General features: G+C 45.8%; 2 protein-coding genes across 5 annotated transcripts in view; one reads left to right on the forward strand and one right to left on the reverse strand.

Moving 5' to 3' along the window:
• Positions 1–364: 364 nt before the first annotated feature.
• Positions 365–672,050, reverse strand: LOC138300863 (coiled-coil domain-containing protein 50-like). Of its 3 annotated transcripts, none has more exons than XM_069240699.1 (13): positions 671,882–672,050; positions 609,015–609,145; positions 446,780–446,842; positions 368,570–368,699; positions 360,902–360,992; positions 204,542–204,620; positions 200,231–200,821; positions 157,493–157,629; positions 146,406–146,468; positions 116,626–116,766; positions 90,174–90,292; positions 31,288–31,385; positions 365–9,237 (listed from the first exon to the last, which is right to left on the reverse strand). In XM_069240699.1, exons 2-13 carry the CDS (start codon positions 609,061–609,063, stop codon positions 9,074–9,076), a joined length of 1,725 nt encoding a protein of 574 aa, XP_069096800.1. In that variant the 5' UTR covers positions 609,064–609,145; positions 671,882–672,050; the 3' UTR covers positions 365–9,073. The 3 variants fall into 3 exon arrangements, with proteins under 3 accessions (XP_069096800.1, XP_069096801.1, XP_069096802.1); XM_069240700.1 differs by having other exon boundaries at positions 671,868–672,042; XM_069240701.1 differs by lacking the exon at positions 200,231–200,821.
• A 259,899-nt stretch (positions 672,051–931,949) lies between these two features.
• GPRIN2 (G protein regulated inducer of neurite outgrowth 2) overlaps positions 931,950–1,027,018 on the forward strand; it is a 174,967-nt gene continuing 79,898 nt past the window's right edge. The window contains exon 1 of one of the 2 annotated variants that reach the window (XM_069240703.1): positions 931,950–932,225. The gene's annotated coding sequence lies outside the window, so the exon portion shown is untranslated. The remainder of the gene's footprint in view (positions 932,226–1,027,018) is intronic. The other variant, XM_069240702.1, reaches the window with a different exon arrangement.

Consider the following 1,027,018-nt stretch of genomic DNA (forward strand, 5'->3'; position numbering starts at 1 on the left):
GATTGTCACTGGTTTTGTAACAGACCCAACAATTTCACAATGAAACCAAGAGTTATTTTGCTAAAATACTTTACTAGGCACTACAGAAACGAAAACCACTGCATTATTTTCGACAGGTGAGTTTGGTTACTTGAAATTCTTCCCTTCGTTTTTGAAAACCATTTTATTTTTTATGTATATACTTGGTGCCATGCAATAGCTGTTGTTTTCACACACTCACTTTCCTGGTCCGCTTTCATCCTTCCAGATTTATAACAAGTGTCAAGTAACAGATCTAGCCTAATTTAAAGGGAACTGAACAGAAGAAAAGAGTTTGGAGGCTGGGTCTTCCAGACTACAATTTTGACAAAAACAATAAACACAATTGGTTGTTGAGTAGAAGTAACACTGTTTATTTCATTACTTCAAAACAAAGAATTATTGATAAAACAATTTTATTGAAAGCTGTGCAGGAAGACAGCACTGCCTGCATGTATTTTCTAAAATGAATTCAACAAATCCTGCACAGCCTTAACATATAAAAAGTGCAAAGTTGAAATAACACTCGCTGCAAATACACTGAAATTATTGTTTCCATTGCAGAAAGGGTGGATATTTATTTGTGGAATTTGAGGTTGCCCATGATAACATGTATCAAACTTTACGAACCAACGATTTGGGCTTGGCGAATGCTTTTTCTCAGTTCCTTGAAACCCACATTTTCTGCTTGATTTGTATTTGTTTCCCACCATTAACTTTTTTTTCTCAAAAAAGAAAAAAAAGCAGGTGAATGAATCTGCTGTTCTCGTTCCTGGGGGTTTCGTGGTTCTCTGTATGTAATACAGTTTCTGATCAAGTATCGATAACTCAGCTTGGCGCCAGAGCCTGTGCCACTGGCCTGGAAATAACAACTGTAGACCAAAGCCCCTGCTAATGATAGCTATTGCTGCCTTTTGAAATGCAGCCACAGGATAAACCAATGGTTCCGCGCAGAGTAATTAAAAAGCTCTGATTGTTGAGAAAAAGACACACAGGGGCGACCCCTCCACTATAGCGGAGGAGCGTTGCACCGCTGCAAAAAGCAGAAAAATAAAGTGATAATACAAGTATTTCATTATCACTTTATTTTTCCACTTTCTTATGGCGGGGCAGGGCCAGCATCCTTCACATCAACAGATGGAGGAGGAGTGGTGGTGAGCTTATAAGTGTGCATGTCAGTTTGGCCGGCAGTGTGAGGCCGGACGAAATGACATGTGCACTTAGAACTCTCCACCCAGCTGTCCAAGCACAGTGTCTGCCCCCCGCCCAGAGTGGCATTTCTGCCCGTTAAGGCCAATCCCGGCGCTTCTCTCATGCTGGTAACAGCATGAGAGGTGCATCAGGATTGGTTGGGGAGGGAGGAAGAAGATGAGCAGAACTGTGGCGGCCGGAGCAGCGGAATACGAGGCAGCAGGTACATTTCTTCTTCTTATTTTTTTTTTATTGCCTCCCCGCACCCACTACACTGCCCCCCACTCTGTGCACTGCCCCCCCCTCCCCTTCCTGGCAGCAGCCGCTACTGGAGACAAACAGGACTTGGTGTTAAGTTTATTGTCATCTGAACATGTAATGCAATAGCTTCTTCCTCGCCCACCTATCACAGTTCTTTAACATTCTTGTGCGTTAGGGCTGGACACTATAATTTGTCACTTCCCCTTCTACTTCTAAAGGTGTTTTTTGAATTATCATGTGAGAAAATTGCTATAGAAATGGTGTGGTAAAGGAACATGAAGAAAATGAGTATTAGAAAGAAAATGAAAGGAGAGAGTATGCTTTTGTGGTTAGAAACGCGGACTTATGGAAGAGTAAAACAATTGTAGATCCTGATATTGAAGTGTTAATTGACATTGTAAAAATCAAACTTTTAGTAGACACAGAAGCACTCATTACCATTGTATCTCAAGAAAAATGTAGTCAGTTATGGAATGATAAAACACTGTATTCTCCTCATGTATTGACAGTAGCTTTTGAGGGAAGTAAAATAGATATTTTGGGGCAACCATTGAAGTACTAGGTGAAGTCATTCATGGAACAATCTATGTAGCAAAAAAGGGAATTAATATTCTTGGTTGGTTACATCAAACTGAGCTCAATTTAACCATCAAACTTGAACAGGACATACCTGTTTTTGTGGATATAAGAAGACATAAATTAATTGAGGGGCATTAGAAATGTCAAAGACAATTGGGCGAAGAAATTTGAGAAAGCTTTTTAAGACTGTTTGGGAAAGATTACAGATTTCTCTTATACTATTATTGTGAAGGAAAATGCAATACCTGTTAAGCATAAAATGCGCAATGTACCATTGAGTATTAGGAAAGAGTTAACTAATTTATTGAAAGACCTATGTGAACAAGGTGTTATTGAAAAAGTTGAAGCAACTCTTTGGCTCTCACCCATAGTTTTAGCCAAAAAAAAACAGGAGATTTAAGAATGTGTGTAGATTGAGGAAGTGTGAATGGTGCAATTTGGGTGGATAATTTCCCATTGCCAAGAATAGAAGATTTACTAGTTAAAATTGGGCATTCCGGTTGGTTTACCAAATTGGATTTAAAAGCAGCATATCACCAAGTAGAATTAGATATTCAGTCTCAATACTTGACGGCATTTGTGACTCCAGAGTATTCCAGTTTTGCAGGTTACCATTTGGGTTAGCATCGCCGGCTGCTGTTGTTCAAAGAATTATGTCAGAGATGTTTAAAGATAATCATCAAGTGGTGATATTCTAGGATATCTCAATTTAGCTACTAGTGAAATTGAACATGACAAAATTCTAGATTCAGTTTGGAGAACATTAGAAAAGAAGGGAGTGGCATTAAAAAAAAAGATAAATGTGTCTTTAAATGCAGAGAAGTAGAATATTTAGGACATGTTGTTTCAGGACAAGGGGTGACACCCAGACCCAGTCTAATAAAAAGCATTTTAGAAGCTCCAGCTCCAGGGGATAGAGAACAATTTTGTTGTCTTTCTTAGGCATGTGTGAACTGTATGCAAAGGTTTTAAAGGATTTTGCAAGGAATACTGAATGTTTCAGGGCATTATTAAAGAATGTAGCTATGTTCACAGGGGCTAATGAATGTGAAACTATGTTTCAAAAGATAAAACAGGAACTTACAAGTGCTCCAGCATTGCAACCATTTGTGGAAGGGAAGAAAACCATTGTGACAGTAGATGCATGTGAATATGGTTTAGGAGCAGTTCTGTCACAATGTGAAAGTACACGTGAAAATACAACAGGTTTTGCTTCAAAACTCTACGTCTGCTGGAACAAAAATATTTGGTAATTGAAAAAGAACTCCTGGCATGTATGTGAAGTGTTGAGGAATTCAAACAGTATTTGTGTGGCCATTCGTTTTGAAGACTGACCGTCGCCCATTAGTGGAAATTTTGTCTGGTAAAAAAGTGAAATGATCTACAGCCCGCATTGCAAGGTTGTCTGCCAAACCTTTCGAATTTATGTTTACTGTTGAGGACATTCCGGAGCTAAGAAACTGTAGGGCAGATTGTTTATATAGGTTACCAATTGTACAGGCAGAAGAGGAAGATTGAGAGAATGCTTTGTAGCATGTACTGACAACAGTAATATATGTGTGGAGGAAAATGAATAGGTGGATGCAGTAAATGAGGACAAGATTTTGAAAGAAGTAATGACCTTAATCAAGTTTGGATGGCCTAAAAAAAAATCTTTCAGTTGATTTGCAGATGTTCTGGAAGATAGCTGATGAGTTGTCCACTGAGGGTGAGAAGGTAGTACAGGGAAACAAATGGTTCCCACCATAATGTTTCAGCCAAAGGAAAATCTCAACAGCTTATACAGGTCATTTAGGATCAACCATTACCAAAAGAAAAATAAGAAATTACTTTTGGGGCCAAGAATGGATGGAGATATTGATGATTACATTAAAAGGTGCGTAAGTTGCAAAACAAGTGATAAAATGTTGGTCACAGAAGGCAAAGATCAAATCTTTCGTTCCTTCACCACAGAAAGCATGGCAAAGATTAGGAATTGATTTTTGGGACCTTTTCACCTTCGATCACATAACATGAATTACTTTATTGTCACCATTGATCATCTGTCCAGATGGGTAGAAGTAGATTCAGTGCATCTCCTGACTACTGGAAGTTTAATCAGTTGTTTGATAAACATATTTATGAGAGAAAGATTTCCAGAAGTAATCTTAACTGACAATAGTGTCCATTATGTATCCACTGAATAAGTATGCAATCAAGCACATCAGAACTCCTCTATGTCATACACAAAGTAATGCCAAAGTTGAACACTTCAATAAAGTATTAGTAGGCTGTATTCAAGCAGCACACAGAAATAACTCATGTGCTGACCAGACAGTCAAGGTTTTGGTGTGGTCATATAGCACCACTCCACATGTAGCCACAAGCAAGATTCCATTTGAACTAATGAGGGGAAGGAAAGCATCCACAGAGTTATGTCCATTCTGGATCGTAAAATTGCTTCATGGAGGGAGTAATCTGGAAGATGTATGGAAGACAGCTGAAAAAGTTTCTAATGAAACAAATATTAAAAGGATCAATAATCAGTTCAATACTGAAGTATGCAGACTGAACGTTGGTGAGTGTATACGAGTGAAGAACCCTGCTTTAATGAGGAAGGGGTAATTGAAATGTAAGGATTCTCAGCAAATTTGTGAAATGCGCAGAAATGCAGTAAAACTGACAGATGGATGTTGGTGTAGTACATCCTGTGTGGCTTTGGACCCTAGTAAGAAATGTGAAGGTTTAACCAATCCTGAACCTGTTAAGGGTTTTGAGAAACATATTGTTAAAATTTGTAGTAATGATCTAATGCCAAAAAGATAGAGCTTGAGAATGCATATCAAACCTAAGAAGTTGCAGGATTATATTACTTCATGAATTGAGTACAATGTTGTGCGTTTTCTTCCAATATTTTGTATTTTGCCAAACCTAAGATGTTGCAGGATTATATTACTTCATGAAATGAGTACAATGTTTTGTTTTCTGCCAATGGTTATGTACTTAGTTAAAAAAAGGAAGAAAGATGTGTACTTTAATCTTTTTCTCTGTATTCGGTAGTTTTGATGCTAAAATTAAAAATGTATGTAGGTTTGGTATTAATTTGTTTTTATAATGCACATTGAATGTTTATGTACTGTAGGATTTGTAACTTGTTTTTAAAAGAAGGGAGAAGTGTGGTGATGTCACTGGAGGAGCATAGAACATGGTGACATCCTTGGAATATATGACACAAATATGTTCTATAATTCCATTTGGCCATTGCTTTCTGTGCCCTTTTATGTACCAGATGTATTCTCTTCTGGTGGTAATAAATACCAATTAATATAACAAGAAGAGCGTGGACATTCATCTTTACAAGTGGCTAGGTGCGGTGGGAGGATTATTTGGAATTAAGTTTCCTGTATCGCACCTTGTGATATAATACAAGAAACTTAAATCCTGCTCTGTTCTTTCTCAAAACCTGTCTGCGGCAAAAACTCTGAAACCTGTTTTCACCTGCAATCAACACCTAGTAATGATACCAAGCCAATCTGGCTTCCTCTTTGAAGAGCAGCTCCTTTCAGATGTCAATTAAGATGTCAGTGGAACTCACATCAGTGGACACACCTAGAGGAAGTCAAATGGTACAATGATTCAAAGGGGGGAGGCACATGCACACCATGGTGCTGGGTAAGGTAGATCACACACTAGTAAAAAGCGTCAAAGAACAGAAAAGCACACATTAACATGAACATATGTGCAAAAGACTAATAAGTGCTGAAGATGCAGGGGCGGTCACACATGGGAGAGGTTAGCACACAGCTAATTCCGGAACTTGCAGTTAAACAGTGTTAGTGGCGTGACAGTACAGTAAGCCACAAGAAACAAAGATCTAACAGAAGGATCAGAGGAATGTCATAGCAACAAGTGCTAGGGAAGGAGTCACAAGTTTGGAGTAATATGGCACATCAAAAGGTAAGAAGAAAAACAGATAAAACGTTGATAAGGGGTCGTAAAATGCATATGTCAATGGAACAAAGTCAATTTCAGAAGATACATATTGGGGAAAGTTGCGATCTAGGAATACTAAGGTAATGGGCATCAAACTTTGGTTTGATATGTGGCAACCTTGAGATATTGCCCATTTAGATGGAGTGTGGAGCTCTCCTAGTTGAAGTGAGAGCATGTATTATGATAGATAGTTACTTGTATAGCATGAGGGCAGTGGCAGCCTGTAATGTGCAGCAGGAGTGGGTGGATGCATACGCCTGTACACACACACACACACACACACACACACACACACACACACACACACACACACACTCTCTCTCTCTTTCCAAATGCACACCCAGCACATACACACATTCATAGTGTGTGCACATGCTTGCACAAATACACAATCATATATACACACACAAGCACCAAAATTTAAAAAACAAAAAAATATTACCAAACCACATTGGTGATCTTGAAGGGAAACCTCTGTGGTTTCCTGGGGAAAGGGACGAAAGAAAGATCCTGCCACCTCCTCTGAGAGTGGCATATCAGAAGGCGCTCTAGAAAGTTTGTGAGAGGAGTGATATATGTGGAAGGGAGACACAAACTAGGCGGAAGCTGAAAAAAAGAGCAATAGACTACTAGAGAAAACGGAGAAATGACTGAGGAGCAACCACTGGGAGTGAAGGGAACTACAGTGACTATGTCCTCAATACAAAGATCAGATATTGACAGGGAAAATGTGCTCATGGATAATAAGTAGTGCGAAATTTGCATTTTTTCCAACAAAGAACCACAATTTCCTAGAATTACAGCGATCACATAAAATATATATTGCCAGTGCTCCGAGTAAATTTCTTTGTAGGTGTACACCTCACACAGAAAAGAAACATGATAGTGTAGCAAGAGACTGGTTGGAGGAGAAAATGTCGCTCAGTAAGCTTTTTTTCTTATTTTTTTCTTATTCAAACTGATCTCCTCTCGGCAAAAATCATTCAAATTTTTGTGTTATATGAATTGGCAAATGTTTTCCACATTTTGCATAAAGTGAACTTTGAAAATTAACTTCACTATACCACCATAACAAAACGTCTGCGATAGCCTGGCTGGGGAGCTGGTATCATGGGTATGGGAGAAGGGAAAAAAATAAACAAGAGAGATGTGGAAAAGGTCTTACTTAGAAAAGGGATGAACGTGTACCAGGGTAAAAGGGGAAATCTGGGAAGGAGATCGTCCAGAAAGAAGAAAGATCATACATTGGGTGAGGTAGGCACAAAACCCCATTCACCAAATGAGATACCAAAAAGATCACACTTTGGATGAGAGAGAGAATAGGGTCAGTACTGGAGAAAGGGTGGGGGGAGGAAGAAAGTTTATGCAATGGCTGAAGTGGAAGAACAATTCAAGGGGGAAGAAGAGTGGTAGATGCGCACTAAGAGTCATAGAGAAAATGTAATTATACATTGAACATACAGGGGTGACAATTGCTGGTCCTTTGAGATTCTGTGGTGTCGGGTATCTGTAAAGCCTTATCGCCTCCTGGCTAACAACTGCCTTTTATCAAAGGCGTTCAGTATCCTGAGGGGTGAAGGCGGAAGCGTGGCTTCGGGAAGACTCATATCACCCTTCACTCCTTTAATGTACATTGTTATAGAGACTAGTCACATGGTACGTTCCCAGAGCATTTCACGATTCCTATGTTAACAAAAAAAGAATGTTACCAGATTCCAAGTAGCATACTGTTAGACACAACTACAGTGCTTAAACCCACAGGGCATTCCTGTGTCACTGATATAAGGGATTTCAAGAGGTTGCTCCTATTGTGGGACACTTGATATATCTTTTTATTTTTTGGAGGGAGGGCTCAAAGAATGTCTTGAGTTGGTAAATATGGTTTCCTGCTCTCGCACTGCACACAATTCATCTTCCAAGCCCTTTCTCATAAATTTTGGATGACTAAGCAATCTAGCAATAAGCACTATCCCTAAAATGCCTTCAGAAACAAGTAACTATCACAGCTAGTGCGACACCCGAACATATAAAAAAATACTGATGGCCTGGTTTTGAGTTTGGAAGGTGGACTTTCCCTCTATCATTCCAGCTGTGATCAAGGGGATGCAAAACAGGAAAGACATGTAACCAGAGGCCAAGGTAGTCAATCAACTGTTCTTTGGTGAACACTCTATGACTGCCTTCCTCTAAATTATGCACGGATGTGTTTCCCAAGGAGGTGCAACACAATGGAAGTGGTTTATAGGTTCCTTTAAAATGTTTGATGTCTAAAAAAGGGGTTTTACGTGTCTTGAGAAGAGGGGCTTGAATCACAAATGTCTGCTACTTTGAGTTTCTACTCCAGGCTGTGACTTGTTCAAAACCAATTCACAAGTCAGTTTCTCCATTACATTTCTAGATTCCATTTCCAGGGATGTACCACTGTCTGGAAACAGTGTTCTTTTGTATTGTTAATTAATTGTGATGCTCAAACACACTGTAAGAGAGTACTGTGTAACACGATCAACACACATAAATAAAAAATAATATATACATATATATATATCTATGAAAAATATTGGTACAGTCAAGCATCAGTGAATATATAATTTGTACACATACAGCTTCTCGTACAACTGTATAGACAACAACAGCTTATATGCAGCGGGGGCTGATGTAAATATTCCCCCTTCCCATGATTTAGTCCAGTGTAAAATGGTGGCTGCAACTTCCATGAAAAATATCTATTGTCAATGCTATGCTAGGTTTGCAAATACTTTTACTTGAGTGCATGTTTTCTTCAAAACCTACAATTCAGAGCTTTAATGTATGTAGTTATCTTCATTTTCTGCAAAATTAAATTTTCTCAAAAGGTCCCAGGCCAAGCCATGGCCAACCAACATTCAGAAATGACAGACTCCTACAAGAGTAGAATCATGAGGCACATCCTGCAGTGATGCAGCACCTTTAGGTTACCCCTAATAACAATTTATTTTATTTGTGGAGGTTTTGGGGGCAAGGCAAGGGGAATGACGTGGAAACTGGTGATGAGCAAGATAAGAGGTGCTGTAGCTCATTGCTGCTTGCAGTTTTCCTTTTTGTCACGTGATTTCTGTCGGCCCCATTTATCAGAATGCCGTTTTGTAGGCGATACAAAGGCTTGGTCCAACCCGTCATCCATGAAGTCATACAAGCCATCCACGGGAACTGCATGTGGCTGGGGAGGTCGAGAACATTCTAGGCAGAGAAGAAAATGATAGGCAATCACAATAAAAAAAGGCAAGACAGAATGCATTGTGTACAACATTTTAAACTCATAGAGTATTTTATATTTGACATCATCCGAACAAGCCAGATTATATTTGAATTCAGCGATGAATGCATCTATTCTTCTAGTCAAGCATCACTGAATTAAATAAATATTTAAAAAAAAACTCAATGGGTAAACGTACAAAAATACACCAGAAGGAAACATCAAACAGGAAGCTATGCACAAAATATGAAGAAAGTCAGTCGGTCTTATTGCATTTCCTGAAAAAAAAGCTGATGGGATATTAAACACAACTGCATATTGAGCATTTGTAGAATTGATGAGTAGGGACGAAATGTTGGCAGTCCAATTCTGATTCATTAAATATTATACTGAAATCTGCAGGTCTATAGAATGCATTTCAATCACCGCACCTCATATGTGGCGTAAGTGAAATGTGCAAGATCAAAGGATATGAGAAGTTGTCATTTCAGCTGCCTGGTCTTTAACCAAAGAGGGTGCAGATGTGTTGAGCATCAAATCTGGCCACCATGGATTCTTCAAATTAGAAGCACGAGTCATTTTTTGACCTGGCTTGACAGCACAGCTGTCTGCAAAACATATTGTTACCAATCTTCTGAAATATGCATACTGAGGGCTTTTGTGGCAACCAGAGGAGTACTATTTTTTCCACACGTCATGCCATTAGCTGTTTGATGTATCATCCCCTCTCATTAGGAGTGCTTGGATTGTGAGGCTATTTTACATAAAAAAACAAAGAATGATCATACACTGTATTTGTTATCTCATAGATGATTGTATAGAGGAAGCAAGCATTATTTTTATTTTGGTTTTCACTTCAGAAGGCTTTCTAAAAATTTGAGGCAGACATATTGCTAGTGCTTGTTCTTTTTTAGAATATTTTAGTAAAAGACAAAGTTAGGGAGCAAAGCACTTACAAAATCAATAATAACAAGTCAATGTTTACAGTTACGCATAGCGATAGATTATAAATGTACAATTACCATGTGGTAATGGGGTGAGAAAGAATATAAATGTAGATCGTCAATGTAGACGCGAGTCTAAGATAGTTTCTTTGCTTCTCTTCTGTTGACCTTCCCTCAAAGTTATTAAGGTATGCGAGGGGTTGGGCTAGGCCTGCCAGCAAGATGGCTGCCACGCTATGAGGCTCTGCTGGGCATTGGGCCTCTTTCTTACATTTATCCTGCTGGGGCAGCGCATACGAGCTAAAGTTTAGCCCTGAGGCCCCTTGGAGACCAGAGAGCTTCTGGGAGACGGTTGCGGCAGAAATCCTCTGCAGGGCTCTGTTTGGGCGCGGCCTGTGCCTGGTGGGCGCGCCTGCTGGGCCTCCTCCACATTGCTAGTGGGCCCTGGGGGCGCGGTGCTGTCGTGGGTTGCGGTGCCCAGAGATGGGGGGAATGCGGTGCTCTCCCCTCTGGGACCAGATTGGCAGCTGTATCGGGCCGCAGCCCCTTTCATTGCTGGTGCACGGTTTGGGCCTGCCGGACCGCCTTGGCCGTCGGGGCCGGATTCCAAGCCGGCCTCTGAAGTGCTTGCTGGAGCTGAAAGGACGGCGGGGACGGCGCCTCCGGGTGTGGGGCCGGCCTGAATGAATTGAGGTGGAGTGCCGGTCGGGCGCTCCATTGTGCTGTCGGAGGAGGAGAGGAGCGGCAGGTGGGTCGCCTTGTCTCTCGGCCGCATGGGTCCTCTCTCGGGCCTGCTTGCTGGGGGAGACTTTCGCTGGCTGGGTCGAGCCGAGGGAGCCAGCTGCAGTACTGGGTGATGGTGAAGACTGATTTTTGCATTACTTACCCCTGATCGTGTGGCTTCACTGTGAGGGGTTGCCGGGTGGGCGATTCCCCTGGCTGTTGGGTGGCCCCGTAGAATTGCCCCACTTTCGGACCTTCCTGTGTTGCTGGGGGCTGCGCGCTACCGGCGGGGGTGAGGGGCTGCCTGGCGGGGGAGCCCAGCGAGCTTGTGGTGGGCCTGGAGGCCTGGATAGTTGAGACCCATTGCTTTGTAGGCACCTGGAACAGACTTCGGTGTTCTCCCCCCTGGCTTGCTGTTTTTTGAATGGCCAGGAGTTTGCATTTCATTTACACTCTGTTAGCAGTTTGAATATGGGCAAGACAGAACAGAAACAGGCCAAGCTTACCTTTGAAGGTAGGAAAAAGAGGGGTGGCACCTCCGCCCCTCAGCTTGGGGAAGTGCCTGCTGAGGAAGGAGCTTCGGAAGCCTCGGTCAAGGCTATGTTTCTCGATCTTAAAGTAGCCTTGCAGGCATTGATGCTAAGCTTGACCATCTGACGGTGCAGCTAGATCGAATTAAAGCCAGGGTGGATGATCATGACTCTCGGTTTCATCATTTGGAAACATGCACCTCGGAGCTGGAAGATCAACATAATGGTGACCGGAAGCAATTGCTCCGAATGGAACGGGTGCTTGAAGTTATACGCAATAAAAATGAAGACTTGGAGGCCAGGTCACACCGCAATAATATCCGCATAGTGGGTCTCCCGGAATCTACAGATATGGGTAGAGTGTAAGACTTTGTGCAGGGCATGCTTTCAGAGCTCTTTCCCAAAGAGCTTTCCCGGATGTTGGTGATGGAGCAGGCACATAGGTCTTTGGGACCTCGGCCACCGCCTGGAACCCCACCGCGTCCCATCATTGTACGTCTGCTGAATTACCGGGATAGAGATATTGTTCTTCGACTGGCCTGGGAGAGGGGAGGCCTGTGGTCTATAACAACACTGAGTTGAACATTCTTCCGGACTACACCCCCAGTGTGCAGGCCGCACGCAGATCGTTCCTGCTAATTAAACGCACCTTGAGTCAGACTGACGCTAGATTTTCCCTTATCTACCCACCAAAACTGAGGGTGCAACACGGTGGTAAACTATTTTTTTTTCACGGACCCGAAGCTTGCGGCTTAGTTCGCCAGGACGGTACCTAAGAGATCGGCGTGACAGGCCCGGATGCTCTTGGAACTGAGAATGCAGCCTTAAGTGATACTGACTAGATGGGAAAGGGTGCTGCTGACTGGGGCAATTTTTTTTTGTTGCTTGCTGGGTGACACAGCTCTGTGGTTCTGCCCTATTGGCCGCCCGCTGTTAGGCTTCTTGTTGGCCCTTTTCCCCCCTCCCCCTGCCCCGATCAGGGTAGCGGGATGGATGGCTTAGCTCTCGCCCCTTGGAAGAGTCCTGTTTATCTGATGTTTGTTATAAAAAGGGTTAATGTTGTTCAGGGGGTGGGCTATATGCTTTGACCCGGTTGATATGTCTTGATGCGTGTCACGCTGCTGGACAGAGCTTGTAGACTTGTCTCGGTCGACGGCCCGAATATGGACAACCCTGAATTCTTTTGTGAAGTGTGGCGATTGGTTGAGTTGCTGGGTAGCGGCGCGGTGATCTGGGGTGGCGATTTTAATGTTGTTCTGGATCCTGCGGTGGACTGTGAAAGCCAGGCCAGGGTGCAGCATGTTTCTGCTGCCAAGGCTCTGTCGTCGGTTATGGTGGAGGGAGCTTTGGTAGATATGTAGAGGGCTAAACATGCAGCTGCTCGGGAGGGCACGTGTGTTAACTTTGCTCATAACAGTTGGTCCCACATAGATCATTGGCTGGGCTCAAGGGGCGTGGAGCTCTAGGTGCAGTGTGTGCAGCATACGGCGGGAACCTTGTCGGATCATTCGCTGGTCAAATTACTGCTGGCGGTGCCTAGAAGTCCTGGGTGTGCAGGTTTGTGGCACCTACCTCATGGGGCGCTGAGGGACAATGCATTTCGTGAGGAGGTACGTGAGGACATAATTCACTATTTTGCTGAGAACTGTGGATCTGTGAGCTCGGCGGGCACTTTATGGGAGGCCTTTAAGGTAGTGATCCGTGGCATTTGCCTCGCAAAACAACATGGCGTGTTAAAAATGTTGCTGCGGGAACTGGCTGATTTGGAGGATTGCGGAGCTGGAGCGGACTGGTCGGGTGCAATCCTGGCAGCTCCGCGGGATTCTGTATCGCGATGAGGAGGCCTCGCTTCGGGAAATCTGCTTCCTGGGGAAATACGCCAGGGTGCGACATTATGGTAAGGGTGAGAGGGCCGGGCGCACGCTGGCGTACATGTTGCACAGGCCTTGGGCTAGCAATTACATTACTGAGATAGACAGTGCGGAGGGTGAGCGGGTGGTGGGGACGGATGGTGTTATGCAGGTTTTCACTAAATTCTTCACGGATCTCTATGCTGAGCCTTCTGGACTGGACGTAGGTGCGGCTCAGGACTACATTTCTGAGATTTCCTTGCTCTGGTTTGACAATGCGCACAGGTCTTATTTTGATGCCCCCTTTTCCGTCGAGGAGGTTCTGGCAGCGATTTGCTGTTTGGCCGGACATAAGTCCCCTGGCTTGGATGGCTTGACGCCAGCATTTTATAAGGAGTATGCTGATATTTTTGGCTCCTCACCTTCTGGAGGTCTACGCGGAGTCTATGGAACTGGGGTTCTCCCAGCCTCTCTTCGCAAGGCTTTGATTGTTACGATTCTCAAGCCGGGTAAGGATCTGCATTGTTGTGACTCATATCGCCTGCTTTCTATGATCAATATTGATAATAAAATCTTGCCTAAGATGCTTGCGGCACGGTTGCAGCCATTACTTCTGAAGTTGGTATTGCCGGATCAGTCCGGGTTTGTGCCTGGTAGATCTACGTCTCATAATCTGCGCACGTACTTTGCGATTGCGAGCATGATTGATGCTGAGGATGATGCAGTGGTGGTGTTTTTGGATGCCACTAAGGCTTTTGATTCGCTAGCATGGGAGTATATGTTTGCGCTGCTTGCAAGAGTGGGCATGAGTGTCCGTTTTGTGCAACTGATCTGGCTGCTGTATTCAGAACCCACTGCTAGACTGCGGCTAGACAGTAATGTCTCTGGCCCCTTCAGGGTTGCTTCGGGGACTCGACAGGGGTGCCCTCTCTCCCCGCTGCTATTTGCAGTTGCGATGGAGCCTCTTGAGGCGTATTTGAGACAACATCACAATAAGAGGGGTCTACCGTTCCGACAGCGGATTATCTTGTTATCCTTGTATGCAGATGATATCGCGCTGTATGTGCGTAAGCCCCGGAAACATTTAGATGTTCTCTTGGATGAGATAGTGCGATTCGGCACCTTCTCCGGTATCGCGATTAACTGGTCTAAGTCGTGGTGATGCCCCTCTCTGTGGGGATGGCGGAATTCCCCTCCCAGTATCCAATTGGATGGACGGATGGCCCGGTGCGCTATTTGGGAGTTTGGCTAAGCCGAGATGTGGAGACACTTTGGATGGCCGGGCGATTGCATGGTTGGAGGACAAGGTCAAGGCGTGGCGTTCGCTGCCGCTTTCGCTTATAGGGTGCATTGTGATTGCGAAAATGGTGGTGCTGCCTAAATTCTTGTACCTGTTCGTGAATCTTCCTCTTATTCGTACTGTGAGCTTTCTGCGGCGTCTTCGGTCTGCTCTGATATGACTAGTTTTTGGGTCAGGTGGGAAGCCCAGAATCACCTGGGAGAAGCTGACGCTCCCCTTTGAGCTGGGTGGTCTTGCTGCCCCTGACTTGGAGCTTTACTACTATTACGCTCATGGCCATTTTGCGTACTACTGGTTGCACCCTATTCGGTATTTACCGCAATTTGCGCCTGAAAGCGATGCGGTGTGGCCCGACTGCTTGTCTAGAGTTCTTGGAGCCCTTCCCCGTCACAGGGTTTGCGGTGTGAGCACGGTGCAGTGCACGACCAGGGCGTGGATCGCAGTAATGTGCCGGTCTGGTGTGGGCGTGCCGTTGGCTCCCTCGATGTCGGTGGTTGATGTCGCAGACGAGAGGATGTTCCGTGATGTGAGATTGCGCGATTTTCTTCGGGATTCCAACCTTACTAAGCTGGGTGACTGGTTTGAGGATGGGTGGTTGATATCTCCGGAGACTCTGCTAGAGGAGGGCTGTGATACCGCTCTGCATCGGCTGTATGTGCTGCGTGTTTTTGTACGATGCTGCGTGCACGCTTTGCTGGTCTCCCTGAGACTCCGCCGGTATGTCGGGCTCTGGAGGTGCTGTGCCAGGCACAGTCGCCGCGTAAGCTCATTACTAAATTATGCAATTTCTTGCAAGATCAGCAGGGCGGTGCTGAGATGGCAGCTAAAGCTCGCTAGGAGTCGGAAGGGGGTGAGACTATTTCAGAGGAGGTGTAGCGGAAATGCTGTGCACAGATGAGGGCCTTGTCCCCTAACTACAGGCTGCGGCTTCTACATTTCAAGTTTCTGCATCGCCTATATTATACCCCAAGAGGTCTTTACACTATGGGCCTGCGCGCGGATGCGAGCTGTGAGCGGTGCTGCGCCCCGGATGCCAATTTTTTGCATCTTGCGTGGTCCTGTGGGGGTGATCATGCCTACTGGAAAGAGGTAATGCATATGATTGAGGAGATATCTGGCTTGCAGCTGCCTTTTATCCCTAAACTTGCGCTGCTTGGATTTGCCGATGAGGTGCTGTCGGCCCATAGGAGATTGGTGGGCCTGCTGCTGCTGCTTGCGAAGCGCAGGGTCGTGATGTGTTGGGGTTGTGGCCGGGCTCCCCGCAGATCTGATTGGCTGCATGATGCCTCGTTCTGCCACTAACAATTGACGATTTTCTGGGAGCTGATTCCTGGGGGTGCCCAGCTGCGGGATATTTGGGGCCCGCTGCGTGCCTTTCTGGAGTCATTGATGTAAGGCTGCCTAGGCGTAAACTGGTGGGCCATGCGCATGGAGTTCTGGTTGATGTCGTTTTCTCATGCACCATGGCTGATATGTGTGACTTGTAAGTTGCCCTGCCCTCCTCCCTCCTTTCCCTGTTGCTCTTCCTTTTTTTCTGCAGTTGGTTATGGATGTTATTGCCCTACGAATGCCCGTTACTGCTTCCCATGTCCCTGGACTTTGGATACTTAATGTTTATTAACTTTGCAGTCGAGGTCTTAACTGGGCCGGCTGGATGGATATGGAGCTGAATTCCAGTTGAAATTATCTCTGGTGTTGATGGGCTCGGTTCAGGTCTCTTGTACCCTGTGTGGGACTTCACAATGTATTAATTCTGTCCTTCCTGTTGTAAGGGCTACTTTGCTGTTTGTCTCATATGTGTTGAAATTAATAAACAAATATCATTTAAAAAAAGTTACTAGGGTATGCAATATTATTGGCTCCTCACCTTCTTCATAATTCAAGTAAGAAGTCTCAGTGTCCACGTATAGCCATCTTGATTTAGTGGCAAGCATGGGGGAGTGGTGAAAGGGTAGAGGCAAACCACATCATTCCAAAGTTTTTTAAACAACTATGAGAAGAGTTACTGAGTAGGCAGTGGATTCTCCTGTCTTGATGAATCAATACTGATGCTAAAATAATGGACTTGTCAGAACTGCTGTTGATAACATCCGTGTAGCATGAATGGCTTTGCCAATGCAAGGGAAGAAAGAAGCAAAAGAGGGTTGCTTCCTGAAGAGAAAGTATAGAGTAGATAAAGAACTGAGGCCCATATTTATACTTTTTGACGCTAAACTGCGCTAACGCAGTTTAGCGTCAAAAAATTTTGCGCCGTCTAAAGCCATTCTGAAGCGCCATGCGGGCGCCGTATTTATGCAATGGCGTTAGCCGGCGCAAGCGGACCGGCGCTGCCTGGTGTGCGTGGAAAAAAACCACGTAGACCAGGCAGCGCCGGCGTTGGGAAAAAATGACGTTAGGGCGTCTTAAAATGGGGCAAGTCAGGTTGAGGCAAAAAAATCGTCTTAACCCGACTTGCGCCATTTTTTAACGACGCCCATCCCCCATCAACATGACTCCTATCATTGTAAAGATAGGAGTCATGCCCCCTTGCCCAATGGCCATGCCCAGGGGACTTCTGTCCCCTGGGCATGGTCATTGGGCATAGTGGCATGTAGGGGGGCACAAATCAGGCCCCCCTATGCCACAAAAAAAAAAAAAAAAAATACTTACCTGAACTTACCTTAATGTCCATGGGATGGGTCCCTCCGTCCTTGGGTGTCCTCCTGGGGTGGGCAAGGGTGGCAGGGGGGTCCCTGGGGGCAGGGGAGGGCACTCTGGGCTCATTTTGAGCCCACTTGTCCCTTAACGCCATGCCTGACCCAGGCGTTAAAAAGCGGCGCAAATGCGCCGTTTTTGGCCACGCCCACTCCCGGGCGTCATTTTTGCCCGGGAGTATAAATACCACGTAAAGGCCTGGGAGTCATTTTTTAAGACGGGAACGCCTCCCTTGCATCTCATTAACGCAAGGAAGGGGTTCACGCTAAAAAATGACGCACTCTCCGGGCACTTTGGCGCCCGAAGCGTCTAACGCCATAGTATAAATATGGCGTTAGTTGGCGTTAGTTTAGCGTCAAATTTGCGTCGAAAAAAACGACGCAAATTCGGCGCAAACGGAGTATAAATATGGCCCTGAATGTGACAAAAGCACGATGATTGAGTGTACTTTTTGGAGGCAAGATAGTTATTCATACTTTCAATGAAAGTACTGCCTCGAAGGCAGGATGACACATCAACCAACCCACAGTATGAGGTGAGGGAGTAATACTCCTTTGGGTGGAGGCAAAGCCCTTGCTATGTATGTTCTAAAAAATGGTTAAAATCAGGCTTGGAGACCGCTGTGCTGTCAAGCCAGTTCTAAAAAATGTTAAGTACGTGCAGTCCTCAGGTCAACAGTGAAAAAAGCAGTAAGTGGGAAAGCAATCAGGTCGGGCCTTGGCAAGCCTCCAATTTCATAAAATGTATTTTTGTGAACCAGAAATTGACAGTTTCAAAATAATTAAAAGTAAACGTGTCACCATCTTAAGGTAGTAAGCACATTTTGGCAAACAATAATAAGAAAAAAAACGAACAAAAAACATGAAACTATAGTTTGGCTTCTGGGCCTGACAGTGAAGTGGACTACTTTGTAGGCAGATGTCTACATGAGCATAAGCAGAATTCCATCACTCACAGTGAAGAGCCACCCACTGCGGTATTAGGAATTGCTTGAAAAACATGGGGCTGGTGACCCCATCTAGCGGGTGTACACATCCAGAGCATATGCCAAAATTAAATACATGACACCCCTATGCCACCTAGAAATCAGCCTCTGTGTGGCCTCATGTACCTTGGAGAATGACCATTGCCGAATGGATGAAGAGCAGCTGCCTCAAACTCAATTCCGATAAGATAGAAGTCCTCATCTTCGGCTCCACCCCCTCCACATGGGATGACTCCTGGTGGCCTGACACTCTTGGAGCCGCTCCGACTCCCACCGACCACACACACAACCTAGGATTCATCTTGGACTCATTATCCATGTCCCAGCAAGTCAACGCCATCTCCGCCTCCTGCTTCAACACCCTTCGCATGCTCCAAAAGATCTAGAAATAGATACACACCGAAACCAGACCAGTCCCCCAAGCCCTCGTAAGCAGCAAACCGGACAATGGCAATGCCCTCTACGCAGGAACCACGACCAAACTACAGAAGAGGCTGCAACTCATCCAGAACGCCTCCGCGCGCCTCATCCTGGACATCCCCCGTCACTGCCACATCACAGACCACCAGAGAAACTTGCACTTGCTCTGAGTCAACAAGAGAATCACCTTCAAACTCCTCACCCATGCTCAAAAAAGCACTGTACAACACCGGACCAGAATACCTCAACAGACGGCTCTCCTTCTACACCCCAACCCGGCATCTCTGCTCCGCCGACCTCTCCCTCGCAACCGTGCCACACGTCTGCAGAACTACAACCGGCGGTAAATCATTCTTGCACCTCGCCGCCAAAACGTGGAACACTCTTTCCACCCACCTGTGCCAGACCAAAAACCTCCTTACCGTCAGGAAACTTCTCAAGACCTGGCTGTTCGAGCAGTAGCAGCACCTCCTCCCCCCTCTCCTAACCCCCCCCACCCTCTTCAGCGCCTTGAGACCCTCACGGGTGAGTAGTGCGCTTTACAAATTCCTGATTGATTGATTGATTGATCAGGCGATGGTCAATGCAAAACTGATTAATCTTAAAACAATATGACACACAGCGCACTTTTCAAATGTGCTAATCTGCACTTTCACTATGCATTAGGAGCAAATGTCAAGTTCAATCTGCATTATAGCCTATTAAGAATAATATCACTGAAAATCTTGAGGCATGGAGTTGACACTTTTGAGGGTTTTCTGCAATGCAAGGGAGCTACGGCAAGCTGCAATAAAAGAAACAACCATACAGTTTCATTTTGTATATGTGGCATTTGATGACATTTGTTAGAGACACAGTATCATGTCCCACTGCTGGTGTTTGTGGGTACAAGTTGAGCAATTCTGGTGGGTCGAGTTGCAGGAATATGGATCCTGTATCTGTACACAGTCGAGTGTTGGGTCTGCATTTTGTTAGCTGTGTTGTGTGGGAGTTTTGTTGTGCTTCTGGGTGTGGAAGAAAGCAATAAGAGTTGTGCCCAGTTTCTTTCTATTTGTATGCTTTAACTTGAAGAACTATATGTGGAAAATCTATAGTGCCAGTGTTTAACTACTTAGGCAGGTGTTTAGCATGTAAGGGATGTGTCTTCCCTGTGTCCTTCCTGTGCAAGGGTGGTGTTATGTAGTGCACGGGTGTGCTATACATGCTTTGTATGTATGTGCTTCCTGGCTGAATAATCCAATGAATGTTATAAGATTTCTATATGATAAGGATTCTATTGTGAGTCTTTTAGATGATTTAGGATCGGGTTTAGATTTTGATAGTACCTGGAAATCAGCAGTTTCTCTAGGAAACATTGATAACAGAGAAGAATCTATCACGTCAATTGTTTCCAGCATAGGTTAGCACTGTGGAGAAAAATCAAGCAATGGATTTTGCTTCTCGTATTTAGAGCTTAGCGGGTGGAAATCTGAACACTCAAGGGGCTACACGCCCTACCTCTGTCAGCCTTGTGGCAGAGTGCTTGCTGCATTATGAGTTTCCCCGACCACTTTATCTTGGTAATTTCAACAAAACTGCTCTTGCTGATACAGCAGGAGCATTTTTCGATAAAATGTAATCCCGGCTGTATTGCCATGTTGTTGTATAGCCATTTTAATGCAGTCTTTGAGAGAAAAGGATGAGATCTGATACACCATGATTTCCCTGAGAAGTCATCTTGTCATGCGCCTGGTTGCCACAAATCATCCTTGCTCTTGGGCAGAGATGAGGCACTGCTAGCTGGCCGGAAAGGGATTAGGCCCACAGATGTCACATGGTGTGGGATTGGACTTAATTCCCCACAATTCAGGTAATGCTGCTGCCAAATCCAGCAGCCTCATCAGGATAATGTGAACCCATGCAACAATGTCATGGTGGCTTGTTCAGCATTTTGATTTTTAGTTCTGCTGAAAGAAACCCCCACAAGAGAGGTTTCTCTGTGAAAAAAAGAAAAAGAAAAAAAATGAACAACATTGAGGTACTAGAAATGTCCTCCTTACATGTGGAACTCATTGTTTCCTGTTAACGGCAGCCATGTTTTACATGAGAGCCATGTCAGGAAATAAAGGTGTCATAAGGTAGGTCTTCTGATGCCTTGCATGTGGCAGTCCTGTTTTGGATGAGCAACAGACAAGGAACTTCAAATGGCAGAACCAGCTGTCACTCAACATTTGGTGTTTCACCACATTTCTGAGTTTTCAAATTTGTCCTGCAAAAATATTAACTCCGGAATACTGACAACTATTTAGATTGTCAAGGTAAGTATATATTTAGGCAAGTATAGATTTCTATTCTTAACTCAAGTTTGATGTACCTTGATGAGACGTATATATATCTTCAAATTACACAGCTGTGGACGAGGTAAGCAGAAGGCCTTTTCTGCCAAAAAGTTGCAAGCATGTGCCCATCATTCTACAGTTGGGATTAAGGCTGGATGGACTGGAATGGGCTTCAACAACCACAACATTGCTGAATGACATTGACAAAGTCAATGGCGCCCTTTCTGACGAGCCTTACAGGCTTTGCCAATTCTTGTTTTACATAGAAATTGGAGAATCCATAACTCTTTTTAGAGCTGGGAATGGGTTGATGGCTCCTAAATAGAGAAGCCTTTCTACTTCTGGCAGAGGTTCATTGGACGTCAACTGAATCAGAGGTAGATTTGATGTGGTTATTCTCCTCTGTTGTCCTATCTATTTATTTAGGAGTGTTTTATGTTTCTATTCCATATGTTGAATGTGCTCAGATTATGACAGTACAAGATGTATAGATACAGGATTTTCCTGTAGGAGGGTTTACCTGTTGGAGGACGGCTGTGCTAGTTGTCCACTTTTGTTTTTCTAAGCAAGCTCTGGGCTGAACGTGTGTTGTTGTGGTGAGTGGGATATGTAAGGGCTGAGTGTCTATGCCCAGGACACCTCTAAACCTAGTGTAGGTATAGTGTTTGATTATACCACACATTCAGGGCTTACCCAATAGACATCTGTTTGTGGCATGTAGTGCTGTAGATTCACATGCTCTGCATTCTCCTGCCATCTAATGTTTGGTCCGGAGTGTTACAAATTGTTTTTCTTCGAAGAAGCTGTTTTTTGAGTCACAGGATTGAGTGACTCCTCCTTCTTGATCTCATTCACAGGGTTCACCATTATTTGAAGAACACTACTCAGGGGACACACATCAAGATCCAGACCCGTGGGATTCTTATGATCCAGACCTGGTCATTAACACTGACCCAGATTTGTATCCTGCTAGGCTTTCCCCTCCAGGAGATACTACTAGATACCAACAAGTTATTGCTAGGGCACCTGCTTACCATAATGTTCTAATACATAAGGAACTCATAGAAGAACATTTCTTGTTCAACACCCTTACCAGCACCCATAGAGACACCCAATATCTCTCTATGCTTTCTGGAATGATGCACCATGCGGCTGATATCTTTAAAGAGCCTGTCTGCTCTAGAATGATAACACTTAGGGTAGATAAAACATATAAACTTGCACCTACGGACCCGCTGTTAAATCAGGTCACAAGTGCCACTAGACTCAAAACTGGCTACTGCTGCCAGAATGAATACCAATAGCCCGGTCTCTGGAAACTCTCCGCCACCAGAGAAGAAGAGTAAAAATCTTGATAAAGCAGGCAAGAGAGTGGCTGCACAAGCTGCAAATCTTTGGCATATTGCCAATTCCCAAGCTTTACTCTCTAGATATGATAAAGCTCACTTGGATGAAATGGCATATCTCCTCCAATGTCTCCCAGAGAAGCAATGTAAGCATGGCCAAAAAATTGCTCCAGAGGGTCAAATAATTGCAAACAATTAAATTTGGTGTGCACTACATGCTACCGATTCAGCGGCAAGGGATACATTCTAGTGTGTTGATAAGAAGGCGTGCATGGCTTAGATGCTCTGTATTTAAGCCAGAGGTTCAACAAGATATATTAAAGTATGCCATTTGACAAAGAACATCTTTTTGGTCCACAAGTTGACTCTACGTTAGAGAAGTTAAATAAAAGACACAGATATTGCAAAGGCCAGGGGGGGCTCTCCAGTCTCAAGCACAAAAGGGATTTTTTCGTTGCCCAATATATAGAGGAGGTTACAAATACTCCACATCATATGCCCCTCTACCTCCCAAAATAAACAAGCTTCAAGCTCTTACAACAGAGATTCCTTTAGGGGTATACTTAGAGGCAATCATTTCAGAAGCAGGAGCAAAAAACAATAGCTTCCGGTGCTCAGCTTCCACAACAAAGCATTGACTACCTGAAAATGCCAAAACCCAATTTAACACCAGCTGGGGGATGTCTTCAGTACTACTACACATAATGGACAGACATAACATCAGACCAATGAGTCCTCTCCATTATTCAACATGGTTTTTGCCTGGAGCTTACTTACACATCTCCCAACAGCCCTCCTCACACTCACAGGTTATCTCAAGAACACCTTTTATCCTCAAAGAAGAGGTACAGTCTCTTCTTCTAAAAAGGGAAATAAAACCGGTCCCGTCCTAATATCACAAAACAGAAGTATTCTCACTATATTTCCTCATTCCAAAAAAGGATGGGTCACTCAGAACCATTTTGGATCTCAGGCTCCTAAACCAATACATTCTTTCAGAACATTTTCAAATGGTCACTCTTCAGGATGTCATCCCACTCCTTCCACAGGGCGATTTCATGACAGCTCTAGACCTAAAAGTTGCATATTTCCACATTCCTGCACACTGCACATATTTAGGATTTGTGGTCGCACACAAATGTTATCAGTTCAAAGTCCTCCCTTTTGGGGTCACAACTTCTCCAAGGGTATTCACCAAATGCCTAGCAGCTTTATATTTTAATTGAATGCCTGTTCAGTTGCACAATATTGCATATGTTGAGCATATGTGACAAACAAGTTACCCTTAGTTGTTTGTAATTGAGGGTATGTGTGCATGTATTTTGCAACCTTCGTTTGATTTGTTGCTGAGCTAAGGAAAATGTCGCTGGGTGTGGCTGATTCAGTAGTAGTCTTGCGTTAACTTCCCAGTACATATGTGGGTTCTTAGTAGGTGGTGCTTTTCAAGGTACATGTGTTACACTCCCTATGAATATGTACACTTCTGGATGGGCAGCTGCCATGCATGGTCTGACTCGCCTATAGAGCAATCTGGCAGTGTCAGAAGGGGCCAGTTACTCAGGCCAGTATGTGAGCAGGTTCTTTGACTGTTTCCTGGTGGCCTGTTTCAAGGTCTGGTGGGCCCGGTGTTTACTTGTGATTTCCCCCATTTTACCACAGACCACTTGTAGCAAACAAAAATGCATAATCCCCCACACCTTGAAAAACATCTATACACCTTGGGGCATATTTATACTCTGTTTGCGCCGGAATTGCGTTGTTTTTTTTTACGCAAATTCGACGCAAAACAAACTCCATATTTATACTCTGGCGTTAGACGCGTCTAGCGCCAAAGTTCATGGAGTTTGCGTCATTTTTTAGCGTGGACACCTACTTTGCGTTAATGATATGCAAGGTAGGCGTTCCCGTCTAAAAAATGACTCCGAGGCATGTGCGCCGTATTTACACGCCCGGGAGTGGGCAGGTCAAAAAAAATTACGTCCAGCCGCTTTTGCGTCGTTTTTTAGCGCCTGGTCAGGGCAGGCGTTAAGGGACCTGTGGGCTCGGAAGGAGCCCAGAGGTGCCCTCCCATGCCCCCAGGGACACCCCCTGTCACCCTTGCCCACCCCAGGAGGACGCCCAAGGATGGAGGGACCCATCCCAGGGAACTTAAGGTAAGTTCAGGTAAGTATTTGTTTTTTTTGTGGCATAGGGGGGCCTGATTTGTGCCCCCCTACATGCCACTATGCCCAATGACCATGCCCAGGGGACATAAGTCCCCTGGGCTTGGCCATTGGGCAAGGGGGCATGACTCCTGTCTTTGCTAAGACAGGAGTCATTTCAATGGGGGTTGGGAGTCAAAAAAAATGCGCAAATCGGGTTGAGGCGAATATTTTGCCTCAGCCTGACTTGCCCCATTTTTTGACGCCCAAGCTCCTTAATCCCCTACGCCGGCGCTGCCTGGTGTACGTCATTTTTTTTTACGCACACCAGGCAGCTCCGCCGGCTAACGCCGGCTAACGTCATTGAATAAATACGGCGCCCACATGGCGCTTCAGAATGGCGTTAGATTTTTTTACGCACAACTGCGTTGGCGCAGTTGTGCGTCGAAAAGTATAAATATGGCCCCTTGTCTTTACAAGTTCAAAACTATCCTGAACTGCAAATGTGGCCCACTTTTCAGCTACGTGATTCGCTAGTGGGGGTCACTTTCATTTTTCGTGCCTGGACGTATTTTCTGACTCAGTCTGACGCTAGTGCTCTGTACATGCGTACAGGTATACAAGGGAAACAGTCTTTACAATGTGATTTTTATATCGCAGGACATTTACAACACATTTGTTACCAGACAATTTGTAACCACGTACAGGCCTTTACCACACATGCCTTTACCATGCATTCAAGGTACTTATAGGGGCTTGGGGGGTCTCCCACCAAAAATATAAAAAATAAATATAAACATATTTTTTAAACATACCTTACTAATACTTACCTTAGCTAGACTAATAATGCAATGTAATGTCATGTGAGGTAAAAAGATACGAGTGCTATAAAAATGTGAGGTAAAAAATGTGTTGTCAAGGCTTGCAATGTTTTTACCTGTGCTGTTCCGTCATACAACCCTATACAGTACTTTAAGAATTACTATGAGATTCGTCACATGGTATTTTACGTGATGAGAATGTCCCCAAATGGTAAACTGCATGTGAAACTGTGATATTTGCTACCATTACGTTGCATATGTTCAGTACTAGCATAGCGTCAAATAAAGGCCTCAAATAACATTAGCCTTGATATCTTATGTGTGTAATGGCTCTGGGAAATGGATAAAGGGAATGGAGAAACATGTACTTGTTGTGTCTGGCAGGGTTGTCTATTCCTGACACCGATCCATTCAATGCACACTGGGAGATATTCACTGGGCACCTATCCATTATCTCCGATCCAGATGTAAAGTTGATTTACCTGCACTTCCTTGATATCCAAAGGAAATGTGTGGCTTGAGATCATGACTGGCGTTGCAACTTGAGGACATCATAGTCACTACAAATGCAGTCAACCCTGCAATAACCATTACCAAGATTTCCCTAGCCTTGTGCTCCTACTTTGTCTACCTCCAGACCTTATTCATAAGTCCCTTCATCAAGAAGAAAAACCTTAAACCCGGAGACCCACCCATCTATTAGCTCATCTCAAATGGCCTGTTTTAATGAAACCAGAAAGAGTAACTTTCATTCAAATCTCCAACTGTTTGGAAGAAATTAATCTGCTCTCTAACTATCCTACAGGCTTCCACCCTGATCTCCATCGGGGATGTCTTGAAGACCACTTTTGACAGTAATAGTTTTCCTACCCTATGTATGGTGGACCGATTGCTGTCTTTAACATAATCTACCACACTTACTTCTAATTAAGACTAGCGGAATTCAGCAACTTCCTAAAGAATATATCTTTCCATTTTTTCAATAGAACAAGAATTACTTCGCAGGCAGCACCTTTCTCATTTACCTTTTCTACACAGAGGCTGTGGTACCTTAAGGCTCCATCATCTCGCCACGGCTCTTCAATGCTCAGCCTAACCAGCTACTCGGCATATATAACTTCTCAAATTCACTTGCAACAGCTACAGCTATACCATTCAGAGCATCCTGAAACTGGAAGACCCAGCTGACCTAAAAGCTTTGCGGGCTGACCATTGACCTGAGCCACAGATCAATGAATGCTTTAGAGACACAGGCCATAACCTGTGGAGAATCAAAGCATAACCACCCCATGACTATCCGGTCCCAGGAATCCAGTACTCCGTGCAACATCTAATGAAGTAAGGAACTTGTGACTAATCATGGGCTAGAGTCTATCACTCGTTCCTGAAGTGACCCATCTTGTAGGAAGCACTCAGATACATCTTCTCACATGTAGTTGCCTAAAGAAGGTCCAGGATACAAACGCCTATGTTTTGCACCACCTGGACAGGCTAAAGGACAACTCTTGCTACTATGGAGACTTAACAAATCCAAATTGCAGCAGCCTGAGAACTAAATGACCTATTCCTACTTGATCACATCACATCAGCAACCAAGTACTTCACAAGATACTTATAGCTGCATTCTCCTCATTAGCGGCACCCAGCTTTGCCCAAAGGACCATCTTCACCAGTAGCCCAGCCTTTGTTTAAAAAAATTACTTGAAATGTGTAGAAAAAACCTCTTTGTTCTAACTTGGCATTCATAATGCCCAACTGATCCTACAAGAAGTAATACATTGGTAGGACCTCATTCTCTCCATTTGCAGAAAAAATAAGATATTTCCTCTCAGCAAAGCGAAGAAACACCCAAGACCAACTAGATTTCAGGAAGGCTGTAAAGAACTAGCACTTCTGCAATAGATGACTGGGGTTCACATACATTCAAGAAGCAGAATCAATCTCCTGAAATCTCCTAAAACAAGTATTCTCAATCCAATCACTTGCACAGCTTTCCATTCACTCTTCTTTAATGCACTCAATGTATGATTGCTGCTACATGATGTTGTAACATAAGATCAAGACATCACACACAACATCAAAACTCTCCACACAGTGGCCACACCTGTATGGCAATCCTTCCATTCTCAGCATTGCTACTCTGTAAGCTATGCTTTGTGTTTCTCATTTCTCTGGACTCTACTACATACTCAAATGAAGCTACCTGTGACACAATAAGTGCATCACCCTGGTCATTTTGCAAAAACACTTTCTACATAGGCCACACCTCAAAACCATACACTTCCTACAACGCACAGTCCACAGAATAGAGTGCTTCTTGACTGCAAAAGCAATTAAGTACTTTGTTAGGAATGGTGAGCATTATATAAGTGCAACTACAATGAAATACGACTGTAATTTCTCTCTCTGGAAGAGAATCAGAATGTGTACACTTTGCAAAATGAACTCTTCATTGTATGCATGAGATCTTACTAGGGTTGGCAGAAGGTGCTCCCTGCTCAAAAGTGTTAAGTAGCCTGCACCACCCGATGGACAGTCAGTCAGGTCAGGTTTTTATAAACCAGTGTCACATCACCCAAGAAATGTAATTCTATAAACAGGAGAAACATGGGAAAAATAATTTCAAGGCCACCACGTTGCATAAACTGTACAAATGAATTTGCGGCAATTTTATACAGCGATGGACTTGAAAGTGAAAGGGAGTTGGCATGAAAATCAATTACAGGTTCTACTCCTGGGCTTTTTCACTCCATTCGAGTGCAGGTGACCGCATTTGTTTCTACACACACACACTACTTTTTCTTTTTTTTTTTTACAAACCAAAGGGTTCCCATATATGATTTAATACTTAGAACTTCCTGGGTGATAAAATTACCCCTGTGCATCCTTGTAGTGTGTGTACAGGATTTGGTCAGGGAGGGTGAGGGCAGAATGCAGCCTCCTGTCCCCTTGTCTTTGGTGGGAGAATGGACTCAATTTGTTTTGACAGTCCAAGGAGTAGAATGACAAATTCATGGTATTTTCTCCAAGTAACTTTGACCAAAAGCTGGAGTCTAGGGCCCATATTTACCAGACTGTCACACATCTAAGCGCTGCAACCAAAGGTGCTGCACTACATTGTGAGACAGGGAGGAAGCAACAAAGCGCCTTATCTACAGGGATATGACGCTATTCTGCTCTCTTCCTCCAGCTGGATCACAAGCAGTCTGCAGACCACCAAGTACAGACCTCTGCACTATACTGCAAAAGTGTCTGCCTGAATCTAGGATAGGTAATATACTGGAAGGATACCCCTCCAATAAAAAATACTATGCTTAGACTGTAAAACGTTTCCTACTGTGGATGTGTGGTGTACAGTGCAGCTTCAGAATAGTGTTATTGTTTGTTGTAAAACCATGCCAATTATTGTCAGTAGAAAGGTTTTCCGTCAACATCCACGTGTGGTCGCATTGGAATACACATGTACCACCCATGGAACACCCCACTGATGGAGAGTAATGCAAAATAGCGCAACACAAACATTTTACCCTGGTGTGATTCACGTTTGTGATGCAAACCCAGGACAAAAGGTTTCTGAACTGGCCCCAGGTGTGGTCATAGGTGACGGCAACTATCTAGCTCCCGGTCTGCTGAAATACATCAGGAGTAGATGTTGGGAAATAACAGAGAGGGAAATATAGCATGCAGAGAGCTCATACTTTTTCAGTGATACACAATTAAAGTTTGGAGCACTCATTATAAAAAGTTACCAATGGAGAGATTCCTTTGACCTACAAGTGTGAGAGATGCACCCTTGAAGCTTATCAAAGACAAATCCATTAGTGTAATCATTGAACAAAAGTTCTCTTTCAGTGCACATATTAACATAATATGCCTTAAATGTGCTCTAACATGCTACAAACTCTCAGAACTCCCCTTCCTCCTCAAACAGCATCAAGCTGATATGATAGTTTCCTTTGCTTGGTGGAGGCTGGCTATTGTAAGTGTTTGTATGTGGGTCTACCAGCTTATGCTATGGCACAGCTGTAGGGTAAAATGCTGCTGTCTGCCCTAACCTTACCTGAAAAACAATACCATCTGTCACATGCAGAGAGAGCTCTCCTCTGGCTTGTTGTGGAGCAGCAAATCAGTTTTATGTGTATTTGGCTCTGCGTTGAGGTCTCTACAGTTTTGAAAATTAGGGTCTGTGCACTATGTTCCTTCCTGTGTTCCTGCCTGATCTCCCCATTCTGAAGGAATGCTACTGCTGAGGGCCTTATGAAAAAAGTGCACATACAGGAGGGACTTAGCTTAGACAGGCAAACTGGTCTTTCTCTCTCCCTGTGACCATTTGCTCAGCTTCTTCCTACATTAGGTTTGTTCCACAGTGATACACAGACTTTTATTGTACAAGCTCTTTATAAAGACATTAATTCAAGATCAAACCAAACACTCAGTATGGGTCAATTATATACTATCATAAATCAAAGGAGGTGATAGCTCGAAGGAATGAGACTCATATTTCATGGTCAGGTGCCTCTCTAAAGTAGACTCTACTGACAATGTCACTTGTGCTGTGGGGTTTGGGAGCTGGACAACTGGTTACCATTCTAGTTGACGGAGCCCCGAAGGCATCTGTAGTGCTCACACCATTAGACACTCAGGGCCAGATTATGACCCTGGCGGCTGGCGGTATACTCGCGGGAACACCGCCAACAGACTGGCGGTGTTCCGCCATTGTATTATGACCATGGTGCATTAACCACGGCCATAACGCCGGCTCCTCCACTTGACCGCCAGGCTTCCGCCAGGCGGTCATAATCCCCAACCGCCAGCCTGTCCATGGCGGTAAACACTGCCATGGACAGGCTGGCAGTGAGGGGAACTTGAGTGCCCCTGGTGACCCATGCACTTGGCATGCGCACTGCAGGGGCCCCCAGGCACAGCCCCATTGCGCATTTCACTGAATGTGCAACGGGTGCTGCTGCATCCGCTGCTGCATCAACATTGCCGCCGGCTCTATTATGAGCCGGCTGCATTGTTGATGTCACTTTTCTGCTGGCCCAGTGGAAATGTCATAATAGGGAGCCACCAATACCGGCAGAACTGGCCGTATAGTGGTGCCCGTGCCTTCAGCGGTCTTTTTGAAAGACCGCCGAAGTCGTAATGAGGGCCTCAGTGTATGCAATGTTGAAGATAAAATTATTGCAAGCCCCTGAGGCACTCAAGGGTGGATGAGGGAGCCGGAGTCGTGGAAGTCTTGAGCAGATTTAAACTTGACATGCCACCAGTTGTCGATCCTGTTCACCTTTTAGGTACATTTTTCATCATCAATATTAATTGATTTAGTCGATCTACATTATCACAGGGAGGAATAGTCTCAATCCATGAATGAGGTAATAGCAAGAGGTAATGCCACTAGAAAATTACAGTACTGCAGGTGTGTTTCCACCCCCACCCTGAGTGTGGAATTAGCTACCAATAACAGCTTCCTCTTCCTGTCAAGAGGTACTACCGTCCCACTAGGAGTTCTACCCACTTTAATGGGGGATGCCAAGGTACTACCAAATTTTGGTACCATTTCTAAGGTACAAAACCTGTATTCTTGCATTTTTTCCTTACACAAATTTTATGAGGTTTTATCTTGTGAAATCTGTGAGAGGAAAACTGTCTATTCTTGATTACTGGTCTACTCTGAATTACGAGGGCTAGGACTAACTAGCTACTTTTTAAATAAGGCTGTAATGAATTGAACTGCCATGAGATCGCTTGATGTAATTCATGTGGCAATACAGTCTTTTTTTGCCCTGTCTAATCCAATTAAGGCCTTAATGTGGAATTCATATGTAAAATTACTGACATAAGGCTCCATACATAGAGGAGAGAATGCCCATGCCCCTAATCAACTGTGTAGTCTATTTCCTTACAGAAATAATAAATGGCTTTATTGTAGAGGACTGAAAATAATATTTGAATAAATTACCTTGTGAACATCCAGTGAGCATGTCAGACTGAGACTCCTTTCTTTTTGATTTAAAAGTTGGATCCAGCTCCTCTGCAATGTTTTTAGGCACCGGCTGTCTGTAAAATGATACAATTGAGTACAATCTTTTAACAAACTATTCATATAGAGTATGTTCACCTGTGGGCTTTATCAAGCAAGTAGGACAGTCCTCAGAGTGCAAACAATTGAAAAACTACGACCTTAAAGCATTTAGTTCCTGCCTCGCCTACAAAATGACTGCACGATCAATCAACTGCTCACAAGTTTGCAGCTACTGGTGAATGTAATCCAGTTTGCAATTTCTGGTTTATTTCTGATCTCAAGGTCCACATAAACCAAAATCAATAGAAATAGTGAATAAAAACTTCTTCAAGTAGACAGTTTGACAAATACCTTGCTACAGTGTTTAATATAACTTATGATGGGGGTTATAGGGCAATGTATGTGTGCACTGAAAAACAGAGTTAAAAGTGAATTATGCTTCTGGCTGAAAAGTGCAAAGCCACAAAATTTGCCATTTAAAGATAGAAACACATAAAACACACGCCATAACTCATATTGCCCACCATGTTGTTCTCTTGAAGGGTCCACAAGTTATCACGAGTGCTGTGCACATTATTACCTCTAAAATTGTTTTGATTGTTTGCACAAGAAGCATAACTCAGAATGACATACCTAGCTAGTATACTCCAAATGACCAAAGATCAGCATAACTGGTGGTTAGCAGCTAAACGTAGCAAACCTAAAAGTTTGCTATGAAAGAGAGTGCATCAAGCCAGCTGACAAATAAATACTTTGGTGCATTTTGATTCAATGTTGCTTGCTGAAGTCGAGAATTTTGAGACAGTTGTTGTAAGGTACTCATATTACAGACTAATGTGGTCACATAAGCACCCCAAAGATTACATGCATAATGTACTCCAGTAGTACTCCCACTCAAGAGACAGAAATGAGAGGATTAAAAAGTGTTTACTTTGATAAAACCTTACTTGAACACTGTGATGTCAATGGCGAATTCCTCAAAGAGGCAGAGTGTAAAGTAAGATATATGCACAAACAAGCAGAAAGTGTATATTCACATTTTATGAGTAACACATGTGAGTTTATTTTTGAAAAAAGGTCTTTAAACACTTACATTTAACATGTGCTATATGGTTCATATACCTGTGCAATATATATAACTAAATATATTCCACTCTAGAACATCATACCTGGAAACATTTGGGAATGCAGGACAGACAGATTTACCACAAAAAAGGAGGAAACTATTTTTCGTATTTACTTGTGTATGGTGTGTAGGGTGTCCTGGAAACATAAAAGCTAAATAAACTGTTTTTGGCTTAATAATTGAGTCTCACGCCTAAATCAGGTCCTATGAAACTCAGTGGATTGAGTGACAGAGGCAGGGGATAGACTTGATCCCAACACGCAAGGAACGGTTGTAGATCTTCAGGTTACTAAGCAGCTGAAGGAACGGGTGAAGAATGCAGAGGGAAGGTCCAAGAGCAACAACATCAGGATTGTTGGTGTCCCAGGTGGGATGGAGGCTACCAGACTGACCAGCTCATCACAACAGAGCTGAAATCCTGGGTTCACTCATATGACATTTCAATGTGTTCTATAATCAAGCAGGGCCACAGATTCTGGCTCCATGACTCCCCTGTGGCACCACCCAGACCTTTAATTGTCTGTATTCTTAACTACATAGAAAGGAATGTGGTGTTATGAGCAGCCCCCACAAAAAAGGGAGCCTGCATTTCAGCACAGTACGAATCATGTTTTCCCAACTTTATGCTCAAAGTACAACAACAACACAGGTCATTCTTGGAAGGGAAACAAAAACTGGGAGTACTACTGCTTAAATAAATGCTGTTGTTCCCAGCCAGGTTGCAGGTGACATACAAGGGGAAGACTCACCTCTTTGATGCACCAATAGCACTTGGAATTGGGTGGAAGAAAGAAAAAGTTCTAAAGCTGAACCAAACCCCAAATGCAGAACTACCCAAGTGGTGCATCTGCCTAAGCAGGTGGCAACAAAAGGAGCAAAAGGGTGCAGACGTAAGATAGGACAATCAGAGACTCAAAGATGCATCACACTCCCTCTAGTGCAGAGCCGGCACACCACCTTCCATAACAGCTCTACCACCTCCTTTGGCTGAATTGACAGTGCTATTAGGCATATGCAATCTCTGAAGGCTAACAAGGTGCTAATTAGAGCAACCTCATTGGACTTAAGACATTTATATTGTTCTTTTCCTCTTTAGTAATGGAATTCAATTCTGGGCAACAAATGCTTTGAAGGAGGAAGTGCAGGGTGGCAGGAGTGATTTTAGTTTGATTGTTTGATTGTTGTTTTTAGTTGGTAAGATGCAGACAAGTTATGCTGCATAATTATTCAGGGAAAATATCACATAGCCGCTTACACTGATGAAGTAGATTCCAGAGGGTACAAGATGTTCTGGAACGTTAATGGGGTAAACAACAAAATGAAAGGGGGTGGGCCATGCAACGCTTTAGACGACATACACTGAAACATCTTGGTACACTTAGTGGGCATAAATAGCACCTTCCTCGACAAATATGGCTTTAACAGCATGTTCCATTCAGGATTCACTGCAAGATTTAGGGGTATAGTAACCCTGCTCCCTAAACGCTTTTCCATGATAGTGGAGCGGATAAGGCTGGATTGCCTGTGCAGGATCGACAGATGGGAAGTATTGGTCCGTTCATTTTGCATATGGCCCTTCAACACTATTAGATGACACATCAAACCAACTTTCCAACCACAGGCCCTAGTAGACTCTTAATTGGAGGTTGAAAGCAGTTATGAACAGACAGCAGCACACATGGCACCCCCAGCAGTCAATGACAACAGATCCCTCAAATTCCCAGAGCGGACCATCTTGCTGAGGATGTTTGGCACGTCTGGCACAGAGGGGTAAGCTCCATCACTTTCTCTAATGCGCACAACTAGTTTTCATGCATATATCACTTCTTCCTCCCCACAGCTGATACACAGGAAGTTCCAGGAATGGATATAGCACAGAGAGAAATTTTGTTCCACTCCTGAGCTCTGCTCAGCTAGTATGGCCCACAGGACAGGCCATGAGGCACCTGGCTCTTTAGTACCTGGTGGCCAAAGGCAAGGAACTAGTGGCATCCTTGAGACTAGATGGAATGAAATCCTTTTAAATTAATGAGTATTCATGTCAATTGACAGTCATCCTATGGGAGGCATGAATTATGTTAAGGGCAAGAGGAGGGAGAGGGAAGTGAATACTTTCATCATAGAGACATGGATGATGCAGATGGAGCAATGGGTGCTGCACTCCAGGGAGTTGCTCCTGCTCCGGGAACTACAAGCAACCAAGGCCCAATTAAATAGCAGCACAATAGACAAAGCCGGACACATTTGGACTGCCTTGCATAGTAGAATGTACAAATATATGGACACAATGGGTAAGCTTGCATACTGGGTAACAGCTAGAGAGAAGGCCTCCAGAATAATCTCAGGGATCAAAGCTTAGATAATCATAAGGGAACAGATGTGAAGGGCATTGTAGACACTTTTGCAGCATACTAAAAGGCATCCATGCATGTTGCCTTGTCCCAGAAGTAGAATGCTCAAACATGGTGATTACTGACCTACCGTTTAGGATGCTATATTCCCCAGCCTAAGAAGTCCTGGATCAGCCTAATATGCCAGAGGACCTCTGAAAGGTACTCATGAAGATTGAATCTGGGAAAATGATGGGACCAAACAGCCTTCTAGTAGAGTTTTACAAACAATGTACATCCATTTTAACCCTGCACTTGGTAAGCTATTTAATGTTTCAATATAAAACAACCAGTTGCCACAGGACCTGTCTGATGGCACAATAGTCATGATACTGAAAAAGGGGAGACCCTGGGTGGCCTGCTCCTCCTATTAGCTCATATCACTCCTTAGTATCAAGGCCAAGATTCATACAAACATTTTCACAAGCAGATTGGGAAAGGTAATACTGGTTTATTAGGACCAGAATAGCTATATGTCCATGTGGTGTACCATACACTCCGTCAGGTGACTGCAATTGGCTTTGGTCAGACACTGGGAGGTTCAAGGTCTGCTCCTGTTAGTTCTACTAGACTTGGAGAAGGCATTTGACTCTATAAATTGGGAATTTCTATTTCAGGTTCTTGTGCAAGATGAACTTTGGCACCTGGTTCCTGACATACGTCAATGGAGTGATGTCTGACCCTTCCCTATTGAGTGGGCCACAAAGCACAGCTGTCTCCTTTTTGCCCCACTTATTTGCTTTGGAAATGGTGCCTTTCGCTGATTGGATCAGAAGAGATGTACTTGGTAGGGTTTCTGTTGGAAGAGATGGAATGAAGATTGCATCTCTGTGGACAATGTTCATTTTTACTTGCAACAGGAGAGTGATTAATAAAATTCCTTGAGATCTCTGGTCCCCACTGGGAGATGTTGATTCTAGTCCTAGTTAGAGGGGAGGTAGGTGACCTGAGGAAGCTTTCCCAGCTCCAAGTCCATACAGACAATTCAGATATTCAATTGTGCTGGGATGCCAACATATGCCCTTTGTTACAGAAAACAAATCTGAGTGAGTGTCTGTTTCTATGACTATCCAAACTGACACTGCAAGGATTGTACAATTCACTGAAACACATTGTTGGTACAAAAAGTCCATGGAGCAAACATTACTGTGATCAGGAGACTGGGCCCTGTTTTCTTGCATCCAGTATTCGAAGTCTGGGTTTATATTGGAATCTCTAAACTGGGGGATGTTAGGGATGGGAGCCACACGGCCATATGAGGACCTTAGAGATTAATTCCTAATTCACAACTCAAAACTCTTTAGAATCTTATAATTAAGATACATGCTTGATGCCTTTGAAGGACTCCCAAATACTCTCCCATAGTTCAAGCCGCAAGAGTCCAAATTTACATTGTAACTCTTGGGAAGCTGGGGTATATCCAAAATCTACTGCTCCTGAATCGTCAGTGTAGTTGACCACACAGATCTCCTGCGAACCAAATGGCAGGAAGACTTAGGAGCACTTGATAATGACGTATGGAAAGAGGCCTTTTTTCACTACCAGTAAGCCTGATTTTGTTAAGTGAATTTGTATGCTATGCAGGGTATACCCTTTGTGATTGCTGGTCTAAATAGGCTGATTATGCCCCTTCCTACATATTGAGGTTCTCTCTTTCCTTCCCAGGGGCAAAGGATTCAGCTTGAGGGTGTTTTTGCTTGTAAGGATTAAGCACTGCACAGCTATGGGGTTTACAATGGGCATTCGCAACAGCTGCCAGAACGGAACAAACGGGACTGGCCTACACTAATGATATGGACCGGATGAAATGGCATCCATCATTTTGTTCACACCACCACTCAGTGAGACAGATATCTCACAGGCCCTAGCACAAACAGGAAACTGCAAGGAACTGAGCTCAAAAGGAATCAAGTCAAAATTCCCTTACATGAGTCAATAATGACAAAATATTTATGGGCTAACATGACACCCACAGGTCTTCTCGTTGGCAATGAACCTAGAATCCTTTTGGAGGACAAACCATTTACAAAAAGATTGATCTCTAATTGCATGGTGCTTTATGTATGATTGTTTAATTTTAATTATTAACAAAACAAAGTGTCTTTCAGACGCCACACTGGTGAAGATCAAAACTAGTAAAGATTTTCTAAACAAACAAGGCAAGATAAGTTGCTTCAAAAAGAAACCTGACAAAGTCAATACCAAAATTTGAGATTATAAATAATTATAAAGGAAATGCTCACGAGAGGGTCCGTACATCAGGGAGGATTATAAAGAAGTACACAATCCATAATCACAAAAAGCCCAAAGGGAGAATACTTGGTCCTCAGGAGAAGAGTCTTAAGATTGGTTAAGTGACAGTTCTAATATCAGTAAAAGAGGTAGAAGGAACAACTGTAGAGAAAGAAGCTACCAGAAACAGTTCTTTCAGACTCCAGTGACTCAACAAATGTATTAATTGCAGAGACCTTATGGCCCTCCATCACCACTAGGTCCATCACCCCAGATTACCTATTTGTAATTAAATCACCCTTTTTTTTAGGAAAAGGTGGCTGGAGAGGCAAGCAAGGTATGAGAGGAGACATGGATACAGTGGGAAGAACCAGGGCAAAGAGTACAGACAAGGAGCAAGAAGAAAGAACCCCAACCTAGTATGAGTGGCCAATTAATCTGATGGTTAATCTTACATGGGAGGATGTTTCTAAAGATGACAACAAAGTGCTTAATTAAGGGCTTGTCTTTGTCCCCACAAATCAGACTGGTTCCTACGACCTCTAGTGATAACAATTAAAGACACAAACCAACTCCTGGACATCTAGAGTGATTATGATCCTCAAACTGAATTGATGCCAATATCTTGATGCTGAGGAATTGTACACTAGCATCTCACAAGATAATAGCTTGAGGGTTATTTATAATTTCTTAAAAGAACAAGAAAGGAATTTTACCACCCCTATCAACTGGATCATTATGCTGGCAGAACTAACACTCACAAAAAATGACTTTACCTTCAATGATGAAATTTATCTACAACAGCATGGTACTTCTCTGGGGAGCGCATTTGCTCAGAGCATAGCTTGCCTACACTTACATCAACATATCTGGGTCAACAATCCACTTAAAAAAGAGGAATGCCTGTGGCGTCACTACACTGACAACCTCTTTGTGATTTGACATGACGATAAAGTGAAAGCTGCATCATTTTTTAGATGCATTAATGATCGCAATAATTTCTTAAACTTCACAATGTCTTATGACTCACAGGAAGTGATTCTAGATTTAATTATACAGACGAGAAACGGAAATCTTGCCAAAAGATTGCATACAAAAGCAACTGACAAACCGTCTTCTGCAGTTTAAAAGTGCACACCACTGGTCTCTGAGAGAGAACCTTTCTAGTGCTCAATTCTCAAGGGTTAAGAGAACCTGTCCAAAAATTAACAATTTCAAGAAGAAAACATGAAAATAAGCTCAGAATATTAAGAGAGATGCTTTATTGAAAGACAGCAAGAAAAGGAAAACCAACAACCTGACTGGTGTTAGTACATTTAACAGTTCTTACAACCGTATCAAAAAGATCTTAAACAAACATTGATGTATCTTGACATCTAACCAATTGTCTTTTGAAAAAACAATACTTTCATTTAAAAAGAGTATCAGATATATTTTGCCCCCACTAGACCCACAAATAAAAATGTGTTTACTCAATGTACTCTTTGTTAACTCCCTCTGTCACTAACCAATACCCTGTGGCCAATATGTTGTATGTCCGTATACCAGCCATTCAATACCTGTAGATCTCGGCCTACCTACACCATGGGATATCCATTACAAATGTACTGAAATTTTGATAATGTAATATACCTGACTGAGTGTCTTGTAGACTGCATCATGAAGGAATAACCACAAGAAAAATAAAACTTAGAATTGGGAAGCATTGTATTACCATCCACTGTAGGAAGGCATCAACCAGATTTACAGCACATTACACTGAACAGGAACATAAGGGCAGCGAGATATACTGGACCATCATGGAAAAAGTGTCACATTGTGACAATATGACGAGAACCCTCTTAAATAAAAAATAATGGTGGGTGAACAGATTAAAGAGCTATCTCAAGGGCCTTAATGAGGAGACCCATGGACCCAGTTAGATGTCCTGTAATTTCCACCCAGGATCATCCTACTTTTTCACCTCTGTTTGACAAGACTAGACTTTAACCTTTTTATATTTATTTAGAATTGGCTGGAGTTTGTGATATGCCTCTGTTGACAACATACTCTCATAAGGTTTGGTACTTCCCCAAAAAACACAGCACTCGTTTGCGTGACATAGCAAACCTAATAGGAGACATCTTCTTCACAAGTATTAGGGTTTGCGCTAGCTTTACTCATGGAGTTTACAGTTGTTCTTATAATAAAGTATTAGAATCATCAACATGAAATAGAACACAGAGACATCCATTTTACATTGATTTAGTTTTTCTAACCAGTTTAAGGTTTTCTTTTGAAGGGAGGTTCATAAATTACTCTGTGTCGATGAGTTTATGTACCACTTCACTGATGGTTGTCACACACGATCGATGCATATTGAGCAGGACTTCGAAACACAACTCGCAACATTCACTTAACGTCCGAGATGCTACTACACTCCTGTGTACATGTTACATTAGGAAATGACATCATTATGAATAGGGTATAGGTCATTATGCAAATGTAGATGGGGGCATACGCAAGCCACTTGACAGAAATACCAGGTCTCGCTCCCACATCTGTGGTGGTGCTGGATAGAGCGAAATGACCAAGTAGGTTAAGAGGCAGCATGTTACTCCTTGACGAAGTAAGTGCATACTATATGCATTTTAGGGGCAGTCCTGCACCAGACTAATGGGATTGTTTTTCCTCATTTCTATTTTTTCTTTTTACTTTATATGTCTACTTTATGTAGATGACAGTATTATCTCTCCAGTGTGTGACAAAAGGGGCAAGGTCCCCCTCCCCCCATGACACATTTTTTAAATTTTCATTAGAGTAAGTCCCAACATATAAATTGTATTACGTATACTTTGGCATTGTGACACCATCCATCACTAAGCATGGTATGCTGATTAAAAATGTGTATGTGAAAGACTACAGTGTGGCACAAGAAATTATTGAGTTATACGTGAATATTGCATGCTTGCATGTGCATTAGATATTTTACATCCGACAACATTTTTGTGGAGTGACAATCACTTTGGATTAAAGCATCTAATCACTATATGAGTGCTTCTCAAAAGATGCATTTTCGTTGACAACAGTTGGACTTTATTGGTGTTTCTTTACTACAGGAATCAATACTTATTAAGGACATATTGAGGCAGGTAATATCGCACCTTGAATGCATGAGAAGCAGTTTTGAACTGGGGCAATGTGCTTGATTTGTCCTGATGAAAGCCCAGGACCCCAGTGGCCACAGTTAAAAGGGCTGAAACATTTCAACTTGTAGTTAAGGGTAATAGACCATAATACCATTACTACCCTTTTGGAAATCAGTTTTAATTATACCCAAACAACCGTTAATAAAGGGACACTGAGGTTGGTTTGAAGTATTTTTATCTTCTTAGGTACTACGACTTGGAAAATTATTCAAAGTACTCCCTGAAATATGGTTGAGCCAATCCTGGTTTTTAGGGACCAGGATAAGACCTGAAGATGAAGCATTCCACTCCTAGAGTGGGTTAGGGTCTACCAAAAAAAACAAGCATTTGCAATGCAATGGGTCTCGTGTTTGCTCAAGTTAAAGCTATTACTGTTGTAAACTCCTAACTGGACTTTTCTTGCCCCATAAACTGAAGATGAAAAGTAAAAGAATTTCACATAAATAACTGGAGTTTTCTTGCCACATAAACTGAGAATGAGAAGTAAAACAGTTTCACATAAGCGAGCTAACTGCCGCCATGACTGCAAAGCAGACACATAAAAGGAAACAGAAGTTCGCTCACAGTGAAACGTATTGGCAAAAGTGCAACTATCCATGTAACAGGGTCGATGTCATGCAAAGCGCTCGACTAATGCCCAGCGAGATCGCACTGCCTATGAAATAAAGAGAAGAAGTAGTCCAGAAACCATCCCAAAAACATGGAGCCTCGTATGTTTTCAGTAGTTGACCGGTGTGCTGGAGGAGGGCTAAACACCGGAGGAGGCGTGACGTATGCCTGCCTTTCACTAATTAAACTGGTCGAATTTTAAAAGACAAGCCCACGAACCAACCAAACTGATGGGCATGACATGGGCGTGGTTAAAAACCCATAGAGAGATTAAACCAGGGACAGAGCGCTTTGCGCTCAACCCTAAAAAGGGATTCTCCCTTTCTTCATTACTAGCACATTACATCAACTACCATTATTGGGCCTGGTAGCCTTGTCTACTCTGCATGAGGTCTCACATATGGCAGAGAGTGGTGTAGGATTGGCATGTTCCAGTTACAACTGTGGTGAACTGAACAATAAGTTCAGTGTAAAGCTTACTTGCAAAATTGATAAAAAGTTGGTGGGAAAGGCCTTTCACATCTTATCCTTAGATCAGTTGAGCGATCTGTGTTTGGCGATTGGCTGAAGGGCTTCCGAAACACTCAGAGAGAGATCCTAGTAGGTTTTGAGAAACAGGGTAGTAGGGAAGAAAGTGTCATGGACTCTGGCTGAGGGGGTGGATACCATGATAGGGACCCAGGAGTACTGTGGTGTAAGGCTCTCCTAGCCTCTAAGCACAGGGTTTCCCCAGACACAACCTACGTATGACCCCAACATTTACGGTCCAGTATTTCCCAAACACATTCCCCTCCACAACAGATTTGAAGGTTAGCACTGCTAGACGCTCCAGGAGTTATTCCCGTGAGTCTAGCCGAGATCTGGAACTTGCACTTAGTGCTATAGAAAGCTATGGCCAAGGAAAAGGCCAGGGAGTTACAGAAGGAGAAGTTGAGTTTAGCTAACCATGATTCAAAGGGAAGAAGGTGGGTGGGACAGGAGAAATGGGTTGAAAAAGAACGCTGAAAAGAAAAAGAAATAGAAAGGCAGGAAAAAGAAAATGAAAGAACTGGAGAGGCAGAGACAGTAGGCAGGATACAGCACAAATATAAAGAGGAAATAACAATGAGAAATACAAATATTTCTCCTCATTACACCAGCCTCAGCCAGGTACACCATGTCTACATCTATTTGTTGAAATGGTTTTACATCAAAATCCATGGGAGGATGCATAGGAAGGCCTGTGCACCACACATGGAATACCTACCCGAAAAGCAACGCAATGTGCTGCACTACGTTACCTTTTCTTACAAAGCGACACAAATCAACTTTGTAAATAAAAAAAGGATTTTGCATCAGGGCTGAGTCAAAAAAGTGACGCAATGGGCATGGTTTTGGAGCCGAACATGGTGGTCGCTCTGCTGTAGAGCTTCATTGCATTACGTCTGCTATCCATCTTAAGCCACCCTTTCCCTGGTGCATTTTAGCCAAGCCATGATTGGGAAGCGTTCCTGTGGCATTTATCCTGGCCCCACTCCAGTGCTTATGAGACTCTATGGTTGTGGCGATCCAGCCGTGAGGGATGGAGAAGTCTTCTTGCCCCTAAATGGGTCTTAGGGGCAGCAAAGCAGACGGACTCTGGCAGTGCATGGTGCAGCATCGGAGCTGCGACCGAGACCTATTTTGCGGCACCCTCCCCCATGTGGGTGTATTGGCACTGGGGGGCCGCCAGGGGGTCCACTTGTGCCACCGACCACGCCGTAAGCCCAAGGCCTGATTAGGAGAATGCAGAGGTGCCGCTGCTCAGCTGGTGCTTTCTCATGATCGTGGGCGGCCCCAGGCTCTTACCTTTCCTCATCATCTGGCAGGAAAGGGGCGGGCAGCCCAGTGACTGGCATAGGGCCGTACTGGAACCATGGAGACCGGTGTGGCTGGGACCGCGCTCACTGCACTGGCCTGGCTCTGGGGCTACCTCCTACCACGTATGTGTTGGTGTGCCTGTTGCTGGCCCCGGTGTCCCTGCGTCGCCCCTCACTTTCGGCTCCAGATTGTGGTGAGATCCTGATACTGCGGAGAAGGTGCTGTTCAGGAGTAGCAGCGGTGGTGACTTTTGGAGGCCAGTCAGCACAAGTCAGACATCAGGCCTTGGGGCCCTCTCGGTCCCCCCACTGTTCATCGGCTGCTTTGTGGAGCAGCAGGGCCCTTCTCCCACTGTACTATTGTTGGACCTTGGGGTGTGGCCTTGGGCTGCTTTGTCACGCTGAATGTGCCTCCCCCAGTCACCCGCTCATCATAGCGAGGCCAACAGTGATGGATGTACCTAAGGCATGGGGCCGGCTCAAAATCCACCACAGTTTGCAGCACATATGGGCCGTGTGGTGCTTTGCCTTAGCTAAGGGTCCCAACTGAAGTGAGACTTGTGGGACTCTTCCTTGCAAGACTGCCACTGAAAGACTTTTTCTGCCACTTTTGTGAGAGGGCCGTGGAGTTGCAGGGCCTGGGTGTGAGGTTGTAATGATTTGGCAGACTACAAATACTTTGTGCGACCCTGTGATCGCTCGACCTCAGAAGAGGTGAGAGTGGCCATTTGATAAGAGTCGGCTCCCCGGCTGTCAAGTTGTTTGCTCAACCGTCTGCCTTACCACGATTCTCCTCAGCCCCCCCACCGAATCCCAACATGGCAAGAGACAAACCTCCTATCCCGCAACACAAAATAAGATTGATCATGTCACTAAAAAGGATAGCCACTTGCAGCCAAATGTATCAATTGGGTGACAAGGTCAGAAAAACATGAGACTGGCTTTGCACCCCGCGGGCTCTCCTGTTGCCTACCAAGAAAATGGTTTAGTTTTTTTAATAACCAGTGGCGAAGCCACAGCCAATGCGTTTGGAGCCTATTATGAGGACCTTTACAATGAAGACCCTGTGGGCCTTTGGCCAGACTTTCAGCAATTTTTAGCAGACGTTCCGGTACTGCATCACTCTCAGACAGATTGAGATTCCTTGGAGGCTGAGATCACATGCAAGGAATTCTGTGCTGTACTTGTGCAACTTCAAGCAGGTAAGACACTGGGACCCAATAGGTATCCGACAAACTTCTGGCAGATGCTTTAGCCCTAGTTGGGCCCCTTGTTACTGAAAACCTTCCATGAAGCCCTAACACAGGGTGAATTACCTTGAGATCTCTGATCAGCAGAGATTGTGTTGATTCTGAAGCCCGGCCTCAGCAGCACAAGTTGCAAAGAATTACGCCTGATTTCCTTACTGAACCTGGAGGTTAAAATATGGGCTAAACTCCTGGCTCATAGGCTTGCAGGAGTGATTACCTGCCTGGTTCACCTGGATCAGTCCGGGTTTATGCCTTGTCCTGCCATGCAGCACAATATATGCCATGTTCACACCATAATAGAGCCGAGTAGACACTTGCCTGGTCACCAGGCCTTGCTTATGGTGGATTTTAAGAAGGCATTTGATTTGATTTATTGAGTCTATCAATTCTAAGCACCTTCTTTATACTAACCTGAAGGTCTGCATACGGGTCAGAAGGGCCATGTCAGACTGGTTCCCAGTCGAAAGGAGCACTTGTCAAGGATGTTCGCTCTCCCCTTTGCTTTTTGCCTTGTCCATTGAGCCATTGGCAGTGTGGGTGTGCATGGACACCCTGTTCCAGGATTTCCAATGGTCTTCAGAGGTGAGTGATAGGATCTCCCTGTGTGCCAATGATGTCTTCTTATTTTCGGACAATCCTCAGGAAAGAGAACCTCAGGTGCTTCAGATCCTTCAGGTCTGTTTGTCCTACTCCAGACTCTTCCATATACGCCATTGCCGCATGTTCTCTGTCCATGCTTTAGGCACTTGAGTTACAGGTGTTTTCGTTGGGTTTTAAATACCTGGGAGTCTTTGTCACCGATGATAGACCACGATCTTACGAGCTCAACATCTTATCCCAACTCGATGGTCTCACTAAAGATTTCAAATTTAAGTCCACTCTACCACTGCCCTTCTGGGTTGATTGGCCGTCTTTAAAATCATTTACATGACTTGTCTTCTTTACCAGCACCAAAGCTACCAGTTCCCTGCCAGACCAGTTTTGATATAATCAATGTCTTGCTGTGCAATCTGTTATGTGGTGGAGGAGTTCCACAGATAGCCCTTGATAAATGTTACCATCACACCTTTGATGATGGTATAGCTACCCCTGACATGCTCCTTTATTACAGGGCCACACACCTCCTTATATTAAATGATTGGTGATTTAAGGGATTTGACGACCTGGCTTACGCAACTGAGGGTTGGATCATGGGCCACACCAACCTCCCACACTTTCTCTACAGCAGAGATATTCAGACTTCCCTACCGCCCGTCATGAGAGTTGTGCTGATAATATGGAAGGATGTGGCGAAATCCGAGGGCTGGGTGAGCAGACTTACCTTGGAAACTCCTTTGTGGACAGGAAATATGCTCCTGTGGGTTGTAGCTCTCCGAGTCTTCTCCGCCTAGGACAATATAGGCATCTCCTTGTTGGGTGACGTGCTCTACTGTCGTTCAATGAAGTCCTTTCAGGACATCCACTAGGAATTTCAAATGCATCGTACTCAGTTCTTCCTCTGTCTTCAGCTCATGCATGCATTTGTACTGTACTTACAGTCCGTTGATATTCCTGAATTTTTCCTCTTGGAAGCCAAGATCCTACTCACTAACATTAAAGAAATCAAACTGTCTGCCATTTACCAAAGGTTGCTTTGGAATGAGCCTGTCTTGATGGTGGGAGTGAGGGCCCTATGGGAATGGGATCTGGGATCAATTGATGACTAGGACTAGATTGAGGTCGTGGCCTCTCCATGGGAGGCGGTAATAGCCTCCCAGTTCCATTTAATTCAACTTAAACTGCTACATGACTATATTTCACCAGGTAACGTTTGTTCAAAATAGGGTTGATTACGTAGGGAACCTGACTGTGATGTGTTGACCCTAATGGTGATTTCACACATACATTCTGGCATTGCCCTGTTCTTTTGTTCTACTGGAATTGAGTGCTGGGTACCTTGAAGACAGTACTATGATGGCCGATACCTAGAGACCTGAAAATCAATTCTCATACACATTACAGAGGGGACAGGGGGAAACAGGTACCAGAGGACACTGCTCTGGCTAAGCTTGATAGTCACCAAACGCGACCTAATGCAGGCCTGAAAAAATCCTGAGGCCCCCTCTATTAATAAATGGGCCAAAGGAATGGACATTGCATGGGATTAGAGTGCTTGGAAAGAGGTTGCCCACAGAAACTCCACAAGATATGGAAGGAATGGGCTGACCACAGGGGGATATTGCTAGAACTCAGCATGGTTAAACCTTGGTCCATGAATGGGGATTTGCGCTTTGGCGGGGGGATTTGGGTGGCTGCCAGGCTGGACGGCTCTTCGGGGCACAGTTGCGGAGACAAATTGTGCTATTTGTATACATTTGTCATGCCAGAGATGGGTTTCTTCTCAGGAAGTATATTGCCATACTTATAAACTGTCTTTATACATGTGATTTACCGATCATGGACATTTCATGGCTAAAATCAATCAAAATGTTTTCCAAGGAATAAAAACGGACGCAAATCTTTGTACGTCTGGGCTGATATCTAAGGCGGATACTTTAACGAGTCCCTGGTCTATGAAAGGAATGGCAGACAATGGCAGATTGCATGTATCTGAAAAGAGAAACTATGGCCAAATAAAGGAGGTTCTGTTCACACCATCAGGGAGCAAGCTGGCTCAGTACCAAAGAAAGCAAGAGAATGGATGTGTTCAGATTGAAACTTGGATTCATAGTGTGTTGTATAATTGTAATTAGTGGGTTAGAGGAATGAAGGCCAAGGATTTTCTTGCCCTCAATGAGTTAATGGTAATAGAGTTACTCAAATAGGAGTGCTTTGCCCTACTTAGGCAATATCTGTCTCACTTGACAAGCTGAGCGCTGAACACTTATTAGACTTTGGAAAGATGCTCATGAACAGGTCAGCAAGGGAGTGGTTGTAAGGCATTATATTGGCTGGGAGGATAGACTGCTGTAAATTGACCCCATGAGTCATGAGCCAGGAGCTTTCAAGACGCTAGCAGTTCCTTGAGAGCACAGATATTCTTTGCTGTCACTGGTCCACAGGGTCCCCTTAGCATGTCACATGGACAAAAAATAGACCCACAATAAGTTGGACTCTTTGTTCTACTGGTCAGGGATACACTGCAAAACAGGTTCTGAAGAACCTGGCCTATGTGCCACTTGAGTGTCACATCAAAAGGTACGGCCAAGGCACCCTTTGTGCCACTGCCAGTAGTAAGTGTTCCATTTGAGTATGAGAGCATTGGCATTTTTGGTCTGTTTGATCCCCCTCAACATCAGGAAATATGTACATAATTGTTATGGTGGATAATGATAATAGGTTTCTAGAGGTAGTACCTATAAAAAGCACAACTGCCAAGGTATTAGCAAGGGCACTCCTAGGGATTTTTTCTAGGGTTTGATTTTCTAAAACTGTGATTTCTGAAGTGGAGACAAACTGTCTCCTGTTATATGAGAGAGATGTGGTAGCAGATTGATGTTGAAGTCCATTTGTCCAAGAACATTGGAGGATAAGTGGAGTGGGGCATACAAAATAATGCAGACAGTATCTAAGTAAACCATTGGTGAATAGAGGGGCCACGTGGGCTATAAAGGGGAGTTTGTAGTGAACAAGCTTAAGCCATACCTCCATAGAGATTTTACAGTGAACAGCCTGGTAGTGACAGAGGAGTCCAAGAAAGATAAAGAGCAGTATACTGACCCAGTGCACAGTGATGAGAAAGATGGAGCTGTGAAGTGGTCCAACGTGCCCCTAATTGGACTCCTGCGTAAAAATGACAGTGTAGAGCAGTGCTGGGGTGATTTCCCCATCTCCCTTGTCTGACTCCAGGATTGATGTTTGTCTGTGCACAGCATAGATACAGGGGATGGCTGGCCATTGAAGAGAAAGATTTACAGGATGTCAGACTGAGTCCAGAAATGGATCAAAGCAGATGCTGCAAATATGTGAGCCTTTCTGTAGCCCAAGAATCCACAAACTTGCACTTTTGTATGGACTAGCAGGGTATCAATGAAGTGACCTAGGTGGAAGCAGACCAGATTCCTGGGTTCTGCTTACCTTTTGAGTACTATTGATCTGACCAGTGGCTATTGGCAGATTTCCTTAGCATCTAGTGCCAAGGAGAAGACTGCATTCTCTAAGCGAGAGGGACTGTACCTAGTCACTTTAATATCTTTTAGGCCCAAAAAAGTGGCTGCCTCTTTTTAACCACTAGTGACCTATGATTTTTCAGGGTAGGTAGAGTTTTGTAGCCTACTTTGATGACACTGACATCATTAGCAATTCATAGGAGTAGCATCTGAGGTACTCTGGCAGGTGTTGGTCAAGATATACAAGGAGTGAAACTAACCATCTAGGCAACCAAAAGCCAGGTGGGGCAGTCCTCTGTAGTCTACCTTCAGTATCAGGTGTGCATCTGAAGCATCCACCCATTGTATGCTAAGATGCAGTCAGTTTTGAAGTGGGAGGTTCCCATCATCCGGACTCGTATGAGACCATTTTTTGTACGGTGGGTGGAGTTCCACCCACCCCTATAAAAATACAAGACGTGAAAAGCTTCCAGTTGTATCCATAAGTGTACCCCTGCCCTGGGGTTGTGTTGGGCCACTTAATGGGTTTCTTTAAAGACAGGGGGAAAACGGATACCCCACAGTGTGGGCTGAGATCGGCTTAGTCTTCCATATATAAAGTGTGTCCCCTCAACTGGAGGGTATATTATAGTGAGCACCCTTAGGATTTTCTTACACCACAGCATTGAGGATCATACGGAGTGAGGGAGGGATGGGTATGCATGGACTATTGGTCTGAGTTAGGCAATGACAGGGAAAAGCTGCAGAGTATACCCTGAGTCATAGAAGGGGAGGGGCGTAGGAAGAAATAAAAGGACAAAAAGTACCATGTGAGGCGATTAGTTGTCAATGAACAAATTGTGGCGCTAGGGACTTTTGTATTGTAGTGACCAGACATGCAGTGAGGGTGTAGGGAACCTGTCACACTGTAAGAGGCGCTTGAGGGTAGACACAGAATCAGACCTTTTGCCCCTCCCAAACCTCCTGAAGCTGTGAAACACCCAAAACAGACGACTAACATTGTTTCTTGATGGCACATTAGAACAAACAGCGGCATGCATGGAGGGAACGAGTACCTTGCATGTCATTAACGCAAGGCTGTTTCCCGCATCAAAAAAATTACGCACACAGAGGAATTTTGGCGGGCTCGGGCGTCAAAGTTTAAATATGGTGCATGGTTTGCGCCGAATGTGGGTCAAAAGTTTTGAATATGTCCCTAAGAGTATTGTAAACAAAAATATTGAATAACAAATACAACTTGACCTAATTATTTAAAAAATATATACCATCAGTGTAAATGTTCTATTATTAATTTCAATGGGCTGATATTTATGTAAACAATATTTAAGACTATGAGGCATATTTATTCTCTGTTTGCGCTGAATGTGCGTCAAAACCTTTGACCCACATTCGGCGCAAACCATGCACCAAATTCAAACTTTGATGCCAGAGCCCGCGGACGTCAAAATTCCTCACTGTGCGTCATTTTTTGGATGCGGCAAACAGTCTTGCATTAATGACATGCAAGGTAGGCGTTCCCGCCCAAAAAATGACCTTAAGGCCGGTGCGCCTTATTTATACTCCAGCGTCATATTGACACACAGGAGGGGCGGGCCTTAAAAACGGCGCACAGCCTGATGTGCGCCGTTTTTTAACGCCTGGGTCAGGGTTCCCTGCCCCCAGGGACACCCCCTGCCACCCTCGCCCACCCCTGGTGGACACCCATGGATGGGGGGACCCCTCCCAGGTAAGTACAGGTAAGTTGAGGTACGTTTTTTTAAAAGTGGCATTGGGGGCCTAATTTGGGCCCCCCTACATGCCACTGTGCCCAATGACCATGGCCATGGCCAAAAGTCCCCTGGGCATGGCCATTGGGCAAGGGGGCATGACTCCTGTCTTTGCTGAGACAGGAGTCATTTCAATGGGGGTTGTGCATCAAAAAATGGCGCAAGTCTGGTTTGAGGCATGATTTTTGCCTCAAACCTGACTTGCAACTTTTTTTGAAGCACAACCCCCATTTTCCCCTACGCCGGCGCTGCCTGGTTTGAGTCATTTATTTTACTCTGACCAGTCCGCAGCGCCGGCTAACGTCATTCCTTAAATAAGGCACCCGCATGGCGTGTAGGAATGGCGTTAGCCGGCGGTAAAACTTTTTACGCAAACCACATTTGCGTAAAAAAGTATAAATATGGGCCTTTATTTTTAGCTCTCTTGATATTCTTACAATGTTACTCTGGTACTATAACAGACTACTACATGTATGCTTCAATCCTGAATCTTTGGGACTGAGTGCGCTGCTTTTCATGGCTTTCGATTGTTTTTATGGTTGGTCAAAAATGAAAAAAGTTTAAGCCTGCATTTTTTCATTTGACCACAGAAGGTGCTGCAAAATGTTCCATTGTCTTCTCTGCAGAACAGACGAAAGTTTAAAGCCACAGTTACGCAAGTGAAAACCAGTGGCTGATCTACAGAAAGTCGCCCTCAGAGTGTTACAGGTTTTACACATTTTATTTCCATTACCCTCATAGCTCGACAAACAGAAACCAATGCCTGAGGTTTGTGGGACATATGTTGAGACTAAAATGCGGACACTCTTTTTACCTTACTGTAGATAAGCCTGCCAGAGACTAAATTACTTTTTGTTCCGTGTACATAAACACTCTCTAAGGACGAAAGGTAATAATAACTTCATCCACTCGGCTTAACAACAATTTAAATACATTTAAGAAGGCATGGCTACCAGGGTGATCAAGTGGGAATGGACGTGTTTTATCAGAGTTTCTCCGAACATCGGCAAAACAGTGTTGAATAGAAGCTCTGTGGCTCAAGAGGAAGCCAGAAACCAAAAGGAGAAGTACTGTAACACCCAATCAAGACACCCACCAGTATATCCCTTCAAAAGCCACTGAATAATTCTCTGCATCCTGCTGTAAAGTAACATGCTGGAGTGGTGCTCCCTTACATGAAGGCGATGCCCGGCAGCAGGAGCTGGGCAGACATGCCAGTCACTGTGCCAAAATGAAAAGTGCACCCATACACAGAAAAGGAGGGGCTCAGATGTTACTTTTCTCAGTCTGGGGAACAGAAATACCACATAGTAGAGGGAAAGCTGGTTGTGTGTGCATTGCCCAATATGGCTTCTGAACTGGAAGAGATGGGCTGATATTTTACAAGAGACTAAAAGCCACTTACGTCATCCCACAAATCAATCAAGGAGGCAACTATTCTTCACAATTGAGTATTATAGCAAGAACAATTGAGGCTCATAAATGCCACTAATATGAAGTTGCACAGTGAGTGAGAGATAAGATAGGCACTGAGTGTTAAGGGAGGTTTCCAGTGAGAGAGGAAGCAAAGCCTTAAAGCTCACCACAGAGGACATTGGCACACTTTGGGCAGCTCTATGGGATGGAGTGCACATCAGAGGAACACTAACTGATTAAGAGACTGTCTGCATCCCACCAGCAGTTTTTTCATTCGACCCTCTTGACTCCCGTGAGAGGAGAACATATTGACTGGAGGCCACATGCGTTCACCTCTCTAAGTTAACAAGGAGGTGAACTTATTGTACACCACCTCAAACCAGAAACGAAGATTGCCCTTGTTTCTGCAACAGTCTGGGCTGAAAGAATCACCCTTGAACATCCTTGACCACGCTGACATCAAATCCCTTTAAGAAATGACATCCGAGGTCATCCAGGATGTAGGCATTAGCCTGAGTCTGGACACACTCTGACGGAAAGAAAAGGTAGATGAAAGTAAACTCCAAGGCTAGGCACAACCCAGCACAGTTGAAACTGTGAAAACTATCCCATAAAACAGATCAGTTACCCAATGATGTGAGGTAGATAGCTACACACAATGCATAAATTATCTCAGACAAATCAGTTGGCTATAACAATCACATAAGAGATACTGGAAAACTGTAAAGAATGGCTGGAAGCAGGTGAAAATGTGAACAGTCAGATAAAGATCTCTTGGAAAAGAAACAGTCCAAGAAATATACTGAACCACAAGCCTCTAAATCACTGCAACACACACTGGTTTCACAACAGCTGGATTCTGACCAGGCAGAAATTATGCAAGAGTTTCTCCTCAGATGTCTGGTACAAGTCAAGCCAAAGAAAGGCACCATTAAAAGCAATTTGAAGTCCTACACCAAGGACCTCAAGGGAGATATTTCGGTGTTGGGTGCACACATTGATTATCTTCAAGAATAGCCAACAATCGATTAGAAGAACAACTCCAAATGTGGGGTCAAACATAACAGGAACAGAAAGGAAGACAGGCTGAGAAGAAATAATATACATCTTTGAGCTATTTAATGGAGTACTTAAGGTCAGGAAATACAAATTCTGTTACACATTTCCTACACTTTGCCAGAGATCAGCAGGAAGGCCGTCCACGAAGGTAGATCACACATCCCAGATTAGTGCAGAAGGATCCATTGACAAAGAGCCACCAGATATCACTTGCCACACCCACCTCTATGAATAGAAACAATATGTGATGTCATTAGCTGGGAAAACCCAAACTTTCCAAGGCCACAAGCTCCTGGATCATACCCCTCATCTTCTTCAAGCGCAATAGAATCCCTACCAATGGGGCTACTGCTTTTGCTTCATTTTCACATACAAAGAGTCATCGCTAAAACTCTCCAGGCACCATGAGACAGATTGCGACTGACAGCAGAAAATGAAACAAATTAGGATGTTGCCTCTCAAGGCGAGAGACCAGACTCAATCAAATAAAAAGAGACCAACATTAGAGCCCATTGGAGTCATAAGAATCAGTCTCTAGACAACACTGGAGTATCATAGGGCCAGTGTCTTGCAAGATTTGAAAAGCACCGGAGATGCAGCATCTTCAAACACATAAGGTTCCTTCATGTTCTAGAATGAAGAGAAGACCAACAAAGACATTTAGCATAAAGATGTCGTCACAGTAAAACTTTGTGTATCCATGAATGTGGGTTTCAAGGTTAAGAAGGGGTGATGTACGGGAGACAGATCTGGTAAGTTATGATCCCCTTCATTACAGAAATCGAGCTCACCAGTGGGGTCGGACTTCCAAATCAGAAAATGGTGAAGCTGCTGCTCATGTGTAGTTTAAAAAGTATAAGCTGTTTTGTTTGTTTGTGAACATCTAGACTGGCCTCAGATAAGCATATGCAATAAACCAACCCACTTAGGGGCATATTTATACTCTGTTTGCACCGAACTAGTGTCATTTTTTTGTTACTCTAATTCGGTGCAAAACTAACTCCATATTTATACTTTGGTGCTAGACCCCTCTAGCACCAAATTTATGGAGTTAAAGTCATTTTTTGAAAGTGGAGACCTACTTTGCCTTAATGAGATGCAAGGTAGGCGTTCCCGTGCAAAAAATGACTCTATGGCCTTAACGCCATATTTAGGGGCATATTTATACTCTGCGTCATATTTATACTCTGTTTGCACCGAATTAGTGTAATTTTTTTTAACTCTAATTCAGTGCAAAACTAACTCCATATTTATACTTTGGTGCTAGACCCATCTAGCACCAAGGCCCTGATTTAAACTTTTTTTGCACCGCATTAACGTCATTTTATGACACAAAAGTGGCGCAAACTTACAAAATATTGGCTTTTGCACCAAAAAGTTTAGCACCGGCTTGCACCATTTCTGTGCACCAGCTGGGCACCATATTTATGGAATGGTGCAAGCCGGTGCAAAGGGTAGGCTAGAGTTTTAAAAAGTGACTTTAGTCGGGTGGGGCTGGCAGTATAGAATAAGAGGGTTTAGCACCAAAAAATGGCTTTAGGCAGGTTAGAGTAAAAAAAAATGACTCTAACCAGATTAGCGTCATTTTTTGGTGCTAAACCTACCATGCCACATGACTCCTGCCTTAGAAAAGGCAGGAGTCATGCGCACCACCACAGTGGCCAGCACAGAGGGCAGGGGTCCCCTGGGCATGGCCATTGCACCCGGTGCCATGTATGGGGGCCCATTTCAGGGCCCCCTATGGCACTTTCAAAAATAAAATGCACTTACCTGTACTTACCTGGGATGTGGTCCCCCATCCTCGCAGTCCCTCTAGTGTGGGTGGGGGTGCCCCTAGGGCCTAGGGAGGGCACCTCTGGGCTTATTCCATGGTGTTCCACCATGGAAATAGGGCCACAGGTCCCCTGACACCTGCCCTGACCCAGGTCTTAAAAAATGGGGCAAAGCGAGCTTTGCCCCATTTTTTGACCCCTCCTCCCTCCCTTGCACCATTTTTACATGGGAGTATAAATATGGTGTTAAGGCCATAGAGTCATTTTTTGCACGGGAACGCCTACCTTGCATCTCATTAAGGCAAGGTAGGTTTGCACTTCCAAAAAATGATTTTAACTCCATAAATTTGGTGCTAGACAGGTCTAGCACCAAAGTATAAATATGGAGTTAGTTTTGCACTGAATTAGAGTTTTTTTTAAAATGACGCTAATTCAGTGCAAACAGAGTATAAATATGCCCCTTAGCATCAAAAAATGATGCTAATCTGGTCAGAATCATTTATTTTGACTCAAAACTGCCTAACGTCATTTTTTTTTAAGCTAGCCTACCCTTTGCACTGGCTTGCACCATTCCATAAATATGGTGCCCAGCTGGTGCTAAAAAATGGTGCAAGCCGGTGCAAAACATTTTGGGGCAAAACTGCCTTAGTGCAATTTTGCACCAAAAAGTATAAATAAGGCCCTTAGAGTTTCCAAAAATACACATGTTGTGCAAATGCTTTGACAAAAGTCTTGAGTAAAGACTTCAAATGATGCAACTTAATGTACTCACTCAATAAAATGTGTAGGCAAAGGTCTGATTACAATGCTTGCCCTAATATATTAAACTAAGCAATTTAAAGTAAATCTTCAAACCATATATACACATGATATCCGATATGGTCAATGTTTATATCCATCTCAATATCGGTTGACTTAATATGCAAGTGTTGGTTCATCTGTTTAGATACCAGGATTATTTCTTACCTAGGGTAAGACGCCCATCACTTACAGGCCCTCTGTTTTACTTTGCCTTAAGTTTGTTATTAATGGATAATTATGTTTATCCTTTACTTATACCACAGGCAATTCCCTGTGTAAAGGTACTATTGCTGATTATTCTTCACTATAATGTGCATGTATTCTTGCACACAACTGGTGGGCTTGATTAATCAGCACTTTTCAGGTACCTCTATCATACGATATGATGTTTCTGTACACAGGTGAACACCTCCTTTGATCCGGTTTCTCTTTTTTTTCTCATTATTTTGTGTTTAGGATGGCCCCTCATGTTAGTAGTCCTGATGAGACCCCAATATCCAAAGGGTTTAAAGGTCATCAACATGCCTCGTAGCAGACAAAGAGGAAACATGTCTGTTTTACTCTATTGTTGAAGGTTGTGTTGTTATATCTATTACTTGTCTGTTGCTGTGATAAAAACCTCACTTATTCTGGGACTGTGGTCAAAAAGCTTTGGGGCTTTAATAGTCGGGACACACTGCACTGAGTGTTGGTTGATTTCTGTTTTTTTTTTTCTATTTTGTTTGATGTTTGAATAGCATGGATACAATGTCTATTTTTTACATATCAAAGGTGGTCTTTTGTGTGTTTGTTTATTTGTAAGTTTTGTTTATGTAATTAAATACATAAGACTATTGTATCTACCTAACTGAAAACTTTTGCTATTGACACCAGTCTGAACCAATGTTGTTGAAAGATTGTTTCACAATCAATATGTCAAGCCTATTACCATTACATTTTCATTCTAAACAATAAGGCCTATAACTTTTATTAGTGGCTTATCATACACTTTGCCACAAGGCATCAATCAAGTATACCTTAACAAAAGTACAAATATGTAGACATTCACAGTGTCAAAACAACATAAATGCCCTGTTAATAGAGCCCAATATGGATTACCATAGCACAAATCGTCTATCCTCCTGGTTTGTTCTTGAGAGTCAACCCTTTCCTACTATGGTAACTCTAGACCGAAGCTGAATTTCAATTATAGTGGCGTTAGTTGCGTAATTTTGGGAGTTTCATATTACACTTGGTACACAGAATTCCCCTTGTCAGTATGCAATTACGTCATTCATGCCAAAATTATATCACAGTAGTGTGGGAGCAATGAAAACAACCAGAACGCAAGTGGCTGTGGTGTTCATAGCACTTGTATTTTTCTGGTTATTTTTTCAACATGAAATGAGTCCATGTCTCACAAACTGATGCAAGGACACATTTTGAGTTAAACCATAGTGGTAAATGCTGAATTTTCATTTCACAGAATTACTCGTAATTTTCCCAACATGCTCTGTAAATAAGTGAAAGCAAGTAATGGACATTTCACAAACACCTACAAAATATCTGCCTACAGGCTTCAACACAGTGTAATTTCAATCCACTCTTCAAAGCCTATTGCCATTAACGCATGCATTTCACAATAAGCAAATCAGGCCTACTGGCTTTGTCATAACACTTCATTACCAACAGATCGCTCCAAAGGAATCTGACATAACGTTTCCCAATGAACCAATAAGGCCTTTAGCATTAAAATGTGGCTTTACACTATAACTAACACAGGCCTACTGCAGTGGGCGTACATTGGCAACAACCATGTACACAGTTCTAAAATTCCATATTTACAGAATTAAAGTTGGCAAAACAATATACAACCCCTTTCAATAGGGCCTAATGGGAAGCATCACAGTAAAAATGTTCTACTCCCAGGGTTTGTCATAGGGGGTGACCAACACCCAAATACTTGCCTTATATTATAATCTGCGAGATCACATTTAGCCGTACCCGTCTACACTTAGTAACATTGTGTGAGAAAGAAATAGGCTGTTAGACTGCCATAGGCTTTAACAAATGCTTTCACAAAAAATAAGCTATGCCTACATCCTTTGTCATAACTTTTCATAACAAACAGACCAGACCTATGGCATATGGCATAACGTTGCCCTGCATACCAATCAGACCCATACGTTATATCATTATCTTGTCACCATAGCCATTTTAGGCATACTGTACTGAGCATATGCTTCCCATATAGGAACCATCAGACAAACTGTGAAAAAATGATAAAATGCATACATAATTACATCTGACAAAGCACAACAAAATCTCCCGTAATTATTATTGTAGTGCACCTCTTCTTTCCCAATGGTTTGTTCAAGTAGGTCACCAACAGCAAACCCTTGCCTATTACAATATTCTATGACATTCCATGTAACAAAATAGCTATCTGTAGGCTTTAATATAGTGTCATAACAACCAACCCTTAAATGACTTAAACAACTGCTTTTCAAAATAAAATACATCAAATTAGATCTATATGTACAATCATTGGCTTGCTACCATAACAAACTAAGTGGCGCTGTGATGAGTATAAGCTTTGCGGCAAACCAAAAAAGTGAAATAGAAACACTTTTTTAGTGAAAGTACACAACATTGGCGCAATGAAATCCTTTACTAGGGAAAACCAGCAACTGAGAAGAGCCTAAGCCACTCACTCAGTAGTACTTTCAAAGCTCTTTTCTGTTAATGAGCAAAGGACTGGCAGCAGCTGCGCTGTAACACAGCAGCTCTGGGCGTTCCATACTACTCTCAAACACAAAACTGCACTGTGAAATCTAAAGTTAATGATGGAAAAGGAAGGGGATCTGTGCTGCTGCCAGAGAAAAACAGCACTGTAAATTATTTATCTAAGACATTGGCACAGCACTTCAGTGTAATGTGCGTGCCCTTGAAAGCTCAAGTTCCATGCCAAAATGTTCAATAATTAACGCCTTCTGTAGGAAGCAGTGCTCCTACTGGATAATGCCGTGGGATAAACAAGCAATATAATCACAGCTGCATGGAGAGAAAACACTTTTTTCTGTGAAAGCACGCATTTGGCCCAATCAAAACGAGTACACCTGTCCAACAACATGTGGGTGGAGCCAAAGTCTCTCTCTGTAGTGTTCCTGAAAGCTCATTTTTAGGGTGATCACATCAAGGTGTGGAGAGTGTTCTGGTGTCAAGCCAGACTTAAAAAGGATTGTTTTAGCCTTGTATCTAGATAGCTTTAGGGGAAGTCATCCTCATCTGGCAAAAGTAAAATAGAAGCAGGAGGAGCACATTTTCTTTAACACAGACCAGTAACTCTGAAGTACTGGTCACATAGTTAGACAACAGAGGGTGCTTCACTAGTAGTAAAAGAGGCTAATGATATATATGTGCCGTCATGTCCTTAAGTCCACAGTAGCAACAACTGAACAAAAGGTGAGTTGAGTTCTGATACGACTTGAAGCTCATCATAGATGGCCTCAAAGACACAGCCAATGCATGGACAGTACATATAGGCTCAATCACGAAAGAAGGAAGTGGGTGATTAGACAATATGGGTTTGGTAGATGTTCAAAGACAACAACATCCGGATTACATGGACTATTCCTTTTACTCAGTAGCCCATACGACATATGCCAGAGCAGACTATTACTTCGTGGGGTTCTCACACTGTATAGTAAACCAGTATAGGAACATACAGCTTTGTTAGCTCATACCGCCATAATGATGAATGTTAATGAGATAAGAATCAACTCAGTGGGAAAGTGATGGAGGGTGAATAACAACGTCCTAACAGACAGAGATTTAGGCAAGACTCTTGCAGCACAGGACCTATATGAATGAGAATGCTAAAGGCGATATGAGCATCAATACTATCTGGGATGCTTTGAAAGTGACTCTTAGAGGCCAAATCATAGCAGTTTCCTCATGATGCAACAAACTTAGAGCAGAAATATTTCAAAGCTTAGAAGAGACAACTTAAACAAAAGGAGGGGATTCGTAGAAGAATGCACACCATAAAATTCGGGATAAAAATCAATGCTCTGAGGATGCAAATGAGAACATTAGATCTTGATAAAGCACAATGGTCAACAACATTTTTCTTGGGGAGTAATATCAATGTTCAATGAAAGTCTGACTGGCTATAGACAAGCAAAAATCATATATGCACAAATCATGTCTTCCTTTGCTAGCATGAACGTAGGGTAATTCATTGATCAGTTTTTACAAATCTAAAAAAGACCAGTAAACACTGTCATCAGTGAGAATTTTATCAGGAATACTAGTTTTCGATTGATACTCATAGTAATAGCATAAGCATTTCGTATATATCTTGTTTTGCAAATATAAATAAATAATACATAACCTTGGGCTTAGCAAATTGTCATGATCCAACAGCCACGATCCCACAGCCAACAATTGTTTTGTGTGATGTGCCGCTTCTTCAGGGCTCTTGTGGGATCAGCTATTCAGTAAATAACATAGTGCCAGAAGTATGAAACGATTTTGCATTTCTTAATGGACAGAATTGTTATTTCGGACCGTTAAGAAACGCAAAACCGGAATTTAGTATGTACGAGTGCCAAAAACCTGGTCGCAAAATGCAATTTCTACCCTGATGAAATCACATTTTGGAAATCGGAAAAATAGGAAAAAACAAATAGTGATTTACTATTTGTGACTCGCAACCGCGTGTACTAAGGATTTCGGGGCATATTTATACTCCGTTTGCGCCAAATTTGCGTCGTTTTTTTCGACGCAAATTCGACGCAAAACTAACTCCATATTTATACTTTGGCGTTAGACGCGTCTAGCGCCAAAGTTCATGGAGTTAGCGTAATTTTTTTGCGTGAACACCTTCCTTGCGTTAATGATATGCAAGGTAGGCGTTCCCGTCTTAAAAAATGACTCCGATGCATATGCGTCGTATTTATACTCCAGGGCAAAAATGACGCCCGGGAGTGGGCGGGTCTAAAAAACCTGCATTAGCACCGGATTTTAACGCCTGGGTCAGGGCAGGCGTTAAGGTACCTGTGGGCTCAGAATGAGCCCAGAGGTGCCCTCCCCTGCCCCCAGGGACACCCCCTGCCACCCTTGCCCACCCCAGGAGGACACCCAAGGATGGAGGGACCCACCCCAGGGACATTAAGGTAAGTTCAGGTAAGTATTTTTTTAAAAATTTTTTTGTGGCATATGGGGGCCTGATTTGTGCCCCCCTACATGCCACTATGCCCAATGACCATGCCCAGGGGACAGTAGTCCCCTGGGCATGGCCATTGGGCAAGGGGGCATGACTCCTGTCTTTGCTAAGACAGGAGTCATTTCAATGGGGGTTGGGAGTGAAAAAAAATGGCGCAAATCGGGTTGAGGCGATTTTTTTGCCTCAGCCTGACTTGCACCATTTTTGGACGCCCATACTCCATTTTCCCCCTACGCCGGCGCTGCCTGGTGTACGTCGTTTTTTTTAACGCACACCAGACGGCGCCGGCGGCTAACGCCGGCTAACGTCATTCAATAAATACGGCGCCCGCATGGCGCTTCAGAATGGCGTTAGCCGGCGCTAATTTTTTTGACGAAAAACTGCATTAGCACAGTTTTGCGTCAAAAAGTATAAATATGGGCCTTCATATTTTCAACTACGCAAAAAATGGGCTTTTAAGAATGCAATTACCACTGACTCAATACAGGCGGTAACCATGTGCAAACTATAAAAAGACCCCCAAAATGAAACTGGCTCTTTCACAATGGCAGTATTATACATCATGGCGAGGAGGATGAGGCTTCTGGATGTGAGGGACAGGAGGAGGATGAGACAGGAGAGGATATTTATGGTAAGGGTTACCCTCTTTAACCTGACAGAGGAGATCATAGAAAGGTACAGACTACTACAGGGCAACAGGACAGAACCCATGCGGCTGAGCAACACGCACAATGCACAGAGATAAACAACTATTTCTGAGATAAGATATACTATGACAACTTAGAAATTAAAAATCACACATAGGGCAGTGCTTGGTGCACAATTCTGTGACCACCTTTTATTCAGGTGACTGCCACAGCTGAATAAACATACATGTTAATGGGCAAAATGTGTGCGAAAAAGACATAACTCAATCCACTGAGTTGTGATGTAGTCACTTTTTGTGTCCCCTTTTGTTGGCTTGCTTTTTAGCTGCACTGTGTTGTGGGCCAGATGCAGTGTCAGACCCAGAGGGATGCCTGCATGTATGCTTAGTGGACAGGCCTCTTGTGCACACACACCACTTACACTTGATTTCTCCTCACTTTCAGATGGGGGTAAGATACAGGTTGTGGGTTTGAATGCTTTCAAGTGCAGTTGTGACCTGCATCAGCCCACACGCAACGTCCTGGCAGTAGTGGGACAAATAGCATTTTAAAGTTTCTTCCACAAGTTCCTTGACGCAATGGTTGGAAAGCTGAACCAATACATCTATTTCCTGAATACACCCCAAGCATTGCTGCAGAGAAAACTGAATTTCTATGGGGTAGCCTAGTTCCTCAATGTACATGGCCGTGTTGATAGCACACATATTGCCATACGCCCCTTTCAGATGCAGAATACATCTACCGGAAAAGGAAGAGCCCTCACATACTGAATGTGCAGGTGTTGTATGACTTCTCCTGTGCCATAACTGACCTTGTGGCCAGATACCCAAGCAGCACCCACAACACCTTTGTGTTCTGCCAGAGTGGAAAACACAACTGACTGGCACAGGGGGAATTTGCAGATGGGTTTCTGCTAGGTAAGAGAATCATGACCTCAATGAATGCACTGGCCAGGAGTGTTTGTGTGATATGACCTAATGGTTTCCCCTCTCATGTTCCTAATGTGACAGTGCGTATGTCTTACAACCCTGGATCCGCACACCTTACCTGACCCCGAGAACACCAAGTGATAGATAATACAAAAGGGCACACATGACGATACTCTCACTCATTGAGCGAATATTTGGCATCCTAAAGTCTTGCTTCCGTATCACCCAGAAGACCCACGGGAGGGGGGCACTTCTCTATAGGCTGCACACACAATGCAAAATCATAGCAACGTGTGCCCTCCTGCACAACATTTCAATGAGGAAGGGACTGCACAATGTCAAAATTGAGCATGACTCTGACAATGAATAAGTGCCACTACAGGAGCAACAGGACGGAACCCATGCAGCCGAGCTTCGTGCACAATGCACAGAGGTAACAAACAACTATTTCTGAGGTAATACATGATATTTTAGAAATCAAACATTACACATGGGTTAGAGCTTGGTGCACAACTCTGTGACCACCTTTTACTCAGGTGGCTACTACAGCTGAATAAATATGCATATTAATAGGCAAAATGTGTGCCCAAAAGCGATAACTCAAAACACCGAGTTGTGATGTAGTCACTTTTTGCGCCTCCTTGTGCTGGCTTGTTGTTCAGCTGCACTGTGCTGTGGGGGCGAGATGTTGTGTCAGACCCAGAGGAATGGCAGCATGTATGGCTTTTTGGGCAGGCCTCCTGTGTAGACACACCACTGACACATGATCCCTCCTCGCTATCAGGTGGGCGTGGGATGTAGGGCAGGCACGGGTTGTGGGTTTGAATGCTTTTAAGTGCAGTTGTGACCTGCACCACCCCACGCGCAAGTCTTGGCAGCAGTGGGACATATCAGTTTGAATGTTAACTGTACACCTGACCAAGCTTGATGTGGCATTTGTCAGGCAGTTAATGGATCTGGTGAAGGTATGATACGTCCAATGTATTGCCTGTGGCGCATATGCTGAATCCTGTGTACACACTCAATTGCAAATTGACAGCGTTCCTGCCCCTTCTCCACTGCCTTGGTAAGGAGCTGGAGCTCCATAATAACCCCCCAATTTGTTGGCTCTGCAAGTGCTGTGTCCTTAGGATGGACCTCTCAAAGCCACAATAGATGGATGGGATATCAGCCACTCCTGGCATTGGCTCACTGTGCCTGCTCACAGACCTGGACTCTGCTGTGGATGGGGGGCTCCCTCGTGATGGAATGGTTGCCATCGATCTCTGCAAAGTGGACAGTGTGGAGGCGTGGTCTCTCCTGCTTGTTGGTGTAGATGTGCAGGAGCAAGGGAATGGTGGTGTTGTAGTTTTGTGAAGAAGGTCTCTCCCAGTAGCCCCTTCAGCTGCCACAGGTGCAGAGACATATGGGCTGTGATCTGTGGGACATATATGTACATAATATTTGTAAATAAATGGTACATGTTTTGGTACCATAATGTTCTGACATTGCTGCATGTGTGTATGACATGTTGGAGATGTGCACGTTTGTTTGGTATGGTCATCAGCACTCAGTACAGCATGCTGATGAAGTGCATAACAACTCCCATGATGCATTTCCTGGGTGGGACAAGCACCTCAATAGAGTATTTCATGCTGTGATGTGGATTGCCTAATATCATGGCCTGGATGGGACATAAGAGTAGGTGACCTACCCTGGCTGGTGCCTGCTGGGATGGAAGTGTCAATGCCCCCAACCCCACTGACATTTTCCAGTTCAAGGGTCCCCTCAATCAGGGTGTCCATGGCAGTCAGAGGGAGGATGTGTGCGGTCTTGATGGTTCTCCTCCAGTACGAAGTCCCTCTGCCATCATGCTGGCCAGCTTGACCTTGGTTCAGGAGCGCAAGTCATACAATCAGTACCAAATTTGGTAATGGTCCTCAGTGTCACCCCCAAGAAGTTTACCTTCTTCAAGATATCCTTCCAAATAGCATTCTTTTGGGCCTCAGGGACTGAGAAGGAGGCCTTCTTAAACAGCTGGACCACTTTTGCAACACCCCTGTCAGCACCTCCAGCGGCCTCTCAGAAACCTTCATTTTTGTATTCTGCTGTTCCCAGCTTCCTTTCAATCCACTGCAGCTATGGTGTGCTCTTGCTTTCCTGTGCTGGCAGCAGTGTTTCAGGGCCACAACTGCGTCCGGTTGGTGTGTTAGTCCTATGGCTGGTGGCTACACCCTGTCTTTATCCCCCACCTGGGCTCTGACATCAAACTGCGTCCAGCTGCATTTTGGGCTTCATTTACTAAATTGTGATTTCCTAATGGTAAATTGCAATTTAGCATTTTCTTAAATACCCATTTCCTAATAGCGATTGTGACTCCACAGAAATTACTATTCGAAAATTGCAGCCACCGTACATACTTTTTGCGACTCACAAATAGCAATTTCTATGGAATCGCTATTCAGGATTCGTAAAATAAGAATTATGTACATCTGGCCCATAGTCTGCACACGTGTGTAGTTTAATATTTCAAAAATATGGAGGAAAAAAGATGGAGATTTAAAGGCCAAACAACCTCCCAATCGTGATAAGTCGCTATGTCACAAACAGAGCAGATCCCAAATTCATGCCAATTGTTTTTTACTATCTTCCAACGTCTTCCTTATAGGAATTATTACGTCTCGTTTAAAATATCCTAGAAGTGGCTTTCTCCTCTGATAATAAGGAGCCTAAATCCACACAAAATGTTTAACTATCTTCCAATAATATTCAGATAGGAAAATGTTACTTCACCTTCGAAAATTCTAAGAAATGCCTTACTACGCCTGTGATATGGAGCTTCATATGACTTTAAAGATGCTTGTCAGACTCCAAAATGCCTATTCACATTACATTGATTGTTAACCCCTAAGAAAATGTTGTTGAATTTTTAATATATAGATTAGGTTCATTCCTGATTCTCTTAGGCTGGAGTTGTGTAGGGCCATATAGATCTGTAAAAATACAAAGATGAATACTCACTGCTTAGAATAAGGCAGAAATAATATAGTAGGGCTAACAAGGCAAGCGAATCCCTATTTTGTAAACAGAGGGACAGAATTAGAGGAGTAAGAGATCAAACAGGCAACAACAAATAAGTGACAGAGACAGAGCTAAATCCTCTACTGCCTTGTAAAAGCATTTATACGAGGCAGAAGATCCAACCTAAAAACACACAGATACTTGAAACAAATATCTAGGAAAATCTGGAGCTCTCACAGAAATACCCAGGCCGCCCAAATGTATCGCCCAAAAGGGATGGAATAGTTTATTCTTAGCTTAAAGAAACTGATTTTCACTTCTAAAAATACTTATACTGTGTCATGGCACTAATTTTAATGAAGCTTTTTTCAGCTCATAATCTGACACTAGGCTTATAGCCCCTTACTGAGAGAACCAGGGAAATACACTATGCAATTAATGTAGGCCAATCTCACTTTTAAACGTGGATGCAAAATATATACAAATGTCTTGACAGCCTGATTGAGTCCCATACTAACTGGCCTACTAGATCCTGATCATTTTGATTCCGTTTGATGAAGAAAAGGTTGGTATGATATGAGGGAAGTTTGGAGTATCATTCGTAAGGTGCACAAAAAATACAAGTAAACTCTAATATTCATGTTAGAAGCTGGGAATATGTTTGACTGGTTGAGGTGGTAGCTCTTCTACAATATTCTTGAAAAGTTTACATTTCAACGCTGCATATCGGCTAATTATATAGACCCAACATATTTATCAGGATCAACAGACATTCCTCGTCCCGCCTCCTGATTAAGAGAGGCACTAGACAGCGATGCCTCCTTTCTCTTCAGTTATTTGCATTACCTGTGGAACTATCAGCAGAGAGAACATCCAGTAATGCATATATATCGGAAGCAAAGATAGGGAAGGATGAATACAAAATTGCGATCTATGTGGATGACATTCTGATGTTTATCACAGACCTCTGAGACAGCTTCCACAGATACTAGAAGGCCTGTAATGGCAGTCTCAGGTTTTGAAGTTTACCTCCAAAAATCACAGCTGATTAATCTTTCACTACCCACAAGAACACATCTCAATCATAAAAGCTTAATTCCCATTTCAAAGGGCAAAGTACTCTCTAGCGTGCCTATGTATGCAGATAACATCTGTGATATTACAAACAAACTAATCCAATCACAGTGTAAAAAGAACTAGAAATATGACATGTGAGAGAGTTATTATATCTTGACTGTAGTGAATGATGATACTCCATAAAATATTACAAATTTTCCCACAAAAAAACAAGGCAGTCACCATGAGTGGGTTTTTAAACTTCCAAAAGACTATAAGACTTCATATGGCTAGGAACGAATCTGAGAACAGCTCAGCATAAAATGTTTTTTTTTTTTAATATCAAATGAGATAGGATTTGGCTTAACCAAAATCAGCAGATCCCGTGAAACAAGCCATCTTCACTGTATGGAGGAATGGGGAAGTCCTGAGACTGACAAATAATGGTGTTTCATAGATCGAATGATTACTTTTGAGATAGGTAAGATTCTGTGGTAACACAAAAGATCCCATACCTGGGACTTCTATTCACCACCAGTCACAAGAGCAGCCCTGCCTTTGTGGGACACCTTCATCTGGGAAGGAACCCTAACTTACTTTCCATACATGCTATTCTGATGCTGAGAATGCAGATTTTACCACATTCTGTCAGAGAGAATGTTTTTGCGAAACTGAGAATTATGTGTTGTGTCAGTGTTGGTTAGCTATCTGATGAGAAAGGACCTCTGACGGGACGTTATTTGCCCTAGCCCAAACTTCAAGTCAGGATAGTAATACTCAGCCCAGGATCTTGGTGCTTAAGTCTATTAAGGTGCTCGTCCAGTAAAAAGTTGTCTGTGTCATGTCTCCTTTTTAAAAAATAAGGACAATAGTAGCTGTCCTCCAGGAATCAGGGATAGGGCCTAATACACTGGATCTAAATATGTTTGTCAATAAAGGGGACCACATGGGGATATTAGTTTTGAAAATAACAGCAGGAATGCCGTCCGGGCACTGAGCCTTTCCTGGAATACATTTATACATTTATTAATAGCTTGTGAACTTCCATAGGCCTCTGGAGATTTTTGGGGTGGCTCAAAATCCGGGCTGCAGTTGGACCTTGGAACTTGGGCAGATCAACTGGTGAACTTTTTTTTGTAAAATGAGATACCCATGCATCCACAGTAATTACATTATCTATCTTGGGGGCATCTAGCTCAGCAACGAAAGGCCGATTGACCACTTCCCAGAATTTTGAGCTATCTCTTAAGCTTCCAGCTAATATGACTTCTTCCATGGTTTTGTTCCTGATCTTGGACTTTCTTCCCTCGAGGACCTGAATATATTTCCTTCTAGCACACATAACATCACATACTACACGCAGACTGCTTTTTTTATTTGGCCATCAATTTCTTATGGGCAGTGGGGCATGTCATGTTAAACCACTGGAAATGTGGGATCTCGCCCTGGGGTGGGTGGGGAGGAGGTTCAGTGGATGTGAAATTATTCGAGATGGCCCTATAGATATTATCAAATTCGAGATGGATCTTGGCTGGCCCAGATTTAGCAGTTATACATGTTAAAATACATTCTATAGTGTATTTGACAATGGGTTGATTAAAAATGATTGGGTCCACCTTATCCCATGTTAGCTTTAATCCCTTGTTCCTGGAGGGCTCCATTCTATTGCTTATTTTTAAATTAATCATTCTAATGATCACTTACCACAAAGTCAGATAAGAAGCGGGATAACTCAACTGATAAAAGAATGTAATCTATAGTACTCTCAGTTTGGTTTCCTGTAAAAGTTGAAATAAAAACATTTGCCATGCCACAACTTGAGAAGAATAAATAATACTGCAACATTAATTCGTTTAGCGCCTCACCATAAACTAAATGGTAAATGGTAAAAGAAAGCTACATTTTTACTATGTGCATTGCTAAAACTCTATCAGAGAACTTGCAAATAACAATGTTAAAATGTGCAGCCAAAGTTATATAAACGGTACGTTTTTTTTTTTTATAAACATCCTCTAAAAAAATCAAATTAGTAAATTTTATCCCCGACTGACTGATTAATAATATTATAATAAACAATTATCTGCACAATATCAGGTTCACAAGTAAATGTTAAAAGAGAGACCAAGAAATTAGAAGTCCAGCATTTAAGTTGCCTAAAAAGTCACTAACTTTAACAGAAAAGAAGCTAGCAAGTCCACCCCAATGAAAGGTATTGCTGGCTGAAAAGGGGCATAATCCCCATCGATATGGAAATCTGCCATCATCCAATTTTCTTGGCATCATATAATTTCAAAGAAGTTTACAAAGTTGACCCAATCCGGATTTGAAATTTTTGAGCGAGCTCTCGCAATGTTCCAGGAAACAATACGAAGGACGTTCCTAACAAGGCTTATTGTTTCCTCACAAGGCGGTGCTGAATTAGACTGAGTGCCTCATTACAAAATTGGCGGGCGGCGGTACCGCCGGGCGGGCACCAATGCGGCCGCACTCCTGCGGTGCCCATTTGGACATCCCCGCTGGTCAGGCGGGCGGAAACCATGCTTCCACCCGCCGGCCCAGCGGGGATGTGGGCCGCAACATGGGAGCCGGCTCCAAATGGAGCCAGCGGTGTTGCGGCCGTGCGATGGGTGCAGTTGCACCTGTCACGCTTTTCACTGCCTGCACAGCAGACAGTGAAAAGCCGAATGGGGCCCTGTCAGGGGGCCCCTGCACTGCCCATGCCATTGGCATGGGCAGTGCAGGGGCCCCCAGGGGCCCCACGACTCCCTGTACCGCCAGCCTTTTCCTGGCGGTTCAGACTCGTAATCCCCTGGGCAGCGCTGCAAGCAGCACTGCCCTGGCGGATTACAACCGCCGGGCCATTGTGGTGGAAAACCGCCGGCCCCGGCGGTACGACCGCGGCACTACCGCTGCAGTTGTAATACACCAGGAAGCACCGCCAGCCTGTTGGCGGTGCTTCCGTCAAAACAGCCCTGGCGATCTTCGACCGACAGGGTTGTAATTAGGCCCTGAGTCTTCTCAGAGCTATGAGGTACAGGATCAGGGCAAGGGTTTCGAGTTATGAATAAGTCCCCTTTATCTGGAGGATGAATGTTTCCTGTTTTGAGAGAATGGTATCTGCTACCCTGGCAAAATAATCCAGTTTACTGCAGCATCAGTCTAAATCTTCCAATGCGGCCAGTGGTTCAAATGGGTTACTGGTGTGCACAATATACTTACATCTCATTGGAATGGAATGATCAATGTCCTAGCGCTGTTTGCCCCACAGAGTACAGAAGGCCTACAAAAAATAGCCTATTGGAAACACCTGTATGGATCCTGGAGATTTTAATAAATTACCAAAGAAATTTAAAAGGGATTTAACCAGCATTGGCAATATAAAACTAATGATTAAACAGTCTTCCTTAGTCTCCTTTTTACCAAGTCCTATGCAGGGGGTTCTTTTAACCATTATAATCTCAGGTGACAGATCTGGCATCCAGCCATCCTTACTTTTGAAGCAATGGACTGTTTTGTTCTTCAAACCGAGAAAATCTTCATGAGTCGATTTAGGGATAGTCAGAACATTTTCCATTCAATGTTCACTAGACAGAAATCTCAATATTGTTTCAATTACTCATCCCACTTCCACCGTACACCTGAAAAACACTATGGGCCAGATTTATCATACTTTCACGCAGCACAGCAAGACACCTAGATGAGTTGCACTGCATGAAAGGGCAGAACTGCACCATGTTTAACATTATTTAGCACATTCCTGTCCTCTCCTTGCACTGGCAGACATTGTTCTACCTTGTGTCAATGCAGGAACCCTTGCGCCGTGGTGCAAGGGAGTTGGAATGGAGGCAGGATTTGTTTTGTGCAGGAAGGATTACCTTCCTGCACAAAAACAATTTGCAGATGCTTTTTCCTCTTTGTAAGGGTGCTTCAAAATGCAGCCCCCTTAGAAAAAGTAAGCAACTAGTAAAAACACAGATATTTCTCCTCGTTGCACCTCCCCTGGGTAGCATTTTGATGCATTCCTAGGTTTACCTGTCTTGGTAAATCCAAGAATACGCCAAAATCCGTGGGTGGATGCGTGGAAACACCCACTCTCCACCCATGGAATGCCTTCTCACGGCACAGTAATGCAAGGCAAGGGCTTGTGCTGCCTTACTTTACTCAAGATTTACCAAGCCTCGCAGGGCCATGCAAGGAGGCCTTGCATGGCTTGGTAAATTTCATACTAGGTTTTACATCGCCTGGGATGGAGCAATGGCAATAGAAAAACGTGATAAATGTAGCCCTTAATGTGAGTTCATAAGTATGTGCCTGCACACCATTAGTGAAGGCAGTACTCAATCAGTCTTGAGAGGGGGACTGAAATTACAATTTGGATTTCATTTCAAACCTGGGGGGGATGGCTGGTCAAGCTTGCTGTCTCCAGCAGGAAGAGCCACACACAGGCACTATCCACAGTTAGGAAAGCACATATGAAACAATTTTTTTTTGTAATTCCAAAGTGTGATGGAAATAAAGATATTAATAGTATCAAAACAAATCAAGACACTACTTAGTGGTGTACAAATGGTAAATATTTGCACCACATATCATTTTTGCGTTATACAGTTTTATCAGTAAAAATGCAGTGTGAATATTGTATCTATTTCAATGGAAAATGTGCAGTCTATAAATGACTGTGCACCATCACACCAGGTGTTAGTTATATATTTGTGGCAGTGTGGGCCAAAATATGCCACTGGCTACATACCACACCCTTACCACTCTCTTCCAGAATGGGCGTGAGTTATTTACTACACTTTGGCCCGTATTTATACTTTTTTTAGTGCCGCATTTGCGCCGCTTTTTGACGCAAAACCGCGCAAACCTACAAAATACAATGGTATTTTGCAAGTTTGCGCCGTTTTTGCGTCAGAAAACAACACAAATGCGGCGCAAAAAAAGTATAAATACGGGCCTTTATCTTTGGGTGACACTTGGAGTTTTCACATTCCTTATGAGTTCAGTGATTTAACATTGGTGCCAGCACCCCCACTCTGAAAATTGTTCCAGCACCATTGGCCACACACTGGTACTGACAATTCCTGGAACAAGACACCGTTTTGCACTGTTGTGTTTGAACTAAGGTGTCTGTCAGTATAAGTGAAGGGAAGGCCAGGGCTTGAAGTATCCAGTATGGACCACCACCACCACCTGCATACGCATTGAAGATGAGCTATCTGTCTCCTTGAGTAGCCGAGGCATCCACTGCCTGAGTTTGTTCCAGAATGCTTCAATGTCTTAGGACCTTTTTAGTAGGACCTGGAGACATTTCTGTTACACCAGCGTAATACTGTTGAGAGAGCATAGTTTAAATATCTTATATTATAGACGTGAAGCGCTTACATTGGACTAAACACTATTAATAAATAAAATGTATTAATAAACGCAAAGATTTACTCATTCATGAACACTAATGCTGAATTAATAATAATTATTCAGCTATATGTATTATTACGATCAAAACTGTATTCATTAAAACTCGTATGTCTTAAGTTAGCATGAGTCGCGAACTAGCTGTGTATCTCTCAATTAAAAGCGTATTTTTCTGTCTCACCAATGTGCGGACTTGCAAATAATCATGACCCAGCTATTGTCCTTTCTGTACTAGTTTGTAACATGAAGGAATTTTCTCATCCGCATGCTAGCAGCTTTTTGTATAAGATTATATGCTTCGAAACATTAATGGACACTTACAAGGACAACGAGACGAGGGAAAGAGAACTTTTAACCTGAGACGTGTGCCAAGATGGTGAAGTAACCCCGGACGTACCACCTACGAAAATGCTGATTATGAGGACCAATTGAGAGACAATTCAATATCAAGAAATTACAAATGCATTACTTAATGTATAATTTGATTGGTTACCAATTGTGGGGTATAGTTACTAACCAATAGAATTTTGGGGGAATGTATCACGGAAAAGGGGATAAAAACTCATGATACGAGAAACGAGACACATTAGGTAGGGAATGATATCGATTGCATCCAGAAACTCTGTCACTCTTTTTGGTGATCTGAGACTTAGACAAAATTATCTAGCCCATAGACTGCCCTTTACACTTTCCTCATTAAGAGGAGAGTGTCCCTTGCTTCTAATTTAGATAGATTGACGGTGAACTAACTGATGTCCTGAAGACGAAGACTGATCCTGTATGCTGACCTATTTCGAGGAGGGTAATTATTAATACTAACAGAATCTATTTGCCTTTTCTTTCTAGGTACCAACTGCTGTGTATGTTTAATTAGGTATCTTAGTTAGATGTTTTCCAAATTGATGTTCTAAAATTATTTTGCATGAAGCCCAACATGCTAATGCTGATTTGAGGTTAGATGAGGTATTCCTTTGACGGACGGAACTGACGTGACTGACATGTAGCTATGCTGAACTGATATTCTATGGTTTATTATGCACTATGATCTATTCTTTGCTAACGTATCTATTTTATGATTCTGATCATCGCATTATTGAAAATTCAACGTAGTTGCCACTTTGTGATTATGCTCTTATGCTTCTTGGTATTGAGATTAATACGTTTATTATTAGATTGTAATCAATAGGGAATACATTCACAAAATCTTCCTTCAAGGTGTGGTTATTTGAGTCTGAGAACTAATGAATGCGCCGAAGGTTCATTGATGGTTTTTATGAAATATATTTGATGCTTGGTAATCTCGTTTTACGGATACTCACCACTGGGTCAAAAGGTTCATTGACCTAAAACGAGTCCTGATGTGTATAAATTGACATAGACGGACGCGTTAACAGTTCTGGTAGCAGAGCGACGGTTAGGCCCTTGGGGGCCCTAGGACGGAGTTTTCATTTTTAATTTTGTTTTCTGTGATAATGAAATTTTGCAAAACGATGAGTGGCTAGGTTCGCCATGGGCTTTCCCGGGATCTCGGAGCCTGTCTAGATGAGTTGGGAATGTTCTCGCCGCCATAGTATGTGTGATTAGGGCCTTGCGCTTGCTTAAAAGCTTATGCATCTTGCAGGAGATTGTGAAGATTGTGTGTATTTAGGCCAAAATTAAGTGTTGTTTAGCAGGAGTGGGCGTACTCCACAGTATGAGAGTAGGGAAGTCGGCGTACTTCATGTGAATGCAGCGCTTATTGTTCAAAATTATCCACGTGGTTGGTTAAGGTATACGGATCTATTGAGGTCTAAGACTCCGGAGTATGATGTTAAATTGGTATATGTTGTAATCTGTGCGGTTTAATAGGTCAATCGGGCGTGGTTGACAAATCAAGTTTGAGTCACAACGTATGTATGAAACCTTCGATGGAGATTTGACAAGCTCTAAAGTGCACTAGAGGGAGTCATTGACAAGTCGAGAGTAGGATTTGCGGGTCGAATTCTGCTTGCACATGTGGGATCTGAGAAAGAGAGAGTAGCGGCCGAGGCTTCAAGTGAAATCTCTGTAAAGTTCTGAAGCGAATGCGTTACCCTTCCTGTAGTAAACCGCCAGATTTGTATTGTCATTTTAAAGTCTGCAATAAATCACACTAGTTTGTATGAGTTGTAAGAATTTAGCGAGGTGTGGACAAGCCGCAAGACTTTGTCAGCTGCAGTGTGTATGGGTGTGACGTCAGTGGTGCCGCGCTGGGATAGGTCAGATGTCGAGAGGGGTCGCGCACGGATTGGCTGCCGTCCGAAAGAGGCAATATGGTGAGCAAAGGGCAGGTGAAGAGAGTCCTGGGAACTAAGCCGTTTTCCGATTAAATATAAAATAAAATGAATTTTGTTAAGGCATTCAAAAGCGCTTTGAGGGGAGATGTGTACATTGTCGCAACCGACGGGGAACCTACACCACCCGAGGGTACTCCAGCCTATACAGTTATGGAGGAAAAGGGTGTTGAACCTTGTTTATGGATAAAACAATGGCGCAAGTTGACAGAAAAAGAAGGGTGTCTAGCGTTTCCGGAACATGGGAAATTCAATCAAAAGGTATTGGAGAACTTGAGGTGGATGTTAAGCACGCAGAAACCACCTCCGAGACCGGCACAATACGAGGCTCTAGCGATCTGGGATCTGATGGCTCTTAAACATAGGCAGGAAAGGTTTCACCGGAGGTTGACAAGGGCAGAAAAATCATATGCAGAAGCAAGATGGGACAACGAGAATAAGATGTGGAGACGGGGAATAGTAGATGGGTTAAAGCTGTTTCCAGCGATAACACAGGGAGAAGAGACACAGGGAAAGAAAGCTTCTTGCAAAACTAACAAAGACTCAAGCAAAGATAAAGAACAAAAAAGGTCTTGGGAAGAAGAGGATGATTCAGAGGATGAGGAGTTTATGGATAGATTGCTGCATGATCGACCACCACCTTATGCGGTGAGCGACGATGTTCCGAGCACTAGCTTGGATCCTGGGAACCAGACGCAGGAAAAGGGAGCTACTGATACGGTACAGACTAGCGATACAGCTTTGATACAGAATGGTGACAGTGTACCTACTGTACCAGACGTACCGATACAGTTACAACCTCCACCACAGATAAAAAGAATTTACCCCGATGTTCCAGTACTTGAGACTACTACGAACTTGGTGGTGCCGCCAGACCCGACATATACAAAGCCAAGGCTGATACAGATTGAGTCAACCCCACAGTTAGTGTCAAAACCACCACGACTGATACCGGGGTATAACCCAGTAGCGGGTCCTTTGAAAGAACCTGCACCAGGATTATTAGAACAGACTTATGGTGTTGCAGCTCCTAGAAGCCTGGGATCAGGTCAGACACCTGCCGCTATATCATTACCTATCACTGTTGGTCCCCCAGTACCATTATATGCGCAGGAGAAAACAGGGACATGCGAACAGGGAGTTATGGCTAATGAAATGACAAGAGGAGGGCCTAGTAGAACTCCACAAATAATGGCCCAGGCAGGACAAGTCTGCGAACAATCAAGACCCTTAATGGACCTCAGTCCAATAGGGGCGCCTCTTGAGGCAATGCGACAAGCAGGGTTGGGAGTCTTGACTCCCCAAACTATGAGTACTAATACCTCATATACTCCAATGATACATACAGGGAACATTTCACTGCAAGGTTTTACAGTACAACAGTTAAATGAGTGGTTAGAGAAAACTTGCACATCACAAAAGACTACAGCGACTACAGTAACCAAAGTCAATCCTGAAAAGGAAAAACAAGATGAATACCTGAATCTAGTACGACTAGGAGCAGAAGTTGCTGAATTGGTGGAAGGAACAATGGGGGTGAATAGGTTGGAATCCTACACTGAGGCAGAATTGAGATACTTATGCCCTAAGATTACCAAAGAAGTAGGGAAAATACACCAGAAATTAGCGAATTTGGCAGACAAATACAATATCGACATTGGGAACACAAAACATTTGAAACGAAGTTACAGATTAGATTTTGACACGAAATATTTTGAACACATGAGATCCGCAGGTATGAAGACACACCTGAAAGAATTGCTGCAGAGTGCGCAAATCTGGGGAGCATTAGAAAAATGGGAAAACCGATGGGAAAAGAAAAGAGACAAAGGGAGGAGGAATAGCCCAGGATCTACTGAAGCAACAACTACACCCAATCTGGATTCAGTAAAAATCCTGCCCATGAGAGAAACAGCTGGTGGTGTTTTAGTCCATGTGCTTGGTCCAGGGGAGATATTTTGTCCTTTACGAATGATTACCCAAGGTTGAGAGAAAAAACGATCGAGTGGTATCAACAGACAGATAGATTTGTGAAGCTTGCAAAATGTCTTTGGGAGGACTTAAATACTTTGTTTGAGATTATTGTTCCACCGGATTTGTGGCTTGAGTGCAAGAGAGGGGTAGATTGGCCCACAAAGGAACCGGCAAGGGATAAGGTGACTGGAGCACCTTCTGAAGAGGTGATGAAATATTATCATAAAGTCATTGAATTTTTTAAACAAAAGGTGTCACCGAAGGTGACCGATTGGCAGAAAATCGACCGGACTTCCAAGAGGTTAAGGAATCAATACATGCCTATTATGAGAGATTGTTGAAAGCATTCAAACATTACAGTGGTACTGAGACGATCGAGCCGAAAGACATGAATCATCTTGTGTTCAGATTTGTTGAAGGGTTGAGACCAGAGGTTGGTCAGATGATTAAGAATCATTTGATTTGTTGGCAAGCTAAACCAATTGATGAGGTGTTGCAGTATGCGAAATACTGTAGTGATGAAATTGAGTTAAAGCAGAAAAAGTTGAAAGAGAAAGTGATGGTGATGCAGATAAGAGCTGCACAAGCTGGAATCCAGGGAAATGGTGTTCAGCAGATGATGCATCAGCAACCGCAAATGAACGGCGGGTTTCAGGTACAGTCGAGAGGTAGAGGTCGAGGTTTTGTGAATCGTGGTTTGGACATGAATAATGTTGTCTTTCAAAATGACGGGCAAGTAGTGAAGAGGATCTCACCATGTCATGCATGCGGGGGCATGGGACATTGGAAGCGGGATTGTCCAAATATGGTGCATGATGGTACAGTTCAGCAGGGCACGAGTGTCAGTGCACAGCAGAATCCGCGAGGTCCAAGAATGAGACAACAAAATCAGAACTATCAGAATAATTTGGTGCAAATGTCAGGGGTGCAACCCATGCAGCAAATGCAAATGCCACGTTTCCAAACTGTGTCAGTACAACCAATGCAACAGCAGTTTCCTATGGTGCCTAGACAGCAAATGCAGTTACCCCTAGCCCCGATGGGTCAGCAACAGGCGATGCTTCCTCAGCAGGTCACAGGTCAGGTAACGAGTCAAAACAATACTGTGCAACAATTCCCATTACGAGGTGAAAATGAAATAAATGAAGAATGGTCCGATGACAGTTCAGACAGTGAAGAGTGCAGGCTTGCAGCCTCATTAGAAGTAGATCAGAGAGGCCCATATGTAGAGGAAAAGTAATGGGCTATAAAGTTTCATTTTTGGTTGACACTGGAGCTACACGCTCTACAGTCCGCAGTGTGGAAGTACCGAGATTACCCTTATCGGGACGCACTATACGAGTGGTTGGTGTGGCTAATCAGTATTTGACAAATCCAATTACTGACCCAGTACAGGTTGAAATTGGAAATTTCCAAGGCCTGCATAGGTTTGTCGTATGCGACTCAAGTCCAGTATCCCTACTGGGAAGGGACTTACTATGTAAAACTAAATGTTCAATTACCTGTTCCAACGATGGAATAGAAGTTCAGACAAACAGTGATGATGAAGGAGATGAGGGCCAGCTCTTAGAGGGAGGAGAAATGAGCGAAGACTACCCTCTAATTACTTTATTCCCAGTGTTCACTCTAATTGACTTACCTGCTGACCTACAAGGGTCCGTAACAGAGAGAGTGTGGGACTTGACAGGAAAAGAGGTTGGATTAATTAAAGGAGTCAAACCAGTCAAGGTGCAGATAAGACCAAATGCAGTATTCCCGCAAGTACCACAATATCACATGACTCAAGACGTACTCATTGAAGTGACACAGATAATTGCAGATTTTCTCAGGCAAGGAGTTTTGAAAGAAGTTTTGAGCAGTCCGTGTAACTCACCTATTATGGGTTTGAGAAAGCCCTGTGGGAAAGTTCGAATTGTGCAGGATTTGAGAAAAATAAATGAAATCGTGATAAAATGCTGCCCTGTGGTTCCTAACCCGGCGGTAATAATGTTCCAAGTTCCTTGCGATGCTGAATGGTTTACCGTAGTAGACCTATCACAAGCATTTTTCTCAATACCGCTGCATGAGGACAGCCAATTTTTGTTCAGTTTCAAATTCCCGGATAAGGTGTACAGTTGGTGCAGAATCCCTCAAGGGTTTTCTGAGTCACCATCCATCTTTAATCAGATATTAAAGAAGGATTTGGAACCCCTTGTGCTGCCATTTAATTCAACTCTTGTGCAGTACATTGACGACCTGTTGATTGCATCCAAAACCAGAGACAGTTGCAAATATGATACTATTGCATTGTTGAACCATTTGGGAAGAAACGGGCATAAGGTGTCACCTAAGAAACTGCAATACTGCCAGAAAGAAGTAAAATATTTGGGGCATCTAATTGAAAAGGGATCCCAAAGGATATCAAAGGAGAGAATAACAGCTGTCATACAAATGAATCCCCCAACAACAAAAAGAGATGTCAGGATGTTTTTGGGAATGGTGGGTTATTGCCGCCAATGGATACCCAATTTCTCAATCATTGCAAAGCCCCTAATAAAACTGACAGGGAAAGATGTCAAAGACGAACCATATACAATCACTTTGACAAAAGAAGAACTTGAGTCATTCTTAGAGCTAAAGGAATGCATGTGCAGGGCCCCAGCATTAGGGATGCCTGATTATGAGAAACCTTTTCTGTTGTTTTGTCATGAACGTGATGCTTGTTCTTTGTCTGTTTTAACACAGGTCCACGGAGATGCAAATCGCCCTGTAGCATATTTTTCAGCTACCTTGGACCCTGTCGCAGCAGCCCTACCGGGTTGTTTGCGAGCAGTTGCAGCAGTTGGTCAAAGCCTTTCCCAATGTGAGGGCATAGTCATGGGATACCCTTTGACAGTTTTGGTTCCACATTCTGTTGAAATCCTCTTGACAAGAACGAAAACACAACACATGACAAATGCACGACTTACCAAATATGAGACGATTATTTTGGGGTCACCAAATGTTACACTGAAAAGATGCACAGTACTGAACCCGGCAACTCTACTTCCCAATGAGAATACAGAAATCAAAGAGGGGGAAGAATTTGAGCATGATTGTCTTGAGGTGACTGACCTCTGTACCAAACCTCGCCCAGACATACAGGACACCCAATTGAAAGAAAATGATTGCATTATGTTTGTGGATGGGTCCTGTTTAAGAGATTCAACAGGGACATTGAGAGCCGGCTATGCAGTATGTACAATATCTGGCATAGTTGAGGCCTCTTGGCTTGAAAAGGTATTCTCTGCACAAGTGGCAGAATTAATAGCTCTTACAAAGGCCTGCCATGCTGCTGTGAATTTGAAAGTTACAATCTATACTGACAGCAGGTACGGATTTGGAATTGTACATGATTTTGGTCAAATCTGGTCACAAAGGGGTTTTATGACTTCCTCCGGATCACCAGTGAAAAATGGAGAACAAATAAGAGATTTGTTACATGCAATTCAGTTACCTCTTGAAATTGCCGTGGTAAAGTGCAGTGCTCACACCAGATCACAAGACTTTGTGTCAATGGGGAATGGTTATGCAGATCAGGTTGCAAGATTTTGTGCATTGAATTGTATATCATTCAGGGAGCAGTGGGAATTGCTACCTCAACCTGAAAATGATACAACTTTGAATCTAGCGTTACAAGTGATTGATACTTTAGATGAGTTAAAGACACTACAAAACTGTGCTAACAAAGAAGAAAAACGTTCCTGGCAGAAAATGCAATGTGTACAAAGAGCAGATGATATATGGGTCTCAGATGATGGAAAATTGGTCTTACCTAATAGTCTTCTGTCACAATTTGCCCGATTATATCATGGGCAAGCACACTTAGGAAGAGACGCCATGATCAGATCCTTTAAAATTGATTGGTTTAATCCAAAATTCAGACATGCCGCAGAAATCACTTGCCACAGGTGCATCATCTGTCAACAGATGAATGCTGGAAAAGGAACAGTGGTAAATTTGAGCCACATTGGAAGAGCTGGAGGTCCATTTAATAGAATACAAATGGATTTCATTGAAATGCCTGTTTGTGGAGGATTGAAGTACGTGTAGGTGATTGTGTGTGTTTTCAGTCATTGGATTGAGGCATAGCCTACACGTAGAAATGACAGTCTCACAGTTGCAAAACTATTACTAAGGGAATTAATACCACGATTTGGGTTCCCGGTTTCTATAGAATCAGATAGGGGAAGACACTTCGACAATGAGGTGATCAAGCTTCTGTGTGCAGCACTCAACATCGAGCAGAAGTTCAGTAGCTATCGCCCTGAAGCATCAGGACTAGTTGAACAGATGAATGGTACTTTAAAATCAAGAATAGCGAAAATGTGTGCAGCAACAAACATGAAGTGGCCAGACGCATTACCACTAGTATTGATGTCCATGAGAAACACACCAGATAAGAAAACAGGACTGTCCCCCCATGAAATCCTCATGGGTAGAGCAATGAGGTTGCCAGCGGTACCTGCAAATGCCTTAGTGAATATTACAGATGATATGGTGTTGGATTACTGCAAAAGTTTAGCTGACGTGATACGCTCTTTCTCTCACCAGGTAGAAGCTAACACGTTACCACCAATTGGCGAACCAGGACACTCTCTGCAAGCCGGAGATTGGGTGGTTGTCAAGAAGCACGTAAGAAAATTGTGTCTTGAGCCGCGTTGGAAAGGGCCATATCAAGTGATATTGACGACCACTACTGCTGTGAAGTGTGCCGGGGTTCCCAACTGGATACATGCCAGCCATACAAAAAAGGTAACGTGTCCTGTTGAAGAGGAACTTGAAAATTCCGGTACAGCAACTTCAAGAGGAGAAGTCTCAGAGTCAGAAACCAGTCAAGAAAGATCTGAGACTACAGGAGAGCCCACTGAGAACAGCTGCGTCCCTCACACTATCAGAGAGTTCGAGAGAGGTGACGGAGTGCCAATCTCAGTAGAGGCACCAGGAGAACAAAGGCAAGAAGAGGTTCTTCCGGAAGCAGACGAATACAATTCGGAGCCTGAATACAGTATCAAACAGGAAGAAGAGAGAGACGGAGAAGTGGTAAATCTAGATCAGAACGAATCAGAATCTTCTGATCAAGTTCCAAGCTTATCAGGAGAAAACACCATATCACAAGAGGAGGGTGCTGTCCAGCGTCCTGAAAGAAAATGCCGAAATAAGACACATAGGGGGTCATTCTGACCCTGGCGTCCGGTGACCGCCAGGGTCACCGACCACGGGAGCACCGCCAACAGGCTGGCGGTGCTCCCAAGGGCATTCTGACCGCGGCGGTTCAGCCATGGCCAGAAAGGGTAAACCGGCGGTCTCCCGCCGGTTTACCGCTGCCCCATTGAATCCTCCATGGCGGCGGAGCGCGCTCCACCGCCATGGGGATTCAGACACCCCCTACCGCCATCCTGTTCATGGCGGGAAACCCGCCATGAACAGGATGGCGGTAGGGGGTGCCGCAGGGCCCCCCGTAAGAGGGCCCCACAAAGTATTTCAGTGTCTGCTTTGCAGACACTGAAATACGCGACGGGTGCAACTGCACCCGTCGCACCCCTGCAACTACGCCGGCTCAATTCTGAGCCGGCGTCCTCGTTGCAGGGGCATTTCCGCTGGGCCGGCGGGCGCTCTTGTAGAGAGCGCCCGCCGGCCCAGCGGAAATGTTTGAATGGCCGCCGCGGTCTTTTGACCGCGGTGCGGTCATTTGTCGGCGGGACCTTGGCGGACGGCCTCCGCCGTCCGCCAAGGTCTGAATCAGGCCCATAGAGGTGATACATGGCCGGAAAAGTCACCTTTTAGAATAAGAGAATTAACAAACGAGACAATAATAGAAGAAAGCGATACCTCACAGAGGGATGATCTGAGCGAAGGGGAACAGCAGGGTGAACGAAGATTAAAAAGAAAGAGAATAGCAAACCAAAGGTATACAGGTCCTGAATGGGCATACGCTAAGACCTCTGAATGGCAACAAGAATTCTTGGCATTTTGTTTTGATCGAGAAGTGCCGGGCCAATACTACGGTACCTGAAGGAAACCAACAACAGAAAATCTTGGAAAATATATTAAAAGGAAAGAGACTTTATAAACCTACCGGAAAGAGACAATTAAACCTGAATTTGACATATAGAAACCTGATTGCGACAAGCTGCTAACCTGAACTGACGAAAAGGGTCCTAGAGTGAGAGAAGACGCTGTAAATACGCAGAGTTTGCCATCTTAAGTTGATTGTTGATCTACTATTCTGATTCTATACAAACATGGCTTATAGTAACAAAGGAAGTAAAGTGTGTGGTTGGTTAGGACTTATGATAGGTGTTGTATGTGCAATAATGATTGTGGGAGTGATTGTGGGAATGCCTTGGAGAGAGAGTGAAACTATTAATGCAACTTCAAAACTTGAGACTACCACTACAACTAATAAACTATCACCATGGGAGAAATTTGAACAGGATGCTAGACATCTACATGAGGGAACTGACACAAAAGGGGAACTTTCTACTAATGTTTTCTATCGCTTATTAAATGAGTATGTGGAAACTATGGATACGAAAGATTGTTATGTGTGTACTAAAATTCCTCCATCCGTGCAGGAGGGGGTTACTTATCATAGCCTCCCTCTTACTTATGGGATTAGCTGCAGCTTGCTACTAACAAGATTTTATAAACAAGAGCATGTACAATACTTTTATTCAAATTTGGATGTTGTGTTCTCTTTTGTGCCTGTAATTGAATTCTTAAATAAGCTAGCTAAAGAGCATGATATAAAATTAGTTAGAGGATTCTTTGAGCCAACACTAACATTTGGAACTGCTTATGCACACCGCAACAATTTAACATGCTTACTGTCTCCTGTGGAGAAAAGCTTTCTAGATCATACAGATGATAGACGCAAAGCATTAAAGGAGAAATTAGAAAAAGGTTTAGAAAAACGCACTTATGCAAATGATTACGCTTATACTGCAATTAAAACACAAGGCAAATTAGCTATAGATGCATTACACGTAGGTAGGCTATGTATATACAGACCAAAATCCGATCAAGACAATTTGTTTGTGGGTACGAGTGAATGTCGACATGTGTTTTTGTTTCAGAGTAAATGGACCTTCATGTTAAATGGACAAGACCCAGCGATTCCTGGAATCTATTACATCTGTGGGTTAAATGCATATTACCGTCTCCCAAAGGGATGGTATGGGACATGTTATTTGGGAATAGTTTTCCCAAAGATATACCAGATTGATGACTTAAAACAAATACCTAGATCTTCTGAAATACAACATTCTAGACAGAAACGAGAATCAGTGGCTGTTGTCATTAGTGACATATTTGGAGCAATAATCCCATCAGTTGGGGTTATTTTAAATTCTATGAAAATTCAAAAGTTGTCTACTATTGTGGATAACATGCTGACAAATTTTACAGGAGCAATATTATTGATGGATACTGAACTTGCTGCAGAAAGAGCTATGACTCTTCAAAACCGGCTTGCTTTAGACATTCTTTTAGCAAAGAATGGAGGTGTGTGCAAAATGCTTAATGAACGGCACTGCTGTTCTTATATACCTGATAACAGTAAGAAAATTAGAAGCATGATTACTAACCTGACTAGAGATAGTACAGATTTGAAGGATCTAAAAGAACCTGGAGTTTGGGAAAAATTTGGAATTGCCCGGGTAGGAAAATGGTTTACCAACATTTGGAATGGAGTTCTTGCGAAAATCATGTTAGGCCTACTAATTGTTTTGATTTGCCTATTAGGATTATGGGGAGTATGCAAAATTAATGACAAAATTAAGAGAAACCTGTCCAAAAGAGCCAGACAGAATGAAGAAAGTGAAAGAGAGAAAATGTTTAATGAAATATGGGAAAGTTCACATAAAGGGCAAGCCTTCCCACATGCACATATTAAGTGTGCTCTTGGGGTGTCCTTCTGGATGGGTGTTCTCTATGGTTACCCCAGACATCTGTCTGCAGTCACTCACTGCAGAGGCATCTCTGACACCCTTTGAAGTGCAGGCGGGTACTTTATGCATATAGAAAGATGGAGCGGTGGCTGCAAGCTGCCACTACATATTGTACTAAGTTACAGCCATCAGGCCTGGGTCAAGTTTGCAGCTGCCTTAAGAGCAGTACATTAATTGTAATAGGACGAACTGTCCCTGTTTGCACCAGCGGACCTGCTTAAAGTGTGCTGTGGTGCAAACAGGAAAAGGGTGTCTTTTACATAATAAGGGTCTACTGGTGCCCTGATGAAATAGCTACAGCTTACAGAACTCGTTCTGTGATATAAACATGAATCTGTGTGAACAGTAAATCAAACAAATGACAAATTAGGAACTATTCTTTACATTCAGTTAGAAAAACATTCAAGTATTTAAAGTTTATATTTCCTGCTGGAGACAACTATGCTTCCTACTTCATTTAAGGATCAATTGGGGATTTGGTCACCATTTGAGAAAAACTGAGATTTATTTAAAGGAAAGCTTACAGCTATGGCCAGCTACGATTCATAAACTGTCTGGTGTGGCAGAGAACACACTGTGCAATTAATTAGCTACTTAACTTCAATAATGCTTTATCTAGTAGAGAATCTATCTAGCCAAAGATTCCTTATCTTAGAATAATTCCCAGGCATCAGAATGGATCCGGAAGATTTTCAAGTAGGTCCCCTGCATGGTGATAAGTAGTGTTGTTTGACTCTGTATGGCAGCGGCGTCCACGCCGGAAGTGACATGTGTGATACCTATAAAGGTGCCACCTCAGCGCACTAACGTCAGTTACTTTCGCAACTTTCCATGCCAGGATCATGGAGTATGATGAGCACTGACCACTGGTGTGACAAACTAGGGCCCTACACCATAATTGGTTTGCAGACCAAGCAGTATGGGAGGGTCTGTAGGGAATATGCGGCTCGATAGACTCTCCACCAAATAAGGCGTTACCAAATGTAAGTAACTTGTTCATCTGATAGAGACTTCTATCCGCAGATTCATTACCTTAGAATAGATATCCAAGCAATACCTCTCAGAAGGTGGGACTGCAAAACCAATTAGATCAGAAGGTTCTTCAGGACTGAAAGGGCGAAGTGCCCGTTACAACAGACTTGACTGTCCAGGTAGTACTGTTGGTAAAAGTATGCAATGAGGCCCACGTTTTTGCCTGTCAGATGTTGAGGACTAGGACGGTATGCACTAATGCTGTGGTTCTGGTGGGACAAGCTTGCAACCCCGCAGGAGCTGCTTATTGGACAATACTTAGCAGATCTTGATGCCATGGACAATCTATCTCAAGATAGTCTTTTTCTGTACAGCCTCCCCTTTTCTGGTCTCACATAGCCCACATAGAGTTGATCGTTCACCCAGAGTTCTTTCATACGGCCAGGGTTGAATTACTACAATCGTTTTAGGTCCAGACGCTGGAGTCTCCTCCTCTTTGGAGGGATGAGGTGGAGTATAGAACATAGGCAAGGTGATGTTCTACCCTAAATGGAAGGGAGTTACAACGTTCAGGAAGGAGGCAAGCATCCAGAAAACTAGCTTGCCATTTACAAGGTGGTATAAGGAGGTTACCTGCAGTTCACTGACCCTTCTGGCCCATTATATAGCCACTAAAAAGTCAGTTTTTAAAGTTAAGTGCCTAATAGGAAAATTATGCAGAGGCTCAAATGGTGCATACATGAGAAAGGTGAGGACCGTCTTAAGGTGCCACTATGGCATGATGAAAGGCATAGGTAAAAGCATATGCTTGAGTCCTTTAACGAACATAGCCACACCGGGTGACTTAAAGAGAGAAGTATGGTCCAGCAACTGCAAGAATACTGAGATGGCAGAAAGCTTGCCCTTAAGTGTGAACAGAACAGAGCTCTGCGAGGCCAAAGGCAATGCAAACAAGAGTACATTTGATACAGGTTCAGAGATGGGGGTCAACATTGTGGGAAGCACACCATGACACAAACTGGTACCAACGGCAGGCATATGCCGATTTGATGGAGGGATGTCTGGCTACCAGAGTAACATTACAGACTTCGGGAGGAAGGTCAAAAGCTGTCAACTGCTCAATCTCGGAGCACGAAGGTGGAGAGTGCACGGGTTCAGTTGCGGGCCCCTCCCCTGTTGCTGCAACAGAAAATCCTTTCAAAGAGGCAGCCTGATTGGAGGACCAATGGCCATGCTAAACAGCTTGGGATACCAGACTCTGCGTGACCAATCCGGAGCCACAAGAATGACTTGAGCCCAGTCGTTCATGACCTTCTTTAGAAATCTGGGCAGGAGTAGAATTGACAGAAAGGTGTATAAGAGGCCAAACATCCACTTGAGATGAAAAATATCTCCAAGTAAGATGCACCTTGGAAACTCCTGCATGCAAAGTTGATGATATTGCATGTTCATGGCAGTTGTGAACAGATCTCACCTAGGCTCATCCCACTCCTGAAAGAGACCTTGCACCACTTCCAAATGGAGATGCACTCCATTTGTGATCCGCTAGTCGTCTTCGGCCAACCATGTGATGAACTACCAGAGAAATGTCCTGGTGTTCCAGCCATGTCCACAGAAGCAAGGCCTCTTAAGAAAAGGTCCTCGACTCCACCCCCCGTATGTTGCAATACCATATGGCAGTGACATTGTCTGTGCACCAGACTCCCCTTGATCGAAGGAAGAAAGACTTTCAGTGCCAAGCAAACTGCCCAGAGCTCCAAAAGGTTAATGTGGAGCTCGGACGCCACCATAGAGCAGAGGCCTCTAATTATCTACATCTCGCACGTGGCTGCCCCAGCCCAGTAGGGTTTCACCTGTCACTACTCGAATTGGGGAAGGGTGAGGGGTCAGCCACTGACCCAATCATTAGCCACCACTGCAGAACGTTTGTAGTTCCCTCCGAGTTCTGGAGCATGTAGGAGAGATTCCCCTGATGGTGTGCATGAATATTCAGCAGGATACAAGAGGCCAGGAGGCCTAACAGCCTCAGAGTCAGTCTCACCAAAATCCATGGTAGAGGTTTAAACATCTGACTCATAGCCTGAAACTTCTGGACTCGCTGCTCGGGAGGATAGACCCAAAACTGCACTATGTCCAGAACACCTCTGATGAAAAAAAAATTCTGAGAGGGAGTTAGGTGCAACTTTTGCATGTTGATAGTGAAACCCAGAAAATGCAGGATATTTGCCATAGTCTGAAGGTGGGAGACGACTGCCTGGGGCGAGCCTGACTTCAACAGTTAATCGTCGAGGTAGGGTAAGACTTGAACTCGTGACCTCCACAATTGAGCTGCAACCACTGCTGCCCCTTTTGTGAACACCTGAGAGGTACTGATATGGCCGAACGGTAGCAAAGCAAACTGAAAGTGCTCTTGGCCCACCGTGAACCAAAGGTAACATCTGTGGGCAGGCAGGATGGGAATGTGAAAATATGCATGCTGCAAGATTAACACTACCATCCAGTCTCCTGGGTTGAGGGCAGGCAGAACTTGGGAGAGTGTGAGCATTTTGAGTTTCTCTGTTTTCGAGAAAAGTTTGAGATGGGGAAGATCCAAGACACAACAAAGTCCTCTGTCCTTCTTTGGAACCAGAAAATAGAGAGAACAGCAACCACGACCTACTTATGATGCAGACAACCTCTCTATGGGTCCCTTGGCCCAGCCTGCACTTCTTGATGGAGCACGCAGATATAGTCATCCACCAGCTGACCGTAAGTGGGTGGCATGGGTGATGGGGTAGTCACACAGGGGAGGGAGTAGCCCCCTTGGATAAAATAGAGACCCCAGCTGTCCAATGTCACTGAATGCCAGTAGGGGCAGGTGGTGGTGTATCCTGCCTTACACTGGATGCCCATGATGTTCGGAGGGCAAACTAAAGAGGCTTGGAACCAGAGGCTGCTGGGGAATTGGTGGACTGAATCGTCCACTGGCCGCCTGTCCCACTCTGCCTGTGGGACCCCCGGTCACAAATATGCTGGAAAGCCTGATGGCTGTGGTGGTTGGGAGGGTAAGAGCACTGCTAGGAACATCTTTCATTGCCACAAAAGGGGCAGAAGGTCGGCTGGGGTTGATGAGGGGCCACAAACAAGTACAAGGACCTGGCAAAAACCCCTGCAGCCCTTAAGGCCCTCCAGCACTGAATCCACCTTCTCTCCAAAGAGGCAATCACCATCGAAGGGCATGCCCATGAGGGAAGACTAGACATACCGTGCAAAAACAGTTGTTCTCAGCCAGGCATGGCATTGCAAGGCCACTCATGAAGAAACTGCTCTGCCCAGCGAGTTGGCCTGGTCCAGCCCACACCTTATGGTGAACTATGCTGCATTTCGCCCATCAGCAATAGCCTGGGTGAATTTGGCTTGGGTCTCCTCCTAAATCATAAGCACCACTTCCACAACCAAGTCCCATATTGTAATAAAATAACATCCCAAAAGGCATGCAGTGTTCACTAATCACAGTGCTAGGCTGTTGGAAGACAACATTTTCTTGCCAAAGTTGTCCAGCATCTTGAATTTCCTATCTAGAGGGTAGGTAACATGCCAGGGTTAATCTTGGATTTGGAGGCGTGGACCACCAAACTGTTCGGTGAGGGATGCTTGGAGAAGAAACTAGGATCACAAGAGAGGGGCAATGGCGGTAGGCATTTTTCCTATGCACAGGAGCCCCTCTGCAGGGCTTGGACCAGGCCCCAAGTAGGACATTGGTAAGGGCTTTGTTGAAGGGGAGAAGGGATTCAGAACGGGGCACTCCTGGTTGAAGCACCTCTGTGGAGATGTGCGCCTTGACTGGCACTGTGGGTAACCAAAAGTGTAAAACCTCAGCGGCCCTATGCACCCCATCACAAAGGAGGCTCTCTCTTCTACAGCCACTGTAGGAGGAAAAATCAGGCCATTGTCTGGTGAGGTGTCTAACTCACTGTCCTCCACCAGTTCCTCATAGCAGTTGTCCTTTTCCTGTTCTTCTTCAGGGAGCTGTTAACCATAAGGGTATATAAACCCCTCCCATTCATCTTACTCTCCAGGCCCGTCAAATAAAATAAGGCTCTGGCTCTGCTCCGGGAAGCATGGACCCAGTTGGCACTGGAGTTGGATTAAACTGCTCCGGCTCCATGTAGGAGTTGGGAATCACAATGGGGGCGGTGCCGACGGCTTCAGTATTGGAGCAGGTGGCGAGGAAGGCCTCAGCCTCATCGACACCTCTGCTTCAGATCCAGTGAGGGATTGATGCCGAGGGTGAACCTGCTACTGTAGACCCAGTAGGGGCCTCTCTTGTGCCCAAGGGTCCTGAAGGTGCACTGGATTGGCAGGCCACCCAAATAAGAAACACATGGCTTATTAAAAGTCTTCTGGCTGGGGTCACTCTCCTGCTCAGGAAAATAATGGAAACACAGAAAGGACCCGGGTTCAGGTTTTGTAGACTCGTAGGGCCTGGAGTACTTACATTCCCACATCTCGTTGGAAGACTGAAGGATATGGTGAAGTTGAAGATCTCTAAGACGTCTTCAACTTCTTGTGCTTGTAGGACTAACCTAACAACTTGAAATGTGATCATAAATGTTAGGAAGGGCTCCACAGGCTGTCCTAGGACCTTCTGGGCCAACTGGACCTAGAGTGTCACGGAGTGGCTAGAAGCTTGATGGACAGGTCCCTCATCACCTTGGGATGCATGGTGGGGCAGTCATCGCAGGTCTTGGAGTTGCAGTCCCGCTCCAGACACCACAAACACATCAAGTGAGGATCTGTCACTGACATTTGCCTTTGACAAGCCCCAAGTGGTTTGAAACCAGCCAGTTTCACACAGGGAGAAAAATCTCAAAAAAGGTCAACATAACATCAAAAAAAGCCAGTCAAAAGGGACTGGGGGTAGCTCAGACTACTAGCTTGCAGGAGTATTGTTTGAAAAACTCTTTCGGATCCAGTCTGACACCTGGAGATTACACAAAGGCATGGAATCCATGGGCGAAGACTATCATATTATCTTAATAACTGCGATAGAAACTAAATTTTGAGTTTAAATTTACAGATGATGGTGCCGACAGTGGAATAAGTGGTGAGTGAAGAATATAAATATTTACATTAAAAAAAACACAGCTGCACATTTTTTCCAGTGGTCCTACTTATAATGAAGCTTTTTTGTCGCTACATTGATTTCAAATTTCTAAATGTGTAAAAGTCCTTCAGGTGGTGAAGAGATTGATAAAAGAAAGAGCTCATCTTTAAGTATGTAATATCCCAAGCACTTTGGATGTAAATTCAAATTAGCAAAAATTAGAGCAACTAGTCACAGTCAGGAAGTCTGGAAAGAACCAATCAGGATACTTTCTTTTTTTCTCTCTGGAATATACTTACGCTTTCACATTTGAAATAGAGCATATAATTTTGTTGGATCTCAGAGATGTTTGATCATAACAGTATAAGTAAAGACTTAAATACTTATGTCCTTCATAGAGGTTTATGTGTTCTCTCTATCTGTATTCGTAAAGCGGGACCCTAGTTGATGCATAAAGGAGTGATGTACGTGAGGAAGGTACAAGACGGGGGTACAAGTAAAACTTACTTGAGAGCATTCTTCATATGTAACATGTGAGCAACTCCAGCGTACACCATAATTTAAACTGTATACTGGATTGGTGTTCTGAAGAGAGAATAGAATCTTTTCATTCTCTTAATGTAATTCCTAATACAGTAAATGACATTTAACCTTGGATAAGGTAGTTGAAGGACCATTCAAACTGCTGTGCCCATAAATGTTCAAAAACGGTCCTTACTTCTCAGCATCTCCAGTTTCTCTGGCAAGAAGAGTAGACTTTTCTTGGATGGGATGTTCTCTCTGGGAGGCGTTGCCTTCAGAGTTCTGCCACAATTGACGGGTAGGTGATTCTTCATTCTATTGAAAAAGAAATGAAATTCAAATAAGTCATTTTCTGGCTCACAATTGGAGTTTGTCTATCCATACAGGGCTGTGGGATAAAGTTGACGATTTATTGGCCAATACCAATTACAGTGCTGTTGTGCGTGGGATTCAGTAGCTAATCCTCTTACTGAAACTTTTTCTTACAGCGTTTTCAACAAAGTGAGTTATGTAATTAAACTAAGTAGGTAGTTCCATTTTTAGATATACACTTCAATGATAATTCCACTCTTTCGTGTAAATTAAGGTATTTAGATACACTTATCTATGTATGACAGTTATGTATGCTGCTTAAGGTTACAATTGTGTATGACAGATTAATGCCTTGGATTTATTTTGGCCTTTTGAGCATACAAAAGGCAATATAAATTCTTATAAAGAAAACTGAAATATCCGAAAAGTGGAATTTTATCTTTAAATATAACTCAGATCCTTAACATAGCACAATCCCAGTCCACGCCATAACCATGCCCATATCAAATACTTAAAACTTTATCAATAATCAGTTAAAATCTTTGGTACTAAATGGATCATTACTGTATTATGTGCATCAAGTCTACATCAACAGTTAGGTTACAATCTAAGGAGACATGGGCGCCTATTGTGTTTCTTCAGCTTTATTTTGTGCAAGTCGCTACGGGGCTCATTCTCAAAATGTTCACTCAATGCAGCACAGCAGATGAAGTTGCAGCATTGCGAGAATAAGAGAGAGCAGTACCGAGCCATATAAATAAATGGCACAGTTCTGCTCTCTCCATGCGCTGGCACACTTGTGGCTGCCTGGTGACAATGCAAGCACCATTGCGCCACAGTGGATGATGGCTGAGTTAAAGGCACAGTAGTTTGGAAGGCGTAACTTCCTCAACAAAAGCTATCCTTTTAGGCTATCTCCTGCAGAATGCAGCACAATCGCAAAGAGGAAATAAGAAGGAGAAATAAAGATATTTCTCAGTGTTATGCCAGCCGCAGGTTGTCGCTCCATTCTCTCTGTAAATATGGGTCTGCGTCAAGATTCATGGGTAGGTGCACAGGATGCGCATGCACCTCCCACTGAATGCCTCCGTGGCGCAAAGTAATGCAAGGCATTTGATACGTTTTGTTGCTTTTTTGTTTTTTGTTTGTTTTACAAAGCAAGACAAATTAACACTTGCTTCACAAATACTACAAAGGATTTTGCGCCTGGTCTCTCTCAAAATGGAAATATGATGGAAAATCTGTCCCTTAGTTCCAGACGGGTGGGTTAAAAGTGAGGATGAACGCTGTGAGGAGGATTGGTATTTCTAACACCACAGAGACTTATGAGTGGACTGGATGGACTTGAGACTCATGGGCCAGCAAAGTGAAACAGCCTTCTAAACCCTAATGCAGCATCTCCTGTCAGGTTACAGTACCTAATGAGACTTCTCAAATAAGAAGTGGGATTAAGGAAATCGTTTTTTTTATCAATGAGCCATTTGCCTCGTGCAAATGCATCTTACCAAAGGCAATGCGACCTCGTTTTCATACTAGAGTAACTTCTGGTAAAAGAAAGAAAAAAATCTAATAAGGGGATATTATCTCTAGGGTCGGAGAGAGGCTATTGCTTTTCAAAAGGGTACCTCCATGTTTGGATGCGTATACCACCAACAGCCAGAGGAGACCAGCTAGTGCCCCTGGTAGCAAAAAGACTACATGAAGTGTTCACTTGAAGCAGTTTCATTAAGAAGAATTGGCTTATTTGGTCCAAGGGAAAAATATTAACCCCATTACTCCAATATGACTGTCTAAGCCAGTAAGGTACTGCAGCAAATGTTAACTGAAGGCTTTTCTTAGCGCTGGGAAAGGGATAGCAAACCCTATCCTTTTCACAAGTGTTCTCCACTATGCATTAAGGACACATTTTCAAGAGATTTCAGTGTTCAAGATCACATGCGGTGTCTTCAATCCTTGGGCAGGAAAAGGCCTACTTGAAATCAGTTTTTGTAAAACGAATGGACAATACCTAACCTAATCATAGTATTCCTCCATCAACCGAAACCTGATTTCAGTGTTAACAAACATCATTTGGCTTTAGTTATGTCACTGCGTACCGATTAAAATAAGAATCCTAAATCATAAACTCTTATGTTGATAGTTCATAGCATTCCTAATATTTATGAATGTATTTCAAATAATTTGTTCTGTCATGACAGTGTTGTTTTACATTGGCTTACATTATTCACTTCATATTACCATAGCTGTAATTGGCAAGTATATTTAAAGAGAAGTATTTTTGGTTAAGAGAGTAGGGATCAAAATGACACTTCACTATGCTATGACATTATGCTTTGCTTTTCTGGAATCTCTGACGCTACCATCAGCCGTTATTCAGTGAGGAAATGCAGACCCACTTTTTCAGCTGCCATATTGAATATTCAATACCAACAACAAGTGGTCCTCACGGATAACACAATCAATTGCTTTGCATGAAAAAGACTACATCTTCAAAGAGCTAACTAATTGCTCACAGCTTACCTAATGGTAGAAAAAGAAAAAACATAAAGACAAAGAAACACACCAGAGCCACATACAAATGCAAAAATGGCATATATATCCATGCTCCATAACATACACTATAGTTGCAAAATACAATGGTTACTCCATAATGTAAAAAATTTGACAAAAGTGCTCGTGCAAGGTAACAAGGAATTATTATTTACAAATAAAAACAATTAATCAATAAAAACAATGAATCAAAGGCAGTGCACCCAGGCAACTGCATATAGCCTATCTGCATTCATCCATAATATACTTACAAACTCATCAGTTCGAGGGTCAGCTGCTAATCACACAATTCACTCCTAATGAGTAACTTTACAGGCCAACGCACAACTAACATTTTGTTGATGTTTCAACCCCAAGAAGAGAATGGAAATTCAGTGCCTTAGAACAAGGTCTTCATCAGGACAGCAAAATTGCAGAGCAACCTACAGAGTTCTACTCAGTGAACCATTGGCTGAGTTTTGAAAACTATATGGTGGATACAAGGATTATAACATGTTCAAAGCGACAACAAATGTCCACAATAATTCCAGAGTGTCCTAAAGGTGGAGCATAAGTGAATTTAAATCCCTTGCCATCACAGTCTGAATAGGGCATTGTTCTTGAGTGTACTGGAAAACAGAAAGCTTTCCATTAAATTTTGTAGAATGAGCTCACATGGATACTGAGTTTCTCATGAAGACAATCACTGTCTTTCAAAGTAACTGGTAATAATTTACGAGGCACATATTTTCCTACTGCAAGGTCATACAGCATCGAAACTTTACAAATTACTTTCTTCCGCTAAAACACCCGTCACTCCTCCTAGAAGGGCTTCTTATTTCCCAGAGAAAGGTCTTATTCCACCTAACGAGGACTCTCTTGGTCACAAATAGGCTCAAACCTATTAAAACAAATTAATCCCCTCTTTAACCCAAACCAAGTTCTTCTTACTGGCCTCCTGCAAAATAGTTTCGCCTCAAACTAACAGACTCTAATTCCTATTGGTCATGGGACTCTTCACCGGGTGTTGAAGAACACATGTTCTTTTCCTGCCCCCACCTACACTCCTATTATCTTTAAAACCTTCATACCATTGTCTTTCCTGCTGATCATATTAGGTACACATTATACTAATCCTCCAATTGATCTTCCTGATTCGGATATCCACCTACTCGACCTGTTGCTTACTATTGCTATCAAAGTAGTCCTAATTGACTAGAAATCTAGAAACAATGACTCATACCATACCTGGCGGGCCCGGGTAACCTACTTAAGAAGCAGACATATAAACCAATCTACCAACAAAGGGTTCCCCACAATCTCCCAACATATATGGGAAACGCATGTATGCTTCTGCTCTGACGCTCCCAGTTAATAAGAAACCCAACACTATGACTTTTTCACCCTCTCCCCTTTCTCTGATTTGATAACTTTACACCTGAACGCTTTTCTCTTTTAGTACTCTGTTATAAGACCATATGACTCAGCCCCCCCACTCCTCCTACTCTCTTCCCCTGTCCCCCCACACAGAGTTTTCTTAAGAGTCTCTACAACATATAAATCACATACCCTAAGATCTAGATTCTCACTAAACAATCATGGAATGTGTTTACATATCCGATTATGAATATATCTTCAATATCTAGGGGCATATTTATACTACGTTTGCGCCGAATTTGCGTCGTTTTTTTCGACGCAAATTCGACGCAAAACTAACTCCATATTTATACTTTGGCGTTACCGCGTCTAGCGCCAAAGTTCATGGAGTTAGCGTAATTTTTTGGCGTGAACACCTTCCTTGCGTTAATGATATGCAAGGTAGGCGTTCCCGTCTTAAAAAATGACTCAGATGCATATGCGTCGTATTTATACTCCCGGGCAAAAATGACGCCCGGGAGTGGGCGGGTCTAAAAACCCCGCATTAGTGCCGGATTTTAGCGCCTGGGTCAGGGCAGGCGTTAAGGGACCTGTGGGCTCAGAATGAGCCCAGAGGTGCCCTCCCCTGCCCCCAGGGACACCCCCTGCCACCCTTGCCCACCCCAGGAGGACACCCAAGGATGGAGGGACCCACCCCAGGGACATTAAGGTAAGTCCAGGTAAGTATTTTTTTTTTTTTTTTTTGTGGCATAGGGGGGCCTGATTTGTGCCCCCCTACATGCCACTATGCCCAATGACCATGCCCAGGGGACAGAAGTCCCCTGGGCATGGCCATTGGGCAAGGGGGCATGACTCCTGTCTTTGCTAAGACAGGAGTCATTTCAATGGGGGTTGGGCATCGTAAAAAAATGGCGCAAATCGGGTTGAGGCGATTTTTTTGCCTCAGCCTGACTTGCACCATTTGTGGACGCCCATACGCCATTTTCCCCCTACGCCGGCGCTGCCTGGTGTACGTCGTTTTTTTTAACGCACACCAGACAGCGCCGCCGGCTAACGCCGGCTAACGTCATTGAATAAATACGGCGCCCGCATGGCGCTTCAGAATGGCGTTAGCCGGCGCTAATTTTTTTGGCGCAAAACTGCGTTAGCGCAGTTTTGCGTCAAAAAGTATAAATATGGCCCTGATGTTTAAACCTCAAATATTTTTCTCTATATGATGTCTTTATTTATACCACCGGTACCTCTCAATATCATTATCACTTGTAAACTGACTGACTGACAATTATGTTGTTGGATATACTATATAGCATATACGTATGTATCTCAAGATACATTCTCTTGCCCCTTACAATACCGCACCTCCCCCTTTTCTCTGTATTTTCTGCTTGTGTAGTATTCCTGTTTTGTCATAAATGTCAACAAAAATATATTGAACAAACAATAAAAATAATTTTCGAGGCCCTTTGACATAGTATAAGCCCAAAGGTTCTTTCTAAGGATTGTTAAATGAGCTCACACTGATACAGCATGTCTTTTTAAAAAAACATTTCAACATCTTACATGGGTAAATGATTTTTCTTAAAGTCAAAACAGCTCTTCACAGTTAATGTTGAATGAGCTTTCACCAATACAATGTATTTATCTGGAAAATGTTAGCCGCATCAACGTGGTATCCGCACCTGAAACTGAATAAATCAGGGGAAATATATTGGATATTGGCAAAAAAAATATGACTATCTTTCCAATGCTGATATCACTGAAGTGGTTCCCCATAGAAGCGAAGAATACTTCAAACTTCCATGCTTCACAAATTACGCTTTATTTTTGTGAACCCCTATCTTGCTGAGAAACTGGCCTTGTCATATAGTCAGCTCCACCTTTGCAGAATGGCACCCTCCACCTCGAATTATCAGCTATTTTAGAAGTCCAAAACATTGCAGCAATCCATCTAGGTCTGTGCTAGCATCCCACTGGGCATCATCAATCCTATATTATAAAGAATTTTTAAAAGCTGTAAAGCCTGTACTATGGCATCACTTTCAATGGTAAAATGCCAGAAGCTTGCCCTGTCAAGTACTTAATTGATTTTCCAGCCCTTACACCTAACTGAAAATTCTGTAAATAAGTTCCTCTTTACAAGGTTAAATGTACATTTGTAGATTTACTCACATTTATATTTACAATGACTCTTCACCGCTTCTGACTTTAGATTTATACCCTGGCGTAGACTTACATGTCTCCATCCCCTCAAACCAGTGAGGCTGAGCTTGTCACACCACAATTTATAAGTGTAAAGTTACTACTAGTAACTTTGGACATGTAGGCTCTGCCACCTTGGTGGTGATCTCTCTAGGGGACAATATAGCACAATAACTCACTAAATTATTTTTTTTATTTAATCAACCTCTGTTTATATGCCCATTTACTTTAATTATTAACAAAAGAAATTGCTCATCTGCTGGTGACTTTCGTTTTACAAAGTGTTGCAATCGCATCAGAATAAACATAGGGAAAGAATCTGACTGGGCAAAGCCAACAAAAATAAAACCTGCAAACTAATCATGTTCTCATCTAAAACAATGTGGATCTCAGTTAGAGTGCAATGCTTTAATGAAAACGACCTACATCTGGCTTCCTGTACTGACAGCCAGTGCTCTTATTTAACTACGTAAGGAAACAGGACAGAACCTTAATAGCGCAACACTTTAATTCCCCTTTACCATTCCCAGCTTTATGGCTTCTGCAAGCATTGTGTTTCACAAATGTTGCCTTTTAATAGTGATAAAATGTATTATCTAAACACATGGGAGCCACTGCCCAGCAGTGTCAGATTGGCAAAGTGTTCTTTTTAGTTGAGGTTAAACAATACACACCAGCAGACATATGGAGTTAATTAAAAGGGGCCTCCTACAAGAGGTGGTCTTTGGGTCACTAACAGTAGCATCTAACATAAAAAAGGAAAGATGCCGCCATGTCTCAGTGGAGGCTTACATCTAACTCTAGTAAACTACAAGACTCAAATCATTTAAGTGTAAAAGAATGGTACAACTTAATCTGCTTCATTGCTGGTTTCATTCAGTTGGTTTGAAACTGAGTTGCAGACAATAACGCTAAAGGACTTATTTTGTCCTGTTCAAGGGGCACGGATCACTAGCACTATTCACTCTATGACTCATTCAGTGACATCTTGGGCCAAGAGAAAAAACTGTGTTGGGATAGGTTACATTTATTTTATTCCAACATTCCATTCACAAAATAAAAAATAACAGGGTTGATTATGTCCCTTCTTCTGTAGTATTAGCTAACATATTACTGCCTCCATTAGTGCATAAAAAAATCACATGTACCCATCAGGCCATGGATACATGTATATATCAAGCCGGGGGCCCCCTTTTCCCTTCAACTTAATATCATGTATTCTAGGCTGTTACGTAGTTTGTGTGCAAAGGAAAATGAAAAAGCAATACACCTATTGTTAGCGATAAATAGGTGTGAGAGACTAGTCTCTCTAGGAGCAGTGGGATAACCTGAAAATGTAAAGGGGAAGTTACTCAGAAAATGACCAAAGACAGTTGAGTGGTTTTCAATTCAGTTCATTCCCAAAGTATCAGGTACTGATTTGTTTCATTATTCAAAACTGAAAAAAAAGGCGAAATGAAACAAGGAGTATTCTCAACCCTCCTTTCGTGCATGTACCCTTAATTGTACACAAGCCCCACACACTCCCACAGATAGATGTTACAGCATGACACACAATGTAATCTATGTGGATGAATAATCAATTCCATATTGAGGCTATTTCATATCAGGTCAGAAAACGAGGGGTTGTGACCTGAGGCCGATGGAGACGGCAGCAACTTGAAGAACAAGTGAGCCGGGGGCCCCAATAGTCCTATATCCTGAAGTGCGTTCACCACTAGAGCCTCATCGAGGTGGCACCAGTGCTTAATTTGTGCTTGTTGTTTCCGGTGCGGAGCACCAGCACTTATTTTTGAGGGACAGCGCTTAATTTTCTGCCTCAAGCATTTATTGCGAGCAAAAGACACATTTAGGAAAGACGGTGGAAGAGAAAAACGAAAAAGCGTCACAAAGGGAGAGAGCCGAAAGCTGCAGTAGTGAGCTGAAGGGGCAGGGAGGGGCCGTAAATGGATTGAAGAGCCCCGGCCTGCCGGCTCCGGAGGATGACCAGGGCTGAGAGGTGAGGGGAAGTGAGAGCGGCAGTCGGCCAGCGGTGACAGCATTGGGAGTCCGCGGCCACCGCTGCAGAGAGGACGGCAGCCACCCACGAAGGCCTCAATGAGGTGGGTTAGCAGCTAGCTCAATCGGTAGCTGACCAGTGCTGCCCGGAGGAAAGACAATACGCGCAGAAGATCAGGGGAGGGCTGCAAGGCATGGCCCTCCCTGCACCAAACAGCAGTGACTCGACCCCAAGGGCGGAAAACCATTGATGACAGGATCCATACCCGGACAGGGTGGTCTGGGAGAGCGACCGGCGCCGGAGGAGATTGCCGAAGAGTACTGTGGACAAAGTTACACTAGTGTGGGGGCAAATGGACCTGAGTCCACCTCACCCTGCAGGATTTCCAGGGGGGAGTGGAGGGGAATCGAACTCTTGAGGGGGGACCCGAGGGGGCGACTACCGGGGGTGAGGCCCCTTCAGTTGGCTTCTGGGGCCACGCCTGCAACTGTGCCTTACAATAGGTTTGGTGAGACTGGAGGGTACCGCTGATGCCTCCCTCCTCCATGGTGTGAGCGGAACAGCCCAGCGCGGTCGACAGTGGAATAGGGATCCCCTCCCCCACTTTTTGCTCCATGCTGTGCCCTCTGGGACATAGACGCTCAGAGAAGCGGAGACGGGAATTATCCTGCTTAGTACTACTTGTTGATGCTTCTTATACCTGGTAATGGTTATGGCCGCTGAGAAGAGCTGCTGCACAAGAGGGAATGCTGGGTGAGATGCTTATGCCTCGTACTGCTGAAGTAACTGACTAAGAGTCACAACACGAGGAGGTGCTGTGAAAGGGAAGGTGGATCGGATTCAATCCATCCTGTCTTAAGTGATAGGGGAGATAGACCTGTTGGCACAGCCACAGGGCACTGTGCTTCTGGATTGAGGAGGTGACCATGGGGAAGGTTGCAAAGAAGAAAGACACTGTCCCCTGATCAGTGAGGAACCCGATGTAGACGGGGCTGTGCAGCAGGGCCTAATGCTACGAGATTTGATCCAAGCCATAACGGAGACTAGAGAGGCACTAAAAACTAAAATTGATTCTTTGGGGGAGGATTTGAGTCTATTGAGATATGATAACCGCCGGCTGGTGGACAGTGTCACCATGACAGAGAGAGGTGGCGGAACTGCCCCCGGCAGTTGCAGAGCTGACAACCCGCTTGACAGCCAAGGAGGCGAAAGTTAAACTCTAGAACTATGAACAGAGGATGCTGAGAATAGATCTTGCCACAACAATATCCATCTGATAGGGTTGCCGGAGTGAGTGGAGGGGACTAATAAGATCACCTACCTAGGAGGATTTATTAGGACCCAGTTTTCTCAGGTGGGACTGTCACTCTTTTTTTGCACTCAAACGGGCACACAGGGTGTAGAGTAGACCGTCCCTGCCTGGGGCTCTACCATGACCGGTGGTAACAAAGCTACTATGTTATAAAGACCGGGATTACATACTGGAACAGGCCCAACGGAAGGAGGAACTGGTGGTGGACAACAACAGAATACAAGTATACCCTGACTTCTCGCGTGAAGTACAGAAATGGCACGTTACCTTCAATGAAGCAAAAAGATGCCTCTGCCAGATGGGGGGTGACGTAAAGCATTCTGTTCCCAGCACATCTTAGAGTGATGACGGTTGAGGGGGTCCCCTTTTTCCCTACCCCACAGGAGGCATGGAAATGGATCGACAACCATCTGCAACTTGGACCCAGCGGGTGCAGAGGGAGCGACGCCCCTCGGTTACTAGCAGAAGAAAGGCCTACCCATGGAGCGGAAGACCCCTATCGGAGGAAGAATCACACAGCGAAAAGAGGAAAGCGGTCGAGGCAGTGGTGAGCATGAGTGACTCAGGCATTAGGTCCCACTCAATGATGGGGACTGGCTGCGCGGAAGACTCTGAATCAGACTCGGCCTCCAGGGGTTCGAATACTTCCACCATAATACTCCCTCATGTCACCCCTGGAACTGCAGATGACAATATATAGAGACCCGACAAGGGTTGCCTGTTACATAACGCCAACTGCAAGATGTAGCGGACACTGTCTGACCCTCCCCAGGAAGTGGAAGGGTTTACGAGGAATACTAACCAAGGATGCACAAAAATGTTTATTGTCTATTATGTGATCCTGATTGGGGCTCTAGACGGGGAGCCCGAGCTGAAGGTTCTGGCCTGAGATTTCCCCTATGTGGATTATGTGGATCAACCCACATTGTTTGGTTGAAGTTGTACCGGTTTGGGCAGGGGGCTCTGCCCGATGTGTCCTGTGGAGGGGATGTGTGATTGAAATGTTGGGAGGTTACTTATTTGGGGGTCGCAGAGATTGCATCTATACATTAAACCAACTTGACACAATTGGGTACTCCAAGGGCACACAAGCTGGGATTGGGGACGGGACTGCAGGACATTCAAACCACCTATGGTTGTCATGGCTCCACAAACGAACTAGAAATTGCTGTCCTGGAATGTTTGAGGCATGCATACCATTTCTAAAGGGTATAACATCTTCTCTACTGGGAGTGGGTAACCCAGTCTATATCCCGCTCTCTCTCATTAGGGTGACTAACTAGTGAGTTTCTGGACTTCAAGTCTACCTGGTTGCTAGAACCTTACCTGGACAACATTCTAGATCCGACCGATAGGAAGCTCTATATGCAATTCAGATTTGGTTGCCTCCCTCTCAAAACCTTTACCAGCAGATGGCCGAATACGGCCCCTAGTAACAAGTTATGCCCCTGCTTCAACCTGCACAAGAAGTTACCTGCCCATGTCCTCTTTGCATGACCATCCTACGCTTCCCTACGAAGGAAATGGCTCACGCCAACCTACAAACGGCTTGGAACCCGAGATCACGCTGCAGCCATGAGAATTTTAAAATCAGACTCCAGTCTGCCCATTGCCATTGCAGTCACCAATTTTCTCGGAGGAATGTGGCACATTAGAAGGAAATTGACTAAAACTGCTTAGCTCTTTGTCCCTGCAGTCTTACATGTATATTTCTGTTCCAATACTGTATCTCAGAACTGTGTTTTGCCACACTCCTCTTTTATTGTACTGCATTTTGTGCATTATAAGTTTTTATTTATTTTACCCAAATTTATTTTGTGAACTTTAATTTATTATTTATTGTGGTGCGATGTGACATTTATGGCACTGGATGCCGAAATAACATTTATGATGACACAATTGGGAACTCCAAGGGCACACAAGCTGGGATTGGGGACTGAACTGCAGGACATTCAAACCACTTACGGTTATCTTGGCTCCACAAACAAACTATAAATTGATGTCCTGGAATCTTAGAGGCAAGCATACCATTTCCAAAAGGTATAACATCTCATATTTAAATAAACAGGGCATACATATAGCGCTGCTACAAGGGACTCATCTGACAGCCCGGGAGGGGGCAGCGTTACAACGTAGATGGCAAGGTCAGGCATATTACACTAAATACTCTGCCTTTGCTAGGGGGTTCTCATCTGGGTGAGAGCGGGGTACCTTTGCAATGTACAGCAAAGGTAGCGGATCCTGAGGGGAGGTATGTAGCTGTGAGACGGAGGCTTAAGGTTAGGAATCTGACAATAGTTTACATTTATGCTCCAAGTTGTGGATCAGGGCTCATTCATAGTGAACCTGCCAGGGCAGTTGACCAATTACTTGACACATACTATACTGATTGGGGGGGGGACTTCAATCGTGTGGTGGATGTGGAAATGGATAGATCACACCTTCGTGCTGAGAGACGCACCAGCGAGGAGACTGGCGCGGACTTTCACGGACTGGCAGAGGGAATAGGGTTTGATGGACATGAGGCGAGTGACGCATCCCCGTGACAAGGATTATTCATATTATTCTAGTTCATATAATTTGTATGTGCGACTAGACCCATTTTTGTGTTCTCCTGATGTGCACAGCAAGGCGATGAACGCAAAAAACTTGGCCCGTAGAATCTTGGACCATAATCCTATATTACTGACCTGCTACTGGTGCTGTCCCCAACCTCAGACACCCACCTGCAGGCTTAAGCCTGAAATGCTCAAGGGTCAAGTGGTAAGGGAGGAGTTAAGAAAAGGTATAGATGATTATTTCTAGGCTAACGAAGGGACCGCCTTGAGCACGCAGAGAGAATCGGAAGCATTCAAAATTACACTCAGGGGGCACTGTCTAGCGATGGGATGGTAGTCAGAAAGACCTTAATGGAGGAAGTACAGGTTGCTGAGGAGGATGCCACGGCTAGTACACCCGGACTAGGCTGGGTTCATCCCAGGGCGCAGCACATTCCTCAACATTAGAAGCCTACTCTCGATCCTGGACCAAGGTGCCATGGACTATGGTGGGCCGGTGATCATGACTGTTGATATAGAAAAGGTGTTTGATAGCCTAGAGTGGGACTATTTGTATGCAGTGATGTCACAAATGGGGCTAGGGAGCAGCTTCATGGCTGGACTAAGTTGCTAAACACGGCCCCAACAACATGTGTGCAAACGAATACGGTGATTTCCCAACGCTACAGGGTGGAGAGGGGATGCAACAGGGGTGCCAACTATCTTCCCTGCTGTTTGCTTCAGATGTGGAGTTCCTGGCAGCCCGGGCATGGCTAGGAACACACTTCAGAGGACTGAAGGTGAAGGGGCATTGGCATAGAATAGCATTATATGCTGATGACATGCTGCTATTTCCTCAGGATGCTATGGGAGAACTAGCTGGAGCTAGGATCAGGCTGGAGGAATCTGGGAAACTATCAGGGCTTAAGGTACACTGACAGAAATCCTCGGTGTTCCCAATGGTTGCGGAATTGGAACCACCAGATGACCTAGCCCCCTTGCAGGGGGCCCCATTATGTTTTTTTTTACTTGGGTGTTAGGATATACCACGATCGAGAAGACCTATTGGATGGGAAAGTGGGCAGTGCCCTGCGTGCCCTGAAAATTACCACAGCATTTTGGGCAACTCTTCCACTATATGTTATAGGCAGAATAGCACTGCTGAAGATGATTGCCCTTCCCTCGCCTCTTATATTACTTTGGAGCGCTACCCTTGTGGATACACCGGGTGACTTTTAGGGAGTTGGACTCAACAATTATATCATTCATATGGGGTTCCACCCGCAGACGGGTCGCACTGACTACACTATAACGTTCAGTGGGAGAGGGAGGGCTAGCAGTGCCGGATTTTGAGGGACACTATCTGGCGACCCAGTTAAAGTGACTTGTCCAATGGTTAGCAAATAGACATGGACTGGAGAGGAAGGGGGACCCATTTGTTCCAGGGATGACTGACTTAGAACGAATACTAATGGGTGTCAGGTACACTTCAGCAAGCTGACAGAACTCAAAGTGATCACAAGGTGTTGGGAAGGTGCCTATGACGGGCTCAACTTAGAATACCCTACTCACCTGACCTGCCGATAAAGATGCTGAAAGCCCTACCACAGGGAGAGAATTGGAGATACCTTATGGTCTGGGCAGAGGGAGGGGTTTCCACTTCGGAGGGCCTCTATAGGGATTGGGAATTGCTCACATTTGAAGATCTTAGGGTGGACTATGATATCCCTAGGGGACACTTCCTCTTGTATAGAGCCATTACCACTGCAATACGTCGCCATTGGAGAAATGGTACAGTTGAGCCTCCAGTGATGGGCAGTTGTGAATATATGTCCCTCTCCTCAAGTAGTATTAAAATGGTTTCTGGTCTGTAGAAGGCCATGGGGGGGATTGCCGCCAGCTGCCTGAAAAACTGAAGGCTAATTGGGAGGAAGTTTTGGGTACCCCGATATTAGAGGCAGCTTGGGGCACCATACTTAATAGAATGCCCAAGGTGTCAAGAAATGCTTGTTTTAAACTGATTCATTTCTACGTGCTGCAGAGAGTGTATTTGACTCCTGAGCGCATACAGTAGTACTTTCGGGTGGAGAAGGCAGTCTGCCCTCGATGTGGAGAGAATGGGGCAGGCCTGCTCCACATGTTATGGAGCTGCCCTCAATTGCATCAATACTGGGAGGGATCACAGCGCAACTAGCCACTGTACTAGATGGGATTATCCCATGTAACCCGGAACACTGCCTGATGAGCTGGTTTCCTCACAATTCGAAAAACAGAGTGACCAGAACGTTTCAGGACCTGGGTTTCCTACCAGAGAAGTGGGAACTAACGTGTAATTGGAATGCAGCATAGGGGGCATGACTGCAGAGAGCGTTGATAACTGGAAAAATGGGCAACAGTAGAGGGTGAAGTGTTGCTAAGAGAGACACAAAGGGGGATTGGGTGCCTGGAGAACGCATGTGCATGGGAGGCCTTAGTAGCTAACTTTTAGGCAGCTACAGTAGATGAGGCTGCATCACATTGGGAATATTTTTACATGGCTCAGACTAGCTTGGGGAAACCTTTGCAGGAGTCTGGATTAATATCCTTATTTCGGCTGAATCCTCATGGCACTAATATGAATGTCGCCTGGGCGCCGAATACACTGTGCTCCTTAGGACCCAGCCAGATCACAACCGTTCTAAAATCTTACATTAGATGCAATCGAGGGAGGGTAGAAGGGGTAGTTGGGGGACTGTTATTGATGACGGTTGCGGAAGGTTAACGGTGGATGCAATAATATGATTGTGTATGCCTAGTATGAAATGTATACTCTTAATACTGCCACCTTTCCCTGTGAATAAAATGGATGATGTAAATATGAGTCCAGCCGGGCCTTCTGCTTTATTGAAAACCAATAAAACATGTTTAAAAAAAATATATATTAGGTCAGAAAACATGTTCTTGGTAACTGAAATTGCTACAGTATACTAGTACATGGGCTGCTTACTAGGGCGGATGTACCTGGCTGAGAGTGAACTACCAGCTAATTTGACATATTGAGCTGCTGGTTCGATCACAGCCAGGCTGCTCACAAGTACATTTCTTCAGGCTTCCTTTAAGACAGCAAATATTCGGCTAAACTGTGACGGTAAATACCACTGTAGTACAGAGCGCTGTACAGCTTCTTGCAAATCCTATGCCCCCTCTCAGAAGTGAAAGCATTTCCAGTGAGCTCCAATGTCAAGGCCTGAGCGTATGTAGACACCAGGCGTACCCATACGTGATGATGTCAGAAACACGTGAATGCGGTTATGTCACAGCATTACTGCTAGCCTCCATTACAATTTCGTACCTGGGCTGATGGGAAGCATAGTTAATTCCTCAATTAAGTGAGCGCACCCTCAATGGCATAATTATGTATTCTAGCACACCTCGGTTTGGATACTTTAAAATGATGTCTCTTTTCGTTTTATGGTATTTATTTTTTCTAATTTCTGTATTTATCCATATTTTTTACCATCTTATTGAGATTTATCCATGTTTTTTTGTTTTGTAAATGAAATCTGTGGTGTTTTAGCAAATTAGGCAGCCAAGTATAACAAAACAACACAGCATTATACTACAAACCTATGTGGACAAATGCCTGCCTGCATTCAGAGAAATCTCATCTTGCTTTATAGCTCCCTATGCTGTCTTTCTGCTCAGTTGCTGGCCTGGAATTCAGGAAAGACAATAGGGAGATTCACCCACAAGAAGCTCAATATTCTCTATTTTTCCGCTTTTAGAAATAAACGCAGACAGGAAACACGTTGTTTTCTATTTATCTGTAGAAATCATTAAAAGCAGGAAACTGGGGGCCATAGTTTTAATGCAGTTTGTTGTAGTATGTCTCATGGCCCTAATGTAATTAATGAGCCTGGCACAGAACTGCAGAAATCTGGTACTGAAAGGAAATAAAAACTTCTTCTCACATACTCAGTATCTGACAACCAAATCTTATTGGTGTAACTCGTAAATCACCACCAGGTTCAGCACTATTCCTTAAAGTTACAAAATATTTCCCTCCGTGGGCCTGGCATTACTTTAGTGGTTTGATGTTACTCAATGTGGAAACCGCAGTCACAGTATGAGTTCTGAAGTAGTTGGCTTGACATCACCACTCTATGGAAAAACACGTCACAGCCAGTTCTCTGAGCGTTTTGAAAGCGTGGGTGGAGGACGTCCGTGATCCAAGTCGTCCTATTCAAGATGGCCTGACATATTTAATATGCTCTGTGTCCGTTTCTTTCAGGCGCAAGAAAATGTAATGTACCAACTCGACATAGGTCAAAATGTTTCTTTAACCCTTGCCAATCATCTCTACGTGTTTCCTATTCCTTATGTAGATTTTTGAAATAAAAAAATCAGATAAGGAATAGCATTTATCTTAACTTTGGCATGTATTTTCAAAGGCTTTTTAAGCACAAAGAGGCATCCGAGCTTTGCGCTTCGAGGCACAAATATTTTCTCGCTTCCTAATTGTTTTAAGAGTTCACGGTTTATGCACCTAGCAAAGTCTCCAAAGTTTCTCGGTTAACTGTTGCCTTGTTTGTGTGCAGTTCTTTTAGCACGATACAGCAGCATGCTGAGAATATTTTCGCTTTTATTCAGCCCAGCCAGGCTAGAAAACGTATACATTATTTCGCTCCACAAGTTTACCTTTTACAGGCTTTTTCTATGCACAATGAATTTGCACAGAGGAAGGGCACCAAACTTCTCATTCTAGGTCTTGTGCTAATACTGATGTCAGTGCAACAGGGAGTCTGCATCCAATTTGTAATTTCAAGACTGTTGCAAATAATGGATCTTGTGGGTGTATGGCATCAACAAGTGTGGCAGGTAATATACCCGGCGTAACTTCTGTGGGGAAATGGTGCAAATTCTGGGTTTCCACGCCTCAGAAGGAAAAATATGCACCATTAGGACTGTAGTGTACTCCCCTGAGTACACTGGGATGCCCCGGAGCAAAGAATGAGACACTGATGCCAGTTTGAAGTTTGAACCGCGTGGTCGGTGCGGCTGAGGTACGTGACCTCGAACACCTCGCTCCTCTCTGCTTCTTCGGCTCGCGCCTCTGCCCCTGACCATGCCCTTTATTTTGTTATATATTTTTACCCCTGACCCTGGGGCAAACCATTTCACCACTTAACCCCGGTGGGGAGATGCATGCTGTCTGTGCACGCCCGAGGGATAAGACCCTTGGCCGCGCCCCTCTAACATTGGTGGTGTCCGGTGACCAGTTGCATCACTGGCCCGCGACACCACATTCCTCCAACAGTCAACACAATGAAAAACAAAACCTTAAACAATGTCACTTCTCTCATCAAAGAGGTGGTCACGCAGCCGGTGGATGGAACGGGGTTGCTGCGCAGATTATATCGGGTGGCTTCAGACCTTCCTCTCGCCGGGCTCTGATCAGAGTTATGGCCAGGAAGTCCACTCGGGACCAGATCTGGCATGTCATCACCGGACTCTTCAGAGTATGAGTTACTGTCATCGTCTTCACGTGGAAATGACGCTGAGTCATCTTCCTCAGGAGTGGAATTCTCGCTGGGAGGACTGTCATCCGAGGATCGAAACCTTTTCAATAAGGAGATGTTTTTGGTGAAGATGTGTTCCCCGCGCTGGGCCACCACTGTAGATCTATTTCGACAGAGGATGATCCATGGAGTAGTGTCAAACGGCATGCGGAATTTACTCCCTGATGAGACTTCTTTCAAAAGGACTTTGTCTCTGACCGCTAAGTCTGACAACACTGCTCGCCTCTTCAGACTGGCAGGTCGATTGGTGGCTGTTCGCCGTTCCTGGACTTGGTCCTGATTCAGGGCTAGAGTCTTCCATGAGTGCTGGTGCGGGATGGAATCGGTGGCAGTGCTCCCAAATGCAACGTGTCCAGGTGCTCGGTTAGTTGTCGAATGGGGGGTCTGTCGGTAGTTTTGCAAGAACGAGTAAATAGCATAGTCACTCGTTTGCTTGCTGGCATGGGCGATGCGAATGACCTTGTTCAGCGTCCTCATGAATCTTTCGACCTCGCCATTCGCCTGAGGCCATCTGGGTGTGTTTTGACGATGTCGAGTACCTATGCAGCTTAAGGCCCATATTTATACTTTTTGACGCTAAACTGCGCTAACGCAGTTTAGCGTAAAAAAATTTAGCGCCGTCTAACGCCATTCCGAAGCGCCATGCGGGCGCCGTATTTATGGAATGGCGTTAGCCGGCGCAAGCAGACCGGCGCTGCCTGGTGTGCGTGGCAAAAAACCACGTAGACCAGGCAGCGCCGGCGTAGGGGGAAAATGGCGCTAGGGCGTCTTAAAATGGTGCAAGTCGGGTTGACGCTAAAAAATCGTCTTAACCCGATTTGCGCCATATTTTTTCGACGCCCATCCCCCATCAACATGACTCCTATCATTGTAAAGATAGGAGTCATGCCCCCTTGCCCAATGGCCATGCCCAGGGGACTTATGTCCCCTGGGCATGGTCATTGGGCATAGTGGCATGTAGGGGGGCACAAATCAGGCCCCCCTATGCCACAAAAAATAAAAAAAAAAATACTTACCTGAACTTACCTTAATGTCCATGGGATGGGTCCCTCCGTCCTTGGGTGTCCTCCTGGGGTGGGCAAGGGTGGCAGGGGGGGTCCCTGGGGGCAGGGGAGGGCACTCTGGGCTCATTTTGAGCCCACTTGTCCCTTAACGCCATCCCTGACCCAGGCGTTAAAAAGCGGCGCAAATGCGCCGTTTTTGGCCACGCCCACTCCCGGGCGTCTCTTTTGCCCGGGAGTATAAATACCACGTAAAGGCCTGGGAGTCATTTTTTAAGACGGGAACGCCTCCCTTGCATATCATTAACGCAAGGAAGGGGTTCACGCTAAAAAATGACGCACACTCCGGGCACTTTGGCGCCCGAAGCGTCTAACGCCAGAGTATAAATATGGCGTTAGTTGGCGTTAGTTCTGCGTCGAATTTGCGTCGAAAAAAACGACGCAAATTCGGCGCAAACGGAGTATAACTATGCCCCTAAGTATTCTGCCAACTCTCAACTTTGGAATGGCGGGCCGTTGTCAGCTTTGATTTCGGAAATCAGGCCGTGGGTGGTCATGGCCTTTTCCAGATGCGATATGACCACGTCTGCCGTGAGGGTTGGGATGATCTCCACCTCAGGATATTTTGAGAAATCGTCGATGATGACGATGGTGTGGCGGCCATCCGGGAGGCTTCCAAATTCTAGGCTCGCTGAGGCCCAGGGTTTCTCGGGGATAAGCTCGGTTTATACTGGGACTGGCTGGCTTGGCTCTCCTGAGGCTTGGCACCACACACACGACTTCACCATGTCCTCGACTTGTTCGTCTATGAGGGGAAACCATACCTTTGACCGGAGGCGGCTCTTCGTCTTGACCATGCCCTGATGGCCAATGTGAGCTAGTTGTACTACTCTGTTGGTGAGGGAAGATGGAATGACTAGCCTGCACCCTCTCAGTACACACCCATTTGTGTCCACTGTGAGCTTGTCCCGGACACTGTATAAGCTTCCCAACACGCGTTGTGCAATTGAGTTCAACATGGGCAGCTGCTTCTTTATGATGTACCACCGGTTGGTCTGTATTGCTGTCAAAACCTTCTGCAGGCATTCGTCATCCTTTGTGGCTTGAATCAACCTCACTCACTGATATGGGTAGCGGCCGGGAACGGTCTGCGACTTACCGGACATACTCTTCCATCTCCTGTGCGTCGCGTAGTTCTGTATCCGTGGCTGCTCGTGGGTGTCTTGATAGATAGTCAGCAGGGTTTTCAGAGCCAGGGCGGTATTCCAGCTGACATCTATAGTCCTGCAATTGAAGCATTCACTTCTCTATTCTGGAGGGGCTTTAAAGCAGTGCCGTTGAATAGAGGTAGCATAGATTTATGGTCGGTGGTCACTGTAAAAGTGCGTCCGTAGACATAAATGTGATTGTGTTTGCAGCCCCAATGCACAGCTATTGCCTCTTTCTCTATTTGCGATACCTTTGTTCTGTGTCCGTTAATGACCTGCTGGCATAGGCTACTTGGGACCATATTCCTTCATCTTGCTTTTGTAACAGTACGGCTCCAAGTCCCTTTGGTCCAGCCTCCACTGCGACCTTGGTTTTCCTTCTAGGGTCAAAGTATCTCAGTGTGGTCTCGCTAGATAGGGCTTCCTTTATGGCTTGAAACGTGGCTTGCTCTACTGAGCCCCAGTTCCACGTTTCTGAGATTTTGGTTAAGTTACGGAGTGGCTGGGTAAGCTTGGATAGATCCTTGATAAACCGGCCACAGTAGTTAACCATGCCCAAGAAGCTTCGGACTTCCGTCACACACGTGGGAGGAGGTGCTTTCTTGACGTCGCTTACTTTGGCCAGATCTGGTGCGGCACCATTGGCTGAGAACACGTACCCAAAGAACTGTATTTATCTTTGAGGAATTCACACTTCCTTCGGTGCAACGTGAACCCAGATTCCTGTATCCGGTGTAGTACATCTTGAAGACGTGAATGGTGCTCAGTGATAGTAGGCGCATGGATGAGAATGTCATCACTGACGTTTATTGCCCCGGGTAGACCAGCTATAAGTTCTTGAATGACATTTTGGAAAACCTCTGCGGCACTGGAGATTCCGAAGTTCAGGCGCCGGTACCTCCTTAACCCTACTTGTGTGGAAAACATTGTGATGTAACACGACTCTTCTGCCAACACCAGCTGATGGTATCCTGACCAGAGGTCTAATTTGGAAAATCAAAAGGATCCGTTGAGTTCCCCAAAAATGTCATCAATCGTGGGTATCAAATGTCTTGATGGCCACGTTTAGAAGGCACATATCCACACAGATGTGGACCTCTCCAGGTTGTTTGGGTTTGCGTGCTACTACGATCGGTGACTCCCATGGCGTTGGTCCTGACACCTTCTCGATGATGCCTGCCTTCTCAAGGTGACTCAACTCTTTCTCCACCTGAGGCCGGAGATGAAACGTGACGTGTCGTGGCGAAGGGCAACCGGTTGCACAGTCTTGTCTATGTGCAGTCTTACTTCCCTGTTCTTTAAACATCCGATGCCTTCAAATACTCCTTGGTATTTTGCCAGCAGTTCTGTTACTGACTCCTGGTGGATGCTGAAAGCGAACGTGACCACCCTAGTTCCTCTGCAGCTTTGCAGCCCAGCAACATTCCTTGTCCTTTTTCGGTCACGTAGACTTTCGCTGGGATTGTTCGCGACCCATGGGTGATGGTGGTCTGGAATACGCCCTTCAAGACGAGTGGTGTGTACCTTAGCCTTGGTCAGTGTCAGAGCAGGTACCATCCGGCGGTGTTCTTCCGCGGCCAGAATGTTTATTGATGCTCCGGTATCGACCACCGCCACTGTCTCGTGTGTGCCTATATGAACCTGGCACTTTGGTAGTTTTGCTTGTCGAGGGTTGGTATTCCCCACCGCGAACAGGGAGTGAATTACATGTACTTCGGCCTCGTCATCGTGCATATCACTTCCGTGCTCAGACTTGTTTGTCGCCGTGTTGACGGACGTGTTTTTAGTTCGGGCTTTCCGCGACCTGCACACTTTCGCAAAGTGGTGTCATATCTCACAGCTGGAACACGTTTTGCCTCTCGCTGGGCAATCAGCTGATCTGTGTGGGGTCCGGCCACAGTATCCACACTGTCTTTTTGGTGGTTTGTTGGAGCAGTATTTTGGCTTGTTTGCGGGAAACATGACCGCGTTGGCGGTTTCTTCTTTTATAGGACTTTGCAGGGCTGCTTCCATATGAGATGCAAGGGCTTTCGACAGCTCCTTTGTTCGCCCTATTTATAAATGTTTGTCATAGACCTTCCAGATTCTTCCAATGTGCGTTCTCTGAGTTGAGGTGACGCACATCCCTGGATGATTTGTCCTCTTATTTCCTCTACTTCGTCCGGAAACCTGCAGGTGCTGGCCAGGTCTCTTAGGCTCAAGTGAAAAGATGAAGCGTTCGTAATCGGTGTGGGCCATTGGTTCAAAATGTCTGTCCAAGGTGGCAATGAGGGTAGTGTGCATCTTAGGAGCGTCTTCAACAAGGTTCTTGGCTATTTTGTATATGTACTTCCAGGTCTATGTAGCCCAGGCCAGGCCGGGTGTGGGGCTCCTCAAAGGACGCTCGTGAGGTTGGAGTCCCGGGGCTGTGGGGCGGGTCAAAAGTATGGGCCACGCTGGATACGAGGCGCTCCTGGGTGTGTGCACGTCGGCGTGGGCCTTCTCACCCGGGTCGCGTGTCATCCAGCCGGGGGCCTGCCTGAAGGGTCGCACCCATGCGGCACGAGCACCGCGTACACAGCGGCAGCCGCAGGATAAATCAGGAGCACGGTAGGTTGCAGCACCGATCCTCGACGCCAATGTAGTGTACTCCCCTGAGTACACTGGGGTGCCCCGGAGCAAAGAATGAGACACTGACGCCAGTTTGAAGTTTGAACCGCGTGGTCAGTGCAGCTGAGATACGCGACCTCGAACACCTCGTTCCTCTCCACATCTCCGGCTCGCGCCTCTGCCCCCGACCACGCCCTTTTTTTAATTATATACTTTTACCCCTGACCCTGGGGCAAACCATTTCACCACTTAACCCCGGTGGGGTCATGCATGCTGTCTGTGCGGGCACGAGGGATAAGACCCTTGGTAGCGCCCCTCTAACATTGGTGGTGTCCGGTGACTAGTTGCGCCACTGGCCCGCGACACCACAAGGACTTTATTCTGCAGCTCCACAATCGGAGTGGTGCATTAATTTTATGCCTGCCAGATACTGCACAACAGTACTGAAAATTGCAGGTCCACTATTCATTCAGGAAATTAGGTGAAGGCATAACTGCATTCTGGAATTTATAACTTGGGCACAACTAACGGTTTTATTAGTAACGTATGTGGCAGTATGCAACATAGATTGACAATTTTTAAGACATATTAAAAAAATGCTTTACAACCGTTGCAAATTCGTTAAGTTTGCGCGAAGGATTAAAAAACGTTCAGAAATCACAACACACCCCTAACTCTATGAAAAATGCCATATACAATAGAATCAACAATGTAAGTGAAACACAGAATCAATAATTCCAAGTTTCCAAATCCTTATTCCCAGTGTGCACGGTCGCATGGAGAGTGCTGAGAATAGCTTCACCTTCACTGTGTGAACTGAGAGCACATGTACGTCTAACTGTATAAAATCTGCTTTAAATTTTCTTCATAATTTTCTGTTTAAAGTGGCATCACTATGCGTACTCCTTCAGCCAGCAGACAGTGTGAAACAGAGTCACTGACCAGAACTGCGTTTTAAACAATGATTCAGAGAGCAAGCTTTTCGGCTCTCGCTTTTATTTTCCCTAAAACGTTCAGTCACCAGCTGATCAGTAGACAGCATGTTTATCGTAATGCTCTGAAGTTCATTACAATAGAGCAGGAAACTATCTACGTCTTAACACCACATATTCTGTGCAGCAGTCCCTACTGAACGTGACCAATTGCAGCTGCAAATTAGCCTGCTGTTAAATGACTGAGTTCCACATGTATTCTACCTGTCTGCAGGCATAATACAGTATTGACGAGAGTAAGGACTGGAAGAAACAATTGGGTGGAGGGTAATGATGTGATCATGAATGAAAAGTAATAAGCAACCCTTAACTTTCACGATAAGGCTATTGTAATAAATAGTATAATGTATACAATGTATAATAGTAAAGACATATAATATAATAGAAATTAAAAAATGAGTTAAGCCTGGCTGGCATTTAATTACCCTTGCTTGAGCCGGAGTCAGCCCCCAGGCACTTTTCACTGGCACATATGCTAGTGTGTATAAACCACTCTTAATAACTGCTGGCTAAACCAGGCCTTGCTTTAATCTAGCCATAGCCTGCCATTCTTCCAGGGCTCCTTGTCACGCCCTTAGATGATGCTCAACAAGAGTCACTTTTTAGTGTAGACCCAGGTGCTTTCGCTTTCAGCCTGGAGTTCCCTATCAATCCTTCAGGCTGCTAAAAATAGGAAGCCTGGGCAGTCTGTAACCATGTGACCTGATGTCATCAGAGTCATGAGCTCTGATGACTCTATGACACAGGGTCACATATAGTAAAGAGATATGCAGCACATGCTTTAGCTAGCATGCACAGTGTATCTGTTTATAAAAGTACCTGGTTTCACTTTCTTCCTGCTGCGGCTGTGCCTCTCAATTGGCCAGATCTGCAGAGAGGACACGGCCCTGTAGAATACTGCCTGTGCCTTGTATTTCATCTCAGGTAAGTCGGGCTAGTGCCCTGATTTCAGGGCAAGTATTATGCCCCACTAATGCCAAATATCACCAGCCACCAGTGACAAAAAATGCAAGAACTATGGGTTCACTCTCAAATGAGTGAAAGATAACCCCGAAAATAGAACAGACTTGATTTTTTTTGTTTACTTAATTTCGTATTTTATTTTAGTTCTCAGAATTTTACCCACATAATATTAAACGCACTGGCCAAAATGATGTCCCCGAGTTTGATCCCCTGAGGAAACACTCTGGAGAAGTCACTTTAAAGGGTATTGACAGTGCTGGACTTGCTTTCAAATCTTTGCTTTAACTTTTGCACAGGAGTATCTGCTCTTAACTTGCAGAGTTAGTTTCCCATAATTCCGAAAGGCGAAGATAAATTACTGAGGAAGGGTGTGAAATTGTTTCAATCCAATCAAAAGCTTCAGATATAAAAACTACGCCATAGCTTGAGCTTCCAAAACAGGCCCATGCAGATGTTGTGACAACTGTCTGTGTTGGTGGTAAATGTCCTTAAGGCATTTTGATGCCAAAGGAGTCCACACCTTAAGTTTTATATTGCAGAACCTGAAATACATTTCAAAGACAGGGTGAGAGAACGTACCTGGAGATCCCTCACATGTGGCCTTAAGATGCTGTGTCAGTGGGTTTCCTAGAGCTGCTGGATCGAAATGCCCAACAAGGTACAATAACTGATTTTACTATAGAGCATCTCCGCTGATGCAACGGTGCCCGTTTATGTATGAAGAATAATCATTTTATTGGAAAATTTGATTACCTGTAAGTAAGGGTGGTGTTCTAATTAGACATCATAACTGTTTTAACACTAGATAGATCCACTGCTGGTGAAGGCTATAGTATTGGTAAAATAAAATACTTATCATGGCCATGTTTAAAACACAATTTGTCCATGACCTGAAGGAGACATTAAACATGCAACTCAAATCTCAGCCTGGATCATATCTTTAGCTGAGCATAGACTAAGCTGAATTTGAAAAAAAAGCTTCAGTCCTAAACATACTAGGTAGATGCAAACCCTCCTATGAATACCCCCTCTCCTAAAATCATAATTGAAACATGAAGATTTGACAGTATGTCAAATTCACAAATTATCAAAACAACTGCATGCCATGCAAGTGTGACATAAATACTGTGTCCTCAATATCATTAAAAAAAATACTGTCCCACAGGGTGTAGTTCTTAAATAATTAAATCCCATAGGGCAATAATTTTGTAAACTATCTTTTGGATAGGATAGTCATGTCAGATAATATTTTGACAATGATACGCTTAAGTTAATAATACTTGCTAAAGCGCATTTTTACCAACAAGTTATTGGTGCTATAAGACTAAGGTAACAAAAAGGAACTAGAAAGTCAACCAAGCACCTAAAGTCCTGTCTAAGAGACCAAGAACTCCTGAAAAGTTAAATTAGCACATATAAGCCTGTCTAAAACTCAAGGTTTTAAGTATTCCCTGAAGGTTGGATATCTATTTTTTAGACTCAAGTAATCCAGTAGGGAGTTCCATAACAAGGGGGCTTGAAGGCATCCCCTATGTTGCTTCTTATAACTCGGAACCTGAAGTAAGTGGGTTTAGGAATCCATTAATCTGTGCAAGGGAATGCATTTAGTGAGTCTCTTTCATGGATACTCAGAGCCAAATCTTGTGGAGCTTTATAGTACAGTAGATTTTAAACTGAACTCTTTGCCTAACTGATAACCAGTGTAATTGTTTTAGGGTAGAAGTTCTATGCAATTTAGTGCAATAAATCTCTTTTTCATACATACCTTGCAATGGGTATCCACTACAGCTAGAATTCAATCCATATGAAGGCACGGATGATGCCAACAATGGGCAACATCAATTAGCCAAACTTCAGAAAGGGCAACAACCCTATATGTGCACCAGCGAATTACCTATTTCTTGAACGTTTATGGTCTGAGCTAAGTCTACAAAACACAAGCATCTGAAAGATGCCATCGCTTATTGATAACTGTTAAGGCGTCATGTTGGGCATAACCCCAGAAAACAATCCCCAGCATATCACATCTTTTTGTGTTTCATTTGAATCAATGACCAATCAGTGTGTGTTACCCTTTGGTCTGTGTTTCTTCTCTTTCGTTCTGAAGAGCTGCCTCGACTGCTGCTTTCATCAAAACTCTCCCTCTGGATATCAGGCTCTTCAGATCTCTGATGAGATTCTAGCTCCTGGCGCTGTATGTACTTGGCAATTTCCTGGAAATGCAGCAAATACATTAAAGACAGATAACAAGGGAACCAGTCCAAAACTTAAAGAAAAGGCAGTTTGCTTTATACAGACATTTTACAGTAGATTTTAGAGTTGCCTGTGGCCTGTGGAAAATCTCGAAGCCAACGTTCTTGACATGTCTCACTGATTGAGAAAGCTTGACACTGCTAAAGAAAATTGTTAATACCAGTGGAGAGGAACTAGTTTTTTTTTATTATTCACGTTGACATGCAATTCCGTTCATATTTTAGTGTGATTTCAATGCCGAGCTGATTAGATTGAGTTTACCGATCCCCAATAGACGGTTCAGAAAGGACATAACGCTTGAATGACCCTAAAAGATAATTAAAAAGGCCTTCTTTTTACCTTCAATGGCTTCAAGTAAAAGCTCATAATAATTTCCTATCCTAACAGCAGTGCATCTTTAAATGAGAAATGTCATATTAAGCTCAAAATCCATCAAAGCTGTTGCCATCAGTGAAATGCAGGCAATAATTGTCTCATTAAAACAGGAGCAAGCACAGCTTGAGCGGTCTCTGAAGGGTACTAGTGCTGAAGTAGGTTTACTTCTATTCCGCAGTCTCTCAACCAACAAATGCGCCTTCTCTACTCACAAATGTTCTTTTAAAATCTTATGATGCAACTCAGTGTGAAGAACCATCATCACCCTTGAATCTTTGTCAGACAATCCATCAAACTACTGCTACTAAATGGGCAAGTCCACAACCCCTTCCATTGCTACCCCTCCGAACAAAGCAGGGTAGTTAATAAGGGAGAGGAGGGTAAAGGGGGCACTAAGGACCAGGCCCGAAGGCTCTACAGGGTCCACTATCCTACAAAACGAATAATTTATAGATTTAAAAACAACTCTACCTGTTTATCACTAAAGAAAAGACATAACATGACAACCCCACTAGAAGGAGCCAGATGCAGGAGCTACTGGGTTTTCCCTCTTTCTAGGAGAATCTTTTTTAAAATACTTACACGCAAATTGACCCAGGCCCCTGGGCAACAGGGCTAAAGTTGTCGTCATGCTAAACTGAACCCTGTAATCCATCAGGGGCCCAGACATACGTAGGGCCTCATTATAACTAAGTAGATAAATCCGATGAGACCAGAACTGTTACCACTGACCCCACGTTTGTTAGTAGGTCTGTAAATTCTCTCCGGCTTGGTAGATTCCACTTGGCGACTCTTAATGCTGAAAGCAGTCAACATTTCTGGGTGAAACTCCGGGGTAATTACCGAGGAATAAGATGCAGAGTTACCATTTAATTAGTATTTCCTAAACCCGTGGTCCAGCTTATCCCCATTAGTTACCAGTGACCCCAGTATCAAAAACTTTGAGGAAGGAAAAACTTAACGGTACCGAATCTATAGTGAAAATCTGAGATGGGCGTGGTCATGTTCATAGTGGATGAGCAGCTAGATAAAGACTAGCAAGATCCTCACAAAATGTCAGATTTAACTACTTTAATACAACAGAACCTCTGCAGCACTGGTGACTTCATATTAGTCAAAGAAGATGGCTTAGGACAGTGCTGAGATGCAGACATAACAGCACAGATGTAGTATTCTATATTTTATTTGCATTGGGAAAAGACTTGTTATTGTGTCGAGCATGGAAGAAAGTGTGCAACCTTCAAAGCACTACATTGCATCTGAATCATGAATTAATAGTTTATTAATAGAACCTAGAGACTTTTTGTGAAAAAAACGGAAAGCACATTACTGTGAATTAACATTGGGAGCCGGTCATAAAATTAAATGGCTTCCAAACTCCCTGCTGCTTCAGTGTGCTTGTGTGCGATGCATCACACCCCTTTCCTTGACAATTAATTCAATTTTTAACTCCTTAATGGAAGGGAGTAATATGCATATTACCCAAAGCTAACAGAAAGCTCTTCATTTTCAGTGTGACACAGTTCCTGCTTTTCTTACCGGTTTACTGGTTAAAGAAAGGCCTCTCTCCCTTTAATGTTTCTCCATGTCAGCTCCATCCCTCACTAATCAGAGAGAATGGAAAAATAAAGCGATTCATTTTTCTGTACTTCTGTGGCTACAGTGATTGTGCTTCACATTGAGCCCCATGAACTTTTGCTTGCCCCTAATCCAATGGGAAGCCAGAGGCGAATCTCATAGCGAAGGCACAGCAAACAGCTACGAACGAGATCTGAAGATAGGAAAGGGCTCAAGGAAGTATTCCCATCACTTGATGCAAGACAACAAACAAAGCTGCTGAGAAGCCTGGAGGAAAGGTCCCCAGACCTCCAAAAAAGAGGCTCCACAATTTGGCACAGTTCAGAACCTAGACCATTCTTTCCAAATTGGTATTAAAGTACTGTTCCACAGCCCCTGGTCAGAAGGTAGACGATTCAGTTCACCAACACTAAAGGCTACTCCTCCAAAATCAATAATCAACACAGGTGGGGAAAACACACCTGCACAATGAGACCAAAGCCTGGATAAGGTTTGTTGACTTAGAACCACAAGTGTTGCAAAATAATGCTGTCTGTCAAGACTAACCCATCCGAACACCAGTAACTCCTCGCTAAATCATTTTGGAAGCATTCCAGAATGGGGGGACAGTTCCAGACCCTTTATTCAAAATGTAATGAGCAGGAGTGGGGGTTCAGAGGCAAATGAGAAAAAAAAGTAGAGGTAGCCTGACAACCCACCAGTAAGCAACCTTTCCGTCAACGGGTTCAGTGACAGACACTTCCAAAAATATGGCACCATGGAATATCTAATATCTTCTCTCCCAATAACAAAGCAACTCTGATAATGTAGAGACTAAAACAATGTCGAGTTACATAAAAATACTGGTGAAAAAAGGGGAAGTCGGCTATCTCTTCAAAAATGGTGCTCAGCTAAAGGAAAAGATGAAGTTCACAAATACACCAGGCAACAAGATCACTAGATAAAGTGGATTGTTCATGAGAAAAAAAAACAGATCATAAGGATCGATGGGACGGATGGCACTGGTCAAAATTGATAAGATAGTCTAGACAAAGAAAAGTTCATTTCTAGTTCACCCTCGTCTCTGTTTATGAAAAAAAGCCAGTCCTGCCATGCCATTTAGGAAGTCTGTTGTGACACAGGAAGTCTTAATGGAACCCTTTTTGTCTGATTTTTGACTTGATTGAGGAAAACAAAAGCAGTAAGATAAACAAATTCATTTTAAGAAGCAACAGGGCTTCTAGTCTTGGGTAAGGAACAACACAAATGTGATACTACAAAGTAAATAATTTGTATACTGAATTTAAACCGATATAATGTGTGCAACATACAGTTAAAGAGGTTTTATTATGCACCTGCCATTCTTTAAGGGTAATGAATGGCTTTCATAAAACCTCATTTCCTATTTAAGCAAAAAAGTAATTAGTCTTGTAATTCCCTTAATGGTCATCTATGGCTATTAACAAGCCTTAAAACTATGGAGACCAACGAGAAGCCATTCAGAATGGAGAAACATGTTGACCTTTGCAGAAAAGAGTCCTATTTGACATAACTTTTCATTATGGGCGAAACCAAGGGGTGTATCCTCAGAACCCTTTTGATGACTGTGACTACTTCTAGGTGTATTAAACCCTGGACTAACTCTATAACCACGTTATGTAAGGAAGCAACATGGTGCAGATAGACAATGATCTATTTTGCCCAGTGCGGGCCCTAGTGACACATTAAACAGTTATGTGCTTCTTGTTTTCTTGTCAAATGTTCATGATTGTATTTTTTGAATTTTATGTTCAGAGATCTATGATTACACTTTATTTCAAAGTGTTTTGGAAAAGGCAGGATCCTTTGAATTCACGTACAATATCCTCTAATTGTTTAAAATCTACTTCCCAGTACATATTAATTGTTTCATTGTGGCATAAATACGTATTTCTCGATTTTTTTCTTAAAGTATTCCGCTGCATGTTGTTGTCCTTATGAGCTGCCTAGGTCACGTGGGGTTATATGGCAAACCCTTCTTGCTTTGGGTAATACATTAAGGAGCACCAAAATAAGAATTTCATTCATGATCGCTCATGTGTGTAGCAACTTTTTAAAAACCCAACACTTTACACATTTCTTTGTGATTACTGTGCACTTTTCACATGTTCACATAACGTGCGCGGCACTGAGAAACACAATATGTAGCACCTTGTTTATCTTTCTATTAACAATGGGAGGAGACCATTTAAATTATTTCTGCATTTAACCTCGACTGTGAGTAGTGCTGCACATTATTAAACTATTTTTGGATTCAATGTACATAGGGGAAATGTTTATAGTCCCCGCAGAAATAAGCAAAGTGTTTAATTCATTCTTCAATCATTCTGAAGGAACCACTGTTTTTGAATTGGATTAAAATGAAGACACTGATTTTTCCTTCTTGTGCTTTGATGTTCTGGCCTAATCTACCTGACCTGGTGTACCTTAAAGGTCCATGTAATATCAATACTATTGATTCCCAGTGTTTATGTCAGGCCCAGCTGTAGCAGTCTTGCAAACCGTATGTATTCAAAAAAACTTTTTATTACATCATAAATAAAAATACATACATAATTAGGGGGACTTTGAGTCAGTCCTCTTTATATATTAGTCTGTTAAATTGTCATTCACATCTTAATTTCACCCACCACTGCATACAGCATGGGTAATGGCTCTCCCACTTTAGACAATGCACCATAAGCAATTGCATTTAAGCCTGGTTGTTTGAGCATTTCCACCTAAAAGGTAGTTCATTTGAATGGGGGTCTTTTGGACCAACCTTTTCTTTAGTTTTTGTAAATGTTTTTGTCTTTAACACTTTAATTTCTACTGCATACTCTAACCAATAAAAAGAAAGAAAAAAATGAAACATTGCATACTTGCCAAAGCCAGACCTAATGGATTTGCCACTGCTTGTCTGTAAAACATCTTAATACCCTATGGATCAGAAGTTCCATAACAAATTGTAAAACAAAAAATAATAAATGACCCACCTTTCTGCAGTAACACAAATTTACGATAAGGAGCCACTCATATAAATATCTGCTGTATCTGCAGTTAAACCAACTCTCCATGGAAGCATTAGAAACAGGGACAAAGGCAGTTTCCCTCCTGCAATACTTACTCGTTATGATCCTTGGTATTCTTTGATACTATCGTCGGCATATCATTATTGCCAGTGATCTACAAACCACCAATTCACATAGACATATTTACTAGAAAGTCGTGCAACACAGCCCAACAACCAAAATTGCTGCACTGTGTTGTGTGAGAGTGTGCATGTGTATGTGAGAGAGTGAGTGAGAGAGTAGGGTAGTGCCACATTTACAAAGATATGGTGCTACTGCTCTCTTCCCAAGATGTGGCACACAATTAGGTTGTCATGCACCCAGTGCAAATGTGTCTGCTTGATTCCTAGCTTAGGTCAGTACAAAATGCTATGTTTAGACATACTTTTAACCTTTTCCCACTATGTATGTGTCCTACAAATTGCAGCACCAATGCAAAGTTTGAAAATTTTGGATTAAAAAAAGCTTTTCTCCTTCTTTGCTTTGTTTTGACAAAAGCCCTTTCTACAAATGATAGTAGATATGGCTGTGCGACAAGACCCATGGATAGTAGCATGGGAACACCCTTTCACCACTTGCTGGATACATGTAGCATGGGAACGCCCATTTACAACCTGTTGGATACCTCCCTCACACAAAGTACCACAAAGCAGTATATAACACGTTTAGACAACTTTTCAGCAAAAATAAGGTTTTGCACTGAAAAGTAAATACCAAAACAACACTTTCCACCAATTTGCGTCATTTTAGGTAATTTTGCATTGGTGTAAAGTGTTGATGAATCTGACCCACAATTTTTCAGCAGCTAAGAGAAAGGTATTTTTTAGCCATGAGTGTCATTTATTTTCCAAAAATCATCACCGGCCACAAACAGATGCTTACAGGGTAAGTAACATAATCCGTTCAATGGCATGTGAGGCTGTAGATACACATGCTCTGCATAGACTGTAAAAGCAGTGCCCTCCAGAAAGCGGTGGCTAACCTGTGGGTATTGCAGTAGTTTGAAAAAAGGTACATAGCGCAGCCTGTCCTACATTTGCTTGCTGGTGTGCTAAAATATCCACACAGCAATGTTTAGTGAAAGTGTGTGGAGTTGACCATGCAGCCGCTTTACAAATTTCAGCTATTGTGATATTGCCCAGGAAAACCATAGATGCTACTGTCTTATAGTTAGAGTGTGCTCTAGGAGGTTTGGGAAAAGTTATTTTTGCTTTGGCATAACAAGTGTGAATACATTTAATTATCCATCTTGAAATGCCCGATTTAGATATGGGCTTCCCTGTATGAGGGGTGAAAAGGCAATAAAGAGGTATTTTGTTTTACAAAAACCTTTAGTTCTGTCAATATAGTACAATAAAACTCTATTTACATCTTGTGTATGAAGGGCCCTTTCCGCAACTGTATCGGATTGGGGAAAATAATCCGGTAATTCTGCTGACTGGTTTAGGTGGAAAGCAAAACTACCTTTGGAAGGAATTTTGGGTTTCAAAGGACTACCCTATCTCTGTGTAGTTGGAAGAAAGTTTCTTCCAAGATTAGGGCCTGAAGCTCACTGACAGGTCTAAGTGAAGTGATTACTATTAAGAAGGCTACCTATCAGGATAGGATCTGAAGATGGCAATTATGCAAAGATTCAAATGGAGGGGCCCATAAGTCTGGTAAGTACAATGATGAGGTTCAAAGCAGGTGTAGAGGGAACCCTGGGTGGAATTACTCTTTTAAGGTCTTCCATGAATGCCTTAATATTTTGTACTTAAAACAATGATAAATATCGGTTTTGCAGGCAGGCAGCCACTGTGGCTAAATGCAGGCGTATTGAAGTGTAAGCTAGGCCAGAGACCTACAAATGAAGTAGCTTAATTCTGTCTATTGACTTTATCTTAGCATTAGACACTACCATGTTAAAAGCTGCAAGTGATTTTCCACATTGTACAATGTGCACTCTGTCTTGTTTTCGTACTTCTTCCCACCAAGGGCGTTAGTTGATAAGAATGTACTCAGATGGCAGGGAATGGCCTTGCTGTGACTTGACGTCTTGGGATTCCCAACGTGTTATTTTCAAAGCATGCCTAAACTAGCCAGCAGTTTTTAATACTTCTTGCGCAAGCAGGAAGGTTTTTTCCAAAAAGCTCTGTCTTCGTTTTTATAAAGATATAAACAAGACCCAGATTGACAGTAGAAGATTCAGAGACCTCAATCCGTATTCTAGATGTCAGATGCCTGATGTATTTCCCGTGAGGGTAGAGATCTCTCTTTCTCGCAGTCTAACGGGGTCATTGGCTTGCTGGCAGGAGAAAGATGAAGCACCTGACAGGCCCTACGGTGATGCATTTTTATAAATATTTGCTTTGCATTATAATATAGATAAATATATTTGCTGTGTACATTGCAGTGGAGAACCTTTGTGTATGTTTTAATTTCATTTCTGTGACCATTTTTAAATGTGTGCTTTCAACATGCTAATCTCCTTTTAGGAACCTTGTGTAGTGAAAACAATAAATGTCTCCTTTGGACTAAGAAGCGCATTCCAGAGATTTTTGTCAGTGCATGAGTGTGTCAGGTCGGTCATTAGTGAAAAGCAAAACAACATTCTGGAGGGAGATTCAAGTATCTGAATTCTGTGACTTCAGAAGCCAAATCGCAAGGTTGAGTTCCTTTGGATGTGAATGCCTATTTTCTCCATGGTTCCGAATGAGAAGATCCAGTGTGAGAGAAAGCTTCTTGTGGGGCACTATCAAGAGATCAAGTAGTGTAGTGAATCATGGTTGTCAAGCCCAAGTTAGAGCTACTAGAATGAAGGTTAGAGACATTTGCCTGAGCTTCCAGACAACAAATGGAAGAAGAGGGAGAGGAGGGAAAGCGTAGGTAAATATCCCTGACCAGTTCATCCATAGAGCATTGCCCTTGGATAGCGGATGTGAGAGCCTGGAGGCAAAGCCTGGGCATTTTGCATAGCCTGCGGTTACAAACAGATGTATGAGTGGAAATCCCCACCTATGAAAGTATGGGACGAGGACATGGAGTTCACATTTGTGGACTTGTTGCTGTATCCATCTGAGGAGGTCAGCAAAGGTGGTGTTCCACTAACAGCTGAATGAGGTGACATATTTCCCAATGCCAAATCGTCTAAGATAGGCGTGATGACTACAGAGATTGTGTGTCTCACTGTTTCTGTAGCTAAAACATGGCTGTTGTGTTCTCCATCTGGACCAAGACAACCATGCCTGTCAGGTAAACTAGGAAGACTTTCAATGCCAGGTGAATGGCTTGAAGCTCTAAGAAGTTGATGTGTAGGACTTGATATTTGGAGTCCCAGAGTCCCTGTATTGGGAGGTCCTGTAGGTGAGCACACCATACTGAGCAATGCATCCGCTGTGAGAATGATCTGAGGAACAGGTTCTAGGAACGGCTGCCTCTTTGTTAGGTTTTGTAATTTGCACCACTGCAGAGAGTGATGAGTGCAGCTGTTGACGAACAGTAGATCTTGTAATTGACCCTGTGACTGAAACCATAGACTCAGACATTCTTGCAGTGAGCGCATATGTAGTCCTGCATGTGGTACTATTGCACAGCAAGATGCCATCATGCCTTAAAGTTGCTGAACTGTTCTGACTGTTACGCATTGATTGGGATGAACCTGTTGCAGCAGGGTTGTGATATTCTGAATCCCTGCTGCATTTTGGTAGGATAGTCCTAACTTTGGGTTGAGGATAGTCCCTAGATACGGCTAAATATGTGAAGGTTGTAGGTGTGATTTTTGTATGTTGATGGTAAACCCTAGTTGATGAAGGAGATGTAGAGAGGTCTGGGTATGTTGCAGGCACGAAGTGTGCTGGCTTTGATGAGCCAGTTGTTGAGATATGGGAAGACATGGATGATCTGTCTGCGCAGATATGCTGCGACTACTGCCGAACATTTGGTGAACACACGAGGTGCGGCAGTGACTCCGAATGGAAGCACTTTGAATTGGTAATTTTGTTCCTTATATAACGAACCTGAGGTATTGGTGGTGAGCTGGATGGATTTGGATGTGAAATTAAGCGTCTTGTAAGTCCACTGCAGACATAAAGTCACCCTGTTGTTGTAGACGGCCACATCCGGGAGCATTACCATATAAGTGTTCCTGATAGGATCTAACAATTTAGTGACCTGAGGTCTTAAACAGGTCAAAGGGATCCATCTTTTTGGGGAATTAGAAAATCTAGGGAGTATGCTTCTGTGCCTTGCTGTTAAAGAGGGACAGGTTCTATGGCCCCTCTGTGAAGAAGAGACTGTACTTCTTGTTTTAGCAAATTCAAATGTTATATGGAAAATTTGTGTTTGCGATGTGGTATGTTTGGAGGTGTTTTGATGAGTGCCAGACAATAACTATGTTGGATAATGTCCAACACCCACTGGTCTGTTGTTATGGTTTTCCAAACTGTAAATGTCCCCCGACAGGGGTTAGATGGTTGGGTGAATGAGAAGAGAGGCACTGTTTGGAGGTGGAGTGTGTGGCGAAAGTTGTGGAACCCGTTCCACGGTCTTTTGAGTTGTTTCCCCTAAATAAGCCTCTGTAATATCCCCTTGGAGGGAGGGTTAGATGCTGTCGCCTATAGGTAGAGGTAGAGCCATCTGATAATGTTGGTTTGGTGCCCTGTTTGTATGTGGGAAACCGGAAGGAGCCACAAGGAGTGGGAGTTTGAAGTGCCCCATGGATTTGACAACTTCTGTATCTTTTTTCATTTTTTCTACAGTTTGATCCACCTGCTGGCCAAAAAGATGTTGTTGGTCAAAGGTGTCATTCAATAGTGTCTGCTGTACTTCTGGCTTAAAGCCAGATATGAGTAGCCAGGTGAGTCAATGCAACAGAATGCTAGTATTTATGCCCCAGGCAGCTGTGTCTGCTGCATCAAGAGCACATCTAATTGAGTTGTTTGAGATCAGTTTATCCCCTTGAACAGTTTGGTGGCCTTTTTCTTGCAGTCCCCAGACAGATATTGGAGTATTTCCTCCATTTCATCCCAATGGGCTCTGTCGTAACTTGCCAACAGCCGTTCTGTGTTGGTGATTCGCCAATGGTTGACTGCCTGTACTGCCACCCTTTTACTTGATGCATCAATGAGTTTAGACTCCTTATCAGGTGCTGTTGTTTGTGAATTAGCCTTCTTACAGGCACTAGATACTACCAGGGAGTCAAGAGGGGGTCAGCCCTTAATGTAACCAGGGTGGTAGGTCGCAGCTTTGTATTTTTTATCCACCTGTGGCGTAATAACCCGGGTGCACGCTGGTTCTCTAAAGATCTCATCTGCGTAGCGGGTCATCCCTTTTAAGATGGGCAGATATTGGCATGCCCTAGTGGTGGAAGAAAGCGTCTCAAAGAGAAAATCATCCTCTATAGGGTCTTTGTGTAAGGGGACCTGGTGATATGCAGCTGCCCTAGCTATGAGTTCCTGTAATTAAACTGCATCATCTGGGGGTGAGGGCTTAGCTGAGTAGAGGTGTGGGTCAGTATCTCTGAAAGGGAGGGTGTTAGAATGTCAGGAGTCAATGTCATATGTGTCCCATGGATCTGTAGGTGGCTGATCTAAGCCATCTCCTCCTCCCTGATCCCTGGTGTGAGATCGTGGGGAGCCCTTAGAGTAACATCACCTATATCACTAAGTGAGTGATTATGGTGAAGGAGGAGGTGGTAGTGAGGGAGGTAGAGGAGATGGTGGAGGTGGAAGAGAAGCAGGCAAAGATGGCTAAAGAGGACTGGTGGCAATGTCCTTCTTCTTTTTAGGAGATGCAGGTACATCAATGGCCTCCTTGAACGAAAGCTGGCGCTTCAATGGAGTAGGCTTCAACTTAACTTCCTTGGCCAAAATTCAACCAGAAGAGGGCTGAATGTGAAATTTATTTTGCTTCGGATGAAGTCTCCCCATCATATGGTCAGCTCGGCACCGAGACTGATCAGCTTGGTACGACAGCAAGAGGTTTCGGCTTGGCTTTCAGTGCTGGGACCGAGCGTGGGGCATCCTTAGCAAATGGCTGGTGCCTACCCTAGCCTGTCGGCAGTGGTGGCACATTAGCAGTAATTTCCATCAGAACCGAATGTCTCTTGGTGGGCTGGACAGGGGCATGGGTACTCACTGTGCGCTGTCCTGAAGGAAGATCTTGCATCTTCATGCCAAACTCGATTCAGAGTCTGGTATGGAAAAGACCTCTTCCTCTGCTGCTGAGGCCTCAAGCAGTTCTGCCTTTTCTTCAACATCGTGGAGACCGAAGATGTTGGCTGTCTCCACCAGGTCTCTGCGCTGAATTTCTCTCAAATGCGCCTAATGATCCGGCAAAGTTTTCTTCAACTGAAAAGTTCAACAAGCTTCACCGTTTTCCTCATTGTGATCAGGAGATAGACACAGGTTGCAAACCTGATGGATATTAGTGTGCTGGTATTTCGCTTGGCAGGTGGGACAGAACCAAAATGGGGTCCATTCCACTGGCAGCACATCATCGTTCAAACCCAATGAGTTGAGAAAGAAGGCCCAAATGGGTGAGGCCCGCAGACCACGAGTGGAGAACGTAAAATTGACGGGTGGCGATTTTCTTCTGTTTTTTATAAGTGAAGTGTGAAATGCGAACAAAACAATACAGACAGGCATAGAGGTTAACAGTGAAATGAAGGGAGCCTGTAAACAGTCTCAAACCGGAGTATAGAAGAACACATTCAAACACGATGGCGGAAAGAAAATCTAACAATGGGGTCAATGCCCATGCACATTATCACCAATAGGAGGAGTCACTTTACCTCGTGACTCGAGAAAGTTCTTTGAAGAAAAACAAATTGCACAAGTCCGGACCCAAGACTAGATGGCAGAAGTATGCAGAGCATGTGTATGTACAGTGACACATGCCATCGAAAATAAATTATGGATTCAAGAAGATTCTAAAGGAATCTTAGGTCTAACAATCATGCCCAGGTCAACAATGCATGTAGTGACCAAGCCTACCCTACACTTCAAGCTTGGCAGCTGGTTTTAGTTTCTTCTAAGAAAACTAAGGAACTAAGAAAACCTTTGAGATCATATTTTCTCAGTGATAAATCTGCAGTAGTTTCTCCTGTGGTGGGAAAGCAAGTAGTAATGCATTTGTCATCTGTGGTAATTCTGTGACCAGTAGTTATTCAGTGAGGATTTTCTGTCAACATGGAAATATTTAACTTCCTGGAATTATTTTACTCTCCCCATGGAGATGAAATGGCTGTTTTGGAGCCATTCTCCCTTTGAATCAGAGTAGCCTCTCAATTCGAATGGGGGTGGTTACAACAGTTACCAGCACCATCAGAACTGTGAAATCCCTAGTTTTTCCACAGTTCTGTTTATTTTCATACGGAGATTTGGCTGCTGAAGGAATCTGGGGGAAATGAAGGATTACTGGGGACAGAAACCCAAAGCTACAGATTCCGTGGGTAATTCCTCATTTCTAAGGGAACTTCTGAGTATAACTTGTAATGTCCTGGTTTTCCCCATGACCACAGCTACCAATCCCTGAGGTATCAGTCATTCAGGGGACAGGAAATATTTGGGTGACTGGTGGGCCACTCATCATGAGGGCTTAAAACTGCCTATGGCGGTGTTAATGGCAACTGGATGATTTTTCTATTGATGTCATTATGTAACTTCTGTATAAACGTCTGAAACTACCAACTAAAAATGTACTAGAAAGAGGTAAAATGAACTTGGGTTTCTCAACTTTAAAACCCTGGCCCATGTTTTAGCTACTGCTGTTACATACAAGATCTTGGCAGTCTTTGCTTACTGTTTGATTTTCTGATCTTACTTTGCATTTCTGCAAATTGTCTAAACATTAGCAATATTGTAACTAGTAAAAGCTACCCCTGTGGTAAAATGTAAACAAAACAATTCCCTAGGATTATTCACATGCCACAAAAAATCCTTTAATCCCTAATCAGGGAGCTGCAGCATTATCCATAGTTTTTGGGTTGCCTCTCTCTGCTGAGCAAAGGATGCCATTCTGCTTTAATAATGTCACATAGATGTAGGTTCACCTACAGCTAGTGCAGAACATCAGTCTTTTACCATATCATCAACCAACAGAAACAAAGGTGGATACTTCAGAGATGGCATCTCGTTGGATGACTGCTGCTCAAAGCCCTAACTCGGGTTATACAGGACAGCTCTTATGTAGTATCAGATACTGAGACAACATCTGAGGGATAGGACAATGACGCAGGCTCGGGACTGATTTTTCTGACAACTCTTCTTCCAGTGATTCTGAGGGAGGTGATGAGGACAGTCCAGCTGTCCCTTCACAGGCACAGTCTGTGCAGCGGGACAATAGCAGGTTAGCCCAACCCAGAGAGCAGGTGCATGTCTCGGCAAGCACAGAGAGAGTGCTCTCTTGGGAGCAACCCAATTTAGTTCAGCCCCAAATTCCACCACCCAAATCGTATTGTGGAGACATCAAAATTATCTATAAAAAAACTTGGTTTTGTAAGGCAGGCACCTATGTTTTTGGTCCCGGGCTCGGCAGCCATATAGGGAAACCTACCAAACCCAGACATTGCTGGAAACTAGACACCCGGGGGTGTCCACAGGTGTGTGGCTTGTGCAGATTCCCCAAAGTTTTCTTACCCAGAATACCCAGCAAAGGTGAAATGTTGAATAACAACTCTATTTATTCTTGCAGTTCTGTCACAAGAACTAAAGGAATATGCTGGGATACACAAAATATCTACTAACTAGTGTTTCCCCACCTATCCTGATAAAAAAGTTACCCCACTTGAGTGCCTGTACCTAGTGCCTGCATCAGGAATGGATCACCCCAGGGTCAACAGTCGCCCTCATGTAAGGACTAACATTGACCGTTGTGTGATCCATTCCTGACACGGGTACTAGGCCTACCCACACAAGTGAGGTACCATTTTTGTCAGGAGATTTGGGGGAATTTTGGGTGCGAGGAAATTCGTGTCTCCTCTCAGATTCTATCACCGAAATGCGAAGATGTTGCAAAGGATTCTGGGTAACAGAACCTGGTGAAAGCACCACACATTACCCCACCCTGGGTTCCCCTAGGTGTCTAGTTTTCAAAAATGCACAGGTTTGTTAGATTTCCGTAGGTACCGGCCAAAATCCACAGCTAGGCACTTTACAAAAAACATGCTAGATTTCAGTGTAAAAACGTGATGTGTCCATGTTGCGTTTCCTGTCGCAGGCACTAGGCCTACCCACACAAGTGAGGTACCATTTTTATCGGGAGACTTGGGGTAACACAGAATAGAAGAACAAGTGTTATTGCCCCTTGCCCTTTCCAAAATCTTTCTTTCCAAATGTAAGACAGTGTGTAGAAAATAAGTCTATTTGAGAAATGCCCTCTAATTCACACGTTAGTATGGGGACCCTGGCATTTAGAGATGTTCAAATAACCACCGCTTCTCTACACCTTATCTTGTGCCCATTTAGGAAATACAAAGGTTTCCTTAATACCTATTTTTCACTCTTTATATTTCACCAAATAAATTGCTGTGTACCCAGTATACAATGAAAACAACCCATTGCAAGGTGCAGCTCATTTATTGGCTCTGGGTACCTAGGGTTCTTGATGAATCTGCAAGCCCTATACATCCCTGCAACCAGAACAGTCCAGCAGACGTAACAGTATATTGCTTTTAAAAATCTGCTATAGCTGAAAAAAGTTATAGAAGAAAACGTGGCCGGAAATGGCTCTTTTTTCACCTCAATTTCAATATAATTTTATTTTACCTGTTACTTTTTGTAGGAAAACTTTGAAGGATCTACACAAATGACCACTTGCTGAATTCAGAATTTTGTCTACCTTTTAGAAATGTTTAGCCGTCCAGGATCTAGCATTGGTTTCACACCCATTTCTGTCACTAACTGGAAGGAGGCTGAAAGCACAAAAAATAGTAAAAATGTGGTATGTCCCAATAAAATGCCAAAATTGTGTTGAAAAATGTGGTTTTCTGATTAAGTCTGCCTCTTCCTGAAAGCTAGGAAGATGGTGATTTCAGCACCACAAGCCCTTTGTTGATGCCATTTTTGGGGGAAAAAAACACAAGCCTTCTTCTGCAGCCCTTTTTCCAATTTTTCTGAAACAAAACGAAATTGTTGCTGTATTTTGGATAATTTCTTGGTCTCCTCCAGGGGACCCCACAAACCCAGGGTACCTTTAGAATCCCTAGGATGTTGGAAAAAAAGGATGCACATTTGGCGTGGATAGCTTATGTGGACAAAATGTTATGAAGGCTTAAGTGCAAACTACTCCAAATAGCCAAAAAAAGAATCAGCAGAGAAAGGAAGTCTTTACCTTGCCATACCAACCATCAGTGATTCCGATTTTCCTGTTAATTTCCAGCTGTCCCTTTTTTAGGTCTCATCTGAGACAGAGCATGCACTGTCCCTTGTGACAATTTATTGTTAAGTAAAAAAAATCTTCAGTCTCGAGCACACCGATTACTAACCATTTGTTGTCACTTTCATTTCTTCTACGTTCCTCGACCAAGTCATTATTAGTAAGTATCATCCAAATCAGAGACCGGAAACAAAACAGGAAACACTTACTGACCGCACCCTCCCTCACGCTAAGGGCTATAACTAGGCTAGCTTTTACCTTAGCACTTGTGTTTTGCTTCCTGTCTCCAACGAGAGAATGGGGTGCTGTCACTCGCACATGGTGGTTCTGGGCAGTTTTAGCTGCTTTGATAAATAATTAAATGTAGGCTGGTGGCATTACCTTTTGTATCAGATAGAGAGCTGGGAGTTTATGGTTGAGGTCTCAATTTTGCTATTACAATGGGGAAGAAAGCTCTTAAACACAGGCATTGGTCATCTTCGTCATCATCTTCTGTTGGTAGCCCTGTGCAAAATCATCCCTCCAAGAAAAGGGAGAAAATTAAGAAAATATTTTTGGAAACTATTTGCCTTAAGGAAGAAGAAAACAGAGCCACAATTGTTGGAAAGTAACTGGAGATTTAAACATGATTTATATTTGGATATTCCCAGCTCCAACTCCTTGGATGAGTTATTTCAGGGCTCTATAAACACGATGGTAAATATATGTGTCAAAGACATGTTACCATATATTCTTACCCATGTTAGAGATAATATGGAGCTTCCAGAGGAAGCTAATTCAAGTACGTCCAAAGACTGTCCTCCCACAGTTCAAAAGGCAATCAAGCACAGCCTTGCCCATTCATCAATTGGTTATGGACGTTCTTGAATGAATGGAAAGATCTAGAATGCATTACTGTATTGCATTTTATGACCAAACATTATGCTTTGGAAGGGACGGGGGAAAAATTCCAGACACAGTCCATGTGGATTTGACTGTGGCCTGACCCGTGGGGTGAACTTCAATGGCTGGAGAACACTCTGAAGGATGTGGTAGACAGAAAGATCGACACTTCACTGAAGGAGGCTTATGCTGGCCCTCATCTAACTATTCACTCTGGAGTATGTGGGCATTGTACCACAGTCATTACTGTCGAATTTTAAAACACTATTCAAGACAATGTAAGAAGATGGACAGTGTCTGGATCTATTCGAATCTATGTAAAACCAGACCTTTCTATCTGATATTGCACTTGATTCTGTCAGTGCATCAGTTCTGTCTTGTGGTGCATCTATTGTGATCAGGATTAATCTGTTTCTATAGAGTTGGAACAGTGATTCAGTGCAGCAATCTCAGGCCTTGAGACTTCCTTTCAAGGGACTGCCCCTATTTGGTAAAGACCTTAAGGAAAAACTTCATAAAGTGTTCAAAGAATGAAAAAATTCCTTTTCTTTCAGGAAATACCAGCAGAACAAGCAATTTTTATTTTCCTCAATGGGGAAATCCTTTTGTCAACCGTCACGTAGACAACAGACTACTGGAGGAGGTCAGCAGTTCCATGGTAAAGGTTTCCAAGGGAAGTTTCAGAAAAAAACTCTGCAAGTCCAGAAAATACCAGTCAGTGTTATTGACTATGCCACTACGGAGGTGTCAATTGCCAAGATAATAGAGGTTGGTGGGAGACTTCATCATTTCCTGGGAGTCTGGCATCACATGCCTTCCGACAAGTGGGTGCTGAGTATACTGGAGAAAGGTTATCAGATCGAGTTCCTGTTCCTTCCTCCATCATCAGGGACTATTTAAATACCCCTTCCAAAGCATCCACTCAGGAGGAAAGCTTTGAAAGAAGGGTATTGTTCCTTTCGGCTGAAGAAGGCAATTGTTCCAGTACCAAAGACACAACTTGGACAAGGGGTGTATTCAATTGTATTCCTAGTTCTAAAGGTGACTGGGGTTTTGAGAATTGTAATCAACCTCAAGTCTCTGAACAAATTTGTTTGTAAAATTCCTTACAACAAATGATTCCATTGATGCAGTCCGGATAGGTGATGTCGATGTTGATCTCAGGGAAGTGTATCTTCATGTTTCCACAGCACCATGTTTCCAACAGTATCTACGGTTCTCTGTAATGGGATGTCACTGGCAGTACTGTGTCCTGCCCTTTGGCCTAAGGTAATCAATCAGGGTGTTCACAAGAGGGGAGGCACCCCAGGTGTCTCACCTTCATCTTCAAGGGATTTCAATCTTTTCATACCCGAACGATTGCCTTCCCCATGCTCCTTATGTCCAGATGATGCAACAACTTTTGAATGAGACCATAATTACGCTATAGAGCCATGGATGTCTTCCGAACTTTCTGAAATGCAAGCTCCTGCCACTGACTTAGAGAACCTTCATTGGGGCAGACTTCAACTCTCTCTTTGGCAGTTGTTCTTACTGAATCCAGGATCCAACGACTATAATCTCTTCTGACATCAATTTTGGCTCAGAAGAAGGCCATGTTATTTCAGTGGGTGGGCATGTCCATTTGACGGCATCTGTACTCACAGTCCAGTGGGCCAAGATTACATCTACAACTGTTACTGTGGAATCTTCAAAGGTCTGTGACAATCCCCATTAAAAATATGGGCTTGAAAGTTCTTGTCTCACAAGGCACTGTTCACAATCTGCAGTGGTGGCTAGATACATCCAACCTCACCAAGGAGATGGTGATGCATCCTTCCTCTCCAAGAATAGTGATGCTGGACGCCAGTGCCTGAGGCTTGGGTGCCACAATAGGACAGTTATCAGTCCAGGCTCCATCGGCTTGAACAGAGGCCATGCAACTGGAAAGAATTTTCAGAGGTGGAGAAAGCCCTCCGGTGTTTCGAGCCTCACTTGATAGACTGCAATGTCCTGGAATGCTTCGAAAACATGGTGACCATGACATACGTTAACCATCGGGGCAGCACACACAGTCAGTCACTCAATCAGGTGGTCTGTTCGATAGAACAATGGGCAGAACTCTACCTTCAATCCATATCTGCTGAACACATCAGGGACAAGTACAATGTGGTGGCAGATGCTTTAAGCCGCAAGTTTCCTTCATCTCATGATCTGAGGCTCTCCAACAGGATCTGCAGGAAGACTGGATGTCCACAGATGTATTTGTTTGCACCAGGGCCTATGCCCTCCTACCGACCTCCTACTCCACCACACTAGCAATGGGAGCATGGGGAGTGAAGTACAAGTTACTTACCTTCGGTAACAAAATATCTGGTAGAGACATATTTTAGTTGCAGATTCCTACCTTAGAATTTACTCCGGGCGTCAGACTGGATCTGGAGATTTTTCTTCGAGCAATACCCTTGCGCGTTGGTAGGTGGCGTACGTCGACTCCGCGGGCGTCGTTGGCGTTGTAGTCGCCGTGATGACGTCGGGAGTAGTACATATACGCTGCCTTCGCACAGTGACGTCAGTTTCTTTTAACGTCTTTCCACGCCAAAGCGCAGAGCCGCTAAGAACACTGAGATTGGTGTGCCAGAGCTAAGGCCCTGAAGGGGGAATCCCTGTCCCTAGAAATCAGTTTGCATGCAGGGAGGATGGGTGGGCAGTAAGGAATCTGCAACTAGAATGTCTCTACCACATATGTCGTTACCAAAGGTAAGAAACTTGTACATCTGATAGAGACTTCTAGTTGCAGATTCCTTACCTTAGAATAGATACCCAACAAATGCCATCCTCTGAGGTGGGCTGCAAACCAAGATCATGCTAGGAAGTCCTGCAGGACCGAACAACCAAAGTAGCCGTCCTGACAGACCTGACTGTCCAGGCAGTAGTGTTTAGCAAACGTGTGCAGGGACGCCCACGTAGCTGCCTGGCAAATATCCAGGACAGGAACTCTGCATGCCAATGCAGTGGAAGCAGCAGTTGCTCTAGTGGAATGAGCACGAAAACCCTCAGGGGGTTGCTTCTTGGCCAAAGCATAGCACATTTTGATGCAAAGAAGTAACCATCAACAGATGGTACGTTTTTGCACCGCCTTCCCTTTTTTTGCACCCACATACCCGACAAAGAGTTGATCGTCCACCCAGAAATCTTTAGTACGATTAAGATAGAACGCCAACGCTCTTTTTGGTTCCAGATGGTGGAGTCTCTCCTTCTCATGAGAAGGATGTGGGGGTGTGTAGAAAGTAGGCAGGGTGAGGGACTGGCCTACATGAAAAGGCGTTACAACCTTTGGAAGGAAGGAAGCTTAAGTGCGCAACACCACTTTGTCAGGGTACAAAGACAAGTATGGAGGTTTAGATGAAAGGGCTTGAAGCTCACTCACCCTGCGAGCAGAGGTGATGGCAACAAATAAGACAGTCTTGAAGGTGAGGAGCCGTAAGGGACTATTGTCCATCGGCTCAAAGAGGAACACATTAAATAGGTAAGGACAACATTGAGGTCCCACTGAGGCATGATAAATGGAGTGAGAGGAAATAAATGGGTGAGGCCTTTTAGGAATCTACTCACAATAGGAGATTTAAAAATTGAGGGCTGATCAGGTAACCTAAGGAAGGCTGAAATGGCAGATAAATACCCTTTAAGGGTGCCCAAAGCAGAGCCCTGCTGGGCCAAAGAAAGAATGAACAAAAGAACCTCGGATAGAGGGGCAGAAAGGGGATCAACAGATATGTGGGTGCACCATGCCACAAATTTCTTCCAACGACAGGTGTATACAGTTTTGGTGGAGGGACGCCTTGCTGGCAAGATAACATTGCAGACTTCCGGGTGGAAGATCAAAAGTCGTCATTTGTCGCCGATCAATCTCGACACATGAAGGCGGAGGTTGGACAGGTTTGGGTGAAGGGGCGTCCCCTGCTGCTGCTGTGACAGAAGATCCGCCTGAAGAGGCAGTCTGAGTGGAGGATCGATTGACATGCTCAATAGCTCCCGCTACCAGACTCCGTGCCTAGTCCAAAACCACCAAGATGACTTGGGCCCGGTCGTTCCTGATCTTCTTGAGAACTCTGGGCCGAAGTGGTATAGGAGTAAAGGAGACCGGAGTTCCACTCGAGATGATAAACGTCTCTGAGGGAGTGCCACCATGGAAACTCCAACGTGCAAAACAGCTGACATTGCACGTTCTCTGCGGAGGCGAACAGATCTCACCAAGGCTCTACCCACTACTGAAAGAGACCTTGCACCACCTCAAGATGGAGACGCCATTCTTGATCAGCTGTGCATCGACGGCTGAGTTAGTCCGCTCTGACGTTGAGAGAACCCGCCAGATGTTGAACCACCAAGTAATGCCCTGATGTTCCAGCCATGTCCAGAGGCTTAGTGCCTCCTGACAAAGGGTCCAGGACCCTACTCTGCCCTGTTTGTTGCAGTACCACATTGTAATAGTATTGTCTGTGAACACCTGCACTACTTTCCCTTTGAGAGAGGGAAGAAATGCTTTCAATGCAAGCCTAATTGCCCGGAGCTCCAGAAGATTGATATGGAGCCCAGACTCCGCCGGAGACCAGAGGTCTCTGATCTCCGCCTCTCCCATGTGGCCGCCCCGACCCAGAAGTGGTGCATCTGTCACTATAGATAGATCTGGTTGGGGAAGGGAGAGGGATCTGCCGTGGACCCAATACTGATTCGAAAGCTACCACTGCAGATCTTTAGCAGTCCCCTCTGAGATCTGGACCATGTCAGAGAGATTCCCATGATGCTGCGCCCATTGGAACTTCAAGTCCCACTGCAGAGCCCACATATGCCTTCTGGCATGTGCTACTAGCAGGATGCAGGAGGCTATGAGGCCCAGCAGCCTCAGAGTCAGCCTCACCAAAACCCAAAACAGAAGCTGAAAGATCAGTTTCATAGCCTGAATGTCTTGGACTTGCTTTTCTGGAGGATAAGCCCGAAACGGCACTGTGTCCAGAGCAGCTCCGATAAAGGGGAGAGTCTGAGAGGGAGTCAGTTGTGACTTCAGCACATTTATGGTGAACCCCAGCGTGTGCAGGAAGTTCCCCGTAGTCTGAAGGTGGGGGATGACTTTCTGGGGTGAGTCCGCTTTCAACAGGCAGTCGTCGAGGTAGGGGAAGACTGATACCCCTAGCCTACGCAGATGAGCTGCAACCACTGCCATCACTTTTGTGAACACCTGAGAAGCGCTGGTAAGGCCGGAGGGGAGCACAGTAAACTGAAAGTGCTCGTGAGCTACCACGAATTGTAGGTAACAGGTGTGTGCAGGTAGCGTCCTGCTAGTCCAACAATACCATCCAGTCTCCTGGGTCCATGGCAGACAGAACCCGAGCCAGGGTGAGCATTTTGAATTTCTCCTTCTTGAGGAAGTAGTTTATGTCCCGAAGGTCTAGGATAGGATGTAAGCCCTTGTCCTTTTTCGGCACCAGAAAGTATCGGGAATAACGACCACGACCTACTTCGGCACAGGGACCTTCTCTATAGCTCCTTTGGCCAAGAGAGCTGCGACTTCCTGGTGGAGAAGCACCAAATAATCCTCTGGAAGGTGGCTGAAGGATGGAGGCATGGCTGATGGAACAGATTCGAAAGGGAGGGAGTAGCCCTTTCGAACGACCTGCAAAACCCACCTGTCCATAATGATGGATTCCCAGTGGGGCAGGTGATGGCGAATCCTGCCGCCAACTGGATGGGAGTGAGGGGACGAACTAGGAGGGTTTGGAGGCTGCAGCGGGGGCAGAGGTGGCCTGGGCAGACCTCTGGTTCCCTGTCACACGCCCACCTGGGATCCCGCGTACCCGGCTATTCACCGGCTGGACAGCATGGGTGGCACGGTGCTGGGCAGAGGAAGCGACAGGGAGCCCCTTCCGTAGCCACGAAAGGGGTCGAAAAGTGGAATGCGGGGTGAGGGGCAGAGGAAAGACCAAGTGACTGAGCCGTAGCCCCGGAATCCTTGAATCTCTCCAAGGCCGAGTCCACTTCGAATCCAAAGAGACGGGAGCCATCAAAGGGCATGTCCATGAGGGACTGTTGGACATCCCCAGAAAAACCGATCTGCCCAGAGAGTCGGTCGTGTCCATCCCACAATGGATTGTGAACTTCGCCGCATCTCTCCCATCGTTCACATCTTGGGAGACAATGGCATGGGCCTCCTCGGGTATCTGCGGCAGGACTTGCGCAACCGTATCCCACAAAGAGAGGGTATAGTGGCCTAAAGGCATGCAGTGTTCACAGACCGCAGCGCAAGACTGGAGGAAGAAAGCAACTTCTTACCAAATTGTTCCAGCCTTTTTGATTACCTATCCGGGGGTGCACAAGGGAATGCGCCTGAAGAAGAGGAAACCTGGATGACAAGACTCTCAGGCATGGGGTGTTGGGACAGGAATTTAGGGTCGTTCAGAGCAGGCCGATTGCGGTGTGCGGTAGTCCTATTCACAGGAGCCCCTGGTTTGGGTTTGGACCAAGTATTCAAAAGGACATTGGTGAGGGCTTTATTGAATGGCAAAAGGGGCTCGGATGTGGAAGCCCCTGGAGGAAGTACCTCGGTAAGGAGATTGGACCTGAACTCTACAGTAGGAAGCTCAAGGCCAAGGACCTCAGCTGCCTTACTGACCACCATACCATAAGTTGCTCCCTCCGCTGTAGCCACGGTAGGAGGAGACAGCATGCCAGTGTCTGGAGAAGTATCCAATGTCATCACAGCGACTATGATGCCAACGACGCCTGTGGAGTCGACCGACGCCACCTACTGACACGCAAGGGTATTGCTCTAAGTTCTAAGGTAAGGAATCTGCAACTAAAAGTCTCTACCAGATTGCACTGTCAACTCAGTTGTTCTCCGAAATTGCTGTATGCATTTCATCTATCGCCCCTCAATCAGCCCTTACTATTGAAGATTCAATGGGAACAAGCACAGGTGGTGGAAGAGATTCCTTTGCGGCCGCAGAGATCGAGGTTCCCTTTGTTAAGGAGCATGGCCATGTCTGCATCTTAGATCCTTCCTCAGATCCTGTCTCCTCTATTGTCAACCAGCCCATCAGTAGCCAGTGCCTCTCACACTAGCGGTCTGGAGGTTGAATGGAGGACTTTAGAAACGTATGTTTTGCCTGCTCATTTTATTTCTGTGGCCCAAAGTTCATGAAGGTATTCTACATTTACTTCTTATTCAAAGCACTGAGCTAATTTTGACACATTGCATTCTCTTCTTAATCTTTCTCCTACATATTGTGCAATTACCTTCATTCTATATGGTTATTTATTGTCCACTTAATGGGTCAATAGGCAGCTATCGGAGGTTTCAGAGACTCCGTATCCTTTTCTTTTAATTCTGAGCATCTTGTATCCAGGTTGTATCGTAGTTTTTCTCTAATATCTCCGTCTGTTCCTGCTTTGGATCTTTCTCTGATTCTTCACACTCTCCAATCTCCTCCTTTTGAGTCTTTGGCATTAGTAGACTTAAAGTGTCTTTCTTTTAAAGTGTTTTTTCTTATGGTCAACACGTCTGCCAGACAGTTGGTGTAACTAATTTTGTTGCGGTGTCCTCCCCCCTTTTTTTTTTAGATTCATGGAGGATGCAGTTGTTTTGAAATTACATTCTGGTTTTATTCCAAAAACTGACTGTAAATGTAATTCTTCACAAGAGGTGATTCTATCCTTTTCATTCTTCTCCAGAAGAACAACTGTTACGCACCTTAGATGTAAATATTCTTTGACCATCTATGTTAACAGATCTGCTACGTTCCGGATATCTGATAGTCTTTTTGTGACGTTTGGTCTTGCAGAACATCTGAAAGCAGGTTCTAAAGTGACTCTCAGTTGGTGGATTAAGGACACCATCTGTTTGGCATATTGGGGGTCTGATGTGCCTTGTCCTGATAATATCCAAGTGAGATCCACAAGAGGAAATTCAGCATCATGGGCTGCCTTTCATAGCGTTTCACTGGATGAGACCTTTCAGCCTGGTGTTTGGGCCTCCGAGCACGTTTATTAGGCATTACCATTTAAGCTGTTCCCAATCTAGTCACTTACATTTTTTAAATAGAGTGTTACACCCTTATCTACAGGCCACTTGGCCCCCGTCCAGCCTTTAGCGACTCCATCGTCGACCTTAAGTCTCCTCACACTCTTGCCTCCTCAAACTACTTCCTCCTCGGCAACCTCAACTTCCACATTGACAACAGCAACAACCCTAACACCGCTTCCCAACTCAATAACCTTGCCACAATAGGACTAAACCAACTGGTCACCTCGCAAGCACACATCGCTGGACATACACTTGATGCCATCTTTTCCACCAGCAACAACATCACCGTCGACAACACCTCCACACTTCACTGGACTGACCACCACTACATTCATTTCACCATCACCTCACTGACCACCCACCTCTGCATACTCCGAGCCCCAAGCAGAAAATGGAACCAGATCACTGAGAAACAGCTCACCAACGCCCTCAGAAAGTCTCCCCCCTCCTCAACACAGAGGCTAACATCTCAGCATGGAACTTCCACCAATGGATCTCCAAATGCGCCAACACCCTATCACCTCTCTTCAGACCACAGCCAAACACCACCTCAAGAAGTCCAGCTGGTTCTCCCCTGCACTCCAGGACTCCAGGCACACCTGCAGACAGCTAGGGAAAAATTGGAGAAACAGCAAGTACCCGGAAGACTTCGAGGCCTTCAGAGTTGCCACCAAATCCCACCACCACCTCAGAGCCACCAGGAAAGCCGCCCTGCAGGACCATATCAGTACCAACGCTCACAACACGAAAGAGCTCTTCGACATGGTCAAGGAGTTTCCCAAACCCCAATCAGAAACAGCAAACATCCATCCATCTCAAAACCTCTGCGACAGACTAACCACTTTCTTCCACTGGTTAATCAAAGACATATACGACAGCTTCGGACCCCACAACCCTCCGAGCCCTACTACAACTCCCTGCTCCGACCCCACCGAACCATCACAGATCCTGCACCGCTGGCCCACCCTCACTATGAAAGAGACCCACACCATCATAAGCAGCATCCACTCCGGAGCCCCTAAGGTCACCACATTTTCAACAAAGCCAACACCTCCATCGCACTCAAGCTCTGCCACACCCTCAACTGCTCCACAGATACAGCCACCTTCCAAGAGAACTGGAAGCACGCCGAGATCCGCCCGATCCTAAAGAAACCCATGGCTGACTCTCTGGACCTAGAGAATTACAGCCCCATCTCTCTGATACTGTTCCCAGCCAAGGTCATCGAAAAGGCCATTAACACTCAGCTCTGTAAGCACATCGAGGACAACAACATCCTGGCCATCTTCCAATCAGGTTTCATGAGCAAGCACAGCATGGAGACCGCCCTCCTCACCATCACAGATGACATCCGCTCACTCCTCGACCGCGACCATACAGCAGCCCTCATCCTACTGGACCTATCGGCCGCCTTCGACATGGTTTCACACCTCACCCTCTAATCCAGACTCCACACGGCCGGCATCCGCGCAAAGGCCCTACAATGGATACGTTCCTTCCTGTCTGGCGGAACCCAGAGAGTCAGATTTCCACACTACCTGTCAGAACCTACGGAGATCAGCTGCGGAGTTCCACAGGGCTCCTCCCTGAGCCCCACACTCTTCAACATCTACATGGCCCTGCTCGCATCCATCATCAGGAACCACAGGCTGAACATCGTTTCCTACGCCAACGACACCCAGCTGATCATCTCTCTGACCGAATCCCCCACATCTGCCAAGAATAATGTCCACAACTGGATGGAAGCCGTTGACACCTAGATGAAGGATAGCTGACTAAAGCTAAACTCTGACAAGACTGAGATCTCATCCTGGGACCCTCCACATCACCCTGGAACGACTCCTGGTGGTCATCCAACCTCGCCACCCTTCCCCTCCCACCCCTACAGACCATGCACATAACCTCAGCTTCATCCTAAAGTCAACTCAGTCTCATCCTCCTGTTTTCACACTCTCTGACTGCTCTGAAAAATCTACAAATGGATCCCAAAGGACTGCAGCAGAACAGTGCCCCACGCCCTGGTAACCAGCACACTCGACTATGGCAACGCCAGCACCACCCAGAAGAACCTGAAGAACTACAGCACATCCAAAATGCCTCCGCCACACTCATCCTGGACATTTCCTGACATGAACACATCTCAAATCACTTAAGAGACCTCCACTGGCTTCATACCGCCAAAAGGATTAACTGCAAACTCCTTGTACATGCATACAAGGCCCTCCACGACCTAGGACCTCCTACCTCAACCACCGCATCACCTTCTACCCCCCCACCAGACTCCTCCGCTCAACAAGCACTAGCCACTGTACCCTTCAGATGGAAGATCTCTGCTGGTGGAAGATCCTTTGCCTTCCTCACAGCAAAGAGCTCCCTGCACGTCAGGCAATCACCACTGCGTCATCAGTTCATCAAGGACCTTAAAACCTGGCTCTTCAACTGAAGCTCAGAAGACAACACCCCTAAGCACCTTGAGACCCTTACGGGTGGGTAGCTGCACATTATAAACATTGATTTGATTTGATATTACAGGCTTCGGAAGCTTTGTCTCCTGTATAATTACTTAGTTCTACTCATCCTCGACTCAGTCATACTTCCCCAACCACCCTCCCGATATCAGGACTTTGTGGTGATTGGTAGTTCAGGAAGTACTAAGCTAAGGCTAGAGTGTTATAGCCTTTAGCTGGAGTGTGGGTAGGGTCAGTAAGCATTTCCTATTTTGTTTCCTGTCTTTGATTGAATGATACTCACTAGTAATGACAGGATTGAGGACGAGTAGGACTAAGAGTAATGAACACTAATGGTAAGTAATTAGGCATTTTCTTGCTTCACATTAGTCAATGCGCGTGCTTTCCTCTTGGTTTCTGTCTCTCTTTGTGTGTTATCTTTCGAACAACGGCAGTACCTCTTCCCTAAGGACTGTCAATCCGCTGCTTTTATTGGTGGTCCTACTTATTTCTTTGTAAAGAAGCAGCCTTTGCAAGAGCATTTTTTTTGTCACTGTATGTCTTGGTATTACTTTATATACTTTTGTTTCTTGCTCGCTAGCTTTTTCTCCACTTCCTATCTCCTGGTGACTCCCTCCCTCTCATGAGGATGCTTTATTTTTTCTGCTTCCTTTCACTGCAGATATGTGCTTGCCACCCTTTGTGTGTATTAGACTCCGGGTTGACTCCGAGAGATAAGTGATATTTCCCATCCTCACGTTTTTTTAAATAAAAACAAAACTAACACATTTCTAACATTTCCTCTTTCAGATGTGAGCAATCTGCAGAATACACATTATCTCCTGGCGCACACACACATCCTCCTGCTCGCACACCGCCCTTTACAGTTTTAGCGCTCCCTAGTTCATTTCTTGCTTACGCCATCAACTATAAAATAGGAGCTGTGAAAACAATATCACCTAGGAGTCTTGTCTCCTAGTTAGAGCTATCTGGGGTTGTGGGGTGTTTAAAAGTCCAAGATCACCAACCCTAAAAGATCTCTGTAAACTCACTGCCTCCCAACCAGCTACATGGACACACCTCCCTCTTGCACACACGATTTTCCTGTTTAATTTTAAAAGATAATTATTTCCGAACATAGCTTTACAGTTTGTAATAAAACTGTAAAAGTCTTAACTTGCATATTCCGAGCAATTTCATCTGGAGGCCGGGACTTCGTAGCACAATATTCAGTTCTATGGTAACGCACATAAAATGAGCTTTCAGAAAGTATGATTGTATTTGCCAACGATTACTTTAACTTGCACTTTTTATCATTAAAGGTGGGTGTTGTATTTAAAAAAAAAAATGTCTGAAGATAAAAGGCTAACACAGTAATTGTAGAATACGTTGTTACTTTAATCTGGCCTCTGGCCTGCCTCCATTGCTCTCTAGATCACAGTTTCCTTATGTTTTATTATGCGCTGTAACCGCTGGTTGGTTATGGGGTGAAGGACACATGGACTCTATTTGGCTCCTTCAATAACCACCCAAACTTTTAAGGGATGTTTTTTTTTTTTTTTAAGAAACTCGTTAAAGGCAGGCTTGGTAACCTGTTTTGTAAAATGTTAACCTTGGGGTCCAATAATGAGACGAAAAGATGGCTCAGTTTCCCCATGTCACACAACCTGACAGAAAAGGAAATTGTGCCTTTAAAAACACTCAGGGAAGGTTTCGCTTAGAAAAGACGTAACATTTTATTAACGAGGGTTCTTTCAATAACTAAGAACTGGAAGCGCAGATAGTGGCAGTGGTTGCAAGGTAGGTTCTTTGGAGCATCATCCATTATATCACACAGGCATGGGCACCATTTGCTACCCTGAGGAATAAGAATCCTATAAGCTATTTCTAATGGGATGCACTTACTCCCTCTGCAGAGCTCTCCAGTTTACAGCAGGTCTGCGCATTAGTACCTCCAGGGTTTGGCATTGCTTTCTAGCTCTGGAAACCCTGATTAAGAAATGGCACTAACAGGACAACAACCTCAGGGCGCGAAGACACAAGCATTAGCAAAGGCCATAGGTCTCGCCTATGCCAGAGCTATAGGCTTTGTCTATGTGTTTCAGCCATGTTGTACAGCATCGTGTCTGCTATGTAGTACAGCTGAAAGTAAAGGAGGGGGGAAGCGCCATGACGTAGTCAACGCCGGCTGCATCATAGCACTTTTTTCCCTTTAGTCTTAGCCTTGCAGCACAGAAGACATGCTGCTGTACAGCATGGTTAAACTAGACAATGACAAAGCCAATAGCTCTTATGTAGGCGAGACCTATTGGAGTTGCCAATGCTTGCTTCTTTACTTTTGCTGTGCTAAACTATTCACCCCCTCTCCACACACCGTTTGCCGTGTAATCATTTGAGCACCACATGTTTTCCTAGTAAATTATGGAAGTGTCGGAATGTCAGTGTATAAAATATCATCCCTGAAACAGAAACCTTTCAAGTTTTTGACTTAGACATTGCCCTTTCACATGCTTTATTTTCTAAAGTTGAATCCATTACCTTCCACACAAGAAGTTAACCTAAAGTAAGGACACCTTTACCACAACATTGTCTGCCACAGATCATCTACATTAACACTCTACTCCAGGAACACCCCAAATCCCCAAATAACATTACACTTAATGCATCCCCAACCCCAACATAGGACTGAATATCATTTGGCAGACTCGTCAACGAAGGATCCATGTACCCTACTAGTGCCTGAAACGATAGCCCATTTAAACCCGATGGCAGTCCTGGGTTCAATATACTGACACGCGAGTACACAAATGTCAAAGACTGAAAATAAATATTTTTCTTACCTCATCCTGTGCTACCTGGGCAGCACGGAAATCTTCATTCTGTATCTGATGTCTCGTTGATGTCTAGATAAAAGCATAAGGGTTGTTCTTAAATGGATGAGAATCAATGTGACTGTCAAAGGCTTACTTCAGTTTGTCAATTTTTCATGGTTGAATCATAGACATTTCTCCAAATCTCCCCAGAATGGAACTGGTACCTGCATATGGCACTGCTTTGCCAAATTAAAATGATATAAAATATATAAACCCATTCTCTACTGCATTCATAGAAATGAAATACCCAAATCCCTCAAAATACCCACTCCCCTGATAATCTTATACTGGCTGCCTTTGTAATCCCTGAATGAATGAATTCAAATGAACCAGTTACTTATCTTCAGTAACGCTCTTTTGGGTACAGACTCGATATGACTGCAGATTCCTCGCATTTTAAATAATCACCTGGCATCAGACTGCATTAGTGAACTTTTCAGTAGTACCTTGGCCTGCCATCAGGTGGCACCATATGGCTCCATACTGACACTGTTCCACTCTAACAATGAAGTGCAGGGCCCATACCGGTGCCACCCCAGCCCGCTATCATCAGTTGCTTTTGAGGCTGTCCATGCCCCAGACACAGGGCCCCAAGAGCGAATTGGTCATGATGAGTGTGCAGTCTGCTAGTCATCTTATTAATGGAGATAGTCCAATCACAGAACAGGGAGGATGGATGGATCAGTGAGGAATCTGCAGCTAGAGTCTCTAGCAGAAACGGCGTTACTGAAGGGAAATAACTTGTTCTTGTGATATAGACTTCTAGTCACAGATACTGCACCTTTTAAATATAGACCAAAGCAATACTTATGGGTATGTGAATGGACTCAAACCAGAAAGTCCTGCGAGCAAAATGCCCTTCTTGGCAGACCTTACTGTCTAGACAATTGTGCTTCGTGGACGTATGGAGGGAAGACAACATAGCTGCCTGGCATATGTCTAGGACACGGACCCTGCATGCTAGCGCAGTAGCAGCAGCTTTCGTCCTGTAAGAATGATCACACATTTATTTGGGAGGCTGCTTTAGTCACTACGTAGCAGATTGTAATACAGATTTTCCTCTGCACAGCCATGACTTTTTTCGCTTCAAAGAACCCTCCAAAGAGCTGATCAACCACCAGTGGTCTTTGGTATGTTCTTTACAGAAGCTCATCACTCTACTGGTTTCAAAACGATGGAGACTCTCCTCCCCCTTAGATGGGTGAGGCAGAGGCGCTGTCAGAGAGATGGTTTGACTGACATGAAACAGAATCACAATTTGAGGCAGAAAAATTATTGAGTCCACAGAACCAGTTTTTCTAAGAAGAAGGTGGTGTACAGCAGTTTAACACAAAGAGCCTGAAGCTCAGTGACATGCTGTGCTGAGGTAATGGTGATAAGGAACACAGTCTTGATAGTAAGGAGATGTAAGGAACAGCTGTGAAGCAGTTCAAACGGATTATACATCAAGTAGGAAAGGATAATATTAAAGTACCTGTGGGGGAGTACAAAAGGAGAAGAGGAAAACATGTTGAAGTCCTTTCAAAAATCACATCACAACAGAAGACTTAAACAAAGGAGGGATGACCTGGAAGCAAGATAACCTTTAACCATGTCCAAAGCAAAGCCTTGCTGGCCAAGACAAAACAAATAACAGTCTCTCAGTGCCAAGCGAATATCCCTCAGTACCAGAAGGTTGATATGGAGCCGAGACTCAGTTGGGGACCAGAAGTCCCTAATCTGCACCTCTCCTAGGTGGCGCCTCAGCCCAGAAAAGACAAATTGGTTACAACTGTCAGCTATGGGAGGCAAAGGAAGAGGGATTCACTGTAGGCCCAATCATGGACCAGCAACCACCACTGCAGAACCTCTGCAGTCACCCCAAGAAATCTGACAGAGATCGGAGAGGTCTCTTTGATGTTCTGACTACTGAGACCTCAGATCCCACTGCAGAGACTTCATATTCCACCTGGCATGCGTGATCAGCAGGGCACCATCATTCCTAGCAGCCTCAGAGTAAACTTCAATGAAATCCAGGACCAAGGCTGAAATATTTAAATGTACTTGAATCTCTTTCTGAGAGAACAGGTACAAAACCAAACTCTGCCAGACTGGCTCTGAAAAGAAAGGGTGGGGGGGATCTGAGAAGGGTTCAGGTGTGACTTCAGAAACTTGATAGTGAAACTCAAAGATGACAGGAAGCTCACCATAGGCTGAAGGTGATTACAGACTGCCTGGGACAAGCCCACCTCCAACTACCAATCATCAATGTAAGGTAAGACTGGTACCTCAGACCTCTGAAGATGAGTTGCCACCAGTGCGAACACTTTCATTAACACCTGAGGGGAACTTGTGAAACAAAAAGGGAGCACAACAAACTGAAGATACTTCTATTCCACCATGAACCGCAGGAAACGCTGATGGCCTAGCAGGTCAGGTATATAAAAATAGGTGTCCTGCAGATCCAACACTACCATCCAGTCTCCAGGTCAAGGGCAGACAAGATCAGGGCATATGGGAGAATTTTGATGCCGGAGGAAGGCATTGAGAGGGTACATGTCTAAAAAAGGCAGCAGGCCTCCATCTTTTCTGGGCACCAGGAATAGCAACCACAGCCTATTTCTAGGACAGGCACCATCTATATAATCCCTTGGGCAAAAAAGGCTAGCTAGGGAAGAATTGAGAGATGGTCCTTCATCACTCACGGGGGGGGGGGGGAGTAATAGAAGGAGCACCTGAGAACAAATGAAGTCCCTGCGAAAAATTTGGCTTACTTCAGTACCTGGCCAAAGTTATTGCCTGTCAGCCTGGGTAGAAGAACTGGATTCTGCTACCCATCTGGAGGCTGTGCTCCTGAATTGGCACACTTAAATGGTTTGGCAGGTGAGAATGCACTGTAAGGCTGAGAGGCTCACTGATCTTGTCGGCGGAGACTGGAGCTGGTGGGAGGAGGCGCCATGGCCAAGTAGCCAAATACACTAAAGTAGCAGTAGAATTGTTGCAGGTGGCGAAAAGGGCTGTAAGGCCCCAAGAGCATGCAGTAGCTCGTCTCTCCTTGAAAGTCTCTAAAGCTGAATCAACCTTATCCCTGAACAGTTGAGTTCCATCGAACGCCATGTCCCGCAGGGACAACTGGACATCACTTCAGAACCCAGTCGATCACAGCCATGCATGGCGGTAAATGGCAACTTGCGCCTACTGCTCACCCAACTAAATCAATGGTGTACAAGCCACAATGATTCGTGAACTTGGCCACATCTCAGTCATCCTTAATCACCTGAGTGAGGACAGGCCGAAGGTCTTCAGGTACATTAGGGAGGACTTTCACCACCAAATACCAAAGGCTGTGGGAGTAATGGCCCAAAAAAGCAGCAACCATTAACAGATATGAAGGCCAGACTGGAGGATGAGAAAACACATTTGCCAAACATTTCTACCTTTCTAGATTCACCATGGGGGTGGTGGAAAAAAAGAAATTAGGATCTGAATGATTCATGGAAGCTTGAACCACCAGGCTGACAAGTGAAGGGTGCTGTAAAAGAAAAGCTGGATCGCCTGGAGCAAGGTAATAGCCTCTGGCAATCTGTTGACAGACTGGGTGACTGCAGGAAGGTTTGGCTCACACCCCCAGTAAGGTATCCATCAGAGCCTTGTTCAGTGGGAAGAAGGGTTCAGAAGATGTTTGCCCCTGTTGGAGGACTTCCAACAAGACACTGGTCTTAATCTCCATGACTTCAGTCGCCCTATGCATCACCAAGGCATGTACCGCAGACTCCTGTGTGGCAGGGGGTGAGCGGAGACCCATTTCAGGGGAGGTATTGAAACCACTAGCCTCCTGTAGGTACCAATATTCATCCTGATAAGCTTGAGCGAAGTCATCACCTGGGTCAGAGTCAATGTCCAAGTCTCTCCCAAAAAGGAAATGTAAAGAGTGTTGTTTGCCTTGTGGGGATGGAAAATCAAGGGGGGTGGGGGGTGAGTGGTGTCTTCGGTGGAATCAGGCAGGACTTCGATCAAGGTTGGACGAGTGTCCACTCAGTGTGGAAGAGAAGATTCGGGACTCCCTCCTTTGGCTTTGATGGAGTTGGCATTATCATTGAAGAGCTTGGGCTGGTGTAGGGGGTTGTGCCAGTAGCAAGGTCAGGAGTGGAGGGGGGGGCAAAATGAGCTCACAGGGTCCAACTTGCACCCAGGAGAACCAGCTGGGGGTATTCTAAATAGAAGGCCTCACAACTCCTTGGGACCTGAAAGCATTCATGAGAGGGGGGGTGGTAAGGAACCAAAGAGCCACCTTAGGGCCAGGTGGCTCTTTGATCTGCTGTAGCATACTTGAAGGCCCCGGAATCTCGAATTCTGCTGGGATCAATTGCAGGGTTGACTTTGAAGTCAGCCGACTTTGGGAGCAAGATAATTAAAAGTGTGGTGCCTCCACTGCACTTCCTTAGCTCAATGTTAATGGCACCAGGGAGCGGATTCATGTTTTGATTAGTTATTCTTCTTCTTAGACTTACCAGATGATTTTGTCTGTGAAGAACATCAACCTCTCGAGCTCCTTCAATCACCCTGGGTGTGAGATTGGGACCAAGACAGAACTTTACATGTGGACCGTGACTTAAAGCAGCTCCATTAAGAAGTCCTTTTCTAGTTCACAATGTAGAGCTTTCCCTCACAGTCTCTGATAGTCTTCTTGTTCATTGACACTCAGTCCTCAGACCTTGGATTTATGGCACAACTCCAGACAGCACAGTCCTATCTGGTGGGGATCTGTTGAAGAAATTTGTTTGCAACAGTATCTATAGGGCTTGAAACCTGTTGTTTTTGGGGATGAGAGCCCTTGCACACTTGAAGATTTTTCAAAGAAATGTTCCTGACAGACCTGGAGGGAGTCCCGGTTCTGTGTTTGATTGTGCGGAAAGAATGAACTGGCATCGGCATGCAGCAGTGGCGTGTACATGGGCCCTGGGTCTCATTTCCGGGGAAGAAGGGTATCAGTGCAGAGCCGCACGTTGTCAACTTATAGGGTGCCAAGGTACTTCTGAAAAGACTCTGGATCCAGTCTTTTGCTGGCGAATTTCAAAACGTGAAGAATCTGTGGCTAGAAGCCTCTATCAGAACTTACCTTACTGTGCTGAAGGCTCGGGTTTCGAATCAGTCAGCAGGGGCTCTTAGAAGCCCTAGAGGGCAAGACCCAGAAGGAAGTGGTGTAAAGGGACTGTTCCCAGTAGACCCTGGACAGAGTTTTCACAATAAGTACAGGCTGATCAGCTTCCGATATGCAGGTACACTCAGCACGCACAGTACACACTGCCTGCCCAATGTGAAGACCCAGAGGACGTTCCTGGTGAACTGGCACAGCCCAGGAAGAACACACTTGCTGCACTGCTATAGCAGAAGATTGGCATTGACATTGTGAACCCGGTGTTGTGATCACAGCTTGAAAAGTTGGTCACTGCAGACCAGATTAAGCTGCTGGTGGCTTTCCTATGATTTTATTCTCTCCCATGGAATACATACTGAGTTGTGGAGCACAATAAGAAGGGCCGTGTGGGGACTGCTGAGGCAGGAAGTAAAAAGAAGAATTCAAATGTAGTATTCTTACCCTGACAATTATTTACCTCATTCTTCTCTTTTAGCTTTTGCCCTTACTTGTAAGCCTTCAGTGTCAATCAAAAGACAATCTACAAACTGCAATAGTTTCTGGCAGTACAGCTAGACTACCAGACTAATTTTACTTGGTAAGTCTGATTTCACTTTATTTGTCGCTGGGTGGCTATGAAAACCATGCTTGATGTCTAAATTCAAACATCTTGTCCTTGAGTTATTATAATTTCTTAGCAAGTCTGCTATACCTTTAAACAGACTATCCTGGCACTTCAAAGAATGCCAGCCATATGCTTAATGACAGAGTATAAGCCTTTCCCAGCAAGAGCATCATGCTTTCAGATTGGACTTGTTTATATAGAGATTATTGCCATTGGCAAAAGAGAGATCAAGCTTTGAATGGTAACAGCTTCAACACTTCGCTCACCCTCCTAAACAGGTATGATAGATACTAGTAGGAATTTTTGAGAATTCAGCCAATACTGCACGCAATCCAGCACCTTTCTAGCTCGCTCCATCATGAATTGTCTGGTAAAACGCTAATACTAGCCTGGTGCTAACCGTCCTTCACAGGCACCAGTCAGAGAAATCTCCAATCTACCTTTTTCAATAGACCTTAGGTAAGCAGAATGGTGGAGGGATTTAAAAATATTTAACTTGTATTTTGATGGCACTCGTTCAAATCCAAGGCACTTTCTAAGGCATCATCTTGTTGGCAAACATAGCTCGATGGGTTATTGTGACTCCTGCAGTGGTTTGTGTTTAATCTAGTGTTAGTCAGCTTCCAGTTTTTGGCAGGTAATTTGGTCATATGCCTGCTGCAGACACCTGCATGTAATCTGCATATCATGTGTCGAATTCTAGCTAAGTCAACCTTAATGCTTTCTTCTTGTCAAGATTGCTAGTATTAAGAATCATCCACCCTTCTAGCCACAGCAAACTGAACAATACTTGGATGGCGCATGGACTCCTCATTTGAGCTGTAATACCTTTCATTTGCCAGTACCAGCACCTCCATTAAAGTTGCTTTGCTTTTCCTAAGCTCTAATGATTGATGCTGAACAATTATACTTTTAGTGTAATAGTTCCAATAGCTTGCAGTAAGCTCCTCAAACTTATTAGGACAGTTTTAACTCCTCTAAGGAGGGTCTCCATATTTGTAGATGAGACTATTTTTCAGCAGGACTGTTGCAGAGACATTCTGAGTTTGGCTGACGGTTGTCAGTCTCTGTGGCTAGAGTTCATCCACCCCCAAACCAAATAATGTTGTTTATTGTTTGAACACAGTGCAAACAGTTGCACTAGCAATGCAGTCTGGAACAATACAGTTTAGTTTATTCAAATCTATAACTTTAAAAATTCACTCGTACTTCTTAGCCAACATATGGCCCCCATGACAGGTGACCTATACTCCCATTGCTTTAACACTGGTTGCTGTATTCCTACTTTCACACCTACCTCGTCACCATTCCTATCTCGAAGTCTACGCTTGCCTTTTATTCAATGCATACCTTCATCACTTTATGTACTGTTACTTCTACACTTACTTCAATCTTGACAAATACCTTCACCTTTTCACCTACTCTACCCCTACTCTTACTACTGTCTCTCCACCTACCCTTGCTCTTTCCTCTTTCACATGTGCACCTGTGGCTACATCTACCTTTATATTAACAAGTAGCACTCTCCACGTGGGGATCTTTGCCGCTACACCTACCATCATTGATACTTACACTATGCCGCTCTTTACCCTTTGCAGTGAAGATTCAAATGAAGCATTTTTTTTATTTTTGATCTTACAGAAAGTATTTACTCTGTGCCAATACTACCTTCTCCAATCCCTAGTTCTGTAGCCTATTTTTGACAGCATGTTATGATCTATGGTGTTAAAAGTTGCTGAAGAATCCAGAAAACCAGGGTTTGCACACAATCTTTATTCAACTCCAACCTAAGGCCTTCCACTAGTTTGATCACTATTTGCTCGGTGCCTATTTGAGTTCTAGATCTAGCAAGAAGATGGTCTGCAGATTGTTGATTGCAAAAGGAATTGAAGTTGCTCCACTACTAGCTTCTCTAGGAGATTGTGGGACATTCTAACAAGTATTGGGGTTGAACCAACAATAGTTAATTTTATACGGGAACTGTATACAGGGTGTAGAGCAAGAGTAAGGTATGGGATGAGAGGGGAATGTACCAGGCCCTTTGGCATACACAGAGGGGTGCGCCAAGGCTGCGTTCTTGCTCCACTCTTATTCTCATTATATATAAATAATTTAGAAAGGGAACTAATAAGCAAATGTAAAGACCTTCCCCAAATAGGCAATCATGCTGTCCCCGCACTCCTTTACGCAGACGATGCAGTACTTATGGGTAGGACACCGTTAGCCCTTCAAAAACTCCTAACCACTTGTATAATTTTCATGACAGACCTGGGACTTACAGTCAACTGTTCAAAAACTTTTATAAGGAACTGTGGCAGGAAACTGGGCAAGACCTATAACACTATTATCCATGAGGACAAGGTGAAGATAGCTCCTACTTTCTCATATTTGGGTATAATATTTGATAAACGGGGTACTTGGGCACACTGTATCAAAACAAAAAAAGACCAGATCATCAAAACAATGGCGGCCTTGAAGATCTTTTCTAAAAAGCTAGGGGGGATTACCCCGCCAAATATGGTAAAGATCTATAAAGCTAAGTGCATCCCAGCTGCTATCTATGGAACATGTATTTGGGGGTATACCAACTGCAATTCGATTCAGACAGCGGAGAATGATTTCCTCAGATACTTGCTAATGGTACCAAACAGCACATCATCATACATTAGTCACGCGGAACTAGGGGTCCCCTTTTTAGCTGATTTGATAAAGATACAGCCATTATTACTATGGCATAAAGTGTGGACCTCCGAGCACACTGGACTAAACAAGGCCATTCTATCTGACTGTATAAGGCTAACACACTCGCTTAGAGTTCCCTGGTTGAGATACATTATGACCTTTTTCAAAAATATGGGTTGCAAAGACTACTACTTAAATCCACAATCAATGGGAAAAATAACTAGGAGAGATCTGAGGGCCTTGACATTGAAGCATTTGGAAGAACAGAGATGGGAAGCCGAATCAAAAAAATCTACTGTCATGTTCAATCAACTAATCTTGTCCACGGATGCTGTCCAGCCTTATTTAGCAAGTGTGGTAAACCCTCGACACCGATTTGTCCTTACAAGATTACGTTTAGATACCTTCCATCATCTAGTCACCTTTCTGACCACGAATGACTGGAGTACAACCTTAAGAGTATGCCCTTGTGATGCGAAGGCATCTCAATCTACAATGCACGTGGTCCTCTTTTGTAAATTCTATGAGACACAAAGAAAACGTTTTTTATTGCCCTTTTTAAGATCGACCAATTTGCGTCAGTGTCGTGATGCGTATTTCAGCCTACAGATTTTATCCTCTATTGAAATGTGCGGAATTTTGGCAAATTTTCTATGTATAGTACTGACTGTAAGGAAGTCTATGGGTGGATTGGACTGATTTTATAGGAATGTCTGGAATCTTTGGCAAACTCCTTACTTTTTGGAAATAATTGCAAGGAAATTTGTACCTGCACTGGTCTAAATTTACTAAGGTTTTATATACCTGTATTTGAATGAATTAAGGATGTGCACCATTACTCTTTTTTTTATTATTTATCTTATTACTTTTATCTATTTATTACGTTTATACATACAAATGTGTCATTATTTGATTCTTTTATGACTTGCTGAAAGTCGAATAAAGTCTGTTTGATGATGATGATGATGAGATTGTCAAATTTGATGGACCACCCACATTGGACAAATCAGCTGGGTGCGAGTGTGTTTTCTTCATTAAAAGTGTTAACAGAGCTTCTACTGATTTATTGTTTGTTTTGCAGATTTTTATAGCCTACACCTACCCTAAAGGCATTGGAGCACACCTTACACCAGAACCTGACTATGTTACACATTTATTGACCTATAAAGAGAGGATGTTCAGCTGAGACAGGTGTCTGAACCTGATTCCCCATGTTTCAAAGTCAACTGCCTCTAGGATACATCTCATCCTTTCACCACACCATTCAGAATTTCTCCTTTTTCCAATATGTGCACTGAGATCAGTAGGAAATGGGCAGTAGTGGTAGCAGGTATGCAATGTATTCAAGCTGAGGTAGTAGGGTTTGACATCCAATTAACAACATTGTTACCCTAAACTATTGTTTACCCATGTCTTCTCTAGTAATCCATTTAAAATAAGAAGGGTGGTAGCTCTTAACTCTGTTATGTTAGAGCTTCAATTTAATAAAGTGGGAGCCACACATTTTATGCGGAAAGTTCAGAGATTATACAAAGACATCCAGAACAAACCTGTTACTAACTATAGACTGTAATAAAGGGACATCTTCAACCCCCTTTCAGCAGAACACCATGCAAAATAGGCTCCTTCACCTCATTTAGGTGCATGTTTACAAAGATTTTGAGTCTGTTTATTTGTCAGAAATATCTTTATTCCTCCCAGTTATTTCCTCTTTCCATGTGTGCTGAATTGTGCAGCTCTGATACAATGAGCAAATAACCTCAACAGATAGTTTTTGTGCAGGATGTTATCCCTTTCTGCACAAAAACCTTTCTGACCAAAATGAAGGCACCCCTGTGCCATGATGCAAGAGACCCTGCATTGGCGCTAGGCAGACACAAGTGCACCAGCACTCGAAGAGAGAAGAACTCCGCCATATCTTGAACACATGGCACTGTTCTGCCCTCTGTCTTTCACACAACACATTGCAGCAACTTTACTTGCTGTGCTGTGTTGTGTGGAATGTTAGTAACTATGTCCATTAGTCTGTAGCACATGACCAGAACAAGAGCACTATAACATTGTGACACCATTCATTACCTCAAAGCCTCAATAAAGAGCCTGGGTACATTATATGTTAGGGGTGGCTGATTCATACGTTAGGAATTTCCTCTGATACGGACCTTAACTCAGAATTTCTGCCCAGACCCAGGGAGTGTGCACTGCTCCTCCACTCATGCTGCCTCTATTATCTGAATCTGCACGTATCTGAGAGAACCCAAAAACGGACAATCGAAAAAAGGATGACTTCAGATTAAAATGTCATGGTCTGTGCTCTTCCACAAACCTTAAAATGCATCAAGAAAAATGACAAAATGTAAAAATAAGACAATAAGTAATACATGATTAAACTATGACAGGAGCTCTATTGTTTTTTTTTTTTAAGCATAACAAAAAATCGAAACTGTGCAGAGAACTCTTTCAGTGGTAGCACTAAGTTCTAAATGTGCTGAGGCTTGTATAGCACAAATGCATGAAATATGACTGAACAAAAAAAGATAATGTGTACATTGACATAGAGCACTTAAATGAAGAAGCTTTCAATATGAAAACAACTAAGGGAGAGAGGTTCTGCGAGGAGCTCACACATACCAGCTGTTTCTCCTCTTCCTCTTGCAGTCTTCGCGCTAACTCTTCATCTTGCAAGAGCTGATCACTGCTCTGAAGCTGGAGTTCGGCTATCTGCCATTCCAGGAGATCTGCCGGATTAGGCTCCAGGGAGGTGTCACCTGGAGACACAGAACCATAAATCTTCTCAAAAACTAATCAAAAAAACAATCTACATTGAGCATGGGGGTAAATGCCAACTGATCCTTATACAATACCTTTGCCAGTCCTAGCGTTTTTGTTTTATAGAAATACCACTTACCAATCTTGGACTTGTAATTTTAGTGACAATGAGCTAATAAGGAAAGAATTAAGATCTGAAACCTGCGGGCACCTACGTATTATTTGAGTGGGAGAGGGTATTTCATTGTTAGTTGTTTAATGATGGCCAGATGGATTCATGATCTGGTGTGGCATGTGCCCTAGGTCTAATCAGAATGTATTCAGACTCCTGGGGCCACATAACAGAAAGTGCTCTGAGGCACTGTGGAATCATAGAAGAAGCTGCAGATGCTGGTACAGCCCCTTGTGTAATAGGGATGGCACTATTGTATATTTTGCTCCTCCACGATCCCAAGGGGAGTTGCCCTGACATCTGGACTCTGTTATAGGCAAAGGGCCAAGAAGACCATCGAGAGTATTCTGGTTGTAGATCACACAAAGTACTGTACAGTCACAGCCCCTAGAGTGCTCCATGGGGTGGGTGGGTCCCAGGGAGCTGGGCAGACATCCCCCTGCAGGCAGATGCAGTCGTACACTGCACCTGACTGTAGAGGGATCCTTGCCACCGCAAAGTGCTGCCGGTCTCGCTGCAATAAAATACAAAGTAGCTTTAACCGTCATTCCACCCTTAAATGCTGTGCTATTCCCAGCGCAAGCACATCTTTGTGCCTTGTATATGTTTTATTGTGCACTGTATCTGTCCACACCGAGGGCAAGCAATTGTGGGTGCACACAGCCATACAGGGACATTGCACCATTTTCATATGGCCCCAGGGGTACTAAAGATCCTCAATTGGTAACCAAAACAGATGTGTGTGTGCGATTCTTGTTTCTTTAATGTTTCATTTAATTCCTAGCTAGAACATGCAGCAAAGCACTCAAGTCACTCAGACCAGGTTTCATAAAAAGCTCTGGCACCTTGACATTGCTAACCTTGTTAGGTGACCGAAGGGTATTAGTGATCTGGTTAGTAGGTTAAATGCTTTAGAAAAAGGAAATACTAAGCCCTCAATGCATATTACCTATATCTGATACAGGCATTTTAATTTCAGGGCATATTTAATGGCGGTTAATGTGCCAAACACTTGCAATCCCAAGTGGCAAGGTTTCATTGACCTTCTGCAGCCCCTGGATCTCTATGGTTCACAGCCTTCTGATGAAATGTTTCCCAAGTCTCTAATCTCAAAATGTCTGGGCATATTTGTAGGTTATTCCCCTCCATTAGCTAACAATAATAATTGCATGTTTCACTATCGTTCTGCACAACAATTATTTACACATCACCTAAGGTTGCAACTGCAACCGTAGAAGTCACATTGGTGACCCATTGAAAATACTATATGATGCAGCATCTAATGCTGCTCGAAGTACCTTTCATATTGAGCAGCATACATCAATACACCCAATCTGGCATATTAAGGTTCAGCCTCAGGGACGCTCAGAACGTGGGGCCTGTTCATCAGTACCTATATTATCACTGAAAAGATGTCAGTTATGCATGTACCTATAGAGACAGCAATAGTGAGACATTTTATCACAACACCATATTTCATGATCCTCTCTTCGAGTACCCACTAACAGATCAGTTGTAGCAACAACATTGTTTTTATTATGGAGGATTCATATCACACACTTCTATTCTATAAACCTATTTATACAAAATGAGAAGCTACATAGTATCTTCAGGTTATCTACTACACTTGATGATCCTGGAATGTGTTCATACTTTATGCAAAGAGGCTTTTAATGCACAGTAAAAAAGACAAATTTGTAATGGCCAGTTTGGTAGATCTTATTTTATTTCTGTTGTCTGTTTCAGTCCAAAGCATAGGAAAACCATTGCTAAACCATGAGGGCAACCGTTCTTGTGGGAAAGGGCATAGCTATCACATTGAGGCTCTCGGTGGCCACATGGCCCCATCAGATTAGTGTGGTAATTCTTTGGATCTGTTTTATTTCACCCAGAAATGCCACGCTTTAAAAGCTGGTGGAGCTCTTGGGTGAATTACTGATGGATACGAAGAGCAACTAGGAGTGTGTGAATTAGAATCACCAATTCCTACAGGAATTCCTCATTTTCAGGGGTCATTTAGAGTGCTCACATGAATAAAGGTTATCTCTGTAATCCACAGATTTACCAATGCCCCTTGTATTGGTAACTCCATGACTGCGGAGTTGATGGGTACAGCTCCAGGACACTGAAGAAGACTCAAACATGTTAATTGTACAATCCCAAATCGTTGCAGTCTCTGACATCTTGCATCTGGTATTGTAGGGGAAGTGACCAAGCATTAGTTTGTGACTCTAACAAGTGCTTACGATATCTTGTGGTTGCAGATGGTGCTTAATGGTACTAATCTTTGAGGATAAATACGTTTTTTTCATCATTAGACGCTGATAGTGAGCACGAATGAAAAAGTCAGCAAAGGTAGGAAACCAGTTACAAAGAAAGAAGAAGGGATGAAAATAACCCACAAGAGGTAAATAAAGGCAGGAAGTGAAATGTGGTGAAGGAAAGAGGCGTGAAGAGACATCAGGACTACGCAACCATGGTATTCATCAACCCTGGCATTTGGCAGTGCCACCAGAGGGCTCCTAAGAAAAACTTGGGCCCTTGGACTTATGCTCTGACCAAATGTTGGTTCATCTGATTACGGCTTTTGATTATTCCAAAGCTATGTGCTTCTAGAAAATGAGCGTTTAACTACTAAGCAGCTGTGATCATTTATCAAGCTGTGTGAGCCTGTGCGTTTATCAAGCCAAGACATTACAACAATAGTTTGACCTGAAGCTTTTTAGGTCACACACATGCCACTGTTGTTCTTCTCTGGTAGCGTCACGGATGGGATGAGACCAGTCAGGAGAAATATGTTGGTGTACTGCAGCTTTAGCACCTTGCCCCTTCCCTTTCCATCATCAACTTCAGAGCTACCTTATAATGGCACTACTTTAGGGAACAGTGGTTCTTTTTCTAATTTCTAGTTTAAAGATTTAGGGGTTTGTGAGGCTTCCATGTAAAAGCATTTCTAAGCTATTGGTTCCACTTTGCTTAGTCTTCCCTGTAGATCTTTGCCCACAGCTCTGTCAGTTGTTATTCCAACAAGATAAGTACACTGGGAGTACCTTCGCATTGCAGACATTTACAATCTGTGACATCTTTATTTTTAAGGAAAGGTTTAGATTTTCAAATTCCATAAAGTTAATTTGATTATTAATTTTAATTTAGAATTTGATGTTTAACAATTACAATATAATATTTATCTTACTTCAAAATTACTTCATTATGCATTTAATAATGTAATTTATATGCTGTAATTTGAAATTACCCTTGCCGAACTCTTACAAACTCACTACCCCTTAATGCTCCCTTCCCTGAAGCCTATGAACTCTTTACTAACCCTTAACACTACAATTTCCTAAACCCTAAAAATCTCTTAGCAAGCCTTAATGATACCCATCTATGAACACTAAAAGCCCCTAACTACCCTTCAACACTACCGTTCCCTATACCTTAGAAGCCACTTTCTACTACACAGTATTGTTACCCTTAGAAGCATCCTAAAATCCTAAAAAGCCTCTATGGTTGCTTAACGCTCCACTTCCCTAAACTCTAAGAACTCCTTCCTAGCCCCTGCCGCTACCCTGCCACAAACCCTAAGTAGCTCTGGCTACCTGTTAAGACTATCTTTCTCTGAACCTAAAACACTTCCTACCCATTAACGCTTTAAAAAATCACTTACTATTCCTTACCATTCACACACCCTGAACCCTAGAAACCTCTTACCAACCTTTAACACGACCCTTTCGGGGTCTTAAAAAAGATTTTACATTTCCCTTCCCTGAACGCTAAAACCCTTACTATCGCTTACTGCTACATCCCAGTACACTAAACTCTTACTAATTCTTACAGCCACACTTCCATGAATCCTAAAAACTCATACTACTCCTTATCGCTACTCATCTCTGAACCCTAAAAAAACCTTGCTACTCTTTAACACTGCTCTTCCCTAAAGTCTACACACTTGTTCCTACCCATAACGCTACACTTCCTGGCACTCTAGAAAATCTTTACTACCACTTAATATGACCCTTCTCTGAACTATAAAAACTCTGTAGTACCATATAACCCAACCCTAACCCTACCCTTCTGTGAACCCCAAAAAACCTTAATACCACTTAATGCTACCCTTAATGCTACCCTTCTCTGAGCACAAAAAGGCCCTTATTGCCTCTATGTTACCCAGCACCTTATAGCTACTGATCCCTGAATCCTAAAAAACCCTTACTACCCATTAAAAATACACTTTTATGAACCATAGAAATCCCATAAAACTCATTAACCCATCCTTGAACTCTAACACCCCTTAACTTACCACAGTAACTACTCATCCCTGCACCCTAAAAAGCCCTTACTGCTGCTTAATGCTAACCTTCCCAGAACCTTAAAAACCTTTACTACTCCTCAGCATTACCCATACTTCAACCTAAAAAAGCCTTATTACTCCTTAACACTACGCTTCCCACACCTCTAAAGCCATTTACCACTCCTTAAGGCTACCCTTCTCTGAAACCTAGAAGTCCGTAAGTACACCTTAATGCTGCCCTTTCCTGAATCCTAAAAATCTTAATATTAAAGCTACTATTCCCTGAACCCTAAATAGCCCTTACTGCCTCTAAACGCTACCCATCCCTGAACCCTATTATTTGTTACCACCTCTTAGTACTCCCCTTCTCTGAACTCATAAAAACTACTTACTACCACTTAACCCTACCCTTCCCTGATCCCTGCAAACTCCTTACTATCCCCCCTTTAATGCTCACTCAAGGACTCCCCTCCCACAGTTATCAATGTCCACAGTATTTGGGCCTTTACCTTTTTAAAGAGTTAGGACACCAGTGGAAAGACTTTCAGGACTGATGGAATATGTTTTGCTGTTTATGTACAGTGGAGCTGTTCTGCGTTGACACTTGGGTTAAATGAGCACCACCACATTAAGGGAGTCGTTCAGAAAATATCAGATTTTTTTCTGTTTTACTACTATCGGGAATAGTGTCAGCAGAACCAGTATTCATGTTATTACCACAAATTAAGAAATATGTATCTAAGCACTGTTAGTCTGACTATTAGTCTAAAATTAGCATCAGCATTTTAGATGTGTTCTGGTACTAATAGACAGACAATGCAAAAACAGCATTAAATGCACTGAAAACCACTCTTCCCACATATTATGGGATTTTATTCAGCTTCCCGCATACTCTAACTGACAACCGAAGAAGTATGTCCATCTATGACAGATTACACCAACTGTGAATGAATGGCTATTCTAAATGTTTTGTAGTAATGGTTTATCTGTGCATGGTAAAACGTCAGTTTTTAGGTTAGGCTGAACAGTGCAGATGTCTGAATATATTTTATTTTCAATTCTTTAAAATAGGCATATAATGGGTTTTGGTTTGCCTCCACCTAGAGTAGCATTAACCTCTCACGTTATGTAAGCAGCTATCGTGTATCAATCTACCTTCCAGTAGGTTCTTCCATAAGAATGCACAAGGCACTAGTCTAATGCTAAAAAGTAACTCAACTGCAGTGTTTGTCCAATTCAGTTCTTCTTGTCCTACGTGCATTCTATACAGGAAGCAATACTTTCTGCTACTTTTCCCTAACATTGGAATTGCAGGACTTAACTTGATAAACAACTTTGTCCATACAATGCACGCAAATAGCGTTTGTTAATGCCTGCGTTTATGTTTGTAGGTATAATAAAGCCACAACTATTGGATTTGTCAATACTTGCTACAAATTAAGTACTATACTTTCTACCGAGTTTCACCTCTGCAGGGAGCATAGAGGAGAGTGATGGGGAATGAAAATGTCACTTACACAGTGTACATCTGTTCGTGGCATCAGTCGCAGTAGATTCGCATGTTCTGCAATAGCTCGCCATCTGGTGTTGGGCCGGAGTGTTACAAGTTGTTTTTCTTCGAAGAAGTCTTTCGAGTCACGGGACCGAGTGACTCCTCCTTTTGTCTCCATTGCGCATGGGCGTCGACTCCATCTTCGATTGTTTTTCCCCGCAGAGGGTGAGGTAGGAGTTGAATTGTAGTAATAGTGCCCATGCAATGGAGTGACTAAGTATGCACCTATTTAAGGTTGAGATGATACATATATAAATAATTGAAGGTAACTTCCAAACTGCTACAGGCTCCCGGGGAGGCGGGTGGGCACATGCGAATCTACTGCGACTGATGCCACGAACTGATGTACACTGGGTAAGTGACATTTTCAGTTCGATGGCATCTGTCGCTGTAGATACGCATGTTCTGCATAGACTAGTAAGCAGTTATTTCCCCAAAAAGCGGTGGATCAGCCTGTAGGAGTGGAAGTAGTCTGAAATAATGTTCTTAATACGGCTTGACCTACTGTGGCTTGTTGTGCGGATAACACGTCTACACAGTAGTGCTTGGTGAATGTGTGAGGCGTAGACCATGTGGCTGCCTTACATATTTCTTGCATTGGGATGTTTCCTAGAAAGGCCATGGTAGCACCTTTCTTTCTGGTTGAATGTGCCCTTGGTGTAATGGGCAGCTGTCGTTTAGCTTTAAGGTAGTAGATTTGGATGCATTTAACTATCCATCTGGCTATACCTTGTTTTGAAATTGGGTTTCCTGCATGAGGTTTTTGAAATGCAGTAAAGAGTTGTTTAGTCTTTCTGATGTTTTTTGTTCTGTCAATGTAATACATCAATGCTCTTTTGACATCTAATGTATGTAGTGCCCTTTCAGCTACGGTATCTGGCTGTGGAAAGAACACTGGAAGTTCCACTGTTTGATTTAGATGGAACGGTGAAATAACCTTTGGCAAAAATTTAGGATTGGTCCTTAGGACGACTTTATTTTTGTGTAGTTGTATAAAAGGTTCCTGTATTGTAAACGCCTGAATCTCGCTTACTCTTCTTAGGGAAGTAATGGCGATGAGAAATGCCACCTTCCAGGTTAGGAACTGTATGTCGCAGGAGTGCATGGGTTCAAAAGGTGGACCCATAAGTCTAGTTAGGACAACATTTAGGTTCCATGAAGGAACAGGTGGTGTTGTTGGTGGTATAATTCTCCTAAGGCCCTCCATGAATGCTTTAATGACTGGTATCTTATATAGGGAAGTTGAATAGGTAGTCTGCAGGTATGCAGATATTGCTGCAAGGTGTATTTTAATGGAAGAGAAAGCTAGGTTAGATTTTTGTAAGTGAAGCAAGTAACCCACTACATGTTCTGGAGTTGTGTGTAATGGTTGTATTTGGTTAATATGGCAGTAGCAAACAAACCTCTTCCATTTACTTGCATAGCAGTGCCTGGTGGATGGCCTTCTGGCTTGTTTTATGACTTCCATACATTCTTGGGTAAGTTGTAAGTGCCCGAATTCTAGGATTTCAGGAGCCAGATTGCTAGATTCAGCGATGCTGGATATGGGTGTCTGATCTTTTGGTTGTGCTGTGTCAACAGATCTGGCCTGTTGGGCAATTTGATGCAGGGTACCACTGATAGGTCTAGCAGCGTTGTGTACCAGGGTTGCCTTGCCCAAGTTGGTGCTATCAATATGAGTTTGAGTTTGCTTTGACTGAGTTTGTTTACCAGGTAAGGAAGGAGAGGGAGAGGAGGAAAAGCGTAAGCAAATATCCCTGACCAGTTCATCCATAGGGCATTGCCTTGGGATTGTTCGTGTGGGTATCTGGATGCGAAGTTTTGGCATTTTGCGTTCTCCCTTGTCGCAAACAAGTCTATCTGAGGTGTTCCCCAGAGTTTGAAATAAGTGTTTAGAATTTGGGGGTGAATTTCCCATTCGTGGACCTGTTGGTGATCTCGAGAGAGATTGTCTGCGAGTTGATTTTGGATCCCTGGTATAAACTGTGCTATTAGGCGAATTTGGTTGTGAATTGCCCAATGCCAAATCTTTTGTGCTAGCAGGCTTAACTGCGTGGAGTGCGTCCCCCCCTGCTTGTTTAGATAATACATTGTTGTCATGTTGTCTGTTTTGACGAGAATGTATTTGTGAACTATTATTGGTTGGAAAGCTTTTAGTGCTTGAAAAACTGCTAGAAGTTCTAGGTGATTGATATGCAGTTTTGTTTGATGTACGTTCCATTGTCCTTGTATGCTGTGTTGATCGAGGTGTGCTCCCCACCCTGTCATGGAAGCATCTGTTGTTATTACGTATTGTGGCACTGGGTCTTGGAAAGGCCACCCCTTGTTTAAATTTATGTTGTTCCACCACAGGAGCGAGAGGTAAGTTTGGCGGTCTATTAACACCAGATCTAGAAGGTGACCCTGTGCTTGAGACCACTGCGATGCTAGGCATTGTTGTAAGGGCCTCATGTGCAGTCTTGCGTTTGGGACAATGGCTATGCATGAAGACATCATGCCTAGGAGTTGTAATACCATCTTTGCCTGTATCCTTTGTGTTGGATACATGCGTTGTATGATGGTGTTGAAATTTAGAATTCTTTGTGGACTTGGAGTGGCTACTCCCTTTGATGTGTCTATTATGGCTCCTAGGTATTGTTGTACCTTGCGCGGCAGAATGTTGGATTTTGTAAAGTTGACGGTGAACCCGAGTTTGAAGAGGGTTTGTATGATCTGATTTGTGTGATTTGAGCACTGTATGAACGAATGGGCCTTGATTAGCCAGTCGTCCAAATATGGGAACACATGTATTTGCTGCCTTCTTATGTGTGCAGCGACTACCGCTAGACATTTGGTAAAGACTCTTGGTGCGGTTGTTAATCCGAAAGGCAGTACCTTGAATTGGTAATGTATTCCTTTGAATACAAACCTTAGGTATTTCCTGTGCGATGGGTGTATTGGTATATGGAAATAAGCATCCTTGAGGTCTAAAGTTGCCATGTAGTCGTGTAGTTTTAGCAATGGCAATACTTCTTGTAGTGTGACCATGTGGAAGTGGTCTGATTTGATGAAAGTGTTCACTACTCTGAGGTCTAGGATTGGTCTCAGCGTTTTGTCCTTCTTTGGTATCAGAAAGTACAGTGAGTAAACTCCTGTGTTTATTTGTGTGTTTGGCACTAATTCGATTGCATTCTTTTGCAATAGTGCCTGCACTTCTATCTCCAGGAGATTGGAATGGTGTGTTGTTAAATTTTGTGCTTTTGGTGGTATGTTCGGAGGGAATTGTAGAAATTGTATGCAATAACCATGTTGGATAATTGCTAGAACCCAAGTGTCTGTAGTGATTTCCTCCCATGCTTTGTAATAATGACCTATTCTTCCCCCCACTGGTGTTGTGTGGAGGGGGTGAGTGACATGTGAGTCACTGTTTAGTAGCAGGGGTTTTGGGGCTTTGAAATCTTCCTCTATTTCTAGGGAATTGCCCTCCTCTATATTGTCCCCGAAAACCTCCTCTATACTGTCCCTGGTAACTGGACGGTGTGGCTTGTGAGGTGCTGGCTTGCGTGCTTTGACCCCGAAACCCCCCTCGAAAGGGCGTTTTACGGAATGTGCTGTAATTCCCTCTGCTCTGCGGGGAATAGAGTGCGCCCATGGCTTTGGCAGTGTCCGTATCTTTTTTGAGTTTCTCAATCGCTGTGTCCACTTCTGGACCGAACAGTTCTTTTTCATTAAAGGGCATATTGAGAACTGCTTGTTGAATCTCTGGTTTAAATCCAGACGTTCGGAGCCATGCATGCCTTCTGATAGTTACAGATGTATTAATTGTCCGTGCAGCTGTATCTGCAGCGTCCATGGAGGAGCGGATCTGGTTGTTGGAAATGGCCTGTCCCTCCTCAACCACTTGTTTTGCCCTATTTTGTAAGTCCTTGGGCAGATGGTCAATGAGATGTTGCATCTCGTCCCAGTGGGCTCTGTCATAGCGCGCAAGTAGTGCCTGGGAGTTCGCGATGCGCCACTGGTTTGCAGCTTGTGCTGCGACTCTTTTACCAGCTGCATCGAACTTGCGGCTTTCTTTATCTGGGGGTGGTGCATCTCCAGATGTGTGAGAGTTGGCCCTTTTCCTAGCTGCTCCTACAACGACAGAGTCTGGTGGCAGCTGTGTAGTGATGAAAACCAGGTCTGTAGGAGGCGCCTTATACTTTTTGTCCACCCTTGGTGTGATGGCCCTACTTTTGACCGGCTCCTTAAAGATGTCTTTTGCGTGCCGGAGCATACCAGGGAGCATAGGCAGGCTTTGGTATGAGCTGTGGGTGGTGGAGAGTGTGTTGAATAAAAAATCATCCTCGACTTGTTCTGAGTGGAGGCTTACGTTGTGAAATTGTGCTGCTCTAGCCACCACCTGAGAATACGCGGTGCTGTCTTCTGGTGGAGATGGCTTCGTAGGGTATGTCTCCGGACTGTTATCTGACACTGGGGCGTCGTATAGGTCCCATGCGTCCTGATCTTGGTCACCCTGGCTCATGGTGGTGTGAGCTGGGGAGTGTGATGGAGTTTGTGCTGGTGAGACGTTAATCACGGGCGGAGGAGAGGGTGGTGGGGTAACTCTTTTCACCACTTTTGGTTGTGGTGTCTGTTCAGTCTGGAACTCCAACCTTCTCTTTCTCCTAATGGGGGGAAGGGTGCTTATTTTATCTGTCCCCTGCTGTATGAAGATACGCTTTTGCGTATGGTCCACATCAGTTGCTTGTAGCTCTTCCTCAAACCTATGCTTCTGCATTTGGGAGGTTAGCGAGTGCTCTTCTGTATAAGAGCCTGAAGCTGGGTCGCTTGCAGTTTGTTTCGGCATCGAAACCCTGTCTGCGTGTTTTTTCGGCTCCGAGGTGACTTTTTTCTTTTTCGGGGCCGAAACTTCTCGGCGTCGATCTGTTTCGGTGCCGCTGTCTCGGCGTCGAGCCGTGTGGACACCGGCATCTCGGTGTCGAGACTTGTCTCCAGCACTTTCTCGGTCCCGAGAAGGCTGCGTGCCGGTGTCTCGACCGGAGTCGGACGATCTCGGCACTGTTTGGGCCTTTTTCGGTGCCGACGGTCGGTCACCGAATTTATGGGTGGAGCCATGGCCGGATGGCAGTGGCGTCCCCTGGGCCTTGTAAATGTTTCTCTGTGTGGTTTTCGACGTCTTACTCACGGTTTGTGTATCGTCGAATCCTTCGGAGTCTGAGTCTTGGATCGAGAAGGTACCTTCCTCTTCCTGTTCCTCGAACTCCCGTTGGGCTGTCGGTGCGGACGCCATCTGAAGTCTTCTGGCTCGACGGTCTCGGAGTGTTTTTCGGGACCGGAACGCACGACAGGCCTCGCAGGTGTCTTCGCTGTGCTCAGGTGACAGGCACAGGTTGCAGACCAAGTGTTGGTCTGTGTAGGGGTATTTATTGTGGCATTTGGGGCAGAAACGGAACGGGGTCCGTTCCATCGGCGTTCTTCAGCACGCGGTCGGGTCGACCAGGCCCCGACGGGGGATCGAAAAACTACCCCGAAGGGCACCGGAGCTCTTCGATCTTCGATGCGGTGTGGAACCTAAGTACGCCGATCCCGAACGCAACAATACCGACGAAAATCTTCCGAAATTAGCTATCTTTCCGTTCCGAAACTCGGAGCGACAGGAACACGTCCGAACCCGATGGCGGAAAAAAAACAATCGAAGATGGAGTCGACGCCCATGCGCAATGGAGACAAAAGGAGGAGTCACTCGGTCCCGTGACTCGAAAGACTTCTTCGAAGAAAAACAACTTGTAACACTCCGGCCCAACACCAGATGGCGAGCTATTGCAGAACATGCGTATCTACAGCGACAGATGCCATCGAACATAATGTTAATATGAACATGCTCCGAGTCTTAGTTTGGCAAAAACACTGGTTGACATTAATGTGCAATCATTGTGTTATTTCCCAGCAAGCCAGTGGCTGTTAAAGGTTACAGTAAAGGTTTTCAAACTGTGAGTGGCGCCCCACCCCCCCCGGAGGGTCCGTGGCTGTATGCCCAGTACGGTGCAAATGCCTCTGCAAGCTCTTGTAAAAGAAGATCGCCCAGAGGCGTGGCTCTATTTGTTGCGTTTCCAGGCTGTTTTTTAGGGTCGCGCCTGCATTGCATGCGCTCGCGCATGCGTATTGCAGCGATACACTTGAGTTACTAGAAAAGGGCTTGGAGCCCTGTCGACTTCACGTCAGTGTCCTTCATTGGTTCGTGGGCTTGCCTAGTAAAATCTGCTTGCTTTCATTAGTGGAAGGCATGCACACGTCATGCCTTTTCCGGTGGCTAGCCCTCCTCGAGCACAGCGACCAAGTACAGAAAACATGCGAGGCTCGCTGTTTTCTGTCTGATCGTGGACTACTTTTTTCTCTATTTTCCACGTGATTTCGCTTGGCAGAAGTCGAGCGATTTACACATTTAATTTCACTTTTTTGGGTTACCTACATAAAAGCACTTTTGCCGATAAATGAAAAGTTGGGTTAGGAGTTTACAACGCGATCAGCTCTAACATGAGCAAACGCGAGACCCGTTGCATTGCAAATGCTTGTTTATTTACAGTGGCTGAAGTGCATCAGGGCTGTGATCCTGTAGGCTGTGGGGGCACGACTAGGGAGCCAAATGCAACCCATGAAAAACAGCTCAACCCGCCACCACTTCCTTCCTCTCATTCCTGTCTCATCGCTCTCTCTTTCCATCCATCCATTCTCTCTCTATCCTCTCATTTTTCTCTGATCTCTTTATCTTCACCCCCTTCTCTTCTGCTCTCTTTTCTCTCACTCTCGCTTGAAGTCCCCTCTGCTGTAATTAACCTCGGGGAGATTGGAGAAAGTGAAAAAGCACGCCAGCAGCACTGTGCGTTCAAAACAAGCCAGGGAGCATAAGGCCAGTCTGGCCTTGGGGCACTGATTGTGGTGTCAGCTTCAAAGCCATGGCTGAAACCAACAAAATATTCTGTAACTATTTTGTTGTTCTTCCACCTTCGGGTTACGGCATTTAAAATAACACACACACACTTTAAATGAAACAAAAATGAATGCAAGTTAAACTGATTGTACCTCAGTTGGTTAATGCAATCACATAAGAATCTGTGTGTGTGACCTGAGAGTCACATAATTGAACCCTAGTTGATGCAATGAGAAAATGTAATTTATGTATTTATAGTCTACGAGGTCCCAGCCTCTCACAGAATGCATTGGGTACAAGTAAGTCTACATTTTTAAACGGTATTACCCACAGTATGAGATATGCTGTCACCTAATGATTTAGGGGGTCATTTTGACCCTGGCGGCCGGCGGTAAGGTGGCGGGCACACCGCCAACAGGCTGGCGGTGTCCCGCCAGCTATTATGACCGTGGCGCAAAAGCCACGGCCATACCGCTGGCCCCTCCACTTTACCGCCAGGTCTCCGCCTGGCGGTCATAATCCCCAGGGCAGCGGTGCAAGCACCGCTGCCCTGGGGATTATGAGTCCCCGACCGCCAGCCTGTCCGTGGCGGTAAACACCGCCATGGAAAGGCTGGCGGTAGGGGGACTTGGGGTGCCCCTGGGGCCCCTGCACTGCCCATGCACTTGTCATGGGCAGTGCAGGGGCCCCCAGGCATAGCCCCGTCGCACATTTCACTGCCCGAATTTGTGCGATGGGTGCTACTGCACCCGCTGCACATTAGCATTGCCGCCGGCTCCATTACGAGCCGGCAGCAATGTTGATGTGACATTTCTGCTGGGCCAGCGGACGGTAACACTGTTACCGTCCGCTGGCCCAGCGGAAATGTCATAATAGGGAGGCAGGAATACCGCCGGCAGTGGCGGTATTCTGTCTCCCGCGGCCTCGGCGGTCTTCTAAGAAGACCGCCGAGGTCGTAATGACCCCCTTAGTCTTTAAGAAAAAACAATTGCTTTCAAAGTATATATTTTAGCGATAGGTACTCAGACTGTACTTAGCACAAACATTTTCATATGTGTCCATTAAAATGCTGAATTGCAGAACTCAGGTGAAAACCCCTCAGATTACTCCCCAAGAACAATGTATCTTTGTCACCATGGAGCTTCAATGACTCCATAAATTAAAGGGTATAAAGCTCCCAAGCAACACTTGCATGTGGTGACTAACCAAATGCGCATATTTAGACATTTTGTTCAGGTAGAAGATTGTTACCTCAATGTCCATCTTTCGGTTTCATATCACAGGAGACATGACACCCTCTTAATTTTCATCTAGAGGCACCTCAAGCCCTGCACTAACTTTCCAGATATGTTTTTTTAAACAAAAAATGAGAACTGTTTTTGTATAATTATATAACATGGAAGGTAGCCATAGATCCCACCCACTTTGACCTCAAGTTATAGGCAGATGTCCTTTCAGGTGAGTCACAGGAATGGCATAGAGTAGGACAATAGGGATGCGTTTGGATGCAGAGCCCTGGTAGTCTGGATCCCTGGGACCTCAAAGCAATGGCCCAGGAGAAAAGGAAAGGGAGTGAGATTCATGCACCAGGAGAAAGAGGGGCCATTGCACTCCATGCATGTCTGCTATACTACTAAGAAGAGAAATGGGGGCCCAATTTTTGCAAGCATCATTCGGGCCCAGGTCACCATTGCTGTGCACCGAACAGGGCCTAAGCAACAGAGGTGAGGCAAGATGTGGGCAGTGAACGCTGCTAGCAGGGAAAAGTGGTGGGGCTGCACGGGGGACAGTAATAAAAAAAAAAAAAAGGGAAAGAAAACTTACCTGCCTCATGCTGCCTCAGTGTTCTCCGACTCCAGCTCCCAATGCACAGTCTCCAAGACTCCCCTGCTTCAATTCAGACACTGCTGTCATGCTGGATTGGACAAAGTGGGCTGGCTTTACACTCCAACAGGGAGTGGGAGCCTAGCCTGCAATTCTCCACTCACAAACTTGGATATATCTAAGTGTGCATTTCCTGCTTGCATTTGGGACCAGTGCCTCTTTGATGTGCCAGTGCAGCTTTAGGTCTCAGAAAAATGACACAAGGGAAGGGAATGGAAAATTGAAGTGGAGGAGAAACATTAGCTTGGACTCCGAGATGGTGGGAGGTCGGTGGGGCAAGGTGGGGGCCCACGTTTTAACAAATGGCAGAGACAGCCCATTTTGGAATATAATAGCTACTATTAGTTAAGCAGGTGCAGTGGCACTGAGGCCTGAGTGGCCCACTAAATCACAGTTGTGACTGTCTTACCTTACAAAATGTGCATGGGGGCTAATTTCCTTTGCTAACATTAGGGCTGAGGGCACCCTTGCTGTGGGGGGGAGGAAGGTAATACATGTTGGCTAATGTTTTTTCTGAAAGGGGCAGATGGCCTGCTTCAAGATTGGAGCGATGACCAAGCATGGTGGGGAAAGAGTGAAAGACGCACAAGAGACAGTCCAGTACTAAGGATCACAGCTATCACTAGTGCACCAGGTGTAGCTGCATCAGAACAGCAGAAGTGTGAGGGGCTCATATCACCCAATGCTTGGGAGAAGTGTTTTTGTACAGTTTCTGTTTGATGTAGTTGTTATTCTATAAGTGTAACATTTAATATGGACTATGAGCTATAGAAAAAGTGCTTCCCAAATAATCTCATACACCCCATCCCTTGTGCTAAGGTCTGCATCTCCCGCTCTGACAATCCTTGCCAATGAGTTTTGGAGGGATGGCCCATCTTTAAAACATTTCGCTTAGGGGGTTCAGAGCAAAATTCTTTTGAAGCCCTCTTGCTTACATGGAGTTGGGGATGGCTGTCACACAGTTGAAAACAACAAAAAATAGAAATCTTTGTAATTGCATGCTCACCTAATTCAAAATGCTGCACAAAGTTCAGGTTTGAATTTTAATGTGCCCAAGGGAAAGGATCTCTTATCCAGGTGTTGCGTTAAATCCTTGTTTGCACAAGTCTTATTTTGACAAATGACTACCAGTGCCCTGTCATCTTTTTACTTTACGGTGTTTACAATGATTCATGCAACATGTTTTCCTTAATATTTTAAGTAGTCAAAAACTTTAGTATGTAACGCTATTCTTTCAGTCTATTATATTCAAAGAAATGCTATGACAATTGTGATGCCCAAAGCCCCACTGTCTTTCGAGATGGTCCATTCAACAGGTTCATATGTTAGAAAAAATATTAAAACAAATATTTACTGAATTAAAACTGAAACAAAACATACAATCATTTACATTCAATGCTCCTTTACTTTATTGAATTTTACAATTCAGTCCTTTACAATATGTAAAGTAGAGCACCTTATGATCATATTTTCTTTACTTTTATAGGCTACAGGAATAGTATTCCATATAAAAGTCTTTGACTGTGATAGGCTGCAGGAATAGTATTCCATCTAAAAGTTTTTGACTTCGATAGGCTGCAGGAATAGTATTCCATAAAAAAGTCTTTGGATTCTTTAAAGAGTATTGGATAATGGCTGGATGAATCATGGTAAACACTGCAAAGTACCTCTTATTATCACTGGCTTGCCAGAACTGTTTTGTTCCTCCTGTAATGTCTTGCATGTTTGAGGATGGAATCTGGTGAAGAGATAGGGCATATATAACCCGAAAAAGAAAGTGCTCTCCTGGAGAGTTTGTTGTGATATAAGCAAACTGTTTATCCGTGTACCTTTGTTGAAACGAAGAGTCGACGGTTGACGTATGTGGCATCAAAGTCAACTCCATCTGGTGTGAAGTGTTTAAATGGAAAGAAAGCTTCACTACAGAGTCTATGCATCGTTGGTCAAGAAGCTATGACCTAGACCATACTAAAAGGTACAGCGCTGCCACGAAAAGTACAGTTATACAGTGTACGAAGCATTAACGCAAAAGGCAGATACAGCCATGTTTAAAAAACGCTACCAGGCAGAGATCAACCATCCAATGAAAACTGATGTGAAGAAAGGAGGAAATAAATAACTTATTGTGCCCACTAAAGAGCATCATCGTGCAACAACATTCATAAGAGTGGCTCAAGGAGAAGTGCATAGGGTTGTGATTAAAGAGCTGCCCATAACCGAAGCAGCTGCACGCCAAGCTGCTGAGTGGGGCTCAGAACAACTTCACAGGTCTTCAAAAGCAAAGAGTTGAAGGCAACTGTTGAGTTGTGAAATCTGACCATGGCAGCTAAAAGAGAAGACACCTTTCCAGTTAATGTTAAAAATGATCTTGAAACGCACACGTCAGAAGACTTTAAAGAAAGTTTGCACAAACATGATCATCTGACAGCGTCAGAGAGCATGCTATTCTCAACATCAGTAAGTTCCACACCGGTTTATAATGCTACTGCTTTCCTTAAACCACCGCCACCTTTCAAAACCACCAAAAAGCAAAATAATGGCGATAGATAGACTGCTTGGATAGAGACATTTGGACTTTTTATTGATCCACTTGCAGCGAATGGTAACAGAAAGATTATGAAAGATCTAAAAAATCTTGCTGGTGATGGTGTGAAAGAAGTCATAAAGAAAATGCCTAGAACTGACGAAGTCACGTACCGTCAAATTAAAAATGCTTTGAATCTCAAGTTCAATCCAGTACCAAATGTTGACTACAAACAATATAAGTTTTCAGTCAAAAAAGTCAAAGAGTTGGTGAAACTATTGGAGTTTGTGAAAAAGCCTTGAATCACTCATTAAACATTAAGTTCAATTCAATTTACTGATGAAGAAACTATGGGGGTCAATCTGACTTTGGCGGGCGGCGGAGGCCGCCCGCCAAAGTACCGCCGTCAGAATACCGCCGCGCGGTCAAAAGACCGCTGCGGTAATTCTGAGTTTCCCGCTGGGCGGGTGGGCGACCGCCAGAAGGCCGCCCGCCCGCCCAGCGGGAAACCCCCTTCCACGAGGATGCCGGCTCCGAATGGAGCCGGCGGAGTGGAAAGGGTGCGACGGGTGCAGTTGCACCCGTCGCGATTTTCAGTGTCTGCTATGCAGACACTGAAAATCTTGGTGGGGTCCTGTTAAGGGGCCCCTGCAGTGCCCATGCCATTGGCATGGGCACTGCAGGGGCCCCCAGGGGCCCCACGACACCCGTTACCGCCAACCAGGTTCTGGCGGTCAAAACCGCCAGAACCAGGCTGGCGGTAAGGGGGTCGGAATCCCCATGGCGGCGCTGCCTGCAGCGCCGCCATGGAGGATTCCTCAGGCCAGGGGAAAACCGTCGGGAAACCGCCGGTTTCCATTTTCTGACCGCGGCTTTACAGCTGCGGTCAGAATTGGCCTCGATGCACCGCCAGCCTGTTGGCGGTGCATCCGCGGTCCCCTTCGGAATGACCCCCTATGCGTCTTAGAGTTATTGATGGATGCTTGTCGGATAGATTCAGACAACGAATGCTCAGAGAAACTCTTGGTCTGGAGCAAGTGCTGACGGCTGCCAGAGCTGAGGTGCGTGCTGAGAGACAAGCTGCTGACATGAAGGCTGGAGGTCGGAGAGAGTCAGTCATGAGTGTGAAAAGTAATAAGAAGCAAAAGACTGAAGGACGCAATGTGATGTCAACACAAAAAAAAGTTGTGCTTTAGATGTGGATTTTTGTTTCCACACAAAGGAAAGTGTTCCGCTATTAGAAGATATGTAAAGACTGTGGGAAAGACAACCACTTTGTGACAGTGTGTAAACCTAAGGAAAAAGTGTATCATGACGCAAAGACATAATGAATGTCAGAACATTTCTGAAGCAACATCTGATGCACGCCCACAGGGCCAAACAAAAACATTAGTTGAGGCAAATTGATACTAAACAAAGTTTATTGTCATCTAAATCATTGCTAAAGAGTTCATCTACCTCAATAACAAGTGAAAGTGAAGAAAGTGATTGTGCCATGTCCATGTTTACTTCAGAGAAATGTGAGCATGTTGGAATGGTTGCCTGTGAAGAAAGATGTCAGTCAAAGAAAGGTTGGGATGTCAAAATAGCAAATTCATACAAACACTGTCCAAAGATGACATTGAAAATACATGGCTGTTCCATACCTTTCATTATCAACAGTGATGCATCAATAAACATAACGCCTCAAGTGAAATACAATGAACTGTCACCATTGGCGCGGCGTACAAAGCTGAAGCCCGAAGCTAATACTTGGGCTCCATTCACGCCTATAAAGAGTCAAGGTTCATCTGTATTGACAGTAAAACAAAGTAAACAAGGGTACAATCACTGACATGTGCCTGTCTACTCAGCTTCAATACAGCTGCTGATATGGAACTGATTTCTGTGAATTATAAAACTCATCACGAAATAGAAATTCAATTCCCTTAGTTGTTTCATTTTTTAGGAAACCTTAACACTGTGAAAGTAAATCTGCTTATTAATGAGGATGTCCGTCCTGTGGCTCAAAGATGAACTGCTTTTCATTTACAAGAAGCTGTTGAAATAGAACTTGAATCGTACTGAATCATGACATTATTGAGGGTTCCACTGGTCCAACACCATGTATTTCGCCCATAGTAGTTGTGCCTAAAAAGGACAGTGAAAGAGCTGTATGCATCTGCATTGACATGCATCATACAAACAAGACAATTGAACAAGAACAACAACCAGGTCCACACATTGCTGACATAACGCAACTGAATGGTGCAAAGTTTTTCACTCAACTTGATTTAAATAAAGGTTATCATCAGTTGGAACTTGAAGAAAGTTGCACGTACATTACAACCTTTTCTACACATGTTGGTTTCTTTAAATACAACAGACTTTGGGGGTTACTTCAACTTTGGAGGAGGTGTTAATCCACGAATTCCATAGGATATAATGGACTCGTAATACGGCTGGTGGTATATCCGTCACTTTACTGTCACTTTTGGGACGGATTAACACCTCCTCCAAAGTTGTAATAACCCCCTTGGTTTTGGTGTGTCATCGGCTGCAGAACATTTCCAAGACATTCAACGTATGTTACAGCCTGTTGTGAATGTATTCAACTATAGCAATGACACATTCGCTTTCAGAGCTACACAGAAGGAGCATGATGCAGCTCTCACATAAGTATGTCATTTACTCAGTGATGCAGGTTTACTTTGAAAGCAGAGAAGTGTGTGTTCAACAAGACAAAACTAAAGTTTTTGGTCATATCTTGTGTGATAGAGATATGGCACCTGAGCCTGCAAAAGTACAAGTTTGTCAAAAGCTGGCCCCCCACAGGATGTTTCATAGGTGCGTTCTTTTTTTTGCACATGGCAAGTTACTGTGCAAGATAAATACAATACATTTTCACTGTTAGTGCTCTATTACGAGAGTTGGCAAAGAAAAATGCTGTGCTTCCTTTCAATGGTCACAAGAATATGAGATGTTTCAGGAGAATCAAACACGCTATTGAAAATGCTAATGAAATGGCATACTTCAATCAAAAGCTTCATACAGAGGTTGTGGTCGATACTAGCCCGTTGGGTTAGGCACTATCATTGCACAGCATAGTGGACACCCAAATGCTGAACGGCATATTTTGGCCTAAACTAGTAGAAGATGGTCACAAACAGAGCATGCTTACTCACAACCTGAGAAAGGAAGCTTGGATATGTATGGGCTTGTGAACATGTCCATGTATTCCTTTACAGAAAGCCTTTTACACTGGTAACTCATCATTGAGCTTTGCTGACCAACTTTGGCAATCCAAAAGCCAAGATGCCTCATCACAATGAACATTATGGGCTAAGACTGCAGGAGTACGATTATACAATTGAGCATCGTCCAAGAAAAGACCAGAATCCTGCTGACTATGTTTTGAAAGTACCTATACAAGGTCAAGGTACTCCATCCAAGATAACTGAGGCCTACATTAAATTCATCGTCAAGTCAAGCACACTGCCTGCTATATCATTAGCCCAGATTATCACTTCTACAAGCCATTATAGTGACATACTGAAGTAAAAGACATAATTACACATCGGACATGGAACAAACACACTCAACTTCTCAATAATGATGGTGAATATCGAAAAATTGTCAAAGATGAACTGTCCATAACTCAGGAAAGAGTTGTACTGTGAGGGTCAAGAAACCTGATTGCAGAAAGTCTGCAACAGAAAGTAACTGAAGTGTTTCACAAAGAATATCGTGGTATAGTTACAGCAAAGAGAGCTCTCTGAGGCAGAGTTAGCTTTCCATACTTATCTGAGAGAAGAGCCATGGACTTCTTTGGTCCCCTTGATAATGGACATCATCGTATGGTGATTGTGGATGGATACTAATGTTTCCCATTGAAGATCTCTCATCCACAACTCTTGAACAGGTCTTTGATAAGCTAGATAGCATATTCGCTACATGGGACATGCGCAGGATGAACCATATTCGTGAGAGCTGTGGCAGCAATCTTTGTGTAGCTTGTTGTATGATTAGCCTCTTTGTGAAATCCCAGTAAAGCAGGATCAATTGTGAACTGTTTGTGGACTGGTCATTAAAATCAAGGTCTAGCTGCCTAGGTTTTCACTGAAGTATTTGTCATATTCACTGAATTATACGTTCAATTATTTGATTATTAACTGGGTAGTTAATGCTCTTTATGATATATAACAAGAAAAGGGAATATTTTCAACACCTTTCTTGTACATTTACTTCTTGGCAAGATGAACAAGTATGTTTGTCATGATGTTAAAAAAATGACTGACTGACTTTAAGCAAAAGTAATTGCAGATCTTTCTGCATATGCTGTGGAGTGGCTGATAAACCATGATTCCCTCCTCTCAACATAATCTTTTGACTGTTTTTCTCTTTTGACTGTTTTTTCTGTGTGCAAACACAGTGGTGGAAACTACCTGCAGAAGCAAGCTGGCCTGTGGGAGGCTGCAGAGTCCACACCAGCCTGGGTACCCACCAATGACTAAGCCACACATTAAGCTGTAATTCACATATATTTATTCATCTGCATGTACCTGTGAACTCCAATATTCTAAACCAAGCTTTCATTACATTCTACTCTAGCGATTATGTCACACTGATACAGTGTCCTCTTGGAGCCAGAAAGGCTCCTCAGACAAGCAGGACACTACATCTCCCCCTCTGTAAAATGACAAAATTACAGTTTTATAAAATCAGTAGACATACACAAATACATAGAATCATGTACAACTGTATCTCTTCAATCAGTCTTCTTGGCGCTTTGATTATATGAGCTGATCTCGTTACTAGAAGCTGTAAGCTGTCACCTTCAGTGCCAGAGATTGCTAAAGATGATAATGAGTCAGCAGCAGTCACTGAGTTTTCAAGGTCCGTCTTTCTTTTACCAGTTTAAATATAGGACCATTGAATCACAAGCTTAAAGTCAGAAGAGTTTGTGGCAACAGACTTCCCAGGGTGCTGGCATGTCACCATGTGTCCCTTGTTAGACACCAGTTGAAAAGGTTCAGCCTCATAGGGAGCAGCAGATTTTCTTTTGCACATCTATTGCGCAATCACTAAATCTTCTTTTCTAAACAGGATGTCCTTTGCATATCACCTCTTGCCTGCATAAGGTTTCATTTCCTTGTTAACCAAGTCCCTTGTGCTAATCATATTTTCATTTTTGTCTCTCTTGGTGGTCCTTTGTCTCTTGGGTACCAAAAAGCAATACTAAATAGTATAAGAGTCTTGCACTAAAAACAGAATAGGATGAATATGTTAAGCATGAGTGAGATGGGGACTGTCACTCACAGATCTATGTTCTCATGGGCATGGCAAGCTTAGAAATTCTCTCTTGCCTGCAGGGCAGTCTCTTGCTTGTTAGTCTAGTGAAGTTAAAAAAAAGAGGATGTCTTTGCCTGATTGCTGATCAGCATAAGTAAGGTCCAATGTTTGAAAGACAAAATGTGAACTATGCCGTGATCCAAAACGGTGGGACTGTGGAAACTGAAAAGACCCAGCTAGGCTTGAAGGACTTGAAGTTTGGATCTTCGCCAAGATTAGTTTTTTTAAAAAGGTTACAGTGGTTCTGTGTCACTGGTCGCTTTACAGGCGTCAATCAATTCTTTTTTGATACTCCATGCCTACTTAACCCATATTTTATGGTCACAACCTACCAGTTTTTCAACACGATCGCTCAAGTCAGCCATAGACTGAAGAGGAAAATTAAGGTCACTAAAACGTTTGTACCTGAAAGAGCTCCTCAGTTTACAAAAGTCAGGCCCTATTCTGCTTTGCTATATGGAATTAGACTACGACTCTGCAGATCAGTGTCAAACCACTGGTTTTAAAAGCTGAACATTCTGACTTCCCCAGAACAACTGGCCTATGGGTTTACCCTTATTGATTTGTTGAAAGACCATAGAAGCCTTTGCTCTCCTTAGCTTAACTTTGTAAGAGTAATGTTAATCAAACATGAGTTTATACAGACGTTGGTTTAACCATGCATTCAGAAATACAAACATGATTCCTGCTCTCAAAGAACTATTCCTTGGGTGGTTCAGGGTAAGAGTTTGTGTCTGCATAAGTTGCAGTGAGATATATCATTTTGAAAAATAACTTTTCAGTTGAATCATTTGTTACCGTGGGAGGCAAGAAAAATGGAAGAATAGGTTATTCTTCCTGAAATTCTAAAATGGAATTGTACCTGTCGCCAGTATTGCCTAGCCCTGAGGTGACAGATAACCACAATCTGAACTGTGCTACTATTGCAGTAATAAGGTGGAAACTGTTCAGCACTATGTTTATTCTGCTCTGCTTACTCGGGCTTTGGTAAGAGCTGGTTTGTACCATCAAGTCTGCAGGGCTTAATGCCCACAAAATGGCCTCCATGAATATAAAATCGACACCCACCCATTTTGTACTTAAAATGCTTTGAAATATCTTTAAATATTATTGATAAATATGTACTAAACTGATGACCAGCCAAAAGTCCTATAGAACAACAGTTGTAGGTTGTTAAATGTCAGGGAAAGTGGCTATTTATATGTCTAATATCTAGTCAAATATGATAAATGTGATGTGAAATTAAATAAGAACCAAAGACCTAATGTAGTAAAAATCCATTATCTAGTCGCAAGTGGCCACAAATTAAAAATTAACTTTTTACAAATAAACACTGAATTTGGGAACCAATCGATCTACTATTCAGTCAACTCATGAAATCACCATTTGCAGGGGGACACAGAATGAAGTGGCAAATGATTATTAATTAGGCAGGTCACAGTTTTTATGCCCCCCTGTGATTGACTACAAATACAGGGATGGGGGCCTGCAAGAGACAGCAGACCGCAATCCTTGTGTTTAATTTGGCAAACTGATAAAAAAAATTCTGTCTGCAACACTATTCGCAGGGGGTCGCAGAATGACCTGCCTAATGAATATTAATAAGGGCAGCCTTAATTTTTATGGCCCTTGTGACTGGCGGCAACACCTGGATGATGGCCTGTAAGGGACAGCACCCCGTCTACCCTGGTTTACATTGTCAAGTGGAAACTTTTTTTAAGGGCAGCCCAAGTTACTTATATGATTCCCTGGCTCCTCTGAACTCCTGACCCCTGTCAGGAGTTTGAGGCCCTCCTCCACCCGCAGGCTTCTGAGCCCTGGTGTCTAGTGGGAGAGCTCTGCTTTCCTACTAGGCTACCTTCTGCCTCACGCTTCTCCTTTTCTCCTCCTTTCTCTGCCCCTGCTCTCTGCTCTGCTTCACCTATGTCCCTTTGTGCTCCTTTTGTTTCGCGCTTCTGTCTTCCTCGTTTTTCTCAACACCGACTGCTCGCCCACCTGCCTTCAAGCCTCCCCGCAGACCACCTGCGGCCCTTCTCCAGCCAGAACTGCACCTTCACCAGCCTCCACTCCAATGACTCAACCACCAAGGCAGGACGTGACCATCTCAGATGCTTCCTGCTCAACAACCGCTCCGTCCACAAGCATGCAGTAGAGTTATGGAATATTCTTGACTCAGCCTCCCAGACGTCACCTTCCTGACCAAGACCTGGATGCACCCTTCCTCAGCGCCTGACATCACCATAGCCATCCCGGATGGCTACAAGATCACCTGCAGGGATCTCTCCAACAAACCAGGAGGAGGCATCGCCATCATCCACACGAACACCCTCAGGATCACGACCAGCACGGAAGACACCCTCAGCACCGTCGAACACCTGCCCTTCCAGATCCACACTGACCCAAACACCATCCTCTGAGAACCCTCATCTACAGGCTCTCTGGCACCCGACAGCAGTTCAGTGACTCCATCACCGAAGTCATCAACACGCACGCTCTTGCATCCACTGACTACATACTCCTCGGGGCTTAAACTTCCACCTCGAGAACACCAATGCCAACAACCCCGCCAGCCTGCTCTACAACCTCTCCAATCTTGGCCTCAAACAGCTCGTCACGAAACCGACCCACTAAGCAGCAGACACACAACCCTATTTTCTCTGCCAGCAATCACGTCTCCTTCAGCCACACCACCGAACTTGACTGGACAGATCACCACTGCATCCACGTCTCCTTCAAGAAACCCACAACACACCTCCACCCACAACGGATCCCACACCACAGTTGGAACAAGGTCACTGAAGACCAACTTACCGCGACCCTCTCCTGGAACCCACCCATCGACACCACCGACACTGATGCAGCTGCCTGCAACTTCAGGCAATGGGTCGACACCTGTGCCAATAATCTCGCCCCAATCAAGAATCCCTCCAACAGACGCACCGACAGAAAGGCCTTCTGGTTTTCCGCTGACCTCCACGAATCTAAGCAAACCTGCAGAAGACTCAAACGAAAGTGGCACCAAGTTCTGACTCTGTACAACCCACAACCTTCAAAAACGCCATCGGCAGACACCACCAACTCATCCGAGCTGCCAAGAGAACCGCCTTCAAAGACCGAATCAACAACAATGCACACAGCCACAAGGAGCTCTTAAACGTCGTGAAGGAACTCTCCAACCCCAGCTCCAACGCAAACGACATCCCGCCATTCCAAGACCTCTGCGACTCCCAAGCCTCCTACTTCCACTGCAAGATTGCAGACATCCACGACAGCTTCAGCACCCAGACCTCCCCGGCAACCACTAACACCACAGATTCACCTCCGACCAACCTCCTGCTCTCCTGGACCCCCGACAACGACACCATCGAAATCATGAACACCATCCACTCCGGCTCTCCATCTGACCCCTACCCTCACCACATCATCAACAAATCAAGCTCCATCATCGCACCCCAACTACAGAGGATCATCAACAGCTCCTGGAAGTCTGCCACCTTCTCGGAGAGCTGGAAACACACTGAGATCAACGCCATCCTCAAAAAACACAAGGCGGACCCAAAGGACCTCAAGAACTTCCAGTCTAACTCCCTGCTCCCCTTCCTGGCAATAGTCATTGAGAAGGCTGTCAACAGACAACTAACCGGCTTCCTCGAGGAGACCTGCACCCTGGACCCTTCCCAATCTGGATTCCGCAGCAACCACAGTACCGAAACCGCCCTCATCGCCGCCACCAACAACATCAGAACCATATTGGACAATGGTGAAACCACGGCCCTTATCCTCCTGGACCTTTCGGCCACGTTCAACACCATCTGCCACCACACCCTACGCTCACGCCTCAGCAATACAGGAATCCGCGACAGAGCCCTGGACTGGGTCACCTTCTATCTCACTGGCAAAACTCAGTGAGTCTGCATCCCTCTATTCTGCTCGGAGGCCACAGAAATCATCAGCGGCATACCCCAGGGTTTGTCCCTCAGCCCGACCCTCTTCAGTGTCTACATGGCCCCGATCGCTAACATCGCCAATCCCAAAACCTCAACATCATCACATATGCTGACGACACCCAGCTGATCCTCTCCCTCAACAAGGACTCCGCCAAGACCAACCTCCAAGAAGGAATGAAGGCCATCGCTGAATGGACCAAGAGCAGTTGCCTCAAACTCAATTTCGACAAGACGGAAGTCATCATCTTCGGCTCCATCCCCTCTGCATGGGATGACTCCTGGTGGCCTGTCACTCTTGGAGCCGCTCCGACTCCCACTGACCACGCACGCAACCTAGGATTCATCTTGGACTCCTCATTATCCATGGCCCAGCAAGTCAACGCCGTCTCCTCCTCCTGCTTCAACACCCTCCACATGCTTCGAAAGATCTAGAAATGGATACCCAACGAAACCAGAAGAACAGTCACCCAAGCCCTTGTAAGCAGCAAACTGGACTAGGGCAAAGCCCCTATAGCAGGAACCACGGCCAAACTCCAGAAGAGGCTGCAACGCATCCAGAATGCCTCCACACGCCTCATCCTGGACATCCCCCGCCACTGCCACATCACAGACCACCTGAGAAACCTGCACTGGCTCCCAGTCAACAAGAGAATCATCTTCAAACTCTTCACCCACGCTCACAAAGCACTGCACAACACCAGACCAGAATACCTCAACAGACAGCTCTCCTTCTACACCCCAACCCGGCATCTCCGCTCCGCCGACCTCGCCCTTGCTTCCATCCCATGCGTACACAGAACTACAACCAGCATTGGATCACTCTCGCACCCCGCCACCAAAACGTGGAACACTCTTCCCACCCACCTCCGCCAGACCAAAGACCTCCTTACCTTCAGGAAACTTCCCAAGACCTGGCTGTTCAAGCAGTAGCAGCACCTTCCCCTCCTTGCCCCCCCATCCTCAGCGCCGTGAGACCCTCACAGATGAGTATTGCACTTTACAAATTCCTGACTGATTGATTGATTCACAATTATTTTATTAAAAACAAGTATCCTGGTTGTGTGCACAACAGGGAGAGCATGCTCTGACCCCCTGGGCCACTGCCTACTACCCCGAGGTTTCCAACAATATTCCTAAGGTGGAGGGAGGTGTGAAGCAATACTATTCTTTTCTCACATGTTCTTTCATGCACTGAATTGAAATATAAAGTGTGAGGTACATTTTAATGTGCACACTGAAGTGCTGTATTTTTACACTGTGTTGTATATGTTGTGATTTTATGTGATAATTTCCTGAGATAAATGTCATTCTGAATTATTTTAATTAAAAGCCGAATCTGACTCCTACTCTTACAAATACTAATCATCATTATTACCATTATTGATATTATTATTATTATTATTATTATTATTATCAATAATAATAATAATAATAATAATAATAATAAATAATAAAGGAATTACATTGTTCGATTCTCGCTGAAACCTTGTCAAAATGCTATATATATACATACACACACATACACACACACAAATATATATATAAATGACATGACTTGGGTGGTGGGAGGAGTGGCTTGCTCACCAGTTCAAGCTGGGAGCCTAGCAAGAGCCCAATAACACCTGTGGTAGATGGTCCACCTCATGCCAAAAAAACAAAGTGGTGCTGGCAAGATGGCTTGAGGGAGAAATCACTCCTAGCTCTGATTGTGAACACCCTGTTAAGATGAGATACTTTGTTTTCGGGACTGCTAAGGATGATAACTGTGAGCCCTCTAAAGATTTTTGAAGGTGTGCCTTGGTGACTCAAACAGAGTAGTGACTGAGGAGAACAGGGGAGAAGAGTCACAGACAGGGTGCAGAGATGTGACACGAGTTCAGGTGCAGTTGTTTCTATTCTATGGATCAAGACTTTGTAAAGGAGGAAGTACGCTTCAATCAGGGGCCTCAGTCACACGCAGATGATAGACTAGCCCAGCTCAACACACTGCGGTTTTCTGGCCCTGAATGACATGCCAACAAATGAAAGACAGAAGCATAAAAAAGATAAACATGACTTCTTTGCTCAAAGGTCCCTTCAATGTACTGACACCTTGAGACATGATAGCGAGGTGGTCTACTAGGGATGTCTTACTCACATGAGTAATATGAATAAGAAACTGATAACGGACCTGTTTACAGAACTGAGGAATGACATGGGGAGGACGGAAGGGAAAGTAAAGGCAGTGGAGAGCAGCCTGGAAAAACTTAAGAAATACCAAGCAAACAAAACTGCGATAGAAGACAAGGAATGGCAGCTCGCTAAAATAGATTGTGTGACATGGGTTACGTCGAATAAACAAAGTGATATTAGCACTTTGAGAACTGTGCAGTGGCTATTCCTAGAGGTGAAAGCGAATTACTGGGCAATAGTGAGAGGTTCTCAGTCATCAGGGTGCCGAGAGTGGCAGTTTTTGCACAAGACAGGACTTTGTGAGTAGTACTCCCCTGTCCTTGAGGGCTCCCCCAAACTTCTCCTGAAAGTCATGAGACTTCCTATGAGAGACCCAGGATTTAAAATTAGGAAGAGCACTTTAGTGGTGGAAGTCAGGAACTAGAGACATCACAAACTCCTAGTCAGATTGTCAGGACAGAAAGAAAGGACTGATAATTGAACAAAGAAGCAATCCAGAGCTTCCCAAATATGTTTTTGAGACTAATAGGCAAAGGCAGAAGTAGTCCCAGAAGTAGATGTAGCACCAGCCTAGGCTCATACTATATCAGTAGTCAACTAGCGATGAAAATGAGACCTGTAGAAGTTTAACCCCTTTGCAAGACCAGGAAAAGAAAAAGACGTGTTGCTGAAAATGTTGATGGCCCGACGGATCTAGCTTGTTGTAACAAATACCACATTTGCTGTCCCAATCTTCTTGCCCACACCGTATGATCTAGGGTACCCCAGGTTTTCCCTGGCAGTGACATACAGAAAACAATGGGGGCTGGGAGTGTGATGACCTGACTCCAACAGCTACCACTTCGTCAGACTGTTGGATTTAGCTTTCCATTGATAAAGCAAAATGGGACACCACTGACAGAAAGCTGATAGTCCTCCTGAATTTCTCTAGGGTGGACAGATGGAAAGTTTGGTAGACAGGGCAGTCTGTCACATTTTTAATGGAGTATCCGGTCAGCCTAACTCTAAATCTGTTCCAGTGTCTTCAGAACTGCTCCTGGATCAATTGACAAGACAAGCACTTTTAAAACATCTTACACAGACCCTCTCCTTCAGTCAATAAGCTTTTGGAAGTGTCTCTGTCTTCTAAAAGATACCTAAAGAATTATGGGCCACGTCTACAGAGGTAATAGTTTGCGATTATCAAACAGCAAATCTTTTCAATTAGTTATTTGATAGTTTCAAACACGAATGTACAAATGTGTCTTTGACACATTTCGCAATTCCCAGTGGGTCACAAATAGACCTACCTCATGAATAGTAATGAGATAGGTCTCGATTTGCGGTTCATTGGGAATCATAAAATTACATGGATGGTGGCCTGCTGGAGTCAGCAGACCACCATGTCTGTGACTGCTTTTCAATAAAACAATGTTTTTTTTTTTTTTAAAGGCAGCTTGTTTTTCTTAAATGAAAATGGGCTGCCTTAAACAACAACAACAAAAAAATGATGTTGGACCACTGCCTGCTTTTAAAAAATGTTTTTACAAATATTCTTGAAATGGGGGTAAGGTGTGAAGGTTTTGTGACCGCATGTCATTCGCAACTCATTCATACATACCACTGTGATTCGATATTAGGAAGGGACACCCTCAACACACCCCTTCCTAATACTGACTTCCAAACCCAAATTGTGATTCACTACCAGGTTACTGAATCGCTATTTTGGCTTCGTACGCGTAAAAGAGCCTTTTTAGTTTAGCAAAACTGACTTTTTGCAAACTTAAAAAGGCTTCGTACATGTGGCCTGACATATGGAAGGAATTAACCATCAATGCTAAAAAACACACCTCCGGAATGGATTTTTTAATCCACAGAGAATTTTTACTTTTATGGAACTTTATGGAAGAATGGCAAGGTGAATGAAGTTGTGGTGTCTTTAAAATCAAAGCTAAAAAATTAGCAGTCATGTCATTTTACTTAAAAAAGTCACATAGTTCAGTCAGCTCTCATGGGGGCTATACAATCATACTCTTCACAAAGTTCTATGTGCTACAAAGGACTGAGGCTGAAAAAGGCAACCACAGTCAAGTACATGACATTGAGGTTTGCATGGGAACCACTTTCATCGCTGAAGTTTAGCCATACAATGAGAACGACCCAGTAGTGTAAATGCTGTGGAGGATGTGGACACTATGAGTCAGTGGAACACATAATATTTTTATGACCATAATCGCTTAGCCTGCACAGAAAAGTCATATGTCCCTGCTTTCTTAGACTAGGTGTTCAAACAATTAAATCTGCAGTGTCTGAATGCCTGCAAGGAACAGTCTGCCAGCATATTTGCCAGCTAATTAAATACCGAAAGTTAGCAGTCAGAAAGGCGAATAAATGCAAAAGTCGGGTGCACTCCGAAAACTGTCAGGACAGGAAATTCCTAGGGGGTGGTTAAGGATGAAAACCGTGAACAATGTGCTTTTTAATAACCGCATGTGCACTCTATTCTAAAATTTTCCGGAATTCTATACGTTTTTCGCCAGCTAATTAACTATCTCGATTTGGCAGTTGGAAAGCTGAATAAAAGTGAAAGACGGTTATACTTCGAGAACTGCCAGGAGGGGACATGTTTTTACAGTTAATGTGCCAATTAATAACTGCACGTGTACTTTATTACTAGATTTTCTGGAATTACACAATAAACCTTATTACTTTATTTTCTGGAATGTTTTGCTTTTTTTTTTTAATCTAATCAATTCCCGGAAGAGAATAATTACGTGGAACTGAGGTGTAGTAGGCGCTCCAATTTGAGCACTGGTATATAGTTTTACATCAGGGAGCAGCCTTTAAAGAACATGGATGCATCATTTAGGTCTATTCTGCAAGTGCCCTGAATATACGATTATGTAAAATTATAGGATTGTTGTGAAAGGTTATCTTTTAAATCAATTAATGTAACGTGCTTACTGTTTAAAAAGAGGATTAACATCAGTGAGTTGCCTTATTTGTAGAAGGGAAGCATATTTTAGGTCCCCCTCTGTACTTGCACTGCTATATTGTTTCTGATTAGTAGAATCATAGGATTGTTTTTTTATATGGGCCATTATTTTGAGGGATTTATGTTACCCTAGGAATGAAATTCAGTTTTACGATGATTTCTTGAATACATTAATTGTTAAGTATTAAGCTACTAAGACTGCCTAAAGTGCTTGTGTGATTTTTCCTGATTTTGTAATGATTTTAATTAATTTAACAAATAAAGTATTAATTACTAATAGCATGCTCAGAGATGAAGTTCAAGTATAACACACTGCATACAGGAGAAGGATAACATGTATTACCGACCTCGCCGGTATTATGAGTTCTGCAGTGTTGCCATGGACCTGTTAATTTTCACATGGAGTTTTTGCCCTTTAAAAGCAGCCAAAATGACTGTGTACAATTCCAGGAGGAAATTAGGAATTGCCAGGGGTATAGTGCAGATTCCCTGGTAATTCCTAATATGTAAGGAAACACCCGGAGTCCAACTTTCAATAGTCCAGTTTTCCCTGCTGCGGATTTAAAGGTGCCCAAGAAAAGCGATAACTCCCAAGATGGCAGAATTCTACGCCATTTTTCAAGGCACTTATAATTGGGGAATGACAGTGCATCATTCTACGATCCAAAGTCACTATGTAGGGCCAGGGCTCTTTGGACAATAAGTCAGGACTACTCTCAGCCTTTTATGAAGTAAGGACAGAAGCAAAAAAAATGTTAATAATATTTTTGGGGTGAATTGGTTGTCATGTGTCAGACATTAGAATCCTGCAGTCGGTTTAATGAGATTGAAATTCACATTTTCTATGAAGACATGCTGTTCTTGATGGGATTTTTCAAGTCATTATTGATATTATCAGTTATGTCACCAGTACCCTTACTGTTAACATTCTTCATGCCAATAACTTCTGATGTAATCTCTGATACCATCAAGTATACATTGATCGAAGGGAGAGATAAGACTAGTCACTGCTTTCTCTAGCAGCTTGAGTCCAATGGCAGCGGGATGCCCTAAATACAAAGGGCATGCCAGTCTTGGGTGCTGTGCCATGCAAATCATGCTTCACCCTACTGATGAGGCACAAAGAAGCTAAAACTAGTCTGGGGTTTTATGTGTTCCCACTCAGACTGGACCTGGCCTAGCAGTTCTGGATGGACTGTTCCTACTGGAGGAAAATCAGATCTGGTTTACTGACTGGCTCCTGTCTGAGGGGGCATGGTGGGCAAAATTAATGATGGACTGAATAGCTGCACAGGCACATTTTAATTTGCATCATAAAATTATAAACAGGCATCTAAGTTAGTGATCAATTAATAGCCAGTATTGGAAAGCTCTTTGTACAGTTGCCCTAAGTCCCTTGATGCTACTCTTTGTGCCTTAAACCTCAAACTGCACCTTAATTATGAGGCCCAATAATTCTGAAACCAGTCTGCGTTTCCACTGAAATGTGGCCCAGGGTATTTACCAGGGTAATTACCAGTTACTGAGATTACATCTTTCATTCCACCCGTTGCTTTATTTCCCAATGTGACACCCCAAGAGCAAGGTGTATTAGAGGGGGACTTATCGCGGCACAGTGAGCAAAAGAAAGAATTAAAAGGAATGTGGCTACCCTAGTAATTACCATAGGCTAAAAATGACTACAGTCATTCACCTTTAGTGTGATACAGTAAATGAGACTAGAATATATAGATGTGGACCATGTTTCTCAAAGTGCTATAGCAGTGGTTCCCAACCTTTTGACTTCTATGGACCCACACGTTTTTATTACTGGAACCTGGGGAGCCCCACAGAATCATTATTGAAATCCGGGGACCCCCCCCCCCACTGAGTCATTACTGAAAGCTGGGGACATAATCTGTTAATAATATTTAATTTTCTAAGCAGTTGCGGCTCCCCTGAGGTAGTTTCGCGGACCCCCAGGGCTCCCCGAACCACTGTGCTGTAGGATTCAAACAGCAACTCACAGGTGTGGCCACAGAAGGCAGAGCTGGTCTGGCGTTGCTTGTGTTCCCATTCAGAGAGGAGAGTGGTCTACCTGTTAGGCCTGGACTGTTCCTGCCACAGCAGGATCAAGGTTGATTTGCCTATGATTGGTTCCTGTTTCTAGAGGCACAGTGAGCATAAAAACATACCAGACTAAAATGAAAGCCATAGTTTTTGATAATGTGTGAGATTATCCAAGCTTTCCATTCAACCACTTATTTTGTTTTCTCAGTGTGCCACCTTAAACATGACAGATATTCCCACATGTGGGTCCCATTGCTCACTTTCCAACTGGAGCAAGAAATACCTTGCTGATAGGGCCCACTATGTGTGTATCCTTCCTCTGGTTGTTTTTTGTTCCAGTCAAGAGGTGACACAGCTTAGCAGTTCAGACTAGACTGTCGGTGCTGGAGCTGCACCAAGTTTGCTTTGAATATGTCCCGACCTGTAGTGGAACAGTGAATGAAAAAACAGTGGAATGAAACCCAGAGAAGACTAATTACTAGTGGCTGAGATTACTTCAAGCATTCCATCAATCACTTGGTTCTGGTTTTGTCTGGGTCATGCCCCAAGTAAACAGAAATGTCCATAACTGCAGATTGTGAAGTAAAATTACATTTTCACCTTCAAATGATGAGGCCCAACAAGACAGAAGCAGGTCTCCTGCTGCTTGTGTTCCCATTTACAGGGCACATGACCTAAAGGTTTAGGCTGACCTACTTTGATTGGGGCAGGATCAAGGCTGATTTGTAAATAAATGGTCATGTTTTGTTGTGGTAGCATGAAAAAAGAAAATGAAGGTCTTCAATGAAGCCCAGAGTAATTACAGGGACCGAGGTCAATCCAAGCACTAGTCCATCACTTTTTGGGTATTTTCAGGGTGATTCATTAAGTATGATGGATATTATCCCTAGATGTGAATTCCATTTCTAACTATGTCATACAACTCAAGCTGCACTTACATGTTGAGACCCATCTTGGTTTGCTTTAATTCCCCTTCACAAAGGACATGGCCTAGCATTCTAGACTAGCCAATTTTTTTGGAGTAGTCACAGAGATGATCTGCTTTTGTCTGGAATGTAGAGGGAGAGGGAGAAGAAACATGCAATGGCCTGGAAAACAGCCCAGATTAACAGCCAGCTGCTGAGGTTTATTCACCCATTCACACCACCATTTTTTTTATTTGACCTATTATGATAGCCTATAGGAATTCTTCGTATAAACGACTATCTTTTCCATCTTTTATCTTTTTTTTATTCCTAAATGTTTACTTGCTCCTACTGTGTATCTGAAAACAGGTAACCAGGTACGCCTCTCAGAACTGTATAATGGTTTTAGACAGCCCCTAGAAGTAAACTATTTATAGTGTAGGAGAGGCACAGTCTGACATTAATCAATGTTTTAAGAAGCCACATGCATAGGTCACATATTTTTAGTAAATATTCCAACATCCAAGCCATGCAACACAACTTTTCTCCTCCTCTCCCTCCCCTCAGTTAGTTTATAAGTTCCTTTATCACTTGCTGAATCTGTAGGGTCTGAGAAACCATTTAAGCCAAGTATAACCACCCCATTTACAATTTGAGGTAAGAAGCAGGGGTAAGATATTTACCATCAGCATACAAGTGCTTTTAAAGTAAATTGCTAAATCCAAGCTAGCAAGCACAATGAGCGCTCAAGTTATCACTGAACTCAAATGTGAAATAGGGTGTAAAATCATTTGCACCCAATGGTAAATTGTGCATCAACCTATAAATGAGGTAGCTAGTTTTCCTTTATGTATATATTTCACTGAAAAAACAATGGTTACAGGGACATTATGGTTAGGTTGAGATTTTATCCATACAAAACCATAGCAAATCTACATTTAAAGGTATACTTAAGTTAAGGAACTATAACTCGTTGCCCAAAGTTACTTTCCGGCATGAGTTATAGTTTCTTCAGATAAGCACAATTATAAGTTTAACTATAAGTGCTGAGTTTCTATGGTTTTCTATGGATAAAACGTCAACCTTTCTACAATGTCCCTGTTTTCGTGAATTTCTATGTTTTTTTTAATGCACGTTAATATTTCTCTCAGGTTGTGGCCATCCAATCAGGACCCAGCTTTTCCACTGGATCTGAGGAGGATCAGAGGAGAATCTGCAGATCCGGCAAAAAATAAATAAATAACTGGGCAACTTTTTGCCCATTAGGGATCCCCAAGGGGCCCCTTCGTGTGCCTGCCCCCAGCCAATGCGAGAAACAAAATGGTGTGCACAACGTTTCTGTCAGGTTGCAGCCAGCCAATCAGCGCCTTGCTTTTCCTCTGGGTCCAAGGAGGATCTGCATCCCTATAAATCTTTATTTTGAAACCTTAAATAGCTCAAAAACTACTGAACAGATTTACACCAAATCATAAAAAGCATGCTTTGTAGACCAAGATCTAGCTTTCTGCCAAATTTGGTGTAAATCTGTACAGGTGTACGGTCTGGAGTCATGTTCAAAAATGTAAAAAACCCAGAGGTGTGGCATGGGGAAAAAGTGTTTAGGGACCCCCCCTTTTCTCAGCCCCGGCTTTTACAAATCACCCCCATATTTTCAACACACCAAATGAACGGACGCTCATATGAATTTTATAAATTTCGTGAAGATTCGTCAAATAGTGCCAAAGTTATTGGAAAAACAAAAAATGCTACATCTACTGAAAAAGTTAGTCTTAACTATAACTGCCTACTGGTCATCGCCTGTAGGTAATTAATATATATATACATATATATGTATACATATACATGTATATATATATATACATGTGTATATATATATATATATATATATACATATATATGTATATATATATATATATATATATATATATATACATATATATATATATATATATATATGTATATATATATATATATATATATATGGAAAATGTCACTTACCCAGTGTACATCTGTTCGTAGTGTGTAGTGCTGCAGATTCACATGCTGTGCATATATGGCCATCTAGTGTTGGGCTCAGAGAGTTACAAGTTGTTTTTCTTCAAAGAAGCTTTTTTCGAGTCACAGGATCGAGTGACTCCTCCTCTCGGAGATAGTACCTAGGCATTTACTCCTTTGTTAGATTGTTTTCCCACAGGACGTGAAGTAAGGAGTGAAGAATTGTGTATGTACAAATATATATATATCAAGTAAAGAAGATGTCCATGCAATGTATATACATATTTACAAAATAAAGTACTACAACGGCTACAGGTTTCCAGGGAGGAGGGAGGGCGCATGTGAATCTGCAGCAGTACATGCCACGAACAGGTGTACACTGGGAAAGTGACATTTTCCGTTCGATGGCATGTGTAGCTGCAGATACACATGCTGTGCATAAACTGGAAAGCGGTCCCTTTCCCAAGTAGGCGGTGGTTAGCCTGTAGGCGTTGAAATAGTGTTTTAAGCACTACTTGACCAACATTTGTTTGTTGTCGAGATAACACATCCACACAGTAGTGTTCAGTAAATGTGTGTGGTGTGGACCATGTGGCTGCTTTGCATATGTCTTCCATTGGTAGATTTCCTAGAAATGCCATTGAAGCTCCTGTCTTTCTAGTTGAATGTGCTTTAGGAGTAACAAATAGTTCCCTTTTAGTTTTAAGATAGCACGTTTGGATACACTCTACTATCCATCTAGACAATCCTTGTTTGGAAACTGAAATATGCTTATGAGGTTGTTGGAAAACAACAAAAGGTTGTTGAGATTTTCTAAAGCCTTTTGTTCTGTCTATATATTACATGAGCGCTCTTTTAAGTTCAAGAGTGGGGTGAGCTCTTTCAGCAACTGAATCTGGCTGTGGATAGAAGACTGGCAATTCCACTGACTGATTAATGTGAAATTGTGAAAGGACTTTGGGCAAACATTTTGGATTTGTCCTAAGTACTATTTTGTGTTTGTGTACTAGGAGGAAGGGTTCTTCTAAAGTGAATGCTTGAATATCACTTCTTCTTGTAAAAGAAGTAATTGCTACTAGGAAAACACCCTTCCACAAGAGAAACTGAAGAGCGCAAGAATGCATGGGCTCAAAAGGTGGACCCATTAGACTTGCTGAGCACAATGTTAAGATTCCTTGCAGGAGCTGGTGGAACTGGAGGTGGAATAACTCTTTTAAGACCTTCCATAAAAGGTTTTATGACAGGAATTCTAAACAGGGAACTATGTTTTCTGTTTGAGAGGTAGACTGATATTGCTGTTAAATGAATTTTAAATATCCCTGACCAATCGATCCATAACGCATTGGCCTTGGATTGAAGTTGTGGGTACCTGGATGTGAAGTTCTGTAATTTTGTGTTTTTGCTTGTTACGAAAAGGTCTATGTTTGGTGTTCCCTACATCTGAAAGTAATGTTGAATTACTTGTGGGTGAATCTCCCATTTATATCTTTGTTGCTGCGTCCTGCTTAAGAGGTCTGCTAACTGGTTGTATATCCTGGGATGTACTCCACTAGCAGGTGAATGTGATTGTGAATTGCCCTTTTCCAAACTGTTTGTGCTAGGAGTGACAGCTTCGATGAGGGCATCCCCCCAATGTTTTTGCAGATAACCCATTGCTGTCATGTTGTCTGCCCTTATTAAGTTTGTTTTGTGTACAATCTGTGGTTGAAATGCTTTTATGGCTATGAACACTGCAAGAAATTCCAAGTGGTTTATGTAGTAAGTTTGCTGGATTGTATCCCATTCTCTCTGTATTGTAAGATTGTTGAGATGAGCTCCCCAACCCTTTATTGATGCATCTACGGTAATTATGGTCTGTGACACAGGCTCCTGAAATGGCCGCCCTTTTAAATAAGTTGGTGTGATTCCACCATTGCAATGATTTCTTAGTTTGGCGGTCTAACAACACTAGATCCTATAATTGACCCTGTGTCTGAGACCATTGTTGCGAGAGACACTGTTTTAGTGGTCTACTGTTTAGACGTGCATTGGGCACTATTGCTATGCATGATGCCATCATTCCTAACAGCTTCAAGACTAATCTTACTGTGTAGGATTGACTGACTTGCAATTGGGAAATGATATTGTGAATCTCTTTGATTCGTTGTGGATTTGGGTAGGTTAATGCTGACGGAGTGTTCAGAATTGCTCCTAGATTTGGTTGAATTTGTGCTGGCTGAAATTGAGATTTCTATTGATTGTGAACCCTAACCTGTGTAGGGTATCTATTGTGTACTGTGTATGCTGTTGACAGTTTTAAATGGTGCTGGGTTTTATTAGCCAGCCATCAAGATATGGTAAGACATGTATGTGTTGTCTTCTGAGGTATGCCACAACTACTGCTAGACATTTTGTGAATACCCTTGGTGCTGTTGTTACTCCAAAGGGTAGTACTTTGAATTTGTAGTGCTTGCCTGCTATTACAAATCTTAAGTACTTGCGGTGTGCTGGATGCAAAGGAATGTGGAAGTAAGCGTCCTTTAAATCTAATGCTGTCATGTAGTCTTGTTTTTGTAACAAGGGAATGACATCCTGTAGAGTGACCATTTGGAAATGTTCTGACAGGATATATTTATTTAGAGATCTGAGATCGACAATTAGTCTGAGAGTGCGATTCTTTTTTGGTATGAGGAAGTATAGAGTATATTCCCCTGTACCTTGTTGACTGATGGGATCCATTTCTATTGCACCTTTGAGTAGAAGATATTTTACCTCTTGTTTCAACAGAGCAATGTGTTCAAGAGAAAGCCGGTGTGATCGGGGTGGAATGTTTGGTGTAGTGGAGATGGAGTCTAGGCAATAACCATTGCAGATAATTGACAGAACCCATTGATTTGTTGTAATTTGTTGCCAGTGAGGATGGAAATACTGAAGTCTTCCTGCCACAGGAGATGTATGCTGTTTGGGAATGCAGGTGAAGTCACTGCTTCGTTGAGGTAGAAGCACCTCTTCCGGCAGGGGATTTACCTCTGGATCCAAAATTGTGTGCTCTATAAGAGCACCTGAAAGATCCCCTGGGATAATATTGTTGTCCCTGTTTTTGCTGGTACGTAGAGGCCTCTGGAACTTGTGGTTTAAAATCCCCTCCAAATTGAGGTTTGCGAAATGAGCCCCGAAAAGGTGTTGTATAAAGGGCTCCCATGGCATTTGCTGTTTCAGAGTCCTTTTTTAATTTATCAATGGTTCCAGTCCAAATAGTTGCTGCTTATTAAAAGGCATGTTAAGGACCGCTTGTTGTATTTCAGTCTTAAAGCCTGAGGACCTCAACCAAGCATGTCTTCTAATTGGAATGCTAGTGTTTATGCCTCTAGCTGCTGTGTCAGCTGCATCTAATGCTGACCTGATCTGGTTATTGGCAATGACTTGTACCTCTTCCACTACCTGCTGTACCTTTTTCTGGTGTTCCTTTGGGAGGTATTGTAGGAACTCCTGCATCTCATCCCAATGTGCCCGTCATATCTAGCTAAAAGGGCTTGTGAATTAGCAATACACCAGTGATTCTCAGCCTGGGGTACCATCCTTTAGCCTGCGGCGACAAATTTGCAGCTTTCTTTATCAGGGGGAGGAGTGTCCCCTGTGGACTGGCTGTTAGCGCATTTCCTGGCTGCGCTGACTACAATGGAGTCTGGCAGTAACAGTTGGGAAATGAAAGCTGGATCTGTTGGTGCCGGTTTATATTTTTTGTCTATTCTAGATGTTAACACCTTGGCTTTGACTGGCTCTTTAAAAATGCCATCTGCATATTCGAGCATACCAGGCAGCATTGGCAAACATTGGTATTGTTTGTGCGTTGAGGAAAGAGTGTTAAAAGGAAATCCTCTTCCAATGGCTCAGAGTGCATCTGCACACTATGCTATGTGGCTGCCCTGGAAATGACTTGGTTATATGCTGTGGTATCCTCAGGTGGAGATGGTCTTGTGGGATACAACTCAGGATCATTAGGTGGGATTGGATCAGAGTCATTCATGTCCCATGGATCCATGTTATAAATACTATCACCCATATAGGCCCCATGTGAAGAAGCATGAGATCGTGTGGGTGAAGTTGGTGGTGGTGGAGTAGGAGGTGGTGGAGAAGAGGAAAGATAAGGCAAATGTGGAGAAGTAAGCTGAATAGTCTTTGGCTTTTCCTTATGCTTAAATATTTTTGTTGGTGAAGGTCCAGCATCCAAACTCTTCTGGAATGCTAATTTCCTCTTTGTCACTGGAGGAGGATCGGCAATAATCTTTCCAGTCTCTTTCTGTATTTGAATCCTCCTTTGTTTCTGGTCCATGACCTCGAGAATCGGTCTAATGTCCGACTCATCCCCCCTCTTGTTCTGAAGATGAAGCATGTTTTTTGCCTTTTAGAGAATGTTTCAAAAGTTTGGTGGCAGTATGCTTCGTACTGGCCGAAAAAGCACCTTGATTAGTTGGAAAAAGTTTTTTCAGCTCTGAAGATGGACTTCGTTGTCTTGGCTCCGAAGAGAAGCATGGATGTGTCAGTTCCAATGCACTTGGAAGCCGACTCGGTTCAGGAGTGGAAACCTCCATCTTTCGACTCAATGCCGAAACAGGCCTGGCAGTCTGTTGCTGGGGGTGAGTTTTGGCCTTCCTCGGCGCCAAACCCAAGGGTCGGTCGACGAGTTCATGTTTTCGGGTGGAACCATGGCTAACAAGCTGTGGTGTCTCCAAGGCCTTGTGTGGTCTTTTAATTTGTTGGGTTGGGGCTGGTGTACTCACGTACAGTGCCACAGGGAGTGCCTGGCTGTCCTCCTTTGAATCTCAGTCAGAGTCCGAATCTCAAATGGAAACTGCCGTCTGAGCCTGTTCTTCACCAAAGATGTCGGGCGTGGGCTCTGTGGATTTCGACGCCATCTCCAACTGCCTTGCTCTCCGATCTCGTAATGTCTTCTTTGATGGAAAATACCAACATGCCTTGCAGCTTTCTTCTCGGTGGTCTGGAAAAAGGCAGAGGTTAAACACTGAGTGCTGGTTGGTGTAGGGGAATCTTGCCGTGGCACCAAGGACAGAATCAGAATGGAGTTCGATCTATGAGCCTGTGATGCAGTAGGCCCAAAGACGTCCGAGAAGGGAGCGGGTGTCCTAAAGGGTGTTTAATCGATCCCAATGCTACAATCAGATCGAGTGCCGGTGGAAACCGCAATGGAAACGTTACCGACAGTTAGATAAAGGATATAGAAGTTCAGATAGTACCAAACCAAAGGTACTGGAGTGAGAGGGAACATGTCCGAACCCAAACGTGGAAAGAAAACAATCTAACAAAGTAGTTGATGCCCATGGGCGCTATCACTGAGAGGAGGAGTTACTCAATCCCGTGACTCGAACAAAAATGCTTCTTTGAAGAAAAACAACTTGTAACACTCAGAACCCAACACTAGATGGCGATATATGCACAGCATGTGTATCTGCAGCTACCGCATGTGTATCTGCAGCTACACATGCCATCAAACATATATATACATATACTATTGATATTGATATCCATCCATTTACTGTAAATAAATAAATTTAAAAAATCATAGACTCTGAAGGAAACTGTAGTTCTAAAAGGACAAACAAGAACATTATTCTGGCATACATATGTATTCACAAGTGTAACATCAGACAATATCCCTGACTCACTGATCTTCACATGCTAGAGGAAAAGCTGCTCAATTCCTTGTAGGAGGGGACATCACAGTTGTGACCCAAAGTATTCAACTGTGTGAGGTGTGCTTTCAAACAGGACACTGCAGTAAAGAAAATGGCACCTGAGTGACAAGTGGTTCGTGTCTTCTGTTTAGATCCATTGTGTTTAGGAGACATTTGAATACATTATTAGAATATTCCAGAAAACAATTTCTGTGTAACTAGTACCTGATCTCAAAACATTTCCCTTCCTTGGTGAAGACTGGCTGGCCACTGAGAGATTTGCTTGAAGATGTCTGCTTCGGTTCCGCTGTGATTGGTGATTTCTTCCAAATGCATCAATTTCACTGGACTCCACACTCCTGGTTTTGGAATGCCTGTTCCTTCCAGGATGATGTTGAGAGAATTCATTTCCCTGCTCTCGCAAACTTCTCGACCGACCATGCCTAGACTCTCCCATTTGCTCACTGCTATATTTAATGTGAGTCCGTTCAGAATGTTCAAACGAATGTGTGCGACCTCTTGGAACTATCTGAATTTGCTCTTCGCTCCTATTGTTCCTCGCCTCTTGACTGACATTTCTATGGCTGTTTGAGTGACGTTCCTCAGGCTGGTCTTGACCGGAAGCTCCTTCAGAAGGGCAGCCTATGGGGGCGGTCCTGCCCTTTGAAAGTTGAAAGCCGCAGTCATGCTCGGGTGTCCTCCTTGATCGCTTGCTGTTGCGTACTTTCGGGCTTTTATTGTTAGCCTCACGGCAATAGTAATATTCTTCCTCTTCCTCACTTGGGAATCGGTGATGACTCGGAGATTTGCTGTCTTCTGATTCATACATGCAAACACAAAGTGATGTTAGTAGGGGGTTAGACAGCAAGCCATTTAAGCTGGCACTCTCTTTCAACAGCATGCGTCTACAGATTGACAAGTCATGTTACCTGATTTTAGTGGCCATAGGGTACCACAACGGTGTAGTCAGAATATCGTCTGAGATAAATATTGTTTGAATTAACATTTACAAAAATATTGCTCCTTTGGGCCCACCCAATGAGCAATATTTCTGTACAGAAAATTCAGAACACAATATATATGTCAGATGACTTTGCTGACTGAGATATTCACATGCAAACCCATAAAACTATAGATATTACAAATGAGTTGAGCCAGCAGCAGTAGGGAGTGCGTTCATGCCACGTGCAAGCACTGCAGCTCTGCATGCAAACATGTTGCCAAGAATATTAGACATTAACTTGTTAGAGACTCACAGTATGATATATTATGTATTGTAGTGCATTAGGACTATCTGTAATTCTTATTTTAAACTAGAAGACAGATATTTATACAGAACACCTGCCACTTGAGATAACCTCTCTTTTAGTATCCATGATGCAGTTCCTTCAATTAAAGTGACAGATGCAAAAATAATTTGGACCTAATGAAGCTGTCCGTATTCTTTCTGTTTTTTGATTACCACTAGAAATAAGACTTTCATTATTGGCAATTACATAAATATATATTTTCTTCCTCTTCCGTGGGAATTAAATGAAAACAATGTATTCCAAAGAAGAGTGGTGGGCTGACAGCACTTGTACCCAATCGACCACAGTCTAAGAGGTATGTATGAATGATTTGGCGCTTAAAGCAAAGTATGCTTGAAAGCAACCAAGCTATATTGATTACAGTCTACAAATGTGGCTTCCGTGTGCTGAGCTGAAAATGAATATTTGCTGTAAGGATACAGCAGGAATCTTTAACTGGTAAAACGTCTCTGGGATTAAGGATGGATCCTGCTTGCCAGTACTGAATATCAACTATGCAAACACTGCTGTGGCACCAGTGAAACACTGCCTAGAACTGAAATCTTATCAGGCTCCATAACATTAAAAAAATGTAGAAGGCCCTTCCACGTTCCATTATCAAATGTGGTACAGAGTACATTCAGTGCTTAGCATACATCCCCATAGCATTAAAAAAAATATGAAAGATAACTAAAATCACAAAGCTATGTTTCCAAGCAAAGTACAGGAAGCGGAAGCAAACACCATAAAGCATCAATAGCATGCGTTTGCGACAAATGCCAGCAGCGAGCGTAGGAGCCATGAAACAGAAACAGTAAAGAAAGCCACGGAAGTCTGATAAACAGACTGATGGTTTAATGAAATGTATTAAAAAATAATAAAGAATTATAATTAGATTACACTTCATCTGAATTTAGATAAACTATTATCCAAGTAAGCAAATCATAGATTTCTAGTTATGTTGTAAAGGAGTCATCTGCTGAAAGGTGTCACAGTAGGTCTGAAAACCCAACCAGATAGCATCAAACAAAGGAACACACTGGAATGTTCCTTGGTGGCGACTGTAAGCGATGCAGGACTGGGTAAAGAGAACTGCCTTTACCTCTACATCGGATGGCCCCGGTCTGGTTATGAAAGGAGCTTGTAGACTTTCTTCAGTACTCCTTCCTTAAGCTGCCTAAAGCATTCCTGTGAAGTGCAGACAATCTGTCTCTATAAGAGACAAGGACTGGCACTTTGAACTTTTTCTTTCTCTTCACCAGGAAGATGTTTTTCACAGAAGAGAAATCATTTGTCCTTCAGCCAGTGCAAATGCTGCACTGTGCGGGGTCCTTCAGGCCCACTTTATCAAACTATTTGTCAGTTTATTTCACCCACTTTTCGCAATAGATGTATGCATTAATATTGGAAGTGAACACCTTTCAGAAAATGTGTGACTTCTAACCAAAATACAACTTGGTGGGTATTCACCTCTTTCCTGATGGTTAATCTGAGCTGTCTCTCAAATGGGAAAATCCTGTTTAAAAGCTTTATCTTTTTTAATCACAGTTATTGTAATTTGTGATCAGAGAAAATCAGAAAAAAACCTTAAATCCTGTTTCTGTGAGTCAGGATATGGATTTTGTTTTGCAAAATAGAGCTTTTTGATGTTGTACATTTAATTCATAGCTGCAAATACATCTGTGAATGAGGTCCTGTATCACTTTCAGAGATGTATAATGCAAGTACAGCACTCAGAAAGTTAACTAACCAATACAGCTTACTCCCTCCATTTTAGGTAGACTGGGGTTGGCTCAGTAAGCGGAAGACAGATCAGGGCGACTGTTGAGATATTAATATTTTTACAATAGGTGTGTTTACAGGGTTGGTCTGCAAGGAATATTATGCAGTATGTAATAAACATCTAGTCATATACACCACCCAATTTAGAATTTAAGGGTATTATAAAGGAGTAACGTATTTGCAAATAAATGTTACAATTTTTAGTTTTTTAATGTGCAATTTTTTTCCCTTTTATTTCTGACCTTTTTGTGCTCTGATGTCCCACCAGCACATAGTTGATGGTAAGACTTATGCGAGTCTCATTTCAAGTTAACTATATGCAATGGTGCATTTTATGTTGCAACAACGAAATTGGTGGTAAAACGTGTTGTAAATGTAACACAACATACTAAGATAGAAAATGCTTCTAAAAATGAAGGCGTGTTTTGATCCGTGTTAACTGGTAGGACTGGAAGGGCTGGTAGTGACTTCAGTGGCAATGCAGGTTCTGCTACTTATTTGAGTTTTAGAAGCGGGAGATTAAGTTTATTCACATACATGAACCACCCTCATCCTCGTCCTCCAGCCATCTCGACCCTTTTATTCCATTATGTCTTTTTACCCCAATAACATATTGTGCTCTCTCAAATCCACCCCGAAATGCGGTAATTCGTTTTACCTAGAATTGGGATACAGTTTAAATTGCTATGATTTGTTTTACATGTGGCTCTCTCTTTTTCAAAGTTATTTGTATTTAGCAAGAACTTCATCTACCTTTCTTGGTTATTGTTGTGGACTTGTTGCTATTCCGTGCATTTATCTAGCTGTTTGATTTAACAACGTAAAAATAACAATACATTTAATCTAGTGAAATTCAGAAAATAGAGCACGATGGTGGTGGGTTTGGAAAAGAAAACTGAAATGATCATAATCACGAAAAACAATCAAGACAATAGCATATACGTTTTTATTGCCCAGATCAAATTAGATTGACAATGGCTGAGGGAAGGATGGGTGTAATATATATTTTTGGAAGTATCTGCATAGTTCTCCATCACTTCCAATTTCCCATGCTTGGAGGACCACAAGCAATAGGGAAACTGAGATTTAGTAACAGCCAAGCTGCTTATAAAGACCTCTAAGACCACGGGCAAATTTTCATAGTAACTGTCAACCCAGCTGATTCAACAACAGAAGAATAGACACAGTTTTTTAAGGACACCATCATCTGATTTAGTCGGACAATGTAATGTTACCACAACACCAGTTTCCTCAGCCAAAGATTCAGTCCAATTTAAAGAATGTCCAATGCATCAAAGCCAGAAATGCAGCAGCCTCTTTATGAATGCCATACATCTTGTGTATGTGACCGAAACATTCCCAGGGCTTTCCACAGAGTGAATGATAATATTACCTTTTAAGGCTAGTTGGCCAGTGTTGGATATTGCCTTATAGCTGTGCTCCTGAAAAAGAAAGGAAGACCTACCTTGGATCCTGGTTGGGCTGTCGTGGCTCCACCTCTCCACCTCCTTCTGTTCAAGCTCTTGCAACCTCTTGGCTATTTCCTGGAGGAAAGAAAAAACAAAAGGATATGTCAGAATAAGAAGAGTGGTCACTCAAGATGAAAATAAAACCTGTACCTGCACCAGTTTTTAGTGGCCACTAAAAATATCCACAATTAACACTCAAAGGTTAACAGATTGATACAGAGCTATTGTTCAACATGGAGAATAAAGCTGTGGTTGTACAGTCAATGGAGAAATGCATGGTTATATTTACCTTTTGAAAAGGGAACTCATTTTATATAGCATTACCACTAAATTTGGATATCCATAGTTTGCTATCCATATACCATTTCACCACCCCACCAGTACTCAGGTTTTAGTGTGTGCCAGGAATGTTCCCTGTAGCCCCCACAAGAAGCTCATTGCTGGGATTCGTGTTGTAACTAAATGAAAAGTAACACCAATGTTGTCTTGATGTCTGCAATGAATTTGTTTGAAGGCCATTGTCATGTGGATGAAGTTTGTGATTACTTGCATATTTACTTGTAACTCTTAAAAACCAAATTTATTTTATTTCTGGTGACTCGTGGAGACCAGCTCTATGCATTATCAGACTGCAGAAGCTCCTTGAACCGTGGCACAAAGACAGCCATTAAAATGAATGAACTGTCTCACATTAGCCCAACTCTTGGCGACTTTATTAACATACCATAGAAAACCATCCTGATTTTCCAATGGAAAGCATACATCAAACTGAAAACCACAGATGTGGTATGCTACAGTCCTGCACAAATAAACTGGTCAACTAATCACTAGTCAGTGGTTGATACTGACCCAAAAAACTATAGGCTAATTGCTGTTTTACACATCAAGGAGAAAGCCTATGCCAGCTTGATTTTACAGGATCTTATCTGAAGAAGGTTTGCTTCCTTTTTTATCATAAAGGATTTAAGGAGGGCAGCTCAACTGTGGAAACCATTGTGGCCCTCTCTTACATTGCCCAACAGGTGGTTGCAAGGAACATACTACCGTTTTTTGCTTGTTTCGTCGACTACTCTTCAGCTTTCAATGGTGTTTTCTGTAACATTCTTTGGCAGAAGCTTGCAAAGTGGAATAATAATTCCCCCCAAGTTATTAAGAGCTATGATGTCACTTTACACCAGGACCTGGGGTTGAGTTAGATTGGTGGGGGATGTAGCAACCACAAAATTTCAGAGGGCTCAAACAGAGCTGTGTGTTGATGCCAATTTTGTTTAATTTATACACAGCCGACCTGGGCCAGGCCTTGGCAGGCTCACATTTAGCCAGTCCAAAGATAGGAGCACAGAAAATCTCTCTCGTGCAATATTCAGATGATCTAGTTCTATTGGATAACACAAGGGTCGTCTTCAGAGCGCTGAATGCACTTAATGACTACAACCAAAAAAGAGATGTAATTGCTGGGCAAACTAAGACTAAAGAAGTGATTTTTGGCCATTTTCCAAAACAAAGACCAGCAAGTGGTGGCTGTTGGGGTGGGGGGGGGGGGGGGGGGGGGGAAACTGGACTGTGTGGAGGAGAGTTACAACTATCTAGGGGCCTGGCTGAGCGAATATGGAAAATCAAAGAAACACCTTCAAAAAAATGAAAAATAAAGGCAATATGATTTGTAAATTGAATAGCTCACTAGAGAATCCATCGGCCACAGCCATCGGGAGGATTATTGCAGATAAACTAATACCTGCCGTTAGTTATGCTAAGGAAGTATTCCCAAGCAAGCAAGCAGGTGAGCTAGATAAACTGCAATGCTTGTGTTACAAAAGTGTCTTCCAAGTGCCATATTATACCCGGTACACCTTCAATAGACTTGAATTTGACTTTGTATTCTAAAAATGTGTGCAGTTGGGAACATTAGCACAATATTTGTATCGGACAGCTGTTTTCAGTGAAAACTTGATAAAGGAAGTCCTAAATGCAATTTTTATAACTAAAGGTAACCCATGGCAAGCGTAGTTAACACAAGCGGAGGAGATATTGAATTTAGCCAAAGAGAACTGGGCTCATTGCCCCAGCAGCCTGTCCGCAATTAAAGCTGCAATTAAACGGCACATTTGCCTCTTCCCAAGAGAAGCATAATTAAAGACCCTTCAAAAACAGGTAGCTCAAGCGCACCTAATGCCATCGTACAGAGCTCATCCAATCTGCGTGCATCTGAAACAAACCATGGGAAAATCTTTTTTTAAAGCTTATACTGCGGGCTAGACTGGTGGCCCTTCCATTACGAGAGCTGAATGGCGAATGGAAGTAGCTGAGTAACATTGTATGCTGTTGAACTATAAAACGAAACACTGAGTAATCTCGTGCTGTTGTCCAGCTCTATACGGTGGACTTCACAAATTCTTGAGGCCAATCTTCCTCCAGCATGGGGCACGAACTGTCATTGAGGTGAAAAACCTCTTGTTTGAGGTGGACAGAGTGCCAGAAATGGCGAGGATTGGCACATTTATGTATCAGCCATGGACTCTGCTGAAGGAGAAATAGCGGGATGGAGTGCCTGTGCCATCGGCTGATGTTTTCATGCAGTACGCCAAATCGCAGCTGGAAACTGAGTTGGAGCCATCAACTTTTATACCTGGAATATACCAAATTGACATTTGCTTCTTGGTTTTCTTGCATTTATACTTTAAATGTAATTGTTTTTTCTTCTCTTATTTCTTTTAACTGGGGAGATTTATCACCGATTTTACTTGTAATGGTTTTAAGTAAGCAAACAATAAATATATTCATTCATTCAGTCGTTGCTAGTCCACCACCATGCCATGTAATGGTCACTTCTGAAGGTTAGCTTCTTTGGGTGCATTTTTGCATATTCTAATAGGAAGAGGTAGATGCTGGAAATGCGATCATGTAATAGCCATATATTGGGACTGTCTGCGTCACTTAATTGGAGATTTGGTTGAATCTTGAGTTAGTTGAACTGAACAAGTTAGAAGAGCACGTGCAGTTCCGAGTTTTCTAAATAAATGTTTGTGCAATGGTGAGTGCAATGATGAGTGACTGTGTGTTTGTGTTTCTGAGAGGCTGCAATAAGACCTGATGTGTGAAGAGACACTGATAAAGAAAGTGAATGGATATCTGCTATTTCAAAGGGGCAGCTGAAGTGTAGAGGGCCAAAGTTTGTATACTGCCTACAAAAGAAATGCCCAATGGTTGTAAGTTACCCTCAAAAATCACCTGAATGTAATGTAGTCTCTAGTAACTCCGGGTCCAACTGTGTGGGATGAGGGGCACAGGGCATGGTGTAGTACCATGAACCCCCTAAATTAAAAGCTTGAGAATGAGCGGGTGCCAATGGAAAGTCTATCTGATAACAAAACTTTAAAATGTAGTTTATGTTTACTTTCATTGTATTAGAAACATTTGTGGAGAAAGCAAGATAGAGTAGTGGGAGAGCGGAAAAATGCAACAAGAGAGCATTAAAGGAAAGAAAAAAGTAGGGGTGATGGAGAGATAGATGAAGGGATGATTGGAAAGAGGTGGATGGCTGAATTTGTTGGAAAGAGCGTTGGATGGAAGGATGAGTGTACAGATGAGTGGAACGATGGGTCGAAAGAATGAAGGATGTACAAAGGATTGATTGCATTAAAGATAACAGTTAGACAATACTAAGGATGATGTGTTAATGAAGAGAAGTCAGGATGATGGACCGATGAGAGAAATTAGGATGATGGAGAGAACGATAGATGATATAAGTAAGGATAGATGGAGAGATGGATAGGATTGATGGACTGAAGGGCATAATGGGTGGAAGAAGAGAAGGAAGTATGAAGTACGAAGAGATGGATGGGAAAATCCACTGAGAATGCACGTATAAAAGGCATAATTTAGCCTAAGTCTTTTCATGATTTTTTTACGGAAGTTACCACATGAGTCCTAGGCCTGCTCTCCTCACTCATTCAGTGTAATTTTGTATTGGGTTGAAAGCGTGAGACAATTAATTTTTTGGGTACTCCTTTGTGTGGAGTTGTGCAGCCTGTAGAAAGGTGCAGACTAATGTCACTAAATCTGAATGCGTGAAGTAAGTGTGTCGCCTGTACAGTGCTCCCCGTTTGGACCGTGCAGGACCTGCTGAACACTGCACCAAAACTTCACCACAAGGAAATACTACATAACAAATTGTGTGCCATCACTACTTTCATGAGACGCTACAGGTTTGTGAGCCTGGGTAACACCACAATATGGAAGAGGGTCAAGCCCACCCAGCGTGTCAGGAACAGTCCTAGAACCATGCCTACATTTGCTTGAGTGAAAAATAATGTTTAAGGGCTCCATCAACAATATTCTGCACATGAGGTCAGCAGAGTCAGGATGTCATCTTAACTTGAAATTATTTCTTTTCCCAGACCCCCTGGCGAACTGCTCGTGGATGGGATGGTGCAAGCCTGTGGGCCATGGTGATGGAAAGACTACCTCCTGTCCCCTTTGTAAGAGGCTGGCTCTTGGATTGGCCTATCTTCCATATAAGCCTCCAGAAAAAGCAACATTTGCCTCCAAGACAACGAGGACATCTAGGTTAGAACACGGCACAACCCTGATCAAAGGGAGGATATTGAAATGGTGCTAGAGACACAAGGTTAGTGGTCTTAAAAATAACCTACATATTGCACTCAGTTGATGTATGTGTACAGTATTCCTATGGCGTAAAACTAGCCAAAAACAGAGCAGGCTGTACATGGTAAAAGACAGTTATAAAGTCGAGGAATGATAGGAGAGTAAGCTGGGTTGTGGAAGTTTAACGCATTGTGATACAGTGTTCTTTAATGAGGGGATATTTCAACTCTTTCCTAAATTGAAGCAGCGTTTGAATGTTCCTAAAGGATAAAGGGATTTTGTTCCAAATTATGGGTGCAGAGATGGAAAAGGCCTATTGACTTGTTTTTTTAATTTTTTTATACTTCTTAGTCTGCAGTCTGATGTGTTCTGGTTGCAAGGTTGCTGATAACCACCTGAGACAGTGTGCTTATCTGCAAGATAAGCAGAGGTGCTGTTCGTGATGGCTTTGTAAATGCAGCTGGTTTTAAAGATGGTGTGGGCTATAAATGGTGGGGCCAAATGGGTTTATCAGAACAGGGTTTTTTTTATGAATTGGGCTCTGGGAAGTCCAACAATTTGTTAAACTGTGACAGTCCCCTAGTGCTTTGATTGATTGACGGGTTTATAGCCCAATATAAGTTCACAAAAACGAATAAGCACAATTTTTTAAAAATGTCTTAATTGTCAAAATAGTCACCACCTTACCATTTTAGTAGTATGGCATTGCAATATACCAGGGAGTGAATCTTATCTCGCCAATTATTAATAAGGAATCGCCTCGGTAAAAATATAGTTGGGTGTCAATATTCCATGCATAAAAAGCTAATTTTAAATTTCTATATTACAGGTGACCAGACACATCTAGTCGCCCGCAATCACAAAATTATGTAGCTACTCAACTGTAAAAAGTTATTACAGTTGAGTTCAGAGGTCACAGTACCTCCCGCCAGAACCAACAACCAGAGTCTCATGCTACACACAGAGCACAATTGCAGCTGCAGTTTAAACATCGAAAACGGAAAATATGTTTCTAAACTGGAAAGCTTTAAACAGAATGGAGATATTTATTCTGAAAAACATTCAACAGAAAGGAGATATTTATAGCAAAGTGCTCATTTTTTCACCAAACTGTAGGTTATTACAGGAACGATAGAAACTCTGCATGTTCCATCATGGCATTTTTAATCTGACTTACATGAAATGGATCCTTACGTCTTTTGGCAAAAATTATTAACTTCTGTGTTTAATTTTGCCAGGGCCGTTTAAGGCATTTTTGGGTCCCCAGGCAGAAAGGGAATGTGCGAGGACCCTCTAATTTGCATACAAAATGACACATTCAATGCTATTTGCATCAGCCTCGTTCCTTTATAAGGTAAAGGAACTCCTTAGTGGTATCTTTGAAATACATGGCGGGGGGTACGTTAGCCATATACAATTGTGGTTTGGTTTGCCATTAATATAAATATAATCCATGCCAATGTGTCCTATACATTGACACATTTTAATTTTGGGTTTTGTTAAGTGCTTTGCAAAATGAAGACCTTTACAAAGGGGTTTTACAAGGAAACAGGAAAGTCCAAAGTCGTCCCCGACACCTATTTTTCTACATGTGTTTATATTCTGAGAGTTGAGAACAAAATCTTTGTAAGCACGAGTCATAGCCCAAAAATTAATTGACAAAACAAAAAAGTATCTCCGTCAAAACAATGCTCTAAAAGTAGGAGTACACTTATTTAGCCGGAAGAGGGCACCCGATATCCATTCCAATTCCAAGCCATTCACTGGTTGATTATTCCAGTTCACCAGACTCAATAGCGAAATTAGTCAGCAATAAAGCGTTGAAATTTCCCAGCAACGGTTGTGCTAAACAGCGGCGTAACAAAGGCCCCAGTAGCCCAAGCGGTGCGCGGGGGTTTTGGGGAGATTATAGGGAGTTGAGCGTTGAGCTCCAGAGGGCCCCCTCTGCCAGTGACTGGGTCCCGGGGGGAGGGAGCCATCCAGGGACTTTGTCAGGGGTCCCCCTTAAATTTCCTTACGCCACTGGTGGTAATAAATGTATACTCATTCAATAGAAATAAAAATACCGTTAAAAGATACGATTAGAGGATGACACATCGATGTAGTGCTAAGGAGAGATGAGCGACGAGTATAAAATATAAAAAATTACATCAGAAAATACATTTCTGAGAAAAACAGCGGACTACAAATGATGCTAAATAGGAACCCGGTGCGAAATGGTTATGAAATCTGCCCTCTTCTATCTAATATTAGGGCACCGTAACATGAAACTAGAAACTGCCCAGCTGTGGCCCTACACTGCAGCCCAAGTGTCCGCTCACCAAACCTCAGAGGTACCTGAGACTGTGATCAATTTGAAGCTTCTCACACACACCTGAGCCCAAACTCGCTGACAGGGCTCGTCTTCAGAGAACACCTTCAACCACAGCTATGTCCATCAATACCTCATTCTTGCAGGTCGTGCCTCAGGTTCTCAAGCATCAACACTCCTCAAGAAACCTACAATGGACGCAGCTCTCCACAGTAATCTCCTGCCAGTGTCAAATGTACTGCTCTTTGCCATGCTCCTGGGAATAAGAGACTGAGGTTGTCAGCTCCACCAATGCCTATTAAATAGTTGTAGGGTGTGCCACTTACGAATACCTCTTGGGGGTGTGCCATAATCAGCCCTGAGAAAAACTGCTCAAACCAGCTCCACTCCCTTCCTTTCCTCGATCTGCCTCTCTGCTCTCTCTCCTCCCTGTCTGATCACTGTCTCCATCTCTCTTTCCCTTCTTGTCAATCTCATGACGCCCATGTGCCTGCTGCAGGTAAACTAGGGAGCAGTGGAAAGTAACCACCAGCAGCGGCCCTAGGCTTTCTAAACCGGCCTCCTCTGGCTCCAGGCTACCAGGGAAATGCCAGATGGACTAGACAGCCAGTCCAAGCCTGAGGGTAGGGAGTCCCATGGTATGGATGCCCCTGTCCACTGGGTCAGCTACCTCTGCCTAAAAGTCTCCTACAGCTCTCATGGCTCCTCTCTGGTACCTGGACTCGGGGAACCCAAAGAGCTGGCACCCGGGCACTTGGCACATCAGGTGGACACCGACTAAGGCACAACCAACTGACCTTAATTCTCCCCAGGAAAGGCAAACACAGGAGTCCGGAGGTCAGTACACACATGGGAGGACAGTCACTGCTTTGACTGCCTACCACAGCGGTGCAGGACTCCCTTACCTATTGGGGTAGCTCCCCGCACAGGTGAGAAGAATATCTAGGATAATGACTAAGAAAGGCCCAGATATGGTGTAAGCCTCACAACACGGAAACCATGAACAAAGGAAAGAGGCCAATTAATTGGCACTCCGTGTAAAGTCACCTGATGTCAAACAAAATCACCCAAAACATTTAGGGGAAGGGTGCTTAAGCAGGACACAAGCTTTATTAGACAGAAACTCCTGTGTGTCTAGACGGTATACAGTCATTATGGGTTGGGAAAGGTTGATAGAACCTCGCAGTCAGGTATGTTCTCTATTGCTGTGGATCAGATGAGAGGGGAAGGTATACGCTGCTGAGCTTCTCCTTCTAGGCTTCAGTGCCTTGTTCAACTAGCGGAACTTGGAGCCTGATGGATTGTGGGCTCCAGGTAAGCTTAACTAGACTTTTGCTTTGTCTATTTCTCTGTGTTCGTGCTCTGTTTATTTTGCGCCGTATCCCCCTGTTCCGCTCCACTCGTTCTGCCTGTATTTTGCCCGTTGTACTGTTCTGTGCCATTTCCTGTTTTTCCCCGTACGTTGCCCCTGTCCTTTGGTGCCGTTTTTCCTCCGTTTCTGTGCCTGTATCTTGCCCCTTGTTTTATTGTGCCTTTTTGCCTCTGTCTCTGTTCCTCTCTCTGTGCCCGTTTTTTGCCGTTTCTTGCCCCTTATGCGCTCCCCCGCTCCGGCTCCCTCTGAGCCGCTCTCCACTCCCCTGCTGCTGCGCCCATGCAGCCCCACCCCCCTCGCGCCCCCATTCGCCACTCCCTCCCGCCTCCCGGCTGCTCCTCCCTCCCTCCTCCCTTCTTAATGGTGGTCGCTGCGCGTCGAGGGTGAGCGGCCTCTGACCTACCTTTGGCCAGGAGCTCGCTTCTCCACGATCGCAGCACCACCTTGCTGCCTCCGTGTCCCTGACCCCCGCCCACGCAGCTGTACGCGTGTTCGAGGCCCATCCCTGGTGTCTAGTGGGCGCAAGGTAAGCTTCGCTAGACTTTTGCTTTGTCCATTTCTATGTGTTCTTGCTCTGTTTATTTTGTGCCGTATCCCCCTGTTCCGCTCCGCTCGTTGTGCCTGTATTTTGCCCCTTGTACTGTTCTGTGCCATTTCCTCTGTTATTGCCCCGTACGTTGCCCCTGTACTTTGGTGCCCTTTTTCAACTGTTTCTGTGCTCGTATCTTGCCCCTTGTTTTATTATGCCTTTTTGCCTCTGTCTCTATTCCTCTCTCTGTGCCCGTATCTTGCCCCTTGTTTTATTGTGCCTTTTTGCCTCTGTCTCTGTTCCTCTCTCTGTGCCCGTTTTTTGCCGTATCTTGCCCCTTGTGCGTTCCCCCATTCTGGCTCCCTCTGAGCCGCTCTCCACTCCCCTGCCGCTGCGCCCCTGCGGTCCGGCCCCCCTTGCGCCCCCATTCGCCACTCCCTCCCGCCTCCCAGCTGCTCCTCCCTCCCTCCTTCCTTCTTAATGCCGGTTGCGCGCAGCAGGCGTGCCGCTGCCGCGCCGGAGGTGCGCTAGAGACAAGCCCGTCTGCGCCTGTCCGCGCCTGGACCGCGGCCAGCACCACCCCCCCGGCCTTCGGGACCACCGCACCCCCAGACACCGCTATACGACTAGCGACCTCAACGCCCTCAACCATGGCCACAACACGGAATGCTTCCAATCCGCCCCAAGGAACACCTTTGGTCCCTTCTCCTGCCTCTCCTACAAATTCACCTGTGACAAAACAACGAAACCCCCCAGAGCCGGAACCAACCACCTCCAGTGCATACTCCTCAACACCCGCTCCGCGCGCAAGCACGCCATCACACTCTGGGACCTGCTCGACACCACCGCCCCAGATATAGCCTTCCTGACCAAAACCTGGTGGAACGACTCCTCGGCACCCGACATCGCCATAGCCATCCCGGACGGCTACAAGATCACCCGAAGAGACCGCACCAACGCCATCGGAGGAGGAATAGCTATTGCCCACAAATCCACCCTCAAAGTTTCCACCTACACGGACAACACGCTCAAGATCGCCGAGCACCTACATTTCCAGGTCCAGACTGACCCCAACACCACCCTCAGAGGAACGCTCATATACAGACCACCTGGCCCACGAGCACCCTTCAACGACACCATCGCCGAATTCGCCAGCACCCACGCACTCCCCTCCACGGACTACATCCTCCTCGGAGACCTCAACTACCACCTAGAGCACAACAACGACCGCAACTCCACCACGTTGATAGACAACCTCACCAACCTCGGACTCCGACAACTCATCACCACACCACCCACATCGCAGGACACACACTTGACCCAATCTTCACCACGAGCGCCCACGTCACTTTCAACCACACCACCGAACTCTACTGGACGACCACCACTGCATCCACTTCACCTTCAAGAAACAAACCAAGCACCACCGCCCACAACAACCACCTCGCTGCTGCTGGAGGAAAATCACCAAAGAACAACTAACCTACACCCTCAACCAGAACCCACCCACCGACCCCACCGACCCAGACACCGCCGCCCTCGACCTCAAACAGTGAATCACCACCTGCGCCAACTCTCTAGCACCTCTCAAGAACACACCCAACAAGCAAGACTGCAAAAAAAGCACCTGGTTCACCGACGAGCTCCAAGCCTCCAAATGCGACTGCCGGAAATTAAAAAAGAAATGGCTCCACAAGCGCACCCCCGACAACCACTCAGCCCTCAAGGACACCTCCCGCAGACACCACCAACTCATCAGAAAAACCAGGAGATCCTCCTTCAAAGACCGCCTGGATAACAACGCACACGACAGCAAAGAGCTCTTCAACATCGTGAAAGAACTCTCCAATTCCAGCACCAACGTCAACGACATCCCACCATCCCAAGAACTCTGCGACTCCCTATCCACCTACTTCCTCCAGAAAATCACTGACATCCACAACAGCTTTTCTACCACCACCACGCCAGACCCCATCCCCGCCAGCCCCATCTACACCAACCTCTTGACCTCCTGGGCAAACGTCAACGACACAGAGACACTCAAGGTCATGAACTCCATCCACTCAGGATCACCGTCTGACCCATGCCCACACCATGTGTACAACAAAGCCGCCGAAACCATCACCCCCCAACTACGGAAGATCATCAATATCTCCTTTGAAACAGCAATCTTCCCGGAAAGTTGGAAACATGCCGAAATCCACGCCCTCCAGAAGAAGCCCAAAGCTGACACCCTTGATCTCAAGAACTTCCGCCCCATCTCCCTGCTCCCCTTCCCGGCAAAGGTCATCGAAAAAATCGCCAACAAGCAACTGACTCGCCACCTCGAAGAAAACAACATCCTGGACCCTCCCAATCAGGGTTCAGATGGAACCACAGCACCGAGACCACCCTCCTAGCTGCCACAGACGACATCAGACGCCAACTGGACAACGGAGAAACATCAGCCATCATCCTCCTGGACCTCTCTGCTGCATTCGACACAGTCTGCCACTGCACCTTGATAGCCCGCCTCTTTAAAGCCAGAATACAAGACAAAGCACTCGACTGGATCGCTTCCTTCCTCCACGGCAGAACCCAAAATGTACGCCTCCCACCTTTCCGATCCACAGCCACCGACATCATCTGCGGCATACCCCAGGGTTCATCCCTCAGCTCTACACTGTTCAATATCTACATGGCCCCCCTCGCACAAACGGACCGCCAATACGACCTCAACATCATCTCCTACGCCGACGACACACAGCTCAACCTCTCCCTCACCAAAGACCCGCACACCGCCAAAACCAACCTCCCAGAGGGCATGAATGCCATCGCCGAATGGATGAGTAACAGCCGGTTGAAGCTGAACTCGGACAAGACGGAAGTCCTTATCCTTGGAACCACCCCCTCAGCCTGGGACAGCTCATGGTGGCCGACTAAACTAGGAACCCCTCCAACTCCCACCAACCATGCACGAAATCTAGGATTCATCCTCGACTCCTCCCTCTCCATGGCCAAACAGGTCAACGCAGTGTCCTCCTCCTGCTACAACACCCTCCGCATGCTCCGCAGGATCTACAAGTGGATCGTGACTGAAACAAGAAGAACCGTGACACAAGCCCTCGTCAGCAGCAAGCTAGACTACGCCAACGCACTCTACACAGGAATCCCTGCCAAACATCTACGATGCCTCCAGCGCATCCAAAATGCCTCTGCCTGACTGATCCTCAACGTACCCCGCCACAACCACATCTCCCACCATCTGAGAGACCTCCACTGGCTCCCTGTGGACAAGAGGGTCACTTTTAAACTACTCATCCACGCACACAAAGCCCTCCACAACACCGGACCTGCCTCCCTAAACAGCAGACTCCACTTCTACACCCCCGCCCGCCAGCTCCGCTCCACGAACATCGCCCTGGCCACCGTCCCCCGCATCCAATGAAAGACCTCCGGCAGCAGATCTTTCTCCTACCTCGCTGCCAAGACTTGGAACTCCCTCCCGACCAACCTACGCCAGACCCAGGACCTCCCCGCATTCAGAAGGCTCTTCAAAACCTGGCTCTTCGATCAGTGAACAGCACCCCTCCCTCCTGCTCCTCCCCAGCGCCTTGAAACCCTCACGGGTACGTAGTGCGCTTTATAAATCTTATGATTGATTGATTGATTGATGCATAGTGATTGGACTACCATGGGATTTTTAGAGCACAACTATCACTGCACTTCACCGCCACCCCTTAAACACGCACGCAGGGAAACTCATAACTGGGTGATAATCCGACATTGTGAGCTACTGTGCATCCAGGCCGTCAAAGACTGTGTTTTCCGATTTCCTTTAACTTCTCAGTAGAAGGATACTATCAGTCTACTTACCCATCCAACCCTGCCATTTCTGGAGAGAGCCGCAGAGACCTGAGACTGTGAGTCAGTGTTCTCATCATGGATAGTACAAAGAGGGATGGTATTATTTGTGACTGTTATACTGTTGTGGGCACAGGGAACTCCATCATTCTTGATGTCCCAAAAAATACTTAAACAGGACACCCGCAGTTCGATGAATCAGACAGTGTTAAATCTCAGTTTCATGACACAATGAGTCCCTGAGGTAAGGCACCTCCCATCTCATCAAAAAGAGCATAAAACAGTCAGTTAGTAAAACGGCCCACTCACTGAGTTCTAGATCAGCAGAATAGTTAAAAGCTTCTATAACAAAAAATCATAGAAAATGTGGTACAGAGGTAATGAAATAACAACTCTGTGCAAGTAGGGCATTACAGAACAAACTTGGAGTAAAAAATATTCAGTCCCATGTAAGCAGTAAAATCAGGAAGAAAACTGACAGCATCACTAGCAGCATAAACAAAGGTTTCATAGAAGTTCCTTGTTCACCCCAAAAGCCAAGCTTTTTATACATTAATTTCACATATGAAATTACCAAAACTCCAGAATGGTGGTGTGAGCAAATGTCATATCATTAGCAAATCAGAACACAGTTCTATCAAGCATCATGTTGCCTTAACACCAAACATTACCCCACTACATGAATAATTAATCTGTCCACTCTATATTGATGCCACCAGAACATGGTGGAACAAATTAGGTACATGGACAATATCAATCTATTATGAATGAATAGGTTACAGTGAACTAATGGAGGACCTTGAAATTTCGCTACAGTTTGTGACTGAACCGGGGAAAGTTAATCGAAAAGAGCATGAACAATGACAATGGAAGTAAACTGATATGGACTCTGCTTTAACGTGTGCTGCAGAAATAATAAACAGTGAGAAAAACAACAGAAATGAGAAGAGTAACAAGGGTGGCATCCATTCTAACAATATGGCTGTTAGGCCCAAATTGAGACCTTCTTAAAGGTCACAGTAACGCACTTCTGCACAACAGAGGAAAACTGTTTTAAAAGCATCAGTACTACATGCTTAATCAAGTGTGAAATTGTATTTTGCATGTTGTTAATGATGCACAAAAATATAAATGTGTAAAAATCTTCCACACTGCCATCTTGTTCATCCAACGCCTGGTTGTTAGCTTGCCTGTTTCTTCATCTATAGCCCTCTACCTAAGACTGCCATTTTTCAGTGACAGGAGCCTAGGCTGTTTCACCATCACCAACAACCAATGTGCAGTCAAGCCTATCTGGCGCCTGCTGCTGTAGGTGCCTCCTGCCTTACAGGTCTGATCAACTCCAAGAACACCACTGGTCTCAAAAGTTCATCAGTAAGCCTAGTTAGTTGGGTAGCAATGAGCGTATCAGGCCCCAGGCTCCCACCACCTATGACAGTGTACAATAGTGTCTCTTCTAACCTTACTTCCCTCAGTTACAGGCACTAGATCACTGCCCATGTATCGTCTTTGGTCCATATGCCACTATTTTGCTTCCAGAGAGATTATGAGCCCTGATGTGAGCCACATTAACCTAATGTGAGATTCATCTATCACCAGGAATGCACCCTGTAATTAGCTAGGCATTCGGGTAGCGCCAAGAGCATCATAACACGCGCTCTGTCCACTCTGTACCAGTAGTTCACCAAAAAATATCTGAAACTATTTGCCGAAACACAATCACTTGCTTTCAATGGTAGACAAGGTCCAACTCAAAAATTCATGTCTTACATATAAGGTGTCAGACGATCACTTCCATTCTACACAACTGGAAGATTTGACAGGTATGCACCCTATCGCCCTCTCATTTATAAAGTTAACCTTTGGAAGAATGCACTTTTATACATGGACACCTAAATTCTGAAATCTGTTTGCACAATTAGCGCCCCGCCCAGCTCTAGAATGCCCATGAAGCATCTGAACTCATTGCTTCTAACTTATGAACAAACAAACCATCTTTCTTCATCACAGCCTGGTGTGCAATGACCATTTGATCAACAGAGCTGAGTTCTGCTCACATACCCAAGTAGCCTTAACTTATTCCTGTGCAAGGTCTGCCGGACCCTCCAACTACACACTGAATAACAGGGTAAACAAAATGGAGTGCATTGCTCACTCTATGAGGAAGGCATAGCAGGCCAGAACATAGCAGTCCATGACCTCTTGTGGAAGTGGCAACATCCCTCTCCGGAGAGCCTTATAATCAGTAGAGCCGCCAATGAGTAACAATCTCCACAGATACCTTCCATGTCAACTAGAGCAGGAGACACCTAAGTAAATATGTAAAATTAATTACATAATTATTAAAAATTATTGCACTCACCAACAATTCTCACTTACAATACTGCCCTGAAATATGCACAACAGAGAAAAATACAGTAAGGAGGACTGAGAAAACTTCCCAACTAAGATCAAAGGTTTGATAAAAAGTTTCACTAAAAAAAATTGTCAGAAAATGTCTGTTTTGCATAGTCATCCCAATTTTTTGCTGAAATTCCTGCTAGTTTTCTCTATTCCGCACACGGAAGTTCAGAGACACTGATGTCAGATGCCGCTGATTAAGCCAGAGAAAGCTGGAGGCAAGTGGAGTGGAACACATTGCAAAGCGGGTCAACCACTGGGGTTTGGGACGTGAGACCGAAGCTCGTTTATCACCACTGATCACTGTATCGTTGTTCAAGGTAAGGAGGCGGGAGCTGTTTAATTTGGCGCCCTGACCAAGGCACGGTGCATGCTGCGAACGAACAGGCACAGTGCACGTTGAGAAGGAATGAGCCATTACCGCCCATACTCACCACCATCATTATCATCACACTGTTGTGTCCCAGGTTACTGCATCAGCCACGGACCACTAACTCGCCAACTCCATCTCTCTTGCCAGCTCTCCATTCACTTTCTACTTCGTCCTGTGCTAACTGACTGCTGACCACCCTGCCTGTACCCCCACCTCACCGCTCATCAAGCATCATGGCCACTTAGCAGTCCCCACTTCTTTGCCTAGTCAAGCTTAGAGTCCTTAGGCTATCCCGCTAATACAGAAACAAAAGACTTTAATAGGCCTCACAAGTTGTACAAACTGCACAAGCCACATAGAGTCATGCTGAGCCGGCGCTTAAAGAGAAAGAAAGGAAGGAAAGAGAGGCCTCAGTACCTCACAAACAGTCCCCAGCTCTCATTACTCTCCCACTGGGTATGGCCCCCGGTCCCTTAAGAGCCTTTCAAGAACATCTTAGAAGTACTCAACGACCCAAGCTCAAGAGGTCAGGGTTAGTGGGACTCACAGCCCAGATTGCCCACAAAGGAGACCAAGTAGAGCCTAGAAAGTCCTAGAAGGCAGACACAGCACATGAGCCGCAACAGTGAGAGTGAGTTTGGTTGGAGGAAAGCATGGTGGTGAAAGCCGATGACACAGGGTTGAGCCAGAGTGGTGCCGAGGAGACCAGGCCATGTCCTGGTGTGGTTTGTATCAATGGGTGCTCTCTATGCCTTCTCCCCCTTGGTAGTGTGTTTACCCTAATATCTGACACCATAGGTGAAGCTATAGTTATACTAAATCATCAACTTACAGCAGCAACAACTGCAACAGCTCCGGCGGCAGCACTGCAGCCGCAGTGTCAACACACCCTAACACAAGAGTCATCACACCAACAAGTTAATCAAGTTGACAAGTTACTAGAGTTTTTAGTCAACCAGGATACTGCTTGATTATTTTCTCCCTGAACCCACTTTCACCAGCTTAAAATCTCACTAGGCAAGGCTCAATTCAACTATACAGCCTCTACATTAGTTCTATGACAGCTGTGATCACTAATCTTACCTAACGTACAGAAAAGCAGCATGAGGCGGGAAACAAAATCTATGTCACAATTTTAAAATCAAAATGAGGTCCAGCAAAGTGTGATTGACCCCCCCCCCCCACCCACCACCAGGAAGAGGGGGCGTCGGGATGCAGAGGACGCTAGCAAGACCCCCGTAAGAGGGCAAAACAAAAGTCAAGTATCCCACTGTTTAATCTCATCCATAATCAACATTTTTGAAAAGAGTCAGAAAATCCCACCCAGGTTTACACTTTTGAAGGAGCCACACCAGCAATCACGCCTAAAAGCCAATAATCTACAAGGTCTGATAGAACCACTAACCCCACAGATTTTGTTTGACAGCTGGGTCTCAATCCCAGACCATGTCGAAACTAAAGCTAAAGGATCTGACAATTAAGGGGCCACTCCCAATGAAGGGCTTCAATTTTTCCCAGACTTCACTACAATACACAGTCACCCGAGCGATGTCCATGTGCTACAGGATCAATGCACCTCATGGCCAGCAGAGGCAACAGAGGCAGCTAACCCAGCCAAGCCCACACAGTCACCACCTCCATCACACATAGAAAACCAAGACGTAAAGGTGGAGGTTCATGCTCAGAGAGAAACTGCTTTGGGGGGAGGGCACACACGACCCAAGTGACCCAAGGGTTCTTTCCCCTCACTGAATACCTAACTTAGGTATTTACCCTCCAACACAGCACCAAAAGCCATCTTCATGTCAGCTAGTCAATAGAACTCTTGGTGACACTAATCGAGCTTTAATTCAGCTGGACCTAACTACCTCTCTGATGTTGACACTTACACACATAGCAGAGACCATCAAAGATGCACTAACCCTGGCAACGAAGGAGGGAAAGGTTTCCACATGCTCAAATGATAAACCTGCAGCCGGACCAGCTTACTTACCCCTGGGCACTAACCCGCCACTAGCCCAATCACCCCCAAAGAAAAGCCCACTGAGGAAGGAAAACACAGAACACAGTGACAGCACAGACACATGGCCTCTGTTATTAAAAACCTTTCAAGCATCCGTAGGTGCTGTAAACTACCAGTCAGCTAAAATTGACTAGCAAGTTGACCACAAACATTCTTGCGGTACATGTATCAAGCATCATCTCTAAACTGTGTAAACTAATCCATTTAATCATTGAACCCCAGACAGCCATGTATCTTCATCAAACCACCTGTTAACGTTCCTGCACTGTAGACAAACAGGGAACCCTTCCTGGTACTATAAACCTTCTCTTCATGGACCTAAAATTCAGTATGGCCGCCCCCAAAAGAGATCATCAAACTGATGAAACAGAGGATAAAGTGGAAATAAAGCAGGACATGGTTGCCAGCTCCGGCCTTCTAACTAAGGGCCAGCCAGGTCACAAAGCAATAAAGGATCAGGACCTAGCTCAGTGGAAACCCAAAAAGAAACGGGTCCCTTAAAGGTTTCCACCCAAACTGACCTTATGCCCTCATCCTCAAATTCACTTTCACGAAGCGACAAAAGAAAAGACAAAAGGAAAGCGAGGAAGAAGCATACTGTGCAGTTAATAGGTCTCATAAGACTACTAAACTCTATACAAACTAAAACGTTCTACCGTATCTTTGCAGACCCTCCCTCCCCCAGCAAAGATCTCCTCCTTGACGCCGAATAGAGCTGCAACCCACCAACGTACTGAAAGAATATACATTGAATTGCACCTCAGAGGGCGTATATGCTTGCAACGCCCAAAGAGCAGCCCCATTCGGCAGGCGCCAATTTTGTCTCACCATGGCGCTGTGTAGACCCTCCTCCGTCTTATCCACGATCTCTGTGCACTTCAGAAAAGCTCATTACAAGTTTCATTAGGCAGGAATATAATCAAACCTGACTCAGTACCTGGCCCCCGTGATGCAGCGCTACACCGGAAAATTAATACCCGACTCACTCCCACTCAAGAGAAACGCTACCAGTCAAGGAACCCGGCCCAAGAACTTCCTTACAAACGTCTTGAAACACAACCCTCAAAGTATTACATTCACTGCATTTAATACAAAGGAATCATCTTTATCTTGGCTCTTTCCTCCTCACCACCAGTATGGTGAAACAAAGTTTGTTTTCTACTCTGATTGCAAACCCAAGGGTCATATGGACACCTTAAACCGGGGACATTTCCAAAAGCTGTTTAGGATCCTCTCTTCTCTGTCCCACATCGTCCCCAAAGACATCACCTTAGTCGAGTTTTTGCTCGAGTTTTGTCAGACTCCCCCTGAAAAAATCTACGGTGGTCACTTTTTCATTTCCATCAATTCAGACTCTAATCCTCCATGATACAGAGGTCTTCAAGGAAAGGGGCATCCAAAATCATGCCCGACATCTGCCCTCACTACCCCGCCCTCTTAGCTCCAACTCCCAATTTTAAGATAAGTGGTCAACTCACCTTTCTTCTCTGTGCTGAGAAAAGCATGTAGCAACTCATCTGCCCGTGACAAAGCTCTGGCAAGTCAAACTCCACAAAAATCAAGCTACTCAGGAGCTTTAAATAAAAGGAGTAGAATCTAACGTTGCAGCCCTAGGAAAGGAACATACCACACATTCCTTGAACTATGCTCCTTGAACATCGCTAGCTTGGAAAGCAAAATAGGGAGTGACAACAACTTCCCCTTCCAAAACCGATTAGACATAATCTCCCTTCAGGAGATATGAGCAGTCTCTCCACCCAGCATTCAAGGTTACTCTGTCCATTACAAACCAGCAGAAAAAGCAAAACAATGTGGTCGCCCTGCTGGAGGGGTGGTAATCTACATCGCATAGTCCCTGGCAGAACAAATAGAGATACTGCCAAAACCGGAGGCATTCTGATCATATTAATCACCAGTTCAACATACAAGTGGGCTTTAATCATAACAAACTTTTAGATTTAATCCACGCTGAACTTAAAAAATAATATCAAGAAAATCAAATCAATTATCCTAAACAACAACCATTGCGCTCTGGGACCCAATTTCATCATCCCAGGAGACTTTAACTTCAACCTGTTTAGCTCTGTCATAAGTGATGATTTTCTTAACCAACAGCACAATTACTGGAATATACAGCCCTAAGTGTCAAACCCTATGAACCGGAAGGACAAATGCGAATAGAACTTTGTGTTAAAAATTGAGCACCCAGGGATGAGAGCACTCTACGTTAGATCACCTGCACTCTATGTTAGATCACCTGATGAGTGCCCAGCTAAACTCATTTACATAGGCTCATGGTCTCAGTCCATCATTAACTACACCTTCAGATTGCTTCCTCTATTTTCTGCCATTTGGTCTTTCTAAATTGCAGAGCTTTGTGTCTCCCACATGCACTGGTCTTAGACCTAAGTAGAGAAGTTGTTGACAGCGGGCCCGTGATATTTGGCTTTCAATTCACTATAAACTATAAGAAATTTAAATGGTCACAAAGATCTATAGTAAAGATCGCCAACAACGCCAAGGGAGTCCTAGAAGAATGTGAAAGGTACAACCTAACGTAACTAGCAACATTGCAAAAATGTACAACTGTCCTACTTGCAACTAACAACGGCAATAGGGATGGCCCACCAAGGACAAACATGTTAGCACCCCCAGGACACTGTCAAAAACCCAATAAGACATCAGTAGCCCGTCCCCTGTCCAAGAAAAAACCTAAACCAGGCTTTGAGGTTTGTTTGAAGGGGAAATAGTAAAACAATAAATAATGACACTATAAGGACTGCAAAAAACGAATACACCATGTCGGTTTGGGTTGACAACAGGAAAAATATGAATGACTTCTGGGCCAAATTGCTTTAGGACAGCAAGCAACCAAACTCAAGAAAATTCTGGTCAACTGTGAATAATCTAAACTGACAGCAGCAGCCCCTAGGGAACACTGCTATCAGGGAAGAATGCTGGGTTGCTTTTGTTAAGAAACACTTCTCTGCAGCATTTGACCTATTGCCCACAACACTCTTAGAGGCACACTTCACATCACTGTTGTTGAACAACCCAGCGGGGGCATATACCACAGGCAATCCCGGTACGGGGCAACTACCCAAGGCTCAACTGTCCACGTACACAGATTTTGATTTCTCCCTCAGTTTAGATGGAGTTCAACTGTCTGAATAGGAAACTGCTAAATTCATCATCAGAGGCAGGAGGGATGGTGTCCCTGGGAAAACCAGAACACCCCAGCTTATTTACAAACAAGACCCTCAGTACTGGGCAGGAAAGCCCTTATATTCCAATGCAGTCCACAGGGGCGTCATACCGAACTCATGGCTGGTGCAGTCATCACCCCACCTCACAAAGGACGAGGTGGAACCTCATCAGAAATCTACCACTTCATCACACTTCTAGACAATGACACAAAATACTTCGCAGCTCTTGTTTTAGGCAACTGGACCATCTGGGTGGATGCAAAGTGAATAATCCCAATAACACAATCTGGTTTATGGAGGAGTTCTGGCACAATTACTACATCTTGGCTTTGTCCCTTTTATTGGACCGAGCAAGAAAGCGGAATTGCATGACCTACCTCTGCTTTGTTGACTACAATTCGAGTTTGACTGTATGAACCGAGCTAAGCTCTGGAGGAAGCTCAGGGCTTGGAACCTCCCTTCACGTTTGCTAAGAACCATCGACTCACATCTTAGTCAAACATGGGTGCAGATTAAAATCAGAGATGGCTCCCTCCTGTCAAGAAAGATCTACACTCAACAAGGCTTAAAGGAGGGGTTGCATGCTGACTCCATCCCTTTTTCACCTTTTCATGGGTGAACTCTCACCTGTACTTGACGAACCTAACAGCCACGCTTCTTGTCACAGCAAAGTACCACTGAACCATTCCTTTTATGTGGACGATGTGGTTGTGTGCACCCTAACAAAAGTAGGCTTGTATAGATTGCTAAATACTCTGCGCTTCCAAGAAACACAAAATGATTTGGTCATTAACTGAAAGAAAACAAAGGTGATGATGGTCAGCAAGGCAATCAAGGAAAATGTAACCTGGCACCTCGACACACACATCCTAGAAACAGTACTAAAAATAGGGATGGTGTTAGATGACAAGAGAACAGCCAATCAACAGCTTCAAGCCAACTCAAACAAGTGTAACGCCATAATTGTAACTTTTAACACCCTGTGCATAAAAACTGAAAGACCCAACACTTGATCCACTCTTGAAAGTAATGGTGGCAAAAATCCTGCCAATTCAAACCTACAACAGTGAGGCCCTTCTCGTTTGGGACTCAGCCTTACTGGACAAGCTGCAATCAAAAGCCTATTGTTACGTTGTATATTTAGCACAAAGCTCTTGTTCAAGTGTAATCTGGCTGGAGTTTGGCCTTATGAGGCAATCAATCCCCCTGTCGGGCGGTATGGGCAATTGTTAAGTGCTGCTTTAAATTAAAACACAAGAGAGCCCAATGCTTTAAACAACATCCTATGGACTACAATTGACAACCCGAGTAGCTGTAACAATAGTAGCAGCTCCATGGAGTACTTAGACCAATCCTTGGTAAATTTGCACTTTGGGAACCTGTGGGCTCTGCCCCTGTCATATAGTGCCTTTAAAAAAAAATCAGTTGAATCCGCAATGGCCAAAATCCCTTTCTTAAAAAACAAAGTGGAGCTCGGTAAAAGAGGTCATGCCTGGACGGTCGTCAGCAGCTACCCGAAGCTAAAGCGAGAGTCCTACTTAGCCTGCACATATCTGCTCCATTTGAAACTAAGGCTACTGCGGTGCTGCCTGGGCTGCAGACCTACATTGGTAGAAAAACCTGCATGGCTTGACTATGGGGACATAGATTACCATTTATGTGGCTCAAGCACAGAGACTCTCCTGCATTGACCCTGCAGCTGCTCCGAGATGCAGAGGAGAGGAGGTGTCTCTTGAAGCCTTCACTAATAAGTAAAGGGATTCGTACATGCAGGAAGACCATCACATCCTGCCTAGAGCCTGGTGAACCAATTATGAACTGTCGCTTTATGAAAATTTTTTAAACAAATTTGAACAGACTACCTGAACAAGTAAACAAGCGCACTGAGATGCAGTGAAAACGGCTGCCAGCCGGGGCTGGTCATTAACACAAAAACATCTGGGCCATGCTGCTAGCCAGGGAGGAGGCACCACCATCAAAACCTTGGGCTATCCTGGCTCCTTGGGGGTCCCTGATAAAGCTATTTATATCACCTGAACACAGTTGTGTGAAGTTTCCAAACTTTTCAATCAGTTTGTAAAAACGACCTCATCTTGGACATCTGATTTCTAAATACAGTCTTGCTGAAGCCATCAGAGATGTCCTGGGCTTGACAACCTCCAGAAAGCACCCATGCAGTTTAAAGCTGCTAACTTGCAAGCTGGCATTTTAATAACACCATAGGCACCAAGGACCTCCTAAATCAGATGGACCCCCGCCTATAAAAGCTGCTAACATGCGTGCTTGCACCTTAGCACTCTTGACCTCCAACACCTTCTGTATCCGTCGCTACACATGGTTGCCAGTTGGGGAACAGACATTAACATTAAAATCTTACTCCTGGCAACAAGGAACGTTCGACAAAGTTGAATGATTGACCCAAAGACATCTGTGTGACTCTTTTTAATTTTATGAAGCAGTCTGTTAAAACCTTTTATCCTGTACATCCACACCTTAACCCAGCATATTGAGGCTTCTGGACAACCCATGCGTCTGACATACCCCAGACAGCATTAATGTACTCACAGGTTTTATATCAGTTTTTAATCTTGCTCAGAGTCTACATTCTAGCTTATGAATTTTAATTATTTCTTTTCTCTTTTTGTAAGATTTTAATTAATCAAAACAAATAAAGGTACTAACTTACTTTGCACTCTGGGGCACTGCTGTCCAGTGCCAAGTGTATGTACTCTGAACCCTAAAACATTTCGAAATTGGCTAATCTCTGATTGGCATACTTATCTCTCCTATAAGGCCATAGTTTATTGTGCAGAGACTAAACCCATGGCATTGACATTTTAATTTCATCTGTGAAATGCAGCATTAATTGTCATCCACTACTATGACACAGGAAAACACAGCTTTAGGTCTACCATTGTAGCCTGACTGCCTCTGTTTAAACTCGCAGCCCGACCTGTCAAATAATCCTTAAGACTTGGAAAACCTTCTTTTTAAATATTAATAAGTCACCCCCGTGTAAGGCTTTTAGCCTACAAAGCCGAGTGCATGGCATTTAAAAGTGAGACATGTAGAAATGTAATACGATGTCCCTGAAGTGTCAATCCCCCCCAAGACATTTTCAATGTTGAATTGTTGCTTATCCTATGAAAAAATAGAGTAGATTAAAATATTAATTCTGCTATTCAGGGTTAGGGACCAACTGGAAAAATGATTCAACTAGTATTTGTTATGTTTACTAACACTCCAGGTTGATATTGAAGTATGACTTTGATGACGCAGAAAATGAAGGTTTTACATTTATTAGCGCATAAACGTAGTGTGAAATAATCATGTGTGACTTTAACCGAACTGACTAAGATTGTACGGGGACAAATGTGCCCTCAGAGTAGTTTGCCAACATTTATAAGCGTGCTTTATATAATGTGATGTATTAGAATTGCACTAATCCGACATAATCGTAAACGTGTGCTATGATTTGCTTGTTTGAAATGTTTTAGCTTAGCATAACTTTAGTGCAGGCTTCGGCCTAGTTGCCTGGTCTCACGATTTAGATGCTCGTATTTTTCCAATGTGCTAATAAACGTGTATTTCTGCTTGAAGCTGTACTTTTCCACTGAGATCGTTCACATGCTTATCTTAAGGTTTCGTGCCAGCCTGGCATTTTTCTCTTTGCTCCAAGGTCAATCTGCAGGTGCGGACAATGGAAGCTCTGAAAGTGAGTTAATTGGTATAAAATGTTGCAACTTGCGTACCCGTCTCCAAGGATAATGTATGCTTAAGTAAAAGCTTGAGAACTGTTGTTTTTGATTGGACAATTTGAAGCCAATCTATGAACCCTCCAATGGAAGACCCTACTGGATTTGAACTGTTGTCTATTTAAACCAGGTGCACGAGAAGAAAGTAGCCATTACAGCCATTACAGCCATTACCAGCCATTACAGCCATTATTGCCGATACCCGCCATTTTGCAGCTAATATGGCCCATCATGCTGCGACGCCATTTTGAAAGAGACTTTGATGCTTTCTCTAATCGAGAGAAAGAGACTTAAATGATTTTGACCCTAGAAACTTTAACTTTGATTTGTCCCTTTGCATGAAGTAGTAGTTTATCTTGCCGCCGTGAGGCAATTGCCCCGTCCACCCCTGCCCCTTTGCCCCGTCCCATGCTGATCGAGAAACGGTACCTGTGAGACGAAGACTTCCTTGAATGCTGATTGTAATTGGTAAATATGAAAGGAAATTGTACAATTGCATTGTGTTTCTTTTAGGTAACCAACTGCTGATTTTTGATAAGAGCCTTAGCTAGGAGTTTTCTAAATTAATGTTGCTAAATTGTTTTTGCATGAAGTCCCACATGCCGATGCTAATTTGAGGTTAGATGAGGACTCCTTTTGTTGCACGATGCAATTTGAGACCTTGTTATGCTGACTAAATGTATGCAATAAGCTCATTACAGATTATAGTATTAGTGATTTGCATTGCTATTATCGAATGCCTTGTTATTCAAATGCTGCATAGATTGCACCTGTTTCGTCGTTATGGACAGCTATTAATGTTCATTTACGTATATCATTTGGTGTTGAGACACATCTATATTGTGCTAGCTTTGTTAATATAGGGAAATAAATTCACTAACTTTGAATAAACTGGTGTGGTTATTCCTGACTGAAAGGTCAGGGTTCGCCGAAATGTATTCTGGATTAATTGTTAAGTGTTATGTTGATCAGGGCATTGCTTATGTTCGTTATTGATTATCAATTACATTAAGTTGGCTGGTCTCGGGTGAAGAGAGTCCCACTTAGCCAAAAGATTCATCGGCCTAAAGAGCGTCCAAATACAGGTAAATTATTAGTACGGAACGCTCTATCAGTAGATGGTAGCAGAGGACGGTTTAGACTTTTGGGACCCCACTCGAGACATACATGGTGTTGAATTAATGGTTTAGACTTTTGGGACCCCACTCGAGACATACATGGTGTTGAATTAATGGTTTAGACTTTTGGGACCCCACTAGAGACATACATGGTGTTAAATTAACGGTTTCGACTTTTGAGATCCCACTCGAGAAGTTGAATTAGATTTTTCTTGGGTAAAACAGATTGAGAAAATGATGATGGGCTAGGTCCACCGCGACTTTCCCGGGATCTCGGAGCTTGCGAATGAAGAGAATGGAGGTGTGAGATCAGCGTTGGCGGTGCTAGTGATGGTATGAGTGAAGTTAGGATTTTGCGCTTGCACAGCTTATTGCCGCAGATTGTGTGAAAAGGTTGCGAGGATTTTAGAGAATAGCGGAGGTGCGACTCCGAGTGTAGGAATAGGGAAGTCGTCGAACTTCATAGAAGTAGCGGAGGTGCGACTCCGAGTGTGAGAGTAGGGAAGTCATCGAACTTCATGTGCATGTGGCGCTTCGTGCATAAAAAGGTCCACGTGGTTATTGTTGTTGAGACGGGCCCTGCGAGGTCAAGAGACTCCGGAGTATGTTGAAAAGTGTATGAGACACTTGTTTTATGTTGTGGTCTGGTCGGTTTAGTAGGTTGATCAGGCGTGGTCAACGAGTCGGTACGTGTGTTAAGGGAGTGAAAGAAAACTTCGACTTCGGGCTTTGACAAAATTCTAAGTGCACTAGAATAGATCATTGACAAGTTGAGAGCAGTCTGCGGGTCAGATTTGCTTGCGAAAGTGGGGACCGAGAAAGATGGAATAACTGCCGAGGCTAGTGAAAAATCCCTAAGGTCCTGAAGCGATTGTGTTACCCTTCCTGTAGTAAACCGACAGATCTGTTTTATTATTATTTTTTGGTAGCTCGCGATACATGCCAGAAGTTGTTACGAGAGGAGCTGGGTGAAGGAGGACTAGCCGCGAGGCTTTGTCAGCCGCAGTGTGTGAGTGTGACGTCACTAGGAGCTGCGCTGGGATAGGTTGGTTGCAAAGAAGGGTCGCGCAGGATTGGACGCAGTCCGTGAGGCTCGATTGGAAGGGGAAAGGCAAGCGAAGAGTATTCCGGGAATTAAAGTCACCTATTGATTACAAACTTTGTGAAATAAAAGATGAGAAAATGAAATTTTTTAAAGCATTAAGGAGTGCGATGAAGGGGGAGTCTTACATTAAAGCGAGCGTAGGAGAGGAGACGCCGCCCGAAGGTACACCAGCTTACATTGTACTGGAGGAAAAAGGGGTAGCTCCGTGCCTTTGGCTAAAGCAATGGCACAAGCTGACAGAGAAACATGGGAGCGTAGCGTTCCCGATCCATGGGACATTCAATATAAGGATCCTAGAGAATTTGAGATTCGCGATGTACGACATGAAGGTACCTCCAAGGCCAGCACAGTTTGAGGCTCTAGCAATTTGGGAACTGATGGCTAGACAGCAACAGCAAAATAAGTTAGAGACCAGGATAAGAAAGGTAGAAAAGACACTAGCGGACGCTAGGTGGGATAATGCACAGAAGGTGTGGAGGTCAGATGTATTGCAGGGGATAGAATTGTTTCCCGCAATTACTAAGGAAGAAGAGGAGACAGGTAAGAAAGCTACCTGTAAGACAAACAGGAGGTGTTCCAAGGATAGAGAGGACGAGGAAAAGTTGAGAAGAGAAGAGGAGTTAGAGGATGAGGAGTTAATCATGCAATTGCTGAACGACCATCCACCACCTTATGCAGAGAGTGGACAAGGTCCAGGTACCAGTTCTGCCCCTCCGGCACCGGTACAGAACAGTGAAAGTCAGAGTTCAGGAGCATCATCGGGATCTAAGGACCCGAGTTTACTGTTCACCCCGCAGATACCGCAGGTTAGGAGAATATATCCAGATGTGCCCATACTGAAACCAGCAGAAAATTATCAGCCGCAGGTCCCAAGGTACTACAGCAGTGACAACAGTACGGGAATGATTCTAGATCCAACCGTAATGGGAGGACAGAATGGTCACAACCCAACACTGGCACAAGCTGAATCAACCCAGTTTTTGATGCCTCAAAAGCAGATGCAGGGGGGAAACGCACATGCTCAGATGACGGGGAGTCAGATGGGCATGCCGGCAATGATGACCCATAGTGTGGGAATGAACATGTCTCAGAACATGGGAAATGGACAGAACCCAGATGCGATATCACTACCCATTACTGTAGGTCCACCGGTACCTTTGTACAGTCAGCCTAACTTGGGTATGAGCGGCCAGGGATCAATGCTGCAGAATGGGACAGAAAGGAGGTGCATAGAAAACACTCCAGGGATAACTCCGATAGCGGCTCAGCCAACTGGATCTGGGTCCTTGATGGAGTTTAGTCCCATATGTGCTCAGTCAACACTGGTGAGGTCAAGTCCCCCACTGGTGATACCGCTGTCATCGAACACTGAAAAGTTGCCGCAACCATCAATGGCAGTCGATGTGAATGCTACACTGATGGGGTTGAATGCGCAACAGCTGACACAGTGGTTTAACAGTCTGAATTCCACACAAAGCTCAGCCAGTGGGAAGGGAGAAGACTATCTGAATAGGGTCAGGTTGAACATGGAAGCACAAGAATTGGTGGAAGGGACTATGGGTGTGAATAGGTTAGAGTCCTACTCGGAAGAAGAGCTGAGGTATCTATGTCCCAGGATTACGAGAGAAGTGAACAAGGTACATAGAAGCTTGCAAGAAATAGCTGACAAAAACGGGGTTGATATAGACAAGACAAAACACTTGAGCAGGAGCTACAGGTTGGATTTCGGGACCACAGATTTTGAACACATGAGGTCAGCAGGCATGAAGGCGCACCTTAGAGAATTGCTGCAGAGTGCACAAGTGTGGAGGTGTTTAGACAAATGGGAAAGCAGATGGGTAAAGAGAAAGGAAAAGAGGAAAGACAGTGTCCCAGAGCTCAACGAGAAAAGACCACAGAGTAGTGATGCAGTAACCATGTTACCAATGAGGGAGACAGCAGGGGGAAAATTAATACATGTACCATGGCACAGAAGCGACATTCAGTCTTTTACGGATGATTTTCCCAAACTGAGAGAGAAACCGATTGAATGGTATCAACAGACTGATAGGTTTGTGAAACTTGCGAAATGCCTTTGGGAAGACCTGAACACTCTCTTTGAGATTGTGGTTCCGGCAGATTTGTGGGAGGATTGCAAAAGAGCTGTAGGTTGGCCGACAAGTGAACCAGAGAGAGACAGGGATACGGGTGCACCATCACCTATGGTGATGAGCCTGTACTATAAGGTGATTGAGCATTTGAAGACGAAGGTTGCCGCGAAAAATGTGGATTGGCAGAAGATTGATCGAACTGCCCAAGAGGCTAAAGAGTCGATTCATAGCTACTATGAGAAGTTGTTGAAGGCGTTCAAGAACTACAGTGGCACGGAAACTATAGAGGCGAAGGACATGCTTCATTTTGTGTTTAGATTTGTGGAAGGGCTGAGACCAGAGATAAGTCAGATGATAAAGTCGCATTTGATTTGTTGGCAATCGAAACCGATTGATGAGGTGTTGAATTATGCGAAATACTGTAGCGACGAAATTGAAGTGAAACAGAAAAAGTTGAAGGAGAAAGTGATGATGATGCAACTTAAAGCAGCTCAGACAGGTCTGCAAGGTTTGCAAGGGTTGCAAGGGTTCCAACAGCAAGTACCGCAACCGCAGCCGCAGTTGCAGGGAAATATGATGTTTCAGCCACAGGCGAGAGGCAGAGGCAGAGGAGGTTTTGGGAATAATGGTCCGGATTTGAACACTGTTGTGACTCCGAATGGTGTGCAGGCATTGAAAAAGGTGATGCCGTGTCACGTGTGCGAAATTGTCGGACATTGGAAACGCGAGTGCCCGATGGTGGTGCAGGAAGGTGCAGGTGTTGGTCAGCAAAACAATGATGTCAATGCATTTCAGACAATGAGGGGACCAAAAATGAGAGGTCCAAACCCAAATTTTCAGACCATAAATCAGTTGCAGGGATTACAACCTATGCAGCCGCAGCCGCAGCAGGTGCAGATGCCCTGTATGCAGATGACGCAAATGCAGCCAATGCAACAGCAGTTACCCATGGTACCTAATCAGCAAATGCAAATACCTTTGGCACCAATGAGTCAGCAGCAAGTGATGGTTCCTCCACAGGTCTCGGGTCAGGTATTGAATACAAATGGCACCGTACAACAGTTCCCATTACACAGTGAGAGTGGAATAAACAATGTATGGGAGAGTGAAAGTTCAGGGGAGGAAGGAGATTGTGTGCTTGCAGCATCCTTGGAAGTTGATCAAAAGGGTCCGTACGTGGAGGGAAGAGTAATGGGTCATCGTGTCTCATTCTTGGTTGACACAGGAGCCACACGTTCAACTGTTAAGAGCATTGAAGTACCAAATTTACCACTCTCAGGGAGAACAGTTCAAGTGGTGGGAGTAGCAAACAGGCACCTGACAAACCCAATTACAGATCCGGTACCAGTCAGCATCGGTAACTATCAAGGGTTACATAAATTTGTGGTATGTGACTCAAGCCCGATAGCACTGTTAGGGAGAGACCTATTGTGCAAGTTGGGATGTTCGATTATGTGTTCGAACGAGGGAATTAAAATTCAGACGAGCAGTGATGGGGAAGAAGAGGACAGTGTAGAGGGGGATGAGATGGAAACTGTCGATGAAGAGTATCCTCTGATTTGTTTTTTTCCGATGATAACTGAAGAAGATATTCCAGCTGAATTACGGGAAACAGTCGGAAAGGAAGTGTGGGATATGACAGGGAAAGAGGTGGGATTGATGAAAGGAGTGGAACCAGTGAAAGTGACTGTAAAGCCCAATGCAACCTTTCCCCAGACCCCACAATACCACATGGCACAAGACACCCTCATGAAAGTTGCCCAACTCATTGACGAATTTGTAAAGCAGGGAGTACTGAAAGAAGTGTTAAGCAGTCCATGTAATTCACCAATAATAGGACTAATAAAGCCGAGTGGAAAGGTCCGAATTGTACAGGACTTGAGGAAAATAAATGACATCATAGTCAAATGTTGCCCTGTCGTACCGAATCCAGCTGTGATAATGTTTCAAGTCCCTTGCGATGCCGAGTGGTTCTCCGTCATTGACTTGTCACAAGCTTTCTTTTCGGTGCCTCTTCATGAGGACAGCCAATTTCTCTTTTGTTTCAAATTCTTAGACAGAGTTTACAGTTGGTGTCGAATTCCTCAAGGGTTTTCTGAGTCACTGTCAATCTTCAATCAGATTCTAAAGAAAGACTTGGAAGCGCTAGAATTGCCATTTGAGTCAACCCTAGTACAGTACATTGATGACTTACTGATTGCATCGAAGACAGAAAGTGGCTGCACAGCCGACACCATTGCTCTGTTGAACCATTTGGGAAGCGATGGACACAAGGTGTCTCCTTCCAAGTTGCAGTTCTGTCAGAAGAAAGTGAAATATTTGGGTCACCAGATAGAGAAAGGGTCACAGAGAATAATGAAGGAAAGAATAACAAGTGTACTTCAAATGAGTCCACCAAAGACAAGGAGGGAGGTGAGGAAGTTTTTGGGAATGGTAAGCTACTGTCGTCAGTGGATTCCCAACTTCTCAACTCTAGCAAAGCCTTTACTGAAACTGACCCAGAAGGATGCCTTGGATCAAATTGAGCTGAAAGGAGATGAGATGGATGCTTTTATTGAATTGAAAGAATGCATGTGCAGGGCTCCAGCTTTAGGTATGCCTGATTACACAAAGCCTTTCACATTGTTTTGTCATGAACGTGATGCATGTTCTCTGTCTGTCTTGACCCAAGCCCATGGTGGCATAAACAGACCAGTAGCGTATTTTTCAGCTACTTTGGATCCGGTCGCAGCAGCACTTCCAGGGTGTTTGCGCGCCGTAGCAGCAGTTGGTATCAGCCTCACTCAGAGTGAAGGAATAGTGATGGGACACCCAGTAACAGTCATGGTCCCTCACTCAGTTGAGATACTTTTGACCCGCTCCCGAACGCAACACATGACTGGAGCAAGACTCACAAGGTATGAAACGGTAATTCTGGGCTCACCGAATGTGCAGCTGAAAAGGTGCACTACGTTGAATCCAGCAACCTTGCTTCCTGGTGAAAATGCCGAAATTGAGAACGCTGAAGACATCGAGCATGACTGCCTTCAGGTGACTGAATTTTGCACAAAACCTCGACCTGACATTAAGGATACTAAGCTTGATGAAAATGACCAAATTGTTTTCGTTGATGGTTCATGTCTAAGAGATGGGATGGGAATTTTGAAAGCAGGATATGCTGTATGTACTGTAACAGGTGTCTTGGAAGCGTCCTGGCTTCAAGGAGTCTATTCTGCACAAGTAGCAGAACTTGTAGCCCTTACAAGAGCATGCCAATTGTCTACATTGATGAAGGTTACAATTTACACTGATAGTCAGTACGGGTTTGGAATTGTGCACGACTTTGGACAACTATGGTCACAGAGAGGTTTCCTGACTTCTTCAGGATCCCCAGTGAAAAACGGGGAGAGAATAAGGGAATTGTTACACGCCATTCAAATGCCAGCCGAAGTTGCAGTGGTAAAGTGTAGTGCTCATACAAAAGGACAGGACTATGTTTCTCTGGGAAATGCATATGCGGATCAAGTCGCAAGATTTTGTGCCTTGAACTGTATATTACTCAGGGATGAATGGAATTCGATAAGTGAACCAGAACTCGAACCAGCTGAAGCATTTGCCTTGAAGGTCGTAGATACAATAGATGAACTAAAAGCATTACAGAATAACGTCAGGGAGGATGAAAGAGATTCCTGGATTAAATCACAATGCATAAAGAGACCAGATGAGTTATGGGTTTCAAATGAGGGAAAATTTGTTTTGCCAAATAGTCTCTTATCGCAGCTTGCGCGGTTCTATCATGGGCAGGCTCACCTAGGGAGAGATGCCATGATAAGATTGTTCAAAACTGATTGGTTTAACCCCAGATTCCGTCAAGCTGCAGAAGCAGTTTGCCATCGATGTGTCATTTGCCAGTAGATGAACCCAGGGAAGGGAACGGTTGTGAACGCGAGCCACATTGGTAAGGCGAGTGGCCCGTTTAGTAGGATGCAGATGGACTTCATTGAGATGCCTGTGCATGGAGGTCTGAAGTATGTGTTGGTGATTGTGTGTATTTTTAGTCACTGGATTGAAGCATACCCCACACGTAGAAATGACAGCCTTACAGTTGCAAAGCTATTGTTGAGGGAGTTAATACCACGTTTCGGATTCCCGATCTCTTTAGAATCAGATAGAGGAAGTCACTTCAATAACGAGGTGATAAAGTTACTTTGCGAAGCGCTGAACATTGAGCAAAAACTGCATTGTAGCTATCGCCCTGAAGCCTCAGGACTGGTGGAACAAATGAATGGTACATTGAAGTCAAGAATGGCGAAAATATGTGCATCGACAAATTTGAAATGGCCTGACGCATTGCCTTTGGTGTTAATGTCAATGAGAAACACCCCTGATAGAAAGACTGGATTGTCTCCGCACGAAATTCTCATGGGCAGGGCTATGAGACTTCCTGCAGTTCCCGCAAACGCGCTTTTGAATATTACAGATGATATGGTGTTAGACTACTACAAAGGTCTGGCTGACGTGGTTCGCTCTTTCTCTCACCAGGTGGAAGCGACCACGTTGCCACCGATTCAAGGTCCAGGACACACACTGAAAGCAGGTGACTGGGTCGTGGTAAAGAAGCACGTGAGAAAGTCGTGTCTGGAACCCCGTTGGAAAGGCCCTTTCCAAGTGATCCTGACAACAACTACCGCTGTGAAGTGTGCGGGAGTTCCCAACTGGATTCACGCCAGTCACACAAAGAAAGTGTTGTGTCCCACAGATGAGGAAGTTGAAGCGCTGAAACTGCCAGTGCCTGATAAAACAGTGCTGAGCGCTGAGACAGAGCAAAACCGAACTGAAAGCGAACAGGCAGAAACAGGAGAGAGAGAAATATTCTCTGAGGACGAAACAACCGACTCACTTGGGGAAGACCAAGGAGAAACCTCAGACAGCGACGAAGCAGCTGAAGGTGACAAAGAGCCTGAAGCAGCTGAGGGTAGCAAAGAGCCTGAAGCAGCTGAAGGTGACAAAGAGCCTGAAGCAGCTGAAAGTGATAAAGAGTCTGACGAAAGTAACGGTAACGAAGGGCTCGAAAGAGGTGAAAAAGCAGGAGAGCCTGATCAGAGGAGGGCTTTCCCAGAAGCAGACGATACAGAAAAAGAAAAAGAGAAAGTGATTGATTCCCCAGAAGGTGGGGATAAGGCAGAACAGAACAAAACTGTTCCAACTTCCACAGAAAAGATCGCAGGTCCATCAAATGGACACGGTGCAAAGAGGAGACTAAGTATATCACCAATAAAACTAAGAACTAGAGAAAATTTGAACGACGGAGAAAGGCCAAAAGTGAAAGAGAAAAGAAAGGAAGTGTCTGTCGTGGTACCAACCTCAAGTGAAGGAAAAGACTTGGCCAAAGAGGAAAGTACCAGTGAGGCAGAATCGAAAAGAGAAGCAAAATTGAAAAGGAAAAGGATACCAAACAGGAGATATTCCGGTCCAGAATGGGCATATGCAGTCAATGACGATTGGACTGACGAATTTGTATCTCTTAGCCTCGAGAACGAAGAAGAAGAGATACCAATAGAAAAGAAACGTTTTATGGACTCTGTTGATTGAAAGGGTGATAAATGACATTGCTTGCTATAAACATAACGTGATACAAACAACCAGCTGAGACATTGCTAAACCGGATAAGACACTTGCTGAACTGATAAAAGACTGAGTTATTGCCGAATTGAGACAAATGCTGCTAACCGATAAGTGACTGGCCTCTTGAAGAAAACTGTGTGAACATTGCGCTCGTTCAGCTTTGTAACTGAATTGCTAAATAGTTTCTTTATAGGTGCTTCTAGCTCTCTGATTCTATACAGATTATGGCTACACAAAACAGTAGAGTGAAATATTGTAAATATGCGTGTATAGGCTTGATAATTGCATGTGTACTAATAATAATGGCAATAGTGCTTGCAATGCATGGAAAGGGTGAGAATGAGAAAATTGATGCTTCTACTTTTGCTCCTGTTACTGTCACTGAACTAACCGCATTGAAAAGACTAGAATTAGATGAGAGACACTTGCATGATAAGAAAGAACTTTCGTATAATGTTTTCTATCGCTTACTAACAGAATATGTTGAGACTATGGATGCGAAAGATTGTTATGTGTGTACACAGATACCGACATCAGTAAAGGAAGGGGTGACTTATCACCACATGCCTCTTACATACGGGATTACATGTAGTATAGTAATGTCTAGATTTTATGGTCAAACTAACATACAGTATTTTTACTCAAATTATGATGTTACCTTTGCATATGTTCCTATAATAGCGCAGCTAAGCCAGATTGCTAAAGATTGGGATGCTAAAATAATGAGGGAATTTTTCGAGCCAATGCAACCTTTTGAAACGGCTCACGCTCATAGGGAAAATCTTACCTGCTCGCTCTCTGCAGTAGAAATAAGCTTTTTAGATCGCACAGATGATAGAAGGGCACAAATGAATGCGAAATTAGAAAAGGAGCTAAGTAAGAGGACTTCAGTAGATCATTATGATTTTGCCGCAATAAAAACACAAGGGAGAATAGCTTTAGATGCTTGGCATGTAGGGAAGTTTTGTATATATCGAGGTGAATCTTATTATGACAACATTTTCGTAGGAGCGAGTGAGTGTAAACGTACGTTTATCTTTAAGGCCAAATGGACATTCATGATGAACGGACTTGACCCTGTCATTCCAGGTGTATATTACATTTGTGGGTATAATGCCTATTATCGTCTTCCAAAGGGATGGTGGGGGAGATGTTATTTGGGTATAGTGTTCCCAAAGGTTTATCAGCTGGATGACCTATCGATGATTCAAAAGACATCTGGATCCCATCGTATCCAGAAGAGAGAGACCGCAGCTGCTGTGGTAGGAGATATATTTGGAGCCATGATTCCTTCATTGGGAGTTGTGTTGAATTCCATCAAAATAAGAAAGTTGTCTACTATAGTGGATAACATGTTGACAAAGTTTTCAGGTGCTATAATCCTGATAGATGCTGAACTTGCAGCGGAAAGAGCTATGACTCTTCAAAATAGGCTTGCCTTAGACATTCTTTTAGCAAAGGATGGCGGCGTTTGCAAAATGCTTGGTGCGCGCCACTGTTGCACGTATATTCCCGACAACAGTGTGAAAATTAAAACTATGCTTGCAAATCTAACAAAAGAGAGTGCATACTTGAAGGAATTGAAAGAACCAGGAGTGTGGGAGAAGGTTGGAAAAGGACTTGCTTCAGTGGGAAATTGGATTGGGGGAATTTGGAATGGAATATTACTAAAAATACTACAGGGAATATTAATAGTACTGATTTGTATATTTGGAATTTGGGGAATAAAAAGGGTAATAATAATGATAATGGAAAGAATTAAGAGAAGGAAGGAAGAGAAAATGATGAAAAGAATGGCAGAAGAATACAAAGCGAAAACTAGGGGAATTAAAAGGAAAAGAGAACTGACAGAATTTTAATGGAATACAATTTGTGGGAATAGTTTGTGTGATGACAAGTAGTCATCAGAGGAGGGATTGATGACGCAGAAAATAAAGGTTTTACATTTATTAGCGCATAAACGTAGTGTGAAATAATCATGTGTGACTTTAACCGAACTGATTAAGATTGTACGGGGACAAATGTGCCCTCAGAGTAGTTTGCCAACATTTATAAGCGTGCTTTATATAATGTGATGTATTAGAATTGCACTAATCCGACATAATCGTAAACGTGTGCTATGATTTGCTTGTTTGAAATGTTTTAGCTTAGCATAACTTTAGTGCAGGCTTCGGCCTAGTTGCCTGGTCTCACGATTTAGATGCTCGTATTTTTCCAATGTGCTAATAAACGTGTATTTCTGCTTGAAGCTGTACTTTTCCACTGAGATCGTTCACATGCTTATCTTAAGGTTTCGTGCCAGCCTGGAATTTTTCTCTTTGCTCCAAGGTCAATCTGCAGGTGCGGACAATGGAAGCTCTGAAAGTGAGTTAATTGGTATAAAATGTTGCAACTTGCGTACCCGTCTCCAAGGATAATGTATGCTTAAGTAAAAGCTTGAGAACTGTTGTTTTTGATTGGACAATTTGAAGCCAACCTATGAACCCTCCAATGGAAGACCCTACTGGATTTGAACTGTTGTCTATTTAAACCAGGTGCACAAGAAGAAAGTAGCCATTACAGCCATTACAGCCATTACCAGCCATTACAGCCATTATTGCCGATACCCACCATTTTGCAGCTAATATGGCCCATCATGCTGCGACACCATTTTGAAAGAGACTTTGATGCTTTCTCTAATCGAGAGAAAGAGACTTAAATGATTTTGACCCTAGAGACTTTAACTTTGATTTGTCCCTTTGCATGAAGTAGTAGTTTATCTTGCCGCCGTGAGGCAATTGCCCCGTCCACCCCTGCCCCTTTGCCCCGTCCCATGCTGATCGAGAAACGGTACCTGTGAGACGAAGACTTCCTTGAATGCTGATTGTAATTGGTAAATATGAAAGATAAATTGTACAATTGCATTGTGTTTCTTTTAGGTAACCAATTGCTGATTTTTGATAAGAGCCTTAGCTAGGAGTTTTCTAAATTAATGTTGCTAAATTGTTTTTGCATGAAGTCCCACATGCCGATGCTAATTTGAGGTTAGATGAGGACTCCTTTTGTTGCACGATGCAATTTGAGACCTTGTTATGCTGTCTAAATGTATGCAATAAGCTCATTGCAGATTATAGTATTAGTGATTTGCATTGCTATTATCGAATGCCTTGTTATTCAAATGCTGCATAGATTGCACCTGTTTCGTCGTTATGGACAGCTATTAATGTTCATTTACGTATATCATTTGGTGTTGAGACACATCTATATTGTGCTAGCTTTGTTAATATAGGGAAATAAATTCACTAACTTTGAATAAACTGGTGTGGTTATTCCTGACTGAAAGTCAGGGTTCGCCGAAATGTATTCTGGATTAATTGTTAAGTGTTATGTTGATCAGGGCATTGCTTATGTTCGTTATTGATTATCAATTACATTAAGTTGGCTGGTCTCGGGTGAAGAGAGTCCCACTTAGCCAAAAGATTCATCGGCCTAAAGAGTGTCCAAATACAGGTAAATTATTAGTACGGAACGCTCTATCAACTTTTAACAATTATTTAGGAATAATAACTTTTAGAAATTTAGTTTTTTCCCTGCCTGAAGCTTCCAGAGGCTAAATTACATGAGCATGGCAGCAGCTGCCAAGCCGGGGCTTGACTTTAATGAGATGTGAAAACTGATCCCAGAGCAGAAACAATAGCTTGAGTATGAGGAGGGGTTTTCTTCCACTTGCATGAAGACAGGTTATGGTAAACTCAGGAACTTTATTAACTTACAAAGAGCATGCTCTTTCACAAGTAATGTAAGGTGAGACGTGTGGAAGGCCAAACTTTGTTATCCTATACAGGCTGGCTCCAAACCCATTGGGAGGGAAGCTACACCAGAACCAGGTTTGAGTGACCACAAAGTAAGTGGCTACTCTTTACCGTGGGTACACCACAGGGTGGCCACATAGTCTCTGCATTAGACAGAAAGGCTATCCCCATCTGGGACTTTAGGTCTAATGTGCACTACAGCAAAGTTTGAAGTAAGGAAAACAGATACTGCTGAAAATGTGGGTGGGGTTGTCCCCTGGTATTTTTACCCCTTGGTTAGGGAGGAGCCATGAGTCAATCTCACCAACTTGCTAGGAACCATAAATGTGGCACTGCAAAACACCTTCCTCAGATCACTTTCAGCACCTGTGGAATAACAGAAAGAATGTACCTGGTGTTTGAGAAATGTGAGGATACCTGAAAGACTGGACCTGCTACCACTTGTACCCAGGACAAAGAAGTAGACTCCAAGGGTTGTTTGGCTAACCTCTTAAGTGGCTACAGGGCCCAAAAAGCTGCAAGAGACCTTTTTCTTGAAGTGCTCCCCTGTCTGGCTGCAACAGGAACTGCACTGGACCCTAATGGCCTCTGTTGGAGTGAGCCCTGACTCAAAGTGCTGTCCCATAGGACCTGGGGTACCAGGCTCTGTCTAGCTGGATTTCTCGTACAACCTTTCAAAGTTGAAGAACTTGGAAAAAGTCTGTCTTCCAGCCAAAGGAGCACTGGGACCCACCACCCGAACCAATCAGGTCAAAGTATGACTTTGATGAGCTGAGGAAAGAGGTTTCTCCCACTTGGCACTTCTCTACAGGAGTGAATTCATTTCAGCTGGACCTTACTGGGACGTGATCTGGCCTTGTGGAACTCATCATCAGAAACAGCCTGTAGTCTTGTCTTGCCGGAGGATTTTGTGCTCTGAAAAAGAGACGTAGGGCCAGATTTATAACTTGGTGCTATGTATACTCCTTATGGTGAGACTGTGTTCATACCGTTAGGATAAAGGTCTGCCCCCCAAAATTAAAAGATGGCCGGCCCTAGGTTTAATCATGCCAGAGAACATGCTATCCCAGCCATGAATAACTCCCTCTGGCAAGTGTCTGCAGTAATAATTTAGTAAATGGAATTTTGGGCGGAATTAGAGGTAATTGTTTACTGCCTGTAAGTGTCGCGTGGGCTCTCATTATCCTAAATGAGACTACTGGATTTCTAGGCAGCAGGATCGATAACGGTGTGGGGGACTGAGTCTGACCCACGTGTAAGGAACTCTGTCACCCTAAATCCGGTTGTTGCTCCGGCTAACTAGCAGTGCCTCATTTCTCCCACGGGGAAGAAATGATTGGGCAGCCGAGCGCATGACATCTTTGGAACTTCTCAGGGAAGTCGTGGTCACTCAGATCCAAACCAACTCTCTCATTCACAATATGGTCTCATATACAAATGACAAAGACAGTATAAGTTTTATATAATGTTTTAATAAAACAACTGTATTTTAGATATTAAGGCGTGAGCCGCAATAACCAGAACAATACAACATAGTAGGATTGATATAGTAACCAGGAGAGTAAAACATAGAAATAAAGCTATCATAATTCCTAACCGTTTCTACTCTCCCTCTGCTTGTTCTATTTAGAGCACAGCATGTTAAGCTTTCAGCTTGCCTTTCTGTATCACTAGGGAGACGGACACACTCATACCTGAGCAAAGGCCTGTGATCTGGTTCAGCATCTGCAACGAGGCAGTCAGCGTCTAGTTGTGGTTCCCTGGTCGGAATCTCCCTCTTGCATGTATTGGGACAAGGAAGTGATTTTATAACTAACATGTCATCGTGATCACAAAATGTTCCTACGCAGGAATGGCAAGTCTAGACTCCTACCACGTCTATCGGCAATGTACCAGACTGTATCCTTGACTAAAGCACAGAGTGAATATGTTATGAAGAACTCCAGTGCTGAAGCAGGCAAAACAGTGTGATATGAATAAAAAACAACACCGTAGAACTGGCTATTCTGTAAAATAACAGTACGAAGCCTAATAGAAAGCATTTAGAATAAAGTGCACAGAGGCTCTAAGCTGTTAGCAAATGAATAAAATATATTTAGGGCAAAGTGCACAGAGGCCTAAGGCCTGAAGCTAATGCGCAAAATAAACGTAAAACTGACCACACTACACCCTCCCCTTGTCGGTAGCAAGTGGTTCCAACAACATAAAAAAAAAAAAAAACATGACCTAAATTTAAACCCAACATTTCGACAAGATGAGAAGACAACAAAGTCATAAATTTAGGAAACATGTGACAATAGAGCGAATTGCAATATAGTGTCAATTTAGTCGGGAGAGAGAGAAAAAAAAAAATCAAATTGTCAGACAGAAGCAATAGAACGTAGAAGCTCCTCCACTTCGAGATAGGTCAATATCGGAAGATCCACGCCACAAAGTACCATGGAGCAGGTGTGTTCCAAAGCCCCAAAACCATTCAGGGCGGCACCCCGTGTAGCGCCAAGGAAAGAGACAAAACCATCTTCCTCCAGGAAGGGAATCTCATAATCCGCTTCACGAAGCAAACGCAACCGTAGTGCACAAGTCTGGGAATGAGCCCTAATCGGGAACATCAACAGATCAAGATCAACCACTGGAGAGTGCTGCAGTGAGAGACAGAAAGCCAGTGCATGTTCAAACGAGCACCAAAGGCATCGAAACACGGGTTGCACACAATCCAAAACCGGTCGGAACGACAAAGACCAGTCACACTCCAGATGAGCCAGGAGTGTTGCTCCAAAACGCTGCATCATGCGTTCACGACACAGCTGTGCTGACGGGAGCAGCAATACAGGATCTCGTTGCGGCGGGACAGCCATTGCGAAAAAATAGCAACAACAGCAAAACTCCAGCCAATAAAGCCAAAGTAATCGGGAAACCCCCAAAAATGCTTCCGAAAATAGAGTGTATAGCCGAAGGTATCAAACCGAATATGGAAGAGAAGGTGTGAACAAAACCAACACCAACGGCTTTGAAAAAATGAGCAATACCAGCAGTGCTGGATGCATTAAATATACGTCCCACAAGTTCACCGAAGTGACTCGGAAAGTTAGTATTCAAAAGGGACTGTATCTCCGCCGATGACCTTGCCACTTGAAGTGCGTAGGTCTCGCTAGCAGATGTAAGGGCCACATGCTTTTGAAACAATAAAGCTTTCAGCCGACTCAACTTGTCGAAATCAATCTTGGAAGTAGCAATACCTCCCTAAATTCAGTAGGGGGAAACAACACATTCCCGCAGCACGTAACGGCCTTGTTGACGACAACGACGTAAACTATTCCGGCACGCATGCCACAGCAGCGTTCGCTGTTAAGAACAATGTAACTGCCGTTAGAAAGCACTTGGAAAGTGTTTTTAATTACCGGGACTGGAACTCCCTTCAGATAACAAGCTAAGTTAGCAATCGAAGCATTACACGCTCCGTGCAAGGACAGCTGTTTACAAACCATGGAATGGCTAACAGAAGCTTCGCATTCGCTACCGCTAAGAAAAACTTCCTGCAAACCATTAACACATCTGTACTGAAAAGGAAGCTCCCACACCTCGTGTATGTAACTGTCACCCAATAGTTCATATCTACCCACCGGAATGTGCTTCAAACAAGAAGTAAATTGCAGAGTGGAGATAGGCAAATTAATAACCCCATGAATCAACCACTCAGCTGACGGAATCTCAGCCACCGTAAAAGGCAGTTTCTCCAACTTTTCAATATTTAACATAACATACGTCGCTTCCTTCTTAGCCATCAATTGTTGTTGACGAGTTAAATTAAAGGAGATAAAGATCTCTCTGGCACGAATGTGCTGCCATGGAACGCGACCCGCCTTCAAGGTCTGAAGAGTCCAACCCAGCTGCATGATAGATCGTGTCTGACTCTGCCCATGATATAAAGAAGACATGTCTGATTTTATAATGTCAATAGCAGAAGAGACAATGCTGTCAATCGTGTAAACACGGTCAGAAAGGGTATGCATGCCATTATCAACAACAGACAAAGTCTGCAGCAGATTTTCTTGATCAATCTGTCTTAACCGGGCTGCAGCCTCCTGCTGGGAAAGTTTCCAAAACTCATTATACACTTCGTATAAGAACCTTTTTCTCCGGGGCACCTTGGGACCTGATAAGAAATCTTGTAAATCAGTACCATTAGACAGTAACTTGAGGTGTGACTTAACTGCACCCAGCGTGGAGTACTTCAACCATTGTTGACAAAGTTTCCCCACACTGTATGTAGTTATTATATCAGCATGTTCTGGTGAAATGTAACGAGGGTCTGCCCTACTAGTCCTGAACCCCCCAGAAGAGGTAACAAAACGTTGATGACACTGATTAGTGTCTACAGGCCACAATAACCACCCGCCCGGATGTAACGATGAAGCGTTAAGCGTACCATTCTGGACCCAATGCGTAAATTCACTAAAAGTAGCATTCACATAGTGCTGCCAGATATTTAATTTCGAAGGGACAGGTATACTAGGCAAAGTCAATTCTCTAATCGACGCCAAGCCCAAACAACTAGTCTGTTGTACTGTGTCATTGAGGAAAATCATTTGCACAGGGATAATGCATGCTCGAAATAATGTATCTCTGCCTTGCATCTGCCAATTTTTCGTACCCCAAACACTTTTCAAGTCAACAGTCTTCAACCAGTATTCATATCCTTCGACCGAAAGTTTAGATACAAACAAATTAGAATACAATAATTTAGTATCGGTCAACAAAATTTGCTTATTAGAATACGGTGTCACTTTAAAATAGTAAGACTTAGCATTTCGCTGATCATGCCCAGAAAAATATGCAAATTTATCATTATACGTTTTCGAACTCCCTTGTGGAGGAGTCGAGCAATGTTCCCATTGTACATAATTAAAGATGGACTTAGGGCTACTCGCTTTGTGAATAAAGTGGTGTCCATAATAGGTGTAGCAAAACATATCACCATGATTATCTCTAAATTGGTAAGCATCTTCATCGTCAAAGACAGTATAATATTGCAAATCTTTTAGCATAGCATCTACTGTCTTCACATCCCAATCATCAGAAACAATGCCTGGAATAACAATATCATTCATTGATAATTTAAGAACATACGGTATTTGAATCAATTCAGTGGGACCATATATATCAAACATTACTTTATCCAACACAATCCCATCCGGAATTGGTATTGCAGAAATGTTCACATTGGATAAGTCTCTTCGAACCATATGAGACGAAAAATGTGGTCTCAACACAGTCTCCACGTGCTCAATGTCTGATCGATCAGGAAGAAAATGACCATGTATTACCAGAAAAAAGGTAACCACAAATCCCAACCATAAAAAAATAGTCAGTACGGCCATAAAAAGCCACAAATAGTTCCAAGGAACAACAAAATATGTACGTTTAAGCCAACTTAGTAGCTTACGTGGACCTCGGATTGAAGACAGCGAAGACGAAGAGCTGGATACAGCCGCATCCGCGTCGTTGAAGCAGCCAGAGGCAGTTCTTGCAAAAGGTGCAACAGTGAACAAGGAAGCTGATGGAGGTTCTCTCCTAGGTATGCTATAAATCACATGTTCAGAAACATCAGTAGAACGTACAGCAACTTGAGAAAAAGAATCGATATCAATCGTTGACTGTGGAACAATCGCAAGATCATCTTCCACCCTCCCCAAGCTCGGAGAGGAAACAGGGTCGGTGCTAATCACCTGCAGCGGGACTTCTTCCCCAGTAGTGAGAGGGATGCCGGAACTACTGGGTGACCCTCTTGGTCTGCTGTGCAGAATCGGCCACATGTTGTAACTTGACATTATCAATGGAAACAAAACGATTTCCTTTGGCCCCTTGCAGCGGCGGCAAAATCACAGTTCTCGTGCCGCTCACCCCCAACACCGGGACAGGTGCTCGATAAGAAGGACCAAATTCTTTCTTTACTGCGACCTTTTCACGCACTAGATCCCCAATCCTGGGTATCCAACCAGTAGGTGTTACTGGCTCATCCTTAATTCCAGAGGAGGCAGCACTCGCAGAAGAGTTATCTTCACGAAATTGTTGTAAATCCTGCAAAACAGTGACACGATCATTTATGTCAAAGGGCGTATCTGCCGCCTCCACACCAGGACCATCTAGATCAGGAACATACATTCGTGTTCCGAACAGGCACTCATATGAAGTACAACCCCCCAGTGACCTTCTAGGCAAGTTATTAAGTGCTCTCTGTACTCCATACAGGTGGGCTAGCCAACTACGACCCTTACCTATAACCCTGGCTGTTAAGGATTGCTTTAAATCACGATTTAAACGCTCCACGACAGAATTTCCCTCGGGATGAAATGGAGACGAGAATTGGAGTTGGACCCCCAACGAAGCCATGGTGTCCCTGAATGCCTTAGAGGCAAAAGCAGGGCCCTGGTCCGAATGAAAAGCCGCAACTGCAAATGTATCGACAAAGATACGCAAATCTTTAATAACAGTCCGAGCGTCAGCCGAGCGCTGTGGCCAGACCCACACAAATCTGGAGCACGAATCTACAGCAACCAATATGTATTTGTATGCACTATCTGGTGTCAGTGGACCACAATGGTCCAAGTACACACACTGTAATGGTCTATTTGATATCAGAAGAGGAGTCTGCTGCGGGCGTCTAGCCGACGATGCTTTAATTTGTTGACATACGTCACAACAAAGGACATACTGCTTTGTCTCCTTATAGAGACCAGGCCACCAATAACGGGCCTGTAAAAGTGAAATCGTGGCAGCCACACCAGCATGCGCAGATGCCACCCCTTCATGCGCTGAAGAAATTAATCGAGGTCTCTCAATCTTATTCGGTAACTCACGTACACCAACGCCTGGAATATTAACAACAGCATTTAGTGCACCACTCAAGCAGTAACTATATTTAGAAGGGAATCCTTTAGGAAATGGCGTGCCATCAGCCGTAGCTTGTATGGCAGCCGAAATCTCTACGTCTGGTTTTGAACTCAAACGAGTTACCGCGGCTACGGTGGCGATCGCCACTGCCGACTTTGCAGCCTCATCAGCCAAAGTATTCCCAGCAACGTGTATTCCAACGCGCTGGTGTCCAAGTGTATGTACAACATGGACTTTAGGAAGCGTCTCTTTCAGACCCGCAACCTTACCCCACAACAATTTATGTTTAATGGTGTTGCCTTTAGAATCTCTGAACCCATTCATTTTCCAATAATGCAGATATTCATTGAAGGATTGCACACAGTAGTAGGAGTCACAGACCAGCAAGGTCAATATCGCCGGCTCTGCATGCTCCAACGCTAACAAAAGAGCTTTGAGCTCAGCCAGCTGCGCCGTGCAATCTCCCAAGGTTTTAGTATAAGTATGTCGGGGGCAGAAGACTTCCCCCTCCATAGTCCCGCTCACCACCGCACATGCAGCAGAATACTGTTGTTTAGTCCCAACCGCCGGTTGCGCAGAGCCATCGGTATACATGACCACTTCATATTGGTCAATAGGCAATGTGCCAGCAGGAACTGGGTACTCTATTTCATATTGAAGAAATTCTTGAGTCTGCAGCTTAGGGTCAAATATGTAATCCACATCAGTGGCCGTCAAAGACGTAGCCCATTGTATCCACCGCGGGTGTAAAGCTTTCGAATTAGGAACACTCGCTTTTGTAACAGCCTCTAAGGCCGGAATTGGGGAAACGACAATAATGCGTTGGCCCTGGGCTAGCGGTCTTTCTTTGATCACAGCCATCTGTACTGCAGTGAGAATTTTCTCAGTCTGTGCAAAACGTTGTTCTGCAGCAGAATACAAGTGGGACTTGTATGCTATCGGGACTGTCTCCCCTTCATTAAAGGTGACATACGTAAATCCAACAGCCCCAGGAATCACCCTGATGACCAAATGAGTTTTATTGTCCCGTGTGTGTAAATGTTTAACCGCTAAGAGATCATTCTGCAGCGCTCGCAGTATGTGTGTATGCTCAATCGTCCAAAATCTACTTGAAAAATTCGGGCGAATCAGTTCATATAATGGTTTTATACGTGTAGCATAATCAGGAATGTAAGTTCTGCCAAAATTCAGAAACCCCAACAAAGACTGGAGCTTCCGAACCGTATTAGGAGGCTGCAGTAAAGCACATTTCTCCAAAAAATGTGGCGCCAGGCTCTTGCCCTCACTCGATAACTCATATCCCAGGAAAATAACACTGAGGAAGGCAATCTTCGATTTCTTAAAATTAAACTTATAACCAATATCAGCAAAACCCACAACAATGCGCGATACGCGACTGAGATGTTGTAGAATCTCATTGTCCGTCAAATAAATGTCATCAACATATGATAACGCCTCAGGGTCCAACTCGTGCAGAAGTTCAGTCACACGAGCCGAAAACAGTCCTGGGCTATTCTTATACCCCTGAGGTAAACGACAAAACTTTTTCTGAGAGCCAAGCGCACTGAAACTGGTATAGTCCCGACTTTCGGGTGCTATATTCTGGCAGAAAAATCCATTCGAGATATCCAAGGTTGTTTTGTATTTTTTACGCACTATATTATTCATAAGTGCAGCGCTATGTGAATTCTGTATTGCATATGTGCGTGTATGACTATTCAAATGTCTGTAATCCACCACTATCCTATAGGAATGGTCCGGTTTAGCAACCGGAAATAAGGGATTATTCATCGGCGAGACACAAGGCTCAATCACACCTTGGTACTCCAATTGTGTAAGAATTTCCCGAACCGATGCCCTTGCTTCAAATTTAATAGGATATTGCGGCTGTGGCTGAGGTTCTCCTTTAATGGGAATGACATGATAAGGTGATTGTTTATCCCACCCCACATTATTTCTATATAGGGCGGGGGCTTGTGCTAGAGCCCATGATTTACCATATGACTCCGCTAGTTCTCTCGGAACAAGTGCTGAAAAGGAAGGCGCAATAACCTCCTCCCCAACCGGACAGTCGCGAACAAAGTCAGGTGGCCAATCTTGTTCGGCCAACAGGACATCATATGATTTCACCACATGGTCCCAAAAGATGGCGTGTACAACGCGGTCAATGTCCCCTTCTAATCGTAGAGTCACAAGATATACTTGATCAGGATCAGAGACTCGCATATCCGCCGTCTCGACTTGTATGAAGTCATCAGTTGCTTTCGCCTCCAGATGCTCTAGAAGACTCCGGCGAACTATTGTGACCTCTGCCGCGCTGTCTAACAGCGCTAACGCCCATGTCTTGTTCGTCAAGAGAACTCTCTTCTTGAGCGGCATGTCTAACTGAGACTGCTGCCACTTTCTTCTTTTTAAATTGCTGTTTTTGTTGCAGCGGTTTCTCTTCTTGTTGAATAGAAACCTCCGCTGAGCGTTGTGAATCCTGTTTCGGTTTCACGTACTCCGTCCTCCGCTCTGACCGCCCACCTCTCTCACTTCTTTTCTCCGAGGAGTCCTGAAAGGAACGAGATTGGCGCGTATCAGTATATTGATATCTATCAGGCGTCTTCAAAGTATCCCTATTCCTGAGATTATACTTATTTTGCGGGGTCTCCGGTTGCGGAGACTGCCCACCATCTTTCTTAGGTGTTTGCTGTTTCTTATCCCAGCGCTTTTTCGCACCCTCAGGTTGCTGTTGCTTAGAATTATCCTTATTATTTTTACCCTGCAATTGTGGCTTCTGCGGTCGAGCCCCTAGGCTATCACGACCAATACTAGAATATGTTTCAGCTATTATTCTCGGAAGTTCCCGCTCCTGATTAATCTGCGGAACGTCCCGAAGACGCATTCGCACTGCTAGTGCTACAGCCTTGAGATTACTCAAAATAATAGAAGAAACCGCGTCAAAATTACCCATCAATTGCATGCCTAAATCTAAGGCAGGGGCAGCCCCATATTCATCCTGAATTTGTTTAAGCACCTCCGGCAAATTAGCCAAAGTCGGTGTACCGTGTGCTGTAGTATAGAGTGCGGCAAACACCGTACCCCAAGTATTACAAAGATCCACCGTAGGAACCATCCCATACGGCAAACACATCGTCAAAATTCTATGCTTATCCTGAGGTCCCGTATGGGGAAATACTGCTTCCAGCGTATTAATTTTTTGCGCCAGCCAAAATGGAGTCTCCTCACGTTTAGCCAGTACTTTGCCCATTACAGAGTGTACAGTGGCCGGATTGATTCCCGGCACCACCGCATGTGGGTGAGCTGGAGCAGCACGCGCTGCATTAGTATTTAATGTCTGCATCACAAACTGAACTAATCGTCTGTACGTTGCAGTTAATTCCACATATAAACGACGCACCTCAGCCACTGCCACATTTGCCACTCCAGGATATGGTGTATATGTAGCCAATAAAGGCCAGGTCGGACCATCATTACTCAACGGACCTAACCTTACTGGTGTTACTGAATGTGGAGGGCGCCATCAAGCCAATTATGGTGTTCTTGATAAGATAAAGGTATTTCTAAATATGCATAAGCCCTGTATTGTCCAGGGACATTCGCAACAGTATATTCGTGAAAAGTATTTGTACCCCCATCAGCTGCTGGAAATACGACCCAAGAATAAAAAAGTTCTGTTCTATAGGCTGCATGGGCGTCCACCACAAAAGTGACCGGACCCCCCTGGACCGTCAGTCCATGTGCTATCAGATGACCCGTGAGCGGCAATCGCATATTAAGCGGTATATTTATTACAACTGGATTCGCCATTAGTATAACAATAATAGCTCTAGGACAGAGAAGGCACACCAATATCGGGGTATTTCCTTTCAAAGTTCAAGCTTGAACAACCAACCACAAAGTATGAGGATGTACCCAACCTGTGGTGGCGGAAACCCTCAGCCCCACGGACGTCTCCGTATACGGAACCGAGGAGTCAAAATATATACGAGACCGAGAGAGTCAGTCGGACCCAAACATTAGAGCCAGACCAAACGTTGGCGGCGCCATGTCGCGTGGGCTCTCATTATCCTAAATGAGACTACTGGATTTCTAGGCAGCAGGATCGATAACGGTGTGGGGGACTGAGTCTGACCCACGTGTAAGGAACTCTGTCACCCTAAATCCGGTTGTTGCTCCGGCTAACTAGCAGTGCCTCATTTCTCCCACGGGGAAGAAATGATTGGGCAGCCGAGCGCATGACATCTTTGGAACTTCTCAGGGAAGTCGTGGTCACTCAGATCCAAACCAACTCTCTCATTCACAATATGGTCTCATATACAAATGACAAAGACAGTATAAGTTTTATATAATGTTTTAATAAAACGACTGTATTTTAGATATTAAGGCGTGAGCCGCAATAATCAGAACAATACAACATAGTAGGATTGATATAGTAACCAGGAGAGTAAAACATAGAAATAAAGCTATCATAATTCCTAACCGTTTCTACTCTCCCTCTGCTTGTTCTATTTAGAGCACAGCATGTTAAGCTTTCAGCTTGCCTTTCTGTATCACTAGGGAGACGGACACACTCATACCTGAGCAAAGGCCTGTGATCTGGTTCAGCATCTGCAACAAGGCAGTCAGCGTCTAGTTGTGGTTCCCTGGTCGGAATCTCCCTCTTGCATGTATTGGGACAAGGAAGTGATTTTATAACTAACATGTCATCGTGATCACAAAATGTTCCTACGCAGGAATGGCAAGTCTAGACTCCTACCACGTCTATCGGCAATGTACCAGACTGTATCCTTGACTAAAGCACAGAGTGAATATGTTATGAAGAACTCCAGTGCTGAAGCAGGCAAAACAGTGTGATATGAATAAAAAACGACACCGTAGAACTGGTTATTCTGTAAAATAACAGTACGAAGCCTAATAGAAAGCATTTAGAATAAAGTGCACAGAGACTCTAAGCTGTTAGCAAATGAATAAAATATATTTAGGGCAAAGTGCACAGAGGCCTAAGGCCTGAAGCTAATGCGCAAAATAAACGTAAAACTGACCACACTACATAAGTGCCTGGAAAACTCAGGCAGCTGGGATGGTGGGAACTGCTAAATACTCCCCACACCATGTGAGAGGACTCCTCTGGTGAGGGGGTATTTTATTTTTTATTTTCAAAAACAAAGTACCGCTTCTGGATTTTTCTTTTGAAAATAAAAAAGAAAATAGTTTGGTGCAGGGCTCCATAATGTTGATGGAGCCCAGCATCAAACTGCAAACAGCATAGACAGGAACCACTGTGGCTGTGGTTCCTACCAATGCTTCAGAAATGGCTGGCAGCTTGGCAGTCCTTTCTAAATTATGGGGGAGGCACCTCCATCAGATGATGGAGTAATTTACTCTGTCTCCATGACAGAGAAACAGGCTGTCTGCGTACATATAAATTAGGCCCTAAGTCCGAATATAGAGATCTTGACCAGGTAAAGATGCCAAAAGTATCCGACTGATGGGAGAACTTCCCTGGGTGCGAAATTTGAACTTTTCGTGCTCTAAACTATTTCCGTTAAAAACCAAGAGCTTCATCAGTACCTCAACCAACGGCTAGCTGGCTTTGAGAGAACTTTCTTTGACACAATCCACAACCTTGCCCTGTCCTAAGGTGAAATCTTTGAGCAGCACAAGCCCACTTGTCCTATCTGACCTGCACTGCATTACAGTAAGCCCAAGTCTCAGACACCTGCACCCAGTAATTACTGTAAAAATTCATAAAAGCGCAAGCAGACGGTAATTTGCAGGACCTTTAACAGTACCCTTTTTTTAAACAAGTGTCTCCCATTTGGGACTTGTTAGGCTTGGCAATGGTTTTAGCCATGCACTACAGTACCCCTATGCAGTGCAGCATGGCTGTACAAAAAAACTTCTGTCATTTTGTAGGTGCGGACACCAGGCCTATAAAATAACACCATCATCTTTTTTTCTTTTTATGTACCGATACGACTCTAATCGGCAAATAAAATGTAAACAAACACATGAAAGTGTTTTGTTTTTTTGGAAAACAGGTGGGGAAACAACATGGGCAGAGAAGCAACACGGGGCAGAACAGAAGGGGGAGGCAACTCAAATGGGTGAGTGTGGAAGCAACATGTAGGGCATGGGTAAGGGGAAGCTACATGGCTCGCGTGGGGTAAGGGGAGGCGGCAAATGTGCTACAGGGAGAGCAATGCGGAGTAAAGAGGGTGGGAAGAAAGTAAATGGCCGAGAGAGAGAGAGAGAAAAAGCATTTGGAACTGGGTGGGAGTAGAGGCACCTGGACAAGAAAGCAACAGGGGGTGCACATGAGGATTAGCACATCACAGAGGAAGCGTGAAGAAGCACACAGGTGAGAGAGAATGCACAGAGTGGGTTAGAAAGCACGGTATAGAGACAGCACGCTAAACATGCACTCACGTAGAGTGCTTAAACAACGAGAAAAAAAATAGCACCTGGAAAACAGAGTGGTGTAGGGACAGAGTAACCTGGCCACACCCCTTGGGAGGAACAAACATAAGAAGAGGAAGCCCACAAATGCTAACAATTAAGAAGCAAATGAAAGTGACAATGAAGCCAACCAACGGTAGAGCTCTAAGCCACTCTGAGCTCAAAATACTTTCTGCAACAGACAGGGCATGTGCTGTCTAGTAGGCAAAACCTACAAACGAGGTGTAGGACGGTGACCCGCCAATTGTTTGCCAGAACTCAAGCTGTAAGACTGTGTTACATAATGGGGTAAGGCATGATGGGGTAAGGGTGTTTAAGACACGAACACTGGTAATCAGTTTGGGTCTGCTGCACAAGTTTGTCTACATATTGATAAGCACCAGTGAATTATTTTAATTTTAAACTATAGGTTTAAGACTGTTGTCGAGCGTGAATCTTCCCATGGGTAAGAATTAAAGCTACAGTCTCCTCAAAGTCTTGCTATCCGAGTGTCAAAAAGTAGGATCAACAAACAACTGCTCAATGTGCTGCAGTTACCTTTCATGACTGGCGCAATTAGCTGCACTCATTACATGAACCTTGCCATAGAGACACCTACTCATTTAAAGTGGTCTAGGAGGGGTAGAAAGGCGCATTATTCACAGTACTGTAATCATTAGCACTGCACCACTTCACAGAAATACATACACCTTCTCTGAATAAATCCAAGCACAAAATGTATGAAGTGGCCCTTTATGCAAAATCGTGAAATTACTTTGTCACAGGTAGTGCCTTAATGCTAAAAAGTGCCCACTAACAAATAAAAGTAACTTAACAAAAATATAGATTGCTACTGATCGACAGTAAATTCCAATTTGTACAATGTGATTCTAACAAATTTCACACTTCTAATACAAATAATTTTATAGGGTCTCATGAAGCTGAAATCTGCAATATGGGAACGAGTGTGTTTTCGAGGACTGTTAAAAGGCTTCAGAAATAAATGTCTCTTCTAACAAGGTAAGACAAAGACAGTGTAAGAGGATAGGTCTTCAGATTTCTGTCAACAAGAACTACCGAACGCTTTAGTTGAAGAGTTCAGAACATGAATCCTTTGAATTCTCTAAGGGAAGATATAAAAAACAAAATTGAAGGAACTGATAATGGCTCAATAAATATATTTAATGTTTTGTATCTGAATTCCTGCTCAAAACCTTTTCTGTGCTTAGCGAAACCAAACCCTGTTGACATAATGAATTTTGAACAACTGCCACAACCTCCTTTTCAAAATAGTCTAAACCATAAACTTGTTGTTCCAGAGATCATTCAAATCAAATATGTAAAACACTAATCTACAAAAATTAGACAGGGATTCTCTTTTGTGAGGACGGCAGAGGTTATTTGCGATCAAAGCATCAGTCTCAGAAGTTCCATTAGAGGAAGCCTTCATTATGTCAATTAGGGTAAGAAAGAGTTATTCACCGCTAATGGTAATCTAGGGTGGCAGTATTACAACGGAAAGTGCAATTGAGAAATGGATCTTTACTTAATAAGATACATTGCTTTTTCAGTCTACAGCAGTAGTCGCTCTCCCATACAAAATAACTACATTTCATTTTGCCAATCTTTAATGATTGTTTTAATTGACGTTCCTGTTACCTCTTCATACAGTTTTAAATGCAGCGAGAGGCAATAACAGGTGATAAATAACATTTTCTAGTTACATTTGACACTTCTGACATATCCAGGAAAGTCACTAGTTCCAATTTTTTTCTTCACCTAAATACCAAGAATATTTTTGAAGAATAGACCAAGTAGTAATCTTTCAATTTTCTGGATATTTATGCTTAAGCCATTAATTAGATCACATTCACATAGTTTATCAAAAAGACACTGCGTAAAAACAGGAGTACTGCCTAACCAGGTTGTGCTATCTGCATGCATCAGACTATTTACAAGATGACTCACCAATGTCTGACCAAAGCGTCGACCTTCTGTAAATTTACCTGAAAAGTCATCTATTTCTAAACTTGCCTGAGAAATTAAGCAGTCCTAATTCTCTTAGAAAGTCGGCTCTGTGTGGTATTTATATTTACTTATTATTTGAACCCAGATGTTTCCATGACATTCTACAATTAAGTTTAAGAGTGATCAATCTAGTCCCTATTGCTTCAGCTTTTCCCGTAGCCAATAAAAGTAAACTATGCAAAAGTACACTGAAAAGTCAATGTAGCATGCAAACAAACTAGTTTTGCAGTGGTGGGTTGTTTGTTTATTCTTATTATATTGTCAGTTGTGTCATTTATTTTCCTGAATCCTGTTTGGGACTTAGCAATAAATATCTGCTTCTCACTGACCCGGTTCTGTAAATTGGCAAGAGCTTAGCGAATAGCTTAGCATCTATATCTGTTAAAACATTTATGAAGGTTTGTCATTGTGATTGCTTTTTTTGTATGTCAAATCAATACAGAGTAATTTCCTGCATCTGATACTAAATCTAAATTTGCAATTGCATTGAAAGCATGGAGTTAAAGGTTTATCCAGAAACCATTGTGTGATTTCACAAGGAGGAGTGAAATCCCATTTGGTTTAGGTGCTAAGTAAGTTCTTTCTGCCATTATAACATAACAAAACAGGAATACCTATACAGTTTACATTGATCTTGATGGGGGTCTTTAAAAGGTAGCTGATGCTTACTGAATATAGAATTGCTATCAAGAGTTAATATGGCATACTCCTACTCCTGTTTATAAAGTGTTTAATTAAATGACTATACATCAAATTTGAACTTCTGCATTTAATGGATGCTTAGTAAGAAGGGAGACCAGCTACACCTCTAGCCTCTAAACAGGAACAGTCAGATTCCTGTTTAGAGGCTAGGGTTGAAATCCCCTTTTCTTTTCAACATAAGCTTTTCCTCTCTGCTTCTCCAATTGGTTGTATCAGTAAAATAAATGCCTTTGCTCCAATCCATCCAGCCTGGGCAAAATAATGTTGGGCACTCTTCCCTTAAACAGTTCAAACTGAGTTTTCTGAGTCATCATGTCAGGCGACATGGCGTATGCCATTATCCCTTCCTCTAACTCCTTTCTGCAGTCTAGACAATTTACCTTAGCCAACTGCAAATGTTCCTTAATGTATTTGTTAAATCTCTCAATGGCGCCATTTGTTCCTGGATGGTAAACAGCAAATATTTTGTGTATAACACCGCATGTCTTTTAATAGTTTTCCATTTCCTTGGAGCAAAATTGAGGTCCATTATCAGATAATATGTTTTTGCAAAACTTTCTCTTTTGAATATGTTCTCCATAAGCTTAATGATGCCGAAGGATGAGATATCCACTATGTTTTTGACTTCCACCCAACTTGAGTAAAGATAAGATAAGGTGTGGCTTGCTTACTCAGCAAAGGACCCACAATGTCTATGGACACCTCTTCCCATGGTTTGTTAGGTAATCTCCTGCAAACCCTAGGCACATGATGGGTTTTCAACACCTTATCACTACAAGAACGTTCCATACATTCTATGAGCGTCCGCTCAATCTTCACACCCATTCCTGGCCACCAAAAACTGTTTCTCAAACTTTCTTTGATCTTGACACATGAGCCTGTTTGTATCAACTTGTCCCTCAATGTTGAAAGTAGAATTAATCTGGTGTCTCTCAATAAATAATCTCTGTCAGCTACTAATTCATCCTTAATCAAATTCCACACCTTCTCTAGATTTTGAAACTCTCCATGTCTCACAGCTTTCATCACTTCCACCAACACCTCATCCTTACGTAGTTCACATTTCAACTCCTCCTCTGTTATAGCTCCAACAGTTGTCTCACACACATCTAAGTAATCTCACATACATCCATGTCTTGCTCCACACTTTGTTTGTCTTCTGGTTGCTTCACTTCACCAGTCTCGAGAGGCAGTCCACACTAACATTTTGTATGCCCAGTAGATACTCCACTCTAAACTTGAACGCTTGTAGTGCAGTTTTCCACCTCCGTATTTTTGCTGAAATGCAATACAGCCCTTTCTTCCTTAACACTTCTACTAGTGGCTTATGGTCTGATAAATGAGTTCCCTAAATGAAATTCTAAAAGTTTCTGAGAGCCAAGAAAATTGCCAGCGTCTCCCTTTCTATTACTGAATAGCTTCTCTCTGCCACACTCAACGTTTTAGGTGCACACGCAATTAGTTTTTCCTGTCCTTTGTTCTTCTGTGTTAACACAGCTTCTAATCATTTGCACCCTTCATCTGTAATAATGAACGTCTCTTCACCAGGAATAAACACTTGTAAACACGGTGCCTCTTTTAACTCTTCTTTTATTCTACAAAATTCTGCTTCACGTAGCTCACTCGACGCAAACTCCTTGCCCTTTCTCAACAGACTCCTTAAATTCACTGATTTCTTAGGTATCTCCCATAGTACACCATCATTCCAAGGAATGAGCTTGATTCCTCCTTTGACTGTGGTGTCTTTAAATTTCTTATGGTATCAACCAATTTCTGCTTGGGTTTCACAACTTCACCCAAAGTCAGATGCCCCGGATATCCTACCTCACCCTTTTAAAACTGGAAAGTCTTCTCTTCGAGCAATGGCCTAGGCTTTTTTTAACCTCCCTAAGATGATACAGACACAAATATCATGTTCTTTTACTGTGTTTCCAAATATCAAAACGTCATCATGTAGCACTTCACCAAATCCAGATCAGTCAAGACTTTACTTGTTATGCATTAAAACAATGATGTAGCTGACACAGGACCAAACAGCATTCTTCTGAACTTAAAAGCTTCTATGGAGGTTTTGAATGCCATATAGGGGGTCATTCCAACCCTGGCGGTCGGTGTTAAAGCGGCGGCTAACCCGCCAACAGGCTGGCGGTTTAAAAATTTGAATTCTGACCCTGGCGGAAACCGCCAACAGAGACCACCACTTTAACACTCCGACCGCCACGGCGGGACAAACAAACAGCGCGGCGGTCATCGCCAACAGACAGGCAGCAGACAATGTACCGCCCACCCTATCACAACCCACCAATCCGCCACATTTTCCGGGGCGGTAGCCCCGCCGATAAAAACACGCCGGAAACAGATATTTCGAAAGGAAAACGCTCACCTCCATACACCCCACGAGGAATCTGGACAGCATGGAACCGGAACTACACATCCTCCCAGCTATTGTATTCCTGCTCCTCTACCAGGAGCACGAACGCCGGCGCAGAAGACAACGGTGAGTACTGTACCTACGACACAGGGGAGGGGGGAGCAAAAAATATTACGGGCACACACATACGCAACACCCCCACCCCCACCCTCACCCACTACAACACACACATCAATGCATAGCACCACATCACAGTTACAACCCCCAAACCCCCCGGAAGAATGCAAACACAAAAGGAAATGATTATAAAAATTGATTAATATTGTAAGGCTGAGTATAAAATATATCAAACATCTATAAATATATACACATAAATTGTCCTGTCCGATATGGGTATCAGCCATTGTTCGTGGGCCACTGGGCCAAAACACATGGGCAAAGCCCACACAGGATACCTGCCTCCAACGGAGAGAACACTGCAGGGGCATCAGATAGGAAAACTACAGGCACCTCAGGGGGAAGGGAAGGAGGGGCACCTCAGCCAGATGAGTCCACGACGCCAGATCCACGAGGGGCCTCCATGGCCACTGTTCAATCCTGGGGAGTGCGAAGCCACAGTCTCACAAGTCCAGACAGTGGGTGGCTTGCCCACTGTGCCATCCTGGGGAGTGCAAAGCCACAGTCTCACAAGTCTCTACAGTGGGTGGGTTGCCCACTGTGCCATCCTGGGGAGTGCAAAGCCACAGTCTCACAAGTGGATGACAGTCTCCACTGGTACTGGAGGGGGACTAGTGCCCAGAGTGCTTCGTGCAGCCATGCCCGACACAGATGCGGGCCTGCCCCTTCCGCCAATAGGCCAGCGGTTCATGAGATGAAGGGCCCAGCGGAGCGGTGCTTGAGATGAAGGGCCCAGTTCAGCGGTGCTTGAGACAGCGGTGCCCAGCGGAGCGGTGTTTGAGATGAAGGGCCCAGCGGAGCGGTGCTTGAGATGAAGGGCCCAGCAGAGCGGTGCTTGAGATGAAGGGCCCAGTTCAGCGGTGCTTGAGACAGTGGTGCCCAGCGGAGCGGTGCTTGAGATGAAGGGCCCCGTTCAGCGGTGCTCGAGACAGCGGTGCCCAGCGGAGCGGTGTTTGAGATGAAGGGCCCAGCGGAGCGGTGCTTGAGATGAAGGACCCAGCGGAGCGGTGCTTGAGATGAAGGGCCCAGTTCAGCGGTGCTTGAGACAGCGGTGCCCAGCGGAGCGGTGTTTGAGATGAAGGGCCCAGTTCAGCGGTGCTTGAGACGGCAGTGCCTAGTTCAGCGGTGCTTGAGGCAGCGGTGCCCAGCGGAGCGGTGCTTGACTTGGGGGGCCCAGTTCAGCGGTGCTTGAGACGGCGGTGCCCAGTTCAGCGGTTCTTGAGACAGCGGTGCCCAGCGGAGCGGTGCTTGACTTGGGGGGCCCAGTTCAGCGGTTCTTGACTTGGGGGGCCCAGTTCAGCGGTGCTTGACTTGGGGGGCCCAGTTCAGCGGTTCTTGACTTGGGGAGCCCAGTTCAGCGGTGGTTGAGACGGCGGTGCCCAGTTCAGCGGTTCTTGACTTGGGGGGCCCAGTTCAGCGGTTCTTGACTTGGGGGGCCCAGTTCAGCAGTTCTTGACTTGGGGGGCCCATTTCAGCGGTTCTTGACTTGGGGGGCCCAGTTCAGCGGTGCTTGACTTGGGGGGCCCAGTTCAGTGGTGCTTGAGAGAAAGGGCCCAATGCAGCGGTGCTTGAGATGAGTGTCCAGGTCGCAGTACCGGCCATGCCATGGATGTCACTTGCCACCTGACATGTGGCTGGCGGGGCCTTCCTGCCCATCTGTGGATTGGCTTGCGGGGCCCTCCTGGGCTGCAGTACCGGGCCCCTGGGTGTCCTCCTGCACACCTGGGATGGGGCTGGTGGGGCCCTCCTGGGCAGCTGGCCTGCTGCCGGACTTTTCGGGCGTGCTGCCCTTCCCACCCTTCCATGCTCGTCTGTGGCCCTTTCCAGACTTTGGCGGTGTGCCAGGTGGCACCCCACTTCCTGACGGAGCCAGGGTAGGGCCTGTGGACCCTGCAGTCTTTGGCCTCTCGCGCCGGGCACTGGCAATCCTTGCTTGCTTTTTCGGGGGTGGGCTGGCCGTGTCTTGGCTCCTAGATGAACTAGCTGGCCTTGAGGGTGGGGGACTCCACAGTCCTTGGACAATTGTCTTTATAGGTCCAGGTTTCGTGGTGGCTGAGGTGCTAATTGGGGTCCTATGAGATGGACGGGGTGGGGGAGTTGTTGGAAAGAGGTCAAGTTTGGAAAGGAAAAGCAATTTAGAAAGAGAGGGACGGGTAGGTGTAGTGGGTATGGGAGTGGAGGAAGAGGATGTGGTCTGGTGTCTTTGGGTGCAGGTGCTTGGGCTGGAGGCTGTCGTGAGGTGGATGGCTGTTGAGTGGGTGGCTGCCTGCGTTTGTGTGGTTTGGAAGAGGGGGTGACAGACACACTGGGAGAGGACACAGGGGACGTGCAAATGGTAGTGGGGGTGGTGACTGCCCGTGTGCGGAGTGTTCTGGTGGGTGTGCTGGTGATGGACGTAGTGGCTGAAGATGTTGTGCATGCAAGTGTGAGTGGAGACGTCACAGGGAGGGAGGAGGGAGACGAGGAGGAGGGGGACACAGAGGAGGCAGTGGATGTTGGTATGTCTGCATGTGGATGTTGCTTGTGTGAATGCTTGTGTGATGTGTGGTGCTTATGTCTGGATGAGCTTCCCTTGGGTGTTGAGGTGTGTGCAGGCTGGTCTGATGGTGTGGCTGGGATAGGCAGAGGTACAGGGGATTGGCTCTGGGTGGAGGAAGTTGGAGGGGGGAGGCTAGAGACAGGGACAATGGCTGCCGTCAGTGCTGAGGCCAGAGCGTTGAACGATCGCTGATGGGCAGCCTGACCAGAATGAATGCCCTCCAGGTATGCATTACTCCGGTGCACCTCCCTTTCTACACCCTGGATGGCATTCAAAAGGGTAGGCTGCCCAACAATGATGGTCCTCAGGAGGTCAATGACCTCCTCACTGAGGGCAGCAGGGGTGACAGGGGCAGGGACTGAGGTGCCTGGTGCGAAGGAGATGCCCACCTTCCTGGGTGAGCGAGCACGGGGCGAACACTGAGGGGCTGCTGGGAGGGCGGTGATGGTGCGCTGGGTGGCGGCTGTACCTGTTGTTGCGGGGGCACGGATGTTGCCGACACCACAAGGGAGCTCCCTTCCGAAAACGAGTCGCTGCCACTGACATCAGCACCAGTCCCCGCTGTGGAGCTCCCCTCGCCCTTCGTCCCACTGGTGTACTCTGAGTCCGTTGCATGGCCCTCCAGGGCCATGTGGGATGCAGCTCCCTCGTGCTCCGATGCCACTTCTCCTCCACCTGATGATGCTAATGCACACATGAACAGGAAGACCACAAAAAAGGGGGGGGGAGAAATAAAACATGTTGAGTGCATGCATAGGCGACACCGTTGGCGGAGAGGACAGACACAAAAGCCCCCTGCACTACGCCGCGCACTTGGGGTCCACTACTCAATCCGTGGGACATGGCCTACAAGCCTATGGACGACAACTGCACACATAGATGACACAGGGTCATGGAAACCTGTACTTGGCACCCTACAGAGGTGGGGGGCGGGGGCACAGGGCCATGCCTTACGGAGGGGCCTAGCCTACAGAAATCGCCCTGGCCTAGGGATACCCACAGCCCTCCTCCCCCACCCAGACACCTCCACTGCTCGCAAAGTCAGCAGAATGAGAGTGTACTCACCCCCTTGTGTCTGCTGCGATGTCCTCACGCGCCCATCTAAATCGGGGTAGGCCACCGCCAAGATCCGGGACATCAGGGGGGTCAAAGTGCGACTGGCACCCCTCCTACATTGGGAGGCCATCCCCAGCTGAGCCTCTGCCGTCTTCCTGCTCCAGCGGCGGATGTCCTCCCACCTCTTCCGGCAGTGGGTGCCCCGTCTGTTGTGGACCACCAGGGTCCGGACGTCCTTGGCGATGGCACGCCAAATATCGACTTTCTGGTGGGCGCTGACCTATGTGACATGTACAGGGAGAGAAAAATTGTCATCACCTTCTGCATGCTCGATGTGAGTGGCCCCCCATCCCCACCCTTGCCATGTGGCACATGCTCTCATCTGTCCTTTGATGCATGCCTCAACCGGTCCCCTCCCCCCCATCTTTCATCCACCCCACTCAACACAGGCATAGCCCATATAACATGCTCCCAGTGTACTTACCTGTTCGTCATTGGCTCCTGAAACCCATAGGGATCAATGTTAACCAATGCGGCTTTGCGCCGCGGTCTTCGACCGCCTACCGCCACGGTGTGCCAGGCCAGCGCATTGACCTCACATCCCATTGTCGCACTTCACAGGTCAGGCAGCCGCCATTTCAAGGGCCCACATGGCTTATTTTCTACTGCATCACACATACCTAGGCCTTGCATCGACACTCATACAAGCCATACAATGCATTGGGAATCGTGTTATGTACAAGCTGTGGGAACGTACTTGTGAGTTGATTGACTCTGTGCTCGCTGTTGTCCTTCATAGGCACCGTCCGCTGGGACATGCGAGGAGATGGAGGAATCTTCCCGTGTACAGACCGCTGGTGGACCTGTCGACAATGGAAGAAAGACATGTCATACTGACATACAGGCTTGACCGAGCCACTATACAGGAACTGTGTGCCCAGCTGGAGCCAGACCTGATGTCACCTATCCGCCAACCCACAGGGATCCCCCCTCTAGTGCAGATTCTGTCAGTACTCCATTTTTTGGCAAGTGGGTCATTTCAAACAACAGTGGCCATTTCATCAGGGATGTCTCAGCCTATGTTTTAAAAGGTGTTGTCCAGAGTGTTGTCTGCCCTGCTGAAATACATGCGGAGCTACATAGTTTTCCCGGAGGTGGGGGATTTGCCTACCATGAAGGGTGATTTCTATGCCCTTGGACATATTCCCAACATCATTGGTGCCATTGATGGGACCCATGTGGCTTTGGTCCCCACCAGCACGAGTGAACAGGTGTACAGGAACAGAAAAAGTTATAATTCCATGAATGTCCAGATGGTCTGTTTGGCTGACCAGTACATCTCCCATGTAAATGCCAAGTTCCCTGGGTCAGTGCATGACGCGTACATCATGCGAAATAGCAGCATCCCTTACGTGATGGGTCAACTCCAGAGGCACCGTGTGTGGCTAATTGGTGACTCTGGTTACCCCAACCTGTCGTGGCTACTGACCCCAGTGAGGAATCCCAGGACCAGGGCAGAGAAACGGTACAATGAGGCTCATGGGCGTACTAGGAGGGTGATCGAGCGGACCTTCGGCCTCCTGAAGGCCAGGTTTAGGTGCCTCCATATGACAGGTGGATCCCTAATGTACTCACCAAAGAAGGTGTGCCAGATCATCGTGGCCTGCTGTTTGCTTCACAACCTGGCTTTGCGACGCCAGGTGCCTTTCCTGCAGGAGGATGGTCCAGATGGTGGTATTGTAGCTGCTGTGGAGCCTGCAGAGAGTGAAGAGGAGGAAGACGAAGAGGACGACATAGACAACAGGAACACAGTAATACTGCAGTATTTTCAATGACACACAGGTAAGAATCCACACCGGCATTTTACATTTACTTAAAGACTACTGCCTCTCTACTGTATGACCTTTTAACCCAGTGTATGGTATCTGAGTTGTTACTTTCCCTTCAAATTTCAGAGATGTGGGCCCCACTGCGTGACATCTGCTTTGTTTCCCCATGGACTACAGCTGTGTGACAGTGGTATGTTGTCATCACAATGTAACTGAACATTTTGGCACGGTTATGTCTAATACATTTGTTCAAAATTACAGCCAGACTCCAGATTGTTTTGTGCAATGAGTGTGTTTATTAAAGTGCTCAAATTTGGTAAGTGGTGCAATTCGGTGAGGGGTGATGGTGGAGGAATGTCCATGGCAGGGTCCAGATTATCAGTCTCACAGGTGCATTGTCCATATGCCTCTGGAAAGTGGAGCAGGGGCAGTTTAAGGTTGGACAGGGTGACAATGTGGGACAGTGGGATGACAATCAGGGGGTTTCCTTTCCTGGCGGGGGTCTTGGCATCTTACTCTGTCTTCTTCCTAGATCTCAGGGCCCGCTTGCGGGGTGGTTCTCCTTCTGCAGGGGGTGGGGTTCTGGTGGCCTGTTGGTCTTGTGTCGGGGCCTCCTGTCCACTAGCGCCGGCGGAGGTGGTAGCCTGTTCTTGGTCCATGCTAGTGACAGGGGCCCTTTGTGGTGCCACATGGTCCCGCAATGTGGTGACTATCTGATTGAGAGCCACTACGATGGTGCCCATTGCGGAACTGATGTTTCTTAGTTCCTCCCTGAACCCCATAAACTGTTCCTCCTGCAGGACCTGGATCTCCTGGAACCTGGCCAGGACTGTCGCCATCGTCTCCTGGGAGTGGTGGTATGCTCCCATGATGGAGGAGAGGGCCTTGTGGAGAGTGTGTTCCCTGCGCCTGTCCCCCCTCTGTCGCACAGCAGCCCTCCCAGTTCCCCTGTTTCCCTGTGCCTCTGTCCCCTGGACAGTGTGCCCACTACCACTGCCCCCAGGTCCCTGTTGTTGTTGGGGTGTTGGGTTAACCTGGGTGCCCTGTAGTGGTGGACACACCGCTGATTGACGTGTCCTGGGGACAGAGCTATGGGCCCGCTGGGTGGGTGCTGTGCTGGTGTTCCCAGAGGGGGGTAGGTCTGCTGTGGCCTGTGGCTGTCTGAGGGGAACTGACTGTCCCGAGGTCCCCGATGGGCCGGGCTGGTCATCTGGGTCCAGGGAGACAGAGCTGCTGTCATCACTGTGGGCCTCTTCTGGGGGTGGAATGGACATTTCTGGACCCTCCTGGGCGGTGTGTTGGCGTTCGGGTCCTGCAGGGGTATAAGAGTATGCTTATTGCTTCTGTGTGTGCCATAGCGTGCAATTGGCGGGTGCCCGTGTACCCCAGTGCTGGCATTCCCTTGAGGGGACTGTTGTGATGGTGGTTTTGGAGGGGGATGGGTTTGTGCATTGAGCATGCTTAGGTGATGGGTGTCCATGGTTTGTGGTCGCATGCAGGGCTTGGTGTTGGGATGGGTGGGTTGTGATGGTGAGACATTGGCAAGGAGGATGTGTGATGGGGGTGGGGGTGAGTGTGGGGGTACGAGTTGGCATGCTGGTGGGTGGGGGTGATGAAGTAGTTGAGATTTGACTTACCAGAGTCCATTCCTCCGCCTACTCCTGCGAGGCCCTCAGGATGCAGGATTGCCAAGACCTGTTCCTCCCATGTTGTAAATTCTGGGGGTTGAAGTGGGGGTCCTCCGCCAGTCAGCTGCACCGCGATGTTGTGTCTGGATACCATGGAACGCACCTTCCCCCGTAGGTCGTTCAACCGCTTCCTGATGTCGCCCCTATTTCTTGGATGCTGTCCCACAGCGTTGACCCTGTCCACTATTCTTTGCCATAGCTCCATCTTCCTGGCGATGGTGGTGTGCTGCACCTGTGTCCCGAAGAGCTGGGGCTCTACCCGAACTATTTCCTCCACCATGACCCTGAGTTCAGCGTCTGCAAACCTGGGGTGTTTTTGCGGTGCCATGGGGTGGTGTGGATGAGGTGTGGGGTGGTGTTTGTGGTGATGAGTGTGGTGAGTGTGGTGGTGTGTGGTGTTTTGTGCGTGGATGTTGTGTGGGTGATGGTGTTATGTGCCTGTGAATGCTCTTGTACTAGCTGGTGGTGTCTCTCTCTGGCCTTCGTCAATAATTTTTGGTCGTAGGGGTTTGTGGGTGATGTGGGTGTGTGTTTTAAATTGTTTTGAGTGTGTGGGAGTGATGTGTGTATGTGTATCAGGTGTGTGTATTTCAAATTGTCCAATGTGGCTGTGTTTTGGAGCTGGGTGTGTATTTTGGCCGCGGCGGTGTGTACCGCCAATGGAATACCGCGGTTGAAAGACCGCCGCGTGGATTCGTGGGTCGGAATGGCATGGGCGTATTTCTGTTGGCGTGACGGTGGAGGTTTGGTCATCACCAGTTTATCACTGGCCGTTGGTATGGCGGTCTTTTGTGGATGTCGTTTTTTTGGCGGTTTGACTGTTGCGGGTCAGAATGACCGTGGCGGTTTACCGCGGCCGCAGCGGTGTTCTGGCGGTCTTCTGACTGGCGGTAAGCCCCTTTTACCACCGAGGTCAGAATGACCGCCATAGTCTTGTGACTTATCTAATTCCACCTGATGATACGCTGATGCTAAATCCAACTTTGCCCCCACACCAAGTCGAAACTATTTCCTCTATGTTGGGGAGAGGGAACTTGTCCGCCACTACCTCTCTATTTAATGCTCTGAGGTCCACACATAATCTGATGTCCCCATTGCTTTTTTTTACCACCAGAATGGGGTCAACCACTCTGTTGCCTCTACTTCCTCTATTACACCTGAGGCCTCTAACCTGTTAAGTTCTGTACTTACTAAGTCCTGCTGTGCCAAAGGGGCTCTTGTTACCTTTGCAACATCAGTATGGTATCTTCCTTTAATATTCTGCAATGTTTGTAGTTTTTTAGGCACCCAAAGATTCTGCAAACACTTCTGTAAACTTCAAAACAAAATCCATTCCACTTATTTGAACCTCCTGAGCTTGCACCTGACGCTGAGCATTTGGGGTTGAGCACCACCCCTAACAACTTTTGGTTTGACCAATTCAATAGGTTGTCATCTTTATTTGAGATGTAGACCAAACCTGCTATATATCTTCCTCCTGGCTCAAAACAACCTTTAAAAAAACTTAGCATTTTGTTTGGCTGCCCCCCATACCCTCCATGGTTCACATCCATTGCATGCAATTTCTTTCTTTTCTCAAATTCTCATTTGAAACGATGTTAAGAAATAATAGTCAAATGCAAGCAGGAGTCAAACCCCATTAACACTTTCACTCCATCTACCATAACATTTTCACTGGGTGTTCATTCTTGTCTGCCAACTTGTATATCTGAAACACAACTTCCTGTGACACTTCTCCAACCTCTTTTGTGATATTATTTTTTATTTTTTCTGGTTGCAACAACATTATTTAAAATGTCATTTTTTCCACAGCCATTGCGTACGGCACCCAAAGCTGGATAGTCACTAGCATTTGTTTTGCGACCACTATTTACACATCTAAAACATTCACCCTTGAATTTTGTGCATATTTTTTTCTCTTTTTCTTTGACCACTTTTTTGTTTTTTTGCTTCGCACACCAATTCTTCAACTTTCTCTGCACTTGTCACATTTTTATCCCTAGTATAACTTAATTCTGAAACACACTGTAACATTTGCTCCACTCTCTTTTCTCCCATAATCACTTCTTCTAAAGGTGGCTCATCTTTCAGCCACAATTCTTCCCTGATCTTGTCACTACTACATCTTAAAACAAACTGATCACAAATCATTTCTTCTAATAATGACCACACTTACAGGTGGCATCTAATTCCCATAAACTTGTATGTATTCTTCAACCTCACTCTGGGCAAATAATGTCTATCTATTTTCAACAAACAAATTTCATACTCGTTTAAATTTCTTTGTTCATCAGCGCTCAAATCCGATAACTTTTCCAAAACTTCCTGCCCCTCACCCCCAGACAATGCATCAATAGTGCATGTCTCCTCTGCGCACTTAATGTTGACCAACATGCTCTTGCCTAGTGGTTAAACATCGGCTTCCATTTAATTCATGGAAATGTGGGCTTCCGTGGGCTCCTTAAGAGAAACTGGGGTGGTGCAATCGTGTGCATTTGGTCCAATAATTTGACACACATCCACTTACTAAGTTCTACCTACTCGCAATACATCTAGTTTGTTAAACATTTGTAAACAATAATAATTTTTTGATTCACAATCCTTCACAATGTGATAATATAACAGTATCTTAACAGATCTGACACTTTGTAGCCATTGAAAAGAAGAAAGAAGACACAAAATAAAACTTTTAAGGAATCCACCTCTACTATAAATCCCTATAACTTTCTTATTACAATTTGATATAAGGTTTTGTACCCCCCACAAAACAAAAATGATACCCAACCCAACAGGCTGGACTCCTTTCACTGTGCTGTGAGAGTTACAATTGTACTTTCACCCTATAGAATGAATTGCTAATCCATTAAGGTGTGTCTGTCACTGACTTTCAATACAGGCATTTGTGCCTGTAATTATAGCCTTAATATCCAGGCTCCATTCTCCGTTCTATACAGGCAGTTGTGCCTGTCACCATAACCTTTATATCCAGACTCAGCTCTCCTTCATTTCCGTTATCACGTTTACCGCTGTTCATACTTGTTCTGTAAACCAAGCAGTGATCCAGCAAATATTTCCGGTTCACTGATATTGCCCCCAGGTCATTGCTCTGTAATAATCTCCACTGAAACTGACATGCAATTCATCAGGAAATTTTCCTTCTTGCAAGATGGCCTCTGTGACACTGGTATAACGTGAATTTCTACAGGAAGTGTATCTTATTTTTCACGCTGCAGGTAGGTTACAAAGGAGTCACTTTCTATAGTTAATCGTGCACACCTCTGATGCTGAGTGAGTCTTGACCCCGCATATGCATTACACAAGCGGATGCTCAGGAATGCATCCACCACACTAGTAACCCTCAACTGACGACACCAGCCTCTGCCGATGTTAAACTGTTTGGCCTGCTCCTGAGCTACTCCAACTCCCCTCACATGATATACTGGCCCAAGACAACAATGCGGCCAACCTCAGAAGCCACTTCCAACTGCCTGACAACTATTGGCTCCGGACCCGCTACTACACTTTGTACGTATTTTCCTCCAACTGTCCTTTATTCCCACAACATTTTCTTCTCCATGTTGAGGTTTAATGCTCCGCATCCGTCATCACCAGTGTAATGTTTAATAATCAAACTCTGACACACGTTGTTGGTAAGAACTGAAGAGGTTTATTGCTTTACACCTCCTTCATAGTCCGACTGCTCATGACTGACCTAGAAAGTTCATCAACTAACAGTAATGGAACACTAACATTATGTTCCTTATTCCACTAATCTACATGTGATTCTAAGTGCGGAATCACATTTAAGGGACACAACATAACCCATTGCAGACATTTCAGACTCTTATCTAAGAACATTTGTGAGATTTTGTGCGCAAGCATTTGTTGTATCAGATTTTGGAAATAATGGATGCTTATTGCTTCCCAGGTCAATGGTACAGATTTTATCAATCTCAGAAGGTCGAAAAACTTAGTTGGACACTTTGGGGGTCATTCTAACCCTGGCGGTCCAAGTCCGCCAGGGCTAAAATGACGGGGGCACCGCCAACAGGCTGGCGGTGCCCCGCTGGGCATTCTGACTGCGGCGGTTTGACCGCGGTCAGAAGTGGAAAACCGGCGGATTCCCGCCGGTTTTCCGCTGCCCATTTGAATCCCCCATGGCGGCGCAGCTCGCTGTGCCGCCATGGGGGATTCTGACAGCCCATACCGCCATCCTGTTCCTGGCGGTTCGCCTGCCAGGAACAGGATGGCGGTATGGGTTGTCTTGGGGCCCCTGGGGGCCCCTGCAGTGCCCATGCCAATGGCATGGGCACTGCAGGGGCCCCCGTAAGAGGGCCCCACAAAGAATTTCACTGTCTGCATTGCAGACAGTGAAATTCGCGACGGGTGCCACTGCACCCGTCGCACCTTCCCACTACGCCGGCTCCATTCGGAGCCGGCGTCCTCGTGGGAAGGTTGTTTTACACTGGGCTGGCGGGCGGCCTTTTGGCGGTCGCCCGCCAGCCCAGTGTAAAACCCAGAATACCGGCAGCGGTCTAATGACCGCGGTGCGGTATTCTGGAGATGGGAACTCTGGCGGGCGGCCTCCGTCGCCCGCCAGGGTGAGAATCACCCCCTTTGTGATTACATGATCAAACACAGATTTCAGAAATGGGTGTAACATTCTACTGAGCCATCAGGTTTGACCTATTATTTCACATTTCCTTTCCACATCAGAGTCTCAAAGCTTGCACACATAAATAACTCAAACCATGATCTGCCATTGTCATGTCATACATGGTGCCCGCTCAGCAAAGGATTAGTGCCATTATGGGTGCACTGAATGCACAGAAATGTCTGCTTGGCAGGAAGTTCTCCACCAGAGGTACAGAGGTGATAGCCTTTGTTGACATGGTCAGCCAGCAGGCTGTCTGGCAGACTTAAAATGAGCCCCTAAGTTCATTCTTATCGCCAGGTGAGAGGTGCAACAGCGGACTGAAAACTGAGTAAATTCATGCTGTGTCTCTTTCTCTTGCCGCAAAATGCAAAATGACTGACTATATACATGAAACCCTTTCTTGCCTTTCTAATCAGCAAGTGAAAATTAAATGGTCTGGTATGATGAGTCTCCTCTATAGAGTTAAACACTTCCTGCCACCCAACATTTTTACAGTGCAAGAGCTCATCTGCTTCCATCCTATTGATGGAGGCAAAGTCCTGATAACTGGCCTTGCAGATTTTACCATCACCCAAAACATGATCATCTTTCGTGGAACTGATCGCCTGATCACTAAGTGACACAAGCATGACCACCTCACTCTCACATTCAGGAATATTATTGACTCCTATGGCAGACTGCATAAAATCAATTCATTGTGCATGTTATACATGGCTTCCCAGTCCAAGAAACCAAATTACAGAATATATTTTTTACTGTGGTTCTTGCCCCCATCTATTTTGAGAAATAGTAATTCCCAGAGTGAAGAAGGAGAACATAAAAACAGCAAAGCTGCTAGTTTGTCCTTTCTTTGGGCTGTGTCACTCCAATTATTCAGAAAACAACTCAAGAACTCTTTACCTCCTTCCAATTAATCCCCCATATCATGTGTACCCACCCAAACCTAGACTGTCTGGCCCTACTAAAACCACCCTTGGCCCCTGATTATGGACTGCATTGCGGCACCTTCCTGTGGAATATGCATTTGTATTTCTGCTCGCATCTCTGGATGTGCTGCCTATGTATAATGCAAAATCACTTATTAGCCTGGTCGCATGGTGCGTACCATCTGTCCATATTACTATAATGTACATTTCAGCACAATATATCTTATCTATTTAAAGCCCAACAAAATATAATAGACCAATGAAATACAGACTGCACTCTCCTAGAAAAGCATTCACCAATACATAGAACTTTATATAGATAATGAAGTCAGTCTCAGCTGACGTCACCAGGTGGACAGATCACATTAGAAAGTAGTACAATATCATCCTTTATAAAAACAAGAGCAAAAACCATTCTTACGTTGTGTTCTGTAAATAATGGCATTCATATAATATACCATTTTCATCAAAGTGGTGTGGAGTAAATTTGTAACAGATCATCAATCAGTAAAGCCTTAATATAAACAGAGAAATTAATCAGGCATTTATCAAGACCTCCTTCATAAAACATAGAAAGGAATTCTGTTGAAGATGCATATAAAATAAATTTTACTCTAGTATCTAATACTTTGGTACATTTTCTTGTAACTTACAACCAGGATATGCCCCTTAGCACACTTCCAACCCTGCGTCTCAATTAAGAGGGCATCCCCTAGGGTAGGTAAATTGTATTTAAGCCACATTAGATAAACCTCATAAAATTTCCCCATGACATAGTTTGGTGGTGGCGCCACCTACTTTCCTTCCTGTGACATCATTCAACGAAGCGGGGGTGACTTGCCAAAACAAGCAATAGTTCTAAACCACAGGGCAGCCAGCAAGACGGAAAGTACAGTGCAGATTAACAGTGAATCGTGTCAAGCTGATAAAATCCCCTCAGAGCAAGAAACGAATGAAACCAGGAAACAGCTGCACTTAGCTAAATTGTGCTTCAGAATAATAATACAAAAGCATGACATTTTACATAACAAGCAAAGCAAACAATCACGTTGCAAGAATGCTTATAATTTGTTCTCCATGTGTATATATATCTTAAATACACCCCGTAAATGAGGAAACGAAGTATATGTATTAATGGTAACCCACAAAACAGCACAAACATGCTGTTGCTGACATGATGACCATATTATATTAGCACAATGAGGGCCTGATTTAGAGTTTGGTAGGCGGGTACTCTACCACAAACGTGAAAGGTATGTCATCTGCCTTATTGCAGGTGCACTATATGCTAATGCTCCTGTAATAAAGCAGATTAGATAGCCATCTTCTCTGTGATAAAGTATCAGTCTGCCAAACTCTAAATCAGGCCCGAGGAGTTTAAAATTGAAAACTATAAAATTACGATAAAAAACATTAAAATGCATGTCAAGAATTGCAGGCATGCCGGAAATAGGCAGATTTAAACATCTGGCAATCTGTGCAAAGTGGCTTGCAATGTAATTTACTTTTTTCCCTGCATATGTAAAGTCAATTCAAACAATCTATGTGTACCCACAATATTGTCTCCAAAAAGGATTAAACTGATATTGATATCTACCACCCAGTTAATATCTTACTGAGAGTGCTACCAGTGTAAGGTTTGGAGTCCTACTGAGAAATAGTAATCACGGTTCACTACGGTGAAACAAAATTCAGTGCACATGACATATATTTTCTAGGGATGTATTAAGATCCAAGGCTTTACCTGCAAACTTTACTAAGTCTTCATCTAGTCTTTCCAAGTTTTACAAACCTTACAATGATTACAAAGTTTAAATTGCAAGAAAGAAATGACACAAAAGAGTGCTTTGTGAAATAAATCTCGGCAATAAATCCAATTGTAGCTGAGAAATCTCATGCTTAAAATGTGTTTTGTGGGAAGCTTCATGTCCATAAAGGTTTCTAAAAAAAAATCCATCCACATGTACAGTTTTTACATCAGCCAAATCCATTCTGAAATGAAAAGTTTGTAAACTATACAGAATGTTTTAATGTAAAAAGATTGCCTAGTGCTGATAATTTCTGTCAACTAGTACAAGATGAAAATATTCTGAAGATGCTACTACCGTGAGAAGAGGATACCACAGCTGGCATACAGAAGTCTGTTAGCTATCTTTCAATTTAGAAAGACCTAAGACTGATTCCAAACCCCACCCATGATTACCTTCTATAATCTTGAAACAATTACTGTTCCTCGCTCTCCTTCAGTTCCCTATTATGCATAAAATCAGGGTGAATGCAAATGGACATACCATGAGTATTATGTTCCATGACAAGATAGCATGTACCTTCAATAGCATCTAGGTAGAAAAACAATTTTACTAAATTGCAGGTCACACTATAAGGTTGGGATATGTAACAAACTTAGAACATAAAGTTAAGGTACCACAGTACGCTATATTGTCAAGATCTCATCTTGAACAGTATGTGAGGTTTTGGAACTCAGAGCCTCAGAAAGACAGAGTCAGACCTGAGAAAGTCCAGTGGCTAGCAACAAAATGGTGCATGGATTACCTATTTTATGAGAACCCAGGCCTACACACATGCACCACTCTAATGTATTTCTGGAAAAGAGTGGATCTGAGAAACATATCTGGTCTCCTTAGGTTAATGAAACTTCATAAATGTAATACGTTTTAAGTGAAGGATACTTTCAAAAAAATAATCAGCACCAATAATAGGAAGTGGCACTTATGACAATTAGGAAGTATTCCCGGACTTGAAGAGTGGATGTTAAATGCATGGGTCTCACTCCTAATTATGAAGGGTTATTCACAGGTGGTGTACCTCTGAATTCAATCATAATTGGCCCTGTGTTCACACACCTGGCTAACATGTTTGTTAAACACCACAGAACTGCGTATTCTAAGTGGAATTCTGCAAGGTAAATCTTGGTCACCACAATCATTCACCCTTCTATTTAACTTTACTTGGGATAGGCTTTGTTAGTCATGAAGAAAGCAGTTGCAATTGTTATTTCCAGCCCAGTTTGCACGCACATGGCTATACCGGACTCATAACTAGGACCTTAATATTATTGCTGGATGATAAAGTAAAATAATTCAATATGGTAGTGAAAATATAAATTGTCAAAAGGCCTTTTAGCATATTGACTTTAAGACAATTGTATTCTTGAAGATGGACAAATTATGTACAACCCCCAAAGGAGACTAAAGAGAGTAGTACTAGTATTATACATAGAAAAAATGATGGGTCATATTCCTTTTCACAGCTCTCACACGCACCACCCATCTGACAACTCTCTCCTTTCCTCTTCACATCACACTTACTGCTCAGATTTCACTCCTCTCTTCCACATAGCTGCCACTCGATTATCTTCAGTTTCTTCAGGATCCGTCTTACTTTCCAGTTTGCACACTAAACATCTCACCCTCAACTTTCATCAAAAACAAAATACTAAATCAGTCTACCATGGATACCACATCAGTGTCCATCCATACCAGATGCTGCTCCCAAGTTAAGAACGCAGTTCTTCGAAAGGCATTCTGCCACGGACACGCCCTATGGACTGACCCCACCTACCCATATCAAAGGGACAGATTACCCAGTTGTCTCCCCATTCCTTGTAACACTTGAGCACACAGTGTTGTGTGTCAACGATGTAATTGTCTGTGGCACAATTAAACATGTTGCTTGCCACACTGCTGGCCAGTTACTCAGAACAGTTAGTTTAGTGATTGTGTGCATTGTGTCACATTTACCTCCTAGCACAGTTTGGCTAGCCCCCAGGCACAAGCTAGCCTATTCTGATGCACAGTGTGCATACTGCCTGGAAGCCCTAGCCTATAAGCTTGACATGGCATTGGTAATTTGTTGGCACAATTAGGCTTATTCCTTGCCACTGTTTAACACCTACATCATTTACTTTATCCTTCCCACAACTTGACACATTGGCAGAACATGTTGGGCAAGAGTTACTATTATTTCAAGCAACAGTGCAGCATCCAAATTTAATATGCTGCAAAGGGCTAGAGAATAATACAACAAAGCACTATGGTGGTCATTCTGACCCTGGCGGTCTTTGACCGCCAGGGCGGAGGACCGCGGGAGCACCGCCGACAGGCCGGCGGTGCTCCAATGGGGATTCCGACCGCGGCGGTAAAGCCGCGGTCGGACCGGCACCACTGGCGGGGTCCCGCCAGTGTACCGCGGCCCCATTGAATCCTCCGCGGCGGCGCAGCTTGCTGCACCGCCGCGGGGATTCCGACCCCCCCTACCGCCATCCAGATCCCGGCGGTCGGACCGCCGAGATCCGGATGGCGGTAGGGGGGGTCGCGGGGCCCCTGGGGGCCCCTGCAGTGCCCATGCCACTGGCATGGGCATTGCAGGGGCCCCCGTAAGAGGGCCCCTAAATGTATTTCACTGTCTGCTGCGCAGACAGTGAAATACGCGACGGGTGCAACTGCACCCGTCGCACAGCTTCCACTCCGCCGGCTCGATTCCGAGCCGGCTTCATCGTGGAAGCCTCTTTCCCGCTGGGCTGGCTGGCGGTCTGAAGGCGACCGCCCGCCAGCCCAGCGGGAAAGTCAGAATTACCGCCGCGGTCTTTCGACCGCGGAACGGTAACCTGACGGCGGGACTTTGGCGGTCGGCCTCCGCCGCCCGCCAAGGTCAGAATGAGGGCCAATATCTACAAAGACTGGCCTGCAACTAGTGTTAGGGGCTGCATGGACAGTTAGGCAAGGCCTTGCCTATCACACACAATATGGCAAAGTTAATTGTGCACTGTCCAGCATAGAATTCGTACTGCAGGCATATCCTTGCAGTGGAAACCCTAATGGTTAGACAAAGTCAGAAGGATGCCATGCATTGTAAGTGTCCTGTGCACTACAGCACACATGTAATGCATATTATGTGGGAGAAAGGAACACATTTCCCTTTGGTAGAGAATGTTCCAAGTAGACATTGCTTTTTGATGCAAATCCCAGTCTGGATGGCTATATTATTCAATCTTGGTTTGTCTCAAAACCTATGGATGGGTGAGACGATCTACTCCAATACCCCTTAATGCAGAGCAGCCTAAAGTGTTTTTTGCACTGTGAAAAGTGAACCTTACTAGCACAAACCTTATTTGGTGCTGTACAGTAAATATTATGCACCACTTTGCTCTGTGTTAGCATCGATGCAATGTCTTAACAATACTCGCCTTTTGTCTCATTCTCTTTATGGTTTAATAGGCATGGCGTGGTCTTCACTTCGGCTTAGTCCAAATCATTTGTGGGTGAACTATGGTGTACTCTCTTTTGTTTGTTGTCAGTATTTTCCATGGCAGGGGCACACATACAGTATGATCTCATGATTAGCAAAATACCCTGGCACCGTGGTCATGTTCTGTAGTACCATAGCTGAATTTTGTTCATCGTTTCCATATCAGTCAGTGGATTTACTGGAATTTTGTTTAAATATTATCCTGCATCCTCTTACACGATTATCCCTCACAATATATAATGTTTGTGAAAGCTATTTGGTAAGAGGAATACTAAATATGGCAACAGGATCACAGATAATCAACCATTCTCCATTTGCCATGATGTTTGTGGCCCATGCATGGTCTCTGTGCAGCACTATGTCCTCTAGCTAAATGGAGTTTATTGAGAACTCCATTTACTGTGCAGGCTGCATCATTTTTAGGATGTATGTTGTTTCCACATTTGTTCCAGATGTTTAGAGATATGTATATATTGTGTACTTCGTGGAAAACTATTGCAACAGGGAAAATCAGTAGTTTACAGTGTATCTATTTTTTATTTTTCTACAACACAGAAAAGTATAAATGTTGGCATTATCCGTGACTGGATTCATAGAAGGGGCACACTTTCCCCAGTGTATAATTTCAATGTGAACACTCATTTAAACTCTGAACACAGAAACCAACAGCAATGGACATCAGATACTGATAATGCTTTAATGTATCTTATTGCCTATTAACTTTCTGTGATTCAATCACACTTCGGTATTAAAGTTGAAAATATAGATAGAGGGCCTGATTCTAACTTTGGAGGACGGTGTTAAACCGTCCCAAAAGTGGCGGATATACCACCTACCGTATTACGAGTCCATTATATCCTATGGAACTCGTAATACGGTAGGTGGTATATCCGCCACTTTTGGGACGGTTTAACACCGTCCTCCAAAGTTAGAATCAGGCCCAGAGTATTTTGCTATTTACCTCCGAGTGTCACCACATATCCCTTTACAGCAAGCAATTTCTGGGCTTGAGGGCTCCCCCACAGATACTAGTGGACTGCAAGGATACCCCACAGATTAAGAACAACATAAATTGGGCTATTTCAATGTACACAAAGATAAGGGTCCCTCACCTTCAGCCTTACTGCATCTTTTTATTGCTCATCTAGCCATAATATCTAGCAGTGAAATTCCATGCGTCTTCTCCTGTCACATTTATGTTCCATACTTTCACCTACGTTTCACAATGAGTCAAGAACTAAGAAACCTGAGTGTGATACCTTGTGTTAGAATACATGTACCGTTATTAACCAACCCTAACCATTCTGCATGGGCCTTGAACCTGGAATGTCCATTCACTTATGGTACTAAGGGGGTCATTCTGACCTCGGCGGTAAAAGGCCCTTACCGCCGGTCAGAAGACCGCCATCATACCGCCGCGGCCGCGGTAAACCGCCACGGTCATTCTGACCTCCAACTGCCAAACCGCCGAAAACCCGACATCCACGGAAGGCCGCCTCATCAGCGGGCAGCGGAAAACTGGAGATGACCAAACCTCCACCGCCACGCCAACACAAACACGCCATGCCATTACGACCCACGAATCCACGCAGCGGTCTTTCAACCGCGGTATTCCATTGGCGGTACACACCGCCGCGGTCAAAATACACACCCAGCTCCAAAACAAAGCCACATTGGACAATTTGAAATACACACACCTGATACACATACAAACACCACTCCCACACATCCAAGCAACTATAAAACACACACCTACATCACCCACAAACCCCCACTACTAGAAATTCGGAGAGAAGGCGAGAGAGAGAGAGAGAGAGAGCACAGCTATCGAAAACCCCAACACACACAGGAACCCAACATCATCAACCACACCACATCTACGCACACATCACCACACACCACCACTCACATCACCACAAACACCACCCCACACCTCATCCACACCACCCCATGGCACCCCAAAGACACCCCAGGTTTTCGGACCAAGAACTCAGGGTCATGGTGGAGGAAATAATAAGGGTAGAGTCCCAGCTCTTCGGCACACAGGTGCAACACACCACAATAGCCAGGAAGGCAGAGCTATGGCAAAGGATCGTCGACAGGGTCAACGCTGTGGGACAGCATCCCAGAAACCGGGAAGACATCCGAAAGCGCTGGAACGACCTACGGGGGAAGGTACGGTCGATGGTCTCAAGACACAACATCGCTGTGCAAAAGACTGGCGGCGGACCACCACCCACTCCTCCCGAATTCACTGCATGGGAGCAAGAGGTCTTGAACATCCTGCGGGCCTCGCTGGAGTAGGCGGAGGAATGGACTCTGGTAAGTCTCATCTCAACTACTCCCCCCCCCCCAACCACCAGCATGCCAACCCACACCCCCACCCTCACCCCCAACCCCCCAGCACACATCCTCCCTGCCAATGTCTCACCAGCACAACCCACCCAACCCAAAACCAAACCCTGAATGGCAACACAAACCATGGACACCCATCACCTATGCATGACCACTGCACATACCCATCCCCCCCCACAAACCACCCTCACAACTCCTCCTACAAGGGAATGCCAGCACTGGGGGACAAGGGCACCCACAAATCGCACGCCATGGAACACACAGAAGCAATAACCATACTCTTTTACCCTTGCAGGGCCCGAACGCCAACACACCGGCCAGGAGGGTCCAGATTTGTCCATCCCACCCCCAGAACAGTCCCCCAGTGAGGACAGCAGCTCTGTCGACCTAGAACCTGATGACCAGCCCGGACCATCGGGGACCTCTGGACAGTCGGTTCCCCACACACAGACACAGGCCACAGCAGACCTAACCCCCTCTGGGAATATCAGCACAGCTCCCACCCAGCGGGCCCAGGCCTCTGTCTCCAGGACAGGTCAATCAGTGGTGTGTCCGCCACTACAGGGCACCCAGGCTGACCCAACACCCCAACAACAACAGGGACCTGGGGGCAGTGGTAGTGGGCACACCGTCCAGGGGACAGAGGCCCGGGGAAACAGGGCAACTGGGAGGGCTGCAGTGCGACAGGGGGGGAGGACAGGCCCAGGGAACCGACTCTCCAAGAGGCCCTCACCACCATCATGGGAGCATATCACCACTCCCAGGAGACGATGGCGACGGTACTGGCCAGGTTCCAGGAGATCCAGGCACAGCAGGAGGAATGGTACATGGGGTACAGAGAGGAGCTCAGGAACATCGTCCTGGCCCTCAACCAAATAGTCACCACATTGCGGGACCATGTGGCACCCCAAAGGACCCCTGTCACCAGCCTGGACCAGGAACAGCCTACCACCTCCGCCGGCGCTAGTGGACAGGAGGCCCCCACACAACGACAGGCCACCAGAACCCCACCTCCTGCTGAAGATCAACCACCCCACAAGAGGAACCTGAGATCACAAAGGAAGACAGAGTAGGATGCCAAGACCCCCGCCAGCATGAGATACCCCCTGATGTCATTCCACTGTCCCACATTGTCACCCTGTCCAACCTTGAACTGCCCCTGCTCCATCCTTCCACAGGCATATGGACAATGCACCTGTGCGACTGAGAACTGGACTCTGCCATGGACATTACTCCACCCCCACCCATCACCGTTTTACTATCATGGACCTATATGTAGCACTTTAAATAAATCACTAATTGCACTTAAAAAATCAGGAGTCTGCTTGTATTCTTAACAAATGTATTACACATAACGGTTCAAAAATGTTCAGTTACATTGTGATGACAACATACCAATGTCAATGTGCTTTACTCCATGGGCAAACAAAGCAGAAGTCACGCAGTGGGTCATACAGCTCTGAAAAGGGAAGGGAAAGTCACAATTCAGTTGAAAGGAACTGGGGGGAAACACAGAAAGTAGAGATGCAGGAGGCCTGAAGTAAATGTAAAATGGCGTGGAGGATTCTTACCTGTGTGCTACTGAAAATACTGTTGTATAACTGTGTCCCTGTTGTCCGTGTCGTCCCCGTCGTCTTCCTCCTCTTCACTCTCCACAGGCTCCACAGCTGCTACAACACCACCATCTGGACCATCCTCCTGCAGGAAAGGCACCTGGCGTCGCAATGCAAGATTGTGAAGCATACAGCAGGCCACGATGATCTGGCACACCTTCTTTGGTGAGTACATTAGGGATCCACCTGTCATATGCAGGCACCTAAACCTGGCCTTCAGGACCCCGAAGGTCCTTTCTATGATCCTCCTAGATCGCCCATGGGCCTTATTGTACCGTTCCTCTGCCCTGGTCTGTGGATTCCTCACTGGGGTCAGTAGCCACGGCAGGTTGGGGTAATCAGAGTCACCGATTAGCCACACACGTTGTCTCTGTAGCTGTTCCATCACATAGGGGATGCTGCTATTTCGCATAACATACGCGTCATGCACTGACCCAGGGAACTTGGCATTTACATGGGATATGTACTGGTCAGTCAACCTGCACATTCATAGAATGGTAATTTTTCCTGTTTCTGTACACCTGCTCATCGTCTTTTGGGGGTACTAAGGCCACATGGGTCCCATCAATGGCACCAATGATGTTGGGGATATGTCCAAGGGGATAGAAGTCACCCTTCACAGTGGCCAAATCACCCTCCTCAGGGAAAACAATGTAGCTCCGCATGTATTTCGTCAGGGCAGACAACACTCTGGACAAAACCTTAGAAAACATAGGCTGAGACATCCCTGATGACATGGCCACTGTTGTCTGAAAAGACCCACTTGCCAAAAAATGGAGGACTGACAGAACCTGCATCAGAGGGGGAATTCCTGTGGGTTGGCGGATGGGGGACATCAGTGCTGGCTCCAGCTGGGCACACAGTTCATGTATAGTGGCTCGGTCAAGTCGGTATCGAAGTATTATATGACGTTCCTCCATTGTCGACAGTTCCACCAGCGATCGGTACACGGGAGGATTCCTCCTTCTCCTCGCAAGTCCCAGCGGACGGTGCCTAGGAAGGAGAACGTGGAGTACAGAGTCAAGCAACCCACAGGTACGTAACTACAGCTTGCACAGTACACGAATCGCTATGCATTGAATGGCTTGTATGAGTGGCAATGCAAGACCTAGGCCTGTGTGACGCAGTAGAAATTAAGCCATGTGGGCCCTTGAAATGGCGGCTGCCTGACCTGAGAAGTGTGACAGTGGGATGTGAGGTCAATGCGCTGGCGTGACACACCGTGGCGGTAGGCGGTCGAAGACCGCGGCGCCAAGCCGCATTGGTTAACATTGAACCCTATGGGTTTCACGAGCCAATGACTAGGTGCGCCGGCGGTCGCGGTACGCACCGCGGCGGTACGCACCGCAGCGGGCGTGACCGCCATTTTCTATCTGATTAATCACTTGAGACCTGATCATCCACAGGAGAGGACCTATACTGCAAGTGCTGCTGTGTACTCGGTCTGGAAGAGACAATGGCTGCTGCGACTGGGGAAAGGGCCCCTGCCTTCACTACAGAAGAGTTGGAGAAACTTGTGGATGGGGTCCTGCCCCAGTATGCGCTACTCTACGGTCCTCCAGACCAACAGGTAAGTACACTGGGTGCACGTTGAATGGGCTATGCCTGTGTTGAGTGTGGTGGATATAAGATGGTGGGGTGGGGAGAGAATGACGAGTGCAAGGCACGACAGATGAGAGCATGTGCCACATGGCAAGGTTGGGGAGGGGGGGCCAATCACATCTAACATGTGGAAAAATGATGATATTTCCAATTCCACCCTGTACATGTCAAATAGGTCAGCGCCCATCAGAAAGTCGACATTTGGCGTGCCATCGCCAAGGAAGTCCGGACCCTGGGGGTCCACAACAGACGGGGCACCCACTGCCACAAGAGGTGGGAGGACATCCGCCGCGGGACCAGGAAGACCGCCGAGTCACTGCTGGGGATGGCCTCCCAACCTAGGAGGGGTGCCAGTCGTACCCTGACCCCCCTGATGTCCCGGATCCTGGCGGTGGCCTACCCCGATTTGGATGGGCACGTGAGGACATCACAGCAGACACAAGGGGGTGAGTACCAGCACATTCAGCTATCTTTACGCGCAGTGGAGGTGCCTGGGTGGGGGAGGAGGGCTGTGGGTGACATTAGGCCAGGGCGCTTTCTGTAGTGTAGTCCTCTCCTTTAGCCATGTCCCTGTGCCCCCGCCCCCCCACCTCTGTAGGGTGACAAGTACAGCTATCCATGGTCCTGCATCACCCATGTGCGCGTTTGTTGTCCCTAGACCTGTTGGCCTAGTCACAAGTACTGAGTAGTGTACCCCGATTGTGCGGCTTAGTGCATGAGGCTCCTGTGTCTGTCCTCTCCGCCAACGGTGTTGACAATGCATGCACTCAACCTGTTTTTATTTCTCCCCCAACCCTTTTTCTTTATCTTCTTGTGCATGTGTGCATTAGCATCATCAGGCGGAGGAGAATTGGCACCGGAGCACGAGGGAGCTGCAACTCACAAGGCCCCGGTGGGCCATGGCACAGACACCGAGGCCACCAGTGATACGGAGGGTGAGGGGAGCTTCACAACGGGGACCCGTGGTGACACCAGCGACACCGACACGTCCTCGGATGGGAGCTCCCTAGCGGTGGCAGCAACATCCGTGCCCCCCGCCTCTACAGGTACCGCCGCCACCCAGCACACCAGCTCCGCCCTCCCAGCAGCCCCTCAGCCTTCGCTCCGTGCCCGCTTGCCCAAGAAGGCGGGCATCTCCTTCGCCCCAGGCACCTCAGGCCCTGCCCCTGTTACCCCTGCTGCCCTCAGTGAGCAGGTCATTGACCTCCTACAGACCATCATTGTTGGGCAGTCTACCCTTTTGAATGCCATCCAGGGGGTAGAGAGGGAGGTGCATCGTAGCAATGCATACCTGGAGGGCATTCATTCGGGTCAGGCTGCCCATCAACGATCGTTCAATTCTCTGGCCTCAGCACTGACAGCAGCCATTGTCCCTGTTTCCAGCCTCCCTCTTCTAACTGCCTCCACCCTGTCTCTGTCTCCTGTTCCTCAGCCTATCCCATCCACACCATCAGACCAGCCTGCACACACCTCAACACCCAAGGGCAGCTCATCCAGACATAAGCACCACAGATCACACAAACATTCACCCAAGCAACACCCAGATGCAGACATGCCAACAGCCACTACCACCTCTGTGTCCCCCTCCTCCTCGTCTCCCTCCTCCCTCCCTGTGACGTCTCCACTCACACCTGCATGCACACCACCAACAGCCAGTACTTCCATCACCAGCACACCCTCCAGTACAGTCCGCACACGTGCAGTCACCACCCCCACTGCCATTTACACGTCCCCTGTGTCCTCTCCCACTGTGTCTGTCACCCCCTCTTCCAAGACACACAAACGCAGGCAGCCACCCACCCAACAGCCAACCACCTCACGACAGCCTCCATCCCATGCACCTTCACCCAAGGACAGCACACCTGACTCTCCTACAACCACCTCCTCTTCCTCCACTCCCATAACCACTACACCTACCCTTTACCTTGGTCCTAAAAAAGTTTACCTCTCCACTCTTGACTTCTTTCCCTCACCTGACCCACCCCCTCCATCTGCTAAGAGTCCCAAGAGCGCCTCAGCCACCACCAGCCCGGCTTCAAGGGTCACCGTAGTGCATGGATTTTGGAGTCCCCCCTTTGCCAGCAGTGATACATCGGTCAGCAGCAAGGGAACAGCCAGCCCCCCCCCTGGAAAGAGGACCCGTAAAGTAAGGGGCCGCCGCGAGAAGACTGACACGGCTGCCCCCAAGGACCAAAGTTCGGCCACTTCACCTGCCACAACATCCAGGGGAGGCAAGGCCCAGATAGCCACATCGAAGGAGGGCAAGGGCAGCAGGGTGGAGAAGTCAGCCAGCAGGAGCGCGGACCAGGAGGGCCCCACAAGCCCCATCCCGGGTGTGAGGGAGGACACCCAAGGGCCCAGGACACCATCACCGAAGGGTCCAGCAACTGCACGGTCGGAGGGCGACTGAGCAGGGAGTCCTGGCCAGGTCTGACTCCCTTGACTTACAGAACAAGCACCGCTGAAGAGGGCCCGCCGTCCAGAAAGGCACCGCTGAACAGGGCCCCGCCGTCCAGAAAGGCACTGCTGAACAGGGCCCCGCTGTGCAGAAAGGCACCGCTGAACAGGGCCCCGCCATCCAGAAAGGCACCGCTGAACAGGGCCCCGCCGTGCAGAAAGGCACCGCTGAACAGGGCCCCGCCGTGCAGAAAGGCACCGCTGAACAGGGCCCCGCCGTCCAGAAAGGCACCGCTGAACAGGGCCCCGCCGTGAAGAAAGGCACCGCTGAACAGGGCCCGCCGTGCAGAAAGGCACCGCTGAAGAGGGCCCCGCCGTCCAGAAAGGCACCTCTGAACATGGCCCCGCCGTGCAGAAAGGCACCGCTGAAGAGGGCCCTGCCGTCCAGAAAGGCACCGCTGAAGAGGGCCCCGCCGTCCAGAAAGGCACCGCTGAACAGGGCCCCGCCGTGCAGAAAGGCACCGCTGAAGAGGGCCCCGCCGTCCAGAAAGGCACCGCTGAACAGGGCCCCGCCGTGCAGAAAGGCACCGCTGAACAGGGCCCCGCCAAGACAGGCACCGCTCTGCTGGGCTCTTCCTGTCAAGCACCGCTGCGCTGGGCCCCGCCGTCTCAAGCACCGCTCCGCTGGGCCCCGCCGTCTCAAGCACCGCTCCGCCGGGCCCTTCCTGTCAAGCACCGCTCCGCTGGGCCCTTCCTGTCAAGCACCGCTCCGCTGGGCCCCGCCATCTCAAGCACCGCTCCGCTGGGCCCCGCCGTCTCAAGCACCGCTCCGCCGGGCCCTTCCTGTCAAGCACCGCTCCGCTGGGCCCTTCCTGTCAAGCACCGCTCCGCTGGACCCCGCCGTCTCAAGCACCGCTCCGCTGGGCCCCGCCGTCTCAAGCACCGCTCCGCCGGGCCCTTCCTGTCAAGCACCGCTCCGCCGGGCCCTTCCTGTCAAGCACCGCTCCGCTGGGCCCCGCCGTCTCAAGCACCGCACCGCTGGGCCCTTCCTGTCAAGCACCGCTCCGCTGGGCCCCGTCGTCTCAAGCACCGCTCCGCTGGGCCCTTCCTGTCAAGCACCGCTCCGCTGGGCCCCGCCGTCTCAAGCACCGCTCCGCTGGGCCCTTCCTGTCAAGCACCGCTCCGCTGGGCCCCGCCGTCTCAAGCACCGCTCCGCTGGGCCCCGCCGTCTCAAGCACCGCTCCGCTGGGCCCTTCCTGTCAAGCACCGCTCCGCTGGGCCCTTCCTGTCAAGCACCGCTCCGCCGGGCCCTTCATCTCAAGCACCGCTCCGCTGGACCCCGCCGTCTCAAGCACCGCTGGCCCAATGACAGTGCCGGTTCTGTGTCGAGCTACTGTTCACGCTGCACTCAGGCCACCCTGCCTCCTCCATTGCCTGTGGAGACTGTTATCCACTTGATAGACTGTGGCTTTGCACTCCCCAGGATTGAACAGTGGGCAAGCCACTCACTGTAGAGACTTGAGAGACTGTGGCTTTGCACTCCCCAGGATTGAACAGTGGGCAAGCCACCTACTTGTGAGACTTGAGAGACTGTGGCTTTGCACTGCCCAGGATATGGCAGTGGGCAAGCCACCCACTGTAGAGACTTGAGAGACTGTGGCTTTGCACTCCCCAGGATGGCACAGCGGGCATGGTGGCCCCTTCGTGGATCTGGCGTCGTGGACTCATGTGGCTGTGGTGCCCCCCCTTCCCTTCCCCCTGAGGTGCCTGTAGTTTTATCATCTGATGCCCCTGCAGTGTTCTCTCCAACGGACTCAGCTCTCCTGTGTGGGCTTTGCCCATGTGTTGATACTCTTTGGCCCAAGGACAGTTGAAATTTCAGTGACTGTGCAGGACTTATTGCCTCTATTTATCGGTTACGCAATGTTTTAACTTGATTTTTTTTAATTCATTTTCCTATTTTACCATGTCTTCAATGAACCTATTTTATACATAAATTTAGTTTCTCACTTTAATTATATCTTTTCATTATTCCGGGGGGTTTGGGTGGTGTCACTTTGACTTGGTGCTCTGCATTGGTGTGTAGATAGTTGGGGGGTGGGTGTATTGCGTATGTGTGTGCCCGTAACCCTTCCTCCTCCCCCCTCCCCTGTGTCGTAGGTGCGGTACTCACCGTTGTCGTCTGCGCCGGAGTTCGTACTCGTGGTAGATGAGCAGGTAGACGAGAGCAGGTAGGATGTTCAATTCGGGTTTCATGCTGTCCTCCGTCCTCGTGGAGTGTATAGAGGTGAGCGTTTTCCCGTTTGTAGTCTGTTTCCGCCGTGTTTTTATCGGCGGGGCTCCCGCCCCGGAAAAGGTGGCGGATTGGTGAGTTGTGATAGGGTGGGCGGTACATTGTCTGCCGCCTGCCTGTTGGCGGTGACCGCCGCGCTGTTTGTTTGTCCCGCCGTGGCGGTCGGAGTGTTAAAGTGGCGGTCTGGGTTGGCGGTTCCCGCCAGGGTCAGAATTCCATTTTTTTTACCGCCTGCCTGTTGGTGGGTTGGCCGCCGCTTTATCACCGACCGCCAGGGTTGGAATCACCCCCTAAATGTTTTTTTGTCTAGAGCCCAATGTTGTCACCCTGGTTCCCGGTCAGGCTAGCTCTCAATAGGATTCGACAGGTCCAGCAAACCAAGTCATTCTTAGGACAAACCACCTTCAATCACTATGATTCAAAATATTTTATTATGTTAGAGTACCATGTATTAAATTCATGTCTGGTTCGTCCCTTCAATCCATCTTCTCAAAATATCTATCAGGGCTTTAAGTGGGCCAGGTCCCTCCTGGCCTCAGACCCGGTAGTAATTAGTAGACATTAAAACTGGCTCTGTCTGGCCCTATATTCATGTCAATACTATGTTTTGAATAGGGGGAACATCTTACGACTCTTCAAGGCCATCTCGGAACTTAGAAATATTGGTTCTATGGACATTGCCTCTATTGAATTTCTTGATTCAATGGGGTCTTAAGCTGGGAAATCTACCCTGGTCTCACCAATCTCCGCCTCAATAGCTCAGTCGATTCTTGCCAAGAAAGACATATTCCACTCTTGGGGCATTATAATTATTCCTTACAAGGAGTCGGGCTAATCCGTGCTGTTATCTAAATCCCAAAGTTTAATGGCTCCTACAGCACCGAAGCCTTTTTCAATTTTGAAAAGTGCTCTGGGCAGCACCTCTACCATCAATGGCACCAGCAGCACGGGTCCCGGCTCCCAGTAGGTAACCAATTGGGATTGGTTGCACTCTGCTCTTTTGTATGGGTCCCCCCTATGACCCCCACAGGTGGGGGGATTAGTGACAACGTTTGGATGTTTGTCCCTGTGTTCGTGGAATATTAATGGGGTTGTGCATAAATTTGAATCGGCTGATTTAGTATCTTTTTTAAACAGCTAATATATAATCATCCTTCAGGAAACCTGGGCTGAGATCAGTGGCCCGTTGCGGGGGTATTTAGAAAATGAAAGCCTGCTCATAGAAGGAGTAAGAACGGCCGTGCTAAGGGAGGGTAGGCCACCTATAACACTGTTAAATTAAAAGGGTGTATTTTGCCATTGGCTTGGGGTGACAATTGGATTCAGGGGATTGTGATTAGGAATGGGAGCTCGCAGCAAATCCTCCTAGTAATTAATGTTTACATTGCTCCTGGAACAAAGGTAAAAAGGGGGAGGCAGTCTCGACTGATGCAGATTCTGGGTGATCTAGCTGGGAAATATCCATGTGCTGATTAACTTATAACTGGTGATTTTAGAACGAACCTGTTTCAGGACACTGTAGAAGCTCTTGATGATCCTGATCTCTGTAATCGCCAGTTAGTCCCTGAACAATTGAGACCCCAGGGTTGCCCACACTGTCCGTTGGGACGGTATGTAGTAATGCATCTAAATAGCATGGGCTATAAAGTTCGCATGGCTGTTCACACGATGATGCCCCTCCTTGCTGGACAAGACCGGACGGATGACCCCACTCCTACTTGGACTATACTATTTGCAACATTGAATTGTTTCCCTTTATTGAAAAGTTTTTGATTTGGACGTCCTATTTGATTACTCCTTTCTCTGAAAGTGGACAGGATGGGAAATTGTTGAATGAGGGGGCTTATTGCACCACCGCTGCTCTGGTCAAGTCGTGCCCCTTATCCGCTGGGTTTGCGTTTCCCCCTCATGGAGAGAAGACTTCTTTTCAATCACGTCTCCCTTGTATCATCTCAAGGGAAAAGTGACATGGAGCCCCAAGTCGCAGTGGCCTTCCACAGATGCTGTTCAAACAGGATTCCTCCTTTTGGGTAGTTCATCTTGGGCAATTGTTTGAGTACTGCCTTCTGACCTCAAGAATTCCTGAGTCCTGGCGTGGTGCCATTCTTCATCAGCTAAATAAAAGCGGTTCAAGGTCGGACCCTCCCAATTTTAGGATGATAGCCCTGCTTGACAATGAGGCCTAGGTTTATGCCAGTCTTCTGCTGCAAGATCTTCGTGCCCGGGCTGAATCGAAAGGACTAATCCCTATTGTTCAAACAGGGTTCTCCACTGCTTTTGGCAAACTTACTAGCCCTTTCTATTTTGATTGATAGGGGGATTATATCAGGCTTTACGCTGCATTGCTGTTTTGTTTATTTCAAGGCAGCATTTGACTGGATCCCTAGGAGTGCCCTTGGGTCTGTATTAAATTAGGGGATGAGTGCTCTCTTTTCCAAGAAACTTTTCACTGGTCGAGGTGTGAAACAGAGTTGAGTCCTTGCGCCCCTACGTTTTAATACGTTTATTGCAGATTTGTCATCGCCTCTTGATGCTGTTAATTCTCATCCCCCCAAGATTGGTAGTCTCAGGCTTAGCCACTTGTTTTATGCTGATGATCTTGCATTGTTCAGTTATACTAAGATTGGCCTTCAACAACTGCTTAACCAACTTGCATCTTATAAACCTGTGAATCAATTAGAAGTCAATGTGTTCAAAACTAAAGTGGTCTCCTTCGGAAGAAAAAAGCATTTGGGACCCAGTTGGTATTAGAAGAGTAGTAAACTCGTTTCAGACAAGTCTTATAAATATTTAGGGGTGCATTTTGACACTAGGGGTAGCTTATTCAAGCATAAGAAGGCGATTAAACTGTGGCATTGCAGGTGGCCTCTTCTAAATTATTCAAAGTTCTAAAGGGCCGAACCTTTTCCCTCTAATGGAAGTTAGGAGAGCAAAAATGATGCCCTCATTGTCCTGTGGTCAGGAAATTTCGTTGGGTGTAGGCTCTTGTTTATTAAATAGGCTTGTTAATAAGATCTATAAGACAGTTTCCCATATATCGCATCTCTTTTCACGGTTGGAATTTGGGCTTCTGGATCAGCTGGCAGTCGGTGCCGGCACCTTCCTGAAACTTTGCCATACGTTGCGTCAGGCCAAGGAAGGTAGCTTGGAGGGAGTTCTGTAGCAAGAAATCAGTGTGTTTAAAATAAAGGGGTCACATTTCCATTTTCTGGTTGAATGTAAATGGCGATTGGAAGCCGATGACCTCTGGGTAAACAACCCCCCATTCCTTGTTTTAACTGAGTGTTAGAAAGATCATACAGTTACCCTCGTACCATTCGGTTTGATTCCTCCTTGCTAAATGCAAGCATGCATGGTCGATAATCAATGGATTTTATTATCTGTACAATAAATTATTAATTCATTTATGTCCTTAAATTTAATGGCAAAGAGATAAATGAATATCTGAACGATGTATGTAAAAAGTATGTAAACACATTAAGGAAATCCATGTAAGTGATTTAGTTCCGATTAATATTTCACAAGTCATATATTCTTGCATTCTCTAAGACTATTAGCTATTTGAAGGGTGTTGTGTTTCTGGATTTTTCTTCATGTAGCATATCAGTCTTGTAAAGCACATTCTTTGAACTGAATCACATTCAGGTGTTTATAGCAGGCCACAATAGTGAAATCTGGAGTTGATGAAGGCAGTCCACATTTTTCACAGTGCCTTACAGTTCATCAAAAACATGTTTAAAATACATGGCCATTCAGTCTTTGGTCTCTCTGAGGAGTGCACAGAACAAGGGTCTTGTATTCCAGTTGGAATTGTAATTCTGTACAAATGTGTGTGAAGTAGGTACACAGTTATCAAAATATTGACAAAGTAAACGAAAATGCAGTGCTTACAAGTGTGTAGGTCCATTGTTTGTTTGGGGGGTGGTGAAGTGAAGGAGATGCGAGGAAATGCGTTCAGAAGAGTGAAAACAGAACGCTGAAGAGGAAAAAGGGGAGGTGTAATATATCCAGATGGACGAGATATGAATACAAATCCTTTGCACCTGATGAAGCTGAAATGAAGGTTTTACATTTATTAGTGCGTAAACGTAGTGCTGCAATAATCAAGTGTGACTTTAATCGAACTAAATAAGATTGTACGGGGACAAATGTGCCCTCAGAGTAGTTTGCCAACATTTATAAGCGTGCTTCATATAACGTGATGTATTAGAATTGTACTAGTTTGACATAATCGTAAATGTGTGCCATGATTTGCTTGTTAGAAATGCTTTAGCTTAGCATAACTTAAGTGGAGGCTTTGGCCTAGTTGCCGTGTCTCACGGTTTAGATGCTCGTATTTTTCCAATGTGCTAATAAACGTGTATTCTTGCTTGAAGCTGTACTTTTCCAGTGAGACCGTTCACATGCTTATCTTTAAGGTTTCGTGCCAGCCTGGCATCTTCTTTTCCACTCCAAGGTCAATCTGCAGGTGCAGACAATGGACGCTCTGAAAGTGAGTTAATTGGTAAAATATGTTGCAACTTACGTTCCCGACTCCAAGGATAATGTATGCTTAGGTAAAAGCTTGAGAACTGTTGTTTTTGATTGGACAATTTGAAGCTAACCTATGAACCCTCCAATGGAAGACCCTACTGGATTTGAACTGTTGTCTATTTAAACCAGGTGCACGAGAGGAAAGCAGCCATTATTGGACATCGCCCATACCCGCCATTTTGCAGGACATTGCAGCTATTATGGCCCACTTTGCTGCGACGCCATTTTGAAAGAGACTTTGATGCTTTCTCTAATCGAGAGAAAGAGACTTTAAGTAATTCTCGCCCTAGAGACTTTAACTTTGATTTGTCCCTTTGCATGAAGTAGTAGTTTTATCTTGCCGCTGTGAGGCAATTGCCCCGTCCACCCTGCCCCTTTGCCCCCGTCCCATGCTGATCGGAACCGGTACCCATGTTGATCGAAATCGGTACCTGTGAGACGAAGACTTCCTTGAATGCTGATTGAATTTGGTAAATATGAAAGGAAAATTGTACAATTGCATTGTGTTTTCTTTTTAGGTAACCAACTGCTGAAATTTTGATAAGAGCCTTAGTTAGGAGTTTTCCAAATTAATGTTGCTAAATTGTTTTTGCATGAAGTCCCACATGCCGATGCTGATTTGAGGTTAGATGAGGATTCATTTGATGCACGATGCAATTTGAGACCTTGTTATGCTGACTAAATGTATGCAATTAGCCCATTACAGATTGTAGTTTTAGTGGTTTGCGTTGCCATTATAGAAGGCATCGTTATTCAAATGCTGCATAGATTGCATCTGTTTCGTTGTTATGGACAGCTATTAATGTTCATTTACATATATCATTTGGTGTTGAGACACATTTATATTGTGCTAGCTTTGTTAATATAGGGAAATAAATTCATTAACTTTGCATAAACTGGTGTGATTATTCATGACCGAAAGGTCATGGTTTCGCCGAAATGTATTCTGGATTAATTGTGAAGTGTTATGTTGATCAGGGAATTGCTTATGTTCGTTATTGATTATTGATTGTTGATTTTGATTGATTACTCCCGAGTAAGGAGAGTCCCACTTGGCCGAAAGATTCATCGACCCAAGAGCGTCCAACTACAGGTAAATTGTTAGGCTGGTAACGCTCTATCAGTAGATGGTAGCAGAGGACGGTTTCGCCCTTTGGGACCCCGTACTTTTAAAGTACATGGTGTTGAATTAACGGTTTCGCCCTTTGGGACCGCGTACTTTTAAAGTACATGGTGTTGAATTAACGGTTACGCCCTTTTGAGACCCCACTCAAGAAGATGAGTTAGATTTTTATTGGATAAAACAGATTGAGAGAATGATGATGGGCTAAGTCCCCTGCGACTTTCCCGGGATCTCAGAGCTTGCGAATGGAGAGAATGGAGGTGTGGGATCGGCGTTGGTGGTACTAGTGACGGTATGAGTGAAGTTAGGGTTTTGCGCTTGCACAGCTTATTGCCTCAGATTGTGTGAAAAGGTTGCGAGGATCTTAGAGAATAGCGGAGGTGCGACTCCGAGTGTAGAAGTAGGGAAGTCGTCGAACTTCATAGAAATAGCGGAGGTGCGACTCCGAGTGTGAGAGTAGGGAAGTCGTCGAACTTCACGTGTATGTGGCGCTTTGTGCAGAAAAAGGTCCACGTGGTTGTTGTTGTTGAGACGGGCCCTGCGAGGTCAAGAGACTCCGGAGTATGTTGAAAAGTGTATGAGACACTTGTTTTATGTTGTGGTCTGGTCGGTTTAGTAGGTTGATCGGGCGTGGTCAACGAGTCGGTACGTGTGTTAAGGGAATGAAAGAAACTTCGACTTCGGGCTTTGACAAATTCTAAGTGCACTAGAATAGATCACTGACAAGTTGAGAGCAGAGTCTGCGGGTCAGATTTGCTTGCGAAAGTGGGGACCGAGAAAGATGGAATAACTGCTGAGGCTAGTGAAAAATCCCTAAGGTCCTGAAGCAATTGTGTTACCCTTCCTGTAGTAAACCGACAGATCTGTTTTATTATTATTTTGGTTGCTCGCGATACATGCTAAAAGTTGTTACGAGAGGAGCTGAGTGAAGGAGGACGAGCCGCGAGGCTTTGTCAGCCGCAGTGTGTGTGAGTGTGACGTCACTAGGAGCCGCGCTGGGATAGGTTGGTTGCAGAGAAGGGTCGCGCACGGATTGGACGCAGTCCGTGGGGCTCGATTGGAAGGGGAAAGGCAAGTAAAGAGTATTCCGGGAATTAAAGTCACCCTATTGATTACATATTTTGTGAAATAAAAGACGAGAAAATGAAATTTTTTAAAGCATTAAAGAGTGCGATGAAGGGGGAGTCTTACATTAAAGCGAGCGTAGGAGAGGAGACGCCACCCGAAGGTACACCAGCTTACATTGTAATGGAGGAAAAAGGGGTAGCTCCGTGCCTTTGGCTAAAGCAATGGCACAAGCTGACAGAGAAACATGGGAGCGTAGCGTTCCCGATCCATGGGACATTCAATATAAGAATCCTAGAGAATCTGAGATTTGCGATGTACGACATGAAGGTACCTCCAAGGCCAGCACAGTTTGAGGCTCTAGCGATTTGGGAACTAATGGCTAGACAGCAACAGCAAAAGAAGTTCGAGACCAGGATGAGAAAGGTAGAAAAGACACTAGCGGACGCTAGGTGGGACAATGCACAGAAGGTGTGGAGGTCAGATGTATTGCAGGGGATAAAATTGTTCCCCGCAATTGCTAAGGAAGAAGAGGCGACAGGCAAGAAAGCTACCTGTAAGACAAACGGGAGGTGTTCCAAAGATAGAGAAGATGAGTCAGATGATGAGGAGTTCATCATGCAATTGCTGAACGACCGTCCACCGCCTTATGCAGAGAGTGGACAAGGTCCAAGTACCAGTTCTGCCCCTCCGGCACCGGTACAGAATAATGAAACTCCGAATTCAGAAACGTCATCGGGATCTAAGGACCCCGAGTTTACTGTTCACCACGCAGATACCGCAGGTTAGGAGAATATATCCAGATGTGCCTATATTGAAACCAGCAGAAAATTATCAGCCGCAGGTCCCAAGGTACTACAGCAGTGATAACAGTACGGGAATGATTCTAGATCCAACCGTAATGGGAGTACAGAATGGTTGCAACCCAACATTGGCACAAGCTGAATCAACTCAGTTTTTGATGCCTCAAAAGCAGATGCAGGGGGGAACCGCACATGCTCAGATGACGGGGAGTCAGATGGGCATGCCGGCAATGATGACCCATGGTGTGGGAATGAACATGCCTCAGAACCTGGGGAATGGACAGAACCCAGATGCGATAACCCTACCCATTACTGTAGGTCCTCCGGTACCTTTGTACGTTCAGCCTAACGCAGGTATGAGCAGTCAAGGATCAATGCTGCAGAATGGGACGGAAAGGAGGTGCATAGAAAACACCCCAGAGATAACTCCGATAGCGGCTCAGCCAACTGGATCTGGGTCCTTGATGGAGTTTAGTCCCATATGTGCTCAGTCGACAGTGGTGAGGTCGAGTCCCCCACTGATGATACCTCTAACATCGAACACTGAAAAGTTGCCGCAACCATCAATGGCAGTCGATGTGAATGCGACACTGATGGGGTTGAATGCACAACAGCTAACACAGTGGTTCAACAGTCTGAATTCCACACAAAGCTCAGCCAGTGGGAAGGGAGAGGACTATCTGAATAGGATAAGGTTGAACATGGAAGCAGACGAATTGGTGGAAGGGACTATGGGTGTGAATAGGCTAGAGTCCTACTCGGAAGAAGAGCTGAGATATCTATGTCCCAGGATTACGAGAGAAGTAAACAAGGTACACAGAAGGTTGCAAGAAATAGCTGACAAAAACGGGGTTGAGATAGACAAGACAAAACACTTGAGCAGGAGCTATAGATTGGATTTCGGGACCACAGACTTTGAACACATGAGGTCAGCAGGCATGAAGACGCACCTTAGAGAATTGCTGCAGAGTGCACAAGTGTGGAGGTGCTTAGATAAATGGGAAAGCAGGTGGGCAAAGAAAAGGGAAAAGAAGAAAGACAGTGTCCCAGAGCACAAGGAGAAAAGACCACAGAGTAGTGATGCAGTAACCATGTTACCAATGAGGGAGACAGCAGGGGGAAAATTAATACATGTACCGTGGCACAGAAGCGACATTCAGTCTTTTACGGATGATTTTCCCAAACTGAGAGAGAAACCGATTGAATGGTATCAACAGACTGATAGGTTTGTGAAGCTTGCAAAATGTCTTTGGGAAGACCTGAACACCCTTTTTGAGATTGTGGTTCCGGCAGATTTGTGGGAGGAATGCAAAAGGGCTGTAGGTTGGCCGACAAGTGAACCAGAGAGAGACAGGGATACGGGTGCACCATCACCTATGGTGATGAGCTTGTACCACAAGGTGATTGAGCATTTGAAGACGAAGGTTGACGCGAAAAATGTGGATTGGCAGAAAATTGATCGAACTGCCCAAGAAGCTAAGGAGTCGATTCATGGTTACTATGAGAGGTTGTTGAAGGCGTTCAAGAACTACAGTGGCACGGAAACAATAGAGGCGAAGGACATGCTTCATTTTGTGTTTAGATTTGTGGAAGGGTTGAGACCAGAGATAAGTCAGATGATAAAGACGCATTTGATTTGTTGGCAGTCGAAACCTATTGATGAGGTGTTGAATTATGCGAAATACTGTAGTGACGAGATTGAGGTGAAACAGAAAAGGTTGAAAGAGAAAGTGAAGATGATGCAGCTTAAAGCAGCTCAGACAGGTTTGCAAGGGTTGCAAGGGTTCCAACAGCAGATACCGCAGCCGCAGCCGCAGCTGCAGGGAAATATGGTGTTTCAGCCACAGGTGAGAGGCAGAGGCAGAGGAGGTTTTGTAAATAATGGTCCGGATTTGAACACTGTTGTGACTCCGAATGGTATGCAGGCAATGAAAAGGGTGATGCCGTGTCACGTGTGCATAATAGTCGGACATTGGAAACGCGAGTGCCCAATGGTGGTGCAGGAAGGTGCAGGTGTTGGTCAGCAAAACAATGATGTCAATGCATTTCAGACAATGAGGGGACCGAAAATGAGAGGTCCAAACCCAAATTTTCAGACCATAAATCAGCTGCAAGGATTACAGCCTATGCAGCCGCAGCAGATGCAGATGCCTCGTATGCAGATGACGCAAATGCAGCCAATGCAACAGCAGTTACCCATGGTACCTAATCAGCAAATGCAAATACCCTTGGCACCAATGAGTCAGCAGCAAGTGATGGTTCCTCCACAGGTCTCGAGTCAGGTGATGAGTACAAACGGCACAGTACAACAGTTCCCATTACACAGTGAGAGTGGAATAAACAATGTATGGGAGAGTGAAAGTTCAGATGAGGAGGGAAACTGTGTGCTTGCAGCATCCTTGGAAGTTGATCAAAAGGGTCCATATGTGGAGGGAAAAGTTATGGGTCATCGTGTTTCATTTTTGGTGGACACAGGAGCCACACGTTCAACTGTTAGGAGCATTGAAGTCCCAAATTTGCCCCTCTCAGGGAGAACAGTTCAAGTGGTGGGAGTAGCAAACAGGTACCTGACGAACCCAATCACAGATCCAGTACCAATCAGCATTGGTAACTACCAAGGGTTACATAATTTTGTGGTCTGTGACTCAAGCCCGATAGCACTGTTAGGGAGAGACCTATTGTGCAAATTGGGATGTTCGATTATGTGTTTGTACGATGGAATCAGAATTCAGACGAGCAGTGATGGGGAAGAGGAGGACAGTGTAGAAGGGGACGAGATGAAAGTTGTCGATGAAAAATATCCTCTGATTAACCTTCTTCCGATGTTAACTGAAGAAGATATTCCAGCTGAATTACGGGAAACAGTCGGAAAAGAAGTGTGGGATATGACAGGAAAGGAGGTGGGATTGGTGAAAGGAGTGGAACCAGTGAAAGTGACAGTAAAACCCAATGTAACCTTTCCCCAGACCCCACAATACCACATGGCACAAGATACCCTCATGAAAGTCGCCCAACTAATTGACGAGTTCGTAAAACAGGGAGTACTGAAAGAAGTGTTGAGCAGTCCATGTAATTCACCAATTACGGGGCTAATAAAGCCGAGTGGAAAGGTCCGAATTGTGCAGGACTTGAGGAAAATAAATGACATCATAGTCAAATGCTGCCCCGTAGTACTGAATCCAGCTGTGATAATGTTCCAAGTCCCTTGCGATGCCGAGTGGTTCTCAGTCATCGACTTGTCACAAGCATTCTTTTCGGTGCCTCTTCATGAGGACAGCCAATTTCTCTTTTGTTTCAAATTCTTAGACAGAGTTTACAGCTGGTGTCGAATTCCTCAAGGGTTTTCTGAGTCACCGTCAATTTTCAATCAGATACTAAAGAAAGACTTGGAAGCGTTAGAATTGCCATTCGAGTCAGTCCTAGTACAGTACATTGATGACTTACTGATTGCAGCTAAGACAGAAAGTGGCTGCACAGCCGATACCATTGCCCTACTGAACCATTTGGGAAGGAATGGACACAAGGTGTCTCCTTCAAAGTTGCAGTTCTGTCAGAAGAAAGTGAAATACTTGGGTCACCAAATAGAGAAAGGGTCACGGAGAATAATGAAGGAAAGAATAACAAGTGTACTTCAAATGAGTCCACCAAAGACAAGGAGGGAGGTGAGGAAGTTTTTGGGGATGGTGAGCTACTGTCGCCAGTGGATTCCCAACTTCTCGACTCTAGCAAAGCCTTTACTGAAACTGACCCAGAAGGATGCATTGGATGAAATTGAGCTGAAAGGAGATGAGATGGATGCTTTTATTGAATTGAAAGAATGCATGTGCAGGGCTCCAGCTTTAGGTATGCCTGATTACACAAAGCCTTTCACATTGTTTTGTCATGAACGTGATGCATGTTCTCTGTCTGTCTTGACCCAAGCCCATGGTGGCATAAACAGACCAGTAGCGTATTTTTCAGCTACTTTGGATCCGGTCGCAGCAGCACTTCCAGGGTGTTTGCGAGCCGTAGCAGCAGTTGGTATCAGCCTCACTCAGAGTGAAGGAATAGTGATGGGACATCCATTAACAGTCATGGTCCCTCACTCAGTTGAGATACTTTTGACCCGCTCCCGAACTCAACACATGACTGGAGCAAGACTCACAAGGTATGAAACAATAATTCTGGGCTCACCGAATGTGCAGCTGAAAAGGTGCACTACGTTGAATCCAGCAACCTTGCTTCCCGGTGAAAATGCTGAAATTGAGAACGCTGAAGACGTCGAGCATGACTGCCTTCAGGTGACTGAATTTTGCACAAAACCCCGACCTGACATCAAAGATACTAAGCTTGATGAAAATGACCAAATTATTTTTGTTGATGGGTCATGTTTAAGAGATGCAATGGGAATTTTGAAAGCAGGATATGCTGTATGTACTGTAACAGGTGTCTTGGAAGCGTCCTGGCTTCAAGGAGTATACTCCGCACAAGTAGCAGAGCTTGTAGCCCTTACCAGAGCATGTCAACTGTCTACATTGATGAAGGTTACCATTTATACTGATAGTCAGTATGGGTTTGGAATTGTGCACGACTTTGGGCAACTATGGTCACAGAGAGGTTTCCTGACTTCTTCAGGGTCCCCAGTGAAAAACGGGGAGAGAATAAGGGAATTGTTACACGCCATTCAGATGCCAGCCGAAATTGCAGTGGTAAAGTGCAGTGCTCATACAAAAGGACAGGACTATGTTTCATTGGGAAACGCATATGCGGATCAAGTCGCAAGATTTTGTGCCTTGAACTGTATATTGCTCAGGGATGAATGGAATTCAATAAGCGAGCCAGAGCTTGAACCAGCTGAAGCATTTGCTTTAAAGGTCGTGGATACAATGGACGAACTAAAAGCATTACAGAATAGTGTCAGGGAGGATGAAAAGGCTTCCTGGATTAAATCACAATGTACACAGAGACCAGATGAGTTATGGGTTTCAAATGAGGGAAAATATGTTTTACCAAATTGTCTCTTATCGCAGCTAGCGCGGTTCTATCATGGGCAAGCTCACCTAGGGAGAGATGCCATGATAAGATTGTTCAAAACTGATTGGTTTAACCCCAGATTTCGTCAAGCTGCAGAAGCAGTTTGCCATCGTTGCGTCATTTGTCAGCAGATGAACCCAGGGAAGGGAACGGTTGTGAATGCGAGCCACATTGGCAGGGCGAGTGGCCCGTTCAGCAGAATGCAGATGGACTTTATCGAGATGCCTGTGCATGGAGGTCTGAAGTATGTGTTGGTGATTGTGTGCATTTTTAGTCACTGGATTGAAGCATACCCCACACGTAGAAATGACAGCCTTACAGTTGCAAAACTATTGTTGAGAGAGTTGATACCACGTTTCGGATTCCCGATCTCTTTAGAATCAGATAGGGGAAGTCACTTCAATAACGAGGTGATAAAGTTACTTTGCGAAGCATTGAACATTGAGCAAAAACTGCATTGTAGCTATCGCCCTGAAGCATCAGGACTGGTGGAGCAAATGAATGGTACACTGAAATCAAGAATGGCGAAAATATGTGCATCAACAAATTTGAAATGGCCTGACGCATTGCCTTTGGTGTTAATGTCAATGAGAAACACCCCTGACAGAAAGACTGGACTGTCCCCGCACGAAATTCTCATGGGCAGGGCCATGAGACTTCCTGCAGTTCCCGCAAACGCGCTTTTGAATATTACAGATGATATGGTGTTAGACTACTGCAAAGGTCTGGCTGACGTGGTTCGCTCTTTCTCTCACCAGGTGGAAGCAACCACCTTGCCAACGATCCAAGGTCCAGGACACACACTGAAAGCAGGTGACTGGGTCGTGATAAAGAAGCACGTGAGGAAGTCGTGTCTGGAACCCCGTTGGAAAGGCCCTTTCCAAGTGATCCTGACAACCACTACCGCTGTGAAGTGTGCGGGGGTTCCCAACTGGATTCACGCCAGTCACACAAAGAGAGTGTTGTGTCCCACAGATGAGGAAGTTGAAGCGCTGAAACTGCCAGTTCCTGATAACAAAGTGCCGAGCGCTGAGGCAGAGCAAAACAGAACTAGAAGCGAACAGGCAGACATAGAGGAGAGAGAAATATTCTCTGAGGACGAAACAGATTCACTTGGGGAAGACCAAGGAGAAACCTCAGACAGCGACGAAGAAGCTGAGGGTGACAAAGAGCCTGAAGCAGCTGAGGGTGACAAAGAGCCTGAAGCAGCTGAAGGTAACAAAGAGCCTGAAGCAGCTGAAAGTGGCACAGAGCCTGAAGAAAGTAACGGTGGCAAAGGGCTCGAAAGAAGTGAAAAAGAAGGAGAGCCTGATCAGAGGAGGGCTTTCCCAGAAGCAGACGGTACAGAAAAAGAAAAGGAAAACCTGATTGACTCCCCAGAAGGAGGGGACAAGGCAGAACAGAACGAAACTGTTCAAACTTCTTCAGAAGAGATCGCAGGTCCATCAAAAGGACACGGTGCAAAGAAAAGACAAAGTAGATCACCAGTAAAAGTGAAAACTAGAGAAAAGTTGAACGACAGTGAAGGGCCAAGAGTGAAAGAGAAAAGAAAGGAAGTGTCTGTCGTGACACCGACATCAAGTGAAGGAAAAGACTTGGCCAAAGAGGAAAGTACCAGTGAGGCAGAGTCAAAGAGAGATGCAAAATTGAAGAGGAAAAGGATACCGAACAGGAGATATTCCGGTCCAGAATGGGCATACGTAGTCCATGACGATTGGACTGACGAGTTTGTATCTCTCAGCCTCGAGAACGAAGAAGAAGAGATACCAATAGAAAAGAAAAGTTTTATGGACACTGTTGATTGAAAAACTGATAGATGACATTGCTTGCTATAATATAACGTGATACAACCAGCTGAGACATTGCTAAACCGGATGAGACATTTGCTAACTTGATAAGACTTTGAAAACCTGATTGACTCTTAAACACGATTTGAGACAACGTGCCAACTGAAAAAAAAAAATAAAAAAAAAAGAGAGTGAGTTATTGAACTTTGAAAAAAAATAAAAAAAAAGACTGAGTTATTGCCGAATTGAGACTGAGTCATTGCCGAATTGAGACAAATGCTGCTAACCGATAAGTGACTTGGCTCCTGAAGAAGACTGTGTGAACATTGCACTCGTTCAGCTTTGTAACTGAATTGCTAAATCGTTTCTTTTACAGGTGCTTCTAGCTCTCTGATTCTATACAGATCATGACGCAAAACAGTAGAAAGAAATATTGTAAATATGCGTGTATAGGCTTGGTAATTGCATGTGTACTAATAATAATGGCAATAGTGCTTGGAATGCATGGTAAGGGTGAGAATGAGACAATTGATGCTTCTACTTTTGCTCCTGTTACTGTCACTGAACTAACCGCACTGAAAAGACTAGAATTAGATGAGAGACACTTGCATGATAAAAAGGAGCTTTCGTATAATGTTTTCTATCGCTTGCTAACAGAATATGTTGAGACTATGGATGCGAAAGATTGTTATGTGTGTACACAGATACCGACATCGGTAACGGAAGGGGTGGCTTATCATCACATGCCTCTTACATATGGGATTACATGTAGTATAGTAACTTCTAGATTTTATGGTCAAACAAACATACAGTATTTTTACTCAAATTATGATGTTACCTTTGCATATGTTCCTATAATCACGCAGCTTAGCCAGATTGCTAAAGATTGGGATGCTAAAATAATGAGGGAATTTTTCGAGCCAATGCAACCTTTTGAAACAGCTCACGCTCATAGGGAGAATCTTACCTGCTCGCTATCTGCAGTAGAAATAAGCTTTTTAGATCGCACAGATGATAGAAGGGCACACATGAATGCGAAATTAGAAAAGGAACTACATAAGAGGACTTCAGTAGATAATTATGCTTTTGCTGCAATAAAGACACAAGGGAGAATAGCTTTAGATGCTTGGCATGTAGGGAAATTTTGTATATATCGAGGTGAATCTTATTATGACAACATTTTTGTAGGAGCGAGTGAGTGTAAACATACGTTTATCTTTAAAGCCAAATGGACATTCATGCTGAACGGACTTGACCCTGTCATACCAGGTGTGTATTACATTTGTGGGCATAATGCCTATTATCGTCTTCCAAAAGGATGGTGGGGGAGATGTTATTTGGGTATAGTGTTCCCAAAGGTTTATCAACTGGATGACCTATCGATGATTCCAAAGACATCTGGATCCCATCGTATCCAGAAAAGAGAGACCGCAGCTGCTGTGGTAGGAGATATATTTGGAGCCATGATTCCTTCATTGGGAGTTGTGTTGAATTCCATCAAAATAAGAAAGTTGTCTACTATAGTGGATAACATGTTGACAAAGTTTTCAGGTGCTATAATCCTGATAGATGCTGAACTTGCAGCGGAAAGAGCTATGACTCTTCAAAACAGGCTTGCCTTAGACATTCTTTTAGCAAAGGATGGCGGCGTTTGCAAAATGCTTGGTGCACGACACTGTTGCACGTATATTCCAGATAATAGTGTGAAGATTAAAACAATGCTTGCTAATCTAACAAAAGAGAGTGCAGACTTGAAGGAATTGAAAGAACCAGGAGTGTGGGAGAAGGTTGGAAAGGGACTTGCTTCAGTGGGAAATTGGCTTGGTGGCATTTGGAATGGAATCTTGCTAAAAATAATACAGGGAATTCTAATAGTCCTAATTTGCATATTTGGAATTTGGGGAATAAAAAGGGGAATAATAATGATCATGGAAAGAATTAAAAGAAGGAAGGAAGAGAAAATGATGAAAAGAATGGCAGAAGAGTACAAAGCAAGGACAAGGGGAACTAAAAGGCAGAGAGAACTGACAGAATTTTAATGGAATAAAATTTGTGGGAATGGTTTTGTGTGATGACAAGTAGTCATCAGAGGAGGGATTGATGAAGCTGAAATGAAGGTTTTACATTTATTAGTGCTTAAACGTAGTGCTGCAATAATCAAGTGTGACTTTAATCGAACTAAATAAGATTGTACGGGGACAAATGTGCCCTCAGAGTAGTTTGCCAACATTTATAAGCGTGCTTCATATAACGTGATGTATTAGAATTGTACTAGTTTGACATAATCGTAAACGTGTGCCATGATTTGCTTGTTAGAAATGCTTTAGCTTAGCATAACTTTAGTGGAGGCTTTGGCCTAGTTGCCGTGTCTCACGGTTTAGATGCTCGTATTTTTCCAATGTGCTAATAAACGTGTATTCTTGCTTGAAGCTGTACTTTTCCAGTGAGACCGTTCACATGCTTATCTTTAAGGTTTCGTGCCAGCCTGGCATCTTCTTTTCCACTCCAAGGTCAATCTGCAGGTGCAGACAATGGACGCTCTGAAAGTGAGTTAATTGGTAAAATATGTTGCAACTTACGTTCCTGACTCCAAGGATAATGTATGCTTAGGTAAAAGCTTGAGAACTGTTGTTTTTGATTGGACAATTTGAAGCTAACCTATGAACCCTCCAATGGAAGACCCTACTGGATTTGAACTGTTGTCTATTTAAACCAGGTGCACGAGAGGAAAGCAGCCATTATTGGACATCGCCCATACCCGCCATTTTGCAGGACATTGCAGCTATTATGGCCCACTTTGCTGCAACGCCATTTTGAAAGAGACTTTGATGCTTTCTCTAATCGAGAGAAAGAGACTTTAAGTAATTCTCGCCCTAGAGACTTTAACTTTGATTTGTCCCTTTGCATGAAGTAGTAGTTTTATCTTGCCGCTGTGAGGCAATTGCCCCGTCCACCCAGCCCCTTTGCCCCCGTCCCATGCTGATCGGAACCGGTACCCATGCTGATCGAAATCGGTACCTGTGAGACGAAGACTTCCTTGAATGCTGATTGAATTTGGTAAATATGAAAGGAAAATTGTACAATTGCATTGTGTTTTCTTTTTAGGTAACCAACTGCTGAAATTTTGATAAGAGCCTTAGTTAGGAGTTTTCCAAATTAATGTTGCTAAATTGTTTTTGCATGAAGTCCCACATGCCGATGCTGATTTGAGGTTAGATGAGGATTCATTTGATGCACGATGCAATTTGAGACCTTGTTATGCTGACTAAATGTATGCAATTAGCCCATTACAGATTGTAGTTTTAGTGGTTTGCGTTGCCATTATAGAAGGCATCGTTATTCAAATGCTGCATAGATTGCATCTGTTTCGTCGTTATGGACAGCTATTAATGTTCATTTACATATATCATTTGGTGTTGAGACACATTTATATTGTGCTAGCTTTGTTAATATAGGGAAATAAATTCATTAACTTTGCATAAACTGGTGTGATTATTCATGACCGAAAGGTCATGGTTTCGCCGAAATGTATTCTGGATTAATTGTGAAGTGTTATGTTGATCAGGGAATTGCTTATGTTCGTTATTGATTATTGATTGTTGATTTTGATTGATTACTCCCGAGTAAGGAGAGTCCCACTTGGCCAAAAGATTCATCGACCCAAGAGCGTCCAACTACAGGTAAATTGTTAGGCTGGTAACGCTCTATCACACCCCACCCGTGCAAAGAATGGTGAGGACCACCACACAATGCACATATCCTTGCAGTTGCCAAACACCCTGTAGAAGCCTGCGTCCATATCACATCAAGAGTTTGTGTGATACTGTTAGTGTCAAAGAGAAAAAAAGATATATTTGTGGGATGCACATGATCTACATACATTTACAGTGAAAACGAAACTGTGTTCATATTTTCTATTATAATATTTTTAATAACAAAATTGAACTTTTGGGGCACAGTGTATGTTATCCTCATTGATGTTTAAATAAGGGAGTAGGTTTGCAAGTCGTGCAGAATCTAGGTCGTTTTATACTTGTGGTTTGAATCTTGTGGCTTATGCTTATCCCACAGCTTCTAATGAATACTGTCTGAAAATCACACTGTGCTCATGTAGCCCAGCTCCACTAGTGGCAAGATTTTGTTTCCGAGCAGTGAAGAGCAGTGGTGTAGCAAGGGTGTAATGGCAAGGCCTAATGCAAGCAAAGGAAATGGGCCCGCTTACTTTTAAGATCTGTATTAAAGACAACCATAATTTGGGTAGACAGCCCCACACCATTCTGAGCACCAGCGTACCCAATGCCCGAGTGTGCTTACAGGTCTGTCATTTCCTATCTGTATTTTTCATCTCCTTCCTTCCTTCCTTTCACTTTTGCCGCTTCATCTGTGATTTCACTCACTCTGTTTTCCTCAATCCCTCTAATTTATCCTTATGTTCTTCCTGTCTTTTTTCATCCCCCTTTTACCACAACTCCAAAGATTATCCCAACTTCTTTCGGTGTGTCCTCTCCATTTCTGCCTACACTCACTTTATATTCAAATCTTACCTCACCCTCATTTCTTCGCGTATCTTATTCGTATCTTTCACTTCCCATCCACTCCCTTCCTTAATTTGGATCCTTCATATATTTTTTTTTCTCTTTTTCTCTCCAGACTTTTTAAATTTTTTCATTCTCTCCTTCCAGTATATTGCCTTTTTCCTTTTCTGTCCTCGTCCAACTCATTATCTTCTTTTTTTTCTTTGCCCTCCCTATTTATGCCCTTCGATTCTCTTTGTGCACTCAAATTTCCCATTGCTCTCTCGCTCTTTCATATCTTTCAATAACTCTTGTTTTCCATTTGTCTTTCCATTGTTTCTGATCATCCTGATTTCCCTATTCTTCTCCCAGTCATTCCCATTCTTTCCATTCTCCCTATCATTCATATCTTCTATTTTTTCTCTCCTATCGTATTATCTTTCTACTATGTTTTTTCAATCTCCTTTGCCCTAGTTCTCTCTCTCTCTCTGCTCTTCCTACATGCTATCTCTTCTGTATTCTTTGGTCTATTTTCTCACCCTCTCCATTCCATCCCTCCCCTCCCTCTCTCCCCACCCTCTCTTCTCTAGCACCTTTCCAGCTGCTCTTAAACGTATAGCACCTCGTGAACTCTTTCCTTCTGCAGGTATCTCCTTCATATTTTCTTGCCATTTTGATTTTCTTTTCCACCACTGCTTCCTTTTTTCCTCCTCTATCACAATCTATACTTTAGTTTCTCTTTCTTTTCTCTGTCGTTTTCATACTGAGCCCCATCTATTCAGACTCTGAATGCCTGCCCACTTCTGCACTACTTTCTGACTTTCCAGGGTGTGCGTGGGGCTATCTCTGTCTTGCTCTTCTCCCATTCACCCATTCCCTAGAAAGAGTCAACAAAGTCAAGCAAGAAACAACTGCAGTGAGCAGAAACATTGCAATTGGCAGGATGGTCTCTTAAATAAACTACAGCGGGTGCAATGCACTCTGCAAAGCCATCTTGCCTTTGGACTGCGATGACACTGCAGTGGCTGCACCACTGATAGCTATGTCCCTGGATCAGTGGTCCCACAGCTTTATCATTCAGCACTATACTTTTCCTCCATCTTGCAGAGGCTCAGTCCATGGGTGAAGAGCCTGGCTCTTCCAGTACTGCTGGCTCAACACCTGTATTTTACCTTATAAATTACATGGATCAAAGATCCCTTTTCTCAAGCTCTCATTGCCCTTTTTCCTCCCGCTACTCACCTTGACCCCCCCCAGCCTTCAAGGTTATATTCATTTTCTCCAGAGTCTCTACACAGGTGTCTCCATTGTGATCAGATAGGGTCTGTAACCTAGTACTATTTTCCCTGCCCTCCCTTCTGCCCCACAAGCACAGCTGCTGAACACAAGACACCTTGCCACACACATTAGTTTGTTCTCCTACTCTCAATGCAAAACAGCGTTGTTTGGTTAAAAAGTTTAAATCTGCATTTCTATGTATGTGCATATTTATATCTAAATTCACATGCAAATATATATATACATACAAAGCCAGATTTAATATTTTAAGCAAACATGTACGTGTGTGTGTGTATCTATATATGTATATATAAAACATCGAATTATGTATTATTCAAATTGCATCTCTAATTTCCTTATACTTGTCAATTTATGACACCCTCAGATGCAAATTATAATGAAACTGAACTGCAATAACTTATTATAGTTGAGTTCTGACATCACAATGCCTGCTGCTAGAGCCAGCAGCCACGAGAAAGACAGGGAATGTCATGGAGCATAATTAGAGCAGCTCTGGAAAACAATGCTTTTCATTCTTCTGCTCGGTTATCTAGCTGTACCATAATGAGCAGAAAGGAGACATTTTTAGCAATATGTTTATGTTTTCCATCCAAAGGCACTTATAAAAAAAACCTAGAATCTATCTCCTTGCTTCTATACATTCCAAGCTACTGTACTTTTTAAAAAACTGTCTTATATTAAAAATTCCAATATCGTTGTGCAACAAATATCTAACAGCTCTTCAGAGGTGCTTCATTTTGCACTATAGATTCTACTTTTACTTTTCATGTTCGCAAATATACTTTATTTTTCTTATGAAAGAACTACACACCAAGTATTTAAATTGTTTGTGAGAAAGGTGATGGTGTGACTGTGTATTATAAGGAATAAAGTACTCCCTGGGATACATAATAAGGATGTTGCACGTTGACTCAGAATTCTATAAGCTTATAAAGAAATTCTGCCATCAGCCTCCTTCCTGTACATGGTCATGGAACTCCTTCCTTAATGACAAGCAATATTCTTGCACTATACGGCAGGAGTACTTTATCCCATAAAGTACCCCACCCCCCGGTTTAACTGTGGCCTAATGTGTGCCCCCCTAAAATTCACATTAAATGGTGCTTCAGATAGTCCGACTAGTGGTATTGTAGGCAGTGTATATAATAAACACATAGAAAATAGTGCAGATGTATGTGGTAGCCCACACAGGCATGGGTATTTGCTGCTTTGGGAAATACATTTTAAATACTTGCTGAGGGGTTCCCATTCACTATAAGGGATACTGTTACCTTTTTAATGTATCTGCACTGATTGAAATAAATGATGTCCCTACAGATCACCTGCCATTTGGTTTATTCCATATGCAGTGGACACATGACTCCATTTAACTACTTTAAAAATGCTATTGCTGTCCCCTTCCAGCAAACCTTTAAACAAAACAATATCCCCAATGGATGAAGGAACACTTTTTTAAGCACAGGCTCATGGATAGAAAAGGGCTCATATTAGCAAAGGCTTGTGCATGATGTCACTTTAAGTTAAAGACGGTGCTAACTACAGAACCATACCTTCTTGTTGTTAAAACTAGGTATCTCTTTTTTTTGTTAACCATGTCCCGATTTGATTTATTGCCCTTTTTGTTAGCCTATCCCAGAGCAGAATCAGGGGCACCAACTCACACCCTGCGGTTGTGACAATAGGTTCCCAAAGGATACCCTGCATTTTACTATGTTTGGTGGGTTTTTTTAAATGCCCGGTAAGGCGTATATTGTTCCCATCTTGAAAAAGGCAAATTTCTCCCAAGTCAGTTTGGCTCTTATGTTCTTACAAATGCTTTTGGGGAATATCATTTTTAACGTACTCTGTTTTTTGAGAGTTGCTGTAAGGCTGAGGAACAGCAGCGACTAGGTATTCTATGAGACTTGAGGTGATTATCTTCTGTCAATACATATTGTTTCAGTTGTGTTTGCACAGCTAGACGAGTTTTTTTTTATTTTTTATATTTTATGTTTCATTTTTATCTGTATTTATTGACATTGTATTTTATCTGGTGTATTGTATCTTGTATGCGCTTTTATGTTTTTATTTTATTACTTAAAACCAAATAAAGTTATTTTTCTTTAAGATCCCCGAGCAAAACACAACTGTGCTAGTCATTGACACAAAATGTTGACGATGGAGGACAGGCTTGTGTGGAGGGAGTCTCCTTCTTTAGCACTCACCCACTACAGTCACCCAGGTGCAATCACCTATTAATTTTCCCCCACTCATTCTACATTCTAGCTATATTTTGTACCCTTCACTGCCTCTGAGCAGACTCCTGGTTATGTGTCTGGAGTTGCCCGCATCCTCTGCATGAGCAGTTTTATATGGACATGAGTAGTATTTTAATGTTATGGCCGGTACAATTAGAAAAATCACCTGAAGCCTGGTATCTTTTCATATCAGAGCACACCTTAAGCAGGTAATATTAGAACAAAAGAGCTTAAAATAAACAAAGATAGAAAGGCCATGTTAAAATGAATACAATTATTTCATATAAAGTTCTACTTAAGAATCAGGTCTGAGTCTCTGCAGAATATTGAAACATGAACAGGTGGTCGGTACCTTTCTCTTGGAAAGGTAATAACCTTTCCTCTGCCCCAATAAGTTCTATGCGCCATGGTCCAAGCCCCCCCCCCCCTGACAAGCAGTGGTGTGTGGATGGTGCTTTCTAACTACTCTTGTAAGTGGCCTGGCAAGCTCTCTGTGAAAGAGAAACAAAAGTTATTTTGTTTCTCTTCGCTTCTGAGTAAGCCCATGTCAGCTCAGGGAAAGCTGAACCCAACTGGAGTGACTGAGGCTCTCTGAAGAGCACTACCACTTTCCCAGGCCTCTGTAATGTTTAATTCACAGTCTCACAATTTCAGAAATGAAACATTTCCAATATTAATTATTTACAAAAAAAACACTGTTGTTAATAACTTAAACAGTTTCCAACCACTGACAGGTCTTGCTGGTTTTAGTGACTGTCAGTTGTGGGTAATATATCGGCATGCAAGCTCAGAGAAGGCCCAAAAAACACAGGTCGGGGAAGACTATAGGAATCACGAGAATTTAGTTAGAAGTTTAAGCTACATCCTTAAATACATATGCTACACCTCTTTTAGAGACCTCCTCTTTTTTCACCCCCTTTTAAACGTTGGGGTCTATAAAACGTGTTTTCACATGCTATCAAAGCGTCTAAATTAGTGAAGGAAGATTTAGGGTTCGACTTACCAAGAATTCTACTTCAATTTTCTTCGGCACGTTATAAATAAAACATTTTGTTACTTGTTAATTTATAGCTAGCTTGAAATGTCTCAGTAAAAGTTTAACAATCAGGTCAATTATTTTAAAAGCGTGTCTGCTGCACCCACAAGGTAAACTCAATAAAATCCATCTGCGTCTGGGAATAACTTTGACACTCCTCTGTTTCATGAAGTTGTAAATAACGACTTCAAATCTATCGCATTATTAATTATTTATTAAAACTGAACAAGTCCAAATTTGGGATCATTCCCAATATGTCCACAAGATGGCAGCATATGCTAACAGCGTACAGACTGGCTTAATCGGTATCTGCGAAGAAGCTACATAGAGGAATTTACGATTGAGAATGGGTCAACAACCAAAAGCGAATCGTATTAACCCCTTCGCTGTCAGGCCTTTTCTCCCCTCCAGTGCCAGGCATTTTTTTGGCTATTTGGGGCAGTTCGCCCTTAGGCCCTCATCATTTTTTGTCTACATAATCTACCCACGCCAAATTTGCGTCCTTTTTTCCCCACATCCTAGGGATTCTAGAGGTGTCCAGAGTTTGTGGGTTCCCCTACAGGAGACCAAGAATTTAGCCAAAATACTACAAAAATGTTGTTGTTTTTTAAAAAAAGGGAAGAAAGGGCTGCTGAAAAGGCTTGTGTTTTTTCACCTGAAGATGGCATCAACAAAGGGTTTGTGGTGCTAAACTCACCATCTTCCCAGCTTTCAGGAACAGGCAGACGTGAATCAGAAGACACAATTTTTCAACACAATTGTGGCATTTTACTGGGACATACCCAATTTTTGCGATTTTTTGTGCTTTCAACCTCCTTCCAGTTAGTGATAGGAATGGGTGTGAAACCAATGCTAGATCCCGGAAAGCTAAACATTTCCGAAAAGTAGATAAAATTCTGAATTCAGCAAGGGGTAATTTGTGTAGATCCTACAAGGGTTTCCTACAGAAAATAACAGCTGAAATGAAAATATATTGAAATTGAGGTGAAATAAACAGCCATTTTCTCCACGTTTTACACTGTAACTTTTTCCTGTAATGTCAGATTTTTTTAAGCAATATACTGTTACGTCTGCTGGACTTTTCTGGTTGCGGGAATATATAGGGCTTGTAGGTTCATGAAGAACTCTAGGTATCCAGAGCCAAGAAATGAGCTGCACCTTAAAACAGGCTTTCATTCTATACCGGGTATACAGCAATTCATTTGCTGAAATATAAAGAGTGAAAAATAGGTATCAAGAAAACCTTTGTATTTCCAAAATGGGCACAAGATAAGGTGTAGAGAAGCAGTGGTTATATGCACACCTCTGAATTCTGGGGTGCCCATTCTGGCATGTGAATTACAGGGCATTTCTCAAATAGACGTCTTTTTTAAACACTGTCTTACATTTGGAAGGAACAAATGTAGAGAAAGACAAGGGGCAATAACACTTGTTTTTCTATTCTATGTTCCCCTAAATATCCTGATAAAAATGGTACTTCACTTGCATGGGTAGGCCTAATGTTCACGACAGGAAACTCAACATGGACACATCACAAGTGCCTAGCTGTAGATTTTGGCCTCTAGCTCAGCCGGCACCTGGGGAACCGTACCAAACCTGCACATTTTTGAAAACTAGACACCAAAGGGAATCCAAGATGGGGTGACTTGTGGGGCTCTCACCAGGTTCTGTTACCCAGAATCCTTTGCAAACCTCAAAATTTGGCCAAAAAAGCACTTTTTCCTCTCATTTCGGTGACAGAAAGTTCTGGAATCTGAGAGGAGCCACAATTTTTTTTCCTCCCAGCATTCCCCCATATCTCCCGATCAAAATTGTACCTCACTTGTGTGGGTAGGCCAAGCACCCACGACAGGAAATGCCCCAAAACACAACGTGGACGCATCACATTTTCCCAAGGAAAACAGAGCTGTTTCTTGCAAAGTGCCTAGCTGTGGATTTTGTCCTCTAGCTCAGCCATCACCTAGGAAAACCTAGCAAACCTGCACATTTGTGAAGATTAGACACCTAGGGAAATCTCTGATGGGGTGACTTGTTCGGCTCTCACCAGGTTCTGTTACCTAGAATCCTTTGCAAACCTCAAAAGTTGGCCAAAAACACACTTTTTCCTCTCATTTCGGTGACAGAAAGTTCTGAAGCCTCCTGTTAAAAAATGATACCTCACTTGTGTAGGTGGGCCAAGTGCCTGTGACAGGGAAGAGCCCATAACATGTCAAAATTGAGGGGGAACCAAAGCGGGTCCAAAAGGGCAGTTTGAAAAAAACATTTTTAGGTAGCCTAGTGCAGCAGAATGTTTATCGGTATAGATGAGACAATATTGGGTGGTAGGAATTTTGTGGATTCCTGTAGATTCCGGAAGGTTCCATCACAAAAATGTGGGAAAAATATGTGATTTCCTTCAAAGTTGGAGGTTTGCAGGGCATTGTAGGTAAGAAAATGGTGCAGGGTGCATGTGAAGCACACCATCCTAGAATCAACCAGATGTTTAGTTTTTAGATGTGTCTAGGTCTTGTGGATTTTTCTGCATTGCAGCGTCCCAAAGTCAAAAAAGTGCAGCCCTCACCATTCCAAGTGGGACGATTTTGAGAGTTACCAAGCTCTCATGGCCCAAATGTAAAACCAAAACCCAAAATAATCAAATGTCCTCTTGCTTGCCATGGGATAAGATGTTTTAGTGTGCGGGGAGGAGCTTTAAGACTGTTACCCCTTCAGTTGGGGTGGGGGCATAACCAGGCCCATACTGCTTGGTAGCCACCACCCAACTATTTTTTATTTATTTTTTTATTCCCTGGCATCCAATAGACTTTTTGCCCCCTGGGGTGTGGATCGGGGGTAATTGCCCAATCTGCCCACTGGTGGGAAGAACAACTTTGGCTCCATTTATTTGGGGTGGGGCTATGGCCATACCTCCAACCTCTTATTTTGAAAAAAAAATCTTCCCTGGTTTCTGGTGGGCTTTCTGCCCCGATGGGCCTTCCAAAAATAGGCCAATCTGCCCCCAAGGTGGGCAGATATGGCCAACAGTAATGTGCCCTGATGGGGAGGGGCCCCCGCAATCAAACACACACATACACACACACCACTCCCTGGTGTCTAGTGGTTTCTACCCCCCCTTCTGGCAGAGTGGCCTAACAAAAATAAATACAATTTGTCCCCCAGGGGAGTGACCCTTGCCTAAGGGGTTGATCCCCATACATAAAAACATAAAGTAAATAATAAATATATATATCCCTGGTGTCTAGAGGTTTCTGTCCCCCGTGGGGCAGATCGGCCTAATTAAATTAGGCCGATCTGCCTCCACGGGTGGGCAGAAAAGGCCTAAAAATATTCTTGCCCCCGTGGAGCGGCCCTTACCCAGGGGGCCACTCCCCTTATACATAAGTATATAAAAAAAAAATCCCTGTGTCTAGTGGTTTCTGCTCCCCCCGCCCCGAGGCAGAAATGGGCTAAAAACAATTTGCCCGCCCCCCAGGGAGCAACCCTTGCCTAAGGGGTCGGTCCCCACATACATAAAAGAAAAATAAACAAAAAAATATATTATCCCTGGTGTCTGGGGGTTTTCTGCCCCTCCCCCCCCACCCCCCCCTGGGGGTAGAAATGGTCTAAAAATAATTTGGCCCCCCGGAAGCGACCCTTGCCCAAGGGGCCGCTCCCCTTATTGAAACATACACACACAAAAAAATCCCTGGTGTCTAGTGGGCATTTCAGCAGAAATGCTTCGAGAGACATGAAAGGAAAGGGAAGGTCTTTCCTATCCTTTCATGTCTCACCCACCCCACCTCCCGGTCAGAAGAGAAATGCTTTTGCATTTTTGTTTTGGGCTTCCAGTGCGATCGGAAGTGACCTCTGATGAGGTCAGTGTGTGATTTGCACGCTGACATCATTAGACATCACATGGGGGGGCGGGGTGGAAGGGGAAGCGATTTCCCTTCCATCCCCAACTGGGGGGTGTGGGCCGGGTGCAGGACGAGCTAAGGGGTCGGTCCCCACATATAAAAAAGAAAAATAAACAAAAAAATATATTATCCCTGGTGTCTGGGGGTTTTCTAGTAATGAAGCAAGTCGCCTTTAAGCAGGAAACTGCAGATCAGACCATTATACATGAAATACATTACTTTGATGAAGCACTCTTGCTTCCTCTGACTTCCAAGCAGTGTGAATACTCAGACAATGAAGTGGATTTGTGACCATTAGTGGGATACAGTACAGACTAATGGGACGTCTCACTACGAAGTTATCGGCTACACATCCCTGGGCAGGAAATCTGAATGTGCATTGTACCTTGGGATATAGACACTCACAAATGCTTTCGGATGAGGGCCACAGCTCTTAAAAGCAGCCTCAAAACCACAGTCAGTCAGTATGTCAACCACATAGGTCTGTAAGACAAATGAAGTTGTCTCCGCTATGGTTAAAAGGTAAGCCACCTAATGCATGGAGCAGCGTGAATCAGGCACACATGTGTGCTGAGGCTAGCAGTTAAGTTTTACTTCTGCAGTTATAATTCATTTGTTTGTAAATGTCCGAAAGCTGACCACAAAGGTCTGTGTGACAGTTACAAACTTAGCATTGCACTTGGCTACTGCATCATGGTAGTACCCTCTATATCGCAGTGCACATAAAAAATTAAAATACTTATCTACAACTCTTAGGTAACAGTTTTCGAAGAATTAGAAAGAATAATGTCTATAAATAAGATATGTATCTTCTTAAGAGCAACCATCACTGTTTTGTGGATTTATGCATAATATAAATGGATAACCACACTGTGAATTAAATCTTTTGGAGAGCAATGATACAGTTAGCCAGGCAGACCAATGTCATTTCAACGTAAGTATTTGTGTATAAATTGATGTATTTGTTTAAGCTGTTGTTGGAAATAGATTGTTTGTTTTCAATGTTTTCTCGCATTATTATCTTTTATGATTACTCCGAATAAACTCTAAAATTAAGTTCCACTTCTAACGGGTGGATTGATTACCCCGGTTTGGATCAATTCTTCAGTTATTCTTCCCTACTAGCTTACCATATGTCCATGTAGAGTTTTCGCAGATCTATCATGATTATATGCTAAGGTAACTGGATTAAGTTGTAAATTTCAACTTTTTATTTGATATATGAACAAAATTTTAACTCTACTAATACCTCAAACTTCACTTGGTCAGGCCACTAGCAGAGAGCCATAAGAGGTATTCTGCAGAAAGCTTTTGCAAGGGGAGGAGGAAGACAAATTAGTGCGGGTGAAAGGAGAAGAGAGAGAAAAAGAAAGAGGAGGATTGTGGAGATTGAAATGAGAGGGACATAAAGTGAGAATGGAGATGAAAGTAAAGAAGGAAAAAAGCTAAGAAACGAGTTAGAGAAAACCAATAGGCAAAAGGAGGATAGTGAGACACAAGTAGTAAAAAAGATAAAGATGGGGGGGTAAAGTAAGGAGAGAAGCTCCTTTTAGGTTTCATATGCACAGCACGTGTAAAATCTCTTGCAATAAAATAAAATCTTAAAAGGGGCTTAGAACTCTCCCCAATACTTACCTGAACTTACCCTTAGTTCATTTCAATGTCGCTATAATTTACAGGCTTCGAGTGGTCAGCACTTCATCACTTTGTCACTTTCTGCTCTGCTTGCCTGTCCGTGACATGGCGTGAGCTTGGTCCATGTACAGCTTTTGATCACTGGCTACTGGCCAGTGTCCTTCCTCTGCCTTCGCATTCTGAAGGTACTTTTTTTTTTCATGTCCTATTGAGCACTCCATACGATTGCATCTGCAGGCCATCTTCTCTCCTCCCAGCTGGTTTTATGATGGAAGCACACATGCCTAAAGCATGCATGCCAGAACAACGCAGTCTTAAGAACAACTGCGTCGTTACCATGGAACGAATTCTGTTGTACATGAATGTATGTGAGGTAAATTCCCCTCGGCCCAAACACCCCACCCCAGCCCTTAAAATTGCCCCTTTCCTGCCTGCCCTGAGCCCTAAACACCCCAGCCCTAAGCCTTAAAACAGATCCCACTCTGCCCCTTACAACTCCCACAACCCCCCCAGCCCTGAGCCCGGAAACCCTGCCCCAGCCCTTACAAATACCCCGACACCCACGCCCTGGGCCCTAAAACTGTACCCCCTACCCACGGAAAGAAACCAGACCACCCTGTAAAAAAAAAAAAGAACCCGACTCCCCCCCTGCCCTGAGCCCAAGGTAACGTGACTTCCCCTGTAAAAAAATAATAACCCGACTCCCCCCTCCCACCCTGAGCCCTGAAACTACCCCCCATCCTGCAAATGTACCCCCCAAACCTGGTCCCAGCCCATAAAAACCTGCTACGTCCCTAAAAAGAGTAACACAACGTCCTCCGAAAAAGAATTACTAAATAAATAACCCAACTCCACCCCACCTGAACCATAAAACTGGCCCCACCCCTTAAAAGTACCCCCCAAACCTGGTCCCAGCCCCCAAAAACCTGCTACCTGTCTAAAAAAAGTAACAAGACTTCCCCGTAAAAAAATTAAAATAAATAAATAACCTGACCTCCACGCCATAAGCCCTAAAACTGCCCCACCGGTGAAAACTACCCCCACACAAATCCAGCCCCACTTCCCTCTCCCATTGCTTCCTCTTCCTACTCCATGAACAGCTAGACTGCGCTGTCTGATTAACCGTGCACATGTGTTGTTAGGGCATATGCATGGCTAGGGCGACACCTTGCCAATGCGCGGTTCAGGAGAGGATGATTTGGCTTGCAGGGAGAAGACCCGCGTGGCTCAGCACACATTTGAAAGGCTGTTTCCCCTCCCAGCTTGTTGTTGCTGCTCCTTCACCCACTCACCCCCATTTCTGTTGCCCCCCGGCTTTAGAGCTGGTGGCATCGGGGACAAAATTATTTTTTTTAGTGCACTGCCCATGTCCTCCTCCTCAGATTCCCTCACTGCCAGTCAGCAGAAATGCCCATCATCTCTCCATATCCCCTCTGTCACAAACATTTCATTTGTTTTAAAATGCTGGTAAAGTTCCCCTAACTAATCCACTCAGCTATCCACATAAAATACAGATCTGTCCTTTGCAGTAGGCATACTAACCCTCTGCGCTACTTTATGGCAGAGTCAAAACTGTCATTAGACAAAACTCTGATCTCGCTTTCATGCTATCAGGAAAATGAATTACAAGAGTTATAATGACATTTTTATTGCTGCCTGAAAGCTGGATTCACAAGCAACCCTGCGGTAGGTACTTTAAAATTGAAAGTTATTGCTCAACACAGTGCCCCTCCCACCTGCGGTTGCACCAGTCGCACCACCCTAAAACCATCCCTTGCCTACAGAGGTACCTTTTAAAATTGTATTTCATAGTGTAGCACTCGTTTGGCAGGCTGCCTCTACACCTGACCCTTCCACCTTGCCTAAATTTGCTCTTGGTTGCCTGTCCCCCCACCACCAACACCCGCCATTGCAGCTTGCCCCACTGCCCTCCTGCTGCTGTCCACAGATCTCTCGCCTCCCCCAAACCTGCTTTTCCAATTCTTAGTCTCGGCCTCAGCTCGACATCTGATTATGGGCAAATCACTTAACCTCCCCGGCCTAAACACAACAAGCACTGGCAAAGCCAACATTTTCGCCTCTTCAAAATCTAGTGGTTTGTCAATGGTTTTTTAAGACGCGTTGCACAGTGGTGCTATCTTCTGTACAACATGTCTAAGTTTTTTTTTTTGTAAAGAGCTATGACGTGGTCAGCTCTGACCACGTCATAGTATTTTTTTTTTACTTTACAGCTAACGCTGCTGTATAGTATCTCTGAAAACATTAATAAAACCACTAGGTTTTGCAGAGACAAAACCTACAGGATCGGTCAATGCTTGTTAAATTTGTGATTACCCCTAGTGGGTGGTTCAGGTTGCTTTGACAAATCACCTCACCTAAACCGCCACACTTCTCCCCCAGGGGGGAGAATTAAAAATTTTAAAATAGTAAAACCTACCGTCCCATGTGAACTATGTTTGAAAGTCTCTCTGCAGCCCAGCTCTGCACTTCTCCTTGGTCTCAGTGCAGACCTGTAGCTCTATGGGATCTCCAAGACTCCTTTGTCTTGGTAATGTTTCTAGTGGCCTATTCTGAGGTGCGGAAGGGCTTGAGCGTCCCTTGCTGTGGGTATCTTTGTTACGTTGGCAGCTCTGATGATACCATAAAAGTAGATTATTCTTGCATCTTTTCACTTAGTACTTTGCTTAGTACCTACGTTTTTCCGTACAAATACTTCTCGGTCAGTTCAACATATGATACTAAGCAAGTTTACAAATGTAGCTCCTCGAATAATTCAACACAAAGCATTGTATTTTGTAGTTAAATGGTGGAGGTAAAGAGACACCTATCCTGTGGCACAATTGCATAGTGTGGATGGAGTCACGGAACTTGGGATGAATCCCAGCTTCCCTGTTTAACCAAATTGTATCATCCTAGGAAGTTATTTTACTTTACTTGGCTCCTTTTTCTTCATCACCACATTCAAGAGCACCTTGAAATACAAACATTCAGGATGTGCGCTGTACAAAAACCTGTCTTGTATGTGACTTAGTTGACTATATTTTCACTCCATGTATAGAAAAAAACATTGGTCAGTACATAATGGCGAAGTGACAATTGACTTGGCTCTTGGTTCAGTAATTCTATCATCTTCAGGGCAGACAGCGTGGTGCTTTATGTTTCTAGGTTATGTTTAGAAACGATTATTTCTTTTTCACTTTGAAGTCTGTCAATTTAACACAACGTTTGTAGTGTAATTTACATATGATATGTTTTGACGGGTCGGCTCTTGTTTGAGCTCTTAGAGCCACGCCATACCCCTGACGTGGCCCTGGGTCCTCTTTCCCGGTTGTTCTGGTAGCTTGCCTATGCCTCGTTTCACAGCACAGCGACTTACATCAGAATTAAAACTGTGAAAATGTTTATTCAGGCCTCGCTGCTGAGCTGTCTACTAACCAAGACACCTAGTGAACAATAACTTTTTTTTCCTTTAATAGTTCAATACAATGTATGTTTTCTTTTTCTCTGACACGTGTGCTGCCTCTCGTGCTTTTTCTCCCACCTTCCACTGCTCCTTTGTTGGTCACCCTCACTATTATTTTATTTTTTTAAAGATGCTGCATCAGCGCTTTGGTCTATTATTTATGATGCTCTTTGTAAAACTTTTTTATGAATCTACCACACCAAGACGGATGTCCACCATCTTAGAACAGTAATTTAAAGGTATACTAAAAAGACCACTGCATCGTTAATACTCATGTATGACGATGCATGTGTGCATATAAGACATCACGCTGTGGCCCGGCCTAGTTAAAAGCAAACAAAAATAAAATAAAAAATACAGCCACATCATCCTGGTTCATAAGTGTGCATGCATTGCAATGCATGATGAATGTCAGTTCTTATGCTGTTGCTCACCATTTTGGCTATTTTTTGTTGATTGTGTTCAGCTTCAGCAACAACCATTTTTTAGGTCGATAAACGCCAGATAGCATGGCAATCTGGTTGCAAAAGATTTACTGGGAGCATGATAGTTGACCTAGTAAGCAACTCCGACATTGTTTTACATTTGCTTTGTATTTATTCACTCTTATTGTCTTGCTTTCTATTCCGTGGTTTTATTTGTTTCAGCTCGTTCATCTAATCTGTGCCAATGTGGAGCATAGTCAGGTTACCATGTCTCTGATTGGCTCCTGTTATCCTTCCAAAAGTATCTGCTCTTTGGGAACTTTTTTCATTTTCTAAAAGCAGTCCATAAGAGTGCATGCATTTCATCAGTTCGCTGTGTTTTCCTGTTTCAACACTTTTTACTAGCAGCTACTCTCAGTACTTTTACAGTTTTAATGATTCACTCGTTCACTTGTTGTATGGTACACTATTAGTTTTAAATCATTTCAACAAGGGCCTTTCTGAAATTATATGCGCACATATAATTTATTACCATCAACACAATCATCATTTACATTGAAAAAAAACATGCTTTTGTTAAGCATATCATGGGTGTGCATGCAATTTTACCATTCCGTGTGCTTACTCCCTTCTCTCACCACAGTTATTTTCATAACATTGTAAAAATGATTTCATTTTTCACAGAAGTCTCATTTGAGTTGCTTTTAGATATGCTTTCACTTGTATGCAGCTTTACCCTAACAAGTCGTTCTCCTGGATGCTTCAACCTCCACGCTGCGCTCACTTGTTCTTTCGCTTCCAGTACCCCACATGGCTCTCTCCCCTTGTTGCTTTCCCCCACCCAAGCCCTCCTTGGTGCTCCCTCCTGCCCTCTAATAGCTTACCTGCTGTTCGTGATTCAACCCTAGTGTTACTTACACCACCTATCTTTTGCCCTCACCAGCATTCTTTCCACCAGCCGCTCACAATAGTGTGTTTTTTTATTTATACCAATCCAACTCAGATCAGTAAACCAAAAGAAAAATAAATGTTCATGACATTTTGTAGGTCTGCACATACTTGGTGTGTGCAGTTACACAGTTATGAGGCCGACCATGTAGCCTTTTATGTTCCTGTATACTATCCATGCTGCACAGCATCATAGATGGTGTGCATCATGACTAACCCACTGGAAAGCCAATAGGTCCCAAAGGCAAGACCTATTGGCTTTGCCAATGCCTGTTTCCTTTCGTCAACAATGTTCAGCATCTGGGACAAAAACCGTTAAAACCAAAACGTTGGCCAGCAGACACATCGCCCTGCACTCACAGCACTCATAGTGCAGCAGTGAAGACAAGACACCTTGCGACAAGCTGATGTGGAAGAAACATTCTTACATATCTGCCAGGAATCAGCTCCTTAAGTGTCTAAGTCTTACACCAGGAGCAATGTTTTCATTCAACCCCTTTATTAGAAGGTCTGTGAACTTGCAAGCGATCACTATTCGGATTTGAGTCCAAAAGAAGAGCAAAACATTGGAAATTAACATTTCATGCAGAATATCAGAAAAACCACATCAGCGCCCTCAAGAAAACATGCATCCCACCGTTCTAGAGAAGTTATGAATTCCCCCTATTGAACCAACAAGATTGCACAACATCGAAGGCTCATCTTAAAGTAAGGGATGACTATGGATCAGTTAATCTCTTTTACACCCAGCACCAATCAGAATTGTAATGAGACCTCGTCTGACCAGAAAGTGGTAATCCCCCTTTCTCTGTAAACCGAGGGACCTGGAAGCATTATATTACAAAAACATCAATCTTTGAATTCCTTCTGACAAGATGGCTCCTAGTAGGGACGTGGGTAAACGGGGTAGGGGTGAACCCTAGCTCTGGTGGTTCCAAAGTGAATTCTAACTAGTTAATCCTTCTTAATATATCTGTCGCCCACAGATTGTTACTGTGTACTTCCAGAAAGCACAAATTAGATCTATATTGGCCACTATTACACTTGTCCTGGTTTGTAGAGCCTGAAATGCAACTGCTATGGTAGTTGGTTCATATCAGTGATTCCAGAGGGTCTACTGTTTGCCCACTCCTCTGTGAAGGACTTGTAACAATGAGAAGCATGTTGCCTAGCACTCGGGTGATGAGGAACTGCAGTCTTAGGTTTTCAGTCCTTGGAGGCCTTTATTTAAATTTCTGCCAGTCGATGGGCCAAATAACTTCTGACCTTTTAAGGGTTTCTTCAAGAGCAATGCATTTTAAACACTGTTCCTTAGGTCCAGCTTGCATTGCTAAATGTTCCATGATAAATTTACAGGCCTTTCCTACCTGCACTGTCATCAACAGAGTCTGAAACTCTGCATAAATATTATCTAGTGTGGGAGGAAGATATATGACAGCAAAGTAAGGTTTCTACTTAGCAAATTATTTTTCATGGCTCTCTGCCCACCTGTCTGCTTGCCTTATGTGAGCATCATCCTCTCTAGTGACTGATATCTGACCAGCCTTTAGTACTGCTTAGAGTACTGATTTCCCCAGTCCAGATCATATATGAGACTAATGAACTGTGGGACTGAAACTGGCACTTGGTGTTTTCATTCTCCGAGATTAGGTAATAAAGGAAATCCTAGATTGCATCTCAGGTGTTTCAGTACTAAAACATTTGCTTGCCTTCATACGTCCCTATAGAGAGGTGATGTGTAAAAGACCAAGTCTAACGATCAGACAATTACCTTTTTCCAAGCTACTTTTATTATTTTTCATGAGACACAACCAATACAAGAGTGTTGCCATCTGAAACTGTTTGTCTTCCAGATCAGGTGCAGACATTGCACTCTAAATTTATGCACAGCTCACTGTTCATATCAATTCCCTTCAGCAATATTGAACTAAAAGAAAGAAAACCTTAATTATAACCAATCATCAGCTTGTATCGGTTGGCAGGGCCAGCATATTGTAAAGAGGCATGCATCACGTTTGAGCATTTACTTATCTCTTGTGGTGTAGGGAAAGCGTGGGAAGGCCATATTGTGTGTTGGGGCACGTGTGCTTGTGGAGGAGGGATGCAGATCCTTTTCTGTCTCGAGGCCATGTAAGACTAAATCATCACAGGCATACAATGTCTACTTGTGAGGAAATGGTGTTTTGCAGGCTCTGCCACACGTTTTGACTCTTAGGTACTGGTGTAATGACTAAGAGTGCACTGAGGCCTGCTAACCGGATCAGTGTATGTTTAATTGGCATATATCCAACTGTCATTACTTAACTTACTTCTAAGTCTATAGTTTATGGTACCAGGGGTAACCAGGATCCATACATTGAAGTGTCTCTCATGGACTGCAGCACTTGTTTTGCCACCATGAGTGTGACAAAGTAAAACATGTCTACCAGCCTGCAACTGCACACTGGTAGAGCAGTTTTAAAGTGCTAGCTCAACTTTGCCATTTAAACTAATGACAAAGTCATGATCTTTCTTTTTAATAGAAGTAAGTCACCCCTAAAGCAGGCCTGGCGAAGCGGAAGGCAAGGGTGCTGTATATTAAAAAGAAGGATATGTGTTTTATATGTCGTAACAGTAAAAAACCCAAATTTCAGTTTTTCCTGTGGAAAGGCTGTGGAAAGGATAGTAGGCCAAGTGGCAAGTATAGAGTTACACACCGACAACTCAGCTGTGCTGAATCTTGAATGGGACTACTACAGTTGGTACTTCAAAGTATAAAAAGATTTGTTACATTAAACCTGACTTGTTGCCTAAATAGAACTATATGTAACTTTTGAGCGAAAGACAACTTTAGAATGTTGCTAATCTGTTGCCCAAGTTTTCCAGTGGTCATTTCCAGTTGCTGGACACAAGACAGAACTCTGCCCTCCTGGGGAAACATGAGAACAACACCCAGGAGAGGACAATAGAGGCCAGCCAATGAAAGAGGTGCTACTGCTCCAGGGCAGGAAGCCACAATGGGTGTGAGTCCAAAAGAGGAGCTTCAAATGGGAAGGGCAAATGGTGGACACTCACTAGATGGGCTGCTTTTTTTGTTCTTGTGGAAAGGTTGGAGCCAGGGAAAGAGAGGGGAATCCAGTTGCAAAACCGTCTTTTTAGTGGGTATGTAGCCTTTGGGTATCCACACTTTGAAGATGGCCTACCAAGCATCAAATACATCTTTGGAGTGGGAAAATATTATATTGCACTCTGGGATAGTTGGATGTCACACATTGCAGGATGCCGTCATCAGATAGGCGGGGAACTGGTAGCCAATGTACGAGTAGTCACCACATCAGGAGGGCAAGTTAGGGGTGCCATCTTTATGCGAACATCATTCAGAGCTCAAATCATATATGCACTGGAGAGAGGACTGAAGACGGGCTGCCCTGCTGTTCCCTGGATCTGGCAAGGCGAGGCTGCACCAACGACTGGACTTAATGCTCCTGGGTTAGCAAAGAAAGGACTGTGCCTGTGGTTTCCTGCTCAGAGAAAAGTCGCTCCAGTGCCCCAGATGGAGTCAGTTGGCAGCCTTCCAGTGACAGCACCAGGGGCACAAAAGCTGAAGAAGCCACCTAGGCGACCTGGTAGTCACATTCGCTTGATTGGCACTGACCGCCAAAGCACAGCCAAAGAAACCAAGACCTAGCACTCAAAAGTTACACCCAACTCCACTGGACCCAGAAAAGTCATCAGTGTGTAGCTTGACTGCCCAAGAAGGACACTAGCTGCATTTAAAGTAAACTCCTAGTTTCTCTGTAACCAGACACCAGTAAAACCAAGGTAACTTTTTTTTTGGTAGACCTCGAGGAACTTTGACCCTTGTGGCCACTGTCACCTCACTTAGTTTGTGGACCAAGTGGTGGCCCTAGGCAGACCCCTGTCGACTGGATAACCTTCCACAGCATCCTCAGCATTCCTTGCATCAGGACCACTCCTCTGATCTTCATGGCAGTACCGATATAGAGACTAGATCTCGACTGGATACTGCTTTGACTGTAAGGGAATTGTTCTGCTAATTCTTACTGTGCCCTGTAAGTTGCACCCCGCCTGAGTGTGTCACCTAAAGATTGGAGTAACCTCATATAACTTTACAAAATGTTTCCAAAGTTTTAAAAGTAATTGCTAACCGTGGTACTTGCCAATACTTGTGCGTAAATAGATTGAAAAAGCAGTGATTTACAATTTGCCTAATAATTTGTATCTCTGGAACACTTCCATAGATTTTGTTCATTATGGTGTTAAAATTCATGAAAATAAGATCTACTTTTATAAATTGGTGTCAGATTTCCTTTGTGCCCCCAGTTGTTTTTGTACTTCTAAATGCTTTACATTTGTTCCTTTGTTAAAGCCGGATTGCTCGTAGCCACAGCTACCCAGGTTTGAGCTAAGGTTTACAAACGAGTCTGACTGAAACCAAGATGGGTCTGTGAGTTATTACATAGTGAGGTCGCCCAGCCACACCATATACTAAACTGCGTTTCTTCATACTACCTCTAAAAGTGGAGATGTCTATTTTGTCCTCAGGTCACTCCCTGTTCCCTGCTACGGGGGCAGAGTGGGGTCTGTCATATTTTAAAACATTTCTAAATGATAAAAAGGTCTCCTCCCAAGCTAGGATAGCATCTGTAATGCCTCTGCATTTGAGCCTTTCTGAGTGGAAGACGTCCCCCTTTATGCCAGTCCACTACACTGGCCACCAATCCCATGGTCTAACCCTTAGGGGAACTTCAAAGCCTGCGCTGTATGCTTTTTGGTTACCACCTAAATAAGATCAAGAAACCTGTGACCCAGCTTCCCTTTCCTGGATCGGTGAATCTAATAGAAGTAAGTCTGGCTCAGAATAGAAGTCCTGTTCAATGTCTCTTTCAATGCATTCACTATTTTACCAGAATATTCAACAATCATCAAACATGACCAAACCATGTGGTAGAAATCAGCCTCAAAAACCATGGACTTGATGCACTCCAATATTACAGCTGGTTACATTCTGGACAAGCCTTCGAAGTTCAAGTACATTCTATTCAGAAGCTAAACTGCTGAATATTGAATTGTTCATTCCTGGAAGCCCTGAATGTGTGCTGCAGAATGCACCAATAGAACATTTTCACCAACACCTTTCACATTTCCTGCAAACATTATTCTCTAAGGTCCAGCAGGTCAGTTTTGCGTCTGCTAATGAGCCCTGATAGAAATTATTTACCGCTTTCCTGCCTGTCCACAAAGGTAAGCAGCAGAACAAGAAACATAGGCAGTTCAATAGTGAAGTCATGGTCCCAAATCAACTTCATTGTCCCAACCAGTCACACATAACACAAGAGGGGTTTCACCAGGATCCGTTAATCTCGTGTCAGATCTTAGAAAGTCATTAAGGTACTCATTAAGGTAGTCATTAAGGTATGTACAGATCACCAACTCTCCATATTCTATAGTCATCCTTACTCAGTAACCCATTCTTCTACTCGGAGTTTAGTACCTCAATCATGGGCCGTGTATCTTACCCAATGCCCCTTAGCCTCCCTGAGCAACAAATTGACACTTTTCCACATCCGTTTAGGTGCCAGTAGCATAGCTGTCATCTCAGCCACGCAGAGCTCCAAAGTCACCCAATGGATTTTGAATGGGGAAGAGTCAACAAATCAGGGAAGCCAAAGTGTCCATCACCACCCACTGCCTGCTATTATTGGAGGTTACTGATAATAATACCTCATTTAGTTGCCTACAAATCTTAGTAGGCAATATAAAGGGTTAATCAGCAATCTGGCACAGGAGATTTGGCAGGATCACCATGTACAATTTACCCTATTCATGAACATAATGGTTAAAGTGTTCTCCAAAAAACAGTGCTGCCCCTGATGGACCTGATTGGCCTACCCTTCTCCAGGACATCAGTAAAAATCAATGTAAATCTGTACCCACAAATACTGGGATGTCTGGGGTTTCCACCCAAGGGCATGAACCTGGGATCTATCCCTGATGGCCTAATTCGGAACATGCAGGACTGGGAACAGTTGACTGGCAGCCCTAATATGAGCCCAAACTCCTTTCAGGGTGGACATGACATGAGATGTACCAATAGTCATCTTCTTGTAGAGGAACAACATGTACCAAACCTGAGAGTTATAGCACCAATATCCCATCCCTTTACCTGTGGAGCTTGGGACAGAGGCTCCATGACCAGTGCAAAAATTAATTAGGACAGTGGGCATTCCTGTTGAGTCCTTTTTCCGACACTGTACGATTCATAAATCATGTGACCTGTTCAGAATCGAGTAGTCAGCTAAGTACATGGTGTTTTAAGGCAATCAAGTATTTTTCCCCTAGCTCTTACCTTAGTAACACCTCAAAATTATATCTCCATCTGACTGTGTCAAAGGCACGCTACAGATTTACTGAAGTCCATTGGGCCAGGAGCCATTGCAGGTACCTGGTAAAGCACATGAAATAGGCACCTATTGTTGGGCAACATTTCTGCCATGCAGAAACCCACAGTGGTCAGCATGAACCAGAGTCTGCAGCACTAAATGGATATGGCTCACTATAAACATATGAAGAACCTTGGAATCTATGTGAAAAACTGACAGTGGTCTGAAAGCGGTTTTGTCATACGTGAGGCAACCTGATTTGGGAAGTTAAACCTGGTAGTGCTTCTTTCATGGGGTGCAGTAAAACCTCCTTTTAAAAGAGCACCTTATACAAGGTGAGTAATTTTGACACAAATATATTTTCGTAGGTTTTGTAATTTTTTGCTGGGAGACAACCCACCACCATTGTCTTCCCCATCACAAGTCAGCAATTGTAAGCCTAATTTCTGAATCAATCATTAACCAATATGGACTATTTGATAAGTCGGGTAGAAATGTGGTCAGGCCACTGTATCTAGGTAACATGACGGACACTGCGCATCCAGGTCACTCTTCTGGACTTGTAGCTAAGAATAATAGTGCCAGAGGACCAGCGTTCTTCCTGTCTGAAAGTATCTTTCATGCCCAAAGTCATCATGAGTTTCTGTTATCGGGATACCTTCATGATCGAACCTGAAAAACCAGACTAAGATCCTCCTGACCTTATCACCTTCCCTATGCATCTTGGCTTCATGTGAAACATAGGTGTTCCATTGACTGGGCAAGGACAGCCCTTTTCAAACTGAGTTCCTCACAGACTTTTGAGAGATTGTGTGGATAGAAAATCAGCTCTAAGATTCGGAGTTATTTTTTAAGTGTATATATATAACCGTTTTTTTTATACCTAATGTAATGATCCCATACATCTACTTTAAATGACACACTCTCAATTAGTGCATCAGTTCTGCACTTTTCCCTAAAATATTGTCCTGTTTCATGAATAAACTTTTGTTTAAATATGAGGTCTTCCAACGCAGGTGGCTGGAGGCTCCAAGAAGGATCACAGGTCTGCACTTACCCCAAGTTATGTGTAAATTAACAGAATATGACCTGACAATGTCTTGCACAAATACTCAGCGTGTGATGTTGTTCCCTGTATTTCCTCCGAGCAGTATATCTTTTCAAGCCTAACAAACAAGCCACACACAGGGTTAAAAAGGGATATTCCCTAGTCACTAGGTTACTCACATTCCAGGAATAAACAGAGTCCCCATTCAACCACCATTCTGGCAATGCCTTTGTCCCTCATATTGTGTGTGAAGTGTGTAAAGAGAGCCAATCAACCTCTTCCATGCTATTAAAATTAGTCCCACATCTGTTGGTTGGTGCATATGATGTGCCAAGTAAACTCGTTGACCAGTCCAAAAACCTGGACTGGTAAACACTAGGTACAGAAGTGCTTGCCAGAAAGACCTCGATTTCATATAGCTTACCAGCTTACCAGTCACCACCACAGTTCTTCTCTATTGATTAGTATGTACTTTAATTGCAGCAAAGGGGACCCCAGACTTGACACACAACTGTTCTCCCCAGCAATTGTTATATAAGAAATGGGATTATTATTTGGAGTAAATGACAGCCCATCTCAAGGAAAAATCACAACTCTTGTTAGGATAAACCCTTAAAGTCACCAAATTTACCTGCGCTCAAACGACTGATAGCTTTGGTGCAGAGCAGACAGGCTTAACTTAAGGCACTGCATCAAACTATAAAGCACCAAAACAATATTTAAAGTCAAAACACCAAGCAATTAAGATCCTAAGCCAAACTAGAAAAACAGAGTTAAATGTAATAAACAAAATGGCACTAAAATGACAAAACTCTAATTAGGGGATCCTGAGATATGAATGTCTCAAATTTTAAGTAGAAATAGTGCCAAGAAGCACAACATGCTAATGATAATATATGGAAGCTGCAGATTGGGTCCTAGATGTGATTTGAGTCCGACTGCATTGGTCGGATACAACAAGCAGATTAGACTCAGTGACAATATGGCCGTCAAAAAGTTTGAAAAAGTTGCTAACTCCAATACAGAAAGGGATTTTGTCACTTTTCAGAAGAAAAATATTGATGTTTCTTCTAAGACGCAAATAACTACCGGGGTACACTTCTGATGCCCCGGGACATCAGAGAATGGAACTTAGAGACTCTCATAGTATCAGGCAGAGGACAACAGCAAATCCCAGTCCAATCCGGGTCTTGTTGTCACTGGACAGCTGGGCACTTTAGGAAAAGGGCCTCTTGAAACTTGTGATGTTCCTATAGCCTCAAAGGAGGCCAGCCAACATACCCTGGCAGTATGCTTTTGTCTTGTGTACAGGGGTGAAGAGGTCCAGTCCATCAGGGCTCCTCTCAGATCACAGACATTAGGCTCAGTCCTCTTCTGTTCTTTCGCAGATCCAGAAAGTTCTTTGATGATGATGACACCTTGGTGTGCCACATTTATGCCTGGCATCAGCTAGTGGGTGAGGGTGTCACCTGAGCACTCCCTAACCAATAGGGTAAACATTCCCTGGGGCACTACCCACTTTTCCAGTAGTCACTGTATGCCTTACTTCAAAAAGGCCCAACATGTCATGTGCCAGAGAATATTTCTGATGGTCTTCAGGCCATACTTACTTGGGCTCTGAAGGTTGGAGTATATATGGGGGTGTTTTTGCGGAAGTCCTCCCACTGAAAATCCAGTTTGAAGCAGGCCCTGGACCCACAACAAAAACATAGCGGGTCCCTCAGTGCCCAGGCAGAAGAACATAATAATTGTTCTCCTGTCCTGTTTTATCCCTTTTGTAATGCAAACATTTTACATGTGCCTCAGACAGACCTGTAATGCAGGATTTAGTACTGCTGTGCCAATAGAATGCCTACAACCCCAACTCTGACTCTGAATTGTGGGGTACAATACCTAAATATGGGCGATTTACTAGCACTTTACCTTTAAAATGTGTTATTTTACCAGGGCACACTTCTGTTTGTACACTGCAGCAACCTGGATAGACCAGATAGGCCTGGAACCATGTCTGCACTATAGTGAATGGATGCTGCAGTACACAAGCGGCATTTAACTTCCGTGCCCCACATGCATTTAACACCATATGATAGGTCTTACAGGCAAGTTAAATGTGCCAATTAGGAGTAAGCAATTCAATCATATTTAAAAGAAAAGCACAGGCACTTTATTCCTGGTCAGCGGTGGTAAAGTGCACAAAGTTCTAAAGTCAGCAAAAATAGTGTCCAAAAAGGCAAAACATCTGTGGTGACAGGCAGGTTAACTATGTCTGTTTTAGCATAACTTATTGTAGTATACTGTTTGTCTATTGAGTAAGGAAACTGATACCATTTAGTCAACTTCATTCCAAGTGTGTAACCAGAAGGAGATCTAATCACCCACCTCAGGAAAAACTACCAACCATCACAGATCATCCTCAGCGCACCTTTTTCAGAACCACTCCCCTTCTATGGGCATTAAAGTAGCATCCACACTAAAAAAAAAAAAAAATAGGTTAAGATAAAGTTCCAAACTCAGGTGTTAGGGGATGCCAGCATCTATAAGATTCCCCACCTGCCACCCTCATTTCAAGCAACAGGCATCCCTTCAATTGCCAACTTCACTAATACCATGTGTGCTCTTTCGGCATGACTGACATCAGAGTAGGATCAAAGAGTCTATCTAGAGCAGTTCATCAGTGGTGGTTTGGGTAGATTGACACCGATTTTCAGAACTCTGTCCACTTTGAACTCTGAGCTCATGGTGCTCAAACAGAGTTAGTGTGGTCTCCGGATAGATTCACTGCAAATATTCTGCCTATTTTGGCGACTGTGTCTTCCCTCTCCCTTCTTACTTGGGCCAGGGTGGGGCTCACAGCTCGTCCAGGTCCTAACCCTCTCCTTGATGATCATATTTACCAAGCAGATCCCCAAGTGTGAAATGTTGTCCCTTGCAACAGCCTGCCTGTTTGCCCACTCCCAGGATTACCTGAGATCCACAAAGAATAGTATATTATTGTCAGTTGTTACCTTTAGCCACGCCACGAACAAGAGTGCATATTTGACACCCATGCCTCTGAGCTTTCACTTCACTTTGAGGAATCTTGGTTGTTGGTGTTGTATTGCCAGAGTATTGTCTAAGAAGCTCATACCCTTGGCATTGTCAACAAAGAAGTAACCAGCCTTCTTTGCTGCCTGCAGGACCATCTCCTTATTGACCTAATTCAAAAGTATCACTAGATAGGTCTCAGAAATGCAAGTGGGGTGAGGCCACACTGCAAACCTGTGCACCTTCTCCGCTGCAAATAGGCCAGATAGCCTCATGAGGTTTTACACTCCACTGCAACAATTGTTTCATCTCTTAACCTACTCCGGCGGGCGTACCATTCTTGTATAGTCTCAGTCTCCCTTCAGATCTTAGCTCTGCCTTCTATGAAATAGACTCGATCTGTCAACTCTTTCATTTGCTCCTGTAGCTTCTGGAATTCCAGTCACAACTCTCCAAACAAGCTCTCATTCCGATTGATCCTGAACGCTATCTTGCACTGTCACTGGGCAAAAGGATGACGCCCACCATCACTGTGCCAATTTTCTTTTCCACAACATGCTCATCTGTTGAATTAAAGAATATCATTATGACGATTCTAATCTTAAATCTGCTCAAGCTCACCAGGTGCTATTCTATTTCACTTGGAGCCTTCCTCAGTCTACTTAAAGACTGCCCTGTTTTAGTTTGCTAGAGCTAACCTCACAATATCACTCAGTAGAGAGCAACCCTTGACCACCAGGGATCTGTACAGCCTATTTGGAAAATCTCTGGGATCACCCCAAGCACATATCTGCCCACAAGTTGCCCATCCAGCTCAATCCAGAGCCCCCGGAGCTAGCCACATTCCGCTCCATCTGACACCAATTTGCTAGCAGGAAGGCCTCACACAGGTTTAATTTGTCACTTCCTGCTTTTGGGCCCACAATGATTTCCAATTGGATGCAGAACAAGAAAGGAGTAAAGTGCAGTCGTACTTGTACTCCTGCCTTTTCTACAAGGAAAACTAATTTTATATTTTGTTTATTGGAGTGATTTGCTTGACTACACCAGGCTGCCCGGTGACTTCGACAGAGCATGTTATAAGTCTAAAGAACTACAATGGTGATAGGATTCCAAACATTGCAGCAAACAGTCAGAGCCTCATACAAAATATAACAAGCATTTGCAATGCAATGGGTCTCACGTTTGTCAAGTTAAAGCTATTAGCATTGTAAACTCATAACCGGACTTTTCTTGCCACAAACTGAAAATGAAAAGTAAAACAGTTTCACATAAGCGAGCCAACGGCTGCCATGAGTGCAAAGCAGACTCACAAAAGGAAACAGACTATCGCTTGCAGTGAAACTTCTCGCCAAAAGTGCAATTATCCATGTAACAGGCAAAAGTGCAATTATCCAGCATTATCCATGTGACTGGCAAAAGTGCAATTATCCATGTAACAGGGTCCATGTCATGCAAAGCGCTTGACTACTGCCCAGGGAGATCGTGCTGCCTATGAAATAAAGAGAAAAAGTAGTCAAGAAACCATACCAAAAACATAGAGCCTTGTATGTTTTCAGTAGTTGGCCAGTGCACTCAATGCAGGCTAGACACTGGAAAAGGCATGACGTATGCATGACTTTCACTAATTAAATCAAACGAATTTTAAAAGGCAAGCCCACAAACCAACAAAACCGATGGGTGTGATATGGTGTGGTTAAAAGCCCACAGAGAGATTACACAAGGGACAGAGTGCTTTGCGCACTCGACTCTGAAAAAGGAGCTGTGAACAAAGCCCATGAATTCAACTGTATGAAGACCCAGTATTAATCCCAAGTGGAAGGCCCTGGCTGTTCACCAATAATGAATGCTCAGATACCCTACATTGTGAGCTGATTTGCTCACAGGAGAAATTGCACCAAAGGACTTGTTAACGAATGCCTCCTTTAGTTAAATGGATCCGGTAACAGAAATGACTGGGCCCACAGGAATTATGTTAGCTGTGGCAACACAGCTGATCCTTTGTGCTTCACAAGAAGATTTTGCCTGTAGAAAGCAGCCAAAATATCTTGGTGTAACTCTGTGGGAAAATGAATCGGGGGGGAATAGGTGAAGGATAATCAATTCTTTCATTAATTCCTCATTTCTCAGTGGAACCTCAGACTTTCTCTCGTAATCCCCTGTTAAATGTTTCCTCCAGGAGTTACTTGTGCAGCATTGGTAACTCTGGACAGGGCGGAGATAACACACAAAATTCCAAAGCACACAAAACGAGGCCCATACTAGTAGAGCTGTCATTGAGAGGAAATTCATTTACAAGTGCACATCCACTGTGAATAACTGGATTTACATTGATCAATGAAGTTATTTGCAATGCACAAATACCTTTGATAATACGGCCTAATAACAGTAAAATTAATAAGAAGTAGAATAAGGAAGTGATACCCACAATAGGTGTATTTTGACTCTACAGATTATCATGACATGCACTGAAAGCAGTTATAAATTATAATCTTAGATTTATGATCCTCACACCCTTATCGGATGTAGCAATCTGCTGAGTAACTTTCTTCATTTAAAAACGCTTTTTTCAGTGTGACACTTCTGTAATGTAAGATGTTTACTTAATAAATAGTCATCGTGTCGGCAGATGCCCAATTCCATGAATTGTTGATCGTGGTTACCATGCTGGTTTCCAATTATCCTCAGGAAACCAACTGAATAAAAAATGGAAACTTGTCAGAATTTGAACCCAAGCTAGCTAGAGTGTTGTTGAATTAGTCTCCATTAGTGACAAGGGTGTCTTCATCATAGGGACCAATATAATCTACAACACTGAAAACCCAAGATAAAAGTAAATGTCAACGCCAACAATGTATTAACAAATTTTAACAGAAGCATGTTGTCAACCTACAGCGTCATGGACCATGTTGTCAGTCCACAGCTCCACAGACATGTAACATACCAAAACAAAATCCCTTGTACTGAAAATTGTATTACGTCATTATTTGAAAATATTATATTTCCTGCTGTACAGCAATGTAATGTAAAGTACCTAAGTCTGTAAAGAAGCTATGGAAAATAACCTGTTATCACTTAATGTTCTCTGAATGAAAACTCAGACCACTGAGGGCACATCTGGAAATACATAGATAGTTAAGCATCTTTGGAGGAAAAAACAATTTGTGCCTTAAATAAAGAGGTTGTTCATGTTGTATAGATTTACACTCAATAATGAAGCCTGCTCAAGAAAATGTTTGTAGGTTCCCCAGATATATTTATTAGGTGGATACAATGTGAAATATTCAGCTATGATGGACCTAATATCTCTGCAATCCGCAGCTTCGAGTGAAAACGGAGTCCATATCCCATGTAGAACGCTTCAGTAATGATTGTAAATCTACACAATGTGAAAAAACCACTTTAATTACTGCACATTTGATATTTCTCTTTGCCAGTATTACTCCAAGATAATAAGCACACTGATCCACAACTAACTTTATTACCTTTATTACCTGTATGACTACCCTGCTCACAGACACCACCCTGCTATCTATTCCGATGTATGTTCATGCATTAACCTTCCCATGCAGAGCCTTGAAAGAGCCCGTAGGATGAAACATGCTGGCTATGTGATGCATGGATACTGTTTATTTTCCCGGGGAATAATATGCCGCCTCATCAATAAAATCCAGAAAGGACTATGCACTTGTGGTCTACATTATTACAACCTCTTGAATTTACAGTACAACAACTCACCTCAGTAATGTTCATGTTCAGGCAGTAACGCACCTGGTGATAGTGTGCAGTGAAAATGATATTTAACACAATATAACTTAACATACTAGTGAGCCTCTCCTATTTTTTGGCCCATCTGGCATTTACTTTTCAGCATCAAAACCCGCATTGTGGGAGACTGACTCTGAAACTCAAAAGACAAATGTAGCTGAATCGCAGACGTTTTTGCACTGTATGTCAGGGGCATTTTGATTCCAGGAAGAATATTCCTGACAAGGCGCAGTCTCGGGAGGGAAAATCTGTGACTATCGCCCACCATAAACAGGGCATGACAGCCTCCGCTGTAACCCAGCAGACTACGGATAACCAGCCAAGCTGCTCTTGGCCGGCCTAGGCTCTTCCTTCAGAAACAAAGAGGTTACCCAAACTCTAAATGGGATGGAGGAACAACAAACTTAATGTGGTAAGGAATTTGCCCATAAATGGTGGAGCTCCCCTATGCTGAACTCTAATGGACCGAGTAACTGGGTTTCAGCCGTCAAGCTTGGTGTCTCCCTGTTCTTTATCAAAACACTAAAAGTTGTGGTACGTTTTATTCTGCCCTTTATCCAAACACTAAAGGTTATGGTATATTTTACTGGACAAACTCAGGTCTAGGTATCTCCCTGTGTTCCCCATCCTGGTGTCCTAGAACTAGCCCATACTCTGGTCAAGTGTTCATGTTGCTGAGTCCAGGTCTCAGTGAGAGGTGGCATTTTGAGAATAACACTGCTTGCACCAACAAGGCTCTTCACAGGGTCTTCTAAGTTCGTTTATGAGGTAAAAAACAGAGAAAGGCTTCATAGGAGTGGAAAAGTTTAAATGATATACAGTACAATGTTTTAAGAATGGGACCGTCTGGTACAAGGAATGGTGGCTTAACCTCAATGTAATGAGTCAATAGAAGTGGTATTAAAATTGATGTCCACGCCTTTTATAGCAAGGACACTGAGGGAGAGGATAGGTCTAACTAGAACTTGAAGCAACCATCAGTAGGAGAAGAATATTGGCAGTTCTTTTCCGAGGGGAATTACAATCTTAAAAATAGTCAGTACCTTGGTTGTGCGTGGAAGATCAAAAAATTGCATAAAATACCTTCCCGGGCTCAAAACAAGACAACCATTAGATAAGCCTTTGTTCATCAATAATTGTCATGACATGCTATCACTGAAAGCTAAAATTCATCCAGACTCCTGCTGAAAGACAGGGCGATACTGTCATCAAATGAAACAGAACAGGCAGAACACTAAAGACAGCTGAGATAATTCCTGACACTTCACAGTCACCAGCTGACCCTGTGCTTCGACCTTTTGAATGTGTAACCAAATAGATGTACCAGGGAGGATTTCCTTTTTTTTCTCTGGAGATATTCATGGAATATACAAGAGTGCCAAGAGCAAAATCCAGTCTCCATTAACATCCTGCAAAATGTCTGCTATTGTAGGTGAAGAAAATATATTTGATTTAGCATGCTAAAGGAAAAGTAAACACTTGTAGGAGCGGGCTTTTATTTTTGCTACAAGCACAAGAGAATGTTGGTGGTAAATACACTGCTACAAGTTGCTTTCTGAGATATAAATTAAAGTGTAAAGCACTAACCCATGCTGGAACACTGAAACTTTCAAAAACTACACAAGATTTGGCATTAGAAGAGTTTGCTTGTTAAGAAAGAAAGAAATTAAATCACTTATGCCTCAGTTTCTTCATTATTACTAGTAAAAGAAATCTGAAAAACAGTCACTTAATGGGAGGACTTCCCTATATCATTGGTGTCGCATAGACCAACACTCCCATTATTTAAAGGTCATGGCCCTCTAAAGGACTATTCTCTTGGGACTGACATCAAATGACCCATCCCCCACCAGCATGCAGATTCTCGATTTGCATTGATCCACTATGAGAAATCTACCCCAGTCAAAGATATGGTGCTATGAAATGGTTGTATGTCACAAGGTAGCGCTTTAAAAATCAATAAAATAATAAATAGATGTGGGTGAAATGTTAGCAAACATACGGCCAGGTCATGTCATTGGCAATTCCAGCTGGATAATCAAAAGGATGCTGTTTCTCCTAAGGTCCCGTAGTTGCAGCAGAGATTTATATGCCGGCCCAAGGCATCCAACCATTGGGTGCATGCTTTGCAAAGAGATCTGAGGGGATTGCTTCCAATGCTTTCAGACGTGCCGATGATTTTGATATGTAAACTTAACTAAAAAAGGCAAATACAAATTGAATATTCCGCAAAACAAAAACCGATCCCTTTGCTGTTTATACAAATAAATGCCCCGTTCCTGGTAAATAGTTTCACTGATAAGAAAAGAGGAGGGTGCATTTGCAGATTGATAGACGATTAAGAGGCACTTTCGTTCACTTCAATATCTTCTGGTTTTGCCCAATCATTTCCACAGAGCAGCTCTGTTTTAAAGGAGGACATCTTGAGCACCGGAATTAATATTTACGGTATGTCAAAATTAGAACACTGGTGCGAGGGTGCACTGGATGTAGACAGCAGAAACAGTGGAACAATATACTGCAGATGGGGAAATGGTTCATGGGTGACATGGAGGTTTGCAAACATGAGAATATTGACCATGTGTGATAGTGTAATTTTTAAATTATTCTTTACTTTGTTTTCTCTGACCTGTTTCCTATATTAACTCTCTGGTGAATAAGGCCCTGCAATAAAACATTTTCAGAAAGTGGATTGCCCTGAACAGGCTTTTCATCTGAAGGTATACATTTTCAGACTCAAAACCTCAGCATAAATCTGGTACAAAGCGATAATGGGAGAGATGAGCTCAAATTGATATTTGGCACAGTGGAGTGGTTTGATCAGAAACATCAGTTCAACAGTATAATACTATTATCCATTGCAAAATCTCTGTGTTGAGATGCCATCACACTGCTCCTCAGCCTCATCAACTTCCCCGTTGAACTAACGAACCTTCAACAAGTGACCTAAAAGCATGAAAATCTGCCAGCTACCACCCATCACCTATTTGGCTTTCATGGTAAAAGTAATTGAAAAACCAGTCTCTACTCAACTAATCGATCAGATCAAAATGAATAACCTTTTAAAAGATTACCAGACCAGCTGCTAACCACATGGTAGCGTAGATATAAATACCTTTCAAGTAACTGACAATATCCACACCATCAATAACAAAATAAATCTGTGCCTCTTAATTCTACTCTCCTTTCTGTTTCCTATCATCCAGTTGGCCACCAAGATTTGATCTACACCCTAGAAACATGCATGGATTTCTCGGACACCATAGTAAAATGAGTCACCTCTTACCTCATCAACCCAAATCGCTTCATCCAGGTGGGGACCTCAAGCTCCCTGAAACATCCTGTTTTCTGGCTCACAAAATTCAGTCACTCAAAATCTGCTAGAAGCAAATTTGGTGAACTGATTTCCAAGCACCTACCCAAAGCTCAACGTTACTAGGACAGAATTCTACCTTCTTGCCAACAGCAGCAAACCACCACAATTTCAAGTCTGGCTAAAATATATTAATTTAGGCCGCTCAGAAGAACAAAGCTGCACCGGGAACCATGAAATTACCAGACTTTAGACAATAAATGCAAGAAGTAAAGGACCTGAAGACAGGTGTTCACCAGAGGATATAAAACAAAAGCCCCTCAACTTCAAAAAGGCTTCTACACTCCTTGAATTCAGAAAGATATAAAAGCTTCATTTCTTCAAAGAATGATACCAACTTTCACAATAGGAACCGGCATATTGCCAGATATATTACCTGCCGCAAATGTATCCGAACCAGAATTGTAATCAGGACGCCTATTGTTCAGTACTCCATTGCTCCCCAGATGGATTTGTGCTATGCAAGAATCATTACACGCAGATATACCCATACAACATAGTGAAAGGGTGCTTTGATACACAGTGGGAATGAATGAGATGGGTGCCCTGGTGGTGTAACTAGCTGCAAAGAACAATCTTAGTTGAGTTTCTGTTGGACAGACACTAAGACTGGTCTCTCGAGGGGTGTGAAACTTTTTTTGAATGGACAACATGCTTGGTATCTCAAGAAGTGCTGGTAGTCTGGAGCGTATATAAAGTCCCACTATAGAATTTTCAACATACACTTTTTCTACAAGGAGGAACAAGAGTCGAACATTTTGCCAATATCTAAATTCTTTCTTTGCTAGTGTACGTCTAATATTGACTAAATTTTTAACTAAATTACCACTAGCTAAATATTTACTTTTCTAGCCTTCCACAGTATAGTAATTACTTTGAAAAAACATGGAAGGTAGTAAAATCTTTATAATGATTTATTACATGCATAATTCTGCCATCATGGGGTAGACTGTAATACACTGGTGCAGTGTTTGTGATTCGCAGCTATTTTTTTCTTAGTGGGTATTGTGACAGAAATTTACTAAAGTCAATGTTTTGAGGGGGGGCAAATGACTAAATTAATAGGTAGACCCAAGCCCGCACTAAGTCAATGATCAAGGTTGGAACTAAGAGCCAGAGTTCAAACCATCCAAGTATCTGGAAAGTCAACTGTGCAGTAAACTTCAATCAAAAAGGTTATGTTTTTAATACTTGGAATCATTATACTTTAGTACATTAGATTATATCACTGCATTGAGTTGTAGTATTAGAAGTAGCAGTTTCGAAACCTGTACTTTGAAACATTTATGAGCCAGCCTTTTTTTGCCTTCACAATTATGCCATTAGGGACCTCAGATAAACGTCAGCGTCATGCGACTCCTATATACGGCCAATATTACTATTATAAATGGAACATTATAGTAATAGTCTTTTAGAGAGTTTTAGAGGTCTAGAGACGTTTTATTAGTGTGTATCCTGACATCTATTATTTCAAGGTGCTTTCTAATGGGATGAACAAATAAAGGAGGTACAGTGAAGTAAGGTAATTAATTAGGATCATATCAGTATGACCAAGCAGGGAAATACGACTGAACCCAGGTTTCCTGACTGCAACTGTATTTGAGTTACAGGATGTGCATCTCATTATCTGACTACCTAACACCAAAGGAAAATACTCTCTGTTCAACTGTTTAAATAGCAAACCTGGCAAACATACATAGTACCAAGTTGGGAGAAAAGTCTACATTGAAGCTTTGCAGGGCACTTTATTTTTATGTTGATATCACTGACTTGCTTCCACTTAAGAGGTCAGTTTCAAAAGCAGAACAAGCGCCTAAAGGCCTAAAAATTGAGCGGTTTGAGAGATCACACTGATTTGCAGGTCTTCACTGACCCAACAGTGAAGTGTAGAGCTTCGCTGCACACTGATTTTCACAAGGGTCACAAATGAGACAGGGGCTTTTTTGTATTTCTGATTACCTTCTGGATGGAGTTGGAGGAGGTTCAGATGGACTGACCTTGAGGACAAGGTGGAGTGCTATGAATGTGCTCAGAGATGGATGCAATGCTAGTCATCTTTCATCACACAACAAACTGTATGAAAGCTCACTGAAACCATACCCTTCTGTGAGCACGTTCACTGTACTCCACTGTGCCTTCACTCTCCGCCCATTTAAACACCCCCACGGTCCACAGGGGGTAGGCAAATATGAAATATGGGTCAGGAATGTAATGACGACCAGCACCTCTGTCACTGTGTCTGGGGAGCAAAGCCGGGGCTTTGAGAATGAGACAAGAGAACATGTGCTGAGCAGAAGACGTATAAAACATTGTCTTATTTTTATCTCAAGAGTACAAGAAGATGTCGAGGAGAGGCAGAGCCGGACATGTGGCTTAAGCCTGGCTGCAGCCTTCAGAGGCTCGCCCACCTCTGCAATGTAATAGTATCTTTGCATGGGGGGATGGTGGTCGCCACGCTGCAAACGGATTGGTTGGCAATCCAGATCATTTGAGTCCCAAACTGTATCACACCGGGCAGCAGATTACCAAAAAAAGTGCAATGCAGTGCAGCAATTAAAGTTGCTTACTGTGTTGTACTAAATATGGCTTTCTGCTGCACTCTTCTCATATGCTGGTGCCCTTTAAGGCTGCCTAGTGCCATGCACACACCTTTGCACAGATGTGCGCAAGTGTGTGTGCGTACTGTATAGCACAGGCTGTGTATCCTAAGCATAGACATGTTTTTAAACCTTTTTCACATTGGATGTGTGCTGTACAGAGCATCACCCATGCAATTTGTGAAATGTCTGGACTAATAATAACATTTTGCATACTTTGCACGTCTTAACTAGACATTATTTGTTGACATAAATCCAGTTATAACAATTTTAGTAGGTAGGGCTTAGCATCAAAACTATGGGTGGTTGCCCTGGAATGACCAAGTATCACCCATAGAGTGCCCCCTTATGCAAAGCCGCACAAATCACCATTTTCAGTAGGAAAGGACCCTTTTTCACTGCAAAGAGCTTTGCAGCGGGGTTAAGACTTGATAACTCTGCCCCCAGGCATTTCGAAATGAGAACTATAGTGCAAGGGACACAGGCAAAAGTACCACCAATGTGCATAAAGAGGCAATTGCAAATCAGCCCCAAGTTCTTTACTTTACCTTTACTATGGCACTTAAGCTGTGTTTCATGTTAATTGATGATCACCAAGCTTCAGTGACTGCAATTTCCTGATTAATTGTACTAAATTTGATGTGCCTAACTGGGTGCATAAATACTGTTGACTTCAACTGAGTTACACTCCAGGGCATTGCAGTAACCCAACTGATTCTAATGAAGCCACATTCAAGGACACCACTTTGGTGCCATCGACTTAAATAGAGTCCCCTCCAAGTCATCTCAATAGCATGATCGACTATAATGGAGGCAAATTCCAGATCTAAATAAAGGCCTCAATGACCTTTTGGGAGTCACGTTCTAAGTCAATTCAATGGACATGCTGTAAATGTGGTAATATTGCCTTAGCCTGGGAATGAGTATGTAAAAACAATGAAGCTCCCTCACTTGCAGCATGACATGACAGTAATGATATCCAAGAGAGAAACATGTAAAAGCTGTGCTTCCTGTTTCTCTTCACTAACAAAATATCACCACAGGATGAAATACTGTGGTTGTTTCTCGATTAAACACGTTGTGATCAGTAGCGGCTGGCGTCAGGGAAAAGTAGTGGGGCAGCAGGTGGGACAATAATAATATTTTATTTTTTTTTAAAACAAAAAAAGAACTTACCTGAACTAGCTGCTCTTCTGCTGTGCACAGGCTGAGTTTCCCAGACTCGCCAATGGTCAATCCAGACAATGCTCTCATGCTGCTAATATCCATGAGATCAACGTCGGGATTGGGTGGAGCGGTCTGGTTTTGCACTCCATCAGCAACTGGGAGCCTGTGCCTGCTGTTGTTCTCCACCCAGCAATGCAGCTGGGATGGAGAGATGTCAGTGTGCATGTCGGTTTGGCCGTCCTAAGACAGCTGGCCAAATTGACGTGCACTGACAGCAGTGCCCACCCTCCTCCACCATTCTTTGTATGGCCCCCGCCCCCAAGACTTGGCACCTGATGAAAAATAAAATGATAATAAAACTGTTATTACCATTTTATTTTTCATTTGTCTCTGCTGGCAGGGGGGTGACACTCCTATGCCATAATGGAGGAGCCGCTGCAGATTGTGATACATTTAATGCAACCTATGTTTAGACTTTGTTGATTAGGCTTACTCCTGAGGAAAGGCACAGCCGAAGGGGGCAAGCTGCTTATTGTCCAGTGAAGTAGCACTTACCAGAAACAGGATTATGCCCTTCTGAGCTACAGGTTGTAGTCTAAGGGTTTTATGAAAACAAGGTGACCAGAAACTCCCAAACACATGTCGCACTTGCACAACTGCCCTGTCACACTTGACATAGCTTTGTTTTCATGCAAGATTAATTTATTTAAATGATAATCAGTGCTTAATTTGTAAAAGAATGAGTATCCATGCCAGATACTCTGCTCAGAATTCTGCGACCAGTGCAATCAAATGTCTGTGCACCATATTCAGAGTCTTGAATCCACCTCATGGCTCTTCCATCCTCTACGAGACACTCCCTGACCCTTCATCTCCCTTGTGCAGGTCCCCTCACTCTCCCTTTCTGATGTTTATTCTGTCGTTCTCTTCTCTTCCTCAGTCTTTCCGCTTTGTGTGTTTTTCCCTCATGTGCTCGCAGTCACTGTCTATTGAGGGGAAATAAGTGCCGGTGGCCCCCACTGGCAACCACTGACTCGAATTCAGCACTGATGATAACTCTAAAGTTTTGTCACAAAATATTCTAAAATATGGAGAAAGAGAGGCTATGCTGAAAAGTTCAAAATAGTTCTCATCAAACTGAATGGGCATCTCCGGCAGAAGGAGAACACTTCAATATCTGGTTCATCAAAAAACACTGGTGTGCGATCCTCAGGGCCATAGAGAATCCCTCAACATCAAGTTTTTGTTTTAGAACAATTCATACAGATGACCTTTGGTGGAAGGCAGTCAATGTACAAAATGTAAGTTAATAAGAGAATTGGTGCTATAAAAGAGTTCAAATCAACAACAGATGTATTTCTAGTGAAGAGTTGTAAGGATAAGACTTTCCACATAATGGATGAAAGTGCTATTGGGGGGGGGGGACTTCACATACCAGAGTAAGGGTTTGACAGACAGTTTCTCTTTTTATACAAACATGTAAAAGACAGACAAGGGGATTCATTACAAGTGCCTTTTAAATCCCACGTGGCTGGCTGCAGGAGTTACCGGCTCACTGGTTCCAGGAGTTAACAGGCCCATCAGAATCAGGCCGGCAGGAACATTGCAAGGGCTTTTCATCCCAAGACTCCACCAGTTGAAAAACCAATGAGAAGGAGGAAGACCCAGCCCATCAGAAGCAGCATTACTGATTCACTGGTAATTCCACATTTTCAAGGAACCCCAAGGGTCCCACACAAAACACCTGCTAGCTATCTCCAATATGTGCTCCCCCGATCCCTCAGAATTCCTAATTCTTCCGGAATCCAAATCCTGGAGAGCAGAGTTATCTGCACTGGTAATGAAGAGACTTTAGAGAGCTTGTGACAGTGCCAATAGGTCACTTGCTAAGACACTGATGCGAGGGAGGGGCACTTTAGTTCCTTGAAAGCTTCTTTCCCAGCTCCACACTAACTAATATGGTTTCATGCAGGAGAACACCTATACTTTAAAAAAGCATCAAAGATAATCAGAGTCAGAAGTAAACATTAGGTTCATGAGTTAAATGTAAGAGTTCAAATGTGGACTCCGGTATTGTGTGATACCCCATGTAATCTTGCGTGCAAAAGTTAGTAGTTAAGTGTTCTTGTGTAACCACGTGTTATTTTTCTTCTAGTTCAAAAAGTTTACTCATCATTTATTTATGCTTTATAGCCTGGAATAAAAGGACAACCAGACAAAAACTACATAGGAAAGTGACAAACAATCCTGTGACTATAATACAAGAAATGCTTGCAGGACGCCGGTTAAAGACCTTGCTCCCCATTAAAGGAGAGGTCACTTTTACGAGTATTCTAGCCTGTTTTCGAGACAGGGCTTTATGTGTGATATTGAAGAACCCATGCCGATAATGTCCTGCCTTAATAAGTTGGCCGAATCACGTAAGTGATGGGTGCGTATTAAAAGCTCACTTTCTCTTTCTAGGTCGTCCTAAAAAGGTGACACGGGCCTTCGGGATGTAAGAGACTGATGTTTACAATTTGTACAGATGTATATACGCAACTTCATTTGTAAATAAATAAATAGATACATAAAAACAAAATAAATAAAAGCATTTTTAGGAGCCCACTGCTGGTGCTTCTGAGTGGCAGAGGTTGCAGAATAATAAAGTTATCTATCCTTGAACCCAACTCACGCCTCTTTCTTCCACTGCTCAGCACATCCAGTCTATTTCTCTAAATCTTGCAGGTTGTTTTACAACCCAGCGTTCTCGCATTTTAAATTATTTTTTATCTCTATCTTCCTATTTCTTTCTCTCTCCTCTTGCTTTTCTTTTTTGCTATGGGTCAAAGTCCAGTGATGAAAAATAAGTCCCGGTTCCCAAAAACGAGCTCCGGTGTCTACCACCTGTAACCACTGGTACAAAATAAGCGCTGCAAACAAATTTTAAACTTAAGATAAGTGAATCTATGGTCACAGGATTTAAATGCATCATTCAGTAAAGGGAAAGTCAATAGGATGAAATCTGTCCTTGATTACTTGAGACTGAGAGAGGGCTTACAACAAGAGAAAATGAGTCAGTAAATCTAGGAATGAAACCTTGAAAGATCTGCCCTCTTAACACTGAAGGAATTATCAGTCATACGTCAGCAGGCATTCCAGGAAAGATCTTAAAGCGGAACTGCCAGTCATCCAAGATGCCAACCAACTCTGCCAATGCCAAGGTTCTACATTCTTGAACCTTAGCCATAATGCCCAACTTCATCTGAAACCAGAACCTTACAGTGAATCGTTTCTGCATTGAGTGTAAATAATACGTTTTAAGACAGAAATCCTCTTCATTGGTCATGCGCTATATTCTGAAAAAAGCAACTCAAAGTGTCAGGTAGATTGCTTTCCCTGCACTCAACAATTACACAAATGTGTCAAGTCCCATCCTATAATACGAGTCCTTTTTAAATGATTTACTTCACAAAATGTATCCACTCCAGGGACAACCTTGGTTTTGACCCATAATAAAATCACAACTTCTCACTTTCTTGACAACATTTTTCAGGATGCTGATGTTGAAAATCTTTTCTCATCTTCTATTTGGGATTATATTATTTCCCATTTGGTTTACAAATGTAGGGTTTTTACTCACTCTGCATTTTTCCCAAACAGCTTTCGCTTTCCCTCTCCCTCCTTCTCCCTCCCTCCCTCTCCCTCCCTCGTATTTCACTTTATAAATCTTTAAGTGATCTCACATAGTCTTGTTCGTCTGAGTTATGCATCATTTTGTAAATCAGAACGTTTTTTTTTTTTACCTGGTGTAACACAGTAACAGATTGGAATCGTACATTTTACCCAAAACTCATAGCGAGCAGCCAAAGAAGCAGTATTTATGTAAATTAAATGGCCGGAGGAAAGTGCCACGTTTTCCCCGAGTTATCTCACAATACACCTGTGCCAGGATTACAAAGCAGCATCACTGTCCTAAATTGGCACTCCCAGCCGTTTCTCTTGGTGATATCTTCCATACATTGTTTGCAATCAAAAGAATGAAATGCCAGCGGTGATGCAGATGTAGATGTAGATCATAGAGAACTTGGAATCCAGGATGACTACCAGGGTTAGCAGTCTACTCTTCCACGCGTTTGTTGGATAAGAACAGTGCCGTCTTTCGCACAACGTTCTACTCGGACAATTAAATTGAGCGAGTGCAAGGGGAATCTGTTACCTTGTCCAATTGATTTGGCACTGAGGGTGAGATTGTTTCCTCCCCCATAAGAATAAAATTCTCTCCCACTGACTATTGGGCAGTGCTGCAGTGCAATATTTTTATCAAAGAGGCACATGCAAATCTAATTAGAGGTTCCCGTGGTCTTGACTGCCTATTGTGAGGGTTGTTCCTTCACCGTATAGTGCAAATTTTCTCATTAAGCTTTGGGCATGTATGAGGCAGGAGATCCCCAACATAGGGGCATGAGTTTAGAACGTTTGGGCATTAACATGGTTTGTTTTCCCTACACAAGCGGCTTGTGCAGGGTAGCATACTGCACTTCATTTCAACTAAGCAGCCCTCTTTGATCGAGATGCATTATTTGGTGATGCAGCATGGATACGATTTCTAAGCAGTTACCAGAGAGTTAAGATTGTGATACTAGGAGAATTATCTCCGGTGCTGTACAAATGCTTGAGTATACAGAGAAATATTGTATAGCAACTACCTTATGTGCATGCTGAGCTGTAGATTGGATTATACAGCACATATAGGAGATGATGAAGGATTAAATGATATGTATTACAGATAATTGATTCATTTTCTTGTAAAATTTGATACAATGTGATACACAGGTGTTAATTTATCACACTAAGTAACATTGTTGAGACTGGTTGAGACCTCTACAAATGCAAGGAAATCACAGTTGAGAGGTACGTCTCTAATCAGTAAGCTGTATGTCTGAGAACAATTACAGGCCTAAGAGGTTAATAGATGTTTCTATAATTCATCCTCCTAGGTGGTTTGTCAGATTGAACCCCCTACACATTATTTGTGAGTGAAAAGGAGTGGGGATCACTTATTATGAAATAATTACTAATTCAGGATCAATGCTCATGCTGGACTAAAAATGTAATCGTATGGATACCCACAACTTATGTATGCATCATATTTTAATTGTTTAACCCTACCACCTAGAAGCACTGTGCCATATTCACTTTATTGACTTATTTTTTGGCACCTTGTGGAATGGAGAATAAACTTATGTTTTTTGCAAATGATCAAGATTGATGTGTCTTTTAACCTCATGGGTTGTCTCAACTGAGTCCCACGGAACCACTTGTTCTTTGTCTTGGTATACCCAGGTTCTGTTATTTGGTCAGAATGTGATTTTGTCTTGTGTATTTTTTGATGCAGCATTGCAGGGCAGTCCCAGCGTCCTTCAAGGTCACACCAGTCAGCATGGGAGCCTCTGCTGCAAAGTAAGAGTGCTTCTGATACACCTAGAATAGGGTGCAACAGAATTGTTGCTTGAGGACATTTGCTGCTTCCTGGCCGAGTACACTCAAATCACAGGGCTGACTCTCTGGAACCGGGAAAACAGTTATGGTATAATTCCCCTGGACCCCAAACCCAGACACCACTACAACAGCACCCAGGCGCGCACAATCATTATTTCTGCCCTGTATAGACTGAGCTTTTAACAGTCTTTTTCCAGTCACATAATCACCTCAGATACAGTCTTGATTATTCTGAGTGACACACACACTAACGTAGATCGGTGTATCGTGAGCACAGAAATAACACCATAGAGCATCATCAAATCTAAAGTCCGCTATTGGCCTTACAAGAAATTTGAACAGTTATGGAAGTGTCCTTCTGTAACAATTCACAACCTCTATACACCCGAGGCCTGCTGTGCTGGAACTGGGAAAGAGATGCAATTAGTTAAAATGGGGAGGGGGTGTTTAAAAGCAAAATCTGAAGCCAGTGAAGGTTTATCGTCTACTGCGACAGTTGTGTCAGTCCATCCTTGCTCTAGAAATATGTCTCCAGGCTTCTCACACTCGTTTTGAGATAGTTAATGCTATATTGTTATTCTGTTGTGATTCCCGTAGGCTTGAAGTCCTATCAATTAGCAGCTAGCAAGATCCAGCCTTCCATGCTGGAGCACCCACATCTTGGACAAACGTGCTGACCACACTCTGAATGCAGCTTCCTACGTCGCTGGTAGAGCCTACGACCGAGATTCAGACACAACTGCAGCTTACTCTGATGTAGAATCTCTGGCTATGCTCACTTCTTCCATCTAGGGCTGGGCCCCGAGTATTGTAACTTTTTCCTCCTCAGAGTCTTGTTTTGGCCTTAGGCTTGATTTAAATGTCTCAGGATCATGCAACCCTGTGTCCCAGAGTGCACTGGGATACAGACTCTACCTTAGATATGTTTCACCGTCATTGGGTCTGGAATTAAATTTTATACGTCAAACTAGAGGAAGAGGTGCCTTCAGATGTCATGGCTAAACCGTCAATATTCAATCATTAGAGTTTTATATCTGAGTAGGGTGAGCTTCAAAATATATATTAATCCTGCACTGTAGTATCAATTTAGGGAACGGGATTTAGTCAAAGAAGAGTATTTTGGATTAACTGTTGAATTTTTCGCACTACTTCTACTAGAAATTGAATCTTAAACCCCTCCATTCTAAAAAAAAAAATGTGAATAAATCGAGAGCTATGTACCTTGGCGGGATTTGTGCATTCCAAAAATACCCTCTGCACAAACCTGCACCACCTAATTCTGATCTGCTATTTCTGTTTCAACATAATATATATTTCAGCATAAGTCTAGGTGTGTCGGGGAAAGTTTAGAAAATGCTGATTCGAAATCTCCATGGATGGAAAATGTATTCCCGGCGGCAATGTTGTGGTGCTACCGTTATGGCCGAGGTATCCTGCGCTGAAATAACTGGCCACAACTACAACAAACATTAGTGAAAAGAAACGTTTGTTGAAGAATATTTTGGCATCTGCTGCGGAAGCCTGTTCTTACTTACTGAATGATTTTCAGACCCAGACCAATTCCATATATTCTTTGCCATCTATTAATTTGGAACATCTGCAGATTTCAAGCATTACCAACACTTGGCACGTGTGCGTTATTAAAACCTTGTCAATAACAACGTTATTGCTCGAGCTTAGCACTATTCGCATGCTACTGTGCCATACACATGTGCAAGGAATGCATATATTGCTGACAACAACGTGACAGGTAGGGCCCTTGATAGGAGCAAGTTAAATGGGTCTCTGGCCAGGTAGAAAAAAGAAAACCACACTTGGGAGACTGTGGCCCTCACACATCTAGGCCAGAGGGTCACTGCACTTGCAGTACTAGTGACAGATCCACCCCTGGTGGTATGCCGAGGCAGTGTGTCACGTTCTAGAAGAACTGAGCACCATAAGGAGTAACTAATAGCGAAATTAGCTATGGAGACAGAGGAAAAATATGACTAAAATAAGAGATTTTAATCCGTTATTTTACTCGACTCTTTCAGATGCACGCTGAAATGACGTTGCATATGTGCAACGCCATCGCCTGAAGTACTGAGTCACTGTACAGATAAAACGGCTAGTCCTTCACACAGACATAGCTGTCCATTCAGAGCATGGAGGTCTCTTTCGTGCTCGTCTCTGGGCCCAGTTCATATACTCCGTATAGATTTCTAAAAAAATACAACAGTACTAGAAAGGTAATGCTCTCTATTTCAAGAGAACGTAGATCAAAACACCACCCCACCTTTTCCGAGCATGTGCAGTTAGGAAGCACAGAATGGTGGCATTGTCTACTGCGTGAATACCCTATTTGTCCAAAATGCCACACGTTACACATTGCTTGCACCGTGCATAGAAATATTTTAATGCAACCACTCCTAAAGCCTAGAATTCTCGCGCTAGTGATTTTTTTTTTTTTAAATAAACGGCTTTTCCAGACCAAAATCACATTCATTAGAAAGTTGCAAAGTATGGCAGGGACATCAATATTTCAAATTACAACGCGTTCCTTTCTGGCAGACGCCAGGCTGCCAGAATTTGTTGAAGTTGCTAGAACGTCAGAAAAAATATCTGCCTATGTCATTCATTATGATGGGGCACGTGATTAACGGACACTTCGAAAACCACCTCTTTCTTGTTGCTGTACAAAGTCTTTAGAAATAATAATAATCTATTCGGGCACAGATAACCATGCTTTTGAATCCATGGGAGGGCACCTACCAACCGATCTTACCAATCTATGCCGTCTTATTTTAGCAGCCTAACATGGCGCAATTCCCACAAGTAGGCCATCAGAAGGCCTTCACTTACTTCTCTCAACCATTCTTAGGAGCACATTTATCAACACTCGCAAAGCAGTGCAAGGTGTTGTTAAAGTATTTACTTTCCAGCGTAAACTTTTTTAGCTGGAAAGTAACCCCTGAATTTACATAAATAGTGCTCTGCGCCAAGGGCAGCCTGTTTGTGTGCTAGCACTGGGAAAGACAGCAACTGCACGATTTCTTAGTAGATATAGCTCTTCGCTGCTCTCTCTCTCAGTGGAAAGCAGCGCCGCACTTTTATTTGTTAGTGAATTTAAACCCTAGAATCCAAGGTTTGATTATATGAATTTGTCTTCGCAATAAGTAATTTCCACCACTAATCAAGTAGTGGAAAATACATTAACCCCAGCCATCCAATGCCAACAATTCAATTTTTGCACTGGCCCTTTGATGTAAATGTAATTTTTCGCAGCACTAGATAGGTGCAGATCTTCGCTTTTCACTGGTCATTTGGTGCAAATTTGTTTTTGCACCGCCCAGGCCCTGCTAATGGGGACAAAACAGATCTGCACCTCGTCAAATGTATGTGATTTAGCCTCAGACCCTTGTATCTTCCAGAAACAGATGTTTGCAGAAGTTGGCAAAATCAGTTCAGAGGAGAGAGGCAGAGCTGAAAAATGCTTTCAAATCCTTGGACTGTCTAGGGAAAAGGGAGCCTCTGTTCGGTTCTCTGCGGTATACATGTTGCCTTCCTGGTTAAGGTGGCGCTCGTGGAAGCTGTGAAAGGGACAAGCCAAGGCCTTGTTCCTGTTTGGCAGTGTGTAGCCCAGAGGCTCACGCATAGCAGACCTCCCCGTTGGTGGCTGTAACTTCATGAAGGCCCGCTGTGTCCTGTGGCGGCTGACGTTTCCCCTCAGAGATGCCAACCTTCCTCATGCGTGAGGACAGGCATCTTGATTACCCGGCTTCAAGTATTCACAGAATGCAATGTAAGTGTATGAATCCTGCATCATTTCCATCCCCTCTCGAACACTTTGGAGGTTTGAATTTTGTCAAATATTTGTAGCCGTTTCTTACTTTTGTGGCTTTCTGAACCAGGACTATATTTAAAATATTGTAAAATATTCTACATGACACTATAACAAAAAGATTCAGATAAAAGGGAATACTTGTGAACTATTTTAGTTGAACTTACATGTATACACTTCCCTTGCCAAACTTCCTTTTATTGTCCTACTTGTAGGCTCCACACTCCAACCCAAGCAACTCCCTCAGAATAACTCGCCTCACTTGGAAAGACTTTTCTCTGTCATTGGAAGTGACCGCAATCCCTGGCTGGGCTGGTGCTTGATATTTCCATGCAAAAATATGCTGTGTAAGTGCACTTTCTAACTTCTTTTTACGTTTGAGTTTTGACAGCTTAGCTGTCAACCGACCCACCCCTAACAAATATACAAAGAGAGGGCTTCGGCTCCGCCCTTTTCAAACCCATGGTTTTTTAAACCACCCGCTTTCAGCCATTGGCTGTAGACTTTGTTGTGACGTCTTGGCTAAGCCCAGAGGGGTATTAATCTCTCACCTAATGCTATTGGTTGTTTGGGTCGGTCCCTTTGCCTTCACTCCAGGGCTCACATTGGTCTGCATGTGGTCTCTTGTGTGGCAGTAGCCAGTGGCGGCTGGCAGTTTTAACAGGGAGGGGGGGCGGGCGGGACGCACACTCACATTTACGCACATCCATTAACAATACTCATCAACATTCAAACATACACGCATGCACCAAACAGTAATTTAAAACGATCTCTCTCTCGCTCTCTCTCCCCCCCCCTTAGGCCAGCCAATGAAGGAAGGCAGCAGTCCCAGATGGGGTCAGTGAGAGTGCTGACCCCACCCCACTCTGTGACGAAATGTCACTGATTGACACTCGCCCCGGGCACTTCATGGCTTAAACCTGAAGCGCGCAGGTCGAAGTCAATGGGTGACGCTTCCCTCGTCACCCGGGGGAGGGCCTCAAGGCACCTTTGCTGAGCCGAGGAGGACACGCCCATAGGAGCTGTGACCTCTTCAGCCCAGCACAGTTCAGCTCAGGCAGCCAGTAGTCTGAGCAAATTGCGCATGTCTAATCCTGGCTGCCTGACTTGAACATGAAGAGTGTTTGTCAGGCCGACCTTTGCTTAGCCTGGCAGACACTCTTCATGAGGGGCAAAAGGTGGGGGGGCGTGGCCCCTCCACCCTAAAGGACGGGCTGCGACTGGCAGTAGCCCTCCCGGTCACTTACGTTGGATCCTTCTCATGTGAGCTGCTCGAATGTGCTAAAGCTTTAGTTCAGTTTATAATTGTTGCACGGTTAATTAAAAGCATTGCAAAAAACAGTAAAACAATAAAAGAAATGAAATACTGAATGCAGTTCAACACTGAAACACATCAATAGCATTATGGTACCAAATACACCATAATCACAGTTAGCGGTGTATACTGTATCAGTGCACAGTTGATCCTTGTTCGAAGGCACTCCTGTGCGAGTATGATTTGGCACATTTTAATTTTTATGATACCACCTTGTTAATAAGGGTCCTGGAAATCTGCAGCAAATAGATGAACAAAATAGTGCAGTCACAGTTTATGCAAATGGTCTACAACTAGATTACCAGAGTCCAGATAAAGTGCAGATAGGAACGTATCCCCTTGGGGTTAAAGTCCCCCTGCAGCATAAATCCAACCCCCTTGTGCTGTGGGACTGGGGAGGTAGACAAGTTCAGGGATGAACTATAATGGTGCAAAGTTGTAACCTGACGGTTTATTCAATAGCGCTGGACCACTGTCTATGAAAACTTTAGCATTGTTGTGCAGGTTCACAAGATTTATCGGGAAAGGGTTAAATGGATGTGCAATTCGGTATCTGTGTAAACGTTGGCACTGTTGTACACATTTTCAAGATTCATCAGGAAAAGGTTAAATGGGTGTGCAATTTAGTTCTGTTGAGAGCAGTGCACAGAAAGGGAAAACGAGAGAACAGTGCACAAGGCACACGTACAGTCTGCCCAGATGCTTGTTTAGGTTCTTCTGCTATGACGTGCAATCTGGACAGTTTGTTAATGGGTGGCCGGCCCTGTGTCTGTAAGAACTTTTAACCGTTATTGTGCAAATTCGCAAGACTGGGAAGTAATAATGAAAAGGACAGAGAATGGAGCTAGCTTCACTGGCAGGGTTCTGTTACAACAATCTTAGATGCTGAGCACCTGTTGTTTGAATAGGTGCTGGGCTCGTGCAACTGTCCACGGGGCAAAGGGGTCCAGGAGTGTTGGGATGCCCGAATGTGCCAAAGCTGCACATGTTACCACATTAAATCCAGAACTATTCTATTGGTAAATTATTGTTTTTACATCAAGAAAATATTCCTCCCAGTGGAGAAAAAGCCCATGAATAAATGTCACTGTGTGAGGAGGGAGTGGGGCCTAATGACCAGAGATATTTAAGAGGCACACTGCCCACCACCTACCCCTCATCCCCTGTCGACGATTCCTGAGAAGTTTTCATACCCCTTGATGGACATCGGCTGCTTACAGCTTCCAAATGCAAGCTGGAAAGCCACAGTCCACAAGTGGATTCCAGCTTGCTTTCCCTGACACTGTGATTTCGGCTCCTCACTGGGTTACTGTGTGAAGGGACACACGTGGCACCACCAGAGGTGGAGGGTCTACTACACCGCCATCATGTCTGGGTGTTCTCTCCCCATTCTGGAAAGAAATTAGCTCCTGCCATTGTTGTCAATAAATGCTGGAACTTTTCAAGTCAGGAAGGGTTTGGAGATAAGTTTGTGATGTGTAAGTTTGGGGATATGGATCCCTATGTACAATGCTATGGCAAAAAGGTTAACTGCTATCTACTAAACACACTGAGTGGTTTATAAAAAAGACATTGTGAATCAAAAAAAGTTTTTTATGACTCATTCTGATTCACAAATACAAGGGGTGCATTGCAATTCATAATGAGATGTGTCGGTGGTGTGTCACGCCAATCGGAGTCACAAACCATTGAAAAGTTACTGACTCTTCAAAAGAGGTGGGGGTGGCAAACCATTTAGCATGGGGAAGCTATCCCATTATCCCTTTGGGAACTGTGTCGGGCCACTTCAGAAGGAGCAGACAGTGGTCCACTGGCTACTCCTTAAGATGTGTTCCAAAGGGAGATACTTTAAGCAAACCGGCTACCTATAAAATAAGTTGCTCATTTAGGAATGCAATTGTATGGATTGTTGTCTGCTGGCCACCATCCCTGTATGTGTAGCCAATGACAAGGGGGTGCACATAGTGACATTTCTAATTATTTTTATAAGGCCGGTGATTCTATGACCATTTGTGACTGGAAATTTGGGAAACAGCTATAATACACTGCATGGCAAAATCTCATACAGGCCGTAAATAGTTTGTGCACAAATTGCAACCAATATTTGTGACCTGTTTCTTTGTACATCTAGCCCATGAACTCACAGCACATTCCTGTCCTGGACTGTCCACTCCTTTCCAGTGACTGGATTTACTCACATTAAATTCTACATGAAAATCCTTCTCAGAGAGCAAAACCACAGGTTTACAATCCAAAACATCTTTTTGTATTCATACAAAAGGTCATTTGCATATGCAAGCCAAATAACATTATGAATTATGCCCAATGTGTGTATAGTTATATCACTTAGATGCTCTAAAATTATGGCATGATCTGACATTCAAGCAACAGTGTTGGAAACCTCAATTACAGACAGAGGACCACTTTGTAACCAGTATCCATTGTAGTGGCTAAGTAGTGAGACTAATGTAACTGAGAGAAAGGGATGAGATCTGATCGACCACGATTCCCCTGCGAAGTCTTATTTGTCATGTGCCTGGTTGCCACAATCATTCCTGCTCTTGGGTAGAGATGAGGCGCTGATAGTTACCCAGAAACCCTGGATTAGGACGACCGGCTTCACATGGTGTAGAATTGTACTTAGTACCCTACAATCTATGCGATTCTGCCGCCCAAATTCAGTAGACTCATTAGCATAATGAGAACATACGCAACACTTAGGGCCCGATTACGACTTCAGCGGAGAGGGTTAATTCATCCCAAATGTGACAGATATCCGGCTCGCCCTGATACGAGTTCCACAAGATATAATGGACTCGTGATTCGGCGGGCAGGATATCCGTCACATTTGGGACGGATTAACCCTCTCAGCCGAAGTCGTAATCAGGCCCTTAGTCTTGTTTTACCCCTTGATGGACCCCGCTGTTTGCAAGTTAGAGAATAAATGATCTACGGGAAAAATTATGACAGACATATTATCTACCCCACATTAGTAGTAAGCATGTGATGCAGTGCCCAATAGTTTAATATTGTGTGGAGAGTTGAAATTCTTGGCATCTCTTTACCAAGATTAAAAGAAACTTAGAAAACGTTGAAGGATTGCAGACTCACAGACTTAAAGAGCACTCTTTTCCTGGGAGATGTTTAGGCTTAAACACTGCTCAAGTGGTCGAGTTGCTGAGGTGGAGACACTTTTTCTATGAATTAAATCTGATTATGGTTTTGCACCTTAAGCAGATTTGGTCACTTAATAATGTATGTTCATCATATATGACAGAAGACTCGTTGGATTCACAGCCTCTCTTACTCACTAATAAATTCAGATTAAAGCTCACTTTTCAATAAGTGTTTAGCATGGATCAACACTCACGAAAGACATATGTTTGGTTTGGATTACATGATGACAAGTGTTATCACTCTAACCATGGACAATGGTATGCGACTCTGTGCCTGCAGTATTTTCGCGTGATCATGGATTTGCCACATTTGTTATATAATCCATCATCTGTTGAATAATTTTCAGATTTTAGAAAAATAAAAATAGTTCAAACATATAAGGTCACTAAAAACATGACATGTTGCTGCACAATTGAAAGCCCTTCGTAATGTTGACTTTCAGTAGCTTATTGCTGTATTTGGGAGTTAAACTGGTACTAATGAGGTGAAACTTTTACAGAGACAATGTTAACATGCACATAAACGAGAAAATAGTGAAGTAAAACTACTAAAAAATGTGCCACATTAAAATACATAATTTGTCTTTACGTGCCACATAATTTAGTCAACCTTACCACATAATTTAGTCCTCGTCCTTGCATAATTCCATTGGAGCTTTTCTATAACCATGGCTGATCATGTACTCCGTTCTGTAGTGTCTCAGAGTGTTGGGTATGGGAGAGAAGGTCCACAGTCTTGACGTGAGCTGCGACAGCGCTCACACAAGGCTCATCCAATCTGAATCACAAAGGTAAACTGAATTCTGCGTTCAAACCTTGGTTCACGCTTGGTAGCAAAACAAATTGATCTCACCTACGGGATCTATTGCCTTTGGCAATTTCCTTTAGCTATGTTGTACAGAACCGCAGCAAGGCTTTTTCCTTCCTATCGATTTTTAGCTAGTGGAACAGGAAGCAACACGAAAGGGAAGGGGGGGGTTACAAAAACACTGATGGCAACAGAAGGGAGGGGGCAAGCAACAACACGGAGAGCAACCGAAGAAGAGAGGGTAGGGGAAAACAACAACAAGGAGCACAACGGAAAAGGGAGGGTAGTGGGCGAGTGGAGGCAAGCAACAACAAGGAGCACAAGGGAAGAAGGGAGGGGGAGGGCAAGAAACAGCAGTGAGCACAACGTAAGGAAGGAGGCTGGGATGGGGGCAAGCAACAACACAAAGAACAACAGAAGGAGGGAGAGTTTTTTGGGCAAGTAACAACAAGAAGCACAACACAACGGTGGGTGAGACAAGCAACAACATAGAGCATAGTGGGGAGGCAAAAAATATCTCAGGGCAGAACTGGGGCAAGCAGCAACACAGAGCACAAGGGAAGAAGGGAGGGGGAGTTACTGCAAGAAACAGCAGTGAGCACATCATAAGGAAGGAGGCTGGGTGGGGGCAAGCAACAACTCGAAGAACAAAATAAGGAGGGAGAGTTTATGGGGCCAATTAACAACAAGAAGCACAACACAACGGTGGGTGAGACAAGCAACAACATAGAGCATAGTGGGGAGGCAAACAATAACTCAGGGCAGAACTGGGACAAGCAGCAACACAGAGCACAACAGGGTGGCATGCAACCACACGGAGCACCACAGAAGGAAGGAGGCAAGAATATGTGCGGAGGCAAGCAATAACATGGAGCACAAGGGAATGAGGGAGGGAGGGCGTGTGGGGCAAGCAACAAAATGAGTACAACAGAAGGGTGGGTGAGGCAAGCAAAAACAGAGCACAACGAGGAGGCAAACAACAACTCAGGAAACAACATGGCAAAGGAACAACACAGAGCAAAACAGGAGGGCCAGCAACTACACAGAGCACCATTGAAGGAAGGATTACGTGTGGGGACAAGAAACAACACAGATCACAATGGAAGGAGGGAGGGTGTGTGGGGCAATGAAGAACACAGAGCACAATAGTGGGCCAAGCAACAACACAGAGCGCAAATGGAAGGCAAGCAACAACACAAAATTGGCACCTACGGAAATACAGTAAACAGAGGACTGAGACATGAGCAGACTGGTTGCCATTCAAACAGGGCTGCCAGATCTCAGCAAAACTAATGGTATGTCCTCTCCTCGTGGGACCATACCTAGAAAACATACCGTGGGCTCCATAGTAGAACACTATTGACAATTTCCATAAAGTCTATGACAAACCTAATTGAACTTTAACTACCAACAGGTTGTACTATAACAACTCAATGACACTTTGTTTATCAATCTCGTAAAGATGAAGGGTGCAACCAGGATGATGGAATTTTAAACTCTTTTTAATATCATACACTGCGATCTCTACGGAAAGTGCACTGAGACCCCTCAGGTATGCTCTAAGCATAACTTAAAACACAGCACAGTTAAAGAGCATACAAAGAAGAAGAATGAAGGGAACCAGTCATATAGACATTAAAGTACTCCTTAATCTCACATACCTTGTCCTCCTCCTCTCTCCGCTGGCACTCCTCTGCTTTCCTGCGCAACTCCTCCTGGATCACACGGGCATACTCAGAGTCCCTTTCTTCACTAAAATTAGATAAGGAGAAAACAAAAGTGTCTGGACTTTACTCACTTGAGTGACAACATGTGTCATGCCGAATGTGACCAGGATACACACCCAATAGTACAACGAGAAGATGGGATGCACACTGTTTACATTACATAAAACATATATCTTTAAAACACACACATAAAAAACTGAAAGCATAATTAAAGTTGGAACGACACCTTCAAGCCCTAGACAGAGATATGATGGTTTGATCACCTAGGCTTGCCGGCAGAGAATCATTTACTCCCTCAAGTTTGTGTGTGGACAGTAACAAGGAAGGCTGAACAGCATTGGGTAGGCAGCCTCAAGCGGTGACCCCTATTATGAGGACCTGGTTCATTCAGCCATGGAACCTTTTCCCAATAAAGAACCATGCAACAGTTTGTAAGAAGCGCCCTTCTGCTGCTGGACTGGTGTGTGCTATGAGCCCTTCTCCCTGTTCTTCCTCAACGATTTGAGCTATGGGAGGAGTGTCCTACATATGTAATGACAGAATGCTGCCCTGGAAAATTCAAGGATGGAATCTCACCCTCACTCCCAAGTTCTGCTCTTCCACCAAACAGAAGAAAGGTCAGTTTTCTATTGTTACACTGCACCATCATGGCTCCCACAAGACATCCACTGTTTGAGTGCTAGAATACGGTTTCACCAATATAGCAGGTTATGGGTAGATCCGGGAGAATGGGCTGAAACACACAGGGATCACCTGGGATGGTACAGCGGGATGAACCCCCGACAGGAGGTGGGGCAGTATTCGGCCTCTAGTGGCAGGTTGTTTACCCATGTTGAAAATTCAAGTACAGATGGAACGATTTTGTACACATCTACAATGGTGTGTGGAGTGAGGATTGCTCATTTCACACAACTCCACTCCAAGGCACTAGACATCTTTTTTCCTCCAAAAATTGTGATCACATACTCGGATTCTGACGGACCTACAATGGCCTGTCATTGAGGAAATAATAAAATGTAAAATGGGATGTCTAATCTACAAAGCAATTTATCTTTACTCAACATCCTACCTCTTCAAACTACTCAAACTATAAGATGGCCTCCGAGGGCTCAGACGTAAAGGCAACTTTCTACTTGAAATCGGAAGCTTCACAACCAAGCATGCCCAACATCGATCCTTCTCTGGTGATGCTATCCTGAAACGGAACTGTCTTCCAGCTAACATAGGAGCCAAACATGCCTTATTGTTACTGTGAAAACATCTCTCAACTCACCTATTCAGACTATACTTAACTATTACCTCCTCATTCTCTACCGACTATCCTCTCCCACCCTTATTTCATTCACTGCCCCCAGCTGTCACATTAATACAACTGTCAGTCAATCCTCCTTCTCCGCTATTTCCTCCCAAGGCTCCGCTCTAATGGCCTCCGCTGTCCTGCCACTCTGTTTCCTTTATCGCTCTGCTACTGACTTTCTCCTGTGACTATGAATCTATATCACCTCCTCCAGCACTCAGGGATTATTGAGCCCCTTCTGCATCTTTCCCGTTCTTGAACATGTATCCACTTTCTACTGAAATCAGCCACAGCCAATGCCAATTAGTCCCTTCCCTCTTCAAAGCCCTGCCTACCATACACTTTGCTTACCTCACACACTACTGTTTAACCATTCCCTCTACTATAAAGTTCTATTAGTGTTCAGACTAGCACACCTTGGACTGAGTGGCTGACGACTATATTGCTATTTAATATTGCTTAATTACTGAATTTGTTAAGACAGTGATGCCTCTCCAATGTAACTCTGTCTATATTTTTCATAAATACTTCTAAACAAGGTGGGGATCGGTGCTTTCAACATGCCTGGTCTCCAACCCCTGAACTTGGCAACTTGATCGGTGAATGTCTAATATATGGATAATTCAATCTCTGTGAAGGTCCCTAAGGCGGTGTGGAATACCATCAGCATTTCCGGATTTGTGCAAAGAAGACACTTGTAATTTACTGTGACTGATTCCCTCTCAAGGACTGTCATTTACATATTGTAACTGTGACCTTTCTCCTGGCTGTCTGAGCGTTCAGGAAGTACTTTCACCCTGATGTTTTTAACATCACATTTTTTTTACCAAAACCAAGCAATGTCCAATATTAATCTTTAATACCTGGTAACACAATTAACCTAGCTTTGTCCATGGTCACGAAATGGTCCTTTAAGTCTGCAAATATACCATTCAACCTTTTATAAGTACGATTTCCTCAATTTGTAGCTTAAACATTTCCTATTTTGCCACTTACTTTTATTCTCATTCTGACTCCAACGTAAGTCATTGAGCAAATAAATGCTTTTTCTCTGTAGTAAACATTTCTGCCCTTGATATTACCAGATATTTGCTTGTCAAATATTCTGACAGAGCGGGAATCAGGGGTTTGTTATGGCAGCTATTCTTCAGCAGATCTGGGTTCTGGGCAGTTCCCGATGATTCATTCAGGCTACATCCTGGTGCTGCATGCCAGCAGCAGAACACAAGCAGTAAGCAGCGCTAGGGTTGATTCAGTGTCCATCCCCATTCGGATCATCAGCTTGCACGTAAAATAGAAGGGATCCTTCTGTCTTTTCTAACGTAAACTGCTACAAATTCCTTATTTCCTGTGTAATCAGTCATTGGTTTTGATCAAACAGTGCCCTTGCTGAGAGAGCAGTTGGAGGTCACACGGTTCCTCACTAGAGCATCAGACCTGGCCGCCACACCCATTAGCCCCTCAGGGTAAACAAGGATACACAGTGAAGTGTCACTTATAACGTTGTCAACAAGTAAAAAGAGATTTCAAGTTTTTTTACTTTTGCAGGCTCTGTCTCCAAATAGCATAATAAAATCTATGGGTGCTCTGGAGAAAAAACTGGTACGGTTGTCTCTGAGTTAAATAACGCAAAAAATATTAATATATGTAACACATAATACTGTATGTGCTCTTTACTAAATGTTGGAACCCATTTTTTCAACCTCAGCACAGCGAAAGCATGAGTTAGATCTGCAAGGTTTGGAATTTGTATCTTGCAGGTGATTCTGAATTGTTTATAGTAGGTGCACGTCACGGAATTGTTTTACTAGGACTATTATTTCCGACCTGCAGATAGCACACGGATCTCTGCAATAAACGTATTTACCTACTGAGCTATCCTGCATAAAATAAAAATCTGCAACCTAAACATTACACTTCATGCTCTGCTAATTATATGTTTACCCTCCAAGCTATGTGATTCGGGCCTATCACCACATAGGCACACAGACTTCTGCCATTTCAAGTACCATATCCTTGAAGCTTTCTGAATACATATTGATCTTTGCAGAAGGTGCCTCAAACCTCTAGTTTACCCTTAAATAAGGCCCGTTTGTGGCTAAATAAACCAGGACAATTTTACAATCAGTTTTTAACTTGTTACCAATTTATTTAGAGCAAAGTTGTTAAATAAATAATATATGGGCTGCCTCTCCTAACAACTCCTTTACTGCAAACGATCCTTTCAACCCCAATATATAGGTCCTGCAGGATTTTTTTTGCAGCTTTGTCTGCAGGTCTTCAGGATTTGACATCTACATAAATATCTAAGAGATGCAAGCCCCTAAGGAATTTAAAGATAGAAATCTAACACTGTATCTATCTGACGAGAGGACCAGTTTACCTGAGTGCCGGTCCAATGGCAGCATTTGTGAGCTAGCACAATCCGTGCACTTCTCCCCATCGCCTAAATACGAACATAAGGTGGTTACTAATAGTCTGAATGAGCTGAAATATACGGATCTCGGCCAAAAAGTTTGGTTAACCGTTAGGCCGCTACACGGTACAATTCATGAGGATAGTGAGAAGCCTAATCTTTTGACAAAACTATGCAGATATTTTACCATGAACAACATTATATTTTTTTCAGCTGTATACTTCCGATAAACCCCTAAGAAATGGGAAACGCCTACCTAAAAGAAATGCCGAAGCTTTGTTGGAATTTCCGTTTCTCTGGGTTTGTATATGGGACAAGAATCCATTTCCCCACATTTGAGTGTGAAAACATGGGCTGTCCCGCATTAGCACAATTTTGACTATAGTACCTGTGGTTAGAAAATCTGGCTTGGGCCCTTTAGGAAGTACTTCTCAAACCTCTATTTTAAGATGGCACTGTACCCATGCCATGGACAATCCGTCCACTACCATCTAAAGGCCATGGTTTAACTTGTTTGAAAGCTTGTCAGTAAAAGGGCGACTGGGCTTATCTCCATTTGCGAAGACTGCGCAGTGGCATGATATCCTACCACTGGGTCGGATCCGTTTGACTTGCGTTTGTGTGTCCTGCACGTAGCATTATTACAGAAGGGTAGGACCATCCCAACTGTTGTAACAGTGTGTATTGCCTAAATGCTTGGGAAACGTACCAACTATGTCATGGAAATCCCAGGGCCGAAGGTAAACAAAATGTTCCCACAGCTGTGCTCCTCACTAAGGTACTAATCTTTGTAACCCACCCCATAGTGCACTGTGGCAGAGGATGGGGGGAACCAGCTGATTGTTTTAGTAGATGCCTCTTCCTGCAAACATAATTGGTTAGTTCCAATAAGCAACCTCTTTCTTTAATTTTGTCAAAAGAATGAGTTGCAACTTGTTTTAATTATATTTTAATATAATGTACTAATTTGACGTTAGAATTTTACTAATTTTAACATATGCAATCGTTATTTATTTTTTATTTTTTGGTCTCTTTTATTCTCATTCAAAAACATCTGTATTAAAATTGACTTATCCTTTGGAGGCTCCACATAGATCTCCAAAGGGGCTGAATGACAGACCATAACCCGCGAAAGTCCTATTGAGTCTAAGTACAGCTGATGTAGTAAAGCGAACAATTACCAGTGTGAGGCATGTTGCATAAGCAAGGGCATGTTACATTAAAGACTCTTCTGGGATCAGTGTGCATGAAGCATTAACTTTGTTATATGCCCGGTTCATTAATATGCACAGTCAGCCTACTTATTACGATCAAGGGACTCTACAACGGGGTGCGACCCTTCACCCTCTCAGCAGCTGGACAACCCTGCATTATGTGCGGGTCCCACTTCACAGGTTTGCTTCTTGAGCACTGAAGACACATACAAACAAGAAGTTTTAATTTTCCTTTGGCTCACTTTGGCACTATGTGCCCTCCTACTCATTTGCACTCATCACATGGAATGTGTAACTCTTCACGCTGGTGTACAATGCACGCTGTTGCAGACTAGTCATTTAACACAGATGTGCAACATGACATAGTACTTATTCTTACGAACACAACAAAAGCTAAGGTGTTAACTAAGGCATATTTTGAGCACTGACCTAACACATTGCTGGGATGAGAAGATTAGGCTGTTACTTCGATGTTCCCGGACACTAGGCTTATGGCTTTCCTTCTTTGGTTTTAGTTGATTTGATTTGATTTGACTAATCCCAAGTCAAGAAAGCGCTGAATGAAATGCTCTGTAAGAGTAGGGCCGAATTTAAAATGCTTACATACATGTTTGTATAAAGGATTTCTAGATAGGTGAAGTAAGGCTTTAAACCACCACAAAGATGCAGCCTTTGTTTATAATTATTTGGAAGGTTAACTGTTTGTGAAAGAAACATCTAAGTAAATGTTCTGCCTAAATTTAGTCTGATACCAAAACAAGAGTCACATTACTTACCAGAAACTACTAAATGTTGTAATCTACCATGGGTGTGTATTTACTGAAGCAGTTAAGTGACAGCGGTGTGTGACTGAAGACTTCCCTCTGGAGGGTCTGGGCACTGTATGGTTTAAGCTCCAATGATTAAGTGTAGGGTCAGCATTATTGAGGAAAATTACCTCTCAGGGCCAGATTCACAAAATGCCTTACGTTTCTCTAAATCTTGCCCACTCACAGAAAAATCTTTGGGAATCTGGCCCTCGATATCAGAGCTGCTTAAACAGAGGAAAGTAGTGTTTATGGTATTTCACTCCTCAGGAAAGGTGTTTCTTCATTTTGCTCAATAAGACAGGTATGAAAATATGTAGATTTATATATTCCACTTCATTAGCACTGTGTATGATCAGTTTTTAAAAAAACATTTGAAATACAACTAGAGTACATCATCTTTACACACAGGTGGCTCCTGCACAATGGCGAAGGAGCATCGTCCCCCTAGCCAAGAGCCAGGAGATGAAAAATGAAACAATAGTTATAATATTGTTTTATTATTCACCTGCTGGCTCAGCCAGCGGTACAGGGAGGGGCGGGGTTGGGCCAGGGGATGTGGGGAGAGGACACTCAAGTGCGCATTTGTGTTTGGCTGGCCATCTGAAGCCAGCCAAACACACATGGGCACTTAGGCCCTCATTCCGAGCCTGGCGGGCGGCGGAGGCCGCCCGCCAGGCTTCCCCCCTCCGAAATACCGCTCCGCGGTCGTAAGACCGCGGAGGGTATTCCGAGTTTTCCCCTGGGCTGGCGGGCGGTCTTCACAAGACCGCCCGCCAGCCCAGGGGAAAACTCCCTTCCCACGATGACGCCGGCTCGTAATAGAGCCGGCGGAGTGGGAAGGTGCGACGGGTGCAGTTGCACCCGTCGCGTATTTCAGTGTCTGCTTTGCAGACACTGAAATACTTTTAGGGGCCCTCTTATGGGGGCCCCTGCCGTGCCCATGCCATAGGCATGGGCACGGCAGGGGCCCCCAGGGGCCCCGCGACTCCCCCTCCCGCCATCCGGTTCCCGGCGGGAGAACCGCCAGGAACTGGATGGCGGGAGGGGGAGTCGGAATCCCCATGCCGGCGCAGCATGCTGCGCCGGCTTGGAGGATTCCTTTGGGGCAGCGGGAAACCGGCGGGAGACCGCCGGTTTCCCTTCTCTGACCGCGGCTGAGCCGCCGCGGTCAGAATGCCCCGCGGGGCACCGCCGGCCTGTCGGCGGTGCCACCGCGTCCCACGGCCCTGGCGGACTTGTTCCGCCAGGGTCGTAATGACCCCCTTAGTTTTCTCAAGCGCATCTGTTTTGACAGCCGGGCTGAAGAAACTGCACAGACCCCAGAGCTGTGACTCAGCAGCAGCCACTGCCGCTCAGACCAATCCTGACGCTCCTTTCAGGCTAACCTTTGCATGAAAGTAGCACCAGGATTGGTGGGGAGCCTGTGCTGGTGTACCAGTGAATGTTGGGACACCAGAAGAGGTGAGCGGTGGCAGGAGGCGGAGGAATGGCAAAAAAGTTACCTTTTTTCATTTTTTCTTTCTTGAATTTTTTCTGTTTACCCCCCTTTCTCGTCGTCCCCTCTGACCCCCCATTGACATTTGCGGCAGCCATCAGTGTCTTTACGCCCCCTACCCAAAGAATGCAGTTCTCTCTTTTCTTGAGTAGAAAAGCAAGTTACGTTTTTTTGTTTTGTTTTTTTAATTTCCACATGCTATGCATTTTCTATGTAGGTTGTGGGTTCATTTACAGTTCATGCATCTCTTTGCCATAATTCTCTGTTTTCAAAATCTAATCAAATTTAATTTGAGGAAAGCGATATTGGTGAACTTTGGTAGGATAAGCAGAAAGATTACAGCAGTTAATAATAGCTCCACAAAGACGTACATTTGCCGCTGTTTCTCTAAACTCCGAATTTTATTCCGTTCATCCTCTTCGTCCTGAAGCTTTTTGGCTATTCGAATATCCTTTTGGACCAGTTTGTTCTTCTGAATGTTGGAAGCATAGTGCTGTTCAACTGTAGTGGTAGAGAAAAAGACATAGTATGAGGCCTACCATTTTATAAAAGTATTTGTTGAACTAACTTACATAATGGAACAAAACAACATCGACCGGATTAAATAATTTAGAAAGCAATGCAACAATGCATGTACAGGTGAATGAGCTGTAGTCAGTGACTCTGACTCTTACACGAATAGATACATAAAAATAGCAATTACTCGGCAACTCCTTAAGTATTCTCAACTTCTATATCAATTGAATGAAATGTACTAAAGTACAATTTATCAGGGATGAAAGAATGCACTGTTTTAAGCAACAGTTTTATCCAAAATGAATCATCCGTAGAAACACTGAATAAGGGGTCAATGAATCCTTCAAGAACATTACTCATTAATTGATAAGTAGTATCTTAAGATCGAACCTCCTTCTGCAATAGCTGTTAAGATGTGATTGGGCCTACATTCGTAAGTAGTCTGGTTACTTGGGTTTTCATTTATGTCTTTTGTAGTAAACTTGCATTGTTAAATTAATTAACTGTATTAATTCACAATTGTTTAATAAAAGAATGCAAACGGTTATGTGGTATAGCTACTTAAATATTGAATGGAATGTCTTAATGAGCCACTCAGCCGTAAATTAAGGAAATACATGTGCTCAAAGTCATTGACATGCTCAGGGGTGATTACATTTATTGCCTTGAATGGTACAACTGTGCATCCAATGTTGAGCACTTAGAGTGTGCCTTGAAAGTTTGTTCTATCCCTAAGAGTTTCTGTAAGCAAAGGCTTAATTTGATAGTAAATTCACACCTGATACAGTACACAATTATTGGGCTGGTTTATTATGTTTTAGTTCTCAATTAAAACATGGTGTACATTTCAGAATACAAACTGAGCAGATATCTGTGACAAGTCATAATACGTGAAATTGCACTTCATAATATTTGTTCTAGACACTGATACCTTCCCATCACCCAGACTGCATTTATGGCGTTTAATTCACCTTTCTTCTTTTCTATGAACTTAACAAATATAATTTTAAACAGAATATCTAATTTCCCAGAGTGCTAATGTCACATTATTTGAAAAGCATTTTGTTTTTTTCTCTGCACTGAGAAATTGTAAATGTCAAGGAGATGCAAGGCAAGCCTGTCACTGGGAAAGGTGCCTTTCTTGAGAGATCCAAGCTAAAAGAACAGATGATGAACGGAATGCTGAACAATGCAAACATGCAGATCAGTCTTGACCCTGTTGACACTGTTCAGTATTCCATCCATCATCTGTTCTTTTTTCTTTTGCCATCCTAAATGGGAAGGGTATGCCCAGACATGGGTCCCGTGCTCACTGCGCCACTGGATTCAGGCTAGCCTGGCTGTTGAAGGATGATACCCTGAAACCGGTCCCATGATGCTTGTTTCTAGTCGAGGGAGGACCTGGCTTTGCAGTTCAGGCTGGACTGTTCCAGTGGAGCACAGGGTCAAGACTGATTTGCATATGGCGTGGTCCAAACTGGGGTGGCGTGGTGGGCAAAAAACAATGGATTAAACCCAGACCTTTGTGCCTGGCGTTGAATGTTTGCATTGTTCAGCATTCCGTCCATCATCTGTTCTTTTTTCTTTTCTCGTGAGATCCAGCTCAATTCACTTCTTGTGGTTCTGAATGGAAGCTGGATATGTGAGATGTGCCTGTTATGGAAGGTCTCGGGTAACGGAAATGGCAGCACTTCTGGGGATCACTCCAAGACATGTTCAGACTCTGTCTACAACAGATCATTATGAGTTCAACTCCCTACCAGGTACTCCTGAGTAAAAATAATTAAAGGATGGTGTGGAAGTGTGTGACATCCATGAACGTTGATTCACGAAAACGCCAGGGGTGGTGGAAGGGACGATACACAGTCTTTTTAACCTAAAAAAAACTTTAAAGTGACATTACAAGGCCTTTGATCCTGGATACTAGGAAACTAGGTCACAACATCTTGATCCAGAAGACATCAAACTAATAAACTTCACTGAAGCCTAATGCACACCGCAAAGAAAATAAATATTTCGTAATCACAGGGGGATGCACAAAGAAAAGAGTTAAAAAAAAGAATAGTGGTTGGGCCCACTACTGCTAACTTGGAGGGTCTATAAATTGCATGAGTACTATGTTGTTGATGTACTACTTTTCATTTTTAATAGGTTTTGACTTAACATCGATTCTAACAAACTATCACACTTGCTGAACACAGACGTGATGGTTCTGTTCAAAAACATAATTTTTCACATATTTACAATAATTGACTGTGACAACAATTTTATAAATTTGGATTTGTTTTTAAATTGTTCAAATGTATTTTGTATTATAAAGAGTGATTCTCAATGTATTAATTTTTTTAAACTTAAAGTGTGATCTTCAGTGGGAAGGCAGGAGAGGGGGCGGGAGGGTGGGATGGGAAGGAAACACGGAGCGGGGGCGGGAGGGTGGGGAAAGGCAACAGAGAGGTGGCGGGAGGGTGGGGGAAGGCAACAGAGAGGGTGGGGGAAGGCAACAGAGAGGGGGCGGGAGGGTGGGGGAAGGCAACAGAGAGGGGGCGGGAGGGTGGGGGGAAGGCAACAGAGAGGGGGCGGGAGGGTGGGGGAAAGCAACAGAGAGGGGGCGGGAGGGTGGGGGAAGGCAACAGAGTGGTGGCGGGAGGGTGGGGGAAGGCAAAAGAGAGGGGGCGGGAGGGTGGGGGAAGGCAACAGAGAGGGGGCGGGAGGGTGGGAGAAAGCAACAGAGTGGGGCGGGAGGGTGGGGGAAGGCAATAGAGAGGGAGTGGGAGGGTGGGGGAAGGCAACTCAGAGAGGGGGCGGAAGGTTGGGGGAAGGCAACACAGAGAGGGGCGGGAGGGTGAGTGGGGGAAGCAACACAGAGAGGGGCGGGAGGGTGGGTGGGGGAAGGCAACTCAGAGAGGGGGCGGGAGGGTGGGGGAAGGCAACTCAGAGAGGGGGCGGGAGGGTGGGGGGTGAAGGCAACTCAGAGAGGGGGAGGGTGGGTGGGGAAGGCAACTCAGAGAGGGGGAGGGTGGGTGGGGAAGGCAACTCAGAAATGGGGAGTGTGGGTGGGGAAGGCAACTCAGAGAGGGGGAGGCAACACAGAGAGGGGGAGGGTGGGTGGGTGGGGAGGCAACACAGGGAGGGGGGAGGGTGGGTGGGGGAGGCAACACAGAGAGAGAGAGGGTGGGTGGGGGGAGGCAACACAGAGAGGGGGAGGGTGGGTGGGTGGAGAGGCAACACAGAGAGGGGGAGGGTGGGTGGGTGGAGAGGCAACACAGAGAGGGGGAGAGTGGGTGGGTGGAGAGGCAACACAGAGAGGGGGAGGGTGGGTGGGTGGAGAGGCAACACAGAGAGGGGGAGGGAGGGTGGGTGGGGAAAGGCAACACGGAGAGGGGGAGGGTGGGTGGGGAAAGGCAACACAGAGAGGGGGAGGGTAGGTGGGGAAAGGCAACACGGAGAGGGGGTTGGGTGGGTGGTGAAGGCAACACGGAGAAAAGGTGGGTGGGTGGGGAAGGCAACACAGAGGGCAACACGGAGAGTGGCTGGGTGGGGGAAGACAACACGGAGTGTGGGTTGGTGGGTGGGGGAAGACAACCCAGAGAGTGGGTGGGTGGGTGGGGGAAGACAACACAGAGAGTGCGTGGGGGAGTGGGGGAAGACAACACGGAGAGTGGGTGGGTGGGGGAAGACAACACGGACAGTGGGTGGGTTGGTGGGGGAAGACAACACGGACAGTGGGTGGGTGGGTGGGGGAAGACAACACGGAGAGCGGGTGGGTGGGTGGGGGAAGACAACACGGAGAGCGGGTGGGTGGGGAAGACAACACGGAGAGTCAGTGGGTGGGTGGGGAAGACAACACGGAGAGTCTGGAGAGGCAACACAGAGAGGGGAAGGATGGGTGGGTGGGGAAAGGCAACACGGAGGGGGGGTGGGTGGGTAAAGGCAACACGGAGAGAGGGAGGGTGGGTGGGGGAAAGGCAACACGGAGAGAGGGAGGGTGGGTGGGGGAAAGGCAACACGGATAGAGGGAGGGTGGGTGGGGGAAGACAACACGGTGAGGGGGAGGGTGGGAGGGTGGAGAGGGAACACAGAGAGGGGGAGCGTGGGTGGGTGGGTGAAAGGCAACACGGGGAGAAGGAGGGTGGGTGGGGAAAGGCAACACGGAGAGAGGGAGGGTGGGTGGGGAAAGGCAACACGGAGAGGGGGAGGGTGGGTGGGGAAAGGCAACACGGAGAGAGGGAGGGTGGGTGGGGGAAAGGCAACATGGAGAGAGGGAGGGTGGGTGGGGGAAAGGCAACATGGACAGTGGGTGGGTGGGAAAGGCAACACAGAGAGGGGGAGGGTGGGTGGGTGGGGAAAGGCAACACGGAGAGGGGGAGGGTGGGTGGGGAAAGGCAACACGGAGAGAGGGAGGGTGGGTGGGGGAAAGGCAACACGGAGAGAGGGAGGGTGGGTGGGGGAAAGGCAACACGGATAGAGGGAGGGTGGGTGGGGGAAGGCAACACAGAGAGGGGGAGGGTGGGTGGGTAGAGTGGCAACACAGAGAGGGGGAGGGTGGGTGGGGAAAGGCAACACGGGGAGGGTGGGTGGGGAAAGGCAACGCGGAGAGAGGGAGGGTGGGTGGGGAAAGGCAACACGGAGAGGGGGAGGGTGGGTGGGGAAAGACAACACGGAGAGGCGGAAGGTGGGTGGGGAAAGGCAACACGGAGAGGGAGAGGGTGGGTGGGGAAAGTCAACACGGAGAGAGGGAGGGTGGGTGGGGGAAAGTCAACACGGAGAGAGGGAGGGTGGGTGGGGGAAAGGCAACACAGAGAGAGGGAGGCTGGGTGGGGGAAAGGCAACACGGACAGTGGGTGGGTGGGAAAGGCAACACGGAGAGTGGGTGGGTGGGGGAACACAACATGGAGAGTGGGTGGGTGGGTGAAGACAACACGGAGAGTGGGTGGGTGGGTGTTTGAAGACAACACGGAGAGTGCGTGGGTGGGTGGGGGAAGACAACACGGAGAGTGGGTGTGTGGGGGAAGACAACACGGAGAGCGGGTGGGTGGGTTGGAGAAGACAACACGGAGAGCGGGTGGGTGGGTGGGGGAAGACAACACGGAGAGCGGGTGGTGGGTGGGTGGGGGAAGACAACACGGAGAGCGGGTGGGGGAAGACAACATGGAGAGCGGGTGGGTGGGTGGCAGGGGGAAGGCAACACAGAGAGGGGGCGGGAGGGTGGGGGAAGGCAACTCAGAGAGGGGGCGGGAGGGTGAGGGAAGGCAACTCAGAGAGGAGGCGGGAGGGTGGGGGAAGGCAACTCAGAGAGGGGGCAGGAGGGTGGGGGAAGGCAACTCAGAGAGGGGGCGGGAGGGTGGGGGGTGAAGGCAACTCAGAGAGGGGGAGGGTGGGTGCGGAAGGCAACTCAGAGAGGGGGAGGGTGTGTGGGGAAGGCAACTCAGAGAGGGGGAGGGTGGGTGGGGAAGGCAACTCAGAGAGGGGGAGGCAACACAGAGAGGGGGAGGGTGGGTGGGTGGGGAGGCAACACAGAGAGGGGGACGGTGGGTGGGTGGTGAGGCAACACAGAGGGGGGAGGCAACACAGAGAGGGGGAGGGTGGGTGGGGGAGGCAACACAGAGAGGGGGAGGGTGGGTGGAGAAGGCAACACAGAGAGGGGAGGGTGGGTGGGGGAGGCAACACAGAGAGGGGGAGGGTGGGTGTGGGGGAGGCTACACAGAGAGGGGGAGGCAACACAGAGAGGGGGAGGGTGGGTGGGGGGAGGCAACACAGAGAGGGGGAGGGTGGGTGGGGGGAGGCTACACAGAGAGGGGGAAGGTGGGTGGGGGAGAGGCAACACAGAGAGAGGGAGGGTGGGTAGGTGGAGAGGCAACACAGAGAGGGGGAGGGTGGGTGGGTGAAGAGGCAACACAGAGAGGGGGAGGGTGGGTGGGTGGGGAAAGGCAACACGGAGAGGGGGAGGGTGGGTGGGGAAAGGCAACATGGAGAGGGGCAGGGTGGGAAAGGCAACACAGAGAGTGGGTGGGTGGGAGTGTGGGGAAGGGAACACGGAGAAAGGCTGGGTGAATGGGGAAGGCAACACGGAGAAAGGCTGGGTGAGTGGGGAAGGCAACACGGAGAAAGGCTGGGTGGGTAGGGAAGGCAACACAGAGAAAGGGTGGGTGGGTGGGGAAGGTAACACGGAGAAAGGGTAGGTGGGTGGGGAAGGTAACACGGAGAAAGGGTGGGTGGGTGGGGAAGGCAATACGGAGAAAGGGTGGGTGGGTGGTGAAGGCAACACTGAGAAAGGGTGGGTGGGTGGGGAAGGCAAAACGGAGGGCAACACGGAGAGTGGGTGGGTTTGGGAACACAACATGGAAAGTGGGTGGGTGGGTGGGGGAAGACAACACGGAGAGTGCTTGGGTGGGTGGGGGAAGACAACACGGAGAGTGCTTGGGTGGGTGGGGGAAGACAACACGGAGAGTGGGTGGGTGGGGGAAGACAACACGGAGAGTTGGTGGGTGGGTGGGGGAAGACAACACGGAGAGCGGGTGGGAGGGTGGTCGAAGACAACACAGAGAGCGGGTGGGTGGGGGAAGACAACACGGAGGGCAACACGGAGAGTGGGTGGGTGGGGGAACACAACATGGAGAGTGGGTGGGTGGGTGGGGGAAGACAACACGGAGAGTGCATGGGTGGGTGGGGGAAGACAACACGGAGAGCGGGTGGGTGGGGGCAGACAACACGGAGAGCGGGTGGGTGGGTGGGGGAAGACAACACGGAGAGCGGGTGGGTGGGGGAAGACAACACGGAAAGCGGGTGGGTGGGTGGGTGGGGGAAGACAACACAGAGAGCGGGTGGGGGAAGACAACACGGAGAGCGGGTGGGTGGGTGGGGGAAGGCAACACAGAGAGGGGGCGGGTGGGTGGGGGAAGGCAACACAGAGAGGGGGCGGGAGGGTGGGGGAAGGCAACTCAGAGAGGGGGTGGGAGGGTGGGGGGTGAAGGCAACTCAGAGAGGGGGAGGGTGGGTGGGGAAGGCAACTCAGAGAGGAGGCGGGAGTGTGGGGGAAGGCAACTCAGAGAGGGGGAGGGAGGGTGGGGGAAGGCAACTCAGAGTGGGGGCGGGAGGGTGGTGAAGGCAACTCAGAGAGGGGGAGGGTGGGTGGGGAAGGCAACTCAGAGAGGGGGAGGCAACACAGAGAGGGGGAGGCAGCACAGAAAGGGGGAGGGTGGGTGGGTGGTGAGGCAACACAGAGAGGGGGAGGCAACACAGAGAGGGGGAGGGTGGGTGGGGAAGGCAACACAGAGAGGGGAGGGTGGGTGGGGGAGGCAACACAGAGAGGGGGAGGGTGGGGGAGGCAACACAGAGAGGGGGAGGGTGGGTGGGGGGAGGCAACACAGAGAGGGGGAGGGTGGGTGGGAGGAGGCAACACAGGGGGAGGGTGGGTGGGAGGAGGCAACACAGGGGGGGTGGAGGGAGGCAACACAGAGAGGGGGAGGCAACACAGAGAGGGGGAGGGTGGGTGTGGAGGAGGCTACACAGAGAGGGGGAGGCAACACAGAGAGGGGGAGGGTGGGTGGGGGGAGGCTACACAGAGAGGGGGAAGGTGGGTGGGGGAGAGGCAACACAGAGAGAGGGAGGGTGGGTGGGTGGAGAGGCAACACAGAGAGGGGGAGGGTGGGTGGGTGAAGAGGCAACACAGAGGGGGGAGGGTGGGAGAAGACAACACGGAGAGCGGGTGGGTGGGGAGTGAAGGCAACTCAGAGAGGGGGAGGGTGGGTGGGGAAGGCAACTCAGAGAGGAGGCGGGAGTGTGGGGGAAGGCAACTCAGAGAGGGGGAGGGAGGGGGAAGGCAACTCAGAGAGGGGGAGGGTGGGTGGGTGGTGAGGCAACACAGAGGGGGGGAGGGGGGGGTGGGTGGGGAGGGAACACAGAGGGGGGAGGCAACACAGAGAGGGAAGGGTGGGTGGGGGAGGCAACACAGAGAGGGGGAGAGTGGGTCGGAAAGGCAACACAGAGAGGGGAGGGTGGGTGGGGGAGGCAACACAGAGAGGGGGGTGGCAACACAGAGAGGGGGAGGGTGGGTGGGAGGAGGCAACACAGAGAGAGGGAGGGTGGGTGGAGAGGCAACACAGAGAGGGGGAGGGTGGGTGGGTGATGAGGCAACACAGAGCGGGGGAGGGTGGGGAAAGGCAACACGGAGAGGGGGAGGGTGGGTGGGGAAAGGCAACACAGAGAGGGGGAGGGTGGGTGCGGAAAGGCAACATGGAGAGAGGGAGGGTGGGTGGGTGGGGGAAAGGCAACACGGAGAGAGGGAGGGTGGGTGGGGGAAAGGCAACACGGAGAGAGGGAGGGTATGTGGGGGAAAGGCAACACGGAGAGAGGGAGGGTGGGTGGGGGAAAGGCAACACGGAGAGAGGGAGGGTGGGTGGGGGAAAGGCAACACAGAGAGAGGGAGGGTGGGTGGGGGGAAGGCAACAAGAAGAGAGGGAGGGTGGGTGGGGGGAAGGCAACACAGAGAGAGGGAGGGTGGGTGGGGGAAAGGCAACACGTAGAGAGGGAGGGTGGGTGGGGGAAAGGCAACACGGACAGTGGGTGGGTGGGAAAGGCAACACGGAGAGTGGGTGGGTGGGAAAGGCAATACGGAGAGTTAATGGCAAAACGGAGTGGGTTGGTGGGAAAGGCAACACAGAGAGTGGGTGGGTGGGAGTGTGGGGAAGGCAACACGGAGAGTGGGTGGATGGGTGGGTGGTGAAGGCAACGCAGAGAGTGGGTGGGTGGGAGTGTGGTGAAGGCAACACGGAGGGTGGGTGGGTGGGGGAAGGCAACTCAGAGAGGGGGCGGGAGGGTGGGGGAAGGCAACTCAGAGTGGGGGCGGGAGGGTGGGGAGTGAAGGCAACTCAGAGATGGGGGCGGGTGGGTAGGGAAGGCAACTCAGAGAGGGGGAGGGTGGGTGGGAAAGGCAACTCAGAGAGGGGGAGGCAACACAGAGAGGGGGAGGGTGAGTGGGTGGTGAGGCAACACAGAGGGAGGGAGGCAACACAGAGAGGGGGAGGGTGGGTGAGGGAGGCAACACAGAGAGGGGGAGGGTGGGTGGGGGAGGCAACACAGAGAGGGGGAGGGTGGGTGGGGAAGGCAACACAGAGAGGGGAGGGTGGGTGGGGGAGGCAACACAGAGAGGGGGAGGGTGGGTGGGGGGAGGCAACACAGAGAGGGGGAGGGTGGGTGGGGGGAGGCAACACAGAGAGGGGGAGGGTGGGTGGGGGGAGGCAACACAGAGAGGGGGGTGGGTGGAGGGAGGCAACACAGAGAGAGGGAGGGTGGGTGGGGGAGGCAACACAGAGAGGGGGAGGGTGGGTGGGGGAGGCTACACAGAGAGGGGGAGGCAACACAGAGAGGGGGAGGGTGGGTGGGGGGATTGGCTACACAGAGAGGGGGAAGGTGGGTGGGGGAGAGGCAACACAGAGAGAGGGAGGGTGGGTGGGGAAAGGCAACATGGAGAGGGGGAGGGTGGGTGGGGAAAAGCAACACGGAGAGAGGGAGGGTGGGTGGGGGAAAGGCAACACGGAGAGAGGGAGGGTATGTGGGGGAAAGGCAACACGGAGAGAGGGAGGGTGGGTGGGGGAAAGACAACACGGAGAGAGGGAGGGTGGGTGGGGGGAAGGCAACACGGAGAGAGGGAGGGTGGGTGGGGGAAAGGCAACACAGAGAGAGGGAGGGTGGGTGGGGGAAAGGCAACACAAACAGTGGGTGGGTGGGAAAGGCAACACAGAGAGTGGATGGGTGGGAAAGGCAATAGGGAGAGTTAATGGCAAAACAGAGAGTGGGTTGGTGGGAAAGGCAACACAGAGAGTGGGTGGGTGGGAGTGTGGGGAAGGCAACAAGGAGAGTGGGTGGGTGGGTGGGTGGTGAAGGCAACGCAGAGAGTGGGTGGGTGGGAGTGTGGGGAAGGCAACATGGAGGGTGGGTGGGTGGTAGTGTGGGAAGGCAACACAGAGAGAGGGTGCGTGGGTGGGGAAGGCAACACGGAGTGAGGGTGGGTGGGTGAGGAAGGCAACATGGAGAAAGGGTGGGTGGGTGGGGAAAGCAACACGGAGAAAGGCTGGGTGGGTGGGGAAGGCAACACGGAGAAAGGCTGGGTGGTGGGGAAGGCAACACGGAGAAAGGGTGGGTGGGTGGGGAAGGTAACACGGAGAAAGGGTGGGAGGGTGGGGAAGGTAACACGGAGAAAGGGTGGGTGGGTGGGGAAGGTAACACGGAGAAAGGGTGGGTGGGTGGGGAAGGCAACACGGAGAAAGGGTGGGTGGGTGGGGGAAAGGCAATACGGACAGTGGGTGGGTGGGAAAGGCAACACGGAGAGTGGGTGGGTGGGAAAGGCAATACGTAGAGTTAATGGCAAAATGGAGAGTGGGTTGGTGGGAAAGGCAACACAGAGAGTGGGTGGGTGGGAGTGTGGGGAAGGCAACACGGAGAGTGGGTGGGTGGGTGGGTGGTGAAGGCAATGCAGAGAGTGGGTGGGTGGGAGTGTGGGGAAGGCAACATGGAGAGAGGCTGGGTGGGTGGGGAATGCAACACAGAGAGAGGGTGGGTGGGTGGGTAAGGTAACACAGAGAAAGGGTGGGTGGGTGGGGAAGGCAACACGGAGAAAGGGTGGGTGGGTGGGTGGGGAAGGCAACACGGAGAAAGGGTGGGTGGGTGGGGAAGGCAACACGGAGAAAGGGTGGGTGGGTGGGGAAGGTAACACAGAGAAAGGGTGGGTGGGTGGGGAAGGTAACACAGAGAAAGGGTGGGTGGGTGGGGAAGGCAACACGGAGAAAGGGTGGGTGGGTGGTGAAGGCAACAAGGCGAAAGGGTGGGTGGGTGGGGAAGGCAACACGGAGGGCAACACGGAGAGTGGGTGGGTGAGGGAAGACAACACGGAGAGAGGGTGGGTGGGTGGTTGAAGACAACACGGAGAGTGCATGGGTGGGTGGGGGAAGACAACACGGAGAGTGGGTGGGTGGGGGAAGACAACACGGACAGTGGGTGGGTGGGGGAAGACAACACTGACAGTGGGTGGGTGGGTGGGTGAAGACAACACGGAGAGCGGGTGGGTGGGTGGGGGAAGGCAACACGGAGAGCGGGTGGGGGGTGGGGAAAGACAACACAGAGAGTGGGTGGGTGGGTGGGGGAAGACAACACGGAGAGCGGGTGGGTGGGTGGGTGGGGGAAGACAACACGGAGAGTCGGTGGGTGGGTGGGGGAAGACAACACGGAGAGTGGGTGGGCGGGTGGGGGAAGACAACGTGGAGAGTGGGTGGGTGGGTGGGGGAAGACAACATGGAGGGTGGGTGGTTGAAGGCAACACGGAGAGTGGGTGGGTTGGTGGGGGAAGGCAACACAGAGAGTGGGCGGGTGGGTGATGGAAGGCAACACAGAGAGTGGGCGGGTGGGTGGGGGAAGACAACTCGGAGAGTGGGCGGGTGGGTGGGGGAAGGCAACTCGGAGAGTGGGCGGGTGGGTGGGGGAAGGCAACTCGGAGAGTGGGCGGGTGGGTGGGGGAAGGCAGGCGGGGGTGGGGGAAGGCAACTCGGAGAGTGGGTGGGTGGGTGGGGGAAGGCAACACAGAGAGTGGGTGGGTGGGTGGCGGAAGGCAATACGGAGAGTGGGTGGGTGGGTGGGGGAAGGCAACACTGAGAAAAGGTGGGTGGGTGGGGAAGGCAACATGGAGAAAGGGTGGGTGGGTGGGGAAGGTAACACGGAGAAAGGGTGGGTGGGTGGGGAAGGTAACAGAGAGAAAGGGTGGGTGGGTGGGGAAGGCAACAAGGAGAAAGGGTGGGTGGGTGGGGGAAAGGCAACACGGACAGTGGGTGGGTGGGAAAGGCAACACGGAGAGTGGGTGGGTGGGAAAGGCAATATGGAGAGTTAATGGCAAAACGGAGAGTGGCTTGGTGGGAAAGGCAACACAGAGAGTGGGTGGGTGGGAGTGTGGGGAAGGCAACACGGAGAGTGGGTGGGTGGGTGGATGGTGAAGGCAATGCAGAGAGTGGGTGGGTGGGAGTGTGGGGAAAGCAACACGGAGAGTGGGTGGGTGGGAGTGTGGGGAAGGCAACACGGAGAGAGGGTAGGTGGGTGGGGAACGCAAAACGGAGAGAGGGTGGGTGGGTGGGGAAGGCAACACGGAGAGAGGGTGGGTGGGTGGGGAAGGCAACACGGAGAGAGGGTGGGTGGGTGGGGAAGGCAACACGGAGAAAGGGTGGGTGGGTGGGGAAGGCAACATGGAGAAAGGGTGGGTGGGTGGGGAAGGCTACACGGAGAAAGGCTGGGTGGGTGGGGAAGGCAACACAGAGAAAGGGTGGGTGGGGAAGGTAACACGGAGAAAGGGTGGGTGGGTGGGGAAGGTAACACGGAGAAAGGGTGGGTGGGTGGGGAAGGCAACGCGGAAAAAGGGTGGGTGGGTGGTGAAGGCAACACAGAGAAAGGGTGGGTGGGTGTATAAGGCAACACGGAGGGCAACACGGAGAGTGGGTGGGTGGGGGAAGACAACACGGAGAGTGGGTGGGTGCATGGGGGAAGACAACACGGAGAGTGCGTGGGTGGGTGGGGGAAGACAACACGGAGAGTGGGTGGGTGGGTGGGGGATGACAACACGAACAGTGGGTGGGTGGGAAAGGCAATACGGAGAGTTAATGGCAAAACGGAGATGGGTTGGTGGGAAAAGGCAACACAGAGAGTGGGTGGGTGGGAGTGTGGGGAAGGGAACACGGAGAGTGGGTGGGTGGGTGGTGAAGGCAATGCAGAGAGTGGATGGGTGGGAGTGTGGGGAAGGCAACATGGAGAGAGCGTGGGTGGGTGGGAAGGCAACACGGAGAGAGGGTGGTTGGGTGGGAAGGCAACACGGAGAGAGGGTGGGTGGGTGGGGAAGGCAACACGGAGAAAGGGTGGGTGGGTGGGGAAGGCAACATGGAGAAAGGGTGGGTGGGTGGAGAAGGCAACACGGAGAAAGGGGGGTGGGTGGGGAAGGTAACACAGAGAAAGGGTGGGTGGGTGGGGAAGGTAACACAGAGAAAGGGTGGGTGGGTGGGGAAGGCAACAAGGAGGGCAACACGGAGAGTGGGTGGGTGGGGGAAGACAACACGGAGAGAGGGTGGGTGGGTGGGGGAAGACAACACGGACAGTGGGTGGGTGGGTGGGGGAAGACAACGTGGAGAGTGGGTGGGTGGGTGGGGGAAGACAACATGGAGGGTGGGTGGTTGAAGGCAACACGGAGAGTGGGTGGGTTGGTGGGGGAAGGCAACACAGAGAGTGGGCGGGTGGGTGATGGAAGGCAACACAGAGAGTGGGCGGGTGGGTGGGGGAAGACAACTCGGAGAGTGGGCGGGTGGGTGGGGGAAGACAACACGGAGAGTGGGTGGGCGGGTGGGGGAAGACAACGTGGAGAGTGGGTGGGTGGGTGGGGGAAGACAACATGGAGGGTGGGTTGTTGAAGGCAACACGGAGAGTGGGTGGGTTGGTGGGGGAAGGCAACACGGAGAGTGGGCGGGTGGGTGATGGAAGGCAACACAGAGAGTGGGAGGGTGGGTGGGGGAAGGCAACTCAGAGAGTGGGCGGGTGGGTGGGGGAAGGCAACTCGGAGAGTGGGTGGGTGGGTGGCGGAAGGCAATACGGAGAGTGGGTGGGTGGGTGGGGGAAGGCAACTCGGAGAGTGGGCGGGTGGGTGGGGGAAGGCAGGCAGGGGTGGGGGAAGGCAACTCGGAGAGTGGGTGGGTGGGTGGGGGAAGGCAACACGGAGAGTGGGTGGGTGGGTGGCGGAAGGCAATACGGAGAGTGGGTGGGTGGGTGGGGGAAGGCAACACTGAGAAAAGGTGGGTGGGTGGGGAAGGCAACACGGAGAAAGGGTGGGTGGGTGGGGAAGGTAACACAGAGAAAGGGTGGGTGGGTGGGGAAGGCAACAAGGAGAAAGGGTGGGTGGGTGGGGGAAAGGCAACACGGAGAGTGGGTGGGTGGGAAAGGCAATATGGAGAGTTAATGGCAAAACGGAGAGTGGCTTGGTGGGAAAGGCAACACAGAGAGTGGGTGGGTGGGAGTGTGGGGAAGGCAACACGGAGAGTGGGTGGGTGGGTGGATGGTGAAGGCAACGCAGAGAGTGGGTGGGTGGGAGTGTGGGGAAAGCAACACAGAGAGTGGGTGGGTGGGAGTGTGGGGAAGGCAACACGGAGAGAGGGTAGGTGGGTGGGGAAGGCAAAATAGAGAGAGGGTGGGTGGGTGGGGAAGGTAACACGAAGGGTGGGTGGGTGGGTGATGAAGGCAACACGGAAAAAGGGTGGGTGGGTGGTGAAGGCAACACAGAGAAAGGGTGGGTGGGTGGGTAAGGCAACACGGAGAGTGGGTGGGTGGGGGAAGACAACACGGAGAGTGGGTGGGTGCATGGGGGAAGACAACACGGAGAGTGCGTGGGTGGGTGGGGGAAGACAACACGGAGAGTGGGTGGGTGGGTGGGGGATGACAACACGAACAGTGGGTGGGTGGGAAAGGCAATACGGAGAGTTAATGGCAAAACGGAGATGGGTTGGTGGGAAAGGCAACACAGAGAGTGGGTGGGTGGGAGTGTGGGGAAGGGAACACGGAGAGTGGGTGGGTGGGTGGTGAAGGCAATGCAGAGAGTGGGTGGGTGGGAGTGTGGGGAAGGCAACATGGAGAGAGCGTGGGTGGGTGGGAAGGCAACACGGAGAGAGGGTGGGTGGGTGGGGAAGGCAACACGGAGACAGGGTGGGTGGGTGGGTAAGGTAACACGGAGAAAGGGTGGGTGGGTGGGGAAGGCAATACGGAGAAAGGGTGGGTGGGTGGGGAAGGCAACACGGAGAAAGGCTGGGTGGGTGGGGAAGGCAACACGGAGAAAGGCTGGGTGGGTGCGGACGGCAATACGGAGAAAGGCTGGGTGGGTGGGGAAGGCAACACGGAGAAAGGGTGGGTGGGTGGGAAAGGCAACACGGAGAAAGGGTGGGTGGGTGGGGAAGGCAACACGGAGAAAGGGTGGGTGGGTGGGTGGAGAAGGCAACACGGAGAAAGGGGGGTGGGTGGGGAAGGTAACACAGAGAAAGGGTGGGTGGGTGGGGAAGGCAACAAGGAGGGCAACACGGAGAGTGGAAGGGTGGGGGAAGACAACACGGAGAGAGGGTGGGTGGGTGGGGGAAGACAACACGGACAGTGGGTGGGTGGGTGGGTGAAGACAACACGGAGAGCGGGTGGGTGGGTGGGGGAAGGCAACACGGAGAGTGGGTGGGCGGGTGGGGGAAGACAACGTGGAGAGTGGGTGGGTGGGTGGGGGAAGACAACATGGAGGGTGGGTTGTTGAAGGCAACACGGAGAGTGGGTGGGTTGGTGGGGGAAGACAACACGGAGAGTGGGTGGGCGGGTGGGGGAAGACAACGTGGAGAGTGGGTGGGTGGGTGGGGGAAGACAACATGGAGGGTGGGTTGTTGAAGGCAACACGGAGAGTGGGTGGGTTGGTGGGGGAAGGCAACACGGAGAGTGGGCGGGTGGGTGATGGAAGGCAACACAGAGAGTGGGAGGGTGGGTGGGGGAAGGCAACTCAGAGAGTGGGCGGGTGGGTGGGGGAAGGCAACTCGGAGAGTGGGTGGGTGGGTGGCGGAAGGCAATACGGAGAGTGGGTGGGTGGGTGGGGGAAGGCAACTCGGAGAGTGGGCGGGTGGGTGGGGGAAGGCAGGCAGGGGTGGGGGAAGGCAACTCGGAGAGTGGGTGGGTGGGTGGGGGAAGGCAACACGGAGAGTGGGTGGGTGGGTGGCGGAAGGCAATACGGAGAGTGGGTGGGTGGGTGGGGGAAGGCAACACTGAGAAAAGGTGGGTGGGTGGGTGGGGAAGGCAACACGGAGAAAGGGTGGGTGGGTGGGGAAGGTAACACAGAGAAAGGGTGGGTGGGTGGGGAAGGCAACAAGGAGAAAGGGTGGGTGGGTGGGGGAAAGGCAACACGGAGAGTGGGTGGGTGGGAAAGGCAATATGGAGAGTTAATGGCAAAACGGAGAGTGGCTTGGTGGGAAAGGCAACACAGAGAGTGGGTGGGTGGGAGTGTGGGGAAGGCAACACGGAGAGTGGGTGGGTGGGTGGATGGTGAAGGCAACGCAGAGAGTGGGTGGGTGGGAGTGTGGGGAAAGCAACACAGAGAGTGGGTGGGTGGGAGTGTGGGGAAGGCAACACGGAGAGAGGGTAGGTGGGTGGGGAAGGCAAAATGGAGAGAGGGTGGGTGGGTGGGGAAGGTAACACGAAGGGTGGGTGGGTGGGTGATGAAGGCAACACGGAAAAAGGGTGGGTGGGTGGTGAAGGCAACACAGAGAAAGGGTGGGTGGGTGGGTAAGGCAACACGGAGAGTGGGTGGGTGGGGGAAGACAACACGGAGAGTGGGTGGGTGCATGGGGGAAGACAACACGGAGAGTGCGTGGGTGGGTGGGGGAAGACAACACGGAGAGTGGGTGGGTGGGTGGGGGATGACAACACGAACAGTGGGTGGGTGGGAAAGGCAATACGGAGAGTTAATGGCAAAACGGAGATGGGTTGGTGGGAAAGGCAACACAGAGAGTGGGTGGGTGGGAGTGTGGGGAAGGGAACACGGAGAGTGGGTGGGTGGGTGGTGAAGGCAATGCAGAGAGTGGGTGGGTGGGAGTGTGGGGAAGGCAACATGGAGAGAGCGTGGGTGGGTGGGAAGGCAACACGGAGAGAGGGTGGGTGGGTGGGGAAGGCAACACGGAGACAGGGTGGGTGGGTGGGTAAGGTAACACGGAGAAAGGGTGGGTGGGTGGGGAAGGCAATACGGAGAAAGGGTGGGTGGGTGGGGAAGGCAACACGGAGAAAGGCTGGGTGGGTGGGGAAGGCAACACGGAGAAAGGCTGGGTGGGTGCGGACGGCAATACGGAGAAAGGCTGGGTGGGTGGGGAAGGCAACACGGAGAAAGGGTGGGTGGGTGGGAAAGGCAACACGGAGAAAGGGTGGGTGGGTGGGGAAGGCAACACGGAGAAAGGGTGGGTGGGTGGGTGGAGAAGGCAACACGGAGAAAGGGGGTGGGTGGGGAAGGTAACACAGAGAAAGGGTGGGTGGGTGGGGAAGGCAACAAGGAGGGCAACACGGAGAGTGGAAGGGTGGGGGAAGACAACACGGAGAGAGGGTGGGTGGGTGGGGGAAGACAACACGGACAGTGGGTGGGTGGGTGGGTGAAGACAACACGGAGAGCGGGTGGGTGGGTGGGGGAAGGCAACACGGAGAGCGGGTGGGGGGTGGGGAAAGACAACATAGAGAGCGGGTGGGTGGGGGAAGACAACACGGAGAGCGGGTGGGTGGGTGGGTGGGGGAAGACAACACGGAGAGCGGGTGGGTGGGTGGGTGGGGGAAGACAACACGGAGAGTCGGTGGGTTGGTGGGGGAAGACAACACGGAGAGTGGGTGGGCGGGTGGGGGAAGACAACGTGGAGAGTGGGTGGGTGGGGGAAGACAACATGGAGGGTGGGTGGTTGAAGGCAACACGGAGAGTGGGTGGGTTGGTGGGGGAAGGCAACACGGAGAGTGGGCGGGTGGGTGATGGAAGGCAACACAGAGAGTGGGCGGGTGGGTGGGGGAAGGCAACTCGGAGAGTGGGCGGGTGGGTGGGGGAAGGCAACTCGGAGAGTGGGCGGGTGGGTGGGGGAAGGCAGGCGGGGTGGGGGAAGGCAACTCGGAGAGTGGGTGGGTGGGTGGGGGAAGGCAACACGGAGAGTGGGTAGGTGGGTGGCGGAAGGCAATACGGAGAGTGGGTGGGTGGGTGGGGGAAGGCAACACTGAGAAAAGGTGGGTGGGTGAGGAAGGCAACACGGAGAAAGGGTGGGTGGGTGGGGAAGGTAACACAGAGAAAGGGTGGGTGGGTGGGGAAGGCAACAAGGAGAAAGGGTGGGTGGGTGGGGGAAAGGCAACACGGAGAGTGGGTGGGTGGGAAAGGCAATATGGAGAGTTAATGGCAAAACGGAGAGTGGCTTGGTGGGAAAGGCAACACAGAGAGTGGGTGGGTGGGAGTGTGGGGAAGGCAACACGGAGAGTATGGATGGTGAAGGCAACGCAGAGAGTGGGTGGGTGGGAGTGTGGGGAAAGCAACACGGAGAGTGGGTGGGTGGAGTGTGGGGAAGGCAACACGGAGAGAGGGTAGGTGGGTGGGGAAGGCAAAACGGAGAGAGGGTGGGTGGGTGGGGAAGGCAAAACGGAGAGAGGGTGGGTGGGTGGGGAAGGCAACACGGAGAGAGGGTGGGTGGGTGGGGAAGGCAACACGGAGAGAGGGTGGGTGGGTGGGGAAGGCAACACGGAGAAAGGGTGGGTGGGTGGGGAAGGCAACATGTAGAAAGGGTGGGTGGGTGGGGAAGGCTACACGGAGAAAGGCTGGGTGGGTGGGGAAGGCAACACAGAGAAAGGGTGGGTGGGGAAGGTAACACGGAGAAAGGGTGGGTGGGTGGGGAAGGTAACACAGAGAAAGGGTGGGTGGGTGGGGAAGGCAACACGGAAAAAGAATGGGTGGGTGGTGAAGGCAACACAGAGAAAGGGTGGGTGGGTGGGTAAGGCAACACGGAGAGTGGGTGGGTGGGGGAAGACAACACGGAGAGTGGGTGGGTGGGTGGGGGAAGACAACATGGAGAGTGCGTGGGTGGGTGGGGGATGACAACACGGAGAGTGGGTGGGTGGGTTGGGGATGACAACACGAACAGTGGGTGGGTGGGAAAGGCAATACGGAGAGTTAATGGCAAAACGGAGATGGGTTGGTGGGAAAGGCAACACAGAGAGTGGGTGGGTGGGAGTGTGGGGAAGGCAACACGGAGAGTGGGTGGGTGGGTGGGTGGTGAAGGCAATGCAGAGAGTGGGTGGGTGGGAGTGTGGGGAAGGCAACATGGAGAGAGGGTGGGTGGGTGGGAAGGCAACACGGAGAGAGGGTGGGTGGGTGGGAAGGCAACACGGAGAGAGGGTGGGTGGGTGAGAAGGCAACACGGAGAGAGGGTGGGTGGGTGGGGAAGGCAACACGGAGACAGGGTGGGTGGGTGGGGAAGGTAACACGGAGAAAGGGTAGGTGGGTGGGGAAGGCAATACGGAGAAAGGGTGGGTGGGTGGGGAAGGCAACACGGAGAAAGACTGGGTGGGTGGGGAAGGCAACACGGAGAAAGGCTGGGTGGGTGCGGACGGCAATACGGAGAAAGGCTGGGTGGGTGGGGAAGGCAACACGGAGAAAGGGTGGGTGGGTGGGGAAGGCAACACGGAGAAAGGGTGGGTGGGTGGAGAAGGCAACACGGAGAAAGGGTGGGTGGGTGGGGAAGGTAACACAGAGAAAGGGTGGGTGGGTGGGGAAGGCAACACGGAGAAAGGGTGGGTGGGTGGTGAAGGCAACAAGGAGGGCAACACGGAGAGTGGGTGGGTGGGGGAAGACAACACGGAGAGAGGGTGGGTGGGTGGGGGAAGACTACACGGAGAGTGGGTGGGTGGGGGAAGACAACACGGACAGTGGGTGGGTGGGGGAAGACAACACGGACAGTGGGTGGGTGGGGGAAGACAACACGGAGAGCGGGTGGGTGGGTGGGGGAAGACAACACGGAGAGCGGGTGGGTGGGTGGGGGAAGACAACACGGAGAGCGGGTGGGGGGTGGGGAAAGACAACACAGAGAGCGGGTGGGTGGGTGGGGGAAGACAACACGGAGAGCGGGTGGGTGGGTGGTGGAAGACAACACAGAGAGCGGGTGGGTGGGTGGGGGAAGACAACATGGAGAGCGGGTGGGGGAAGACAACACGGAGAGTCGGTGGGTGGGTGGGGGAAGACAACACGGAGAGTGGGTGGGCGGGGTGGGGGAAGACAGCGCGGAGTGTGGGTGGGTGGGTGGGGGAAGAGAACAAGGAGGGTGGGTGAGTGAAGGCAACACGGAGAGTGGGTGGGTTGGTGGGGGAAGGCAACACGGAGAGTGGGCGGGTGGGTGATGGAAGGCAACACAGAGAGTGGGCGGGTGGGTGGGGGAAGGCAACTCGTAGAGTGGGTGGGTGGGTGGGGGAAGGCAACTCGGAGAGTGGGCGGGTGGGTGGGGAAAGGGAACACGGAGAGCGGGAGGGTGGGTTGGGAAGGCAACACGGAGAGCGGGAGGGTGGTTTGGGAAGGCAACACGGAGAGGGGGCGGGAGGGTGGGTTGGGAAGGCAACACGGAGAGGGGGCGGGAGGGGGGTGGGGAAAGCAACACGGAGAGTTTGGGGAAAGGCAACACGGAGAGTGGGTGGGTGGGTGGGTGGGGAAAGGCAACACGGAGAGTTGAAAGGCAACACGGAGAGTGGGTGGGTGGGTGGGTCTTGAAAGGTCACACGGAGAGTGGGTGGGTGGGTGGGGAAAGGCAACACGGAGAGTGGGAGGGTGGGTGGTTGGGGAAAGGCAACACGGAGAGTGGGAGGGGGTGGTTGGGGAAAGGCAACAAGGAGAGTGGGAGGGTGGGTGAGTGGGGAAAGGCAACACGGAGAGTGGGAGGGTGGGTGGGGAAAGGCAACACAGAGAGTGGGAGGGTGGGTGATGAAAGGCAACACGGAGAGTGGGTGGTTGGTTGGGGGAAGACAACACGAAGAGTGGGTGGGTGGGTGGGGGAAGACAACACGAAGAGTGGGTGGGTGGGTGGGGGAAGACAACACGGAGAGTGGGTGAGTAGGTGGGGGAAGGCAACACAGAGGGTGGGTGGGGGAAGGCAACACGGAGGGTGGGTGGGGGAAGGCAACACGGAGGGTGGGTGGGTGGGTGAAGGCAACACGGAGAGTGGGTGGGTGGGTGGGGGAAGGCAACATGGAGAGTGGGTGGGTGGGTGGAGGAAGGCAACACGGAGAGTGGGCGGGTGGCTGGGGGAAGGCTACACGGAGAGTGGGCGGGTGGGTGGGGGGAAGGCAACTCGGAGAGTGGGCGGGTGGCTGGGGGAAGGCACCTCGGAGAGTGGGCGGGTGGGTGGGGGAAGGCAACTCGGAGAGTGGGCGGGTGGGTGGGGGAAGGCAACACAGAGAGTGGGCGGGGGGTGGGGGAAGGCAACACGAGAGTGGGTGGATGGGTGGGGGAAGGCAACACAGAGAGTGGGTTGGTGGGTGGGGGAAGGCAACACGGATAGTGGGTGGGTGGGTGGGGGAAGGCAACACGGAGAGTAGGTGGGTGGGTGGGGGAAGGCAACACGGAGAGTGGGTGGGTGGGTGAAGGAAACACGGAGAGATGAAGGAAACACGGAGAGTGGGTGGGGGAAGACAACACGGAGAGTGGGCGGGTGGGTGGGGGAAGGCAACACGGAGAGTGGGCGGGGGGTGGGGGAAGGCAACACGAGGGTGGGTGGGGGGGAACGCAACACGGAGAGTGGGTGGGTGGGTGGGTGAAGGCAACACGGAGAGTGGGTGGGGGAAGGCAACACGGAGAGTGGGTGGGTGGGTGGGGAAAGGCGTCACGGAGAGTGGGTGCGTGGGGGAAGGCAACACAGAGAGTGGGTGGGTGGGGGAAGGCAACACAGAGAGTGGGTGGGTGAGTGAAGGCAACACGGAGAGTGGGTGGGTTGATGGGGGAAGGCAACACGGAGAGTGGGTGGGTGGGTGGGGGAAGGGAACAGAAGGCAACACAGAGAGTGGGTGGTTGGGTGGGGAAGGCAAGACGGAGAGTGGGTGGGTGGGAGAGTTGGGGAAAGGCAAGACGGAGAGTGGGTGGGTGGGGAAAGGCAAGATGGAGAGTGGGTGGGTGGGGAAAGGCAACACGGAGAGTTGAAAGGCAACACAGAGAGTGGGTGGGTGGGTGACACGGAGATTGGGAGGGTGGGTGGTTGGGGAAAGGCAACACAGAGAGTGGGAGGGTGGGTGGTTGGGGAAAGGCAACACAGAGAGTGGGAGGGTGGGTGGGGAAAGGCAACACAGAGAGTGGGAGGGTGGGTGGGGAAAGGGAACACAGAGAGTGGGAGGGTGGGTGGGGAAAGGCAACACAGAGATTGGGAGGGTTGGTGGGGAAAGGCAACACGGAGAGTTTGGGGAAAGGCAACACAGAGGATGGGAGGGTGGGTGGGTGGTGAAAGGCAACACGGAGAGTGGGAGGGTGTGTGGGTGGGGAAAGGCAACACGGAGAGTGGGAGGGAGGGTGGGGAAAGGCAACACGGAGAGTGGGAGGGAGGGGGGGTGGGGAAAGGCAACACGGAGAGCGGGAGGGAGGGTGGGTTGGGAAGGCAACACAGAGATTTGGGAAGGCAACACGGAGAGGGGGCGGGAGGGTGGGTTGGGAAGGTAACACGGAGAGGGGGGTTGGGAAGGCAACACGGACAGGGGGCGGGAGGGTGGGTTGGGAAGGCAACACGGAGAGGGGGCGGGAGGGTGAATTGGGTAGGCAACACGGAGAGGGAAGCGCTAGGGTGGGTTGGGAAGGCAACACAGAGAGCGAGAGGGAGGGTGGGGAAGGCAACACAGAGAGCGGGAGGGAGGGTGGGGAAGGCAACACAGAGAGCGGGAGGGAGGGTGGGGAAGACAACACAGAGAGCGGGAGGGAGGGTGGGGAAGGTAACACAAAGAGTGGGAGGGAGGGTGGGGAAAGGCAACACGGAGAGCAGGAGGGAGGGTGAGGAAAGGGAACACGGAGACTGGGAGGGAGGGTGGGGAAAGGGAACACGGAGAGCGGGAGGGAGGGTGGATAAAGGGAACACGGAGAGCAGGAGGAAGGGTGGGGAAAGGGAACACGGAGAGCGGAAGGGAGGGTGGGGAAAGGGAACACTGAGAGTGGGAGGGAGGGTGGGGAAAGGGAACACCGAGAGCGGGAGGGAGGGTGGGGAAAGGGAACACGGAGAGCGGGAGGGAGGGTGGGGAAAGGGAACACGAAGAGCGGGAGGGAGGGTGGGGAAAGGTAACACAGAGAGCGGGAGGGAGGGTGCGGAAAGGCTACACGGAGAGCGGGAGGGAGGGTGGGGAAAGGCTACACGGAGAGCGGGAGGGAGGGTGGGGAAAGGGAACAGGGAGAGCGGGAGGGTGGGTTGGGAAGGCAACACGGAGAGCGGGAGGGTGGTTTTTGGAAGGCAACACGGAGAGGGGGCGGGAGGGTGGGTTGGGAAGGCAACACGGAGAGGGGCGGGAGGGTGGGTTGGGAAGGCAACACGGAGAGGGGGGGCGGGATGGGGGTGGGGAAGCAACACGGAGAGTTTGGGGAAAGGCAACACGGAGAGTGGGTGGGTGGGTGGGTGGAGAAAGGCAACACGGAGAGTTGAAAGGCAACACGGAGAGTGGGTGGGTGGTGAAAGGCAACACGGAGAGTGGGTGGGCGGGTGGGGAAAGGCAACACGGAGAGTGGGAGGGTGGGTGGTTGGGGAAAGGCAACACGGAGAGTGGGAGGGGGTGGTAGGGGAAAGGCAACAAGGAGAGTGGGAGGGTGGGTGAGTGGGGTAAGGCAACACGGAGAGTGGGAGGGTGGGTGGGTAAAGGCAACACAGAGAGTGGGAGGGTGGGTGATGAAAGGCAACACGGAGAGTGGGTGGTTGGTTGGGGGAAGACAACACGAAGAGTGGGTGGGTGGGTGGGTGGGGGAAGACAACACGGAGGGCAACACGGAGAGTGGGAGGGTGGGGGAACACAACATGGAGAGTGGGTGGGTGGGTGGGGGAAGACAACATGTAGAGTGGGTGGGTGGGTGGGGGAAGACAACACGGAGAGTGCATGAGTGGGTGGGGGAAGACAACACGGAGAGTGGGTGGGTGGGGGAAGACAACACGGAGAATTGGTGGGTGGGTGGAGGAAGTCAACACGGAGAGCGGGTGGGTGGGTGGGAGAAGACAACACAGAGAGCGGGTGGGTGGGTGGGGGGAAGACAACACGGAGAGCGGGTGGGTGGGTTGGTGGGTGGGGGATTTCAACACGGAGAGCGGGTGGGGGAAGACAACACAGAGAGCAGGTGGGTGGGTGGGGGAAGGCAACACAGCGAGGGGGCGGGAGGGTGGGGGAATGCAACTCAGAGAGGGGGCAGGAGGGTGGGGGGTGAAGGCAACTGAGAGAGGGGGAGGGTGGGTGGGGAAGGCAACTCAGAGAGGAGGCGGGAGTGTGGGGGAAGGCAACTCAGAGAGGAGGCGGGAGTGTGGGGGAAGGCAACTCAGAGAGGGAGCGGGAGGGTGGGGGAAGGCAACTCAGAGTGGGGGCGGGAGGGTGGGGAGTGAAGGCAACTCAGAGAGGGGGAGGGTGGGTGGGGAAGGCAACTCAGAGAGGGGGAGGCAACACAGAGAGGGGGAGGGTGGGTGGGTGGAGAGGCAACACAGAGAGGGGGAGGGTGGGTGGGTGGTGAGGCAACACAGAGGGGGGGAGGGGGGGTGGGTGGTGAGGCAACACAGAGGGGGGAGGCAACACAGAGAGGGGAGGGTGGGTGGGGGAGGCAACACAGAGAGGGGGAGAGTGGGTCGGGAAGGCAACACAGAGAGGAGAGGGTGGGTGGGGTAGGCAACACAGAGAGGGGGGTGGCAACACAGAGAGAGGGAGGGTGGGTGGGAGGAGGCAACACAGAGAGAGGGAGGGTGGGTGGGTGGAGAGGCAACACAGAGAGGGGGAAGGTGGGTGGGTGATGAGGCAACACAGAGCGGGGGAGGGTGGGAGGGTGGGGAAAGGCAACACGGAGAGGGGGAGGGTGGGTGGGGAAAGGCAACACAGAGAGGGGGAGGGTGGGTACGGAAAGGAAACATGGAGAGAGGGAGGGTGGGTGGGTGGGGGAAAGGCAACACGGAGAGAGGGAGGGTGGGTGGGGGAAAGGCAACACGGAGAGAGGGAGGGTATGTGGGGGAAAGGCAACACGGAGAGAGGGAGGGTGGGTGGGGGAAAGGCAACACGGAGAGAGGGAGGGTGGGTGGGGAAAAGGCAACACGGAGAGAGGGAGGGTGGGTGGGGGAAAGGCAACACGGAGAGAGGGAGGGTGGGTGGGGGGAAGGCAACAAGAAGAGAGGGAGGGTGGGTGGGGGGAAGGCAACACAGAGAGAGGGAGGGTGGGTGGGGGAAAGGCAACACGTATAGAGGGAGGGTGGGTGGGGGAAAGGCAACACGGACAGTGGGTGGGTGGGAAAGGCAACACGGAGAGTGGGTGGGTGGGAAAGGCAATACGGAGAGTTAATGGCAAAACGGAGAGTGGGTTGGTGGGAAAGGGAACACAGAGAGTGGGTGGGTGGGAGTGTGGGGAAGGCAACACGGAGAGTGGGTGGATGGGTGGGTGGTGAAGGCAACGCAGAGAGTGGGTGGGTGGGAGTGTGGTGAAGGCAACACGGAGGGTGGGTGGGTGGGGGAAGGCAACTCAGAGAGGGGGCGGGAGGGTGGGGGAAGGCAACTCAGAGTGGGGGCGGGAGGGTGGGGAGTGAAGGCAACTCAGAGAGGGGGCGGGTGGGTGGGGAAGGCAATTCAGAGAGGGGGAGGGTGGGTGGGGAAGGCAACTCAGAGTGGGGGAGGCAACACAGAGAGGGGGAGGGTGGGTGGGTGGTGAGGCAACACAGAGGGAGGGAGGCAACACAGAGAGGGGGAGGGTGGGTGGGGGAGGCAACACAGAGAGGGGGAGGGTGGGTGGGGAAGGCAACACAGAGAGGGGGAGGGTGGGTGGGGGAAAGGCAACACGGAGAGAGGGAGGGTGGGTGGGGGAAAGGCAACACGGAGAGAGGGAGGGTGGGTGGGGGGAAGGCAACAAGAAGAGAGGGAGGGTGGGTGGGGGGAAGGCAACACAGAGAGAGGGAGGGTGGGTGGGGGAAAGGCAACACGTAGAGAGGGAGGGTGGGTGGGGGAAAGGCAACACGGACAGTGGGTGGGTGGGAAAGGCAACACGGAGAGTGGGTGGGTGGGAAAGGCAATACGGAGAGTTAATGGCAAAACGGAGAGTGGGTTGGTGGGAAAGGGAACACAGAGAGTGGGTGGGTGGGAGTGTGGGGAAGGCAACACGGAGAGTGGGTGGATGGGTGGGTGGTGAAGGCAACGCAGAGAGTGGGTGGGTGGGAGTGTGGTGAAGGCAACACGGAGGGTGGGTGGGTGGGGGAAGGCAACTCAGAGAGGGGGCGGGAGGGTGGGGGAAGGCAACTCAGAGTGGGGGTGGGAGGGTGGGGAGTGAAGGCAACTCAGAGAGGGGGCGGGTGGGTGGGGAAGGCAATTCAGAGAGGGGGAGGGTGGGTGGGGAAGGCAACTCAGAGAGGGGGAGGCAACACAGAGAGGGGGAGGGTGGGTGGGTGGTGAGGCAACACAGAGGGAGGGAGGCAACACAGAGAGGGGGAGGGTGGGTGGGGGAGGCAACACAGAGAGGGGGAGGGTGGATGGGGAAGGCAACACAGAGAGGGGGAGGGTGGGTGGGGAAGGCAACACAGAGAGGGGAGGGTGGGTGGGGGAGGCAACACAGAGAGGGGGAGGCAACACAGAGAGGGGGGTGGGTGGAGGGAGGCAACACAGAGAGAGGGAGGGTGGGTGGGGGAGGCAACACAGAGAGGGGGAGGGTGGGTGGGGGAGGCTACACAGAGAGGGGGAGGCAACACAGAGAGGGGGAGGGTGGGTGGGGGGTAGGCTACACAGAGAGGGGGAAGGTGGGTGGGGGAGAGGCAACACAGAGAGAGGGAGGGTGGGTGGGTGGAGAGGCAACAAGGGGAGGGGGAGGGTGGGTGGGTGAAGAGGCAACACAGAGAGGGGGAGGATGGGTGGGTGGGGAAGGCAACACGGAGAGGGGGAGGGTGGGTGGGGAAAGGCAACACGGAGAGGGGGAGGGTGGGTGGGGAAAGGCAACATTGAGAGGGGGAGGGTGGGTGGGGAAAAGCAACACGGAGAGAGGGAGGGTGGGTGGGGGAAAGGCAACACGGAGAGAGGGAGGGTATGTTGGGGAAAGGCAACACGGACAGAGGGAGGGTGGATGGGGGAAAGGCAACACGGAGAGAGGGAGGGTGGGTGGGGGGAAGGCAACACGGAGAGAGGGAGGGTGGGTGGGGGAAAGGCAACACAGAGAGAGGGAGGGTGGGTGGGGGAAAGGCAACACAAACAGTGGGTGGGTGGGAAAGGCAACATGGAGAGTGGATGGGTGGGAAAGGCAATAGGGAGAGTTAATGGCAAAACAGAGAGTGGGTTGGTGGGAAAGGCAACACAGAGAGTGGGTGGGTGGGAGTGTGGGGAAGGCAACACGGAGAGTGGGTGGGTGGGTGGGTGGTGAAGGCAACGCAGAGAGTGGGTGGGTGGGAGTGTGGGGAAGGCAACATGGAGGGTGGGTGGGTGGTAGTGTGGGAAGGCAACACAGAGAGAGGGTGCGTGGGTGGGGAAGGCAACACGGAGTGAGGGTGGGTGGGTGAGGAAGGCAACACGGAGAAAGGGTGGGTGGGTGGGGAAAGCAACACAGAGAAAGGCTGGGTGGGTGGGGAAGGCAACACGGAGAAAGGCTGGGTGGGTGGGGAAGGCAACACGGAGAAAGGGTGGGTGGGTGGGGAAGGTAACACGGAGAAAGGGTGGGAGGGTGGGGAAGGTAACACGGAGAAAAGGTGGGTGGGTGGGGAAGGCAACACGGAGAAAGGGTGGGTGGGTGGGGGAAAGGCAAAATGGAGAGTGGGTTGGTGGAAAAGGCAACAGAGAGAGTGGGTGGGTGGGAGTGTGGGGAAGGCAACACGGAGAGTGGGTGGGTGGGTGGTGAAGGCAATGCAGAGAGTGGGTGGGTGGGAGTGTGGGGAAGGCAACATGGAGAGAGGCTGGGTGGGTGGGGAATGCAACACAGAGAGAGGGTGGGTGGGTGGGGAAGGTAACATGGAGAAAGGGTGGGTGGGTGGGGAAGGCAACACGGAGAAAGGGTGGGCGGGTGGGTGGGGAAGGCAACACGGAGAAAGGGTGGGTGGGTGGGGAAGGCAACACGGAGAAAGGGTGGGTGGGTGGGGAAGGTAACACAGAGAAAGGGTGGGTGGGTGGGGAAGGCAACACGGAGAAAGGGTGGGTGGGTGGTGAAGGCAACAAGGCGAAAGGGTGGGTGGGTGGGGAAGGCAACACAGAGGGCAACACGGAGAGTGGGTGGGTGGGGGAAGACAACACGGAGAGAGGGTGGGTGGGTGGGGGAAGACAACACGGAGAGTGCATGGGTGGGTGGGGGAAGACAACACGGAGAGTGGGTGGGTGGGAGAAGACAACACGGACAGTGGGTGGGTGGGGGAAGACAACACTGACAGTGGGTGGGTGGGTGGGAGAAGACAACACGGAGAGCGGGTGGGTGGGTGGGGGAAGGCAACATGGAGAGCGGGTGGGGGTAGGGAAAGACAACACAGAGAGCGGGTGGGTGGGTGGGGGAAGACAACACGGAGAGCGGGTGGGTAGGTGGGTGGGGGAAGACAACACGGAGAGTTGGTGGGTGGGTGGGGGAAGACAACACGGAGAGTGGGTGGGCGGGTGGGGGAAGACAACGTGGAGAGTGGGTGGGAGGGTGGGGGAAGACAACATGGAGGGTGGGTGGTTGAAGGCAACACGGAGAGTGGGTGGGTTGGTGGGGGAAGGCAACACGGAGAGTGGGCGGGTGGGTGATGGAAGGCAACACAGAGAGTGGGCGGGTGGGTGGGGGAAGACAACTCGGAGAGTGGGCGGGTGGGTGGGGGAAGGCAACTCGGAGAGTGGGCGGGTGGGTGGGGGAAGGCAACTCGGAGAGTGGGCGGGTGGGTGGGGGAAGGCAGGCGGGGGTGGGGGAAGGCAACTCGGAGAGTGGGTGGGTGGGTGGGGGAAGGCAACACAGAGAGTGGGTGGGTGGGTGGCGGAAGGCAATACGGAGAGTGGGTGGGTGGGTGGGGGAAGGCAACACTGAGAAAAGGTGGGTGGATGGGGAAGGCAACACGGAGAAAGGGTGGGTGGGTGGGGGAAATGCAACACGGACAGTGGGTGGGTAGGAAAGGCAACATGGAGAGTGGGTGGGTGGGAAAGGCAATATGGAGAGTTAATGGCAAAACGGAGAGTGGCTTGGTGGGAAAGGCAACACAGAGAGTGGGTGGGTGGGATTGTGGGGAAGGCAACACGGAGAGTGGGTGGGTGGGTGTATGGTGAAGGCAACGCAGAGAGTGGGTGGGTGGGTGGGAGTGTGGGGAAAGCAACACGGAGAGTGGGTGGGTGGGAGTGTGGGGAAGGCAACACGGAGAGAGGGTAGGTGGGTGTGGAAGGCAAAACGGAGAGAGGGTGGGTGGGTGGGGATGGCAACACGGAGAGAGGGTGGGTGGGTGGGGAAGGCAACACGGAGAGAGGGTGGGTGGGTGGGAAAGGCAACACGGAGAAAGGGTGGGTGGGTGGGGAAGGCAACATGGAGAAAGGGTGGGTGGGTGGGGAAGGCTACACGGAGAAAGGCTGGGTGGGTGGGGAAGGCAACACAGAGAAAGGGTGGGTGGGGAAGGTAACACGGAGAAAGGGTGGGTGGGTGGGGAAGGCAACACGGAAAAAGGGTGGGTGGGTGGTGAAGGCAACACAGAGAAAGGGTGGGTGGGTGGGTAAGGCAACACGGAGGGCAACACGGAGAGTGGGTGGGTGGGGGAAGACAACACGGAGAGTGGGTGGGTGCATGGGGGAAGACAACACGGAGAGTGCGTGGGTGGGTGGGGGAAGACAACACGGAGAGTGGGTGGGTGGGGGATGACAACACGAACAGTGGGTGGGTGGGAAAGGCAATACGGAGAGTTAATGGCAAAACGGAGATGGGTTGGTGGGAAAGGCAACACAGAGAGTGGGTGGGTGGGAGTGTGGGGAAGGGAACACGGAGAGTGGGTGGGTGGGTGGTGAAGGCAATGCAGAGAGTGGGTGGGTGGGAGTGTGGGGAATGCAACATGGAGAGAGCGTGGGTGGGTGGGAAGGCAACACGGAGAGAGGGTGGGTGGGTGGGAAGGCAAGACGGAGAGAGGGTGGGTGGGTAGGGAAGGCAACACGGAGACAGGGTGGGTGGGTGGTGAAGGTAACACGGAGAAAGGGTGGGTGGGTGGTGTAGGCAATACGGAGAAAGGGTGGGTGGGGAAGGCAACACGGAGAAAGGCTGGGTGGGTGGGGAAGGCAACACGGAGAAAGGCTGGGTGGGTGCAGACGGCAATACGGAGAAAGGCTGGGTGGGTGGGGAAGGCAACACGGAGAATGGGTGGGTGGGTGGGGAAGGCAACACGGAGAATGGGTGGGTGGGTGGGTAAGGCAACACGGAGAAAGGGTGGGTGGGTGGGGAAGGCAACAAGGAGAAAGGGTCGGTGGGTGGGGAAGGCAACACGGAGAAAGGGTGGGTGGGTGGAAAAGGCAACACGGAGAAAGGGTGGGTGGGTGGGGAAGGTAACACAGAGAAAGGGTGGGTGGGTGGGGAAGGCAACAAGGAGGGCAACACGGAGAGTGGGTGGGTGGGGCAAGACAACACGGAGAGAGGGTGGGTGGGTGGGGGAAGACAACACGGACAGTGGGTGGGTGGGTGGGTGAAGACAACACGGAGAGCGGGTGGGTGGGTGGGGGAAGGCAACACGGAGAGCGGGTGGGGGGTGGGGAAAGACAACAGAGAGAGCGGGTGGGTGGGTGGGGGAAGACAACACGGAGAGCGGGTGGGTGGGTGAAGACAACACGGAGAGCGGGTGGGCGGGTGGGTGGGGGAAGACAACACGGAGAGTCGGTGGGTGGGTGGGGGAAAACAACACGGAGAGTGGGTGGGCGGGTGGGGGAAGACAACGTGGAGAGTGGGTGGGTGGGTGGGGGAAGACAACATGGAGGGTGGGTGGTTGAAGGCAACACGGAGAGTGGGTGGGTTGGTGGGGGAAGGCAACACGGAGAGTGGGCAGGTGGGTGATGGAAGGCAACACAGAGAGTGGGCGGGTGCATGGGGGAAGGCAACTCGGAGAGTGGGTGGGTGAAGACAACACGGAGAGCGGGTGGGTGGGTGGGGGAAGGCAACACGGAGAGCGGGTGGGGGGTGGGGAAAGACAACAGAGAGAGCGGGTGGGTGGGTGGGGGAAGACAACACGGAGAGCGGGTGGGTGGGTGAAGACAACACGGAGAGCGGGTGGGCGGGTGGGTGGGGGAAGACAACACGGAGAGTCGGTGGGTGGGTGGGGGAAAACAACACGGAGAGTGGGTGGGCGGGTGGGGGAAGACAACGTGGAGAGTGGGTGGGTGGGTGGGGAAAGACAACATGGAGGGTGTGTGGTTGAAGGCAACACGGAGAGTGGGTGGGTTGGTGGGGGAAGGCAACACGGAGAGTGGGCGGGTGGGTGATGGAAGGCAACACAGAGAGTGGGCGGGTGCATGGGGGAAGGCAACTCGGAGAGTGGGCGGGTGGGTGGGGGAAGGCAACTCGGAGAGTGGGCGGGTGGGTGGGGGAAGGCAACTCGGAGAGTGGGCGGGTGGGTGGGGGAAGGCAGGCGGGGGTGGGGGAAGGCAACTCGGAGAGTGGGTTGGTGGGTGGTTAGAAGGCAACACGGAGAGTGGGTGGGTGGGTGGTGGAAGTCAATACGGAGAGTGGGTGGGTGGGTGGGGGAAGGCAACACTGAGAAAAGGTGGGTGGGTGGGGAAGGCAACACGGAGAAAGGGTGGGTGGGTGGGGAAGGTAACACAGAGAAAGGGTGGGTGGGTGGGGAAGGCAACACGGAGAAAGGGTGGGTGGGTGGGGGGAAGGCAACATGGAGAAAGGGTGGGTGGGTGGGGGGAAGGCAACACGGAGAGTGGGTGGGTGGGAAAGGCAATATGGAGAGTTAATGGCAAAACGGAGAGTGGCTTGGTGGGAAAGGCAACACAGAGAGTGGGTGGGTGGGAGTGTGGGGAAGGCAACACGGAGAGTGGGTGGGTGGGTGGATGGTGAAGGCAACACAGAGAGTGGGTGGGTGGGAGTGTGGGGAAAGCAACACGGAGAGTGGGTGGGTGGGAGTGTGGGGAAGGCAACACGGAGAGAGGGTAGGTGGGTGGGGAAGGCAAAACGCAGAGAGGGTGGGTGGGTGGGGAAGGCAACACGGAGAGAGGGTGGGTGGGTGGGGAAGGCAACACGGAGAGAGGGTGGGTGGGTGGGGAAGGCAACACAGAGAAAGGGTGGGTGGGTGGGGAAGGCAACATGTAGAAAGGGTGGGTGGGTGGGGAAGGCTACACGGAGAAAGGCTGGGTGGGTGGGGAAGGCAACACAGAGAAAGGGTGGGTGGGGAAGGTAACACGGAGAAAGGGTGGGTGGGTGGGGAAGGTAACACGGAGAAAGGGTGGGTGGGTGGGGAAGGCAACACGGAAAAAGGGTGGGTGGGTGGTGAAGGCAACACAGAGAAAGGGTGGGTGGGTGGATAATGCAACACGGAGGGCAACACGGAGAGTGGGTGGGTGGGGGAAGACAACACGGAGAGTGGGTGGGTGGGTGGGGGTAGACAACATGGAGAGTGCGTGGGTGGGTGGGGGAAGACAACACGGAGAGTGGGTGGGTGGGTGGGGGATGACAACACGAACAGTGGGTGGGTGGGAAAGGCAATACGGAGAGTTAATGGCAAAACGGAGATGGGTTGGTGGGAAAGGCAACACAGAGAGTGGGTGGGTGGGAGTGTGGGGAAGGCAAAACGGAGAGTGGGTGGGTGGGTGGTGAAGGCAATGCAGAGAGTGGGTGGGTGGGTGGGTGGGAAGGCAACACGGAGAGAGGGTGGGTGGGTGGGGAAGGCAACACGGAGACAGGGTGGGTGGGTGGGGAAGGTAACACGGAGAAAGGGTAGGTGGGTGGGGAAGGCAATACGGAGAAAGGGTGGGTGGGTGGGGAAGGCAACACGGAGAAGGGCTGGGTGGGTGGGGAAGGCAACACGGAGAAAGGCTGGGTGGGTGCGGACGGCAATACGGAGAAAGGCTGGGTGGGTGGGGAAGGCAACACGGAGAAAGGGAGGGTGGGTGGGGAAGGCAACACGGAGAAAGGGTGGGTGGGTGGGGAAGGCAACACAGAGAAAGGGTGGGTGGGTGGGGAAGGCAACACAGAGAAAGGGTGGGTGGGTGGAGAAGGCAACACGGAGAAAGGGTGGGTGGGTGGGGAAGGTAACACAGAGAAAGGGTGGGTGGGTGGGGAAGGTAACACAGAGAAAGGGTGGGTGGGTGGGGAAGGTAACACAGAGAAAGGGTGGGTGGGTGGGGAAGGCAACACGGAGAAAGGGTGGGTGGGTGGTGAAGGCAACAAGGAGGGCAACACGGAGAGTGGGTGGGTGGGGGAAGACAACACGGAGAGAGGGTGGGTGGGTGGGGGAAGACTACACGGAGAGTGGGTGGGTGGGGGAAGACAACACGGACAGTGGGTGGGTGGGGGAAGACAACACGGACAGTGGGTGGGTGGGGGAAGACAACACGGAGAGCGGGTGGGTGGGTGGGGGAAGACAACACGGAGAGCGGGTGGGGGGTGGGGAAAGACAACACAGAGAGCGGGTGGGTGGGTGGGGAAAGACAACACAGAGAGCGGGTGGGTGGGTGGGGAAAGACAACACAGAGAGCGGGTGGGTGGGTGGGGAAAGACAACACAGAGAGCGGGTGGGTGGGTGGTGGAAGACAACACGGAGAGCGGGTGGGTGGGTGGGGGAAGACAACATGGAGAGCGGGTGGGTGGGTGGGGGAAGACAACACGGAGAGTCGGTGGGTGGGTGGGGAAAGCAACACGGAGAGTGGGTGGGTGGGAGTGTGGGGAAGGCAACACGGAGAGAGGGTAGGTGGGTGGGGAAGGCAAAACGGAGAGAGGGTGGGGAAGGCAACACGGAGAGAGGGTGGGTGGGTGGGGAAGGCAACACGGAGAGAGGGTGGGTGGGTGGGGAAGGCAACACAGAGAAAGGGTGGGTGGGTGGGGAAGGCAACATGTAGAAAGGGTGGGTGGGTGGGGAAGGCTACACGGAGAAAGGCTGGGTGGGTGGGGAAGGCAACACAGAGAAAGGGTGGGTGGGGAAGGTAACACGGAGAAAGGGTGGGTGGGTGGGGAAGGCAACACGGAAAAAGGGTGGGTGGGTGGTGAAGGCAACACAGAGAAAGGGTGGGTGGGTGGATAATGCAACACGGAGGGCAACACGGAGAGTGGGTGGGTGGGGGAAGACAACACGGAGAGTGGGTGGGTGGGTGGGGGTAGACAACATGGAGAGTGCGTGGGTGGGTGGGGGAAGACAACACGGAGAGTGGGTGGGTGGGTGGGGGATGACAACACGAACAGTGGGTGGGTGGGAAAGGCAATACGGAGAGTTAATGGCAAAACGGAGATGGGTTGGTGGGAAAGGCAACACAGAGAGTGGGTGGGTGGGAGTGTGGGGAAGGCAAAACGGAGAGTGGGTGGGTGGGTGGTGAAGGCAATGCAGAGAGTGGGTGGGTGGGAGTGTGGGGAAGGCAACACGGAGAGAGGGTGGGTGGGTGGGAAGGCAACACGGAGAGAGGGTGGGTGGGTGGGGAAGGCAACACGGAGACAGGGTGGGTGGGTGGGGAAGGTAAGACGGAGAAAGGGTAGGTGGGTGGGGAAGGCAATACGGAGAAAGGGTGGGTGGGTGGGGAAGGCAACACGGAGAAGGGCTGGGTGGGTGGGGAAGGCAACACGGAGAAAGGCTGGGTGGGTGCGGACGGCAATACGGAGAAAGGCTGGGTGGGTGGGGAAGGCAACACGGAGAAAGGGAGGGTGGGTGGGGAAGGCAACACGGAGAAAGGGTGGGTGGGTGGGGAAGGCAACACAGAGAAAGGGTGGGTGGGTGGGGAAGGCAACACAGAGAAAGGGTGGGTGGGTGGAGAAGGCAACACGGAGAAAGGGTGGGTGGGTGGGGAAGGTAACACAGAGAAAGGGTGGGTGGGTGGGGAAGGTAACACAGAGAAAGGGTGGGTGGGTGGGGAAGGCAACACGGAGAAAGGGTGGGTGGGTGGTGAAGGCAACAAGGAGGGCAACACGGAGAGTGGGTGGGTGGGGGAAGACAACACGGAGAGAGGGTGGGTGGGTGGGGGAAGACTACACGGAGAGTGGGTGGGTGGGGGAAGACAACACGGACAGTGGGTGGGTGGGGGAAGACAACACGGACAGTGGGTGGGTGGGGGAAGACAACACGGAGAGCGGGTGGGTGGGTGGGGGAAGACAACACGGAGAGCGGGTGGGGGGTGGGGAAAAACAACACAGAGAGCGGGTGGGTGGGTGGGGAAAGACAACACAGAGAGCGGGTGGGTGGGTGGGGGAAGACAACACAGAGAGCGGGTGGGTGGGTGGTGGAAGACAACACGGAGAGCGGGTGGGTGGGTGGGGGAAGACAACATGGAGAGCGGGTGGGTGGGTGGGGGAAGACAACACGGAGAGTCGGTGGGTGGGTGGGGGAAGACAACACGGAGAGTGGGTGGGCGGGTGGGGGAAGACAGCGTGGAGTGTGGGTGGGTGGGTGGGGGAAGAGAACAAGGAGGGTGGGTGAGTGAAGGCAACACGGAGAGTGGGTGGGTTGGTGGGGGAAGGCAACACGGAGAGTGGGCGGGTGGGTGATGGAAGGCAACACAGAGAGTGGGCCGGTGGGTGGGGGAAGGCAACTCGTAGAGTGGGCGGGTGGGTGGGGGAAGGCAACTCGGAGAGTGGGCGGGTGGGTGGGGAAAGGGAACACGGAGAGCGGGAGGGTGGGTTGGGAAGGCAACACGGAGAGCGGGAGGGTGGTTTGGGAAGGCAACACGGAGAGGGGGCGGGAGGGTGGGTTGGGAAGGCAACACGGAGAGGGGGCGGGAGGGGGGTGGGGAAAGCAACACGGAGAGTTTGGGGAAAGGCAACACGGAGATTGGGTGGGTGGGTGGGTGGGGAAAGGCAACACGGAGAGTTGAAAGGCAACACGGAGAGTGGGTGGGTGGGTGAGTCTTGAAAGGTCACACGGAGAGTGGGTGGGTGGGTGGGGAAAGGCAACACGGAGAGTGGGAGGGTGGGTGGTTGGGGAAAGGCAACACGGAGAGTGGGAGGGGGTGGTTGGGGAAAGGCAACAAGGAGAGTGGGAGGGTGGGTGAGTGGGGAAAGGCAACACGGAGAGTGGGAGGGTGGGTGGGGAAAGGCAACACAGAGAGTGGGAGGGTGGGTGATGAAAGGCAACACGGAGAGTGGGTGGTTGGTTGGGGGAAGACAACACGAAGAGTGGGTGGGTTGGTGGGGGAAGACAACACGGAGAGTGGGTGAGTAGGTGGGGGAAGGCAACACAGAGGGTGGGTGGGGGAAGGCAACACGGAGGGTGGGTGGGGGAAGGCAACACGGAGGGTGGGTGGGTGGGTGAAGGCAACACGGAGAGTGGGTGGGTGGGTGGGAGAAGGCAACATGGAGAGTGGGTGGGTGGGTGGAGGAAGGCAACACGGAGAGTGGGCGGGTGGGTGGGCGAAGGCTACACGGAGAGTGGGCGGGTGGGTGGGGGAAGGGAACTCGGAGAGTGGGCGGGTGGCTGGGGGAAGGCACCTCGGAGAGTGGGCGGGTGGGTGGGGGAAGGCAACTCGGAGAGTGGGCGGGGGAGGGGGAAGGCAACACGGAGAGTGGGTGGGGGAAGGCAACACGGAGAGTGGGCGGGTGGGTGGCAGAAGGCAACACAGAGAGTGGGCGGGGGTGGGGGAAGGCAACACGAGAGTGGGTGGATGGGTGGGGGAAGGCAACACAGAGAGTGGGTTGGTGGGTGGGGGAAGGCAACACGGATAGTGGGTGGGTGGGGGAAGGCAACACGGAGAGTAGGTGGGTGGGTGGGGGAAGGCAACACAGAGAGTGGGTGGGTGGGTGAAGGAAACACGGAGAGTTGAAGGAAACACGGAGAGTGGGTGGGGGAAGACAACACGGAGAGTGGGCGGGTGGGTGGGGGAAGGCAACACGGAGAGTGGGCGGGGGGTGGGGGAAGGCAACACGAGGGTGGGTGGGTGGGGGAACGCAACACGGAGAGTGGGTGGGTGGGTGGGGGAAGGCAACACGGAGAGTGGGTGGGTGGGTGGGGGAAGGCAACACGGAGAGTGGGTGGGTGGGTGGGGGAAGGCATCACGGAGAGTGGGTGGGTGGGGGAAGGCAACACAGAGAGTGGGTGGGTGGGGGAAGGCAACACAGAGAGTGGGTTGGTGAGTGAATGCAACACGGAGAGTGGGTGGGTTGGTGGGGGAAGGCAACACGGAGAGTGGGTGGGTGGGGGAAGGGAACAGAAGGCAACACAGAGAGTGGGTGGTTGGGTGGGGAAGGCAAGACAGAGAGTGGGTGGGTGGGAGAGTTGGGGAAAGGCAAGACGGAGAGTGGGTGGGTGGGTGGGGAAAGGCAAGATGGAGAGTGGGTGGGTGGGGAAAGGCAACACGGAGAGTTGAAAGGCAACACAGAGAGTGGGTGGGTGGGTGACACGGAGAGTGGGAGGGTGGGTGGTTGGGGAAAGGCAACACAGAGAGTGGGAGGGTGGGTGGTTGGGGAAAGGCAACACAGAGAGTGGGAGGGTGGGTGGGGAAAGGCAACACAGAGAGTGTGAGGGTGGGTGGGGAAAGGCAACACAGAGAGTGGGAGGGTGGGTGGGGAAAGGGAACACAGAGAGTGGGAGGGTGGGTGGGGAAAGGCAACACAGAGATTGGGAGGGTTGGTGGGGAAAGGCAACACGGAGAGTTTGGGGAAAGGCAACACAGAGGATGGGAGGGTGGGTGGGTGGTGAAAGGCAACACGGAGAGTGGGAGGGTGTGTGGGTGGGGAAAGGCAACACAGAGAGTGGGAGGGAGGGTGGGGAAAGGCAACACGGAGAGTGGGAGGGAGGGGGGATGGGGAAAGGCAACACGGAGAGCGGGAGGGAGGGTGGGTTGGGAAGGCAACACAGAGATTTGGGAAGGCAACACGGAGAGGGGGCGGGAGGGTGGGTTGGGAAGGTAACACGGAGAGGGGGGTTGGGAAGGTAACACGGAGAGGGGGCGGAGGGTGGGTTGGGAAGGCAACACGGAGAGGGGGCGGGAGGGTGGATTGGGTAGGCAACACGGAGAGGGGGCGCTAGGGTGGGTTGGGAAGGCAACACAGAGAGCGAGAGGGAGGGTGGGGAAGGCAGCACAGAGAGCGGGAGGGAGGGTGGGGAAGGCAACACAGAGAGCGGGAGGGAGGGTGGGGAAGACAACACAGAGAGCGGGAGGGAGGGTGGGGAAGGTAACACAAAGAGTGGGAGGGAGGGTGGGGAAAGGCAACACGGAGAGCAGGAGGGAGGGTGAGGAAAGGGAACACGGAGACTGGGAGGGAGGGTGGGGAAAGGGAACACGGAGACCGGGAGGGAGGGTGGATAAAGGGAACACGGAGAGCAGGAGGGAGGGTGGGGAAAGGGAACACGGAGAGCGGAAGGGAGGGTGGGGAAAGGGAACACTGAGAGTGGGAGGGAGGGTGGGGAAAGGGAACACCGAGAGCGGGAGGGAGGGTGGGGAAAGGGAACACTGAGAGCGGGAGGGAGGGTGGGGAAATGGGAACACGGAGAGCGGGAGGGAGGGTGGGGAAAGGGAACACGGAGAGCGGGAGGGAGGGTGGGGAAAGGGAACACGGAGAGCGGGAGGGAGGGTGGAGTAAGGGAACACAGAGAGCGGGAGGGAGGGTGGGGAAAGGGAACACGAAGAGCGGGAGGGAGGGTGGGGAAAGGTAACACAGAGAGCGGGAGGGAGGGTGAGGAAAGGCTACACGGAGAGCGGGAGGGAGGGTGGGGAAAGGCTACACGGAGAGCGGGAGGGAGGGTGGGGAAAGGGAGCAGGGAGAGCGGGAGGGTGGGTTGGGAAGGCAACACGGAGAGCGGGAGGCTGGTTTGGGAAGGCAACACGGAGAGGGGGCGGGAGGGTGGGTTGGGAAGGCAACACGGAGAGGGGGGCGGGAGGGGGGTGGGGAAAGCAACACAGAGAGTTTGGGGAAAGGCAACACGGAGAGTGGGTGGGTGGGTGGGTGGGGAAAGGCAACACGGAGAGTTGAAAGGCAACACGGAGAGTGGGTGGGTGGTGAAAGGCAATACGGAGAGTGGGTGGGCGGGTGGGGAAAGGCAACACGGAGGGTGGGTGGGGGAAGGCAACACGGAGGGTGGGTGGGTGGTTGAAGGCAACACGGAGAGTGGGTGGGTGGGTGGGGGAAGGCAACATGGAGAGTGGGTGGGTGGGTGGAGGAAGGCAACACGGAGAGTGGGCGGGTGGGTGGGGGAAGGCTACACGGAGAGTGGGCGGGTGGGTTGGGGAAGGCAACTCGGAGAGTGGGCGGGTGGCTGGGGGAAGGCAACTCGGAGAGTGGGCGGGGGGAGGGGGAAGGCAACACGGAGAGTGGGTGGGGGAAGGCAACACAGAGAGTGGGCGGGTGGGTGGGGGAAGGCAACACGGAGAGTGGGCGGGGAGGGGGAAGGCAACACGAGGGTGGGTGGGTGGGGGAAGGCAACACGGAGAGTGGGTGGGTGGGTGGGGGAAGGCAACACTAAGAGTGGGTGGGTGGGTGGGGGAAGGCAACACGGAGAGCGGGTGGGGGTGGGGAAAGACAACACAGAGAGCGGGTGGGTGGGTGGGGAAAGAAAACACAGAGAGCGGGTGGGTGGGTGGGGAAAGACAACACAGAGAGCGGGTGGGTGGGTGGGGGAAGACAACACAGAGAGCGGGTGGGTGGGTGGTGGAAGACAACACGGAGAGCGGGTGGGTGGGTGGGGGAAGACAACATGGAGAGCGGGTGGGTGGGTGGGGGAAGACAACACGGAGAGTCGGTGGGTGGGTGGGGGAAGACAACACGGAGAGTGGGTGGGCGGGTGGGGGAAGACAGCGTGGAGTGTGGGTGGGTGGGTGGGGGAAGAGAACAAGGAGGGTGGGTGAGTGAAGGCAACACGGAGAGTGGGTGGGTTGGTGGGGGAAGGCAACACGGAGAGTGGGTGGGTTGGTGGGGGAAGGCAACTCGTAGAGTGGGCGGGTGGGTGGGGGAAGGCAACTCGGAGAGTGGGCGGGTGGGTGGGGAAAGGGAACACGGAGAGCGGGAGGGTGGGTTGGGAAGGCAACACGGAGAGCGGGAGGGTGGTTTGGGAAGGCAACACGGAGAGGGGGCGGGAGGGTGGGTTGGGAAGGCAACACGGAGAGGGGGCGGGAGGGGGGTGGGGAAAGCAACACGGAGAGTTTGGGGAAAGGCAACACGGAGAGAAGGTGGGTGGGTGGGTGGGGAAAGGCAACACGGAGAGTTGAAAGGCAACACGGAGAGTGGGTGGGTGGGTGAGTCTTGAAAGGTCACACGGAGAGTGGGTGGGTGGGTGGGGAAAGGCAACACGGAGAGTGGGAGGGTGGGTGGTTGGGGAAAGGCAACACGGAGAGTGGGAGGGGGTGGTTGGGGAAAGGCAACAAGGAGAGTGGGAGGGTGGGTGAGTGGGGAAAGGCAACACGGAGAGTGGGAGGGTGGGTGGGGAAAGGCAACACAGAGAGTGGGAGGGTGGGTGATGAAAGGCAACACGGAGAGTGGGTGGTTGGTTGGGGGAAGACAACACGAAGAGTGGGTGGGTGGGTGGGGGAAGACAACACAGAGAGTGGGTGAGTAGGTGGGGGAAGGCAACACAGAGGGTGGGTGGGGGAAGGCAACACGGAGGGTGGGTGGGGGAAGGCAACACGGAGGGTGGGTGGGTGGGTGAAGGCAACACGGAGAGTGGGTGGGTGGGTGGGAGAAGGCAACATGGAGAGTGGGTGGGTGGGTGGAGGAAGGCAACACGGAGAGTGGGCGGGTGGGTGGGCGAAGGCTACACGGAGAGTGGGCGGGTGGGTGGGGGAAGGGAACTCGGAGAGTGGGCGGGTGGCTGGGGGAAGGCACCTCAGAGAGTGGGCGGGTGGGTGGGGGAAGGCAACTCGGAGAGTGGGCGGGGGAGGGGGAAGGCAACACGGAGAGTGGGTGGGGGAAGGCAACACGGAGAGTAGGCGGGTGGGTGGCAGAAGGCAACACAGAGAGTGGGCGGGGGTGGGGGAAGGCAACACGAGAGTGGGTGGATGGGTGGGGGAAGGCAACACAGAGAGTGGGTTGGTGGGTGGGGGAAGGCAACACGGATAGTGGGTGGGTGGGGGAAGGCAACACGGAGAGTAGCTGGGTGGGTGGGGGAAGGCAACACAGAGAGTGGGTGGGTGGGTGAAGGAAACACGGAGAGTTGAAGGAAACACGGAGAGTGGGTGGGGGAAGACAACACGGAGAGTGGGCGGGTGGGTGGGGGAAGGCAACACGGAGAGTGGGCGGGGGGTGGGGGAAGGCAACACGAGGGTGGGTGGGTGGGGGAACGCAACACGGAGAGTGGGTGGGTGGGTGGGGGAAGGCAACACGGAGAGTGGGTGGGTGGGTGGGGGAAGGCATCACGGAGAGTGGGTGGGTGGGGGAAGGCAACACAGAGAGTGGGTGGGTGGGGGAAGGCAACACAGAGAGTGGGTTGGTGAGTGAATGCAACACGGAGAGTGGGTGGGTTGGTGGGGGAAGGCAACACGGAGAGTGGGTGGGTGGGGGAAGGGAACAGAAGGCAACACAGAGAGTGGGTGGTTGGGTGGGGAAGGCAAGACGGAGAGTGGGTGGGTGGGAGAGTTGGGTAAAGGCAAGACAGAGGGTGGGTGGGTGGGTGGGGAAAGGCAAGATGGAGAGTGGGTGGGTGGGGAAAGGCAACACGGAGAGTTGAAAGGCAACACAGAGAGTGGGTGGGTGGGTGACACGGAGAGTGGGAGGGTGGGTGGTTGGGGAAAGGCAACACAGAGAGTGGGAGGGTGGGTGGTTGGGGAAAGGCAACACAGAGAGTGGGAGGGTGGGTGGGGAAAGGCAACACAGAGAGTGTGAGGGTGGGTGAAGAAAGGGAACACAGAGAGTGGGAGGGTGGGTGAAGAAAGGGAACACAGAGAGTGGGAGGGTGGGTGGGGAAAGGCAACACAGAGATTGGGAGGGTTGGTGGGGAAAGGCAACACGGAGAGTTTGGGGAAAGGCAACACAGAGGATGGGAGGGTGGGTGGGTGGTGAAAGGCAACACGGAGAGTGGGAGGGTGTGTGGGTGGGGAAAGGCAACACGGAGAGTGGGAGGGAGGGTGGGGAAAGGCAACACGGAGAGTGGGAGGGAGGGGGGATGGGGAAAGGCAACACGGAGAGCGGGAGGGAGGGTGGGTTGGGAAGGCAACACAGAGATTTGGGAAGGCAACACGGAGAGGGGGCGGGAGGGTGGGTTGGGAAGGTAACACGGAGAGGGGGGTTGGGAAGGTAACACGGAGAGGGGGCGGAGGGTGGGTTGGGAAGGCAACACGGAGAGGGGGCGGGAGGGTGGGTTGGGTAGGCAACACGGAGAGGGGGCGCTAGGGTGGGTTGGGAAGGCAACACAGAGAGCGAGAGGGAGGGTGGGGAAGGCAACACAGAGAGCGGGAGGGAGGGTGGGGAAGGCAACACAGAGAGCGGGAGGGAGGGTGGGGAAGACAACACAGAGAGCGGGAGGGAGGGTGGGGAAGGTAACACAAAGAGTGGGAGGGAGGGTGGGGAAAGGCAACACGGAGAGCAGGAGGGAGGGTGAGGAAAGGGAACACGGAGACTGGGAGGGAGGGTGGGGAAAGGGAACACGGAGACCGGGAGGGAGGGTGGATAAAGGGAACACGGAGAGCAGGAGGGAGGGTGGGGAAAGGGAACACGGAGAGCGGAAGGGAGGGTGGGGAAAGGGAACACTGAGAGTGGGAGGGAGGGTGGGGAAAGGGAACACCGAGAGCGGGAGGGAGGGTGGGGAAAGGGAACACTGAGAGCGGGAGGGAGGGTGGGGAAATGGGAACACGGAGAGCGGGAGGGAGGGTGGGGAAAGGGAACACGGAGAGCGGGAGGGAGGGTGGGGAAAGGGAACACGGAGAGCGGGAGGGAGGGTGGAGTAAGGGAACACAGAGAGCGGGAGGGAGGGTGGGGAAAGGGAACACGAAGAGCGGGAGGGAGGGTGGGGAAAGGTAACACAGAGAGCGGGAGGGAGGGTGAGGAAAGGCTACACGGAGAGCGGGAGGGAGGGTGGGGAAAGGCTACACGGAGAGCGGGAGGGAGGGTGGGGAAAGGGAGCAGGGAGAGCGGGAGGGTGGGTTGGGAAGGCAACACGGAGAGCGGGAGGCTGGTTTGGGAAGGCAACACGGAGAGGGGGCGGGAGGGTGGGTTGGGAAGGCAACACGGAGAGGGGGGCGGGAGGGGGGTGGGGAAAGCAACACAGAGAGTTTGGGGAAAGGCAACACGGAGAGTGGGTGGGTGGGTGGGTGGGGAAAGGCAACACGGAGAGTTGAAAGGCAACACGGAGAGTGGGTGGGTGGTGAAAGGCAACACGGAGAGTGGGTGGGCGGGTGGGGAAAGGCAACATGGAGAGTGGGAGGGTGGGTGGTTGGGGAAAGGCAACACGGAGAGTGGGAGGGGGTGGTAGGGGAAAGGCAACAAGGAGAGTGGGAGGGTGGGTGAGTGGGGTAAGGCAACACGGAGAGTGGGAGGGTGGGTGGGTAAAGGCAACACAGAGAGTGGGAGGGTGGGTGATGAAAGGCAACACGGAGAGTGCGTGGTTGGTTGGGGGAAGACAACACGAAGAGTGGGTGGGTGGGTGGGGGAAGACAACACGGAGAGTGGGTGAGTAGGTGGGGGAAGGCAACACGGAGGGTGGGTGGGGGAAGGCAACACGGAGGGTGGGTGGGTGGTTGAAGGCAACACGGAGAGTGGGTGGGTGGGTGGGGGAAGGCAACATGGAGAGTGGGTGGGTGGGTGGAGGAAGGCAACACGGAGAGTGGGCGGGTGGGTGGGGGAAGGCTACACGGAGAGTGGGCGGGTGGGTTGGGGAAGGCAACTCGGAGAGTGGGCGGGTGGCTGGGGGAAGGCAACTCGGAGAGTGGGCGGGGGGAGGGGAAAGGCAACACGGAGAGTGGGTGGGGGAAGGCAACACAGAGAGTGGGCGGGTGGGTGGGGGAAGGCAACACGGAGAGTGGGCGGGGGTGGGGGAAGGCAACACGGAGAGTGGGTGGGTGGGTGGGGGAAGGCAACACTAAGAGTGGGTGGGTGGGGGAAGGCAACACGGAGAGTGGGTGGGTGGGTGGGGGAAAGCAACACGGAGAGTGGGTGGGTGGGTGGGGGAAGGCAACACGGAGAGTGGGTGGGTGGGGGAAGGCAACACAGAGAGTGGGTGGGTTGGTGGGGGAAGGCAACACGGAGAGTGGGTGGGTGGGTGGGGGAAGGGAACAGAAGGCAACACAGAGAGTGGGTGGTTGGGTGGGGAAGGCAAGACGGAGAGTGGGTGGGTGGGAGAGTTGGGGAAAGGCAAGACGGAGAGTGGGTGGGTGGGTGGGGAAAGGCAAGACGGAGGGTGGGTGGGTGGGGAAAGGCAACACGGAGAGTTGAAAGGCAACACAGAGAGTGGGTGGGTGGGTGACACGGAGAGTGGGAGGGTGGGTGGTTGGGGAAAGGCAACACAGAGAGTGGGAGGGTGGGTGGGGAAAGGCAACACATAGAGTGGGAGGGTGGGTGGGGAAAGGCAACACAGAGAGTGGGAGGGTGGGTGGGGAAAGGCAACACAGAGAGTGGGAGGGTGGGTGGGGAAAGGCAACACAAAGAGTGGGAGGGTGGGTGGGGAAAGGGAACACAGAGAGTGGGAGGGAGGGTGGGAAAAGGCAACACAGAGATTGGGAGGGTGGGTGGGGAAAGGCAACACAGAGAGTTTGGGGAAAGGCAACACAGAGGATGGGAGGGTGGGTGGGTGGTGAAAGGCAACACGGAGAGTGGGAGGGTGTGTGGGTGGGGAAAGGCAACACGGAGAGTGGGAGGGTTTGGGGAAAGGCAACACGGAGAGTGGGAGGGAGGGTGGGGAAAGGCAACACGGAGAGTGGGAGGGAGGGTGGGGAAAGGCAACACGGAGAGTGGGAGGGAGGGTGGGGAAAGGCAACACGGCAAGTGGGAGGGAGGGTGGGGAAAGGCAACACGTAGAGTGTGAGGGAGGGTGGGGAAAGGCAACACGGAGAGTGGGAGGGAAGGTGGAGAAAGGCAACACAGAGAGTGGGAGGGAGGGCGGGGAAAGGCACGCAGAGAGTGGGAGGGAGGGTGGGGAAAGGCAACGCAGAGAGTGGGTGGGTGGGGAAAGGCAAGACAGAGAGTGGGTGGGCGGGTGGGTGGGGAAACGCAAGACAGAGAGTGGGTGGGTGGGTGGCTGGGGAAAGGCAAGACGGAAAGTGGGTGGGTGGGTGGGGAAAGGCAAGACGGAGAGTGGGTGGGTGGGTGGGGAAAGGCAAGACGGAGAGTGGGTGGGTGAGTGGTTGGGGAAAGGCAACACGGAGAGTTGAAAGGCAACACAGAGAGTGGGAGGGTGGGTGGGGAAAGGGAACACAGAGAGTGGGAGGGAGGGTAGGGAAAGGCAACACGGAGAGTGGGAGGGAAGGTGGGGAAAGGCAACACGGAGAGCGGGATGGAGGGTGGGGAAAGGGAACACGGAGAGCGGGAGGGTGGGTTGGGAAGGCAACACGGAGAGCGGGAGGGTGGGTTGGGAAGGCAACACGGAGAGGGGGCGGGAGGGTGGGTTGGGAAGGGAACACGGAGAGGGGGCGGGAGGGGGGTGGGGAAAGGCAACACGAAGAGCGGGAGGGAGGGTGGGTTGGGAAGGCAACACAGAGAGGGGGCGGGAGGGTGGGTTGGGAAGGCAACATGGAGAGGGGGTGGGAGGGTGGGTTGGGAAGGCAACACGGAAAGGGGGCGCTAGGGTGGGTTGGGAAGGTAACACGGAGAGGGGGGTTGGGAAGGCAACACGGAGAGGGGGCGGGAGGGTGGGTTGGGAAGGCAACACGGAGAGGGGGCGCTAGGGTGGGTTGGGAAGGCAACACAGAGAGCGGGAGGGAGGGTGGGGAAGGCAACACAGAGAGCGGGAGGGAGGGTGGGGGAAGGCAACACAGAGAGCGGGAGGGAGGGTGGGGAAAGGCAACACAGAGAGCGGGAGGGAGGGTGGGGAAGGCAACACGGAGAGCGGGAGGGAGGGTGGGGAAAGGGAACACGGAGAGCGGGAGGGAGGGTGGGGAAACGGAACACGGAGAGCGGGAGGGAGGATGGGGAAAGGCAACACGGAGAGCGGGAGGGAAGGTGGGGAAAGGCAACACAGAGAGCGGGAGGGAGGGTGGGAAAGGCAACACAGAGAGCGGGAGGGAGGGTGGGGAAAGGCAACACGGAGAGGGGGTGGGAGAGTGGGTTGGGAAGGAAACACAGAGAGGGGGCGGGAGGCAGGGTTGGGAAGGGAACACGGAGAGGGGGCGCTAGGGTGGGTTGGGAAGGTAACAAGGAGAGGGGGGTTGGGAAAGCAACACGGAGAGGGGGCGGGAGGGTGGGTTGGGAAGGCAACACGGAGAGGGGGCGCTAGGGTGGGTTGGGAAGGCAACACAGAGAGCGGGAGGGAGGGTGGGGAAGACAACACAGAGAGCGGGAGGGAGGGTGGGGAAGGCAACACAGAGAGCGGGAGGGAGGGTGGGGAAGGCAACACAGAGAGCGGGAGGGAGGGTGGGGAAAGGCAACACGAGGAGCGGGAGGGAGGGTGAGGAAAGGGAACACGGAGAGCGGGAGGGAGGGTGGGGAAAGGGAAGACGGAGAGCGGGAGGGAGGGTGGGGAAAGGGAGCATGGAGAGCGGGAGGGAGGGTGGGGTAAGGCAACACGGAGAGTGGGAGGGAAGGTGGGGAAAGGCAACACAGAGAGCGGGAGGGAAGGTGGGAAAGGCAACACAGAGAGCGGGAGGGAGGGTGGGGAAGGCAACACAGAGAGCGGGAGGGAGGGTGGTAAAGGCAACACAGAGAGCGGGAGGGAGGATGGGAAAGGCAACACAGAGAGCGGGAGGGAGGGTGGGGAAGACAACACGGACAGCGGGAGGGAAGGTGGGGAAAGGCAACACAGAGAGCGGGAGGGAGGTTGGGAAAGGCAACACAAAGAGCGGGAGGGAGGGTGAGGAAAGGGAACAAGGAGAGCGGGAGGGAGGGTGGGGAAAGTGAACACGGAGAGCGGGAGGGAGGGTGGGGAAAGGGAACACGGAGAGCGGGAGGGAGGGTGGGGAAAGGCAACACAGAGAGCGGGAGGGAAGGTGGGGAAAGGCAACACAGAGAGCGGGAGGGAGGGTGGGAAAGGCAACACGGAGAGCGGGAGGGAGGGTGAGGAAAGGCTACATGGAGAGTGGGAGGGTGGGGAAAGGCTACACGGAGAGCGGGAGGGAGGGTGGGGAAAGGGAACACGGAGAGCGGGAGGGAGGGTGGGGAAAGGGAACACAGAGAGCGGGAGGGTGGGTTGGGAAGGCAACACAGAGAGCGGGAGGGTGGGTTGGGAAAGCAACACGGAGAGGGGGTGGGAGGGTGGGTTGGGAAGGCAACACGGAGAGGGGGCGGGACGGGGGTGGGGAAAGGCAACACGGAGAGCGGGAGGGAGGGTGGTTGGGAAGGCAACACGGAGAGGGGGCGGGAGGGTGGGTTGGGAAGGCAACACGGAGAGGGGGTGGGAGGGTGGGTTGGGAAGGCAACACGGAGAGGGGGCGGGATGGTGGGTTGGGAAGGCAACACGGAGAGGGGGCACTAGGGTGGGTTGGGAAGGTAACACGGAGAGGGGGTTGGGAAGGCAACACAGAGAGGGGGCGGGAGGGTGAGTTGGGAAGGCAACACGGAGGGGGGGCGCTAGGGTGGGTTGGGAAGGCAACACAGAGAGCGGGAGGGAGGGTGGGGAAGGCAACACAGAGAGCGGGAGGGAGGCTGGGGAAGGCAACACAGAGAACGGGAGGGAGGGTGGGGAAGGCAACACAGAGAGTGGGATGGAGGGTGGGGAAAGGCAACACGGAGAGCGGGAGGGAGGGTGAGGAAAGGGAACACGGAGAGCGGGAGGGAGGGTGGGGAAAGGGAACATGGAGAGCGGGAGGGAGGGTGGGGAAAGGGAACACGGAGAGCGGGAGGGAGGGTGGGGAAAGGGATCACGGAGAGCGGGAGGGAGGGTGGGGAAAGGCAGCACGGATAGCGGGAGGGAAGGTGGGGAAAGGCAACACAGAGAGCGGGAGGGATGGTGGGAAAGGCAACACAGAGAGCGGGAGGGAGGGTGGGAAAGGCAACACGGAGATCGGGAGGGAGGGTTGGGAAAGGCAACACGGAGAGTGGGAGGGAGGGTGGGGAAAGGCAACACGGAGAGCGGGAGGGAGGGTGGGGAAAGGCAACACGGGTAGCGGGAGGGAGGGTGGGGAAAGGCAACACGGAGAGCGGGAGGGAGGGTGGGGAAAGGCAACACGGGTAGCGGGAGGGAGGGTGGGGAAAGGCAACACGGAGAGCGGGAGGGAGGGTGGGGAAAGGCAACACGGGGAGCGGGAGGGAGGGTGGGGAAAGGCAACACGGAGAGCAGGAGAGAGGGTGGGGAAAGGCAACACGGAGAGCGGGAGGGAGGGTGGGGAAAGGCAACACGGAGAGCGGGAGGGAGGGTGGGGAAAGGCAACACGGAGAGCGGGAGGGAGGGTGGGGAAAGGCAACGCGGAGAGCGGGAGGGAGGGTGGGGAAAGGCAACACGGAGAGCAGGAGGGAGGGTGGGGAAAGGCAACGCGGAGAGCGGGAGGTAGTGTGGGGAAAGGCAACACGGAGAGCGGGAGGGAGGGTGGGGAAAGGCAACACGGAGAGTGGGTGGGTGGGTGGGGGAAGGCAACACGGAGAGTGGGTGGGTGGGGGAAGGCAACACAGAGAGTGGGTGGGTTGGTGGGGGAAGGCAACACGGAGAGTGGGTGGGTGGGTGGGGGAAGGGAACAGAAGGCAACACAGAGAGTGGGTGGTTGGGTGGGGAAGGCAAGACGGAGAGTGGGTGGGTGGGAGAGTTGGGGAAAGGCAAGACGGAGAGTGGGTGGGTGGGTGGGGAAAGGCAAGACGGAGGGTGGGTGGGTGGGGAAAGGCAACACGGAGAGTTGAAAGGCAACACAGAGAGTGGGTGGGTGGGTGACACGGAGAGTGGGAGGGTGGGTGGTTGGGGAAAGGCAACACAGAGAGTGGGAGGGTGGGTGGGGAAAGGCAACACAGAGAGTGGGAGGGTGGGTGGGGAAAGGCAACACAGAGAGTGGGAGGGTGGGTGGGGAAAGGCAACACAGAGAGTGGGAGGGTGGGTGGGGAAAGGCAACACAAAGAGTGGGAGGGTGGGTGGGGAAAGGGAACACAGAGAGTGGGAGGGAGGGTGGGAAAAGGCAACACACAGATTGGGAGGGTGGGTGGGGAAAGGCAACACAGAGAGTTTGGGGAAAGGCAACACAGAGGATGGGAGGGTGGGTGGGTGGTGAAAGGCAACACGGAGAGTGGGAGGGTGTGTGGGTGGGGAAAGGCAACACGGAGAGTGGGAGGGTTTGGGGAAAGGCAACACGGAGAGTGGGAGGGAGGGTGGGGAAAGGCAACACGGAGAGTGGGAGGGAGGGTGGGAAAGGCAACACGGAGAGTGGGAGGGAGGGTGGGGAAAGGCAACACGGCAAGTGGGAGGGAGGGTGGGGAAAGGCAACACGTAGAGTGTGAGGGAGGGTGGGGAAAGGCAACACGGAGAGTGGGAGGGAAGGTGGAGAAAGGCAACACGGAGAGTGGGAGGGAGGGCGGGGAAAGGCACGCAGAGAGTGGGAGGGAGGGTGGGGAAAGGCAACGCAGAGAGTGGGTGGGTGGGTGGCTGGGGAAAGGCAAGACGGAGAGTGGGTGGGTGGGTGGGGAAAGGCAAGACGGAGAGTGGGTGGGTGAGTGGTTGGGGAAAGGCAACACGGAGAGTTGAAAGGCAACACAGAGAGTGGGAGGGTGGGTGGGGAAAGGGAACACAGAGAGTGGGAGGGAGGGTAGGGAAAGGCAACACGGAGAGTGGGAGGGAAGGTGGGGAAAGGCAACACGGAGAGCGGGAGGGAGGGTGGGGAAAGGGAACACGGAGAGCGGGAGGGTGGGTTGGGAAGGCAACACGGAGAGCGGGAGGGTGGGTTGGGAAGGCAACACGGAGAGGGGGCGGGAGGGTGGGTTGGGAAGGGAACACGGAGAGGGGGCGGGAGGGGGGGGGGAAAGGCAACACGAAGAGCGGGAGGGAGGGTGGGTTGGGAAGGCAACACGGAGAGGGGGCGGGAGGGTGGGTTGGGAAGGCAACATGGAGAGGGGGTGGGAGGGTGGGTTGGGAAGGCAACACGGAAAGGGGGCGCTAGGGTGGGTTGGGAAGGTAACACAGAGAGGGGGGTTGGGAAGGCAACACGGAGAGGGGGCGGGAGGGTGGGTTGGGAAGGCAACACGGAGAGGGGGCGCTAGGGTGGGTTGGGAAGGCAACACAGAGAGCGGGAGGGAGGGTGGGGAAGGCAACACAGAGAGCGGGAGGGAGGGTGGGGGAAGGCAACACAGAGAGCGGGAGGGAGGGTGGGGAAAGGCAACACAGAGAGCGGGAGGGAGGGTGGGGAAGGCAACACGGAGAGCGGGAGGGAGGGTGGGGAAAGGGAACACGGAGAGCGGGAGGGAGGGTGGGGAAACGGAACACGGAGAGCGGGAGGGAGGATGGGGAAAGGCAACACGGAGAGCGGGAGGGAAGGTGGGGAAAGGCAACACAGAGAGCGGGAGGGAGGGTGGGAAAGGCAACACAGAGAGCGGGAGGGAGGGTGGGGAAAGGCAACACGGAGAGGGGGTGGGAGAGTGGGTTGGGAAGGAAACCCAGAGAGGGGGCGGGAGGCAGGGTTGGGAAGGGAACACGGAGAGGGGGCGCTAGGGTGGGTTGGGAAGGTAACAAGGAGAGGGGGGTTGGGAAAGCAACACGGAGAGGGGGCGGGAGGGTGGGTTGGGAAGGCAACACGGAGAGGGGGCGCTAGGGTGGGTTGGGAAGGCAACACAGAGAGCGGGAGGGAGGGTGGGGAAGGCAACACAGAGAGCGGGAGGGAGGGTGGGGAAGGCAACACAGAGAGCGGGAGGGAGGGTGGGGAAGGCAACACAGAGAGCGGGAGGGAGGGTGGGGAAAGGCAACACGAGGAGCGGGAGGGAGGGTGAGGAAAGGGAACACGGAGAGCGGGAGGGAGGGTGGGGAAAGGGAAGACGGAGAGCGGGAGGGAGGGTGGGGAAAGGGAGCATGGAGAGCGGGAGGGAGGGTGGGGTAAGGCAACACGGAGAGTGGGAGGGAAGGTGGGGAAAGGCAACACAGAGAGCGGGAGGGAAGGTGGGAAAGGCAACACAGAGAGCGGGAGGGAGGGTGGGGAAGGCAACACAGAGAGCGGGAGGGAGGGTGGTAAAGGCAACACAGAGAGCGGGAGGGAGGATGGGAAAGGCAACACAGAGAGCGGGAGGGAGGGTGGGGAAGACAACACGGACAGCGGGAGGGAAGGTGGGGAAAGGCAACACAGAGAGCGGGAGGGAGGTTGGGAAAGGCAACACAAAGAGCGGGAGGGAGGGTGAGGAAAGGGAACAAGGAGAGCGGGAGGGAGGGTGGGGAAAGTGAACACGGAGAGCGGGAGGGAGGGTGGGGAAAGGGAACACGGAGAGCGGGAGGGAGGGTGGGGAAAGGCAACACGGAGAGCGGGAGGGAAGGTGGGGAAAGGCAACACAGAGAGCGGGAGGGAGGGTGGGAAAGGCAACACGGAGAGCGGGAGGGAGGGTGAGGAAAGGCTACATGGAGAGTGGGAGGGTGGGGAAAGGCTACACGGAGAGCGGGAGGGAGGGTGGGGAAAGGGAACACGGAGAGCGGGAGGGAGGGTGGGGAAAGGGAACACAGAGAGCGGGAGGGTGGGTTGGGAAGGCAACACAGAGAGCGGGAGGGTGGGTTGGGAAAGCAACACGGAGAGGGGGTGGGAGGGTGGGTTGGGAAGGCAACACGGAGAGGGGGCGGGACGGGGGTGGGGAAAGGCAACACGGAGAGCGGGAGGGAGGGTGGTTGGGAAGGCAACACGGAGAGGGGGCGGGAGGGTGGGTTGGGAAGGCAACACGGAGAGGGGGTGGGAGGGTGGGTTGGGAAGGCAACACGGAGAGGGGGCGGGATGGTGGGTTGGGAAGGCAACACGGAGAGGGGGCACTAGGGTGGGTTGGGAAGGTAACACGGAGAGGGGGGTTGGGAAGGCAACACAGAGAGGGGGCGGGAGGGTGAGTTGGGAAGGCAACACGGAGGGGGGGCGCTAGGGTGGGTTGGGAAGGCAACACAGAGAGCGGGAGGGAGGGTGGGGAAGGCAACACAGAGAGCGGGAGGGAGGCTGGGGAAGGCAACACAGAGAACGGGAGGGAGGGTGGGGAAGGCAACACAGAGAGTGGGATGGAGGGTGGGGAAAGGCAACACGGAGAGCGGGAGGGAGGGTGAGGAAAGGGAACACGGAGAGCGGGAGGGAGGGTGGGGAAAGGGAACATGGAGAGCGGGAGGGAGGGTGGGGAAAGGGAACACGGAGAGCGGGAGGGAGGGTGGGGAAAGGGATCACGGAGAGCGGGAGGGAGGGTGGGGAAAGGCAGCACGGATAGCGGGAGGGAAGGTGGGGAAAGGCAACACAGAGAGCGGGAGGGATGGTGGGAAAGGCAACACAGAGAGCGGGAGGGAGGGTGGGAAAGGCAACACGGAGATCGGGAGGGAGGGTTGGGAAAGGCAACACGGAGAGTGGGAGGGAGGGTGGGGAAAGGCAACACGGAGAGCGGGAGGGAGGGTGGGGAAAGGCAACACGGGTAGCGGGAGGGAGGGTGGGGAAAGGCAACACGGAGAGCGGGAGGGAGGGTGGGGAAAGGCAACACGGGTAGCGGGAGGGAGGGTGGGGAAAGGCAACACGGAGAGCGGGAGGGAGGGTGGGGAAAGGCAACACGGGGAGCGGGAGGGAGGGTGGGGAAAGGCAACACGGAGAGCAGGAGAGAGGGTGGGGAAAGGCAACACGGAGAGCGGGAGGGAGGGTGGGGAAAGGCAACACGGAGAGCGGGAGGGAGGGTGGGGAAAGGCAACACGGAGAGCGGGAGGGAGGGTGGGGAAAGGCAACGCGGAGAGCGGGAGGGAGGGTGGGGAAAGGCAACACGGAGAGCGGGAGGGAGGGTGGGGAAAGGCAACGCGGAGAGCGGGAGGTAGTGTGGGGAAAGGCAACACGGAGAGCGGGAGGGAGGGTGGGGAAAGGCAACACGGAGAGTGGGAGGGAGGGTGGGGGAAAGGCAACACGGAGAGCGGGAGGGAGGGTGGGGAAAAGCAACACGGAGAACGGGAGGGAGGGTGGGGAAGGCAACACGGAGAGCGGGAGGGAGGGTGGGGAAAGGCAACACGGAGAGCGAGAGGGAGGGTGGGGAAAGGCAACACGGAGAGCGGGAGGGAGGGTGGGGAATGGCAACACGGAGAGCGGGAGGGAGGGTGGGGAAAGGCAACACGGAGAGCGGGAGGGAGGGTGGGGAAAGGCAACACGGAGAGGGGGCGGAGGGTGGGAATGGGAAGGCAACACGCAGAGGGGGCGCTAGGGTGTGTTGGGAAGGTAACACGGAGAGGGGGGTTGGGAAGGCAACACGGAGAGGGGGCGGGAGGGTGGTTTGGGAAGGCAACACGGAGAGTGGGTGGGTGGGTGGGGGAAGGCAACACTAAGAGTGGGTGGGTGGGTGGGGGAAGGCAACACGGAGAGTGGGTGGGTGGGTGGGGGAAGGCATCACGGAGAGTGGGTGGGTGGGGGAAGGCAAAACACAGAGAGTGGGTGGGAGGGTGGGAAAGGCAACACGGAGAGCGGGAGGGAGGGTGAGGAAAGGCTACATGGAGAGTGGGAGGGTGGGGAAAGGCTACACGGAGAGCGGGAGGGAGGGTGGGGAAAGGGAACACGGAGAGCGGGAGGGAGGGTGGGGAAAGGGAACACGGAGAGCGGGAGGGAGGGTGGGGAAAGGCAACACGGAGAGCGGGATGGAAGGTGGGGAAAGGCAACACAGAGAGCGGGAGGGAGGGTGGGGAAAGGGAACACGGAGAGCGGGAGGGAGGGTGGGGAAAGGGAACACGGAGAGCGGGAGGGAGGGTGGGGAAAGGCAACACGGAGAGCGGGAGGGAAGGTGGGGAAAGGCAACACAGAGAGTGGGAGGGAGGGTGGGAAAGGCAACACGGAGATCGGGAGGGAGGGTGAGGAAAGGCTACATGGAGAGTGGGAGGGTGGGGAAAGGCTACACGGAGAGCGGGAGGAAGGGTGGGGAAAGGGAACACGGAGAGCGGGAGGGAGGGTGGGGAAAGGGAACACAGAGAGCGGGAGGGTGGGTTGGGAAGGCAACACGGAGAGCGGGAGGGTGGGTTGGGAAAGCAACACGGAGAGGGGGTGGGAGGGTGGGTTGGGAAGGCAACACGGAGAGGGGGCGGGACGGGGGTGGGGAAAGGCAACACGGAGAGCGGGAGGGAGGGTGGTTGGGAAGGCAACACGGAGAGGGGGCGGGAGGGTGGGTTGGGAAGGCAACACGGAGAGGGGGCGGGAGGGTGGGTTGGGAAGGCAACACGGAGAGGGGGCGGGATGGTGGGTTGGGAAGGCAACACGGAGAGGGGGCACTAGGGTGGGTTGGGAAGGTAACACGGAGAGGGGGGATGGGAAGGCAACACAGAGAGGGGGCGGGAGGGTGAGTTGGGAAGGCAACACGGAGGGGGGGCGCTAGGGTGGGTTGGGAAGGCAACACAGAGAGCGGGAGGGAGGGTGGGGAAGGCAACACAGAGAGCGGGAGGGAGGCTGGGGAAGGCAACACAGAGAACGGGAGGGAGGGTGGGGAAGGCAACACAGAGAGTGGGATGGAGGGTGGGGAAAGGCAACACGGAGAGCGGGAGGGAGGGTGAGGAAAGGGAACACGGAGAGCGGGAGGGAGGGTGGGGAAAGGGAACATGGAGAGCGGGAGGGAGGGTGGGGAAAGGGAACACGGAGAGCGGGAGGGAGGGTGGGGAAAGGGATCACGGAGAGCGGGAGGGAGGGTGGGGAAAGGCAGCACGGATAGCGGGAGGGAAGGTGGGGAAAGGCAACACAGAGAGCGGGAGGGATGGTGGGATAGGCAACACAGAGAGCGGGAGGGAGGGTGGGGAAGGCAACACAGAGAGCGGGAGGGAGGGTGGGAAAGGCAACACGGAGATCGGGAGGGAGGGTTGGGAAAGGCAACACGGAGAGTGGGAGGGACGGTGGGGAAAGGCAACACGGAGAGCGGGAGGGAGGGTGGGGAAAGGCAACACGGGTAGCGGGAGGGAGGGTGGGGAAAGGCAACACGGAGAGCGGGAGGGAGGGTGGGGAAAGGCAACACGGGGAGCGGGAGGGAGGGTGGGGAAAGGCAACACGGGGAGCGGGAGGGAGGGTGGGGAAAGGCAACACGGAGAGCGGGAGGGAGGGTGGGGAAAGGCAACACGGGGAGCGGGAGGGAGGGTGGGGAAAGGCAACACGGAGAGCGGGAGAGAGGGTGGGGAAAGGCAACACGGAGAGCGGGAGGGAGGGTTGGGAAAGGCAACACGGAGAGCGGGAGGGAGGGTGGGGAAAGGCAACACGGAGAGCGGGAGGGAGGGTGGGGAAAGGCAACGCGGAGAGCGGGAGGGAGGGTGGGGAAAGGCAACACGGAGAGCGGGAGGGAGGGTGGGGAAAGGCAACGCGGAGAGCGGGAGGTAGTGTGGGGAAAGGCAACACAGAGAGCGGGAGGGAGGGTGGGGAAAGGCAACACGGAGAGCGGGAGGGAGGGTGGGGAAAAGCAACACGGAGAACGGGAGGGAGGGTGGGGAAGGCAACACAGAGAGCGGGAGGGAGGGTGGGGAAAGGCAACACGGAGAGCGAGAGGGAGGGTGGGGAAAGGCAACACGGAGAGCGGGAGGGAGGGTGGGGAAAGGCAACATGGAGAGCGGGAGGGAGGGTGGGGAAAGGCAACACGGAGAGCGGGAGGGAGGGTGGGGAAAGGCAACACGGAGAGGGGGCGGAGGGTGGGAATGGGAAGGCAACACGCAGAGGGGGCGCTAGGGTGTGTTGGGAAGGTAACACGGAGAGGGGGGTTGGGAAGGCAACACGGAGAGGGGGCGGGAGGGTGGTTTGGGAAGGCAACACGGAGAGTGGGTGGGTGGGTGGGGGAAGGCAACACGGAGAGTGGGTGGGTGGGTGGGGGAAGGCATCACGGAGAGTGGGTGGGTGGGGGAAGGCAACACAGAGAGTGGGTGGGTGGGGGAAGGCAACACAGAGAGTGGGTGGGTTGGTGGGGGAAGGCAACACGGAGAGTGGGTGGGTGGGTGGGGGAAGGGAACAGAAGGCAACACAGAGAGTGGGTGGTTGGGTGGGGAAGGCAAGACGGAGAGTGGGTGGGTGGGCGAGTTGGGGAAAGGCAAGACGGAGAGTGGGTGGGTGGGTTGTGAAAGGCAAGACGGAGAGTGGGTGGGTGGGTGGGGAAAGGCAAGACAGAGAGTGGGTGGGTGGGGAAAGGCAACACGGAGAGTTGAAAGGCAACACAGAGAGTGGGTGGGTGGGTGACACGGAGAGTGGGAGGGTGGGTGGTTGGGGAAAGGCAACACAGAGAGTGGGAAGGTGGGTGGGGAAAGGCAACACAGAGAGTGGGAGGGTGGGTGGGGAAAGGGAACACAGAGAGTGGGAGGGTGGGTGGGGAAAGGCAACACAGAGATTGGGAGGGTGGGTGGGGAAAGGCAACACAGAGAGTTTGGGGAAAGGCAACACAGAGGGTGGGAGGGTGGGTGGGTGTTGAAAGGCAACACAGAGAGTGGGAGGGTGTGTGGGTGGGGAAAGGCAACACGGAGAGTGGGAGGGTTTGGGGAAAGGCAACACGGAGAGTGGGAGGGAGGGTGGGGAAAGGCAACACGTAGAGTGTGAGGGAGGGTGGGGAAAGGCAACACGGAGAGTGGGAGGGAAGGTGGAGAAAGGCAACACGGAGAGTGGGAGGGAGGGCGGGGAAAGGCACGCAGAGAGTGGGAGGGAGGGTGGGGAAAGGCAACGCAGAGAGTGGGTGGGTGGGTGGGGAAAGGCAAGACAGAGAGTGGGTGAGTGGGGAAAGGCAATACGGAGAGTGGGTGGGTGGGTGGGTGGGTGGGGAAAGGCAAGACGGAGAGTGGGTGGGTGGGTGGTTGGGGAAAGGCAACACGGAGAGTTGAAAGGCAACACAGAGAGTGGGAGGGTGGGTGGGGAAAGGGAACACAGAGAGTGGGAGGGAGGGTAGGGAAAGGCAACACGGAGAGTGGGAGGGAAGGTGGGGAAAGGCAACACGGAGAGCGGGAGGGAGGGTGGGGAAAGGGAACACGGAGAGCGGGAGGGTGGGTTGGGAAGGCAACACGGAGAGCGGGAGGGTGGGTTGGGAAGGCAACACGGAGAGGGGGCGGGAGGGTGGGTTGGGAAGGGAACACGGAGAGGGGGCGGAAGGGGGGTGGGGAAAGGCAACACGAAGAGCGGGAGGGAGGGTGGGTTGGGAAGGCAACACGGAGAGGGGGCGGGAGGGTGGGTTGGGAAGGCAACATGGAGAGGGGGTGGGAGGGTGGGTTGGGAAGGCAACACGGAAAGGGGGCGCTAGGGTGGGTTGGGAAGGTAACACGGAGAGGGGGGTTGGGAAGGCAACACGGAGAGGGGGCGGGAGGGTGGGTTGGGAAGGCAACACGGAGAGGGGGCGCTAGGGTGGGTTGGGAAGGCAACACAGAGAGCGGGAGGGAGGGTGGGGAAGGCAACACAGAGAGCGAGAGGGAGGGTGGGAAAGGCAACACAGAGAGCGGGAGGGAGGGTGGGGAAGGCAACACAGAGAGCGGGAGGGAGGGTGGGGAAGGCAACACAGAGAGCGGGAGGGAGGGTGGGGAAAGGCAACACGAGGAGCGGGAGGGAGGGTGAGGAAAGGGAACACGGAGAGCGGGAGGGAGGGTGGGGAAAGGGAAGACGGAGAGCGGGAGGGAGGGTGGGGAAAGGGAACATGAAGAGCGGGAGGGAGGGTGGGGTAAGGCAACACGGAGAGTGGGAGGGAAGGTGGGGAAAGGCAACACAGAGAGCGGGAGGGAAGGTGGGAAAGGCAACACAGAGAGCGGGAGGGAGGGTGGGGAAGGCAACACAGAGAGCAGGAGGGAGGGTGGGAAAGGCAACACAGAGAGCGGGAGGGAGGATGGGAAAGGCAACACAGAGAGCGGGAGGGAGGGTGGGGAAGACAACACGGACAGCGGGAGGGAAGGTGGGGAAAGGCAACACAGAGAGCGGGAGGGAGGTTGGGAAAGGCAACACAAAGAGCGGGAGGGAGGGTGAGGAAAGGGAACAAGGAGAGCGGGAGGGAGGGTGGGGAAAGTGAACACGGAGAGCGGGAGGGAGGGTGGGGAAAGGGAACACGGAGAGCGGGAGAGAGGGTGGGGAAAGGCAACACGGAGAGCGGGAGGGAAGGTGGGGAAAGGCAACACAGAGAGCGGGAGGGAGGGTGGGAAAGGCAACACGGAGAGCGGGAGGGAGGGTGAGGAAAGGCTACATGGAGAGTGGGAGGGTGGGGAAAGGCTACACGGAGAGCGGGAGGGAGGGTGGGGAAAGGGAACACGGAGAGCGGGAGGGAGGGTGGGGAAAGGGAACACAGAGAGCGGGAGGGTGGGTTGGGAAGGCAACACAGAGAGCGGGAGGGTGGGTTGGGAAAGCAACACGGAGAGGGGGTGGGAGGGTGGGTTGGGAAGGCAACATGGAGAGGGGGCGGGACGGGGGTGGGGAAAGGCAACACGGAGAGCGGGAGGGAGGGTGGTTGGGAAGGCAACACGGAGAGGGGGCGGGAGGGTGGGTTGGGAAGGCAACACGGAGAGGGGGTGGGAGGGTGGGTTGGGAAGGCAACACGGAGAGGGGGCGGGATGGTGGGTTGGGAAGGCAACACGGAGAGGGGGCACTAGGGTGGGTTGGGAAGGTAACACGGAGAGGGGGGTTGGGAAGGCAACACAGAGAGGGGGCGGGAGGGTGAGTTGGGAAGGCAACACAGAGGGGGGGCGCTAGGGTGGGTTGGGAAGGCAACACAGAGAGCGGGAGGGAGGGTGGGGAAGGCAACACAGAGAGCGGGAGGGAGGCTGGGGAAGGCAACACAGAGAGTGGGATGGAGGGTGGGGAAAGGCAACACGGAGAGCGGGAGGGAGGGTGAGGAAAGGGAACACGGAGAGCGGGAGGGAGGGTGGGGAAAGGGAACATGGAGAGCGGGAGGGAGGGTGGGGAAAGGGAACACGGAGAGCGGGAGGGAGGGTGGGGAAAGGGATCACGGAGAGCGGGAGGGAGGGTGGGGAAAGGCAGCACGGATAGCGGGAGGGAAGGTGGGGAAAGACAACACAGAGAGCGGGAGGGATGGTGGGAAAGGCAACACAGAGAGCGGGAGGGAGGGTGGGGAAGGCAACACAGAGAGCGGGAGGGAGGGTGGGAAAGGCAACACGGAGATCGGGAGGGAGGGTTGGGAAAGACAACACGGAGAGCGGGAGGGAGGGTGGGGAAAGGCAACACGGGGAGCGGGAGGGAGGGTGGGGAAAGGCAACACGGAGAGCGGGAGGGAGGGTGGGGAAAGGCAACACGGGGAGCGGGAGGGAGGGTGGGGAAAGGCAACACGGAGAGCGGGAGAGAGGGTGGGGAAAGGCAACACGGAGAGCGGGAGGGAGGGTGGGGAAAGGCAACACGGAGAGCGGGAGGGAGGGTGGGGAAAGGCAACACGGAGAGCGGGAGGGAGGGTGGGGAAAGGCAACGCGGAGAGCGGGAGGGAGGGTGGGGAAAGGCAACACGGAGAGCGGGAGGGAGGGTGGGGAAAGGCAACGCGGAGAGCGGGAGGTAGTGTGGGGAAAGGCAACACGGAGAGCGGGAGGGAGGGTGGGGAAAGGCAACACGGAGAGCGGGAGGGAGGGTGGGGAAAAGCAACACGGAGAACGGGAGGGAGGGTGGGGAAGGCAACACGGAGAGCGGGAGGGAGGGTGGGGAAAGGCAACACGGAGAGCGAGAGGGAGGGTGGGGAAAGGCAACACGGAGAGCGGGAGGGAGGGTGGGGAAAGGCAACACGGAGAGCGGGAGGGAGGGTGGGGAAAGGCAACACGGAGAGGGGCGGAGGGTGGGAATGGGAAGGCAACACGCAGAGGGGGCACTAGGGTGTGTTGGGAAGGTAACACGGAGAGGGGGGTTGGGAAGGCAACACGGAGAGGGGGCGGGAGGGTGGTTTGGGAAGGCAACACGGAGAGTGGGTGGGTGGGTGGGGGAAGGCAACACTAAGAGTGGGTGGGTGGGTGGGGGAAGGCAACACGGAGAGTGGGTGGGTGGGTGGGGGAAGGCATCACGGAGAGTGGGTGGGTGGGGGAAGGCAACACAGAGAGTGGGTGGGAGGGTGGGAAAGGCAACACGGAGAGCGGGAGGGAGGGTGAGGAAAGGCTACATGGAGAGTGGGAGGGTGGGGAAAGGCTACACGGAGAGCGGGAGGGAGGGTGGGGAAAGGGAACACGGAGAGCGGGAGGGTGGGGAAAGGGAAAACGGAGAGCGGGAGGGAGGGTGGGGAAAGGCAACACGGAGAGCGGGAGGGAAGGTGGGGAAAGGCAACACAGAGAGCGGGAGGGAGGGTGGGGAAAGGGAACACGGAGAGCGGGAGGGAGGGTGGGGAAAGGGAACACGGAGAGCGGGAGGGAGGGTGGGGAAAGGCAACACGGAGAGCGGGAGGGAAGGTGGGGAAAGGCAACACAGAGAGCGGGAGGGAGGGTGGGAAAGGCAACACGGAGAGCGGGAGGGAGGGTGAGGAAAGGCTACATGGAGAGTGGGAGGGTGGGGAAAGGCTACACGGAGAGCGGGAGGGAGGGTGGGGAAAGGGAACACGGAGAGCGGGAGGGAGGGTGGGGAAAGGGAACACAGAGAGCGGGAGGGTGGGTTGGGAAGGCAACACGGAGAGCGGGAGGGAGGGTTGGGAAAGCAACACGGAGAGGGGGTGGGAGGGTGGGTTGGGAAGGCAACACGGAGAGGGGGCGGGACGGGGGTGGGGAAAGGCAACACGGAGAGCGGGAGGGAGGGTGGGGAAAGGCAACGCGGAGAGCGGGAGGGAGGGTGGGGAAAGGCAACACGGAGAGCGGGAGGGAGGGTGGGGAAAGGCAACGCGGAGAGCGGGAGGTAGTGTGGGGAAAGGCAACACGGAGAGCGGGAGGGAGGGTGGGGAAAGGCAACACGGAGAGCGGGAGGGAGGGTGGGGAAAAGCAACACGGAGAACGGGAGGGAGGGTGGGGAAGGCAACACAGAGAGCGGGAGGGAGGGTGGGGAAAGGCAACACGGAGAGCGAGAGGGAGGGTGGGGAAAGGCAACACGGAGAGCGGGAGGGAGGGTGGGGAAAGGGAACACAGAGAGCGGGAGGGTGGGTTGGGAAGGCAACACGGAGAGCGGGAGGGAGGGTTGGGAAAGCAACACGGAGAGGGGGTGGGAGGGTGGGTTGGGAAGGCAACACGGAGAGGGGGCGGGACGGGGGTGGGGAAAGGCAACACGGAGAGCGGGAGGGAGGGTGGGTTGGGAAGGCAACACGGAGAGGGGGCGGGAGGGTGGGTTGGGAAGGCAACACAGAGAGGGGGCGGGATGGTGGGTTGGGAAGGCAACACGGAGAGGGGGCACTAGGGTGGGTTGGGAAGGTAACACGGAGAGGGGGGTTGGGAAGGCAACACAGAGAGGGGGCGGGAGGGTGAGTTGGGAAGGCAACACGGAGGGGGGGCGCTAGGGTGGGTTGGGAAGGCAACACAGAGAGCGGGAGGGAGGGTGGGGAAGGCAACACAGAGAGCGGGAGGGAGGCTGGGGAAGGCAACACAGAGAACGGGAGGGAGGGTGGGGAAGGCAACACAGAGAGTGGGATGGAGGGTGGGGAAAGGCAACACAGAGAGCGGGAGGGAGGGTGAGGAAAGGGAACACGGAGAGCGGGAGGGAGGGTGGGGAAAGGGAACATGGAGAGCGGGAGGGAGGGTGGGGAAAGGGAACACGGAGAGCGGGAGGGAGGGTGGGGAAAGGGATCACGGAGAGCCGGAGGGAGGGTGGGGAAAGGCAGCACGGATAGCGGGAGGGAAGGTGGGGAAAGGCAACACAGAGAGCGGGAGGGATGGTGGGAAAGGCAACACAGAGAGCGGGAGGGAGGGTGGGGAAGGCAACACAGAGAGCGGGAGGGAGGGTGGGAAAGGCAACACGGAGATCGGGAGGGAGGGTTGGGAAAGGCAACACGGAGAGTGGGAGGGAGGGTGGGGAAAGGCAACACGGAGAGCGGGAGGGAGGGTGGGGAAAGGCAACAAGGGTAGCGGGAGGGAGGGTGGGGAAAGGCAACACGGAGAGCGGGAGGGAGGGTGGGGAAAGGCAACACGGGGAGCGGGAGGGAGGGTGGGGAAAGGCAACACGGGGAGCGGGAGGGAGGGTGGGGAAAGGCAACACGGACAGCGGGAGGGAGGGTGGGGAAAGGCAACACGGGGAGCGGGAGGGAGGGTGGGGAAAGGCAACACGGAGAGCGGGAGAGAGGGTGGGGAAAGGCAACACGGAGAGCGGGAGGGAGGGTGGGGAAAGGCAACACGGAGAGCGGGAGGGAGGGTGGGGAAAGGCAACACGGAGAGCGGGAGGGAGGGTGGGGAAAGGCAACGCGGAGAGCGGGAGGGAGGGTGGGGAAAGGCAACACGGAGAGCGGGAGGGAGGGTGGGGAAAGGCAACGCGGAGAGCGGGAGGTAGTGTGGGGAAAGGCAACACGGAGAGCGGGAGGGAGGGTGGAGAAAGGCAACACGGAGAGCGGGAGGGAGGGTGGGGAAAAGCAACACGGAGAACGGGAGGGAGGGTGGGGAAGGCAACACAGAGAGCGGGAGGGACGGTGGGGAAAGGCAACACGGAGAGCGAGAGGGAGGGTGGGGAAAGGCAACACAGAGAGCGGGAGGGAGGGTGGGGAAAGGCAACACGGAGAGCGGGAGGGAGGGTGGGGAAAGGCAACACGGAGAGCGGGAGGGAGGGTGGGGAAAGGCAACACGGAGAGGGGGCGGAGGGTGGGAATGGGAAGGCAACACGCAGAGGGGGCGCTAGGGTGTGTTGGGAAGGTAACACGGAGAGGGGGGTTGGGAAGGCAACACGGAGAGGGGGCGGGAGGGTGGTTTGGGAAGGCAACACGGAGAGTGGGTGGGTGGGGGAAGGCAACACGGAGAGTGGGTGGGTGGGTGGGGGAAGGCATCACGGAGAGTGGGTGGGTGGGGGAAGGCAACACAGAGAGTGGGTGGGTGGGGGAAGGCAACACAGAGAGTGGGTGGGTTGGTGGGGGAAGGCAACACGGAGAGTGGGTGGGTGGGTGGAGGAAGGGAACAGAAGGCAACACAGAGAGTGGGTGGTTGGGTGGGGAAGGCAAGACGGACAGTGGGTGGGTGGGCGAGTTGGGGAAAGGCAAGACGGAGAGTGGGTGGGTGGGTGGGAAAGGCAAGACGGAGAGTGGGTGGGTGGGTGGGGAAAGGCAAGACGGAGAGTGGGTGGGTGGGGAAAGGCAACACGGAGAGTTGAAAGGCAACACAGAGAGTGGGTGGGTGGGTGACACGGAGAGTGGGAGGGTGGGTGGTTGGGGAAAGGCAACACAGAGAGTGGGAGGGTGGGTGGGGAAAGGCAACACAGAGAGTGGGAGGGGGGGTGGGGAAAGGCAACACAGAGAGTGGGAGGGTGGGTGGGGAAAGGGAACACAGAGAGTGGGAGGGTGGGTGGGGAAAGGCAACACAGAGATTGGGAGGGTGGGTGGGGAAAGGCAACACAGAGAGTTTGGGGAAAGGCAACACAGAGGATGGGAGGGTGGGTGGGTGGTGAAAGGCAACACAGAGAGTGGGAGGGTGTGTGGGTGGGGAAAGGCAACACGGAGAGTGGGAGGGTTTGGGGAAAGGCAACACGGAGAGTGGGAGGGAGGGTTGGGAAAGGCAACACGGAGAGTGGGAGGGAGGGTGGGGAAAGGCAACACGGCAAGTGGGAGGGAGGGTGGGGAAAGGCAACACGTAGAGTGTGAGGGAGGGTGGGGAAAGGCAACACGGAGAGTGGGAGGGAAGGTGGAGAAAGGCAACACGGAGAGTGGGAGGGAGGGCGGGGAAAGGCACGCAGAGAGTGGGAGGGAGGGTGGGGAAAGGCAACGCAGAGAGTGGGTGGGTGGGTGGGGAAAGGCAAGACAGAGAGTGGGTGGGTGGGGAAAGGCAATACGGAGAGTGGGTGGGACGGTGGGTGGGGAAAGGCAAGACGGAGAGTGGGTGGGTGGGTGGTTGGGGAAAGGCAACACGGAGAGTTGAAAGGCAACACAGAGAGTGGGAGGGTGGGTGGGGAAAGGGAACACAGAGAGTGGGAGGGAGGGTAGGGAAAGGCAACACGGAGAGTGGGAGGGAAGGTGGGGAAAGGCAACACGGAGAGCGGGAGGGAGGGTGGGGAAAGGGAACACGGAGAGCGGGAGGGTGGGTTGGGAAGGCAACACGGAGAGCGGGAGGGTGGGTTGGGAAGGCAACACGGAGAGGGGGCGGGAGGGTGGGTTGGGAAGGGAACACGGAGAGGGGGCGGGAGGGGGGTGGGGAAAGGCAACACGAAGAGCGGGAGGGAGGGTGGGTTGGGAAGGCAACACGGAGAGGGGGCGGGAGGGTGGGTTGGGAAGGCAGCATGGAGAGGGGGTGGGAGGGTGGGTTGGGAAGGCAACACGGAAAGGGGGCGCTAGGGTGGGTTGGGAAGGTAACACGGAGAGGGGGGTTGGGAAGGCAACACGGAGAGGGGGCGGGAGGGTGGGTTGGGAAGGCAACACGGAGAGGGGGCGCTAGGGTGGGTTGGGAAGGCAACACAGAGAGCGGGAGGGAGGGTGGGGAAGGCAACACAGAGAGCGAGAGGGAGGGTGGGAAAGGCAACACAGAGAGCGGGAGGGAGGGTGGGGAAGGCAACACAGAGAGCGGGAGGGAGGGTGGGGAAGGCAACACAGAGAGCGGGAGGGAGGGTGGGGAAAGGCAACACGAGGAGCGGGAGGGAGGGTGAGGAAAGGGAACACGGAGAGCGGGAGGGAGGGTGGGGAAAGGGAAGACGGAGAGCGGGAGGGAGGGTGGGGAAAGGGAACATGGAGAGCGGGAGGGAGGGTGGGGTAAGGCAACACGGAGAGTGGGAGGGAAGGTGGGGAAAGGCAACACAGAGAGCGGGAGGGAAGGTGGGAAAGGCAACACAGAGAGCGGGAGGGAGGGTGGGGAAGGCAACACAGAGAGCGGGAGGGAGGGTGGGAAAGGCAACACAGAGAGCGGGAGGGAGGATGGGAAAGGCAACACAGAGAGCGGGAGGGAGGGTGGGGAAGACAACACGGACAGCGGGAGGGAAGGTGGGGAAAGGCAACACAGAGAGCGGGAGGGAGGTTGGGAAAGGCAACACAAAGAGCGGGAGGGAGGGTGAGGAAAGGGAACAAGGAGAGCGGGAGGGAGGGTGGGGAAAGTGAACACGGAGAGCGGGAGGGAGGGTGGGGAAAGGGAACACGGAGAGCGGGAGGGAGGGTGGGGAAAGGCAACACGGAGAGCGGGAGGGAAGGTGGGGAAAGGCAACACAGAGAGCGGGAGGGAGGGTGGGAAAGGCAACACGGAGAGCGGGAGGGAGGGTGAGGAAAGGCTACATGGAGAGTGGGAGGGTGGGGAAAGGCTACACGGAGAGCGGGAGGGAGGGTGGGGAAAGGGAACACGGAGAGCGGGAGGGAGGGTGGGGAAAGGGAACACAGAGAGCGGGAGGGTGGGTTGGGAAGGCAACACAGAGAGCGGGAGGGTGGGTTGGGAAAGCAACACGGAGAGGGGGTGGGAGGGTGGGTTGGGAAGGCAACATGGAGGGGGGGCGGGACGGGGGTGGGGAAAGGCAACACGGAGAGCGGGAGGGAGGGTGGTTGGGAAGGCAACACGGAGAGGGGGCGGGAGGGTGGGTTGGGAAGGCAACACGGAGAGGGGGTGGGAGGGTGGGTTGGGAAGGCAACACGGAGAGGGGGCGGGATGGTGGGTTGGGAAGGCAACACGGAGAGGGGGCACTAGGGTGGGTTGGGAAGGTAACACGGAGAGGGGGGTTGGGAAGGCAACACAGAGAGGGGGCGGGAGGGTGAGTTGGAAAGGCAACACGGAGGGGGGGCGCTAGGGTGGGTTGGGAAGGCAACACAGAGAGCGGGAGGGAGGGTGGGGAAGGCAACACAGAGAGCGGGAGGGAGGCTGGGGAAGGCAACACAGAGAGCGGGAGGGAGGGTGGGGAAGGCAACACAGAGAGCGGGAGGGAGGGTGGGGAAGGCAACACAGAGAGCGGGAGGGAGGGTGGGGAAAGGCAACACGAGGAGCGGGAGGGAGGGTGAGGAAAGGGAACACGGAGAGCGGGAGGGAGGGTGGGGAAAGGGAAGACGGAGAGCGGGAGGGAGGGTGGGGAAAGGGAACATGGAGAGCGGGAAGGAGGGTGGGGTAAGGCAACACGGAGAGTGGGAGGGAAGGTGGGGAAAGGCAACACAGAGAGCGGGAGGGAAGGTGGGAAAGGCAACACAGAGAGCGGGAGGGAGGGTGGGGAAGGCAACACAGAGAGCGGGAGGGAGGGTGGGAAAGGCAACACAGAGAGCGGGAGGGAGGATGGGAAAGGCAACACAGAGAGCAGGAGGGAGGGTGGGGAAGACAACACGGACAGCGGGAGGGAAGGTGGGGAAAGGCAACACAGAGAGCGGGAGGGAGGTTGGGAAAGGCAACACAAAGAGCGGGAGGGAGGGTGAGGAAAGGGAACAAGGAGAGCGGGAGGGAGGGTGGGGAAAGTGAACACGGAGAGCGGGAGGGAGGGTGGGGAAAGGGAACACGGAGAGCGGGAGGGAGGGTGGGGAAAGGCAACACGGAGAGCGGGAGGGAAGGTGGGGAAAGGCAACACAGAGAGCGGGAGGGAGGGTGGGAAAGGCAACACGGAGAGCGGGAGGGAGGGTGAGGAAAGGCTACATGGAGAGTGGGAGGGTGGGGAAAGGCTACACGGAGAGCGGGAGGGAGGGTGGGGAAAGGGAACACGGAGAGCGGGAGGGAGGGTGGGGAAAGGGAACACAGAGAGCGGGAGGGTGGGTTGGGAAGGCAACACAGAAAGCGGGAGGGTGGGTTGGGAAAGCAACACGGAGAGGGGGTGGGAGGGTGGGTTGGGAAGGCAACATGGAGAGGGGGCGGGACGGGGGTGGGGAAAGGCAACACGGAGAGCGGGAGGGAGGGTGGTTGGGAAGGCAACACGGAGAGGGGGCGGGAGGGTGGGTTGGGAAGGCAACACGGAGAGGGGGTGGGAGGGTGGGTTGGGAAGGCAACACGGAGAGGGGGCGGGATGGTGGGTTGGGAAGGCAACACGGAGAGGGGGCACTAGGGTGGGTTGGGAAGGTAACACGGAGAGGGGGGTTGGGAAGGCAACACAGAGAGGGGGCGGGAGGGTGAGTTGGGAAGGCAACACGGAGGGGGGGCGCTAGGGTGGGTTGGGAAGGCAACACAGAGAGCGGGAGGGAGGGTGGGGAAGGCAACACAGAGAGCGGGAGGGAGGCTGGGGAAGGCAACACAGAGAGTGGGATGGAGGGTGGGGAAAGGCAACACGGAGAGCGGGAGGGAGGGTGAGGAAAGGGAACACGGAGAGCGGGAGGGAGGGTGGGGAAAGGGAACATGGAGAGCGGGAGGGAGGGTGGGGAAAGGGAACACGGAGAGCGGGAGGGAGGGTGGGGAAAGGGATCACGGAGAGCGGGAGGGAGGGTGGGGAAAGGCAGCACGGATAGCGGGAGGGAAGGTGGGGAAAGGCAACACGGAGAGCGGGAGGGAGGGTGGGGAAAGGCAACACGGAGAGGGGGCGGAGGGTGGGAATGGGAAGGCAACACGCAGAGGGGGCGCTAGGGTGTGTTGGGAAGGTAACACGGAGAGGGGGGTTGGGAAGGCAACACGGAGAGGGGGCGGGAGGGTGGTTTGGGAAGGCAACACGGAGAGTGGGTGGGTGGGGGAAGGCAACACGGAGAGTGGGTGGGTGGGTGGGGGAAGGCATCACGGAGAGTGGGTGGGTGGGGGAAGGCAACACAGAGAGTGGGTGGGTGGGGGAAGGCAACACAGAGAGTGGGTGGGTTGGTGGGGGAAGGCAACACGGAGAGTGGGTGGGTGGGTGGAGGAAGGGAACAGAAGGCAACACAGAGAGTGGGTGGTTGGGTGGGGAAGGCAAGACGGACAGTGGGTGGGTGGGCGAGTTGGGGAAAGGCAAGACGGAGAGTGGGTGGGTGGGTGGGGAAAGGCAAGACGGAGAGTGGGTGGGTGGGTGGGGAAAGGCAAGACGGAGAGTGGGTGGGTGGGGAAAGGCAACACGGAGAGTTGAAAGGCAACACAGAGAGTGGGTGGGTGGGTGACACGGAGAGTGGGAGGGTGGGTGGTTGAGGAAAGGCAACACAGAGAGTGGGAGGGTGGGTGGGGAAAGGCAACACAGAGAGTGGGAGGGTGGGTGGGGAAAGGGAACACAGAGAGTGGGAGGATGGGTGGGGAAAGGCAACACAGAGATTGGGAGGGTGGGTGGGGAAAGGCAACACAGAGAGTTTGGGGAAAGGCAACACAGAGGATGGGAGGGTGGGTGGGTGGTGAAAGGCAACACAGAGAGTGGGAGGGTGTGTGGGTGGGGAAAGGCAACACGGAGAGTGGGAGGGTTTGGGGAAAGGCAACACGGAGAGTGGGAGGGAGGGTGGGGAAAGGCAACACGGAGAGTGGGAGGGAGGGTGGGGAAAGGCAACACGGCAAGTGGGAGGGAGGGTGGGGAAAGGCAACACGTAGAGTGTGAGGGAGGGTGGGGAAAGGCAACACGGAGAGTGGGAGGGAAGGTGGAGAAAGGCAACACGGAGAGTGGGAGGGAGGGCGGGGAAAGGCACGCAGAGAGTGGGAGGGAGGGTGGGGAAAGGCAACGCAGAGAGTGGGTGGGTGGGTGGGGAAAGGCAAGACAGAGAGTGGGTGGGTGGGGAAAGGCAATACGGAGAGTGGGTGGGACGGTGGGTGGGGAAAGGCAAGACGGAGAGTGGGTGGGTGGGTGGTTGGGGAAAGGCAACACGGAGAGTTGAAAGGCAACACAGAGAGTGGGAGGGTGGGTGGGGAAAGGGAACACAGAGAGTGGGAGGGAGGGTAGGGAAAGGCAACACGGAGAGTGGGAGGGAAGGTGGGGAAAGGCAACACGGAGAGCGGGAGGGAGGGTGGGGAAAGGGAACACGGAGAGCGGGAGGGTGGGTTGGGAAGGCAACACGGAGAGCGGGAGGGTGGGTTGGGAAGGCAACACGGAGAGGGGGCGGGAGGGTGGGTTGGGAAGGGAACACGGAGAGGGGGCGGGAGGGGGGTGGGGAAAGGCAACACGAAGAGCGGGAGGGAGGGTGGGTTGGGAAGGCAACACGGAGAGGGGGCGGGAGGGTGGGTTGGGAAGGCAGCATGGAGAGGGGGTGGGAGGGTGGGTTGGGAAGGCAACACGGAAAGGGGGCGCTAGGGTGGGTTGGGAAGGTAACACGGAGAGGGGGGTTGGGAAGGCAACACGGAGAGGGGGCGGGAGGGTGGGTTGGGAAGGCAACACGGAGAGGGGGCGCTAGGGTGGGTTGGGAAGGCAACACAGAGAGCGGGAGGGAGGGTGGGGAAGGCAACACAGAGAGCGGGAGGGAGGGTGGGGAAGGCAACACAGAGAGCGGGAGGGAGGGTGGGGAAAGGCAACACGGAGAGCGGGAGGGAGGGTGAGGAAAGGGAACACGGAGAGCGGGAGGGAGGGTGGGGAAAGGGAACACAGAGAGCGGGAGGGAGGGTGGGGAAAGGGAACACGGAGAGCAGGAGGGAGGGTGGGGAAACGGAACACGGAGAGCGGGAGGGAGGATGGGGAAAGGCAACACGGAGAGCGGGAGGGAAGGTGGGGAAAGGCAACACAGAGAGCGGGAGGGAGGGTGGGAAAGGCAACACAGAGAGCGGGAGGGAGGGTGGGGAAAGGCAACACGGAGGGGGGCGGGAGAGTGGGTTGGGAAGGCAACACAGAGAGGGGGCGGGAGGCAGGGTTGGGAAGGGAACACGGAGAGGGGGCGCTAGGGTGGGTTGGGAAGGTAACACTGAGAGGGGGGTTGGGAAAGCAACACGGAGAGGGGGCGGGAGGGTGGGTTGGGAAGGCAACATGGAGAGGGGGTGCTAGGGTGGGTTGGGAAGGCAACACAGAGAGCGGGAGGGAGGGTGAGGAAGGCAACACAGAGAGCGGGAGGGAGGGTGGGGAAGGCAACACAGAGAGTGGGCGGGAGGGTGGGGAAGGCAACACAGAGAGCGGGAGGGAGGGTGGGGGAAGGCAACACAGAGAGCGGGAGGGAGGGTGGGGAAAGGCAACACGAGGAGCGGGAGGGAGGGTGAGGAAAGGGAACACGGAGAGCGGGAGGGAGGGTGGGGAAAGGGAACACGGAGAGCGGGAGGGAGGGTGGGGGAAGGGAACATGGAGAGCGGGAGGGAGGGTGGGGTAAGGCAACACGGAGAGTGGGAGGGAAGGTGGGGAAAGCCAACACAGAGAGCGGGAGGGAAGGTGGGAAAGGCAACACAGAGAGCGGGAGGGAGGGTGGGGAAGGCAACACAGAGAGCGGGAGGGAGGGTGGGAAAGGCAACACAGAGAGCGGGAGGGAGGGTGGGAAAGGCAACACAGAGAGCGGGAGGGAGGGTGGGGAAGACAACACGGACAGCAGGAGGGAAGGTGGGGAAAGGCAACACAGAGAGCGGGAGGGAGGTTGGGAAAGGCAACACAAAGAGCGGGAGGGAGGGTGAGGAAAGGGAACACGGAGAGCGGGCGAGAGGGTGGGGAAAGTGAACACGGAGAGCGGGAGGGAGGGTGGGGAAAGGGAACACGGAGAGCAGGAGGGAGGGTGGGGAAAGGCAACACGGAGAGCAGGAGGGAAGGTGGGGAAAGGCAACACAGAGAGCGTGAGGGAGGGTGGGAAAGGCAACACGAAGAGCGGGAGGGAGGGTGAGGAAAGGCTACATGGAGAGTGGGAGGGTGGGGAAAGGCTACACGGAGAGCGGGAGGGAGGGTGGGGAAAGGGAACACGGAGAGCGGGAGGGAGGGTGGGGAAAGGGAACACAGAGAGCGGGAGGGTGGGTTGGGAAGGCAACACGGAGAGCGGGAGGGTGGGTTGGGAAAGCAACACGGAGAGGGGGTGGGAGGGTGGGTTGGGAAGGCAACACGGAGAGGGGGCGGGACGGGGGTGGGGAAAGGCAACACGGAGAGCGGGAGGGAGGGTGGTTGGGAAGGCAACACGGAGAGGGGGCGGGAGGGTGGGTTGGGAAGGCAACACGGAGAGGGGGCGGGAGGGTGGGTTGGGAAGGCAACACGGAGAGGGGGCGGGAGGGTGGGTTGGGAAGGCAACACGGAGAGGGGGCGGGAGGGTGGGTTGGGAAGGCAACACGGAGAGGGGGCGCTAGGGTGGGTTGGGAAGGTAACACGGAGAGGGGGGTTGGGAAGGCAACACAGAGAGGGGGCGGGAGGGTGAGTTGGGAAGGCAACACGGAGAGGGGGCGCTAGGTTGGGTTGGGAAGGCAACACAGAGAGCGGGAGGGAGGGTGAGGAAAGGGAACACGGAGAGCGGGAGGGAGGGTGGGGAAAGGGAACACGGAGAGGGGGAGGGAGGGTGGGGAAAGGCAACACGGAGAGCGGGAGGGAAGGTGGGGCAAGGCAACACAGAGAGCGGGAGGGAGGGTGGGAAAGGCAACACAGAGAGCGGGAGGGAGGGTGGGGAAGGCAACACAGAGAGCGAGAGGGAGGGTGGGAAAGGCAACATGGAGAGCGGGAGGGAGGGTGGGGAAAGGCAACACGGAGAGCGGGAGGGAGGGTGGGGAAAGGCAACACGGAGAGCGGGAGGGAGGGTGGGGAAAGGCAACCCGGAGAGCGGGAGGGAGGGTGGGGAAAGGCAACCCGGAGAGCGGGAGGGAGGGTGGGGAAAGGCATCACGGAGAGCGGGAGGGAGGGTGGGGAAGGTAACACGGAGAGCGGGAGGGACGGTGGGGAAAAGCAACACGGAGAACGGGAGGGAGGGTGGGGAAAAGCAACACGGAGAGCGGGAGGGAGGGTGGGGAAAAGCAACACGGAGAGCGGGAGGGAGGGTGGGGGAAGGCAACACGGAGAGCGGGAGGGAGGGTGGGGAAAGGCAACACGGAGAGCGGGAGGGAGGGTGGGGAAAGGCAACACGGAGAGCGGGAGGAAGGGTGGGGAAAGGCAACACGGAGAGCGGGAGGGAGGGTGGGGAAAGGCAACACAGAGAGCGGGAGGGAGGGTGGGGAAAGGCAACACAGAGAGCGGGAGGGAAGGTGGGGAAAGGCAACACAGAGAGCGGGAGGGAGGGTGGGGAAAGGCAACACAGAGAGCGGGAGGGAGGGTGGGGAAGGGCAACACAGAGAGCGGGAGAACGGGTGGGGTAAGGCAACACAGAGAGCGGGAGGGAGGGTGGGGTAAGGCAACACAGAGAGCGGGAGGGAGGGTGGAGAAGGCAACAGTAACACTGGGAGGTAGGGTGGTCGAAGGCAACAGCAACACTGGGAGGAAGGGTGGGAGAAGGAAACAGCAACACTGGGAGGGAGGGTAGGCCAAGGAAACAGCGACAATGGGAGGGATGGTGATACTAGGCACCAGCAACTACAGGAGAGAGCAACAAGGTAACGTCGACAACAGCAAGGAGGGACAAGGCAACAGCAACAACAGGAAGGAGGGACAAGGCAACAGCAACAACGGGAGGGAGGGTGGGACAAGGCAACAACATCAACGGGAGGGAGGGTGGTACAAGGCAACAGCATCAACGGGAGGGAGAGTGGGGCAAGGCAACAGTGATAACGGATGGAGGGTGGGGCAAGGCAACAGCAACAACGGGAGGGAGGGTGGGGCAAGGCAACAGCGACAATGGGAGGGAGGGTGGATCAAGGCAACAGCGACAACAGGGGGAGGGTGGGGCAAGGCAACAGCGACAACGGGAGGGCGGGTGAATCAAGGCAACAGGGACAACGGGAGGGAGGGGCAAGGCAACAGTGATAACAGGAGGGAGGGTGGGGCAAGGCAACAGCGACAACGAGAAGGAGGGTGGGAGAAGGCAACAGCAACACTGGGAGGGAGGGTGTTAGAAGGCAACAGAGACAATAGGAGGGAGGGTGATACAAGGCAACAGCAACAACAGGAGGGAGGAACTAGGCAACAGCGACAACAGCAAGGAGGGACAAGGCAACAGCAACAACGGGAGGGAGGGTGGGAAAAGGCAACAGCAACAACGGGAAGGAGGGTGGGACAAGGCAACAGTGACAAAGGGAGGGAGGGTGGGGCAAGGCAACAGTGACAACGGGAGGGAGGGTGGGGCAAGGAACTGCGACAACTGGAGGGAGGGTGGGGCAAGGCAGTAGGGGTGGGGCAAGGCAACAGCGACAACAGGAAGGAGGGTGGGGCAAGGCAACAGCGACAATGGGAGGGAGGGTGGGGCACGGCAACAGGGACAACGGGAGGTGGGTGGGGCAAGGCAACAGGGACAACGGGAGGGAGGGTGGGGCAAGGCAACAGGGACAACGGGAGGGAGGGTGGGGCAAAGCAACAGGGACAACAAGAGGGAGGGTGTGGCAAGGCAACAGCTACAATTGGAGGGAGGGTGGGGTAAGGCAACAGCAACAACGGGAGGGAAGGTGGGGTAAGGCGACTGGAACAACGGGAGGGAGGGTGGGGTAAGACAACAGCGACAACGGGAGGGAGGGTGGAGCAAGGCAACAGCGACAATGGGAGGGAGGGTGGCGCAAGGCAACAGGGACAACAGGAGGGAGGTTGGGACCTAAGCGACAGCGACAACGGGAGGGAGGGTGGGACCTAAGCAGCAGCGTTAACAGGCAGGTGGGGCAAGACAACAGTGACAACAGGAGGGTGAAGCCAAGGTAACAGGGACAATGGGAGGGAGAGACGTTGGAGCCAAGGTGACAGGGTCAAGGGGATGGAGGGTGGGGTTAAGGTGACAAGGACAACAAAAGGAGGGAGGTGGGCATGAATAGGAGCAAGTAGGTGAAAAAGGAAGGAACACAGAGGGCTGATGTAGGAAAGTGTCACTGTTGGCATGTTTACCCCCCACCTTTTGCCTGATGTTGATGTTGATGTCAACTTTGATTGAACGTGTGCTGGGATCCTGCTATCCAGGCCCCAGCACCAGTGTTCTTTCCCAAATTCTGTACCTTTGTTCCTATAATTGGCACAGCCCTGGCACACAGTTTAGTCCCTTGTAAAAGGAACCCATGATATTAAGAGCCCTGTAGCCAAAGAAGGTCCCGAGGGCTGCAGAATGTATTATGCCACCCTGGGGGACCCCTCACCAAGCACATGTACACTGCCCTTGCAGCTCGAGTGTGCTGGTGGGGAGAAAAAGGCAAAGTCGACATGGAACCCCCTCTAAGGGTGCCATGCCCACAAACCACTGCCTGTGGCATAGGTAAGTCACCCCTCTAGCAGGTCTTACAGCCCTAAGGCAGGGTGCACTATACCACAGGTGAGGGCATAGCTGCATGAGCAATATGCCCCTACAGTGTCCAAGTCCATTCTTAAGCATTGTAAGTGCAGTGCAGCCATACTGAGTATATGGTCTGGGAGTTTGTCATTACGAACTCCACAGCTCCATAAGGCTTCACTGAATACTGGGAAGTTTTATATCAAACTTCTCAGCACAATAAACCCCCAATGATGCCAGTGTGGGATTTATTGAAAAATACACTTAGAGGGCATCTTAGAGATGCCCCCTGTATGTCAGCCAAACTGCTAGTGCTAGTTATGCTGTGCAAGCACTGAGTATTTTCATTGTTATCTGGGCCTGGGAGACGTTTTGGATTACAAGCTCGAAGTGTTGTATAGACTATATGGGTTAGGATTAGTCACAAGGGAAGGCATAAAAAACATTCTGTGAGTTGTAGAAAGATGCTTCGAAGTGGATGCACATAGTTGTGTGTTTGGCTGTAGGCATTATCTCATTTATATAAACCAGCAGCACATGGAGGTGAATGCACCTCATTCTATTCCAAGTACATTGAGGACTGACTGGCTTGCCTTTGAAAGGCATCATTTGAATGTTATGGACTGAGTTTGGGTCTCTGGGTAGTCGCACAGATTGCTTATGAACTGAACTACACTGAAGTCGGAAAGGCTTAGCAGTTACACACGTGGCTGTTTGAACTCAATGAGACTGGCAGAAATTATTAAACGTGTGCGCCTGTTTCTTTATTTGTTGGCAATATAGACCTGCTACTCGTTGTGGGTGGTTGCATACCTGTTATTTGAAGATGCTGCACCGCTGATGTTTTATGGCAGACACTGACGCTGTTTTACCCTTGTGGACCGAGAGGATGGTTGCACACAACGCCGTTTTAAATGGAAGAGGTTGGAACTAGGGTCAGTGCATGAAATGTATTGCCTGAACGAGAAGTGTGGGGAAGAGGAGACCCCGTCAGTTCACTTTCAGGTTTATTTTCTCGTACATTTATTGTGTAACTGGTTGACAACTCTCGGCATGGGTACACAACTCACCTTTCAATCTAAAAGCCACAAATAACATCACATTGCTATTATTTGCACCCATTTGAGACAGGTACACGAGAAAAGTAAAAACATTCTTGCCCCGAACAAAGGGTCTTCTGCTGGATTGTAAGCACTGAAGCCAGGAATAAAATAGAAGTGGTGGTGCCCGCACATGCGAGTCTTCCATATGTACAAAATGCTCTTGATGCTGCGGGGTCGCACAGATCTGCCGGTGCCCTTGTACACTAACGGCGCACTGTGATCTGCTGCTGCCCTCGTTGGACAGAAAGGAAAACCACAGATCTGCCAGTGCCCTCCCAGGGATGAGCTGAAGTGGTCTCGCGCTCCTGTGTGCAAGTCAGAAGGTGTCTCGCAGGGGGCTGAGTGCAGCAAGATTTACCCCGAGTTAACTGGATGGGGAACATGGGCCTCTGCCATCACAGAGCAGGAGTGGGTGAGTGGAGTTGCTCCTTGGAAAGAAGTGACTTGGGGAAGGGGTGTGGGATCCCTGCTGAGACAGCGGCCTGTCTAGGCACGTGGACCATAGTCTGCCGCGGGACACACAGCATGCTGCTCTCACGCACAACAGAACTGGGGTCGAGGCAAGGCGACAACGGGAAAGGAGGAACACGGATCACAGACGGAGGGAATGCATGTAAGGGGAGCACATAGACAGGGAGGAACACGAAAAGGGGGAAGTAAACAAGAGAGCCATCTGAAAAAGATGCTCGAACACCAAGAAAAAAGTAGCGCCTACAAAACTAAGCAGTTGGTGGACACAATTAATTAGTCCATGGAAGGAACAAACACATGAGTAGTAAGGAAGTCTATAGGAGCTGACCAATCCAATCCAATCAAATAAAATACCAAAATTGTCAAAGAAATCAGTGAGCATGGATCAACTTTATGAAAGTTTTGTGCCATTTCTTATGTATTATATACATAACATGTATACGTTTTAAATGTTTATATAAATATGTATATCAAGTAGTACATTTTGCCTTCAGCGCATTGCCTGATACTCTGGTTAGTGTGATGTAAATGCAAAACTGCTCCATGACAAATGCTCCAGAAGTTCTACAAAAGGATTGACACCGCAATCAGTAGAAAGTGTGATTGCAAGTTTAATTAATACACACAAAGAAGAATGCAATCAATGCCAAACGGCCTTGCTCATGGTTGCTGCAAATCTATTTTTCTTAATATTTAAGGTTAACTTCGTGATGCACACAACGTTCATTAACAGTGTCAGTTCCATATATCATTGAGCATTACTTTTCTGATTTCCATGATCATAATTCAAGATTATCATAAATGTGTTTGATTTTATTAACTTGTTAATTTATATGTACATAAAGTTCTTCATCTTCATTCAACCCCCCTCTGAGGCTGTGCCCAATGAAAATAATTGACTCTGCTTCTTTTCCATCTCACAGTGACAGCCAGATAGGGGACGACAGTAACAATCTGCAGCCTGGCAGCTCTCCCCACAATTTCTCTCTCCAGTCATGCCTGCTACATGGTGAAACATGCGGCCCATGTAGGCAGATGCTTCAGTCCCCCACACAGAGGTAGTGTGCGCTTTATAAAGGTTACATACAATGCAGTAAAAATCATTAAGCAAAGCAATTCTTAATGATGATATCTGGAACTGAAATTGAATAACATGGAGAAGCCACTTACTAGAATTGGTGTGAGACTATGGCCCTCATTCTGACCTTGGCGGGCGGCGGAGGCCGCCCGCCAAAGTCCCGCCGTCAGGTTACCGTTCCGCGGTCAAAAGACCGCGGCGGTAATTCTGACTTTCCCGCTGGGCTGGCGAGCGGTCGCCTTCAGACCGCCCGCCAGCCCAGCGGGAAAGAGGCTTCCACGATGAAGCCGGCTCGGAATCGAGCCGGCGGAGTGGAAGCTGTGCGACGGGTGCAGTTGCACCCGTCGCGTATTTCACTGTCTGCGCAGCAGACAGTGAAATACATGTAGGGGCCCTCTTACGGGGGCCCCTGCAATGCCCATGCCAGTGGCATGGGCACTGCAGGGGCCCCCAGGGGCCCCGCGACCCCCCCTACCGCCATCCGGATCCCGGCGGTCGGACCGCCGGGATCTGGATGGCGGTAGGGGGGGTCGGAATCCCCGCGGCGGTGCAGCAAGCTGCGTCGCCGTGGAGGATTCAATGGGGCGGCGGTACACTGGCGGGAGCCCGCCAGTGGTGCCGGTCCGACCGCGGCTTTACCGCTGCGGTCGGAATCCCCATTGGAGCACCGCCGGCCTGTCGGCGGTGCTCCCGCGGTCCTCCGCCCTGGCGGTCTTTGACCGCCAGGGTCAGAATGAGGGCCTATGTTACCCACAAGGCTCTGTGAACGAACTATGCATGCACAATGAGGGCAACCTTGAATATAAGGGAAAACAGATTTGCAGCACCTGTGAGCAAGACCGTTGTGTGTGCGTACATGCGTGTGTTTTAAGCTATTTCTCTTGAATATCAACCTCTATAGATCTTTTATTCAAGTTTATATTTGAAATTAGGTTTATTTTCCAAATCAATACCTTCATGATCAGACATGTCAAACAATGATGTTGGCTAACAATTGTCAACAATATTACAGGAAACAATGAAATTGGCACTCTAGGGGGACTGTCTGTCTGCCCAGTGAAGCTAGTTCAATACATTATTGTGCCTGCTGCAGATCTTTCAAAGTTAAAGATCCTAAAGAGTAATCATAGACTAATTAAGAAATTTATCATGGTGTAGAGTGTTTCAGAAAATGAGAACATTGGCAAGTAAAATGAATCTGGATGTTAAAATGCATGTAGCCATGATAAACCGAAATCAAAAAAGTATGAAAACAAAAAAAAATGAATTTGTGTAACAATAAGCAAGTGTTACCCCTCTATAAGCACATATTTTTATCATTAGTTTTTTCTTCACTTACTCTCTTGTTCCTGTAGGCAGTGGGCTAGGGCTCCATCTTCAAGAACTGAAAAATCTCTTCGCACTGAAAGGAAAAAGGATAATTCATCAGAAAACTCAAGGTTTTTTTATCACTTGTAATAGCTATTTGTTGCTTTTCTTTACATAGAGTGAAGGAGGATTTTCTGCTGATAGGGTCTCTTTACGAACTGGAAATTCCTCTCAAAATCAGAGAATTTCCCATTAACATTTAACATTAATTCCGATCCCAACTCACCCTTTGTCAAACACAGTCTTCAATTTGTTTCTAACCATTCACAAATGAGGTGGCGAGATGCCTCAGTGGGTAAACAACCCTGTCACAGAGATCTTGGTGCACTTTGTTCAATAGGAAGTTTGAAACCCACTAGGAGATGCCTAACATTCTTAGCTCTCAGGCTGACAAAAAAAACAGCATATTACGAAAGTCTATGAAAGGAGTGTCAATACTTTGCTAACACCTGTTGTTTACCTAGCTTGGCATCCCTGGTGCAGTTCGAGCTGTTAAAGGTAAGTTATTGTCATCAATGAAGGTCTTTCTACATAACATCTTTTGAATGTGTGAAATGAGTCGGCAGTATTAACAGGAAGGAATATATCTCTGTTACTATAATGAACAATATTAACAGCTGGCTTTATACTGTGCTTCTGCGGTTTCAAAGCAGGATAAATAGCAGATATTATTACCACCCAATGTAAAGGTACCCAATCTACTGACCTTTAGAGGGAAGGAAAAATAAGTTAATTGAATTTGAATTGTCTCTAGGTGTGGGAATTTGTTTTGTTATACTGGTGTAACCTTTATAAATTTTTGGCATTTCGCATAATTCCTCAAAGTACACGAATATACCTGGTCACTAATTTAAAGACAGGTCAGGCAAAATCCTCTTGCGTGAGCACTGGAACAATGCGCGTTGACCACAAATTGAGCAGCTTTTGTCCTCTGCACTTGTGGTTTGGGGATTTTTATTTATTTATATGTATCCCTGCCTCCAAAAAAACACAAAAAAGCATTTTTCACCAATATTTAGCACTAAGTAACAGATTTCCATTTCATGTATTTTTCCTAACTATTCTGAAAATATTATGTAACTACAAACAGGGAAAGTAAGTAAATTTTGCACATGGGTATGAGTCGGGACATGCCGATCACGGAATGTTTCAGGGGCTCAGGTTTAACTCACCCCATCCATACTGCCAGGATTCAGTATGTGCTCCGCTTCACTCCGATGGAATGAAACAAGAGTATTTAAAAAAAAAAAATAATAAATAAAAAAAAAAAACTTTAAGCACACCGCAAGCATACCTTCACGTGACCCCGTGGTATAAGAGGAACACGTGTGTGACTTGTCCCAGGTAAGAATCATTTCCAAGGTGTGGAAGTGACAGTATATTGCTACAAAGTGTAGTATACAGTTACTGATCAGAAGACTGAAAATTGTGGGAGCGATCGGTGCAGTGATCTGCAGCAGGAAGCACACAGGTAACTCGCCCTAAGTCATTACACGATTTATCTTTTACAGTACTGAAATATAAACAATTTGCCGAGCATGTGACAGATCAAATAAACGTATAGCATTTGTTTTTGTGATCGTAATGATGAAATACTAGGACACAAACTGAACAAACAGATCAATTATAAGGATGCAATATCCATCAATAAGGTAAAACAAGAGAAAAAAGTATATTCGACCCTATAATACAAGAGACGGCAGAGGCCAACTCTCTAAGCGTAATAACATGAATCCCACTCCACATACAATTTAGTGAAAGATACATTTTATGCAAAATTCAATTGAGCAGATATTGGCTGTATGCAAAAAAATGTATAGGTAGTTTTAAATAAGAAGTAACTAGATACCCCAGTACCCCGGCATGTAGAGAACTGTAGTGCAGATAATTCAGTACCCCCTCAGCTCCCCAAGCACCCACATCAGGCTAGCTTACACAGTTACAGAGAATGTAATGTAAAGCACGACAAACGGGACAATTGTCACAACGTGCCAGTATGTAAATTAATATCAGGTTAGGCTTACAACATACCTATGTGGAAGGCGCTGCAGCCAAGTCATTGTTGCAATTCCGCAGTACATAAAGAACAATAGTCGGGCTCCTGCTGGCCCAGCATCTAAGGCACCATTGCAAGGCCAGTGTCCACAATTCTTACAGCACCTACCTGTACCAGAATCCATAATGTCCAAGTACATAAAGCACCATCATCACTCTAATATGACAGTAAATAGGGCACCATGTCAAATGCAGTTTAGACCAACATCTCCACCAAGGCTGGGGTCACAGTTCCTTTTGCCTCGTGTGGTACAGTGCGACCTGCCGTGCACCAACAGTGCATGTGTATCGAGCGTCATCTAGGTCTTCCCCAATCGGCTTTTCTCTTGGCTCCCTCTTCGATATTTGCTTTTTCTCATTCTTTCCTAATTGTCCCAAACTTTCTCTCTTTGGTTTAGTCCTGCCTCCTCCTTTCTTTGAATCCCTCTTAATTCTTTGTCTCGCTTTTTGTATTACTCTATTTTTCTCGGTCTTGCTCGCTTTTCCAATTTTCCTCTATGTATGTTGACTCCTCAGTTGCCCTCATATCACCGGTCTTCGATTCTTTCTTCCTCTCAATCTTTCCTTGTCCTCTTTCATTCAGCCTCTCTCTCATGCCTGTTTCTCTTCCATTCTCTCACCGTTTTTATTTGTTCTGCCTCATTTCATTCATTACATAAAATCATAAATCATTAACATTTATAAAGCGCGCTACTCACCCGTGCGGGTCTCAAGGCGCTAGGGGAAAAAGGGGGGTTATCGCTGCTCGAACAGCCAGGTCTTTAGGAGTCTCCGGAAAGCGGAGTGGTCCTGGGTGGTCCTGAGGCTGGTGGGGAGGGAGTTCCAGGTCTTGGCTGCCAGGAAGGAGAAAGATCTCCCACCCGCCGTGGAGCGGCGGATGCGAGGGACAGCAGCGAGTGCGAGGCCAGAGGAGCGGAGGAGGCGGGTGGGGACGTAGAAGCTGAGGCGTCTGTTGAGGTATTCCGGTCCCTTGTCGTGGAGGGCTTTGTGTGCGTGGGTGAGAAGTCGGAAGGTGATCCTTTTGCTGACTGGGAGCCAATGCAGGTGTCTCAGGTGTGCGGAGATGTGGCTGCTGCGGGGTATGTCGAGGATGAGGTGGGCCGAGGTGTTTTGAATGCGTTGCAGGCGATTTTGGAGTTTGGCTGTGGTCCCGGCGTAGAGGGTGTTGCCGTAGTCCAGGCGGCTCGTGACGAGGGCATGGGTCACGGTTTTTCTGGTGTCGGCGGGGATCCAGCGGAAGATCTTGCGGAGCATGCGGAGGGTGAGGAAGCAGGCGGAGGACACGGCGTTGACTTGCTTGGTCATGGTGAGAAGAGGGTCCAAGATGAAGCCGAGGTTGCGGGCGTGGTCTGTGGGGGTCGGTGCGGTGCCGAGGGCCGTGGGCCACCAGGAGTCGTCCCAGGCGGACGGGGTATTGCCGAGGATGAGGACTTCCGATTTTTCAGAGTTCAGCTTTAGGCGGCTGAGCCTCATCCAATCTGCGACGTCCTTCATACCCTCTTGTAGGTTGGTCTTGGCGCTGGCGGGGTCCTTGGTGAGGGAGAGTATAAGTTGGGTGTCGTCGGCGTAGGAGGTGATGATGATGTCATGCTTGCGTACGATGTTGGCGAGGGGGCTCATGTAGACATTGAAGAGTGTCGGGCTGAGTGATGAGCCTTGGGGTACGACGCAGATGATCTCGGTGGGTTCTGAGCGAAACGGAGGGAGGTAAACTCTTTGGAAACGGTTTGAGAGGAAGGAGGCGATCCAGTCCAGGGCCTGGCCTTGGATTCCGGTGGAGCGGAGGCGGGTGATTAGGGTGCGGTGACAGACGGTGTCAAAGGCAGCCGAGAGGTCGAGCAGAATGAGGGCGACTGTTTCACCGTTGTCCATCAGGGTTCTGATGTCGTCAGTGACTGAGATGAGGGCGGTTTCAGTGCTGTGGTTGGTTCGGAATCCGGTTTGTGAGGGGTCGAGCAGGTTGTTGTCTTCCAGGAAGGTGGTCAGCTGTTTGTTGACGGTCTTCTCTATTACTTTGGCTGGGAAAGGCAGAAGAGAGATGGGGCGGAAGTTTTTCAGGTCGCTCGGGTCAGCCGTAGGTTTCTTTAGTAGGGCGTTGACTTCGGCGTGTTTCCAGCATTCGGGGAAGGTAGTAGAAGAAAAAGAAGAGTTGATGACGGTCTGGAGGTGCGGGCGATGATGTCGTCGGGTTTGTTAAAGATGAAGTGCGGGCAGGGGTCCGAGGGGGCGCCGGAGTGGATAGAGTTCATGAAGGATTTGGTTTCTTCCGTGTTGATGTGGGACCAGTTGTTGAGGGTGATGGCCGTGGATGCCGGTTCGGTGGTGTTTGGTTGGGTCTGGTGTCCGAAGCTGTTGTGGAGGTCGCTAATCTTGCGATGGAAGAAAGTGGCGAGGGATTCGCACAGATTCTGTGAGGGCGTGACGGCGTTGGCGCTGGGGTTGGAGAACTCCTTGACGATGCTGAAGAGTTCTCTGCTGTTGTGTCTGTTTTTGTCCAGTCTGTCGGTGAAGAAGTTCCTTTTGGCAGCGCGGATCAGGTGGTGGTGTTCGCGGGTAGCGTTCTTGAGGGCGGTCATGTTGTCAGCGGTGCGGTCCTTGCGCCAGGCTTTCTCAAGGGCGCGACAAGTTTTCTTAGATTCTTTGAGGGTGTCAGAGAACCAGAGAGGTTTTTTGGTGTTGGTCTGTCGATGCGTGCGTTTGAGGGGAGCAAGGATGTCTGCGCAGTTGGAGATCCAGTTTGTGAGGCTGAGGGCTGCATCGTTGGGGTCGGTGGTGAGGGTGGGTTGGTTGGCGGCGAGTGCGGAGAAGAGTTGCTCTTCGGGGATCTTGTTCCACTGTCGACGAGGGATGGGTTGGGTGCGGAGGTGGCGGGTCTGAAGAAGACGTGTTTGCTGGCGGAGAAGATGGGGTCAAGCGTGTGTCCGGCGATGTGGGTGGCGGTGTTCACCAGTTGTTTGAGGCCGAGGTTGGCGAGGTTGTCGAGCAGGGTGGTGGTGTTGGGGTCGTTGTTTTGTTCCAGATGGAAGTTGAGGTCACCTAGGAGGATGTAGTCCGGCGAGGCGAGGGCGTGCGGGGAGATGAAGTCGGCGATGGCGTCGCTGAAAGGGGCGCGTGGCCCGGGAGGACGGTAGATGAGGGATCCTCTGAGGGTGGTCCTCGGATCGGTGCGAATCTGAAAATGCAGGTGTTCAGCGGCAAGAGGGGTGTCTTCGGTGGAGGTGGTGACGCTGATGGAGTCTTTGAAGACGATGGCGATACCTCCTCCTACCTGGTTGGTGCGGTCTTTTCTGGAGATCTTGTAGCCTTCGGGGATGGCAGTGGCGATGTCAGGGGCCGAGGAGGCGTTCATCCAGGTCTCCGTGATGAAGGCGACGTCCGGTGCTATGGAGTCCAGGACGTCCCAGAGTTCAACGGCGTGTTTGTGGACGGAGCGAGCGTTGACTAGGATGCACTTGAGGTGGTTGATGGCGCGTGGGCTTGTGGTCGTGGTTGTTGCGTGGTGGAAGGTGCGTTTGCAGGAGTTGCAGGCGAAGGGTCTATGGGTGCGTTTGGGGTGAGCTTGGAAGCAGGTGTTGGAGCGTCCTGGGTTGAGGGCGTGGAGGGTGGTGGGGTCGTAGCGGGTCAGCGGGGATTGGGAGAGCTGGGGACCAGGGGTCGTGGCGCTGGGCGCGGGACAGGCGCAGACAGGTGCAGACGGGCTTGCCTCTGGCGCGCCAGCGGCGCGGTCGCGCAGCGGCCGCCATATGAGGTAGGAGGGGGGGAGGGGTCAGGTGGGGGCGAATGGGAGCTGGAGGGCGGGGGCGTACAGGAGGTCGCGGCGGGAAAGCGCGAGGGAGGGAGGGACAGGTAGAGTGAGAAGGGCTGGGGGAGGGGGGTTTAAGGGTGGAGGGGGGTGAGTGTTAGGAGGTTTAGGAGATAAGGGAGAAAGATAGGAGTAGGGTTGAGAAGATAGGGGAGGGGGGGTTGTGGAGGTGGGTGAGGGTGAGAGGTAGAGTGAGAGGATAGGAAGATAGGTAATAGAGGGGGTGAGGGAGGGGGGGAGAGATAGAGAAATAGATAGAGAAAATGGGTAGATAGGGAAATCGATAGATAGGGAAATAGATAGAGAGATAGGAAGATAGGAGGAGGTGGAGAGTGAGGGAGTTAGATAGTGGGATAGAGAGATAGGTAGATAGGAGGAGTGAGGGAGGTAGATAGTGAACGGGTTAGATAGGGGAGATAGAGAGGGGGATGCGAGTGGGGGAGGGGGATGAGGCAGGAGCAGGAGGGCAGGCGCGGGGAGAAGAGGACGGAGGAGGCAGAAGAGCCGAAGGCAGAAGACAAGAAGAACAGAAGAACAGAAGAACAGAAGAACAGAAGACCGGAAGGAGAGAAGAAAGGAAGATCAGAAGACCGGAAGGAGAGAAGAAAGGAAGACCGGAAGAACACAGAAGAACACAGAAGAACACAAAAGAGCACAGAAGAACACAGAAGAACACAGAAGAACACAGAAGAAGATACAGAAAACGAAGAACAGAGGGCAGAAGACCACAGAAGAAGATGAGGAAGAAGAGAAGAAGAGTGAAGACGGGGGAAAGAAGAGTACAGAAGAAGATTACAGACGAGGAGCGAGGAGGAAGAACAGAAGAACAGAGAAGAAGAAAAGAAGAAAAGAAGCAGGAGCAGGAGAGAGGGTGAGTAGCGCGGGGCAGAGCGAGGGGCTGGGAGGGGGGGGGTACTTACTGTGAGGTGGGTCTCAGGAACTCAGGAACCTGGAGGAGCTGCAGCGGCAGGGGGAGCGACCTACCCTTGGGTCAAGGGTCGCTACCACTGTCGCGCAGCGGCCGCCATATGAGGTAGGAGGGGGGGGAAGGGTCAGGTGGGGGCGAATGGGAGCGGGGGGGGCGTGCAGGAGGTCGCGGCGGGAAAGCGCAAGGGAGGGGGGGACAGGTAGAGTGAGAAGAGCTGGGGGAGGGGGGTTTAAGGATGGAGGGGGGTGAGTGTTAGGAGGTTTAGGAGATAAGGGAGAAAGATAGGTGTAGGGTTGAGAAGATAGGGGAGGGGGGGTTGTAGAGGTGGGTGAGGGTGAGAGGTAGAGGAGAGGATAGGAAGATAGGTAATAGAGGGGGTGAGGGAGGGGGGAAAGATAGAGAAATAGATAGAGAAAATGGGTAGATAGGGAAATCGATAGATAGGGAAATAGATAGAGAGATAGGAAGATAGGAGGAGGTGGAGAGTGAGGGAGTTAGATAGTGGGATAGAGAGATAGAGAGATAGGTAGATAGGAGGAGTGAGGGAGGTAGATAGTGAACGGGTTAGATAGGGGAGATAGAGAGGGGGATGCGAGTGGGGGAGGGGGATGAGGCAGGAGCAGGAGGGCAGGCGCGGGGAGAAGAGGACCGAGGAGGCAGAAGAGCCAAAGGCAGAAGACAAGAAGAACAGAAGAACAGAAGAACAGAAGACCGGAAGGAGAGAAGAAAGGAAGATCAGAAGACCGGAAGGAGAGAAGAAAGGAAGACCGGAAGAACACAGAAGAACACAGAAGAAGATACAGAAAACGAAGAACAGAGGGCAGAAGACCACACAAGAAGATGAGGAAGAAGAGAAGAAGAGTGAAGACGGGGGAAAGAAGAGTACAGAAGAAGATTACAGACGAGGAGCGAGGAGGAAGAACAGAAGAACAGAGAAGAAGAAAAGAAGAAAAGAAGCAGGAGCAGGAGAGAGGGTGAGTAGCGCGGGGCAGAGCGAGGGGCTGGGAGGGGGGGGGTACTTACTGTGAGGTGGGTCTCAGGAACTCAGGAACCTGGAGGAGCTGCAGCGGCAGGGGGAGCGACCTACCCTTGGGTCAAGGGTTGCTACCACTGTCGCGCAGCGGCCGCCATATGAGGTAGGAGGGGGGGGAGGGGTCAGGTGGGGGCGAATGGGAGCTGGGGGACGGGGCGTGCAGGAGGTCGCGGCGGGAAAGCGCGAGGGTTTCACCTTTCTATTGCTCCTCTCTTTTCATCACTTTTCCCCTGTTATTATGTCACATTCTCATTTTCTCTTTACCTCCACACCTCTGTATCCTGAACCATCCATCCAAAATCATGTCATGTTCCTCTCGTGAAGAGAATCGGAGCTCCAACTATTTGAGGGTTCTTATTCCCTGCCTGGAGCTCCAACACAATGGGAGAGAGGCATGATGACAGCCTGAAGATATTTTAAGTGTGGATGGAGAAACAGACTCCTAGAGGTCAAAAACTACTTTAGTGTCCCACTCAGGGGCTGGATGGCCTACCCCTCCAACCTATAAAGCTACCTCTCCAGTCTAGTCTAGCCTAGTCTACTGGAAAATCAACCGGCATTCCAATCACATTGTGAAACACTGATCATCAATCCAGCACCGATTAAAGAGTAGAGTCCCATCCAAAATGACACATTGCCATTTTGGTGCTCCCAGACCACTAGAATCAATATCTTTTGAGGTCATTTCATGTTACGTCAGTCTGTCCTGTGGACATCGGTAGAAGCGCTCAAGTGGGCTGGATCCAGTGCCTTAATGCAGCATCTACCCACCATCAACTTTTAAATCTGCATTCTGACTTCCATCCACAGAAATTGTGACTACTAAGACCTAACCGTGAACCCTGGACCCACCAGTGTCTAAGAAATAAAAAGGCAAAAACAAATATTGATCACGTCAGACACACCAAATTAATCAATTATGTAAAATAATCACATCTAAAAAAAGTAAAAATAAAGTTTGGAATTATTTGAAGTCCGGGCATATCACACTAACCACTCAAAAAATTACTGACCACCCACCCAACGTTCATGTCTGCTAGACAGGTGGAAGCCTCTTCACCCTGCTTTACGTTTCTTGAGCTGCAGCGGACTCTGGATGACGTCAGAGGGGAGGGAATCTTCTCTGCTGCTCCAACCTACCTTTGTATAAGCCACCATCTGAGCAGTACGCGAACTGGTGGCATCAGACATGTTGCGGGGTGGTCGCCACGCACGAGAACGTGGCCTATGTAGTGGGCATGCTTGCCAAGAAACTGAAAGGTGAGGTTTTCTTCCATGGGACCCAGTTATGTGACCCATGTCTGTGCCTAAACGTTGTCTATTTGATTCTAGGAAAGCAGCCATCTCCCAAAACCCATCAATGCCTCGCCCTGTCGACCCTCATTCCTACCCCTCTGCTACCATACTGCACAAATACAAACGCTGTTCTTAGTGAGAAACAGAAATACAATGTACTTATGAATGGCGCAAAATACCTTTTGATAGACTAGTCCTTTACGGTTCTTAATTACAAGGTTTCATTATTTGACTGTATTTTCTTCACTGAGATTCTAAGGTCCAGAACCACACTTGCCCCTTAGGCTTTTCCAAGAAGGCGGTGAACGACACATTGCCCCGGGGCCTTCATTCAACTGAGGGGGTAATAAGATTATAACTTGCTAAGTAAAAAGTCAGATTGTCACACAATATTTTTGCCCTTTAAGGTCACTTTTCAAAATTGTATGCAATTTCAGTGCGGAGATGTTAAAAATTAGAATATTTTACTATTACATTGTAGTTTTGGCACGTCTAAACATTTTGTATGGAAAGCAGCTTGATCAGGCTTATAATAGCGTGTTACAAAAGTGCTTTGAATGACAATTTCCTCTGTACAGGTGATTCGCACAGTATTCTTGAAAGCAAGTACTGGTGGATTTCTTCCCAGCTCCTTCCCGTGCGTGTTGAATCTCACATGTGCAATGCAGGGAAGAAACAAGTATGTAAATCACTACATAATATGGCAGCGCGTTGATTACTAAAGTGTACAAAGATTACGCAAGCAGTAGGGTGCCACGGGCCCAGAGGCTTGCAAGGAAAATGGCCCCTTTGACTGCAGCTGGGGTAGCAGTTACATACAGCAATTACCAGGGCTCAATGGGTCCTCAGGGCGTCCAACTGAGGCACAATGGTAGCCACGACCCCGAACCCAAGAAATGAAAACTGTATTCAACTGCAGTGGAAAGCTGTAGCTTCTTTGTTTTTAGGTCGAACGCCCAAGCGCTCTGGCCTGTTGTAATCTATCTGTGGGCCTTTAACCATGCCCACCGCACACCCATCACTATTACCCGTTCGTGGGCTTGCCTTTCAAAATTCTTTTGTCATTGATAAATGCTTTATGTTTGTCCCTTTTTTGGGTGGTTTGCTTACCACCTTAGCCATCGATCCTGTTACATGGAAAATTGCACGTATGCAGATACGTTTGACTGCGAGCAAACTTTTTTTCCATTTGTCTATCCTTCGCACTCATGCTCATGGCGGTCGTGGCACTTTGAATTGGCTCGCTTTTGTCAACTGTTTTACTTTTCATTTTCAATTTATGTGGCAAGAAAAGCCCAGTTAGGAATTTACAAAGCTAATAGCTCTAACTCGAGCAAACGCGAGACCCATTGCATTGCAAATGCTAGTTCTGTCATGTAATTGGGCAATCAGCCATAAACAAGGACAAATCCCACTGACAGCCTCTGATGATTTGAAAGACTAAAGCAACAAAACTTGAGTACATCGAGCACATCTTAAAACATGAAGAGAAAAACATCAAGATGAGCGTGTTGAAGCCATACACAAATGTATGGTTTATGCACCCCTCTGCCGCACACCTCCCTTCCTCCTCTGTGTGCTGTGTCTGTGGATACATGGCATGAGTGGTTACCTCATGATAAAGCTATACATTACAAAAAATGCACCTGGCCTCCTTTCCCAGTATCTTTGGTAATTGCACCAGAACAGAAATACAAAGAAATAACTAAAAAGATCTTTGACCTGCTTCCATCTACCACCTTCCTCATGGGTTTCACCCCCAAACCTGAAATAATACTTTCACCTGGGCACTACTGCCCATCCCACAAGAGTGGGGGTATATCCCTCTCTGCTTCTATTTCTGTACAGTTGAGGGAACAGGACAGCATATGAGAGCACCTTAATCACACTGCTTAGTTTGAATGAATTCTAGCAAGTTTGCACCCGATTTTCCTCCGTTTCCGTTTGGACTGAAGACCTAGGAGAGAAGAAGGTGGTTGGTCTGACAATGGAGGCAGCAATGGGCTCATTGTGCCGGTTTCTCATAGCTGAAGTAAGCAATAACAAGGATTGGCAATGCAATAGGTCTCACATTTGCTTGAGTTAGAGCTATTGGCATTGTGAATTCATAACTGGACTTTCTTGCCACATAAATTGGTCAACCCTGTCTCATGATTTTTTTTTCCCTGCTGTATAATTCCAGTCGCCCTGCACATAACGAAAGCGCTTCCATTTTCCTTTTTCCTCTATCAGGAGCAAAAAATGAAAATGCCTTTTAGCATCCTAATTTAAATCTGCCATGCTAACTCCAATACAATACCACTTTCATCACCCCACCATCAGAGCTGCTGGTTGGCTAACCCAATTCCTCAAAAATAGACACACCACAGCACAGAGGAGAAATAAACTAAAAGGGTCACCCATACATAATACGGAAGTTCAGTTGGCCTGAATCATAGTCATAATTGTAATACGGAGGGATTATTAAAACATATATAATTATCATATAAAAATGTATTAGAAATAAACTTTTGGCATTAGAATGTAATGCTCAAAAGAGCCTCTAGAGGGCACCATAACAAAAATATCATTTGTAAGAAACATGGTCATGTAACCATAATGTTGGTCCCTAGAGGGCATTTTTAGGGCTGGCAGGATTACTGCAATGATATTACAAACAAGGCCATTAAAACACAACTTCTCTCAGTTGTAAAACTAAAGTGCTAGCCATGAGCTAGCTTAAAAGACACTGGATGATGGGAGGGGTTATTATTTTGAGGTCCCCACTAACCTAGTTTGGGGACCCAGAGATGATGTAGACAGAAAGAGTGTTTTGAAGGTGGTTACATTGTCCTAAGACCACCACAGGCTGAGTTATGAACAAACAAGTTTTGTAAAAGTAATGTCCTGGAATAGTGTATTTTTTTGTTTGATAGTGTTAGTATAGGTAGGCTTTACACTGGACCATTAATTCTCCCCTTCCCTCGTTTATAGTGTCTACTTAACCAATGGCCAGGGGTTTTTCTTTAAAACACATGGACCCACGTACCCTTGCTACACCTCCGGTTAGAGGGTTGCAGGATGCAGTGTATTATTTCAATATATAGGATGGGAGGTTGGGAGATACCCTGAAGGAAGGTTGGACAGTGTCAGGATGCCAGCTGTCTTTTTCTATACATTATTGAGGATCAGAAGTGAAGCAAGGTGTGAGTATTTTGATGTGCGCTCCTCTTTTTTTGGAGGTGACCCAACTGAATTCACCATGGGAGGCTGGTGAGAGTATCAGTGGCTCTCACCACATCTGAGTAGGCCCCAATCGTTTCTTTCGTGTTTTGTTACTAGTCAAATAAGTGCATCTTTGTTTTTAACGTTTGCCTCCCGGGGCGTAGCTTCAGAAGGGATGTTTGGAGTACTACACCCCACTAATAAATGTATGTTCCGGTAAATAGTTGGGTAGAGGTGCTTTCAGTCCGGTTTGGAAAGGTAGCTGTCGGATTTCACTAGGACCTTTTACATACACACACAGACAGGAATGCATACACACACTCTCCATCTCTCGGTGCTGAAGGTCTTAAAAAATCTTGGTTATTTTTCAAAATATTGTGATTTCTCCCACTTGTATTCGTCTCCCTTTAAACTGCTCTCTTAGCTCCTCTCATGCCCCTGCCTGTAGTATAATGTATTATAACACTATATTGATGGAAATTCAGAAGCTCATCCCCCAACCCGTCCCAATCTTACTGACCACGCCACGTCCCTGTTAGTCGCCTTGTATAGCACAGCAGGGGCATCCCAACTCCTCATGCTAAAAAAATACACCGGCCTTGCGTCCAGGGCAACTACAGGCAAGCTTCGCCAACAGTGATCACATCACACTATAAATAAAATTAATTTCTGGCAGTCAATGAAGGAGCTCTCTGTTCGGAGTGCCCCAAACTGCAGTAAGTTCTCCAAACGTAGAAGGAAAAATAAACTAACCACGACAGATGAAACCCTAGCTGTTACATTACCCTCACCCACAGGAGGATTTCTTCTTCCTCTGAATGCTGGGGCTGCATGTCTAGGTATTACTGTAACCTGAAATGTACGGTCCGAGTCACAGGTGAGGTTATGTACAGGTCTTAGGGATCGATGTAGTAACGGCCCGGACTCTGTGCAGTTGGGGTGTTTGCACATTGATTGGACTGCAACTGACATACTAATCAGTTGCACAACAAAATATGGATCTGGAGGACGTCGTAAAACTTTCTACCTAAAGAATATTAATTAGGCAGTAGTCTTTCCGTAAACCCTTGATAACGTATGTGAACACAGGAATGGAAAAGTGCAAGGGACAGATGGCCTCCTAACTGGCATTTTAAAACGCCATTTGTGAGCCAGAAAGTTCAATGGATTTAGTACAATGTAAAAATGTGTTTTGCTGTCACCAGCCCAGTGTTTTTGTGAATTAAGAATCACAGTAAACATCTTTGTGCTTCGGGCCCATACTGGTGGGTCAGCTGCCTTGGCCATGTGGCTCATTTTCAAATGAAGTTGCCAGCCTCGTTGACAAGAAGGCTCAGCTTTCGCACCAGGTGCCTCTTTTGGTCGCACTCCGCCAAACACCAGCTTATTATATTAAAAAACATTTTAGGAGTAAACAGTTTAGAACAAGGATAGAGTTATTGCCAGTATAGGTTGCACATTGCTGTCAGTGTACAATAAGTTAGTGGGCCATGTTGGAGGGTGGGACAGAGCCCAGCAAGTCATTCTCAGGTGGAGCCTGCTGGTTTCCGAAGACATATTGTGGGCTTATCTAGAACATACAGGGACATAATCTGCTCACTGCTTACTATTGGCAGGCTTTCCCGTCACTCTCAATTGGATGCTTCTTAATTGATAGGGTTCTCATCAAGCTTGTATTTGGCCCTTCCATGGAGTAATGCCTCTTTACCCATCTCTGATAGGCTTCTGTCATTTATCTGCTTGTTTTTGGAAACTCCAGGATCTCTATTTTTGCTCTTTCAACCTCTTGTTAATCTTAGTCTGCCTGTCGTGTTGCTTCACCCGCTGCAGCCATTATTGCTTCACCCCGCGCCTTCCGCCTACACGCTCCCATAATCTACTCAACCATTATTATTCATTTTAAACAAAAAACGGTTTCACGCTACGTTTTAAAACGACGCTTTTTAAACATTTACTAAGCCATCTCAAGTCAGTAAATACAAAATTCTCCTTTTGAAGGTACGCACATGCGTGTTGAGCCCATGCACAAGCCTATAAATGACACACCGCCTGCGTCATAGCATCTTTTTTTTACTTGTTTAGGCAATGCTGTTCAGTGTGGCGAAAAAAACATTATTAAAGCCAGTAGATCTTACAGGTGAGAACTATTAGCTTTACCAGTGCTTCTTTGTGAAAGCCAGAGGGAGTAGAAATGCTGGAGTTAAACCAGCAAAATAGGGAGATTTCAGTCAGGGTGGTGACAGGTCAGAATAAAGGTACAACTGAAGATGGTGGTGTATGAATTCCACGTGACTTAGGACTCCTCATGGCTTGCCAAAGAGAACACTTCCTTGTACAAACAGTAACAAGTGTCTGCTTGACGGACAAAAGAACTTAGGACTAGAATGACTTATTTATGTCTAGCTTTTGTTCATCGCTCCACGTCACTTTCTAGCTGCCGCAAGACTTTGAATGAACAATCCTATGAGTAAAAGAGTGTGGAAAGGCAGTCGGTTGAAAACAAGCTGGAAGGTGTCTACCATAGTGATCTATTACAATCAAATAATGTGAAGGATCCTACTACACTGAAATACACGCAGAATATATATTGCAAGGATCATTTTACATTCCTAAATGACAAAACATTTTAAACTTACCACATCAATTTCCAGAGCTGCGAGATTTATTTTCCACAGATTTGGTAGCTGTGAGGTTTCTACAAAATGTCACCTTTAAAGCCAAAATTACTAGGACAACTTGGTCAACAGACACCATTATTAAGAGTATATTGGGGAGAGAAAGCAAATTAGCTTTGTGGGGTATTCTATTATACAATCTAACCAGAAGTATCTTTATATACTACAGAAACAATTTAGGGAACATGAAGGACCAAATCAACAAAATGACCCATTTTCATGGACCATCCAGTGTTCTACACAACTTGGTTTTTGGAATAAACATTGTTAAACATCCGACTTCTGAGTGCCAAATTACTTTTTACAACTCATTTTACTCATTAACCCATTCATAACTGGGCATGATTAATTCATATCTAACAAAAAGAATACAGGGGTCTTAGTGTAGTCTGAAAGGATGCTTATCTGCTCTTGAAGCATTGCAGGTATCGAAAGGCATTAAGGCACAGTAATAGTGACTTATTTAATTTTCTAGACTCACACTAAATAGACTATCTACAGGAAACTTGGCACACAAAACCCTTTGAATGATCAAACTTTGTTTTATTCGAAATTCAAGCAAAGTAGAGCTCGAGTGCTCGCCCGGCTGGAGGATTAATAATCTTAATACACAATGGCTAATTCCAGGAGAGTGGTCAAGCAAGATGGCCTCCTATACATGCCCTAGAGCTGCTCCAGCTGTAGAGTAAAAACTCCTGCTGAATCCTGCATAGCCGACATGCATCTGAGCCCCAACTAGGCAAGCGTTAAATGCTGCCACTATGGGGAGCTGCCAGTGTGATGCTATGCCCACTCTGAGGGCTGTTTAACTTCATTTCATCTTTCAGCATCCGCCGTACCAGAGGAGAAGCCTATGGCCAACTGGGGGCGTGGACGCAGAGAAAAAGGAGGCCGTCTTGGGGCCCTCGACAGCCTTACTGAGGGGAGTGGCGTCCCCCTTGAGGACTTCCCCGCCTTGGGGCACTAACATCAGTCCTCCCCCCCACCAATGCAGACTATGAGCAGGGGCAAGAGAAGTGGACTGGAACTAGACAGCGCTGTGACTATGATGGCCGCATTAGAGTCACTTCGGACCTCAAGATGCGATCTTTGTTGCTACGAAAGCCTGGAGCACAAATCCATGCGACCATTAGGATCACAGTAAGAATGGTAATCCTGCTGGCACACGAATGACTGGCACTGCTTACCTGTTACCAAAATTATATTTTGGTGCAAATACCTGGACCCTGTCATGCATGTAATTAAGTGGGCAAGCATGACGTGCACTTTGACATATTAGAGACTGCTCTTTTTGTCGGTAAGGCCTGTGCACAGTTGACGAAATTGTGAGCAGGGTGTTGGACTTGCCTGTGCCATGTGGCTGACCTGCTGGCAGGTTTGGGTTCCTGGAGGAGCTGGGTGTCATCCCCACCCCTGGCCTGAGGCCCCCACATTTCATGCTGTGTCTCACAAAGCTAATGTGGCCCCTAAATGTAATTTACTGTTGGGTGGATAAAATATTCACTCCAAAGTGGGAGGATGCTGCCTTCTTCTGGGCGGCGCACATGCTGGTGCCACCCCTGATGCCACTATCCTACGCAAAACAGGGAAACAGCTGCCGAACAAGGCCCACAGTTAATGAAAGCTATCGCACCAGCATAACCTAGAAGATTGTTCCACTCATAATTGACATTGAACACTGACTGGCCGTGGAAACGCTCTGGAACTCAGAGCTTCGCTTTGGAGACCGCTTGATTTTTGAAGCCCTTAGGGGCCCCTGCTGGCATTGGTGGGGGTTGCGGGGTGCACCCAGGGCTACCTCCCTTCTATAGTCATGATGGTGAAAGAGAAGTCACTGGGGTGGGGGGGAAGAGGTCAAACAAATCAAATTGTGAGGTATACTGTCCCTGGCCATGCCCCTCAAGAGACTGGACAGGGGCACAGATGGAGAGAGAACGAGGGGAGATCAGTCAGGGCACCGATTAAATATTGGCTGCTATATAATGTTCACACATAGCACTTGATGCAAAAATGGACTCGATGGATGTGGATATTAACCATCTGTGGTTAGATCTGCATAAGGTGACTGAGAGGGTCACGTCAACTGAAGTAGAAATCACCCACTTGCAACAAGATGTCAAGGAACTACAAGTCACGATCACGGAACTGAAAACCAATGCAACACAAATGGAATATTACCTTGTAGATGCAGAAGGGCGCTCAAAGCAGAATAATCTGCGATTCCTGGTTTTCCTGAGAATGAGGAGGGCCCCACAGCAGATCTCTTCTTGGAGGAGCTTCAACCAAAAGGACTTTCAAAATTCTTCTCTATTGAGCGCTCCCCCAGGACGCTGGCACCCCTACCTCGCCCTGAAACTGCTTCTAAGGTGCTTATTGCACACTTTTTCAATTTCAGGGGCAGAGACGCCACTCTCCAACACGTTTGTGTGCATTCCCACCTCTCCCCCCCGGATATGGTGATTAAGTTTCATATATATCGTCCCTGACTACACAGAGAAACAGAAAGTGCAAGATCTTCGTAAAACATTCTTGGGAGTAAAAAGACTACTCCGAGAGCGCAAGGTTCAATACAGCATTCTCTTACCGGTCAAACTCCAAACAGAACTAACCTTGGCCATGAGAGTGGACCACATCCTGATCTGCCGGGATGCTCCACTGCAGATGGAAAAGGAACCCAGAACTCTTTCACGCTTCTGTGCCTAGTAGAGGGGGTCCAAAACAGTGGACCTGAGACGGACTGATTGGACCCTTCTCAGTAGCTATGTTATGTTCTTTCTTTCTATTCTTACAGATACACTGGCAGATGGATGGGCTTACCTGGTGATAATGCCTCGACTATCCTTGCAACCCTTGTTAGCTGGGGACTAGAAGATACTCTTACTATAGTTATGTTTCATTGGGCGCTACCTATATCCTGTCGCTGGTTCGCTCTATGGACTAGCCTGGTGTTGGATACTCAGCCTTCATTGGTGGGTTCTTGGGACCTGCACCAGGTTTAGTGCCTTGGACTGAAGCTACACTAGTCACAGTGACAGCTGTTATAGTTGTTTCTTGAGGGGATGGGTGGGCAACTAGGGCAGGGTTTATGTGTCCTCTTGCCACTTGGACATTTTGGGGGAATGGCAGGCAATGGCCGTGGCTGGGAATGGGAGTTGGCATAGCTGAGGTTATTTTTCAGAAATATAATGTAATTTTTCATAGTTGAAGTGGGATTGTTTTTTATGGGTACAACATGGTTCCAGGTGCAACAGATCCTCTATACTACCGCATTTCTTTGTGTTTCACATCTGGCTCTACCAACCATTCTGCAAATGGCTGCATACAATCTCCAAGGGAACCGAATATAGGCTATTAACCTGGAATGTCCAGGGTTTAAATAACCCTGTGAGCGAAATAGGTTGTATGCTTATTTATGACGATATAGTATCACCATAGCTTTCTTACAGGAAACACATGTTTGGGGAAACTGTATTAAATACTTGTGAAAAAGGTGGAGGAGCTCAATTTATGCTACATCGTATTCTGCCCTGAAAACTGCCAAGGTGCCAGGCAACGACAGGATAACCACTGAATTCTATTCTATAGACTATCCCAAGATAGCTTATACTGGTTTATGATGAGGGCCTTTAAGCCGGATATCTCCTTTACTCTATGAGGGAGGCCATCATTGTTATGATTCCTAAACCAGGGAGAGAGCCCTTGGACATGTCCTCAAATAGGCCACTGTACATGTTTTACGTGGACCAGAAAATCTTTATCCAAGTAATGCCAAAAAGGCTGCTCCCATATCTCCCATGTCTTCTTCACACTGATCAATCAGGATTCTGAAATACACTGCGTAACTTGTGCCGATGGACCCATGTCCTACGCGCAGCAGAGATGCAGGATGACCCATATGTGCTGTTTTGTTTGGCTACAGAGTAGGGCTTTTTTTGGTGCGATGAGAATATAGATGGGAGGTTCTGAAAAGGATGGGTCTGAACCATAAATATATTGGCTGGGTCCCACTACTTTATAAATTCTCAAGGGCAAGAGTATGCACTGGCCAATATGTTGCGGATATAATTCAACTACAGGGGGGGAACCCGACAGGAATGCACCCTGACCCCAGTGATTTTCGCTATTGCGATGAAACCTCTCGCCTTTTGTCTGTGACAGATCCTTCAGGGATGGGGTGCTACACGGAGAACATAGTGCCGCTATGCCAACGATGCTATGATTATTTTCAGCAGCCTGACATATCTGTTCCATGCAGGAATTCTAGGAATACCCAGGCTGCTCCTCAATGACACCAAATCAATACTGTTCCCACTAGGCCGCTTACAAGAAACACCGGTCCGACAGCTCCCTACTGTTGGCCTACCCTTGACAATAGAGAACGTTAAATACTTAGGAATATATATCACTCCTACGGAGCAATGATCATTTGACCTGGACACGGGCAGCATGATAAATAATTTACCCCCATTGATTCAGTCCTGAAATACCTTTAAGTGTCCCTAATAGGGAAGATAGCAGCAACTAAAATGGTGATAGCGATGCGTAGATGCTTATATGCTCTGCAGGAAGTAATGTACAAAATGCCTCAAAGGGTATCCCTTACAGTGATAAAGAGGGAATGGGGCAAAGGAGGAATGGAGGTCCCAGACCTGTAGCTGTACTATCTTTAGGCCGAACTACAACGTGCAGTTCACTGGCTTGATAGTGAATCCAAGTGGAAGAGGTCATTGGATATGCTCTCACATGATGGCTACCAACTGGGCAGATTTCTGCTAAGGGGTCGAGATATCCCTGACACCTTCCCATTCTTGATTAGACTGAAGGGAAAAATCAGGGACAGGACTGTTCGGAGGGTGACTGGTCACACCTCTTATGCCCAGACCCTTGATGTCTGGTTTTTACATTCATTTGCCCAAACTGAAAAAAAGTATGTCTATTGACAGATAGCAGGAGGGAGGCTGCTTAATGCTATCGGGGCAGTACCCGGGGGCCCTTCATCAACATCCAGGATGCGAAGAACGCTTTTGGACTGGGCAGTGGCCAATCCCTTCAGTATGCAAAAATTGCTGCCACCGCCCCACATCTGTGGCTTTCATTCCCAGACAAACCTGACCCTCACACACAATGGTGGCGCTACTGTCCATAGCCGGTGGTTGACGCATCATAAAGCATCTATGTGGGGCCCTTCGGGCTGACACACGAACAACACCATTACCCCGTGAAGAGACATGGCAACATCTCTGCGACTAACCACTTATACCGACTTACTTACTGGACGACTGGTGCAGGATACATACTGGGGTCCAGAGAGTGTCTACCTGTGCACGGTTCAAACAGATACAATAAAATATAGTGCATATGACACATCTCTCTCCTAAATGACTGCATACCACTTACCCTAATAGAGACCCCAACACTGTCCTCGATGCAGAGCAGCGGATGCAGACTTTTTATGCCTGGTCTGGCTCTGCGTCACAGTGATTCTGTTCTAGGAATCAGTGCTTTCCCACATATAGAACACCACAGGGTGGGTAATACATAGACAAGTCTCCCAATGTCTGCTAGGTTTGGTCCCCAAAAATCCTGAGTCCCTAAGCTTGGGATATGCCACGTTGGGGCTTATGTAGTGTCTTAATGCTGGCACTTCTACATTTACTGAATTCTCCCACTTCTCAAATTCTGAAGTACGGATAACTAGGGAAAAGACAATTAGAAGGTCACACTCTTTTAGTGCGCCAGGCCCGAATGGCATATCAACAGATGTGATTCAAGCAGGCCTTCCTCTGTGGAGTGAGATGTTGGAAGCCCTACTTACACAGGTTTTGAAAACAGACATTATTCCACCTTACTGGAAAGGAGCTGTTATTCGCTCCCTACATAAGAAAGGCTTAAATATGGTTCTGAATAATTGCTGGCTCATTACTCTTCTTGACAAGGGTTTACTCTTCACGAAACTGATAGCAGAAGAATTGTACATGTATATGACAAATCTAAATGTAATACATTTTAATCAATCTCATTTCAGATTAGGGTGCTCAAAACTACATAACATCTTTGCTCTAAGATTATTAATAAATAACACTGGAAGGATGAATCTTTGCATGTACGTTTGATATGTAGATTCTTTTTCTGCATATGATCAAACAAATCAGAGCCAACTATGAGAGGAGTAAAAGAAAGTGGCAAGTTAATTGGACTTTATTACATTTTTAATAACACTTCATGATAACACCTGGCTAAGGGTCAGGTTAATAAACAGATCTTTGACAGCAAAAATCACAATGCTGATGGCTTAAAACAGGGTTACATGCTAGCTCTGCTGCTTTTATCATAATATATAGCAGATCTGTCGTCATACTTTAACCATAGTGAGGCTCTGTCCCCTAGGTTAGGAGGAAGAGCCATCAGCTTCTTGGCCTACACATGACAAACATATTCTCTTTGATGCCAGCAGGCTTACAAACACAGTTAACAAGATTGTAGACATTTAATTCAGCAAATTACCTAAAAGTCAGTTTAGGAAAAATAAAATTAATAGTATTCAGAAAATCTTGGTATGAACTAAGAGTAAAAATTGATGGTCATGTTCTTGAGGAAGTTACAACACACAGTTATCTGAGTTTAAAGTTTAATTGGATGACTTCCGTCACCAATCTGAAATCCAAGGCCCATGTAACCACGTAGGCTATCAAAAGATTCTCAAGTGACTAGGGGTAGGGGTACGCAATAAGTCATGCATTAAAGATAATAGATATCAAAGTAGTACCTTCCTTGCTGTACAGACCCATAGTTTATCTTGACAATATTATTCATAATTTAGATAGTACATATATATGAGATTCAATTTCTGCTAAATGTACACTCGTCGATTCCACAGTGTAAAATTAGCCTAGAACCATCATTGATTTTGTTAATTTCTCAACATCTTTCCATTGTTATAAACTATCTGTGTGAATGTAAGGGAGCCAGGATTGGATTGGAATCACAATGCAGCCCAGCCAGCCCCCCAAAAATGGGCCATATCCCCAGATCATGCGCAGAATGAAACGATTTGGCTAGTGCCATTCGGATCATTTTTAGAGAAATGTTTGATAAATTAAGTATTTTAAAGCTTATAGAGTCAGAAGCATTGGTGAAAACGGTGAGCACTAGATTTTGGTTGGGTAAGTGAGGTGAAATAAAATGGCCTGAAGGCCACAACTCCTGATCTGAATACGTTTGCTATCAGGCTGTTTTTTCTAACCAGCAGTTAATGTCCTGGCCATTACAAAACTGAAGAAAATCACCTAAAGCTAGTGTTTCCTCCTCTGATCAATATTTACTTTACACAGTAGACGTAAGGAGAAAGCAGTTTGAAATGAAGTGTGAAGCTGCTTTAATGATCCGTGACTGACAGTTAAGCTAAATAAAGGTAGAAAAGCCATGTTAAAAAAGAATACAGATGTTTTCATTATTATATAAACAAATCCCTTTCATTAATATGCTCGAGGCTTTGCAGACTCATATAACACGAGGAAAGAGAAAGCTATTTTTTCATGTAGTTTACTATCACTCGGCCCAAGGGCAACAGAGCTATTATATGAACTTCAGTTACACGACAGAATATCAAATTCATTTTTATTTTAGGCCTTGGGAAATTAGGTAATTTGCCCAGAATCAAAGGATGTTGAGTTTAGGCTGGGGTTTGGACCTATTTTCATAGTTCTAAATTTGGCAGCTCTGACCCTAACATGACACCCAACAATGTTTCCTCTCTGGGAAAGGTGATTCCCAGCAAGGCCTGTGCAGAGATACACCCTCTCTACCAAGGCCTGAAAGCCACTGGGGTCAAGGTGCCAACAACAAGCCCTCAGCGAAGCTGCTTCCTTTACTCTTCCCCACCCCAGCCTACTATAGCCTCAGGGCGATAGTCTGGCAGGGGACGGTTGAAGAAAAGCTCAGTGCTGCTGTTGCTCCGGGAAGCTGAGGAGATGATGGCCCAACGGCCACATCACCTACCCCAGGTGCCAGGCAGCTGCACTCTCAGATCCCCACCTCAGTTTGACAGCACGGCAGGGGAGTGGGACACTGCTTCTGGGTGTCTGCGCCGGTAAGCTGAAATCTGCAGCAGCCAGAACAATACTGGCCTAGCGATGCTGCTGCACAACACCGCTTCAGAACCCACCTAGCGATGCTGCTGCACACTACCGCTTCAGAACCCACCTAGCGATGCTGCTGCACACTACCGCTTCAGAACCCACCTAGCGATGCTTCTGCACACTACCCCTTCACAACCCACCTAGCGATGCTGCTGCACACTATCCCTTCAGAACCCACCTAGCGATGCTGCTGCACAATACCGCTTCAGAACCCACCTAGCGATGCTGCTGCACAATACCGCTTCAGAACCCACCTAGCGATGCTGCTGCACACTACCCCTTCAGAACCCACCTAGCGATGCTGCTGCACACTACCCCTTCAGAACCCACCTAGCGATGCTGCTGCACAATACCGCTTCAGAACCCACCTAGCGATGCTGCTTCACACTACCCCTTCAGAACCCACCTAGCGATGCTGGTGCACACTACCCCTTCAGAACCCACCTAGCGATGCTGCTGCACACTACCCCTTCAGAACCCACCTAGCGATGCTGCTGCACAATACCGCCTCAGAAGCCGCCTGCCTATGATGCAGGACCCACATTACTGTGACCTGGTGGGACCGACAGAGAGCCTCCAGGGGAAGGTTGACAAAGCTCCTAACAAAAACCGGACCACAGGTCACCCTCAGACACCGGCCCATCACCCAGTGCCCAATTGTCTGCCTTCCCAATCAGATGCTGATGGGAGCAGGAGTAAACTCCTGAGATCCTTGATATTCAAAGAGGGTACAACAACGGGCAATTCTTTCTCGTACCTCAATCTTGCTAAGATCAACAGGGTAACTACAGAAAATGATTTGCTTTCGCTAACACACCGCCAAAATTTGCCTTGCTTGAAAGGAAGAGCCTAATAAAGAATATCATGAAGAAAAATTCGAGAGCTATCAACAGCAACAAAAAAAACCATGCAAATAAAAAATAGGCTCGTATATTAGTATAAAACAAACATATCTGACTTATAATTTGGTGCCCAGCTTTAAACTAAAGTATCCAAGATTCTGTCTTATGCTTATTCTTCAGGGTCAATATGAAGTCTCTTGGAAATCAACGTGTCTGCTGTCAAAGAATTGTCGTTTATGTGGTTGTAAGGAAGAAACAATTGAACACATTATTTGTGTAGGTTCGGCTCTATGACTTAAAAGGAAATATGTGAAGCCTGGATTCATTATTTCCAACTGCAGCGCTACCCAGAATGCTACTGCTTACTGTTTCTGTGCTACAGACGCCCAATTCACTAGGAAATTGACAACATTTTTAGATCTTATGGTCGTGTTAATGCAATATGATCTACTGATGTTATTTTGTGATATATTATGGAGAACGATTTAACAATTATGTATTTTATGCAAAGGCTCTTTTATTAGTTATATACAATAGTGATCCGTTGAATAACTCTTCAATGTTCCAGGGCACTTCACAGCTGGTAAGATAGCCAAGAGGGCTAATACACCCATTCTAGAGATATGTGCCTGACCTGAAGTTCGAATCCTGGTGAATCAAATACGAGTTTAATCCTCCTAGGGTTGATAAAATTAGTAGTGTTGGATGAACATGAACAAATGTTATTTACACCTAGAGACCTGAGGTAAGAAGAAAAAAATAGCTGTGCTGGTGCCAGGAGTGGCACAATCAGAAAGGTGGCCAACTTGTGATTCTGACTGGCTATTGGGTTGTTGGATGTAACCTTATGGCAGTGTTTGAGTAAATCAGAAATTCGGTCGTAGCAGACTAAGGGGGTCATTCTGACTCCCCCCGGGCGCGGTCACCGCGCGCCCGGTGGGAGCCGCCAAAATACCGTACCGCGGTCGGAAGACCGCGGCGGGTATTTTGAGTTTTCCCCTGGGCTGGCGGGCGGCCTCCAAAAGGCCGCCCGCCAGCCCAGGGGAAAACGACCTTCCCACCATGAAGCCGGCTCGTAATCGAGCCGGCGGAGTGGGAAGGTGCGACGGGTGCTACTGCACCCGTCGCGTATTTCACTGTCTGCTATGCAGACAGTGAAATACAAGCGGGGCCCTCTTACGGGGGCCCCTGCAGTGCCCATGCCATTGGCATGGGCACTGCAGGGGCCCCCAGGGGCCCCGCGACACCCCCTACCGCCATCCTGTTCCTGGCGGGCGAACCGCCAGGAACAGGATGGCGGTAGGGGGTGTCAGAATCGCCAAGGCGGCGCAGCATGCTGCGCCGCCTTGGAGGATTCTGACGGGCAGCGGAAAACCGGCGGGAGACCGCCGGTTTTCCTGCACTGACCGCGGCCAAAGCGCCGCGGTCAGAATGCCCTGCGGGGCACCGCCGGTCTGTCGGCGGTGCTCCCGCCGAACCTGGCCCCGGCGGTCTGAGACCGCCGGGGTCAGAATGACCCCCTAAGAGGATAAATATATTTCTGTATTCTCATTCAGTTCCAGGGAGCCTGGCACAATTTTCAAAGTAGTGGTGCTGATATAGTCTATTTAAACACCAAAATATAAACCAGCATTCACTCTCTTTGTGCAGAGGGCGGATGAGGCTACTAGAGCACTCCCCAAATCCCTCCCTCCAAACGCACTGTGCATTTTCTGAGAATGCCAAGATTGGTACAAAGGTGAGTTGTTGAAGTGTTGGCTTTTTGCAACTCTGACAGAAGCTTACTGGAGAATGGAAAACCTTGGCAGTCCTTTCCCAATTTGTTTTAACCCCCCTAAACTTTTAATTTCTGGTTTTACGTAAATAGCTCTATACATTCTTGGTGAGGGTTATGCTATACAGGTATTTAAATAAAAATAAAAGTGAACAGCTCTCCGAACACCAGAAGTAAAGGTATATTGATCACTGCAGATTCATTTTATAAGTCAACTGGCCAAGCGGGGGTGATTAGTGGTGTAATCTTGTGATAAAGCTTTGAGCTATTTAGTCCCCTGATTTTTGTTGAGGGTCGAGCCCGCAAAGCGCTCTGTCCCTGTTGTTATCTCTCTACGGGCTTGTAACCACGCCCATCACTTTGGTTGGTTTGTGGGCTTGCCTTTTCAAATTCGCCTGATTTGATTAGTGAAAGGCATGCATATGTTGTGCCTTTTCTGGTGTTTAGCCCCCTCGAGCACAGCGGCCAAGTACTGAAAACATACAAGGCTCCATGTTTTCCGTATGGTTTCTGGACTGCTTTTTCTCTTTATTTCGCAGACAGCATGATCTCACTGGGCAGAAGTTGTGCGCTTTGCACGACATCGATCCTGCTACATAGATACTTGCACTTTTGCCTGTTTTATGGATAACTGCACTTTGCGGGTTACCTGAATAATTCCACTTTTGCCTATATGTTTCACTGCGAGCTAACTTCTGTATCCTTTTGTGTGTTTGCTTCACGGCCGTAGGCTCACTTATGTTAAACTGTTTATCTTTTCATTTTCAGTTTATGTGGCAAGAAAAGGAGTTTACAGAGCTAATAGCTCTAACTCGAGCAAACGCGAGGCCCATTGCATTGTAAATGCTTGTCTTTTCTTGGCCTGACTGGCTTTGCACAGACTGTTGGGAGGTCGGGGTGGAACAGGAGGTTCTTGGGAAGCCCAAAGCTTTCTATATTTTATAGCTTAGAAATTAAAAAATACCCTTTACAGTGATTCATACTGGAAACACAGCCTACATTACACACAAGTGCCAAATTATAGTTCTCAGAGTTCTACATCACGAGCTCTACCTGACCACGAAGCTATCAGCACCAGACGCACCCATGGCTTATGGAACACCCTTTTCTCTATAGTCATAGAAATCACAAACCTAAAGGAATTATTCATCAGGATACTGAAGAAGCACATTCCTCCATGATCCCGTTAGGAAAAAACTTTCTATCAACTCATGTCCAAAACAATAACAGATAAAGACCCACAAATATTGAGAGGGTGTGTAGGCGCAGCCAGGGCATCTGTGTCTAGCAGTTAACCTAATAAGGACACACAGATATGTAGACCACATATAAGGACATCCAGGGTTAACTTCTCATGAAAAACAAAGACACACAGATACAGAGAGCTTACTTATGGGCTACCAGGTCGACTGTGTCTGCCTATTAACCCAATAAAGACACTCTTTAATTAGGAACTTATATAAGGGCTGCCCCATACGCCACAACAAACCCACCTAGATACTGAAAGTTAATGTAAGGAGAGCCAAACTGTCCGTGCCCTTTACACAGTAAATCACACAACTACTGAAAGCACATATAAGGGCAGCAAAACTGCACCTTCCCAATTAACCAATAAAACACACACAGACACCGAGAACATTTAAAAGGGTACTCAAGGTAAGTGAGTCTGCCGGTTAATCCAACGGATTCACCTAAATACAGAGAGAGTACGTTCGAGGAGTCCGGGTAACTATGTCCTTCCTATTTCTCTGTAGGCTCAACCTCCACTTTAGGCTTCCTACATGATTGTAATAGGATCTGAATACGAATCTGAAATGTACCGTATGTTTGTTGCTGAAGATGTGTGTTTACCTTGCAAATGCTTATCGAGGCACGTGTCATACTATAAGTCTTCTGATGGGCACAAACATCTATACACATCTTACTGATAATTTGGCCATTTAAAGTCAGAATTTAAGTGCCAGCAAACTACACAAAATGTAATAAGTTCAAGGAATATGAGGGGGGAGATGAAGGGGCTTGCAAACGTCTCTGAGGTCATGCCAATGCTCAAGACATCCTGCATAACATTAAAAAGGTACATTCATGATCTATTCCATTTATGTTGACACCCGATGCAGGTGGCTTGGTTGATCAAACACCCACTTTATGAAATGTTGCATTTTATCACTACGATCCTACTGTACACCGGTCTCCCTGCTTCTGTAGCAATCTGCGAACAGTGCATTAGATTCAAGCTTAAACCCGGTAAATTACACTGTCTGTAATGCACAGCACATGGCGGTGGAGCAATCCTTAAGTGCTTGTATGTCAGTCCGTCATTATAATTGGCTTTTCTCTCTGTTAAGATCTTCAAAGCATTTAGATTATTCATCCTGTGCGTCTATCTCAATATCAACATGTCTGTTTCTTGACTTTCTTTCTGACCCCCAGTTTCTATTTCAGGAAACAGGGACCATGTGCAGTAATTGCTGCCAGAACACTAAAGCATAAGTGTTTCTCTAAATGCTTTATTTTTCTTCAAACAAGGAAAGAAAATACATATTGAAAGGAAACAAATGTTAAATCTTAGTAACTTAAGGCGCAAGGCGGTGAGTGTAAAAGATCTGGCTAAATATCACGGGTACGTAGCCCTTCGTTAAAGTGCATCAAAGAGGAGTAAGGAGACCCTCAACTTTGACTCGGTCTTTACACAAGGGAAAAAATCATTGTTTCATGGCCATGCTTGGGGTGCATATTATCATTGTCAATCCTTCTCTCCACTGCAGAAATTTTAAGCATCTGATGTGTGTTCCAAAATGCTATATTCTTGGGTAAATCACATTAACAGTTACACAGGTACAGCCTACAGTCAATCCCAGAATTATTGAGCTTAAGCAGGTCCAGAAGCACATCCTTATTACTCTGAATGAATGCATAAACTGCAGACAGCACAAGTTGAGAACTGAGCTGTGATCGTCTCTCTCTCCGTCTTAGCTGTGTTGTGTCTTGTGAGTACGAATGATGGGACCTTTGTATCCTGAAGGGCTCCGTTGCATGATGATGTAAGTGTTAGAACAACATGCTGTTAATGCAAGTTTAGAATGTTGGGTTTGCAGTTACACAGTGAATAATTAAGATGTGGAATATAAAGCTCTGTGTGTGGCATATTCATTGGCGGGTACCCAGGCTGGGGAGGACGCGACAACTGGCAACGAGATAGGCGATAAGTAACCCAAAGATTGACAGCGCTCTCCTGGAGTTTGCCGTGCTCCAAGCAAACTTCTTGTGGGTGCCACGAGTGCCTTTGTCGTAGTGCCGAACCAATGGCTGGCACATGTGGAGTCAAAGCGCAACTCCAGCCGAGGTAAAGCAGTTGATGATAAAGAAAGCTTTGATGAGAAGTCTATGCATCATTGGTCAAGAAACTATGAACAAAGCCATACAGAAAGGTACAGCGCTTCAATGCAATATAGAGCTATACAGTAAGAGGAGCACTAACGCTAAAGGCGGCCATTAACAAACACAGAAAAGAGTGCGGCTGACAGAACAATTGATAACAAAGCATATTGTAATTACACTTACCTGAGCCTCCAAAAGAAGACCTGTATGACCTCAGCAGCGGGCAAGAAAACCCAAGAAGAAGCACTGGGGTTGTGCATATTGAGCTGTCCAATACTTGAAGTGCCACACCACCAAAGCTGCTGGGTGGTGGCTCAGCACAACTCTAGAAGTCTCCAGAAAGTGAAGGGCTCCAATGGAGACCAAGAAAGAGGCTAACATTTCTCAGACTGTCAAAGATGATCCAGAGGCCAGCACAGGGCCTCAGAGATGTTATGTATGAACCAATTCATCAAGACCAACAGGTGGAGCCAGAGAGCACCAGTCGCAGTGTCAGCCAATCCAGTGAACAGTTACCAAGCTGATGCCTTCCTGAAACCGTCACCACCTTTCGATACTGCCAAAAAGCATAATATTGGAAAATAGATGGATTGTTTGGATAGAGACATTTGATTACTTCACTGATGCGCTGCAAGAAACAGATAACAAAAGGATTATCAAGTACCTCAAAAATCTTGCTGTTGATGGTGTAAAGAAGTCATAAAGAAAATGCCACAAACTGATGAAGTTACGTGCTGTCAAATTAAAGAAGCTTTGAACCTCAAGTTCAATCCAGTGCCAAATGTAAATAGGAAAGGTATATTTTCAGTCAAGAACGACAAAGAGTTGAATCATAGATGAATTTGCTGAGAGACTGGATACGCTCATGAAACACTGCAGATTCAATGAATATTATGACCAAGAAGCAAGACGTCTCAGAGTCATTGACAGATGCCTTTCAGATTCATTCAGACAATGAATGCTGAGAGAAACTCTTAATCAGGAGGGAATTCCCATGGCTGCGAGAGCGGAAGTACATGCTGATCAACAAGCTGCTGACATGGAGGCCGGAGGTGCCCAAAGTGAATCAGTCATGAACATGAAAAGTAAGCAGAAACACAAAGCTGAAGTATACAAAGTGATAGCTATTTGGAAAAAGAAGTTATGTTTCAGATGTGGATTGCTGTTTCCACATGAAGTTAAATGTCCAGCCATCTGACAGATATGGAAAGGCTTTGGTAAAGAGAACCATCTTGTAACAGTCTGCAGGGCGAAGGGAAAAGTAAGTCTGTCACGGCGAGAAGACAACATGGCCGACCAAACGTTCCAGAAATGACATTCGACGCATGCCCACAGGGCCAAGCGACCACATCAGGTGATACAAATCAACACCAAACAAAGCTGATCGTCATCTAAATCATCATGGAAAAGTCCATCAGTATCAGTATAGAGTGAAAGTGAAGAAGATGATTGCGCGATGTCAATGTCTACCTCAGAGAATCACAGACATGTTGGACTGGATGCATGTGAAGAGAAATACCAGTTACAGAAAAGTCAACATGAGAAAGCACTCACATCATTCAAACATTGTCCAAAAACTACACTAAAAATAAATGTTTGTGCAATACCTTTTATCATTGACAGTGGAGCGTCGATAATTATTATGCCCGAGGAGAAATACCAGTAACTGTCTTCTTTACTGCGACTGGTGCCATTGAAGACAAAAGTGTAAACATGGGCTGCATCAACGCCTCGGAAATGTAAAGGCTCATTTGTAGCCACAATGAAACACAAGAAGACAAAGGTGCAAGTGCCTATTTACACACTTCAAGGTACTGCATCAAGCGCATGTTTACTCAGTTTCAGCACGGCTCCTGATATGGGACTGATATCGGTAAATTACAATATGAATGCTCATACAAAGTATTAAGTCAGTTTCCATCATTATTTCATGGGTATGGAAAACTTAAGAGTATGAAAGTCCAATTACATATCAGTGAAGATGTTCGACCTGCTGCTCAGAGATACAGAAGTATTGAATTTAATTTACAAGACGCTGTTGAAAAGTAACTCAAATCACTACTTAAGCATGATATAATTGATCTCTCTACGGGTCTGACTCTATGGGTTTCACCCATAGTGGTAGTGCCCAAATACGACAGTGAAGGAGCTGTACTCATCTACATGGATATGTGTTAAGCAAACAAGGCAATTGAAAGAGAACAACATCCTGGTCCGCACATTGCTGATAAGACAACACAAATTGAACAGTGCAAAAGACTTCTTTAACCTTGATTTAAACAAAGGATATTATCAGCTGAAACTTAAGGAGAATTACAGTTACGTGAAAACCTTTTCTACACATATTGGTCTCTTTCGTTACAAGAGCCGAGTCATCAGCTGTGGACATTTTTCAAGATATCATTAGATGTATTATACAACCTGTTGTAAATGCTTTTAACTATAGCGATGATATATTGGTTTTCAGAGCCACACAGAAGGAACATGGGAAAGCTTTACGGCAAGTGTGTCATTTACTTGTTGATGCTGGTTTGAGAAATATGAATTCAGTACGACAAAGGTAAAGTTCTTTGGGCATATCTTTTCTGATGGAGACATGACACCCAACCCAGCTAAGGTGCAAGAGTTGTCAACTGCCTGTCCCCCACAAGATGTTTCCATGTTGCGTTTATTCCTTGGTATTGCCAGCTACTTTTCAAGATATATATATATATATATATATATGAGATTTCGCCACTGGGAGTGCTCCATGGCGAGAGTTAACAAAACATAATGTTTCATTTCACTGGTCACATTAATGCAGGCAGAGTTTTAAGAGAATTACACAAGCTATTGAAAACACTACTGAAAAGGAATATTTTGATCCAATGTTACATATAAAGTTTTGTTGACACTAGTCCAGTGGGGTTATGCACTATCCTTGCACAACATAGCAGATAGCCCAAATGCTTGAACACATATTGTGGCTTATGCAATTGAAAGTTTGCCTCAGACTGAATGTGCTTATTCACAGTCAGAAAAAGAAAGTTTGGCAGCAGTGTGGGCTTATGAACATTTCCACGTATTCCTATATGGAAAGCCATTCACGCTTGTAACAGATCACCAAGCATTACTGGCTATATTTGGCGACCCAAAAGCCAACATGCCTCCATGAATTGAAAGATGGGGTCCACAATTGCAAGAGTACAACTACATAACTGAGCATCAGCCGGGGAAAAGATCAAAACCCAGTAGACTATTTCTCAAGAGTGCCCATACAGTGTCATGGTAACCCAACTAAGACTGCTGAAGCCTACATAAATTTCATTGTAAAATTGGACCCAGCCAGCTGCCATTTCGTTGGAACAAATTATCTCTGCCATGAGTCAAGATAGTGACATGTTGAAACTGAAAGACATTATTACACATCAGTCATGGAATCAAGATACTCAACCCAGTGGCGGCTTGTGGAAGGGAAAAGGGGCGAGCGCGCAGGGGGTGGTGTAAAATAATATAATAAAAAATAAAAAAACGTACCTTCATTCTGCTCCGTTCCTCCGTCGTCGCTCCAGGATGCAGGCACAGGCTCCCAGCCTGCCCTGTGGCCAATCCTGATACTGCTCAAAAGGTTTGCAGCTGCTGCTGAGGGTGGGTGGGGGTGGGGCAACGCTCCTCTGCCCTAGCAGAGGAGCCATGCCTGACTCAACCTGTTACTAGTGAAAGCGAGTATCAGACATACAAAAATGTCAAAGATCAACTATCAGTGACACACGAAGAAATTATCCTGAGGGGTTTACAAACTGTCATTCGGGAGATTCTACAACAACAACTGATTAACAAGGCTCATGAAGGTAATTGTGGAATTGTTGACAATACACAAGCTCTCCATGATCGGTTTTGTTTTGTTCATCATGATGAACGAGTTAAAAAAGAATCATAAACCTGTCATCTATGTAATTGCATATTATCAAAAACTACTCCACACCCTTTGAACATGTCAGAGATACCCAAGCATGTCTGGGAAAGGATTGCTGTTGACTTTTTTGGTCCACTTGATGATGGATATCACCTGATGGTGATGGTAGAAGACTACTCTTGTTTTAGTTGAAGATCTCTCGTCTATCACTCAGGACAGAGTCACTGGGAGATTAGGTGGCATCTTTGCGACACGGGGCATCCCTATGATTCCGAAAACTGACAATGTTCCACCTTCTAACATCAGAGAATTCAGAGACTTCCACAATCTGCTTAATGTGAAGAATCAGCAAAGCACACCTCTTTGGCCACAGGCCAAGAGCCTCGTTGAATGTATCATGAGTATGTTAAAGAAAGGTGCTCAAGGTGCTACATTAGAGAAGTTCAACCTCAAGACTGTCTTGAATTCTACTCTACAAACTTACCCTTCAACTCCTCACTCAACCACAGGTGAAAGTCCTGCAACAGTGATGTTTGGGAGAGCCGTAACAACCAAGTTGCTTCAGTGGATTCACTTCACATCCAAAACTGATGCTGAGACACGCACAACTGACTTGAGTCGTAAGCAGAAAATGAAGGCTTATGATGACAAAAGACGACCTGTAAAGAACATTGCTTTCCAGTGAGGCGATCCAGTACTTGTGCATTAGCCATTACGACCCAAATCTGATGACCCTTTTGATGTCGAGCCATTTCAAGTTGTGACCAGCAAAGGGCACATGGTGACTGCCCAACTTCCAGGAAAATCTATCATGCAAGATTCCTGGCACTTCAAACAGTGTATCTCCCAAAGTGTTATCCTAAGAAGGGGCTGGTGTAGATTTGCACTGGAATTACAATCTTAATCCATTTTCTAGATAGAAATGCATTATATAACTTCACTGACATGCAAAAAATATGGTCCCTGATAATGCTTGTTTTTTCTTATTAACAGTGTCACTGATTTAATAAAGAAATTAGGAAGTGCTTGTGTAAAGCTCGGCTATAAGGGAATATCAGGTTCTCAATTATTTCTCCTAGATTGTAAATTTGTACTAAATGCCCTTGTTCAGTGCTTAATTTGTAGAAGAATAAGTGCTGGGGCCCAAAGTTTTTGGCAGATACCCTTGGCCGGTGCAGTTAAAGTCGTGTGCTGAATATCAAGGCTCGGTAGTATTCAAAACACCTCATTTTTCTTTAATCCACCACCAGACAGTCCCTGCCTTTTTATCTCACGTTTGGAGGTTATTTTTTATCCCTGCTTTGTCACTGTTTTTGGTCAGTATTTTCCTCCTATTCCCCCCATTTGTTTTTTACTCTCTTACTCAAGGTCAAAGTTTAGTGATGAAAAAAAGTGCTGCCCCAAATTATGAACATTGGTAGGCCCGTTTTGCAACCACCAGCTCGAATTAAGCACAGCCCTCAATTATATGCTGTCTTTATGTCCCATATATGGTTTGATCTCAAACGGGTTCTGGGCAAATGGGAAGTTAACCATACTACGTTTGACCTACTGCTAAATATGAATGTCTTTGGCACTTAAGTCTCAACTTCTGTAAGTTACTTATGTTACAACACTGTAAGAGGATCATTGCACTACACGACACAGCTTCATAAAATACCAAATGACTACCACCAACGATTGCCCGAATTGTGCTTGCCAACAGGCTGATTCAACCCAAATGTTATTTACTACCTCTGCACTATCGATATTCTGGGCCCAACTTATAAATGCTCTGCCTACAATAAGGAAATTTACTTAAACACCCACAAAGCAGTTTGTCATTCGAAACAGTAATTACCTCAACATTTCAGAAACATTTGCAAGGCCAGCAATTAAGGAACGAAGTTCTCATGCTATGTAATGGGACTTTTTGGGGGTAAATAGGGCACCACCGGTGACATTTTCCTTTGTTTTTTTTTAAGTCCAGACGTGGCTCAAGCACGAGCTCTGACAATATGGGCTTGCCTGCTGTCACCATGCTTACACTGTCTTAAATATAAAGGTACATTTTCTCAGTTCTACCATAACACCTTCGTAGTCACTGCTCTTTTTGTATTTACCGGTCTTTTCCGTACTCCCTCTACCATTCACTTTCATTTAAAGAAACTCAGTTAGAGGGGTACAGGTTAGCATTATTCTATATTAGAGAGAATACCACATATATACAAGGGCATAGGCATTAATTTCCTGTTGAGGACACATTTGATTTCTCTATCACTTTTTTTTAAACCAACAGTTGACAGTAATCCTATGAGAGAAACTGATTTATCTAGTTTACTGGTTGTTGCAAAACCTCCCATCTGATAAATATTAATAAGGCAGGAGGGGTTGTGTGACCCACTACAGAAGAATAGAGGCCAGCATGGGACAACAGAGCTCTATTCTTGAATTCACGTGGTTTTCCGGAACACATGTTTTAAAGGAGCCCTTGTTCCTTCAAGGTGCTGCTTTAGAAAACGTTTACTGATAGTAATGGCAAAGGGGAGCATGCAGTAACCCCCAGCATAACTGCCTGCTCCCTTCTGATGACAGTTGTCATGATTTCTAAAGATTAAACTGTACCAAGAGAACAGCTTCTCATTTGCATGTCAGTTAGCAGTCCAACTCACACACCAGTATCATATCAATAATTTGAGATGCTAATTGAGGTCACAAACTCTTGACAAATCCCTTTGCAACTCAAAAATAGAATGGGACTGCCTCTTTCATGTCCCTTTCACTTGATATTTGATAGTGGAAAATATGTTTCCGACTAAAAAAGGAGATACAACACATTGTAAAAAAGTGTTGTGTGTTTGGTAACGTGGTTTCGTGAAGTTTCCAGATGTAATTAAATATATTCTGAAGTGCAGTGGAGGGTAAGGTTGATGATGTGCCCATGAAAATTAAAGATGGGTGAGAGAAACACTTCTTTGTCATCTACTTTTTCAAATAATAATCTGCGGGAATATGAATTATGTGGATAACAGAAGCTATTTAGGAAGTATCAGCTTCAAATTACATTGCTTTATTTTTTAGTGGCTGTTGGAAACGGACCTTTTTGCAGGGTTATCCCCAAACTGTTTGCCTTTGACCTCCTGTTTTGATTGTGCGCTGTATTTCGTTTTTGCTGGCTTTAGGACTCTGGGCACTTTACCACTACTGACCACTGCTAAAGTGCAGGTGCTCTCTGTCTAAACTGTATAGGTGATTGTTTTATCCATGACTGGCATATTTTGATTCACTGGTAAGTCCCTCGTATAGTGCACCATGTGTGCCCAAGGCCTTTAAATCAAATGCTACTAGTGGGCCTGCAGCACTGATTGTGCCACACGAGTAGCCATGCAAAAATGCTGCAGGCCCAATGCACCCGCAGCGCCTCCCACGTCCCCCCACAGCGTGAGTCCCAACTGCAGTGTCCTGATGCCCCTGAACCCAACACCATTGCAGCACCTCTGGCCCCGTGGTGTGATTGCGACATCATGAGGTTGACACCTCGCATCTTGACCTGCTGGGTTCATCAACCCTTCCTGGCAATAAGGAACCAATGCCTCACCTCCTGACTTGTTGAAGCAATGGCACGCTGCATTCAGCTCTGGACGTCCCTTCATGGTTGCCATTGTGTTGCACCCTGCTTTACGGATTACTTTCATGACAGTTCTCCTTCAGACGGCATAACCAGTTATCCACATTAGGAATAAAATATTAATTTCTATTTACTTGGCACACAGACCACCGTGGTGACTCAACTTGCGATTTCCTAGGATACCAAATAATTTGGCCCGGTAACTCTTGTTGATGAGTTGTAGTCATGGGCGTGCTTTCATCAAACATTAATTCCTTGCAGGGAAGGCATCTGGTTACATTGGTAGTAACCGTCTTACCTCAGGCACAACTGATGTCCTGAGGATGATCCCAGCATTGTTTTAAGGGACTGAAACGTCATCGACTGAAGTACCCTGACTCATTTTCTTTCTTTCTTTCATCTGAATCGTTATGAGCAAGGGTACCCAACAAATGTGACTTCTTTAATGTAGATGATTCAATGTCATCTGAAGAATGCCTGAGTGCTAAACCAAATGTTGTTGTGCCAAATTGAACCTAGCCATTATTATTACACCTCACTTGTTGCCTAGGTTTCCAACTAATTGTTGTTTTAAGGTCAATAAATGCAGAATACCTTCCATTTGGAAATTCAACAAAGACTCCATTGTGTATCTATGGTGTATTGTACCAAATAATTTTTCCACTTGAGGGACCTTTGTTCCTTCTACATAATACTTTACCCTGATCCCTAAGTACTTCTGGGTTCTTCCTGCTTGTTCGTAAAGAGTAACCCAACTCCACTGCAGCACCTGTGGCCCCGTGGTGTGATTGCGACACCGCAAAACCGATACCTCGCAGCTTGACCTGTTTGATTCATCAAACCCGTCAGGGCATAAGGAACCAACACCTCGCCACTGACACTGCATTGCCTCCCCTTCCTAGCTTTAAGGAACCGATTCCTCACCTCCCCGGTAGTAGTAAGGAACCGACGCCGCATAAACTCCAGCGACGCCTCAACTCCCCGACTCCGTGCATCGTTTTCAAAGTTACTGTACCTGGGGTCCATGAGACTGCATGACCAGCCTGTACTCCCTCGCGAATGGCGTAGGACTGTTGGGAATGACTCCATCAAGACGTTGTGATAGCCCCTGTTGGAGCTATTGAATTTCTAAGCGCTTAACTGAGATTTAATCTTTGAAAAAATCATATCTTTGTTTGTGTATGTTGCATTTTTGTTGTTTTGGTCTTCTTGTACTCAAGATCAATATAGTCTATTTTTCTAAACTGGGGTGGAGAACTTTTGTGGTGTTTTCACTGTGTTACTGCGTGTGCTCGTGTCAAGCTACCAAGGGGGTGAGCAGGGGTTATCTTAGCTGTGTGACTCAATTACCCTGACTGGAGTGAGGGCCCTTACTTGGACAGGGTGCAAACCACTGCCAACTAGAGCCCACATTTCTAACAGTGGCCCACAAGGAAGAAATTATGGAATGAGACATCAGGCCAAGCTGATTCCTTTTGTGCATGATCACTTTGATCCTTCTTCCACAACCAAAGGCCCGAATTAGAGTAGTATCCATTGGGATGGTGGTGAATATTATCTTTATCATCTCGATGGAAAGACGCCTGCCAAAATTAGAGAGGACAACAAGCTTACCGGTCATCTCAGTAAGCTGAAGGAAACTGCTGTCCCAGTAGTCACTTTCAATGTACTAAAAGGTTTCATTTTGACATTTGACAGCCGTCCAGAAAACCTCTGACATTTTTTTTTGTTTTTCAGAAACAAAATCCCAAAGAGGGAAAATAAACTAATGATCCCTACACCCTGGGATTTTTCTCCCATGGTGTTAGGGGTTATTATTGTTTTTTCATAATCCTCACAGCCATGCTTTTAATGGTAGTGATGGAGAGAAAAAAAGACATTCCAGCACCCACTCTAAATAGGGCAAATTATGTGATGACCTTCCTCTGACGGCTCCTACTCTGATGGGAATATTCTGTTGATGGAGCCAATGTGGGCTACATCAATGCAATACTTAAGGTCCCCCATCTCTAAATGAGGCTGGTGGATCGAGGTTTTGTTAGGCAGTGTACTCTATCACATCTGTGCACCAGACTCTAAATCAAGCCCTAATTAGATTGCACAGTAGGGTCAAGCATTTAAGAAAATGCACGCCTCTATAAATGTTTCAATTTGCAAATGCTCCCTATATTTCACGATCATTAATGATAAATGTAAATCCCTCTTTAGTGTCAGAAGGCATGGAGCAGTTATTCTGACGATGGGCAACCTGAAAAAGGCACAATATATGAATTTCATTTTTTCAAAACATGAAGCAGTGTTATCTCAGTTCACTATGTGTAATTAATGTTAAAGTCACCCCTAAGCTCATTAATTCAATTATGGCACCATCTACCTGCATTTAAGCCCATCATATTCCAAATAAGGAAAACCATAGTCCATCCCGATATGTCTCTACTTCGTTTGTATACAGTCCAATATAGTATAACGACATAGAAACAGTTATATAGCCCCCACTCATAAACAATACTGACATAAAACTCCATACTGTGTCCAACCCTTAGTTAGCATGTGCTTCCACGTTGTCTGGGTCTCACAGTGGCCAGTTGTAGAATGGTATAAGTCTTTCTTCCTGCTCATTACATGTATGGTATTTATTAGCTGTTACCTACAATGGTCTAAAAGGAAAACCTCGGCTACGACTTCAGGAGCTTCTACTGCTATATTGGGGACTACAGTGCAAATTCAATGCAGAATAATGCCTTTCCTGAAACTGGTTTTACAACACAGCCTCGGGCGTCTCGTGCATCTTGTCAAGAGTCCTCGTTACAAGTCATTTTGCCACCCAACAACATGAGTCATAAGTCTTACTTCTAATATGCCACATCTCTGCCTAGAGTGACATCCCAGTTACAACCATGGTCTGTTGGGAAAAAAATATTATTCCTATTCCGTGGTGCAAAAGTCGTTAAGTGGTAGAACTCATAAATGTTCTGGAGACTGGGTGTAACAAGGTCCAGAAGACTGGGGGCTCAGAATGGTCTTCCAGGAACACAATATTAAATAAGACGCCATCGGAAGATGCCTGCCCAGTCCTAAAGTCCAGGCCCCAAGATCTGCTTGGAAGTTCCCAGATAGCATTTCCAGTACAGTGTTTCTTGCTGTACCCAAAATTCTTCATGGTATTCACAGACTTCAAAAGCTCCTGCCTTCACAACTCTAGCCATCTGTCTCATAGCAGATTTCTGAGGTTTGCTCTGGAGATCTGTCACACTGGTTAGAATTCCTTCCCTTTGTCTGAAATCATCCCCAAAGGAGTTCACCAATGTCAGTGGTTGAGAGAACTGTTCTGTGGAGGGGAGGGGACTGCTTGGAATCAGTATCTCTAAGGTTGGAGTGCAGAAGCTTCCAGCACTTTGACTTGTTGTGCTGCTACTTCGAAAACCGAGGAAGTGTAGGTGGATGAGGTGGCAGGAAGGAACAGCGGAATAATTAACAAAAAAAGAGAAAAAAAGGAATTAAAAAAAATACCATGGCCTCGTGGGTGTCAGATACAGAAAGGTGAAAAATAAGGAAAACTGATGAAAAAGCAATTTTGGAAGTTTAAGGAACAATAAAACATTCACCACTGCCACATTAAACATGAATTGTGTCACTGCTTTATTTGTCAGTTTCGCTTGGTTACTAATGGAGTTAATTTCGAACACATCACAAATACAGACTACTAAATTATTTATTATTTGACCGCTATCCACACTGAAGAAGATAATATTGAAAAAGTTTACAATATCAGGTAAGAATGCGAGAGCCAGGGAGGTAAATCCAATAATTCATATGCAAAGAGATCTCCTCTCCCTCATGAAGTGGCCACTAAAAACAAGTCATGACAATCGGGCATAAGTATTTGAAGACATATAAAAGAGGTAATGATGAGCAGTTGAAGAACTAGATCTGTTTTTTTAGGGTGGCACAGAACCATACAATTTAGCAGGAGACAAAAAAGGGGAATCTCATTAGGCTGCAGCAACAGCGGCACCATAGTATTGTCAGTAAGTTGATGGAACTGACCGGGCAGCTGGTCTGCGGCTTAATCAAAGTGCAAAACCAAGCACAGATGGCTCTATAATAGAGGAATAGCAAAGGAAGCAAGTATAGACTTCCATATGCCACTCACAATTACAATGACGACCAGCGGGAAAAATAACATGGGTAAATGGGGGTATTTTGTGAAATCCCTGGGTAAATGGGGGTATCTTCTAAAATCCGATGTAGAAATGCAGTCACAGGCGGAATAAAAGAAGGCCAATAATCTGATCAGTGATGAAGATAAATGGATTATGACTAATATTGAGAAAACACTGGTCTGATAAGAACCCAATACTTAATATATCTAAACAGGGCCTTGATGAACATATCAAGTGAGGTCACATTCTACAACATGGTTTAGTATGCAAAAGAATATCTCCCAAAATTACTCAAGTGTAGTAATGGTTTAACACCAAAGCACTTAAATCCAGGGTCGGCCTTAGCGCTGGTGGCGCCTGGGCAACAATGTTTGTTGGCACCCCCCCAATGACCACCTACGCCACGGATTCCCTCACTACCACTGTAGGAGGCTGGACTGGTTTGTAGTGGTACCAAGGGGTACTTACACTCCGCACCAGGTCCAGTTATCCTTTATTAGTGTAGAAGAGGTGTCTAGCAGCTTAGGCTGATAGAAAAGGTAGCTTAGCAGAGCAGTTTAGGCTGAACTAGGAGACGTGTAAAGCTCCTACTATACCACTGGTGTCATATGCACAATATCATAAGAAAACACAATACACAGATATACTAAAAATAAAGGTACTTTATTTTTATGACAATATGCCAAAAGTATCTCAGTGAGTACCCTCAGTATGAGGATAGCAAATATACACAAGATATATGTACACAATACCAAAAATATGCAGTAATAGCAATAGAAAGCAATGCAAGCAATGTACAGTCACAATAGATTGCAATGAGAGCACATAGGTATAGGGGCAACACAAACCATATACTCCAGAAGTGGAATGCGAATAACGTATGGACCCCAAACCTATGTGAGCTTGTAGAAGGTCGCTGGGACTGTAAGAAAACAGTGAGGGTTAGAAAAATAGCCCACCCCAAGACCCTGAAAAGTGGGTGCAAAGTGCACCTAAGTTCCCCAGAGAGCACAGAAGTCGTGATAGGGGAATTCTGCAAGGAAGACCAACACCAGCAATGCAACAATGATGGATTTCCGGACGAGAGTACCTGTGGAACAAGGGGACCAAGTCCAAAAGTCGCGATCAAGTCGGGAGTGGGCAGATGCCCAGGAAATGCCAGCTGTGGGTGCAAAAAAGCTACCACCGAATGGTAGAAGCTGTGGATTCTGCAAGAACGAAGAGGACTAGGAACTTCCCCTTTGGAGGATGGATGCCCCACGTCGTGAAGAAGCTTGCAGAGGTGTTTCTGTGCAGAAAGACTGCAAACAAGCCTTGCTAGCTGCAAGGGTCGCGGTTAGGGTTTTTGGAGGCTGCTGTGGCCCAGGAGGGACCAGGATGTCGCCAATTGCGTGAGGAGACAGAGGGGCCGCCCAGCAAGACAAGGAGCCCACTCAGAAGCAAGCAGCACCCGCAGAAGTGCCAGAACAGGCACTACGAAGAAGAGTGAACCAGAGCTCACCCGAAGTCACAAAGGAAGGTCCCACGACGCCGGAGGACAACTCAGGAGGTCGTGCACTGCAGGTTAGAGTGTCGGCGACCCAGGCTTGGCTGTGCACAAAGGAAATCCTGGAAGAGTGCACAGGAGCCGGAACAGCTGCAAATCTCATGGTACCCAGCAATGCAGTCTAGCGTGGGGAGGCAAGGACTTACCTCCACCAAACTTGGACTGAAGAGTCACTGGACTGTGGGAGTCACTTGGACAGAGTTGCTGAGTTCCAGGGACCACGCTCGTCGTGCTGAGAGGGGACCCAGAGGACCGGTGATGGAGTCTTTTGGTGCCTGCGGTTGCAGGGGGAAGATTCCGTCGACCCACGAGAGATTTCTTTGGAGATTCTAGTGCAGAGAGGAGGCAGACTACCCCCACAGCATGCACCACCAGGAAAACTGTTGAGAAGGCCGCAGGATCAGCGATACAAGGTTGCAGTAGTCACCTTTACTACTTTGTTGTGGTTTTGCAGGCGTCCAGAGCAGTCAGCGGTCGATTCCTTGGCAGAAGGTGAAGAGAGAGATGCAGAGGAACTCTGATGAGCTCTTGCATTCGTTATCTAAAGAATTCCCCAAAGCAGAGACCCTAAATAGCCAGAAAAGGAGGTTTGGCTACTTAGGAAGGAGGATAGGCTAGCAACACAGGTAAGAGCCTATCAGAAGGAGTCTCTGACGTCACCTGCTGGCACTGGCCACTCAGAGCAGTCCAGTGTGCCAGCAGCACCTCTGTTTACAAGATGGCAGAGGTCTGGAGCACACTGGAGGAGCTCTGGGCACCTCCCAGGGGAGGTGCAGGTCAGGGGAGTGGCCACTCCCCTTTCCTTTGTCCAGTTTCGCGCCAGAGCAGGGCTGGGGATCCCTGAACCGGTGTAGACTGGCTTTTGCAGAGATGGGCAACATCTGTGCCCATCAAAGCATTTCCAGAGCCTGGGGAGGCTACTCCTCCCCAGCCCTGACACCTTATTCCAAAGGGAGAGGGTGTAACACCCTCTCTCTGAGGAAGTCCTTTGTTCTGCCTTCCTGGGCTAAGTCTGGCTGGACCCCAGGAGGGCAGAAACCTGTCTGAGGGGTTGGCAGCAGCAGCAGCTGCAGTGAAACCCCGGGAAAGGTAGTTTGGCAATACCCGGGTCTGTGCTAGAGACTCGGGGGATCATGGAATTGTCTCCCCAATGCCAAAATGGCATTGGGGTGACAATTCCATGATCTTAGACATGTTACATGGCCATGTTCGGAGTTACCATTTTGATGCTATACATATGTCGTGACATATGTATAGTGCACGTGTGTAATGGTGTCACGGCACTCACAAAGTCCGGGGAATTTGCCCTGAACAATGTGGGGCCACCTTGGCTAGTGCCAGGGTGCCCACACACTAAGTAACGTAGCACCCAACCTTTACCAGGTAAAGGTTAGACATATAGGTGACTTATAAGTTACTTAAGTGCAGTGGTAAATGGCTGTGAAATAACGTGGACGTTATTTCACTCAGGCTGCAGTGGCAGGCCTGTGTAAGAATTGCCGGAGCTCCCTATGGGTGGCAAAAGAAATGCTGCAGCCCATAGGGATCTGCTGGAACCCCAATACCCTGGGTACCTCAGTACCATATACTAGGGAATTATAAGGGTGTTCCATTATGCCAATGTAAATTGGTGAAATTGGTAACTAGCCTGTTAGTGACAATTTGGAAAGAAATGAGAGAGCATAACCACTGAGGTTCTGGTTAGCAGAGAATCAGTGAGACAGTTAGTCATCACACAGGGAACACATACAGGGCACACTTATGAGCACTGAGGCCCTGGCTGGCAGGGTCCCAGTGACACATACAACTAAAACAACATATATACAGTGAAATATGGGGGTAACATGCCAGGCAAGATGGTACGTTCCTACAACCACCCTTTAACAGTGCCCATTAAGTCTCCATAACTACTCTCTCTCTCCGATTATATCAATTAGTTTTGTAGTGCCACTTATTTCAGAGTAGTGTGTCAGAGCACTTTACATCACACACACATCAGTCATAAGTTTGTAATAAGTGTATAAAAAATGATAAATAACTGAGCACTAAAAGGGAAGTCTCATGTCATCCATACTGATAGGCTGTATAGTTTAGGAGTGCTTACTCGGGAGAATCACAAATTCAGAATTTTAAATGCAACATCGAGGTTGGGGGTTCTATTTAATAATAACAATTGATTTATACCCAAATGAACTCTTTTTGCAACACTAGGATAATGAAAGACGGGGAAAAAAATAACACTATAAAAAGCTATACCTTGAGGAATGCATGCAGTTCTTTGATAACTGTTAATAGCTGACTGTTCCTTATTAGGATTTTTACTTATGAACTATAAGTAACAAAAGGATCTCTGTCAAAATCAGTAACCCACTGCCACATTTACACTGTGTTCTCTGCATGGTGTTCTTTGCAACTCCATCTCTCTCCCGGCAGAACATTAATCACTAGAGCCATCTTGACATTTTTATTGTTGTTTTAAAATCCCTGGAGGCAAGGAACACTGCAGCAGGGGCTTTTAAAACTATAATATACTTGCAAACAGAGTTCTCCTCCCAAAGTCAGCACCCGGTGCGGTGACACCGGTTGCATCGCCCTAGCGCAGGCCCTGCTTACGGCCTGCAAACAGAAATGCACGATGATGATGATGTAAAGACCAGAAGCACCAGTACCAACACTCAATAACTGAAACTAGGAATTCCCAAGGCCCAGGGCTAGGTTCAAACGACAGAATTTACAGTTAATTTCAGGGAAGACCTACTTATTATCAGTGCCATATCCCTAAATTTGGAAGGTAATGCTTCCATTTTCTTACGATAATGGCATTACTCCTAGTCCTACTCCCTCGCCTTCCTTTTAACCAATGAGGCCTCCCGCCTCCCCCCTAGACCCTCCCTTCCCCTTTCAAAACCCCCCCCCCACCCTTATCCCCGCCTGTACAAAAACCAAGCCCAAGCTGCAACTCGGACAGTCCGTACCGGGAGGGTGGGAGGGAACGGAAAAGGAAGGCGAGGGAGTAGGACTAGGAGTAATGCCATTATCATAAGAAAATGGAAGCATTACCTCCCGTCCCTCCCTCGCCTTCCTTTTAACCAATGAGACATAGCAAGAAAAACACACAGGAGACGGACATCGAGTTGCAAGACCTTTATTTAATATCCTGCACCAAGAACATCCCCAAACATTATCTCATAGAGGATAAGACCCGGTGACCTAACACCGACTCCAAACTACTCAAGTCCGACAGCCTATAATGACGCACAAACGTCGAAGGAGAAGCCCAAGTGGCGGCCCTGCAAATCTCCACCACCGAAGTCCCCTGAAGCTCTGCCACCGTCGCCGCCATGCCTCTGGTAGATCTCCCCTGAATCCCTAGAGGAGGAACCACCTCTTTCAAGGAATAGGCCAAAAGAATTAAAGATCGAACCCACCGACTCAAGGAAGCCGTGGAAGGTTTCTCACCTTTGCGCGCCGGACCAAAATTAACAAACAGTGAATCCCCTTTACGAAAAGGAGCCACCACCCGCAGATACTCCAACAAAACCCTACGTACATCCAACGAATGCAAACGGACCTCCTCCCTTGATGAGGGATTCGGACAAAATGACGGAAGGATGACCTCCTGCCTGGAATGGAACGAAGAATTGACTTTTGGAATAAAGGAAGGCACCGGAACCAGAACCACCCTATCGGGAAAAATCTTACAAAAAGGAAAGGAACATGCCAATGCCCCCAATTCCCCCAACCGACGAGCCGAAGTAATGGCGACCAAAAAGAACGTCTTCAAAGATAGATGTCGCAAATCACAGTCCCCCAATGGTTCAAAAGGGGCCTCCGTCAACACATCCAAAACCAAGGACAGATCCCATGAAGGAAAAGAACGTACCGGGCGAGGAAATAAATTAATAAGCCCCTGAAAAAATCTAGGCATCAATCGCCCTTCATCCTGAAGATTACGCCACGGTCCTCTAAATGCCTGAATAGCCGCCCACTGTACCCGAAGAGATGCCACTGACAACCCTAAATGAGCACCGTCCTGCAGGAACTGCATCACCTCAAAGAGAGAAGCGCAGGTAGGATCCAACTCACGACTTAAGCACCAAGACGAAAACACCTTCCACTGTCTACCATAAGAAAGCAAAGTTGAACGTCTCCTTGAAGCCAGCAAGGTAGAACTCAAAGCCACCGGTACCCCTAGACCTGTCAACCCCCTCCGTTCAACTTCCAAGCCGTCAAGTGTAACCTCCTCAATGACCCCAATGGGAGGCAGGGAAACTCCAGGGGAGAAGGACAAAGAGGCAGAGGCCACATCCTCCCCTCCGCCATCAGCCTCAACAATGGGAACCAATTCGCCCTCGGCCAAAGTGGCGCAATCAGGATAACCCTGGACCCCAGATCCCTCACTCGTAACAGAAACGCCCTGAGTAGTTGAAACGGAGGGAACGCATATAAAAGGCCCTGCGGCCAAGGACATGACATCCCGTCCACCTCCCATGCTTGGGGACACCGAAACCGGGAGCAGAAGCGCTCCACTTTCGCATTCCCTACTGACGCAAACACATCCAGCACTGGAAGACCCCAAAGCCGAACCAGATGCTGAAACAGAGACTTCCGGAGAGAGAAAAGTTGAGAGGAAGGAATCACTCTGCTCAGTAGATCCGCCCGAACATTTACCACCCCCCCGAATGTACGTAGCCCTGAGAGAAGGAATTCACTCCTGAGCCCACACAAAAATCTCCCTGACTAGATTGAACAGAGCCCTCGATCTGGTCCCCCCTTGCCGATTGACATAAGCCTTGGCCACTAAGTTGTCTGTGCGAACCAGAACCGCCAACCCCCTCAGGGAATCCTGGAAATGGACCAGAGCCAGGAATATTGCCCGCAATTCTCGCCAATTTGATGACCGACTCGCCTCCCGAGGGGACCAAAACCCCTGAATCTGAGCTGACCCCATCCATGCCCCCCAACCGGAGAGGCTGGCATCCGTCGTCACCACCACGGGTCTCAGAGGCGATAAAGACACCCCTACCCTCAGGTGGTCTGCATCCAACCACCATTGCAACTCTCTGTGAATCAATCCGGACCCTGGAACCCTGGCCTTCAGAGAACCGGACCCTGGAGCCCACCTTCTCAAGAACCATGTCATCAAGCACAGGAGATGGAAACGTGCCCAAGGAACCAGAAATATCACTGACGCCAAATGACCCTGCAGTCGCAACCATAGAAGAGCTCGGGGAGCAGACAGTAACAATACCTTCTTTACCAAAGCCTGGAGTACATCCAACCTTTTTTCGGACACAGTCACCAACCCTAGAAGAGTCTGAAACCGAGCCCCTAGAAAAACCAAATCCTGGGACGGCACTAAGTCTGATTTCTCCCAATTGATCAAAAACCCGTGGTTTTGCAGGACCCCCAGAACTTGGGCCACCTGCCTCTGCAAAAGGTCTCGTGAATGGGCATGAATCAAAATGTCATCTAGATAAGGATGCAGAAACACCCCTTATGAATGAAGCAAAGCCACTAGAGGAGCCAGCACTTTTGTGAAAATCCGAGGGGAAGATTTTAGACCGAAAGGCGGAACGCAAAACTGAAAATGGTCCTGACCCACAGCAAACCTCAGGAACTTTCTAGAGGATTTTGCCACAGGCACGTGTAGGTAAGCATCCTGCAGATCCAGTGACACCAGAAAGTCCCCTTGTCTGACCAATGGAAAAATAGTCTGAATGGACAGCATGCGGAAATGCACTGTCCTGATCCAGGTATTCACCTCCTTTAGATTGAGCACAGGCCGAAATCCCCCTGAAACTTTCTGTACAAGAAACAAGACCGAATAAGTGCCCTGACCCCGTTCGTCTAGCGGAACGCGGGAAATGGCCCCTTTGACCAGTAAGTCTCGCACTCCGTTCAACAATGCTCTTCTCCGTGACCCCCCTGAAGGCAGAGGTGTGGGACGTACCCCTGAATCTGGAGGAACCACAACAAAATCTATGACATAACCATTGGTCACAATGTCTATTACCCAATGATCGTTTACACTGTCCTCCCAAGCTGAAAGAAAGTGACTCAGTCTTCCCCCAACCGGCCCTCTGCCAGGCCCACAGTGATTGTCAGGACCCCTTCTTGAAACCACCCCGGATCGCAGGAGCAGACTTCTTAGGCGAAAAACGCAGCTGAAAACGTTGTTTCCTAAATGAAAAGGATTTAGCATCCCTAGTAGGAGAAGATCTGGAATGCTTCTTCCACCCTTTACCCGAAGAAGAACCCCCTTTATAAGGTAAGGCATGCTTCCTCTCCTTAAATGCCTTGGAAAGCATGGACGGCAATTGCTCTCCAAACAGGTTACGGCCTTCAAACGGCAGTCTCAACAAGGCCGCCTTCTCCCCTGGATCAGCCTTCCAGGAACACAACCAGAGGGACCTACGAGCCCCAATCAAAGACTCAGAAGCCAGAGCCGAAGTACGGACCACATCAGAAGACACATCAGCCAACAATCTGGCCTGCTGCTCCATACCAGCCAGGAGCTCTGAACATTCCGCCCCTTCCTGTACAGCTACCGCCAGTTTATCAAAGTCTTGAACCAATGACTGTGACGCATAAGCAGAATAAATCCCTGCCTTCAGCGCCAGATTCTCCGCAGCAAAAGCCCTCTTAAGACCCGAATCCACTTTACGGTCTGTGGCATCCGTAGGCACACAATCCTCCGGATTGACAGCCGTTTTGCCAATTAGAGTAGCCAAAATAGAGTCCAGGCGTATTGAAGGAGGCAAAACCTCCTCACCCTCAAGTAAGTAAAGTTTCTGAAGGAATCGTGGAACTTGAGCCTTCTCCACATCCTTCCACTCACGAAACACCATATCCTTCACAGGTCCCTGGAAAGGCATGGCAAACTTTGAAGGCGTCTGATATTGAGGAAATAAATGAGAATCCGAGGTTGTAGGTTGAAACACTGGGAAACCCAAATTGTCCCGAACATGTGCCATCACTTCCCACATTTCTTCTCTGGAAACATATTTCCCCCCAGATGACGTTGATGGGGCCTCATCCTCACTCTCTGATGAGGATTTCCTTGCTGCTACCGATGAGTGCGCACGCTTAAGCTGAGCAGACCTGGCCACGCCAGCTTGCAGTGCCCTGGTAACAGCTACCTCAATCATATCCTGCACTTCCTCTCTAGACATGAGGGGAGTACCCCTGTCCGGTACCTGTGGGTTCTCAGGAAGAGCAATGCTATCCTCACCTCCCTCCTCCTCCGAGGAAGAAGAGACAATCCTACGTCTCTTTGCTGGAGCTTTAGGCATGGTAAACCATCAAAAAACACTGACTTCCATTCCAAAAAACTACCCTATATAAAGGACCCCGGTCCTCCCCCAACAGGGCTCCACCAATCCCTAAAAAGGACAACCTCCTTGTAACATTTCATAAAAATCACGGGCAGAACGCCCGTCCTACCTGAAAAGCAACCCAAAATCGAAGTTCCTCGGTTCCTCGCGGCTCCGCGGCGCGGAAACCCGGAAACCAACGCCCCAGCCACAGAGGGCCAGCTGACCCCGTCAGCCGGCCCCCAATACACGCCTCTCCAGCAGCCATGCTGCTCGTCCAAGACGCGACCCAGCCGTAGCACTCCTCGCGGAGCTCCGCGTCCCGAGGAGTGCCTCCTTCGACGACCTCCAGGCCCCGCCGTGCAGGTAAGAAAAGGAAAAGAGATACGTCTAGCGTGGGCTAGACAAAAGAACAGGAGGGGATAAGGGTGGGGGGGGTTTTTGAAAGGGGAAGGGAGGGTCTAGGGGGGAGGCGGGAGGCCTCATTGGTTAAAAGGAAGGCGAGGGAGGGACAGGAGGTAATATGTGTTGGGTCTGACTAAGCCTGCAATTAACGTCCTTAAACGACTCTGACTACCTGTTATCACAATCATTCCCCTTCCTTCCTGGAAAACACTCACTCTTACAGGTCATTTATTCCCTACCCCCTAATGTCGGTGTAACCCGCTGCTAGCCCGCTGGCCGTTCTTTAGGCATTTAAAAGCTAGCTGTTAAAAGTGTTTTTTGTATGTTCATAAAGGAAGTAGCTGAAAGGCATGGAAATAAAACTCCACACTATGTTTAATGGCTCCGCTGACCCGGGTGGGTTTGCTACCCACGTGCCTAGACAGACTCTAGAAAAACAGATCGCCAGTAAATTGGCAAATATCTAAAGTAGCACCGGGTCAGAAACTGGAAATCAGACACGCTTGGGCTGCGCAGTTGCTCTGCTGGAGCCTAATGATGCCCTGGCTTCAATCAAAAATGTCAGACATGGATAGGGTCACCAAAACAAGGATAAATCACTACACCTGAACAAGACAAAGGCCTCTGGTAGACTGGCTGCTGGATTTGTGAGTGGGGTACAATTTACTCTCCCTTTCAGCAAACCATATTTTGAGGTCCTGTCTGAATACGGGTGCACTCTGAGGCTTTCGAGTTGTCAGACATTTTGAAGCCTTATGCATGTACAATATCAGCAGATCGAGAGGACTGATCAGTATTCCCTACTCATGGTTCTGTCCCAAAGCAAGGTGATTCGAGCTTAATCATGTCCCCTAATTTAGAATTCAATGGAAAGAGGGTTAATCTTGTATCACTAAAGACGCCCCTGGGACTGCTGTGTGCATTTCTTCAGTTTTTGTATTTACCAAGAGTGATGAAATTCCGGAGAGTGCAGACCTTGCTTCTTGTATGGTACTCCTTGACCATTAGTTTTGTCTCGTGCAACAGCCGTCAGTGAAACAGAATGGTGGATCCCAGTGGTTCTAATTCCACTACGGTGGTTTACTGTCGCTCTTCTGTCGCTTTACTTTCAAACAATCCAGAACATGTGCCTCTCAAGATCAAAAATGTGAAGGCTTCATTGGAGAGAAGTGGATTTCCCAGACGGTTGGCTTCATGAGTGAAACAATCTCTTTGGTCATCCACTAGTCTGTTATATGACTGGTCATGGCAATCTTTGCAAGGCTTGATGGGAGGACAGATGAATGAACTCCCTGCAATGTGATATTTCTGAATTTCAGCAGGATGGCTTTGACTTGATCTAATAGTGGCTCTTTCATTGGCCAGTTTATATCATTTTGGCATTTTAGGGCCCGAAGGGTCGGATTAAAGAGCATGCACTTAGCCTCCTTCACAACTGTAAAATGTCCTCCCCACATCTCTGGTCTCTAGTTCTATCTCATATCCTCTCAATTCATCCATCCCACACCTTTCTTCCTTTCAATTCTTGTTGGAGTTCGTTCTGATTTGTGTCAAGAACCACCCATCAAGCCCATCTTGGGCGGCTGGCTAACAACTGTAGGAGGATAAAGATACATTCACAATGGGAAAGAAGTCACTAACGAGGCACAAGATTTCAACTATAAATCCAGATCAAAAAGAATAGCAAAAACTTAATATGTAAATTCCTGCTAAAAAGAAAGTAACTGGGACACATGTACAGATTCAATTTTTTTTTAATGTGATAAGCATTGCAAGTGACAAAAGGTTGTTTCCACGGATAAATATGACTACTTTTAGAGGACATGATTACAGACTGTGTGTGTAGGGGCACATACCAAGAGAGGAAATAGTTCTCCACTAAAAGTGCAGGGAATTAATTGAGTTGCCCTCCTCTCCTACCACCAGTGATGACATTAGTAACTGGTTTTTTAATTTAAAAGTGTCTTTGGGACAACTATGACAGGAACTACAAATTGAAATTTAAGGGGGAATAATGGTAGAGCTGCAGAAAAAGAAGGAACTAAAAGGTATTGTGGAAAATGTGAAAACCACCTTAGCTTGTTGTCTTACTCTGTAGCCTTAGTCTATACCCAATAATAATAATACATTTTAACATAAAGGTACTTCCTTCTAACCAATTTTGTGATAAAGTTGACCTTTTCACTTTCTTTCGATCGTCTAAAAACAATTAAAATATTAAACATAACTCATTCCTTCTAGGTTCCTTTCATATATAGTTTTTCATCTACTGTTAAATCAAATGTTAAGATGTCAGTTTCTTAGAATCATTCAGAACCCCTTTTTATTCTACTAGGTCTTCACAAATGCCACCCAACAATGCTCTACATCTGGCATGAACAATTCTGCTTCAGACATTCTCCAATGAAGACCTCCATATTTACAAAGTAGTGTCAACAAATGTGATCCCTAATTTCCATGCAAAGGATGCTATCATCACAGAACATCACACAACTGAACAATTTACCAAAATTGCTTGGAAAAGGCTCCACAGCACTGGCAGTGCTATAACAATTTTGACTAATGGCAGTTTTTCTCTATTTCTTCTCCTACAAATCCATCTCAACTCAAAGTTACCCATTCTAAAATCAGGTGACCTCAACATGCTCATGACACCTAAATATCAGGAACATGCATTTTCACAAGTGATAAAAGAGTGATCAAAACAACATCATACTGCTTAAACCCACATTCATGGTAGACTCACCAGCAGTACACTCCCTCATTATTCCCACAAATGCTCAAAAGATGTGAGAGGCCTGAAGTACAGCTGGTTTCATGATGCACAATGCTTTATTAAACCTAAAGAATACAACATAGCATGATGTTCCCGGAGCAATACTCCAAAGATGACTTGTTTGCTAAGGAACCCTTCAAGCCTTTGCTACGTTAAGTGTGGTAATCAACATATTGAGTCTCAATTCTCACAACACATCAACACTGAGATAGTTTTTGAACTGTAGTGCAAAAGGTTCCTGAGGTCCATATCGGATGTATTTCTATGTTTGCACATTTGTTTTCTTTTTTCTTTTTAAGTCTTCATTCACTTATCCGGCACCACTATATCCCGGAGCCCTCATCAAGGACATCAATTTAATTAGCATTCCATCTCCCCTTAGAGCAGAAGTCTTCAAACTGGGGGCCGGCCCCCCTTGGGGGGCCTCAAGTGATCCCGGTGGGGGGGGGGGGGGGGCAAACTCTGGCCAAAAGAAATATTATACAGATAACATACCTTTGTTTCAAGCAGAAGCATGTTATTGCAGTTTTAAAAAGTTAACGGTACTTAACTGCAATGTTTAAATAGGTTTAGACCAATTTAAACATTGGCATCTTTCTAAAATAATTGTGAAAAATTCTGAGGGGGGCCCAATGATTTTAATTTTTAACCTGGGGGTGCGCGGTATTAAAAAGTTTGAAGACCACTGCCTTAGAGGCTCCTGTCCTGGGTGGTCCACATCTCTGATTAGTGAGACCTTAAAGGCGCACCTTCAAAGCGTTTCTGGGGACCAACACTTGCTGTAATCATAGGTCCAACCAATTATTGCCGTTCCTGCCATCTCTTCAATGGATCCCAGAATCTATATTTCTTATTTGCTTCCTCATTCCCCCTTACATCTAGAGTTAGATTATATAATAGCAAATCTTTCCACTCTAGCGCTGTCAGGGAGAGGCACTTATCCATTTCTTACATATCTCCCTCCTAGCCAATAACATCATATAGAAAAGCAATTGGGCATTATCTCTATTTAACTTCGTGGAATCCAATTGACAGCAAAAAATAACCAGTGGGGGGCTTACCTGACAGTTCAAAGGTAAAATTTTGTTAACATTTCACCGACCTCCTTCCAAAACATGCTGAGCTGTGGACACTCTCAGAACATATGTAGGTCACCTGCTGTTTCCAGACCACATTTTTTGCAGTTAATCGAGGTACCTTTCTTTAATTTGGACTGTTTCTCTGGGACCAAAAGGCCTTTTGAATTGAAAACAAATGATTCCTTCTTAGATAGGCTGGTTTAACTGTAGAGTACAACAAAGTAGTAGATACTTGCCATAATTCTCTTTTCTGTGATCCTGGCAAACATTCTCCCCAGATTTCTTCTGGCAAGTGGAACTCTCCATCTACTGTTTCGATCAGGGTCCAGTACCATCTTGCCTCTTCTTTCTTCCCAGAAATATCCTGATAGAGTAGTCCTTCCACTTCATTTGAACCACCCACCTCTTCTTTAACACTCTTCACCCAACTCCATATTTGAAGATATTTAAATTTGGAGAGATTCCAGTCTACCTCCATATTAAGGTCTTCATATGGATTAACTTGCCATTAATGCAAAGCTGTCCCGATTGCACAAGCCCAGCCTCTTTCAGAGGGCTAACCAGGGTATCTTTAGTCCATTCTGGTGAGCCCGGCGAATACCAAAGAGGAGCATATTTACTATGGTATGGTAACCTGGTAGCCCTCCTTAGCTCGCACCATACTTTTGCTGAGTCTGGCATTATTTTAAATCTCACCTTCTTAAAATATTTAGGATCCCCAAATTTGTGAAGGAATCCCGTCTGTGTTTCATAATTGAATTCCATCATAACTTTTAATACCTGCCCCAACTATGAGATCTTTAACCCATACAATGCCCCTCTCGTGTTCTTAATAAGGAGCGCCCACGCATAATATTGAAGATCCGGCAGCGCTAGTTCCCCCTTCTCCTTCCTCCATCTCAATTTCTACCATGCAATACGCACTCCCTTAGAGGCCCAAATGTTTGCACATTTGTTGCTTTGTTTTAAAACACTGTGCGAAAAGGAAGTTATGCACAATTTTTACAAATACATAGATCAATTAGCATGTGACCCTAAAGCATGGCAGGTGTAACTTGGTGAACCACTGTCATGATACCAGTGGTGAATTAAATCTCCAAATTCCTCTACCCCTTATATATGCAGAACTCATATTTCACACTGGTCACCAAAGGTGATGTTGGGAGGTCCCCGCACATCGGATCTAAATCCAAGTACACTCCTTAAACCCAATATATTTGTTCCAGAGGGAAACGGTTTCTAATCATGACCAGAAAGACACTGCAACTAAGCACCAAACAGAGATTTCTGTACCTTTGTTCCTTACAAGTAACACAGTGAATGTCTTTTGAATGAAAGTGCTGCAGGGTGCAATCGCTTAATGTAGATACAGCAGGCAGAAGCAATGAGTAACTGGATCCCTTTGGAGGTTTGCAACAGGAACACTGCCCACCACATCGCATGTACGATTGCACCGCAAATGCTTGTGTCATTTTCCGATTTTGATTTAATGTGTCAACCACGTGATTTTCCTTCGATTACATGAGGTGGGTGAGGAATTTATAAGTTATACATTTGAGTGATTTTCCTCTCAAATCTTGGTATGTCAGAATAATTCAGGCCAAATGTTTTTTTCACATCTGGTGACCAAAAAAGTCAATGTATATCTTTGCAGTCATTATCTTGTCTAGAGAAACCAGATCCCTTGCTCGTTCCTTGGCCAACTCAGCTTTGCTCCTGATTAAGTTATAACAAAACAACACCATTATGCTGAGCCGGGGTATGGGGTTAATGATTTGTTATTGACTTGAATTCCAGCTGTGGAGATCCGGGTAAATAAACACGAGTGAGCTAGGTTAAAATATCCCTGTCTATCTATGTGTGCAGAGATGTAAAGAGTACGTTACTAATATTGTTGTATTTCCCTGTCAGTTTAATCAATTACACCCCATCTTTTGGACTTGGGCTCTCACAGAGTGATCTAACACAGTCATGGTTTGTGATGTAACAGATGATGCTCTTTGTCATGCTATGTGTTACTCCATGTGTGAGATCAGCAGTACTTGCGGTGAGAACGTCTGTGGTTGCACAGCGCCCTATAACACGTGAACTTCCCTGAGGTTTAGGTTGTTTGAAAATATTATCTATAACGTCTCCTAAATAATGTTTTTCAAGGGAATGTGCATAGTTTCTTTACCACACATTACTTTGTGATGTGTATAAACAACGAACCGTCCCTTTAACAAAGTATTTTTTATGGATTTCTTGGCTTTTGTTACTACATAATTTAGTCTCCGCCCAAAGTACACACTTGGCACTAGCCACAAGATGTGACCTTGAGTTTTTGCTGGCCCTTCCTTTCCTCTTGGGTTACCAGCACTTTCACACTGTAAAAGGAAAGCGCTAGTGCTTTACAAGCACCCAGTATAGCACTGGGCCATGCCCAAATCATAGAGCTTTGGTAGAGTATATTGATTTCAACTTTGCTCTCAGCCCAATTACTTGCTGACTAGGCCTCCGAAAACACAGGGAAAGGCTTCGGCCATGCCAAATTGGCTGTAGGCTGCACCCTTGCTCCAAATCCCATTCCACACGGCTGTGGGCTCTGGGAAGAAGCCATTCCCCATGCTGTGCACCTAGCCTGCCTGTCCAGAGGACACAGGGGAAAGCATTTAGACATGCAAGGGGCTATGGACCAAGGGCATGATATTTGTCTATTCACTGCACTTGTGGCAGCTGGAAACTTGAAAAAGTAGTGTGGCGTGTAGACACGAGCACACTCACTTGCACCCATCCACAGGCACACATACTCCAACCCATCCATTCACATGCACACACTTGCGGACATACTCACACCCATCTATTCACAAGCAGGCAAGCATGCACATATTCCCCCCCAACATGCACACACTTACACTCACTCACTCACAGTACACATGCGCAAATGCACCTACACTCCTACATACACACACGCACCCAAACATTCAATAACGCACTTACCAGGCCGTGGCGGTGATGGCAGGCAGAGTGGAAAAAGAGAAAAGATAAAAAGCCCATGAGGAGTTGGAGATTTCGGGAGGGAAAGCCCGAAATGGAAGATACTGCTATTGCCTCACATTGATTAACCTTTCAAGGGTTAGCCAATGACAGGATGTCCTTCCTTAACTCGTCACTAAGTGGGGTTGGGTCAGTGAGACTTGCTGATCCTTTCCAACTCTATGATGAACTAGAGAAGGGTTATGTGAGACATCACTAGCAGACGCCAGTCGTGGACAATTTAAGGACTAAACCTGAAGTGCCCCAGCTGACTATCAGTGACGCTCCCCGCCATCATGAAAGGAATGATACTTGCAGGGCTTGGCCATGTTGACGACATCACTGCCCGGAGGGCTGTGAGATTTTCAGTCCATCAAGGCTTGAACCAGGCTGCCCAACACCTGCATATTGGTGCATGTAAATCACCTACCTGCCTGACCCTTACACTGTGAGTATCTTTCAGGCTGACAGCTGCTTCAGCTTGAAATACACTCATCCTGCTTTGATACACTCATCCTGCTTTGGGTGTAAAGAGGCAGCTCCGTAATGGTGAATCACCTCGGCCCTGCACTCAGTCTACCTGCTACTCGGACATCACCATATTGTACCTCATCTTTGCTTGGTTACACAATTTGTGCACTTTCAATCTCACCATGCATAGATTCTGAAAATGAATGAAACCAGCATGCACATGTATTTGTAGAGGAGGATAGGAAGATTTGGTGATGATCCCAATTGGAAGAGTAGAATGGGCTAGATCTCACAGAGGAGAGCTGAATTTCTTTGATAGCCACAAAGTAATCCTAATGGCACTGATGATTTGCCACTGAAGCAATAGATATATTTGAATATAGTTTGCCTAACCCGCAAGGGTTGGTGACCTACACATAAAGTGTGTGGCACATGCAAAAGAGAATACCAACCACCAGAGTAAAACATCTGATTTTAGAGGTTAGTTCTAATCCTACAATAAACACCGAAATTGAATCAAGAACAGAATAGAAGCAAATGTAACACTTACTGGTTAACACATTGTACAGTCTTTAGACTAGAATTTTAGTGACTGCTCACTAGCCATCTTGCTCCATCTAGAAAATGGCTGCTGAAGGAAGATTACATAACCAGATAACCACACTTTTCCCAGATGATTTACATTTCAAAGTTTATGAACTTCCTAGAATAATAAGCCTCTAGAGACAGAGGTTTGGTAACAATATCCTGTTGGGGCAGTAGGTCTCTTTGCATGGCTGAAAGCATTGATCACAATTGTTACAAAGTGTTCCTGGTCTGGACGCTGCACAACTTGTGCCACAATCCCGAGATGGGAAGTCATTGTCAGCTTTCTGATTCCAGACATGTAGTATCCTTTTTGAGTGCTCTGCCCAATAAGTTTCCAGAGTTATAAGAAACACACAAAGAATCAACAGGACGAGCTAGCAAATAGCATGAGATATGAAACATCTTTTAGATTATGTGATAATGAACCTTGCATGATGGCCCGCATCTGTAGGGTTTTATTAGAATTTGCTAGGACAGGACCGATTATGTAGTCCAGCAATTTGACTGCGCTGGCTGGAACTGGCATGTTTTCAATTTCACATATTGACATTGATCTCAATTATTGGAATGTAATCTATACATGTTGAATGAGTTTTGCAACAATTATAGAAAATATTCATATATCAAATTAGATGATGATTTCCAACAGATCCTTTAATGCTTCGCTCTAATGATGCTTTGCAAAACAACAAATTCATCACCGGGAATTTATTCACATTTGCCATTGAGTACAGAGTTCCATTCTCTACTTGTTTGTTCATTGTAAACCAACCAGATTATCTGCCACTCAGTGATCCTACCTGGTAAACTTTTGCCTCATTTGACTGATCCACCAAAATGGAAATCTCGGGCTATAAATCTTGGTTCTTTATTGCCATTTCACTCAAGTCGTTGTAGTCCATGGAGGTTCGGATACCTTTATCCTCCTTTTAAAACATAATATTAACAAAGTGCAGCAGCTGATGAACTGACTGCTTTATGAGCATCCTTGATCAATTACTGGTAACATATTAATCAAGACAGGTTTTCTCATTTCCCACAGATTTGCCGTCTGCGTACTGTTCATTGAAAACATCTTCATAGGCTAGGTAAGAAAATGCTACCAATGTCAAAAACTGAGAAAGTTAGTGTTTCTTTAGTGTATTGATTTGGAAGTTTTGCTGCCATTATGCAGTAATTGTGAGAGTAATCCATATCTAGCTTCACAGAGATATAACTAGCCAACACATGGATTGTATCTAACCAAGCCATGGATAAAGTATGAGCCAGAAATGAGGAGTATCAAAGAGAGTGAATAGAATCCGTAGGTTTAGGGCAAATGGTCCACTACGCTGCTCAACCACTGCATCTTTCAGGAGTAGTGTGTTTTCCAACATTCACATATTTCTGATGAATGACGTTCTTAGGGGTACGGAGTCATTAAGCACAGAGTAGAGTGTCAATAAGTGATCCTAAGTATATGGGTGCTAGTTGTAACAAGGAAATAGTTTTGGTGGCAACAGCTGGACCCATCTGTAATCCTTGGCTTGGGAAAGGTAACTTTTGTGTCCCAGATGGGGGTCTTTCTTCATACTCACAAACAAAATGACCCTGTTATGACCATAAAACACAATAACTCTAATCATCTGCCGCAGTACATGTTTGATGAGGGAGCTCGTACGATACTGTCCACCTGTATACAGAGTGGAGATGAGCTGGACCACCAAGTAGTCCTACTTATTAAGAGTTCCATTTCAAACCCTTTTTTCAAATGCAAGTAGTTCTGCTTTGCCTTCAAAATTGGGTCTTGTGAAAAGCCACTGCTTATCATGTGCACTTGTATAACAAGGTTGTGACCCTACAACTGAGGTCCTCATCCCGGACTCCCTGGTTAATTGGGATGTGTGTGGTAATATTTAATGCCGCAGGTACAGCAATTATGTGTTTTGTGATAAATACTGGTTGGTTATGTTTATCAGCAGGAAAATGCCTGGTATTTACCAGAACAAGAGGATATTGGTGCAGCAAGCACTAAAATAATCATGTTATTTCCCAAAATCTTGTAAATGGGTTGTATTTATCCAAACTAATAAATTCCAGCTCCTCAAAAGTCACATTTTATCAGGTACAATAACTATAACTTTGTTTACCAGGCCACTTGTAATGAGTTCCTGGGTCAGATGCCAACAGCCGTCAAACTGCCTGGTTGCCTGGTATGAGTGGGTAATATTTTCCCTCAACTATGGTTCATGGCACGCTTTGGACCCATCACTTTGCCAGCAGAGTTGAGTGTTCTGCTGGTAATTGCCATAAAAACTCTGAAGCACCCCTAGTGGACTCAAGCACTGCAGAGTCTACTGAAGAAGAAAGAAACATAACAGGACACAAAACATTGAAAGTAGGCAAGAGTGTATTGTTCCTTTGGGCACTGTAGGATTTTCAGCCTTATTCAAATTCCCATCATCAGAGCTTCACACCTCATAATACAGCTGATCTGACTTTAACTGGAGGTGACAGGCTCTTCAAGGGCTTGGAAGCCACAGATATGGATCTTAAGATTATAGACCCTACAGGTACATGCTGATCATCAAGGCCATGGTCTCGGGCCTGGTACACCAGGCTGCAATACTTAGCACCAAGAAGCCACGGTCCCTGTCACCACCAATGGCTTATGTGATTCTGGTAATTTGAAATCAAGGAGAGATAGAAAAAGAGGACATTTTGAGAAGCTGGTGTTGAGCTAGATAGAGACATTAAACTGGAGGTGAGAATGCAAGATAAAAGAGCTCAAGAAATAAGCGATTTGAGACAAAGGTAGAGGAAGAGTGCAAGGGCATGTGAAGGGGAAAAACTAAAGAAGAAGCGGAGGGAGAATAGAAAGAAACAGCGGATTAGGATAGTGGAAAGAGAATGAGAAATAAAGAAGAGCATAACAGAAGAGTAAAAGGAAGCAAGTGTGGTGTGTTGTGTTTAAGAGCACTGTGTAAGTGAAATACAGAATTATAAAGATACGGACAAGACTGGATTAGAACATAGTAATCATAGGGAGGGAGGACAGAAAGAAAGAGAGCTATGTGAGAGATGTAAAGAGGACGTGTGAGGTTGAGGAAGAATGAGAAAAACAAATAAGAAACGAACAAAAAGAGAAATAGGGAGAAGGTATGGATGCAGAACAGAGCCTCGTTTGGCACTGAGAGTAGAAGAAGAAAGACCGGTAAAGGAACAAAAAAGAAAGAAGAGAAGTAGAGGGGAACAAAGTGATGCAGAGAGAAACATGGCTGAAAAATAATGTGTGAGAGAAAGCAATACCAGTAAAAGTAATAGTGGAAGAAAGAAAAGACTAACAACAAGTTAAGAATAGTGAAAGCAGACATCCTGGCTGGAGAACAGATAGGAAAACATAGAACTAGAGGTTGGGATAACACAAAACGAGAGTAGGAAAAGCAAGTGGCAAGGGAGACAGAAGAAAAAGGAGCGAAAATCGAAACGGAGGAATACCGGGGGGCGAGAAAGCGCATGCCTGCCTGTCAGTATGACTGCCTGGGCAGTGTTGAGTGCCCACAGACCCGAATCTGACATCCTTCAGGCCGTCTGCTGGGCGCCTGTGGCAGTGCAGCAAGATGCCAGCAGGAGCTCAAATAAAGGCCTGCAGGGATTCGGATGGCTGGAGCATGAGGTGAAGCTGCAGGAGCTCAGTGGGGAAGCCATAGCTCAGCTGATGTGACTGCAGGAGTGCAAGTTAGGTCCTGAATGGAGCTCCCTTACGTGCTTAAAAAAGCTCAAATGTGTCAACAGAGGATCTGTGTAGTGGGCTCCCAGGAGGACAGTGGAGTCCTGTTGGAGCTCGTTGGGTCCATGGTGGAGTCAGCTGCTTGGGTGCCTGCAGGAATTTCACTGGACATCTGTTACACTTCTATTTGGTTGCTAAAACACAAAGTTGCATTAACTCCACTTGGTGTCTGCAGAAGCTCAGTGGGGTGTCAATAAGGTTGCAGGGTGCCTACAAGGGGGATGTTGTGTCTGCAGTAATCAAGTGAGTTGCTACCATGAGATCAAAGAATTGACACTTACACAGTCAATAGAGTTAGATTGTTCCATAGTCCATTGTCGAATGCTGTTCACAACATAAACTGTGCTTAAACATGTTTATTGGAATATTGGGTAACATTTCAGCGTTTTGCTCTGGGTGACGTATTTCATGAAACGGCCACTTGAGCTTATAGTACAAACTAAAAGGACATGCTGGGATATTTAATGAGGAATTATTGTCAATATTTACAGTAATAATGTGAACATTGGGTAAATGTTCTCCTTTAAATAACCCTACTTAACAGGTGACCTGTATAATGCGGATCTTTCCAAACTCAATACAAAAAACACCCACACATGCTTGAAAGTTAAAGTGGACTTTTAAAGTTTAAGGCGGCAGCCAAAGGCAGGAAGACCTAAAACAGCACAGATATGTTTCTACACGGTTATGCCCTTAAAGATGGGGCTGTATCAGTCACATTCTAGACAAGCTTGACAGGTGATTCACCCCCAGCACTATCCCTCTTTGATGAAGTAAGACCTACCAGGAAATCTCTACTTTTCTGCATAAACTAACCAGCCATGTTAAAAACTGGTCCATTACTACAAATTAATTTTGCAGGCATAAGTCAAAATATTGATCTGTGTACAAGAGCGGAAATTGTCTCCTGGATAGCGCCACTTTAGTAATTACCAGGATACGGTTAGATGGACTAAAAGGTATCGCATCATCCTAGTCTCATATGCACTTAATGGCACACAAAATACTAATTCCCCAAATAAATAACTTGAATAATCACACAGAGCCTCAAATCTCCACCAGCATGTGGCAGACACCCTAGCTGCCTGAAAGCAATTCTTAGGTGCAGGAACTAGGGAAGTATGAATTGTATTTATTTTCAAATTTCTTTACAGGATATTCTGAGATCAGTTAAGACAATGCACAGACTGCTGCATTTGTAATCAGGAAAGGTGGCGTGACAAACCATGAGAATACTTACAGCCTATGAGAACTAAGCATTACAACAATAAAACCAATCTGGTTATCCCGAAGAGCTTTAGAAGTCCATGTACCGCCACACAGCAAAAACACAAAAACACATTTAACTGCAACAACAGCCCTGAGGATGGGTGAACTCCGATGAAGGGGGGAGAAAAGATGGAGGAGCTGAGCCCAAGTCCCAATACTATGGAGGGGGGAAAGGGCTAGCCCCAGATCTGGACATGTGCAAGGCCTGAATGCATGGGAATCTATCTGCATGGAACCACAGGAGCTTGTTTGGGGGTCTCCACCTCCTTGGTCATGTGATGTCCACCTCACTCAGTCAAAAAGTTTGAGGGCTCTCAGTGTAGATGGTATGAAGATGAGAAAGTATAATATGGATAGATAACTAATTAGTGGCTTCCACAAATAAGTAAAATTATTTTCGGATTGGGAACGTTTATGAGTCATCTGTCCATCACGAGTACAAGTCACAGGCTGTTAAACCATAATGCTATTGGAGAAGCATCAGCCTTTATCCAAAAATGTGTAATAAGTTATTTAACAGTTCCAGACACTGTGAATCAGTTCCCATTCTACGTATAGCATACCCTAAATGTCATTTGGCTGTACATCATGGTGATGGCGTCCACCGGCATGGGGTAGCCACTGTCTCTTTGATATGTCTCAGGATCTCCTTCCAAAATGTTTGTATGACCAAGCAGGATCACCATACGTGAATGAATGTGACGGCATCCGATTATAGTATAAGCAAGTCAGGGGTGTTTTAGGATACATACGGGACAACCTCTCTGGAGTTAAGTATCATTGAAATATTACCCTGTATGCCAATTCTCTATGAGGGATGCTACTGAGTTTTTTGCGGATCTCCTGCCGTAAGCGGGCCTATTGTTTATCTGAACTAGTCTGCCATGTTTCACTTTCCCGGTGAGATTGGAATAGATGTTTAATGAGAAGCTGAGATTCTTGAATCGTGCTATAAATCCTAAATAACCCTTTTGTACCCTCAAATGATCGGACAATCTTTTCGCATGGAGTGAAGGGCCTCATGACTGTAAGTGCATTGGGAGGGTGCAGTGCCCAGTGGCAGAGTTGGCGGTATTGGAAACAAGAAGTTCCAGTAATGTGGAATTCATTCTTACATTGTTCAAATGAATTGTATTTTAACCATACCGTTTCTGTTCATTCATATCTCAATTTTCCTTTTTAGCAATGGGTTGGAAAGAGTATCCAATCAAAAGAAAATATATTTTGATGAGAAATATGTTGGTAATTGGCCTTATTGGTGCATTGCTGTGTCATGGAAAACAGATACGTAGAATAGAAGGTTCAAAATGGATTTCCCCTATGCATCAAAAATAATTCCTCGGTATATTAAACCCTTGAAAACATTACCAGAGTTCCTTATCGCAGTGCCTCAGACGAACACTGCACCAGTGACATTAAATTTAATTCTACTGTATGCTGTGGTATGGCATTGTATTGTACTTAAATGTGCAGTACTGAATAAATACACAGCTGCAAGAATACAATGGTCCAGGTATCTTACCAAAATGCCAGTCTTTGGCTATGGGAGACCGAAACTTTTAAAAGCAAAAAGAAGTTGTTCAATAAAATAGTCAATTATTTTTTTCTTGACTTAGTCAGCAGATAATCACTCATTGCATGTTTGGGAAACGATGTAGCAGTTATTTTATGAAGAGATAATAAGCCGCTTTGCTTACTGCTGTGCAACTTGTATGAACCAAAACATAATTGAAATCTGTGTCTAACTTCCGGAAGGTCGCTTTCACTTTGTGGAAGTGAAGCTGACCACACAAAATTCAGTCCCCCAGGTGCTGACTCTCAGCAAACAGCCCGCTGATGCCGATACAACTAGTGATACTTGGTAATAACCATGAAGAAGCTTTTCAGGTGCATCATTGGCATAGGTAGGAACTAATTAGCACCCCTCTCCCCCCGAGCTCCTCAGTGTTAATTCCTCTAAAAGGGTGATGCAATGTAAATTGGTGCTTTTGCGTTCTGTTGCAGTTGGATCGTTAGTGCCATGATGCAGAAAAGCACTACAATGAGACTAGAGACAAAAGGCACGTAAGGCAGGCCACTTCACCACCTTTTGCCAATAACAAGAGAAAACAAGCACTGGCATCACCATTAGGTCTTGTCTTTTTAAGCAGGCCACACTTATTTATTTTGCTGCCATATTCAATAGAAATCAAAAGTTTATAAGTAAAAATTTTACTATACAAAGATAATGAGCGTATCTTTGAAAAGAAAAATAAATAAGCCTGCTCTCTTTCAGGAGTCTGTGCACAAGCGATCAGGCCAGTGGATAAACAGCGCTGACACACTGTTCCGTGCAATAGGCGGGGACAGGGGAGGAAGCATGATGTGAAAGACACTTGGACAGGCGTGGCTCCTACGTATGGGCGGAGGAGCGTCGCCCCCCCCCCCGCCAGCAGCAACCGGCTGCAAATCCTTTTACATGGAAAGGATAATAAACTCTGTTTATTATCCTTTCCATGTAAAAGGGGTGGGGCATTGGGGGTGACGAGCTGAGGAGAGTGCACTGTGCACTCCTGTCAGAGCGCAGGTGTGTTTGGCCGGCCGTCTCGGGCTGGCGAAACACGCATGCGCACAGGGCTCTCTCCAGCCCAGAAACACAGTTGCTGGGCTTGAGAGCGCCTGCACAGCTCCCAGTCTTCCTGGGAGTGCCCCCAGCCAATCCTGACGCTGCTGCGAGTAGCGTCAGGATTGGTGCAGGGCAGGCTGGGAGTCTGCGCCTGCAGCAGCGATGGGAGAAGAGCGGCGCGGGAGCAAAGCAGGTAAGTGTTTTTTTTTTTTCATTTTCTACCGCGCCTCCCCCCCCCCCCAGCACCCACCATCACCACCCACGCGAGCCGCGCCTGCACTTGGACAGTCTAATAGATGAAAAGGCATTACTGAAAACCCCACTATGTAAAAACATGTGTGCATTTTTATTATAATGTTTTTGAACATGAGGTTCACAAAAAAAATCAAAGCTGTCTCTAGGCAAGACCTAAACACAGGACAGTACACCTTGGCAAAAGCACAGCAGAGATTCTTCTGCTGGAAATGAATGTTCCCTCCATCTGCTCAGACTCTACTTTAATCTTGCTACACAAACACTCTGCATCCAGGTTTCATACATCTAACGAGTAGTAGTAGTAGCGTTCCCTTTAAAATATTACGCATTTTAAGGTATAGGCCTACTGCTCCTGAGCCTACCTGGGCTAGTTGATTGCAGGGACCCTGCTTGGGCAGTGATCTCTGAAGCTCTTCCGCTCTACAGAGAGGGAGATTAGGCGTGGCGTCAAACTTGTCTTGCTAAACTAGAATTTAATTAATGGCTACAGGACGCCACATGACAGGCTTCTGCTTTATAAAACATTCTCATTGTTTTACTGCTGTTCTCGGAGGGGATTTTTCTATTATTAACAAAGGAGGAACCTTTGGAAAGTACTGAGCAACCTGGCATGGCAATAAATCGGAAGGGACTCTTTTTGACAAATTTTAAATGTGTTCTAGGTTCATAGTCAGGAATAACGCATTTTCTCTAAATTGAATAACATTATTCATAATGGTAACCTTGTATATTGCGCTCCTCTGATAAATGACTGATACTGCATAACAAGTCAGCACTTATATTAGGGTCTTGGGGGGGACGTCTCCTGCCTTGATTTTGACTAACCTTTCTATATTTGTCACAAACATCTATGTAGTTGTTGCAACTACCATGGAAAGCAGTTAAGGGTCGAGTCCCATGTTGCATTATTTAAGTTTAGATTCTTGGAGGTACCAGTTGTCAATGGATAATAAAAGCTGAATTCAACAATGGCTTGTTTTAATATAGTAGTTCGTACTCAGTTTCTGGTGTTTCTTGAGCTCCATATAAGCGATGCTACAATTAACAAGAATATGGTACTCAGTTTTCTAAGTTTAGAATGAAAGAAGGCGGAGTCCGCCTTACCATGACACACTCATTAAAAATATCGCATTTAGTCAGCAGTGAGCCTTCAGCTCTCGGCGAGCCACCATCCCGGCAATATATGCAAGGTAACTTAAATGGCAGTACCAGATGGGAAGCAAACGAATATTATATGGACCTGGAAACAATATGGCATAGAACATTCCTATCGTTGACCACCTTGGAGAAGTTTCTCATCGGATGTTTTCTGTGTGGCACTGCCCTTGAAAATCTGCTCTTGAGTTTATGGGTTGGCTAGCGCCGCCTGCCTCGGTCCTACATTCACAAATACGAGAAGTGTGGCTGGACCAGTGCTTAATTTGAACCGGTGCCCGGCACCGGCACTTATTTATGAGGGCCGGCACTTATATTTTCTACCTCAAGCATTTGCAGCGAGCAAAAGATCCATACGGGAAAGACGGAGGAAGAGAAAAACTTAAAAAGCGTCACAAAGAGAGAAAGCTGCAAGAGTGATCTGAAGGGGCAGGGAGAGGCTGTAAATGGATTAAAGAGGCCTGAGATGGCTTTAGGATTACACCGCCTCAGTATTCAGTGCCCAGTGTTTCAGAGGAGAGTTTTGGGCACCGGCATGTTTTTATTAAAAAATTTGGCACTGTGCTGGACGCCCAGTGGTCCCGGGACTGACTATATAGGCTTATAACAGTTTCTTTTTTTTCAGCCTTCGATCCTTTGGTATACAGAAAACCAAAGCCGCTTCTTTTCAAGCCTACTGGGTGCTTCACGGCCTGTTTTTAGGGTCGAGCCTGCGTTGCATGCGCTCGCGCATGCGTATCGCTGCGAGACGCTTTTGTATTTAGAAAAGGGCTCGGAGCCCTGTCAACTTCACGTGAGTGTTTTTTATTGGTTCGTGGGCTTGCCTAATAAAATCTGCTTGCTTTCATTAGTTGAAGGCACGCATACGTCATGCCTTTTCCGGTGGCTAGCCCTCCTCGAGCGCAGCGACCAAGTACAGAAAACATGCGAGGCTTGCTGTTTTCCATTGGGCTCGTGGACTTCTTTTTCCTCTAATTTACGAGCGCGATCTCGCTTGGCAGAAGTCGAGTGCTTTACATAGTTAATTTCACTTTTTCGGGTTATGTACATAAATGCACTTTTGCCCGATAGGTGAAAGGCGGGTTAGGAGTTTACAACACGATCAGCTCTAACATGAGCAAACGCGAGACCCGTTGCATTGTAAATGCTTGTTCTACACTGTTAGTAAAGGGCCTGTGCTTAGCTCAGGACACAATAGCGCCCTCTGCCCATATACACCTCCGCCTGGGAAACACGTCTGAAAATATGCCTACGATGTGTTAACATTTCCAAGCTCTTAACATTTTTCTTGTGCCGAAAATAGTCTTTGTTGCGACAAAATAATCTTTTTGTTTGAGAGAAAATAACATTTTAGCAACGCGTTAAAAGTGGATGCCAAATGAAGGGTCTATTGCAACGTGCAGCCACGGGAGACAGCCAAACATTCATTGTGTGTGGCAGGGAAGACACAGCTTGCCATGGGAATGTTTAATGCTGCTTTGGTTAAATATTGACTGTGTCTGACTTCAATGAACAGCTGTACTCCATCTTCGCCACAGTGACGTTTGTGACCCCTGGGGGTTGAAGCCACAGTGTGGAATAGTCCCCCTGGGACACAAAGAAAACAAACATGGGTCATACTGGGGGGGCTGCGTGTCACCAAAACAGGAAAAGACAGAACACAGATGAAACGGGATGTTATTTTAGGGAGAGGAGGGGAGTTTTTGCCTCAAACTCTCAACTTTGTACAAAGGCGGAAAGAATCATAGCAAACAAGCCCGTCAAACCCATGATATTTGACGTGAATTTTAATTAGCTGCCTTAAACAGTGCCCGGTGTTAACAATTAGCCGCTAGACTTAAATGGTTTGCTTAGACAACGTTTAAAATATGCAATTATTCATAAAACAAGTCTTTAACAGGATTAAACATTCTCAAATAGAAACTGCATTTGGGGCACTCTGTGGATTACATATATAACAGTACACTGTGTTAAAAACCGAGGCCGGAAGAGCAGTAGGTAGACAACTTTGACAACAGCAAACACAATATGGCGCCAAACCATTTTTAGGTCTGGTGTTAGTCAAGACCTTTTGATTTATGAACAAATATATGTATAGCATACTTATTTAAAGGGACTTTCAGCCAGCAGTCTTTAGTCATTGTTCTCTTGGTGTGTGGTTCACATTTTGCTTCCACCCACTACAGTATACAGCATGGGGCAAGGGGTCAGCATACTTCAGAGACTAGTTCATTTCACACTGAGTGACTGCATATTGCTTTTCTATAAGTTAGTTTTCCTCAGTGCTAATGTTATTGTTTTTATTTTTACTTTATTGCTCTAATGTAGGATACTGTCTACCAGTTCTTCCCTGTGGAGCATGGGACACATTTCAGCTTTATCAGTTCCTATCTCCTGCAAATGGAATTGTAAATTCCTTTTGGGATTGCCTTTGTTTTATTTATTTCTGGCTCTGCTTTTTCTCAGACCACCAAAATCCAGCTGAACCTTTTTTTTATGAATTTGTCATTTCTAGTGCACCAGCGCTTGTGTCTTGCTTGCAAGAGTGTTGTATATAGTAAAGGGCTTGGAGCCCACCTGTCACATACCATTTGTTGGCTTGCATCACACACTGCTTTACAGACTCGTAATTCGTCACTGCAGGCCTGGCATTATTTCCCTCTGTGGGTGGAGCAGGGACCAAGAACTGATTAATTCAATTTAAGTAGTATCTGTCTGCTATATCTGATATGATTGAGGTACTATTTTGTTATTTTTAACTTGTAGTGCCCAGCAAACAGAAGGTGTGTGACTGTTAAAAACATGCCCAGCAGGACAAACAAAATTGCAAAGTTTTATTTTTTAAAGCTAACTTTCTTTTCTCATTTTGCACTCATGTTTTCTTTGTTTCTGCTCGTGGGTGCTGTTCTCAAAATATGATGATTATCTTTTTCTAAATATTGCAAAGCAATATTGTTTCTTTATTGTGTGTAATTTCTGAAATGACGCTTTAACACATAATTGTGCAGTACACCCCAATCCACCTCACTTTAATCCGCCCCACTAAAATCCACCTCATCCCACACCAATCCATCCCATCCCAATTCTCTCAAAACCACCACACTCCAATCCTCCCAACTGATCCAATCTAATCTGCCCCACTCCAATTCAAAACCATCTACACAACTCGAAAACAGTCTGCACCACTCCAATACAAAACAATATGCCCCGCTCCCATCTACCCCATTTCCATCTGCCTCCCTCCAAACCAAAACAATATGCACCACTCCATTCAAAAACAATCTGCCCCACTCCAAACAGCCCAAGCCAAAACAATCTGCCCGCTGCACTCTGCTGCACACCAATCCAAAATAATCTGCCCGACTCCAGTGTGCCCCACAACAATTCAAAACAATCTATCCCACTTTAACCCAAAACAATCTGCCTCACTCCAATCCAATCCACTTGAATCCGCCCACTCCAATCCAAAACAATTTGTCCCACTCAAATCAACCTGATTCCAGTCTGCCCCACTGCAATCCAAAACATTTTGTCCTACTCCAATCCGTCCCACTCCAAGCCACTCCAATTCAAAAATATATGCCCCACTCCAATCCAATACACCCCAATTCATTCCACCCAACTCCATCCTAATTCACCCCACTCCAATCCAATCCACCCCACACCAGCCCAATCCACCACACTCAATTCTAATCTACCCCACTACAATCCACCCTAACACAATCTGCCCCACTGTAGTCTGCCACACTCCAATCCAAAACTATATGTCCCTCTCTAATTTGCCGCACTACAATTCAATCCACCCCAATCTATCCCAATTCATCCCACTCCAATCAACCACAATCCGCCCTTCTACAATCCAGTCCCCCCAATCCAATCCAGCCCAGCCCAGCCCAATCTACCCCACTCCAATACACCTCATCCCAATCCAATCCATCCCACTTGTCTTATCCACCCCAGTCCAGTCTGATACACCCCACTCCAGTCCGATCCACCCCACTCCAGTCTAGTTCAATCCACCCCGCCTTAATCCAAAGAACCCCACTCCAATCCATCTCAGCCACTCCAATCCAACCTACCGTACACCAATACAACCCACGCCACTGCAATTCAATACACCTATTCCGATCAAGTCCACTACTACCCAATTCACCCACACCACCCCAATCCATCCCACTCCAATACAATCCACTTTAATCTCCCCCACTCCAGTCAAAGCCAGTACACATTAATCCACCCTACTCCAGTCCAATCCACACCACTCCAATCCAGTGAATCCAATCCACCACACTTTAGTCCCGTCTAATACACCCGACTACTACCCACCCCACTCAGTTAACTCCACCCCAGCTCTATCATTCCATTTAAAACCACCTACCCCAATCCAGGCTAATCCACCCTACTCAAATCCACCCCAACTCATTTTAATCTATCCCACTCCAGTCCAATCCACCCCACACCGATCTACCACACTCCATTCAAAACACCCCACTCTACCCCAATACACCCCACTCTACCCCAATCCACCCGATTCTACCCCAATCCAATCCACCCCACTCTAGTCCAATCCAGTCTACCCACTAACTCAATCCTCTCCAACCCACTCCACCCTATTGCAGCTGAATGTACTCTACGACATTCCATGGCACTGAACCACCTAACTCTACTCCCCTCTATGACACTCTACTCAACATAGTCCACTCTACGACACTCCAACACTTTTCTCCCCCACTCTGACACTCCATGCCACTTTTAACCATAGTGGACAGCAACCACACTGGTGTACAACATGGCAAACACATTGCCAAAGCCAATAGCTCTTGTATCATTGCAACTCTATCTTTGCACTTCTGACTGCCTGTGCAAGCCTCTTTCTGCCTGTTTGTGCAAGTCTTGGTGTCTGTCTGTGCAAGCCTCTCTCTCTGTCTGTGCAGCCCCCCTCTCTGTCTGTGAAAGCCTGTCTATTCAAGCTTCTCTATCTATGACTGAGACCACATCTCAGTCCATTGTTATTATGCACAACATGCCACCTCAGTTTGGAACAAGCCATGTACAAATCAATCTTGACCCTACTGCAATGGGAGCAGTCCAGTCCCAACTGCTAGGTTTGGTCCTCCCTGAGACAGAACACAGGCAACTCAGGACCGGTTTCGCCCTGATTTATGGCTTTTCAGCCAGGTATAGCTTTCATAAGGAGCACAACCACAACCAAAGTATTCCTCTTCAGCGTCAGGGACTGGTATTGTGTGTTTTTTTTAACAAAAAATATTTTTGGCTTTAGACAAATATCAGTTTTTCAAGACTGATGGACTGGCTACTTTCTCAACAATAAGTGTTTGAACCAACTATGCCAGAAGAAAACAAGAATTTCCAAAGCCAAAAGGCTGGTGGCCACCGCCAGACCTATTGTATTTGCCACAGTTTGTTAAATTATGAGATCCGTTTTTTCACGGCTGTACGGAGAGGAGACCCTGCGAGAGGTTGCTGGAAGAACGCTCACGCTGTTGTGCCATTGCAGTTCCGGGTCAACAGCGCGGAATCAGCGCACCGGAGCACGGAGCACGGAGCGCAGAGCGCGGGGCACGGAGCGGAGCAACCCGGTGAGCACCCAGCGCTCCTACCCCCCTACCGCCCTAGTACGGGGGTCCGTGGCTCGCCTGACACCTGAGCCGCCGCCGGTGCCCCTCAGCACACAGAGGGCTACGTCCCGTCCCCCCCTCTGCGGACCCCCGCAGAAGCGGCCCGATCGCGGGTGCGGCTTGCGGTGGGGCTTAGGGGCCACAAACAACAAACATCATATATTCTCATTTTTACAAAACTTCTGGTGGCAAGAAAGGAGGGCCCCTTCGAGGACGACACCAGGCTTCGGGGCATCAGGTACCGGCCCTCTGCCCTCTGCTCCAGGTGCTGCCCACGACATGACCCCCAGCAAGAAGCAAGTGAGCGGTGACCAACAGAGGCCAAAGGGGCAAAGGGGCAAAGGGGCAAAAGGGCTAAGGGGGGGCAAGGAGGGCAACAGGGCCGGGGGAAGCCGCACCAGGGTCTGGCACTGGTTCCCCGCCAGGGCGTGCAGCACCCCTCACCCCGACCCACCTCTGGTACTCCCACCAGGCAGCTCGTGGCCTCACCCCCCCCTTGCCCTGCTCCCCTTCCCGCCCTCGCACCCAGCACCTTCCCCAGGGTAGCCAGGCCCAGGAGCGGAGCGGAAGGGACCAACACAGTCCATCAAGGACTGGCACGGTCCAGCAACTCCGAACTCTCTGCACCTCCCCAAGACCCAGGCCCTCAAAAGGCCCTCAAAAGCTCCAAACTCCCCCGAGGGTGATCGCACACTCAGAACTTAACGTCCATTAAAGTTTCTTTTTGGAGGACGGCACCCTTAACTGCCTCTAAACAATAAAAAAGGCACAAAAAAGTTCAACAAGGCCCTTCTCCCTCACTCCAACAGCCCGCCCAAAATCACACCGCTCTAAGGCAGCAAAACCTACCGACCATGAGATCAGGCAAAGCACGAGGCAGTATTACAAACCGTCCAGCAAAACAAGGAAAGAGAAAAAGGAAAGGAGACCTGGCTCTGGATGAAGCAACCCCAAAAAGGAGAGCAAGCAGCGAACAGGATCTCCCCCTCTCCCACCCATGCAGGAGGCAAAATCTAACAAAGGGCACACGAAGGGGGAGGCAAACAAAATTCCAGCATGGAAGAAACGATCTGGAGAGAACCCGGCTTTTGGAAGGAGGCGACCCTGCAGGAGGGGGTTCCATAGTCCCTAGTCTCTCCCAAGCATCACAAGATAACCGACTATTTCACTACTACTGGCACCAACACCACCAGAAAAAGGATTGACTCCCTGGCTCCAACCCAAACAAGTTTTGGGGAAATAACCTCACCCTGCCAAGACTGGCAACAACAAGGAAGCAGCGAAAAGAAACAGTAGTGCTCAGGAAAAATCACCCCACGAAACTAGACGCATCACGTATAGTCCAGGAAAATGCAGTACCAGCAACTCCTACACCAGGATCCGTCTTCAATCCTAGGCAAGACATAACTCTATGTAATAATTCCCTAGACGCCACTAAGTACCAATGGACATCTAGTCCAGCGAAGCTACCCATCCTGGACTCAGAACTGGTAGCAATCGCAGAACATTTAGAACAAGAATCTCAGGAAGGTGGCCCATTCTGTCAAAGTCCAAAACTTCACTCATTCCCAACGTACAACGGTGAAAAAGAAGAACAGGACCTCTGGGGTATAGAACAGGTCTTCATAAACGGACCAGCAAAAGCAGAAACAGTGAGAGCCGCACAGAAAGCCCCCCATAAAACAACAATAAACAAAGTACTATCAAGTGGTAACCAAGAGCCCGACTCAAAATCCCAAGCCCCAGGGGCAGTCAGATCAGAAGAAATGTGGGCTGCAATCCTAAATTCAATGCAAGCAACGGTCATGGCGCTGCAATTTCATTCAAATAAAATGGTCATTCAAGTTGACTTGCTAAACACCCTGGCAGTATTTGTCTCCGTGATTGACAGTAAGCTGGAAAAATTAAACGCACTTATAACAAGGGCGCAAGTCAATCACTCTAATGACTATACAATCTGTTCCTGTAAAGAGGTAGTAGAAAAGATATCTCAACTGCCGCAAATCTTAGAGGGAATACTTCAAGAAATCCGCTCCACCAGGAAGGATGAATATACATGTACTAAACCGCTCGCCACCATTCTGAAATCCACCCCGAGGGAGCAGAAACAAAAAGAGCAGCAGCCCCTTTCCTCCCTGGCGCCCGCTCCATCAATTTTAAGTGAGGAGAGAATATTGGCTGACAGCCGCCAACTAGCAAGCGCTCGTATGGAACCCATGGTGAATCATCCTCCGCTACAGTCCATCAATAAGCCCAGGAACCCTGAGTCTCCCACAACCCGGACCCTCTCAAAAAGAGAACGAAAGCGGGCAAGGAAGGGAAGGAAGTCCGCCCAATTTTATCAACTCAACTCGTCAAAGGATCCACCTAAAGACCAGGCGACGTCAAATGGAGGGCACAATAGAGACAATATTACCCACATAAGTACAAACTCTAACACAATAGTAGATGGGATAACACTCCCCGCCTCAGCAGACAATACCCACTTAACAAAGTCCCCCCGGAGACCACCCGAAGCAATTGGCACTACAATGAACTTAAGACCTAGCCCCACAAGGGTTCAGCAGAGCACAAAATTAAAACCAATTACGCCTGCGCTGCCCCCCCAACTAACACTGGTCAATGTGGACAGCAATACTGCAATTAGTCAGAGGGAAGATGACTATAAGGTTCAAGACCGGCACATAGAGCAAAATCAGTCACTTATAACAGACACGAATACCCTCCAGTTACTCTGGATTCCAGAATTCACCTCCAGGTCCTCCACAGATGTTCTTAATTGCTCTTCTATCTTAAGAATCATAAAAGCCTTACCGGATCTTCAGTTTGTGGCCTCGGAGGACCTCGCAGCTATAAAATTTATTCAAGCAAGAGGCAACCAACACACAGATCCAACAATCACCATCTTCTCAGCTCCAGATATCCCAAAGCGGATCATGAAAAGAAAGGACCTATTGAAAGCCTGGGGCATTGAGGTAACCATCTACAAAGGAGACCGCTATCCAACTCCGTTACTAGCCCCACAATACCTGGGAACTTCCAAAGGCGCATGGTCGGTTCTGAAAGGAGTACATCAGGCCAGCAGACCCATCGAAGAAAGGTGCAGTGAAGAGAATCCACCTACGCACCCGCTGACAGTCCAAGTATGGAGAGAAGAAGGGAGGGAAAGAGTGGTTTTGGGTCAACAAAAGTATCCAGAAAGGGAATGGGTAGCGACGGTTTTACCTCCAAGACCGATGGGCAACAATTGAATTGGTAAGGATCAACCCGCACACTGCATTTTATCCATCTGCTCCTGGAACATCGGTGGCCTTCGGTCAAAACTGAAGGATCCCGCAGTAATAAAAATTTTCAGCACCTTCGACATCTTACTCATACAGGAATCCTGGGCAATGGAATCAATACCGATAATCGGATTCATGGAATATCTTAACCCAGCAACGAAAACAAATAGGCCCGGTAGGCCAAAGGGAGGCCTTGCCATTTACGTTAGCACCAGCCTTTTAGTAAAAATCTCTGAGCATAAGGAGGAAAACCAACCTTTCCAATTTCTCCAGCTAGACGATTGGGGGAAAAACACACAGGAGCCATTGATTCTGGTCAACACATACATCAATCCTAAAAATAAAAAAATCGAAGCAAATACATTTTTAACTCAACTATTAAGGATAAAAGGTACAGTAAAATCAGCATTCTGGTTAATATCGGGCGATTTCAATCTCGGCTTATTGCACATCCCCAGTGAGGATCACACCCAAACAGTGGCAAGAATGCCCAGCCAAACCCTCCCCAAAAAACTCAGGAAAGACAAAATAGGGGAGAGTTTCAAACGCACCTGTGAATTAGTAGGCCTCTTCGCGCTAAACGGACGGAAGTGCCTCTATATCCCACCGGCATGGACAAGATTCTCCGGGAAATCAGTCTCCTATCTAGACTACACTTTAGTGTCCCCTGCTTTATATAAGTTAGTAAACACTTTCACCATCATGGACCGCACGGAAAGCAACCATAAGCCACAGGTATTTGGGATCTGTGCATCACCGCAAAAAACGGAGAAAGTGGCAGCCCTAAACGGGACACTAGGTACCGAAAATCTAAAGCGACTCAAATGGTCCTCAGACACCATCGAAACTCAGGCAGAAGAGGCCCTACGAAAGCTAGAATCAAATACCACAAGTGGGGCAAAGCTGACAACAGTCTCGGAGAACTTTGCCCTAGATCTCATTAAAAAAGATTCCTTACGTAACACAAGAAAAGGAGCACAATTGAATCACCGCCAAAGTTCACTTTTACCGTTGCCAGTGCGCAAAAGGAAAGCAGCTGTAGGGAAATTACTAAGGTCACTACATAAAATGCCCAGATAATGTATCAATACTGACTGCCCTGAGAGAGCAAAGGAAATTGTACAAAAGGGATCTATGGACCTTTAAAAAAGGCCAACAGGAGGTCTTGTGGGCCAAACTACATTTTGCGACTAAAACATCTGATTCCAAAAGATTTTGGAAAATCATCAATACAATAGACAATGGCGCAAAAGCAGGCAATAACGCAAACATAACAGAGGAAGAATGGGTATCCTATTTAAAGTCCCATCTAAAAGAACGGATCATCGAAGAAGGCCCTCAAATTCAGTCGCACATGATTAGCTGGGATCCCAACATCCCGGAACCCTTGAAATTTACGGCACCAGAACTATTAAAAATCATTGGAAAGTCATGAATGGACTGCGCCCCTGGCCCCAATGGCCTACCGCAAGCACTATTTAAACAAGAAACAGAAAGATGGGCCAATTTCCTGGCAGCAATGTTTAATGACGTGATCACAACAGGCAACGTCCCGGCATCCTGGAAAGGCTCAGTAATCCACCCCATATATAAGGGTGGGTGCGTGCTCTCCCCAAGCAACTACAGACGAATCACTCTTTTAGACGTTGACCTCAAGTACTTTTCCTGCTGTGTGCTAAAACATCTAGAAGCCTGGAATACAGATAACAATATTCTACCCTTTAATCAAACCGGGTTCACCAAGCACCAAGGAACATTAACAAATCTTATGGGGCTAGGCTTGATCATAAACAGAGCAAAAGCAAAGGGGACTCCAACCTATTTATGTTTTGTTGACTTTAAAGCTGCTTTTGACTGTGTCTCCCGCGGCAAATTGTGGGCCAAATTACTACAGTGGGGGCTGCCACATTCTATTTTAAATGCCACCAAAATGATATACTCTGATACGTGGGTGAAGGTTAAACTGGGGGAAGGCTCTCACCTATCCAGGGCAGTCAAAACAACAGTGGGGGTGAAGCAAGGCTGTGTATTGGCCCCAACACTCTTTAACCTGTACACAGCAGATATCCCCACCAAGTTAAATGGTCACTCATCCCACTCTCCCTCACTGGGCGGTCAACAAGTATCCAACTTACTATATGCAGATGACCTACTACTAATCAGTAATACCAGAATAGGAATGCAGAAATTGTTAAAGGCATTAGAAGAATACTCAGGCTCCAATGATTTAGAAATTAATCATAAAAAATCTAAAATGATTATCTCAAACCGCAGGCCATCAACCCAAGGTAAATGGCATATGAATGGGAAAACCCTAGAGGAAGTAACATCATACAGATACCTAGGATTGGTGGTGGATGCTAGAGGTAATTACACGGCACAAAAAGAAGCAATAAAAAACAAGACGCAGGCCCTTACTTATGCCTTTTGTAAGCTAGGAAATTCAATCTGTGGTCATGCTCTGAACCCATTAACAGCTGTAATGAGAGCGAAGCTACTTCCAACTATCACTTATGGGACCGAAATAATGAGAGGGATGGAAGTAGGTCTTCTGGAAAAGCTTCTGATAAAAACCTATAAGCGCATTTTTTGGCTACCTGGGCGTGCATCGCCAGCCCAGGTCAGACTGGAATTCATGCTGGTCAAACAGTCGTTAGCCCGACCTGCGGCATACATTAAATGCTGCTACAAATTGAGCCGTGCTTCAAAAGCGTCTTTAGCCAATCTAGTCTGGCAGGAAATTATCCTAGAAAGAGGGAACTCCAACTCCATAAAATATCTAGAAGAAAGTAAGAGTCTTTTGAACTTAGATGAGGTATGGAAGAGGTCCCTACCCATCCCCATTTTCAATAAAGCAGTGAATAAAGTGAGTAAATTACACAGCTGGCTAGAAGATAAGATCTCATTGACCAAAAGGGAGCATAGTTGGTTGATCCTTAACTCCTACAAAACATTTAAAGAATCACCACTTATGGCTGGCTCGTACTCACGGAAAATCAAGCAATCCTTTCTCAGACTTAGGCTGGGTGAAGTCCCTACTTTAGACCTCATGCCAAAATAGAAGAAGGAGCAGCAAGTAGACTCCCAGGAGTGCCGTCTCTGTCATCTAGCAGATGAAAACTTGATGCATGTGGTCTGCATTTGTCCAGCCTTGGCGGCCGAAAGGAGACTCTTGCTGAAAAAAGAATTTAACGGCTTAAGAATTAGATCCTGCAGACAAGCACTAATTGCAGCTTTTAACCCTCAAAATACAATATTGAACATTAGGCTGGTTCAATTTTTGGAAATTTTCACTCATAAAACCACAGCCTCTCGAAATGACCAGATAGAGGGAGGGCGGAAACGATAGCGAAATCCCTATAACCCGCTTTTGAACATCCTAAAGAAGGGAAGGCTCCTATGTAGTCCACAGGGTTGCTTAGCTCGTGTCGTAATAAAGTCCGGTTTCAACAATCAAACGTAAGTAGGGGTAGATAAAACTGATAGAAGGCCTCTTCCCACTTTGTCCTATTTTTACCAATGCCTCATTGGTCTGCTACTGTTCTCCTTAAATTTCTCGGGGGAAGGACATTTCATATAGCTTTTCATTTTAAACACAGGATTTTATCTGGCGTTGTATTTATTTTACCCACAATAAGATTGTTCTGTTGTCCCATTATTAATACCTATAGCACTAGTATGTTCCTTTCTTAAAATCTTTATGTGGAAGGAAAATTCACTAACCATTTCACCTTAAGCTAAAGAACTGTAATTGCCTTTTTGCACTAAAATTGTTCTGTTAAATGTTTATGTGGAAGGAAAGTTTTATGGTTTTAATTAACTAATAAACTTGTGTTTTACTGCTAAATTATGAGAACTTCCTGCTAAAACGTTGTTTATAACTGCATGAGGAGGATCTAGGGATCAACGACCTGTTGTATTCTTTTCAGAAGGTCTACGCTTGGATTCATTTCTCAAGGGCGCCTGGGTATTTCAATAATCTCATTCATGGCTGCCAAGTAGCACAAGAATAAGGTAAAGAAGTCAAACACGATGCACACCTATGTGACAGATAAGCAAACATCTGTGGCAGCAAAACCAAGCATTGACAAAGAAAAGCTTTGTCTTCTGTAGAGTGGGAAGCTTGTCCCTTTACATGTGCAGAGAAGAGTGTATATGCAGAGGAGAGATAAGCGAAGCAGATGAAAAGAGAGGAGGAAGGTGCATTTATGAAGACCGGTCTCGAAATGTCAAAGGATAATGATGAGCGACTCTCAACGACAACAAGAGAAGCAATGAACATTGCTACAGTGTCACACAACTGCTGCACAACTGTACGAACTGGAAGTCCTAATTTTGCTTAAGGCGGAAATGTACACTCAAAAAATATTTGTCTATCACTTACTGCCCATAGATTGCCGGTCCGTGAGCTTCTGCCCAATTAATACTTCTTTATTTGGTATGATCCCATGTCTCCCATCTTTCCCAGCTTCCCTTCTTTCCTACTGCTGCCCTCACCTCCGGGCAGCATGTGACACACACTTAGGGCCTGATTACAACTTTGGAGGAGGTGTTAATCCGTCCCAAATGTGACGGATATACCACCAGCTGTATTACGAGTTCCATAGGATATAATGGACTCGTAATATGGCTGGTGGTATATCCGTCACTTTACCGTCACTTTTGGAACGGATTAACACCTCCTCCAAAGTTGTAATCAGGCCCTATATGTGTATGCTTAGCTTGCAGTGGGAGCTGGTTTGTACTGACCACAGGACAAACAGGGACAATCCTTGTGCACACTGCAGGACAGTGAGCTGCTTTCAGTTATGGGCGGGCACATGCTTGGATGTGGAATCCCCAGCCATTAGCACTGCCCAGGCCATACAAGACACAAGGACAATCCCTGGGTAGACTGCAGGGAAGTGAGCAGGTTTCAGTGTTGGATGGGGAGATGCTGGGATGTGGAGTCCTCATCCAGTCACCCAAAAACCAGACAGCAGCAATGTGCAGGCCTTTCACGACATACGGACAACCGCCCCCCTAGGCTGCAGGACAGTGGACCAGCTTCATTGCAGGATGAAAATATGATGCACTTAGGTATCCTCAGCCTCATAGTGCAGTCCTGAAGAAGCAGCACAGGCATGCATGATTTACTGCTACTGTCTTAGACCCTGGAGCATGTGAATATGATACGTTTTTCTTGAGACCTATCTATCTTAAGGGAGGTGAAGGGTGCTCGTGCTGTCATTACGCAATTCTGCCTGGAGCGCTGAAAATCCTCACAACATATCTGCCAGGTCTGCTTCTCGCTCCACACCAGTCCTGAATGGGTGTGTGTACACAGTAAAGAATAAGGTACATGCTTTCAGCAAATTCTTTATTTCTCATTTTTATAAAGTGCACCTCATCCAAGGAGCTGCCCTTGTGCTATCCATCAGAACAACAAGGGGGCCCTAACACAGAGCTCCATACATTTCATCTCCCTCCTGCTAACATACAATAGGTGAGTAGTTATTACTGGTGCAGTACCGTCGATAGGGGAGAACTGCAACCCAACTGTCTGTTTAGTACTAAGCTCCCTCAACAGAGGTGTGCATATGTTCTTGGTTGCGTTACGTCCCATGCACCCTTGGTGCGTCACTCACATACAATGCTTTGTCTCGAGAAGCACCTACTCATCACTGCACTTCAAATTAAGAAATATTACTTTCAGCTATTTAGATGAACACAATTGGTTCTGCTTTCGTGTCAGTCACAGAGCAATCAGACCATCAGGTAGCTGCTACAGTCCGTTTTAGACTGGTTACTGGAATGCTATCTATGCAGGAACAAGCCCCAAAGTCCCTTCCACGGTTGCATGTCAGACAAAAATCTGAAAAGCAGAGGATCTGCTGAGCAAGGAAGGAGGAACACGTTTTGAAGTGTCTTCAGGCCTCCACAATCCAACGCAGAGTCTGCTTCGAAGGTGCATGCTTTGCCTTAAATGTCATCAGAATAGGAATGGAGCGTCCACCTAAGAACACTGTCTTGTCCCAGTGCTCGCTCTAACCGCTGTGGTTCATCTGCCCAAGGATTCGTTTCAACCTCCTAATTACACCGGGAAAACAGTTCTACTAATGTACAGCTTAAAATACTGAATCAGTTTTTCTATACTTTGCACTACGTCTCTGTCCATGTATGTTAATAAAACTCGAATGTACGCATGCAAAGCAATTTTCTCACTTAAAATAGCACAAGTATAGTGAAATTTTATGTTTTTGCAAATCGATTCAGGAAGCTGGGAAGTTGGCGCTATGGGGCAATTTGCACTAGTACAGTGTCATGCATGGCATGGAAACACTTCCCACATAAGATAAAAACTAGGGTTGGGTGGTGAGCTCCGCTCCGCTCCGCTCCGTTGGTGGAGCCAACTGAGTTTTTGGCACTCTGTGCTGAGTTTTCCCTAAAACTCCACTAGCCACGGAGCGGAGCTCAACGGACTAGTGTTATGGGTACACAATGCAAGCGCATATTGACTGCTTTTGTGCTGTGTGGGCCCTTAAGTACTCTGCAGCAAAGTAATGGGCCACACAGCGCAAGCCTAGTCAATCTGCGCTTGCGCTGTGTGGCCCATAACTGGGCTGCACGTTATTCTGCGTGGATGGCGTGGAGCTGCTGCTGATGAGGAGGGCTGCACTGGTGCCTGCTACCGATCCAGGCCTCCACCTTTTCACTGTCCTCAGCAGCCCGGGGCAGAGGGAGGCAGAGAGCCAGATCGCTGGCAACAGGGACCCTAAACCCAGACTGCATTTTTGAGGCAGGTAAGACCTGCCCTACTTCACTTTCTCTAGTATGTGCACATGGAAGCTGGCATTGGGCATGGGCAGTATTTGCATATGAGGAGGGGCAGGGTCTGTGGTTTAAAAAAAAAACAAAAAAAGGAACGTGCAGTCAGAGCTGCACTTGTAAAGAACCCGTCTACACAGAGTCCCTCGAAAAGGAAGCAGTGTTAAGGGGCACGGAGCTGGGGCCAGCAGGGAGAGCAGGAGACCGGGGGGAGCATCAGCTGCTGAGTGGTAGTCCAGTAGCCCCCGCCAGAAATGTGTGTCCTGAGAGAGTGCCTTAGAGCCCAGTGGCAAGCAAGGCTAGGCACTTTGTGAAAATACCAGGCTGCTGGTGGTAAGCTGGTTTGCTTCTGACTAGTGCTGGCTGGGCCCTAAAGAAAGGGCGGTCTGATGCTCTCTGTAAGTGCAGAGGAAGAAACTGAACGGCTGGTGAAAGACAGGGGGTGTGCTTGGCCCTCCGTAGTGTTTGTGAAGGAGGGTAATTGGAGAAAGGAAGTGTGCAAGACAGGTGGAGGCTTGCGCCCGATCTCTGAAGCGCTAAGCAGGGCCAGGCCCTAGACCCTGCTTAGCGCTTCCGAGATCAGGAGCATAAGCGGCCAGGGTGGTAGTGGTAGCCAGGCAGCTCTACACTGCATGTGGAACTCTGAGGAATTCCACATAGTTTTTAACCAACTCCGCAGAATTCCACAGAATAGAACTCTGTGAGCTCTGCGCAGGCCTAATAAAAGCAAAGACAATATCCTTACCTCCACATACCCAACGCGATAAAGTGTGCTACTCATCCAGGCAAGTGCTTCAGCACCCCATGCACAGGTAGCAAGCGCTACATACATGCTGCGATAGAATTCAATACATGTAGACCTGTTAAAGTATGCTTGCAAAATGCCTACACATACAAAATATTTGAACTTCACACAATAATAACAGAAATGCTCTTGTTAAACCATAACTGTTGAAGCTTTCTGGGGGTACTGCTGTGAATTTCAAAAAAGTTAGAATTTTTAAACCTTTGGTTGTAAATTTCTACTTTTTGGTTAAATAGTTTGGTCCACTAAGCGAGAGGAAAGAAAAACACTTTTGAAAGTAGGGAGCCATACAGGTTGACACCCATCCTCATGACGTTTTCGACCTCTTTTAGCACAGCTGTGGAAAGGATAATAGATGGGCACAGTCTTTATGCCACTACAGAAGAGAGAAGCCAATTCATTAGAGAGGCACAAGCATAGGGGACGAAATGCACAGTCGAGCTTGTGGAAATGTAGAAATACTTAATTTGGAATTTTATAAACTGCCAATTCTGGTAATGAAATTAGAAACGCTTATTTTATAGACCTTACTAGGTTTAGAGCTAGCAAGGATCTTTAATTGTTTCTTGGTGATTTCACCCAAACCTCTTCATATGCTGGTCTACTATTGTTATAATTGAGATGATTCTTCCACCCCCTACAGCACACCACATGGGGGAATAGGTCAGCCCAGTTCAACCATTAGCTGTTAGTGATGACAATTTCCCTTTCATAAATAATATACTGCAAATGTGCATACGGCACAGTACTTACTGCTGAAACGCTGTGCAAAATATAAACTATCTTGAAATAAAAGAATTGAGCCTGCCACAATGTTTAATGCTAACGTCTCATGCTTGTACACAGCAGCAGATTCTTGGCTGATACCTGTAGAAGAGAAGCCTGTTCTTAATTATAAACCACCAAAGTTCCATTATGGCATATTGGTATACCCTGTCTCATTACAGATTTAATGCTAGGAAAGTCTCTTCTTTGTTTCCATTCTCCTTGCTAATTTCAGCAGTTGGTCATGCTGCATCATAGAAGGTTCATGTCTGAGATAGCCGCTAATACCAAAAAGGCATCACAAGGTTGAGAAGGTAACATCTTCTATGGAGAAAACCAAGAGAATGATCTCTGGGGGTCCAGGTCCATAGATTATGGAAGACCCCAATCGAAACATGAATGCTGAAGCATTCCTCATTCAGGCCAAGAAAAACCCTAAAAACTTTCAAGACTCTCTCACAATTGAACCTCAAGGGGAAAAAGATTTTCACCTCATCTGATCATGCTAAAAAGTCCCAAACCTTCCCCAAGCCACTCAGGGGAAAAGGAATGCTTGCTAAAATATCTAAACAAACAATTAGAATAAAGATATTTTATGTGGTAGAGTTGGTTTACTTCACTTTTCATGACAGACCATAATGTCCTTGAATATATTTTGTAAGGGGCTCTTTCTTTTTAAATAACGTTCTTGGACAATCGTGCCAAAAAATGTAATATGTTGCCCTTTTTTCCATCATTTTTAATGGGACATACCCAATAATCCCTCTCAGCCAGCTCTCCTAATTGTTGGATTTCGGTTTGCTCTCTTTCTCACTTGTCACCGTTTTACATAGAATTTAAGCCCCACCTCTGTCTAAGTTTATCACTGCCACTGAATGTGAGACAGCTTAACTTTAATCACTTAGTTCTACCTCTCAAGGTCATAGTGAAAATACCAGCAAAGGAAGGCATAAGAGGAAACTGGGGGGCATATTTATACTCTGGTTGCGCCGAATTTGCGTCGTTTTTTTCGACGCAAATTCGACGCAAAACTAACGCCATATTTATACTTTGGCGCTAGACGCGTCTAGTGCCAAAGTTTCCGGAATGTGCGTCATTTTTTAGCGTGAACCCCTTCCTTGCGTTAATGATATGCAAGGGAGGCGTTCCCGTCTTAAAAAATGACTCCCAGGCCTTTACGTGGTATTTATACTCCCGGGCAAAAATGACGCCCGGGAGTGGGCGTGGCCAAACGGCGCATTTGCGCCGCTTTTTAACGCCTGGGTCAGGGATGGCGTTAAGGGACAAGTGGGCTCAAAATGAGCCCAGAGTGCCCTCCCCTGCCCCCAGGGACCCCCCCTGCCACCCTTGCCCACCCCAGGAGGACACCCAAGGACGGAGGGACCCATCCCATGGACATTAAGGTAAGTTCAGGTAAGTATTTTTTTTTTTTTTTTTTGTGGCATAGGGGGGCCTGATTTGTGCCCCCCCTACATGCCACTATGCCCAATGACCATGCCCAGGGGACAGAAGTCCCCTGGGCATGGCCATTGGGCAAGGGGGCATGACTCCTATCTTTACAATGATAGGAGTCATGTTGATGGGGGATGGGCGTCGAAAATAAATGGCGCAAGTCGGGTTACGATGATTTTTTCGACGTAACCTGACTTGCCCCATTTTAAGACGCCCATGCGCCATTTTCCCCCTACGCCGGCGCTGCCTGGTGTACGTGGTTTTTCTCGCGCACACCAGGCAGCGCCGGTCTGCTTGCGCCGGCTAACGCCATTCAATAAATACGGCGCCCGCATGGCGCTTCAGAATGGCGTTAGCCGGCGCTAAACCTTTTGACGCAAAACTGCGTTAGCGCAGTTTTGCGTCAAAAAGTATAAATACGGCCCTGGATATTTCATATGAGATGGAGACTGGAACAGAAATAATGAATAAGACAACTCCGTACTGTTAAAATTCAATATATTACTTCAGAAGTAATATAGATTCAGAAGTTCAAAAAAATGTACAACAATTCCAACAAATGTCCATCTCATAAACAAAAACACTGTATATAACCCCTCTAGATCATAAGATTGAATCCCAAGTGCAGATACAGAAAGGGGTTATAACCCTCCTCATGACACAGTTCTGCCTGGTTTTCAGTCCCAGTTCAAGCAATATTATGGACTTTCAATTCAGCTTGTCAAATGAGAATGTAAGGTCAACCTTTTTGTCTATAGTGGCAGTCAGAGGTCCGTCAGACCACCATCAGGACTCAGTGTTGTTAACTAATACCTACACATAAGAACAATTAAAAAACAGTACGTGTAATCTATTAAATCACACCATGTGTACTGCCTGTTGAACCCCAAAAAACACACAAAAAACACCATAACACAGGTGTGGATACTAGTATAAGCCACCCCCTTTTTGACAAGGAAAGTTTATAAATACTTATAAGTTTACTGTTAAAATACAATATATTACTCAATAGGATTCAGGAAGTTCAAAAAAAGTACAACACTTCTAACGAATGAAACAGTGTACATAACCCCTCTAGATCATAAGATTGAATAGACAGACATAATTCGATGTATGTAGGTTAGCCAGTTTTAAACAGTGCTATGAATGATAGCAAATCTCTGGGCAATGATGCATTTACAATGTGGAAGGTTGAAAGTTATTGAGCATGTATTAAAGATTGATGGCCCAGCCAACACATTTTGACCCTTACTCTGCTCGCGGGCATGGTTTTTTTTAAAGGGTGCTGTATATAGGAGTCGAGCACAATTTTCATCAAATTCTTTGCCCATAAATCAGAACATTCAATAGCTCAACCGGTTTATCCGAAATCCTAAAATGAGTGTCCTGCTGCATCACCAAAGTGGTAGAAGAAAGGCAGCATAAGGGGTCTTTGCGGTCCAGAATTTCAACTGTCAACATTATAAATGTACCATTGACCAGAGATTTGTTGTAATTCTAGCATTATTTAAACTATCTAACCTACACATATCGCACCGAATAGGATACTGTTGTGATGCACATATTAACATTTGACACAAAGAATACAATATACAACCCAAAGAACAATATAGTGACAGATTTTATATGTAAAATGAAAAGGGACTGTAATAATAAAAAATGACAATAATTTCATCTTATAAAATAAAATGTTAATTTGCATCATGCTTCACACCGCAATACCCTTAATCAAAGCAAAGCCTCATCTTATATGTTCTTTGAACTAATGTTGGAAAAAATGCATCTTTAGGTGGCCACATAATATGCGTATGATCCATTTTCTTAAAATATGCTAAAGCACATACATTTCTAAAACCACGCAGCCCTTGTCTTAAAGCCGGCAAGAATCGCAGATGCTGAGAGACCATCCTTTTAGTTTTGAAGTTTGGCTGCATACGAACAAAGGTGATCTGTTCCACACACCCAGTGAAGCTGGCATCCCTTGCTCAGTTTGAGAGCACACAACTCCTCCCTTCTGGAAGGGATATTGAGGAAAACATATGCTTTCTTAGTGAAAGTTATTGGCATACAATAGATGCCATAATTTCAAAACCGCTTATAAATTGTGTCCGTAAAATGATTTCACAGCTGTTCAAAACACCAGATGCTCTGTTGTAAAATATGAAAACAGATGCAGTACGAGGTAGTGCAAACTCCTGTAGGGCAATCAGGTTTCAAATTATGTCATACTTTCCAAACTGCTGCCAAACAAAACTCTTCACTAGCTTAGGATAGATTTTATATTACAATGTCTTGTGATTACCGACGAAGGAGCTAGCCAAAGACAAGTGGTTTAAAATGTCAGACGTTTATGGAAACTGAAAACTCAAATTTATTTAAAAAGTGAGACACAATACGAGTTAAGACACACAAGAACGTGTAATATTGGACTAGAAACTCCTCCTCTGTTTTCACATTTGTGGATGGTTGCGGCGTTGGCGTTCAGGTTCGAAAAACCGTGAAACTATCCAAGAGCTGAGATGAAAGCCACGCACCCGTTTTGGCACACAATTTACTATTTTTCAAAATAACAAAATACTATATTACAGTCACCAGCACTTTGCTAACACCTGCTTTCCCTTGCGTAAGCATCTCCAAAGCATGGGCTTAGATTCTTAGAAACCTACTCGCTACAAAATCTAATGATCCTTACTGATCTGCCCTCCTCACCTCTCCCCATAAAAGTGCAAACCAATATTACTTAGTTCATTCTCATTACAATCTGAACTTCAAGTTAAGTTCACGGGTCGGAGCTGGCTGTGTCTGGCATGACTGCTCAGAAAACAGAAGCCAGTAAATTCTGTCTGCTGCTAGTACAGGGCTTCCCGTAACGTAGGACAGTGGATCACCCCGTATTGCGAACCGGCTTGAGCTCAGCAGGTAAAGCTTTTCAGGAAATTCTGAGCTTGTTTGATCATTTCTTCAGATAGATTACAAAGTGTTGTCCGTCATAAGGCAGCATACGTTGGTAAATTTCAATAAAAAGCACAGCACCCTTAATTAGCAAAGCCATTGATTAAGAGGATTATCAAAGATCAGTAACAAAATGACTTATAGCGGAATTAGATGAAGAAGATGTACAATATTTGTGGTAATATATCTTCATGCAAGTTAAGATGGTGACTGCTCACTTCACAACTTGAAGCTTGAAATGGGTTCATAACAGGTAGCACTGAACATTGTGATTACTTTGTCACTCCAAATTGAGGCTTCAATGAACCCTATAAAGGAAATGAAATATTTGATCTTAAATCACAAATCAGATAATTAAGGAGTGTAAAGAAGTGTAAAGCATTCACTTGTTTTGATGGATGCATAGACTTCCTCCAATAGTCAAGCCATGCTTTTTACTCACAATGGCAAAGTCAGAGTGTGACTTACTGTATTGTTGTATTATATATGAGAAATACCTCGTGGTTTTAATTTATCTATAATCAATAAAGAAATGTGAACTAAACAAAGATTCTATTCAAGAGGTTTCTTCAAAAGAATAGTTGGCTCGATTACTTAACAGTATTTTGGGGAATGAACACCAAAACACGGATTTTCGGATAGAGAAAATAATTCCAATCTGCCTTGGATATGGATAAAAATGTCCGTACAGTTATGAATTGTGCTGATTTACACATTGTCAAGGATTCAAAAATCCAAATAAGCATGCTATTTTCTGCCAATCCTTAATTCACTAAGCATACTCTGTGACAATCTACTAGAGTACATAAAATTGAAATTAACAATTGACCACCTTCTCCACAGATTCACTCACACCCACCCTCCAACAGTGTCCCTCTTATCTCAATGGACCCTCTCTCAAATGCATTTCACTTGTTTCATAGCACAACTCATACCAGTGTAGGGTGTCAGGACACTTCACATTACATACACATTGTACAGAGAAAATGAATCATACCTGTGTAAATCAGTCTCTAGGAAATGTTACATAAAACAATGAGGATTAGAAAGTATGAGTCACATGTAATCCCTCCTAGTAGGCAGTATATGTATGAGGAACATTAACCACCAGAGTCATCTTGCCATTTTTATTGTTGCCTGAAAACTGCTGGACACACAAGGATCTCTGCAGCAGGTGCTTTTAAACCTATAAATTATTGCTAAACACAGAGCCAGGTGCAGCTCCACTGGTCACAACACCTTAAGTGCAGGTGCCGAGGAAAATTTCCTTCCTCCTCTCCTAGCCAACCCTCCATTTAGAGGCAAATTCCAGAGGCAATCAGTCAATCTGGCACATTATCCATTGGAATAATTTCCGATCTGCAGGTAGAAATGTCAATTTATTCTCAATAAGTATCAGAAAACTTTCTCCTGAATATTCAGGTTTTTTTTAAAACAGAAAAGCTCCCCTTAGTTAAATGAAAAACTTGGTGACACAGACCACATAGGGGGTCATTCTGACCCCGGCGGGCGGCGGTTGCCACCCGCCTGGAGGGAACCGCCATTTGGCCGCCCCGCGGTCAAAAGACCGCTGGGGCCATTCCAACTTTCCCGCTGGGCCGGCGGGCGCTACCCAAGGTAGCGCCCGCCGGCCCAGCGGGAAAGGGGCCTGCAACACTGAAGCCGGCTCCGAATGGAGCCGGCGGTGTTGCAGGTGTGCGATGGGTGCAGTTGCACCCGTCGCGCTTTTCACTGGCATGCTGGGGCCCTGTTAGGGGGCCCCTGCACTGCCCATTGGCATGGGCAGTGCAGGGGCCCCCAGGGGCCCCAGGACACCTGTTCCCGCCATCCTGTTCCTGGCGGTAAAAACCGCCAGAAACAGGATGGCGGTAAGGGGGTCAGAATCCCCATGGCGGCGCTGCTTGCAGCGCCGCCATGGCGGATTCGCCCAGCCGGGGGAAATCCGGCGGGAAACCGCCGGACCCGGTTTTCTGACCGCGGCTTTACCGCCGCCGTCAGAATGGGCAAGGAAGCACCGCAAGCCTGTTGGCGGTGCTTCCGTCACCCGCGGCCCTGGCGGTCTATGACCGCCAGGGTCGGAATGAGGGCCTTAATGTTTAGATTTCCAAGTATACTACTGCGTTATTGTTTACAACAATTACGATCATAAAGAAGAAATTGTAGCAAAAACAGCTACTTAATTGAAATAAGCACACAGTTATCTTTTCCGCATCCCTAAACCACGAAGGATCTTCCTTTAGCTCAGTGATTCCCAACCTGTGGTCCGGGGACCCCTAGGGGGCCGCAAAGCCTCCTCAGGGGGTTCGCGACTGCTTAGAAAAATAAAGAATATTAACAGATTAGGCCCCTAGTTTTCAGTAATGACTCAGTGGGGGGTGCCCAGATTCCAATAATGATTCAGTGGGGGTCCCTGGGTTCCAGTAATGATAAAGTGGGAGTCCACAGAAGTCAAAAGGTTGGGAACCACTGCTTTAGCTGATATCCAAAATAGAAGTTGGTTTGTCCTTTAGAATATTTAAAGGAGAGGCAATACCCAAAAGGAAGTATTTGGGTCCTTTTTCATTTGCAACATTTCCTGAAACATTATAAAGTTACCCTCTTGCTTTAACATTTTAGGATACAAATTAGCAAAAACTTGCAGATTTGGTCTCGTTTGTGTAATAGGTAATCCCCTAAAGAAAAACTAGCTAAGTTATCCTTTATAAATGTAAATGGTGGTAATAAAAATAATTATCAAACAAGGAAGCACAAATGAATAGTGATATTAGGGATTATAATGTAGTTCACAGGTATGCTATATTATATAATGCACAGAAGTCGAATTTCACGAGTGTGACAGACTTGAGTAATGTGGGGACTGTTGTTAAACTATTTACAAACTGAGAACAAGCGCCCAATAGCAGGGGTGCTCCAGGAGTCGCACTACTGGCAGTGGTGTAAATAATGGCTAACGACGCAGACAATGGCTAGCGAGCACACAGTGGCTAGTGGCACACATGATGGCTAAAGGGAGTGGTGTAACACAAAATGACAACCCTTACCCTTTGCAGAATGCAATGAGAGCCCCCCAAGTCTCCTGTAACTTAGAGAAATTTACTGTCATTTGGATGGACAGGGCCTCTCCTTGAAGGGTTTTAGCAACCTGGAGGTTTGGGCACCTCCCTGCACCGGAGGAGACTGTGTTATGTTCCTGTCTAGAGGGGCACACAATGGCTAGTGTGGCACAATGACACTTGTGGAGCATTTGCAGTGAGTCAAAAGAGGAATAACCAGGCTGCACTTCTCAATTTTAAAGTTTAGCAGAGTTAGATGAAGGTTACACATCTAATCCACAAGAGAAGAACTAATAATAGCTGAACATTTTTAAGTGCTCAGTTTCTGCATTGCCAGCTTGTGAAATAGACAGAGGTCATAAGCCATTTGAACTACTGCCTGGCCTACGCTGATAGTGCTGGGTATGTCTATCTACCAGGAATAGAGTAGAGTGACGTATTTACATATTGATTCTCAAATACACAGTCCAGAACTTAAAATATTGATAAGCCCACGCTGCAAGCTAGAGTACAATGTTCAGCATTCCGTCCATCACTTGTTGTTGTTTTAGCTAGAGTAAATCAACTGCTCATACTCCAGAGCAGCAAAAATATCAGCCACCCAGACTACCACATGAACTAACTAAGAGATGGCCTCCTAGACACAAGGCAGAAAAAATACATTTTCGTTGGCTGCGTGTTGGCTAGTAGATTGAATTTAAAACCTTTTTCTTTGTTCACCAAGCCTTTTTGCTGTGGTCCAAAGAACATAAATTCTAGGATTTGGCGTTATCCCACTTCCAGTCACTGAAATCAGGTTGTCCAAGTTTACTGCTCCTTGGAGCAAGCAAAATTAGTATGGGGAAAATAATTTCTGTTTTGATACCTGTGAGAAAGTGCCTCCCTTTGTGTGGTCACCCCCATTTCATGTGCTACCTGATATTGATTTTTTTTTAAACGTAGTAGACTGTGGCACAGGTGGTGCCACAGTAGGTGCTCTGTCCCTTAAAATATGGTAAAATTAGCTACCTCCTTATTGGCATATTTACCTTTCCAGTAAGGTCATAGAATACGGTGCATGGAAAAATTAAAAGCCCCCTTGGACTGCAGAACATGTTGTGCTACCCACTAGGCTGACAATGGAACCATAGCTTTAGCCTTACCTTTGTAGCCTAACGCCTGCAACTTTTAAACCTTCAGGCGAACCTGTTGACTTATCCCTTTTGGACAGGAAGGAACTGTACTGTTAAATGTTAAGTAAGTCACCCCCAAATAGCCTTGGCCATGTAGCCCACAAGGAAAGGTGCCCAGTACTTAAAAGTACTACATGCAATAATTCAATGTTGGAATGTACCTACAGTGACCACCCCCAAGGCTATCTTCACTGAGGAAGGCTGAGGCTCTCCTAAGAAGAAAAAATCAAAGTTCAGAATAAAATCATAACACTGCTGTCTCTGGTTTGGGACAAGCTACTGGAGTAATTCAGACACTATTTGCAATGTTCATCACAAGTTCAATTCTAGGATGAAGCTGGATATTTACTTAATGCCTAGGAATTGGGACCTTAAAAAGTTAGGCTTTGCCTGCCCAAGCCTCTAAACAGTGAATTCCCATTAGTATACCAGCAGCTGACCTCAGGGTTTCCTCTTAATGAAGTGTGAAAGCCGCTCCTAGAGCAGAAAACATGGCTTAAGCTTTTTGGCAGGGGGACCTTGGTGTGAGGTATGTAACACATATCAGCTCAAAAAGGGGAGAAGGAGAGGGTTCAGGAAATTCATTAACTTGAAAGGGACCAGGGTGAGGCCTTCCCATTCATAGTTAAGTGTAAAGGGATACCCAAGGAAGAGAAGACTTTAATCTTCTGGGCTCTCTGAAACCATTTGGCAGAAGCCCAGTGGCAGAAAGAGCTAGTCCCAGAGAAGGTTTGGCTGGCACACAATCCTTCTCGAAGGACAGAAAAGCCATGCCATCTTGGATTTTGCTGCACAATAAGATAGTTTGATGCAAGGCAAACAGGGTGTGCAAAAGATCTGCCCTAGCATGCTGTAGGGAACCTTTTCAACAATGGTTAGGGAGTGTGCAGGAATCACCTCCATCCACTGGCTAGTAAATCTTGCAATAGTGCACATCACTCTTCTAATTAGAGCACATTCTGAAATTGCAGAACAACAGAAGAGGACTGGCCCTAAGTCCTGAAGTCTAGACCTACTCTCACTTGCACCCAGGATGGACTGAGAGTCGGCCTCCAAGTGTCAGTTTGCTAATCTCCTGTGTGGCTACAAGGCTACAACACGTTTCAAGTGGGAAACGTGAAGTGAGTCCTGGCCCCCAGGTGCTGACATTAGGTCCTCAGAGCCTTAGAAGTGTGCAAGATGAATTGCTCCAGAAACTCTGAAAAGTTAGAACTTAGAACAGTTTTGGACTTCCTAGACCTCCGGGCTTCAGCAGCACTCCATGGCAATAGTGGCCAATTTTGAGAGGAGCCTTTGTCGGTTACAGGTCTAGGTTTGACTAAAGATAGAAATCTTCACCAGGCAAAAGCAGAAAACGTATCCACCTGATGCAAGATCTTCAGTGTTGCAAAATCTGAATTTCTCCTGCTTGTTACTTTTCCTGCCAGAACAAACAACTTCAGGTGGCCCTCATCCAGAGGCTATCTGGCTTTGAGAGGACTTCAGACACTGCCTGCACCCTTGCCCCACTGGAGGTCTTCAACTTTCATTTCAGAGACTTAGGTGGTCATTAAGAGTTTGACAGGAGGCAGAGGCCGCCCTCCAAACTCTTCCCACCCTCAGACCGCCTGTGCGGCCTGAAGCCCGCCAGCCCTAATGGGACTTCACCTCCAGCCCTGTGGTGAACAGCGCCTTAACATTGACGCCAGCTCCTAATGGACGGTGCAGCGGGTGAAGCCGCACCCGTTGCGCATTCCTCTGCCCTTAATTCCAGCAGTGAAATGCACAATGGGGCTGTGTATGGGGGCCTCTGCACTGCCCATGCCACGTGCATGGGCAATGCAGGGGCCCCCAGGTGTCCCCGACCTCCCCATTATGCCAACCTTTCCATGGCAGTGTGAACCGCCATGAAAAGGCTGGCGGATGGGGACTACTAATCCTCAGGGCGGCGCTGCAAGCAGCACTGCCGTGGAGGATGTATTACCACTGGGACCGCCAGGCTGCCGGCTTGCGGCAGCCTAGCGTTGTTGGTGGTCTGACCATGGTGGCTCCGCCACGGTCCTAATGTGGCGGTCCCACGCGAGCCGGTTGGCGGTGGGGCCGCTACCGCGAGCCTGGCAGTCATGTGACTGCCAGACTCGTAATGACCACCTTAGTCAGATCTTTGACCCGGAACACCCTCTTGACACGTGCTATCACAGTCAGCATGAAATCACGCCTAGGTCACAGAGAAGCATGAACAGTGATTACTGATTGGTGCTTTATATTTCTACATGCTCTCTGTCTTACATGTATAAAAATGCATATCTCTTACTGCTCTTATTGGACTTTTGCCAGTTTGATGTCATTTTGCTCATTAAATGTTCCTCTATTTTATATTGTTTGTAGGGTGTCTATTGGTTATTGTTTTGACCTTATAAATGTTTTGTTACTGCTAAATAACATTTCCTAAATTAAGCTTGTCTGTTCTGTTCCATAACTTTGGTGTTTGAGCCCAGGATTACATTATTGGAACTGTGATTCACGCGGACAGGTTTGAAACCTTATTCCTTGTGGTGGGCTCATATTCACTTCTAATCATTTTTTTTGCTTGAATCTTTTTATTGTTTTAGTTTTAAATCCAAGGTTACAGTGCAACACATAATGACATAGAGGACATATGCACTATAAGCAGCTTTGTCATATAACTGCATTTCAAGGCGGAGATTCAGCATAACCGGAGTGCAATAACAGTGCAACAACAACAACAGATAACAACTTGAAGTCCGTTTCGAGCACCCCCACCCCAACCCCCCCAACAGTCCCAGCACATATTGTGCGTCCAACATCTATTTCTGCCAGCCTACTGGAGGTCCGCCCTCCCACCCCCACAATCAAGCTGGTCCCCACAAGCTGGAGCGAAGGCAGTGCACGCATGCATCACTGAGTGTGATGATTAGCCCCTATGTATAGCATGGCATCCAGTGGTCGACAGTGCGTCATTGGCCGAAGAGATGCCCAGGCTTGTCGGCTGCCCCGCCTCCAGCAGTTTATCAAGCATCACATCCCAGCTAATGGCCAAGGGATATTTAAGGAGGCCCAGGTTGTCCTCCCTACACAGCGCCACTCCGTCTGCCTCCGCCCACACCACAAATGAGTTCTCCTATGCCGCTAATGTGGGTGGGACCACAGCTTTCCAGCCCCTGGTGATAAGACGCTTAGTGGTCAGGAGCCCAAGGTCTAGAAATCTTGCTGAGGCTTTATACTTCTTGGCCTTGGGGTACAAACCCAGGAGGCAAGCCTCCCATGTGGACAGGAGTGGGCGCGTCGTGCAATCCGACAGTCATACCGCAACGCCACACAAGTAGGCACTAAGAGAGGGACAGGACTAAAGCATAAGGAGCACGTTCGCTCCAGCCAGTGCACAACAGGGACATGCGGCATTTAACTGCTGACAGTATTTGTTAAGGGTGGTCGGCGTGAGATAGGAACTGTGAAGAATATAAAACTGGATGAGGCAGAACCTAGAGTTACAGAGGATGGTAGTGTGGCTAGACAGCACAGCAGCCCATGTCGTGACAGAACAAGGCCCAGTCAAATCTGCCTCCCATCTGGCATGCAGCGCAGCACAATTATGAGCCATGTGTGAGCGAAGGGCATCAGTGAGCCATCTTACTAGGTGTCTACCTTGTCCCAGGACGTGCATATATTGTGTGTTGGCAGTTCGACTGTTATGTCCCTCCGGTGTCTCTTCAATGTAGCTATCAGAGAGCTATTCAACAAGAACTGTCCTGTGGACAGACCCATCTCCGCCACCAGCATGGCAAATGGGATGAGCATGCCCTCCTTGTATAGATCACATAATGTATGGATCTCTGCTGCATGCCAGAGTCTCAGCTCAGTGTTGCTAGTGTATTATAAGCCATGTGGCGTGCTCAGGAGCACCATAGCTGGTGCGTATGGGGTGCCCAAGCGCGTGAGGTAGAGGCTTCTGCTGTAGCATCGGAGCGCTACGCCCAGCGAGGGTGCCACAATATTCACTTCTACTCATAACTCACTTTCATACAGTGCCTTTACTCTGGAATAATTTGCCTCATGCTTTGGCAGACCTCTGGCCGTAGGGCCTTCTATATAGCTCTGAAAACTCGTCTGTTAATTTTTTTCAGTTCTTATAGAATTTATGTATGGGCATTCTCAGCTCCAAGGAAATCTCTCTGAAGGGTAGGAACAGCCCTTACCCCTTTACTACTTCATTTTTCTGCTGAGGTGTGCTAAAGACTATTATGTGTGATACTTAAGTGGGTAAGGTCTTGCTATTGTGAGCTACTGTCTCACAAGCCCGTCAGGGACCATCCAGCTCCATCCTCCTGGGTGACAAAACTATTGAATGAAGGCATGTGGCTGACAAATAGAGTGAACAGGGACCAAACCCATGAAAATAGACCGTTTTCATAGCAGACCAGGCATGGGTAATACACATTCTATTCTGCTAGCTCTGTATAAGTATGGGATATATTCCCCAAGTTAGTTTATTGGAAAATCTCAAGCCCAGATTAGCAGAGCACGCCAGTGTATTGAAGAATTTCCGAAGAAATTGCAAGTATTCTAGCCAGATCAGGAATACATCTGGAAGTCCTGCTGAACCTGCTTGGAGGAGGTGTTGAAAGGACACAGCGAAGAAAGGGGTGCTGAGGTATGCAGCTGCTTAGAAGTGTAAGCCATAGCCCACAGACCTGGAGAAGGGAGCTGTGGAAAAAGGACTGAAAGCACAGAGTCCAAAAGTGATGCATCAGGGATGGAGTTACTTGTTCCACAGCTGTGTTAAGCAATGGCGGTCTTCTTCATGCTATAGGGCATGTTTGGTTATAGGCTATAAGATTACGGTTAGGTCAGTCAGCAAAAAGGAGAAGAATGAGGGGCATATGCCTAGGGGTCATATGTCATGCTGACCAAGCCATATGCCCACAGGGCCAACTTATTGAATTGCTGCATCAAGCACCAAGTATATTGCCACTAGACTAAGGGCTTGATTTAGAGTTTGGCGGATGGGTTTACTCCGTCACAAATGGGACTGATATCCCATCTGCCGTATTACAATCCCATTATATCCAATTGGAATTGCAATACGGTGGATGGGATATCCATCACTTTAGTGATGGAGTAAGCCATCAGCCAAACTCTAAATCAGGCCCTAAGTTGCGGTCTAAACGTGCCCTCTCTTACCTATATCACTGTTGCAGTCTGAGGGTCTTGGCGCACAAGCACTGAGTCATTTAAGGAGTAAAGAAGGGGGTGGAGAGAAGTATCCAACAAGGAGGAAAAGAGCTACCACCTAGAGGGAAGATTTACACATGAACTAACAGAGTGCAGACACTCAAGATATCAAGCTGAAAGAGAATGTGGTGGTGGGACTTGATCCCATAGGGGCTGAGCGTTTCCCTTATCTCTGGAAATATCTCACTAATGCTAACCACAGACTTCTAATTGCCCAACACAAACTGTAGATACATTCATCCATGTTCTTAGATGTGCATTGAAAGTAGAATAAAATACTTTTCTCATCTTAACCCCTATGGTGCTTTGGACGAGGTGATCTCGTCCAAGGCACAGGTTCCCGGGTGCCTTGGACGAGATCACCTCGTCCTGCACCCGGGAACTGTGGGGAGCGCTAGCGCTCCCCCCATGTGCCCCCCCCACACCCCCTGGTCGTGGATGGAAGGGGAATCCCTTCCCCTTCCACCCCCGACGCCCCCGACGCCCCCTCCCCCGTGACGTCAGCGCGCATTGCGTGCTGATTGTCACAGAGGCCTCCTCCTTCGCGCTGGAAGCTCAGCTTCCAGCGCGCTCGGAAGAGAAATGCAAAGCATTTCTCTTCCGATCACGTGGAGGAGACCGAGAGAGGCTTCAAAGGGAAGGAAATGTATTTCCTTCCCTTTGAAGTCTCTCTCAGCGTTTCAAAAGCCGGATTTCAAAGCAATCCGGTTTTTGAAACGCCCACTAGACACCAGGGATTTTATTTTGAAATTGGGAAACTGGCATAAGGGTGCGACTTCTTGGGCAAGGGTCGCTCCCAGGGGGGGCATTTTTTTAAGGCCTTTTCTGCACCCCCCGGGGACAGATCGGCCTATTATTAGGCCGATCTGCCCCCAGGAGGGGCAGAAACCTCTACGCAACAGGGATCTTTTTTTTTCTTTTTTTAGGTGGGGAGTGACCACTTAGGCAAGGGTCGCTCCCCTAGGGGGCAAATTACATTTAGGCCCTGGGGGGGGGGGAAATTGGCATAAGGGAGCGTCCTCTTGGGAAAGGGTTGCTCCCGGGGGGGGGGGCATATTTTTAAAGGGCTTTTCTGCCCCCCTTGGGGCAGATCGGCCTATTATTAGGGGGGGGGCAGAAACCTCTAGGCACCAGGGGTAAAAAAAAAATTGTGTGTGTTTTTTCTGTTTGTTTGTTTTTTGGGGGGAAAATTGTATTTAGACCATTTTTGGCCCCCGGCTGAGCTAGAGGCCAAAATCTACAGGTAGGCACTTTGCAAAAAACACCTGTTTTCTGTCAAAAATGTTGATGTGTCCACGCTGTGTTTTGGGGCATTTCCTGTCGCGGTCACTAGGCCTACCCACACAAGTGAGGTATCATTTTTATCGGGAGACTTGGTGGAACGCTGGGTGGAAGGAAATTTGTGGCTCCTCTCAGATTCCAGAACTTTCTGTCACCGAAATATGAGGAAAACGTGTTTTTTTAGCCAAATTTTGAGGTTTGCAAAGGATTCTGGGTAACAGAACCTGGTCAGAGCCCCAGAAGTCACCCCATCTTGGATTCCCCTAGGTCTCTAGTTTTCAAAATTGCACAGGTTTGGTAGGTTTCCCTAGGTGCCAGCTGAGCTAGAGGCCAAAATCTACAGGTAGGCACTTTGCAAAAAACACCTCTGTTTTCTGTCAAAAAATGTGATGTGTCCACGTTGTGTTTTGGGGCATTTCCTGTCGCGGGCGCTAGGCCTACCCACACAAGTGAGGTATCATTTTTATCGGGAGACTTGGGGGAACATAGAATAGCAAAACAAGTGTTATTGCCCCTTGTCTTTCTCTACATTTTTTCCTTCCAAATATAAGAGAGTGTGTAAAAAAGACGTCTATTTGAGAAATGCCCTGTAATTCACATGCTAGTATGGTCACCCTGGAATTCAGAGATATGCAAATAACCACTGCTCCTCAACACCTTATCTTGTGCCCATTTTGGAAGTACAAATGTTTTCTTGATAGCTATTTTTCACTCTTTATATTTCAGCAAATGAATTGCTGTATACCTGTATAGAATGAAAACCCACTGCAGGGTGCAGCTCATTTATTGGCTTTGGGTACCTAGGGTTCTTGATGAACCTACGAGCCCTCTATATCCCCGTAACCAGAAGAGTCCAGCAGACGTAACAGTATATTGCTTTCAAAAATCTGACATTGCAGGAAAAAGTTACAGAGTAAAACGTAGAGAAAATTGCTTTTTTTTTCTCCTCAATTTCAATATTTTTTTTTCCAGTTGTTATTTTCTGTAGGAAACCCTTGTAGGATCTACACAAATTACCCCTTGCTGAATTCAGAATTTTGTCTACTTTTCAGAAATGTTTAGGTATCTGGGATCCAGCATTGGTTTCACACCCATTTCTGTCACTGACTGGAAGGAGGCTGAAAGCACAAAAAAATCGTAAAAATGGGGTATGTCCCAGTAAAATGCCACATTTGTGTTGAAAAATTGGGTTTTCTGATTCAAGTCTGCCTGTTCCTGAAAGCTAGGAAGCTGGTGATTTTAGCACCGCAAACCCTTTGTTGATGCCATTTTCAGGGAAAAAAAACAACAAGCCTTCTTCTGCAGCCACGTTTTCCAATTTTTTTAAAAAAAACGAAATTTTCACTGTATTTTGCCTAATTTCTTGACCTCCTTCAGGGGAAACCACAAAGTCTGGGTACCTCTAGAATCCCTAGGATGTTGGAAAAAAAGGACGCAAATTTGGCTTGGCTAGCTTATGTGGACAAAAGGTTGTGAGGGCCTAAGCACGAACTGTCCCAAATAGCCAAAAAAAAGGCCTGGCACAGGAGGGGGAAAAGGCCCGGCAGCGAAGGGGTTAAGAGAAGTCACTGGTTGGACTGTGATTTATTATGTGTAAGTTTTTGATCACTTTTCTCTCTCACCTTCTACTCCCCCACCATACCTCTCAGCTCCGCTCAACAAGTGCCAGCCACTGTGCCTCGCATACAGAAGACCTCGGCTAGTGGAGATCTTTTGCATACCTCGCAGCAAACAGCTGGAACACCCTGCACTTCAGGCAGTCATCATCGCTACCCCAATTGAGAAAGGACCTTAAACCTAGCTCTTTGACTGAAGCTCAGACAACAAACACCCTTAAGCACCTTGAGACACTTAGGGATGAGTAGCTGCACTTTATAAACCCTATTTTGTTTTTTTATTTGATTTCCTAGGGATCAAGTGCTAAAGGGACGTTCTTGGTGCTTAGTTTTGAATCCATTAGTAGGCATGGTCACTCTCAGGCTTTATCATTAGTGATAACTTCAAGACAGGTTTTGGTTGTTGCACAAAAATGACCGTTTACCCTCATTTTTGCTATGACAGACTGTAGAGAAATTCTGGATCTCAGGTTCGAGGACAGGATGTACAAGAGAAAATCTTTTTGAAAATAGCTACGGGATCCTGTCTTTTTTTTTTTTTTTTTTTTTACATCACAATTAAAGAGCTCCATTGTATTATTTGTTCCGTTAACAGCCAGAGATGTTTAATAGCATTTGTTGTACTGTAGGTTCATACAGAATGCGGCATATGCTGGAAACCTGCTCGTTGCATCCTGTGCAGTTTTTGGATTTCTGACATGCTTCAATTAAGTAAAACAAAGATACTTCTCTTAGTTTAGTTAGCGCTAAGCAGTGGTTGGATTTCACGAGTGTGATTATGTTCTTGGGCCTTAGCAATTTAAAGATAATCTCTTTTAACTCATGTTTACTTTAGGTATGAATGTCAATGATTTGATGGCGGAAAAAGAAATATAAGTGTGGGAAAAGGCAGATGAGTGGCAGTTAAGATCCAATGGAATGTAGCGGAAGCAGACCGAATGCACGCACAATGGATGGGTCTGCAAGTGCCTAACCTTATGCCTCGTTCTCCATTTTCTTACTTTCCTACTGTCGTGAGGATTTGCGAACCCTGGCACTGGGAATCTTTGACACTACTCCACCTGAACCTGAAGTTTGGATGCCTAGAGGTGCACTGGTCTAATCTGGAAGTAAAATCTGCAATGGATGCTGATAGAGGAAAACAGTGGAAAAGATCAAGGGAGAGTCTGAGGTAGAGCGCACTGATCAGTAAGCGCTGATGCTGGTAAAAATCCACAGTACAATGTGACAGTGACTATCAACACTAATTTAAGTAGGTCCTCTTTCGGAAGTGGTTATGCTAGTTTTTGTACGTCTGTGCATCCCTGCCCACACGTATGAATACGTTTAATTGGGACAAGGAATACGGAAATGGCATATAGCAGGAGGGGCCAAGTGGTAAAGGCTGCACATTTTACATTACACATATGTACGATATCAGAGTGCCTAACATAGCTCGCCAGGTTGTGTGGAAAATGATATGTGATGAATATGATTTGCTAGGGTTTTGTAATTTAGTAGCGATTAGATTAAGCGTTAGCAGAAGACATCTTGTATTTAGCAACTATTGTGAACATTTCACGGAATCCATTTTGTATTCATGGCAGCCATTATCTCTGCCACATGCTGCCATGTGCTCTGTCCTACCTTCCTGTTAACTATTCTTGAAAATCTGTCTAGTGACAAGTAATATTTAGCATCTCCCACTTTGCACATGCCCAGTAAGATCTGCAGCTGTTAGTAATTAGTAACTGACAGTAATGTGTCTACTAGTCCTTGAAAACTGTTAGCGACCTCTGACCCTGGTTCTCAGGCAGGTCGCTCCCCTCACCGCCTCACAGCCTCCAGCGTGACCGCTCTCGCTCCTGTGCCCGGTGCTCCTGTGCCCTGACTGCCTTTTCCCGCCTCCAGTGACCTAGCGCCAGCGCCCTCTTCGTTGTGCCCGAGTGCCTGTGTCCGCTCTTTCTTCTGTACCCCGAGTGCCTGTGCCCCTGGTATTGTTCCACTGTATTGTATTGTTTTTACCTTGTTTGCCCTCACCGTGTTCTTCTCTCTTCCAGCCTCGTCGCGTCACCCCATCGCCGCCCGTTCGTTTCCCGCCGCTACACTCCGGTAGCTCCGCCCCCTTGCACCCCATTGGCCGCCCCGCTCCCACCTCCCAGCTGCTCCTCCCTCCCTCTTCCCCTCATATGGAGGCCGCGCAGCGATAGAGAGAGCGACCTCTGACCCTGGTTCACAGGCAGGTCACTCCCCTCACCGCCTCACAGCCTCCAGCGTGACCGCTCTCGCTCCTGTGCCCTGTGCTCCTGTGCCCTGACTGCCTTTTCCCGCCTCCAGTGACCTAGCGCCAGCGCCCTCTTCGTTGTGCCCGAGTGCCTGTGTCCGCTCTTTCTTCTGTACCCCGAGTGCCTGTGCCCCTGGTATTGTTCCACTGTATTGTATTGTTTTTACCTTGTTTGCCCTCACCGTGTTCTTCTCTCTTCCAGCCTCGTCGCGTCACCCCATCGCCGCCCGTTCGTTTCCCGCCGCTACACTCCGGTAGCTCCGCCCCCTTGCACCCCATTGGCCGCCCCGCTCCCACCTCCCAGCTGCTCCTCCCTCCCTCTTCCCCTGGCGCGCCAAAGGCAAGCCCGTCTGCGCCCGTCCGCGCCTGGACCGCGCCCAGCGCCAGACCCCCTGGCCCCCACCACTGCGAGCCTACACGCCGGACCTACGAAGCCGCCACCCTCATCGCACTCAACACCGGACGGATCCCCGGGTGCTGTCGTGCCACCCCAAGACGCACCCACGGACCCTTCACCTGCCAATCCTGCAAGTTCTCCTGCATCCAGACCCGCACCGCGCCCGCCAAACCAAGCACCAACAGCAACCACCTGAAGTGCATCCTGCTTAACACCCGCTCCATCCACAGACACGCCGTGGAACTCTGGAACCTTCTCGACACCACATCTCCAGACGTCGCCTTCCTCACAGAAACCTGGATGAACGCCTCCTCAGCGCCCGACATCGCCATCGCCATCCCGGACGGATACAAGATCACCCGGAGGGACCGCATCAACCAGACAGGAGGAGGCATCGCCATTGTCCACAAGAACACCATCCGCATCACGACCAACTCCGACGACACCCTCACAGCTGCCGAACATCTCCACTTCCAGATTCACACCGACCCCAAGACCACACTCAGAGGCACCCTCATCTATAGACCCCCAGGACCCCGCACACAATTCAGCGAAGACATCGCAGACTTCATCAGCCCTCACGCCCTCTCCTCCGCCGACTACATCCTCCTAGGGGACCTCAACTTCCACCTGGAGAACAACAACGACAACAACACCACCACCCTGCTGGACAACCTCGCCAACCTCGGACTCAAGCAACTGGTGAACACCCCCACCCACTACGCCGGACACACGCTTGACCCAGTCTTCTCCTCCAGCAAGTACATCTCCTTCAGCCACTCCACCGGACTCCACTGGACAGACCACAGCTGCGTCCACTTCAGCTTCAGAAAAACCACGACTCACCACCACCCACAACAGGCTCCCCGCAGGAGCTGGAACAAGATCACCACCGACCAGCTCTCCACATCACTGAGACAGAACCCTCCCGCCAGCTCAGCGGACCCCAACCAAGCAGCCAACAACCTTACACAGTGGATCACCAACTGCGCTGACAACCTCGCACCTCTGAAAACCTATCCCATCAGGCCCAACAGCAAGAAAGCCTCCTGGTTCAACAACGACCTCAAGAACTCCAAGAAGAACTGCCGCACCCTCGAGAGAGCCTGGCGAAAAAACCCGACTACAGACAACATGACCGCCCTCAAGTACGCGTCCCGTAAACACCACCAGCTGATCCACACCACCAAGAAGACAGCATTCAAAGAACGACTAGACAACAACGCACACAACAGCAAGGAACTCTTCAGCATCGTCAAAGAGCTCTCCAACCCCAGCGCCGGAAACAACGACATCACCCCCTCACAAGACCTCTGCGACTCACTCGCCTCGTTCTTTCACCGCAAGATCGCCGACATACACAACAGCTTCGGCGCACAGACCACGCACCCAACCACCAAACAGACGCCCCCCAACACCACCCTCCGCGCCTGGACCCCGGTCAGCACCGAAGACACCATCCATACGATGAACACTATCCATTCCGGATCACCAACCGACCCATGCCCCCACCACGTCTTCAACAAGGCCGACTCCGTCATCGCACCCCATCTCCGGGACATCATCAATTGCTCCTTCAACACCGCCACCTACCCGGAGAGCTGGAAGCATGCCGAACTCAGCGCCCTCCTGAAGAAACCATCAGCAGACCCCACCGACCTCAAGAACTACCGCCCCATCTCGCTCCTCCCGTTTCCTGCCAAAGTCATCGAGAAGACCGTCAACAGACAGCTGGCCGCCTTCCTCGAGACTAATGGATCCCTCGACCACTCACAGTCCGGCTTCCGAGCCAACCACAGCACCGAAACCGCCCTCATCGCAGCCACTGACGACATCCGAGCCCTGCTCGACAATGGGGAAACAGCGGCCCTCATCCTCCTGGACCTCTCCGCAGCGTTCGACGCGGTCTGCCACCGCACCCTAGTGCAGCGCCTCAGCAACATCGGAATTCAAGAGAAGGCTCTAGAGTGGATCATCTCGTTCCTCACCGGAAGAACCCAGAGAGTTCGCCTCCCCCCGAGGCCACCGAAGTCATCTGCGGCGTACCACAAGGATCCTCACTCAGACCCACCCTCTTCAACGTCTACATGAGCCCCCTCGCAGCCATCGTACGCCATCACAACCTCAACATCATCTCCTACGCCGACGACACCCAGCTGATCCTCTCCCTCACCAACGACCCAGCCACCGCCAGAACCAACCTGCACGAAGGGATGAAAGACGTAGCCGAGTGGATGATGAACAGCCGCCTGAAACTAAACTCAGACAAGACGGAAGTCCTCATCCTTGGATCATCACCCTCTGCCTGGGACGACTCCTGGTGGCCCCCTGCCCTGGGCAGCGCACCCAAACCAACAGACCACGCACGCAACCTGGGCTTCATCCTGGACTCCTCCCTCTCGATGACCAGACAAGTCAACGCCGTCTCTTCATCATGCTTCAACATCTTACGCATGCTCCGAAAGATCTTCCGATGGATCCCCACCGAAACCAGGAAGACGGTCACCCAGGCACTCGTCACCAGCCGACTGGACTACGGTAACACCCTCTACACCGGAACCACGGTCAAACTACAGAAAAGACTCCAACGCCTCCGCACGCCTCATCCTTGACATCCCCCGACACAGCCACATCTCCGGACACCTGAGAGACTTGCACTGGCTCCCCGTCAGCAAGAGAATCACGTTCCGCCTCCTCACCCACGCACACAAGGCCCTCCACGACCTGGGCCCCAGGTACCTCAACAACCGCCTGACCTTCTACACTCCCACCCGCCAGCTACGATCGACCAGCCACGCCCTCGCCGCCGTGCCACGCATTAGAAAAGCCACCATGGGAGGAAGATCCTTCTCCTACCTGGCAGCCAAGACTTGGAACTCCCTCCCCATCCACCTCCGTCTGACCCACGACCACCTCTCCTTCAGAAAGCAACTCAAGACCTGGCTGTTTGAGCAGTAGCGGTCCCCCCTCCCCCCCAGTGCCTTGAGACCCTCCGGGTGAGTAGCGCGCTATACAAATTTTTTGATTGATTGATTTTTGATTGATTAGCCCCTCCTACCTGTCGACTGTGCATTTCCATATGACCTTATATGTATATTAGTCTTGCTTCTATAATTGTACCACCTTCTTTTAGCCCCTGCGTGGGTATAAAAGGACCATGCTCTCTTAGCTCAGTGTGCTACTTCAAACATTACCGAAGGGTGCTGTTTGAACTGTGGTACCACCTCATGAGGTTTAATAAACTTTGTCTTTTATTTCAGTTTTTGTGCCAACTTCTTCCTATATGGTCTGAGGACTTTGTGCAGAGAAGGGCGAACCCCTGGCACTAGTAGGCCTTGCTGAGGCTTACTTCGACAAGGGGGTGATTGGTGAAGGGACCTTGGAGTAGATCAGTGGCATGACCCATATAGGATATGGCAGCAGTAATAGAAGTGTAAGAATCTGAAAATATAGTAAAACAGGAAATCCAGTATAGAAAGGATAGGTGAGACAACTGGAGGTTTGACCTATTGGAAAAATTAGATGACACAGAAAATAGATCAGTACACAAAAGGCCTATGTGCTACCTAACATGTACAATGGGGGGGCAAATATTTCATGGCTGATAGAGTAATGGAATTCACTTTTAAGGTATCACATTTACAGAGTGGGTGTGAAGGCCCCTAATAGAACAAAGCAATAAATGACAAGACACCCCCATTTTTCCAATCAAAGGTACTGCATCCTTCTTTACAGCAAAAGAGAAGGTATTAGGAACTCCTCCAAATGCCTCACAAGAAGATCAACAAAGGCAGCTGGTAACAGAGACATAAATGGGAGGATGGTTAAGCTAATGCTATATGGGTATATGTTGCTCAACACTAAAGTGCATAAAAACCCTTAGGAAAGGAATTGTTTTACTACCTACCCTATTAATCTCACATTGTTGATTGACCAGTAGCTTTACATGCATCAATAAAAAAACAAGTAGTCATTAAATGTTCTTGGAGACAATGGATTAGCTCCTACCCATGAAAGAACAGCACATTAGTCAGGGGAGATTTGGTCCCACATACACCACCTCTAAAAACCCAAGCCACTTTGGGTTATCTCAAGGACATCAGAAGAAGATAGAAGGAGGTGGTCACTTAAAGACCTGAGCATTGTTCATTGAGTTCATACATGAAGACTCACTCCTAAATGTGATATGGGGAGGTGAATCACCTGACGGATTTGGTTTCAAACGTTTAACATGCAGAACAAGATTGGACACAGAGAAATCGGTGATGGTGATCTATTCAGTGTTTGCATGGAGGCTGCTACTGATGTGTCCTTGGGGTACTCAAGGCAGAAAACACTCTTAGGACTGTGAAAGTTAACTAAGTGATTTCCGAATAGATCTGGGGTAAAATGACCTGGAAACCCCTCTGACAATATCTTGAGCATCGCAGCATATAATTAGAGGAGACATAGTCTGACATTAAAGGCATACAGGAGACAACAATTGGAATCCTTGTTACTCAAGGGGCAAGTCAACACGTAAGTCAACACTCAGTTAAGTAATGTATTGTAAGAGAATGAAACGACTGCCCTCAACTACAAACCTAGATGGATGAAAGCAGAGGGATACATTTAATGTGGTGCTCATGGTAATAACCATGGCAATCAAGATTGTATACTCTGATCAAGTATGTTGAGGAGAAAAACAGAAATTCCCTAAAATGGTAAACAAAAGCACACAATACAGAGATTTGAATCAAAGAAATAGAGAACGTAGTCTGGCAACAGAGATGAGAACCAAGTACCAATATGTGTGGAGGGACTATAAGGCTACAATATAAAGCCACCAAACATAAGTCTACAAATGGAAGAAATGAAAAAGAAGCCACTACCTCCCAAAGCAAACACAATCCAGTTTAACTGAATATTGTAACAGAAAATGTAAAAATACAAAAAATAATTAGTCATCCTCTTCGGTACCAAACCAAGCTGCGAAAGATTCCATAAAGGCCAGACACAAAACTAAACGTGATGGAAGTCATAAGAAGATCCTAAAAACTGGACAAGGACTCCCTGGTACAAGAGGTGCCAACTCACAAACCACAATGGGTAATGAAGAATCATAACAAATGTAGAAGAAATAAGAAAAACTTCTTAAGCTATTTTGAGGCACAATACAATGGTCTAGCCTGTAAAGAAACAGAAGATGGATGATTCTAAAAATACATAAAGGCAGATTCTTATCAAGTAGAGCTAGAAATGGAGCAACAAGATAATACAGAACTATGGCACAAGAGAGACTGAGTTCAAGAACACTGAACCCAAACAAAGCAAAATAATATTAAGAACACCTAGAAAGAGTTTGAATGGAGACACTATGAGGGTACCCCAGTCAGTGAAATCTGATAAGGAAGTAATGGATTCTCAACAGGACAGTATGCTACAATACATGCTGGGTGAATTGGAAATCAGAATTGCACTTATCCGCTAATGAGACCTTGCAAGCAGTGTAATATTCTCAATTGTGTCTACCGCTTGATTTCCATCAAGTGACCTGTTTAATTGGAATGTTTACTGCCTACTGAGTTATGGTCATATTATTCAAAGCTCGAAACAATGGGGTGGTACTATTCATGTTAGACATGGTATGTAACTCAACATATTTAAAATTACCAATATAACGTCACAGCAATGCTCATGCTACTTTCTAAAACTCTGAATCAAGAGTGGTGAAGGAGTCCAATATAACAGTAGATAGTGTTAATCACTCTAATGCCCACAGGCATTAATAGTTTTTCTTTGCCACTTCCCTTTATTATGCCCCATTGGCCTGGACCCGCATGCGTGAAATGCAATTTAACAAATGAGGTTAATGCCCTCGGCTGAACGCATTAAACACTGTTACCACACTCAGTAGTTTACAATAACACTGAATTATAGCACTCTGATAGGCTAGACCACTGCATGAGACAGTTTGAGCATGAGGTGAGGTGGTAATGATTCTCATGAATGAATTTTGATTGTGGAATCAAGCCTCTGAATGTCAAACTGACAGCTGGTACATGGTTTAATAATGTCTAAGAGTCTCAGCGGGTATCAAGTTATCCTTATATTTTGTTTATTCTTCAAATTTCCCGAGGTGTTCTGCAGGTTGCTCCGGAATGGATTTCATTTTTTTCTCAATCTTTCTATGATCTTCACTGTATCATTATTTCAGCTGACTCTTTCTCCCATTTAATTAATAAAACAGAATGGATATTATGAAAAATAGCATGCAAGAGATCAAAGGATGAGTGAAGGAAGAAGTGGACAGCAACAAAATGTAAGTGGACTAGTAAAATCTGAAGAAGGCAAGTTCTGATGAGGGTAGCTGGTGACAGAATAATAGGAAATTAAAAAGGACGGTCACCATGAATAAACAAAATGGACTATGATTTGTAGTGTAGGTGATAGCATCTATGGAATCAGAATTTGGTACAATTCATAGATCAAATAAGAAAGAAGATTAATGGCATGGCAATCCCATTTGTTGTTTGTTATCCATATATTCATGACTTCAGTAGACAGAGTGAAATGTATAGAGTTGGAAAATGCTTCTGGCCTGGGTATTTCTTTGAGTTCCTCACACTTGCTCCTACTGTATAACTCTATGGAGGAGAGCTCGACATTCACAAGCTCGACAGTGGCCATCGTATTAAATATTTGTAAAGGTATTTTTATAATTCTACAAGTAAGTCTGAGGAAATGGGGTGGGCCTCATCGTGGTGTACGGTTGGTGAAGGAACAGTAGAGCTTGGTCAGGACCGACGACTCAAAAATCCATTCTCCAAAGATTCTGAACTTTTCTCTGTATGAAAATGCTTCATTTTATACACCTCAGGAACATCCATCTATGTCAAACATCCACCTAGGACTTCAACAGGTGGGACTGATCAGCAGCGGGTCAGGGCAGATTTTCTGCACCTGGCTTAACTATGTCAGGTTAGCACTATAACGCCAACAACACAAATTACAGTTCTATATGAACACTGCAAAACACAAACAATTTAATGCTACAACGATGCTGCTACAACATTATAACACTACCGTTACAGCTTATCTCTGCTACACTAACTTTTCACTGACTAGAAACACAAGTTTAAAAATTCAGTACTATAACACTGCATCGACTTGTGCAGACTTTGTGCAGCCCACTCCTTCCACACCTGACACCAGGACATCATAGTAAATGGTACCCAGAATAACATTAGGACAATGCTAAACCCTTTGTTAATGCACATGTACTACTGATCAATCCAGCAAAGGAAAGTATAAGCTCCTTGGGCATTAGCCAAAAACAAGTTTTTACCCTGGGGAATAGCAGGACATGGACTGCTCTGGTTTGCCACCAGAAGAAGCAGCAGAAATTAACAAAGACAGATGCAAATATATACTTAATTATTTGCCATCTTTATTGATACATGGAGCTAAAATAATTATGAACAGGCGCGGTGGCAAGGGATTACCAGTGGTTATGTGAACAGTCATTTCCACCTTACTTGTTAAATTTGTGCCGGATACTGACAGGATAATACCCAGATGTGAACCTCTTGCTCGCCATTTGGGCTCAAGCTCCACCCCACTGCGTAGGTTCAATCAGGGCTAAATATATATTAGGTGCTGCTAGATTCGTGATCAGATGAAATAATTGCAGATTGGGCTGGGCAGTCCCTTTTAGCCAAGGATCAAAACTGATTTGAATATGTTAGGTCATCATCTGCTTTGTCTTCTGTCTGTTGGACACATATAGGGACTGGCAGTTTGTCACTAATTTCACAATTAAAAGCGATAATTATGAATATACTTTATGGGCCATTCATTTATTGATGGTAACCTAAGTCAGCATGCAGCCGGTCGCACATAAAGTATCCCGTTGTCTTTTAACACTGCAACCTTTTGCAGTCCTGTAAAATCAGAGTAGAGAATGGCTGGCTAGTATGGTGCCGGGCTTGACCTCTCTTGCCCTGATGAGACCTGTGGATATTTCACAAAATTATTCACATTACAAATGACCTCCACCGACCTGGACTCAATCTAGAAATAATCACTACCTGCTTATCAAACACCCTACAGTCTTAAACTCATGGATAATGTAATTAATCTCAGTTGTTCTAATATACTCTGATTTTTTACAACCATTTACTACTTTTTTTCCACAGTCGTTCCACTGTTACATAAACACTGCTTTAATTAATCAAACACACCAGGCAAAATATATAAACTACACACATGTTTGTATAAAGAATACCGTTTATTTTTCGTATTTTAAGGAAAATCAGATTTTGTGAACGTAAATGTGCTTTGAAATATTGGAGCAGAGCTCTTACTTTCCTTAAACTGTGCATTAATTGGAACCACCGTGATATAACTGCATTCTATATGATTCTGTGGCAGTATCAGTAACTACTCAGACTCTCAGTAAATCGTTGACTTTTTGTGTGTAGTAATGGTGTTCAGCAGAATTCCGAGTAGTTATTGTTAAATCGTCATTTTCACCCATCACATTTTTTTTCTTGTTACGTTTGTCTCCCTAAGGAGAGTATCTCTTGTCTACGAGGGCACGGACTGTAGCCACACCTCATTTCCGGTTCCGAGATGATGTGGCCAGTGTTGCGGGCTGGAATTCCGGTTTTGGCACGCCCACGACTGGTTTGCCTATGGTTGCTTTCCTTCTGTAACATAACAATAAGCTGAAAAATATATTTTCAGATGATTTCTGGTGGTTATGATGAAACTAAGCATCTCTTCATGTACATCACTTTTTCACTTAGCAAATGTATATATTTTTCACATTCGACAGGGACTATGGGGCGAGCAACGCCCTTCCATAAGACATCGCTCTGTTTCTAGATGCAGTGAAGTAATACATAAAGTGGGAGAACACACTTTTTTAATTTCAGTTTAAATGTAATTATCACATCTGAGATGCCTCACTCTTTCAACAGACAGTGATAATTTTCTCATTACAATGCCCCTAGGAAAAAGGAGTTACCTACTGTTATTCTTAGCATGTACCGTGGTTTCAACGGTAAATTAAGGCCCTGCACAAACATGCCTTTTCCTACGAGGCACGACTGTTTGTGTTGAGAAGAAGGAAGAGAAACTTCAGCGAGGATTCAATCATTGTTTATAAATCTATAAACTAACTTTGCAAAAGGAAAAACGCCTTTTTATTCCAAGGGCTATATAAATAAATGGATATCCATAGGATGAGAAGAACCCGATCTAGCTAAAACCCACTGACTGAATCTCTACTACTCATCTAGCCCTTTGAGCGAGCATCACCACAAGCAAAAAAGCACTGGCAAAGCTAACCGCCTGGCGTTGGCTGCAAGTCTTTTGGTATTGTCAAGGCATGTTTTGTTTATGGTTGGGGAAGTTGTCTGCCCTTTATCAATTTTTATATAAAAAAAATAAATAAAAAAAAAGCAAAATATTTTTTACCTCAAAAGTATACATTGCCATATTAGTCACTAGGTTGTAAAGGGGGCTACTTTGTAAGTGGATGTGCGTCTTGTGAAAGGTAGAATGCCATCACGCACAGTGTGGTAGTTAGTGGCTGAAGTGGGCTGAACGGCTGCCATGCTGGTGGCTGCAGTGGGTGAAAGAAAAAATATTAATTCCACAGTAAGAGGCCAATGGACTAGGAAGGCTTGCAGAACTCCCCTATAACTAAGTAGATAACAGATATCATTTTACAAAAATCCATAGTCTGGGCTATTGACAGACCTAAACTGGGGTACAGATATACGTGGAAGACATGTATTTCGAATGTGCGCCACCAGAAGCTGAACAAAGCACAGAGTCTTTGCAGACGCAGCAGGCCCTTTCTTCCCTTCCAGCACCTGGACGAAGGGCCGGTGAAGCAGAAACCGTGGCATGGATATACTGCTCTGGACTCGCAAGGAGGACGCGCAGAGTGATATGAATGAACCTTTAAGAGAAATGTGGCCTTTACGTTAAAGAAATAATATTTGCCAGGGAACGCCTTATTTCAGTTACTGGGTGACCTATTTTGCCATCTTGACTTTAATAGAAAATAAAAAGCACATAATACGACAGACCTGGGGCAAGACCAGACTGAACAACAACCCCCAGAGGTGCTGCAGATGCTACTAAACCACGGTTGTAGTAGGGCAGCGGTTACCCTTGTGTCTAACACGCTGCTATCACAACACAGAACTCAATAAATACCCCGATCGCGAGGAGAAGTAGCCAGAAAGGGTTGGGCACGTGCTGACTGACAGGCAGTCGGCCTCTCCTTTGGATCAGGCTCGATGATACATAGTTCAACTACTTACAGAAACGCAGAGGTTGTATGTTTGCTTCTCGGGCAGTCTGTCAGCGCTCCTGCAGATAGTCAGAGGCTGACTTTTACCACAAGGTGCGGCTGCGCCCAGTAATAACACTTTTTGGGTGTGGTTGTGCCCAGAAATGACACTTTTTGGTTGGACGACGTGGGAGGCGGCGGAACTGACTGGAAAATCCCAGACTCTAGAATCCCTCGCGTGTTTAATAGGTGTAAAAAATAATACATTTGTAACACAGTTCATAGATCTAGCGCCTATCCTGATCAAAAGACTTATCAGCTTCAAGCTATGGCCTGAAGGTCGCCCACCACCCCGGAAGTGGGCAGCTGGCTCGGAGACGTGAAGAGGTTGTCTACTGCAGAGGTAGACACATTAAATTACGGCGTATGGGAGGCAGAGGCCCACCATGCGAGAAATAAGACACAAACATGATAGCACTAGACGCCAAGTCAGACAAACCACCCCGAGCTGGGCACGCAGACATGGAATTATAGACATGGCCAGGGCACAAGCGAAGAATATGGGGCACTAGAGACACTACACAGGTCTGCCGCAGGGTGGCTTAAATGGCCTGAGGCTGTTTTGCAAATCGCCCCAACCGGTTCCATTACAGGTGAACCCTATGTGAAATGTAAACACATGAAATGTGGCTTAAGGTGCGGTTTCAGATAGTGATCTGAACAAAATGCCCATATCAAAATGTTCGATTTAACTAGGAAAGTATACAAATGATCCCAACATTACCCCAATGTGAAACCGATTAGCTATTATTTTCTTTTTTCAGATTTCTTCTGTTTGTGTCTCCTTTTCTTTTCTTTTTCACCCTTCTCTTTTCCATTAGTAGAATCGCTGTGTCCTAAGTGCATAGTAAGGGCCAGAAGCCCTTTTCAGATATAAGCACCTGAATTCCTCCAGTAAAATGCTTCACTTGACACACGGACCGCTTTATTTTTGTGAAATGCAAATAAATATATACGTGGGAAATGTATTAACTATAATAAGTTCTAGGTTGATGTGAGGCAATTCATAAAACAAAACACTGTTTTTTATTTAAAAGATGTCAGGCGTGAGCAGGAACTAGATGAACATCGTTGGGTTAATCAGTGTAATTTTATTCCACTACTAATGGTGCAGATTTACTAAGAAATATTAAAGACTGATTTAGGTTTCAAGAAGCTTTAAAAGCTACACTTGCACACGCAACCTTCACTGCCAACAACCATGTTTCTAGTATGTAAGGGGTGTGACCATTTATGCTCAAGACCATGCGATATCGTGTGGTGAAGAAAGAGATGTATGTTGGACTTGGCACCTGACGCTCACGATATACCTGTGAATGACCTGAAAGAACAACTTAACCCAACTGATAATACTGCCAAAGTAATTTAATGTACATTTACGCTTTTAATATAGAAATAGGTTATGAACATGCTCCAGAAATCTGATTTCCAATTCCACCTACATTTTGCAGATATACATCCCAGTGGATTAACTTCGCCTTTTGTCCTATTGAAGATGGAAGGAGGAGCACCCTTATGTTAGGGAAATAACACATGAGAAAGTTTCAAACCAGCAGCAATAGCTTTATATCTAAACACTTTGGGCCCATTCTCAAAGGGACTTATGACTCGTAAAGTTGTGCGTGCGTAGTCTCCGCACTTGAGGCAGAATCTCAACACTGCAGCGCTCAGTTGAGACTCCACCCCAAGTGCAGAGAATCCACCCCAAGTGCAGAGACTCCGCCCCAAGTGCAGAGAATCCACCCCAAGTGCAGAGAATCCGTCCCAAGTGCAGAGAATCGGCCTCATAACTTTAGGATTCGCAAGTCCCTTTGTAAATCGAGCCCCAAGTTATTTTTACTTAGAGTATTTTTGCTTTTTTTTTAAGTTCCCTATCCCCAAAAAAGGTGCTTTGTATTTGAGAGCGTTACTTTCTGAAACAAATGCAACAATGCACTTGGTAAGCACACTTGCTGGATTTTTTCAAGGTTAGTTGAGAACATCAAGGAGCAGCTGTTCTGCACCTGAACTGGAAACCGCAGAGAACAGTGAGACTGTGCTAACTTGTACAGTTCTACTGGTGCAAAGTGCCTGTGTCAGCAACATCTCGCAACTACCTCTAAGCGGGAGTTAGTTTTCAAATCCACGTGCTTGCTTTGGCAGCAATGCAAAACATTTTCAGTATGTGCAAGAGGAGAACTGGGAAAACACGTTTCAATTAGGCCACTAGCTTTCCATCACAGAGATGTATCCCCGATAAACCAAAATCCCTTCTAAGGGTTCCAGCAGCTGTTGTGCGCCAGACAGAAACTAGATCAAATTACACTTCCTATTCTAAGAAGAACAACAACAAAAGATGGAACGTTTGCTTATTATAAGCTTCTGGTAGTGTATTGCATGAAGAGGTCATAATGATACATAAAACAGCTTTTCTGTTTATTTTGGTATTTTCAAGAAATGCACCTCATTACGTCAAATCTTTTGTTTCTCGGTTATTTTATTTCTCATTTGTAGGTTATGCATACCAGACAGTATAAGCTGTCAGGTTAGAAAAGACCGATTCTGAGCTTACAAGGAACTTACACTGGGCTTTCTGCCAGGCCACTGCTTACCTCAGGTTGACTTTATTGTCACTCATTTATTTGCGTCTTATTGATGGCCTTTCTGTTTCAGTGTGTGCTTGTCCCTCCCCTGAAGCTCAGCCTATTCACCATTCTTTCCCTTGGCTGACTTGTATCCTTCCACTGCTCACCTTTTAGAAACTACTTTTTTCTTTTTGCTTAACTGTCCATAAGAGAACATGGGTTTTCAAGTTCTCTCCCTTGTGTGCTTCTCCCCCTGCCAAATATCCACTCCGTGTTACTGTCTCGCTTGTGTTGCAAGCTCTCTCCCTCTTGTGCTTCTCCGCCTTGCTAAACTCAACCCTCCCCCATGGCTGTGTAGCTTTCTCACTTGTGGACATCTTCCGGCTCCCTTATTGCTCTACCTCGTCTGCCTCATTTTGTCTACTCCTGCCCACTCCCCATTCCTATCGCCTACCTGCTTCTCTTTCACTTACCACGCCCAGGGACGTAGCTTCAAGTGTCGGTTGGCAGGTTTGTTTGGGGTGTTACACCCTCCAAATAAATATATGTTCTGGTAATCAGTTAGGTACAGGTGCTTTCAGTCGGTTATGAAGTGTCTGTCAGAGTTCACCAGGAATTTCTACATACACACATGCAGAAACGCACACATACTCTCTCCCATTCTCGGTTTTGAAAGTCTTCAAACCTGTTGGTTATTTTACAAAATCTTGTTATTTTTCTCACTGAGCATCCCTATCAATTTGCATTCCTTTCCCCTTCCACTGTCCCTTAAGTTTCTCTCATGAGCCCTACTGGATGTACAATGTGCTTTAACATTATAAGCCAAAGTGATTGTGGAATAGCTGAAGCTCACCCCCCCTAATCTTGCTGACCAAGCTATGCAACTGCTAAACATACCCACACCGTGATCTTTTGATTTTGTTATTATACATTTTTGTTTGGAAGACCAAGCAGCACATTGCTGCCGGTCCCTCGACCTTAAACAACACACTTTCAAAGCACGTCCAAATCATTTCTTATTACAAATCCACCCACCCCAGGATCGTTAAATTGCAAACAAATGGTGCCTGCATCATACTGTAGGCGCACTAATCCATAATAACACAATCATGCACACTTGTTATAATGCAGGCGCGAACCTACAATATGACTGCCTCCGCAGCCGTGTCATCGCAGTTGTTTTCTTTTGGGCATGCTCAACAGCATCTTGCATATGCTCAACAGCATCACAAAACAATATAGGTAGAGTCAATAGGTAGTAAAGGCAAGACCTACAGACTTTGCCAATGCTTGTTTTACTTCCTCCTGTCTTTACTTCTCCATCAAACCCCTTTGTATCTGCATTTCCAATTTCTGTTTCCACAACTCCAGGTTTGTTGTTATTGATGGTTCTATTTTCTTTTGTCCTATTTAAATACCCACATCCCATTTTTACTCTTCATTTTCCTACGTTTTTCCTTGATATCTTATGTAGTCATGAACTAGTCCTTCGATATTTATTCTGCTACTAACATTTTTATTGTGAAATTTGGAATGTTTTCATTTATTGTTTGGTAAAGCTTCTTATGTTATAGCTGGAGACATAATAATTTGGAAGTACTGAGGTGATGCAGTTGTAAGCATACCTTTTTTTCTGTAACCCATCCTCAAAGAATGGGGCTACAGAACCGTCTCTATATCACACAAAGTATCATCAACACCAACAAGCTGGAGACTGTCCCATTGCTGAACTAAAGAGTCATCAATGTGCCCTTTGGGCCTCCGTCTTTAGTTCAAGATCTCTTGTTCTAATGACAACTTTTCTGAGATTATTTACACTAGTGGACAATTGCACAGTATGTGTCCCTTCCTGCTTGAAACAAACTCTAGAAATCCATCTTCAAATCAAGATCTTCTTTTGCTATAGCTTTGCAGTAAGCGAGTACAGAATCCCAAATAAATTATTGTGTCACAACCCTCGGTAGTGTATTAAGCTTGTATCAAAAAGAAGGCTGTCTCCTAATAACCAATGACAATGTATTGTCTCATCACATGGTCTTGCTTATGCACAGTATAGTATCAAGTGCATATTTAAAAAATTGCAGTGATATCGAATTTGTCTCATCTGCACACCTATAAACCACCATGTAAAAAATGAAATCAAGCAAATTTTAAAAGGCAAGCCCAGGAACCAATGAAAGTGACGGGTGTGACATGGGCGTGGTTGAAAGCCCACCAAGATATTACAACAGAGGCCAGAGCGCTTGCGCACTCTCCCCTAAAAATGATTAATGTACTCAGTCTCACATTAAACAGGCGCTGTAGTCCACATATTCTACTGTATAGATCTTATTCTGCCCTCTAATATCTCTCAATAATTCTACTTTACAATGTATCCTTCTAAACACTGTACCCCTCTAATGTCAATGTAAATGTTCAGCTAATACTATCAGGTATTCCTACAACCCAACCGTTAAACATGGTTTGTGATGTGGAAACCTGCAAATAAATATTGCCATCACAAGACAAATCTACACCTTGCAAATTGGTATGGAAAAGAAATGATCTAACCCTACTTTGATGTTTAAATTAGAAATGGGCATTCAAGTATTTGTTTCTTTGCTACCTTCATCTATGGTAGTATAACTTTGTATCACTGCGCCTGAGAAATGCACACCCATCTATTTTCCAAGCACTTGACATTCTTCGACGACAGTGTGCTGGCAGCAACAATCCAGATATCTAAAAATACTGTCCGACCAACTTAATCTAGAGTCACAGGCAGGCAGAACTTGTGACAGCTCAGCAAAAACAACAACTTTGAAAAATCTATTAAGGACTATTTTTTTAGGTTTAGGTTTAATGCCACTTTCACCTCATTCGTAGCAAACATCTTTAGGGATCTAGGAGTAGAAAGTTGGTTCTGTGATACAGAATTGGAAGCTTTTACAGGATGTATCTGGCCATAAGATTTCACAAACAGCACATAGCATTTTGTCATGTGGTTGTTGTGTGATATTTTACTATTACTACTAAGCACTGCTGTCATTTCTTGGAACCGAATGACAAAGCTATTTGCACTTGTAAGTTTGACATATACAGGAAAATAACTTATTTTACATGTAGACAATGAGTTTTGCAATCCATAAAATTAATTGTCATACTTATAGAAGGAATTACATCCAGGTGAGGATGTATCCTCCTTTGGCAGGGAAGTGAACGCACAAGTGTAGATACCTGGGGACGTTCTCAAACTTTTCTCTGAGTCTTGCTTGCCAGGAAAGAGCTGAATATTTTCTCCTGACAAGAGCAGGATTGAATACCTTTCTAGGACGGGAAGGAAAATAGTTAGACAAAGGGTCTGCATAGCAGGCATATTTCGACTGGGGCTATTAAACAGGAAAAGGGTAAGCGAGCACCTTTTGACTTTTGTTTTAATTACTCATACAACAGTACATGCATATACATTTTTTCTTAATAGAATACAATTCTCAAACGTTTCCCTGGATTAGACTAGTAAAGCTCAACTGTCAAAGGTTTAGATGTGTAAACTGGAAAAGCCTTTGAAAGTTCTGAAAACTTATAAATCTGCTCCCTTGTGAGGGAGTAAAGCTGCAGGTGCAGATTTACGACTTTAAAAAAAAAAAAAAACAGGTGCTTCGTGAGTAAAGAAAAGCACTGTACATTTATTTATAACTCTTAAAGATCTTCCGTGAAGGTTGGCTTGAGAATGTACATTCTGCAATGGCACATCCCGCAGATTGCAAGGTTATAAATCAGCTCGTTTTGGTTGCTGAATGCAGCAAACCTCCATTCTGAAAATGTACCACTATCTGCGTCAACCCTCTTTCCAAAGAAAATCTTAATTTTGGCGACCTCTGGGCTTCCAAGGTCTGGGTCAGGCATTGTGTCCGTACGGCGCACTCTGTATGCGTCACAAACACTTATGTCTTGCAGACTAATGTACTGTTAACAGTGGATCTCTTTATAGGGGAAATCCTGTAGGTGCTGGTCAGAGGTAATGAAATGAATAACTATTTGCAATATCAATAGGTCTGGCTTATAACTGTAAGTGCCATTTCATTTACAAGTGAGCCCTGGCACTCAATAATGCACCATACATGAACTTTGTCACTCATTATTGCACATGGTTCAATTCATCACCAAATGACTCATTCTTGCATTCATCCACATTCCCATCCACGATAAAGCACACACAAATTAAAGAAACATATATAATAGAAATTTAAAGAATAACATTTAAAATAAATGACATCTCAACTTCTACTTTATCAATGCCATGCTCAAGTAAATCAATGAGTGGACGGAGGCAACACCCCTCTCTCAGCAGTGCTTCCTAAGAACCTTTTCTGTTAATCGCACAAGGTTTGGGGATGGCTGCGCTGTATCTGCCCAGATGCCTGCAGCTGTGTGCTCTACGTCTGTAGAGTATTGCATCATTTATATTCTGCTTCATGCTGATAAACTTGCAAAGCTCTTCAATTTCCATTCGGATGCTGGGCACCCTTTCACAGTGTCACAGGAAAGGGTGTTGTTTGTAGTTTGGCATCAATGGGATGTGTTGGGTGAGGTGCATTTAGCTGGGAGACAAGCTGTAAACATGGTGCAACAAGCATGAGAACAGACTCAGACATGCAAGCAGACACAACAGCCTTCAGCTGCAGTCTGTATCATACAGTAGAAAGCACCATTGGCAAGGGATCCATCAGGGAAACACTACATTGACTTCACCCGGGCGAGAAACCTTTTGAAGAAGTGTTATATTAGCAACTATACTATACAAAACCACCAGGACAGTCATAGCCCCAACCGCTGGAGGAAATGTTCCATCCAGTAAATATACCAAATGGATTCACACGTGCACGAGTATGTTTGTTGTGCAGATCTGTGGGAATATACTACACCTTTTGATCTAGCAATAGGATTAGAAAGCGTATGCACCATGTGGGACACCCTATTCCCTTTCCACGGTTGTCAAGGGGACATCCGTAGGTCTCCTCGAAACACAGCTAATTAAAAGTGAAAGCTACACTGACTTGTGTTCTCAAGAGGTCAAAGGCTGGCAGATGTGTTTACTCTTGAGGGAGTTCTCTGGCCTCAGAGATCAATACTGCTTATGTTTCACCCTCTTGTTTTGATAGTAACTTTTTCCACACTTGAGAGATGTTCTATTTTTATCCCCACTGGCCAGGAGGCCGGCATTCCTTATGAGGTGATAAGGGCTCCGTGTAGTCCTCCATAATTGTATGACCTGTAAACTATGCTTTCCCGAATTCACCAGAAACCTCATCCTCAAAGAGCCATCCTGCCAGCAGCGCACAACAGTACTAAAGAGTTTCCTGGGGAAAATTTAAAAAGTTCAGTGTGCAAACAAAATGTTGGACAATCTCAGAACTTGAAAGGTTACCATGGTTCTACCATAAACACAGAGACAAAAAGCTAAATTTGAAATGTGTGCAGATTTTCATTTCTGAATAGCAGGGATCTTTCTGGGAGCTTTTATGACGCAGATATTTTATTCCCAGAACAATTAACATTTTAAGTATAAATATATGATAGCCTTCCAGGAAGGGTTGGATGAACCCGAAAGCTAAAACGCTGCAGCAATGAAAGCGAACAAGCACAGACTCATGGCTGGCTTTCCAAAATCTGCCGCTGAGATGAATCGTATGATTGTTGGAAAGGGGGTGCGGGGTGGCTTAAGCAGACCATACTTTTGTTTTCTATGATGCAGCTTAATTACCAACGAGAAAAGGCTTACATAATGTGGCAGAGAAGATAGCATGTTCATTGTGATGATACTGGGAGTAGTAAACCCAGGAGAAAGATTCGAAATGTAATAGTTAAAAAAAAAAAAGATGTTAAAATAAAAGTTAAAACAACAAATCCGAAATTATTGGCATTAAGTGTGAGATCTCTGCACTTCTAACCACCGGCTAAATATATGCGCAGAAACACACTGCTACATCTAGCAGCTGTCCAGTTATTGTTTATCACACCATTCATTCAAAACTACAAAGTAATTACCCATTTGAAACTAATGGTGGAAATACACTTTACCTCCCAAGCATCTCTCAAAACCACGATTAACTAAAATTAACAAAAAATGCAACAAAAACCATCTGTCCCTTTAAGTATGAAAATAAATTAAAATGGCCAGGGTGGGGGATATGGGGGGGGCTGCTATTTCCTTCAAGCACATTACATTCATTAAGCATGCAGATATTTTTAACACATAAACACTGGTACTCAGTCTTGTACACAGAATTTGTAAATTTGTGATTTTAGTCTTTGTAGTAAATGTTAAACTTTCATGATGTGCCAGCAAGTCTGACCTTCAACGAGCGTGCGGGGGGGGGGGGGGGGGGGGGCGGGGGGGGGGAGGGGTTCACTGCATTTTCCAAAAAACAGTGACTAAAATACCATACCTATTAAGATATATGCAAGAAACTTGGTATGCCATTTCACGAGCCATAATATCTTCAAAATATACATAACATCTGTCTTCATTACTATATTTTATTTAATGTCATTTTTGTAGCATAGCCCTTCTGGTTAGATTCCCTGTCACACCATATGCATCCGATTATATTTGAAAAGGGCAAGAAGAAAAAAATGTTAAACATTTTTTGTAATGGCAGGCCTCACAACACTGAGCTAGATATTTCATGCTCACACAACAGCGCAGAAATTCAGAGATCATACAGGCTCAGGCAACATACAGGCTAAACCAGTCTTACAGGCTCATGCTTCATACTGCCATAATGATGTCTTAAGAAGCTTCATCAATAAAGAAGATAATATACCTCCTCATGATGTACATCAAACACCAAAGGATATAAAAAATCCAACCCTAGGTCACCATGGCTTGCTCACATAATAGTGTTGCTTTGCAGCTGCTGGAACGGAATATAGGATTTTGACTAACTGGGCTATTCTCAGAGCTGCTGGTGATGACCATTAACAAGGCAGAGGGCCTTTAATAACTATATATTCTGAGGCAGCAGGCTATAATGCTATTAGAACATTCCAGTCACTGATGGTTGAATTTTGCATTAAACAGGAAGTAACAGAAGGACACATATTGTAATTATGGAGCAGAAAGTCTATACCAGCCATGTTGGCCCTCTGACTCTCTATCGCATGGGTACTCACAAACATTTTCCCAGGGGCCAAAAGGTTTGGTCTGTGATGTGCCTGGGGGCCGCATTGATGCCAGTGCAGTAGCGGTTGGGTGGGGTGGGGTGGCTGGGGGGATTGGTGGCAAGGTAGGTGTAGAAGAAACAAAGAATATACATCTAGTGGCTATAATACACAATAGGAAACCAGAAAACCTGGAATTAATCCCGGCTTACCCACTTTTCAAATTCTGTGATCCGAGGCATTTTTTAAATCTCTCTTTCCCTCCTTTCTCTGCATTATCACATTTAAGAAGACTTCAAAATATATGATTCATGGTGTGTGCTGACCAAAACCGGCTTCTATGTTTGATTTAATAAACTATAATGTGGTTCATGTACGATAGGAACCCAGGCCACCCATAAAGTGCGCATACCAAGTGACTTGCCTCTTTAATTTACTATTGGTGGTGTTCTCAGGGTAAGGGGAAGAATTAATGATTCCAAATTTATGTTTGAAAACTATCACTTTTAAATGAATACATCTCAATGCACTGATAAAATAAATTGTACTAAGGTGAAAAGGTTTTGAATGTTAACTAAATACACTTTTTTAATTTTGAAGAGACTGTCTTAGGTTTACACTTATGCTGCAAGATGTCTTTAAAAATGAAGGCGTTTCTAAAGTTAAGTGCAGGAGTCCCAAGTCACTTCCTTTCTTTAACACCAATTAAGTTTGAAATAATTTCTATTTAATATTTTTATTGTTAGTGTGCTCAACCAAACAGCTGCCAGTGCTCCTGTTGCCTAAGGGGCCGCATGTGAAGGTCAGAGGGGCCGCACGAGGCCCGCGGGCCGTACTTTGAGTGTCCATGCTCTATTGCCTTCAATGGAGCCCCTAACTTTATAATGTTCTATTAGCAAATACAAGTTTTTTTGTTTTAAAAATATATACTTACTTAGTTGCCTCCACACACCAGCAAAAGCAAAAACAATATTTGTGTCCGGACATCCCAGCATTCATGTTTACTAAATGAATGTTTTGTCCCCAAGCATCAGCTTTTCTTTTTACTCAAATACGTGAATGCAGTAGTAATGCCTAACTGGTATGCACACCAATATATCTAGATCACACACCAGGAATGCCCTTCATATACCAGAAATTCACTATTATGATGAGAATGATTGCATTTATACACAAATGCACCAACATGTGTGCAATGAGCTTTATCTCCAGACCCCCTCTATGCCTGGGAGGGACTCCATATTACCAAGGCTGCACAAAATATGAGAAGGATGTCCAGGTTAATGCCTGTTGATGGCACCGACATTCCAAGGATCCTCTCAATAGCCAGTGAGGAGGAACATAATACCAAAGCTAATACTATGGCCGACATGGAACCCAAGACAGTCTTCATACCTCAGAAATGCCCATAATATCACAATCACTATCAGTTCATTTCTCTTTTTCTAATTTGTAGAACTACCACACACTACAACTCTGCAAGGAATGCTGGTGTAAAACCATCACATGCTAGGTATTATGGACATCTTTCACCAGGAATACCAACATTATCCTAGATATTGCCACAATTATGACAAGAATGCCCACAACATGAAGGTGACCAGGTTCATAATTAAAGGTATTAACGGACAACTATTACCAAGGAGCTCCATAATGCCATGATTATCCAAAATAAGCCTCCCCTCCAAAGTCATCTCTCACACCACAGCTATCTGCCAGTCAACCAGGGCCTTCGATAAAAAATGAGGTTGGCTCTGCTTCCAGTGAAAAGCAAAGCAGAATTTGCAAACTGCTGCTTTGTCTTTCACCAATGTAATCTTTTCAGGCCCAAACGCAAACTTTTATAGTTCGCGTCTGACCTAAGGAATGTGTATTTTCTGCTGTAATCAGGCACACTTGTCCATTTTAGACAAACAAACAAGTGTGCGCGATCCATAACACAGCCACTGGTCACCAACCCTTTAGGTGTGCTACTTAAGGGGACCTACAACGAGATATCCTCTACTCACAACCTATTTCTCCCTATTGAAAATCTAAGACAGACTTGGATACATTGTACTAAAATGTCTAAAATATGTGTCAAAGTGATATGAGGCTGCAAAAAGCTACAGTAAGCGAACCGAGACCGGAAGTTTTCTGACAGCCATAAACTCACAGTCTGACAGCTATAAACTCACAATCTGGCCAAATGCCCATAACAAGGTGTGCAAACATGAATGTTTCTTGAATTGCCATATGGGCCAAAATCCAAGTGTTTTGGGTCGTATCGCATTCCCAGAAGCTGCTAGAACAGAGCAGTCTTCAAAATTGTTGTGTCTAGCACCACCCGCCACATGGTTACCGTCCACCCATCTGTCAAGTGCTAACATATTTAGTGGTGTACAGTCAGTAATACCGGGGTAGCACATTAGATGTTAATGAGTATTCGTTTGAACTAAAATCAAAGATATGTTCAGTGGTGTGTGCTCCCATCTCTGCCCTTCAAATATGTTTCACAGTAAAAGCAGGAACAGCGCTGTGAGCTTCCCTTAGATATCCTGATCAGGCACACCACAGGAAGGAGCCGTGCGCGTTTCCAACCTCATAAAGAATACGAAGAACATGGCCAGCGACAATGCAAGCACAGGCAGCACAGGAATAGCATGGAGAGCACAAAGTCAAGTTTGTTTGCAGAACCTTCTCCAAACATCCTCAAAGCATGTCTGCTAGCCCATAAACACTCAAAACACGCTTTGAGAAACTGTGTGCCCCCTGTGTGTGCCCTAGAAGCCTACCAGAAAATTCACATAGATGTTTTTCTGTGCCTTTTACGTATTCTCTCCTCTACCTTTCTAAAGTCAAGTGAAGAAAAGGAGTTACTTTATTATCCGATTAAAGTCCAAAAGCACTTAAGGCCCTGCTACACGAGTGGTAAACGAGAAACCCAGCAGAGAGGTTTGGCTATTCCAGACCCAGGTAAAATGCCTGACACAGGCCAAACAGATCTTCAGCCTTGCCATGCTTGCAAGAAAGTTGCCTTCTTCTTCCTATGACTTGGGATATGTCTTTTAATTGTGGATCAAATAAACAGAAGAGTTTGCCAGAATAGCACTGCTCAGAGATGGGCAATAATAGAGTAATTCTTGTCAAGTGCAACACAACTTCAGAAAGACACACACACACACTCACCTCTTGTTCCAGACACCAGCCACCACACGCCCATGAGTTTGGTTGGTTTGCGGCATTTGCTTGCTTTGATTAGTAAACTGTAAACTGTAAGGCATGTGGAAGGCATGCATACATCATGCCTTTTCCGGTGTTTAGCCCTCCTCGAGCGCACCGGCCAACTATTGAAAACATACGAGGCTCTGTGTTTTCCATATGGTTTCTGGGCTACTTTCTTCTATCTATTTCCTACGCAGCGAGATCTCGCGGGGCAGTAGTCGAGCGCTTTGCATCACATCAACCCTGTTACATGGATAATTGCATTTTGCTGGTAATATGTTTGACTGCGAGCGAACTTCTGTTTTACTTTTTATTTTCAATTTATGTGGCAAGAAACGTCCAGTTCGGGATTTACAACGCAATTAGCTCTTACTCGAGCAAACGCGAGACTCATTGCATTTCAAATGCTTGTTATTTTCAGGGATAAATGTGACAAGGGTTGCACACTGTGTTCAAATGATTACACAAAGTGCTGCATTGACACTTAGTTTACATTATGCTGCAAAGTGGATACAATTTTCTAACTCTTCATAACCAATCATGATATTACTAAAATGTAGTTTTGTAAATTTCCATCAATCGAATAAATCAGCACTGATTTATCCAACAAAATATATCAGAATAGCATTGTAAGACTGGAAATATTAACTGATTTCTGTAAATTGTGCTGTATCAGAAACATTTCCCTGTATTATAATGTGTTTAGTAAATGATTTTGTAAGTATATTAGTATCAGTACTTTCTTAAAATTTCTCAATGTTGGAAGGGAACGTAAATTAACTTAGTAGAATTTTTCAAACAGTAAATAATTTTTAATGGAAATATATGTTAGAGAAATATTTCTGCGGCGATCCTTGCATGTAATAATACATTTTGATATAAAATACACACATTTTGTAACTTTCCGCTTTTTGTTTCGGAAATACCATTACTTGACAAAAATAAAAAATACTATTACAGGATAATTTGTTAAGTCGGGAACCTTATTATGCACTTGATGAGTGGATGGTTTTGCACAGTTTTTTTCTCGATTTATTTTCTTGCCATTACCATCCAGGTCATCTAGTGCGATTCAATCTTCAAAGGCCATTGTTCACGCTCTGTCAAACCTTTCACTAGATGTCAGGCTGCCAGACTTTACACAAGCCACCACTTGAAGTCAGAACAAAAAACACGCCAACTGCAACGGAAAACCAGTCATTTCATGAGAAAAGAAATTCCTCGCCACCTGCGCTATTTGGATAAATGCGTATGCTTACAGCTCGTCTCAGCTGAACACCGGTTGACATAAAAAGACAACTGACGAGCAAGCCAAGAAATGAACAAAAGAGCACCAAGACCAATTACCGGATACATGCTGATTAAGATTTCTAAAAACGGTGAATAAAATAAGAAGAGGAAGCTTTATTGAGGCAGAACTGGTAAGAGTTCCTTCCACTCGAACATCATCTCTTCTGCAGTTTCCTACACAAAAGTGCCACCAGTGGTACTTGCTCACTAAAATCATAAGATTTTAAAAAATCTATTAATTAGACAATTAAGGGGGTTAGCCCAAAATTGCAAAGTACATTAGTGGAAATGTTTTAGATGTTAATTGACACCACTACTTAGTAGTAAAAAAAAACAAGAAACAAGAAAAACCTTAATAAAACAACCTGATTTAAACTCTGTATTTTATGCCACACGATACATCATGTGTACAGGGAGTGCAGAATTATTAGGCAAATGAGTATTTTGACCACATCATCCTCTTTATGCATGTTGTCTTACTCCAAGCTGTATAGGCTCGAAAGCCTACTACCAATTAAGCATATTAGGTGATGTGCATCTCTGTAATGAGAAGGGGTGTGGTCTAATGACATCAACACCCTATATCAGGTGTGCATAATTATTAGGCAACTTCCTTTCCTTTGGCAAAATGGGTCAAAAGAAGGACTTGACAGGCTCAGAAAAGTCAAAAATAGTGAGATATCTTGCAGAGGGATGCAGCACTCTTAAAATTGCAAAGCTTCTGAAGCGTGATCATCGAACAATCAAGCGTTTCATTCAAAATAGTCAACAGGGTCGCAAGAAGCGTGTGGAATAACCAAGGCGCAAAATCACTGCCCATGAACTGAGAAAAGTCAAGCGTGCAGCTGCCACGATGCCACTTGCCACCAGTTTGGCCATATTTCAGAGCTGCAACATCACTGGAGTGCCCAAAAGCACAAGGTGTGCAATACTCAGAGACATGGCCAAGGTAAGAAAGGCTGAAAGACGACCACCACTGAACAAGACACACAAGCTGAAACGTCAAGACTGGGCCAAGAAATATCTCAAGACTGATTTTTCTAAGGTTTTATGGACTGATGAAATGAGTGAGTCTTGATGGGCCAGATGGATGGGCCCGTGGCTGGATTGGTAAAGGGCAGAGAGCTCCAGTCCGACTCAGACGCCAGCAAGGTGGAGGTGGAGTACAGGTTTGGGCTGGTATCATCAAAGATGAGCTTGTGGGGCCTTTTCGGGTTGAGGATGGAGTCAAGCTCAACTCCCAGACCTACTGCCAGTTCCTGGAAGACACCTTCTTCAAGCAGTGGTACAGGAAGAAGTCTGCATCCTTCAAGAAAAACAGGAACCAACATCAGGGAATACCGTTGGCTACTTAACGCACTACATCAAACACACAAAAGGTGATGCAAGGATGCTTGCAATTAGCCTAAACACTGGCAATCGCTCAGGGTAGCATTCCAACCCATCCCACTACCCTGCCAGTGAATAAGAAGTAAAGCGATGAGACGGTAATGAGATTACCAGTAGCTCTTTCAAATATACATTTATATTTTGGTACGGCATTCTAGGGAATAACCAGCAGAAGTCTTGCTTCCACTGATACCGCCATTACATTTTTTGGGAAGCAAAAATCTTCCAGGGAAATCTCCTGAAAATTACCAGGATTTTGTTGGATATTATGAAGTCATTGCCCAGTTTTACCACAGTATATTCTGTTACTACTAGAGAAGTTTTTTTAATACTTTGGAAAGTAAAACACTTGTTTTTACAGGAGATTTTTACTGCACCACATACTTACAGCACAGTAATAAATGGGAGAGTGAAGCCTTGGCCATTCGCTGTGGTGGATGGGAAAGTGCTTAGGTTGAACATCGATTTTGAGACCCATAACGTTCTTTCCCACTGGTCAAGTGGTCTCCTCCAACCTCATGTAACTTTTCCATACCCAAAAAGTCACTTTAAAAATACTGGCTCTCAGCAGAAATATGTTAGAGCTAAAACATCCTCAACCTCTTCATGAAACAGACATGTGCAATGATAAGGAATTTAGTTGCCAAACCACTGGCTAATACTAGCAAAACATGGATGTCTCCTTGTTATTGTTTCTGAATGTAGTGCAAGTAGGCACATCTATGCGAGGGCAGGTACAAAAGGTTTCATGCACAGCTCACATAGGGCGGATTTGGAACAATGGCTCAAATTACACAGGCAACTCTTTCATATCTCCCAGGAAACATTTTTGAACCACTCATTGTGAGTAGAAGGTCTGTACCTAACTTTCTAATTTGCCTGACTGTGCTAACTGTGAGGACCCCTGCAAAAGGTTGTAACTATGTCTGTCTAATGCACTCTTGGTTACCAATTTACTGATTTAAAACATTCCGATTTACATTTTAGAAATGTTTTGACATAACACTGTTTCTCTGTCGAATATTAAACATTATGCTCGCCCTGGGCAACTAAATACTATAACTTTACACTGAATTCAAAGGCTAGAGTTTGCCCACCCAGATTAATATTTCAGCTGTGCTGTTAACCCCAGAAATGCTGGTGAAAATGTTCTGTGAGCAGTGAAAAAATAACTTGCAATCAACATCAGTTAATATACATACCACAATGCTACACTCACTACCTTGGATTACAGTCCCACCAGGTAAGATATATGGTTTACATCAGTCATATCCTTTGAAAAAGGTTTGTCTAGATGTAAAGCAATATCAAATATCTGCTATTGCCACTACACTATCCTTATGTGTGGGTTATGACAATGCCTTTTATCTGGGCATTGGACATGAACATTTCATTAGACTCACCAAGCTTAAAAATGCAAGCGCTCAGTTGATTTTTTGGTCTGTCTTGACAGAACAGCAATCCCCATGACCTATTGTTACAAATTTTGATACCAATACAAATTCTGATACCAACACAGATCCACTGCAAGCCCCAAAGGGCCCCCCTAGACAAGAGAAGCAGATCCGTGGCACAACAAAATACTAAATAAAGGGGGTCTTGGTGCCCATGCAGAGTAAAGGCCATTTGTAGCAAGGGACTGGCCACCTAACCCCATACTGCATACGGGCAAAAGCAATGCATGGTAGTGGGTTGGACTCCAGGGCCTGGCCAAAGACCAGGCTCTGCACCCAACACCACATCCAGCACAGTGATGGATATCGTATTTTACATTAAAAACTAAAACAGAAATTAATTGAAAAATTCAAAGCTTACAGTGAAGTTCTAGTTAGGAATTGTGACTGTTTCTAACTTTAAATTAAAAAAAAAAAAAAAAAACTGAAAAATTCACTGACATAAAACAAAAGTTAAAGAGACATTATAGTTAGGTTAAAATGCCAGTTGAAACATACCATTGCAAACTAACAAAACCAGTAGTTTATTGTGAGTATAACTCATGCCCTAAGGTAACTACAACTTGCACCCTCACCATTCATTGCTTGAGTTAGCAGTTTAAAAAACGTTCTCTCTACCTGGGAGTGATGCTTTGCACTGATATGCTCTTGGTGGCACAATCAGTGCTGCAGTCCATGACGGACATCTAACTTACAGGCCCTGGGGTACACCTGCCGCCCCTTAGCAGGGACTTATAAATAAGTTAACTTATGCAAATTGGGGGTAAACCACTTAAACATATACTAGTAAGGGTCAGAGTACTGGCACTGGGGCCTGGCTGATAGGTCCCACTGCACTTTCAGAGTCAAAACACCAGCAGCATCACTCCAAAAGTGTGAGGGTGATCATGCAAAAAGAGGCATTTCCTTACTGCAGTTATGCAATACAGACAATGCACACCATAACCCAGCATCTGCCACTCACAAAACACCCATTTGCAAATGGCACTGGAAAAAAGGTAATGAAGCAAGAGTTGACATGGCGCCATGGACTGTGTTATCAATAAAGTCATGTCAGATATCATGAGAGATGTTATCAATGCAGTCATTGAAAATGTCATGAGTGATGTAATCTGTGAGGTGATAAGCAGTATATGGCAACGGTGCAAGTTATATTTAGCTCAGTAACATGTAACCGAAAATAACACACACGCACCAGTTTCCTACCTCCCATGCAAGCTTATCATCCACAGTTACCTGAACACAAGCAATTGTCTTTATGACAACAGAAGATGAGCTGTTCCAGCTAAAAGAATACAAATTTTAGTTTAAATTTAATAACCAGAAAAACATCAGATCCCAGGCTTTTGATCTTTAACTCAAAGTACAAGCAAAACCCCAAAGTATTTTGCAGTGACCAATTCTGCTGAACTGATGTATATATTTGACCTTGGTACGGAATAATTGGACGATGAGATGGCAAGGTCTGATTGAAATCATGATGTGATAATATCCAGCTTTATCGACGAGGAATATCCAGCTAATCCTTAAAAGACATTTGTGAGCGAGCTGCAGTACCAAATTCTTCTATAACAATTACGTCAGGTTAAACGGAAATTGTGACAGGTGCAAAATTGTTGCACAGGGGCTGACATCGGTGCTCTAAGTGAACCGGAGCCTGCCAGGGTTCACATCCGGCAAAGCAAAAAGCAGTTTGGGGCCCTCTTTTTCTGTTCTTCGCTGGCTGAAGGAACAAAACAATGCTCTTGCCTACTGAAGTAACAATGCAACCACAGCAAAAGTACCCCTTTGTGGCACCGGGAGGAGGAGGAGGCACTACGAACATGTCCATTACCAATGGTTTCTGAAGGCCTATTTAATCGCAACTGATGAACCTAGTTTCCTATTTGTGTCTGGGCTGCTCCAAGGATGTACCAAGGATTCTGACAGCAAGCCCTCAGGGCACCGCTTACGTCCAACCTTACCCTGTGAAGTGTTGTATTACTCTGAGAACAGTTAAATAAATACCTTGCGGAGTGCGGTGCAGATTTTGGTTATTCTTCGTCCAGTAAGACTGAATTTGTCAAGGGCAGGATACTACTTCACATTAGCAGAGCCCATGGTTACAGAGCTCATGATTCTGATGCATGCTACTTGGGTGCACTCTTTGGGCCAAGCCCCTCAGAGCTTCTGCCCGCCATTCACATCACACTGAAAGCACTCGTGACAGCGACATCAATGGAAAGTTCCAGAAACACAGAAAAGTACATCAGCGGAAAATACAAAAGCCAGCCTTCAACTTAGTTTTCTGAGGAGGGCAAATAGCTATGGTGACCAAGGATGTTTGCTAGGACAGATCTGGTTTTAAATATACATGCAGGTATATTTCGGTAAATTTAGCACATGGCCACGTTTTTAGATTTCACTGACAGAACAGAGGGAGTCAAGTTTTCATGTGTTCCCGTACAGCATTAGTTAACAGCCCCAGGCAGAAAGTTATTTCACTAACACAGATGATACAGTGGAAAAATTGCATTTAATTACCCTTAGTGCCAGACTGTTTGAGCTTTCTTTGTTGGGCCTTTGCCCCTCGGTGAATACACAATTTTAGTGGTACTTCGATGTTTATGGAATAATCTCGTTTTTGCTATTAAAAATCTTGCCACTCCAAAACAACCCTACTATGAAAGCACTGGTTCTGCCGAGGCTGGGTTAAGGAAAGACTTCTCCAGATCTTTTTTAACCTAAAGACGTGTTTCGGTGTAATGTCAGGTGGACCTGAATAAATTTTCCAGCACATCAAGTATCCATTACGAGGTGCACTGCCTCCCGTTGGATGCCAGAATACTGTTCTGCTCTAACTCATGTAGATAGTTTGTAATGAACCCTAAGTGCCCCAGTCAATCTTTAAATAAAAGCAGAATGCCAGTGACAAGTTACTCAAAGCAGGGAGACACAGACTCAGCGCCTACTTCCATTAAAACAAGACAAAAAGCTAGACATTACGATTTCGTGGCTGAAGCTGCCAGCGAATGAAACAACCCTCTCCAGTGGATTTACATCAGGAACCGGATATCTTGCTGTTTTGAAAGGAGCTGAAGACAGTTCTGGTTTTGAATATTAATGGAAGTTGTTAAAAAATTTAAAGTGTTAATTCAAGTAATTGCTTGCACATATTTGTAATTTTTCTTTTGCAAAAACTTCATGGCTACGCATCAGAGTAGGAAGCAAGCTCCAGAGAGAGTAGCATTTCGTTTGTTTCTTTTTCACCCTTGTTCTGGGCCCAAATCTTTTACTAGGGACCCCCAACTCAGGTGAGAGTAAATTATCTCTCAGGTTATTAATACTAAATTTAACACCTTCAGTTGTATATTGAGAGTGCAACAGCCAGTCAGATTTCTAAAAATGCAAACTATACATACTGCTATTGCTTTTAGGTGCAGGTCTCACAATACATAATTTACAAGATGGACAGGGGAAAGACGTTGTGGACAGAGCTGGTAAATTAGTTTTATAACCCAATATTGACCTTGGCATTAAACAGTGACACGTGTGATCAGTGGCGGCCGGTAATTTTAAGAGGGAGGGGAGCGGGCGTGAAGCACACACATCCATTCACGACAGTCATCAACATTCAAACATACATGCACGCACCAAACATTCATTTAAAAAACACACACACACTTACCTTCAGCTTGGAGGTCCCAGGAGGGTTGTGACTTCTGCCTTGCCTCACTGGCTGATCTAGATCAGCCAATGAGGGAAGGCAGCAGTCCCAACCTCGTCACAGAGAGGGAGGTGATCAGTGAGACTGCTGGCCCCTCCCCACTCTGTGACGAGGTGTCACTGACTGACTCTCGCCCTGGGTGTTTCACGGCTTAAACTTGAAGCGTTGAGGGCAGAGTCAATCGGTGATGCTTCCCCTCGTCACCGAGGGGAAGGGCCTCGGGGCACCTTTGCTGGGCTGAGGAGGTCACACCCATAGGAGCTGTGACCTCTTCAGTCCAGCAAAGTTCAGATCAGGCAGCCAGATGTCTGCGCAAATCGTGCATGTCTCACTCCTGGCTGCCTGATCTGAACATGAAGATTGTCTGTCAGGCTGACCTTTGCTCAGCCTGACCGGCCCTCTTCATGAGGGGCAAAAGGTGGGGGCGTGGCTCCTCCGCCTTAAAGTACGGGCTGCGGCTGCGTGTGATTCCATAAGACACTTCAAAATGTGAGTACTTCTTCACAATTCAGGCATGTAAAATGTGTAACTTTAATGGGTGCTGTTTTGAATGTGTGGGCTTCAAAACCAGATACCATAAGGGATCCTGGTGCTGATGATTGCCATGGACTCGCACAAGTGTCACCCAGTACAAATATGTTAACCAGAACAATGCAGGTATAATTATTATTCTAGGCATCTCAATTAGATTTTTATCCATCTCCTTGGACCTACAACACGTAATGGTGTAATTGAGGCACCTTTGAGAGTTCTAATCTCTGGATGCCCAGTTTTCTTCTTCTTGACCCCGTCAACAAGCACTTCTAAAAAAGGTAAAAATCTCATTTGTCATCTTACCTGTTGTTGACGAATAAGGAAGCCCAATGATGAAGGCTTACCTAACAATTTTCAGAAGTAGTCTACCCTGCTTTTGAACACACACAAGACCTATATAGTGCACCAAAATAACTGGAAAATAAATTTTGGTACACTAGTAAATTATTCAGGATTGTGTTTTTTTTTTTTTATTTCAATCTCGTTTTTTAACATGAGCCCTCCTCGATCATATGTGCTAGATCCTATCTACCACCCTTCACTTTAGCCACCAAAAACGTTCAGTTATAATCTTACTCCAAGACCATATACAGAAGGATATCTTTCTACTAAATGGGAATCCAGGCCTTCAATCACTGTGTGGGAGACAAAATGCTGTTCTCCAGGTCATATACTTGCTTGTGCACACACATCGTGCAGCTGGATCTGTCTGCTTTGTGTTTCTTAAACTTTCTCCTGCTGTCACAGCCATCTCCCATCAGGTATTCCTTAACATCCTTCACGTGGGGATCTTCAACAGTGTTCCATTCATACTACTTTCTTATTGTCAACAAATCCTAATATGCATGATTAAGAGCAGCAGATCCCACTCCCACCCTGTCATCTAGCATTGAAAGAATAGTGACACATTTTAATTTAAATAATACCAGTCAATACTGCAAAAACTGGTAGCCTTACCAAAATCTGTGTTAAACAACAGAAGGAGAATTGGCAACAAACATGAAAGATAAAATTCTGCACAAGCCAACTGAGTGTCATGGAATGTATTAGAGAAATAAGAAATTGAATATTTCTACCTTATTCGTTTGAGTACCAAAAAGACAGACAAGTACTTTAAAGGGCTATTGATCTCATTCCCCTGAACAATTCTAGGAACCGACCATTGGAGTCCACTTGTTTTACATCTCAGATCGTTCCAAAGACGCTACAGTGGTTTATCACTATTTACAAGACACTTCTTATTCTGCTCTGCAGCACCATCAAGACCTTAATCAGGGGCATTTGATGCATTTGGTAAGCAAGACAAATAGTACATAAACATAATAAAGGACCTATACTGCCACGAAGGCACTCCAAGCATTTTTCTGTAATTCCACCAGTGAAAATTACCAATTTTCCGTACTTTTCTGCCTACAGACAAATGTAATGGACTGAAAACTGCAAACTGAAATCCTTGCCAGGCCCTCAATAAACAGACTGACCAAGGATATTGCCAATCACATCAACTAACATAACAAAGTACAGTGATCACTACCAAAACCTGCTTTCTTCACTGCAAACAATCGTATGCCCACTTTTAACGCCTGCTATGTGCATGCGTTAAAAATAGCTATTAAAAATGGCGCAGTGGAAGCTTTTGGATTCCACTGCACCATTTTTGCAGGCCCCCTAATGGGGGAGCACCCCCTTGCATATATTATGTGTAATGCAGGCATAATATGGCATAGGGGGTTACAAAATGTTGCAAAGCATGCATTGCACCACTTTGTAAATATGGCACTGCAAATGTGGCCCGTTGGGCCACATTAACATCATAAAAAAGTTACAGTAATGTAGAGTAAGGAGTCGCTAGGCCCTCTTAAATATAGGCCATGGCGTGGTGAATTTAGCGAATTTTAGGCCACATTAGCGCCATGACAAATGAGAGGTCTAGGCCCTCTCTAATTTGAGCCCTAGTTTCTCCTGAAATCCTCTGCTTAAGATTCGAGCAGGAAGGGAAATAAGAGCTAGAAAGCGTCTCTGACTTCTATTCCTTCCAAAAACAAATAACCAACTGTATGAGGGCTGCCTTGGGGCTAGGTAGAGGGTCCTTATCCCTCTATAAAACCAGTTAAACACCCTGTTTATATCCATGTATTCGGCGCATGCATCAGCCTTTTTATTCCTTGAATGTTATCCATGCATCATCCAGCTGCTTAACCATGTATTCTTGCAGCCACCAATATGCCTCTTTCTTCCTGTTCATAGTAAAGCAGTAATATGCCTCTGTCTATATAGCACTGTTTTGATTTTCCTCCAGTAGTTCCCTCTGGCTTTAGGCGTCTGTGTTCTCAAATTTAATTTCTAGTTTTATACCTGTCACCACAAGTCAGTGACACATGCTTGTGAATCAGTGCCATCCTGACCTCAGCACATGCATTTTGCAACCACCTAGATAGCATGACTCTAGGAGGAAGTGTGACTTCTGTATACCCCATTCTAGTTCCATTTATTATACTTTGCTCAAAGTTGCTATAAATGTTGATGCAAATCTGCTTTCTTTTTTCCTAGCTGGAAGACCTCAATCTTAACATGTGGTCCCTTGCCTTTCCCAAACCTCCATGACCCTCCTATCCCCATGGATTTTCAAACTAGAAAGTAAATGAATACCCTTTAACTTAATTTTGAGATAATTAGCATGGTTAAATTTTTTTTAAAAAAGCCACTTTTTTTTTAAATCGCTCACAGCTTGTGTGGTTGTGGGGTCATAGACGCATTGCAGTGCGCATTTTAGTCTGCCCCCAACCCCTTTTTCAGGTGTAGGGTGTCCTCTACAAAAACGGATATGTCCACTTGAACAATCACATTGTTTTCCTGCCAAAGGACTTAGGCCCATATTTATGGGATGTTGGCGCAGGATAGCACAGCAATACACCTTGCTGCGCTGCCCTCCGTCAAAGGGAATGGGCAGGAATGTGCTGTATCTGTAGCATACTGTGCAATCCTTTCCTTTCCCGCTGCGCTGGTGCCCTTTTGGCTGCATTTTGGCCCATCCCCAGGTTTACAAAGTCTTGTGAATCTGGGGATGCGTCAAACTCCATGGTTGTTGCACGAGAACACCCATCCTAACGCCACCCAACACCCATGGAACGCCTCCCTATCTTAGAGTAAGGGAATGCAGAGATCTGCCTTATTCCATATTTATGAGGCCACACAAAGCCACATAAAGTGGCTTTGCATGGCTTCATAAATATGATATTTGTGGTTTGTGCCATTGTGGCATCACACAGGTGAAGCAACGATGATGCTAGGCCCTTGTAAATATGGGCCTTGGTTTACACTGATATATACAAAAGCTTGTTCAACAATTTCGTGCTGCCTAGTTCACCTTGTCATGTACTGCGGAAATCTCAAGTCAGCGTGCATGCATCACTGAGGAGCATGCTCATAGCAATCTTCCACGTTTCACTAACATTGCCAATATTCCATCAGCTACAATCTTGGAATTATCTAATGAAATAGCGTTCATAAGGGTGTCATGGAAATTGTATAAAATGAAATAAAAAGTGAAAGTATTCCACCAGACCTCAAGTCTCGCTCATTTCGAGAGGGACACATTTGGCCCTTGAGATGAGCTCCTACAACAGGTTAAATATGACACCTGGTGAGAAGAGCTAGACAAATAATTGTGATGATCCCTCTGTTCAGAGTGCATGTGTGTGTATACCAGCTCTTGGAAACTGTGGGGGCTTCTGAAAGACATCTTAAACACACTTTCATTTGATAGTGGGAACTGTTTTGGACTCATCTGCATGCTGCTCCACAACGTTTGAAAGCCATGAGTCAATTTTAGTCACGACTGGAAGTTATTTTATCAATTTTACATTGTTTTATTTTCTTTTCCCTGACCACACTTCCATTGTTTTGATGCCGGTTTGCGTATCATAACGTCCTGTGATGTTATCGAATTGCTTATTAGGTCTCCCGCCTAAAAATGATTGGCCGCTCATGGGAGATGTGGGGGCTTCAGATAGCTACCCCACTCGAGGGGAAGGATTCAAGAGGCCCCTTCATTTAATAGGATAAACTGCTTTGTACTCATCAGCATGTTGCTTCAGGGCTTTCGAAAAACATTTTTCAACTTAAGTAAAGTTTTTAATGCTATTGTATTAATTATTTTATTCATTTTACATTAATTTAATTTTTTTGTCATTTCCCTTATCACACTTCTCGGTTGTCTTCGATTCTATTTTGTGTAATATCACTTCCTTTAATTTCATCAAATGTGCTAATTCTCAGTTGTAAGACTTATCAAAATTTGGGGATCAACTTCCAATTCATTTTACTTCCTCAACCAGTTTGGGGAGGAATGATCAAACTTGAGCAACGCTTGGTAATGAGGGTACCACACCTTTACCCAATAAATAAAGTTATTGAGGGCCCAAACACAGAACTGTTTTATCTCGATGACTGTAGATGACATTCAACCACCAACTCAGCAAGAATTTTGGAGTCAAGGTATTCAAGAACGTAATGAAAGTTGATTGAAAACTCTACAATCAAAACAAAGCTCAATAAAGTGTCTTTTAAAGCATTGTAGGATCTATAAACAGAAGTAACAAAATATATAGGGTCAAATTTAAGAAGCCCCTTGCACCACCTTGTGCCATATTTGCATCATTTCTTTGCGCAAATGTGGTGTTAAGGTGGCATTTCCCCTGCGCCATAGTTACAAAGTGGTGCAATGCATGCATGCAGTGCACCACTTTGTAACCACTTGCGCCACATCATGCCTGCACCAGGCATAGTGTTTTCAAGGTGGGCCGAAAAAATGGCATAGTGAAATTGAACAGGTCTTACTGCGTCATTTTTTTCTGTCATTTTTAAAATTTGCTCAGAGCAGGCGTTAAAATGATGCACCGTTTTCAATCAATTGCCTCCTTGCACTTTGCTACACTAGCGTCAATATTTTTGATGCTAGTGTACCAAAGAACCACAATAGCGTCAAAAATGTTGACTCTATTATACCGCCATGGTGTGCCATATATTAAATATGGCTCAACCATGGATTTGTTAGGTGCCGGTCAGGGGGACGCAGATAAAGTGGCGCATCAGAGCTGAAGCACCACCTTTTCATAAATCTGGGCCATAGTTCCACTTCTGATAATTGCATACAAAATAACCAAATATATTCAACAAAGAAACCTCCACTTAAGATTGGCACCCCGCCTTAGAACACCACCATACAAGAAAAAGTCTATAGGTGGTACATCCTTTTCCGTTCAAGCAGCCAAACTATGGAATTCATTACCCCCACCTATAAGATCCACAGATAACTATCTTGTCTTCAGAAGACTACTCAAGAGTTGGCTCTTTCCTTCATAACCACCATATTCAAACAGCTATGTACTGCATATGACTGTGTTGATAAATATTTGTTATCTGCTTATGTGTATATTCTAGATATATATAGCTCTTTAGAAAATATGTAGTGCTACTAAGTCATAACAATAAACTACACACATACTCTTTAAACCTGTTTAACTAATGTATATTTACTCACGGTTTAAATATGTATATGTATATACATATATGTGCGTATATGTGTGTGTATTCATGTGTGTATGTATGTGTGCGTGTATATATAGATATATATGTATATATTATATATGTATGTATGTTATTCTAAGCTTAACACGTTCATAGGTCATTGCATAGCTCCTAGATAAGTTGCTATATTAGATACTTATGAATCCCTGCTCCTATTTTATATCACACTGATCAAATGTTTATTATCATAGGTATTTGGCTATTCGAAAATTGATTAAAGATAAATAAATGTTAGAAAATTAAACTTATTAATTAACTTCAAATATTACAAATCTTGAAAGTCTGCGTTTATACAATACTACTTTTCTTCTCATATTATACCCATTATTATATTCTTTGGACATATATTCCCTTACTATGTGCTTACATATCTAATTATTTATTACTCTAGTCCTACTGTACTGGAGGAAAAAAAAAAAAACAATAAATAAAATTCAAATTATAAATAAATTTAAATATATATATAAATATATATATATATTAATAATAAAGAATAAATACATTAAATAAAAATATTGATCAAAAATGTGTGTGTATATATATTAAAAATTATAAATAAAAAATATTATATTTTTACTCTCTTATAAGCTTTACTATGTCTACCCACCATATGTTACGTCTCTATCAATCTATCCTCCATTCCCACTCTGACTCATCCCAAATCCATTCTACTACTTTCACCTCGTAAATAATCCTGCCTACGCTCCTCCCTCCTCTTTCACATCTAACTCACCCAAAACTCAGTTTACTACCATCATCTCCCAAACAACCCTACTAAATTCTCCCTCCTTTAGCTCCCCTTTAACTCATCCAAAACCCCTCCTGTTACTATGATCTCCCTAACCCTTTCCACAGACACTTCCCTCCTCCATCCCCCCTTTTACTCATCCCAAGCCTAAATCCTATTACTATAAACTCTCAATTAACACTTCCGGATTCTTCCCTCCTCCACCCCTCCATTACTCCAGTCAGTCCAACTAACAAACTCACATATCCGCGGCTCAAATTAACTCATAATAATACTAAAACTGTACTCATATTTCCCTATACTAATCCACGACTAATTCCTTTTGGGTTCCGGAGTTGCGTGCTACTCGCCGAAAAGCGCTTCGACGCCTCGTCAGGGGTAGTAAGCGCTATATAAATACTATTACAATACAATACAATTGGTAGGAGGTCCTGGTATTATAAGAGGGTTCCAAACCCTCAAAAACCCTCAAATTACTCCAACTCAATTCTGCGAATGGTAAATGTGGCCTATTTAATCCACATCCTATAATGTCTCTTGGTTTAAGTTCTATTACGGCACACAGATACAAATGTATGCAAGACCAATTTGATATATAAAAAACTTTACCTGTGTTGTCCAATGACAATTTGCATAACCGTAAGTGCTTGTGCCTTGAAAAATTAGTCGTGCAATGTGTGGGCTATCGCTTAGAGGATAAGTTATGTTCATTAAAATAATTAAATTAATATTTATTTAAAGTTAGTAACAGTTTGCAATGCTGGGAGAAAACATCTAGGGCAGTGATACTCAAAGTACGGCCCGGGGACCGCATGCGGCCCTCCTGACATTTACATGCGGCCCCCAGGTCAACAGCAGCACTGTGCTGCTGTTTATCTGACTTGGCACCAGCACTAAACATTGCTAACTAAACGGGCAAGTATTTAATTGGAGGCTAATTGAAAAGGGAGTAACTAGGGTGTCCTGGAAATCAACTTTAGAAACACCTTCATTATTAAAGACATCCTGCAGCAAAAAATATAAAAGTATGATCTGTTTGAAATTCAAAATTTCATTAAGCTGCACAACCATTTCACCTTAGTACACACAATGATCTCACTGCATTGAGATGAATTTTTAGAGTGATAGTTTTAAAACATAAATTAAGAAACTTTCATCCCACTTTCCCTCACACCCTGACAACAATGTGAACTGTGAACTAAGAGGCAAGCTAGCTGTTATGTGAACTCTTTGGGAGGGCTGGATTTCTATCGTACATGAACAACATTATATTTTATTAAATCAGACGCCGAAGGTATTTTGCAGCATACACCCTAAAGATGTATTTCAAGGTGGTTATATGTGATGATGAAGAAAAAGGAGGAAAAGTGAAGTCAAACATTTGCCTAGGATCACACAATTTGGTTAAGTGAAGAAGCCGGGATTTATACCCAAGTTTCTGGTTTCACATTGCGCAATACAGACACCAGATGTATATGCTTCACTTACCCTACAACCACTTTATCACTAACCCTCCCCACCAACAGCCCTCCGACCGCTGCCCTGCTGGCATCAATGCGGCCCTCGGTCACATCACAGACCAAACAGTGCGGCCCCTGGGAAAATGTTTGTGAGTACCCAGGATCTAGGGCAATATTTCAATTTCTGTACAAATTCTGGCATTTTGAAAAACTGGAGAAAAGATTTAAATCCAAATGCGCCCCTGGTATGAAAAATATTTCCACATTCACATCCACCACACAATATTATCAAATCTGAAATGAACAGAAATGAACTTCAAGAGATATGGGCCAAGGAAACGTTGATATCAAAATAGCACAGAAAAGGAAGGTGGGGAAGCAGAGTCCAGCCACATAAAAGCAAGCATTTCTCTTTTTAAAACAATGACTCTCATGCATCGTTGGTCTGTACAAAGCAAACAGCAAGAATCGCCCACGCGCGAACATTTAAAGTGAAATTCCAGCAATGAAACAACCAGGGGTAGAGCCAACAGATCTGACTTTAATGTGCAAAAGTATGCAAACAACATTTGTGAATGCATTAGTTGGCATCTTAAAGCTAGACCTACCGGCTTCGCTAATGCTGGTTTATATGCAGTCCCCCAGTAGGCAAAATTAGTGTCCTTAACAAAACTTTAAAAAAAAAACCTTGCTGCAGTGAAAAAAAAACAAGAATCACTTTTTATATTCAATGAATGTGTGACAAATTATTTTTTGTGTGATGATCCAGTGTACTTTTTAGATGTAAAATAGTACCTCATGTTTTCCATAGCATACACTCCATAGGAGAGGATAAATGATACACTAACAAGACACCTGCCTAAAGCAGATGTAAAAATGTATTTGAAGGATTCTCTCACTTCTGTTAGTTTTCAGCAGATAGTACAACATACATTTAAATATGCAATTTTACATTTTACAGTTAGCTTATTAAGTGTAGCCTTTTGTGTTGTTGAGGCGAAGTTTGTATAGTGCACCGGTGCCCAGTGTGGTGTGCACTTGTTGGTGCTGCAGGTCAAGAGTAGAATTAAGCCAATAATTCTACTTCTAATGGTTTTTCCCCACCAAATTATTAACCAGGCTGTTGGAGTGGGTTTAAAAATAGCTGCAAGTCACGTGTAGAGCAAGGTGTGCACTTGATGCGCTTTATGACAAGTACAGTGATTGTGCATCCTCTATTATAACCTCAAATGTGGCCTAGGCTTTCGCTGTAAGTTTGGTGAAGTTCATGCTGTATGATTCTGCATCTGTGTGGTTGCCTTCCTAGAAGGTAAGGTGGATACTGGCAGGTCAAGGTGATCTAAACACATCCATTCTGCAGAACATAGTGTATGTTCTGTTGGCCTGGTCCTTTTCAGGTGGTCTCAGGGGACAACTCCGTCAGAACCATGAAAATGCACTGAATTTAATAATGAGGATTGATGTGATATGTTTACCAGCTACCTTCTTATATTTTAGGTTGATGGGTGTTTACATCACAAATGTCCATATTATATGTGTAGTTTTGTAGAAGGTAAACGATAGGGGGTTATTTGGGTTTAAAAGTATTGCTTGCAATTATAGAGTCGGGTGATGGTGGTGTTATAAAATTGTAAATACGGTTACTGGGATGTACTTAAATGTCACACTGCAGTGTCTACAAGCATTGGCCTTGCTTTTTTGCAGTGAGGCAAGCATCTGACAGTTCTTTAAAAGATAAGAATCTCCAGAAAGACTGTTATAAGACACATTCCTTAAGAGCAGAATTTAAAACTGTTTATTTACATGGGTTTACATCCACAGATTGCATTATATCATACAAAAAACTCCACCTGCTATATTTCTGAATATCCTGCATGAAACATTGACCTTGCAATAAACTTTTACCTTCTCCCTTCCTTATTTATTTTGAATGCACCCTCTGTTTTCCTTCTATCTTCTGCATGCAATTTCTGTATGTGAACTACTCTAAAGCTCATTTCTCTGTTTTGAGCTCCTTTTGGAAACCATAACCATATCTCTTATATTCAGCACACATTGCCCACCCTAATGATCGCACTTAAGTCCCTAATGTACCACAAATAAATTAGAGTAAATGCACGCAATGTTTTCCCTTAGCTTAGACTGATCACTAGTTCCAGACTCCCAGATACCATGTTACTCGCCTCTTCAGGGGTAGTATGCACTACATAAATGCAATTTCAATTTTACCTAGGGTACTGCTGTGTGGTTGGCGATGACGATGCAAACTGTGACGTGTCCTTGGTGGCATTTAATGATGCTGCCCCAAAATTAGCACAGGCTGTTTCTGTATGCTTGAATCTGCTTTAAGCCAGGTGTGTATCTATGTTATGCATGGTGTTGTAGTGCTGTGTAACTGGTGTTGGGAGCACTGTTATGTCTTGATAATGAAACAGACTGTTGCTGTGTTGAAGTAGAAGCAGGAGACAGTGCTGTGTGTTTGGTTGTGCGTCAGGTCAGATACAGGCTGCGAAGTGTAATTGACCATACATTATGTACCCCCATTGTGTTCTGGGCTGGTGAGATGTGTTTGATGCTGCAGATTTAACCCATGCAGGAATAGATTCTGGTCTTTGAGTGAGCATTCATGACTGTTATCTTCATTGTGACACATTGTGAGCATCAAATTCCATCATCTAAGACCTTCCCACCCATAAACTGTTTGTCTCAGAAGCTTCAAATCTCACTTTTCCTTTATTTTTCCTTTATGTAAGATTTGTCTGAAGCCTCGGTCAGCTGTTCACCTTACCAAATATGTACAGTATTACAGGGCAGATTTACTAAGCTTTGATGCAACACAGAAAGGTGAGTAGTTGCGCTGTGTTGCGTCAAAGGGAGAGAGCAGAAAAGCACCATTTTGCTCTCTCATAGCGCTGACACACTTCTGGCTTTCTAACACCTTTGCAGGCACTCTTGCGCCAAGATGCAAGGGTGCCTGCAATGTGGCCACAATGTTTGTGCAGGAGAGGGCATCCCTTCCTGCACAAAGCTATTAGTTGAGTCTTGTTCTTCTTTGTATGTGTATTATAGAATGCATCACACATGTAAAGAGAAAGTAATAAGGAGAACTATAGGTATTTCTCCTTGTTACGCCAGCTTCGGATTTCTGTACAGTTTCGGCAGAAACAATTATTTACTTGATTTTAGCAAATATGGGTTTATGTCAAACTATATGGGTGGATGCACGGGGACTCCCATGCTCCATCCATGTAATATATAATTCATGGCAGTGCTGCATTACTATTGATGACAAAGCCATGTAATGCTACACAAAAAAGGCTGTGTGTGACTTTGTAAACACCAAAGTAGATTTTGCGTTGGGGCTGATCCAAAAAGGAGACCCCACTCTGACACACATTCTTAGTAAAGAACCACGTTGCACTTGTAATTAATCATTAATGTCAAAACAATGGCAGGTTGAATGTTGACTACCTTTTGGCTCTCATATCAGGGGAAGTTTAGGATTATTACATACTCTATGGCACTACAGGTAGCATGTTCCAGTCCTGGGATCTCATTTAACAACCTAGTGCATTCTAGAAGATGCAGTTTTGATTTATTTTTAATTGTGCAATTTGGATTAATGTAACAAAGTACAGTAGTTTGCAAAACCATTTCACGTGTTTTAAGAACTGTAGACCAAAAGCACACAATAACTGTGAAATGTACGTTACCTCACAGTGTGCGCTATGGTTTGTTTATTGTTGTGCGGCCAATTGGTCAAATTGAATGAACTTGGATCCACCTGATGTTGATTCATATCACTCTAATAATTGCACTATGGTCTTTTATCTTTGAATCAAGACAATTGTCATGCATTTTATTGTCCTTCTTTTCCTCAGATTCGAGAAAGTCCTTTCTGGATTTTACACTTTTTGAGCTGTGTTGGATGGTCAGAAGACTATCAGCAATACAGGGTGTATACACAGTGATCTGGGAGTCCACTCTTCTTTCAATGGTTTACAGGTTTTATTGCCCTGGCCAACTGAGCAGGAGATGGAAACACCATAACATTTTCTAATGAGATGCTCTTATTAAATTGACACAAAGACAAACATGTCTGCCAATTCCATAAATTCCAAGTGAGTTTTTATAGTATAACCTAGATGTAGTTTGGCCCTTCTCTAGCCTTTTCGATGAAAAGATGGCACAATTTAAGCATGATGACTATAACTAGTTTTGGACCTTACATCTCAGGCTTTAAAGTCACAGAAATAATAAATAGCGCTCAAGAAGGATGGATTTAAGTAGACATTATTATGACTTGAGAGCATGAACAAGCATTGATAAAAGAGTGGGATAATACTACGCTATCAAAATATCTACTAGGAGAATTCATTTTGGGAGGTTTTCAGATACTAATCTTTCCCTCATTTGAAAAATAGGATACTGAGTTATTGAAAGATGACACGTAAAGAGGTACTCGTATGAAATGACAAGGTTGCTGATATAAGAAGAAACGATGAAGGGGTAAGCAGATGACATCATAATCATTAGATCGACCACATACACATGAAAAGACCATTAAAAGAGCTATAAGAAGTTACAGGATATTATGGACACATTTCAAGAAGAAAATACATTTTAAAACAGAAAATTCCAACATTCACATTTGCAAGTAAGTTCTATCGAATTGACAGCAACAAAGGCCAACATCCAGTTAAACCACCTTGGACCATTGAGAGAGACTTGCATTGTCCTCTGGGAAGGAAGCTAGAGGGGGCTGGCTTCAGAGCAGAATCAGCTGATTTCACCTAATCGTCCCTCCAGGTCCCCAGCCGAGTCTAGAGTGAAGCTTGTTTGAATATTTTATGATTTTGGGATCCAGTTGGACTCTGAAAACACTCTCCTCTAAGACTAGGCATTCTTCAAGCGAAGGGAAGCTTCTGTTAGGGAGCCTCAAGTAAAGGCAATAGAACTCCATTTTTGGCAAAGATAAGGCAACAGTGCACTCGAAACTGTCAAATTATTACAAATCACCCTCTCACTACATATTAAAGGCATTAATAGTGGAAAGACCGCATAACAAAAATAGCAACTTCAGAGTATAGTAATAACAAGCGATGACAGCATGCTTCAGCAGGCCAGACCAAGCGGCGAGATGAATAATATGGACTATCACTAATTCAGGCACCGGTCTGTCTTTACTCTGTCTTATCATGCTTTGGCTTGCACTGACATTTTGTTATTGAGCAAAGGTCTTGTATATTACTGAAGTAATAGATGAGATTACCAAACCAGTGAAAATGATTATGCATAAATGTATTCACAAACTGAAAGCTTTCTAGCCAATGTTTATTTATTTTCTGTTCGTCATAAGATTTCATTATTATTGTACCTTTCATGTTTTCCTTTTATGTAGAACTTTCAGGCTTTTCTATTTCTGTGTGTTTCCTTAATTTATTCTCTACGGGCTGCTTCTCATTCTTGTTCTTTGTGTTTAGTTTTCCCATGCTGCTGTTGGAAATTTCGTGCTTATATCAATTCATAGTGTTTCTGTAATTTGATTTACTAACTCCCCCCCAACCATTTTTGTACGATTTCTTTACTCTTCACTGCAGAACATGGCAGATGCCTCCTATATATATTTATCCCCTCCTCTCGCTTCCCTTTCTGTTTTCAAATGTCGAGTGAAGGCATACGTTGGCATGCTAAAGACAAACCTCCCCGGGCCTCTGTTGGATGAAATGGTAAGAGGGATAAGGGGCAGAACTTCGAGCCTCAACTTTCCATTTATCTGGTACTGTTCTAAAATGATCTCTTGACCCTGTGGGGATGAAAAGTAAAGTTAATCTTCCTGACATTTATATTGTCCATAGAAATTGATATTTATAGAGACCTTGCTTTTTGGGTTCCATGGCATCTTTGCCATGTTCCTTCCCTGCCCACCCCTCATCGTTCCATGCTAAAGAGCAGAACGAGATGGCATCTTTGTGTAACATTAATTGCTCACTCCATGTCCATGCAAACTCTGAAAATCCACAAGACCTCAACATACATGTTACTGATTACTGAAATTTGGCATTGGAACTTTTCTTACCCAGTGTCCCTCAATATATCTACCAAAATACCAGTGCATTTGTCCATTGACCCGCAATCATGCAGCCACACACACCAATACATTAATCCATACAGTTATGTATGCACATCCACCCATCTGCTGACCCATCCACACTTGTATAGACAACACCTATCCATCCATTCATGCATGTATATAACCACGGAGTGCATTCATCAATCCACACACATATACATTCATCCACCTCGGTGTACTTGTGTGCCAACATGAATGTCTGATTCTAGGTGTCTCTCTCTTTGGATAACCTGTGTGCATTCAAGCAAACACATAGAACAAAAAATGCTGACTCCAAAACAATACAGTAATAAAGAACACATTTACCTATAAGGCAGACCTATTGGGTTTGCAAATGCGTGTCCTTGACACCCACTAATGGCATCCGCTGTTATGTAATATGGAGATAAACCGATTCCTAGAGAGGCAACAGGGTCACGGGGTCAAACAATAATTGAGGTGCATGTGTGTGTTACTTTTTTTAAAAAAAAGACAAATAAAACGTGTTAAGTAGGAGGAGGTGTCGCCATCATCTTCAAAGACTCCATCAGCGTCACCACCTCCACCGAAGACCCCCCCCTCGCCGCTGAACACCTGCATTTTCAGATTCGCACCGACCCAAGGACCACCCTCAGAGGATCCCTCGTCTACCGTCCTCCCGGACCTCGCGCCTCTTTCAGCAACGCCATCGCCGACTTCATCTCCCCGCACGCCCTCGCCTCACCGGACTACATCCTCCTAGGCGACCTCAACTTCCATCTGGAACAAAACAACGACCCCAACACCACCACCCTGCTCGACAACCTCGCCAACCTCGGCCTCAAACAACTGGTGAACACCGCCACCCACATCGCCGGACACACGCTCGACCCTATCTTCTCCGCCAGCAAACACGTCTTCTTCAGCCACACCTCTGCCCTACACTGGACCGACCACAGCTGCGTCCACTTCACATTCCGACGCGAGACCTCCCACCTCCGCACTCAACCCATCCCTCGTCGACAGTGGAACAAGATCCCTGAAGAGCAACTCTTCTCCGCTCTCGCCGCCAACCAACCCACCCTCACCACCGACCCCAACGACGCAGCTCTCAACCTCACAAACTGGATCTCCAACTGCGCTGACAACCTTGCTCCCCTCAAACGCACGCATCGACAGACCAACACCAAAAAACCTCTCTGGTTCTCTGACACCCTCAAAGAATCAAAGAAAACTTGTTGTGCCCTTGAGAAGGCCTGGCGCAAGGACCACACCGCTGACAACATGACCGCCCTCAAGAACGCTACACGCGAACACCACCACCTGATCCGCACTGCCAAAAGGAACTTTTTCACCGACAGACTAGACAAAAACAGCCACAACAGCAGAGAACTCTTCAGCATCGTCAAAGAGTTCTCCAACCCCAGCGCCAGCGCCAACGCCGTCACGCCCTCACAGGATTTGTGCGAATCCCTCGCCACTTTCTTCCATCGCAAGATCAGCGACCTCCACGACAGCTTCGGACACCAGACCCAACCATACACCACTGAACCCGCTTCCCCGGACATCACCCTCAACAACTGGACCCACATCAACACGGAAGAAACCAAATCCATCATGAACTCTATCCACTCCGGCGCCCCTTCGGACCCCTGCCCGCACTTCATCTTTAACAAAGCCGACGACATCATCGCCCCGCACCTCCAGACCGTCATCAACTCTTCTTTTTCTTCTGCTACCTTCCCCGAATGCTGGAAGCACGCTGAAGTCAACGCCCTACTAAAGAAACCTACGGCTGACCCAAGCGACCTGAAAAACTTCCGCCCCATCTCTCTTCTACCTTTCCCAGCCAAGGTAATAGAAAAGACCGTCAACAAACAGCTGACCACCTTCCTGGAAGACAACAACCTGCTCGACCCTTCACAAACCGGATTCCGAACCAACCACAGCACGGAAACCGCCCTCATCTCAGTCACAGACGACATCAGAACCCTGATGGACAACGGTGAAACAGTCGCCCTCATTCTCCTCGACCTCTCGGCTGCCTTTGACACCGTCTGTCACCGCACCCTAATCACCCGCCTACGCTCCACCGGGATCCAAGGCCAGGCCCTGGACTGGATCGCTTCCTTCCTCGCTAACCGCTCCCAAAGACTTTACCTCCCTCCGTTTCGCTCAGAACCCACCAAGATCATCTGCGGCGTACCTCAAGGCTCATCGCTCAGCCCGACACTCTTCAATGTCTACATGAGCCCCCTCGCCGACATCGTACGCAAGCACGACATCATCATCACCTCCTACGCCGACGACACCCAACTTGTACTCTCCCTCACCAAGGACCCCGCCAGCGCCAAGACCAACCTACAAGAGGGTATGAAGGACGTCGCAGATTGGATGAGGCTCAGCCGCCTAAAGCTGAACCCTGAAAAAACGGAAGTCCTCATCCTCGGCAACACCCCGTCCGCCTGGGACGACTCCTGGTGGCCCACGGCCCTCGGCACAGCACCGACCCCCGCAGACCACGCCCGCAACCTCGGCTTCATCTTGGACCCTCTTCTCACCATGACCAAGCAAGTCAACGCCGTGTCCTCCGCCTGCTTCCTCACTCTCCGCATGCTCCGCAAGATCTTCCGCTGGATCCCCGCCGACACCAGAAAAACCGTGACCCACGCCCTTGTCACGAGTCGCCTGGACTACGGCAACACCCTCTACGCCGGGACCACAGCCAAACTCCAAAACCGCCTGCAACGCATCCAAAACGCCTCGGCCCGCCTCATCCTCGACGTACCCCGCAACAGCCACATCTCCGCACACCTGAGACACCTGCATTGGCTCCCAGTCAGCAAAAGGATCACCTTCCGTCTTCTCACCCACGCACACAAAGCCCTCCACAACAAGGGACCGGAATACCTCAACAGACGCCTCAGCTTCTACGTCCCCACCCGCCCCCTCCGCTCCGCTGGCCTCGCACCTGCTGCCGTCCCTCGCACCCGCCGCTCCACGGCGGGTGGGAGATCTTTCTCCTTCCTGGCGGCCAAGACCTGGAACTCCCTCCCCACCAGCCTCAGGACCACCCAGGACCACTCCGCTTTCCGGAGACTCCTAAAGACTTGGCTGTTCGAGCAGCGATAACCCCCCCTTTCCCCCCTAGCGCCTTGAGACCCGCACGGGTGAGTAGCGCGCTTTATAAATGTTAATGATTTGATTTGATTTGTTGAAAAAGTTTACAAAGGGCCACGGATTCCCTATTGGGAAGTCAGCAGAATGCTCTTTTAGTGAGTAATTATCTGCTGTGGTTAAGGAGGAATGCCTGGCATCCAGATTTTCCAGTGAGTGCCTAAACTTAACAAGCATTTTCAATGCAATGGGTCTCGCATTTGTTCCGAGTTAGAGCTATTAGCGTTGTAAAGCAAAAAAAAAAAAAAAACGCAGCATGATCGCACTATGTAAAATGCAGCGCGATCGCGATGCGTGGAAAATAAACAGATAAAGTAGTCCGGACTACGGGCTGAAAACATCGAGCCTGGTATGTTTTTAGTACTTTACCGGTGCTGTGTAGGTGGGCTAAACACCGGAAAAGGCATGACGTGTGCATGCCTTTCACAAATGAAAACAAGTGGATTTTAAAAGGCAAGCCCGTGAACCAATGTAAGTGACTGACGTGGCGTGGGCGTGGTTTGAAGCCCAAAGAGAGATTATAGAATGGACGGAGCACTTTGTGCTCGCCCACAAAAGGCAAGGCTCTACTCATATTACCGCTCAGAGTCTGGGAGAAATGGGTGAAAGTTGTGTTATTTTTGCAAAATCGACTGCCAACCGAATCAACACTTTATGCGAGTAACTTAATGTTCGTGCTTATGAGCTTCTCATCTGGCTGGCGAAGACCAATACACCAGTTCAGGAGGGTATCTGCAACACTTTATACATGGCATCAATTGGGCATATCCGTGGGGGTGCGGCAGCTGTTACTACTTATGGCTTGCCATTAGGTACCCTTAGCACTGCCCATGCTACCTCTAATCACAGGTGTGTCCAAAGAAGCAACAGAAGCAGACAGTGAACAACGATCAGGCACCTAGTTTACTTTTGAGTAGGTTACACTCCTTTCCCTTCTTCTATCTGGTCAGCGGCACATAGGAGGCTGCATAAGAGGCTTTTGAGGGGCTAAGAGTAGGAGAAGGATCAACTCTGTGATGTCACTGGTGGTCAAAGGGTACATGGCATTTTTGTGAATTTGCGTGCTTTGCTTTAACATGCAGGACGGCTATATAATTAAAAATACATAATTTAAGATCATGCTGCATTAACTAAGTATAGGGTTTTTATCACAGAAGGGGTTTCAAAGAAGGTGAGAGGTTAAGTGTCAAATAAATCACCCGGAAATCTAACGGGGCTTTATTAGAAACAAAGCAGCAGGGAGCAACAGCCAAATGCCGACCGTAAACCTGCCTTCAAGGACAAACATCTTTGTGATTTATGGCAGAAACGGGCCAGCAGTGACATTAGCACTGCAAATATCTCTGCCTGTTGCAGTACCACAAACCACGCTAGGGCCTGACATAGAGCTGTGTGGTAAAGAAGAGTTCTCTGATTGGTGAAGAATGTTGTTAAATCTTCAAATTTGAGGAATCTCGGCTGACTGAAAGTCCCAAGGAAGAATTACCACCATCAAACACTTAGTGATCCCGAGGATTCTCGATCTAAAGGAAACCCTTCAGTGGTGGACTGATCACTTGCACCAGAAATCTGCAGATTTTTCATTACCATCTAACTGTAAATCAGGTCCAAGGAAAAATACTCTGATTTCTATAGGAAGTACTAAATTCAAAGGAGGAATCCTCTCCAACCATTTTTCATTACGATGTAGGATTTCATGTGGAATAGGTTTGTCTGTATTTTTTATTTCCAAAACTACAATTTTTCCTAACTAATCAACTCTAAATCAAACTGTTCGGGCCCCAGAGGTGAGCTGCAAAGGGACAATCAACAGAAAAAGCATTTGCAATGCAATAGGTATCGCATTAGCAATAGTTAGAATTGTTGGTGTTGTAAATGATAATGACAACCGTGCATGTGGGACCTTAAAAATATTTAGCCTTGCAGCACATTTAACCTTTATCAGAAATAAACTGTGTTTGTGCATTCCACCATGTACTTGGCATTAGACTGTAATGGTCTGAACAGCCCCTACAGACCACCACAGTACAAATAGCATTTGGAAGAAACATGGTCTTGAAACCATATATTCATGCCCTAAAGGGCATAATCACATAAAAATAATGATATAGAACATTGCAGTGTAAACATACAATCAACCCCTTGAGGGCATAGTGTATTACACAGTTTCAGGCGAAGCAGGCCTTTTAACCCCTCAGGTGCCCAGTACAAGCTGGCCTCGTCCTCGGCTGCCGTGTGCCGAGGACGAAACCAGCAAGTCCTGCACCCGGCCGATGGGGGGAGCGCTAGCGCTCCCCGTGGGCCTTCCACACACACAACCCCATCAGGGTTGGAAGAGGAATTGCCTCCCCTTCCACCCCTGATCCCTCCGTCAGCAATCTGATGACGCCGGCGCACTCACAGCTCACGGACGCCATCAAATGCTGCCAGGGACTCGCTGGTAGCCATTTGCTTCCAGCGCTGTGATCGGAGAGAACCCAAAAGAGGTGAGTCCTTCTCCTAGGGGGATTTTAGGGGGAAAAACCTACACAGGGGGAAAGGAAAGAGTTTTTCCTTTCCCCCTGTGCCTGTTTTGAGAGGATTCGTGCTCCACGATTGCGGGCGAGGCCCACGATCGTGGAGCAGGAATCTACCCACTAGACACCAGGGATTGTTTTTGTGTATTTTGGGGAGCGACCCCTTAGGCAAGGGTCCCTCCCCTGGGGGCAATTATGCTTCCATGTTTTGACCCCCTTGGAGGCCAGATCAGCCATTTTTTTGGCTGATCTTGCACCCGGGGGAGACGAAACCCACTAGACAACAGGGATCACGTATTTTTTTTATATTTTTGGGCAGCAACTCCTTGGGAAAGGGTCGCTGCCCTGGGGGCATGATATTTTTGTATGTTTTGGCCCCCCGGGGCTATATCGGCCATGTTTTCGGCCAAACTGGCCCTCGCGGGGGTCAAAACCCACTATGCCCCAAGGATTGTTGTGTTTGTGTTATGGTTGTGTGTATTTTGGGACACCCCTTGGGAAAAGGGTGCCCCCCCCCCGAAAAGGGGCATGAGCGTGATTGCCATATCCGCCGCCCCTTGCTTGACGCTAAGACGCTAGGGATTATTTTTTCTTTGTTTTTTTTTGTGTCAGGAGCACCCCCTTTGACAAGGGTCGTCCCTCAAAGGGGACAGAGAACTATTGGCCATGTCTGCCCCCTGTGGGGGCAGAGAGGCCAATTTTTTTAGGCCCATCTGCCAAGGGGGCGCAGAATCCACTTAGGCACCAGGGATTTTGTGTGTGTGTGTGTTTTGTGGGGGGGAGGGGCAGCCCCCTTGGCAAGGGTCACCCTCTAAGGGGGGCACATTACTGATGGTCATTTCTACCCCCCTAGGTGTCAGATCAGCCTATTTTTCTTGGCCATTCTGCCCCCACGGGGGCAGAAGCCACCAAGACGCCAGGGATTTTTTTTTTTTTTGGGGGGTGCCCCCTTTGGCACAGGTCACCCCCAAAAGGGGGCACAGATTTGTTGGCCATTCCTGCCCACCTTGGGGGCAGATCTGCATATTTCTTTAGGCCCATCTGCCCCTAAGGAGGGGGGCAGAATCCGCTTAGGCACCAGGGATTGTGTGTGTGTGTGTGGGGGGGGGGGCGGCGGCCCCTGTGGCAAGGGTCGCCCATTACTGATGCCCATTTCTGCCCCCCTTGGGGGCAGATCGGGCCATTTTTTAAAATCCCATCTGCCAAGGGGTGGTAGGAAATTTGTACAGGCACAGCGTTCCTACAAAGAAAAGTGTTGAAAATTAGATTTTTTTAGCTATATTTGAGGTTTGCAGAGGAGTCTGGGTAAGAAAATGTTGGGGGATCCACGCAAGCCACACCTCCTTGGACACCACTGGGTGTCTAGTCTTCAAAAATGTCTGAGTTTGGTAGGTTTCCCTAGAGGACCACCGCACCACGGGGAAAAAAAAGCAGTTCCCCCTGCAAAACAGGTAGTTTTGTAATAGATAATTTTGATGTGTCCATGTTGTGTTTTGGAGCGTTTCCTGTCGCAAGCACTAGGCCTACCCACACAAGTGAGGTACCATTTTGATCAGGAGACTTGGGGGAATGCTGGGTAGAAGGAAGTTTGGGTCTCCCCTCAGATTCCATCACCGAAATGTGAGGAAAAAGTGTTTTTTTTGGCCAAATTTTGAGGTTTGGATTCTAGGTAACAGAACCTGGTGCAAGCCCCACAATCCTGGTTTCCGCTAGGAGCCTATCTTTCAAAAGTGCACAGGTTTGGTAGGTTTCCCTATCTGCCGGCTGAGATAGAGGCCAAAATCCACTTTCCAAAAAAAAAGTCAGATTTCAATGTAAAATTGTGATGTGTCCATGTTGCGTTTCCTACCGTGAGCATTAGGCCTACCCAAGCAAGTGAGGTACCATTTTTATTAGGAGACTTGGGGGAACACAGAATAGCAGAACAAATGTTATTGCCGCTTGTCTAACTCTACATTTTTTCCTTCCAAATGTAAGACAGTGTGTAAAAAAGACGTCTATTTGAGAAATGCCCTGTAATTTACTTGCTAGTATGAGCACCCTGGAATTCAGAAATGTACAAATAACCACTGCTTCTCAACACCATTTCTTGTGCCCATTTTGGAAATACAAAGGTTTCCCTGCTACCTATTTTTGACTCTTTATATTTTACCAAATAAATTGCTGTATACCTGGTATACAATGTAACCCCATTGCAAGGTGCAGCTCATTTATTGCCTCTGGGTACCTAGAGTTCTTGATGAACCTACAATCCCTACATATCACCACAACCACAAGAGTCCAGCAGACGTAATTGTATATTGCTTTAGTAAATTTGACATAGCAGGAAAAACTTACAGAGTAATATGTGGAGAAAAAATGCTGTTTTTTTAGCTCAATTTCAATATTTTTTTATTTCAGCCGTTATGTTCCACACAAATGACCCCTTGCTGAATTCAGAATTTTATCTACTTTTTAGAAATGTTTAGCTGTTCAGGATCCAGCAATGCTTTGTTGATGCCATTTGCAGGGAAATGAACACAAGCCTTCCTCTGCAGCTCTTTTTTCCCATTTGTTTTAAAACTACAAAATGTTTGCAGTATTTTGGCAAATTTCTTGGTCTCCTCCAGGGGAACCCACAAACTCTGGGTACCCCCAGAATCTCTAGGATGTTTGAGAAAAAGGACGCAAATGTGGTGTGGTTAGCTTATGTGGCCAAAAAGTTATGAGGGACTAAGCCCTAACTGCCCCAAATAGCCAAAAAAAGGCCTGCCACCAAAGGGGGAAGATGCCTGGCAGCGAAGGGGTTGAATATCATTTAACTGTGAAGTCTGTGGCACAAGAGTGCAGTGTCACAGGTCATTACTAGATGTCCCTGTTAAGTCAACAGCAGAAGGTGCAGTACCACTGGTTATTGCTAGATGTCCCTGCGGAGCCAAAAGCACTCAGAGTACAGTGTCACAGAATGCTGCCAGAACTACTTCTGATGTCGGAAGCTCAGAATGTCCACCAAACACAGAAGCAGCTGGAGAAGTACCAGGTCCTCAGGGAAATGGCTGAAATATTTTGTTTGTGCATTCCTTCATACACTTGGCATTAGACTGTAATGGTCTGAACACCCCCTACAGACCACCACATTAAAAATAGCATTTGGAAGAAACATGGTCATGTAACCATAAAGTCAGCTCCTAGAGTGCATAATCATGTGAAAAAAGAATGACAAAGAACATTGCAGTGTAGCCATATAATCACCCCTTGAGGGGTTCGTGTACTACACACTTTCAGTCCTATTTAACTGTGGAGTCAGCGGCACAAGGGTGCAGTGCCGCAGATGGTGATTAGATGCTTCTTGTAGAGTCAACAACAGAAGGTGCAGTACCACTGGTGGTGGCCAGATGTTCCTGTAGAGTCAACAGCAGAAGGTGTAGTACTACTGGCTGTGGCTAGATGCCCCTGCAGAAGATGCAGTACCACTGGTTGTGTCTAGTTGTCCTTTGGAGCCAAAAGCGCTCAGAGTACAGTGTCACAGAACAACTGCCGGAACTTCTTCTGATGTCAGAATGTCCCCCAAACCTGGAAACGGCTGGAGAAGTACCAGGTCCTCAGTGAAATGGCTGAAATATTTAGCCATGCTGTACATTAAACCTTTATCAGAAATAAACTGTGTTTGTGCATTAGCAGAAGGTACAATACCACTGGTTGTGGCTAGATGTTCCTGTGGAGCCAACTGAGTTAGTAGTGCCTTTGGGCAATTATCATCTTTTAGCCCTTGGACAGACCCTTATAACACAAACTACTCTCAACTGTAAAAACACAAGTTCCAGCTATAAGTTTAAATATGCATTGAATGGTGGAAGAGGTTATGAATTTTGGGCCCCCTCTAACCTAGTGTGACCTACAAGATGGCCTGGACAGAAAGAGCACATGTTCTGAATGTTTTGGTGGTGGTCCCATTGCCCCAGGACCACCACAGGCTGAGATATGGGCACACATGTGTTGTAAAAGGAATACCAGCAAAGCGTTATGGGGTGAGTTTCAGTGCATACATTAAACCTTTGCAGAAATAAACTGTGTTGTGCATAAGGAGAAGGTGCAAAACCACTTGTAGTGGATAGATGTCCCTGTGGAGCCTCCTGAGTTAGTAGTGCCTTGGGACAATTATCATCCTCCAGCCCTTGGAAAGCTTAGTGCATTACACATTTGCAGACCGAGTAAGACTGTCAGAATATGATTACAAACAAGACCCTTATAATAAAAACTCCTCTCAGCTGTAAAAACAGAAGTTCCATCTACAAAAGAGTTTAAATATGCATTGAATGGTGGAAGAAGTAATGATTTTTGGGCCACCTCTAGCCTAGTATGACCCACAAGATGACCTGGACAGAAAGAGAAAGGGCACATCATTCTGAATGTTTTGGTGGTGGTCCCATTGCCTTATGACCACCACATGGTGAGTTATGAGCAAAAATGGGTTGTAAAAGGATTGCCTGCAAAGTATTATGGAGCTAGTTTCCCCGAGTGCATTGAATATTCTAGTATAGGATCTTCCACACTGCGGGGAAGCACCTATTGAGGATTCATTCCTGGGTCGATTTCAAGCTATAAAAAAACTACACAAAAAATGTACAAAACACATGCACGACACAACTACTTGTTATTACTGATTATGTAAAGTAAGGGCCAAGTGAAGGGCAAACGAGGAAAACTGAACCGTGCGTGAACATGAGTGCTTACTGACAAACACGAGAAGCAGAAATAAAAATAAAAAGTAGTCCGTCCAAACAACAGAAAAACATTCCAGGCAGTATTAAACTGTACTTGGCCGGTGCTCCTCAGCCAAGTACAGGAAGTGATGTATAGGCTGCCAAATCAGTTAGGAGGCAGCAAAACAAGCGCAACACTGTCTTTAACCTATGGTAAGCGGCAGGCGGGAACAAGTCCTATACTCCATCTAACAGGTTTTGCAGACAGTGCATGCACGCTGTCTAGGCTCAACCTAAAAATTGATTTTCCTCTCACTCTATCTGGATCCTACCAGTCTATTTGGAGGCCAGGAGTAGGCCACCTTCCTTACTTCTGACTCAGACATCAGGAAAAACATTAGGTAGACGTGATACATCCAGAAATGGTATTGTGAGACTGCCAATTTAGGCTGGCCAGTGGACCACCATAAAGGGATTTAAGATAAAGCTGTTTATATGTCACTGACATGGCGGGAGAAACTATCCACTAACCAGGAACATTAGTAATGTGGGACCTGGTATCGCACTTCCACTGTGAAGCTACATTTTCAGTCCGAACATTGTGGCAACACTTGCCAAACAACAACTATTGAATGTCTTTCAAGGGCAATTTTAGCTAAGATTGCTTCTACTATGCCAGCAGAATATGATTTAAAGTTAAATTCTAGTTCAACCGCGCCAAACCCGGAAAGCAGTACAAGTGTTGTAGAGGTGTTTCCTACACCAGGCGGGAAAACAGGGGGTGGGGCAGGGGGAAGGATTTGCATGATTTATAAGGAAGGTCTGCCAAACAAAGTATCACAATGCTAGTCATGTGCACTGTCTTTGTTGCTACACTAAAAGAGGTGTGGTTGATTACACACACTCAGAAACACACAAACATGTTTTCAGCAAATAACGTTCTGAACAATTATAGTCTTACTAAAAAAAAAACATCAGTTCGTGTTCACGTAAATAAATGCACATCCTTTCTTTCACTATAAACAGTCCCATACATTGATTTAGGACAGCAGGATCCAGCTACGAAAGAGATGCTCTGTTTGGAATGTAAACCTAGAGATGCGTGTAATCTGTTAGAATATGTGGAATATACATTTCAATTTGTAGACCATTTAATGTTACAGAACTAGTAGGTATGTGTTTGAGGTCTGACAATATAACTGGTAGGCAAAAGCAGAATGTTCTCATGTCTTGCATAAAAAAGTAGCAATATTAAAAGTTAAATTATTCAATAATTGTTATGAGGAAATATCACTGGCAGGGACTGGATATGTATATTGGATCACAACATCCCTGTATGGCCCTAGTTTTGACAGATCCATTTTTAGTTCGAGCGCCCAAGCACTCTGGCCTGTTTTAATCTATCTGTAGGCTATTAACCACGCCCACCGCACACCCATCAATATCACTTGTTCATGGGCTTGCCTTTCAAAAATACTTTGTTATCATTGGTAAATGCTTTAAGTTTGTCCTTCATTGGGGCAGTTTGGTAACCACCTGGGCCATCGACCCTGTTTCATGGATAATTGCACTTTTGCTGATACATTTGATTGTGAGCGGACTTCTGTTTCCTTTGAGCTCATACTCATGGCGGCCACGATGCTTGGAATCGGCTTGCTTATGCCAACTGTTTCACTTTTCATTTTCAATATATGTGGCAAGAAAAGTCCAGTTAGACATTTACAATGCTAATAGCTCCCACTCGAGCAAACGCAAGACCCACTGCATTGCGAATACTGGTTAGAAATGGGGCTGGTGATCCTGTTACTGGCCCCATCTGGTATTGTGAGATAAGTGGAGTTGCAGCGGACCACTTAGGTATCCCTGGAATTTTGACTGCTTTCCTCAGCGGAACTCTCCAATGCACATTGTGGGGAAGAATGAGAAATTACAGGGGAACTGCACTCGGAGTCTTCTACTTCCCTTCCTACCATTAACTTCAGCAGTAATGAGGCCTTGTGGTTGCATGCGATTCAGCCTTGACACTTTTCTAACCCTATTTAGCATACAAAAGCTGCAGTGTTGGTGCTAGACTACCAACCATGGTACTATTGATGACAATAATGCGGTCCATCTGCAGGCATCCTGCCATGAACTGACCAATTCTATTTCCTTGATAGTTTTAGAAATATCCATAATGTAGCAGTATCACCAATAACACCCAGGAGGTCCAGATCAGGAAGTATGTGGTAAATTACACTTTTAAGTGCATTTGAAACTAGCTTCATTGTAACCACACTGGAGTTAATGTTAGACTATCCATATCAGGCTCTACTGCTGTCTCTTGATGGATCTATGCAAATTATGGCCGTCCGTGGATTTCACCCTTCAATAGTCAGCTAGCCAGTAGGTGAGCCCAATATGAATCCTGCTCCCTGCTCATTCAATTTGGCAGCCAAACCACTTATGGAGACAAGATTCTAAGCAGTGTTACCATTAAGCTGAGCTCACCATGCACCAATAATGAACATTTTGCAATGGTCTTTAACAGGTTCTTTGAACGATCGCTCACCTTCTTCGACACGGGGTAGACTAGATTGATCGATTGGATATTCAGTCATCTTCAGCTCTTCCACTAATGTCCTCCAATACCTATTGTCGTCAACAGGAGACTCCCACTCCCTTTTTTCATATCAGCTCATCCTACAAAACAAAATTGCAGAAGATGGAAACACAAATTTAGAGACAATGCACTTTCTGCAAATTTTCTCTACGATTTTTTGTTTTCTAAATGAGATCAATAAGCGACAAGGAGTCAGTAAAATATTTGACCTGAAACTTTTCTCCGAAGACTGCAAAACCAGAAACTTAAAATTGCCAGCTAAACATACATTTGAACAGTTTTATCAAGATTTACATGTAATAATACTGTTACAGGTGCAGTTGTATTTTCTTAAATTTTTTATTACACTTTGTCTTTGCTACTCGCAAGTGATATATGACTATTCTCATCTAGTGTGGTTGATGGTTAACTGTTAAGAACAACTGAGCTCAAAATTGCTTGGGATTGAGATACTGAGAGTGACAGACGTTGACCCAGTTCCTTCTGGAAAGGAGCAATTTTAGCTAAGATAGCTACAGCACCAGAGCTCATGGTTGTCAGCTTCCTACCAAGTACATCTTCAAACAAAGACAATCTGACCTGGAATACTGTAACAGGAGACGCACCAGAAGTTCAGTCATAACCACTTTGGGTAATGTAGCCAAATGACACTGTAGGCACCTGGTGCGCTTAAGTAGCGGATGTGCCATAGAAGATACATGGGACTCAGACACCGTACACTGGAGTGGAATGTTGTATCAAGTTGTATCAAGTGGGTGGACAAGGTTGTGCTTGTGTTAATTTGCTGTGCCAAGTAGGATTGAATGGGTAGGATGGAGCAGTCTCTGGTGGGATGGTGCAACTCTGCTTACAGTTTGTTTCTGGTTTGATTATCAATGGAGGAAGTCTCACTTTAGAGGTTAATATGGGGATCTATACTTCCAGTCATGGAACTTAAATGGTCAGTATCTGCTCCAGGTACACATATAAACATTTCCTGGGTAGATCAGATCATAGGGAATCCAGAGGCACACAAAAATACCACACAGCATTGATGAGGATCTACAGTGCCAGAACAAGATTAGCAATACATATTGCAATTACATAATGCAGTTCCTTTCTCCAGGCATCAAGATGTTACAAAGACAATCATCAAACACCAGGCCATTATACATGCAGAGTTCTTGCAGAACAAGTTGGACACTTTTTGCACTAGCCCGTGGAATGATCCAGTAACTAGTCTTCTCCTCCTCGTAACCTTGAAATTCAGTTCTGTATTACTGCATTCTTATTTTCTAAAAACACACATTTTGTATTGTTCACATATATTTTTTATGCAAAGACACTCACTGTTAAGTCAAGAATAATAACCATAATAACCACAACAATAATAATAATAATAATATGGTTCTAAATCACTTGATACCACTCAGCAGTAACTATTTTATCAATATCAAAAAGAAAAAAAAACCTTAGTGGGCATAGAAGACTTCTATTTGCGATTATCACTCTGCACTGCTCCATTTTAATAGCCACAGGGAAAGGAAAATTGTCAACCACAGTAAATGAAATATATTATGAATTTGCTCTCATTAATATTCATTCGTAGAGTAGTCGTGTATGTACATGATAGGAGTTTAGAAATACAATTGTCTGATGGATACTTTACTGAGTAGCACAGAAGGATTGCACTAAATATAAACTACTACTGTAAGCTTTAAAGGTATCACCACCACAGTCCACATCCTTCCGAGTTTATTCAACGCAATATAATACACACTCACATACAGGACGCAGTACAGCACAAAATGGAGGATATAAAGCTTCTTAATGTGGTGCTTTCTTGGAGATGAAAGAATAAATGATTACAAGTTTCAGGGCCATAGATACTAATAGTACAAAAGGTGTCCAATTGCGTAGGGGGCCCTAGTTATGGCTTTTTTCGCCACTTAATAAAGAAATGCAGAGCATTTTCCTTGCTTGCGTTAGTGCCAGGGCATCCCTGCTGCACTACTGACATTACTCCTCAATACTTAGCAGCTCATGCCACTTCATAAAACATTTTTAGGTTGCAGCCTACCAGAGACCACAGCTGTCTGGTTTGCTAAAAATATTTGGGGACTTTCAGAAAGTTGATCTAGGAATAGATATACACCAGCTGATTACCATTGCCTTTGTGGTTTGGAACCCACATTTTCTGGCAATTTGCTTGCGTTTGGCTCTCCAGGTTAAATTCCTCACTCCCATTGTTTAAACCATATGTATTGTATTATTTCACAAACACCTTTCTGTAAACAGGCCTTTAAATCTTGTTCTTATCTGTCACATTTGCTATGCATTCAAAAACTGAAATCAAATGTCAGGCACTGCCGTATGAGAGCGCTTGTTTACTTTTCTTTCTCTGCCTTCAAAGAGAAAGGATTTGTATGACAATCTTGCTTCGGTACTGGGGGGTAAAAAAGAAGATTTTTCCTAGCACACAACATTGTTATTTCTGAAGTGAGTTGGAAACAAATACGTTAATATCATAACAAATCATTATACTAGGTGATGCAATTTTCTAATATTTTTCTTTTGTGTACTGAATAGTTGTAATAGTAAAACTGTATGTGTGTGCAAATGCAATCGTCATTTTAATTGAAAATGTGTTGTCTAATGGCAGTGTGCTACCATATCATGCATACTCATTCTACACCACCCCACTCTACTCTGCACTACACCACACAACTGCACTCTAGTCCGTACTACTCCAGTTAACAACAGTACATTCCACAGCATTCTGTGCCACTGCACTCTATGCTACTTTCCACTAAGCCACTGTGCTCGAACCTGTACCACTCTGAACTCTGACAATGCACTCTACACCACTGCACTCTTCGTCCCTGCACTTTACACTACAACAGTCTAGGACACACCAATCTACTCTGCACAATTCAACTCTACTCTACGCCACTGTACTCTATGCCACTCTGCAACACTGCACTCTGTGCCAACACACTGTACGCCAATGCAATTTACTTTGTAACATTCACCTCTCTACCCCTGCACTCTATGACGATCCACGGTCCACCACTCTAATCTACTTTACACCACTGCACTCTCTAACACTTTACTATATGCCATTACACTCTACACAACTGCTCTTTACTCTGCACCACACCACTCTACTCTGAAAGAATCAACTCTACGTCACTGCTCTCCACACCACTCCACTCTATGCCACTGTGCTCTATGTCACTCTACTCTTAATCAATGCACTCTACACAACTGCACTCCATGTCACCGCACTCTATGCCACTGCACTCTACTCTGCATCAATGTACTCTGTGCTTCTGCTCTATGCCACGCTCTACTCCACTCTAAGCCACTGCACTCTATGCCACTCGATTCTGCTCTGCTCCACTGCTCTTTGCATTGGTCAACGCTACGCCACTCTACTCTGCACCACTCAACTCTGTACCTCTCCACTCTACTATTCAACACTCTACCCTGCACCACTGCCCTCTATCTACTCTTTGCTACTCCAGTGTTTGCAACTCCACGCAACTCTACACTATACAACTCTCTGCCATTCCACTCTATAACACTCTACTCCACTCTTCGTAATTCAACTGTACAACACTTCATGCAACTCTCCTGTATGCCACTAACTTTTAGCCATGGTGAACAGCACCCATGCTGGTGTACAACATGGCTAAAACACATTGGTAAACCCAAAAGCTTGTGTTGCTATTTGTAAGCGCTGTCAGCAAAAGATGTTTCTATTACCAAATAGAATGGTACTGAATTTACCAAATTCAGGAAGATAGAAGTCTGAACAGGGGGTGTTGGAATTCAAACGTGTGGCCTGCAGATCACAGAAGATGTCAGCTGCATTGTTGAATTCACTAAGGAAGTGTCCAGACTTGTTAGCATGTGGATTCATTAGCGATATTGTAAAAGTAAAATCATCTACCATAATGAGTGTTTGCCCTCTTCTGGCGCATAGCTTCTTTGCCAAACTTTTGATTGGATGACTTGTATCCTTCTGCAGCGACGATCAGAGAACTACGTTTTTCTTTTTCTTTGGAGCACACCTAGTGAGTGCATGTGTTTTCTTCCAGGCCGACATGTCCCCAGCGTTAATCCCCCACCCCAGTCTCATCCGTTAACGCACAGTAACAAATATATTTTGTCAGATTTGACTAAAGAGCAGACATTATCATGTTGATTTTATTTTGCTGAAAAAAAAAGCTGAGTCCTTTGCACTCAGGGGGAGCCTGTATGGCACAGGAAGGTGAAATAGGTGCTGCAGTCACTTCAGCCCCTGTGTGAAGCAAAAGCATTACTTAGAATGACTGGAAAGGAGATGTCTGTTCTCTCAGAGGCCCATAAATGTGCTCTCCATGCTTCTACAAAGCACCAAAAAGCCAGAACTCTTGTTCCAGGATTTAGGTTGTGTTGAAAGTAAATGGCAACCATTTTTTCCCTTAAATTCTGACAAGTCCTCAGACAGATGTTATGTTTTTAACTACCCTTTACTAGTCCTCTGTGCTGTTTTTAACACAATCTCAAACAATAGCTGTTCTCAACTCTGTTGAGAGTTTATTGTATGAAATTACATTAATCAATGCTGTTGAGAAAGTTTAAAAATATTCAATTCAATTTTCAGTTTCAAAATACCTGAAGATATGTATTTGTTTTTCCTCTTGTTTTTCAAATGTTTTTTTATTATTTTACCATTTTAATAATGCTTTAAAATCGGGCATTGGCAAAGCCGATAGCTTAGCACTCTCTTCATGAAAGTGAAACTCACTGGCTTTGTCATTGCCTGTTACAATAACAACTTTTTTCTCGTTTTACATTTACCCCATAGACAACACTCTCAGCTTTCTATTTTTTAATAATGTATTTATTGATTGTGCCTATTTAACTTGTGCATATAGCAATCTAAATAGACAACAAAACTCATACTTTTTAGCTATATCACAGTATGGCCAGTGAAAAAACACAAATTAGATTTGCCACCAAACTTTACTTCATATCAGACCACCATGTAGTGGAGGCATATCTCATTAAGGTTTAAAAAAAAAAAACACTTTACCAGCAACAGATGCTTATTTAGGCCTACCGTACTTCCTTTCAAGTAGAGAGTGCATAGTTAAGGGCAGGAGAGGATGGGGGTGCCAATGTGTCAACTGGAACCCGATGAACCACAACAGAAAAAATGAACATGTAAATCATACTTGCAACATTAAATACATCATGGTATTAAGATGTAAGTGTGTAAGTATTTTCAATAATTTAAAACTTAACATAATTAACCTGTACAGTATGTTTTGTAGGCCTCAACCTAAGGCTGCATTTAAACATGGTTTTGCTCAATGCTCCCACTGAGACATGTATTAAGCTTAAACTGCTGACAATTGCATTAATTTTTCTTTTCCTTTTTACTCTTTGTTTTCCTCTAACCTGCGTCATGGTCACAAGTGTATATTTTCCATGATGCAAACACTTTCTTGAAACAGTTTAGTGAATGGATTATGGGGGTTATTACAACTTTGGAGGAGGTGTTAATCCGTCCCAAAAGTGACGGTAAAGTGATGGATATACCACCAGCCGTATTACGAGTCCATTATATCCTATGGAACTCGTAATACGGCTGGTGGTATATCCGTCACTTTACCGTCACTTTTGGGACGGATTAACACCTCCTCCAAAGTTGTAATAACCCCCTATGTGTTTAGTTTACCCATCAGGCCTATGTGGAATGCAATAATGTGTTGAAATGTTAGATTAATCTTTAAATTTCTTTCTTTATGAGCAGCTTTAGTCAACAGAAGTGTAAGAGAACGGGGATGGCATCACCAAGTTATGTGCTGTACGTACCTAGACTTGTTTTGTCTTATAGAGAAGAAGCGCTGGGAGAAAATGTCAAATTGATAGCTATGTTCCGAGTTCTAGTATATTGTATCTCATGTTTAGGGCATTCTTTGCTAAGTTTGCTAAATCAAAGGAAGCTGTCCTGTTCCCATGAAGACATCACTAGCCTTTGGTCCAGACCAGAAGATATCACCACAAGATTTACAAAATGTTGCATAGTGTTACTTTTTGTTGTATAAATAGGTGGTCCAGACTAGTGATGGGAGGCTGATGCAGATACAGGCTCTTCTTCCTAGACCGCTTGAGAGTGCCAGAGCACTTTGAGTAAGATACATTCTGACTCAGACTCTCTGCTGATGCTTTCTCAGATTAATTCTGAGACATACTTTTGATTCAACTTTTGAATTCTTGTTGTTTTGAGACTCTACTGAGCTTCTCGAACATCTCTTTATGGGAAGTTCTGAGACAGCCTTTATGTTTTCATATCTCAAATCTGGAACACTTTACTGGTTCTGTCAATCTCATTCTCCACTTTTAGCTTAGAATATGGCTATATTTTATGGAACGCGCTTCATGCTTTGTTCTGTAATTGTATTGAAAATCTAATGACCTCCTAATAAAGAATTCAATTACTAAAATAATTAAAATAAAAGCTTAAAATCGAAATCGAAACTCAATATTTACTCCTATAAATCAAGGATGAAGACCTCTGGGGTAAGTGCGATTAACAAAAAACTGAAATTCACAATTGATCATTTTAAATATGATCAACTGTGAATTGCAGTGTTTTGTTAATCGCACTTACCCCAAAGGTCTTGCCGCTTAGACTCAGTGAAGTTAAGGTACTTCATATTTCTTTTCAATCAACATAAGCTTTATTCGGTCATAAATAACCATCAAAGCATTAAACCACAACAATCCAAAAATTACATACTTGATCAAAAAAAAAAATAACAAAGTTAATAAACATCAATCAACAGTTATAATGAGATAAAACTCTCATTCCATATCCTGCAGCATACATATTTACAGATTAACATTTGTTAAAAGACGAGTACCTGTGTGCCATGCGGCCACAAGGAACTTACTAACAGCACAAATTAAGGCAAGTGAGGTATCGCTCCTCAAGATCCTAAGGGCGATACTACATTGTCTTATGCCCATGTTCCGGCAAACTGGACGAATCCATTTACGCTGGGGAAGGGCGTACGCTGGACAAAAAAAACATAAAATGTACAACAGATTCAGAAACATCATTACAGCCAGGACATGAGTCGGGAGTCGATAGTGGTCTCCAGCTACCGGTTAAGGGCATTAGCAGTAAACACCCGAATCTAAAACGAGCATACAAGCTCTTACCCAATAAGTCAGAAATAAAATCTAAATAGGATTCGGACAGGGGATACCACTTAAAATCAAGGAATTGAGTAGTCAGTCGTCCAACTGATGTACAAAGAAGATAGTTATTTCTGACAAAGGAGCAACAGGCAGATTTCAGAAGTTGTTTCTGGGCCTTTCATAGATTTTGAGGGTTCTCTCAGGAGTTTCCAAGTCCCAGGGTGCGAAACCGTTTTGACACATGCCTGAGCCATGGGATGGAAGCTGCATTAGGTCTATTTAGAATGTCAAGGAGGGAGTCCCTGTAAACGCTGAGCTCTGGTGTGGTCCAGATCCTCACCCCGAAGAGTAAAGGTCTCAGAGCTATCACAGCAGGGATGCGATTAAGCCCAAGATCCAGAATGACCGGAATCAAGGGTGTACTATGTGGACACGCAAGTAGAGCTCTGGCGAAATTATTTTCGCCCACAGATAATTTGTTAGTATTAGAGAAGCTGCACACCTCAGCACCATAGGCCGCAGCACTCTATGCTCTTGCCAGATAGATCTTGATAGCCGGAGAAACAGCTTTCATGGCAGTGCTTTTATAAAAGCGCAGAATGGCGCCCGACCTATGCTGAACAAGTGATACACTTTTACTGATCTGATCCTCTCAATGCAAGTTGTTTGGAATTCTAACTCCCACATAATCTATTGAGCAAACTTTACTTAAAAGGGGCCCTGTCTAAAGTAATGGTACATCTCCTAACTGGTCCTGAACTAAGTACCGTCAGTTTGGTTTTACTAGCATTGAGGTCCAGGCCATAGTCTACACAGAAAGCATTGACCCTGTCAACAAGAGTCTGAAGACCCATAGGGGTTTTAGAGATGAGGAGGCAGTCATCGGCAAAAAGTAATATGGGAATTTTCTGCGCGTTAAGGGAGGGGGCGTCATGTTGACAGGAGGACACAGCATGCACCACCTCATTTATAAATAAAGTAAATAGAGTTGGTGCAAGAACACATCCTTGACGAACCCCCCGCTGAAAGGCTATTTGGTCAGTTAATTCTACCAGACTACCCCATCTCACCTGGGCATATGTGCTCTCATGCAACTGTTGTAGTAAATAAATTATGTTCTCAGGGGTACCTATTCTGTGCAGAACATCCCATAGCTTTTCTCTGGGGACCTTGTTGAAGGCAGACCGAAGATCCACAAAAACAACAAATAAGTTTTGCTTCGCCAGGACTACATATTTCCAATATAGGAGGGTCAGCCTAAAAACCTGGACCACCGTACTGGTTTTCGGGCAAAAGCCCGTCTGAACTGGGGATAGCACCTGATGGTCTTGTGTCCAGTCCAATAGCCTATTCAAAAGCTGTTTGGTAAAGATTTTCTGAAGGTTGTCAATAAGGCTAATTGGTCTGTAGTTGGCAGAGGAGCTCACGTCGCCCTGTTTGTAAATGGGGATTATTTCGGCCCCTTTCCAGGTGGTAGGAATTGGGCCTCCTGCAGCTATGGCATTTGAGATCATATTTATGTACCAGGACCAAATTACTGGTTCAGATTTAAAAAGATCCCCCGGTATCTTGTCAGGGCCTGGTGCTTTGGCAGATTTTAAAGAGTTAATAGCAGCTGTGGTTTCCGCCAGCGTAAAAACAATATAATCATCATAACTAGAAATGTCCTTTCCTTGATCATCGGGCAGATAGCACATTTTAGCCAGCTGCGGGGGGAGGGTGATTCCTGCATCAAGAAAGTACTAGGTGGGGCATAAAGTTTAGAAAATTATTCCACCCAACTTTTGGGTTGGATATAAGTGCGGATTATACCTTTGCCCCCTCTATGCCTATTGGACAATAGCTCCCAGAATGTCACATTATCATTGTATTTAATTGCATCAAGCAATTTCTGCCACATTATGTATTCCCAGCTTTTCTTTGCCTGAATTAGGGTTTTATTATAGGTGAATCTAGCTGTTCTAATCGCCCCTGTGAGCGAATCAAAATGGCTGATTTTAGAGCTGATTTGGCGTTGGAACAATCCTTATTAAACCACTCCTTAGTTTTGTAATTATCAGGCGGTTGCTTAGTAGTAGTCTTCCTATAGAAAACATCCTGTAGGTTCCTCATCATTTCTTCATGAATGTTGAGGATTGGAATGTCACTGACCTCTCGCTCCTCATAATCAGCCATAACATCAATAAACAGTTGATACATTTTCTTGATCTAATAAGGATTAGACATTACTTTTGGCCAGCTGACACGAGCATGACTATTGTTCAAAAGATGCCCTGGAACCACAGTGAGATGGATGTTCTGCGATCTCCTAAATACGTTACTATGTAGGGTAAGAAACAGGGGATTATGGTCACTCTTGTGATGAAAATCCACCTTCATGTCTATTAATAATGACCAAAGCCTAACATCCGCTAAAAAACAATCGATAACGCTGGAGAACAAACCTCGCTTAAAAGTAGGTGCAATATTTAAATCAGAAACAGGTGCGTCCATTGCAGGCCCTAAGTCCATATTTAAAGCATAGGGAAGTCAACTGTAAGGCAGCATGTGAGCGAGTACACTATGGCTTATTCATCAACTGAGGAATGCCCCAAAATTCATCCTCTTTGGCCGTCAGATCACTACTTCAACAGAGAGGTTCAAAAGTACAATTCATATCCCCTGCAACCACTAATTTGGTTGAAGAATACAGGGTGTCCTTATATTCAGACAGCTGAGCCAGTGTCTGAGACTCTAATCCCCGGGAGACAGACCTGGCATATATGTTAATTATAGTCATCTTAAAATCGTGGTCAAATACAAGCTGGACACCCAATAAGTCGGGGGAGTCTATATTTAATGCAAAATGAACACACTGTAATTTCTTGTTTAACAGAATCATGAGCCCCCCCTTAGCATGGCCAAAGCCCCCCACTGCTGGCTGGGCCGTGGATAAATATGACAGAAACTCATCCAGGTAATCTAGGTCCTCTGCCCAAGTTTCCTGGAATAGGCATATGTCCTGCTTATTTATATAATTGACCCACTCGGAGTCTCCCAACTTTCTGCCTAACCCAGCCAGATTCCAAGACATGATATAAGGTTCAGAACTGGTTATCAAAACACTAAGCCTAGAGCACTGGGCTTCCCTATGATTTCCAGACCCCTCTCCAGAACTAGTCCCAGGAATCGCAGTTGGGGACATTAGGTGAGGATCAGTAAGTAGTCAATCTACTTCTGATAGTATATGAAGATGATTTGCTAGCGGGACCAAAGCACACTTTTGACCAGGATCACATTTCCCGCCCACTGGGCCATCACATAAAATTGGTGACGTACCAGAGGGCGGGTAGAGTTTAAGTCTAATACCAACCCCTCTGGAATTCCTGAGATAACAGGTGCGCAGTTCGAAATCAATGAGGTTACCCACTAGCAGCCTGTCTACAAAACGAATAGAGACGAAATCAAAGTTTGAACCAAGCTGACTGTCTGCCCACCTCAAGAATATCTGAACGGATAACAGAGAGGCAGTTTCGCTGGACTCGTAACCAATAGATGACCTTATTTATGAGGGAATCCCGGGTTTCCAGAGAGCCAATGGGCAGCTTTGGTACCCCAACCATATAAATAGTACCTCCTTTGCTCCACAAACTTTGACCCTGGTTCTTAACAACAGGTTGACTCGTTCCAGCCCGATATAAAGCATTATCAGATAGCTTACTAAAATCAGTAGAGGAGATAGTTGTTCCAGCCTGCACCTGGGTACCAGTAGTCCCCTGAAGGCCTTAAACATGATTGGCAGACTGGGATTTATACATCCTCTCTGGCTCACATGTGTTCCTGTCCTTAAAACCAGAATTATACTTCCAGCTTACAGTTGCTGGCACAACCGTGAGACCCTCTACACGGGGTACAGGTGAGCTTTCATGAGGGGAGATATTAGCCGGCCCCAGGGGAAGCTTGTCCACTCGAATGCTGAATTCAGACACAAAGGAAGCAGTGGGCAAGCCCCTGGAGCAGGCAAGATCCCACCCCTGTTTACCTTCAAGCATTTGCACGCACACCTCTGTGCCAGTTCACCCGTAAATTTTATCATCATCAACAACAACACCAAGCTCTTTAGTTCATCTAATTTCTGATGGATGGAGACCAGATCAGGTTTCCCACAAGGCTGTGACAGTCTGTCCAGGTCCAAGGCAAACTAGTCACAGTGTTGTCATCAGTACAAGCTCCAGAATGTAAATGTAGATCACAGTCATGAGATCCCCCAATCTCTAACAGAGGACCATAATGATTAAAACATGGGATATTGGAAGTCACCAAGACCTAAGGACTTAATGGAGGATGGGGAGCCTTTTCCCCTGTAGGAGAGCCACCTATGGTGACCCGATCACTACGCAGGGGAATGCTTGACACGGGTGGAGAATTAGGTCTCAAAGCTTGAGGTGCCATGTTTAGTTCATCCTCTATGGGGGGATTGGACAGTTGTGGCTTTTTCTTAAATATATCAGGAATATTTTTAGAAGAAGTATCAGAAGTACCATGTTTTGTGGATGGTATGTTGTAATTACTTCTCAAAATGGCTTCCACCTCTTCAAATAATATATCAATGTCTTGTAAAGGATTACTTCCTTTGTTAGACAGGCAGCTCATTTTACTATTAGACCGTTTTTTTTGTTTTTTTTATTCCACTGGGGTGTGCGGGTACATCCACACCCTTACGTTTCCCCATATCTGTTCAGTCGATGATATAATCAGAAACAATGAGCGTAACCAAGGCAACTCCCAAAAACAAAGACTTACTTCCCAGGGGTTAGATGGGTGCACCCAGACCAGCCTCTGTCGGGTGATGACAGGCATAGATGGGACCGTCTTCGCCCGGGCGCGTCCCATGCTGTGCGAATCTAATGCACTTATGAGCGCCTGATGAAGCAGAGGAGCCTAGGGGATGTGGTCCCACCCCAGGAGTGCCGCCAAGGAAGTGCCCAGCGAAAAGCAGTGCGTCCCGCGCTGCGTGAGTCTAATGCGTTTATGACCGCCTGAGGGAGCAGAGGAGCCTGGGGGATGTGGTCGCACCCCAGGAGTGCCGCCAAGGAGGTGCCTAGCGAAATGCATTCTTTTAATTTAACTGAAATTAAACACTAATGATTGAGTTTCCCAAAAGGCGCCAGGGCTGGTAGGAAAGTCAACCCTCTCATAAGTAATTCACATAAATCTAGCTTTTGATTTTGGCCACATAGGACCTCATACTGATGTAGCAAGGAATAGTCAATTCAGTTGCATACTCGTATTTGTGCTGGATGTGGTATTATGAGTCCTTGACTAATTACTCTTGGACCCACAATTTTTTCCTGCGCAAATTTCACCAAGTAAGACCTGATGAAATGTTTGCAGGAAAGAAGGTCATAATTCCCACTTTAGAAGCTCAAAACGAGATGAAAATGTGGTATCATGCAGTAAAACTGAACTTTCATGTTATGCCTCATTCCTATCTGCACAACTCACAATCATGAGGTATAATCATGCATGGAAAAGCTCAATATGTGATAATTGTGAAATATGCAGCCCCTCCAAAGAGGGAAAAAGCACACTTGTTCTCATGTTTGGCTTTCAGCTTAGCACAATACCAGCCTAACAGTTTCTCTTCCTTACCACTGTTTGCAAACAAGCCAAGGATCAAAAGTATTCTGATCCCCATGTGTCCAATATCTAGTTCTGATCTTGCTAGTAGCTGGATTTCCTCTGTTGCAAAGTCGCCTTAATTGATATCAACACCAAACCAAGATCCTCCATATCTGATCTGTGTCCTAAAGGTATACGTCAGGATAGATTTTTTTAGACAGATTCACACTTCGCAAGGTCATGGTTTACCTGCTACAATATCAAACAGTATAATTTCAGCCATTCATCCTTGAATTCTGATCGCATCCCGCAAACTTCAACACTGGCAGCGTGTCTGGCTTAACTCACAGTTGCAGTATGGAACCAAACCCCTGCTTCTGAGGAAGTATCCTTCACTTGTGGAATGGCTTCTTCCATTTCTTTTAATTCACACTTGTTACTGCAGATGGGTTCTACTTTTTTTTGTTCGCAACACAAAGTTCCCAACTACAATTCTGATAGTAACCAGTGTACATTTTTGTGTTGATAGCCTTTTCGTTTCTCATCGGTCTTTGCATCCCCAGCACAGCTGATTCAGATCTGCCATCCTTGAAGCAAATGTGTATCTTTAATTTTTTTTCTTTCCCATCTCTGCACCTGGGGTCCTGCCCGGGAACCTGGTCTTGTTCCATAGGCCTTGTCATGAAATCCTTTGTGCGCAAATGGATGGGAAGTGTGTAGCAAGGGTCTGTCATAGTGAATAGAAGGTTGATGGTGTCATGGACCTAAGCGCACTGGAGTTCCCAGTGACTGGGTCACTCACGTTATGGTAGGCCTGGTGAGAGCGCTCTGTAAGTTAGTGGCAGAGTGGTTGTAACAAGTTACCTTAAGGGGAGTTTGACTTGCCCAAGGTCTCACCATAGGGTTGATGTACGCTGGTGTGATAGTGAAAATGAAAGCAGGCAGGCAGCAAATTAGGACAGAGACTTGCAAATATGAGCAATCACACCTGACCCTAGCACTCAGCACAATACATAAAATGAGTCATAATAGCGCAGCAACCAAAATTACAAAACACACCACTCCCTGTGTAATACAAACAAACAACACCCATTAATTATAACAAATATTTGATGGAAAAGCAGGTTAGGTGAACTACATGCAATGTAAACTGAACACATACTAAAATATATGCAAGTCGTACATAGGCTAAACTCTGAGGAAAGTGGGGACAGCCGGTGGTAACATACAGTTCATGTGAAGTGTGCTGTAACTTCCACCACCCTCAGTGCACCCTGGAAGTGTATCCCGCATCGTGAGACCATTGACGTGGTTGATGTTTGGCTTTGGGTGGTGTTACAGGTAACAGCAGTAAGTTGAAGTAGCGGCTGAGGCAACAAAAGCAGAACGAAATGTACTGCGCAAGCAGACGTACACCTGATCACCTCCCAGAATGAAGCTTGCTGGTGCGTGACTCTCAGCTGGATGACAACACTGGCAACACCACATCACATCACCAAGTCTTGAGCTGGAGGGCATTACAAACCCACTTGAGCGATTGTAACTAGGCTGACCAAGGGGATAGTCATGCATTGCTGGAGATGAAATACAGTCATGAGGAACCAGTAGACCAGTAGACCAGTATAGTCTGGAATCTCGAAGGGTTTGTTGGTAATCAGCCTCTGGAGGACCAGGAAGCGTGCACCGTCCTAAGAACAACAGTCCCACAATAATCCAGGCCAGCTTTTTTGAACTGTAAAGAGTGCTCCTAAAGAGGCCATACAGGTGCTTAATTTGTAATAAAAAACGTGCTGGTGCTCAAAGCTCTCTTAAACATGCGGCTGCTGCAATTAAATGTGCGAGCACGTGAAACCGAGGCAGCATATTCCTGAAGCCCTCTCAGGCCTCATTAATCCATTTACAGCCACTCCCTGCCCCTTCAGCTCACTTTTGCAGTGTCCTGCCTTTCCCCTTTCTGACGCTTTTCCGTTTTTCTCTTCACCCGTCTTTCCTATGTGTCTTTTGCTCGCAGTAAATGCTTGAAGCAAAAAATATAAGCGCCGGCCCTCAAAAATAAGTACCGGTGCTCAGTACTGGAAACCACAAGCACAAATTAAGCACTGGGCCATACTATTAAGGGGCAGTCCATGCGCTTGTAAACAAATGATTCCTTTTCTGCTGCTTTTATTATTTCTCCCTTTGCATCTAAATACAGTGTCAAAAACCATATTCTACAAAGAAAATAAAACCCATATCTAGCATAGGTCATGGGGGATACTGACAGTCAGAAGTCACCTATGCTAATATTCTATAATAGAAAGCAGGAGTCTTTAAAACCTTGATAACTATATACAGTGCTTGAAATGGAAAAATTAAAGAGCAGGTACTCTGTGCCAGAGTACCTGCTTGTTTCTGAGAAGTGCCGGTACTCTCCAATTAAAAGTATTACGGTTTTCTCGAGATGTGCCGGTACTCCCCCTCTCAAAATAAAAAAGTGCCGGTACTCAGTACCGGACAGTACCGGCCCATTTAAAGCACTGACTAAATATGTTACACTCCTTATTCTCTTCTTAAACGAGAACTTTAAGGCACTGTGCATAAAGCAAAACGTTCCAAAGCTACACATTCTTATGTTATCTGCTACATAAACTTATTCTTAGATTCTGCCCCATGCCACAAATAGACCTAATGCAGAGGAATTTTAAGTTGGTGCAGGGAGATAACTTTGTATGTTGGGTAATGGTGGGAGATAAAAAAAAATGATACAAATATGAAATGTGGAATGCAGTATGATCAAGTACTTAGTAAATCAACAGAGAATGTGTAATTCTGGAATTGAGTTTGACAGTTGTGTTTTATGTACAGTGCTCGCAATTTAATAACGGATTCTACCTGAAAACTTAGCCTTTCATTTGTTTTGAACAGGTACTTGTAATATGCCCAAACAGAACAGGCATGTGCAAAGTAGGAAATTGCCCAAGGACTCCACCTTTAAAATGGCCCTAAGAAAGTGTACTTTCCCTCTAACTACTCACTGTCTACTTCTCCATCTCAACCTTTAGTGCAACAATGAGTATTGTTTGACATCCTGGGGTCCAAGTTAGCAGAAAATTGGAATTCAAATTCAAAGTGATTACAAACTGTGGCTCTCGAAGTACAACTATATAACTTACCCAAATCCTTGTGGAGAAGATCAGACTCATGCGCAACATTCACTCAGTACAATATCCGACAGGTATACAACATTTCCCAGGGATGCATTTAGCTACTGGTCCATCACTGTTTTTACAATGCTGATGTTTTTTCTAAACTTTAAAATCTCACTGTTTTGAGATCACCTTCTTGTTAGTATTAAACATTGGTGGGAATGATCTAGTGTAATTTAATTCTAGGTATGCAACAGTACAGACATGAAAGCAGGCATTGGAATACTTATATTTCTATGTTTATATCATTACTTGATTTCTGAAACCGGTCAGAGTGCCTTTTAATAAGAATTAAATAAAGATGTGTAAACCTGCGCTAATCAGGTAAGTTTCCGCACCAGTTGGTGGGGGGACAAATAAACAGTAGCTCTCCTAAAGATCACTCACCTGGGCCGTATTACATGCTATATAGAAATGTTTGCATGAAAAGTGGAGTTGATTGCCAACCCCTTTGTGTGCCATGGTCACGCTTCGACATTGAGCTCGTAGTTCAAAACTACAAGTTTTATCATTTTAAACCCATTACAAAAATACTCTTCAGCATGAAAATTAGGATTTTATGTCAAGACCTGAGGCTCCTATTATGAGTTTCTTTTCTTACTTTAATCAACAGCAGCAGTCAAGAAACGTACTACAAAACCCAAGAGGGAAAGAACCAAGAGCCAATGAGATTGAAAACGTAGTCCTAACAAATGAACCAATGAGGATTTACACATAGCATTATGACATCACTTGACTGCAAACAGCCCTCTTTTCTTGCTGCTCGCAATCAAGTACCTTTACATCTTTTTCCCATGTATTATTACGTTTGTTACTACTATAATTGTGTATTTATTGAAATATTTTGCAGTACTGTTTTCATGCCGCTCTGTAGCGCGTTTTGCTTTATTTTCTAGTCGGCAAGTTGCCGCACTCAATATCGGAGCGCTGCTCCTCGCACTAGTTTTTTTTTTAACGTTCCTCTCGTCGCCTCAGACAGCGGTCGCCATTTTCACCACATCTGAGGAAACGAGAGCAGCGTCGACAGCCATCTCCATCCTGTACTTTTCAAAAAATACAATTCTCTCCAAACGTACTGTTTTTCTGCTCCCGCGACTGCTCTCCTGCCTGTCTACTTTCGTCCAAGGCAGCGTCAGCACATCTTCCAAATTCTTCCTCAATACCGCCCTCAGGCAGAGCTTTCGTTTTCAGCCCTCCCTCCACTAATTTAACCCCTTTTTTGCAGGTTTCCCTTGAAGCTTCAATACAACTTCATTTATTTCAATACACAGTATGGAGTCCAAACTGTGGGAGAATGCAGTCAGCGCCTTTCCTCACACATGGCAGATGACGCGGTTCCTCACAAGGCTCCTTCCAAAGAGAATAAAAATTTGGATAATGTCAAAACGTCTTTAAAACGTAAATCAAAATAAAAAAATATTATAACTCCTATACTAATTTCTTCCATCCCTGATAAGGATGATGACATGCCTGACATTGATTCAGATACCTATTTATCTGGCAGGGATGACAACAGTTCCTTACCTTCCCCCCACCCCCCTTCAAAGAAACCTAAGATATCCTCCTTTGACTCTTCCAAGCCCATGACCCTGTTTGACTCTGAAGGTTTACCTATGTTTGACCCTTGTCACATCCTTCATCCCAACTCTACTGAGTGGACTCCTGCGGACCATGTGGGCGAATATGTTGCTGCCAAATTGTTTTCCCCTTTTGGATAAGCAGACCAGTGCCAAGTTGAAATCCAAATGCCCACGTCCTTCCCTTTCTCATAAATCCACTGTTACCCTCTCAATTGATCAACCTTTACTCACATTTGTTTTTACAAAACTTGGTAAAGATCCTCGGAAAGGAGTTGACAAGGCATGGTCTTCCTGCCAGGACAAACTTTTAGATGTGGTCGGTCCCCTTACTCGTATTTTTGATTTGGCTGAGGCAGCCAAAATTGATGGTACCTTCATCGACCCTGAGGAACTCTCTTTGTGGGTTCAGCCCTCTTTCTGCCTCCTCGGAAATGCCAATTCCGCCCTACCCATGAAAGGAGGAAAAGCCTTCTACTGAAACTGGACCTGAAATTGGTTAACTTAGCGACTGTACATCCTCACATCAAAACCGAAGGGTTTACTTTTTGGAGAGTTGGTCATTAAAGAACTAAGGAAATATGTGGCCACCTTCACTTCTCTAGACAAGGCTCTGCAATCCTTAAAGAAAATATTCACTCAACGTGTTTTTGCCAGGGCCGCCAGAGGCAGGAACTGCTTTGCCGGCCGCGGTTACTCTAACCAAGGTTCCCGTGGATTCTACAATCCATCCTACCAGGAATACAGGCCCCAATTCTATCCGCAGAGGGGCAGAGGCATCCGTTCCAGAGGCTACAGGAATCCCAGATCCTCCAACCAATCAGGTAAGCCCACCTTTTGGATCCTTTCCGGTAGGAGGTCGTCTTAGTTATTTTCTTCCAAAATGGTTGTCAATCACTTCAGTTCCTTGGATTCTGAACATGGTTCAAGCTTACATGATCAATATTTATTCAAGTCCTATTCAAAAAGAGTTACCTCCTCCTCCTCGTACTTCCACAGAAATGTCTGATCTCATTTCTCTAGAAGTCCATTCTCTTATGCAAAAACAAGCCATTTTTCTTACCCAACCCCATCCTTCAGGATTTACCAGCCCCATTTTCTTAGTTCAAAAGAAGAACAAGAAGATGAGGCCCGTAATCAATCTCAAACATTTCAATCAGTTTGTGGTCTATCAACACTTCAAAATGGAAACCATCCTTCACCTCAGAGATATGCTCCTCCAAAAAGATTGGATGGTTCGTCTGGACCTGCAAGATGCATACCTAGTGGTTCCAATTCATCCAGACTTCAGGAAATTTCTCCAATTCCAGTGGCTAGACCAACTATTTCATTTTACCTCTCTACCCTACGGTCTATCATCAGCTCCACGGTGCTTCACCAAGCTCATGAAACCAGTGGTAGCTTTTCTGAGAGCTCAAGGTGTGAGACTCATCATTTATTTAGACGACGTTCTCATATTGAGACAGTCTTCCCAGTCTCTCCTATCTCACTTAACCCTGACTTGTTCTCTATTAGCCGACTTAGGCTTTATCATCAACAGAGAAAAATCCATTCTCATTCCGACTCAACTTATAGAATTTTTAGGCTTCCAAATAAATTCACTTTCGACCACCCTCCTTCTCCTGGCTGCAAAAATAAAATCCACAAAATCAGAGATCCTTCAGATTTTACGCAGCTCACTCATCTCCCTCAGATCTCTGGCTTGAATAGCGAGCCTTCTTCTTCCTCCATTCAGGCAATTTTCCCAGGTCCCCTGCATTATCAGGCTCTCCAGAGACTAAAGATTCAACATTTGAGAAAAGGCCTGTCTTATTCAGACACTATCCCGCTAGATTGCGACTTGCGTACAGAGCTTCAATGGTGGATAGACCATTTAGACTCTTGGAACGGAAGAAGTATCTTTGCATCAGCCCCAGATCTTGTGTTAGAATCAGATGCAAGCCGCTTAGGCTGGGGGGCCCGATGTGGACCAGTCTCGACTGGAGGTACTTGGTCTTCAGAGGAGTCCAAATTGCATATCAATTGTTTGGAGATGCTTGCCGGCTCCTTTGCAATCAGAAGCCTAGCAAAAAACAAAGTTCACTGTGCTATCCTTCTCAGGATGGACAATATTTCAGCGGTCCGATATATAAATCACCTCGGGGCACAAAATCCAACCCCTTGGCAGAACTAGCCAAGAGCTTTTGGGAATTTTTCCTTTCAAACCATCTTTCGGTTCATGCAGAGTATCTTCCAGGTACTCTCAACTCAGTAGCAGATTGGCATTCGCACCATCTCCGAGACTCCAGCGATTGGAAGCTTCATTCCTCAATTTTCCAAAAAATTTAGAACAAATGGGGTCCTTTTGTAATAGATCTGTTTTTATCCCGCCTAAAAACTCAATTTTACAGTTGGCACCCAGATCCGTTGGCCTTGGCATCCGATGCCTTTTTACAATATTGGTCTCTCTCCCTCAATTATGCTTTCCCTCCTTTTCTCATGATCAGCAGGGTGCTTGCACAACTCAGATGTCAGCAAGCCACCTTGGTTCTCATAGCCCCATTCTGGCAATCCCAAATCTGGTTTCCTACCCTTTTGGAACTTTCCGTGGGCTTCCCTTTCCTTCTTCCTTCTTTCCCGAATCTCTTGTTGGACCCGCTTCATCGTCCCCACACACTCATTTTAGACAATCTCCTGACCTTATCGGCATGGAAAATCTCGGGAACCCCCAAACTCTCCCTCTCATTTCGTCTGATGTTTCACAATACATCTCACAATCCTGGGCCCCAGGCACCAAGAAAGCTTATAAATCAGCCTCATGGCACAGCTGGTGTTTGGGAAAACACATCGATTCCTTTTCAACAGATGTGATTTTTGTCATCAACTTCCTTGCTGCAGACGCAGGAAGGGCAAAGCTTTTCGCACCATTAACCTTTACAGATCAGCTATATCTTCCAACCATGCCTATGTGAATGGAAAACCAATGGGAGAACATCCCCTTGTCTGCCTACTTTTGAAGGGAGTGAAGTTTTCTAATCCTCCTATGCCCAAATACAGTCAATTGTGGGATGTCAATGTAGTTTTAAAATTATTTTTGTCATTGCCTGATAATTTAATGCTTTCCTTGAAAATGTTATCCGCTAAGCTGACAATGTTGTTATGTCTTATTTCTATTAAATGTCTTTCTGATGTTAAAGCTTTAGACATTTCTAATCGCCAATTCACTCCATCTGGAGTGTTATTTACAGTGGTTCGTCGAACTAAGACTAATTTAACTTCGGTTTTCTATCCTTATTTTCCACAGCACCCAAAGTTATGTGTTGGACAATGCTTAAAAATATACGAACAAAAGACTGCAGATTTGAGAACATCCTCTGTATCCTAACTTCTCATCTCTTTCAGAAAACCCTGCAACCCTGTTTCCACCACCTTTTTGGCTCTTTGGGTCAAATGAATTATGTCATTGGCGGGTATTGACACTTCCATGTTTGGGGCTCATTCTTCTAGAGGAGCTATGGTTTCCAAAGGCTTCTGGGCTGGTTCCTGTCTAGAGGATATTCTTAAATCTGCAGACTGGTCAAATGATAATGTATTTAAAGTTTTTTTTATTGCAAACCTGTTGATAATGTTTCATTGAATGTAATTAATATGCTTTAAACTCGCATAATAGGAGCCTCCGGTCTTGACATAAAATGTAGATTTTCCTAGTCTATGCAAGATGGAAAGTCTTAATTTTATTAAAGACACAGAGGCGAGTATTATCCCACCTCTTGTTTAATCTTTTTCTCCCTCCCTCTTTTAGCACCATCATCCACCAATCAGACTTCCTCCTAATCCATCATCGTTCGGCTGGAATGCCGGACTTCATGGTGCATCGTCTTCGTCTACAGTTCGATGGTCTACAGTTCCTGTCTTGCCAGATCTTCCTCAACTCAACGGATTTTTGAACTTTTGCTCTGACTTATTTGCCTTTTTTTTGGCTATTTTTATTCTCTTTTCCATTTTTCCTCTATTTAATTCTGGTTGATTTGTTTCGCAAGAAAAGAGGGCTGTTCGCAGTCAAGTGATGTCATAATGCTATGTGCACATCCTCATTGGTTCATTTGTTAGGACTACGTTTTCAATCCCATTGGCTCTTAGTTCTTCGTCTCTTGGGATTTGTAGTACGTTTCTTGACTGCTGCTGTTGATTAAAGTAGGAAAAGAAACGCATAATACTCGCCTCTGTGTCATTAATAAAATTAAGACTTTCCGTCATAGACTAGTTTTAATTTTGAGGTCTAAATTTGTCTGTTCTACTAACTGCAAACAAGTGCTGCAAATGGGTTTAAAGAAGATGGTCTGCAAAAGGACAGTGGCCAAAAAAACGTAACTAGAATACTTTCCAAAAGCCGTGGCCTATGTAATAAAGGATGCACCTTAAATTCTGTGACCCAAAAGACTGCGTTTCAACTAGCATGCCACTTGACCTGTATTCGGATGCTTCAGTATGAGTTTTCTGCAACTGCAACCATCTCACACATCAACCAAATGATCACACGAAAAAACAAGCAAGAGCTATTGGCTTTGCCAATATTTGAGACTGTTAGCAGTAACAGATCAATTTGCAGCAACAAAGATTTTTTGTGAATAATTATAAATAAATGTTTAAAATTCTGAAAAAGCATAACTAATGTCTGAGATAGGTGATCACATGCACACCACTTCCCTCTGCAGTCTCTCAATCCGTTAGTCACTTCTGCCCTTTTCCCCAGGACTATCTGAAATCCTCCAGCTACATATCTCAGTCACCATCTCCTTTATGTTTTCCACTGTCTTTTCACTGCTCATCTGGTTGTACCTTCTTGTGTGTCACCTGCCTTACCTAAATGCTCTCTCATACGTGCACTCTCTCTCTCTCGTCCCACCTGTAAACACAGTATTTTCTTTTCATTTGGGGCTGTCAACATTTCAATAGCTGTGTACTTCTACTTACTTTCACATCTGTGTGGTCTGTAGAGAGGCCTAGTAATGGATGAACATGTAATTTGATCACTGTTATGACTCAATGATGGGCACTGTGAGAGACACTGCATTCAGCCTCAACTCCAGAGTTCTCAATCCTGCCCCATCAGGAACATTCCTCACTCATGTCTATACTTAACCAGGCACCTAGAGGAAACGGAGTTCACTGTATGAACTGAACAAAACCAATATGATGCATGAAAAATAGCAGAAACACAACATCTGGAAAAAGAAAATACTCTTAGGGAATGCAAGATGAAATAAACATGTGAAATGTAAACAGGGCCTGCAACGCTGACATAAATTATCGTCAGGGTTTTTAAGTCAGTGCTGAGAAATGATCAGTGTTTTCACCTGTAAACGTAGGACTTGAATGTGGGGTCTGGCACTATCAGGTAGGGACCCATTTCAAAGTCAGTTTTTAGTTACAGCCATGGAGGACCCTTCCCACATAAAGCCCTGCTGCACCCTATAAGAGTCCACTACTGCTAAAACAGCAACTTCCAGTAAGGTGTGGGGGGGGGGGGGGAATATGCTAGAGTCCTCTGCACAGATGCATTTTGCACATTACTGTAATGTGGCATAACAAGTGGTGGGGCATCCTCATATATTTTGTGTGCGCACTTTTATGCACAGCATGCAAACCAGCCACAGCTACATAATAAAATCAAAATGAGTGTGCTAGACTAAGGAAAGGTTTGCACTGTGGAACAAGCATTTGCAGTGCAATAGGTCTTGCATCTGCTTGAGTAAGAGCTTCTGGCATTGTAAATTCATAACTAGATGTTTTTTGCCACATACATTGGTCAACCCTGCCTCATAATTTCGTCTTTCCCTGCCATCTAATTTCCAGTGGCCCTCCATATAACGAAAGCACTCCATTTACCTTCTTTCTCTATCTGCAGCCAAAAACGAAAATGTATCCATTTAGCATCCCAATTTAAATCTGCAATGCTAATTCCAATAGAATACCACTTTCATCACCCCACCATCAAGATTGCTGGCCGGCTAACACAATTCCCCCAAAAAAGACACAAGACAGCCACAGAGGAGGAAAAAAACTAGAAGGGTCACCAAAACATATCAAGAGTGTTCAAACAGTCATAGTTTAAAAAGGATGTTCAGTTGGCCTGAATCATGGTCATAATTGTAATAAGGAGAGATTATTAAAACATATACGATTATCATGTAAACCTTTATCAGAAATCAACTTTTGGCACTAGACTGTAATGCTCAAAACAGCCCCTAGAAGGCACCACAACAAAAATATAATTTGTAATAACCCCCATTAAAACAACATGAGAAAGTAATTTCTAGTTCTAAAACACCCCTAGAGGGTGTTTTAGAACTATCAGACCTACTACTATGATATTACAAACAAGACCTTTGAAAAAATAAATCTTCTCCCATGTGTAAAACAAAAGTTCAAGCCATGAGAAAACTTAAGACACTGAATGATGGAAGGGGTTATTATTTTGGGAGTTCCCACTAACCTAGTGTGGGTCTCCAAGATGATGTAGACAGAAAGAGTGTTTTGAAGGTGGTCCAATTGCCCTAGGACCACCACAGGCTGAGTTATGAACAAAAATGTTTTGTAAAAGTAATGCTCTGCAAATCATTATGGGGCAAGTTTTCCTACTGCAAATATTATAGTATGTTGACTGCAATGCTGAGAACAGCCACCAGAGGCCTCCACAATAAAAATAGCTTTAGTAAGAAACATGGTCATGAAACCATACAGTCAGCCCTTATAGAGCATAACCACATCAAAAGACAATTGGAGAAAGTAGAATGGAATGTAGTGTAACCATATATGTAGCCCCTAGAGGGCACAGTGCATTATACATTTTTAAAGCTAGCAGGCCTATTGCAATGATATTACAAACAAGGCCCATAAAACATAACTTCTCCCAGCTGTAAAACAAAAGGTCCAGCAATGAAAGCGCTAAAAAAAGATAATGAATGGTGGTAGGGTTTATTATTTTGGAGTCCCTACTAATATAGTGGGGGGACCCAGAGATGTAGACAGAAAGAGCAAAGTAGTGGTGAGTTATGAGCAAAAATGTTTTGTAAAAGTAATGCCCTGCAAAGCATTATGGGGCACGTTTCCGTGCCACGAATATTTTGTTATGTTGATATGACTGTAATGCTTAGAACAGCCCCTAGAGGACACCACAATTAAAATAGCATTTGTAAGAAACATGGTCATGTAACAATATAGTTAGCCCCTAGAGGGCACAGACAGACAGAAAATAGCAATAAATAATGCAGTGTAACACATTTTGCCTCTAGAGGGTATAGTGCATTACATATTTTCAGGGATTACAGGTCTAAGAAATGACTATGAATAGGTAACTGTGAACAATGTGACCAGCGCTCCAATAGCGCCAATCGAGTTCAGGCCAGTGTACTTGTTCGCGCTGTGAGCGACATGGCTACCAAGCAGCACGAAGGGGAAAGATAAAAGATAAAAAATAGGTTGCCCACGCTGAAGTATGTCGGCAGTCATGCAATAATCCATGTAGCAGGTGCAGTCTGCAAGGTGTGATAAAAAAAAGCCTCATGGCAGGACAAACATAAGGCATTTACCAATGACATCAAGTGATTTTTGAAAGGCAAGCACAGGAGCGAATAAAAGTGATGGGCGTGGATAAAAGCCCACAAAACTTACAACAGGTCAAAGCGCTTGTGCGCTGGACCTAAAAACAAGAAAATCTCATTTCGCACAATGTTTTCTGTTTTCCTAAAAAGGAACAGAAACCCAAACTTCGTCCTAATATATACATTTGAAAGTGAAGCAAAATTAGTTTGCTCTGTTCCGTACTTTACAGACGCGCAAAACCATTTTTTGACATCATCTGCCACAGGGCAACGCTTTACAAAATGTAATCCAAGCAACAACTGGCGCAAGACTGGTTAGCCCGATATTTATCAAGCAAACTTCAAAATACAGTGCAAGCACATGGATTCCACTTGTTCCCAGCAGTGACAAAATTGGCTCAAGGCTGTCATTCTAAACGTAAAGTGAAGATTTGCAGTACATTCTTCAGGTTGCGAGAGATCCAAAATAGCACAGCAGGGCTCAGAGTGAGCTTAAGCAAGGAGCTTAAGGAGCCCGCAATGTGTGTGAGGCTAATGAGAGCGGAAGGATGCTAGAGATTGGTTATTTTTAAAGCAGGGAAAAGGAATGTACCAAAGTGACCAACTGGTCAAAGAATCTAAGCAGCGACCAGAGACACAAAAAGCAAACTGGCTGGCCAGTAGCTGGCTGATGGCTCTAAGATTCTTGGCTACTAAACGCAACTCTTTTAGAAACAGACACAACAACTGATTGTTTTCAGTTATATCCATATGCATTTTTTTAACATATTTGTAAGGTGTTTGCCTTGCATCTCCAAACAGCGTAGATGCAGGGCAAAATCAGAAACTTATTCTGCTACAGTTCATTTGAAAGAGAATGTTTACAAACATGTAAGATTTACAGTTGGAATCAAACAAATCTATTTTACGTGTTCTTTCCCTTTTTCAAGCAAGCATTGACAAACTCAATCATTTTAACTTGCGTGCAGTGAACAGAGATTACTAACACACAATGCACGGTAACATTTTAGGCAGAATTTTACTTTTTTTCTATTTATTAATTATGAATTTCCACCCGTAGGTATCTTGGTAAGTGAGACAGAGAAATGTGTAACCAACATTAACAGCAATGCCATCCACTTAAACCACCTGCTACGAAATAGGGTGAAGCCATATTTGTAGATGTTTTTGCATTTCACTAAGGTTTTCGGGCATACTGATCAATTATTAAGCAACAGCTCCTCCCCTCCCCACCCTAAATATAATATGGGCAAAAATAATGTAATATTCCCTCAAGCAGAAAAACACAACACAGGCTCAACAGCCTTCCTTAGTCGTTGATCATCACTGGATCCTTGGAAGTGTGGAGCCAATCTCTCTCTCTCTCTCACACCAACACACACACACACACACACAAACACACACACACACACATTCTCTCTCTCTCTCACTCTCTCTCTCACTCTCTCTCTCTAAAAGAACAGGAATCAGGAAAGAAGAGCATCAATTAGGAAAGAGGTTGGAAGTTAGGCTGGCAGGTGGTTGTTTATAGGGCTTGAGGGGGAGACGAGACATACAGTTGCTACACTGTTCTATTAGGCCTCTCAGAGTAGACAGGCCGCACCCATGTAGGTCCTATCAAACACATGTATGTATTATTGCCTGACAGTTATTTTAAGTCATTTTTAGAGAGAGTTTTCCCTCTCTACCATGATCATACATGTCTGGTTAAATATCCTATTAAATGTACTGGAAGCTGAGCTTTCCAAACAAGGTATTTGAATCTAGTGATACAATGTCGATCTCTCATTGTCTCTCTTTGAGCTCTTAACAGTTAAAGTTGTAAAATGTTATCATCTATTCTGCCTTTCTTGAGTACAAAACTTGATTACTTCATCGCCTTACCCTCACCAACACCAATGACTATCATAAGGACTTCACCTCTTATCGTTTGATTTTAATGAGCAGAACATAACTCAACAACACTTTTTGAATCAGAATAATATCCAGTATCAGCTGAACTTGGACGCTGGCGAATAAGAAACAGTAGTACGCTTCAGACTCCAGAAAACCTCAAAGAATGGAATACCTAAATAACTGAGATCATAATGCAGCTCTGCATATACAGCTGTTAAATCTTTACCATGTACTATGGACGTACAGAAAGTCCTCTGCTAAACAGGAACTTAAAAGTAACCACTCACGGTGCCCAAGTATTCAGACTAATTGTTTTTAGCCAGTGTGAGTGCACCGCGCAGATCCAGGACAAGCAGAAGGCAGGACAGTCAAATACAGAGCTGTCCAGGGAAAGTAGGGTTGAGACTGTGTGCCACCCAAGCAGAGCATGGCTCAGTTAGGGGACTGCTGACTGGAGAGTCTATTCACCTCTGCTGCTCACTCGTGCGACATGGTACTTTATTCTGGACTGGTTTTGCTGGAACAGGTCTAAAACTGCATTTACATATGGTTGATCCCTGTCTGGAGAGGCGCAGCTCTGCGCGTAATATGCTGCATAAACTACTGCCATGACTGCTGAATCGGGCAGTAATGCATTCAAACTTAAAATAAAGGGCACGAGTTTTGGCCACTTTATTTTTAACCAATTTTGCAGGAAATAAATTGTGCTTTAACTGTGTAATTTTAACATCAAGGAAATCGATGGTTTCTGAGGAACTTATTACGTGTAAACATATAATACTGAAGACGTGCAGTATACATAAACTGATAACCTAAAAGTAGTGTAGAGAAAAAGACATAAGCTATTCTAGTAGGAGATCAGTTTCCTAAAAAACATACAATAAATGTATACAGGTACACAAGAGAGTAACACTATCTAGGTATGTATCATTTATCAAGGAGTTTTTACCAACAACAAATATAATTTTCTAATACACATCAATTTCACAATTGTTTCGGTGGATGAGAGAATGCGGCAGTGCAGAACACAAAATGTGAGTAAACTGAACCAATAAAAACAAAAGTGACCTAAACACAGTGCCCAAGCTGAGTTGATTCCCAATAGTACAGAGCAGTACGATTTATTTGTCCCTTAGGTCCTTTCGGGCTCAGTCATGGCAAGTTTGCAAAAAAAATTGCTTTCCTCCTTAGGTATCAAGAATCAATAGGGTCAACAGGGCAGTTAAAATTAGAAGCTGTCATCCGAGGAGACATAATTCAACCTGGAAGTTACAGTAACAGTCTTTCTCAGGCCCCGATGAGATCTTAAAGATGAGCTGCCAAAGTACGGAACCAGCTGTGGTCAGTTCTTCCAGGATTGATCAAAAGTCTCATCAGGGTGATGTGCCTAAATCCTGCCTGGCTCATGCTGTGCTTGATAAAAACCTTCGAGGAGAACATAAGTCTGGCAAGATGTAACTGTATATTTCCTAGGCCTCAAGGATGGGTTACAGGCTTGCACAGTGAAATGTTCATGAATACCTTGGCCTACTGGACGGGGGACGTCTATCTTATGCTGTAATCATCATAATCATTATGCACCCATAATGACAAAGGGCATTATCAAATGAGCACACTCTATGGCATACATGCAGGGGAAGTGATGGACCCCAGCAATGATGTACTGAATGGGGTTTACACAAAGAGGAATCAGAGGTCCTCACAATACCCTTACCAGCCTTTAACCGTCACTCTCCGTTGCCTGGCTTGAGTGCGTAATAGCCACCCTCTACTTAGGGGATATGCCCGGCCTAGTTAAGTATTATGATCTGTTTGTGGAAGACTTAAAATAATGGAGAATCTTTAAAGACCCTACCCGCTGTTGATGGCCAATGGAGAAAACACATGGCAGGCTAGAAAAGGAGGAGGGCCCAGATTTCCTTCCCATGCAAGACGTTTCATAACAATGTAATTAATAATCAAAACTTCCATTTCATCTAAGTAGGCACTTTCACACGTGTAGAAACCACCCTCAGCAATTACTATTGCATGCATCATGGTGAACTTAGCAAAGCAACCTGTAGCAATAGATCGGACTGAGTGGGTGGTGGTATGACTTAATACATAATTATCAAGTAGATGGATTTGTCTCTGACAAGAAACATTTGGATTAAAGAATTTCAGCTGGTATTTTGCAAGGGATGGGAAGAAGTGAAACTGTAATGTATTTTCTATATAGCACAATAGCTTCACCAGCTGTTTGAGTGCGAATTGTTCAAGGAACAATTGGACAAGGTATGCACTAGATCAAGTTCTAACATCTATGATAGCCTGCTCCATGTGATAAATAATAGATTAATTTTCAGAGAAAAAATGAAACATTTATAGAGATTAACATCAAATCAGAAATGTGTTCGCGGTATCGATCCACATTAGATACTAACAGTCCAGTGGATGTCATAAATGTGATTGTAATGTTCATTGTGCCTCCTTGAGCTCCCGAAGTGTGTGTCTACATACTTCCTGGTATAAAATTGCAGATTCAGCTATTTGTAGGACTACATGGACTACAACATTTATTCATGTGCCACGTCAAATCTGTCTGTTATGACAGGTTACCAGAAATAATTATCCAAACAATTATGCATGTTTCACTGAGATGGCAGTATGATTCTAAATACCACTTCATAACCACATGCTTATGTATTGATATTCACCCCATTCTGCTATCCATAAATTTGTTCATTGTAAGTAAACTTTGTAACTAGTAGTATCGGCGATTAAATAAGAATGTTTTCACATATCGATCAAGTGTTATCTTGAGGGACTAAACATTAGTTGGTGATCCCAGTAAACCTAAGCAGTATAACAAACGGTGGTTCCTTTGGACTTTCTCATGCTGTTATCTCGAATAGTAACCAGCGATAAGTGTTCCCCAAACTGCCTCAATCTAAAACGCACACATTATCAGTCCAGTAATTACAAAAATATTTTTGTGCTCAGATAGATCGAATTGCATAAATAAGGTGCTCTAACAAGAAAAGTGAACCAGGGTAGTGCACGGGAATGACCAGTGAAACCTTTTACAAGTGTGAGTAAAACGAGGAGCTTGGCTTCCAGTGATCAAGTAATTTATGCTTGATAATATGTCCATTCCATATAATAATCCTAATACAACCTCAGGTATTGTTAATGGCAGTCCAAGAACAAATCGATTCATGATTTTTTGACCCCATAAACGTTTTTAAGCTTTGTCTTCATCAGGACGTTGAAGGATGAACCCTCCATTTTAGGAGAAAATGTTGTTGCATGAAAGTGTTGCAAAGGAAATCATATTTTTCTAACAGTAAATAGGAGCACAAGGTCCCAGGATCCCCAAAAGGTCCAGCCTTCGCTAGCACAATTTCAGTATAATGGGTTCTCCTACACTGGGTAGAGTTTACTCAGAATTTTTGGAATATATGTTTACCCTATACATTATCAATTCCAACAAACCCAAAGTTAGATAAGTCGCAAAAGTTGTGCTTTACATTTGTAGGTTTGGAACACAGCCTTGTCATCATTGAAAAAAATGCTAGACCAGTACAAATGAATATGATATGCTTGTTTATTCACGCTAGAGGTTACAGAATACTTGAGTGAAACTACCAGCAGAAACAGAATTGGCTCAGTTCACTCTCAAGGTCTTCACTGACCAAATGCCAGTACACATAAGCACATACGTGTACACACACTCACACAAACGACTCAGAGTCCCACTGTATCAAAATAGTGGATTAGCTCAGGAAATGAAGAACAACCAAGATAAGCCAAAATAAAATGGGTCCCCTAATTAAATGCACATAGCAGTAATTTTAAAGAAGAACATTTAAATGCATAAATAAAAACAATCCTCATAAATAAATTGCAATGATTAAATCAGGGAAGTATTACCACATAATGAAACAACAAACCAAAGAATTCAGGTGCAATCAAAAATAACAAAGACTTTGTTTTCAAAATAACAGGCTGCAGTTAAAGGGCAATACATGTGAATAACAAATGATAAACTGAAAATATTCAATTATAACAGAAATTATTCCAACAAATAATGCAGTCTATATTATTATAAACAATAAGTCAACGTTTCAGCCCCACTGGTAAATTTGACCAGGGCTCTCATCAGGACAGTTTGTCAAAAGACATTTAAAGGAAAGCAACTTATAAAATACAAAAGAGATGAGAATCACCACGTGTGCATGGAAGGGAAATGTGCCAAAACAAGTATTACACTCATCAAAAAGGCTTACACAGAGTTGGGCTAAACGTTACAGGCGAGATATATCATGGACACAGAGGACTTTAGAAAATTCACAAAAATTTTTTTGCAATTAAATAAACACCAAAACCCAATTAAGCAAACAAGAAAGACATGAAAAAAGGGAGTTTAAATGACAAATTACCTTAAAGCAAGGTGAAGACTTGCACTTTATTATAGCCATCCAGGACAGTAGAAACCACTCTAAATGCAACCGCAATAAAAATAAATTAAAGTGCTATACTAAAAATCCAATTAAACAAACCCATGAAAGGGAAGTAACTCACTTATTTTATGTAGTTTGAACACAAATTAGTAGCAGGACTCACATCCACAGATGCCCGAATCCAAAACTGTATATGAAAAGAAACCTCTCCGTGGGATCAAGGCATGAAAATGTCCCAAAGGGACAAATTAATAAATGGTGTGCCCTTAGAAGTGTAGCAAACGACAAATTCCCTATGAATAAACGGGAGTTCAATACACAGGAGTTAAACCCGTAATGAAAACAAGGCAGCCAGATGCCCGAACAAGCAGAAATACATGCATATCTGACATCAGAGGAAACTCGAGAAATATGGGGGATGTAGCTCCACCACACAGAAAATAGGTGTGCACATGAACTGGGACAAGGGGACTACAGGTCCACTACACGGCAAAACAATGTAGCATCAATGGTCGAGTGTTAAGGAAATGAATAACAGAAATTATACACAGCTAAGAAAAGTGCTTATGCCTGTGTCAACAAGAATGTCCGATGGAAAAATGAAATAAGCAATCAACAGACAGCCGTGTATGTAAAGACTTAGGGGGTCATTCTGACCTTGGCGGGCGGCAAAGTCCCGCCGTCAGAATACCGCTGCGCGGTCAGAAGACCGCCGCGGTAATTCTGAGTTTCCCGCTGGGCTGGCGGGCGACCGCCAGAGGGCCGCCCGCCAGCCCAGCGGGAAACCCCCTTCCATGAGGATGCCGGCTCCGAATGGAGCCGGCGGAGTGGAAGGGGTGCGACGGGTGCAGTTGCACCCGTTGCGATTTTCAGTGTCTGCTTGGCAGACACTGAAAATCTTGGTGGGGCCCTGTTAGGGGGCCCCTGCAGTGCCCATGCCAGTGGCATGGGCACTGCAGGGGCCCCCAGGGGCCCCGCGACACCCGTTACCGCCAGCCAGGTTCTGGCGGTCAAAACCGCCAGAGCCAGGCTGGCGGTAAGGGGGTCGAAATCCCCATGGCGGCGCTGCCTGCAGCGCCGCCATGGAGGATTCCCCAGGGCAGCGGGAAACCGGCGGGACACCGCCGGTTTTCCGTTTCTGACTGCGGCGGTACCGCCGCGGTCAGAATGCCCATGGATGCACCGCCAGCCTGTTGGCGGTGCATCCGCGGTCGTGGCCTGGCGGTAGTCTACCGCCAGGGTCAGAATGACCCCTTTAGTACTTAACCAAGGGCCTTAAAGTTAAAAATAAAATATACAACCCTTGTGCAGTCAAAACAAATTTAATATAAATCACATATCAGAAATATTAACCGTAACCAGGATTAGGAAACAGACATGACCAGAAACATGATGCTAAAGTGCCAAAATGGGAACAGAAAGTATATATGAAATAACGACACGGTGATGGTAATTAATTAATTACAAACAGACCGTGCCATCAAAGCACATGACCACAATAAAGAAAGCCTATCAAGAGTGAGAGGAAAGGGAAACCAGAGGTAGATACTATATAACTCAAAGAGATGGGAAAGAAATACACCATATCAAGAGTATAGAGCCATACTTCTCCAGACAATCCCGAAAAAGGAAGAAAACAATTTATTCATAAAAAGACACGTCAAGAAAAAGCCATTGATACCAACGGAGAAATATCCCAGGTAGACCGATTTGGCCAATAAGATGGGAAATCATATTAAAACACTTAAGTAGAAACAGTCTGTACAGTTTCACTGTTGACGCTGAGACCAGTAACTGCAGAGTTAAAACTGTCTACATTCCTAAATTATTAGAATCTGAGAAACATTAGTAACTTTGCCCGTCTTCAACAGGTGTTCGATGACTTGCCATTTTAGATCTTGTGCTGAATGTCCCATTTGTTGGTAATGTTCAACCAGAGGAGTGGTAGCACTCCCACAAAGTATTCTGCTCCTGTGTTGGAGAATTCTGCAATGAATCCATTGAGTAGTCATACCAATATACGTTTTACTACATGGGCGCCAAACAGCATAGATGACATTTTGGGAGTTACAATTTGTATGACAAGAAAGAGCAAAATGCACATTTAGATGTTGAAAAAATCTATGTATTAAAGATACAGACACAAACACTGCACACTCCACACTTAAAGAAGCCCCATTATTGGATCTAAGCCCCAAATTTGAGAGATGTGAGAGGGGTGGTCTCACCAGGGCAGTCAGCCTTCACCAAAAGATCCCTCAAGTTCTTCATCTTCTGAAAGAGAACATAGGGGGTCCCACACTCTATTGTGCTCAAAATACTCCAGTTAGAAAGGACGAACGTTTTGATATTATTAATGGCTGGTGTAAATTTAGTTATAAAAGTAAGTCTCTGTGGAGAAGAAGAAACCTTTGCAGGGGACAATACATTTGCATGATACGAGAGCCAAGCTATTTTAAATGCTCTCGTCAACAATCATTTAGGGTACCCTCTCTCTAAGAGAGAGAAAATCAAGGTGCCTGACTCTTTAAAGCAATCCTTCTCCCTGGTACAGTTTTGGCAAATCCTCAGAAACTGACAGAAGGGTAAATGGTCATGTAAACTACATGGATGAAAACTGGAATACTACAGTGTAGAATTGTTTTTCAGTTGGTTTATAATAAAGAGTTGTATACAGGATACCACTGTCATGTCCAATTGTCAAATCAAGAAAATGTATCTTCTTGGTGCTAGATGTTAAAGTAATCTGAATGTGGGGGTTCCTTTCATTGAGCCATGCAAATTATTAATCTCAAGTGCGGATCTAGTCCAAATCATAACAACATCATCAATATAATCTCTCCAATATGTTATGTTGTGAAAATATGCATTGGTCTCATTAAGTAGGTTTTTTTTCTCAAAGTCAAACATATAGAAAATGGCTAAATTGGGAGCAAAATAAACCCCCATCGCTATTGCCATTATTTGAAGTCCCACAGCACCAACACACATAGACCAAATAATTTTCTTGTAATTCTCAGGTCTTGGAGGATTTCTCATTAGATCTGAGGGGTTCTACAGGTCCTGAAAAGTTCAATCAGGGGACTTGATGCATGGTGTGGAGGCTCAACTATTGTGCGGCGATTTCAATGGCTCAACACAAACCCTAACATTTTTAGAAAGATTTAAGAGGATTTAAGAGCCACAGGAGTTCCTGCTCTGTTGTCAGTGACCCAGGAGCATAAAGAGACATTTGTCTGTAACTCTCCCCTTTGAGAGTTGTGTTCAACTGCAGGAAAAGCAGACAGGACAGGGGCATGGTGACCATAACTTATTAGTATAGATTTTTTCAAATACACACATACATTTACACAGCACTGACAATTTGTACACTTTAGTTACTACTTATACTAATTTCTACACATTTTTCATACATAGTTTACATTGCAACATTATATTTATAACTTTGAGAACTTCGCATAGTTATAAGACTAGTTTGTGTGTATGAGCTTTGTAGTTTGATTTTTTTATATTTGTTTTGTCATTGTGTTTTAGAATAGTTTGTTGCTTAATGCATTATTTCATTGAGTTATTTTATATTTAATTCTACACCTGGTTTATTAAAATGCCAGATGAGGAATTAACATGGGTATTAGGGAAGCTATATGTTCATTTCCAGGAAGAAGCAGTCAGGGGAAGTCTAGGGATATTCTAATGACCTTCCTTAAAGCCAAGTCTTCCACTTCACTGGTAAAGATTTGATAATGTTGCAAAACAAATCCCTAACACAGGAGCAGATCTATGGAGCTTTGGTGTCAGAACAGCGGTGACACGACCAACTGCTCTTGGTGTTGGTGCTACTGCTGGAGGTGGATTTGCAGGCAGTGGCAATGCAGTAAGACTCTAATTTCTACAAGAGGTGCTTGGATATAGGGCATAATTATAGTGCAATGACCCTTCCACTGTGGCTCCAGCAAACCGAAGGAATTGGCGATTAAATACAAATAATACATATTGGAAGTCAAGGTGACCTTTAGCAGAATGGAGATTGATGAAGCATATAACACCCCGAAAGGCTGTTCCAAGTAGTTAGTAAATCCAAACCACCTCCTTTAGAGAGGGCTATCAAAGACTCCGTGAAAAATCTGAGAAGTTCATTCCCTTTTTTTGAGGCTAAAGTGTGAAATATTGTTTCCTACCTTTGACTAAGACAGTCATTGAAAGCTGTCACCAGATCGAGAAACGTAAGGTCTTGATTCAGATATTGGCCCAAACCGAAATGCTCACTATTGTCAAAAGCAAACCTGAGGGATTGCTCCAGAGTCATCACTGGTGCTAAAAGAACAAATCGACACATAGTATCACAATGACCTCTCCTTTATATCCATTTGCCTGCATGAGGCCACAAATACCACCCTAAAACTACTATTTGCACTTAGGATGACACTGGAACATAACCTCCATTCAAATAGTAACTGTGAATGCTGATGAATACCACCCACGGCTACAGAAATCGGAAATACCATGTGGGTTAACAACGGCTTGTTCTGTCCATTCAGGTTGTTCCCGTGTTCTTACAATACATTTTTTAAATCAAACTCAATCTCAATTACGTCATGTGGCATTATTATGCAGGTAATGAGTGCAATATCAAATGCCACAAAGTACATGATATCACACCAGCACAATCAAAATTTTGCCCAAGCCTTCACCAACACAATGGCATTAACATGTTGCAAGCACAAACTAACACACTGCATTAGTCTTCCGCTTAGAGAGCCTACCTCTGGTTCACTTATACATCTTAAAAACAACTGAACTATTATCAGGAAATAGCTTCTCTCACCATCTGTTAGACAAGTACACCCACTGCAATGCAATCCTTCTACTGTAATTCAATAACTTCCTACAAATTCCCATCCTTGGCGAGACACTTGCTCTTTACCATCAGTGAATCTTTAAACTGTATATAACTCCATCCCAAATGTAGCAAATGGATGTATTTTATTTCTGTATCATCTACAGTACACATCTGATGTCACTTTTTCTATGATCTACAGCACTTTCTACATAAGTACACAATTAAAGTGATACTCTAACTTCAATATGACAAGACAGAAGTGGTGATCTTCGGCAAGAACATCTCCCCACAAAACTCAAAATGGCAGCCGGCCGAACTCAGACTAACATCCAGCACCCATGCATGGAACCTTGGAATAATCATCAACAGAAAACTAGCGATGACCACATAAGTCAATGCCATAACTGCATCCAGGTGCAGAGGAAACCTTTCAAATGGCTTACATACTACACTAGAAAACTGGTGAACAGCTGATTGCCATATTTAACCTACTTATATGTCCCTAGAATATAGTACTCCGGGTACCCAGAGCCTGTTAGTTAAATGTCACAAGTAGGCTGCAGCACTTATTGAGCCACAACTAGAGCGGCAAAGTGAAAACACGACTCCAGGCCTGTCATTACAGCCTAGCCAGGAAGTTTTTAAACTGCCAACTTAACTTGGCAAAATAACACCCTAATCAAGCCTAAAAATTCCTTTTTTAATATATAATATTATATTATATATATATATATAAATATATATATGGCATTATTATGCAGGTAATGAGTGCAATATCACTCAATATCAATATCACTATATACACACCTTGCTGTGTGACATTAGGGACAAGTGTGTAATGTTGGGGCTGCCGGAGCCCTGCCCAGACCACTGCATATGTGCCAGTGAAAACTCACCACTGTCATTTTCACTGTGGCAAGGCTAGATTTCCCATTAGCGAAAATGTAGTTATGCTATTACACTTATAGGAGTGGGCACTTTTTTAGGAATGCCAAAAGTATACTTCAGGGTATCAAATTAATGGTTATATTAAATCCAAAATACTGCTAATGTGGGATTTAAAGTACATTTTAAAGTAAAGGTAACTACAAAGTCTCCACATCCTTGCCCAAAGCTTCTAGTAGCCATTTCTGAATAATCACAGCAGCTGTCAAATGAGACAGCCAGCTGCACTTCTGCCAGGTGTGAATGACTCAATGGGCAAGGGAACAAAGGGTCTGTTGGTGGGAAGAGGTGTGACCTCCACCTGACAGGATGGCCAGAGAGATGTGGCAATCATGGACCAGAGGGCTGTGGTTACAGAGGGCCCAGCTTCAAGAGGTCAGCCCTCGTCACAGGAAAATGTGATCCCACTTTAGCCTGTCCTCTCCTTTGTCTAGGTAGACAGGCTCTCCTAGACATGGAAACCGTTTTTTTTTTATTATATTGGACACACCTCAGGAGTGTGCCCATAGCTCTGACCCATGGAAGATAGATTCTGACATCTTGGATTTGGGCACAGAGATGAACTGTGCGATTGTTTAGTGCAAATTACCTAGGAGGTGATGCAAGAGTGGGTAGGATTCAGAATGTTATCCTCATTGGTTGGGGTGTCCTCCACTCCCACAAACTCTAAACTGGCATAAAAGTGGCAACCCTGTGTACGAGACTCAGAACAAACTAGTCTAGGAAAGAACAGAAGAAAGGACTGCATCTGCTAAATCTGTAAACCTCAGAAAAAAGGCTGCACCACAGATGACTGCATCTGCTGAGACAGGACTTCAAAGAGAGGACTGCTCCTGTTGTAAAAATCATTAACGGAGACCTCAGACACTCGATCCGTTCCATACTTGTGCAAATGATCAGAGTGGACTCCAAGAGTTAGATGGTTAGCCTCCCAGGAACACAAAAGCTAAAGAAGCCCTGCATCTGAAAGAGCCCAGCTGACTATTTCCAACTGATATTGCTCTGAAGCCCACTGGTGCATTCTGGGGTATCGAGTCCTAACATCAAAGGGGGGCCCCGACCCCCAAGGTCTTGGACCCTTGCCTGGTGCTAAAATGTACTCTTTTTCTGGAAATGAACTGCAAATTGTGAGCTTAGAGCTCAAAGATAACGGGTTTTGAAAGAGAATCAGAAGCTACCTTGCTACTCAGCTTCCTATCGTCGTCGAAGTCTCAAAGCCCCCCCCCCCCCCCCAACTTCAGATTGCACCCAATGAACAATTTTGCCAGTTTGCTGATCACTTCAAACTCCTGACGGGAACCAAGGCTCTTACCGGATTGCTGGACTTGGCCTGTTTGCTGACATCGAGGCTGGTGTCGGATCCATGCCTCCGATGACCCCAGATTATGAAGAAAAGAACCAAAAAGGTTTTTAAGTGCAAAGTTGAAAGCTTGACTGGGGCAATCACGTCTCTGCATCTGACCGGAGCTTCATAGCAGTGAACCTGAAATTTGACTTTAGCCCAGATCCTGACATTCAAGGCTCTCAGACTGACAAAACGTGATTTATCAAGTCTTTTGAAAAATCATAACTCCGGTTCCCTACATTGGATTTTTGACACTCTGTTGCCTATTTAAAGACAGAAATATTTAATATTTTTATACGTTTGTAGTGAGGCTATTATTGTGTTGTGATTTTACTTAGTTACTTTAGTACTGGGAAATGCTTTCCAGCTACCCAGGGCTGAGCTAAAGTTTACCTTAAAGTAGCCTAAATAGACCGCATGCATAATAGTAACATCATTACTTGGTGAGGTCGCACATCCAACCCAACTAATAGTCCACTGTCTCACACACTTATAAATCTTTTGAACATTAACAGCCTCAATATTAATTGTTGCATCAGAAAAAGATGTACGCGTTTATCCTAAATTATGTCTCCTTAAGTTCTCCAGTTTGTGAACTCGCTAAGTAGCAGACACTAGTGAAGCGCAAATCGGCACAAGAAATGGCTGTGTAAATGGTTCTTTAGGATCGCTATTTGCAGATTTATTGTGCTGTTCTACTACTCAACAGCAAATCATTCATTGTGATAATACATCTGCAGTGCAGTGAGGCACAAGATAACTAAAGATGCTGTTCACAAAGCTATTTACATGGATAAATTTAACTTACACATGCTAATAGCTTCTTTCATAAGCGGCAAAAGATTTGCAATTCACAGACCAATCCGTGCCAAGAATGAGTAAAGGTTTCCAATCTTCACATCCTCACCTACGTACCATAAACCAAAAATCTATTTTCCAGCCAGGAAGAATACATTTGATGGTCTTATTGCCAGCTGTCCAGGACGGTATTTCCCAAAGAGAAACTCCTAGATTGCCCGTGTCTCTCAACCAGAATTATCGAGTCCTTAAACTCCAGATCCGATTATTTCAGACCCAGGGACACACGACCTGCAGACGTGAGGTGCTGTGTGGGCTGCGGGCCGCAGCTGGCCCGACCCCGACCCACTCTCATAATTTTGCATGGGGCAAAAATCTCCCTCCAGCTGAGATATAAGAAACTCTGCCGTCAGGCAAGGCCTCCTTGTCGCTTCTCCCCACCCCCTTCATGCACAGGCGCGGGACGTAGGAGTGTGGGAGATGCGTCAGCAATCTTTATACTTGAGTTCAGAAGTTGAACAACGAATAAAGATGCCTTTAAATTTTAACTTGTTACATTTGCTGTGCTATCAAAGGCGGATGTCAAACGTCAGGCTATGACTCCAGAGAAATTGCTACTTATTCTTTTAACATGGAGACTGATGTTTACTTTTCTTTCTCCGAGTGGAAAATGAGAGTATTTGGTAAAGGGTACTAACTACCTGACAATGTTGCGGGGTACAGGAAGCGTGAAAGGAAAGGCTGCATGATGTTATTATTGTTTTAACACATAACAAATATGAAATACCTGTAGACGAATGGAACAATTTTTCAAAATATACCAACAGTTAGTAAAGCACAACTATAGCACATTATTTGTATTTATGAAGTGAGATGGAAGCAATATTTTATTAGGATCAAAACAAATAACTTAACTTTGTGATGTGCAAATGATAAACATTTGCTGAGACCTGATTCCCACACATTGTGTGCTATATGGTTTTAGCAGTATAACTATGTCTGCTATATAGTTTGATTAGTAAAACTATGTCTGTACAAATGTAGTGACCATTTCAAAGGTAATGTGCTATCTGTAAATGATAGTGCACTACCACACAATTCTTTAGCAATATATTTATGACCCTGTACTCCAAAAAGCACCACTGACAACGTATCACACCCCTACCACTCTTCTGCTGAATGGACGTGGCTCATTTGCTGCACTTGTTCTTTGTGCGACACTTGGATCTTTCACAACCTCTATGTCTGAAGTGGTGCAACACTGATGGCAGCTCCCCCGCTCTGAAAATCGTTCCAGATTCTCTTCTCCCATGGCCAAGATAATAAGCCACTACATCACTTACCATCTGCTTCTAGGCAGGCGCTAATGATGACTTAAGTGTTTACAGGGTAATTGAAGTAATTTGGGAACTAGGCCCGAGCACCTGGATCCAACACTTACAGAGTGCACCATAGGGCTAACCTCTTCAGACCTGGGAAGATACTGGTTTGTACAAAACTGGTGGTCCCAATTTTGAATATCACCATCTTTACGAAACAAAGATCATGGAATACAAGAGACTGACGATAGGAGTGTGTTGTAGGTGGTTTCACAGCACAGATTTGCATTGATCCAACATCCAATATATTACTTCTCATTAGGAGCAAGATGAATTAGTGCAAATATCCCTATTTAGGTGGAGCTACCCCCACTCTGAAAAATATAAGTGGCAGTAGTAAATTGGCAAAGCAAATTATTTTTTTGTGTGAAAACAATCCAATCGAGTAGTATGCTTGTAAATTTACATGGTTATGGGGATTAGATAATTAGCCCATGGGAGAAGTGTTTTTGGTGGCTTACGCTTGTGGCCTTATTTAACAAATCTGCACACGAAAAGTTAAGCGTATTTTATCTTGGATAGTTTTGTGAAGATTTTTCAGTGAGACAGATTGATACCAAGCATATATCTGAAGTTCATGTGCCTTTGTTGGTTGAATTAAAATCTATGATGCATTTAAACCAAAGGTTGAACAGAAAACAAAGGTCAAACCATCTATTCACAATTGGCAGTTGGATTTGCAAACCCCAATTGCTGTTGCATGATCCTCAAAATTGAACACGGTGCTCGGAATCTGATTGGCAGTCTGCAGCTAAATATGTTTGCTCTGAATGGTATTAGGATGTTGGCGCTTCGCATACCAGCTACACAGACTGTCTGCATTCAAAGGGTACTGACACCCATATGGCCCCCAATCTGCCTTTCTGCCAGCCTTTACATGGTGGGAACCGCACCATGAAAAGGCTGGCGGAAAGTAAATTTGTGATCAGTACGGCGGTGCAGAACTCGGCACCACTGTGGTTGACCATGACTTTTACAGCCACCAGCCAATCGGATCCCTGATCCGGGCAGAGGCAGTATCCTCCTGGCAGTCCGACGACCAGGATTGTAATCTGGTGGTTGGAGTGCCAGGACTGTGGCGGTCAGACAGCCACAGTGTGTTTGGCAGCCTCAGGATGGCCAAACTCGTAATGAGACCGTATGTTCTGGTTACATCATATGGACAGTGCATGCATCCTCTGTGGGTATGGTGAGAATAAGCACTGTGTATAGCGCACAGTACTTGCAAATCACAGTCTTGGGTCATTATGCTGTAACTACAAGGCTTAGCGATATAGACGAGGGCAGGGTTATTATGCTGCCAGTATGGTCACAGGCTCTATCCTGGAGGTAATGGACATACTGTGCACAGGCTCTGTCCAACAGATACTCAGAACAAATGCCCTGAAGTGTACAGTACTGACAGAGCACAATGTGCTGTACTGACATAGCATTGTGTACAGTACCCACAGAGCGTGGCTACAGGCCATTTATGCTGGTATTGACTGTAGGGGTAATGCACATCAAGCATGACAGAAGGCCATGGCTAGTTCGCAATACCTACAAGATATGATGGCAGGACATGCTTTTTCAGTTAAGCTCATAAGTATTTTGCAGACAGAGAATAATCAAAGACCTTGTCCTGTAAGCAGTACCCAAAGGGCATGGCGGCATGTTAGGCCTAGCCTGAACTGCACATAAGGGCATGGCACACAGCACATGATCAAAGGCCACACCATGTAAAGACAACCAGAACATTGCCAGAAGACATGCCGCATGCCCTGTGTATGGTGCGTGTAGTTCAATGCTCAGGTGAACAAACAGTGCCAAGGAACATGAAAAACATTAAAAAAAGTTATGTATTTGGTACAACAGAGGCACTGGAACACACAGTTGGTCATGGCTATGTAATGTCCCTATGGTGTAATTTTACCCACTGTATACCCTGCTTGTTAACCCGAGCACTAATTTTGAAAAGTTATTTCTGCATTTATACTATATTATTTGGAGCCAATCCTCTTGTTGTTGGTGATTTATTCTTTTGTTAAAATTTTGACAAGTAATTTCTAACTCTTTTTTAATGAACGTGGGTTATCAATATGCTAATACCTTGACCTTCCACCAGGAACCATTGTTGTAACACGTTTTGTGCCACTGATTCCAGATGGTTGAGAAGGGTATCCCTTCTTGCTTTTACTGTCTATGCTGTGGACATCGCAGACAGTGGTTAAATCATATCACTTAAAATCTCCATAAATAAGCTGAAAACGTTTGTTTTTAAAGCTGTTTTAGGAACGTTATGTTTACGATTCCCAGCCCTAAATGCACTTAAATTTGCTACACAACTATAACGTCCCCGTGCAGTGTTCAAGACCTTACACAATATATCACAAATGACAGCACAAATGAAATCACGGATGATCTCATGAATGATACTATTCATGAGAACAACATTGTTTAACACACCATGTGCATGTGCTATGATCCAGTACCTTACCTTCTGAACTACATCAGTTAGGGTCATATTTTTTTATATCTTAATTTTGTAGAAAAACATAAACTCACCCAGACTACAGCACAGCATACAGAAATACACACTGCATTAGACAAAGTGAGCTACAAATGTTGATTAACACTTCCATCATGGTGACAGGCATAGTTGTCTCTGGAACTTGGTGTGTAAGGTAAAATTTGAGGTGCAAGGTGGACTCACTTCCATCTGAATGATGCACAACTAGTAACCAGGACATTTGGGAAAGGACAAGGATCTCTGTACGTTCATATCTGCCTATATTGTATTTTCAAGACTACATCTTATTGGGCCATGCACGGGTTTTCGACACTGGGTCAGTGACTGGCGGACATAACTCTATGTTTCATGACGTTGCCACTGGATACTTATCTCTTGTTATAAAAATGCAATAAAAATGTTTTTTTTGTTAAAGAAATTTCTATAGCACTATTGCCCCAATCACAAGTGGTCTAGAGCAGGGCACACAGTAATAATAGGTGAAAAGTTACCATTATTGCACAGTATTAACCCCACTTCACCTGGTCGTTCCTAGTTTTGCGTCTGGCATAGGGAATAACATGTGGGAATTGGAGCTAAAGTGCTGATTCCTGAATATTATTTCCCAAGCTCAGTCAGAATTTCACATGGTCTTTATGTATGTTTTTGGTAGGGAAAATGCCAGGACGAAAGACTCCTCACCCACATTGGTCTAGTGGATATGGAAATTTCGATTCGACCCGTCACACCTATTTACGGGCAAACTAGATTTCCATTCCACTCGGGATCAGCCCATAAGGTGATTTAACACAAAACTGGTGCTTTTCTGCACTTTAAAATGTGTTTTGTGTGGTGTATTCTGCACCCACTTTAACCTTAACTCTTTTGGAAATCACAGTTTTTTATTAGACATATAACATCTCCTAATAAAAGTGCTATTTTTGAACATTCGAGATTAATAATTCTCACAAAACAGGATGCAAAGGAATAATCTTCCTGAGTTGGCTATATCAAAAGGCAGAAATCTAGATTTAAAAGAAGTCTGATTGACAGGCATCAAGCATCTAACTCCCATCAATAAAGGCGTCACATAGAGAGACCGATGTTTGTTGTTCACAAGGAGGATAATTACCGTGCCAGAGAAGAGACATTCTGGTTGTCTGCCAAGAAGGTGGCATGGCAACGACACAGGGGACCGAGCCTGGTGACTACAGCTGGTATTTACAGTTGCAACACCAGTGGAGATCAAAGGTGTTGCTGTGAAGTACTAGAAAATAAATTAAAGAAAGACATTCCCCTTCGGAAAATGAGGGGCACAACCAGTGTTTAGTGTGTGCAGGTGGCGGGGACCCACACTTATTTTTAGCGATCAGGATGTATTTTGCATCACCAGAATTTGACCTACAGCTAGACATAGAATGACAGGAAAGGGGAAAGAAGGGGGAAGAGAAAGATAGGAACACGGCTACAAAGGGGGACAATAAGGGTGAAAAAGAATCTACAAGAGTACAGTAAAGAGACAGGAAGCGTATGGAAGGGGTATGAGCTGGAATCAAGATTCGTTAGATTTTGTATTTGGCAACCCAGCATTCAGCAGCATCAGCAGCAAGCACCAAGAAAAAAACTATGAGATATTTATGTTTTTTGTTTTACAAGTTACTCAATGGGCACAACCTGCCCCACATTGGACTTAACAAAGGATGAATGCAGCAAATGCGCACAATGCTATTTGACTTGTCCCTTGCATGACTGGCTACACTTACAGCTAAGTTTCTGAAATATTTATGCCAATCTGTTCTTGCAATTGTAACTGCATTTCTATAGGACTTACTATAGGAGGGAAGGAGATGGCAATATGAAAGGAAAAAGGGAGAGTGAACAATAAAAGGTTAAGTAAGGGTCAGTTAGTTATTCATGTCACCTTCTCGGGAAATAGAGGATTTTTTCTGAAATAGCATTCAATTTGAGGATGGAAGACTATAGAAGGAAATAACATTATCTGCATGAGAAGACAGTGCTATAGTAGATATTTTTAACAGGTGAAGATTCAGGCAAACAGTTTGTCTGCTACTTGGCTACTAACCGGTCACTGCTCTAGCCAGGTCAGCTGATAAGCCCAAGGGGAAGAAATGATAATGGCTGGACATTTATGTAGGGATATATTAGAAAGCTAGACTGCACTAAAAGACAGCGGTAACACCAAGATCATATCAATGATAGAAAATATATGGGTAATGAATGCAAACAGTGAAAATTAGGTAACAGGTTTTCTTATGTTCATCCTCGAGTTAGGCTCACAGCATTAATTAAGCAAGGCAAAGCAAGGACCACTTGGATGTGTCTGGTTTGACGTTGTACAAGATGAAGGATGAAGGCAGCTTCCCCATATATTGGAACTGTATTTTCTGAATTTCTGTGCCTAGAGTGTGGAGACCCAAAAACGGAGGTGTGGCACTAGGCTCCCTTTACAAATTCACAGAAGGTTTTGTTACTAAGGAGCTGTGGATTCGAATTTCTGAAACACTGCCCCTTTGTAACACGTAAGGGTGACGGGCAGAACTACAGATTCTGTTGTGCAAGGTGAAGGACATTGTAGGTGAGGCCCAAGATTTACACTTCCTTAGTCACGCTTTCAGTTGGGCTGATGCAGACCGCTCACAACTCTTTGTGACTTGTGGGTGCTTCAAACTGGAGACAGCTCTTCTGTGAAAGACATCACTACAAAAGGACTTTGAAAGGACCACCCCCCTCAAACTAGTTTAGATGCATGAGACAGTGGATGTACTTACAGCGTGAGTAAAGTAAAAACTCTGTTAAGTAAAGGTGACTTTTTATCACATTGCATGCTGCAATACAGTTGTTTCCTCTGAACACAGACATTTCAGTTATTTCACCAATAAGGTAGCTCAGCACTAACTGCCATGATCAGCATGGTTGTAGTTATATGTGCAAGGCCTAGGAGGACCACTCCGATTTTTGATCTTTCAATGTCTGTAAAATGAGTTCCACAGAGTTAGAATATTATTACCAAATCTGTGGGAACAAGCACTTTTAATGTACTACACTTATTTGAAATTAGTCTTTTCTTTTCATAAGCTTAATAATGATCAGCCTCAAAGCCTTTTGAAGTCACAAGGTTGTCTTGATCATCAAAATTACTGCTGCACCACTGCCATTTTCGATCCTTGGAGCTTACAAATGCATCTAAATCTTCTGAATGCCAAGAAATCCATTGATCAACAGCAACTATTTATAATCATTGAAAGAATTCCTTCACATTTTCCATAAATATCTGATAATGGGAAAATTCAGATTTCATAGTTACTTCACAGTGATAACTCAATAAACAATGCTACACATTAACACTGATAACAGTTATCACAATTTTAGAAATCTGTACAAGTTGGTTTGTACTCACTTAAATGTTGAATAGATACAACAGAGCATCACAATTTCAAATAAGAAACAATGTACATGAAAAAGCAGGAAGTAATAAAAGATGGAAAAGAATGACAAAGTGAAGATAGAATAAATATCGCAGCCAACACTAGCCCCTGGCAAACTGACTGCAAAGCACAAATAAAGGGCTACAATCTGTGTGCCTACAAATAACATTATAATAAGCATAATACACATGGAATTGCCCAGGCAGAAAAAGTTCAAGAGTGCTTCCCAAACACTACAAAAGTATCCAAAATTCTAGGCTGCTCCATCTCCTTTAGCAGCTTCAGTGGCTTGTCTGAAGAACTGCCTTACTGGTTTTGAACAGGAAATGAAAACCAATGAATCACAAGAGAAGGCCCCTATAACCACTCGCAGCCACCACTACCCTACATTATGGATGATGCCGCTCCATCTTGCTTGTCAAAGTTTAACAAAGGGCCCGATTTTCAAACAGTTTGTGAAGTATCCTAGTTGCTGCTTCTGTAACCAAGTCTTCTCTTCAGCAAAATATTCTTCATAATAATAGAATCAGTGGCACAGAAAGGGTGCCATGGCACTACTGCAGACAGAAACTGTTTTTCCTCGAAAATGTAAGAAGGGACAGACATCTTCTCACGCAAAAGATCCCCGAGAACAGTAAGGGGGTGTCACACTGTTTTGCTGATTCACTTGTTCAAGGTAGGATTTTAATAGCAACATTCTCACAATGCTTCCCGACTTGCCTGTTCTGTTCCCCGACTAAGGTACATTAAGACTTGAAAACTGATACACTTGTTGAATATCACTGCCCAAGTCTTGATGATGACCCACCCAGTCTAAAATACTCTTGGGGTTGAAATATAGACATTTTGTGACTTTCAACGATTTCTGAACAATATGTAATGACTGAACACCAGAGAATATCTACTGCAGATTGCTACCCATGAGCACATGACTATTAATAGCTATAAAGAACGTATTTGTGATCCACACATTTCACACTGAACCTTCACAACTTTTGTACATGTATCACTTTCACATTGTTGTATGTGACATATAGCCATAAGCGTTTAGCTCATACAAATGTATAAACTACTTAATGTAATACAATGTTATTACTTAAACTGAATAGTTTCTATTCTCCTTTAGATTTTGTCCAGCATGCATGTAAACTCGAATTGCATCAAGTAACCCTAGCTGGCAAATTCTTTTATAGACATTATTTAGATTTTGAGGATTTTAATAAATTACCCCCACAGTCCTTTGGGTATATGCTGCACACAAGGGAACAGCTTCTTCTTATTACTATACATGCCCAGGTCCCCAGCCCGTTTTTGGAGAAGGCTCTAATGCAAACAAGGAAAATGGGAACGTCAGCCTCCTGTTGGGCACCATAACACAGCCATAAAAGGTAGCAGTAGAATCCCTGCTACCACTGCAATTGCTGTTATAAAGATATCTGTGCCCCTGAAAGGTACCTATCCAAGCCAATCACAACCCGTAGAAAGCAATTGAGGCCACTTTAAAATGTATTCAATAATTCCATGCTGAAAATTCATGTAGATATTTTCTGCAATCTTACATTTTAAGAACTTTTTCTAGCCAGAATGGTAAAAAGGAAGAAAACTGTGTTTTTTAATTCTTTTTTTAAATTTTTTTAATACAGTCAGTACCAAAAATATCCCAAAGTGACAGTTGTCAGGAATCCCCAAGGTGCCTCCTGCGTTATCTGTCAGCATACCCAGGGATTAGGGTTAAATCATATCTCTGTTCTTGGTTAAACCTTCATGTTTCTAAGTAAACATAATGTGCTGTGTTACACAATTGGTTTTATCAATGCTTGTTTTAGCAATGCTTGTTTGCTAATGTGAGCAGGTGTAGACATGTGCTTCTAATTGGGTGTGGTGACTCATCCACATGTGGAAACTCAACTGCTTTCCTGATTGGCTATAAATAGCAGAGTGAAGCATGCCTCCCTGCTGGGCTTTGATTTGCTTCCTGATCTCAGTATCTGATTTGGCAGTCCAGCCCCTGCTGTCATCCTCGTATTCAGGACTTTTGAGGCATTTCCTTTCTTCGTTCCTGTACCAGCTGACACCAGGCATTCCTCCACCACTCCGGAAAAGACTGCAGCTAAGCGACTAGGATTCTCCAGGGAGTTTGTTCTTTGAGTGCCGCGCTTTCCTAGAACAGCTGGTGTATTTCAGACCTCGTATTTTGGCAGAGTGCTTGTCTTGAAGAGACAAATGCATTTCTGAACATTCTACATTATTATTGTAGTTACTTGCCTAAATGTGCTTCAGGAAATCTGCTTGAGCTCAGGTACTACAAAAAGTGACAGTGCAATTTTAAAAGAGCATTTACGTGACTTTTGTTTCTCTAATAGCATAACTCTTGGATTTAAATTGTGTCATTCATGCCTGTGTTTCAGGTTTGAGGAATTTGCTTTTGAAGGGTTCTTCACACACACAGTGAAACCAAACCAAACTGTGCCACCCTAACCGTTTAAACCCAGAGTGGACATTTGTATTTCTTGGATTGTTTTTGTTCCTTTTTGTTTAACCTCATGCATGCAGGAAAGTTATACGTGATATAAATAATGCCCTTGTTTATCTTTCTTGTGCATGATAAGTGCAACCACCATTCTAATTGTAATGTGCAACAGTGATTCTCTGTGAAGCCAGCCCTAGTGTCGCAATACTTATTGTTATGGTACTCAGTTTGGGTTTTTGGTAATGCAGTGTTAGTAATTGTGCCAACAGTTATTATTATCCAAGAGAAGTGCTGGAGCATCCTGGTGTTCTTCTACCGCTCCCGTGCCCATATCAGAAAGAGAGATTCAGTTTCAAGGAAGTTGAGTGCACTAACTCTACTATCACTCTGTCAACAACGACCTGCCCCCTGAAGATACAGGGTGCCTGGCTGGACTGGCAAGACGTGGCAGTGTTTTGTCTCTTTCTCTTCCACTCCCCCTTTCCTTTTGGGACACCTGCCGGGGTGTCTGTGTCCACCAGGAAATGCCGAGAGGTGTTCCAGGAGGTCAGGGGGCATACCATTGCCCCTGCAAACATCCTGCTTTCAGGTGAGTGGCCCAGTCTCGACAATAGTAACCCCCATATGTGATTCTTGAAAATCGATAGTACATTTTTATAAACAAATTTTCTTAGGTAATTTCACCAATTTTATAAGACTGGTTAAATCCGGAACTTTGAGATCTCACGTTATTAAAGAAGGAAACAATATAACTCCATAGTATTTTGTGTGAAGAGCCATTTCTAGTATTAAAAAAAAAAAAAAAGAACGTGTGGAACTTAAACTGAAGTCACAACTTTCATGTGGATGTCCTAAAAGAGAAAAACTACTCTAAGTAGAAAAGATTACTAAAGACTTTTGGGGAAAACACCTTTGCGACTTTGCACACTACTTTTGATACATTTAGCAATTTACCGTTCCAGTTATGACTACACTCTTAAGTGTCAGCCAGTGTTGTCTAGCAACAATTCTAAAAATAAATCCCTAAATAAAATTCCAATTAACTTTTGAATATTATCAACTTTTAGTTGCAAGTATATTCAGCCTTAAATGAACTGAAACAGGCAGCGGTGATCCACTTATTAAGGAAGTTGCCTGCTTATATCAGATTTGCCATTCTCAGCAAATGATGCTGAACTTGAGTGATTTATAAACCATTATCTTTATGATTCTTTTCAGACTAGCAGTGGTCCATGAACAGGAATGTGAACAGTGTTGCTCCTCTGATTAGCAATATGCACTGGGCAGCCTTGATGGGGTTGTGTAGCTGGGTATAGGATTGTAGTTGTAGAGGGTTGTGTTCTATCCAGTGCCAGGATACCTACTGGTAATCAGCACTTGATAGAAGAATAGAAGCAGAAATACATATGGAGTCAGAGTATGAATATTATTGGATCATTAGCCAGCTTTTAATGTTGATGGGCATCTGCATCTTACAGGTATAGAAACTGACCTTTAATTTGTCTGTATCCTACTTTAATGAGATGTTTAACTTTTACAAAACACAGTGCTGTATTCATTTTTTTTTAAACTTACACCTTATAATTTTGAGCCTAGCCTGGATTTATCTACATGTGATAATTAAACACGCTATACTAGTCTGTTTGTTTTCATCTGTACCAATCACAATTGATAGTGGATGATATAAAGATCCTCGTTCTGCCTGACTTTATTTATCTACATCATGGACCTCTGGCTTCAGTGATGGGTAGCTATGGGTTCCATGCCTCCATGCATAAATATTACACAAGTTGTCTTCCAATTAAGCTGAAACCACAGGCCTTGGACATTCTGGTTTGATATCTTGGTTAGGAATCTGCCTCATGTTTCAGTTTTCGCTGTTAAAGTTTCAACCAAGATGTGCACTAAGACTTAAAACAGGTTTGTTTATTTGTTTGTTTATTTATTATCAAAAGGTGTTGGGATGCAGATTTCATTTTGGCCACAATCTGTAAGCCCCCAATTGCAGGTTCCTCATGGTTACACAATACCTTACTTGGAACTGCCTCAAAAACCGATTCGAAACTGCCAACTGTGTAGAATAGAAAAGCTTAACATACAAAAAGCACTCCTATGACAGGACACTTTTTGTTCTCCAGTACTCACTTGCCTGCACGCACTGTATACCCAACCAAGGTCAAAACCTTAAGTGTGGCATACAGAGAAATTCACCACATTGGACCACCCTTCAAGAGAGTCAAAATGAGCTGCCTCCTGTCTGTATCCCTAAATAATCTTATGAAAATGATTGCCGATCTTTGGCACCAATAACTCTAGCACATGCCACTGATCTTCTTCAGGACAATCTACTATTGAATGTGCAATACGAAAAAAACATTAACGTTCTAGACGCACTTTTAAACCTCGACTATTCACTTAAAGATACAGCTTCTGTATTTTATCAGCATGATAAGGTTTGATACCTGCTATGGCCAGACTAGCCATTGTACCAATTTGGACTATGGGCTACAATGTTGCCATGTCTCCCATGGTTTCCTGCAGTGTGCGTCTGGGCAGAACACTGTACTAGGGTAGATTTTGATTTCCAGTCTGGACTTGGTACCCTATATAACATTGTTTCTGCATGGATACCACATCTTGAAAAATATGAAGTACATTTAAAAGCAAGTTTGAGTAAAATTAGTGCCAAACCTTGTGCTCAGCTAACAACTAGCTAAATAATTTATTTGGGGAAGAGCAAGCTGTCAGAAAGGTGTACCAAACAATGGGAAAATATGGTTTGCCGAGGAACACTCTGCAAATGTTTGTATCTTGTTGCTGGAAATTACCCTTCAATTACAATGGTTGGAAGGAAACTTGCAATTATGTTAATTGGAATAACAAAACGAAAGCAGGGAATTGTCAATCATTTCTGTGCACCTACTAGAAATGTTTGCGTGTGCCTCGGGGACAATTTGTCATAGACACGTGTGACTAACACAGCGGCACACTACTTATTGAACAACATTACACAACAAAAAACAAGCTACATGTCAATCTTCCTTCAGAGTTCATGTGCAGCTCTGGAACTATCGGACCCAATTCACAAAGCAATCTCACCATATAAGTCTGACAATGCACAAATTGATTTATGCCTGCAAGAAAATCACAAACTAGATTTTGTACCTGCAAACCCTTTTATTCATGCAGAATATTACCCTTAAGTACGTAATATAGGGCATCAGTAAATCCCACTCAAGGGGTGGGGAGCAGGCAGTCCAAGCAGTGGATTGCCTAAAAAGTGTATTGCTAGGAAAAATACGACAACTATCTATAGTAGTGGGCACATTTGCAGGTAATAGAGGTAACAGATCCAGCTCTAGTGACCCGAAAAGCAATTGCATTAGTGGTGTCAGTAATAGTCAGAGCTGTGTTTAGCGTTGGTGGCACCCAATGCAACATTCTTTGTTGACGCTCCCAGTTGACCAACCTCTTCAGTGATTACCTCACTATTACCCTTCAATGGTGCCCCTCATCTCTCATTAGCTCCACACTCAGATTTGATAGGGCTACATGTCTCAATGTAGACAATCACAAACATATTATACGAGACAATGAGTCATAAAACTGTATAAATCAATGTAATTGAAATATTACTTAAGACAATGACGACAAGAAGATGTAAGCGTCACATAATTCGTACTGGTAGGTGTTATAGGTTAACAATACTTGGTCTAAGAAGACATGATTTTGATTTGTAAATGGTGGATCGGCATATGTATTATTCGACTGAGATATCCACCTGTGTTGCTGGCGGTATGAAAGTGTTAATAAAGATACTTTTTTTTAAAACAAAGCTTGGTCTGAAGAAATGAAGGGGTAGATTAAGTTTTTACAATGCCTAGTAAACAAAGTTGCTGCAGCAATGCCGCATGAAAAGGAGAGAGAACAACAGCATCATGTCTACTAAGTTATGGTGCTGTTTCTGTCTCCACTAGTGCTGGTGTATCTTTGGCTACTTTATGCCTTTACACACACCCTTGCACCATAGGGTGTGTATGTGTGAAGGATGTCAAGCATGGGTTTTGTACTGAAATAGTACCCTTCCAGCAAAAAATCCTATGCTTTGACAATTTTGGAAAGGTTTTGAAGAAACTAACTCTCTTCTCCAAATAAACAACTTAACTTCCTCAAGGTGGAATAATTGTTTGATGCATAGTAAGGATTAGCATCAAAATCCATGGGTGGGTGAATAGGAACACCCATATACCACCTATGGTATATTCCTTAATGTAAAGTGGTGCATGGAGCTTCTTTGTGTTACTTTTGAGCTACTGTACAAAGCAATTCAATTCTGGGTTTGCCCTGAGAAGTAATCCCCAAAACAACAATTTGCATCAGGTTTGAATCACTCTTGGGAAGCAACCTATGTGCAAAGTGTTAGTTAATCCACCACATAAATTCAGAATTTGAAACACAACACAAGCATTGGGGGTGTCATACTAATACAACTGTATTGCTTTCCTAAAGAGCCCTATTTAGCAACCATTGACTAACAGCCATTTGAGTGGAACTACAATAAGGTTCTAAACCCATGCCTTTCAATTTGCACGCAGAACACTGATGCCAGTAAATAAGTCAATGTGTTTAGAAACTCCACGTAACACAAGGATCTCTGCATCAAAAGCAGTAATGTACTAAACTATCTACATAAAATACTAATAAATTTGAGATCTGAATGTCACACATTGTGCTTTACCCTTGTTGCTACTTTATCATGAACTGTGACTGGACAAATTGCAGGTCTCACCATCAAGAGTACTAGCCAGCAGGGTTATCATGCTGTTGTCATTATTCCCTCAAAAATGCCCCCCATACAAATGTCTCTGCAGTCTGATCATATCTCCACTCAGCCTTTCATGCAAAAGGCGATCCCTTTACTTTTTCGTCAAGTGCCACTGCACCACCTGCAAGGCCCTAACGCCGGGATTGGTAGTAATAATAACTCTGGTCACAGTACCAGTATTACTAGTAGTCGCCATAGTCTGAGCACTAATTACAACAATAGAAACCACTGAATTAGAAGCAATAACACTAATAGCAAGATCAGGAGTAGGTGTAACATTAGCAGAAGTAACAAAAGTAGTGACAGTAATGCAATAGCTATAGTAGTGGTGATACTCTTAAATGCACTAATAGTGGTATAAAAAATGCAAGCAGATATTACATTAGCAGTACTTGTAGAAGCAATGCAATAATTATGTGTAGTACAAACAATACTACTACTTCTATGATGTGTACCATTAGCAGCATTAAAAGTATCAGTACTATAATTAGTACTGGCAGCTTGTATGACGGCTAGTTCTACTGAGAAAGGAGCAATAGTAGCACCAATAGGACAATGTATCAACAGTGGCAACCGTGATGAAGGAACTTAATTTGCAGAAATAGCTCTACTTGTAGTGTACTAGTTTTGAAACACAGTTAGTCCCTAAACTGAGGTCAAAGAATCGCACTCTGACGCCAGAGGAGTAAAGCAGAGAGCTCTGAGTCTTACTCTGCCTACTACCAGTCACCAGGAACCCGACTGAAGCAGTGGCGTATGAGAGGCCATCCACAAGTGAAGGTGGTATTACAAGAATCTAACCTCTAACCACTGAAATGTTTGTTTACCATGTTTTAAGGTCTACTGACTAGGAGCCCACAAGTGGGGAAGAGACAAACGATATGCTCTCGGCTGGGGATTTCAAAGGAAATGCTGGGGATATGCAAAAGAGTGTTTTAAGGTCTGTAAGGTTGCTTGAATGGAATTTATGTGAGGTTTTAAATGTATTTGGGGTTTGTGCATAGATGAGTGCAATAAATATGCGTACTGTATTCGAAAATGGATTTGAGTGCCTTATCATGAAGAGAACTGCATGTATTTATTAAACATAGAAACAATATATTTTGAAAATCGAAATGTCCAGATAGAGTTTTGGCATTACACTATGTGTAGTTTACCCCACATAGCCAATGCCAGCACTTCACTCTCAATGTGAGAATGGAGCGTGCAGCTTTGTGCTAGAGGTGATGGGATTGTAGAAGAAGAAAAGGAAGTGGTCACCGGTCCCTAAACTGTGTGGTTATCTCTGTGATCACTAGTATTAAACTGCATGGAAAGGATAGTTGAAGGTGAGAGAAGGATAGGTAACTTACAGTTCATCAACAATTGATAACCATTAGAGAGCGCAGTTAATACCTGTCCTTTCTCCATTACATAATAGTAGCTCTAGAGAATTAAAGTCTTTGCACATTCCCAGACATCAATGCACTTCCAGGTGTCATAGCATGTCACAGCAGACACACACAATATTAATTTACCGTGATAAATCGGCAAACCTGCTGACTTAAAACAACCTCACAGTGCGAGAAACAATGACGGACTGTGGAGGGTGCAGGGCTTGCAAAATGGGCAATGCCATGGGGGTCAACCAATGTCTAATAGGCCATGTAGGAGACTGGGCTAAGAAGGACACAGCCAGACACTGTCACAGCAGCCACTCCAACGCACCCCTCCTAAACAGAAACTTCTGAATCAACCTGTGTACTCAGAGAGTTTGTAAACTGGCCTCTGACTCTGAGGAATCTTCACTCATAAACCGGGGGTTTTAGCTTATCTGGTGCTCACTGGCTAATATCGGCTTTTTCCCAGGAGACCATGTGATGTGCTCCGCTATGGGGGCACTGTCTGTTGGCAGCTGTGAATGGATAAGTCTTCACAGGGGTGTGGAATTTAATAAAATATCTACTTGTCCATGTGACAAGTTGGTTTATAAATATACTCGGCATCTGAAAAAACATACTTGTCTCTTTGGTGCCATGCAGTGTAACGACAAAATATGGCAGAAATCTGATTATATAAGAGGTCTAATAATAGCCTCTCTGATTTTGTCAGGGCTAATACTTTAGTAGGGCTTGAATACTAGCAATTTCTTTATTTTGTCACCTTTCCACAGACCTACATAATGGGGCCCGAGGTAGAAGTAAACAAGAGTTAAAGATTAGAATGCCATTTGAGTCTGTGCAAACCTACTAACTTGCATGTTTTAAGGGATTTCATCAGCTCTTCTTTAATCTTTTCCCATACTAAGAAAGGTTGGAAAGTTACTCCTGACAAGAGCAGAAGTAAAACTTCCTCCAGGGTTTGTAAAAAAGTGAATGGAGGAAAAGTGAACTTGTAAACGCTCAATAGATTTTCACATGAGCAAATCTACACATGCTAAAATACAGTTCACAAATATTTTCTAGGAGTAGAATTTCCTGGTCTATTTATGTAAATTCTTATGAATTCATGAAATACGTAAATCTGCACTAATGCAAAGACATCTACCCTGGGTGTACTTTTATGACTAAGAATTGGTCCCCTAATTAAGTCTAGCGTTAACCAAGACCTTTTGTTTTTATTAAAATTCTATCTCTCTCTCTCTCTCTCTCCATAGCCATGCATCTGATGACTTCACTGTGAGTGACAGCAATCTGCTCTTTCACAACAGCATATCTTCACACAAAGTAATTTTGTTTAGTGCCAGGTACTACAATGGCAATGTGTGCTTTCTGAGACCCAAAAATATTTTTTCTTTTTTGCCATGTTTGGTGAAAATGATAAGGGCTTCACAGCTTCCACAACAATAAAGGTTTACAAATGCCATATCAAAACAAGACACGCATTGACAAATACAAAAGACTGATCACCAATGTCAGACCTATTGGCTTTGCCAATGCTTGTTTATTTGTATGTTTCCCGTAATCTTGTTGAGACTCGTTACACTGATTTTCTATTATTAATATTTTTGGGAAATAGTGTGCATCAATACATCTTAGTATGCTTTAGAGAAATGGTACCTATAATTTCACAGTAATTTAGCAAAATATTTTTTCCTAGTTGCATTTTTTTGTGAACATTTTATTTTGAAAGCAAAGATTCACACATATTGCTTTAAGTTTCTGCAACTATTTGCATCTCATCAGAGAATAGTCTGGGATCACTGTACATAGCCTCCTATTGTTAAACTGCAAACATGAATACACAGTTTTAGGTCAAGTGCGTAGGCGCTTTGACCTGTTGTAAGTATTGTGGGCTTTTGACCACGCGCATCACGTTCACTCGTTCGTGGGCTTGCCTTTCAAAAGTCCTTTATCATCATTGGTAAATGATTTACGTTCGTCCCTCCTTTCGGTGGTTTTGTTACCGCCTTGCAGACTGCCCCTGTTACATGGATAATTGCTTGATTGCCTATACATTTGACCGCAAGTGAACTTCTTTTTCTTTTTGTGTCTCTCCTTTGCTCTTACGCTCATGGCGGCCATGGCGATTTGAATCGGCTTGCTTATGTCAACTGTTCTACTTTTCATTTTCAATTTATGTGGCAAGAAAAGTTCAGTTAGGAATTTGCAACGCTAATAGCTCCAACACAAGCAAACACTGTACCCACTGCATTGCAAATGCTTGTTTTTACTGGAACCACAGTTGGTAGTGGAATCTGAGCTTACAACCGTTATTTAGAGCATTCATTCTAATACTAAAGGCTTTGCATCAATGAACTATAAATATAAGTGCAAACAGCATTAACATATGGACATAAATATTACTTCAACTTCTGATAAATCCCTTTCCTGCTTCATAATGTCGTTCTGAAATTGACAGCCAAAACGTTTGTGCTGCAGGGGGTTGGGCCTAATTGTCACAAGGACAAAATAAACATGAAAACGTGTTGTCCTTGACCATAAACAATATGTCCTGGCCGTTTATCTATAGGAATTCCACACCCTTGCCTGCAACATTCTTCAGTGTACAATGAGGAATTATCTGTTAAACCCAGGAGAGTTATACCTATTATGTAATAAGACTGTCAGAGACCACTGAGCCCAAGAGACATCTTTCTGCCCTTTGTTAAATGGGTCACACTTGCTCGTCCTCTGTTAGTGTAGGAATACCTGAAAAGTGAATCAGGGGTAACAGAAATCAGACAAACTAGGGTATAATGGGGGTGGGTACAATAGCACTGTTGCCTAACACAGTTGCTAAACTAGACCCTTTTATATGTGGATAGCAGAAGTAAGTTTGCTCAAGAGGTAAGTGTTCTGCACTACAATGTGAGGTAACATCTACTTTAGAGTGTGCTGGGAACCTCTCCTAAACGTTTATGCTTAAAAGTAACGAAGTTCAGTAAATAAATATTAGCATCTGTTTAGAAAACGGGCAAAACTGATATTTCCCCTTCAATGTAGCACTTGAAACATATCACCAGAGAATAGGGGAAATGTGCAGGGCTGGCATCCTTAAGTGAGGTAAGGCTTCAGTAGCAGGTGCAGCAAAAAGCTCTGCATATCAAGTATTAGCAAAGGCTGTAGGTCTGATCTGGCATTGACTGTTTTTGGCTTTGTCAATGCTTATTTTTGTTGCCATTATTTTGATAAAACATTGCTCTAGGACCTGCCGGGCCCTCAAACATTTTTTATAAAATATTGGGAAAAAGCTAAAATATTTTTGGGATGAAAAACACACATTGCATTGATAGTCACTTGTATTGAAAATAATTACTTTGTGTTGATGTGCTCAACACAAAGAGAAGAATGCCGTCACTCACAATGAAGCTAGCCAATGATAGAAGAGGGCTGACCGATGGTGTATGCAGTAGTGGGTGGAATACATATTTTAAATGACAAAACCAAAGAGTGCTAGCTAAAAGCCTTTCATAAGTAAGGATGTTATATATAGAATTTACTAAAATCGAAAGGTCTTGCCTATCGTCAGACCTAATCCAGCACTTTTGCTAGAGGAAGAGAGATCTTCATGATACCAACTATCAGCACCCTCCATGATGGCCAGCAATATCACTTCTAGAGTCGAAAAAGCTGTGTTCAGAGCAGCAGTATGAAATTGCGAACTCAAAGTGCTTTGTTAACACATTACCCCTCTCAGAACCTTACAGCAAGATGCCAAGAAAGCGGATCCATATGTCTGCCAGTGGGTTTCATACAAGTGAAATACGATTAAGCACGAAGAAGAATTTTGTCATTATGTCATGCTGGATTCGCTCATGCCACCCTTAGTCGGCGCCATACTGCTGTGCGCAAACAGTAGAGAGCTGGATGAAGGTGGCACGATATTTTCTTACGTTGGTTGCTTGTCCAGTCGTTAGACCGCTCCTGGAACCACTTTAAAGTGAGGAGGTGAGAGGTAAAAGTAAAGGGCACGGCAAGCTATGCCAGCCTGGCACATACACTAATGGTGCAATCAACAGAAACCATAGGTATTTGCATAACATGTTGGAGTACATGGTGTGTTTCTGGATAGTGAGTTACTCTTTAGAGAAGGAGGTTCTGCCGTGTTCCCCAGCTGGCCTTTAAAACTACTCTAAGGAAACTGATTCCCCAAAGTCGATTGTGTGCAAGATCTCACCTTCGAATGGCCCTGAACAAAAGCTGTGCGTCATGCCTTGTCATCTGAGGGACCCAGTGGAATCAGAGGGTAAGGTGGCCATGAGTTCTCATGTTCACTACAGTGAAGTGAGCAGAATCCACTGGTCCAGTGAACACTGTCCACTTCAGTGTTCCAAGAGGTGCATTATGATCAAAGTGCATGCAAGGTGCCCTCGGATATATTTTCCAAATGGAGGGAAAATAGTAGCTTCAACATTCAGATCTATGTCTCATACCCAGAAACCTCTCCCTCCCGAGATAGTTTTCAGGAAGTCGATGTCCTCTTTAACCAAGGGGGCCAGCTAGAGAGAGAGTGCTGATGGGCAGGCTCTCCAATCTCCACATATTATCTTACAGGGTGAGTGTGACTCAATTCATTCAGCCTGAACATGTGTGCCCTACTGACAGTGTTGCAGCTGGGCTTTCACATCATGCCATCTTTGATGAAACCATAGGACTCGAGTCGCACCCCACTGATCAGGCCCAAATAAGCAAAAACCTGCCTAGGTGGCTTGGGTTTCCGTCTGAAGGGGGTCTCACCTGGCAGTTCTAGATGGGTTTTCCCATGAGGAGCAGTGTCAGTACAGATCTGATTAAGGCAGAACTCTGTTTAGAGCGGAATGGTGGGTGGCAAATGAGGGACTGGGATGAGTCCCCAAGCAGTTGTCAGAGACTGAGAATAATTCAAGCATTCCTTCCATCATCTTTTTGTACATTACTTATGAATAGGAGTCCCCAACTACTGCAGAACACAGCAACTTTGAGACTGAGACCAATCGTGTGCTTTAAATAATGTTAATACACTATTGAACTTTTAATATTGCCCTGCATTTACAGTGACGTCACAATATTGACCACCAACATATCAACAAGGTAACTAGACATGAAGTTAAGAATAGTAAATCTATATATATGTACCTTGATGATATATTAGTAGTCAATCATGTGGAAATATTGTTTTACGCATTTTGTGACATAGAAGACTTTAGAGGAGTAACCACCACCTACTGTAATCTGCGCTGGTTACCAGTGTTCTCCTGAATCTAACTCTAGTGAGCAACAATGTCTGTTAAATCCACCAGCACCTGTGTTTTTAGGAACTATTAACATAACCTTACGTGAAAACCATCGTGCACACTACTACATGTTTGGAACTCGGTGTCTGTATTTAGCGACAGTTCAGAAGAGCAGCTGAAAACAATTGCCAGGATTGGATGATGGTATCACATGTTACTTGGGCAGCTTGGCAGCTACCTAATGGGTGGCCCTATGGAAGGCTTTTGTGGTGACTTACTGTGGGATGTACTTACCACGAAAGGCAGCATCCTTGGATCAAGGATGGATGTGTGGCATTTGTCTGTGCAGCAACTGTGATATTACAACTCCACGATTCAGATCAGATCCTCCCTCCAGGTCTAGTAATTAAAGTGCCCTTTACACTTTTCGGGCTGCTTCCTAACATCATCCTAGAAAAGGTGGGGGGCGCTGCTGTAGGTCTGATGACATCATTAATAACAGGAAATTAAACAAATAAAACCTAAGCTCTAGCTTTAATTGCAAGGCACGCTTGGACCAGTGAGAAAGAAGAACACAATAGTCATATCGCACTCGCTGTCCAGGGTTTGCCACTTCGAAAGTGAACAAAACAAGTTACTGTTAATAAGTGACTGGCTCAATAAGTGACTTTACTTGATTGGTAGTCTAGCAGAAGAGCCACTGGAATTATGAAATTCTGCAGCTGCTGCATTTTCCACATCATTATAGATTTGCCACAGTAATAAGGTGACCTTTGCTCGGATTTGTAAAAATGTCGAATTACGAGCTATCACAAAATATGCACCATTACACTACAAATGTAACCTTTTCATGCCACATAATTTAAGCAACCCTGCCACATAATTTTGTCTTCCTCTGCCACACAATTCCAGTAACCCTATCTATAGATAAATGACGCTTTACAAGCGTAGGCCTATGGTCTCAAGTGCAGCAGCACTTCTTGTATCAACCGCAGCTTGGCGAAGACCGCTAGGATCCATCCTGTGATTTTCAGGTCACATGGGATCTATGCAGCCGGCAGGGAATCGTACGATGTTAGTGTATGGACAGGTAAGTAGTACCATGGAAAAACAACGTATTAAGCATTGCTGATGTACAGACAAAGAAAGGGCTTCTGGTATTGCAGAAACACGCTCATCCAGCATGCAAGAATACCAAATAAGGTAGCACTGCAACAGGAACAAAATTGCTCTATTTGAGACTCTTACAGTAAAAGTGCAAGTTCAGATAATGCAGTTTAGGAGAGTGGGTGTGGTCCCCATTTGGGACTGTACTCGGTGCTTACAAAAGACACTAATAGCAACAGGCTAGACTAATTCTAATTCCCCTTTCAAGTCCCACCACCCACCGACCATCCCCGCACACGCACCCACGGTCATTCCCAAAACACACACGAACACCAAACAGTGCCCTGCTCTGTGCTTCCCGCTGGCAAATGTAAATACCCACACAAGTCTGCCTTTAACAGACAAAATAATTGGGCGAAGGCCAAGAAAGTTATGTGCCCAGTATCACACAATTTAGAAGTGATGAAGCTGGGTTTCGTTGTCATGCCTCGCGTGTCTAAAGGCAACAACATGGAAAAAGCACGTTATCCCCATAAAGAAAAAATTCCCTAAAAACAAAATATAGATTTCCCCAATCAAAAACAAATTAAGTGCCAATGCGATGGCTGAAGCAACATGATACAAAGGTAGCATCTGGACCTGGGGCCCGAGGTTCAGGGAGCCGTCTTGTTTAGATTACATGATTTCCACAAATAACCAATGTACTATCGGTGTCCATGTTAAAAATATATTATTCTGCCGTTTCTATAGAATATGTGCATCGAGATTCTGCTCGGCAAAGCTCAATGAAACACCCTGGTCGTGCATCGGATAAACCTACCCGCGTACAAAACGAAAACAATCGTGCTTTATCACCACTTTACGAAGAGGGGGATTCTCTTAAAGGTTACATGTTTTTCCGGATACAGAGACTGTCTTTAAATAAACAACACACATTAAACTGGGGCACAGGCAGCCTCAGAGATAGATTAGCCAGGTCTATGAAAGGACGCAATGCATCCTTAGGACACACGCAATACGCAGCCACACAACGTCGGCATTCTCTCCTTGTGCGTTTGTTACCAAAGGTCACTGACTTTGCCGCTGCTGTCTCCCTGCATATGTCCAGGACCAGCCACCGCATCGGCAGGCTCATGTGAGCGCAGTGACTCTCAGAGCACAGCACGGAACAGCTCAGACAAAGCCCAAAGCAGCCCTTCTCACCCAGGGATCTCTCATGCTGCATGGCTGAGGAATGCAGTCTACACCCCTGGCCGAACCATTCGCGGGGAACTCTAGGGAGGCGCGGGCTATACCACTTTACAAAACGGAGTGGGCACAGAGCCCACCACTTATCCCGTAACTGACCTCGTTAACTATGGTAATTTATACACGCAAACTACAAGGTAAATTGGGCGTAGATACTCAAGGAAAAAGATGTTAATAAAACGTTTCTCACCTTACACACAGGAAAAGGTTTGAGGCTGTCATGAGAAAATGGATTCTGTGAAGATGATGGTACCCTATATTGGGCTGCTGCAGATATATATATATATATATATATATATATATATATATAAAACTTTATAGGTAAAAATTATATTTTCCGAGGTAAGAAACAGAATTACAGACGTTTACAGAGACAATTCAGAACTATTAGCTCTTATTGGTCAAGGATGGTTTGTACCTGTGAAAAATAAGCACGAGCAGAGCAATAGGTTTTGAAGAAAAAAAAAATGTTAGTGAGACACATCCATCTGATATATATAGTAATTCACATGTGGGTTATTCACACATGCAAAAAATAACATACATTCACACAGACCCATGGCACCTAGACCCCCATATTTGCAGACTCATAGATAGGGTTGCCACCTTTCCTAGAGAAAAATACCAACCATTTGTTGTTGGTTCAAGAGTCTGCAAAGGCTAGGACATGATACTAAATAGGGCTTGAAAGAAACGTATGTATTTATTTGTAAAATGGATTGCCTGCCTTTGTTTACTTATTAGCCAGGAATCATTAACTCAGCTCTAGAACACATTTAAAAATGCGTTCTATTTATATTTGCTGCTTGAAGTATGTAGAGATAAGGGCTAAAATACTGACTAAAGGTGTTTTTGCTTATTTTTTTAATACATATGGTGTTAGTATAAAGCCAGTCCTTGTGGCAATCCTACTTACAGATCATAGACAGACAGGCACAAATGCACTCAGGTGGTCAAAAAGGGAGCTATGCACAGAGACCAACAGACAAGCAGGGTTCCATCATTACTGGCACACAACACACAGACACTTCTTGTACAGGGACAAACCAAGAGACCTACAGGCAACTGATAGATGCCACTCACCACATACACCCATACCGACACACATGGACAAGGGCAGCTGTCTGTTTGGGTCTGTTCGGGACAGGTAGGGACTAGGGACTAGGGCCAGAAATGCTGCCCAATTCCCATTCTCATTCCACCAGAAATGGTTTCTGCCCCAACACATCCCTCAACATGCAAACACATTATCTGCAAAGATATCCAACTCATGCATCACAAACTGATTACAGACATAATGCATTGCCCCACCACCCAACACAATACCCTACATACAACACATATACACATACACCCCATAACTATTACAGTCAAACACCTTCATACTCACAGCAAACACTACTCTATCCCCTCCCACTAACACTACCTGCCACCGCCCACACAATACAAAACTACAACATACAACTCTCTCAGTTTCAGTCTCCCAGATACACACTCTCTACACATACTAATCAAAAACACTATCCGCTGTTCACTTCACACAGACCGCCTGAACTCATAACAATGCCAAAACCCTGCCTTCAAACACATCATCTACACACACTCTTCCCCTCTGCTCACCAATTACACACAACCATACAATTCCCACATTTCACTCCACCACACATATTACCTCTTCCAGTAATCTCAACTAATACTTATCTCCCTGACACACATCCATCACCTCATATACACCTCATACATTCATCTCCAAAACACATCAACACCCCATCTAACACTCAAATTCCACTTAACAGCACTAACTCGCATACAAGTCCTTCACCAAAAACAACTACACCAATAACCCCTCTCATTATTCCACAAAAACAATACCAACCACAAACATCAGCACATCAAAGCAACACAAACTTACATTACACTCTTCATCATACCCACTCTCACCCCCAAGACTACACACAGGATACAAATTCCACCCTATCTCCACCCCTACCCCCCCACTCTTCACAAACACCTACCACAAGCACCCCATCCCAGCAACCTTCATTCAGTCGCCTCTCCTCCATTGCACAATTTAGAGCCTTACATCATGATCCACATGCTCCTCCCCCACCCCTAACCCATACTCCTTCCACACTAAACAAACGCAAACATAATAAAAAACATGCCACTCATAGCAACCTCGCATCCCCTTGTTTGTTTCATAATAAAACTACCCTACAAAAAACACTACACTCCTCATGGCTCTCTCAGCCACCAAGTTCACCACCCACACACACAGACCCAACAAAATGCCTCCTTAACCTGCTGGAAGAGGAACACTATGTTGAAAAGCAAGACTATTGTGAGCCTCAAACAGTCAACACAACTAGCAACACTCCTGCTTCAAGCTCACATTATACTACTTACCCTTCTACTAAACAAAACAACACTACCACTAACACACCCTATCTAAACTGCCAGCTCATAAATGCTCGATCACTCTAAAAAAACAAGCACCACATCTACGACCTGCTCACAGACACACAACCTGACTTACTATTCATTACGGAAACCTGGTTGGGAGATGACATGGCACCAGTATTGCACGAAGCCCTTCCTCCAGGCTATCAAACCATCACACAAAACCGTATAGGCAAGAGAGGAGGTGGACTAGCTATTATATTCAAACAGGCAATAAACCTCAGTAAAACAGACAACATCTCCATACAAGGTTGTGAAGCCCTCCTTACCAGATGCCACCCTACTCCAACTTCCACCTGTAACTTTCTCCTCCTTTACAGACCTCCACCTAACAACTCCACTTTCCCAGATGCCTTTCTTGACATAGTCTCAAACCTTATTACACTATACTCCAATCTATGCATTCTTGGGGATCTAAACATTCGGTTTGACAAACTCAATATGCCCCATCCAAAAGCTATCACCACTGGCCTACTCGCATTGAATCTACATCAGATTGTACACAATCCCACACACATCGCTGGTCACATCCTAGATGTCATTTTTGCTAAGCCTGAACTTGTTACTATTCATAGCATCACACCAACCACCTGGTCAGACCACCATCTGATAACTTTCCGACAGACAACTCCACAAATCAACACACCCCACAACCACCTACATACATACACCTATCGACCATGGAGAAAACTCACTTTGGATCACTTAGAAACACAACTAACAGCAAAGACAGATCTAGATACAATCAATTCTGTACCTAAACTTTATGAGTGTCTACAGGAAGCTTTTGATGTCCTAATACCACTCAGAAAAACTAAACATGACAAAAGAAAACCAACACCTTGGAGAAACACAGAACTTAAAAAGATTAAAAAACAAATCAGAAAGTTGCAGCGGACCTGGCTCAAAACAAACAACAGTCAAGACAAACTGCAGCTACACAAACTTAACAGGATATACAAATCATCAATCAAAAAAGCTAAAAAAAGATACTACTCAGACAGAATTCTAAATGCTCAATCTACAACCAAGGAATTTTACAAAATTCTCAATGAATTTCGAAAACCCACATGCATGGAAGGAAGTCATCCCACTACTCAAGATTTCACAAACAAATTGGCAACTCACTACACAACCAAGGCAGACACACTGGACTCCTATTTAAAACAGAAGAAAACCATCAGCACCAACCCCTTTACTAAAATACCCTTTAAGAATAAACCATCCCAACCTCTACAGTCCTTCAAACAAATATCCCAGGATGAATTTATGGATTTGGTCAAAGCAAGCAGACCTTCTGGTTGCCCTTCTGACCCTTGCCCACCACAGATCTTCAAGAACATCCTGCTATCTATTTCCGCTGCCACACCTGTAAGAAGAATCATCAACAACTCTTTAACTTCAGGAACTTTTCCTACAGACCTGAAAAAGGCATACATACGACTGTAGGAGGCTGGACTGGCTTGTAGTGAGTACCAAGGGGTACTTGCACCTTGCACCAGGCCCAGTTATCCCTTATTAGTGTATAGGGTGTCTAGCAGCTTAGGCTGATAGATAATGGTAGCTTAGCAAAGAAGCTCAGGCTGAACTAGGAGACGTGTGAAGCTACTACAGTACCACTTAGTGTCATATGCACAATATCATAAGAAAACACAATACACAGTTATACTAAAAATAAAGGTACTTTATTTTTATGACAATATGCCAAAGTATCTTAGAGTGTACCCTCAGTGAGAGGATAGGAAATATACACAAGATATATATACACAATAGCAAAAATATGCAGTATAGTCTTAGAAAACAGTGCAAACAATGTATAGTTACAATAGGATGCAATGGGGAAACATAGGGATAGGGGCAACACAAACCATATACTCCAGAAGTGGAATGCGAACCACAAATGGACCCCAAACCTATGTGACCTTCTAGAGGGTCGCTGGGACTATTAGAAAATAGTGAGAGTTAGCAAAATAACCCTCCCCAAGACCCTGAAAAGTGAGTGCAAAGTGCACCAAAGTTCCCCTAAGGACAAAATAGTCGTGTTAGAGGGAAAATGCAAGGAAAACACAAATCAGCAATGCAACAACGATGGATTCCTGACTGAGGGTACCTGTGGAACAAGGGGACCAAGTCCAAAAGTCACAAGCAACTCGGAGATGGGCAGATGCCCAAGAAATGCCAGCGGTTGGTGCAAAGAAGCTCTTACTAGGCTGAAGAACTGTGAATACTGCAGAAACGACAAGGGCTAGAGACTTCCCCTTTGGAGGATGGATCCCCCACGCCTTGGAGAGTCGTGCAGAAGTGTTTTCCCGCCGGATGGACGCCAACAAGCCTTGCTACACGCAAATCGTGCGTTTGGCGTTTTTGGACGCTGCTGGGGCCCAGGAGGGACCAGGAGGTCGCAAATTGGACCTGCAGAGAGAGGGGACGTCGAGCAAGACAAAGAGCCCTCACTGAAGCAGGTAGCACCCGGAGAAGTGCCAGAAACAGGCACTACGAGGATGCGTGAAACGGTGCTCGCCGAAGTTGCACAAAGGAGTCCCACGTCGCCGGAGACCAACTTAGAAAATCGTGCAATGCAGGTTAGAGTGCCGTGGACCCAGGCTTGGCTGTGCACGAAGGATTTCCGCCGAAAGTGCACAGGGGCCGGAGTAGCTTGCAAAGTCGCGGTTCCCAGCAATGCAGCCCAGCGAGGTGAGGCAAGGACTTACCTCCACCAAACTTGGGCTGAAGAGTCACTGGACTGTGGGGGTCACTTGGACGGTGTCGCTGGATTCGAGGGACCTCGCTCGTCGTGCTGAGAGGAGACCCAAGGGACCGGTAATGCAGCTTTTTGGTGCCTGCGGTTGCAGGGGGAAGATTCCGTCGACCCACGGGAGATTTCTTCGGAGCTTCTGGTGCAGAGAGGAGGCAGACTACCCCCACAGCATGCACAAGCAGGAAAACAGTCGAGAAGGCGGCAGGATCAGCGTTACAGAGTTGCAGTAGTCGTCTTTGCTACTATGTTGCAGGTTTGCAGGCTTCCAGCGCGGTCAGCGGTCGATTCCTTATCAGAAGGTGAAGAGGGAGATGCAGAGGAACACGGCTGAGCTCATGCATTCGTTATCTGAAGTTTCCCCAGAGACAGAGACCCTAAATAGCCAGAAAAGAGGGTTTGGCTACCTAGGAGAGAGGAAAGGCTACTAACACCTGAAGGAGCCTATCAGCAGGAGTCTCTGACGTCACCTGGTGGCACTGGCCACTCAGAGCAGTCCAGTGTGCCAGCAGCACCTCTGTTTCCAAGATGGCAGAGGTCTGGAGCACACTGGAGGAGCTCTGGACACCTCCCAGGGGAGGTGCAGGTCAGGGGAGTGGTCACTCCCCTTTCCTTTGTCCAGTTTCGCGCCAGAGCAGGGGCTAAGGGGTCCCTGAACTGGTGTAGGCTGGCTTATGCAGAATTGGGCACATCTGTGCCCAACAAAGCATTTCCAGAGGCTGGGGGAGGCTACTCCTCCCCTGCCTTCACACCATTTTCCAAAGGGAGAGGGTGTCACACCCTCTCTCGGAGGAAGTTCTTTGTTCTGCCATCCTGGGCCAGGCCTGGCTGGACCCCAGGAGGGCAGCTGCCTGTCTGAGGGGTTGGCAGCAGCAGCAGCTGCAGTGAAACCCCAGGAAGGGCAGTCTGGCAGTACCAGGGTCTGTGCTACAGACCACTGGGATCATGGAATTGTACCAACAATGCCAGGGTGGCATAGAGGGGGCAATTCCATGATCATAGACATGTTACATGGCTATATTCGGAGTTACCATGGTGAAGCTACATATAGGTAGTGACCTATATGTAGTGCACGCGTGTAATGGTGTCCCCGCACTCACAAAGTTCAGGGAATTGGCTCTGAACAATGTGGTGGCACCTTGGCTAGTGCCAGGGTGCCCTCACACTAAGTAACTTTGCACCTAACCTTTACCAGGTAAAGGTTAGACATATAGGTGACTTATAAGTTACTTAAGTGCAGTGTAAAATGGCTGTGAAATAACGTGGACGTTATTTCACTCAGGCTGCAGTGGCAGGCCTGTGTAAGAATTGTCTGAGCTCCCTATGGGTGGCAAAAGAAATGCTGCAGCCCATAGGGATCTCCTGGAACCCCAATACCCTGGGTACCTCAGTACCATATACTAGGGAATTATAAGGGTGTTCCAGTAAGCCAATGTAAATTGGTAAAAATGGTCACTAGCCTGTTAGTGACAATTTGGAAAGAAATGAGAGAGCATAACCACTGAGGTTCTGATTAGCAGAGCCTCAGTGAGACAGTTAGTCACTACACAGGTAACACATTCAGGCACACTTATGAGCACTGGGGCCCTGGGTTACCAGGGTCCCAGTGACACATACAACTAAAACAACATATATACAGTGAAAAATGGGGGTAACATGCCAGGCAAGATGGTACTTTCCTACACAACCCCCCCCCAAACGAAGGACAATAAGACTAGCCATTACCTGATGAGTCTTCATTGTCTAAGTGGAAATATCTGGAGAGTCCATCTGCATTGGAGTGGCTACTCCCAGGTCTATGTTCCACTGTATAGTCCATTCCCTGTAGGGATATGGACCACCTCAACAATTTAGGATTTTCACCTTTCATTTGTTTTAGCCAAAGTAGAGGTTTGTGGTCTGTCTGAACAATGAAGTGAGTGCCAAACAGGTATGGCCTCAACTTCTTCAGAGCCCAGACCACAGCAAAGGCCTCCCTCTCAATGGCAGACCAACGCTTTTCTCTAGGGGTCAACCTTCTACTAATAAAAGCAACAGGTTGATCCTGGCCCTCAGAATTAAGTTGTGATAGGACTGCCCCTACTCCTAATTCGGATGCATCAGTTTGGACATATAATTTTTTAGAGTAACAAGGGCTTTTCAGGACAGGTGCAGAGCACATGGCCTGCTTCAGCTCCTCAAAAGCTTTCTGACAGTTTGCTGTCCATAATACCTTTTTAGGCATTTTCTTGGATGTGAGGTCATTAAGAGGGGCTGCAATGGAGCCATAGTTCTTAATGAACCTCCTGTAATACCCAGTGAGGCCTAGGAAGGCTCTCACCTGAGTCTGAGTGGTAGGGGGAACCCAATCAATAATTGTTTGGATTTTCCCCTGAAGTGGTGCAATCTGTTCCCCACCAACAAGGTGTCCCAGATAAACCACCTTACCCTGCCCTATCTGGCACTTTGAAGCCTTGATAGTGAGGCCTGCCTTTTGCAGAGCCTCCAAAACTTTCCAAAGGTGGACCAGGTGATCATCCCAGCTGGAGCTAAAGACAGCTATATCATCCAAATATGCTGCACTGAAAGCTTCCAGCCCTTGCAGGACTGTGTTCACCAACCTCTGAAAAGTGGCAGGTGCATTTTTCAAACCAAAAGGCATTACAGTAAACTGGTAATGTCCTCCAATGGTAGAAAATGCAGTCTTAGGTTTAGCATCTTCTGACAATTTGATCTGCCAATACCCTGCAGTCAAATCAAAAGTGCTTAGATACTTGGCAGATGCCAGTGTATCTATGAGCTCATCTGCCCTGGGTATAGGGTGAGCATCAGTTTTGGTTACCAAGTTGAGACCTCTATAGTCTACACAAAACCGCATTTCTTTCTTTCCATCTTTAGAATTGGGTTTTGGTACCAGTACCACAGGAGAAGCCCATGGACTGTCAGAGTGCTCAACCACTCCTAGTTCCAACATTTTCTGAACTTCTTGCTTTATGCAGTCCCTGACATGGTCAGGCTGCCTATAGATCTTACTTTTGACAGGTAAACCGTCTCCAGTATCTATAGTGTGCTCACACCAAGAAGTGGTGCCTGGCACAATGGAGAAGAGTTCTGAAAATTGTCCTAGGAGATTTATGCAATTATCTTTCTGCTCAGCAGTAAGACAATCAGCCAAAACTACACCTTCCACAAGAGCATCTTGTTCTGTGGAAGAGAAGAGATCAGGTAGAGGATCACTGTCTTCTTCCTGTCCCTCATCTGTTGCCATGAGCAGGGTGAGATCAGCCCTGTCATAGTAGGGTTTCAGGCGGTTGACATGGAGCACTCTAAGGGGACTCCTGGCAGTGCCTAAGTCAACCAAGTAGGTGACTTCACCCTTCTTTTCAACAATTGTGTGGGGTCCACTCCATTTATCTTGGAGTGCTCTTGGGGCCACAGGCTCCAAGACCCACACTTTCTGCCCTGGTTGGTACTGAACCAAAACAGCCTTCTGATCATGCCATTGCTTCTGGAGCTCTTGGCTGGCCTGAAGGTTTTTACTGGCCTTTTTCATGTACTCAGCCATCCTTGATCTGAGGCCAAGTACATAATCCACAATATCCTGCTTAGGAGCTTTTAAAGGTTGTTCCCAACCCTCCTTTACAAGTGTGAGTGGACCCCTAACAGGGTGTCCAAAAAGAAGTTCAAAGGGGCTGAAGCCCACTCCTTTCTGGGGTACCTCCCTGTAGGCAAAAAGGAGGCATGGTAGAAGGATATCCCATCTCCTGCGGAGTTTTTCAGGGAGTCCCATAATCATGCCTTTGAGAGTTTTATTAAATCTCTCCACCAGTCCATTTGTTTGTGGATGATAGGGTGTTGTGAACTTGTAAGTTACACCACACTCCTTCCACATGGCCTTTAAGTATGCAGACATGAAATTGCTTCCCCTGTCTGATACCACTTCCTTTGGGAAGCCCACTCTGGAAAATATTCCCAGGAGGGCCTTTGCCACTGCAGGAGCTGTAGTGGTCCTTAAAGGAATAGCTTCAGGATATCTTGTGGCATGGTCCACCACCACCAAGATAAACCTATTGCCTGAAGCAGTAGGAGGGTCAAAGGGGCCAACTATGTCAACCCCTACCCTTTCAAAGGGAACCCCAACCACAGGCAGTGGGATAAGGGGTGCCTTTGGAGTGCCACCTGTCTTGCCACTGGCTTGACAGGTTTCACAGGACTTACAAAATTCTTTTGTGTCCTCAGACATCCTAGGCCAATGAAACAATGGTACCAATCTGTCCCAAGTTTTCATTTGACCCAGGTGCCCAGCTAAGGGAATGTCATGTGCCAGTGTTAGGAGGAACTTTCTGTACTCCTGAGGAATCACTAATCTCCTGGCAGCTCCAGGTTTAGGATCCCTATGCTCAGTGTACAAGAGGTTGTCCTCCCAGTAAACTCTGTGAGAGTCACTGACATCCCCATTAGCCTGTTTGACAGCTTGCTGTCTGAGACCCTCTAATGTGGGACAGGTTTGCTGTGCCACACTCAGCTCCTCTCTGGCAGGCCCCCCTTCACCCAAAAGCTCAGCAGTGTCTGCTTCCAGCTCCTCTGGTGTAGGTTCTGCACAGGGAGGGAATTCTTCTTCCTCAGAAGTAGAATCCACTGTAGAGGGAGGGATAGTAGGAAGTGGTTTGCTTCTACTAGCCCTAGCTTTAGGGAGCACTTGGTCCATTGTTCCAGGATCCAAGCTTCCCTGTCCTTTTTGCTTTTTGGCCTGAGCCCTTGTCAAAGCAAAAATATGCCCTGGGATGCCCAGCATTGCTGCATGGGCCTCCAACTCCACATCTGACCAAGCTGATGTCTCCAAATCATTCCCTAATAGACAGTCTACAGGTAAATCTGAAGCTACCACAACTTTCTTTGGACCAGATACCCCCCCCCCAGTTGAGATTTACAACAGCCATGGGGTGGCTTTGTGTTATGTTGTGAGCATAGGTTACTTGGTACTGGTGTCCAAGTATGTGTTGTTCAGGGTGCACCAGTTTCTCAATCACCATTGTGACTCTGGCACCTGTGTCCCTGTAGGCCTGGACCTCAACACCATTTATTAGGGTTAGTTGCTTGTACTTCTCCAAGTTATGGGGGCAAGCAACCAAAGTGGCTAAATCAATAGCCCCTTCAGAGACTAAAGTAGCCTCTGTGGTCTCCCTAATCAGACCAACCCCAACTAAATTACCAAAAGTGAGCCCAGCTACTCCCTTGGATTGGCTATTAGTAGGTTTGCTCCCACCACCACTGCTATTAGTAGGGACACTAGGTGTAGCAGTAGGGGTTGTAGTGGTAGGAGCTGTGGTGCCTTTCTTTGGACAACTGGGATCTGTTGTCCAATGGCCTTTTATTTTACATAAATAGCACCATGGTTTCTTTTCCTTGTTCTGATTAAAGGAGGATTTGGGCCCACCACCCCCACCAGAGTGTTTTTGTGGGCCTGATGAAGACTCATTTTTAGATTTGTCCCCACCCTTGTCAGAAGACTTACCATCCTTCTTTTTGTTGCCATCTTTGTCACCCCCTGTATGAACTTTTCTGTTCACTCTTGTTCTGACCCATTTGTCTGCCTTCTTTCCCAATTCTTGGGGAGAGGTCAGATCAGAGTCCACCAAGTACTGGTGCACCAAATCAGACACACAATTATTAAGAATATGCTCTCTCAGGATTAAGTTATACAGGCTGTCATAATCAGTAACTTTACTGCCATGTAACCACCCCTCCAAGGCCTTCACTGCCTGGTCAATGAAATCAACCCAGTCTTGTGAAGACTCCTTTTTGGTATCTCTGAACTTTATCCTGTACTGTTCAGTGGTTAAGCCATAACCATCCAGGAGTGCATTCTTAAGAACTTGGAAATTATTAGCATCATTTTCTTTTACAGTAAGGAGCCTATCCCTACCTTTTCCAGTAAATGATAGCCATAGGATAGCAGCCCACTGTTTTTGAGGGACATCCTGTACAGCACAGGCCCTCTCAAGTGCAGCAAACCACTTGTTAATGTCACCCCCCTCCTTATAAGGGGGAACTATCTTGTGCAGATTCCTGGAATCATGCTCTTTTGCAGGATGACTATGGGGAATACTGCTGCTGCCACCATGGGTATCTAAACCCAACTTCTGTCTTTCCCTCTCTATTTCTAAAGACTGTCTATCCAAATCCAGCTGTTGCTTCTTGAGCTTCAGTCTGGTTTGTTCCACTCTCAATCTATTGAGCTCCCTTTCTAACAATCTGTCATCAGGGTGGGTGGGAGGGACATTTCTAGATACAGAGGTATGATGGGAATGAACAGAAGGAGACCTGTCCCTTACAGAGGGCACCCTAACAGCTTGGCTACCAGCATAATGTGAGATCACATCATCAGTATGGTGTGATTCAACCTCTGTACCAACTATGCTAGACTGTCTAGTAATGGGCAGGCTGAGAAGTTTCTTTCCTGAACCTTTTCCTGGGGGAGTCCCTGGATCAGATTGAGAACCATTAGCTACTTTTTCTACAGATTGGGCACTTATGGCCTTATCCTGTACTCTAAGCATATTAATTAACAGTTCTAAGGAAGGATTCTTCCCTACACTCAAACCTCTCTCTATGCAGAGACTCCTTGCTCCTTTCCAGCTAAGGTGATCATATGCAAGTTGGGACAGTTCAACATTTTTTCCTGTGCCAGACATTTTTTAGAGAGAGTTAAAGTGATAGAAAAAGAGAAAAAAGTTTTCAGAACTTTTTGGAAAGACAGAAAAAAAACTTTTTAAACTTTTAAGAACTTTTTGAAAGTTTAGAAGTACTTTTCAGCACTTAGAAAAGAGTGAAAAGAGGAAATGCAAAACTTTTTGGCTATATGTATATACACTGACCTTGTTTTGTATATTTTTCTCTTATGAAAAGTACAATGACAAGAGTGGTAAGTAGTCTCAAGCACTTATCCCACCACTGCACAACCAATGTAGGAGGCTGGACTGGCTTGTAGTGAGTACCAAGGGGTACTTGCACCTTGCACCAGGCCCAGTTATCCCTTATTAGTGTATAGGGTGTCTAGCAGCTTAGGCTGATAGATAATGGTAGCTTAGCAAAGCAGCTCAGGCTGAACTAGGAGACGTGTGAAGCTACTACAGTACCACTTAGTGTCATATGCACAATATCATAAGAAAACACAATACACAGTTATACTAAAAATAAAGGTACTTTATTTTTATGACAATATGCCAAAGTATCTTAGAGTGTACCCTCAGTGAGAGGATAGGAAATATACACAAGATATATATACACAATAGCAAAAATATGCAGTATAGTCTTAGAAAACAGTGCAAACAATGTATAGTTACAATAGGATGCAATGGGGAAACATAGGGATAGGGGCAACACAAACCATATACTCCAGAAGTGGAATGCGAACCACGAATGGACCCCAAACCTATGTGACCTTCTAGAGGGTCGCTGGGACTATTAGAAAATAGTGAGAGTTAGCAAAATAACCCTCCCCAAGACCCTGAAAAGTGAGTGCAAAGTGCACCAAAGTTCCCCTAAGGACAAAATAGTCGTGTTAGAGGGAAAATGCAAGGAAAACACAAATCAGCAATGCAACAACGATGGATTCCTGACTGAGGGTACCTGTGGAACAAGGGGACCAAGTCCAAAAGTCACAAGCAACTCGGAGATGGGCAGATGCCCAAGAAATGCCAGCGGTTGGTGCAAAGAAGCTCTTACTAGGCTGAAGAACTGTGAATACTGCAGAAACGACAAGGGCTAGAGACTTCCCCTTTGGAGGATGGATCCCCCACGCCTTGGAGAGTCGTGCAGAAGTGTTTTCCCGCCGGATGGACGCCAACAAGCCTTGCTACACGCAAATCGTGTGTTTGGCGTTTTTGGACGCTGCTGGGGCCCAGGAGGGACCAGGAGGTCGCAAATTGGACCTGCAGAGAGAGGGGACGTCGAGCAAGACAAAGAGCCCTCACTGAAGCAGGTAGCACCCGGAGAAGTGCCAGAAACAGGCACTACGAGGATGCGTGAAACGGTGCTCGCCGAAGTTGCACAAAGGAGTCCCACGTCGCCGGAGACCAACTTAGAAAGTCGTGCAATGCAGGTTAGAGTGCCGTGGACCCAGGCTTGGCTGTGCACGAAGGATTTCCGCCGGAAGTGCACAGGGGTTGGAGTAGCTTGCAAAGTCGCGGTTCCCAGCAATGCAGCCCAGCGAGGTGAGGCAAGGACTTACCTCCACCAAACTTGGGCTGAAGAGTCACTGGACTGTGCGGGTCACTTGGACAGTGTTGCTGGATTCGAGGGACCTCGCTCGTCGTGCTGAGAGGAGACCCAAGGGACCGGTAATGCAGCTTTTTGGTGCCTGCGGTTGCAGGGGGAAGATTCCGTCGACCCACGGGAGATTTCTTCGGAGCTTCTGGTGCAGAGAGGAGGCAGACTACCCCCACAGCATGCACAAGCAGGAAAACAGTCGAGAAGGCGGCAGGATCAGCGTTACAGAGTTGCAGTAGTCGTCTTTGCTACTATGTTGCAGGTTTGCAGGCTTCCAGCGCGGTCAGCGGTCGATTCCTTATCAGAAGGTGAAGAGGGAGATGCAGAGGAACTCGGCTGAGCTCATGCATTCGTTATCTGAAGTTTCCCCAGAGACAGAGACCCTAAATAGCCAGAAAAGAGGGTTTGGCTACCTAGGAGAGAGGAATGGCTACTAACACCTGAAGGAGCCTAACAGCAGGAGTCTCTGACGTCACCTGGTGGCACTGGCCACTCAGAGCAGTCCAGTGTGCCAGCAGCACCTCTGTTTCCAAGATGGCAGAGGTCTGGAGCACACTGGAGGAGCTCTGGACACCTCCCAGGGGAGGTGCAGGTCAGGGGAGTGGTCACTCCCCTTTCCTTTGTCCAGTTTCGCGCCAGAGCAGGGGCTAAGGGGTCCCTGAACCGGTGTAGGCTGGCTTATGCAGAATTGGGCACATCTGTGCCCAACAAAGCATTTCCAGAGGCTGGGGGAGGCTACTCCTCCCCTGCCTTCACACCATGTTCCAAAGGGAGAGGGTGTCACACCCTCTCTCAGAGGAAGTTCTTTGTTCTGCCATCCTGGGCCAGGCCTGGCTGGACCCCAGGAGGGCAGCTGCCTGTCTGAGGGGTTGGCAGCAGCAGCAGCTGCAGTGAAACCCCAGGAAGGGCAGTCTGGCAGTACCAGGGTCTGTGCTACAGACCACTGGGATCATGGAATTGTACCAACAATGCCAGGATGGCATAGATGGGGCAATTCCATGATCATAGACATGTTACATGGCCATATTCGGAGTTACCATGGTGAAGCTACATATAGGTAGTGACCTATATGTAGTGCACGCGTGTAATGGTGTCCCCGCACTCACAAAGTTCAGGGAATTGGCTCTGAACAATGTGGTGGCACCTTGGCTAGTGCCAGGGTGCCCTCACACTAAGTAACTTTGCACCTAACCTTTACCAGGTAAAGGTTAGACATATAGGTGACTTATAAGTTACTTAAGTGCAGTGTAAAATGGCTGTGAAATAACGTGGACGTTATTTCACTCAGGCTGCAGTGGCAGGCCTGTGTAAGAATTGTCTGAGCTCCCTATGGGTGGCAAAAGAAATGCTGCAGCCCATAGGGATCTCCTGGAACCCCAATACCCTGGGTACCTCAGTACCATATACTAGGGAATTATAAGGGTGTTCCAGTAAGCCAATGTAAATTGGTAAAAATGGTCACTAGCCTGTTAGTGACAATTTGGAAAGAAATGAGAGAGCATAACCACTGAGGTTCTGATTAGCAGAGCCTCAGTGAGACAGTTAGTCACTACACAGGTAACACATTCAGGCACACTTATGAGCACTGGGGCCCTGGGTTACCAGGGTCCCAGTGACACATACAACTAAAACAACATATATACAGTGAAAAATGGGGGTAACATGCCAGGCAAGATGGTACTTTCCTACAACGACCATTATTAAAGAAAACAAATCTAGACCCGCAAGACCCAAACAACTACAGACCTATCACAAATGGACCTTTCCTGGGCAAATTGATAGAAAGAGCAGCATTCGCCCAGATGTCACAATTCATTGAAGACAACTCTATACTTTCAGACTTCCAAACTGGATTCCGCCCAGGAAGAAGCACTGAATCGGCACTCATGGCAATCTGGGACGATCTTAAAAACACAGTTGACCGAAATGGAGTTGCTGCACTACTTCTCTTGGACCTCTCAGCTGCCTTTGATACAGTTGACCATGACACCCTAACTCAAAGACTCCACGAAGCCGGCATACAAGGGATTGCGCTCGACTGGATTACTTCCTATCTCCAAAAAAGAACAAATATCATCCACTCACCCCCCTTCTCATCCGAACCCTACCTCACAAAAACAGGGGTCCCCCAAGGGTCAATCATCTCACCTTTGCTTTTTAACATCTACATGATATCTTTACCAGAACTGATCAATGATTTCCATCTCACATGCTACAACTATGCAGATGACACACAAATACTACTTCAATTAGAAGACCCCAAAAACATTGAAAACTCTCAAATCTTCAGTTGCCTCAGAGCCGTTGATCAGTGGATGACCTGGAGCCATCTCAAACTAAATACCTCCAAAACTGAAATACTCACATGTGGTGACTGGAAACATTATGACCCTCTGTGCGGCTGGCCTGACGATCTCGGACCACCTCCTCAATTATCCAAGGAAGTGAAAAACCTAGGAATCACCATGGATTCCAAACTAACTTTGAATGCCCAAGTAGACAAATTAGCACGCACAAGCTTCATCACCTTAAAGACTTTACGACGCATTTTCCCTCACCTCGGATTTCCACACAAGGTGCAAGCTACTATCTCACTTGTATTATCCAAACTGGATTATGCCAATAGCCTCTACCATGGATCATCTCTATCTGTTATGAAAAAACTACAACGTATCCAGAATTCCGCAGCCAGGCTACTACTACATATAAAGCCGCAAGCCCACATCTCCCCTGCCTTGAGAGCACTACACTGGCTACCCGTTGCCAGAAGATGCACTTTCAAGCTGCTTTGTATCACCCACAAAGCTATACATGGAACAGGACCGCTTTTCATCAGAAAGAAAATGACCAAATACATCCAACAAAGAACCCTCCGCTCAAGACTGGCACCCCGCCTTAGAACACCACCATACAAGAAAAAGACTGTAGGTGGTACATCCTTCTCCGTCCAAGCAGCCAAACTATGGAATTCATTACCCCCAACTATAAGAGCCACAGATAACTTTCTTGTTTTCAGGAAACTACTCAAGAGTTGGCTCTTTCCTTCATAACCACCTTTTTCAAACAACTATGAACTGCATATACCTATGGGGATAATTATTTTTTTTCAGATTATATGTATATTTCTATTGATTTATAGTTTCTTTGGAAACTAAAGCAAGGCTGTGCGCCCAGAGATCCCATAGCAGAAAAAGATCTAGAATCCTTCCTGGAGGTGAACTGATGATGTACTAGAGCGTAATCTGTATCTGACTGTGACGCGCAGGTTCTATCTCCCTCTCCTGGAGACACAGAGTAGAAGGTTCTCCCTTTATGAAGCACCTGTAAGCTCCGCCCGCTGAGCCACGCCCCGTCCACCCTCAAAGTAGGTAAAGGAATTCCCGCCTTTTACCAGGATGACGGACAGCTTTCCAAAACGACCCCACTGCGTTTACCGCCGATTCCGGTGGTGCGTTGTTGATGCACAGAAGCACGAGGACATCTCCACAGAGACACACTAGTAACAATAACATTGCCAAAGGCACACAAGGTTGCTGGAGACGTTTACCCCGTGGCCCATCAGGTACCCCTAGTGTACAATATAAACGGGGCGTATAAAACATGCTAGGTAACGCTTACTGACATACTCGTAGAAAATACTCCGGTTGGTTCGGTCACGATGCTCATTTTTACAGAAACTAAACCTCAACAGGAAACACTTACCAATTTAAACGTAGCAGGTGCCCCAGTTGAAGCTCAGCTTCTGGAAAGGACAAGCCACCCTAACTCTCGGGCTTGGCAAAGATAAAGCAAGGCTGTGCACTCAGAGATCCCATAGCAAAAAAAGATCCAGAATCCTTCCTGGAGGTGAACTGATGATGTACTAGAGCGTAATCTGTATTTGACTGTGACGCGCGGGTTCTATCTTCCTCTCCTGGAGACACAGAGTAGAAGGTCTCCCTTTATGAAGCACCTGTAAGCTCCGCCCGCTGAGCCACGCCCCGTCCACCCTCGAAGTCGGTAAAGGAATTCCCGCCTTTTACCAGGATGACGGACAGCTTTCCAAAACGACCCCACTGCGTTTACCGCCGATTCCGGTGGTGCGTTGTTGATGCACAGAAGCACGAGGACATCTCCACAGAGACACACTAGTAACAATAACATTGCCAAAGGCACACAAGGTTGCTGGAGACGTTTACCCCGTGGCCCGTCAGGTACCCCTAGTGTACAATATAAACGGGCGTATAAAACATGCTAGGTAACGCTTACTGACATACTCGTAGAAAATACTCCGGTTGGTTCGGTCACGATGCTCATTTTTACAGAAACTAAACCTCAACAGGAAACACTTACCAATATAAACGTAGCAGGTGCCCCAGTTGAAGCTCAGCTTCTGGAAAGGACAAGCCACCCTAACTCTCGGGCTTGGCAAAGATAAAGCAAGGCTGTGCGCTCAGAGATCCCATAGCAAAAAAGATCCAGAATCCTTCCTGGAGGTGAACTGATGATGTACTAGAGCGTAATCTGTATCTGACTGTGATGCGCGGGTTCTATCTTCCTCTCCTGGAGGCACAGAGTAGAAGGTTCTCCCTTTATGAAGCACCTGTAAGCTCCGCCCGCTGAGCCACGCCCCGTCCACCCTCGAAGTAGGTAAAGGAATTCCCGCCTTTTACCAGGATGACGGACAGCTTTCCAAAACGACCCCACTGCGTTTACCGCCGATTCCGGTGGTGCGTTGTTGATGCACAGAAGCAAGAGGACATCTCCACAGAGACACACTAGTAACAATAACATTGCCAATGGCACACAAGGTTGCTGGAGACGTTTACCCCGTGGCCCATCACGTACCCCTAGTGTACAATATAAACGGGGCGTATAAAACATGCTAGGTAACGCTTACTGACATACTCGTAGAAAATACTCCGGTTGGCTCGGTCACGATGCTCATTTTTACAGAAACTAAACCTCAACAGGAAACACTTACCAATATAAACGTAGCAGGTGCCCCAGTTGAAGCTCAGCTTCTGGAAAGGACAAACCACCCTAACTCTCGGGCTTGGCAAAGATAAAGCAAGGCTGTGCGCTCAGAGATCCCATAGCAAAAAAAGATCCAGAATCCTTCCTGGAGGTGAACTGATGATGTACTAGAGCGTAATCTGTATCTGACTGTGACGCGCGGGTTCTATCTTCCTCTCCTGGAGACACAGAGTAGAAGGTTCTCCCTTTATGAAGCACCTGTAAGCTCCGCCCGCTGAGCCACGCCCCGTCCACCCTCGAATGTAGGTAAAGGAATTCCCGCTTTTTACCAGGATGACGGACCGCTTTCCAAAACGACCCCACTGCGTTTACCGCCGATTCCGGTGGTGCGTTGTTGATGCACAGAAGCACGAGGACATCCCCACAGAGACACACTAGTAACAATAACATTGCCAAAGGCACACAAGGTTGCTGGAGACGTTTACCCCGTGGCCCGTCAGGTACCCCTAGTGTACAATATAAACGGGGCGTATAAACATGCTAGGTAACGCTTACTGACATACTCGTAGAAAATACTCTGGTTGGTTCGGTCACGATGCTCATTTTTACAGAAACTAAACCTCAACAGGAAACACTTACCAATATAAACGTAGCAGGTGCCCCAGTTGAAGCTCAGCTTCTGGAAAGGACAAGCCACCCTAACTCTCGGGCTTGGCAAAGATAAAGCAAGGCTGTGCGCTCAGAGATCCCATAGCAAAAAAAGATCCAGAATCCTTCCTGGAGGTGAACTGATGATGTACTAGAGCGTAATCTGTATCTGACTGTGACGCGCGGGTTCTATCTTCCTCTCCTGGAGACACAGAGTAGAAGGTCTCCCTTTATGAAGCACCTGTAAGCTCCGCCCGCTGAGCCACGCCCCGTCCACCCTCGAATGTAGGTAAAGGAATTCCCGCTTTTTACCAGGATGACGGACAGCTTTCCAAAACGACCCCACTGCGTTTACCGCCGATTCCGGTGGTGCGTTGTTGATGCACAGAAGCACGAGGACATCTCCACAGAGACACACTAGTAACAATAACATTGCCAAAGGCACACAAGGTTGCTGGAGACGTTTACCCCGTGGCCCGTCAGGTACCCCTAGTGTACAATATAAACGGGGCGTATAAAACATGCTAGGTAACGCTTACTGACATACTCGTAGAAAATACTCCGGTTGGTTCGGTCACGATGCTCATTTTTACAGAAACTAAACCTCAACAGGAAACACTTACCAATATAAACGTAGCAGGTGCCCCAGTTGAAGCTCAGCTTCTGGAAAGGACAAGCCACCCTAACTCTCGGGCTTGGCAAAGATAAAGCAAGGCTGTGCGCTCAGAGATCCCATAGCAAAAAAAGATCCAGAATCCTTCCTGGAGGTGAACTGATGATGTACTAGAGCGTAATCTGTATCTGACTGTGACGCGCGGGTTCTATCTTCCTCTCCTGGAGGCACAGAGTAGAAGGTTCTCCCTTTATGAAGCATCTGTAAGCTCCGCCCGCTGAGCCACGCCCCGTCCACCCTCGAAGTAGGTAGGGAATTCCCGCCTCTTGCCAGGATGACGGACAGCTTTCCAAAACGACCCCACTGCGTTTTACCGCCGATTCCGGTGGTGTGTTGTTGATGCGCAGAAGCACGAGGACATCTCCACAAAGACGCACTAGTAACAATAACATTGCCAAAGGCACACAAGGTTGCTGGAGACGTTTACCCCGTGGCCCATCACGTACCCCTATTGTACAATATAAACAGGGTATATAAAACATGCTAGGTAACGCTTACTGACATACTCGTAGAAAATACTCCGGTTTGTGTAGGCCACGATGCTCATTTTACAGAAACTAAACCTCAAAGGAAGCACTTACCAATATAAACGTAGCAGGTGCCGCAGTCGAAGCTCAGCTTCTGGAAAGGACAAGCCACCCTAACTCTCGGGCTTGGCAAAGATAAAGCAAGGCTGTGCGCTCAGAGATCCCATAGCAGAGGAAGATCCAGAATCCTTCCTGGAGGTGAACTGATGATGTACTGGAGCGTAATCTGTATCTGACTGTGACGCGCGGTTTCTATCTTCCTCTCCTGGAGACACAGAGTAGAAGGTTCCCCCTTTATGAAGCACCTGTAAGCTCCGCCCGCTGAGCCACGCCCAGTCAACCCTCGAAATAGGTAGGGGAATTCCCACCTCTTGCCAGAATGATGGACAGCTTTCCAAGGCGACCCCACTGCGTTTGCCGCCGACTCGCGTGGTGCGTCGTTGATGCGCAGAGGCGCGAGGACATCTCCGCGGGGACGCACTAGTGGCAATGACATTGCCGGGGGCACACAAGGTTGCTGAAGACGTTTTGCCCCCGTGGCCCATCACGTACCCTAGTGTACAATGTGGACGCGGCAGATGCCGCGGTTGAAGCTCACCTTCTGGAAAGGACGGCCCACCCTGGCTCTTGGGCTTAGCAGGGATGGGGCGGGGCGGGGCTGTGCGCTCAGAGATCCCATGGCGGAGGGGATCTGGAATCCTTCCTGGAGGTGAGCTGATGATGTGCTGGAGCGTGGTCTGTGTCTGACTGGGACGCGCGGTTTCTGTCTTCCTCTGCTGGAGACACAGAGTGGAGGGTTTCTCCCTTTGTGGAGCACCTGTGGGCTCCGCCCGCTGGGCCACGCCCCGTCCACCCTCGAGGTAGGTGGGGGAGTTCCCGCCTTTTTACCAGGATGATGGATGGACGACTAAGTATTTTTTACCCATGTTTCTAATTATGTATTGTATGTGCAGATGTGTGTGTATAGTCATGTGTGTGTGTGTGTATAAATATATATATATATATGTGTATATGTTGTTTCTGTGCCTGGCATGTTTCTATGAATTTCTGCTCTCTTTTTATCACACTTATCTACTCATCGCTCTTATGTCATGTCTCTATCAAACTATCCTCCATTCTCACTCGGACTCATCCCAAATCCCTTCGACCACTTCCATCTCCTAAATATCTCTGCCTAAGCTCATCCCTCCACCCCCACATCTAACTCACCAAACCTCACTCTACCTCTGTGACCTCCCACACAACCCTACTAAATTCTCCTGCATTCATCTCACCCTGCTACTATGCTCTCCCTAACCCTTCCACATCCTCTTTCCCCTCCGCCCCCCTTTTATTCATCTCAAGCCTTTGGATTGAGCAAATGAAGGATAAACTCCCAATTAACACTTCTGGATTTCTTTCCTCCTCCACCCCTCCATTACTCCAGTCAATCTAACTAACAAACTCTCATATCCGCAACTCAAATTAACTCATAATAATACTAAAACTGTACTCCTTATTAAATTATACTAATCCATCACTAATTCTTGTTGGGTACCGGAGTAGCGTGCTACTCATCGAAAAGCGCTTCGACGCCTCGTCAGGGGTAGTAAGCGCTATATAAATACGATTACAATTACAATTACAATTACATGCAGGCAAAAACAGTGCACCTAGAGGCAGGGATTGGTGAAGGAGCAAGTGTGATGACAGAGTGACATACAGTGGAGTAGAGTTTCATAGAGTGGAGTGTTGTAGAATGGAGAGAATGGAGTAAAGTGTTGAGGAGTGGAGTGCATGAGTAGAGTGGCGTAGAGTGGAGTGGCATAGAGTGGATTAGTATGTTGTAGACTGGAGGGTCACGGAGTGGAGTGGAATAAAGTAGAGTGGAGTAGAGTGGATTGGTGTGGCTTCGAGTGGTGAGAGAGCACAAATTGGTCCTAAATTTATAGGTGGTCGTGGCTCAAAAGGTATCCAGAAAACACCTTGGTAATGAGCATGGAAAGGAAACTGCAAATCGTAAATCAATAATGTTTGCATTAATCAAATACTATTTCTAAGGAGTCAATAGTGAGAGTTGTAATTACATTTTCAAGGTTTTATTAATCATTAGTTCATAGTTCGTTTTCTTTATTAATCAAGCATACATTACAGAACATAACGTAAAGCGGGTCCCATAATCTGATCCCTATTCTCTAATTCTAAATCAGGAAAGCAAATTGAAGTCGAGTAACTCCTGAGGAGTTTCTATTAGAAGAGTATTCAATGGCTCAAAAATCACCTGAAACTGAGAGTATCAAGCAATGAAAATACCAAAAAGGAACAAGTGTCTGAGAGTCAGTCTAGGAATTAAAGCTGTCAAACTCATAAAGAGTAAAGTATTAGTCTCTTTAGCGAGAGAGTAAGCAAGTTTGATAAATCTGAAAGCGAGTGTTTTTCTGAGCGAGTTCTCTCAGTTCTTTCCCTGGGACACGTTTGAATTACAGTAATATACAAATGTTAAAAATTTCTTTAGATAAAGTATTACATCAGCCAATCAGTAAACGAGAACAGCATGAGATGGGAACAGCTTCTGTTGAGATGAAACGTTTAAAGAAAGAGAGTTCTAAACATTATATATATTTTGAAGAAATTTTAAACATAACAAAACATCAAGCAATTTTCTCAGCAGCCATCATCTCTGAAATAAAAATGTAAGTTTTAAGCTTAATCATACTAAATCACCTCCGTTCACACATCTTTTCACACTAAAAGTCTATTTATAGAGAAGCACGTTTAAGGTTAGTTTAGGAAGCTTTGATATTCTAGTGCAGGTCAAGCAGTTAGTAATGAATAGAAATTATAACTTTCTTTGTTAGCATAAGACGTTTGCATCATGGAAAGGCCATGCAAAAGTCACAGTAGAAACATTTAGTTGAGTTAAAGCAATTTGGAATCTGTTAACGTTAGCAAATCAAGCAAACCAAGCAAATGTGGGTCATGCAAAGTTTAGAAAGGAAAGTGCACATATAAAATGCATCATGTGATTAGGCCTACATTTTACTCATTCTGGTTGTTAATTAAATTGATTTTTTATCTATTGAACTCTCTAGCAACCTCCCCCATCTGATGGTGTGGAACCATCACAAAAATTACATTTACAAATGTATTTTTTGAGTTCCCTTTCATCTTCTTCTTCAGTATCTCGTCTTTTCTGTTTTAGGTTTTCTCTTTCTTTCAATCTTTTATATTCTTCATTCACTCTGTCACTCAATTCTAAATATTTCTTCATACTCTTATTCATTTCCCCAGCTCTCTTTTTTATTAATATAATTTTTATTGACTTGTATAATTCTAATGTAGAAAGGAAGCAAGCTCTTACTGTTAATAAAGGAACCAATATAGTTTTAAGGATTCCTCCTCTTAATGTCTTACGCCAGCTGGCTATTGAGGAAAATCCTTTTGCAAAGCTTTAAACTATACTTGTCATTTCTAAAGGTTCTAGATCAAGCATTGTATCGGAGTGTTATTTTTATCATAATCTACAATCTTTATACTCTCATCAGGTATGTAAATATAAAAAATTACAATTTTCACCATATTGCAAACTCCACCTTTCTCTGACAGTAGGATGTCTAAGGCACAGCAATTTTGCAAGACCATAGATTTAATTTCTACAAGCTCAGTGTCCGATAAAGCTCCAGAGGTATTGCCAATTCATCAACTACCGTTGATAGCTTTTTAATCTTCTCATCATTTAACACCACTCCTACAGTAGGCATGATTGCCCCAAATATGTCTCCCACTAACTATGTTCTCTCATTTACAATGCATGTTATCTTTTGTGTGCAGGTGTCAGAGTTAATGCATCTAAACTATGTATATAGTACATCTTTGAGAAAGCCAAACCTAAGTAGTAAATACATTCCCAGCAAGCGGGTAATCTAAAATATGTACTAACCCCACATGCAAAACACATGATCACAATTACTGTTCCCCCCTGGCATCCTTTGCTCACTGATTCTCCTCTTGAACACAGATACTTATCCTTATGCCTATTATCTAATTTAAGCTACTTTTCATTAATGGAACATTTGAAAGGATCATGTCAAATTTTGAGTCATGGTATTCTAAATTTAATTAAATTAAATTGATTGTTTCAGCTTTAAGCCTTACAATAATAGAAAACAATGTACATGACAATAATTATACGAATTAAATTACATATAAAACTAATTGATCATTCGTTAAAAACATTACAGTTGCAAAATCAGCCCCCAACCATACCATGACTTTGCAGGGGGGCTAAAAAAAAGTGCTTGTTCACATAACTATATAATAGCAACATACATCCAGCAGTATTATTACAACATGACATCAGATAGGATTGTTGAAGCCAAACCCATTTGTAATGATGGGAGCAGACAATTTCCTCTCACTGAGCATCAGGGGCATTATAAGATCTTATAGATCAACCAACCCCAATATTGCTTTTAGCTCCCTCAGATGCGGCCAAGCAGTCTATACGTATGAGGCTACCAAATTATGTGCATTGATATTACCCGCCTTAGACAAAGAGCTAGTTCAGTAGTGGTACAACTCACCCCATTAGATTTAAGAAGGGGCGTAGAGCCACCAGCGCCGAGCCTCTTCAAAGTTCTTGCAGAACACGGTAAAGTGGGCAATATTGTCTACCTCCCCAGGGCTACAATCACAATACTCCAGCCTGCGTGTGCATACCAAAGAACTTCTTAAAGGAAGCACCTCCAGCCTGTCTTTTAGATATAGCGAGGGTTACAGTTCAAGGTACAACAGATCCAGATAATCAGAGGGTCGTAGGCATTACTGAAGTAATAACTTGCAATTGATTCAGGCCTAAGTTCCTGACACTCCCTTATCCTATAGAATTCTCAATGTTGATCTATACGTGACTGCAGTCTCCTGATTAACTCTGCCCGGATCCGCCCAAAGAGCCTCTAGGTGTCGATTTTTCAAGATCTTCTTAACATATGCAGTCCCCTGTTCTGCCACTCATGGTTACCTATTAGAGGGTTTCCAAGTACACTGCTGCCTTAGAATTGTTTACTAGCGTTATACCCAGTATAACACTGGCCTAAGGGCTGCTAGTTCTGATACTGGCTTCAGGCCGAGCTCTATGAAGAGAGCCTTCAAGAGGGTTCCTGGCCCTAACCCAATAAGGTTCTCAGGAATTTATACTCGGCTACTTGTAGCACACTGAAATTTGCATATCCCCAGAGCTTTGCCTCGTAAAGTGCGGCAGCCACAGTCTTTAAGGCATATATTTTCAGGATAATGCTGATGCTTCTAGCTCCAGCCTTGTACTTAAGCTTCAATATTGCCCCTGCTACTTGCCAGAGAACTATGGCTGCCTTCCGTACCTGGTTATCCCAATTCAAATTTTCAGAGAAGCGCACGTCCAGATAGACAAAATGCTTAACGGTATCAATTGAAATATCCTTGATCCTTAATTTCCGCCGAAGACGGGGCTTTGGCCGCAGGGTCATCCCTATGGTCTTACTGCAATTAATGATCAGTGATTTTTCCTTGCAATATTGTACAAAGCTACTAAGTAGCCCGTGGGCTGCATTTTCTGTACATACCATAAGCACTGCATTGTCTGCAAATAGTAATGTTTGGACCCTGCTACCGGCTACAACATGAACATCTAACTGTTCTTCTAGGAGATAGTGGATCACGTCATTCAGGAAAAGAATAAAAATAAAAGGTGCCAGGACACAGCCCTGCCAGACACCCTTTTGAACCTGAAAGGGATCTTTACATTCCCTTCCTATCCTATATCTCACTCTGGCCGTGTTGTCTTTGTGTAATGCCGCTTTAGCTTTCACTAAGGTAGCATTAGCCCATGAAGCTAACATAGAACACCATAGTTTGCCCTTATCGACTGAGTCAAAGGCAGCTTTTGGGTCTATAAAGATCAAATGCAATGAGGACCTCCTAATTGCAGTAAATTTATATGAAATCATGTAGTGTCAAATGGCCTTGTCAATAGTTCCCACCCAGGACCGAAAGCCAGCTTGCACCTCTATCGGCATGTCCTGGGCATCTACCCACCCTTGCAGGTGGTTAAGCAAAACTGTCCTGGCTCCATCAAGAAGGGAGAGTGGTTGATAGTTAGCGGGGCACCCTTGATTGCCCTTCTTTTAGATCGGGACAGTAGTGGCCGAGCACAAGGACTGGGGCACCGCATTCCCCCCAAGGGCTGCGTTAAATACCTTGGTGAGGAGCCTAGCCCAATAATGAGGTGCCTCACATTAGAGATCTACAGGCACTTGATCGGGCCAAGGGCCTTATGCTTCTTCATAGCTCCCAGTGCTTTCATTACTTCCAGGATTAATATCTCTATTACATTGGGGATGTTGGACAGGGTATCTTGCATCTGCTTGGAGTCTGAAGAATGGACCACAGCAGTACTATAAAGAGTGCTAAAACGATGGGCCCAAACCTTCAAACCTATACAGGTTTCTACCACATTCTTCGTCCCCCACTCCACTCTGCCCTACCAATTCCCAGAATTAGAGTTATTCTCAGCTGCAGCCTCTCTCAGTTCGCCACATAGGGTATTTTGGTACAGCTTTTTTTGGACAGCCAGAAGGTATTTATAATTTCTTCTGCACCCTCTAAATTCCTATTCGCTAGTGCTGTTATTGCGGCATCGTATTAAGGCATCCCAAACATTTCTCTTTGTCCTCATACATTCCTTATCGAACCAGCCTTTGTATCCAGACCGCCCCCTCTGTTGCACCCAGCTAACATGGGTACTACAGGCTTAGACCACAAGGCCCTCAACTAATTTATCATCAGATCATAGGCAGGTAAAATCAGGGGGCTATCATTAGTCTAGGCTTCTATGATATATTCTCCATAGTTAGCCATTATATATTCCAATTGTGGTAATTCCTGCTGGTACTTCTCACCATCCAACCTTATTCTTTCCCACTGTTGGACAGATCACTCTCACACTCATAGAGCCCCTGGACTGCCTAATCACATTTTCTAGCCCCATAGTGCTCAACCTTATGCTATGGATAAGTGGGTTATGGTCGCTCTCCACTCTGCTGGGCACAGCCATATCAAGAATGGAATTCGATGCTATCACGTTGGCAATTTCATAATCAATGACCGAGGAACATCTTCCATTGCAGAAGGTAGCCTTAGCATCACCCTCTGTATGCCCATTAGCAAAGCGGAGACAGTTATCTAATAAAAGATTCATGAAGGCCTCAGACTTTTTTGTGGATTTAAAACAGCCCAGAGCTGTTGCACGGATAATGATGGCATCGCAGGGTTGTGTGTTGAAATCTCCCCAGATCAGCAGCAAAATCTACCTCGTACGTGCCCCCCATGGGTTTATCATCTGTCCTATCCCGTCTAACTCTTCCACAGAGCCTGAACCTCCAGGGACCATCCTGGCGGGATGTATACATTCAAGATGTTAACCACCCCTCTCCCAACCTTCGCGGTCTAAGTCTCACATGTCGGATATTAGCAGAAACCGCCCTGGGTAGCAGATCTACTTGCCCTACTTTGCAGTTTAACTTACATGAGACCTACGTTGAAATACCACCGGATGGCCGCCCCTTCCTAGAGCGGGTAGCCAGTGCATCAAACCACAGGAACGCATTTATACATATTTTATCAGTGGCCCATGTTTCTTGATAACAACAAACATCGTATGAACTAACGAATTCTAGCTAGTCCTTATCTTCCATTTTACTAGCAAGGCCTGCTATGTTCTAACACAAAAGTTTGTAGACATCCCCCCCCCTTTGAGCTATTACAAGGGGGAGTATAGGATCAGTGGATATGGGGGGGGGGTTCCTTCCTTACTCAGTGAAATCTCACTCTGAGGGTGGCTCCTGAGTTTCCAGTCAATGCAGCCGCTACCCAGGACCAGTCCTCATAGTCGTTCCCTTCTTTCTTCTTACCATATTCACGGATCCAAATTTGCCGACTATTCTTGTAGGTGGTAATGGTCAAAGTTTCCTGCACTCTAATACTGTTGGCTGGGGCACTCCTCATTTTTCCCCTTGCTGTAGACCCGCATCCATACAAGTTGCCGGTTCTCAGCATACTCCTGTACTCCTCAACCAAACCAATTTCCCTTAGGTTGGTATCCGGGCACGGTAGCACATCAACCCCCATTATGTCAAAACAGTCTGCATACTGAGGATGAATCTAGCAATACTTGGCAGGGCAAATTCGACCAGAGATGTAGAACCATCTTAGGGGGCAGCAGGGTTGGCACACCGACCCACAACGATCAGACCAGTATTGCTTACTCCCAAAACTCACTAGTTCCATATCACTTGAAGAGAGGACTCTCAGCTCTGGTACAGCATAAAAAAGAGCTAACAGCTGTGATCTAGTTAGGGGTTGATTCCGCCCAGCATCAGGAAAAAGTTAGACAAACTCCAAACAACTCCTGCTGTTCTTCCTTTCTGACATAGTGCCACCAGGGGTAGCAGTACTAGCATTATACAAATCTCATTCTTCCAGCCCAGCTCTATAGCTGGAACCTGAGGTAACTACAAATGGTAAGGCATCCGGGTTCAAGCCAGGAGGCACCCTCCATTCATTTGAGGTGCATACATCTTCCTGCTCAGCCAGAGCTACCACCGCCTCCTAGGTAACAGGCAAAGGGTTGCAGACCTTGGCTGCTGACCGGGGGCCCTTCATCACAGCCATGTTTCTTCTAGTGCCTTTTTTCCCTTTTTTTTGCTAGGGATCCTCGCCCTGGTGGGGTTTTCTGGGCAGGTTACTCCTTCAATTAAACCTACCCCACTTTGACTGTCCTCACAGTAAGGGGTTTGAATAGGGCCAGGGGGCCCTACTTCATCCCAACTCCTTCTGTCCTGTTGTGAGACATTGTCCAGCAGAGGGCCAGCAGGTTTACTTACATCTGTGCTCACCCCCTTTGTCAAGTCCTTCAAGTTGGTAATTTGGGTTACTCCACTGTCTATATCGCTCTTAGAGTTGGAAAACAGTCATTTCAGAGAGTAGACTGGGAACGGTTTTGTACCCTTCCTCTGTTTTTGAGCATTCCCCTTCTTCTTTGAGCCCATGTTCGTCTTTTCCCCTGTTTCGCTTGAGGCATTAGCCTGCAGCCCTAGGGTCCTTGCATTGGACTCCGCAGTGCCGACCAGTAATTGCTTGAGGCTAGAGGTTGTAGCTTCATTGGAGGGAGTGGCATGATGCTCGTCTAGGGGCTGACCACAGGAATTGGCTCCATTCACTTTGGTATGCAGTTGGATCTCCATTTGTGTGGGGCTAAAATCTGGGGTTTGTGTCTGTATAGTGTTCCTCTTGGGGGTTGGGGATTTAATCAAGTCGCGGCTGGCTTGCTGAGGGACTGTGGCAGTATATCCTGACTCCTTTCAGCCACCCTTCCCCACAGAACTAAGGCCTCTAGTATCTTGGTTAGGAGTGGCTCAATATGGTCAGTTCCCCCAAGAAATGTCTCCAATAGAGTGAGGGTTGCTGTTAGACATTGTTTAGTCCAGTCATAGCTTCAGAGATTACAATCTTTTCTGGGACTCTGTGGATGTGGGGCTTTCCTTGGATACTGGCTAGCAGGGATACTCTGAGATGGCTCTGTGATGTACAGGGATCCAGACAGACCCTCTCATTAGGTGTAGAACTATTGAACACAGATTTTATGCCAAGCATAGCCTCCATCCAGGCTCAGGACCATTGTCTAGTATCAGTGGAGCCATAGGTGACTCATGAGATCCAATCTTGCTGTCACTTGCCCTGTTCCTGGTATCTGCTAGGCCACAGGGTACATCTGGGAGTGTGTAGTTCAGAAACATAAGATAACTTTCATTGAGAGAGTTGCATTTCCCCCTTAGCTCACAATCTCCCACGTCGTCATTTGGTACCATAAGCTCTCTACTGAAGCAGCTGTGAAGCAGAACCTTGTGCTCCTTCCTTTCCTGGGACGGAGTCATCAGTTCACTCTCTTCCATTGGGCAATCCATTTCATTTTGTTGGCTCTTTAGTATGAAGCATGGCTTCTTGTGGGGTTGCTTGCATGGTTGCTCGCATGTAGGTTCTATTGATAAGGGTCCAGGCAAAACAGTTTTAACACCGTCCTCCACCATCATTACAGCGGCTCCCTCAGTAATTCCACCGCAAGATTCTCTCCCAGCATCTTCCACCCCTGGGGCCTATGCCTGCATCGCTACCGGCTCCTCCTGTCCTGTTTGCTCAGGAATCTGCTGCAAGGAAGGCAATGTATCCATCTTCTGGTAGAAACTAATTATTAACCTCATAGGAGGTCTGTGAATAGCCGTGTTCGCTGCAACTACACCATCGTTGTGTTTAATGATAACCTATGGTGGTGCAGAGGGGTAAAAAGTAGCCCCTATAGGCACAAGTGCAGGGGGGACATCGGCAACCCCTACAATGGTCCTGGGCTCCTTCCACCTGAAACCTTTTGCCTTGGGCTGTGACATAATCATGCCTGCTGAACACTCTCATTGAGCGCCTCTGGACTGTCTGCCTTGCACTGTTGTTTCATCTGTTTTTTTAAATGTAATTTTCTGTTGTCTTATTATTAGCCTCTCCTGTGCACTTCTCTTACAGCATTGCATGCAGTAATCAGGTCCCCCACTTGGCCAGTGATGGCCATTTGCCTTTAACAGCCAACAACGGCCATCCGCCAACTTATTGTGCATACCTTATTGCACTTATTTGCATCTGTAGTAAACTATAGTTCAAGAAGTCACAGCAGTATCCACTGCATGGACTGATGTGGCGGGGAGCACACGGAGTGGAGACCTAGCCCGGCCGCTTCCGCACCTTTGGCCCTGGCTCCAATGCCAAAGCCATGCACAACACGCCGTCTACAATACTGGCCGTGTGTCTATAGAGTTTTGTGGGGACTTATAGTGTGCTCTGTGTGTGTCCTACTGCGTTGGTCGTCATTGAGGCCAGTCTGTCACCAGGCCACTCCATCAGTAAATGGGAGCCCTCTTTTACTAGGATAACCTTATGCATCCATATAGCAGAAGAGCATTAGATCAGTAAATAAACAGTAGTAGTCAATAGTACTCTGCTTTCACTCGCTTCGTAGTCCATAAATCCATAGGTTTCCAACTGTGGGGTGCAGGGTGCAGAGATAATGTGGGGCTAGTGCAGGATCGGGCACAAGACTGCATACACCGGATACACACACACCGGTAACAAGGAGCAGTGCTCAGGACGCAACTGGGAGGCAACCGGGAAGTGGTAGAACCGGCAAGAATTATCGGGAGTCTAAGAACTAATGTTGGGTTGGTGGCTGGCATTAGAAAGAGCAGAGGCAGGACTCTAGGTCAAGCAGGGCGCAACAAATTACAGGTTGCCGGTTGCTCACGTTTTCAAATTGTCCCGTGTTGAAAATGTCTTTGTCAATATACTAAACTAAGAAATATACTACATGAGATAGCATAACAAAAGTGGAATATGGTGATATGAAACTTGTTCATCTGCTGTAGATGGCACGTGTGCATAAACATAACAATCCTTAACATCAATAGTTTACTTATATTCTTGTACTAATCTAAAATAAACATTCATTGAGTAATCTTCATTCATGTAATCTATAAATTATGCTTTAAAGTCATCTTGATTTATAGTTGACCTAGATGTTGCATTTATAAAATCTACCACAGATTTTTGTGTGTCAGGTGTGAAATGTATAATCAAAATGATTGCTTCTCCAATCAAAACTATGTAAGTCCGTAAGAATATTTTGCAACTAGCTCTATTAGCAGTGCACGATTTCTCTACAATCAGATCTACTAACAATAATCGTTTATAGCAGCAATTTATTGTTTTTGTTAAAGTTGAACAATAATAATATCTTCTTCTTCTTTAGGTTAGTTTCTTCTTTAATTAGTCTTTTTGATTAGTCATTCATTCAAGAAACTTTATTCAGCTTATAAAACAACTATCAAAATATACAAATTAAACAGATAAAAACACAAGTTAAATCAATCTTGAGCTCGTTGCAATGCCATTTATCTTCACTAAACCTAATTTACGGATGTCTCATTATAGAGGGTTAAGAGATGACCCACAATTACTTACAGTAAGAACAAACTCTAATAAGATACACGCAGCTTGTGAAAAAATAATTACATGGAAGTCATCTATTTCATTAACTTCAATAGATCACTAGTGTGTCTTCAAAGGTGTTAAGTACACCCTGCATTAGGAAAACTAACATCTAGAAATCGAAATTTAAAAGCATAAAATCAGACCAATTATCACATAAAATTATCTAAATAAATTCTGAGTATAAAACCAGCCAAGCTAAGATTAAGGGCCTGGTTTAGAGTATGGTGGTCGGGGTTACTCCATCACAAATGTGACGAATGTCCCGCCCGCTGCATTACGATTCCATTCTACCCTGTGGAACCTATATTATATTGTATTGTATTGTAATCATATTTATATAGCGCTTACTACCCCTGACGAGGCGTCGAAGCGCTTTTCGATGAGTAGCACGCTATTCTGGAACCCAACAAGAATTAGTGATGGATTAGTATCGGGAAATAATGAGTACAGTTTTAGTATTATTATGAGTTAATTTGAGCCGCGGATATGAGAGTTTGTTAGTTAGATTGACTGGAGTAATGGAGGGGTGGAGGAGGAAAGAAATCCAGAAGTGTTAATTGGGAGTATATTCTTCATTTACTCAACCCAAAGGCTTGGGATGAGTAAAGGGGGGTGGAGGAGGGAAGAGGATGTGGAAGGGTTAGGGAGAGCATAGTAGCAGGGCGAGATAAATGTGGGAGAATTTAGTAGGGTTGTGTGGGAGGTCACTGTAGTAGAGTGAGGTTTGGTGAGTTAGATGTGGAAGCGGAGGGAAGAGCTTAGGCAGAGTTATTTAGGAGATGAAAGTAGTAGAAGGGATTTGGGATGAGTCAGAGTGAGAATGGAGGATAGTTTGATAGAGACATGACATATGATGATGAGTAGATAAGTGTGATAAGATGAGAGCAGGAATTCATAGATATCTAGTATAACAACCCACCCAGGAGCCATGCAATGATCCACGAACATGCCAAGCACAGAAACAACATATACACATACATACATATATATATACACACACACACACACACACACATGAATACACACACATATGCACATACAATACATAATTAGAACCATGGGTAAAAAATACTTAGTCAAACAGGTTTAAAGAGTGTGTGTGTGTTTTATTGTTATGACATAGTAGCGATAAATATTTTCTAAAGAAACTATAAATAAATTGAAATATACACATAATCTGAAAAAATATTTATCAACATAGGCATATGCAGTTCATAGTTGTTTGAATATGGTGGTTATGAAGGAAAGAGCCAACTATTGAGTAGTTTTCTGAAGACAAGAAAGTTATCTGTGGCTCTTATAGTTGGGGATAATGAATTCCATAGTTTGGCTGCTTGGACGGAGAAGGATGTACCACCTATAGTCTTTTTCTTGTATGGTGGTGTTCTAAGGTGGGGTGCCAATCTTGAGCAGAGGTTTCTTTGTTGGATGTATTTGGCAATTTTCTTTCTGATAAAAAGCGGTACTGTTCCATGTATAGCTTTGTGGGTGATACAAAGCAGCTTGAAAGTGCATCTTCTGGCAACGGGTAACCAGTGTAGTGCTCTCAAGGCAGGGGAGATGTGGGCTTGCGGCTTTACATGTAATAGTAGCCTGGCTGCGGAATTCTGGATACGTTGTAGTTTTTTCATAACAGATAGAGATGATCCATGGTAGAGGCCATTGGCATAATCCAGTTTGGATAGTACAAGCGAGATAGTAGCTTGCACCTTGTGTGGAAATCCGAGGTGGGGGAAGATGCGTCGTAAAGTCTTCAAGGTGATGAAGCTTGTTCGTGCTAATTTGTCCACTTGGGCATTCATAGTTAACTTGGAATCCATGGTGATTCCTAGGTTGTTAACTTGGATAATTGAGGAGGTGGTCCGAGATCGTCAGGCCAGACGCATAGAGGGTCATAATTTTTTCCAGTCACCACATATGAGTATTTCTGTTTTGGAGGTATTTAGTTTGAGATGGCTCCAGGTCATCCACTGATCAACGGCTCTGAGGCAACTGAAGATTTGTGAGTTTTCAATGTTTTTGGGGCATTCTAATTTAAGTAGTATTTGTGTGTCATCTGCATAGTTGTAGCATGTGAGATGGTAATCATTGATCAGTTTTGGTAAAGATATCATGTAGATGTTGAAAAGCAAATGTGAGATGATTGACCCTTGGGGGACCCCTGCTTTTGTGAGGTAGGGTTCGGACGAGAAGGGGGGCGAGTGGATGATATTAGATCTTTTTTGAAGATAGGAAGTAATCCAGTTGAGAGCAATCCCTTGTATGCCGGCTTTGTGGAGTCTTTGAGTTAGGGTCAACCGTATCAAAGGCAGCTGAGAGGTCCAAGAGAAGTAGTGCAGCAACTCCATTGCGGTCGACTGTGTTTTTAAGATCATCCCAGATTGCTATGAGTGCCGATTCAGTGCTTCTTCCTGGGCGGAATCCAGTTTGGAAGTCTGAAAGTATAGAATTGTCTTCAATGAATTGTGACATCTGGGCGAATGCTGCTCTTTCTATCAATTTGCCCAGGAAAGGTCCATTTGTGATCGGTCTGTAGCTGTTGGGGTCTTGCGGGACTAGGTTTGTTTTCTTTAATAAAGGTCGTATGTATGCCTTTTTCAGGTCTGCAGGAAAAGTTCATGAAGTTAAAGAGTTGTTGATGATTCTTCTTACAGGTGTGGCAGCAGAGGTAGATAGAAGAATGTTCTTGAAGATTTGTGGTGGGCAAGGGTCAAAAGGGCAATCAGAAGGTCTGCTTGCTTTGACCAAACCCATAAATTCATCCTGGGATATTTGTTTGAAGGACTGTAGAGGTTGGGTTGGTTTATTCTTAAAGGGTATTTTAGGAAAGGGGTTGGTGCTGACATGACATATGATGATGGTTTTCTTCTGTTTTAAATAGGAGTCCAATGTGTCTGCCTTGGTTGTGTAGTGAGTTGCCAATTTGTTTGTGAAATCTTGAGTAGTGGGATGACTTCCTTCCATGCATGTAGGTTTTCGAAATTCATTGAGAATTTTATAAAATTCCTTGGTTGTAGATTGAGCACTTTTAATTCTGTCTGAGTAGTATATTTTTTTAGCTTTTTTGATTGATGATTTGTATATCCTGTTAAGTTTGTGTAGCTGCAGTTTGTCTTGACTGTTGTTTGTTTTGAGCCAGGTCCGCTGCAACTTTCTGATTTGTTGCTTTATCTTTTTAAGTTCTGTGTTTCTCCTAGGTGTTGGTTTTCTTTTGTTGTGTTTAGTTTTTCTGAGTGGTATTAGGATGTCAAAAGATTCCTGTAGCCACTCATAAAGTTTTGGTACAGAATGAATTGTATCTAGATCTGTGTTTGCTGTTAGTTGTGTTTCTAAGTGATCCAAATTGAGTTTGCTCCATGGTCGATAGGTGTATGTATGTAAGTAGTTGTGGGGTGTGTTGATTTGTGGAGTTGTATGTCGGAAAGTTATCATATGGTGGTCTGAACAAGTGATTGGCGTGATGCTATGAATAGTAACTAGTTCAGGCTTAGGAAAAATGACATCTAGGATGTGACCAGCGAAGTGTGTGGGATTGTGTACAATCTGATGTAGGTTCAATGCGACTAGGCCAGTTTGTCAAACCAAATGTTTAAATCCCCAAGAATGCATAGATTGGAGTATAGTGTAATAAGGTTTGAGACTGTGTCTAGAAAAGCATCTGGGAATGTGGAGTTGTTAGGTGGAGGTCTGTAAAGGAGGAGAAACTTACAGGAGGAAGTTGGAGTAGGGTGGCATCTGGTAAGGAGGGCTTCACAACCTTGTATGGAGATGTTGTCTGTTTTACTGAGGTTCATTGCCTGTTTGAATATAATAGCTAGTCCACCTCCTCTCTTGCCTATATGGTTTTGAGTGATGGTTTGATAGCCCGGAGGAACGGCTTCGTGCAACACTGGTGCCATGTCATCTCCCAACCAGGATTCAGTTATGAATAGTGTCAGGTTGTGTGTCTGTGAGCAGGTCGTAGATGTGGTGCTTGTTTTTTGAGAGTGATCGAGCATTTATGAGCTGGCAGTTTAGAAAAGGTGTGTTAGTGGTAGTGTTGTTTTGTTTTGTAGAAGGGTAAGTAGTATAATGTGAGCTTGAAACAGGAGTGTTGCTAGTTGTGATAACTGTTTGAGGCTCACACGAGTCTTGCTTTTCAATATAGTGTTCCTCTTCCAGCAGGTTAAGGAGGCATTTTGTTGGGTGTTTGTGTCTGGGTGGTGGACTTGGTGGCTGAGAGAGCCATGAGGAGTGTACTGTTTTTTGTAGGGTAGTTTTATTAAGTAACAGACAAGGGGATGCGAGGTTGCTATGAGTGGCATGTTTTTTATTTTGTTTGCGTTTGTGGCGTATGGGTTAGGGGTGGTGGAGGAGCATATGGATCATGATGTAAGGCTCTAAATTGTGCAATGGAGGAGAGGCGAGTGAATGAAAGTTGCTGGGTTGGGGTGCTTGTGGTAGGTGTTTGTGAAGAGTGAGAAAGTAGGGGTGGAGATACGATGGAATTTGTATTCTTTGTGTAGTCCTGAGGGTGGGGGTGGGTATGACGATATATGTAATGTAAGTTTGTGTTGCTTTGATGTGCTGTTGTTTGTGGTTGGTATTGTTTTTGTGGAATAGTGAGAGGGGATATTGGTGTAGTTGTTTTTGGTGAGGGATTTGTATGTGAGTTAGTGCTGGTAAGTGGAATTTGAGTGTTAGAGGGGGTGTTGATGTGTTTTGGAGATGAATGTACGAGGTGCGTAAGAGGTGATGGGTGTGTGTCAGGGGAGTTAGTATTAGTTGCGATGACTGGAAGAGGTAATATGTGTGGTGGAGTGAAATGTGGGGATTGTATGGTTGTGTGTAATTGGTGAAGAGAGGGGAAGAGTGTTTGTAGATGGTGTGTTTGTTTGAAGGCAGGGTTTGGGCATTGTTATGATGACAGGTGATCTGTGTGGAGCAAAAAGCGGATAGTGTTGTTGGTTAGTATGAGCAGAGAGTGTGTATCTGGAAGGCTGAGACGGAGAGAAATGTATGCTGTAGTTTTGTATTGTGTGGGTGATGTCAGGTTGTGTTAGTGGGAGTGGACAGAGTAGTGTTGGCTGTGAGAATGCAGGTGTTTGACTGTAGTAGTTGTGGGGGATATGTGTATATGTGTTGTATATAGGGTATTGTGTTGGGTGATGGGGCAATGCAATCTGTCTGTGGTCAGTTTGTGATGCATGAGTTGGATGTCTTTGTAGAATATGTGTTTGCATGTTTAGGGATGTGTAGGTCCACTGAGAATTAGGCAGCATTTCTGGCCCTAGTCCCTAGTCCCTAGTCCCTGCCGGTCCCGAACAGGCTCAAACAGGCAGATGCCCTTGTCCTCTCTGCCCTTTGCCTTGACGCCCGGGCTGAGACGCCCTGAGTCCTAGCCTTTTATAGCCCTACTGGCCAATAAGAAGATGGTCTTAACCCTAGCCAATCCAATTTCAAGCCCTGATTCAAACAACTAGTGGGAGACCCAGCCCTAATCACCAATCATAGCCCTATTCCAGCCTACCAATCACAGCCCCAGCCCTAAAACCAGCAACCAATCAGAATCCAAGCCCTATCCACCAATCACAGCCCTAGAACCAACAACCAATCAGGATCCCAGACCTATCCACAATCACAGCCCTAAAACCAACAGCCAATCAGAATCCTAGACCTATCCACCAATCACAGCCCTAAAACCAACAGCCAATTAGAATCTCAGCCCTATCCACCAATCACAGCCCTAGAACCAACAGCCAACGGCGGGCAGGATAGCCGTCATGTTTGTGATGGAGTAACCCCTCTGCCAAACTCAAAATAAGGCCATAAGTCATTAAGCATAAACGAAGCTGTCGAGAGCTTGTAAACTCCAGCATTAATGAGACACAGGGCTTGATTACAACCTTGGCGGAGGGGGTTAATCCATCCCAAATGTGACAGATATCCCACCCGCGTATTACGAGTTCCATAGGATATAATGGACTCGTAATACCGCGGGTGGGATATCCGTCACATTTGGGACAGATTAACCCCCTCCGCCAAAGTTGTAATCGGGCCCATAATCATTGATTGTTTAAACCATACATTTAGTAAAAAGTGGCTTAGTGCAAAAACAATTGGACCCAAAGTATCAGTCCTCAAACTTCTATTCACAACCAAACATTGTGTGATTTTTAGGTTCATGCATACTGGACGTAACCACCTTCTGTGAGGATAGCAATTCTCAGTGCAAAAAAAGAACATGTTCCTCCATCTCTGGAGCCAAACCACATGCAGGACACTGGTCTGAAACCTGATCTCCAACCCAGTTACTAAAGGTCCTTAACGTTAAACAACCCAAGCAAAATCACATATATAAGCTTGAGAGATCTAACAAAGTTGTTTTCGCCTAATGACTGTTTTTGCATATCAGCATAGCCCCTAATTTTTGGCACCAAAGAGAGCAATACTTTGGGATTGTGCACGCTGAACCTCCAAGGCTGGCGTTATTCATTGCGACTGTGTCTGCTTATGAAGCCTCAATACGGCTTCAGATCTTTGTACTATAAGCAGGTCACTTTTGTTGTTCTGCGATTCCCAGCATAGCCTGTCAGTCAACGTAATGCCTAAGTAGTCAAAGTTTGGACTGTCTTGAGTGGTTTGTCAGTTACTATACCAATGCTACTTCTAGATTTACAATTCCCAAAGGCTATAAATTTTGTCTTGCTTGCATTGAGTTCTATATCCCTAGAAGCACAGAAAACCAGAAACTTGTCCAGTAAGTTCTGGGGGCCTAAGGGAGTCTTTGATATGAGTAGAAAATCATCAGCGAAGAGCAAAATCGGTATCTTCTTCCCCTTCAAGGGTGGGGAGTCATTTCTGCAATCCATGAGTTCTTTAACTACATTGTTTATATACTAGGTAAATGGAGTGGGTCCGAGGATGCACTCCTGGTGAACTGTCTGCTGGATAGGGATTTTGCAACTTAGTTTGCTTTGTTTCTGCCAACGCACCTAGGTTTAATTGTCTTCATGTAAGCAAGCTATCAAATTTACCAAGTTTATAGGGGCTCCCATTTCGATTAGAACTTTCCACAAATTGTTGCAGGGCACAAGATCATATGCTGCTCTTAGATGAACAAACACTACCTACAGCTTTTGGTTGCTAAGCAGAACATATTTCTGGTAACGTAGTGTAAACCTAAAAACTTGGTCACATGTGCCAGTGTTAGCATGAAAACCTGCTTGAAGAGATGAAGAAGTCTGATTATCATCAATCCAGAATTGTAGTTTCTCAAGCACTTGTTTGGTGAAAATCTTTTGCAAGTTATCTTTTAGACTTATGGGCCTATAAATAGAAGGTCTGGAAGCATCTCCTTTCTGGTATACTTCAATTATCTCTGCCCTGTCCATTTTCAAGAATTTCACAGCCAGCAGCGATTGTGTTAAAAGGTTAATATATGGCCCCCAGATTAAGGGATCTGATTTATACAGATCTCCAGGTATACGGTCCGGGCCAGGAGCTTTTGCTGCTTTTAGGAGATTGATGGCCAGGAGAGTTTATTTTAAACTGAAAACTAAATTGGGATTGTGCTTGGCCTGTGTGAAATCGAAAGCTAGGGCACTAGACTGCAGCACACAAAGCGGTGCAGTATCAGATTCACCATTAGCATATAGAGTGGAGAAATGCTAACCCCTTTCTCTTCCTGGTTGTAATAGCAGGGTGAGCTGGTGCTGTCTAGGCTCCCGTGGGAGACGATAGGCCAGAAAGCTTGATTATCGTTAGTCTTTGCTGTTGTCAATAATTTCTATCAATTCTTGTCGTCCCATTCATTCTTTGTTTTGGCGAGTGCAGCCTGATATCTAAGCCGCAGTGCTGATATATCTTGACGACTACACTCTCTAATGGCCCTCTTGAGCTCTCTATTTAAAAACTTACATTCAGCATAGAACCATTTGTGTCCCCTTCCAAGAGCAGGTTTTCTCTGAACTACATATGCTGTAGTGATTCAAAAAGGTTGCTATGGGCACTCAAAATCAGGATTAGTGATGGAGAAAGATTATCATATTCAGAAAAGTTGTGCACAAAGAAATGATAGATCTTAGAGTGCAGTACGACATCACCTAAGAACCTAAGACCCCAGTCCATGAGGTTCTTCCAGTGTTGTCATTTAAAATGGGCTTTGAGACACTGTTGGGCCCCTTTTAAGAAAATCCCCTTCTAAAGATAGAAGCAAAGGATTGCGGTCGCTGTCCATTTGGGAAACAATTTCCATGTCATCAAGAAGCAACCAAATCCTTACATATATCAAACTATAGTCAATGACACTAGTACTGAATCCCATCTTGAAAGTATGCTGTCTTTCTGGGTCGGAATGAGCCCTGCCATTACAGGCCCTTTCGCTCCTGCCAAACACCAGGGACGCTAGCTGGAGAGCAGTGTTAGAAACAAGGTGCAGGGCTTTACCAGAAATCTTGTGGATGCTCCATAGTTCATCTTCACCCTCATTCAATACACTGACTGAGGGAGGTGGCTCAAACAAAACATTAAAATCCCCTACAACCACAACTTTCACCCACTGCTGGTGATTTCCAATCAGATCGTCTAGCATAACAAAGATCGGCGAGTCAGTTCCTGACGGAACAGATCTAATGTAAACGTTAAAAACAACCAGAGTTAATCTTGAAGGGTATTTGAGCTGTAGTCCCATTAGGTCCAGAGAATCGATTTTTAGCTGCCTAAAGATGCTTTTGATGGTATGTTTCACTAGAATTAACAAACCCACACTGCTCTTCCTGCTTTTTTGGGGGGGCTGACTTCAACTCTATATGTAGTGTAACCATTACCAAACACATTGCCTACAGCTCATGTCTCCTGAAAAATATAAACATGATTTTTCCCAATAAATGTAAACCACTCTGAGTCATAAAGTTTAGAATTAATCCCCACCAAATTCCATGAAATCATGGTCAGTCTCTTCTGCTCCTCTATGACTGACATGGTTTTTCCATAGTCAGGCAAGTAATATCGTGGATAAAAGTGTCCTTCCTTGAATTCGTCTCTGATTTCTGGGTCTCTACCAAAGCATCTGAGGTAGTTAAAATAGCAGCAGAGAGAGCAGAGCACTTGACTTTAGGGTCACATAATAGTCAGTCAACCAATTTCAAGCCAGAGTTTTGGTTTGGTGGCTTAAGCCTTCAAGTGTTAGGCCTCGACGGGGATTGGTGGACAACCTGCAATTGGCAAGACTGGTGAGCAATAGTGACTGATTGCACAGGCAGTGGAGAAAATGTTAGCTTAATTGCAGAGGCAGTGGGACCATCAAAGTGACTAGTGCGAAGCTTGAAATTGATTAGGCCATCCATTGGTGATGCAGTGATGTGTTTCTTAAAGACACCAATATGTAATCGAAATTAAGAGATCCATTGTTGCATCTTTTAAAATGGCCAATGATGGATCGTACCACAGATGTACACCCCCAGTAACTCTAATCCAATGAATGTCCTTATTGGTCAAAGACAGAGGGCCTGATTTAGAGTTTGGCAGATGGGATTACTCCATCACAAAAAGGACGGATATCCAGTCTGGCTTATTATGATTCTATTATTTCCTGTGGACATCGTAATTCGGCGGACAGGATATCCGTCATGTTTGTAACGTAGTAACCTGTCTGCCAAACTCTAAATCAAGCTCTCAAAGTCCTCAAAGGTGTTGTTTCCCAGCTTTGGAACTGGACATAACTATTTCAGTTTCCAGGGAATTCCCACATCATTGGGAAAGGGACTATTGTGATGCCCTTTTAAGCATAAATTTTGGAGGGCAAGGCAGGCAATATGACTTCTTGTGTCCATCCTGAGCGAGATGAGGGACCCCGTTATGACTACATGGCCCCCAAAATAATTGTCCATAGGCATTTGTCTAGAATAATCAGTGTGCAGATGTTTCGGGATTACATTTTTAAGATCCTTTTGCTCACTCACCCCATTATTACAGCTCCAAGTGCTGGTACATGTATTAGTATTCAGATTTCGGAATTGGGGTGGTGATTTACTGGTACTCTGTGGATCATCCTGCCCTATCCCAGTTTGACTGACAGTCACCGTGTGGCCCTGTTTACTCCCAATTGAAGGATTGCTGTTAGAATGGCAACAGCATAGGGTGTCAGGAGAGGTATTACAAACCAGACTTCTCCTCTCTGTTAGTACAGTGACCAGGTCAAGGAATTTATCCAGTTTAAGAAGAAGTAAGAGCAGGCTTTATTGAATGGCCGCTGAATGGAAAGAGCTACTCTTAACAGCTGCACCTAAATTAGGCACCTCAGAGGATATTTGTAGCAGAGATGGTGTTGGATTCAGGAAAGTAGAAGCTTCTGATGGATGTGTTGATCTTTCCTCTCGGCTGTCAAGGGAGAAAACCTATTAGTACAATGTATGCTGGGATGACTACAGTTGTTGGTGAAAATGGCAGCTCAGCATGATGGGGTAATCCAGCGTACTCAGAAGAAACAAGCACCAAAGGTCCTAATACTTCATGACCAGTTTTAGGTTTTGATGCGTTTGTCTTGAACATTTTCTTTATTTTCCCTAGCGCTACAGTTCCTCTGGACGCATTGGCATTTAGTACAGCTTCGACCTCCTCAATCAGAGGGTCTATGGCCTCCAGCATACTTGCTCATCCTGCATGCTTGTCTGTGTGTTGATCTCACTCGCTGGGCTTTTTTAGTTTTTTTGCAGATGTGTTGGGTGTCTCTGAAACATTGCACTTCCCCACTCTAGCTGAAAGGTTATGATCTGTTGGAAATTCGATTTGCAAGACATATATTATCTCAGAGATCAGAAGCACTATAAGCCAAGGTGGAAATACTCACAGTTTTCCAGAGGCATGGGATTTTAAGATGCAGATGTCAGAGAGTGGGCCCAGCCTCTTCTGGGTGATGACAGGCGAAGATGGGCCCAGTCTTGGCCTGATCTTCGCCTGGATGCATCCTACACAGCGGACTCTAGTGGTGATTTAGTAGCGCTGCAGTATGCCTCCTTCCAGCACTGTGCAGAGTCGCCAAGAGCAGCAGGACTTGCTGGGGGACGTAGTCTCCACTTAGCAGGTCAGTAAACAGTGAAGGCATGTCCCACTCCGTGGACCCTGGAGGCACTTTAGTAGCACTGCGGTGCTCCTCCTCCCAGCACTGTTCGGGATCATCAGGCGCAGAAAGGCTTGCTGGGGATGTAGCCCCACCCCAGAAGGTCGACGAACAGTGAAAGCATGTTCCATGCTTAAAACTCAGGAGGCGCTTTAGTAGTGCTGTGGTGCCCCTCCTCTCAGCACTGTGCAGAGTTACAAAGAGCAGCAGGACTTGCTGGGGGGTTTAGTCCGACTCCAACAGGTCAACAAATATTGAAGGCGTGTCTCCTAGTCTTTTATTATTGATATCTTCATATAGACAATCCTTAATCCTGCTCTGTGTTCTTATCAATTGTTATTGCTACTCTTCAGAAGCTCCCTCAGACCTGGGTACTAGTCTTAACTTCCTTTTTTAATATTTTTATGTCTTTTTGTTTCATAAATAATTTATACATTTCCTCAGTGTTTATTTTTCAGTTCTTACAATGGCATGTCACTTGTTCTTTGTAATCAAGTTTCTTCTATTTTTGACTTTCTCAAGCTGGTTTAGGAAGTTCTCTGCGCTAATCGAGCAAGTCAGAGATAGAACATTTAGAATTTGACTAACACAGTATGTCCATTCAGGTGATGAATATCGTCAACAAAGTACTCTAGATCTCCTTGAAATCCTGAGTGTGTTTTGTTCTTCTTCTGTGTCACTTATACTGCTTGACTGTGCTTCCTCTTTGATTGTTGGTGGTATGGATTCAGCTGACACACTCAATGTTAATTTATTTGGACTGTAAGCTTTTGGCCATCAGGGGTCGTATGGCTCACTTTTTGTCTCAATTCCATTTCCTTCTCTGGGACCCTCAAGATTTTCTGCTTGTCCAGTGACTGATCCAGAAGTCACTTCTTCAACTTGGTTTCTTTGTTGTTTTCCAGTGCCAAGTGCTTTGTTGCCACTTTGTGAAATGTCCGGCAATAGGGCTTCTTCACCTGTCAGGGATTCTTCACCCCTTACTCCTTCTGATCACGGTCTTTTTGTCTTTTGAGTCTGAATTCATAGAACATGCAGTGGTACATTTACCAGTGTTCTTGGTTCTGGCTCATAGAACACAATTTCTTTATATGAATCTCTTGTTCTCTGGGTGTGTGAAACGTGTACCCAGTTTTGAATTCCAGCACATTTAACTGCTTTCTTGTTATCAGAATTACTTGATAGGGGCCTGTTCTACATGGCTCTAGACAGGACTTTCTCATGTGTTTCCTAACTAGGACCCAGTCACCTGGGTTAAGGTCGTGGCACTGCTGTTGGTCTGAATTGCGGAAACAGCTTCAACCTGTTGAGAGACAGAATGTACCATATCAGCCAATCCGTTATAGTAGTGGAGTACCAGGTCATCTGTAATATTCACAAGTTTATTTGATGGATCTGCAGGTAATTACATTGCTCTGCCCATCAAGATCTCATGTGGTGATAAACTAGTGTTTCTGTCAGGTGTACTTTGTAGACTCAACAACACTAGAGGTAAAGATTCAGGCCATTTCAGTGAAGTGGAAGCACAAACTTTCACCAGTCTTGGTTTAATCGTCCCATTAAGCTGTTCCACAACGCTTAACCCTCTGGTCGATATGTGAAATGCAGCTTTTGTTCAACTTGTAATGCTGCACACAACATTTTTATAATCTCCCTGTTAAAGTGAATACCTCAATGTGACTCTAGAGAAACTGGTATAATGTATCTGGACACTAGTTCTCTCAACAGTAACTTTGCTACACTGGGACTAATATTTCTTCTGGTTGTATAAGCTTCCACCCATCTGGAGAAAATGCAGACAATCACCAGGATAGCTCAACCCATTACAAATAGGCATTTTGATCAAATCCATTTGCATCCTGTTGAAATGACCTCCTGATCTCCTTATGTGACTCATTGTAACTTGTTTTTGTTTGCCTACATTCATCTGTTGACATGTTACACATATATAACATAATTGTGGTTGGGCTCTGAATCTAGGATTGAACCAGTATTGCCTAAATGTTCACACCATTGAATGCCTTCCTAAATGAGTCGGACATGTCTTGTCATTGGATATAGTAAACTATCTGGCAGTACTGGTCTTCCATCACCTAAAACCCAAACTTTACAGTATATTCATCTATCCCACAACCCTCTCTGATCCATCCCTGTTTCTCCTTGGCTGATGCATTCTCATGCATTCGTGTCACTTCATCCCAAGTATCAGCAACTCTCATCATCATGGAAAATACATTTTCTTCTTGATTTTCATTAGTTAATGATCCATTAAATGTACAGGCTACAACTGCACAATACCGTGACGCTTAGTCAGCATACTAGTTGCCAACTGTGACATAACTATTGTCTTTCTTGTGTGCTGCACACTTTACAACAACAATTTCAGAGGGGAGTTGCAGAGCTTCCAAAAGATTTTTAATTTGTTCCCAATTTCTAATGGGTAAACCAGATGAGTTCATAAAACCTTACTGTGACCACAACTACCCAAAATCATGGACAACACCAAATCCATACTGACTATCTGTAAATATAGTCACTCTCATTTAGTCTGTCAAGCTTTAAGCTCTAATAGGAACAATCAATTTTGCAACTTGTGGTGAAGAAATTCTTAGAAACCATGAAGCTTGTTATCTCTTGAATTGTGCAGACTGCATACGTTGCTCTCAGATATATTTCATGTGTTTTCAAACAGGCACCATCCATAAATAGGACATAATCAGGACATGACATCAAGGCAATTATGTTTAAAACAACCAGTTTCATCTTCTTCACGGATGGGCAAAAATGTGCTGAAATTCAGTACTTGACATCTTCTCAGTACAACATTACCTTCTGCCAAAATTTGCTGCTCGTATTTAGTTAGTCGTGAGTTGGTAATGTCCTGAGTCTTTGTTATTTTAAGCAAAACCTCAATAGAGTGAGGTACCATAACTGTTAATGGATGTCCTACCACATTATTTTTTAAATTTTTCAAGACTCACACTTACTGCAGCTACTTCTTTGAGGCAGCTAGGCAAAGCAGCAGCTACACGAGCAACGGTCACCCATCAGTAAGCACCCAGATTTTTTGGCATCCCCATGCATTTGAGTTAACACTGAGAGAGTGCATCTCTCCCTCTCACTGCAAAACAGCATGAAATATTTTGAATAATCTGCCATTCCCAGTGCCGGGGCATGACAGAGACTTTCTCTCAGCCCTAGCAACAGCTTCATGCATTCATTGTCCAATGAGATCGGATCTGGCACATGTTTGTATTACCCTCAATAAAGGTTTTGCCACCAAGGAAAAGTTGGGTATCCACTGTCTATAGTAGGCAACCATTCCTAAAAACATCCTGACCTTTCTGCATTTTAGAAGGACTCATTCTCAGCATGGCTTTAACTTTCTCTCTTGACACCTTACTCATTCTTTTTTTCAATGATGCGTCTCAAATATTGGACCTCTTTTTTTAAAATAATATTGCAATTTATTTGGAGACACTTTGGGCCTGATTACGATTTCGGCGGAGGGGATTACTCCATCCCAATGTGACGGATATCCCACCCACCGTATTATGAGTTCCATAGGATATAATGGACTCGTAATTCGGCGGGTGAGATATCAGTCACATTTGGGACAGAGTAATCCCCTCCGCCGAAGTTGTAATCAGGCCCTTTATGTCCATTCTCTGCCAAATGATTCAACAGTGCAATGGTGTCAATTTTGCAAGATTCTATTCTCTGTGCTGATACAAGTAAATTGTCTAGATAGTGCACCAGGACTGAACTTTGGGGCATAATCAATGATTCCAGATTCTTTTTCAAGATCTGGATAAAGATTGCCTTGTGGGACGTAACACCATGCTAATATTTTCTCTCGGAAAATGAAAGAGAACTGATACTGACTGTCTTTGTGCATTGGAATTGAGTAGAAACCCTGACAGAGGTCAGTCTCAGTAAACCAGTCAGCTGTACATGGGATTTGATAAAGTATGGTAACAGAATTCGGTACCACAGGGTAACATAGGATTACAATATCATTCACCTTTCTCAAATCCTGGATTATCCTAAATTTGCCATTGGGTTTTCACAATCTCTTAATTGGTGAGTTGAATGGACTTCCAATTATCTCCCTGAAGATGCCCTTCTCTGGGATATCATCAATAATCTGAATTAATCCTTCTATTACTGCAGGTGTCATGTGATAAGGTGGTGTTCTGGGTAAAACTGCATTTAGTTTTATGTTTATTCTGACATGTTCTACTCCTTTGATTAATTGATATGCTTTCCTGTGAAATCGCACACTTCTGGATTGACTGTTTCTTTTAAATCTGCAGGTAAGCTGTTTGTTGTCATCATTTGATTCATCTCTATAATTTATTGGTGAGCAATTTTGAAATCTACATCCTCATCATGTATTTGAAATTCTACTTGCTGTGGTGTGCCATAGATCGTGCAATTTAACTTGCACAATAAGTCTCTCCCTAAAAGGTTAATAGGATTTGAATCGCACTCTTCAAACTGTTGATTTTCTTCAAATGATCTTGTTTTTATAGGAACGTCTTTTGAAATCGGGTATGTAATTAGTCTATTTGCAACTCATACAATTTAGATCTCTTTCTCCGAAAGGGGTAGGTTTGCTACTTCCACTGTTCTCACAGTGGAATAGGTAGCTCTGGTGTCAATAAGAAATTACACTTGGTAGCCATTTACCACACCTTCCACAAATGGTCCACTCTGGTCTACCTCCAAGTCTGTGTCAAGCACGCAATCTGCCTCCCCTTTACGGCACAGTCATTGTGACATGCCTGAGTCTAACATCTCAATGTTATCAAACATGGGAAAGTGTTGAACTGCTGTGCCCTGGAGACCCATACACCTAGTGTACGAATAAAGGAAACCTTTTCCCCACAGACTGACCCCTGCCCCTTTAAGGAGGATTTGGCAGAAACTGTGGAGGCGGGACTCGCATTTTGGTCTAGGAGACAGGATCAATACAAAAAGACATAAGGAAGCCTGCAAAGCGCGTCATAAGAAGAAGAGGAGTCATGAGGGCACGGTGTGCCAGATGAAAGCCCAGAAGACACTGACAGAGAAGGAGATGTTGACCTGGAAGCGATTTCACAACAGCAAGGAACTGGGACACCAGCCGCAGCCTCCCCACAAGGCAGACATGGTTTGAAGCAGTCAGCCAACAAAGAGGAAGCCAGTAGTGGTACACGGAGAGGCCGTGTTCCACTTGCAGAAGAAGAACCCCGCTGATGTTACAGGTGTCCCAGCCACGCCCCATGAGGAGAATGTCTTCTGTAGATTCGTGATCCGGTTCTGGTGTGGGGGAGAAAGGCCGGTAGCGTGAACGTAGGGGCAACCACAAACTAGTATAAAATGTGGTCAATATCACAATGGTTTTCTTTTCATATTTGGTACACCTGGTGATGGCTACGCTATCAAATACAACCATATAAACATTCTTGCAAATATTTGAGACTTCTTGACAAATTCCCCTGTCATTGTTGAATACGAAGACAAAACAGATATTGCGCACTATTCCCTTTAGCTCCAAAGTATGGGGATACTTTACAATAAAGCACAGTGAAGGTGATGGATCATAAAATATAGAGAGTGGGTAACCTCCCTGCATTTGCTTTATTTTTCTTCTGAGGGGGCGGCAGGAGTTTCTCGGTTCTGGACCTGGAAGGGAAAAGGAGAGAGTGATTAGTTCTACAGACCTTCCACTACTTACTGAAAAGTCTGAACAAAACCAAATAAAACAAAGTTTTGCACATAGAATATTACTTCTTTGGTGTCTCATTAAAACCCAAGGCAGCGAGGGCCTGACAAGTGGTGGAGAACGAGGGCATCTTACACCTGATAAAAGATGGAGAACTTAATACATCAACTCAGAGAGGGTTGAAGGAAACTGGAGTGGGCCCTCAAGAAATATATGACCCAGGCTGAAATAGAAAGTAAGGTCTTTGCCATTGCCATAGAAGCACAGTGAAAACATGACCAAAATTTCAGAAGGACAGATCCAACTAGTTTCAGGAATAGCTCAAGGAAAAGGGGTAACAGCACTGGATCCCATGGTACCATTACAGAAGTACATTGCAGGAAAAGATCCAGTGGCATTTAAAAATGTTTTTGAATGCACTGCAAGAGCTAGCTCGTGGCCCGTGAAGAGGTGGCCCTTTTACCGAACCCCTCTATTAGAAAGTGAAGCCGAAGCTGCTTATCAGGTTGCCATTGAGGATGGAACCTCTACATATACTGACATAAAGAAAGTTATTATGGTTCATCTTGGGGTTGATAACAAGACTTACAGACTCAAAATCAGGAAAGAGAGAGGTCTACCAGGAGACACACCAAAATCTCTGTTTTATTAAATGAAAGAGAAGGCTGGCCTGGTTTGTAGTGGGTGCCTAAGGTACATACACCTTTTACCAGGTCCAGTTATCCCTTATTAGTGAAGTGTAGGCAGTGTCTAGAAGCAAGGCTGTCTAAAGGTAGCTGTAGGTAGAGCAGCCAAAGCTGAACTAGGAGACATGTAAAGCTCTTGCAATACCACTGTGGTCACACAGTACTTACAAACAAGAAAAGTCAATACTCAGTGTTACCAAAAATAAAGGTACTTTATTTTTGTGACACAAGGCCAAAAATATCTTAGAGACTATACTCCCTTAGGAGGTACGTAATACACATAAAATATACACTAGTAACCAAAATCAGGTAAGTATACAGACATAAAATAGTGCAAACAGTGAAAATCACAATAGGCTAGAATAGGTCTAGGGGCAACACAAACCATATACTAAAATAGTGGAATGCGAAAGTCGGTTCCTCACCTAGGCAAGTGTAGTGTGTAATGGGGTGCTGGGAGTGCAAGAAAACACTAAAGGTAAGTAAAGTACCCCACCCCAGAGCCCAGAAAGACAGGAGTAAAATACAGCAAGTTTCCTCAGAACCCACTAGAAGTCGTGATAAAGAATTAAGCAAAAACCGAGCAAGACTGCAAGACACCAACAATGGATTCTTAGACCTGAAGACCTGTGGCGAGAGGAGACCTAGTCCAAGAACAGCTGAAGAGTGCAGAAAGAACAGGAGCCCTTGTTAACCCGGATGAAGGTGCAAAAGTGGATTCTCCGGGTGGAAGCGGAAGAAAAAGTCAGAGATGCACCAAAGAAGATAGCTGTGGGTTCCTGCTTGGTGCAAAAGATGTTACACGTCGAGTAGAAGAATGCAGGATGGTTTTAGTCATTGGATTCTGCCAACAATCCTTGGTTCACGCAAATGTCGCGGTTGGCGGGAAAAGGCGCTACCTGGACCCAGGAGGGACCTGGGGGTCTCAACTCGAACTGAGGAGACAGAGGGGGCTCTCAGCAGCACTTCAGAGAGCCCTTAAAAGACAAGGCAGCACTCACAGGAGTCCCAGGACATGGGGACAAAGGAGTTGCAAATCGCAGTCATCGCAGCACTACACAAAGGGATCCCATGCCGCCGGAGAACAATTCAGGGAGCTTCAAAGGATAGAGTGCTGGGAACCTGGGCTATGCTGTCCATGAAGGATTTCTTGGAGAAGCACACAGAAGCTCTAGGAGCTGAAAAACACATAGGGGGTGATTCCGCCGCCCGCCAGGCGGGAACCGGCATTTGGCCGCCATGCGGCCAAAATACCGATGCCCCCATTCCAACATTCCCGCTGGGCCGGCGGGCGCTAACCATGTTAGCGCCCGCTGGGCCGGCGGGCGCTAACCATGTTAGCGCCCGCCGGCCCAGCGGGAATGAGGCCGCAACACAGGAGCCGGCTCCGAATGGAGCCGGCGGTGTTGCGGCGGTGCGATGGGTGCAGTTGCACCCATCGCGCTTTTCACTGTCTGCTAGGCAGACAGTGAAAAGCTGGCCGGGGCCCTGTTAGGGGGCCCCTGCACTGCCCATGCCACTGGCATGGGCAGTGCAGGGGCCCCCAGGGGCCCCAGGACACCCCTTACCGCCAGCCTCTTCCTGGCGGTGAAAACCGCCAGAAACATGCTGGCGGTACGGGGGTCAGAATCCCCAGGGCAGCGCTGCTTGCAGCGCTGCCCTGGTGGATTCTCCCAGCCGGGGCAAAAACGGCGGAATACCGCCGGCCCTGGCAGGGCGACCGCGGCTTTACCGCCGCGGTCAGAATGGCATGGGAAGCACCGCCAGCCTGTTGGCGGTGCTTTCGTCATTCGTGACCCTGGCGGTCCAAGACCGCCAGGGTCAGAATGACCCCCATAGTGCACAGGGGTACTGTCTTCCTGGGGAAGGCAACCCCTTACCTCCACCAAATTTGGACAGCTGTACCTTTGGACAGTCAAGATCACTTCGGTCCACCACCTTTGTTTCAGGGATCATGCTCGTTGACAGGAGCGGAGTCACAGAGTACCGGTTGTCACTGTAGAGAAGTGCCTGCTGAAGCAGGGAAGTGACTCCATCTCTCCACGGGATATTCCTTCAGTCCTTCTAGTGCAGGATGAAGACAGGCAGTCCTTAGAGCGTGCACAACCTGGAAACTGTTGCAGTTTCTGGCAGGAGCTGGAGTTACAGAGTTTCAGTAGCCTTCTTGGATACTTTGTTGCAGTTGTAGAGTTCCTGGAGTGGTTCTGCGGTTGAGCTGATGGTAGAAGGTGAACCAGAGGTTGCAGAGGAGTCCTGCTGGAATCTTGCAAAACCGAATCTGAGAAGGTGCCAACAGGAGAGACCCTAAATAGCCCTGAGAGGCGGATTGGTCACCTAACCAGGTATGGACCTATCAGGAAGGGTCTCTGACGTCACGTGCTGGCACTGGCCACTCAGATGCTCCCAGAGTTCCCTGACCATCCTGAAAACAAGATGGCAGAACCCAGGGACACTCTGGAGGAGCTTTGGGCACCATCCCTGGGGTGGTGATGGACAGGGGAGTGGTCACTCCCCTTTCCTTTGTCCAGTTTCGTGCCAGATCAGGGAACGGGGGTCCCTGAACCGGTGTAGACTTGATAATGCAAGGAGGGCACCATCTGTGCCCTTCAAAGCACTTTCAAAGGCTCTGGGAGGAAACCCCTCTCATGCCTGTAACACCTATTTCCAAAGGGAGAGGGTGTAACACCCCTCTCCTAAAGGAAATGCATTGTCCTGCCTTCCTGGGATTGAGCTGCCTAACCCCAGGAAGGCAGAAGCCTGTCTGTGAGGTGGCAGCAGCTGGGGCTGCAGTGAAAACTTCAGAAGGCTGGTATGGCAGTAATAGGGGTCGATGGTGGAGCACCCGGGTGCATGGAATTGGCCCCCCCAATACCAGAATCAGATTGAGGGTACAATTTCTCAATCCTAGACAACTCACATGGCCATATTCGGAGTTACCATTGTGAAGCTACATATATGTATTGACCTATATGTAGTGCACACCTATAATGGCATCCCTGCACTCACGAAGTCTGGGAAATTGGTCCTGGACAAAGTGGGGCTACCTCTCTAGTCAGGGGTGCCCTCACACACAGTAACTTTGCAACTCGCCTTCAAGAACTGAAGGTTAGACATATAGGTGACTTATAAGTTACCTGGTGCAGTGAAAATGGTAGTGCTTGCACTATTTCACTCAGGCTGCAATGGCAGTCCTGAAGAAAGTGTTTGTATGAGCTCCTTATGTGGGTGGCAAAAGAAATGCTGCGGCCCATAAGGATCTCCTGGAACCCCACTGCCCAGCATACCTAGGTACCATATACTAGGGACTTCTAAGGGGGGTTCAGTATGCCAATTTGGAGTGGAATACTGGGTTACCAGTATGTAAGTACAAATTTGGAATCAGAGAGAGCATAAGCACTGGAGTTCTGGTTAAAAGGACTCCAGTGACACAGGGGCACATTATGAACACAGCAGAAATCCCCGCCGTGTTCATGCTGCCGTTCTGAACACAGACCACCAGCCCACTGACGACCCTGCTGGCCGTATTACCAACATTCCGTGCCATGAAGAGGAGCCCATGGACATTAGGTATGCTTCTCAGTCCTTATTATATGCTCAAGAGATGGGACCTATCTATTATATGTATGAACGATAATTGGGTAACTGCCCTTCTAGATAAAGGGTGTAGGCAATCTATTCTTAAGGATGAATTGTTTTTTCAGTCTCAAATTGTCCCTCATAAATATGTGGGCATTCATTGTGTACTTGGAGATTCAGACACCTACCCTGTAGCACAACTCATCCTAACCAATCAATGGGCACAGAAAAGTATGGTTGAGGTTGGTGTACGCAACACCCTTCCTGAAAAAATAATTCTTGGGACAGACAACCCCTATTTTTGGACCTCTTACAGAATAATCTGAAGAAAAATTCAAGAAGGGAAGTCCCTGTAGTTGAACCTAAGGAGGTGACTTTCTAAAACCTGATTGCTGGACGGTAGGTAGGTGGTTCAGAATCACTCCGTTAAATTATACCTCTTTACAAAATGCATGGCAGGCCGCTAGAGAGAGCCAAAATAATACCAATCCAGAACTCCCACATTTTAGGAAGGGGTTATTATATCGTGTTGGGAAAATGAATGAGGAACCTCAGATCCTGGTACCCATGGAGATCAGAGACCAAGTGATGTTCTTTGCCTATTCCTACCTGCAAGCGGGTCACTGCGGCTTAGAGAAAACTATTCAAGTCATCTTAACACACTTTTCTGGGCCTGGCATCTATGCGCAACTTAAACAATAGTGTTAGGAAAGTGACACATGTCAGTAGAATAACCCATACCAACCTCCAGAGTGCCTTTACAATCAACGCCTATCGTAGGGTAACCATTTGAGAGAATTGGCATGGATCGTATTGGACCTCTATCTTGCACGGCTTGAGGGTTCCAACACGTGTTATTCCTAGTGGATTACACAGCATGTTACCCCGAAGCTATACCATTGAGGGCTGTTACCACCAAATCCATTGCTCAAAACCTGATAGATGTGTTCTCCAGCTGGGGTTAAATCTTGAAAATCTCTGTGGCAAGGGTACTCCTTTTCTTCCAAACCTAATGAAGCAGGTTTGTAGGCAGCCAAATTTGAAACATTTAAGAACATCTGTGTTTCATCCCTAGACAAACGGTCTGGTTGAACAATATAATGGTAGCCTCAAACAAACCCTTAAAAAGATGTTGAGATGTTGTCTGGGGATGAAAAACATTGGGATCAACTACTGACTTTGGCCCTTTTGTCCTCTGCAGCCAGGTAAGAAACAGTCTGGGGTTCTCCCCTTTTGAATTGCTTTGTGGAGGCATCCTCCTAGTCCCCTGGAGATTACGTAGTAAGTATAGGAAAAAGATACAGAAGATGAAGCAAATTCCTTACTAGAGTATACTACACAACTAAAGTCCGGTCTAGAGAAATCACGAGCTCTGGATTATGAAAATCTAGAAAAGAGCCAGCAACGACAAAAGTACTTTTATGATAAGGGGAGGAAGTGGAGAGAATACAGTTTAGGCAACTGGGTCCTAGGGCTATAACCTTTTTCCAACACTAAGATGAAAACTGAGGAGCAAGGTTCCTATAAGATGACAAAATTAAATTGGACAAGTCACTTTTAATTTACAGATGTCATCAAACAAGAATCAAATCTACCATATAAATCTCTTAAAATAATGGTTACGTCCACCTCCCAAGAGCGTAAACATAATACCGGTAGGACACACCCTTGGAGACACAAATGGTGATGACACTCTTACCAACAAATAAAAAAAACACCCTGCTCAATGACCTTAATCTCTTCTCCAATATATTTTCAGATTTGCTTGGTAGGACCAATCTCGCTGTACATTCTATCCCTACCCTGGAGGGTTTAGTTATGAAACAACATCCTTACCGGGTGCCTGAGGCCCCTCGCAAGACACTTCAGGCAGAAATCTAACAGATGCTGAAAATGGGGACCATTGTTCCTTCCACTAGTCATTAGTGTTCACCAATAGTGTTGGTACTGAAACCAGACAGATGCCTGAACTTCTGAATTGATTTTAGAGCCATTAACAAGGTATCTAAGCTGGATGAGTATCCTTTGCCGAGGGGTTGATGAATTGATTGAGAGATTAGGTGAGGCTCATCATATCACCACCATAGGTTTAACGAAAGGCTAGTAGCAGTTCCCTTTGAATCCTTGTGGCCAAGAAAAAACAGCCTTTGCCCCCCCTGATGGTCTCTATCAATTTACAGTGCTCCCCCCTTTCGGCCTCCATAGTGCCCCAGCCACCTTCCAGAGGTTCATGAATACCCTATTACAACAACACCAGGATTACTCATCAGCTTACCTGAATGACATTGTTGTGTATAGTGAGGAACACTAACTCCATATTCAATGAATTCTTGCAGAGTTACAATTGGCACTTCTCCATATTAATGCTCAAAAATCCAAATTAGCATATAGCAAAATTAAATATATGGTACATCTCCTGGGGGTAGGGAGTTATTGAACCTCAAATTGAAATAGTCAAGGCCATAACTGAAACTTCTTTTCCAAAGTCAAAAAAGGAAATAAGGTTTAGTATAAATGCTTTATCCTAACTTGTCTGGCCCCTTAACAGACCTCCTGAACAAACCAGTTCATCTGAAAGCTTTTGAACGACCCTCAGGTGTGGTTCTAGATGCTTTTAGCAATTTGAAGACGGTTCTTACCACCAGCCGTGTGTTGAAATCCCTTGATTTTGAGAACACCTTTATAGTACAAACAGATGCATCGGATATGGGCATTGAGGCTGTCCTATCCAAACAGATCATGAGGGTAATGAAAGACTGATTGTTGATATTAGTAGGAAGTTATTCCCTCATGAACAAAAATAGCCTACCATTGAAAAAGAGTATCTTGCTTTTAAGTGGGCTATTGAGAAACTTCAGTATTATCTGGAGGGAAGACTGTTTGTTCTTTGCAGTTACAATGCCCCTCTTACTTGGTTGTACAGGAACAAAGGGCAGGATTTTACATTGGTTGTCTCTACAACCTTTTTAATTTGAAGTAAGGCACAGGAAAGGCAAAGATCAGGGCAAAGCAATGTTTCCCATTCTCCCCTTTCCCCCTTTTCAAAATTCGGAAAATCTTAGGGAGGGGATATGTGACAAGGAGACCCATGAACCTGGTGTATGAAGAAAGGAATCTTTTTCCCCACACACTGTCTCCTGTGCCTTTAAGGAGAATTTGGCAGAAACAGTGTAGACAAGACTTGAATTTTGGTGTAGGAGGCAGGACCAATACAAAAAGAAGTACAGAGACCTGGATGCCGTGTCACTGGAAGAGGAGGAGTCACAAGGGCACGGTGTGTGGACGAAAGCCCAGAAGATTCAGACAGAGAAGGAGCTGAGGATCTGGAAGCGGATTCAAAATAGCGAAGAACCGAAACACCAGCTGCAACTTCCCCACAATGGAAAGATAGTTTGGAGCAGCCAGCCATTGAAGAGGTTGTGGTACGGAGGCTGTTTTCCGTTTGCAGAAGGAGAAGCCTCGCTGGTGTGCCAGCTGTCCAGGAGGAGCGTGACCCCTGTGGGTTAATGATCGGGTTCGGGCATGGGGGAGAAGGGCAGGTAGTGTAAAGGCAAGGGGAGACCACAGACTAGTTAAAAGCAAGGTCAGTATCACAATTGTTTCTTTTCACTTTTGATTACACATGGTGATACCTAAGCTATCAAGTACAACCATATAAATACCCTTGCAACTCTAATATGGGACTTTTTGACAAATTCCCTTGTCATTGTTGAATACAAGGACAAAGCACATATTGTGCACTAATCTCTCTAGCTCCAGAGTAAGGGGGCTACTTCACAACAAAGCACGGTGAAGGTGGTGGACCATAAAATATAAAGAGTGGATTTGCTTAACTTTTCTTCTGAGGGATCGACTGGAAGAATTTGCATCTGCATCACATTTTACTTTATTTTTGGCAACTGATTCTGATTTATTAGTGCATTGTTTGCATTTGATTGAACCATAGTGGCTTGTGGCACAGGTACTATTTGAGTCCGATTTTGCATCAGTACTTGTACCTGTTGCATAAAAGAATTCTTCATCTGCATTTGATTTCCTCCTTGTAACTGATTATTGATACTTCTTTCTGGATTGAGCCTACACTCCCACTCCCAATGCCCCACCTGTTTACAAAGATGACAAGATGTCATTTTCTTCAGTGTCGCAAAATCAAAACCTGTACTTGGATCAACCCGAGCACCTCTTCCTCTACCTTGAGACACTATCATTTCTCCTTAAACACCTTGGATTTCTGCTTTAAAAAAAAACCTGTTTGCATTTCATTCAAATCATTCATGTTCTGGACAGCACATTTCCACAAAAAAACTGATTTTGAAATCACCTTTGTGCAACTTTGTCTCTACCAACATAAACGTCTCCTTAATTTTATGCTGTTTCATCTCCTGATAATCACTTCAATACTGAGCATACTTCAAAACCTCATCCAAAGACTTTGAGCCCGTTTAGAACTCAGCAAACGGGTTACTCCATCACAATAGTGACAAATATCATGTCCGCCGAAATCTAAATCCCAGTATATCCTATGGGATTTAGATTTCGGCAGACAGGATATGCGTCCCAATTGTGACAGAGTATTCCGTCATATTCTAAATCAAGCCCATGTCTGCCAACAAATCACATTCTAATGTACATGCTGACAAATCTCAGATCTCTGACCAAACACAAACTGTGTGATGAAAACTCCCATATCTGCTTGGTCAAGATGCATCTGTCCTGTATGCTGTTGAAATGCCTTCATCAATCTTTCAAAGAATTCATGCACAGTTTCCTTAACCTCTTGCTGAATTTAATTCAATTTGAAATAATCCAAATCCTTAGGAGGAACTCTGCCCTTCAAGAATGTTATTGCCTCATTATACTTAGTCATTACCATACCACAGGTTAAGGCACATTTGAAACAGGATCTCTCCCTGATTCTGCATCAGGCCATTCATTAGCAATCTTACATTCTGCCCAAAAATCACTCTGAACCACAATATTGCAAAATGTATTTAAAACAATCCACAACACATTTGAATTCTTAACAAATCTATTGACTTGTGTGTACCATTGCTTTGGACTTTCTCTCAACTTAGGAATATTGTTGATGATGCAACATCTCCCCTACTCCAAGGAACATGTATGCATCCTCCATCTGGTATTTTAGGCAGATGTATCCTCCATCTGGTATCTTAGGCAGATATTTACAGTGGTTGCCTCTTCTTACCGACATGCAGATTGCTTTCTTTTCTCCTCAACCGCTTCTGCCTGTTTCTTTTTCATGTTTTTGGAACCATTTACTTTCACATTTGTCAACCTCACTCCCTTTATGTATGCATTTTATTAATTCAGAGAGGTGAATTCTCAGTTCTGAAGAACACATGTTTTTAATTGATTCATCATCTTATTGTACTCCAAAACTTCCCTGTAATGATAGACTTTTAGACATAGCAACCTCATATCGGTTTGGCCAGTTCATTTAATTTACCACGAACAGTTGCAGTGGTTCCCATAATTTCTTTACACAAGTAACTTAATGCTTTTCTTGGTGTTGGTTTATGTGATCAAGATTCAAACATCCCCTAATGATCTCTTCTAATTTGATCTTTAAATTAGGCACATTTAATGGTCTCTCTTTTTTTTGACTGGGCTAGAATTTTAACTTGTACTGCCAATCGGTCTTTCCGCTTCCTCAACTTTTACACAATTTCTGGGAGTCTTATTGAACAAAGGAGGAATTAACCACCTTCTAACAAACTGCTTTCACTTGGCACAATTTGTGTTGTGAAAACAAATTGTGTTCCTTCTCCTAATGCTTGAATGGTTTTTGGAGGTGTCCATACTACAATCTGTTAATTTTGCAACGTAGGGATAAACCCATTTACTGATATACCTTCAGTTACATCCTGAACTAGTGTAGCTGGCCTACAAACTACCTCTGCAGGCACTGTCTATGTTGTAATCAATTAAGTAATTTGTGCTGGAGTCGTATTCACAGAAGCTGTAGCATCTGTAATTACTACTATTTTAGCAGTACTCATTGGTGCTCGAGCACCTGCAACTGCTTTCTGGGTTACATGCTCTGTTATAACAAGCTGTGCAACAATCAGTTGAATTATTACTAGCTGTGGCACAATTGGTTGAGTCAATACAGGTTGTTCATTTGTAGGCCATATTGCTTGTATTGGACTAGTAACTTGCGTAGCAGCTTGATCCATAGGAGCTGTAGCTATGGTCCCATTTTCCAATTGAGCTCCATCATTTATTAAAGGACCCATATAAGGTAGTGGACACATAGAATGTCATCACCCGAACCAGTACCCTTCTTTCTCCCCTTTAATGTTTTTCCATTTTGAGATTTTCAGAATCTTCAGCCCTTGTGTTTTTCTCATTAGGAAGTAAGAGATATAGGGCCTCATTCCGACCCTGGCGGTCTCCGGGGGCAACGGAAACACCGCCAACAGGCTGGCGGTGCTTCATTGCCCATTCTGTAACACCGCGGTCAGAAAAGGGAATCCGGCGGTTTCCCGCCGGATTTCCCCTGCTTGGGCAGAACCTCCATGGCGGCGCTGCAAGCAGCGCCGCCATGGAGATTCCGACCCCCTTCCCGCCATCCTGTTCCTGGCGGTTTTTACCGCCAGGAACAGGATGGCGGGAACGGGTGTCATGGGGCCCCCTAACAGGGCCCCAGGGAGATTTTCACTGTCTGCACTGCAGACAGTGAAAATCACGACGGGTGCAACTGCACCCGTCGCACCCCTGCAACACCGCCAGCTCCATTCGGAGCCGGCCTCTGTGTTGCAGGGCCTTTCCCGCTGGGCCGGCGGGCGCTCCCTTGGCGGGTGCCCGCCGGCCCAGCGGGAAAGTCAGAATGGCCTCCGCGGCCTTCTGACCGCGGAGCGGCCATTTGGCGTTTCCCGCCAGGCGGGCGGCGTCCGCCGCCCGCCAGGGTCAGAATGACCCTCATAATCTAGCACCCTCTATGACACTCTTTCTCCATCTCTGATTATCCTAAACTGCATCTACATCATTTCTCATTACTCCCTTAGTTAATTTTTGGTACCTCTCTTTGTCATTAAAGCAAGCCATTTTCACCCATGCTTCAAATTGTGTAGGTCTAGGAGGTGGCTTCATTTCATACAGTTTTTCTCTTACTCTGCCTATAATTCCCAAATTAAGGGGGTCATTACAACCTTGGCGGTCTGCCTTGCAGACCGCCGAGGTTGCGGGAGCCAGAATACCGCCAGTGCTGGCGGTATGGCTGGCTCCGTATTTTGACTTTTCCGCTGGGCCAGCGGACGGTAACAGAGTTACCGTCCGCTGGCCCAGCGGAAAAGTCACATCAACATTGCAGCCGGCTCGTAATTGAGCCGGCGGCAATGCTGATGTGCAGCGGGTGCAGTAGCACCCGTCGCGCATTTCACTGCCCGAAATACGGGCAGTGAAATGCGCGACGGGGCTCTGCCTGGGGTCCCCTGCACTGCATGCATGGGCAGTGCAGGGGCCCCCAGGGGCCCCCTGAGTCCCCTTACCGCCAGCCTCTTCCTGGTGGTGCAAACCGCCAGAAACAGGCTGGCGGTAGGGGAGTCATAATCCCCAGGGCAGCGCTGCTTGCAGCGCTGCCCTGGTGGATTATCACCGCCGGGGCTTAAATGGCGGAATACCGCCAGCCCCGGCGGTGTGACCGTGGCGGTACCGCCGCGGTCAAAATATGGGTTTTTGTACAGCCAGCCTGTTGGCGGTACGAACGCCACTTTAACCCTGGCGGTCACCGACCGCCAGGGTTGTAATGACCCCCTAAATATCTAACATCTAGGATAACTCAGGCCCATATTTATACTTTTTTAGAGCCACATTTGCGTCATTTTCTGATGTAAAAGTGGCAAAAACGTACAAAAATTATACAATTATATTTTGTACGTTTGCGCCGTTTTTGCATCACAAAATGCTGCAAATGTGGCACAAAAAAAGTATAAATATGAGCCTCAACATCCCTTCTTTTTCAGTAGTCTAGCACCACTGACAAAGCCAACACACGTATACAACCCTTCTTCAGCCAGCATATGGTATGCTGGTGTACCCTCAGGAATGTCTTCCTCCCCATCCCTTACTGAAGCTTTTCTTCAGTGTCGCAAAATCAAAACCTGTACTTGGATCAACCCGAGCACCTCTTCCTCTACCTTGAGACACTATCATTTCTCCTTAAACACCTTGGATTTCTGCTTTAAAAAAAAAACTGTTTGCATTTCATTCAAATCATTCATGTTCTGGACAGCACATTTCCACAAAAAAACTGATTTTGAAATCACCTTTGTGCAACTTTGTCTCTACCAACATAAACGTCTCCTTAATTTTATGCTGTTTCATCTCCTGATAATCACTTCAATACTGAGCATACTTCAAAACCTCATCCAAAGACTTTGAGCCCGTTTAGAACTCAGCAAACAGGTTACTCCATCACAATAGTGACAAATATCATGTCCGCCGAAAATCTAAATCCCAGTATATCCTATGGGATTTAGATTTCGGCAGACAGGATATGCGTCCCAATTGTGACAGAGTATTCCGCCATATTCTAAATCAAGCCCATGTCTGCCAACAAATCACATTCTAATGTACATGCTGACAAATCTCAGATCTCTGACCAAACACAAACTGTGTGATGAAAACTCCCATATCTGCTTGGTCAAGATGCATCTGTCCTGTATGCTGTTGAAATGCCTTCATCAATCTTTCAAAGAATTCATGCACAGTTTCCTTAACCTCTTGCTGAATTTGATTCAATTTGAAATAATCCAAATCCTTAGGAGGAACTCTGCCCTTCAAGAATGTTATTGCCTCATTATACTTAGTCATTACCATACCACAGGTTAAGGCACATTTGAAACAGGATCTCTCCCTGATTCTGCATCAGGCCATTCATTAGCAATCTTACATTCTGCCCAAAAATCACTCTGAACCACAATATTGCAAAATGTATTTAAAACAATCCACAACACATTTAAATTCTTAACAAATCTTTTGACTTGTGTGTACCATTGCTTTGGACTTTCTCTCAACTTAGGAATATTGTTGATGATGCAACATCTCCCCTACTCCAAGGAACATGTATGCATCCTCCATCTGGTATTTTAGGCAGATGTATCCTCCATCTGGTATCTTAGGCAGATATTTACAGTGGTTGCCTCTTCTTACCGACATGCAGATTGCTTTCTTTTCTCCTCAACCGCTTCTGCCTGTTTCTTTTTCATGTTTTTGGAACCATTTACTTTTACTTTAGACTTTTAGACATAGCAACCTCATATCGGTTTGGCCAGTTCATTTAATTTATCACGAACATTTGCAGTGGTTCCCATAATTTCTTTACACAAGTAACTTAATGCTTTTCTTGGTGTTGGTTTATGTGATCAAGATTCAAACATCCCCTAATGATCTCTTCTAATTTGATCTTTAAATTAGGCACATTTAATGGTCTCTCTTTTTTTTGACTGGGCTAGAATTTTAACTTGTACTGCCAATCGGTCTTTCCGCTTCCTCAACTTTTACACAATTTCTGGGAGTCTTATTGAACAAAGGAGGAATTAACCACCTTCTAACAAACTGCTTGCACTTGGCACAATTTGTGTTGTGAAAACAAATTGTGTTCCTTCTCCTAATGCTTGAATGGTTTTTGGAGGTGTCCATACTACAATCTGTTAATTTTGCAACGTAGGGATAAACCCATTTACTGATATACCTTCAGTTGCATCCTGAACTAGTGTAGCTGGCCTACAAACTACCTCTGCAGGCACTGTCTATGTTGTAATCAATTAAGAAATTTGTGCTGGAGTCGTATTCACAGAAGCTGTAGCATCTGTAATTACTACTATTTTAGCAGTACTCATTGGTGCTCGAGCACCTGCAACTGCTTTCTGGGTTACATGCTCTGTTATAACAAGCTGTGCAACAATCAGTTGAATTATTACTAGCTGTGGCACAATTGGTTGAGTCAATACAGGTTGTGCATTTGTAGGCCATATTGCTTGTATTGGACTAGTAACTTGCGTAGCAGCTTGATCCATAGGAGCTGTAGCTATGGTCCCATTTTCCAATTGAGCTCCATCATTTATTAAAGGACCCATATAAGGTAGTGGACACATAGAATGTCATCACCCGAACCAGTACCCTTCTTTCTCCCCTTTAATGTTTTTCCATTTTGAGATTTTCAGAATCTTCAGCCCTTGTGTTTTTCTCATTAGGAAGTAAGAGATATAGGGCCTCATTCCGACCCTGGCGGTCTCCGGGGGCAACGGAAACACCGCCAACAGGCTGGCGGTGCTTCATTGCCCATTCTGTAACACCGCGGTCAGAAAAGGGAATCCTGCGGTTTCCCGCCGGATTTCCCCTGCTTGGGCAGAACCTCCATGGCGGCGCTGCAAGCAGCGCCGCCATGGAGATTCCGACCCCCTTCCCGCCATCCTGTTCCTGGCGGTTTTTACCGCCAGGAACAGGATGGCGGGAACGGGTGTCATGGGGCCCCCTAACAGGGCCCCAGGGAGATTTTCACTGTCTGCACTGCAGACAGTGAAAATCACGACGGGTGCAACTGCACCCGTCGCACCCCTGCAACACCGCCAGCTCCATTCGGAGCCGGCCTCTGTGTTGCAGGGCCTTTCCCGCTGGGCCGGCGGGCGCTCCCTTGGCGGGTGCCCGCCGGCCCAGCGGGAAAGTCAGAATGGCCTCCGCGGCCTTCTGACCGCGGAGCGGCCATTTGGCGTTTCCCGCCAGGCGGGCGGCGTCCGCCGCCCGCCAGGGTCAGAATGACCCTCATAATCTAGCACCCTCTATGACACTCTTTCTCCATCTCTGATTATCCTAAACTGCATCTACATCATTTCTCATTACTCCCTTAGTTAATTTTTGGTACCTCTCTTTGTCATTAAAGCAAGCCATTTTCTCCCATGCTTCAAATTGTGTAGGTCTAGGAGGTGGCTTCATTTCATACAGTTTTTCTCTTACTCTGCCTATAATTCCCAAATTAAGGGGGTCATTACAACCTTGGCGGTCTGCCTTGCAGACCGCCGAGGTTGCGGGAGCCAGAATACCGCCAGTGCTGGCGGTATGGCTGGCTCCGTATTTTGACTTTTCCGCTGGGCCAGCGGACGGTAACAGAGTTACCGTCCGCTGGCCCAGCGGAAAAGTCACATCAACATTGCAGCCGGCTCGTAATTGAGCCGGCGGCAATGCTGATGTGCAGCGGGTGCAGTAGCACCCGTCGCGCATTTCACTGCCCGAAATACGGGCAGTGAAATGCGCGACGGGGCTCTGCCTGGGGTCCCCTGCACTGTATGCATGGGCAGTGCAGGGGCCCCCAGGGGCCCCCTGAGTCCCCTTACCGCCAGCCTCTTCCTGGTGGTGCAAACCGCCAGAAACAGGCTGGCGGTAGGGGAGTCATAATCCCCAGGGCAGCGCTGCTTGCAGCGCTGCCCTGGCGGATTATCACCGCCGGGGCTTAAATGGCGGAATACCGCCAGCCCCGGCGGTGTGACCGTGGCGGTACCGCCGCGGTCAAAATATGGGTTTTTGTACAGCCAGCCTGTTGGCGGTACGAACGCCACTTTAACCCTGGCGGTCACCGACCGCCAGGGTTGTAATGACCCCCTAAATATCTAACATCTAGGATAACTCAGGCCCATATTTATACTTTTTTAGAGCCACATTTGCGTCATTTTCTGATGTAAAAGTGGCAAAAACGTACAAAAATTATACAATTATATTTTGTACGTTTGCGCCGTTTTTGCATCACAAAATGCTGCAAATGTGGCACAAAAAAAGTATAAATATGAGCCTCAACATCCCTTCTTTTTCAGTAGTCTAGCACCACTGACAAAGCCAACACACGTATACAACCCTTCTTCAGCCAGCATATGGTATGCTGGTGTACCCTCAGGAATGTCTTCCTCCCCATCCCTTACTGAAGCTTTTCTTCAGTGTCGCAAAATCAAAACCTGTACTTGGATCAACCCGAGCACCTCTTCCTCTACCTTGAGACACTATCATTTCTCCTTAAACACCTTGGATTTCTGCTTTAAAAAAAAAACTGTTTGCATTTCATTCAAATCATTCATGTTCTGGACAGCACATTTCCACAAAAAAACTGATTTTGAAATCACCTTTGTCTCTACCAACATAAACGTCTCCTTAATTTTATGCTGTTTCATCTCCTGATAATCACTTCAATACTGAGCATACTTCAAAACCTCATCCAAAGACTTTGAGCCCGTTTAGAACTCAGCAAACGGGTTACTCCATCACAATAGTGACAAATATCATGTCCGCCGAAAATCTAAATCCCAGTATATCCTATGGGATTTAGATTTCGGCAGACAGGATATGCGTCCCAATTGTGACAGAGTATTCCGCCATATTCTAAATCAAGCCCATGTCTGCCAACAAATCACATTCTAATGTACATGCTGACAAATCTCAGATCTCTGACCAAACACAAACTGTGTGATGAAAACTCCCATATCTGCTTGGTCAAGATGCATCTGTCCTGTATGCTGTTGAAATGCCTTCATCAATCTTTCAAAGAATTCATGCACAGTTTCCTTAACCTCTTGCTGAATTTGATTCAATTTGAAATAATCCAAATCCTTAGGAGGAACTCTGCCCTTCAAGAATGTTATTGCCTCATTATACTTACTCATTACCATACCACAGGTTAAGGCACATTTGAAACAGGATCTCTCCCTGATTCTGCATCAGGCCATTCATTAGCAATCTTACATTCTGCCCAAAAATCACTCTGAACCACAATATTGCAAAATGTATTTAAAACAATCCACAACACATTTAAATTCTTAACAAATCTATTGACTTGTGTGTACCATTGCTTTGGACTTTCTCTCAACTTAGGAATATTGTTGATGATGCAACATCTCCCCTACTCCAAGGAACATGTATGCATCCTCCATCTGGTATTTTAGGCAGATGTATCCTCCATCTGGTATCTTAGGCAGATATTTACAGTGGTTGCCTCTTCTTACCGACATGCAGATTGCTTTCTTTTCTCCTCAACCGCTTCTGCCTGTTTCTTTTTCATGTTTTTGGAACCATTTACTTTTACTTTAGACTTTTAGACATAGCAACCTCATATCGGTTTGGCCAGTTCATTTAATTTATCACGAACATTTGCAGTGGTTCCCATAATTTCTTTACACAAGTAACTTAATGCTTTTCTTGGTGTTGGTTTATGTGATCAAGATTCAAACATCCCCTAATGATCTCTTCTAATTTGATCTTTAATTTAGGCATATTTAATGGTCTCTCTTTTTTTTGACTGGGCTAGAATTTTAACTTGTACTGCCAATCGGTCTTTCCGCTTCCTCAACTTTTACACAATTTCTGGGAGTCTTATTGAACAAAGGAGGAATTAACCACCTTCTAACAAACTGCTTTCACTTGGCACAATTTGTGTTGTGAAAACAAATTGTGTTCCTTCTCCTAATGCTTGAATGGTTTTTGGAGGTGTCCATACTACAATCTGTTAATTTTGCAACGTAGGGATAAACCCATTTACTGATATACCTTCAGTTGCATCCTGAACTAGTGTAGCTGGCCTACAAACTACCTCTGCAGGCACTGTCTATGTTGTAATCATTTAAGTAATTTGTGCTGGAGTCGTATTCACAGAAGCTGTAGCATCTGTAATTACTACTATTTTAGCAGTACTCATTGGTGCTCGAGCACCTGCAACTGCTTTCTGGGTTACATGCTCTGTTATAACAAGCTGTGCAACAATCAGTTGAATTATTACTAGCTGTGGCACAATTGGTTGAGTCAATACAGGTTGTGCATTTGTAGGCCATATTGCTTGTATTGGACTAGTCACTTGCGTAGCAGCTTGATCCATAGGAGCTGTAGCTATGGTCCCATTTTCCAATTGAGCTCCATCATTTATTAAAGGACCCATATAAGGTAGTGGACACATAGAATGTCATCACCCGAACCAGTACCCTTCTTTCTCCCCTTTAATGTTTTTCCATTTTGAGATTTTCAGAATCTTCAGCCCTTGTGTTTTTCTCATTAGGAAGTAAGAGATATAGGGCCTCATTCCGACCCTGGCGGTCTCCGGGGGCAACGGAAACACCGCCAACAGGCTGGCGGTGCTTCATTGCCCATTCTGTAACACCGCGGTCAGAAAAGGGAATCCGGCGGTTTCCCGCCGGATTTCCCCTGCTTGGGCAGAACCTCCATGGCGGCGCTGCAAGCAGCGCTGCCATGGAGATTCCGACCCCCTTCCCGCCATCCTGTTCCTGGCGGTTTTTACCGCCAGGAACAGGATGGCGGGAACAGGTGTCATGGGGCCCCTGGGGGCCCCTACACTGCCCATGCTACTGGCATGGGCAGTGCAGGGGCCCCCTAACAGGGCCCCAGGGAGATTTTCACTGTCTACATTGCAGACAGTGAAAATCGCGACGGGTGCAACTGCACCCGTCGCACCCCTGCAACACCGCCAGCTCCATTCCTGTGTTGCAGGGCCTTTCCCGCTGGGCCGGCGGGCGCTCCCTTGGCGGGTGCCCGCCGGCCCAGCGGGAAAGTCAGAATGGCCTCCGCGGTCTTCTGACCGCGGAGCGGCCATTTGGCGTTTCCCGCCAGGATGGCGGCGTCCGCCGCCCGCCAGGGTCATAATGACCCTCATAATCTAGCACCCTCTATGACACTCTTTCTCCATCTCTGATTATCCTAAACTGCATCTACATCATTTATCATTACTCCCTTAGTTAATTTTTGGTACCTCTCTTTGTCATTAAAGCAAGCCATTTTCTCCCATGCTTCAAATTGTGTAGGTCTAGGAGGTGGCTTCATTTCATACAGTTTTTCTCTTACTCTGCCTATAATTCCCAAATTAAGGGGGTCATTACAACCTTGGCGGTCTGCCTTGCAGACCGCCGAGGTTGCGGGAGCCAGAATACCGCCAGTGCTGGCGGTATGGCTGGCTCCGTATTTTGACTTTTCCGCTGGGCCAGCGGACGGTAACAGAGTTACCGTCCGCTGGCCCAGCGGAAAAGTCACATCAACATTGCAGCCGGCTCGTAATTGAGCCGGCGGCAATGCTGATGTGCAGCGGGTGCAGTAGCACCCGTCGCGCATTTCACTGCCCGAAATACGGGCAGTGAAATGCACGACGGGGCTCTGCCTGGGGTCCCCTGCACTGCATGCATGGGCAGTGCAGGGGCCCCCAGGGGCCCCCTGAGTCCCCTTACCGCCAGCCTCTTCCTGGTGGTGCAAACCGCCAGAAACAGGCTGGCGGTAGGGGAGTCATAATTCCCAGGGCAGCGCTGCTTGCAGCGCTGCCCTGGCGGATTATCACCGCCGGGGCTAAAATGGCGGAATACCGCCAGCCCCGGCGGTGTGACCGTGGCGGTACCGCCGCGGTCAAAATATGGGTTTTTGTACAGCCAGCCTGTTGGCGGTACGAACGCCACTTTAACCCTGGCGGTCACCGACCGCCAGGGTTGTAATGACCCCCTAAATGTCTAACATCTAGGATAACTCAGGCCCATATTTATACTTTTTTAGAGCCACATTTGCATCATTTTCTGATGTAAAAGTGGCAAAAACGTACAAAAATTATACAATTATATTTTGTACGTTTGCGCCGTTTTTGCATCACAAAATGCTGCAAATGTGGAACAAAAAAAGTATAAATATGAGCCTCAACATCCCTTCTTTTTCAGTAGTCTAGCACCACTGACAAAGCCAACACACGTATACAACCCTTCTTCAGCCAGCATATGGTATGCTGGTGTACCCTCAGGAATGGCTTCCTCCCCATCCCTTACTGAAGCCATTTCACGACCCCTCATTAGACTCCTCAAAGCTTTAAAAAATGTAATGATTTTAACAAATTAACAATCAAAGTTTGTGGCTTCAGTTGCTTTGAAATTGTTCTGGATACGTCAAACCTCTGAAACCTTTTTATGAAATCATGATACAGTTCAGTAATTCAATCGAACAATGAATTTGGAACCTTTGCTGAGATTCAACGAATCACAGCACGGTGTTACACTAACCGACCAATACCAGCATGGCACAATATCATGGAACAACTCTCTCTTGCAGCGGCTCGCCCTCCTTTACAATTTTCTCTCATGTGAAGCAAAAGACAAACTAACAATTAAACAACATAAAATAAAATCAATCTTTGTCTGCTTCTTCTAAAGAAAACCCAATAATGCAATCACCAATCGGAATTAGGTTTTGCGCCTTCAGATTCTCAATCAAAAAGTATTTTCTACTCACAATGGTGAGTTCTGGACCTGCAGGAAAATCATCAAATTCTTGCTGTGTCACCTTTGAACATCATGTTTCACAAACACTAAACAAAAGTTAGTGCAGCCACAATAATTATTACATCCCTTTCTATTGTGTAGTTGATGATGTCTCACAACTTACAATTCTCTTAACAGTCAAGAATACATTTATCTCTTATACAGCAATCCCAGGATCTTAGACTATTTCTCAGAATGATAACCTCTTACTTTCTGCGATGAAACACACATAACATATAAGCAATAAGCAAATAACAATGCACTTCGAAACAACATCAGAACATTTACAAAATAGATCACATTTAAGGTTCATCACAGTTTCGACACATCTCCCTATTGATACTCACACCTCTTGATTCCACCTGTTCTTCAACCGCAATTTGCAATCGCTTCAGAGACCACACATCAACTTGCGTAGCAGCTTGATCCATAGGAGCTGTAGCTATGGTCCCATTTTCCAATTGAGCTCCATCATTTATTAAAGGACCCATATAAGGTAGTGGACACATAGAATGTCATCACCCGAACCAGTACCCTTCTTTCTCCCCTTTAATGTTTTTCCATTTTGAGATTTTCAGAATCTTCAGCCCTTGTGTTTTTCTCATTAGGAAGTAAGAGATATAGGGCCTCATTCCGACCCTGGCGGTCTCCGGGGGCAACGGAAACACCGCCAACAGGCTGGCGGTGCTTCATTGCCCATTCTGTAACACCGCGGTCAGAAAAGGGAATCCGGCGGTTTCCCGCCGGATTTCCCCTGCTTGGGCAGAACCTCCATGGCGGCGCTGCAAGCAGCGCTGCCATGGAGATTCCGACCCCCTTCCCGCCATCCTGTTCCTGGCGGTTTTTACCGCCAGGAACAGGATGGCGGGAACAGGTGTCATGGGGCCCCTGGGGGCCCCTACACTGCCCATGCTACTGGCATGGGCAGTGCAGGGGCCCCCTAACAGGGCCCCAGGGAGATTTTCACTGTCTACATTGCAGACAGTGAAAATCGCGACGGGTGCAACTGCACCCGTCGCACCCCTGCAACACCGCCAGCTCCATTCCTGTGTTGCAGGGCCTTTCCCGCTGGGCCGGCGGGCGCTCCCTTGGCGGGTGCCCGCCGGCCCAGCGGGAAAGTCAGAATGGCCTCCGCGGTCTTCTGACCGCGGAGCGGCCATTTGGCGTTTCCCGCCAGGCGGGCGGCGTCCGCCGCCCGCCAGGGTCATAATGACCCTCATAATCTAGCACCCTCTATGACACTCTTTCTCCATCTCTGATTATCCTAAACTGCATCTACATCATTTATCATTACTCCCTTAGTTAATTTTTGGTACCTCTCTTTGTCATTAAAGCAAGCCATTTTCTCCCATGCTTCAAATTGTGTAGGTCTAGGAGGTGGCTTCATTTCATACAGTTTTTCTCTTACTCTGCCTATAATTCCCAAATTAAGGGGGTCATTACAACCTTGGCGGTCTGCCTTGCAGACCGCCGAGGTTGCGGGAGCCAGAATACCGCCAGTGCTGGCGGTATGGCTGGCTCCGTATTTTGACTTTTCCGCTGGGCCAGCGGACGGTAACAGAGTTACCGTCCGCTGGCCCAGCGGAAAAGTCACATCAACATTGCAGCCGGCTCGTAATTGAGCCGGCGGCAATGCTGATGTGCAGCGGGTGCAGCAGCACCCGTCGCGCATTTCACTGCCCGAAATACGGGCAGTGAAATGCACGACGGGGCTCTGCCTGGGGTCCCCTGCACTGCATGCATGGGCAGTGCAGGGGCCCCCAGGGGCCCCCTGAGTCCCCTTACCGCCAGCCTCTTCCTGGTGGTGCAAACCGCCAGAAACAGGCTGGCGGTAGGGGAGTCATAATTCCCAGGGCAGCGCTGCTTGCAGCGCTGCCCTGGCGGATTATCACCGCCGGGGCTAAAATGGCGGAATACCGCCAGCCCCGGCGGTGTGACCGTGGCGGTACCGCCGCGGTCAAAATATGGGTTTTTGTACAGCCAGCCTGTTGGCGGTACGAACGCCACTTTAACCCTGGCGGTCACCGACCGCCAGGGTTGTAATGACCCCCTAAATGTCTAACATCTAGGATAACTCAGGCCCATATTTATACTTTTTTAGAGCCACATTTGCATCATTTTCTGATGTAAAAGTGGCAAAAACGTACAAAAATTATACAATTATATTTTGTACGTTTGCGCCGTTTTTGCATCACAAAATGCTGCAAATGTGGAACAAAAAAAGTATAAATATGAGCCTCAACATCCCTTCTTTTTCAGTAGTCTAGCACCACTGACAAAGCCAACACACGTATACAACCCTTCTTCAGCCAGCATATGGTATGCTGGTGTACCCTCAGGAATGGCTTCCTCCCCATCCCTTACTGAAGCCATTTCACGACCCCTCATTAGACTCCTCAAAGCTTTAAAAAATGTAATGATTTTAACAAATTAACAATCAAAGTTTGTGGCTTCAGTTGCTTTGAAATTGTTCTGGATACGTCAAACCTCTGAAACCTTTTTATGAAATCATGATACAGTTCAGTAATTCAATCGAACAATGAATTTGGAACCTTTGCTGAGATTCAACGAATCACAGCACGGTGTTACACTAACCGACCAATACCAGCATGGCACAATATCATGGAACAACTCTCTCTTGCAGCGGCTCGCCCTCCTTTACAATTTTCTCTCATGTGAAGCAAAAGACAAACTAACAATTAAACAACATAAAATAAAATCAATCTTTGTCTGCTTCTTCTAAAGAAAACCCAATAATGCAATCACCAATCGGAATTAGGTTTTGCGCCTTCAGATTCTCAATCAAAAAGTATTTTCTACTCACAATGGTGAGTTCTGGACCTGCAGGAAAATCATCAAATTCTTGCTGTGTCACCTTTGAACATCATGTTTCACAAACACTAAACAAAAGTTAGTGCAGCCACAATAATTATTACATCCCTTTCTATTGTGTAGTTGATGATGTCTCACAACTTACAATTCTCTTAACAGTCAAGAATACATTTATCTCTTATACAGCAATCCCAGGATCTTAGACTATTTCTCAGAATGATAACCTCTTACTTTCTGCGATGAAACACACATAACATATAAGCAATAAGCAAATAACAATGCACTTCGAAACAACATCAGAACATTTACAAAATAGATCACATTTAAGGTTCATCACAGTTTCGACACATCTCCCTATTGATACTCACACCTCTTGATTCCACCTGTTCTTCAACCGCAATTTGCAATCGCTTCAGAGACCACACATCAACTTGCGTAGCAGCTTGATCCATAGGAGCTGTAGCTATGGTCCCATTTTCCAATTGAGCTCCATCATTTATTAAAGGACCCATATAAGGTAGTGGACACATAGAATGTCATCACCCGAACCAGTACCCTTCTTTCTCCCCTTTAATGTTTTTCCATTTTGAGATTTTCAGAATCTTCAGCCCTTGTGTTTTTCTCATTAGGAAGTAAGAGATATAGGGCCTCATTCCGACCCTGGCGGTCTCCGGGGGCAACGGAAACACCGCCAACAGGCTGGCGGTGCTTCATTGCCCATTCTGTAACACCGCGGTCAGAAAAGGGAATCCGGCGGTTTCCCGCCGGATTTCCCCTGCTTGGGCAGAACCTCCATGGCGGCGCTGCAAGCAGCGCCGCCATGGAGATTCCGACCCCCTTCCACCATCCTGTTCCTGGCGGTTTTTACCGCCAGGAACAGGATGGCGGGAACAGGTGTCATGGGGACCCTGGGGGCCCCTGCACTGCCCATGCTACTGGCATGGGCAGTGCAGGGGCCCCCTAACAGGGCACCAGGGAGATTTTCACTGTCTACATTGCAGACAGTGAAAATCGCGACGGGTGCAACTGCACCCGTCGCACCCCTGCAACACCGCCAGCTCCATTCCTGTGTTGCAGGGCCTTTCCCGCTGGGCCGGCGGGCGCTCCCTTGGCGGGTGCCCGCCGGCCCAGCGGGAAAGTCAGAATGGCCTCCGCGGTCTTCTGACCGCGGAGCGGCCATTTGGCGTTTCCCGCCAGGCGGGCGGCGTCCGCCGCCCGCCAGGGTCATAATGACCCTCATAATCTAGCACCCTCTATGACACTCTTTCTCCATCTCTAATTATCCTAAACTGCATCTACATCATTTATCATTACTCCCTTAGTTAATTTTTGGTACCTCTCTTTGTCATTAAAGCAAGCCATTTTCTCCCATGCTTCAAATTGTGTAGGTCTAGGAGGTGGCTTCATTTCATACAGTTTTTCTCTTACTCTGCCTATAATTCCCAAATTAAGGGGTCATTACAACCTTGGCGGTCTGCCTTGCAGACCGCCGAGGTTGCGGGAGCCAGAATACCGCCAGTGCTGGCGGTATGGCTGGCTCCGTATTTTGACTTTTCCGCTGGGCCAGCGGACGGTAACAGAGTTACCGTCCGCTGGCCCAGTGGAAAAGTCACATCAACATTGCAGCCGGCTCGTAATTGAGCCGGCGGCAATGCTGATGTGCAGCGGGTGCAGTAGCACCCGTCGCGCATTTCACTGCCCGAAATACGGGCAGTGAAATGCGCGACGGGGCTCTGCCTGGGGTCCCCTGCACTGCATGCATGGGCAGTGCAGGGGCCCCCAGGGGCCCCCTGAGTCCCCTTACCGCCAGCCTCTTCCTGGTGGTGCAAACCGCCAGAAACAGGCTGGCGGTAGGGGAGTCATAATCCCCAGGGCAGCGCTGCTTGCAGCGCTGCCCTGGCGGATTATCACCGCCGGGGCTAAAATGGCGGAATACCGCCAGCCCCGGCGGTGTGACCGTGGCGGTACCGCCGCGGTCAAAATATGGGTTTTTGTACAGCCAGCCTGTTGGCGGTACGAACGCCACTTTAACCCTGGCGGTCACCGACCGCCAGGGTTGTAATGACCCCCTAAATGTCTAACATCTAGGATAACTCAGGCCCATATTTATACTTTTTTAGAGCCACATTTGCATCATTTTCTGATGTAAAAGTGGCAAAAACGTACAAAAATTATACAATTATATTTTGTACGTTTGCGCCGTTTTTGCATCACAAAATGCTGCAAATGTGGAACAAAAAAAGTATAAATATGAGCCTCAACATCCCTTCTTTTTCAGTAGTCTAGCACCACTGACAAAGCCAACACACGTATACAACCCTTCTTCAGCCAGCATATGGTATGCTGGTGTACCCTCAGGAATGGCTTCCTCCCCATCCCTTACTGAAGCCATTTCACGACCCCTCATTAGACTCCTCAAAGCTTTAAAAAATGTAATGATTTTAACAAATTAACAATCAAAGTTTGTGGCTTCAGTTGCTTTGAAATTGTTCTGGATACGTCAAACCTCTGAAACCTTTTTATGAAATCATGATACAGTTCAGTAATTCAATCGAACAATGAATTTGGAACCTTTGCTGAGATTCAACGAATCACAGCACGGTGTTACACTAACCGACCAATACCAGCATGGCACAATATCATGGAACAACTCTCTCTTGCAGCTGCTCGCCCTCCTTTACAATTTTCTCTCATGTGAAGCAAAAGACAAACTAACAATTAAACAACATAAAATAAAATCAATCTTTGTCTGCTTCTTCTAAAGAAAACCCAATAATGCAATCAACAATCGGAATTAGGTTTTGCGCCTTCAGATTCTCAATCAAAAAGTATTTTCTACTCACAATGGTGAGTTCTGGACCTGCAGGAAAATCATCAAATTCTTGCTGTGTCACCTTTGAACATCATGTTTCACAAACACTAAACAAAAGTTAGTGCAGCCACAATAATTATTACATCCCTTTCTATTGTGTAGTTGATGATGTCTCACAACTTACAATTCTCTTAACAGTCAAGAATACATTTATCTCTTATACAGCAATCCCAGGATCTTAGACTATTTCTCAGAATGATAACCTCTTACTTTCTGCGATGAAACACACATAACATATAAGCAATAAGCAAATAACAATGCACTTCGAAACAACATCAGAACATTTACAAAATAGATCACATTTAAGGTTCATCACAGTTTCGACACATCTCCCTATTGATACTCACACCTCTTGATTCCACCTGTTCTTCAACCGCAATTTGCAATCGCTTCAGAGACCACACATCATCAGTCTTCGCAATTGGGTTCTTGGCAATTGGGCCTTATCTAAATTTTGGGCACTTTTCAACTATTGTAGTGTTTTGCCCTTCATCATTTAAAACATAATTCTGCTACTGTTTTTTTATCGAGAGCATGAACGGGTCCTACATTTATAGGTGTTCACCGCTCTTAAAATACTGATAAGAGACCTTGCAAATGAGCATGGGAAAGGAATATGCAAATCTTTAAATAATACTTCTTTGCATTAATCAAATACTGTTTCTAATGTGTCAATAATGAAAGTTGTAATTATTTTTTTATGGTTTTATAAATCATTAGTCCATAGGTCATTTTCTTTATAAATCAAGCACAAATTACAGAACATAGCACAAAGCGTGTCCCATAAACCAGTCCCTGTTCTATAATTTTCATCAAGAAAGCACACTGAAATCAAGTAATTCCTGAAGAGTTCTCATAGAAGAGTATTTGAGGCTCAAAAATCATCTGAGTTTGAGAGTATCAAGCAATGTAATAATAAAATAGCAAAAATGAACAAGCATCTGAGAGTCAGTCTATCAAGCAAAGCTATCAAACCCATAAAGAGTAAAGTATCAGTCTCTTCAGCAAGAAAGTGAGCAAGTCTGAAAAATGTGGGAATGAGTGTTCTTCTGAGTAAATTCTCTCTGTTCTTTCCCTGTGGCCTTTTTATATGAATTACAATACTGTACAAAAGCAAAAAAAAAATCTTCAGCTAAAGTATTAGATCAGTCAATCAGTAAATGAGAACAGCGAGAGACAGGAACAGTTTCCTTTGAGATGGCAAGTTTAAACAAAGAGAGTTCCAAACATAAGATAAATAATGAAACATCAAGCAATTTTCTCAGCCTCTTTGATCTCTGAACGAATGCACACTTGTGTAGGTTTTAAGCTTAATCAAGTTAAATCACCTTAATTTACACATCTCTTCTCACTAGAAGCCTATTCATAAAGAAGCAAGTTTAAAGTAGCTTAGCAAGTTTTGAGATTCCAATGCAGGTCATGTGGTCAATAATGAATAGAAAGTATAACTTTCTTTTTTAGCATAGGAAGTTGGCGTCATGGAAGGCTATGCAAAAGTTACAATAGAAACAATTCTGCTGAGGTAAAGCAGTTTGAATTTGTTAACTTTAGCAGACAGAGGAAATCAAGCAAATGCAGGTCATGCAAAATTTTGAATGGAAAATGCACATTTAAAATGCAGCTTTGGTTAGGCCTATATTTAATTCATATGGGTTATTAATTAAATGGATTTTATTTTTAGTGAAATCTCTACTTATAGCAATAGCATAGAGTGGAGTACAGTGTTGTAGAGTGGTGTCAGAGTAGAGTGGCTTGGAGTGGAGTGTAATGGAGGGGCGTAGAGTAGCACAAAGAGGCGTAGAGTGCAGTAGATTGGAGTAGAGTGGGTAGAGTGGGGTAGAGGGACATAGAGTTATGGGCATAGAGTGAAGTAAAGTGTATGGAGTGGTATAAACTGGAGTACAGTATAGTAGAGTGGAGTAGCATAAAGTGAAGTGGCATAAAGTGAAGCAGTGTAGGGCAGCATAGAATGTCATTGGGTGAAGAAGCACTGAGTGTAGTAGAGTATCATAGAGTGGAGAGGCATAGCTTGGAGTAGAGTGTTGTAGGATGGAATTGACTGTCATAGAGTGGAGTATAATGTTGTAGTGTGGAGTGCCATAGAGTGGAGTTGTGTAGATTGTAGTAGAGTGTCCCAGAGTGGAGTGTTGTATAGTGGAGTAGGGTGGAGTGTCATAGAGTGGAATGGAGTGGAGTGGCAAAGATCAGAGGAGAGTGTTGTAAAGTGGAGTGGCATAGTAGAGTGGCGTGGAGTGGCATAGAGTGGAGTTGAGTGTTGTAGAGTGGAATACAGTGTCTTAGAGTTGAATGGCATTGAGTGAAGTCATCAAGAGTGACGTGGAGTGGAATAGGGTGTGGTAGAGTGAAGGGGCGTAGAGTGCCATAGACTGGAGTGGAGTGTCATAGAGTGGAGTGGCATAAAGTGGAGTAGGGTGTCATAGAGTGGAGTGAATTATAGTGAAGTAGTGTGGCATAGAGTGGAATTTCATAGAGTGGAGTGGAATATAGTAATGTATATTAGTGTCATAGAGTGGAGTGTCATAAGGTGGAGTGGAGTGAAGTTGTGTAGAGTAGTGTGGAGTAAAGTGCCGTGGAGCAGCATATAGTGGAGTGGTGTATACTGAAGTGGTGTATCGTAGAGTGGAGCTTTGTGGAGTAGACTGGAGTACACTGGAGTAGTGTGTTAGGTGGACTGGCATAGAATAGCATAGAGTGGAGTGGCATAGAGCAGAGTGGGGGAGAGTATTGTAGAGTAGAGGGGCATAGAGTAGAGTAGAGTGTTGTGGATTGATTTATAGTGGAGTAGAGTGACATAGAGTGGAATGGCATGGTATGCGTGATGTAGTAGCACACTGTCATCACAGGCAACACATTTTTAATTGAAATTACCATTACATTTGCACAGACTGATAAAAATATACAGCGCTCAAACGATAATGTCTGGAAATCGCCATCACCTAGTGTATTGATTTGTTTTGATCATATAAACATATTTGTTTCTACCACACACAGAACTGCAAAAAATGTGCTTTATTTGTGTTATCATATTTCTGACATATTCTGAAATATTTGTACAGTTTATTTACTGGCATTTAAATGTTGTTGTGTGCTAAAAAAATATCACCCAACAGCCTTTCTTTTCAACCCGCAGTACCCAGCTAGATTGACACTTAAATCCTCTCACTTTGCAGTCACATAAAGAAAAGTAAACACCAACATGGTGGTTGCAAGGATAAGTAAAATCAATCAAGGTGAAAAGTAGGAGCCAGAAAACATTTTCAAAGAAATACAGAATGATTATTGCTTTCTGAACTAGGATACTTCATGAAAAAGAAGAAAAAAAGCTCCCACAAAGCAAGAACTTGTGGAAGAATACAAACCGCAAGTCAGAGAGGTGGTAAACAGGATATGCTCCACAGGAGGGACAAAGACATGCTGGACAGCCTGAAACAAATAAAGTGAGCAAAAAGAAAGCAAGCAAATGTGAGAAGGGAAAACAGAAAGCCAATGGTGAGCAATGGACGGAATGCATCCCTGGGGAAGGTTTCAACAAGACTGTGCTGTCTGGTAGGTTTTGTCCTAAAAAGAGCAATAGATTGTTCATATTTTCTTTGTAATTACAGAATGGAAAAAAATGATTTCTTCATGCTGAAATTCTGAAAAAGTGGAGCAAACTGATTTTGCACTTTTTGAGCACTTTAGCCCATATTTATACTTTTTTGCGCCGCATTTATATCTTTTTTTTTACGCAAAAGCAGCACAAACTTACAAAATATAATTATATATTGTAAGTATGCGCCGCTTTTGCATAAAAAAATGACACAAATGCGGCGCAAAAATAGTATAAATATGGGCCTTTGTTTGCAATGTTCACATAATAGAAACTAAAGCAGGTACATCTGTACCCTTAGGTTTCAAAATAGGAACCAAACATGATGCAAACTTATTTTATTGCATTTTCTATTGTGTACAGAGCGGTAATAGTTAAACATTTAGAGATCAGATTTCTGTGTTGCAAACTCTAGAGCACGCGGAAAATGATCTACAGCATCAATGTAACATTTATTTCCGGCAGTGTTTTTTCAAACTCTTTCTCAGTTTTGCCTTCATGTAAACGTTTTTATTTAATAAGGAGACTCAAAGTCTGTTCCATCACCTTTTAAGCAAAATGTATTTGCTAAGTTTTTTGCTCCAGTGCAGAGTTTATGTACAGTGGCCGTAAGTCTTGGGAATGTTGATATGATTTACCCAAAATTGCTCCTGTATTGATGAAATGCTCTCCAATCGATGTAAAAAAGATGACGTAGTCCTGAACTCTCTCTCAGAAAAAGCAAACTATAGAAACAAAGATATGTATCCAGAAACGTTTATTGGGGACCCGATAATAAATGAACCATTGAAGTTGTTTCCTGTGCAAGGTCCTACATAAACCCAAAACTGAGGTTAAAGTTGATCACATATTGCACTTGAAGTGCATGTATGCACCCAATTTGCAATCGGTTAAACCTGCCACAAATTGGATTTGAAAAAAGTGCATAATGGAGTTTCGCGCCCCCTAGAATAAAAGAAAAGATGTATACTTTGTAGTTTATCCATTATTTTGAGGTCTGCAACTCAGAATTGAGTGCAGATTCACATCACTTGCCAACATTAATATACGGGTGCAGAATTGTGACCAGCAATTGCGTGGCCCTTGTAATGAGGGCTGCAGTCCACTTCCTGCTTATTTGTGAATGGCTTGGTTACTTTTAGGCTTTGGCAATCTTTTTAGTGATTTTGAAACAAAGGGGTCGAAAAGCGGCCACCAGTCCGCAAACAATAATATGAGGCATCCCTACCACGTTACATTAAAGTCTGCTAACAGAAACACCGTACTAGGCTCGAGTGGGCTAGAATTTGATTCCAGTAAACGTTTGTGACCACACACTGACTTTCACCATTCCATCCTATATCTCCCCATTCCATGTGCCCAACCAAGGCTCCTGTCAGGCCTCTTTCTATAGGGATGCTTACTTGGCATGCTGCTCTGGACCCCATTTTTGTCAAACTTCTTTGGGCAGCCTCATGCCTGGTACACTAATTTTTCATTTCAACAGCACTAGTGCACTACCAGGCACGCAGGGTCAGAATTTATTCTCGCTCCCATAATCCCATCACATGGCGACTTGCCAACATCAGGGAGGTATTACAGAAAGCCCAAAATTTCCACCCAGGGACTGTCCTCCTCGAAATGCCATGGGTTATCAGTTGCTAAGTAAGCGCCATTGTGAAGTCCAGGTCTGCTGACAGCCGAAAGCCTATTTTATCTTAATATGTCTCAATCTTGGAGCAACCCATTATGGTGTGAACCAGTGTGCCTTTCTGCATACAACCCTTCAAATAGAGATCTGTGTCGGCCCTTCCCGTGTAGAACATCCTGTCCTCGTGAAGTAGAAACTATGGAGGAGTTTCAATTGAATCAGCTAGAATCCAGCCCTTATGGTTACCTCTTGTATCTGCTACAGGCTGCCCCAGTCGTCATCCTCTAATCTGCCTTGCTCTCCCTCCTATTTTCCTTGAGGCAGTCCAGAGGAAGGAGGCTGTTATGTAGGATGGTAGAATATAGTCGGGAGCCTTCATGGCTGATCAGGGGAGTTCCAAAACCCTAAATTACAAGGGTGATTCATCTAGGGCTCTCTGTGGGGCCTCCGCGTGGGGCCATATGAAGGCGATATCGCATTTGCAGATAGTGTAGATACTGGCCACAAACCAACTTGTATTCCTCCCGTAGTTCTCTGTACAGTAATATCTCGTTCCCTCACCAGATATCACCCACCCTGGAGATTCCCAGAAGATCCCATTTACCGTGACACATAGGGCCTCATTACGAGTTTGGTGGTCCTACCAAGTGACTGCCAAACTCACATGGACAACGCCACCGCCACAGTGGTGAGGTTCCCCCAACCATATTGCAATGTTCCTACTGGGCTGACCGACGGGAATATTGTAATACGCTTTCCCGCCAGGCTGACCGGTGGGAACAGTGTTAGGATATTGGCCTCGGCTCCCTTCACACTTGGGCACCCTCGGAATGCGCACTGTCTGCAAAGCAGACAGTGCGCATTCCGAGGGTGCTGGGCAGGGGGATCCCTGCACAGCCCACGCAGCCCAAAACATGGTCATGGTCTACGGTCACCAGCACTTCCTTTCTGCAAGCAGTTTCATAATGGGCTCCCTGCTATGAAAAGGCTGGCAGAAAGAGGGGTTGTAATCAGCCAGGTGGCGCTGAGTTCAGCGCCACCATGGTTGGTTGTGAGCCTGACCACCGCCGTGCCATCGGGAACCATGTTCCCAGAGGGAACAGCAGTCCTTTGGCGGTCTGACCGCCAAAGTCATAATTTGGCGGTCGGACTGCCAAGGCTGCATCAGTTTGACCGCCACCACGAGTTTAGGGGTCTCATGACCGTCCAACTCATAATGAAGCCCATGTTCCCTTCAGTATCTCTTGGGCCCAGAGTGGGGTCTCTAGCATCAGTTTGCCCTTCCAGTCCAGGTCTTGGTTGATTTATGCCAGATCTCAATCACTACCGCAGGAATCTAAAGACTGGCTAGTATATGCCAAAAGAGTGGGCAAAAGCCTGACTGACTTACTCCAACTATTGGGCACACCTACCATCACCACCTACTTTAGATGTCAATGTAGCATGGCCTGTAAATTTCTTTCAGACTCCAAAAGTTTAACATTCAGCAAGATAAATATTTGGCAATCAGCATTTTCTAACTTTAATACGACAAATGTCATACATTGCATAACTGGTACATTGGGAAAACGATCCAACCGGTGAAATCATGAATTTTACAACCTCTTTCTAGAATTCACTGTCGCACACAAGGGGCTCCATTGGTGCAACAGTACATCACAATGAACCATATAGAAGATGATGTAGAATGGTCAGTGTTATTTGTAGTCAAACAGGGACAAAGAGGAGAATGGACAGCTACGCTTCTGAATACACAGAAGGCTATGATGAGAGGTAAATTAAAAACAGCATCAACAGCAATGGACTAGTACATTAGACGCACTAACAGGATGATATTTACAACCAACTCCTGTGTGCATAACACATTGTATTTTTAGATATCCAAACTTTAGAAGTTTTTCCAAAATGCATGCACTATATTTTGTGAAATTAGCAGTTCCTTATTTTTTACATTCATACATTCTGTGTTTTATTTTGCTGATGAATCATTTATTTATTTATGTATTTGTTTGTTTATTTATTTATAGTGTTTTATATAGCATGAACAGTGACCATCAAGGTATCATAATGCTGTACAAAGAGAGTTGATCAGGGCTGCAAGACAGTAAAGCACCAAATATCAAAAATTTATGATACAATGTACAATGAAGTCGAAGAGCATGGTACAAAACCAAGTGATACCAAATGAGCTAGTTTGAATTACAGTAATAAAAAGTTCTCTTATGACATGTCTTTTTAGTAGTAAGTCTTTACCTTCCTTCTTGAAAAGCCTGAAGGAGGTGGTTGCTTTTGTTGAGGTTGGTAGGGAGTTTAACATTTTTGGAGAACAGGCAAACATGCGGCTGTCTGTTTTTGCCTTTTTTTAATATGGCTTGATCTAGTATGAGGGATTTCAAACTTCTAGAATCCCTTCTGCCTCCTGATAGTTTGATCCTATTCACCATGTATGCAGGACCAGAATTGTGTAAAGCTGTGTGGGTTATGCAAGCAAACTACAGCTTGATTCTAGCTTCCACTGGGAGACAGCTGAGGGCTCTGAGTGATGGGGAAATGTGATTATAACACGTATACCTGTTATGAGCCTTGCTGTTGCATTTATTGTCACTTTTATTGGGGCTAGGCTGGCTTTAGGAATACCTATGACTGTGGCAATACCATACTATAGTGAGTTCTCCAAGTGGTGTGAATGCTTTTATTTTTCTAAGGAGGTGTAGCTGTAGCTTAGCACTTCTGATTACAGTTTGCATGTTAGAATTAGAGTCTAGTGTGATGGCTAGTGATCTTATTGAGTTGCAGAAGGTTGTGGTGCAGTTTAGTGAACTGAGATTATAAGACCATAGTTGAGGTTCTTGGGGTCTAAGGGGTAGCGAGAGGAGAATGAATTAATTTTTCAGCAGAATTAGGCCCTCATTACAACCTTGGCGGTCGGTGTTAAAGCGGCGGTAATACCGCCAACAGGCCAGCGGAAAAAAAATGGAATCACGACCATGGCGGAAACAGCCAACATAGACAGCCACTTTAACACTCCAACCGCCACGGTGGTAGAAACAAACACCGCGGCTGGAACCACCAACAGACAGGCGGAAGACAATGTACTGCCCACAGTATTTCGACACGCCTATCCGCCACCTTTTCCGGGGCGGAACCAATGCTATCAAAAGCACAGCAGAAACAGTACACAGAAGGGAAACCACTCACCTCTCAACACCCAACGAGGAACCAGGACGCCATGGAGCCCGAACTACATGTGTTATCAATGCTGCTCTTCCTCCTGCTCTATCAGGAGCAGGACAGACGCAGACGACGAACACGGTGAGTACTTCACCTACAACACAGGGGAGGGGGGAAGAGAGTGACGCACACACACAACACGCAATACCCCCACCCTCACCCACAACAACATACACACAAATACATGCAGCAACATTACATATACACCCCCTCACCCCTGGAAGAATGCAAGGACAAAAGGAAATGATTGTAATGATTGTAATCAATTAAAATCAGATAGTGCAATTTCAAAAAATCAGTATGTACAAATATGTACACCAACTACACAGGTCCGGATAGTGTACCAATCATTGTCCGTGGACCACTGGTCCCAAAATGGTTGGGCGAAGCCCACACAAGATACCTCACTGGAAACAGAGAGAACACTGCTGGGGCATCAGACTGAAAATATACCGGCACCTCAGGGGGAGTGGGAGGGGGCACCTCAGCCAGATGAACGCACGACGCCGCTGCTGCAAGAGGGGGCTCCATGCCCATTGCTGTATCCTGGGAAGTGCAAAGCCACAGTCTCTCAAGTCTCTCCAGTGGGTGGTGTGCCCACTGCTTTATCCTGGGGAGTGCAAAGCCACAGTTTCTCAAGTCTCTCCAGTGGGTGGTTTGCCCACTGCTTAATCCTGGGGAGTGTAAAGCCACAGTCTCTCAAGTCTCTCCAGTGGGTGGTTTGCCCACTGCTTAATCCTGGGGAGTGCAAAGCCACAGTCTCTCAAATCTCTCCAGTGGGTGGGTTGCCCACTGCTTTATCCTGGGGAGTGCAAAGCCACAGTCTCTCAAGTGGATGTCATTCTCCACTGGTTCTAGAGGGGGCCTGGTGCCCAGAGTGCTTCATCCTGCCAAGGACTGAGGTAGTGGATGTATCTCTCCACTGGTTCTGGAGGGGGCCTGGTGCCCAGAGTGCTTCATCCTGCCAAGGACTGAGGTAGTGGATGCCTTTCTCCACTGGTTCTGGAGGGGGCATGGTGGCCAGAGTGCTCCACGTACAGTGTGGCCAGTACAATTCCCTCACCTGGGTGTGTGTGCCACGAGATTGCCGAGGTACAGGTAGCATGATACGCCATAGAGGCAGCGACATACCCCCCCACTGCTGCGGCTTCGCCTTCCACCTGCAGGTGCAAACAGTGATGAAAGTAATGCCGCATGGAAGCTGGCCAGGGTCCAGGAACTCTCCTCCAGCCTCGTATGACTGACCACTGGGGATGGTAGCCATGTCAATGGTGGTTCCACTGCCCAAGCACGTCGCGGGGCTGGTGGCGGTGCTTGCGGCGGTGTCTCTAGCGGCAGTGCTGGCGTTGATGCATGGGTCAGCACCAGCTGAAGGACACAGCAGGACGTCTCCTGCAGCCTCGGACAGCTGCCCACTGGGGAAGAGGCTGGGGACTGTCGCAGAGGCTGTAGACATGCCGGTGGCTGTGCAGGTGGCGGTGCAGGTGGCGGTGCAGGTGGTGGGCAGGTGGCGGTGCCGATGTCAGTTGTGGTGGCGGGGCAGCTTGCGGTGTTCACCGCCGTACAGGTTGGTGTGGTCGTGCTTTTGTCACTTCCCCACCTTTGATGGTGCCGCAGTTGTCTTGCCACTATCCCCTTTTGTTTTTGCTGAGCTCTTGGTGGCTGGTAGGTGCGGCTTCTCCCTCCAGAATGTGGGCACCTTTTTAACCTTGGCAGGTGGTGGAATGTCCTTGCCCTCGCTACGTGGCATACTGGCAGCCCTGATGGGTGGCGCACTCGATGACCCCGCAGTTGCTGGCACCACTGTGCCTGGGGATTTGGTGGCTGAGGTGCTGGGCTGGGATCTGGAAAGCCTGGCCCTAGGCGAAGGACGGGGGGGAGGTGAAGGGAAGAGGTCAAGGGTTGCCAGGAAAAGTTTTTTAGACACACTGGGATGGCAAGATGGAGGGGGTTTGTGAGTGGAGGAAGACGTAGTGGTTGTAGGAGGTGTACGTCTGCTGAATTTGGGTGAAGGTGCCTGGGCCGGAGGCTGTTGTGAGGTGGATGGCTTTGGGTGGGTGTGTGCCTGCATTTGTGTAGTTTGGGAGGAGGGCTCACAGACACACTGGGAGAAGACACAGGAGATGTGTGAATGGTAGTGTAGGTGGTGATTGCACATGAGCGGTGTGTGGTGATGGGCGTGCTGGTGATGGAGGTAGTGGCTGAGGATGTAGTGCATGCAGGTGTGAATGGAGACGAGACAGGGAGGGAGGAGGAGGACGTGGATGAGGGGGACACAGTGGAGGCAGTGGATGTTGCTGTGTCTGCATGTGGATGGTGCTTGTGTGAGTGCCTGTGGGATGTGTGGTGCTTATGTTTTCCGGAGCCACTTTTGTGTGTTGATGTGTGTGCATGCTGGTCTGATTGTGTGCTTGGCTTGGGATAGGCTGAGGGACAGAGGATTGGGTGGAGGAAGTTGGAAGGGGGAGGCTGGACACAGGGACAATGGCTGCCATCAGTGCTGAGGCCAGAGCCTGAAATGCTCTCTGTTGGGCCGCCTGCCCAGAATGAATGCCCTCCAGGTATGCATTTGGTTGTTGCAAATGCCTCTCAACACCCTGGATGGCATTGAAAATGGTAGATTGCCCAACAGTGAGGGATCTCAGGAGGTCAATAGCCTCCTCACTGAGATCAGCAGGGCTGACTGGGGCAGGGTCTGAGGTGCCTGGGGTGAAGGACATGTTCAGTGCATGCAACACTACCGTTGGCTGACACAACACACAGGGAGCAGCCCTCAGCACTACGCCATGCACTAACAGTTCCTAGAAAATTCACCTGACCATGGGGTACGAAGCCTAAGCCCAATTGCTGCACACCTGGAAGTCACAGGAGCCTGACTAGGTGTAGATGGCTCTCACCACTAGTGGGGTTGGGGTGCTACATAGCCTGCCTCACAAGGGACCTTGCCTACCAAGTTCGCCCTGGCCTAGTGGAACCCACTGCCCACCTCCCCCACCCACACACCTCGTAATGCACGCAGAGTCAGCTGAATGAGAGTGTACTCACCCCTTGTGGCTGCTGTGATGCCCTCAAGTGCCCATCCAACTCCGGTTAGGCCACCGCCAGGATCCAGGACATCAGGGGGGGTCATGGTGCGGAGGGCACCGCTTCCACGTTGGGAGGACATCCCCAACTGCGCCTCCGCCGTCTTCTTGCTCCAGTGGTGCAGGTCCACCCATCTTTTACGGCAGTGTGTGCTCCGTCTGTGGTAGACCCAGAGGATCCGACAAATACCCTTCTTCTGGTGTGCGCTGACCTAGAAGAATGGTACAGGGGGAAAGGAAATTACTCACCCATCTGGACCATCATACCCATTGCCCACCACTTCCCACCCATGCCCTGACGCACATACACTCACCATCCGCACATGCAGGCCTCTGCCCCACCCCCATGCATCTTCCATCCACACCACTCAAAGCAGGCATTGGACATGCAGCATGCTCACGGTATACTGACCTGTTTGTCTGGAGGACCGTACAGTTGCGTGCACTGGGGGAGAACCCCATCCACTAGTTTTTCCAACTCCTCCAAAGTGAAGGCAGGGGCCCTTTCCCCAGACACTGTAGCCATTGTCGCTTCCAGACGCAGGTCACAGCAGCACTTGCAGTGTTGGTCCTCTCCTGTTGAAGGTCAGGTATCAAGAGAGTGAACAGACAGAAAATGGTGGTCACGTCCGCGGCGGCGCGTACCGTCACCGCCAACTTACATCGTCATTGGCTCCTGAGACCCATAGGGCCCAATATTAACCAATGCAGAATTGCGCTGCGCATTTCGGCTGCCCACTTCGACGGTGTACAATGCCAGCGCAGCTACCTCATATCCCCTTGACCCACCTTACAGGCCAGGCAGCCGCCATTTCAGGGGGCCACATGGGATGGATGAAAACTGCATCACACCTATCTAGGCCGGGAATACAGACAGATACCGGCACATTGCTGATTACTAACGTTTCTGCAAATAACACATTGTGATACCTCAGTGTTGGATGACTCTCTGCTCGCTGTTCTCCTCCATAGGGCACGTCTGCTGGGGCAGGTGATGAGTGGAGAGGAGACCACTGGTGGACCTGTCGACAATGGAAGAGAGACACATCATAATCACATACAGACTTAATCGTGCAACAATCCTGGAATTCTGTGCCCAATTGGAGCCAGACCTGATGTCAGCTATCCGCCATCCCCAGGAATACCCCCTCTAGTGCAGGTCCTGTCTGTACTCCATTTACTGGCCAGTGGGTCTTATCAAACATCAGTGGCCATGGCATCGGTGATGTCCCAGCCAATGTTCTCTAACGTGTTGTCCAGAGTGTTGTCTGCCCTGCTGAAACACATGCGCAGCTACATCGTGTTCCCTCAAGTGGAGGATTTGCCCACAATGAAAGGTGACTTCTATGCCCTGGGACATATCCCCAACATCATAGGTGCCATTGATGGTACACGTGTGGCATTTGTCCCCCCCGCAGGAATGAACAGGTGTACAGAATCTGGAAAAGCTACCACTCGATGAATGTGCAGATGGTGTGTTTGGCAGACCAGTACATCTCCCATGTGAATGCCAAGTATCCTGGCTCTGTGCATGACGCTTACATTTTGAGAAATAGCAGCATCCCTTATGTGATGGGGCAACTCCTGAAGCACCGTGTGTGGCTAATAGGTGAGGCCAAGGTCCCAATACAGTTGACATAGGTGTCTGGGTATGGGGTTGTCCCTAAGGGTTAGTGTGTGTCTAACAGTTGTCCCTTGACAATTGCAGGTGACTCTGGTTAAACCAACCTGTCATGGCTTCTGACACCAGTGAGGAATCCCAGGACAAGGGCAGAGGAACGCTGTAAACTGTAAAACTTCGTACTTGTATAGCGCACTACTCACCCGTTAGAGTCTCAAGGCGCTGTACGCATACCGCTGTGGAACCCCTCCTGGCTTTTTCCCTGTGAGGTGCCCACTCCTGGCAACCTCCAAGGTGAAGCCAGGCATCCCAGCGCTGATGGGGCCGTTGTGGAGATTAAGCAAGCTATTGCCCAGAGTTACAGAGTGGGACCCATGAATTAGATTAGGCACTGATGCAAGAATTATCAGGTCCGAGGAAATTGAGCCCAAGACCCGCAAAGGCGGGAATTGAACCCTGGTCCCGGGCCAGATTTCTGCATCAGGGTCTGCCGCTCTGACCATTGAGCTACACTTCTCCAACGCTAGAATGAGGCACATGGGCGAAGTAGGAGGATAATAGAACACACCTTCTTCCTCCTGAAGGCCAGATTCCGGTGCCTCCATCTGACAGGTGGTTCCCTATACTACTCACCGAAGAAGGTGTGTCAGATAATCGTGGCCTGCTGTATGCTGCAAACCTGACTTTGAGACACCAGGTGCCTTTTCTGCAGGAGGATGGGTCAGATGGTGGTCTCGTGGAAGCTGTGGAGCCTGTGGACAGTGAAGAAGAGGAGGCAGAAGAAGAGGATATCGACAACCGAAACAACATCATCATACAATACTTCCAGTGAGACACAGGTAAGAAGATGTCACTGCTTCCCACATCTCGTACTATTGTTGGAGCTAGCATAAGTCTGTCATTTTCACTCAGTGTATGGACAGACTTGTCACTTTGACTTTCCGTTTCACAGATCTGGGTCCCACTTTGTGCCCTCTGCTATGTTTACTCCTGGCCTACAGCTGTATTACATTGGTATGTGAACAAGTAAATTGACATTGCTATATTCCATAGATATTGCAATTACACATTTGTGAAAGCACAGACTGACTCCAGATTGTTTTGTGATTGAAGTGTGTTAATTCCTGTACAAATAAGTTGAGGGGTTGTAAAATGGGCTGGGGTGATGGTGGAGGTATGTCCATGGCAGAGGCCAGTCTCTTTGTTTCACAGGTGCATTGTCCAAAGGGGCATAGGAGGTGGAGCAATGGCAGTTTAAGGATGGACAGGGTGACATAGTGGGACAGAAGGGTGACATTCAGGGTGGTCTTATTTCCTGGCAGGGTCTTGGCAATGTTCTCTGTCTTGTTCCTGGATCTCAGGGACCGTTTGCGGGGTGGTTCTCCATCTGCAGGGGGTGGGGTGCTGGTGTCCTGTTGTTCCTGTGGCGATGCCTCCTGTCCACTAGCGCTGGCGGAGGTGGAGGGCTGTTAATCGTCCAGGCTGGTGTCAGGGGCCCGTTGGGGTGCCACTGTGTCCCTCCTGGTATTGAGAAGGTCTGCCAGCACCCCTGCAATGGTGACCAGGGTGGTGTTGATGGACTTCAAGTCCTCCCTGATCCCCAGGTAGTGTTCCTCCTGCAGCCGCTGGGTCTCCTGAAACATGGCCAGTACCGTGCCCATCGTCTCCTGGTAATGGTGGTAAGCTCCCATGATGTTGGAGAGTGCCTCGTGGAGAGTGGGTTCCCTGGGCCTGTCCTCCCCCTGTCACACAGCAGTCCTCCCAGATTCCCTGTTATCCTCTGCCTCTGTCCCCTGAACTGTTTGCCCACTGCCACTGCCCCCAGGTCCCTGATTGTCCTGTGTTAGTGGGATTGCCTGGGTTCCCTGTAGTGGTGGACACACTGCTGATTGACGTGTCCTGGGGACAGAGGTATGGGCCCGCTGGGTGGGTGCTGTGGTGATGTTTCCTGAGGGGGGAGGTTCAGTGGTGGTTTGTGACTGTGTCAGGGGAACCGACTGTCCTGAGGTCCCTGATGGGCCGGACTGGTCATCTTGATCCAGGCGTGCAGAGCTGCTGTCATCACTGTGGGTCTCTTCTGTGGAGGACTGGATATGTCTGGCACCTCTTGTCCGGTGACGTTGGGTATGGGTCCTGTTGGGGTGTAAATGCATAGTTATTGTATCTGTGTATGCCATCTTGTGCAATGGGTGAGTGACCCTCTACTCCTGTGCTTGCATTATTGGCTTGGTCCTTGTGTGATTGGGGATCTTGGGGCATGAGTGAGTCTCTGTACTGGACATGCTTTGGTGATGGGTGTCCATGCATTGGTGTTACATGCAGGGCTTGATTAATGAAAAGGAAGAAAACATAGGAAACAGCGCTCACAGTCAGTTACATGCAGGGCTTGGTTTTGGGATGTGTGGGTTGTGTTAGTGGGGTATCTGTGGGTTGTTTGGGTGATGGGTGTGAGGGTAAGGGTGGTGGTATGTGATGGCATGTAGGAGGGGTGTGGGGGATAAAGTAGTGAAGATATGTCTTACCAGAGTCCAGTCCTCCTGCTACTCCTGCGAGGCCCTCAGGATGCATTATTGCCAAGACTTGCTCCTCCCATGTTGTTAGTTGTGGGGGAGGAGGTGGGGGTCCACCGCCAGTCCTCTATACAGCAATCTGGTGTCTGGATACCACGGAACGCACCTTCCCCCGTAAGTCGTTCCACCTCTTCCTGATGTCATCCCATGTTCTTGGATGCTGTCCCACTGCGTTAACCCTGTCGACAATTCTGCGCCATAGCTCCATCTTCCTTGCAATGGATGTCTGCTGCACCTGTGATCCGAATAGCTGTGGCTCCACCCGGACAATTTCCTCCATCATGACCCTGAGCTCCTCCTCAGAGAACCTGGGGTGTCTTTGAGGTGCCATGATGTGGTGTGGGTGATGTGTGAGGTGGTGTCTGTTGTGATGTGTGAGGGGATGTGTTGTGTGTTGTTTGAGGTGCGTGGATGTTGTGTAAGTGATGGTGTTGTGTGTCTGTGGATGCTGGTGTTGTTTTAGGTAGTCTCTCTCTCTCTGGCTTTCTTTCATATTTTTAGCTGTAAGGGTTTGTGGGTGATGTGGGTGTGTGCTTTATATTGGATTGGGTGTGTGGGTGTGGTGTGTGTATGTGTATCAGGTGTGTGTATTTTGAATTGTCCAATGCGGTGCAGTTTTGTAAGTGTGTGTGTATTTTGAGCGCAGTGGTGTGTACCGCCAATGGATTTCTGCAGTTGAAAGACCGCCGCGTTGATTCGTGGGTTGTGATAGTGTGGGTGTATTCCTGTTGGCGTGACGGTGTCGGTTTGGTATCGTCAGTTTATCACTGACCTTTGGTGTTGTGGACTTGTGTGGGTGTCTGTATTGTGGCGGATTCCGAGCTGTGGGTCGTAATACCTGTAGCAGAATTCCACGGCCGCAACGGTATGTTGGCAGTCTTCTGCACGGCAGAAAGCAGGATTTACCACCAGGGTTGTAATGAGGGCCATAGTTTTAGATGGTTGTGTGCCAGCCAGTCATGTGTTTTCCTCAGGATGTCATCCAGACTCCAGATATCCTTTTGAAAGGAGAGTTTGATGTAAAGTTAGATCTAATCAGCATACATGTGGTACAAGACCTTTGATGGCTAAATTATTTCAGTGAGTGGTTCCTTGTATAGATTGAAGAGCAATGGTGAAATTGTAGATCCTTGAGGAACGCCCCAGGTGTCAGGCCCATCAAATAGAGTTGGCAATTTTATCTCTTTGTTGTAGGTTCTGCAAAAAGAATGTGAACCAGATAAGGATGGCTCTTCATAGGCCCTTTCTGAATTTGAGAGTTTCTCTAAGGTGTTTGTGGCTGACCATGTCAAATGCAGCTGACAAATCCCGAATTATTAGGAGTCAGGATCTGTTTTAGTTAAGTGATGTTCGGATATCATCAAAGATGTTTAAAATGGCAACCTCAGTGTTGTGACATAGGGCCAGATGTATCATTCTTCACAATAGTGATTTTCTAATTACGATTTTTAGAGAATTGCAATTAAGTAATCGTTATTAGAATGTATGAAACTCCTAGAGTTTCATACTGCGATTCACAAAGGCTCGCAAATGGACATACCTCATTAATATTCATGAGGTAGGTTGCAAATTGCGATCTATTGCGAATGGCTACGATCACAGGGATGGTGGCCTCCTGAGCTGAGCAGACCACCATGTCTGTGATTGCTTTTCAATAAAGCAATCTTTTTTTTATTTTTTTTATGCAGCCCGTTTTCCTTAAAGGAAAACGGGATGTGTTTAAAAATAAAAAATGAAAAGTTTTCTTTTCATTTTTTAAGACGCGCCCCTTCCTAATACTGAATTGATATGTAGTCGCAAATCCAATTTGCGATTCGGTACTGAATCGTAAATTTAACTTGTTACATACCAAAATGCATTTTTGCGATCTCAAACGGCTAAAAATGTTTGATACATCTGGCCCGTAGTCTGGAACCAGATTGGTGATTATCTATTAGGTCAAAATTCTTAATGTGTTCACATAGTTGATTGTGGGCACATTTTTCAACCAATTTAACCAGGAAGGCAGATTGGATACTGATCGGAAGACTTTATGATCCGTGCCCGTATGTCGTCCTTTGCTGGATCACAGCCAAAGAACAATTTTCTGTAAAAAGAAACACCTGCCAACTTGCCAACAATTGTGGCTGATGTCATCCCTTTGCGTATCAGAAACAATACAAAACGCAATGCATGTGACTCAAGCGTGCCACTACCCTGTACCCAAAATTCCCCTTCAAAACTTTCAAAATTCTGAAACTCCAACCATGCAAGGCAATAACTCTTCCTAGTAGATTCCGCTAGTGACATCTCCACCAGCCTAATGATCATCACACCCCCCACACCCAAAAGTCTGTCGGTTCTATTGTCTTTTGCTGCTCTGCTCCTGGCTCCAAACTACGAAACTGTTGCCACTGTGAACGAGACAGGGAATCTGCAATAGCATTCTTCACCCCTGGAATATGCGCCACTTTAAATATGATATAGAAAGTTAAACATTGGATCAGAAAACTCCTCAGTAGCCTTAATACCCTAAGGACCAGATGTAGCAAGGTTCCAAACTGCGAGTTGCAATTTGCGAGTCCCAGCGACTCGCAAATTGCAACTCGCAATTTGGAATGCAGAAAGGTGTCTCAGACACCTTCTGCGAGTCGCTATGGGGTCGCAAAGACCCACCTCATTAATATTAATGAGGTGGGTCGCAATTTGAGACTCCATAGCGATTCAGGGCACTCACAGGGATGGTGGCCTGCTGGGAACAGCAGACCACCATGTCCGTGACTGCTTTTAAATAAAGCAGTCTTTTTTTTTCAAAGTGCAACCCGTTTTCCTTAAAGCAAAATGAGCTGCACTTTTTTAAAAAAATGAAACCTTTAGTTTCGGTATTTTTCAGGGCAGGACCACTGCCTGCCCTGAAAAATTATTTTTTTTGCCAGACACAAAGGGGAAGGGGTCCCATGGGGACCCCTTCCCGTTTGCGCCTGGGTTACCATCCACTTCAAGTGGATGGTAACTGCGCTTTCATGAAAATGCATACCATTGCGAGTCGCAAATAGGAAGGGAACACCCCTTCCTATTTGCGAGTCGGAAATGCATTTTGCGAGTCGGTTCCGACTCGCAAAATGCATCTCTACATAGCAAAGTGGCTTTAGCGACTCACAAACGGCGATTTTCGACGTTTGCGACTCTCTAAAGCTTTGCTACATCTGGCCCTAAGATCCTTCGCCCTCTGTCTGTTCACCAGTTTCACCACTGTCATGTTATCCACATAAAATACTACTGTTCTGTTGGTCAGTTCGTCCCCCCACACTGTCAAAGCCACCAGCCGTGGATCAAATTCCAGAAAAGCGATGCTCCTGCCCTGTGACAACCACTGTTCGAGCCATGCCTCTGTGCACCACCGACCTTCCAAGAAAAGCCCGAAACCAGAACCCCCAGCTGCGTCAGAGAATATCTGTACTTGCCAAATCGTGTCCTACTCCCGGAAAGTCATTGAGACCACATTGGAGTGTGTCAGGAATGTCTCCCACACCCTGATGTCCTCTTGCATGCCCACTGACACACAAATCCTGTGATGCGGGATGGCTGCTCCTGACATGGCCAGTACCATGCGTCTGCAAAAAAGTCCTGCCCCCCAAACTACCCTGCATGCAAAATTGAGGAAACCCAGAAGCTGTTGAGAAATACGCAATTTGATTGTATGCAAGGACCTGATGTGTCTCAGGAAAACCAGAGTCTCATCCACCTTCCCTGCCGGAAATCAAGCCACCAATGCCTCAGTGTCCAGTTCTAGCCATAAGAATGTCAGCACCCGACTGGGGCCCTCTGTTTTTTCTGGAGCCAAAGGAATGCCTACCTCCTGAGCTAGCTGTTCAAACCCTTCCAAAGCCTTCCTACATAAATCGGATCCTGGCTGACCCACAAACAGAAAGTCGTCCAAGTAATGTGTCACCTCCCGATGTCCACTCACCTTTACGAAACCCATTGTAGAAAAGTACTAAAAGCCTCAAACAGCATGCATGAAATGGCGCAACCCATACGTAGCACTCGGTCCACATATATCAACACGTCTAGTTGCATTCCCAGCAGGGCAAAGTCCTCAGGATGGATGAGCAGCAGCAGAAAAGCTGCTTTAATGCCACACTTGGTCAAATCACCTTCTTTGCCACACCCGCAAATGAGCCGAATGGCATCATCTACTGAAGCGAATACCACCTGCGTGTCTGCCTGTGCGATGAAGTCGTTCACCAACGCCCCTTCTGGCCATGACAAATGGTGTATGAGGCGGAACTCCCATCTACTCTTCTTGGAGACCACGCCTAAAGGCAAAATCATCAGATTCTCCATGGCCCAGTCATAGAATGGACCCGCAATTCTGCTTTCAGAAACCCCTTTAACCAATTTTGCTGCCACCACCTGTGGCATTTCTTCGGCGGACTGCAAATTGTCCGCCTACCTCTTCACTCTTGGCCCTTGGTAACCTATCCAAAACTCTTCTTTGAGACCCCATTCCAATTTCCGTGCTATGTCCGCATCTAGGTACATGCACAACCAAGGCAGCAGCCCTTCCAACTTAATTGGCATAGGAATCCTTTGGCGCAGAAGCGCCTTACAACCCTCTACCTTTGGCCTTTCTCCACTGCTCAGCCGGGTTGGCAAGCGAAAAGCATTGTGTAACCGGATGAATTCCCCCACATTTTGAACATTCATGCTTGAATCTACATGGGTATCTGGAGCAGAATTCCAACAAGCCACTGAGGTAGGTGCTTGGGGTCGCTGTATAGTACCCGCTTCCCCTTGAGCGGGACGCGACTGAAAAGGCTTACACACCACATACAGACTGCTAGTGGTATGCGTGGATGCTATGGAGTGTGGGGATGCCATCCACTGCATCCACAATTGGGGATCCATGTCCCCCCAAGGATTATCTGGGTTTATGCTCACTCTCATTCTGAACTCCTCGTCATAACTCAGCCACGCAAAACCCCCAAAATGCATTTGGGCCTTGCGTATAATGTCCATATACTTAAACAATGCGATGGCCATGTATGGATATTTTTTGCAATAAAAACTGGCATATATCAGAAGGTCCAGTTGTCCATATTTTTTTGGTACCCTGGGCCTCCATGCCAATTCCCATTCTTCCTCCTTAGATCCCTCTTTTGCCTGTATGTCCCTAAGCAGGAGCTTGTACACATCCACGTATTCATGCTGCCAGATTCTTGCCTTCGTCTTTTCGGCCAAATGATATCCTAACAACATCGCTAGACCCCTGTATGGGAGCTACTTCTTATGCCCCCCACCTTCTTTTTCTTCTACCTCCCTCCCATCTACTTGGGCTTTTTCCCTATCCTCACCGGCAGTCATCTTTCCCTTGTCTGTCATCTTTGTATCATCTCCCTCCTGTGCCGCACTTGCTCCAGGTGCCTCATGTATAGATTGATCTCCCACCCCTACTGACTTGTAATTAGGAGCTGTTGAATTGACTTGTGCTTCGCCCGATCCAGACTACTAGTCACCCTTACCTTTTAAGCGGGATTCCAAGACCGTTGTTTCTTTTGTTGTCCTGCGACCATGCTTCTCCTTGTGTGACGCCTCCTGTGTCTGCACAATAGAATTACTTTCCTGTAAAACAGAAAGCAAAGAGGGGGTTGCGCCGCTCCTGCGCCCTTTCTCCCTCCTTTCTCCCCGCTCACCTCACTATTGCAAATCTTCCTGTCTTCTCACTCGTCCAACTCATCCTCATGGTCAAGTACCACCTCATCACCTTCCATCTCACACTTGTCATCATCACCCCCTGCATTCATTACATCACTGCACTATTCCGGAGCCTGTTCCCCATGGCATGTGCCACACTTGCGACTGCAACGTTTCTGTGCCGTAGAGAAGGCTGCCGAAGACCCCGCTAGTGCTTCAGACCAATGTCCTAGGGCCGTATTGCGCCCTGTTTCCATCATGGTCTTTCTGCCAGTCCCCATTGCTGACTGTGGCTCTCTGTGCCTCTCCTGGCCATATGTGCCATTCGTACACAGGGCGCTGCTGGACCCCAAGCGGCACAGGCCTCCTGACCCCTTTCTATCTCCTTGCTGGGAACCCAGACCCAGCTACCTTGTCCGGCCCCAGTGTCCTCCATGCCCCCGAGCCCCTCTCCGCTTGACTTCCTTTTCATTTGCCTCTCTATACCCAAGGAGACCTCCCTCTGTCTGCAGAGCTGGGCCCACCCCTCCTCTGTTACCGCTCTCTTTTGCTCTCAGATCCTGGCATCTATATCCATCGTAGACCAATCTGTGACCCTTGTCTGCCCTGCATTACTGCCCAGGTGGTCCCCACCCATGTAGCCTGCCATGTCCCTGGTTGGAGCAGAGACAACAGTGGTCGTCTTCTCCTTGGTCTGGGCATCCGGGTGCAGTGAACTGTTGGGGTTGCCGTCACTGGAGGCAGTCGCAGTTCAGGGGAGGCGGGGCCTGCACAAAGAGGCTGCATTCATCCTTCTGGCTCCCTGCTATCCTTTTTGAGGCCCCCAGTCGGTGGCCTGGGCTGCCCCAGCCCCAAGCCCTGCTTGGCCTTTCCCCTGCACTTCTTCTGCCTATGGGCCCCATCCCGCCTCCTTCACTGTGTTTGTGCCTGCCAGCAGAGAGGTCCAGAGACATAAAAACCTCACTGCTGGTGCCCAGCCTCATCACCCAGCTCCTGCCTTGCCTGCCCCACCCTCTCCTCACTGCTGCTGGCCTTCATGGGGCCCCAATTGGACTCCTTTATTTGGGGCCCCGCCCCCACCTCTCCCGCCTCCTCTCCTGCATTGGGCCCTGTAAGCGGGCCCGTTTTTGGGCTTCAGTGGGGTGGACGTGCTTCAACCCCTCCCCCAACTGACTTCTTCCTTTTTGCCCTCTCGGGCGAGCGGCAAGCGGCGACCACTGCTGCCACGCTGCTCGCCATGGTGCGTAGAGCGCACCATGTCGATCCAGGCCTGGCTGGAGTAGGTTGGCCGGCTTCATCTATAACGTGAAGCGCGGCCTGCACTGCCTACGCGTCATGGCCTGAAGCCATGTCTGACGCATGCAAATCCCGTCCCCACCTAACAGCTCATCTATGCCAAACTTCCGACCGCGCGGTGGGCAAGCTCAGAAGAGGCCGTTCCCTCGCCTAATCCCATTATATATATACCCACCCCCCAATCCTTCCCCCACGGACCTCCCCACCAATCCCTGCCTTCCTGTCCTCACTTCCTTCTTGAAAGCTCCTGTGGAGAGACTAATTTGTGTCTGCTCTCCATGGGGCCCTCCATTCTCCTCAGGTAAGTAAGTACAACAACCATAGTCTCCCTGTTTGTAATAACATGTTTCCCTGCCTAGTCCAGTTTAAACAGGTCAATTTAATTTATAATACCAACAGGTCATAACAAGCTGCCTTCCCTACATACAGACGTGATGTCTTAAACATTCATCAGCACAAGTAAGATTTTTGTTAATACTCCAGGCACGTTCACAATCACAACACATGCTGATGTTCCACAACTGTCAACAACTAGTACATTTGTTCCTACAGGTTACAGTGCAAGCACGATATAGAATAGGATTGTGAGGGCTCCTTTATTGGCTGTGGTTGTGATTATTATTAAATAATAACATTTGAAGACCTACAATACTGCCTGTAATCCTTCAGCACTGTGCCAAAGTATCATGTGTCTACTCTTACCTGAGCATTTATCTCTGTGTATTTTGATTTCTTTTGCTGGTGTGCACTGAGAATTCCAGCACTGTTATGCGCCCTACTTTGGGCTTATTGACAAACATAATTCTATGAAGACTGAAACGAATTGTCCAACTATTCTCTGGAGAAGCCGATAAACAACCCATTTTGATAATTTTCTACATTGGGAAAGTGCATAAATTGGTGCTAAAAGAATCTATTTGTTGTTTTCCCAGGCCACCTATCGTTGGATTATAAATTCTTTGAAGAACAATTATAATAACCCATTACTATTTTTTTTCAAAACAGTGGGGGCGGGATAGGTAAGGAATGACAACAGAATGTGTCATTGTTCTTTGTCTTTAGATGTAAATGTGTTTGTACATTTTTGCTATGTTTGTTTTGGAATATATGTGCATTTTTATATTTTTTCACTACTGATATGCACTCCAATGCATTATAAACAAAAATACATTGATCCAGAGGGCGAACACAAAGATACATGGTTCCATTGAGTCACTATAACTCGGTTTGACACAATTTATTGTTGTGCTGCACAATTTATTGTTGTGCTGCCTATATTTACTTATGGCATATTTTTTGTTCCTGCACTCCCCATATTCTATGGTCAACACCGCTGTGGGAGCCGGAAACGGAGCCATCCCTCATTCCCCATACAATTGCTGAATGTATCCCTTCGGGTCCTTTGACCACAGTCATTGATCACCTTGTGCTAGGTTGCCCGGTGATGGATGCTTAAGTCAGAGAGTGCTATTCCGTCTTCCAGCAGTTTTCTAGTGACAGATGTACGGGCAATCTTCCGTATCCCACCCTTCCACTGCAGGCCTCATGTTACATTTGCCAGATAGATCATTTTTTAGAGGGTAGGATTGCCATAAGGGAAAGTGCAACTTCTTCCACTGTTCCTACTAATTTTAAAGGAATTAATCATTTTCCCCAGGTTTTCCTGAAGAAATAGGTCCCGGTCTTTTGTAATAAAAATCCCAAGATATTTCAAACCACTGGGTTGCCATGCTGTGGGTAGAGCCAGGTCCAGCTTGCCACTTCCTAGAACAGTGGGAACGAAATTGACTTATGGCAGTCGATTCTAAGCCCAGAGAAGGAGCCAAGCACCTCAGGAATTCCCAGCACTCAAAGGACAGAGTTTGACGCGTCTACTAAATATATTAGTATGTTGTTTGCATATAGGGATACAACATGTTCCCAGTCTACGTTGGACCGTACTCCTCGTATCAGAGCTTCTGTTGGCAGGGTTCAATTGCTATTGCGAATAGTAGAGAGGACATTGGCCATGCCTGTTGGATGTCCCTTCCTAGTGTAAACTCCCCGAAAAATGTTCCATTCACTCTGATTCTGGCCATAGGGTGGCTCTATAGTAAGCCGACCCAAGACATGAACTCCTTGCCTACCACAATTGTATGTAGTATTGACATCAGGTAGGGCTACTCCACTGAATCAAAAGCCTTTTCAGTTTCTAGGATGAACAGGATGTCTGGCTCGGCAATCCAGCCACAGAGCATCAGGCAACTGCCCAGCCTATGAAAGTTATGCCTTGTTGCTCTGTAGGGCTTGAAGCCTGATTGATCTGGGGCCACCAGCATGTTGACTACTTGCAGCAGGTGGTTAGCTGGTACCTTTTCCAAAAAATGGAGCTCCAAATTGAGGACTGATTTAGGCCGGTAAGAGGCCAAATTGGCCCTGGGCTTCCTCATATTTATGATTATGACACTGCAGAGGTCTCAGTTAGGGATGCCTTTCTTCTTTGCCCCAATAAACATTATGCTGAATGGGCCAACTATTCAGGATTTTGTGCATTTGAAAAATTCAGGGGGAAAGGCGTTAGGGCCTGGGGATTTCCTGCTTTTCATCTGTCCTATGGCATCATCTATCTCCCACTCTGACAAATCCACATCTAAGGATTTACTCACTCAAAGGAATTCTGGGGCAGGGTTATGCCCACTTCCCACAGGAAGTGGTCATATAGGGGGTGTAGTGACCCGAGGGATAAGTAGCCCGTTGGCTACTACCCTACACTTTCAGTATTTAAGGGATCCCCTGGCACCAGGAAATCAGATCCCACTGACCTGAAGAAGAAGGGGTCTCCAGAGACGCAAAAGTGAGAACTGAAGACCAGTGATGAACTCAGCGCCAACCCTGCCAGCCTGCCTGCCAGCTTTGACAATTGTGCCAAAGTCTCCTCACCCTCCAGCAGCTGAAACTTCCAAAAGCCCAGAAAGATGGCCAGGGTTCACCCAAGCGCCAGGGACCTCCTGTGGAGTATCAGAGCTGCTCCCCTGCATTCTTGCTTCCACTCAAGGACTGCTGAAGAGGACCCGGACCACTAGAACCTCTGCCAGACATCACCACCGCACTCAAGCACTATTGAAGTAGGCCAGCAGTGCCAACTTGGTCCCCAGCCTCACCGGAAACAAAGTCTATTGTGAGTTTCCCCACTGTGACCTTCACTCTGATGAATGCAGCCTCTTAGTGCAGGCCCCCCTCAACTGTGAATGCCTCTGGTGATGGCAAGCCCAACAGTTCACTGCACCCCTGTACCTAGATGCCCAGACCAAGGAGAAGACGATCACTGTTGTCTCTGCTCCCCCCAGACTTGTGAGACTTGAGCCCACTTGTTGGTTCACCAGGAATGGTCCCATAGTCCACTCCTGCAGTCTTTTTCTGTGGGCCCCCACCCCACCGCAACTGCCACCGGTGATGGACACCCGACTGTCCAAGAACTCTCTGCACCTGGCCGCTCCAGACTGCGGAGAAGAGGACCACTGGTGTCCCTCCATCCCTGAACATCGCAAGACCTGAGCCCACTTAATGGCTCAACCAAATGGGCGGCCTGTTTCCAACTGGACTGATCCCCATTGACTGACATTGGGCATGCAACATCGCACTACGCCTCTGCACCCGGCTGCCCCAGTGCCGCCTGTTGTGACTTGTTAGTGTGGTCCTGTCCCTCACCCAATACATACCTTAAGTCCAGGAGATTGGTCCTGTAAGTGCTGTACTATACCTGAATGCAGTACTTGTATTTCTCTCCATAGGATAAGATTGCTGCTTTGGAAAAGTGCACTGTTGACTTTTGAAACATGAAAGTATTTTCTTGCAAAACGTACTTAACTGATCGTATTGATTCTGGTACCTAAATATATATAAAGATACTTGTTATTTTTGTAACTTGGTGTGGATCTCCCTATTGAGTTGTTTGTCTCATTTATTGACTCTATGTGTATTTGCAGATGTCTGACATTCTGCTCTGATAAACCTAAGGATGCTCAACTACACTGCCCGTAAAAGTGCACCGTGGGTCCACTAGTAAGGGAACCCTTGTACTCTTTACAAAATATATCTCATTTTGATATATCATATAAAGAGTCAGCTTCCTACACCAGTTGACTGTCCAAAGAGTCCAGTCTGGCCCATAGCCCTCCTACCTGCCAGAATTGGTCACCCATAAATGAAAAATTCTTCTAAAGTCTGCATCTCCAGAACACTCTGGTGGATTTTGTTCATCAAGGTCTCTAAAAATGTAGAAAAGTATAATCTATTTTTATAAATTGGTGTTGGCGTTTTTTCATGTATCTTTGCTTTCTTATTTTGTTGTTTAGTGCTGTTAAATGCTTTACACATAGTTCCTTTGCTAAGCCCAGTTCAGTGCAAGTACTTGAGCGGAAACAGCCAATAGCATAAGGTGAGAGATGAATATGACACTGGAGTTAACAAATACTTGATTTAGACAGTCTCCAGCCAATTGCTGAACAAGGCTGGTAGAAGGAAGTTGTTGAAAGGAATGGGCCCAAAGACCAGTCTGATATTGTCAGCAATAGGTCTATTTAGCACCAGCATTGTCAAACCAAGCCTTAAAAGGAGAGCTATCATCTGAGCCTTTTTAGTGCAGCTGTCAACTCATTGCCAATTGATGCACTACCTTTACAGAGTGGCTGGAGGCAATAGGGTGAAAACCACACACAAAACAATGCTTCTCGTGAAAACGCTAGACGCATTTTCTTTTCAAAAATAAAAATTGCAAGGTAAGAGGCTTTCCTAAAATTTTTGTTTTGTTTTGCTGCAATGCAAGTGTGCATCACAGCAAAACAAAGTGAAGGTAGACTAGTGGCTTACTGTATACTTACTGTATGAACTTCTATTCAGGCATCATGTGACCCAGCTCACTCAATCCGAAGGATCAAAAACAAATAACCTCTCCTCCACCTCCATACCCCTTCTACCAATATGGTACAAAAAATGACTGAAACCCTCCACACTTCCTGTAGTTCCAAAGCCTTTTCACCAAATGAGAATTCTGATTTTGCAATAGGAGATGGGGGTGGAGGGTTGTAAGCATTGGTAGGAGAAAAAGGGCATTTGAAGTAATGAAAATTACAAGTAAGTAATTGAATCATTAACTCCTCAACCCATTTTATCATACCTCTACTTACAATATGAGAATATACCAGAGAATTCCAAACACAACCTGATTGACCAACAGATAAGATACACCTCTCACATAATTCAAACACAGGGCCAGATTTACAATGCCCTAGCACCTCCTTTCGCCACATTAGCGTCATTTTTTTAATGGTAATGTGGCTCAACAAGGCAAAAATCGCTGCGCCATATTTACAAAGTGGCGCAATGCATCTATTGCGCCACTTTGTGACCCCTTTTGCCACATTATAACTGTACCAAGCATAATGTATGCAAAGGGGCGATCCTGTGTTAGGAGGCCCGCAAAAATGGTGCAATGAAAACAACAAGATTTCATTGGCCCATTTTAGGTGTCATTTAGAATGTCTGCTCAAAGCAGGCATTAAAAGTACACACCTATTGAAATCAATGGGCCTACTTGCTCTTTGCTGGCCAGTCTTTTTTTGTAAACTCAGGAAAGTAAGTATTCAGAAGACGATGGCTGCTAACAAACTGGAACCAAAACTCATAGATTGAAAATTGTCCACATCCATCCTGTAAGAGGAAACAAAGTAGATGGAGTAGCCCAAGTAGCTACTTTTCAAATTTCCAAAACTAAAGCACCACAATCTTCCATCGATGAGGCAGCCATTCCTCTAATATCTCTGCCTCATACTCCACCAGGTAGTACAGCATCCTGGGATTCATAAGCAATACAAATACATGCTTTAAGTCATCTACTTAAAGTGTGACCATGATGAAAAACACAAACATTTGTGAACAGATTATCAAGATGTCTATAGCTCTGTGTTCTGGAGAGATATATTTTCACAGGTTTCGACACATAAAATGTATGTAAAGCCTCTCCTTCAGGTGCAGTAGAAGTTGGAAAGAAAAAGGGCACAATTATTTCTTGATTTCGATGAAATGAAGACATAACCTTTGGACAGAAACCTGGTCCCAATGTAAGAACTAATCTGTCAAAACACCAGCCTCTAAACTGACATTATCGCAAACAAAAATAAAATCCTTCAAAGGCAGGAGCTTCAAATCGGTCTCATGTAAAAGTTTAAAGGGATAAGATTGCAATGCCTTCAGTACCAAAGGAAGATCAGAGGAGTTGATCAAATGTTTAGCCTCATCAAAGAAAAATCCTTCTAGAGTTTTGAACCCCAAATATCCATCTCTGGAACCTCCCCAAGGTGCCCTAACTGCTCTGATTGCTACCCATTGAATACATAAGGTGGATACAGTGAACCCGTTGTCAAATCCTTCCTGCAAGAACTGAAGAATCCATATAGATTCACAAAGAGTAGGGTATGAACATTTTTTCAAGCCCTACTTAGAGAAGGATCTCCAATGATGATCAGAAGCCCTTCTTGTGGAAACTCTTTTTGACTGATGAAAAGAACAGGAAACCTGAGAGGAAAGGCCCAGCTTCCTTGGACCCCTCCTTTAAATACCCATACTGACAGCCTCATTCTCCTGCACATGTCTAGGATAAGAAGAGAGGTTTGGAAAGGACACTAGTCTACTGTCAGTATCAAGTCCATAACCATCAACAGTAGCTTCGCAGGAGTAAACCATCCCATTCTTTGCCAAAATTGAGCTACCAAAATAGTCTTCACTTTATCCTTGCTCAATCTGGCTAGTAATCTAGGAATTAAAGGAAACAGTGGGAAAGCAAACAGAAGAACAGGGGATTAAGGTGAAATTAGGGCATCTACCCTGTGAGAAAGTAGCTTCTTTCTAGCCTTGTTACCCCCACTTTTGGGCTGTTTGTGATTATATGTCAGGTGTTTTCACTGTCTCACTGGGATCCTGCTAGCCAGGGCCCAGAGCTCATAGTGAAAACCCTATGTTTTCAGTATGGTTGTTATGTGTCACTGGGAACCTGCTAGTCAGGACCCCAGTGCTCATAAGTTTGTGACCTATATGTATGTGTTCCCTGTGTGATGCCTAACTGTCTCACTGAGGCTCTGCTAACCAGAACCTCAGTGGTTATGCTCTCTCTTTCCAAATTGTCACTAACAGGCTAGTGACCAATTTCTCCAATTTACATTGGCATACTGGAACACCGTTATAATTCCCTAGTATATGGTACTGAGGTACCCAGGGTATTGGGGTTCCAGGAGATCCCTATGGGCTGCAGCATTTCATGTGCCACCCATAGGGAGCTCTGACAATTCTTACACAGGCCTGCCACTGCACTTAAGTAACTTATAAGTCACCTATATGTCTAACCTTTACCTGGTAAAGGTTGGGTGCTAAGTTACTTAGGTGGTCATTCTGACCTCGGCGGTAAAAGGCGCCTACCGCCGGTCAGAAATCCTCCATAATCCCGCCGCGGTCGTGGAAACCCGCCACTGTCATTCTGACCCGCTGAAGGCAAACCTCTGAAAATCCGACCGCCACAACAGACCGCCAGACCAGCGGTCGGCGGAAAGGTGGAGGTGACAAAACCTCCACCGTCACGCCAACAGAAATACGCCCATGCCATTACGACCCACGAATCCACGCGGCGGTCATTCAAACGCGGTATTCCATTGGCGGGACACACCGCCGCGTTCAGAATACACACAAACGAACAAAACCCAGCCACATTGGACGATTTGAATCCCACACACCTGATACACATACACACACCACTCCCACACACACAATACAATATAAAACACCCACCCACATCACCCACAAACCCCTACGCTAAAAAATTCGTAAAGAAGGCAAGAGCGAGACACCAGCATCCCAAAAATAACAGCCACAGCCACTCAACACCATCACCCACACACTATCCACACACAAAACAACACACACCACCACACTCAACTCACTTAAATACACATACTCCACCCCACACATCATACACACCACCCCATGGCACCCCAAAGACAACCCCGCTTCACAGACGAAGAACTCAGGGTCATGGTGGAGGAAATCGTTCGGGTAGAGCCCCAGCTGTTCGGCACACAGATACAATACACTAGCATTGCCCGGAGGACGGAGCTATGGCAGAGGATTGTCGACAGGGTGAACGCAGTGGGACAGCACCCCAGAAATCGGGAAGACATCAGGAAGCGATGGAACGACCTACGGGGGAAGGTGCGTTCCATGGTATCCAGGCACAACATCGCCGTGCAGAAGACTGGCGGAGGACCCCCACCTCAACCCCCACAATTCACATCATGGGAGGAGGAAGTCTTGAACATCCTGCATCCTGACGGCCTCGCAGGAGTCGGCGGAGGAATGGATACTGGTAAGTTGAAGCTTCAATACTGCTTCCCCCCCACCTGCATGCCAAATCAGACCCCAACCCTCACCCCCATCCTCGAACCCCACCCTCACCCCCACCCCCATCCTCACCCCCACCCTCACCCCCACCACCATCCTCACCCCCACCACCATCCTCACCCCCACCCCCAGCACACCTATTCCCCGCCAATGTCTCACCATCACAACCCACACATCCCAAATCCTAGGCCTGCATGCGTCCACTAAGCATGGACACCCATCACCAAAGCATGCCCAATGCATATACACATCCCCCCCACAAGCCACCCTCACCAAAGCCCCCACACACGAATGCCAGCACTTGGGGACACGAGAACCCACAGATACACCCATATGCCACACATTGAAACTATAACCATACCTCTATACCCCTGCAGGACCCGACCGTCAACACACCGCGGCGGAGGGGCCAGAATTATCCACACCCCCCACCCAAGAGGCCGTCAGCGATGACAGCAGCTCTGTCGACCTGGACACCGATGACCAGCCCGGACCATCGGGGACCTCTGGACAGTCGGTTCCCCTCACACAGGCCCAGGCCACTACAGACCCTAACCCCTCTGGGAACACCAGCACAGCTCCCACCCAGCGGGCCCATGCCTCTGTCTCCAGGGCGCGTCAATCTGCGGTGTGTCTACCACTACAGGGCACCCAGGATAACCCACCACCCCAACAACAACAGGGACCTGGGGGCAGTGGTAGTGGGCACACCGGCCAGGGGGCAGAGGCCCAGGGAAACAGGGCAACTCGGAGGGCAGCTGTGCGACAGGGGGGGGAGGAGAGGCCCAGGGAACCCACTCTCCACGAGGTCCTCACCACCATCATGGGAGCATACAACCGCTCCCAGGAGACGATGGCGACGGTACTGGCCCGGTTCCAGGAGATCCAGGCACTGCAGGAGGAACACTATCGGGGGTACAGGGAGGACATCAGAGCCATCAACACCACCCTGGTTACCATGGTAGGGCTGCTGCAGGACCTCGTAAACACCAGGGCGGACACTGAACAACACCCAAGGGCCCCTGCCACTAGCCTGGACCAAGAACAGCCAACCACCTCCGCCGGCGCTAGTGGACAGGAGGCCCCCGCACAGCAGCAGCCCACCAGACCCCCACCTCCTGCAGGAGAAGAACCACCCCGCAAGAAGGCCCTGAGATCTCGCAAGAAGACAGAGTAGGATGTCAAGACCCCCGCCAGCAATGGATACCACCTGATGTCATCCCACTGTCCCACATTGTCACCCTGTCCATCCTTGAACTGCCCATGCTCCATCTCTACACAGGCCTCTGGACAATGCACCTGTGTGACTGTTACTCTGGACTCTGCCATGGACATTCCTTCACCATAGCCCCCACCCACTTGAAACCACCCATCCCATTTTGAGCACTTCAATAAACACCTATTTTGCACCAAAATATCTGGAGTCTGGCTGTGATTTCAATAGATTGTAATTGACATGACAGTGCAAATATGTCCTTGTACATGGTGAAGTCAACAAACAGCTGCCACAAAGCTGTAGTCCATGGGGAAACGAAGCACAGGACTCGTAGTGGGGACCCCAGATCTGAAATAGGGAGGGAAAAGCCAAAACTCAGTCATCATACACTGGGGCAAATAGACAGGCAGCAGAGATGCTGGAGAGTAGTTAACATTTACTAAATTATCTTTGAAATGTTACCTGTGTCCTATTGGAAGTACTGTTCAATGATTCTGTCCCTGTTGTCTGTTTCAGCCCCGTCGTCTTCCTCCTCGTCACTCTCCTCAGGTTCCACCGCTGCCACAACACCACCGTCTCGACCATCCTCCTGCAGGAAAGGCACCTGGCGGCGCAAAGCCAGGTTGTGAAGCATGCAGCAGGCCACGATGATGTGACACACCTTCTTAGGTGAGTACATTAGGGATCCACCTGTCATATGCAGGCACCTAAACCTGGCCTTTAGGAGGCCAAAGGTGCGTTCGATCACCCTCCTAGTAAGCCCATGGGCCTCATTGTACCGTTCCTCTGCCCTGGTCCGTGGATTCCTTACTGGGGTCAGTAGCCACGACAGGTTGGGGTACCCAGAGTCCCCCACTAGCCATACACGGTGTCTCTGTAGCTGTTCCATCACGTAAGGGATGCTGCTATTCCTGAGGATGTAGGCGTCATGCACTGACCCTGGGAATTTGGCATTTACATGCGAGATGTACTGGTCAGCCAAACACACCACCTGGATGTTCATTGAATGGTAACTTTTTCTGTTCCTGTACACCTGCTCCCTGTCTCTTGGGGGAACCAAAGCCACATGGGTCCCATCAATGGCACCAATTACGTTGGGAATATGTCCAAGGGTGTAGAAATCACCCTTCACTGTAGCCAATTCGCCCACCTCAGGGAAAATGATGTAGCTCCTCACGGATTTCATCAGGGCAGACAACACTCTGGATAACACCTTCGAAAACATGGGCTGAGACATCCCACGGTTGTCTGAAATGACCCACTTGCCAAGAAATGGAGTACTGACATGACCTGCACCAGAGGGGGAATCCCTGTGGGTTGGCTGATGGGGGACATCAGGTCGGGATCCAGCCGGGCACACAGTTCATGGATAGTGGCACGGTTAAGACGGTAGGTCAGGATAATGTGGCGTTCTTCCATTGTCGACAGGTCCACCAGCGGTCGGTACACGGGAGGATTCATCCGTCTCCTCGCCCAACCCAGCGGACGGTGCCTAGGAAGGACAACATGGAGCACACAGTCAAGCAACCCACAGGTACGTACTCACAGCTAGCACAGTATACGATTCTCTATGCAGTGAATGGCGTGTCTGAGTGGCTATGCAAGGCCTAGGCCTGTGTGACGCAGTTGAAATTGAGCCATGTGGGCCCTGGAAATGGCGGCTGCCTGACCTGTGAAGTGTGACAATGGGATGTGAGGTCAATGCGCTGGCGTGGCACACCGCGGCGGGCGGCGGGCCAAGACCGCGGCGCAAAGCCGCATTGGTTAACATTGAAGCCTATGGGTTTCAGGAGCCAATGGCGAAGGGCGCCGGCGGTGGCGGGACGCACCGCCGCGGTACGCACCGCCGCGGACGTGACCGCCATTTTCTATCTACTTATCCACTTGCGACTTGAACTTTCACAGGAGAGGACCTATACTGCAAGTGTTGCTGTGACCTCGGTCTGGAAGGGACAATGGCTGCTGCACCTGGGGAAAGGGCCCCTGCCTTCACTGGAGAGGAGTTGGAGAAACTCGTGGATGGGGTCCTCCCCCAGTATGCGCTACTCTACGGTCCTCCAGACCAACAAGTGAGTTTAATTCAATCTGGATTTGGGGACACTGGCTGGCTTGGGGGCGTGGCGGGGGGCCTGGCGGGGATGGGGGGCATGTTGGGCCTGGCGGGGGGCCTGGCGGGGATGGGGGGCATGTTGGGCCTGGCGGGGGGCATGGCGGGGATGGGGGGCATGTTGGGCCTGGCGGGGGGCATGGCGGGGGGCCTGGCGGGGATGGGGGGCATGTTGGGCCTGGCGGGGGGCCTGGCGGGGGGCCTGGCGGGGATGGGGGGCATGTTGGGCCTGGCGGGGGGCATGGCGGGGGGCCTGGCGGGGATGGGGGGCATGTTGGGCCTGGCGGGGGGCCTGGCAGGGGGCCTGGCGGGGATGGGGGGCATGTTGGGCCTGGCGGGGGGCATGGCGGGGATGAGGGGCATGTTGGGCCTGGCGGGGGGCATGGCGGGGGGCCTGGCGGGGATGGGGGGCGTTGGGCCACTGGAAAGGAAAATGCTGACAAACTTGAACGTGGTATTTCTCCCTCCCTGTACGTGTCACATAGGTCCGCGCCCATGAGAAGATCGGGATTTGGCGTGCCATCGCCAAGGAAGTCCGGACCCTGGGGGTCCACCATCGACGGGGCACCCACTGCCGCAAGAGGTGGGAGGACATCCGCCGCGGGACCAAGAAGACCGCCGAGTCTCTGCTGGGGATGGCCTCCCAACGTAGGCGGGGTGCCTGCCGTCAACTGAGCCCCCTGATGTTCCGGATCCTGGCGGTGGCCTACCCTGAATTGGATGGGCGCGTGAGGGCAGCACAGCAGACACAAGGGGGTGAGTACAAGCATTATCTACTCTGTTGTCGCGCAGTGGAGGTGTCTGGTTGGGGGAGGATGGCTGGGGGTCCCCCTAGGCCAGGGCGATATCTGTAGGCTGGGCACCCCCGTAAGCCCCTGTCTCCCCAGCCACCACCCTCAGTAGTTTGTCGGTACAGCCATCCCTGGGCCGTGTCATCCATGGGTGCAGTTGTCAACTCTAGGCGTGTAGGGCATGTTCCACGGAATGCGTAGCGGACCCCAAGTGCGCAACTTAGTGCAGGGGGCATCTGTGTCTGTCATGTCCGCTAACTGTACCGGAGATCCATGTACTCAATATCCCTTTATTTCTCTCTCCCCCCCCCTTTTTGTTTGTCTTTCTGTGCTTGTGTGCATCAGCATCATCAGGCGGAGGAGAAGTGGCATCGGGGCAGGAGGGAGCTGCATCTCACATGGCCCAGGAGGGCCATGCCACAGAGTCAGACTGGACCAGTGAGACGGAGGGCGAGGGGAGCTCCACGACAGGGACGACTGGAGCCTGCAGCGACACGGACACGTCCTCGGAAGGGGGCTCCCTTGCGGGGGTGGCACCATCCGTGCCCCCCGCCATTACAGGTACAGCCGCCACCCAGCGCACCATCTCCGCCCTCCCAGCAGCCCCTCAGCGTTCGCCCCGTGCCCGCTCTGCCAGGAAGCCGGGCATCTCCTTCGCCCCAGGCACCTCAGGCCCTGCCCCTGTTACCCCCGCTGCCCTCAGTGAGGAGGTCATTGACCTCCTCCGAACGCTCATTGTTGGGCAGACTACCCTTTTGAATGCCATCCAGGGGGTGGAGAGGGAGGTTCATCGCAGCAATGCGTACCTGGAGGGCATTCATTCGGGTCAGGCTGCCCATCAGCGATCGTTCCAGGCTCTGGCCTCAGCACTGACGGCAGCCATTGTCCCTGTCTCCTGCCTGCCTCTACTAACTCCCTCCTCCCAGTCTCCTGTTCCTCTGCCTGTCCCACCCACACCATCAGACCAGCCTGCACACACCTCAACACCCAAGAGAAGCTCATCCAAACATAAGCACCACAGATCACGCAGACATTCACACACGCAACATTCCGATGCAGACATGCCAACAGTCACTACCACCTCTGTGACCCCCACCTCCTCGTCTCCCTCCTCCCTCCCTGTGACGTCTACACTCACACCTCCATTCACCTCACCATCAGCCAGTGTTTCCATCACCAGCACACCCTCCACTCCAGTCCGCACACGTGCAGTCACCACCCCCACTGCCATTTACACGTCCCCTGTGTCCTCTCCCACTGTGTCTGTCACCCCCTCTTCCACACCACACAAACGCAGCCACCCACCCACCCAACAGCCATCCACCTCACGACAGCCTATCCCTCCTGCACCTGCACCCAAAGACAGCAAACGTGACTCACCTACAACCACATCCTCTCCCTCCACTCCCATTCCCACTGTACCTACCACTCTCCATTGTCCCAAGAAGCTCTTCCTCGCCACTACTAACTTCTTTCCTGACCCTGAGACCCCCCCTCCTTCTCGTCGGGGTAAGAAGAGCACCTCAGCCACCACCAGCCCTGCAGCCCCCTTGACAAGGGTGCAGGGGTATTGGAGCCCGCCAGCCCGCATGTCTGGATCTTCGCCCAGCAGCAAGGGGACAGTCAGCCCACCCCCTGGGAAGAGGAGCAGAAGGCGGAAGGGGCGCCGCAGGAGCCCGCCTTCTACATCCCCCCCGGACACCACCCACAGACAGTCACCAGCCACAGCTCCAAAGGGAGGAAAGGGCCACAGGCCGACGACTAAGGAGGGCAAGGGCAGCAAGTCGGAGAGGTCAGGCAGCAGGCCTGCTGCCCAGGAGGAGCCCACAACCCCCATAGCCGCTGCCCCGGGAGGAACCGGCACAGCTGCCCCGGGAGAGCCCACCACCCCCATAGCCGCTGCCCAGGGAGGACCCAGCCCAGCTGGCCAGGAGGGCCCCACCACCCACAGCCCAGGTGGGCATTGAAGGAGCACCATCCCCGCTGCCCAGGAGGGCACCACCAGGCAATTAGCAGTTGGCCATAGACCGGCCGCCGTCTCAAGAACCGCTGAACTGGGCCCCGCCGTCTCAAGAACCGCTGAACTGGGCCCCGCCGTCTCAAGAACCGCTGAACTGGGCCCTTCAAGGCAAGTAGCGCTGACCTGGGCCCCACCGTCTCAAGAACCGCTGAACTGGGCCCCGCCGTCTCAAGAACCGCTGAACTGGGCCCCGCCGTCTCAAGAACCGCTGAACTGGGCCCTTCAAGGCAAGGAGCGCTGAACTGGGCCCCACCGTCTCAAGAACCGCTGAACTGGGCCCCGCCGTCTCAAGAACCGCTGAACTGGGCCCTTCAAGGCAAGTAGCACTGACCTGGGCCCCACCGTCTCAAGAACCGCTGAACTGGGCCCCGCCGTCTCAAGAACCGCTGAACTGGGCCCCGCCGTCTCAAGAACCGCTGAACTGGGCCCTTCAAGGCAAGGAGCGCTGACCTGGGCCCCACCGTCTCAAGAACCGCTGAACTGGGCCCCGCCGTCTCAAGAACCGCTGAACTGGGCCCCGCCGTCTCAAGAACCGCTGAACTGGGCCCTTCAAGGCAAGTAGCGCTGACCTGGGCCCCACCGTCTCAAGAACCGCTGAACTGGGCCCCGCCGTCTCAAGAACCGCTGAACTGGGCCCCGCCGTCTCAAGAACCGCTGAACTGGGCCCTTCAAGGCAAGTAGCGCTGACCTGGGCCCCACCGTCTCAAGAACCGCTGAACTGGGCCCCGCCGTCTCAAGAACCGCTGAACTGGGCCCTTCAAGGCAAGGAGCGCTGAACTGGGCCCCACCGTCTCAAGAACCGCTGAACTGGGCCCCGCCGTCTCAAGAACCGCTGAACTGGGCCCTTCAAGGCAAGTAGCGCTGACCTGGGCCCCGCCGTCTCAAGAACCGCTGAACTGGGCCCTTCAAGGCAAGAACCGCTGGCCCTTTGGCAGACGTGGCAGGGCAGAATCTATCTCGGGCAGGGCTGCAGGATGTCCTCTGGCCAACTTGCCTCCTCCAGTGGCAGTGGGATCTGTTATGGACTGTATGGACTGTGGCTTTGCTCTCCCCAGGATGGCCCAGTGGGCAGGCCACCCACTGTATGGACTGTTTGGACTGTGGCTTTGCTCTCCCCAGGATGGCCCAGTGGGCAGGCCACCCACTGTATGGACTGTATGGACTGTGGCTTTGCTCTCCCCAGGATGGCCCAGTGGGCAGGCCACCCACTGTATGGACTGTGGCTTTGCTCTCCCCAGGATGGCCCAGTGGGCAGGCCACCCACTGTATGGACTGTATGGACTGTGGCTTTGCTCTCCCCAGGATGGCCCAGTGGGCAGGCCACCCACTGTATGGACTGTTTGGACTGTGGCTTTGCTCTCCCCAGGATGGCCCAGTGGGCAGGCCACCCACTGTATGGACTGTATGGACTGTGGCTTTGCTCTCCCCAGGATGGCCCAGTGGGCAGGCCACCCACTGTATGGACTGTATGGACTGTGGCTTTGCTCTCCCCAGGATGGCCCAGTGGGCAGGCCACCCACTGTATGGACTGTATGGACTGTGGCTTTGCTCTCCCCAGGATGGCCCAGTGGGCAGGCCACCCACTGTATGGACTGTTTGGACTGTGGCTTTGCTCTCCCCAGGATGGCCCAGTGGTCATGGAGTCCCCTCGTGGATCTGGCGTCGTGTACTCAAGTGGCTGAGGTGCCCCCCCTTCCCTTCCCCCTGAGGTGCCTGTCCGATTTTCTTTCTGATGCCCCTGCAGTGTTCTCTCCGTGGAGTTCTTGTCGTGGGACTGGGCCTTGCCCCTTTGCACAGGACCCCTGTGATCCACGGACAGTGGTTGGACTACATTTAGTAGATGTATATATTTTGTATATAGTTTATTTATTTATTGGGATTACTGGTGTCCATATTTCAATATATCTGCCCGTTTATGATCTCTTCTTTTGGTCTTTGCATTATTTCGGAGGGGGGTGGTTTGTGGGTTGTGACAGTGATCTGTGGGAATGCATTGATGTGTGTGTTGTAGTGGGTGTGGGTGGGTGGGTGTGTGCCGGTAATCTTTTCCCTCCCCTGTGTCGTAGGTGCAGTACTCACCGATGTCTTCCGCGCCGCCGGGCGTGCTCCTGGTATATGAGCAGGAATAGGAGTGCGGGGATGACCTGCAACTCTGGTTCCATGCTGCCGAAATCTCGCGTGGAGTGCGTAGAGGTGAGCGTTTTCCCGTTCGTAGTCTGTTTCCGCCGTGTTCTTATCGGCGGTGCTCCCGCCCCGGAAAAGGTGGCAGATTGGTGGGTCGTAATAGGGTGGGCGGTACATTGTCTGCCGCCTGGCTGTTGGCGGGAACCGCCGCGCTGTTTGTTTGTACCGCTGTGGCGGGCGGAGTGTTAAGTTGGCGGGCTGTGTTGGCGGTTCCCGCCAGGGTCAGAATTGCATATTTTAGACCGCCGGCCTGTTGGCGGCTTGGCCGCCGCTTTATCACCGACCGCCAGGGTCAGAATGAGGGCCTTAGTGTGTGGGCACCCTGGCACTAGCCAAGGTGCCCCCACATTGTTCAGGGCAAATTCCCCGGACTTTGTGAGTGCGGAGACACCATTACACGCATGCACTATACATAGGTCACTACCTATGTATAGCTTCACAATGGTAACTCCGAATATGGCCATGTAACATGTCTAAGATCATGGAATTGCCCCCCCAATTCCATCCTGACATTGGTGAGACAATCCCATGATCCCACGGGTCTCTAACACAGACCCGGGTACTGCCAAACTACCTTTCCCGGGGTTTCACTGCAGCTGCTGCTGCTGCCAACCCCTCAGACAGGTTTCTGCCCTCCTGGGGTCCAGCCAGGCTTGGCCCAGGAAGGCAGAACAAAGGACTTCCTCAGAGAGAGGGTGTTACACCCTCTCCCTTTGGAATAAGGTGTCAGGGCTGGGGAGGAGTAGCCTCCCCAGCCTCTGGAAATGCTTTGATGGGCACAGATGGTGCCCATCTCTGCATAAGCCAGTCTACACCGGTTCAGGGATCCCCCAGCCCTGCTCTGGCGTGAAACTGGACAAAGGAAAGGGGAGTGACCACTCTCCTGACCTGCACCTCCCCTGGGAGGTGCCCAGAGCTCCTCCAGTGTGCTCCAGACCTCTGCCATCTTGGAAACAGGGGTGCTGCTGGCACACTGGACTGCTCTGAGTGGCCAGGGCCAGCAGGTGACGTCAGAGACTCCTTCTGATAGGCTCCTCCAGGTGTTGCTACCCTATCCTCTCTCCTAAGTAGCCAAACCTCCTTTTCTGGCTATTTAGGGTCTCTGCTTTGGGGAATTCTTTAGATAACGAATGCAAGAGCTCATCAGAGTTCCTCTGCATCTCTCTCTTCACCTTCTGCCAAGGAATCAACTGCTGACCGTGCTGGAAGCCTGCAAAACTGCAACAAAGTAGCAAAGACGACTACTGCGACCTTGTAACGCTGATCCTGACGCCTTCTCGACTGTTTTCCTGGTGGTATCGAAAAAGGGGTACACTGTTCCATAAGCGAGAGGGAAACGAGAAAACTAATCAAATAAGAAATTGGCGAATCTATACTGAGTATTCTTAGGAGGGCCCTCAAGCACCCACTAGGGTGACAGGTATCATCATCGGGCTCACTCCTCGCCAGACTGGTGCTGCAATGCCTGGCGGGCCTCCCAGCATTCTGGGTGGCACTCAACCATTGTAAATTCGCTAGCAACGAGGGTCTGGGAACAAAACTGAGTAAGGAAAGGAGAGTGTAGAATACGACAGAAAAATCTTAAAATTAGCTCTGAACCTGAGCCATTATTTTAATGTGATAGAAATTGGGTTCAGGCCAAGATTAAAAACAATAAATATAAGAGTGTTTATTGGAAATAATGTACCGTCACACTCTATATTTCAGGGAAGGTAGTTAGCCTAATCCTGCATGGTCAACATGTTTCGCGTCTGTAGTTGGTCACAAAGTGATCCAGTGACGCTTCTTCAGGACCCACCCAAAAATCTATTGATTATTAAACTACTTCTCCTATGTGTCAATAATAAATTAAGTGCATATCAAGTCACTTACAGTGTAGAAGACAGAATATGTCTAAGTCAATTGGTCAGTACAGTCGCCCATCCCATTTTAGAGATTGGGCTCCCTAGGTCTGCGCTAGCATCAACCAAGGAGAACAAATTGGCTTTATCCTTGATTCATCGGGAAAACCTACCCCCCTGCCGCGCGCCTGTAGACGTGTTTTCCTGGTGGTGCATGCTGTGGGGGTAGCCTGCCTCCTCTCTGCACTAGAAGCTCCGAAGAAATCTCCTGTGGGTCGACGGAATCTTCCCCCTGCAACCGCAGGCACCAAAAAACTGCATCACCGGTCCTCGGGGTCTCCTCTCAGCACGACGAGCGAGGCACCTTGAACTCAGCAACTCTGTCCAAGTGACTCACACAGTCCAGTGACTCTTCAGTCCAAGTTTGGTGGAGGTAAGTCCTTGCCTCCCCACGCTAGACTGCATTGCTGGGATCCGCGTGATTTGCAGCTGCTCCGGCTCCTGTGCTCTCTTCAAGGATTTCCTTTGTGCACAGCCAAGCCTGGGTCCCCGGCACTCTAACCTGCAGTGCACGCCCTCCTGAGTTGTCCTCCGGCGTCGTGGGACCTTCCTTTGTGACTTCGGGTGAGCTCTGGTTCACTCCACTTTGTAGTGCCTGTTCTGGCACTTCTGCGGGTGCTGCTTGCTTCTGAGTGGGCTCTTTGTCTTGCTGGACACCCCCTCTATCTCCTCACGCAATTGGCGACATCCTGGTCCATCCTGGGCCACAGCAGCATCCAAAAACCCTAACCGCGACCCTTGCAGCTAGCAAGGCTTGTTTGCGGTATTTCTGCACGAAAACACCTCTGCAAGCTTCTACACAACGTGGGACATCCATCCTCCAAAGGGAAAGTTTCTAGCCCTTGTCGTTCTTGCAGAATCCACAGCTTCTACCATCCAGTGGCAGCTTCTTTGCACCCACAGCTGGCATTTCCTGGGCATCTTCCCACTCCCGACTTGATCGTGACTCTTGGACTTGGTTCCCTTGTTCCACAGGTACTCTCGTCTGGAAATCCATCATTGTTGCATTGCTGGCGTTGGTCTTTCTTGCAGAATTCCCCTATCACGACTTCTGTGCTCTCTGGGGAACTTAGGTGCACTTTGTACCCACTTTTCAGGGTCTTGGGGTGGGCTATTTTTCTAACCCTCACTGTTTTCTTACAGTCCCAGCGACCCTCTACAAGGTCACATAGGTTTGGGGTCCATTCGTGGTTCGCATTCCACTTCTAGAGTATATGGTTTGTATTGCCCCTATCCCTATGTGCCCCCATTGCATTCTATTGTGACTATACATTGTTTGCACTGTTTTCTATTGCTATTACTGCATATTTTGGTATTGTGTACATATATCTTGTGTATATTTGCTATCCTCATACTGAGGGTACTCACTGAGATACTTTTGGCATATTGTCATAAAAATAAAGTACCTTTATTTTTAGTATATCTGTGTATTGTGTTTTCTTATGATATTGTGCATATGACACTAGTGGTACTGTAGGAGCTTCACTCGTCTCCTAGTTCAGCCTAAGCTGCTCTGCTAAGCTACCTTTTCTATCAGCCTAAGCTGCTAGACACCCCTCTACACTAATAAGGGATACCTGGACCTGGTGCAAGGTGTAAGTACCCCTTGGTACCCACTACAAGCCAGGCCAGCCTCCTACATTGGTTGTGCAGCGGTGGGATAAGTACTTGCAACTACTTACCACTTTGTCATATTGTACTTTTCATAAGAGAAAAATATACAAAACAAGTTCAGTGTATGTGCACCTAACCAAAAAGTTTTGCTTTTCTTCTCTTACTCCTTTGCTAAGTGCTGAAAAGTACCTCTAAACTTTCAAAAAGTTCCTAAAAAGTTTTTAAAGTTTTTTTTTTTTCTGTTCCTTAAAAAGTTCTGAAAACGTTTTTCTTTCTTTTTCTGTCCCTTAAACCTTTTCTATAATGCCTGGTATAGGTCAAACTGTTGATCTGACTAAACTTGCATATGATCACCTTAGCTGGAAAGGAGCAAGGAGTCTCTGCATTGAAAGAGGTTTAGGGGTAGGGAAGAATCCCTCAAGAGAAATGTTAGTTAATATGCTCATTGAACAGGATAAGACCTTAGTTGGCACATCTGTTGAGAAATTAGCTGATGGTTCACACTCTGACTCTGGGGCACCCCTAGTAGGAAAGTTAGAAGGGAACCTTCCCAGCTAGCCCCCTAGCAAGCCACCTAGCATGGCTGGTACTAATGCGAGTTCCCATCACAGTAGGAGTGTACTTCTGTAGGCCAGAATGTTAGAGTGCCATCTGTTAGGGACAGGTCTCCCTCAGGTCTCCCTCTGTTCATTCACACCATTCTTCTGTGTCAAGGCATGCCCAACCCACCCTCCCTGAAGACAGAGTGTTAGAAAGGGAACTCAAGAGATTGAGAGTGGAAGAGTCCAGGCTGAAGCTTAAAAAGCAACAGCTGGATCTAGACAGGGAAGCATTTGACTTAGAAAAAGAAAGACAGAGGTTGGGGTTTGGACCCCATGGTGGCAGCAGCAGTATTCCAAATAGTCATCCTGTAAAAGAGCATGATTCTAGGAATCTACACAAGATAGTTCCCCCTTACAAGGAGGGGGAAGACATTAACAAGTGGTTTGCTGCACTTGAGAGGGCCTGTGTTGTACAGGAGGTCCCCCAAAGGCAGTGGGCTGCTATCCTATGGCTATCTTTCAGTGGAAAGGGTAGGGATAGGCTCCTTACTGTTAAAGAAAGTGATGCCAATAATTTTACAGTTCTTAAGAATGCACTCCTAGATGGTCATGGCTTAACCACTGAACAGTACAGGATCAAGTTCAGAGAAACCAAAAAGGAGTCTTCACAAGACTGGGTAGACTTTGTTGATCATTCAGTGAAGGCCTTGGAGGGGTGGTTACATGGCAGTAAAGTTTCTGACTATGAAAGCCTGTATAACTTAATCCTGAGAGAGCATATTCTTAATAATTGTGTGTCTGATTTGTTACACCAGTACCTGGTAGACTCTGATCTGACCTCTCCCCAAGAATTGGGAAAGAAGGCAGACAAATGGGTCAGAACAAGGGTGAACAGAAAAGTTCATACAGGGGGTGACAAGGATGGCAAGAAGAAAGATGGTGAGAAATCTCAAGATAAGCATGGGGATAAGGGTAAACCCAAAGATCCTTCTTCAAATCTTAAACACTCTTCAGGGGGTGGGGATAAAACAAATTCTTCCTCTTCTTCACAACCTGCACACATTAAAAAGCCTTGGTGCTTTGTGTGTAAAAACAGAGGCCATAGGCCAGGGGATAAGTCCTGTCCAGGTAAACCCCCTGAGCCTACCACCACTAATACATCAAGCTCTAGTGCCCTTAGCAGTAGTGGTACTAGTGGTGGGACTGCTGGCAACAGTCAAGGGTGTAGTTGGGTTCACTTATGGGTCCATCATAGAAACTGGGGTAGTCAGTCCCAAGACAGTTTCTGTCACACCTAGTGGCATTGGCCTTACCACACTGGCTGCTTGTCCCCTTACAATGGATAAGTACAGGCAGACAGTTTCAATAAATGGTGTTGAGGCCCAGGCCTACAGAGACACAGGTGCCAGTATCACTTTGGTGACTGAAAACCTAGTGTATCCTGAACAACACATCATTGGACAACAGTATAAGATTATTGATGTCCATAACTCCACTATGTTTCTTCCCTTAGCTATAATTCAGTTTAGTTGGGGTGGAGTTACTGGCCCTAAGCAGGTGGTAGTGTCATCTAGCTTACCTGTAGACTGTCTCTTAGGTAATGACCTTAAGGCCTCAGGTTGGGCTAATGTAGAGTTGTATACCCATGCAGCCATGCTGGATATCCCTGAGGAATTGTTCCCTCTCATTTCTACTGAAATGAAAAAGCAAAGGAGAGAAGGCCTGAAAAGTCAGGATCCCTCTCCAACAACAGGTAAAAAGGGTATCACTGTATCCCCTAACCACCCTGCCATTCAGGATACCATTCCTGTGGTGGGAGAAACCTCTCCTGGGGTGGCACCTGTTCCAAGGGAATCATCAGCTGGCATAGCTGTACTCCCTGAGGTGGAAGTACCTCTCTGTGGGATAACTAACATTAGTGAGAAAAAGAGCACCATTTTAGTTAACATGGAGCATCCCTCCAACCCTCCCAGAGAAACTTTAGTGCAGAAACCCTGCACTGCCTCACAACACTTAGGACAGCATCCCTACCCTAGTGTGGAGCTCATAGGACAGCATCCCTGCCCTGCTCCAACTAAAGAGAAACAGCATCCCTGTTCTCTCTTCCAGCCATATGGACAAGGTTTTTGCCCAGCAATGGCTTTACTGAGACAGCATCCCTGTCTGGCATTTTCATCACTACAAATAGGTTCAGTGGACAATTCCCACTGCTCTAAACTTACTGATAGAAACTCTTAAAATATATCTTCACATTGTTGCTTAGCTAAAAAACTTCAAACAGGGTGGTTTACAGCCCCACAGGGAAGTAACCATATAGTGGATGATAAAGGGAGTAACCAGTCTATTGCAGAGCTACTCTCTACTTATCACCACTTAGACAATAAAGTCTCAACTGGCCAAGGTTAGCCTTATTGTCCTTCGTTTGGGGGGGGGGTTGTGTGAGAAAGTAGCCTCTTTCTAGCCTTGTTACCCCCACTTTTGGCCTGTTTGTGAGTATATGTCAGATGTTTTCACTGTCTCACTGGGATCCTGCTAGCCAGGGCCCAGTGCTCATAGTGAAAACCCTATGTTTTCAGTATGGTTGTTATGTGTCACTGGGACCCTGCTATTCAGGACCCCAGTGCTCATAAGTTTGTGACCTATATGTATGTGTTCCCTGTGTGATGCCTAACTGTCTCACTGAGGCTCTGCTAACCAGAACCTCAGTGGTTATGCTCTCTCTTTCCAAATTGTCACTAACAGGCTAGTGACCAATTTCACCAATTTACATTGGCGTACTGGAACACCCTTATAATTCCCTAGTATATGGTACTGAGGTACCAAGGGTATTGGGGTTCCAGGAGATCCCTATGGGCTGCAGCATTTCTTGTGCCACCCATAGGGAGCTCTGACAATTCTTACACAGGCCTCCCACTGCAGCCTGAGTGAAATAACATCCACGTTATTTCACAGCCATTTACCACTGCACTTAAGTAACTTCTAAGTCACCTATATGTCTAACCTTTACCTGGTATAGGTTGGGTGCTAAGTTACTTAGTGTGTGGGCACCCTGGCACTAGCCAAGGTGCCCCCACATTGTTCAGGGCAAATTCCCCGGACTTTGTGAGTGCGGGGCACCATTACACGCGTGCACTATACATAGGTCACTACCTATGTATAGCTTCACAATGGTAACTCCGATTATGGCCATGTAACATGTCTAAGATCATGGAATTGCCCCCCCAATTCCATCCTGACATTGGTGAGACAATCCCATGATCCCACGGGTCTCTAGCACAGACCTGGGTACTGCCAAACTACCTTTCCTGGGGTTTCACTGCAGCTGCTGCTGCTGCCAACCCCTCAGACAGGTTTCTGCCCTCCTGGGGTCCAGCCAGGCTTGGCCTAGGAAGGCTGAACAAAGGACTTCCTCAGAGAGAGGGTGTTACACCCTCTCCCTTTGGAATAAGGTGTCAGGGCTGGGGAGGAGTAGCCTCCCCCAGCCTCTGGAAATGCTCTGGTGGGCACAGATGGTGCCCATCTCTGCATAAGCCAGTCTACACCGGTTCAGGGATCCCCCAGCCCTGCTCAGGTGCGAAACTGGACAAAGGAAAGGGGAGTGACCACTCCCCTGACCTGCACCTCCCCTGGGAGGTGCCCAGAGCTCCTCCAGTGTGTTCCAGACCTCTGCCATCTTGGAAACAGAGGTGCTGCTGGCACACTGGACTGCTCTGAGTGGCCAGGGCCAGCAGGTGACGTCATAGACTCCTTCTCATAGGCTCCTCCAGGTGTTGCTAGCCTATCCTCTCTCCTAAGTAGCCAAACCTCCTTTTCTGGCTATTTAGGGTCTCTGCTTTGGGGAATTCTTTAGATAACGAATGCAAGAGTTCATCAGAGTTCCTCTGCATCTCTCTCTTCACCTTCTGCCAAGGAATCGACTGCTGACCGAGCTGGAAGCCTGCAAAACTGCAACAAAGTAGCAAAGACGACTACTGCGACCTTGTAACGCTGATCCTGACGCCTTCTCAACTGTTTTCCTGGTGGTGCATGCTGTGGGGGTAGCCTGCCTCCTCTCTGCACTAGAAGCTCCGAAGAAATCTCCTGCGGATCGACGGAATCTTCCCCCTGCAACCGCAGGCACCAAAGAACTGCATCACCGGTCCTCGGGGTCTCCTCTCAGCACGACGAGCGAGGCCCCTTGAACTCAGCAACTCTGTCCAAGTGACTCCCACAGTCCAGTGACTCTTCAGTCCAAGTCTGGTGGAGGTAAGTCCTTGCCTCCCCATCGCTAGACTGCATTGCTAGGAACCGCGTGATTTGCAGCTGCTCCGGCTCCTGTGCACTCTTCCAGGATTTCCTTTGTGCACAGCCAGGCCTGGGTCCCCGGCACTCTAACCTGCAGTGCATGAACTCCTGAGTTGTCCTCCGGTGTCGTGGGATCTTCCTTTGTGACTTCGGGTGAGCTCCAGTTCACTCCATTTTGTAGTACCTGTTCCAGCACTTCTGCGGGTGCTGCTTGCTTCTGAGTGGGCTCTTTGTCTTGCTGGACGCCCCCTCTGTCTCCTCACACAATTGGCGACATCCTGGTCCATCCTGGGCCACAGCAGCATCCAAAAACTCTAACCGTGACCCTTGCAGCTAGCAAGGCTTGTTTGCAGTCTTTCTGCACAAAAACACCTCTGCAAGATTCTACACGACGTGGGACATCCATCCTCCAAAGGGGAAGTTTCTATCCCTTGTCGTTCTTGCAGAATCCACAGCTTCTACCATCCAGTGGCAGCTTCTTTGCACCCACAGCTGGCATTTCCTGGGCATCTGCCCACTCCCTACTTGATCGTGACTCTTGGACTTGGTCCCCTTGTTCCACAGGTACTCTCATCTGGAAATCCATCATTGTTGCATTGCTGGTGTTGGTCTTTCTTGCAGAATTCCCCTATCACGACTTCTGTGCTCTCTGGGGAACTTAGGTGCACTTTGCACCCACTTTTCAGGGTCTTGGGGTGGGCTATTTTTCTAACCCTCACTGTTTTCTTACAGTCCCAGCGACCCTCTACAAGGTCACAGAGGTTTGGGGTCCATTTGTGGTTCGCATTCCACTTCTAGAGTATATGGTTTGTGTTGCCCCTATCCCTATGTGCCCCCATTGCATTCTATTGTGACTATACATTGTTTGCACTGTTTTCTATTGCTATTACTGCATATTTTGGTATTGTGTACATATATCTTGTGTATATTTGCTATCCTCATACTGATGGTACTCACTGAGATACTTTTGGCATATTGTCATAAAAATAAAGTACCTTTATTTTTAGTATATCTGTGTATTGTGTTTTCTTATGATATTGTGCATATGACACTAGTAGTACTGTAGGAGCTTCACTCGTCTCCTGGTTCAGCCTAAGATGCTCTGCTAAGCTACCTTTTCTATCAGCCTAAGCTGCTAGACACCCCTCTACACTAATAAGGGATACCTGGACCTGGTGCAAGGTGTAAGTACCCCTTGGTACCCACTACAAGCCAGGCCAGCCTCCTACATACCCACAACATCCTCCTTCCTGAAACCTGGAGAGAAATGCTGGAAGCAGGGAATTTTCTGCTGTGGCACATAGATCTAGCTGAGGAGTACCAAACCTTTGACATATTTGTGTGAAGACATGGAGAGACAAAGGTTGAGGGAAGAAGAGAAACCCCTGAATAGCCTGTTTGCCAAAACTTTGCCCTACCCTCACATGTAAGTCATAGACAGGACCATTAAATTAATGTCTGCCCAACTGATTATGAAGGAACCAAGCTCTGCAAGAGACTGGGAGCATGTCCCCAATTGTTTCTTTAGCTAGGCCTTCGTGATAATGTTGTCTGTTCTAACTAAAACAACCTGATCCAACAGTTGATCTGGGAAATGACGAAAAACATGGTAAACAGCCATCATTTCCTTGGAATAGGATGATTAAGACTCCTCCTCCTATAACCACCTAGTCTGAATAGATACGTTCCCCAAGGTGCCTCCCTAACCTATCCTACTCTCATCTATAGTCAGAATATAGGGAGGAGGCATTGACAATAATACTCCCTTTATCAAATTTACAGGGTTCAACCATGACTGCATCTCCCCCCAAATGTCCCTTGTCACAAGCACCATTTGATCCAACCTATGATTAGCTGGATTCCAATAGTCCGAAATATGATAAACCAGTGGACCAAAGTGAAGGTGAGCCAATGGCACCACAAACATACAAGATGCCTGTAACAAAACACACACATGTAAGAAATCATAACATTTCTATCAATAAGAGAAAAAAAGATCCCTAAAAGAAAATGACTCACCATGTGACCTTGGGGACATTAACATTACCTGGCCAAGACCTTTGTATGTTGCTCCAGGGATAAAAGCAGACTATCAATACCCGAACTCTTTCTTTTGAAGGCTCTCTATTCCTCACTGAGTCTGAAATCGGGGACCGATTAACTTCATGTCCTGAGTTGGAAGAAAATGTGATTTCTCCCAGCTGACCAATAGACCAGACTCCTTCGTAGCCTGACAAACCAAGTTGGTATGAGTCAAAACAATGGCTTTGAGGGAGAATAAATTAAACAATTGTTCATGTAAGGGTGGATTAGAGCCCTTTCATGTGTAGATTGGCTACATCTGAAGCAAGGACTTTTTTAAATATACTCGGGGGTAATGTTAGACCGAAAGGGTGAACCCGAAACTGCCAATCCTGGCCCTTCACACAAAACCTGAGGAATCTCTGGTGAGGGAAATACATCATACTTCAGATTGATTATCAAACTGTATTTACCCAAAGAGTTGAGGGCCAGGAAGTCAGTGGAATAAAAACACTTGTCTCTTTGATCTATTGGCACTGGACAAATGACATTCTTTATAAACAGTTCAAAAATGCCATACAAGAATGCACAAGATTTCACTGGGTCCTGGGGCAGGGGAGATGAACTGCTCCTGTATCAGGAGAAATGAGCTACAATTCCAAGGAATATCCCTTTTCTACTATTTGACGAAATCAGGCATCTTGCCACTTTTGCAGACTAATGGATAGGTGACCACTGACGCTACTCCAGCAAGGCCATGAAGGATCCGACGTTAATAAAAAAGCTCTTCGTCAGTTTAAAGCATGCTGTAAAATTCTGATGCAGTGAAGTCTCACAACAACTCAGTGAAACGTAGGCAATTTCACTGTGTCAGTTCTGCGTGCCTTTTTATGTGGGAACATATACCTTGCATACATTACACGTGGCGCAAGGCTTTTCAAACTGGCACAATGGCCTCATTGTGCCAGTTTGTAAATGTGGAGCACTGTAGGGGACTGCTTAGTGCCATCACTGCATCAAAAAAAAAATGATGCAACAGGGGGGCTGGGGGCTTGTAAATAAGACCCTTTGTTTTACCAGTTAGGGAACAAAATTGAAACTCTCTCTGGTGCCATCTCCTGGCCATACTCCTATGAGGATGTGTTTTCATTAGAGAACAATAGTGCATGCTTTTGATTTTAAAAGCTTGACAGAGTACATATTCCAACTGATCTCCAAATAACTGCTTTCTGAGCACTGTAGGAAAGTGCTCTCTTTCTTGGCATGGTTACCCACATTTTCTGCCTGTTTTTCAGCGTGTTTGACTGTGTTCACTGGGATCCTGCGAACCAGGACCCCAGTGATTATGCGCTCTCCTCTAAATCTGGTGGCTGGTAACTTTTTACCCCCACAATTGGCATACTGGTGCCCCCACATAAGTCCCTAGTATACGGTACCTAGGTATCCAGGGTATTGGGGTTCCAGGGGATCCCAATGGGCTTGTGTGTGTGTGCAGGTACTTGTGTGTGAGGGTACCCGTGCATTAGCAAAGGTGCCCCCATGAACTCAAGCCCCATTTTACTGGACTTTGTGAGTACAGGGACACCATTTTATATGTATACTGGACATAGGTCACTACCTATGCCCAACTACATAATGGTAACTCCAAACCTGGGCATGTTTGGTATAAACGTGTTGGAATCATACCCCAATACTGATGCAAGTATTAGAAGTATGATTCCATGCACTCTGGGGGCTCCTTAGAGGACCCCCAGCATAGCTACCACCAGTTCTCACAGAGTTTTCTGGGCAGCCCAGCTGCTGCCACCCCTCAGACAGGTTTCTGCCCTCCTGCTGCTTGATCTGATGAAGCCCAGGAAGAAACAACAAAGGATTTCCTTTGGGAGATGGAGATAACACCCTTTACCTTTGGAAATAGATGTGACTGGCTTTGGAGGGGTAGCTTCCCCCAGTTTGGCTTTGAAGGGCACATTTGGTGCCCTCGATGCATAAACCAGTCCACACCAGTTCAGGGGCCCACAGTCTCTGCTCTGGCGTGAAACTGGACAATGGAAAGGGGATGACCACTCCCCTGTCCATCACCACCTCAGGGGTGGTGCCCAGAGCTCCTCCAGGGGGCCCTGGGTTCTGCCATCCAGGGTTGGCGGGAAACTCTGTGAGCATCTGCGTGGCCAAGCCAGGCAGGTGATGTCAGAGGCACCCTCTGATAGGTAGTTACCTTGTTATGTGACTAAGCCCCCTATAGAGTGTCTTCCTCTGGGGTCGGTCTTCGATTCGGCTTCCCAGATACCAGCAGGACTCCTCTGCAACCTTTGCTTTGACTTCTGGCATCCAGAACAGAAATTAAACCCTCCAGGAACCTACAAGCTGCGATCCACGGGGAAGACTCTTCTGCAACATTGTCACAGAAGCCACAGAAGAAGCTGGTGCTTTCAAAATATGACACATGCATCAGAGAAAAAATTTGCATGTATCTCCATGTTAGAGAATAACTCAGAACATTTAACAACTTCCTGAATGGCTGAGGTTAATTCTTGAAAGTCTTAATTAGAGATTTTGAAGCATAGATGGCAGAAATTGATGCTCTCAGAGCAAGATTTAAAGTTTAGTAACCATTCATGACAGCATTCTCTACCTACCGGTCCACCATATCCCCAACAGGAACATCCTCAGTCAAAACAGTGGACTGATCTGCAAGAATGGCTAAGATAGGATCAATCCCAATACATGAAGGAATCTCAAAATCGCCCTTAGCCAAGTGGTATATTTTGGTCAAAACCTTTGGAAGCTCAGCCTTCTCCTGAATCTTCCATTCCCTCAACAAAAGATATAACACCTCCTTATCAATTGCCAAAGAAATCGTAGAGTGAGATTGCAGCTGTTGCAACAGGGGAGAGCTCCTACTCGGTAATTCACCCTCCAAAGGAATTGATAATTGTTCCCCAAATATCTAAATAAACATTCGAATGAACCTGATTCTATATGTAGATTCATTAATCTATGTTCCCTCATCATTTTACTCCAGAAAAGGCTATGAGGAAATAAATGAAGGAGAAGAAGCACCAAAAGATAACACAGAAGAAGTAGAGGAAGAAGGACAATAATGGCCACTGGACTTCTTCTTAGATCCAGGACAAGCATCTAATAGGGGGCAAACAAATATTGCATTTGTTACTCAGATGACTGAAATCTGGCAGCAGAGGAGTCAGGAGGAGATAAATCATACCTATGCATTTTTTCATCCCAATCATGGATCCCAGAATAATGACGCCGCTTGGAGGAGTATTTCTTATGCTTCATGGTAAAGTCTTCAGGGAGTCCAAAAATACTTGGTTACACACACGAAACAAATAAGGATTTTCTGAACACCAAGATTGCTCCACGTTTTCTGATGGCTTTCTGTGAGGAGGACCCCCAAAATCTATTACCTGACCTCACGGTTTTAATAGCATCGCAGCAATAGTTTCTGCTTACAGCGAAAAGTGCGTCTTTTTGCCGTTACAAAGCTCCTCTTCTATGCACTCGGTGGCTGAATTTGCTTTTTAAAAATAACCTGCCCCTAAATGTGACCAAGTTAGGAACTTGAGTATTTTTAAATGGAACCCATGCAGGGAGTGAGTCACAACTCCAGCAGATAAGTAACACGGCATGAAAGAAATAGAAAGACAAGAAAAAGAAAGCGACATTAGGGGAAACAAAGTAATTTAACTAAAGTTATTGAAGTGTATCAAGAAAGAATAGAACTTAAAAAAAGCTTTCACCAAAGCTCATCAGGGTGAACACCCTAAGTCGCCTCTTCCAGGATAAAAACATTGACATCACCACACAGAAGTCGTTTAACATCACTTTGTGGCTTCAGTCCATTGTTAACCCCATAACAGCACGGAGCGCTGACAAGTGGCCCTATGTCGTGCGTGACATCTTGATCCAGTCAGTCCTGACTTTTTAGCCAACCGTATTTTGTACAATGAGGCTTTTAACACCTGCTCATAAGAGGGAAACGAAAATAGGCGAGCCATAAATGAAAACACCGTCGGGGGGCGGGGGGGGGGGGGGGGGGGGATAAACAGGTGCCCCATATGGTATAGTGACAAAAACCTACAGTGCTGGAAACTCAATAATAGGCAATAATTCATGTTCTAATTCCAAAACCCCGGCATCCAGTAGCAGGAACCTTTTATGCAAGAGAAATGCATCTAGTGCTTAATTTGAGCCGGTGGTGTGCGGTGAGCGGTACCGCCATTTATTTTTGAGAGCCGGCACTTATCTTACTGCCTCAAGCATTTACTGCGAGCAAAAGACACATATAGGAAAGACGGAGGGAGGGAAAATAAAAAGCGTCACAAAGGGAGAAAGAAGAGAGCTGCAAGAGTAAGCTGAAGGAGCTGGGAGCTCTGTACATTAATTAAAGAGGTCTGAAATTGCTTTAGGATTACGCTGTCTCAGTATTCTGTGGTCGCACATTTAATTGCAGCGGCCGCGTGTGTGAGCTTTCGGCCCCCGGCACGTTTTTATTTACAAATTAAGCATTGAATGCTTCTGCCCATGGCACCTACTGTTCATGACGCCTAGGTCTAACATCCACCAACGTCACATTGCTCCAGCATACTGTTCTTTTTAATGGGCCTACAAACATGAAAGATCTGTGACATGGTATCGCCCTATTCTGGGGTGGCAGAGCACGGGAAATGGTTGCTTATGGGTAGGGGTTGTAGCAGCCCTGTATGGTATGAATAAGAGCTGTGCGCTGAGGTTCCATTCAGTGGCTTCTATTATGCTTCTCAACAAAGGTGACTGGGAGGGTGGAGCTATAGAACAGAAAGTCCCTGCTAAACCTTGGTTTAGAACAATGTTTTGCCTTTTGTGCAGCTAATAAGGGATCTGAACGCCTATAGTGAATCAGCCCTATAGTGTTTAAGGCAGTAAAGGCCTTTAACAATTGTCAGACTGACAATGGTGAATGAAGGCCCCTGGTTACTGTGGGTGGAAAGGGGTCGCGGAGGGACCCCTAAAGGTGATCGAAAGAAATGTTTGTTTTTAGATTTTGCGTTTCTCTGTATCTCTTTCTCCCTACGTTTGCCACTTCTGTTAATTTCCGTTTTTTAAAAACTTTTTTTCTCTCTAAACTTCTGGTCATTTCTTCCTTTTCAGTCTTTCTCTCTACTCTTGGCCTCTCCTGCCGTTTCTACCCTTTCTACGGATGCTTATTCCTGTCTCTTTGTCTTTTCTTTCTAAACTTCTGGAAATTTCTGCCTTTTCAGTCTTTTCCATCTACCTTCGGCCTGTTTCTGCCTTTTTCTTCACTTCTGCCAGTTTTGCTCATTTCATTGCCTTCTTTTCTCCACCTCCTTTTCAGCTTTTTCCTGCCCGTTTTTCCTTCCCACCCACTTCCCGCTGCCTCCCGCTGTTCCCGCCTCCCACCAGCCAGCGCCCTACCCACTGGACGTACTTAATGGAGGCCGCAACACCACCCCATTATGCAGGTCGTTGTGCCAGCTTCCCTGAGACAGGTCTTCCGACAAGTCCCTCAGTTCGCTCACCCGTACATCGCGCTTGCTGTCCCTTCCTGCCCTGTCCGGCTTGTTCCTCCACATTCCGTCCTTCTGCTTCCTTTGCCTCTTCTCTTTATCTCTTCCACTTCTGCTTGCTTCTTTCTTTTCCCCCTATTTTTGCCACTTCTGTTCATTTTTGTCTTTTCCCTTTAAACTTTTGGTCATTTCTGCCTTCTCAGTCTCTTCTCTCTACCTTCAGCCTCTCCTGCCCATTGCTGCCTTTTTCTTCACTTCTGCCGCTTCTTCTCTTTTCTTTTCTCCTTATTTTCAGCCCTTTCCTGCCTGTTTTGCCTTCCCGCCACTTCCTACCTGCCTCTCGATGTTTCCCGCCTCCTGCCACTTAGTGTCCCTCTCTCCATCCCAGATCCTACTTTTTGGAGGCAGCGGCGCAGCCGCACCGAAGGCGTGTCAAAGGCAATCCCATCTGATCCCATCCGTGCCTACACCGCACCCAGCGACAGGAGCCCTGGCTCTCCCTCCACCCATGGCTACATTACCGAGGAGCTTTTGGCTCTGGATCCCAGACAATGCACCCACTGCTTCACCTACTCCCCTTGAGCAACCAAAGGACCCTTCACCTGCTGCCACTGCTGCATTTCCTGCAACGCAGAACCGCCAGTCCACACAGGTCCCTATGCCCCACCTGCACGAACCCAGAACCGCTCCATTGCATCCTGCTCAATGCCTGATCCCTCTGCAAGCACACCATGGAAATCTGGGATACCATCACCACCCTGTCTCCCTTCCTCATTCCCTGATGTAGCCACTCTCATCAACAGACTGTACAACATCAGCACACAAGACAATACCCTCAAATAGATCGCCTTCTTCCTCACCTGGTGAACTCAGAGCATCCGGCTGCCTCTGTTCACCTCCGAACCCAAGAACATCATATGCGATGTATCCCTCAGTCCTACACTGTTCAACACCTACATGACCCCCTTTGTAGACATCATCAGAATCCACAGCCTCAACATCATATCCTGCGAAGACAGCACACATTTTTTCCTCTTGCTCACCAAAGACCACCCCTTCATCAGAAAAAACTTCTAAGATGCCATGACCAACGTAGCCAACGGATGAGAACCAACTGCCTCAAATACCTCAAACTCAACTCTAACAAAACTGAAGTACTGATCTTCGGGAGAAACACATCCATTTGGGACCACAGCTGGTGTCCAGCTGAACTCGGACTCACCCCCACACCATTAGACCACACACACAACCTCAGCATCATCCTTGACAGCGAACTGACCACGAAACAGCAAATCAATGGAGTTGCCTCCTCCTGCTTCCACATTCTCTGCAGAATCTTCAGATGGGTCCCGGTCAACACCAGAAAAACAGTCACTCAGGCCCTCGTTACCCACTGCCTCGACTTTGGCAATGCAGTCTACTTCGGTATCTCCACCCAGCTCCTCAAAAGCCTCCAGACCATACAGAACTTAGCAGTTAGACTCAACCTGGACCTCCCCAAACAATCCCACATCACCCCCTGATGCAGAATCTTCCACTGGCTCCCCATCCAGAACAGATGCCTGTTCAAGATCCTCATGCACGCCACAAAGACCTACACATTCAAGGACCAGCCTCCATCAACCGACGATTAAAGTTTCACCAAGCAACCAGACAGCTGCACTCCTCCTCACTAGCCCTTCAACACACCACCAGATCTGTCACAGCTGCAGCTGTAGTCGCTCCTTCTCCCACACAGCTTCAAAGACCTGGAACAGACTGCCTCTCCACCTGCGAACATCACCCTCCTTTGCGGACTTCAGACAGAAGTGAAGACCTGGCTCTTCGACAGAGACCTCACACTCCAGCGCCCAGGTACTGCCAGGGGTGACAGTTCTGCGCTCTACAAATACTTATTGATTGATGATAGATAACGATCTTTGGATTATATTTTTCTTGCTTTCCAGAGTGTGCTGTCCCAGCCAATCAGGTACGTCCTTTAATTTTTGCAGTCTTCTTCAACATCCTCTTTATACCCTCAGGAGCCATTTTTTCCTCTTTCCTGGATTACTGCCACTACTTTGATACTTTGTGGATGCCAGTTTGCTTCTTGGACTATGAGTCCTAGAATAAATGCCTAGAGTCTCTCAAATGCGGTGCCACAAGGCTCTTTATTTTATTTAGCGCAAATATTTCACTTCAATCAGTTTTTCTCCAAGCCATAATATAGCCATAAACAGTTATCAAACTGCTTACATTTCTTACGATATTTGTGACCAGACCTCTGCTGTTTCACTTATTTTTTTTTAGATTAAGGCCTTGATGTACTGAAGAATTTGTCAAACTCTGCATTTAGCAAAATCAAAGGTGCTGGGAGCTCACAACAGAATGTAAACGTATGCTAAACCCATTTGCCATTCAGTGAAACCTTTCTGAGTTGCAAAATGAGTTTACCTCCTCAATCACATCAAAAATAACAGGGGGCATGAAAGAGGCGTCAACTATTTTCGATTCTTAACAGCATGTATTAATGGTTTCTGACCAGTTGCAACCCAATGATGTTTCCGACTACTCAAAGGAGGTGGTGACACATTTATAGCTCGTTGGATAGCTACTGCTTCGGGAAAAGGCAACCTCAGGGGAGGAGGGAGGAGCAGGCAGTTCTCACTTGGCTGTCCGCCACACCTGAGCAAGAATAGACTCTGTTCTGGACTGTGTAGAATAATGGTGTTTTTTAAATGTACAGGAAAATTACAACGCAAGATCATTTGACAGAATAGCCCAGAAAGAGCTCACATCTCCATTGTATATAATGGAAGATTTGTATTTGGATCACGTTATGGTTCTTTGCATTAATAATGAATTTTAATTCTGAATGTACGTTTGTTTTTCAATAAACTGTTGTTATAAATAATTTGTTTAACCAAAAAAATCATAAATATATTTTTCTTGAATCTCTTAATTGTAAATTGAGATTGTTTAAAATCCCACGGCTCTTCGCAAAACATCATATATGTTTGTAAGGCGTCTGTCAATAGGATTTGTGGCTAGGGGGGTGGCATTCAGGGCAAGGCCATTTTCATCTATCTAACCCGAACTTGGGGTCAGATGTAGCAAGGGTTTTGCGAGTCGCAAACGGCAAAAATCGCCGTTTGCGAGTCGCAAAAGCCTCTTTGCTATGTAGAAATGCATTTTGCGAGTCAGATCCGACTCGCAAAATGCAGTTCCGACTCGCAAATAGGAAGGGGTGTTCCCTTCCTATTTGCGACTCGCAATGCTATGCATTTTAATTTGCGACCTCGATTGCGGTCGCAAATGAAAGCGCAGTTACCATCCACTTGAAGTGGATGGTAACCCAGGCGCAAACGGGAAGGGGTCCCCATGGGACCCCTACCCCTTTGTGTCTGGAAAAAAAAATAATTTTTCAGAGCAGGCAGTGGTCCAAGGGACCACTACCTGCCCTGAAAAATACCGAAACTAAAGGTTTTTTTTTTTTTTCAAAGTGCAGCTCGTTTTCCTTTTAAGGAAAACGGGCTACACTTTGAAAAATAAAGACTGCTTTATTTAAAAGCAGTCACGGACATGGTGGTCTGCTGTCTCCAGCAGGCCACCATCACTGTGAGTGCCCTGACTCTCTATGGGGGCGCAAATTGCGACCCACCTCATTAATATTAATGAGGTGGGTCTTTGCGACCCCATAGCGACTCGCAGAAGGTGTCTGAGACACCTTTCTGCATTCCAAATTGCGAGTTGCAATTTGCGAGTCGCTGGGACTCGCAAATTGCAACTCGCAATTTGGAGTTTTGCTACATCTGGCCTTTAGACGAGATCTCATCTAAATAGTTGTGTATGCAAGTTGGAATTGGTTTGATTTCCCTCTTGCAGATGTGATGTTTGTTTTTAATATTTATACTCCGAATGCTTACGTCTTGGCCGTGATTTATGTACCACCACGGTACGTTTGCCTATATTTTTGTTGGATGTTCTATTTTATTTTTCTGGAAGTTCTCTAGCTTTAAAAAAAGCAGAGAGAGTACCAAGAGTGGATCTTGTTTTACTGATAGGAAAAACACATAATAAAGCGTTTTTGGGGGGAACTGCTTTGACCGTGAGAAGCAAGTCTGCACAGCCGTCAGGCTTGGGCATCTCTTACAACATTCACAACCATGGTGCGCCCTCTTTTGGGTGGGTTAGTATAATGGAACTGACAAGATGAAAAGGTAATGCTACCTGAGGCATATTACACCAGTCTGGTGTTGGAGCACAAAATTTATAGTCTGTAGTGTGTTGTCAGAAGAATGTAAATCATTCAAGAGAAACTTTCTGTTGTCTTTTCTGGCCATGCAAGGGTGCTGCATTGCACGTCTATACCTTCTGTTGTAGATAAAACAAGTGACACTTGAATTGTTATTATGTATAGATTGGCAGAGATTGCAAATTCTGGCTTTTTATCCATTGGGGTTCCAGTAGTAATTCAGAGCTGATGTGTGTGTTCTGTGAGACCTAATACGAGGTCTCCCTTAGATCCCCAGTTGCCGAGATGACGTGAACTGATAAAAAAAGGTGCTGTTATCCTTGATCAGTAAATAGGCTGGCCTTGGTCCTCGGGCCTCTGTTAGATTTCAAAAGCCAGTCCAGATCAAAATAGTTTTCATATGGGATGTCACTATGGCCTATTCATGGGAAGAAGTTATTTACCTTCCAAATTTCCAGACACAGGGCCATGCTCTGTTAGCTCTACTTTCATCTGTTTTTGAGACTGGGCTTCGTATGATGATGTCGCAAAGTCAATTTTATTGTTTCCAACCGTCCGCTGACTTGAAAAGTTTTTTTTTATGAGGGCTATCTTTAAGAAGGTAGAGAAATATGTTGTATTGTCAGTGGACAAGAGGCTTGTGAAGCAGATGGTGTGCTAGACCAGTGCTTGATTTGAACCAGTGTTTTCCAGTGCGGGCCACTAACAGTTATTTTTGAGGGCCGGCACTTAGGTTTCTGCCTCAAGCATTTACAACGAGCAACGCTAATGGGAAAGACGGAGGAGGAGAAAAACAAAAAAGCACCACAAAGAGAGAAAGCAGAAAGCTGCAGGAGTAGCTGAAGGGGCAGAGAGTGGCTGTAAATGGATTAAAGAGGCCCTAGATGGCTTTAGGATTACACTACCTCACTATTCTGTGCTCACATGTTTAAATGCAGCAGCTACGAGTTTCAGAGGAGAGCTGTGGACACCAGCACGTTTTTATTTACATATCAAGCACTGCTAGACACTGGACACCTTTACTTGTGACCAAAGTTGAAGAAAGCCATGGTTGTTTCCACCATGGGGGAGCTCGACCAAATGTCACTGTAAAACTGTGACATCACTTCAAAATAGTATTACACCGCAATATTGGGCTTCTAATATTGCCTTGTAAAATATCGGCTCCAGAATACAGATTACCCCTGTATCATCAATGTAAGGGTATAAAGGTTATTATAGATTTACTATTCTAAACTCCATAACTGTGTGGTGGTACATAGTTGTCGAATAAAGAATAGTTACACACACACACACCCAGGGTGACATATTGGTAGCCAATATGCTGGAGTCGATATGTTTACAGGACAATTTTTAAAACTTGAAACAGTGTCATACAGCCTCTGCAACCGTCTGTCCACAGATTTTCCTACAATAACGCAGGATGAAGTACCTGAAGTACAACGTTGTGTGATAACTTTCACTCAAGGGGTCCTAGGGCATAACCTGCAGTGAAATGAAAGGTGACACTGAGAGTTCTTAAAGCTACTGCTTATCTGCTATTACAGTCGTTCAGCCTTGGTTCCTATCCCAAGAAACTGCATAGCAGTTTAATTTTCACTGATTGGGAAAGTTGGTGGTGAGTGGTAGATCCTATTTTGGACAGCAGAGTAGAAAGTTTTACAAGCGTCGGATCACCCCTCTCTCACTATTTTCATATAATTTATTTTCTGACTCACTTGCTGTTTTTCTTGCTTACACGGCTCTCAGATGTTTTTCCAAGGCAATTTCTGATCCAACCTAAGACTTACTTTATAGCATTGTTGTGCATTCCACTCACCAAGCAAGGTCTGTTTCCCTACATTTTTTTAAAAACAGTGCTCAAGTTTTCTGTTGATTAATTTGTTATGCACTCATTAGTTGGGTAAATTCAAGAATGGGCATAGGATGAAAATTAGGATACAGTGTAATATCACTATGTTGTCTGCATAGGCATTACCTGTTAGTGATGTTACCATAATGTATCAAAGAGGACTTGACATTTACCCTGGTTGGAGGGTCGCTGTCCATCAGGTAGGTGGATGTCATTTCTTCCACCTCCCCGGTCAGACTACCATCCATCAAATTATAAGATCCATAGCTGTAAAGTTTTCAGATTCCTTATGTGTGACATTTTCAAGAATTGAGGGTGCATATGAGCGACATTCCATTTCCGTAAGTGTGACACTTTGAGTGACCCAGTAGCAGGAGCACATCAAGCTTTGAAGTTTATTTAAAAAGATAAGTCACACAAATTCAGAGGTGCCTTGTTTTCACTTTGCCAGTGTATAACATTTCCATGTACTCTTTGTGCCTGCAATGCCTTTTGTATGACAATTTGAGTGGCGATTTATCGTGATTCGAAGTTGGTCAGAAATTACTCTCTTTCCTGAAATACGTGTGGAAAGAGCCTTAAATCAATTCGACATTCCTGGAGTACAGAACAGGCAAGGGTGAGCTGGAGCACACATCCCCTCATGCAGCTCACTGTCCTAATTCACAAGTTGGGTGCAAAGACAAGGGTAATTTGGGTCACATTAGGGGTGTGTATCCATAAGTAAAAACAACAAGTGATGGATGGAATGCTGAACATTGTCAAACACTCACCCCCAGTCATAGATCTGGGTTTAATCCATCGTTCTTTTGCTCATCATGCCACCCCAGTTTGGACCCAGCCATATGCAAATCAGTCTTGACCCTGTTCCTCATGGGAACAGTCCAGACTGAACTGCCAAGCCAGGTCCTCACTGGACCAAAAACAAGCATCCTGGGACCGGTTTCAGGGTTTCACCCCTCATCAGCCAGGCTAGCTTGAATCCAGTGGCATGGGAAGCACGGGACCCACGTCTGGGCATACCCTTCCCACTTAGGGCGACAAAGCAAAAACAACAAGTGATGGACGGAATGCTGAACATTGTCAAACACTCACCCCCAGTCATAGATCTTAGTTTAATCCATCGTTCTTTTGCTCACCATGCCACCCCAGTTTGGACCCAGCCATATGCAAATCAGTCTTGACCCTGTTCCTCATGGGAACAGTCCAGACCGAACTGCCAAGCCAGGTCCTCACAGGACCGGAAACAAGCATCCTGGGACCGGTTTCGGGGTTTCACCCCTCATCAGCCAGGCTAGCTTAAATCCAGTGGCATGGGAAGCACGGGACCCACGTCTGGGCATACCCTTCCCACTTAGGGCGACAAAGCAAAAACAACAAGTGATGGACGGAATGCTGAACATTGTCAAACACTCACCCCCAGTCATAGATCTGGGTTTAATCCATCGTTCTTTTGCTCACCATGCCACCCCAGTGTCTGACATTCACTCGCTCTCAAGCCCACTAGCTTCCCTTAATCTTAAAATATCCCGCAGCTCCATTGCCCTCAGTCTTTCATCTCTCCTCTCCCTCTTGTCTTTGCTCCCATTTTCTTTCATCTTGCAGCATTTGCTGTCTTTTCCTCCTTCCTCTGATATCTCTCCTATCTTTCCCTCTCTGCCAATAACACTATCTCCTTTTGTAAATCTCTTCCCATTTCACCTCCACCTGTGTCTCGGTATTCTCCCAACTCACCCTACTCCAAGTGTCACTCCCTTCCTTTTAAATGTTCCACTCCTTCTTGTGCCCCTAGTGCTTTCCTCTCTCTTGTTAATCTATCTCTATCTCGCTTTCCCACTCATCTCTCTCTATGGCTCTTATCCCTACAACCCTCTTTTCTCTCTCCTTTGGTTTCTCTCTCTGTTTAACCACCCCTGTGACTGCAGTGGTATTTATAGCTTGAAATGATCTCTGTTGTCTCAAGCGAGGAGAGAACTTGGCGTTATGGCCATGGACATCATTTTGGGGTCGGCGGGGGTCGCAGCTGCAACCACTAGCTTGCCCCTTGCAAACCCTGGTAGTGCTTTTGCGACCCCTGGCCTCAGTGCCAGTAACACACTGGCAGCTCGTCCCGGGTGTTGGATGGGGCACCACTTCCTTGTTTCCAATCATTTTTTTGTATTACACGAATAGTGAATAATGTTGTAGTAGTCACTATTAATGAAATAAAAAATGGAGTACAGTTAGCACAAATATTACCCTCCTTGGTAGATGCGGTAAGTAGAAACACTTTTAAATGTATATTGACTGCATGCTTGTGGGTGAGAGTGTGCTTATGTAACAGAGTGTGTGTGTGTATGAGTGAATGTGTGTGTATGTGTAAGCAAGTGTGTGTGTGAGTGAAAGTAAAGATGAAATGGCTTGCGATGTCACTTCCGCTACTCCTGACATTTTGGTGAATTGACGTCCATGGCTATGGCCAGAGCGGCTGACTTTGGATTGGCTCAACATCCCATGATTCTGGCCAAATCAGCTAATCTCCCCGCCCCTAAACAAAAATAAAGAAATTCATTTGCACTTTTGTAAAGTAATTGGAAAAAGTGTCCTGCAGAGAGCATTTTGATAGCCTAAATTTAAATAAAGCTTACATAAGCAGTGTTTACAAAGTATGAGCAGAAAAAGGTGGGTACAAGGCCTCAAACACAAAACGAGGTATAGGAATTAGAAAGTATTATGATGTTATGACTTTAATGAAAAGTAAAAAACAGAGGGACTAAATGGTGCCGTGTTTTAAGTATTCTGTGCTCTGGGAACCATAAAATGGAAAGCAGCATTACCCTTCCACAACCAGTAACTAGCTTTAGAGTAAAATGCACTAATTCCTGGGTGCCCAGTTTGCATGGGCGCAGCTTGGTCAGTATGGGGGGAGGTATGTGCTTCATGTTTTCCAGCTGTCAGGCGGGTATATAGTGTTAAAATACATTATATGAAAAGCAGAGCGTATGAAGGGAGTTTTAAGGGGCAGTGGAAAGGGAGAGGAATGCAGATTGGTACGGGCACTAAGTAACAGAAAACTAAATTTCATCAACTAGCCAACATTTTTCAGACTTTCAAAACAATGTGTGCTGCATGTGTGCGCTTTTGTCTGTGTGCATGTCAAAATTCCATAACCGACTTAAATCACCTGTACCCAACTATTTAGCAAAAAATACATTACTAAGGGGGATGTAACACCCCAGACGCCCCCCTGAAGCTGCACCCTTGACTATTTGCACCCAGGTATATTATAAGCCTGGATTCAAATAGTGCATGATTCATCCCATAATTGCGTACACAAACTATCTTTTGATCAGAGTTCTCCAGAAATGTGTGACAGGCTTTACTATGTTTGGCACAGACTGCACCTAATTTGTAATGCCGTTTTGAGCACAATGGGAGTTTATTCTCAAAACGAGATTGCCCGTTCTCATGTACCCAGGCCTCTGCTATACTCACAGTGGAGATTCGACTGTTATATTACATCCCGTGTGAGTGTCCCTGCATTGAGCAGCTTACCAACCGTCTCAGCAGGGCAGGTAAGCCTTGTTCACAGTGCGGTGTGCTGCTGAGGCGACCAGGACTGCAGAGTCCATGCTACACTGTGAGCGCGAGCCACTCACCCAGCTCCTCAGCCATGTTGCGAGTCATATGCTTGGCCAGCCATGGACTCTGTCGGGTCTGGATTTGTGTATCATCATGGACGGACACACCTGGTGTACACTCAGGGCCATATTTATACTTTTTGACGCAAAACTGCGCTAACGCAGTTTTGCATCAAAAAAATTAGCGCTGGCTAACGCCATTCTGAAGCGCCATGCGGGCGCCGTATTTAATCAATGACGTTAGCCGGCGTTAGCCGCCGGCGCTGCCAGGTGTGCGTGGAAAAAAACGACGTACACCAGGCAGCACCGGCGTAGGGGGATTTGGAGCTTGGGCGTCAAAAAATGGGGCAAGTCTGGCTGAGGCAAATTTTTTGCCTCAACCCGATTTGCGCCATTTTTTTTTACTCTCAAACCCCATAGAAATGACTCCTGTCTTAGCAAAGACAGGAGTCATGCCCCCTTGCCCAATGGCCATGCCCAGGGGATTTATGTCCCCTGGGCATGATCATTGGGCATAGTGGCATGTAGGGGGGCACAAATCAGGCCCCCCTATGCCACAAAAAAAAAAAAAAGTACTTACCTGAACTTACCTTAATGTCCCTGGGATGGGTCCCTCCATCCTTGGGTGTCCTCCTGGGGTGGGCAAGGGTGACAGGGGGTGTCCCTGGGGGCATGGGAGGGCACCTCTGGGCTCCTTCCGAGCCCACAGGTCCCTTAATGCCTGCCTTGTCCAGGCGCTAAAAAACGGCGCAAAAGCGGTTGTACGTCATTTTTTTTGACCCGCCCACTCCCGGGCGTGAATTTTGCCCGGGAGTGTAAATACGGCGCACATGCCTCGGAGTCAAATTTTTTAGACGGGAACGCCTACCTTGCATATCATTAACGCAAAGTAGGTGTCCACGCAAAAAAATGACGCAAACTCCATGGACTTTGGCGCTAACGCCAAAGTATGAATATGGAGTTAGTTTTGCGTCGGAATTGCGTAAAAAAAAACGACGCAATTCCGGCGCAAACAGAGTATAAATATGCCCCTCAGTCTCGGCTTCTGGGTGATATCAATCATTCGCCCCTACGCACGGCACCGTAGTTCGTCTCATCATGTAAATGTGTAGAAAATGTTGATTCACGTGCCACTTCTGAGTCAACAAGTGAGTCATCTCTACCTGCACAGCACACACTGTCGGCAGGGATGCTCTTTTAAGAGCACCTCTCACAGAGTGCGCCTCGTGGGTGGTCGGGGCACTATAATTGCATGACTAATGTATTTTAAAGCAGTGATTTGGACGCCAGTACTAAAATCCGTTACTCTAACCCCTGGTACTTGGCACCAATCAGTGCTTTAAATGGAAAAATAGAAGTGCAGGTACTCTGTACCAGAGTACCTGCTTGTTTCTGAGAAGTGCCGGTACTCTCCAATTAAAAGTATTACGTTTTTCTTGAGATATGCCGGTACTCTCCCTCTCAAAATAAAAAAGTGCCGGTACTCAGTACCGGAGAGTACCGGCCCATTTAAAGCACTGGCACCAATGGAGATCACTGCCGGCCCTCCAGTGAATCCTCGGAAGGCTTGGCCATCATCTTTTAGGCTGCCATGCCACAAAAAAAATTTTTTGCTTTACACAAACACCCAACACAGGAGATTGTTGCCGAAAAACAATAAACAAGTGATCCACACCCTAGGAGTTTTCTCCTTCGGTTTGGGAGTCATTACTTAAATTATGTCCGTGATAGCCAGGTTTTCTGGTGGAGACAGACAGGTAAAAAAGTAGATCATATCGATTCAATAGGATTAAATGTCTGATAAACATACTCCGAAGGCAGATACTCTGTCGGGCCAGTGGAGTAAGTTTTCTGATTCGGGTGCCAGTGGGACACCTCTGTTGAAAAACTGATGGTCCACTTGCCTCACACTAGAGCTGGAGGACCGAGGGTTAGGCAGACAGTGTGTACCATCAAGTTTGTGACTGAATCCCATGTCCGCCAAATTTTAAACTAGGCATAAATTATTTTACAATAGTTAGATTTCAAGGCTGATCAGATGTGTATAGTTAAGCTAACATTAATGCCAATGTGGATCCTTGTTTGAGGCCTTTTGTTCTTCTTATGTCTTCTGAAAGACCACCTTTATTCCCAGACAGATCGTAAAGCACATTTTAAATACAAGGCATTCCAATGACTTATTCTTATCTATCAAACCGAAAAGAACTATTACAACAAAGAAAACCCTCTATGAAACAATGTTTTAATTCAAATAGGTGTTTGTGAATGGTACTCTGCAAAGCAGGTTAATTATTGCTGCTATATTGCTAATTTCAGGAGCTAATCCGCCACAGAGCCCTAGAGCTTGACAAACAAAAGTCTTTGAATTAGCAAACCTCGTACAATTGAATTTGTAACTGAAAAGTCTGAAACTGCAAAACTCAAGAGTGCTTTGTGGGTAACAATGGAAACTACCAATCCCTGTAATCACAATGCAAACACTATGATCCCTTGTGAGTTGCAAAGGAAACAGGGCCACCATCAGTTGTTCCCTCTTGCAATTTGCAAGGTAACACAAAAATGCTTTCTAAACCTGTTGCTGTTGGTTTGGTTCAAGCCTGCCAATTCAGCAATCGTTCACAAACTTAAACTTTCGTTTAAAAATGAAATGTTATAATATATATTGGTTACCGGTTGTGTGAATTGCAGAAAGTAATCTACAATGCTTTAGTTTCGGATTTTCACCTCTATAAATATGGTTTACAAGCACTAGATTTAAAACCTGTACACACGTTTGATAATCGTGTTACTATTCAGCATTGAGTTACCGGTCCTCAGCAGAATTAACTTTCTTTTCAAATGTAATGCTCAATAGTAGAAATTAAGCCAATAAATATATTGCATGTTAAGGGTTCAGTGATTCTGAATTGCTTTTATTTTAGAGATCTGTTACAGCACTCACTCTCTCCCAAACTTGATTGAATGTTGCACATTTATAGCAATGTTGATTTTGAAATGAAAAATCAACATTTCAGGGAGTTTGTTTTCTCTGATTCCTCAGAATAATTGAGTCATTTTACAGTCGTTGATATATTTGTCCTTAATGAGCTTTTGGTATGCTTGTTTAACTTTTCTTATTTCTCGAGTGACCGACCTATCGTGCTCATTTTTTACTTGGCGGTAATTTACTTCTTCTCTACTTACAAATATTACACCTGCCATAAAATTGATTATCCCTTTGATGACATGAAACTGAGACAGAAAGTTGCAGCAATTCATTCAAGATTTGCCTTAAATGTTGATTGATTCACAGTTTGGCTCGTCTCAATAGTTATCACTCTTTGACTCAAGTGTGCTTTCCAATTTGATTTATAAACTAACTACATTAACACAAGTGAAATAACCTTCAAATATAGACTTTTAGTTTGTTGAGTGATGCTTCAACGTGACAGGATTTCGATTTGGTAGGTATAGCTCATGGACCTCTGTCTTTAAGGAATCAAATCTGTGGTCTTATTGTTAGATTATTCAGTAAACAGTATTGTGAGGTATTGGGTTGTTGGTCGACTGGGGTCTGAGCAGCAACCACAAACCTTGTCAGGGTAAGACACAAGCCAACCCTAAATAGCCTGTGCTCAGCCCCCTGGTAGCGTGGCAGAGAGGAGCCAGGCTTAACTTAGAGGCAATGTGTAAATATTTCTGCAAAACTTCAAACAGTAATTAACTGGACACACCACACAAAAACAGATCCACACCAAGTTAGATAAAAAGAGTAATAAAAAAATAAAAAAATAAGACCAAAATGGCAAGATTCCAATCAGGAGATTCTGGTTTGAGGAGCGTTATGAAGGCCCGTATCAAAGATGAATTGTGCAGCTTAATTTAAGCAATGTTTTGGTTTCAAGATGCGGTGAGTCTGGGACGCGTGGGCTTGTGTCATCGATGAGTAACCTGTCAACAGGGCTTGTGAAGCAAAGTCCGAAGTTGAGGATGCCGCGTGCAGTCACGGCGATGCAACGGTTCTGAGGCACTGTGAGGTTGCAAAGCAGATTCTGGCATTGTCGTCAAGGCTGCCATCGACAAAGGATGTGAGAGCCTGCGCCCAGGATGCATCGCACATCATCAGTTCTGAAGAGGCTGGGGGTGGCTGAAAAGATGTGGGTCCTTGAAACAGGTTCAATCCTTGCAACAGTGGCAATGTGTCAGTTCTGCTCGGGGTTGTGCCACATAGCAGGTGAGATTTGTCGGTTCTGCTGGATCCACAGAGGCTGGCAGAGCACCTAAAGCCCCCTTCCAAGGGTCCAGGACTGAGGTGTCACCACTTGGCAGGGAAGCCTCACAGATGGTAGAGTCCAGGTGCTGGAGTTAAAGTTATTGGAGTCATCTGTCCCTGAGGCTCTAGTCAGGAGGCCAGCCAGCTAGCCATTGGAGTCACTCTGGGGTCCTAGGTTGAACAGGAGCAGGTCTAGTCCTTCTCACCCAGGCAGGTAGAAAGCAGGCAGTAGGTCAGCACAGCAGAGCAACAGACCTGCAGAGCAGCAGTCCGGCAGAGTGTTAGTCCTTTCAGCAGCACAGCAGTCCTTCTTCCTGACAAAGTATCCTCAGGTCAAGAAGTGTACTGAAGAGTTGGTGTCTGAGGTCCAATATTTATACCTGGTGCCCTTTCTCTGGTGGTGGGAGAATCTTCTTGAAATTCCCCTTGAAGTCCTAAGGCATCCTGCCTTTCCTGTCCTGGTTCTAGACTAACTAAAGGGGGTATGCAGCCCTTTGTGTGGAAGCAGGACATAATCTATTTAAGTATTAGTAGGGCCATGTCCAGCTCAGCCCTCCCATCCCGCCAGTGATGGCCCATCCAGGCACACCTAAACTCTCTATTGTGTGTGACTGTCTATGAGAAATGAAAAAAGCTCAACTGTCAGCTACACCCAGTCATGTGCCCTAGTGACTGGTTGCAGACACCAAATGGCTAAGGCAGGAAAAGGCTAACTTTCAAAATTGTAATTTAAATTTTGACTTCACCATAGGTTGGGATATTGCATTACAATTCCAGAGACACCAAGCATGAACTAAGTATCTTTTCCCATTTGGAAACAACAGCTTATTAAATGTAAAAAGATAACTCTGATGCTGTCCTTTGGGAGACCTAGGCCTTGCAGTAGTGAAATACGAATTTAAGAGCTTTTCACTACCAAGACATGTAAAACTAGAAAGTACATGCCCCACTTTTTGAATACACAGCACCCTGCCCTCAGGGCTGTACAGGGCCCACCCTAGGTTTGATTTACATGTATTAAAAGGGAAGGTTTGGGCCTGTTTAGGTTTATTTTGCCATGTCGATATGGCAGTTTAAAAACTGTGCATGCTGGCTGCAGTGGCAGGCCTGAGACATGTTTAAAGTTCTACGTAAGTGGGTGGCACAATCAGTGTGGCAGGCCCATTAGTACCACTTAATTTTAGGCCATGGGCACATGAGCTGTACTTCACTAGGGACTAAGCCACTTCTCCCATGTTTCAAGGAGGGAGCACAAGCACTTTGGCACTGGCTAGCAGTGGTAAAGTGTGCAGAGTTTTAAAAGCCAACAAAAATGGGTTCAGAAAATCAGGAAGGTGAAGGTAAAAAAATCTGGGGATAACACTGCAGAGAGGGCAAAGTTTAACAGATATTTTTTTATTTCCCCAACATTTTGGAAGAAAATGTCTCTGGTATTTCTGATAACGCACATTGGCAGTGTTTCCTTGAGCTGGTTTTAATTTGAAATAAAATCACACAAATTATAAAGACCCATCATCACAATATTTCTCCTGAAACTCTACAAACCCCCAATCTGTTTAAACACAAGTAAAAGTAGTTGTGTTCTGACCCTAAGAGATGCTTTGTTATGTTTGTTATTTATATTTATAAAGAACTCTATTACTCGTAGGGTCTCTTAGCCCTCAACTGCACCAAGACGATACAGAGCAGGACCAGGCAGAAATCAAAGCAGAGACTATAAATGTGGAAAGAGTCATGTTTTAGGAGTCTTTCTAAACTGTAGATAATTAGCAAGCAATTGAATATTACATGAAGGAGTTTCCAAAGGTGAAGATCTAGAACAGAAAATGCCCTGTCACCAAAGTGGCTTCTACAGCAACAAGGAATGGTTAAAAGAACCATGCAAGCAGATCAAAAGTATCTGAGAGGAGTGTATTTAGAAAGCCCGTCTGACCTGGAGACTGGAACCTTCCCAAAGAAAGACAAGAGTAGTATACAAAAATATTTAAACATCACATTGTTATAGATAGGGAGGCAATGACATTTTTGAAGTACAGGAGAGGCATGGCAATGACGAGGGGCACCTGTCACCATCACAGCCACCTATTACTGTCTAGCCTGCAATCTAGAAAAGCAACTTCATACCTAGATATAGACTTTCACAATAGTCTAACTTGGCCACTATGAAACAATCTAACCTGGCCACTATGATGGCTGACATGCAAAGCTGTATCCATTTCTGGGGAAGTAATGGGGTGAAGAAAAATAAGGCTGTATAAGTAGAAGATGCAAGATGAAACCCCCGCAGAAATGTGGCTTTCAATCTGCAACGAGGTGTCAATTTTAACTCCTAGACGTTTATTGCTGGCTGACCCAGCAGGGCAAGGACCACAGTCAGAGGAGCAGGAGATGAGTTGACATGTGCGTTGATTAAGCGGATGATCATGAATTCAGTATTATCTGTGTTCAATTGTAATCATTGGGTGCTCCTCAGTTTTGAACCGTTTGTAAAAGGGGATGCTTTTGGGGAAATTGCTTAGCTTTATTAAAACTTGAATCGTCTGAATAGGGATATATTCTGATACCGAAAGAGAGTGTTAATGAGGCTACGTGTTTCACATGGATGTTAAAGAGAAAAGGAGAAAGGGTGGAACCTTGAGGAAACTGCACTTACAATTTACGAAAGATGAGGGATACGGAACAAAAGAAGCCTGCTGGGGCCTGTCGACAAGAAGGAGGCAAACCAGTCAAGAACAATACGTTAGATCTTGTGGTACAGAGTTGTTTGGAACAAAGCTAACGATGTACGGAGTTAAATGGGACTTACAGGTCTATGACTAGATAAAGCATTTATCAGGATTAGGGGTTCAGGTGGTGATTACTAACTCTGTCACTTCTACGCCAGGAGAAGTAAGGGATGAATTTAAAAACAAATCATGGTAGAGGTTAAGCGGTTAGTTGATGGGTGGCCAGATCAAGAGAACCAAGACTAATGTGAAGAGTGGCCCTCACTAAGGGCGGAGTGTCATGATCCAGTGTATATTGTATTATGGTTTTCAAAACACAGCGTGTGTCTTGATGCATCAAAGGTGTTGGCTCTACAGGAGTTGGGCTGCTCCCAATGAATGACTGCTGGTTACCCTGGGAGACATTTCACTGGCAGTCAGCGGATGGTGTTTGGTGAGGCAGGAGCCCCATCATTTTACTGCATGGCTTCCATTTTGCCAAACTGTGAAGGCCCCCTTTATCTCTTAATACTTCACTCTGATGGCCAAATGTTTGAATACGGATGGAAAAATCCCAAATATATTAATTTTACTTTGAGTAATGCAAACATGGTCGACTGCTCTGGTTTTCTTACAGATCCTGTTTTCAGTTGTATTGACGCAACGCAAATCCGAAAACCAAAACGACTGTATTAATGGTTTATAATTCCATTTATCATTCATTTTACATGATATTGTTGTTGAGAGTGCCAGATTAATCGTTAATATCTGAGGAACGTGTTTTCAACATATATATGACAGTTGACGAGTCTAGCAGTAAAAACCCCGTGTGGTGTGTTTACCTCATCCGTGACAACCTGCATTAGACACCCAGACATGCTGTGGTAAGTATGCACATAAAAATGTGCTATAACATTTGTTACAATGTCTCTGCTGATCATTCTTCATTTTCACCTTAAGAGTATTACACTGGTGGAGGGGAGAGGGAGCGATCACTAGAAACATAATTTCCACCTTCAGAGTATAACTTTTGATTTCATGCGGAGTTCTGTTTGAGCACCACTGTGTTTCTGTGCCATCTTGGACGTTACACGTTGTTTCAGGGTAACCCATGCATAGTGTAGTCCATGCAGCAGGCAGATTAACCCATTTGCTTCTCAACAGCTGCTCACGTTCAGCTCATAGACCTTCAATCCATTGCTTGAGAACACATTTGACGGCATACGTATAGGTAATAGTGTAAGCAAAGTTATGTTTTCAAATTTACATATACTTATCAAAACTCACAGGTCAAGTGGAAAGTCTCTGTAGGTTGATTTATCGGAAGGTGGCTTCTGTTCACCTTCACACCACAGTCTGGATCATCCTATTATGTGCTCAGACATATGTAGTTATCAACTCTGATTGGGATGCACTGACTTCTTTCGGCAGAATAGAGAGGGTTGCCAGAGATGGAGGGAGAGATTGAATTAATCTCAGCCACTGGCAGCTACTTGGACCATATTCCAGTCCATTGTTACCTTTCACACCATGTCACATCATTTTGGACACAGCCATATGCAAATCAGTTTCGACCCTGCTCCAATCAAAACAGTCCAGCATAAACTGTCAGGCTTGATCCTCATTGCGCTGGAATACAAGCAACCTAGGACTTGTTTTGACCTATTTAGGGCTCATCAGTCAGGTATAGCTTGGTTTCAGTGACACAGTGTGCACAGGATCCATGTTTGGGCATACCCACCCCACTTATTGTAACACACTAAAGTATATAAAAAAGTGATGGATGACATGTTTGAATTAATTGCAACCACTGGTAATCACTCAGGCTGTATCCCACTCCACTGTTTTTTAGCACACCATGTTCCCTCAGTTTGGACCCAGCAATATGCAAATCAGTCTTGACCCTGCTCCAATGGGAACAGTCCAGCCTGAACTGCCAGGCCAGTTCCTCCCTGAACACAACCACAAGCAACCCAGGACCAGTTTCACCCTAGTTAGGCTCATGAACCTGGTATACCTTAGTTCCAGTTACACAGTGTTCATGGGACTCATTTCTGGGCATACCTGTCCCACTTAGGGTGAAACACTAAAGAATTTAAAAAAAAGTGATGGTTGGAGCGCTTGAATCAATCTCAACCACTGGTAATCCCTCGGGCCGCATTGCAGTCCATCATTATTTTGCACACTATGTCATCTCAGTTTGGACCCAGCCATATGCAAATCAGTCTTGACTCTGCTCTAATCGGAACAGTCCAGACTGAACTGCCAGGCCAGGTCCTGCCTGACTGAAACACAAACAACCCAGGACTGGTTTCACCCTAGTTAGGGCTCATCAGCAGGTACAGATTGGTTTCAGTGGTAAAATATGGACGGAATTCTAGAGCCTACAGGAAAATAGTTAAGAGTTAGTTGTCTGTAGTGTTCCTCAACATGTGGTCACATGCATGTTCACCCTGGCAGACATTTTGAGTACTTTGTTAAACAATACAGACTCTTTTACACTTTAATTTCTGTAGGAGCTGCTCTGAAGAAACTTTTCAAATGCAGCGCTTAGGATAAGGGTATCATAAAGAATGGCCACAGAAGTGCATAGAACAGGACAGAATAACTAAAAAAGAGGTTGTCAGTAAGTGTGGATGTGTATAGGATGATCACATCCCACAACAAGTTTGCCTGTTGCATAACATTGTATCTCTGGATGCTGATGGTTGAACAATTTTGGACTGCTGTCAGGTACTGGAAGACAAACCAGAGATGAATGTTATGTGTCTATATGTGTACTAGTATGTATTTCATGTCTCATGTATTTAATCAAGTGTGTGTGTGTGTTTGTGTGTGTTCACTGAAAGATTCAAAGTTTAAGTGACATTATAGTTGAGTCCTGAAATTAGATAAAAATGAATGTTTAAAAACCAAAGAAAACACTGAAATAGGCCACTTACAGCTACTGAGTGTGAGAAACGTGGTTTATCATATGGTATGTTTGTGTGGCCTACCCTTGTAATACACTTAGGATACCAACTTGGGTCTATCAGGCTTGTTTGTTAAACCTTAGCTCAAGCCTGCGTAGTTTTGGCTTCCAGCAGTCAGGCTTCAACAATGTAAACTGCCACTAATTTATACAAATAGATCTTATTTTAATGAATTTCTTGATGAAGGAAATTGACCACAGGTTTCTGGAGTTATAGATTTTTAAGTAAATCTTTGCTTTGTATGCAAAACTCCAACAAGCTTTGGCAAGTGGAAAGGTGGGAAACTTTGTAAAACTGCTTTACAAAGTTTTGGACGACCAACTCTGGCAGAGAAGAGGACAAATGAGCCACTAAGGCGTTGTAGGATAGTTACCTGGTCACCAAAGCAGTCTCAAGTCCACTTTGAGGTTCAATAAGTGAACCACCATAGACTGCAATGGAGTGGCCCCGATGCAAGGAATACAGGATGCCAAAGATGATGAGGGTGCTTTGCAGTCGATGGGGTGTCTCACTGGGGCTACTCCTTCGTTCACGGTGCAGGTGGGGAGACTTTGGCCACAGGGGTCAAAATCCCTCAAAGTTCTCTTCGGTCCAGCAAGGGTCCAGTTGTCCAAAATGCACTTGGAGGACTCTCCCAGTTCAGCAGACTCAGATACAGCTTTTGAGCATCAAGACTTGGTCGTCCAGGTTGCATGCCGGAGATGAGAGGTGATCAAATGATTGTGACTACTAACTGGCCATAAAGGGCTTCTTCAGCTTTTGTGGCCCACGTGCTGTAACAGGAAGCCATCCAACAGATTCTTGGAGTTCACTTCTTCTGCCTGGGGTGACTTTTCCATGAGCCAGGCACCAACAGGCACAGTCCTCTCCATGCTAGCCCAAGGATCGGTAGCTGCAGTCCAGTGGTTGGTGCAGCCTTGCTTGCCAGTTCCAGGGAACATCAGTCTTCGGTTCTCTCTCCAGTCCAAATGTGATCTGAGGTCTGGGTTCCTGGGGTAGCCATATTTATTACTAGAAGGTGCCCTTGTTAGACGAAGCGCTCACTAGTCAATTGGCTACCGAATCCATTTGTCGCTTCATGAAGATGTCCTTCAAAATGTGGCATCTATCTATCCCAGGAACACAATTGTGCCTACTTCCCCCTCTGTTGGTGTGTGGAGCTTGGTAGCTCACCCTAGAGATGGGCTATATGAAAAAAACGGTTTGTCAACTGGTCTCCTCTCTCTGTTCCCAATGCCAATTCATCAACCTGTACAAAAGTGCACAAATAGCACGATAGAGAAGCCCCTACTATGCACCATTTGTTCTTCAAAGGCCACTTCCCCGTTGAAGCTCATCTGTTTGGCTCACACCCTGTTTGGCTTCCTGCCATCCAACCAGGGTGAGGTGATACCTCTTCAAAGCAGGCCTCTATTGTTCTTTCTTGAGGGAGCCAGTCACACCGCTTCCCCAGGAGGGCAGAAGGCTGTCTTCGGCCCAACATCTGCAGATGTTCACTGGAAAACGTGGGCAACATAGTGATGTACATCCAGCTGGCAATATAGGTGACAACATTGAGCTTTCAGGTACTTTTAGAATGAGTTGGAGTTCGAGGTAAGAAGGGTGAGAGGAAAAGTATATGCAGCAGAGAAATGATTCCGTACTGGGTTTGCCACATCAGGAAGAAATGTGAATTAAGTTAGATTCCAGAGCAAATCCCCTAATTTATTCTATAGGGAATAATGAGCAGACAGCATTACACGATGGAGGTCAACAATCAAAGAAGCTGTAGTAACGCGGGTGGATATGTCACAGCACTTAATGCAGATTTTAGTGCATATTTAGTGACAAACTGGGAGTATTTAGAGAGTTCAAACACTACAATGCACTAAATGAGAATGACTGTCCGTTAGATATTAGACTAGAAATATTCCTCTCATGTACAGGGAAACATTGAATTAAATGTTAAACAATGCTTGTGAAAAGAAAACTATTGGACCAATGGCATCTTCGCCATTAGTGGCCCTTGTAGTTACATTCTTAAAAGCTTAGGTGACCTTAGATTATGCACTTACTTGTGCAGCCTAAACAGTTCTGTATGGATTAACCAACATCCCTTTCCACACCATAAAGCTATGGTTTCAGCACTTGGTGGACCTACTACATTGTCCACACTCAAGCTTGCAAGGGCCTATCATTGGATCAAAATTAGGACAGTGAAAGCATTTGACAGGTTTTGTGACATCTTATGATATGCAACACTACTCCAGAATGCCATCTAGGTGGTTTTTTCAGAGGTTAGTGAAATCGATTTTGAAAGAAATATCTAAAGCAATAGTTTTACGGGATTACCTCTTAGTCTATGGAAAAGGCCAACAAAAACATGCCAGGATCTTACAAGAGGTTTTATGGGTTTTTTCCTAGGAAGTCTGGTCTCTGAAGATATCCAAGTTTAAATTCAGCTGCACAGAATTGGACTATCTTGAATGCAATATTTGATAACAAATACTAGAGCAAAAAGTAACCACACGAGCGCAACACCTTGAAGGCGCCTGTTGCACAGATAAAAGGCCAACTGATTTAATTTTGGGGCTAGCTTAATTTTACAGGAAGTTTGAGGATACGCAACACCGCAAGTTTGAAACCTTTAAAATGCTTTTGAAGAATAAAATACGTTTTCTGTTGCTGTGAGTAGGGCAAGGTGTTTGGTGAATTGAAACGGGAAACAATTTCTGCTCCTTATCTGAACTCATCTTTGGTGCGGACGGAGTGTTTTGTGACAGTGGGTCTGAGAAAAGGTGCCATTTTGACTTTTATAATGCAATATGATGGGGGCAAATAGGGCCAGATGTAGGTAGGCTTTTGCACCTCGCAAACGGCGAAAAACGCTGTTTGCGAGGTGCAAAAGCCCTCAAGCGATGCAGAAACACATTTTGCGAGTCGGAACCGACTCGCAAAATGTGTTTCCGACTCGCAAATAGGAAGGGGTGTTCCCTTCCTATTTGCGACTCGCACCGCGATTTAAGTTGATTTGTGACCGCGAAAGCGGTCGCAAATCAACTCGCAGTTACCATCCACTTGAAGTGGATGGTAACTCATTCGCAAAGGGGAAGGGGTCCCCACGGGACCCCTTCCTCTTTGTGAATGCTCACAAAATTATTTTTTCAGAGCAGGCAGTGGTCCTACGGACCACTGCCTACTCTGAAAAAAACCGAAACAAAAGGTTTCGGTATTTTTTTCTATTTGCAGCTCGTTTTCCTTTAAGGAAAACGGGCTTCAAAGAGAAAAAAAAAACTGCTTTATTTAAAAGCAGTCACGAACATGGAGGTCTGCTGACTACAGCAGGCCTCCATGTTTGCGACTGCCTATACTCGCTATGGGGCCGCAATTTGCGACCCACCTCATGAATATTCATGAGGCGGGTCATTGCGACCCCATAGCGAGTTGCAGTCGGTGTCTGAGACACCGTACTGCATACCAATTTGCGAGGTGCAAATTGCGAGTCGCATGGACTCGCACTTTGCACCTCGCAAATTGGCGTTTTGCTACATCTGGCCCATAGTGTGTAGTGTCTTGTGGCAAATAGCCTTGACAAACGCTGAGCAGAGTTGCTCGGTCACAGAGCGAGAGTTCCTTGGTGGCACTTAGGTGGGGGAGCAATACAGAATGCTTCTTTGGAGAGGATTAAGGGACATATTTACAAGCCCTTACTGCCGCATTGTGCTGCCCTAGTGTCATTTTTTATGCTAATGCAGCGTTAAGGAGGCCATTCCCAAATGCTATATTTATAAAGTGGTGCAATGCCACTTTGTAACCCCCTTGCGCCACATTACACCTGCGCCAGGCATAATGTATGCAAAGGGGACATTCCACCACCAGAAGGCCTCAAAATACATGGCGCAGTGAAATTTACCAAATTTCCCTGTGCCATTTTTTTCAGTCATTTTTAACGATTGCCCAAGGCAGGTATTAAAGTGACGCTCCTGTAGATGCCTATGGGCCTCCCTGTGCTTTGCTTGATTAGTGACAACATTTTTGCCGCTAGTGTAGTAAAACACTGCAACAGCGCCAAAAGTTTTGATGCTGTTGTGGTAACGAACGCCATGGTATGCCATATTATAAATATGGCACAACCATGGTGCTGTACGGGGGCACAGGTGGACGCAAGAAAAGTGGCGCCTATGGACCGATGCGCCACTTTCTTGTAAATATGCCCTTAAATTCTGAATATGTGGAAAGTGTGATGTACTGCTTACAAATGAAGACGTAAAATGTGAGAAATGCAAAAATCACGAGTCCATTGTATCTGAGGATGAATGGGATCATGAGAACAATATGGATCAAGTCATGAATGTTATCTTTCATTTTATGATTAATGGCATACGAGGGACGGAGAGTGAATGAAAAACTAAAAGCGTTCTTCAAAGTTAATGAAGAGTTAGCTATTGGGGGACATGTTTTGTTGGAATGATAAAATTGCCCCTCCCCCCACCCCCCCCAATTATGATACTGAAGTCGTTTTTTAACCATTGTTGTAAAGGATAGCCATGTAGAGTATTAAGATGAGTTTGACAGTGTTACTGATGGCTAACTGCTGATGATACTGTTGTCAAGTGGGTCCATGGATGTAAACAGCCAAGCATATGTAGTGAAATCATAAATGGCTGCATTGCCGTAAGGACCTTGGAGGAACGTGAGGGTTGATAGCGGCTGAAGCATATGCGGTTTGCCTAGACAGGCGGCTAATGCCTTTGTGACTGTGGGTATTCTAACAAGTGACCAGAAGTTTGAATGGAGGAGAAAATAACCACAAGAAGCAAATATAACATTTTGTAGAACATTTTCTGACATAAGAGATTATCCGTCCAGTTGTGGCACTACTCACAAGAAAATCACTATTTAGCACCCTCAGACCATTAGTACTGTGGAATGCTCAAAACAGAAATAGAAGAGACGATTTATTTAGCAGTTAATGGAGGTAGCAGTGGATGAAGACACTCAAGCTACTTTACTGACCTCGAGCACATCAACTAATTCAGCAATATGTGTTTTATCGTTTGAGTTACTGGGAGGATGTGAAGCTGGTTGCAAATTGGTTCTGTGGTAGCTGAAGAAGAAATGTATGGGAGGTCATATGATTGATAATCAAAATGTGTGCAAAGGGTCGAGAAACACCACGAGAAGATGCAGATGCATTTGGATTGTAAGAGAGTGAAAGTTAGAAATGTCAACATTAAAGTTTGACCTTTAGGTGCGTTAGGCTACTTTCGCAGGGTAGCAAAGGAATTTCATTCTGGTCAAAATCAGTTAAGGTGGCTGAAGTTTTAAACAAGGCATTTGAAAGGTCACGAAGTGTGGAATTTTTACATTATCTTGTTGTTTGGAAGATCTGTGTGTGGTTACAATGTGTCATAGGATTAAGGGCACAATGTGTTTCTGGATTTCTCAATGGAAGATAAAGAGGATGTTGTTTTAAGAGAGTCTGGAGAATGTTCGTATGGAGATGGTTGGGTTCAAGATATAAACATATGCCCGCCCATTACGTGTAGCAAAAAACAGAGGTATTTTACTTACATGGTTAACAATTTGGTTTCAGTATGAGAATATTTTAGGATGTTTTGTGTATGTTTTGGGTAGGGGAAGGTGTATTTCATGTGTGTTGGTTGATGTGTGCACATATATAATTTATTTCACGTTTTTATATAGTGCAACTCACCAAAAGCAAAACAGGGTGTCAGAGGGCTTTGCAAGTAAAACAAAATTGCAGAATGGAAAAGTGAAAGTGGACAAAAATAAATTAACATCTAGGGGGTTATTCTAACTTTGGAGGAGGTGGTAATCCGTCCCAAATGTGACAGATTTACCACCAGCCGTATTACGAGTTCCATAGGATATAATGGACTCGTAATACGGCTGGTGGTATATCCGTCACTTTACCGTCACTTTTGGGACGGATTACCACTTCCTCCAAAGTTGGAATAACCCCCTAAATGTTAACTTTGAGTAAAGTGGTTTATTATATGGCATGGTTGTGAGACCTCAACCGTGTAATAAAGTAACTATTCCATATCAGGTTAGTCTGAAAAACTTTAGCTCAGCCCTGGATTGCTGTGGCTCAGGGCTGTCAGGCTTCATCCAAGGAGCAAGTGTAAAATATTAAGAAGGACTAAAACAGTGAATGAAAAGAAAACACAGCATGATAAAAACCGATACCAATTTATAAAAGTAGGTTGTATTTTTATCTTTAAATAGACACCTCAATGACAAACATCAGCTGGAGGATTCCAAGATATGATTAAAAAAAAAATCAAAAAAAAAAATCACAGCTTTTCACTTAGTGCAGCAAATTATTGTAATTTAGGGTTAGCCACAACAAGTAGCATGAAAATGGCTATAATGGCACTCTTGTGGGGACTAAGCCTGACAGGAAGTCGATCACAGGGATCTGTCGGGTCCAGATGAAGAGTTACCTCGAAGTTTAAGCAGTCTGCAGTCCAGTTTCAGCTCCTATGGCTGAACCACAATAGAAGTAATGCAGTGGTACTTATGCAAGGGATAAAGGATGCTGAAGATAGTCAAAAATGCTGAGGATGCTGAGTCTCCATTTGATCCACCATTTGATCCAAGAGAATGAAGGGGTGATTTTGGCCTCCGGTGTCCAAGTCTGATGAAGTGCGGGGGGAAGTTCAGCACAAAACCAATTGCTACTGGACTACTAGTCTCTGTTTACAGCAAAATCAGCGGATCCCTTTTGCTTGCTGTAACTTCCATGATGGGTGACCGTGATGAGTGACTAAACTGCATTCCAATGATTCTCCTGGGTCCAGCAAACTAGGGTGCAACTTTTGAGGGTCAGGACTCGATCTCCCAGACTGCACATCGGCCTCAGAATTGGAGATCAGGGGGCATATTTATACTCCGTTTGCACCGGAATTGCGTCTTTTTTTTTGACGCAATTCCAACGCAAAACTAACTCCATATTTATACTTTGGCGTTAGACGCGTCTAGCGCCAAAGTCCATGGAGTTTGCGTAATTTTTTAGCGTGGACACCTACTTTGCGTTAATGAGATGCAAGGTAGGCGTTCCTGTCTAAAAAATTGACTCCGAGGCATGTGCGCCGTATTTACACTCCCGGGCAAAATTCACGCCCGGGAGTGGGCGGGTCAAAAAAAATGACGTACGGCCGCTTTTGCGCTGTTTTTAAGCGCCTGGAAAAGGCAGGCGTTAAGGGACCTGTGGGCTCTGAAGGAGCCCAGAGGTGCCCTCCCATGCCCCCAGGGACACCCCCTGTCACCCTTGCCCACCCCAGGAGGACACCCAAGGCTCGAGGGACCCATCCCAGGGACATTAAGGTAAGTTCAGGTAAGTCATTTTTTTTTTTTTTTTTGTGGCATAGGGGGCCTGATTTGTGCCCCCCTACATGCCACTATGCCCAATGACCATGCCCAGGGGACTGAAGTCCCCTGGGCATGGCCATTGGGCAAGGGGGCATGACTCCTGTCTTTGCTAAGACAGGAGTCATTTCTATGGGGGTTGGGAGTCATAACAAATGGCGCAAATCGGGTTGAGGCGAAAAATTTGCCTCAGCCTGACTTGCCCCATTTTTTGGCGCCCAAGCTCCATATCCCCCTACGCCGGCGCTGCCTGGTGTACATCGTTTTTTTCCACGCACACCAGGCAGCGCCGGCGACTAACGCTGGCTAACGTCATTGAATAAATACGGCGCCCGCATGGTGCTTCAGAATGGCGTTAGCCGGAGCCAATTTTTTTGACGCAAAACTGCGTTAGCGCAGTTTTGCGTCAAAAAGTATAAATATGGCCCCAGGTTTCTTGGTACTAGGCTCTCAAAGGAGCAGGCTTCTCAATTGTTATGGCACTGCGGTGGTAACTGGGAGAGACCAAACTGATTCTTGGAATCACCTTAGGCTCAGGAATGACTTTTTCTCTGATGGGACACCACAGGTACAGACATTTGTTTGCTAGGTCAGGATGCAGCAAGTGAAGTCCAGCCTTTGGTGGAGCCTGTTTCTGCTGGGTTCGGGAAACGTCAGGGTAGTCCTTCTTTGGTCTACTCTCTCTAGACCAGATGTGATCTGAGGTCTGGGTACCAGGGGTGCCATTTTTATGCCTCCAATGAGCCTAGGGAGATGTGGCAACTAACCGGCCAATGGCCTACCAGGTCCCCTCCTACCTTATGGCGACTTCCTGTGAAGTGGGGTATCTAGCTAACACAGAATGCACTATTCTGCCCATTTGTAACAGGGCAACACACTTTTCTTGGTTAGTTGGGCTCCCTAGCCCAGACAAGACACAGGTGTGGCTACCTGCAGCCTACATACCCTCAGAAAAACCAGGGGGACTACAGGTTATCCCTCTTTGCCTGAGATGCCAGCCTGCCTACTAAAAAAAAAGCAAACCCTCTCCTGTGTGACTACCATTTGTCCTTTAATGATAGCTTCCCATTTGAAGCTTGCCTTTTGGGCTCATACCCAATCTGGCCATCCCTTCAGGAAGAAGTCACACCTCTACGCTTGCCAGATCCTTTGTTCCTCTTCCTGAGAGGAGTTGTTACCTTTCATCAGGAGGGCTGAATGCTGTCTTGAGGACAACAGCCTGTGAACAACCCTAAACGGCTACTGGAAACCTTTGGCAACAAAGTGGCAACTTTCTAAAGTTGCCATTTGTGCACAAGTTACATAGAATTTGAATTGATCAACAAGTTGGGTTTAATGTAACAATTATTTTAAGCATTATATTTAGTAGTCCTATTCAGATGTCATACTCGTCAATGGGGATACTAGCTTTTCCACAGTTAAAATGACATTGTAGGGTTGTTACTGTCAGGGCATGTAAAAGCACCCAACCTTAATGCTCAATAGGCCTGCCTGGGTGGTGACTTAAATATATTAAAAAGAAAGGTTTAGGCTTTGCTATGGGTATAAATGGCAAAGTTGAGTTAGCAGCTTACAACTGTTCTGCCAGCCGGCAACGGCAGGTTAGGAGTCTTGGTTTGGTGCATCAAACTCGTGGAGGAACAACAAGGGCTGCAGTGCATGAAGAACAATTAACATACAGACCCTCGATACCACTGGTACCATGTGATTTATAAGTATTTTAACTTATGCCAGTTGTTAGTGATCCAATTAGACAGATAGCTTTTAAGGGTCAGACCAATGGCTTTGAGGCCTGGTCGGCAGGACTCAGTGACCTTTCAGAGTCGAAAAGCCAGCAACATCAGGCTAAAACTTGGAGCGCTCATGCAAAAAGAGGCATTTCCTTACATTAACGTAGACCAGTCAGACAGCTTTGGAGGATGGAAGAGAATCATTGATTGAAAATATAAGCGAGAGAGGTAGACATGGGTAGTGAAGCAGAGAAGGGTTAGGGGTAAACAATATGAAGAGAAGGATTTGGTCTAGTGGGAAGAGAGAGGTGAGTTATTGGTTAAGATAGGGGTAGAATCTTGAGAGGATTGTAGGGGAGGTGGGGAATAGAATAAAGGTCAGTGAATATGAGAGGGTAGAACAAAGGTCATAAGTGAGTAGCAGTAGGTGATAATTTGACACATGGGAATGACGGGGATAAGAATGAATACAAAGTGAGGAGGAGTAGGGTGGCCTTCCGCAACCAGAAAGACAAGTGAGACATAGCAGAGAAGGAGAGTGTGACCGGGCCGCGCGGAAGGAATACTCAAACTCGCTGTTCCTGTGTACCAGAATTTTATTGGTTCAATTTGGTAATTGGTGAGTTCAGGTACAGGTATGTTTTGAGGTTTTCTTCTTGGGCGGTGGGCAGAATGGCTGTTTCTGTTGTGGATTATTCTTCACTCTTCTTTCTCTTTGTCTCCTTGGCGTACAGGTTCCCCGGGAAGTACATGCGGAGAGAACAGAGGAAATACAGTAAGTGGTCAGGTTGCCTTTGTTTTGGTCTGTTATGTTTTTCTTCCTTTCTTTCTCTTGTCCCTCTCAGAGCTTCGGTATCTGTCCCTGTTCTGTTTTATGTCTTTCTAGGCGCTGTCTTCGAACATTCCATGTGGCCTTATTCTACTGCTCCGTGACTCTTTCCTTTTCTTTGGTGCCTATACCGATTTGTGGTGCGAGGTGCCTTTGACGTGAAATATCCTAATTACAGTGCTTTATTGTGCTCAATGGTGGTTACTGTTTTTCCCCTCCCCCTCATTTCAGTGCCCGTGTTGTTCCTTTTATCACCCCCTTGCTTCCCCCCCCTCTCTCATACAGTTCTCTCTCACTCTCGTTTTCTCACAGGGACGTGGTCCCACGCACCTGGAGTTTCCACGCTTCTCCAGAAGCGTGGCAGGCTGTAACGTTCCGTCCTCCCAGTTGCCTGTCTCCGCTGAACTCGTCAGATTCCTCCAGTTGTCTTCCCGAGTAGAAGACTGGATTTGCTGTCTCCCTGGTCTCGAGTTGCCACCACTCTTCCTCTCCTTCGCCTGTCTGATGTTCGCTGTCCTCCTCCTCCCCTGGTCGATTTCCTTCCTCCTCCTGTGGTCGTTTGTCTGTGGCTCCCGAACCTCCGACATCAGCAAGTGCTGACTGTGGCAGTTTTGACCTCCCGTCGGCCTGCCATTCGTGACCATCCCACCAATCACGGGACGGGAGGCGTGCCAGACCGAGAGCACCAAGGGCAGAGTCAGCGCAAGATAGGGCCGTGTGCGGGCGATGGGATCCAGCACGTCACATACACTCCCCCTAGAAAGCGGTCGGTCGGGACGCTTAGAGGCAGGATACCGGGACAGAAAATCCGCAGTCACCATTTGTTTACCCGGGAGATGCTGGATCTGAAACGAAAAAGGCTGTAAGGAAAGGAACCAGCGCAGAACATGGGAGTTAGTGTCCTTATTGTGGGCTAGCCAGGTGAGAGGAGCGTGATCGGTAACCAGGGTAAAAGTCCTACCAGACAGACAGTACCTGAGAGATTCAATAGCCCATTTAATTGCAAACATTCCTTCTCTATAGCCGGATAATGCCTTTCACATGGTAGAAGTTTCCCGCTGATGTACAATAGGGGGTGTCGGGTGTTATCTTTTTGCGGTTGTGACAATACCACCCCAAGGCCCACCTCAGAGGCATCAGTCAGTAATACAAAGGGTTTACAGAAATCAGGGCAACAGAGCACTGGTTCAGAAGTGAGAGCGGTCTTTAGATTGTCAAAACTACGTAACTCGGAGACTGAAGGGGGACCAAGGGTATTGGGACACGTCTTCCGTAGCAAGTTAGAAAGGGGTTCAGCCATCGTGGAAAAATGGGGTATAAAGCATCTGTAATAACCAACTAGACCCAAGAAAGCCCTGATATTTCTTTTCTTCTTTGGATATGTCATCTGGGAAATGGATTCTAGTGTTTCTACTTGGGGCTTAATCTTACCACCTCCTACAACATATCCCAGGTATTTAATACTGGTTTGCCCCAGTCGACATTTTTCTGGATTGGCGGTTAACTGGGCTTTCCTCAGGGCACGTAAAACGGCATCTAGGTGCGACATATGTTCTACCTAAGTGTTGCTATATATAACAATGTCATTAAGATAGGCCGCCACATACTGCCTGTATGGTCATAAGATTTCATCCATGAGTCTTTGGAAGGTGGCAGGGGCCCCGTGGAGCCCAAACGGTAGGACAGTGAAGTGGTACAATCCCGAAGGGGTGGCAAATGCTGTCTTTTCTTTATCTTCCCCCCTCAAGGGTATTTGCCAAAAACCCTTTGTGAGATCTAACGTGGATAGATATCTGGCTTGGCCCAATCTCTCAACCAGCTCATCAATTCTAGGCATGGGATAGGCATCAAAGTATGTTAAATTATTGACCCCAATATAATCTACACAAAATCTGGTACTGCCGTCGGGCTTGGGAACCAATACAACCGGTGAGCACCATGGACTGGTTGAGGGCTCTATGATACCGGCTGCTAACATGGCTTGGACTTCTTTTTCCATAATTTTCTGTTTGGCTTCTGGGATGCGGTATGGCCTCTGTCGGGATACTGTATTTTCTTTGAGGTGGATGGGATGCTGGACTAAGGTGGTTCTTCCCGGATATTTAGAAAACACGTCTTGGTTTTGGGTCACTAGGTAGTTTGACTGGCTAAGATTCGTCCCGGTAAGGTCGGGGTTGATCTTCGGTTTTCCCAGGTTGGCTACATCTTGGTGAGAGAGGAACGGATAAGGGATGTCTTCATTTACATCGGAGGTAATGTAATGGACGGCTTGTCTGCCAGTGGGTTCTACCCATTTTTTAAGAAGGTTGATATGGTATATCTGTTCTCTTCCCCCGTTCTGGGGTATGGCTAATCTATAAGTGGTGGGGTTTATTTGGGCAATCACTTCAAATGGACCCTGCCATTGAGCCAATAATTTGTTCTCAGTGCTAGGGAGTAAGACTAATGCTTTATCCCCTACAGCTAATGACCGAACCGCGCTTCGGGTGTCATATATTTGCTTTTGCTTGTTCTGAGCTTCACACAAAGCAGTGTGGGCTTCTTCCCATACCGTATGAAGATTCTCTCTCAAATCTCAGGTGTAAGTTAACAAGTCTTTTATCTCTTCTTCGGTATCCTCCCACTGTTCTGCTAACATATCCAGCAACGTCCGAGGTTGTCGGCCAAACAACATCTCAAAGGGGCTCTGACCTAAAGAGGACTGTACGTGGGTGCGGATACTGTATAGAACCAAAGGGAGTTTCTTCTCCCAATCCTTACCCGCCTCAGATATGCTTTTTCTTAAGAGAGATTTAATGGTCTTGTTGTATCTTTCCACTAGTCCGTCTGTTTGGGGGTGATATACTGAGGTACGGATTTGTTTCACACCTAGCAATCAACAAACTTCAGTCATCATTCTTGACATGAAAGGAGTCCCTTGGTCCGTCAATATTTCTTTTGGGAAGCCCACCCTCGAAAAAAACTCTATCATTGCCTGTGAAATAGCTTTAGTATGCATACTAGGGAGGGTAATGGCTTCCGGATACCACGTAGCATAATCCACTAATACTAAGACATATTGTCTACCTCGAGTAGAAGGGGTGAGGGGACCAATGATATCCATCCCTACTCTGGTAAAGGGAATATCGATAACTGGAAGTAGTTGTAAGGGAACGGGTCTTGTAGTGGAGGGGTTGTATAGTTGGCATTTGGGACACTCAGAGCAATGTTTGCGAATCTCTCCATAAACCCCAGGCCAATAGAACCGTCTAAGCACGGCTTCCTAGGTTTTCTCCCTTCCCAAGTGTCCTTCCCAGTTATCCCCATGTGCTAACTGTAACACCTGTTGGCGGTGATTTCTGGGTACAACTAATTGTAGGTCATTTCCCCTTGTGGTGGTGGGTTTCCGGTATAATAGATTATTATGTATCAGGAATCTGGTACCTACCCCTTGTGCTGCCCCGGATACCGCCTGTTGCCATGCGTGTTTTAACGAAGGGTCCTCATTCTGACTCCATCGGAAATAACCTGTGACCGTGCAAACTTTCCTGGTGACTATAAGATCATCTTGGAGGGAAGTATTCTGAACATAAGAATGCCGTTGCTCTCTTTTTTGTCTCCTACTGAGGGTATTCCGTACTAGCCTAGGCTCCTCCACAACCACCCCACTGGGTGCTTCCTTCCACCAGTCCCACAAAAGGTGCTCTTGTCTGGCTTTCTCTAATAAAGAGGGAAAACCCTCATAATCTGTCCCTAGAATAATATCTTCATCTAATTTGGAGAGTACCCCGACCTGTGGGCTCTCGTTCGGTTTCTCCACTTCAACCTTATGGTGGCAAGGGGGTAATATCGTTGATCACCATGTACACAGGCGATGAGGACTTGAGTTTCCGTATCTTTCTGACCTGGCAGTACTAGATCCCCCCTGATCATGCTCTGGCTACAACCTGAATCAATTAGAGCTATTCTTTCTTCATCATTGACGATGATGGGGAGGGTATATTTTGGTTTTTCTTCTCCACTCCAGAACACCCTCCCCTTTGTCAGACCTATCTCCATGGGTTCTTCTGCGTCTTTTCTTTGAGGGCAATACCTGGCAATATGGCCCCATTCTGAGCAGTTATAACACTGTGGTCCTGTGCCTGGGTGTCCAGAAACTGCTGGGCCCGTGGGTTGGGAACGGTCAGGGCCATGGATCACCACTGGTCGATGGGTGACATTTCTAGTGATGACCGGTCGGACAGGAGGTGGAGGGGCTCGCCTCCCGGTAGCACTGAAGTTCGGACCCCTATGATACGCACAGGCTAGATCCACAGCCGTTTAATTAGTGAGACCGGGATGCTGTCGTACCCAGTTGCGAGTGGTAGATGGCAATGCATCCAGGTATTGCTCTAAGACTATGACGTCAAACATTTCTTCCCTGGACTTTTCCAATGGATGTAACCATCGACCAGCTGCGTGTTGGACTCTGTAGTATAAAGTGCGGGGGTTCTCCTGGTGCTGCCATTTCGTTTGTCGGAATCTGGTGCAGTAGTTTTCACTATCTCAGCCCACTCTTTCTAAAATGGTTTTCTTAATTTCTCTATAAGGTAGAGTCCCACTTGGATTGATGGCTTGGTAAGTAGACTGCAGGTGACCAGTGAGAAGGGGAGCGATATACTGGCCCCATTTATCCTCAGGCCAATTAGCTGTACTTGCTACCCTCTCAAAGTTTGTGAAGAAAGAGTCTGGATCTTCCTGCTCCTGATAACGCTGCAACACACTGCTCGGTACATTGGGGTGTACTTTGGTATGAGCGATTGTGTCAGTAAGTTTTCCCAGTGCGGTTTCATGCACCAGCTGGTTGTTGGCCATAATGGTGGCTTGACTTTTAAGAGCAATTTGCAACTCCTCACGTTCCTCTTTAGCTTCTTTCATTTGTTGCTCCCATATCAACTGGAGATGACATTGTCCTTCAGCCAATTGAGCTATTACGTCGGCCAAGGTTGCCTTCTCTTCCATGGTGGCGGATTCCCTTCAGTTCCCACTTCTGACACCACTTGTGACCGGGCAGCGCGGAAGGAATACTCAAACTCGCTGTTCCTGTGTACCAGAATTTTATTGGTTCAATTTGGTAATTGGTGAGTTCAGGTACAGGTATGTGTTAAGGTTTTCTTCTTGGGCGGTGGGCAGAATGTCTGTTTCTGTTGTGGATTATTCTTCACTCTTCTTTCTCTTTGTCTCCTTGGCGTACAGGTTCCCCGGGAAGTACATGTGGAGAGAACAGAGGAAATACGGTAAGTGGTCAGGTTGCCTTTGTTTTGGTCTGTTATGTTTTCCTTCCTGTCTTTCTCTTGTCCTTCTCAGAGCTTCGGTATCTGTCCCTCTTCTGTTTTATGTCTTTCTAGGCGCTGTCTTCGAACATTCCATGTGGCCTTATTCTACTGCTCCGTGCCTCTTTCCTTTTCTTTGGTGCCTATACCGATTTGTGGTGCGAGGTGCCTTTGACGTGAAATATCCTAATTACAGTGCTTTTTTGTGCTCAATGGTGGTTTACTGTTTTTTCCCTCCCCTCATTTCAGTGCGCGTGTTGTTCCTTTTATCACCCCCTTTCTCCCCCCCCTCTCATACAGTTCTCTCTCACTCTCACTCTCGTTTTCTCACAGGGACGTGGTCCGACGCACCTGGAATTGCCACGCTTCTCCAGAAGCGTGGCAGGCTGTAGCGTTTCGTCCTCCCGGTTGCCTATCTCCGCTGAACTCGTCAGATGCCTCCGGTTGTCTTCCCGAGTAGAAGACTGGATTCGCTTTTTACCTGGTCTCGAGTTGCCACCACTCTTCCTCTCCTTCGTCTGTCTGATGTTCACTGTCCTCCGCCTCCCGTGGTCGATTTCCTTCCTCCTCCTGTGGTCGTTCGTCTGTGGCTCCCGAACCTCCGACATCCGCAAGTGCTGCCAGTGGCAGTTTTGACCTCCCGTCGGCCCGCCATTTGTGACCATCCCACCAATCACGGGACGGGTGGGGTGCCAGACCGAGAGCACCAAGGGCAGAGTCAGCACAAGATAGGGCCGTGTGCAGGCGATCGGGATCCAGGGCGTCAAAGAGAGTAAAGGAGGGGATGGAAATAGAATGTAGAGTAAGAAACAGGAAAGCATTTATAGGTCAAGATAGAGCCTAAACATCTAGGTTTACTCTGCATGTGTTTAACTTAAACGGGTGGTAGTATGTGTGTGATGCATGGAATATGTGGACTGTGGAAACTTGAGTTGAAAAAGATAGAGCGAAGAGCGGTTTTTAGGGGATATGCCTGTTCTTAGTCCTTCAGAACCAAAGAGACGCACTGACAATGCAGAGCACAAGGTTCTGAGTGGGTTCTCTTTGCCAAAAACTGGAGGCAAGGAGATGTTGAAGTTAAAGAATAGTGTTCAGAAAAGTCTTTAATAGCAAACCACAAGCAAATCCAAATATTGTATTGTCTAGGGCAGCTTTGATATCCATCAACTTACATTGAACCAACCATTCCAACTCCAGTAAATACATTCTAACTTCTATTATGACAAATTATCTACAATAAGTAACTTTAGTTTAGAGATGGGACACACACACGTAGGTGTGAGGTCTCACCTGGATTTTCTGCAGGAGTGAGAGGTTGCTGCGTAGCTGAGTCCCAACGTCCTCAAAAGACAAGAGAGCCCAAGAAAATCAAAGCTACTCCTGGCCAACGTGGGAATGGGGGAAGGGGCAGATATAACACTACTGCAGATGACTCCTATTCTGTGGATATGTGGCTACTCGAGACACTTCAAAAGGCATATACCTGGAACATAAATAACTGACATTACTAACATATCTTAACACACTAGTAAATAACTCTCCTGGGATTTATGCTTCTTCTTTTATATGTACCTGGTTTTTCCACTCTCCCACATCTGATGTGTGGAAAAGTGTGTGTGGTAGAACCTCTAGGACCAAGAGTTTAGACTTCTGGAAAGCATAATAGGATTGTAGGAAATATTTGTTGTAATTGACAATCACATTTTAATTCACACAATATAGAGGTATGGAATATGAGCCTATCTCCTATTCGTGGCCCCCTGCTTCTCAATATGAGGCTATTAATGTTTGCCATAACTTAAACATATGAAATAATCATGAAAAGAATAACTGGTGCAAAATGTATAAGTGAGTGCATTACATCATGTTGAGTAATCCAAGACCGTACCATAGTATTTCACAGTGTAACATAATTAGTGTCCTTCTAATCCATGACCTTAGTCTTGGGTGTGCATCTTATAGAGTTCTAGCTTTGTTATATAACACAATGTTTCTTATTGTTTCACAGATCTGTCCCAACAAAAACTTAGGTGGTCATTCTGACCGCGGCTGTCGCCGCCCGCCAAGCGGTTCGCGCCGAAAGACGGCTCCGCGGTCAAAAGACCGCAGCGGCCATTCCGGCTTTCCCGCTGGGCCAGCGGGCGACCGCCAGAAGACCGCCGGCCGGCCCAGCGGGACAGCCCCTTCAACAATGAAGCAGGCTCGGAATGGAGCCGGCGGAGTTGAAGGGGTGCGACGGGTGCAGTGGCACCCGTTGCGATTTTCACTGTCTGCACAGCAGACAGTGAAAATCTTTGTGGGGCCCTGTTAGGGGGCCCCTGCACTGCCCATGCCAGTGGCATGGGCAGTGCAGGGGCCCCCAGGGGCCCCACGGCACCCGTTCCCGCCATCCTGGTTCTGGCGGTGGACACCGCCAGAAACAGGCTGGCGGGAAGGCGCTCGGAATCCCCATGGCGGTGCTGCAAGCAGCGCCGCCATGGCGGATTCCCTGGGCCAGCGGGAAACCTTTACCGCCGCGGTCAGAATCGCCCAGGAAGCATCGCCAGCCTGTTGGCGGTGCTTCCGCCGCACTCCGCCATGGCGGTCATGGACCGCCAAGGTCAGAATGACCCCCTTAGTTTCCAAGAAATTAACTGTTCCTCTCAGAATTTGCCAAATGTACACAAGACAAGTATTTAAACTTGCACTTGTGGCGTGTTACACCAAGGTTTGTTATCTCACTGCTGTTCTCCATTCGCTTCCATCTTTGCTGGTGACTAAAGTCTAACTCCTCCAGATGAACCCCCCGGTGCATGCACTGCCAAGCCAGAATTACCGAACACACCTCGTTACTGTCAAGACACTGACGAAAAGCGCAACAAAAAAGGGATGCCGTACTACTCCTAGAGGAGATTGGAAAACCCACAAGAGAGCCTAGATGCCAGGAACAGGAACGAGACACTCAGGAAGGTATCTGACAGTACATTGCAGCTGATGGGCACTAGAATGGTAAGCAACTTCCTGTAATGAGAAGCACACCTTTATGGAGAACTCTCTTTACCCAGATCGCAAGTCAGCCACAGCCTGTGACTCTGAGCCCTTAACCGGTCTCCCCCTAAAATTTCACCCATGAGCTTTCAACCGTATTCTAACCATCAGCACATCACACCCAAACTACCAGATAAAAGGCCAAACCAAGAAACACACTGAAACACAAATCAAATGCAACAAACACAGAACACACAGCTAACACTCCAGTTTCTAAAATATAGGGGGTCATTCTGACCCTGGCGGTCATGGACCGCCAGGGCCAACGACCGCGGAAGCACCGCCAACAGGCTGGCGGTGCTTCTGGGGCCATTCTGCCGCGGCGGTAAAGCCGCGGTCAGAACAGGGAAACCGGCGGTTTCCCGCCGGTTTCCCGCGGCCCCAGGGAATCCTCCACGGCGGCGCTGCAAGCAGCGCCGCCATGGGGATTCCGACCCCCTTCCCGCCATCCTGTTTCTGGCGGTTTTTACCGCCAGAAACAGGATGGCGGGAACGGGTGTCGTGGGGCCCCCTAACAGGGCCCCATTAAGATTTTCCGTGTCTGCTTGGCAGACACTGAAAATCGCGACGGGTGCAACTGCACCCGTCGCACACCAGCAACTCCGCCGGCTCCATTCGGAGCCGGCTTCCTCGTTGCTGGTGCTTTCCCGCTGGGCGGGCGGGCGGCCTTTTGGCGGTCGCCCGCCAGCCCAGCGGGAAAGTCAGAATGACCGACGCGGTCTTTTGACCGCGGTACGGTCTTCTGGCGGTTCCCGCCAGGCGGGCAGCTTCCGCCGCCCGCGGGGGTCGGAATGACCCCCATAATATAAATAAAATAAAATGCATTTTGAAAGGCCCACCCTTTGGAACCTTTGACACATCAGATACAAACAGGACCCCACTAGCTGAAGATGACACTTTGCCTCCAGCAGGTATACACCACCATCACCCCAACACTCATCTGGTAAAGTCAAATAAATGTGACATTTATCTGAATCACAACTAATCTCCAATGTAAAGTTTCTCTGGATTGAGAAACACTATTACGATACCAGAATTTCCACCTCTAATTCTGACTGCCCTAATGAAGACCTCCACAAATGTAATGGGTATTGACAACCTACTAGAAACTTTTCCTTTATCTATTGCCAATTAATTCTACATTTTACCTTGGTACATTTATATAAAAAAACTCTGACTTCGTCAAAATCCACCATTCCATCTTTACAACTACATTCTTTAAGCCAAAAGAGAATCAATTTGAAACTGGTTTGTTATCCCTCAGCACTCCACACACTGAAATATGTGTTGTTCTGCATACAAGCAGGTCTCTGATACTGCCTTCCTCAAAAACAACCCACTGTTCATTGCCAGCTGTATTAACTCCTTGATCACTTTGTAGAATCTCTTCACCTGTCCAATAGCTTTAGGGTGATAAGGAAGGCTCTTTTATGACTAACTCTACATTTGTTTAAATGCTCCTTCAGATCCTAATTATGAACTGAGATCTTTCATTTGGCACTAAAATATACTGTTGATCCAATCTGCAAAACACTTCCTCAAGACGTTCGGCAACAGCACCTGCTGTCATTCTTTCAACCATCTTCAATTCTGGCCAGTTTGTTAAATAATCCATTAAGACCTACGCAAAGGGTTCTTTCTTTAGACTAATACTGAACTGACCCATAAAGTTTATGTGAAGTGTTTTCCAAGATCCCAAAAGACATTCACTCAGAGAAGTTACTGCAATACATAGCTTGGGAAACGTATCACAAATGGCACAAACAGTACAACTTCTAAACCTTTTTTCCACCACTTTATCAATTACATGCACAGATAGTGTGTTATCTAACTATCCTTTTCATACCTGAAATTCCTAGCTTCCCTTCCATGTTCCATGGCATATATTCAATTCCCTAATTCTAGCACTGGAACAATTTTATTCCACTATGCTAGGATACCTCAGTTCATCATCAACCTATGTGTTATTTTATTGAATGTATGAAGATCACCATTCAACTTCCACTCTTCCGGCCATCTCATGATGATGTACTCAAAGACTAACTACATTACAACACCATCATCTATATACTTTATTCCAGTCCTCCTTCATTACTACAGAAAAAAGTTTCCCATTCTTCCATACCTTTACATCCTCTAGTGTGAATACCACCTCACATTCTTCTTCCTCCATGTTTAGCATTCTATCATTACCTAAGGGCATTCATGATACACAGTCCGAAGGTACGTTAGACCTTCCTGGAACATGCAATTCCACAAACTGATTTTGTAGCAAACCTTGCCAATCATGTTGTGTAAGATCTTCCTCACGCAGGAGACAATGGCGGTGATTCTAACCGCGGCGGGCGGCGGTTACCGCCAAATGACCGCACCGCGGTCACAAGACCGCGGCGGCCATTCTGGCTTTCCCGCTGTGCTGGCGGGCGACCGCCAAAAGGCCGCCCACCAGCACAGCGGGAAAGACCCAGCAACGATGAAGCCGGCTCCGAATGGAGCCGGCGGAGTTGCTGGAGTGCGACGGGTGCAGTAGCACCCGTCGCGAATTTCAGTGTCTGCTATGCAGACACTGAAATTCCTTTTGGGGCCCTCTTACGGGGGCCCCTGCAGTGCCCATGCCATTGGCATGGGCACTGCAGGGGCCCCCAGGGGCCCCGCGGCACCCCCTACCGCCATCCTGTTCCTGGCGGGATGGCGGTAGGGGGTGTCAGAATCCCCATGGCGGCGGAGCGCGCTCTGCCACCATGGAGGATTCTCAAGGGCAGCGGAAAGTCGGCGGTACACCGTCAGAATGCCCAGCGGTGCACCGCCAGCCTGTTGGCAGTGCTACCGCGGTCATTCGCCCTGGCGGTTTTTACCGCCAGGGTTAGAATGACCCCCAATGTATTTAACACTGTTTCTGAAAACAAACCTTTTCCCTCATAAGAATGTTCTAAAATGCTCAGCCGTCACGTGCAGGCCAGTAAACCTCTTTCCAGTACAGAATAATTTCCTCACCGTACTTGAGGCATAAGATATGAAACTTTTTTTACCCCATCACATTGAATCAGTAATGTACCTACAAGACATTAACTCCTGTCAACTACAAATCCACATTCTTTGCTGATCTCAAAAGGATTATAAGAAAGGTGCTTGCACAATTTTGCATTTCAAAATATCAAATGCACATTGCTGATCTGAATCCCACAGGAATTGCTAGAAATCTCAGCGGTTTAATCTTACTTGCATAATCTTTCAGAAACATTTCACAAGACTCCATTAGACCAAGAAAAGACATTAATTGTCCCTTAGACTGAGGTGTAGGTGCCCTTAGAATTGTCATTGCATGATTTTGATTTGGTGTGATTCTCTGTTTTGAAATCTTATGCTCAAGAGATATCAACTCTTCACACCTGAATTTGCATTTAAACATTTTCAGTGTTAAAACTTTTGTCTTTAATGCACTCACCATGTCAAACAAATTCCTGTCATACTCCTGACAATCTTTCCACAACATCTACACATAATCTTAGAATTCTACTGAACTGGACACACCCTTCAATGTTTCCTTCATTATTTGATGAAAGCTGAGGCTGCACTTGTTAGACCATAGGGTATTCTTCAGTATTGAACTATCCTCAATACTGTCACAAATTATGTTTTGTGTTTTTGATTCTTCATCTAACACATTCTGATGACAGGGTCCTGGCCACATCAAGAGTGGAAAACACTAAGGCACCAGAAAAAGTTAAAACCTTTTTTGAATATTATGCATGGGATGTCTGTCAATCCATATTCCGTTATTTAGACCGGACAAGTCAATGGAGAGTCTTAGCTTGCTTGAACTCTTCAAATAAATGACCACAAGTGATAACTAAGGAGCCAACTCAGTGGGTTCAATTGTACTCTTTATGCATGTCTTCCAACATGTTCTTTAGTTTCTTCCTAAATGTTTTATTTCCCTCACTGTTCCCGGTAGTACTCACAGAAGGAGCAACATTGGAATCAATTTCCTTTTGACATGTTCACTCAAGAAGAGAATCTCCTCTTAAAGTCATATACATATCCGTTTACTTTTCTTAACACTAAATTCCATGTCAGACCAAAAATACCCAAGCAAATGCACTTTGTGCATATTATTTACCACTGGGCGAACATCAGGTGAACAACAAATTCTTCTCACCCCAAATGCCATGAGCCAGTGTCCTTCTAGATGTCATACACCATGCAAATGAATACATCAACATGTCCATATTCTTCCCATCCAAGCAGATATTGCACCTTGAACACAATTTTGTTTGTTCCTGTGTACACATAAAACAACATTTGTATTCAAGTTTCCACATCCTCACTATCCACCATCTGTGGCGTAGTGAAACTTGAAGGGCCCCCCCTGCAAAGTACATGGACAACGGACTCCCTCCCCCACCCAGTCTGGCGCTCTGAGGCCAGGTGCACGCCACCCTTGCACAGTATACTGTACTGAAGAGGCCCCCAGGAGCATACCTCCCCTGTCATCTTGGGGGCTGAGGGGGCCTTTGTTATGCCAGTGCCTACCATCATAGGACTGACCCTATTCCCTAAACCAGTTTTGCACAATCTGCTAAAGAGTCCCTTTATTAGTTGCACAGTTTATCAATAGTCTGACAAGGGGAAGGGACTGTCTAGCGATAAATGGAAGAGGCATCGGGGGAATAGTTTCTAGCTATCGTCTCAAGAATATTTAATTCTATTAAGGACAGGGAGGTGAGAATTATGCTTCTTCTCTCTCTTTACTGCACATAAAACAGCAGCCAATGAAACAAGTTAAACACAAAAAACTACTCCCAAGATCCCCAGTAGTCCAGTTTACTGTCCAATCATATTCTATCTCCATATATATATATATGCCCCTTGCAACAAAGTCATCCTTTTTCTTTGCAACGGACAGAGAACATACCCTGGCTCAATATAACTGTGAGCAAACCAGTGCATCTTGACATGTTCACTCAAGAATAGTAGCTCCTCTTAAAGTCATATACATTTCTGTTTACTTTTCTTAACACTAAATTCCATGTCAGCCCAAAAATACCCAAGCAAATGCACTTTGTGCACATTATTTACCACTGGGCGAACATCAGGTGAACAACAAATTCTTCTCACCCCAAATGTCATGAGCCAGTGTCCTTCTAGATGTCATACACCATGCAAATGAATACATCAACATCTCCATATTCTTCCCATCCAAGCAGATATTGCACCTTGAACACAATTTTATTACAAACACGGAGGCTCCTATTATGTTAACTTCTCTTGCTTTAATTTAAACAGCAGCCAAGATAAACTACAAATCCCAGCAATCCCAGCTGGGGAACTACTGAAATATGTCATACAGTAGATAACCAATCAGAGACACAGATGAGTATAAACATATTGACTGAGAGCAACAAGTCCTCTTTTCTTGCTGCTCGTAGTCAAGATAAGTACTATCTTTCTTCTCATGTATTTGTAATTATTTTGAATGCTTATTTGGTGTTTTTTCCTTATTATATCGCTTTCCCTGTACCAATGTATTGCTATACGTTTCCTTTAATAACCCCTCTTGTTTGTTTGGGTCCGTTTTTATGACCGCTCCTTTGTTTTCTTTTCGCTTCCCCAGTGTTCTAAAGCGAACGCCTGGGGTGCGCGCTGTGCACAGCAGTGTTTTTTTCCTTGTCTAACGCGAGCCGGCACAGCTTCTGACAGCGTCTCACTTCAACGCGTGTCAGATCAGCTGTTTCCTCTCCTCAGCTTCATTTAATTGTGGTTCTGCTTTTACTAGCGCAACCGCTTTTATACAAGTAAAATATTTACCGGTGAGCTCTTCTGGTCTTTTCGCTGCGGAGATCAGATGTTCCCTCAGCTGTTTTTCCTTCTGACGGTCATTCTTTAATTAATGCGACCGTTTTTTCAAGCTTCAGGAAGCCTTTCTTGCCAGAAGCCTTAGTATTATTTCCTCGGTTTTCTGCCCGCTTAACAGAATTAACCTTTTTTCTCGAGGGCAGTCTACTCCTGCATTTAATTCTTAAATTTTATTAAAACAACTATAATATTTTTCTTTTACTATGGAAAATTATTCAGAGGATGAAGAAGCTCAACTATTCAAAGAGGATTTAGATTCCTTTATTCAAGACTCTGTCCAGAAAGCAGTTTCCTCCTCAATTTCCGATTTTTCCAAAACTTTTGAAGCCTCTGTCAAACGATTACTATCTACATCTACCCCTTCCAAAGCCAGCAAAAGAAAGGCAAGCAATTTCGATGCCAATTCGGACTCTCCTTCAAAAAAAATTTCTAACCAATCGTCCACTTCCTCCAATATTTCCTTTCCCATTCAAATCACTAATCTGGCAGATACAGATGACGATGTGGGTGATTCGGACACGGATAAGGATGATCCAGACATAATGATCTGGTCAGGGCCTGTGGAGAAGAGGCGTAAAACTTCTCTAAATATATTGGGAGAGTCATCTAAAACCAAATCAAAAATACCTTATTGGATTTTGCGGGTCAACCGATGTTTGATCCGTCGCTTATCCGTCACCCTAATTCCACCGAATGGACTCCCTGTGACCATGTGTCAGAGCATGTTTTAAAAAATCTACGACAACCTTTAGATAAATTAGTACGTAATAGACTCAAATCTGAGTGCCCCAGACCCTCCCTTCCCAACAATATCACTAATACTCATGTCATTGATCCAAACATGATAATGTTTTTTACTAAATTTGGGAAAGATCCCAAGAAAGGTGTTGACAGAGCCTGGACCAACTGCCAGGACAGGTTGCTTGACCTATCTGGCCCTCTCACCAGAATTTTGGATTTGGCCGAAGAAGCCAGAATGGAAGGCAAGAAAGTTGACCCAGTCATTCTTTCCAATTGGGCCCAAAGGGCGATTTGCCTACTTGGCTACACAAACGCCTCAATGGCGCAAGAACGACGCAAAAGCCTGTTACTAAAAATCGATCCGAAACTCAATACTCTCGCCTCCAAAGAGACGGGTCCAGAAGCCAACGGCCTGCTGTTTGGAGACTCCTTTATAAAAGAACTCAGTAAATATGTACAAACCTTTACTTCCATGGACAAAGCGCAGTCTTCCATGCAGAAGATTTTTCATTGTCGTGTTTTTGGAAGAGCCGGCAAAGGCAGGAGCCACTTTGCCGGCCGATACACCAAGAGAGGTGCGGTCAATCAGACCAGAGGCTCCACTTCCTATCAACAGGAATACAAGCCACAGTTCTACCCACAAAGGTATTGTTCCTTCAGACGTGGCTTCAGATCCAGAGGTTCACAAAACTCAGGTAAGCGCTCCTGTTTGTGGTCCATTGTTGGTGGGAGGCCGGACGGCATTATTTATGACAAACTGGCAGTCTTTAAGAGCAGATCGATGGGTCCTGCAGACAGTTTCAGGCTATCATATAGAACTCTATTCCGTTCCTTTTCAACATTATGTTCCAAAACCCTTAATATTCTCCAAACAACAAGACACTCTGCTCTCTCAAGAGATTCATTCTCTAATTCTCAAGCACGCGATAGAGCCATGCTTCCCTCATCCTTCAGGCTTCACCAGTACACTATTCTTTGTCCAAAAAAAGAACAAAAAATTTCGTCCTGTCATAAACCTCAAATTTTTCAACAAATTTGTGGTTTATCACCATTTCAAGATGGAAACTATTCTCCATCTTCGAGATTCGTTATTGACAAACGATTGGATGGTTTGTTTGGACTTACAAGATGCTTATCTCTCTATCCCCATTCATCAGTCCTTCAGGAAATTTCTGCAATTCCAATGGAAGGACCAATTTTACCGCTTTACATGCCTTCCTTTCGGCCTTTCTTCAGCTCCTTGGTGTGTCACCAAAGTATTAAAGTCAGTGATAACTCACTTGAGAGCACAAGGGATCAGGATTATAGTATACTTAGACGATTTCCTAATTTTACACCAGGACAGATCCTTACTAACACAACAATTAGACATGTTTGTTTCCCTCCTTCAGAATCTCGGTGTTCTTATAAACAAAGACAAATCCAACCTCATTCCATCCCGTCAAATGGAGTTTTGGGGGTTTCTCATAGATTCTATCAAGGCTACACTTCATCTTCCAGCTCAAAAGATTTCCCACATAAAAAAGGAAATACATTCGGTTCTCAACAAATCACAACTTACGATCGAAAGTCTAGCCCGCATAATCGGTTTTCTAGCCTCATCTATTCAAGCCATATTTCCAGGTCCTCTTCACTATCGAGCGCTTCAGCGATTAAAAATACGTCATCTTCGCGAAGGCTTCACATACGAGGATCTAATCCTGCTAGATCATGAATCCCAGATCGAACTCCAATGGTGGCTCGACCACCTAGACGCTTGGAATGGCCGGGCAATATTCGCTACAGCACCAGATCTTGTCTTAGAATCCGATGCAAGTCGGACTGGGTGGGGCGCAAGATGCACTCTGTTCTCGACTGGAGGTTTATGGTCAAGAGAGGAGTCATCTCTACACATAAACAGTTTAGAGATTCTTGCAGGTTCCTTTGCGATCCAAACCTTCGCCAAAGACAGGGTAAGTTGTTCTATTCTCCTCCGGATGGACAACCTTTCAGCAGTTCGGTATATAAATCACCTGGGAGGTACTCGGTCAAAACCCCTCGCCGAGCTAGCGAAAAGTCTATGGGAATTTTGTCTTCTAAACCAGATTTCCCTACGAGCAGAATACCTTCCGGGAAATATGAACACAATTGCAGATTGGTGCTCCAGATATCTTCAATACTCCAGCGATTGGCGTCTTCACCCTTCTATCTTCAACAGTCTCTCTTCCAAATTCGGTCCCTTCTCTGTCGATCTCTTTGCCTCTCGTTTGAACTCTCAAATCCCTCAATTCTACACTTGGTGGCCAGACCCTCAGGCTTTGGCCACCAACGCTTTTCAACAGGATTGGTCCAACCAAACCAATTATGCCTTTCCTCACTTCATAATGATCCCCAGAGTTTTGGCGCAGGTCCGCCATCAATCCACCAATGTGCTATTGATTACACCCCTCTGGCAGGTTCAGCCTTGGTTCCCTTCAACTCTCGAATTACTGGTAGACCTTCCTGTTCTTCTTCCACTCTTTCCCTATCTTTTGTTGAATCCTCAAGGACAACCTCTCGACCTGATACTCAACCACTCTCTTCAGTTAGTCACTTGGATGGTTTCGGGTCTGCCTGGAGAACCCCAGGAATTTCGCAGGAAGCTGCAAGCTTCATACGTCAAGCCTGGGCTCCCGGCACAACTAAAGCTTACAAGTCAGCCTGGTCAATCTGGCATAATTGGTGTCTGGTCAGGGGTGCCGATCCCTCTTCACCAGATGTAGTCCTGGTTGTTAATTTCTTAGCCTCCCTGGCAGCCCAGGGCAAGGCTTATAGAACAGTGAATATGTACAGGTCCGCGATTTCCGCGGAACATGATCGAGTCAATAATAAACCCATTGGCGAACATCCTCTAATTTGTCGACTGTTAAAGGGAGTACGTTTTACCAAGCCTCCTTTGCCTAAGTACAATTCTATGTGGGATGTTAATGTGATCTTACAGTTTCTTTTATCTCAACAGTCTAAGGCCCTCATTCTGACCTTGGCGGTCTTTTCGCAAGACCGCCGAGTTACCGCTGCGGTAAAGACCGCCGACCGCGGCGGTATGCCGCTGCGCGTATTCCGACCGCTGGGAGCGTTCCGCCGGAATACCGCCAGCAGCCACACTGGCGGTCGGCGGGAAAGTGGAGACTGGTCAACCTCCACCGCCACGCCAGCAGAACACCGCCCCCAGAATTACGACCCACATTTCTGTGTGGCGGTCTTCTGTTGGCGGTCTTCTGTTGGCGGTCACGTCCCTATGGCTCCCGTCGCCTCCCGGAGGACCAACGCACAAGGTAAGTTGATCGTCTGTGAGGGGAGGGGGTGGGGGGGTGTTGTGTGATGTGTGCGTGCATGGGGGTGTGCGTGTGAGTGTGTAGAGGGGGTGTGTGAGTGCGTGCATGCGGGCGGGGATTGCTGCTGTGCCTATGGGCAATGTGTGTAGTTCGGCGGGTGCGCATGTCGGCATGTATGTGTGCGGGTATGTGTCCCCGTTGTGTATGTGTGTGTGTAGGGGGTGTGTATATGTGCATGTTGGGGGTGTGTGCATGTCGGGGTGCATGTATGTGCATGTCGGGGTGGGGGTGGGGAGGGGGTTCGTACCACCTCTGGGGGGTGGCAGGGGGGTGGAGGGTGTGGGGGGAGGACTCGGGGGGCAGTGGGGGGTGGGGGAGACCCCTATCAGTGCCAGGGAAGGAATTCCCTGGCCCCGATAGTGCCTACCGCCATGGTTCGTATGGCGGTTCCCGAACGCAAGAAACCGCGGCGGTAAGCAGGGTCATGATAGCGTTGGCGGTCTTGGGTCGACCGCCGGACCGGAGTGCGCAGACTCCAGCCCGTCGGTCATGACCGCCGTGGCTGTCGGAGTGGGGAAGTGGCGGTTGGTCGCGGCGGGGACCGCCGCGGTCAGAATGCCATTTTTAATACCGCTGGTCTGTTCGCGGTCCGACCGCCGCCTCTCCGCCGACCGCCAAGGTCAGAATGAGGGCCTAATTCTCTTTTATCCCTAAAATTTCTTTCTGCTAAACTAACCATTCTCCTCTGTCTAGTTTCTCTTAAACGTATTTCTGATGTTAGAGCCTTGGATGTGACTTCTGTACAGTATACTCCTCAAAGTGTTTTCTTTCAGGTTCGAAGAAGGACAAAAACTAATTTAATGTTGTTTTTTTATCCATATTTACCTGATCATGCTAATATATGCGTAGGAACTTGTTTGAAAGAATATATATCAAGAACTAGAGATTTGAGAAAGCCTTCTGAAACTCAACTCCTCGTCTCATTCAGATCCCCTCACAATCCTGTCACTTCCACTACTCTGGCCCGTTGGGTAAAATGGATTATGAACTTTGCTGGTATCAACATTTCTCTCTTTGGGGCCCATTCCACCAGAGGAGCTATGGCTTCCAAGGCCTTTTAGTCAGGATTGATTTTATGCGGCATTCTCAAATCAGCTGATTGGTCAAATGTCTCAACCTTTAGAACCTTTTATTGTAAGCCTGTTTCCCATGTAGCTAATTCAGTAATTTCTATGCTTTGAACTAGCATAATAGGAGCCTCTGTGTTTGTAATAAAATTGAGATTTTCTTAGCTTTAGTGAAAGAAAGTCTTGATTTTATTAAACACACGGAGGCGAGTATTATCCCACCACTATTGTTCTTTCGTTTAACCCTCCCTTTGTTCTTAACAGGTACAGCTACCGCTACCAACCAGACATCTTAAGGTTCTTTCTTCACCATACCAGGATGCTCCGATGGACATACCTTCTTTGATTCAGAAGAGGACTCTACTTAAGACCTTTTCATCCCGGAACTTGATCAAAAGACTGTTAATATCATTTATCGTTTTGAAGCCTTATTTTCAATTTTGTTGGCATGTGCTATTTTACTCCTGATTGTTCCTTTATTCAGAGTGGCTTAGCTGCTCTGCAAGAAAAGGGGACTTGTTGCTCTCAGTCAATATGTTTATACTCATCTGTGTCTCTGATTGGTTATCTACTGTATAACATATTTCAGTAGTTCCCCAGCTGTGATTGCTGGGATTTGTAGTTTATCTTGGCTGCTGTTTAAATTAAAGCAAGAGAAGTTAGCATAATACTCGCCTCCGTGTGTTTAATAAAATCAAGACTTTCTTTCACGAAAGCTAAGAAAATCTCCATTATGTTTGTTCTTGTTTACACATAAAACAACATTTGTTTTCAAGTTTCCCACATCCTCACTATCCACCATCTGTGGCGTAATGAAACTTGAAGGCCCCCCCCCGTAAAGTACACGGACAACGGGCTCCCTCCCCCACCCAGTCTGGCGCTCTGAGGCCGGGTGCACGCCATCCGTGCACAGTGTACTGTGCTAAAGGGGCACCCTGGAGCATACCTCCCCCGTCATCTTGGGGGCTGAGGGGGGCTTTGTTATGCCAGTGCCTACCATCATAGGACTGACCCTATTTCCTAAACCAGTTTTGCACAATCTGCCAAAGAGTCCCTTTATTAGTTGCACAGTTCATCAATAGTCTGGCAAGGGGAAGGGACTGTCTCGCGATAAATGGAAGAGGCATCGGGGGAATAATTTCTAGCTATCGTCTCAAGAATTTTTACTTCTATTAAGGACAGGGAGGCGAGGATTATGCTTCTTCTCTCTCTTTACTGCACAGAAAACATCAGCCAATGAAACACGTTAAACACAAAAAACTACTCCCAAGATCCCAATTAGTCCACTTTACTGTCCAATCATATTCTATCTCCATATATATATGCCCCTTGCAACAAAGTCATCCTTTTTCTTTGCGACGGACTGAGAACATAACCTAGCTCATCATAACTGTGAGCAAACCAATGCATCTCGAAAATTCTTCTGAGTGTCTTCAAACAAAAGAGCTCCAGCATGCCAGGTGAAACCTTTTCCTCTAAATTCCGGATCCTTTATGCACCTTTATTATCTGCACCTAGGATAAATGGAAATGAACCAGTAATACACATTCCAATCCAATGGATCAATGGGTGGGTATCAAATCACATTTCATTCTATAAATATAAACTATAATAACTCAGATTAATACAATATAATCCTGTCTATTACACGGGTGGGATAATCTCCGCCTCTGTGTCTTTAATAGAATTGAAAAATCTTGACCCAATAGTTAGAAATGTTTAATTCTATGTCAGGACCGGAGGCTTTGGATTATGCTAGTTCGAAGCTGATCCACCATTGCTGATGGTATGATAAAACACCTTGTATGTAGAATCTGAAGACCAGTCTGTAGCTGCTGCAATTTCCTCCAAACAAGAACCACTACAAAAAGATTTGAAAGCCATAGCACTCTGAACCGAGTGCGCTCCAAACCTAGAAATATCTATACCAGATTCGCCTAGTAACCATGTGACTTACCTGGCCAAAGTAGCTGATGCAACCTCACAAGTGCAATCTTCATAAGCCTTCAAACATTTACCCACACATAACTTTTGATTATGAGAAAATGCAGGATATGAAATACATTTAGAAACTGTCTTTGTTCTTTTAGAAACCGTAAAAGACACTCCAGCAGGAGTAAATACTCTACCTGCTAAATCAAGTGCCTTCACACCTGAAACACGACAGCAAGATACTAAACAAAGAGGTACAGTAAGCTTTGCTGACAATTGGATGCATGAAAGATCTTCATTGCAAGGCCAGGCTCTCAAAAAATTTAAAACCACATCTACGTCCCACAGGACCAAATATTTCGGTTGCGGAGGTTTAACCCTCCTGATGCCACTCGGCAATCTGCATACCAAAGGATGCTCCCCTACATGTTTACCTTCTAATTGGGGATGTCCTGCAGATATTGCAGACCTAAAATTATTGATGATCCTAGAAGCCAAACCCTGGGTACTCTATCAGAAAGGAAATTAACAATCATATTAATGTCTGTTCCTACGGGATTAATACGTTGCTCACTACACCAACCAACCCATCTTTTCCAAGATGATTCATATCGCTTGTGTGTGGAAGGGGCCCAAGATTGAGACAAGGAAAACATTGTGCTGTCCAAAACTCCGGGCACCTGCCAATGTCCCCTGAAAGTCTCCATGCCATGAGAGACAACTGACCTGTTAGTATCAGGGGATGAGATAATCCCGCTGGGTCAAGCAATAGTGATGGATGAGATGACATGCGACGCGGACGAGCACATGACAGTAACATCGCCACCAGAAACCATAGTTGAGCCTTTCAAAGAGGCATTACCAAAACAATCTCCGCTGATTGTGTTCTCACCTGAGAAAGTACTCTCTGAATCAAGGAGAACGGGGGAAAGGCATCCAACCCTGCTGCCAAAGGATCCGGTCTCCAACTGAAAAACAGGGGCAGCTGAGCGTTCAGACATGATGCAAACAGGTTGATGGAACACGGGCCCTACAACAAATTTGGGTTGTAAAACGTCCATGGATCCAGTTTCCTATCGCTCCCATCCCTCAGGAAACGTGAGTTTCAGCCTTCCACCAGGTTGGTGCATCCCAGAATGTATTCCGCCATTACCAAGATCTGGTGTTGGAGACAAAACTCCCAGAACTCATTGGCTAGCACTATAAAAATCTGTGATCTGGTACCCCCTAGACGATTTATATAATGAACCACTGAAATATGGTCCATGCGAAGCAGGATACAACAACTCGTCTTGTGAGGAGAGAGGGACCGAATCACAAATGACCCCACCAGAAGCTCTAGGTAATTGAAATGGAGCGACTTCTCCTGAGAGAACCACTGTCCTCCTGTTTCTACTGAACTGCAGCGAGCACACCAGCCCTGCCATTCCATGCCTCCATATGACCTAACCAGCAGCTTATCTCCGTTCTGGTCTCGTCAGACAACAGAATCTGTTCCAAATTTGATAGACCCTTGAAAGGATGTAGGATTTTCAATCACTGAAGAGCCTGATAATGAAGGGGCCCCGAAAAATTGCCTGGATGGAAGAGGTAAGAACACGCACTAGGTGAGCCAGAGTCTTCAATAATATAGTCAGAGAGGCAAGGGCTCTCCTCAACTCCTTCTTGATAGAGTTCTGCTTCAAAAGGGGCAACAGCAGTTGGGCTTTGATAGAGTCTACCTGGAATCTTAAGAATTCTTTGTTTTGAGACAGTATCAAGATTGACTTGTCTGAGTTGATGAGGAAACCCAGGTCCTGAAGAAGTTGCATCGTCCATAACAAATGCTTCAGCACCGTCTCCTCTGATTGAGCCATGATCAGAATATTTTCCAGGTAGAGGATAAGGCAACTGTCTTTTTCACGGAGGAACTGCACAACCAGTCTCAAGAGCTTGGTGAACCACCAAGGGGCTGATGATAGACCAAAGGGAAGGAAGATAAACTTGTACCATTGGCTTCTCCAAAAGAACTGAAGATATCTTTGGTGCGGACCATAAATTGCAATGGCTAGATAAGTGTCATTGAGATCTAGCCGCACAAGATAGTCTTTTTCCTGTAAAAGATCTCTTAGAAGATGGAGACCTTCCATCTTGAAGTGATGATAAACAATACAAGAGTTGAATTCTCATAGATTGAGTACTAAGCATGCACCTCTGCCCTTCTTTTGCACTAAGAAGATTGAACTGACAAACCCTGAAGTATGGGGACTTGTTTTGATTATTACATGCTTGTGAATTAATGTGGAAACCTCTATGTCTATAAAATTGCTGTCTTCTCAGGAAAAAAGAATAGCTTGAGGATTTTTGGTTTGTTGGGGAGAGGCATAAAATTCCAGCCTGAACTCCAGAACAGTTTGCAAGGTCCATGGATCGTGAGAAATACTCTCCCAAGCTTGTACATGCCACTTTAGTCTCCCCCCAGAATTACTTCTGAAAACGGAATGAGTCTCGCCTGCTGTAGTGCCATCCAATGCATTGAAACCACCTTGGTTACTGCCTCTGAAGCCTTGGCCTTCTCGATCTGAAGGGGTAGAATCCAGATCTGGCAAAGGTGCCACCTTGGCCTCTCTGGGAATAGCCTCCTGAGGCCTGGTAATATCCACAGCCTGGCCCTCGGCCCCTGAAGCTCCCAACCCTGACAAAAAGGCCCCTACTAAACATCTTCTTCATTGATGTTTGGGCCTTGTCCAGCGCAGAAAAGGTGGCCACATATTTTCCCAGATCTTTACCAAGTGTATCCCCTAACCAGTGCTTAATTTGTGCTTGTTGTTACCGGTGCTGAGCACCGGCACTTATTTTTGAGGGCCGGGGCTTAGTCTTCTGCCTCAAACATTTGCTGCGAGCAAAAGACACATTTGGGAAAGACCGGGGAAGAGGAAAACGAAAAAGCATCACAATGATAGAAAGTAGAAAGCTGCAGGGGTGAGCTGAAGGGGCAGGGAGTGGCTTTAAATGGATTGACGAGGCCCAAGATGGCTTCAGGATTACGCTGCCTCAGAATTCCGTGTTCGCACATTTAATTGCAGCAGCCGCATGTTTAAGATGAGGGCTTTGGGAACCGGCACCTTTTTATTTACAAATTAAGCACTGCCCCTAACAACAATCCATTTGCCATGGTCCCTGACTCGTTAGGTGCCAGCTCAGCCAACTTCGGGGGAGTTTGTCTACACTCTGTAGACATCGCACAGTGGCATTGCACAACAGGCAAATGGCTCGGGGATCCCACTCCAAAACTGGGTCAGGGTCTAACGGAAAGTTAGATTTCTTCACCTGTACTTCAAGTTCCAGGATTTTAGCGATGGGAATCGTGAATTTTTTAATAAATGTTGCCAAGTTTGGGTCCAAATCAGGTGTTTCCACCATCTTGCCCTATAAGAGGGGTGTAAACATTCAGAGTGCAAAGTACTACGGACATCTCAATCCAATCCCTTTCATAGTTTGTCCTGACCATAGTGTGCTACCTCGCCACAAAGAACCCACTCTGTGAATCAAGGATGGATAATGGTTTCAGGATCAAAGGATAAGGTACGTTTCGTATGATTATCATCCTCTAGATTTCGGAATTTGCATTTGTGTTTACCCGATGGCTTTGGGTCATCTCGTCCTTGATCAGAATCACAGGAGAAGGAAGAGATAGAATGGGAGGCATCCAACGTTACTGTGGAGAGCCCTAGAGCTTAGTCTGTGGCTCCCAAAGAAGTGAAGGAACCATATTCATGGTCTTTTTACACCGACGCAGCCATCTGAGCAAGAATCGCTGCTGATGATGCAGGACCAAGAGACGCTCTCTTGGCAAAGCCCAAATAGGATGTCAGGACTTCCCTACACATATTCGAAATAGGCGTCTGTCCCCCGAGTTCCCTATGACCATATCTCATCAAGAGTTGAGTGAAAGGTTTTAAAGCCTTAATTAGAGCCTGATTCACTGAGTCCTGAACATGATTGCTCAGGGCTTCAACTAATCTAACTAATCTCTCCTCCAAATGATGGTCTTCAGTCACATCAGGGAATTCCTGATAAAGATCTTCCTCGGTGGTGTAGTATGCCACATTTAAGAGTAGGAGGAATGGAGGATTTCAGGGGGAGGCAACCCCAGCAAGCCAAATAATAATTATTATAAGCACTAAGTACTCAATTGATGAAAGCAGCACTAAATAATAGTGGAGAGAGCACCTGCTTTATTGACCCCTGGGGCATAGACTTACAACATTTAAGCGCCCGTCAGGCATTCTCAGGATAAAATTCATCTGGAAACTTGAACACGATGCACTAGGGAAGCCACGCTGATAAAATCCAGAGCAAATCGACTGAGCGCATGCAGAGCACCAGACACAGAAAGAGGACTAAGTCATCTATCACCAGCGGTCGCCGAAGGCGTCACCAAGAACGCCGTGCCCCACAAGCCTGAATCTGGCTGATCAGTCTGCACTGGAGCAACGCTCCACTTCTTAAGCCCTTGGACGCCACGGGCGTAACCATTATGTCCTAGTACTGGACCTTGGGGGAAGCCTGAGGGCTGCAACCCCACACCCCCATGGCAGGGCTGGAAGGGGAATCGCTTCCCCTTCCACCAGCGTACCCCCTGACCCCCCTAACCTCCCCCAGTGACATGTGATGATGTCAGCACGCGATCTCGCGCTGACCTCATCAGAGGCCACCGATCGGAAGAGAAATGCCAAAGCATTTCTCTTCCGATCATGTAATGGGGGCCTGAGAGGATTCAAAGGGAAGGAAAGGAATTTCCTTCCCTTTGATGTCTGTCTCAGCATTTCAGCAGCCGGATCGTGAAGCGATCCGGCTCCTGAAATGCACACTAGACACCAGGGATAATTTTCCAAATGTAAATTGGCATAACGGGAGCGACCCCTAGGGCAAGGGTCACTCTCCAGGAGGGCAATTATTTTTGAGGCCTTTTCTGCCTCCCCTGGGGCAGAAACCTCTGGGTGCCAGGGATCAATTTTTTTTTTTTTTTTTTTTTTTTTTTTTTTTAGAGGTGGGGAGCGACCCCTTAGGCAAGGGTCACTACCCTATGGGGCAAATTATATTTAGGCAATTTCTGCCCCCTCTTGGGGGCAGATCGGCCTATTTTTATTCAGCCAATCTGCCCCCAAGGGGGGCAGAAACCACTCAACACCAGGGAGTTTTTTTTAAAGGTAAATTTCACAAAAGGGGAGCAACCCCTTATGCAAGGGTCGCTCCCCGGAGGGGGCAAATGTATTTAAGGCCATTTTTACCTCCCTTTGGGGAAGATCGGCCTATTTCAAATAGGCCGATCTGCCCCCCCAAGGGTAGCAGAAACCACTAGGCACCAGGGATTTTTTTTTTATTGTTTTACAGATGGGGAGCGACCCCTTAGGCAAGGGTCACTCTCCTGGGGGGGCAATTTTATTTTGAGCTATTTCTACCCCCGTTGGGGACAGATTGGTCTATTTTTCTGAGGCCAATCTTCCCCCAAGGGAGGCAGAAAACACACCACTAGACACCAAGTATTTATTTTTTTTGCGACAATTTCACGCAAGGGGAGCGACACCTTAGGCAAAGGTTGCTCCCCTGGGGGGCAAATTTATTTTAGGTGATTACTGCCCCCCTTGGGGGCAGATCAGCCTTTTTCTAATAGGCTGATCTTCCCCCGGGGTGCAGAAACCACTTAGGCACCAGGGATTGGTGTGTGTGTATGTGTGTATTTTGTGTGGGGGGGCAGACCCTTGGGCAAGGGTCACTCCGCATGGGGGCACATTACAGTTTGCCATATCTGCCCCCCCCGCCTTGGGGGAAGATCAGCCTACTTTTGGAATGCCCGCCTGTCCCCAAGGGGGGCAGAAAGCCCACCAGAGACCAGAGAAGATTTTTTTTTCAAAAAAAGAGGGTGGGGGTATGGCCAAAGTTGTTCTGCCCACCGGTGGGCATATTGGGCAATTACCCCCGATTCACTCCCCGGGGGTGGGAGGGAGACAAAAAAACGAATAGATCCCAGGGAATTTTTAAAAAAAATAAAAATAGTGGGGTGGTGGCTACCAACCAGTATGGGCATGATGATGCCCCCACCCCAACTGAAGGGGGTAACAGTCTTTCAGCTCTCCCACGCACACTAAAACATCCTATCCCACGGCCAGCAAGAGGACATTCGATTATTTTGTGTTTTGGCTTTACATTTGGGCCTTGAGAGCTTGTCTAGCTCTCAAAATCGTCCAGCCCTCACCGTTGGAATGGTGACGGCTGCACTTTCTGGACTTTGCAACGCTGCCATGTAGAAAAATCCACAAGACCTAGGCACATCTGAAAACTAAACTTCTGGGTGAGTCCAGGGTGGTGTGCTTCACATGCACCCCACACCATTATCTTACCCGAAATGTCCTGCAAACCTCCAACTTTGCTGGAAATCACACATTGTTCCCACATGTTTGCGATGGAACCTTCCGGAATCTGCAGGAATCCACAAAATTCCTACCACCCAGCATTGCCTCATCTATAACGATAAAAATTCTGCCCCACTTGTCAGCCTGAAAATGTTTTTTTTTCAAACTGCCCTTTTGGACCCATTTTGGTTCCCCCTCAATTTCGACATGTTTTTGGCTCTTCCCTGTCACAGTATCATTTTTACTGGAAGACTGAGGGGAATGTTGGGTGGTAGGAAATGTGTCCAGTTGCAGTGATCCCACACAGAAATGTGGGAAAAATGAAATTTTTTTGCTAAATTTGAGGTTTGCTGAGGATTCTGGGTAAGAAAACACTGGGGAATCCACGCAAGTCACACCTCCCTGGACTCCCTTGGGTGTCTAGTTTTCAGAAATGTTTGGGTTTGGCAGGTTTCCCTATATGGCTGCTGAGCCCAGGAACAAAAACACAGGTGCCCCCGCCGAAACAGGTAGCTTTGCATTTGATAATTTTGATGTGTCCACATAGTGTTTTGGGGCATTTCTTTTCGCTGGCACTAGGCATACCCACACAAGTGAGCTACGACTTTTATCGGGAGACTTGGGTGAACACTGGGTGGAAGGATATTTGTGGCTCCTCTCAGATTCCAGAACTTTTTATCACCGAAATGTGAGGAAAAAGTGTTTTTCTGGCCAGTTTTAAAAAATGCACAGGTTTGGTAGGTTTCCCTAGGTGCCAGCTGAGCTAGAGGCCATAATCCCCAGCTAGGCACTTTCCAAAAAACACTTCAGTTTTTAATGTAAAAATGTGATGTGTCCATGTCCACGTTGTGTTTGTGGGCATTACCTGTCGCTGGCACTAGGCCTACCCACACAAGTGAGGTATCATTTTTATTGGGAGACTTGGGGGAACACTGGGTGGAAGGAAAGTTGTGGCTCCTCTCAGAGTCCAGAACTTTCTGTCACCGAAATGTGAGGAAAAAGTGTTTTTTGGCCACATTTTGAGGTTTGCAAAGGATTCTGGGTAACAGAACCTGGTGAGAGCCCCACAGGACACCCCATCTTGGATTCCCCTAGGTGTCTAGTTTTAAAAAAATGCTCAGGTTTGGTAGGTGTCCCTAGGTGCCAGCTGAGCTAGAGATCAAAATCCACAGCTAGGCACTTTCCAAAAAACACTTCAGTTTTTAATGTAAAAATGTGATGTGTCCATGTTGCGTTTCCTATCATGCGCGCTAGGCCTACCCACGCAAGTGAGGTACCACTTTTATCAGGAGACTTGAGGGAACACAAAATAACAGAACAAGTGTTCTTGCCCCTTGTCTTTCTCTACATTTTTTCCTTCCAAATGGAAGACAGTGTGTAAAAAAGACGTCTATTTGAGAAATTCCCTGTAATTCACATGCTAGGATGGGGACCCCTGAAATCCAGGGATGTGCAAATAACCACTGCTTCTCAACATCTTATTGTGCCCATTTTGGAAATACAAAGGTTTTCTTGATACCTATTTTTCACTCTTTATATTTCACCAAATGAAATGCTGTATAACCGGTATAGAATGAAAACCCATTGCAAAGTGCAGCTCATTTATTGGCTCTGCGTACCTAGGGTTCTTAATAAACCTACAAGCCCTATATATTCCCGCAACCAGAAGAGTCCAGCAGACGTAATGGTATATTGCTTTCACAAATCTCAGACTGAAGGAAAAAGTTGCAGAGTAAAACGTGGAAAAAATGGCTGTTTTTTTCAGCTCAATTTCAATAATTTTTAATTTCAGCTGTTATTTTCTGTAGGAAAACCTTGTAGGTTCTACACAAATGACTCCTTGCTGAATTCAGAATTTTGTCTACTTTTTAAAAATGTTTAGCTCTCCGGGATCCAACATTGGTTTCATACCCATTTCTGTCACTAACTGGAAGGAGGCTAAAAGCAGAAAAGATAGTAAAAATGGGCTATGTCCCAGTAAAATGCCAAAATTGTCTTGTGTTGTTTTCTGATTAAAGTCTGCCTGTTCCTGAAAGCTGGGAAGGTGGTGATTTTAGCACCGCAAATCTTTTGTTGATGCCATTTTCAGGGGAAAAAACACAAGCCTTCTTCTGCAGCTCTTTTTTCCCATTTTAATGGATAATTTCTTGGTCTACTTCAGGGGTACGGACAAAGTCTGGGTACCTCTAGAATCCCTAGGATGTTGGAAAAAAAGGATGCAAATTTAGCTAATGTGGACAAAAAGTTATGAGGGCCTAAGTGCAAACTGCCCCAAATAGCCAAAAAAGGCCTGGCACCTGAGGGGGAAAACGCCTGGCAGCGAAGGGGTTAAAATAATAATTCCAAGGCCCAAGTCGCTCATCTCACCGCACGTGATTTCACCGCCTAAACAGCCTAAAGTGGATCGCATGCTAATGCCGACCAAAGAAAACAGGCAGAGCGACATGCCGGGTTCGAATCCCACTTCCACTCCACTCTGCCAGAGAAAGTAATACACTATAATATCACTATATGGAAAAGTAAGGAAAACACTTATCTCGGGCTGTTGTTTTTAGTGCAGTAAACAGAGAGAAGAAGAATCCGAAGCCTCCGGTCCTGACATAGAATCAGGACTGCACAGCCTTGGTGTTCAGCACTCTGACCTTTGATACTGCTGGCCACAAGCTTCTGAGAAAAACATTTGGCCCTGACAGTTATTATTTCACAAATTAGGCACTGTAAATTATCGAATTTTGAAACAAAGCGGTCTTAATTCGCATTTAGTTTCGCAGATATTTGTTTTATTGACCCATTTCTCCTCTGCAGTTTGAGTCTTCGCCCGAAAATTGATGTCAATGTACTGCTGTATGTCGGGATGTAATCGTTTCCACATTTGGCGCGTTTTGCTCTTTCTCTTGTATGCCCATATTAGAAATATGTTACTTAGAAGTTCACTGTAAAGAAGGATGATAAGTCACTGTTATAAGGGCAAACACAAACAGGGTCGGATTGGTAAGGAGGGCACTCGGCAATGGTCGATGGGCCAGTGTTTGAGATGCAGCTGTGGGCCGCTTTTTAGGGCAGAGTGGTGGTCGATTTGATATCGATCTTTGCCTGTTCAGATGCAACCAGCGGCCCAGTGGTGGTCTAAGCGGTCTTCCTAGAGGCCTCTATCAGAAGGTAGGTGCGCTTTTGTTACCTCCCCTTCACCAATAGGGCAGGAATCATCAATCCTAGCGCCCCGCTGGGCCGGCCCGTTTTTATAAAAAGCTAACTTGGGCTGGCTATGGGATATTAATTTATGTAGATTGAGCAGGGGCAGGGGGCGTGAACAGAAATGACCCCAATTATATTCAGCTGTGGTTCACTAGTGTGAACTAATCCACGCACAAGGAGTGCAATGTTTTAAGCTCAGTGGAGTTAAGAAAACAAAAGTTATACTCATATATCTAGACAGCTAGACTGAGATCATTCTGTTTCAGTTTTTTGGACATGCATCTTTTAGTGAACCCCCTCCTTATGTTGATACTACTTCAAACACTGAAGGTGTGCTATGCAAAAAGTCAGAATCCGCTATTGTGGGCCACTTTTTTTTAGGGTGCTCGGGCCTATTTTAAATCCCAATCCAACCCTGACCACAAAATATGGAGCTTTTTGTTACTGTGGCCAGTTCAAATCGAAACTCGCACACACTATATGCAAACTTGGCTCACGTTTCTTGCAAAATCTGCACAGAAACGATGCAATATTCTAAAATAGCCACAGGGTGGCAGGAGTCCCTTTCATTTGCAGCAAATGCTTCACAAATACAGGCAAATGATGTATTACAATGCCGCACCTCTAGCCTTAGCGATGTGGGAGAATTGTATTGTAATCGGTGCTTAATTTGAAAATGAAAACGTGCAGATGCCCAAAGCTCTTCTCTGAAACACAGGGCGGCTGCATCTAAATTTGCGAGCACAGAAAAGTGAGGCAAGGTAATCCCAAAGCCACCTCGGACTTTTAATCTTTTTATAGCCACTCCCTGCACCTTTAGCTCACTCTTGCATCTTTCTGCTTTCCCTCTTTGTGACGCTTTACCGTCTTTCTATTCCCCTGTCTTTCCCATATGTGTCTTTTGCTAGCAGTAAATACATGATGCAGAAAAATAGGCGCCGACACCCAAAAATAAGTGACGGTGCCCCCCACCGGAACCTCTGGCTCAAGTTAAGCAATGGTTATAATTGCATTTATATGTGCTTACTACCCCTGCCAAGGTGTTGATGCGCTTTAGGGGCAGTAGTACGCTACATCGGAACCCAAAATGTATGTGTTAGTACAGTTGTTATTGGCTATTGGGATTAATCATATGCTCTCAAGGAAAAAGCCTTCTTCAGATTCTTTGTGGTGCATTAAATTAATATACAATACAGCTGCGACCTTCGTACCCTTGTACTGAAGATCCAAGAAGCAGTAAAGAGGTCTCTCTCGAAGGTGCCTTATTACTTGCTGGCAACCACACTTGAATTTTGGGGAGGCCAAGAGTGCGGAGTCAGATGCCATATTAGAGCTTGGGTCAGCTTTGATTAAAATGACTTTTGATGGCTTGGCTCCCTTCACTGTCTAATATGTGTAGATTTGTCGTTATGAATACCATATGTTAGATTTTAATACACATTAGACAAGTTGACCTGACAGGACACGAAATCTTGTGTTCTAGTTTCTGGACAATCAGCAACTGGTGTACCCTAGAACACATTGGGAGAGTTGCATTGATCATGGCCTAAGAGGAATGTTTGAGCACCCTTTCCTTCCCCCCTGAAACACATTTTTCGAAAAGCGCTGGAAAGCATATTTATTCCGTTGCCACTCTATTCAAACCACATTTACCAGCTCACAATACCTTTATGACATGCAGCAATGGATGACGGTATAGTAGACAATTCTCTTGCGGTTGTAGTGTCCCGCTGGACACATTCTAGTTTTGCCAGCCACTCCGCTGAGAGATGGCCTTAAATCGACACCTCACACCCACCGAACACAGGCGTCACCAGTCAGGTGACCCTGCCAATAAAAGGGGTTGGGCACACGTGTCTGTGGCCAGTTACTAGCACCATGAACTGTGTCTGCGTCACGTTATTTCAGTAGCATGAGGGCCTAGGGCCCCCAACACTACAGCGGTCAGGAAGTCTCATGTCCACACATACATTGTTGAAGACGTACTCCATGCAGTAATCCTGGGTTCTAGCTTCCATGAAATAGGTTTTGGTGTGCCTGGTCCTACCGACTGAATGAAATGCAACCCAGGTTTGGAAAGCATTTGGCTGTAAAAATACACATTATGTGCAGGAGCCAGCACTACGTGTGATTATTCATCACACCTATACTGCAGAGAACCGGTACCCAAACTCCCAAAACATCTATAAAGACTGGCAGCATGATAATGTTTGCTACCAATACCCATTGGGAAAATATCCGACAGCAGTGCTTGAAAATATGTCAGAGACAACTTATGTCTGTGGAATTATTAAAAATGTTTTTACATATGGCAAGCTGACTGCATTTCACTAGAACTCTTGTGGAATGTGAGGGGCAGTGCTTAATTTAAGCTGACGGGGGGCGCCAGCACTTATTTTTGGGGACCGGCACTTATTGCCTGCATCAGAGGTTTACCAAATGTAGGAGAGGGAAAAGTACACACATATGAAAGGTGGATAAAGAGAAAGATGGCAAAGTAGTCACAAGGGGAGGAGGCGGGAACCTGCAAGTGCGACAAATAGGGATAGGAGGTGCTTCATTTTAGCTGGTGATTTCTGGTGCTTGGCTCTGGCTCTTCATTGTCAATACTGACTCTTATGACAGCGTGGCATCGCTCGTCTGATTTAGAGAGGAGCCCACTTACAGTTGTTTATTAATTCAGTATACATTAAAATGATGAATCTCTGCTATCTAAGCCATTCATATAGCTTTGGGGCCTTGAATAGCCTGAACTGTCACACTTGTAAGAGTGCAATGGTTTAATAGTTGTGTTGGTTCAGCCATTGGCAGGGCTGGTGGGGCAATGGATGGTGCAAGCTGCAGTGCCCCCCGGAAGAGGCCCTCGCACTTATTTTGTTACAAATTAAGCACAAGGTGCAGCGAGTATCTGGTAAAAACGATCAGCCGTGGTATTCTGTGCCCCACCGTTTAACTGCAGCGGTGACCGGCTTCTGGGCAGAGCTTAAGGCACTCTTTCTTTCACCAATGAAGCACCAACGAAGGGTTCATTAAACTAACGTTTTGGGGAGATGCTGAGACTCAGCATAATACATTATTTTCAGAAAGAGTGTTGGGGTTAAATCAGAAACAGACCTGTAAGAGATTTTGCCCAAATGGGAGCCGTGTGTGAAGAGAAGAATAGGCTGCCGACATACTAAGATCTACCACAGACAGGGCAGAGGGCACAAAAGAAAGGCCTGGCAAACCTAACTTAAACCTCACTCTCCCCTGGTAACTCTTTTTTATGTTTCTTCTTCCTTCCCTCATCCTCAGCACTTTTAGATGAACGTATGGTGGCTAAGTTGCTGTCCAAATTAGAAACAGAATATCCATGACCATATTTTCTTGAAAGTACTAATGGGGTTTGGGGTTCTCGTGCTGCCTCGCTGTCCATTTCCGGGTCTCTCCCTTGATCTTATTATGTTGTTCTCGCTCTCTCTTTCTAGTTTTTCTTCAGGACGTTCTGAGGAAGAAGGATATAGAGAGGGAAAGAATGGGGAGCAACAGACCACGGAGATGAAGTATTTGTTTTAGGGAAACAGATCACGGAGATGAAGTATTTGTTTTAGGGAAACAGATCACGGAGAGGAAGTATTTGTTTTAGGGAAACAGATCACGGAGAGGAAGTATTTGTTTTAGGGAGACAGATCACGGAGATGAAGTATTTGTTTTAGGGAAACAGATCACGGAGAGGAAGTATTTGTTTTAGGGAGAGGTATCAAACTATCTTGATGTGGATTTGCATCTGGGAGGGCAGTACTTAGCCACACAAGGTCAGAAGCTTCGTGTTCAAGTTGTGCTCCCGGTTGGCTATGGGTGAGCAAGACCCACGGCTCCGGGGGAGCTCTTTTGTGGAGATCTTATATGCGATGGTCGAATAAGTACTGTATTTGGAGTATTTTTAAAATTGGGTGATATTCAAATATTTATTAATAGAAATAAACTTGTTAATTTTTATTAGTTATTTGTGACATCCATGGTGAGTTTAAAAAAGAAAAAATGGACATGCGAGAAATCATTATCTCATAAGTCCAGCAAGATTATTTACAATGATGATCGTCATGTTTCTTGCCTAGTAACCACTGTGGGTCAACAACTTTCATGAGGACTTGTTTAATATACCCTGATATAAATGGCTGAAGCCCTCTAGTCTCTCAGGAATTACAAGTCAGGCCCACATTCATTCATATGAATACGTGCATTAAGTTTATAGGAAATAAAGATCAAAATGGACCTTACTTATGTTATTGGTGTCCTTTGACCTGAAAGATAATATGAACAAATGTAGAATAATCTTGTACAGAAAGCCAACAGTCAAAAAATGCATCATTCAATATACTATTATGCAGTACCAATGGACACAGCAAACTTGTAATTAAATTTATGGTGCGAGTGGACACAGCAAACTCATTTCAATAGTGCCCGTGGTCGAAGGATACTCAAGCATGTGGATGTGTCATAGGGTAACAAAGAACAACAAGCACTGGTAAATGCATTATGTTTCGCCTATGTGATTATTAATAATTAGATTATTTTGTTCCCACATCCTTGATATTTAGCAAGGTAAAATAACTGTAGAAAGAGCATCAGAAAGCATGTTTAGTACATTAAGATTATAAACTGAATCATGCTTTAGCAGTTAAAATGGCACTGTACAACAATGGCACTGAAACTACACATCATGCTACACTCACCAAACTCCAGTGTGAACAAAAATCGGACAATATAACTATCCACTTGGATAATTGAAGTAAATGTTGGGACTCCTTTGCCTAAGATGTGGATTTTGTAAGTGCAAATATCAATTTAGCTGCTTTAGTGTTCAATGTGGAGGTCTGTGTTCTGATATGTGTTTTTGGCAATAAATACTATATTTGTTTTTGATGGATTAGCCAAGGACCCTCGGCTAGAAAGAAAGGCAGCAGCATCAGTGCAACAATGTTTGAGCCCAAGGCAAAATAACAACTTGCCGTTTTTGTGCTGTGTCGCCACACACAAAAGTGCTACAATTAAATGTTACCTTGCACTCTAGATCCCTCTTGTGTTGGCAGCTTACAATGGTGGCCCATTGTCACCTTAATGAAGTTTTGATCCTGCTTCCATTAAAGTGTTCCAACCAGGAGGAGAGAAAAGTATGGTGGCAGATTTAAGAGCCCCTAGAGCCTCCTTGCGCCACATTAACGTCATTTGTTTTACTCTAATGTTGCTGCACCAAATTTACAAAGTGGCGCAATGCATGCACGTTTAACCCCTGCTCAGAGCAGGCGTTAAAAGGAGGTACACCATTGTTTACAATATGCCTCAATGGGCTTTGCAGAATTAACGTCAACATTTGTTATGCTAATCCTGCAAAGCTCCGAACTAGTGTCATGAATTTTCATGCTACTTCCCCTAACTACCGCCATGGTGCGCCGTATCTTAGATATGGCGCACACATGGTGGTGTTAGGGGGCACTAAGGGTTGCAAGAAAAGTAGCGCTGCACTGGGTGCAGCGGCATTTTCTTAAATTAGGCCCATGCTTTCTGGGTGAAAGGTCAAATATTTACGTCTTTGTAGCCTAGGGTAGAACAAATACATTTTAAATGAGACTAGAACAGTTGCCTGTTTCTCAAACATGAGACACTACTGTAACACTATTAAAAGAAACTATGCTGCTTAGGGTTTTCGAAAGTGTAGAAACCCTTTTCTGAGGGATTTACATGAAAATGTGTGAACATTCCTATTCGCTAGTTGCAATTAGCAGTCTGAACAGGATGGGGTTTAAAAGTGCTCAACTTTAAATAATTTTCATTCCCAATATATTCTCTAAATATATGTGCATGTACTTGTGATTTTCGTCTGTGTAGTTGTTTTTAAATAGTTCTTGTGTGCTCTGTCAAGTAGACCAGTCCCCAGAGATGCTTTCAGCTCAGAAAGTGCTGTGTTTGCACCTTGTCTTAGTTCATCACAAACATTTCTTGTTGTCTGGCAGGAAACCTGCTGCTCAGTCAAGTTTCAAATCAATGCCCCCACCTGGACTAGCTGCTTTGGCACATTTCTTCACCCTCGCCTTGTTGCCTTTGCCTTTGTCACAAGTATTTGAAGCCTTTAGCATTAGTATGCATGACTGTGCGCGCTCGTTAACAAACTTAACACAGAGAGCAGTCCTGCTATAAATCAGAGAAGCACAGGCCGTGAGAAGGCTGTCTGTGTGGCCGGGAAATCTGGTGATTGGCACCATTTTCACGCATACCAGGAGCTATGACTTCTTGCCTTAGCCGGTTAACGACTGGAACCGGAGAGGGGTGCCTGTCAACAGCCTGCGTGCAGGGCATCCAAGGACATGCATGTCGGTGACACCGAAGTGTCCTAGCACAGCTCTCACGTGTAAGAGCTTAGGTTTTTATTTACTTCGATAGTCATTTATAACGGTGAGGGGAAATCATTGAGGAATTCGAAAATCAGCTAATGTTGTTTTTTAAAATCGTACGTGGAGCTAAACTTGACTACAAAAAATACAAAACAAGCACAAGGCAAGCGCAGCGTATGCAAAATAAAAAAAAGATAGAGGGAGATATGCAGATGTAAACAGTACTTGGGCCTCAGGACACTGATAAGATTAAACACATGAGGAACAAGCATTGGTAAATGCAGGAAGTATGATGCAGCCAATAGAAACGGAGGGAAAGTAAGTGGCAAGTACAGGAACAAATGAAAATGCAAGGGGGCTGGATGTAAGCCCCTTTTAAGATATATATTAAAACCTTAAAAGGAAGGCCATTCATATTATGAGGGCACAGTCTCATCAGTGTTACATCTCCACACTCACTGAAACATTTAACATACAAATACATAAATGCTTTGAGCGTGGAGGGTCAGCCTACCCTATCCTGAGTAGATCACAGGCCCATAGGTTATGAGGACCTGGTGTCCTCTTTGTCACACTTAGTAAAATGTAAGGCAAAATTGCCCAAAAGCTTAGAAATCCATTTGCTTTTACCACTTGCTTACTGCTGGTGTTCATAATGCAAAGATATAGCCACTGCGTCTCAAGATAGAATTGAGTCTGTGCCTACAGCAGTAAGTCTACTCACCTTCTGCATCCTAAATAGATATCCTTTAAGAAATACCTTAGAATTATTTTGCAAAAACATGAAAGGACTACAAAAACATAACTTTGAATCCCAAGTGACATTCTTCAGGATGGAGATAAATACATCAAAACTGAGCACTCAGAGCGGAACAGCATGAATAAATTTGTAGAGAAGCTAGAAAATGTTATTGACAAGTCATGATCACTATGCAAGTCACGGATGATGGTACGTGTTGAGCAGGAGTGTTGACTAACTCTTTGAGGGTCTCTTCCTATGCTGTGACACTGCCTTGCATGTCTCTAATGCTTCCTGAACTGTCTCCAGCCTTTAACATGGACAATCATTTCTGAAAATTATGGAAGATGGAAGAATGGCTTCAGAGATAGTGTGAGTGCTGACCTTGACAATCGTTCTAAACACATGAACGTGTTTGAACTGCGTATCTATGTCTTCTCCACTTTGGCAAGAGTTCTTCAAGGACCATTCTTAGCTCCAAGCTTTTCATCTTTTATGGAGAGACACTCAGTCCTATTTCATTTTCAACTATATTGTGATGATGATACTGATCTACATTTGAAAATCTCCTCACCAGAGAACATATCATGGTTCGCGAAGATTCCAGAGGATCCGTACTCATGCCTGATCCTTTTTTTTTTTCTTTGCTGCCTCTTCCTCCTCTCCTTCTCACTTCCATCCCTATCACACCCACTCCCTCTTTTTCCTTTCCCTTTTCCTTTTCATTCCCTCCCACATTTCTTCTTTCCTTTTACTTCTTTACTCTTTTCCTCTTTTGAAAACTTTTTGTCTTTTCCCACCCACACTCTTCCTCATCATCCCACCATCTCCTCAGTTCTTTCTATCAATTCCAGATACCTCCATATTACTCACACTATCTCCTTTGTTGGTTACCAGTGAGACAAATTAGGACTAGAATTCTAATTTTTGGTAATATTTTTTTCATAGCTACTGCTAGTTCAGTAGCGATGCTACATCACAGTTGGTTCCTGTAGTGTTCAAAATATGGTTCTGCTTGACTAGTCCACTGTATGGGTACTAATAGGTTAACTGTTGGCATTATTAAGTTAGCATATACATTAATGCAATGGGAAGCAGGAATATAAATTGCTTACAATAAATGACACAAGTAAAGCTTCCCAGCTAATTTATTTTTCCATGGTTTTCATATAATCCCCAAGCTGTTCACACACTTCAGCAAGACAAATGTGCAAATGATCAATTTGAGGGGGCCTGCGTCTTGAACAGTTAAAGTGTAAGCTGGGATAGATATAAACCAGTTTGGAGTGAGTGTGATATGCTTGGTGGATGGTCCTAAGATTCTGGCGGTGATGCCTGATATTTGAAAAGGTTTCACACATTAGTCCTATCTATGCCAGTCAGCCTTTGTGTTGCACCATGATATCTTCAGACCTGCAGAAGTTGGTGGTTCATTCTCTTATGCTGATTTTATCACCAAACATGTTTTTAAATAAAATGTAGATATCAGAGTAACTAAATAGTCTGATGAAAATGTGGAAGCCAGAAATTGCTATGATGGATAAAATACCTTTCCTATGAGTTATTAAAACAGATGATTTGTTTTAATTGATAGAATTGAAGTGGACTTGTTTCATTCTTTGTTGGTACATGCAACATAACAAATTTTTTAGCCCATATGTTTCTTCCATTACATCTTTTTAGAAAAACGTAGGTCCTCATTATAACATTGCTGTAAGTCCTGCTTACCACCGTGGTGACGGCCTCCAATATACCGCAACAGTGGTGAATATCCGTTTGCCATATTATGACACACACAAACACACCAATCCAACAGAATGCAGCCACATACATAAATCCACCAGCCCAAAGGTCAGTGATAAAGTGGCGGTCCCAACACCCATACCGCTATGCCAAGAAAACAACGCCCGTAACATTATGACCCATGAATCACCATGGCGGACATTCAATGGCAGTAAACCCTTGGTGGTACACACCGCAGCGCTCAGAATGGACACCCGCATACAAAACAACACCACATTGGCCAATACTAAAAACACACACCTGACACTCCTACAAACACCACACCCACACACCCACAGCACTATAAAACACCCACCCACATTACCCACAACCCTTTACAAACAACAATTGCTGCCAGGAGATTGACACGAACAGCACAGAGACAACTAGATACACACACCACAAACACCCATACATCCCTCAGGCACCCCACATCACACACCCAACCACATTACTCAACACACTCTCACCAATACACACCATACAACACCCATGTCCCCACAAAGGCACCCCCCATTTCACTGATGAGGAGTTAAGGGTCATGGTGGAGGAAATTGTCAGGGTAGAGCCACAGCTGTTTGGAGCACAGGTACAGCAGATATCCATTGCAAGGAAGATGGAGCTGTGGCGGAGAATCGTGGACAGGGTGAACGCTGTGGGACAGCATCCAAGAACAAGGGACAACATCAGGAAGAGGTGGAACGACCTACGGGGAAAGGTACGTTCCATAGCAGCACAGCACCAACTAGCCATACAGTGGACCCTCACCTCCTCCCCCACAGCTCACAGCATGGGAGGAGCAAGTTTTGACATTACTGCATCCTGAGGGACTCACTGGAGTAGCCGGAGGACTGGACACTGGCAAGTCAACATATACTACTTATCACCCCCAATACCTGCATGCCATCTCACACCCTCACTCCCTCCACTCCATCCCACACACTGCACTTATACATATGACTAACCATAATGCCAAGCCCTCCATTTCATACCAATGCATGGACAACCCTCCCAGCCCTGCATGGACACCCATCACCAAAGCATGCACAGCATAGGGAAACTAACAATGCACAATACATGGCTATACACAAGCAAAAGGTGGCAGGGCACCACCAACGATATAGGGGAAGCTAGGGATGTACAATATGTCACAAACATGAAGCATAATACATCACTTACATCCCCACAGGTACTCCAGCCAATGTCAGCGGAGAGGAGGTGCCACGGCTATCCAGTCCCCCAACAGAAGATGCCCCAGTGATGACAATAACTCTGGACTTCAGGATCAGGATGACATACCTGGCCCATCAGGGACCACTGGACAGCTGGTCACCCAAGCCCAATCACAGTCCACCACAGAGCCTCCCCATCAGCATCCAACACCACAGCACCCACCCAGCGTACCCACACCTTTGTCCCTAGGACACGTCAATCAGCAGTGTCCATCTGTAAAGGAACCCCAGACCACGCCTCATACCCAAGACAATCAGGGGCCTGGGGTCAGTGGCAGTGGGCACACCATTCAGGGGACAGAGGCACAGGCCTTAGGACTGCTGTTTGCCAGGAGAAGGACAGGACTACAGAACCGACTCTCCAGGAGACGTGCAGGAGAACAGGCGGCTGCAGGAGGGACAGTATCAGGGGATCAGGGAGGACTTGCAGGCCATTAACACCACCCTGATCTCCATAGCAGGGGTGCTGGCAGACATGGCCAACATCATGAGGGAGGCAACAGCACACCCGCAGGCCCCTAGCACTAGCCAGTCCGTTGACCAGCCCTCCACTTCCGCTGCAGCTAGTGGGCAGAAGGCCCGCCACAGGACCCACAGGCCGACAGCACCCTTCCCCCTGCAGAAGGTGAACCACCACGCAAACATTCCCTGCGAACCAGACAGACGCCAGCCAGAGACACTTGCCAAGACCACCGCCAGAAAATGAGACTCTCCTGATTGTCCCCCTTGTGTCTCACTAAATCACCTTGTCCACTTTGAACTGCCTTTGGTCCTCTTTCTATGGCCCCTTGGACACTACACCTGTGCTACAAACAGACTGAAACAATACCCTGGACTTTCCTCCATCATTACCAGATTACATTGAACTTTCCCCTCAATTTCTTAGCACTACAATAAACACCCCTGAACACAACTTAACTACTAGTATTTTATGTTTTGAAAATGTGTATCTATGTAAACAGTCACATCTAGTGCAAATGAACTGTACACTGTGTGAGCATAGAAATAATGACCTGTAACTGTCTGTAGGCAGCACACCAGTACACAGTTGTTATATCACCAACATCTGTAAAATGACAAACCATAGGTGACAGTAGGTTGAGATGCAAATTAAGTTAATGCCAACCTGCTACAGTCACACAGAATACACCAATAGTCATAGGATTGTGCAGTTGCACTGTCTCACCTGTGTGTCATTGGAAGTACTGACGGATGACTGATGTTCTGTTGTCCTCATCCTCATCCTCAGCCTCTTCATCCTCACTGTCCTCAGGGTCTACTGCTGCCATAGGGTCATCTCTAGTCTCCTCCTCCTACAGAAAAGGTACATGGCGTCTGAGGGCCAGGTTGTGCAACATGCAGCATGCCACTACTATCTGGCACACCTTCTCAGGTGAGTAGCACAGGGATCCACCTGTCAGATGGAGGCACCTGAACCCGGTCTTCAGGAGGCCAAAGGTCGTCTCGATGATCCGTCTGGTTCGCCCATGTGCCTCATTATAACTTTCCTCAGCCCCTATCCTGGCATTCCTCCCAGGGGTCAGCAGCCACGACAGGTTTGGGTAGCCAGAGTCACCTGCAAGTATTGAGGGACCACATTTAGCCTCACACAATCCTATGGGGTTAACACCAGAAGGCAAACACTAACATACAGTGGGTGGGGACCAAGGCTCACCTATTAGCCACACTCTGTGCCTCTGTAGTTGGGCCATCATATTGGGGATGCTGCTATTTTCTTGAACAAAGGCATCATGCACCTACCCAGGATACTTAGCATTGATGTGGGAGATGTACTTGTCCGCCAGGCGCACCATCTGCACATTTAGTGAGCGGAAACTCTTCCAATTCCTGAACACCTGGTTATTCTGGCAGGGGGGACAAACGCAATATGTGTACCGTCAATCGCCCCAATAATATTGGGGATATGTCCCATTGCATAGAATTCTTCCACTTGGGGCAAGAAATGTAGCTGCACATGTGTTTTACCAGGGCAGACAACACTCTTGCCAGCACGACTGAGAACATTGGCTGTGACATTCCTGCTGCCAAGCCCACTGTCACTTGGAAAGAACCAAGTTTCCAAGAAATGGAGCACTGATAGCACTTGCACAAGAGGAGGGATGCCAGTTGGATGACGGATAGATGAGATCAGGTCTGGCTCCAATTGGGCACACAGCTCTGTGATTGTGGCCCTGTCCAGTCTATAGGTGAGGATAATGTGCCTGTCCTCCAGTGTAGCTAAGTCCACAAGGGGTCTGTACACGAGGGTATGTCTCCACCTCCTATTCATCCGCATTGGTAGGTATCTAAGGGACACAAGAGTGAGTAGGCTGTCACAATTGGAACAATGGAACCACAACTTCAGTATACTTGGTGCACTTATGTCAACGGACAGTGTTAATGGCAAGGTATGTGCCAATCTAATCTGTGACACAGTTAATGTCGATATGACGGTTCCCCCACCCCTCCCCCTGAAATGGCAACCACCTGTCCTGTATGTAGGGGCAGGTGGAAGTGAGGTAATTGCACCAAAGTTGGGCATTGTGGCGGAAGGCAGTCTTGGACTGCAGTGCAATTCCTCTTTGGATAATATGGGGCTCTATGGAGTACAGTGGCCAATGGGGATCTGCGCTGGCGGTAACGGTGTACACCACCACGGATGTGACCACCATTTTCTATCTGATTCCTCACTTGTTTCCTGACCTTCAACAGGAGAAATCCTAAACTGGGTGTGCTGCTGTGACTTGTGTCTGGAACCCACCATGCCCTGTGAGACCGGGGAAAGGGCACTTTGGAGGAGTTGGAGCGACTGGTGGATGTGGTCCTACCCCAATACGGACTGCTGTACACAATGCATGTGGGAAGGATGCATGGAGATGTGTGTGCAAGCATCGTGTCATCGGGGAGGGCTGGGGGAATGTCCTGTTGTGGTGTACATGGTGTGCACCGGGCAATGTGTGTGCCAACGGTGATGGTAACAGGTAAGGTAGGCCATTTATGTGACAGGCTTGACTGTTTGTTTAATCGTATTTTTCTGTCTGTATTGCCTCTGCAGGTCAGCAACCATCAAAAGAAGGGATTATGACATGCCATCCCCAAGGAAGTATGGACCCTGGGAGTCTATGGCAGGTGGGGCACCCACTGTCGGATACAGTGGGAGGACCTGAGACGCTGAGCACAGAAGACCATGGCGGCCCAGCTGGGGATGACCTCCCAATGAGGAAGGGGTGTCCATCGGAACCTGACCCCCCCTGATGGCCCGCATACTGACGGTGGTCACTTGAAGGAATCACAGCAGCCACAAGGGAGTGAGTACAGTGGGTATCATTACAAATATTGGCAGGTGGGGTGGGATCCGGGTGGTGGATGTGAGTTAGTGGGTGCCCTTAAGGCCAGGGCAGACATTGCAGCATGGGTCAACTCTAGGATAATGGGTGTATATCAAATACAGGTAACCTAGCTTGTTAGCAATCCATTTCAGGCAGGGCAATGTGGATTGCAGGAGGGGTGCAGTTGGCAGTATGTGGCCCCATCTTGCCTTAGCATCTAGCCATATCACTGGCAGTGCAATGCATAGTGCTTAAGCCTGTTCCCTGTGTGTGATGGTGCTGAGTGTGCCAACAGTGGTGTTGGTGCAGTCATTGATCCAGTGTTTCCTTTGTCTCTCTCCCCCCCTTTTTTTTCTGTCATCCTGTCCTTGTGTGCATTAGCATCATCTGGTGGAGGAGAAGGGTCACTGGCGACAGAGGGAACTGCATCCCACAGGACCCAGGAGGTAGAGTCCACCGATGCCGAAGGAACCAGTGGGACGGAGGGTGAGGGGTGCACCATGGCAGAGACAGGAGGTGACAACACAAACTCAGATACCTCCTCCGATGGGAGCTCCCTGGTGGTGGTGGATACCTCTGTGACCACCCTAGCTGCAGGTGCAACAGCCACTCTGGTACCAGCACCGCCCTCCCAGTAGACCCTCAGAGAGTTGCCCGTGCCCGCTCACCCAGGAGAGGGGGCATCTACTTTGCCCCAGGCACCTCAGGCTCTGCCCCAGTGAGCCCTGCTGCCCAGAGTGAGGGGGCTAGTGACCTCCTAAGATCCATATCTGTAGGGCAATCAACCATTGTGAATGGCGTCCAGGGGCTGGCATCCCAGTTGCAGCAATGCAATGCATTCCTAAAGAGAATTCACTGTGGATTGGCAGCCCAACAGAGATCGATTCAGGCTCTGGCCTCCTCTCTGAGGACAGCCATTGCCCCTGTTTCTACAGTTCTACCATTCCCCCTTCAATTACCACTTCCCAGTCCCATTCTCCTCAACCCCAACCCACCTAAGGCGCACATACTGACGAGCATGCACACAAGTCACCACCCAAGAGTGGCACAGGCAAACACAAGCACCACACTTCATTCCACAAGCACTCATGCAAACACCAGACAGTTGCAGACACAACAACATCCACTGCCTCCACTGTCTCCCCCTCCTCCTCTTCCACCACCCTCCCAGTCACATCCACACTCACACCTGCATGCACTACATCATCATCCACCACCAGCATCACCACACCAAGTAGCACACACACCTCACTAGCAGACACCTCCACAACATCCATGCACGCGTCCCCTGTGTCCTCTCCCACCCTCTCTGTCCCCCCTAAAGGACACAAACACAAGCACTCACACACCCAACAGCCATCCACCTCACATCAGCATACTGCCCAGGCACCTGCACCCAAATCCAGCAGACATACAGCTCCAACAACCACTCCCTCAATCTCCACTTCCATCACTCCTACATCCTCCCGCCCCACCGTCCCTCAAAAGCTTTTCCTTGCCCAACTTGACCTCTTCCCTCCTCCTCCTTCCCCGTCCTGCCCGTAAGAGCATGGTCCCACCGACGCAGCCCAGCACCTCAGCCAAACAGTCCACGGGAACAGTGGTGGCACCACCTAGTTGTGGTGGTAAGGATAGTACACCTCCAGGCAAGAAGGAGTCTGCACCTCCAGGCAAGAAGGGGAAGGAGCCTCCACCTCCAGCCAAGAAGGGGAAGGAGCCTGCAACTCCTGCTTTGAAGGGGAAGAAGCCCTCGTCTCCTGTTCGGAAGGCTAAGGAACACATACATCCTGCCATGAAGGGGAAGAAGCCATCAACCCCTGCGAGGAAGGGTAAGGAATGCACGCCCTATGTCATGGAGAGGAGAAAGCCCTCTACTCCAGCAGAGGCTGTCAGGGTGACACCTCCACCACCACCAGCGGTCAAAGGCCCCCACCTCCAGCTGAGGAAGTGTAGCCATCACCACCTGCAGAGGCTGCGCAGGAGGCACCTCCATCTGCCACACACTGCAGCCATCACCAATTGCAGAGGCTGTCCAGGAGGCACCTCCATCTGCCACCACACTGCAGCCATTACCACCTTCAGAGGCTGCCCAGGAGGCACCTCCATTCGCCACCACACTGCAGCCATCACCAACAACAGAGGCTGCCCAGGAGGCACCTCCTTTCTGCCACCACACTGCAGCTATCACAACCTTCAGAGGCTGCCCAGGAGGCACCTCCATTCTCCACTACACTGCAGCCATCACCACCTGCAGAGGCTTCCCAGGAGGCACCTCCATCTGCCACCACACTGCAGCCATCACCACAAGCGGAAGCCATGTAGGCCAGCCACCAGGGCTTCTGCACGAGGGGCCCCCTCCAGAACCAGTGGGAAAGTCACCCACTCCAGAGAATGTGGCCTTGCACTCCCCAGGACAGAGCAATGGCATGGAGCCCCCTCCAGAACCAGTGGGAAAGACACCCACTCCAGAGACTGTGGCCTTGCAATCCCCAGAACAGAGCAATGGGCATGGAGCCCCCTCCAGAACCAGTGGGCTTGTCCCGAATTCGGCTGAGGTGGCCCCCCACCCCCATTAGGTGCCTGTCCACTTGCAAGCTGATGCATCTGAAGAGTTCTATCCGGATGAAATCAGGATTCGAGTTGGGCCTTGGACTGTGCCCTGTGGCCATGTGGGCCCTTTGAACATTGGACTGGGAAGTTTCCCTTTGTGTACATTTGTACATATCCGTTTCATGGGCAATTTGATTATTTATTAGCTGTTGATATTAATACATTCACCTTCGTGGAGTCCTGTTGTCCTTGCATTATTCTGCGGTGTATCGGGTGCAAATTGTTTTTCGTGTGCAGCTGGTTGTGTGTATGGTGTGTGTGTGTGTGTGTGTGTCGGGTGTGTGATGTGCTTGTGTGTGTCACTCTCGTTTTCCTCCCTCCCTCACTTGTGTGCTAGGCAGCTGTACTCACCGTCGTCGTCTTTGTCGGTGTTGGTGTTCCAGTTGGAGCATAACGTAGAAAATCATCGGAAAGACATGCAGTTCGGGTTCCATGGCGGCGTTGTTCTTCCCTGTGTCTCCGATGGTGAGTCTTTTCTCTTCAGTGATGTGTTTCCACCAGGCTTTTGATGAAGTTCTTACCACCTCAAAAAACGTGGCGTGTGCTGTGGCATAATATGGTGGGTGGTACTTTGTGTCCCACCTGGCTGTTGATAGCGACCGCAGGCGTGCATGGTGTTTCCGCCCTGGCGGATGGCATGCTACATTGGCTGTCTATGGGAGTTATCACCTCCATGGTCATAATTTGGCGGTAATTACTGCCAGCCTGTTGGGGGTACTACCGCCACTTTATCACTCACTGCCAGGGCATAATGAGGGCCATAGTTCTGGACATGAATATTCATATGTTTTTGTTGTGCTAGAAATCCGTAACCGCACAAAATGGGTTAAGGTTTGGTGAGCTGGGCAATTTTAATAGAAATTTGCAATAAAAAAAAAAGAATACATGATCTGAGGTAAATTAATTTTTGTAGCTAAAGCCCACTGCACTGATTCGTCTGTTGCATACGATGTGTTATTTGAAGTTACTGGATCTGAGTGGTAAGCCCAGACCTCCCTGCAAAAGAGGACATGAACGCATCTCAGACATTGAATATATGTGCAGAATCAACATGACTGTCGAAAAGGTATTTTGTTGTTGGACTAAGTGCAGTAAAATACTGTAACTTGGACAAGTGATCTTTTACTAGTCCACTATATTGTTTCTTTCCTGTGATACAGTTCTCAATCATAACCATGGAATGGCAAGAAAAATATTTATATGCAATATCATACTTTATAACTTAAGAAGCTAATGAGGAAGGTATTAGAAAACAATCCAGTCTGGAAACCGACTTAGCTGGGCAGAATAAAAAGTTAAACTGTGACTTTGTAGGTTTAATTTTCCAAATGAATCTTAAATATCTAGGATTCATATTAAGCTGTGCATTGCTTCTTTCAGTTTTGAAAGAGACGACTCTTCGTTCTTCTAAGTTATCGATATACCCGATTACTATATTCCAGTCTCCAGCCCATACATATGGTGTACCTATGTCCACTGTCTATAGTTCTACTTTCTGAAATATCGATGCATCGCCCACGCAGGGTTTATAAATACAGACTGCAGCAAATCTATCCTTGCCTGGCTTAGGTGTCAGTAACCTTAGAACTTCCAAAAGACATTCTCATGAAATTCCCCACCCCTCTAACAGTGATCTTTTGACGGGATATTGATGCACTGGTTGTCCAGTGTGTTTGTAGGAAACATGACTTACTTTTTTGCGTTCTGCTGTAAGATCGATTGCTTATTTTTTATAAACCAATTAACGTTCTGGAACCCAAATGAGCAAGTATTTTTCCCGGTTCTCAAAGACCAGATTCGAGGTTGCTGCTTGAGTTCTTTTTTCCTTTTCCCCCTTTTTAATCTCCTTATGCTCTGCTCCCCCTAAAAGCCTTAGCACTCCTGGTAATCCTCATACTTAACATTACCAGTTGCCCAGACACGCCCTCACCACCAGAATTTGTTTCCTCAAAGTAGTTGAAGCGTATTAATTGTGTGGGTGCCATATCTTCCTCTAATACAAATAAATTTGAATTTTGTAGTGATAATGCACCTCAATGTTTGTTCCAGTTCTTTACCTGCAAAACCATATCCGGGGGAATCTTAAAGTGAACTTACTCCCAATTGCGCTTCTTAGATCACTTGGAAATATCAGGTCGGATCAAGATGTCAAAGGACTAAGGCCCAGATTTAAGAGGGCCTAGCTCCTCGTTGCACCACATTAGCATCATTTTCTTTACGCTAATGTGGCCCAATGAGGCCAAAACTGCTGCACCAGATTTACAAAGAGGCGCAATGCATAGAGAGTTGCGAAACTTTGTAACCACTTTGCCACATTATGCCTGCGCCAGGCATAATTTATGTAAGGGGGGCGTTCCCCCCCCTTAGGGGTGCCGAAAAAATGGCACGAAGAAATCTAAAAGATTTAATTGCGTCATTTTTTATGGCATTTTTAACCCCTGCACAGAGCAGGTGTTAAAAGGAGGCACACCATTATTTATAATATGGCTCAATGTGTTTTTTAGGATTAGCATCTACATTTTTTGCGCTAATCCTGTAAAGCGCCGAACTAGCATCAAAAATTTTGAAGCAAGTTCCCTAACTACCACCGTGGTGCACCATGCCTTAAATACGGCGCCCACGTGGTGGAGTTGGCGGAGCGCTAGGAGGCACAAGCAAAGTGGCACTGCATTGAATGGAGCACCACTTTTCTTAAATGTGCCCTTTATTGTCCAAAGGCTTCCTTGCTTTGCTTAATACAATCTAGATTTATAGTTTTTTCGGAATTAAAGAAGATTTGGGATGGATCCACTGTATCTCAGCTTCCCATTTGATGTTGGCACCTAGGCTTGAATTTTTCTCTTTAATTAATTGAATGACGAAAGCTTTTGGATCAGTATTGATATACTCGCACTGGTATGCAGATAATGAGAATATTCTTTCTCTGACAAAAATGTTCTATTTGTTCAATCATACATTGAGCATTTTTTCATGTTCTGATTGCTTATAATTGTGAGACCTGCAAATTTGATTGATTTTCAATATTAACTCAATTTGGAGCTAATTTTGCTATTAGCATTCTTAATGTCCTCAATTTATAGCTTACTGTTGAACTTTTGAAACAATATCTACCCGCAGTGACTTAAACTCAATTTGTTTGGTTTTAGCATTAACAGCAGCGTTATATATTGATCCCTGAATATGATGTAGTACCAGCATATCTTCAGCTAGCGAGATGGTGCCCACAGAGCGAGCCTTGTCCATTTTTGCAGGTCCTCCATCTTTTCCTGCAGGTTGATGAATCTGAGCTATCTGAGCCTCAATGCATGTTTCAGTACATGTAACTGAGTGCATTCTATGTGCATGGATCTGAGCAACCCCACACCTCTACTCGCTTTGGATCGATGATAATTTGAGTGTCACAAATCCATATTGAAATCCATAGTTTGCAACTCTTCTGACATATTGTTTGAAAATGATTTGTCCAACGATTAGTCTCTAGCGAAGGGGGTCTCAATGTCGAGTCGACCTGCAATTCACAGAGAATGCTTACTTAGCTCGTACATCAGGACTGGGGCAAGAGCTTCTATCAATACAGCCCCTCACAAAGTGTAGTAGGCTTTAGAGATGGCATTATCCTGCAAATGAACAACATGCGCAGAAGTCACCCAATTGTTTGGTATGGAACCTCGCTTACTGGCGTTTCTGGTATTGTATTCTAATGTTCTCTCATGAATCTTATCTTCCTGAATTTTAAGTTTAAGGTTGGTCCTGGGTTTGGGAGCATTCAGACGGCAGTTCAGACGTTTTTTTTTCTGCATCTCTCTGCTTGGCACCCCTCGATAGGGAGCCTGTTGAGTTACAGGAAAGCTCGAGGGGCGTAGGCCGAAGAAATCAAACACAGGAAAATGTTGAGCCAGCAGGAACCAACGGGAAGTACTTATTCAATGTTCATAGCCTTCCTCACTCTTAGGGCAAATAGTTAAATTACCGGTGTCAATCCATATATTCAGTGGAAAGTAAAAATAAGGACTATGAACATACAGGACTGACAACAATTGTGTAAGCTAAAATATCTTGTGTGGCCAAATCCCTAGCCTTCCACTGTTTTCTGGATGCTGATTAGGGATATTAATAGCACGCGAGGTTAAATGTGATATGATAGCACGCTGTAGAAGAAAATAATTTAACCATGCATTTTAGGTGAAATATCATCATAGTAAAAGCACTACAAGGTCAAACAGAAACTTTGTTGCACACACAGTTGAGATTATTCAATTATATATGCATGAATGAACTTCAGTATGGGTGCTAACAGAACGCACCCGGAGAACAATACAAGGTATGACAGTTTAGTCAATAGAAACATTGCAGCGAACCATGTGTATTAACACCAGGGGATTTTAATTGAGATTGGTGATGTAATATAGCAGTAGGTTGTAGAAGAAAAGAACATAGTTATGGTTTGTAGGTCAGAGACGTCAGAGGAGAAGACAAATGCTGCAACAGTAACCTTGACATCTATGGATGAGATTAGATAATGTATGTACAGTTTATTATACATTAAATATGTTTTTGTACATACGTGGTGAACATAGGCACTCCGAGAATATGGCATGTGCCATAGGCAAGAGATTAGTGCTTTCCAGGGCATCACCAGAAAGTGACTAAGGCCCTCTAGGATAGGATGAAAAAGTGATCAGCGCAATACAGGACGCTAAACATATGAAGACAATGTGGGAAAGCAGCCATTTTGAGCTTTTTTGAGAAGTGGTCGGGCCAGAACAAACAGACAGGTGCTTTGCAAGATGCCAACACTGACAGGATAGTGTAAATCAATGACAGCTTAAAATGGAAAGATAGTAGAGGGAAACAGATCATCAGGAAAGAAGATATAACTATAAAAAGCATATGCAAAGCCTATAGGTCATGCCTATACAAGAGTTGTTGGCTTGGCAATGTGTTTTGCCATCATGTACACCAGTGTGGCTGATGTTCAGCATGGCTAAAAATAAGTGTGGTGGCGTGTCATAGAGTGGAGTGGTGGAGTACTGTGGTAGAGTGGCTTTGTTGGAGTACAGTGTCATAGAGTTGTGTAGTAGATGCAGAGTGTCATAGAGCTGAGTATGGGGGAGTAGAATTCAGTGGTTCAGTGGCAGACAGTGTCATAGAGTGCAGTGTTGTAGAGTGGAGTGGTGTATAGTGACGTGGAGTGGGGTGGAATGGGACAGAGTGGGTTGAAATGGATTGAGGTAGTGGAAGGGATTGGATTAGAGTAGAGCGGGGTGAATTATATTGAAGGACAGTGGGGTGTATTGAGTGGCCTGGGGTGGATTGGAGTGGGGTGGATTGAAATGGGGTGAGGTGGATTGGAGTGGGGTGGATTGGAATGGGGTGGATTGTATTGGATTGGGGTGTTTGGAGTGGGGTGAATTGGAGTTAGGTGTGTGTGGTTGATTAGTTTGAACTGGAGTGGGGTAGATTGATTTACTGGATTGGATTTACTGGATTTGAGTGAGGTGGATTACATTTGGAGTGGGGTGGATTGAAATGGGGTGAGGTGGATTGGATTGGAGAGGGGTGGAGTGGGGTGGGGTGGATTGGATTCAATTGGATTAGGGTGGGTTGGACTGAGGTGAATTGGATTTGGGGTAGATTGAATGGGGTGAGGTGGATTGGGGTCGATTAGAGTGGGGTGGGTGAACTGGATTGAGTAGAGTGGATTAAATGGGGTGGATTGGAGTGGAGTGGACTGGAATGGGGTGGTATGGAGTGGGCAGATTGTATTGGAGTGGGTGGGGTGCCCTCGAGTGGGGTGAATTGGACTGGGGTGGATTGGAGTGGGTGAACTGGATTTGAGTACACTGGATCTGAGTGGGTGGATTATGGTGTATTGGACTGGAGTGGAGTGGGGTGGATTGGGTTGGGGTGAATTGGATTGGTGTGGGGTGGATGGGATTGAAGAGGAGTGGACTTTTTGCAGTGGGGTGGACATTTTGGAGTGGGATGAATTGGTTTGGTTGGTGGTGGACTGGACTGGAGTATGTCGGATTAAAGCAGTTTGCCATGGAGTAGAATAAAATGGACTGGATTGGACTAGAGTGGGTGGATTAGGGTGAACTGCACTGGAGTGGGATGGACTGGAGTGGGGTGGGTAGATAGGAATGGGTGGATTGGGTTGCAGTGGATTGGGTTAGAGTGGAGTGGTTTGGAGTGGGGTGGAATGGATTGGAATGGGTTGGAATTGATTTGAGTGGGTGAGTTTGATTGGAATGGGTGGGTTGGATTGGAATGGGGTGGACTGGAGTGGGGTGGACTGGAGTGGGGTGAGTTGGATTGGTGTGGGTGGATTTGACTGCAGGGGTGCATTCGATTGGAGTGGGGTGGATTGTGGTGGATTGGAGTGGGGTGGATTGGGGTGGAGTGCAGTGAGTGTATTGGATTTGCTTGAGGTGGATTGCTTTGGAGTCAGGTATATTGGATCTGGCTGGATTGTAGTGGAGTGGATTGATGTGGCGTGGATTTGATTGGATTAGAGTGGGATGCATTGCGGTAGATTGGAGTGGGGTGAATTGGGATGGAGTGGGGTGGACTGGACTGAGGTGAGGTGGATTGTATTGGGGTGGAGTGCGGTGAGTGTATTGGATTTGCATGAGGTGGATTGCTTTGGAGTCAGGTAGATTGGATCTGGCTGGATTGTAGTGGATTGGATTGGTGTGGCGTGGATTTGATTGGATTAGAGTGGGATGCATTGCGGTAGATTGGAGTGGGGTCAATTGGGATGCAGTGGGGTGGACTGGACTGAGGTGAGGTGGATTGGATTGGGGTGAGGCAGACTGGAATGGGGCTGTTTGTTTTTTTGGAATGGACTGGGGTAGATTGTTTTGGATTGAAGAGGGCAGATTGCTTTGGGATGGAGTGGAGCAGATTGTTTTGGATTGCAGTGGGGCAGATTGGAGTGGGTAGATTGTTTTTGATTAGAGTGGGACAGACTGGAGTAAGGCAGATTGTTTTGGATTGGAGTGTTGCAGAATGTTTTGGTCTGGAGAGGGGCAGATTGGAGTGGGGCAGATTGTTTTGGATTGGAGTGGTGCAGATTGGAGTGGGGCAGACTGTTTTGAATTGAAGTGAGGGAGTTTGTTTTTGGACTGAAGTGGGCTAGATTGTTTTTGATTGGGGTAGGGTAGATTTTTTTATAGGAGTGGGGCAGATTGTTTTGGAATGGGGTGGATTGTTTTGGAGGGGGGCAGATTGTTTTGGATTGGAGTGGGGCAGGTTGCTTTCGATTGGAGTGGGGGAGACTGTTTTGGATTGAAGTGGGGCAGATTGTTTTGGATTGGAGTAGGGCAGGTTTTTGTTTAATTGGAGTGGTGTAGATTTCTTTTATTGAAGTGGGGCAGGTTGTTTTGGTTTGGAGTGGTGCAGATTGTATTGGAATGGAGTGGGGAAGATTGATTTTGGATTGTGTGGGGCAGACTGGAGTGCTGCAGATTGTTTTGGATTAGGGTATGATAGACTGAAGTGGAGCGGACTGGGGTTGGACAGATTGTTTTGGATTGGACTGGTCAGACTGTTTTGGATTTGAGTAAGGCAGTTTGTTTTTGACTGGAGTTGTGCAGATTGTTTTTATTGGAGTGTTGCAGATTGTATTGAAATGGAGTGGGGCAGATTGTTTTGGATTGGAGTGGGCAGATAGTAGTGGGGTAGATTGTTTTAGATTGGAGTGGGGCAAATTGTTTTAGGTTGGAGTAGGACAGATTGTTGTGAATTTAAATGGGGCAGACTTTAAAGGGGCAAATTGTTTTGAATTGGAGTGGTCAAGTTAGTTTGGATTGGAGTGGTGCATACTTATTTTTTAGAGTAGTACAGATTTGTTTTTTTAGAGTGAGGTAGATTGTTTTGGATTGGAGTAGGGCAGAATATTTTGGACTGGGTGGGGCAGATTGTTTTGGATTGAAGTGCGGAGATTGTTTTTGATTGGAGTGAGGAAGGTTGTTTTGGATTGGAGTATGGCAGATTGGTGTGGGGCAGATTGTTTTGGGTTGGAGTGAGGCAGATTACAATAGGGAAGATTGGAGTGGTGTGGATTGTTTTGGATTGAAGTGGGGCAGATACTTTTGGATTGGTGTGGGCAGATTTGAGTGGGACAGGTTGTTTTGGAATAGAGTGGGGCAGATTGGATTGGGACAGATTGTTTTCGACTGGAGTGGGGTAGACTGTTTTTGATCACGGAGGGACAGATTGGAGGGGGGAAATTGTTTTGGATTGGAGTGGGCAGATTGGAGTAGGACAGTTTGTCTTAGATTTTAGTGGGTAGACTGGAGTGGGGCAGATTGTTTTGTTGAGATTGGGGCAGAGTGTTTTGGATTGGAATGGGACAGCTTGCTTTGGATTGGACTGGGGCAGATTAGTGTGAGGTGGGTTGGGAGGATTGGAGTGTGGTGGATTGGAGAGGATTGGTGTGAGTGGTTTGGATTTGAGTGGGGTCAATGAATTGGTGTGGAATGGATTGGATTGGTCTGAAGTGGATTGTATGGAGTGGGGTCAAGTGGTGTGGATTAACGTGAATTGGAGTGGGGCAGATTGGATTTGAGTGGGGTGGATTGGGATGCACTGCACTATTATGTGTCAAAGTATAATTTCAGAAGTTATACATAAGAGAGAAACAATGTCGCTTTGCAATATTTAGAACAAGATATTTGTCATCTTTTGAGAACAGTGCCGACAAGCAAAAACAAAGTGAGAAAAGAAGACTTAGCAAAATAAAAGAAGTGAGTTAACTACAGAAAATAAAACTGCAGTTTTGTTTGTCCTGCTGGGTAAGTTTTTGCCAGTCACACACATTCCATTTACAGGTCAGTAGAAGTTAAAAAGATGTACCTCAGACACTTCAGGAGCAGCAGATGGGCAATTATTATGTTGAATCAATCAGTGATTGGTCCCTGCTCCACAGACAGGAAGGGTAATGATGCTTGGCCTGCAGTGACCAATTAGGAGGCTGTAAAGATGTGTGAAACACAAGACAACAAATGGTAAGCACTGGGTGGGCACTAAGCCCACTGTAAGATTACAATACTCTCAACGAGACAGCGAATGTGCTGTCTAGCAAAGATCTGAAAAGTACAATCCAAATTAGGAATTTCTGCCCTGTGGTTTAAAGATTAAGGGAATTAAATCTTCTATAGGACCTTAACCATCCCTCCTACAGAGAAGATACATTTGCTATGGTAACAAATGAAGAAAAAAGTATCTGCACTAATATTACATTCATTCATAAGGCTAGATTCAGAACATACTAAATTAATGAAAATTGATTCTTTTAGGAGGAAATGGAATAAGAAAGGAAATTTGAACTTGAGCTTTCATGATTAGAAATAATGTTGGAGTGGATACAACATGGAGATAAAGAGTCAATAGAATAGATGGCAATACACAATAACATATGTGAATATAAGTTACTCTTACACATATATATTTTTATGTGAACCTATATAGGTGTGTGAATGCACAAGGATTTATGAGACTGAGGGCCAGATGTACGACCGTCTGTTTTGCGACTCACAATGTGCGACTCATTTGCATGTCGCAAATAGCGAGTCACAAAACCAAATGTACAATAGTGTCAATGACTCTGTTTGCGATTCCCAATGGGGTTGCAAATGACCTACCTCATCAATATTCAAGTGGTAGGTCGTAATTTGCAACCCCTTTGGGAATGGCCGCACTCACAGGGATGGTGGCCTGCTGGGAACAGCAGACCACCATGTCTGTTACTGCTTTTTAAATTAAAGCAGTTTTTTTTAATTCAGCCGGTTTTCCTTGAAGGAAAACTGGGTGCATTTCTAAAAGAAAAATGAAAAGTTTTCTTTTCATTTTTTCAGAGTTGGCAGTGGTCCATTGGACCACTATCTGCTCTGCAAAAAATAGTTTTGCTTCTATTCACAAGGAGGAAGGGGCCCCATAGGGACCTCTTCAGGTTTGCGAACGATTTAGTTCCAATTTGAAATTGGTATTAACTGCGATTGCTTTGCGGCTGCATTCCCGGTCACAAAACAATCATATATCCCCTTGCGTGTCACAATTAGGAGGAGACATCCTCGGGGCATCCCTTCCTAATTGAGATTCGCAGTCCATATTTTGTGAGTCAGTAATCGCGTACTGACTAGCAAAATAAGGATGGTACATCGTACCTGCCCATTTTGAGGTCGCAAATGGAAAAAATGTCTGTTTGCGACTGCAAAAGGGCGTCTTACATCGGAACCTGAATAAGAATATTGAGGACAGTCCCGTCCCATGTTATAAGCGAGGGACAGGGAAGGGATGAGATAAATTCAATTGCAGAGGATATTCGTGACATCTCAGGCATCCCAATTTTTAAAAAGAATGTTTGACTAATTATTTAAAAAGTGAGAATCACCTAGATAATTCATTTTTCTTTTTAGACGAATCATATATGCATGCAAATGCTGGGAAACAGAAGAGTTAAGAATGTAAAGATAGACGGGAATGCGTACAATCCTGATTAAGCTGATACAAATTATGAATCCACATAAAGTGAACAGAGTCAATAAAATGTATTTTTGAAATAGACTGCATACTAGAGGAAAGAAAAAGATGACGCTTATTGCTTTTATGATCTGAAAATGATGTAGTCATTCCGTTAAGTTTTCAATCTTTCCAGGCATTCCCTTTTGAATATTAGTATGTGATTAGAATGGATTGCCTAATTTTGGTTTATGTCTTCAGCAGGAATTTATAGAGTAAGTGTGTCAAGCATTCACTTAAAAAACAAGAAGAAAGAACGTGGAATTTGTCAGCTCACTGTAAAATAAGAAGCAATAATAATAGAATTGTTTTGCATAAGAATTCAAATTTGGACAGGTATCTGAGTTTCTCTTCCTTTTTGTGAAATAAAGGGGAAATATTCACTATATAAATTGAAATTGTTTAGATTTAGGATATATAGGTAAAAGAAATAAGAGAAACGGTATCAGTATACATGACATCCTGAAAATGTGTCCCTAGATACTGTCTGAACGTGTAGGCCAACCCAAAAACAAAAATCTGAGTACCCTCCCTTGAGCAGGCAGTTATACAACTACATCACTTACCGTCACAAGGACAATCCATGTAAGGACCATGTAAAGTCAAGAATGCTCACATTGAGCGCAAAATGTACCTGGCCTTTTCCACCTTCTTTGTGGGCAACCAGATGCAGGTCAAAAGTACTTTAAAAGTTACAGTGGTATGTTGTACAACCTCTGAGACTCCTAAATCACCCAATCAAGAACATCCTGATTCCTTAATGCCACATGCAGCAACTATGCCAACAATTCCTCAGTTAGACAGTTGAAGTCCCCAATGCCAGTGATGGTGTCATAATAAATACTATATCAAGAATAAATTGCTTACCACATCATAGGCAAGAAGTCAGATGGATTAATGCCCCACAGAATTATTGAGTATTAAGGGACATTGATCAAGGTGTTAAAGACAGGTCAAGACTCTGGAACTCTTCAGAATACAGGTCCTAGCACAAATAAGGAGGCAGTTCTGAATAGTTAGCAGTGCCACTGCCAGAATGGGTATCAGAGCACTCGTATGATATAGTAATCCCTTTAAAAAAAAAAATCTGTTTATTAGTAGAAACACCAAAACCAGACAACAGAAGAAAAACATGAGCTCACCACACTGCAGTGCATTGACATAAATAGATAGAAACAATGATCCATCATCCCATAATCGACCATGTGCCCCCTGTCCTGTCCTCCCCCGACCGTCCGGTGATTCCCGATGAAACAGGTTGGTCAACAGACAATAAATCAAAGACAGCCTCAGTATTGCCTGTAGAGGGGTTTCCTCTGTATTCAGTCCATTTTCCCCATATTTTTGTCCATTTTTGGGGACATCATCTCCGATCGTACACCACCTTTTCAGCAAGCATGCACCATACCATGTAATTTTTCCAGTTTCTCAGTTGTGGCGGAACCTCCACCCCTCACAAGTGCGCGATGTTGCAATGCAATGTTGTGCTTAACTACCATCAGCCCCAAGGTGCCCCAAATTTGGTCCATTGGGGTCAGGTCCAATGTGTCCCAGATAATGAGGTGGCACCATTTGGTGTCAGGCTCCATACTTTGCCCACAAACATTATTCACACAATTAATCACAGCTGCCAAATATTGTTGTAGCACTGGGCAACTCCTTAAAGTGTATTAAAGAATGTACCTATCTGACCACAGTGTTTATGACATTGATCATCAATAGCTCTGCCCATTTTTTACCAAAGTAGTTCTCGAGGAATATGTCCTGTGTAGGATTTTGAGCTGCACTGAACAGAGTCTGGACTGTATGGCCACATCCCCTGGGGGACGCCAGAACCTCTTGCCATTCATAGTCTTCAAGACATTTGAAACCCACTCCCACTTCACTCTCATGTGAACCAGAGCATCAGGTTAAGCTGTTAATTATTTTTTGATAAGTAAGTGGGTCATATATGTGTCAAGTAGGGGCATATATGTGTCAAGTAGTCTTTCTTCAAATGGGTAAGCCTCCAGGAGTATCTCACCCGTTGCAGTGCCGTCTACAGTACATGTTGTATTAGCAAGTAACTATAAGTTTTGGTAGGTGCTAGCTGGTATTCACTTTACAGGCCTTTAAAAGAGACGAACCCCCATACCTAAAGGTTTCCCACCCTTGACAGGTCAATGAGATTCCACTTGGCAAAACCTGGCTGTGTGCCTAGAGTACCTACACGTGCTGTATACCCAGAGAGGGGACAAGTGGTGGGAGAATCAAGTGCCAGACTTTTGATGCCAATGCAGTATGGCCCACGAAAGCTGTGGGATGCTGGATGCAGTAATATTGGTGTATTGCCCTGCCCACTTCCCATTTGACATAATTGACAAAATGTTCCTTTTTTCCAAATGCATGCCTTGACATATCATACATTTTTTACCTGTTCAACTAATTTGGTTTGGACCTTTGAGTTCTAGGTGTTTTTACAGTATTGTTGTTTGGTTGCAGCGGTTGGGTACACCTTTCACATTTACTTTCTTTGAGGCAAGCCTTGCTGTGTAGGCAAACCTATTAAAGGTCTTCCTGCAGAACCATGGTTACATCTGTAGGTCAAATGTTTGGGTTGGGCCTTGACCACAACTCACAGCAAGACAGCTGCTTTCCTCTTTCCCAAAGCCTCACACTCTGATTCCTTACTGCTGAACCCTGCTGCTTGATGGCAAAGGATCTCTTCTTGGAGGAAGTTCAGAAAAGGAATTTGAGAGAGGGATCTACGTTATCTCAATGTTTTGGAAAAACAAAAGCTTTTGCAAGACACACTGTACACATTGAAGGCGTTATGGTTAACACATTGCTTGATACCACAGAAACATCAAATGTAAGGCCACTGGAACAATTCCACTAACTGTGACATCGTCCCCATCTGGTGAACAGCTGCTATTGCATAGCTGATGGGCTTAGAACCTCTACTGCTCCCTTGCTGTGTTAAAAGAATAAATTATCATGGAAGCAAGGATGCACAGGTACAAATAATAATCACTGAAGCTGGGTCAGGGCCATGTTTAGCTGCAGCACTATGGAAGACTTTCAGCTAATGCACCTTGCAATCAGTGTCAACCCACTGCATGAATACAACATTCTATTTTTCATTCTAGGGTGAATTAGGCTGAAACAGATCACACTATACATTAAATCAACAACCCAGTCACTGATGCACAGGCAGCTGCACATACCATTTCACCAACAAGTGGAGCAAGAGCTCTAGAAGCTGGAGTATGTAAGTGTAATTGAGATTGTACACTTGCCTCTCCTCAGGTCTTACCAATAAGCATAACTCACAAGGCCAAACAACTTGGCAAAGTCAGAATACATATGATCCTGAGGTTTACCATTTGTTCCACCCAACATTAAAGGCACAGCATCCACCATGGACAACATTTTGGCAGACATCAATAGAGTTCAAGGGTACGCCAGCTGACATCCAATGCTGGGTATGACCAGAGAAAACTTAATTTGCCTCACAACAACACCTTCTACAAGTATGTAAGGCACTGAAGATATTTCTGGCTCAGATTTGGAGTCTTTTTTGCCTTGTACAAGAACACAAATCACCCAGGATGTGCTGACTTGATCCATACAGTCTTCAGAGTGAGTGACAGCATTTCAAAGCTTGTCATCACAAAACATGAACACCAACAATAGCTGAGATAACTCCTACAGCTGTTGTTGGAATAAGGCTTGCGGCTACACTAGAACCAATGTGAGTTTCTCAATTCTTACCCACAATTCTTTGAACATATCCTGATGGCGACCTGGGCCATGAATGATCAAGAATCATAGTGAACAAACAGAAGCTGTCACACTGACCTAGAATGTATCAGAACTCGCAGCTTCCAGGCCACAGCTAACTACTACAGAGAGTTCATTGCACACCTGTCCTTGGAACCAACACCCATAATGAAGTGAATTAACACACATTTTAATGAAAGTGTGATTGGTTATAAGAGGAGGCTTTTCTGAAGAGTTGGCCTGTGAGGGGACACCAGCATGGCCTAGTTTGAACTGCACAAGAACACAGAGTTCCTAATTGGTGGAAGACTGTACAGGTTAGATGTAGCCCTGGTCCAAAGAGATAGTGATAAAAATATACACTTGTCAGATGCGCTTAGATACATTGCAGCAGTACTTGTAACTAGAGGTGGAGGTCACTGCGCTACACTGTGCTTTATGCACTCAAAATGCCCCTTAATGGACATCACTTCCAAGCTGTGGCACACCTTAAGTCTCAAAGTTCACCTCGCTTTGAAAAGTGGCAATTGAATGCTCTAACTCTAGGAGTACCACTTTATTACTGCATACTAGCTGGAAGGGAAAACTCTAATGATGGAAGACAAGAGAGGATAGTGATGGATGTCATCCAGCTAACAATTCCGCGGTCAACTTCTGACAGTGGTGAACAATGAGAACATCTTGAAAAAGAAACTTTAAAAAAAACTGACACAGTATAGCTGCTGTGCTGCAAGAGCTTACCACCATACTGAATCTCCAATGAATCACAGTGAGCATGGGCGGAACGTCTTGGCATAACCATCCCACTGCTCACAGTACCATTGGATTCAAGCTAACCTGGATGATGAGGGGTGATACAATGAAACTGGTCCCAGGATACTTGTTTTTGGACTAGCGAGAACCAGGCCTGGCAGGTTGGGCTAGATTATTCCCATGGAGAGCAGGGTCAAGACTGACTTACATATGGCTTGGACCAAACTGGGGTGGCATGGTGAGCAAAAAAACAATGGATTAAACCCCGCTCTCTGATTGAGGGTGAATGTTTGCATTGTTCAGCATTCTGTCCATCATCTGTTCTTTTTGCTTTTGGTAAAAGTTGGGCACAAATTGAGACCCTTTTTACTAATGCATTCTTCATACATGGGGCCTTCATCCCCTAAATGTTATACCTTGGTTTTGCAATGTGCTGTGACATGAGAATATCCTCCCCTAGCCATGAATTATTGATTGTATCTGACTACATCTTGCACTAGGGTTACTTTTCTTATTGGTGCACTTACGAGGTGTGGACAGATGGCAGAGAGCCATGAAACAAAGGTCTCTTGTTTAAAAACTTCAACATGCTTTTAGGATACTGACGTTAAAATGTATGTTGAACTAACATCATGTATTTTGAATTCAATGTTACACTTCATATCTTTCATCTTGTAGTGTAAACACAGTGATACTCAACGCTGTAAAGGTCAATCATTCAAGAGTGGTATATACACACATGCGGCCTTCTCAAAACACTGATTGTCTAGAATCTTTTATTGGTGGTGGTGCTAACTGATGTAAAGCTATGTTTACCTACATAGATCTATCTTCATGATAGTTTTGTTGCTGTAATATGTTGTTAGTATGATATTTAGGATTCAGTATTCTGGTATCATACCATAGCGGGGAACAACATTTTTGGCAAGGAATTAATGCTGACAAATATTGTCCCCACTGTTATTTCCTTTTGTTTGGAAGATAAGTTGGTTCCGCCCAAAGATGGTGTAACCAGTTTTTGATACTCAAAGGAAGATTTTATTTTCAAGGGTTTCTTCTTCAGGCCTTGTTGAGTTTCTTGCAATGGCAAAGATTACCATAAAAATTAACATCTGGATCACAGACAATAGGGGAACATAGCTGCAAAAAGGTTGGCTGGACTATAGTGGTCAAACGCCTAAAACTGTAAACATACAGAAATATTAACAATGGAAAGACAGCATTTTTTAAAACATTTTTTGCTGGTGACATGTTTTAGGTGTTTTGCAATGGCATGCACTGGTGGATGCCTACCCTTTATAGGCAGGGTAAGGCCTAAACCGAAACACAAACCTATTCAGAATGAATTGTGTGCAAGTCGCTTAGCACCACAGCATTGCTTCCATTATTTACTGTGGGCTGAGGTGTCATTTAGTAGAGTGGGTCACTTTCTTGTTCAGGTACGTCCATGGGGATAGTTTATGCACACATTTTGCCCAGAGTAGCGTGATTTCACTGCTTGCTAAGTGCTGGTACTGCATTACCATTGGCTTTTGTCAATCAATGAATGGAAAAAGCCTACAATTTATGGTGGAGGGTAACTCACAATAACCCAGGCAGAACACTGATACACAATCACAGCAATAACTCAAACTGTGAAAATTCTAGCATCCCATTCACATCTAATTAACTTCAGTCTGAATCAAAAACTGATAAAATGGGTCACCATTCTAGAGAAAGGACATTGAAGAGTGTCTAAGTCAATGAGGCATCACACACTGCTGCATTACTAGCCACAGGTTTCCAATCAATGGGAAGGCAAAGCAATTCTTGCACACTTTGAACCTGATCAAGTCATATAGAGTATTTCATTTCACTAAAATAAAGATTGAACAATCATAGTATAGGAAAATGAGTATGACGACAAGAACATAAAGGAAATGAAAAAGTAACAACCGAAATGTGAGCAGAATATTTCCATATCAAAACACTGTCTGCCTAGTAACTCATAGGTAACACATAACTAATTTAAAGTAGTGGCACAACTTAGTGGCACTTCAGTGGTTCACCAACTTACTGCAGCAATAAGATGCAAACCTTAAAGTGCAATGTGGTGAATCCACCCAAAGGAGCATGATAAGAGTGTTGCAGAAAAAGGGGGGTTAAAAAAGAGACCAGCAGGACAGTATCAGCAACATATACATATCTGCCCTTATAATAAAGGATACATCATGCAGGAGTAATGTTCCAATCTCTCGCCAAATCTTCTGATTCGGTCTACAGATGTCATGATTGTTAGGGTGATGGCATATGGTCATACTATGGTGGAGTTGCAGCAGAGAACGCCTTACCTGTTCAAAGATTTGTATTTGGTCTCGAAATTTTAATATTTTGCTTTTTAATTTTGCTATCCTATTTATTTTCCCTAACTGATCATTACATTTCAGAGTTATGGTTGTTTTTCATTTTCTTAGTATACAGACTTTGGCCACTTTCATGCACATGGTGCCCTCCTGTGCCAATGAAGTTGCTGTCAGATTATCCTAAGCAAAAATATTGCCTGACACCATTATTGTGCCCTAAATATCGTTTATATTACCAATGAATATACATTTTTTACCACTAACTCCAATGGGGTAATATTTTTGCATGCCATATTTATGTCAGACGATAATATTCTGATAATGATATCCTGGGATCACACAGTAAATGATTGGTCAATTAATTGGTGCTTGAGGAGGATTAATATACTCCAGGATGATGTGTTCTAATCTCTTATTCACTTTGATGGTGAAATATTAAAAACGCTTACTGAAACAATAATCTGTGACCTTTGTGTTTTTGGTCTTATGGCATACCTGAATGTTTCTACTCAATAATTCATATACATATAAATAACATAAATATAATCAAACCTTTTATGTGGATTACAAAAACAATGTCTACTTCCCAGATGTTTTCAATCAAGCAATTTGCCTGAGTGCTGTTGCAAATTAATTCAAAACGATAAGATATGTGTTGGCTCCAAACATCTCTTCTAGCAACGTTCTCATGTCATCACAGGTATTTTCAATTTGAACATTAATGTTTCAGTAAACTGCATAAAATGTTTGAGTCCATATCCATTAAATATATTTGTACCTACACGTTGTCATTGAATTGTTTTACTGTGGGAATTTTCCTTAATGAATATGCGCATGTTCTTTCTTTTTAGGCCTATGATAGAAACAATGCCCAATGAAGAATAGCAAGCCTGCTCATGATGCATTGGGGATTGTCTGGTCTTGAAAGATTTTTGAAATATAGACGAAAACCTTAAATACAAATTGAAAATAATGATGTGCTTCACTTTGAAAAACAATATTACAGAGAAAGGTGTTTTCTGTAACTAAAAATGTACATCACTGTAATTGAACAAAACTTTTTTCAAAAAATCAGAGTAGAAAGAAACAGTAGCTCAGAGGGAACCACAGTAGTACAACTTGGAGCACCACCCAGGTTGATTTGGTGTTTAAATAGTAGATAGAGTTTGGGGTGATGTAGTTCTTTCCAATCTCCATTAAGTAGAGTTTTATTGTGAAAGGCTGCAATATACGTCTTGTCTACCACTGAGCCAAGGGAAGTGCATTAAGGGGGTCATTCTGACCCTGGCGGTCCATGACCGCCATGGCGGAGGGCGGCAGAAGCACCGCCAACAGGCTGGCGGTGCTTCCTGGGCCATTCTGACCGCGGCGGTTTTCCCCTGGCCCAGGGAATCCGCCATGGCGGCGCTGCTTGCAGCACCGCCATGCGGATTCCGACCCCCTTCCCGCCAGCCTGTTTCTGGCGGTGTCCACCGCCAGAGCCAGGATGGCGGGAACGGGTGCCGTGGGGCCCCTGGGGGCCCCTGCACTGCCCATGCCACTGGGCCCAACAGGGCCCCACAAAGATTTTCACTGTCTGCTTTGCAGACAGTGAAAATCGCAACGGGTGCCACTGCACCCGTTGCACCCCTGCAACTCCGCCGGCTCCATTCGGAGCCGACTTCCTCGTTGCAGGGGCTTTCTCGCTGGGCCGGCGGACGGCCTTTTGGCGGTCGCCCGCCGGCCCAGCGGGAAAGTTGGAATGACCGCCGCGGTCTTTTGACCGCGGTGCGGTCATTCGGCGGTAACCGCATGGCGGGCGGCGACCGCCGCCCGCCGCGGTCAGAATGACCGCCTAAGTCTTCTATCACTTTATGAAGTTTTATTGTCTTCAGATGAGAGAAAATGGTTGCCCGACAAGAACAAAAGCTTCCTTGATGCTTAATGCATAGACATCTGGTGACCATAAGTAAAGAAGAAGACAGCACAAGCTGGTATGGTATAGAATTGGTTATGGTTGATTGCAAGGTGTGAGGTTCTGGAGAACAGTAGATCCAGAGAGGGCAATCGAGTGATCCTGTATACCCACATGGGACCCAGTGTCATGTATAAAGTTTCTGGGAGTGTGGGGTGAAGCAGCCACAGGGGAAAACTCCAAAGTAGGTGAACCTGGGCTTAATAGCCACAAAGCAGGGGGCCAAGCTCCTACTAGTTTGGTTTGTTACAGATAAATTACTTAGATTGTCAGTAGTCCATGAATGAGTGGATTGTGTCACTGTAAAGAAATGGCTCCCTGTTGCAGTTACCCCCCACTTTTTGCCTGATACTGATGCTGACTTGACTGAGAAGTGTGCTGGGACCCTGCTAACCAGGCCCCAGCACCAGTGTTCCTTCACCTAAAATGTACCATTGTATCCACAATTGGCACACCCTGGCATTCAGATAAGTCCCTTGTAACTGGTACTTCTAGTACCAAGGGCCCTGATGCCAAGGAAGGTCTCTAAGGGCTGCAGCATGTCTTATGCCACCCTAGAGACCCCTCACTCAGCACAGACACACTGCTTACAAGCCTGTGTGTGCTAGTGAGAACAAAATGAGTAAGTCGACATGGCACTCCCCTCAGGGTGCCATGCCAGCCTCTCACTGCCTATGCAGTATAGGTAAGACACCCCTCTAGCAGGCCTTACAGCCCTAAGGCAGGGTGCACTATACCATAGGTGAGGGTACCAGTGCATGAGCACTGTGCCCCTACAGTGTCTAAACAAAACCTTAGACATTGTAAGTGCAGGGTAGCCATAAGAGTATAGGGTCTGGGAGTCTGTTTTACACGAACTCCACAGCACCATAATGGCTACACTGAAAACTGGGAAGTTTGGTATCAAACTTCTCAGCACAATAAATGCACACTGATGCCAGTGTACATTTTATTGTAAAATACACCACAGAGGGCACCTTAGAGGTGCCCCCTGAAACTTAACCGACTGTCTGTGTAGGCTGACTAGTTCCAGCAGCCTGCCACACCAGAGACATGTTGCTGGCCCCATGGGGAGAGTGCCTTTGTCACTCTGAGGCCAGTAACAAAGCCTGCACTGGGTGGAGATGCTAACACCTCCCCCAGGCAGGAGCTGTGACACCTGGCGATGAGCCTCAAAGGCTCACCCCTTTGTCCCAGCCCAGCAGGGCACTCCAGCTTAGTGGAGTTGCCCGCCCCCTCCGGCCACGGCCCCCACTTTTGGCGGCAAGGCTGGAGGGAACAAAGAAGGCAACAAGGAGGAGTCACTGGCCAGTCAGGACAGCCCCTAAGGTGTCCTGAGCTGAGGTGACTCTGACTTTTAGAAATCCTCCATCTTGCAGATGGAGGATTCCCCCAATAGGGTTAGGCTTGTGACCCCCTCCCCTTGGGAGGAGGCACAAAGAGGGTGTACCCACCCTCAGGGCTAGTAGCCATTGGCTACTAACCCCCCAGACCTAAACACGCCCTTAAATTTAGTATTTAAGGGCTACCCTGAACCCTAGAAAATCAGATTCCTGCAACAAGAAGAAGGACTGCCCAGCTGAAAACCCCTGCAGCGGAAGACCAGAAGACGACAACTGCCTTGGCTCCAGAAACTCACCGGCCTGTCTCCTGCCTTCCAAAGATCCTGCTCCAGCGACGCCTTCCGAAGGGACCAGCGACCTCGACATCCTCTGAGGACTGCCCCTGCTTCGAAAAGACAAGAAACTCCCGAGGACAGCGGACCTGCTCCAAGAAAAGCTGCAACTTTGTTTCCAGCAACTTTAAAGATCCCTGCAAGCTCCCCGCAAGAAGCGTGAGACTTGCAACACTGCACCCGGCGACCCCGACTCGGCTGGTGGCGATCCAACACCTCAGGAGGGACCCCAGGACTACTCTGATACTGTGAGTACCAAAACCTGTCCCCCCTGAGCCCCCACAGCGCCGCCTGCAGAGGGAATCCCGAGGCTTCCCCTGACCGCGACTCTTTGAACCTAAAGTCCCGACACCTGGGAGAGACCCTGCACCCGCAGCCCCCAGGACCTGAAGGACCGGACTTTCACTGGAGAAGTGACCCCCAGGAGTCCCTCTCCCTTGCCCAAGTGGAGGTTTCCCCGAGGAACCCCCCCCTTGCCTGCCTGCAGCGCTGAAGAGATCCCGAGATCTCTCATAGACTAACATTGCGAACCCGACGCTTGTTTCTACACTGCACCCGGCCGCCCCCGCGCCGCTGAGGGTGAAATTTCTGTGTGGACTCGTGTCCCCCCCGGTGCCCTACAAAACCCCCCTGGTCTGCCCTCCGAAGACGCGGGTACTTACCTGCAAGCAGACCGGAACCGGGGCACCCCCTTCTCTCCATTCTAGCCTATGTGTTTTGGGCACCACTTTGAACTCTGCACCTGACCGGCCCTGAGCTGCTGGTGTGGTGACTTTGGGGTTGCTCTGAACCCCCAACGGTGGGCTACCTTGGACCAAGAACTAAGCCCTGTAAGTGTCTTACTTACCTGGTTAACCTAACAAATACTTACCTCCCCTAGGAACTGTGAAAATTGCACTAAGTGTCCACTTTTAAAACAGCTATTTGTGAATAACTTGAAAAGTATACATGCAATTTTGATGATTTAAAGTTCCTAAAGTACTTACCGGCAATACCTTTCGAATGAGATATTACATGTAGAATTTGAACCTGTGGTTCTTAAAATAAACTAAGAAAAGATATTTTTCTATACAAAAACCTATTGGCTGGATTTGTCTCTGAGTGTGTGTACCTCATTTATTGCCTATGTGTATGTACAACAAATGCTTAACACTACTCCTTGGATAAGCCTACTGCTCGACCACACTACCACAAAATAGAGCATTAGTATTATCTATTTTTACCACTATTTTACCTCTAAGGGGAACCCTTGGACTCTGTGCATGCTATTCCTTACTTTGAAATAGCACATACAGAGCCAACTTCCTACATTGGTGGATCAGCGGTGGGGTACAAGACTTTGCATTTGCTGGACTACTCAGCCAATACCTGATCACACGACAAATTCCAAAATTGTCATTAGAAATTGATTTTTGCAATTTGAAAAGTTTTCTAAATTCTTAAAAGTCCTGCTAGGGCCTTGTGTGTTAAGTCCCTGTTTAGCATTGTCTTTTAGAGTTTAAAAGTTTGTAAAAGTTTGAATTAGATTCTAGAACCAGTTGTAGATTCTTAAAAAGTATTCCAACTTTTAGAAGCAAAATGTCTAGCACAGATGTGACTGTGGTGGAACTCGACACCACACCTTACCTCCATCTTAAGATGAGGGAGCTAAGGTCACTCTGTAAGATAAAGAAAATAACAATGGGCCCCAAACCTACCAAAATACAGCTCCAGGAGCTTTTGGCAGAGTTTGAAAAGGCCAACCCCTCTGAGGGTGGCAACTCAGAGGAAGAGGATAGTGACTTGGAGGAAAATTCCCCCCTACCAGTCCTATCTAGGGAGAACAGGGTCCCTCAAACCCTGACTCCAAAAATAATAGTCAGAGATGCTGGTTCCCTCACAGGAGAGACCAACACCTCTGAAATCACTGAGGATAACTCCAGTGAAGATGACCCCCTGTTAGCCAGGATGGTCAAAAGATTGGCTTTGGAAAAGCAGCTCCTAGCCATAGAAAGGGAAAGAAAAGAGATGGGCCTAGGTCCCATCGATGGTGGCAGCAACTTAAATAGGGTCAGAGATTCTCCTGACATCCTAAAAATCCCCAAAGGGATTGTAACAAAATATGAAGATGGTGATGACATCACCAAATGGTTCACAGCTTTTGAGAGGGCTTGTGTAACCAGAAAAGTAAACAGATCTCACTGGGGTGCTCTCCTTTGGGAAATGTTCACTGGAAAGTGTAGGGATAGACTCCTCACACTCTCTGGAAAAGATGCAGAATCTTATGACCTCATGAAGGGTACCCTGATTGAGGGCTTCGGATTCTCCACTGAGGAGTATAGAATTAGATTCAGGGGGGCTCAAAAATCCTCGAGCCAGACCTGGGTTGATTTTGTAGACTACTCAGTAAAAACACTAGATGGTTGGTTAACTGGAAATGAAGTGTGTGACTATGTTGGGCTTTATAATTTGTTTATGAAAGAACACATTTTAAGTAACTGCTTCAATGAAAAGTTGCATCAGTATCTGGTAGACCTAGGTCCAATTTCTCCCCAAGAATTGGGAAAGAAGGCAGACCACTGGGTCAAGACTAGGGTAACCAAAACTTCCACTGGGGGTGACCAAAAGAAAGGGGTTACAAAAACTCCCCAGGAGAAAGTGGGTGACACTAGAAACAAAGAAAAAGAGTCCTCTGTAGGCCCCCAAAAACCAGAACAGGTGGGTGGGCCCCAAGACACAACCCAAAACAAAGGTGGGTACCAGGGTAAGAACTGGGATGCCACTAAGGCATGGTGCCACAACTGTAAACAGTCTGGGCACCACACCAAGGACACTTCTTGTCCCAAAAACAAACCCCAGAACAAGATTCCAGGGGTAACCAGTGTAGCCATGGGAGATGACTCCTCAGATGAGGAGGTCTTCATAGCCTTCAACTGGAAACAGGGCCCAACAGGTGAGTTGGAGATTCCAGAGGGAAGTAGACACTTCCACCACCTACTGGTGAATGGAATCCCAACCACTGCCCTGAGAGACACTTGTGCCAGTCACACTATTGTGCATGACAGGCTGGTGCTCTCAAACCAGTACATCCCAGGTGAGACTGCCAGGGTAAGAGTTAGCCTAGACAGGGTCACTAAGAGGCCTGTGGCTTTAGTGCCCATAGAAGTGGGTGGCACTCTTAGCTGGAGAAGGGTAGTAGTCAGTACAGACCTCCCCCTTGATTGTCTCCTTGGAAATGACTACCCAGAGGTTAGTCAGAGCTCAAGAGAGGAACTGGTCCAGTGCCAGTCCTCTCCCAAGGATTCTGGAAGTCCTGCCTCTGCAGTAAATGCAAGCAGGCCCCGGAAGAAGAAGAAAAGAAAACAGAGTAGGAAGGGTGGACAACCTTTAGCCAAGGTTACAGCAAGCCAAGGAGATTCTGCTCCAGTAGGGGAGAACTCCAAAAATGGCCCTGATAAAGTCCAACCTGACCCACAAGAAGTCCTGGCTAGTCAGGCAACTGTTAAACCTGAGTGGGTGGCTCCTCAGCTAACAGGAGAAAGAGTGGAAGAAGGGTGTTTACTACAAGATGTGGTAACCCCCCACTCCAATACAGCAGACAGGCAACCTGAACCCAAAGAAGCCTGTAACTTAGCCCCTTCCCTTTTAGGTGAAGAGCTAAAGGTGTGGTTCTGGGCACTGACAGCTGTCAGTGGCCTCTGCTGGGTGTTAGCCCTTGTGGCTGCACTATCCTTGGCATGGTGGTCAGACCCCATGCCAAATAGCAAGTTAGGCCCCCTGACCCTGTTGGTCATGGTGGGGTTACTTCAACTCTGGGTAACCTCTTTGGGTAAGCTAGGGATGACCCTGGCTAAGATAAGATTAGCAGAGGTGGATACCTCTAAACCCAAAATAAAAAGAATGGGTGGAGACATTGAAGAAGCAGACAAGAGGCAATTCAGACTAGGTCCTATCACTGTGGAAGTGGGTCAGTTCACCAAAGGGAATGACCTGAACAGAAGGATGTAAGGCAGAGTAGGCCCTGCAACTAACCAGCCTATTTCTCCTACTCTTCCTCGCCTGACAGACTAGGAAGACTCTCCCAGCTTGGGCTGAGTCTCCTGGCCTGTGGGCTGGGGGGGGCTTGTGTAAAGAAATGGCTCCCTGTTGCAGTTACCCCCCACTTTTTGCCTGATACTGATGCTGACTTGACTGAGAAGTGTGCTGGGACCCTGCTAACCAGGCCCCAGCACCAGTGTTCCTTCACCTAAAATGTACCATTGTATCCACAATTGGCACACCCTGGCATTCAGATAAGTCCCTTGTAACTGGTACTTCTAGTACCAAGGGCCCTGATGCCAAGGGAGGTCTCTAAGGGCTGCAGCATGTCTTATGCCACCCTAGAGACCCCTCACTCAGCACAGACACACTGCTTACAAGCCTGTGTGTGCTAGTGAGAACAAAATGAGTAAGTCGACATGGCACTCCCCTCAGGGTGCCATGCCAGCCTCTCACTGCCTATGCAGTATAGGTAAGACACCCCTCTAGCAGGCCTTACAGCCCTAAGGCAGGGTGCACTATACCATAGGTGAGGGTACCAGTGCATGAGCACTGTGCCCCTACAGTGTCTAAACAAAACCTTAGACATTGTAAGTGCAGGGTAGCCATAAGAGTATAGGGTCTGGGAGTCTGTTTTACACGAACTCCACAGCACCATAATGGCTACACTGAAAACTGGGAAGTTTGGTATCAAACTTCTCAGCACAATAAATGCACACTGATGCCAGTGTACATTTTATTGTAAAATACACCACAGAGGGCACCTTAGAGGTGCCCCCTGAAACTTAACCGACTGTCTGTGTAGGCTGACTAGTTCCAGCAGCCTGCCACACCAGAGACATGTTGCTGGCCCCATGGGGAGAGTGCCTTTGTCACTCTGAGGCCAGTAACAAAGCCTGCACTGGGTGGAGATGCTAACACCTCCCCCAGGCAGGAGCTGTGACACCTGGCGGTGAGCCTCAAAGGCTCACCCCTTTGTCCCAGCCCAGCAGGGCACTCCAGCTTAGTGGAGTTGCCCGCCCCCTCCGGCCACGGCCCCCACTTTTGGCGGCAAGGCTGGAGGGAACAAAGAAGGCAACAAGGAGGAGTCACTGGCCAGTCAGGACAGCCCCTAAGGTGTCCTGAGCTGAGGTGACTCTGACTTTTAGAAATCCTCCATCTTGCAGATGGAGGATTCCCCCAATAGGGTTAGGCTTGTGACCCCCTCCCCTTGGGAGGAGGCACAAAGAGGGTGTACCCACCCTCAGGGCTAGTAGCCATTGGCTACTAACCCCCCAGACCTAAACACGCCCTTAAATTTAGTATTTAAGGGCTACCCTGAACCCTAGAAAATCAGATTCCTGCAACAAGAAGAAGGACTGCCCAGCTGAAAACCCCTGCAGCGGAAGACCAGAAGACGACAACTGCCTTGGCTCCAGAAACTCACCGGCCTGTCTCCTGCCTTCCAAAGATCCTGCTCCAGCGACGCCTTCCGAAGGGACCAGCGACCTCGACATCCTCTGAGGACTGCCCCTGCTTCGAAAAGACAAGAAACTCCCGAGGACAGCGGACCTGCTCCAAGAAAAGCTGCAACTTTGTTTCCAGCAACTTTAAAGATCCCTGCAAGCTCCCCGCAAGAAGCGTGAGACTTGCAACACTGCACCCGGCGACCCCGACTCGGCTGGTGGCGATCCAACACCTCAGGAGGGACCCCAGGACTACTCTGATACTGTGAGTACCAAAACCTGTCCCCCCTGAGCCCCCACAGCGCCGCCTGCAGAGGGAATCCCGAGGCTTCCCCTGACCGCGACTCTTTGAACCTAAAGTCCCGACACCTGGCAGAGACCCTGCACCCGCAGCCCCCAGGACCTGAAGGACCGGACTTTCACTGGAGAAGTGACCCCCAGGAGTCCCTCTCCCTTGCCCAAGTGGAGGTTTCCCCGAGGAACCCCCCCCTTGCCTGCCTGCAGCGCTGAAGAGATCCCGAGATCTCTCATAGACTAACATTGCGAACCCGACGCTTGTTTCTACACTGCACCCGGCCGCCCCCGCGCCGCTGAGGGTGAAATTTCTGTGTGGACTCGTGTCCCCCCCGGTGCCCTACAAAACCCCCCTGGTCTGCCCTCCGAAGACGCGGGTACTTACCTGCAAGCAGACCGGAACCGGGGCACCCCCTTCTCTCCATTCTAGCCTATGTGTTTTGGGCACCACTTTGAACTCTGCACCTGACCGGCCCTGAGCTGCTGGTGTGGTGACTTTGGGGTTGCTCTGAACCCCCAACGGTGGGCTACCTTGGACCAAGAACTAAGCCCTGTAAGTGTCTTACTTACCTGGTTAACCTAACAAATACTTACCTCCCCTAGGAACTGTGAAAATTGCACTGTGTCCACTTTTAAAACAGCTATTTGTGAATAACTTGAAAAGTATACATGCAATTTTGATGATTTAAAGTTCCTAAAGTACTTACCTGCAATACCTTTCGAATGAGATATTACATGTAGAATTTGAACCTGTGGTTCTTAAAATAAACTAAGAAAAGATATTTTTCTATACAAAAACCTATTGGCTGGATTTGTCTCTGAGTGTGTGTACCTCATTTATTGCCTATGTGTATGTACAACAAATGCTTAACACTACTCCTTGGATAAGCCTACTGCTCGACCACACTACCACAAAATAGAGCATTAGTATTATCTATTTTTACCACTATTTTACCTCTAAGGGGAACCCTTGGACTCTGTGCATGCTATTCCTTACTTTGAAATAGCACATACAGAGCCAACTTCCTACAGTCACCTACAATATTTTTATGCGTGATGATAATATAAGGTTCTGCGAGGTGAAAAGGATATGTTTACAGGCTCCCAACATGAGTAAGACAGGCTAGGAGAATGAGCCATGTTCACCCAAGTCCTTGGTGTAGGGGCGAGTGCTGATGTATATTGCCAAGCATTGTGTACATGGAAAACCGGGGAAGTTTGTCACAGAACCCAGTCAGTATAGTACTATGGCTGTGGCTATTTGTTGGATGCAAGCAGCCCACCCCTGTCGTATATTGGACAACAAAGAACACCTGCAAAACAGACTATAAATCACAGCCTCAGTAGTTACAATGTGAACCAGAGTCAGAAAAAAGCCCACTATGAAGAGAAGACTGTAAACAATCCAATCAAGGCAGCAACCTTTTTAGAATTATATTATCATAGAGTATACGTTTACTTATACATTGTTGTATAGGTTTACATATTCTAAGATAATATAAGTTCGACTATCATATACTTACATAATTACCTTGGTTGGAGAATGTTATGAGGTAAAATGGAACGTTGCCCTGGTTCGAAGTTTGGAAATAGCCACAAAAAAGCATCTCCTGACTTCTGTTTCCTCTGCAGTGCCAGGACTTTATTTGGTAATTAATTACACAGGAACCTCCACAGAGTATTATCATTACCACCAATGTGGCAAAGAGCGACCCTGGAACAGGATCTACGTGTCGGCTCTTTTGAGTACATTTTGGCATTGTCTGCCACATCTTCGCATGGATATTCACCATTCCTGATAACTGTGGGTGCGATACGAGGTGTGACTGGGATAACTATTTTTTTTTTTAAATGAAAAAGCAAAAGCAATATTTTACAGCAAGGATCACCACAGCTATTTATTACGAGATTCAAACCTACACTAACCATTCCATCCCCGGCAGATTGTCACAAGTGTGAACCCGTCTTTGTACGTGCAGTATCAACTCATGTTATTGAGGCCATCAATACATGCTTTGTGTATTTCACCATTTTGGCTAAAGACTTGTTTCCACAAACCTGATCTCCCATTTTGGTACAACAATGCCTCACTGAAAGTAGCTTCTGATACCAAGATCCTGATTTAGATCTTGGAGGACTTTCTGCAAATCCGCAGTGGCGGCGAACCCGAAAAGACTGTTAAGTCGACGGTGTTCCGCTCCTCATATTTAGCTGTATTGTGGCTGAGCCACAGTCCGCCATGATGGCGAACACTCCGCAGCCAACATGGCAGACTCCAAAGCTGCCAATTGGCCCACTGTTGCTGTCTTGACAGCGGTATCCCGCAGAGTATAATTACATTATAGAGTTGTGCTGGCAGTGTATTAGTGGCGGTCCCATGATGGTGGGAGTCTGTCACGAAACCCAGTCAGTATAGCACTATGGCTGTGGCTATTGGCTGAATGCTAGCAGTCCACACCTGTCGTATATTGAATAACAAGAGAACACCCCCAAAACAGACTATAAATCAGACTCTTTTTAGGACATCACACGGCAGCAGACCATTTTCCCAGCAGAAATTGCCACACATGAGACAATTTATTTTCTGTTTCTCTCAGTTTTTTTGTTGATATTGCTTTTTCATTATCCTTCTTCTTTTTGGGCACTATTTTTTAACAAATAATCACAATGGCACAGATGAGAAACCCATGTTTCACAGAGGGAGAGTTGTCTGTCATGGTGGATGAAATCATTAGAGTAAATCCACAATAGTTTGGAGCACAAGTACAAAATACAACCATATCTCAGAAAAGGCAAATGTGGGCCAGAATAGGTCACAATGTGAGTGCTGTAGCAAACAACCCGTGCACGCAGGAGGAGATTAGAAAAGGTAGAATGACCTGTGGGGGACAGCACATTCCCTGGCCTCCAAGCGTCACTTAGAGGCCCAGAGGACTAGTGGTGGTTCTTCCAGCCCTCCATTACAACTCTTTCCCTGGGAGGAGAAGGTCGTGCAGAGCCCACATCCTGAAGGCTTGACCGGAATCCCTGGTGGAGTGGTGAGTGGTAGGTTGCACTAAATAATGCCTCAATAATCAGTAATGGAGTTCTGCACCTAAGATAGATGCTTAGAATGGTTCAGCACCCTTATCAAAACAAATATATCTAAACTTGACTCTGCAAAATATCGTTACAAATCAATTACTAGCATCATGGTTGTATCTCTCTTTTTAACAATGTACAATATGTTTACTCAGATTGTGTGATGTTCCCCATGGATCATCTCTTGCACTTGCTTAATCCCTTGCTTTCTATCAATGTATGTTGTTTTTCTCCCAAAAACAGGTTCAAACTCCATCCTTTTGCACCTGAAGATAAACTGCTTGTAAGTGGTATTTTTACTTATTCACATCTTACCAATATGTGTGTACATGTTGTGAATGTGTCTTCATCTCCACTATATTTATTGAAATAGATATGCTCATTTTTCAACAACTATTGTCTATGGTGTCACTAGATGACTACCTTGATGACCTGTTTTTGTATATGCCAACAATACTACAATGTAATGTGCTCTACCTTCCTTTACTTTCATATGTGCACAGATCAGAAAAATGTGTACATTTGACAGTCACCATGTCATGTTATGGATGAAAATATCGGTTGTATTCCCTGAGCATCTTGACACCTTTTCATAGCTAAATTGAATTGATGTAAATGCTCACATAATTCATAGTCTGCTGAATCCAAGATTTCCTACCATGAGATGTGACATGCTGGATAGATTTACTTTGCACTGTCCATATGATGACCAATGCCAGTTTGTCTATTAAGTTGAACCACAGTTTGTCTAATGTTTTTAGACTGCTAGGCCTTGGAATGGTCTAGTACTCTAATCTACTCACCAGTGAAGATCATATGGTGTAGGACCTTGAATCAGAATAACAAGGGATAATTATTGATTTCATATATATAATTTGCTTCAAATGATAAGTTAGGAGGACACATTTACTTAGCACAAGTAACGTAAATCTATGTCAATAACAACAGTAGTCAATGTAGGGAAACTCTGATCCACTAACATCTTTTCCTTGGACTTTCCTGAAGTGACCATTCCTACCAAAGTATCATTGCAGACTGAAATGTTTCCTATGTCACAAGTTCTTCTTCACCACTGTCATCTTCATTGGGCATTTCAACATCCTCATCCAGTGGCTCTTCACGGTCTCCATCCCTTGGGATATTCTATTGCAGGATGATGTTGTGGAGCATGGAGCAGGCAACCCTGATTTGGCACACCTTATGGGGTGAGTAGAGGAAGGATCAACTGGTCTTGTCTGGGGACCTAAGCCTGTCCTTGAGGTGCCCAAAAGCCTTCTCCACTGCCTTTGTGTTCTTCCATGGGCCTCATTGAAGCTGAATTTCCCTGGTGTTGTTTGGTTCCTCAGCAATGCTAACAACCATGGTCTGTTAGGATAAGCTGAGTCTTCTACATGGAAGCAGCATATCAGTAGATTAATTTATATCAAGCTATTATATCTCCCTAAACTAGGATTCAAGCAAATGATCATCAAGACATATCGTACTTATCAACAAGCCAGGCCCTCTCAGGTCCAAATTGTGACATTTGCAGGGGTATGGTGCTGTTCCGTAGTACAGATGAATCATGTGTTGACCCAGGAAAGCGGATGTACACACACTTGAGATATACAAATCGTCTAAGCAGACAACTTGCACATTGATGGAATGGAAGTTCTTTCAATTGAGGTAGAACTAGTCCTTGCGTGTGATGGCACCAAGGCAATTTGTGTGCCATCTGTTGCTCCAGCCACATGCGTAGTCCACCCAAAGCATAACATTCTCCCTTCACAGTGACCAAATCCTGTTGTTGTGGGAACTGGATGTATTTCTTGATATGTCTCAGCATTGAAGAAAGGACTTCTTGAGTTTGACACATGCTTTATTCGATCAGTCAATCATCAAAGCGAAAATACAATAATACAATAATAATAAAAATAAGGAAAAAACCAATAATAGTAATAATATTGTAAAACATAAATAGAAATATCGTGGAACATGGGTTACTAAAAGCATACTATAATTAAAATTCTCAGTACACATAATACACATAATACGGTTTCAACCCCCTTCCTATAGTTCTTGTAAGAATAAGAGAATAAAAGTAAGGCTCTAATTTAAAACACAGTCTTTACAATGGAATTTCGTATTCGCCATGCTACTAATAAATATTTACTGACAGCAAGTATTAAAACCGTGGAATGGTGACTTTTTAAAATCCTCAAAGCAGAGGCACAATCTCTTATCCCCATATCGCGGGAAATATGACAGATCCACTTAGACCTGGGAAGAGGGTAAGCAGGGCAAAAAAACATAAAATGTTCAACCGTTTCTGATTTTGCGCCACAGGCTGGGCATGTACTTGTATCAGTTTTTGTACCCCATCTGCACATCAATGTCTTCAATGGCAGCGACCCAAAACGGAATCTGGCATACAAGCTTTTGCCGAGGATGTCAGTAATATTGTCTAGGTATGGTTCGAATTGTGGATACCATTTAAAATCTGTGAAGTGATTTGTTAAAGTGCCATGAGTTCTGTGGGTGATATAGTCATTGCATACATAAGACAAATATATGCGTTTTAGCGCAATAGAATGAGCCTTTTCTAGTTTATGGGGTTCCTCCCAAAAATGGCTGAGGCCGAGTTTGTTAAACCAACTGGATACATGTTTGACCCAGGGAATAGAAGTTGAATTGGGACACATTAGCAGGTCGTGGAGTGAGGTCTTATAAACGTCTAATTCGGGGTTGGTCCATAGTCGAATCCAATATAATAATGGTCTTAAGATGATTAGATCGGCTATGCGTCTCAGGCCTAAGTCTAAGAACAGAGGTATCAGTGGAGTACTAGGAGGGCAAGCACACAAGGACCTCGCAAAACTATTCTCACTAATAGTAAGCCTGTTACAGTCAGAAAAACCCCAGACCTCTGCTCCGTATGTGGCAGCGCCCTGTGCTCTGGCGATGTAGATCTTAATTGCCGGGGAGACAGTTTTTGCTGTCGTGCCCCTGTAAAAGCGCAGGATTGATGCCGCACCATGCTCCAGACGACCCACACTTTTATTGATCTGTTCTCCCCAATTTAAATTATCAGCAATCCTTACACCCAGGTAATCAATGGAGGAAACCTTATCCAGAAGGTTCCCTTCTAAATGGATAGTACATTTCTTCCGCACTCCTGAGCGGAGCGCCATTAGCTTGGTCTTTTTATGGTTTAGCTCTAGGCCGTAGTCACGACAGAAGGAGTTGAATCTATTAATAAGAGTTTGAAGGCCCATGGGAGATTTAGAAATAAGGAGAGAATCATCGGCAAAAAGAAGGATTGGAATTTTTTGAGCGCATAGGGTGGGGGCATCATTCTGGCATGTCATTAAAACCTGTACAACCTCGTTAATAAAAATAGAGAATAAAAATGGTGCCAACACACAACCCTGGCGAACACCCCTATTTATGGGGATTTTATCCGTTAATTCGCCTAGGTTCCCCCATCTCACCTGCGCATATGTATCCTCATGCAACCGCTTTAGAAGTTGGATTAGATTGGCCGGAGTCCCTATTTTTTGTAGCACTTTCCACAACTTTTCCCTCGGGACCAGATCAAATGCTGATCTCAGGTCGACAAAGGCGATGTATAATGGTTGTTTGGCCAGGGCTGTGTACTTCCAGTACAGAATGGCCAGTCTAAAGACCTGGTCCACTGTACTGGTCCTTGGACGAAATCCAGCTTGGAGAGGGGAAAGAATATTCTGGTCTTTGGCCCAATTAGTCAATCTACCTAGGAGTTGTTTGGCAAATATTTTTTGGATGTTGTCAATTAAACTGATTGGTCTGTAATTTGTCGGAAGGTTTGCGTCACCCTTTTTATAGATGGGGATAATTTCTGCTCCCTTCCATGTCATGGGGATCTGCCCCCCTTCGGCAATTTTATTAGAGAGTGTATTGATATACCAAGTCCAGACTATTGGTTCTGACGAGTAGAGATCCCCAGGAATTTTATCTGGGCCTGGGGCTTTCCCAAGTTTTAAAGAACCAATAGCATTGGCTGTTTCTTTGGTGGTGAAGCAGATGTGGCTCTTAAAACCCTGTGTGCCCCCTACAAGAGGAGCTGGGCCACAATACTCATCAGGGGTAGGTGGAAAATCTTGGCCTGCTTCCCCTGTAACTAAGATTGTGGGGGTTTCAATTTCCCTGTATAAGCCAGAGAAATGGTCAACCCATTTTTCTGGCTGTATATGGCTTCTCACACCAATCCTGCCCTCTTTCTCTCGTTTGCCTAACAATTCCCAAAACAGTTTATTGTTGTTGGATTGAGTAGCATCCAATAAACTCTGCCAAGTTGTGTCTTCCCAGGTTTTTTTTGCTCGGGTGATAGATTCTTTGTAAATACGTCTAGCTAATAGTATTTCCCATGGGATCCGTTCAAAAGGGCACCTTTAAGTCCTTTCTTGGCCGTGTGGCAAGACTCGTCAAACCATGTGTTAGAGGTAGCTCCTTGGTGTCTTACCCCGACCTTCCTATAGAATATACGTTGTAATTTTATGATCATATTTTCATGTATGGATAGGAGGGGAATATCAATGGCATCGTGATCTCTGTATGGGGCAAGGATATCTACAAAGGCCTGATAAATCTCGCATAGCAAGTAAGGATTTGACTGGACCTTTGGCCACCTGACCTTTGTGGATGTGATGCTCTTGGTAGGGATAGGGACCAAGGTAGTTTGTTTGTTCGAAGTCCTACCAAACACATCACCTGACATAGAGAGTAGCAAGGGATGGTGGGTCACTTTCAGTTCTAACGTCCACCTTCATATCATCCAGAAAAGGCCACAGTCTCACATCCACTAGAAAGTAATCGATTACGCTTGTGATTGGGCCACGTTTGAAAGTGGGTGCAGTATCCAGGTCAGAGGGCATACGGCCATTGCATGCCCTGAGACCGTATTTCAAACAAAGGGATGCCAATTGGATAGCTACATGAGAATTAACACAGTATTTGTTACTAGTCAACTGAGCAATCCCCCATGTTTCATCTTCATCCTCTGTGAGACCAGTTAGTATCGCAGAGGGTTCAAAGGTGCAGTTTACATCCCCTGCTATTATTAGGTAAGAGGTTGATTGCAGAGTGTCTAGAAAATCAAGAAGCTGTTTTAAGACTGGTGACTCAGCCCCTCGCGAAACCGAGCGGGCGTAAATATTAACAAATGTTACAGTAAAATCCTGTTGGAACGTGATTTGTAGCCCCATCAGATCTGGGCTATCAAACTTTAAAGTCTTGTATGTGCACTGTACAGTTTTATTTAATAGCATCAGAAGTCCTCCTTTAGCTCTGCCCGTCAATTTTGTGGAGGGTTGAGCAGCCACATTGAAGGAGAGAAACCCGTCTAGGGTAGTCAGCTCTTTGGTCCATGTTTCCTGAAAAAGACATAAGTCTTGGGTATTAATATACGAGCACCAGTCATTATCGTCTAGTTTCCTCCCAAGGCCTGCTAGATTCCATGTCATGATTGATATGCCTTTTTCCTCAAGGACCGGGGTTGGTGGCTGTAGGTTCAGCCTCTTGGGAGTCGACTCTGTATCGGTAGGTCCGTCAGAATCGTCGGACTAAGTTCAGTTAAACTAGTGCCAGGAATTGGTCCCTGGGCTGTTGCCAGTCATACTGGACTTCTTGTAGCACACCATTGAAAGTTGGTTGGTACATGCGCCAAGATACTTTGAGAGTATATTGAAAAGAGCCAGCAGCCACAAAATGAAGTACTGTCATGAGTTTCACTATTGGTGTTTTTGCTATCACATTCCTATTGTGATCAGGCTAAATCTAGTGACACAAATCCAGGATAGTTTGCCTATTTAACCGAAACTTCTTAATGACATCCCTTTCCTCCATGGTGGCAAGGTCTGGAAACGGTCTAAAGACGTGAGGCCGTTGCCTCCTACCCAGGCCTGGGTTGAAAGGTCTGCATGTAAGGAATGAAAATTTCAGATTAAATGGTCACACCATATTTTGATAATCAACACACATCTTAAGCCTTGGTAACATCAGGAATCTCATTGTGTTACACATGTACACACACACTATTATCATTTTTCTCCTTCAAAACGTACTTTTTTATATGTCTTTTTTCAATTATGTGCAAATAATATATTTGAAATGTATTATTTACACTTTTTTTTTTCCCTCGCTGCACTATCAATGTCAAACACAGTCAAGGTTCACTTTTTAATGTGTTATATCTTACCAAAAAAAGTGTTGTTCATATCTGTCATCTGTATAGATACTAGCCTCCATTTTGAATGCTGGTGATGCACTAACAATTTAAAAATACACAGCTTAACACCCTAAAATTGTGGCTGCCTGACCTTGCCGTCAGGACATTGGCTACCTGACGGCTGTCGGCGGAAGTTGACAATGTAGTAGGTGGAACAGTCCGTGACAGACCCTAGCATAGGCTAACATGTGTGATGGCTATGCACGAAAGCCATTGGTTGTGTCTGTCTTCGTCTGGGATTATGTCCGGCATGTACTTGTATGCGGCGTTTTGAAAAAAAGCTCACTTGCCTCCTGACACTGCAGCCTCCTAGTTTTTTGTTGCTGTTACCGAACTCTGGAAGTCAGGATGCAGGGCAAAGCAGGTGATAGAGCCCCACCTTCTCCCCTGAGGAGCTGGAAATCCTCACCAGGTTGGCCCTTTCCCTGTAAAGCAGCTGCATGGGACCCTGGAGGAACAGGTACATGTTTGAGTGGGGAATGTTTGCCAAAGTAACTCGTTCCCTCTTCGTCCACAGGGATTTTGCTCCCTTTTTGTTCATGACTGATGTGCTGTGATTGGAGGGTAGTGAACTGAATGATTTAGCTGGGTACATGGTATTGTTTGAGGGTGTCAGAAATGTCTGTGCATTGAAATGAAAAGTCACCTGTGAGAATTAGCTGAGTTTTCAGTGCATGTTGTTCACAGTTTCAGGTTTAAAGAGACTAAATGCAGGCCCCTTACTTCCAGTAGCTAGTAGGCACTAAGGGCCAGATGTATGAAAAAGTGTTGCACTCGCAAACGGTGCGAATGGTTAAATTCGGCCGTTTGCGAGTGCAAAACAGTGGTCTGCGATGCATGAAATGCATTCGCAGACCACAAATAAGAAATCGCTAAAATTGCGATTTCTTGCGTTGTGACCTGGAAATTGCGAGTTGCAATTCGCAAATTCCAGGTCGCAAGGCTATGCTGGAAAAAATTGAAAATTGCGATTTTTCCCAAAATACCATGATATGCAACCAGGTGGTAACCTGGTGCAAAATTAAAAAATGCAGTAAAACTGCATTTTTAAATTGAACATGTAAAGCACACATGCCCTTTTGGCATGTGTGTACCATACATGTTGAAAAAAAAAATTTGGGGTGCAGGAGAGGGGGCTTAGGCCCCCAGCATCCTGGCCATTTGCATTTCCAAAATTGCGATTTCTGGTTCAGAAATCGCAATTTTGGAAACGCAAAAAAATCGCACCTATGGGCCAATAGGCCAATAGCTGCGAATGGGGCCGGTATCGCAATTTGCGATTCGGTAATAGTATTTGCGATAGCATTTTTAAGAAATCGCTATTACCGATTCGCAAATGTGATACATGGCCCTTTGCGAGTCGGTAATAGCGATTTCTTAAAAATCGCTATTACCGAATCGCAATGGGCCGTGATGATACATCTGGCCCCTAACCACTAGTTTAGGTGGAAACATACAGCTCAGATCACAATGGTAGAAATCAAAAATTCAATGAGAATTTTCAGAGTTATGAAGTTATCTGATGCTATTCTGTCAAGTGAATGTACAGGCCATATTTGGGAACTGGAATAAATCTTTGTTTTAAACATGTCAAGGTGCCACATATGGGGACAAGTATTGCATGTGCTATCAGTCCAAATGACACAGGCTCACAATTAGCCATACAAGTATGTCCCATTACTACACACACTTGTTCATACATCACCCAAACCTACTGACACATGGCAGCCCTCTTGTGCTGCCCTTAATCACTGTATGTGGTGCAAATTATAGTATCTGACTCTTTAAGGTTAGGCATTAAGCCAATGTGGCTGTGCGTGTGATTATGGGCACACAATGTACAGGTTGTTTAACCTTTAGTAGATCACAATAAGTTGGGCTACTCTAGAGTGGGTCTCACTACATGACAAGTTCCCTATCCCAGGCTTAGATGGTGTTTGTGTCAGGTATTGGTAACATGAGGTAAAAATGTTGAGGCTACTCCACAGATCACTGCAAATAAGGGGCATATTTATACTCCGTTTGCGCCGAATTTGCGTCGTTTTTTTCGACGCAAGTTCGGCGCAAAACTAACGCCATATTTATACTTTGGCGTTAGACGCGTCTAGCGCCAAAGTATGAGGAAAGAGCGTCATTTTTTTGCGTGAACGCCTTCCTTGCGTTAATGAGATGCAAGGTAGGCGTTCCCGTCTAAAAAAATGACTGCAACGCAAATGCGTCGTATTTATACTCCCGGGCAAAAATTACGCCCGGGAGTGGGCGGGGCAAAAAACCCCGCATTTGCGCCGGATTTTAGCACCTGGGTCAGGGCAGGCGTTAAGGGACCTGTGGGCTCAAAATGAGCCCACAGCTGCCCTCCCATGCCCCCAGGGACCCCCCCTGCCACCCTTGCCCACCCCAGGAGGACACCCAAGGATGGAGGGACCCATCCCAGGGACATTCAGGTAAGTTCAGGTAAGTATAATTTTTTTATTTTTTATATTTTTTTTTGGGCATAGGGGGGCCTGATTTGTGCCCCCCTACATGCCTCAATGCCCAATGACCATGCCCAGGGGACAAAAGTCCCCTGGGCATGGCCATTGGGCAAGGGGGCATGACTCCTGTCTTTACTAAGACAGGAGTCATGTAAATGGTGTCTGGGCGTCGTTAAAAATGGCGCAAATCGGGTGGAGGCGATTTTTTGGCATCAACCTGACTTGCACCATTTTAAGACACCCTAACGCCATTTTCCCCAACGCCGGCGCTGCCTGGTGTACGTGGTTTTTTTCCACGCACACCAGGCAGCGCCGGTCTGCTAGCGCCGGCTAACGCCATTCAATAAATACGGCGCCCGCATGGCGCTTCAGAATGGCGTTAGCAGGCGCAAAACTTTTTGACGCTAAACTGCGTTAGCGCAGTTTAGCGTCAAAAAGTATAAATACGGGCCTAAGTGTTTTAAGAAACTTTGAAATGTTTGTCGATAATCTGTACAGTCTCTTATGGAAATGCTTGTGAAAACTGCTATTACATTGTGTTACTGCACTATAGAGAGCCAAAATCACGGAAAACCTCTTTTGTTGTCATATGTTCTCATCCATACAGGTCAGAGACCATCAGAAGCGTGATTTGTGGAAGGCCATCACAAAGAAGGTGCAGACTTTGGGGGTCTTCAAGCAGTGCAGCCTCCATTGCAGGAAGAGGTGGGAGGACCTCTGATGCTGGACCAGGAAGACAGCGCGGGTTCTCCTCGGCCAGGCCCCCCAACGAGGCAAGCACCTTTTCCGCAGCCTGAGCCCCCTAATGGCCTGCATCCTTGTGGTGGCCTACCCGGAGCTTGATGGGCAGTTGAGGGCCCATCCACGGCATCAAGGGGGTAAGTTATTGTATGTAGCTATTCTTGTTGTTTAACTTTTTTAATTTACAGCAAAGTAGTTTGGCATCAACATGATGGGTGATACACATCCAACACAGACAAGGATTTCTGGAGGTGTAAGTCTTTTAGACAGTGTCTGATACTGTGCTTAGAATGTATTTTTGTGCCCACGTTTGTCACAAGATTCCTCATCACAAGCCAAGTACTGTCTAGAGCAGACACATGGAAGCATGTTAAAAATGGGGTACCTACATTTTCTTAACGTTATAAGCGACAGTTGTACCAAACATGCCCAATTTGCGGAGTGGGTCAGCTGTGAAACTCCATCACAGAACTGAGTAGGTAATGTCGGTCCTATCATTGGTGATATGGCATAGTAAGCACTTGTGAGACAGCTGCAGTTTCAGACTTTGCATTGGTAAGTTGGTACAATGAAAATATGATCACGAGCATCTGCAGCAAAAAGATTGGACACATGCAGACAATGGCATCATTCCTTGCCTGAAATCTGTTTGAAAAATGGTTCAATACCAAAAACAGTTAATTTCATGAAGACAGTAGCAGATTGCCATGAAGCCACACACAACCAGTCCCAGTGGTGTCGAACTACCCTATCTGCATTATTGTCTGCCACCCACATTCCAATCCCCATTCTCCCTCTTGTCCTTACCCCAGTTGGCCGTAGCCGCTCCCTTAAAAGGGGTGGCCTCACCTTCACTGCAAATACCCCCCCTCCTGCCACCGCCTCCAAGGCTGCGCTCAATCAGGAAACTGTTGATCTTTTGAAGACTATCGCTGTAGGCCAGAATGCACTAATAAATGGCATCCAGGTGCCTGCTGGTCAGAATACCCAGATGCTGGCTTACCTGAAAGGCATTCAGGGTGCCCTGTCTGGCCTACAGTGGTCATTCCATGGTCTGGCCTCCTCACTGACCACAGCCTCCCACCTACCCCAACTTCGTGTTCCAACTCCAACCCTTTCTCCTTCCCAAATCACTCTTCCCAGCCCTATCCAGAGCACATGCACACCTTTACACAAACCCACTCCAAAACACACAAGCGGCACATCCTCATACTTACACAACAAAAAACACAAAGAGACACACATGCAGACACCACAAAACCCAGCACAACCACAAGCATACCCACAGACACCACACCCACCACGACACAAACACACACACACTCACCACAGCACACCTGTAGACACCACCGCCACCATGACACCGACATATACACTCACCACCAGCAAACCAACAGACACCACAACCCCACGACACAAACAACCGCACACCACCATCACACCTGCAGTCACCACACCCACTACTACAGAAATACCCACACACCAGCAGCACACCCACAGTCACCACAACCACAACACACACATGCACTACCACACCCACCACCCACAGATACCACAACCACACACACCACCTCCACAACACAAACATCCACTCACATGCATACTGAACACAAATGTCTATATTCACCCACACAACAGACACCCAGTAAAAAACACAGAGCAAAACATACACCACATACACCATTCCCCCAGACAATCACACCATCAACAGACACATGCACAACAGTCACTGACAGTCCCTCTCCCTCCCAACCCTAACTCCCTCCCTGTCAACCTACTTTTTTCCCCAAGGAGGACATGATGGACCTAATTTCCAAGGATTTTGTGCTGCTGTAGCGTCATTTATTTTTATTCTGTGGATGCTCAAAATGAATCGCCATATTTAAAAAGTGCAGCTAGAGGCCTCTAGCATCACTTTTCTTGGGCTAGCGTCATTTTCCATCATCTCTGGATCTGACTGCATCAGATACCAAAGATATGCAAGGTAGGCGTTATCTCCTAAAAATGACACTAGCCCATTTATTCCGTATTTACAAGCATGTGGAAAAATGACATCCACCTAGGAAAAGTTGTACCAAATCTGACTAGCATCGAAATGTTAAGGCCTGGTCAGACCAGGCATTAAAATGTCTCCCAGGCACAGGTACATAAGGAGACCATTCACAAAATACCCTGGCAACTTGGAGTACAACATGGACGTACTCCTCTTACATCTTGGGGCACCAAGGAGACCAGCTCAGCCCCCAACAATACCAACACAACCCACAACATCCAGCACCACCTCAGTTACCACCACCCAGAACACAGAGGCAGCGTAGGAGAAGGGAGCATGTCTACTGCCAGTGAGCATCCCTGACTGCCCCCGGGAGGGGGGAGGTCATCACCTTCTACCGACTGCACAGGAGTCCATCACTGTGCCATATCTGCAGTCAACGGTTGAGGGGTCCACCAATATATCACTGCTGACCAAGCTCCTGGCTGTACTTCACCTTCTTGCGTCTGTATCTTTCCAGACCACAGCAGCATGAGTGGGTGGAGTATCGCAGCCCTCCCTGTCTCAATTACTGCCTTCTGTTCTGGATACAATCATCCGCCTAACACCCCATCACATCCTCTTACCCAACACCTAGCAATTACATCAGGAAACTAAACAGGGCTTCTACGTAATTGCTGGTTTCCCCCATGTCCTCAGAGCCATGGACTGCACACATGTGCAACTTGTACCTCCTGCCGCAACAGAGCATGTGTACTGCAACCAAAGCACACACCCTCAATGAATGTTCAGGTCATCGTGGATCATTGCAGCTTAATCATCAATGTACTGGCCGAATACTAAGGCAAATTCCATACCTCATTCATCGTCAGAAACTCAATTATCACCCACAGGTTTCAGTGTGGACAATACAGGAATGACCAGTTGGTAGGTAAGCAAACAGCAAGTACCCAACAGACACAAGAACAAAGACATGTGGGGGACGCAATACATAGATCACTCTCCGCCTACACAGATACGAACTGCATTATGAGGCTTGTCACACATACATGCACTATGCCTATGTACATGTATCTAATGCAAATCTTCCTGACATACAGGTGAAGACATGTCAAGATACTTTTGCATACGTGGCATGATGGAAAGGCACACAGCCATGCATGTCAGACAGGAAATCTGCTCTACATCTCTGTGTGCAAGAGAGGTTTACTATCTACCCGGGGGGTGGTTACATGCAACACACATGGGACGTCAGCCATGTCATGCCTTAAACATCAGGAATTAGGGGCCTCAGTTACAGCATCCTTGTACCACTTTGTGCCACAAGAGCAACATTTCTTGGATGGTCCGCTGGCACAGTGTGTCAGTCCATATTTTTGAGGCCATGCAAAGCTACTTTGTGTGACTTATCTTGGCCTTCTAAATATGGACCCCTTAAATGCATAACACTGTCTGAAAGGGATGTTCCCTGGGTGTTGCTTGGGCTGCAGATTTACAAGGCAGGGAATGTATCACAATTTTATGCCATCTCAATGGGGAGCAATATCCCTATCACTCACAGTATCTTCCTCTTCCTATGTGTGCTGCATTCTGCAGCACACAAAGACAGTAGGAAACACCTCCCGTGATTGTTTTTTGTGCAGGAAGGTATTCCCTCCAGCACAAAAACTATCATCCCCACAATGCACGCAGCTTTGCACCATGTTGCAAGGCTGCCTGTCTTGGCACTATGCAGCAAGTTGTGTGTCAGTGCAGGGGGAGAGGACAGCAAGGTGCCATATCTTGTTGATAAGGTGCTTTTCTGGCTCTCAGTGACTCATGGCAGGACAGCAAAGCATGTTCCATGCTGCCATAGGCCCTAGGTGTCAGATAACAAACCAGTGGACGTGGCCAGGTAACATGTAACTGCACAAATGTCCATTGCTATGTCAAATAACTCACATCTCACATGTGTGAAGCCTAGTCTGGAATGTGCTCACGCATACACAATATACATCCTGAAAACTAAGAGGCAAACCTACAACCCCTGTTGCAAGTATGAATGTGTACTCTCTAGGCAACTTCTGTGTAATTCCACTTGTATGGACCCCAAATTGGCATGAGTCCGCAAGTAATGTGTACCAGTTCCCCTTCTTAGAGATGTAGTACAGTGCAGGAAGTTGTGTAGCTGGACTGCAGATTAACACCCACAAATCTGCAGGACACATGTGTTGTTGGCACAATTTGGGCACAATTTCCTCACACATGTACACAATGTCACCAGTGGCATAACAAAAGCCCCCTCAGCCCAGCACCCTAGCCAGAGAGCTCTTGAGTACATCCAGAAGAGCGGCTCCTCCATGTACTTTGAAAGGGGGGTCCCCTCACATTTCATTCCACCACTGAATGTCACTACACTGTGGCGTGCAAACATGGTTTGGGAAATACCATTTGTCACATTAGGTCACCCATTTCGGATGTGTGAGGCCATACTGTGTGGATGGTATCATGTCTACTGTCATGGACAATGTGGGCCAATTAAAGGCATAGGCAAATGTAATGTAGGGTAATTCCAACTTCTGAGGAGGATCAGGGACCCACTGATGTGTTTGTGTCAGCCATGTCTGCCATGTCACCAACAACCTAGGTTGGACCGACAAAAAGATTCCCAGGCACCATATGTTGCACCACACATGTAGTGGTAACACAAAACATTGGGTGAACTAGAGCAATGGGAATCAGACACATCCAACCCTGCTGCACAAATATGACAGTAAGGGCATTTATTGTTATGGTCTATCTGCCCATCACTGCATTTGACCCCCCCATCCACTGAGTGGCAACTGCACCACACTGGCATGACTAACATATCATGTGGTCATAGCTGGCTAAAGTGCATGATAATACCATTACACATGACACACTGAGGCAAGATGTTTGCAAATGCAGTAACAGTAATGCAATTTATTTATTTTTTACATTCAACATTTCAGCTGATCAAGGTTACAGCATTCAGCCATGGGTGATGACCTCTATTGCTCATCCACAAACAGATGCGGAGAAGGCTTATTCCCAGGCACATGTCAGGACCCAGACCATTGTTGAGAGGACATTTTGTTTGTTTAAATCCCACTTCCGTTGTCTGGATGTATCAGGTGGGTGACTGCCAACACTACCATCATTAGTGTGTAAAATGATTCTGGCACATACTGCACAAAATCTGTGTGAAAACAAATGTTCCCTGTTATAAGGAGCAGAAGACTCCTCATGAATAGGAGGAGGATGACCACAAAATTATCCAGACATACACAATACTGTTGCTGGGCACAGTGACGTGCTCACATTGTTCAGTATTTTTTCACATAAATACATGTAGAGTAAGGCATGACTGCCCAACATGTAAATATATCATCCAATATGACATATGTCTTGGTGTGTATGTCACAGTCCAATTTCCCTAAAAAACACTATATCCAGGAAACCATGAGTAGCCCCAAGATTTGTTGATCGACTGTGAACACTGTTATCATCCACTAAGTTCAGAGCTCAATGCACTGAGCTCAGAAAAGTGTGTTGTGTAGTGTTTGCATTGCTTCCCAAATAAACATGTTTGACTGAAAACACACACATCTGCCATTGAACTGTTTTACCCAAAGGAAAAGAGATAGATAGAAATCACTACGTGATGCATCAGGGCAACACTGTATGCCAAGGTCTGTAAATATTAGTCAGGAAAAGCAAAAGTTGATCACTGTGAGACATGTCAAATCAGTGGGTGAAAGAAAAATTCATAACACTGCTGGCAACTCACAACATCCCTATCTTTTCCCCTCATGTTTGACAAATAGCAATTGTATCACATGGGACAGGACATCTGTCTGTGTAGCACAGTGTCCAACTAATCAGTGCTCATCTTGCTTGTATTCCAATCAATGTCATTGCATGTCTCATGCTGTTGGCTATGGGTCTGGGTACATCATGATAAAGCATGACGTGTACATAAATGTGGGGACATTAGTTGTAAAGAGCATTCCCTCAAACCACCCCTATGTCCTGTGCAGATGCCAAAGGATATTGTCAATAGCTGTGGCTGAATACTCACAACACACCAACAGGGAAGCCAGGCAGAGTCCAAATCATGGCCTTAACAGGGCCTGCTACATTGTGGAGGGGGCTACCAGAGTACACTAGTATTACTCCTGGAGTCACGATAGGTTGTGGGACCATTTACCCTACTCCTCACCATAAGCAATTGAAACAATACCATCATATTGCCAGACACATGTGCAGGACATAATCTCCAATGGCCCAATGACAACGAAGAGCAGGAACAGCCTGACAATGAGTATGTTGAAGCTGAGGAGCAAGCCCAAAATTTAACATCAATATCAGCAACATTGCTGCGTCCACAATTTTTGGTCCAGTGTGTGGTAGATATGTGAGTGACTCACACAATGTCAGAAGAGCATGATGACAAGAAAGACTGTACCCATGTGAGAAAACATATAGCATCACAAACAGTGTGTAGTCAAATTACCCGCCCAGTCACAGTGTGAGAAGTCATCCAGTCTGCAATTGTTTGTAACTGAAAATGATGTGGATTGACCCTGGCTATGCCCTGGGTCTGCTACCCAGGCCTAGGGCCACTACTCTAAATAAAAGGTATATGCCGCATTGGCACAAGCGCTACCAACAGACTCCTGTAGGAGCCTAGTACTTGAAAGGGCAAGGTTGACTTCAACTACCTATGAGTCCCTAGTAAATAATATGGCAGTTGAATCCAACTACCTATAAGTCCCTAGTAGATAATAGGGCAGGGAAGTTCTGACTGTCCGCTGCATGTCAAATGTGGTGCCAGAGGCAGATACAACATTCAGTAACAAACTGGAAGTGTGTGCCTTAATGGGAGACCCCTGGATGGGGGGAACATGATCAAAAGGCAATATTCATATATCCATACATGTGTTTACTAAGGGCCTTATGTATTAGGAAATTGTTCGGCACTGTGCCGCAAATATGTTTGCTGCACTGAGCTGCATAGTTTCCAGAATGCAGGGATGTGCTGTATTTACAAGAACACAGTGCATCCCTTTGTTCTCCCCTGCGCTGGTGCTAATTCAGCTGCCTTGCACCAACACAGCCACCTTTGAGCCATCATGCAAGGGCACCTGCATTATGATGGTGATTGTTTTTGTGCAGGTAGGAGCACCTTCCTGCACCAAAACAATCATTAATGGATATTTGCTCCTTCTATGTGTGGTGCAGAATGCAGCACACATACAAAGAACAATAAACTAGGGAAAACAAACATATTTCTCATTGCTGTGCCACTCTATAGCCAACCCTGGGGTGGTGTCAGTTATTGGCCCTCCCTCAGGTTTACGAATTCTTGGAGAAGTGTCAAAAAGATGCGTGAGTACGCCCACAATACCCATTACACGGCCCTTTGCCGCAGAAAACTGCTTTGGACGGCCCATATTTACAAAGCTGTGTTAAGCCATGAAAAGCGACTGAACGCCACCTTGTAAATATGTTGCAGGGCACAGCGCAACTGTAGCATTGCCAAACGTGCCGCTCTGGTTGCACAAGAGCCTCGTAAATGAGCCCTAACACACAACACTTCCTTGTACCAGACACAGTAAAGCCCCTCGCCCCTTGCTTGACAGCCTGCGGTCTGCATTTTGGGACACAACATATATTGTCCAATGTATGCGCTGACCTAAATGTCGGTCTGTGCCCCACATTGCGGGGCTAATCCTTGGCATCCCTGGGTTCAAACTAAGCAATGGACTCAGGTGCCAAAACATAGGGGCTAATTTACAAGCCACTTGTGCCACCGCAGCATAATTTGTCCCCCGCTACGCACCGGATTTACAAACTGGCACAATGGTATCATTGTGCCAGTTTGTAAACCCTAGCACCACATCATACCTTTGCCTGGTATAATGTATGAAAGGGAGGCGTTCCCCCCCTAGGAGGCACTTAGAAATGGGGCAGTGAAATCAACTAGATTTCACTGCATCATTCTAACTTCATTTTTTAACGCCTGCTCAAGTGGCGTCGTGCTTTGTTCTATGGGCTTACCTGCGCTTTGCTGGACTAGTGTCAAACGTTTTGATGCTAGCCAGCAAAACGCCACAACGGCATCAGAAATTCGGATACAGCTGGCTAACAAGCGGTGTGGTGCACTGTATTGTAAATACCTTGCTACCATGGTGTTGTTAGGGGGGCAGAGGCCGGTGCAAGAAAACTGGTGTATAGATTATGATGCACCAATACCTTGTAAATGAGGCCCATTGTTGGCACAAAGCGCAACCCTCTGAAGGTGTAATGTCCACGAAGCATAGGAAATGTGGTCTAAGCGTGGTCTGGTCTATATACTGCATGTACTTACACCTATGTACACTTATAAAACATACATTGGACACATGGAAAGAGAGGAGTGTGTGAAACACAACAATTCACAGGCAACACAGCAACCTATATGCCTAGGAAAATGATTCCCAACAGACACCATACAAGTAAATTTCTTGCAGGCCCTGCATCAAAAACAAAATGATGCTTTGTCCCAATGAGTGTATTTTCCAGTAATCGTGTATGGCAAAAACCGATGCATGCCATTTGCGCATCAGAAATTCCTTTTTTTGATCTTCATGCTTCCTCGAAAATCCAGCATAGGCGTGAAGCGTCAAAAAAAACAACGCATTGGCCAAAAATGTAATGCAGCAGACCAGGAAGTGCTGCAATGGCTCAGCTTTGTGGCAAACCTGGAACTGCAAAGTTACTTTCACTTTCTCTTACAGTCACGGTCTTTTTGTCTGTGTTGGTGAGAGGTTGTGTGTTGTTGAAGCTGTATTGAGGAGTGCTGGTAGAGGTGTCTTTTGTGCTGTCTTCTGTCCCTATTGTGTCCCTGAACTCTATTGTGTCCTGTCTATTTGTGTAGTGTATCTTTTTGTGATTGTATTGTCGAGTGTTTGTCTTTAGGGTAGCTTAGTCTGTTGGGGTAGTTGGGGTTAGTTTGGGGTTCTTTTTTGTTTGTTAAGGGTACCATGGGTTGGATTGGGACATGTTGGGGAAGGACCCGTCTCCTCAGTGCCAATGGCTTGGCAGGATTTATCTGGCCAATTCACACTACCTCGCTAATACGGTGGCCATGGGGGGATGAGTCATACAAGGATACAGGACAGAGGCATGCAAGCTGCAGTGGGGGAAGGCCCTGTTCCACATGACCTGTGTATCTGAGGTGGAGCGCACAGCCCACCAATTAAAACATCACAGGGCAGACATCATCGCCAGTGAACGGGATCTTCTGGACCATCTTGGAATCGAGGTTGGTGAAACTGTGAACACAATCTGTGTGGATGACTCCTGTTTTACAATAGCAAGTACATGTCTATTGGTCATAGGGCCTCCTTTACCAAGATATGACAAAGGGCACAGCTGTGAGTAGGGTATCTGCACCTAACAACATCCATTACATGGGCAGCAATGCACCATTATTAAGACAAATGTCATATTGCTGTCCTTGTCCACTGTATTTAGCCAACAAATTCTTATGTGCACCAATGCCGGCACACCTGTGTCATGGTGCAAGGGTATATGGTTATCCGGGACAAGTGTCCATGTCCATTAAGACCCTCAGTACTGTTGTATGTTGCATAGTCATTATCATGTTATGAGAAAAATGACGCAGGAGTAAAGGGAGTCATGTCTGAGTATGTCCTGTGAGTTATGTATGTGCAGAGTGCCATCACAAGTAGCTATGATTGAAAATGTGCAGTAGGAAGTCATCTGCAAAATGTGATCAATGTAGCTGAGACATGTGTCTATGGTTCCAGCACATATGTGTCCATGTCAGCCTGGCCTACCAATGTATGTCACTGATATATGTCTAATGCGTATTCACTACCCTAGGTCCTTTATGTCTATTAGCAAATAATGTGTAATGTGCAATAGTTGCCCATAGTGTTCATTGTTCAACATTCACAGTGCTGTCTCATGGTATTTCTTGCAGGTGGACCCCAGCCGTATACCATTAGAGAGGTGGCAAGCTTTGCAGACCGTGATGCTACCAGTGAGTGTCAATCAATATGTGTACTGTGTAGTACAAGTATTATGTGTGATGTTGTATGTTGTGTGCAATGCCATGTACCAAATGCATGTATGCTACTACCAACATCATGTGCTATAGATGGATATGGACTGTTTGGTTGATGTAGTGTGTAGGATCTGCCTCCCAAGAAAACAATGCATTGGTGGCAACATGTGCTGCAAGGGCCTTTTAAATGCTGGACGTGGTGTATGAGTGCAAACAGAGTGAAGACAGTAAGGACTGGTGCCTGAACTACCGGGTACTACACATGTATGCAGGGTGGCCAAATGTTGTTCTCTAAATATGTTACTGCTCTGTGTGCCACACGTAGCACACTGTAACTGAGGTCATGGTGGAATTAGTGACCATGTGAATAGTTCCCAAAGATTAGCAGGACAGTGGTCAACAAACCGCACTTGAAAAGCCCGTAGTTTTGCCCACCCATGTGGTGTCATGCCACATACTCTGTGTCATATGTCAGAACAATACCAACCCATATCTTCCTCACAGATCTTGACTTGTATGTTTGGCCTGAGGGATTTCCATCCAATATTGTCATACGATGTGCTATCACTCAAAACATTAACAGATAGTGGTGGTGCGAATAGGGTCCATAATGTGAGGTAAACAACTGCACACAATGTTCTGCATTAGCCAGTGCTGTTGCAAGATCCTTGTGCAGATGAGGTGTAGGGCATGCATGCACCCACATATGAGATGGCGGTGCTGAGTGCTGTTGTGTAACACACTAACCAGATTTTTTAACACATATACAGGCTATGGGCAGATAGTGGGACACATCAAGTAACTCTAGGACTATGCATGAGGCTATCGCACAGCTCTCCGGTTAGTGACCTGAGTGGATATGGGTGTAGGGTCATGCTTCTGTGTGTGACATCCGTGAGTACTCCACCCTCCATTTTCACATCCATTTTCCAAGTGGCAGTTTGTCCAGACATCTGTCCTGGTCATATCAGGCACAAACTGCTGGAAGACTACATTTTACTATCAGTCCTTGCACAGATGAGCACATGCTAATGGATCTAAGGGGAATGGTGCATGCAGGAGGAACATTGATGAAGAATCAAAACAAGATGAGTGTGACCTGTCTTGGTAATATAACTGATGTGTATGAGGAGCATAGTCAATAGTGACATGGTCCTTAGAAGATGTTCCAAGATGGTTCAATGGTAGAGTTCGCAAAAACAACAAGTGATGGACGGAATGCTGAACATTGTCAAACACTCACCCCCAGTCATAGATCTGGGTTTAATCCATCATTCTTTTGCTCACCATGCCACCCCAGTTTGGACCCAGCCATATGCAAATCAGTCTTGACCCTGTTCCTCATGGGAACAGTCCAGACCGAACTGCCAAGCCAGGTCCTCACTGGACCGGAAACAAGCATCCTGGGACCGGTTTCGGGGTTTCACCCCTCATAGAGTTCAACATTAGCTAGCCTTGATACCTTGCCTTGGACACTAGCAATATGGAGATGAGGTTTTGATGTGCAGATGTGTATGAACCTTGCCCTTCAAGATGTCATTGTGAATTGTGCTGGCCAACGTGTGATAACTGCATTGGTGAATCTATTGCATGCCTGTTGTTCATTTGCATAAAATACATTTGGCTAACATGTCAATTTCTTTTTCAGCTGCCAACATGACCCCATCCCAGCAGCGGGAATTTGACTAGAGCCCGGAAAGTTATTGCCACATCTGTCTGGTGCAGCGGGCTTCCGGAGAATGGGGCAGCTGTACGGGCGGGAGTGATCATCAGGCTCCTGGAACGTGTTTCCTCAAGGGGGACCACCCAAGGGACAATATACCTCCAGCACCCACACATTAGGCAGGTCTAAGGCTGCAGACAGGGCAGGGTCTACAGGGGATGAACCATCACTGTCGGCTGGATGTATAAGAGCACTCACTACTCCAAAGGCTGTTCCTCCCTTTGTTGAGCCCCCATATGTGTGGAATTTCATGCAGAGCTTGTGTGCCAAAGACACAGGATTGGCAGAATTGAAAGTTTCCATGCTGAAATGTTAAGGATGCTGAGGGTGATAAAGGCTTCAGTAATGAGGCACTGAAGTAGACAATGGTGTGGATGGACACTTCCCTTTCCCTGCATATAGTATTTTACATAGTTGAGGTATTTAGATATTTAGGGTTAGATTAGTTGGTGTAGTGTAGGTTTTTGTTAGTACATAGCGGTTCTTCTTGGGGAGGGTTTTGGGGTTTCTCTTTTTCTTTGGTGTTCCTAGGCAGTGGGTTTTGCATTGGATATGTGTGTTAATATATGTGGGTTAATATATATATTTACAATTAAAAAAAAACAAAAAAAATAAATCTTTGTTTAGGCTATATGTTTAGTTAGTTCATGTTTAGCTGTAGTTCCTGTTGACATTGTCTAAAGATTTGTTTTGAGGGAGGTGGGGGTGGGGGTCACAACATGTTCATTTTGTTAATGCTTCTGACACACATACTACACCTAGGTTGTGTAAAGTGAATTTATTTACAAATTTGATTTTGCGTGCAGTAATTCTGTACATTACATTTAATGACAACCCCAACAGATGTACTTAGCAATTGGATGTCCACAAGTGTCCATGGGGTGAGCATGTCCTGTAAGTAATTATAAATGTGCTGCATTTGCCACCTAATCCATCATTTGCTGCATAATCTGCAGATTTTCGCAAAAATAATTTTTTCTAGCGCAAACGGTTTGAAAGTTACAAAAAAGCCAGCAACTCGTGTTGCAGCGCAGTGGAAGGCCCTATGCAATGGGTGACTAGTTACTTTGGTTCTACATTTTTGCTCCTTATTGCTATATTTGGGTGTAAAACTGGTACTAATGAGGGTCAACCAATGCCCATACAGTGTTAACAAGTTTTGAAAATGACAAAATAATGAAGTAATACTACCACAAAATGTGCCACTTTATGCTGCATAATTTACCTTTTCTTGCCGTATAATTTACTCACTGCTGCCGCATAATTTGGCCCTCCCCTACCGCATAATTCCAATGACCCTGGTAACTCTCTCATTCTAAACTAGATCAAAAGAGCTATTTTTGAAGATGGCTGCTGTGATAGATTTGCAGGGACACCAGCCTGTAAACGACACATGCACTAACAAGCTAACATTCAAGCCCTTCCTTTATTTCGCTAGCTTCCTTATATCGCTGCCTCGCTCCGCGTCTCTCTCTCGCACTCTCCTTAGACAAGCCTTCTCTCTTTCTGCGCACGCGCTGCCTTGTTTCCTGTGGTTAGGGAGGGGGAGGGGTAAATCACCTGTAGAGAGCTTTGCTCAGTGGACCTGGGGCAATGGTACGTGCTATTATTTCTTACGAGCTGAGCTCTTCTCACTGGATGCTTGTGTTTCGTCCCTATTTTTGGATGAACTGGATTGTCGAGTCCTGCGGAGCCCGACTGGAAACGGACCCTTAACCATTACTCATTTTTATTTAATTTATTTTTGTCCTTCAGGTTATTTTTGTGCTTTTATTCTGACTTGCAGAAACTCCAGGTAAGATAAATACTTCACCTAATTGGAAAATATCCCTTACCTTAAGAAAAGCTGCATGTTTTTCGATCGTAAAGAGTATGTAAAGATCTTCTCTGTATTTTAATGAATGTTCTGTCTCTGTGTTGGTTGCAGTTCCAGGTAAAGGGGAAAAACACCCTTTGTTCCATGAGAGGGAAGGGCAAAAGCAGGCTAGTTCAGGGACACTCTGGCTGTGCTTTGTGCAAGACGACTTCCTAATCTAAGTTAATATAGCTGTGATTGTGTTCATTTCAGTTTGTATCGTTATCACTTTTAAGCTCCTCCTTGTTTTTTCAGTTACGTTAAAATGTACAACACCCTTGACTTAACTACAAAAACAGTTATTATTTTGACTTCTCTTCATCCCGCAGAGCACAGATGGCAGGCTTATCATATAATGTGTACAGCGCCTAGAAGCTTCGGTTTTCTGACTCGAAGCGCTGTCTAGACTTTCCTCTGATATTTATAAACCATGTTAGTGCATCCTCGGTCGTCTCTCATCCCATGGTACAAGAATAAAACGGTGCTAAGAGGGCTATTTATTCACACCCCTGGAAAGTGAAGTAATTACGATATATGCACAGCACTATAAACATGTTTACAGTTTCATTTAAAAACGTGACTTTTATTCCGTGTGGGGTTTGATCTGTTGCTTCTCCACAGGGAACCGGTATTTGTCAATCTACATTCCGAATTGTCATTTTTTCATTCAACTTTACAATATTAAAAGGGGTGCTGTCATCCACAAATTCGATGCGATAGCTTCAAGCTCGCAACTTGGCCGCTGTGCAGAATTAAAAAAACGACATTCCTGGTTAGTCGGTCGAATTTTGGTGACGCCGCATCCGTCTTTCGCCCTTCCGGCTTTGATAAAATGCGTACCGTTGAGTTTGGGCACAATGCCTGTTATGTGCGGCGCGTGATGGCTGCACAACAGTAGCACTGTATTAGAAGTGATAACTGACAGTCAGAAGGTCATAAGTCACAATTTAACTTGAAGACAAAGTAAGTGATAGGATATATATTTGGGTTAATGTATCTGCTGCAGTTGTCTGTGTCCATCATGAAGGTTCGAATCCAAGCGAGGCGAAGGAGACTGTTTTTCTTTCAAGGTCGACAAAATGAGCATCAGGGAATAATAGGGACACCTGCAATTTACAGTTCTACGACGCTGCAAGATTGTGTCAGGCTGAACTACTCATAAAGACATTAATCTTTAGCGGTCCACCTTACACTGTAGCCTGAATTTACAGGGTGAGTTTCTTTATATTGTTCCTTTGGTTACTTGCAAAAAGCCTAAATAGTTAATGGTTCTTGTGCGCTATATGAATATGTTAAACAAACTTGGGTGCCTCCTACAAGTTTAGATTTTAAGACCCTGATTCAAAGAATCAGTTTATGTGAAAATGTATCCCCACAGAATCAATGTAGTTATGTTGAAAATTCGCAGGTACTGTGGATTTTGTAGTAGTACTAAGGGTTTACAGTGGGAAAAGGAGCGCAACATGTAGGTTTCACGAGCATTTTTGCATGGTGTCTTCCATCCCAGAAGTGTACACTACACATCTTCTGCAAATGTCACGAGTAAGCATGTTTCCTGGGTGAGACAGGGCATCAGAAGTGTACCTGTGCACCTGGACAAGCATTTTACCTTCAGAGGTTAAAAAGGAGAACATTTCTTGGACAAATGTATAATTCCACCGAACATTCGTGCGGATTGTGCATTCTTCAGAGAATCCTCTGTAAAAAGTCTGATGTAAGAGTACTCAAGGACACCTAAAACCTACTTAGATGTACATGCACACTGTTGTGGATTTTGGTGAGTCCCCAAGTAGACAGTTATGTAGTTCAGGGGAGTAAACCTGGAGTGTGTAGATTTCCAACTTTTTGAAAATTAATGAAATTCGGTTCCTTTATTATAAATGTGAGCCTTGGTATGCTGAGAGACTAACATTTACCACTGCGGACAGTGGGAATGTGAGTACTCTCTAGGATTGTACACATGCTCTTGGATATACGCCAGATCACGCTGGAGTAAACTCAGCCTTCCATCTGAATCTTCTGAGGTAGGGGCTACAGGTACATTTGAGTTGGATAATGCTTGTTACTTGTGCTAATATTATAACGATTGTCCTCCGGGTGCACTTACATTCTTGGGCTTCCAATTTGCAGATATTTTTTTTCAGGTCTGGAAGCCCGATTTGCTCCCTTGAAATGCAGAAGTCTACAACCACCAGAATGCTTTAGGTTGTTGACGAAAAGCTGGGGAATGGAAAACTGTGTCATTCATGGCATGGAGTCCTTTGTTTTTCGCTCAATGCCGTATAAAAAGGCCAGATGGTAGCATCAAATGCTATTTAAAAATAAGTTGGGATAACATGCAAACCTGGAGTAGGGTATGACACAGAAAGATAGCAGTTTGTTTTTCAAATTATGTAACGATTTACAAACGAAGATTATTTCTTTGCAAGTGTTGAACTGTAATCTTCTATCTGCACTCCACATTGAGGATTTTATTGTCCAGGAGTGTTTGTTTTATAGCTTTTACACTAATTTCTCCAAACCTACAAAGGATTGTGAATGGGCAGTATACATGTAGTAGTGATTTGCCCAGGATGCCACATTCTGGTTATGTGGGAAAGCCAAGATTGGAACTCTGAGGTTTTGCCTCCACTGCCCACTCTTTAGGCGCTAAACGAGCGTTGTGCTGTTTGGTTTATCCTGCTAACCTCTTCTTAATAGGCCTCATTATATGGTGCACACAAATAAACGGTCTAGCTGGTGCTGCAGTTTGTTTATTAAAATTCATTTCATTCAGTTCATCCCTAGTACATTTAATTGTATTTTGTTTTATTGTTAAGAGATTATTTTCAGGGCAAAAGATGAGTTTTACTATATTTATTTCAATAGTGCCCAATCTCTCTCTCTCATTCATGGCAAGTAATAACTAAAGTTTTTTTCATTCGAAAATGGAATTGGTTATGAATGAAACTTCCCAAAGTAAGTACCTTGAAACTCAACGCTAATCCCAACCCTAACCTTATCCCTTAAAGTAACCCTTAAACTAATCCCAACATTAAACCTTGCACCTAAAGCGTATCACTGAATCTAATCTCATAGTGTGATCAAGTTCAGTTGGGCCAAAAAATGAATCTCTTCTTTGTGCAGCATTTGACTGCTCATGGAGCTCGTGGGGACCGTCTGTGTATATGTAGATAAATCAGATGGAGAAACGTTGACAGAGTTCCATCCCCCTCAACAAGTGCTAGCATATAGTATATAAATAGGTTTCCCTGTTGAATTTGACTATACATTCCTTAGTAGTAAGTAGCTGTTTACCGATAACTGCCCTGATTAAGGGCTCAGTAAATTCACTTCAAAAAGGGGTTTAAACATCAGCAGCTGTAGCTTTCGACTGCTTTAGTTCACTTTTGCCTTTTGTTTTATTGCTGTGCTCCCCCTGCTTGTTACTTTTTCATACTAAAAAATAACATAAACCCTGCACAGTTTTCTCAGTAATTCTATGTAGGGCCATCCTTGTAACCACCGTATTGAAACCTTTAATTGCTTAGCAAGTTCAATGTTATTTTTTTACTGTCAAACTTTTACTGAAAGTGAATGTACATAAACCTATTAAAAATGGCTAATAGCCTAACACTAGGTTGAAAAAGTATTAGTATACCACACATTACACACTTTAATTGTTTCCGAAGGGGCACATGTTTTGTTATTCTTAATATACCCAGGTTTATATGGATGCCATAGACCGTGTTATGGTGACAGTGCCCACTGGCTAAGAAAATGTTGTGTTACAGCAGTTAGTGTGCATGTACCTGCCTATCTGTTTCGTGCATTTTATGGTCACACCACGGGGCTGCATGTACCAGCAGAGATGTAAAAAAAGAGAAGGACCGCTTCCGTCTAGATGTATTGACTATCCCACTTGTTAACAGTAGACTAGGGACACTTCACTCAGGTTCAAGTGTTTAATAAATGTTTTGATTCATCCACTGATTAATTCATTTATTTGTTATACCTGAAAACTGTTTTTTTGACGTGTGGCCAACATCACCTTGTCATTGCTATTTGTTGTTTGGCACAGTGGTATTTTATAGAATAATGTTTAGAGAGAATTGATTGGGTAAGCACTGTCAGCCTCTGAGAAATAGCACTTTCCTCCCGAGGTACAGTGGAGGCGCGCCACTGCACTTCTGTGGTTCAATTAGTGGATGTGCCTCTGCGCTTCTGTGGTTCAGTTAGTGGATAGGCACTGTCTCTTCTTAGCAGTACAACTGTACTTGAAATGGGCCTTTACTTGCCCTTCTCAGCACAGCTGCTGTATACTTGTTTGGGGGCAGTGCCAGGATTCACCTATGGGGCTGCTAGAGTTGATGCTGTGGCAATAGGTCTACATTGGTCTATTTCTTCTCAGCAGCAGCGCTAAACCTTTAACAGGGCAATGTTGGAACCTGTGGTTTGAATGCTATACTTTTTATTAATTTTTGGGCAATTCTTCACAACAGGACTGTTATACTTTTAATTTGGGCAGTTTTAGCTTTTCTCACTGTTGCTGGCAATCTCCTAATGACGCAGCATCTGGTCTTTTCAGCCTGACTTTTATACTTTTAATGGGACAGTTTTACCACCTTTACTGGTGGAATAGTTGACCTAGTACCAGCTCTTCTAAGCTATTAATGGAACTGTAACAAGACGTTTGAGCAGGGTTTTTATACTTTAAATGCACCAGTTGTGGCAAACTTCACTGTGGCTGGGTGTACTTGTGCTAAGCAAGCAGGTCCAGCTCTTCTCATACTCCTGATGGAGCAGTACCAAGACTTCACATCTGGGCTGCCATTCTTTTAAAGGGACAGTGCCGGCAGTTCTCTCTGCTGCTGTTAACACTTAGGCCCATATTTATTCTTTTTGACACAGAACTGCGCTAACGCAGTTCAGCGTCTAAAAGTTTACTGCCGGCTAGTGCCATTCCAAGACGCCGGCCAGGCATCATATTCATGGTTTGATGCTAGCTGGCGGTAAGGCCCGGCTAGCGTCATAGAAAAGGACACTTGCCGGGTGGTGGAGGCGTAGGGGGAACAGGGGGTTTTGCGTCAGAGGATGACGCTAGTACGGGCAGAGGCAAAAAAAAATGCCTCTGCCCATACTAGCGTCATTTTGTGACTTTAAAATCCCATGGACATGACTCCTGTCTCAGTTAAGACAGGAGTCATGCCCCCCAGCCCATTGGCCATGCCCAGGGGACTTATATCCCCTGGGCACGGCCATTGGGCACAGTGCCATGTAGGGGGGCCCAAGGTAGGCCCCTCTGTGGCACTTGAAAAAAAATATATACTCACCTCTACTTACCTGGGATGGGGTCCCCCATCCTTAGGTGTCTTCCTGGTGTAGGTGGGGGTGGGTGAGGGTGTCCCTGGGGCCAGGGAAGGGCACCTGTGGGCTCTTTCCATGGTCTGTGACCAAGGAAAAAGGCCCACAGGTCCACTAACGCCTGCCCTGACCAGGCGTTAAATATTGGCCCTAAGCATTATTTTAGGCCCTCCAACCCCTGTGCTAGATTTTAGCATGGGGGATAAATATGGCGCTATGGCCATACTGTCATTTTCTGGACGGGAACGCCTAATTTGCATCTCATCGGTGCAAGGTAGGTTTTCACGTTCAGAAAATGATGTTAACTCCATAACTTTGGCGCTAAACGTGTCTAGCGTCAAATTATAAATATGGAGTTGCGTTTGCGCTAAATTAGCGTAAAAAATTGACGCTAGTTCAGCGCAAAAAGCGTATAAATAAGGGCCTTAGACTGACCTAGTACCGACTCTTCTCAGAGGGCTGTTATTCATTTATTGGGACAGGTTCATTACTTACTCTGTTGTTCTTAATGCTCATAAGTACCCAGCCGCACCTCTTCTCGACGGGGATGTTGGTCATGTTATGGGACAGTTTTCGCGCTTCTCCTTGTTGCTGTTAATGCGTATAAAGACCCAGTAGCAGCTCTTCCTTCCAGGGATGTTATTCTTTGAGTGGGGCAGTTTTAGCACTTTCTCTTTGTGGTTACTACTACGAGCGACCCAGCAGCAGCTCTTCTCAGCAGAACTGAGAATGGAACAGTACCGTGGCCTCTCAGAGGGTCTACGTTTTGTAATGAGGCCTTGTCTATACTTTAGTTGAGCAGATATGCTTCTAGTCGGGCGCGGCTGACATGTCCTGTTTACTGTGACGAAGAACACCCGAATTTCTTTATAGCATTTAGATCTGTGTGTTGTGCTCTATGCTCCTAGTGTTTCGATATTCTTTAACCAGTAGTAAGGTGTTGCTCCAGTGAAATTGCATGCTGTGTGCTGCGTCCAATGTGTAACGTAAAACAAGCACAACCCTGACTGCCCAAGGGGACAAGGGTCACTGTCTCATACATAAATAGTGTTTGTGCCGTGGGACACATTGCAAGTGTTGGAAACCTTACAAACAATTCAGGGAGTCCACCAGCCAATGCAGCGTCATTTCACCCTGTTAATTATTTCCTATTCGGAGAAAAGAGAGAACAATGGCCTGGCAGAAGTTACTGTCGATAGTTTACATTCATACATGCATATGCTGTATTCTGAAAAAAGTGCAGACGACGCCTAAATAAGCGCTTACAAATTCTGTAAATCCGAAGGAATTAGACACTGGAGTCTGAAAATTACATTAATTTCCTTACATTGAGTTGTGGGAGCAATGCAAGTGCGTCAAACAGAATACAGTATGGATGGTGAGTGGTCTCAATTAAATTTAGAAACGCTCCGAGCTTCATTTTTTTAATTTAGATTTTGTTTGTATCTATGAATGAAATAAAAGGTCATCATGTGTGTATTTGTGGGATGAATGCTTGTCGGTATTTCTATGTATTTTTATGTAACTCAAATGATTGAAAATGCTTCTGCTGGGGCCCACGTTTCCAGCAATGACTCAGTGGGGGTCCCTGGATTCCAGTAATGATTCAGTGAGGGTCCCCAAATTCTACTAATGATTCAGTGGGGTCCATAGAAGTCAAACGATTAAGAACCACTGCTGTACAGGATTGAATCTGAGTCTGTTTCACTTTTAAAGGGTTAAGAAAGTGAATCCTTATTTTAAATTAATTTTTAGTTATGGCATTTCATGCTTGATTCTCCAAAATACCAACTAATTCAGACTAATGACAAAGGAAAATTCAAGTTGAACTAGCACAATTTCGTTGAAAAGAGCGTCCAAGACTCCTCAGACAGGAAGGGATACACTGGGGAGAGATAGGTGATTAGGAAGTGAGGTGAGCTCTCTTTGTTTTCCTCCTGGATGTTGACAGGAGTCCTGTAAATCAGAGGAGAGGACTGGGTTTGGTTGCATCTGCATTACCAAATGGAGGTCTGGTGCGTCTACTGTGCAATTTTCAGACCTAGAAATGCACAACTCTTTGTATAACTGGAAACTTTGCAGACTGTGTATGAAGCACTCCACAAGGGCCCTCAGTGAAGTCAGACACATTGGGCTTGTTTGGCACTTTCAAAATGGTGCCACTTGCGAAGACAGCTTTATGAGTAAAGCACTTAAGATAGGGGCCTGTCTGCTGGGCCATGAATTTCAATGCCGGCTCAGTTTATTTTGCCTTTCATTCTTCAGTGCTGATGAAATGAGTACTGTCACTTCTAGTCAATCGGTTCCTCTATTCATGCTAAATTGTTCCTAATGGAGCAGGGCCAAAAGTGATTTGTAAATGGTTGATTCCTGTGTTGGGTGGCACAGTACTTACAAAAACTATTGACTATGGTGCAAAGGTGTTCGCGTGGACTAGGCAACCTCTTTCAGTGCCACCACCGAGAAAGAGAGTAGCAGCACCATATCTTAGTAGCTAGGGTCCTGCGCTGTTTTCTTCCCCTAGCACAAGTCAGATTACTGTGCTGTGTTTCCCTATTTTTTAATAAATCTGCCTCCTTACGTCAACGAGCTGGTGCTGTCGTGGACAGCAAGTTTTTGCTAGCCGAAAGATGCCTTTGTCTTACATTGCTCTCCCCTCACGTGCACTGTTCTTGCCGATACAGACCTTGCCAGTGTGCTGTGGTGGTGTGAAAGCAAATTTAGTGTGTTCTAAGGTGACTTCACTAGCTCAGACATTTTGAGTTACGGTGGCGAAAGAGAGACAAATTGAAGATGATGAAAAGCCTACATTGGAGTAACCTTTTCGGAGAATGATTAGGTCCTTTAACAAAGTGGGGGCATGTTGAGGTGATTAATGCACAGGATTCTCATTCTTGTATGGTAAGTGGGGCCACTGGAATTATGCAATTCAGTGGCTGCAGAGTTTTTCGTATAGTTATGGATTTGCTGCATTTGCCACTTAATCCATCATATAATGTGCATAATCTGCATTTATTATCAAAAGGTTTTTCTTGCTCGATCAAAAGCTACTAAAAACGAGATGACACGTTTTCCTGCGCACCGGAAGGCACTTCGCAAAGGTTGACTGGTATCCTTCAGTCGCTTAATGCTGTATTAGGGTTCTAAATTGGTATTGATAAAATTAAATATGTTTCTCAGCCATGGTACCATGTGTAAACAATACAAAATAATGAATATCACCACTCATGCCTTTTCTTGTCACTTAATTTAGTCAACCCTGACCATAAATTTGTCCTCCTCCTCTACCGCATAATTCAAGCCGCCCTGGGGATAGGCCAGTATCCTCGTTGGCCTCATCCCCTGTACATTTCCCTCCTAGGTTTCAGAAACTAATACGTTCAATACGATGTTTGCTTTTTTGGCATGTTTACCACACTTTGAAAATGAAAACCTACGGGGATGTGGGAGGGGGTGAGAAATCGAAGCTTCCCTTAATAAAAGCTGGCGCCTCCGGCGCTCTTTACTTGATCCCACCATGTACACAGAAAACCCTCACTTCTTACACTCGATTTAAGGCACTGATGACATCGCTTAATAAAGACCTAATTTAGATACCTACCTCTCATCGGGCATCTTTTTTGCCATTCTCTCTTAACCTTAGCTATTCTGCGATGCCTCGCCACATTGTTTCCCCGTATTTTTGACACCATATGGGGGAAGTTGTCTTGAGGGAAATTACCGCTGGGATTTCCAGCTCGTTTAATAAACGAAAATAGACGGGAAGCCCAGAGGACCGACTCTCTGAGCGCAGTGCCAACATATGGGCAAGCTTTGCTTTGCGTTGCTAAGTGCAGCGTATTCTGTTAGAGGATTCGGGTGACAGCTATTCTCTTGTTCTTATGTGCACTGAGATATTTGTTCTTTTTTACATAAAATATTATTAATATATTTCCATTTGTCACTTTCTCGGATGCTGCACCTGCCAGCCGACAAAGTTAGTTTGTGGGTTGTAAGCCTGGTGCAGATGGGTGTGGGTTAGACAGAGGTTCCATCCTAGGCATGGCTAACTAGGGCTCTGATTATAAGTGAGTCGAATGGAGGGGAGAAGAGTTGAACGATCCAACAGAGCCGATGCAAGGATCGACTCTGCCTTTGAGGGACTGTGCATGAGCCGAGCCATGAAAATATTAACCATGTAGATTTTGTAACTATGTGATAGCCTCTTCAAAATTAAACACGCATTGGCAGTGCCAATAGGTCAGGCTTTGATGGAAGGTTGTATCGTAATGCGAAGGTTACAAGTAAATAGCATAGAGATAGCTTTTTTGTGAAGCAAAGAACTGTAGAATAATATCAGTGTAGGTTAAAAGGTCAGAAGACAGTTGCACTGTTAGGCCAGACCTAAAAATCCATGAGGATTAATTTATTATATCTAATACAAAATAATCACAACTGTGCAGAGAGCATGCACTCATGTTGTTAAACACAAAACTTCTGCCCAATCAAAAACGTGTACTCCCGGAACTTAACATGTGGGAGGGGCCAAATATCTTCTTTAGTGGTCTTCACATAATTGTCTGGCAACAGCTGTGCTGTCAAGCCAATCATAAAAAGGTGTATTTCTGTTAACATACAGAAGTGTTTCACCAGAGTGTACCAGATTATATCACTGCATTGACAGCCAATAATTAAAAGTGATATTGATAGTTTTTAAACATGGACATTTATGCACCCCCTCCCCTTGACAACAGTGTCATTAGTGAACTAAGAGGCAGGTTTTCACCCAGATTCTTACTATGCAAGAAGCAACATTCTAGCCTATTAACTATTAAATCTAATACAGAAAGAGCTTCTACAACACTCCTGAACTCAAATATTTAAAGGTGGTCTCAGGCGGTAATAATGAAGAATAAGGAGGCTCAGTGAAATATAACATTTGCCTTGGATCACACAGATTTACAACAGAGGTCACACCTTTATATTTAATTCTTTGTCCATGAGGTTAGAGTGTCAGTGGCAGGCTAAAACCACATGAAGGCTCGGCTCGTTTTGGGCTTAAATGTCTCAGAGGACCTCTAGTTGAGCCAGAGCCAACATCTGGCTCTAACTTTTATTGATTCACTCACTTCTAAGCGACGGGTATTTAGTGCACCCTGATAAATACTTGCACTGATGGGTGTTTTAAATTACCTCCAATTCTGAGTTTTCCTTATTAAACTGAGAAATTACATGTTGAATTGGTGCTTTGCAAACCAAATTCGGCATCTATTGGTGATTTGAGCATTGGAATTCTGAGCGCTCCATTGGAGACAATGGACTAGCTTCTGGCTTCTAATAAATAGTGAAAGCCTACAGCTCAAACACTCTAATGTTATTTCTTAAACAGCTGCTTTTGTGAAGAAAGGCCTTGCGGAACCCGAGGGGCTCCATGAGGCCTTAGTTTTAATAATTAGAACATTCTTCCCTCTAGGGTAAAAACAAGTGTAAAGAAAAAGTAAATAGGGCAGGGTAAGTAAACCCTAAGCCCATAGCCTTGGTCCAGGGGCTCCCCCTGGGACTCCCCCAAGACTTAAAAGTATGTGGCACCCCACATCCCCGTGGGACCACCATCTCCCCAGGGAAATATAATATAAAAGTAATAGGGAACCGCCATCTCCTCTGGGATATTTCTAAAAAGTATTCTGGTGGGGAGGCGCGTCCCGCTCACACTAGGGACCACCCAATAATAGGGGGGTTTTGTGAACCCTAGTGTCCTGGGGACCACCCCTCCCTGGGCAAGATTATATAAAAATATGGGGACCTGTAGACCACCACCTCCCGACGCTACTGAATGAAATTAGGATGAGGTTGATTGCGGACCCATGGCCAGTGGACCACCTCTCCAGGGCACATTTTTAAAGATGGAGGAGGGGCCCCCCACTTGAAGCCATACATGGTCCTGTGGAACACCACCACCCAGGGCCGGCTCCTGCTACCTTCCGAGGTGCCCACCTGTTGGAAATGGCCTTTCTGCAGGGTCATCCCCAGACTTTTTGCCTTCCTCCTTCTCTTTTTTATGACCTCATTTTTGCTGGCTTTAGGACTCAGCACACTTTCCCACTGCCCATCAGTGCTACAGTGCATTTGCTCTCTCCTTAAAACATGGTAACATTGGATCATACCCAACTGGACTGTTTAATTTACTTATAAGTCCCTGGTAGAGTGCATTATATGTAGATTAAATGCTACTAGTGGACCTGCAGCCCTGGTTGTGCCACCACACAAGTAGCCCCTTAACCATGTCTCAGGCCTGCCTCTGCTGTGCCTGTGTGTGCAGTTTCATTGCCACTTCAACTTGGCATTTAAAAGTACCTGCCAAGCCCTAAACTCCCCTTTTTCTACATATAAGTCACCCCTAAGGTAGGCCCTACGTAACCCATATGGCAGGGTGCTATGTAGGTAAAAGGCAGGACATGAACATGTGTGTTCTATATGTCCTAGTAGTGTAAACCTCCTAAATTCATTTTTACACTGCTGTGAGGCCTGCTCCCTTCATAGGCTAACATTGGGGCTATCCTCATATATTGTTTGAGTGGTAGCTGCTGATCGGAAAGGAGTAGGGAGTTCATATTTAGTATGGTCAGAATGGTGACACAAATTCCTGCTGACTGGTGAAGTTGGATTTTATATTACTATTTTAGAAACGCTACTTTTAGAAAGTGAGCATTTCTCTACACTTAAATCCTTTTGTGCCTTCCAATCCACGTCTGGCAAGGTTTAGTTGACAGCTCCCTTGTGCATTTACTCAGACACACCCCAAACACAGGATACTCAGCCTCTCTTGCATACATCTGCATTTTGAATGGGTCTTCCTGGGCTGGGAGGGCGGAGGACTTGACACTTACATGTCAAAGGACAGTAGCCTGCCCTCACACAAAGGACTGCCACACCCCCTACTGGGACCCTGGCAGACAGGATGGAACTGAAAGTGGACCTTGTGCACTTCTAAGCCACTCTTTGAAGTCTTCCCCACTTCAAAGGCACATTTGCGTATTCAAGCAGGGTCACCGACCCTACCAACATAGACACTTCTTGGGGTAGGCACTCTACCTCACAGACACTTCCTGGAGAAGAAACTGGAACCAGAACCTGCATCCTGCCAAGAAGAACTGCCTGGCTGCCCAAAGGACTCACCTGTCTGTTTTCTGTGAAGGCCTTGCTGTTGCCCTGCTGCCTTGCTGCTCTCTGGCTGAGGAGAAGAAGTGCTCTCCAAGGGCTTGGATAGAGCTTGCCTCCTGTTTCTTTAAGTCTCAGGACCAAAAAGACTTCATCTGTACTAGAAGGACTCCTTGTGCGGCAAAATTCGATGCACAGCCTGCCAGAAACGACGCACAGCCTGCACCACGGTAAAAATTTCACTGCGCGCCGAACCGGAACGATGCAGCCCAACTCCGCAACGAGACGATCGATGCAGCGCCAGCGTAGTGACCAGAAATCCAACGCACGGCCCAATAGATCGATGCACAGCTGAACCGGACGCAGCCTGAATTCCAGAGAGGAATTGACGTAGTGCCTGCCATGCGGTAGAAAATATGATGCAATGCCCACCGGATTGATGCAGCTCCTGTGACTTCATCCTGCCAGAGCAGGAAATCCACGAATTGTCCCTGGGGCGTCTGAAAACCCTGCAACCCGAAGAGGATCCTCGACCGAGCGCCAGAAATCGACGCACAGCCGTCCCTGCGTGAAAACTAAACAACGCATCGCCGTGTGCGGACTGAGAAATCGAAGCACACCCCTTTGTTTCCACACATCCCCTGCTCTGCATATTTTTTGTTCAGATTTTTCACGCGAACCAGATACTTTGTGCTTGAAAGAGACTTTGTTTGCTTTTAAAAGACTTAGGACACTTTATATCACTTTTCAGTGATATCTCAACATTTACTTATTGCATCTTTAATAGATTTATCCAGATAAATATTATATATTTTACTAAACACTGTGTGGTGTATTTTTGTGGTGCTATATAGTGTTATTGTATGATTTATTGCACAAATACTTTACACATTGCCTTCTAAGTTAAGCCTGACTGCTCAGTGCCAAGCTACCGGAGGGTGGGCACAGGATAATTTGGATTGTGTGTGACGTATCCTGACTAGAGTGAGGGTCCTTGCTTGGACAGGGGGTAACCTGATTGCCAGCCAAAGACCCCATTTCTAACACCACCCTTGGTAAGTAGCTGTTGTGACAGCTCCCTGCAAGGAAAAGCAAACATAACTCCACTTTCAGCAAGCTTGCTGAAAGTAGAGTTTTCATCTCATTCCCCGCATACCATGTGTGCAGGGAAAGAGATGAAAAGATTGCTCCTGCATGTAGGCAGCTGCTATTTAAAGCAGCTCCCTGTGTGCCGGAGCAATGCCGGCTCCTGCAGGAGATGGGACTGTTGGGGCCTTGAGGCTCCCCTCATGGGCCCCATAAACTGTAGACTGGGTGCCCAAAAGACTCAGTAACATGTGGCCGGGCCCTGGGGAATGGGGCCCCGGGGCTGAAATCGCTGTAGGGAGGGTGCCATTGCCCCCTTAATTTTGAAAAAAAGATTTGGCCCTAGGAAGGAGGTGGTCCCCAGGGCCTTGAGCATCCTTGCACCCCCCCCCCACATACTTTTAAAATGTAGCCATGGGAAGGTGGTGGTCCCCGGTGAATTGGTGCAGTCCCCCCCTCCATATATTTTTTAAATGTTGTCATGGGGAGGTGGTGGTCCTCGTGGTGGCCTGTGGGGCCCCCCCTAAATTCTTATAATATATAGCCCCTGGGAGGTGGTAGTCCCCTGGTCCTGGGTGGGGGCCTGCGCACCCTATATATATATATATATATATATATATATATATATATATATATATATAATTTTAAATGTACAAAACCATAGAAATTCACCCATTATAGTTCGAGGTAACTAAAGTAACTATAACTCGTGCCCTAAGGTAACTAAACTCTCATCCCGCCATGCACAGATTTTTCATCATAAAGTTTACTGCAAATATTACGTTGATATTATCGATGATGTTATCAAAGATGTCTTGAGTGCCATATTTTGTTGGGTCTTTATCAGTGCAAGGTGATGGCACGAGTTATACTTAACTTAGGGCACAACTTATAGTTACTTGAGTTAACTCTAACTGCACCTGGTGAATTTCCGTGGTTTCGTATATTTAAAATGTGAGCCTACCTATAACGTCCCTGTAACATTTGATTTCATTTAATGAATTTCTATGTTTTTAAAATTTGTAATTCCTGACTATAACGTCCCTGTAACCAGTGAAATTCGAAGGTTTTTTTAATGTATAGTTATTTTCATTACTATACTTTAATCCAACCCGGAGGCCGTGTGCCGTGACGGTTGGCCACAGGTTTCTGGAGGCCAGACCTTGAGGCCAACCCCCCCAAGCACCCAACCTTTCAACATGCACCGCCTTCACCCGTGCGCAGGGGAGGTCGCTTGCTAGACCAGGTCTGCAGCCAAACCCTGTTGCCAAACCCCCCTAACCACCCAACCCCATGCTGTGCACGGCCCTTTGGCATGCATGACGGGAATTGGGTGCAGCACCTCTGGATGTGAAAATAGGTGTGAGATGGTGTATCGGGGGTGAGGGTAGCTGTCAGACACTCTATCTGGGTGTAAGAGTGCATACATCAGTGTTTTAGTGGGTACATCAGTGTGTGCCAAGGTGTGTGAGTGGGTGAATGAGGGAAGTCAGTGGGTCTGTGACAGTCTGAGTATGTCTGTGAGTGAATTTTTTACTGTCTGAGTAGGTCTGTGAGTGGGTGCGTGAGGGTCTGAGTGGGTCTGTGCGTGAGTACATACCTATCTGAGTGGGTGTGTGAGTGGGAGAAATTGATTGAAAGAAAGTCAGAGAGAGAAAGAAAGTGAGAGGGAAAGAGTTTTTTAGGCTTTGGTGTATGATATACTTAGAATGAGATATTTCTCTACAATTTAAAGTAAAAAAATGTATCTGTCATTTTAAAAAATAAAAGTAATTTGTACTTTAAAAAAAAAAAAAGAGGGAAGTGAGTCTGGCCTGGACTCGAGCTCTGACTGCTCAGTGTGAAGGTCTGCGACCTTCATACTGAGCTACAGTTTTTTTTCTTCTTTTTTAGCCTTTTATGGGCTATCTGGGACCTCGCAGGAGCCCCCAAGGGCTCCTCCGTGGTCCCTACATATTTATTATTTAAAAAATATATATTGTTACAAATGCCTATAACGGCTATCTGGCACGAGGGGGGATAGCCTTAAGGCTTCCATGGTGGTGCCATTGCTGAAGCAAGCACCGAGGTGCTTTAACATCAGCTACTCTCTTGCTGAAGCATTTCCTCTCTGTCTCCTGCATGCGTGCAGGGAATAGAGATGAAAGCTTTGTTTTTTGACAGAGTGACCTGTTTGACAGTCCCGCTGTCAAAAGCAGAAGTGTTTACTGTGGCTTGGCTATGCCCCAGGGAGGTGATAATCCTCAGGGCAGTGGGAGGGGGCCACAGGACCCCCGCACTAAATTCTAATGAAACCCTCGGGAGATGGTGGTCCCCAGGGTGAGGGAAGGGCCGGCCACCTCCGCCCTTAATTATTTTACATAGCCCCGGGGAGGTGGGGATCCCTGGGGCAGCGGTGGGACCACAGGACCGCCCACACTAAATACTAATTAAGCCCCGGGGAGGTGGGAGGCTGAGCACCCCGTCCCTATTTATTTTATATAGCCTGGGGGAGGTGGTGATCTCAGGGCTGTGTGGGGGCTGCATATCCCCCTGCACACAAGAGCACAAATGCCCCAGGGGAGGAGGTGAACCCCAGGACTGTGGTGGAGGCTTGTCCTCCCTGCTTGTCCTCCCTGCAAGTCAATAAAATGAAGCCCCGGGGAGGTGGTTGTCTCCAGGGCTGTGGGTGAGGCTATAGGGCCTCCCCACGTTGCAGTCCATTTTTGCCCTGTGTATTATTAGTCCTCAGGGCACACGGATGCCGGTTGGCCCCCCGCTCATAGTAGATTATTCGCCTGAGGAGGTGGTGGTCCCCGGGGCTGTGGGGGATGCTGATGGGCAGTTTGATTTAGCCCTGGGAAGGCCATGATCACCAAGGCTGCTGGGGGGGACAAGCAGCTCACCTCCTACACGCCAAAAAACAAATGCTCCTGGGACTTAGCCCACCTGGAGGCTTAAAAAATGATCCATGGGACCCGCACCTCATTATTAAATTCTTTTTGCCAGATATGTGCATTCGTGGAGAAAATTAAAAATAGATTTTTTTAGCCATGGGGAAACGTGGGTCCCTACCACTAGAGCTAAGGGGTCAGGGTGTCTGTGTCCTGGCCAATTATACTTAAAAAAAAATAAAAATTCAAGGACTCTGCTGACGAGTCCAAAGGTGGCTGATAAAACTTCCTTGTTGAAGTGTTGTCAGCCAATCAGATCTCAGCACGAGATCGGGATGGGTCACGAATCCTTTGAGTCTGTCGATAAGCTAATTTGTTTTCCCCTTAATTTCTCAAAAACTACTGAGCAGAACTACACTAAAAGAAAAAAAACACTCTTTCTGGACCAGAGCCTTCATTTCTTCCAAATTTGGTGGAATTCTGTCCAGTAGTTTCAGCTCTATTGTTGTTCAAAATCCCTATGAAAAAATGAATTGGGAAAACGTGTTTTGGGACCCTCCCTTTTTCTTGCCCCCCCACCTTAATGAACCACCCTCGAAACTTTCCAGACAGCAGCTGACCTGACTGGAAGCTAGAGAGTCAATCACTAAGCCCAAGCCCCTGTAGAAGAGAGGAGGGAGGTGCTGCTCTATTCAGAATCTCCCTGAATACATATAGGCAGAATCCACACCTCCAAGCTAGCAGAGTCTACTTTCCAGGTGCGGGACAGACGGAAAAGCACTGAAAACTGCTTGTCATGCACTCAGATATTTTAGCTATCGCCGTTCAAAATCCCTATGGAAAAATGAATGGGGAAAATGTGTTTAGGGACATTGCTTTTTTCTCGGCCCCCCTGGACGGATCACCCCGAAACATTCCAGGCAGCAGCTGACAGTACTGGCAAATGTTTTTAGAAAGTTTTATGAAGATTCATCAAGCAGCGCCAAAGATATAGGCAAGTAAAAAATGTTTTTTTAAAATAGAAACTAGGACCTGCGTATAACTACCTAGTGGTGACTATATATTTTTATGTTGCCCCCTTGAAGCTCCAAAAACCCTTCGGCCGTGGGTGGCATGAGGTTTGGTGCTTAAAGGGGGTTGACTGCCTGGCCTGGTCTTAGGGCAGGCCCTGCGGCCAACCCCCACCATGCACGACCAAAGGCCTTGCTTGGCGCAGGGTTGGTTGGTTATAGTGTGTTGGCTGTAGGGCTTGGCCACAGTGCACATCGGTGGTCAGATTAACGTATAAAAATTAAGATTACTATACATTAAAATAAATTCACAAAAAAAAACCAAAGGTTTAAGGGACATAATAGTTAGGAAATAGAATTAAAAAACAGAAATCCACTTAAAAAAAACAAAGATTACCGGGACGTTATAGTTAGGGTCACATTTGAAACATACAAAATCACAGAAATTTAGCAGTTATCGTTGGATGTATTTCAAGTAACTATAACTCGTGCCTTAAGGCAACTATAACTCGCACCCTTAACATGCATTGCTAATTACCCCACATATTGCAACGGCCATGACATCTTTGATAACATCATTGATAATATCAATGTAATTTTTACAGTAAAATCTTTGAATGAAAAACTGGGAATGGTGGGGGTGCAGGTTATAGTTACCTTAGGGCACAAAATATTGTTACTTGAAATAACTCCAACTAGAACTATTGAATTTGTATGGCTCTGTACATTTGAAATGTGAGTCTAACTATAAAGTCCCTGTAACCTTTGTGATTTTAAGTGATAGATTTAAAAATCTTCAGTTGCCTCAGAGCTATTGAACAGTGGATGACATGGAGCCATCTCAAACTGAATGCTTCCAAAATGGAAGTACTCTTTTGTGGCGATGGGAAAAATTATGACCTACACTATGCCTGGCCTGACGATCTTGGTCCACCTCTTAAAGTATCTAAGAAAGTAAGAAACCTTGGAATTACCATGGACTCCAAGTTATGAATGAATGCCCAAGTGAACAAATTCATAAGTCAAAGCTTCATCACCATGACAACTCTGTGACACATTTTCCCCCACCTGGGATATCCACACAAGGTCCACGCTACTATCTCTCTTGTACTGGATTGCACCAATGGCCTCTAGCATGGAACATCTCTATCTACTATGAAAAGACTACAACAGATTCAGAACTCTGCTGCCAGACTACTCCAACATGTAAAGCCATAAACCCATATCTCCCCTGCCTTGAGGGACCTACATTGGCTCCTGGTTGCCAGAAGATCCACCTTCAAGCTGCATTGTATCACACACAAAGCAATACATGGAACAGGAATACTTTTCAATCAGAATAAAACCACCAAATAAATTCAACAAAGGAACCTCCGCGCAAGATTGGCGCCTCACCTCAAAACCCCACCATACAAGAAAAAGACAATAAGTGGTCCATCTTTCTCTGTTCGAGTGGCCAAACTATGGAATTATTATCCCCAAATATAAGATCCATGGATAACTATTTTATCTTCAGAAGACTACTCAGAGTTGACTCTTTCCAACATAACCACCATACTCAAACCACAATGTACTGCATATCCCTGTGTATGTAAACATTTATAATTTGCTTATATGTATATATCTAGACGTGTATTTCTTTGAACAAAATGTATATTAACTATGTTTTTTTAAATCTTCCAATAAAATATATACATACTCTTGAAGGTCTGTTTTTATACAATATGACTTTAAATCTCAACAAATTATGTTCCTTATACATATAATTCCTTTTCCATGTAATCACATATCTATATATTTCTTACTTTAGCCCCACTGTACAAGAGAAGAAAAGACTCTCCAATGCACTACTTTGTCTCACCCAAAACCGCTCTCAATCTATCCTCTATCTCCACTCTCTACTCAACCCAAACCTTATTCTACTATTGTGATCTTCAAAATAACCCTTCCTATACTCTTCCCTCCTCTATCCCTTCTAGCTCACCCCAAACCTTAATTTACTAATATGATCTCCCAACAAATCCTACAAAATGTTCCCTCTTGCATCTCTCCTTTGACTCATCCCAAACATAACTACTAACTAACTAACTTACTAAACTAATACTGTACTCATATTTCCATATACTAATCCACCACTAATCCTTTTGGCTTCCCAAGTAGCATGCTACTCACCGAAAAGCGCTGCTGCACCTTGTCAAAAGTAGTAAGTGCTATATAAATACTATATATATATATATATATATATATATATATATATATATATATATATATATATATATATATATATTTATTTATTAGGGTGAGTAGAGGTTTTTGGGTGTAATGGTAATTTACTGTTTAGAGTCGGTATGGGTTTTGGTTTGGCAATGGTATTTTTTAGGATTTTGGATGGATATTAGTTTTTGGGGGGCAAGGGTATATTTAGGGTTTAGGGTGGGCATGGGTTTTTGAGTGGCAAGGGAACCTCGGCTTCATATTGGACCCTCTTCTCACCATGACCAAGCAAGTCAACGCCGTGTCCTCCGCCTGCTTCCTCACCCTCCGCATGCTCTGCAAGATCTTCCGCTGGATCCCCGCCGACACTAGAAAAACCGTGACCCACGCCCTCGTCACGAGCCGCCTGGACTACGGCAACACCCTCTATGCTGGGACCACCGCTAAAGTCCCAAAACGCCTGCAACGTATTCAAAACGCCTCGGCCCGCCTCATCCTCGACGTACCCCGCAACAGCCACATCTTCGCACACCTGAGACACCTGCATTGGCTCTCAGTCAGCAAAAGGATCACCTTCTGACTTCTCACCCACGCACACAAAGCCCTCCACAACAAGGGACCGGAATACCTCAACCGTCGCCTCAGCTTCTACGCCCCACCCGTCTCCTCCGTTCCTCTGGCCTCGCGCTCGCTGCCGTCCCTCGCATCCGCCGCTCCACGGCGGGTGGGAGGTCCTTCTCCTCCCTGGCAGCCAAGACCTGGAACACCCTCCCCACCAGCCTCAGGACCACCCAGGACCACTCCGCATTCTGGAGACTCCTCAAAACCTGGCTTTTCGAGCAGCAGTAACCCCCCCCTTCCCCCTAGCGCCTTGAGACCCGCACGGGTGAGTAGCGCGCTTTATAAATGTTAATGATTTGATTTGATTTGGTTTGGCAATGGTATTTTTTAGGATTTTGGATGGATATTAGTTTTTGGGGGGCAAGGGTATATTTAGGGTTTAGGGTGGGCATGGGTTTTTGAGTGGCAACAGAATTTTTAGGGTTTAGGGTTGGTATAGGGGTTGGGTTGGCAAAGGCATTTTTAGAGTTTACGGTGGGCAAATATTTTTTGGGTCGCAATGGTATTTTTAGGGTTTACGGCGGGGGACAAGGGTATTTTTAGGGTTCAGTGTGGGTATGGGTTTTTGGATGGCAAAAGTATTTTTTACCATTTAGATGAGTATAGGTTTTTGGCTGGCAAGGGTATTTTTAGGGTTTATGTTGGGTATGGTTTTTTGTGTGGGAAGGGTATTTTTAGGGTTTAGGATGCATATGGTTTTTGGCAAGCACATTTTTAGAGTTTAGGGGTTGTGGGTAAATAGGGTGAATATTCACTTTATGCTTCTTATCAACAATTACAGCCCCACAGCTGTACACTGGCTATAACCATTATCAATACAACCCCATTGTCGTGGTGCATCTCAGCTGGTACATTTTTATATTCATCTAGCACACCCATAGCTGACAAAATAAGCTTTTTCTATTCACAAGAACATTTATGTCAGTAAGCAAAAACAGAAATTCTAACATAAACTTAGTGCAACAATTCAGTATAACTCCACCCCCCTCCACCCTCCCTGGCTTTCTAAGATAGTCTGACCAAGAGGACTTCAAGGATATGTTAAAGTATGAACATCCAGTCTTATATCGGGCTATAAGTGTAGGTGTAGTACGGCATTTGAGGGTGACTATCTTCATGAACCCCTCAGAATCTATCCCTTTGAAAAGCTCACATTTAGTTATCTAGCACCATTTCAGGGTTTGTGTCTCCTCAAGCGAGCAAGTCATCTGCCAGTTTGTCATTCCGTCTAGTGCCCTGCATGTGTGCTTCGTCTACTACTGAACATGCTATAAGGTTGTCTCATCACAATCATATCTGCGGTGTTTGGAGCACTTAACCAGTCAATCGAGATGTGTTGTTTGGCAGCAGTTCGCCCTAGCATAGTGTATCGTCTGCTAAGCTTCTTTTTGGGGTTGTCCGCAAGTAAACCTAATAGACACTCTTTGACCTGTCTGGGGAGCGTCCAACCTGCTACTGTTTTACGATGGGTCAGCACTTCCATCCCAAAAATACAGTATAACTGGGCACTGCCAAATCATCTCTAAAAAAATTGCATAATCATTTGTGCAGCTGGCACATCGGTAAACTCTCTGTGGGTAAATGGTATGTAGTTTTTTTCGGCGAGCGATACACCATGTGAACATAGTTATATGGTATGAGTTTAATGTGAACGCTAACAGAGGCCCCACTCCTCGGGGGTAATTCGTGCGTCACTTACATGCTGCCAGCGTTTCTATGCGGCCCCCAGCAAATGTCAACATAGTGACTAATGTCTGCATGGGCACTGGTACCTCCGGGAACGATAGCCAAAGTCGTCAGGCAGTTGTGGCCAACTTCGCATGTTGCAGAAATTGTCCTCTTCCCAGTCCGAACATGTCAATGGCATCCTGCATAGTAATGAAACGATTTCCTGCGTATGAGTCTGCAAACTTAATGCAGCCGCCCTCCCGCCACTTTTCAATTGTCATTGTGTGTGGTATTTTGGCGAATGTGCAAACAAGCCAAATGACCAGGTTCGGAGCATAGGGTGTCCGCTGTATCATCTGTTGCACCGGCTGGTCCCACAAGCGACAGGTCAGATAAATCATGTGGGGTAGTGTGTCCGGAATATCTTTTCCTAGCATGAGAAGCTCACCTAGTTGATAATCATCAAGAGAGCCTGCTGATAGTGAACATTCCCAATTTGCCTCCCCATCAAGCCAATGGACAGGGTGTTGTAGGTGAGAGGCCAGTGGGCTTCCAATCCTCCTCTGCTCCACGCTCTCCTAAGAGTAACCAACCAACTCTATAGAACTTTTCAGCCCACAGTGTTTGTAGTACTAGTTTGACTAGGTCCTTAAAAAAACCTTGCATGGGATTTCATGCACGGCCCCTTGTAGAATACAAAGACATCTCGGTAAGACCACCATTTTTAGAAGGGCTACCTTGCTCCTTAAGGGTAATGTGTTCCAAAATTCCGAAATTTAGGTTGGAAGTTAATTGCTCGCCATGTGCAATGTGAATACATAAATTTCGACCGTTGTCGTTTTTCCACAGATACCTACCTCCAGCAGCCTTTCTGTCAGTACTTCTCTCGGTAATCCTATGGGAAATAGGGCTGATTTTGTTGCGTTGACATGGAGACCCGAGAGTTCCCCAAACTTCTGCATCAAATTTAAGAAGGTTTGGAGCCGGCAAGTCAGGTTGCCAAAGAAACGCCATTGCATCATGTGCATAAAGCGAAGCAACATGCTCTGTGTGCCCCACATTAATGCCCCATCTAATAAGGATTTATTGAAGAAGACAGGCCAGGGACTGCATCTCTAAAGCAAAGATCAATGTTGACAATGGACATCCCTGTCAGGGTGCCACATTGGAGAGATATCCAGACATATATATAGCGTCCAGTGCAAACCCTTGCAATCGGCTGTTCATAAAACAACTTCACCCACTTTATAAAAGTCTGACCTAGTTCAACCTTCTCCAGTACCTGCCATAAATATTCCCAACTGACAGAGTCAAAGGCCTGTTCTATATCTGGTCATCTTTCAGCCCCAGGGAGTGTAATACATGTATTAACTATCTCATATTACACAATGTGTTCCTATGGGAGATAAAGCCTGACTGCTCTGTATGCATCAAGCGAGGGAGACACGGCAAGAGCAGTGCCGCAAGCACATGACTCAGTATCTTTTGACCCGCATTGAGCAACAAAATCGAGTGAAAGGAATTTGCCAACAGTTGGTTTCTGTGAGGCTTCCGGATCAGGACTACCAGGGCCTCCTTCATGGTCAGTGGGAGTATCATTTTGCAAAAGGCTTCCTGATACATTATTAAAAGCGTATCTGCCAGAACTTCTGGAAAAACCTTATAAACCTCCACAGGGAGCCCATCTCCTCCAGTCGCCTTAGTGGTCTTCATAAAGTCTGCTCAATTAATGGGGCTCCATGGGCTTCTCTAACAAGAGTCGCGAGTGACAGACCTGCCAAGTATTCATGGCATGTGTTCATGCCCAAATAGGGTGAAACAAAATAATATATGTATGTTTGTATATATATATATATATATATATATATATATCAAAAACGAAGTTGTCCTCATGTGAAAGCGCACTCCCAACAGGTTATATAAACAGGAAGAAAAAGCAAAGCCAGCAACTCACAGTGAATTCTTTAAGCAGTTTCATTATTCCAGGCCTTGGGTGATAAAATCATCTCTGGACACGTGTTTCTTCAGCAGAGAAAAATATAAAAGTGTTTCACCCTCGTAGGTGCAGCCAGTGCTGGAAGTGTTCCAGGCATTTCTTTCTTCCTGAAAAGACCGGCATGGCTTCAGCTTGTCTAATTACAGGCACCTGATTAGTCTCTTTGAATACCAGTCTGCCCCAGTGGGCCTCTCAAGTGAGTAACAGTGCATGCTGGTTGTGGTGGTCCTGCAATTTTTTCATTTTGCCCCAAGTGGGTTGCTGAAGCCAAAACGAAATAATGAACCAATGTGCAAAACCTTCGTAGGCGAATCCAAAGGAAAATTGTCAGATTTGCTGTGAATATCCCAACCTGATTGCTCTTATGTGACAATCCATTTTTAGTCACACAGACCTGCTACGATGTGCAGTGGTGCTGCTTTCCCGGCTGGACAGGCCGGTTAATTATCAAAAACGAAGTTGTCCTCCTGTGAAAGCGCACTCCCAACAGGTTATATAAACGGGCAAAAAAAGCAAAGCCAGCAACTCACAGTGAATTCTTTAAGCAGTTTCATTATTCCTGGCCTTAGGTGATGGACACGTGTTTCTAGGTCAATCCTTTCTTCAGCAGAGAAAAATATAAAAGTGTTTCACCCTCGTAGGTGCAGCCAGTGCTGGAAGTGTTCCAGGCATTTCTTTCTTTCTGAAAAGACCGGCATGGCTTCAGCTTGTCTAATTGAAGTCAGATTACTAACTCTCAAATTTACTGTTCAACTTCAGTCAATGTACCAGAACCTCAACTTCATGTGGTACAAAATAAAGCAGACCCAGATGCACCGGCCTGGCTTAGATAATTACTGTGGACATTAGTAACGAGTTTCTCATCTGGCCAAGTGCAAATTGTGTATTTTCGATATGGATGGCGCCTTTTTTCTATTGCAGGAATGTAGTCACAAAGGTGTTGAGCCTTCAACCTTGCAACATCCTCCAAGGTAGATGAAGTGGAGGCTGCTCCAACCATAGCTGTGAGACTGATGATAATGGTCAACTCGAAGTCAAGGAAGGAAAGCGATTTTTTTTTGCTGTTTTAGTCAAGTAGAGCACAGAGTTATTGCTTAATTATTGATTTATTGTTGCTACCAGATAATCCCCATCTTCTGCCTAATTTGTCAATTTAAATGAAAATTAGAATTTTTCCTCCTGCACAATTTAGGGACCATACAGAATTATTTGGTTTTCCATTGCTGCATAATTCCAGTGACCCTCAAAAAGGCCCTTCTCTTGTCCAAGATGTCTGCTTTGTCTTGTTATTCTAACATACAGTAGAATACCTTCCTTGCTCTGAACCTCGTCCTTCTCTGTCTACAGACCGACCTGCATGAAAAACAAAGTTTGGCTGGTTGACAGCACCGTTGATAAACTCGCTAAATTCACTGATGTTAACCACATTGTCTAGCACGTGAAACTGCCTTCTATGAGCACTGAGATGTTTGATGCACATTGACTAACCTTAAGTTAGCTTTAATGTTAAGTGGTGCTCCTTTTAAAGTTTGGGATCCAATCAGCGGACAGAGTAGATAAAGGGGAAATTTATGAAGAAGTACCTTATACAGCAAATGGAAAAGGCACTTTGCAATTATCTTCAAGTCATAATCCACATTTTCTTGACCTGATACGATGAATAATGGAAAATCCCCTGTTTGTTATTTCAAATGCAACCACAAGTTTCGTTCAAAACAGATTGTTTCCCATTAATTCCAGGAGGGTCTAGTAAATGGTAGATGCATATCAGGCAACTTTCCTATGAGTTGTACATTTGATTTAATCTTATAGAGAAAGAGGAACTGGTATTTTATCCAATCATTATTACATAGTTAGGACCTATTCACAAAGGTTAATCTACACCTATATATATATTTACATCAAGTAAAATTATTAGTGCTGTTTTGAGGACCTTCATTGCTTTTGGTTACTCATCATTTAAGAGTGTAAAGTATTCAGAAGTGTAGACTTAAATGTATGAACTCCCTGAATTAGGGGTTGAAATAAATAAAACATAATATACAACTGTGAAGTTACAACTAGTATGACTTTACAGCCGTATTTGACATTCCATATACTTGACAGAAGCTTGGAAATTGGGGCAGAGATCTCCTTAGGGTAAAGTATATGGAAAGTTATAAAAGTTTATTAAACTTAAAACAAAATTTAAAAAATATGAATGTTAAAAATGTTATATGTATTTTAAGTGTAGAACAATATCCAAAGGTAACATTATTGATACTTTCCTTTTAAATTGAGAATGTAGTTAAAATATATTGAATTAAAATAAAATCATTTTTCACAATGGGTTTACATTAAAAAAAAATCCCTCCTAAAGTGTAAACATTTTTTTTTTCATTATGCATCAAAAATTAAGTGATAAATATATAATTTTGTAAAAGCAACTTAATACGTTCACTTCCGTCAGCGCTAAGCCTTTTTTGGCAATTTGGGTAGTTGACGCTTAAGTCCACATAAAGTTTTGTACAAATAGGGTATCCACACAAAATTTGCTCCCTTTTTGTCTAAGATCCTGGTAATTCTATAGGTACCCAGGGTTCGTAGATTCCCCTGCAGGGGACCAAGAAATTAGCTAAAATACAGCTACATTTTGTTTTTGGGATGAAAATGTGAAAAAGGTGGTGCAGAAGGAAGTGTTTTTTTTTTTCTTCAAGTGGCATCAACAAAAGGTTTGCAGTGCTAAAATCACCATCTTCCCAGCTTTCAGAAACAGACAGACTTGACCAAATCAGATTTTCTACCACAGTTTTGGCTTTGTACTGGGAGATAGCCTATTTTCCTATTTTTTGTGCTTTCAACCTCCTTCCAGTTTGTGGGGAAATGGGTGTGAAACCCATGGTGGATTCCGGACAGCTATACGTTTCTGGAAAATAAAACAATTCTAAATTCTCTATGGTGTCATTTATCAAACCAAGGGCAGTGGGAGCCCTTGCACGGGAACTCCCAATGGCATAGGTTGGCTATGTCCCTGTTGCTGGCACTAGGCCCAACCGCACAAGTGGCGCAGCACTTTTATTGGCAGAAATGCGTCAATGCTGGGTGATAGGATTTTTTTTTTACTCTTGCAGATTTCTGAAGTTTCCATCACAATAACATGAGGAAAAATGTGTGTTGTATGTTTTTAGTCAACATTTGAGATTTTCAGGGCATTGTTGGTAAGAAAATGGTGTGGGATGGATGCAAAGCACACCACCCTGGACTCCCCCAGATGTCTAGTTTTCAAAACTGTCAGGGTTTGGTGGGGTTTTCCAGGTGGCAACCTATCTAAGCCCAAAAAGTGCAGCTGCTCGCCATTGCAAGTGGAATGATATTGAGAGTTAGCCAAACTCTCCTGGCCCACTTGTAAAAATAACACTCAAAAGAATCAGATAGCCTCATGTGTGCCATTGAAATAAGATGCTTTAGTCCGCAGGGGAGCAGAAAGACTGTTTTTCCATTTTTGAGGGGGTGGGGGCACCCCTCGCCGGAGGGACAGAAAGACTGCATCCCTTTTTGGGGGAGTGAGGGCATGGCCATGCTCATGTCAGGGAGCTCACACTGATACAAATAAAAAAGTAATCCCTGGTGTCTAGTGGACTTTTTGTCCCCCAGTGGGGGTTGGCAGATGGGGAAAATTCACCCTATCAGCCCCCCCTTGGAGGAGGGGGAATGACAGGCTTTTTCTTTTTTTTAGCGTGGGTGGGGGTATGACCATGCCCATGATGGTAATTCACCCCATCTGCCCCCGACCCCATGGGGGCAGAAAGATTGTTTCCCTTTTTTGTGTAGCGGTGGCCTTGCCCATGCCTCTGCTGGGCGTCCCCAAACCGATACCAATAAAAAATTAAAAAGTTTTCCCTGGTGTCTAGTGGGCTTTCTTCCAGCTTGGGAGGACAGATAGGGGTAATTAACCCCTTCTCCCCCCCGAAAGACTGTTTCTCTTTTTTGGGGGAGGTGGCGCCATGGCAATGCCCATGCTGGGCAGTCCCCACCAATACAGATAGAAAAAATGTAATCCCTGGTGTGCAGGGGCCAATAGAGGTAATCGCCCCTACCTGTTCTACGGGGGCAGAAAGACTTTCTCATTTTGGTCGGGGTGTTTGAGGTCATGGCCATGTTGGCCAGCCCCCACAGCTAAAAATAAAAAACAGTACAATCCCTGGTGTCTAGTGGGCTTTCTGCCCCCCCCTTGGGTGGCAGGTGGGGTAATTGCCCACATCTGCCCCCTTTTGGGTCAGAAAGTCTGTTTCCTTTTTTGGGGGATGGGTGCATAGCCATGCCCATGCTGGGCAACCCCCACAAATACAAATACAAAAAAAAAAAAATCCCTAGTGTCTAGTAGGCTTTCTTCCCCACCCCGTGAGCAGATAGGGATCATTGCCCCCATCTGCCCCACCCTCCCGCCTGGGGGGCAGAAATACTTTATCTTTTTGAGGGGGAAAAGGCCATGCCCATGCTGGGTAGCACCCACTAATAAAAATAATTTAAAAAAAAGTAATCCCTGGTGTCTAGTGGAGATTTCTGCCCCCCAGAGGGCAGATAGAGATAATTGCCCAAATCTGCCCCCCTGCAGGCAGAAAGGCTGTTTCCCTCTTTTGGCGTCCATGCCCATGCTGGGCAGCCCCAAACTGATACAAATAAAACAAATAAAAAGTAATCCCTGGTGTCTAGTGGGCTTTCTGCACCAGGGGTCCATTTAGTGGTATTTGCCCCCATTTGCCCCCCCCCGGGGGGGGCAGAAACACCGTTTCCCTTTTCTTAGGGGAGTTGGCAGCACGGCCACGCCCATGCTAGGCAGTCCTGCCTTCCTGGGGGACAGAAAGACTATTTATCATTTTGAGGAGGGGAGGTTGCCCCACCGCTAAAAATAAAAAAAGTACAATGTTTAATGGTTTTCTGTCCCCCCAGGGGCAGATTTGCTGAGGTTCAGAAAACAGCCAAAATAATACCCCATAATGGGGAGCGACCCTTGCTCATGGGGCCGATCCCCAACATATATAATTTATAAAATCCCTGATGTCTAATGAAATTCTCCCCTGCCTGGGGGCAGATTGGCCATAAAAAATAAGGCCACTCTACCCTGGGGGGGGGGGGGGGGGTGAGGGGGGGCAAAACTTGTGCCCAAATATTGGGAGCGCCCCTTGCCTAAGAGACCGCGCCCAGTGCAATGCATAAATCCCTACTGATCTAGTATCTAGTGGTTGGATCACTGCTTGGGGATCACTCTCCTTGGGCGATCCCCAAGCAGGGATCCACTTGGGAAAGGTACCATTGGTAAGGGGAGATTATACCCTTTCCAACGATACCTCTCCCATGTGCTTTGGTGCTGGGGGGGTGAGTTAACTCCACGAGCACCAAAGCAGTGAAACTGAAATGAGCAGATTGACAAAACACAAAATCCCTCTGTTGTAAACAGCAGAGGGATTTAGTGGTCACCGTCCTCGGCACACGACCACCGGTGCTCATGACAGAACCGTTCTGTCATGAGCACCGAAGAGGTTAAGTGTTTTCAATAAAAATTAAAAATGAGTCATTAAATATTTTAAAATAAAATAATAGGCATGTTTTTAATAGATTATTTTCATATTAAATTAAATGTATTTATATTTTATAAATATAATTAATTTAATTTACATTATTGCCTATGGGATTTTATTTAGGTTCCTATCTCCATTAACGTCTACAAGAGAATATTGATGAACCAGTAGTTGGCCATGTGTGGCACTTGACTTAATCCAATTCTTACTGGTATACTATCACTACTGTTTTGGGTCTTTTTTGTGGTAGTATGTATGGATGTTCAGTTTCTGTAAAGCAGTGGGCTTATTCTTTTGTGGGTGGGTGCGTGTACCTCACATAACCTCACCCTAGCCCTCCCTAAACCCCTCTTAACTCCTCCTTTAACCCTTCCCCTTTAGACCTAAATAATTCCTTTTTTGCAGCCACTCCCCTCTGTCCCTGCCACATTGACAACTAAAACGTATATTTACACATGCTGAGATCTCTGCGGTTGGTGCGGAGATATCCACACATAAAAGAGAAGAGAAGTGAATGCGTAGACCTCCGCTTATAGGCATGGGAATAACTCTTTGTTAGTATGTTAGTAGTACTATTTTAGTACTTCTAAACCTACTACAAAATGTAGTTTGCAATAGGCCTTTTTAAGATACTTGCTAAAGTTTACAACCACACTCAGACTAACGTTTGAGTCAAGTAATTTTGTTGGGTATTACCTCTGTCATTACATACATTTTTTATATTTTTTTATTTTATGAAAAAGTGAATATTTTGTAAACACTAGACTAATTTGTTCTCTTACATAATAAAAAAAACGAATGAATTTAGAAGTTTGATATAGCACTAATAACTCCTGAAGCGGGACAACGCAGTTTACAATAAAAGGATAATAACTAGTACAAGTCTGCAAGGGAAAGAGAAATAACTTGATAAATACGTTAGTAGGTCAAGTGGTACGATATTACGGTATGGAAGATATATGCAATTGTAATAAGCAACAGTCATTGAAAGAGGACAGAGTGAGTGTGTTATTAATACATAAATTACATGTAGACTCACTAGAACCTCTGTGTGGTGATACAACTTTGACCCTAAAGGCCTCATTTTGAGTTTGGTGGATGGAAAAGCCTGTCCGCCAAACTTTCGACAGGGTGGCTGTCGCCGCAGTGACGACAAGTACGCCAGTCATATTAGTGTTCCCGCTAGGCTGGCAGGCAGAAACTTTGGTTTCCTCCTGTCAGCCTAGCAGGAAACAGGTAGCAGCATTGTATCTGGCTTGTAATCGAGGCGGTGGCAATGCTGCTGCCGCAGGGTGTATCAGCACCTTAGCAATGTTCACTGTCTGCACAGCAGACAGTGAACACTGCGATGGTGCTAGGCAGGGGGACCCCTACATTGTCCATGCCAAGTGCATAGGCAGTGCAGGGGTCCCCTGTGGACCTAGGGCCTGTTCTCCGCCATGAAAAGGCTGGCAGAGAACGAGGTCGTAAAGCCACTTTGGCTGATTGCGATCCCTGCCACCGCCAGTCCATCAGGATCATAGGTCCCGGCGGTGCTGGTGGTACATTGGCGGCTTGACTGCCAGGGTCTTAGTGTGGAGGTCAGAACACCACAGCAACGGCGGTCCTGACCACCACCGCGAAGCTGTCGGTCTTAAGACTGCCAGCCTTGTAATCAGGCACTAAGGGCCTGATTTATACTTTTTTAGCTCTGCATTTGCATACATTTTAGACACAAAAGCAGCGCAAACGTACATAATATAATTGAATTTTGTAGGTTTACGCCACTTTTGAGTAAAAAAATGACACAAATGTGGCACTAAAATAGTATAAATCAGGCCCCTAGTGTCTAGTAGTGGTGCAGCCAACGGGTTTTATACATGTGAGGTCTACAGCGGTACAATGAGAGCCATTCTGTCAAATATTCTCATGGCTGCAGTGTAGAGGATATATTTAAGAGGATTTAGGTGGGATTTAGGTAGTCAGATAATTAGAAAGTTTGCATATTCCATATGAGATATCACCAGAACGTTTGAAGTCATGCTGGGGTGATGTTAAGAAGGAGGTTCAATTGATATTTAGCACACTTAGTGGTTTCTTTGATTTATGGGGGCAAGATTGAGAGAGCTGACAAGCCTAATTGCTAGAAATTTATTTAGCTGTTTTCACAATCTCTAGGAAGAGGTATAGGACCTGTAGGTTAGCGATCCAGTCAGGATGGAGGAGCATAGTGTAATTAGATGATAATAAGAACTCTGTTTTGATGGTTAAGTTTATGTTTAATTAAGGAAATCCGTGAACCATTTGGACAGTCTTTGGGTTAGAGAGTCTGTATCATTTATTCATCATCAATCTTGAAGTGAAGCAGTGTATAACATACAAGTTGAATAATGGGGAGAGGCGAGGATCAATCCTTGTATTACTCCAAATAGAACAGCTGTCGAAGCCCCAGAAATCAGCTTTTCAATGATCTCCAATCTGTTAGATAGATATGCTTTGAACCATTCCAATACCATACTTTGAATGAGCATAATTTTTCCTAAAGTGCTGTTTGATTGGTGGACTGATAGGGACCCATCCTCAGTTGTGGTCGAATTTTAGTTGGCAGATATGGATGAGATTGTTACTTTGCAAAGGCAAAATAGCTGATTTTGTAGCTCCCTTTCCGTGATCTCACTAATATAGGGGGACTTTGATAGATGTCTTTAGGTGGCCAGTTGTTTCAGTTCAGTGAGTGCCTTTTTTCAAGAGGGCTGTGATTGTTACATGTTTCAATCATCCACTGTATACACTGTCAATCATTCATTCAAGAGAGCCCATTCTCTGCCCTAGAGAATCCATGTATCCTCTCTCTCATTGCTACTCTGCGTTCTTCCTTGATCTAGATTGGACCTTGTTTTTGGATGGTACAATAGTTGCTTGCCACTGGCTCCTTGATGGACTTTCAGTTTGAATTGTGTTGAACCCAGAATGCCCCATTGAACAGTGCAAGACAATGTTGGTGCTATAGAGAGACATACTCTTTTTAAAGTATTTAAACAGTGCTGTGTAAGAAAATGTTCTGATAGACATAGGCACCATAAATACATAATAAGTCGTGACTGATGTAATCTCACTCAGGCACATATCTATACTCGGTTTGCGCTGAATTAACGTCATTTTTTTATGCTAATCCAGCGCAAACCTAACTCCATATTTATACTTTGGTGAAAGACACATCTAGCGCCAAACTTATGGAGTTAATGTCATTTTCTGGACGTGAAAACCTACATTGCGTCAGTGAGATGCAATGTAGGCGTTCCCGTCCAGAAAAGGACAATATGGCTTAGCACCATATTTATCCCCCTGTGCTAAAATCCAGCACTGGCGGATGGGGACCTTAAATAATCACCATTAGTTAGCGCCTGGCTATGGGCAGGTGTTAGGGGACCTGTAGGCATATTTCCATGGTCAGAGACAGTGAAAAGAGCCCATAGGTGGCCTTCCCTATCCCCAGGGATACCCCACCCACACCAGAGGGACACCACAGGATGGGGGACCCATCCCAGGTAAGTCCCGGTAAGTATTTTTTTTTCACGCTCGGGGACTGACTTGGGGACCCCTGCATGGCGCTGACCCCAATGGCCATGCACAGGGGACATTCGTCCCTTTGGAATGGCCATTGGGGTGGTGGGCATGGCTCATGTGTTTACTAAGACAGGAGCCATGTCCATGGGGGGTTGTGCGCCAGAAAATGGCGCTACACTGCTCAAAGGCATTTTTTTGCCTCTAAACAGTGTAGCGCCATAATTCGGTGCACAAGCTCCAGTTTCCCCTATGCCTTTACAAGGACGCTAACAGGGCATTAGCGCCAGCTAGGGCCATTCCATAAATATGGTGCCCAGCCGGCGTCTTGGAATGGTGCTAACCGGCGCTATACTTTTTTACGCAAAACTGCACTAACGCAGTTTTGCGTGGAAAAAGTATAAATATGGGCATCAGTTTCCAAGAATGTAAAGGGCCTATCAGATAAGATTCTGTGTTTACAGTTACCCATGTTAATATAGACAGAAACAGAATGCTGTAATATTATCAGATTGCAGGTGGGCCACTTCACTAAAGCTATGCTTCACATATTTATTTATGAAATTTTGTATAGCCTGTACAAGGGTCACTGGTGACACTGAGCTTTGCATAGAAAGATAATTATACAGGCGAATGAAGGGCGACACATTTAAACATGAGAAATTGTATATATAAAGAGAGGTAGTGTTTCAAGTAGATAATTGAACATTTGGGGGAAAGCTCTTGAGGGCAACATATTATATTGATGCGTATATGAGAGAGTGTGACCGCGAGTGAAAGAGGGTTAAGACTATAAAACATTGTGCACGAGGAGGAATAACAATTACTAGTAGTCATAACTGTCAAGGTTGCAGAGCTGAAAAAGGCCTTGGCATTTTATGGGAGTGTGAAGGGAAATGCATTGTAAAGAATTGGGATTGTGGTAAGGATAAAGAGTTATAATACGTGTGTCATCCATTACAGTTTTTTCATTTTAAATGTATCTGCAGACTAGTTAGCCTGCAACAATCCTCTCTTTTTAGGACAATTACTTACTTTTAGGTGAGTGCAACGTGATTTTTAATTTTTCGTTACATCGCTCCCTCATATCAATCGCATCCCCTTACTGGTCCTGTACTGTAAGATTAGATACTCCACAAATTTAATTTCATACTCAACATGGCTTTCAATTTTACTAAGCCATGATGTTTGGTAAAAAAAATCGATCGAGCACAATTGTCCTCCTAATGTGGAGGAGGTAGGACTACTGTCAACTGCTGTTTTTTTCTAAATATGTATTTGGGTCTGGCCACAGATTACGTATTGCATCGCATTCTGCTTTCCGCTTGCATGCTTCTTTTTTAGCATGGGAATAAAATATGTGTATCTACCTTTTTCTGGCAACGTTCAGTGCACTAAGCAGCTGCTGTAGGGATGTCACCCGAGGCATTCCTGCTCTTCTTTTGGAGGTGATTCAAAGCAGACCTGGCACCTCTGTAGTGCAATTGTGATGCTTCCTCATCCTGACATCAACAGAAATAGCACAGATTTGCAACCTATTTGATTGCCTACCTATAGCTGCCGTTTCCAACGTTTCAAATGGTGGGATTTTCTCTTTTGGAGTCCTGTGGGTTAACTGATCATGAATTTCACCGTCACATAAACTGGGTCGTATATATAGCTTTGGCCCTGTACGATCTGTGACAGATTGCCAGGATATTCAGCAATATACATTTGCATAAAGGGAATATATATGGAGATTATTAACACAGTGGTTGCATGAAAATCTGCCCTGGATGCTGCCCATTGTCAGTGTTTGACTTCTCTGCCATACAAAGAGATGTGATCTATCAACAAAGGGCCCAATTTAGAATTTGACTTACATAGTACTTCAAACGTGAAGGAGTATCCTACTCTGCCTGTCAAACTCATTGTCCACCTGCCATATTTAGGGTTGGAAGGACTAAGTTTTCTGCTGACTAAGATCGACCCCATTGCCTTAGTTGATGGAAAGATTCCTCTGACGGCCCAACAGAATATGGGCCGTTGGCAGAAGGACATTACCCCGTCTGCCCTATTTAGGGTGGACAGTGTGGAGTCCTTTTCCCTGTCTGTCACAGCCATGAATAACTTGATGGTGAGGGACAGAAAAAACATAGAATGGTAGAAAACAGGGTGGTAGGCCATTAGTTTTTTGTTTTTCAGAAACAAACTCCCACTTTGTTTAAATTGTTTAAAAGTTTGGCGGAAGACAGCCAAAACTGACAGTGACTGCCCAATAAACCTTATGTACCTTGAATGTAACAGCTGTGATGGCAGTTCCTTTCAATATACCAGAAGACAGTTGAGCCACCAGTTGTCTCTAAATTTGACGAACGTAGTCAGTCAGGTGGTGGAGGTAATGTACTCAACCACCCTGATGGACTGTACTCCATTTGCCGAAGTATAACTCAGGCCCTAAGTGATGTACAGTGCATCCATCAGGGGTGACCTATTCATCTGGCTTCCCTATATGACAAAAGTAACTATATTTGTTGCTTCCTTGGTTTCGTTGTATGCAAAGAGTTGGATCCCTTGGAAACCAGTAAAACATATGTATATCTAGTTTGTATTATTTATTACAGGTATTTATATAGCACAGACTTAGACACAAGGTGGTGGAGTAAATTACATAAAGCAACATAATAACAGAATGGGATTAAAAGCAGAGTGTAATTCATCCATCTTCAGGTGTGAGCAGAATACAACAACATAGCAATACGATGTCCAAGGGGAAGAATGTCCACATCATACTTCCATCTGCCAGTTTCAGTTCGAAATGGTAGACCTTTTTTAAACCTTTCCACACAGCAAACAAGTTTGAATTGATTCTTAGCGCCTCAAAAAGATGATTTCAAATTCTGGGAGCTTAGCATGAAAAGGTCTGAAGAGTTTTTGATTTTTCCATCTTTGGAATTTCCAGTGGGAGGATGGAATTGTGTCTAGTGTCTCTATCCCCTCCCAAGGTATCATTATTCAGGACTATGGGCAGATACAGAACTTTATCCAGTCATAGCATTTATGAAGTAGCTAATTCCGATGGTATTCAGGTGTTCTCCACTGTTAACCCTAAAGAGAATTAGATTCTGCTAAATAATAGAGTTTTCAACTTCTGGTAGAAGATTTGGACATCTTTAATAACTAAAGGGAGTTAATTCTAGGGTTGAGCACCAACCGTTTGCAAGACAATGAACTTGTGCCCATCTATCGGGTAGCTTGGCACAAAAGCAGCGAGGCTTAACTTAAAGGAAATGTGTAAAGTATATATGCAGCACATAAACAGTAATAAAGTAAAAACACAGCACAAGAAAAATGCCAAAATAAGTCAGAATAACAGTCAAGTTTTACAAATAAAATAATGCTTGAAAGACAAAAATGCAACCAGCAGAAGTATAAATAGTGAATTAAGACCTTTTAAGTTAAAATCAATCTGTATCTGGTTGTGTAGGAACAGAACAAAGTCAGAAGTTCTGGCCAACAGCGATGGAGCACAGGCTAGGTGCATAACAGAGGTCAACCCGCTGTGAGTTGTACTGTATATGCTTGTTGCGATATCTACACAACAGTGCTTTGTGAGGCTTTGCATTCTGCTGGTTCCAGTGAAGCTTTTTGGTGTGTAGCCAGGCTTTGTGTTTTTTTCATTGCTTAGCGCCAGTTCCGGTAAAGCTTTCAGGTGGGCTGTGTGCGGCTTTGTGGGACCCAACATCGCGTTGCATCAGAGATGATGTAACCTTCAGCTAGGCAGGGAGGAGTGCCTTCAGCGATGCCAGCCAAGGGTCTAGGTTCTGTGAGACACCTCTTGAGGATCAGGACTTATTCTAGCAGAGGCCAGCAGCAGGGATCAGGCAGGATCAGTTACAGGTTCAGACAGGCCCAGTTGCAACAGGTCAGCTGCACAGTTGCTGGAAGGCTTCTGAAACTTGTGTCCCTGTAGTTCACACACGACATTAATCAATTGACCTTTGAATTCACTGTGGGTAGCCTGGAATGAAGTAAAATAGGTCCAGTCTTCCTTTTCAGACAGTAAGGCAGTCCTTTAAGCAGCAGGGCAGTGCTCTGGCAGTAGGGAATTCCTTTGTCTGTAACACAGATCCAGGAGTGTACTGGTAAGTGGCATACGAAGTCCGGTATTTATACCTGGTGCCAGCCTTTGTGTGTAGGGGCTCCCTATCCTAATCCTGTGTCTAATTCTGGAAAGTTCTTTCCCTTCCCCTGTCACGGCTCCAAACTATCTGAGGCTCACAAAAGGCAGGGCAGGCCTGGTGTCAGGTTTCTTTGGGTGTACAGGAGACACAACCCTTTGAACTGTAAGTGGATCTGGGGACACCTACGGCCCAGTCATCATGCCAGGATGGCCCATTCTGTTTACACTTAATCTCTCATTATTCTACTGCTGGGAAGCAATACAAAAACTACAGCAGCAGAGCCATTCACAGTCATGTGACCTAGGGCACCAGCAGAAGTCTCAGTTGGTCGACACAAGGAAATATAAACTTTCTGAAGGTGTCAGTTCCAGGATTCTGACTAAAAATCTGGCTTTACCATTGAAGAGGATTTTAAATTGCAGTCAGTTTGAGTGAAAACAGCATATCTCTATCTGCTTCCAATCTAAAGTTAGCACTCATTACATGTAATAAGGTAATCAGGTGTTAGTCATTAGGAGAGATAGGCCTTACAGTAAAGCACAACCTTATAACTTTTTCACTGCCAGAACATGTAAAACTTAGGTACACCTATCCTGCTTTTTAAATACAGTGCACCCTACCCTATGAACCATTTGGGATTAGCTTAAGGGTAACTTAAAAGTACTAACAAGCATTTGAATGTAATAGGTCTCGCATTTATGAGAGTTAGAGCTAATGGCGTTGTAAATTACAATGTCTTTTACTTGTGTGTTTTGGTTTGGAGTGTAGCAGATGTATGAACAGAGACGGAGCTGCAGCACTGTCTAGAGGACTAAGAATGGGGAATTACCACTGGGAGCAGAGAAACAGTTGCAGCGCTGTCTAGAGGACTTATAACCAAGGAGTTACCGACGGGACCAGAGAAGCAGCTGCAGCACTGTCTAGAGGACTAAGAATGAGGAATTACCACTGGTTGTAGAGAAGCAGCTGCAGAATTGTCTACAGGACTAAGAATAAGAATTACCACTGGGACCAGAGAAGCAGCTTGCTGCATTGTCTGGAGGGCTTAGAATGAGGAATTACAGATGGGACCAGGGAAGCAGCTGCAGCACCACTCTTCTGGAAAGTGCCACATGACATAGGGCAGCAGGGTGGCACAGCGGAAAGTGCTGGTCCCATAATGCCTGCAGGGCGTGAACCATGTGTTCCCACAAAAGCTGCTCTTTTTGAACTTGTGGTGGCCCAAGGACGATGGGGTCACCGCCAACATGTCATATATAGATGTGGAGCTGCAAGAGGAGTGCAGCCTCTCTTCAAGGAGTTACCCAATATCCCCACCCTCAGTTTCAGGGGACTTGTATCTGATAAACCCTCAAGGGTCTCAACATGTTTCCAGCTGGAACTTTTGTTTCGGAGTGGTGGAATCACGCACTCTAGGGGCAAAGATCATGGCTGCAGTCCATGTGGCTTAAATGGTGATAACAAAAGGATTGTTATAATGGTGAACACCCTCTAGGGGTGAAAGGCTGTAATTAAAGGTGTTCTTACAGCAGTGAAATCCCTTAGGGACTATAGTTAAATTGGCAGCATGGTATGCTAAATGTGTTTTAAAATGTAAAGACACCCTCTAGGGGTGAACAATGGTATTACATTCTGCTTAACAGCCAAGTGACTTCCTTTAGGCACTGTCAACTGTGCATCAATTTTATGTTGACTATTTCAATGTAGATTAGGAAGACCCGTGGCCCACACCCTTTATTGGTGTGGGTAGACTGTATAGATAATGCTGAGAGTGAGCCTAGCAACACCAATCACTACAGTCTGCCTAGACATGTTACTTGTTGATGCTTATTTGAGTAATGAGTCTGACAGCCACCAGTGATCCTTGCAGAGGTACTTTATTGCCAGTATCAGGTGCTCTCACTCCCAAGTTACAGTCAAATATTGCATTAGGCTACAAGTGAATGTTCTGCGTGTAGATTGTTGGTTTATATCTCCCCTTGGGAGAGACAAGAATGATTACATAAGGTCATCTAAAAGTAATTCTATGAACTTGTGTATATTTGTAAATTGTTGCATAGTATTTAGTAGTGTGTGTGTAATTAATGTACTTTTACTTTATCAAAAGAAAAGGCCCAGACTGGACAATCATGTATTGAGAGATTTTCTTATGTGCTTGTGAATGGGGATTACTGGCCCACACCACCTCCCTTCAGTAAGCCTTGGACTGCTCTGCAGCGCTACCCTATGAGAGTCAAACTCCTGTCTCGCAGAAATAACAATGTTTCCAGAAAGCATACTATAAAAAAAACAACCTGCCTACTATGTAAACAAATCCACGGTTCACAGAACGAGAGAAGACAAACAATGAAAACTCCTGTTTACTCCGATTTCCAAAGGCCGCTCAGCAGGGGAAAGGCCCCAACTGAACATTAAACACTATACTGACCAACATTTTCATATTAATGCACAAAACATGAACAGCAGCTTACAAACATCAAACCTGGTCTCTAAAATTAACATATAGTTTGTTGCACAACTCAGTTCGTAATCTCAAGTGAAACTCAGAAAAACAGCGCAATTCCATTCTTGTGACTGATTGTGCATATTCCTTGGACTTGAGGTCACCAATGCCAAATAATCTCACCATCCCCCACAATACAAAAGCAACAACAGCCCACAGTGAAGAGCCGTTGGATCTGTAATGTTAGGGACTCAAATGTACAATTTTGTCTACTTTAGAAACAAAAAATGCAAGCAAGCAAGACCTGCATACATTCTCAACTAGCGGAACACTATAATAAACTTTCTCATAAAGTTAAACTTGTGCTGGTAAATCTGTGCGCTTGTTTATAGGAAACACCTTTGCGTACTGACCTTAGTATTAAGTACGGCCCCATGAAGTAAAACAAGTGTATATTTGTTAGTGTGCGCTTAACGAACAAGACAGCATGGAGGAGGGACAATAGTCTTGGAATTCACTGCAAATGTGACCAGATAAGATTTACAGCCCCGTTTCCAGCAGAGCTCAGAAAGATGAGTATTCCTCTCCAGTGCTCCAGGTGAAGGATCAAAGTAGTCCTTGAACACATCTTAAAATGTCGAGCAGTGTATTTAGATAATTGTTGGTCTGGGCAGAGGCAAAAAAGAAAAAAGGTGGGACAACGACTAAGATTACCCAGTAGCGAGCAAGGATTTTTAAAGAACACTCGCATACACAAATCACAATGAGTGGGTGGAGCTGAACCCCACACAAACCATCTACAACAGGTCGCTAAGCCACAGTGCAAGTGCTGTTTAGGTTTGACCTAAAAAGGAAGGCTTAGGCATGACCAATCAGGTTTATTTTGCCAGATTGAAATGATACTTTAAAACTGCACTACAGGCTGCAGTGGCATAAGTGAGACTTTTTTTTATAATGCACTACTTTAGTGGTTGGTGCATGTGTTTCAGGCCCACTAGTAGCTTTTTATATACAGCCCCTGCAATGGGTACAGGTTTTACCATTTACTAGGGTTTTAGAAGTAAATTAAATATGCCAACTAGGTATTGTTTACTTGTACCATGTTTGGAGGAGAGGACACAAGAAGCTTGCGCTAGTAACCAGCGAAAAAGTGCACTGAGTCCTAATGCCAATGAGAATAGGTTCAGTTAAAGAAGTAGAAAAACTGGGGGAGAGGGGGCTGCCAAAGCGCCAGGTCCAGCAACAGCAGTCCAAGTGAGAGCCAATGATGACCCTCATGGTAGTGGTTCATCTCTACAAAGGGACACAAGTATATGCCAAAATCCATAACAATATTGATGGTTATTACATTTCTCAAGATTAAGTTGAAGATTGAAAAGGTAGTAGTGGTGTAATTATAGCCCTGCCTGTCCTTCAGACAACAATGGTATTGGGTAGAGTAATTTACAGCAAAACATACGTCCACAAGATGCATGTTGGTATACTTGCCCTACTACCAAAGACATGAAAATCAGTGACGTCGTATGGATCCACTGAAACTTTATAGTCCCCAAGATATAAGGTGCACTCTAAACACATAGTCCAAATAATAACTTATTTTATTATTCAAATAATAAGGATGCATAGAATCCAGATGGAGTTCAAATCTTTTGTGTGGTATGCAGCGAAATCGTTTTGTCCAAATCTACAACTTATTTCCACAACAGGCTGTTTTATTTGGACTTTGGGTTTAGAGTGCATCTGGTATCTTTGTGGCTATTAAGGTAAGAATTATTAAGACACTTGAAGTTTTAGCCTTCTTGGCAATGTTAACACACGTGTCCCACATCATTTGGCTGTGTATAGCTGTTTTTATTTTGTTAATTCATGAAGAGAACCTACCTTGATCAACTCGTATCGTTCATGGTACTGGTGTTCTGTCCAATGATGTTGCAGAGAGGTGCAATAATTTGAATATAATCTGTATATGTGTGAAGCCCATGAAACTCAAACCCAAAAGATTGACATAGGTTTCACATAACATTAAACTGAAATGGTGGTCGAGGGCATTATATTAACACACTGGTCCTCCAATGATGTGATTGCCAGTTTGTTGTGGGCCTTTAGAGGATGCCAGGAGATGTCTCTAAATCGGTGTGATGTGCTCTGAATGTTTTTGCACCATTAAGACGGCTTTTTGTGGCATAGATGATGACCTTGAGAGGTACTAAGGTCACTTTGGGGAGTCCAACTAACAGAGATTTGCCTCCATGAAGATGCAGTAAACCCAGTGCGTGTAAGCCACATCTGGAGTGGGAGAAGGGAAATAGTAAGTTTGAGTTACCTCAGAAGAATGTTTTGAAAGAAGAGCGTTTTTACTACATGCAAGACTTGAGATGACCTACTTAATTTATCATCAATTATTAATCCTGATATCGTGGGGGAAGGAAGGAATATGGGGATATTCCAAGGGAACAGACTTGTCCAGCCAGATTTGAAAAAAATCTTTAAAATATTTCTTCCTTGTTAACAACGTGCGAGCGTACATCTCTTTCTTCTTTCTCGTTTTGCTCTTTCTTAATGGGAAACAACGACTCATAATGATTTGTAAAGCATAACTACCCAATAAAAAAAAATCATACATTATATTTGTTTGTCTTTCATAATTATGCTTCATTGTCTTGGGTAAACGTGGTATGAAAATGATGTACACGTCTAACCCGTCCAGATGTATTTTTTCCTCTAAGGATATATCTTTTTTCTTATTTCGTGAACATGCCTACCGAAATTTACATGTGGTGAACTTTATAAGTCAGAGAGCAATAGAGTATGGATCTGCCTTATTTTTATTACTTGAAACATTTTACTTCTTTTGAGAGTTTAGTGTAATTCTAAAAATGCAGATAACTGAAACTTTAGAGGGCTTTTGCAGGACAAGTGCTGAAAGGAACATACATGTTATCGGCCATTTTTAAAGTGCACACAAGCCACGCATGTAGCTTCTTAGTGCTTATTAGCATGAGATTTAAAACGTGTGATTACTGACTAGAATAAAAACAACAAGTGATGGACGGAATGCTGAACATTGTCAAACACTCACCCCCAGTCACAGATCTGGGTTTAATCCATCGTTCTTTTGCTCACCATGCCACCCCAGTTTGGACCCAGCCATATGCAAATCAGTCTTGACCCTGTTCCTCATGGGAACAGTCCAGCCCGAACTGCCAAGCCAGGTCCTCACTGGATTGGAAACAAGCATCCTGGGACCTGTTTCAGGGTTTCACCTCTCATCAGCCAGGCTAGCTTGAATCCAGTGGTATGGGAAGCACGGGACCCACGTCTGGGTATACCCTTCCCACTTAGGGCGACAAAGCAAAAACAACAAGTGATGGACGAAATGCTGAACATTGTCAAACACTCACCCCCAGTCACAGATCTGGGTTTAATCCATCGTTCTTTTGCTCACCATGCCACCCCAGTTTGGACCCAGCCATATGGGAACAGTCCAGCCCGAACTGCCAAGCCAGGTCCTCACTGGACCGGAAACAAGCATCCTGGGACCGGTTTCGGGGTTTCACCCCTCATCAGCTAGGCTAGCTTGAATCCAGTGGCATGGGAAGCACGGGACCCACGTCTGGGCATACCCTTCCCACTTAGGGCGACAAAGCAAAAACAACAAGTGATGGACGGAATGCTGAACATTGTCAAACCCTCACCCCCAGTCACAGATCTGGGTTTAATCCATCGTTGTTTTGCTCACCATGCCACCCCAGTTTGGACCCAGCCATATGCAAATCAGTCTTGACCCTGTTCCTCATGGAACAGTCCAGCCCGAACTGCCAAGCCAGGTCGTCACTGGACCGGAAACTAGCATCCTGGGACCGGTTTCGGGGTTTCACCCCTCATCAGCCAGGCTAGCTTAAATCCAGTGGCATGGGAAGCACGGGACCCACGTCTGGGCATACCCTTCCCACTTAGGGCGACAAAGCAAAAACAACAAGTGATGGATGGAATGCTGAACATTGTCAAACACTCACCCCCAGTCACGGATCTGGGTTTAATCCATTGTTCTTTTGCTCACCATGCCACCCCAGTTTGGACCCAGCCATATGCAAATCAGTCTTGACCCTGTTCCTCATGGGAACAGTCCAGCCTGAACTGTCAAGCCAGGTCCTCACTGGACCGGAAACAAGCATCCTGGGACCGGTTTCTGGGTTTCACCCCTCATCAGCCAGGCTAGCTTGAATCCAGTGGCATGGGAAGCACGGGACCCACGTCTGGGCATACCCTTCCCACTTAGGGCGACAAAGCAAAAACAACAAGTGATGGACGGAACGCTGAACATTGTCAAACACTCACCCCCAGTCACAGATCTGGGTTTAATCCATCGTTCTTTTGCTCACCATGCCACCCCAGTTTGGACCCAGCCATATGCAAATCAGTCTTGACCCTGTTCCTCATGGGAACAGTCCAGCCCGAACTGCCAAGCCTAGACTAGAATAACCAGTTCTTATATGGTTTTTGGAACTGCGGATTGTTTATACTAGTGGGGTACTAGTTGTTGCTATTCCAGTTGCTTATTGCTTGCACAGGGAAAGACATGCCACCATTTCTGGATGTGTAGTTCTCGTGTCGTCCAAAGAGGAAAGGGTTTTTCTAGGGATATCTGAAGTTTCAGTTTGTGCATCAGAAAACGGGAACCAGTCTTGGGGCTTATGGAATATAGGCCCTCCTTACGACCCTGGTGGTCGGTGATAAAGTGGCGGTAATATCGGCAACAGGCCAACGGTAACCAAAATGGAACTATGACCATGGCGGAAACCGCTCAGACAGACAGCCACTTTAACACACCGACCGCCCGGGCAGTAGCAACAAGCACCACGGCGGTAACCGCCAACAGCCAGGTGGAAGACAATGTACCACCCACACTATTATGACACACCTATCTGCCACCTTTTCCGGGGCAGTACCAATGACATCAAAAGCACGGCAGAAACAGAACACAGAAGTCAAAGGACTCACCTCTGGAGACTCAGGGAACAACCACGACGCCATGGAGCTCGAGTTGCATATTTTTCCCATGCTTGTCTACCTTTTCCTGCATTTCGAACATCAGCGCCGGCTAAGACGACCACGGCGAGTACTGCAGCCTAGCACACAAGGGAGGGCGGAGGAAAAAGAGAGTGACACACACACGCAAAACACCCACCCCAAACACCATACACACAACCAGATGCACTAACATTACATATCCACCCCGTACACCTCAGGAATAATGCAAGGACAAAATGATTGGAAGAAAATGAGTGTAATACAATTAAAGGACATGAATAAGTCCATCAATTTACAAACGGATATACATATTTAAAAATGGAGGGACACAGCCCAGTTCTCAATGTCCGTGGGCCACAACACATAGGCCAAGGCCAAGGCCCCACCTCACTCCTGCAACAACACTGCAGGGGCATCAGGTCAAAAATACACAGGCGCCTCAGGGGGGCAGGGAAATGGGGGGCACCTCAGCCAGAAGATGGCACAACACCACTGGTCCTGGAGGGTGCAACATGCCCTGTGCGCTGTCCTGGGGAGTGCAAGGCCACAGTCTTTCAAGTGGGTGGTTTTCCCACTGCTTGCTCCTGGGGAGTGCAATTCCACAGTCTTTCAAGTGTGTGGTTTGCCCACTGCTTGGTCCTGGGGAGTGCAAGGCCACAGTCTCTCAAGTGGGTGGTTTGCCCACTGCTTGGTCCTGGCGAGTGCAAGGCCAGTATTTTAAGTGGGTGGTTTGCCCACTGCTTGCTCCTGGAAAGTGCATTTCCACAGTCTTTCAAGTGTGTGGTTTGTCCACTGCTTGGTCCTGGGGACTGCAAGGCCACAGTCTCTCAAGTGGGTGGTTTCCCCACTGCTTGGTCCTGGGGAGTGCAAGGCCACAGTCTTTCAAGTGGGTGGTTTGCCCACTGCTTGCTCCTGAGGAGTGATATTCCACAGTCTTTCAAGTGTGTGGTTTTCCCACAGCTTGGTCCTGGAGAGTGCAAGCCACCATCTCTCTAGTGGATGGCTTCTCCACTGGTTCTAGAGGGGGCCTTGTGCCCAGTGTGCTTCATCCTGGGAAGGATGGGGTGAGTGAATGGCTTCTTCCACTGGTTCTGGAGGGGGCCTTGTGACCAGTGTGCTTCATCCTGGGAAGGATGGGGTGAGTGGATGGCTTCTCCACTGGTTCTGGAGGGGGCCTTGTGCCCAGTGTGCATCGTCCTGGGAAGGATGGGGTGAGTGGATGGCTTTTCCACTGGTTCTGGAGGGGGACTTCTGCCCAGTGGGATTCATCCTGGGAAGGATGGGGTGAGTGGATGGCTTCTTCCACAGGTTCTGGAGGGGGCATTGTGCCCTGTGATGCAGATCTTGTGGAGTGCAAGGTCACAGTCTCCCACCTGGGTGTCACACCTACAGGATTTGCAGGGTCCAGGACGCACTACAGTCCATGGATGCAGGACTACACACTGCCCGCCGGCGGTAAGGGCTGCTCAGTGGTGGCAGTGACGGGGATGGTGTCGGGCGTGGCAGTAGTGGGGGGAGGCTCCAGCCCATCCCCTGCAGCCTCGGACGGCTGCCCCTGGGGCTGCTGCTGTTGGCAGTGGTGGTGGTGGCGGAGCTGGCAGTGGTGGGGGGAGGCTCCAGCCCATCCCCTGCAGCCTTGGACGGCTGCCCACTGGGGCTGCTGATGCTGGCAGCGGTGCTGGTGGCGGTGCTGGTAGCGGTGCTGGCAGTGGTGGGGGAGGTTCGAGCCATCCCCTGCAGCCTCGGGCGGCTGAACCGCCATGTTTGGTGCTTGGGGCTCCGAATGTGTCCCAGCACCAGGCCTCCTGTCCTTCCTGCAAGCAGGTGCTGGCCCCTTGCCCTTCCCTTTCGCAGCTTGTGGTGCCTCCTTGCCCTTCCCTTTCGCAGCTGGTGGTGCCTCCTTGCCCTTCCTTGATGCACCTGGGGCAGGCACACTTTCAGTGCTGCTGGCTGGCTCCCGGGATCCTCTCCCACCTGCAGTAGCTGTCGACACTACTGTGGCCGTGGACTAGGTGGCTGAGGTGCTCGCCTTGGTTCTGACCACCCTGGCCCTATGTGAAGGACGGGGGGAGGGGTTGGGAAGAGGTCAACAGTGGTGAGGAAAAGCTTCTTAGGGACATTGGGGTGGGAAGTGGGTGAAGGTTTGGGAGTGGAGGAAGAGGAAGTGGTTGTAGGAGGTGTCAGTCTGCTGTGTTTGGGTGCAGGTGCATGGGCTAGATGCTGTTGTGAGGTGGATGGTTGTTGGGTGTCTTAGTGCTTGTGTTTGTGTACTTTGGGAGGAGGGGGCACAGACACAGTGGGAGAGGACACAGGGGACGTGTTCATGGATGTGGGGGTGGTGACTGCCAGTGAGGTGTGTGTAGTGATAGGCGTGCTGGTGGTGGTGGAGGTAGTGGATGAGGATGTAGTGCATGCAGGTGTGAATGGAGACGCTACTGGGATGGAGGTGGAGGACTAGGAGGAGGGGGCCACCCTGGAGGCAGTGGACGTTGGTATGTCTGCATCTGGATGGTGTTTGTGTGAGTGCCTGTGGGATGATGTGTGGTGCTTGTGTTTGCCTGAGCCATTCCTGTGTGTGGTCCTAGGTGCATGCTGGTCTGCCTGTGTGCTTGGGATAGGGTGGGGTTGAGGGGAATGGGACTGGGTAGAGGAAGTTGGAGGGGGGGAGGCTAGAAACAGGGACAATGGCTGCCATCAGCAAGGAGGCCAGAGCCTGGATTGATCTCTGTTGGGCCGCCGTGCCAGAGTGAATGCCCTCCAGGAATGCATTTGTTTGTTCCAAATGGGCTGCCAGCCCCTGAATGGCATTCACAATGGCTGACTGCCGAACAGAGATGGATCGCAGGAGGCCCCTCACTCAGGGCAGGAGGGCTAACTGGGGCAGGGCCTGAGGTGCCTGGGGAGAAGGAGATGCCCAACCTCCTGTGTGAGCGGGTACGGGAAACACGCTGAGGGGCTGCTGGGAGGGCGGTGCTGGTACGGGGGGGGCGGCTGTACCTGTAGTTGGGGTGGCCATAGAGGTGTCCACCACCACCAGGGAGCTTCCATCGGAGGAGGTATAACTGTCCGAACTGTCCCCTCCTCTCTCCGCCGTGGTGCCACCTCATCCACAGTCCCACTGGTGCCCTCACCGTCTGTGGATTCGGCCTCCAGGGCCATGTGGGATGCAGCTCCCTCCGTCGCTGGTACCTCTGCTCCTCCGCCAGATGATGCTAATGGACAGAAGGACAGGGTGACAAAACAAATAGGGAGGGAAGAGACAACACTTGGTCAACGGCTGCTCCAACACCCCAATTGGCGTACATGACACACACACACACAGGGAACAGTCCTACACACTAGGCAATGCACTAACAGTCACAATGCTAGTCACCAGGCCATGGACAGGAATACCTAAAGCCAATAGCAGCATACCTGAGACCCACAGAGTCCTGCCCAGTAGTGGATGCCTAATAGTAGGGTTGGAGGTGGTTCACATCATACCCTGCCCAACATGGGACCTATCCTGCAATATCCGGCCTGGCCTAGGGGCACCCACAGGCCCACATCCCCCACCCCGAGAACACCCCACCACATGCAAGTAGTATATTGGGAAACTGTACTCACCCCCTTGTGGCTGCTGTGATGCCCTCAAGTGCCCATCCAGCTCTGTGTAGGCCACCACCAGTATGCGGGCCATCGGGGGGGGGTCACTGTCTTCCTTGTCCAGCATCTCAGGTCCTCCCACGGTTGGTGCTCCACCTGCCATAGACCCCCAGGGTCCGCACCTCCTTGGCGATAGAAAAACACATAGAAAAATGTATCAGTCAGACCGCCCAGCCTGTTGCAATCATGTCCCACCATAGCTCTCACATCCCCTTACGCACAGACATTGCCCACCATAAATGCAGCACACTGCCCAGGACCCTTCCACCAACCCCCCCCTTACACAAGGCCCTCACACACAGCACTTAATGCATTCATGCCCCATGCACCGTGCTCACAGTGTACTCACCTGTTGAGCTGGAGTCCCATACAGAATTCGGTACTGGGGTAGGACCCCATCCACCAGTCTCTCCAACTTCGCAGCGGTGAAGGCAGGGGCCCTTTCCCCAGTGACATGAGCCGTGGTCGGTTCCAGTCACAGCAGCACTTGCAGTGTAGGCCCTCTCCTGTTGAAAGTCAGGTAGCAAGTGAGGGAACAGATAGAAAATAGCGGTCACGTCCACGGCGATGCTTACCGTCACCGCCGGCGTACCTCACCATTGGCCACTGTAACCCATAGGGCCCAATGACAACCAATGAGGAGTTGCACGGCGGTACTCGACCGCCTCCTGCAACGGCGCACAACGTCAGTGGAATCGCCTCATTTCCACATGTCCATCTACACAGGACAGGCTGATGCCATTTCGGGGGGGGGGCAGGCCATGGCACCTAAGTGCGTCACAGTACACATATGCACTATTTGGGCCCATACAACAATACACTGTTACAGTCACAACATGCAATGCAGTGTAGTGTTTGGAAATGTGGAATACTGACCAGCTGCTCACTGTTTTGCCCCCTAGATTACAACAGCTGCGGATGAATAGGAGATGGAGACATCCCCCCGTGTACAGACCCCTGGTGGACTTGGCAACTATGGAGGGACAGGCACATCATCCTCACCTATGGACTTGGCAGGGCCACAATCACAGAGCTGAGTGCCCAATTGGAGCCTGACCTAATATCTGCTCTCTGTCTCTCCACTGGGATCACTCCTCTTGTGCAAGTCCTATCTGTGCTCTGTTTCTTGGCAACAGGCTCCTTCCAAGTGACAGTGGGCTTGGCAGCAGGAATGTCATGGCCCATGTTCTCAATAGTGCTGACCAGAGTGTTGGCTGCTCTGATAAAACACATGTGCAGCTACATTGTATTCCCCCAGGTGGAGGATTTGGCCACAGTGAAAGCTGACTTCTATGCAACGGGACATATCTCAACATAATTGGGGCTATTGATGGTACACATATTGCATTTGTTCCTTTCCCCCGGAGAAATGAACAGGCGTTCAGGAATAGAAAGAGCTTTCACTCCATGAATATGCAGATAGTGTGCCTGGCGGACCAATACATCTCCCACGTCAATGCAAAATATCCTGGGTCTGTACATGATGCCTTTATCCTGAGGAATAGCAGCATCCCAAATGTGATGGGCCAACTCCAGAGTCAGACGATGTGGCTAATAGGTGTGCCCTGGTTCCCACCCAGAGGATGTTGGTGTATGGGTATGGTGTGGGCCCTAAGGGTGAGTGTGTGGCTAATAGTTGTCCCACGATATTTGCTGGTGACTCCAGTTACCCCAAACTCTCATGGCTACTGACCTCAGTGAGGAATGCCAGGACAACGGCAGAGGAAGGTTACAATGAGGCACATAGGCGGACAAGAAGGATTATCGAGAGGACCTTTGGCCTCCTGAAGACCAGGTTTCATTTCCTCCATCTAACTAGTGGATCCCTGTACTACTCACCCACAAAGGTCTTCCAGATCATCGTGGCATGTTGCATGTTGCATAACCTTGCCTTGAGGCGCCATGTGCCTTTTCTGCAGGAGGATGAGACTGGAGATGGCCGTGTGGCAGCAGTGGACCCTGTGGACAGTGAAGATGAGGAGGCGGAGGATGAGGATAAGGACAACAGAACAGCAATAATACAACAATACCTCCAGTGACACACAGGTAAGACACTGTAACTTCACTTTACATTGACAGTTTTGTGTTAGACATTGTACATGGCAGGCAGATTCTCCCAGTTCTATGGCCACTTACTGTACCCTTTGGCATCTCTATTTTCAGATATCTGTGCCCCACTCTGGTGTGTTGACTGCAGCCTACTACAGGTCATTCCTAGGTATACATTCCTGTTCAGGTGTACTGCAGTGTTTAAAGCTTGTTAAATGAATACATAGTTCAATCATTTGCCAGACTCCATGCTTGTATTTTTTTAGATGGTGTTTATTTAAGTGCCAATGAGTAGAGGGGTATGTGCTATGGGCTGGAGTGATGGTAGAGGAAAGTCCAGGATAGAGTCCAGTCTATTTGTATCACAGGTGCATTGTCCAAGTGGGCATAGGAAGGGGAGCAATGGCAGTTCAAGGTGGACAGGGTGACTGAGTGGGACACAAGTGTGACAATCAGGAGAGTCTTATTTCCTGGCGGGGAACTTTGAAATAGTCTCTGGCTTCTGCCTGGATCGCAGGGACCGTTTGGGGGGTGGTTCTCCTTCTGCAGGGGGAGGGGTGCTGGTGGCCTGTTGGTCCTGTGGTGGGGCCTCCTGTCTACTAGCAGCAGCGGAGATGGAGGACTGTTCATCGGTGTGGCTAGTGTCAGGGGCCCGGTGGTGTGCCAATGCCTCCCTCATGGTGTTGGCCATGTCTGCCAGCACCCCTGCAATGGTGACCAGGGTGGTGTTGATGTCCTTCAGGTCCTCCCCGATCCCAGGTACTGTCCCTCCTACAGCTGCTGGGTCTCCTGCAACTTGTCCAGTATCTGTCCCATGGTCTCCTGGGAATGGTGGTATGCTCCCAGGATCCCTGCAAGTGCCTCCTGGAGAGTCGGTTCCCTGGGCCTGTCCTCCCCCTGTCGCATAGCAGTCCTCCCAGCTTCCCTGTTATCCTGTGCCTCTGTTCCCTGAACCATGTGCCCACTGCCACTGACCACAGGTCTCTGATTATCCTGTGTTTGCGGGGTGTCCTGGGGTCCCTGTAGTGGTGGACACACTGCAGATTGATGTGTCCTAGGGACAGAGGTATGGGCCTGCTGGATGGGTGCTTTGCTGGTGTTTCCTGAGGGGGGAGGCTCTGTGGTGGTATGGGACTGTGCCTGGGTTACCGACTGTTTGGAGGTCCCTGATGGGTCAGGTTGGTCATCCAGATCCAGGCGTCCAGAGCTGCTGTCACCACTGTGGGCCTCATCTGTGGGGGGACTGGATGTTGCTGGCACCTCCTCTCTGGTGACGTTGGGTGGGGGACCTGTGGGGATGTAAATGCAGTGTTATTGTTTCTGCATGTGACATCTTTTGCATGGGTGTGTTGCCCTCTATGGTTGTGATTGCCCTGTCAGCTTTGACTTGTGTGAGTAGTCATTTGGTGGGCTAGGTGATTGTCTCTATTATGCATGCTTTAGTGATGGGTGTCCATGCAGGTCTGTGATGGGGGTCCGTGCATTGATGTTACGTGCAGGGCTTAGAATTGGGCTGGGTCAGTTGTGATGGTGTGGTGTATGTGAGGTGGTGGAGTGATGGGGGTTAGGGTATGGGTGGGGGTTTGTGATGGCATGCAGGTGGGGGGGTGTTAGTAATAAAGATTTGACTTACCAGAGTCCAGTCCTCCTGCTAATCCTGTCAGGCCCTCAGGATGCATGATTGCCAAGACTTGCCCCTCCCATGTTGTTAGTTGTGGGGGAGGAGGTGGAGGTCCACCGCCAGTCCTCTGTACTGCTATTTGGTGTCTTGCTACCACGGAACACACCTTACCCGGTAGGTCGTTCCACCTCTTCCTGATGTCATCTCTTGTTCTGGGGTGCTGTCCCACGGTGTTGACCCTGTCCACAATTCGCCGCCATAGCTCCATCATCCTGGTGATGGTTGTCTGCTGCACCTGTGATCTGAATAGCTGTGGCTCTACCTGGATGATTTCCTCCACCATGACCCTTAGCTCCTCCTCTGAGAACCTGGGGTGTCTTTGTGGTGCCATGGGTGTAGTGTGAGTGTTTTGTGTGCGGGTGTGTGGGGTGCTGTGTTGGGGTGTGTGCTGTAAGGTGCGTGGATGGTGGATGGGTGATGATGTTATGTTGCTCTGGTTCTGTGGGTGCTCTTGGTCTATCTCTCTCAGTTGGCCATTTTTGTTAGTCGTAAAGGGATGAGGGTAGTGTGGGTGTGTATTTTATAGTGGTGTGGTTGTGTGGGTGTGGTGTGTGTGTGTCAGGTGTGTGTAGTTTGAATTGTCCAATGTAGTTTTGTATGTGTGTGTGTATTTTGAGCGTAGCGGTATGTACCGCCAATGGTTTACCGAGGTTGAAAGTCCGCCACTGTGATTTGTGGGTCATAATGCTGTGGGCATAGTTCTGTTGGCATAACGGTGTGGGTTTTTCTACTGCCAGATTATCACTGACCTTTGGGCTTGCGGACTTGTGTGTTTGGCTGTATAGTGACGGATTGCTTTGTGTGTCATAATATGGGTAGCGGTAATCCGTCGCGCCGGCGATATGTTGGCGGAAGTCAGCATGGCGGTAAGCGGGACTTACCGGCAATGTCATTATGAGGGCCATAGTGTTGTGTGGAGCATGGTGCTTTTACCAACAGCATGAGATGTGTTGTTTTATTACACTGTTTGTCTGTACACGTTTTGCACATATGATGCCATGGTTTGGAGCCCATTCAGATATTTCAGTAAGCTTACGTGGAAACTATTAGCAGAAAAGCCTAAATTTTGAATCCATTTTCTAGACTGTCCTTCCATTGAGTGCAGTGTGGACTTCGTGATTGGTCAGATTCTAGATAAACTTCAAACTTTTTTACTACTGTTATTGGTGTAGGGCATTTGTTTGTTCCACTGCCAATCCCCTACCGGTTGTTGACTGCTTCATGTCCAGTCATCAAGTATCTCATCCTTTGCAGGATTCACTTTTAGCGTTACTGCAGCCTATCTGAGCCAAGGTTTTTTGGTGGGTGTCAGTGACTGATTCACTGTAGATGGCGACTTGAATGTTTTTCTTGATGGTTGTTCAGTAGAAACCACAAGCAGCCTCTTTTTTAAATCAGGGAACACAAGTGTACCTTAGACAGTATGCTAGAGAAATCTGATCCAAAAACCATTTTCTTTGGGGTGGACTTAGAAGATGGTGAAGCTGTTGTCTGCAAATAAAGCAATAAAGATGATTTTTCATGCCAAGGCTTTATCCCTTGAAGAAACTTGAGATCTTTTGTGGGGGGAGCTTACAATGGAGGGTACTGTTGACCACCACCTACCGCTCAAATACTATTAGGCACTAGAAATCAGTCTTTATCTCTGTATATCTTAGATTGTTCAGTGGGACAGAGTTTACTCCACTCACAGATAAAACCTCCAACTTGGGAGAGAACAAGGATGATGTTGTCCTTTAAGTTCTCTATCGATTCCACTGTTATAGTATATTCCATCAACTTTTAAAGGAATTGAGGTTTTTGTGGTACTTTCCAGAAGTAGGGAGTCTAAGGTTTATCTTTTTTTAGGGTGTTTTGTCACAGAGGCTTTTCTCGGGTTTGCTGGCACAGTACACATCTATGTATGAATTACTGATTGACAAGCTAGTTCACAGAGGTGGAATTTGAAGTTCCTTGTCTTTTTGGTTAAATACAGTGTTTATCACAAAATCATTGGCAGAGCAAAGACATTCATTTTATGTTTCAGTTGTAGGTATTATTTTGAATGTGTGGGCTGAATAAGAGTCATAGAATTTTGATATTAACATGACTGAACTTCAATAGAGTGTCTGTTAAATAAGTAACAGCTGTGGGTGGAGGTGATTCTAATGCCATTGAGAGAAGAGATTGTTTATTTTTCAAGAAGTCGAAATATAAAGAAAAAAAGTATAAAGAAATTCATTTAAACTAGACTATTTTTCTTTCACCCAGACTTCAGTGAAACAAACATTTGCAAACCGAATAGGTCAAAACAATGCAAGAACTATTGGCTTTGTCACTGTCCGTGTCTTTCAATGTTGTTGTGTAGCAGGATGTTGTGGCTAAGCACTAGCTACCGGCTGCGTTTCTGGATTCTCAATTGAGAATCCAGGTACGTAACCCGAGAGAGCGGAATAGCGGTTGAGGGAGAGACGGAGGAGGGTGCGATTGGTGAAGGGATGTGCCATATCGTTTGTATTTCTTCAGGCAGAATTTCTACAGTATTAAAGTACCAGTGAAACTAATGATTGGTGGAGTTTTTCAGCCATGTTGAACAGCAGCCATGGTACTATTCAACATGGCTAAAATAAATTGACTAAGCCAAGAGCCCTCACATTGCAGAGACCTATCAGCAATACTAATGCTTGATTGTTTTACAGTCACCCAAGCTGCACAATGCTTGATTTTTAGGATCCGGTGCATAAAAAGAGCCCGGGTTGGCGGAAGTGTGAATGGAGTGCACATTGAGCCCAGGTGAATGGTAACATTAAAAGTTGAATCATTGTTATCAGGAACAATTAAAGTTTCCAGTATTCCATTTTAGGTTTTCCTCAGGCAAAATAAAAAGAAATGATGAAAATAGTGAACTTTAATCCACTTGAAATAACACTCTCAGAATGCAATATGTTGTTAAACTAGTTGAGTGTCATTGAGGCATCTGGTAACCTTAGATAAGAAAGCTCTCTATGTAGCATGTACACATAATGCCCTATGCACTGCTTGATACTGGAGGACTGAGGCCATCTTTGCCACAGCTATTAACAATTTAGTGTATACCTGGCAAGCAAGTGAATCAGTAGGGCACAGCACACTCCTTCTCCAGCACAAACTGCCATTCAGAATGATGAAAGAGTACATCCTTTTGTGTGCCGCCAAGGATTGTGTTTGGATGTGACTGGCAGCATATTGTGGGTAACAATCAATCACATCTGAAAGGTCTCTGAAACAAATAAGAGGCTAAAACCTGGAATATACTGGCTTGTAAAGAAATTGAGGTAATGCTTGAAAGGTAGCTGGCGCTTAAAGATGGGTATGTTAAAGAGGACAACACCGCATGTGACCGAAGTAGTCACATCTCAGGCCTTCGTCAACAATTCTGCCAGCCACATAGAGAAACCAATAGGCACTCTCTCCATTTCTCTGTATGCTATCCTCCCTCACGCTAAGATTTGAAGCAAAAAGACCACAAACATAACCTAATGATTTAATTATAATAATGCATTAATTTGAATCGTGCCTACTACTGAAATATTACTATTTCAAGGTCTCTATTAATAGCTGAACAGGACTGTTATTCACAATAGTTAAAGTTTTTTCATTTTATTAACGTCTGAGAGATAGAAGGCCGACTTTCCCTGTTGAGATCACTTGACTTGCAGATCCCCCCAGAGCAGTGAAGCGACTGAGACAAATGATGGAGCCTAGGGTCCTACCTTTTAATCTGGGTTCCGATTAATCTTTTCTTCTCTGCTCCGAGGAGTGAAGAGATCCTTTTAAAATCAATTTCAGTGCAACTCGATAGTCACACATTAAACCTCAGAGTTCAAATTAAAGTGTTAAAGGGCATTATTAGCGACTTGAAGCCAAAGTTATCTAGGTGAGTCTGAAAATCATAGTATAGATATACAATCACCAATGGAGAATTAAGGGATTGGACAATATTAAATCAAAGAAACATAAAAAAACAAGACTTCAATAGCAACAATGCAGAAAAAAGTACAGGAAAAGTACATTGTGTCTGGATTCTAAAATTAAGTTCTCTTGCCTAACCATTGAATCTAGCTCCTAAACCATTGTAGTAGGTAGGGAATATCTGAGAAAGATAAGCAAACAGAACTTCATTAGAAGATTCTGTCTAACAGAGGTGCTGTGCCATAAAGCCACATAGAAAACATGAGGTTTGTACCTCAAAAGATCCGCTCTGAGAAAGGGGCAGAGAGAGCCTTTATCTCTTGCCAGCTGAACCACATTTAAATCTTAGTTTTTCCAGGTGTGATGACACCATGACAAAAACTCTCATTTAAAAAATCAAAACTGTAAGCCAATTATAATTTAACAATTCAGTCTTCCGAAGCCTTCGACACCCGACCTTCATACACCCTCAAATTCAAGACTATCAAAAGCTATAGCTGCCAGTGCCAGGTCACTCCTTTCATTCCGTAGCCTTTCTCTTAGGCCCTCTTATCTCTTGTTCACAACCAGCTCCTTATTAACTTCAGCACCTGCAGCTTTGGAAAAACAAGCTTTTACTTTGAAGATTAGAACATAGAAGAAGAATGCAGCCTTCACTCTAACCAACTAGAACAAACACAAATATACTTTTAGTTCAAATATGTTTTAAATGTCTAACTTGTTGAATATAATATGATTATAAGGTTTACTATTTCCCAAAAACTATAATATTGACTTTTTTTAAATGAGTATTAATGTGGCCTAAATAAACGTTAACTTTCATTATGCACGTTTACTAGTATATTTCAGTGCACCACGTTTAACAATTTGTTTTACACATTACAGAAAGAAAAATAACCAGCCCTTCTTTGCACGTTTTTGGAAGCATAATGGCCCAGCCAAGTTATGCTCCTTCGCAATGCATAGTTGAGACTGTAATAACGTTTCAATAAATCGGTGTGTGAAACTATCTCTTGTTGGATTCTGTTGAATAATGGACTGCAGGTAAACTTATTTGTTCATCTTACAAGGGTTATCTTGCATGAGAAAACATCCCATCTAGCACAATATTTTTCTGAAAAGAAGCCACCAACATTGGAAATGAAAAAATAATATTTTTTTTTTAATGATGGATGTTTATTCACCTTTTAATACTGTACAGATTTTTTCTCCGTCTAAATTTGTTTAGATAATGAATCCCGTTTTCAGTGCACTTCACAAAAAAAATAACCTAAACAGTTATTTAAATAAATAAGCCTGGCAATACCACACAATGCCATAATTAATCTTACTCCCAAAGCTGCAGAGTGGCATCTGGGAGCTAATAACACCTGATCACCCTTCACCTGGATGTGAAATGTGGGCAGGCCCTCAAGCCCAATCTTTCTCTGGACAGATACTCTCTTGAAGCCTCGCCTCTAACTCAACATAGCCTCTATGCGCATCAACTTCGGTTTTTACTGTTTGGTTTCCTGCTGCATAACACGTCACCCAGTAATGCTGTACCTGTGATTCTAAAAAGGATTTGCATCAAGCAAGCAATATACATAGATCTACATTTATAAAAGTAAAAGTGACGCCCATCAGTGCACATCACAGGCAACAGCAGCGATTCCATTCTAGAGGCATTGTGGTTGCAATCATTGCATTGTTTGCTGAATAGGAAAGCAACTCACCTGTTAATGTCATACAGAAATATATCAATAAAATGTGAAAAAACATGTTCCTACATATCCCGTATGTGGGTGCTATACGGAGCTGTGTTTACTAAATGCATAGAAAAAAACAAGACAACACAAGGGGCTGGTGGGGAGAAGTTAAAAAACGCATTCATACAGCTACTTTTTGTTATGGTGGGTGGGGGCAAACACAACATGACGACAGTGTATGCCAACATGGAAAACAGGTGGGAGGAATGAAGCGAACCCTGAGAACAGGAAGGCGAGAGAGTGTAGACAGACAGAAAAAAAGAAATACAGGGCAGCGACAACTACAAAAGATGCACTCTGCAGAGTGCATCAAGCAAAAAAGAAAAAAAGTTCTAAAAAATGAGAGCAGTGTAAGGACACAAGTACTTGGGCCATGCTCCGGGGAACACCACACACAAAACAAGCATTTGCAATGCAATGGGTCCCGCATTTGCTCGAGTTAGAGCTATTAGCGTTTTAAACTCCTAACCGGACTTATCTTGCCACATAACTTGAAAATCAAAAGTAAAACAGTTTCACATAAGCGAGACAGTTCACAGCGCCACGGCTGCCATGCGCATCAGTGATAAGTAGAGACACAAAAGTAAAAATACATTTGCTTGCAGTCAAACTTATCAGCAAAAGTGCAATTAGCCATGTAACACGTAAAAAAACCTCCCGAAGGAGGGACAAACATAAACCATTTACCTATGTCGTCAAAGGATTTTTTAAAGGCAAGCCCACGAACAAGTGATAGTGATGAACATGAGGTGGGCGTTGTTTAAAGCCCAGATACATACCAACACGGCGGAAAAGCAGTGCGTGCCTGCGCTATGCTCAACCTGAAAAGGATGTGCTGCAGGCATTTGAGAGTGACACAAAACCAACCAATGATGAGGGGCGGCCTGATGCCCATTAATCGTAACCAAAGGGCCTTGAAGAGAAAGAGCATGCACTGTCTAACCGAGATCTAAAAATGACCATTTTTACTTTTTGACATTAGTTGTGATATTCTACTAAACTTTTTCTCTTTTCTTTTGGCTTTTGGGACCTATGATGTAAATCATTTGGATGTATGTCTGCTGTTGTTTTTGGTCTCTGCTTCTAGGGGGCCATGCATCAACTGTGGCAACTACTGTGTTTGTGAACAGTTCAAGCGAATGTGTAGGTGAATGTAACCATAGCTCAATTCACTATGACCATAAATCAATATTATGATAATCCATAACATGACAACACCTCAATCACCAAATACACCATATACAACCTGCAAGCATATTCAGCCCCTCATATGAGAAATTAATATATAGTTAGTTTTACGGTGTGGTTATAACCTGATGTCATAATTGCGTTGGCTTACTTACATGACATTTAGAGAGATACTAGGGGCAAGAATGGTTAAATGTTGGATTTTTATTGGCATTATTGGTATACGTTTGGCCATTTAAGGCATAGTAGTGGCCACCTTTGACGTATTGGTAGCAATTCTAGCCATACTATGGCATACTTAGCCTGCTACTGCCCACTCTGACATCATGGTGGCCACCGCTAGTGTAATGGTGGCCATTCCAAACATACTATGGCCATCCTTGAATTTATAATGCCTGCTCCTGACTTAATGGCTGCTATCCTTGGCATATTATGAGCATGTTTGCTTTGTGCTGGTCATCCCTGGCATATACACATATATGACATGTGAAACATAATATGTGCATGTGAGGCAGTTGTACAAGTGAGTACTTGATGACATACTGATAGTAAGGTTGAACCTGGTCCTAGGTTGTTTGTGTTTCAGTTTAATAAGGACCTGGACTGAAGCTCAGCCTGGACTGATTCTATTGGAGCAGAGTCAAGACTGATTTGCATACGGCTGGGTCCAAACCAGGCGGCATAGTGTGAAAAATACCAATGAACTAGGATGCTGTCCCCAGTAATTACCAGTGACTGAGATTCATTCAAGCATTCTTCTTTTCACTTTTTTCAACAATGCAGAATAACGGAAAATCAAAGCAGTAACAGAGTACAGGGCATTAATTTTCCATTCCTTGCTGTCCAGTTAAGAAGTGATGAACCCTTTACATTAACTGTTCAAAATCCTTTCACATCAACCTTAGTCCACCTTGTGTGAGTAATTGGACGTTATGTGTTTATATTCATTTTAAATAACACGAATTTCCTTCCCCAAAACACAATCTAAACGTGTCTTCTTACAAAAATTCCTTTGGCTAAAGTTCTTTCATAATCTAAAGTGGTATCTCGAGGTAGTTTTTATAGCCTAATAAACGGATGGTACAGAATTACCATTGTGTATTTTAAAAAGATCAGTTTTGTTTCTGGTACTGTGATAAAATGAAACCACAGTGCAACATTTTATTAAAACCGTGTATTTCTGTGGGTATTCTGTGGGAGTTGTGCATGCCAATTCGGTGTTTTGTTGATATATCACCCCAGCCCCCTCCTCCTCCATTCACATAATGTGGATGTGAGGGTGCAGAGCAAGCCTTTCTCTGCTGTACGTTCTGCGACCAAGTCTTTCCATGCTCCGCCGCGTTTATATAATGGACCCAGTGACAATGGGGTTTTTGTTTGGTGGCTAAACTGCAGGAACACCTTTTCAGGAACAGTAACCGTGTGCAGCAGGCTGGCCTTATTAAAACCTGCTGACTGAAGATAAACAACAACAACAACAAAAAAGAAAAAATATCAGGAGTGAGGTATTTAAGAGAGTGTTTCGTTTCTAGGTTCTAGGCCATTGGCAGTTGAAGTACAAAAAGTTAACATGGACACCGCGTTTCCATTGTTGGGCTTTCATGTGGCAACCTAATGAATTCGGGTGCTGTAGTGCTGGCTTGCTTCTATTACACTAACTAGATTACAAGCCCTATAGTTATGATTTTTGTAAATGAAACGTCTTGGAAGGTAAACATAGAGTCAAAAAACATGACACGGGGAGGTGGCCACCCTAGGTCCATTGTGATCAGAAGCACCACAAAATAGTGAGTTTGATGTGGTCAGCATGGAATGAGTTTAGGGATCCCCTCTTACTGTTGAGTAGTGTCTGCTTCTTTGAACTACCATCTTTGAAAATATTGGGACCTATTCACAAAGGTAAATGTGTATATTTAGTCATGTGTAAATTTACCCATGGAACTTAGGTGTAAGACTACACTTTTTCGCTACACACCCTTCCCACTTGTTGATTTAAACCTAAGTGCAGACTTTCATGGGTCTATCCCCTTAGTTTTGGAGTGTGGAGACATAAGACATAAAAAAGAGGGTAACTTTACTACTATTAATGCTTCTCACACAATTGGAGGTCTCCTGTATTATAGCAGTGATCTCCCTGTAGTATATTATGGAGTAAAATAATAACATTATTAATTCTTAGAACAATATTAAAAATATTCTAATGTAAAATAATCATTAATCTATGTTGTTAATACAATAAAAAGGTAACACCTTAACCCATCTAATTTAATGTCTAGCAGATAACTACATTTTAAAAGAATTTAACCTGATTTAGCAATATTATTTTTCATCTTTTTTTAAATGCCCTATGCTAGCATGTTAATATTTAATTGATAATTATTTAATGTAATTATTAGCTATGTGTTTGTATCTTAATTTAAAAAAATGTATCAAGTTTAGAAGTGCAAGTTGACAATTTTCTGAAAAGTTATTTATTTTTTAAAATAAAACATATTTAATTTTTTATTCAACCTCACTTTTTAACACTGAAGTAATTGCATATCTATTTAAATTAAAGGTCAAAATCATTTAATGTATTTAATATTATTTTATGGGATGATATATTAAGTCACTGTTTCCATTATTTTGGATGGGAGTGAGTTGCAGGACCCAGGAGTGGTAATATGTAGTTCTAGATTTACTCCAAGGCTACTTTTAACTACATTTATTACGGGTTTTTTCTGACTATATGGCTGCAGTAACTTTAGAGGTGTAATTAATAAATAGCAATGGGCTTACTTTTTGTGGTTGGGTGGATGTACTTCCATGTCCCCGCCTAAACCTCTTCTTACCCCCACCAAATCCTTCCCATTCAGGAGTTATTCTTAGCCATTTGCCGGCCACACCACAGGTCCCTCACATATTTACTACAAAAACATACACATAATATATTTGAGATCTCTGCACAGAAAAGACAGGAATGGCAAAAACAGAGGCCTCTGTGAATAGGTTTGTGAATTCCATTTTGTAGTATCTGAGCAGTACTACTACTACAAAGTGGAGTTAGTGAATCGGCCCATAATTCGAACTCCATTTATGGAAATGGGCAGGTTCAATATACTCTAGGCCATTAGTGCCAAACGGAGGAACGAACTTTTCCAAAATCATCACTGGCTATGTCGATGAGCTCCATTAAAATTCACTGAATGTAAATTTATCTCCAGTAGCTATGCTAAAGGTCTGGCATGGCTGTAGCCATCCTTGAACTACATTGGACACCACTGGGCCCAGGGATAGGCTATTAGCACTAAGCCATCCCCACCCCGAATATGCAGTCATATGGCATGTCTGCACTGCCCCATCCTCATCTTCAAGGGCAATATCAGTATAAAAGTGGTTTGAGACAGAAATCAAACTGAGTTGGGAGAGGATGGTGAAGAACAATGTTGGTTAGTTAAAACAATCTGGCAAATGGGAATTCAGACATGCAGATTAGAGTCTGGATGGGGAGGGGAAGGAGCGAGCTCTGAGGGTCAGGAAATGCGAGTGGGCAAACAAGTGGGGACCTGTTGTGGGAATAACATAACAATAGTGAAGCTGTGTAGTGTAAGAGTGAAGGGAACATGGGATTACATTATCCATGAGAAATGCAAGAAACATATCTTACATTAGAAACCATTTTAAATATAAGCAGGCCAGTATTTATGTCCTCATTATCACTCTGACTGTGATGTGTACTGATCTGATGGTTGAATAGCTCCATACTAAACCTGAACCCTGTACGATCCAGGTCCGTCCTTCTGCAAACACATAGCAGTGTACCTTTCCTTCAACACTTTAGCACTGCACTGCCAAAAAGTGACTTCCCCCTCTTTGTTTTCATTTACTGCCCATGCACTTACATCCAGGGATTGCTGTTTTATCTTTATTTATGCTGCACTAAAACTAAAGGCAGTTTTGCAATAGATGTAAACGTTCAAAAGAATGTACGACCATATTTACACACGCAGTGCGCCTACATCGTTCATAGCGATGTCCGAATATCCAAAAAGAATGCGAGCATTTGGTGACCGTTTCGCCAGAGCCCAAATGTCGGATGAACAACCACTGGTCCTATGTGAGGCCAACTTGCACTACTGTGAGGCCACCTTGCACTACTCGTTGTGGGCTTGAGCAGAAAGACAACCATTTACACTTGGGAATTTGGAATTCTGATTTGCCCTTATTTTGCCTGCTTCAGAGGTATGAGAAGTTGAAGACGCCCTTGTTGAGATTACAGCATGTCTTTTTTAGGTACAAAGTTCAAACAACCGGCTCTCTAACTATATTATTGCCCCAACCATAAAATGTGTTAATGCGTCACGCGGTGAGCCATCCCGGTGCGTACAGTTGTGGGGGTGGCGACACGAGGTAAACCTCAGTCAACAGAAAATTAACAGATTAGGCAAAAGGCATGATAGTTGAAAATCGGTATGGATAAAAAGTGACTGCTGTGGAGAATGACTGAATTATGCACCTTTTAGAAGTAGTTTTATTATAACAACTTCCATTCATGTGTATATCACTGCACATCTGCCAGTACATTAATGTTTGTGTTACCCAGCATGTCAGTTCCATTTTCAACAGCAAAATGGCAATCTTTGTGTAGTCATATATCAAAGTACACACAGCCATCTATAGTCCTTAACTGAAGTTAGTGAGTAAAGTAGTCATTTAGAAACCATCCAATCATATTACGGTTTCATAAGAACTTTATTATTATTCAGATTAATGCAATTGAATTATTTACAGTAAGTTTTTAATCATTTGTTTTTCTTAATTTCCTTGTGGTTTTACTGAGTATTTATCATCAACCTTGATAGTGGATAATGAACTGTACATCAGACAAATAGCTCACACGATGATAGTGTACATTTTGTCAAATTAGTTTGCTAAAACAACACTCATTGATCAGTATAAAATCAAATTTAATATAAGTATATTTTATTTTGCTCAATCATATATAGCAGTTGAGAAGGTTAAAGTACCCACTTATAGATGTTTCACGTGACCTGCACAGGTATTCAGTCTTCTTTCTGGAGCACATCCTTGAATTATATCCGAATCTGCATTAAATCAAATAAGAAATATATAAAAATGTATTGAAAAAATATATTACATTACATTGAACCCTATATTTATTATAGTTTGCCTTACAAAAACAATTTTGAGATTGTTTAAAGAAGCTATTACTATGTTGTGCTTACATTGACATGAAAGAGGGTATATAGGCCCCGAATTGAAAAACTTCAATTGCTTTCAAACTGACCAACTTGTATGAAGACAGACATCATGGCTGTGTGTAGGAAAGTACCATCTTGCCTGGCATGTTACCCCCATTTTTACTTGTGTGTTAGTTTGTTTTTGCCTGTCTCACTGGGATCCTGCTAGCCAGAACCCCAGTGCTCATAGTAGTGTGGCCTAAATGTGTTCCCTGTGTGGTACATAACTGTGTCACTGAGACTCTGCTAACCAAAATCTCAGTTCTTATGCTCTCTCTGCTTTTAAAATTGTCACTGCAGGCTAGTGACCATTTTTACCAATTCTGATTGGCACACTGGAACACCCTTACAATTCCCTAGTATATGGTACCTAGGTACCCAGGGTATTGGGGTTCCACAAGATCCCGATGGGCTGCAGCACACTTATTTTGCCACCCATAGTGTGCTCACACAATTCTTACACAGGACTGCCACTGCAGCCTGAGTGAAATAACGTCCACGTTATTTCACAGCAATTTTACGCAGCACTTAAGTAACTTATAAGTCACCTTATGTCTAACCCTCACTTAGTGAAGGTTAGGTGCAAAGTTACTAAGTGTGAGGACACCCTGGCATTAGCCAAGGTGCCCCCACATTTTTCAGGGCAAATTCCCTGGACTTTGTGAGTGCGGGGACACCATTACACGCGTGCACTACATATAGGTCAATACCTATATGTAGCTTCACAATGGTAACTCCGAATATGGCCATGTAACATGTCTAAGATCATGGAATTGTCCCACCATGCCAAATCTGGGATTGGGGTGCCAATCCCATGCATCCCTGGGGTTCCAGCATGGACCACGGGTACTGCCAAACTAGCTCTCTGGGGTTTTCACTGCAGCTACCGCTGCTGCCAACCCACAGACTGGCTTCTGCCCTCCTGGGGTCTGGGCAGCCCAGCCCCAGGAAGGCAGAACAAAGGATTTCCTCTGGAAATGCTTTGAAGGGCACAGATGGTGCCCTCCTTGCATAAGCCAGTCTACACTGGTTCAGGGATCCCCCAGCCCCTGCTCTGGCACGAAACTGGACAAAGGAAAGGGGAGTGACCACTCCCCTGTTCATCACCACCCCAGAGGTGCTGCCCAGAGCATCTTGAATGCAGAGGTGTGAGGGCACAATGGAGGCCTCTGAGTGGCCAGTGCAAGCAGGTGACGTCAGAGACCCCTCCTGATAGGTGTTTACCTGGTTAGGTGGCCAATCCTCCTCTAAGGGCTATTTAGGGTCTTTCCTGTGGGTTTCTCTTCAGATAACGAATGCAAGAGCTCACCAGAGTTCCTCTGCATCTCCCTCTTCGACTTCTGCCAAGGATTGACCGCTGACTGCTCCAGGACGCCTGTAAAACCGCAACAAAGTAGCAAGACGACTACCAGCAACATTGTAGCACCTAATCCTGCTGGCTTTCTTGACTGCTTCCTGGTGGTGCATGCTCTGAGGGCTGTCTGCCTTCACCCTGCACCGGAAGCCAAGAAGAATTCTCCTGTGGGTCGACGGAATCTTCCCCCTGCTAACGCAGGCACCAAACTTCTGCATCACTGGTCCTCTGGGTCCCCTCTCATCTTAACGAGCCTGGTCCCTGGAACGCAGGAGCTGGATCCAAGTGACCCCGACTGTCCAGTGGTCCTTCTGTCCAAATTTGGTGGTGGTAAGTCCTTGCCTCCTCACGCCGGACAGTAATCCTGTGTACTGCGTGATCTGTAGCTGCTAGGGCTTCTGTGCACTTTTACAAGGAATCCTTTGTGCACAGCATAGCCCAGGTCCCCAGCACTCTGTCCTGCATTGCTCAACTCGCTGAGTTGACCACCGACTTCGTGGGACCCTTCTTTGAAGTGTTGAGATGACCGCCATGCTCAGATTTTTTGAACGCCTGTTAAAGTGCTTTGGCGTGTGCTGCCTGCTTCTGCATGGGCTTTCTGTGCTGCTGAGTGCCCCTCTGTCTCCTCCTCCAAGGGGCGACCTCCTGGTCCTTCCTGGGCCTGGGCAGCACCCATTTTCTTCAACCGCGACCTTTGCAGCTAGCAAGGCTTGTTTGCGGTCTTTCTAAGTAGAAACAACTCTGCATCCTCCAGCACACCGAAGGACATCTTCCGTGCAAAGGAGAAGTTCCTGGCATCTTCCGTTGTTGCAGAATCTTCAGCTTCTTCCACCCGGAGGCAGCCATTTTGCACCTTTATCCGGGGTTTAGTGGGCTCCTGCCCCCCCGGACACTTTCGTGACTCTTGGACTTGGTCCCCTTTCTTTTTCAGGTCCTCAGGTCCAGGAATCCGTCTTCAGTGCTTTGCAGTCATTTGTTGTCTTTGCAGAATCTCCTATCACGACTTTAGTGTGTTTCTGGGCAAGTATGGTAACTTTACTCCTACTTTTCAGGGTCTTGGGATGGGGTATCTTGGACACTCTTAGTGTTTTCTTACACTACCAGTGACCCTCTACACACTACACTAGGCCTGGGGTCCATTTGTGGCTCGCATTCCACTTTTAGAGTATATGGTTTGTGTTTCCCCCAGGCCTATTGCATCCTATTGTATTCTACAGTGTTTGCACTACTTTTCTAACTGTTCACTTACCTGATTTTGGTTTGTGTGTATATTTTGTGTATTTTACTTACCTCCTAAGGGAGTATATCCTCTGAGATATTTCTGACGCATTGTCACTAAAATAAAGTACCTTTATTTTTAGTAACTCTGAGTATTGTGATTCTTATGGTATAGTGCTATATGATATAAGTGGTATAGTAGATGCTTTGCATGACTCCTAGTACAGCCTAAGCTGCTCTGCTATAGCTACCTCTATCAGCCTTAGCTGATAGAACACTACTAATCTACTAATAAGGGATAACTGGACCTGGCACAAGGTGTAAGTACCATCAGGCCAGCCCCCTACACTGTGGGCATGATAACAACTGCCATAGCCACATTTCTTAAGTTTTCAAGGTTGGTGTGTGAGTAGCTCATCCAGTCCAGGTTTTCTCTTTGCAGCCTGATACTTTTAGTGCTGACATCGTTATTAGATAAACTGGACCACAAGTACCAGGGTTCAACTGGAAGAACCACTCACACAATGAACTTGGGGCCAGATGTACGAAAAATCCAGTTTGAGATTTCCTAATTGCAAATCTTTGTGATTTGCAATTAAGAAATCACAAACTGTGATGTAGTACAGTGTTTTTTTAACACTGTTTGTGATTCCCAAATGGGTCACAAGGGACCAGCCTCGTCAGTATTCATGAGGCAGGTCACAATTTGCCACCCAGTAGGAATCACCAAAACTCATAGGGATGGTGGCCTGCTGGGGTCAGGAGACCACCATGTCTGTGACTTTATTTTAAATAAAGCAGTGCTATATTTTTTGTTATACAGCCCGTTATCCTTACAGAAAAATTAGATGCATTACAAAAATAAAAATAAAAAGTTTTCTTTTCATTTTTTAAGAGTAGGCAGTGGTCCCCTTCCCGTTTGTAAGTGGGTTACCGCCTCCACTGCTGAGTCAGTAAAATATGAATGTTTTGCAACAGCATTCCAGACGCAAAACATTCAAACATGCCAGTGCTATTTGGTATTGGGAAGGGATGCCCTAAACATGCCGCTTAAAATACCGAATCGCAAAAGCAAAATATGATTCTGTATCAAGTTACTGAGTCGCATTTTGGCTTTTGTTCATGGCAAAATGGCGACTGGTAAAATGGTTTGTACATCTGGCCCCTAGAACCTTGAGAGATCTGTGCGCCTCATTCAGGTGGCTTCCCTCCTCGCACTTGGAAAGGGAAAATGACAGCTTTGAAGCTTAGTATCTGTGGGGAAAATGCTCTTGACCGTCCAAGAGCGGTGGCCTCATTGGGTGAAATGTAAAGTGGCCACCACACACCATGTCATCAGGGACACAATTTTTCCAGACTTTGGCTTTTGTTTGAAAACATAATACATTCTGTTTGTACTTAGGCCTTTATTGCTTCCTTTGAACTCGGGGCTGCAACTGAGGACCCGAGGCAGCCCTGTCAAAAATGATTAAAGTAGCCCGGCTTCCTTCCTTTCCGCGCTCTTACTAGCCATCCATTCTCTTTCTAATCCTCCCATCTTTATCTTCTCCCTCTCGTATCCCACGCTCTCTCTCGATCCCGTCCACCCTCTTTCTTTCTTGCAGTCCCTGTGCTGGCTGTAAATGACCTGGTGAAAGTGACAGAGGCACAAGCAGTGGTCCTGGGCTTTCAAAATCGTCCTCTGATAGGGCCAGGCCACCCGGGAAACGCCCGATGGAATGAAAGGCCAGTCCGACCCTCTTTGAACTAATTAGACTAACGCACCAGACAGCACCTTTTTCTACATGTAAAGTCTAAGACTGCAAACATAATGTTTGTAGTGACCGGAGGGAGGTGGCTGCCAGAGCCCCGGGAAGGTAACATGGATGAGAGGAACCTACAGCAAGGTTAATTTACTCAGTGCCAACTACTTGACCGACTTTTGAGTATATGCCAAATGCGGTGTTTGTCTGCCACTAAAGCAAATATTTAAAAACTTTAAGAAGAGTGATGCTTGTTAACTTTAAACACTCAGCTATATTAGACACATACTTCATCTCAAAGATAGCATTTTATTATTGCGCCATGATCCTTTATTATTTCAAGTTATTATTCTGTTTAGCAATGTATTTTAACCGCCAATAGTTTGAGCGATATCTCATGACCATTTCTTTAATCCCCATATCTTTTTCAGAATACGTGGCTTAATGCATCACCCGAATCTCCACTGCAAAAATGATTAAATGGAGGTTTTAGCCACCACTATTTCAAGTTGTAATATGATGGGAAGAAGAAATGGATGTGCAACCATGTCTCAGTCATCTCATTATTCCACAATCACAGCCCATGTTTTCTCTTGTCTTGCTATCTATTTACCTGCTCACCTATTGATAATGTTTCCACGCTCATCTGAAGATAGGTTTTTTCCCCACATAAAATCCTTTGAAGGAGCAATAGTTCTCCAAACCCGGTTGGCTCTACTGTTCAAGTAGTGTAAAATGTGAGTTATAGCCTTGGTCTAACTGTAACTGCTGCAGCCATGTTTTCTAGTGCTTGTTAACCGTGCCCAAAGGAAGTGCCCATCTACAATGTTGCCAGCCTCTCTTTCACATCTTGGCTTCAATGACGTCAAGTTACTGATTAGATTGCTTAGCTGGAAAGTTTTATGTTCTTGTTACAACTGAAGGTCATCTTCCTCCTTTCTCATGATCTGAGACTCAAGCACCTGTGTATTTTTTGTTGAACCAAATCATATGATCTTCATTGGAAGACTGTAAAATACTATATATTTGTGCATTGCCTTTGCTTACTGAGTTTGGTCCAATACGGTTTTCTAGGGGACCTAGTGATGATACCTGTGAATCTGTGATTCACAGACAATTATTTTGACTTTTGTTAAACCTTTCAGATTTCAATTAGAGTGTGCACATTTTGTATTTGACAGTCTTTAATTGACATAAAACGTTCCCACATCTTTTCTGTAACATCAGATGTTACTAGTTCCCAACATTTCTTCTTCACGTTCCATGTGGGTCTTTTGTCAGTAGCGCTGTGCTTTCACAGCGAGCCATCCATATTTTTGGCTACACCATGTTTCCATATATGCATAGTTCTACAAGCTTTTTTGTTCTTATGAATTAAATAAATCAATTAACGATGTTATAATGCTCAAATGCCTGATGTCTTGCTATAGAGAAATCCCAAACACTGGGCCCAGGAAGGAGAAAGCATAACGCTTCTTATAGCCATAATTTGTTCTCTTTAACCTATATTTATTAAGCATGTTTGTGCACAAAAAAGACACATGTCGACCATCTGATCAAGAAACAATCATATATGCTACATTTCCCATTACAGGGTACAGGTGAAGGTGAGACTATATAAACATTTATACAACAAAACCTTTATTGAACTCCAACAACTGATCAAAGCTTACATGTGTGTAATGTGAAAACATCCTTCCGACTGTCCCCTACTAGGGAGGGTTAGTGGTACAGATCGTGGTTGGAGGAGGTAGGGTTGTCTATGTTATAAGTGGACTGCCACACTTCCTCACTTCAACTCATTTGCTGTTTTTACATCGATGTCACAGATAAAGCAATATATCATCTGTGTACTATGATATTAAATGCTCACTGTCCCTTAGGAGGAACCTCTGCTCCGACCCTTAGCCTTCAGGATATTCGCAAAATGATTCAACAGTCAGTGCAAATAGCATTGGTAAAAGTGAGCAACCGTGTCTAGTTCCCCTATGGATCAAAAGTGGATGTGAAATACATCAGTCCACATGTACACTTGCTCAGGCACCCGCTTAAAGAAGTGAGTCCCTTTTGTCTCATCCTTCTTCTAACGCCATCTGTCTCATGCTCGCTCTGAGGTATCCCAGTAAAGCATGTCAAACGCCTTCTTCACATCTATGAAGAACACCATATGGAAACTCATCGAGGATATGCTACAATTGGTTGATGTTGTAAGAGCTGTTGCTTTGGGGTTATGAACCCATTTTGATCTTTGAGCATCAGAATGAGCGGGTGCTGGTGCAACTGGTTTGCAGGCACATTGCTAAGAACATTGTAATCCACGTTTAACATGGAAAGTGGGCGGTTGGATGCCACGCCCAACACATTCCAGTATGTTTAGGCATGACCACTATCAGTGCTTCCATGGTGGTAACAGGGATCTTTCTGCCGGAGTATGTCTCTGCATATATTTCTAGAAGCTTGGGCACCAGCAGTGTTGTGTTTCTCTAGTGAAACTCTGCTGGCAACCAGTCTGTGACTGGCATTTTACCACGAGAGAGCTCCTTCAGAGCACCCCAAATCTCTAGTTTAGTGATCAAGCCTCCCAAAACCTCCCAATAGTCTGCAGTCAAGCACAGTAAGGATACTCTGGCAACTAATGTTTCCACCACCTTCTTTGAGGGTTTGCCTGTGTGTGCCATACCGGGTCTGGTACTGATGAGTGAACACTGCATTGATGTACATCTGGATATATTTTATTCCACCATCCAGATGTCTCATGTGCGTGATGGGGCACATCGTGTCGGCCAACTTTATCAGCTATGAAAGGAATCCTCTTGCAGTCCCTCCCTTGGTGTGCATCGTAGACAAATATTCATGTTTTGTAAGCCTGCTCAGCCTGCAATAAGTTGTGTATGATATGACAACCCTTCGCTCAGCCTGCCTCTCATATCTTGGTTCCCCTGAATCTTCTATTCCAACTTACGAATCATATCCTCAGCTGACACTTTCTCAATGGTCATTGTTAGTTTTACTCCCACTGACTGACTTATGTAGTGACCCATTCCACAACTTTGAATGCTTCCCATTTAATATTACTTTGTGATGCTGTGCGACAATTATCATGGAAATAGTCCTCTATCTTGCCTACCAGTGGTTCCCTAAATGTAGAGTTGTCAAGGTATGCCAGCTGTAGCCACCAGTTGGGTCTGGGTGAAACATATATATTCCAGTTCTTTTGTATCTTGAGCGGTTTATGATCTGAGTGTGTACTATCTGCCCTACCAGGGCTATGTACCACTTTATCAGGGTATATATGGAGGTCATGCATTGGTGAATAGAATGAGCATTACCTCCTCTCTGTGTTACAAAGCCGCCATGGGTCACTCAAACCCCAGTTGGCCATTGAAGTGCAGAAGTCCTTTGCCTCCCTTATTATTGTCAAGCGTACTAGCAATAGTGAGCCATAATTTGATCTATTAATAGCTTGTTGTGTGTCTTCAACCAGATTAACAATCATAACACTTAATGGCTAGCTTAACCTTTGCTTTGATAGTGTTAACACCAAATTTCATTCTCAGTGATAAAAAAATTATCTGATTTTACCAGGTCTCTAATTTGAGCTCTTGCCTATTTTATGACCCACAACTGCAGCAGAACTTTAATCCTCTAAAGTTGCATTTTCAATTGACCATTTAGATTTGGTGAAAAACGAACAGGGGACGGGAAGGTGTGGTGTAAATTTTAGAAGCTTTTGTTTAAACTAGTGGCAACCTTCCACTTTTTTTGCACATGTGTACCAAGATATTTCAGAGTGTTTCACTCTTTGAGTACATTATCCTTAAATAATAAGGGGATATCTTACCCTTGGATGCTTTCAGTAATACACCCACATATTTTTATCTACATTATCGCTAGATCATTGTGGTCACAAACGCCTTCTAAACCATTAAAAAAACAATTATAAAATCTGAGTTTGTGACAAAAGCACTGTCATCCACAGAGGGGAAGGCAGGGATGCAGAGTGAACCCCTGTTGGGGGATATCAATCCCTACTTCACTGGTCATTCAGGTTATTAATGAACACATTCACTTGGGTGCCATGAGTCACCCCTATATCAATCCACTTTCTGCTTGGAAACATCCATTCTCTTCCCTTGCACCCATAATGCACTCTTGCCTTTGTACCCTCGTGGAGGGCTTCAAGGAGATGGACAGTGTTAGTACCCAGGAGAGAAATTGGGCGGAAGTTCTTCCAGTTTCCCATGTCACCTTTTTGAAAATCAAAACAATTTATGCCAGCTTCCAAGCTACTGGTATTTTCTTCTTTTACAAAAGAATAATTAGTTAGCTTGTTAAATCTGCCATCTGGGGTAAATCATGTCAGAATAAATAGATATGTATAAACTGTGGTCCACAAACCTTGACGATTAGAAACTCTTGTTCATTAGTTTTGTTTTTTGCATTTGTTCTACACCGGAGTTAATAGACATAATTTCCTCAAACTGAAGCAGGATTTGATCAAAAGCTCCTGCCGTTATCATGCCTAGATTTTCTGAGTAGTGCTTCAAAGTAATGTAGAATGTATTCATTCTGGGTTATAACAGAACATACCTTCCTGTGATAGCGCCTTTCAGTAAAAAAGCCGTTGGGATCATTATTGTCCTTGGGTCTAGAAAATACTCAGAAATATATACAAAATCAGAAAACCTCTTACAAATAATACTGCATGTGGCTACTGCTCTCATGTTATACTTTATCATTATTGAGATCAGGCTTGCCACCCGGGGTTTATGTCTGCTTATGGTATGTCCATATATGGTATATTTCAAACATTTACTATATTTGAAAACTGAGAATTCTGCTACAATTCTCATTTACTTATGATGTGTGAGTCTGAATTTTGTTTAGACTTTTATGATCCTTTTCCAAGACTGTTTAGCTAGTTTTCATATTACCATTATCATTTGGCTTGAAATAGACAGTGGTTATATGAAGTGCAGACACTCCTTCCCCTTTATGCCATAGCTTGACAGATTGAACTTTAGAAGGACTCGTTTGAATTTCCGTTCATTTTTCACACTTTTGAAGACTTATCCTGAGAAGTGTACCATCCTTTGATCTTTTATTTGGACCTTTACTTCCTAGCTTACCAAAGGTTTGGAAGCACTCAATAAATACAGGATCACAGCTTCACTGTCTGTTGATGCAAAAAGCTCTTAAAACTCATTGTGAGTTGTAGCCACCTTATTTTGCCGGCTAGTCATATTACAGTAACTTACATACTAGATACAACTCATAGTTACCCCAAAAGGTTTCACATGTTCTCTCAAACTGTTGTCTTGCATGGTTGCTCCCTCGTTACAGCACATGGTTGGCCATACTTTGACACCATCCAACATCTATTAGACTTTCAGGTAACTTTTGCTTCATATTGTTAATTTGTAAATCTTGACATCACATCTCTGTATCTTTTTTCAGTAACAAGAATGCCAGTTTCTTCTTACACTTTTTTTCTCTACTGACAGCATTTCCTGATTGTTAGACCTGGCATACTTGGTGTGGTTTCCCCTAACCTTTTTGCCTTCTGACCTCATGTTTTGCTGACCTAATTTTTTGCTAGCTATAGGACTCTGGGCACTTTACCACTTCCAAACAGTGCTAAAGTGCATGTGCTCTCTGCTTAAAACATAGTAACACTGGCAAACCCACAATTGGCATATTTAGTTTACTAAAATTTCCTAGTAAAGTGCACTACCTGGGCCGTCACCACTGATTGGGCCATCCACTTCAGTAGCCCTTAAAACATGACTCAGGCTTTCCATTGCAGACCCTGGGTGTGCAGTTTTAAACTGCCATGTCGACCTGGCAAGTTAACCTTCTCACCAGACCCAAATCTTCCATTTTAATACATATAGGACACCCTTAAGGCAGGCCCTAGACAGCCCAAGGGCAGAGTGCAGTGTATTTAAAAATGAGGATATGAGCTTTTTAACTTTTACATGTCCTAGCACTGAAAAACTCTTATAAGTGTTTTTCACTACTGCAAGGCCTATCCCTCACATAGAATAGCATTGGGATCGCCTTATTACATTGTATAAATGTAATTTCCAATTGGGCAGAGATGTAACCCCCAAGTTTGGCATCTCTGGACTCGCAATTTAATGGATTTAAAATTTTAATTCTGACAATGCCACTTTTAAAAAGTTGGCATTTGCTTACTTTAACCATCTGGTGCCTTTCTTCCTGTCTCTGAATACACATCTGGATGGGTGACTGCTGGGCTCTTGTGCATTCCCTCCAGACAGCCACACACAAAGGGGGCTTAGGTGTAACTGATGGGCCATGCACAGCCTCATGGGCCGTCCTGGGCAGGAAGGGAGGAAGGAGTTGACACGTACACCTGAATGTGCTGTGCCATAATACCACACAAAGGGCTGCATAACCCCGTGTAGCGAGTATGGAGACAGGGCTGGAATGGCAGAGACTCTGTACACTTCAAAGGCCTCTCTTTGAAGTCTCCCCTACTTCAAAGAGAGGCCTTCACTGGAAATAGGAACTGAACCTCAGACCCCATCAATTCAGTACACTACTGGACCTGTGGATACTCTGCCAGGAAGAAGGACTGCTGTGCTGTTGAAAGGACTGTCGCTCTGCTGGACTCCTGCTCTGCTGCTCTCCTTGCCTGGTAGTGAGAAGGACTGGTCCTGAATCTCTCCAACCCAGAACCAAGGGGACTGCAAGGGCTTGCTGGCTTGCCTTCTGTTCTTCTGAAGTCTCGAAGAAACAAAAGACTTCCAACTCACTTATTACAGCTCCTAGACCTGCCTTCAACCAACTCCTGACCCCCAAAAGTCACCTCTCCAGTCCTGGGCGGTAGGATGTGTTTTTTGGATCCTGAAATCAAGCTTTTTGACTCTTTGTAGCAGCTAATGGGCCCTCTTGCACCGGAACTGCACGGCTCACCTGAAGGATCAGTGCGAGCTGCTTCAGTTAGTCTCTTCACACAGCAAGCATAGCTGCTCTCAACCACAAGGCTCTAGTCTACCCATCCGTGATGCCCAGGTGACTTTTCAAGCTCACGGACCACCGCCAGCAACTCTCTTCTTGCTCCTGGCAAATTTCTTCCCCCATGAACTGTACTCTTGGCTCAATTCTTAAGAAGGTAAAACTTCAGTGGGACTTGTCTGGGACTGTATCCGACTTGAGCTCCATCGCAGTTGTTAGTGTGTCAGACCTTATTAAATAAACTTATAAGTGAGACGCGATAGGCCGATGGACCTTTTGACTGTGCTTCGAGTTTTTCCCACCAAATATCCTGTACCAATACAGATCAATAACATCAACTATCAATGACATCAATAATCAATAGGAGATAGTAATTTTCACTCACCATGACCTCTCAGCCATGAATAATCAAAAGTTTGAATTTTTATTTCTCTATATTAACAATGCTAATGTCACATAATTTAGTCTCAAGATCAAATGATAAACATACAGAAACAACACGGGCTGACCAAAACAGTGAAAGAATCGCAATCTAACCAATGCTTGAGCTACAACACATTCTAAAGTTACAGTACAAATTAATAACAAGAATAACTGTACAAATGATATAACATACATTTAGATTCAGCAAAGAAAAGATATCAACCCTTATTGCATGTAGCAAATGTAATCAGTGAGAACCCTAACACCAGACTATAATAGCATGTTTGGGCTTCAACAAAAACAATTTAGTCAACACAAATTTGAAAAAACATCTAACTATGGCTCTATCAAAGTTAGCGGTTGGTACCTAGAAACAAAATCAAATAGACATAACCATCAATAACATTGTCATATACCTGTCCTCAATATGGTTCAGCAAGCTGTGACAGACATCACCAACAGGACATCAGTTTGGTCAGCAACACATCAGGATTCATCCTCAAAGTTCAGAAAAAGCAAAGTCTATTTAAGAAGTAAAGTTAAGCACGTCTCTCGGGACGGTCAAGAAAATAATGGCGGCGTGGCCCTCTCCTCTCTGTGCAGTTTGGCTAAGTTAGATTTCCTAAAAGTACTTCCCATATCCTAATTGGTCAGGGAATCGCATGTTCACATCTAGTCCAAGGAACTAAGGGGGTCATTCCGACCCCGGCGGGCGGCGGGCACCGCCCGCCGGGCGGAAACCGCCCAAACACCGCTCCGCTGTCAAATGACGCGGGGAGCATTTTGACTTTCCCGCTGGGCCGGCAGGTGATCTTCAAAAGATCGCCCGCCGGCCCAGCGGGAAAGCCCCAGCAAAGATGAAGCCGGCTCCGAATGGAGCCGGCGGATTTGCTGGGGTGCGACGGGTGCAGTTGCACCCGTCGCGCTTTTCAGTGTCTGCTTTGCAGACACTGAAAATCTTGTTGGGGCCCTGTTAGGGGGCCCCTGCAGTGCCCATGCCAGTGGCATGGGCACTGCAGGGGCCCCCAGGGGCCCCACGACACCCGTTCCCGCCAGCCTGGTTCTGGCGGTGAAAACCGCCAGAACTAGGCTGGCGGGAAGGGGGTCGGAATCCCCATGGCGGCGCTGCATGCAGCGCTGCCATGGAGGATTCCCTGGGGCAGGGGAAAACCGGCGGGAAACCGCTGGTTCCCCTTTTCTGACCACGGCTTTACCGCCGCGGTCAGAATGCCCCGGAAGCACCGCCAACCTGTTGGCGGTGCTTCCTCTGCCCTCTGCCCTGGCGGTGAGACACCACCAGGGTCAGAATGAGGGCCTAAATCTTCAAATCTACATTTCTACTATACCATTGGTTCACATGTCAATGATTGGCTCCTCTTCTCTCGCTCTCATCATTTGGCTCATCAGGTATCAATATTGTTGGAGCTTATACTCCAGTCAGTGCATCCATTGTCTTCTCCTGGGAAGGTCAGTCTTACACATACTACCTTATGCATTGTTTCATTAGCAAGTACAGCATCTTCTAGCAAGCAGTTTCTCATGAGAAAGAACTTCAGCTATGAGCACATGGTCAGTACAGTGGAAAATCACAATTTAATTCTCTAACCACCCACTTTATGAGTTGATTAAGGAATGCAGCTTGACATGAGGCCGTTCAGCTAGGCCAAGACCTTGCTAAGTTAAGGCCTACAATTAATAAAGCTAATACCTAATGAATAACCCTTAATATGACATATTACTACATTAATCAAACTTAAACTAAACATTTCATAGTAATAAGCCATTAATAAGTACACTTCGTGAACACTGACAGCCACTCTGGAAGTCGCACCTTTAAATGCGTGCATTATTTTTCTCTAAGTTAATACATTTTCTACGCAAATCCAACGCTCAAAATACATGAATATTCATTAATAAGACACATTAATAACTCAGCTTTAATACAATTGACCTGACATTTTGGATTTGACCCGGTCTAGCATGACCAGATAGCCCTGGTTGGCGCTTTATGCTTTTAAGCACTACAACTTAGTTTAATCTTTAAAAATTCATATCTCAATTTCTACTTATTGGATTTTTGTAGCTTTGATCTTGTTTTCCTCATAAAAGCAATCTCTACTTTTCTAACCAGGTGTGGTGTATTTTTGTGAGGTGCTTTCACTGTTTCACTGTTTGAAGTGTTGCAGAAATACTTTTGCCATTTCCTCGTAAGTTAATCCTGCCGCTTTGTGCCAAGCTACCAAAGAGTGAGCTTAACCAGAGGTTCGTTTATGGCGTGTATCTGATTTGCCCTGACTAGGATTGTGGTTCCTGTTTGGGCAGGGTACATACTTCTGCCAACTAGAAACCCACTTTCTAACAGTGAGTCAATATTGTCATTCACATCTAATGTTACAATCTCATTCAAACTTGGTTGTTTCACATATTACTTCAAAGAAGATTTTATTCCGTAATGAGGTTTAAGTGTTGTATTTTGGAATTGCCCTTACTTTAGTAGCTAATAGGTTATCTACCAACTCTTTGGCTTTAAGAAAATCTCATTTATATCGGTCCTACTAGGTTACTAAACTCACATCAAACCTTTACCAGGTGGAGCAATCCAATTTACTCTTCATGTGTACTCCTTAAGTACCAAATGGCATCCCTGTAAAAATGTTATCCAGTGTAAAACTATAAAATCACCAAGTTCTTATGCGTTTCCACTGAGGAGTGTGCCTTTACCAGAAAACCTTTTGTGGCTATTGACTTAACTCATTCTACCTGACACTATTGCCAATTGCTTTTAGTTGAGCATAAGGCAGGATGTTTCTTTCCAGATTCCTAATTACTGAAAAGCCTGTCTGCAGCTTTAAAAAAATTACCAGTTCGTCTGCCCCACTTTAGATTCTCTAATTTATGATAACCATTCACATGCCTGGCTGCACCTCGAATAATCCTGCTTGGCAATAGGTTTACTTCCTGGGGTTTGTCTACTTTTACCTCTTATTGCATTTGCAACTCATTTTCAGTGCATTAACTGAGTACACCAAGTTATCATTCAAAATTCCAACACTCCCCCCGAGTGCATCCAGTTCCCCCTTAACTCACAGCACATTGTGGGTATCCTGATTATTTAATCTTTTCACCGTCTGCAGAGATTAGCATTACATTAGGGCCTGGACCATGAATCTGACCTTATCCTTGTAAAACCACCTGATATTAAAGGTTCCATTATCATTTGAGATACAAAGTGTGGGTGGTCTCCATAGGGTGAGTTTTTGTTTTGTTTTCACTCTTCACTGTAATGTATCCATAGATGTCCATGGACCCCATGGCAAGCAATCAGCTTAATTCTACTCTTACCCTGTGTTGCAAACTCAAAATACACAAGGCTGGCTGAAAGTCGTTCTCATGATATCGGTTCAAGCATGTTACTTTGCCATCATTTATATAAAACCCTTTACCATTTGTAGAACATTAGTGTGCTTTCTAAACCAGAGCCCCCTTGGATTACTTGGAATTTACTGATTTTGTTGTGCTTGAATATAAGGGATTTAATATTTAGTTTTGTAATGATTTCTGTTGCTCTAGGGAAACTAGGAAATTAGTTTGATCCTTATAAAGACCTTTGTAGTGTGTTCTGTGCGCATGCAGGGGTCTCCAAAGAACTTTTCGTTGAGCTAGGAGGTTGGTTGTTCATTGCTTGGTCCACGCATATATATACTCTAGACAGCATCCCAAGCCAGGTATTTAGCAATGATGTAATGTTGTGCATGTGAGCATCTGGTGTGTTGAAGCTAACTTTCTGTGAATGATTCTAAGACGCATGTTAGTGTTGAGGGGATGCTGTTTAGTTAATAGTGCTTTTGCCAATTATGACTTTGGTACCATGTTGCCAGCATGAGCCTGTCAGGTTGTCTTTTGAGTGTATTCTGTTGTGAAATGCAGATAAAAGTTTAAAATGAAAGATGTGATCTAGCAAGTATTGTTGGGGGAAGGTGGTGTTGGGTGGCAGATGGTGGCAAATTTAAGTATTTTGGGTGTGGGTGGGGGCGAGGTCTGCCTACTGTACATGATTTCGTTGCCTGTGAGGTTTCTGTTGGTTTTGGGTGATGTTTTAGCATAGACGTAGCCAACTGCACAGTAACTCCTAGGCATCTGGTTGTCTGGACTGGAAGATAGGAACAGAAGATGTGATGTGTTTGTAAGCTGGTGATTAGAAAGGGGAAGTGAGAGAAAAGAGAAGAGAAATCAAACGGAACGAGGGCTCCCGATATTGTCGCTCCCTCTATCTGGAAAAAGAATAAGGGCCCTCCTTGTCTTATTGTTGTTATTCAGACTAAAATTGGCTCTACGTAACAGTACCTTTACCTCCGTGGTCGCAGGCAGAGAAGGGGGATGATGGCCGTTTAGAATGGGGCTGATTAGCACACCCCCCTTCGATTACCAAGGTGTTGTGACTTCCGGGAGGACAGAGGTGTCAGTGTTTGAGGGGGATTGCTTGGCAGGATGCTGAAGACCATGCATTGGCACTTATAGCTTAGATTAGAATGGCCTGTACTGCCAGAGGGCGTGACTTCATTCTAGGATGTCTCCTCTAGTCGAGCTGTCGGGCGGGACACATAAAAGGGTGCGGGTTGCAAACCGCTAACAGTTTTGCTCTGGGATTTCAGAATTTTGGACTGCTAGGTTAAAGTGAATGCATGGTGTCAATGAAAGAACTGTCAGAAGGGAAAGAAAGTATTCGGTAGAGAGCACGAGTGTTTTAAAAAAAAATATGTGAGAGAGTTTTACGAGTGTGCGAAACAATGAATTAATTATTCTACCCTTGGCGGTACAGCAGGTGAGATTAAATAAGGCTGAGGTGTTGATACGAGGTATCGCGGCGGAGCATTTCAAGGTCAAAACCACCACCACAATTGTAACTCAACTCAAAAATCTGCCCTGTCTGTGCCTCATTGGAGGATGCGAGATTAGTCGATTGCAGTTGGGAGATATAAAAAGCTGCATGTTTTATTTTGAGTGTTTTTTTGTAAATTGTAGGGATTTGTTACATGGGCATTTAATGACGCGCTGATATTTTTTTTTCTTGAAACAGAACTTGGAATTAGTACTTGCGGCTTCTACCTGATCCTAGCGTTAAAAGTTCAAGGAACTACCGCGTAGGAACTCAAATCCCGATATGTTTTCCTTCTTTTCGCCCTTGATCGCCCAGTCTGGAAAGGAGGCAAACAAGGCCGTGAACACAAAAGAGGCACCTGTTGCCTGGTCTGACAACCTCTTAATCGGTAAACAAGACCAGGAATAGCACGCGCAATGGCTATTGCGTGCCTGGAAGGCTATTTAAGGAACAGTTTGTAGGGTGAAGTCAGCACACAGCTCATTTGCATTCAATTAATGAGCTCAGTCTACGCTAATTACCTATATCCTGTTTGCTAATAAGCATTCTTCTAATCGCAGCACTTTCATGAAATCGTCTGTGCGGTTAGCACAGCCACTGACCCATGGTAACCGGAGACCGCAGGAAAGCAAAGCAGGCCTGTGAGTTCAGGTAATCTTGTATCTAAAGTTAGTAGTAGTAGGAGGCCCTTTTCTATTTCTGTGTCATTTATGCTATGATTATCTTCGTACAGTAGGGCTATATGCTGAAAGAAGCAATGGGAATATAAAATGATATAAACTTAACGTAGAAAAGTCTTCTGAAATTATAAAACCCATAGAGGTTGCTCTGTGGATGAACTACGTATGTTACAGAGATTTGTGTAGCGATCTATTTATTTATGTATTTTATTGATTAGTATAGCCAAATGGACAGGATTGTCTGGAAATGAGTACATGCATTTCTTTAATTTAAAGAGCAGAGAGTACCTGCACTTCTCAGCACTGCTGCAGTACACCTAATGGGAGAGTACTGACACTTCTCAGGAGCAAACAGGTCCTCTAAAGAGTGAGTATATGTTCTTCTATATTGTCATTTAAGCACTTGATACAGCATTGACTTGTGGTGGCGAGAAACTTCACAGTGCTAGTTTTTATTAAAGGTTCACAGTTCAAGGTTGACGCCTGCAGTTATTTGGAATTTTTCCACTGTAATGGCTTTGAAGTGCCATCGCGTTATGAACACCTCTATACCTAGGTTTTGAAGAGGGGGGCAAATGGAGCCGGTTCCCCAGCTCTATTTAACTTGATCTTTAGCCTCTTGGCTCCACCACATTAGCTGTTGAATTGCAAAGATGCAACATAGAAAAAAACACACAGGCCCTGAACCTTGCACTTTGCACATTTATTTGCTTCCGAACTTTTTACATAAGCCTACATGTTTGTTTAAAATGTTTTAAACTGACTTTGTATGTATGTATGTATCTGTATGTACACATGTAGATGAAGATACATACATATAACCGAACACAGTCAGCTTTAAACATTTTAAGCAAATATCTATCTATCTATCTAAGTATCTGTCTACCATCCAGCTTGCTGTTGGCCTCTCCCTGACACCTAGAGAGACTATAAGAATTCAGTGCTCGCACAGTGTGTGAGGCGAGAGGCGTTTCCGGTTCCGGGTCCCAGGTCAGCAGCGCGGAGCCAGCGCGCCACAGCCGGCTCCGGAGCCAGCGCCGAAGCGCTGAAGCAGAGCGGAGCCGCACACAACTCGCCACCCGCATCAGTGAGCCTCCCAGTGCTCCTGGCCAGTGCTCCTAGCCTCCGGCCTCATGGGATCGCCCTGTCCATAGCTCGCCTGTCAGCTGCCCCAGCACCCTGACAGCATGCGCAGAGGACAGCGTCCCCCCTATCCTCCCCCCCTCTGCAGACCCCCGCGGAAGCGGCCCAAACGCGGGTGCGGCATGCGGGGGGGCATAGGGGCTCCTTTTCCTATAAATCTTTGGGTGGCAAGAAAGGACCCCTCAAGGACGGCGCATCAGGCTTTAGGACACAGGCTACCGGCCCTCTGCTCCAGGTGCTCCAGGTGCTGCGCGTGATGTGACCCCCAGCAAGAGGCAAGAGGCAAGTGAGCAACAGAGGGCGAAGGGGCCAAGGGGGGCAAGGAGGGCAACAGGGAGGAGGGAAGCTGGTCCAGGTTCTGGTATTGGTCCCACTGCCAGGGCGCGCAGCACCATCCACCCCGACCCACCCTGGTAGATCCACCAGGCAGTTCATGGCCCCACCCCCCTTTGCCCTGCTCCTCCACCCGCCCTTGCACCTTGCCCAGGGCAGCAAGGGACAGGAGCGGAAGTGACCAACACGGCCCAATAAGGACTGGCACGGTCCAGAATCTCCGGACTCCAGGACCCAGGCCCTCAAAAGCTCCAAAGTCTCCTGAGGGTGATCGTACACTCAGATATCAACATCCGTTAGAGCCTCTTTTAGGAGGACGGCACTCCTAACTGCCTCAAAACAACAAAAGGCTCAACAAGGCCCTTCTCCCTCAATCCAACAGCCCGCCCAAAATCATCCTGCTCTAAGGCAGCAAAACATACCAATCATGAGATCAGGCAAAGCACGAGGCAGTACTATCAACCGTCCAGCAAAACAAGGAAAGAGAAAAAGGAAGGGAGACCTGGTTCTGGATGAAGCAACCCCAAAAAGGAGAGCAAGCAGCGAACAGGATCTCCCCCACCCCCTCCCATGCAGGAGGCAAAACATAACAAAGGGCACACGCGGGGGAGGCGACCAAAATTCCAGCATGGAAGAAATGATCTGGGGAGAGCCCGGCTTTTGGAAACCGGCGACCCCGCCGGAGGGGGTTCCGGAGACCGTAGCCTCTCCCAAGCATCACAAGATAACCGATTATTTCCCTACTGCTGGTACCATCGCCACCAGAAAAAGGATTGACTCCCGGGTTCCAACCCAAACAAGTTTTGGGGAAATAACCTCACCCAGCCAAGACCGGCAACAGCAAGGAAGCAGCGAAAAGAAACTCAGAATTAATTCTCCTCCTCCCCCCCCTATCGCCAACAGTAGTGATCTGGAAAAATTACCCTACGAAAGTAGACGCATCAAGTATAGTTCAGGACAATGCGATGCCAGCTACCCCTTCACCAGGATCCCTCTACAATCCTAGGCAAGACTTAACTCCATGTAATAAACCCCTAGACGCCACTAAGTACCAATGGACATCGAGTCCAGCGAAACTACCCATCCTGGACTCAAAACTGGTAGCAATCGCAGAACATTTTGAACAAGAATCTCAGGAAGGTGGCTCATTCTGTCAAAGTCCAAAACTTCATTCATTCCCAATGGATAACTGTGAAAAAGAAGAACAGGACCTCTGGGGTATAGAACAGGTCACCACAAATGGGCCAGTAAAAGCAGAAATAGTGACAGACACACAGAAAGTCCCCCATAAAACAACAATAAACAAAGTACTATCAAGTGGTAACCAAGAGCTCGACTTAAAGTCACAAGCCCCTGTGGCAGTCAGGTCAGAAGAAATGTGGGCTGCAATCCTAAATTCAATGCAAGCAACAGTCATGACGCTGCAATTTCATTAAAATAAAATGGACATTCAAGTTGACTTGCTAAACACCCTGGCAGTATTTATCTCTGGGATTGACAGTAAGGTCGAAAAATTAAACGCACTTATAACAAGGGCGCAAGTCACTCACTCTAATGACTATACAATTTGTTCCTGTAAAGAGGTAGTAGAAAAGATATCTCAACTGCCACAAATCTTAGAAGGAATACTTCAAGAAATCCGCTCCACCCGGAAGGATGAACATACATGGCCTAAACCACTCGCCACCATGCTAAAATCTACTCCGAGGAAGCAGAAACAAAAAGAGCAGCAGCCCCTTTCCTCCCTAGCGCCCGCCTCATCGATTTTTAGTGAGGAGAGAATATTGGCTGACAGCCGCCAACTAGCAAGGGCCCATAGGGAACCCATGGTGAATCATCCTCCGCTACAGTCCATCAATAAGCCTGGAAACCCTGAGTTTCCCACAACCCGGACCCTCTCAAAAAGAGAACGAAAGTGGGCAAGGAAGGGAAGGAAGTCCTCCCAACCCCATCAACTCAACTCATCAAAGGATCCATCTAAAGACCAGGCAACGTCAAATGGAGGGTATAATAGAGACATTACTACCACACAAGTACAAGCTCTAACACAATAATAGATGTGACAACACTCCCCGCCCACTCAACAAGGTCCCCCCTGAGACCTCCCGATGCGATTGGCACCATAACGAACTTAAGACCAATCCCCACAAGGGACCAGCAGAGCACAAAACCAAAACCCATTACGCCTGCGCTGCCTCCCCAACTAACACTGGTCAATATGGGCAGCAAGTCTGCCATTAGTCAGAGGGAAGATGGCTATATGGAGCAAGACCCGCGCATAGAGCAAAATCAGTCACGTATAACAGACACGAATACCCTCCAGTTACTCAGGATTCCAGAATTCACCTCCAGGTCCCCCACAGATGTTCTTAATCGCTCTTCGATTTTAAGAATCATAAAAGCCTTACCGGATCTTCAGTTTGTAGCCTCGGAGGACCTCGCAGCTATAAAATTTATCCAAGCAAGAGGCAACCAACACACGGATCCAACACTCACCATCTTCTCGGCACCAGATATCCCAAAGCGGAACTTGAAAAGAAAGGACCTATTGAAAGCCTGGGGCATTGAGGTAACCACCTACAAAGGAGACCGCTATCCAACTCCGTTACTAGCCTCACAATACCTGGGAACTCCCAAAGGCACATGGTTGGTTCTGAAAGGAGTACATCAGGCCGGCAGACCCATTGAAGAAAGGTGTAGTGAGGAGAATCCAACTAAGCACCCGCTGACATTCCAAGTATGGAGAGAAGAAGGGAGGGAAAGAGTGGTCTTGGGTCAACAAAAGTATCCAGAAAGGGAACGGGTAGCGACGGTTTTACCCCCAAGACCGATGGGCAACAATTGAATTGGTAAGGATCAACCCGCACACAGCATTTTATCCATTTGCTCCTGGAACGTCGGTGGCCTACGGTCAAAACTGGAGGATCCTGCAGTAATAAATTTTTTCAGCTCCTTCGACATTTTACTCATACAGGAATCCTGGGCAATGGAATCAATACCGATAATCGGATTCATGGAATATCTTAGCCCAGCAACGAAAACAAATAGGCCTGGAAGGCCAAAGGGAGGCCTTACCATTTACGTTAGCACCAGCATTTTGGTAAAAATCTCTGAGTATAAGGAGGAAGACCAACCTTTCCAATTTCTCCAGCTAGACGATTGGGGGAAAAACACACAGGAGCCATTGATTCTGGTCAACACATACATCAATCCTAAAAATAAAAAAATTGAAGCAAACAAACTTTTAACTCAACTATTAAGGATAAAAGGAACAATAAAATCAGCATTCTGGTTAATGTCCGGCGATTTCAATCGCGGCTTATTCCACAACCCCAGTGAGGATCACATCCAAACAGTTGTAAGAATGCCCAGCCAAACCCTCCCCAAAAAACTTAGGAAAGACAAAATAGGGGAGAGTTTCATACGCACCTGTGAATTAGTAGGCCTCTTCGCGCTAAACGGGCGGAAGTGCCCGGATATTCCACCGGCATGGACAAGATGCTCCGGGAAGTCGGTCTCCTATCTAGACTACACTTTGGTGTCCCCTGCTTTATATAAGTTAGTAAACACCTTTACCATCATGGACCGCACGGAAAGCGACCACAAACCACAGGTATTTGGGATCTGTGCATCACCGCAAAAACCGGAGAAAGTGGCAGCCCTAAACGGGACACTAGGCACCGAAAATCTAAAGCGACTCAAATGGTCCTCTGACACCATTGAAAGGCAGGCAGAAGAGGCCCTACGGAAGCTAGATTCAACTATCACAAGTGGGGCAAAGTTGACAACAGTCTGGGAGAACTTTGCCCTCAACCTCATAAAAAAAGATTCCTTAAGTAACACGAGAAAGGGAGCACAATTGAATCACCGCCAAAGTTCACTTTTACCGCTGCCAGTGCGCAAAAGGAAAGCAGCAGTAAGTAAATTATTAAGGTCACTGCGTAAATGCCCAGATAATGGATCAATATTGACCGCCCTTAGAGAGCAAAGGAAATTGTATAAAAGGGATCTATGGACCTTTAAAAAAGGCCAACAGGAGGTCCTGTGGGCCAAACTACATTTTGCGACCAAAACATCTGACTCCAAAAGATTCTGGAAAATCATCAATACAATAGACAATGGTGCAAAAGCAGGAAATAACGCAAACATAACAGAGGAAGTATGAGTATCCCATTTAAAGTCACATCTAAAAGAATTGACCATCGAAGAAGGCCCCCAAATGCAGTCACATATGATTGGTGGGAATCCTAACATCCCTGAACCTTTGAAATTTACGGCACCAGAACTATTAAAAATCATTGGAAAGTCACGAATGGACTGTGCCCCTGGCCCCAATGGCTTACCGCAAGCACTATTTAAACAAGACACGGAAAGATGGGCCAATTTCCTGGCAGCAATGTTTAATGATGTGATCACAACAGGCATTGTCCCGGCATCCTGGAAAGGCTCAATAATCCACCCCATATATAAGGGTGGGAGTGCGCTCTCCCCAAGCAACTACAGACTAATCGCTCTTTTAGACGTTGACCTCAAGTACTTTTCCTGCTGTGTGCTAAAACATCTAGAAGCCTGGATTACAGAGAACAATATTCTACCCTTTAATCAAACCGGGTTCACCAAGGAACATTAACAAATCTTATGGGGCTAGGCTTGTTCATAAACAGAGCAAAAGCAAAGGGGACTCCAACTTATTTATGTTTTGTTGACTTTAAAGCTGCTTTTGACTGTGTCTCCCGCGGCAAAATGTGGGCCAAATTACTACAGTGGGGGCTGCCACACTCTATTTTAAATGCCATCAAAATAATATACTCTGATACTTGGGTAAAGGTTAAATTGGGGGAAGGCTCTCACCTATCCAGGGCAGTCAAAACAACAGTGGGGGTGAAGCAAGGCTGTGTATTGGCTCCAACACTCTTCAACCTGTACATAGCAGATCTCCCCGCCAAGTTAAATGGTCACTCATCCCACTCTCCATCACTGGGCGGTCAACAAGTATCCAACCTACTATATGCAGATGACCTACTACTAATCAGTAATACCAGAATAGGCATGCAGAAATTGTTAAAGGCATTAGAAGAATACTCAGGTTCTAATGATTTAGAAATTAATCATAAAAAATCTAAAATGATTACCTTAAACCGCAGGCCAACCACCCAAGGCAAATGGCATATGAATGGGAAAACCCTAGAGGAAGTAACATCATACAGATACCTAGGATTGGTGGTGGATGCTAGAGGTAATTACATGCCACAAAAAGAGGCTATAAATAACAAGACGCAGGCCCTTACTTACGCCTTTTGCAAGCTAGCAATTTCAATCTGTGGTCATGCTCTGAACCCATTAACAGCAATAATGAGAGCAAAGCTACTTCCAACTATCACCTATGGGACCGAAATAATGAGGGGGATGGAAGTAGGTCTTCTGGATAAGCTTCTGATAAAAACCTATAAGCGTGTTTTTCGGCTGCCCGGACGTGCATCGCCAGCCCAGGTCAGACTGGAATTTATGCTGGTTAAACAGTTGTTAGCCCGACCGGCTGCATACATTAAATGCTACTACAAACTGAGCCGCGCTTCAAAAGGGTCTTTAGCCAATCTAGTGTGGCAGGAAATTATCCTAGAAAGAGGGAACCCCAACTACATAAGGTATCTAGAAAAAAGTAAGAATCTTTTGAACTTAGATGAGGTATGGAACCGGTCTCTACCCATTCCCGTTTTCAATAAAGCAGTGAATAAAGCAAGTAAATTACAGAGCTTGTTAGAAGATAAGATCTCATTGGCCAAAAGGGAGCATAGTTGGTTGATCCTTAACTCCTACAAAACATTTAAAGAATCACCACTTATGGCTGGCTCCAACTCATGGAAAATCAAGCAATCCTTTCTCAGACTTAGGCTGGGTGAAGTTCCTACTCTAGACCTCATGCCAAAATGGAAGAAGGAGCGGCAAGTAGGCTCCCAGGAGTGCCGTCTCCGTCATCTAGCAGATGAAAACTTGATGCATGTGGTCTGCATTTGCCCAGCCCTGGCGGCCGAAAGGAGACTCTTACTAAAAAAAGAATTTAACTGTTTAACAATTAAATCATGCAGACAAGCATTAATTGCAGCCTTTAACCCTCGAATTACAATATTGAACATTATGCTGGTTCAATTTTTGGAAATTTTCACTCTAAAAACCATAGCCTCTCGAAATAACCAACTCAGAGGGAGGGCGGAAACGATAGCGAAATCCCTATAACCCGCTTTGAACATCTTAAAGAAGGGAAGGCTCCTAGGTAGTCCATTAGGTTTAACTTGTGTCATAATAAAGTCTGGCACCAACAACCAGACTTAAGTAGGGGTAAATAAAATCGATAGAAGGTCTCTTCCCACTTTGTCCTATTTTTACCAATGCCTCATTGGGCTGTTACTGTTTTCTTTATATTTCTTTGTGGAAGGAAACTTCATATATAATTTCATTTTAAACACAAGATTTTATTTGGCGCTGTATTTTTCTTACCTTCAATAAGATTGTTCTGTTGCCCTATTATTAATGCCTTATAGCACTAGTATGTTTTTTTCTTAAAATTTTTATGTGGAAGGAAATTTTACTTACCATTTCACCCTAAGCCAAAGAACTGTAATTGTCTTTTTGCACTTAAATTGTTCTGTTAAATGTTTACGTGGAAGGAAAAGTTTTATGGTTTTAATTAACTAATAAACTTGTTTTTTACTACTAAAAAAAAAAAGACTATAAGTGCCTTTCCTTGAGGTTCGGGTAGCCTTAGAAGTGTACTCCTGTGCGTTTTTAGGCACTATTAAAAAGTTTGGAAACTTTTAAAAACTTTTCCTTTAGAGCTTCAGTGACATCTACTGTAAAAATTATCCACAGTTTTAGATTGAATTTGTGCTTTGCCTTGTGCGTAGATCTCCGCAACTCAGAAAAAATGGAAAAGTCCAATATTACATTGGAATATGCAACATTTTCAGCGAGAAATGGCCAAAGCTCTGGAGTGTTAGTGGGACCAACCTGCTTCAGGTATCCACCTCCAGTTCCACTGTGGCAGCTATAGTTTCATCATTGTTTGACATGAAGAGGAATTTTCTTCTCGGAAAGGGACAAAGTTGTATCCTGCCTTGGAACTTCGAAGAAATTTCGATGTTTTTTCTTCAAGTCTTCAAGGTAGTGACAAAGTGTGTTTCTGAAGTGGGGCTTAAAGATTTTTCCAAACTTTTTTTCTTCCAGACTTTTACTGGGACCAATCCACTGGTTGTGTCTGACCTTCTTTCCATTGCAGTCTGCCTGAAATTACGCTTAGGTCCAGCTCTACACCTGCTATAGACTATCATTAGCATTTAGTACTTTTTGGAGCTGTTTTTCCATAAAAGTTGCGTCTCCGGTTCTGGTTCCCCTTATTGGTTTATGGCATTTTACTCCGTTTTCATAATTTGGTTTGGGATTTTTATTGCTCTGTGTTTTGATTTTATTACTGTTTTAGTACTGAGTAAATACTTTACACATTGATCTAAGATAAGCCCGTCTGCTCTGTGCCATGGCTACTATGGGGTTGAGCTAGAGTTAATTTAGTGACTTTGAGGGTCACCCTGACCTGAAGTGTTATTGTTCCTTGAGGTTGGCATTCACCCACCCCAAATAATGATTCACTTTTTTACATACATCACCCACCTTCCACATCTGTTTACTGAGCATACTAATTTTTTCAGTCGCTTATCAGCTCTCTAATTTTAAAATACTAATGTTTTGGTAGACACATAAATATATTCATCAAAAATACAAGAGTTAAATTGATGTTATAGCTAGGTGCTAAGAACTTAACCTATACTGAAACAACACCCCCTGGTGTTGGAATGAGACACAGGCCAATGTTAAAACCTCCAAAACAACTGATTAAACCAGTTATAGTTTAGTGAACTAACTACAACCTCTGCCACCATCATGCACTGTTTATAACTTCACATGTTACATCACTCATGACATGCCGAATGACATAGCCTCTCTTCTAGTATAAATCAGGACTTGGACTCAGTACCTCGGCTCCATCATGACCCTACACCAAACTCTCTGCAAGCATCTAGCCTTCACTATGCATAATTTTCAGCAGGAAAGGACAAGTTTGACACATGGCATAGCCTGTGGCCAGGGATGCACCCAACCTTCCACAAGTGGCCAACCCCCACAATGCACTTTAAAAATAAAAGATACAGTGGAGGTTGTCTGCAAGGCCTGGTGTCACAATACACAAAAAGGGTTGGATGGTGGACTTCCTATCGGCCTTCAGCCCTTCACTACAGAAGTTGACCAAAGTAACTGTTGTTCAGTGATGTTCAGCCGCCAGCTCAACGTAAGTGACCTACCCCCTCTGGATCCATCCTTTTGGTGATTACAAGTTAAAAGACAAAGACATCTATTCAAGGTTCTTCACTTCTGGAGAATCTATTTTCTTTTGCATTTATTCAGAGCTCACAGGCAAACCTATGAGGCCCACCATCAATTTAGGTTGTTATGTTACTCCTTGTTCACAAACCACTGTCAGAATCATTGGTTGATCTCACTAGTAATTTCAATAATGTTATTTAAATATAATCAATAATGTCCTCAATGCCATTTAACATGACATGATTGATGTAATATGTGAGGTCATAAGCAGTGCATGAAGGGATCTCAAGGTATAGTTAGATCACTAATCTATAACTGGTGTATGTCAGTGTTTTTTTTATGTTAGCTTGTGTCTCTTCAGAACACCTAACTATATCTTCACTTTAATAGGTTTTTGTTCAGTGAAGACATCACTGGTGACATCCCTGATAATATCATAGTCACATACTGCTTAGTTACTGAGTGTACACGTGTCGTCCATAACATAAAAACAGGATAATCCCTGGAGGCAAGTGTGATTGTTCATGTTAAAAGTAATATGGCGCACGCACCTAATGTGGGTTGTGGAAGTATGTTTGAAATTAGGTTGTGGCTTAAAGCTAGAGCCTGTTCTAAAATACAGAGAGAAAGGTCGGAGCTTCTGTTGACTACAGTTTGTCCACAAATAGATATCTGGGATGTGCCCATTTCAATTAGTTGTAATACAGTGCGAAAGACAAATCTATGTAGTGAGGATGTTTATAAGGTGTGGATGCATATTTCCAGAACTTCACTGAAGATTGCAGATTGTGGATAATGTAGACTGTAGTGGTGTCCTACTTAGAGGTGGTTTATCTGATACAGGCATTGTAAGCATGGCTCTAAGGTGGTATGCCATTGTGTCCATCTCAGGAATGTGTGTAGTTACCTAATTATGGAGAGTTGTCCATTGGGTCTGGCCACAGGGGACTTTTCAGTGCAAATGCATACCTTTTTGCCTTGTGACGTAAAATGGTAAAAATATTTTTTTTTTCTTAAGAAGCTTTTAATATTTGTTTTTCTTTCTCTTTCAAGTATTACCTAATTTCTGAACTGAGACACAGGGACCAATTAATTTACCTGTAAGTAACATAATGTTCTTCGGTTTGGAAACTGAGATTGTAATGTGAAATTCAAGGTCCACTAGCTTTAAGATCAAATCCATTCCCCAGTCTTCAAGTCATTAAAACGGCTCTAGGAGTTAAACACCTGCAGTTTATATCTGTTGTAGCCTCCTAGCACCAGTGCGAATTAGCCGTGGCGGCGTGCAGAAGGGGCAGGGCGCCATGCCAGGGGCAGGGGTGGGGGTGGCGGGGCAGGGTGATAGGGAAATAAAAATGAAATAAATTACACAAAAGAAATAAACACCTTCTCGCCGCCGCACCGCACCCCGGTCCGTCTCCTTTGCTGGCTGCAGGCAGGCGTTAGCAGAGGAGCAACAGGATTGGCTGGGAGCGCCCAGTCAGGACGTTCCCAGGCAGACTGGGAAACAACTGTGTTGCTGGGCTGGAGAGAGCCCTCTGCACATGTGTGTATTATCGTTTTTTCGTAAACGGCTTGCAGCTGCCGCTGCTGCTGAATGGGGGAGTGGTGACGCCCCTCTTCCCTAATGGAGGAGCCGCCTCTGCGAATTAGCCTTGCGTCCTTCCGAGAGTCGCAAATTAAGTTCAATCAAATGGGTTAATATGGTAAATGCTTTATAAAGCCCTTAATAATGACAACATCGCTTTATGAAGAACTTTGTAAAATTGGGTTGTTTCCTTAGATTTTCATGGTTTACTGCGATTTCTAAAGCATGTCACTGTGAAATCCGTTTTCTCACCAAAGCAGGTTATTGCTGCTTGGTGAAGGAGAATCTCCCCATAAGTTTTGAAGAGGGCCCAATGTTCAACTCTATTGTCTTACTCTTAGGGCTTTGCTTGGTTCTTATTAGGTGTTTGAGTCTATGGGTAATTCCTGAGATTGTTAAATGACTTGTGTTCTGTTTTATTTTTTAATTTACATAGCATAAACCTAGCAGGGTACAACAGGTTGTTGTAAATTAATGGGTGGTGTTAGAGGATGGCTTAAAATTGGGGCCCTTAAGTGGGAATTACACATTTTGAATTGATCAATTACATTTCACAATTACTTCATATTCCGTTTATATGATTGGGTTTTTTAGGCACAGGGAGATTAAGTGATTTGCCTAGTATCACATGATTTGCAGTCAGTGTAGTGCTGTTGTCAGGATTAAAACCATCATCCCTAGGTTGCAAAGTCAGCATAGGCATTAGACTACATCCAACAATGAGCACTACTAGGAACGAGTTTATGAAAAAGCACATAGGATGGTTGCATGTTGGTGATGAAAATCTAATGCTTTGTCTATGTCAGCAAAGTCTACCCTGGCTACTCTATTCTGAACAACTTGCATGCGCATAACCTGAATTCAGGTGTAATGACTTACCTTTATTCAAACAGAATACATCCTGACAACTGCAGTTTTTTAATATGACGTAAAAAGCAAAACTCCTGGGAGAAGATGGAATCAGCATCCTTATCTTTGGTTGAATTATCTCTCCAAGCTATGTTGACAGTTGCTGGTCTTTTTTTCGCTTTATTCGCTAGTTCTACAGTGAAATAATTGCATGCTAGGCCACAATATCACCATAGCTTTTGAATGATACTCAAACGAGGCAGAAAATCCAAACACTGTATTCATGATGTTGAATATGTTATGAGTGGATGGGATATTGGACTTGCTGGTGACATCCGGTGCTGGATTACCTGGACTGAGACATCTGGGGATTCCCAGATAGGCTGCAGTTGTTCTTTCCATGCCAACTCTGAAATTACTGTCCAGGAAGGATTTTTCAGCCCCTTGACCACTCTCGAAGTGCCAACAGAGGAGTCCAATCTTACCAGTGCGTGTTCATCAGATGCCATGAGGAGGACCTCGCAAAGAATGCCTTGCCAGAAAGACATTGGTGCAGCTGAAGCAGCAGGCTGAGAGATGAACATGAGGACTCGGACTGAGGTGGCTGGTCCCTCGCATTTGAATCCCAGCAATCCCCACCAGTACTTTGAACATCAGTAGCCAGTGAACAAGTAAAACCACTGGATTCTTAGGTCTTCTGTTTGGGACTTCCACCTGGTGGGCAGCAGAACACTTAGGCTGCCAGGGATACCTGCCTGCTAAGTTCCTCACTCAAACTCCGAGATTGTTCGGCAAATACTTTGTAGAGTTACGCCAGCACACAGAAAATGCAGTGCAGGATTGATACTTGTAGAGGAGAAGCGGTATACTACAGCGTGGCCTGTGCCAGTGGTGAATAAGATGAATCAGGAAGATACTGATGGCACCAACATGCAAAGCCCGACCCAAACCCGGAGATTAACAGCAAACAACCGGAATCTGCTTCTACAAGACAAATATC

This window comes from Pleurodeles waltl, chromosome 6 (genome assembly GCF_031143425.1).
Source record: "Pleurodeles waltl isolate 20211129_DDA chromosome 6, aPleWal1.hap1.20221129, whole genome shotgun sequence".
Classification (NCBI taxonomy): Eukaryota; Metazoa; Chordata; class Amphibia; order Caudata; family Salamandridae; genus Pleurodeles; species Pleurodeles waltl.

Bases quoted from the DNA above. Each gene is read 5' to 3' on its own strand.
- LOC138300863 (XM_069240699.1), bottom strand. From the start codon at position 609,063: ATGACTGAATATCCAATCGATCAATCTAGTCTACCCCGTGTCGAAGAA. The intron at 116,767-146,405 runs GTAAGAAAAATA...CTGCATTTCCAG, and splicing joins CCCAGGTAGCACAGGATGAG to GAAATTGCCAAGTACATACA. The intron at 9,238-31,287 runs GTAATTTATTCA...TTCTCTGCCTAG, and splicing joins GCTCACTGGATGTTCACAAG to AATGTTCTCGACCTCCCCAG.